The sequence below is a fragment of the Pan troglodytes genome, chromosome 3 (genome assembly GCF_028858775.2).
Source record: "Pan troglodytes isolate AG18354 chromosome 3, NHGRI_mPanTro3-v2.0_pri, whole genome shotgun sequence".
Classification (NCBI taxonomy): domain Eukaryota; kingdom Metazoa; phylum Chordata; class Mammalia; order Primates; family Hominidae; genus Pan; species Pan troglodytes.
Genome location: NC_072401.2, coordinates 67,690,739 through 68,844,171, shown reverse-complemented (window position 1 = coordinate 68,844,171; position 1,153,433 = coordinate 67,690,739). Strand labels below are relative to the sequence as shown.

The following is a 1,153,433-nucleotide window of genomic DNA, read 5'->3' as shown; positions in this document are numbered from 1 at the left end:
GAAATGGATAAATTCCTCGACACGTACATCGTCCCAAGACTAAACGAGGAAGAAGTTGAATCTCTGAATAGACCAATAACAGGCTATGAAAATGAGGCAATAATTAACAGCTTACCACCCAAAAAAAGTCCAGGACCAGACGGATTCACAGCCGAATTCTACCAGAGGTAAAAAGAGGACCTGGTACCATTCCTTCTGAAACTGTTCCAATCAATAGATAAAGAGGGAATCCGCCCTAACTCATTTTATGAGTCCAGCATCATCCTGATGCCAATGCCTGGCAGAGACACAATAAAAAAAGAGAATTTTAGACCAATATCCCTAATGAACATTGACACAAATATCCTCAATAAAATAATGGCAAACTTAAGCCAGCAGCACATCAAAAAGCTTATCCACCATGATCAAGTGGGCTTCATCCCTGGGATGCAAGGCTGGTTCAATATACACAAATCAATAAACGTAATCCATCATATAAACAGAACCAAAGACAAAAACCACATGATTTCTCAACAGATGCAGAAAACGCCTTCAACAAAATTCAACAGCCCTTCATGCTAAGAACTCTCAATAAATTAGGTATTGATGGGACCTATCTCAAAATAATAAGAGCTATTTATGACAAACCCATAGACAATATCATACTGAATGGGCAAAAACTGGAAGCATTCCTTTTGAAAACTGGCACAAGACAGGGATGCCCTCTCTCACCACTCCTATTCAACATAGTGTTGGAAGTTCTGGCCAGGGCAATCAGACAGGAGAAAGAAATAAAGGTATTTACCTAGGAAAAGAGGAAGTCAAATTGTCCCCGTTTGCAGATGACATGATTGCATATTTAGAAAACCCCATCATCTCAGCCCAAAATCTCCTTAAGCTGATAAGCAACTTCAGCAAAGTCTTAGGATACAAAATCAATGGGCAAAAATCACAAGCATTCCTCCACACCAATAACAGACAAACAGAGAGACAAATCATGAGTGAACTCCCATTCACAATTGCTTCAAAGAGAATAAAATACCTAGGAATCCAACTTACAAGGGATGAGGAGGACCTATTCAAGGAGAACTACAAACCACTGCTCAACGAAATAAAAGAGGACACAAACAAATGGAAGAACATTCCATGCTCATGGATAGGAAGAATCAATATCGTGAAAATGGCCATACTGCCCAAGGTAATTTATAGATGCAATGCCATCCCCATCAAGCTACCAATGACTTTCTTCACAGAATTGGAAAAAACTACTTTAAAGTTCATATGGAACCAAAAAAGAGCCCATATTGCCAAGACAATCCTAAGCCAAAAGAACAAAGCTGGAGGCATCACGCTACCTGATTTCAAACTACAGTACAAGGCTACAGTAACCAAAACAGCATGGTACTGGTACCAAAACAGAGATATAGACCAATGGAACAGAACAGAGCCCTCAGAAATAATACCACACATGTACAACCATGTGATCTTTGACAAACCTGACAAAAACAAGCAATGGGGAAAGGATTCCCTATTTAATAAATGGTGCTGGGAAAACTGGTAGCCATATATAGAAAGCTGAAACTGGATCCCTTCCTTACACGTTATGCAAAAATTAATTCAAGATGGATTAAAGACTTTAAATGTTAGACCTAAAACCATAAAAATCCTAGAAGAAAACCTAGGCAATACCATTCAGGACATAGGCATGGGCAAGGATTTCATGTCTAAAACACCAAAAGCAATGGCAACAAAAGTCAAAATTAACAAATGGGATCTAATTAAACTAAAGAGCTTCTGCACAGCAAAAGAAACTACCATCAGACTGAACAGGCAACCTACAGAATGGGAGAAAATTTTTGCAATCTACCCACCTGACAAAGGGCTAATACCTAGAATTTACAAAGAACTTAAACAAATTTACAAGAAAAAATCAAACAACCCCATCAAAAAGTGGGCGAAGGATATGAACAGACACTTCTCAAAAGAAGACATTTATGCAGCCAAAAGACACATGAAAAAATGTTCATCATCACTGGCCATCAGAGAAATGCAAATCAAAACCACAATGAGATACCATCTCACACCAGTTAGAATGGCGATCATTAAAAAGTCAGGAAACAACAGGTGCTGGAGAGGATGTGGAGAAATAGGAACACTTTTACACTGTTGGTGGGAGTGTAAACTACTTCAACCACTGTGGAAGTCAGTGTGGCGATTCCTCAGGGATCTAGAACTAGAAATACCATTTGACCCAGCCATCCCATTACTGGGTATATACCCAAAGGATTATAAATCATGCTGCTATAAAGACACATGCACACATATGTTTACTGCGGCACTATTCACAATAGCAAAGTCTTGGAACCAACCCAAATGTCTATCATTGATAGACTGGATTAAGAAAATGTAGCACATATACACCATGGAATACTATGCAGCCATAAAAAGGATGAGTTCATGTCTTTGTAGGGGCATGGATGAAGGTGGAAATCATCATTCTGAGCAAACTATCACAAGGACAGAAAACCAAACACTGCATATTCTCACTCATAGGTAGTAATTGAACAATGAGAACACTTGGACACAGGATTGGGAACATCACACACTGGGGCCAGTCGTGGGATGGGGGAGAGAGGGGAGGGATAGCATTAGGAAATATACCTAAAGTTAATGACGAGTTGATGGGTGCAGCACACCAACATGGCACATGTATACATATGTAACAAACCTGCACGTTGTGCACATGTACCCTAGAACTTAAAGTATAATTTAAAAAATACAATGTGAAATCATCCTTGCCTTTTTTCTGATCTTAAGAAAAATGCATTTAAAACTTCACTATTAAAACTGAGATCAACTATAGGTTATTGTAGATGCCTTTTTATCAGAATGAGGACATTCTGCTCTATTCCCAGATTGCTGGAAGTTTTTACCATCAATGGGTAGTAAATTTTATCAAATCTGTTATTTTTTTTTCTGTTTGCATCTACTGCAACATCCACAGTTTTTCTTCCTTATTCTGTCAATGTGGCAAATTACATTATATGATTACAAATTTAATGAGTTATAAATTACTTTTTTCTTTTTTTGAGACAGAGTGTCCCTCTTTGGCCGAGGCTGGAATACAGAATGAGGTGTAAATTACTTTTAACAATCCACAATATAAGTGTACAATTTGGTTTGCCCAAAAACAAAGAGAAGGTGGCGAATTTTATTAGAAAGAAATGTTACATGTTGTTTTAAAGGAAAGTATGTTGACACTAGTAAAATTTTGAGGAGGAGGCAAGCTCTGAATGGTGAGTGATCGCAGTGGGTAAAGCTAATCTTAAAGTCTCAGCAGCTTGTTTTAGTAGCTATTATATAAAACTGGTTTCAGGTTATTACAAGGAATTTCAGAAGCTGGGCTTGCAGAGAGAATTACATGCTAGGCGTGATGTTGTATACCTTGAGTGCTTTTTCCTCCGGGCCTCTTGATTCTGCTTTAGTTGGATATGACAAGAACGACCCAAGTCGTATGATGGACTTTCACAATGGAAATGTTGTATTTTATGATTGTGGTGGCTGTTACATGACTATATATATTTGACCAGACTAGTTGAGTTGTAATTTTTAAATTTAGAGATGAATCTTTATATTTTGACTTTGACACCACAAACTCAAAAAGTTATTTTGTGTCTAAAGTCTTTCATTTAGCATAATGCTTTTAAGAAAATACGATCCTTCCTTATTAAATTTAATTGGCATATTTTTCAAAAATCAACTAACCATGCATGTATGGGTCTATCATATTCCATTTATCTGTACTACCCTTAAACCAATGCCACACAGTCTAGATGCTAATCACTTTAGAATTAATCCTCAAATTATACAGCCGAAGTTCTTCAATTTTATTCTTCTTTAGAAAGTTATTTGGAAAGTCTAGATTTTTTACATTTTCATATTAATTTTAGCATTTGCTTGTTGATTTCTACAAAAAGTTCTGCTTGCATTTTGAATAGGATTGCTTTGAATCCATAGATCAATTTTCAGATAATTGACATGTCAATAATATTGAGTCTTCCATTCCATAAAACTAGGAAGCTAGTTTAGTTTCTTTGTTTAGTTTTGTTTAGTTTCTTTAATTTTGTTTAGTTTCTTTAATTTCTCTCTACTTTTCTTTGTATTTTTAGTGTTACATGCACTCCTCATAATTTGTAAAATATTTCAAAAAATCCATATTTTATTCATACATAGTGTTATGATGTTTTCTTGATGAATTGACTTATCACAATGAAACTTACCTTTTAATCTCTGCTAATGTTCTTTGTTCTGAAATTTACTTTCTCCAGTACTAATGTAAGCACTCCAGGTTCATTTTGTGTATCCTTTTCTATCCTTTACTTTCATTCATAACTGTGACTTTATATATAAAGTGAGTTTCTTGTAGGCAGCAGTTGGATTTTGCATTTTTGTATCCAATCTAACAATTTCTGCATCTTAATTGGATTTATAGATTTTTTTACAAGTAATGTAATTACTAATATGATTATATTTCAATTTGCTCTCTTGATATTTATTTTCTACCCATCCCATTTGATCTTCATTATCTTTATTCTTTGTTTTCTGCCTTCTTTTGGATAAATTGAGGACTTAATTTTAACTCCAGTGTTCACTTACTAGTAATATACCTTTTTTTTTGTTTTCAGGGAAGTTTCTAGTGCTTACATGATAGATAGATAGATAGATAGATAGATAGAACTTTTATTCTACCTTTAACAAACACTATACCTTTTGAGATATATAGTGTAAGAACCATGTAACATTATACTTCTATTTTCCCTGCCATATTCTGGATCTTATTTTCATACATTTTACTTCTACATATGTTATAATCCCCATAATACTTTGTTGTTTTTGCTTTAAATAGTCAATTACACTTAAAGAGACTAAAATCACATGATGATAATTTTTACATTCATCTAAATATTTACCATTTCAAATACTATTTATTTCTTCCTCTAGATCCAGTCTTCTTTTCTGACATTTTTCTTTTCATGTTAACTTTCTGTAACATTTTTTGAAATGCATTTGTAATTCTCAAATTTCATCTATCTAAAAATGTTCCCATGGCCTTCATTTTTGAAAGGTAATTTCACCAAAATTTTAGGTAGACAGTTTTACTTTTTATTTTAGCAGTTTAAAGATATAATTCAATTTTTTTCTGGCTTCCATTTTTTGTATGACAAGTCAAACATAATTCTTTGTACTGTTCCCCATAGGTGATATGTTCTTTTTACCTCTTGCTACTTCCAAGTGTTTCGCTATAGTTTTGATCTTCAGCTATTTTAATATGACATTCTTATATTCTCTCTGTATTCAATCTATTTGAGTTTCACTGAGCTTGTTGAATCTATTTGTCATATTTTCCCAGTTTGAAAAAATTTTTTCTCCATTTTCTATTTCCTATCTTTCTGAAATTCCAGCTTTGTATACATTTGACCACTTGTTATAGTTACAAAGGCCACAAAGCTACAAATTATTGTTTGTGAATATATTATCTCTGTGTGCTTGAATTTATATAATTTTATAAAATTTATATATTTATATCTACATTTTTATGAGTAAACATGTATAGATAAAATTTACCTATAGAGTATAATATATAATTAATTTATACAATATAGTTGCATTAGTCAATATTCAAGTTTACTGATTCTTTCTTTTGTGTGTCTAATCTGCCCTAAATTTTGTTGAGTAAACTTACTGCTGATACTGTAAATTTTTCAGTTTTAAAATTTCTAATGTTTTTGCGTGTTCGTATATCTCTAATAATGTCCTGCAGTTGTTTACCCATTCAATGTTCTATATTATTTGAAGTATTTATAATAGCTGTTTTGAAGTTCTCATCAATAAATTGCAACATCTGGGTCATCTTTGAGTCTACTTTTTGTTTGTTTACCCATTCAATGTTCTTCTATATTATTTGAAATATTTATAATAGCTGTTTTAAAGTTCTCATCAGTAAATTGCAACATCTGGGTCGTCTCTGATTCTGCTTCTGTTGACTTTTTGTCTCTAGATTATGGTAACATTGAATTGTTGAGGTTTTTTGGTTTGTCTAGTAACTTTTGATAAAGGATGTAATATATTGTGGATGATGCATTATAGAAACTTTGGATTTTGTTTTCTTCCTCTAATAATATTTGTCTTTGTACCCTGGTTTTATGGAAGTTTAGTTTTAGTCTTTGCTAATGTGGTTCTATGTTTATTTTTTCCTTAGTACTAGGGTATATACCTCACCTAGGTTCATTTCTACCAGAGTGTATATATATCATTGAGTCACCTAGAGTAGCTGAGCATCCTACTGGCTACATCTTCTAGAAGTAAAACGAAAAACATAAGGACGTACTAGTGAAACCCCTTCTTCTTACAACGTACTTTCAGTCCACTTTACTGACAAGGCCTAACCTTGTGCCAGTTGGCAAAGAAAAAATATTTTCAAGGTCCACCTCCAGTACCATAATGCAGAGCAAGGAAGGATGGATTTTGATAACTGACACAGATGGTATAATACTTTCTTAATTATTAAAAAGATAGAAAGTAATTGTAATAATATTATTTTCAATTTCTAGTCATCTGGTAGACCCAAACTCCAAATATTGTCCCCTCATCCCATTAAGACTGTTATTTTTTGCTTAAATTCTATTCATCCATGCACCATCCCAAATTTGGAAATGCCTTGTCAGCTAATTGCAAAAATCTGGGCCATCTGTGTTTGTTAGAACCTACTTGTGGTTCAACAGAAAACCTGAGATTTCCACTGAGACCCTCTAAATTGGTAGGTCTTGAACTTCAAACTCTTCTCACCAACATCTCAGCAACAGCTCTCTAGAGAGTCTCACCTCACCCCATTGGGCAGTATCCTAAAGAGTCTAGCTAACACCCCAATGGGAAGCTTCCCAGGCAGTTTTGCCACCAACTTAGTAGGCTGTTTCCTAGCACTTTTTACTAGAACTGGAATGGAAAGATACCTAGAAAATTTCCCTGGAACTCCAGTGAGTGTTTTCCTCCTCACAAGTCTTGGCCTGTGACATCCTAGCAAACTTCTCCACCATTCAGGGTTCCACAGCCATTGCTTTTCCCTGAATACTCAATCTCAGCCATATTGTTAGGCACCTCTTTGAAATTTGTTCCTTTCTTGAGTACATTCCCCTAATCCTGCATACGGTATTCCAGCATTCTCTCAGATTCCCTTTACTCTGTCTTAGTAGTTAGCCTGATTATACTATTTAATAATTATTTTCAAATTACTGGTATGGTTTTTGTCTCCTTAATGAAAACTATAGGTTTAGCTTCAATGTATGTGGTTGAAGTTAACTCAAGAGTTCTGCAAGCTAAGTTCGATGCCTGAAAATCTACAAATGGAATAATAGCAAGAAATCAATTTAAAGTGATAAAGATAGGGAGATAGGGGAAGCAACGTTCAATGTGAAGTCTGTGCACATTCTTCAAAAGTAGGGTCTAAGAAATATAATGGAGGTTTCAATGTATGATGCTCCTATGATGGTGAGCACTTATGTTTTGTGATGAAGTTGAAAGAAAACAAACAAAATAATCTCCTTATTATGACAATCATCACAATCTTGAAACAGATGTTTTATCTGTAAACATAATTAAAAATAATCTGAGGTCATTTCAACAACAGCTAATACAAAACTTTAAATTTGTACCCTGTGATAAGTGGGGCTTCTACTTGATTATGATATTTCTTTTTTAACTTGTGAACATGGGTTCAAATACTTATTTCAAAGCCTTTTACTCAGAGTACCTGTGTTTTCCTCACATTCTCTCTCCCAAAACACTTCATGTATTTCCCTCCCTTCAGTCTCACTGCTGCTCTTTCTTTCTTTTTTTATTTTTTATTATACTTTAAGTTCTAGGGTACATGTGCACAACATGCAGGTTTGTTACATATGTATACATGTGCCATGTTGGTGTGCTGCACCCATTAACTTGTCATTTGCATTAGGTATATCTCCTAATGCTATCCCTCCCCCCTCCCCCCACCCCACGACAGGCCCCATTGTGTGATGCTCCCCATCCTGTGTCCAAGTGTTCTCATTGTTCAGTTCCCACCTATGAGCAAGAACATGCGGTGTTTGGTTTAACACTTGCTTTTGGTGGTGTTTATTCTTTGTTGTCACAGGTAGAGACTATGAGCCTAGAAAACTGGTAAGTACTGGGTTTTGTTTTACCCCTAGGTACTCGAAGCAACTAATTTCTTTTCTGCTGCCAATAGGAGCTGAATTTTGGGAGATGCACTGCTGTTTGCTATTCTTGAAGCTTATTGACTCTAAGTGTCTAGAAACCACCTGCTGTGTCTAGGGAATGTGATCTGGCTTTTGCAGTTTCCAATGAAAAAGTGTTTGTTTTGCTAGTGATAAATTTTTTCCCTCTAAAATATTGTTGAAAGATCATTGCCACCAGCTACTGCTCTTTTCAGGAAAGAGAACTTTCATTTTGGCAGCATATTGACGGATACAGAGAAATAAAAGGACCATATCATTAAAGGACCCCATAGGGCTTGCAAACTTGTTTATTCAGAATGATGGTAATTGTCAAATTAATGAGTATTCTGATTGATAATCATATGAAGTCATTCTGTTCAACTCAAAAGGTATTTATGAAGCATCTGGCATATGTTCAGCATCATATTAAAGAGGAAGTATTTGTAATTTTAAAAATGTTAAGGCCCTAGAGTCAAATTTCCTATATCTGAAATTTAGCACTTGCATTTAATACATTTGTAAATATAGACAAGTCTTTCTAAGCCCCAAATTCCCCTCATCTATAAATAGAAATAATATTTTTTACCTCGAAGGGAGAATACATATTTCCCTAGAATTATTCATTAATTATTTCAACAATTTTTTAAAAAATATTGTGGTATTATATGAAATTTTTCCTGCCTCAATAAGCTTGCATAAAACAGAAAATAAATTTTAAAAAAACACATAATAAATTGTCAGGTCCCATAAGCCAACAGTATAAGTTATACTAACGTAACTTATACATTATAAGTATATGTTATATATATTATATATATACCCTATACGATATATATACATATATATATATATATCCCACAAGTTATTAAGTGGTTGCTAGCCCAAAAACAAAATAAGAATTATTTCATTCCCCAGTGGATTTGGCTAAAATATTGGTAATAAAATCAGGCACAACTCCAGCAGAAGACATCAGTGAAAAGCCAAGCTGGGTCTACAAGGAATCACACATTTTGAGACATATATTTATGCTGTTATTATCATCACTAGCATCTTACTGTATCAAGTAAAAAGATCATCACATTCTGGAGAGTTGGGCATGTTTTGCAAGGGAAATTATGTTTTTCTTTATTTCTATGCTTCTGTACTAATAGGTTGGTTCAGTAATATGGTAGATCATTGGTTTGAGTGAGAAAAGGGAACAGGTTGAACCTGCTCCAAAGAAAAGATCGACATAAGTTACTGATGTTGGAAGTTCCCCAACTTTCTCTCTTCCCCAAGGCCTGATTGTTCAGATTTTTCTGTCAATTTTGTGAGCGTCTCTATTTTCCGTAAACTTCTCTTTTACTTAAATTAGATGAGTCAATCTCACTTATTAGCCATCAAAGGTCCTTAACTGTTGCAAATCTGTTCATAAAGGGTTTCCCCAAGTGTTGATAGAAAATAAAAGGTACTCAGAACCTCTTTCAAGTTTTTAATCCATGTCCAATAAAATGCATATATGACAGAAAAAATGATCACATCATTTAACACTTTCATGATCTCATTTTCTCTAAATCTGTAGCCACTGTTCTCAGGTTAGTCATTTATTAATAATTTGTATTGATGCACATACCATAAAATTGACCCTTTCCAGTGTTTTTTTTTTCACTATAGTCACAAAGTTTCACAACCATCACCACTATCTAATTACAGAATATTTTCATGATGCTCCCCCAAAACTCCTCCCCTTTATCTGCCACTTCCCATTCCCTTTTTCCCCTAGCCCCTGGCAAACAGTAGTCTACTTTTTCTCCCTGGATCTGCCAACCGTCAATATTTCATATGATGAAATCATATAGTAGGTGTCTGTATGACTTTTCTTACATAACATGTTTTCCAGATTCATCTATGTTGTGGCATGTATTGGTATTTTATTCTTTTTTATGGCCAAATAATAAATAATATTCTACTGTGTAGATATACATTTGTATCCATTAATTCATGGATAAAAATATAGGTTGTTTCTACTTTTTCACAGTTTTGAATAATGTTGCTATGAATATTTATGTTCATGTTTTTGTATGCACTTTTTTTTCAATTATCTTGAATATATATATAGTCATCTCTTGGTATCCATGAGGACTTGGTTAAACCCAGGACCCCACCAGATACCAAAATCCATGGACGCTGAAGTCCCTTATATAAAATGATGTAGTATTTGTATATAACCTATGCATGTCCTCTCATATACTTTAAATCATCTCTGGATTACTTATAATACCTAATACAATGTAAGTCATATGTAAATAGTTGTTATACTGCATTATTTAGGGAATAATGACAAGAAAACAAAGTCTATACCTGTTCAGTCTAGAAACAATGATTCTTTTTTAAAACAATATTTTTTGATCTGAGGTTGGTTGAATCTATGGATGCAGAACCCACAGATACGAAGGGCAACTGTCCCTAGGAATAGAATGGCTATGTCTTATGGTAACTCTGTATTTAACTTTTTGAGGAACTGCCAAACTGTTTTCCAGAGTAGCTCTCAGGTCAACTCGAATACACAAATCAGTCTCTGAATATGATGCTTGCAAATAAGTAATTAGTATGCCAAACTGTGTGATATATCTGAACCTAAAGGATTCCCAGATGAGGGCCATATTGCTGTTAGAGTATTGTGATGGCTAATTGTATGTGCCAAATTAACTGGGCCATGGGATGCCCAGGTAACTGGTTAAATGTTATTTCTGTATGAGTCTGTGAGGGTATTTCTGGAAGAGATTAACATTTGAATTCGTACATGAGTAAAGCAAATGGCCCTCCCCAATGTGAGCAGGCATCAGCCAATCTGTTGAGAAAAGAGGAACATCAAATGAAGTCTTGAACTGAGACATTGATCCCCTTCTTCCCTCAGCACTGCAGACTTTCAGGCCTTCAGGTGTGGGTGAAAATCTATACCATGGGCTCTACAGCTCTTAGGCCTTCAAACTAAGCCATCAGCTTTCTTGAGTCTGCAGCTTACAGACAGCCGGTCATGGGATTTCTCAGCCTCTATGATTGTGCAAGCCAATGCATTAAAATACATCACTTCCTTGATATATCTTTATATATGCCTTTTTGTTCTATTCAGCTCCTCAATGGATTGGATGATGGACACCTACTTTGGTAAGGGTAGATCTTCTTTACACAGTCTACTAATTCAAATGATCATTGCTTCTAGAAATACCCTCATAATACAGAAAATATAGAGAGGAATATATGTAGATATGTCTCCTATTGCTTCTGTTTCTCTGGAGACTGCTCACTAATAGAAGTATCATGGTGGTTCCTTTTTCTGGACCTGTTAAGAGAGGGCTTAATAATGACAGACTGTTATACTCTGTGATTGATCAAGTCCTTAAAGAAATTACCTGATTTGACAATGTTTATTTACTTGCCAAGAAGAATCCAAAATTTTTTGATATGTGAAAAAAAAAAGTAGGATTTAGTATGATAGCATGAAAGTTCTTTCCCAGGTGACTCGTGTAAATGGTTCATGAAAAGTGCATGAAACCCTGTCAGGGGATTTCAGTTCCAGTTCCTGATTCCCCTACCTGTGCCACCTTGGTCCAGGCTCTTATGTTCTTGGAAATGAGTTTTACCATCTCCAAACAAGAAGTATAACATTCATTCTGCTACACCTAATTCACAAGAGTCCTTTAGCTAAAATAAGACGATTGTATTAGTCAGGATTCTCCAGAGAAACACAGCCAATGTGATATAAATAGATATATGAAAGGAGATTTATTATGGGAATTGGCTCAGGCATTTATGGAGGTTTAAAAGTCCCAGAAGTCTCATGATGAGTTGTCTGTAAGATGGAGAACCAGGGAACCTGGTAGTGTAATTCACTTTGAGCCCAAAGTCCCCAAAACAAGGAGCTCCAATGTCTGAGGGCAGGAGAAGATGGATGTCCAAGCCAAAGAGAGAATTCAATTCACCCTTCCTCTGCTGCCTTTTTGTTCTGTTCAAGCTCACAACAGATTGGATGACCACCCTACATTGGTAAGCGTGGATCTTCTTCACTCAATCCACTCATTCATATGATAATCTCCTCCAAAAATAATGTTTAACCAACTATCCGGTCACCACTTAACCCAGTAAAGTTGACAATTAATATCATATGATATAAAGACAATTTTTTAAATAAATTGTCAGTTTATTTAATAATGTTATGACCTATTATAACATTTATTTCCTGTCTTAAAAAAGACAGTAGACAATGTGATTATACCTTATTATGTTTTATGGGTTTTAACACAGTCTACATTTAATTCAAGTAACAAGAAAGTAAATTATAAATTATAATTATACAGTCTGTCTAAACTTTTAAGATGAAGATTTTACTCAGTGGTATTCAATATTCAAACTGACTTTAAGAAACTTAAGAAACTAAATTCTGCTAATTTCTGGTATAACTTCAAATACAAGAAGATAATTCCTCTAAATCTTTTGTTGCTAGAGTTTTTTTGCATTTATGCTATATTTATATAAACTATTAAGTCCTTGGTTTTGGAGACTGCAAAGCAAAGATGTTATACAATGGAGAGAGGACAGAGTTGGGTACAAAGTTCTAAATCCAGAGTCTGTTTCTTACCGCCTGAATGAACGTGGGCACAGACTAATGCTCTCTGGCCCATAAATTGTTCAATGGTATAAGGTATGCAATGATACTTCTCTCAAAAGAATGTTGAGGGAATTAAATAATATGTCATTTGCAAAAGTCACCTAGGAAAAAACTCAAAAAAAAGTATATTCTTCCCTTCTTTCTTTTTGTAAACCTTAGGCCTTAGGGCAGCTCCGTATATGGTAAACACTCAACACAAAATGTATTGAGGATGATGTAGTATACATTTATAAAATCTGATCTTGCAAGTGTGCCAGCTAGTTTTTTAATAATTATTTTTAATATATTCTCAAAGACGTGACAAATAGTTGCTATTTTAATATATATTTATCCTGAAACTATTAATAATTAGCATCAATGATCTATTGTTGAAAATACACTATTTTTTGAGAAGTAAAAGGTATTCATTTTCCCATGAAAACATACAATACTACTGTGATAATAATTAGTACTGGCCCCCTGACATTGCTTTATTATCCCCGTAACAGGATGGAGAGATTGTACTTCTCTAACTCCTGGAAATTAAGTATGACCACGTTTTGACCAACCAAATATGAGAAGTGGTATGAGTCACTTCCTGACAGAGTCTGAAGCATCAACATGTGGTTCTCCACTTGCCTTTTCCCTCTAACTGGACAACTGGCAATGTTTTGAAGAGTACTGGTTCTCAATGTGGGCGATTTTGCCCCCTCAGGGGATGATTGCAATCTCTGGAGACATTTCTTGGTTGGATTGAGATGAGAAGGATGCTACCTGCATCTAGAGAGTAGGAGCTACATCTGCACTGAATATCCCACAATGTGCAGAATAGCCTCCTCAACCTTTCTCTGACCCTGGGGTGATAAAAATCATCCAGCCCAAATTGGCAGTAGTGCCACTGTTGAGAAACCCAGCTTGGAGTAAAGATTTGGATCTTAGCCCCTAGTTGTTCAGAAACAGAGAGGAAGTATAATCAAGAAATAAACCTTAGCTCTTTTAGATCATTAAGAGTTTCAGGTTGTGCGTTATCACAGCATAGCCTAGCTTTTCTCAACTGACACATTTATTTTGCAATTGGAGGGAAATTAGAACACAATGCACTTCCTCAAGTAATGTTTAAATAATGTGGTTTCAATATTTTTGGATTTAATATCCTTTTAATACACGTCTGCTGGGCTGACAATTGAGGCAGGATTTGCATAAAATGGAAAACAAATTGATCATTTCAAATTTCAAGATAGTTTAGCTTGCCTTTAGAGGAAAATGATTGTTCATAAGAAGCATCTGACTTTAATGCTTAATGTAATTTCTCTGAGATACCCAAAAATTCAGGCAAATATTTGAAAAAAAGAGAGATTATAAAATCTTATTTTGAACACAAGACTGCAGCTTACACGCTTATTGAAAAAAAAACTTTTATATCATTTACAAATAGTTTAGCAATTTCTACTATTCGCCTGTGAAATAATTTCATGTACAAGTTGAAACAATCATAAAAAGGCTATTTTGATGTATACCTTTATGAAAGAAAGAAACTAAGAAAAAGAATAAATTTATAATGACAAGAGTTTATATAAGTATTTCTCTTAATGAAAAATATTAGTTGCGATATCAGGCAGATGTAAACAGGCAATTTTAATTTCTGCTCTCAAAGTCCCGTACTTTCTCTCCTCCAGACATTTATTATGATTCCATTTACTTTTTCATTTATTACTTTAAATAGCTAATATATTCACATAATTCAAATAATTAAAAAGTATATAAATAGTAAAATGTTTTCCTCCCAATCAAGCCAGCCACCTATGACCACGTGGATGGTTCATGGCTGCTCACGAAGGGCATCATCTAGAACTGGGCACACACTCACAACACGTGCAGCCTTCCCTCACTAACCTCATTCACAGTAACCTTGTTATTAGATTCATATGGATATGCATATATTCATTTACTTATGCATCTATATGCATATATAATATATGCATAGTCATATGCAATATATGCACGCAAATATAGATACATACATCCATATTCATATGGAAATCAATGTGAATTATATTGTTATCCCCTTTTTACTGTTTTTCTTACACAAAACACATGGCAGGGGAGAAAGTTATCTCCATGCCCATTCACAATAAAGGGCTCTCAAAGAGAATACCAGACTATTCTACATGCCTTAGGAAAATAAACTCCAATAAAAGTCAAAGCAATTATTTAGGCAGACTGAAGTACACGTAGTTTATGCTTGTCAATTTCCAGCATCTCATTGCAGAATCTGTTGTCTCTCTCTTTATGTATACTTCTTCAGATAATATATGTCTCCTGCCACTCAAAGCCTCTCATTTTCAACTGTTATTTTTGGCAATACTAAGTAATGAAGCTTTGCCTCAACAAATATCCTGTTGACCTTGTTAGCACATATATTTTATATTTCCTCAATGTTACACATCTGATCATCTGATGCATAATAATGTGTCAATTATTGATAAATGCTACAAGTGCTACCTTTGGAGATAAATATATACTGTGATTTATTATTGCTAAAATATTATATAAGGTAGCATTTCCAAATGTTTTATTATTGCTTTAGTAGTCTGGGGGAAACAGATGGTATTTGATTACATGAATAAGTTCTTTAGTGGTGATTTCTGAGATTTTGGTGCACGCATCATGCGAGCAGTGTACACTGTACCCTATGTGTAGTCTTTTATCCCTCATCCCCCTCCCACCCTCCCCGCTGAGCCCCCAGAGTCCATTATATTGTTCTAATGCCTTTGCGGCCTCATAACTTGGCTCCCACATGTAAGTCAGGACATACAATATTTGGCTTTCCATTCCTGAGTTACTCCACTTAGGATGATGGCCTCCAACTCCATCCAGGTTGCTGTGAAGGCCATATTTCATTCCTATTTATGGCCGATTAGTATTCCATGGTATACGTATACCACATTTTCTTTATCCACTCATTGGTTGATGGGCATTTAGGCTGGTTCCATATTTTTGCAAATGCAAATTGTGCTGCTATAAACAAATAACTTCTTTTCCTCTGAGTAGATACCCAGTAGTGGGGTTGCTGGATCAAATGGTAGATCAACTTGTAGTTCATTAAGGAGTCTCCATACTGTTTCCCATAGTTGTACTAGTTTACATTCCCACCAGCAATGTAAAAGTGTTCCTTTTCACCGCATCCATGACAACAACTATTAATTTTTATTTTTTAATTGTGGCCATTCTTGCAGGAGTAAGGTGGTATCGCATTGTGGTTTTGATTTGCATTTCCAGGATAATTAGTGATGTGAAGCATTGTTTCATGTTTGTTGGCCATTTGTATATCTTGTTTTGAGAATTCTCTATTTATGTCCTTAGCTTACTTTTTGATAGGATTATTTGTTTTAAATTTATTTGTTGAGACAGAGGCTCACTCTGTCATTCAGGGTGAAGTGCAGTGACATGATCTCAGCTCCCTGCAACCTCCACCTCCCAGGTTCAAGCAACTCTCTTGCCTCAGACTCCCAAGTAGCTGGGATTACAGGCACATGCCACTAAGGCTGGCTAATTTTTGTATTTTTAGTAGAGACGGGCTTTCACCATGTTGGCCAGGCTGTTCTCAAACTCCTGACCTCGTCATGATCCACCCACCTCAGCCTCCCAAAGTGCCGAGATTACAGGTGTGAGCCACTGCACCTGGCCTATTTGTTTTTACTTGCTGATTTGAGTACCTTGTAGATGCTGGATATTAGTCCTTTGTTGGATACATAGTTTGCAAGTATTTTCTCCCACTCTGTGGGTTGTTGGTTTACTCTGCTGATTATTTATTTTGCTGTGCAGAAGACTTTAATTTATTTAAATCCCATCTAATTATTTGTTTCTGTTGCCTTTGCGTTTGGGTTCTTGATCATGAAGTCTTTGCCTAAGCCAATGTCTAGATTTTCCAACATTATCTTCTAGAATTTTTGTGTTTCTAGATCTTAGATTTAAGTCTTTGATCCATCTTGAGTTGATTTTCATATAAGGTGAGAGATGAGGATTCAGTTTCATTCTTCTACATGTGACTTGCCGATTATCCCAACACCATTTGTTGAATAGGGTGTCCTTTCCCCCCTTTATGTTTTTCTTTGCTTTGTTGAAGATCAGTTGACTATAAGTACTTGACTTTATTTTTGGATCCTCTATTCTGTTCCATTGGTCTACATGCCTATTTTTACACCAGTACCATGGTGTTTTGGTAACTATAGCCTTGTAGTATAGTTTGAAGTTGGGTAATGTAATGCCTCCAGATTTGTTCTTTGTACTTAGTCCTGTTTTGGCTATGTGGGCTCTTTTTCTGGTTTCATATAAATTTTAAGATTGTTTTTTCTAGTTCTGTGAAGAATAGTGATGGTGTTTTGATGGGAATTGCATTGAATTTATATATTGCTTTTGGCAGTATGGTCATTTTCACAAACTGTTTAAAATACTGCAATGTTATGTTTGAAAACTTCATTTTTAAAAAATTCGGAAAATTTTGTTTTGATTGATATTGAAATCACAGTATTTAAATCCTACCTTCTAGATATTAGTAGAAGCCTTAAAATATAGAAAAATAAACATTAGCCTTAGAAATGAGGAAGGTGTTATCCATATACTAAGATAGTCAAGGTGTTTCTAAATTATATAATGCAGATTGTCCCAGAGCAGGAGCCAACTGATCATCCTCACTCATATGAAAGGACAATATACTCAGAAAATAAATAAAGAAGGACTTGGCAATAGTAACCTCTAACTAAAATAGGTGAGGGCTTTGACTCATGATCAAAACAATAAGCTACTACAGTATCTTAGTGGCTAGTAAGCTAACAGGAAACCACTGAACCAATGGAATGATACCACAAGAAAGGAGAAAGAATCCATCCTAAAGAATAAAAATAAAGTATTTTTCTCTATGTAATATATTTACAATAAGAAATTTTGTTGCCAGAAAAATATTTATTCTTGATCCTAAGCTTAAAAATATGCTGTAGCAGAGCATGATTGAGAAAATAGTCTATGTTCCACCTTAATAAAGATTACTTTTGTCTGTTCAACTGGACATACACACTTCATCCAAAATAACACAGCACAGAACAGAAGAAATGTGACCTAATGATGATCAATGAGACTTTATCTCCAAGTAACTAAATTTTGAGCAGAATCATGCAGAGAATGATCATCGTTTAAGCTGAGACATTTGATGACAGTCTCTGATGACAAAGTTCTTATATTTTTCAATGCTTATTTATTCAACTTGCCCTTCAATTTTCTAAATTAGCTCATATTTCCAATGAATCCCTTTAAGTGTTTCACTTCCTGAAACAACAAAATAATTTAATTGAATTTTTATATCCACAAAATCAAAACACATCTTTGGCATTAGAGCAAATAATCATGGGAAAAGAAAAACAATATGAGATATTGAAAAACTTGCAACAAGTTGAGAAACATGAGGTCAAGTTTTAAAATATGATAGAAGCTTCGAAAAACAAATTAATAACTGAAGATCTATTTAGTAAAAATGGAAGACTACTGTAAGAAATTCGGCCAGCATTCTGACAAGAACAATAAGCAATAAAAAGTAAATGATTGTTAAGGACCAAATGTTTCTACCCTTCCAAAATTCATGTGTTGAAGCCCTAAACCTCAGTTGAGGCTACGTTTGGAGATGGGGCCTCTAAGGAAGTACTTAAGATTAAATGAGTTCAAAACATTGGGACTTTGATCTGATAGGTTTGGTGTCATTATAAAAAGAGATACCAAAAATTCTCTTTCTCTCTCTCTCCTGTCCCTCTCTTTTTCTCATGCACTGACAAAAGGACGTATGAGAACCTAGCAAGGAGGTAGCCATCTGCAAGCTACTAAGAGAACCCTCACCAGAAACTAAATCTAACAAACCTTTTATCTTTCATGTCTAGACTCCACAAATGGGAGAAAAAAAAATTATCTGTTGAAGCCATCCAAACTGTTGTATGTCGTTATGGCCACCCATGCTGACTAATAAAATGATGAAAGAAAAAGGGAACAGATCCAGGAAATTCAATCTATAAGAAAAAAGAGAGCTTAACGAATTCATGAAAATATAAGGCAAACAAATTCAAAATAATGATCAAAGAAATAATAGAAACATTCCTGAGCTGAAAATGAACATTAACTTGAATATCTAAGGTTTTTGCCAAGTACCAAAAAGAATAAGTTTAAAATAAATACAAATATTTCTATGAACAAAGACCATTTCTACAGATATCAAAAAAAGTTACCCACAAAGAAATAAAAAAAGAAACTGTATTCATGTGACTATAATAATTAAAAAATTAAGAATGGATTAATTAATGTCTACAGTGTTTTAAGGAAATATTATTGATACTTCAGAATGCTATATCACAACTCCTAACATTTTCATAGGGCAATGTACTAGTTAAGTTGTGCTAAATGTTGTAACTAAATACCTCAACATATCAGATAATTAACACAATCAAGATTTATTTCTCATTCAAATCTCAGTTCATCTTAGCTTGATGAGGGCACCTATGATCTGTTCTTTGCATTCAGGGACTCAAGTTTCTTCTATGCTTAGCCAAAAGAGACATATTATTTCCTTAGATTCCATGGATGAGAACTGGCAACAAGGTCAGACCTCAATGGAAGGGGATTCAAAAATGTATTTAGCTGCACGCCCAGGTAAAAGAAACAAGTTTGACAAACATTTAGGCAGCACTGTCCAAGAGAGCTTCTTATGAAAATAAAAATGTTCTATTGTGCTGTCTAATATGGCCAGCACTAGCCATATGAGGCTGTCTTACTCTCTTTAGTGTTGTTATAAAGGAATACCCGGGGCTGATTAATTCAGAAAGAAAAGAGGTTTATTTGGCTCACTGTTCTGCAGGCTGTACAAAAAGGATGGTGCCAGCATCTGCTGCTGGTGAGAGACTCAGGCTGTTTCCACTCACAGTGGAATGCAAAGAGGAGCTAACAGGTGCAGACCACATTGTGAGAGAGGAAGTGAGAGAGAGCAAGCAGGTACCAGGCTTTTTTTAACAACCAGCTCTAGGAGGAACTCTCATGGGAACTAGTAGAGTGAGAACCCACTCATTACCATAAGGATGACCCTAAGCCATTCCTGAAGGAAGGACTCACCCCTATGACCCAAACATCTCCTACCAGCCCCCACTTCCACAGCTGGAGGTCAAATTTCGACATGAGACTTAGCTGGCCAAACAAACCATATCCAAACCATAGCAGAGGCTATTTAGCATTTGAAATGTTGCTAAAGTGACAGAGAAACTGACTATTTAACTTTTCTCAATTTTAACACATTTAACTTAAAATAGCCACATGTGATTAGCAGATTTCCTATCGGAGAGGGCAGACCACCCATCTCTGCCACAAAGTAATAGAATGTGTGTTCAAGGATGTTATTGAGAATTACTAGTAATAATAAATACGTGGAGGCCAGGCACAGTGGCTCACACCTGTAATCCCAGCACTTTGGGAGGCCAAGGCAGGCAGATCATTTGAGGCCAGGAGTTCAAGACCAGCCTGGTTATCATGTTGAAACCCCATCTCTATTAAAAGTAATAATAATAACACACAAAAAAAGTAGCCAGTCGTGGTGGCATGCAGCTATAATCCCAGTTACTAGGGAGGCCAAGGCACAAGAATCACTTGAATCCTGGAGGTAGAGGTTGCAGTGAGCCAAGATTGTGCCACTGCACGCCAGCCTGGGCAACAGAGCAAGACTCTGTCTCAAAAACAAAACAAAAAATAAATATGTGGAGACAAAACAAGTATCTACCAAGTTGGGAATGTGTGATATTACCTCCTCAGCAAATGGTTAAAGTATTACCTGTTGAATCTTGGTGCATAGTTCATATGCCTGTGCAGCCTAGAAATTTAGGAGACTTTGGGAAGAATATCAGAATATCAGCTTGAGTTGGCTCCTCCTAAAACCTCCTCAGGGTTCTGCAAATAGTCCCATGCTTTGGTTTGAGGCAGTAGTCCTCAACGTATGGCCTGGAACCAGCAGGACCAGCATCACCTGGGAACTTATTAGACAATGAAATTTTCCAGCCCCATCCCAGACCTACTGAATCAGAAATTCTAGGGGTGGGGTCAAGCAATCCGTGTCTAATAAGCCCTCCTGGTAATACTGACACTTGCTAAAGTTTGAGAGCCACTGATCTAAGGCAATAGTTCTCACTCTAGCTGCTCATTAGAATTACCAAGGGAATTACAAAAAATAGGGTTGCCATAGTGCCATCCTCAGAGATTTTTATTTAATTGTTATGTGGTAGGGCCAAGTATTTTTAAAGGCTCCCCGGCTGATTCAAATGTATAAACAGAATTGAGAACCAAAACTGAGGACACTCAAACTAAAAGCAGAAAAGGAAACAGAATACAACTCAACTTTAATACAAAAGACTTTTTCTGCCTGTTTCCCGCAGTGCAAAACTACTGTAAGTCAATCATGGATTTTGGATAATTATAATAGCTCAATTCTCTGAAACATTTTAAATTTCACATGAGCAAAGACAAGGGCAATAATAGCCCAAATAGAAGAGAGAGCCTGGGCCCTTTGTGGTGTCAGGAAATTGAGAAAAGTCTGAAGAAAAGTCTGAACCCCCTGGCCCAGCCTGCTACACAATCCCCCGACAAAGCCTCTCTAAGATGAATCCTGGGATATTATTCCCTTAGACTCCTCTTTTACCCTAGTACTGCTCACTGCTGTAAGAAGCCAAGGCCCATTCTGGAAGAAGTGTGGTCAGTGTGGTCACATGAATAGACTTAGGAACCAAACTGCTTTGGTAGGACCCTGGTTCTACCTCTTATTAGCTGTGAAACTTGGAAACATAAGCGAACTTCTTTATGCCTCACTTTTCTCTTCTAAAATAAAAATATATGATTTTACCTACATTATTGGGTTGCTTAAAATGATGGATGAATGAATGCATTGCTAAAACACTTAAAACAGTGCCTTACACTTATTATTAAGGTCAGAAATAAGATTAAAATACAGAGTCCATGCTAGCTTGTTGCTAAGAAACAAAAATCAGGCAGGTGAATGTTAAATGACAATGAGTTAGACACTGGTTATTAGCTATAACAATGATAAAAAGTGCATTATATATTACATGAATAATTACATGTGTAGAAGCATAGTGCATTAATCCATTCTCAGACTATAAAGAAATACCTGAGACTGGGTAATTTATAAAGAAAAGAGGTTTGACGGGCTCATGGTTCCGCAGGCTTTACAGGAAGCATGACAGCTTCTGTGGAGGCCCTAGGAAACTTTCAATCATGGTGGAAGGTGAAGGGGCCACAGGCACATCTCATAAGGCCTGAGCAGGAGGAAGCAGGTAGGGTGTGCGGGTTGGGGGGGTCAAGGGCTACACATCTTTAAACAACCAGATCTTGTGAGAACTCTATCACCAGAGCCCCACTAGAGGGATGGTGCTAAACCATTAGAAACCTCCCCCATTTTCAATCACCTCCCACCAGGCCCCATCACCAACATCAGGGATTAAAATTGAACATGAGATATGGGTGGGGACACAGATCCAAACCACAACTGATAGATAGAAAAAACTAGATGATAGATAATGATGGAGAGCTGGATAGACACATAAATAGATACACAGGTAAAAATATTGCATGTACCATTCTAGAAAGCAGCAATGAACAAAATGGAAAGTGCCTTATAGTGAGATTATATTCTAATGTTTCGGAGAGGTGACAAAAAATAAATATACAAATAATAGATGTATCAGGTAAATATATGCATTATGAAGAAAAATAGAAAAATAGAAGTAAAAGGAGTTGACACTTAAGGAGCAACTTGAAAACAAGGAAAGCTTTGCTTACATCTGGGGACAGAAAGATAAAGGCAGAGGGAACTGCAATACAAAAGCCCTAGGGCATTACAAGTTTGAAGTGTTCAATGGACAGCAAGCCAATGTGATTAGAATGGACTGAATGAGGTAAAACCCATTAGAAAATCAATAGCCCAGACATATAGAGCCTTGCAGGGTATGTACAGTCAGGAGTTCAAATTCCATTTTGCAATAATGGAAAGACAATTATTTGAGCAAGAAAGTTTGCTTTATCAGGCATATAACTTTAAAATCTACTCTAGCTGTATGTGATGAATTTATATTACTGGATGAGGAGTAGAGAGGGGAGGCTATTTATGAAGTTTTTGCATATGAAGCTTTTAGACCACACAAGAGATTACACTGGCTTGAACCAAGGTGATGGCAGTGGAAACGGTGATCAGTGGTCAGATTCACAGCGAAATTGGATTTGTGAATATGATTAATGAGAACAATTGGCCTGAGAAAAAGAGTGAATCATTAAGTCCACATACTAAGAAATGAGGAGACCCAAGGGTTTGACCTTGTTAAATTTGAACTGCCCACATAAAGATTCCAAGGAGGAGTTGGGAATGCAAGTCTGATGCTCAGGGGAAATATGGGGGCTAAAGATATTAACCAGATTTCACAAATTTATTTACACTTTTAAGAATACACAAGATCACCTAGGAAGTATGTGCAAATTGAAGAAAATATCTAACTGTTTGGCAGTCCCACCAGCTACTTAAGTGATATATTTGCCAGGCAGGCCTATGACTACTTAATCCCTAAAGCAATTCCAAGATTCCCTAAACTTATATAGATAGGAAAAGTATTTCTAGTGTAGCACTGTCCATGGATGAGAAATCCTCCCAATCTGCTTTTGAAAAGTGATTATGGAGGACTTTGGGCAAGGGAGGCACTGCATTAGTCTGTTCTCATGATACTAATAAAGACACATCCGAGACTGGGTAATTTATAAAGGAAAGAGGTTTCATTGACTCACAGTTCCACATGGCTGGGGAGGCCTCACAATCATGGCAGAAGGCGAATGAGGGGCAAAGTCAAGGCTTACACGGCAGCAGGAAAAAGAGAGCTTGTGCAGGGGAACTCCCACTTATAAAACCACCAGATCTCGTGAGACTTACTCACTACCATGAGAACAGTGTGGGGGAAACTGCCCCCATGATTCAATTATCTCCATCTGGAGATAATAATCCCTCCGTCTTTGACACGTGAGGATTATTACAATTCAAGGTAAGATTTGAGTGGGAACACAGCCAAACCATATCAGGAACCAACCATTTTCAACTGTGGGAAATATGGCTGCTTCTTTGTGGAAGTCACTCTTCAGCCATGGGGGCAGAAATTACTAACCATTCTCTACCACAATAAAATCTGCATTCTAGAGCTCTGATTGTTGTACGTTGCTTTCCATTTTTCTTGTTTCCAAAGGGAGTTCTTATTGTGCTTATATTGTCTCTCCACTTTTATTTTTAAATGGTTTTATTTATCATTTAGCCCATACCAGATCACAAAGTGGTACATCCAGACCTCGCTCAGAAAAATGAACAGAACTCAGAGATTGTAAATTCAGTAACTGAACAAGATTTCAGGTTGTGTTCTGTCGGAAGAGATGAAATGTGTTTCCAGTTACCCAGAAACTAATTGCCTTGTCTTAGATATGAACACTGTTGCAAACTTATGTATTGTTAAAGGATATAATGTATTTATCAAAGAGTAAAATATAGTGAATATTTTAATTTTTGCATATTTAAGAACTCCTTCCCTTTTCTCTCCCCACTTTTCCTTTTGGGAACTACTCCTTCAATTCAACAGTATTCAATAACCCACCTTCTAGGTTTAAAAGGAAGGCATACGATCCAGGTCTAGACAGTCAATTTGTCAATTCACCTGGCCATGGTGATTGGTCCACCCTTCTTATATGATCGAATGCAATCCAAATAAATCCCTACCCTGAGATTTTTGTTTAAAGCAAGAGGAGAGGGGTCATTTGGGGTCATGGAGTTTGAAGAATGTGAATTGGTTGCTACTGGAAGCCATTATCTCTCACTCCACATTGAAAAAAGCTGTCTGATGTAAGGAAAAATGAAGTCAAGCAGAGGTAATTGCAGATGAGAAGAAGCTGAAGGGAATCCCAATTGTGTCAGGGCCCTAGTTCTGGAGTCTGACATCTCAAGATCTCTTCTTAATCCTGAAGCTCTTTGACTCTATGACCTTCCAGTTTTACCAATTGATAAATACCCTTGTATAAGCAGGCTTCATTTGGATTTCTGGAACTGGTAACTTTTAATTAATACAGGTTAATTAATCTTAATTTTATATGTTAATCTATACAACTAACCTTAATTCTATATCATTAATGCTGAATATATATTTACATTACAATATTTAAGTTATGGGTAAAAAATAGTGAAGGAAATCACGGTGATTACATTCACATTAGAAGTCCTTAGGAGAGAATGCTGTATGAGACATATGCCCATGAGTCACAGGGATGAAGATACATTTCAGATGCAGGATGTGACCTTGATTTGGGATATAAATGCCCTGATTTTATACTACACCAGTATTTCCCAACTAGTGACCCCACATTGGTGGCTTGCATGAGGTTAAACGTGCTACCAAAAATTATTTGTTGCTTATATACATGTGAACAGTCACAGTTTAAAAAAAGAAACCAGTTTATTTTCTGTAACATTTCTCAAATCTTCTAATTACATTGTAATTCTTTACTGTGGTATAAAGTAGCCAGAGTACCATCTATTCAAAAAAACACCTTATCATCTTTTAACATCTCTGCAGAATACAGTTTGAGAAATAGTGGACTAGTCTTATGTTGTAGATAGGGAAAATTGTACTTAGGAATCTTAATCTTATTTGTTCTGATTTAAAAATCTTAGAAAGTAAGAAGAATGGGGCCAGAAGGAAAATCCCATTTTTCCCCTGTGCAAAAATAGTTTCAGATAAGGATGCCAAGCCAATTCAGCCTAGCTGCCCAACATCTAGGTTGTTAAATCAAATCACAGAGAAGCAAAGCCCTAAGCCAAATAAACAAATCTCTAGTGATGGAGACATAGTGACTTTGACAGGCAAATCCAAGAGTATTTATGAATAAGAGGACATTTCTTAGTTCCAAAAATGACTGATAATGCCTGTAGTCAGCTGTCTCTGAATCCTGATAGGCAACAACCCTTTGATAAATAGTAGTCTAAACGAGCTGTTTTAAGTGTTAAGAATCTTCTGATAGCTATATAGTTATGAAATGATAGTGATTTTTTGAGGGAATGATGATATCTTTAGTTTCTATATTAATCCTAAAATATAAAGGAATCATCTTTAGTCTAAAGATAAACTAAAAAGAGATTAAATCAGTTGCTCTCAACTGTTAAGTTTAGTCCTGGCCTGAAAGCATGAAGATAGACTAACAGCCTTGAAAATCCCTGTGACTCGTCTTCTTTTAAGGTAAAATGCAGTGATATTTTGCTAACCAATGATATCAAAACTGTTTTACTTTGGCTCTTTCCAATTTTTGAAAGTAATGAGTAGCATTTAAGAAGAGAAAATAATTGACATATACAGTGAGAATTTGTAATTAAAAGAATTAAATTGACTCCAAGATTCCAATTTGAACCATCAATATGAAACCAATGTTAGTAGCATTGACAGAAATAAACCTAGAAATTGTCTGTCTGTATGTGACTGATGTGTGTAGGAACATAGAAAAACTAAGTGAAGTTGATTTAAGTGATATCTCAGGAAAGTTGGATTGTAATTTCCAAGTTCAAATTTGGAAACAAAATCATTTAGAAAATGATTTGATGAAGACAAAGGTAGTAGCAGAAAATAAGAAAATGATGCCAAATCAGCCTCAAGTTTACAGTGTTTTAAAAGTACTATACGGGTCCCGGTGTGGTGGCTTACGCCTGTAGTCCCAACACTTTGGGAGGCTGTGGCGGGTGGATCACTTGAGGCCAGGAGTTCAACACCAGCCTGGCCAACATGGTGAAACCCCACCTCTACTAAAAAAACAAAAATTAGACAAGTTTGGTGATGCGCACATATAATCTCAGCTACTTGGGAGGCTGAGGCACAAGAATCACTTGAACCCAAGAGGCGGAGGTTGCAGTGAGCCAAAATTGCACCACTGCACTCCAGCCTGTGTGACAGAGTGCCACTCGGTCTTAAAAAAAAAAAAAAAAAAAAAACTATACAGGTAAATCACATCACATATGAGTGGAGATATCACCCATCGGGGTTCACCATGGCCCAGAATAAATATACCTCAAAATCACATATTCTAGTAGCTCTCAGTCCATGCAAAATAAGCCATTTGCAGATTACCACAATGACTTCCCATATATGACAAGAGGTGCAGTACTCTGAATAGAAGATGAAAGAATCCAATGACTGGAAATGCCTGGCTATGGCAATGTAACCCATGTTTACCAGGCCACTCTAGTCCAGGATTTTAAATGAAGATGTATTAGCAGTAAATTCTATTTACTCTTATTCTGAAATGCAATTTCTCCAATTCTGAACAGAATCTTTTTCAGTTATATTGGCAAGGCTCCAACAGCTGTCTTGTATGTGCTCATAAACAATTCTATTCAGTACACATGACATCACCATTTTCCTGCTATTTGTTTGGTCAGCCTCCAGATATGAGTAGGGTCACTACCTCCATCTCTGCTGAAAGGCAGGAAGGCATTTCACCTCTATCTTAGGTCATGCTCCCCAGAAACAGAGCCTGAGTGGTATTTTGGAAGAGTCCATTTATGAAAAAATGGGATGAGACAGGCAGATAGAGCAAGGAAAAAATGCTAAACAAGGATGTGTCTCAGCAGGAGACTAGCTATACTCTGATCTCACTGTGAAATTTCAAAGTTTAAATTGCATCAGAGAGGTATACCCACATTAACAGAAGGAGCTGCGTTTTTGAACACTCGTGTCCCACAGTCACTTGCCAAGGTCTGCTTGCAAGAGATGATGGAGGGGGGCTTCTGTGTGACCAATAATAATCTTTGGAAGAAGGGGAGAGCTAAGGGCTCGTATTAACCAACATTCATAGCCACAGGAAGATAGGTATATGTACTAGCAAAGGGATCTGTGTGATGCATCAACAACATGGATTCCTTGCATCACTCAGATCCACTTGTCACATTAAATGTATCCCATCCAGACATAGCTTCTCTAGGATTCTGGCTGGTCTCATTTTCTGGGAAAATTTACAAGAGAAGGGCTAGTAGGATGAACTTCATCCCCTGCTGCTGTGGCTGATCCTAAAGCCATAACTATAACTCATCATGTCCCTCTTCAACCTAGATTCTTCTGCTAATTGTCTAGCATTTCTGCTTGTCAAAATCTCTGGCTTACCTTGTAGGATAAGCAAGACTACCATCCCTGAGAACCCTGAGCTCCTATTTAACATACATTTTTTCAGATCATCATTATGGCACTTGCCCATTTTCAGTTACAAATATAGAGATGTCCCATACTTCCTCATGGTGATCAAAATCAATTACCCCTGACAGTATGTTAACTCATTTCTTTTCCTGTTTTTTTTATGATCTACAGGCTGAAGATATACAAAGAGGTCAAGTAGCATCTTTAGATTTGTTTGGTGTGAATCTGTGTCCTCTAATAGAGGTGAACTATTCTACAAATCAGTATCTGAGGATCTATGAGCCTAAATTTGAAGGAAGGGGAATCCCAAATTCCTAAGTGGATCCTCAGCAGAAAAGGTGAACCACTCTTACTTTCTATATATTCAAACTATTAGATACACAGTTTAATATACTAGCCATTAGTTTAAGATAAATATTATGTCCTAGATGACGGCACTCCATTCCCTCAGGGATTCATCTCCAAACTGATTCAATTAGGCCAGCAGCTTTTGGATGGTATTGTATGTGGATTTTATGGTCAGAGTGTATTGATGTAACTTATTTTCCAAAATGTTAATAGAAAAAAAGTTTCTTCATCCAAGAAAGTGTTCTACAAAATCCTACATTGTTGGATCAGACACTGTAGCCCTTAAATAATGTGGAGGGGTGAGGCACTGCAGGAAAAGAAAGGTAAATATATGCTTGGATCCTATGTCAATCACAGGCACAATTATTTCCCTTTCCATAGTGTAATGGGTCTGATATAAACTACATGACACCAAGTCAATGATTGGTCTCCTCAAGAAACATTGATATGTGGGGACCTCAGTTTTATGTTTTGTTGTGGGCAGATTAAATATTCAGCCTTGATGAAAGGGAGCCCATGCTGCCAGATGCATGCATAGTCTCTTTCTCTGCAACCATAGTGCACAAGAACTGGGATAGCCAAAGACAGAACCTGGCTGCCATCTATTAGCTGAGACATCTTGTGCATTTGGTTGTTTAATGCCTCATTTGCAGTGGATGCTTTCTGTGAATCAAAGATCCTCAAACTTTGTGTCTACTCCTATGTATCCATCCACATGCCTTCTCTTCAGACATTCTTGTCCTTAATCTATCAATCTTGCTCCCTCCAAGCTACTGACCACAAGCTACACAAGTTGACACTGGCCCTGTGTCTGTATATACTCTTGCCTCAGGCCACTTCTTCACAATCACTGGATAAGGTATTACCCTTCAAGACTCAGTACATACCTTTAATCATGGGCAGTTTTAAAGTGGTATGTCCCCAGTATTTAGAATACATGGGTCTGGAAACCAACAGCTAGAAATTGAAGTGACTCAATTGAGGAATTTGCTTCCAGAAAGCAAAGAAATGAGTACCCATACTAGCAGGACCCTGATCATGGATCACTGCTCATCTTCTGTTGCATATTGACAGCAAGGAGAGGACAATTCTACAGCTAAGGGGTCATATATGAGTTAGAATCAGAGAACATTTACAGCGACTGAGGCATGAGTATAATACCAGTCAACAGGATCTGAGAGAGGCACCGACAGCATCTACTATAATTATTGCCTCTAGCATCTAGATATAAGTAAACTGATTTCTACTGGTTTACCCACTTCTTCCTGGTACAAACTCTTCTACTAGGCAATATAACCACTTTCAATGCACACTGCCACCATGCCTCTTCTAGGCAATAATAATGCTGCCTCTGATGTGTCAACACTTCCACAGGGCACTGACTCATTTGTGACCAAGTCCACTTCTTCCACTGGATACTGTACTATCACCTCACCCAAGCACAGCTGCTTCCTCACTGTAGACTATCACCTTTTGAGAAACAACTGGCCCTTCTAACATGTACTCCTGCTGCCACCTGTCAATACAGTTGATTCATGGGAGACATTGCGAAGTCAAAGCTCTCTTATCGTCTTTGGCTACATCAGAAAAAATGTCTCTTCCTTCTTTGCATCACATTCTCTTAAAGAACAACTTAAACAACATTGCCATGATGCTAACATTTTGAAGTGTTTACTCAAAGCTCTCTTGACTTAGGATTCAAACATGAGTTCATAAAAAATAGGCTCAGAATTAACTTATGTGAAAGAAACCGTGATCTTCTCAGAATCATTCCTTCTATCTGGTAAGTGAGTCTGAGCTCCTTTATCCCTTAGGATGTGTTCTTTTTTTTCCTAGAAGCCATCTCTAATTCTCATACAATAGTTTGCTGGAAGCCCAGCCTGGCCAGTCTGTCTGTCTGACACTTTCAGATGTATCTGAGTCCCAAGAATGAATATTGCTTAGGCTTAAGGCAAAACAAAATATAGAATAACTTGGCCAATATTGTATATACTCCAGTGTCTTCTAAATCTAACTGTCTTACCTGTCTCCCCAAGTCTTCTCAAAGACGTATTGAAGATTAAGTTTACATCCTGAACCTTCATTAATTCAACAAGGTAACACTATTCCATAAGACCTTACTGGAGACGGCAATCAAGGTTTCTATTTAAGGTACCCCAAACTTGCCATTATTTCATTTCCTTCCTTAAACAAATAAATTTATTATTCTCTTTGTATTTTTTTATTCTGTTCATAAGAATGACATTTGTATCACTTTTTGTTTGATTTTTACAGCAGATGCAGATTATAAACAGCAGCAATGATTCAGAAGCTCCTGAAAACAAAATGCAAAGGTTGTAAAACATGCTGCATATGCTTTGTAAACATTTTCATTTCATAATTGTCTCTATGAAGAACTGAGATGTTTGAATTGTGGTTGAAGTTGATGGGATTCAGCAGTCTCGAAATTGATTTTTTGTTCTGCTTTTCAAATGTTAGATTGCCATTACCTTATGTGTTTTATATGTATATACTCTTTAATAATGATTAAAGCAATAAAGTATATCAGGTAATAAATATAAATTCTCCCTGGAAAAGAGACTTAATTCATTTTTAGGTGACTCTAGGTACAAGATTTCCTGTAATTTGTTTTCAAATGTAGATTGTATACTTTGGCAAGCAACATAAGAAGCATGTTTTCTCCTATTAAATCTATGGTTTTTAACTTCACGACAAATAGTATTCTGTGACTAAAAAATTATGAAGTCTATGAAAAGGAAATAAAATAAGGTTACATAATTTGGACTCACATTTCATCTTGAAAAGAACAGAATGTGTTTTCTATAGAAGAATGCCCTGAATATTGCTGTTTGCAAATTGATGAGAGGGTTCATGCTATTTTAGCACTTGTTTGAAGTCAGGAAACCTGAATTCTATTTACAAATTTGATTGACATTATCAGCTAAAACCCAACATTTCACTTAATCTTCCTGGAGTTTCTATATCTGTACCATCAAATGATTATTACTGTGCTTAATTATAATAGTAACAGAATGTTCTTGAAGTACATTTGGTACTTAGGAAGTAAAGCATGTATTTTGAGAGACCGCAGAGTATAGTGGCATCTAGCATATATTCTGCAGTCAGAATGTATGAGTTCAAATAATGACATTACCTCTTATTATCTTACAACTTCAATAATTTATCATTTCTCTGCCTCATTTTCTTCATCTATAAAATAGGGATAACACTTGCACCTATCATGTGGGGTGGTTATGAGGAGTCAAGCTGTGAATATCTATGAAGCTTTTAGAACCATAGTTTACACACAGTAAATGATGTATTTGTTAAACAAATACTTTTCAGGTAACTATCATAAAATGTAACATTCTTTATGTTATATACATGGGAGGGGGAGTCTCAGATAATTTTTTAAAAACATACTTCAAAATAATACATAAAATGACATTCAGCAGTAGCAAAAAAACAGTTAAGTCATCTTAGTAAAAAAGCAATTAAGTTGTCATAGTATTATGTTTCTTTTTTTTTATTTTCTTGAGATGGACTATAGCTCTGTTGCCCAGGCTGGAGTGCAATGGCACGATCTCTGCTCACTGCAACCTCTGCCTCCTGGGTTCAAGCAATTCTCCTGCCTCAGCCTCCCGAGTAGCTAGGATTATAGGTGCATGTTACCACACCCCGGGTAATTTTTGTATTTTTAGTAGAGAGGGGATTTCACTATGTTGGCCAGGCTGATCTCAAACTCCTGACCTCAGGTGATCTGCCCACCTTGGCCTCCCAAAGTGCTGGGATTACAGGTGTGAGCCACCAAGCCCAGCCTAATGTTTTTGTCTGTATAGTGGAAATATGATAAATTTAGGACTTGTCTTAGATTTAAAAAATAAAATTTATACAATTGGTTACTCAATTTAGTATCAGTTTAACTTTTAAAACACTATAGAATTCTCAAGGCTTCTTAAATAATTTTAAGTCAGGCAATTAAAAAATTCAGAATTTCAAAGATGCAAGAGCCTGAAGTTTTCACTGGCAATAGCATATAGAGTTTAAGGATTAATGGTCTTGCTTTGCTGGTAGGTAGGTGTATCTACATAATTAAGTTCTGACAATTAAAATCTAAGCATGAATGCCATGTGAGAGTTTTAAGAAACCTGCTTAAAAGGACTCTGTTTTGCCCTATGCTACCCTTGTAATAAAAATGTGATGGCAGGAGCTCCAACAGCAATTTTTGTCTAGGAGGAAACCCTAGGAATGGAGGTGGTGCTGAGGGTGGCGGAGTAGAAAGTTAGAATGAGACTGGGTCCCTGGTAACTCCACCAAATCAACCTGAGTCACCTACCTTGTATCTTTAAGTGTGAGAGAGAGAAATAAATTTTTACACTATTTAAACCAATTTTATTTTTATGCTTTTTAAAAAACATGCAGCCAACTGTAGTCTGAAATGAAGCCTGCTCCCACAGAAAGGACATAACCTGTATTTGCCTCATCCCTCTACTCAGTAAAATGTGGAAACATCTGAGAATTGTATTTGTATGGAAACAGTGGGTGTTGAGGAGGTATGTAATCATGCAAGTGTTATCCCACTTAATTTGGTCTGAAAAATATAGCTTAGTAAAAAGGAATGTTCTGCTTATCCAGCTCAACTTACTCAAATTTTCTGCATTGGGATTTATGGAAAATCCAATTTAAAAACGTGTTTTTTTTTTATTAGCAGTCTTCCTGTGGATGGGCAGCAGGATTTGATATTTCTGGGTTTCTTTTCTATAAATTCTTTTAACATTGTAGATGCCTCCTGTCCTCTCCATAGACCCAGAGCTTGCCACCTGATCTCCTTACCCAAAGCTGATTAGAGCTCTAGCATCTAGGGAGCAAGGAGAGTCTCTGGTAGTGTGCACGTGCTAAAGACATTGCAGCCTCCCCTAGAGTAATAATAATTGCTCAAAAATATTCCTTACAGATGCCAATCTGTTATCAGAGAAAGAGCTATTTTAAAAATGTATATTTAGAGTAAAGCTGTAAGCAGTGCAGAAATGAGCAAGAAGGTTGAGGGCATGTGTCTGATTTTATTTTCCCTTTACATAATGCAAAATAGTTTGCCACCTAATGTACTAATAATGTGCAAATCCCAAAGAGACAGTGATTATAACATGGAGTAGTTGTTTATTCAATAACTAGAACTTCGCTAATTTTCTCCACTACAAGATTCACCAGATAAATACATTTTCCAGATAAACAATGTATAATACTAGTATGAGAATTATAGATCTAATCAAAAAGAATAACATTATTAGGTGAGAATATCTTGAACGTAAATAGCTTGGCTAATCTCTAAAAATATTTATTTTAAATATTTCCAAATATGGACAATGCATTTGCAATACAGTTGGTCAATTCTTTATCAAAAACCACATTTCCTATTATTTGTTTGGCAATAACTAAACTTACAGGATTCAGAAAATCCATCAACACATGGACCTTCTGTCACGCAAAAGAGTGTTTGGGGTTTGGGGGGTTATTTTTGTTTTTTCTTAAGGAAAGAAAGGGAAGAAGCTGGAAATAGAATGTTATTCCAAAGACACACAAAAAAGTGATGCCTAATAGAGACTCCTTTATTCATAGAAAGGATGCAACTGAATTAATCACTCCATGTTCATAATCCACTTGGTAATAGAAGCACTTCCTGGGTTTAATGGGATGTAGGAGTAACACATCCTGAAAAATAATCTGTAAAAGAGTGTGTCACACACTGGGGGAAACCCAAAGCCTAATACAAATGACCAGGATGTAGTGTCAAGAGAATACAGTGGATAACAAAACTCATTTCCATGTCTAAAGTGGATAGAAGAATGTTTTAACTCTAGGGGATGGTCTACATGAAGTTTAGAAGAGCCAGCCCAAAGAAAGAAAAGTTGGCCTATTTATGCATTGTTGCCCAGGAAAATGGAAACTAGATCTGACTAGAAAATGAACTTATTCTAATCAACAAAATGCACGCTTAAAAAAAAATTTCACCCTGCTTTATTTAAAATGTAGTGCCTAAAAAACTGGTAAGCTATTATGATTAAACCAAAGAGGTAGGTGGAGAAATGCAGCCTTCCGTTTAATTTTATCAAAAGGCACACCACTTCTTCGAACCTCCATGACTGCGAAGAGTCACCCACATTAAAAGAAACATAAGAGAAAAACAATGGCTAGAAACCAAAAAGATATATGTCTGGGAGTGGGGCAGTGAGAAGTGCCTTACTATTAAAAGCAGCAGCTGAAGGTAGAGTACTATTTTTTTTTTTTTTTTTTGAGATGGAGTTTTGCTTTTTGCCTAGGCTGGAGTGCAATGGCACAATCTCAGCTCACTGCAACCTCCACTTCCCAGATTCAAGTAATTCTCCTGCCTCAGCCTCCTGAGTAGCTGGGATTACAGGCACGTGCCACCATGCCCAGCTAATTTTGTATTTTTAGTAGAGACAGGGTTTTAACTTGTCTGTCAGGCTGGTCTCAAACTCCTGACCTCAGGTGATCTGCCCACCTCAGCCTCCCAAAGTGCTGGGATTACAGCCCTGAGTCACCATGCCTGACCAACATTTTCAATACAATTTTATCAGCACCTGCTTTCACCCAATCTCATTTCTATATCTGGTCTGGATGGAGGAGAGAGATATAATTCAAAAGATTATCAATGGAGTGTCTTGTATATAAGAACTACTTCTGACTCTCAAACATATTTGGTTCAAGTTCATGTATTAGACTATAAGAATCTCTCTCTCTCTCTCTCTCTCTCTCTGTGTGTGTGTGTGTGTGTGTGTGTGTGTGTGTGTGTTTGTGTGTGTGTGTGTTTGTGTGTGTCCATTTCAAATAAGCACTGGGGAATGGATTGAGGACACAGGATTCATTATGGACAAGATAAAATTTCCCTCAAGAATACCCACTCATGCCTATTATGGATGTCTATCATGTCTATCATTGCTACATGAGCAATTTCTCAAGTATTCTGACAGTAAGGAGGTGTGTGAGTATTGCAGTTTTTGAATCTTATCAAACATTTCTTAAATATACTAATCAATTTTTTTAATGTTTACTTGTGAGTTTAAGTAGCACGGAACCCAGATTAACTGAAAGTTACTGAAAGGCAGAGTCTGTGTCTCATTCAATGTTTCATTGGTGGCCTAGTGTGGTGGCTTGTGCTTATAATCCCAGTACTTTGTGAGGCCAAGGTGGACAGATCACCTGAGGCCAGGAGTTCAAGACCAGCCTGGTCCACATGGTGAAATCCCATCTCTACTAAAAACACAAAATTTAGCCAGGCCTGGTGGTGCACGCCTGTAGCCCCAGCTACTCAGGAGGCTGAGGTGGGAGGATCACTTGAACCTGGAAAGCAGAGGTTGCAGTGAGCTGAAATTGCTCCACTGCTCTACAGCCTGGGTGACAGAGTTAGACTCGTCTAAAAAATATCTATATATTGTTTTACTAGCTGTGTTAGGCAAAATAATGGCCCCTGGAACCTGTGAATATGTTATTTTACCTGTTATACATGATCCAGGATTAAGCAGGTGGGCCCAATCTAATCACAGGAGTCCTTTAAAATGGAAAGTTTTTTTTTTTTTTTTTACTGAGAGAGGTGAGATAGAAGAAGATATTGGAAGACAGGGCTTTCTGGCTTTGAAGATGGAGAAAGGGATCTACCAGCCAAGGAATGAAAGGACTCTAGAAACTGCGAAAGGCCCTCAGCTGACAGATACCCAGAAAACAGGGGTCTTAGTACTACTGCAAGGAAGTGAATTCTGCCAACAATGAAATGAGCATGGAAACAGATTCTCCCTGATAGCCTCCAGTATGGAATGTAATCTTGCCAACACCATAATTTTAGCGTAGGGAGACCTGTGTCAGACTTCTGAACTACAGAACTGCATGATAATAATTTTTTTGTTTCTTGAAGCCAATAAGTTTGTTGTAATTTGTGATGAGCACAAAATGTTGATGACTAAACCTGTGGCATTGAGAATACCAGAGCCCGCAGGTACTTTGTAGCAGTAGAGGGAGGGTAGTAACATGCATTGAGAGAGCAGGGGTCCTCATCTGATTCATAGTTCACGCTAACATAGTAAAGCCTCCAAGACATCCTGAAACAATAAACTTTATACACTGTATTAGATTTAGTGTTTCTTCAACTTATTTGACTTCAGAACCCCTCTCTTTTCATGTCAAGTACTTTAATATCCTCTGGAACAAGGTAGGGAACCACCATCTTAAGCAAAACCCTGCCATTTGCCTAACTTGAATTTCTTTTCTTTATCTTATAGGAGAATCAGTAAATCTGAAGGAAGAAGAATGAAATGATCAACATGTTTGGCAATTATAAAAGACATATGGTTACTAATAATGCCAAAAGGATAATGTTATGAAAGAGCAGGCTGTAACCTTACAGGTCCATTTGTTCTTCATGGAAAATCACACTTACAAACCATTTATCTTTAACCATTTTTTCTAGCAACTTTGGTTCTTTATATATGTATAGAATTATTGTTATAATGTTAATAAGTTAAACACTTCTAGAAATCTATGTCTTTGACCTCATGATAATATTTTGTCATTAAAATGTCTGATTTTAAAAGGTTGAACATTTTATAAAATCTCAAAGATGGTGGTACATAACCAAAAGCAACAGAAAATATTTTTATATTTTTTCTATTTTCATCTCTTCCAAGATGCCTGAGGATTTCTATTGGGGAACAAATGTTCAATGACATAGACTAAAAATCTTATACTATCTTTGACAATTAAAACTTCAGTTTATTTTTACACAGACATTCATTCAATAAGTGAGGTTTAATGTAAACTAAATAAAATAATAGTGCTCGCTTCGGCAGCACATATACTAAAATTGGAATGATACAGAGAAGATTAGCATGGCCCCTGCACAAGGATGACATGCAAATTCATGAAGCGTTCCATATTTTTTATTTAATAAATGGTGCTGGGAAAACTGGCTAGCCATATGTAGAAAGCTGAAACTGGATCCCTTCCTTACACCTTATACAAAAATCAATTCAAGATGGATTAAAGATTTAAATGTTAGACCTAAAACCATAAAAACCCTAGAAGAAAACCTAGGCATTACCATTCAGGACATAGGCGTGGGCAAGGACTTCATGTCCAAAACACCAAAAGCAATGGCAACAAAAGACAAAATTGACAAATGGGATCTAATTAAACTAAAGAGCTTCTGCACAGCAAAAGAAACTACCATCAGAGTGAACAGGCAACCTACAACATGGGAGAAAATTTTCGCAACCTACTCATCTGACAAAGGGCTAATATCCAGAATCTACAATGAACTCAAACAAATTTACAAGAAAAAAACAAACAACCCCATCAAAAAGTGGGCGAGGGACATGAACAGACACTTCTCAAAAGAAGACATTTATGCAGCCAAAAAACACATGAAAAAATGCTCATCATCACTGGCCATCAGAGAAATGCAAATCAAAACCACTATGAGATATCATCTCACACCAGTTAGAATGGCAATCATTAAAAAGTCAGGAAACAACAGGTGCTGGAGAGGATGTGGAGAAATAGGAACACTTTTACACTGTTGGTGGGACTGTAAACTAGTTCAACCATTGTGGAAGTCAGTGTGGCGATTCCTCAGGGATCTAGAACTAGAAATACCATTTGACCCAGCCATCCCATTACTGGGTATATACCCAAAGGACTATAAATCATGCTGCTATAAAGACACATGCACACGTATGTTTATCGCGGCATTATTCACAATAGCAAAGACTTGGAACCAACCCAAATGTCCAACAATGATAGACTGGATTAAGAAAATGTGGCACATATACACCATGGAATACTATGCAGCCATAAAAAATGATGAGTTCATGTCCTTTGTAGGGACATGGATGAAACTGGAAACCATCATTCTCAGTAAACTATCGCAAGAACAAAAAACCAAACACCGCATATTCTCACTCATAGGTGGAAATTGAACAATGAGATCACATGGACACAGGAAGGGGAATATCACACTCTGGGGACTGTGGTGGGGAGGGGGGAGGGGGGAGGGATAACATTGGGAGATATACCTAATGCTAGATGACGAGTTAGTGGGTGCAGCGCACCAGCATGGCACATGTATACATATGTAACTAACCTGCACAATGTGCACATGTACCCTAAAACTTAAAGTATAATAAAAAAATAAAAAAATAAAAAATAAATAAAAAAATAAAATAATAAATCATCCTGGTTAGCAATTAGACTATTAAATGTTATTTCAAATCTGCTAAATAATTTGAAGCCTAATTAATCAAACTGGAAACCCTAAAAATTAAATGTTGTCTATTCTATGATGTGTTTGTTTACAGCATCCTTGCCTTCTTCTTTTTGTTTATTTATTTTTTATTTTTTTTTATTTTTTTTTTTTTTGAGACAGTCTCCCTCTGTTGCCCCAGGCTGGAGTGCAGTGGCATGATCTCAGCTCACTGCAACCTCTGCCCCCCGGGGTTCAAGCAATTCTCCTGCTTCAGCTTCCCAAGTAGCTGGGACCACAGGTACACGTCACCAGGCCCAGCTAATTTTTGTATTTTTAGTAGAGATAGGGTTTCACCACGTTGGCCAGGCTGGACTCCAACTCCTGATCTCACGTGATCCTCTTGCCTCGGCCTCTTAAAGTACTGGGATTACAGGTGTAACCACTGCGCCTGGCCACCTCGCCTTCTTCTAAGGGAGATTACTAATAACGGGAAGACAAGACTTACAACTATAATTTCTTTCTATGAATGGTCTCATTAGAATTGATTTTATAATTCTAGATCACAAGGCAAAAAGCTTTCATTGTCCCAAAATTCAAAAGTCTACTTTGACAATGTTTATTGTAAATATTCTATCTGATATTAAGGACAGCAAAGCATTATGAAAATCATTGTTACCAAAATTCCAGCATTCCAGCATTGTAATATTATAATAGTAGCATTAGAAATAGTAACAAAAACATAATTTTAAATCAAAGAGAGTATATGTTTAAAATTCCAACTGAATGTTAGGATGGAAAAAGTTTTAATTTGTAAGTTGAAATTTTTCATCATGACTGCTTCAATTTCACTTTAGCCTAGAATTTTGGCTCCTCTTCTCATCACATTATTTAAAGTCTTATCTTTACATATGAAATATATGAATTGTGGAATGGTCAATCCATTATTTCAGCAGGCATAACAGCTGATATCAACCACTATTAGGCTGATGTAACTTACAACTATCATGAACATCACCAAAATAGATGTTTTTTTCAGGGCCTGGTGTCATGATGATCAGCAACTAAAAGCAATGCCTGACTGTGGAGATCTCCATGTATGAGGTAAAAACAATTAAATTGTAGCTGGAGGTAGAAATGGGCACTCCTGAAGGAACAGTTATTTTAAACACCTCAAAACATATTCCCTACAAGATTGGAATAAACTTCTATGGAAATAATCATTCTTACAGATAAGAGAATTATTAGCCTAACAATTGCCTTTATTTCTTGTCTGTTAGAATCTTGATCAAGATGATTTAGGAATATGAAAAGGTCATCAGGATGAATTTTTGAAAAGAAAAATTCCTTTCTCTCTCAGAAAGTTCATATTCCAAACACACAATAAGCTGAGTCATATACTTGACTGAGTCGTTATAAATTGGAGATAACAATTAGACTTGTCCTTCCATTTCCAGACTTTTTGCTCTATATATACAAGTCTGCACTTCAATAAGACCCAGCTTAGTAACCTTAAACACTATTTTCTCCTTTTCTTTCTTGTATGAGTTGTGAGGATTAAACTGCCTGTTTAACCCTGGGAGGCAAGCAGGCCTCCCAGAGCCCTCCCAGAGCCCATGGAAACTGGGTACAGCTGAGTGTTTAAGCCAACCAATCCAAGTAAAGGATGGAGGTGGTCCACTAGGCCACTGGTCCACTCATCCAGAAAAGCTGTAACAGAAGTCCCAGAACCCAGCCTTCCTAATGATAGCAGGGGAAACTCTGGTGCTCCTCCACATTGGAGGTAGGTAGAACAGCATGGAAACCAGGTTTATCATTTAGTGATTCCGTTTTTACCTCCCAACTTCTGATCATATATGCCCTGGGAGGGACTGGTATTTCCCAATCATGATGCTTAAAACACCCAAGCACACGAGTGAGTAGCAATGACAGATACTGTTCACTGTCCTTGAATACCATGATCAATAGTGGACCACTATGGCTCTGGTTTCCATGCGGGTCCCCCCACCAAATATTTTCCAAAAGGCCGGCTCTGTGTCTGCTCTGTCTTGCCATTTACTGTTTGTCTGACTTGCCCCATCATCTGAAGTACCATAAGCCTGTCTTTCTTTCTTACAAGCTGAAAGTGCACAACTTTAATACCATTTTACTTAGTTCAAATACAACCAAATTTCCAGACATTTTTTAATGAAAACACAGATCTTGCCAAGAAAACAAATATTGGCAACAGCGGAGAAAGAGCTTAAGATGTTACTGGCAAATTTTAATGTTAAGACCTGAAATTTCTCTGGAGAGATATTTCATATTTAGGGTTTCTTACCACAGAACAGTATGTATCCTCTTTTACAAACTAGGGGGCAAAACGATGTCACCAAAAGAACTTTGGATTAGAAGTCAATAGGCATACATTGTAGACCTGTCTACGAAAACAAATCAACAGTGTAACTTTGAGCAGGTCACTCAATGTTTCTAGAACTGTTGAAAAGAAACGTTTTAAGAGAAAGAGCAAGAACTGGCATGGCAAATGAGAAAACCTAAGTTGTTTGTATCTTGTGGCTTGAAACTTTGAACTAGTAGAGAGCATGTATTAACATAGTCCTGTGTGGTCAAAGAGGGGCACTCAGATATTTGCATTTTGAAAGGCCCACCAGCCAGGTGTGAGGGCTCTTGCCTATAAAGGCAACACTTCAGTAAGCTGAGGTGGAAAGATCACTTGAGCCCAGGAGTTACAGAACAGGCTGGGCAACACAGGAAGACTCCCATCTCTACAAAATATTAGGGAAAAAAAAAAAAAAAACAGGCATGGTGCACACACTCGTGGTCCCAGCTACTTGAAAGGGGACGCTGAGGTAGAAGGCTTTCGTGGGCCCAGAAGATCGAGGCTGCAGTGAGCCATGATTGCATCACTGCACTCCAGCCTGGGTGACAGAGTGAAGAAAAGAAAGAAAGAGAGAGAGAGAGAGAGAGGGAGGGAGGCAGAGAGAGAGAGAGAGGGAGACAGAGAGAGAGAGGGGAGGAAGGAAGGAAGGAAGGAAGGAAGGAAGGGGAAGGGAAGGGAAGGGAAGGGAAGGAGGGAGGGAGGGAGGGAATGAAGGAAGGAAGGAAGGACGGGAGGGAGGGAGGGAAGGAAGGAAGGAAAGAAGGAAGTTTTTGAAATGAGTTTTTGAAAAGAAAAATTCCTTTCTCTCTCAGAAAGTTGATATTTCAAATACACAATAAGCTGGGTCACATACTTGACTGAGTCGTTATAAATTGGAGATAACAATTAGACTTGTCCTTCCATTTCCAGACTTTGTGCTCTAGCTATATAAGTCTGCACTTCAATGAGATCCAGCTTAGTAAACTTAGACACTATTTTCTCCTTTTCTTTCTTGTATGAGTTGTGAGTATGGCCTGCAAGCAGGCCTCCCAGAGCCCATGGAAACTGGCTCAATTTTTCTTTCTCCATTTTTCTTCCTCCAAATCTCATCTCTCGACCCGTCCTGGCAAGGTCACAAATGTTTCACAGACTGATAATTGTTGGGAAATGATGGTTTATATAAACACTAGTGTGGAGGAAAACAAAAACACACCCTAAGGAAGAGGACTACAGTCTTCTCTTGCCAAGATAGTGGGAGCACAAATTGGTTCTGTGTCTCTTCAAACAACAATTTTAACAGTGTTCCAGAGTCATGCTATATCTCTGCATCATATTAGCATATTCTTTCCTGACAATATCCCTGCTGGTGTTTCTGTGCTGTAATTAAATGTTAGACATTCTAGATCTGTTTACCACATTACACAGTATTCTGAAAATGTATAAAACAGTATGAAATATATTTTCATATGGGTTAAACTGAGCAGCATCTCTCCAGTGCCTTCCTTTAGATAAATTTTTGTCCCAATATAAGAGTGATAGTTTTACACTGTTTTATCTTTAATAGAAAAGATATTTTATCCTAGGTAGACAGCAAAGAAATGAATCACACAGCCTTCTATTTTGGAAGATACGTCAATCATCCTAAATTCCCTATTCTATACAAATAAATAGTAGAGTTCTCAGAAACTTATTTATCTCTTTATAAGCTTGAATTTCTAGGTGATAGATAAACAAATTAGAATTTTTTACAAAAATCCAGAGTGGGTTCTGACACAGTAATCTATTTATACTGTAAGCCTCTTCTCCTGATTCTTTTATTGGCCAATTCATGGCTTCATTATAAGAAATATTGAGCATATTGGCTTGTACAAATAACAGTATTAGATATTAAAAGAAAGAAACAAGCCCTGACTTTCAAAAACTTACACTCTGCTAAGCAGAAAGACAATAATATTGATAATTATAGCATAAGATAGAATTTGGAAGTAGGTACTAAAAATATTTTAATAATATAGAAATGATTAGAAGAAACATATAGTCACTCAGGTGGAATCATGAAACCAACTGAAATGGGTCTGGCAATGTTGATATCATTATGGTATCTACGGATAAGTGGAAGAAGGCATTTCAAACACAGAAAATTGAATGGGCAAAAGCTCGGGCAATGTAAAGGGTCGGGCTTGCTTATTCTACTGTGGGCCAGACACTGGGCTTAGCCGTGGCAATATGATGATGAATATTAAGTTTCTACATTATGGAGTTCACAGTTTGAGAACAATCTGGGAATAATATGTAGATAAGTATTGCTTGTAATACCAGTACCAGCCAATGGAATCACAAAGTAAAGAATATTGAAAGCCAGGCTAAGGAGTTTATTCAGTGAAATGCTGGTGTGTTTGTGCACGCGCACGTGTGTGTGTGTGCAAGTGCACTTTAAGCAAGAGAGAGATAATCGTAGTTGTGATTTAGGAAGATTAATTTGGCAGAAATAAATGACACAGGGCTGAAAGAATGGAAGTAAAGAGGCTAGGGAAGAGTTTACTTTGCATATCAACTTCACTCTTTTTTAAAGCAAGGTTTTACATTTCATCTCTCTCCCCTTTAATCTTTTTTTTTTTTTTAATGGGAGATGGATGACGGTGAGCAAGGTCACTTGCTTTTCCTCAACCTGCCACCTGCTTGGATTTCTCTTATCATATATATTACATGCACTTTCTCCACTTCTCACTGTGTTTATTCTTGCATCTGTTGTCTTTTTTCTAATCTCCTTTGTCCCTGATGCCAATCCCAAATACTCAAAGGCTGGCTAAATATATTACTGCCCACTTTCAAACTCTGATCTTTAAGTTCTTATATGGATGTATGTTCCATTCGGGTTGGCAGTTCAACTTATTATAAGCAGAGCTTATACTGACAGAATCATATATTCAGGTCTTTTCATTTTAAAAAATATAAAAGAAGGGGAACTGGTGCTTCAGATAAAAGGGCTGCCCAATTACAAGATGGGACAGGACCAGATGTATGAGTGTGGAGAAAAGGGATCAGGAATCATAGTAGATAAGATGACAATGAGTCACCAGTGTGGGACTATAGTTAAGAAAGGGAACATGATAGTGGGATACATGAGTAGGATCATAAAATGTAAGAACCATAAGGTACTCAGCATTAATCAGGCCCAACGGATCTGGGCTTAGTACCAAAAGGAGTGTGATGACAGGGTCTGCCTAAGGCACAACCACAAGGTAAGTGAATTAGACTTTAGCAGCAGCTGCACACCAGTCTTTTCCATATTCTGCTTATCCTCACTGATGCCCACACCTCCAGAGAGTTACCACTCAGTACTGTCACATGGGGCCACCACCCAGGCACCCTCCCACATTCAAATACCATCCGCCTCTCTTTTTACAATGCTGGAAATTTGAGATCTGGATCCCAGAATTCTGACAAAATACTGCAGAAAATGAAAGTAGTTGTATGTTCAAAAGAGAGGTTGGAATAGTGAGACTTAAACTCAGTGTAATGACTCTGCAATGGTGCAATTTCTGGCAGTATGGCATGTCATAGAGTGATATATTGGGATGGGGAGATGTAGTAAGGAAGGCTTTCAGTTTTCTCCTATAAGGAATATTTCAACCAAAACCACATTATGCATGCAGCTAGTTAACATAACACATAAATCTGGCATAAAATATTTTAGAATGACTTTAGGTAACTAAATGAGTAAAACACACACACACACACTTCATTTAATCCCAAAGCGTATTGTTCTGCATTTTTTCCTGCTGAATTTCAATCTGTTTCTCACCAATTGTGCAAGTTAATAAATATGATTTAAATTCAGATTCTAGTCTGTAAGTACTATAACCATCTAATAATCATATATAAGGTGTCATGAGCAAACTACATATATGTATATATTTACATATTCTCCAGTATGAAATTCAGTCACTCACTAAAATATTCAAAAACACCAAACCAATTAGAGAGCATTTAATTTCATGTATCCCCTTTTTCTGGACTGGTAAATAACACTGTATATATTGATACAGTCAAATCTCTCAAAACACTTATATATATCTCATACTACATAAAAGTCTTCAGGACTATATTTTGGAAGACATGATCAATAGGATATTTGCCACACATCAATATGAAATAACTGAGGAGTAAGTCCTTTTAAACCTATGATCTTTACAGGGGCTTCTATTTAAAGAAGATAATCACAGTGTGCTGTTACTCTGTTTTTGTACCAGTTAGGTCAAAATCTGCTCTCTAAATGTGTACATTCACTCATTCATTCATTCAACAATTTTTTTTTAATGTTTTCTATGTGCCAATGTAAATAAGACCAACAAAGTCTTTGTTTTCATGGAATTTAAATTCTAGTTGAATGGGAAAGAAAATGAACACATAGAATAAATATCAGATGAGGATAGGTGCTATGAAGAAAATAAAACATGGTGCTTGGAGAGTGATTAGATGATGCAATGAAACTTCAGATAGGAGGACAGCAAAAGGCCACCTTCAGGAGGTAAACTGTGAGCTGAGACCTGAATTTTGCCAAGGATTAGCCATTCAAAGATCTGATGGAAGAGCATTTCAGACACAAGGAAGAGAAAATTCCAAGGTCCTAAGATAGGGAACAAGCTTAGAAAATTTGAGGAACAGAAAGAAGGCTGGTGCACAGGCACAGTGGCACATTCTATAGTCCCAGCTACTCAGGAGGCTGAGAAAGGAGTATGCCTTGAACCAAGGAGTTTGAGGCCAGCCTGGGCAACACAGCAAGACCCACATACCTTTGAAAAAACAAAACTGATATGACTACAGTATAGTGACCAAGAATGTAGGAAGAAAGGTGACCAGGGAGAAACTATTAGGGGCCAAATGAGGTAGTGCTTTGCCAGCCTTGGTAAAGAACTCAGATTTGATATTGAGTTAAAGCAAAATCTATTTAAGAGTGTTATGCAGAAGAGTAAAAATGCCTTATTTTTGTTGTTAAAAGGTGAATCTAGCTTCTGTGTGGAGCTTAAATTGCAGGGACAGGAGTGTAGAAACAGACAGTGGGGAAACTATTGCAGTTCCCAGGCAGAATATCCAGGGTGGTAATAGTTTAGAAAAAGAACAATGAAAAATTCAGGCTACATTTTACTGGCAGAGCCAACAGAGCTTATTTTCTATTGAAGGTAGGGGGAAGAGATAAAGAAAGAGGACTCAAGTTTAATTCTAATCCCAGTCAAGCAGGAAAATGTAAAAACTTATAAAAAAAAGAAAATATCGTTTAAAAAATAAACACTAGATGCATATTAAAGTCACTTGTTAAACTAACCCTACTGAAATCCAAAAAAAAACTCCTTTAATTTCAACACAACAATATTCAATTCAAAAACATTTCTTAAGTGCCTACTATGTACAAAGCACTTTGATAAAACTTACAGATAATACAAAAGATGCAGTTCCTGCTCTCAGTAACTACTAAAAATAGAAGACATATAATTAACCAGAGAATTAATTTTTGGATAACGCTTTCAAATCAAGAAAAACATTTATTGAATGCCTACCATGAGCACAGCACTGCTAAGAATAAAAAGTGGTTATATAAAGATGAACAAAATGTGCCATTGGCAGCAAGTAATTTAAAATCAAAATGAAATACATAATTTCTCCTGGAATTAGCGAACAGAAATTATAAAATATACATCTATCCATTCCATCTTCAATAAGTTGGGAATCATCATTACTTCACTTTTGAAATCCATCTCTATACTTGCCCAATGGCATCTGGTAGTCATTTTCCCTTCCTCTTTTATATTATGGCTCAGCAAACATGCTGAAGGGACTATAGCAATCAGCACATTGTGTTTTTCTTATAGTCATACTTTGCTTGGCTCATGCTGTTTTAGGTAGAGAAGCTGCACTGCTAAATTAAAAGGCTATGTACTCACAGCAAGTGTGTTCTGATGACCTAAATGATTGGAGGGAGAGTAATTTGCTATGCCATCTGAACTCTGAGTGCACAAAGCTGAGTCGTGCATGGGGCACAGCTCTGCTTTTCTGTGCATTCATGCACTAGGACTTCCCATTTCACATAATTAGTCACTTTATATTAAAATAATTAATAAGAAAGGGGTTTAGTATCTTGCATGTTGCTAATGCTCTGTTGCCATGAGCATAAAAATGTTTCAAACGTATCTTTGGAATATAAAAATGTTTCAAGCAAGCATTGGGCATTTTCAGAGCTGGGTGGGAGAATAGTGACAGAGTGCTTGTGTTTTTCAGAATGACTGAAACTACCTCATCTGCTACTTATAATTGTAGGTGTTAAATGCCAATTGTCTGTTTTCATTTGGAAGGGAAATTTTGTATTATGTCAAAGCCAATGGTATGTTTATATTCATGAGATTTGTGGCAAAGGTTGGTAAAAATGCTTAAGGCATGGAATTTTTCCATATGGGAGCAATTGAAGGGCAAAATGCAGAATCTTACAGAACAAGTCGACTTTCAGGGTATTCTGAGTACAGCTGACTTCTCTATGAGTTCAGATGAATACCTAGAGGCTGGATCTGGCCCTCATAGTGATAAAAATACCATGTTCCCACACTTATGATGATAGACACCTGTTATTTAGACAATTTCTACCAACAGCAAAAAAAAAAAAAAAGTGAAAATCTTCATTGCCAGCGCTTCCCTACACACAGCTGCTTTCATCCCATACTAATCACAGCAAAGCAGACACCCATCTTAAAATTGACCAGAGAATGCAAATGGGAATTAAAATCACTAAAGCATCTGAATATGATAACTGTCTGGTGACAGTACTAAGGCAATTAAAAAAAATAAATCAAACAGAAATAGAAACAGACAGAGATAAAGAAAAAGTTATAACATTGCAAATTGTTAAGTCATCAGATTTAAATGTCCTATACGTGTATACATATAAAGTAAAATATATCTGAGCATAAATGTCTGTTTATCTTTTTGAAAATGACACTGCATTATTCATTTAACATTTAGACAGTATCTATCATGAGAAAAAAGAAAGAGTTCAGAATGGACTTCATGGAAAATGAGAGTATTTGTCCTGTGTCTTAAAGAAAAACCAAACTCTTTGTGGACGACAAAGATGGAAGATGACAGTATTGAACTAACAGTTCTTTTCATCCTGTGGGCACGTAATATTCATCCTACTGCCGTGAATGTCTCACCTATGCCTCGCGAAGCTGCCTTCTAGACTTAAGGTTAGGTCTTTCTGCCAGCATAGCTGGTCCAGTCCTTACCTCGATTGCCAATTTTCCAGCTGCAATTGCTCCTGAGTTATCTAGAGCTGTGCTTGTGGTTTAGGATTGTGCAACTCAGAATTCCATCAGCATTTTCTCCTGCCTTTCCCATAATTGTCCCAGGGGAACTTAGAACAAAGCAGGTGCTCAGATATGCTTCCATCTTCCACTTTTTACATATGCCTCATTCAGCATGTAAGAATTATGAACATTGTGGTTTCAATGCTCAGAAAGTGGCTGTGTTCTAGGGATGAGCTGTTGTTTGTATTGATCTTGTCCTGTCACTTGATATTCACAAAAGTATGGAGACTCTAGTGTCATGAGGACACAGATGATGAGAGAAAATGACTACTTTGTGGATGTTTCGTTTCCTTGTGAGGTTTACTGAGTGTTTGTAAAGATAACTTGCAAGCTAGAAAAGTCCATACAAATGTGTGAGAGCAGTTACAATGGCATTATCATGCTGTTGGCCTTCCAAAGGACACGCTGACCTTAGGTCAATTTTCTCTCTTTTTCAGTGATAGCACCATTAGACAATATACATATTTCTATATGCTTTTATGTAACTTATACCTAAACCCTATCAGCCAGAAGTGGAGTTTGATTATTGCAACTTCAAAGCACATTTGGCTCACTGAGAAACTTAACATACTAAGGCTGTAGTTGATATTTCAGCATAGACACTATCTAACCTGGACCACTCTCTAAGAGTGAAGGGAAAAAGAGCTGCGTGTTAGTTTCAGTCAAAAGCTCATGCTGCAAGCAGAAAGCAATTGACACAAATTTGTTGAAAGGACAGCGGACATGTTTTGAGACATTGGTATATTCTTTCTTGTCTTTCTCTGGTTCATTTGCCATTTTCCCAGGTGATTATTTCACCACTTCTCTCTCTTCAAGGCTAGACTTCTCCAAAATTGCTGGTGTCTCCATTTGCCCCCACCCCTAAGATCTACATTCTCCCCTTCTCTGCTCCTCTGTCCTCTGGGAATTGACCTATAAATGCCAAAGGAACCTTAGAGACCATGTGTTTGACAGATCCCAACCTGGAACCTATGCTGTTTCACATATTTTCTAAAAATGATAAGATAAATAGGATTTTTTTCATATAATGACATCACACATGGAAACAAAAATATGTTTACTTGATTTTAATTGGAATTATGTGAACATGTGATAGAGGAATCAATAAAAAAAGGAGTCTTTGGTGAACTATTAATCAATTAGTTAATCAATTATTAACTATTTTCATAACAATTGATTTTGAAACAAATCATTAATTTGAAAGAAAATCCCCCAATTATCTCCTGACTTGTCCTCTTTTTAACACATGCTCCAAGCCACTACATTGTGACATTTCTTACAAAATTAAACCTGATCAAGAGCTTCCTTATTTGTATAATCCTTTAAAGATTCTCATTTGCCTAGGGAACAAAACCAAACTCTTTATCAGCGCACAGAAGACATTCAGTGTCCCAGCCCCAGCCTACCTTTAGAGCCTCATTTCTCACTTAGCTTCTCATTTCCTTCTACCCACTAACAACGCCCACTCTTCCCAACCTCAGACCATACAAAACTGCATGACTTGCAGTTCCTCAAAAATGCCAGGATATTTCAAGCTGCCTCGCCTTTGCATACACTGCTTCTTCTGCCAGGAGTGTTCTTCCCATCTTTGTATGCCTAGCAAACAAACACCTACTCATCTTTCAAAATTCAGCTCAAGTATCACCTTTCCTAGGAAGACTTTCCAGATTCCTCCCTCCTGGATGTCTACCCCAGTAGAATTATCATTCCTTCATTTAAAGTGTAGATATCGTAGTACATTTAGCATCGGGCACATATTCTCACTTACATGCCTGCTCTGGTGCCCCTACTCCATTCAGTCTCCTTCCTGCCATTGCCTTGATTGTTCTAATGGCCAGGAAATTTACCTTATCCTAGCATCCCCAGTACTAGCATCCTACCATTTAGTGTTTGTGAAAGGAACAGAGAAGGTAGAGATGAAGGAAGGGAAGGAAGCAAAGCCAGAAAGTCCTAGCACCTGTACCTAAAATTATATTTCAAATCTAATAACTCAGCTGTCCAGGAGCATCTCAGCTGCTACTCCTCTCATCCAAGCTGCTCTCATCTGGACTTCTGTAACAGTCTCTCTCTGGTCTCCTTCCTTCCCCTTTGGCCGTATGATGGTCTATCCTTCACACATCTGCCAGAGTAATCTTTCCAAAAAGGAACTTGGATCATATTATTTCTCTGCTAAAACCTTCCATGGTTTTACAATTTTTTTTTTAAAAAAAGCACCTAAGTGTTTCATGCCAACTTACCTCTCCAATCTCATCTGGCATGGTGCTTCTCCTAGTTCAGTACCATACAGCCACACTGTGTTTATTTCTTTCTCACCAAGACAGCAAAGCTTTCCTGTCCCAGGGCCTTTGCACTAATATGTCAGGAATATTCTTCCTAGAACTCCATGTGGCTGCTTCCTTGAGATAATTAAAGATAAGTTCAAATAAAATCTTCAAAAAGAAGTCCTCTCCACCACATTGGTTAATGTAGCCCAAAACCCATCCCAAACACTATAATTGTATATATAGAATGTATGGCTATCTAGGTTTATCGTTTATCTATTTGTTTACTGTTTTCTGCCTGTTTTTCCCATTGGTAAAATGAAGAATAGCTTTGTCTTGCTCATCACTCTATTTCCAGGGCTTAGAACAAGTCTAGGTACATGCTGCAAGCAGTAAGCACTTAACACATATTTGTTGAAAGGAGAGGAGACATGTTTTGAGTCACTGGTATAATCTTTTTTGTATTTCTCTGGTTCATTTACTCTGCCATTTTTCTAGGTGATTATTTCACCACTCCTGTCTCTTCAAGGTTAGACTTCTCCAAAATTTCTAGTGTCTCCATTTGCCCCCACCCCTAAGATCCACACTCTCCCCTTCTCTGCGCCTCTGTCCTCTGGGAATTTACCTATAAATGCATCATCTAGGGTGCCCTACTGCCTGGCTTCCCAGAGTTTGTCAATGGGAATCTTTGGAGGGACATCAAAGGGCAGAAGAAAGAGATCATGATAGTTCCTGCCTGCTCCCTGCCTGCTGTGGACTGTGTTTCTGGAAGTTGCTGCATCCTTAGAAATATACAGCTTCTAAAGGGCAGTTCCTCCCCTTAACTTCCTCCTGTAAGCATAAAAGCGAACTCATTTCCTGCTCTTGTTAGTCTCCTTTGAGTTTTCCTAACCTTTCCAATACATTAAAAAGCTTTTTGAACCATCTGAGTTAGATTCTATTTTCTGGTGTGGCCTGGACTAAAGCATTCATCCCAAGCCAATGATACTGCTTTCCACTTTACTAAGAAAATTGTGACACTCAAAAGAGAATTCCAAAGACCTATCCCACTACATCACCAGCATGTTTCAATTTCCTCTGCCATCTTGCTTGAGAGTCTAGAGCTGCCTGTCCAATGTTGTAGCCACTAACCGCAAAGTGGTCATTGACCAGTTGAATGTGGCTAGTATGACTGAGAAACTAAATGTTTGATGTCATTTAACTTTAATTAATATAAATTTTAAATTAAAAAACATAATTCAGTTACTGACAAATTTTAACCATGTTTCAAACACGTGGATAGATAAATCATGTTCTGGAACAATACACTTTTCAAAATCCAAATACCAATCATGTATTAATGATGAAAATTTAGTAACTACATTGAGATGAGGTGTAAATATAAAATAAAAAAGAATGTTGAAGATTTAGTACAAAATAAAGAATGTAAAATAACTCAGTGATTGTGATGTTATTGTATGTTGAAATAATAAAATATTTATTATGCAGAATAAATAAGTTATAAAATTAATTTACCTGTTTATTTCTTTTTTTGTCGCTTTTCTAGACACAGGGTCTCACTCTGTTGCCCAGGCTGGAATGCAGTGGTGCAATCATATCTCATAGTAACCTCAAACTCCAGGCTAACATGATCCTCTCATGTCAACCTCCCAAGTGGCTAGAACTACAGGTGTATGCCACCATGTCTGGCTAATTCCTATTATTATTATTATTATTATTATTATTATTATTATTATTATTTGTAGAGACAGCATCTTGCTATGTTTTCCAGGCTGGTCTTGAACTCCTGGCCTCAAGCAATGCTCCGACCTCAGCCTCCCTATGTAGCTAGGACTAAAGGTGTGCTTCACCATGCCCACCTAATTTAAAAAAAAAATTTGCAGAGGTGAGATCTCTCTATGGAGCCCAGGCTTATTTTGTACTCCTGTCCTCAAGTGATCACAAAGCTCAGAGATTACAGGTGTGAGCCACTGTGCCTGGCCCTGCTTTTTCTTGTTTTAAATGTGGCTACTGGGAAAATGTAAATTATAGGTATGGCTTCTATTCTTTTTCTATTGCACAGCACTGCTCCAGATCTATTCTCTGTTCCCCTAATTTTACAAAATTGGTCCCTTGTGTACTAGCTTACACACCTCTTACCTACTCAAACATACCCTCCAGCAATTCTCTCTCTCTCCAAAATTATCAAGGTCTCCACTCAGTTCAATTTTTCGCCTCTGCACATAGAAATGTAATATTTTTCCATTCAAGAAAAATCTTCAATCCATTTCAATCAATTTCACTTACACCCCTTGGTGTCAAAGTTCCTTGAAAGTACTGTCAATTCAGCCTCCAATTCCACTTCTCTTCTTCTTTTTAAATCCTCCACTGAAACTGCTCTTATCAAAGTTACCAAATGCTTTTACACTGCTCACTCTTTGGTCTATTCTAAGTCCTAATGTTTGTTAATCTACCAAATGAACTTGAAAATGTTGCCAACTCCATCCTCTTTGTTTTCTTTCCAGTAGTTTTCTTTTCTTTTTTCCTTTCTTTCCAGTAGTTTTCAGGGCATCACATTCTCTTGGCTTTCCTTCTATGTCACTGGTTACTCCTTTTTGAGCCTTCTTAAATTAATCTTTCCTCATTTCCCAACCTCTTAACATTAGACTGCTCCAGAATTTAGTCCTTGGACTCCTTTCTCTTTGGTCATTTATTTGGCAATTTATATTGTCTTGTTGCTTTATGTGTCTTTCATATGTCAATAATTCCAAAATGTATTTCTCCAACCCAGAGCTCAACCTTGAATTTTGACTAATAGTTCTCACTACCTACTTGACATCTCAAAATTGAACTCCAGTGTTTCCAATCTCCATTATTAGCAATTCTATCCTTTGAGTTGCTTGGGTCAAAAACTTCAGAGTCATCTTGGATTTCTCTCTTTCTCTATTCCCTATAGCACTTCTCTCTTGAAATCCTATTGGCTATAACTTCAAAATGTGTCAAGAATCTGACCACTTTTCATCAGCTCCACTGTTATCATGCTGGTACAAGCCCCTGCCACCTCTCACAGAGATTATTGCAACAGCTTCCTAACTGTTCTCTCTGCTCTCTGCTTTTTCTTCCTTTAATCCCAACCCCCAATAGTCTTTTTTTTTTTTTTTTTTTTTTTTTTTTTTTTTTGACAGAGTCTCACTCTGTCGCCCAGGCTGGAGTGCAGTGGCGCGATCTCGGCTCATTGCAAGCTCCGCCTCCCGAGTTCACGCCATTCCCCTGCCTCAGCCTCCCGAGTAGCTGGGGCTACAGGCGCCTGCCACCCCGCCCGGCTAATTTTTTGTATTTTTAGTAGGGACGGGATTTCACCGTGTTAGCCAGGATGGTCTCCATCTCCTGACCTCGTGATCCACCCGCCTCGGCCTCCCAAAGTGCTGGGATTACAGGCGCGAGCCACCGCGCCCGGCCCAATAGTCCATTTTTAAACGGCAACCAAAGTGAAGTATGATAATAAGAAAATCATATCTTGTATTTTAACAGCTCAGGAAAATCCAAAGATTCCCCATTTATTTGGAATAAAAACCAAACCCTTCACAATGACCAGCAAACTCTTATGTGATATGGCCAAAACAATGTGATAATCACATCCAATTTTCTCCTCTTTTCTCACTGTACTTTAGATACGCCAGGCTCTGAGTTCTTTTTAAAGCACACAAGGCATGCTCCTATCACAGGCCCATGCTCTGGATTTTCCTTTGCCTGGAATAATTTTCCTCAAGATATCCACATGCTACTTCCTTCATATACTTCAAGTCTTTGCTAAGAATTCACCTGTGCTTGAAAGCCTGAGCTGACTCCCTATTTTAAACTGCAATGCTCACCTAAATCATATCTCTCTTAGCCTGCTGTTTTGTGTTGTTGTCTCCTAGTACTTACCACCTTTTTATGTATTATATGTTCTACTTCTTTTTATCTTTTTTTTTTTAATTTACCACTTCACTAGCATATAAATTCCACAAGGGCAGAGGGTGTATCTATTTACTGTGTACCTAAAACAGTGCCTGGCACATAAGAGAGATGTTCATGAAGTATTTGTTGAATAACATCATCCTGCAACTCATTTATTTAGTCTTAATTATATAATTCTTAATAGATGCATTTTCCAATGCATTAACGATCCCAGTTACAGTTTAAGGAAAAATGCATCTCAGACTCATCCTGCTTAACCAAGATTTAGATAAGCCTTAGATGTACTTGTAAGTCCTAGTACACAGAGATCATAGTATGAAAATAATATTAAGAAGATAAAAGAGGCTAGGCACAGTGACTCATGCCTGCAATCCCAGCATTTTGGGAAGCTGAGGCAGGTAAATCACTTGAGGCCAGGAGTTTGGGACCAGCCTGGGCTACATAGTAAAACACTGGATCTACAAAAAATACAAAAAAAATAGCTGGGCATGGTGGCACACACCTATAGTCCCAGCCACTCAGGTGGCTGAAGTGGGAGGATCACTTGAGCCTAAAAGGCAGAGGTTGCAGTGAGCTGAAATCATGTCACTGCATTCCAGCTGGGTCAACAGAGCAAGATCCTGTCTAAAAAAAAAAAAAAAAAAAAAAGAGATAGAAGATAGGTGAGGGTTTTTTTGTTGTAGTTTTGTTTTTTTCCTAAGATGGTGAATTATAGGCTTTTAACATGCCTCATCTACTTGGAGACAGCAAAATAGGCAAAACAGTGTGTAAAGTTGAACACTGTGAGATTTTATTCAAGAAGGAATATGGGAATTCACCCAAAGAGCAAAGAACACTCCATATTCTGGAGAACATAAGGTTTATAAGCAGCCAGTGTGACAGCATTTGGATGGGAAAAAAAAAAAAAAAAAAAACTTAGTGCAGCCATGCCCTCTCTGCTTTATAGATGAAGGAGAAATAAAGTATTTCTCAGACAATCAAACACTAAGAGAATTCATCTCCACTATACCATCCTTACAAGACATGCTCAAAGGAGTTCTAAAGAGGGAAACAAAAAAGCAATAGTCGTCATCATAAAAACATATGAAAGAATAAAACTCACAGGTCTTATAAAACAATCACACAATTGAAACTTCAAAGAAACTAGGTAATAATAAGTACTATGACAGGAACAAATCTTCACATATCAATACTAACCTTAAACAAAAATAGGCTAAATGCTCCACTTAAAAGATATAGGCTGGTGGAATGAAAAACAAAACCAAAACAAACAAACAACAAAAAAAACACACAAAAAAAACAAGTTCTAACTGTATGCTGCATACCAGAAACCCACCTAACTGGTTAAGACATTTCAAGACTCAAAGGAGTGGAAAAAGTTATTACATGCAATAGAAACCAAAAGAAGGCAGGAGTACCTAGACTTATGTCAGATAAAACAGACTTTAAATCAACAATAGTTTGTTTGTTTTTTTAAGGGCAAAGATCATTATATATGATCTTTATATATGATCTTTGCCCTTGAAATGATAAATGGATTAATTTGGCCAGAAGATACAACAATTCTAAGTATATATGCACTCAGCACCAGAGCACCCAGATTCATAAAACAAATACTAATAGACCTAAGAAAAGAGATACACATCAATACAATAATAGCGGGGAACTTCAATACTCCTCTGACAGCAGTAGGCAGGTTATCAAGGCAGAAAATCAGCAAAAATCTCTTGACTTAAATTAGACTCTGGACCAAATGAACCTGACAAACATTTACAGAACATTCTACCCTACAACAGAATATACACTTTTCTCTCCTGCACATGGAATATTCAAAGAAATTTAGTCTTAATTATATAATTCTTAATAGATGCATTTTCCAATTGATGGTCAAAGAAATTGACCATATGCTAGGCCACAAGGCAATTCTGAATAAATTTTTAAATATAAAAATTATATCAAGTAACTTCTCAGACCACAGTGGAATAAAACTGCAAATCAGCACTAAAAAGGACCCTCAAAACTATACAAATAGATGGAAACTAAATAATTTCTTCTGGAAAGATTGTTGGATCAATGATGAAATAATGGCAGAAATCAAAACATTTTTTGAAATTAATGAAAAAAGAGACATAAAATACCTAAACCTCTTTGGCACAGCAAAAGCAGTGCTAAGAGAGAATTTTATAGCAATAAATGCCTACATCAAAAATATAGAAAGAACTTAAATTAACAACTTAACATTGCACCTCAAGGAACTAGAAAAACAAGAACACACCACACTCAGATTGGGCAGAAGAAAAGAAATAACAAAGACAAAAACACATCTAGATGAATTTGAGACCAAAAAAAAATGAAAGAAAAGATGGTTCTTTTCTAGGATAAGCAAAATTGATAGACTTCTAGCTAGATTAACAACAAAAAATGAGAGAGGATTCTAATAAATCAGAAGTGAAAAAGGTGTCAGTATGACTGACACAACAGAAATATAAAAGATCATTAGAGACTGCTATGAGCATCTATATGTGCACAAACTAGAACATCAAGGGGAAAAGGATACATTTCTGGAGACATACAACCTCTCAAGATTCAACCAGGAAGGAATGGAAATCCTGAACAGACCAATAATGAGTAGAGAAATTGAATTAATAACAAGAAGACCTCCTAAGAAAAATAAACCTAGGACCAGCCAAGTTCACAGCAGAATTCTACCAGACATACAATGAAGAACTGATACCAATCTTACTGAAACTATTCCAGAAAATCAAGAAGGGAATCCTCCCTAGCTCATTCTGTGAAGCCAGTATCAGCCTGAAACCAAAGCCATGCAAAGACACAACAAAAAATAGAACTACCTACCGATATGCCTTATGAACACAGATACAAAAATCTTCAATAAAATGCTGGGAAACTGAATCGAGCAGCCCATCAAAAAGATAATACAATCAAGTGGGGTTTATTTCAGGGATGCATGGATGGTTCGACATACACAAACCAATAAAATGTGATTCACCACATAAACAGAATTAAAATAAAAACCATATGATCATATCAACAGATGCAGAAAAAGCACTCAAAAATCCAGCATCCTTTCAAGATAAAAAAAAAAAAACCCTTACCAGAATAAGAAGAGAAGGAACATATCTTAAAATAATAAAAGCCGTACATGGCAAACCCACAGCCAATACCATAATGAAAGGGGAAAGTTAAAAGTATTCTCCCTATGAACTAGAACAAGACAAGTTTTCCCACAGTCACCACTCCTACTCAACATAGTACTGGAAATCCTAGCTACAGCAATCAGACAAGAGAAAGAAATAAAAGGCATTCTAACTGGAAAAGAGAAAGTCAAGTTATCTCTGTTTACTGATGATACGATCTTATATCTAGAAGATGCTGAAGATTCTTCTAAAGGACTCCTGGGTTTGATAAAGACTTTAGTAAAATTTTAGGATGCAAAAATCAATGTACAAAAATTAGTAGCATTTCTATACAGCAATAATGTGCGAGCTGAGAAATTAATAACTCAATCCCATTTACAATAGCTACAAAAAAGAAAAATAGCTAGGAATACATTTAACCAAGAAAGTGAAAGATTTTTAGAAGAACTGCAAAATACTGATAAAAGAAATAATAGATGACACAAACAAATCAAAATACATTCCATATTCATGGATTGGAAAAATCAATATCATTAAAACAACCATATTGCCCAAAGCAATTTACAGATTCAACGGAAGTCCTATAAAACTACTAACATCATTCTTCACAGAATTAGAAAAAGTTCATTTAGAACCAAAAAAAAGTCTTAATAGCCAAAGCAATCCTCAGTAAAAAGAATAAAGCTGGAGGTATCACATTACCTGACTTCAGATTACAGTACAAGAGTTTAGTAGCCAAAACAGCATGGTACTGGTATAAAAATAAACACATAGATCAATGGAACATAATAGAAAATAAAGCCACCTACCTACAACCAACCAATCTTTGACAAACTCGATAAAAATATACATTTGGAAAAAGAAACATTATTTAATAAATTGTGCTGGGATAATTGGAGAACCACATGCATGACTATCTGTCACCATATACAAAAATTAACCAAGATGGATTAAAGACTTAAATTTAAGCCTTGAAATAATAAAAATTCTAGAAAAAACAAACTAGGAAAACTGTTCTGGACATTGGTCTAGGTAAAGAATTTATGACTAAGTCTTCAAAAGTAATGCAGCAAAAACAAAGAGAGAACAATGGGACTTAATTAAACTAAAAAGATTGTGCACACCAAAAGAAATAATAAACAGAGTAAGCAAACAACCTAAAGAATGTGAGAAAAAACTGACAAAGTATTCATCCATTCAACAAAGGACTAATATCCAGAATCTGCAAGGAGCTCAAACAACTCAACAATAAAAAAAAAATCATTGAAAAGTGGACAAAGGACATGAATAGACATTTTTCAAAAGAAGGCATACAAGCAGCCAACAAACATATGAAAAAAATGCTCAACATCATGAATCATCAGAGAAATAAAAATTAAAACCACAATGAGATGCCATATCACACCAGTCAGAATGGCTATTATTAAAGTAAAAAAAAAAAACAGATGTTGGCAAAGATGAAGAGAAAAGGGAACACATATACTGTTGGTGGGAAACCTGTATGGAAAACAGTATGGAGATTTGTCAAAGAACTAAAAATAGAGCTACTCTTTGATCCAGCAATCCCACTGTTGGGTATCTACCTGAAGGAAAATAAACCATTATATTAAAAAGGCACCTGCATTCATACATTTATTACAGCACTATTCACAACAGCGAAGTCATGGAATCAACCCAAGTTTCAATCAATGGATGATAGGATTTTTTTAAATGTGATATATACAGACACACATGTACACACACACACACCATGGAATACTACTCATCCATAAAAACGAATAAAATCATCTCTTTTACAGGAACATGGATGGACCTGGAGGCCATTATCCTTAGTGAAATGACTCAGAAACAGAAAATCTAAAACCACACATTCTTACTTATAAGTGGGAGCTAAACAATGTGTGCATACATGGAATAATGCACATTGAAGACTCCAAATGCTGGTAGAGTGGTATGAGGGTGAGGGGTGAAATACAACATATTGGATACAATGTATACTCTTTCATGACAGTTACATTTAAAGCCCAGATTGCACCACATTGCAATATATACATATACTGCAACAGCACTAGTACCCCTAAATCCATAAAAATGAAAAAAGTCAAAATATTTTTAATTACAAAAATAAAAAATTAATGTCAAAATATTTTAATTACAAAAATAAAAAAATAAGTAAAAATAAACTTTTTTAAAAAAGATAGGTGTGCTATTGAGAAGCTTCATCCTAACAATTATCTTGAAGACTGACCAGTTTGCAGCAGTAGGTCTCATGAAACCTAAGAAATTCACTGCAGAAAGGAGTTAAAAGCTATATCTGATTTCTGCTTCTAAAGAGATGAGATAGAAGTCTAGACTCCATCTAGAAGACCCTGGGGATCATCTGGTCCAATTTCCTCCTACACCTGTTCACTGGTAGTGCTTGAACTCTGGGAACTTGCCTTCCAATCAAAGGCTATTCCCATTATCATACACTGCGTTTTCTCACATGCATGTATATATTTACATGCACAATCAAAGATTGTAAATGCCAGCTACTGTTAACTGACAAGAAACTTTGTGTTTGTTTGTAATGTAGTTGTGAATAAACTATAGCCCAATTTCTACTAAAAAATAGTATTATGTCCTTAGGCAAGCAAGGCCACATAAAGGGATTTTACCTAGAACTTAGTTGAAGTATAATATGAATCATATTTTAGCACCTAATCACCATTTGTGTAACCACCACTATGGGAAACAGTACACAAGGATGCAATTCATTGTACTGAATACACCTCAGTGCCAGTTCCATAAACAAGAAAGGGAAGCCCCCCAAAAATATTTCTGCTGTTTCTCCAAGGTGAAGGTTCATGACAAACAATAACACAGTTGCTAGTGAAGAAAGTGTAGCATTTCCTGATAGCTGGGAAAACAGACTTTAACAGGTTTGCTACCAAAGTCTCATTACCAACAGAGTAATAGTTACTGTTTTCATACTTGAGGTCTTAAGCATATTATTAAATTAAATGCTAAAACTCTGCTTAAATTAATAAACAATACTGAGTACATAGTACACTTATTCTCCATTATTTCAGCTTTTGTATATATGGTAGGCTCCCTTCATTATGTCTTCATCTTAATCTGGAAGCTGTGAATGTATTACCTTAGATGGCAAAAGAGACTTTGAAAATGTGAGTAAGGTTAAAATTTTTGAAAAAGAAGATCATGAATCCTTAAAAGCTAAGAATTTTTCCCAGCTATAGTTAGAGAGGGAGATGCAACTATGGAAAAGGGTGAGAGAGTTGAGGTTCAGAGGGTTGAGAGGTAAAAAAGTCACTACCCACTATAGTTGGCTTTGAAGATGCTAGAAAGGGGCCACAGGTCAATGGATATGGGCAACCTCCAGAACCTGGAAATGTCAAAGAAACATTTTCCCCAGGAGCTGCCAGCAAGAGACATATCCCTGCCAATTCATTGCTTTTGGTCCAGTGAGACCAGTGTCAGACTTCTGACCTATAGAACCATAAGATAATACAAATGTGTTGTTTTAAGCCAGTACATATGTGGTAATTTGTTAGGCCATAGGAATAAAATCCTTAATGCATTCATTGAGAACGATTTTTTCACAAACTATAACCGGGTAACAACTGGGATCCTCCTGCCTCTTAAAATCAATACAAGACATGTACATTCCCAGTCCATTGATTGAGAAAGTCAACACTTCCCCAAAATTTGAATTGACTGTAAAGCTAGGAGTGGATCTCATGGTCATCTTCATCTCCCTGATTATTTAAATAATTCAGCACAGAAACCGTTTCATCATTTCTTTCAAAAAGTTTCCGTTTATACAACATACACCAAGTAGACATTAGTTGTTTTCCTATATTTCCATCAATTTTTTGGTGCAAAATATCTTATGCAAAATATTTTACTAAAGACAGAAAATTTATGCCATAGAAACATAAACCACGTAAAATAAAAAGTTTTTCAAAAAAAAAGTCCTTATCTTTTTTTTTCTAGATTCAGATCTAGTCATATTGTTCTTCTTTCAAATCCTATTGCAAAGTACTTTGTGCTATTTTCTCTGTTAAATCTTATACACTTCAGGTTTTGGCTCTCTTCACCCTACACTGTGGCTTATGAAGAGTTTTCTTTAAATAAAATATTTCTTTCTCTAATGGTAGCTACTAATATAATTCATTTGTCACCTTTCTATATAAACTTTGACTATTTGATACATCCCCTCCTATAATCTATGTAAGAAAATAGTCTCCCTTCCCCATTCTTCCCAATTTCTTAATGAGAAATTAGGACAAATACTTTATAGCCATACATCAAACTAGATAATTATTAAATTCTAATAGCCCTATGAGCACAATTCTCATGAGACAGTGAATAAAAAATGGAATGTTCAACTCTAAGCTTTGTATTAAATTGATATCCTATTGTTTTAGCTTCAGATACAAAAAAACCACCCATATTAATCCACATTATAAAATTACACAGCATTCAATTTATAAAGAAATTCATAACTAATTCACAGAAAAAGAGGAAATTTTGTTGACTGTTAATAGGTGCCAAGTAGTTTCCTGGCATTATCTAAGTCAATCAACCTAATGAATAAAAATTGCCAACTAGCTTTTGATATGAATGGCCCTACAGTACATGTATTTTCTCATTTACTTTTTGATAAACCCATAAGGTAGGTAGTATTTCCATCATATGGATAAAAATGCAAGCCACGGAAAGGTTAAATAATTTTCCTAGTGGCAAACAAGTGATGAAGCTAAGATTCAGATCCAAGGATGCGTGACCCAGACATAAGTCTTCTATCTTGTAGGCTATAATACTATAAGATTAAGTTGCAGATAAGCAAACCGAAAATCTAAGAATTCAAACAACTTTCTTAGAGTCCCACTATTAACAGGCCAGAGGCTAGCTTTCTAAGCTCAGTTCGTACAGCATACCAGTTTATGCACTTTCAACTACCTCTAAGATTTGCAGGACTTAAGCAACTTGAAACACCAGACAGACAAAAATTTTACTGAAAGATAATCATATGAAGCCATTTTTCTCCTTCACAATATTTTACTCTAAGATATCCAAAATAAACATAATATATAAAATACTATTTCAGAGAAGCATAATTTTATAGGAAAAGTGAGAACTTTGTACTGAAAAAGACTTGAATAATAGAGTATTTCTGGAAGAACGCACAAGAAAATGAAGACATTTTGACTCCAAGGAAATGAAAGTGTTGCTGAGAGTCTATAGTGAAATAAGACTTATTTTTTTTACTAAATATACTGTATAGCTTTAGCATTTTCTATAACAGATTTAATCCATTAACTACTGAAAAAAATAATTTTAAAAGATATATTTAATATAAAGTACCTAACATTGTAGATGGTACAGAGTAAGCACTTAACAAGTGGCTTTTTCTGTTTTTATTCAAAGATGAGGAATACCTTCAATATCAACAGGATACAAAATTTCTGAGAAATAATTGCTTTAGAGCAAAGTAGTAGCCTCATCCCTCAGATGCTGCTGGTCGGGAAAAGTATGGCTTCCAGTAGTTTTCTTCCCATAGTTTAAAAAAGAGGAAGTTTCTTAGAGATAGAGTTAAGAGTATAAAAGATGGACTGGATTTTTATTTAAGATATCACACTAAACTTGACTTGGCTTAACAGAACTAGCTTACAAAATTCATAGAACAAGAAAGGTTTTAATTGCAGGCAAATTAAATTTGGAACTTCAAGTTTTAAGATGTATATTTAGTCTATAAAATTTGCACCTTCTATAAAAACACTAAAAACTCAAATAAAACATAACTTTAGATTACAAATAAAGATGCAGGTTTAGTATATCCAATTATCACTAGACTTTTCACACGCATAAAATGAAAAATTGCTGTAATTGTCAGGATATTTATATGAGACATTTGCTGGGTTGTTTTGTTCTTAGAAAAGATCTTCTCCAATCTGGTAGGGAAGAATGGTGAAGGTAGAAAAGAAAGGCAAGTGCAACAGAGTATAGGATATAATTTGGTTCATTAAGAAGAAAAATTACTGCTTCTACTACACTAAGTTGGCTTAAAGGTATTTTCAGAAAGAAAACAGAAAAGATAAAGATTATAGTACTTTAAAAAAAAAAAAAAGATTATAGTACTTTAAAAAAATTCAAGGAAACTGCATGTCAATAAAGTCCTTGACAGAAAAAGAAAGAACAATGAAGAGTTTAATATAACTTATTAGCTATAGAGCATGCTGCCACTCTAATTATGAAATAACCAATCCATGTTAATTCCTAAAGCAGCAATCTTTACACAGACCTGGCAGTATCTAGTGTTTTTGTTTATTCAACAGATATTTATTGAATATTTTCTAAGTACAAGGTATTATGCTGAAGTGCTGTGAGGAATACAACATACCATATCCAGTACCTGACACCAATCACAAACAAGACAATAGGACACCGTTTTTCACTGAAATGCAACTTAAAACCTGGGGAGACAGATAAGATAAAGAAGGCAATATTTTAAAAACATCTTATGAATACAATAAATACCATTCAATAGATGCTCAAAAGAAGGTTGTGGCTAGAGGAACAGAATAAGCTTAATGAAGGACAGGCTATAAGGCACGGTATCAATCTGACGATGGCCTTCATCAACTCTCCCTTCTTGTGACATGATGAAAAAACCTCGGTTTTCAGAGTAGGATCTGGTTTTGACCACCACTGGCTGTGCAAGTTAGAATACATTTCTTATCCTCTGTGAACCAGTTTTCTAATCTGTAAAGTGGGCTTTAGGTATATAACCTTCCTCTGATCTTGACCATTCCTTAATCCTTAGCAGTCTCATTTCATCCCACTCTTGGTCACTGGAATTAGTGCTACAGCAATCACCTCCTAATTGTCGCTTTTTGATTATCAAATTAAACAAAGACAGTTTATCTATTATTTTATCATTCTGCTGCCTTTGACCTCCTTGATTAATCATACCTGAAAACTACTTCCTCCCAAATCTTACTGGCACTACACTATTACTTTCCTTTGTAGAAGTATTTTTTGCACTATAGGTCAGTACTCACTAGTGAATTCAATTAGCAGATCACCACCAAGAATTTGGGAGGTTTTGTTTGTTTTACTTTGTTTTCAATTTTAAAACTTCATTTTTTAAGAAAAGTTTTAGTTTCATCGCAAAAAAAAAGCAGAAGATATACAGATTTCCAAAATTCCTCCACCCCCACACATGTATAGCCTCCTCTATTAGAAATTTGTTTTTTAATAAAATAAAATAGAACAAACTTTAAAAAAATCAAATACATCATACTAGTTACAGTAAGCATTTTTTGGTGACATATTTGTTTCAGGTGTGTGTGTGTGTGTGTGTGTATGTGTGTGTATGGGTTACTGTGCATGGTATGTGTGCCTGATCAATGAGAAATATAAAATGTATTTCTCATTGCAAGTCATGATGAAAAGTTTGCAAGTCATGGTAATTAAGCTTCCCAGTTTAGTTTATTAATTCCTGCTCTTACATTTACCTCGTTGATACTGATCCTCTCCTTTTTTGATTACCTATAAGCCTCAATTATCTCTGCCAGCTCTCCCTGCAAAATTTCACAGCCAACTTTTTAGTGTTGCCCCCTGGATTTTTATACATACCTAAACTCATTATAAATTATTGATTATTTCAATAGAGTAACATGAAGAAAGTGATATGTTAGCAAGTTTAAGCTGACAACAGTATGGAAAGATAGGTTTGAATAAGAGAGACCAGGGGAATCAGTTAGAAAGCTATTACTGTGATCCAGAACAAAGCACTTAGAGAGTAAATCAAAGTTAGAGGTAGTAAGGATGGTGAAAGAAATTAATTTAATAGCAATATTAGAAAGAAATATGTATTAAGGTCAAGGTGATGGGTGACAGAGTTGATACTAAGTTTCAATAAAAGGAAGATTAGATTATTTCTTCAACATTTTTATTCTGAAAAAAAGCTATTTTAATAATTACCAATGTTAATAATATCATGCTTATTTTATTTTTAACTTGAACCACTGTATTAGTCCATTTTCACCTGCTATAGAGAATTCCTGACCCTGGGTAATTTATAAAGAAAATAAGTTTAGTTGACTCAGTTTCACATGGCTGAGGAGGCCTCAGGAAAGTTACAATCATGTCAGAAGGAGAAGCAGGCACGTGTTACATGGTGGCAGGAGAGAAGTGAGAGAGCGAAGAAAGAACTCGCCAAATACTTATAAAACCAACAGATCTCATGAGAACTTGCTCACTATCAATAGAACAGCATGGGGGAAACTGCTCCTATGATCTAATCACCTCCTACTAGGTTCCTCCCTCAACACTGGGGATTACAATTCAAGACGAGATTTGGGTGGAGACACAAAGCCAAACCATATCAACCATTAAACATAAGCAGTTAAAGGACTATAACCTATCCAGAACTAAGTCCACACCATAACTTAGTTTAATATTTTGGTTTAATAAATATTATATATATATATTTAGGTTCAACTTTCTACAGAGTTAATTTAAAAATACATATTTAACAAAACCAACTCCTCTGAAATTTCAGTGCTGGCTGAACCCTTAGATATATACTTGCATCAAATCAAATATGTAAATATATAATCATAAGTATATAGTTTTTCCAATAGTTCTTCCCTCTGTAAAAATTGGGGCAAAGAAAGAGAACTTTAAAGATCAAACTATCATTTGAATTTTTAAGTTTCACACTTATGTGTAAATATATATTTTCCCTAGTGGGATCCCCTTTAGTTCACACTAAAATGTCTTTTGCTCTTTTCTCGAAATGGCTTGACTTTAAAATTGTGTGTCAACAAATAAATTTGATACTGTCCTGTCAGACATTTAATTCCTCATTTTCTCCTCCTCTTTAAACTTCATAAAATGCCCTCTAACCATACTTTAACAGAGTGATGACAGTTTAATTAGATCAAGACCTCAGCAAAGAATAATCATGATGGTAGTGAAGACATTTATGGATTACAGTTTGAGCTTTTGCTACTATCCTTCAGTGAGTCCGGCAGCTGTATAAAATGACTGCCTAAAACGTCAATGAGTGCTAATAAATTCATGCTCTTACTTTCCCACCAACAAATCAGCTGATAAGAGAATAGTCATCTATTAATGAACAGTATCACTGAAAGAGAATTGGACTTGAAATCAGAAGACCACTTTTTGGATCTAATTTTATCATTTGCTAAATATTTGGTCTTGGGGAAGGCACTTTAAACTCTATGAAGCTCATATGTTTTTCCTTTGTAAAACAAAATTAATGTATTGTACAGTCTAAAAAGTACTGACACGTAAAGAATCTAAATAATATTTCCTCGAGGTTTTTCTGGTGAAATGTTAATTCTCTATGAAACACATGTAAAGTAAAGGAGACAGATAGACCAACAGGTAAATTATGAGTTACACAAAGGAAGGTAAGGGAAAGAAGGTCTAGATCCAGAGAAGTTTGTCTGGAAATACCTTCTTGTGTTCAAGGTTAGGAGAATAGAGTCTGTCTAACAGCTCAAGGTATGAAAGGTCAATAAATAAGGCAAGTCTTGTTTTTGTTTTTGTTTTGTTTTGAGATGGAGTCTCACACTGCTGCCCAAACTGGAGTGCAATGGTGCTATCTTGGCTCAGTGCAACCTCCGCCTCCCATGTTCACGCAATTCTCCTGCCTCAGCCTCCCGAGTATCTGGGATTACAGGCGCACATCACCACACCCGGCTAATTTTTTGTATTTTTCGTAGAGATGGGGTTTCACTATGTTGGCCAGACTGGTCTCGAACTCCTGACCTTGTGATCTGCCTGCCTCGGCCTCCCAAAGTGCTGGTATTACAGGCATAGGCCACCGTCCCCTTCCAATAAGACAAGTTTTTTAATAAAAGAAAGAAAAAGAGGAATGGAGTTTATACACATTCTTCCATTGTAATAATGAGAAGCACCATGCAAAAGTGCAAAGCAATGCACGTAATAATAATAATTAGTTTCACAAATAAGCAGTGCTAGCTGTGGCATTGTTTCAATCTGAATATGTAAGACTATAAAAGCTTATTGGGAATCATCTAGCAAAAGCATAAGATTGTCAGTCAGAGAATAGGTAGACAAAGTAGGTATGCTGTTGCTAAGTTTGTATCTGAGAAGAATGGAACTACAACAATGCTGATGGAATATAATAAAAGAGTTGTACATATTGTATTCATGGCTTGTTTTCTTCTATTCCAGGTATGTATTGAGAAATGCAGAGTGAGAATAAGCTGGAGCGTAAAGCATCCTGTGCTCAAAAGATCTTGCAAAGCACAAAATAGCAAAAAACTGTTCAGGAAAGGGGTAAGTACAGGTTTGCATCAGTCTCTGAAAACTAATGGCATGAAGTTCATAATTCTTCCGAAGCACTAGATCTGGTCCAGAGGGAAAGATGCTTTCTGGTGGTGAGGTTCCCCAAGAGAATTTTTCTTCTTTTCCTGTATTTATGTAGTTAAATCAATTTTATTGCACAAATGATTGGAGGTTACCAAGCTCTGGGGAATTCTTAAAGGAGATAATTCTACCAGTCTGTCTATGATTCAAAAACATAACTCTTCCTGTAGAACCAGACTCCTTTTATTGGGCACAGTATTCTAGGAAATATAACTCAAAATTTCTTCGAGTGACATTAAATGTTGAATAAGTTTCATCTAGAAACAAGCATAATGACCAAGTAACATGACCAGTGGGCAAGAGGATAGAACTAGGACCAGAAAGAGAGATAAGTGAACACAACGGACATTCCCTTAGTGCCGAGTTCTGAAGTGGGCCCACTGTGTAAACAATAGTACCCAAAAAGGCCATGGTTTGTTTCGGCAGCCACCAAGGTCTGAGAAACTCTAAACAGTCAAGCCGGGGACACAGATCAAAGGTTCAATAAAGCAGCCAAGACTTGAATTCAAGTCTATTGTAGGGTTCTCATATCAGGCTATAAGGCTATGCAGAAGGTATTAAATGAGTAATAACTATACAAGAACAAGATATACCTTCTTATGATAGAGCAATATCAAAAGTTAATCCAAGTGTTATGGTTCATTTTAGTAGGCGTTCAGGACAAGGCTTAACTCCTGAAAGAAATTAGTGCTTAGCAATACGTGAAGTTAGAGTTGCACCAATTCAGGAGCCCTATGTTGAAGGTACGGACTAAGTAGACAAGTAGGTCCAAGAAATTCATTTTAGGCAGATCAGATCCTGAGTGAGTAGCATCAAAACCATTTCTAGTTTATACCACATTTGTAGGGATCAAAATTCTAAATGTGTTCTTCGTGTTAATCAACATGAATTTAGGAACAAAGCAAGCCTGCATCTTCACATAAAGATCAGGGACAACCATAGATGAGCAGAAATGGAAGATGCAGAAATTGCCAGCAGCCCACATATATAACAAACCGTTTTTTCTTCTAGGCCCACAAGAACTTTTACATCACATACACCTACATTCAGAGGCCCAGAAAGAGTGATAGAGTAAAAAATAGAAAGTTCAAAATGTCAAAATACAGAAAGTTCTTTCTATATTTTCCCCCTAGAAATATTTTTAAATGAACTAGATTTAGCCATTGAGATTATGTACCACGATATATGAAGATTATTCCTTATTTGGATGTCTTCAAGTTCTACTGTTTATGTCTCTCTTGTTAACAAACTAGTTTTTATTCAGAAATACTTATTATCAATAATTGGGACTTTCAGTAATAAATTCAAGACATTTGCATTAAACTAAGTAATACAGTTCTATCTTTAAAATGAATATGAATTAAATTAAATATTTATATTTCATAATTTAGAAAGGGAAATCATGGAAAAACATGATTTAACAGACTTGGGATCATCTCTGATCCTTGAAGACTTCAACACCAAAATTTTAAATGAGATGGATTCCTTTGCAGTATGTAATTGTTAGCCCCTAAAGGGAAGTATCCATTGCTCTTTGTGGTCATCTTTCTGGATTCTTCTTACTTTAGTCTCATTTTTCCCAGTTTTTTATACCTGCTCTATTCTACATCTATTACATCATTTCTACCACTTAAACTTGGCTTTGGCATTTGGTATCTACATTTTGATTCTTGGCTAACCATCAACAATTTTGACTAAGTTTCTCACTCCATTACTCCTCTCAATAGCTCTCTCAGATACTATCAATCATCCAGGATCTGAAATCTCAAATTAGACTCCTCACTATATCATCACCATTTCCCCAATATGCCCCTTTCCAGCAAAAGATGAGGGAGGGAGAAATCTACAGACAAAACATAACTCATAATACCAGAGATCATCAAATTTCACATATTTTCTTTATTATTAAAGAATGACAGATTTGGGGAAAAGAACAATTCAAAGATCTGTACTTGAAAAGTAAGACACTGCCCTGCTTCCACATTACAGTCACAAGTTAACACTGTAAATAGATAGATGTTTATCTTTCTAGACATATTTTTGAAATTCGAGAATGAAAAAGTCAAGTAGGATTTAAATTTTTTTAAAGTTTTGCATTTAAAGATTCATCTAAGATTCTATTTTACTGCATAGATTTTTGTGATTCACCTTCAGAAATTCTGATTCAGTAGATTTTGAGTATGATCTTATGTCTTAGTCCATTTTGTGTTGCTATAGCAGCCAGGAAAGAAAATTTGTTTCTCACAGTTCTGGAGGCTGGAAAGTGCAATATCAAGGTGACTACATCTTGCAAAGGCCTTCATGCTGCACCATTCCATGGTGTAAAGCAGAAGGACATACCTGGGCAACAGAGACAGAGAAAGCTAAACTCATTTCTTAACAATGCACTCTTGAGGTAATAAACCCACTCCCATGACAATGACATTAATCCACTCATGAAGGCAGAGCCTTCATAGCCTAATCATCTCTTAACAGTCTTAGCTCTTAACATGGTCGCAAAGGCAGTTAAATCTCAACATGAGTTTTGGAGTGGACATTCAAACCAGAGTACCTAGGGATCTGCATTTCAAGCGTTACAAGTGATTCTGATGATGTCCTCTCTATGACCACATTTTATCAAGCATTAATTTAAAACTTCTTTTGATTTTATGTTTTGGTTAATATTTCTACAGATTTTCATGCAGTTCAGTTACACCTATTTCCACCACTTCTCAAAACTGTATTCATTTTATGATTCTTTCATAATATATTATTTGTATAACAATCTCTAAACATTTATGTTTCCCTTTAGAAAAACAGAAAATCACATTTTAATTGAGCTGTGAATTTGGATAGAATTCTACTAGAACTCATAGAAAAAGGTATTTCTCTGTTTTATTTTCCTTTTAATTAGTTTAGAGTAACGAATTTCTCATTTATTCCTACATTTTATGGTTGAACTAATTTGATCTTATAATCTCAAGGCATTCATAAAGACAGAAAGATTAGGCAATGTAAAGACAACCAAATGTGCTATTTTCCCCTCTGATGAAATTTAAACTGGAGCTACTGAAGTTACTTGTAAACTACCAGTGATAAAAACAAAACTAAAAATGTATTTTATTGATGAGGAATAGACAAATAAGAAACACTCTGCTCTACTCCCTTGTAGGCCCCATTAACATTTTTAAAGCAATTAAAAAATAGTTCATTAAAGACTACAGGTGATTTGTAATGTTAGTTGGACATTGTTGTCATTGGGGTCAGTCAAGATAGATTTTCATTCAATTACCCACACATCTTGCCTCCCCAAGGATACTTGAAAGAGTCATCTGCACCAACCTCCTCAGTGATTTTTAACTTCAAGTTCATTAGCTCAATGGCAGATTGATGCATTGCACTTAAAATACGCTCAAATGTCATCTTTTTAAAAATCGACTAACACAGCCTTCCACTACGGAGTTAAATTCAATCATTCAATTTAGCTTTTGGTTCTTTAGATAAATTACCTTCCTTTATCAAATTCAAGCTGCAAGGCTGCCATAAAAGGTGTTAATCATGTCATTTGCTACCATTAATGTAAGCTTTGTTTTTATCCAGTTCTCTGCTCAACTTCTTCCTGCATCAATTCTTTTCTAGCCAGAGTGTTCCACTGTATAATTACTTCCTAAGAGTAACTTACGTGCATTAGGAAGCATATTAAACAATCAATCAATAAATATTCATTGAATGTCTACCATATGCCTGAAAGAAGAAGACCTATGCCCTTTACTCAAAGAACTTATCTTATTGGCATAACATGATTTACACACATGAAATGATTAAATAGTCATAAAATAAAATAAACTGCTAAACTGTGTGATTCAAAGAACTATATGCTACAGAAGTTCAATGATAGGAAAGAGGTCAGAGGATTTAAGGTGGACTCTGAGGAATGAAGAGGGTTTTGATAGAAAAGGAAAAAAATGAAAACCATCAGAAAAAGACTGAAAATGGTGTGAACACAGAAGGTGGGCTCAGAAGCCAGAAGGAGGGTGGCCAATGTGAAGTCAAGGGAGCAGCCAGCCTGCCTGGACTGGAAGCTTCATGTTGGGAAACAGTAGGAGATAAGATAGAATGGATAAAACAAGAATAATGTTTATTAGACTGTCCTGCTGTAAAACAAAACAAAAGATCAAAGACTGTCTCTGATCTCTAAAAATTTACATTCCTTAGAGAAAGATAACATTCTAAGAAGAATATTTATCCTGTCTCTTCAAGGTTTTCACCTACAGACTTTTTCTATACCTAAATTTGATCCATTTTCTATAATCCCTTGATTTGCAGGCTAGACAAGAACCTAAATTCAACTTTGATTGCGAAAGTCTATCTCCCTTTACTTAATAGGTTCAGAAGTGATAAAGGATATGACCCAATATAATCAAACATTGACTGGGCATTATTATAATATCCACACTGCTGTGAGGGCCCAGATTATATGTTGTTTTTAAATATAGAATACTTTCCTGAAATAATTATGAATTTGGAATTATAAGAGGGAGGAATTTAATTGAGAATATTTAATAACATCTTAAATGAATTTACCTTGCAAATCGTATAAATTTTTTTAAATTTGGATTTGACCATCAATTCCTTCTTACCTAGAAAGTTGAAAATCTCTTCCCTCACCTTTTCACCAACCAATTCTGAAAGTGAGACTTGATTTATTGTTCATTGCTATTCTGCTCTTCTGTTTTTTTCCTTGATGCTATGGAGTGGGGGGTGGGAGGGTGTTGCAGAGACCCTTGGCAATGATGCATAGTTTAGTTAATCGAGGCATTTCGGCTTTGTGACCTCCCTCAGAATCCCAGTCAACCCCATTTTCACTCTCCTTCACACTTTCTCTTGTATTTGTCTCATTATGTATATATAAGTGTTTGGAAAAAGTGTTGGTTGCCAATTTAAACTATTTATTGTCTTCGCTGCTTCAGCTGCTGCTGGATTTCTGAATTCAATCTACCAATAACTTCCACGCAGCACATGCTCACTGCAGTTTTAATTGCTCTTGCCAGTTGCCGAACTCTTTGTACACATTCGCAATTCATTGTATTACGCCCTTAGTGCTGTTTCTGGCATCTGCCCTAACTGCTGGATTTTCATGTATGATGAGGTTCAGCAATTCTCTTCACAAACTTTCTGCCCAATGGGAGGTGCTATTATTGTACTTGATTTGGAGAAATTGGTGATTCCCCCAGGAAATCAAACGAAATCCCTATATTTTATATTTCCTCATTTTCTTACTCTTACTAAAATCAGAAGTTATTTCACCTAGAGGCTATGAGAGTAGCAGGAAAATTTTTGTTTATTTTAAAGCCAAGTCTTTCCACTAAATGTGAGTGTAGAACCCAACCTCACAGAATGAAGAACTAGCTAATAGCTAATGTTGCCTGAGCACCTAAATGTCAAATTGTGTGCTAAATATTTTACATGATTTATTTCAATAATTTCCACAACAAGCTTATAAAATAAATACTATTGTTCTCCTTATTCAGATAATGAAATTGAAGTTTAAAAAGTTAAAGAAATCTTCCTAAGTTAACAAAACCAAGGATTTAAATGTAGGTAGATATTGATAACAAAGAAACTCCTATATGCCAGTTTCTTTACTTTTACGTTATATTGCCACTCAGACCGTCAATAAAACAAAGAAAATAATCAATTTAGGGTGAGACCAAAACCTCTTGTTTATGACCATTATTTTTTAGGTGATATGAAGCATTGTGAGAGCCCAGAAGGAGAAGAAAATGATGCACTTTACATTATGCATATGGATTATTAAAATAGGCACAACTATTGTTACAAATAGAACCAAGTTTAGCTCAAATATAAGAGAAGTTCATCACTTATTCACACAGTAGTCTAATGGGAAAAATTTAGGTCAGCAGGATGGTTCTCCCTCAATGCTATTATTCAGGAACCCAGACTAACAAGGCTTGGCCATTCATAATATATGGCTTCCAATGTCTCTCTGGTCATCTTATACTATCACCATTCCAGCCCAAAGAAAAGTGAGAAACAGCATGGAGGGGCATGTCTAGAAGTTTGTACAGCCAGCCTTGGAAGTGGCACACATTACTTGTACTCACATACCATAAAAAGAGCACTGTCTCATGACTACACCGAAATGTGGTGCAGGTTGGGAAACAGTATAGCTGGCCAGCTGTAGGTCCAGCACTTCAATTACGGTGGATGAAAAAGACAATAGGTTGTGAGGGTCAGATAGTCCTCTCCACCACAGTTTATCTCTCTGAGGCAGATAAAACAGAGCCCCCAGCTAAACTGGAGTTCCAGTGCTACAGCAGCTGCTAGTGACCCTGCTCTAACCGGAAATGCAGGAGAGCTGGACACAGGTGTTTACAGTGTGCCTTGCGCAAGATTCTTCTTTTGCCTGTCAGATGGCCTAATGCCTACTTGCCCAACCCACAAGTAGGGATCCCTCACACAAGAAACTCGTTTAGACTGGAAGGTGCTCTTGTGGCTCATGTCTGCCCCATGTCCACTTTATGCCTGCCTGACCATTGCTCTGGCCCTGAAAGCCCAACCCTACGTTGCCCTCTGTGTCCTGGGGAAAACCCTGCCTGGGGCAGCCCCTTGTTCTTCAGATGGAAGGCACAAATTCAATATACCACTACAATAGGAAGCAAGTTCAAAGATTTTTACTTGCAGATCCTGGGCAGAGAGAGTGTGATGAGTCAGGAGGGCAGTCTTCCTTCATCCCCAGGTCACATGAGGCCGGAAGGAAAAGTCAGACACACATACACAGAGAGAAAGGCCATGTCAATCCACAGTCTATATAAGTGAATAGGGCATGGGGCATTTAAATTTCACAGGCAAATGCCTGGATAGTCCATGTAAAGGAAGCAGGCCTCCCTGCTAGGTTAGAGCAATGCCTCTAAGTTCTCATCCCTGGCCACCTGCTTGAGCCATTTGGGTATGGAATTCTCCTTTTAATGTCTAGGCAGCAACCTTTGCTGTGTCCTTCCCTTCACAGACTTACTCTCTCCCAAGGACACAATTCAGTCTTATCCAGCTGTGGTATCTAGTCCCAAGCCCAAGATCTCCACCAGGAGAAGTTTTTCTAGAGAGTTGGATATTTTTCTTCATGGAACAGAGACTTTTAACTAAAATTATCGACTCAAAGCCCCAGTCAATATACGTTAATAGAGTAGGATAGCCACAATAAATGTCTGTTGAAAAGGGGGAGAATACACAGAGCCACAGAAACTCTCATTCATTGCTGGTGGGAATGCAAAATGGTACAGCCACTTTGGAAAACAGTTGGTAGTTTTTTAGAGAAGTAAGTATATACTTACTGCATGTTCCAGCAATCATGTTTTGTTATACTGTATGCTCACAAATGAGTATTGCCAAGAGTGCATAGATCTGGAATCAATCAGATGCCCTTCAAAAGCTGAATGCATAAACAAACTGTGGTATATCCATACAATGCAACATTATGCAGTGATAAAAATAAATGAACTATCAGGCCACAAAAAGACATGGAAAAAACCTTAAGTACAGACTGCTAAGTGAAATAAGTCCACTTGAAAAGTCTACGTACAGTGTGATTACAACTATGTGACATTCTAGAAGCCAAAAGGTCAGTGGTTGCCAGCAGAAAGGAGGAAGAGTGAGAGAGGAATGAATTGAAGGAGCATAGGGTATACTTAGGGCAGTGAAATCATCTTATATGATACTGTAATGGTGAGGACACATCATTATGCATTTGTCAAAACTCATAGAACATATAATAAAAAAACTGGACCCTAATGAAAACTGGAGTTTAGTCAATAATTATGTATCAATATTGGCTCATCAATTGTAACAAATGCACCACACTAGAAGATATTAATAATAGGTGAAACTGGTGAACAGAAGTTGACATGAGACAGTATATTGGAACTCTCTGTACTTTCTGCTCAATTTTTCTGTAAACCTAAATTTGCTGCCCCCCCTACCTCCAAACACACAAAAAAGTCCATTTAATATAGGGGAGTTGGACTATAGGAAACACAGAACACACAGCAATCATAGTCCATTGAAATGGCACATTCCTGCTGGGCTTACATTATGTAAGACCCTGCCCCAGTATTAAATAAAGTCCCCACATTAGGTGTGATTCTGCTCTCTGGGAGAAGCTTTCTGGTCCATAATCCTCAAAGGCACCAGGATTTGCCTTCTGAGATGTTTCTCCTTTTCTGTAGTCTTTCGCAGCACTCTGTAATGATCATCAGAGTGTATGTCCCGCTTCAGGGTTGCAGGGTCCACAAACTCACTTCTTGTTTGTGACAGTTCGATGGTTTAAGGATTATTTTACAGGTCAGAGTCAAATCTTTCTCAGGTGAGGATTACGGTTTTCTTGGCATTGCAATTCTCTCAAAAACTAAGTAGATTTATTTTCTATTTCTTGTCCTTTCCAGGTGCCAGTAGCCACACCCAAAATAGTTTTTTAGACATAGTTTTTCAATTTGCTCTTTTTATTTAAACTTTGCTGGAGAGAGAGAGAGAGTCAACGTAATGAGAGCTACCTTGAGATCATCTGAAACAGTTGAGTGGAAACATATCACCCTTCATCTGATTTTTGCTGCAAGCTTAATTGCCTTAATTTAACTTAGACGTCTTATTAAGCCTTTGTATTTGAAGCTACGTTACATCTTATTTCCTGTTTGGGTTCCAGAAGCAGTTAGCTTTTCCAGCCCTGTGAAGCCTTTCATGTCTAATTCTGTCCCTTCAATCTTTGTGCACAAACCAGTCAATTTGTAATACTTTAGTTGAAGCAATGGATAGCAGCTAACACCTATAAACATGGAGCACTTTCCAACCACTTTACCTAAAACTATATGAGCATGTGGTCTGCATTCCAGGTTATAGTTGAATTAATTTTTTTATTATTATTATACTTTAAGTTTTAAGGTACATGTGCACAACGTGCAGGTTAGTTACATATGTATACATGTGCCATGCTGGTGTACTGCACCCATTAACTTGTCATTTAGCATTAGGTATATCTCCTAAAGCTATCCCTCCCCCCTCCCCCCACCCAACAACAGTCCCCAGAGTGTGATGTTCCCCTTCCTGTGTCCATGTGTTCTCATTGTTCAATTCCCACCTATGAGTGAGAATATGCGGTGTTTGGTTTTTAAATTGCAATGTTTTACCACAATATAATGTATTTCTTCAGCTTTTCAGCCTGTAGCACCACCGCCCAAACATTAATTTCTGGGTTTCTTACAGAAGGTAAATTTCTTGAAGAAAATACCAAAAATTCGGTGGCCTAAAAAATATGTTTTTCTCATATAGAAGTCCAGGGTAGGGGTTCCAACCCAACGCTGGCTTTTCTCCATGCAGCCATTCAGGAATTAGTCTGACGGCCACTTTACCATATTCAATGCATGAGTTCCAAGATCTCTCTGCTTATTGCCATGCTAGTTAGGCAGGAAAAAGAGCATGGTAAAATACTCCAAAGGCTTGAGAGCCAGGCCTGGCAGTGGAATTCAACACTTATACTCACATTCCATTAGAAAGAACTCAGTCATATGGCAATATCCAACTACAGAGAAAGCTGGAGAATGTAGTGTAGCTAACCAACCATTTACCCCAACTTCCCATTCCAATGGAAAAAGAGACAATAAATGTACATGAACAGCATTATTTCCCAAATCCCAATAGGCCTTAGCCCTAGCCTAATTTCATGGAATAGTGGCTGACTTAGCTCCACCAATACAGGAGGATGCCAACCCACCTCAAGTCCAGACACCAATCATTTAGCCAGAACAACAACAACAAAAATTCCCTTCCATCTCATTTAAAAGCTCTCCTTCTAATTTTCTTTCCCGCAATCTTCCCCTCCTCAAGATATGTGTGAGTGGGAAAATTAGTATAAGAAAAACTCTCTTCCAGAAACAGCCAATCACCTCGCAGCCTCAGTATATCCATCTGCGTTAATCATGTGCAAGAAGAAATCAACAGCTTTTTTGCATTGCACTTTCATCCCTGTACTTTATACACGGTCTTTCTGCAAGAAGCCAGGATCTGACTTGGAGTTTATTCCCCAGCCTTCTGTGCAACCAAATACCCACATCGCCGGGAAGAATAAAATTCAGTTTTCTGGCACAGTGCAGTCAAAATGCAGACAGAAAAATAAAATATGTCTTTTAACGAGTAGTGACATTCTCAGAAACATCATTACTAATATTGAGCCACTTAATAAATGTGAGACACCATTCTAAGAGGTTGACTTGTATGACCTTATTTAATCTTCATACACATTGTCCCCATCTTACTGAAGAGAAAACTGATGCTAGCAGACACTGACGAACTTGCACAAGCTTGGGCAAAATCATACATTAGCAAACAGAACGCTTAGCCTCACAGTTCAAAATGTTTTCATTCACGTTAACAATTACATCACATTTTTCCAAAGAATAATTCATAATTCATAAGGGATTTTGGCTTTACATTTGCGCAACTAAAGCCCCAGTCAGGTTTTCCCAGAGTGAAGGAACAATCAGCTCCAAAGGAGTGTTCATCTTTACCCCTTCAGAGACACAAGCTGCCTGCATCTTTTATATGACAGTTTTTACAGCTTCTACCTATCAAAATTTCAGAACACACTGTTAGGAAACCTCTCAGGTATAAAGAGTTGCTCAGAAGCAATCTTTGCCTCAGCGCATTAAACTTTTGAGTCATCTAAAGCTACTTGTTCTGATTCCACACTTACCAAGCAACCTTCTGATTATGACTTGGCTTCTCATGTGGTTCTGTAAGCAAGAAAAAATGTGCTGATCAAAAGCATTTTGAGGTTTTTATGATTTCTGTTTACAATTTTTTATAGAAAATTAATAAATGGCTTATATTATACTGTGACTTCCCATCCAAATTGCCAAGAGAAGAAACCGCAACAATCAAGCAAATTCAGTGTGCAATAATTAAGTTTATCATTGAAAATTAAGTTGATATTCTGGAATTTAGCAAATACAATTGAACACAGAAACCAGAAGGCCTTATTGGCCATATTGTTTGGATCGAAGATACTAGGGTATTAGTAAAAGATGAAAAGATAATGGTAAAAAAAAGAGCAACAAGAATACAGGAAATTAAATTGTGCAAAATTTAAATTTGATTCAGACACTGATAAAGAAGAATTATAGGATTTTAAGGAAGATGGGAATTTAGTCAAATCAAGGGAATATATTTTACAGTTTTATGGTAGAAAAAATAAACCTTTAGAAGATAATCCATAAGGGCTGGGCGCGGTGGGTAACACCTGTAATCCCAGCACTTTGGGAGGCCGAGATGGGCGCATCACGAGGTCAGGAGTTCAAGACCAGCCTGGCCAACATGGTGAAACCCTGTCTCTACTAAAAATACAAAAAATTAGCCGGGCGTGGTGGTGCACACCTGTAGTCCCAGCTACTCAGAAGGCTGAGGCAGAAGAATCGCTTGAACCCGGGAGGTGGAGGTTGCAGTGAGCCGAGATTGTGCCACCGTACTCCAGCCTGGGTGACAGAGTGAGACTCTGTCTCAAAAAAAAAAAAAAAAAAGAAGAAGATAATCCATAAAATATTAATTTGAACTTTCCTGCCTGATATTGTTCCAACTCAGGTATAAGAAGAATGAAGAAATTGAATTAAACTGAAATCAATGTAGGGGGAAAAACTGAAGAAGCAAAGGCTGATATAATATTTCATGTTTGAGAGCAATGGCAAACGGGTGAGCTTCCAACAGTGATGAAAAGATCAAGGGGAAAAAGTTTTTGTTTTCTGAAAAGTTGTGTCTCTCTGTTCAGATATTGATGTAATTTCTTCTGACAGATGTCTGTTGAACACCCCCATAAGCCCAATGCTATATTTGATGATAGATAAAATATAAGAGAAAAATTAAAATGGTTCCAGCCTATGTGAATCTTGAAATAGTGTTGAAAAACAATAAGGCAAATACACATAAAACAGTTTAACAACAAAAAGACTATAAAAGCTAATGCCAAAGATGGCAAGCTCAGTAGGTATTGAGAGACAAGAGACAAGGCAGACTAGAGTTGGGAGAAAAATTACTGAAGGAGAGAATATTGAATATAAATTTTCTGAAAGCTTTTAGGCTTCAGCAACACAAGACACAAGATGACAATATCAGGTAGTCTTACCGAAGAAAGTTTCAGAACCAGTATTGGCTGCTCCTCTTCCTATTAAAAATTGTATACATATATATACAATTATATACATATACAATTTTATAAGTGCATGTATAATAATTCTATATATTCTCAAAATTACCGTTAATTAAAAACTTCTATGTCTAAGAGGTAGACATTAGTATTAGAGACTGTTAGATATGCTTGGGTGACGCACAAAGATTAAAAGTTTGAGGGCTGAGCACAGTGGCTCATGCCTGTATGAGGCTGAGGTGGTAGGATTGCTTGAATCCAGGAGTTCCAGACAAGCCTGGGCAGCATAGTGAGACCCTGTCTCTGCAAAAACTTATTTTACAAAATGAGCCAGGCATGGTGAGCCATGATCACCCCACTGTACTCCAGCCTGGGTTACAGAGTGAGACCCTGTCTCTGAAAAAAAAAGTATGAGGCTGAGTGACAAATTTGCTAACACACACAAACACACATGCACGCAAAACTCCCTAGAGCCCAAATGGTAAACTAGCAGTCCTCCTTGGTATTGATTTTGCCCACCAAATGGGAATCATAGGACCCTTAAACATTTTTAGATGGTTTCCAACACCGAAAAATCAGAATGTGTCAGCTAAAAAGGTTCAGTTTCCTATCTCACATATTTGAAAAAAGAAATCTTTTTCTTTTTGGATAACACTATGTCCAAATTCCCACATGTAACCCAGTCTTTCATTCACCAAATATTCACCGAGCTCTGATAGGGGCCAGGCTCTGTTCTAGTTACTGGGAATATATCTATCAGAGAACAACAGCAAAAATAGAGAGAGAAAGGAAAGAAGGGAGGAAGGGAGGCAGGGAAAATAAGGAGAAAGAAAGAGAAAGGCAGGAAGGTAGGCAGGGAAAGAAGGGAAGAGAACAGAGGGAAAAAATGAGAAAAGAAAGGAAAGAAAATAAAAAAATAAAAAATAAATAAATCCTGAGTTTATAGACATTATTTCAGTTGAATCTACTAGTGCTAAGCAGCAGCTGCCCATTTAAAACAGAATCCAGCCTCTCCAGGACCATACAATACCCATGGCTTCTAATTGTCTTGGAGATGAGTATTCGGAGAAATGTTTTTAAAACATTAACTCATGTCTCTAACAATGAAATACTGAAATCCTGTGTTTCTTTTAAACTGCTTCACTCATATTATTTGTCTTAATCATAAGACTCCCTAGCTTTGGGATCTGTGCGTTTTGTTGATTTAAGTCAAGATCTCTTACCTCTCAGAGATCTAGCCAAATTTGTAGCTGAACCCCAATCCTTCAGCCTGTGACAGTTTAAGTCCTTCCCAACAGATTCCACCAGTTCCTGCAACTTTTTGGGGTCATGATTTTCTCTGTCTCCACCATGAAAGTTCAATCTCTTGCCCTGAGACACCCCGGAAACAATTTAGTCTCTTCATCAATTTCCACATAATATCCCCTCACATTAAGCATATCGTGATTTCAGTAGCCTGTACTCAAGATCTAGATGGAGAGAAGAGGCAGTTGTTGGAGGACTCTGTACATTGTCTGGCATCAAAAAGCTTGCTCTGCTGCCCATAGGCACAATCCTGAAGAACAGGGGTTCAGTAGGACAGAGGCACAGGCAACTCTAAACCAATGGAAAATGGGTTTTAGGAGATGCCCCAGCCTCCTTATCAACCTTGGCCTCCAGTGGGGCACTCCGAAACTCATTACTGTTTCTAAAAATGTGGAATTCCACAGCAGTAACAGATTTAGTCCATCTTTTGTTGCCTTTTCCCCTTCCTTGTCTCACATCCCCACTTCTTCACATTTGTCTACTAAAATCTCTTCCCAATAACTACCTTTACCTAAGGCTTTGTCTCAGGGCGTTGTGTTCATTTTGTTGTTCTCTTTGTTTTTCATTTCGTTGTTGGAGGAGGAGGTGCCAAAACTAAGACTGCATCACAAGTAGAGGTTACATGCCTTTGTGGTAGTTCACTGATTCTTCTTTCCCTCTTTCTGTCTCCCTCATGTCTTCTCTGAGGCAACAAACAAATCCTTTATTCCTCAATTTGCATAATGGTTCAATTCATATACTAGATATTCAGAATCCTCTTCCACCAGCAATATTCAGTTGGCTCTTCTCAAATAAATGTTAAGTTCTTCACTAAGAGGGCTTTGAAAATTGTTACAAACTCACTGAAGCTTGTAACAATTGTTAATTGTTAATTAATTTTTTTCCATTTTATTACAAATAGTAATTACATAAAGATGGAAGGAAGCAGAAAAGAACATATGGCCTGAAGCTGGAGCTAAAGACTTGATTTTCAGAAAAGACAGATTTTCAATTAGAATGCCTTGTGGGTGATGCAAAGGGAGTCCACCAAGTCAGATTTCAAACAACTTTTTTTATTGAAATATAGGACCCATGCTTGAAAAGTTTTATTTGAACATTGACCGAAAAGTGCAATATAAAAAAAGGATTTATTTGAACATTGACCAAAAAGTGCAATAAAAATTAGCTTAGTCTTTCACAAGATAGAAACGAAGCAGAGAAAATTATTGCATAGTTCAAATTACTGGATAAACTAGACTTTCTAAGAAGACAAAAAAAGGAGGCTTTAGAAGAATCTGAAAAATGCTGGACCAAGTTCACTGAATGAAGCCAGACAGTATAATCCTAACTCATCAATTTCATTCTATTCAGCAATTGTGAATGGACCTTGAGATTCTTCACTTTGAGATGAAAATAATAGTTGGCTCATTTTCAATAACTTGGTATAAATGTTAAATTGCAGAAGTTAATGAGAGAGAAGGAATTCCCATAGGAAAAAAAAAGGTAAATGTAATGATTCCTCCTCCTACAACTTCCCCTACATTGCCTGATCCCATATCTATTTCTTTCTGGGTGGAAGGGAGAAAAACTGCTTTAAAAAGCAATAGCTAAGGAGTGTTTTTCCTAAGGGTTATGCTGCGGCCTATTTTTTATTGGTGGAAGAGGCGATAGAGGTAGCAGAGAAAAGGAAATACTTTCTTCTTTTTTTTTTTTTTGAGACCGAGTCTCACTCTGCCACCAGCCTGGAGTGCAATGGTGTCACCTCAGCTCACTGCAACCTCTGCCTCCTGGTTTCAAGCAATTCCCCAGCCTCAGCCTCCCAAGTAACTAGGACTGCAGACGCGTGCCACCATGGCTGGCTAATTTTTTGTATTTTCATAGAGACAGGGTTTCACCATGTTGGCCAGGATGGTCGCAATCTCCTGAGCTCATGATCGGCCCACCTGGGCCTCCCAAAGTGCTGGGATTACAGGTGTGAGGCACCACACCTGGCCAGGAGATACTTTTTTTTATTATTATTATACTTTAAGTTTTAGGGTACATAAGCACAACGTGCAGGTTTGTTACATATGTATACACGTGCCACGTTGGTGTGCTGCACCCAACAACTCATCATTTAGCATTAGGTATATCTCCCAATGCTATCCCTCCCCACTTCCCCCACCCCACAACAGTCCCCAGTGTGTGATGTTCTCCTTCCTGTGTCCATGTGTACTCATTGTTCAATTCCCACCTATGAGTGAGAACATGTGGTGTTTGGTTTTTTGTCCTTGCGATAGTTTCCTGAGAATGATGGTTTCCAGCTTCATCCATGTCCCTACAAAGGACATGAACTCATCATTTTTACGGCTGCATAGTATTCCATGGTGTATATGTGCCACATTTTCTTAATCCAGTCTATCATTGTGGGACATTTGGGTTGGTTCCAAGTTTGCTATTGTGAATAATGCCGCAATAAACATACATGTGCATGTGTCTTTACAGCAGCATGATTTACAATCCTTTGGGTATATATAATTTGACCCAGTAATGTGATGGCTGGGTCAAATGGTATTTTTAGTTCTAGATCCCTGAGGAATCGCCACACCAACTTCCACAATGGTTGAAGTAGTTTACAGTCCCACCAACAGTGTAAAAGTGTTCCTATTTCTCCACATCCTCTCCAGCTCCTGTTGTTTCCTGACTTTTTAATGATCGCCATTCTAACTGGTATGAGATGGTATCTCATTGTGGTTTTGATTTGCATTTCTCTGATGGCCAGTGATGGTGAGCATTTTTTCATGTGTTTTTTGGCTACATAAACATCCTCTTTTGAGAAGTGACTGTTTATATCCTTCACCCACTTTTTGATGGGGTTGTTTGTTTTTTCTTGTAAACTTGTTGGAGTTCATTGTAGATTCTGGATATTAGCCCTTTGTCAGATGAGTATGTTGCAAAATTTTGTCCCATTCTATAGGTCGCCTGTTCACTCTGATGGTGGTTTCTTTTGCTGTGCAGAAGCTCCTGAGTTTAATTAGATCCAATTTGTCAATTTTGGCTTTTGTTCCCATTGCTTTTGGTGTTTTAGACATGAAGTCCTTGCCCATGCCTATGTCCTGAATGGTATTGCCTAGGTTTTCTTCTAGGGTTTTTATGGTTTTAGGTCTAACATTTAAGTCTTTAATCCATCTTGAATTAATTTTTGTATAAGGTGTAAGGAAGGGATCCAGTTTCAGCTTTCTACATATGGCTAGCCAGTTTTCCCAGCACCATTTATTAAATAGGGAATCCTTTCCCCATTTCTTGTTTTTGTCAGGTTTGTAAAAGCAGATAGTTGTAGATATGTGGCATTATTTCTGAGGGCTCTGTTCTGTTCCATTGGTCTATATGTCTGTTTTGGTATCAGTACCATGCTGTTTTGGTTACTGTAGCCTTGTAGTATAGTTTGAAGTCAGGTAGTGTGATGCCTCCAGCTTTGTTCTTTTGCCTTAGGATTGACTTGGCAATGCGGGCTCTTTTTTGGTGCCATATGAACTTTAAAGTAGTTTTTTCCAATTCTGTGAAGAAAGTCATTGGTAGCTTGATGGGGATGGCATTGCATCTATAAATTACCTTGGGCAGTATGGCCATTTTCACGATATTGATATTTCCTGCCCATGAGCATGGAATGTTCTTCCATTTGTTTGTATCCTCTTTTATTTCACTGAGCAGTGGTTTGTAGTTCTCCTTGAAGAGGTCCTTCACATCCCTTGTAGGTTGGATTCCTAGGTATTTTATTCTCTTTGAAGCAATTGTGAATGGGAGTTCACTCATGATTTGGCTCTCTGTTTGTCTGTTATTGGTGTATAAGAATGCTAGTGATTTTTGTTCATTGATTTTGTATCCTGAGACTTTGCTGAAGTTGTTTATCAGCTTGAGGAGATTTTGGGCTGAGACAATGGGGTTTTCTAAATATACAATCATGTCATCTGCAAACAGGGACAATTTGACTTCCTCTTTTCCTAATTGGATACCCTTTATTTCCTTCTCCTGCCTGATTGCCCTGGCCAGAATTTCCAACACTATGTTGAATAGGAATGGTGAGAGAGGGCATCCCTGTCTTGTGCCAGTTTTCAAAGGGAATGCTTCCAGTTTTCCCCATTCAGTATGATATTGGCTGTGGGTTTGTCATAGATAGCTCTTATTGTTTTGAGATACGTCCCATCAATACCTAATTTATTGAGAATTTTAGCATGAAGCATTGTTGAATTTTGTCAAAGGCCTTTTCTGCATCTATTGAGATAATCATGTGGTTTTTGTCTTTGGTTCTGTTTATATGTTGGATTACATTTATTGATTTGCGTATGTTGAACCAGCTTTGCATCCCAGGGATGAAGCCCACTTGATCATGGTGGATAAGCTTTCTGATGTGCTGCTGGATTCAGTTTGCCAGTATTTTACTGAGGATTTTTGCATCGATGTTCATCAAGGATATTGGTCTAAAATTCTCTTTTTTGGTTGTGTCTCTGCCCGGCTTTGGTATCAGGATGATGCTGGCCTCATAAAATGAGTTAGGGAGGATTTCCTCTTTTTCTATTGATTGGAATAGTTTCAGAAGGAATGGTACCAGCTCCTCTTTGTACCTCTGGTAGAATTCAGCTGTGAATCCATCTGGTCCTGGACTTTTTTTGGCTGGTAAGCTATTGATTATTGCCACAATTTCCGACCCTGTTATTGGTCTATTCAGAGATTCAACTTCTTCCTGGTTTAGTCTTGGGAGGATGTATGTGTTGAGGAATTTACCCATTTCGTCTAGATGTTCTAGTTTATTTGCGTAGAGGTGTTTATAGTATTCTCTGATGGTAGTTTGTATTTCTGTGGGATCTGTGGTGATTTCCCCTTTATCATTTTTTATTGCATCTATTTGATTCTTCGATCAGGTAGCAGCATCTGCGGTTCACCAATATCCGCTGTTCTGCAGCCACCGCTGCAGATACCCAGGCAAACAGTGTCTGGAGTGGACCTCCAGCAAACTCCAACAGACTTGCAGCTGAGGGTCCTGTCTGTTAAAAGGAAAACTAACAAACAGAAAGGACATCAACACCAAAAACCCATCTGTACATCACCATCATCAAAGACCAAAGGTAGATAAAACCACAAAGATGGGAAATAAACATAGCAGAAAAACTGGAAACTCTAAAAATCAGAGCACCTCTCCTACTCCAAAGGAACGCAGCTCCTCACCAGCAATGGAACAAAGCTGGACAGAGAATGACTTTGACGAGTTGAGAGAAGAAGGCTTCAGACAATAAAACTACTCTGAGCTAAAGGAGGAAATTCGAACCAATGGCAAAGAAGTTAAAAGTTTTGAAAAAAAGTTAGACGAATGGATAACTAGAATAACCAATGCAGAGAAGTCCTTAAAGGACCTGATGGAGTTGAAAACCAAGGCATGAGAGCTACGTGACGAATGCAGAAGGCTCAGTAGCAGCTGCGATCAACTGGAAGAAAGGGTATCAGCGATGGAAGACAAAAGGAATGAAATGAAGCGTGAAGAGAAGTTTAGAGAAAAAACAATAAAAAGAAATGAACAAAGCCTCCAAGAAATATGGGACTATGAAAAAGACCAAATCTACGTCTGATTGTTGCACTTGAACATGATGGGGAGAATGGAACCAACTTGGAAAACACTCTGCAGGATATTATCCAAGAGAACTTCCCCAATCTAGCAAGGCAGGCCAACATTCAGATTCAGGAAATACAGAGAATGCCATAAAGATACTCCTCGAGAAGAGCAACCCCAAGACACATAATTCTCAGATTCACCAAAGTTGAAATGAAGGAATAAATGTTAAGGTCAGCCAGAGAGAAAGGTCGGGTTACCCACAAAGGGAAGCCCATCAGACTAACAGTTGATCTCTCAGCAGAAACTCTACAAACCAGAAGAGAGTGGGGACCAATATTCAACATTCTTAAAGAAAAGAATTTTCAACCCAGAATTTCATATCCAGCCAAACTAAGCTTCATAAGTGAAGGAGAAATAAAATACTTTACAGACAAGCAAATGCTGAGAGATTTTTGTCACCACCAGGCCTGCCCTAAAAGAGCTCCTGAAGGAAGCACTAAACATGGAAAGGAACAACCAGTACCAGCCACTGCAAAAACATGCCAAATTGTAAAGGCCATCGATTCTAGGAAGAAACTGCATCAACTAACGAGCAAAATAACCAGCTAACATCATAATGACAGGATCAAATTCACACATAACAATATTAACTTTAAATGTAAATGGGCTAAATGCTCCAATTAAAAGACACAGACTGGCAAATTGGATAAAGAGTCAAGACCCATCAGTGTGCTGTATTCAGGAAACCCATCTCACATGCAGAGACACACATAGGCTCAAAATAAAGGGATGGAGGAAGATCTACCAAGCAAATGGAAAACAAAAAAAGGCAGGAGTTGCAATCCTAGTCTCTGATATAACAGACTTCAAACCAACAAAGATCAAAAGAGACAAAGAAGGCCATTACATTATGGTAAAGGGATCAATTCAACAATAAGAGCTAACTGTCCTAAATAAATATGCACCCAATACAGGAGCACCCAGATTCATAAAGCAAGTCCTAAGTGACCTACAAAGAGACTTAGACTCCCACACAATAATAATGGGAGACTTTAACACCCCACTGTCAACATTAGACAGATCAACAAGACAGAAAGTTAACAAGGATACCCAGGAATTGAACTCAGTTCTGCACCAAGCAAACCTAATAGTCATCTACAGAACTCTCCACCCCAAATCAACAGAATATACATTCTTCTCAGCACCACACCTATTCCAAAATTGACCACATAGTTGGAAGTAAAGCAGTCCTCAGCAAATGTAAAAGAACAGAAATTATAACAAACTGTCTCTCAGACCACAGTGCAATCAAACTAGAACTCAGAATTAAGAAACTCACTCAAAACCACTCAACTACATGGAAACTGAACAACCTGCTCCTGAATGACTACTGGGTAAATAATGAAATGAAGGCAGAAATAAAGATGTTCTTTGAAACCAGTAAGAACAAAGACACAACATACCAGAATCTCTGGATCTTTAAATGTCTGTTGTGATAGTTAATTTTTGGTGTCAACTGGACTGGATTAAGTAACACCTGGAGAACTAGTAAAACTTTACTCCTGGGTGTTTTCTGGGTGTGTCTGTGTGGTTGTTTCCAGAGGAGATTGGCCTGTGAGTTGGTGGACTGTGTGCTGAAGGTCTGCCCCCCATGTGGGTGGGCACCATTTAATCAGCTGGGGTCCCAGGTAGAAGAAAAAAGGCTGAGGAAAAGCGATCCAGCCCTGCTCCTTGATCCTCCTGCTCCCACCCTCCTGGAACTGGAACACTATTCTTTTCTGGCCCTTGGACCTTAGAACTCCATGCTCTCTAGCCTTTGGACTCTAGGACTTACCTGAAATCTCCTGCTCCCATCCATTTATTATCCAGCCTTTAATCATGGACTGGGAATTACACCATTGACTTCCCTGGTTCTGAAGCTTTAAGTCTTGGGCTGAGCCATGCTACTAGCATCTCATGGTTTCCAGTTTGCATATGGGCTGTAAGGAAAGTTCTCAGCCTCCGTAACTGAATGAGCCAATTCTGCTAATAAATCCCCTCTCATCTGTCTATCTATGTATTTATCTGTGTTTTATTGGTTCTCTCTCTCTGGAGATCCCTAACTAACACATCTGTTCATTTTATTGATGACTAAAGGGATATTGTGAAATCTTTATGTAATACAGCCCTCCAAGGATCAAAGCAAGAGATCACTTTAGAGCTGGGATTCCTTTATTATATTTACTATTCAAATTTCTCTGGTGAAATGAAAGATAAGCTTTCTTTCTGCTGAATTCTTTGTATTAAAATGTTACAGTGAGATTTCATTGTGTTTTGCCATCCATTTTTCAGATTTTTCAAAGTACAGAGAGTAGAATGTTCTTATTTTTTTAAAGTTATGTTTTGGCTAATTTCTTTTAACTTGGGTATACAAGTTAATCTTATTCAGTTTGGTAAAACAATAATTTATAGTTTATTTATTTAAAGTTTCAAATCTGAATCACATACTTCATAGCAGGAAAATATATATAAAAGGGAACAAAGCTTACAAACAATAAAAAGTATCACAGAACAATAATTTGGTAAATATCCAATCACTCAAATTGGCTATGGATCTCAATATGCAGTTTTTGAGTTCTAATTGGATTTGATAACCTATCACTTTATGCCTGCATGCAGAATGTATTTAAAAACCCATCTCTTTCTTGAATAGTTTCAATAAACAATTAAATGTTTATACTGTATCTTACAGCATGCCGAAATTATATGATTTTCAGTAATAAATGACAACTTTGATCATGTCTGTATTCATCCCTCATTAGCCTTAGAACTTCTCTGCTTATTTTTAAAAGCTAATGATTTCCTTGGTCATTTAACATGTACCAATTTTCACCCGCAGATATTCAGGTTGTTGCAAACTCATGATGAAAGAAAAAAATTGGTTCATATATATAAATATATATTTCTTTTGAATAGTAAAAAGCTCCCCTGAGATTTTAAAACAAGAGAACTGGAATTTTCTGAGCATTTATTTGGCTAAAACAAATTTCATGGTTTACAGTAATTGGGGTAAAATTAGGGTTGCCATTCAATATTTTCTCTCTCTCTCAAACTGATTGGTTTGATTGTTTACCAAAAATCTAGCTCCCAAATTGCAGGAATGCAGAATATCCTAGGATGATGGTTTTCACTCATTCCATGACTTTTGAGGTTGCTAGTGTACATGCAAGATCATCCAATGAAAAAGGGAGTGTTCTCTCCTAATAAGTGCAAAGAAAGAATTGAATTAGATGAATTTATGAGAGTTTCAAATTATAGAATCCATCTCAGTTGCCATTTAGACCTCTGGTTCACTCATTGTTTACAGCAAAGTTACTTTAAATTTAAGTATATGTTTATAAGAAATGAATGTTTAATTATAGAAGGTTATTTACCATGATATATATTATAAAATGTTCTTTCCTTTTCTTGAAGGATCTTCTAGACATATCAAACTGTACTTTTGATTAATCTTGTAGAGTTAAATTTGTATTTCTACAGTTTTTACATTGTTGAGTCAGCACAGCCAGTTTTTTAAAAAATAAAGTGTAGCCATGTATGGTGGGTAGGCTTTTAAGATGACACTGAAGATTCTATCCCCTTCCTTTGAGTGGGTGGAACCTGTGACTGTGATGGGATTATTCCTGTGATTATGTTATCTTACATGGCAAAACAGATTCCGCAGATACAATTAAGGTCTCTAATCAGTTGACATTGAATTAATCAAAAGGGAGCTCTTCCTGCTGTCCTTGAAGAAGTAAACTACCATGTCCTGGACTGCCTATGGCATGGGCATTGGCAAGTTTCTGAGGGTGGCCTGCAGAAGATGGGAGCAGTCCCTGACCTACAACCAGCAAAAAGGTGGAGACTTTTAGTCTCTACAGGCTCAAGGTACAGAATTCTGCCAACTCCAGTAAGTATGGAAGAACCTGAACCTGAACCTAAAATGAGATTGATGTCCTGGCTGCCACCTTGATTTTTGCCTGTTAGAAACTCTCAGAGGACCCAGGTAATCTGTATTTTGGACTCCTAACCCAAGGGAAGGGTAAGATAGTAAATTCATCTCATTGTAAGTTGCTAAATTGGTAATAATTTGTTACGTAGCAATAGAAAGCTAATCTACTACAAATGGATGATTTTTAAAAGGGCATACTTGCTCATAAAAAATGTTCATGGAAAAATACTTATGAAAATCAGTATTTATTAGCATAAATAAGATAATTCTTAAGGAACATTAAAATTCCTGTGCTTGGGGGCACTCAGTCAGGAGGTGTGCAAGTTTCTAGGCAAACTGGTGGAATGCCCAGGTGGCCAGAACACTAGGCAGGTTTTTCAGTGGTAGGGAGTAATTGTTTATGGGTTTAGAAATTCCCTTATCATTAAACACTACAAATGAAGACATTATTACCTTAGCACACAACTTTTGGTTATCTGATTCTGATGAAGTTGAGCAATCAATTTTCAAATAAAATATAATTCATATTTAAGTGCCAAGCAATTATTTTCACTAAGTTCATGAATTAACTACAGTTATTTTATAGGAAAGTGGTTGGCTACGTTTTAAGGCTTATTTACATGACATAGTGCAGTGTATATTTGTGAGGTGGATGGACACAAATAATTAGAGATAAGTCTTAATATTCTGATCATGAAATCTTTCAAATTCAATTATTTGCTTCAGGTGAAATAAAATAATACATATGAGTCACAAATACAAGCTTTGAAATCTATTCGCTGTGATGATTTTCAATTTTGTTTTCCTTTTGTATTGGCGGGTACATATTTTATGAAATTGTGATATGCCTTTAAGTTATTATTGCTTGAAGTAATCATCCTTAAACACGTCATCTAAATGTCTCATTCATGATGTCTACCACCTGTCTCCTAATATCTAAGTAACAAGCAAGGTGATTTTAAGAATGATATGTCCTTGCTATATAATGTTATACTTTTACTTATTAGGGTCACAAAATGTAATTAAAGGTGGGTAAGTTAGAAAATTCTCTGTGGTGGATTGTTTTATCTTTCCTAACTATTATCTTCCCTCTTTGATAATGAACTATGTATTCACCCCCCCACCCATCGCTTTGCCATGTGGATTGCCATACTTCTTGCATGGTTGAGTACACTTTCTGACTACTTGTTTAGTTTTCACCATATGACTTGTGGGAACCAATGAAATTTGAGCAAAAGAGATGGAGTTTTACATTTAGCCAGGAGCTTTAAGAATATCGTGGGTTGCTCAGTGCTCTTGGTCTTTTTGATACATCATGAAAAGAGTATGTCCCAAGTAGAACCTGCTCCTTCAGCCCAATCTAAAAACGAAAGTCTTAGGCAGCAAAAGTGTAGCCTGGCAGCCAGAATTGATCTGCAACTGAACAAGCAACCAATGAGATATAATTCCTTTTGTTGTTTTATAAGCTTTTGATGTTTGTTTCCACAACAAAGCTGAACGATGTAGTCTGAAATTTAATTTTCTTTGAAATGAAAATGTGACCATTTTTATTTCCCTGATTAGCATTTCAGTATTTTATATTGCCTTAAGACTACAGGCCAAAGGCAAGTCTTTCATAAATCCTGTATGTTTGGGGCCATATTGCCCAACCCCCACCCTTTAAAAAAAAGAAAGAATTCGTAAAATTTACCAGATATTCTCCTTATGTCAGGAATTCTTTCCCTATGTCCCTCCCCACCACTTGCCTTTGACAGCAGGAATAATATATGCAAAATTCCTATGGTTATACATAATTATATTTAGGATTCATGTCTTATTTTGTGCTTTCTTTCCAAAATAATAGGCATTGTGTTTCTTTGTATTCTAGTTTATCTACAGTACCTATTACAGTGCTAGCACACAGTAGAAACTAATAAATATATGTTGTATGAAGCAAAACATAACATCAATTTTTTGATATACCATCTTTATCCCAAAAAAGTCATATACTGTCTTCAGATTTTTAGTGTCATTAAAGTGCTTTTAATTTTATTTTAATTCATTTCTAAAGACTCAGAACATGATGTTTCTATAAGAACTGTGTTTTTAAATATTACTGGAATATTTATTAAGTCAAAAGTGTAACAAGTGTATTGCATATCATCTGTACTATTATTTCTCATGGAGCAAGAACTCATTTTCACTTTTCTTAGTGCCTAAGACTAGTTGAATGGTTTTCTGTTGCCATAGTAACACTACTCAGTTTTTACAGTGGTTTCCCCCATATTTTAAACATTGTATTATTTCATTAAAGGAACTTAAGAATTTTATGGCAAATAATATTGTCTGTTCCTAAAGGCTAAAATACACACAATTTCACATGCTTTCTGTACATATTTAAATTTGACTTTTAAATTATACTTATTTTAATGTAACTCCACTCTTTTGTGTTTTAAGCTTTATGTATTCCAATTTATAGAGTCAACCTATATTCTTTTTAAAATTTTTTTTTCAGAGTGTGTTTCTAATAAAAATCATTGCTTTAATCCGTCAAATTTAAATTTTAGCTATTACGACCTGAAAAGAAATATAGCATAGTAAAAGGTGGGTTCAGAATAGACCAGAGGCAATTATGTAAGGCATACTTGGAATACTATCGTGCTAATCAAAGATTGGAGGGCATCTGGCTGAGATGGTGACTGGACTATTGTTTGATAAGGGACATACAAGGTGTAAATGTGGACCAAGTTGGAAGGATAAGTATTCTCCTTTAACAATTCTAAGCAGATACAGCTGGTGCTCTTCATATTTTTAGGAGACATAGGTATAATGTGAACAACAAAAAAATGTTGAGAGGGGCATAAATAACTTAGATATATTTGTGGTAGATTTTTCCACAAGATAGTATTCAGGATATATTTATGTATTATTATCATTCAATGTTATATCTTAACAAGATGTTTGGGATAAACTCATAACGTATGCTTTACAATTGTATAGCTGATTTCCTGTGCATTTGGCACATCTGTTTTGCTTCTGATGGTTATACGTATTTTTTCTTCTCTGAGTGTTGAATTAATATTTAGGGAGTTTGTAGAATGTACAGAGGGGTCACCAGCTGCCAAAGATCTGACAGAGTCATAGGAGACCTCTTTTCTGAATTTTCATACCCAGAAGAGCTTGTTAGATGATATAGCATTTTGGTCTAAGCTAAATGTAAAATACCATGTTTCTTCTTTCCACAAATAATATTATAACTTTGAATTGGTCTTTATATTTTTATATTCTAGGGTAAAGGAGTTTTTGAGACTTTCCTGGAAGAAATGGACCTGAAAAATAGAGTTCAAAGTAAGAAATAAAAGCAGAAAAAAATTAAATGGTAGGTGGGAAATCAGTAAATTATTTTATTTTCTTGAAATACTGAATGAATTTTAATTTTTTGGAAATGAAAAAAGAAGAAAGCAAGAAAGAAGGAACAAGGAGAAAGTTAGGTTTTAGGCTAAGCTTTCAAGTGTACAAATTTATTGCTTGGCTATACAGATTTAGATTTTGCAGGGAAAAGTGTAGTGTTGTGCTGATAGAATTCATACACTGGGATAGATAATATCACAGTCATTCTGTATTTTGTAAGGCATTTATGTTAGGAAATCTTTTGTTCTCTGCAATTAGTGCTTTGTGTATCTTAATTAACTTAATGCCCATCAATTAGCAGGTATTGTTCCCAACCTAAAAAGCAAATTTCAGTAAACTGTGCGTATAAATGCTAGGTTATGAAGTAGTTCTTTCCAACCTCATTGTATTGACTTTAATACTGTTGATGGTGATGATAATAGAGTATAATAATTTATTTTTTGTACACTATGTAACAGGTACAGTGCCTTTTCAACTTAATAACAAATCAATGAGGGAAAAATTAAGACTCAACGTTGCAGCTGTAAAGACTGAAGCAAAAACGTTATTTAACCTTTCATAAAGATTATAAACATTATAAGAAATATTTTGGGGAATTTGAACCCAGTTTCCCTATACTTTTTCTATTATTCCATGTTGCCTCTTCAAAAGCAAGATTAACAGATGTAAATGAAGAAAATGATAAAGACAATGAAAGTTAATCTAAAATCTATTGTTTTAGAACACTTAAAATGGATTCTTTTAATTGTAATATAACAGGTAATGGTTTATGTGGTAAGGCATTTGGAACTGAGCGATCACAGGTCATTAGGAAATTGGGGTTCAAATGATGTTCTCTTGAATGAGTATGGAAAAACATGTACCCTAAAAGATCTTATATTTGGGATTAAGAGCAATGTACATGCCATAAGAACTATTAAATAATTTGATCACATTTTTGAAAATGAGATATTATTTTATAGTGCATGGATGCTGTGGTTTGTGGTGTGTATCTTTGGAAGTTTTGCTGGGCACAGAGACCAAAACTTGCTAATTTGATGGCTTTAATGACCTACTTGGGGGACAGGGAGTGTTGGTTAAATATTTTATTAGCAAGCAGTCTTGGCTAGCTGTGGAAATTTCAGGAGCTTTGGAACCAAATATGTGTGCAAATACTATTTACAAGATATGTAGCTTTAGAAAATTTACTAAATCTCTCAGACTTCAGGTTCTTTGAATGATACTCAATGTATGGCAGTAATAGCTCATATTTAAAATGTCAGGCATATAGGAAACTTTCAATCATATTAGCTCTATTCTTTCCAGCTCCCTCCACTACTTGTTTGATCTATGTTGCTTCCAGGCTCTGAAAGGATCTCTATTTTTTTCTCCTCTCTCCAGTTACAGATGAATCTTTCTTAACATTTTAGTAATATATTCATATATGTGATTATCACGGAAAATATAAAAACATTTATGTCAGTAGGTAGCCAGTTTGGTTTCTAACTTGCACACTATTCCTGATAACTTCAATAGAATTAACTTGTTCCACCCTATTAAATGGAAGAGGGAAGGAGAAATGCTTATCCCATATTTATAGTTGACAGAGCAGAAACAAAAAGTAAAATGAGGAGGGGAGAGGGAAAGAGGGAGGGAGGAAGGGAGTGCGGCGGGGAGATAGAGGGTGAGCAAGCAAGCACGTGGTATTGAGATTGATTGGGAGAGAGAAAGAGATCTACATGCTGACCAGGAGCAATTCCCATTATTGAACAAAAAGCAAGAAGTGTGACTGGGAAGCTTCTGGGACTTAATTTCAGTAGAAAAAAATAATTGCAGAGGAAAAAGCACAGAAAACTCTTAAAATATACATAGTATGGATAAGAACTCCTCATTTAGATAAACTGAGTAATTAATGACTGAAACAAAAACCAAGATCATCATCTGTGAAACAGCTTATTTCAAACAATTAATTAGTCTCTGTCATATGGTTGAACACAGACCAATTGTACAGAGAGACTGCTCTGGAGCACTTTTGAACAGAAGAACTTGTGCGGAACACTGACATTCCATCTCTGAGAGAAATCATTGAAGATATTTCGGTGAAGGATTAACAAAACTGCCCTAGTTTTCAATGTATATTTTCATGTTATTGAAATATTATATTAATATCTAACAACTTTCTTCAATAAATTGGGCAAGTTTGTTTCTATTTATCTATCTGTCTATCTATCTATCTATCTATCTATCTATCATCTATCTATCTATCTATCTATCTTTTTAAGAGCCAGGGTCTCACTCTGTCTCCTAGGCTGGAGTGCAGCGGTATGACCTTAGCTCACTGTAGCCTCAGACTCCTCAGTTAATGTGATCCTCCCACCCTAGCCTCCCGAGTAGCTAGGACTATGGGCGCATGCCACCACGACAGAACAGTGTCTGTATTTTTTTTTTTTTTTTTTTTTTTTTGTAGAGACAGCGTCTTGCTATGTTGCCCAGGCTGGTCTCAAACTCCTGGGCTCAACTGATCTTCCTACCTCAGCCTCCCAAACTGTTGGAATAACAGGCATAAGCCATTGTGCCCAGCCTATATTTAAAATTTGCTTAATTTAGAAAACTCTATTTGCTTGAATGTTATGACCGTCTGACTTTAAAATAAATTCTACTATCAAAAAGCTACAAGTGTGGGTCAGGGCAGTTCACACCTGTAATCTCAGCAGTTTGGGAAGCTGAGGTGGAAGGATCACTTGAGCTGGGGAGTTCAAGACCCGCCTGGGCAACACAGTGAGATCCCCTTTCTACAAAAAGAATAAAAAATAGCTGGGCGTGGTGGGGGGCTGAGGTAGGAGGATCACTTGGGCCCGGGAAGTTGAGGCTGCAATAAGCCTTGATTGTGCCGCTATACTTCAGAGTGAAACCCTGTCTCAAAAACAACAACAATAACAACAACAAAAAAACACTAAAAAGCTGCAGGCAGCTACCCTAAACTATCAAAAATATCAACAGATAACCTATAATCAAGAGCCTTTGAATCTTTTGAATTCCAGAAAAAAAAATTCTTGGAGATAAAAGCCATTTATTAATAGCTAATATTATGATAATTTTATATGCAGAAAATCTAAATGAGATTGGGAATACAGCTAAGCTCTTCTGAGCACTCACTTTGTATTAGGCATTATGATAGTGTATTATAGGTTATCCTATTAAATTGATTAGGTGACCTCATTGCCAATGGCAGGAGAAAGTCATGTCAATGTGACCACAAGGAATTGGTTATTCTTATTTTTCAACTTTTATTTTATATTCAGGAGGAACATGTGCAGGTTTGTTACCTGGGTGTATTGCCTGATGCTGAGGTTTGGGGTTGAATGATTCTGTCATCCAGGTACTGAGCATAGTACCCAAAGGACTGCCATGTTCTTAGTATTTCTTATTACTTTAAAAATTCTTTACTCAAATGCTGATCTCTAGCTCCAGATTTCAGGAGTACTTTTGTTTGGCTGCATAAAGACAAGACTATGCCAGGAATAGATTAGATGCTATTACCCGTTTTGGAAATTCGTATACCAGATATATTTTCTTGATGCTCATGCGTAACTTCCATTAGTGTTAATGAGAGTTGCACTCATGCATGGTGTGGAGAATAGATCCATTACCTCTAAAGGGCAGTTTCCGTTTTAATATGTTGCTCAACTTTTATTACATGTTTTCTTTTTGTTTATATTACAGACTCACTGCTTTATTTATAGAAAGGGGTATATAACTGCAGGATTAAACACCTTTGCTGGAAATTTCTTCAGAACAGTTTTTAAGCCATGATGGTGTGGAACTGTCACAACTACTTTTTGAAGTCTCTCTTCTTGTAAAACTGTTAACATTCTGGATGCATTTGAATCCAATAAAATAATTTAGATTTAAATTAGACAATCACTGCAGTAGTTACTGAATCAATTGTTCATATTCACCAGTATTTTCCAATGTACAAAAAGTAGTTTCCCCAGCAACTTAGGCTGATGTTTGAGTAGAAGGGAAAATAAGCTATTCATTAAAACTTAGGTCTTTCTATAATGTTGGGCCAAGTTGTATAGTCACAAAATATTTTGGATTTTTATTTTATTTTATTTTATTTTATTTTATTTTATTTTATTTTATTTTGACAGGGTCTGGCTCTGTTACCCAGGCTGGAGTGCAGTGGTGTGATCTTGGCTCACTGTAACCTCCACCTCACAGGCTCAAGCCATCTTCCCACCTCAGCCTTCCAAGTACCTGGGACTGCAGATGTGTGCCACCAGGCCCGGCTAATTTTTGTATTTTTTGTAAAGATGGGGTTTCGCCATGGTGCCCAGGCTGATCTTGAACTCCTGAGGTCAAGAAATCTGCCCACCTCAGCCCCACAAAGTTTTGGGATTACAGGCGTGAGCCACTGCACCCAGATGAAAATATTTTGTGTTTCTAAAATGTAGTTTAAATCTTAAAAGAAAAGAAAGAGAGAAAAGAAAGGAATTGTAATGTTTTTGACAATTGTTATAAGGACAGGTTTAAATAATAGCAGAAAATAATCGTAAAGATTGTACAATTATATCCTATATTCCCCACTTCCATATGGATTTCCTCTTAGATATTCCTTCATCACTGCTATGGATGATGAAATGAACCAGCCTTCAACAAGACAATTATTTATTGATATAAACCATAAAATGTTAATACTTTACTGTCTCATGTGGTAAAGAATACTATGTTGAATCAATAAAGTACCACTTACACACAACATTCCTTCCATGTTACTTTGTTGTAAAATATTAATAAAACAGCTTTTGATGTTTATCATTGCTTTATAATAATGAATGTATAAATGATATTTCCATTTAAACAATTAGAGCTTGGAAAATAATGAATCTCTACTGATAAACCTCCCAAAACTGTTCCCTTTTTAGTTGTCCTCTGATGAAAACATGGCAGATGTATTCCCGTTGCTTCAACCCACTCCTTGAAGACGTCGTGATTCTTTCACTCACGACCTTCTGCTAATATGTCAAAGGGCATTAAATCTTATATGACTGTGAGCTCTAAATCCAATATGACTGTTTTCCTTTTAAGAAGAGGAAAACTTGGAAATAGACACAGACACATTAGGGAGAAGGCCATGGGAAGACAGAGGCAGGGACTGGCATGACGTATTTATAAACCAAGGAATGTCTGATATTGCTGGCAACCATAGAAGAAGCAAGGAAGAATTTTTTCCAGAGACCTCAGTGGAACCATGGCCCTGCCTACACCTTTTTTTCTGATTTCTAGCCTCTAAAACTATGAAAGAATACATTAATGTTGTTTTAGCCACTCAGTTTCTTTTTTTTTTTTTACCATAGCCCTAGAAATCTAATATACCTGTTAAGGTGGTGTATATCAAATTTCTCTACTGTAAAGCTACTCCCTTATTGAAAGAGCTACTGTAAAGCTATTCCCTTATTTTCAAACAAATCACTACATCCAGTCCACATTCAAGGGGAAGGAAATTAAACTTTATCATCTAGAGGAAGGAGTGTCAAATAATTTGTGGACACATGGTAAAACCACCACAATAACTAATAAACGCTTTTGGGAAATATGTCAAGTCTTTGCAAATATTCTGCTTCTCTTAAAAGGTTTGCTCAGTAATTTTAGTATTCATCCGTGGATTTTGCCTGCAACAGTTATTAGTGTAGTGTTCTACTGGTGATTTTCTATTTCCCTTATTCCTTCTTTATTCACTAATTGGAATTATTCTCTAAAGAGATTGTTCATTTTCCCTATTTATTTATTCAATTATGTATAGCAGAATGGATATATAAATATATATTGTATTCTTTGGATTTATAATTCAATATGATCTTCATTTATTGTACTTACAGAAGTGGTTCCAGCTTTGATCACTGGGAACTCTTAATGTTTCACTTCCATGCCCCTTTTACATAGACTGTCTTCTCTTCTCCTTTTCTTGAGCACATTCTAACTTTCTCTTACTACGAGATACTCTGGGCTTATCATGCATTTCCTCAGCTCCAGTCGTAGAATCATAACTGATGTATTGTACGCATATCTATATTATGAAACCTATCTATCTTTAGACATTGTAGAATAAACGTAAGTTCTCACTGATACCTCTGAAGCATATTCAGCACCACAAGGCTCATTCTAGTCTTTCTTCCTTCCTTGTTTGTAACATTTATCTCTGGCAGAGAGAAACTGGGTCCCATTATGTACAATTTATTTAGCTATATGTTCAACTCTAGATACATGTAAAGTAGTTTTAGAATTGCTAATTCATATTAGCAATTCAAAGTTCGTGAGGAACAAATTTACCAACAAGAGAATAGTTGTGTACTGTTCTTTTTGTCTTTAGCCTTACAATATCCAGTCAATGCTGTCCTAAAGTTATTTAGGTCAGCTCCTTTCCCCCTCCATGCCCTCCAGTAAAGCTGTCATATGCATGTAATTTAATAAGACTTGTCACAGTCTACATTCCATCCTGTGATCCCCTGACATCCTTGTTGATTCTTTTAAATTTACAAACAGTAAAGTTCAATCTTTGTTGCATATAATTATATGTTTTGACAAATGCATAGAGTCATGTATCTACCACCCCAGTACTATGTAGGAAAGTTTCATCATCCCAAAAAGTCCCTTCTGCAGGCCCCTTTGTAGGCAACTGTTTCTTTTACTCCCAACCTCTGGTGCCACTGATCAACATAATCATACAATGTGTATCCTTTTGTTCTAACTTCTGTTGCTTAATGCAACATATTAAAAATTATCAATGTTATGTGAATCAATAACATTTATTTTTATTGCTGAGCACTGTTTCATTGTATGGATGTGGCACCATTTACTCATTGAAGTACATCTATGTAAATAATAGAAGTGGGATTGTTGGGTCATATGGTAAGTATGTATTTGACTTTATAAAAAATTACCTGTTTTCCAAAATGACTGTACCAATTTTGCATTTCCACCATCAGTGAACAAGGATCTCTGTTTCTTACATCCTAACCAGCATTTGATATTGTCAGGTTTTCCCTCCCTCCGCCCCTCCTTTCCTTCCTTCCTTCCTTCCTTCTTTCCTTCCTTCCTTCCTTCCTCACTTCCTTCCTTCCATTCCAATAGATTTCTAGAGTATCACATGTGGCTTTATTTTTCCATTTCTCTAATGACTGATGTGCCGAGTGTCATTTCATTTGCTTATTTGCTATCCATATATCTTTTTTGGAGATATGTCTGTTCAGATCTTTTGCCTATTTTATCTTTTTTAGAGATGAGATCTCACTATGTTGCCCAGGCTGCAGTGTTATGATTATTCACAGGTGATATTATAAGCACTCTAGTCCTGAATTCTTGGACTCAAGTATCTACCTGCCCCAACCTCCTGAATAGCTGTGACTATAGGCCCTTGCAACTGTGCCTAGCTTGTGCCTATTTTTTTTTAAACAGGGGTGTTCATTTCCTAGTTGTTGAACTTCAACAGTTTTGTGTATATTGTGGTTACAAGTCCTTTATCAGGTGTGATTTTGTTGTTTTTTTCTAAAAACATTATCAAACTAAAGGTTTATGTGGATTTTCATTTATTTTTACCTCTAGACTTCTTGGTTTTATATTTTACATTTAGATCATTTATCTTTTTGGAATTAATTTTTACAAAAGATGTGAGTTATGTATCAAGATTTGTTATTTTGCATATGGGCATCCAATTGTTCTAGCACCATTTATTGAAAAGACTATTCTTTCTCTGTTGGATATCTGTTCCACCTTTGTAAAAAAGCAAACTACATTGATTAGGTATATTTCTGGGCTCTCTATTCTGATCCATCAGTCTATGTCTCTGTCTAACTTTATGTTAACACATGCTGCCTTTCTGCCTTTTTAACTGTAGATTTACACTAAGTGTTAAACCAGATAGTGTGAGTTCTTCAACTGTGTTCTTCATTTTCATAACTAGTTTGGCTGTTCTTATTCTTATGGACTTTTTATATAATTTTTAGAAACACATTGTGGATATACTAGCCATGATTTTGGATTGAGATTATTTTGAATCCACTAATTAAATTGGGAGAATTGATATTTCAAAAATATTCAGTCTTCTGTTCTGCAAAAGTGGTACATCTCTTCATTCATTTCTTTCATCAGTGTTTTGTAGTTTGTAGCATACAGATTTTACAAATATTTTATTAGAATATTTTTGGTGAGTTCTGAAATATATATATTTATATATGCACACACACTATATATAACATTTACATAGATATATGTATGTATATAACATATACAGTGTATATATAAAAATAGAGAAAGAGAGTATGGGATATATATATATATCACACATTGTATGTGATATATGTATATCCTATAATATATACTTTTTTTGCTTTACACTTATATTTTAGAATAATTTATATAAAAACTTAATTTAATTGGCTTTATTTATGCCATTACTGACATTTTAGGTTAGGTTTCTGACATATTTTTTTCCTCAACGAACTTCCTTAAACATTGAATAGATACTGTGGCATTAAATCCTGCCAGATTTTCTAGATCTGGAAAAGCTTTAACTTCTTTTCATTATTGAAGGTGGTTTTACTGAATATTAAATTTTGGTTGGAAAGTTGTTTTACTTTAAGCACTTTAAATATGTCATTGCATTGTTTTTTATGATTGCATGCTTTTTTTTTTCTTTTCTTTTCCCTTTTTTAGAGGCAGGGTCTTGCTCTGTCAACCAGGCTGGAGTGCAGTGGCGGGATTGTAGCTTACTGCAGTCTCCAAATCCTGGACTAAAGTGATCCTCTCACCTCAGCCTCCTGAGTAGCTGAAACTATAGGCTCTTGCCACCTCAGCTGGCTAATTTCTTAAAGATTTCTTTTAGACACATGGTCTCACTATGTTGCCCAGACTGATCTCAAAGTCCTGGCCTCAAGTGATCTTCCCGCCTCAGCTTCTCAAAAAATTGGGATTACAGGCATGAGCCACTGCATCCAGCCTATTTTTGGGGTTTCTGAAAATAATTCTGCTATAATTGTTATTCTAGTCCCTCTACAGGTAATGTATATCTTATTCTTTGGCTTTCCTAAAGATCTTTGTTTTTGGTTTTAGTGGTTTCAATATTACACACGCTCAGGTTTTTGTTGTTATTGTTTGTTTGGTTTGGTTTGGTTGTTGTTATTCTGTTTTGTTATTTAACCAGCCTGTTGTCTAAATTCTTGGATCTGTCATTTGGTATCTGCCATTAATTTTGAAAAAAAAAAATTGGCCATTATTTCTTTAAATATTTTTTTTCTACTCATTCTTTCTCTTCTCTCTTTCCATGTTACCAGTTACACAGATATATTATAGCATTTAATATTATCCCATAATTCATGGATGCTCTCTTCTTTCTTTTTTTTTCTTCTCTCTTTACACTCCCCACATTTATTTCTTTTTCCATTTCAGTTGAGGTGATTTGTTCTGACCTATCTTCAAGTTCCCATTTTCCTTGAAAGTTTCAAGTCTTTTTCTATTGTCCATTTTTATTTTATTTTTCTTTTAAACTTTATCTCCACATTGAAATAACCTGTCTGATCATGCATGATGTTTACCTTTTTATTAGATCCTCTAACATATTCATTATAATTATTTTAAATTCAAATTCTGATTGTTTTACTATTTGTGTCACACGTTACTCTGATTCTAATGAAAGTTTTGTCTTATCAGATTGAGTTTTCCTTCCCATGTTGTATGATTTAAAATTTTGTTTGAAATTTGTAAGTGTTGTAATTGACAGCAGATAATGTAAATATTTTTTCTGTCTGTCAATATATATGACTCTTTTCTGCTAGGACTTTAGTGTGGGGGTTTTTGTTAATGTTGCTGGATTTAATATTTGTTTTTGCTGGGGTTACCTCAGTGCACCACCAGCTTCATATTCTTTTAATGATGCCTTGTGTTTTTGGTGTGGCCTTGTATTTAAGAAGGTAGTTCTCAATGCGCATTTCCTACTTGGCTTCGGGATTTCCCTTTGCAGTGCTTCCCAGATAGCATCTTTGTTTTGGAGCTCTCCCAGTTGTATTCCAATGTAATGATTGCCTGACATGTTGGTATGGTGGTGAGTGGTGGGGATGGAGACCTTTTTTGCATTTGTGGTTGAAAGCTGCAACTTCTCCTCCTACACATGTAGCATATAGCCTACCCTATCCTTAAAGATAGAGCTTTATGGCTTAGCTATTTTTTCTCCACCTGCACTGTAGTTCCATGAGTGCCCCAAGGTGACAATTTTTTTCTTTTGCTCTTTAATGTGCAGATGTAGGCTTTCATTTTATAGGATTGATAGAAGAAATGATTTTGAATGGAGTTTCAGCAGTAGCTGCTGTTACCCTCAGCCAGAACCACAAGGAAGTCTTTCTCAGGATCATTCCTAATGTTCTTTGTGAGGGCCTGGTGGGTTTAATGAAAAATAAGGCTACAAAAATAGTCCCCTCCCCCAACTCGACCTCCACTATCTCTAAGATCCTTAGGGTTTCTTAATTTCATGCTAGCCACACATGGCCTTTAGCAACTTGTTAAAACTTTTTTTTTCATACATTTTTATAGCAGTTTATTTGGTGCCTGGTGTTATCTGCTCCTGTAAGCAATTGAACAGGTTCTGGATCTCCCCACATTTTGGATTTGTTGTTTGCCTCATAATCTTAAGTCTATGATAAGCCCAAGAAAAAATTTTAATTTCCTTTTTCCTGGTTTTTTTTTTTGGTTTTTTTTTTTCTGCTTGTTATTGTAGGGGTGATGCTTTTTATATCTCTCATCATCTCTGAACTTAAACTGGAAGTTTCTACTTATTTCTTTTTAACTGAGATATAATTCACAGACCATTATATTAATCAATTTAAAGTATACAGTACAATGATTTTTAGTGTATATACAAAATTGTGCAACCTTGAGCACTATTAAATTATAAACATTCTCATCTGCCCTAAAAGAATGCCATATGCATTAGTAGTTATTCTGCCTTCCCCACTCCCTCCATTTACTGATAAACACTAATTTATTTTCTATAAATTTATTTAGCCTGGATAATTCATGGAAATGAAATTATATAATATTTGGCATTTTTGGGTTGTCTTCTTTCACTTAGTATAATGCTTTCAAGGTGTATGCATATTATAGTACTTCATTTTATTTAATGCTGAATAATGTTCCATTGTATAAATCCACATTTTGTTTACCAATTCACTAGTTGACCTTTTCTGCATTTGGATTGTTTCCATTTTTTGGCTATTATAAATAATGCTGCTATGAACACTCATATGAAAGCTTTTTTATGGGCATATGTATTCAATTTTTTGAGCATACGTCTAAGGCTGGAATTGGCATGTCCTATGGTAACTCTACATGTAATCTTTCGAGAAACTCACCAACGGTTTTCCAAAGTTATTACAGCATTTTATATTCTCATCAGCAATTTATTTGGATTCCAATATATCCACATCTTTATCACATCTTTATCAACACTCGTCTGTCATTTTTATTATAGTCATCTTACTAGATGTGAAGTGGTACCTCATTTTAGTTTTGATTTGTATTTTCTCAAAGACTAATGAGGCTATGTCTCATTTTATGTGCATATTAGCCATTTCTGTATTTCTTTAGGGAAAATGTCTATTCAAATATTTTGCCCAGTTTTTAAATTGGGTTATTTGACTTTATTCTTGAATTGTAATGATTTTTTAATATACTCTGGACAATAGACCATCATAATATATATATATTATTTGCAAAGGTTTTTTTTTTCCCATTCTAGGTGCTGTCTTTACTTTCTTAATAGCATCTTTTGAAGAACAAAGTTTTTAAATTTGGATAAAATGTAATTTATTTTTTCTTTGGTTTTGTCATTGCATCTAAGAATATCATTGCATAATCAAAGGCCACAAAGATTTACACTTGTTTGTTTTTTCTACTAGTTAAATCATTTTAGCTTTTACATTTAGGTCTTTGATCCATTTTGAGTTAATTTTTGTATTTTCTTTGAGGAAGGTGTCCAATTTCACAATTTTCTGTGTGGCTATTTAGTTGTCCCAGCATCATTTGCTGGAAAAGCAAAACAAAACTATTTTTTCTCCTTTGAATTTGCTTTATAGAAAATTAGTTTATCATAAATGTGTAGACTTATTTCCAAATCTTTAATTTTACTCCATTGATCTATATGTATATACTTATGTTAATATCACATAATATGGTTTGGCCGTGTCCCTATTCAAATATCATCTTGAATTATAGTTCCCATAATTCCCATGTGTGGTGGGAGGTACCTGGTTGGAAGTAATGGAATCATGAGGGAAGTTTCCCCCATGCTATTATCATGATAGTGTTTAAGTTCTCATGAGATCTCATGGTTTTATAAGGGGCTTCCCCTTCACTAAGGGCTCCTTCTCTCTCCTGCCACTTTGTGAAGAGGTGCCTTCTGCCAAGGTTACAAGTTTGCTGAGGCCTCTCCAGCCATGTGGAATTGTGAGTCAATTAACTTCTTTCCTTTATGAATTACTCAGTCTTGGGTATTTCTTCATAGCAGTGTGAAAACAGAATAATACAGTAAATGGTACTGGTAGAAAGGGATGCTATCTTAAGTATACCCAAAAATGTGGAAGCAACTTTGGAACTGGGTAACATTCGGAGGTTGGAACAGTTTGGAGGACTCAGAAGAAGACAGGAAAATGTGAGAAAGTTTAGAGCTTCCTAGAAATCTGGAGGGCTCAGAAGACAGGAACAAGTGGGAAAGTTGGAAACTTCCTAGAGACTTGCTGAATGGCTTTGACCAAAATGTTGATAGTGATATGGACAATAAAGTCCAGGCTAAGGTGGTGTCAGATGGAGATAAGGAACTTGTTGGTAACTGGAATAAAGGTGACCCTTGCTATCCTTTAACAAACAGACTGACAGCATTTTGCCCTGCCCTAGAGATCTGTGGAAATTTGAACTTGAGAGAGATGATTTAGGGTACTTGGGGGAAGAAATTTCTAAGCATCAAAGCATTCAAGAGGAAGCAGAGCATAAAACAAAGTAAGATGGTTGTAAGGGATGGTCAAGAATATACTTCAGGAGCTGGCTCCGAGGCTGGCTGGCTCCGCAGGTCCGCTGACGTTGCTGCCCAGATGGCCTCCAGGCTGACCCTGCTGACCCTCCTGCTGCTGCTGCTGGCTGGGGATAGAGCCTCCTCAAATCCAAATGCTACCAGCTCCAGCTCCCAGGATCCAGAGAGTTTGCAAGACAGAGGTGAAGGGAAGGTCACAACAACAGTTATCTCCAAGATGCTATTCGTTGAACCCATCCTGGAGGTTTCCAGCTTGCCGACAACCAACTCAACAACCAATTCAGCCACCAAAATAACAGCTAATACCACTGATGAACCCACCATACAACCCACCACCCAACCCACCATCCAACCCACCCAACCAACTACCCAGCTCCCAACAGATTCTCCTACCCAGCCCACTACTGGGTCCTTCTGCCCAGGACCTGTTACTCTCTGCTCTGACTTGGAGAGTCATTCAACAGAGGCCATGTTGGGGGATGCTTTGGTAGATTTCTCCCTGAAGCTCTACCACGCCTTCTCAGCAATGAAGAAGGTGGAGACCAACATGGCCTTTTCCCCATTCAGCATCGCCAGCCTCCTTACCCAGGTCCTGCTCGGGGCTGGGGAGAACACCAAAACAAACCTGGAGAGCATCCTCTCTTACCCCAAGGACTTCACCTGTGTCCACCAGGCCCTGAAGGGCTTCACGACCAAAGGTGTCACCTCAGTCTCTCAGATCTTCCACAGCCCAGACCTGGCCATAAGGGACACCTTTGTGAATGCCTCTTGGATCCTGTACAGCAGCAGCCCCAGAGTCCTAAGCAACAACAGTGATGCCAACTTGGAGCTCATCAACACCTGGGTGGCCAAGAACACCAACAACAAGATCAGCCGGCTGCTAGACAGCCTGCCCTCCGATACCCGCCTTGTCCTCCTCAATGCTATCTACCTGAGTGCCAAGTGGAAGACAACATTTGATCCCAAGAAAACCAGAATGGAACCCTTTCACTTCAAAAACTCAGTTATAAAAGTGCCCATGATGAATAGCAAGAAGTACCCTGTGGCCCATTTCATTGACCAAACTTTGAAAGCCAAGGTGGGGCAGCTGCAGCTCTCCCACAATCTGAGTTTGGTGATCCTGGTACCCCAGAACCTGAAACATCGTCTTGAAGACATGGAACAGGCTCTCAGCCCTTCTGTTTTCAAGGCCATCATGAAGAAACTGGAGATGTCCAAGTTCCAGCCCACTCTCCTAACACTACCCCGCATCAAAGTGACGACCAGCCAGGATATGCTGTCAATCATGGAGAAATTGGAATTCTTCGATTTTTCTTATGACCTTAACCTGTGTGGGCTGACAGAGGACCCAGATCTTCAGGTTTCTGCGATGCAGCACCAGACAGTGCTGGAACTGACAGAGACTGGGGTGGAGGCGGCTGCAGCCTCCGCCATTTCTGTGGCCCGCACCCTGCTGATCTTTGAAGTGCAGCAGCCCTTCCTCTTCGTGCTCTGGGACCAGCAGCACAAGTTCCCTGTCTTCATGGGGCGAGTATATGACCCCAGGGCCTGAGACCTGCAGGATCAGGTTAGGGCGAGCGCTATCTCTCCAGCCTCAGCTCTCAGTTGCAGCCCTGCTGCTGCCTGCCTGGACTTGGCCCCTGCCACCTCCTGCCTCAGGTGTCCGCTATCCACCAAAAGGGCTCCCTGAGGGTCTGGGCAGGGGACCTGCTTCTATTAGCCCTTCTCCGTGGCCCTGCCATGCTCTCCAAACCACTTTTTGCAGCTTTCTCTAGTTCAAGTTCACCAGACTCTATAAATAAAACCTGACAGACCATGAAAAAAAAAAAAAAAAAAAAAAAAAAAAGAATATACTTCAGCTAGAGCAACGGTTTCCAAATGCTTATGGATCACTGGTTCCACTGTGAAAAATTATCTTTTCCAGCATCAAAATATGGTATACCAAGTGACTTTTTTTATCAGAAATTATATTTTTCTTGCTTTTGGTGTTATGATGTTTAGTGTTTCTTGTTTAATGTTATGATTTTAATTGCAAAATCATATTTATATTGAAATAGCATATTTTAATTTCATGATATTTTCAGCGCTTATCGGTTTAATATATTTTTATTTTCTCTTCTAAGTGGCCTAAAATCTTCAAATTCTGGAATCTATTCTTTAAATAATCTCTGTATCAGTCAAGGCTCTTAGTTGTATGAAACAGAAAATAACTCTGGATAATTGAAAGAGAGAAAGAATTCATTAGAAAGATACTGGACAGTTCATTAACTCTCTAGGAGGGGGTTAGAAAACTATGGCAGGGAGCGTCCATTGTCACTCTGCTGGTCACATATTGTAATTAGAGTCTACACCACAGGAAGTTTCCAGAAAGACTCTCATAGTCACATTTTGAGAATACGAATATGCCACCATATTATTGTGTTAAAAGCTGGAGCTTACAATGGAAACTTTTTAAAGCTCCAGTTTAGTTTAAAGCTCTTTGTGATCATTCAATTAAATTAGACAAATGTGCATTGACCACCCACTATGAGCACTTGGCTAGGCTCCGATCATGAGCTGTGCTATGTTTGACTTGGCTTCCAAACAACTTAGACATATTAAATGTGTTTCCTTGCCTACCATTGAATGAGGAAGGGGAACTCTCCAACTTTGTTGGGTTTTGATATTAAACAGCACATCCCTGAGAGCCCTGATGCACCTGATATATACAGAGAGAACAGGAAAAAGGATAATTATAATCAGACTTCTACTGGCTGTGCTTAAGATCAACGAATCAGTGGAGTGCCAATCAGTGCATTTCTGCAGAAGCTTGAGACGGGACCTTCCCTTTTCTCACAGCAAGATTACTGGTTTGTGGGAAACAAACAACCCTTGCATGTCTTTCCAACCTCTAGTGTCCCCAGTTCAAAATAAAGCAAAAAATAAAAAACAAACACACACACACAACAAATAGGAAGTGCAAAAGTGGTCTCCTGTGGTGTTAAATATAAGGAATGTGTTTAAGATGTTGCACTTAGGAGTTCTTCGTAGTCGGCAGACAAACCAGCTAATGCAGTGAAACAATCAACACATAAATTTGTTTACGTGTTATGGTAAAGGTCTTAGGCAAGAAGCATTGTGTGCTGATGGCAAACTTACCTTGTATTTCATGTTATGTACACAGTTTTTTTGTGGTTCCTGAGACTACCTTTGTCCATGTCAAAATAAAATCTCTCTTGGTAGTGTTAATATAAACTCTTAGTCATGGGAACACAAAATGTCTGAGAGAGTTATAGTGGTTTATTTTTATATGATATGCAGTGTAACAAAGTTCAGGCTTATTATTTTTAGTAAGTAGCACTGTTAGGTTAAATTCATTTTGTTATCATACACAAATACTTAAAAAGTAAAATTAATTCTTGACTTTTTAGATGCAATAATTTTAAGATATTCTAAAGTTAAGCAATTTTTAATATGCAGTAAAATTAACTTAGAGGGAGTTATTTAGAGAAAATGTGAATATTTTCTTACTGAGTGCATTTGGGGTAGAAAAAATAAGTTTTAGGATATGTTTTCCATTGGTATATGTACAAGTACATATGAGGGTGTGTGCCTGTGCATGCGTGCATCTATGGTAGAGTAGTGATGACAAGATGCTTTTTTAAAAATAAAAGATTAAAGGCCCTTAGTAAGTGTACTAGTTACTTATTGCTGCATAACAAATTACCCCAATTAACTAATTAAACAAGAAACATTTATTATCTCACAGAGTTGAGAGGGTCAGGAATCTGGGGCAGTTTAGTCTGGTGATTCTGGCAGTGAGTCTCTCCGGAGGTTACAATCAAGATGTCAGCTGGGCTTATGTTCATCTGAAGGCTTGGCAAGGCCTGGAGAATTTACTTCCAAAATAGCTCATTCGACATAGTTGCTGTCTGTTGTCTTCACTGGCTGTTGGCGGAGGCTTCACTTTCTCTCCATATGGACCTCTTTATAGTACTGCATGAGTGTCCTTGAAACATGGCAGCTAGGTTCTCACAAACTAAGCAATCCAAGAATCCGAGTAACAAAGATGCCACAATGTCCTTTATCATCTAGTCTTGATAGTCACACTCAATATTCTCAATATTCTATTGAATACATAAATGAGATCTATCCAATGTGGTGGGAGCTAGGTAGGCCATGACAACGAAGGAGTTGGGATCCTGTGGGGCCACCTTGGAAGCCAATATGTTATAGCAAGCATAAAGGTTTTAACAGAGGCTTAAGAGCCTTTCATCTTGCCAGGTTATCTATTTTCGCCTAGAGTTAAGATGCTGTGTTGGTGTATTAGTCAGGGTTCCCTAGAGGGACAGAACTAACAGGATATATATATATATATATAAAGGGGAATTTATTGTATATTCATTTACACAATCACAAGGTCCCACAATAGGCTGTCTGCAAGCTTGAGGAGCAAGGAGAGCCAGTTCAAGTCTCAAAACTGAAGAACTTGGAGTCCAATGTTTGAGGACAGGAAGCATCCAGCATGGGAGAAAGATGTAGGCTGGGAGCCCAGGCCAGTCTCACCTTTTCACTGTCTTCTTCCTGCTTTATGTTCACTGGCAGCTGATTAGATTGTGCCTACCAGGTTAAGGGTGGGTCTGCCTTCCCCAGCCCACTGACTCAAATGTTAATCTCCTTTGGCAACACCCACACAGACACACCCAGGATCAATACTTTGCATCGTGCAATCCAATCAAGTTGACAGTATTAACCATCACAGTTGGTGTATTGGATCTTATTGTTTTGCTGAAAAAAATAAAAAGAAATAATCAGTTCTAAACCAGGCTAGGTTACACAACTGATCAAATTGCACTGTTGAAATGAATGGCATATAGCTCTGATTTCCTCAAATTATAAAATAATTCTTTATCATCTGTGAAAAACAATGTTGTCAAACATTCACATGATTGAGGCTTTTTTTAATATATAAGATTGTTGAAACTACAGGACATAATGTCTATCTCTTGATATATCTTTAGTAGTTTTTAAAAAATAACTATGTAATTTTCTAATAAATATGTATTAATCAAAAAAGAAAATCTAAGCAACAGAAAGAACTGAGTGTTACATACCAGAAAGCTGTACTTTTATTTGTGATGCTCACAGCTGAAAGATATAACTAGTTAGTTGTCCAACTAGTTGATCATTGTTATAATTTTAGAGTAGAAACAAAGAACAAAACTGATAAAACTATTTGCTGTGCTTAAATTTGCATTCATTAAATTTGGGGATGATTTCTTTTTATTCTTTTTATTCTCAAGTGTATACATTTTATTCCAAATGAGTAAAAAACAAAACAAACATACCTTTATTACTGAAGTTTTCCCACATAATAGGTTCTCTTTTAGTTATAAATATTTATAATTTTCAATTTTCCCGATTAGTTTTTAGTACATTTAGAGCCATTGCCACCCATAAAAATGGTCTTAACAAAATATTATATTAAAATATTGGGGAATGACACACTAGATTTAATACCTGGGTGATTAAGTAATCTGTATGGCAAACCCCCACGACACAAGGTAACCTATGTAACAAACCTACACATGTACCCCCTAACATAAAAGTTACAAATAAATAAGTTAATTAATTAAATAAGTAAGTAAAGGAATAGGTGCGACATCCGAAGAAATTTTTTAAAACGTTTGATTTCAGAATTTTATAATAGTCCTTCATTTGGGGAGGGGTGTAGATATCTGAGATTCAGGGTAAAAGGGTTTTAAATAGTGAGCAGCTGACCCACAGCTAGCTAGAATGAACAATTTCTGGCTCAGTTGAGTTTTTACTCCTCTATTAGGGGTATTATTTATTTCTTCTTATCATACAAGCAATTTTTATATTGGGCTTATATAGAGATTCAGGATAACCAAGATTGAAGATACGTTTTTATTCAGTGAAGACACTATTTCTTGGACTTACATTGTTCATGTCCCATTTCTTAATACATGCTGGATTTTATTTGATGTATCCAATTTATCAATAATACATAGAAATATGTGGCCTTGTTATTTACACTGAACCAAAAATGCCAACAAACATTGACAAATATATTAATTTAACTCTTGCAAGTACACTCATAAATTCCTCTTACCACTCAGTACCTCCGCCATCTAATTTAGTTTTGCTGCAAGAATCCACCATGCAGAATACCTTTATATTTAAAAAGAATAGCAACTTTTTGCCAGATCTTTCTATTGTAAAAAGTAACTAGAGGATAGGTGTAATGGTGTGTTTCTGGGAAAAAAATTGCAGGGCAATCTGACTTTTCTTTTCTCTCTGTTCTCCTACTAGAGAAAAGATAAATTGGGAATAAAATATCTATTTCTATGGGAAGGAGTCTTATAATAAAACAACTCTTTAGAGAGGACACAAAAATGGCCTAACAACCTTGAAAGTGTTCTTTTAAAGTCTATTACATTCTGAAGTATTATTTCTAAATGGAAGCTTTCTCTTGCTTGATAGCTTTGATTTTCCCATATTGTATATGATTGCTTTCCTTACTGTGTAAATTCAAATTTCAAAAGGAATTTTATTTTTCTCCAAGAATATTCAGGTTGTGTTTTCTTTCTTGTTTTAACCTAGATTTCATTTTTAGTCAGAATATTAACATTTTTAGAGCATGACTTTAAGATGTTTGGATAATTCTAACTTTTATCTACCTTGACATGATCTTACTAATGATAAAATATGAAAGTATTTTTGTTTAATTAATTGAAGAAAATGAAAGTTTAAAGTGGTTTCAGGCCGGATGTGTTGGCTCATGTCTGTAATCCCAGCGTTTTGGGGGCCGAGGTAGGTGGATCACTTGAGCCCAGGAGTTTGAACCAGCTTGGGCGAAATGGTCAGACCCCTATCTCAACAAAAAGTACAAAAGTTAGCTGAGTGTGCAGGTGCACACCTGTAGTCTCAGCTACTCTGTAGGCTGAGGTGGGAGGATCACTTGAGCATGGGATATGGAGGTTGCAGTGAGCTGAGATCACACCATTGCGCTCGAGCCTGGGTGACAGAGTAAGATCGCGTCTCAAAAAAGCAAAACAAAACAAAACAAAAACGGTGTTTCAGTTGTATTGTATGCATTGTAAGTTACCCAATTTTATGACTTTTTAAAATTGCTTATCACCATAAAATGAGTTTCATATCGTTAAACATTACTTATAATAGATATAAAAGTTTTATCAACAAAAAGGAAAAAATTTCTAAGATATTTTGATTTAAACACTACTTACTTTAAAATGTATGCAGCCTCAGATAAAACAGGAATGTTTCTGAGATGTTAGTTAAGTGTTTCTTGATCAAATGTTTTGGATCTAATTAATTCCAGAAGGATCATCTAACATTGGATCTACTGTAAGTTGAATATTTTCTGCATTAGCAAATATACAATTAAGATGATGATAAAAGAGGGATACTTTAGAATGAGCAATGTCTGAATCTGGTTGAAATTTTCACAGTGCATTCTTCTAACTGAAAGTTACCTAGAGTGTATTTGGGATTAAAGAGAAAAGGAGCATACGTGGTCAGTCATAGTTTCTGGTCAGACCTTGCAAAGTCTTAATAGGCTATACTAAGAAATTTTGTCTTCTGTATGATGAGATTGACATTTTAAGAAGTTTGCTGTGAAGTTGTATGGAGAAGCAATTAAAGGCTGGAGGGTGATTGAAGGAGACATATTAGACAACCGCTACAGTATTTCAGGTAAGAGGTGACAACAGTTTGGACCAAGATAGTGGCAGTGGGTGTGGAGATAAGACCATAGATCCTTAGAAGCTAAAACTGATGGAAATTTGAAGACAGATTTGGTGTAAGAGAAGAAAGAGATGCTCAAGATTGTTTCCAAAGTTTTCATTTTATATAGCTGGGTTGCTAGTCCTGCCAGTCGTTAAGATGTGGCTCTTGGGTTACAGGCCAACAGTGTAGGTTGAGATCCCAGTCCAAAGACTGGGCTTAATTTGCTTTTCGTAGAGAGAACTCAGGAAGATTCTACACAAAAAAGAATAAAGTGGCTTTTAATATTAATTCTTTTTTGGCTAAGTTTTCAAAATGCACCTGTATTGCTATCATAACATATGAGAAGTTCATGGGCTGTTCTGGAATTTCCAGATCTATTTTTTTAATCTGAATTGACTAATTAGTCCAGGAAGACAATGATGTTGATTTTTTTCCTTTTTTTCAGAATAACTGGCTGTTTATCTGCACTGAGGCTTAGTAATCTTTCTAGAAATGGCAACCAAATCCTATCCATTCCTTGCTATTGTACTTTCTTTTAATGCCCAAAATAAAGTTCAGAAGATTTGTAGACATAGCTAGATAATTATTGCTTGCCAAGGAATCATTAAAAGTTTTCTCAGAGCAAGAAAATAAACTGCATTTTAAATAGTATGCTTTTTAATTATCCTGATGTTGGTGGGTGGGTCCTGTCTTTAAAAGTATCTCCTTTGGAATGAACTCCCATTCACAATTGCTTCAAAGAGAATAAAATACCTAGGAATCCAACTTACAAGGGATGTGAAGGACCTCTTCAAGGAGAACTACAAACCACTGCTCAATGAAATAAAAGAGGACACAAACAAATGGAAGAACATTCCATGCTCATGGATAGGAAGACTCAATATCGTGAAAATGGCCATACTGCCCAAGGCAATTTATAGATACAATGCCATCCCCATCAAGCTACCAATGACTTTCTTCACAGAATTGGAAAAAACTACTTTAAAGTTCATATGGAACCAAAAAAGAGCCCGCATTGCCAAGTCAATCCTAAGGCAAAAGAACAAAGCTGGAGGCATCACGCTACCTGACTTCAAACTATACTACAAGGCTACAGTAACCAAAACAGCATGGTACTGGTACCAAAACAGAGATATAGACCAATGGAACAGAACAGAGCCCTCAGAAATAATGCCACATATCTACAACTATCCGATCTTTTACAATCCTGACAAAAACAAGAAATGGGGAAAGGATTCCCTATTTAATATATGGTGCTGGGAAAACTGGATAGCCATATGTAGAAAGCAGAAACTGGATCACTTCCTTACACTTTATACAAAAATTAATTCAAGATGGATTAAAGACTTAAATGTTAGACCTAAAACCATAAAAACCCTAGAAGAAAACCTAGGCAATACCATTCAGGACATAGGCATGGGCAAGGAATTCAGGTCTAAAACAACAAAAGCAGTGGCAACAAAAGCCAAAATTGACAAATGGGATCTAATTAAACTAAAGAGCTTCTGTACAGCAAAAGAAACTACCATCAGATTGAACAGGCAACCTACAGAATGGGAGAAAATTTTGCAACCTACTCATCTGACAAAGGGCTAATATCCAGAATCTACAATGAACACAAACAAATTTACAAGAAAAAAACAAACAACCCCATCAAAAAGTGGGTGAAGGATATAAACAGACACTTCTCAAAAGAAGACATTTATATAGCCAAAAAACACATGAAAAAATGTTCATCATCACTGGCCATCAGAGAAATGCAAATCAAAACCACAATGAGATACCATCTCACACCAGTTAGAATGGCGATTGTTAAAAAGTCAGGAAACAACAGGTGCTGGAGAGGATGTGGAGAAATAGGAAAACTTTTACACTGTTGGTGGGACTGTAAACTGCTTCAACCATTGTGGAAGTCAGTGTGGCAATTCCTCAGGGATCTAGAACTAGAAATACCATTTGACCCAGCCATCACATTACTGGGTATATACCCAAAGATTATAAAGCATGCTGCTATAAAGACACATGCACACGTATGTTTATAGCAGCACTATACACAATAGCAAAGACTTGGAACCAACCTAAATGTCCAACAATAGTCTGGATTAAGAAAATATGGCACATATACACCATGGAATACTATGCAGCCATAAAAAGGATGAGTTCATGTCCTTTGTAGGGACATGGATGAAGCTGGAAACCATCATTCTCAGAAAACTATCACAAGGACAAAAAACCAAACACATGTTCTCACTCATAGGTGGGAATTGAACAATGAGAACACATGGACACAGGAAGGGGAACATCACACACTGGGGACTGTTGTGGGGTGGGGGAAGGGGGCAGGGCTAGCATTAGGAGATATACCTAATGCTAAATGACGAGTTAATGGGTGCAGCACACCAACATGGCACATGTATACACATGTAACAAACCTGCACGTTGTGTACATGTACCCTAAAACTTAAAGTATAATAATAATAAAGTTAAGAAAAAAATAAAAATAACGATCCAAAAATTTTTTCATAATTCTGGAAATATTTTAATCAGCTATTCCTATAAATCATTTAAATATCTTTCTATCATATAAGAAGAGGACCACAATTAAGACTTAATACTAAAAAAAATCAAATCATTTTTCAACTTTTTTTGTACCTTGTAAATTTACTTCAGTAAAGTTGACCTTTTTTGGAGATCAGTTCAAGAAATCGTAGCACGTGCAGAGATTCGTGTAACCACCACACCAATCAGGCTTCAGAATAGTTATATTACTTACAAAAAAAATCTTCCTGGGGCTACCCTTTATAGTCACAGCAGGCCCCAACACCTAATAAGAGCCAATTCTCTTCAATATACCTTTGCCTTTTCCAGAATGTCACATAAGTGAAATTATAAAGTATTTAATCTTTTAATGTTGAATGTTCCATGTAAGTGCAAACAACAGTCATGCACACACATACACACACACATACACAAATTCTTAATATAATCATGTGGAACTCATTAGTGTAACTGTGGAAATACAGCTTTGTCATCTGCCCATGCATTTGGAACAAAAGACAAAACTAGTTCTATAATATATGAAGTCAGAATGAAAGGATAGCAGTGGTGCCTCTGTCACCAGTCGAGGACAGGAAAATGTAAAGCTGTCCCTAAATATACCTCTCAGAAGTACTTTTCTTGTTCACTTTTAGATATGTTCTACAACTTAGGATTTATTTTAAGCTGGCTATACTTACTTCCCCCTTCAGAATATGGGGCTACACTGCATTCGCCAGGTTGGGTCAATTAATTTGTAAAAGAGCTCTGACAACTTTGAACAAAAGCTCTTTTCTATTTATTAAGGCATCAGAGAGCTGCCATATGTTAATTATGAATCCATTTTTTACTTTGAATACTTGGACAACAAAAAGGCATATTTACACAGAATATTAAACTACTGTGTTTTTTAAAATATAAATAAAATTTTTATAAGAAGAAGAAATAAGCTTTCCCCTTGACCTCTTCTTATTTGTAAACTTATTTTCTCTAGTCCAGTTTTTGGAGGAAAGAAAATCAGAAGAAAAAAGGTCTTTCAAAAGGTTTTTGATTCATCTTTATAAATAGACTGAAGATTATGGGTATAATAATTCATAGTAAAAAACAACTCCATAAGTGTTAGTTTATGATGGTAAATGCATAACTTTATATCAATTCAGAAATTGTCTTATTAGATGGGCCTCTCAAATAATAAAGTGATGGAGTAGACCACACTAAATAAAATTATGGCAACTTACTGGGGCTATCACATCCAGAAAGTGACAAAAGTCTCATGTTTTCATTTGGATTTTTGGTATTTTATTGGTTGATAGATGGTTGATAGACGCTGATATGGTTTGGCTCTGTGTCCTCACCCAAATCTCATGTTGAATTATGATTCTGAGTGTTGGAGATGGGGCCTGGTGGGAGGTGACTGGATCGTGGTGCTGGTTTCTTTTTTGTTGTTGTTTTTTTTTTTGAGACAGAGTCTTTCTCAGTCGCCCAGGCTGGAGTGCAGTGGTGCTATCTCGGCTTACTGCAAGCTCCGCCTCCCGGGTTCACGCCGTTCTCCTGCCTCAGCCTCCCAAGTAGCTGGGACTACAGGCGCCCGTCACCACACCTGGCTAATTTTTCTTTTTTTAATTTTTGGTAGAGATGGGGTTTCACCATGTTAGCCAGGATGGTCTCGATCTCCTGACCTCGTGATCCACCCACCTCAGCCTCCCAAAGTGCTGGGATTACAGGCGTGACATGGTGCTGGTTTCTAATGATTTAGCACCATCCCCCGACTTCTGTCTCCTGATAGAGTACTCACCACATCTGGTTGTTTGAAAGTGTGTAGCACTTCCCCTTCTCTCTTTCTTATTTTGTTCCTTCTTGTAAGACGCTCTGGCTTCCCCTTCACCTTCCACCATGATTGTAGGTTTCCTGAAGCTTGTTCAGCCATGCCTCTTGTACAGCTTGCAGAACTGTGAGTCAATTAAACTTCTTTTCTTTATAAATTACCCAGTCTTCAGTGGTTCTTTATAGCAGTGTGAGGACAGACTAATACAGATGCTTTGAATTGTCATTTTGAAGCTCTAACCATAAGAAAGATTTAGGAAATTACCCAATGTTTGATGGAGAGAAGGATCCTTATTCATCACATATTAGGTTTAAAAAATTGAGGCATTGGAGAAAAAGAATAAATATTTATTTCAATGTATGATTCATATAATTGGTCAGTTTATCTTTCTTAATATAGAGATCTCAAACTTCAAAATTCATTATTTCAACATCATGGTATTTATGACTTGATGAGAATATACTGATTTTGCAATGATCTTATTAACAATAGAAGTTTCTGTTATAAAAAATAAAATAACAAATCTTTGTGTTAAAATGCTCTGTTTTGATCATTGCAAATTAGAGAGCTGTCCTACGGAATTACACAAGGCTAAAATCTGGCCCACAGTCTGCAAGGTCTTGGGAAACAGGTATTTCCAAATAAATCTCAAAATAGTATTTTATTTTGTTCTTGTGCACCACATATACAGCTGGCTTATTTCTCCACTGCAAACCAGTCAGACAAATTATGCATTTTTCCCTGTTGGATATGTCATTTCATAAACTACTTTTCACCACTGACTTTCCTGGTTCTTCAGCTTGAAGATGACAAGAAGTCACTGGCCTTGATTAACAGCAATAAACATTTATTAAGCTTCAGCAATGTGTCAGATGCTATACTAGTGACACTTTTAAAAGAAGAGAGTCACCCAAAACAAACACCCGGTTAGATTCCCCACTTCTCATCTCTGAGAGGACTGTATCTGTTCAACCACTTGCAGCATCCATTCACACAAAAGAGAATCTGTACCCACTCAGTTGATAACTATTGTGTTCTTGAAAGATGATATAGAAGAGTCAGTGTTGTATCTAGGGATCAACTGAGGATTAGTAATCTGGGTGGGCAATTCAAGAGAGGTTGAAATAAGGAGCTAGGAACTTACAGGTCAGGAAGGTAACATTGGAGAGGGAAGGGAATATAACAAAGGATGACTTGATTTGATCTGGTGAAGAGGAAGGAAGGACCAATCCTATGCAAAAGTATGAAAATACTGTATCCTTAGTGTCTGCCACTCTACTTTGCATTTTCTTTGGCTCCACGGAAACAGTAATTCCATTTCACTTACCTTATGTAACTAGTGTTTCTCTATTTACCCACTAAGAAAATTTGTTCTTGAACAGGATATAGCTTTGTTCAATTTAATTTGTAATGTACAACTCTTCGAATGCTACCCTACTGGCTCAGTACTTGAGAAGAGTCAGCTAAAAAGTAAGAATGGAGGCACTGCGTAAACAGCACCCAGTGATCTGCCACCACAGATCTGCCTTTGCCCTTCCCTTAAAGAAACAAAAGTGCTTAACTTGACTCCACATAGCTCATTCTCCTTTGGGGCAACTGGAATCATGAGAAGATGAAATAAGCAAGAGTCAACTGCTCAAAGGGAAAATAGGAGGGGGGCAAAATTTTACATGTTTGATTTTATTTTCTTCTCTGGCTATTTCAATTTTATCCCTGACTTTTTGGGGTGCAGGGGGCTCTCTTAAGCTGACTTTGCAACCAGTCACTGTAAGCATTTAAAAGCAAATGACAAATGACAGCCAACCAATGATTCAGGACCTGCATCTCTCCCCAAGCCCACACTCTGACCTGCTAAAACTCATGATATGCTCCTGGTTTCAAATTCTTAATTCCACATTTCAACTTCATACCTTCCTTCAAACTTCACTCACATTGCTCTCCATTCTGCTAATAGACTCTTAGCATTTTGGATACTGGTGATTCTCCACTGTGTTTGGCCTTAACTACTGTGGATAGCATTTGCATTTCCTCTGCTTGAAACATTTTTCTTACTCCCATCTTCTTCTTCTTTTTTTTTTTTCTTTTTTTTTTTGAGACAGAGTCTCACTCTGTTGCCCAGGCTGGAGTGCAATGGCACGATCTCAGCTCACTGCAACCTCTGCCTCCCAGGTTCAAGCGATTCTTCCACCTTAGCCTCCTGAGTAGCTGGGACCACAGGCATGCACCACCACACCTGGCTAATTTTTGTATTTTTAGTAGATATGGGGTTTCACCATGTTGGACAGGCTGGTCTCAAATTCCTGACCTCAGGTGATCCACCTGCCTCAGCCTCCCGAAGTGCTGGGATTACAGGCATGAGCCACTGGGCCCTGCCATCCCCTCTATCTTTTAAAGTCTCACTTATCCTTCAAGATTCAGTTCAAATACAACTTTTTCATTGACACCTGTTATAATCCATAGCTCTGAATAAATTGTTCCCTTTGTGCTAATGTAGGCATTCAGTTTACATTTCTCATGGTTTCAGTCTTAGAGTGAGTTGTATGTATCTGTGTCCATCAGCAGATTAAATACCACACACACACACAAAGCCTTTTAATTATTTTTATATCATCTCATTGTGGTGGTGTCCATAAGTATCTGGCTTTGTAGCCCTCTCCATCATTTCTTCACTGCTCTCCATTCTAACCCTATCAATTTATAATCTAAATAAAAAGCACAATTGTTATGCAAAAACTGCCAACAAAAGTAGTCTTCTAATCTCCTTTTCTCACCAAATTGCAACCAATAAGCACGACTCATGAAAATTTTGGAGTCACTTCTAACCTTAGTGCTTTGATTATAATAAACATTAAAGATTTGAATTAAATGTTATTGAAGCAAAAAGCTATTCAATTTTTCTTTCAACTTTCCCTTTGGCCACAACTAATCATCCTACTAGTTAGATGGTAAGTTATTGAAAAGTAAGGCTTTCCAGATAGTAGATTGAGATTATGTGTAAATATAGAATTTCATTTAATTTGGATATATTATGTAAAATATAGTTATTTTATATGCATATCTAAATAATTGCAGAAAAATTTAATTATTGCTCATGAATAACCATATTATAGATCATCTATAAAGGAATTGCAAAGGTCACGTTTTTAAAAATAGCACATTAATAATCAAGATAATTGGCTCTGTGGCAAGACCCATTGCGGTCTTTCTACACAACTACTACTATAGGATCATAATCAAATTTGTCAGCTGATTTCCAGCAGCAGAGTTCCTGTTTCTTATAAATATATGAGAGGGAGAAGGAGCACAACCTCATTTTCAAGCCCTAGGTTAAGACCACAGTGCTGGCTGGAAAATGATAAACTTTAACTTTTTAGGTGAGTTCATTTTATGTGGAAATCACATAGAAAGAATAAATATAACAGTGATAATATGTTCCTGATACATTTCAGGCATCAACCAAAGCTCCAAAAGGTAGACATAATGTTACAGAAAAATTGTTCCTGCCTACCAACAGATAATGTATATAGCTATTTAAAATAATCTCACTAGACCAGTATATATTATAAAGTTACAGATTCTTATAATATAAATATTCAGTATAAAGCCAAAAATTATCATATCAGAATTTTAAATTTAATGATTTAATCATCTATTTTTGCTGGTACTGTCATATCTACTTTTTCCAAAAGCTGAAATTTACCCTATCACAGTAAAAGACAACATTTTCCAGTATCCACATGGAGGATTATTTTATTTTTTAAATTTTAACTGTAGCCCTAGAATTGAAGACTGTTATGTTATTTGTTCACTTTTTAAACTTTGTGCTTTTAAAAAGGAAACAATAATAATGTTCGATGTTTAAGCATGTAGATGCAAGACATAGCATTTAAGAATATCAATGTGTGTGCCTACTATGCCTTACTAGCTAAATATTCTACAGTTGTATAACAGGATGATTTGGTTATGTTGACTTCTTCAGATTCCTGAACAGTCCAGTAACAATGTCTTTCCTTTACTGATATCATATATAGTCACTGTACCAAACATCATACATTAAGAAAATCTGCATCCTAGAATGGTTTAGACATGCAAACATTTGGGTTCAAATACGTATCAACCACTTAGTAGTTATATGACCTTGGCATGCTACTCAAACATCCTTGTGCCTCCTTTTCCTCGTGTATGATTTGGTGATAATAATACTTAACTCACAGAAGTGCTATGAGCAGGAAATTAGTTAATATATGAACAGTGCTAGACAAATTATAAGCGCTCCATAATTGTTAATTGTTTTTTGTTTTTTTAGTCCTGGCTTTGTCACCAAATAATGTGGAACACAGTAAGACAAGTCATTTACTCTCTCTGTCAAATGAAGTTTACAGCACCTTCCTTAACTAGGTACTAAGTTTGCCGTAAATGAAAAGTTAAAAATGTTAGTAATTTACCTATTAACTTAAAAATATGATTTTTGTGTAATTGATTAACCTTAACAGAAATGGAGTAAATGGGATTAAAGATGTGTTGAATTTAGGTATAATGGTAAACGGGAGATACGAATAAAGGAAAAAATAGAAGAAGGGGCCAGGTGAGGTGGCTCACACATGGAATCCCAGCACTTTGGGAGGCCAAGGCGGGCAGATCACCTGAGGTCAGGAGTTCCAGACCAGCCTGGCCAACATGGTGAAACCCGTCTCTACTAAAAATACAAAAATTAGCCGGGCGTGGTGCCACATGACTGCAATCCCAGCCACTTGGGAGGCTGAGGCAGGAGAATCACTTGCACCCAGGAGACAGAGGTTGCAGTGAACCGAGATCGTGCCACTGCACTCCAGCCTGGGTGACAGAGCAAGACTTTGTTTCATAAAAAATAAACAAATAAAAAGTAAAAAAAGAGAACAAGGAAATAAATAAGCCAAAATGCTGTCTATTCCTGAGTTGGGAATTCTATATATACTTAACAGAATGTATTACATGCACAGACCAAAACCAACAATGTTTATAAAGCACAGAAACCTGAAAATTATAGAAAATATAAAGACCAATGGATTTAGAAAATGCAATATGATAAATGCTCAATAAAAATTAGTTATTATAAATAAACATATCTTTGGAACAAAATTTTAATGTCTATATTTTTATCTGCAGTTTACTAATTGGAAAATAGAAGTTCAAAAAAGTAAATTGCCCAAGGTCCACAACATAACTAGAACAATGTAAAAGCTGGAATTCAAGCCCAAGTTCTCTGCTGATAAAGCCCGTGTTCTTTCTCAGAATATTAACTGCCTCTCAATTCCATGAAATCACATTATGTAATATGCCTCAGGCAGTGGCAGAAACCTAGGCTGAAATAACCAACACTACTTGCCAAACACTTTAGAAAGATTATGTTTCTTCTCCATTACAGAAGTGGAACATATGGTTCAGGTGGGCAGACAAATAAGTGGTTAATGGTTTCATCAATATCCTAAAGGAAGAAGTTGAATAATTAATTGACACTAGAAAAACATTAACAATGCAAGACTGAGAAGGACTGATACAATCATCTATAGGTCCCGAAATACTCAGCTATGTAAATTTTATTTTGTATTGTGCTATGTTGTATATACTGAACTGTATAGGGAATTTTAAGGGTAGTTTTGCCATATGCAATTTTAATCTCTTATATTGGCTTCTTATGACCTAAAATTACACTTCCCAATCACTGATGACAGGCAAATTTAATTTATTCTCCTTATAGGACACTGCTTCTTATATATCCTATATAAGTGAAGGTAGGCTGTTATAGTCCATGAATGTGAAAATATCAGTAGCTTACCACAGTAAGCAATTATTCTCATTCAAAAATGCCTAAAATGGGTTTGCCTAGTAGGTGGTTGACTCTTGTTCAAGTTGTGACTCAGGGATCTGCGCCTCTTTATATTGTGAATGTGGTCTGCCATCTTCATCTAAGATCTATGAATCTTCTGCAATAAGGAGGAAAAGCAGGAAAAAAATCCTACATAAGAAATTTTGTAGGCCTGGCCTAGAAGTCTGCAGATCTTATAGCATTTCTACTGTAGATATAGTGTATGTTATATACATTACAATGTATATACAATATACATTCTTGTGGATAGAGAACTCAGTCACATGATTGTACCCTTTTACAATGGAGGATGAGCAAGGTAGTCTGCCTCTGTGTACAGGAGGATTTGGTGATAAACTAGGCAGTCTAAGAGATAGTCTCTCTACTGAAGATGATGTCTCATTCTAGATTTCCACATATTCAAATATTTTAAGGACCTTCCAAATGCATCCTTCCCAAGAAGTATTCTAGGATCCCCCAACACAGATGTGATTTCTGCCTTATGTGATGTATTACACCAGATTTCAGGGTTTTATTTTTGTTTTGTTTTTACATTGTTCTTAAGGAATTTACCCTAAAGGCAAACTACAGAGGTTAAGCATGTGATGCAGGGGCCAAAATTGTGAGTTCAAATGCCAACATGTTTACTTACTAACTTCATGACCTCACAAACTTGCTTCAACTTTCTGTAACTTTGTCTGCTTATCTATAAAACAATACGTACCTCAACGTCTGGTCAAAAGTTTCAATTGGCATAATATATATAAAGCTCTTAGAAGACTGCCTGGAACAGGTGAGTACTCAATAAGTGTTATCCATCATCTTAAATCTGCCATTTATTACCCATTTACTTATCTCATTTCTTATACTAAACCATAACCCTCCTCAGGGCCAAGATCATACCTTACTCAATTTCAGATGTTATGTATTTCCTCTGTAGTACTTGAGGAATATTAAGTAATCAAATAATTAGTGGTTTGAGACAAGTAATTTCTTTTAGTTCTTTTTAAAGATTTTAAATGCCCTGTCTTTTTTTATACAATGAGAAAAAATCAGAACAAAATTCATAGTGATGCTTCATACTCAGTTGCAAAATATTAAAATATATGTATTCATAATTTTCCCCATTACATCACACAGTTTAGTACATAAACATCCACCTAAATGTATAGGGTGGTATTTATGATTGAGTTTTACCCTGTGTGCCCTTTATATTAATGTAAACTCTTGAACAGTGACCAAAAATCATTACAGCTTGATGTCTTTTCAGTGGCTGGAATGAAATGAATTGGTCTCAGTCCAATTCCTGGTGGACAAGTGTCTAAATCAAAAAACACCACCACAATTAACATTACTTTACTTAATAATTTTAACCACTGAGGTCAAGGATAAAATGAATAATAAAATTTGAACTAACATTGCAACACAAGTTGTAACTTCTTCCCAAATAGAGCTTGGGTTAAGTTAAAAGGAATGCCTGATAACTAGTAAATTTACAGAATAAAAGGAAGAAAGGAACTCCAATGAGGATGTAATTTTATACATCATAATAGTCACATAATTTTATAAAATTAGATTTTCTATAATAGTCATTCCTTTTCACAAATAGCCTCAAAATCCAGTGACTATATTTTAACTTAATTACTTCATTAAAGATCTAATCTCCAAGCACAGAACATTCTGGAGTACTGGGGTTTATGACATCAACATAAAAACTTGGGGGGATAGGGGACACAATTCAGCTCATAACAGCAGGGGAAGTAAAATTGAAATTTTCAGTGGAATGATCAAGTTAGATTTTATTGAAATGGTAACGTTTGGGCAAAGGCACAAAATAGATAATTTACAAAACAAAACAATTTAAATTGCAATTTTGTTTATAATAAAAGTTTGCAATAAAAACCAAATTTGCAATTAATAAAAACCAAGTAAAGCTAACTAACATAAGAAGGAAGTATTACCTCAGAGAACTCATGAAAAGACCTGAGGAAAGCCCCAAGATCACCACCCAGAAAGCCTGAAGAAACTTGGCAGTGCTGTCTCCCTGCTGATTTTCTCTGCTTCTCTCTTCATATCTGCTTTGTTCTCTTCGAGCAGACCCACTCTCTCCACTAGACAGTCTACATGGTTGATGATGGCTCTCCATGGTCTGCAGTCTATACATATTCCATTTTTAGCAGGTTGTAGAGACTTATTAACCATTTTTCAATGCTAATTCGAAATTCCAAGGAGAAAAAAGTCTGACTGGCCCAGTTAACTAATGGACAAAGACCTAGGATCATGCAGAAGAAAGTTAGCTGCCCACAAGCCTTCTCCATGGAAGAATGCTAAGGATATGACTTGTGGACTAAGCAAATGCCTCCAACATAGTCTATAAAAGACAGTTAGGGCTGGGCGAGGTGGCTCACGCCTGTAATCCCAGCACTTTTGGAGGCTGAAGCGGGTGGATCATGAGGTCAGGAGTTCAAGACTAGCCTGACCAACATAGTGAAACTCCATCTCTACTAAAAATACAAAAAATTAGCCAGGCGTGGTGGCACAACACCTGTAAATTCCAGCTGCTAAGGAGGCTGAGGCAGGAGAATTGCTTGAACTCTGGAGTCAGAGGTTGCAGTGAGCCGAGAGCTTACCACTACACTCCAGCCTGGGCAACAGAGCAAGACTCCATCTCAGTAAAAAAAAAAAAAAACAAAAAAAAAAAAAAAAAAAAAAACAGTAATGTTTTCCTCTTCAGATATTGAATATTGCTTTTTATAAAACTTCATTGTTTCAACCCTTTTTCTTTATCTACTGTCACTCTTCCTTCATTAAAATTTACCAACTCTATATAAAATTACTCTAATCAGCTCATCCCTGATGTGGAAAAAGAGAAAGAGCACAAGAAATGAAGTCATTAACCCACGACCTTGGGTGTGCTACTTTGTACCACTCACCACACGTTAAAACTCTTCTCTCACTATAGGGTAATTTCTTGTTTACTTAAATCCCCAATTACTTATTCAAAAAATTTATTCAAAAATAAGTGTATTAATTTCTCACTGTGGGTCAGGGACTCTGATAAGGCAGAACCTCTAAACGTGGGATGGGGAAGGGTTTTATCTTACCTGCACTTAAGGGTTATTACTATTTGTAATTTAAAATTCCAATCTGCTTTATAATAACCCATGCTTATCTCATTAAAGTTTGCACCAAGATCCTCCCAGGAAAGTGAAGCAGAGAAAATGGAGGTCGAAACTGTAAGTTTCTGGAGGACAGGAGCTGAATCTTGTTACCTAAATATGAAGGATTTAACACATTTTTAGAAAACTATGTAGTGATGTTTTGTGGACTATATTCCACATTCTCATATCTCACATCTATAAACAACCTTTAAGGAGAAATTTCATGCTGGATGCACAACATCCAGCTGACAGATTAGTGAGGGTTAAATGAATGTGAATATAAGACCGTGAAATAACTATGAAATAAGAGCATTTTGGTTGGTACACACTATTCCTATGACAAAATCTTTTAAATCTCAAAAGATGTACAATCTCCTTTTCCTGGTACAAGGATTACCAAAAATTTCACATACGATGATGGTTTTATTTTATTTTACCTCGAATTTCAGCCTCTAACTTCAACATTCATATATCCCAAAAGTAAGCAATCCATGAACAGCGCCACAATTTAGGGTTATTAATTAGAATAAAGTTAGCAGTTTGACTACAGAGTTCAGCCTGTTTTCTTGTGATTCTTTAATGCGGTTGACTGCCTGCAAACATTTAAATGATTCCCCTGCCACTTGTCTATGTATTTAAGCAAATAGACTATTACAAGTACAAAGACGTACTTGGTTTTTCTAATTTGACAGAGGATAAAAGAAGGCTTTCGCGGCTTTGTTTTATTTCTAAACTCATTTAGCACCAAGTGCATATCCACTTTGACTTTTTTTTGAAACATGTTCGTTATGAAAATGGTCTAATAATGAGTAGTTGGACCTGGAGTTTTATCCATCCCCAAATGAGCCCAAGTTTGTTTCTCGGCATTTCTTTTATAATTATGTTCCCTTTCAGCCCATTCTGTGGTCTCCTCCTGAACATATTTTCTTTTGTACTGTTTCCTTTGACTGTGAATACCTCCTTATATGTGGTAATTTTTATTATAAGTCTACCATATAAATTCATCAACTGATATCTAGGTGTCTACCTTTCTTGAATTAATAATTTATAATATAGGTGCTTGCTCAAAATCGCATTATACATATTAGGGAAATATGCATAAATAAGCCATTCAATTAAAAAGAATATGAAGTATAAATGTCTTATAACTCTTGAGGTTGAGCTATGCCTAAGCCAAATGCTTGCAGGCAGATTGTTTTTAAGACTGTGACTCTGTAAGCAGATATGAGGGACAGGGACAGGGAAACCCGGAAGGAGGGAAGATAATGTAAGATCGTAGAACCTGAAAAACTAAGTTTCAGGACATGAGCTCCTTTACTCCTTTGTAAGTGGATCATATTCTGTAGTGTCCTACAACTGTTCAAAATGAGCTCAAAGTGCTGATTGTTAATTTTTCAGGAATTTTTTCAAATCAATTTTTCAGCCACTGATTGTTTAAAATTAGCCACAGTGCTAGTATTCATACCACAGAAATGAGCAAACACCACCCATTTTCACCTGTGAGACATCACTTATGAGTATTTTTATTTGCTCTACTAAGGGTCTACAGACTAAAGCAACATTTTTAAAATAAAGAACACAACCACACCTATTTATTTATGTACTACATATTCCTTCTCACGACAACTCAGACTTGAGTAGTTTAGGCATAGATTATCTGGCCTGCAAACCCTAAAATATTTACTAAATGGCTGTTTGCAAAAATATTTGCCCATTCCTGTTTTGAACTATGCTGGGTGAATTTCCAACCTTGGTAACACAGAACCCTATAGCAAGATTATTCCATTTATACCTTTGCCTTTGTTTTTCACTATTATAGGAGAGGCTAGCCTCATCTTCCCTGAAAAGGTTTACACATTTCTTTCCTAATCTTTGTGTTTGGTTTCTCATATAGGAGTACATATCTTGGCTCCCTAAATTTATGTTAGTTTTATTGAGATTTTAAATAGAAGCAGATTTTAAGGTCCCAGACCCTGGTATAAATATACTTTGGAAAAGTTTAACAAAATCCTACCATTAGAGGTAGATTGTATCTCTTGTTTAAACTCTGAATCTCTCCAGCACCATATATCAGTTTCTCCTTTGTGTGGCTGCTGACTTAATCTATGTCTCCATCTTGGCCTTCAGTTTTGCAATACCCAAGGTCCTCTTGACTCCAGCCATAGACTTCAGTAAGTCAGTGATGAGTCAATGTTTTTTCCAAAGAGCTATATTGCAACTTTGAGACTCCTAAGAGTGATCTTAAACCTCTGCTTCTTATTTTCTAGGTCTTTATTGGCTTCTGTTTTTCTTCTTCTATTTCTTCTTTTGTCATAATTCCACCACTAAAATAAAATAAGCATAGCTTATACAGATCTAAAGCAATGTATATAGCTTTCCTTGATTATCCGGCTTTTCCTACTTTTCATTATTATTTAAATTTTTTTAATGTTATTTCAATCAATATTTGCATAACTATCTTTATTTCTAAAGCACAGCTGTTCTTTTCCACATTAGACTGTTTCAGTTATTAACTGCTAATCCCAATACTAATTATAATGACTGATGAGAATTTCATAAAATTCACAATCATGGGAAAACCATTTAAGAATTATATGCCAAATATAATACAAACTCTAGTTAAAATCTATTATATTTTTCCAAATTTATTTTGAAATTATGTTGATCCAAAATATAGCCATAGAGACCAAAACTAAAAATATGCTATTTTAAATTTTCCTTTCCTAAGATGCTAAATATCAGGACAATGCTACCACCTTATAATTATCAGGTAAAGAAAAAAAGGTGGGTTAGTTTTGTTTCTATTATCAAGGTAGATATTAGGTGTTGTATCTTTCAAGAATCTTGCAATGAATGAAATTCAGCTTAAACTAAATTAAGCAAAATGGAAATAGGTACAAAGATGAAATCTCAGCATAGAGTACACGACTAAAGCAGGACTTTCTCTCTCTCTCTCTATCTCTCTCTCTCAACATAGATATATGTCTGTGTGTGTGTGTGTGTGTGTGTTGTATGTATATACATATGTACAACTCTATCCCTATTCATATCTCTTGTCTCTTGTCTCTGCTTTCACGTATGTTGGCTTTCTTCTCAGGCAGATTCTCTACATGTAGCAAAAATGGCAACTACAACAAATTTAAGTTGCATATTAGCTTTTGAGACCTAAAAAGTAAAATAACCTCTTTACCAATAATAGGTCAAGAGAATGTGCCTTAGGGGGATTTGGATTGTCCCAGCAAAAATGGGACATTGTCTTTTCCTAAATCAATCAATGAGGCCAAGGAAAATGATACAGTCTGATTGACTGAGGCTGGATTACATGCTCTCATCTGCAGTATTTGGGGAAAGGCCACATAAAAGTCTCAATTAATAATGGATTCTGTCAATAAATACATAAACAGCAAGAGAAGGGAAAAAAGAGCCATTGTATCTACCCATGTCTTCTATATGGACTATAAAAAGCTGCTTATTGCTAATGTGAAAATTTCCACTCTAAGGAAAGTGTGTGCTAAAATGAAATATAACTAAAAAGTTAGCACTATCCCTCTTCACTAGAAGGGCTTGCTCCATTTCAGGTGAAAGAATAATGAATAAGTGAATGAATGCATGGCTAAATGTTTAAGCATGGACTTGTCTTCTACGTCCAGGGCAATGCCTGCATTCAAAACTTCAAGGTCAAACTGACCATTCGTCAATCCTTAAAACAGGCATAATCAACCAGGGGTTGATGTAGCCATCTGGCCAGTATATATATCCACACCCTTGGAGTAGGCCCAGAGCCAGAAAAACCAAAAGAGACAGCTTAGGTCTGGGGAAATGGCCAGGTTTTTACTCAACAGCAACGTTCTGAACAATGCGTACTTTAAAGTCTTTCTTCAAAGAGCCCTCTAAAAATAAGGAAGTCATCATCTCATGGCTTGAGACTTTTGAATCCCTGAATTTTGTAAAGTGTCTCACTTTTCAACTGCCTAAAATCCCTCTATTCTCTATAAGTGCACAGTAAAATTTCTAATTATTTAATTTAATGCATAGATCTTTCATTCACTAGTTCATTCATCCAATTTTTTGCAATGTTGCTTTAAGTTACAAGACATTTCTTTTATTAAATATTCTGCATTCTTCCTCTCAATACTGATCCCTTTACCTTGGCTTTCCTCTCTCCTTTCTCTCCAAATTTTATACTACCCACTCCAGACTGAATGAATGCCAGTTTGATTAACACAGCACTCAATTTTAGGATGTATTTTATTAATTTCTAATTATGTGTGTATATGTGTATGTGCTTTAAAAATTAGATGGTAAATATGATTCACTGATAATTATATCTCTAGTCCTAAGTCCAATGGAAGACTAGCAATTATTCAGTAAAATAATTCAGTTTGTTTCAAATGAAAGTACCTGTGTCTGATTTGTGGTATGAAACCATTTGTACTTTAAAGAGAATGGGAAGGTGTCACAAGGAAGCTGAAAGAGATTTCTTGATAGTTTTAAAGGTTCTAGAGATTATTTGCTATGATGACTTCAAATTCAAAATGCAAGACTTTTCTTGCTTTCATATGTGTGAGAACTATTTTTCTCTCTCTTTAAGACAGAAAGAGAAATAGTAAATTCTGTGGATAAAATGCAACAGTGGGATGGTAGTGAAGAGACACAAATGTTTAAATGACCCCATGTGCAAATATTTTACATTTGGTAGATGTTTACATATTATATTTTGGAGTCAGTTTGATCCTGTGTGAAGTGAGAAAAAAAGATAGTGTTATCTTTACTTTAAAAAATCAGTAACTGGAAAATTAAAAAGTTAAGTGGTTAGGCCAAGTTCATGAATCATATTAATACATGAGTTCATCCTGTAATATGGGGCAGGATTATAATTACACTGAAGTTTCCCAGTCTCTTTACTTATTGATGAATTACATTTGATCAGAAATATCATCCTTTAAGTATTAATTTTCTTCATTTTGAAATAAGGGTAAAATAGTACCCACTAAATAAACTCATAGTGAAAAGAAAGAAAAAAAAAATGCATGGAAATCCGTGCTCAACAGGAATTGTTTATTTTGCAGCCACTTCAGCAGCACTCTCTGACTTTACCAGGCCAACTTGCCTTGTTTAAGAAAATGTTTGCGTAGAAAAGGCAGAGCAAAAGTGGAAAATAATCATATATTCTAGCTTGCTGATATGTAAGAAGAGAGGCTTTGCCAAAGAAACTTTGGCAATTCATTGTGCAGACCAACAAGAAGTGTTACTGGTTGAGAGTAGATCAACTGTCATGGGGGAAAGAGCCTGTGGCTAAAGATAGTGAAGTAGCCTCAGGGTAGGATGGAGAGGAAGGAATGTATGAATACCAAATGCCATTTCCCCATGAGACATTTGCAGTGGGAGATGATTGCAAACTAGCTAGGACCTATACTGGCCAACACAAGAAAATGCTTGCAGTTTCACGTTTTCTATGTCGAAATGCTAGTTTTCTGGACTAAAACTCTGGGTTAGGTACTCATTTTAAGGAATAAAATGCTATTAATATTGGTGTATTTTTATTTTTCATATACAAGTTGCTTAATATTCACAGATTTTTAAGGTTTGTAACAGAAAAGCTGCTGCAGATGTTTATATCAGGTACATGGAGAAACTGGAAACTGAGTGTAAGCTAAATGTTTTTAGGTCTGGGCTAGCAATTTAGAGAATTTGTCAGAGTACTTAGATACCTGTAAGTGTTGTTATACAACTTTCTTTCATTTAAAATTCAATGAACATTAACTTTAGATTAATTTTTAAGGCTCATGAATAAAAAATTCTTCCATTTAGAGTTTATTCAAAGTTTCTTAGAATTTATTTAACTATTCTTCAACTAACTAGGAAAAACTTAATATGGTATAGCCATCATTCTACCATTTATACTTTGATAGCAATTAATCAAGTTATTTACCTAAACAACAGTATATTGTTCTGAAATGAGAAATAAGAGTTAGCTTCTCAAAATGTTCACTAAGATCAGAGAGATGTTTGGAAGAAAATATAACTGAAGAACTGACATTTTTATTATTATAAACATTATTATTAATAATATTAGTATTGAGAGCAACTGTAGATTTCTCTTCCTCTAATTATTGATATTGTTATAAAGCCTAAGATTAATAATATACAAATACTAACACCTTACACATATCAAAATCTCATCCACCACAAATAATGTTATCTTTGTTTCCTCAGATTCTCCTCATTAAACTACCTGCCCTCTGTAATGTAGCTCTTCTGTGCTGCAGAAATTGATACTACACAAGAAAAGAAATGATGGGAGAATAGGGAAGAAGAGAAGAACTGGCCAGGTAGCAACATATAAGAGGCCAAGGGCCAGGCGCAGTGGCTCATGCTTGTAATCCAAACACTTTGGGAGGCCAAGGCGGGCAGATCACCTGAGGTTGGGAGTTTGAGACCAGCCTGACCAACATGGGGAAACCCCATCTCTACCAAAAATACAAAATTAGCCAGGCGTGGTGGCGCATGCCTGTAATCCCAGCTACTCAGGAGGCTGAGGCAGGAGAATCACTTGAACCCAGGAGGCAGAGATTGCAGTGAGCCGAGATTGCACCATTGCACTCCAGCCTGGGTAACAAGAGTGAAACTCCGTCTCAAAAAAAAAAAAAAAAAAAGCCAAGTAGAAACATATAATGAACCTGAGAGAAAAAGAAGAAAGAAAATAGAAGCCATATGGGCTAGAGTAGTATGAAGAGAGATATTTGGGTAGTGAAGATAACTGCAATATAGATGGATGGAGTTTTTTATTAGATGGAGCTTTATCATTCAAACACCAGAATTCCCTGGACACATGGGTCCAGAAATCAAATCCTAGCACTTTGGGGACCAAGGCGGTTGGATTGCTTGTGTACAGGAGTTCAAGACCAGCCTGGGCAATATGAGGACATCCTGTCTTTACAAAAGATTAAAAAATTAGCTGAGCATGGTAGCATGTGCCTGTAGTCCCAGCTACTCAGAAGCTGAAGTGGGAGAATCGCTTGAGCCTGGGAAGCAGAGATTACCGTGGGTCGAGATTGCACCACTGCACTCCAGCCTGGGTGATAGAGTGATAAAATTTTGAAATAATCCTGGCATAAAAAAAAAAAAACAGAACTGGTATGGATTTAGAATGATGATACAAAAGAGCAAAGGTCAATCAGGGTTCTCCGAATTAGAAAGTCAAAGAACCATTAAGAAGATGACAATGAAATGAATTCAGAAGGACAAAGTTGAAGAAGATACCTGTTTATAAAGTGGATATACCAGCCATAGAACTAAACAAACAGAGACCTACATAGTCTATGACATTAAAGAAGCTAAAATATCCCTTTATTAAGTGTTGAAATAGAAAAGTCTTTACCTGCCCATTGGCACACACATTCTCACATCTCCACACTTGATTTCTTAAGAAATCAAAGTCACTGTGAGAAGTAAGAAGAGTTCCAAGTTCACCTATCATGAATAAGTGAGGGCTTCTTCCCATATCTCAGTGGTCAAAATCAAATCCTCACAAGGGAAAGGGGTGCTAACAGGGGACTTAAAATTGGTTACATATTTGCTTCGGTTTGGGCAAAGAACATCTTCTTGTGGTAAACAGCTATTAATATTGTTATAAAGTAAACGGTTTAAATTCCCTTATGAAGCTACTATTTACAGACATGTGGAAAGTAAAGGAAATAAATCGTAAGTCCCCCTCCCCAGCCTACAGTTTGAGAGGTGGAACTGTGATGAATCTAATAAGCCTTTGCTTGGCAGCCTTTCTGGAATTTTTCAAGATCAATTATGCAGCACTTGCCAAGCCCTCCTCCTCTCTTGCCCCCAGTAAAAGAACAAAAAGAAAGGGGGTCAATGTGTAATAAATTGTCAATAAAAGGGCCATCTGCAAGTCCCGTTTAAATATTGGATTTGCCTTTGAAGGCATCTATGAATATTGACCAGGGTAAATGTGTTAAAAGGTTGAAATTTTTAACTTATAAATTTTCCCAGCCATTTTACCTCGTTAAATAAAGAGAAAAAGAATGTCTTTTTTCCTTATTGAGTTCCTTTCCACTACCCATCCTTTTAAAAAATTATTTTTCAGAATTTCATGAGGCAGAATCATAGAATAGGTAGAGAAAGGAACGAAGAAGTGGAATAGGGAGAGACCTTTTATAAGGCACTAATATTACCTACATAATAAACATAATTAGAGATTGGAAAATAGGGAAAGGAAAAAATCTGCATTGATCAGATAGCATTGAAAGGGGATTTATTATTATTTACTTGTTATCTACCCAGATATATTTTTGTGCATTTGTTTTAGAGAAAGGCAGCCTCCAAAGCAGTGTAAGGTAGTACAGAATTGGCGACAAGGCAAAAGAGATAATGAGAAAAGTTCCAGGATTTAAACATCAGAAATATTATTACATTTATCTATTTGCATGCCTATTTGAATTCGACTAAAAATAAGATGGAATCAGAAGTTCTAGGATTCACAAACTTTATAATATATGTTTATCATAGACAGGACATATTCAATAGATGACTGCTATGTTAGATCCTTTATTTATAAAATAGTACATTATTCACAGGAGTGAATCAGATTCAGAACCTTGGTAACTGCCTGGGTTACAGAGTGAGACCCTGTCTCAAAAAAAAGTATAGATAGCAGATATTTTAATAATGTATTAGAAATGAAATTATGCACATAAACACTTCGCTGTGCATTGATTATTTTTACCATCCTTTTAGAGCATAAGAAGCAGATAACCTGTCAAGATGTTCTCTAGAATAGAGAAAATCGAGTTTATTTCCTTCTAGAAAAGTAAATGTCCATTGTGATACCTTAAAAATGAGAAAAAGTTATGACTACATGTTTACAAATTAGAGGGAAATATTATAGAAAAATAATTTAATTTGTTAACACCAATAAGAAAGCAAAAGGATGCTTGACATGGCATGCCAAAAGCAGTTTAACCAAAAATCTTCAGGGTGCAGCAAAATTCTATAGACAGTTTGTTTAAATTTTTTACACAAAAATTTCAAAAAATTATTCAAAGATTGTTTTAGGTATCTCACTGGAATTATTCCATGAACCAGAATAAATTTCTGAATGTCTGAGGATATTTATAAACAGTCCCATTTTCCTTGATACTAAGTTGTAGAGTCCCCAATGCTGACTACTACTTTAATTATAATTCCTAATTTTAATTCTTATGTTGGCATTAATTCACTTAATACATTGTTTTGAGACTGAACACTGATATTTCTGAACTCTTATTAGCTCTAGGAAAAGAAGCTATACATTTTTGGTACCTGAGTGAGTCATCCTTGTTTCTAGAAGCTAACATTTTGAAGAGCCTTTATAGTCATGTAGATGTAAGGTAAATACAAAAAAAAAAAAAAAAAAAAAGACTCCATCTTTCTTTTTTCTTTTTTTTCTTTTCTTTTTTTTTTTCTGAGATGAAGTTTCACTGTTTTTGCCCAGGATGGAGTGCAATGGCATGATCTCGGCTCACTGCAACCTCTGCCTCCTGGGTTCAAGTGATTCTCCTGCCTCAGCCTTTGAGTAGCTGGGATAACAGGCGTGCACCACCACGCCTAGCTGATTTTGTATTTTTAGTAGAGAGGTTTCACCATGTTGGCCAGGCTGGTCTTGAACCCCTGACCTCAAATGATCCAGCCACCTTGGCCTCCCAAAGTGCTGGGATTACGGGCATGAGCTGCCGCACCCAGCCAACTCCATCTTTCTATAGAGACATCCAAATAGTGAATAATTCAAAAGCAGATGTTTCAGGCTCAGATGCTAAACTGTTTCATAATGTAAATTTTTTAGGTAGGGATATTGCTCTACAGATAATTATTATGTTATCTGAGAATTCAGAGACCAGATAATAGGTAAAGGGACTTAGTAAAGAGAAAATATAAAAAAGAGACTATAGTTTAAGTAAGAAGAGATCCCTAGGATCATAGTGATAAGTTTGGCCAAAGGGGAATAACAACTACTAAGAACATGGAATAATGGGGATTAGTCTTGAAGATCAATTTTTCTTTCTAATCATTATTTTTATCACTTTTTAATCTTATTTTAAGCATTTGGAATGTTTAATTTAAACATTCCAGATGAGTGGTAATTTAAGGAACAGAGAGAGCTTGGTGTGTGTATATGGTAATAGAAGTGACTCAAGGATATCCACACTCGTTGGAGTAATTAATGTGCAATGATCAGAGTTGAAGAGAAGTAAACATCAGAAGTATTGGTGAAAGAGACTGAACTGCCTATATTTATCAAGAGACAGTCTCCAGCTACCAAAAATGTATAGCTTCTGTTCCTAGAGCTAATAAGAGTTCAGAAATATCAGTGTTCAGTCTCAAAACAATGTATTAAATGAATTAATGCCAACATAAGAATTAAAATTAGGAATTATAATTAAAGTAGTAGTCAGCATTGGGGACTCTACAACTTAGTATCAAGGAAAACGGGACCATTTATAAATGTCCTCAGACATTCAGAAATTCATTCTGGTTCATGGAATAATTGCAGTGAGATAGCTAAAACAATCTTTGAAAACTTTTTTGAAATTTTTGTTTAAAAAGTTTAAACAAACTTTTCTGAGCACATAAACCTACCTGTCCAATGTGTGAATGACAAAAAATTTAAATTTGAGATGAAATGCAGTTTTCCTAAAATATCCGTTTGCTGAAATCTTCAGTTAAATACTAATTGCTTTGGTTTTTGTCTTAAGAATACATGCACATTCCTTCAGCTAGCTGCTTTTATATGTAATTGAATCTTCACAGCACTTTAAGGTATATGTTATTTTCTTTGTTTCACAGGTGACCACAGGTAAGAAAACAGATTTAATGGCCTCTACAGGTCACGCTTTTAGTCCGCGATACTACACTGCTCCAAAGAGAGTGAATATACTAGACAGTTTACTTCCTTGGTCCTTTCAATGGTGAAGAATCCCTAGAAGTTAAGAATAACACAAAGCATAGCCTAAATATTATTACTGCAGTGCAAACACATATTAATTGTGGCTATGAGTTTTTTCTATTATTCTTCAAATTTTCCCTTATCTTTGACATTGTGCTTATATATATTTGGTAGGCAAGTGAATAATAAAACTTTTTTCTAATCACAGTTTGTCTTTTGAATGATCTCTTGCCTATTCTTTCTTTCTTTCTTCCTTTCTTTCTTTCTTTTTTTTTTGAAACAGAGTCTCACTCTGTTGCCCAGGCTGAAGTGCCTTGGTGTGATCTCGACTCACTGTAACCTCCACCTCCCGAGTTCAATCGTTTCTCCTGCCTCAGCATCCCAAGGAGCTGACATTACAGGAGCCTGCCACCATGCCCGGCTAAGTTTTGTATTTTTAGTAGAGACGGGTTTTCGCCATGTTGGCCAGGTGGTCTCAAACTCCTGACCCCAGGTGATCCGCCCACCTCAGCCTCCCAAAGTGCTGGGATTACAGGCATGAGCCACAATGCTGGGCCAATTCTTTCAAGACATATTTACAAATATGTGTGTTTTTACATTTATTAAACACAGTATCTATACTTGTTTCTTGAATAAATTTAAAACAAAATCTGTACTCATGAACATTTTTCTTATCAAATTCTATCGTACTAAAAGTAAAGATGGCCTCTCATTGATACCGCAGAGATTTTTTTCGAGGGAGTGGATAGGTGAAGACAGATGATAAAATTTGAAGATTTTTATGTTACAAAAGTCATCCACAGAGCAAAGATAAGAACTTCAGTAAAATAAAATCAAAAATAAAATCTTTCTTGAGATCCAAAGCTAAGAAAATATCACTTGCCTAAAATATTTAAGAAAGCAGTATCCACAGGTGGTATTTAATAATATTTTAATATCACAATTTATAATGAATTTAAATGAGAATTGCTGCATGCCTTTGTCCACTTTGTATTACTATAACAGAATACCTGAGACTGAGTAATTTATAAACAATAGAAGTCTATTTGGCTCATTGGTCTAAAGGATAGAAAGTCCAGGAGCATGGTGCTGGCATTTGGTGGTGGCCCTCATGCTGTGTCATCCCATGGCAGATGATGGAAGGGCAAAAGAGCAGGAGAGAATCAGAGAGGATGGGTGATGAAGTCATCTATTTTATCAGAAATGCACTCCTGCAGTAACTAACCCCTTCCCACAATAATGCCATTAATTCATTCATGAGGGCAGAAACTTTGTAGCCTGGCCACCTCTTAACAGTCTCACCTCTTAATACTCTCATGATGCCAATTAGATTTCAACATGAGTTTCAGAGGGGACATCCAAACCACAGCACCACAGCATATGGGAAATTTCTAACATATACCTGCTTATGGCACTTGCGCTTAAATACCTTAAGATTTACAAAGACATTAAAAAAAAACTTCTTGCAGTGTCAGTGTTGTTTCTATAGTGTTTAAAAGAATTGAATCATTAATTTATTGATTTTTAAATTTTGCCTAGCTGCATGTAGGCATTTGGCATATATTTCTATGAATACTTAAATGCAATACAAAAATTGGATTCTAATATACAATACATCTACTTCAATTGAACTGAAAATGAGGTTTAATTTTTCAATTATTCTTTTAAAAAATTTCCTCTTAATTATGTATATGTTTGGGTGAAATACTGTCATCTTAGTTAGAACTAACTACTTTTATTTATTTATTTATTTTGAGATGGAGTTTCGCTCTTGTCACCCAGGCTGGAGTGCAATGGTGCGATCTCAGCTCACTGCAACCTCCACTTCCCGGGTTCAAGTGATTCCCCTGCCTCAGGTGCCCGCCACCATGCCCAGCTACTTTTTGTATTTTTAGTAGAGACAGGGTTTCACCATGTTGACCAGGCTGGTCTCAGACTCCTGACCCCACCTCAGCCTCCCAAAGTGCTAGGATTACAGGCCTGAGCCATGGTGCCCGACCAGGACTAACTACTTTCAAACTAAAAAATAAGCCCCCAAAATTCTAAATTTGTAGTCAGTGTATGTTACAGGCTGTAGTAGAAGTTCTAAAACTTCTTCTCACAATCTAGACGAATGAAAGAAAGAATTACTGTTTCCTTAGTGTACTATAATAGCAGAATTTTGCATGTTTCCTAAAAGTAAGTTAATTACCTTATTGACTGAGTTTGTTCAGTAAATTTATTTTTCCCATGTGTCTTAGTGTATTTTGTATTGCTATAAAGGGATACCTGAAGCTGGGTAATTTATAAATAAAAATATTTATTTGGCTCATGATTCTGGTTGCTGGAATGTTCAAGATTAAGCGTCTTCATCTGGTAAGGGCCTCAGGCTATTTCCATTGATGGAGGAGGGCGGAGGGGAGCTGATATGTGTGGAGATCACACAATGAGAAAGGAAGCAAGGGAGAGAGAGAGAGGGTAGATTCCAGGCTGTTTTGAACAACCAGCTCTCATGGAAACTAATGGAGTGAGAACTCATTCACCACTGAGAGAGGGCATTAATATATTTATGAAGGATCTGCTCCCTGACCCAAACACCTCCCATTAGGTCCCAGCTCCAACACTGAGAATAAAACTTCAACATGAGATTTGGAGTGAAAACATCCAAACCATAGCACAGTGTATACTCATGTTTTAAAAAAAAATAGCTGTGTGATCTTAAAATATAATCAGAAATATTTCTAATATTGATAGAAGCTTCAATTTTAATTTATTGAAAAATATTTTTTGAAATCCCAGAGTCTCAAAATCTCAACATCATTTTATAGAAATGTATTTAGAATTAGGAATAGTCGTTTAAAAATATTTAAACCATATGAGTCATATCTAACAAAACTAACATTCTGATATGATGAGTTTTATAGAGCAAATTATCAAGTCACATAATCAGATGTGTTTGCGATATCACTTTTTCTTTAGATGACTGTGAGTTTACACATGGAATTAAATCACAGTTCACTTTTATCACTATACTCAGAAATTTGTAACTCAAGAATTTTTAAATCTTAATAAAGATGCATTCAAGTGGAATGGAGCAACTTGCAACAGATGAATGCCCCACCTAGAAAAACTAGATAACAAACTTGTGCAGTGGCTTACGCCTGTAATCCCAGCATTTTGGGAGGCCGAGGCGGGTGGATCATTTGAGATCAGGAGTTCAAGACCAGCCTGGCCAACATGGCAAAACCCCATCTCTACTAAAAATACAAAAATTAGCCAGGTATAGTGGCGCATGCTTGTAGTCCCAGCTACTTGAGAGGCTGAGGCAGGAGAACAGCTTGAACCTGGGAGGCGGGGGTTGCAGTGAGTCAAGATTGTGCCATTGCACTCCAGCCTGAGCAACAGAGTGAAATTCCATCTCAAAACAACAACAACAACAGCTAGATAAGTGAAATCTCAGAGAGTTGTTTAAACAATGCACATTGGAAGAGCTAAGACTCCAGAGAATGAGGAAGCTTGAAAAGTAAGTTTAGCTCTATAGCCATGGCATTTGCCAACCATAGTCGGGAGATTCTCGGATGACCCCCTCTGACCCATGCCATTGTATAATTTTCTCCCCCTGAGTGTAGAAGTCATTCTGTAGATGATGGATGTCTTCCCTATGATTAAGTTATGTTATATGGCACAGGTTTTAAGATTTTAAGAAAGTGAGATTATTCTTGACAAGCCTAATCTAATCAGGCGGGCCCTAAAAAGAAACTAGACTATTCCTAGTGAAGAGATTCCAGGTGTGATAGGGATTTGACATGAGGCAGGTTCTCTGAGGCTGGGTTTACAGATGAAGGGGGCCACATGGCAGGGAACAGCAGTACCTTCTAATAGCTGAGAATAACCCCTGGCCAAAATACAACAAAAAGATGAAGACCTCAGGTCTGTGACTGCAAGGAACTAGAACTAAATAAACTGCCAACAAGCTGAATGAGCTTGAAAACAAATTCTTCCTTAGTCAAATCTCCAAATGAGCACAAAGCCCAGCTGACTCTTTGATTTCAGCCTTGTGAAAACATACCAGAGAACCCAGTCATACACCCAGATATCTGACCTACAGAAATATAACCTAATAAATGTATGTTAGGATAATAAGTTTGTGTCAATGTGTTATGCAGCAATTCCAAGCAAAGATAGAAGTCTAAGAATCTGGTGTTTATACTGATAAAAGACCAAGACACAGAAAAACCAGAAAAGCTTTTGGACTTCAGGGATCCTTAAGGAGCTGGCCAGTTTCTGTTAGAGTAGGAGACTAAAAACTTAAGTGGAAAGCCTCTGGAAAAAAAATCATATTTTTCAGCAAATGAGCAAGATAGGGATAAATTTCAAGAAAACTCCCTAGACTCTCAAATGAAAATTTTGCAAGGAAAAAATGAACCAAAACCTGACTGAGCCTTACCATGATTACAATCAGCCTCTACTCAGTAAAATCCATGATGGATTAAGAGATCACTCTCTCTGACTAATGGAAAGGGTAAACCATCTCCAGAGAAAGATGGCATTATTTGGAGTTTCTACAGTGTTTTGTATTCACTACCAGCATTTAATCAAACATAACTAGTCATGCCAAAAGTCAGAACCATGTGACTGAAACAACAGAAAAACAACAGACAATAAAAACAAATCCGCAAGGGATCCAGATGTTAACAAAAAGTTTTTAAAACACTGCCTTTCAAATTCATAAACATTGTCACAGGTGTCTTACTATGAAATGTCTTTAATCTAATTTTATTTCCTTTAGAAGTGTGAGGGGCTGAAAAGAAACTAGCCTGAAGATAAATCTTAATCTCTTGTCATAACCTAGTCATAAAGGAACTCAGACAATGTTTAACAATAATTTATCAACTCCATGTGAAATGTATTCTACTTAATCCAAGAAAACACAAATATTCATTTACTTATATGGTATCGATTCTACATGTATTAATTGTTTTTGCTTTTGTTCTTAAATATAAAATTGAAGTGATTTTTAACACATTAGCTTAAACATTTTACATAAGGAATACAAGAATAGGCATTTCTTAAACTGTTTTTGTTCATTTCTACTTCAGAAAATTCTACTCTCCCGAAATGGTGTGAACTTGCTTTTGAAAGATAGGCTTTTATGAAGAAACACCTAATTATTGTATTATTATTAAGATAGTATATTAATAATGGTTATTAGCTACTAATATTACTGCAGGTAGAAAATTATTATATTTTAACACTCAAATACAAAGAAACATATTAATTAAAATTCCCCATTCTGGTTAAGGGGGATGCACTGATATTTAGTAATTATAGGACCATAATTTCATTTTTCTTTAAATAAACAAAATATTTTGCATAATCATAATTTGCCATATCCCAAAGGGTTTGAAAACATATTTTATACAAAATAAAATATTAAAAGATATCACAATAGTTAAGTTGAAATTAAACGTAAAATCAGTTTGTAAATAATATCAAATGCTAGTATTATGAGAACTTATAGGATATTATTATGAAATAATTTGACTCCAGATTTGTTCCTATATATGAATTATGTGCTTCTACACTTACAATAAGCCAGTATTCTCTCATCTTAAATCCATTGTTGACTATTACAGACTAGCCTCCTGAAATGGGAAAAATGAACTTTTTCTGCCAATGCTTCCTTCTTTGGTACTCATTAAAATGAAACAAATCTGTAAAACATTAAAGATTTGGGCTTTAGACTTCACTCTGAATTACCTTTTCTGAATTTTAGAGCCTTTCAATAATTCAACACTTTTATTTATTTCAAGGTTGGTCAGTATAAAATTTCACATTGGCACGTGAATTTTTTTTTATTTCAGGACTAGATCCTGAACTGTACACTATGGCCGTTTGCTGAAAATGACTTAGCAAAGGACTAATATTAAGGTTTCCAGCTTCCCAGATTATAACTGTTAGATCAAAGAATAGCTAATAAACACTGAATAGATGAGACAATACTGAAGAAATATATTGCCTATATTTATCATTATTAAATATGGTTTATGGTTTATGTAACTCCTATGTCTAAGATGCCTGGGGCTTGCAGTCTAGTTATGCTGTAGTAGTCAAGGTGAAGAAAGAAACAGCATTTTGGTTGTCCTTGCCCTTGTTCAACACTTGAGAAAAAATATTTCACTGGAGTCAGCTTTGTACAAGACAATGAACTTTGGAATTGACAGATCTGTGTTTCAATCCCGTTCCTATCCTTTATTAGCTGTTGGACATTAAACAAGTTACTTAATTTATCTTAACCTGAATTTGTCCCTAAAGTACTTATGGAGAAATAGATGTAATACATTTAAAGCTCTTAGCCATTAGTAGCCATTCAATAGATAGTAGATATTCCTGGATGGCCTGGCCCTCCACAGGCAAGTGTTCTATCCAGCCGTTCAAAAGAGTTAAGTAACAGAAAACAACATCGATCAACAGTAAATCTGAAGTCTGTAAGGATTTAAACTAAACCTTATGGTATGCTATGCCTTGTGGAATCAAATCCCACAATGATCATTTCTCAACTTGCTAATACACAAGTGTTGTGATGCATTTCTTAACAGTAGCTTTCATTGTGAGCTGCACCAGGTTTTGTCCTGGTTCTGACTCTTGCTTAGGCACTCAAGATACCTTTGCCTGGAATACATTTCAGATGAGTGTCTTAGATTAGGGGAGTCTCTCTATTTACTCATAATATTGGTAGATATCTTTGTTCCCTCCTCCTAAAGAACTATTTGCTCATGAAAATTAGAAAATGTGAAGGAGATGCGTAAATATGTTTCACTTCTCTAGTCTCCCCATTGCAAATGCTTGTCTTCATCTTCCCTTTCAAGGAAATTATAGCTGTACTCAACGCTTTCCTTGCATACTTTGAGGTATATGTGCCTTTATTTCTCTCTTGGTCTTCATTTCCTATTCAGAGTTCATTTTTAGGTGGAGCATCCATACCAAAAAACTAAGGAATTTCTAAACACACGAATGCACTTATAGAAATTATATAAGATATGTGTTATTGCTAATCTGACCCGTTCTTTGAGACCCAGTTAGGTCAACTCCAACATTTAAGTTTTCCTAATCAGCTGAACCCATCTCTGAATTCTAATAGCAATTTATAATACTTTCAGTTCATATCACACTTGGCCTTATATAATAGTTTTGTATGCACATGACTTTATTTTCTTCAAAACACCTGGCACAGCATAAGGGAGACAAAAGAGCATGGACTTTGAATGTCACACAGACCCAAGTTGAAATTCCAGCCTCACGATTACTGGCTGGTTTGCCTTGAAATAGTTACTTAATCTTGGACCAGTTGCTGCATCCTGTGTGATACTTAACCTGTCTGTGTCTCAGTCTCCTCATCTATAAAATGGAGATAAGAGTATTTTGTTAATATATAGGCGTTGTGATGAATAAATTAGATATTTCATGTAAAACATTCAGAACAGTTACTGGGACATGGCAAAGACATTAAAAATACTTGCTTTTAAAGTGAATAATTATATTATAAAAGTATCAGTATATTTAAACTCTACTTTTTTTTCCTTTTTTCCCAGCTTTTTTGAGGTTAAACTCTAAATTTTAATGTTACCAATAAATGTAATCAGACTGTCTTTTCGGGAATATTGCATGAGTTAAGTATGCTATTTTATGCAAAGAATATCTAGAATATTTCCTAAAATTCAAACACTAATTTAAATTTTATCTTCTTCTGGAAAGATAGAATGTTTTACGCATCTTTGAAATGCCTGAACCTTTTTGTGCATAATTATATTTCACTAAAAATGTGTTATGTTAAATTAAATCAAATATAATTGAATTGAATAGCATTCCACCAAATAAATTATTGTTGGAGGAGGTGTTTTTTCCCTCTTCAGTGATTTATTATTTCTGATTTTGAAAATTAGCAGATTCTGACAAATAGTCCTAACATTTGCTATCCACATTTAAATAATTTGAAGATTTCCCTTCTTTCCATGGTGAGATATCTTGATAACTTACAGCTTTTGGACATCAGAAGAATCTAATTCTCAAATCTAAAGGAATCATCTGTTGAACTTCAAAGAGAATTAAATTAAAAATGTGCTATGTACTATACAACAAATTCAGAAATACCTAAAGCAAAAATGAAAAGTCTATTTTGCTATCAAGTAAATAAACTAATCCATTCAGCAAATAATGGTTGAATGCATATTATGTTTACTTCTGGGCTAGACATTGCAGATAACAAGGACATATAAGAAATGATCATTTTCTATATTTAATAGGTAACAGTGCTTTAAGTGAAATAAAGCATGAATATAACAGAAAGAAGTTGTTTATTTTTATGTTAGAAGTGGAACAACATACTTTATGAGTTATAAAGACAAGTGCAAAGTATATTTCTAGCTGAAAAATAAGAAAAGACTGAAAACAAAGGGATATCTGAGCTAAGTAACAGAGGAGGTATAAATGTATTGATGTTGAGATGGAGACGCAAGTACACTTGAACTCTACAGATTGAAGACTGTCTCAACAAGATGTATTATGTCCCAAAAATGATATGTGCAAGTCTTAAGCCCTGGTACCTGTGAATGTGACCTTATTTGGAAAAAAGGAGTTTTGCAAATGTAACCAAGTTAAGATGAAGTTATACCAGATTAACATGAGCTCTAAATCCCATGACTGGTGTGCTAATAAGGAGACAGAGATTCGGAGATACACAGACACACATACAGAGAAGAAGGCCAGGTTACAACAGAGGTGGAGATTGGAGTAATGCAGCCACAAGCTAACAAACACCAAGGATTGATGGCAACCACCAAAAGCAAAGAAGAGGCAAGGAAAGATTCTTTCCTGGAGCCTTCAGAGGGAGCATGGCCCTGCTGACACTTTGATTTTGGACTTTTAGCCTTCAGAATTATGAGACAAGCAATTTCTGTTGTTTTAAGCCACCACATTTGTGGCAATTTTTTATGTCAGCCCGAAGAAACTAATACATTGATCACAAAAGATGTTTTCCACAAGCTTCTTTCTTCTGTTGAAATGGGCTTTAGTAAAAACCACCTGAGCTTTGGTGTCTTAAGTCCTGACTGCCTTTTTTACTAGTTGTGCAGCTTCGGTTAAATTAACTTCTAGCTCAACCTAACTATAAAAAGGATATGCTGATATCTACATGTTTTTATTTTTTTATAAATCAATAGAAATAAAACATACATGTTATCTGATACACAGCAGACGTTTTATCAGCATTAACAGTGATAACGCTATTAGTGATTACTTTTATACAGGGTCCTATTGCTGATTGCAATTTCCAAGAACTCTGATGGTGACATAATTAATAAAATAGATAACCCCAGACTTTAAATTATGTCTTCTTAGATTTATTATACTTCAGATTTGGAAGATCTAAGACATACCTGTGATTTTTAAGAATATTAATACATCAAGATTATGTTTGAAAACAAACGAGTTACCAGATATCCCCTTTTTTGCATAATTACAAGTGATACGTCTGCCTCTGAGCATCATGTTTGATTGATATTGGTAGTCTGATGATACAATTAAATTAAAAATGTTATTTTATAAGAGTGGATTGGTGATATCTTGGCATTATATTCAATAGTATTAGATATCAACAGGTTTCTTGGTTCTTTGTACAGGTGCACTAATTAAGAAGTCACATAGTCTCTGATTTTTTCATTTTTGAGGAATATAAAACAAAAAATACCATGATGCTTGTTCCATGCTTCTTAAAATGTGATTTAGACCTATCTAGATGTGTATAGTAGTCTGCTGGGAATACCAGTTAACTGCACTATATAAACAGTGCATATATTCCTATAGGCTCCACTTTAGGAAGACTTTTAAAAGGGAATTCAATGTATAATATCAAAACAAGCATAATAATGAACAAATAGCTAACAATACAGTATCTAAAGCCAGAGAGCCTCAGTTCATATGCTTATCTTAGCCAATCATTAACTTCATGAACTTGGGCAAGTTTTTTAACATCTGTTTGCCTCAATTTTCTTCATCTATAAAGTGGGGATATTCAATAGTATAATAGTATTGCATTTAATATGGTTACTAATTGAGTTAATACAAGTGAACCACTTAGAAGAGCACTGCCTCTGCTGAAAGTCATCACAGATATTACAAACAAATGGAAAATATCCTATGCTCATGGATTGTAAGAATTAATATCATTAAAATGGCCACATTTCCCTAAGTAATACACAGATTCAATACTATTTTGATCAAACTACAAATGTCATTTCTCATAGAATTAGAAAAAAATATTCTAAATTACATGTGGAACCAAAAAGAGCCCCAATAACCAAAGCAATCCTAAGCAAAAAGGACAAAGCCGGAGGCATCTCATTATCCAATTTCAAACAATACTATAAGGCTGCAATAACCAAAGCAGCATGGTACTGGTATTTAACAGACACATAGACCAATGGAACAGAATAGAGAACCCAGAAATAGAGCTGCACACCTACAGTCGTTTGATCTTTGACAAAGTCAACAAAAATAAGCAATGGGGGAAATAATTCCCTGTTTCATTAATGGTGCTGGGACAGTTGGCTAGCCATATGCAGAAGAATAAAACTGTACTTCTACCTTTCACCATATACAAAAACTAACTCAAGATGGACTGAAGACTTCAATGTAAAACCTAAAACTATAAAAATCCTAGAAGAAAACCTAGGAAACATCATTCTTGACATTGGCCTTGGGAAATAATTTATGACTAAGTCCTCAAAAGCAATTGCAACAAAGACAAAAATTGACAAGACAGACCTAGTTAAACTAAAGAACTTCTGCACAGCAAAATAAACTATCAATGGAGTAAACAGAAAACCCACAGAATGGAAGGAAATATTCACAAATTATGCATCTGACAAAGGCCTAATAGACACAATCTGTAGGTAATTTAAACAATTCAACAAGCAAAAAACATAACCTCATTGAAAAGTGGGCAATGAACATGAAAAGACATTTGTAAAAATAAGACATACAAGTGGCCAATAAACATATGAAAAATGCTCAACACCGTTAATCATGAGAGAAATGCAAATCAAAACCACAATAAGATATCATCTCACACCAGTCAGAATGGCTATTATTTAAAAAAATCAAAAAACAGTAGATGGTAGCGAGGCTGCAGAGAAAACGTAATACTTTATACATTGCTGGTGTTCATGTAAATTAGTTGAGCCATTCTGGAAAGCAGTTTGGGAGCTTTCTTAAATAACTTAGAACTATCATTTGACTCAGCTATCCCATTACTGGATATATACCAAAAGTAATATAAATTGCTCTACCAAAAAGATGCATGCACTTCTATGTTTATCTCAGCATTACTCACAATAACAAAGACATGCATTCAACCTAGGTGCCTGTCAATGGTGGACTGCATCAAGAGAATGTGGTCCATATACCCCACGGAATACTACACAGCCATAAAAAGAGCAAAACCATGTCCTTTGCAGCAACATGGATGCAGCTGGAGTACATGATCTTAAGAGAATTAACACAGGAACAGAAACCAAATACCACATGTTCTCATTTATAAGTGGGAACTACATATTGGGTACTTGTGGATACAAAGATGGCAACAATAAACACTGGAGACTACTAGATGAGGAAGGGAAGGAGGGCAGCAAGGGCTGAAAAACTACCTGTTGGATATTATGCTCACTACCTGGATGATGTGATCAATCAAGTCCCAAACTTCAACATCACCCAATATACCCATGTAACAAACCTGCATATGTACTCCCGAATCTAAAATAAAAGTTGAAAAAAAAAAAAAAAAGAATAGCACCTGAAACTAAAGCTGAATTTAACCATGAACCTATAAACCTTGGCATTAGGAAAGTTCTCTTGTGTAGCTCATTCCAAGCCTTGGAACGTGCCCTTGCAATCTTTGCACAAGCTCTTTTCTTTTTGTAAATATACAAAAATAAGACATTTATCCATAGTCATTTAAGGCAGAGACTCGTTTCCATTCTTATTCCCTTTTCATCAGGTTTCTTTCATGTCAGATGGATTGGAATGGGACAAGGCACTTTTCAGATTCAGCTATGGGTAAGTTGAGTTGGAGAGATGCTTTGGTTTTAGCTGAATAATTTGCATATATAGTTAAGATATTACCATTTTGATGAAGAAATGTATTCCAGGGTTACAACTCCTGTGCTGATTTTCCCAGGGTCATGACAGGAAGGTGAAAGACAAGAGCTTGTATCACAAGATACATTAACTTGTCCTGTAGCACCTGTCACTAAGTATGTGGGTAATAGAGGTTTGAAATGTATACAGCCAGAAGCTGGACTCTAGGAAATTCTTCCAAATCTTGTAGCTTATACATGAAATAAAGTTGACAGAGCTTTTCCCCATTTTAAAATATATCAAAAATTTACACAGCATTATAAATAATGAGTCGTGATGCAGAAGTAAAGTTTTTCTAATATTAATAATAGCAAAAAAATCAATTATGATAGGAAGGCTAAATTATTTTTTTAAAAAATTGATATTGTATAATTCATGTTATTTGAAGTGACAATGAAAGGGTCTGAAGACAAAAGAAAGTAGTATAGCAGTGTGTTATGCATTTAATTTATAGTTTTTTAGATTTTGTGATGCTTGTGGTATTGTGGTTCCTTTTCTCTTTCCAAATAAACGTTTACTTATATACTTACTTTTATATACAGTCTTTTGGGTGTTTGTTTGTTTGTTTGAGATAAGAGTCTTGCTCCGTTGCCAGGCTGGAGTGCAGTGGCACAATCTCGGCTCACTGCAACCTCCAACTCCCTAGTTCAGCGATTCTCCTGCCTCAGCCTCCCAAGCAGCTGGGATTACAGGCATGCGCCACGTCTCCCAGCCAATTTTTGTATTTTTAGTAGAGACAGGGTTTCATCATGTTGCCTAGGATGGTCTCGATTTCCTGACCTTGTGATCCGCCTGCCTGGGCCTCCCAAAGTGTTGTGATTACAGGCATAAGCCACCGCTCTCAGCCTATATACAGTTTTATATTCATTTTCTTAATGAGCGAACAATAATTTTATAAGCTTTAGTATTTACAAAATCTAGGATTGCCTCTGCCCCTTCATATTAACTGATAAAATCACAAAACTACTAAAAATTACCTGTGAATACATATAAATATATATATACACATAAATGCATATGAATGTTAAAAAGGCCTAATTTTTAAATGTAACCTGAGATTCTAAAGAAATTTACAGCTTCTAGAGATAGAGGTCAGACTGTCTATCTCTGCCATGTATAATTTTGAGATTCACTGTTTTATTGAAACCATTCCATAGACATTTATTGAGCTCCCACTAAGTCTTGACTGGAATACAAATTGAACACCTCACTGTCTCCATTTTCAAGTAGCAGAATATCTGTAGAAACAGAGGGTTGCTGTCAGATAAATGAATGACAATGATAAGAAGAAAAAAAATACAGGAAGAGTGGCAACATTTCAATTTTATTATGTTTATTTGGGACCTTTGATTTTTTTTACAACACCTCTTTTATTTTCTGAGAGTTACTCATTGTCACATCTTCCGTAAGAGAAATTAATTAGTAATAATAACTGAGAAATGTTATATAGGCCTAAGTAATTAGGCTGCAAATATTTTCAGATATTACTAAGTCAAAAGAGTGTTTTGGCATGCAAAAGAATGTCTCAGCAGAAAACAATGAAATGAGAAAAATGGGCACAGGTATTTTCTCTTTCATGTAACTGATGTTATCCTGGAAATTCCAAAATCCAATTTTTATAAAAATTACTAGTGAAGCAATTCCTCAGCATAATATAGAAAAAGATCCCTTTTTAAAATAAAGATTCATTTTAATTGCCTTTGTGTGTTTACAGATATTGATAACATAAAGTACCATATACCTATAGAAAAAAACATTATTCAGAGTAAAAGGCATAAGATATATTAAGAGAAACAAAGACTGTGCAAAAAAAAAAACCTCACATTTATTAAAGTGGGTTAAGGACTGCAGTTTCTCACACTGGAAAGAGAAAATGAGCTAATAATATTATATAACTAACAATTTATGATGTCCTGCACCAAACAGGCACTCAGTAAATATATATGCTTGGTGATAATGACTTATGTAGAACTAAAAAAAAGAAGAAGAAAGCTATGGAATAAACATGAGATTCACAAAAGATAAATAAAGCAAATAATGAAAATTATAATATTTGAATTTTTAAAAAATTATTTAGCACTTAATTACAGGTATTAAAGGGTGGCATTAGTGAATTATTATTGGCAGAATAGATGAAAATTGAATACTGAAAGACTTTGGCAGAACTGCATTTTCTAAAGGGCCTTAGAGTTAAGAGAATAAAAGAAAAAATATATATAATAAAGTATGTTTGGAAATTAGGAGAACTATAGTACACTACTTTTGAAAATTTATTAAGTAAATTTTATTTTATATTTCACATCTTTATTTCTTATAATTCTAAAAAGCACACGTTCAATAAATATAAAACATATATATGCATATATATGTGTATATACTGTGCATATGTAGCTAGATAGATGATACAAAAATAGCTAAAAAGATAAAGAAGCTATGAAAATCATTAAAACTTTAGCTGTATGGTCAATCCTGATGATCTTTCTTCCTTGGTTTATCAATTAATACCGGTACCTACAATGTGAAAGGTATTTTGTGTAATCTGCCTAGATTGTAAAATTCCACTTTTTACCAGAATAATTTTCTGTTCATTATGTTAACTCAATTATATCCTCAATTATTTCAGGGGAAACAGAAGACAGAAGACAAAAGTTCTCACTTCTCAAAGAGCTAAGTTTCTTTATAATCTCTTTATGCTCCAAGATGTGTGTGTGTTGTGGGGTGGGAGGGGCGGTATTGTCTCTTTAATTAAATACTTTACCAGGTACTTTTTTCCAAGTACTCACAGTTCTATCTTACTCAAGTATCCAAATCTCTTCTGAAAACTTCAAAAAAAAAAAATTTTACCTTCCCCAAATCAGATTCTAAATATAGAAAAACAGGCCAGATGCGGTGGCTCATGCCTGTAATCCCAGCACTTTGGGAGGCAGAGATGGGAGGATCACCTGAGGTCAGGAGTTTGAGACCAGCCTGGCCAACATGGTGAAACCCCATCCCTATTAAAAATACAAAAATTAGCCAGGCATGGTGGCAGATGCCTGTAATCCCAGCTACTCGGGAGGCTGAGGCATGAGAATCGCTTGAACCTGGGAGGTGGAGGTTGTAGTGAGCCAAGATCGTACCACTGCACTCCAGCCTGGGTGACAGAGTGAGACTTTGTCTCAAAAAAAAAAAAAAAAAAAATTAAACTTACAGGATATTTTTATACCTAAAACTATCAATGCTTTTCCAGAGGGTCTCTAGAAAATCACAACAATTTGTTCTTTTACCTTTTAAAAGGAGATGACACAAGTATCTAATTAGGTTTGTTTGATGAGTTGCATGATAAGAACTGTCAAATCAGAAGAGATACTTAGCATTCTTTAGGTTACATTACTATTTGTTAAATGTTATTAATGTAAGTATTTCAGAAACGATATGCTTTATGGGAAGTCTTTGGGTACTTTTTAAAACTCTTGCTTTCAATAATATGTATCAACCTCAGGAAAACACTGAAAAAACTCTTATGAAATAGTTTTTTTTTGTTTTCCTATACTTGTCAGAGTTTAAGTAGTGCTTTATCTAATATTAGTTAACAAAAGTAAAATGTTATGAGTCATAGTTTCAGTTTACTTAAAGTGTTCTTAGGCCACAGCCTTAATTTTTTAAGTTGAATCTAGCATCTTCTAAGTCAGTGGTTCTCAAACAGTGATGAACATTACACTTACCTATGGAGTTTATAAAAATACAAATGTGCAGATTCTATTCCAGACTTTACTTATTATTCTTGGTATACTCTTGATATGTATAGTTCAAGAATCATTATGTGTAATATTTCAAGATTTTTTTGTCCTATAAAAATCCATCCTTAAAAAAAATAGATACAGCATTCACTGTCTTTAAAACACACAAAAATGATCAGTCTCTTTCCGTAAAGGACAGTCTCCAAAACTTGTGGGTAAAACCTACAGCAGGTACTTCCAACTATTGATCCTTCAAATATTAGGATGTTGGGTATACACTTTGACCCGACATTGCTTAGACCACTGTTAGACTGTAGCAGTGGACTAAGTCAAGATTTCCCCAACTCTTTTTACTGAAGAAGTATATGTCTTCACGAAAATACTAACCCAAGATCCAACAGAATAAGAATTAATTACAGAAGTCCAAATGAACTAATGAGGGAACATCTAAACTATTTAAAACCCAGAACAAATGAGTTAACTCTGCTTTTGTAATTGAAATGAAATATTTAAAAGATCCCTGATTCTTACTGATCACCTAGTTCAGAAACTCTATGCTGCTTCTGGCTTTTTATGGCAATATAGTTATCTGCATAGGCTCAATAAGAATGCTCTCCTTTTTACCAGGATATAATAGAATAAAATAATTGTACAATTATTGTACAATTGTACAATTGACTGTCATATTTGAGAACAATGATCACTTAATCAGATATAACAAGCTGCTTTTGAGAAACAAAGGTTGATTTTCTTATGGAGCTAATTAATACTAGACTCTCCCAGGAAAACTGCCTAATATGTGGTTTGCAGCATCCCAGCCTTATAGCTGTTAAGGAATGTCACTTCCTGATAGGTAAAGAACTTAAAAAAATTCGCAGCACTTTAAGAAGAAAACAAAAATCTCCCAAATTTAGAGCTATGGTGGAAAGAGTATCTTGGGCTTACTTCTCTAGCCTTGGCATAGTAAATAATAAACATTTTATAGTCAAATATGAAACTACTTATGAATATTTCCATACAGAAGTTAATCATGTGGTGTTTTTAATTGTCCAATTAAATCAAAAGCCATATTGATTTACAACGATTTGCCTTTCTTGATTTGTAAAAAACTGAAAAAGGCCTGTATGCAAAATTAATATTCTTACCACTTACATATCAGGCCAAACCTAGTAAAGCTAGCCTTATCTTGTATTCAAGAGCATTTTTCTTTAAATTATTATGATTACAAGATAGATAGACACCTTCAGGAAAAATTATGAAGACTTTGAAATACATCAAAAAGGTTACCAGGTATTTTCAATAGAAAACTGCATTGTCTAAAGCACACTTTTCTGGGTTATCTGACTCTATGGGATTTACCCTTTTCATTGTATTTGACCATTTTATAACTCTGTAAAATGCATAGAAAACCAATAATAATGTGAATGATTCTGTCTCATACAAGGCAAGTTTATTGTGTTCAATGGAATGAAATTGATTATAGCTCTGGGGATATTGACCCATTTTGCCAGTGTTCACATGAGCCTATATAGGGGCCTGTTCTTTGGATTCTCCTAAAAACCGATTGTAACATCTTACTGGTTTCCTCATTATTTAATGAACTTAATGAGTTTCTGCCATATGTTCTTTTAAAAAATAAGAAGCAGGTTATGGTAAGTAGAAATTACAGTTGAGTAAGTAAGAGAAAGGTAAATGTACCTCCACAGGTTTAACGTAAAGTATCTTAAATAAATTTAAAGCATATAATTAAAACCTCATTTTGATACAACAAAATCTATGAAATGAGCTAGAGAAGCTATTAAAGAAAAAGCTTATGGGTTACAGTTTTATGTTGGCACCTTTTTATGTATCTTTATTTCTCATAACATTGGTTGGTATATCTCTAAGACACTATTTTTACAAGCACTGTTCAGTCAGAGAGTTTTATTAATTTAAGTTGGTTAAAAGGCACAAGAGTTGCATTTCTAAAGCAGTGCAAAAGTTCTGTCACCTAAAAGAAATAATATCTCTGAAATGAGAAATACCAAACCTTATACATTGACTAGTGTGCTCTTGAAGATAGACTTAAAAAATCTGACAGGTTTTATCAGCCCATAAAATTTCATATCCTCACTCTTGCTTATCACTGTAATGACAATAAGGCATTCAATGATAGTGAGGATCATATTTATAAGGTAACTTATGCTAACACACCATTTTGCAAAGGAATATAAGGAAAACTAGTTTTTAAAAAAAGTCAATAAATATTTCATGTGGAAATGATTCAGTGGTTAATTAAAATTGAGAAAGAAGAGTCACAATGAAAATTAGCATATTTGAAGTTCTGACGATTTCTACCATTAAACATCATAACTGTGAAATGAATTTAAAAAAACATTTTTGAAATCTATGTGAACATTTCCCCCCACATATACCTACTAATAGCCCATGGAATGATATCCTTCAGAACAATAGCTGCTGAAGGGGGTTGCTATACTATGTCATGAATCATGTTTTAGATCTTCAGTTAACTCTCAATAAATCCTCTAAAAGGAAGGTATTTTTAATTACAGCAATTAGAAATGTTTATAATAGGAAGAAATAGAAATACAGACAAGGACTAGCAGAAATATAACTCACATGTTGCTGCATATAGTATTTGTGTCCCTGCAAAATATGCTAAAATCCTAACTCTCAAGTTAAGAACAGTATTAGGAGATCAGACTTTTGGGAGGTGATTCAGTTATGAGGGCAAAGCCCTTATGAATGGGATTGGTGCCCTTATAAAAGAGGTCTGGGAAAGGTACCTCGCCCCTTTCTTTATGGAAGGTTATAGGGAATAGACAGTCTTCTATGAACCAGGAAGCAGGCCATCCTCACCAGATACTGAATCTGCCTGTAACCTACCTTGGACTTCTCAGCCTCCAGAATGATGAAAAGTGAAATTTTATAGTTTATTAGCCACCCAGTAGATGGTACTTTTTTATAGCAGTCCAAAACTAAGACATATGTAATCCCATTATGTCATTTTTCTATGTACGTAATAAGTGCTTTCATTTTCAAAAAAATAAATGGAATTATACAACAAGTTTATTTCTATAACCTCCATTTTCATTATATATATGACAAACATATTTCAAGCTATTTAATTTCCTTATGAAACATAATTTCTAATGGCTGCATGATATTCTAATTACAGATGAACCATAATTTACTTAACAAATCTTATCAATAGGCATTTAAGTTGTTTCCAGTTTTTTACTATTGTAAATTCTATCATGGTGTCATCCAAAAGACCACCAGGATGGCTAATAGTAGAGAGGAGAGTTTTAGTGGCGATATCAGTTTGCAAACTGGGAAGAGACAGTCTCCAGCTTGTACCAGAGGTGCTCTCTTCTCAAAGAGGAAAAGAGAAGAGTTGGGTTTTATGCCTCACAGGGCCTGTATTAGATAATAGATTTATGCATATTCAGCAAGTTTGGGGGAAAGGCTATACATATTTATGAGGGGTGTTGAATGCATGCATAATAGGCAAACATATGTAATATGCATCCCATATTTACTTCGGGGTGGGGTTTTGGCATTAAAATTATGGAATTTGGCTGTTTACATAAATCAGTGAACCATAGGACACAGTTTGTGTGCAGTCTCTATAAGCTGGTTGAAATATGCTTAAGGTCTGCAGTTGCTTATCAGGAAAGGATGTAAGACCAGTCCTCTGTCCAATCAGAGTTGTAATGGTCTGTGTTGTAAAATAAAATTAGGAAGAATCTGATAATTTGCCTTATAGCTCCTATTGTTAGGGTGTCAGCAAGTGTGGTTTTTGTTGTAGACAGAGGTATTTAGGAACTTGCTATGCCAGCCAATCACTGAATCCTTTACCTGTAAGTAACTTTTGTTTCCTTAACCTTAGGATCCATCTTAGTCTACAGAGGGGCATTTACTTTGCTCTGTCTGATCACAGTGGACATCCTTATGGCTCTATCTTGGATATATTCATGATTATTTCTTTACGATAAATTTCTAATCCAAACACAGTAGATCAAAGACTATGAAATATTATAGTGCTTTTAATCTGTAAAGTGTTGTGGCTTCCAACCTGAGTGGGGTTCTCCAAGCTACAGAGCTGCATTGTGTTTGCATTTTACTATCAGCTCTCTTTCCAGTTTTTGAAGATGCTTAAAATCATAACCACTGCTTTCAAACCCTTAACTGTTTTTAATCTCAGCCACCAACTCTACATCCTTCTTGAAAAAGAAAATAGAACATAACAGAGAATTGTGTTGCCTTCTTTACCTAAAATTATTCTACATAATTACTTTCATCACCACCTATTCGTTTGATTTTTCCCTCAGGTTGAAATGTAAATCCTCCTCCTTCAAATTAGATTGCATCCTTCTAGATTTCTCAGAAGACCAATGTGTTTTCTCATATATCTATTCTCTATTCTGCCTTACCTACCTTTCCTTTTCTACTTATTCCTTCACAACCTGTTATCCAAACAGAAAAATTCAGTCCCACAGTCCACTCCAGCTACCACCTTATTTTTCTTCTCTCTCCACAGCCAAACTTATTTAAAATTATATCTCTACTCACTGTCTTCATTTCCTCATTTCCATTCATTGCACTGCAAATCTGACTCACCTCCCTCTCTGACATGGCTCTTGTCAAGGTCACATTTTTACTCATAATTCTAATGGAAACATGTCCTTGGTCCTTATTTTATTTGTTCTCTCTGCAACACTTAATACTATTACTTTCTCTTTGAAACATTTACTTTCCCTAGTTTGGCAAAAACATATTGTGTTGTCATTCCTCCTACCTTTCTAACTCTTTGATCACTCTCATTTGACAGTTTCTCTTACCCAAGCTTTAAAGTCAGCTATTTCTAAATTTCTGCAGTAGATTCTTTTCTCTTGTCTTCTATTTATTTTTTGTTTGTTTTCTCTTCTCATATAACATATTCTGTCTAGGATATATCATCCATATTAATTAGTTGATTATAGTTAATCTCATTTTTATCCCCTAGCTACAGTCTTAAGTTTCTAACAATTTCCATGTGCCAGCTATAACTTTAACCGAGTTACTGAAGCTTTCTCTTCCTGAGTTTTCTTATCTGTACAATTAAAATAATGACGGTATATTTGCTATAGATTACTGTAAATCATCAGTGAGATAATTTAAATGTTTTAGTACAGCAGCTAGCAGAAAGCAAGTGTTTGATGAAATGCTAGTTATTTGTAATCTCTAGTGAATTTAAAATAATTTAGACAAAACCTCACAAAATGAAGTAATTCATAGGAAGAAAGTTCTTCTTAAATACAAAAATTAATAACACCAAAACAACAGATTGCTTTGTACACAGAAGACTGAATTAGTTAAGGCAGCAATAGCTGTAATAACAGATGAACCTGAAATATTCAATGGCTTACTTAACCTATGAAAGTGTATTTCTCACTCACTTAAAATATAATAGGTAAGGCCGAGGCTTTGACCCATTCATTTATTTGGTATGCATATAGTTAGTTTACCTTCCAGGATTTGCAGGTGGTATTTTGCCACAGCATATTTGGAGTCTGAATCTTTCCAATTTCTGAAACAAATGTTCTTGACACCCACTGACTTCCTATTCAGCCATGATATCTTTTAGATTTGTTGTTGTGGTTAGAGTTCCTACTTACTTCTAATAGCAACTTGTGTATTAGTTACAGTAATACGAGCTGCTTAAGAGATGAATGCCAAAATCTCAGCAGCTTAACACAGTGACATATACGATTAACCTCATTTGTATAATATCTTCCTCAATTTCTTAAAAACTCTAAGTCAGGAAACCTATATTTGTTCTAGTATTGTAAGTAGTTAGCAACCAGCTATATAACTTGGTCGAAGTCATTTCCCTTTTTCTCGTCTTAAATTTCATGTGGAATAAATGCTCTAGAAGATCCCTTCAACTCTATAATTTGGTTAACTTAACATCATATCAGAATAGTCATAGCTATCACAGAAACCAACAGAATGAGAAAAATGTGTGTGTGTTTAGAAATATCAATGCCAAACATTTGTTTAAGTATTTATGAATGAAAGAAGGATGATCAAGCTACAATGTGACTTAACAAGCATCTTTCAGGACATCTTGGTCAAGCTACAATGTAGCTTAACAAGCATCTTTCAGGACATCTTGGTAGTCAGACTTAACATGTCCCCACTGATACTGTGTCCTAGTACTCATGGCCTTCGTGTAATCCCCTCTTAGTGTGGGGCTAGGCATAGCGACTTTCTTCTAACAAACAGAATATTGCAAAAGTAATGAGCTATCATTTCTGAGATTAGATTACTTTAAAAGACTCTCTCTCTTTCTCTCTCTCCCCCCCCCCACACACACATCCCTCCCCCACCCACTGGGAAAAGCAAGCTGCCCTGTTGTAAGCAACCTATGGAGAAGCGCAAATGGCTAGCAACTGATACTTTAGTCAACAATTAGTGAGGACCTGAGGCTTGCCAACAGCCACACGAGTGAGTCTGGAGGCAGATCCTTTTCCAGTCTAGCCTTGAGATGACCTTAGCCCTAACAAGTACCATTATCACGCCCTTTTGAGATAGCTGGAGGCAGATAACCCAGGTAAACCGACCTCTGATTTCCAAGTCTTATAAATTATGAGATAATAAATATCTTTTGTCTTAAATCTTTCTGTTTGGGGGTAATTTGCTATGCAGAAGTAGATAAATAATACCCTGTTTAATTGGTAAACAGCAAAGACATTCTTTTGACAGCTGGTAGACTGCTATAGAGGACCTCACTTCTGGAAGGGTAGCAGCAAAAGAGATTTTCTTGAGTTCCTTCACATATTTTTTCCTTTGGCTTAGCTCAGTTCCTGCCCAAAAAGGATGGGACTGCGAAATGTAATTTTCCTCTCTTATTCTGCCCTTGTAGCTCTTAGAATATTTAAATTGTGCCTGGTCATCCTTTATCCTTTACCATGATAACACACTTAACACTTCCTAGTGGATTATCTTTTTTCAATAGCTTTAAGAAGTACTTTTTAATAAAATTCTTACTACTTAAGTAAAACTCGTATTCATCATAGAAAATTTAGAAAAAACAGGGACGTAAGAAAGGAAACTAAAAATTACCTGTAATTTTGCTACCCAGAAATCCATCACTGCGGATGTACATCCTTCAAACAAATATATTATAATTATTTAGGTACTCTGGTTTTAAAGAATTTAACAATAATAGCACATATATAACACTTTTTATGTGCCAAGAAGTTTTCTAACTTAATCTTCACAAGGACCTGCAATTATTGTCCATGTGTTACGGGTAAGTAAACTGAGGTCCAATATATCTGAATTCATACGTACCTTTTCTCTCACTGAGCACTAGAGAATAACTTTTTAACACGACATGAAGTGTATCTCATTTGTTCACATTTTGACAAAAGCCTTTAATGACACACTTTCTCACACTCATAGATTTCGGTAAACGATGAAAGAATATTAGAAAGCCTGAAATAGTTTTAATAACTGCTTTTAAAAATACACACACATACATTTCTTTCATCTCTACATAAGGCCAGTGCAGAGGTCAGCATTTATCAGAGGTTACCTCGGGGTCGAGCTGCTGGAGAAGGGCATAGATCATTGTTAATGTCCCGTGCAGTGTGATTAGGATGAAAGGGGCCATTCTGAGGTATCTACTGACTCCTTTCCCTAACACCTTAGGTTACATCTTCTTATGCTTTATGAGATCTGGAAAACACATGGGCATAATGTCCTTATTAAGTTCAGAGAATAATAGAGAAGCCAGAAGGTGATTTAAAACCTAGGACATAGCATATTAGGAGTTCTGGTATTCATCTCCATTGCCAGACAGAAGAATCAGTAAAATGTCAAATAAAGCTGCATTTTAAAAAGCTGCTACATCTCTGCATTGAAGGAAAGTTGCCAAATATAATTACTATACTTTATTCTATACCTTGTGACAAAATATTAAATACATTTGATATATATATAAAACTTTGTGATTGTAATATCTTTGCCACCTTGATTCCTGAATAATGCAAGAACAAATTCACTCTATATTCTAATAAATATTAACAAACAGAATATATTACATTAAATAATCACTCATATATCACTATAATATACCATATATTGCAAATGTAACTCTATGTTACTACAATTTGACCAGTATGACTATACACTAAATGTCCTCCAAATTTGATCTTTATGAAACAGAAACTTAACTCTCTTGTACACCACTGTATCTCCAGGGCCTAGAATAGTTTGTGCGAGGTACATACATTATATCTATATTCATTCATTTAATAAATGCGTATGACTATATACTATTAACAAGGAAATGAAATACAAAGAGGATAAGTAACTGATTTAGGTTCACTTAGCTAGCATTCAGGAGTTTGAATTCAGGATTACTCCTAAAACAATCCACCACCACTACTGCCAACAGTGAAGAGACAGGGAAAGATCAGAGTGAGAGCTGGTGCTGTGGAGCTCACATACATCCTTGGGTCAGACCTAAGAATGTGCCATTAGGTAACACTTTTAGTCTTAGAATTTGAGGAGCACTATTATGATCCATGTCTCCATCTGCTTGATTACAGGTATATATGTAGAACTGTATTACAGGCATATATGTAGACATACATATAGATCAGCATAGATTGTAACTCTGTAAAGTATAGAATTCATGTTTTATTCATATTCATGATTATGGAGCTCGTGTAGCACTTTGTATACAGTGGAAACGCAGTAAAGTTCTGATTAATTGAATTAGAAAAATGCATTATGTTAGTTGCGTAACTCCTTCTGAATGCACATCCACAGTTGGGGATATTAACCAATGGCGATAAGAACCTCTTACATAGCTGTGGCATTCAGAAGGAGGGTTACATTTTGGGACAAAGAGAAGCTATAAAAACAGTTTTTCAAAATGAAGAAGTGCTTCAGTTCCAGAGGAAATGAGATATGAGGAAGTGTTCCCAAGCACAAAAGAGTAAAGTAGCCATCCTAGCTACTCCAAGTTAGATACAAAGCAAGAACTTGGTCAGTTGATCAAGACAGAAATCATTAACTTAAACTGAAGAAAACAGGGCAAAGCCAGACTTGAAGCAAACTTGATTAAATGTTTCATTTTCCCATTTTTCTCTCTTTTTCTTTCAGTATCTTTCAGTATCTCATCTTTCCCTTTATTTTTGTCTTACCTTCAATATGAAAGTGACATATCTTAAAAGTCAAGGTTACACATGGAAAAACTGTAACATCATTTTAAAAAAGTGGCAATGGACAACTAATGATGGGAACAATAGTTACCCCAGACAGTGAAGACTAGAGATACTATTGCTATGGTGCACAAAAGCAAATGCTTGTCTTTCAGGCATACGAAGCAAAACAGGAACATAACAGGATCTATCACTCACAATAGCTAATAATACAGAAAACCAAATTATCAGGATAGAGATATTTTCCTAGGTCTGAAATCTGAGAAGTAACATTGCATGAGTCTATTTTGGGGACTTTTTGGAATCACATATAATATTGTAATTAGGCCTTGAAGGAAAGAAAAAAAAGAAGATAGTAACTTGGTGTAAATAATGAATTCAGGCTGGGTGCAGTGGCTCACACCTGTAATCCTAGCACTTTGGGAGGCCAAGGCAGGTGGATAACCTGAGGTCAGGGATTCCAGAGACCAGCCTGGCCAACATGATGAAACCCTGTCTCTACTAAAAATACAAAAATTAGCCAGGTGTGGTGGCACATGCCTGTAATCCCAACTACTTGGGAGGCTGAGGCAGAATTGCTTGAACCTAGGAGATGGAGGTTGCTGTGAGCTGAGATCATATCACTGCACTCCTGCCTGGGAGACAGAGCGAGACTGCATCTCAAAAAATAATAATAAATAAATTAATTAATACATTAATTCATAAAGATAAAATAGAAAAAATCACCGATGCAGGTGAAGACAAGATCTAGAAGACTGAAGGAAATATCGAATGTGCACCACTGGTGTGGTCACCAATCAGGCATACTGCCCCCAGGGGATACCTGTATCAAACTAATAGACTGGCCTAGAAGTGTCACCAACTTGCTCACCAGCCAGGTGCACAGTTTCCAGGGGTTTCCTGCCCCAAAGCAGTGCACCAGCCCTTGTGCTCACCACCCAGGTATGCCATCCCCAGTGGATCTCTGCCCAAACCCAGCAGACTGGCTCCCCACATGCCTCAAGCACAGTTACCAGCTAGGTGCATCATTTCCAGGGGGTCTCCATCCCAAAGCTGTGGATCATTCAACATACTCACCAGGGAGATATGCCACTTCCAGGGGGACCCTGCTATGAGCTGGTGGACTCCTGAACTCACCAGCCAGGTGTGTTACTCCCAGGGGAGCCTTATCCTGATTCAGGGGACTTGCCATACAAACTCCTATAGAGAGACCACCAAGGAACTAGCATATGTTCCTGAATTCAACTATAGCTGAATGAACTGTTCAGGGATTACACTACTGCACTCACCTGGAATCAAAGCCAACACACTCTACTCAACTAACAACCCAAGGCATATCTGCAGGTGAAAGTCTTTTCCTACAAAAGCCACTCTATAAAATTGGAAGAGGTGACTGTTCCACCAGATGCACAGATATCAACATATGGACAAAAAAAAAAAAAAAACATAAAAAAGCAAATAAACATGACACCACCAAAGAAGCACACAAAAAAATTCTCCAGTAAATGACCCTAAATAAATGAAAATTTATGAATTGCCTGAAAAGAAATTCAAAATAATTGCTTTATGGAAACTCGGCAAGCTGCAAGAGAATACCAATAGGAAATTCAATACAATCAGCAAAAAAATCTGTAATCTGAATTCAACAAAGAGATGGATATCATTAAAAAAGAACCAAACAACAATCTTGGAACTGGATAAATCAATAGATAAAATAAAAATATGGTTGAAAGCATCAATAGCACACTAGATAAAACAGAAGAATTTCTGAACTTGAAGACAGGTTTTTTGAAACACGGCGAGAGGAAAAAGAGAAAATGCATGAAAAAGAATAAAGAAGATCTACATGACTTACAGGACACTATTAAGCAAAGGCATAGAAAGGCAGAGGAAGTTTGTTTAACAAAATAATAGCTGAAAAGTTCCTGACTCTTGGGAGAGATACAGACATCCAGATACCAGAAACACAAAGGATCCCATACAGATTCAACCCAAAGAGGTCCTCTCCAAGGCACATTATAATCAAACTGTCAAAAATCAAAGACAAAGGGGGAATTACAAAAGCAGCATGAAAAACCTATTAAATCACATATAAAGGAATCCATGTTAGACTATCAGCAGATTTCTCAGCAGAAACCTTGCAGGCTACAAGAGAATGGAAGGATATATTCAAAGTGCTGAAAAAAAAAAAACAAAACTGCCAGCCAAAAATACTATTGTCAACAAAGCAATCCTTCAAAAGGGAAGAATAAATAAAGCCTTTCCTAGACAAGCAAAAGCTGAGAAAATGTATCCCCACAAGACAGGCCTTACCAGAAGTGCTTAAGGGAGCGCTTCAACTGAAAGTGAAAGGATAATAACTACTAATGTGAAAACATATGAAAGGATAAACCTTGCTGGTAGAGGCAAATTCACAGAGTATTCCATTAATATAATAGCAGTATATAAACTTCTAAATCTCCAGTATGAAGGTTAAAATCAGAATGCTCAATGATTACATCTACAATAAAATATTGAAAAATAGAAACATAAAAAGATCTAAACCAACACCACAAAATTTTAAACTGTGAAGTGGGAGAGGAGAAAAGTCTAGAGTATTTGTATGTGACCAGAGTTAAGCTGTCACAGTTTAAAATAGCTTCTTATAATTATACAAAATCTTAAGTAAGCCCCATTGTAGCTACAAAGATATTACTCTATTTAACAATAATGTACCTAATATTTCTAAATAGCTAGAAGAGTGAATTTTGTATATTCTTACAACAAAGAAATGATAAACACTTGAGATGAGGGACCTGCTAATTACCCTGATTTCATCATTTCACAGGGTATACATGTATCAAAACATCACATGGTACTACAGAAATATGTACAATTTTTATGTATTAATTAAAATTGTTTAAAATGACTAAAGAAGATAGGCAGAAATAAGTAATCACAAAAAAAGGAAGCACAAAGAAGGTAAAACCACAGAATAATTTTCACAATTTACTTGAATATGACAAAATGTATATGTAAAAATGGTATAAAATCCCACTGGCCAATATCTGTCAGGGTAAATGCCTACATTTTCCCAGGAATGTACTCATCACTTCCGTATAGGTTTCCTTGACAGAAATAATTAGTATTAAGAACTCTTATTTTAATGTGGTGGCTACTGAATTAAAAATTTAAGCTGTTTTATATAAAGTTATTATGTTATCTTTTAATATGTTACTTTAAAAAAAGCCTTGCTCCATTTCTAAATGCCAGATTACTACATAGAGTTGATCTTTTGCTCATGTGAAGGTATAGGAAAAACAATGTAGGTTTTGGAATTAGATAGATCCAGTTTTGAATTTAATCTCTTTTGCTGTAACCTATTGACTGACCTTAAGCAAGTCAGTCACTTGGCACTTGGCCTTTTTAAAAGTATAATATGAAGTAAATAACTTCTTTAGCTCTAAATAGCTGTTGACAATATGCTATGGTTTCATAATTTATCCCCTCTGAAACTCATGTTGAAACTTAATCCTCGATGTGGCAGTATTGAGAGGTGGGGCCTTTAAGAGGTGATTTGGTCATGAGGGCTCTGCCCTCATGAATGAATTAATCCATTCATGAATTAATAGAAATGAATTGATGGGTTACTGGATTAATAGAGTGGGACTGGTGGCTTTGTAAGAAAAGAAAGAGAGCCCTGAGTTAGCAGCTTAGCACGCTGAGTCCCCTGGCCATGTGATGCCCTGCACCACTTCAAGACTATGAAGAGGATCCCCACCAGCAAGAAGGCTCTTACCAGATGTGGCCCCTCAACCCTGCATATCTCAGCTTCTATAAATATAAGAAATAAATTCCTTTTCTTTATAAGTTACTCAGTTCCAGATATTCTATTATAAGCAACCAAAAATGGACTAATACAACTATTAAATGAGGTTCTATATATAATGTCCCCAGCAAGTTTCTAGGCATATATTTGATAAGTAGTGGGTCTATCCTCTGCTCTGCTCTGACGAGATTGGCACTCCATATCTAAAGTAGGTAAATGAAACATATACATGCCATATAGTAAAAAAGAAACCTTCAAAGGAAAGAATTTCCTAATATTTATACAATGAAAGCAACCTTAAGAAAATAATCCTATATTACCATTCTTAAATTGTTTTGGATTCAACAATTCCACCCTTAAATATCTTATTCAAGATGAAAGGCATAGTGCCAGGTAACATATGTATTAAAATAAATAGTGTAATGGAGCACAGACATTAGTAACTAAATATTGTGTTAGTCAAGTTCTGAGAAAAACATTATGAGATTGTTGAAAGGTGAACAAATGAGACCTTTCACACTCATTCTACTAAGGGTAAAGAAATAAATCTGAAGGTTGCTAATCAGCCGTACATTTAAATATTGTGCATATTATTAAATGTATGCAGCACGGTAGTGAGTTTTTGCCTTCCATGAATGACATTTCCTCTCAAAAAAAGGTTTCAGTGGTCACATTTTATCCTAAGAAATGCGTAAGACCCAGGATTCTTCAGTACAAAATAGCAATATTTGTATCCCTGCACGTTGAGCTTCAGTTTTCCCAAATCAAATTGAAAGTCTGATCTCTCCTTTTCTAATAAATACAAATCAAATTTAGTTATTCCCTTATCCTTGCTCTACCACCTGAGACCCACCAGTTTTCAGAGTTCTTTTTAAAAAGTTTTTCATTAAAACAAATCTGTGTAATATGGCAACCACGCTTGTTTAGTTCTATAAAATTATTTTAAGGTTTTTCCTGATGTATTTTGTTAACCAGAAAATATTTCAATATTATGGCTAACCTCAATGTACCAGCAAAAATTTTTCTTCTAATCCTCTATGGAACTTTTTTAAAAGTTCAAAAAGCTGTGTCTCATAATATTTGTAATAATTTCCTGACCCAGCATAGGACTCGCCAGAGAGCCAAAGTGGGCTACAGAAAAGTAATTCCTCTGGTTCACTTCTTATAAGCTTCCCATGGTTCCCAAGAATTGTGTAAGGTTGTTGTAAGGCCAGAGTCCAGTTGATAGTTCAGAGACTGGTTGGCCTATAGCAGAAGTATTCTTCATGTTGACAAATGAAGTACTGAAATGTAAACAACAGCACACTCTATGTTAGGCCACACAAACCTATTTCACTACCACGATAAAAAAATTCTCATGGCAAATCAAAATGATAATTTTAGCCATCCATATGTTCAACAATCTTTATTGAGCATTATGATATGCCAGGCCCTATTTTACTTGGTAGGGAAACATTAATAAAGAAAATAAAGAAGAGTCTTCATCCTTAAGGAGCTTACATTCTGATGGGAAAAGAGAGATACAAACCAGGACCAACTAATCCATTAGGCACAGTAGGCACAGAGCATAAGGCTTGTAATTCCCAAAGGGTCCCACAAAAAATATTTTCATTTCACTGTCTTTTAAAATCAAAATAAAAATTATAAATATTACAATAATACATCCATGCTAGATTATATTTGTCTTTATATCAATGTAGACATAAAATATAATTTAAAATATTTTTTCATGGCTGAAGAGGCCGAGGGAAGTCATATTGTGGACACGTAAAAAGCACAATGAATGAGTATGGGTGTATTAGAAAGTGAGAAGCTCTGTGGAGGAAGAAAAGGAAGTGTGATAAACTGTCGGGTAAGGTTGTTTGTAATTTTACATAGAGTGTTAGAGAAAGCATCACTGGGAAGCAACATTTGTGCAAAGAGTGGAAGGAGGTTAGGTAAACAGCCATGCAGATCTCTGGGTGAAGAATATTCTAGAAGCAGATGCAAAGCCCCAAGATAGAAGGAGCAACAAGAAGGCCATTAGGCTGCAGCAAAGTGATCTCTGGGGAGAGGAGCTAAAGGCGAGGACATATGCCTCAGGGATCAGATGTGTAGGGCTTTGTAGGCCACTTCAGCTTTATTCTCAGTGAGATAGGAAGCAACTGGAGGTTTTGGAGCAAGCACCCTGTTATGGGTTGAATTGTGGACCCCCAAAAGTTATGTTGGGCCAGGTGCGGTGGCTAACGCCTGTAATCCCAGCACTTTGGGAGGCTGAGGTGGGCGGATCACCTGAGGTCAGGAGTTCAAGATCAGCCTGGCCAACATGGTGAAACCCTGTCTTTACAAAAATACAAAAATTAGCCAGGCATGATGGCAGATGCCTGTAATCCCAGCTACTCAGGAGGCTGAGGCGAAAGAATCCCTTGAACTCGGGAGACAGAGGTTGCAGTGAGCCAAGATCGTGCCATTGCACTCCAGCCTGGGTGACAGAGCGAGACTCCATCTCAAAAAAAGAAAAAAAACTTTATGCTGATGCCCTAACTCCTGACACTGGTGAATGTGACTTATTTAGAAATGGGGTCTTTACAGACGTAATCAGATTAAAATGAGGCCACTAGGGTGGGCCCTAATCCCAAACGACTGGTATCCTTACAGGAAAAGGAAAACACTATGTGGAAGCAAGACGCATAGGGAAAATATCATGTGATGACAAAGGCAGAGATTCGAGTGCTGCAGCTGCAAGCAAAGGCACACCAGGGATTGAAGGCCATCACCAGAAGCTGGGAAGAGGCAAGGAGGGATTGGAGCATGGCCCTGCTGTCACCTTGATTTTGAACATCTAACTTCCAGAACTGTGAGACAAGTTTATACTGTTTTAAGTGATGCAGTTTGTAGTACTGTGTTATGGAAGCCCCAGGAAACTAACACTGTGACTTTGTTCTAATAGTATCTCTCTGGCTGAATGTTGAGAATAAACTAGAGCTAGGTCAAGGGTAGGAATAGGAGGCTAACTTTGATCAAGTGTCCTCGGAGGCAGATTCATAGGAAATTGCAAATAGGAGGTTTTTCCAGGAATGCTCTTGGGAGCAAGATGGGATGGGGGTGGTTTTGCATGATGCGAGGAATGAGGAACTTAGCATTGGCAAGAGAGAGAAGTGGGGCTGCAAAGAAGAGGCAAAGAGCCCTCAGGCACTCCAACGGAGAAAGAGCTGGAGTGGTGAATATGGAATAGCCTTTCCCAGTCATCATCTACATGTGAGGAGTGGGCCGACTCTAAGTAACGCTGTGTAGTATAGGTATTGAATGTGGGCTAACCCATTTGAGCAGATATAACCTTGAGCAAGACAGCTTCCTTCAGCAAACAGAAGGAAATACTTGAGGAACTCATCTGTGAGCAGCTACATTCCTCAAGCTGCAGAAATGAATACTTTCATCCTGGGGAGGAGGAATATGTGAGCTATTCACAGCATCCTTGAAACGGGACATTGCACCTACAGAGGAGAGATTCAAACAGCACATGAAAACATGGATATTAGAGTGCACGGAATTCTGTGTGCATGAATAGCGTAGTTGTGTGTTTACATGTCCTAGCAAGGATCTTCCATTTGTACAGCACTCAAGATGTTTAACATACTGTACTTAATATGGTGGCGACAATAACCCTGTGATGTAGGTAAAGACACGTATTTTAATATGCCCATTTTACTTATAAAGAATATAAAGCCCAGAAATATTGAGTGATTTGACCAATAACACAGAATTAGTTTGTGTTAGGAATGGGACTGAAAACATGGTCTTCTGAATCCATGTCTTGAGCTCTTCATACCAGGCCATTTGATTTAAGCATTACTTTGGTTATGTGGCAGTGCTCAGGCTACACACTTCTGCATATTCTTCTACACTTCATTATTTCTGAATCATCAAGGGAGTGTATAGGAAGAACTGGATTTCTGTTTGTCAAACTCACATCAATTTCATTCTAGACCTAAACCTAGACTACATTTGCCAACCCCTCTTACATTTAGGTGTGGCCATATGACTGAGTGTTTATGAATGGAATCTGAATGGAGGTGATAAAGATCATCCAGACCCATAAAAAAATGCTAAGAAAATCGTCCCTTCCTCTTTTCCCACGGGCTTCCTAGTGCAGCCTTGAAAGCCATGTGTTAAGATGAAGGAATCTTCATCAGCCTGGACCTCTGAATGTCTAAAAAGAACAAAGATACTCACATACTACCACTCCCCTCCAGTTTGAAGTTCTGATCCAGGATTCTCTCAATCATTAGAAAAATCAGAAACACAATATGCATATCCTTATGTGGAATATTACAGTATAGATTTGGAATTTTATTTCATGGCACTTTGCATAAGTATAACCAATATATCTTATTTAAGTCTAATATTGAATAACTTAACCTAAGAATATAGAAAGCTGTTGGCAAGTGCATGTTCAATCTTTTGACCATTTAGTGAGATAAACTGAGAGAATATTATTATGTTATTTTCCTAATTGTTAAATCTCTGAAAGGCAACATGGAACAATATAAACAAATACATAAATAAGCACATAAATGAATGAATGAATAAATAAATGCTTCTGGTTTGCATCATTCTAACTAAAAAGATGCTAGAGAAGGAGGGAATATTTATCTATTCCAGTGCTCATAATAATTAAAAAAAAAAAAGACCCAGGGAAGCCTGGTTTAAATCATGTGGCTATCCCTAAACAAATCACTGGGGTAAAGCTGGTTGCAATATTTTATGTGGCCTGGATAATTTGCCTTTCCTATGTGGGTTGGGTATCATGATGGACATACCATTACTAGTGCATAAAATGAAGAGTAGAAGGATACCCAAGGAAGAGGCATGCTATTTCCAGAAGTGGAAAGAGATAAATGATCAGACAAAACCCATTAATAACTGCTATGAAGTTGTGCTGGCTTCATCAAAAGGTGAATATACCATAACACTACAATGGCTGTTTTCTAGAAACTAAGTATAGGCATGTAGTTGGATCTTAGGAAAGAAATAAAATGAAGATTCAGAAAACCACCCCAAATCTCTCCCTGCATTTCATCTGGGCTCCTCTCTCTGCATGTGCTTCAAGCCGCTTTCTGCAGATTCCTATTATCTTCACCTCTGCTCAGTGGCTAAAAGCAGGTTCAACTGATGATATAACAGTTCATGTCTCCCATCAAAAGCAAATCACCTCTGATTCTTGAATTGCTATGGCAGAGAAAAGAGGGCCACACCACAGTTAGACAGTTTACATGGCCTGTTGAGAGAAAGAAACAATGATTCTCTTAGCTCCAATTCCAACTTCCCTAAGAAGAACTGATTAGCTTGCTAATCAAGGAAGTTACCTCTTTCCCTCTCTGATCCAATAAACTGTAGCCAGTGGGGAAGTTTCTCATTACAAAAACTTGCCCTTGGAATCTCCACCATGTAAGCAGAGAGTCAGTAAAGTAAACGTGTCTATATGGTATATACTTTACTGGATTTTTTAGCCTTAGTCATTATACCCTCTGTATTTTAACATCATTGTTAATAAAGTAGAAATAATGCCTACGTTGCTTGTTTTGGGGGAGGATTAATTACAATTAAAAAAAAAAAGCCCTAGCACATAGAAAGTTATGCTCCTTGCATTAAAGAAGGTTATGGTCTAAAATCAAACCATAAGAAAAAAATGGTCATTCTTATTTATTTTGAGTAAACACATTGTCTTCTGACTCCATAACATAATTAGATGATTGCCAAGCTCTATTCCAGTTATTTAATGCCAATGATTTTCCCCCAGTTGATTCCAAACCATTAAACAAATAAAACAAAACAAAAAATCAAATGCACTTTAAAATCAGGAGATTTGTTCATATCTTAAGGCTATTCCAAATCATGCCACAGTAGAAAGAGATTTCAAAAGGATTCAACTTGATTTGAGTAACGGCAGCCTCTCCTGGACAAGGTGACTAATTTGAATTTGATAACTCTCATTTAGATGAATAAATTCTATTAATCTATAATCTTAAGAGAATGATAGATATATTAATATTAATCAGACATAGTTTAATAGATACTGATGTATTTATACATCTTATGTATTTAATATTATATATTATACAGCACTTATCTTGAATTATTTCATTCACCAGACATTTATTGAATACCTGCTATGGGTCTGAGCAATGTCTGAGGGACTTAAAATCCATGGAAATGTAATTAAAATATAAAAGTAAAAAATATAAACTTTATTTCTCAACATAAGCTCTATCAAGTTCAAGGCACTTTAGTAAACAATGATCCCAGCCATTTAGTACATTCCTAAAGAACTGAGGGTCCTGGGAAGTTTACCACTTCCACCTCTTGGTAGCCATTGCTTTGATTGTGCTTTGTCCTTAGGATCATGCTGGTAAAGCCATGTTCCATCTATTATTAAAATTCTTCAAAGAAATTCTTCAGGATCTTAATCTCACTTATTTAAAATCTCCATGGAAAGCTCTGCTCTTGTCTGCAGCTGATCTGGGCTCAATGATTTTGTCACCCATTGAGTGGAAGGTTTGCTCAACTTTAATTTTTCACTCAGAATTGTGTAAGCCGAACTAATTGGGATGTCTATGGTCTTGCCTATTGTCTCTGTTGTTAATTATTGGTCCTGTTTAGTTAGGTCACAAACAAGATGAATTCTTTTCCTTGAAAATTGATGTAGACGGTCTGCATCTGTGGCCTTCATCTTCAGCGTTGTCTCATCCCTACTTAAAACTAGTTATCCATTTGTAAATGACTGGTTTCTTTGGGGCATTCTTGTCATAAACTTTTTAAAGCTTCAGTGAGCTCACCATTCTTCTACCTAAGCGTCATGATAAATTTGATGACTGGTTTTGCTTTAATTGTAGCAGAATGCATGTTTCTCTGCTAGGGGCTCTTTTCAAACTTTTGTTTTACCTTTCTCAGAGCCTTAAATGAGATCATCATCAGTCATGTTATAACAAGTTAGTATGAGTTTATTTTGGTGCAGTAAAGTTTTGAAACCCATGCATAGTTTTTATTAATAATATGTATTTTCTGTGAACATTTTGAAGACCCCTCATATTTCCGAGTGGAGAATAACCGTTATTTTCTGATCAATCTTATTTTTGTTATTTATAGGAAAAGAGGTGAGCCATATAATAGAATAAGATGTCAGATATGAGAAAATCATCTAACTGAGAGTACTGCAGAAATAATGTGACCAACATTCTCAGAAGAGTAATGCTGTATGCCTTCCATGAGCTCAGATTTTAAGGAAATCCAGTAGGTAATCTGAAGGAGAAGCTAACTTCCTAGCTATCACCATAACACAGACTGCATGTTAGCATTATAACTGCATATCCATACAGAATTTTCCCTATGCTTATCTGATTTGGGATTTAAAATATGCATTCAAAAGAAACAGGAATTTATGATAAAGGCTAGCAATATTTATTTTAATCTGATTGCATTCTTCAGGAAAATATTGCACTAAGTCAGGTTTAGATACCACCATGTGGCAGATAATGTAGCTGTGAAAAGTGTCATATTCCATTTGGGTTGTTAAAATGAAGTACCATAGCCTAGGTGGCTTATAAACACAGAAAATTATGTCTCACAGTTCTTGAGAAATAGATCAGGGTGCCAGCATGATCAGATTCTAGTGAGGGCCCTCTTTTGGACTGCAGAGTGCCAGCTTTTCATGTCTATTCACGGCAGAAAGAGAGTAAGTGAGCTCTCTGAAGTCCCTTTTATAAGGGTACCAATCTCATTCATGAGGGCTCCATCTTCATGACCTAACTACCTTCCAAAGGCCTCTCCTCCCAATATCATTATGTTGGGAGTTAGGATTTCAATATATGGGTTTTGTGGGGCCACAAACATCCAGGCCATTGTAGATAGCTCCTTAGCTTTCCTTACCATCAAGAATATATTGAGACCCTTGGTATAGTACAGTCTGAAAAATTCTTGACAATAATTCTGATTAGCCAAGCCTGCATTAGTTGCCTGTACCTGGACCCTTCAACCATGGCCAAGAGTCAGGGCCAAATAGTATGAACAAGGCCACTTCATAGACACATCTGCCCAATCATGTGTGGAAGCTGTTCTCAGAGAAGGGGGGGTAATTATGAGTCAGGCATCTACTATCTGTGTCTATTATAGTCTTAAAGGAGTGAGGCTGAAAAGCAGAGCCCAGAAAAGTGGCAGTGTTTTATAAAGGATCAAAAATTCCATTTTCTTCCTTTCTAGACTATGACAGTTATTACTGACTATCTCTGGTTGACCACGATGTTTTCGTTAGTACAGTACAAACATATTTGTATACTTTATCTTATAAAGATGAGAGGATCTTAAGAAAATAGTGTTGGGCTCTTGAATACTTTTATATTTCTGGAGACTAGAATCTAGGCACCGTGATGTTACGCTTTTAACGCAACTCTTTGAGTGCTGAATACTTCTACTAGAGCAGGGTACTATCACTAACATTTATAGTGAGTAGCTATAAGCATTCTGTGTTGAAACTAATGAGGAGTTATGAAAGGTAATCTAACTATGGGATCTAAGACAAGGTAGCTAGAAAAGTTACAGGAAAAAACCAAGTTACAAGAAAAAAAAGACTGTTGTTGCTTTCACAGTCTTTCAGAACTGGCATGCTGTATGCAAACATTTGAGAAATTATAATAAAGAGTTTTAAGGAGACACTTCCATTGGAAGAAAAGAAGTCAATATGTGGAAAATGTTTACTACTTAGGAGAAGCTGTTTAAAAATATTTAGATTTATATCTATATTGATATCTGTTTCTATAGCTAAGCTTCCAAGTCATTAAGAATGTAGAATTCACGGGTCTTTTTTGGATTGAAAAAGAAGAAGGGTGAATAACTTGAAGCAAGGAGGGAATATAAGATAACAAATTAGCAGGGCAATATAATCTGGGTAAGATTTTATAGACTTAAAATGGTCCTTTGAGAAATATCCCAGGGTACAGAAAGGGTCACTGAGTGCTTCTTGGGATTGGGCTATCCCATAGGGTAGTCTAATATGTTCTGATAGCCCTATGTAATCCATATTTGCATCATTATTCTACTGAATTCCAAATGCCTTAAAATTCTAATCACGCCATGGCATCCTAGGAGTCTGAGTGCTATGCTTTGCTGTCTGCGTTGCAGATGTGATTTAACTCTGATTACCTAGATTTGTCAGTGAATTTAGGCCCAGTAGCATTTAAGATAGTAACTGCCTGCGGATATCTGACTGAGTATTAGAGAGTATTGTCCCTGATGGCAATAGCTCAGTAATTTGAAATGTTGTGAAAGCTTACATCTGGTTGAAGTAGAAGGTCATTTCATGTGAGAGTAGCACTGTCACGTGTCTGCATTATCCACACATTTGGTTACTGAAAGACTAATATATGCAAGCCCAGCCCAGGGTGGTATGCAATGGTAAGTCAAAGGATGAGGAGGAGCTAAATCATGAAAGAATCCTGATATTCACTTGGACACATGACTGCCTAGAGTAGTCTACATTTTCCATGTAAAGGATGGAATGAAAGGGAAAATGGTGTATGCAACTTTAGGAAATTTTCCCTGGATACAGGAATGCTCTTCTCTTCCTCCTTCTTCCCTTTCGTCCTTGCTCTTGCAAGGTAGGTGTGATTGCTGGAACTGAAATTAGCAACAGTGGCCACAGATGGCTGAGCAAGAAGACAAAGTGTCTATTTCAGTTTGGAATGCTTTTGAGGGCCATACCTGCACTAGACCACCTACCTCTAGATTTTCATTTGAAAAAGAAACAAATTTGTCTTGTTTAGGTCACTGCTACTTTTTGTTTCTGTTGCTTGAAGCCAAATTGAATCTTAACTAGTATAGTATGTATGCATCATTTAAAAAATTATTTTTGCTTATCAACTTTTTCCCACTAACTATTGATTTCATTCCGATAAGGGGGCTTTTATTGAGTATGAAAAAAGTAAGATTACTTTGAATATGTAAACATTACATACCCTCTCCCCTTTTATAGCAATTATGGCTGAGATGTATATCATTATACAAAATCCTTGTCCATATCTCTGCTTTTTTCTGTAGAAGAGGTATCTATACATAGAAACACTGGATTTAGTGGCATATATATTCTATAAAGCAGTTGTTTCATATTGTCAGCTTCCTTTCTGGAGCAATTGTGTCACTGTATATTACTAGCATGGAGGCATGCCTGTCTCAACACACTTTCGTTAGAGTTTAGTAATAGAGCACTGTTGCTATTTCAGTTAATTTTATGGTAAAAACATGAAACATGATAGATCTTCTAAATGGATATATTTTTATGTATTAGATTTCTATAGGCAGAACATATTTCCTTGCATTTATTGGCCATTTGTATTTATTCTGTGAACAGATGGTTTCAAGGTCTTTTCTAAACTTCCATTCTGTGGGGATCTTAGTATATTTCTTATTGATTTGAAAGGGTCTTTGGTCTAAAAATTTCAATTAGTCATTTAAATGTTTTAATTCTCTTTATCTTATTTGATTAGATAATCACCTTTTTTTCATTTTTAGAGCCCTTTTCCCTTTGGTAAAAATTATTTTTTTTCAATTTTAATGGTGCTGAAGCCTACAGTGCCATCTTTCTAAAAAACCACTCTAGTTTGCACAGAGTTACATCATATGATAGTATCTGCGCTCAAACATCATCTGTATGATGTCTTCTCCTTGAGAAGAAGGTGTTAAATATATGTAACATAGGTGTTAAATACAGTAGCTAAGAGGACACAGAATTTATTTTATTTTTATGGGAGCTTCACCTTAGAAGAACATTGGCAAGAGTCATGGATTTCCTGGCAATGAAGTGGGATGTTTTATGTCTTAAATCAGATATAGAAGACTATGTCCATGAGATTAAAAATGACTTGGAAGCATGAAGTTTGAGATTAAAATATAAGCAGCTGCCTTAAATAATGTTGCCTTGATATTTGATTAAGTTATATAAACAATTAACCTATTCTCTTTCTTTCATTGCTTTTCTTTACTCATTGGTTATTTTTATTCACACCCCCCCGATTTTTGGTTCTTTCTCCCTCATTATTGTCTTTGTAATTTTGCTTATTTGTGGTCAACTCCTCCGTGGTGAACACTTCCAATTACTTATTTAACTGACTATGCTTAGTTTTCAGTTAATATTTCATTTATATAGATACACATATATGTATATCTATGTGTGTACATATGTGTGTATAAATATACATGTAAAACTTTTACTTTGAAATTTCATTTTCCTGCATCCCTCCAGACCTCTGTTGTGTTAAAGATGATTCTAAAAACTGATCTATAGCTACTATTTATTTAATATTCTCATGCTACCACTAATAATCTTTAATATCTATATATTGTCATTATATATTTTTATCGATCTAAATAAATATTAAATATGTATTTAATGTTTCTGATGCTACCACTAATAATCTTTAATATCTATACTTGTCATTATATATATTATTACAATGTTATTTTTATTACTTGGTTGTTTTATTATACTTAATACAACCATTAAGCATTTGAGAAATGAATTGAGTAACTTCCATTTTTCCTCCTTTACAAATAAGAGCCTCTTGTCACAATTGGCTAGAGTTTACTCTTTCCAAAACTATTTAAGTAACAAGCGGCTCCAGATGTCAATTTGTATTTTCTTTAAGTACCCAGGGGAGTTCATGGATGTCCTGTATTAGGCAAATTCAAGTAGCATAACTTCAGCTTGTGAACATCTAGTTGGTCAGAATTCAGCAATATCATTAAATCTCCCTTCCCACCCCCAATTTTTTTAAAGGACTAACTATGCGCAAAGGACTGTAGATATAATCTTTCCTTATACAGATGATTAAAACTAGCAATTTGCATTCAAGAAAATCTGTAATCTGAAGAAGCAAATGGACAAACCATTAATGATTAAAAAGGAACAAGGAAAAAGGCAGAATAAAATAGGTGTTAGAGAAGAGATGTTATCAAAATGTTACAGGGTATCATGAAAGGAGTGATTTTTTGGGAAGGAGTCTTGGTGAGAAGAGGCTTCTTGGAGAACGTTGGATTGGAGTTGAGCTTTAAAGAATGAATGACATTTTAACTGTCACTTTGTGTTGGGTATGTTTTTAATTCTAATGAGATTTCAGGTTCTTCAGATATGCTAGGATTGATGTTACCTCTTAAAGAGCTCCTAGAAGTCGTTAGGTCATTCTAAATGTATACAATGAAATACAATTTGGGAAATTTAGCTACGGATGTAATGTGCTTGTTGAATGAATATGATAAATCTTAATGATTTGAGTGTACTGGTATAGAAAATAACATCTTAGCCATTTGAAATCACATTTTAGAGCAGGAAAAGACCTTACAAATTATGTACTCAACAGTCTCCTTTACAAAGAAGGCACCAAAAGGTTCAGCAATTGACCAAGGCCACTCATTTAACTTGACCAGACTTTTCCTCTGTCAGAAGGCATGGTTTTGGAATCCGCACCTTTCTGTATCCATTATGGTAATTTCCATTGATGATGTGAAATAAGATAATTGAATCTCCACGATTGTTCATCAGACAGGGATACTTTAAACCGTGCAATGAACTTGCAGGTCGAGTTAAGTTTGAAGGAACATAAAATTGACCAAAGGCAGGAAACATTTTCAGACTCGGTACTTGCATAATGAAAATACGGAATAATCCGCACCTGAAAAAATGAGACACTGGCAGGACTTTCAAGCTGATGTTTACTCACCTAGGGTGGAGTGGGAGAGGAAGACAAGAAGAGAAAGGGGGGAGGGAGGTGATGGAGAGTGGGAGGGGGAGAGAGGGAGGGAGGGACAGAGGAGGAAGTGGAGGAGAGAGAGAGAGAAAGAATGAGAGAGAGAGAGAGAGAGAGAGAGAGAGAGAGAGCGAGCGCCGAGGCGGGCCTCGAAGCCACTGGAGAGGTACCCTTTGTCTGACAAACCCTGAAAGGGAAGCCTCTAGTAGCAGCCCTCCCGTTCCCACCTCCAAGCGTTTGCCGAACTGCTAGGTGGAGCCCGCGCCGCGGAGCCCACGAGCACTCCATATCCGGGTTTTGCCGGCCACCCCTTTCCCTGGCGCGAGCCCCCTCCCCGGCTCTCGGAGCTCTCGCCGCTGGCCCGCCCGACCGCTGCTCATTCTGGCCTCCGCTCCGGCCCCGGCTGCGCCTACCCCGCGCGCAGGCTGCACGGCCCCCGCGCGCCCGCGCTCTGACCCGCTGTCTGCGCGTCGCCCCCCTCGCCTGCTGGCCCGGCACCGCTCGCTCCAGTTCCCAGGAGCGGGGATGCAGATGCTGCAGCTGGTCGGGGTGGGCGCCGCCGCCGCCGCCGCCGCTGCTGGTTTTTCTCGGACTGCTCGTTGCCTCCGCTCCGGCAGCTGCTGCCGCCGCCGCCGCCGCCTGTGACTCGCCCCCTCCCCTTTCTTTCTTCTCTTTTTGCCTTGGTCCTCTTCCTACGGGTGTGCGCGCGCGCGGGTTGCACGGTTTGCTTTGGCAGGAGCTCGCTCGTGTGTGCGCGTGTGTGAGTGTGCGTGTCTGGAGAGCGCCAGTGCCTCGCTCGCTCTTGGGGAGTCAAAGAAGAGAAAGAACCGAAGAGACAGCGGCGGCGGCGCGGAGCCCGGGGCCGCGCGATGAAGCTCCCACATGCCCGCAGCTGCCCGGCCCGGCCGGCGAGCTAATCATCCACCCCACGGGCTCGGGGCTCGCCGGCCCCCGGGACGCAGCCCTCGGCGGCCGGGCGCCCGCTCTGTCCGCGCGCCCCCTCCGTGCACCGGGGAAGGAGTTTGTGTGGCTCTCGCTCCGGCTGTCCGCGGAGGTTGCGGGCTTGAGAGGGGACCCTCGGCTGGGAGAGAACCTCGGGAGGACGAAGAGGAGGACGGTTTGGCGGAGAAGCCACCCCTGGCCCTCGCGGCTCCCCCTACCTATTCCATCGCTCCCGCTCCGAGGCGGAAAGGGGAGGACGTGGAAGAAGAAAAAGAAAGAGAAGGGGGGTGGGGTGGGAGAACTGGATATAAAGATCGGCTGGGGGGATGGTGGAAGATTTTTGGTCTCTTCGGCAGCGTCTTTTCTTAAGCGGCGGCGGCAGCAGCAGCAGCAAGAGGAGGAGAAGCAGCCCCAGCTATGACTGCCGCATGTTAATAGCTGCCGCTGGGTCCCTCGGCTCCTGCTGGAGACAGAGCCTGACTCCGAAGTTGTGCAACTGTGGACTGGGAGAGACATTTGAACCCTCTTTTCTTTTCGCTCCGCTTTTGCCCCCTTGGGGTGTGTGAAGCGAGGAACGTAAAGGAAGGCGAGCATTTGGCTCTCTTTTTCCTTCCCCTTTCTCCGTGGCTGTGTAGCGGAAGAAAGGGAAGAGAGACTTTTTGTTGTTGTTTCCTTGACTGGGGTCTCCACCCTCCTGCTGCTTTCTCTGTGCTTCGATTCTCGTTATTTGCCGCGTGTGGTTGGGGGTGTCTGCACAGGGGCCGGCCGGTCTTTTGCCCCGGGCTCAATGGCTGGATTGTGGAAACTGCACCCGCCTTCAGGTTGTTGAGCAACTGATGGGACGATCTCAGGGACCGGCGTTTACGAAAGGTAATTTATTCTTCGCACTCTTCATAATAGGGGTCGCCCTGGCCGGGCGCAGGCGGCGGCATCCACCGGGCGGGCAACAAGAGGGGGTGCGGGGTGCATGCACACTCGCCCTTCCACTCACACACCCGCCCTCACACACACACACTCATCCGGTCGTGGTGCGGGGCGGGAAGGGAACCTCCTGGCTGGTGGGCGCTCGGGTCTGGCGCGGGTTGGAGTTTTTTCCAGCCATTGGGCGATTTGACCGGCCGAGGGGAGTGAGGGGGATAAGAGACTGGGCGCATTCGCAGCTGCACACGCTGGGGAATAGGAACAGTTCCCACCCCGTTAATTTTCCCTCTCCTCTCACCCCAGTGCCATCCCCTGGTGGGGGCAGAAAGCGGACAGGAGGGCGACTTTTCTCCGTCAGGCTGGAACTGGTGCCGCTGGAGGCGGGAGCGGGCTGGAGGACGGACAGGGTCTGGGTGAGAAGCTGGGCTCTGGGAAGATGGAAAATGCAGGGTGCCGAGCCCGGCGCGATTCTCCCTCAACGCTTGCCTGGAGCATCCCTGGCCCCTTTTGCCCAGGTCGCGCCCCTGAGTCTTGGAGTCGCGCTGCCTCCCCGCGCCCTGCCTGTTGTGTCTCCTTCACGGCAGTTTGGTTTAGACCTGCGTGCCCAGGCTTTGTTAGGCGGTTTTGGCTGGAGAAAGCTGCCACTTTCGTGGGTGGCCCGGGCTGCGCTGTGCTGGTAGTGGGCACTGGGCGGGGGGCGGCGGTGTTGCACGAATCCGGGCGGCCGCGGCGCCGGGGCGGGGTGGGCAGAGCATTGGTGGTCGCGGTTGGCGGGTTACAGGTAGGAGAGAAGGCACCTCGGCGCTTCTCTGAGGAGAAGGGAAGGCTCCAGGCTGCAGCGCAGCGTCTGAGCTACCGCGACCCAGCCTCCGGTCCCACGTCGGAGCTCAGAAGCTTAGGGTGCCAGGCCCCCAGCACTATAGGTGGGTGTGTGTGTGCCTGTGTGTGTGTGTGTGGTGTGTAGGGGTGGGGGCGACCTCCTCTACCAGCGTTACTTGGCGGCGGAGTCAGCGTTTGAGCGTGTGCGCATTTTTGCGCCCCAGGGACGGCAGAGAGATATTTGCGGGGATGCCGGAGCTGCTGCTGCTGCAGCTGAGCTTGCTTATTGAAATCGCCTGGGATCCTCTTAACTGGAAAATCTGGTTTGAGGAGGCCACGGGGGCCCCCGCAGGGTGGCGAGGAAACCTTGCCGTGTCCCCTTCCCCTGGAGAGGCGCAGCTCGGCGACATGCGTGCGGCGCCTGAGAGTCGCTGGTGCAGCGCTCGATGCACCCCAGAATGGCCCTGATGAGAACCTCATAGGGTAGTCATCTCTCCAGCAGGTTGAAGTAATCGAGTCCAGCCAGCGTAACTCCTGGTCCCTGGAATTCTCTGGCCACTTTCCTACCTCTGATAGAAACATGCGCTGCTTTTATTTATGGCCAGAGATATCATAGCAGTTGGGAGAACTCGAGGCTTGCGAGCCACCTCCAGGGTGTCTCCTCCCTGTGTCTGCGTGTGATCCCTGCCTGCGGTAGTTAGAGCACATTGTAAACAACGGTGTAAGCACTCCTGCCACAGTCTCCTTTAGAGTCTAACCTGCTGTCGTCTGTTGTGTTTACTTTCCTGGTTGTATTACTCATTAGGAAGTATAAGGCTTCTTGCACCTCTGATTTTACATCCTTCCAGCCAGCTGCTGGGGAAATGAGGAGACGCATAGACTCTGGCAGGAAGGAAAAATTGCCTTCTGTGTTTTGCTCTGAAGTAAATAGGCAGTCTGCTAATTTTAGTGTCATATGGGCTTTCATCACTAGTTAAAGAATGTCATCGTAGAATCTGCAAAGAAACACTTTAGCATTTTTTCATTTGGAGACTTTCCTATATTTCCCTATGAGAATAAACAGAGTTTGGTAAGATTTCTTTTGTATATTTTTCCATCTGTAATGATTCTAAATGATCTGGACTTCTGGCGCCCAATTTATCTGCATGTGGATTACAAATAGGATACAATTCTCAGCTCTTTTATAATCACCAAAATAGGATACCAGATAATTTGTATAGGAGTTAAGAGGATATTTGTGTGTTGAATTATCTCTCAGCTTTGTTTCACCCAATCTTTTTTTTTTTTTTTTGTAACCAAAGCAAGGGTAAAGACTGTACATAGATAAACACAGTTTATAAAGTGTTACTTTTGCAAGTGAAACTGCTTTTTACTTTCAATAATTAAAATGTATTAAATTCCTTAGGTCTAGATTAGCTCTGACTGCTTTGGTGTTTGTTGCAAATACTTGTGTTCTATTTTGTTTTAAAAAGTATAGGGCTGTTAATGGAACAGTGTACTTTATTTTTAGGTACAATAATTTCTGGATATCTTCATTATTTTTTAAAGACCTTGACCTCTTGAAAAAGCATAGATTGCAAAAGACACTGAATCACTGATGCCTGACTTTAAGTTATATTTTTATGAGAGATATTGCTAATGGCCATCACCCTAATAGAAAACTTAGAAAATTTTGATTTAATTCATGAGAATCTAGCTTCACGTATTTGTTTCATTTCTAGATGATACGTATTAAAGTCTTTATACTTGCAAATATTTCTGAGGATTAAAGAATACTTGTCCTCCCATTTTCGAAGATCTAATCACAATGATTCCCAGTCCTTACATTATAAGATTTGATCAGATCTGTTCTTTGTTTCCTAGCAGCATGTGTTCCCTAGCAGTCATACATTCCACAGGTCCTGATGTCATTAGAACTGTGTGTGTCAGTGTATTGTGCTGTCTTTAGCTGAAGGTGAATGTGTCAGAGTATTTGAATGCCATTCCATAGCTCTTCCTTATCACTAAGTATTCAGTAACCTGATCTATTTGTGTATATGGTTGACGAGACTATTTCTACAAAATCAGGGTAGGAGGAATGATTAACACAAAGTTTTATATGAACTATTAATTTTTTTTTTTTAGATAGAGATGTTAGGCTGCATCAGGCATCCCCGGCCTGAAGAGTGATAAGCCAGTATGTGATTTGCCTGATGGGTAAATGCTTTTGATATCTCATTTTTGGTTGCTTGGTGTGATTATCCTTCAGACTGAGAGTGCTCCTCAAAAATATGAATGGAAAGTCTTTCAGAAATGATTTTCTTAATCATGATCTTCTTAACATTTTGCAGATTTAAATACTCTTTTCCACAGGGAATAATAGCAAGTATGGCACTTACTGGCTGCAGCTACTGTGGCTGGCATTGTTTCTACTAATTAGGAAAGGCAGATTTTTTTTATGAATTTGATTTACCATTGATTCCTTTGTGAGCTATAGCCAAGGAAATCATAAATAGTAGATTAAAAAGACTATAAAGTCATGAGGATTGAAGTTAGTCAAATAATATGATGCAAAACTGAATTGTTTTTCAGATTGGATTTGGACCACTTTAAGTGTTGGTTGAAACTCTCTTTGAAAAGGACTGCCAAGTAGAAGTGACAGTTACTGTTAGAAGTGGGGAGTTTTGGCCCAGAAATCAGCAAGGAAAACTGATTGCGATTTTCATATTTAGGATCAAACAGTGATTTTAAGAAATGCTGTGCAGCCTTAATTTAGCATGGTGTGAATGGCTACAGTAGTTGGAATTTAAAAAGGATGATCTGTCCTTAAGTTTTGCAAATGGCTATTTTGCCTTCTCTTTCCTAGATTTGCATTATATTCAAAATATGCATTTGCTCACTTTGGGAGGAACCCTAAAGAATACGGCTGTATTGTAATTTATTATTTGTTTGCCCACAGGACATATTTACACTTAGATTATTATATTTATGTCTTCTTATTTCATGCAAATGCATTTCTTTATAGAATAACCAATTTTATAATTAAATAAAAAGTAAAACTTGCAAGTATGAGTAAGGTCCTCCTGACATTTTTCCTTGGTTATCTTTCTGTGTTTTGTCGGGTAGGGTAGGGTGAAGGCTAGGGAGTTGTTGATCAATGGAGAGAAAAATCCAGATTTTTCATTCATTGTAATACATTGTGAGAGTGTAGCGTGAGCATGCTTGTAAATAGCATTTATGCATCTAAGGTGTGCAAGTTTTTCCCCAAATCTTGAATGTCATTACTCTGATCTGAGTGTCAGCATGGTCCAATAAAATTAACTCTACTGCTGCATAAGAAACCAGGTGTAACTTTTTTCTTAGAATTGTGACATGTGCTTATGGATTCATAAGCACAAAATGTAAAAGAGAAAATAGCTGTCCTACTTGAAATTAATTGAACTTCTTTATTTATTTTGAGGGGTGGATAAAAGGGGAGCGTTTCTATATTTGCTCATAATAGGTTCTATAGACCTTGATAAATCATGTCTTCCTTGTGTCTTATTGACACTTAAAACAGGAACTTAGTTTCAATTTTAATGAATGTCTTCATAAAAGTGATTACAAATAGGTGTTAAAAGAAGTGAAAATTTGGTCCATATTATTCAAGAATTTAAATGGAATATTGTGGATGGTAATCCTACTTATTTTGAAAACTATTTTTGGGATGGAAAAATAAATCATCCAACTGAATGTTTCTGCCTGGCAAAACTTCCATGTCAGTTACTTTGTAAAGCAAACAATGCTCTTTTATCAGTGTTTTCAAAGTGTCCTCTGGGGAACCCTGGGGATCTCTGACACCCTTTCAGAGGAAATGTGAAAAGAAAACATTTTTATAATAATGCTAAGACATTATTTGCCTTTCACTCATATTCTTTAACACGTGTTCAGTGGAGTTTTCCAGAAGGTATATGATATGTGATGACATCATTGCTCTGATGGCATATGTCATATGTTCTTATGTATTCTCAAGTTTTAGAATTTTCCCAGTTTATCAATACTTGAATGGTGACAGTTACAGATATCATAATCAAAAGTCACTTTAGAGGCTGAGTGCAGTGGCTCACACCTCTAATCCTAGCACTTTGGGAGGCTGAGGTGGGCAGATCACTTGAGGTAAGGAGTTTGAGACCAACCTGACCAACATGGTGAAACCCTGTCTCTACTAAAAATACAAAAATTAGCCGGGCATGGTGGTACATGCCTGTAGTCCCAGCTATTCGGGAGGCTTGAAGCAGGAGAATCGCTGGAACCCAGGAGGTAGAGGTTGCAGTGAGCCAAGATCGTGTCACTGCACTCCAGCCTGGTCCACAGACCAAGACTGTGTCTCAAAAATAAATAAATAAATAAAATAAAATAAAAACATGAAGTCACTTTAGGTCATTTATTATTATTATTTTTATTATTATTATTATTATTATTATACTTTTAAATTCTGGAATACATGTGCAGATGTGCAGGTTTGTTACACAGGTATACACGTGCCATGGTGGTTTGCTGCACCCATCAACCCATCATCTACATTAGGTATTTCTCCTAATGCTATCCCTCCCCTAGCCTCCACCCTGCAACAGGCCCAGGTGTATGATGTTCCCCTCCCTGTGTCCATGTGTTCTCATTATTCAACTCCCACTTATGAGTGAGAACATGTAGTGTTTGGTTTTCTGTTCCTGTGTTAGTTTGCTGAGAATGATGGTTTTCAGCTTCATCCATGTCCCTGCAAAGGACATGAACTCATCCCTCTTTATGGCTGCATAGTATTCCATGGTGTATATGTGCCACATTTTCTTTATCCAGTCTATCATTGATTGGCATTTGGGTTGGTTCCAAGTCTTTGCTATTGTGAAGAGTGCCACAGGAAACATACATGTGCATGTGTCTTTATAGTAGAATGATTTATAATCCTGTGGGTATATACCCAGTAATGAGATTGCTGGGTCAAATGGTACTGCTAGTTGTAGATCCTTGAGGAATCACGACACCATCTTCCACAATGGTTGAACTAATTTACACTCCCACCAACAGTGTAAAAGCATTCCTATTTCTCCATATCCTCTCCAGCACCTATTGTTTTCTGACTTTTTAATGATCGTCATTCTAACTGTCATGAGATGGTCTCTCATTGTGGTTTTGATTTGCATTTCTCTAATGTAGGTCATTAATTTTTAAGAGTATAAAAGAGTCCTGGGCCAGAAAGTCTGAGAATGGCTCAGGTAGATTTTTCTGAAATCTGCCTCCTTGTGCTCTAAAATGCCATCCATCCAGCCACATAAAGAGCCATGTAGGATGAGAAAATGATTAGATGTCCAACCTGTAAAAAGATAGGCAGGTTGCATATAGTTGTTAATTATTTAGCATTTTCATTATTCTATTTCCAAATAATCCAGTGTAGAAAACTTGTTTTTAGATTTTTTGTCCCCATTTAGTGAAATGGAAACTTTAAAGCAGCAGATATGCAGCCTGATCTGCTGACTGCTCTTGGGAAGGCTACAAAGGAGTCAAGGGGAGAATATCTAGATCTAGGCCCTAGATCAAGATATTTTGATATCTAGAAAGGCAGAGTGGTGTAGAGATGAACAGAAAGGGACTCTGGAGTGTGTTTGCCTAGGTTGAATAAGCTATTGGATTTGTGTCAAGATACCTGATCTCTCTATGCTTTAATTTCCTGGTATTTTTAATGGATTTAACAATTGTACCAAATTCACAGAAGATTATGAAGATTTAATTGGTAAATCTATGCAGAGTCCTTAAAACAGTTCCTGGTGCATAATAATAACATAATTGTTTGCTGCTATTATGATTACTATCATCATCATTATTATTGGGTCTCATGAGAGTCCTAGGAAACTTTAATCAATTCCCCATGTGATTCAGATACATAATTATATTTCACACCATTACAGAGCATGTCTTAAAATGTTAGTAAATTTTAAAATTTCATATAAAAGATAATCGACTTTATTTTACTCTCACACTTTAGAACTCATGAAGGGTTATTAGCATTTTTTAGAGGAAGAATTAATAAAACACCTTTGTTAGCTTGAGCTAAGTTTGAAGTTTGATAGTGAATGTGAATGCCCAATTAAAACTAGATTTCAAAGACCCCAATTGAATATTTATATATCTTGGGAATTATTAGAGAGGAAGTCACTTTTCTGAAGTGATATCAAGATGACTCACTATACTCTTAATCTGTTAATCACTATCTAAGCACCACAACAAGCCATTTTCAGTGCAAAGGATCCTTGGGGTAATTATATACTGTAGTTCAGTCTGTTTGTGAGTGGTCATATGTCTAGTGAAAGAAGCTATACATTCCGATTACCTTTACTAGATACTAAAGTTTAATTGGAGAACTGTGTAATACTTTTAAATGAGACTTTGGCAACTATTTGAAAACTTTAAGTTATAGATGTATTTATAAGTTATATACATTTTGGGGGTATATTCTATGGCTAATTTCTGACCCAGCCTATCACTATGAAATTAGTGCTATAGCACTTATTTCCTTCCAGAACTTTGGTCAATTCTGATTTAGTGTTGTAGAAATTAAATTATACTCCATAGATAGGCATAGCTGGGCAGTGTTTTTAATTATGAGCTTCTCAGAAATGGTCTTTGGACTGAGAGTCACTTGAATACAACCCCAAATGTGCAAGTTTCTAGCTCTGTCATCTCTATCTGCAAAATAGAGATAATAAAGTTTACATTGCTGGTTTGAGTAGAGTAATAGGAAGTAAATATAAAAGTACCTGGTGGAGTGAATATTTCATGCATAGTACCTTTTGTTATTAGTCATAGTATTATTAGAAATGTCCTTGAGTACCATTATTAAGAAAACTTAGCTAAATCAAATATCATTTTCTTAATTGAAGAGTTCTTGATGAGCTAGGAAAATCAATAGCATTTTCTTAAGTAGTTGAGAAAGGTTCAAGTCTTGTATTTATCTTTACTATGTTCTTTCCCTCTGTCCTTTTTTAACCTTTTAAGTACTTATTTCTGAGCTCTTCTTCATCTTAAAATGTTATGCTCTGCTACTAATTCTCCATCAAAAATTATAATCCTGACGGAAAAATATTTTTGACATCCACCAAATACTGTGTCCGAAGATTGACTTTAAATTAGGTATAAAATGAAAGCAACAATTTAAGATGTTTTAAATTAAATGCCCTATTATCTTTTCACATGTCAATCATTCTTTAAGCTTTAACTGCATCAGAATTTTCTATAATGCTGTAACCATATCAAGTCATCATAAACGTCGAAGATATCAGGATTTTCATATTTTTAAAAGATTTATAATCCCAGATTTTAAGTCTCATAAGAATGCCACAAATGAGATAAACCTATAAAATTCAGATCCCAAAATTGCTTTAAAGACTAAAACTTTTGAAAGGCTCATAAATGAGTTGAAATTTTAGAATTGACATATGTATTTCGGTTACAGTGCCAATAAGAGAAGTTATTAAAATGTGTGACTTTTACTATAATTATCCAGCATGTATACTGAAAAGGAAAGGATATGATATAGTAGGTGGTAAAAATGAATGAAAAAGTAAACTGCACATTGGACTGGACAACTGGCTTGCTAAATTGTACCAGAATTAGGTGTTTTAAGTATGACTCAAGGAATTGAAAGCCAAGTAGAAATGACACCCCCTCCTGTTTGATCAGCTTGTGTTGGTGTTTACGCATCCCGCAGAGGCAGAGTGTGTTACTATTCAGGACAGCCCCAGTGGCTCCACAGTAGCCTGAGCCTGTGAGAATAGAGGAGAGACTCAAGCCCAGTTTTTGATGTTCTGCTTGGGTGGGTAACCTGAATACTAAAATGCATTCCATTGACGCTGACCCTGTAAGAGGGTTTTCAACAGTCTCCTGTTTTGTTTTGATTTGGTTTGTTTCCCCCCTTCCCCGTTTCCTTTTTCTCAAACTCTTCCAAAGACTTTTGAATAAAAGGAAATGGTCCTGACTGATGGTCATCTTTTTGTATGAGATTTTGTTTCTGGCAAGAATGGAAGGGTTCAACTGGTTTTCATTAACACCTTTTGTTTTTTCAAATTTTCAGTGTTCTTGATTTGTCAATGGCTTATGGTTGTTGTTTGAACCTTGACTCAGAATACTGATCATGACTTCAAGGCGTGGACAAAGAATCTATTGAGAAATCATTTTCTGTTAACACAAGGCATGTGTGTATCTATAGCCTTTATTTATATTGGCTTTAAATGTTCGGTTGATGTTGTCTAAGGAGTTTTAATTATATTATTAACTGTAGTTGACTTTGGAGGAAGAGCTAGGCAGCCATTTAAAAAAATTATATACAATCATCTTTTGAGGTTTAGGCAATTTCAATTAGTTTTCACTTTGATTCTTAACAATTTTTATGTATGATGTTTAAATATTATTTTACAGTCATTCTAAAATGGTGCAATTTTATGATAGTATCTAAGTTATATGTACTTCAATTTAACTTAAAATATTTAATAGAATGGGTGTTTTCACTATTTCTCTTTTAATTGCAAAGACACCTCCAGCTAGCTTTCTGCTGAACTGATTAATTTATTGGGAAGTTATTGTGTTTCTCACCTAAAGATTCTTGGGAAAGAGTGAAGTTTTACTTAGGTATCAGAAAAAATTGGATACCTCTAGGCTTCTGCCTCAGTTCCATGCCCCTACCCAGCCTACCAGTTTTCTTTTTCTCTGACTGCTGGATTCATTCCCTTTCCCCACAGTTTAAATTAAGTACTCAGACTTATACTGATCTACTGTCATCAGGTTGGTGGAGGCAGTAAGAATATTGCAGTTCCTCTGTGGACGAATGGATAGTTAGCTTGAAGAAGAAAAGGCTCAATTAAGAGAGGGATGTTGTTCACACAAAAAGAAAGAGGTGCTGATAGTATCTGAATAGTTATTTAATAACTGGGACAAGTCAGGTGTTAGAGGAATTGGTTAGGAAAATCATTGAAAATGGGTTTACCCTTTTCCTGTAAGAGGCCAGAGTGATCTTAGAAAATGGTTCCTTACTCACTTCACCAACAAAACCCAACAAAATTATGCAAATCAAGGGGTTCAAATCTTCAGGTTCATTTCAAGAGCACCCAAGTTATCTATAAAACTGCTCAAGACATCTAGGCTCTGTATATATGAGAAGCCACCAAATATCTGAAAGATGTCCCTTTACAGAAGCAGTGTGCCATTTCTATCCTACAGTGGTAGAGCCACTGTACAATGACAATGTACAATGCCAGATGGGAGAGCTGGACACAGGTTTGCTGGCACAAAGAGAGCTGGATTTTTTCCTGCACATGCTTAAAAATGCAGAGAATAATGCTGATCTTCAAGGTTTAAATATAGACCGTCTAGGCATTGAGTACATTCAGATGAACAAAATCCCCAAGATGTGACATCTGATAGTGCTCATGGTTGAATTAACCCATGTATGAGCTTTGCTGGTCACATTACTGAAAAAGAACAAATTGTTCCAAAACCAGAAGTGGAGATTGCACAGAAGAAAAAGTTATGCCAGAAGAAACTGAAGAAAAAAAACTTATGGCATAGGAACAAATACAGCATAAAATAAATGCAAATAGAAGTAAAACCAGAAAAAGTGAGTTTGTAGATATGTATCCATCCATCTGTTTGAGACATCTAATTATTTTACACTTGCTGTGTACTCATTATATCATTCTTCCGATGAGAATATATGTTTATTCAAGTAAACCTTCTGTTTAGAGGCAGAGTATTCAAAACTGTATCAAGTAGGATATTTCAGATAATTGAGCATGGATAACTTTATAGTTGCCTAAAGCATCCAAAGAAAATATACTTCAGTGTATCCAGTCGTATTTTTCAAATGATAGACATCTAATATGGGCTCATTATTACCAAAACCAGAGACTGAATATTAATGCTGACACTTGAACAGCTGAGGTGCCTTAAAGCTATTATATGTATTGTTTGGAATACTCCTAAATGTATTATTTTACTTTTCATGTATTCAAAAAAGAAAGTTATGTTGAGTTTTCATTTTCATTTGAGAGTACCAAGTCAATATAAGTAGTAACATATGAAGATAATTTGGAAGAATTTTTAAAGGTTAGTAGAAGGCCTAATTAGCAGAAATCTTATGTACAATGACCTTCCTCACTATTGCAAATCCTCAAAGAAGAAGGAGCACTAAAAATTAGTATGCTGTCAACATTTTTTTTAATGATTTGATGTTATTAAGCAAACTTTTGCGAGTATTTCTTTTTCTGGTGCGTTTGATTAAATGTGTGATCTTATCTTGGTGAAATAGCCTGCTGGGCTGCAGACAGTAGTGTTCAGAAATGAAATTTGCTTAGAGCCTCTGAACAGACATTTATTCAATGAGACCTTTCTTGAATAATAGATGATAGTGAGATAACAATGGTATGTGTATGTGTGTTTTCTTCCTTGAATTTAGGGGATGTTGAGCTAGAGCAACAACAACAACAGAAGTAATGGGGTATGAAAGAAAGCATTAGATTTATATATGAGAAATTAACCTACTTTATTACAAATGAATGAACAGTCTGTATGAGGGACTCATAGCATCAATGTCAGAGGACACTGTGTTAGTCCATATGTTTTATTTTAGCAGTCCTTCTATGTTAATTCCTTGCCGGCTACTCTCTTTTGGCTTAGTAGAGGTTACTCTGGAATGAATTTTTCCTCCACATACATCATTTGTGCGTGCTTTTTCCATTCTACTTGGGTGCTGGTAATGGCTGAATTTTGATTCCCAATCTTTCTTCCTAGTATAGATAATTGTACATTCTGAAGATCATATTTAAATTTTTTTTCTGATTATAGTACATGCTTACGTTGAACACTTTTAAAATACAGAGATACATAAAGTTAAAAGTGAAATCACTCAACATAACATAACATACTGGCATACCACTGTGTTCACAGAGATTATGTCATACTTAATTTTTGCTTTGATTATCTGCATCTGTATTGTGTGTGTTTAATGGAAATGAGATTAAACCATATATAGTTTGTATAATTATCTCCAGTTTCTCAATGCCATTATTTTTTTGAAAGCATTAAGTATCATAAAATATTCCATAATGTAGACATACTATGATTTATTTAAACATTTACTTATTCATGTGGGTTGTCATTTGTTGCTAGAATAAGTGGTGTCACCATGAATATCTAAGTGCTGAAAGCTTGGCCTGTTCTCTAATTTTTTTCTCCAGTACAGATTCCTTGAAGTATAATTACTGGATCAAAGAGTAAATAATCCTTTGACTTTTTCTACTTGGTTACAGATCCAGATGCATCATTGCCTTCTGTATAACTGGTCCTCTGAAAGTTTTGGAAACTCTTTCTTAAGAATTGTTAACTCTCAGTTGTGTATAGTTCATAGCTACTAATTCTTGGTTATGTATAGTTTTACTATATATATATGTATAGTAACTTTTACTAACTTTTTGGTGATTCTTAAGAATTACTGATGCTCAGCTGCACGTACACCAATATATAAAAGCAGAGGTCAGTAAAATAATCAAAAATGGAAATTTACTGGTTATTAATATTTAAGTAAAGCTATGCCTCATGTCTTTGAATTTAACATATTACTAAAACAAAACCATACAATGAATTTTCTCCATGAAGAATTGAGTCCACCATGTGTCTAATATTTCCATAAATATTCTTAGTTTCTTTCACTGCTCTTGAACGGACCTCGTATCTCTGAAGTTCATCTAAAGTATCAACTTAATAAAACTTTTTCTTTACCGTACTTCTTATGGAACAAAAACAAATGGTGGTTTGGATTATTGTTCTAAAATTTAAGTATGAAAAGTAGGAGCAAATTATCAGTCAATGCATTTAAAATAAATGAAGTTTGTCTATAAAAGTAGATGGGTCAGAAAAGTAATTAAATAGAACATTTTGGCTTATAATGAGTAAACATGAACACAAGTTTTGCTAGGTGTAACCTCAATTAGAGATCTGTCTGTAGGAATAAGAGTTAGGTACAGGCTGGATGCTGTGGCTCATGCCTATAATCCCGGTACTTTGGGAGGCTGAGGCAGGAGAATCGCTTGAACCCAGGAGTTGGAGACTAATCTGGGCAACATTGTTATACCCTATCTCTATAAAAATAATTTAAAAAATTAAGCAGGCATTGGGGTGCATGCCCATAGTTCCAGCTCCTCAGGAGACTGAGGCTGGAGGATCCCTTGAGCTGGGGAGTTCCAGGCTGCGGTGAGTCATCATCACGCCAGGGCACTCCAGCCTGGGCTACAGAGTGAGACCTTGCCTATTAAAAAAAAAAAAAAATCAATAAAAATAGATACATAATGTGAAATGTCCAGTAGTATTCAGGTAAAATTAAAGAGGAAAACAGCAGGTGGATAATGCAATTTGAAATCAATTTTCCAGTAATGCTGGTACCTACTGAATTTGATTTCATTGTAGTTCATTCTTTGTTCTGAGATACTTTAAACAATATCGTTGAGACTTCTGCTTCCAATTGTACAGACATATTTACGATACATTTCTAGCAGTCAGAGTGGAAACATATTCTACTTTCAGTATCAATATTTTCTTTAAATCTGCACCAGAACATATTTATGGGACAGAGTTTAATGCTTGATAAATAAATGATTGTATAACTGCATGAATGTGCTTTATGGACCTAGAAGAAACAAGTGAACATGAAAGCAGTTTTTGAAGTTACTGTTGCAAGATAAATTTAAGTGCCATTGAAAATTGCTCTGTACATGCATGTGAAATAAAGAAAGGTACAGAAGGAATCTTGAAAGCCAGACTCTCCTGGGTTTTAGTTTCCTTAAAAATATATTGTCAAGAGTTGAAGTAACTTGCCCAAAGTGACATGGCAGTTTTGTAGCACATGCTGCCTTCTATTATGGAATTTTTTTTTTTTTTTTGAGATGGAGTCTCGCTCTGCTGCTCAGGCTGGAGTGCAGTGGCCCGATCTCGGCTCACTGCAAGCTCCGCCTCCCGGATTCACGCCATTCTCCTGCCTCAGCCTCCTGAGTAGCTGGGACTGCAGGTGCCCGCCACCACGCCCGGTTGATTTTTTTGTATTTTTAATGGAGACGGGGTTTCACCGTGTTAGCCAGGATGGTGTCGATCTCCTGACCTCGTGATCCATCCGCCTCGGCCTCCCAAAGTGCTGGGATTACAGGCATGAGCCACCGCGCTCGGCCTGGAATTTCTTAGTCTTGCACTTGAGAGTTCTCATTTCTGATTTCAGGAATGATGTTATCACTCTCTAACTTGTATCGAATTAGTCATGTAACTTCTGTAGGTCTATTTCATCTGTAAGTAGAAGATAGGATGGTGGGTGGTCCTTTTTCCCTAAAATATCCATGGGATAAAATAAAATGGTAAGGCTTATTAGAATGCTTCTGCTTGCAAGTTGAGCTTTTCAAAAAAACTGAATAGGTAGTTGATGTTGTAAGAATTTTTACGTTTCTTCCTTCGTTAAGAGCTAAGGCTCAGTATTGCATGTGGTAATAGCATATTTTAAAAAGACGAAATAGATTAGACTTTCTTTTTGTGATGGCTTAAAGAGAAAGTGACATAATGAAGATATTTTGCATGATTTGAAACCATTAAGGAGTCTGATATATTTTTATCATATTTCTCTATTATTAAGGATAGTAATACGTTTTGTTCCTAATAAATGATTTTAGGATTTGGTATAGTTTTTTATCTCAGCTTTTTTTTCCTTATGTTTATATTAAATACTTTTTAGATTCAGAGCTTTGGGCCCATAGCAGTGTTACCTTGTATCAAGGCAGTTTCAACTTTTCTTCATTTATAAAGCAGAAGTGTATACCTTGAGTGTAGAATTCTCAGTGTCCCCGTTTTACTCCTTTTTTTTTCTTATGGCTGAATTTATTTATGTAAAATTATTACAATTTATTATAAGGTTCAACATTAAATTGTATTTAGTTCTACATTAATGAAATGATCTTTACTGGGCTTAATAAACACACAAATAGAAAAGTACCAATTGCAGTAATAAAAATATATATACATGAATGAAAATCGAAGAGGAAAAGTAGAGGGCAAAGGAGTCGTAAAAGCATGATTTCAAACCTTTCCTCTATGTCACACTGGAAAAGTTACTTCACTTCTCCGTGCCTCATTTCTTCATGTGTTGAAAAGGATAAAAATAATACCTACCTTTCAGAGTTATTGTGAGGATTAAATGAGGTAATGCACATAAAACTTATTGCACACTGTCTAGATTTGTATAAGCACCCAATACATTTTATTATTTGTGTTAATTTTTCATCAATTTGTTGTTGAAGCTGATACCTTTTCCTAAGTGGGTCTTTAAATTGTTCTGCTATTTTTCTGCAGTTCCCAAAAGACTAGCTTCATTAAATCATTAATTTTATAATTCACCATTTATTTGTTAGCACCAGATGTCTGCAGGGTGCAGGGGATATGGAGCATAACATGGCAGAAAGAGCCTCTGGCTTTATGGCACATGCAAAATCATGGAAATAAAGAGGAATTAAGCAATGTATCCCTCATTAATTAGTTATAGTTAAAATTGTGGTAAGTGCTACAGAGGACAAGTCCAGGATGCTATTAGAGTTTAGCAGCAGAATCAGACCTTGTCTGAGCTTGGTGGTGAGTGGGATCTGAAAAGACTTCCCAGAGCCAGTGACATGTGAACTGAGATAGGAAGGTTGACTAGGCAGCCCTAGAGAATGTGCTCTCTTCACTTTCCGTCATCAGAAGAGCTCATCACAGACCCAAGCATGTTCTGGTGGAGGAGGTTAATAGAGCTGAGTACAGAGAGGAAAACTGAACATTGATGCCTTGATGTGGCAGTAGAGACAACAAATCTGAAGTTTTCCTTTTACAGAGAAAGTGAGTTAACGTAGAGAATGTTTTAATATCACTTGTCTAGCTTTAATATTAAATTTCAGGATGCCAGAAAATAAACTCTCTATTGACCATAAACGGTGGTCAGGCACTGAAGATTTGAGATGAGCAGGAATAGGTAAGATCTATACAAATATTGAAATGAAGATTTCAGAGTTTAGCTTTGGAGATATGTATCTTTTCGTATTGTGACGAGGAGAGTTTTACTCCAGAAGGTTGGTTCCTACTCATTCTTACCCTTATTTCTTCCCATCCCCATTGACTTATTAAGTACCTGGTATCTTTTGTCCCTGAGAAATGCTGTAGAAATAGAGGAGCCAGCTTTAGGAATACCAGTGCTAAAGACAAGGCTATGGTTATGACTGTTTGTCAAAGAATAGCAGTAAAATATCAATCTGGAAAACAATTGTTAAGGAAACTATGGTATTATTGTTTAGTAAAGACAGTAGACTTTGTCTTCTTTTCACTGCTGGAATTAAGGTTATTTAAATTTGGGGGGACTTTCTACAGTATGTAATGATAAAGATTATTTCTTAATTATTTGGAACAAATTATTTAATACTAATAAAATAATAGTGAAGTATGTTTTAAAAATGTTTTTTGTTTAAGAGTCTTTGGGCAAAATGTTAAGTAAGTGTGGTTTAGGAAAAGCAACTTAGTGAATTCAAATTTTTAAAAGGAGGAAGAGTCCTATAATAGAAGATACTATATTTAGAATCATTAATCTTTTTCATTCATTTATCAAGAAATATTATTAAGTGCTTCTTTTTTTTTTTTTGGAGACAGCGTCTTGCTCTGTCACCCAGGCTGGAGTGCAGCAGCACGATTATGGCTCACTGCAGCCTCGACCTCCTAACAGAACGGATCCTCCTACCTCAGCCTCACGAGTAGCTGGGACTACAGGTGTGCACCACCATGCCCAGCTACTTTTTTTTTATTTTTTATTTTTTTTAAGTAGAGACGAGATCTTGCTTAGTTGCCTGGGCTGGCTTCAAACTCCTGAGCTCAAGTTACCCACCCACCTTGGCCTCCCAAAGTGCTGGTGGCATAAGCCACTAGTGTGCCCAGCTTGAGTGCTTCTCATGTGACACAGTTAAACACAATTGTGATAAAGATTAAACAGAAAAAATACTGCATTTTATGAACTGGTCAAGCAGCACCTTCCTGAAGAAGGGAACCTCCTGTTTCAAGGCTTAAAGAAAGGAGCTCAGTTCTTGTGAGGAACTCAGAGGTTAGAGAACCTGGAACATAAGGATTGAGAGAAGTGGTATGAGATCTGGCTAGTAAGTAGTAGTCCAGAATTTGTAACATTTTCTAAGGTTAAGTATTTTGGGATTTTTATCTTAGGAGCAATGGGAAGCCATGAAAGGTTTTAACAAGGTAATAACAAGAGCAGATTTTCATTTTAAAAAGATTATATTGGCTGCTCTATGTAGACATAATTGGAGGAGGCATCAAGGGGGGCTGTGGAGAGACCAGTTTCATGAGAGTCTAAGCCACTGCCCTACCGCTTCTCAGCTAAGCAGCAAAGGATAGATCCTGCTTCTTTCTGGCCTCAGTTGATTCATGTGTAAAGAAGTGGTCTGCATTGCAAAGCACCCATTTTGACTGTACTATGCTGTACTCTAATTAGATTATAAGGATATGGAGGACCTAAATGAGATGGTGATCATTGGTTAAATGACCTCATCTAAACTTTGTTACTGTTTTTTACTGATCTACCTGTATAAGATACGGTTGCAGTTATTCTGTATCCAGTTGTTTAATCTGGATTTATTTTTTACCTGAAAGTTAAAAGCCATTCTCTGAAGACCTGTAACGTAACTAGAATTTTTAATATGTTTGTATTTTAAATGCTGTATGAAAACCATAAAGCCAGATGTTGAAACTGCATTTAATTTAGTTAAGAAGGTTGAAACCACAAAGATCTTTCATTTTGTTTATAGTGATTTATTTATAAATACTCATTACTGAAGTCAGGGAATTCCTGTTTCGATGATACCTGAAAAGAGAGTAGTACATTTTTCTTAGAACAGTGGTTTAATATTCTGAGTGACAGATGCAAAATAGTTGACTGTATTATTTAAGAACTTATGAAACACTTCAGCATTTATGCTTTTCATTAATAATGTAAATATTTTATTTTCCCCGTGTTCTGTCCTCTAACTCATCATTGCTCTTTGTCATCTCTCTCTTATGGCATTTCTGACATTCTGCCATGACTTTTGATTATTTCTCTTCCTGTTTCAAACCTCTGAAAATATAAAGTCATCTGCTGGGTGCAGTGGCTCACGCCTGTAATCACAGCACTTTCGGAGGCCAAGGCGGGCTGATCACCTGAGGTCAGGAGTTTGAGACAAGCCTGGACAACATGGTGAAACCCCGCCTCTACTAAAAATGCAAAAATTAGGTGGGCATGGTGGCGGGCGCCTGTAACCACAGCCACTCGGGAGGCTGAGGCAGGAGAATCGCTTGAACCTGGGGGGCGGAGGTTGCATTGAGCTGAGATTGCGTGCGCCATTGCACTCCAGCCTGGGCGACAAGAGCAAAAATTTGTCTCAAAAAAAAAAAAAAAAAAAAAAGAAAATACAAAGTCTTCGATGGCTGGAACTTCTTTTAGTCTTTTCATAAGCTAGAGTATTTGGTTATGAAAATGAGATTTGATTGTTTTCGAAGGTAGGGGCTTAGTATATTACATGAAACGTCATACGTGAAATGTGTCTTGTATGATTTAAAAAGGTAATAGGACAAGCTCTAATAACTTGTTTGTTTCATGATACTTAGTGATTTAGAACATGAGCTTTAGAATCAGAAGACTCTGAGCCTAAACCATGGGACTGCCACATAGCAGCTATGTGACTTTGGGTCACTTCCTAAGTATCATTTTATGCTCTATATAATGGGACTGATTATATCTGTTTCATAGAAAGATCATGAGAATTAAATTCACTCATGTAATCTAATACACGGGCAGAAGGTTTAGTCATTATAAGATTCAGTTAGGAAAAATTAGTGCTATCACCACCCTTGCTTCATGTAGAAAAAGGGAGTGGAACACAGTGGTTCAAGCCATTTCCTTTTTTTCCCCTTTGCTCCTGCTCTTTTTGCGAGATTGACATTGTATTTTATATCTGTTGCTTTCAATCTTCAGGGACTTCCATTTGGAATCATTCTGGCATGTTACTTCATGTATATCAAACTATCTTTTTTTATCTCTGACTTATTCTGAAAGGAATGATTATCTAGCAATTCGTGAGATACAAATGGAAGCCTGAATACTTACAGCAGCGTCAGATAAGCATGCCAGAAATGCCTTTATTACTTATTTCTAATACTGCATTCTGCAGGCATATATACGTAATATATATGGACTGTAAAATACAGTTTGCATACTTTTCATTTTAGGACAGACATAGTCTTTCTTTTTCCCCAATGCACATTTTCCCCTGAATCAATTATTTTTAGAACTTTAAGAAAACTGCTTATTTTAAAGGTGACAATTTAAGAAAACAGTGTCACTATTACAAAGAATTACTGTGACAGAGGCTGGAATATGAGCTCAGAGACCTTTATCCTGAGTTAACTTCTCTCATGCTGAATGTAATAGTTTTATAAACGTGTATTAATAATTAGGGACTATAATTAAATAACATTTAGCAAATGTATTGGATATTATGAGAAAAACATACAATTGACATGCATAATAAAATAGTATAGTTTTCAAGAACATTTTGAAGCCAGGTTTTCTGAAAGCACTTGTAGATGTATATGAACTAGGACTCAGTGTGTCTTTATATTTGGCCTGTGAGAACTTGCCCTTCAAAGGTGGGCTTGTAATATGATGTCAATATTTGTGTCCTCTTCAAGAACTGCTATTTCAACATAAGACATCGTCTGTTCTCTAATTATAGTATTCAGAAGAGAGAGATACAATTTTAAACCTCTCTTGATAGTTGAAAATATTTTTTTTGAAAGGACATAAAAACCCTTAAGTTCTTGTTCTGGGTAACCAAGTATCATATTTTATTTGTAATCCTAACTGCTATAAAAGTGAATTGGTAATTTTTCCATGTTTTTGAGTCTCTTATTAGAATTAATACTTTTACAATAAGTTGCTTTACTATTTATTTTTTCTGAGTAGTATATTAAAAGAGCTGTTAAACACTTTGTGACATGTTTAAACATATTCAAAAAACTTATTTTGGATAATTTTGCGCAATTGTTGTAGCAAACCAGATGTTGCAAAGTTGTTATTTAATCAAAGATAAAAAATATTTGCAATATAGTTTTGTCTAGCTGTCAGCTTAGATAAATGAATCCATTTCAATCAGCACGCTCCTAGTGAAAAAAGGAGGAGATATAATAACGTTCTTCTAGCTACATTTGTTGAAAATAAATATTAATCTTCTATGTGGTTAAAACCATGCTGTGCCAACTCCATCATAACCATAATTGCAGGAAAGCCTTTCAGATTTCTTATTTTTATGAATTCTGTTTTTTTAATCCTTCTGGAAGCATTGAATTAGATTCTACTTTTCATTTAGATTATATGCTCATTCATGTTTGTGTTAATCTCATATTGAGATGCCTTGTTAAGATACTCTTGGGTAGTTTAATGTCCAAATAGAACACTGTGGTCTGGTCAAGATTTTTTTGGGTCCCAAACATAAAGCTTATCTTTACCTTTCTTTTAAATCTGTTGTAATTCATGGGAGAAGCTTAAATATGTGTTTTTGTTTTTATTTTATTTTAATTCATAATTGTACATATTTATGGAGTACATAGCACTGTGTTGATATATAATATAGAGTGATCAGATTAGGGTAATTAGCATATCCATCATCTCAAACACAAAGAAATAACAAGCAATATTTTATGTATCTCTCATTCTCTTTGGTTCTATAGCATTGGGTAAGACAAGCTGCTTGCTTCTGTAGTTATACTGACTTCCTAGAAAATGTTGCATAAAGTAAATCACTAAAGGAAAACAACTCTGGACTAACAAAACAAAACAAAATAAGGCATAAGGCCAAAAAAAATGTTAATTTCAAGCTCCATTGGAAATGCCAGTGAGAAGAATGGCAGGGACTCATGTAAGTACAGGAACCAGCTTGGTAAAGAATGAGGTTCCATATTCTAGTCTTCATAGTGTGCAGTCAAGAAAGATAGAAAAGGAAACCCAGACTACAAAGTGAATAATTTCCTCTTGAAACAATACCAACAACATCACTTTCCCATAATAATAAAGTTTGAAATTTAAATTTATATTTCCTCTTAGGGGTCCTTAATTGTATAAAAGGAATTATAATGAGAGGTCCGATATTATGGTTATAATTATTGATTTTTGTCAAATGTATGGAACGTTTGTAGGGAAAATTGTTAAGATAGTAGAAAACCACTATGAGCTGTAGTAATTACCAGAGTTAACTGTTCCAGTTCATGTTGATGTTTGTCTAGGCTATTTATTGAGGAAACTTAGAAAATGAAGATTGAAGGCATAACTTTATTTGCACCTCTAAGAATAATTCTTAAGGATGACTGTCAGATTTTTTTTTGAAAGTCAGATTATCTCTCTCATCTCAGTTTTATTGATACCTTCTTCAGAAAGCAAGTTTTGAAGGGTTCTTCTTAATTACTGGATAGAAAAGTGGTTAGAAGCACTTCACAAAATTCTCTTTGGAGAGATGTTAGAGTGCCAAAGAAAAGGGTGAAATGATACGTATAGTTTTATTATCTTCTCTTGCTTTTATTATGGCATTTTGATGAAAGAGTAGAAAGTGCATTTAATGGGCTCTCTGCAGTTACGGATACAACTTACAATATAAGCAGAGAGTGATGCAAAATTGTTTTTTATGGATTTCTCATTGGCCTCTTGTTTCAGTGACCTGAGGAATGAGAAGTGAAACAATACTCTCAGCTTCTGAAGCACAGTGGTTTTGAAAGTAGGTGTAGAACCAGATTGGTGAGTGGTGGTGTGTGTCGGTCAAATGCCTCCACTTGTGTGTAAGATTTATAAGTCAACATCGTGGGAGTTTTGCCCACACGCTATGGGGTAACAACCTATATTTGATTTTTATTTGTTTTCTCTAATGTTGAGGGTGTGTGTCTGAGTGTTTGTGACTCAGTGATTGTTTGGGCATTTTGGGTTACCTTGTCATTCTTACATTGGCCAGTTTCTGTCTGCTTCCCTATGCCTTGTGAAACACAATAGAAACGACAATATAGAAGCAAGCCATCAGCTTCTAAGAGCAAAATTCTAACAGATCCCAGACTTTAAGTGAAGGAATGATTTGTGGGTGTTTCCAAATATAACACTCTGAATTATGAGTTTATAAAATGCTAGGTAAGTGTCTTTATATTTGTTAACTGCTTATTTTAAATTTTTCATTCGTTGCTTAATTAATCAACACTTTCTATTCATAAAATTTCTATATTGGTAAATTAGAAATTTTTTGAAATAATTTTTAAAAATTATTAAATTTTTAAAAATTGTTAAATTTTCATTTTCAAAAATAATACTTAAATTTTTATTTTCAAAAATAATCTTCGTGTATACTGTGTGGGGCTGCAAAATCAGATTTGATGAAAATTTCATGTCTAATAACTACAATAACTACTTTTATCTTTACTCTTTCTTTCAGCTTCCAGACAACTTTAAATATGTTTATTTATCCATAGCTAAAATTTGTTGGGTGAACTCATAAATATTTAACATGTGTTTATGTATCTTAATTTGGGTCTTTATTGCCGTTAAATATATGTTGTTTCAATGTGGGAGCCACCCTTTAATTTTACAGTTTGATATAGTAGTGGCCAGAAACATTTTAAATGCACAGGTTTATTTTGGTCTTTCATTTTTAAAAGTTTCCAGATTAAAAATTTATTGCTTCTTACTAAAGCATTATGTATCTTTATGTTTTTAAACTGAAACTGGGTCTTCCAGATTTTCTCTGGAGGAAATACAGAAAAGTTGGCCTTATATTTCTTCAGGCCAGAAAAAGAAGTGTGTGCGTAGGGGATGGTGTTGTTTAACGTATGTCAGTAGAGGATTCGCAATTCATAGTGGTCACTTAGAGGTGCAGACATGAACACGCAACTGCTTGCTTGAGGCCACCTCCTTGAATTCTCTGTGAACTTGGTCCAGACTCAGCGGCCTGGCTAACTACATGCTACTCTAGGCTCTTAGCCATTCAGAAATCCTCGGCAGGACCCGAGGGAAGGAATGGTGGACTCCACGGGTCGGCAGACACCTTCTCACTGACTTCTCTGAGTGGATGGCGACACACAACCATTTCTGATGTCTTCTGTAGGGGCGATGGAGCTTGAAACAGTCTGTATTCAAAAGGAGAGGGTCCTCTTATTTATTGAGCTTTGTCTTCTGAATGTAATGCCAACCATCCCTGTCTGCACGAACCCTGAGCATTGTGGAGAATGGGGAAGGACAAAGCATCCTTCTTTTATGCTTCCTTAATTCTCTTGTCCAGTCTTCTCACTTCTAAACCAGGATCTGCTTTGTATTTTATTGGTGGAAAAGGAAAGAAAAATATAAATCAGCTTTGTCATTTCAACCTCTGATTATAATTCAACCCTGGAATTTAGTAATTTGTACTCTGGTACTTTCAGCTTAGCTGCCTGGCAGAGCAGAAGGGCAATCCAATGGTCCCAGGGACTGGGAACAGTCATGTTCCTTTAGTATCCTGTTGTTACCTATGCCGCTTCCTGGATGGTACTGTGGGCTCATTGGTTCCTAGCCACACCTTTCTTCCTTGAATTGATGGCCCCACAGTTAAAGGGCTATGTAAAACCAAAAACTTTAAAAACGTTCAGTTTTATATAGCTGTTGTGCCAATATATAACCTTCCCATTTCTCCACTTGCCTGTCTCTATTCTGATAGGGGCATTATTTTTCCTGCCCTCATCCTCTTCAACCTCAGTGCTGTCCTGGGGTATAAACATGCATCATTTAACTATGATTTAAATACGATTCGTTATTTAAGATATGTGAAAATCAGTCCCAATACCATAGTCAAGATGTATCTGTGTCAGTAATTACAAACACCACTTTGTTATTCACTTTAGCAAAATATAGATTAATGTATATTAACAGGCATCAGTTGAATAGGCATCTCTAGTTTTACTTCCTTCTGCTCTTTCAGTGATATCCAATTTCATTCCTGAGCTAAGCTTGCTTCATTCTTAAGGAGCCCAAGTCCTTTCTTTGGGACCCCCAGTGAACAGTCAAAATGTTCTCCTTTCAGTGACTCAACTCCAGCTCCTTAAGTTCTCTGGATTTGTTTCCATATCTGTTTTCTTTCCTGGCCCATGGTCAGCGTGAAAATCCAGTAATATTTCCCTTGTCTTCTTTAATATCTTTTCCATCACTGCTTTCTACCTTCTTGTTCTCTGAATTCTTTTGCTAAAAGCTCTCAAGTTCTCATTTTTCCGTAACAGCTCTCAGAGTATTCCCCACTCCCAAATCTTTGTCTCCCCCAAAATTACCATATAGAATTTATGATGACTCATCTTGGATTACCTGTGAGTCACTTTGCCCAACTTAAATTTAGTTCTCTATTGTTTTTTTTTTCAGTTCAAATATTAACATAAACATTAACATTTCTAAACAATTACAATTATCCTGCCTTCCATCAGACATTAGCACAGTCCTTTCTCCTAGCATTATGAGGGGGTGTCTTAGAATCTATAGTTATCCAATTGGCTGTGATTGACTACTTTTTAAAAGAAAACACTGTGGGTTTATTTTAGCTGTAAGTAGGCAGTCTTTAGGATTTGTAACAGCAAATAAATAATTGCAGTTTGAAGTATAGGAGACAAGAAAAATCTCTGTTCATTTCTTTGTTTGTTTGAGATGTCCCATTCCTTTCTACAGTGTCAGAAATCTCTTGTTTTCTGTGCACATATGTGGTTATTTTAATGTTACGGCTGTTAATAGCAGAACTCAGATTTTGATGTGGCATCAATAGTGGAAGAGAGTTGATTTTATGATATTTTTCAGGTTCTTGACCTTAGGTGAATTACAAAGGTCAGTAATCTCTGAATTATAAAGTAGAATATATGTGATCTCTGTTTATTTGCCTTATTGTATGGGATGATGGGGGAAGACCCTGAGAAGTTTCTACTTCTATTTCAAAGTGCCTGGCAGAATACCTGAAGGGTAGCTCAGGTGGGAATGTGGCATGAAGTTATAATTTCACTCTATTCGGGATAGTTAGGTGTTAGTAGGAAAAAAAAAAAAAACTGAGGAAAATGGATTCTTTACAAAAATCCAACTCTTTGCTACTATCCCCAGAATAAATAAAGCTGTGTAAGAGTGGAATGCCATTATCTTCATAAATTTAGATATTTGAACTCTCATGAAGAATAAATGGGAAAGATATCCTGCTGTGAAATCATATTTAATCTCTTTTAGATATTTAGAATGTAATTTTTTAGTAATCTTTGCTTAGGGAGTAAGCTTTATATCTAAATGATCATGAAATCTTTTTAATTTATGTTTTCTGAAGTTTAACTTGAATTATAGTACCTAGCACATAATAGGACATCACAATGTATGTTGCATGAATGAAGGAGTAACACTTTGTTTTGTCTTCATAAAAATGTCTGCAGAAGATGACTTGGAGGTTTTTTGTCATTTCTTCTGGCACCTCACTTTTTTTTTTCTTTTGAGATAGGATCTTACTTCATCACCCAGGCTGGAGTGCAGAGATCTGATCGTGGCTCATGGCAGTCTCAACCTCCTGGGCTGAAGCAATTCTCCCACCTCAGCTTCCCAAGTTGCTGGGACCGTAGGTGTGCACCACCATGACTGGCTAAGTTTTAAATTATTTTTTGTGGTGATAGGGTCTCCCTATGTTTCCCAGGCTGGCCTTGAACTCCTGGACTCAAGTGATCCTTCCTCCTCGGCCTCCCAAAGTGCTGGGATTATAGGTATAAGCCATGGTGCCCAGCCCTCATTTTCTCGTAAAGTATTTCTTATCTCTGAGAGTTATATCAAAGTCATAATGGCAAAGAATAATCTGTTTTTAAATTTTTTCTTTGACTGAACTGAGTGTTGAATTTTATAACCATGAAATACAATGTTTTTCCTCCCACATTCAAATGTAGAACTTACATTTTCATTTATCATTCATGGATCCATCTTTTAAAACTATTCTTTTGTCAAAAATCAAAGGGTAATAAGCCATTATTGTTAAACACAGTCGACATATGCTGCAATCTGCTGATATTCTAAAGCTTTGAATATTTGAAATGGTTATTGTTAATGCTCTGTAGCATCTGGGCTGCTCAGCCTGCTACTGTGAAATTTTGTGTTAAAAGAAGTAGGGACTGTTTTAAACTTTTTATTTTGGATCAATTGTTGACTTAGATAAAAATTGCAAAAATAGTACAAAGAATTCTTGTATACTCCTTAATTATCTGCTTCTGGTATTACTATTTACATAACTGTAGTCCACTTATGAAAATCTGAAAATTTAACATTCATACAGTTCTATTAACTGAATTGCAGATCTTGTCCAAATTTCACCAGCATTTCCATTAATGTAGGAGTTTTTTAAAATGTGAAGTAATTCATAGCTGTAACTATGTAAAGTTGGTAAGTTTTGCTATTAATTGACTTTTTAAAAAGTAATGACAGAATTTTGACAAGGCTCTGATGCTATGAGAATGATGATGTCCTTTTCTTCTTATTCTGAAGTACATTTTTGAATGTTACCATTTGAGAAAAGGAATATCATTACTATTTTAGGAAATCATTAAATGTTACTGATAGTAACATTTTATTTTTATCCCATTTCAGTGATCTCAGTAGCATGATACATTCCACATTTCCATGTGGTTGTGGATATAGAGTCAAGTTCCATATTCTAATTTGATGTTTAGATCTGTAATACTATGAAAGTTATAGAACTCATCAGTGTCATCAATCGCAATAACCACTATTTATATAGTAGAGAGTAGGAAGTGCTAAAATGTAAATGTTCTAGATTAAAACTAGACTGAGAGGACCTTTAAGAAGAGCAAACCATGACAGATGAAAATTTGGATTATTTGTAAAAGAGCTTCCTTAGTCCTTAATATGTTTAACAACCCATTATGTGGAGAAATTTGTCTTTATGTCTGAACTTACACTGCAGCATAAATTAAATCCCTCTTATTTTGTCAACAGTAGTTAATAAGTGCAATGGCACGGTCTGGGCTCACTGCAAACTCTACCTCCCAGGTTCAAGTGATTCTCCTGCCTCAACCTCCCTAGAGCTGGGATTACAGGAACCCGCCACCATACCCTGCTGATTTTTGTACTTTTAGTAGAGATGGGGTTTCACCATGTTGACCAGGCTGGTTTGGAACTCCTGACCTCAAGCAATCTACCCGCCTCAGCCTCCCACAGTGATGGAATTACAGGCGTGAGCCACCACACCTGGCCTCTTATTTATCTTTGTGTGCTTCAGCTGAATATGGTATCTGGTACATGTACAGATACAGTAAATGTCCTTTTACTTGAGAGAGGCTGTGATGTAGAGAAAAAACAAGGGCCTTAGAGGTGAGGGCTGTGATCTTCTAGCCTATAGGCTGAGGCATTGATTATTTTAAAGTGGTCTCCAGTACGTTCTTAACTCTCACTCAGCCAACTGTTTGCCCAATTGGCTCAACATTTCCTGTGTTTCTGTCTTTGCTTATGTGCTTACCTAAGCCTTATTTACTTGTTTATGAATAATGAATGCTTATAAAATAACCTATACCAAATGAGTTGTATAGATAGCAACTGTTTGAAGTAAAACTTGTAAATAATTATTAATAAGTCAGTGAAAGTAATTACCTTGGTAGCCCTATCTGGACATTATTAGCTTTATTGTATGTTTTGAGAGAACTTTAATTTGGGGCTAGGAAGGATTTTTTTTAGATTTGAATTTTAACGTAGTATACATCATACCCTTCAGAGGAACTCTGGAAGTACTGCTTTTTTTTTTTTAAACTGTTTTCTTTTAATCCTGTATTGGGTATCTTTAATTTTGTAAATATGTGAAAAGAAGTCAGGCTAATATTAAATGACCCTGTGAGTCAAAACTTTAGGCTGGGCATGGTGGCTTATGACTATAATTCCAGCAATTTGGGAAGCCACCAAAGCCCAGGAGTTTGAGACCAGCCTGGGCAACACAGCAAGATCCTAGCTCTACGAAACGGTTTTAAAAAATTAGCTCTATGTGGTGGCATGTGCCTGTAGTCCCAGCTACTTGGGAGGCTGAGGCTGGAGGATTACTTGAGCCCTGGAACTTGAAGCTGCAGTGAGCCGAGATTGTGAGCTCCAGCCTGGATGACAGAGTGAGACCCTGTCTCTTAAAAATATATATATACACACACATATATGTATATATGTATTATATAGATAGATAGATAGATAGAATGTACTTTAGGAAAACTTATTTCAGTATCTGATTTTTAAGTGTTTGTAACCATAAGGACTCAAAAATGTCTTAAAGCTGGAATGCCATGTATCTTTCATCAGTATAATGTTATAGGGTCACCCTAGCTACAAGGGTGTCTGGAAAGCAAGTAATTTTAAAAGAAGCACATCATGATGGTGAATAAAATGAAGGTTTTCTTGCTTAGTGATGGTAAGCGATCACGGCTGTCTGCTAGAAGCCCTTAACACAGCTATTGGCACATAGGGAGTGCTCCATGGCTGGCAGCCATTCTACTACCATTATTATTATTGTTACTATATTACACTTGAGTTCTTTTAGATTGTCAAGATTAGTTTTGGTTTAATTAAGATGAAACAGTGCTTAGTAGACATCTCAGATATTATAAATGTTCCACATGCTGCAGCCTTTCTCTATGATTTCTGACTTAGTAATGTGGAGTTGATGGCAAAAGTTATTAAGAAATTGTAAGGAGAGAAGGATTCTTCCCAATTTATTTAAATCTTTCATCCTGAATGTGTTTCTTTGATTTGGGGGTTATGTTATTTTTAATTTTTATTCATTTAATTATTTTATTTTTTGTAGAGATGAGGTGTCACTATGTTGCCCAGGCTGTTCTTGAACTCTGGCCTCAAGTCATCCTCCTGTTTCGGCCTCCCAAAGTGCTAGAATTACAAGTGTGAGCCACTGTGCGTAGCCTGTGGCTTATGTTTACAAAAAATACAAATTACTGTTTATCCCATCCACCTATCATGTATGAGTTTTATAGTAGTATAACTTAACCATTTGACAATATATGACATAGCACTAATAGGAGTTTGTATCCTGATTTGGCTAATAATATAAGCCAATCAAACTTGCATTTCATTCTCCAAAATTTAAATCTCAGGAGAGTACAGCCTCCTGGGGAAAAGTGCTGATAAAAACCAGGCAGGGTGGCTTGGCCACAGTTTGTCAGGTTTTTGTCCCGTGCAAGCATCTAGTCCAAGCAGGACTTACTATGCTTATTTAAAAATTACTTGCTCTTCCAGACACCCTTGTAGCTAGGGTGGCCCTGTAACATACCACTAATGAATTATTGTGTTAGACAAATAAACTGAGGCGGAAGTCCAGTTTTTTGGGAGTGGATCAACAATGAAGATCAGTAGAAAAAAGTCTGTGCGGAGATAGTAGACCCAGGCATGCAAAAATGTCAGTTGATTGTAATGAAACTAAATCCATGTGACCTCAGTTGATATTATCTCATACGAATTTTTATTTTTTTGGATTTAGCAATGTTCATATTCTAGACTTATGCTCATGTTATACTTGCAGATGTCACTGGCAATTGGGTGAGGCAGAAACAGAAATTGGAAGACATGCTATGTCTCCAGGTGAGAGGGTTTGGTGCATGAAGAGACCAACAGCTGACTAGTGATTCCCAAGGGAATTAATTTCTAGGGGTTGAGGGGCCGGAGTGGAGGGACAGAGCACAGCCAGCCTCCCAGTGTTGGGTCTTCATTCTTTTCTTTCTTTGAGAACACTGTAGTTTATTTCTACATCTCCATCCTTCCTTCTTCACTTGGCTGTTTCAAACTTTTCATTTAGTGCTCAGATTAGTCATTGCCTCCCCCAGATCTAGGTAAGGTTGTGCTTCTGTGCATTTCCTTAGCAACTGCACTTCCCTTGCCGCAGTGCTTCTCAGGGCTTTTTGTAACGGTCTATTTACTTGCTTTATTTCCCATAAATAAATAAGACGTCGAGGGGTGGTATCAATGTTCTTCATTTTATCCTTTGGGTCCAACCAGCCTCCCGGCACGTGGTAAGTACTAAATATAAATTAATAAAAGGTATCCATGGTATCAGATACCTGCACTGTAATTACAGTACCTTGGGAGGAGTGTATTTCAGCATATAATGCTGAGGAGGTAATTATGACTCCATAATATTACAATGCTAGAATGAGACCACTAGCTTAGCATAAAGAAACAAAGGAGGCAGTGTGTGGGGAAGCATTACTAGACAGATAAATTAGGAAAATTGTAAACAGGTTTGACCTTGTGCAAGTACTTAACCTCCTCAAGCCCCAGTCTCCTAGTCTGAAGACAGTGGAGAGAATTGTTATATCTCCCTTCTGGGATTGCTGTCAAGGTCAAATGTTTTGATGCATGTGAAGCACTCAGAATCATGCTTGTTGAAGAGTAAATGATCAAAATTTTAAGCTTATATTTTTTTATTTGGATTTAAGCCAACTATCCAAGTGCTCTGAAGAGACAGAATATCAGTTCTGGAGCTCATTTTCTTAAGTTTGAATTCCAGTTTTACCAGTGACCAACAATGTCACTTCATTTTTTTTTTTTTGAGACAAAGTTTTGTTTTTGTTCCCCAGATTGGAGTGCAATGGTGTGATCTCGGCTCACTGCAACCTCCACCTCCCAGGTTCAAGCAATTCTCCTGCCTCAGCCTCCCAAGTAACTGGGATTACAGGCATGCACCACCACACCCGTCTAATTTTTGTATTTTTAGTAGAGACAGGGTTTCACCATGTTGGCCAGGCTGGTCTCAAACTCCTGACCTCAAGCGATCCACCTTCCTTGGCCTCCCAAAGTGCTGGGATTATAGGTGTGAGCCACTGTGCCCAGCTCCAACAATGTCACTTTGGAAGAACAAGCTTACTCATTTTTAAAGTGGGGTAATAATAGCACTTGCTATTATTATTATTGTCACAGGATTGTTACAAGGATTGAGACATGTCACGTAAGACAGGTAAACCATTTAGAACAGTGCCTGGAACATAGAAAATGTGCTTTAAGGTAATTATTATGTAGGTAAAGACACTCACAATATGATGTTAGAAATAAGCCCTCAGCTTTATGAGGATATTTGCCAGAATATAGCCAAAGTGGGAGGCAATGCTATACTGTGAAACTGTCATCAGGACTTTGACTTACCCAACATTGTAATCAGACTCATAGTTTTCTTGCCTCCATGCCAGCTTAGATGTAGTTAGTGATGATGCCTCAATGACTCTATAACGTAGTTCTGTTGCAGAATTATGTGCTTGAATATTTGTATAGATTTATGAAACAGATTTACTTATATTACAATTACTACTAAAATTCAAAAGGAAAAAGTCATTATCCAGTTTATTTGATTACATTAATGAAAATGTAGTATTACCCTAGTAATAATAATAATATCATCTAATATCATTTAAGGTATTAAACTTAGGTTTTATTTAAGAGCTTCCACATACATACTTTTACTTAGAACTGTGCCATCTACGTAGGCATTTGAATGATTGGAGTAGGTAGGTAAAATTTCTACAGTTACTCTTTTCTTTTTTTAAATCTTTTTAGAAATTTTACCTTCCTCTGATTTTTAAGACCATGGTTTGCCCTACTTTTCTACCATTATACTACTCTTTTTTCTCTTCTTTCTGCCTTAGTAGATTAATAAAGAAGGTAATAAGTCCTATGTAGGAAAGAAGAAGAAAAGCAGTATGAGGGGACTGAGATTGAGTGGGAGGCATAGAAGGCAGCTTGTTCTATTAAACAGGCAGTCGAGGAGGCTTCATTGAGAAGGTGACATTTGAACAAAGAGTTGAAGGATGTCAGTATATACAGGGTAGTTAAATACAAACATGTTAACAGCACATTTAAGGAAATGGATAAATGAAATAACTGTATACATGGAAAAGGCATGAATAAGGAAATAAAAGTGGTGTGTGTGTGTAGTGCGTGTGTGTGTGTTCTACAAGTTTTTAGGAAGACTTAAGAATTCTGAGGATTAAAGCTAGAAAGGTAGGTAAGAGCCTAATTCTGGGCCTTGATGGACCTAACCAAGTAGTAGCCATGGAAATGGTGGGAATGTCTACTGCATGTATAAGGTTCTAAGGAAATCTTCAGTAATCTATGACTAAATTAAAGATGGACAATAAAGGTAGTCTAGGTTAATTTATAGCTCACTTACTTGGGGGATAGAGAGGATGGTGATGTCATTTTGTGGTCTTAGAAGATTATGAAAAAATTGATGGGAAGGGGAGAGAAATTATTTTCAATGTAGGACATTTCTATCCCCTACAAGTGGATATAGGCTGGATATAGACTTGCGGAGCTTAGAGGTAGAATTGGGCTGGAGGTATAGATTTTGGCACCTCCAGGCAGAGGTTGTGTGTTAGTCCATTTTTATACTTCTGATAAACACATAACTGAGACTGGGAAGAAAAAGAAGTTTAATTGGGCTTACAGTTCCACATGGTTAGGGCGGCCTCAGAATCATGGCGGGAGGCAAAAGGCACATCTTACATAGTGGTGGCAAGATAAAATGAGAAATAAGCAAAAGTGGAAACACCTGATAAACCCATCCGGTCTCATGAGACTTATTCACTATCACGAGAATAGCATAGGAAAGACTGGCCCCCGTGATTCAATTACCACCCCCTGGGTCCCTCCCACAACATGTGGGAATTCTGGTAGATACAATTCAAGTTGAGATTTGGATGGGGACACAGCCAAACTATATCAGGTTGAGACCAAGTATATGGTTTAAATTTCTAGGAGGAAGCAGAAAGAATGGGCATAGAATATGGCCAAGGAGAAAGCTATGGAGAACTCTGATATTAGAGGATAGAAATCAGAAGATGGAAATAAGAAGATATGGTCAGTGAGCTTGGAGGGTTGGTCGGAGAGCTTGGAGCTTAGAATAGAAGGAAAGAAAATGTTTCAGAAGTTCTTGTTCAAGTGTAATTAGTGTTGTTTTATAGAGCTGTTTTAGTGAAGGGTGGTGTTACCTGAAAGACGACTGCAGTAGGTTGATGACTGAATGAGGGGTAGTAGTGGACAGCAGGTGTACATTATTTCCCCATTGGTTGGGAAAGAAAAAAAGGAAGGTTTTGGCAGTGTGCAAACAAGAATCATAGACAGCTGTGAAGTTTGGTTTTTGTTTACTGCCTTGCTCATTTGCTCTTTCAAGATATGAGATGCTTGAATGTGATTATGAGTTGCATGAAGTTAGCCAGAAGTGAAAACATGAGCAAAACAAGAAAACCAACCAAATAAGGTCCCAGAAGAGATGGAAATGAGCCTCTTTTCTCTTGTGCACATGTAGATAACAGTATCTACTTTAAGGCTATAAGAAATAAATGAGAAACGACCTCTTTGTTTGTCTAGTAGAGCGATGAGTAGATGACACTCAGTAAATGTTAAGTCCTCCAGCCTCCCAATCCTCATTGCAAAAATGTGCCTTGCTTATCTACAATTTGTACTCAGTAGATATGTATTAAATGAAAGTACTCAACTGTCCTATGTTTTTACTCTGTATTTGTGATAATTAAGAAAGGGTTGAGAACTAGTTGATTGCTAATTCTTTTTTGTAGTATAAACTTATAATTTGGCCAGTTTTTAAATGAACACATCTTTTCTGGCTATGTCCTTGATTATAAGCTTTACAAATTATAATGTTTATAGTTCAGAATGATACTGTAGTGTATTAGAGCTTGTAGACTAAAGTGTTGTTTACAGAAGTGAGAAAGAAGCAAAGTACAAATCCCGTAAACAATGAGATGGGCATAGGATGGAGAAAGCATAGATGTGTAATTACTCCCAGGCCAGGAGTTTTCCTAGGACTGGATTGGAGTATCACCAAACCTGAAAGAATAATGCATCACTCAAAATAAGAGCTAGTTAAGTGTGGATATACAGAAAACAAATCCTGCTACTATTGGCTAAGAACATCACTATGGTAAGATAGATAACTTGACTAACCTATGGAAGCCATTAAGTATTTGAGTTAGTTAATTCCCCTTTGTTCTGTTTCCATGTTTGTTTGACTTCTCTGAAGCCAGCTTTTAGGAAGAGAATGGACTAGTAGGTGGGACCCCTAATATCCTGGTCGCTGTGAAGGTTATTTGTCTTTGTAAATTAATAAGGTCACATTCCATTTATGTATATCAGCTTCTGTGAACTTTGGATCCAGTGAGTTTGCTCATGAGAGAGCATTTATTTCCTATATGTGCTTTCTTTATCAGTGTTTCTTTTCTTTTCTTTTTTTTTTTTTTGAGATTCAGTTGTGCTCTGTTGCCCAGGCTGGAGTGCAGTGGCTCTATCTCAGCTCACTGCAGCCTCCACCTCCTGGGTCCAAGCGATTCTCCTGTCTCAACCTCCCAAGTAGGTGGGATTACAGGTGCCCACCATTACACCTGGCTAATTTTTGTATTTTTAGTACAGACGGGGTTTCACCCTGTTGGCCAGGCTGGTCTCGAACTCCTGACCTCAGGTGATCTGCCCACCTTGGCCTCCCAAAGTGCTGGGATTACAGGCTTGAGCCACTGTGCCCTGCCTCTTTATCAGTGTTTCTAAGCATGAGAGAGTGAATCCTTCTCTTTGTAAAGTGATCACAGGTGAGACACCCTGGAGCTTTTTCTTTGGTGACCACCTTGACCATTTTTCTACTGTGTGTATCATGGTGATAAAAATTTATACCATTCAAAACTCTTCTTGTTTATTTTTTGGTATTAGATGGAAATACTCTTTACTACATATGAATATTATTCTTTTATTTCTTTTTTTGTCCCTCCCCCTGAATGTTATTCTAATAAGATTTTTCTAGGGTTATATGTATGAAATAAATTTTTTATGAGTATGGATCAATATGATGATTGCAAACTATCTTTAATGATTTTTAGCCTCCATAAGTAGAGGTCAGTGTAAGATATATAGGCTCATGTTGTCTGCCTTATTAACTTTAAAGAAAACAGTAAATTTCAGTAATAATTTCTTTGAAATATAATTGTCACATGAAGTTGTTATTCATTTCTTAATTCGATAAAGTGAATTAGAGCTAGGTTTTCTCGGTGTGGTATATATCAAAACTGTTTGTCTGCTTGATGAAATCATTATTGTAAATCTGTCTGGACTTGAGTTCTTCCTACCTTTTTAGATAAACAAGGCTATGAATTTGACTTTCTATTTCAGATATTATTACATTAATATCTTTTGCTCTGCATATGAATTCATGTATAATGTTTACTCATTTATTTTTCAAAAAGAAAAGAAACTTTATTTACTCCTTCACAGTGGTAGTCCCAATTCATATTTTTATATTTTACATTATGGTTGTTGCAGCAAGAGTTCACTTAAGTTTATTTTCCCTATAGTGTTTTCTTTTAATGCATGAGTAGTTAGCAATGAGATTCTGAAAATGCTAGGAATCTTCACATTTTCCAACTGTATATATTCATGGTGGCTGCAGGAAACTCTATGTATATTAAATCCTTTCAATTTTAAGTAGCATTAAATTAAGTATTTTTACATTGCCATATTTTATCCATACATAAGTGACAATTTTTAGTGTTTTGGTCCTGGGTTTCTGTTGGTTGTTTAAATATTCATTTGGCTAACAGAGCTATGTTTGCTGTATTATGCTACACAGTGAGAAGATTTCTGTTAGTCCTTATTCTTTGACACAAGGAGGAGCACAAAATGTGACAGAAGAGATCATCACAAACAAAATCTGAATCTTTTGTCCCTGACAGCTCCATGAGTGAATCTGAGAAAGAAGGATCTTTTGATTTGACCCTGAAATATAACCCCAGTCTGCACTTGAGGTGTTCTGAATACTGATAAGGACCATAAAAGATAGAACTATTAGTTAGCTTTGAAAAAGCAAAAAATTAGCTGTAAAATAATTAATACAATTGAGCTTCTCTGCAGTTATTAGTATTTTGGAATTATCTCATGAAGTTTTGCATTATCTTTTTGAAAACTGCAACATTTATTTTGAAAATCTGGTAGGTAATCACATCTCTAGTACATTAAATTTAAAACAAGTCCCTTTTAGGAGCCAGGTGATATTGTCATTTTGCATATCAACATCATACTTAGTGAAATGGTTAGGGTGAAATATTGAAACACAGTACAATACACTGCTGGGTAACTTTTGTAACGGTGTGAGTCTGTGTTGCTGAGATGCATAAGTTGACACTTGCTCTCTTGCACTCCTGAGTTTGTGCTGTTATCAATTCATTGGAGGCCTACAACTTTCTCCTTTCAGCTGATTGATTTTGAATTTTTCAAACTGATTAATGTCTTCATTTGAATGGTAATGTTGATTTTGCAGAAGATGTGATCTTTTAATTAGCAGATGCTGAGATTAGCATTAGGGTTGAACAGTAATTAGCATTTGTTCTTATAGTACAAGAGCACAAACTAAGTACTGCAGCAAATAGAACCACCGTGTCCTCCTTACATTGCCTCTTTAGATCTTCTTTATGAGAGAGGTTTAAAATTATTAAAATACTTATTCACTGTGGTACTACATTTTAACAAATTAAGGATTCACTTAAGATACAAATATTTTGAACTCCCTTATACTCTCTGTTATCTCTATAAGGTTCTGTTTTCGAGGTTTATCTAAATACTTCATAGTGAAACTTAAACATTAGTTTTATTAAAGGGTAAATTCTAATGTGTGGTGTGTGTGTGTGTGTGTGTATGCACGTGTGTATTTCTCTATACATGTCCACAGTCTTGGTTTCTGGATTGTGCTTACAGCAGTAATACCCACTGTATATCCAAAGTTATTTTGAGCATCAACCTAAAATTGATGAGCCCCAATTACAGACAGTCAGTGGAGTTAAGACTTGGAGTTTTCCTTCAGGCAAACCTAGATTGAAATTATGATGTTCCCACCTCCTAGGGCAAATTATTTAACCACTTACTTTTCAATGTCCTCATCTGTAAAATGAAGATTCTAATAGAATTATTTGAAGGTTAAAACATATTTCACATAAAGCACGTGGTGTCCATTAAATAATGAGGGATTATTATAGTTAAAAACACTATGTATTTGAAGTAATACACATTCCTGTATATGGCCTACATTAAAAAAAACTTATTTTAGCTGATTTATGACATAAAAATTATTAGAGACCTACAGAATAATTAAAGCTTTTTAAAATAAATAAGTTCTCTTATTCCGGAGCTGCAGGCTTTTTAGACACTCTTGTGGGCATTATGTAAGTTTCTACCTACTCTCCAGAAAGACATTTGTGTCTCTGGTCTAGCCCTTCTTCATAGTTACTCCTTCAAGGAATCCTTATAGATAGATTGGTTGTCCTTACTAAAACTACCACCAAGCACTGGCTGTTTTAATTTTTTGTTTTAAATGGTTTCTATAACAAATGGTGGTGGTTAGGAGAGTCAAAGCATGAATGATGAAATGTACATCTAAACTTGGGGCAGTTTGTCTATGTGAACAACGTAGGCTGTATTTTTAGGGCTGTGAAGGTAGACAGTGGGGTGATATTTTATAGAGATGCTAAATATGTGGTTGACTGCTTAATGTGTATCAAACTTCAGCATGATGAAACTTTAGCCATTAGTATTCAAAGAGGAAATTACTGCTGATCCCTAGTGCCTGGAGAGACTTCGTCCTATATAGAATTCCCCCTCCCCACTCCACTGATGGCTATTAAAATAGCCCTAAAGTAAATGCATTTGCATTTGTTACTATGGATGTTACTCTCCCAGGAGACAACAAACAGAACACTTAATCTCTGAGTGAACAGAATGATTGACAGTCTAAATCTCTATCCCCACTGCTTGCTGCCTCCCCACTTAAATACAAACACAGAGAAGGAGTAACAAAATGAGTCAAGGTAGATTTTCAAATGAAAAACAGGAAAAAAGAAGAAGCAGGAAATATAATGCTTTATTTCTATGAGAGTTTAAGTGGTGCTTGAATGTAATTAAATTTTAGCATGAAGGGAAAACAGGATTTTCTTTCAGTGTATCACTTTCATTCAAAATAGGTAAAACAAAATATGGCATTGAAATGAGTTATGTTAGAATTAGAAAATAGTTAAGAAATAGATTATTGAGAAAGAATTGGCTATGATGTTTAAGTTCATCAACCTAAATGTTTACTTGAGTGTACATTTAGTTCACTATTAGAGGCCATTGATTATTTGGCAATAACTTCAGTTTTCAGACCTACCTCATTGGGATTGTCTTAGTCCATTTGTTCTGCTTTACAAAATATCTGAGAGTAGGTGGTTCATAAAAATAAACTTATTGCTCGCAGTTCTGGAGGCTGGGAAATTTAACATCAAGGCATGAGAAGATTTGGTGTCTGGTGAGGGTTACTCTCTGCTTCCAAGATGGTGCCTTGTTGCTGCATCCTTGCATGGCAGAAGGGTGAATACTGTATCCTCACTGGTGGAAAGCGGAAGGGCAAAAAGGGGCCCAGCTATTTCCCTAGAGATCATTTATAAGGGTTCTGATCCCATGTGTGAGGGCAGTGCCCTCATGACTTAATCACCTACTAAAGTCCCCTTCTCGTAATACTGTCACATTGGGTCTTAGGTTCCAACATATGAATTTTGGGGTACAAATACATACAACCCATACCATAGCAGGAGTATTTTCCAAAAGGATCTTGCAAGATTTCATTGTCTGCCCATCTCTAAGGAAGACTTTCTGCATCACAAATTTTGTATAAGAAAACTTTATTTTTCTTTCAAATAAAGTAGAGCCTAAACATCTATGAAACAGATGTAGATGTCTTTATCTGTAATTTTTAACTCTTTTAATGCTGAAATAAAATTTAGTTGAATAGGTGTCAGTTTTCTATACATTAACTCGATTTTTTAAAACAAATTTTAAGAAAGTTCAATGGGTATGTAGAGCTATTTACAGATGTTTGCTAGGGATATACTCATGTGTTGCCAGCAGAGTTTCCATAAATGTTTATTTCTTTTTTAATACTTGCTACAAGATGTAATTTTTTGTTTATGCATTTACTTGTTTAATGTTTCATGAGGGATGAACCTAATTTATCTTGTTGATTACAATCTTATGCATAGGGCTAGGGACATAGGACATGCTTGATAAATATTTGTTGAATGAAATAATGAAAGATTTTGTTGAAACTGATGTATAGGTATGATTTTAGTGGCTATGATATCTAGTTGTAATGTGTAATACTCATTGAGCACTTACTGTTTAATCTTATGCATTAGTTCATTTAAAATCCTAAAAATTATGTTGTTATACTCATTTTTAGATGAAAAAACTGTGTGTATATATATGTATCTTTTACACACACATACATATAAAACATTTTACAGATTTATAGCGAAGGTATAAATCTTTTATAATTCTTAGGAAGCATCAGAACAATATAATAAATGGCTGAATAAAGCAGATATAGCTCATTTGGGCCTTAAAAATAGAAATAATTTAGAGATTAGATGAATAAAGAGATAGGATGATTTGATAAAGGTAACGAAGGTGTTTGTGATAGTTTTCATGAGCATGTAAGGTCACAGTTTTGAAAGAGGATATGTGGTTCAATATAAATTCCAGAAGATCTTGAATGATAGCCATAGGATTTTTGACTTTATCAGGAAATTGGGCACCATGTAGATTCTTAAATTAGGTATCAATATACTGAAACTACTTTTATCAATACCCATGTTAGCTGGACTAATCTACAAATGGCTTGGAAATATTTTTAAAGATTACTTATTTTTAGGCTTGCCATTGTAAAAAAATTAATTCTTATTTCATATTTGATTTTTATTAAATTTATAGGTTACTTAGAAACAAAATGTGCAGTTTGAATTGGAAGTGACCTGTCTCCTACGTATATCCCTTTTTAATCTTAACACTCCTGAGATTTTAGTAAGCAGCACAATATTTATCACTTGTTTACAACTTAATGTATAAACCTTTTTACTTGTGAGCACAGAAATACATTCAGACACCACTGACTCTTATTATAGTTTGACTCTTATATTCCATTATTTTGTTTAACATTGCTATATTTGGGAGAAATATATTTTATGTTTTATAATATATCTAAACATACTAAATTTGCTATGGTATTTAGCATGAATTAGATGTCAGAATAGATCTGATAATGCAATTCCTTGCTTAACTCTTTTCTTTGCATTATTCTTAGAATACAAATCCAAATAATTAGTCTGGCCAGACCCCAGGTGCTATGGCTTCTATCCATCCCTCCAGCTTCTTCTCACATCACTCTCTTCATGGCCAACTCTGCTCCAGCACTCTGTACCGTTTCTTCAGTTGTGGTTCTTTCCTGATTGAGAATATTCGTGCAGACTATTGTCTTTACCTAGTGCACTATCTTTCACCCCATCCACTTTTTCCTGGGCAGCACTTATTCATGATTGTATTTGCTTGATCATCTGTTTGATATCTGACTCCCTGTTCTGATTGTAACCTCAATGAGGTTGGAGATTGTGTCTATTATGTCACACTGTGGTACATTTGTTGCCCAGCAGAGGACCAGGCATGTAGTTGGTGTTCAGTAAATATTTGTTAAATGAGGTGAATGAATGTCTCCCAGACCAATTAAGTTGTACTTTGATGTTTTTCAAACACATCGGAGTGTGAATTGCCACAAGGAAGCCTGTTAGCTGTTTGAAGCCTTCTGCAATTTTTCTTTTTTCTATTATCTCATATATTGATTTATATTTGAATCAATGGCCATTTACACTGTTTTAAACATTACATCCCCTATCTTTATGTAAGCTTGCATTCAGAATTAATGTCTGAACCCCAACGAAAACCAGTCTTTGGGTATATCAGTAAGGAGCTTTCCAATGAAACAGTTACATGCATTTTTTATGAACATTAGAATTAGCAGTGCAGAAAACACATAGAAATTCCCAGTACACATGTATTCACTGCCTTAAGGCTGTTGGCTAACGGATTACCCTTAACTGTATAGGAATGTGCTCTTATTTGTTGGGTAAATAGAATATATGTGATGATTTCATTTTTACAGACTGTCATTCTCTTCACAATAAACATTATTTAATTTTAATATTTTAACATTAAGGAATATATTAATTCTATAATTTATTTTAAACAATTATTGAACAGTTGTTTTATGCAAGGCGCTTTTTAGCGTGCAAACCAATAAGGCATAATCTCTGGCTTTAAGTAGTCTATTTGTAAGCTAGTGAGAAAATAGGGCAAGTGCCATAAGCAGTCTACAAACAGCCATGGGGACATGAGGGGAAACAATTAATTTCAACATGGGAATCAATTAAACCTTCACTGAAATAGGTGATATTAGACATGAACATTTAAAGATGACTAAGATTTCTGTTAGACTGGTAAGAATTATATGACACCCTCTGTGTGTTTAGTATAGGGGTTTCAATTTCAAAGTAAATGGGAAGTAAACAAAACCATCAGGTAGAGATCAAACTATTTGCTTTATTAATAGTAGATCTCAGTTAAAAACCAAAGTCTGGACTTGCAGCCAAATGGTTTTGCAAGTATTTCTCTTCTAGAGTTAAAACTTACCCAGACCAAGAGAGAGAAGAGAACCAGGTCCTGTGGGAACTGTGAAATTTTACACTTTCTTTTGCTAAATTGAAGAATATAGACATCAATGACAGACACATGAGGTCCCACCCAATCTCTGCTTCTCCCTTGGGCAGCAGCAACTGAGCAATGACGAGATTTTCTAGGATGTTTTTGTCTTCGAATTACAGGTTTCTGCATGAGAGAGAGACTTAGAGTTTCCTCTAGCAGTATTTTTCTAAAGAGAAACTTGCCTAAATTTTAAAAGATATATACTTGTAATACTTAAATAAGGCCTTTTTGGTTCTAATGTTGGCTTTTCTTTAAAGCCATCATTTTGTTTGGAAGAAAAACTACTTAATGTCCATTTTAGTCCCTCTTCCTTCAAAGACATTTAAAAGGAAGTCATGTTTGTACTAGTGGACCTCTTGGGCAAATAATATTAAAAAGATATTATGTTTGATTTGTGAATGAAACCCAGGGTTGATTTTAATACGGTCATCATAAAATAAGTTAAAGGACATTATTTCATTGTGCAATCTAATAAACCTAACCACACTATTAAGATTCAGTTAAATTCAATTTTACTTTACTACTAAAAATATTTTCATGAAATACTATCCTTAGATTTAAGAAACGTTTCTATAGTGATGGTTAATTTGTATTGGCAATTGTAAATAAAGTTGTTTGATAGAATGCAAAGACTAGGATCATATGTTGCTATCGGGTCTACCTAACTTTCCCTATCTGTCATATTTTATAGAGGAAATATTTGTGGGTTATGGACTTCAGTGTGAGACCTTTGGCTGTGAAAGTTTATTAGCTGACTCCAGTTACACTGATTTACGCAGTAGTAAATATGATGAAAGGGGAGGGATTGTGTTTTACTGGTAAGAAAAACAGTAGAACAGAGGGGATTAGACTTGTATTTCAAGTCATCTACTCTCTGGGGCATATTTTCCTTATAAAAATGTTTCAATGATATAAATGCCCATTTAATAGAATATAAATATTTATCAATTAAACAGTATTATAGAAGAGTTGCAGAACTGAATTTTCTTTCTCCATAAGGCCTAATAGGTACACAAGTAATAAAAAAATAAAACTGATCTTTCTCTTTCTCTCCTCAAATAGATTTATGCATGTGTAAATACATGTGTGATATGTTCTCTTATATGACATGAATTTATATCTATAATGCTGATAAAATTAAACTAGCATTTAATTTTTTTAGGGTTATTGTGCAATGATAAACTCATAAAAAAGAGCCAATTAAAACCCATTCTTGGATTTCTTGTTATGGAACGGCTGTACCCTGAGTCAGTAATTGGGAACACACAGATGGAATCAGCCCCCATAAAAACACAATCTCTGACTCGATAGAACCTATGGACTCTGGCAAAAATAGGAATGATATTAGGAATCTCGAATAGTGGGTCAGAGAAGTAGACAAATTGATCATTTTCACCTAAATATTTGCACTTAGCACTGTGATACAACTTCACCGATGGCTTCTGTTCCATCTTTCTGCTTTTCTACTGGTTTATTTCTACCACTCATCTTTGCTTATTATGCTATATTGCTGGTATTGCTTTTTGTAATGGAAGAGTGTTTGTTTAGAGATAAGTGAAGGATTCACTGAATGGGGCACTATCCACACAATCTCCTTTCCTTTACTCTTCTGGAGATACTGGCATGAAGAACGGGGCTGCAAACTGGTGAGTGGGTTGGGCAGTAGGAAATGAGGAGACAGCATCTTGTGCATTCTTTCTCTTGTTTCCTTCTTGTCCTCTTCTCTCTGAAGCACATTCAATTTTGCTGTCTTTACTTCTGCTTCCGTTGCCAGACTGTCAAGGACAGCTGAAGAAAAATCAGACAGACTTGTGGATCAGTGCTATTACACATATAAGGTTTTTAGCCTCAGCCGAACCTTGAGTACTGCTCAGCAAATCCTTTCCCCTGTCTCCCAGGCAGCTCCCTTTCTCATCTATCATGCTCTTTGTATTTGCATGTGCTATTCTTTTCCTGAAATACATTTAAAAAATTTCTTCTCCAGATAAAGCCTAGTCATCCTTCAAGACAAGTCTGGAATGCTACGTCAATTTATGAAGCTTTATAGTCTGCCACTTCCTCCTGTCCATCGTCCTCATGTCTTGGCCCCAGCAGAGTTAGTTTCTTTCTTTCATGTACAACACAAGAGGCATTGTCATTATTGTTTATGCCTTTCTCTCCCACATGCAATTACTGGAGGCCATGTCCTTGCCTCATTAATTGTTGTCTTGCCCAGTACTTGGCACATGGTTGGCATTAGTTTAGGTTTGTTTAGTAAATCAATGCCTGTGAATATGTTGCCAGTCTCAAAATGCAGTTTGCAAGAGGAGCAAGAGCCATCATATTCACATTTGTCACAAATGTCTTCCTATTTATAATTATCATACTTTATTTTAAACACATCACTGTGCAGTAATAGCATTAAGTGGTAAACAGATGCAAGGGTGAAGAAATAGTTCACATGATAATCTAGGTTCCCTACTTTCAGATAGGGCAATAAAATACCTTCAGGCAGATAGCTGTCTGTCCTTATTCTTCGTCTTTGTTTTCTTTTACAAGATTTTTCAGGCTATAGGCTTCTGTGATATCTGTGAGTCCCCCCTGCCACAGTTTGTTAGCATCTGATCTGTAGCTACCACTTATATTAGCTTTCTCTGTATTTCCCACCCTTATCATCACTTTTCTTTCTACTGTCTGTTGTCTCCTAACTATGGCCCTTTTCTACATAAAATCTACAACTCTTTTCAGATCTCATTTTTGTCAGCCACTTGCCAGCTGTTGAGGCAACAGCTGATTTTTGTTATGTAGTGAAAGGGTGGGGCCCTTAGCTCACAGCTGCCAAGCTTCTGGTTCTTTTCCCTCACTGCCTTGAAAGCCCAAGTCCCTTATTACATAAAATAGCCCAGCTGCTATCTATCTTGTAACAGGTGATCAGGGAAGAGCTTTCTGTAGGATGATTAATAACAAGACTAGTTATGAGGTTAGCTAGATGGTGCCTGACAGAACTTATATCAAGCATCGGGGGGAGTTTAGTCATTGCTATGTTGCTGTATATTAGGGTTTCTTAAAAGAGATGATTTATGACAAAATTTAAAAATTTACAGGAGTTATTTTTGTATACCCAAATTTGTTTTGGTTTTACCATACATTTAAATTTAGACGTGTTATTTAGGTTGAAACTTAGCAATATTGGCTTTGAAGACACCCAAGTCTAATGTAAATTTTATGTTTTATTATTTTTCTTATTTTTGTTACATTATAATTTTAATTTTGTGTTTTCCAGCAAAAATGAAGTTAACTATACCCTAAATAACATATTTATGATAATAACCCTTTTCCTATATATAAACCAAAATGAGGTGTGTATATATATTTATATATTATAAAACTTAGCATATATTCCAATTCTGAGCCATCCCTCTTCCCATATATACCTTCTAATAAAGTTCCTCTTCAGAAAAAGAATATATATATGGGGGGAAGGGGATGGCTCAGAATTGGAATAAATGCTAAGATTTACTAGGATTACTGATTGTGTGGCATTAAAATTCATCATGTGCTTACAGGAAAGATATTCAATTTATACTATATAACACAACACAAATTGAATGCTACCACTTATGGATTATCTTCCAAGCAAACATGATATGTAATAATATAACAATGTGAGATTGAGATTTTTTTAAAGGAAGAGAAATAATGTTTTCTGTAAATTTTAGTTTCAGGCATCTTTGCCATGAGCATATTGGCTTTCAAACCATGATGAAAAGCAGTCACTTTTTTTTTTAGCTAAATTCATTTAACCATTAAGTTATATATTTATTGAGTTCTCATAAAGTTTCAGACACTGAGCTACATCCTGGGGATAGGGTGCTGGGTACAACACATAAAGAGCCTTCGTTGCATTCTGTTGCAATTCAGGGAGTGTTTTTATAAATAGAAACCCTGCCTGTGTATGTTCTCCTATAGACAGACCAAGATATATGTGGTAATTCTTGTAATGTAGATTCTATAAACATACTTAGCTCTTTTCTGAAAGTTCTTGGGGCATTCACTTTTTGACAGCACAAATTGTAAATCTTGGATAAAATCATTATCTGCATTGGTTGTGATGGTAGTTAGACACATTTCAAAGGGCTTGTTTTTCAACTTATTTCCCATGTATTGCCACAATTCAAAGTTGCCCATCTCTCCTCACCCCGAATGGTAATTAGATATTGACTCTTTTCAGGCAAATTTCAGTCAGTTTTAGGGTTTTCTAATTAAACAACGGAAGGATACTTGTGATAGCGTTTACATTCTGTAGTTTTGTATTCTACATATTTTACATTAAAATATATGATTGCCTTTTCCTACCGCTGTATAATTTAGGTTTACGAGAAATTGTTATTTTCCTTTCTTAGATATTAAAATGATACTCAAAGGTATCAATAATAATAATAATGGCTATAATTTATACATCAGGAGCAATTGTCAAGAATGATACCAGAACGATACATTATAGTAACCAAGGAAGTTATCCTGTGATATGTTTCCTTGCTCGTAGAGTTAATAGCAAAGAAATGAACCACATGAATCCCCAATTTATACTTTGAAGAAATGCAAAACCATTCAAAGAAAAATTAATTTGATATATGTTTTAGAGCTATTTTATTTACTCTAGATATCCCCGTACAAGAAGAGTGTAGTAATTTCATTTAAAAGGTTTAGAGGGGTGAACTGCTCTATGTGTGAAATGCAGTGTTGACTCACTGAATTGAAACCTTCTCATTTGCTTTTCTTTGCTCTTCTTTAGCAGTTAGATCAAGTGCTGCTGTAGAGTAATTTTATTTTGGTCATTCTCATAGATTTTCAGATTATCTTCTAAAGCAGACCCATGGTGAGTTATTGAAATGCTTCATTTCAGAAAGTTACATATGACTAAGCATGCCCTAAATTGAAAAGTTAAATTAAATTATTGCTTATGTAACATTTCTTTCCAAGTATTGAGTCTGATTACTTACTAAGCAACTCATCAGTGATTTTATTTTCACTGCCTCAGTCAATTTATTGTTTATTTAAGGTGTTTTAAAGAACAAATTTCACTGCTATTTTATAATCAGCTCAGCTAAACGGCAAATACTAGGTTAATATTATAATATTGAATGTCTTTTGGTATAATCTGACATGATTTATTTGTAGGTTGCTGACAAAAGGGATGAAATGGTTAATGGCTAGAACATGTAGGCAAAATCTTAAATGGATTTAAAATTAGCTATCTTATATTTGTCTAAAATACTCTTTATTCCTTGAGACACCAAGTTTTCTTTTAAAAGCACATCTAATCAATTTCAAAGTGAAGAAAAATAGAGTCCGAGCCAGTTTTGAAAATTATTTCTCCTTGAAATGTTCAGAGTGCTGGAATTTATTTTACAGTTCCACCTAAGCAGGCTTCTGGACTGAAAGGAAGAGAATGAATAGTGTCTAAATCTGCTTTAGGAGAGAGCTTGTTTATCGAGCTACACCTCATTTTCCTTTATCTGTCAGTACGTAAATAATAGGTCGAATTTCTTGGATGGTTGTATTCTACATGCACAGCATAAAGCTTGAGTCAACTAACTGTAGCAATTTTGATTCTTCCGTAAGCTTTCCTTTTCTTGCTAAGCTTGCTTCTCCATCTAACCTTCCTATTTCCAACAGGATGCAAACAGAATTATGAAGTTTAGACAATTAGAGTCTTCGTGTCTATCTTTAAATTCATGCATTCAGTCTGGAAATGAAGTATGGGTTTTTTTGCAGGATGAAATAGAAATTACAGTGAAGTGGACTGTTAGGAATAAATGGATTTCTTTTTCTTTTTTGAAGCTTTCAACATTGTGTTCGGCAAAATCTTTCAGTAAAGGTAATACATTCATAAGGATTAACTGTGTCCAACAGTGTTTATCAGAAAACCCAACATATTAGGGGCCTAGACAGTACAGAAATACATTTCTCTGTCTTGGAAAAAGAAGTTTAGCAGTAAGTGATGCATGGCTCTATGTTGTCTTCATGATCTGGAGAGACCAAAGCTCCTGCCTCACCCTCCACCTCCTCCTCCTCCTGCATTTTGACTCTGGCGTTCATTCTCTGGATCACCTCACATTAAAGATGGCTTCTGGTGCTACACCTACCTCATCTACATTCCATATTGCATGAAGGAAACAAAGGAAACAAACAGAGTGACAAAAGGAATGCATTTTCCAGCTAATCAGCAGCTTTCTAGGAAATTCCACACAACGCTCATGTATCATTAGCTTGAATTTAATCACATGGCCACACCTAGCTGAAAACGTTGGGAAACGTAGTCTTTTAACTGAGTGTATTGCCCCATAAATAAAATTGAAAAGGAGAGAATGGATACTATGCACGATTAGCAGTCACTGTTATTTTCAATTTCCTCATCTTTAAAATGAGCAAGTGAGTGGCTTTCTCCTGGTAGTTTTATGAGGATTAAGGGGGATACTGCGTAAATGATTCTTAGGCCTGGAACATAGTAAACATTAACATAGTTCCCTTTCTAATTCTCATTTCCCTTACCATTACTGTAACATTAAAGCAGCGGGAAGTCTCAAGGCTTTATGGACTCTTATGATGATCCACATTAACTTGTGAATTATTTCACTTTCGGGACTAATATGTGCTTTGTTTTGCAATTGGTGTCTCCTTGCATTGTCTCCCTTCTATAATGCCTTACTCAGTGTTGGGATGTAAGTATATTCTGTCTTTATGCCCTATATAACTAAGAATTGAGGATCAGTCACTCTTTGAAGTGGAAAAGGATTTGCCACAGGGTTGATAAATCTATCCTTCTGAAATTCTGGGGACTACAGAATTCCCTGAAGCTATCAATCTACCTGAGGAAGCAACAAGCTCTTTAGAACAGAGCATTCGATGGCAGTGAGGAACCAAGGCAGCCTCAAGTGGGTTACAAGACTGTTTTCTTGTTAAAGGAGGAGTTGGATTGGCTGATCTTTGGGGTTCTTCTTACTTCTTAAATAACATGATTCTAGGAATTCCATTTTCCTCACATCTTTTAAGTCACACACAGGTTCTTGTGATGTTTGGTGCCTTTTATATGTAGCCTGGATAGTAAGGGCCTGATCTGATGGCCTTGAAGGAGCTCCTATAATCTATACCATTGATTTTTGTTGCCTAAGATACTGACTTCTTTGTTTTTCTCTCTTGAATTCTAAGAATTGCCAGTTATTCAGATGTGAACCACTTCAAGTACATTTTCCTGAAAGTGAAATCGTTTAGTGATACTTATACATTAGTACATTTTTGACGTGCATGCTTATGTAAGAACTGCATATTTTTTATCTCAAATGAGCTGTGTGTTACTGACAGCTGAGAAGTTACCAATAACTCCAGGTAAATACTGGTTCTGATATTTGTTACTTCTGTGCTGTTGGTAAGGTCACTTAAATGCCTAAAGACTTAGTTTCCTCATCTGTAAAATGGGAATATTTATAATACTCTTTTTATAGGTTAAATGGGAGTGTTATAATAAAATCATAAATATGAAGCCTTAACAGTATATCTGGAGCAAGAGATCATTAAAATTATTTTATTACTACTGTTTCTATTATGGAAATGAACTTAGAAAACTAGATAATTTAACTAGAGTGATAGTCCATTTATATGTTGCTGTATAAAAAACTTCCCAAATCTAATGGCATAAAACAACTACTGTTTTATTATGCTCACAAATTATGTGGGCAGAATTTGGACAGGGCAGTGAAGGTGAGTGCTTGTCTCTGCTCCATCATGCCTGGGGCTTCAGTGGGGAAGATTCCAAAGGCAGAGTGGGCCTCAGACGTCTGGGGCCTGGAATCATCTGGAGGCTCTTTCACTCACATGCCTGGTTTCTGGGCTGTGCTGACCAAAGGCTGTGCCTAGCTAGACTATTGACTAGAGAACCTACACATGGCCTCCCCATGTGACCTGGACTTCTCCCAGTATGACAGCTGTGTTTGGAAAGGGAACGCTCGGAGAGCAGGTGTATCAGGTAACCACGAGGAAGCTGCATGGCATTTGATGACCTCACTTCAGATGTCAGATGTCCCATGGCATCACTTTTGCCACATTCTATTAGTTGAAGAATTCACAGGCCCTCCCAGATTCAAGGTGAAAGGACACCGACGTTTAAGTCTTCTTGGTACAGTGTCGAGCAACTTGTGGTTATCGCCAATGAGATGACAAGGAGTAAACATGATTAACTTTGAAAACAGTTTTTCTATAAATTATTCTCAAGAAAGTAATTTAACTATAATGTGTCAACTACTATATAGGGGCAAGCAGTTTCAGGTTTCCATCAGAGGCCTAAAACCACTGTAAATTTAATCCTAGATTTTCATCTTCTTAATCTTGGATCTTCACACTCTCAACTCTAGGATTTTTTTTTTTTTCAGTTTAAAAGTCATTGTGATCCTCAAGCAGTGATACTTTATTTTTCTTGCAGAAGTTTCTTATCCTAAGATTCTTTTTTTTTATTTTTTATTTTTAGAGATGGAGTTTCACTTTTGTTGCCCAGGCTGGAGTGCAATGGCCTGATCTCAGCTCACTGCAACCTCCGCCTCCCAGGTTCAGGCTATTCTTCTGCCTCAGCCTCCTGAGTGGCTGGGATTACAGGCACCTGCCACCATGCCCAGATAATTTTTGTATTTTTAGTAGAGAAAGGTTTTGCCATGTTGGCCAGGCTGGTCTTGAACTCCTGACCTCAGGTGATCCACCCACCTCAGCCTCCCAAAGTGTTGGGATTACAGGCATGAGCCACCGCGCCCAGCCCCTATGATTCTTATGAGGACAAATTGCCTATTTTAAAAATGTCTAGATCAGTATCATGCATATAAGTTCATTATGTGTACATTAAATTAAATAAAAACATGTCTGTAAACCCCTTTTAAAAGCTATAAGGAACAACAGGAGGTCAATTTTTCTTAACTCAGTATGTTATTTACTAATATTGTATCATTAACATCATCATTACACTATTTTGTCAAAAGATTTGAAAAAAAGTGAGTTTGATAAATGTTTTAAAGTTAGAATTCATTACAGACAAATAAGTGATTCAAATTTTTGAATGACAGTGAATGAATATTTTTAAAACTTTGTTCTAGGGGCTGTAGTTGTAATTGTGTTTCAGTTGTAAATGTCTCATTAACTTTATAAATTGATTCCTGTTATTTGTTTGGAAATGACAGCACAATAATATCAAATTCAGCTAATAGCTCGCTTTGTCAGATCACTATATTTTAGATCATTTCTGATTTCGTTTGTCTCAAATTAGATGAACTTTTTTTTTTTTTTAAGTCCCGGTAGCTTGATTCAAAATGTGACATTTTGGCACTCAGTAGTTAATGATACTATTCTAAACTTTAAAATCAAAAAGGAAATATATTTACATCTAAATGACCATACTGTCTTCTGCTCATCATGTCTGCTATTTAATTTTTATTTTTAGTGACCTCAGAGTAGGAATACCTTACATAGGCTCATGTCTGAAAATGATTTGAAAAGCCAGGTAAACTTGCCTTTTCTAGGTGCTTTTTTCTCCCCTGAGTGAGGTGAGGACACTGAGGTTAAGGTGTGTCATGCATGTATTTTTTTACTTATTTTCAGTCTAAGCCAGTTATATGAGTAGCTCTAATGGTTAACTTTGTAAGTCATTCAGGAATCTGGCTGCTTTCTGAAAACATACCTGGGCCTTCAGGCAGCCATCTACAGGTGATTGCGCCTGGATGTTTGCCTAAAGATGATTTAGAAAATTGGTTGGAAGCTTTGCTCTTCCCCAGCTATCAAGAATTAACCTGCCAGAAATTTGCAAACACAGCAAAGTTATGTTAATGATTCTGACTCATGCACAAGATTTTCTTTTTTAAAAAATATAAAGCTGACTATTCCAAATTCCAAAGATTCAGCATTTATTATTTGGTAATTTACTTTTATATTGCAGAATGAGTAGGACATTCATTACCAGACCCCTTGACTGTCTCAAACCTTTAGGTTGTTGACTCAGTGTACTTATTGGAGGTAGGTAACCAGTATTCTCTTACTCCATTGACAAACATGGGGTCTCATTTGTTGGGAAAAAAAGAGAGGAAAGTCTTTGTACCAAAGACTTACACCAAGAGGAATTGTTGTCTGATTTCCAAACAGGCCAGGGAATATACTGTGTTGCAGGATCCCCTTGGGTATTCATTAAAGCATAGTGACTGTGTCACAGGGGTGAGAGCCTAGAGAGCTGACATGGGCCTATTTTGTTATATGTGCACAACTTTGTTTGTATGTTCAGTTCCACACACACACACACACACACATATACATATATATATAGGATTAAGTATATTTATAGCCTTTCCAATCAATACCATTTGTATTACAAATTTATTTCTAGAATTACTTTATACTTTATAATGAAAGTGAGCTTCAAAGGCTTTGACATTTTGCATATAAGTTAGTAAATTGTTATCTCTGTGAGAGTTGCACCAGATGATCTCTAAATGCTCTTGCAGCTCTAAATCCCTATGATTCTGTGAACCACGATTATTTTTTCCCAAATTAAGCCTCCACCTATATGATTTTTGGCCTTTGCTTAATTCTGAGTGTATACATCTTTATCAAAATACTGTACAAGCAGTCAAGTCGCATTATCAATAATCAGTAGTTGAGAAAAAGAAAGCTTGCTAATTTGGGCTTTTTCATATTAACCACTGCTCAAACTCATTATGCATTATTTCTTTTTCAGTTAGAGGAGCTCATTTACATTCAGCATCTTTGGGTTAAGTCAAGGTGAAAAAGCATTCACCGTACAGTCCCCAATTCACTTCCATCTTCTAGAATTGTGAGTCATTTTTTTAAAAGTTTTAAAATGGGGATTGTAAACTCAGAAGCCTCATGGGTCAGGTAGGTGTCATTAATGAGTTAGGGATATAGTGTGTAAATGTTGCCAGAACCTCACATTATTTTTTAAGAAACTATTAGTCCAGATTTTTCTTATGAAAGTTTCTACCTTCTTAGTGCTGTTTGAAATTATTTTAAAATCTTGAATACTAAAGAGATAAATAAATAAGAATGACATGACTGTGCATGACCAGGTCTCTTCATTCTTTAACTTCTACCTGAAAACCAGGCATACTCTTCAACATCATGCTGCTAGATATTCTGTTGTGAATCATTTACCCTTATAGATCCCTCCTCTTGGGGATTTCCACTTACTCCCTCACTGCACGGTTGTACAAGTGTGAACATGCCTGGAAACTATAATTATCCGTGGATTTTGACAAAAGATCCTCAGTAGTTGTTACCGTGCTTATTAAGTTCCTGAACAAATTTTTATCTCCTAAATTAACATCAGGTTGACAGGCATCCAGGATGGATGCTGATTCTCTGGTTATCTGCACACTCAAAACTTAGTTTTATCAGTCATTTTTCTTCCTTGTGGATCACCTCAGAACCTTTTACATTTTTTCCAGTTTATTTTTTATCTTTCAGTATCATCCCTGCTGTTGACCCAGTGCACACCACAGCACCAATGGCTTCCTTCATTCTTATGTCTTTTAATTTTTTTTCAAGTAATTTCATAATATGACACTCTTGTACTTTTTTCATCACTGAAAGAATAGGATGGATAATGTACACAAACTTAACTCAAATTGCAGCATAAATATCATGAACATACATTAGATTAAAAGATGTTGCTACGGCTGACATTAGAATGACATCTCCTGACTGCTAAATTCATTTGTTGCTGACAGTCAGGGTTGGTTGATATCCTGTTGTTCTTGAACACAGACTTGCTCACTTCAGTGAAATTTTTAAGGCAGAAAGTTCTCAAGAGCTGCTGTCTGAAGCAAATCTTATGGCCAGAAGTTATAGTATATTCAGACTGATGCACTAGAGTTTTCGAAATGATTCATTTGGTCTTCTTATGAAATAGTTTTGAGATTCTTCTTAGTAAACATTGGCTTGATTTTGTTTCTGTAAAATTTTTTTTTCTTCTCCGCTGTATGGAGAAGACTGTCATGAGTGAACTTGGCAATGGCCTTGTTAAAACCAGTTGGACATTATCTTCCACATTGCGAAGCTATACATGTCTGATATGTTCTGAAAGAATAGAATTTATAGTTAGATATACTATTTTTGATTATTTACTCAGAAGGAGACATGTAATTATTCTTATGTTGTCATGAAAATCTATTAAATGCATTTATATTTCACATCAATGTTACGAAGTTCCATTATTATTATTTTACAGAGGGGAAGCCAAGATACAGGAGTGGAAATTACTTGGCCACATCGCACAGGTAGGAAATTAGTCTTGGAAGTTTAACACAGAAATCTCATTCTTAACCACTATCCTGTCTGCCTCTCATTATTTCATTTGAAATAGCTCACGGTTAGTGTAGGCAGGGTCCAATAAATTGTTTCCTAGCACCATACAAATCAATCCCTAGTAAGTTGTTATGGAAGATTTTGTAAGAATAGTGTAAAGCTCCTCTGTTGATATTTTGAAGAATTTACCGTTCTCCTCTTTTGCAAAGTGAATATGCATGTGTCTGCGTCAGCCTGCAGTCTTCTGGCCCCTCCCCAATCTTTTAAGTTCCTTCAAAGATTGCTGCAGTTGTTGGATCTACTTTGCACGTCCTTTCAAAAAATATGGTCTTTAGTCAAAGGGTCCAGGGGACTGAAACACTTTTTCAGTGAATAAAAAAGTTTTCATTTCTCAAAACACATTTTTTAAGCATTAACTTTACTTTTCCTTCTGATAAGTTTTTCTTCTGTTCTTTTCGATCAGGTGGCCATTCTCTTTACAGAAAATTCTGAGACAACATAACAATTGGTTGTTTAGCTGTTTTTTAATCATTTTTTCTTTATCCTTTACTTTTTACACCATTAATCTCAAAATGTATGCCTCTTCTTTCCTTGTTATGTGTGTATTTAAGTATTGATTTAAACTGTAGCAGCATTTGTTGGATAATTAGGAATTTTAAAACTCATCAGAAGTTATCTTTCTGCAAAGCTGGCTAGAATTGATGAAAACCGTGAGTTTTTTTCTGAACTGGTAACAATAATACAATAATTATCCTTTTTTTTACTCAGTATGAGCCAGTAAAAGGACTTGACATTTTCAAGAACATCATTTAAATCCTTCAAGATAAATTTTCGGAGATTAGCATCTGTTGTTTGTTTGTTTATTTTGTGTGAAGAAGTATTGTGAGTGAATGAATACCAAATCAAACACAGAAAGCGCATTTTTACTTTTGCCTTATGAATGATTCGCTTTATGTTAATTTTTACCTTCTATCAAGTATAATCTGGAAATAAACTGAGTTTATAAACTCTAAGGATGATTGCAGACATCCAGGTTAAAATCACATTTTAAAAATGTGGTTAAATTTGCAGTGCATTTGACTAACTGTAGTCTCATATCCTACTTTTATTAGTGGAAAAAGAATCTGTGCCTTTGAAAAACTAAATTCAATATTTCCTACAAAAATGCCAACAGTTTTTTTGATTCTCTTTCTCATTTCTTATACTTGAGGTCTTTTATGCACATACTTAACACACACACATAAAATCAAATTTTAGCATGAATTGAAACATGAAAATTATAACACAGTATTTCCCAGCTGAACACAAAAGTATGCTGAAAAATCTTAATGTACATTCCACAAAGCCAATGACAAATCTTGCCCATAGTTCTTAGAGGCAGTTTCATTGTAAAATATTTTCCATGATTTTATTTCACCTTCCAATATTTTGAATTCTTCAGGATCAAAATGTGGTATTTCTATTAAATCCATATTCCCAAGTCTATCACTGACACATTTGCCCTCCTATGAATAATATCACTGTAGTCTGTGATAGATCACAATGTCAAGAAACTGATCTTGTTTCAATTTTTAACTCTGTTGAAAGAAATAAAAAATTCCATTTGCTTCCAAGTTGTGGAGAGAAGAAAGAAGACAATTATTCAAAACAATAGCTTTAACATAATATTTATTTATGGTTTCTAATTAGTTCTGTTGATTATTATTCTTAAAACCACAATAATCCTTTGGTAGCAGTATATGTTGTGTGGGCCAGTGAACCTATTTGTTTAAGTCCATAGACAAGATGTGTATTTAAGAAGATTAGGGTTCTTTGAACATAGTATTAGACATACTAAATAGGTAGCTCAGGAAGACATTAAATGTATTTTATTAGTGCAGTTTTTAAAGACAAAGATAAATATTAAAATTCAACTCCCCCCAAAACCCAATATGGATGTGTTTTGGTAGATATGATGAGTAACAGTCGAAAGTAAAAATCAAATAAGATATGATAATTAATGTTAATATGGTATCAGTGATCATCTGTAGTCAGTTTATACTAACTTATTAAAGATTATTTCACTTCATACCATTTTTCAATTTATTTCACTTAATTGAATTAGAGGGGTGTGTGTGTGTGTTTGTGTGTCTGTGCGTGTGCGCACACGCACACCCCATGCTTTAGGAAGGAGGCACAGCAGTTTTGGGGAAAATGTGTGTGTGGCCCCAGCTGCCTGATTTTTCTCTGAGAGTCAGAAGTGGTGTCTGCGTACATACAGGTTAGGAATCCCCAAGGTCTGTCTTCCTTTAGCTACTACCAGCCCCCATCTTCCTCCAGGACTCATATTTTTTAAACCTTAGTGCAAGGACCTATCCCCCGCAGACTAAATACTGATTATCACAAGAGATCTTGCTTGCTAGCTCTGAATGGACTTGTGGACCAGGTCCCTTGATAAACTGTAGTGGGGGTTCCAGTAATACAGGCCTCTTTCTTACAACAGCAAAGAATCTCCAAATGAGGAGACACTTTGCCCCACGAGTCACCATGGTTTTGGTGCTGATGGTTACTTTCCTTCTGTATTAGAATCCTCTCTACATACAGCTCTTGCTATATTTAGTACCCACCAGGATCCCCTGGAATTCATAAGCATGTGGTTTATGTTGTATCATTGCAATGTGGTTCATGAAGCCTTAGGGCCAGGAGTCCTGGATTCTGGTTTTTGTTCTGCTCCTCTGGGATGAGTGACCTTGGAAATGTTGCCTTCCTGATTCTTTCCTTTGTAGAAGGGCACTGCAAATAGCATCTGCCTCCGGATTGTTGTGAGAACTAAATGACATAATGCCTAGGTGCGTAGGTCTGTTTTAGGCACATACGAAGTTCTCAGTCAGTGATATTGAAATCAATGTTTATGTAGTCAGTGTATACATTATATACAATGAAATCAGTGAATTATTATTGACACTTCTAAGGTGTTGTCTAACCAGTGGGAGCGTACACCCAGTGTACTATTCTTTCTTCTTCTTTGTAGCCCCTAGAACTATAACATCAGGGAGTCTATAAACAATAGATAAGTTAGCTACCTCAACGGTAATCACTTCACTCATATATATCACAAAAATAAACAAAATAACCTACTTCTAGGAAGTATAAGTAGATAATATTGAACATTGCTAATGCAATAAAAATAATCCTTATTTACTTTGCTTCCTTAAATCGCATATCAAAATAAGAAGATACTAATTTGGACTTTCCTCTATCTTTCCAAAATTTTAAAGCATTCCCAAATTTGCCTCATTAGCTCTATCACTCCAGGCACACTTCCCCATCAATTGAACTTATCTCAAAACGAATTCATGATATATGCCAATAAAATCATTCACTAGCATCTTCCCATTGTCACCATATCTAACATTTAAGAAATAAAAATGGGCCGGCTGCGGTGGCTAACGCCTGTAGTACCAGCACTTTGGGAGGCCGAGGCGGCGGATCATGAGGTTACAAGATCGAGACCATCCTGGCTAACACAGTGAAACCCCGTCTCTACTAAAAATATAAAAAAATTAGCCGGGCGTGGTGGCGGGCGCCTGTAGTCCCAGCTACTCAGGAGGCTGAGGCAGGAGAATGGCGTGAACCCGGGAGGCGGAGTTTGCAGTGAGCCGAGATTGCGCCACTGCACTCCAGCCTGGGCGACAGAGTGAGACTCTGTCTCAAAATAAATAAATAAATAAATAAATAAATAAATAAATAAATAAATAAATATGGCATGACAATTTAATAGAAGATCATTACTGCTCAGTATTGGTCAGACTTCTTCCTAATTCTAAGCAAACTCAACAAAGCAATTGTTCCCACAGCCTAGGGTTTTCACTTTTATCCTCGTAGTGTTTATATTGCATGAAGCCTTCCTGAACAGCACGTCCATATGCTCGCCGCTGAAATCACTAGGAAATGTCCCCCTCACCAATGAGGTGTGAGAAAGGAGGAAAGCAGGAGTGTTTATTTTTTACATCTTTTTTTCTGTTACCTTTTTTTTCTCCTTTGAACATATTTATATTCTCAAATATTCACTTTCATTGGAAATCTTTGACATTCTAATATAACATGAGGCAAATCAGTGCAGACTCAAATAGGTTACCAAGATACAGGCCTGTGACATATTAGATTTTCTCTTTTCCACAATTTCAAAAATCATTACTTTATGATTCAATTTAGGAAGCATTTGAATAAGTACTTGAATCTAACACTACTAGAGGCTTCAGGGATTCCCCCCAAAACATTAAAATGGTTCTTGCAATCGAGGAAATTCAAATTTCATTGGTGCTTATGAGACGTGTAAGATTAAATGTCAAAATATATGATAAACATGCTAGATATTAATACCATTCAAGGTCAGAGTTGGGGGAGATCAGAATGATTCAGATATTTGAAGATGGTTTCATTGAATAATAAACCTGTAAATATATGAAACATTTGAAGGGTATTTGAAACCTAACGATGGTTGTTTTATATTATATGGATGAGAGATAGAACAGATAAAGGCAAAAATGAACTGTATTCATTTTATTATTACCTTTTACTAAAGTATTTAACCAAGTGCTGTTGACATGAAAAACCAAGAATGTACATCTCTGTCTGTTCTTTTCTCTGAGCATCGCCGGATTCCCGTGTTAATGAATAATGAAATGAATAGAGACTGTATAGTGTAGTGCAGTTTATGCCAGAAATAGAGTGTAATGGTAAGAACAAAGGCTTTGGTGTTAGACAATGCGGTATTGTATGTTATTTTTGACATATACTGCCTTTCTAATGTTGGAAAAGTTACTTAATGTCACTGAGTCTCATTTTCTCTTTTAGGGTGGTTCTAAGAGTTAAGAAAGATAATAAACGAAAAGTGCCTAGCAGAATGCATGGCATAGAGTATGCATCAATACATAGAAATTTGACGGTCACTTGAATTAAGAGACTGGTTTAGGAGCTTTGTAATCTTATGCAATAAAATCTTAGTGGCCTTTAAAAAATTTTTTTTATTTTTTTGAGACAGGGACTCACTCTGTCACCCAGGCTGGAGTGCAATGACATGATCTCAGCCCACTGCAATCTCTGCCTCCCAGGCTCAAGTGATCCTCCCACCTCAGCCTCCCAAGTAGTTGGGACTATGGGCGTGTACCACCATGCCTAACTAATTTTTGTATTTTTTGTAGAGACAAGCTCCCACTATATTGCCCAGGCTGGGCTCAAACTCTTCAGCTAAAGAGATCCTCCCCTCTTGGCATCGCAAAATACTGGGATTACAGGCATGAGCCAACACACTCGCCATTCTCATTTGTTATTTGTATTAAGAGAAAAATACCCGTTTACCAAGTTGTAACCTCAATCTCCAGGGCTGAAGCTTGATCCTCCCACTTCAGCCTCTTGAGTAGCTGGGACTACAAGCATCCACTACCACTCCCAGCTATTTTTTGTTCTTTTTCATCTTCTTTTTTTTTTTTTAAAGGAGACAAGGTCTTGCTATGTTCCCCAGGCTGGTTTCAAACTCCTAGGCTCAAGAGATCCTCCTGCTTCAGCCACCCAAAGTTCTGGGAGTACAGGCATGAACCATTGCACCTGGCCCTCCTGTATACTTTAAATCATTTCTAGATGACTTATGCTACCTAATACAAGGCCTACACATTTTTTCATTTGCGTGGGTTCGATGTAGCACTTGGCACACATGAAATTCAAGTTTGGTATCCGGGACTTTTTGGAATTTTTTTCTGAATATTTTTGATGCACTGTTGGTTGAATCCATTAATGCTGAACCCACGGATACAGAGAGCAATTGTATTTTGACATCTGCCAGGGTGTGTGTGTGGTGGTGGTAGGATATTTTTCCCATGGAATTTGGCCAACACTATAAATAAGGAATTTTTATTTTTTCAAGAGCTGGTTTATAGGCATAGTGCTGAATAAAAGAGACAAATGATTAAAGAAAGAATAACAATAAAGTATGCTACAAAACATAATATAGTGTTACAATGTCGTCTTTGCAAGGACATCTAAACCAGCCAGGGAGGTCAAGGAGAGCATCTCCTTTCAAAAGCAGTAACATCTAAATTGACTTCTGAAAAATGCTAGGATTTGCCATGAAAAGAGTGAGGATAAAAATATTTGAGGCAGAAAGAAACAATGTGTGTGAAGTTCCAAAACTAAGACAGGATTGTTCTTTAGTCAACTGAGTTCAGTAGGGTTAGAGCTTAGACTTCAAGGGGAGTTAGAGATGTTTGGGAACGACGAGATTGAAATATTAAAAGAGAGACCAAGGAAGGGCTTAGTAAACTATGTTTCAAAGGTTTATTTTTGAGCACAATTCCATGTTGAAGGTGCTCATCATGGAATCAAGACTTATCTCTGAGCGTCATCTTTGATATGCTCACGTTATAATAATGATTTTTACATTTTAGCAGTGCCACAGCAGTGTCATGGCGTGTGGTATGATCATTCAGCCATCTATGACAATGTAATTATAATACATTCTTTTTATTATGTATCATATGTGTTATTTTGTAGTAAAGGTCTTTGTGAAATTCAGTATGCTGAGTGTCTGATCGTAGTAACCCTTTCAAAATTAGAAAATAAAATCAGTTTGGCATGATTTCACTAAAAGTCACCCCTTTTCTCTGTAAGTGCGAATTCTGTGTTATATCAGTTATGGTTTTACCAGAAAAAAATTAAGGTCGCCATTGTGTTGTTTCTAGATTTCACTCTTTTTTTAAAAAAATTGGGCAACATTTGCTTTCAGATTCTCCAGACACTGTATTAGCATTCGTCATTCTCGTATCTTTTACTCACCCGGGCTGCTTCTTACCTTGGCCAGTAACCGGAACTTCTCTGGTCTCTTATTATCATTTTCTCTCTTTTGGGCCCTCCTTTTATCTTAATCGTATTTATTCTATCATAGTCATTGTTAAGAGCATTTATCTTAACAGAAAAAAGAAAAAGAAAACAGGAGCTGAGGACTTATGCTCTCTCTCTCTAATTTTGTTCTACTTTATACAATTCTACCAACTTACCACGGAATCACAGACTCCTTATCCTTTTTATCAAATAATTTGAATTATGTGGAACCAATTCTTATTTTTGTTATTTGATGCACTACAGCCACTCTTTAAAAACTGCTGTAACTCAACCAGAGAAGGATATATCTTTAAAAATGTTTCTGGAGCAGCCACCAGTTTCTTATCTCTCAAGTGGTAGTACTGGGGAAGATTTGCAAAATAGCCCCCAGAAAATTAGGATCTGTGCATATTTATAAGAGGTTAGATTCTAAGACAAACATGAAAATTTCATATTCTTGATTTCTGAAAATTGTTGAATGCAATCTTGATATATTTATTTATTAAGTAGATAACGAATAGCTAAATTAAAAGGTTATGCAAATGTAAAATAATTGCAGAAACAATTCATATTCAAATTTACGTTTTGCTGTATTATTTCCTGAATATATATCATTTTATTAACATTATCAAGTGCAAATAATTAAACTGAAATTTAGAATATGTAAAATATTTTAATAGAAATTGAGTTTTGTGGTTAAAAAAAACCTAATTTTCCCAGAAAAATAATATTTAAATTCACTTTGGCATTCAAAAAATATTAGGCTATTCCTAATGGGGAGAAACCTGGTAACTGGGGTTTAACCCTTTCAGTATGAGCTGTAATTGAATGTAAATTGTAAAGCAGTTGTCTTGCATAGAGTGCATTTGAAAAAAAAAAAAGACCCTGAAAAAGTCTCATCTCTTTGACTTTTTAATGTATAATTCTAGCGTTTCATTTTACAAAAAGTATAAACACTTCTAAATCCTACTCATTTCAATAGAATGTCTCTGTTTTCCATGAGGTACCAGAAAAAGCCTTAAATGATATGTGATGTGCTGCTAGTCGTTTAATGAGACATTCAATGCAGTATGATTATGACTCTGTTGCTCAGTCATTTCAAGTTCTGTCCATCAAAATTGTGGGCACTTGCTTCTCAAATGAATTAAAAAGAGTTTCCAGGACCAGGGAGATATAAGTATTGAAACAGTAAGCAACACCCATACCATAAAGTAGAAGTGATTCATTGGTTAACAGAAAACGTAATGTCCAGAGCTTCATGGTTATAGATAAAATAGGCTATGTTTATTTATCCATTTAAGGTAGTTTTTTTTTTCATTTTGTTCCAGGTTAATTTTGATTTCCTTTGTAATAACTGGAAATTATTTTGAGATAGGCTTGTTGGTATCCTTGATTATCTGTGTGGTGTCTGCATGAAAGAGGAAACAAGTAGATTTTCAGGAAGTTTTCTTAATAGTTCAATGCAATCAGACTGGCCAATATTGAGAATTACTGCGCCATAAATAATTGTGGTTGGTTTCTAACTTTGATTTTATTCAGCCTAATAACAAATATTGCTCTATAGATAATTGTTGACGGTTGCAGACTCTGATTTCGTTCAATTAAGCTGGTAACCTTTTTAAGAAACTGCTTGGGAGAAAGCCAAGAATTCCAGTGAACTGATTTCTAGGGGGACTGAAATGAAATTGTGTTAGCTTCAAAAATGTTTCATGTAGGTCCAGCTGTGTTAATTAACCTTTTCCTTAAACTACCCTCTCCACAATTGGAACCCCAAATCAGCAAACATAGCAAAGGACCATTTTATCTAGATTTAGGTTTTTCTCAAAGTGATTATAAACTTGGAAAGACATTATAAAATAGGTTTTTGACATATAGTAAGTGTATGAGGGCTGCTCCTTCTTTCTAAATCACAGAAAAATTCAGATTCTCTCTCCTTCCCTTTGTTCCTTTTTAAAAATCACCCATGTATGTATTCAAGAAAAGTAAAACCAGTGTATATTACACAAAGGTTTGCTTTCTTTATGTCAAATTGTTAATTTATAATGGTAAATACTGTGCTTGGAAGACAGTAGGAAACTCTATCAAACGTGCCCTTTACTAATAAAGTAGAGAATTGTCATTTAGAGTAGTATACTTGACCTATGGCAAATACTGCTAGTACTGGAATTCCATTGTTTATCTCTTGTGCTCTACACAGTGGGAGGGAAAAAGAGATGCATTGTATTGAAAGTATACATTATGCTTGGGAAAAAGTGTTTCTTTAAATAAACAAAACCTTTTCAGTAAGTACCAGTACAAGCTAAGAAGGCCAAGGTCATAGGTCTCAGTAACTATGTATGTCAGTAAAAGGCATCTTGTGTGTTTCGTGGTTACAGTTGGTCTATAAAGTTGTATTTTTGGTCACCCAAGTAAGAGGCAAGAGAGCATTGGTAGGATTTCCTACTTGGAAAAGGTAGGGAAGAAAAAAAGAAAAGTGAGAAGACAAAATTACAAACTCTTCAAAACATGCTTATTTGATGATCAGTAGTAGGTGTTATCTTTGTATACAGAATCTTTGGGCTGATTTTCGTTAATTGTATCAACTTGAGTAATAGTTCTTATTTCTGGGAAATTAGAATCTACCAAAGAACAGCTTGGGAAAAAAAAACTGTTAATACTGGGTTTCAATACGTGAAGCTTTGTCATTTGCTGATGATCTTTATTCATCACATTCACAATTCACAAGATTATTTCTAAGGTGGGTTTGATTTACTGACTTTTCCCATGCTCCATGAGAGCTGCCATATGCCTGATGATTCTGGGCTGTCTCTTCTAGGTTTTATATCCACCCCTTGATAGCAACAGTTACTCCCTATATCCCTGGGACAGCTAAGCAGAGGACAGTAGTTAACTAAAGTGGCTTTGAACAGTGGCAGAAAAATGTGCTGGGAATACCTTATATTCTAAGCAACCTCCAATTTCTGTGGGCTAAAAGTGCTATGTAATATGATAAAGAGTATAACATCAGGAGTTTTGTTTCAGGAGAAAAAAAGTGAGATAATTGGCTGAAATGGACAAGTTTTGAAATTTACTAGCCTTGAGCAGTGATGAACAACTGAAAGTGCTGAATCAAACTGGCCTTTGAATTAAAGCAATATAACATACTGTAGAGGTTCGTCATTTCCAGCAGATAGGAGGTCCTGGCACACACAGTAAGACAATGTGAAAAATTAGCTTCAATCTATGATTTTTGACCTTCAGTACAATTCTAACTTAAAATATAATCTTCAAAATTTGCATTTTGGAATTTGTCTTTTCCCTGTCCCTTGCAAAACCACATACATCAATATACATTGATATGTGGGGAAAATTATCTACAGTGGTGTAAATTTAACATGCAATTCTGGAATACTAACTTTTGAATTTCACATATTTAAGTCTTTTTATATTTCTGGAATTTTCATACAGGATGTGATAACTTGATAACAAACTCAACAGTAATTTGCACCATTTCAGGTAACCTACTGATTAAATTTTTTTATACTTTATAGTTATTCTAACAATGATTCCATTTTCAGAGTGGTTCTCTGGGCTTTCTGCTTCATGCCTTCTCTATCCACCCTGAACAATTATATCCTAAGGGTCTGTATTCTAAAGGTTTTCTGACACTGGTCTTGGTTCTCCATTTCATGATCTTTCTGGCTTTGGGACTACTTTAGACAGAGATGTTTTCTAGGCTTTTTCTATGCCTTACTTCTCTTACATCTTTAAATGCATTTGTAGATACTTTTAGATTAAATTGTGCTCAAACATATTCATAAAGCAGAACAAACAGCTGACTTATATTTGGGAGGACTTTTACATAGTGGGAGTTCTAGACTCTAAGAACATGCCATTCAATTTTAACATCGCTTCTATTGAAAAAAGAGATTTATCATATATTGCTTTGATTTACTACATCCTTACTGGATGTCTGTGGGCAGAATTTGTAGATGGGAAATGTTCTGCAGTGGATCCCATATTGAAATTTGTGGATCCCATTTGAGATTTACAGACTAATATAAAAACATAGCGATACAAATTTTATGACATAATTCTGAGTGTCATAATTGTCATTTTGAATTTAATGCTTATTCTTATAGAATGAAAATTGTTTTATATATAAGGTAAATCTAAGCCTTCCAAATATATTTTATGCTTAATACAAACATCTTTTTGTTCCAAATTAGAGTAGTCCAGTAATTGAAGTAAGCCAGAACTAATGTCAGTGCCATCATTCTTTAATAGTAAAATCATAGGAACGTTACTGCAATAAGGTAGTGGAGAGTTCAAAATCATAATTTCATTAATGGAAATATGCTGGACTATCACTAATCAATTTATTTTTGTTTAGTTTTTAATAGTATTTTTCCAAATATTTTAAATTTAGTCTTAGTATTAGACTTTGTCAAAGTATTATAATACTGAGCCTAATAGTAGGTTTGATGTATTGAATGTCATATTTAAAACATATTTAAAAGATTTAAGCAGATTCAAAATAAATAAGTAGCATAATGAAAACAGTTATAGTGCTAGCTGAAAAATTAAACTTTCAATTCCATTGGACTATATTCATAATAACCTTTTCTAAAAACAAAATAAATGTCTAATGTAATGAATTGCCAGAATGTGATATTTATGAAGCATCAATCAGCATTTTCTTATTTTCAAGGAAGGTCATAGCTGCAACTTAGCAGGAATAAAAGTCTCTGCTCCCTCCCCTAAGAAGGATTCATGTGTGTTAAATAAGAGTCACACAGAGAGAATACGTAACCCTACTGTACCATCATTGAGCTCAGAGACTGGCTAACTTGCAAGCACCTTCCTATTTTCCACTACCATGCTATATCATCCCTAGAAAGTTGAGGAAGCACAGATGGATTCATTTGCACCTACAGTGTCAGCTTTCTCATCTTTCTTTTGATTTTAGCTTTCCTAAAAACCACTCTCAACATTACAGCACAGAATAGAATGAACATTTACTGTGAATTGATATTGTAAGTATGATTAATAGGGATGGCTGCCCCTTTTCCTGATATCATGATTCAGTAACAAATAAACAAAGATGCCTTATTTTCTCTTTTCCCGCCTCTCTCTCATGTACTGGCATACAAAAACTGTGAGCCTCTCAATAAAAAGGCAGGCTGTACATGAACTTAATCACTGTATCTATTTCAGAGAAGATATCTGTCTCAAATTGGAGTTAGGGTATGGAGAGTTTTAGTTGACTTCACTTTTTTTTTATTTTAAAGTTTTGATTAGAGTACTATAATTATAAAATAGGTAGCATAATTATATCTACAAAGTGATGTTGAAAATACTTTAAAAAATAAAACATCCTAATCAAGTAAGTTTTATGGAAGTATAGGAGCAGGCTTTTAGCACAAAATCTTGGGAAGGAAAAATAGATATCTGACCTTAAAATTTATATATAATCATCACATTGGCCAACGTGCCATTTTTAAATGACTCCATGTAAATGTATGACTGGTTTTCTCAAACATGGATTCAAGTTCATAACATTTGTTTTCCTTTTAATATGCATCTAAATTACTAACTGACCAAAACAAAATAAAGTATTGGTAACTTGGGGGGAAATTTCTGTCTCAGTAAGCTAACTAATTGCTTCAATTATTTCAAAATTTTTTCCTATTTTTAAAGGAAAAAGTCCAATTTTTGGTGCAAAAGTCACAGGCCTAAAAGTGCAATTTGAAATAACTGCAGCAGCTTTTTTCCTCTGATTTTATTTCTTCTTTCTATGTAGATGCAAAATGCAAAATTTATCTCAAGAGGAATAGTTATCTTTTATTTGCTGATTAAGCTAACCAAATATACATCTTATTATTTTGTTTTGTTTTAGCCCAGGGTCTAATAAAGTTGTATAAGAATTTCTTGGGCCTCAGCCATTTATTTGAGGTAAATACTGTGGTTTGAGAAAAATTTTCATGTAACTTAATTTCCTGAGGAAATGATCTATGAAATATTTAACATCTAGTTGCTAGCATACTTTTTAGTGCTAATAACCAACTCCAAAGAGAAAGAAATGGCATTCTTTTTCATTTTATTCCAGTGGTGTGTGGCATGTTAAAATATGACACATATTTGGAAAAATACATTATATAAAATTAAATGTTAAACCTGTAATGCATCATTTGATTAATTGAGCAAGATAATTTCTTGAGAAACATTGCTACTAGATTATGGAAAATATATGATCAAGTTGTTAAGATGGCAAAAACCTACATTAATTCTTTAAAACTAGGGACATTTATGTATTTGGGGAGCACTGTTGGGAAAATAAGTAATTTCATCAACTCATTCATCATTTGCCCTTTATACTTAGAGCTTTAAGAAGAGAATGGTAAGTGATACTATATCCACTCTTTCTTTGGCATTCAGACAGTAACTTGTTCAATTAAAAATTCTTGTTAGGTCAGACATAATGGATTCTTGTTGTTACTTTAGTATTTATTCAATGAAAGAGATCAATATTTTTGGCCCCAAGGGAGCTGCACTGATAAGAGACTCTGCAGTAAGTCTCTCTGTTCATTATAAACTTTTGGCTGGCAGGTGCAGTGTCTGCTGTATGACCAGTTTTAATTAGAACATCAAGGTAGAATGAGAATTCAGACATTCTTTTTCTCTCTTTTTAATAGCATGTATGCTTTTTAATAGCTTTTTACCTTCTCCTTCTTCCTTTTCTCTGGTGTGTGCCCTTTTTAGAAGGTATTTCTTAAAGGGAATTTGAGAACAATAGGTCTGATTTTGAGAAATTTAACTATTATCCACTTGATCTCATGTGTTTCAAGTTTGAGTAGATTAAATCTGATGATGGTTGTGTAGCCTCATTGTACGAGACAGGTAGAGAAATAATCATCTTTCATTATCATGCCCACCTTTGCCAAGTTTTTAATGTAACTGTGTTTAAATTTAATGGAACTGATTTGTGATTTTTTTGGAAACATGACATTAAATAAAGCCATAAAAAACTCTATTTTGCTTTGCAACTTCAAATGCTTTCTAAATATGGCCTAATGCTCTATTCAAGTAATAAAGTCATTTGCAGAATAAGCTGTCACATTCAACAAGCTCTAATTTTGGCTAGATCTATTATTTTACAAATTAAACGAAGGTGCAGGTCTCTGCCTTCCCCGCAACAAAATCTTAACCAGACTATCACATTTAATCTGCTAGATGATTTATTAACTTGCCATTTAATTCATTTCATTAAAATACGTAATTCAGTTTATAGATTTGAGAGCTGGCAGAATCTTTTACAAATCATTTAGTTTTGCCCCTTTCTTTTACAGATAAAGAAACTGAGACCAAGAGAAATTAAATGGCATGCTCAAAGTTACATGTCAAATGGTTGCTACAGAAACCAGCTCCTCTAATTTAGTTCTCTTTCCAAATAACATTTCAAAGAGATTTGTTACTATATATAAAAAACAATACTTGTTTAAATTTATTTATTAATAGACACACTGATTTGTTTTCACACCCCAATTTACTTAGAGTTATCATAATACAATACATAATGATTTAAACCTGTGGGACATGCAAAAAGGAATCATGTTTAAAGGTCAGAATACATAAAGGTTAAATGTCAGAGGCCCAGAAATAAGAGGTACAGCTTTTAAGCCTAAACTTTAAATTGTAGGCTCTGTAAGTGCCAGGACCATGTTTTCTAGGTTTTCATAAAAGTAAACCTTAAAGGTCCGAGAACTCACAGAATATTGTTGCCTGAATAATTAAATATTCCAAAGAAGGTGAGAATTTCAGAGAATTTTACATGTTACTAACACCAGTATTTCCCACACTGGAATAATACTATTGTTTACTTTTCAGTTAATACTCTTAATATGAAAAAAACCTGCTTATTTGAAATTAGACATTTCCTGAAGCATATCTGTCTAATCAAAAAAGGTCCTAATCATATTAGGAGAGTGGCAATTATAGTAGTTTAGACTTTGCGTATAACATAGAGATACATTAGAGGAAAGAAGTATAAAATGCCGAGGCAGGAAATTATTGTTATCAGAAGTATATTTATACTACTGTGGCCATTAGGCAGACTAAACATAAGAATGACCAAGAAATGGAAAATATCCTCACACCTGCCATTTATAACAGCTAATACATATGGAGTCTACTGCTTGCCATGCCCAAAACACCTGATTTTCTCTTTATGACTTTACTGATCAGTTTTTGCATTGTCTGTAATCATGTTGAGACTTCATTTTGGAAGACCTGATACTGTTGTTTTCTAAGTTCAAATAGAAAAGGGTAATATTCATATGGCACTTTTGTACTTTGGAAAACTCTGTCTCATAATAAGCTGAGGAAACCTGTGGTTACAGGAAAGAAGAGTAAACAGTATCAGTTATTGAGAGCCTCCTATATGAGAGGCATGTGAGACACCTTCCCTTAGAAAATGGTAAAGGAAGGTATTAGTGTTCTTAAAAAAATAATAGTAACAGGGAAACCTAGCTATGAAGTGGCAGAATTCAAATCTAGGTCTTCAGAGTTGAAGTCAGGACTATAGACTCAAGTGACTTCCAGGGCCAGGGAGGAAAAATGAAATTGTGAAATTTATATGTCTTGTAAATCTTTGCTCTTCACAGTTGTATAGCATTGAATGTCTAAGGCCTTGCTCTTCAAGATTTGACAGAAATGACTGTTACCGTGTTTTTCAAATGTCTCATCTCACATGAGGTTATGCATTATAGCATTAAGAACTATAACTCCCCTAGAGCTATTTGTGGCTTAGAATAAGAGTTTTGTTAAGATTTCTTAGTACTTTAGACCTTAAATGGAAAAAATTGCAAAGTGAAATCTATCTTATGGTACATAGTGCTTTTATACACACATCAATGTGAAGTAGTTCTTTATGAGATTGATTTTGTAGCATTGAACAACAACAACAAAAAGTAAATTACTGAAGGCTGAGGCAGGTAAGGAAACAGAGAAGTCTACCCACATTTCTGAACTCTTTGCTGAAGGCAGCTGTGCCCTAGAACTTACTAGTTTATGACAGACTATACACTGCTTTTGAACTGTTTCAGATTACTCAGAAACAGCATTCATGGCCAGCCCAGAATTAATGTGTAAATGACCTTTCACAGAAACAGGATGGAGGAAGACGTCACTTAACGTTGGGAGAGGTGGATATTTAGATGTCATGAACATCTCTAGGCTTCTCTTAGAGCTAAATAGTAAAAGGGTTTCCCTTTCATAAATCTTCATTCTCTTTATAGAATGAATGGGTGATATATAGTTCCATCTACTTCTAGATGCTTGCTGTTCATTTGTGTGTTGTTTAATGCAAAGCAAGAGGAAGGAAAATGTAGTTCTTTAACAAAGATCTTTTCAGTATATGTTAAATTTACCACTAGAGATGAAAATACATTGTTTTTTAAGTGTTTTATTTTGTGAGGTCTTTGGGTAGTGGAATAAATTTACAGTCAGTTCCATGTAATTTGGATATGTGATTATTACTTAGATTCCCTGATTTCTCTAAGTTATAGTTTCTTATAAGAGACTAAAACATTTTACTTTATCATGCAGATGATTTCTTATGCAAAAGCAGTGCTCTGTAGTGCTTCTACAGAGTTTACAAAAAATGGTTTCATGATACTAATTTTTAAAGTTTTATATGTCAGTTTTTTAAATTTTAATGACAAAATTTTCATGACAAAAAAATCAGTACATGGAAGTCATCAGCCCTAGGTTTTAAAAATAAGAAAAGAAAATGGGAAATAGAGTAATATCTTACTTTTTTCAAGAGAAATAAAAGAAAATTAATTGGTAAGAATAATATTGCTTTCACTTCTTATATAAATCTAATGTCTATATCTGCCCTGCATTTTATGTAATGAGGACTATAGGACAGATTTTACTTTATGAGCATTCGTTTTAAATTAAAAAAATAACGTAGTCATGATTTTCATTAATTAGAAATGCCCTATTCTAACATTTCCTCAGACAGCATGGAATACACTGCTATGGCCTCTAGTAGGACTCTTCAGTGTGACGCTAATTAAAACCAACATTGATTCTGCTGTTTTATTGACATACATCAAATTTAGAATGAAAAGTAGCTTTTGAGTGACTTTAATTGTCAAAACTATTGAATTAATTTTGATATTTCTGAGGAAATGATCTTCATTTAAAGTAAAACTTACTGAGGGTTTGTGTAATCAAATGCCTATCAAAATACTTGATATTCCTGTATAAAACATGCTCTACTAAAAGTAGTATGTTGAAGATAAGTCAAATCAGCTTTTAGCTATTGCGTGGTATTCTGGAGAGGTGTAGGACATTGTAATGTGGATCCTAGACTCAGAGTGGCTGGGTTTGCCTCAGTCATGCTAGCTGTGTGACTTTGGGTAAGTTACCTACACTCTCTACTACTCAGTATTCTTATCTGTAAGTAGGGGATGATGATAAAACCTAGTAGGATTGTTGTGAGACTGGAATAAGTTTTATGTAAATGCTTAATACAATTTCTGACCTGTTAGCTCTTTTTATTTTTGTTGTTGCTATTGTTTTTAACACAGAGCAAGGAGACATGATGTACTCAGGACCATATTTTAGTTTACTGTTGTTGGATTTTTGTGTTTTGCCATGGAAAATAATGTTTAAATAAGACCACTGTCATCACGCTCGAGCTCTGTTTTCCCTAAGTACGGTATTTGAAAGGAATTACGCAATATAGTGTCTTTTCCCAGCTGGGAGAGGCAAGTCATTGCTTAGATGGCCGGTCCTGGATATGAAGAAATTTGGTCTACTCAGTGTGAGTGACATATTTACCCTCCTCCACCATGAATGCGCCCATGCACTTAGCCATTTCTGCAGAGTTGCACAGATTCTGTACTTGCTGAAAAATATGCTTGCATGGAAAGGCCTTGTGGCGTATTTTGTGGCATTGAATTGCTACCATCTGTTTCCTAGCCAACGTTAAAAGAAAAAGAAAAAAAAAGAAGTAGCATTAGAAAATGTGCCATTTTACAAGTGCTACAGTAAAATTTTTTTTACTCTTCATTCCCTACCCTCGAATATGTGGATGTAAGAGTGGCTTCAGATACTTTCAGATTTATCAATTCACAGCTGCATATAATAAAACATTTGAAGTTTATCACAAATGCTTTCACTGTTAACTACTACTTCCCCGCACCCCGTGGAATTGGTGGTACAAGTCTTAATTACATTTTGTGTTATTGACTAATATATATTTTAATATTTATTTTAAAGATATTTCTTCCCACAACGATATCTGTTCCTAGGCATAGAAGAATGGCATTTTAAGAGAATTTGACATAGTAACTATTAATAGCTTGAAAACTGTGAAAATTCTGACTCTTACAATAAAGACTCTATTGTCTTCGGCAATCCCATTTATAATAAAGCATGCTAAGGTGACCTTTATCTTTCTATTAAAAGGTGAATCCATATACAACATAATAAATGAGCAAAGGATTAAGAAACCTTAAAGTGCATATGTAGCAATATCAGAGGAAGAAGCTGCTGTACTTTGAATAGCTTTGGCAAGAAAAAGTTAGCTAAAGTATAGAAGTCTGAAAAGTATTTGGTGACAGAGTCCTGGCATGAATAGTCTTTTTCTACCTTTCATCATGAAGAATCTCTAACAGTTTAATGAGCAAATATAAAAATGATAAATGCTAACATTATCATAGAATCCATGGGAGAGACTGCCATCTCCAGTATGAAATTAAGGAGTTACTTTCAAATTGTATCCCATTAATGGAAGACAAGAAGAGAAGAAATATGTTATGAGCTTTAAACTATGTTGGCCCCATGTTGAAAACATCAAATTCCTTGTGACACTGAATTTCCGTGAGAGCAGGACTATTTATGCTGTGTTCAGCAATTTATACTCTCAGTATCTAGCCCAGAGCTTCTCAGTAAATGCGTTGAATAACTATATTTACCAGAATGTGATTTAAAAAACAACATATTAAGGGTTAAAAAATGTAAGTTCTGTGTTTGTTTTTTTGGTTATCAGGGACAGTGTGCTGGTTAGTAAAGAAAACCAGATTGGGCCAGATAAAATGGAGTGATTTTGGAGGCAGAGGCAGGAGGATTGCTTGAGGCCAGGAGTTCAAGACCAGCTTGGGCAACATAGCAAGACCTCGTCTCTACCAAAAAACAACAAACAAACAAAAACTGCTTGGGGTGGTGGTGCCTGCTTGTTGTCATTGCAACGTGGGAGACTGAGGTGGGAGGATGGAGCCCAGAAGATCAAGGCTGCAGTGATCATGCCACTGCACTGCACTCCAGCCTGGGTGACAGAACAAGACCCTGTCTTCAAAACAAAACAAAACAAGATGGACACTTTGAAATCTGCTTCTGGCTTTGCCACTAACTAGTTTTTTGTTTGTATGTTTGTTTACCTTGGGAAAGTCACTTTCTTTTTCTAGGGTTCACTGTTCGTTCTGTAAAGCAGTGGCCCAGAATTGCAACTGAGGGCACCTTTAGCCTACAGAATTTATAGATGATGGAGTCAACCTGCTATACTGCCCCAAACTACATACTGTTCATACAGCTGGGACAAGGTAATTATTCTTGGCTGTCAATGTTGTCAGTTGTGCCATTTAAACCTGTGATTCACTCTTTTGTATTATCAGAGTAACTATCTTTATAAGTTTATCTGAGGGTAGGGATTCTGCCTTTATCAACTTAGAATGGTACCTGAAACAGTGCTTTTTAAAACCTGATAAAACACTTTCTTCAGTAATCACAAAAATTACCATTTAATGATAGCTAAATCTCCTAGAGCATCTGCCTAGTGTTGGTAGCTAAAGGGTATTTGCTTTCATTTTCATAGGATGTGCATACATGAGTTCATGTTGATAAAGAGTATGCTATCTAATCAACATACTATCTGAAGATAAAGCATTGGGCGTCTGATTTTTCTGTTTTTCCCCAGAAATCTCAGAGTGTCCTGCATAGTCGATCTAGTCTGAAAAGTTTGTTTCTCTATGTTCTTTGAAAATTTGAATTAGATTGCTTTAGAGGGAGCATGCATGTTTCAGTTTGGCATAGATGTTGCCACTTGCTATTACTTCTTCTCAACCCACTTGACTCATTTATATAACCTGCCTGGTCCCTGTAGGCCTTTAAGTGTGAACCATGTCTAGACAGATCAAGACTGGGCATTTGGTTACTTACATATCTAAAATAAAAGTGATGTCTGTTGGCCTCAGGGGAGACCCTGTTGAATCTATTTATTCTCTTAAAAATAAAAGTAGAAAACTAAATAAAGATTAAAGAAGTAGACATTTGTGAATCAACTTTTATTTTATTATTTTTTCCAAGCATTAGAGCTCAGACTCTGTAGCACAGGCCAAAGAAAGACATTAGTGAAAAGACAATAAGTTGGCATCAGAGTTCATGATATAAGGGTGCAGGCCCAAAACAGAAAGACGGGAGAGTTATTCTGGTGAAATGAAGAGTAAGTACCTAGGTGCAAAGGCTGCTAGACAGAAGAAGTTGATTATCTTACTCTGAAAACCAATCCATTAAATAAAGGTCATGCTGCTGGGGAGAAAGGAATATATTATAGTTTCCTCAACATCTTCAGTATGTTGACATCCTCAACAAAGAAGGCTCTTTCCCCATCATTACTCTAGTGCTTCCCTGACAAACCCCATTAGAGGTATGTCAGCCATAAGTCTAGATGCTTTTAAACCATTTATATTTCTGTCTGTATGACTTCTTGGGTTTTTATGTGTAATGCTTGCAGTATAGATAATATATCTTTTCATTTGTTATACATTTGCCTCCTTTAAACTTAAAGGAACAGCATTCAGTTCTGCTATATATGAATTTAGTGAATTGTCACTAGTCACGATTTTACAGATTTTGATCACATTTATTCTTTGTTTTGGCTTTTGGGGCTAGAAATTCCTGTACTAAATTGTTTAGTGGGATTTCTGCAGATGTGTTTAAGGAATCATTTTGTGTTATAGATTTTTGAATCCTTTCTGTACATTTCTAATTCATTTTTGTCAATTAGTAAAATATAACTGATCTTCATTTTAGTCAGGTTTATTTTTCTTGTTTAGACAGTCTTCCCATTTTGTTTTTTGCAAGCTGGGACTTTAGTAAGAAGACAACTAAAATTTAGAAAGAAAGCCTGCATTTTAATTCTTTTTATTTTTTATAAAAAAAATTTAACCATGAATTCCTAGGCATACTGCTTAACACTCATATTGTGCTCATCTGTAAAATAGGGATAATACCCAATATTATCAGAGTAGACATCATAATACCCAATAGTAAACAGAACAGATATTGTTGTGAGAATACAATAATTAATGATTAAAAGAAATTGGAAACTTGAAGTCCTGTACAAGCTTAAATTTTTATTTTCTACTGTAACTATTAGAATGAAACTACCCCCATTTCATTTGTTTATTTAAAAGATAAGTCTGAATTTTAGCAAGTGTTTTTTTGATGGTTTCTGACTACCTATGGATGGAGTTTATAAGACCTACATAATATTCCCTGAAACATTACTAGGGCCAGGCATCTAAGTTCAGTTTCTGACATTGCCACATAGTGGATGTATAATTTGGGACCAATAAATCATTTATTCTCTTGAGCCTCAAGTTCTACATTTTCTGAATGATAATATAAGCCTGACCAAGTTATAAGGACTAGAGCTATGCATGCGATTTTTAGAACGGTGCATAGATTAAAGTAGTTCAGTAAATGTTTCATACTGCTTTGTCTTGATGAATGCAGATAACATGAAAAGTACGTATTATACAGCATGACCCAGGTAGAAACACACATATTAGTTCCATTCTCCCCTTCTCATTAAACCTATTTATTTTATTTAATTTATTTATGTGATATTTACTTATTTAAATACTCTTTTTTTGGTCAAGGTTTAAATAAATTTAAATTATTTAGGTAGAGTCAGCATCTTGGTGTAGAACTGACTAGAATCCACAATCCAAAATCACAGGGATATAGTGGGAAAAAAATGCTTGAATAGGAGTCTAAAGATCTTAATTCCAGTTCCAGAGCCACACCTTGCCAGCTGTGTTGTTCAGAACAATTTACTTAACCTTGCTGAAATCCATCTCTTTCATTTATAAAAATAGGATAATGATATCTATCCAATGTGCCAAAAAAGACTGTTGTGAGGATCAAATAAATTAATATGTGTCAAAATGTATTTTAAGCTCTATTGCTTATAATAAATTATAAAAATAAATGCTATTGTTCATATTAGACCTAGCAATGTAAATATTAGGAGTGGCCACTTAACTGGCATATAGACAGATTCTCAGACTTGTAGAAGAAGCAGTAATGACCTAATCCCATGAGGGAAGCCAGCCAAGATTTTATACCTGCTGGGTAAACTCTCCATTGTAAGGCTTTGTGACTGTGAGCAGTCAACAATTTCCAAAGTGCTGGTCAGGAAATTAAGAGAACAGATTAAAGTAAAATTGGGTAATGTTTCCCCTGGATCTTGATACTTAAAATTGTTCAACTGAGACACAGCTGATCCTTTCATTTTTTTTTTTTTAAGAAAAAACCTATTATAACTGGCTTTGGCTGCCTATAGTTATGGCATGAATCATGTTTATATGTTGAAAAGATTGTCCCTTTCATCTGCCCTTTCTCTTGCTCCCTGACAGACATGCAGCTAAGATCTAAAAGTATTTCTTTTTTCCTCAAGGGAATTTTCTCCTCAAATCAAAACCCTGGAGTTTTGAGCAAAAATAATTAATGAGCTAGTAACAAATTGAATTTTAGCTTTTAGAAAACTACTAAAATGTTTTCTATGCTATTTCTAGTAGTAGTCTCAGTGTTGAAAATGAGAAACATGACATCAGATTCCAAAATATCTTAGCAAACATTGCAGTACTATTTCTTTTTCTTTTATTTATTTCTTTCTTTTTTGAGATGGAGTCTCACTCTGTTGCTTAGGCTGGAGTGCTGTGGCATGATCTCAGCTCACTGTGATCTCCACCTCCCGGGTTCAAGTGATTCTCCTACCTCAGCCTCCTGAGTAGCTGGGACTACAGGCATGCACCATCACGCCCACTAATTTTTTTATATTTATCAGAGACCGGAGTTTCACCCTGTTGGCCAGGCTGTTCTCGAACTCCTGACATCAAGTGATCCACCCGCCTTGGCCTCCCGAAGTGCTAGGATTACAGGTGTGAGCCACCGCACCTGGCCGTGGTACTACTTCAAAGGGCAAAAGAAGCACTTCAGTAGTAAGAAATGGTTTTGAGCACATATACAAAAAGGAACAGATAGGAGCAAGTACAATATCAAAGCTTAATTTTTACTGTAGATTTTGTATGTTTTCATGCAGGCATGCCAACGCTTAATTCATGTTGAGCAAAACTCCTTTAGTAATAAAATCCTTGTGTGTCTACAATTTAGTGCTTTAAACATGTTGTTGCTCTACGTCTGTTCATGATCATAAAAGAAAAATATTTCAGACTCCAGCAGATCATGACTGTCTAGACAGGTTTCAAAAAGGATATTGCATTATGTGATAATGGAAGTTGTAATATTTCAGCTTAGGGGCAGATACTTTAAAAATATGGATCTGTTTGGACTGAGTTTTGAAGCCAAATGGGTATCACTACTGATACTCAGTTTACTTATAAGTAAACTGCTATATCAAAATTGGGTATTCATTGACATTTCTGAGTAGTATTTTGTTTTGCATCTATTAGGTGAATAGTTTCCCTGAATACTAGTTTAGATGAATGCTAGGTTCTCTGAATAAGATTCATTTTTTCCTGTCATCCAGGTTAGTGTCTTCCCATTCATCCATTCAAAATATGTTTGCTGAGCACCTTATATGAATATTGTAACAAGAGAGATTTCCTTTTGAGAGTGTGGTCAAGGGAAGCATCTTTAAATAGACAGCATTTAAGCTCAGACCTAAAAAATTACAGCTAGCCCTTCATCTATAAGATATGGTTGGACTTTATGCTGTCTAAGGCCACATCTATGATTCTATATGTATAAAAGTGATACAATCCAATGTGTCTGGATTTACCATGTTTCTTCATGGATTTACTTTTCCATTTGAGGACTTTACATGTCTCTGTTGCTGCTTTTCCTCCTTGTCCATCTATTATGTATATATTTTTTCTCCAATTCTGTACCCCTCATCCACCACCATGCCCCATGAAAAGAGCACTTGGATTCAGGAAATTGATATCAAGTGTGTTATTCTTATATGTTCTATTGATAAATATGTGATATGGCCAAGTCACTTAACCTCTTTGGCCAAAGTTTCCCCATCTGCAAAATAAGGATCAATATTTGTTGCAACTACTTAATGGGTAGTAGTAGCTGGTTGAGACTTCTGTATCAAATGTACAAATACATAGGAATGTACTCTGAGAAGTGTTGTGGTACCTTCATCCCAGAAAAGGTTGACACTAATAGAGGAGATACAAACCCAGGCAGTTTATTTCTTTCTTAAATTGGTTTAAAGTATTTTCTTTTCTTTTCTTTTTTTTTTTTTTGAGACCGAGTCTCGCTCTATTGCCCAGGCTGGAATGCAGTGGCGTGATCTCAGCTCACTGCAACCTCCACCTCCCAGGTCCAAGCGATTCTCCTGACTCAGCCTCCTGAGTCGCTGGCACTACAGGAGCACGCCACCATGCCTGGCTAATTTTTGTATTTTTAGTAGAGACGGGTTTCACCATATTGGCCAGGATGGTCTCGATCTCCTGACCTCATGATCCACCCACCTTGGCCTCCCAAAGTGCTGGGATTTCAGGCATGAGCCACTGCGCCTGGCCTTTATTTTCAAGAAGTATAAATTAATGAAAATAAAAGAGGTTGCTCTAAAAGGTGTTACTTCTTCTCCCTAACACACCTAGTATACTAGATTACCTTTAAATACACCATGTTGTTTTTGGAGAGGTAATAGAGATTAAACATTAGATAATGTTAAATTAAAATTTCCTTCCCCAAATGATAGTTTCGTATTGTCTGAAATTATTTTTCCTGAGAAAATTATTTCAGAGTAGATTGGCTTTCTAAATTACAAGATTGTTATTATTTAATTATTAAAAATGTATCTAACATCTTTTTAAAAGGAAATAGATAATTAACTTCAGAAGTTCATGTAAGGATACATATTTTAATAGCAAGATATTAGAATTAACTTATATGTCTAACAAAAAGAGATAGATAAATATATTGTAATATATCCACTTAGCAAAATGCTTTGCAACATTTAAAACAATTGATACAAAATTTACACTCACTGACCTGGAAAATAGCTGTGGTATTTTATGGAACAAGAAAGATTAATCAGTCACCTAATATGACCTAATTTTTTTTGAAGAAACATATTGATAGGTAGATATAATAATATATAAAGCTCTGGAATATTATGCATCAAAATGTTATGCTTCAAGTAATTTCTGGTATTTATCATATATATTAGTTAATACTTCCAGTAATTACTGGTATTTATCATATATATACATATATATGCCTAACTTTTAAAGGTTGACAAATATTGCCTTATCATCAAAGTAATAAAACTATTTTCAGTTTTTTAAAAAAGGTAATAGTTTTTTTTTTAAGAGAGTAGCCATTTTTAAAAGGTAGTACCGAATGGGGTACCATCCCAAAGACCAGCAAAATTATAATATTCACATCCGGATTTTTAGCTTTGTCCATTGCTGCTATTATTTTTTAAAGCTTTTTTACTTGTAAGCTTCCATTTGCTATCTCACAATATTTCTCTGACCTAACCTTTGGGTACCCCAAGAGTAAAATCTCTCGCACATAAAATTGTACTCTCTAATGAGAACTAAATATTTTAAGAGGACTTACATGCTTGCAGGTAGCTTTATTTTATTGCATTTAGAAATTGTTAATCACTAAAAGTGGCTATGGGGACTTTATTCCTGGATGAAGCATTAAGTTACTAACAGGTGTGGAAGAGAAGGCAGAATTTATACTTCTGAATCTTCAGATTAAGGTACTCCTTCCCTTTGGTTCCTTCTAGATGCCTTATCTCCATGAAGCAAATGCAGGAGAGATTAGGGCAAAGTAAATCAGTAGAATTTCGTTATTAGATCCAGGATGTTAGCTGGCCTTGACTGAGCATTAGTTGCTTGTCTTCTTAAAATCTTCTTGTGCAGCATTCATTCTATTTCTTTTATTTAGACAAAACCATAACATTGATTTGGAAAAGAACATTTTAAAATTGGAAGTATTATATTTAAAAATAGTTTTTAAAGTTTAGAAAGTCTTTTCAGTTTATCTCATCAACATCATCTTTCTAGATTCACCAATGTGAATATACCTTCCAAACCACCCATTTTGTTTCTCTGTACTGGTAGGGCACTTGGCTCTGTCTCTAGCTCCTCTAGCTGTGGGAACTATATCTAACTTGTCTTTCATTTGGCTATCAAGATTCTGTATAGAATGACTTCTGCTTTTCCTTTCTGCTAATAGGGAATATTGTCATAAAATTAAATATAATAAAATAAAAACTGATAACTTCAGTCTCCTCTAATCATTCATTGAGATGAAGCTGAGAATACTAATTTGCGTATTTTCAAGTTCTAAGGAGGCTTCATGAGTAGTCTGTAAAGAATGCTATTTATATGCTTTCATTCTTTCTCTAAAGTATGGCAGCTGATAATAGAATTTTCAGCTAAAGAAGATTGAAAAAGGTAAGTCTCATAATTTTAAAGACCATGTTAAACTGCTACTTTCACAAAATCAAATTCACGACTCTATAATGAGGTTTTATATCACATTTTACATCAGATTTAAAATCTGCATTTGGTTATTAAATTGATTTGTAACCATTTTAATATTCATATAAGATCATTTTGTATGTGGGTTTTTTGCACATGTGGTAGTGTAGTATAGTGAGAAGTTGGCTTTTGGAGGCAGGAAGTTAGATTTGTAATGCTTTTGAAGGTCTTCAGCAACCATAACATTTTGAGTTTTTTTAGTCATTTTTTTGGATGACTTGTGGCTTCATTAAAGGGATGCTAACTTTTTTTTACTAAACATAGTAAATTCTTTCTTAGTTCCTATACATACAAATCTTTTTATCTTGTTTTATATTGCCTAAAATTGTTTACTGAGTGTGGATATTGGTAACAGATTTAAAATGAATAGCACTGATAAAAAATAAAACCTCATATTTCACAGTTCTGTAGTTGAGGTTTGTTACTGATCTTTAGATTCACAATGAAAATTAAATAAATTTCAGTTAAACAGTTTGAACCTATTCATAGAGCATGACAGCCAGTAGTTATTAATATTTTGTTCATTGTTACCTGACAGACCCAGAGTTTTTGTTATCCATTGAAAAACTTCAAATGTGAAGACCCTCCTCTTAATATGACATGTAGAATTCTCACAGTGGATATCAAGCCTTTTTTGTTTGATCATGGTTCAGATATATTTTTATCTACATGGTTCTTCCTTTGTAATACATTCTTATGGAAACAGAACATTAAGAGGCCAGAATGGAAGGTTATGTTTAGCTAACTGGCAGATCACACTTTAGAAGGATTATCTACAAGGCCATGAATAATTGTATTACACACTGCTTGTAATTTAGAAAGATAAAAGTATTCCTCTCTGTTCCCTTTGTGTTCATATTTTCTCTTCAAGTAACAAATGTTTAACTCAAACTTCTGTTTTAGTTTTATGGTAACTGCAGCCACTGCTAACTTGATGGCTAAAAATTAGCACCCCAAAAAATTGATCCCTAAGAACTGAGAGTTTTTCAGGGAGCTTTCTCAACTGTGTTCAAGAATAGGACCTCAGGTTCTTCAATTCCATCTTTTTCTGTTTCTCTTTTCATTCCTTTTTTCAATAGCTGCTTCATGTGCTGATGACATTAATGAGATTTGCCCAGCCTGTCTTCTCAGCTCTATTGATCACAAATTTTGTCACTAACTCTGGCCTTTGGAAATGAGGGACACCACTCTCCTCATCTGCAACTTCGTTTCAGAAATGGTACAGATTGTTTCTTCAGTTCTCCGAAGTACAGATCTGATGGTTCAGACTTTACTGCAATTTCAAGGATAAAGGGAAAGAACACGACATAGTAACTTACAGATTACTATGTTATTAAATAACTCTCAGATCTCAGAGACTAAATTTATCCTCAGCGTCTTCTTGCTTCCTACCCTGTTTGCAAATAGCTGGGCCAGTTTACCTTACCAAGTAGAGTACTTTAAGCACCTGATTGTCCCTGCATTTTTGCCCAAATTTGAAAGGGCCCTGCCCAAAGTCCCTATCTCTCTTTAGATTGAAATGATTTATAGTATTAAGGTCCACATTCTAGAACATCCCCCTCAATTTAATTGTATAACTATGTAACGATACCTGCTTGCATACACAATCACAAGGTTGTAGTCCTTGGGTTTGTGAACCAAGTACCTAATGGATCCCAATGCACTTTGGATAGTTTGTCCTTGATAAAATAACCTGCCCAGTCCAATTGTCTTCCATGGCGTCTTAATTGATGTAAAGGAATACTTATGTACTTAACTCCAGATACCTTACAAACAACTGCCCAAACATGCATTAATTTGCAGTCATATAAGTGAGAGAGGCCTTCTAAAGTGAGAGATACCTTTGACTTTGAAGAAGTTGTTACTTCTTTAGAGGTAGCAGCTCACCATCACATTGCAACACACTGATAGAGTATTAACTCACCTAAAACATAGACTCAACTTCCTTAACCACTGAGACAACTTATTTCCCTTCTGAAATATCAGCATCAGGTTATTCCATTGCTTTTAGTGCTGCTACAAGAAACAGTGGACCAGTTTCTTGTTTTATAATTGCCTGTTCTAACCAATAAAGCCTACACCACTAGGTACAGAAAATTATATGACAAATTTAGATAAAAGTTTAGCACCTACTGTTTACCAAGGCTTCCTACCACATATCATTTGTGAGCTGCATATTAATGACTAATCCAGAAATATATCTTTTCTGTGTAAATGTATGTAGAGAGTTTTTTATTACTAAATACATTTAATGTTCATGTTTTAAAAATATGGTTTAAATTTTTATGAGAAAGCTTTGTCTAGGTATCAAAATAATTGGACATTGGTAATGAAAATTTTAGGATTGGTTGTGTGCTTTCTTAAAATAAACAAATGGTGAAATTGCATTATCTTGTGGGGGAGGGGGTGGAAAATAAAAATGGAAAATAGTTTATATATATAAATCAACAAAGATATTTTTCATGCCTCTTTTCCTTACTTTCTTTTCTCCTTTTCTCCTCTCCTTTCTTCATGTCATTCAAATTATCCTTCCCTCTTAAGCCCCGCTCTTTGTTTTTTCATGTATGTTACCAATCTTTGTTTAAAATCGTTCTATAATATACTTATTGATCTTAATGTCCAAAAGTATGTATTTGTGAGATGGTTGGCCACAGGTAGTTACTTGGATATGGAGTCTCGTAATGAGAGAGAAACTACTTAATCTGTAGAGAAAGAAAAAAATATGACCCTGGCTTTATTTTGAATAATGCTTTAACCAACTAGTATATCAGACATAAAAAATATCGTATCACTGGGTGCTAATTACAGTAAAAGTTTTTACCACTTGGACAAATTTGATAAGCCTTTAACAAATTAAATTATAGATTTAGCTTACTGCATAAAATTATCAAATATTTATTGACAGATGGGAGGGCAGATATATATGGTTTTAGTTTTCATATCTGGGATACTGTTCTGTGTTTCAAGTCAACTACTTCAGTAATTTTCTTGATCTTAAATTTGAGGAAATACATTTTCTAAAATGATTCTCTTAATATTTTTCCTCGGTTTCTCAACCATCTGCTTAGGTTGCAAATCCATTTGGGTTGGTTCTCATGTATTTATATATTTTTTTAGCAGTGTTGCCCCACAGAAATGGGTTAGTATCCTCAAAGCTGTCCTGTGCTATTTGGTAAAATACGGCGATTCAAGACAGGCATTATTGTAAACAAAGGAAAGCATGTGTATTCTAACCTCACTTTTAATCTATTCTTTGTTTAGTTAGGGGTTTAAAGGAACCCAATTTTGAACCTGGCATTATCCTAAAAATTATTGTATATTTTGTGAAATGCTTTGTCCTTTTGTTGCTCTCCTTACAGGCCTGTGAACTTGAATTCACTTAATATAGTGCCAGATATGAATAGAGAGGAGGCTAATTCCTGTTAGAAAATTTAAAAAGGAATCACTTGCTTTTACTTGACAGCTTTGACATAGGTTTCTACTTTACTTTTTTTTCCCCTCCAACTCATGCAAAGGAGAACTACAGAAAAGTGTTTCATTCTCTCAGAATCATTTAAAAATGAAACTACATCTTAAATATATTAAAATATTTTGATTTATTCTGCTATAAAATTAATCCTTTTTGTGGTCAGTTGTTTCACTACAGAAAAGTGTTTCATTCTCTCAGAATCATTTAAAAATGAAACTAGATCTTAAATATATTAAAATATTTTGATTTATTCTGCTATAAAATTAATCCTTTTTGTGGTCAGTTGTACAACTTCTTGGCATAAGGAGATATTGTATATTTTTAAAAATATAATTATTTAAAACTTGATTTATCTTTTTTGGCTCCATTATTTGAACCCATAGAATAATTCACATGGGTTACCTGCCAAATTCATGTAATCCTCAGAGAGCAATGAAGGTTTTTTTTTTTTTTTTTTGAAATTTTAGAGTATGGAGTCACTTGTTTAGTATCTTTTTCAGCAATTAAGATTTTCACCTCATCATGCTAGCTAGCTGACATTAGCAGTGAAATTTTAAAAGGATGTTGATTTTTTATAGTCATTTATATTTCTTTGAGAGTAAAATTTAAATTTTTTTTCTAGAATATTTTACAGCATTTTAGATATTGGCAGAAGTCATTACATGAGAAGATAAATTCAGTCTGACTTTGAGATATTACCTATATAACTGAAGCAAATTGGTGAATTATGTATCATTACTCAGTAATTGGGAGATTGTGCAAATAATTAAATACAATAATTCAGTTTGACATGATTTTTTTTCCTTTTATATATCGAGATAAACCTAGTGGATAGTTGTAAATTCTTATGTAAATTTATCATATTCATTGATATTTTGAAAAAACAGTATTTTTTTTAGAGGCCCTAACGTGAATGACATGAGAAAGGGGACCACACACACAATTTCTAATGTATAATTTTGGGAATCATCTTTCTTTAATAATTACAAAATCCTTACATTTCTTTTCTTAGAGGTCACTCGTTGTATATACATTTTCTCTTTTCAAATTTTAAATTATTTTTAAATTTTTGGTAATCAGGATATCTGTATTTTTTAGTAATTATGGAAGTCAAAGGCCTCTATCAGTTTATAAGAAAAACAAAACAGTATCCAGCTTTCACTGACTCATGTTTAATGATTAACATCACCAATAAATAAGGGATTTTTTCATAGTAGGGATTTTCAATATGTAGAAGATTCCATATTCTCTGTACTTGAGTAGAAAATACGTTTTACCACACCAAGATAGAAACAGTCCAAGTACACAATGTTTACAGTTTTTGTAATCATATCATAGAAGGATACTGCAGTGAAGACCATTTGACTTCTTGAATACTTTACGATTTTAGTAATGCTAATTTTAATAATACTAATATAATCTCTTTCTATGCTGTGGTATCGCCTGCAAGAGTAAAAATACATTTGATGATGTTGTTAAAGGTGACCTATCCTGTTCTAACATATCGACATTTCCATTTTAATGCACTTTACTTGTCTGGTGAGGTTAACTTTAATATGCTCTTAAAACAGTAGAAAAATTACCTAAATGAAAAAAAGTGTTCGCAACGAGGGATAAGAGATCATTTAATTTACTATTTTTATACTATTGGAAAACAATTGTTTGAATAAATGTTACTGTTTATGTGCATTACCAAACTATAAATGAATTCTGTATGTAGCTTTCGGTCTGACAATCAAGGGCATAGAAATGTAAAATCTTTAAAATTCTGATAGAAAGGAGAAAAGCTGCCTCCCCGTTGTGTTTTATAAAAGTCCCAGGATTCATATTATTGGGTCTGACTGGCTTGATTTGGAGAGTGTGTGTGTCCTAATCCATCTGGAGTGCCATGAAGATGACATGTACTAATTGCCCTAACTCAATCAAGGCTTATCCCTGGATGGGTGTGAGACCAATTTCCCATGGCTAGGAAATTCGGGGTACTGTTTGGAAAACAAAACAAATTCAGGGGCAGAAAATAACAAATATTCATGGAACTCATGGTCATTGAGACTATCTATGGGTTGAGCGGGCCTTAGCTTAAAGTTTTATGCTTTTGAACATTAACATTCACTCTCTCCCCCTTACTTTTAGGATCTTTTTATTCATAATACTATATCCAGCCAGTGTATTGGAAAAAATGAAATTGAACACCATAACTGGAACAGTATCTAATACAATTCTTATGGATATCCCCCAAGCCCAGTTCTGTTGGGAGAGGGGCATTTTCACTGAGAAAGCTGTTTTATGCTTTCTCCTTGTAATGTTCCTCCCCTCACTAAATAACATCCCTTACTCTTTCCCTAAGGTATTTTTATTTCACTAAATAAATACTTCTGGCTTAATCATGTAGAATCCTTTTGACTATACATAACAGAAAACCAAGCTAACCATTAGCATTAACTAAAAGGATGCTTGTTTACTTAATATTACTTCCAAAGTGGTCCCTGTGATGGTTTGGCCTTGAAATTGAATCATCAAGGACCGACTCTCTTTTCAAAATCTTTGGTTGGTAGTTGCTGCTGTTTCGCTGCTGTTTTTTTAAAATCTCTGGTTAAGATGGCTTTCAGATGTCTTCACATCAGGTCTTGACGTAACAACACTCAAAGATAGAATATAGTGAATTGAATAAATGGTTTTCAGAAGTCTTCAAGCACTCTATTTATATATTATTAGCTAGGACTAGGTTACATAATATTTCCTAGCTACAAGACAGGCTGGTAAATGCATATCTGAATTTTTCAGTTTCTATGGTAGGGGCTGCATCACATAGAACGTTTTGAGAATAGTTGTATGGCCAATGTTTCCCAAAACTGTTTAAAGTAAATAAGAGATAGCTCCTTTTGTTTTATACAGAGGCATGTAAGTAAGAGGTCAGTCTCATACTGAAAACTTTGCATTGAGATCCATTTCTCTGGTTTAGTTCTTGAGCTTTTCAGCGGTTCTAAATTTTTAGGACAGTGCCATTTTAGTCAAATATTTCATATAACAGAGCTGGTTATACTAAACTTGTTATACTGGCGTGCTTCCTCAACCAGGGCACTAATCGTTCAGAAACAGGATGGGTCAAAATAAATTAATAATGTAAAATTTAAAGTAAAATTTTACATATATTTATATATACACACACAAGATACCTAGATATACGTACATAAGTTAACGCAATATGGAGGTTATAAAGTTCTGTGATGTAGCACAGCGGAGGAATTCTAGTAACTTGAAACAGACTTATCATATTTTCTTTCATTTCCTATTCCCACACTTTTCTTCTTTCATAAATTCTAACAGGCATGACTGGCTATCTGTCCACTCAAGGAATGTATTCATGAGGGCTATATGTAAGAGATGCTAGATATATTTTCACCTTAAATATTTCACCCTAAAATATTAGCCTTTCCTCTGAGTAAAATTTGCTTATTGTGTTTCATACCATCTTTCTCCTTTTCTCACTTTGTATCTGATTAATAAGATATTTATAATTGTACCAAACATAAATAATTATGACATGAATAATTTTGTTTCACTGGTCACTTCCAACATTAGAAGACTATTAACATACTGCATAGTAGATTATAGGAATATACATTATGGCAATAATGTATCTGGCAATAATATACGCCTTTATGGCATAGTCATAATTTATAATATAGTAAGGCACCCATTTAGAGTTAAGATCTAAGGTAATTGTTTTTTTCTCTCTTACGCCATCAGAATAAGAAATATTCTGAATCCATGTTTCCAAGCTTTTAACTAGGCAAATAATTGGATATTGATGTACCAAGGATTTTCTACATGATTATGTTATCTTTGTTCAGGTTGGGCAAATTTAAATAAATACAAAAGCCAAAGTAGGGATTCTGGCGTAATATAAGGAGATAGTAAGAGGACACTAAAGGCAGAATGTCTAGGCAGAAAACCTGGCTCACTACTTACAAGCTGTGTGACCCTGGGCCACTGGTTCCTCAGGTTACTCTTCTATACAATGGCTGTTATGAAGGTTAAACAAAATTACCCATGTAAATCTGTAGCATAGTGCTTAAATTATGGTAAGCACTTAGTAACTGTTAGCACTTGTCATTATAATTTGATTTGTGAATCTTATGGAAGAGATACTTAAACGTAAAGTTGTATCTTGAAAAATGGAAAACAAATAAACAGAACATACCTCCCCTACGAAGGAAGTATTGTGGGTCTTTGTGTGTACACTAGCTATTAGATCATAGGTACAGAAAGCTTTGAACATATACTAGGCTCCATAATTGTATCTGGATCATTGAATTATGTTGATTAGTACCACATTTTGAACCTATCCACACGAATCAGCCACAGCTTTTATAATCTTTATGAAATTTATCTGAGATTAATTTAGAGTTGATGACCTATTGGACTTGGCATTCATATATTATCAGAACATATGGTTAGGTTGATTAATAAATTAAAATACTTATGAAATTTAGCATTCTAATTTATTACATTGTCATATCATTACAAACTTAATGTAGTGGCTTATATTCTATCTTTCTCACTATTTCTCTGTGTTTAAGCACATGTGCACACACAATGGTAAGGAAGATAAGGATAACATTTAAATTATTTTAGCCAGGTGTGGTGGCTTATGCCTGTAATCTCAGCACTTTGGGAGGCTGAAGTGGGAGGAACAATTGAGCCCAGGAGGTTGAGGCTGCAGTAAGCTATAATTGTACCACTGCATTCTAGCCTGGGTAACAGAGTGAGACCATCTCAATATAAAGGAAGGAAGGAAGGAGGGAAGGAAGGAAGTAGGGAAGGAGGGAAGGGGAAGTGGGAAAGGAAGGAAAGGAAGAAAAGGAAAAGAAGGAAATTAATTTTAGTCTTCATATGTTCTTTTATTTACAATGTGTTAGGCCCTGACCAGGTTGACTACTGATTAATTTCATGTTTATCCAGTGGCATGTTATGATTTTTCAGTTTCTCATACTTCTAGATAAGAATAATGCAATATATTATAAATGCAAAATATTAAACATGAATGAGCTATTAAAAATGTGAATGATTTTTTAAAAAACTGGATTGCTATCTTTAAGTCACTTGTGGTCACTAGTGAAAATACTAATCTTGACTGAAAGGGTAAGTTACAAATTGGTGAAGGAAAGATTACTGCCTATGCCATTATGGTTCCTTATTAAGACATTTTCGATGTTTATTTTCAGTTTTAAAGAACTTTGCTATATGTATTTTGAATTTTAAAGGCCTAAGATTTTGCCTGGATCAATACACACACACACACACACACACACACGCACACACACACACACCCCTCTGTGTCCATGGATTCCACATTCATGAATTCAACCAACCAAGAATCAAAAATATTTGGGAAAAAAAATTGAAAATAACAGTACAATGATAAAAATAATACAAATATAAAACAATACAGTGTAACAATGATTTATGTAGCATTTACAATGTATTAGGTATTGTAAATAATCTAGAGGTGACAAAGTGTATGGGAGGATGTACATGGATATATGCAAATATCACAGCTTTTTATATAAGGGAATTAAGCATTTGTGAATTCTGGTATCCTGGAGTTGGGGGATGGTGGTCCTGGAACCACTTCCTTGGATACGAAGGGAAGACTATATATATACATATATATATAAATAAAATATTTATTTATATTTACATGTATAGAGAGAAAGAGTGAGAGAGAGAAAATGAATGAATGGTTTAATACAGAAGCTGAACAATAGTTTCTCATGGAAAGTATTAAATTGTCCTTATACTGTTCTTAGTTTATAAAAAACTGCTGTTGAGACAGAAGTATTAATATAAAATGGAGACATTCTATATGCGAAGAAGAGTGTAATTATTATCACATTTTGGGAGAATATTTTGTTACTGTTACATCTAGTATGCATTCTTTAGGCTGGGTCTTTACATTTTATGGTATGATAATTTTTACAGGCTGATGTGTGCACTGCTTTTCTTTGTTGAAAGTGTCCATTTTAAGCAATGATTTTTTAAAAAGTCATGGCATTTTTAATCACTATTAAAAGGAAGGAGAAAATATTCCACATATTATGGGAGAACAAATGAGATAGAAATTGTGTACCACTCATTGATGGTATAAGGTTTGTAGGGTCAAAAGTATACAGCAACAATTAATACTGAAGTCAGCATGAACCTCAATAAATAGAGCAGGTGCAACTTATAGAGGACCTAAATCACTTCATAATTAAAACTATAACCTTAAGCCTTCCTGAAACATATTCCTTTTCCATTAGGGCTGAAGTATAAAATATCCTGGGAAAGACAGTAAATTTAATTTTGTGTGTTTACTTCAACGGGAAAGTATTCTAAATGTGATGATAAAAATGAGTATAATAACAAAACAATCTCTGGGAGTTTTGAGGCTATAGTTGTGAAACTAGTAATATTAACTACAACTTATATGAAAGAGACTGATAGTGTCTGGGAACCAGATTATTGTTCAGCTAGGTAGCTAGCTTGTACATGCATGTTATTATCTTTTGTTTATATAGAAACATGCCACGTGTGTATGTGTAACTGTGTATTCATAATTTGGACTTTAACTTGCCAGTTTAAAGACTGCCAACAGTGCATATGACTGTGCTATGCATCTGATGCATGGTCGTACTAGAGTGAATAACACAAATACCAGAGCATCTGTCTGGGGGCTTTCTTTGTCAATACCAAATTTAGAGACCTGGAGTCAAAGAAAGAAAATCTTGAAAGCCATTGGGAAGCTGGAAGGCAGGAAATAATCTTGTTTGCAAAGGTGGAGATCTTAGATGCTTTTTATGTTCTTTTTGATGCCTATTCTCAAAATGTTCGCCTTCAGATTGCACCACTGGGAAGGCAAATAGAACCTTCTTGACCAAAACTAAGAGTGATTTTTAACAAAATGCGTACCTGAGTGGCTTGAGTATATCTTCTGAGCTGTAATTTCCTAAGATCGCCTGTCCAATTTGAGGCCCCAAAGGAACATAAAAAGGGATTTCACAGACCATTCAGGTTAATCGTCGTCTTTGCTTCCTCTGTTTCAGTCCCACCTATAGCTAGTTATCAAATACTGAACACTTGCCTTAGCAGAGCAGGGCTGAGCAGGGAGCAGTGTTGGTGAACTGCTGAGACACGTTGTGTAGCAGCTGGAGGTTTTGTGAAGTGGAAGACACCAAAGTCAACCTCAAGTTCTGAGTGTATTGAGAGGAAAAGAGCTGGGAAACAGACTCACCAGAAGGAAAAGCGCAGACACAGAGAGTGGAGAGTATACGATTCTCTTTCCTCTTTTGTGTTTTAAACCATCATTACCACAGCCTATTGATAGGGATCTGCATAAAACATGATTTCTGCTAGGTTTATATTAAATATGGTTGTTGAACAAAGCTTTCTTGATTTTGCCTGTAAACCCTATGATTTAAAAGCAGTTGCTCACAATTCTAAAATGGATTTATTTTCATGCTCTCACAATGATATCAAAACTGTACTTTAACTGTAAATGGAAATATATAAGTAGCTGAAGTACTCAGATTTCAGACTTATGACTTATTTTAGTTATGATATACACAACTGTGCTGCATATAATATTAGTAAATGCCTACTTATGTGTTCCATGTCACAGCTGCCTTTGTTAATCAGAAATTAATAGATTCAGATGACAGTGTTTTGATTAATGCTACATTTGCTGATAATACATAGAATAAAGCATAGAATATTTGTAAACTCACTTTTTAATAAGCTAATCCAACTACAAATCTGTTAATGAGAATTCTGATATAGCAAGCAGTGAGCTTTGGGGAAAGGTCAACCAATGTGGGAATAGATTTAAATCCTAGCTCTGACCTTCCTAATTATGTTACCTGGAGCAAGTAACTAAATCTCACTCTGCCAGTTTCTCCACTTCACAGATGTGAAAAGCTCTCTTGTGGGTTTTAGGGATAAAATAGGTAATGAACTTAAGAGCTTTGCATAGTGACTGAAACATACTGTAATTTATCCCTTCTGAGACCTACACTGGTATGGACAGTCCCCAACTTACAGTGGTTCAAAATGATTTCTGACTTTATAATGCCACGAAAGTATACACATTCAGTAGAAACCACTTTCGAAAATACTTCGAAATTGGAATTTTGATCTTGTTCTGAGCTAGCTGTGTGCAGTAAGGCACTCTTGTCTTGTTGGGCGGCAAGCTGCAGCTCCCAGTCAGCCCTGCGATCACGAGGGTAAACAACCTTCAGGTCCAGTGTGTTTCCAGCTGAGTACATGTGTGGTGAGTACCCATAGCACAATTCCGTTTTTCACTTTCAGTACAGTATTCAATAAATTACATAAGTATTGAGCATTTTATTATAAAGTAGGATTTGTGTTAGATGATTTTGCCCAACTGTAGGCAAATTTAAGTGTTCTGAGCATGTTTAAGGTAGGCTAGGCTAAGCTATGGTGTTCTGGTGGGTTAGGTGTATTAAATGCATTTTCAACTTATGATATTTTCAACTTAGGCTGGGTTTATTGGGACCAAACCCTATTATAAGTCGAGGACTATCTGTCTTCACATTTTAACATATCTGAAATTGGATGCATCGTGGTAATTGATAGTGCATCAGTTTAATTGGCAAATTATTTTTCTTACTGGTACATAAAATAATGATGTTCTGTCTTATAATCAGAGGCATCTTATCATTGTTGAAATATGGCTCATAAAATGGCATATAAAATAATGTTCTGCCCTTTGATTAGAGGCATCTTAATATCTCATCAATATGGAAATAAGCGCTATTACTGCCCCTTACTTTACTGTGGAACTGTTATTTGGATCTGTCAGCCATTGTTTAATATTAATATTTAATATTGCTCTCTGGGACTCAATGTAAACTCCTTTTGTGGTCTTCAAATTAAATTTTACACACACACACACACACACACACACACACACACACACACACACACACAGTAGTCCCCATTATTCGCGGCTTCACTTTCTGAGGTTTCAGTTACCTGAGGTTAGCCATGGTCTTAAAATACTAAATGGAAAATTCCAGAAATAAACAATTCATATGTTTTAAATTGCCTGCCATCCTGAGTAGTGTGATGAAATCTCACGTTGTCCTGCTTTGTCCCTCCTGAGACATTAATCATTCCTTTGTCGAGTATCTCTAAGCAGTCTGTGGGCCCCATCCTTCCATCACTTAGTGGCCGTCTCCATTATCTGATGAACTGTCAAGGTATTGCAGTGCTTGTGTTCAAGGAACCCTTATTTGACTTAATAATGGCCCCAAAGTACAAGAATAGTGATGCTGGCACATTGTTATAATTTTTCTATTTTATCACTTGTTACTGTTGTTAATTTCTTAAGGTGCCTAATTTATAAATTTACCTTTATCATAGGTATATATGTATAGGAGAAACACCATGGTATATATAGGATTCAATTCTACCTGCAGTTTTGGTATTTGCTGGGAGTCTTGGAACACAGTCCCTGTGAATCGAGGGGGAATGCCTGTGTATATATAATTAATAAAATAGAGATCTAGCAAATATCAAACAAGTATAAAAGTACTAAACTTTTTGAAACTGAGCAAGTTAATAATTGTTATGATTTAGTTAAATATATTTTCATACCTCATCAAATTTCCTATAAAACAATTGATTTCTGTATAATACTTAGGAATTTTTAAAAAGTAAGAGCGGGCTGGGCACAGTGGCTCATACCTGTAATCCCGTCCAGCATTTTGGGAGGCAGAGGTGTGAGGGTCACTTGAGCCTAGGAGTTTAAGACCAGCCTAGGCAACATAGGGAGACCACTGTCACTACACAGATTTAAAAAAAAAAAAAAAAAGAAAAAAGTCCAAGGGTGGTGGCATGTGCCTATCATCCTAGCTACTTGGGAGGCTGAGGCAGGAAGATTGCTTGCGTCCGAGTGTGAGACTTCAGTGAGCTGTGGATCGGCAATAGAGTGAAATCCTGTCTCAAAAAATTAACGCAAAACAAAAACACAAGCAAGAGCACAGTATGACATTGATAACTGAACCTTTTGCTATATGTTATGTGTTTTAAAATTGAAATTCTGTGGTTTCTTATCTAAGGTAAATTGATTTTGGTGGCTGCATAGTATGAATGTGTGCAATTTATATGTGTAGTACAAAAAAGGTATTTAAAAATAGACACTAATTTTTTGGATAAGAAACAAAAGCAAAGCTAACTTAATAATACTGTTTTTTCTGTTGCTGTGTCAAATTATGTGATGAGGGAGACTTGTGTCGGAGTGCAGCGATGAAAAATCAGAATCAGAACTTGACAGGTTGAGAGTCACAGGAAATGAAACAGAAGGCTGAGTGACTCTTTACTCAGAACAAATCTCTCAGGTTAACTGAAAGTCTGGGGATGGGAACAAAGACAAATTTATTGCCCTTTCATGGTAAATGTCTGCAAACCTAGGCATAAGAGAGCCTTTGATGCCCTGGTGTGCCTTTCAGCAGATTTGTAAATTCAGTAGATATGTGAAATAAAAATCAGCAGTTGCCTTGCCTTATATTTTGATAGATAAATTGCTTAAGGATTTAAAATCCATGCACAGTATGGATAATAGATACTGGATTAGAATTAAGGGATTTATTTAGTCTCCTTTTCTCAGAAAATCAAGATTACTTCATGTCAAAACAGTGTTGTCAGAAAATGTAAATAGCAAAAGGCTTTACCTGAAACTTCATTTGGAAATGAAGACTCTCATTTTCAAAATATAGTATCATTATAAGATATGATATTGTGTACTTTTATTTCTGAAAATAAGCACCTTTACACAAAGCTAAACACCTTAAATTATATTTATAAAATATTACTTCGTGAAAGAAGCAGTGCTCAAATATGTGATTAATATTTCCATTCTTTGACTCACTTAATTTTACGTTAAGTGTATCATGAAATTAAAAATGTGTTACTATGATATATTTGACATACATCATATTGATACTATTTGAAAACGGTCACTATTTCAAAAGAGAAAGATCACTTTTAGAGCAGTTGACACTCCCCCTACTCCAAAGATATCATAAACAACAAAAAATAGTAGATCAATGTGTAGCACATTGTTATAAATACAACATTATTCCAGTCATTATATGTTTCTTAATAAGAGCAATGAGCCTATTTCTGTGTTTGATGTTGTCTGTTGCACTTTTTGATTGCATAGGTAACAAGTTTATTTTACAACTGGTCTGTTTTTAAAATAGATAATTCTGATCTCAGCTACATTTAAAAACATTACTAAATAGATCCCAGAAATGTTTTTTGAAAAGAAAACCTTTTTTGGGGTGTCTGTGTGTCTCTTTCATTGCATTGAACAGACAGCTACCTAATCAGTTTATTAGTTTGCATATGCCTCATATAATATATGCTAAATTGCCGATTTCAGTCTTTATCAGTGGAATGGGGACGTATCTATACTTTGAGGAACTATGGGAAAAATAAAGATGTTGAAAATAAATTTTTAATTTATTGATGATTATAAAAATGTGCATTATTTTTAGTTTTTGCCTTGAATTTCTGTAAAGTTTTAAGGAACAGTACTTATTTTTAACAAAAGGTTTTTTTTTTCCTGGTTTTTACTTGAGTCATATGACTTTAATTGAAGGCACAAGGTATCCTGGAGATGAGGAGGGATTTTGAATTGGCAGAACTTACTAAATTCCCACCTTTTTCTTTTTTAACCCTAAAATATTCTCTTATTTTTGATGCAGGGTTTGTTTTAGTTATCTCAAGAGATTCTTGTGTTAAATGAAATACTCTCTGGAATGTTACTTAGTACTACCACTACAACTGTTACCACCACCACCGTCACTACTGTCGCCACCACCACCACCAGCATCATCACCATCACCACTGCCACTACTACTACTGACCACTATTACAGTATCATTTGCGAGACTTCCTGCTGTGTGTTTTACCTTAAGAAGCTTATATAATACTTTATTTTATTTTATGTTTCCATCCTTTCACTCTAAGGCAATTATATAATACTTTAAATAGCCATTATATACATAAGGAAACTGGAGTGAAAGAAGAATCAGGTCTTCAAGATTATACAACTAGTATATATAACATGCAGGAATTTTAGTTACTGTTTATTTTTTCATGTATTATACTTTTGTTACTAATTAAATTGAGTATGTTTTAATTATCAAATATTGTTAAAGTAATTATTAACCTCTCTGTGTAAAAGTTATTTAAATTGTTATTTCTATATGCTTCCCCCTCGCCCCCCAAATGCATGAAGATACAACTGTCATGAGAATATCATAGTAATATTCAAGGGAATAGAATTAGATTAATTTCATTTATACCATGTTAACCAGCCTACGTTTGTGGTCCCTCTAGTTGGGCAATTGTGCTGCTTGCTCAATTGTGCTGGTAGAGATAACCCTTAATTCCTCCTTATCCAGTTTTTGAATCATTTCATTAAACAAAAGCCTTTTTGAGTCTTCTTTTGTTGCTGAGAACAAATGATTAGATTTTAGGAACTGTAGCTACTTTTGTTATTCACAAATTCCAGAGCCTTTCAAAATTTATCATTCACATTCTCTGCTCTGCACACAATCAGTCATTATGTCAGCAGCTGCCCAGGGAGGCTTACTTCAATTCATTCAGCCAAATAATGACGATCAGGACAACCATTTCTACATTAAAAATAATAATAAAATAAAATCCTTAAACAGCAGAGTGCTTTACTTCTGTAGTTAAAAAATTAATTACTTATATTCAGTAGAAATCCCATTGTACGTTTTGACAGGTAGGGAAAAGCAGTATCTGTGTTGAAAATTAATTGATTAGATTGATATGTTTTAATAATAGAGAAGGTTATAAAGGGTTCCATTTCCAAATAAATGACTTCAAGTGATTTATTAGAGGCTACGATAACTTAATCAGATGTTGGCTTTTCATTTAGTAGTTTAGTGACAGCAATAAAAAATTGTACCATTTGAATAATTATAAATTTTGAAATACCTTTAATGCATGCAAGAGTCTACTTTTGCAAATGAGATAATAAGTACAGTAAATATTGAATATTTAGCTTGCTTTTAAATACATAATGCGTCTGTGATTAAATTAGAAAATATTTTAAATTTCAACTTGTTTTCCTCTCCATCTTTCTGTCTACATGCCCACCCTCCCCATCTTCCCCCTCTTTTCTGTGATGTGTCTTTCTTAGATTTCAGTGGCATCGTTCAGAACATTGAAATAACACTTCACATATCACAAGCAAAGCATAAGTACAAATATTAATTTATACAGCATCATAGTGAGGCTGTGTCAGGGACATGCATTCATAGAATTCCTTTATTTAACATCAGGTTCTCGTTATTTTAAATGTCTTTGATTGTGTTATTCCATACTAGTGTCTTAAATGAAAGCCTGCGTTTTTTGTCAGCATCCTCAGTTAATTTCTTTCTTATTCTAAAAATAAAGAAAATGAGATGTAAATGCTGACTCAGATTATCAGTTTGCTGGCAATTTGCTTTTAAGTCACATATGGAATTAGAGACATCAATCTATGCACAATGTTGCCACCTTCTGCTGAACACTTTACATCTTTGAAAAGATCTGTTTTGCTTTCAGAGTCAGCATCAACTTAAGCAAATGTGGGGCTTTATATTAATTTAAATTCAGTTTTGGTTAAAAATAAGACGTTTATGTCACATGACCCAAAGAACTGCTTTCTTTTACTTTGGTATATGTGAGGGCTATTGGTAAGTATCTGAATGTAACTCTTTATATAAAGATTTATGTTGTACATTTTCCCAGTTCTTGGCAAAAGCTTAATAATTAACAGTTCACAGTTCCCTAGCAAGTCTGATGCAATAGAAATGCTTTTCTAAAAGATTACCAAGAAAATTTAACTTTTAAAGTAGAATATATGCCATCTATTATTATTATTACCTTTCTGGTTTTCACTTACTGTCTTATTTATTATCAGATATTGAAATCCAGTTTTCTTTTTATAGACAAGCCATAGCTGTATGTTGCAGAGTGGGCTTTTTATAGGTTTAAGAATATACCCAATTTACACTTGTTAATAATAAATAATTCTTACAATTTTCTTGTATTTTACTTATTGAGATGATTAACTTATTGGAAATTCATGTTTACTGAATAACTCATTTTTCATATATAATGCCAGTATCTTATCTCCAAGTAATCCCAGGTTACTGGTATCATGGCCTTCATTCAATGTTTCAATACAAATGTGTCTAAAGGGTTGCTTGGATTTTGCAAATACTTTAAAATCTGCCAGACAACTCTACATGATCTAAATGCATAAATCTTGCAAACAAATCTGATTCAGGATTAATATCAAACTGGAATGGGCCAGTCTAATGAATGCCAAGCTTAATGTACAATCTATTTTTTGAATAAATCATACTGGAAAATTGCAGAGTGTGTAAATTACATAGCCATCATAAATCAATATCCTTTAGATTGCTCTGCCTTGGATAAGGGGTAGCACTGCAGAGGCCATGACATACTTGAAAATGAATGAGAGGAAAGCAGTTAAAGTGAGAAAGGAACACCTATTAAGGACAGGAAATGCTCAGAAAATTACTATAAAAGTTGAGTACACAAATTACATGTCTCTGGGTAGTGGTTATTTTATGTAGAGTGTGTGGATGAATGAGATGGCTCATGCTGGTCTTCACTATATGACTGCTCCAGGACTAAGATGTTTGAATCATTCTCTGCAAGTTTGTCCCTAATGCTTAAGAATGAGTTTTGTTTTCTTTTCTTTCTTTTTTTTTTTTTTTTTTTGAGACAGAGTCTCGCTCTGGCACCCAGGCTGGAGTGCAGTGGTGTGATCTCAGCTCACTGCAGGCTCCGCCTCACGGGTTCAAGCAATTGTCTGCCACAGCCTCCAGAGTAGCTGGGATTACAAGCGCCCACCACCACGCCCGGCTAATTTTTGTATTTTTAGTAGAGACGGGGTTTCACCATCTTGGCCAGTCTGGTTTTGAACTCCTGACTTTGTGATCCACCCGCCTCGGGCTCCGGAAGTGCTGGAATTACAGGCGTGAGCCACTGCGCCAGTCCAAGAATGAGTTTTCTAAATTCTAGCATAAAATAATTGCTTAAGAAAGATTTGGAAGTCATTGATAAAGCTGCAGATTATGGTCTCTGTTCTAATCTCAGTTCTGTATAAAATATTGACTTGTCTGGAAGATACTAGTAATTAATCTGTTTAAAGTATTTCACCTGGGACTGCCATTTTATTATAAATACACAAACGACCTTGCAATTCATTTTCCATTTTTATCGGCTAAATAAAGAAAAATATTAGCCAGCAATGAGAAGATTGGGAATTTAAAGTATCACTTTAAGAAATATTGTCTGTACTGGCAAAACAAGTTTTACGAAGAGATGTGAACACTTTTTAAAAGCTTTTTCACAGGATCATATTAACTGCCAGGAAGTTTTGCCAAACAGATTTTAAGGGGAAAATCAGGCTATCCTAACTGTCCAAATGTTTTCTCACGTTTCAAGCAAGCAGCTGCTGGAAGTTCCTGCCAGTAGTAAACCTTTCAGGCAGAATGTGAGCAGCTGCCAATCTTGTGTCAATATTTTAAACACACTTAGAACCATCTTAACTGGTGTAAAAAATTTCTCTTTCCCCCAAAAGGGCCAACAGATATCTCTTTTTGATGCTTTGCCTTCTTTTACTCTTCTAGTGGTGACATAGCAGCAATTTTTGTAGAAAAAGATTTTTCTGGAATATTGGGAATAAGAACAAATTTCAATTTGTCCATGGACAAGGACAAATCTGAAATAACAACACTAAAAAGAACATAAAAAATTGTAATCAATGAGTAGTTCAGCAAATATTTCAGTGGTGAATTTTAGTGCTATTACTAGAGCTTAAAAAGAAAAAAATAATCAAAGCCCAGAATTTAATCTTTGGAAACTTAAGATCAGGGTTGGCAAAGGCAAGAAATAACTTCCTAGAAATCAGTTCGAAGGGATCTATTAAACTGGGAATAATTGTCTACTTGACTCTTACATTATAATACAAAGTTTATATTATAATCCCTGGTCTCAAGAAGTTATTTTTAAGGTAGATGAGAATCAGAGTGCATGGTATTATTGCAGAAGTGGATTAAAAGGATAAAAATGGCAGAAGATTGTGCTTGAGACCTGATCAGATGAATTTTTGTTTCCTAGATTAGGTGGGCCTTTGATTTTATTGAAAGGGTGATGATGGGCAATAATAGAGTTAAAATGATGAAGGAGAGAGGTGGGGGAACAATAAGATGAGACCAGTGTGTTAATAAGAGACCATGAGTTTGTTTGGAGAGTGAGAATTCACAGAGACCAAAGAAGGTGAAGTGAAAGGCTACTACTAGTGGAGCCTTTGAAGCAAATGGTTTATAATTTGTTCTGTCTTTATGCTTTTATCTAAAAAACTAGGTATTGGATTTTTTTTTTAAATTAAAAGTTGAACAGTGTGTGGAACTGAGCATTATTTACTTTAATCTTTCATTTTCTCTTTTTTCCTTGTCCTTCTATTTAGACTAATATTCTTTTGTCATAGATGTTTTTAAAGATTTAACTTCACTCCTAAAGTTTTGTGATATTTTGGTTATTCAGGTTCAAAATTGCTAACATTTTTCATTATGCATATTAATATTTTAAAATACCCAGAAAACAAAATTCTAACTCATTATTCATTTTAGATTGAGATATAACTATAAAGTAGTGTAATTTTTAAAAACCAAGTACCCAAGTTAGAGTAATTAATGCAAATAAGGCACATTTTACAAGTAGTCATCCTGGAAAACTATATACTTATTCCAGTGATGAAGATATATTAATGAATCATTTTTGAAACATTTCAGTTGTATTGTCTTTATAATTAGGAATAGATAAGAAAATAAATTTCATTGCTTTGCTGAAAACTACATGGACTATTTCTTTCTGTCACTTCACCTCATCGGGCTTGGCTTCAAATATATTAGGACTTTCCAAAAAAATGAAATCCATTCACAAAAGACGGCAGTATACTATTAAATATAATATAGACATCATTGACACCTCCAAAACGTTAGTGAATTAATGAGTACAAATATCAACTCATGTGACTATCCAAATTTAGAACCATTGTTGATAGAATTAACACACCAAACATTTGCTTTTTGGAAGAGTGGTTTGGATAACTAATTGCAAAGTAGTTTTACTTTCAAAGACTGGGAGATACAATGCCTACTTTGAAAGCCCAGTTTTAGCCATTACCAGCTGTGTGGTTTTCAGTGGGCAAATCACTTCATCTTCCTGTATCACAGTTTATTCTTCAGTGAATTGGGAATAATAACCTTATAGGTTGTAAAGATTGATGACTTAGTGCATGCGAAGTGCTTAGAATGGTGCCCTGCACATGGAAAATATTACCTAATTGTTGACACTTAATAAGGTGATACAGATAACTCTGGATTTGCCAGTTTTTTTTTCTTCACTAACAAAAGTAATATTAAATGGCCTTTAAAAATGTTTTTACCTGAAACTAGCTGTGACAGAAACGGTTTCTGGAAAATATCATTATGTGACTAAAACTGTCATTTTTTTAATTGTTTGAAATCTTACACTTTTGTAATAAAGAATAATTGGTTAGATGTTTATACATTGTACATTTCAGGTGGCATCATTAAGTGTCTGAAAAGTGGGATTTTTAAAGTTAGTACAGCTTTCCCTCTCAGGATTTTAAAATGTTTCTGCGTTCTCAAACATTAGTGGTGAATTTATGAGTGGTTTTACAGACTCTCTAGTACAGTTTGATTACTTCATTCTATTTTATAAATACCAAAGAATGCACACCAATTTTGAATGGTTACACAAAACACAAATCTGACAGAAAAATGAAGCTGTATTAAAACTTACACAAATCACAATTTAAAGATACACATTTAAATACAACCCAGAATCTCTGTCCTATTCACAAGGCATCCTGTTCAGTATTAGGAGATAATAGATACCTTGTTTTTTCAAGGGTGTGAACATGTTTATTCTCTGACTTGGGTAGCAGCTGTGACTGCTGTGCACAGATGTGATAGCACTCCAGGTAAATGAGAGATACAGTGTTGTTTGTGTAGCAGCTGCTGATAATTGTAGAATATTTGTGCAGTAGCCCACCTATGTTGCTTTTCTGCTGATTCATAGAGGTAAAGACTTCATTGTGTGGATTGGTTTTCCCTTCAGGTAATTGATTCAATCTTTGTTTCTCATTTTGTAGTGAAATGCATTTGATTTTAATCCAGTAGTTGTGCAATTCTCAAGGGAATACACACCTTGCTATTGTAGATGAAATTCTCTCTATGTGTTTAAGATTGTGAGGCTTTCAGCCTCTTTGTTTATATTATTGACTAAAGTGATTACATACCAACCTTTAGGTTATGCTAGCAAAAAACAAGCTCCTGAATGGCAGCAGGCAGTGAGGAGATGCTCTTTTTTAAAAGGTAGTCTTTATGCCTGAGGTTTTGTACTTTATGCATTCTTACCCTTTAACTGTGTGTGGATGTTTTCTAGCAAAAGTATCCCTGTCATGTTTTTTTCCCTTTCTGGTGTTTAACTTTCACATTTTCATTTTAGGAGAAATTGATTGGGTGAGTATGTAATTCATGTGTGTGTGCGCATTGTGTGTTTTTGTGGTTTCCTTGTGATAAAATGCTTTTGTAGTTCTGATCATGTCTGTTTTAACAAGCTCCTAAGGGTTTTGATTGGTAAAACTTTTCTTGGGTGTCTTCTCATTGATTTTGATCTCATAAATGAGTGTTACTCATGTAGTGAATGCTTACTAAAATCCCAGAGCAGCATGGACCATTGATAGGAAGGTTCTATCCATCTTAAGATAAGAATCACCTAAAGTGATTCTGATAGTCCTAGAAGTGAATCAATTTAGACAGTGTAACACTGGTACCTGCCTTAGAATATGTTGTCTTTGGAGACTACTGCTCAAGATGTAGATAAAGAAAGCAGAGTCCTGGCTTATATTTATAACTAATTAAATTGGAAGAGAAGACTGTTTTATTCAAAATCAAACATCTCATGTTTTGTTATTAATCATAAGCCTGGTGCCTTGCATAAACCATTTGCAGGAATAATTTGAAGCACTGAATTCTTTGGAACAGCAGATTTTGCAAGTGACTTTTTAAAAACTATTTTGAGTCTATAATAAATAAGATACACTATTATCACAACACTTAAATTGTGAATATCTTCCTTGGAAGAATGAATTTCAGTCTAGATTGAGGCTTCTCAGTAGCAACACACATGTATTAAGAGTTTCTACATTATTATATCATTATAGAAAATTTGTAGCATCTTGTACCTCTTCCAAAGGGAGTTCAAGTTTAAAGTACTAAAATAACTGTAGTACATATGGTGTTGTGGAATGGGTTGTAAAATCAGTGAGGCTTCTGTTTATATAAGTAGATGTAGTTGCTGTAGGAAACACTGGAGTTGGAGGGTCTGGGGCAAACCTTTTCTAAATGGACTGGCTTTTACTCAGCTTCAGTGATTGTAGCCTTGAGGAAATTTGGGTTCACTCTTCCTAGAACTTCTGATTTTTTAAGAGAAGTAGAGTATCTATGTTATTGACAAAGTCGGTCCCCCAAAAGATAGGGTCTTTCCCTGTTTTGTGTTGTGAAGCCAATACGTGAAACTGAACTTGAGCGTCAAGCAGTTAAGGCTTTATTTGGTAGCCATGGAATGGAGAAGTGGGAGCATGGCTCATAAATCCACTTCTCCACTCATGAAAGCCAGGAAACCGTAGATATAAGGCATCTTTAATGAAGAAGTTGGGCATTGTAAGCAAGTGGAGGAATATTCATGTCTTCTCTGAGGGTGTATGGAGAACCAGAGTGCTGCCTTCCTTGTTTATGGTTTCTTCCAGTCATTGTCGTTATGATTGCCAATTGTCATGGCACTGGTGGGGGTGTCATTTAGCAGGGAAATTCAATTATAATGAAGTTAGAGATTCTTCAAGTGAGCTGCCTTCTTGGATCCTACCAGTTTTAGCTGGTTTGGTCACAAGGATGAACTTATTTATTTATTTTTTATTAATTAATTAATTAATTTTTTTTGAGACAGAGTCTTGCTCTGTCACCCAGGCTGGAGTGCAGTGGCATGATCTTGGCTTACTGGAAGCTCTGCCTCCTGGGTTCACGCCATTCTCCTGCCTCAGCCTCCCGGGTAGCTGGGACTACAGGTACCCGCCACCACGCCCGGCTAATTTTTTTGTATTTTTAGTAGAGACGGGGTTTCACCGTGTTAGCCAGGATGGTCTCAAACTCCTGACCTTGTGATCCACCCACCTCGGCCTCCCAAAGTGCAGGGATTACAGGCGTGAGTCACCCCACACCGCCAAGAACTTCTAACTGTGGGCTTCCTGTTTCTTAAAGATAAGCAGAGTTAAGATGGGGTAGAAATTCCGTGAGGCCATGTAGGCATTACACTGAGTAACATGTAAATTTCCATGTGAACTTTCCTAGTTTTAAAATGATGGCTACTAATTCAAATTTTTGCTTTTCGATATTTATTTAATGATGCCTGGCTCATAGATGAGCAGATGTGCAATGTCTTTCTGGAAAAGCTTTCATTTCTCCAACTGTAGGATTAGCCTGTGCTTTAAAAAACTGAGACACAATTAATAGAAAATAATATGCACACCTCTTAAGTGTTCTCTTTCATCATTTTTGACAATTATATACAACTATGCAACCACCACCCCAAACAAAATTTAGAACATGTCTCTCACCCCAGAAAGTTCTCTGTTGCCCTATTCCAGTCAATCATCATTCCTTCACGTGTGCAACCATTTTCTAGAACTTTATATTATAGAGCAAAGAAATTGTGTCTTTACACCAAATGAAGCCCAAGGGCTACAGCTACCATTGGCAATCTCCTGCTATAAAGCAAAATAAAATGTACTATCCCTTTGGATGGGATGAAGAGAAGGAAAATAATAATTGTTGGATGTTTTTTGTGCACACCACTTAATTTTATTGAATCCCTGTGTGTAAAAATTTCTGTGAGTTTCAATGCATCATGTTCTAAGTGCAGGAATTGAGGCGCATAATAAATAGGTGACTTGCCCAATCTTAAACAGCTTTTAGCCAAAATGAAAATGAAAAATCAGACCACAGTTTTTCCGATTACTTTTTCACTACTATAAGACTGGAAAGATATTTTGAAAATTAATATAATAATGAAAAATGGTTATTACTACATGATTATGACAATATCTAAAATATTTGACTATATTTTAGTTGACTAACACAATTCTGAGATATTATGTCTAACCTTATGTTCAAATTTGTGAGGTAATTTTTTATCACTATTTCACAGATTTCACAAAATAAATGTTAGTGTTAGTAAGTACCTTGCCCAAATTCACATAGCAAATGAATCATGAGGCTGAATTGAAACCAGGGGCCTTTAACTTTAAAGACTTTGTTTTCATAAAATTACTTTTTTAAATTATATTTTACTGTTGTAAAGTACTGATTTTTATTTTGAGATAAAAGTATTTTTAATGTGTTATTCACTCTGTGACAGATACGTTTGTGAATTGCAAATATCAGCTAATGAACATGAAGTATGAAAGTATGCAAACAATATGGATGTTTCAAAAAGTATCAGAACAAAATGGATGAAAAAGATATGTTTTGCATATAAATGTAATATAATATGAAAAAGTAAAACCAATGTGAGGTGCATTTAAGGTAGATAGCAAATTGTACTGAAGGATGAATTCTATAATCCAGTCATTGGATAATTAGCAATTTGAGTTTTTGTCCTGTTGGTTGGAGGCTGAATAGTATGAATTAATCATATTCTTCCTCTCTGTCATTTCTCAACTAATTGGAAAATTAAGATCATGTTGTCATTTTTAGATTGTTAAGACTGATTTTAAAAATGCTAGTTGCCTCACAAAGCAGCGTTTCCAACTACATCCCCCTAAAATGGTCTCGCCTGCTTATTTGTCCAGGAAGAAGCTGGAGAATAAAGATCTCTCTGAAAACAAGAGCAATACTTGTCCTAGTTACTGGCCACTTGGGAAGAAAAAGTTGCTTATGAGCATGCAGACCTATGAGAAAGGGAAAGGACCCAGAGAGGGGCCTCACCCTGGAGGGGTGACGATCATGCGTTAGCTGTTCCACCCAAAATGAGTATGACTTACTGAAATCTAGTTTCTTAGCAATTCTTCCACTCCTTTGAGAGAAGCAAACACCAGGAGGAGGGAGGGAAAAGTCTCCCACCCTAACACTGTTCCTGAGAATGGAAGGGTTGCTGGAAGTACACCAGCACTTCCCTGGAAGGGTGACAGTGAGAAGAGAGGAAGGGATAAAAGTATCCTCCCTGTATTAATTGTTGCTCATTTTTGTCATACACTTGAGGTTTCAGTTTGAGTGACAGGAAAGTGTTTGTGTGTGCATACTTTAGGTGTTTTTAAGACTTCCTTAGGGCACACTTACTATGCCTAACCTATTTGTTCATTTGAGTCTGCTGCTAGTGTGTTAACTCAGTCTGGCACCATAACTGCATCTGTAATTCACAATAAAATAAAAACCATTAGTAAAGGCATCAGTCAGTAATAAAAATAAAGTCTGCAAAGCTTGTAGTTTAATTAAAAATGGAGGCTGTTGAAAATGAGAGATTAATGGAGTCATAAAGTAGAAAAATTAAAATGCATATGTAAAATGGGATGGAATGATAGTCCTGGAGATATACCTTGTCTTAAACAGGTCTTTGAAACCTTCTCATCATTAGTTTGAAATTTTGAAGGTCATGAAGTTAAAGAAAGAAGAAAGTGCACAATCAGCTTGACTGAACTAGTGATAGGGTTTTACAGTTTACTGTCTTATTTTAAAAATTAGTACCACAGAATATATGATACTATTTGGCCACTTCATTTCATTTTTTCTTTCTTTACAATAAGGTAATATATATGTTTGGCAAGTTCTTCAATTATATTTTTGCTGCACTTGTAGACAAAAGAATTACCTTCGCATTATATGATTTTAAAGTAAGTTTCAAGAGATCAAAATTTACTTTGAGTCATGAAAATATAAAGTTTTAAATGTTACTAATTTCGACTTAATTTTCTAGAGGGCAGAAAATGTTAAGAAAGAAGGGAAGTCACATCTGTTCATTACTTTTTGTAAACCTATTTGAATTCAGTAAATTAAAAGATGGCTTTGTCTACTATGTGGTTCAATATCCGAGGTCAGGACATCTGGTACCCTAATTTGGTTCTCCCCCTGTTATACAATGGGGATTTGGGTCAAGTCATTTAAACACCTTTTTCACTCCCTCTATCAAGCCTCTACAAATTAAAATGCAGCTTAGTAACCCCTGGAGTATGTTACAAGCACCTTATTTACTCATTGCGTATGTGTGAAAACTACCGAGACAATTATGTCCACCGTAATATTTTTCTGTTGCTGTGTAGCAATAATCATCTATCATACTAAAAAATCTATTTCTTATGTATACAACTTTCCTAATAAATTATCTATAGTATAGTAAGCTTTTCACTTAAGAGCCAGAATGTCATGCTTTAAAGAGGTTGGAAGGAAAGAGAAGATAGATTGCTGATGATTTATTGGTTTAGAGTCTTAATTTTTAGATGTGTTCACCAATGGACTTACAGTAGATGGACATTCTCCACAAAAATCTCACTACCACTGTCTTCCACCCAAAAAAGTGAAAGATAGGATTTAGTTGTTCCATAAATCATCTTTCCAAGAAAGCGAGCTGTTCTTGCAATAGGATGGCAGATGGAACAGCTTTTTACCAGTGGGGGGTTTTGTTCTTTGCTGCCAAAGATATTGAGGAAAGAAGAAACTATGCTAATTTATCTATTTTTCTCCTTTGCAAGCAACTTTACATGTATAAGGAACTCACTCACTCATTTTGAGGTCTAAGTTATTATTTTTTGGCACTTGGCACATAGTACAACTGTGTGCTGAATGTATATGCACTGTTTAACCTTTAAACATTAGATATAAATGCAATATACTATTAAAGGGTCTTCTGCTTGTTGAATTTCAAAAAGTCATGAGAAGGTTAAGATCTAGAAGACATTCCAGATAGTCTCTCTTGATGCCCACTTTCTGTGATCATGTGCAGAATATGAAAGCTCTTATAAAAATAGAGACTTTATTTCCCCTAGCTGAAACCCAATAAATGAAAATATATAAAATGGGCCAGGTTTCATTCTGATTAACCACTCAGTGATTATTTATTTATTAAATAACCATGTTTACGGAGGAATAGAGCGCTTAGGCTCTTGGTAAACTCTGCCCAAAGCATTGGTTTCTGACAGATGCACTGATAGTTTTACTGTCTTTCCTGACTTTATATAATGAGTGTTTAAAGGCAGACTGTTTCCTGTCTGTGAAGAACAATACCGATTTTCCATGTTTTGCCAAGGGCATGGGTTATTCCAAGATGTAGTCAAGTGATCAATCCATTGGGACACACAATTATATCCTACGCTTTGGTGCGTTCAAAGAGAATATTTTGGGAGAATTATTAGTTTTCTCAAGCAGTCATATGTGTATTGAAATTGCAAGATCAAATCCAAAATCCTTTGAGCTTTTATTTGGAATAAAGATACCATGTGAAAATGATGAGCACCCTCATTACAGTTACTACTTTCTAAGAAACTCTTTTTCATACCCTGTAAGATCAGTTTTTTTTCTTTTTTAATTCCTTTGTTCCCTTTCCTTTCATCTGCTGCTTTTTACTTGTCCCACTTCAGGGGAAGATAATTGAATCACCTCCGGCTGAGTGCTTGTGGACCCTATAAATTTAATGCCTCTAAATAAATTATGAATGTTACAGAGAAGTCAGAAAGAGTGGAATGGATATATTCCAGTCTAGGTTGTAGTTTCAGATGATTAGTTAATATCTTAGGTGCCTTATATTACTTTGATAGGGAAAAAATGGATATCTAGATCTTAGGCAAGGACATATTACTTTGTGCCAAATTTCAACTCTAGGAAAAAAAAAATCTAATGTTTTGTGAGCTCCTCATCCTGACTGCTGAGTGATGCTGACAAAAACACAAACAAAATCCTAATATTTTTAGTATATTATTCAAGATAGTATAGACTATGCTGCAGTGACAAATAAGGTATTAACACCATAAAGTTTGGTTTCTTGTATTCAGTGCATGACAGATCATTTTCTTGGGTATCTCTTCTCCAAATGGTGATCTGTAGACCAAGATTGTTTCCATTTTGTTGTTATTCCTTCTGGAATATATGGCTTCTACAGTTGCTGTGGACGTATTAGAGACCCAAAATACTGGGAGCTGTATTTGGAAGGCCAGGTCTGCTCACATTTTATAAGCCAAAACTCAGTCATGTCATTTGCAACCTTACTGCAAGGGATCTGGGAAGAGTAATCTTTTCTGTGTATTCAGGAAGAAGAAACAATGTGATGAACGGGCTACACTGCCTCTGCCATAGTTAGTGCTCCTATGAACTCACATAATACAACCCATGCTTTTGCCCTCAGTGGCACTGTCAAATAATGTTACTCACACCTAACTACCTTATGTGTCTTAGTGTTCATAACACATCATTTAAAATTGAGAAGCTGAAGAATGAAGTAGGAGGACTGACAATACCTGACTTCAAAAATTACTGTAGAAGCACAGTAATCAAGACTGTGGTATTGGTGAAAGAATAGTCAGATTCTTATCGTCAAAAAAGCCATGCTTACGGTAATTAAAATACTCTGGATGATACTACAGTGGTAGATTCACATTATTATACATTTGTCCAGACCCATATATATTTGTACACAACCAAGAGAAAACTGTGATAGAAACCATGGGCTTCAGGTGATAAGGATGTGTCAATGCAGGTATATTAATTGAACAAATGTACCACTCTCATGTGGGATGTTAATAATGGGGGAGGCTATGCATCTATGGGGCAGAGGGTATATGAGAGATCTCTGTACCTTCCACTCAGGTTTTCTGTGAAGCTAAAACTGCTCTGAAAAAAATAAAACCTTTAAAAAAATAAATGGAACAAAATAGAGAGTCCAGAAATAGGCCCACAAATATAGTCAACTGATCATTGACAAAGTGCAAAGGCAATTTAATAGGGAGAGGATAGTCTTTTTTAACAACTGGTGCTGCAATAACTAGATATCCACATGAAAAACATAAAAAATGAGTCTAGACACACACCTTACACCTTTCTCAAAAATTAACTCAAAGGTGGATCAAGACCTAAATGTAAAATGAAAAACTATACATATCCTAGAAAATAACATATGAGAAAATCTAGGTGACCTTGAGTTTGACAAAGACTTTTTATACACACAATCACAGTCAGTCCATGGAAGAAAAGTAATTGATAAGTATAATTTCATTAAAATTAAAAGCTAGTAATGAAAAATCTAGTCATATCTGGGAGAAAAATATTTGAACAACACATATCTGATAAAAGGCTTATATTTGAAACATACAAAAACTTCTTAAAACCCAATAAGAAAACAATCCAATTTAAAAATTGGCAAAAGACTGGAATTTACAACTCACCACAGAAGATATACAGATAACAGATAAGCATACTTAACATTATATGACATTATGGAATTGCAAGTTAAACAACAAAATACCACAACATACCTTTTAGAATGACTAAAATCCAAAACACCAACACCAGCAAATGTTGGTGAGGATATGGAGCAACAGGAACTGTTACTCATTGCTGGTGAGAACGCAAAATGGTACAGCCACTTTGCAATATGGTTTGACAGTTTCTTACAATACTCTTACCATACTATTCAGCAATTGTGCTCCTTGATATTTACCCAAATGAACTGAAACCATATGTCCAAACAAAACCCTGCACATTAATGTTTGCAGCAGCCTCATTCTTAATTGCCAAAACTTGGAGGCAACCAAGATATCTTTCAATAAGTGTATGGATAAGCAGACAGTGGTATATCCATACAATGGAGTGTTATTCAGAGATAAAAATAAATAAGCTATGAAACCACAAAAAAAGAGATGGGGACATCCTAAATGCTTGAAATGTAAGCATTAAGTGAATCTTACATTGCTTAGTGAAAAACCCCAGTCTGATTCCATACTGTGTGATTTTACAATATGACATTTTGGGAAAGGCAAGCTATACAGACAGTGAAAAGATCAGTGGTTGCCAGAGGATCATGGGGAGATGAAGAAAGACGAGCACAGGAGATTTTTAGGGCAGTGAGAGTACTCTATATGGCACTGCAATGGCTGATACATGCCACTATACATTTGTTAAAACCCATAGGATGTACAACACAAAGAGTGAGCCCTAATTTAAACTATGGCCCTTAGTTAACAATGTATTGCTATTGGCTCATCAGCAGTAAAAAATGTACCACAGGAATGAAAAATATTAATAGAGGGAACTTTGTGTGTGCCCATGCAGGGGAGAAGGCCAGGTATTATATGGGAACTCTGGACAGTAAGTCCTCACTTAATGTTGTCAATAGGATTTTGGAAACCGTGATCTTAAGCGAAAACAATGTATAACACAACCAATTTTACCACAGAGTAAGTGATGTAAATAAAAGTTAAGTTCCTACAGCATATTTCTGGTCACAAAAGCATTACCAAACTTCTAAATTAAGACCCCCAAATACTTCTAATGTTAAACATTGAAATAAATGTAAACTATACATACATTTAAGAAAGATTAATAAAAAGAAGTACGGTGGTTTTTTACAAAATGATTTTAGTTCCGGGTCTTAGGTGACCAGAGCCTAAACCTAACAGGTCAGAGCACAGACGGGAACGAGCCTTGGCCAGGACACCATCCCATCGCAGAGAGCACTCACAATGATGCCCACACTCACTCAGACTGGGAACCTATAGACATGCCAGCTCTCCTAACGTGCACATCTTTGGGATGTTGAAGGAAAGTGGAGTACCCAGAGAAAATCCAAAAACACGGGGAGAATGTGCAAGCTCCACACAGACAGTGGCTCCTGGCAGCCGGGAACTGATTATTTTTCTCATCAACAACATTTTAATGGAATAACATTGAACAAAATGACATTTTTCAAGGGACTGCTGTACTTGTCTTTTTCTTTATTAATAAACCCATCTAGCACAAACTAACTTTGTTTTATCTGAGTATACCTACTTTGAATTTTTTTTTTTTTTTTTTTTTTTTCTGAGACGGAGTTTCGCTCTTGTTTCCCAGGCTAGAGTGCAATGGTGCGATCTCGGCTTACCGCAACCTCCGCCTCCTGGGTTCAAGCAATTCTCCTGCCTCAACCTCCTGAGTATCTAGGATTACAGGCATGTGCCGCCATGCCCGGCTAATTCTGTATTTTTAGTAGAGATGGGGTTTCTCCACGTTGTTCAGGCTGGTCTCAAACTCCTGACCTCAGATGATCCACCCGCTCGGCCTCCCAAAGTGCTGGGATTATAGGCGTGAGCCACTGCGCCGGGCCCCCTACCTTGATTTTTACCACTGATCCCATGCAGTGGTATGCTTTAGCTCTGCCACTCATGGGAGGTAAAGTCTTCATCATCTTGCTGGCTCGTTGAAAAGTTTTACTTACACAGTTGCAGTTGATTCTATTAGTTTACTTCTGGCCCAGTGATTCTCAAACCCAAGGTTTATTGCCCTTCTGGAGACATTTGGCAATGCCTAGAGATACTGTTGGGTTGTCACAACTTGGGCTGAAGGTGGTAATACTGGAATCTAGTGAGTACAGTTCAGGAAGGCTGCTTAACGTGCTATAATGCATAGGACTGCCTCCCACAACAAAGAAATATCCACTCCCAAGTGTCAATAGTCTTGTGGTTAAGAAATTATGTTTATTAGCTATTTTTAATTGTTGGTTGGAAATTGAATCTGTTATCTGATTATCTGTATCATTCATTAATTCATTCAATGGATACTGGATTACTGCTATAATTGGAAATGGCAATTCATTTTTATGGGTGAATCTGTACATGGGATCTTGATCTAACCTGGGTTATGAAAGAAGGCTACCTAAGGAAGGGACATGTAAGCTGAGATTTGAAGAATAAGAGATAGTGAAATTTGTAATCACAGTAAGGAAGGGTGTGGAGAGGGAAGAGTCTTCAAAGCAAAGTGAACACTCCCTATGGTTGATATGGTTGAGTCTAGACAGGCTTCTCAACGTGGAGAAGTTCTTGTGCAAGTTCTGAATTTGCAGCTGCCCTGTCCATAGGTCCCCTTCCTTACTTGTGATCTAATATTTCGCCCCATGGATGGTAAGTATTTGCTTTTCTACCCCATTTCCAGGACACAGGATTGATTGTGCTTTATAGATCCTGTCGAACTGCTTATAGGAACAGAGTGGAACTTTCAATGTCTAAGCTAGACTAGCCATAAATACCATTCATGGTGGTGAGCCTCAGGATGTTAGGCAAGGGCTCTGTATAAAGTTCCTTCTATGAGGTCAGGAACTAAGCCTGTTAGTAGCAATGTTAAAAAGTATAGTTCACGTGATCCTGGTGGAGAAGGAGGGGCTGGAAAGGCAACCAGGCTGGGCTTGATTTTGAGCCCTGGAGATATAAATGTAATAGCATCTTTCAATTTACCTGCAACTCCTGGAAACCATGAAAGCAGGGAGTGTAGAGACATAAAAGTAGCCATACTTGAATGGGCTGTTTAGGGCTCTTGGCAGCTGTTTTTTAAACCACCATAAAATCATTTTCAGACCTGCTGTTTCGGTCTTAGATGATAAAGGATCCTTAAGATAATGCTACTTCTTGGCAACAAGTTAAATGCCAAATGAACTTGTAGACTAAGTTTGCCTTCTCCTTTCCATTTTCCACATATTTGTCATGTAAAAATACAGTTCAGAAGTATCATACGTTCTCTTTCATACATCAGATATTTATTGAGCACCTACTACGTCCCAAGACTGAGGCACTAGGGATATAACAATAAACAAATTTGTTCCATGCTCTCATGAAACTTAATTCCATTTGGGGGAGACAGATTATGAAAAAAGTATAAATAACTTATTAAGTAAAATAATTCCAGATAGTGTTGAATATAATTAAAATAGCACAGAATACAGGTACAGAGAATGATCTGGGAATGAGCCTCAGGTAGACTCTATTAAAAAAATAAGATTTGGAATAAGGCCCAAATGATATGAAAGAGGAAAGCTCTTGATGATCTGTGAAAATAACATTTGAAAGAGCCCTGAAACAAACAAATTGGGCTTATTTCAGGGGTAGGAAAGACCAGTGTGGCTGGCATTTAGTATGGTAGGCCAAGTAGGGTAAAAGACAAAAATTAGGAAGACAGGCAGGGTCTAAATTAGGTGGCATCCTAAGACGTCAGAGCAAGAAATTTGGATTTTTTAAAATTAGGTTGGTCAAAAGTAGTCATGGTTTTTGCCATTAAAAGTAATTGCAAAAACTGCATTTACTTTGACACCAACCTAATACTTTCTTGTGAATTCTTCTGGTGAATTGTAAGAAGGAAGAATGACGTATCTTGTTTACATCGTGAAAAGATCATCTGGTTGCTGTATGCATGGGTAATGGACTGCTGGTGTGGTGGGAGTAAGACTAGAAGGCAGGAGGTCAATTAGAAGCCTGCTGCAGTTTTCCAGGTGATAGATAATGATAATTTGCTCAGATTGTAGCTGTGAACTATAAAAATAACTGGCTATTCAGAAAATGATTCTATTAAGTTCTGTGCCATTTTCATGTTTGTATGACTGTTTACTTTGAGATCATTTAAAATATTTTAGTACATATTTTGCTAACAACATATTAAGTGGCTGATACATAATTACATAAGTGTCTATGCCTTCTCTTTGTTTTTTTTTGTGACATGTCTGGAAACTATGTAAAAAGGAAATAAGGAATTTTAGGCTACTTTTCTTCCTGATAATACAGAAATTGAACATAGAAATTGATTTCTTTTAAGCCTTTTCCTTAAAGCTTTGAACCTTTTAAGCTTCCACCAATACTTACCTTTGCAGGTATTTCTTTCATTATCTAGAAAGGTATAAGAGAGGAGTAAACCCTGAAACTTGTGGAAATAAAAGCACTGTTGATTTCTAAGTTCCTTTACATGTCTGGAAACTTTGGTCACTTTTGTGTGATTATTCTTTTAAAAACCTCAAGGCCTGGATTACCTGTTCTTCAAGTACATTAATACATTTCTTAGAACTAAATCTGGGAGTGTATCTGGCAGACCAATATCTTAGCTATTTGTATTGCTAAAGAAGAAGTAATTATTTTAACTTTTTAAAAATCTACAGCAGATTTTTTGTGGAACCATATGAAAGTACCCTAGTAGACTGTAAGGCATGTTTGACCCAAAGATCAATAGGATCTTTGCAAACACTTTTCACATGTATTTCAAAGAGTGGTTAGAGTACATTCATTATGTACTGCCAAGATCCTTAAGGGTTTTACAGGAGAGCTGGAAATGGAATTTTCTACATCAAAAGCTGCTAACTCATTTCTTTCTCCTTCTTGTGTAAGGCCTATAATAGTAGGTTTTTCTTTGTGTATTAGGTTTGGTACTTTTTTGAAGGACAGAGGAGAATGAGTTGTGAAATGTGAATGAAGATTAGTGGACAGCAAGGTAGCTTGTTCCTAGTTACACTTTTTGATTGGGGAAGGAAAGACAGAGGCTGAAGATTGTAGCTTCTATCCTACGTAGAGTAACCAGAGTCTATATATCATACTTCCAATCTGCCACACCAACAATATTAATAGTAAAATACCTTCTTAAAATTATTTTACTCTTCTCCAACCCAGTGCAAAAACTTACAAGACAACTATTATGTCTATGCATTATAAAAAGAAAATATATAGGGACAGGCATGGTGGCTCATGGCTGTAATCCCAGCATTTTGGGAGGCCAAGGTAGATGGATCACTTGAGGTCAGGAGTTCAAAACCAGACTGGCCAACATGGTGAAACCCCATCTCTATTAAAAACACAAGAAATTAGCTGGGCGTGGTGGCACATGTCTGTAGTCCCAGCTACTTGGGAGCCTGAGGTGGGAGAATCACTTGAACCTGGGGGGCGTAGGTTGCAGTGAGCCAAAGGTTGCAGTGAGCCAAGATCGCACCACTGCACTCTAGCCTGGGTGATAGAGTGAGAACCTGTCTCAAACACACACACATACACACACACACACACACACACACACACACAAAAGAAAATATATAGGATAATATTATAAATGAATGATTCTGGAAATAGTCTGCTTCAACAACTTTGGAGGAAGACTCATAAACAGCACTGGACAAGAAGACTCAAGATATGAATTTTAGCTCTGGATTTGCTGATGGGCCAACATTTTACCTTCTCAGAGCTTCAGTACCCTCATCACAAAAGGGCTATAATATCTGCCTTGCCTTTATCTCAAGATTGTTTTAAGGATCAAGTGAGGTAATGCTTAGAAAAGTTTGTGAACCATGAAGTAGTGTAATATCATTATAATTTCCCTGATTTGAGTCATCACCCCTTTTTAGAAGAATTAACTGAACACACTGTCTGCTGAAGTCTTATCACTCTGTGCTAGAGCCTTAACCCAGGCTAGGCTACAACATGACAAAAGCATTATGAATTTAATCTTTGGTAAACGCCATTAGAGTCCTTCATCAGGATAATGGCTCTGCACCACCCTAGTACACTACAACTCTGATTATAGTGCACACCATACTTTTGCCCAGTTATAAACTATATGATTGCAAAAATGAAAACTTCTTCAGTTCAATTTTCTATGATTTTTCCTTAGCAAATTTAATATTCCAGAGAATTTAAAATATTTTATATAATATAATTTTTTATATTGACAGTCAATACTCATTACCTCTCACATTTATTTAGCAATTATGAGTTGTCAGATATTTGGCAAGTTCTATAAATTCATTCTCTAGTTAATCCTTGCAGCAGTCCCATATTTTTATGCCCAATTTAGTGAAAAGAAAATGGAAACTTAAAGATACTAATTGGCTTGTTCAAGATGACAACTGGTGAATGGTGTCGTTAAGGAATAGGCTGCCTGTATGTTGTTACTGGAAGTCCAATGTGTACACTGAAATAGTGCCTTATAACATCTCCCTGGGGTCATTTTCTGGTGAAAAGTGTAAAAATTTGTTAGAGATGTAGCATTTCCAGAAACCAGAAAAACACCACTCAATGAAAATACATGACAACTTTTAGTCTCATTCTGGAGAAAGAAAATTTCAGTCCTCCCTACAACCACTTCAAATAAATCACTAAGTAATTTGAAAAATATCTTCACATCAGCATTACTTTCTGCCCCATATGCCCAAGATACTGAAAGCTTTGGTTATCTTTTATTATATTAAGATCCTGAGAACATTTATATGTTTATAGTTAGATCTAAGATAAGGATAGAAATGTCTGGTTAATTCCTGAAAATTGACTTCACCATATTGTGTTAGTCTAGAATTCTCTCCCCTTTCCCTCATGTGTTGCAGTTGATGAGCAGATCTGAATATGCAAAGCCTATTTAAAATCAATGGCCTTAGATCCAAGGCCCAACTTACTGTTTGCCAGACTAATAAACTGAGAATTAATGTATCTCATTGAGCTCAAATTTGATTGTACATAAAATGAGAATAATTATTAATGATGTTGTTTGTAATCTGTTTGAGAGTACTTTGTAAACTCCAAAGTGCTATATAAATTAATTAATTCTATTTTAATGTAGTAAACTAGAGATCTCTGGCAACTGAGTAAGGTAAGGTGCTTCTGTCTAATTCTCTTACATTTTACATATAAAATCTACTAAAATATGTGCATGAGCTTTGAAAAATTGTTTCTCCTCTGGTATGTACTGAATTGTGCTCCCTGCAGCCCAGTTCATATATTGAAGTCCTAACTCCTAATATGATTGTATTTGGAAATACAGCTGAGAAGGTGATCATGGTTAAATGAAGTCCTAAGGATGAAGCCCTAATCAATAGAATTAATGCTCTTATAAGAAGAGGAGGAGACACCAGAGCTCTCTTTCTCCTCCATATGAGGGCACAGTGAAAAGGTGGTCATCTGCAAGCTGGAAAGATACCCCTCTTCTGGAAATGAATTGGCTGGCACCTTGATCTTGGACTTCCTAGCCTCTAGAACTGTGAGAAATAAATTTCTGTTGTTTAAGCTACCTATAAGATGTACCTATAAGCTACCTATAAGAATGTACCTTCTTATATGCAAATATACCTAAGGATCCTTGTTAACAACTCAAACCAGTATTAAATTACTAATTGTATCAGTGTGTCATTCGTACTTGTGTTAGTCAGAGTTCTTTAGATAAACAGAACTAACAGGAGAGAAAGAAAGACAGAGATTTATTTTAAGGAACTGGCTCACATAATTGTGGAGCTCCCAAGTGCAAAATCTGTAGGGCAAGCCTGTAGGCTGGAGATTCAGGTAAGAGTTGTTGTTTGCAGTCTTGAATTTGAAGGCTGGTAAACTCAAGCCTTTCCATGTTGCAGCTTGGAGGCAGAATTTCTTCTCCCTTAGGAAACCTCCATCTCTGCTCTTAAGGCCTGCCCATATTATGAAGTCTAATCCCCTTTACTTAAGGTCAACTGACTGTAAATGTTATAACATCTAAAAAATACCTTTACAGCAACATCTACAGTAGTGTTTTGCCAAATGCAAGTCTAGCCAAGTTGACTCTTAAAATTAACTATCACACTGCTGTAACAAATTACTACAAACATAGTGGCCTAAAACAACACAAATTTATTGTTTTGCTCTTCTGGTGGTCAGATGCCTGAAATAGTTCTCACTGGCTTAAAACCAAGATGTTTTCAGGGCAGAGTTTTTTTCTGGAGATCCTAGGAGAAATATCCCATTTCCTTGCTTTTTCAGCTGCTAGAGTCTGCCTTTATTCTTTGGCTCATAGCTTCCTTCCTTTATTTTCAAAGCCAGGTCTGTCTCATACTGCCTTCTCTCTAGCTCTCTGTTCTATCACCTTCTTTCATTTATAAGGGTGATTACATTGAACCCATGTAGATAATCCTAGATAATCTTTCCATCCAAAGGTTAGCAGATTAGCAATCTTCATTTCATTTGCAACTTTAATTCCTTTTTGCCATGTAACATAATAAGCTCTGAGCTTTAGGGCATGGGCATCTTTGGTGGGCCATTCTACTGCCTACCACACTGGCTGATCTTCATGGACAAAGAAATGTATGTTCATTGTTGAGGTGAGATCTTGGAGTCAGATCACCTAAGTTGGTAGTCCCAGCTTTTCCTCTTACTATATCTGCACATCTGGCAAGGACTTTGAATTGTTTTGCCCCATTTTTCTCATCTGTAAGTTGAACTAACTATTCTTAAGAGGATTCAATAAGTTGAATTACCTAGAAAAGCATGTATCAGGAAATCATTAACTTATTTTTTATAACAGTCATATGTTGCTTAATTATAGGGTTGGGGATATATTCTGAGGCACGGGTCCTGAAGCGATTTCATCATTGTGGAAACATGGAGTGTACGTACACAAAGATAGATGGTGTAGCCTACTAGATAGACACCAAGGCTATATGGTGTAGCCTGTTGCTCCTAGACTACAAATCTGTACACTACTGAATACTGTAGATAATTGTAACACAATGTTAAGTATTTGTGTATCTAAACATGTCTAAACGTAGAAAAGGTACAGTAAAAATATGATATTATAATCTTATGGGACCCATGTCATGCATGTGGTCTGTTGTTGAGTGAAATGTTGTTATATGGTGCATTGACTGTATTTTAATCACAGATTTCAATTGTGGTTGTTTCAGAGAAATAAAAATAATATAAATTGGTTAGGAGGAAGGAGGTAGATTAAATAGTCATCAGGTTGTTACATAGTTTTTTAAAAAAATTTTCTGCAACCCAGGAAAACCCACTGTATTAGTCCATTTTCACACTGCTGATAAAGACATACCTGAGACTGGGCAATTTACAAAAGAAAAAGGTTTATTGGACTTACAGTTCCACATGGCTGGGGAGGTCTCACAATTGTGGCAGAAGGCAAGGAGGAGTAGGTCACATCTTACATGGATAACAGCAGGCAAAGAGAGAGCTTGTGCAGAGAAACTCCATTTTTAAAACCATCAGATCTTGTGAGACCCGTTCACTATTGTGAGAAAAGCACAGGAAAGACCCACCTCCATGATTCAGTCATCTCCCAATGGGTCCCTGCCACAATATGTGGGAATCATGGGAGATACAAGATGAGATTTGTGTGGGGACACAGAGCCAAACCATATCGTTCCACCCCAGTCCCTCCCAAATCTTACATCTTCACATTTCAAAACCAGTCATGCCTTTCCAAGAGTCCCCTAAAGTCTCAACTAATTTTAGCAGTGACTCAAAAGTCCACAGTCCAAAGTCTCATCTGAGACAAGGCAAAACCCTTCTGCATATGAGCCTGTAAAATCAAAAGCAAGCTAATTACTTCCTAGATGCAATGGGAATACAGGCATTGGATAAATACACCCATTCCAAATGGAGAAATTCACCAAAACAAAGGGGCTACAGGCCCCATGTGAAAATCCGGCAGGACAGTCAAATGTTAGAGCTACAAAATGATCTCCTTTGACTCTGTGTCTTACATTCAGGTCATGCTGATGGAAGAGATGTGTTCTCATGTTCACATGTTCCATGTGTTCTCATGGTACAGCCTCCCTCCCAGCTGCCTTCACAAGCTGGCATTGAGTGCAGCTTTTCCAGGCACACGGTGCAAGCTGTCAGTGTATCTACCATTCTGGGGTCTGGAGGATGGTGGTCCTCTTCTCACCGCTCCACTAGGTGGTGCCCCAGTAGGGACTCTGTGTGGGGGCTCCCACCCAACATTTCCCTTCTGCAATGCCCTAGCAGAGGTTCTACATGAGGACCCTGCCCCTACAGCAAACTTCTGCCTGGGCATCCAGGTGTTTCCATAAATCCTCTGAAATCTACGTAGAGCTTCCCAAACCTTAATTCTTGACTGCTGTACACTCATAGGCTTAACACCACGTGGAAGCTGCCAAGGCTTGAGTCTTGCACCCTCTGCAGCCACAGCCTAAGCTCTACATTGGACCCTTTTAGCCAGTGTTTGGGAAGCAGGGCACCAAGTCCCTAGGGTGCACACAGCACCAGGAACCTGGGCCTGGCCCAGGAAACCACTTTTTCCACTTACGCCTTCAGGCCTGTGATGGGAGGGGCTGCTGCAAAGGTCTCTGGTGTGCCCTGCAGACATTTTCCTCATTGTCTTGGTGATTAACATTTGGCTCCTCGTTAACTTATGCAAATTTCTGCAGCTGGTTTGAATTTCTCCTCAAAATATGGATTTTTTTTTCTATTGCATTGTCAGGCTGCAAATTGTCCAAACTTTTATGCTCTCTTTCCCCTTTGAAACTGAATGCCTTCAACAGCACCCAAGTCACCTCTTGAATGCTTTGCTGCTTAGACATTTCTTCTACCAGACACCCTAAATCATCTCTCTTAAGTTCAAAGTTCCACAAATCTCTAGGGCAGGGGCAAAATGCTGCCAGTTTCTTTGGTAAAACATAACAAGAGTCACTTTTGCTCCAGTTCCCAAGTTCCTCATCTCCATCTGAGACCACCTCAGCCTGGACCTTATTGCTCATATCACCATCAGCATTTTTGTCAAAGCCATTCAACAAGTCACTAGGTGGTTCCAAACTTTCCTACATTTTCCTGTTTTCTTCTGAGCCTTCCAAACTGTTCCAGTCTCTGCCTGTTACCTAGTTCCAAAGTTGCTTCCATATTTTCAGGTATCTTTTCAGCAATGCCCCACTCCTGGTACCAATTTACTGTATAGTCTGTTTTCACACTGCTGATAAGACATACTCAAGACTGGGCAATTTACAAAAGAAAGAGGTTTATCGGACTTACAGTTTCATGTGGCTGAGGAGGCCTCATAATCATGGTGGAAGGTAAGGAGGAGCAGGTCACATCTTATATGGATGGCAGCAGGCAAAGAGAGAGATTGTGAAGAGAAACTCTGGTTTTTAAAACCATCAGATCTCGTGAGACCCATTTACTATAATGAGAACACTGCCCCCATGATTCGGTCATCTCCCACTGGGTTCCTCTCACAACACTTGGGAATAATGGGAGCTACAAGATGAAATTTGGGTGGGGACACACAGCCAAACCGTATCACCCACTTTTTCTGTTTTATCTTGCAGTCTACAGACACAGTGACATTTTCTGTATACACATATGTACCTACTAAATCAAATACATTTTATATTTGAGAAACATATACCTGGAAGTGGAAATAAATAATGCATTACCAAAAAGATTAATAAGCATGTTAAAAAAAAAAAAGAATGTTTGAATGAGAGCCTGATTTTTCCTGCTTTTCTCCTGATTTTAAGGAAGAGACACAAGTTTGAGAAGATGTAGTAAGGTAGATTTGATTATTTCTAAGAATAAATAGCCTTATGATTAAATGTAATATTTTCAGCTTAGAAAATCAAAAGCAAAATCATTGGATTATAAAATTGACTTCATACATAGACTTGTTTTTATAATTTTTATTGTTGAAAATGAAGAGTAATCTGCCCAATATTGCACTTATTAGGACCCTTCTGCTCAACAAGCAAATAGGAAGCAACAAAATGTTATATCTTACATTGATTTTGAAAATTTTTACTGAACACTTTTTATGCAATTTTTAGATTTAAGATTTTTGACAGCAATAACCATATACTAAAATTTTGGCATTTTTGTCTGGGCTCTTACTATTCCTGTTTGTGACAAATATTGTGAATATAGTACTTACATTGGCATGGAAAGAAACTAAATTTTTACTAATCATTTGCATAGTATAATTCATTAACTTATTATATTAAATAGAATTTTAAATTATTAAAGCACCAAATAATATTCTTATTACCATTTGGAATTCTGACTTTACAGATTACTTTACTAAGTGCATTGCTTAAAAATAGCATGTAGGTTGGGCGCAGTGGCTCATGCCTGTAATCCCAGCACTTTGGGAGGCTGAAGTGGGTGAATCACGAGGTCAGGAGATCGAGACCATCCTGGCCCACATGGTGAAACCCCGTCTCTACTAAAAATACAAAAATTAGCTGGGCGTGGTGGCATGTGCTTGTAATCCCAGCTACTCAGGAGGCTGAGGCAGGAGAATCGCTTGAACCAGGGAGTCGGAAGTTGCAGTGAGCTGAGATCACGCCACTGTCCTCCAGCCTGGCGACAGTGAGAGACTCAATTTCAAAAAAACAAAAACAAAAACAAATGAACAAAAAATAGCATGTAGACAATTTATAACCTTAACCTACTTTTATTGATATTTTTATTTATGTTGTAGAGCAGTATTTGACACTAACAAATGCTCATATATTAATGAAGTAGTACTTTCGAAATATGAGCAAGTGGAAAGAACTTTCTCAGTAGCTCAGTAGAAAACTTTGAAGGTTGAGTGTGAATTCTCATTTGTTTAACAGGCTTATTTTCTCTTTTTCATTTAGCAAATACTTATTGAGCATGTCCTATAATTCTAGGTGTTGAGGGAGAGGGTAACAGAAGAGAAAAAGTTCTGCCCCTGTGCATCCTATAGTCTAGCTTTATTTTATTTTTTTCTAACATGATAAGTCTTTGTTATCTTTCCTGCTAATTTTATTATACTATTCTTTTGTTACTGAAGATATAAAATAAATTAGTAGAGTAAAAATATGTTTAATAAAGTAATCAAATTATTGTCATTTCAACTAAAGGTATTAAGTAACTTACTGTGAAAATAGAGAAGAGAGTCATTAAGTGAATAAAAGTCATGATTACTAACATACTGAAGAGAATTGTGTCCCTCTGAGAATATTAGAACTCATTACATTCAAAAGTCTAACTTCCAGATAGCGTATTAAGAAATATGGCAACAGAGAAACTGGAACCTAGAGAGTTATTTGCCCATGATTGCACAGGTGAGGAATAAGGGGCCTCAGCTAAGATGGGAATCCAGGTGTATTTGATTCCAACACCTACGATCTTAACTCAAATAAAATCTGACCTCTTGGATTTTATGTTACTCATTCCCTTGAGTGAGATGTTCAGTGCATATATGTATGCTGTTAATGCATACATGCTTAAATGTATACATGCTTTCAATAAGCATTTCTTGAGTAGTTACTATTTACTAGGTGCTGGGTATAAGAAGATGAATTAGCCGGTTTTTTTCCTCTAGGACCTAAATATCTAGACATATATTCACATCCTTTCAAATTTTCAGGAGACACAGTGGGAGATTCCTGACCATTTTCTACGTTTTATTAGATCTTTCAATATAAAAAAGTTTATAATCGTAACTGTTCTTAAGTTTTTCTTTTAACCATTATAACTTATGTAAATCAAAATTGAGGTAACAAACTAGTATTACCCCTAATAGTAGCTACAATTTGTCGTTTAGTGTGAAAAAATCCATGGATTTTTATTATATTTTATTTAGGAGAATTTAATTTTAATTGTGATTTTTTTTTTTTTGCAGTATTATTGGTCTCCAGCTAGCCAGTTATGCCAGATAATGTGTGTGTGTGTGTGTGTGTGTGTGTGTGTGTGTGTGTGTAATTAGAAAAACACAAAAATTTAAGAATGGTGAATGGGTAATTATCCTGAAAAACCTAAATTTTTGTTGGAAAATTTAAAATTTCCCTTTTTTGGGGAGCTATTGCTCAAAAGCTTTGGGGTAAATTTTCAACACAGTATGTGTTAAAATTGATCCATGCATCTCTTATTGACATTAATGGGAATCTCTCAGCTAAATCTGCTCATGCTGTGCTAAAAATGTACCCCCTAATGCTTGAGTAGTTTCTTGGCTATCATTGATGCTAAAATAGAGTTATTATGGTCCACAATATAAATATATATTTAGACAGTTTAAAAAATATTTATTTGATATAGGGTTATGTGAATTGTTATACAAGCACCAAACCTAGGTGCTTGTATAGTGTTATACAAACACTCCACCTTTTAATATTGGAAATAGTGGTGTTCAGTCAACCAAACTATATATTTCACTTCACACAAGGCAGAGATACTTTGCTTCACTTTGAGTTCATTTTACTCCTTGCTATGATTCTTAAAAGAAGCCACTAAGGCGCAAAATGAGAGCACCCGACGGGCTTGCTAATATAATGCTGTATGTTAAATGTATTCTTAGAGCTTCCCTCTTTTTCCCTATTGTCCTTATTTTTAATTTATGTACATCCAGAGCTTCAAAAGTATTCTATCTAGTATAAGCTACACATTGAGTTTTACTCAGTTTTTTTTTTTTTTAATTTTGCTGGCTAGGGTACATAGAGATTTCCTGTAAAGTATGCTCCTACCTGTTTTCTTTTTCCATTTTAGAACTGTCTAAAATGGAAAAATGAAGTACTAGGAATTGGAGAGAGATTACACATTTAAGAATGATGAAAACTAGTTTAGACTTGTTGAGTTCAAAGTTCTTCTAGATGCCATAAAGTATCGTCTAATCAGATTAAAATTTAAAGTTTGTGATGGGGAAACAGTCAATTCAAAGGACTGATTTTGGAGTCATGAGCATACAGGTGGCAGTTGAAATTCTAGGATTGGAGTAGGTCACTAAGGAAAAGCAGGTAGAATAAGAGGTGAAATGAATGGAGAAATAATACAAATGAAGATATTGACAAAGAGAATTTGAAGAGTTGGGAAGAGATTGTAGAAATGATAGACAAGGAAGAAACAATTTTAAGATGAGGTGATCAAATATTTAATGTTCCATAGTATTATAGACATATAAATGGAGAAATGGCCGTTTAATTATTAATCCATGATGATGTTCAGTAGTTTTAAAAAAATAGGACTTGGATTATGAAATATTGAGGCATGAATGGAAAATGAAGAAATGGAAATTGCTATTAAGACTGTCAAAAATTATTTCAAGAAACTGGCAGTGAGAAGGCATTCAGTAAAATGGTAGTGTGCAATGGAGCATGAGTTAGGGGAGGATTTTTTTTTCTGACTTGATTGTTTTGGATTGGCAAAATTTGCATACATTTAGTAGTAGGAAAAGCTTTTAATATGTATTCCAAACTGGGTTGCTTCTAACAGTGAAAATGAGGCAATGACTCCAGGATAATAGGCATACACTGTGACTGTGCCTAGTAAATTAAATCTGTGGAGACCCCAATGTAGAGCTTGAGTGAGTTAACTTCAATTTTAAATTCTAATCTATTGAGTGAATAGGCTGGGGTAGCATAGAAAGCTTTTAGGGTTCTGGATGATACAGAGCACAGAAACATTTTGACATTTATTTCGGAGATAATAGGAACTAGTGATGCTTTCCCAGTGATTGGTTATATGCATAGGCAAAACTTGTAAGGCATATGCCAGTGATCTCATTATATGTTAAAGGATATCCTCCTTGCAATGAAAGGAAAAGGCAGAAACACAGCTACGACTTAAGGCATTTTTATAGGGGATGTTTTTATAGCATATAAAAGAATCTGACAAAGAAACTCCTATCTATTACAAGAGAAAATAGCTGCAAGTATAGATTTTTAAACATATGCATTTATTTATTTGTTCATTTTAATTTTTATTAACGATTAATTTGAGCTACGTCAAATGGGGACAAAGAAGCTTCAGATAAAACTATATTTGCATATTTCAAGTTATTTAATTTTCAAAGTAGAGTATTTTTCTAGAATAATATATTAGGGATGTTAGATGATACAATTGGCCTCTTTTTATACTAAGAGGGTCTCATTTAGTTTCGTTTGTTTATTGAATTCTCCTACTCCTGCTCCTGCCTTGTTGTGCACTGTTCTCCATAATCCCTCAAGCTGAAAATTGATCTCCAGTCAATAGTGTGCAGTGATTCGTCCTGCTCTGTAATCAGTTCCACTGTGTGAATGAAATTCATCATGGGAGACTTGATTACTATCTCTGTTAGGACTGACCTGGTTGAAAGGACTGTCAAGTGGCCTGAAATTTGTATGCTTTGGATGTGTGCCATAAGGAATTAGTTGCTCAACAAAAAGAGCTAAATTGAGCAGACATGAAGGACTGGTGTTTATTGATTTTCTCCCTCTTCCTCCCGAGCAGCTAGATGAAAGGATGCGTATTTAAAAGCTATAACCCTACCATTTAAGTAAAAATATTCCTCTACTCTTACAAGTCTTACTGATGCAGTTTCAAATAACTTTATAAAGTAAAACAAGATTTATAATTGAAAAAAGACATATTTAGATGGTTAATAAAAGCTCAAAAGAAATCTTCAACAGTATTGTATTATTTCTTGTACTTACTCTAAAAAGCAGATAATGATGTCAAGTAATTCTTCCTGCAGAGATCAAACCATCCTTTGTCTGAAATCAAAAATCAGTCCTTAGATGTTGCACTGAACTTTTTATTTCTTTTTTAAAATTTCTCTTCAGGTTTATTTTTAAATGTAGAAATTTAATTTTTAATTTATAAAAAATGATAGATGCTCAATTAAAATATAAAGAGAAGAATAAAATCACTTGGCAGCTACACAAAAATAAATTTTGTTAAATTGTTCTCTATCTTTCCAGATATCTTTCTGTGGTGTGCACATATACGGAATTGATGTTCAGTAAACTGTTCTTTACTCAACAGTATGTCATGACCATTTTATAAGACAAAAAATATAGTATACAGTTTTGTGTTGCCTTTTTATGATTGCATAGGATGTAGATATTTAACTGATTTTCTAATGGTGGACATATGGAGTGTTTAATATAAACAATGCTGTGGAATAACTGTCTTATTCAAAGATTATTGTCAGAAAAGAATGATTTCAGTTGTATGAGCAAATAGGGGTGTCAGTAGGGTACAGACACACCTCAGAAAACCTAAGGTTAGTCCATGAAATTGGGCCTCCTTGAGGGCCTGGAATCAACAAGGAAATTGCAATCACTTTGACACATTCTCTTGGCTTAGCTCCTCTTTGGTATCTGCCTGGTTGTCTTTTTAATAAGATTCCTGGTTATCTTTGCATTGTGCATATGCTGGAAAATGCCTGCTCCACTCCTACATGACTTCACAATTTAAGACTAATTGAAGTTTTCTTTTTTATTTCCCAATTTCAAGGACAGAGGTATTATTTGGTAAATATGATTGATGGTTAATTTGATGTGTTTACTTGACTGGGATATGGGATGCACAGATAGCTGGTTAAACATTGTTTCTAGGTGTGTTTGGGAGGATGTCTCCAGAAAAGATTAGCATTTGAATTGGTAGGCTGAGCCAAGAAGATAGCCCTCAGCAATGTGGGTGAGCATGATCCAATTTTATTGAGAGCTCAAATAGAAAAAAGGTAGAGGAAGGGTAAATTCTCTCTCTTGAGCTTGGGACAGCCATCTTCTCCTGCTCCTCTCAGACACTGGATCTCCTGGTTCTTAGGCCTTTGGGTTTAGACTGAAACTATACCTGCAGCTTTCCCGGTTCTCAAGCTTGCACACAGCAGCAGATTATGGGCTCCTTTGGTCTCCATAATCATGTTGTGTCCTGAGTTGGTTCCTTCTGGTGGGTTCTTGGTCTTGCTGACATCAAGAATGAAGCCGCGGACCTTCACGGTAAGTGTTACAGCTCTTAAAGTTGGCACGGACCCAAAGAGTGAGCAGCAGCCAGATTTATTGTAAAGAGCGAAAGAACAAAGCTTCCACTGCGTGGAAAGGGACCCCAGCAAGTTGCCGCTGCTGGCTGGAGTGGCCGGCTTTTATTCCCTTATTTGTCCCCACCCATGGTCTGCTGATTGGCCCATTTTACATTGGTGCATTTTTACAGAGTGCTGATTGGTGCATTTACAATCCTTTAGCTAGACACAAAAGTTCTCCAAGCCCCTACTCAACCCAGGAAGTCCAGCTGGCTTCACCTCTCAATGTGAGTCAATTTCATAAATCTCCACATGTATTTATCTTCTATTGGTTCTCTTTCCCTGGGGAACCCTGACTAATACAATCAGCATGGGTCAAGTGGTTCCTGCTTTTGAAACCAGTTAGGTTCAAGGGGAGGGATCATGTAGACTGCTCCTTAGCAGGGACTATGGAGATACTATGTTGTGTCTGTTTTCTAAAGAGAAGTGGGGAGGATAGAAAGAGAACAAACTTTGCATACATTTTTGTGCACAACAAATTATAACTCTAGTATAAATACCTATACGTAAATTTTAAGATTAAAAAGTACACGTTGTAAATTTTAACATAGGTCATCAACTTAATCATCAGAAAGGTTATGTAGGAGATACTTCCTCCAATATTTCCTGAAATACTTTTGTCTTTGATACTTATACCAACAATATTGGGATGTCAATATTTTTCACTTTGACCTATATGATAGCCCAAAAATTATGACCAATTTTGGTTCAATAAAATTTATTTAAAAGTAAAGTTAAAAATTTTTACACAGTTTCCTGGTATTTCTTCTGTTTTAAATTTTCTTCCAATACATTTTCTATTATCATGTTTGCTTAATTTGTAAAAGGTTTTCCTTAATACTTGTATTATTGATACTTTGTCTGTCATTGATTGTAAATTATTTTCCAATTTAGGCTTTCAAACTTGTTTGAGGTGATTTTGCCATATAGATATTTGAATTTTGTATTTAGTTATCTTTAAGTACTATAGAATTTTGGATTTAAAGAATACACATTTTAAGACTAACCCTAGCTGTTAATAATAGTTTTAGTCATTCCTATATATAAGTTCCTAATAAAGGTATGAAAATATATATAATTACATTACAGTATAGTCATTTTTCTAATGTAAATGCATGCATTGTCATTTTAAATCAGTCTCTTATTTCCCAATTTGAGGAAATAAGAGCACAAATTTTGAAACCCTTTAATTATACTATTAATGAGAGAAATGGGTATAGTCAGTGTTCTGTAGGAGTGGACAAGTGGCTTACAGGCCAGCTTTTTATTAAAATTTACTTTCTCCAAAGGCTTCATTCCAGAAAAATTTTAAATTATTTGCTTCAAATACTCAATTTTGTCAAATGTAGGAGGTGATCACATGTAACTTGTAAGGAAACTAGGAACAGGAATTAATACCCATGAATAAGAGAGAACCTTTGGAAATTTACTAGTGACTTCTATTTATATTTTGCACTACCATCATAAATTGACTTGAAAACAAACTATATCTTGACTAAATTCTTAAAAGAAAAGCTTTAGTGGACCTGTGTTACTATTAACAATGCAAATTTTTGATACTCAAAAGTATAAGAAATCACTGACAAATTGATTTCTTTGATAGTTAAGTGTTCTGAGTGAAGGGAGCTTGAAATTTATAAAGCGTGGACCAGTTACTTCAATCTTCAGTTGTATTACAAATATGCCTAAAATGTTTTAGCACATTTTTTTTATGGAGGATGCAGTAAAAATGATATACCTTCTTTGATAAAGGCTTATAATACCTGAGGATCATTTTTTGTAATATGAAGTTTCTAATTATAATTTCAGGTTATATGTCTCCTGAGTCCAGGACTGACTTTGCTAACAGTGTCTTAATAATAATAATTTATAATGTGTTTTCTCATGATTTATCTTTTTCTCTGAAAAACTAGTGCAATAAAGAAAGTTAGTTGATGTTTTGTTGATAATTAAGGTTTTAATGTGTCTGTCAAATACAAGGACGTTTGCTGGTCAATGCCGGTGACCAAAATGGACTATAGAAAGATTAGTTCAGGTAAGTAAACGGTTAGGGGTTGAAAGAAAGCCGTCATCTCAAGCTTGCATATTCTGTCTTGAAAAAAATGCACTTATATGTTAGGCCAAGGTTAAGGAATTTGCTGTCTTTGAAGGCTCTGACGATTGGGTTGCTGGCATGGTGAAGGCATGGTGAAAGAATCCGTATTCCATTAATGGGTGAACTTCTCACCCTTGTGATAAATAGTATACATTATAGAGAAGTATAATGATGAGATTTATTTCCTCTGTTTCAGGGAAATGAAGCAATGTGTGTATGCCTGTCTTAACTTAAAAAGCTGTCTCCTTACCAATATGCTACAGATAAAAATGGCATTTTTTGAGTTTAAGTTATAAGCACATAAAAATACTTATTAAAATTTTATTTTCTTTGGGCTCTTTGTAAAGTAAATGAAAAAAATATATTGGAAGATTTTAACTGTGGTGTACATAGTACTGGTATTGCTGATAGAACTAATATCTTCATTATAAAATAGCTATATTATATAAGGTCTTACCACAAAGAGCCATAATGATTCAGGGGACATTATTGGAACTCTGGAATCCTTATAAACTAATGGGGTTCTGTTTTACTTAGTGTTCTGTTTTTCAGTGTACGTATAAAACATCACAAAATACATGCAGTAATGTAATATCCTGGGAACCTGCCAAATTAAAAGCCACCTTAATTGAAGTGTGGTGTATCACTTATATGGTGTTGTATTTATTCTTCACATGTTGTTCAACACTTATTTAAATTTTTAGTTTTATGGCATTTCTTAATCTTAGTATTACCAAACCCTTTATAATAAAATTTCATTTGCACTTTTTATATATTTATTTCTTTTGTTTTTTGACAGGATTTCACTCTGTCTCCCAGGCTGGAATGCAGGTCACAATCATGGCTTACTGCAGCCTTGAGCTCCTGGCCTCAAGCCATCCTCCTGCCTCAGCCTCTGGAGTAGCTGAGACTCCAGGCATGTGCCACCATATCCAGCAATTAATTAATTTGTTTATTAATGTATTTATTTTTTGTAAAGAGGGAGTCTCACTATGTTGCCCAGGCTGGTCTCAAACTCCTGGATCCAAGTGATCTTTCTGTCTTGGCCTCCCAAAGTGCTGGAATTACAGGCATGAGCCACTGTGCCCTGCCTGTATTTTTTTTTTTTTTTTAGAAAGTCTCATTCTGCCACCCAGGCTGAAATGCAGTGATGTGATCTTGACTCACTGCAATCTCTGCCTCGCTGGTCCAAGCAATTCTCATGCCTTAGCCCCTCCAAATAGCTGGAATTACAGGTGTGCACCACTACGCTTGGGTAATTTTTGTATTTTTAGTAGAGACAGGGTTTTGCCATGTTGGCCAGGCTGGTCTCAAACTCCTGACCTCAAGTTATCCGCCCACCTCCGCCTCCCAAAGTGTTGGGATTACAGGTGTAAGCCACCGCGCCCAGCCAAAAATTTTTTTAAATGCTTTTTATAGTGTACATGAACTATAATATTTTTCTCCTCTATCCAAGGGTTAGAATAGATTTACCAGGGCATTTGATAAGAGGATCTACCCTGGCAACTTTTTGTAAATTGGTCCCCTCCACCTGGTGAACCCTAGAAATAAACTCTGACGATTCAGTGCGGTGGAGAGATATTAGTTACTTTCAACAAAGTTTAAAGGGTATATTTGATATGAAGTGTAAATGAAAGGAAGAATTTTAAATGGCGTCAAAGAAGGATCCAGAGTGACGACTATCAAAAGAAAACCATGGCTGAGTGTTGTCTGGGGCAGCTCTCCTTTTCTGATATGAACTGTGATCAGTTCCCACAAGTCTAGAAAATGTGTCTTCTAAGTGAGGTTTCTCTAGCTGTACTTTAAGATGCTGGAAAACTTCTGCAGCTTTGTCTCCAATTGGGTTTTACTATGTTAATTGCTTTTTTGGGTTAGGAACACGAAACCTGAAAAAAATTATACAATATATATTTTAAAGACTTTGCTAGGCAAGAATATAAAGTACGTCTTTTTCAAATTTAATTGAGTTATATATGTGAGACAACTCTGGTGGGATTTTTCTATTCATCAAGTTGGATTTAGGAAGAGATCTGTCATCCTAATAGGTTAAATAGGGATAAAATCTAGACTTCAGTTGTATCTTACCATGATGTTGAATAAAATTTTACCAAAATTTATGTTGTAGGTAAAATACTTTCTTCCTCATTAAACAAAAGAAGAACTATAATCCGTATGAAGTGAATTCATAACTCTTTTAAAAACACATTTACAAATGAATTGTTTGTATCAATAAAAAAGCAGAATGATTTCTGCTTTTTTTGGAAGGGGTTGCTTAAAATAATAGAACTGGTTTATTAAAAATTAATAAAATGTTGGGTTAATAGCTAGTTTTCTATTTTTTGTTTGAAGAAAAGGCATTTAAACAAGCCTCATCTTTAAGAAGAATTCATTTCTGGAGTTAATGAGAATGGGCTTGTATTACTTACATGGGGGATACCTATAAAAGCAGGATTTAAAGCATAGATTTCTTTTCATTACGTTTTACTCTTAAGATTATTCAGGTTTTAAAGAAATACCATTACTGTTTAAGATTATCCCTGTAATGAGAAATCACAGCATGCCTCTTGAAAAATGGTTCCACTTCATCTTTTCTCATTCATTTGCTAGCACAATTATAAATGCATGAGTGCAGTGCATGGCTATTCAGGTCAAATTCTCTTTCAGGACTGATGTTCCTGTTATACAGTTTATCCATCTATTAACATCCCGAAATGTCAAAAGCTTCATTTTTTAAGAGTAGAATGTCAGTTTCTTTTTTACTTAGAGCAATTTAGCCAGCACAAAAAGGAAGAGATTTGACAGTCATAGCTGTCAGGGGAAAGATTGGCTGATGATTTGAGGAAATAGGAATAAATGTTCAAATATATATCAGGGTGCCTGCATTTATATACCTCTAGGACAATTTATGAGGTGAAGTGGAAAGACAAATCAATTCGGTGTATGTGTGTGAAAAGAGCTGCATTTAACTCCTAAATTTCAGGGTTTTGAGAAATATTTCTTAATTTCTATAAACTCTTTTCTTTAAATGCTTAAGTGACTTTTGTTTTGAAACCCAGTATATCATTGTCATTGTAGGAGAAAAGAAGTTTTCAATTAAGTATTGTTTACACCTCACTATTTGAAGCTGTGCTCTCATAATTTTCAAAATTCATTTCATGGATAATTCTAAATTTATTTATTGTAAACCTGTTGATAAAGAGAAAACCAAGGAAGTCATATATATGTGGATAAGGTATTGGATAGAGAACAAATACTATATTAGGTATATTCTACATGTACTTATTTATTGTGTATAGAATGAATAATGTAAAATACTGAAATTGCTTTAAAAATACTGTAAATTATATTCAGATCAGTGGAAACTACACAAACTGTATATATCCCTATTTTCAAGTTGTCAGGGTCAAATCCAAACAATTAGTTTCCCCTGAAGCCTCTTGAAAAATTATCCTTTTGTGGGAAAATGGATTGGGGTGGCTGTTTTCCTTTTTCATTTCATAAGCGATTTGGACCTGAGGAATGATGTGGTTGTTATCCACACTCCATATGGATTGCAAATACCTTCCCATGTTGTGGGAGTCATGCAGTCCTGGAAGGTCTGTGAAGCTAAGTCTCTGCTCCTTTGTAACATTTGCGTTCTCTGAGGAGTACCGTACTGTCTTGAGACGGTCTATCTGTTTGGGCTTTTCCTCTCTAAAAAGCAGTCAAGAGCATGGAGGTTACAGGTTATTTTGGTGGCTTGTTTTCCTCAGCGTGTGAGGGGTAGGGTGGTGTGAGGGTGGAAATAGGGCTCATTATGCCTTTCAGTTTATTCGTTTGTTGGTCCTCTGTCAACCTGCCAGCCCTCTCTGTGGGATAACTGCCCTTTGTGTAATAATCTGCCAACATTCATGGTGGTTACATTCACTGTAGCCATTCTACTCTGGCACTCCATTACGACTGGGTTTTGAATGCAAAGCTTCATGATAACTGGGTATAAACAGTGTGCTGAGCAACAAAGGCATCCTTTGTATTTCTTAGTTTTCTTACAGTTCCTTTTTTTTTTTTTTTTTACTAGCTTTGAAGAAGGGATTTTCTTAAAATAGGGATGAAAATGCATGCAGTCACCACTCTGTTCCATACTTTCATAAAGCGGTGTTTGGGATGGGGAGGTACAGCTGATTTGTTCCTTAGACTAAAATGGGCTAAATTTGAGGCTAATTTCCTACCTGTGGAGGTGTGGATGAATTGCTCTTTGTTTTTTTGCAGTTTCCTTGCCTGGCAGGTGGCCACATTGATTATTCCTGGCATGTGCTTTAGAAGTGCCTCTCTGATCCTTGTAAGCTCCCGCTTTGTCCACAGCAGTCCTGTAGAATTCTTAGCTCTGAACTCTCATCTCCAAGGAAGATGTACCCCTGACCCCTTTGTGGGTACCTTGTCTGATCTGTTTTGTTTATTCGCTCTTGTCTGTGGGGCCTTGAGGTCATTTTGAGAATACAGTTGAATGACAGACAAGTGTCAGCAGACAAGTGACAGTTACAAGTTAAGCAGGGAAGATTTGTTTTCCTTCCCTCCACACTCCCACCCATTACTTTACAGTTAGAATCAAGGCCCCAGGTTATGAAGAAATGCAACATGCTTGGGTTGCTACAGCAGACTGGAGAATTGCTGTGCCTCAGCTTTCCGGCCATTTCCTGCCCTTGTCAGGGGTCTTGCAGAGGTTTTTGTGAAGGTCAAGGGACTACCTTCCTCGTTTTCTTTTCCTGTTTAGTTTTTCTTGAAATCTTTGACTCCAGTGGAGATAATGTGTTCACTCTGTTTTTTAAAAATCAGTATAAACTGACATTTAAATGGTCACCTTAAAATTTATTGAGCACTTGCTGTGCGTTATGCTTCACATGTATTTTCTTTTTTAACTGATGTACTTATATGTGACCATGAAAGTCAGTGCTTGCTTCCTTTGAAGATTCTTTGGCTTTTAAGGCACATGAATCTATTTATATTATTGTGTCTCTCAATTATTTTGGCAGAGCATTAACCTGCAAGGTTCTTTTATGTATACTCTTAAACACATACTCTCTCTCTCTAAATAAAGGAAAAAAGTCCTTGTTATATCATAATCTCTAACATTGACTTTTAATACATTCAGAGTAGTACTTAGAAGACTGCCATGACAGGCCGGGCACGGTGGCTCACACCTGTAATCCCCCAGCACTTTGGGAGGCGGAGGCAGACGGATCACTTCAGGCCAGGAGTTCAAGACCAGCCTGGTAAACATGGTGAAGCCCCATCTCTACTAAAAATAATAATAATAAAAATAGCTGGGCATGGAGGCACAGGCCTGTAATCCCAGCTACTCGGGAGGCTGAGGCGAGAGGATCGCTCGAACCTAGGAGGAAGAAGTTGTAGTGAGCTGAGATTATGCCACTGCACTCCAGCCTGGGAGTGACAAGTGAGACTCTGTCTCAATTAAAAAAAAAGACTTCCATGACAATACAATACAGAATCAAGGAAACATCTTTCTGTTATTCATGTTTTTAGGTGGTTCTCAAAAGTTAGTATGATTATCATTCAGTGTGTGTCTGTGTGTGTGTGTGTGAAAGAGAGAAAGAGAAGAGATTGATTTGATTTAGTATGGTGGCACAGGGATCTGCATGTTAAAAAAACATTTAATTTCTGTGCAAAAGGCTCAGAGACCATAGTTTGAGGATCACTAAGAAAAGTCATTATATGTTGCAGCCAGCATTATAAATGTATCATTTTGAGTGAGACTCTGCTCACAAACTGAACTGATTTAACTATGTGTTGCTATTTCCAAATTGGATGTCCAGGAGAACAATTTATCCTTTGTATACTTTCATTTTATGTACATATGTGATTATTTAAATATTGTACAGATAGAACCATATACCAATATATACCAATATGTTTTTCCATTCATCATTCAAAAACTATTGAATAAATATTAAGTGAAAGTCAGCATCATAATGAACATTTTGTGTAAATATGTATTATTATAGTTTTTCAACAAAATTTAAATAAACAAAGAGAATGTAACAGTATTATGATAGTCTAATGTATATCAGTTGTGAAGTAATGACATTTCCACATGTTAGCAAACTTAACTCATGTTTTACACATGAAAAGTAATCCTTATCTATCCCACAGCCCTTATTAATGAGTACTGATGATAGTGATAGTGTGGGGAAGATTTATACAATTCCCCTCATAGACCACTAATAGAGTATTTAAGTGCTATAGAGTCAGATTGACTCTAGAAGTGATTGATCCAACTTCAGTCTTTTCTAGTCTTTGACCAAAGATGCTTGACTTCTCAGTACTTTCTATTACATGATTATAAGAGTAGTCCTGTTAGGTTTATTTTGAGGTTTGATGAAAGCATATATGAACAACCCCATAACACAATGCTTCACACATACAAAACCTTTCCTATATGTTTAATTAGGTGCTCAGGGGTGTAAAACGAGCACATACAATCTGCAAATTTGGTGATTGTATCAGCATGGTTTTGTTTTATTTCGATAATTGTTAAACTCAACAATGCAGAGATCTTAGACATTTTAAGTAAATATCCATGTCCACCGTCATTTTAGAAACTGAGGAAAATATGAACAGAATAAGTGAGCTGGCATTGGATTTGGTTTACTTATTCCAGGAATGGACTGTACTTGCAAATATTAAATTAGGATGCATTAATTCACAGAGGTTGAGTTCATTGCCATCAAATAGCACCCACTTTCTAGTTATTTATACCATGCAAGAGACTTCATATGTTTTTTAAATATTAGCAAGAATGTGAACTTTTTCATATTACAATTTTAAAAAAATTCTTTTGAATTTGTTCTGTTAACAACATATAGCTACATAGCCTTGTAACTAAAATTGTCTTGCCCTTTGTACATTAATATAAATTGTCAAAGATGGTTCTGTGGTTTGGCAGTGGTTCTACATGATGATGGAGCCCAAGGGTACAATCTTGGGTCTCTCTGCCTTTGGGTTTGTGAAGCCCAGGTGTTTTGAAGCCAGTCTGCTGCCAGCTGGCATATTTCTAGAGGAGATGCTCTGGCAGTAACTCTTCAGGCAGAGAGAAGCAGTCAGTTTGGTCAAATAACTGAAAAACAACATTATTGGGATCCCTGTTCAGGATAAATCCTTGTTAACTGGCCCTGGCGGCTGTGTAAAGAGTATGAAGTTGAGTAGGGTATCTGTGCTTATTCTGCATTTCATAAAGTATTTCATCTGAGGATGCAGCACTTTATTCTGGCAGCTGTGATGTGGTGATTAGGCTTGTATTTTAGACAGGACATGCATCAGAGTCATTATCCCTCAGATTCAAACTAAATTGGACATTTTGCTTTACCCGCATCTGACTGTTTGCTGCTTACTGGAGGATGGCCTTACCAGTTCTATTATCCTCATTTTAAAGCCCAGTCCAAAATATCACGCTTCTCAGTGAATTTGTTCTCTCGTTTCCTCTTTGCTTCCACATCTTCCATGCTTTTCTCTATTATACCAATTCAAGATTTATAACTTGTCTTACTTTGGGAGCATGGGGTCAGTGGGATAGGCATTCTCTTTTTTTTTTGTACAGCTTTAATTTTTCAAGTTCCCAGTATAATCCTAAGTACATACTAAATGCTTAATAAAAGTAAATGAATAAATCTGTCATTGGATACATCTTTCTAAGGTAGACTTTAATATGCTATTGTGGGTCTTGAGTGAAGTGTTGCTATTGCCCAGCTTAAAACTAAATATAATTTATATCAGTCTATCTCTCTTATGCTGTGTATCTTATGCTATGTGGAATACCACTGCTTATCTGGGAGATTTATGCACAGACTTTTCCTTTAAAGCCTCTTTTGAAGCTAATTTACTAGTATTTAGCAACAATACAGTTATAATAAGTACTGATACATCAAGAGCCAATGGATTTTGATCTAGGTTTGTTTGCTGTATTATATATTTATGTGTGTGTGTTTGTGTATATATATATATAAAATATTATACAGATAGAACCATATACCAATATATACCAATATGTTTTTCCATTCATCATTCAAAAACTATTGAATAAATATTAAGTGAAAGTCAGCATCATAATGAACATTTTATGTAAATATGCATTATTATAGTTTTCCAACAAAATTTAAATAAACTAAGAGAATGTATCAGTATTGTGATAGTCTAATTTATATCAGTTGTGAAGTAATGACATTTCCATGTGTTAGCAAACTAACATATATATATACACACACACACACATTTACCTATCCTTCATTTTTCTTCTTTTGCTCAGAATAAGTTGTATGTGGGGTTTTGGTTCTTGTTTTATTGCAAAACCATTCATTAAATTTATAATCTATTGAAATCAATAAATTTTGAGGAATAGCTATATTTCATATTTTCAAAACTTGCTTGTGGGGAGATTTGCCAGTATGAGGATATTGATTAATATTTTCCTTTGAGTAAACTTTATTAGTATATTATTATACAAGTAATTCATGAATTTTTATAAAGATATCAGAGTACAGAAGTATGTAAAATAAAAAGTATGAACCTCGAACCCCTAACTTCACTGCCCACAGCAAATGCTGTAAGTGATTTATCATATATTTTTCTAGACTTTTCCTCATATATACAGAGTCATATATGGGGCATCATATATATATATATTTATTATATATATATACACACACATTTATGTTATGCACATGTAATGCATAAGATGTTCATTTATTTAAAAATAGAAATATAGCTGTTATGCAAAATGTTCTCTTAGATGCTTTTATTTCAAAATTTATCTTAAATATCTTCTTCTGAGAGTGTATATTTAATTCATTCTTTTCATCAGTCCCATAGTAGTTTCTACATGCAAGGCCCACAATTTAGTTATTCAGTTTCTTATTCTGGGAATTTAACATTGCTTTCAGCTTTTTCATACTTTAAACATAGCTGCAGCAGACACCATGGGCATACTTATTGATGCACTCGTGTTTGGTGGAGAATACATTTGTAAAAGTGGGATTACAAGGGAAATCATAAAATTTGTAATTAATATTTTGTTAAATATTGACAAAATACTCTAAAATGTAAGTGTTCTTTCTTATCTATGGTTATTTAAAGATAGGAGCTTGATATTTTCAGATAAATACTTTTTTTGGATTATAAAATAATGTATATTCATTGTAGAAATTTTAGAATTATATATGAGTGTTAAATGATAAGAAAAAAAGCTTTATAATCCTACTATCTAGAAGTAAACACTATTGATATTTTTATACATTTAGCCGGCATTTCAAATTTTCCTTGCTGCTGCTGAGGGGTTTTTATGATTCCTGGAGGCCTACAATCCATTTAACTCCTTATGTGTATAGGCATTTCTCTAGTTTTGGCTTAAAGTTACAACTTGGCTAAACCTCTTGAGTCTGACAGTTGACCAAACTTATTAAGCAGTTCGTGAACAGTTATTTACTTTATAGTCTATAAACATTGTGGGGATAACTAATCATAAACTACTAAATTATATAAATATTTAATAGTGATAATGACAACTTCAGGCTATTTCTCTAGAGAAATGCCGTACAGATACAATTCTTTTATGCTTTGTCAACTTCTGGGTGATCTCTGAGGAGACCATATTTCTGCATTCATGCCTCCCACACCCCTCTTGCCTAAGGACAGTCTCTGTCAGTCTCTTCTTTGGATGCCATTACCTCTTTCATATTTATCCTCTTTTTTGACAAGCCGTGCTCTTTTGAGACTCTTGCCATCTGGCTCTCCAACCTTCTTTCCCATTTATTGCTGATGTGACTGATCTCCTTGTCATTTTCTTCATTAAGAAACATTCTAGCACCCGTCTCATAGCTTTTGTCTTGCCAAACCCTTAAACTTGTTTTCAGTGACTTCAAACAGCCATAATTTTAACACATTTCAGTTCTTTGGCTTAACCATCTCTAGTAGCCTCACCACTCTGCCATGATTATCCTTGTTTTAGTCTGTTCTCATGCTGCTAATAAAGACACATCCGAGACTGGGTAATTGTAAAGGAAAAAGGTTTAATTGACTCACAGTTCCACATGGCTAGGAGACCTCACAATCATGGTGGAAGACAAAGGAAGAGCAAGGGGATGTCTCACATGGCAGCAGACAAAGAGAGAAAAATGAGAGCCAAGTGAAAGGGAAACCTCTTATAAAACCATGAAATCTTGTGAGACTTGTTCACTTACCAGGAGAACAGTATGGAGAAACTGCCTCCATGATTCAGTTATCGCCCACAGGGTTCCCCCTAAAACACATGGGAATTATTGGAGCTACAATTCAAGACGAGATTTGGGTGGGGACACAGCCAAACCATATTAATCCTAAATCCCATTATCACCAGATATTTTAATTTTCAAAACCACAAAAATCAGCGCTAACTCTCTGCCATCAGACTCCTATTCTTCCAACTCGCTTTCTCAGATATCCTCATAATGTCAATATTGTCAATACATTGATTTTCTTCTTTACCCATATTAGGTTCCTGGGTCATCCTTTTTCTTACAGCCTTGCAAGTACTCTCAGAAACCTTGCTTTTTATCCCTCAATCACAGCAGCCTGGCAAGATGCCTTACCCTGTATCAAAAGTGATGTGTGAGAAGGAATCTGGCCAGTTCAGGCTCTGGTCCTGTCTCATGCTTACTAGCTATATAACCTGTGGCAAGTCACTTCTTTAATCTAGGCTATAAATAAATTGTGGTGTTTGGACTAGGGCATCATATTCTAAAACATAATAGATACTAGACCTGGATGTTAACATGAAAAAAAGTTCCACAGTCAAATGAGTTTGGCAAACACAGCATATTTTTTCTTCTTGTAAATCCACAGTGCATAATATCTTAAAGGCTCTGTGAATTCCTACAGGGGGAAAAATGATTTAACATTGTTTATCCTTGCATTTCTCAACCTATTTGCCTATTGAGCTTTTCACCCTTAATTCATATCTGCAGAATTTGAGTTCAATTAAACACACTTTGGGAAATACTGGGTCAGATTAGCATTATTTACTTTTCATTTTCAATTTTGTGATTTTATAACTTCACTTTATGTGCTTGTTTAGTCACTCTGAATGTCTGATAGGTATACTTGAGCATCTCCATAATTCAGTGAGATGGATTTATGCAGCATATCACCCACAAGTAAAATAATGAAATAGTGCACTGATAGTGGTCCTTTTAAAAGAAGTATTCTCTTGAGATCAGCAGTATTTTATCTGCTATGTGAGATAGAAAGAGAGAAACAATTGCTATGATTTATTAAGTACGGTGTGGCAAGTAATTCCTTATTCCATTGACATTGCTCAGTGAAAAAGAAGATTTCTTTAAGACCTTCCTTCAAAGTCACTTGAATGAAAAGTAGATATTTTTTTTTTGCCACTGCATATATATAAGAATTGCTAACAGTTGCTTTGCATAATTTAGTGATTCTGATAGGTTGCCTGAGTAAAGTACAAGTTGAACAGATGCACGCAAGTACAGGATTGTAAAGTTCAAAGGAAATGCAAACTTGATTAACAAAAGTCACTGTCAGAGACTAATTGTAATTCTGCAGCATATGAATCCTTGAATAACGTCCCCTAAAAGGTCAGCCAAAGGCCTGCTTCTGTCTACTATTCCCTTGAAAAGAACTTTCAAATTTAGGTATTTCCTGGCATCCTGAAACTCAAGAAAGCTATAAGACTTTTTTTTTTCTTTTGAAGTTTCTTTTACAAGTTTTACAGTGTGAGATTGGTGAGAATGATCATTGTGCCTGTCCTGGTCATTAAGTAATAAAATGACATATCTTTTAATGAAGTTAACTAAGTGTACTACATGTAAATCATAGCTCTATAGATTGCATACATCTCTTTTGCTTGTTTACTGGATTCATTGTCTTGAATTTATTTATTTATTTATAATTTATTTTTGAGATGGAGTTTCCCTCTTGTTGCCCAGGCTGGAGTGCAACGGTGTGATCTCAGCTCACTGCAACCTCCGCCTCCCAGGTTCAAGTGATTGTCTTGCCTCTGCCTCCCGAGTAGCTGGGATTATAGGCGCCTGCCACCATGCCTGGCTAATTTTTTTTTTTTTTTTTTTTGTATTTTTTAGTAGAGACAGGGTTTCAGCATGTTGGCCAGGCTTGTCTAGAACTCCTGACCTCAGGTGATCCATCTGCCTCGGCCTTTCAAAGTGCTGGGATTACAGGCGTGAGACATCACGCCCGGCCTTAAATTTATTTTAAATAAATATTTTAAAATTTGACCTTTAAAAAATATAGTATGTTAGTATATTAAAGATCCATGCCAATGTTATTAGTTATGGATTTAAAAATAATTATGTTGGTTTTATTATAAATATGGGATATAATTTCCCAAGAGCATAGCAGAAATAATGAATTAGTACTTAGACATTTTTGTAGCTCTAATGATTAAATGATTGCTTCAGTAGTGCAATTTTTCAACTGTACATGATTAATGACTCTGAATAAGTAATTAAATTATATTTAATTTTGATAACTGTTATGATTAAATAATTACATATTTTGTTATTTCCTTAAATTATTTGTTTTATTGGTTGTGATGTTGACTGAGCTCTCACTCACTTAACTGATTTTTGTTTTATAGAAAATGTTTTGTAAGACAAACAAAAAACTCATGTTAACTTAATAGCAAAAGCTCTATGATTATTGCATGGGCAAGAATAAAAACTATGGTCGATGTACAAGGACAATTGCATATATATTATTAACTCATTAAGGAAATTGTACCTAGAATGTAGTCATTATTGGAACTTTCTGAAAGGAAAGTTTCTGTGGCATATTACACTTTTCTGTTTCTTTTGTCCTCTTACAAAATGTTCAACATTTTGATAGTGACTTGAATAAAGATATCAAAGAGAATTTCTGTATATTTGTGGAGGAGAATTATTTAGTAGCAAAATATTTCATTTCAGAAGCAAATTCCAAAACTGGTCTAGACAGTCTATAAAATTTGCATGAGTTGTAGATTTTTGGCATCTCATCCTCTTCGATCCAAGAACTTATCAGAAAAAATACCATGTTGGGGTGACGTGGGTTAGGACCAGCTCATGTTGATAAGATTGAAGGGTTTTTATTCATTTGTCAAACCTTTTCAAGGGCTTAGTACATTCGAGGCCCAGCTGCTCCTGCGCTCACGGCATGTATAATTATAGCTGAAATAGATATAAACAAATTAGTGAGGTTCAAAAGTATAGATCCTCTGTCAGTGACTAGGCATACTGGTATGCACCTATAGTTCCACCTACTAGGGAGGCTGAGTTGGAAGGAACATTTAAGCCCAAATGTTCTAGTCCAGCCTGAGCAACTGGGTAACACGGTAACATATTGAGTCTCTCTCTCTCTCTCTCTCTCTCTCTCTCTTTCTCTCCCCCCACGCTCTCTCTGTCTGTCTCTCTCTGTCACAGTCTACACACACACACACACACGCGCACACACACACACACACACAGCTCTGTCAGAAGTAGATGGCTTGTATGGGGGAGAAAATTAAAGTCGTTTTAACATTGGGCATCACTTTAGAAGTTTGAGATTTCAGTAATCTTAACAAAATTTGATCATTGTGGTGGTGTCATAAAAAGCTAAGATGGACCAGGTGGGGTGGCTCATGCCTGTAATGTCAGCACTTTGGGAGGCCTAGGTGGGAAGATCACTTGAGGCCAGGAGTTTGAAACCGGCCTGGTCAACATAGCAAGACATTGTCTTTACAAAAGAAAAATAGAAAAAAAAAATAGCCAGACATGGTGGCTCATGACTGTTGTCCCGGCTACTCTGAAGGCTGAGACAAGAGGACTGCATTAGCCCAGGAGCCCAGCAGTTTGAGACTGAAGTGAGCTGTGATTGTGTCACTGGACTCCAGCCTGGGCATCAAAGCCAGACCTGTCTCAAAAAAAAAAAAAAGCTAAGGTGAATCTACATTGTGTTAATAATTAATATTATCCTGAATAAGGCAGTTATTAGTGTTGGACAAAAAGGAATTTTAAAAATTAGTACCATTTTTAGAGGTTTTTAGAGGTCTTAATTATGAAAAACTGTGACTGTGAGGTTCCAAACTGTGTCACATAAAGAAATATTAGCCTAAGGAAGAGAGTACTAGAGGGGGCATGATAGCTTTGCATAGATGTTAGCAAATGCCGTAGTCTGTGCTCTCACTATTAGAGCTTCCTGTAAGTGTCTAGAATGTTAGAGTTAAAACAACTTTCCTAGCACCTTAAATTACATACAGTGAGTGTGCTGAGAACCTTAAGTATCTTCACTGAATGTGAAACTTACCCTAGATTTGTAAAGTTAATTGTTTCAAACTTTTTATGTGCCTTTCATTACACCAAAAGAAAATTTCTGGCTTTAGGAAAATTTTTAAAAAGAGGCATAGTTATTTTTTTTTCCTGCTACTAGGTAGAGAGGTATATTAAATTTGATTCCCCCCAGCGACTAAGTTCCTAGAGCTATAGGAAGGTACATTAGCTCTTTTAGGCCAGCAGGTATCATTCGATGCATTATGGATATAATAGAGCACATTGTGTTATTAACACACCATTCTAGTATTCAGTATGTAATTCATGACTACTTAGAATGGTGTTTTGAACTATAGTCCTACAGTATGATGGCTAAATTCACCAAATTGAAGAAAGCAAATGCAATGTATGCCTACGCTAACCGCCCTTCCCTCTGGCCTCATATTTAAAGTCCTTGGAAAGTAATGACTCAATTCAAATGAAAGGGTCTATCACAGTGCTTTGCTTTTTATTAAGTTGGACCCTAGAAAACTGTGCATATGCTGTGAGAAAAAAATGTTGAAGTCCTGTACTGTGCTCAAAATCAGAATCAAAAGAGAAGGATTAATCAGTATGATCCTTGGTGTCTGTTTTCATTTATTCATATTTTGTACATTTTATATCTGGAGAATTCGCATTTACCTTACCACAATAAAATAAAAAGTCAGCTTGAGATCATTGTTAAAAATATTATTAGAAAACATCTATCTTTATTCTTTCTGAATCTATCTAAAAAGACTATATTCACATTTTTTTCTTCTCATTTCTTAAAACAGACTCTCTTAGTGAATGATTCCACCCCTAGTGAATCATTTCTTGTTCATCATTTATTAAAGGCAGACAAGGTGACTTGTTAATGTTTCCTCATCATCTAAAACCAGAAAGCACCCTTGGATAATTTTAGCACTTTTTCAAACTTATAAGATAAACAATATTATTTGAAAAAATAAAACGTAGATTACCAAAAGGAAGAAACTACATCAAATCAAACCCCCAAACCCAGAGACAGACACTCTTTATTCTTATGTGCACATAAAAATGTTTTAATCAAAACAATCATAATATGATTATTTTCCTTTGTAGTTGATGCATTATTTTGATTATGTTTAAGGCACATACATTGAAATAATAATGAGCATAATTTTCGAATGTATATTGAGACATTTGTTAATCTTTGTCTTTATTTAAGAAAAAAATCACAGTGTGCTTTTTTAACATTCTGTAATTATTCTTCCCTGAATACTTCAATGAGATCACGTAATAAATATTCTTTATTATTGCAAAGCAGAGCTGTGGGAAAAAACATGGCATATTCAAATGAGTATCCTAGTAGTGGTGCCAGAATAAATGTATAATCTTAACATACATTAACCAAACTTACATTCTTTGGAAGGTGGAAGCATAATTCTCAAATTAAATTTTTACAAGACAGAATTAAGGTTATTTAATTGGTGAAAATAAATTTCTGCAATACAGCAAGCCTGAATGTGAGAAAAGGACTAGTCAAAGGTGTAAAATATAGTTGATATAATAATGAATTTAAATACCTTAGTAAATCATGACTATACCACTTTATTAGACATTGTTTCATAAACTGGAAGACCTGGCAATCTGATAAATCTGCCTTTTAATATTCAGTGGTTAATATTTTAAATAAATTATTTCTTTGTGTTTTACTGCAATAGTTAGCTAAATCTGTCTTGAGGAATGTGGAAATCTGAAGTCTTGCCAAAGAAATAATACAGTGTAAGTAAAGAAGTCTGGATTTGGACCTAAAAAGTTAAAACTATTATTTTAACTGAGTTTTTTGGTGTATTTTCAGAAGTTTGAATATAGCAGTCAAGGGGATGTGGGAGGGGTAGTTATTTAAGACAAATATATTTAATTTAACTGCCTTAAAATATTTATCTTACTCCTAATAGTTAAGAACCAGCTATTGTTGAATAAGCAAATAATATTTTTATAGTAAGTTACTAGTTACCATGTGTAAAATTGGCAGGACTAGTTTTAAAAATAACAGAACATTTTGAGTCTTGTGAAGTAGCAAAACTTCATAATAAATAGACTTTTATTTTGGTGTTCAGAAATGTGTTCCATCAATATGTGGATTTATTTCCTTCATAATTTTCAACATTTAAAAAGTGTTCTCTGAAAAGCAGATAATAGTAATTTTTAAATATTTTCATTCTACTGAGAACCATTATGTGTTTTTTACTTTAAAGGTAATTAAGTATTTGGTCATTATTTTTCTGTGAATGATTTTACAAAATATAACAGCTCAACAATTACCCATGGTTATTTTAGCAATAAATCTCTCTTTCCTAAAATGCTGCACCACGATTCCCTATATAAAGCTCACCATAGTTTAAAAAACAGTATCCCTTTATAGCTTTGATCAAGTCCAGACTCCTGGTTGCATTGTTACATGTAAGACTTTAACTGCTTACCTCCTTTACCGCCTGTTAAATAGCATCCTATTAGTACCTGTGTTGTAGATTGTAGTGAAGATTAAATGAAATAATGCTCAATAAATACTAGTACCTTTACATAAAGTAAGCACTCAATAACTGTTAGATATCATTATTTTCCATTAAACTGCGAGGCCTATAAGGCCTTCTTCTCTGTGATATTTATCCCTGGCTCCTAAAATTGTACCTCGCCCATAGAAAATATTTGTTAAATGAATCAATAGATGAATGAATGACTGTTTCATGGATGGCATTTCCATACCTTGATCTTATTTGGTTTTGAGTGAGCCACTGAAAATATAAACATGCATTAATTCTTTTATTTATTCTACAAATACTTATTGAATAATCACTCAGAACAAGAACACTATTTAAGGTTATCATCTGGCCAGTGATATATTTCATTATTTGAAAGTTCATTAATTTCCCAAATATATATTGAATACTTAATAAGGACTAGGTGATGTAGATGATATTGTAGATTGAAAGCAGAGAAACAAATTCAAACATGTAGCTGATATCAGTTAGAGAAAATAATTGGAAGTCTTGATATCCTTGAGCATAAACCCATATATCTAATATTTTCAGTTAATATAGTACAGTCATTATTGTCCATTTTGGACTTTGAATTCTGTACAGAGGAATAGTTACGAAATAGAGAGTATAATTTTTATGAAAACGTATGCCTCCCAAAGACATTCTGATGGAGGTTTTTTTTTTTTTTCTGTCTGGGGAAATGTACATCTTGATAATAACTGTCTTTGCAGGAGTATATATTTAAGAGCAATGATATGGTGCTCTTTACGTTATCCCCAATTAGATACATACCTCACTTTATTGTGCATCACTTTATTCCACTTCACAGATACCATGATTTTTGCAAATTGAAGATTTGGGACAATCCTGCATTGAACGAGTCTTTTGGTGCCAAACAAGTCTTTTGGTGCCATCTTTCCAGTGGCATATACACACTTTATGTCCGTGTGTCACATTTTGGTAATTCCTACAATATTTCAAACTTTAAAATTATTATATCTATTAGAGTGATCTGTGATCAGTTATCTTTGATGTTACTACTGTTATTACTTTGGGGCATGATGAGCTGTGCCCATAAAACACAGCAGTGAACCTATTCGATAAATGTATGCATGTCCTGGCTGCTCCTTGAGCCGGCTGTTTTATGTCGTCTGTCTCCCTTCTTTTCCCCCGCTCTGTGCCCTGAAACACAACAATTTTTAAATTACACTAATTAATAACCCTACAATGACCTCTAAGTGTTGAAGTGAAAGGAAGAATTGCACCTCACTTGAAATCAAAAGCTAGAAATGATTAAGCTTAGTGAGGAAGGCATGTCAAAGGTGAGACAGGCTGAAAGCTAGGACTTTTGTCCCAGTTAGTCAGCTTTTGAATACACAGGAAAAGTTCTTGAAGGAAATTAAAAGTGCTGCTCCAGGGAACACATGAATGATAAGAAAGCAAAACAGCCTTTTTGCTGACATGAAGAAAATTTCAGTGGTTTGGATAGAAAATCAAGGCAGCCACAGTATTCCCTTAAGCCAAAGCCTAATCCAGGGGAAGGCCCTCACTCTCTTCAGTTCTGTGAAGGCTGAGAGTTGTGAAGCAGCTGTAGAAGAAAAGTTTGAAACTAGCAGATAATGGTTCATGTGGTTTAAGGAAAGAAGCCATCTCCATAACATAAAAGTACAAGGTGAAGTAGCAAGTGCTGATGTAGAAGCTATAGCAAGTTATCCAGGAGATCTAGCTAAGATCACTGATGAAGGTGGCTACACAAAACAAAAGATTTTCAATGTGGACAACAACCTGCTATTGGAAGAAGATGCCATCTAAGACTTTCATAGCTAGAGAGGAAATTTCAGTGCCTGGCTTCAAAGCTTCAGAGGACAAGCTGACTTTCTCATTAGGGGCTAATGCAGCTGATGTCTTTAAGTTAAGCCAGTGCTCACTTATCATTCCCAAGATTTTAGGGCCCTTAGGAATTATGCTAAATCTACTCTGCCTGTGCTATATAAATGGAACAACAAAGCCTGGATGACAGCACATCTGTTTACTGAGTATTTTAAGCCCACTGTTCAGACCTACTGCTCAGAAAAAAAAAAAGAAAAAGAAAAAAAAAATCCTTTTGAAATACTGACAATGCACCCAGTCACCCAAGAGCTGTGATGGAGATGTGTAAGAAGATTCATCTTGTTTTTATGCTTGCTAATGCAACATCCATTCTGCAGCCCATGGATCAATTGAAGTGCAGTAATTTCAATTTCCAAATGTAATTATTTAAGAAATGTAATTCATAAAGCTATACCTGTGATAGACAGTAATTCCTCTGATGGATTCAGGCAAAGTAAATTGAAAACCTTCTAGAAAGGATTTACCATTCTAGATGCCACTAAGGAAATTTTGGATTCATGGGGAAATATCAAAATGTTAGCATTAACAGGAGTTTGGAAGAAGTTGAGTCCAACCCTCATGGATGACTTTGAGTGACTCAAGACTTCAGTGGAGGAAGTAACTGCAAATGGGGTAGAAATAGCAAGAGAATTAGAATTACCAATGGAGATGGAAGATGTTACTGAATTGCTACAGTCTCCACCAGCCAAAAGATTATAACTTGTTGAAGTCTCAGATGATTGTTAGCATTTTTAGCAATAAACTATTTTTAAATTAAGATATGTACTTTTTAAAGACATAATGCTATTGTACACTGAATAGACTACAGTAAACATAACCTTTTTTTTTTTTTGAGATGAAATTTCACTCTGTCACCCAAGCTGGAGTGCAGTGGTGCGATCTCAGCTCACTGCAACGTCCATCTCCCAGGTTCAATTATCCTGCCTCAGCCTCCCGAGTAGCTGGGATTACAGTCATGCAACACCACCCCTGGCTAATTTTTGTAGTTTTAATAGAGACAGGGTCTCACCATGTTGGCCAGGCTGGTCTTGCACGCCTGACCTCAGGTGATCCACCCGCCTCGGCCTCCCAAAGTACTGGGATTACAGGTGTGAGCCACTGTGCCCAGCCAAAACATAACTTTTATATACACTAGGAAACCAAAAAATTTTTGTGACTTGCTTTATCACAATACTCACTTGATTGTGGTGGTCTGGAACCTAACCTGCAATATCTCCAAGGCATGCCCATACTACTTTTGTAGTAGGTTGGTGCAAGAGTAATTGCAATTTTTCCATTACTTTCAGTGGCAACAACCACAATTACTTTTGCACCAACCCAATACATCTAATGATTTGAGTGATAGATATGAATTGAAAATATTCCAAGTGTGCTAGTATCCAAACTTTCAGGTCAGTATGAATAGAAAGGAACTTAGTCTTTATATCTATTTGGCCCAAGGTTCAAAAATCCTATGAAAGGAATCTTTTTGGCTCAGTTACCATATCTTAGGGAGACAGACCCAAGAATTTCCCAGAAGGAGGAGTTTGCTGTTGCTTTTGGCAAAGTGATCCAGGTAGTTTATATTGTCCTTTATTTGTGTGCTATTTTGAATAAGTAAATAAATAAGTCTGTATTTTTACATATAAATATGTAGGTACACATATATTTATGTGTGTGTGCATATGTATACTTGCGTATATATGCTATATATAGTTATATAATGTGTTTTATCACAATATTCACTTTATTGTGAATATATACATTTTACATACATATAAACACACATACACACATTTTATACTCTTTCCATTTTTAAGACATTTTAATTTTAATTTTATGTTAACAGTTGTTTCCATGGAATACATATTTTAAAAGCCCATTTAGTTATTCAGAGCTTTGTACAGATGTGGATTTAAAAATACATATATGTAAAAAGGCTATTAGTCTGTTCTCTGTTTTATCTAAAAGAGGTGTTTTAATAGGTATCCCTTGTAGCTGGGACTACAGATGTGTACCACCACACCTGGCTAATTTTTTCTTTCAATTTTTTTTTTTTTTTTTTTTGTAGAAACGAGGTCTCACTATATTGCCTAGGCCAGTCTCTAACTCCTGGGCTCAAGTGATCCTCCTGCCTTGACCTCCCAAAGTGCTGACATTACAGGCATGGGTCACTGTACACATCCTAAGTGTTCTTTATTTTAAAATATTTCAGCTTCTACTCACCCCGAAGTAGATGAACTAAACAGGGAAAAATTTTAGCATTTTTTATATGTAGATGATGGGCATAAATATGTGCGTTACATTTTTCTCTCCACTTTTCTAATTTGAATTTTTTAAGTAATAAAATTTACCATACCATTTCCCTTACTGTTTCTATTATCACAGATGGATTTAACATTCTCATTTTCATTTTTCTATGTGTACCCTATAGCCAGCAGTGCTTTGTATTTATTTCTCTTCTTTCCTTTCAGAAAAAAACATCATCTATAAATAATAACTCTAATACCAAACATTTACTGGTTGCTTACTATGTTCCGTGTATTACCTCAGTGATCGACTTGTATAAACTCATTTAATCTTCACAACACCCCTATTAAATAGGTAATAATAATAATCTCATTTCATCGAGTAACAAACTGAGGTACAGATAAATTAAATGGCTTGTCCTAGTTCTCACGACTAATAATTGAAAGATTAGGGATGGGATCCTTTGCAATGTAGCTGTGTTGCTCAGGTTATTAACCAATAAACTATATTGCTTCTCTAGGACAGTTTATTTCAAATACATGAGAGTTCTCCATATGCAACAGTACATTACACAATGGACATCCGCATATATAAATTGTTTAAAAAATATGTTAAGGCAATACAAATAATTACAGGATTGAAATAAATGTTAAAATGATAAGAAATTTTAATGGCTGAGGTTGTTTAGTTCGGAAATGGTGTATGATCGCAAAAGCAGCATATATTTTATACTTCATATGAAGTCTTTTATTACTCATAGATGATAAGACTTTGTGTGTGTGTGTGTGTGTGTGCTTTAGTGACCCAAATAAAATACCAACTCAATAAGCTATTGTAAGATACATAAAATTTTCAAAATTATTAATCAGGAATGTGAATAATCTGCCCATTACCTCTGGGTTCAGAGAGGCCAGGACAGTGGGTTCTGAAGAAATTAGCATGATTTATTAGTAGTTCCAAGTCGTATCCATTTCAATTTATCAGCATGACCTTGCCAAGTCTCTTTAAATAGCTTCTAGTGTTCACCTTGAGTCTCTATTCTGCCTTGAACAGTGGTATAGTTTTGTGACCTTTGTTTCTCGTTTTAGTTTATACTTGCTACAACAGGTCAGTCTCTGGTTTCAACTTTCCTTTAGTCACAGGCTGAATTGATTGGAATATTTGTGTTCAATGGACCAGAATAATTTGTCCTTGGTCCTTTACTGAGGTCCTTAAAAGTAGCAATACAAAGACCAGGTTTATTTGATGAAAATAGGAGCAGAGACTTCTTATTCTAAGGCCAGTTCCTTAACTCTCTAGTGGGTGATGTTACACAAGACATTTAACTAAGGTTCAATGTTCTCATATTAAAATTTGGCAAAATGAGATGTACTCTGTTTGCTGTATAGAAATGCTGTCAGGTTCAAGTAAGACAAAATATTTTAGCAGCTCCCACATCTGTTCATATTATATTATTGTGACTGATTTTTGTTAATGTTCTTGTGTCCATTTTACTTTAAGCCTCTGCTGAAGTGCCTTTCTCTCAGAGGCAATATATCTTATTCTCAGAATATATATTATGTGTATCTATAGTTCATCTTTTTGATAATTTCTCAATTCTTAATGGTAATGCATTATTCACTTCACGGAGACAGTTGACTCCTACTATCTGTAAGTCCAACTATTGTTCTTGGTCTGAAAGCATTTCCTAAATTCTCAGGTGATGGGGCATATCAAAATATGGAAACCTGCACTTTACCTATCTTTCTAAAAGTGACCATTTGAAAATTAAATTGGTATTTCTAATCTGTGACAGACATGTGACTGAGCCCTTTATATCCAAGTCTATTTAGACAAAATACACCTTGGCAGTTACAGCAAACATTGATCCACTCTCTCCATAAAATATGTAGATAGTGTCTAGTTGTTGAACATTTCACCTCTTGGTACAGCTATGCTAATCTTCCTATGGGAGTTATAGATCTAGCACAGAATAAAAGAAATGGCAGTTTTTCAATAAGTGTTGAATAAATGGATGAAGAATAAAGTTTATATTTTAAGGATAGTCTTTTGGCTTCACAGATGATATTCATAGCAGTATTCAAGTTTTGAAGTGTAATCTTGAAGCTCTTAATGTGTAATATGATTCCAGTTATTAATTTAAGTTTTAGTAAACATTTAATAATTTATAATGTATTTGATCCATATACGGTAGGGATGCCATTTCTGTAGGAAAACTGACATTTGATACATACACATAGAATGCAGTATTTACGAATGGTGATACAAATTTGACTACACCTTCGTTTCTTTCATTTGTGATAAATCCATTTTTATTTGACTCTTTTCTTTCTTCCTAAAACAGAAGAACATAAAATCTTTTGCCACTACTTACTCAGATTACGCATCTACTGATATTCTCATTGGTGTCTAGGTAAGGTTATAGATTTGAACATGAAAATGATTTTGGATAAGCGTACATTTAAGCCTTAAGAAATCTGTTATGCAGGATTTGATTAATTCTTTTCTACAGAATACTTAAGGCTACATCAAATGCACTGTCTAGGGGTACATCATTAGTTAAATGGAACACTGTTTTGTTATTTCAGTAAAAGTGATTCTAGATATTAAGAAAAAAACAAAATTATTTCTCCTCAAAGAGAAAAAAAAATTAGTTATCTAATGATCATATACAACAGCTTTATTAATTTCCATAATACTAACTGTAGTTTTTATTTCATTTTTGTAAGCATTTTTTCATTTTTGTAAGCACTTTGTAATACTGCAGTGAAGCAAACACATGTCATTCCATGGAGTGTTTGACAAGGTCATTGCATCAAATAGCTTCTTGAGTTTTTGCTTCTTAATTTTATTTGCTTGGTTTGATTTAAATTAAAAACAAACATAAAAATTTTCCTTGCAGTTACTTATCATAAACAAAATGGCTTGGAAATACATTTTATCATTTATCATAGAAAGGACAAAGATAAGTGTTTAAAAAAACAACCCACTAAAATAACCATGACTGCAAAGTCCTGGCCTTAAAGGTTCTGTTTCTTTTTGTTTGACACAACTAGTCAAAACATCAGGCACTTTTTCCTCCCTGAACACTTTCAGGCTGTTTTCTCAATGTACTCATTGGTGTTTGCCAACTTGCTGATATAATTTACTGACAAAATACAGTGCTTTATTTTTTTTTCAGTAAAATATTGGTCAAATTGTGTGTGTGAAATGACTCAACAAGTCCATTAAAGTGTCATTAATTTTAAATTCTGCCCCCACATATTCAGTTCATTAGCATTAGGGATTTTAACGTTTATTTTTTAATGTCTATGTGGGGAAAGTAATGAACCATAGCCTTACTTTTATCAAATAATTACATTTTCTGATTTTACAGTATGAATGTACTAAATTAACTGCTTGTTAATGATTAATATATGTTTTGATACACATATGATGTTAATTAAAATAATATTTAGGAATACGAAAACTATTTTCTGAAAAGTTGAATTCCAATATAATTATAATTAAAAAATGTAGTAGAATTTTTTGAGTTCCATTGTAGGATAATAGTAGAGCATGTTGGTGTTTTTCCACTGTCATATTAATGTATGTCTATTAAGGAATAAATACAACAAAGAGGAAAATAGGAAATTTGTTCTTGTAAGTTAACCAAATCCTAAAACTATTTAATGTATATCAGTTTACCTATTTTTACAGGTATTTAAAATTACATAGTTATAATATTCCTACGTTGGCTTCCTGCTTTCTTTAGTTTACATTGTAAGTATTTTAAAGAGTATTTTACATTTTCTATATTGACTGTGGTTTGATTTGTGCGTCAAGTCAATTTTTGTAGCAATTTCATATTAATAACTGGCCAAATTTGGCCCCTGTGAAAATATACATATGTAAATTTTTTTGATACATATGAAAGTTATCTTCAACCAATAAACACTTTGACCTGTTTGGAAAAAGAAAAACATAAACTAAGTATCTGAGAAGATATTGTTTACTATATTTAAAATGGAACACTTCTATGAAAAAAATCTAAATCACAAGCAGACACCTACATATGATATATGAAGGAAACTTCAAGGTTTAAATAAACAATATAGTCAGTGGTCAAGGTACAGGCCTAAGAATTAGAATGATTAATTATGAACAATTTATTTAGCTTCCCTATTCTAATAGGGAATTGCAAGTAGTTACGAGGGTGAAAGTTGCTGATCAAATATTTCTCTTTTCTTCCTCTTTTGAACACATTCCCATCAGGCTTTAGTTCTTAACCATTTTACCAAAGCTGTCGTTTTTCTGAAAAAATATTCATGTTGTCAAATCCAAAGTTTAATTCTCAGTTCCCATTTTACTTTATTTCTTATTATAAACTACTGGCCACCTATAATCTGTTCTCAACACAGAAGCCAGAATGTTCATTTTAAAATGTAAGTTGTATCATGTTATTTTTCTGCTCAGAATCTTATAGTGGGTTTCTGCTCATGAAAGCAGACCATTGGGCCGGGTGCGGTGGCTCAGGCCTCTAAGTCCAGCACTTTGGTAGGCCAAGGTGGGCGGATCACGAGGTCAGGAGATCGAGACCATCCTGGCTAACAGGATGAAACCCCGTCTCTACTAAAAATACAAAAAATTAGCCGGGCGTGGTGGCGGGCGCCTGTAGTCCCAGCTACTAGGGAGGCCGAGGCAGGAGAATGGCGTGAACTCGGGAGGCGGAGCTTGCAGTGAGTGGAGATCGTGCCACTGCACTCCAGCCTGGGCGACAGAGCGAGACTCCGTCTCAAAAAAAAAAAAAAAAAAAAAAGGAAAGCGGACCATTGATGTCTTCTTGAAAAACTTTTCTCAACTGTCTCCTGGGGCATCCCACTTTCCTTGTATTTTTCTGGCATCTCCCTTAGTTTTCTTCAGTGATTTCTCATGATCCTCTCTAATCTACAAGTTTTGGAGATTCCCAAATCTCCGTGTTGGGTTTTCTTGTGTTTTCTATATTCACTTCCTTGGTAGTCTCTTCTACTTTAACATTATATGTGATTTGAATGCTTATTATTTCCAAATTTTTACCTCTAGCCCAAATGTTCCACTCTAGGTATATAGCTACTTTCTCAAACATCTTCACTAGGATTTTTGATAGGCCCATCCAACTAATATGTCCAAAGCTAAACTTCTGCTCTCCACTCACACCCCTAAAAATGTCTTTTTTAAAAGCTTTTACAGTTTCAAAAATGACAACTCCTTTCTTTCATTAGCAAAAGTCAAAAACATTGACTTCTTCCTCTCATACATCACATATAGGATCCATAAGCAAATCCTATGGCTTCTACCTTACGTACATTGAGATATTACCTCTCACTGCTTATGCCGCTGATACTTTGCAACCAAACGACCCTCATTACTCATCTGGATTATTGTGTATCTTTGCAACTAGTTGGACTGGCTGCCTATAATCTGTTCTCAACACAGAAGCCAGATGATCAACTTAAAATATAAGTTGTATCATGTTACTCCTCTGCTCAGAATCTTATAGTGGGTTTCTGCTCATGAAATAAAAGCTAGAGTATGAATAATAGCCTACCTACTTCTACCAGAATTAGGATTTATCCCCTTGTTAGCTGTCTGATCCCTCCTACCATTCTTCTCCTCCCTCACTCTGCAGCCGCCCATTAGCCTCCTTGCTGCTATATAAATCCCTTTCAGCTCTTGCCTGAGGGCCTTTGCACTTGTTTCCTCTGCCAGAAATGCTCTGAAATGCTCTCCTTGTCGTTTTCCACATAGCTTCCTACCAGTTACATTCAGGTTTTTACTCGAATTTTACCTTCTCAATGAAAGAGTCTTTGGTCATACTATGTAAAATTGTAAATTTTACATGCACTTTTATCACTGCTCACTGAATAGTACCTTGTATTTTATTTGTTTGTCATGTTTTGTTATTGCTCTAAACTCCGCAAAGTTGGGTTATTTATTTGTTCATTGCTTTATTCCCAGTACCTATAAAAATGCCTAGCACATGGAAACAGCTCAATACATTTGTTGAATTAATTAAATATTCATTGAATGAATGAATTTTAAATCACATAGTACATATTCAGCTCATAGGAAGCAATATTATGATGATGTTATTGATTTTATTATTATATATAGTGGTATGTATAGTACTGATTAGTCATTATCTGTAGTATTAATTTTTCAGCTGATGTTTCATCTCAATTGCATTTCTATGGAATAAAATGTCTTCTAAATTATCTACTGCTACACTCCTATTAGTGGAGAGGGACATCAGAGTGAGGGTATTTCTTTCTCTCATTCAATAAAATATATGAGAATTAGGACACAACACATATTCCTGAGAGGGATCTCAGAAGATAATAATCTATGCTTGATGTGGACATGAGAGCTAGAAAATTTCATGCTGTGATCTTAAGGATTTTAAATATTTCTGAGATAACTTTGACTACTTAAGCCAAACCAAAGAGCTATTTGTTAGAGGTAGGGGACCTAAAAGTGACCAAAATCATTAGAAAAGATGATATATGAAAAATTTCTAAAGATGTTGAGATTATTCAGTCTTAAGAAAAGTTGAGAAATGTCCATCTTTAAGTGTATGTCAGACAGCACTGACCAAATAGTTACTATAGCTACCAAAAATAGAAGAAAGGAAATTACGTAGTGGTCTTTGGCTCAAATTTAAAAAAATTCCGGCAAGTTATAGTTGTTAAACATGAGGATATGTTATTTAATAAAATATTTTCTTTTAATCTTTCATGGTAGTTTAAAAATAAAATAAAACTTCTTTCCTGGAATGAGTCAATGATCTAAACTCTAAGAAGGGTTTGCATTTTAGATGCAAAAACATAGCTGCTGAATGCAACACTTTTCAATGAAATTTTAACAATAGCACATAATGAAGGCTAAAATCCTTTGGACATTTATTATCTATTTGTCATATACCACATACTAGAGATACAATACTTTTTAGTGTATGGTGTACTCTCAAATAGCCTTCCTCTAAAGCATGACAATGTCATGTAAACAACAGCAATAATAATAGCACCTGAAATTTATGTATCACATTCTTTAAGTAAGCATGTATCTGTGTTGTCTCACTTAGTCTTCAAAACAATACTGTGAGGTAGATACTACTATTATGTTTGTATTGCCAGTGAAGAAACTGAGGCTAGGAGGTAATGCAACCCACAAAACACTATTAATCTAATAAGTACAGAGATGTAGTTAGGAGCACTTATGGCTCACTCCAAACCCTGTGCTCCTAGCCCCAGTGTTGTTCTTTCTAACAAGTGCTAGAATGCTGTGTGATGAGCATGCTATCAGCTGCGTGGGCTTGAATCCTTTAACAGCCCTTTGATTTCCTGTGACTTTTTAAATGTCTGTAGCTCTCATTTCTTACATTTATAAAGTGGGTTTAATAATAATAATTATATCATCTGTGAGATGATTTATGTGTAGAAAACAGTGTTAATATGCATTAAGTGTAAGCCATCAGAGAAGAATAACAGCATCATGAGATGAGAGGGAAGCTTTGATTTGTCTCAGATTGCATGACTGTAAAAAGCATCATTGAAATATCTGCTTTTGAGTTAAGCCTTAAAGTATAAATAACATTATACTAGTCAAAGAAAGTAAAGAGTAAAATGAAGTACTTTAAGGGTATGGCCTTTGGGGTTAGATAGGCTTGATTTCTAGTCCAGGCCTTGTCAATTACAAATTAATTCCTAGACCTCCACAGGTACATCTTGAAATCAGGGCAGTAATGATATCCACTTTCACGATATTGTGAAGATTAGATGAGTCACTGTAGGCAAAGGGCTAAGAGCAGTTTGTGGCACACAATAAAGGCAGCTATTTTTATTGTGAATTATCTGTATTTAGGACAAACACCATGGAAGCAATAAACAGTAAGCTTTGAAAGAAAGAGAATAGGAGATGGTGAAGACTATGAAAGATTTTTGTCAATTAATATTAGCAAAAAATGTTTAAAATCTTAATATCACAGAGTTTTGTGTTTTTAAATAAATAAGCATAAAGTATAAAACATGTATACTCAACCATAAAATTGAAGAAAAATGTTTAGAAACAAAGAAGATATGAAATTATGAGCTGTAGTATAACAATTCTCTGAGGAAGGCTTTTTTTAATGATATAATCATATATATATAAATATATATATTTTTAAATAAATTGCAACAGAGTCTTGCTCTGTCACCCAGGCTGGAGTGCAGTGGCATAATCTCTACTCACTGCAGCCTCCACCTCCCAGGTTCATGCGATTTTCCCACCTCAGCCTCCGGAGTAGCTGGGACTACAGGTCTGCACCACCACGCCTGGCTAATTTTTGTATTTTTAGTAGAGATGGTGTTTCACTATGTTGACCAGGCTGATCTCAAGCTCCTGACCTCAAGTGATCTGCCTTCCTCGGCCTCCCAAAGTGCTGGGATAACAGGCATGACTCATGGCACCCTGCCTGATACGATCATATATTTGAAAATTATATATATATATATACACACACACACATATATATACACTCGACCCTTGAATGACTCAGATGTTAGGAGCACCACCCCTCCACCTGTCCCCCAACCCAACACCATGTAGTTGAAAATCTGAGAATAACTTCTTCCTCCTCTAAAACTTAACTACTGATAGACTATTGTTGATTGGAAGTCTTACCATTAAGTTAAACAGGAATCAACACATATTTTATATGTTAGGTATTGTATATTGTATTCTGAAAGTAAGCTGAAGAAAAGAAAGTGTTATTAAGAAAATCATGTGAAAGAGATAATAAATGTACTGATTATTAACTGGAAGTGGATCATCATAAAGGTTTTCAGCCTTGTCTTCACATTGAGTAGGCAGAGGAAGAGTAGGGCTGTTCTTACTGTTTCAGGGTGACAGGCAGAAGAAAATCCCAGTTATTATAAATGGACTCATGCAGTTCAAACCCATGTTGTTTAAGAGTCAAACTATATAAAGTTTCATACATAGATGACTTTTTCATATAAATATATATGATTTTGAAAAAAAACCTTCAGATCACTTCTGCTGTAATGTATCTCCATGTCTATTGCTAATGTATAGTTTTCAAAGCTTTGTATAGCCATTTACCAATGAAAATCTCATCCTCCTATATTTTGATTCAAAGCATACCATATTGACACCAATGTCTCCTGAATATCCCTTAACTGACTTTTTCATGGGTTTAAAGTCTGTGTTATTGATACAGCTGTCTAGCTTGAGGAACTTAAAATATTTCTTTTAGAACTTTACATTGAATAGACTGTGATGCTAAGATGGCAGTTTCTCTATTTAAGCAATATGTTGGATATGAGTAGCATTTGTCCTAATGTTAGTTTCAGGGAGATTATTGTAATATAATGAAAGCCCACAGTGCTCCTAGAGATGTCCTACCTTCCTACTGCTGTGGGTGATATTTTCAGTTGTAATTACAGTCTTCCTTTCTAAAGCTCCAATTAATTGAAGTAAAAACCGGTAATTTTTTTTTTGGATTTTTAAATATTTGACAGAGTTTGTTCTTCATTTACTCTGCTATATTTTTATCTGGTAGTGACACTCACTTGCTTCTTTTGAAATGGCTAGAGTTGTAAACACGTAGGTTATGATGCCCAACCTAATATATGCATGATGCTTATTGCTCTCCTTTTTGAGTATTGCAGATACATGTTGCTTTGCAGCTGTGCCATTTAGAAATTCTCTCATGTTAAGAAAATGTTAACTTCCCTGAACTACAGATTCATCATCTGTTAAATGGTGATAATGTTATTTACTCTATAAATTAGGATTTCAAAAAGGATGTACATATGAAACATCAAGTTAGCATTTAAGGCCTGACTAGCTGAACATGTTTTGTGCCAATTGTGTGCTAGAGATAGTTCTGGATAGTTTACTTGGATTTTTTTTTTAATCTTTTCAGTAACGCTTTAAGGTATCTCATAGTCCCGATTTTACAGATGAGTAAATTGAGGCAAAAATAATTTAAGTAAGTTCATGCAGCTGATGTAAGAGGTAGAATTTGTAATCGAGCAGCCTGTGTCCAGAGCACGCACCTTTTGGGTTGTTTACTGTTATGCATATATATTTTATATGTCATATATATAATCTGTGATAAATAATTGGTGGGTGTGGTCAAATAATAAATAATATATGCCGTCCTCTGGGTTTATCATAGTGAATGATCAATAAAACATGAAATAGGCTGGGCGCAGCTGTAATCTCAGCACCTTGGGAGGCCAAGCCGGGTGGATCACAAGGTCAAGAGATCGAGATCATCCTGGCCAACATGTTGAAACCCCGTCTCTACTAAAATAAAAAAAAAAATTAGCTGGGCATGGTGGTGCACACCTGTAGTCCCAGCTGCTCGGGAGGCTGAGGCAGGGGAATCGCTTGAACCTGGCAGGCAGAGATTGCAGTGAGCCAAGATCACACCACTGCACTCCAACCTGGTGACAGAGTGAGACTCCGTCTCAAAAAAAAAAAAAAAAATAATAATAATAATAATTAAAAAAATCATGAAATATGAGTATATGGGCAATATATGTTGTGATTTATAAAAATTAATGGTATCACTGTATTGAGGATTTGGTTTGTTTTGCTTAAAAACCTATTGTACTTCTTCACTGCTTTCATTTTTTTTTTAAACAAAACATTGACCTTACTTTTTAAAAATATTTATTTATACAACTTTCTTCCACAGGGCTTTAAGCAGCTATTTATTTTTGTAGCACACGAAATAGCACACTGTCTAGAAAACAGCAGATTTAGAATAACTATTGTAAGATAAATGAATAAATAAGTAAATGAAGCCATTAACATGGATGGAGAATTAGAGAAGGACATTCTAAATGTGAGTCACCCTATGTACAAACAAGTTGGAGTTAGAGATGAAGACAGAGCATTTGAGAGACAATAATCATCACCAAAATTCAGTAATAATAGCAATGTTTACCGTAATGTTGTTTGTGGAGGTCTTTTCTCTTCAATAGTACCTGAACGTTAATGTCATTCAGTGTCAACTTTTGAATGACTGTGGTATGATATTTTAATAGATACGAGAAATAATAATTCAGTGCTCATGTTCTTAAAAGTTCTAACAATTGTGACAAACCTTACTTAGCCTGAGGTTGAATTTCTAGAGGGATCATTAAATACTAGGATATTCTCTAAAAGACAGAAAAAAAATGCTTATCTGGAGAAGGGAATGGAAGATAAGTATTATAAGTTAATATCATTATGCCCAAGTCATAGAAAATGGTTATGACATTACGACTATAATGCAGATACATACTGCCCACACATCTCTTTAGCCAAAGTTGGTTCTCTAAATAGGAAGATTTTAAAAAAATGAAATCATTGTTATTGAGTTTATTTGACTGGGAGATCACAAAAAATTACAAAAAAAATTGAATACAATTTACCACTCAGAAGTTTAACTGATTGTTCTAAAACACATAATGTAGTTTTCTTTTGCTCTACTGAGACTGCTAAGGGGACCAATATCTTGGTAAGTGCAAAAGGCATAGAACACACTCCCAGCTAACAGAAGCTCTTGATGTTCAAGAGCATTTGGGCTAAACTATCTCAGAAAGAATTAGATCATTCATATATTGGAGGCAAGGGAAAGGTATCTGCCTTGGTGCCTCACTTACCCTGTGTTTTCAGGAGGCCTAGATATAGTTTGCAGCGGTGCTGTTGGATACTAGGAAGTCTCATCTTCAGTATCTGCTGAGGCTGGGGGTATGCCCCATGGCAGCCAATTTAAAATTGCTTCAGCTTCAAGAGGAAAAACAAATTTTAGAACACCTGAATCTCTGCAGGCGAATCTCTGAATATTTTCCTGCCTAAAGCATATAGCACTGTAGATCACAAGTTAGTATCTTTAGAATTGGCAACTATTAACTGAAAAATTAATTTTTCTTATTATCTCTCTCTCACTTTCAAATAACAGAAAAAAATGAGAATTTCTATTTGTATAGTTAGAATTCTGTATAATACCTGCAACATTTTCAACACATGATGAATATAAATTGAAGAGAACAACGATGAAAGGGGGAAAGATAATTATGGGGTTTAGAAAAGCTATAATCTTAATTTTCTTGTGAAGCATTGTTTCTCAACAAATTATTTTTTTAGAACTGGTCTGAACTAGAGTTTACAACTTACCTATAATTTTGTTTGGCAAAGATAAATGTTCAGGTATTCTGTGATATGCTAGATCCTTTCCTTGAAAATTGTAGATTAGTTTTAGGGAAAATTTAAGGCATTTAAATATTTTCTTTAAAAAAAAGAAATAATGGTCATTACTTGCTTTCTTTTAAAATAAGCATTCTCTTTCCAATATGTATACAGCCACGAGAGATGCTGAAAAGGTTCTAGATTTCTATAAAGCCATGACTTTATGGAACATTTAAATGGCAGTAATTTGGCTGGCTTTACCATCAGCTGCATAAACATCAATGTCTATTGACACAATATAAAGGCACAAGTGGAGTATAGCCTGACATCCTGATGCCTGTGCTGAGGTTTAATAGTGCATCTGTATCACTTTTCCCAGTGGGAAATAACAGGATGTTGCATTGTAATTTTTTACTACTGTGTAATAAAATATAGCCGTAATAAATAGCATCTAAGCAAATAAAGCGGATTTGGACCAAATCCATTTTGCCTTCATCACTTAGTATATAGCTCATGCTTTTAAGTAGTTGTGGATCCTAAATTGGCTTAATTGGATCAACTTGCATTTGACTGTCTTTGACTGCAGTGAAGTAGAGACAGATATTTTATTTTTATTTGCTATTTAATATTTAGGTAATATTTTTTAGTAAATTTGCTTTTGTATTCCATTGTGCTTATTAACAGTTTGTCTGGATTATGATGTAAATTGTGTTCCGATTAAGTTAGTTGAACTTTTAAGCTTATTATTGCTGTTGCTTTGTTATTTTTACTGTTATTCATATACCTAATGTTGATAATTGAATAGTCAAACCAAGACTGTTGTGTACTGTTAAGAAAGTTTACAATTGACTGTGAATGTCCTGGGAGTAGGAACAATATTTAACTCAGTTTTGTAGCGCAGTTAGCTAGCCCCGCTTTAGGTTTACTGTGGCTCTTTCTTTGTTTATTAGATTGATTATAGAATGAAAATGATTGCAAACAATCATTTCTTTTGAAATCTAAATATATAAAAGTTTGCCTTTTATGTAATTTAATTTGTCATCCATTTTAATAGAAATAAAAGTTAAAGTAGCACATTGAAATATTAAAATATTAAAAAGCTGCTGTCTGTTAGGAATTTTGCCAAACATTAGAAGAAAATAGCAAATTTGGGATGTACAAAAATGATTTCAGACAAGTTTTTTAAAACTCTGTCGCTTTTTCTTTTTTTATTTATTTTTTTAATATTATACTTTTAAGTTTTAGGGTACATGTGCACATTGTGCAGGTTAGTTACATACGTATACATGTGCCATGCTGGTGTGCTGCACCCACTAACTCGTCATCTAGCATTAGGTATATCTCCCAATGCTATCCCTCCCCCCTCCCCCCACCCCACAACAGTCCCCAGAGTGTGATGTTCCCCTTCCTGTGTCCATGTGATCTCATTGTTCAATTCCCACCTATGAGTGAGAATATGCGGTGTTTGGTTTTTTGTTCTTGTGATAGTTTACTGAGAATGATGATTTCCAATTTCATCCATGTCCCTACAAAGGACATGAACTCATCATTTTTTATGGCTGAATAGTATTCCATGGTGTATATGTGCCACATTTTCTTAATCCAGTCTATCATTGTTGGACATTTGGGTTGGTTCCAAGTCTTTGCTATTGTGAATAATGCCCCAATAAATATACGTGTGCATGTGTCTTTATAGCAGCATGATTTATAATCCTTTGGGTATATACCCAGTAATGGGATTGCTGGGTCAAATGGTATTTCTAGTTCTAGATCCCTGAGGAATCGCCACACTGACTTCCACAATGGTTGAACTAGTTTACAGTCCCACCAACAGTGTAAAAGTGTTCCTATTTCTCCACATCCTCTCCAGCACCTGTTGTTTCCTGACTTTTTAATGATCGCCATTCTAACTGGTGTGAGATGGTATCTCATTGTGGTTTTGATTTGCATTTCTCTGATGGCCAGTGATGGTGAGCATTTTTTCATGTGTCTTTTGGCTGCATAAATGTCTTCTTTTGAGAAGTGTCTGTTCATGTCCTTCGCCCACTTTTTGATGGGGTTGTTTGTTTTTTTCTTGTAAATTTGTTTGAGTTCATTGTAGATTCTGGATATTAGCCCTTTGTCAGATGAGTAGGTTGCGAAAATTTTCTCCCATTTTGTAGGTTGCCTGTTCACTCTGATGGTAGTTTCTTTTGCTGTGCAGAAGCTCTTTAGTTTAATTAGATCCCATTTGTCAATTTTGGCTTTTGTTGCCATTGCTTTTGGTGTTTTAGACATGAAGTCCTTGCCCATGCCTATGTCCTGAATGGTAATGCCTAGGTTTTCTTCTAGGGTTTTTATGGTTTTACGTCTAACATTTAAGTCTTTAATCCATCTTGAATTGATTTTTGTATAAGGTGTAAGGAAGGGATCCAGTTTCAGCTTTCTACATATGGCTAGCCAGTTTTCCCAGCACCATTTATTAAATAGGGAATCCTTTCCCCATTGCTTGTTTTTCTCAGGTTTGTCAAAGATCAGACAGTTGTAGATATGCGGCATTATTTCTGAGGGCTCTGTTCTGTTCCATTGATCTATATCTCTGTTTTGGTACCAGTACCATGCTGTTTTGGTTACTGTAGCCTTGTAGTATAGTTTGAAGTCAGGTAGTGTGATGCCTCCAGCTTTGTTCTTTTGGCTTAGGATTGACTTGGCCATGCAGGCTCTTTTTTGGTTCCATATGAACTTTAAAGTAGTTTTTTCCAATTCTGTGAAGAAAGGCATTGGTAGCTTGATGAGGATGGCATTGAATCTGTAAATTACCTTGGGCAGTATGGCCATTTTCACAATACTGATTCTTCCTACCCATGAGCATGGAATGTTCTTCCATTTGTTTGTATTCTCTTTTATTTCCTTGAGCAGCGATTTGTAGTTCTCCTTGAAGAGGTCCTTCACATCCCTTGTAAGTTGGATTCCTAGGTATTTTATTCTCTTTAAAGCAATTGTGAATGGGAGTTCACTCATGATTTCGCTCTCTGTTTGTCTGTTGTTGGTGTATAGGAATGCTTGTGATTTTTGCACATTGATTTTGTATCCTGAGACTTTGCTGAAGTTGCTTATCAGCTTAAGGAGATTTTGGGCGGAGACGATGGGGTTTTCTAGATATACAATCATGTCATCTGCAAACAGGAACAATTTGACTTCCTCTTTTCCTAATTGAATACCCTTTATTTCCTTCTCCTGCCTAATTGCCCTGGCCAGAACTTCCAACGCTATGTTGAATAGGAGTGGTGAGAGAGGGCATCCCTGTCTTGTGCCAGTTTTCAAAGGGAATGCTTCCAGTTTTTGCCCATTCAGTATGATATTGGCTGTGGGTTTGTCATAGATGGCTCTTATTATTTTGAGATATGTCCCATCAATACCTAATTTATTGAGAGTTTTTAGCATGAAGGGTTGTTGAATTTTGTCAAAGGCCTTTTCTGCATCTATTGAGATAATCCTGTGGTTTTTGTCTTTGGCTCTGTTTATATGTTGGATTACATTTATTGATTTGCGTATATTGAACCAGCCTTGCATCCCAGGGATGAAGCCCACTTGATCATGGTGGATAAGCTTTTTGATGTGCTGCTGGATTCGGTTTGCCAGTATTTTATTGAGGATTTTTGCATCGATGTTCATCAAGGATATTGGTCCAAAATTCTCTTTTCTGATTGTGTCTCTGCCTGGCTTTGGTATCAGAATGATGCTGGCCTCATAAAATGAGTTAGGGAGGATTCCCTCCTTTTCTATTGATTGAAATAGTTTCAGAAGGAATAGTACCAGTTCCTCCTTGTACCTCTGGTAGAATTCGGCTGTGAATCCATCTGGTCCTGGACTCTTTTTGGTTGGTAAGCTATTGATTATTGCCACAATTTCAGATCCTATTATTGGTCTATTCAGAGATTCAACTTCTTCCTGGTTTAGTGTTGGGAGAGTGTATGTGTCAAGGAATTTATCCATTTCTTCTAGATTTTCTAGTTTATTTGCATAGAGGTGTTTGTAGTATTCTCTGATGGTAGTTTGTATTTCTGTGGGATCGGTGGTGATATCCCCTTTATCATTTTTTATTGCGTCTGTTTGATTCTTCTATCTTTTTTTCTTTATTAGTCTTGCTAGCAGTCTATCAATTTTGTTGATCCTTTCAAAAAACCAGCTCCTGGATTCATTAATTTTTTGAAGGGTTTTTTGTGTCTCTATTTCCTTCAGTTCTGCTCTGATTTTAGTTATTTCTTGCCTTCTGCTAGCTTTTGAATGTGTTTGCTCTTGCTTTTCTAGTTCTTTTAATTGTGATGTTAGGGTGTCAATTTTGGATCTTTCCTGCTTTCTCTTGTGGGCATTTAGTGCTACAAATTTCCCTCTACACACTGCTTTGAATGCATCCCAGAGATTCTGGTATGTTGTGTCTTTGTTCTCGTTGGTTTCAAAGAACATCTTTATTTCTGCCTTCATTTCGTTATGTACCCAGAAGTCATTCAGGAGCAGGTTGTTCAGTTTCCATGTAGTTGAGCGGTTTTGAGTGAGATTCTTAATCCTGAGTTCTAGTTTGATTGCACTGTGGTCTGAGAGATAGTTTGTTATAATTTCTGTTCTTTTACATTTGCTGAGGAGAGCTTTACTTCCAAGTATGTGGTCAATTTTGGAATAGGTGTGATGTGGTGCTGAAAAAAATGTATATTCTGTTGATTTGGGGTGGAGAGTTCTGTAGATGTCTATTAGGTCCGCTTGGTGCAGAGCTGAGTTCAATTCCTGAGTATCCTTGTTGACTTTCTGTCTCGTTGATCTGTCTAATGTTGACAGTGGGGTATTAAAGTCTCCCATTGTTAATGTGTGGGAGTCTAAGTCTCTTTGTAGGTCACTCAGGACTTGCTTTATGAATCTGGGTGCTCCTGTATTGGGTGCATATATATTTAGGATAGTTAGCTCTTCTTGTTGAATTGATCCCTTTACCATTATGTAATGGCCTTGTCTCTTTTGATCTTTGTTGGTTTAAAGTCTGTTTTATCAGAGACTAGGATTGCAACCCCTGCATTTTTTTGTTTTCCATTGTCTTGGTAGATCTTCCTCCATCCTTTTATTTTGAGCCTCTGTGTGTCTCTTCACGTGAGATGGGTTTCCTAAATACAGCACACTGATGGGTCTTGACTCTTTATCCAATTTGCCAGTCTGTGTCTTTTAATTGGAGCATTTAGTCCATTTACATTTAAAGTTAATACTGTTATGTGTGAATTTGATCCTGTCATTATGATGTTAGCTGGTTATTTTGCTCGTTAGTTGATGCAGTTTCTTCCTAGTCTCGATGGTCTTTACATTTTGGCATGATTTTGCAGCGGCTGGTACCGGTTGTTCCTTTCCATGTTTAGTGCTTCCTTCAGGAGCTCTTTTAGGGCAGGCCTGGTGGTGACAAAATCTCTCAGCATTTGCTTATCTGTAAAGTATTTTATTTCTCCTTCACTTATGAAGCTTAGTTTGGCTGGATATGAAATTCTGGGTTGAAAATTCTTTTCTTTAAGAATGTTGAATATTGGCCCCCACTCTCTTCTGGCTTGTAGAGTTTCTGCCGAGAGATCCGCTGTTAGTCTGATGGGCTTCCCTTTGAGGGTAACCCGACCTTTCTCTCTGGCTGCCCTTAACATTTTTTCCTTCATTTCAACTTTGGTGAATCTGACAATTATGTGTCTTGGAGTTGCTCTTCTCGAGGAGTATCTTTGTGGCGTTCTCTGTATTTCCTGAATCTGAACATTGGCCTGCCTTGCTAGATTGGGGAAATTCTCCTGGATAATATCCTGCAGAGTGTTTTCCAACTTGGTTCCATTCTCCCCATCACTTTCAGGTACACCAATCAGACGTAGATTTGGTCTTTTCACATAGTCCCATATTTCTTGGAGGCTTTGCTCGTTTCTTTTTATTCCTTTTTCTCTAAACTTTCCTTCTTGCTTCATTTCATTCTTTTCATCTTCCATCGCTGACACCCTTTCTTCCAGTTGATCGCATCAGCTCCTGAGGCTTCTGCATTCTTCACGTAGTTCTCGAGCCTTGGTTTTCAGCTCCATCAGCTCCTCTAAGCACTTTTCTGTATTGGTTATTCTAGTTATACATTCTTGTAAATTTTTTTCAAAGTTTTCAACTTCTTTGCCTTTGGTTTGGATGTCCTCCCGTAGCTCAGAGTAATTTGGTCGTCTGAAGCCTTCTTCTCTCAGCTCGTCACAGTCATTCTCACTCCAGCTTTGTTCCGTTGCTGGTGAGGAGCTGCGTTCCTTTGGAGGAGGAGAGGCGCTCTGATTTTTAGAGTTTCCAGTTTTTCTGTTCTGTTTTTTCCCCATCTTTGTGGTTTTATCTACTTTTGGTCTTTGATGATGGTGATGTACAGATGGGTTTTTGGTGTGGATGTCCTTTCTGTTTGTTAGTTTTCCTTCCAACAGACAGGACCCTCAGCTGCAGGTCTGTTGGAGTACCCTGCAGTGTGAGGTGTCAGTGTGCCCCTGCTCAGGATGCCTACCAGTTAGGCTGCTCGGGGGTCAGGGGTCAGGGACCCACTTGAGGAGGCAGTCTGCCCGTTCTCAGATCTCCAGCTGCGTACTGGGAGAACCACTGCTCTCTTCAAAGCTGTCAGACAGGGACATTTAAGTCTGCAGAGGTTACTGCTGTCTTTTTGTTTGTCTGTGCCCTGCCCCCAGAGGTGGAGCCTACAGAGGCAGGCAGGCCTCCTTGAGCTGTGGTGGGCTCCACCCAGTTCGAGCTTCCCTGCTGCTTTGTTTACCTAAGCAAGCCTGGGCAATGGTGGGCGCCCCTCCCCCAGCCTTGCTGCTGCCTTGCAGTTTGATCTCAGACTGCTGTGCTAGCAATCAGCGAGACTCCGTGGGATAGGACCCTCCAAGCCAGGTGCGAGATATAATCTTGTGGTGCGCCATTTTTTAAGCCCGTCGGAAAAGCGCAGTATTCGAGTGGGAGTGACCCGATTCTCCAGGTGCGGTCGGTCACCCCTTTCTTTGATTAGGAAAGGGAACTCCCTGACCCCTTGTGCTTCCCGAGTGAGGCAGTGCCTCGCCCTGCTTCGGCTTGCACACAGTGCGCGCACCCACTGACCTGCGCCCACTGTCTGGCACTCCCTAGTGAGATGAACCCGGTACCTCAGATGGAAATGCAGAAATCACCCGTCTTCTGCGTAGCTCAGGCTGGGAGCTGTAGACTGGAGCTGTTCCTATTCGGCCATCTTGGCTCCTCCAACTCTGTCGCTTTTTCTAAAATATCTAGTTCATCTTTGCTCTTGATTTTTTATTGTAATAACCACAGCATGCTATTCTTAAAATTGTAATAAGCATATAATTTGAAATAGTATCCTAAAGTAATAAGAGACATAAGAATTTTTCATTTACAGGTATACATAAAATTATGTTTGCACATTTATCCCATATGAATTTGAGAATTTAACTTTCATTGTTAAGGGGGAAAGTAGAAAAAATGTTAAAATGTTAAAAGTTTTGTTATTAGCATTTCCTTTATATCTTTTGAATGCATACTTCAAAACGAATTGATTACATTTAGTAACAATGGAAATTAAATTCAGCATCAATTAAATTTAAAAATAATGCAATACTTTAATTCAGGTAAATCATTTTCATAGTTTGCTGTTCTTTGACTATTGTTATTCTGAAAAATATTGTTTCACTTTAATAGACTTTTTTACTTTTTAAAGAGTTGTGTTGCTAGCTGTATGCAACATCCATTATTTTTAAAAAGGTCTATGGATGCATTAACTTTTTCCTACAAAAAGCCAACAGGTTAAAAAAATTTTAATGAACCTTATTTGAAAGGATGACATGAATTTTCCCCCAATAGTCATGCAATATCTAAATAACTTAAAATGTAGATTTATATACTCTTCTTTTTATGTCTATAACATATAGACATAAAATATAAATACTTAAAAGTAATGTCCTCAAAAGGCAGAGTAAAATACCCACACATACACAAATCCTTTGAACTTCTTCAAGGGGGTTAACTTTGCTTCTCTGTAATACCAGTATTACCTAACCTTATTATGACTAGCTTGATCATGTATGAGTAAAACTTCAGTTATCTAGGATCTTGTTTGGGTGGGTGTGGGGGGAATTCTTTGGGTAGAAAAAAATTTCTGAAAAGTTGGGGCAAATATCCCTCCTATTCAAGTGTCCACTGCAGATGTTTGCATTTGAATAGTAGAACTATTTCCAAAGTTCTTTCTGTTTTTCTCAGAGCTTTAGGTATTTCTTCTGGATGTCAGTTTGTCAATACTCTGCTTTTGCTTCTTCTGATTTCTCTTTGTTAGAACTCTGTATAGGAAAGAAAGAATAAGTAGGTCTTGATTGAGGGCCTCTCCATGAAGTTGAGTTGAATTTTAGTGCAGTGTGCCTTTTTTTTTCACAAACATGTTTTCTGATTCAGGCTTGTAAGTTACATTGGTTTGATTTCCAGATGTTGGAGTCTCAGATAAGGGACTATTACTGTGGAACATGAAGCACATTTTTAAGACCTCAGTACTGAAGATTTTCTGCTTGAAATCTTAGACAAAGTGAGAAATAAAGCTTCATGCAATGAACTACAGGCAATGTGGGAAGGGGGCAGAGAAAAAAGGAGAAAGCAGAATGGCAATGCAATGGAAATCTGATATTTGATATGTAAGTTAATCCCTTTCAGACCTCCAGCCAGATTTTTTTTTTCACTTGTGCAGAAGCATTTCTTTATTTCCTTCTTTCTGCTTTTTGATCCCACATTCTGCCCCCTTCACAGTTGGAATGTTCCCAAAACACTTTGGCAGAGGTCACTTCTCAGAAGCTTTTTAAACTTTAGTTAGAATCCATTTATTGATTTTTTTTTCATGACCAGAGGAATGAGGATTTTTAGAAAAAGCTCATCTGAGATTCAGTGTCTGGCTTGGCAATCCAAACTGTTTTAAACCTCTGAGAACACTTCATTAGATGCCAGGTTCTTGTGTTTAGTAAAACAGTAAGGATTCTGGCATATTGGATTTTTGTGAGATTCGTATCACCTGACAATTTGGCCTTCTAGATATGTGACATAAAAATCATTTTTCTGGAACTGACATTCAGAAACTGCATAAGTTTACAAAAATTTGGTAACTCTTAAAAAAAAATCTATCATGAGTCTGTAGAAGGTATTTGGTAGCATGTGTTGGCACAATAACTTGTTCTTAGGCTATTTTTCCCTGTATTTAATAGTTCAAGATTAAACTCTAAATTTATTTATCTAAATTTACCATGAAGAGAAAGTACAGTTTTGTGAACTAAAAACTGGAAGGTTAAAGACAGGATAAATAAATGTTTAAAGAAAAGGATTTTTTCTTAAGTAGAGCATTTCTGCTTGAATGAAAGTTTAAATTTCTTGCTCAAATTTTGGACATAAACCGGGACAAGATTTCCTACATCCATAACCCTGAGATAAGTATCATATGAATCATCAAGTGTACTCCCTGAGTTACTCTGACTTACACTGTCCCAGCATGCATGTTTCAGGTTAGATTTTGGTATGTTTAACCAGTGTGAAAGGAAAGGACATGGAGCAATGGTAGAGTGCTTAAATAATATATATGTTGAAAGCTGATTATTTTGCAACACATTTCAAAATGTTTTAGTACAGAGCCTCTGTAAACGGTAAATATCTCTAAGACATTCAAAGTGAATTAATTAATATGCAATCTTTCCAAAATACAGCTCCTATAAAGACCAAGGGGTCTATATGTTCTCTTTGTATATTCATCTTAGAAAAAAATACATGAGTTTAGAATTCATATTTGTAGAAGCAGTAGCAATCAGTGTCACTTAATTGCAGGTATATATTGAAAATTATCTATTTGCTTTATGAGTGGTAGTTTCTCATTTTAACAGGAATTCTTAGAACAAATGTTTTCTTTCCTGACTTGACTCCCTTGTATTTTGAACAATATTTATTATTAAAATATACTGTATTCCTACTGAAGTTGAACAAATGAACATTGATCTTTGTAATCCCCTTCTTCCTAAAACTTCTTAAGTACTTAAATATAAATTATTGTTATATTTTCATTACTTGCAAAGCAAACTTCCAATTGTTTTGAACTGTTTTGTCATAGAATATGTAAATGTATGTACTGTTTAACAATTATTATTTCATGATATAAACTGTAGGGTAGATTTCAGCATGTCCTACTAGAAAATTACCATTTAAAAGTATAGAGGGTAGTCACATTTTATTATAAATGAGAGAAGCTTAATAATTCCATTATAGAAGTTGGAAACCATGATTAGTATGCAAATACCACTTGTCATGTGTAATTATAGTCATAACATAGCCATTTTTGAGGGATAAAAACAGAGGGTAAATTAAATGCTGTTTTTTTTTTTTAATATTGATAATTTGAAAGCTATTTCTTAAGCAGAGAAAGAAAGGAGTAGGCGTTGCTGAGGAAATATCTTCCTGGACGCCCACCAAGTCTTCCTAGGGTTACAGACATGGGCTGCTGACTACTTGTAATGCAGAAGTATTTAAAGGAGAGCAGGAAACCCCCTGCCCCAGGTCATTAGTCCATCTTGCTCATATGGAATTTCCATTTTGTACTGAATCGTTTTCTAGATGTCTGTTCAAGCCTCCATCAGTCACATCTGCTGTGTATTTTACCATCTTTTCTCCCTTCATAAGAAGCTTCTTATTTTCCTATCTACAGCAGAATGCTAGAACTCTTCCTGAGGGTGGGTTATTCACAGCAGTTCTTGTTTTCTCCTTTATTATGTCATAGGACCATGGCTACATAGTTCCTTAGATACTAGCTGTAAGTTGAAGCATCTGTGAGTCAATCCTCGGCTAAACTTGAAGAAGGAATTGATTGTGGCTATGGAAGCTGTGGGAGCTTTGGGTAGCTTTTGATACTTGAGAAAGAATAATTCTCTGCACTAAAGGAAATAGAGAAAAGACTTAATCCTTGGTTTTAATGTTAATAAAATCTCTTCTCTGAGGGCAAGAACTGTATCTGTATCTGTTTACACTGCCCTATTCCTAGCTGTTACCACAATGGCTGGGTATACAGAAGACACCTCAGCACAGGTTCTTCCGTTCCCTTCTTTTGCCTTTACCTTCCCTATCATATCCTATGGTATGGTATGGAGGGAATGGTACGGAATGGTATAGTATCATATCCTATCCCATCCTCCTATCCTGTCCTATCCTACCCTACCTTATATATGCAGACAGGCAAACTGACAGTCACCACAATATATTTCTTCCCTTCCTTGCATCAATTATAATGTATTTTAGTATTTATATAAACAAAACATATGAAACTCAGCCTTCTATAAGCAAAATTGTTGGGTAATATATTGACTAAGGTTTGAGGATCATTCTCTGGATTTTCTGCATTTTTCCCCTAATAATAACCTGTGAGTTTCCTTTTTCTTGAACATTTTTATGTCCTTTATAGATCTGTTGAGTATTACCAAAAAATCAATTATATGTTTTTCAAGGAGGAGGAAGCTTAAGAGTAATTTCATCTATTTGTCATGTTAAAAATGAAAATGCTACCAGATAGAAAAGGTAAGGGATTTTTTTCATAGCATAAATAAATAATCAGTGGGATTTTAAATAATTAGTAGTCATTTTAACATTGGTCTTCTGGTAAAGTTTACACCTTCTTTCCTTTATTCCTCTATTCTTTCCTTTATTCCCTCTTTTTTTGCTTACTTTGCATTTAGCTCACTCTTCTTTTTCTCTTTGTTTAAGGTAGAAGCTTTGATTATTGATTTGAGATCTTCCTACTTTTCTAATGTAGGCTTTTAAAGCTATAAATTTGCCTTTGAGTACTGCTTTCACTGCATCCCAGAAATTTTGCTATGGTGTGCTTTTGCTTCCATTTAATTAAAATATTTTCTAATTTCTTTTGTGATTTCATCTTTGACCCTTGGGATATATAGAAATGTTAAAACTTTCAAATATTTAGGGATTTCCAAAATCTATTTTTCTATTTATTTCTAATTTAATTCTGTTTTGGTTAGGCAACACAATTTATATGATTTTTCATCCTTTTATATTTACTGAGATTTGTTTTTTGATCTCATATTAAGCCTATTTGGGGGTGGGAGAGAGACAGGAAAATTCCCAAGCAAAATGACATAGGACCCCCATTGTTCTTACCAGAAGTTCAGTAGTTTTTCTTGATAAACATTTCCTAATTTGTTAAATGACTGGCTAATTTCTATAGTCCTGAAACAGTTGTTTTTGGCAATTTTGTCCAGTTTTATCATTGATTTTTGTGGAGACTATTTGCCAGCCTACTCATTTAGCCGTTCTCAAAGTTCCACCCCCAGATACCTTATATAATGGAGTACCCTTTCTTGGGGCCATTGGCTAACAGGTAGAAAATATGGGTGCATTTAGGACTAAACTTTGTACTACTGATTTAAAGTTTACCAAGCATATAGAGATGAGTTTGTGCAAAAACAGTTGAGCCTAATTTTTTGGGAAGATGAGACTTCAGCACAGTATTTAAAACTTTGAACAAGTGTACAGGGGATCACTTTAGCTGACAAGCCACTCTGTTCAGAATAATCTTGTCTGAGGTGCCAGTCAGCAACCCAAGCTCGCTGTTATGGAAATTCTATTTGGAGTAGGGTGGTGTCAAAAAGTGGTGTTTGTAATACAAAAATTGTATTCATCCTTTATAAATTCTTGAAAACCAGACTCTGTGAAAAATAAAACAGTGCTTTTGTGGATTATTGAGCAGAAAATCGTCATGAGAAAAATGAAGTCTTAGGTTGTTCTGGGAACCATTTGCGAGGCAGATTTGAGAGGGGCTTGAATGGTGTTCTGAGAGGTACTATTGAGGTGTGTAGACCGGTGAGACAAGATTAGTGGCAGGCGGTTGAACCAAGTACAAATTGTCTTGGACTTTTGCCTTTAAAGTATTTATGTAGTAACCATGGTAATATTCATGAATTATAGCTTTCTAATCTGTAAAATAGGGTGAATATTTATTTTCTGTCTATTTTACACAGTGATGAGGATTATGATATTGGAAATAGAGATGAAAAAACAATCTGAACACTATCTAGAGAGAGGTGGCACAAGATGATGCTTATCAATAGGAAACCAAAGTAGAAGATATTTGAAACTCACCCATAGACTAGTCGGATGAGACCTGAAGGGGGTAGTTGGAAAAAGGATTTGACCATCATAAGTAAAAAGATAACATTTGAAGGCCTAGTTGTGGAGGTGGACTGTCGTAAATGTGATAATTATGTCTATTTTCAGATCATTGATTCACATTTTCCTATTTAACATCCAAAAAAATTGAAATGATGGATATGAAAGCCATATACTTCTTTTTACAAATCATAAAATTATATTACTAATACCTAATATGTAACTGTCTAGTTCTAAGAATGATTTAAGGATTAACTCTTGTAGACAAAAAGATACTCCATCATAAAAATTTCTCTAACTCGTTGTATTGTTTTTTAAGTCTCAATTATCAGTGACCTTTTTAAAAAATATCGCTGTCATCTTAGGCTGAAAGCCATCTATTAACTGACAACACAATAGTCTTTTAAAAACACGTTTGTTCATGTCACTTCTTCATTGACTCATGAACCCTGACTGGATAGTTCAGTAGGTGATGCCACATAATATTGGAATTAATGTCACTTGGACTGAGAAAATAACATATTTTCCATCTTAATTCCACATTAATTTATAATGGGATTCCTGGAATCTTATTTTAATACCAAAATGTGAAAGTGTTTTCTAACAGTAATCAGTGTCATGAAATTCTGAGATGATCATTTTCTAAAATATTGATTTTGGGAAGTTTATTTTCCGTCTTTCGTTATAAACATCCCGGTAAGAAACATAGGCAGTAATAATCAGTATGTTATTTGAAAGGCTTGAGGATGTAGAGTCTGAATTTGACTTTTTTGCCTTCAAATTCTGGCCTTGCCACTAATACCCACACCAACCTCAGAGAATTGTTTTAAAGGTTAAATGTGAATTTAACTTGCCAAAAAAGTAAGAATTTTACATATAAATAGAAAATGTATGTAAATTTTTTATATGTATATCTATTACACATAGTAATATAGTAATATATTTTATAAGTATGTAAAAATGTGTGTATGTGTATGTGTATGTATAGATACAGACTCACATTTTCTGTGTGTGTGTTTGTGTGTGTGTATGTGTATGTATCTATCTCTTTCTTTCACTTACTGCTCCACAACTGGAATGCAGAGGTTAGCTCTGTGAGTGCTATTTTCATCTGTTCAGTTCACTCCTGAATTCATACCAACTAGAGCAGTGCCTGGCATTGAGTAAATATTTGATGAATCAATGAAGTTTCTCTACTTTTTAAACTTTCTATTTTAAGATTAGAAAATGTACCTTGAACATTCATATGTATCATGTATTCCAGTTTTTTTGTAATTGATGAATGTCATTTTTATTTTATTTTGCATTTTGGAGATCTTATATATGTGATTGCTTTACAAAGTTTGATTTAAAGCAGAAATTAATTTAACTTTTAATTTTTAATTAAAGCAATCTAGTACTCGAACTCAAAACATTTCCATCTAATTCTCAAGACCTAGAATGAGTTGCAATAATTTCTGGTGCATTGCTTTTTATGTCGCTTTCGAACGATACGGAACTATAAAGTAATGAAGCTATGAACATATATTTGCAGGCATTTATTTTTATCCAAAATAAATTACATTTTTTGTCTTTCCTTAGTGCTTTGCTCCTAAATAATCACATTGCTCAAAACAATATTTCTAGTAGCTCCTTTTAAAAGATCCCTTTTAGATCAAGTTTATTAATTACAAAAGAAATTCAGTCGTATTACTTTTTACTGATAGAACAGTATCATTTGATATAATACCTTTTCCTGCCCTTCTTGCAGTTTTCTTTTCTATTTTCTTCACCCTCCTGCTCGCCTTTTTCTTTCTGGTGTTTTCCCTCACACCTGGTTGCCTTCTCATTAGCAGGCTAAGTGGCTCTATGTAAGCTTGTCCTTGGTTGGAGCTGTCCGCTGACTCTCAAGTGTCATAAGTGGCTGTAATTGAGAAAGGCATTGAGATGTTGAATAGCCAAAGTGTAAATGGAAGATTCTCTGTCCTTACCTATAAAAAGAAAAAGAATCTATAAAGGTAGCTATACAAAGAAATTCAAAGACACATATAATAGTGTACTTTTGTTTTTGGTCTCAATTTATGTGCAGCCAATACAGACAGTTTCCAATAAACAAGTTTGTGTCTGTGTGTGTCTGTGTGTGTGTATGTGTGTTTAATTAAGAAATGGAAATGTTTTGTTTACCCAGTCAGCATTTCATGGCGCGGTTAGGTGTTTGGTTCCTTAGAGAGGGGTGATACAGATTGAAGAAGCCACAGTCTCTGTTCTCTAGCAATTCATATTGTAGTGTAGCTTTCAACAAAATAGAGAAATGTACAAAGAGGTATAGCAGTGTCAGGGAAGATAAGATTGGTTTTATCTGTGGTGGAGTGGGTTTGGTAGTATCAGGGAGAACTTTGTGAAATTAGTCATGCTTGGATGTCAGAATGTATTTCCCAGATGGGAGGGGAAAAAATAAAAGATCTTAAAGGTGATAGTATTGTAGGTAAACCTGTAGAGAACAACCCATGATTGTTTAGATATGTAGAACATTTGAAGATGAGATACGCCAGTTCTTCAAAAACCAGGGAAAAAAGTGACAGCCAATAATTATTGAGAGAGCATGCTAGAATGATCATCCAGTGAAATTTAAGCAGTTGATTAAAAATTTGTTTTTCCTGCCCAAGCAGTCAAGTGTGGCATTCAAGTACGACTTGAATTGTTCTTGTGGTACAAAAACCTCACTAATTGGGCAAATAGAAGTGGACACTCACTCCAAAAGATACAGTGAGTTTCATTGCTTTAATATTTTTTAAGTCCCTGAACAAAATATAATGCTTTTATTAGTGAATAGCTTTCACTAATTTGTTTTCATTTTATATCATAGTATATCTTATTTTAATCAATAGTGATTTGGTAAAGTAGAGCTCAACTTTAATTTTATGCTATTGACTTTCTGCCCTGTATCTCATTCTTTATCCATTTGGGGGCAAAATTCTAGAATAGATAATGGATTTTGTCACTGTTTAGCATGTATATAGTTACTTAACCTCCTGATTGCATACTAACACTAATAGCATAAATAAATACTAAATATAATAATAATTAACTAATACAAAGAGCTTTGTGTAAAGCTCTTTGTGTAGTCACAAACTAGTAACTAAAACTAAAGAGCTTTGTGTAAAGCTCTTTAAATAGACGTACTAGAACATTCAAAAATTGATATGGCCAGTTGCAAAACCATTAGAAAATATTAAATATCTAAAGAAGATACTTTGAAGGATAATACTATTTTCTGGGTGTAAAAAGTCTGTTTTATTATTTGTTTAATAAAATTAAAAAATTATGGTAATTTAAAGAAAATAAAAACTCAAATGCCTCTATAAATCTTTCATTTAAATAAACTTACATTTTTGTTTATTTCTTTCTATTTTTTAAATCCAAATTTATTTAGATTATTGTGAATAAATAGATTACAGTATTTGTGTCTGTATACATAAATAAGGGTGTGCGTATGTATATGTGTATGATTAGATGTGCTAAGGTGCTTCTCAATTTGTTTTCTATGCCTGTTACCTAATGGCAAAAGTGGTAAGACTAATCAATCCCAGTATCTTAGCTAGAAGAGCCTGTGGCAAGAAATAGGGACATTTCTTGGAAATAGCAAAATTTATATTAAAAACTGTTATAGTCTTTTAATTAGGAAAAGAAATCTGTAGCTACCAAATCCATCAATTTTCCCAGTAAACATTATAATAAATTAGATAGTCTAGGAAGATGTGTCATCTGCATCCTAAATTTCCTCTACATACCATAGTTCTGCTGTGAGACCTCAGGCATTGTGGGAAATAATAGACTTGACAACCAACAGGAAATATTCAAAGCGTTCTACAACTGTAACCATAAAACAGAATATTTAATTTTTCTCATAATCAAATTAAATATTTTTTTCTTTTTTTCAGAAATGTTTAATTTGGTAAATCGGAGGAAAAAAACATGGATTTTTAGCAATTGAAGAGCAAATTAAGGTAATTAGTAGATTATTATTGCCAACCATATAATTTCAAAATTTATTTAAAAATATTTACATTCAAGTTAATATATTATTTTATGAGTCTTTATCATATTGAAACATCAGCATATTTGTAATGTGTTACTAAAATGGAATTTTACATATTTTTGGAAAATAAATTGCCATTTCTTGTTATACATTTTCCAAAAATCATATTTCTTGTGAACAAATTATAAGTGATCTAATTAAAAATATTGCTGTTGTGAGGAAATATACTCCAGTTATATGAAAAATAAATGAGCTAAAAATAAGAGTTTTAGTAGGTCTTCACCTTTTCAGAAAGGCACATATGTTTTATTACTTTCTTAACTAATGTAGAATAACCATATTGAGTTTTTTTCAGTTGCTACATGTACACTAACACAATGTGTTAAAGTCATTTTTCTTTAATTCATTCAGTTTTCAATTACATAATTCATAATGTTGAATATAAATATTAGGTAATAAAATATATTCTTTTGGTAGCAACACAATGTTTAATATTAAGCCAATTACTTTAAAAATTATGTTATCAGAAATATGTTTATGAAGTCCAGCATTTCAAGCAGTGTAACTTTAAGTCAATATCCATATTTACATCTTCCCCAGAAAATCATAGAAGGCAAAACAGGCCCACATATTAATCAATCAACAGTTCAATGAGAATTTCCTCTTTTCTTGAAGTTACTGAAAGTAATTCCTGTAAAGTTACTTTGTAAAGTTTAGCATGTACATTATTATAAATACAGAGCCTAATATTTGAAATATCAACTTTCTTATTCTTCATATTAAAATGATTTAAGTTCATTTCATTTTGAATTATTGACATAATTGATATGTACTTTAATTGCTATCATCTATTTTCAAATATTCCGTACTTTTTTCTGAGCTTTAGGAGTAAAGAGTGACTTAAAACTGTAAAAATATTGCACTTGCCTTTCTGTGCACTACGTTTTCCAGTTGATGTTTTGTCTTTTAAATGTTTTTGCTTTAATTTCTTTGTCATTGTTTTCTTCCCCCTATTTATTTCTACATGCAAGCAATGTTGTTCCTGTTTTACAGAAGAGATATGATTGAATCTCTTTCATTTGGAATTTCTTGTCGGTGTTTTCTTCTTCACACTCAGTCACATTTGCAAACAATTAATATTATTTCCTTCTTTCAGAATAGATGTGATTGACTCTTTCATTTATATTTATTAGCTTATTTGTACATTAACAACTTAATTTGGCAGCCATTCTTTTACAAAGTTGAATATATAATAGTTTATTTGGTACTTAATGTTGGTGACATAAATCAATATACAAAACATGCTCAGGCAATCATCCTTTTTACAAAAATTAATCCAAACAAACTTAGATATGTTTGCTGTGGACATATTAAAAACTAGTGAGAAAGATGAAGTACTGCAGATACTATTGTGCACATTTTGAGAGTTCCTGACAGACTGCTGCAGAAAGAAAAGTGGGAGCAGTTCACTTCTGCTGGAGGCGCCGAAACCTTCAGAGAAGCTGTGAAATTCACAGAGGAGTTGTTGTGACAGGGAAGGTGAGGTTATACATTCCAGGCCCACACACTAGTTTGTGAAAGAGCAAGGGATGGCCATTGAAGGATTGCTGTTTCCACTGTGGCTGCAGGATTACATATGTGGTGAGACAATGTTAGGAGAGGAGTTAGGCGAAGTTGGCTTGGAACAGTCTGTGAAGTATCATGTTTGCCTTACAAAAGCTTAATTTTCTATTCTAGATGCCCCCGGAGTGTTCAAAAGTATTCAGGGGGATGTTGGAATAAAATTTCAGAACATCTCCTCATATTTACTTTCTTTATGAAAAATCAGAAAGCATTACGGCTAAATAATGTTTAATTTAATGACTGCCACAGGTCCCAAATATGAAGTTTATGGAGAAATCATAGGGATTGTTGCCCCGTTAAATGTTTGGCAGGTTTGTTTTCTAATATTTTAATTGAGATATAATTCATATACCATAAATTTACCATTTCAAAGTATACAATTCACTGTTTTTTTAAACTATATTCACAAAGTTGTGCAGCTATCACTGCTCTCTACTTTCAGAATATTTTTATTTCCCCAAAAGGAAACCTTGTATCCGTTAGCAGTTACTTTTCATTCCACTCTTGCCCCACCCTCTGGCAACCACTAACATACTATCACTGAGGGTCTACCATATAAATAGAATCATATGTTTGGCCTTTTGTGTGTGTCTTTTTCAGTTAGTATAATGTTTGCAAGTTTCACCCTTGTTGTAACATGAATCATTACTTCATTTCTTTTATGGCTGAATAATATTCAATTATATGGATATACACCACATTTTGTTTATCCATTTTTTAGTTGATGGACTATTTGAAATGTTTAAGCTCTTATGAATAAGTTTTCTTCGGAGATTTCTGTACAAGTTTTTGTGTAGATGTATGTATTTATTTCTCTTGGATATATACCTAGGGTTGAATTTCCTGGGTCACATGTTAACTGTATGTTTAGCTTTCTTAGGAACTTCCAAATTGTTTTCCAAAGTGACTGCACCATTTTACATTTCCATTAGAACCGTGTGAGTGTTTCAATTTTGCTGTATCCTTGCCAAAAGTTGTTATTGTCTGTCATTTTGGCCATCCTATTGGATGTCAAGTGGCTACTCATTGGGATTTTGATGGTGGTGGTTGTTTGAAAGGGTATTTTACTGTACTCATGTTGCATGTATTTGGTTAAGTGTATTTATGGAATTACTATCATTTTTAACTAAACGAGTCCTCACATCTAGAAAATCGCTTTTATGTAGCCCTAACGTCAAAATTGGAAAAATGAAGATTATTTTACTAATACATGACCAAGGCAACATTAAGAAAATGGCAGCTGATATTTCCCCTACTTCTATTATAGGTTATTTTTCAGTTTCATTATATAACATAAACACTACTCAGATTTATTAAGGAGCTAGCTAAAAACTTAAAATAATCAAGAAGACCATGAAATATGGATTTGACTCTTAAATTCTAAGTGATTAAACTTGTCCTAAGAACATATTTTGTTTTGAGGTATAAGTTAATGATAGTACACAGCAAAATAAATAGTAAGATTTGTAATAAATTAACATCTAGAACATACATGTAAAACCTCTGGTTTTGTTCAGCAGAGTTTACACTCATGGTCAATGTAGCAATTTACAAATTTTTACTAAACTTTGTGATAAATCTTTAGAAGCCTCATTTGAGATTTCTTGCAGGGAAGGAATAAAGTCATTAGAGAAAGTGTAGCTCTTTCTGCTGTGGTAAAAATGGCTGAAATCACATGAGAAAAATATGGCAACAAATAAAAATGTATTACTTTATCAGCAAATATTTTTAGAAGATGACATAGAAAACACTGCCTTAATCAGAAAAAATAAGTATTAGAATGGATTATATAATATGAGAAATTCAGTCTTCATTTGAACAAAATGTATGTATTTCCAATATGTGTCAATTTATATTTGCTAGATTGTATTTTTTAAAGGCTGGTTTATTGATATCTATGTTATATATAATGAATTCAGTCCTTGCAACATATGAATGTGTTTTGACAAGCACATAAAGTTGTGAAAATATCACCAAAATCAAGATCTAGAATGTATATCGGGGGACCTGCCCCAATAATCACGTAGGTTCTTTTCTATTTTTCCTAAGCGTCGGCCGCCTTGAGAAATAAAGGGACAGAGTACAAAAGAGAGAAATTCTAAAGCTGGGCATCTGGGGGAGACATCACACGTTGGTAGGACCCGTGATACCCCACAAGCCACAAAAACCAAGTTTTTATTAGGGATTTTCAAAAGGGAAGGGAGTGTGCGAAGAGGTGTGGGTGACAGACATCAAGTACTTAACAGGGTAATAGAATATCACAAGGCAAGTGGAGGCAGGGCAAGATCACAGGACCACAGGACCGAGGTGAAATTAAAATTGCTAATGAAGTTTTGGGCACCGTTGTCATTGATAACATCTTATCAGGAGACGAGGTTTTGAGATCAACTGGTCTGACTAAAATTTATTAGGTGGGAATTTCCTCTTCCTAATAAACCTGGGATCGCTATGGGAGACTGGAGTTTATTTCATCTCTGCAGCCTCGACCATAAGAGACGACCACGCCCCAGGGGGACCAGTTTAGAGACCCACTCCCAGGTGCACATTCTCTTTCTCAGGGATGTTCCATGCTGAGAAAAAGAATTCAGTGATATTTCTCCAATTTGCTTTTGAAAGAAGAGAAATATGGCTCTGTTCCGCCTGGCTCACCGGCGGTCAGAGTTTAAGTTATCTCTCTTATTCCCTGAACAATTGCTGTTATCCTGTTCTTTTTTCAAAGTGCCCAGATTTCATATTGTTTAAACACACATGCTGTACAATTTGTGCAGTTAATGCAATTATTACAGGGTCCTGAGGCGATATACATCCTCCTCAGCTGACAGGATTAAGAGATTAAAGTAAAGACAGGCATAGGAAATCACAAGGGTATTGATTGGGGAAGTGATAAGTGTCCATGAAATCTTCACAACTTGTGTTTAGAGATTGCAGTAAAGACAGGCATAAGAAATTATAAAAGTATTGATTTGGGGAACTAACAAATGTCCATAAAATCTTCACAATCCATGTTCTTCTGCCATGGTTTCAGCGGGTCCCTCCATTTGGGGTCCCTGACTTCCCACAACAAACGTATCCATCATCATCCACCCCTCTCCCACTATCAGCTCTGGGGGCCTCTGGACTCCATTTTAATAATAAAATACACAAAACAACTGAGAGGAAATAAAGAGCTCAAATTTTGAAGACAGCGTCAATAGAGGACCTTGGGCATGGTATCTATCCTCTCTTTGCTTCACTTTCCTCACCTGCATAATTGGGTTAACAATATGATCTACCATACAGCATTTAGAATAGAACAATGCCTATCTTAAGGACTATGTAAGTGTTTGTAAAATACACTACAGTTTTTTGAGCCTCAAAAGGAAAGATGTGCTGGAGAAGGTCTATTTTTCATAGGAAATAAGAAATCCTATGCAGTAACATCATTCTCACAGAAGTTTGGGTTAATGGCTCCATTCTTACAGTTCTTTGGGCACAAATTATTGGAGTAGTTCCTTAATCCTCTATCTCACACATCCATCAGCATATTCTGTCTGACCACTTCTAACACCTCTTAGGCTACTTACTACCTTTGTCCAAATCACAGTCCTCTTCTATGTGGATAATTACATCACCCTCCTGTTTTCCTTGCTCCACTGTTGTCACAGACAGCAAATGGAGACCTGTTCCATCTTCAACCTTCTCTGCTCTCCAGCTGCCCTGGCTTCATTGCTGCGTGTGGAACACACTAGGCCACTCTACCTAAGAGTGTGGGCCTTTCTACCTATCAGTCTTCCCAGTTATTCATGTGGCTTGTTTCCTAGACTTCAGGTATTCTCTTCTCATGGCAGCCTTCCCTGCACATTCCCATTTAAAATGGAAACTGTTTGGGAGTAGCCTCTACCCCCATCTCCTGCCTTATTTTTTCTCCAGAGCATATATTACCACATTACACAAAATTTGTTTATTGCCTCCTTCCATTATTTTATGTATTCTAAATATTTCCTCTTTATAGCATCCTTTTCTGTTTTTATGTGTCTTTTATATTGCACCATTGGCTTTGCTCATGGATTTGTATATTAGAAAGATAACTCTGGAAGCAGCATGCATGATCATGTGACTGGATGCAGGTGGATTACCCAGGAAATATTTGCAATAACTCAGGTGAGGTATGAGAAAGATCCAGTTTAACACAACAACAATGGGGATTGAGTGGGAGTAACACATTTAAGATTATTTAGAAGGCAGTTGATAGGTCTTAGTGACTGATTGCATTTGAGTAGTGAGAGAAAAGTTGAAATCAGGAATGAGTCGCAGGTTTGAAAGTGGCAACCCTGTTTGTGATGGGGCCATTTACTGAGCAGTGTAGGGAGCAGAATTCATTGCTTATTTGCTTTTATACACTTTTTATACAGTAACGATGTAATGTCTTCACAGAAATAGTAATGTCTGTTTTTTTACAGAAATAATATCCAGAGCCAGATGTTAATTTTCATCTCTAGGTAGGAGTGATTTCTATAAATTTACACTTTAAACTGAAGGTCATTAATTGTCTCGCTTTTTTACCCCTTTTTTATAGAAAATTTAAAAAGAAGTTTTGGTTTGCTATGAGATTATGTTTTCTAATTAATTTCAAAACCACAGTCAAAATGTGTGGGCTGTAAAAACTGGCTATGGGCAGGGTAAAAGCACATTAATTATTCAGACAGTCATTCCTGCTTATTCCTCTCTTGGAGATATCGTGGCTGTCAGAATCTGTCAGCTGTATATAGTTAGTGCCCTTCAGAATTTACATGCATAAATGGTGACCTTTAGAAATCTACATAAAGATAAGTCTGGCATTCGAATGATAGCTGCCAGTCAGTTGAGCAAAGCAAAAGTTGTCAGCTACTACTTAATCCACAGAGCGGGCTGTGAAGCCATGAACAGCAAATGGAGTGTATACAAAACAACAATAATACTTTTTCTCCCTCCAAAACAAAAATAAAATTCATTTTTAACAGAATTTTACAAAGGTTATAACCAATTATTTGGATCAGTATTTTTGGTATGTATAGCTTTTCTCACTAAATCTGTTAAAACTTATGTTAAATTTTAAAATAATGACTAATTTTAAAATTTAGTTATTTTAAAATGTTTATTACTAGATTTTTATGTTATAAAGTGAGTGCATACTCATTGCTATGTTAACTCTCTATTTTTTCTTATTTTTACGGCTAAACCCTGAGCTAGCAGTAGCCCAGTCAAAATCTTGTGTTCTGATCCTTGTCTTGACCAGACCTTATTTATCTTAAAGTGTCCACGACTGTGTCTAATCCACAGCATTGAAAAAGTATTATGATGGTCCAAAAAAGGCTGCTTATTTCTGCCTGAATCAAGGATGCTACGTTGAATAGAGTGAGGTCTGTTCTGAGCTATAAATATTTATAGATTGGTGTTTTGTGTCATAGCTAAACAGTGCATTATTAGCTATTGACCTTTTGTTTTCTTGCAGGAGGGGGATTTGTTCATTGTTCTCTTTCAGTTGACAATATACATTTAAATTTTTTGAGAACATACATTTAAAATTAGTTATTGTAAATATTTGATGAATTAACAAATAGATATACCCATGCAACCACAACTGTTGCCTTTCCATGTGTATTTATGCTTGTAGTCTTTTTGTTTGTATGCTTTGTTTTCTGTAGAAAATTCTATGAAATGGAAAACCTGTAGAGAATTGTGTAATTTTTACCACAATTAGGATACAAAACAGTTTTATCACCTAAAAATTCCCTAGTGCTGCTTCTGTGTAGTCAAACTCTGCCTCTGCCCCTAACTCCCAGCAGCCACTGGTCTGTTCTCCATTCCTATGTATCGTACAATGTGTAGCCTTTTGTGATTGACTTCTTTTTCTCAGCATAATGCCTTTGAGGTTCATCCCTGTTGTTGAGTGCCCCAATAATTCATTCCTTTTTAAATTGCTGATTAATATTTTATTGTATAGATGTATCTCAGTTCATTTATCTACCTATTGAAAAACACTTGAGTTATTTCTAATTTGTAATGATAATAAAGATTGTGTTAGTTCATTCGTACTCCTATAAAATACTGCTAGAGACAAGGCAATTTATAAACAGAAAAGGGTTTATTGTGGCTCATAGTTCTCCAGGCTGCACAGGAAGCATGGCCCCAGCATCTGTTCCTGCTGGGGGCCTCAGGGAATTTACAGTCATGGCAGAAGACAAAGAGGGCCCGGTGTAACTCATGGCCAGAGAGAAAGCAAGAGACACAGGTGGGGGTGGTGCCACACTCTTTTAAAAACCCAGATCTCACGTGAACTCAGAGTGAGAACTCACTCCTTACCTCAAGAAGGGTACCAAGCCATTCATGAGGGATTCACCTCCATGACCCAATCACCTCATACCAGGCTACACCTCTGGCATTAGGGATTACATTTTAACATGATGTTTGGAGGGGACAAACATCCAAACCACATCAAAGTTGTTATGAACATTCATTTGCAATGTGTGTGAGTCTGCATGTATGTACGTCAGTTTTCATCACTCTAGGTTAAATACCCAAGTGTGGGATTGCTGGTCATATAGTAAGTCTATCTATTGATTTTTTTTTAATTTCTAAGTTTCATTTCTATTACCTGTTTTGTTCCAGTTTCTATTTATTTCTATTTATGGTGCCATTTTTATTAAATTGTTGGTATGCAGAAAGTTTTATCTTCTTCAAACACTGGATTTTGTTAATTTTTTTAACACTAGGATGACTATGGCAAGACCTGCTTTTATTGCTGTTTAGATTTAGGTAAGAAAATTATCCAAATGAAAAATGCTACTTTTTTTTTTTTTTTTTGAGATGGAGTCTGGCTCTGTCACCCAGGCTGGAGTGCAGTGGCGCGAGCTCGGCTCACTGCAAGCTCCGCCTCCCAGGTTCATGCCATTCTCCTGCCTCAGCCTCCTGCCTGTAGCTGGGACTACAGGCGCCGGCCACCACGACCGGCTAATTTTTTTTTTTTTTTGTATTTTTAGTAGAGATGGGGTTTTGCCGTGTTAGCCAGGATGGTCTCGGTCTCCTGACCTCATGATCCACCCGCCTGGGCCTCCCAAAGTGCTGGGATTACAGGCGTGAGCCCCCGCGCCCGGCCAAAATGCTACTTTTATGATATTTTCTTTCCATGATATTTTTGTCTTTTCTTTATGAGTTTTGTCTTGTTTCCTATCGTAGACGATGCCAAAACAATTGACCATAGAAATAAGGTTTAACTGTTTTCGGTACTGGATGGATATTCAGCTGTTTTATTCTAATTAAAGCTCACGTCAAGTGCCCTTCAGAATTTACACGCATAAATGGTTTTCTTTTTACATAGAAAAGAGTCTCCGGCGCCGGGCGCGGTGGCTCACGCGTGTAATCCCAGCACTTTAGGAGGCAGAGGGAAGGCAGATCACGAGGTCAGGAGATCGAGACCATCCTGGCCAACATGGTGAAACCCCATCTCTACTAAGAATACAAAAACTAGCTGGGCATGGTGGCTTGCGCCTGTAGTCCCAGCTACTTGGTGGGCTGAGGCAGGAGAATCGCTTGAACCCGGTAAGCAGAGGTTGCAGTGAGCCCAGATCGCGCCACTGCACTCCAGCCTGGTGACAGAGCGAGACTCCGTCTCAAAAAAAAAAAAAAAAAAAAAAAGAATAAAAAAGGAAAAAAAAAGAAATAGAGAAAAGAGCCTCATGAGAAAATATTTACAAATATATTCGAACAAATTTGGTCATCTAGTATACAAAACCTCTCAGATTAAATACACCAAATTATGAAACGGTGGAAATACTAACAACAAAACATGAATCTGGCATTGGATATTAGGAATAGGAACCAAATAAACACTAAAAATCATCATAAAATTATTAAATATAGCTGGCTACATCCCTTATATGTCACAGCAAAGTTTCCCTATCTATCTAAGAGCCGCTGAGTTATACACAATTTTCGAATGTGGTTCCTATTAGGAAGAACCCTGGATAAGGTTCTCTTCATTCTAAGCCTGGTTTTGCCATTAACTTGCTCTGAGACCCAGGACACACCACACAGTCTCCCTGGATTGTAGTATTCTCATTTGTCCAATTAGCAAGAACAGCACTAGATTATCCATAAATGACCTTCTTGATCTAAAAAAATATGATGTTGCAATTCTGTGATGGTCTTGGGTCATTGAGAAGAAAAAGTTAGTTGGCCTCTGTGTTTAGTATACTCTGTCAGAAGTCAATGATATGCACATTTTTAAAGACCCTAAAAAAATACTTGAAGAAAAACAGTTTTGGTGCCTGACAGAAATCCACTAAGTAATCCAGAAGCTTAAATATTATAGAATCATTAATTTTTGTAATGTTTTTCAAAATTTTAATATTAAAAAACTTTTAGATGTAATTTAGATTAAGCAAATACAAGAGTAAATGTAAACTCATTTCCTCATTTTTTTAGTATAATGAGATTTTATTGAGAATTACATTTTTCAATTTTTTTCAGAATTTAAAATGTCAATAATAATTTAGAGCCTTTACTTAATTATGAAACACAGGCTTTATTATAAATTATCATTTTTTTCAGGGTGAATATACATTTTTAAAAGTTTCAAGCTTATATACTTACAAGAAAAGGAGACATTAAAAATATTACTTTTACTTCTATTGGTGTAATGCAGAACATTAAGTACCGTCTTTCAAATGCTAATTTGAAATGCTAATGAATATCATAATAACTCTTGAAGAGGAATGAATAATAAAATATGTCAATTTTAATTTACTTTAAAATAAATCATTTATTTAGTACATATTGTATTAGTGTCTGGTGTGCATAAGACCTCGGCTGTGTTCTGGAGTAATAATGTCATACCATCTGGAGAAAATTGGAAGTCTAGTTGGGGCTACAGAAACATGTACTGCTAGCTGTATGATAATATGACAAGTACTCTAATAGGAACATGAGGAATAGAGAGTAATTAATTCTTAATAAAATTCTTTGTGAAAACTTTGCAGAATTTATAGCATATAAAAAGGGTCTTATTAGTGGAGAACAGAGAATGGTCATTCTAAGAGTACGGTCATGGTAAGACCATATTATTTATTATAGAGTAATGAATAATCTGTTTTGGAGAGAATATAATTTTCCTGAGTGATAGAGTATTGGATAAAGAAGCAAACAAGAGGAAATTTAAGGACATATTAGGAAAAATCTTTTTATATTATTATGTGTTTAGTAGGGACCTAAGTATACATATAATATTGTTCTCTTAAAGAATAAGATCTCTAAAGAGTGTAAGACATACATTAAAGATGGGATAAAATGATCAGATAAAAATCTGAGATGGATGACTGGATCGGATAGCTACAGTATTCTTTGAACTGTTCCCCAAATGCAGTGCCCTGAGCACTGATGAAAAGTTCAAATGACAAACTCCCCTCACTGAACTTTTACACAAACCATTGAAATATATACATTTAGAATTTATTTGGCCCAGGAATAGCACACTTTTTCTTCTTTAAAACATTACAAATTTACACTTAAATATAAAAAAAAATTACGTATCTTCCCTATCCATCCAATATACAATACATGTAGTTGTTTTCCCTTGATTTCTAAAATGTGTTTGTGGAAGAGAATTTAAGTGCTTTAAAAAAAGAAATAAAAGAAATTGGATTGCTTGGTTTGGCTTACTGCTGCCTTGAATGTTCTGAGAACAATAATGCAATTAGCTAAAATGTTTATTCACAAAATTTAATTCCTGGGGAGTATATTCTCAAATTGCCTCTTACAAGTGTAATGGAAGCAAGCAGTTGTTTGTTGGCTTTGCTGCCAAAATTCTGAATGGCTAGATTTTTATAAAACTTGGGTATAATGTATGTATAATCTTGTAAACTCTCCATTTTAAAACGAAGAAACTAAATTTATGAAGAAACTAAATAATGAAGAAACTAAATTTTATACATACTTTTGTTAATTGTGTTCTCAGCCACAAATGAAGAAATCTTCAGTGTTATTAATTCCACAAATAAAAATTTTAATAGATTATGTTTCATTTCAATTTAATTTCATACCTGATTAAATATGCTGAATTAATAGTATTTTTGGATTGTCAGTTCCAGGACAATCTAGTGATAAGGTGGTTGAAAATATAAGTGTGGTATTTATTCTAGACAAAGTATAAATATCCAAGAAAAATGAATGCTTCTTCTCATTACACCAGTATCAGTCAGTATTGCAGCAGTAATTCCCTATGATAACACCTTTGAAAAGAATTGCTAATAGGACAAGGACAGAGGAAATGTATTATAAAAACCTTTGCTGTATATATGCTTATATGGCTTCTGAAAGGCACATTGTGCTAATGCTAATTGATAAACAAAGAATAATGAATTAATGGAGTCTTCACCAAACTAACCAGGGTGTTTTGTTGTTATGAGACCATAATTTATTCACAAAACTTATACAGATAATTTCTATTAACTTTGCTTTACTGTATTATGTTATTTCAGGTGCTTTCTCAGCTGGCCTGTTTTCTAGCTGCAGTTAAAACATACTCACTATTATATGTTAATTTTACACGACAAATATAATAAAAACATGAAGGTTTTAATAGGTAATGACCTATTCTGAATTCGTTCAGTAAAATATAACAAATTAAAGCTTTCACTGAAAAAAATAGCCAATTATAACCCATTTGAAAGAGACCAGAAAATGATAATATATCAGAAAATGATAAGATATCTGAAAATGTTTTAACTGGCATGGACTTCAATAAAATACGAGGGAACAAATTTAATATAAAACAATTTAGAAAATTTTGATATGGAGGGGAATAGCTGAACTGTTAATGTAGAAGGAGGAACGCACAGATTTATTATCCCACCTGTTGAGAGCACATTGTGCTAATGCTTATTGACAAACAAGGAATAATGAATGAATGGAGTCTCCACCAAACTAACCAGGTTGTTTTGTTGTTGTGAGACCATAACTTGGGAAAACCACATCTGAATTGAGATCATATTCAAATTGCCTTTACTATAGCCTGTTTTAGCTAAGGAGGGAAAGGATTGATTTGTAAAGTGCTACCTACAGTGTGCTTTTCACTCAAATGCTTGACAGATTTCCCGTACATACGTGTCATCTAGTACAACATCCTTTTAGCTTTAGATGTAGCAGAAAGTGAACTTTTAACAAAGTTTAAAATTAATGAAAAACCATTAGATTTTTCTCATTATTTATGTTTATGTTTAATATATTTAGAATGCAAACTAAGTTATAATGTTGGCCCATTTCTGTCGTTACTGATGATAAAGTTTTTAATTTAAAAAAAGAAATTATTTACCTTTGTTGATAATGCCATAAATCAGACCAAATTGAGTATTTAAAAAAAAAACTTTTATAGGAATATACATATCAAATTACATAATCACATTTGTGATATTAATCAGTAAGGAGAGATTCTTACTTGGTTTACGTTGGCTGAATGATTGCCAACTTGATTCAGTCGAACTGAGGTGTGTGGCATTATTTCATTTTAAGGACTTTGACCTCTAACAACATATTTTACAGTGTAGGTCAAAATGATGAGTAACCAACACAATTTTGGCTTTCCCAATCACTACCTTTTCTGTTGCATCAAAGCTTATATCATCCAGGAGGGAAATCTTTGTCATTATTATTAATGCATAAAGTAGTAACTATAAATTTACTATAAATCTACTTTTTTTTCCAGCAAATGGATTCATTTATAATTCAACACTAATAACATGTATTTTCATAGTACTTTGGCCTTTTTGAAACTTCTCACATGTAAATGCATATTGAAGTTAAATTCCTGAGTGTCTATTATGCTCCAGGCAATATGAAACATGCTTTCATGTAATTTACTAAATAATTTGTTCGCCTAGTAAGGAATATATTATTATTATTATTATTATTATTATTATTATTATTATTCCTGCTGAATGAGACTTTGGTTCAGGAAAATAAAGGTTTATATTTTATTAGTTTTCTAATATGATAAGTATATATTTATACTATAAAATAATACAAAACAATAACAATAGTGCAGTTTCTAGGACTTCAATATTTTAGCAAATATCATCAAATTTTATGACATTATTTATAATTGTTACCAAATTATATAAAATTATGTCTTTTAAACCACAAACTTTTTTTCTTGCAGATTAACATTGCCTCTTTTTCCTGTTGTTAAAACCTTTTCACTTGTTCTCCTCACAAACTTTTTAAATTGCAAATGAATTTCACAATCATTCTAGGAAGTAATCCATTTACAGAAAAAGAAATTAAGGAACAAGACAGATGTGACTGAAGCTGAGTCACGCTCCATTTGTGTTCTATCCAGACTTAAACACAAATAGTCAAAAAGAAATGAGGCAAGTGTGGGGATGTGGGGTGGGGAATATGAAAGCACATGACCTTCTGTGGTCCTGCTTTTTCAGATTTCTTCAGGACCCACTTTATTGCCTAGAGAGTTATGAGTTGAAAGCATCTCTTTAGCTCTCAATTCCTGGTTTGCTCTGTTGTTTATTTCCTCACTTACTTTTCCACTCTTTTGTACCACATAGCCAGAATACCAGTATTCCTAAGATTCTGGGTGAGAACAATTCTGTGCTTCAGTTTTCTAATTGCTTCATATGAATACCTCTACCAGGAAGATTTGAGAACCCATAGTATTAGCTAATTTCCTATAAAAAAATTGTCAGTATTAACTGGCCTTTTCAGGCTGCAAAGGGTATGTTGAACCTCTTATCACTAAGAATCATTTCTCCAAAGACAGATTTTAAACTTTAAATGAAAATCTCTATTTCTCTGTCATTTACTCCCAAGATCACTGGAATGTATAGCTGTTGAAAATATAATGGGTAAATAATAAAGTGGTCATTGGAGAGCTATCCATGCTGTAATTTGAACAGGCAAGTAAATCTGGACTCTGTAAACAGATGCTCTGTTGAAATTTCTGGAGGGAGCCATTCTTCATATTATTGTAGATGTCTTCATCACACTCACTAGGCTAGACTCTGAGTGATGAAATAATAAAGCGATATTGGTTTTGATGTGTTTTACTTTACCTTGTGAACAAAATCATTGAACAATGTCTCACTGAAACTGCAATCCTGAAAGTGTTAATGTTCTTTGTGATATGTTCAAGAATTAAGAGTAAGAAATAGTTGAAAGGAATATGATTAAAGAGTGTTTTACTAGAAAGCAGATTTTGAAACTTTAAAAAGAAAAAAATGATGATTTTTACTTTGAATTTGGGTGAATTGAAAAAAAAATCAATTTTAGTAGACCCTTCATTAAATATCATGGAGTGACAATGATGAGCCTTCGTAAATGTATTGACAATAAATGACACCACATTCCAACCTGAAGATTGATTATTCTTTTTTCACTGAGATCAGTTATCTTTTTTTTTCTTATGTCTATTAATATTTAAGACCTGGCAAGAATTTTGAATTTAAAATCTTCAGCCAGACCTGATTAGCAAGTTTAATTCATGTTGGTCCTATCTAGCAAACTTAACCTGATGTATTACTTGGTAAAGTAATTACTTCTTTTTTGCCTTTCCTGTCTTCCCTAGGTTTTGCTGACCATTCCATCCTTTTGGCTTCTTCTGTTTTTTTAACCTCCCACTTCACTTATGGAACCTCTGGTTTACAATGTCTTTCACTCTCTCTCTTCTCTCTCTCTCTCTGTCTCTCAATATATTTTACTCCCTTGCCATAGTCTTGAAATAAGAACTGATATATTCAAACGATCTTACAAAATCTAATATCTAATCTGATGTAAGAACATGTAAATAAAGGAATCTTAATTTTTATCTTCCTCTTTCCTCTCCTCTTGTCTTTTATGTGTACTTTTTCTCCTTCCAAAACTGTGTTTCCTTAACTTCCCACAACCCCCACCAAAACACATATATGTGCTTTTTCTTCCATCATTCTGTCTAACTGCAAAGAAAAGAATAACTTACTCTTGGGTTACTTGAATTTATTCATATATTCTAATTAGAAATTAAAGTCCTGAATGGACCATTTATAGGACAGGACAATCCTTTACTTGTAAGTAGAAAGCATATGGAAATGGAAATTGTTGATGGAATCAGACGTTACTAAAATTATTATTTATTCTGCTGTCAAAATGATGTTTGAAGTAAAAATTTTTTATGTCAGTTAATACTCAGATCTTTAGTTAAGGATGTATAATATTTAAATGAAATATGTAAAATGCTCAGGAATGGAGATGATTTTAAAATATCTTTTACAGTAGGAATTAATATTAATTAGTAAAGTGCACTGCTTATTAATTTAGCCATAACTTTGAAAGTTTACATTAAGATATATCTTAAAAACAAAATATTTTCAGTGTGAAATAAAATTTGAAATGTCAATTTATATCAGACAATGATATATAACAAAATTATTAAAACAATCCCAATTTCATCTTTTTAGGTTCATTTCATTAATTTTCAAGATCTGTTTTACAAATGCCATGTGTGCATATTCAGGGTAATTAGGTTTGTAAATAAAAGTAGAAGATGTCAGCAAATAGTAAGAAATGTCACTCTTCCGTAGTGAATAATTTAAAAATGTTAAATCAACATCTTAAACTGCTAGTACTGGTTCTACTACAAAGATACCCCTTAAGCTTCATGGACCTCAATTTCTACTCTAAAAACTGAGAGTGTTGGACTTAATGACTAAGATATCCACTGAACTCTAAATGTTTAATATTTAAAGTCTTCCCTCTTGCTCTATAAACTTAACCTGCTTTCTTTGGGATTTTAGGAATGAGAAGGAATGTCATTTGTATTTGCTCTTATAGATGTTAAGGTAGACAAGAAACTCAGTTGGAATGTCAGAGTATAATTTCTACATTTAAAATGTTGTGTTGACTAATGCAATTAATTTGTACTCAGTTATAAGTAGAGGCGATGAGTACCAAGGCATATGATCAGTGCAAGTATACCCCTGAGACAATGTAATTTTCAGGGAATCAAAATAATCAGCAAGAGAGCATATATTTCCTTAATGGAGTACTGAGAGTTTATTAGCTTCTACTGGAGTGCTGATTTAAAAAAAGTAGAAAAGAGAAAGATTCGGTTGAGTTTTTAAACTTCCGTTAAATAAAAAGATTTTGCCTATGTTATTTGCATGGTTAATATATCTAGAAGGGTTAATTTTATATTGAAGAAACCAATGTAGTAATTATAGAAATGAATATAAATATTACCAGTGGATTTGAGGAATTAAAATGTCACATAGTTTCATTTATTACTTTACTATATCAGACCTGTGTTAAAAATTTTTACTCCAGTTGAACAAGCGAGTAAAATAAATATAGGAAAAAATACCCCAAAAACTTTTACGATATATAAAAAGAAGAAAAACGATATACTTTTTATTTTCTAGAGGTGATGAAAAGTGAACTAGAAATAATTCCTCTGTTAAACCAAGCATCTTGTAAAAGAGAACCATCACTATATATTGTTCCTGGGATTCCCTGTGAATAACTGGCAATGTGAGGCTATAGTAGTCACAGCTCTTTATTCCTTCCAAACCAGTTATTGTGCTGCTAATTAGAATTGGATATTGGTGGTAGTGGAAATGGGGAAAACTATCAATGTTACTTTGTGTTAAATTTTAATCACACAAGTTAGGACATTCAGAATTATGGTTTCCATGGTAACCACAACACTGAGTCCTGTGTGAAGGCATTACAGTGGGGGTCTTTGATTAAAAGAAAGTAAACCAGAAGTGAAACAAAAATGCTCCATATGTGCAGCTAAAGTTACAAAAAAAAAAAAAAAGTCCTGCTCCCTTGTCCTTAATTATATTTGCTTAATGGTATGTCACGTGCTTGTGCAGTACACTGAAAGGTCTGTTAGAATTCTCAGGAGGATGCTCTGTTTGCATTAGATTTTAAATGATTATTTTTATAGCACCTTTTCCATTTTTGAATTTATCTTTTCTCATTTTAAAAATAATTATAGAATCTGACTTTAGGGACCCTGTGACAATTTATGTGGAAGGAAGATTTTTTTTTTTAAAAAAGATTTTTTGAAAATGCAGTGGATAGAATTATAGTCCTGGAATTTTTGCTGATAATTTTTCATTTTGAACAGTGAGGTTAAGAAAGTTATTTAAAGTTTCATTTTTATTAAGTTAATTTGTATCACATAAAACAACGTAAGCAACAAATTATACTGATTAATTCAGGGTGTGGTAGAATACTGGATCTATTAAAAAGAGTGTAACAGTAAAAAGGAGTTGAAGTCACTGATCACTACAGACAAAATATATGTGGAGAACATTTATTTTTGAAGAACACATTTAGCCCAGAGATAATAATCATTAAACAATTATATTACATTCCAGTGTGATTTTAAATAAAAATGAAATATTTAGTATGTAATGGAAAACAATTACGTTTCACACAATTAAATACATGTACAAGCATGAATAGAAATGCTTCTGCTGTAGGAACAGAAAAGCCTGCTCAAATATAGAGCTTTTTGGGTAAGAGTGATTTATTGAATAACTATTATGGTTTAAGTTTTGCTAAGTTTATTATCATCTAAGTTGAAATGTTTCAGGAAGCATATGGTCTAGTGGTATTTTTGTCAAAAATAAGTAAACATAAGGACACAGATTTTTCTACATTTTCATCTCTAAATATGGAAAATGCTAGTAAGACTAATACTTCTCACAATGTGGTTCAAAAACCTGTAACATATATTCAAACCAGATATGTAGATTCAGTGTTTCTCTAGTAATAGGTATATTTCTCTTAGGCATAGGTGAATGCCAGTGTTTCAGCTTTGAAGATCAAACATCATTTTACAGACCATTAATCTGTTGAAGAGGTCAGCAAACCTTTTGAGTAAAGGGCCAGATAGTAAACACTTTAGGCGTTTAGGGATATGTGGTCTCTCCTAACTGCTCAGTTTCCCTGTTGTAGTGCAAAAGCAGCTTTAGTCAATAAGTAAACAAATGAACATAGCTGTATTCCAATAAAATTTTAATAGGTGCTGAAATTTGAGGTTCCTATAATTTCCACATGTCATGAAATATTTCTTCCTCTTTGACTGTCTTCAACACTTACAACATGTAAAAAACTTAGCTTGAAAGATTTACAAAAACAAGCAATGTGGCAAATTAATCTTGTGGGCTGTAGTTTGCTAAAGCCTGGTCTATTGGATGTCCTGTGTTTTGTACAGGAAGGGGTTGTTTGTTTGTTTATTTTGATATTATTTACCTGCATGAGAAAAGTTAGTGCTTAAATATTCAAAAATATTTTTTAAAAAATTATTCTTTGCTTCCACCAATGATTTAATCATTTGATGATCCATTCCCCATTTTGAAATTATAATGCTGTCATCTACATGGATTTGGTAGGTTCAATAAGTAGCACTGTTTTAAAACATATGAATTTTAATCAAGTTGAGAGCCAGATGAAGATTTGGACAGATCAACTTAAAAATGTTAATAAAGTGGTCAGAGCATACATATCTCCTAGGGAGGGTGATGTTGCTACAACACTTATAGTGTGGAATAATACACCAGAATCTCTTTCCCTTTGCATGCTTTGCTGCCCAGAGAGGGGAGAGGGAAAAGAAATGAACTGGGTATGTCAGGTTCTTTTCCTAAACTTATCGGCTAGAGAAGTCACCCTTCTTCCCTCCAGCAGAGTGAAGAAAGGCTGGCAACTCCCAGAAAGTTACATTAAATGTTATTCTTTCTTAATAAAAATGAATTGGGGAGGTGCTTTTCCATCATATTTCATTCATTCATTCATTTATTCATTTAATCATTTAACAAATCTTTTTAGTTACCTGTTGTATTTATCTGCTTGGGCTGCCTTAACAAAATGCCATTGTTTAGGTGGCTTAAAAACAGTAGTTTATTTTCCTACATTTCTGGAGGCTAGAAGTCTCCCATTTCAAGGTGCCAGTTTCCAGCGTAGGCCCTCATCCTGGCTTGTATATGGCTGCCTTCTCACTATATCCCCACCTGGCCTTTCCTTATTGTGTGCACACAGGGAGCGGGAACTCTCTGGTGTCTCTTCTTATAAGAGCACTAATCCTACTGGGAAAAGGCTTCATCCTTATAACACAATAAGATATACATATTTGGTCTGTATTCCAGTTTTCTGACACACAGCTCCTAAAACCCTTAGAATCTCTGAAGTGGCAAATGTCTTTTTGTAGGCTAATGAGATTAATAGTGGCTGAAAGCTCCTAAATACCTTCAGAATCTGGACTAGTTTCCGGGGACATCAACCATGTGATTAGAAGGTGGGAACTGAACGTCCTACCATCTTACCTCCAGAAATGGGAAAGGGCCTGGAAATAGAATCAGCCACCATTTGCTCATGATTTAACAAATCATGCCTACTTAGTGAAGTCTCATAACCCAGGGAGATTCTGGGTTGGTATGCAGTGGAGGTGCTGGGAGGCCATTGCACTGGAGAAGACCTTGAAGCCCCGTGCTCCTTCTCCCATACCTTCCCTTATGCATCTCTTTCACCTGGTTGGTTGTCAGTTGTATGCTTTTATAATAAACTGGTAATTCAGTAATCAACTGTGGAACTATTTTAACAAATTATTGAACCCAAGGAGTTGTTTGTGGAAATCTGCTATTCATAGCTAGGGAGTCAGACGTGCAGTTGATTATCTAGATTTGCAACGGGTGTTTGAAGTTGGGGGACAGGCTTGTGTGACTGATCTCTTAACTTGTGGAGTCTGTGCTAACCCTAGGTAGGTGGTGTGAGTATTGAACTAAATTATAGGACACACAGCTGGTACCTGGAGAGCTGGAGAATTGGTTGGTGTGAGCAAAATCCCCACACATTTGGTGACCAGAAGTATTGAGAGTAATAGTAGTATAGTGAGAAAACAGGCATTTTTCCTTACAACCCTTATCATCTTATTTAATCTTAATTGCTTCCTTAGAGGCTTCATCTTTAAATACAGTCACTTTGGGGTTTAGGGCTTCAATATAAGAAATTTTAGGGGATACCATTCAGTCTATAATATCTGTACTGTGCCAGGCTCTATGCTAGTTAATAGATATATAATAGTTAGCAAGTTTCTGGCAGCATGGTGTTTACAATCCATTGGCAGAGACAGGCATAACTAAAATAATTGCACTAACTAATGTGTAATTGCAAACTGAAATAAATTGTCTGAATGAATGGAACAATATCATTTGACTACATTATAATTATAAATAATATATATGCCATATACAATAAACCAATCTAACCTAGCCCAATGGGTTCAGAGCAGACCTCCCTGAGGACTAGAAAGGAGTGTTCTAAAGAAAGGAAACATTTTGGGAGCATGTTTTCCTGTTTAGTTACTCTGAGGAGGACTAGTACCTTGCTGCTTTCCAATTGCAACTGACTTTTTGCTGTACAAAAATACAGGAATAAATCCATGGGCTATAAAAAGTTACTTGGTTGAACTTCAAACGGTTTACCGGAAAAAGCATAGAATCATGTCATTGAGCATTTCTTTATTCTGGCTTGAATACTTATTATTGTGGAGGATACCTCAGGTGGGTGTGACTGCTGAGAAGTGAGAACACTCTTTAAATATGTCAATTTTAAAAAATTACCACCCTGAATAAAAATTATAAAAATCTTTATGCTACATGTAAGTCATTTGGTCTAAATCAATACCATGTTCACTTTTGTGCTTTGCAAAAAGTGTCTGGTTAATATTAATCAAGAAGGCAAATCCATTCATGTTTTCAATAATCAAGTCAAAAAGTGTCAGAGTCGTGGTTAAATAATGGCTTAGATGTAAAACTTTTTAGTTTTTAGAACCCTGAAGTTTTACTGTATTACTAGTATCCTCATATTGCAGAGGAATATCTAACAATGTTTAAAATGCACATAAGAATATCATTTAAAATGATGGGATGCATATAAACAGGTGAGATATAAAAATAATGGAGTAACTATGCTTACATGGGACTCCACTTGGTCAGAAGTTCTTTGTCAACCCCTTTCCCAGACTTGATCTCGGAAAGCCTTCATAGTAGCTACTTACTTCTTTGGAATGAAATGAAATTCATTGAGGAAGGAATCTTATATGAGTTTTAGACTTCATGAGTCTTTGGAACCACTGCTACCTGCCCATTATGGAGAATTCAGAAATAATGGCAGATTAAAAACTAATTGATTTTACACTGAATAAACGATTCCAGTAGGAAAGGAAACATGAAATTTCTTAGGCTTTAACATACTTTCATGTGTGTGTAATTAGTATTATAGTAACTATACATTTCTTGTTACTATATGTAAAGGACACAGTTCTGTAACAGGTATTATTTGTAGATGTTTAGCACTGCATATGAGCTGTGTTTATTATGAGCTACCTAGTTTAGATACATATCTATAGTAATTCTATAATTTGAGATTTATGACAATAAAAATTTTGTTAAGAGTTACTGAAACATTCCTATATCATAAGAACTGTCCATTAAGCCTAATGGAATACCAAACTGTCTTCTGGCAAACATCACTTATTTCAGTTTATTCAAACCCCCTGTAGTCCTCAGATAAAAATACAAAATGTAAAATTATATGCTAAATATTAGTACAGACTATGAGATACAGTATTTTTAAAAAATATTTAGAGATAAAATAGAATTTGGAATCACAGATTTTTTACCCTAACTTTGCCAAATTCTTATGTGGAGAAGCTTTTTTTGTATTAAATGCAAAACATGTTTTCCACATGGCCTAATGGTAAGCTTTCTAAATAATTAACATTACTCTGTGCAGTGGTCAGCCACAATCAGAAAAAGAACGCATTTTCTTCTGTATAATTCAACATCTGGTTGTCACTATACTGCTAAACCTACCAGAAATACTCTTTGCCAGATGTGACTTATAGTTACATTATACTTTATTCAGTTCAGCAAAATGTATTTGAAAAGAAGTCAAAGATATCACCAGGAATAAACAAACTTCAAACATTTTATACATTCACTCATTGAAGTGGTAAAAACATTCATAATGAAAATAGTTAACATTTATTGAGAATGCCCTATATATCTACTGTCTGTGTATGCATTATCTTGTTTAATTTTCACTCTGTGAGAACAGATTCTGTGTGCTTCTTAAAGATAGATGAGAAAACTGAGGATAAAAAAAAAATTGTTGAATATCACATAGCTAACATGTGGGAAAGCCAAGCTTTGAATCCAGGCTGAGACCCAAGTGCCATACAATAAAGCTTCCATCTATTCGGCTGTAGTGTAGTGTAACTTTTGACCCTACCTATGAAAAAAAGTTGGGTGGTTAAATTTCATAGGTTAAATGACTTAATTCTCATAATTAATGAGGGAGTACATATTGCTTATATAAATTAATAATACATTTTAAAGATGCTATATATTATTAAAGTAGATAAGTTACTATTTTATCAATATGTCTTTCTCCATTGAACATGCAGATTTTTTTTTTGGTGTTTAATGTTGTTTTTACTGTCTCTGTATTGATAATGCATTTTAATAAAAAACTAAGTGGGATGTTATGTCATTCCTAGGCTTATATTATTTTAAATTTAACTTTTTTCTTTTTATTTATTAAAAAATACTAGGATATATATGTGGTTAATAAATCATTGGAGTTATTAAACATTTGAAATATTCCACATTCGTGTTTGGAGAGGCAAGGGTAGCTCAGATATTTTAACTGTAATGTGTTTGTACAAGAAAAATATTCTGTACAACTTATTCAGCATGCCAGGTTGGTAAAAATATAAAACACTGTTAGTATTGTTCTTTAATAGGTGAGCTTATCTCCTATAATGGCTAAATGATGTCATTGGAATTTGCTTCAGCTAATAACAGTATGCTACATACTACAAATCATTCCATGGAACCAACTGTCATAAATGAGAGTGTAAGGTTTTATATTTCAACTAAGGTTAGAAATAACTAAATAAAATATTATGGATACGATTAACTTAGTCTGATTTGTATAGGTCTTATTGCATTCCTAAGGCATTCTAAGTTAGGCAAATAATTATACAAATAATTCAGCAGGATGTCTGTAATTGGTTTCAGTGATAAAATTTATATTCAGTGCCTAAATCTGAAACAATAAACCCTTACAATAATTTATTATAATGTTGCAGATTTCGTAATAGAGATAATTTGAGGTTTTTTTGTAACTGGAAGTCAAGATTGCAGCCGCATGAAAAAATTGCATTAAAATTATACTAAAGTAAGGTGTTTAAAAAATAACTTGCTTTGTTATTACAGAAGTAGATATGTCATTAGTCTTCACATATTAGTTTTCTTTTTTCTCAAAATATATAATGAAAAAATAGTCTCTGCCTTTTAAAACTTAAATAAAGTCTGAAAGTATAATACAATAAATAGTCCCTTAATTTCATTTCTTTATATCTTATGAAGCCTTCAAACTTCAAGGTTGGTGGTTCTCACAAATTTTCTGTATTCACAACATGCTGATGGTGTCACAGAGGTGTCCACAAAAAACTGAAGAAAACAACCAGCTGTGTAAACCAATTTTTAGTTTAACTTGCATCGTTTTACCTGCCAAACAAAGCTCTGCAGTAACAGATTCTCTGTCATCATTGAAGAACAACTTGAAGGGTTAGAAAAAGGCAATAGAGATTCAAATCCCAAGAGATGAGGGAGACTGCATTAGCTCATATGCAATGTACATACTTTACCATTAATTTTACAAACACATGCATTTAAAGCTATAAAAACACTTTTGGCTTGCATTCTCAAGTATGTATGTACTCTCTAAATGAATGAATTCACTAGAGAATGAATGAATACATGACTGAATGGAGAAGTAAATACAGGGATCCTTTATAAATCCTGAACTCAAAATTATAAATTGGTTTTCCATAACAAACATTTTGTAGATTATCGTTATGAGGAATGCATCTGGAAAAACAGCTATCTAAATACATATGTTAGTAACTCTATATTACGTCATTTCTGAAATGAGAAATTGGGGCTTCTGGCAGGGGCTGGGATTGTGGAGCCAAGCGAGGGAAGAGGAAAGGAAAATAAGAGAAAAACAAATTAAAATGAAGGAACCCAGTACTATTTATAAGATGGATCTAAGGCTGTCAGGGAAATCGCACCAGAATTTAAACTCCTGCATGGTATTTTTTAAAGATCACATAAAATTGACTATTTAAACTCTTCTGTATGTTTTCTTTTTGTTAAAGATTTTCCTTCCCTTGGTCCTCAATGAATTCCAAATGCATTGAGCTTATTAGCTTGGTTCTTACCTCTCTTGCTGAGCCCCTGTTGGCCAGTGGGAAGGCTATTTTAAACTACTGACCCTGCACCTGGGTATTTGCAGCCCATGGGGGTATTAGCTGCTGTCCTTTTTTTTTTTTTTTTTTCCTGCTCTGCTCCTTGTAAAGACTTGCTTTGTTGCCGACTATACAGAGATTACTTTGATTGTTCCCTGCTTATGAGAATAGATTTCCTTAAGCCCTACATGTATTTTCCAGTTCTTATTGGTATGAAGAACTGGCTGGACTGTAGCCTGGTTTTCTGTCTTAAGCCTTGTGAAAATGTCCCCTACTTACCAATATTTAAATTGGAAATAAATTATTTAATCTAGATTATTTAATTATTTATATAGAGTACAAAAGAATCAGTAATGATACATTTTAAAGCTCTTAAAATTAATATGTATGGTTTTAGACTAAGATTGAAATACAAATTGAGTTATAACCTGATTTTTTTTCTTGGAAGTGAGAAAACACTGAGTTTGGATGATGCTAAAGTATTTGTGTTGCCTCTTGCTAAGTCTAACATACTTTCAAACTTATTGCTAAGAGTGTTTAAATCCTTTTTGTGGATTAATTTCAAATAAACATCAGAAATAAAGCTGTTGATTCTTTAGATTAAATATATTGGCTTTAAAGTTTTATGCAGTTTCTGCATTAATTTTGTATTCCTGACCCTTAATGTGTCATCAAAAACAATCATTTTAGCTATGAATTACAATACTTGCATATTCTGCCCCAGGACTATCTCTGCCTGACTCATTAACTTGCTTTTCAAGTTACATTTTAAATAAAAGCCAAGATATGCTTTGAGGACAAGAAAGTCACCAAAAAAATCCCAGTTAGTTGAAAAATTTTATTATATATATAATATGTATTATATATATTAGACATATATAAAATATATATTAGACATACATAATATGTATTATATATATTAGACATACATAATATATATTATATATTAGACATACATAATATATATTATATATAAGACATATATAATATATATTAGACATATATAATATATAATATATAAGACATATATAATATATATAATATGTATTATATATAAGACATATATAATATATATATATTATATATATGTCTATCTCATTCCAAGCTTTCCTTTTCATATTTATCAAACAGGATATATTTCATTTTTCTTTTCTGATGTTTAAAAATAAGGCATTGTGATAGTCTTAATTAATTCATAGTTCCAAAACGCTAGTCCACATGAATCATACAAAAGAAAGGCATTCAGAAAGCCTAATTGTGTAGAGGTCTAAATGTCTTCGATATAGACAAAGTTACTTCATGCATTTTTCACTCTGTTTTAGCAATATTTTTAAAAATAATACGATCATAAGCCCTTTTTAACCAAAATTTGATTCAGAAAATAAAACGTCATGATTTTTATTATTACAGTAAAATTGGCAATGATTTGATTTGTAAGGTTAATCCAAAAGAAGAATGGGTTTGTTATGCCTTTCTTATCTTTAAATAAGTGTTATCTTTATATTTTCAAATGCATTTTTAATTCAATTTTTATAGTATTAAAACAGGTCAGAACTTAAGGGATCACAGAATGGGAAGTTTAGAAAGAACATAATATGGTACATTTTTGTATATGTGGATGCGTATACTAGATTTTTACAATAATCAGATCTTTGCATTTGTGCTTTTAATCCCCTCTAAAGAAACAAATGAAACCAAAAACTGCTTAAATTATTACTTTGGCAAATAGTGAAGGATGGAATAAGTTAAATTCTGAAAGTTTTTTTTCCTAGTAATTCATGACATTAAAATAATTGATGTTGGACATTTTTAATTTTTTAAAAAATGACTCTATTTGTAAATTTATATTCATGAGTTCTAAAAATGAGTAGCATTTGGAGATGAGCTAGATACAACAGGATTTTTTCTTTCTTTTGACAAAACTGCCAGAATTATACAAATAATTCTTGTATATTCTCAACTATATTCCCCAAATATAAACATTGTACCTTTTATCACATTGCTTTTTTCCCTTTCCTTTTCTTTCTCTCTCTTTACTTCAGTATGTATTGTGTATTTGCCCTCTCTTTAAATACTTTAGTGTTTAGTGCATATTTTCTTTGGAAAAAATAAGGATATTCTCTTATATAACCACACAACAGTGATCAAAATTAAGAAATCAACAATATTACAATACTATTGTGTAATCTCTGAACAAGTCTAGCTATATAATTAGCAGGACCCAGTGCAAACTGATAATTCAAGGCATTGGCAGGGGAAATCAGTTTCCTCTCCAGTGGACCCACCACCCCAACCCGTGGTGGACAGGTGATCTCCAAGTGATTCCAACTTCTGTGCCTGGACATACTCAGTATATCCTGGATCAGGGTTGAGTGAGAAACCTTTGCTGAATGCCCACAGAATACACTATCGTGCATGCTGCTGTTCTGAGCCAAGGAGTCACCTCCTTGCCCCAAGCTCCCCCAAACTCAGACATCCTGTCTGGTGACGGAGCTGCTGATGCAGTTTTGGGGCAAAGAGTGGAATGTCAGCAGGAACTGGGATTCCAAAAGGTCTGAATCAAGTAACTGAGAACCCATCCTATGGAGGTTGCAGGATGTCAGATTATACTTGAACCAAGGCCCTTGGTGTCTGTCATCCCATTGGGCTTTACTTACAAAACACAAATTCAGAGATAAAATTGGTAAGAATTTCAGGGAGACTAGTGAGGTATGAAACCCCAAGTGTTGATTTTTGAGTATGGAGCCTCATGCAACTGCACTTGTTCATATGCCCATGATGTCAGCTCTGTCTATAAACCTATTCAGATTTTGTCAATTGTCCCAACAATGTCAGTTATAACAAAAGAACATTTCTGATCGTATGTTACATTCAGTGATCATGTCTCTTCAGTTTCTTTTTTTCTGGAATATTTTGTCAGTCTTTGTGTTTTATGACATTGATATTTATGAAGAATATAGGACAGTTATTTCACTGACTGTCTCTCAATTTGAGCTTTTCAGATGTTTTCTCCTTGTAAGTTTTGGCAGGAATACTACAGAAATGATGTAATATTCTTTTCAGTGCATCATATCAGGAGGCAAGTGATGTCAGCAACAGTAATTTTCCAGGCATCCCTCCTCCATAGATATTATTTTGTAACACAGCATAAATCTTTCTTAAATAGCTTGCCCAATTTTTCTTTGCCTAATATGTGAATAATCAGCTATTTCCAATTTCAGATGACCTGTGTTAATACTTCAAAGCAATATTCAACTTCCAGGTTTGAGTCATTAATGATATTTCTGCAGCTTTACATACAATTTTGACTAATTTCTCTTTCCTTCCTTATCTTTTGTCAGAAAAATTACCAGTTCTCTTAACTTTATTAAATTATGTTTTCTCCACATTCAAGATCTGTCATAAATTTCATGCACATGTTAGGCTGAGCTGGTAGAAGGACTGCTTATATTTTATTTACTAGATGTCAGGAAATACTTGGGGTATTTCAGAGATTCCCCAAACATTTTCAGAAGAAATGATATTGAAGAGAAAATCACTTTGAAAATTAAGCTATGAAAGTGATAATTCCATCTTAATATGAGAATTCACTAAGTTTTTGAAACTTTTCTTCTTGTTTAGATGAAAAGTTAACAATGTGTTAACCCTCATATATTCATGTTAATAAATATGAATTGAATTCTGGATATTACGTCATTGCTTACACCTCTACTTCAGTAAACTAGGTGCTATGGTTCTCTTGTCTCAGAAAGCTCAATTTTGTTGTGGTATTTTTGTTTGTTTGTTTGTTTTTTGGAGACAATGTTGTCCAGGTGGCATGTAGTGGCATGAACACAACTCACTGCAGCCTTGACCTGGCTCAAGTCTTCCTCCCATCTCAGCCTCACGAGGGAGCTGGGACTACAGACATGTATCACTGTGCCCAACTATTTTTTTAATAAATTTTTTCCGTAGGGACAAGGTCTTGTTTTGTTGCTTAGTCTGGTCTGGAACTCCTGAGCTCAAGCAATCCTATTGCCTTGGCCTCCCAAAGTGCTAGGATTATAGGTGTGGTCCCCCACACCAGGCCAGTACACTCAATTCTTGGCCACAGATACTACAGTTTCAATTCAGTGGGATTAAATCCTATGAAAAAGGCAGGCATTGGTTGTTCTGGGAATACTGATGTGGATGCCTGACTCAGCCTAGCCTAGATTAAGACATGAACAACTTTGGTGTTGGTGGTAAAGTGGGTTCTGCCTACCACAACTGGAATGGTAAATCTTTTGTTGTAGTTTCTGAGGCTCTTTTCATTTTTCCAGTCTGTTTCTCTGTGTCCACATTGGACAGTGCTATTGCTGTATCCTAAAGTTAGCTAACTTGATTCTTCTCTCCTTCCTTTCCATTTGGCTCTAGAGCCCAGGTGTTGTTTTAATATAGGTTATTGTGTATTTTCCTGTTCTAGATTTTTTTATTTAGAGACTTTCTATTTGTTGCTAAGATGGTGTTCTATCATTTGTTTTCATGCATTTTTGTAATTGCTCATTGAAATTTTTGTGATGATTGCTTTAAAAATCTTTGTCAGATAATTTTAACATCTCTATCATCCTGGTATTGGATTCTATTGATTGTGTTTTTTCATTAAGTTTGACATGTTCCTGGTTCCTCATATAATGAATGATTTTCAGTTGAAAACTGGATAATCTGTGTATTAGGTTATGAGGCTCTAGCTTTTATTTAAATCTTCCGTTTGAGCTGGTTTCTTTTCTCACAGGAAGGTTAGTTTGTAGCTGCCTTGTTACTGCAGGTGGAGTTGATAGAAGTCCACGTTCCACACTCAGCTACTGCTGATATTGAAGCTTTTTATTATTGTTGGATGTGTTCAGGAGGTTAGGCTCCTCACTAGGCCTCTACTGATGCTGCCCTTACTGAGATGGGTATGAGTGCCTTGTTACCCTGTGTGACCTCCACTGATACCGGGGGTCGGTGTGCCTCCTTACTGGTGGGAAGTGATGAAAGTCTTCACCTGGCCTCTGTTTACACCAGCATCTTAGGAAGTGGGGAAACGGGTGCTCTTTACTAACAATGTGGGGTGGCAGGTCATTGCTACTCTGGAGTGGGGATGAAAGTCCAAGGTCCCCACTAGCCCTGCCTAACACCACCTTTTTGGGGGTTGCATAGAGGTGCCGGGGTTATAACCTAGTGGAGATGGAACTCTAGGCTTTCTTTGGTCTTTGATAATGTGGGTGTGGGTGAGGCTAAAGTTTTCTCTGTTGTTTGCCTGGAGTAGTGCAGCGTTTATCTAAAAGTTTTCTGAATTACTACATCGCCCCTTTCCTGGTTCTTTGGCTCAGGAAAGCAAGCTTTACTGGGCCATTTTCAGTCTATATCTGTTGGTGTTTCCATGTTGCCAGATTTTTCTGCTCCAAATCTGGAAGTATGAGTTAAACAACAAACAACAAACAAACAAACGAATGAAACCAGGGAACTCAGAGCCACGTTGTTCCATGAATCCACATTGTTCCATGAGTCTGAGGCATGTCTGCCTTATTTTCTCCATCCTTCAGCATCTTCTTACGTTTGTTTTACATACAGTAGTCCTCCTTTATTCACAGAGAATACTGGTTGGGGACCATTTTATTAAAATCGTGCATTTTGCAAATAATTTCTACATATTTGACAGTTGTGTATAATTTTTCTATAGTCATTCTGAATATTTATGTCCGAAAGGCCTGTTTCTATTATTGAATTAAACCACACTGCTGGGACTAGAATTTGTCAACTCTGTAGGAAAATGAAACAAGTCAGGAAATTATCTCAGGAGTCACTATTAGTCTGCCACAGACCATTCTGAAGGGCTGAAAGCATTACATGCAGATGGCAGCCTAGGACTAACTTACCTGGAAAAATTGGAATAATAATAACAAAAGCATTTTCCTACCTTTGGTTAGGTCTAATTAAAATATGTAAAGTTTCATAAACTTTTCAGTAAGCAATGCTTCTCAAACGTAAGATACATTGTCCCTTGTATGTGATTTAGAGAAAAATTTTCTACTACTAAACATATGTTAATTATTTTGATCAGTGGACCTGAAATTTGAGGGCTTTCTGTATTCCTTTATAAGAATATACTGTTGTTATTCCCAGAGAAAATTTTATTATCTTAAATTTCTTTATTCTTCTCCTCTGGTAAATAGATGAGTTACTTCAGATAACATGATCTAAATTAATATTTCCAACAATTGGATAATTATGCTTGGTATTTTGCTTACTCTGATTGGTTATTGGTCATTGAGTGGTTTTGCGGTTATATTAAGAAAAAGGAGGAGACAGAGACAGTCAAAATACGAGAATTGCTTTATGTTTTTTTTTGGAATAATATATCAAATCAAAGAGGTATATTTCTGGTTATGTTTGTTCTGCTTGATCTCTGGTTGTTACATAAGTTGTTATATATTACCAAAGCTTATTCATCTAAAGTGGTTTTTCATTTAGTGTCTTGTAAAGGACATAATCAGTTTTTCAATCATAGTCATAGAAATAATGATAATAGTAATTTTGATACTTACATTATCTCAGCTTAAAATCTCTAAATTTTCATCAAGATCCTGAGTAAATATATTATCTATTTACTCTGCATAGTAGCTTTCTGCTTGTTCTAAAAATAGTTGGAAAATGTGCAAACTATATTGTGTCTAAATGAAAAGAGATGCCTGCTTATTTTTAGAGGTATTTCTTATTTTATTTTGACATTAGAAAATAACTTTAGGTATTTTTTAGTGAAGACAGTCTTTATAAAAACATAACATTTAGAAATAGGAATATTAAAATACATTAGTTCAGGAATGTCTATTTTTGGCCTATTTCTATTATAATATCAAGGACCTCAGCTGAGATACTACTACTTTTAAAACACTAGATTTATTTATTAAAAGACATATACCAATACATTCATGGTTGTCTTTCACGTATTGGTAATTATTGAAAAATATTATTTATAAGTACTTGCCTTATTTCCTTGAAGTCTGTTTATTTTAGGAGGATTTGTTTTCACAAGAACTAAAGAGTTACTAAGGAAAGATAATTTGTTTTCCAATACAGTGTATCCAAAATAATTTCTGTGGAATATTAATATTGAATTGTCATGGAAAAGTCTAAACTAGAAATTTATTACATGAAAGCAACAACAATGTTATGATTTTTACCATCTACCACATCATTGTTTGCCTAGGGTTGAAGTGCTGGTTTTTAAAATATAGTAATGGTAATTTTAATTTCTAAGTTAATTTATGTTAATTGTCATACATAAATTTGACCATTGTTAAATGTATCCCAATTTGCCCTGTTCTGTCATTGTGTAGATCTCCCTTTAACCTTCTCTTCTTCCTTTTTTGTTTTCTCCTCTTCTACCATCTCATGAAAGAAATGATCTTTATTTAAACTAAATTATCTTTTTTTCAATATAGCATATATTGTCAGCTTTTTAGATAATCACTTAATTAAATCAGGAACCTACATTTCAATAATATGGCATGAAGTTTCTCAAAGTAGGGAGCCTAGATGATGGCATTTTTTCCAAGTCCTGACACTGACATATGCGTATTGCTTCTGAACTGTTTTTTCCATAAAACATTGCAGAGTTCAAAAGTATTACGTCTTTTAAAAGGCTACCTTTTTCTCCATCTGTCTCTTCTATGGTTTAATTAATAAACATTCACCTAGTTTCTCTAATCTCTAGTGCTAAAAAGTTTACATTAATATAGAATATAGTTTTTTAAATATGAAGGTATTTTTCATTATTTTAACCATGTGCTGATATCTAGATTAGGTAAAAATCTATAAAAATGCTATATGACATTGTGAATTTGAAATTATTTTAGCATATTTTTACAAGCATAATAATGAAATATGTCTGTCTCAATTTTGGGTAAAAACATGATGATGGAAATCAAAGAAATTAGTAATTTTTCAGGAAAAGCCAAAACTGTGAGTATTTTAATATTTCTATGCCTATTAGAAAAAAAATTAAAAGCCTTTAAACTTCTTTCAAAAAGCAATTGGACTGACATATTTTTCTTTTTAAAATTAAAGAATAAGGACATTGAAAATTTCACAGATTTCTCAAAAATATCTGTTATTTAATTCAGTTTTTATTTGTAGTAAAGAAAAAAGGACAGTTGAACATTAAACTCAGCTAGTATATGTAGGAGTAATATTGCTTCCTATTTGCAACAAGCCAAGTAAAAGTTGAGAATAAGCTTTTGGAAACTTTTATAACAATTTAATATTTGTTACAACATTCATGCATATGATCAGTGGATTTTTTTGTTGTTGAGGAGGGTAAATTTTATCAAAGAATTGGTATATAAAACAGATGCATTAAAACAGTGGTGCCCAACCTTTTTGGCACTAGGAACCAGTTTTGTGGAAGACAGTTTTTTCATGGACCTGGGGTGGGATGAGGTGGTGGATGGTTTTAGGATGATTCAACTGCTTTACATGTATTGTGCACTTTATTTCTGTTATTATTACATTCTAATATATAATGAAATAATTATACTGCTTGCCATAATGTAGAATCATTGGGAACCCTGAGCTTGTTTTTCTGAAACTACATGGTCCCATCTGGAGGTGATGGGAGACAGTGACAGATCATCAGGCATTAGATTCTCATAAGAAACAGGCAGCCTAGATCCCTCCCATGCACACTTCACAATAAGGTTCATGCTCCTGTGAGAATCTAATGCCACTGCTGATCTGACAGGAGGCAGATCCTAGGTGGTAATGTTTGCTTGCCTGCTGCTCACCTCCTGCTGTGCATCCGGGATCCTAACAGGCCATGGGCCAGTACGTGGCCTAGGGGTTGGGGATCCCTGCATTAAATAATTGACAAACAAGACCGGGTGTGGTGGCTTACACCTGTAATCCCAGCACTTTGGGAGGCGGGCAGATCACTTGATCCCAGGAGTTCAAGACCAGCCTGGGCAACATAGTGAGACCCCCATCTCTACAAATAAAATAATTAGCCAGTCATGGTGGTGCGTACCTGTGGTCCTTGCTACTTGCAACACTGAGGTGGGAGGATCACTCTTGAACCCAGGAGGTCGAGGTTGCAGTGAGCCGAGATTGTGCCACCACACTCCAGCCTGGGTGACAGAGCCAGACTCTGTCTCAAAAAACAAAAACAAAAAAAAGCAAACATCAAACAAAAAAAATCAAAGAGATCCTTTGCCATAGACAGTTTGTGAAGCACTGGTTTCGAAAAAAAAAAAGTCTTGTTTGAGGTGATTGTTTTTGTATAGGGTTATTCTTGAAAAAATTTAGAAAAACCTTCTTTAATGTTTAATAAAATGATAATCGATGTTTTAAAATAGTTTATGCCAAATGACTTTTTTTTCACTTTTAGAGGAGGTGCATAGGATCCCATCTTGTGCTTAAGTTGGGTCCACTCCTTGAATGAGACATACAGAATATGGAGTTTGGTGAGGGAGATAGTTTTGGGGGTTAACCTTTGACTGCAGCATAGGTTAAAGGGATTAAATTGATTGTATGTTGGTAGTAGAGCAATGAAGGCCTTCAGTAAGACTTGTTGCATTTTTTAGAAAATGAAAGATGAATTTTAGGCAAGGGTTTCAGCTGGGGATTGAGATTGGTCTAAATTGCTTAAATACTGGACAAGCGGAGGAGAGGCTTCTGTGGCTGCAAAGAACTCTTTTTCTACTGTCCTTACGTGTGACCTTCATTTTTGTGCTTATAAATGGTGGCTAGAGTGCCTGCCAGTTTCTATGCTCTGGCTAGAAAAAGAGAAGTGCAAGAAGCAAAAGGCACATTTCATGTAAGATTGCTACCCATTTTGGAAATTTTGCTCAACAACTTTCTCTTATATTTTCGTTGGACAAAATATCATGTGTTCTCCCATATCTGAAAGAGTAGAAGTGCAATTTCTCTTTAGGGTGAGAACAGGATTGCTGCCAAGAGAATTGGAGTTCTGTTAAGGGGGAAGTAGAGAATCAATACTGGGTAATCACCTAGTGGTCTCTGCCATAGAAATTGTCTGATATTCTGCAATTGAGCATATTTCAGGCTGTGAACATCGGACATGGTTTTGTCTTCACAATGGCAGCAAATTTAGATAAAATTTTGTTTGGGGTCATCTTGTGTGCATTTCTTCTGTATGGTCTGTGCCTTTGTCTTTTTGCAGTATGTTTTTCTTCCTATTGATACTTTCTCTTGTCTCACTAAGAGCTTTGTTCTTTGATAAAATAATACAGATTGATAAATTCCACAAAGGAAAACAACGCACTGAATTAAAACAGACTATTTAAATAGAGAAGCAGCATTCTGTTCAGATAATTCTCAGTAGGGCCAAATCTTTGTTCATTTTTAAATAAAATGATCTATTAATTCACATTAATATGTTAATGAAATTAATATGGCATGGTACTTAATATTATTAACTGTATTAATGTTCATGCTTCCATGAGGGCCATTTAAGAAGAGATACTCAGTTGGATATACAGGTAGCATACAGTAACATTTAAAACTTCTATCGTGTATAAAAAGAAAAAAGTTAAATTAATTTAGATGTTTATTTACAGTTTAGTGACTATAAATAGAAATCCTATGTCATGAATTTCAATAATTTACTTGATTTAGAAAGCTTTACTATGGTTTCAATGACATTGTAGTTCTCAGAATGCATAGCTTAGATGACAATCATTTTGTTAAGAATGTTGGTATACTTTCTCACAATTTAAAAAATGTAGGTAGATTTAATATATAATATACAGTAAATCTTCAGTTAACATAATTAGTAGGTCTTTGGAAACTGCTATTATAAGTAAATGAAGTGATGTATAATGAAACCAATTTTACTATATGCTAATTAATGGAAGTGAGTTAAGTTCCTAAGGTATATTTCTGATCACAAAAACATCACCAATTTCTAAATAAAGACCAAAATACTTCTAATATTAACATTGAAATAAATGTGAGCTCTATATACATTTAAGAAAGAATAATGAAAACAAGTGAGATAACTATTTATTCACTTATTCCAGTTCAGGGTCGCCAGTGGCCAGAGCCAACCCAGGGGGCAAGGTGGAAACCCACCCTGGACAGGATGTCCGTCCATTGCAAGGCACACTCACACAACCACCCACACTCAGACTGGAACCACTGAGTAAGAACAGTTGACCTAATGTGCACATACTTAATTTGGGATATGGGAGGAAACCAGAATACCCCAAGAGTACCCACACAGACATGGGGAACACATGCAAACTCTACACAGACAGTGGCCCCTGGAAATCAATTTGTTTTTCTCATCAACATTACAATGAAATAACTTATTTGAGGACATGCTGTACGCAGTCAATTTTTATCAGCATTGTGATTTTTTAAAAATTTTGATTGTTATTTTCACAGATTTAAACATATTTAGATTTATTTTCACAGATTTAAACATATTTAGATTTTTTTTTTTTTTTTGAGATGGAGTTTTGCTCTCGTCACCTAGGCTGGACAGCAATGGTGCAATGTTGGCTCACTGCAGATCCACCTCCGGGTTTGAGTGATTCTGCTGCCACAGCCTCCCCAGTAGCTGGGATTACAGGCGTGTGCCACCATGCCCGGCTGATATTTTTTTTTATATATATTTGGTAGAGACGGAGTTTCACCATGTTGGCCAGGCTGGTCTCAAACTCCTGACCTCAGGTGATCCACCCACCTCGGCCTCCCAAAGTGCTGAGATTACAGGCGTGAGCCACCATGCCCAGCCCGTATTTAGATATTTTAAACAATCTTTTTAATTTACTTTAAATCTGATTGGGCATGACAACATAATAAAACATTTTATGCCACATTTTTCTATTGTCTTCATTTGTTCTCCCATGATATCTTTTACATAGAGAGTATTTTTAATTGAGCAAAATAATATCACTATATGATGGTAGATTCGATTTTCTAATCAGTATTTTAAAACTATTTTGGTTTCCATAAAATATTCATTGGTTAGTGTTTCTTCACATATTTTTATCATGATGAACCCTAGAATAATAAAATATTTGCTCCAAAGGAAAGCTTTTTTTTTTTTTTTTTTTTTGAGGCGGAGTCTCACTCCGTAGCCCAGGCTGAAGTGCAGTGGCGCCATCTCGGCTCACTGAAAGCTCCGCCTCCCGGGTTCAGGCCATTCTCCCGCCTCAGCCTCCCGAGTAGCTGGGACCACAGGCGCCCACCACCACGTCCGGCTAATTTTTTGTATTTTTAGTAGAGACGGGGTTTCACCGTGTTAGCCAGGATGGTCTCGATCTCCTGACCTCGTGATCCGCCTGCCTCGGCCTCCCAAAGTGCTGAGATTACAGGCTTGAGCCACCGCTCCCTGCAGGAAAGTTTAAAGATAGGCTTAAAGTCTCATTTGTGAAAGTGGAAATACTAAAGCACAGAGTACCTAAAGTCATACCCAAGGTCAAAAAAAAAAAAAAAAAAAAAAAAAAAAAAAAAAAAAGTCTACTTACATTTGGAGGTGAATAAGAACTTCGTTATATAAATCTTTGTTTTTATGACTTATATCAAAGAACACATTTTCACACTAGCTGAAAAATTCCACTCTAGTTATTTTGTAGTATTAGTGGAAGGCCTATGTTCAAGTTTTAGCTCTGTTTTTTAATAACTGTCTAACCTGGGGTAAAATACTTGTCTGTATTTTCTATAAAACTGGCAAATGCCGGCCGGGCACAGTGGCTCACACCTGTAATCCCAGCACTTTGGGAGGCCGAGGTGGGTGGATCACCTGAGGCCGAGGCGGGCGGATCACGAGGTCAGGAGATCGAGACCATCCTGGCTAACACGGTGAAACCCCGTCTCTACTAAAAATACAAAAAATTAGCTGGGCTTGGTGGCGGACGCCTGTAGTCCCAGCTACTTGGGAGGCTGAGGCAGGAGAATGGTGTGAACCTGGGAGGCGGAGCTTTCAGTGAGCCGAGATGGCGCCACTGCACTTCAGCCTGGGCGACAGAGCAAGACTTCGTCTCAAAAAAACAAACAAACCAAAAAAAAAAACTGGCAAATGTCATCTTACTAACCAATTAACACAGTTGCTGTGAGGATCAAATGAGATGCATGTGAAAAGTACTAGAAATCTAATAAAGTGTCAACAACAAGAATAATTTCTATCTCTTTGGCACTTTAAAAAGTACTATTTATTGTTATTCCAGTGCCTTATTTATTTGGCCTGCTTATTTTTCTTACATTTTATACAGAGAAATCAGGAAAAATATTTCTAAATGCTTTGATGCCACTTACAAGTAGGAAGAACTTCTTCATGATTTCAACATGATTTAATTTTATGATTAAAATTACTTAATTATTTTTAATTTTACAATTAAAATCACTTAATTTCTATAAATATTGTGATCGGTACCATTAAGTAAAGGTGTATTAGGGACTTTAGTAAAGTATTGTAATGACAGATAGTTCTATGGATACAATTGATACCCATGAGTCAAAACACCTTGATCATGAAGATTTTAGTATTTATTTTCAGGAAAACTATCCACAACATTTGTAAATAGATATGACTTTTCTTCATTCATTATTAATTTATTCCTGCACCCCTTTTTGGTCTAAAAACATCTATTTATCCTTCATCATTCATCTATTCATCTATTCATCCTTGCTAAAGACCCAATTCAATACCACAAGTTGTGTGAACCTTTTTGTAACTTGATTTTTAACTTATATAATATTTATAACTTATATAAAGGATATACTTAAAAAATTGTCCAATCAAAGATATGTCCCAACAAAGTGAGAGACTGCTTTGCATTTTCGTGTCTTTCTACGTCTGAAAGAGTGATCTACAGATTTCAGTGTTTATGTGTTCTGACTGGGGACTCTTGAGAATTTTTCATTAAAAGTAAAGTTTAAAGCCTCAGAGTTAAAATGGGTGTATAACATTTTCAATGTATCAACTTCAATGTCCCTAGAAAGATAACCAACTACAATATCTTCCTTAAAACATTCTTAAATATTTGTTTTTTTCTAAGAAGTAAACAGTAGTTTCTTTCATTTCTCATCATGTATTTTCAGCCAAGATTGTGGCAAACATATGCCACTAACATGCTTATGAATGTATACTAACATATTCACAAACATGCCATGTTTATGCATACACACAGATATGGAAAAGTAGAAGAGTTATGGAGTACCTTATTTTATATTTGGTTATATTATTTACTAATGTTTCTAAGATTTTTTCTGTAAACATGATAAAACCAAAATTGATCCAACATATCTTCCTAAGTAGAATAGACAAATAAGCATTTGAGACTAATGTAGATGTTTCAGTGTACCTAATTCATTGATATTATAAAAGTTAGTAACACCCTGCTTGGGGGAATATCTGTTCTATGAATGAATAGTAATCTGCCCACATAGTTTTCACTTACATAAAATAATTAATTATGTGATTTGATTTTTGTGTGAAGCTTCAAGAATATATATAAATAGATAAAAAATATAAATAATATATATTCTTAGAAATATGTATGATTAAGAATATATATGTGTACATATAAATGGTGGGTTGCTATCTTGGTTTGGCAAAAATAAGAATGTTATATAGATAACTGAAAAAGTAACAATTTTGGTAAATCCAAAGAAAGGTGAAAATTCCTCATGATTAATTCTTAGCCTTAGAATTATAAAGAGGTGGAGCTGAGAGACCTAAGTGAGCCTGTAGTATGTGAGTTCTGATATCAATTTGGGGGCACATGGCTAAGACACTAAGAACTAGGTAAAATTTTGAGGTAAAATTATATAGCTTATCTGAGTTAGTTTCTCTCCAAATTTTGCAGTTTTACATATCTGGTTTATGTAGTATTTTTGTACAGCAAGATGAGAAGATTCCAAAGAAAGGGATGTTGAAGTTGAGAGTCGACTACCCAAATGAAACAACCAGAAAACGTTGACCATTTCAGTAGACAAACAGGATGATTAAGATTTGGATACATAGAGAAGGAACAAATAGAAGCAGCCCTTGGAACAGCATGGGCAAACCCAGAGGCCATGCACTTCCATATTTCAGGAAACATTGAATCCAGTGTGGATAGGATTAATAGAAGACAAGATGGGAAAGTGTATAGGAGTTTAACTTCAGAGCTATTGAACATTGTGTTAGATAATCTGGACTTTATGCTACATCAACATGATGTCATCTGAGCCTTGATGACGGTATAGGGAGAATCCATGAACATAGTTTGATCTGGCAGAGAGCAGTATGGAAGATAAGTAGTGGAAAGGGACTAGGTGGAGGCCAATGGATTAGGGACAGTAATGCCATTTTAATAGACTGAAATCACAGGGAATGTAAGAGCTGGGATTAGTAGGAGAGGGTCATGATTGTGAGATGTTTCAGACTTGTAAAGCCTGCTGAAAGTCCTGGCTGTGTTGTTCTTTATTTAGTTGGAAATGCATTGTTTTGGAATTTAGAACCAGGGCCATGGTTAACCTGAGATAAGAAGAGATGGGTTTAATGTGTGTATACGGTAGCCATAAGCCATGGAAGGAGCACAGAGTAAAAACATATTTAAAGGTGAGTTTTTGATGAACACCTCCACTTAAAGAAGTAGAAAATGAAGAGTGAGTGAAGGAGGCCAATAAGGGTGAGTGTTAATGAGAGATTTAGAAGGAAACCTACAAAAATAGAACAATGTGACTGTCAGGTTTTAACCTGAGCTGGGGTCCAAGGGGAGTTGATGGATGGGGTGGTGGGTAATTGAAAGAACACTCAGGGGGTGGAGGGGCATAGGCAGGTGGGACATGGCTTTATTATACGCTGCCCCTCACAGTGTCAGTGATACATTTATGCACTTCACAGACAACAGTGTCTCAGAGTCAGGTGATGAGCCGACTCATAACATGGTAGCATAACTGTGATTATATAATGCATGGGATTGTGCACCTGCGCTCTAATCCTGCTGCATCATGCTGTGACAGATGTTTACCTTGGCCTACTCTTGACTGCCGCACAGCCATTTTCCTTACACTCCACCCCCTAGGCTGAGGGGGTCCTCTTAGTGGGGAAACTTGCCCACAGGGTGGCACCCTGGACCCATAGGCCACAGCAGTAATACAAGAAGCAACAACCTACTACTAATATCCCTGTTACACTCCCCATGATTATCAGGGCCCAACGTAGGCCAGAGCTCAGGGATGCCCACCATCTCTGTGGGGGGTCGTTAGTGAGGCTCTCAACTGCTTCAATCTCCTGTGCCATCCCTTGCAAGGCTGCTATTATGTTTTGTTGATTTTCTGGAATAAATGTACAACATTGTGTCCCTATAAGGGCACAGATGCCACCTTGGGCAGCTTACCATATCTAAGGCCATCCAGTTTTGCAGCACCGTCTTTCTGGTTTGATCAACCTCATTGGTTAACAGGAGGAGGGTGACTTGGGTGTAATTCAGGGGCCAAGCTGTGTGCTCTGCAAGGGCTGTAACCTGCGTTTTTACAGTAATGACACCTGCTCCAGGGATGGTCAAAGCTAAGGGGTAGAGCCACCAAGGGGCTTGCAGCACTTGCAAAAAGTGGGAACGTAGCACCTCCCAGTTGTGTGGACATCTAGGCAATGTGGGAAGCACAGTGGCACGCACAAAGGTCACCCTCAGGTACAAGGGCCAGTCCAGTTCACTGGCGAATATGGCCATTCCACGTCTCCACAGACCCATAAACTCCCAGGGGGCACAAAGTCCATTGGAGCTTGACCTTGATGAGGCCACCTATTCCACTACACCCTTGGTGTGGTGATATATGTTATATTTGTGCAGGCTATGGTGGGCAAATACCCCATGTTGACACCATCCCATTGTTGCTCTATACATCGTGGTACCTGTGGGGTGGGGGCACTATGTGTTCCCCTCCTAACCAGCCCCATTCATCATAGACATTACAGGTCAGCCAGGGGTTGAGCATGTCATAGGTTTTGCCGTGCCCCCTATCCAAAGTTTACCATTTCACATTCCAGGCATCACCTATGGGACCCCAAGTCTCTAGCCATGTCCAGTTCTCCATAGAAGCTAAGTGTATGTGCCAGGGCAAGCCGTCCACGGCTGCTGCTGGAAGGGTGGTGCAGATGCTACAGTTGGAAAGATTAGTCACCTCAGCATAGGTGTGGGCCCATTTCACAATGCTTTTGCAGCATGTCAATCTATGGTCGAAACGACAAAGCAGGCACAGGTACTAACAAGGATGAATCATGCCCTTCAGGCAAAATACAGGCTAACCATTCATTTCTGGTAGCTGCCAGGGGCTTCTGCCCAGGATGGTGCTCCCCATGGTTCCTTTGGGTCCTCTATCTGTGCTAAAGTTACTGGGGAGCTCATATTAGGCCACACAGATGGTACAGATGTCCCACAGAGGAGGGTTCCTTCCCTGGCCATTCCTCTATGAACAGTCATTCACGGAGGCCATATATTAAATACCCAAGGAGTGACATGTAAATCATACAGTAGGCCCTCCCGCCTGGGGCTATGATAGCCAACCATCTGCAATGGGCCTTCGAGAGTCCATGGCCAAAGCCAGGTTTTTTGTTATCCTGCCTTTAGGTGCATTGAGGCAGGCAACAACAGATTACCATTCATCCCCATATCTAGTGAGAGGAGGTCATCCTTGGTGTCTGTATCTGTAACTGGATGGAGGCAGTGGCCCAGTGTAGAAGTGCCCCACTGGGGCTGGGCCGCCTTTCTGTGGCTGTTCATTCAAGGTTTGGAGCACCAGGTCCAACCTTGAACTACAGCCCCACAAAGGCAGGGGAATAACATGCAAATGTAATTCATTTTCCATAAGTCTTGCCACATGGTGTGGCTCCAAATGAGTTGGTGACCAACTAGCCAATTCGGTAATTTCCAGGTAGTTAACCACAAGATTGGGCCCTGGTAAACTGCCCATCTATTGGTGCAGATTGCCATAGGTGTCTCCTTCTTGGTGATCACCATCCACACTGCTCTGAGTTCAGCCCATTGACTACTTTGTCCACACCTGATAACAAATCATATGGTGTCAGTACTAGGCTAGACCGCAACAGCAGTCCAGGAAGCAGTCGCACCCTGGCTGGACCCATCCATATGCCATGCCCCATTGGGAATGGCGGGGGGTGCCCCTCTCCTACAGAGTCAGCAGCACAATTATGTTTTTCACTTTCACTGACTGGCCTCCATAGCCGTCTATGTATGCAGCCTTGCCTGGAAACTTATCTGGGTTCCCATAGACGAGGCTACACTATGCACCAGCGTTTACCAGTGCCAACACTGGGGAGAGTGGATTGCCAGTTCCACATATGGCCTCTGGTCATCTGGTTTCCCCCCAAGCCAGGCACTTTGGCCAGTTCCCTAATCAAACACAAAAGGCTCTATACCTCCACCCACCTTCAAGTAGTCTTTGAGCTGGAGCATCCTGGTGGAACTGGGTCAAGCAACATCATCCTGCCCCGTCTTGGGCATTTTCTGGAATTGCTGCTCTGGGGACAATTGCCTCCACAAAGTTAACAGCACTTCACCGGGTTGCCTATCAGTTTTATGTTGGTCAACCCCAGCCAAAATCAAATCAATTCCCATCTGTGTGCAGGTCACCCACTGGGGACGTTTTTTGTCCCATAAGGTGGCCCCTGTGGAAGGGGTACCTTCCCCTTTTTTATGGCACAAAGTCCCTGGTCCTGCCAATGGCCCTCTGCTTCTCTGAGGGCCACCATGGCAGTAGTCATCTCATGTACGCAGTGCCCCATGTACAGAGTAAGGACAGTGGCCAGAGAGCCGAAAGCACTCAGGGGTGCAGAGCTCAACACAAGTTCCCTCATGTGGGAGGGAAAACATTCAACATATGGCCCTCAGGTATTTAAATCAAACAAAACTTGCCACATACCCATTTCCTGAATTACCTGCACCAGCTCTGCATATGAGTGCCATTTACTCACAGTTTTTGGTATTTCTCTGGCATTGTTCCATACCATTCTATGACAGCCATCAGCCATTCAGTCAGGGTGTGGTCGCCTCGCCCCTGTGTTAACCGCCTGCTCACCTGCAATCGCTGTTGGAGGGATGGGTCATAATGGAGGCCAACTTTTCCATTTCAGAGGCAGAGCAGACAATACCATCAGCTCCCTCATCCAAAAGGCAAAGCATCCAGGTAGATAGGGGTTCCCCCATGCACTGCTGACACTGTTTACCTAATTTATGCAAGTCAGTTGGGGTATAGGCACTGTATGACATGTGCTCCACCACAGTAGGGGGTCCCTGAACCCCCATGCCCTGGGGCCCCAGTGGCTGTTCCTGCTCTATTTTCTGACGGACCACTGGGTGAGCCTGCAGTGGAGGTTCTTCCTCCTTGGTATCAGACAGGGCGGGGGTCTCTGACTGGGATGGCTGGCCCAGGCCCACACTAGTGGCAGGCCCTAATTCTCGTTTCAAGCTGTATATCCGGATCTCCAGGCGCTCTGCTTGACCCTGGAGGTCCCTTACCTGAGCTGTATCCCTCAGGGACTGAGTGTGCACTTCCTGTAACACAGTCAAAAACGCCCATCCAACTCTGCCGGCAAAGGCTCGCTCCTTTTCAGTGCTCTGTGCTTCAAAGTGCTTCAGCGCTTTCTCCATGGTCATGGGAGACCCGTCCACCATCACCCATGTTTTCACCGGGGCCCATCTGAGCAGGAAGGCTGCCACAAGGTACCACAACCCATGCTGAGACCACATAGCTGACCCAGGACCATCAGGGGCTGAGGACTCACTCACCTCGGAATCCTGTTGACTACGCCAATTATCAGGTTCCAACCTGAGCTGGGGTCCAAGGGGAGTGGGTGAATGGATGGCAGGTAGTTGAAAGAACACTCGGGGGGCCGTAGGCAGGTGGGACATGGCTTTATTATGCACCACCCCTCACAGTGTCAGTGATACATTTATGCACTTCATAGACAATAGTGGCTCAGAGCCAGGTGGTGAGCCCACTCATAACATGGTTACATAACTGTGATTATATAATGCAAGGGATTGTGCACCTGTGCTCCAACCCTGCTGTGTCATGCTGTGCCAGATGTTTACCTTGACCTACTCTTGACTGCTGCACAGCCATTTTCCTTACAGCAACAGAAGATAACATTAAAGGGAATTTTAAGGAAAGACCATCAGTAGTTTCAAAGGCTACCAAAGTTAGATCTGAAAAGATTCTAGTGCCAGAAAATTAGTTTATATTCAAATATTGAGAGACAGTGTATATAACTTACTAGGTAAGGATTCAGGAGTGTGTTGTCTGTTTCTGTCACTTACCGGCTATGTGATTTGGTAGTTATGTCATGCCTAGCCTCAGTTTTCTCATCTGTAAAATTGGAGTGATAATAGTGGCCACTTCATGAATACATCATGAGTATTAAATGAATTAATATTTGTGAAATGCTTAGCCGGTATCTGTAACGTAGACCTATCTATCTGTATCTCTGTAACTATCATATATCTCACATGTTCTGGATATCTAGCTATCATTTATCTATCTATCTATCTATCTATCTATCCATCATCTATCTACCTATCTATCTACCTATCTATCTATCATTCCAGATAAATATACGTGTATCTCATATAATTATGGCTTAATGAAAAAAAGCATTTTTCATTGAAATAATCTATTATAAATACAGATATTGGTAGGAAGATGTGGTTACAAACCCAGGTATAATTTTACTCCAAAGCTTGTATTCTGTTCTCCAGGAAAACATTGTCCAATGTTTGCTTACAGTTTTGTTAGCACAGCCAACAATCACAGTATTGTTTGAGAACATAAACCAGCTCAGATTGAGAAATTAGAGACAGTGATAGGATATTGAAGCTTGACAATTGTAAACTGAACTTTAGTAAGGGAAATTATGTTGCTCAAAAAAGTATTGCTAGTAAATGGCAAAGTAAATATTCATATCTGAATCTAAAGAAACACAACCCTTGAGTTGTTTTCATTGCACCATGTGCCTACCTAGAAAAGAAAGGTGGGTAGAAAGCAAACTTAAAAGTTAAAGGTGAAAGAATCAGTCATACCTTAAGTAAATATTGGAGAGACAAGATGCTTTGGAAGATTGTCTTCATCAGTATGTGAATTCATGTATTATGTATCTTTTTATATCCCAAAGAACTACAATGATAATTGTACAGTTGATGTAATTGAATTGGAATTAACCCCCCACTTCTGTAGCTTAGAGTTGGAGGAAAATGCTTATAGAGTTTTATGAGTTTATTCGTTTTCTCTTTGAATATCAGCAAGCTCTATAAATTTTCATGCACATAATTGTAAAAGGTCAATAAATGATTAAATTTTTTGTAGGCATTGTGATTTAAGAAATCCAGATAATAACTTCCCTAAGTATTAGATATTCAGAGACTCTAAAGTTATTATAAATTGCAGTTTAGAAATATGGATGGGAAATAGTCATGTTAATTAGGAAGATACACTTGGAAATGAAGTAATTTTTTAAGGTAATTTCCTTGATGAGTGCTTTACTGATAGCTTGAATTTATTTACCACACAGATGTCATAATAAAATAGGTATTTATGGGGTAGTTTTTAATTAGAAATAATGGCTTCTAGAGTTAAAGTGATGAATCATTTTATCCATATATTGGCTTAAGTGGCCCTAATGAAAGATGATCCCATCGACAGTTTTGGACTATCCTAACTGAATACTTTATCTTCTAAAACATAGCAAAATCTGTACTGCATTTCAAACTCTACATCGACAATGAGATACAAAGATAATCAAAATATTAACCTGTGCTTTGGAAACAAACAGGTAATGTTGCCTTTCATCATAACTGAAGCACTTTATAAATTAATAGAAAAATATCCTATAGGCTACATATTTCTAAATGTAAATGGGATTGGAAGAGAATCAACCAACCTTGTCAAATTTATGAGCATGAGTGCAATAGTCTAGCTGATGAGATGGCTTTGCAGGTATAAAGGATATGTCATTCAGAAGGACACATTGATTCAAGTTAGTTCTTTTCTGTTTGTTTGCATTTAATTATGTCCTAAAAGGATTGGTATAGAGAATAAAATATACATGAACTAGCACTTCTGATTTATAAAAGTATATCAATGACATTTCAATTTAAAGTACAACCACTGTACGGAGAGTAAGACACTGTACATGCAACTTGCATTAACAATATTGAATTCAAATGAAAATTTATTTCTATTTTTCATTCTTCTTTTAGCCAATATATTTTATTCCTACTGAAATGTACATTTTAACATTGGTTGTACTTAAAACCCACAATCAATAAAACTGAGAAACAAATGTACATAAATAAAACTTGACAAAATATACCTAATTTCTTTCCTTGTTCATCCCTTATTCAGGGAATGGTGTTTCTCACTGCCCCTTATATAATATGGGGTTGAGAAATTAAATTCACCACTAAATGACTATGTAGAATTAAATTTTTTTGTGAGTGCAACACATATCTGATATGCTGATATCAGAATATATTCTCCTGCATATTTTGGTATTAAGGATAGTAGAGGTTTAGTGATAACATTATAACCTCAAGTTCAGGAAAGCTTCAAGGTGGTTGTTAAAAGAGTAATAAGTCTTAAATGATAGTTTCATAATCAATGTCTTTGATGTACAAATAGTCATTGATTGCTACTAATATCTCTTTTCCTTCCATAGGTCTTGGCCTTTCCCTAAAGTATGAGCCAGAGCTAGAGTAAGATAGATAGTTGCTTCCTTTAATTTTAAATTTCTTATTATATCCATGATCATCATCACTTCTAACCAAAGAAAAAAGGTAGCTTGGGGATGTAATCTCTTTATAGATTCCGTCTTTTTAATGGAAACAATCCATCCTTGTGAGGAATCGGAAATAAATTTCACTGACCACGAAATACGATCTTTAAGGTGCTTAAACAATCCTTCTATAAAATAGGACCAACCAAGAGGTGTCAGGGCCATCTGGCAGCAGCAGCTGTCCTCCCCATGGCTGCCCTCCTTGGATAGCAGGTGCTTCTTCAAGCCTTTGTCAGGGGAAATGGTTGTCTTTCAGAGGCTGAACGCTCAATAGTCGATGAGCCACTAAGATAGAGGACAACTCTTCTTTTAAAGAGTGATCAGTTCCAGGTGACTAGACCTGTTTATTACCACCTCCAACAAGTTCCCTTGAGATTAAACTGTTCTAAATATTTTTGTTGATAGAATTTAGACAATTTCATATAGAAGTGTTGGGCAGAGAACAAACTAAGTATCAACAAAATGACTGGAATGTAACAAATTTCTGGTTGTGATGACACCATATAAGAAATTATTGGGATAGAAGGAAAGCAAGAACATTTTAAGAGGCGGACTAATATTAAATCTACCTCAGAAAGGAATGTATTTTAAGTCATAATATGGATGTCAATAATAGTTTATAAAGTTCTTGTCTGCTAGAATCATGTAACACTTCAAAGATTAAACTCTTAAATAACATGTAATAATAGTCATAATGCTTCCTCTCTAAGTAACCTTAGATAAGTTAATGAATTTATCTCTGCTTTTCTTTCTTCATAAGTAAAATGGGGACAATGCTAGCTGCTTTCATAGTTTTGTGTTGGTGATTGAGTCAATATATATTGTGTTCAGCAAAGAGTAAGTTGCTACCATTTGTAGTATTTATATTAACAAAATGGACCTACAGAGCTTTTGCAGAATCAGTTGCCTTGCTTGGCATATGTAATCCAATTGATCTTTTCTCCTGAATTAGTGTAAGACCAGTTTCTTGATACTGACTCATTTCAAGATATAATTGAAATTACGCTGCCAGTTTTATGATTCTGTGAATGTCATAAATTTTTGTTGGTAGTAATTATAAAGACAAAAAGCTTGATTTTTAAAAATCAAGTTATTATGTCATATTAGCCTGGTTATGACTGTTCTCCTTTGCCACGTTTCTTTCATACTCATCAATTTTTAATCCATTCCACATCTACATACTTCTGCCATGCAGTTAGTTTACATATAAAGCAGGCTTTTGCTTTTGAAAGACAAGAGAAGCCTGATAAGTAAAAATTACATTGTATTCTCTCTTAATCCTAAATCAGTATTGCAAGTACTTTATTAACCATACTATTTTTCTTACTTATTCTTGGCATAGGTGAAGTTGCTAATTTCCTAAAGCTCAGGTTTAGTATAAGCTACAAAACCAATAGCCTTTATAGATTCCTTTTCTTTCTTTCTTTCTTTCTTTTTTTTTTTTTTGAGACAGAATTTCACTCTTGTTGCCCAGGCTGGACTGTAATAGAGCGATCTCGGCGCACCGCAACCTCTGCCTCCTGGGTTCAAGTGATTCCCCTGCCTCAGCCTCCTGAGTAGCTGGGGTTACAGGCATGAGCCACCATGCCTGGCTAATTTTGTATTTTTAGTACAGATGGGGTTTCTCCATGTTGGTCAGGCTGGTCTTGAACTCCTGACCTCAGGTGATCTGCCTGCCTCAACCTCCCAAAGTGCTGGGATTACAGGTGTGAGCCACTGCACCAGGCCGCTTTTATAGATTTCTATTTTAACATTAAAACTGGCAATTCTAGATCAAAGATGCATAGAACAGAGAAATAAAATTATTATTTTTCTGCATTCCAGTGGCCCCTGGGCATCACTATGCATGGCTTATATCTGGTATTTTTAGTATTTTATATGTATATTTGTGTTATAATGTTATGGGCTCATTATATATAAAGACTATGTCTATTTTCTTATTTTCGTTTGAATTGTCAGACCATAATAGGTTGCTTGTCACTTAGAATGAATTTAGTAATAGTTTGTTAAGTTTAATTTGCCAATATGTATGTAGTATGTAAGATGTTTTAATATTGTCTCAGATGATTAAATGTTTACCAAGGAATAGCTTTTGATGTTAGATAATTTGTAGTTTCAGGACTGTGAATAGCTTTTTTTTTTTTTTTTTTTTTTAAAATCAGGCCACCTCTCTCACTACTAAAGCTATAATGTCTATGTTGCTAAATCTGATAGACACTTTACAGTCTCACCTTACTTAAATATCAATAGTATTTTAAGCATTTAAGGACTTACTTTTTTCTGAAAACTTTTTTTAATGTGGTGAAACAAATCATATTTCTTGCTCTTCCTTTTCAGTTTTAGGGAATATATTTGCATTTATTCCTTTCCCTGTTCACTAAATGCTAAAGTTCTTCATAGCTTGGCTGTTCGCCCTTTGGATTTCTATTCTAGTTGACTCTTATTTCTCTATAAGTACTGAATCTGTGTCACTGACTCCCAAATTTATACATGTGTTGAGTTTCCTTCTGAGCTCCAGACTCATATAATCAGCTGCCTAATTGACATATCAGTTGGATATCTCATAGACTTCTTAAATTTAACATTTCACAAATATTTTTTAAAAATCTTTTTCTGCCTTTCCAGACTCTTCTATCCACCAATCTTCCTTATCTCAATAAATAATATTCCCTTCATGTCAAAGACTTTAGAATTATTTTTGATGCCTCTATATTACTTGCTCCAGAGCAAATCCATCCTTAGGTCCTATTAATCGAACCCTTCCAAAATATGTCTTAAATGGATTCAGTTTTGATTATATCTCTGCCATCCAATTAATCCAAGCCACCTGATTTTCTGATTCAGTCTCCTTCACTGGAATGTAAAATTGTTAAGGGTAGCAATTAGTTCTGTTTCAGATCTGGTTATTTTTCAAGTGCTTAGATCAATGTCTGGCTCACATTAGATATTGACAATTATTTGTGGAGTGATGGATTGATGGGGGCTTCCTTAAAGAGTCTCTTCTGTAATCATTGATAAATGATACTATGATAATGAGGTCTGCAATGGTCATGGTGGGAAAAATGCTGGCAAATTCTGTATTAATTGACACAGATATTATTGAGGTAAATTTAAATGACCCTTTTGATGAATGCTTTCTGGAATTTTGACGCTATGATACATATTGACAGGGTGACTCACACTATGGATATGCACGTATACATATGTTATGTATACATATATCTTTAACTTAAAACATATGGTATTTGACTATGAAATTCAGTGCATTCATGTAGTGCTAAAAATGAAATGATATTTTGATTTTGATCTTTTCTTTCTGTAGTCAGAATAGATAATGGACACACACAGAATGGTTTCTTTCTCCTGTATCAATGCTTGCTTAATGATTACTCCGAATCCTGCTGACTATTTTTAAAATGTTCTCAAATTTCAGATGCAGTAATTTTGAATCAAGCACAGTTCTTTGTACTACTGTATTTTGTGAAATTTTAGCTTTTGATTCATTGAATAATTTCAAAATTAACCAAGGTTCTTCAAATATGCTACTTTTTAGGTTTTGATTAGAGCTGATTTTAAAACATACTCACAGCTTGTTTTAACTGATATAATTTGTAAAAATTAAGATTTGTAAAATTAAAGATGTACATCTCATCTCTCTCATTTTGAAACAAAATGGCTTTGCAAATGTTTTAATTTACATTTTATAAAACAAAACTGATTCGTATGGCAGGATGGCCACTGAGATGTAAAAATATCACTCAAGTTCTATGAGAAGTTTTCAGACATTAAACTGCAGAACATAGAATTCATAATTCCATTTATGGTAGATGATACTGAAGTAAAAGCAAAGTAATCTACATTTTTAAATGCCAGAACAATTTTGGTATGCTGTGTGTTTTGAAAATATTTTGTCAGTAACACATATTGTCATATATAATTATGATATTTTGGTAAATTTTTATGTGATGTGACAATTTAAATCTGATATAGAGCTATTTTATTTTATGCAAGATATGGTCCCTGAAATTAAAAGTGAATAATTGACATTGCCATTCATAAAAATTTTTTGTAATAGAAGTATGTAATTTTTTCCAAAGGAGTTCATGATCATTACTATAAATAAATGATAAAATAACAAAACAGCAAATGTAGATAGTAAAAGTAAAGGTCTCTTCCTAATCCTCTGCTTAAATTTGAACTTCCACCAGAAGCGTATGGATTCATCATAAATATGTTAAGTTTTCCACATCAGTACATTTCTTGATGAATGCATGTGGGCCCATTACCAGTGTGAAAATGGAAAGGTTGGTTCAGGTTTCTGTATATAGACTCAGCAAGTCAATTTGTCTGCATTGTATTTTATATATTTTTGTTGAAGTCTAAAATGTGTCTTAAATCTTATTATTTTTCACAAATTCCTAAATATATTGTCCAATATGTTACCTTTCACGGGGACAATTGCATTCTCCTCCTCTCCAGTCTTTTGCTTTCTCTCTTGTCCTTCACCTTCCATTCTCCATAAAACAGTCAGTGAAACCATCTCAAAGGGCTAATCTAATCTCATTACTTCTCTGCTTAAAACTTTCCAATTAGACACCATTATTTGGTTATTTGGGGAAGTCCATAGTAAAGTTATCAATGGGAAGTTAATCTTCATTGTCTCAGTTTCATTTTTAGTTAGTATTTCTACTGAACATTTATTGGTGATCGTTTTTGTAGTAGTCACATTTTAAAATTAAAAAAATTAGATAATAATTTTAAATAGTAGATTATGTCAAATATTTCCAAGTATAATGGGAATTCAAATTAAAAACCTTTTGAATGCAGATTTAATATCCCTATCCATGTTTACAAAACCATTTAAAAACAGTGTTTGCCTATGTAATACAGACTTCCTTTTGCAGGCTATTTTTGTGAATAAACTATAGCCTTGCAGATGTTTGTTAGCATTACGTATATTGTAAAACATTAAGAGTCTCTTGTTGGGCAATTTATTTCTAAAGAGGTTATAAAACATTGTTCATATAGAATACAGGAAGTATCTCAACTAGATCCAAAAAAATCAGTGTTAGACAAGTATTAGGAAAAAACTGAAGATTTATTTCACAAGCTTCTTAACTTAATTTTTGACATTCACATTTGCATATGAAAAAATATACATTTATGTCAGCTGAAAACATGCATATGGATTTATACCAGCTGGTAATTATTATTCTATTCTCAAGGAGCTCATAGTCTAGTAGGGAAAGGTCATAGTTGTTTTGCGAAGACTGACTTGTAAATAAATTGTTACAGAAATGTGATAGTTCCTTAAGAGATATGTGAACAAGGAGCATTGCTGACATATACGTGAGCAATGAAATCTGCCAAAGTTCATAGAGGAAAGAAGTAAATACCAGGAGACCTAGCACTGGAGGTTGCTCATTTTAGGCAGTGAGAACATGTTCAAAGGCATAGTGGTGTGAAACATCATGGTGGTCCCTAACGTGAAAATACAAAGGTAGAGCAGTCTCCTTGTAAATGTTGAGGCCAATTTCCTGAAAATCACAGTGGTAAGGTTTATAGAGGGGAACATTAACACCTCATGTGAAATACAGGGTGGGATCCACAGTTTTATTGTTCATATACAGAGAGCGTTAGAATAATGCTTTTAAATGTGTGGTACTTGATATCAAAAAAAAGGGAGTCTAAGCTGGAGATAAACATTTGGGATTGATCAGCCCATAGGTAATAGAGAAAAGCAAATTGCCTGAAAATTTCAGGAACTATGAACATAATAGCCCTTACCAACTTTATTTTTATAATGCATATACATCTAAAGTTCATAAGTAATACTGAGTTATGTAGTATTGATAGGAACCTAAAAGTAGGAAAACGGAAGAAGAATTTGTCAAAATATTGTTACATTTAAATTTAGAAAAATTATGTTTAAGGTAAAATAGTAGTGACCAGTACACCATTGATCCAAAACTAAAAATACAGAATGTTCAGATTGAATTTTATTCGACGCTTTGGAAAGTTGATTAAACTCCTATATAAAACATATGCAAGATAATAAATGCTGTTAAAAAAAAAAACTTTAGGCTACCTGTTGGAAATTTGAAAACATTCTAAAAATATTCTTTGCATTTTTGTCATTGCAAAGTTTATTCAGTATAACATATTACTGACAGTGAAGGAGACACTTTGCATTATTTCCTTGGCCAGGATAAATTGGGCACCCCCCATTTTCGTTTCTCTTACCCCACTCATCTCATCATTCACAGTGTCTTGTCTATTTGATCTTTAACAGTTGTATATGTGTGATTTCTTGCTGCCACTGCTATTTGAGTTTACATGAAAAGTTTAACCTTCTAACTGATTTAAATTTTCTCTCATCTGCCACTTTCAAGCTGCGTACTGATCTCAGAGTCTTCTTTATAAAATATCACTTTCATCCTATAATTCTCCTTAGAAATATTGAATTAATTCTATCTACTTGATGTATACAGATCAAAATCCATGGGCAAGATTGTCCTCAAACAAACTCCCCATACAAGCTTCTCCTTCTCTATCAGCTCCACCTCAGACAAGCTTGCTCCATACTTAACTCATGTTGTTTTCCCTGCCTTGGAATTCTGCTCGTCCTCCTCCCTCCCTCCCCTTGCAACACTTACCCACACTTCAGTGTCCAGGTGAAGTCCCACTCTCTTCCACTGGACATTAATGACACTTTTCTCCAAATTCTTACGACACACATTCACATTTGGAACTTGATCCAAAGATAATTGTCAGCATAGTTAACAGAATTTTATTATTGATTTCCTCAGGCTTGTGTACCTTGTTTTTCCTGGCTTCCTGGAAAACTCCTCAGGGGCTGGCAACTTATTTTGTTCTTCTTGGAATTTCTGATACTCATCATTGTATTACTCATTTCTGTAAGCAGTTTTTGATGACATGACAGAACAAATGTGTCTTTAATAAGGGGACAAATATGAATATGACATGGGTGAAAGGAGGTAAGAATATTTTAGTACCTCTTTTGGAAAATTGCATGCTAAAATGCATATGAAAATATAAAACTGTATGTACTTGAATCTCTATCACTTTCACATTAACCTGTTGTATTTCCTTCCTTTTTTATTTTTATTTTTATTTATTTATTTTTTATTTAATATTATTATACTTTAAATTTTAGGGTACATGTGCACAATGTGCCGGTTAGTTACATATGTATACATGTGCCAGGCTGTGATGAAGGAAGTACTTAGTGATAGTACACTAAGTACTATCAGAAATGAAATTATTTTATTTTTTATTTCTTGCTTTTTTTTAAAAAAAAATCTACTATATATTTAACTCCCATAGAAGAGGCCCCATAGAAGATGTTCCTGTCTTCACTGCTAGGTCCTGGCATTAGTATAGTGCCTGGAAGTTGATAAGTGTTAAATATTAGTTGAATGAATGGATGAATTAAATACGTTTAGGACAGTCATACTATGCTACGATCTTTCTTTTCTTTTTTTTTTTTTTTTTTTTAAGACGGAGTCTCGGTCTGTCACCCAGGCTGGAGTGCAGTGGTGCGATCTCGGCTCACTGCAAGCTCCGCCTCCCGGGTTCACGTCATTCTCCTGCCTCAGCTTCCCGAGTAGCTGAGACTACAGGCGCCCGCCATACAATTTGTGGTTCTTGCGTTTTGACTATTTTTGCTCCATAATTCGTTTTGGAAACTACAACAAAGTTTGGAAGAAGGACTTAGTAATTGGGCAGCTCAAATCATGTAACAGGTGATTCAGAGCCTATTTATAAAGTACCATCTGTTGTCTCAAGAGACTTCTCAGACTTCTCAGCCATGTTAATTGATTCCTTATAGTTTATGAGTGGCTTTTCTTAAGAACATGATTGAGTGTGATTTTTATAAGAGGCTAGAATCTACAGATGGTAGGAGCTGAGTTGCTGTCTGAAAAATGTAAGATCAGAATGCACATGATACATCACAGTGTTTTGTTGGTCCATGATGTTCTATTCATTTATCCTGTCATGATTTGTATTGTACTATCTTATCCCAATTCTTCTAGTTCTCTTCCTTTTCATTTTTCCTAGTAGTAATGGTGGTAATGATGATAACGACCATGACACCAACAATAATAACAGAATTACAATTAACTGTTTGATATTGGAATATATATGAAGTCATGTACCCTTTGGTTTAAATATGCCATTTGATTTCTAGGACTTAGAGGTTAAATTATTTGCCCAACATTTTGGAACTACGAAGTGGCAGAACCAATAGCTGAATACAGGTCTCTGAGAGATTATAGACTTACTCTCCAAAATTCCTTTTTTCCTGTTATTTCTCTTTATACTTCCTTACTCTTGTCAAACTGACCCATTCTCATGGCATCAATTTTAATCTCCTCTTAGATAATTCCTAAATTGGTATTTATTATCTTTTTCCTTCTTCTGATCTCTGATCTGTATCTCCAAAAGCCTGACCAGTTCCTCTGCCTGAAAACACTCTGGGAATATTTCTTTCTACTAATATGTACTTCATATTATTCTTGGTTAATGATATCATTTTCCCCTTAATTATTCAAACTTACAACATACTCTTTGTCACCACCACCTCCTCATTTCATAAAAATAATTATAGAGGCCACCATTTCCATTTGGTATTCACTATCTTTCATAATGGCATGCCAACAGATAGTGGATATATCCAGAATTTGTTCTCACAACTTCAGTCAAGCTAGACACCTGTCCATTTCTCATTAATGTCCTTTCCTTGTTGTAGCTCTCTTTTTTCTTTGTAACCTCCCCCTCTCACTCTTTTTTTTTTTCCTCCAGACGGAGTCTTGCTCTGCTGCCCAGGCTGGAGTGCAGTGGTGCGATCTCAGCTCACTGCAACCTCTGCCTCCTGGGTTCAAGCAATTCTCCTGCCTTAGCCTCCCGAGTAGCTGGGACTACAGGTGCATGCTGCTACACCTGGCTAATTTTTTTTCTAAAGTTGCCTATTAAAATATGTAGATAATTTTAAAATTCTGACTTCACATGAAGTATTGTCTTTGCTGGAATCAGATTGATTCTGATTTGATTGAATATGCTTTCTTTCTAGTATCACCACTTTTGACTAGATAATATGGTTCGAGATGATGTTCATAATATTCTTTTCAAAGAATTAATATTTTATGCTACCCAGTGAAAATTATGAATAGTAGTTTCAAATAAAGGAATAATTTGAATTCCAGGGCATAAATGGTTTTCTTCATGAAGACTACTAAATGTTTATTTTATTCCTTACAAAGTAGTACTCATTTCAGTATAACATGTTAATTTAATTATTTCGATTTCAAGAAAATGTTTAATGCACCTAGGATGTACAATGTACTGAGTACCTGGAAGTGAGTAAGACCCCCACCCAGTGCTTAGAATGCCAGCTATTCATAAAAAAATCATTTTGATGATAACTGTAATGTTAGTTCAAGTAAAATATTTTGGAAATAGATAGTAGAGTTGGTTATTTTGTATGGAAGAGTTATATCTAAGTTGAACCCTGAGGCATAAATCGGAATATGAGAAATCTGTGACAAGTAAAGGAGATAATGTTAACTTTTGGAGGAATGACTATGGTTTGCTGGAGGAAGGTGAGTGCAGCCAATGTGGCTAGAGAATCAGATACGTAGGAGAAAATGACTAGACGTTAGTTTGAAAATAGGCTGGAATATGTAAAAGGGAGCCATTCGATTATTGCAAGTAAAGAGGTGACAATCATATTGTGACACACTGTAATTGTTAGATTGGGGAGGGTGAAAAGCTGATCAGGGAGATCATTTAGAAACTATTTCTGGTCATCTAGAAGAGAAGATCATGCTTGGACTGGGAGAGGTAATAAGAGGAAGAAGGCAGTTATGAGGAGTAGAAGAAAATAGTACTGTTAAGCATAAATTTAAAGATGACTTAGATGTTTTCCTTGAACATCTGGGTTGGGTGGTAATGCTACTACCAATTTAGAATAGAAAGCAGGAGGATTTGGGAGAGAGAGCAAGTGTAATGAGTTGGTCTTAATGCCTGATAAGTACTTAGGGTAATATCTGGGTTATTCAAAGTTAAGATATGATTATGCGCCTTAATAATTTATACTTTAAAAACCCCAGTATAACCATATATTTTTTATTATAGTTTGTCCTTTCCAAGCATGGAAGGCTTTTAATGGCCAGAAAGAGAGAGTGAATGTAAAACATTCTGGTTCAAGCCACTGACTGCTGTGGGGAATTTTTCAGTTTGAATTAATTTTTGTTCTAAGTTATGTTTAATATAATGTATCTTGGAAACATAAAACAGACTGTATTGTAAACAGAAGTTATAAGACTTAGATACAAAAGCCATTTTGTTCTAAATCCAGTGCACTGTTTCTGACCCTTTCTTGCCAAATTCAGTGAGTTTTATATCAATAGAGTCATGTAGCTTTCTCAACTAACGGCCATTTAGTCCTTGTTTTATGCAACATAGTCTGTTTACCAGCAACTGAAGTAATTTTCGAAATCCTATTAGACATACATAGCTATGTTCTTTGCAAATACTCTATTTTAAAAAGTTAAATGAAACTTAAAGGAACTCATGCTCTGAAGAATATTTCAGTGCTGTTTATTTAATCTTAAAATTTAAGTCATTTTTATCTTTTAAAGTCAATTAGAGGCATGTTCTTTTATCATTAACAATGATATTATTTATTATTACTAATTGACTTTAAAAGATAAAAAGTAAATAATAAGTAATAACATTGTGTGCTAAGTTATTTATGGTTTTTATCTTATCTAAAAAGAATTCATACAAATATTCAAATGAAGTTAGCACATAAACAGCTAATATTTAATTCTATTTTTTCTACATTTCTTTAAAATTGATAATGATGTTACTAATTTTGTGTTATGTATACTTCATGTGTTTATGTTTTTTTTATTTCCTTCTGAAGCTGGTGTGGGAGCAGTATACAATCTATAACATTTTGGCTCCCTATACTCATTTTATTCCTCACTGAAAAATCACTCATCAATTGTTCAAGGAAAAAAAGCAGGATGAAGATAAACCATAACTAATCTCAAATATCAAAATCGTTTCATTGTTAGATGAGAGCAATGGTGGGTAATAGACAAATTCCAATACAAATTATGTGAAATTTATATCAAAAATTTACTAACTCAGTAACACTGGATTTAGGTGGTTTCATTTTCAGTCGGTGTGATTTTAAATACATTGCAAATATATTTGATTTGGATGCCTGAATCAGTGTGTAGTATCAGTGTGTGCCTGAATCAGCGTGAGTGTCATTGAGAAACAATGACAGGAATGTATTTATATTTTGTAATACAGACAAAGGGACTGTCTTTGCTGGAGATAAAAAAGCACTTCTTGTTCCCAATATGCAAATCCATTCTATGCATTAAATATCTTAACATTTAGAGATATAATGCCATTCCATTTATGAAGGCATGTTTGTGTTTTTCTTCACTTGATGTATTTGTTAATATGATTAATTCCTTCTGATAAGCAGTTTTTAGAAAGATTGGAGCTTTGTCTGTGTTCATAGGCTTTTGGTGCAGCTTTCCCAGCCTGGCAATTCTTGAATCCCAAGCCTTGTCTTCTTGCCAAACTTTTGGACTTGCCTATGGACACACCTACCTGCTTTCTGCCTCCACCAGATTCCATGAGTGACTTTTGTCTTGATATCTCCAGCCAGCCCCTGACTGGAGCTCACCATGTTTTTTTGTTCTTGAACATCTTTCAGAACTAGACCTTGGCCTACCTTCCTTAGAACCTTCTCAAAGCTGACAACTTTTGATGCACCAAAACCACTTTGTGGTCAAGTTAGATCCTTTATCGTCCACTTAAAAAAAAATTCCCCGTCTTCTCCCATGCTCTGTTATACTTTCACCCTCTCCCATACATATGTTCCCTGACTCCAGGTTTTTTTTTTTTATTAGGCTGAAATGTTGTTGGAATTACTTATTGTTATGAGGTATTTTGTCATTAAAAAACTCTTTCAGGTTAAATACAAGAATCTCTGCAATCAATTTCACACATTAAGAATGCTTATATTGGCCGGGCACAGTGGCTTATGCCTGTAATCTCAGCACTTTGGGAGGCAGAGGTGGGTGGGTCACTTGAGCTCAAGGGTTCCAGACCAGCCTGGGCAACATGGCGAAACCTTGTCCCTGTAAAAAATACAAAAATTACCTAGGTGTAGTGGTGTACGCCTGTAGTCCCAGCTACTCGGGGGCTGGGGTGGAAGGATCGCTTGAGCCCAGGAGGTCAAGGATGCAGTGAACAGTGATCGTGTCACTGCACTCCAGGCTGGGTGAAAGAGTGAGACCCTGTCTAAAAAAGAAAAAAAATGCTTATACTTCAAATGTGGAGGATAATTTCACTGTTTATTGAATCTCTCCATTATTTCAGATACTCTCTATACATTATCTTATGTAATGTAAGAGAAATCATATGAGATTGGTTTTCTTATCTTCATTTACGAATGATGGCACTGGTACTAGGTGGAGGATGATAGATCCGCAAAGAATTGTAAAGTTAGCAACAGAGCCAGGACTTGATCTCAAGCTTGCCCGATATAAAAGAAACCCACAGGCTGCTATATCAACCTGAGGGCTACCTAAAATATTTGGGTGATAAAAGTCAACTGAACATTCCATTTATGATGTTAGAACTCAGATTATTTCATGGAATTAGACAAAATACATAATTTTTAACAAAAGGAAGTCACAGGAAGGTGTGTTCACTGTTTAACTTGGGTTCTAAAGTGCAAAGAAAAAGATGTAGTAGGAGTGTCATAGGCCTTGAGAGAGATAGTGTTGACTTAGAGATAAGTGGGTAATGGCAATGAGGTAATGGAGCAGGTTAGTTAAAGAGGCAGTTGCTATTATAGTAATACCAAAGTATGGTTGCTATATTTGTACATAAATCATCCTCTCTCCTTCATTGCAGATCCTTTAGATCTTAATTTCAGCATTACTTTCTCAGAGAGACTTTCATTGAGCTCTCAGTTGAGTCAGATTTCTTAGCCTTAAATGCTTTTAAACTACAGTCATGCACCATATATTGACATTTCAGTCAATGAAAGCCCTCATATAAAATTATGATCCCATAAGATTATAATGGAGCTGAAAAAATACTATTGCCTAGTGACATCGTGATGTCATAGCCATTGTGATACCCTAGCACAACCATTAACTTCTCTATGTTTACATGTTTAGATACACAAATACTTAGCAGTGTGCCATAGTTGCCCACAGTATTCAGCACAGTAACATGCTGTACAGGTATATAGCCTGGGAGCAATAGGCTGTATATAGCAGACAGCCTAGATGTGTAGTAGGCCATACCAGGTATGTGGTGTCGGCACAATGACAAAATCATCTAATGACATTATTTCTGAGAGTGTATCTTCATCATTAAGCATGACTGTAAATATGAGCTCTGCCCTGGACATATGTGTGTATATATCTCTCACTTGCTCTCTGTCTCCCTCTTTCACTTTCTTTTGTATGTGGAAAAGCAACTAAATGTGTGTAATTCTAAAGTGTATAGTTAGGAGCAATAATGTATGCTCCCCTTCATTTCCACTTCAGACTTGTCTAATCCACTTCTAGCCTTTTCTATTCTTCTAGCAAATATATTTATTCATGATTTCAGGCAAGTTAATCTGATGAACTAATTTATTCTTATGTGATGGTATTAATGAATTGATGTCTTATTTGAGCAATGTCATATGTTTTAAGAATGTATGGTTCCAAGCTCTTGAGGGAGATACATTTGTAAGAGATGGGGGAAACCCTCTAAACTCTTCACATCATACCTTCTACTACATCTACATAGAGGATGAAATACCAACGATACTAGTTAATGGTCTGTCTGGCGCCATGTTGCCTTGATTGTCCAGGTGTAATTGAATAAATAAAGATAATATGTTGGTTGATGATATCCACATTTGACCTTAGCAGTTTGTAAATGTGGAGCTCTGAGTCCAATTCAGTAGTATGAGGACATAAAATGTGAAAAAGGAGAAGCAGGTGTGCTAGGTATTAATGAATATACAGAAATCAGCATCATTCCTAGTAGGTGTTTACAAAATGCTTGTTTTTGAACCTGTACCCATTTGTTTTCCCTACTTGCTATAGAAGAGTAATAATTGTATCACAATAAAAGGTAGGTGCCAAATTTCATGTAGTTCTCTGCTTGGGCAGCTTCCTCAGGATCCCTGAGTAGCTGTCTAACCCCCTACTTGTATGCATACCCCTGCTCCAAGTACCAATAAGCTCTATTATTAGGAATCAGCTATAATTTGCTCAGTTAACTTGGATCCTAACTGAATTACTTTCCCAGTTTTCTCACCCCAGTTTATGGATGACTGGATGCTGGATGCCAGCCACCTGCCTGGCCCCATGGTAACTGCCTGTTTTCTAATCTTCTCATAAACACCAGGGGTCTTGGTTTCTTGGCACTGGATCTTTCATTTTAGTGACTCTTGCATTTTGTACATCATTTTTGTTTGTAGTTTGATCTTTTAATATAGACATCCCTTTGTGTTACTGTTTCTCTATTTTCTCACCCTGCACTTTGTATTTTATAATCCAGTATTGATTTTCAATGGATTCAGTGTGGCCTGTATTGCCACTGGTCAAATCATGGTTATAAGATAATCATCAACCAGGTTTTATGATACTTTCTGTCCCTCAGTAATCTCTGGATTCTTAAAGCAAACATTTTGGATTAGATTTCTTGAGTTTGTGATTGATATGATCGAGAGTTGACGAATTATGAAAACATGATACTTATGGGTGGGATTTTCTTTAGTGATTCAGGTTTGGTATATTCAGATTTTTGGATAACAGACTGACAGTTTTATTTGCATAATTATAATCAGCATTGTACATAGAAAGGATATGGCTGCTTTTTGTTAAATCCACACTTTCTAAATATCAAAAAAGGGATACATCAATTTTTGTATAATCTGTTTGAAACATGAGTTTTATTTGCTTAATATTACAGCTTTGCCCCTTTTCTGTAAGTCTTTTGGGATCCTGTGTAGAAGCTGTTCTCACTGAACACCAAACAGTTAAGTCCATTCTCTGGTAATAGCTACAAATTCGGTTTCATATTCTACTTAACAATTTAGGTAAACTGAAATATTTCTAGATGGTCTACTTCTGTTCATATAAAAACAAAACTTGATTTCCAAGCAACAACAAAAACAACAACAAAATACGGACCTGGGCCTGAACCTAGGTTAATACTGGCAGTGCTCCCTATAGAAAGAGATGTATTCTACATGTCCTGCCTAGAGCAGTTGAGAACATATAGATGAGTATAGTGAAAGTCAGAGGAGATTTATACAAAGGCGAGAACAATCTTGTTTTTGTTAAATCACCAGAATTTAGCTCAGTGGTGTGCACAGAGTAGTAATACATATTGGTTGAGATCACTAATAGCATGCTGATAAAATCTTTCCCTGCTCCCCTTCCAAGTCATACACAGTCAGGTGTGTATTTATTTAACTTCTTTTAGGCTTAGGGTATAACAAAATACACTTGCTAAAAAAAGTTTGCTGTTACAAAGCTTAAAAATAACCAGGAAGGAGGAGTGGAGATAGGAACAATAATGAGAGAGAAAATACTGCGGGAAACAATTCTAAGCCCAGTGGTTAAGAATGAGCGTGTTTTGGCTTGAATCCTACTGCATTACTTAGAGTCTGGATGACCTTTGGGTTAGTTACTTTACCTATCTGTGCCCTAGTTTTTGTCTTTATTTATGGAATAAGGATAATAAAAATACTTTATAAAGTTATTGTGATGTTTAAATGACAACATGTATGTAAAGTGCTTGGAACACTACAGCATATTCCTCATTTGATCATTACTCCTTACATTCTGTCGGCTTCAACTATTTAAATGGAAATTTGATTCAAATATGTATCATTAGAAGTTTAAGGGGCAAAAGTGGCAGTAGAAGGATAGGAACGAAGGAAAGAAAGAAGGAAGGAAGGAGAGAGGGAAGGAAGGGAGGGGGAGAGAGGGAAGGAAGGAAGGAAGGGAGGGAAGGAGGGAAGGAGGGAGGGTAGGAGGGAGGAAGGGAGGGAAGGAAGGAAGAAGGGAGAGAGGGAGGGAAGGAAGGAAGGAAGAAGGGAGGGAGGGAAGGAAGGAAAGGAAGGAAGGAAGAAGGGAGAGAGGGAAGGAAGAAGGAAGGAAGGAAGGGAGGGAGGGGAACTAACAGCAAAAGCAAATACAGTTATTAATTAGGATATTTTTTTGAGAAAACCATGTTTATGTGGAGATATATGTTTCCTCCCTTTTAAATACACTGAAGAAATTGTTAAGAATGATATATTTTATTTAGAGCACTTATAATTTGAAGACATTGGGGGACCTTTAGAGATCTTCTAATTCAAGGACTGTCCTTTTAATTTTTCCTTTTATTTTGTATTTAATTTAATTAATTAATTTATTTTTTGGGACAGAGTCTCACTGTCGCCAGGCTGGAGTGGAATGGGGTGATCCTGGCTCACTGCAACCTCTGACTCCCTGGTTCAAGCAATTCTCCTGCCTCAGCCTCCCCTAGTAGCTGGGATTAGAGAAATGCGCCACCACGCCCAGCTAATTTTTGTATTTTTAGGAGAGACGGGGTTTCACCATGTTGTCCAAGATGGTCTCGATTTCCTGACCTCGTAATCTGCCTGCTTCGGCCTCCCAAAGTGCTGGGATTACAGGCATGAGCCACCGCGCCCGGCCTATTTTTTCCATTTTTTTATTAAGTGAAATACTATTTGGATAAAAAAGATAAATGCAAGACTGTACCTAGGCAGGTACACTTTAAAAGTACTAATTGTGTCTACCTATTTATTCAAAGAATAATTAGACACGGTCAAGTAATATGACTTGTCCTAAATCACACAACTTCCTAGATACCCAGTCTGGACTTTTAACAAAGCACTGTTTCATATATAATATTCTCTAACTTGACTTTAGTTACTTAAAGTATTTCCACACAGGAAGCTATTATTTAGATAATAGAAACATCTCATTCTTTAGGTAAAGTTGTTTTGGTTCCCTGCTTTTTAGTTAACCAAGGACTCTAGAAATGACAAGTAACGTGTTCATATTCACCACCTTCACTGGACACACTTAATATTAGTCAATGGCAACCTGAGTTTCTCCACCACATTTAACAAGCATATTAGAAAATGCAAAGAGCCTTACAAAGAAAATGATATAATGGTGTTTTTCTAGGCATGATGTCTATTGGAAACTATAATGTGATATTCTACTAATTTAAAATAATAATGATTGACTTATTTTGAGTTTTGTTTTACAGTTGATCAGTAACCAATTTATTGAAGCCACGTTAGAATAGTAAGGGCTGAAAACCCAAATGGATTTGTCTGCAGGCTTGCTCAGGGACGGTGTGGTATACAGTCCCTCAACCAAAGGTGGCTCTGAAGAGACTACATTTATGATTTTAATAGGCTGTAAAGTAATTTTAGAAAATTATTTTTTAACTTCCTTTAATTGTTAAATCAACCTCTACATTAAAGAAAACTGTTAATTTCACTATAGTTTTAAAAATCCCTAAAATTATAAGATAAAAATACCTAGTAGAGTATATACTATTATAAATTGCTAATTGATTATGGTGAAGGTCCTAATAACGCAATGATTTTCTTTTAAAGATTGAATTTTTGGGTCACTTGTCATACATTCACCCATTTGTAATTTAAAATCAAAATCTTACAGCACAATTATAAGTACTGTATAGTTTAGTCTTACATTTTTTCCAGGCCTGCAATCTTTGCCTGTTAAGTGGCATATTGAGTTCTTTTACACTTAATATAAATATTGATATCGTTTGCTTTAAGACTATCAGGTTAGTAATTCATTTTTATTTGTTCTGTCTGCTTTTGTTTCTCTTAGATTATTTTAAATGCAATTGCTTATTATTGAAATATATGTGCAATAACATGGACTAATGAAAAACACAGATCCCAAAAATCATAGCTTTCTTGTATACAGACAAAAGCAGCTTGAAATTTTGTTTTTAGAATTTCCATGTACAATAGCCTTAAACATTTAGAACATCTATGAACAGCCATAATAAGATGTATTTGAGAACCACCTGAAAAATATTCTAAAAATTTGAAAAAATATTGAAGACGAGGCTTTATCAAATGAAGAGTCATAACTGCTTCCCAGAGAAGAGTGAATATAAAAAAGATTTTGATTATTAACTAATATATAAATTCTTACGAGTTACACAATTACAATAGTATTAGATTATTCTAAATTTAATCTGAAAGTGTAACCAGATGAAAAAAAGTTAGTAACCATTTTGTGAGCACTTACTGTTTGCTGATCATTGCATTCATTATCTAATTGTATTTTTAAAATAGAAAGCTTGATACAAGAATAGAGCATTAAAATAAATAGATAACAAAGAAATTGACCCTATTTTTTTTAATCCCTGATTATATGATAAAATAGATGACTCAAATATATAGACAAGAGTTTGGACAATGTAAGAATTGTTACTGTGATAATTTGTCAGACATTCCTATAAAAATCCATTAACCCTCATTTATACCACATAACTGATAAATTACAGATCGTTTAGAGACCTAAGTGTAACATATATAACATTTTAATGAAAAAAGGGCAAAATATGAGTTAGCTCTGAATGAGGAAGGATTTATAAGCTTATGGGTAATAAAAAAATCACCAAGGCTGTGCAACCAACCACTGTGTTGAATGCTAATAGATTGAACAATGTTCAGATTGATAAGTATGCTACCTCAGATATCACCAAGATAAATAGTTTACTTATTAATACATTACACAAAACTTCGGAGCAGTCAACATACAAGGCAAAGAGATGAGCAGTATTTTCTAGTATAAATGGAGGTTTATTCTTTGAGTTAAAGTTCCTCACCAAAAGATACAGAGCTGCAGAAAATGACACATGACTAAGTGATGATTACATTATTCATTCTAGAAGCCCAACTGTAATCCTCCAGACCTGCCTCTGTGTATGCATACGTATGTTTATACGTCTGAGGTACTTCATTTCATAACCTAGTTTGGATATATTCTGGTTACTGCTTCAGCGGTATGGCAGTTCTCCTTAATCATTTTTTATTTTAGTGGAATAAGAATAGAGGTCAGTTTCCCAGAAGTAATAGGAAGATATGATAACAGAGAGACCAGATAAAGGGCTTTTGCTACAATAGACTACATTTGTTATGTATTGAACTTTGATTTTGCATCACTTTATTTTCAAAGCCATTGCCATCTACCTACATAAATCAAATAACTGGTTGTGATAGATGTTGTATTCATTGTTCAGATTACCCTTTTTCAGAGTAATTCCCCAGTTGCATGGAGTGTGGCTGCTTGGGCTCACAGCGGAATAACTCTGCATGAATGTCCCTCCATCAAGGATGTGATATGCTCCAGGTTATGCTTCTGCCCTGGAGGCCTTCCTCCAATGAGTAGTCGATAATAGGGTCCCAAGACACTCTCCATTACCTCATTCTGGGACTGCTCTGGAAGGTCATCTTGCAGCCTCCTGGGGGAACAGGCTGAGGCCTCTGTTATACTCGTAACAGTTCATCCTTGCCTTCTGCCCAGTTCTGCTTCCCTTCTGCCCAGTTCTGCTTCCCTTTCTTCTTGGGTGTAACCCTTCTGCAGTAACCTGGCTGCAAAAAACATCTCCAACTCAGAATCGGGGAATCTGACCTACAATGGTAGCCACATTCATGATGACATTCCAAATCTTGCAGATATTGTCTCAGTTTCTGTTGATTTCTGAAACAGGAAGGCAAACTGTTGTTGTTTGTTGAAATTTTGGTGGTAATGTGTGAGAAACTTTTAGAGATTCCTTGCTTAGTGTTTGAAATCATTCTCAGCTCTTGTCAAGCATTAATAGAGTTTTGAGGCATAAAATATATAAGTCTAATCCTCTATTTTTCTCATTTTCACTAACATTGTTGGCATGGCTATAATGAATATAATATGTCTGCAATCTGGTATGAAATTTGGAGCATTTGTGATATATAAATTCTCATGATTTACTTTCTTTAGATAACAGAATAGCCAAGTGAGATGAGCCTTAATTTACAGAATGCCTGAAACAAAAATGTCAACATGTAAAATGGCTTGGTAATTCATGAATGATTTATTATTACTTTTCTGAGTTTTAAAAAAATATTGTATAGACCAGTAAGGAAATACTCATATTAGGTTTCATGTTAATTTTCCAGTGGCACAGAGATCCATGCATAGATAATATTATTAGAAATCATATACTAAGTTATAATTAAGTGATAAAACCGTAGGTGGCCCAGTAGTTCAGAAGTATAATAGAGTAATTGTAAAGGATTCAGTGAAAGAGCAGGGAGTAGCTCTTTCCTGAAGGTTGAATGTGAAACATTTTGATTCCTGAAGGTTGATTGTGAAACATTTTGAATGTCTGAAGGACATTGAACTTTATTTTTTAGGCATTATCTAGTTTTAAAGGATTTAAGAATTGGTAACGTGAGAAATATATAACAGATATAACAGTAATGTGTAAGTGATCTGGGAGAGGAAGACAGTGGTGGAAAGACTCCATTAAGAAGCAATCTTAATAATGTAGCAAAGAGACTTGATAATTACATTCTCAATTCTTTTCAAAATGTTCACAAATATGTTTATATTTATCATCTTTTGGATTGATTCCTAGGGGTAACGATTGACATGCATTATCTCAGAGCATTGTGTTCCTGGCACACCTCCTGTAGATAGCTGGGAATTGGCTTGTTTAGTCTCAAAATTTTTATTTATTTATTTATTTTTTAATGGACGCTGTATGGGTTAAAATCAAAACAATCACTGTAGTCCACAGATTAAATATATTGCTTTCCCCTTATCTACATTGCCTCTAAGTTTATCACAGGAGCAAATTAAATTGGTTTCGAAGTATTTATACTTTATAAATCCATGTTCGTTCCTACCTAGTACCTCAAGCTTGTGCAGATAAGTGAAAATTGATTTGAATTCACAACTATCCATCAATCTGTAATTATAATTGTCCATTTCTTACATAAAAGACAAAGTTTACCTCTACTGTGACTGAGAGACTTGCTAGTTTCTTCTAGCTTCTGTAATTAATTTTAGAAACATTATAATAAGTAGTGGCACTAGGAACAATATTATCTAAGAGTTGCCTAAGTACCTGTCCACAACACAAATTTTAATATTATATATATAAATTGATATATAATCTTACCTTAAATTACTTTCAAATTGCTGTCATTGTTCAGTTGTTCATTGTAATTGAGTTAGTTTGGGTAATCCATTTAGCCAGTATTTCAAAATTGATTTGATTAGTATCTGCATTCATATTTCTGTTGTTTTAGATTCCATATAAAGGGCTCACTCAGCACAGTGCATGGCACAAAGGAGACCTTCAGCTCTCATGGTTGCCTACCCAGGAACTAGTTTTCCTGCAACACTAACATAAGGTTTTAATTAAACAACTCCTGTGACTAGGGTTTACCTAAATTTTGTGGTCTTGGAGAAGAGGTTAAAAACAATCTGTGCTACCTGAAAAAAAAAGATTAAGAAATATAGGTGCATTTTGATTATTGACTTTTTTGCTTGGCTTGTTTTTTATTTCTACCTTTCATTTAGAATAATATTCAGATATCTTATAACACAAATGTTTTGCATTTTAAATTTACTTCAAAGTAAAGATTTATTTTTAAAACAAAACAATGTGAATGTATGCAAATAAGACTTTTTTGGTGAGAAGTATGATGTATTATTACAGTGTACTGAAGTGTGAAGAGCTTGATTTATAACCTTGGATAGTTAACATGAATAAATCATAAATTATAACAGTGAGCTTCTTCTGAGTTTTAGAATACCTTATTTTGCATATAGTCTGTATGAACTTGGCTAAACAAGTGGTAAGCTTGTTGTTTCTATGTGGATATGTACATAAATATTACATGATATATATATATAAGCATGCATACATAGTGTTTTATATATTAACTTTTGTCTATGCAAGACTCATATAAGAATACTGTTTTATCACAAAAAGTAGACACTCATACAAATATGTGGTTGAATAGAATGGAAGATAGATTTTTTTTCCTTAATTTACAAATGAGAGTAGTGTATGTCTTTGGAATTGACTTTGTTCAGAGCCCGCTTTACTGGGAAGGCATGAATGCTAAATCCAACTTTCATATTGGAAATTCTTCCTCAGTGACAATGGTGTTAACAGATTAAAGATGAGAAATTTCAATATGTGGCCAGTAGTACATTTTTCTTGTAAGTTAGAGCAAAGCAAAAAAACAAAAAAACAACCCAAATGATTTTATACTCGAACTAAGTTCTTAGTTGGCTTTCCCTTTTTTGGACCTAAATCTAATCAGTCAAAAATAGTAACGGTGGGTTGGAGTAGGAAAAGATATTTTCTGGATTTGGAACACTTCAAAGAGTTTAGTTATTTCTCAACTGAGCATGACTCTTGAAGCTGAGAGAAGATCATATGAAGGTTGGGGGAGTGGACAAATCAGTGGGAATAGCATCAAAGCAGTATGACTAAAAATGAAAAAGGAGAATTAATGATAACTTTGGAATATTTTCAAAGTTGAAAATGTTTTTTCTATGACAAAGGTTATAGTTGAGGACACTTGCAACAAGAAAAAGTAAATATATGATGAGCACTTAGCCATGTCTGAGACTGGATTCTGAGACCACAAGTTTTTAAATAATTCATTTATTCAAGAAGTTTCCTCAGAATTAGCCATCTAGACCCTGAGATTGTAGGGGAGAACAAAACAGACAGCACTGACTTGTGGAATTTGCATTCTGCTGGGAAGAAGTAGGCAATTAAATATTCATGAGTATAATATGTAGTATTATTATATTTATAGTCTGCAACTACTGAACTCTGCTATTCTATTTCATTGTATATTCTGATAGTGGGAAGTAGATAATTAAATAAATATAGGTGTAATAAATAGTATTATTATATTAATAATCTGCAACTTCTCAGCTATTGTATTCTATTCTTTACTTGATTCTAAAGTAAGAATAAATGTTCTCAGAGAATAATCCTACATTATTTTATTTATTTATTTATTTGGAAACAGAGTCTCACTCTATCTCCCAGGCTGGCATGTAGTAGTTTGATCTCGGCTCGCTACAACCTCCACCTCCTGGGTTCAAGTGATTCTTCCACCTCAGCCTCCCAAGTAGCTGGGATTACAGGCACCTGCCACTATGCCCGGCTAATTTTTGTATTTTTAGTAGAGAGGGGGTTTCTCCACGTTGGCCAGGCTGGTCTCGAACTCCTAGCATCAGGTTATCCACCCGCCTTGATCTCCCAAAGTGGCGTGAGCCAATACGCCCGGCCGACCCTACATTATTTTAAGAAATACATTCTTTTTACACTATTGAGCTGTGTGAAATTATGAAGCCTATTACTTTAAAATGAGATGTAAAGCATCTTTGATCAATAAAAAAGAGGATATATATGCTTGGCTATTCATAAAATAATTTTCATAAGTAATAGTGAACATATCTGTTTCATTCTCTTGACCTCTCCCAAATTGTCCACTAGTTTCACATATATTTAATAATAAAACAAACCAGATATTTGAAGGAGATATATCTATATATATCTATATAGATATATATATCTATATAGATATATCTATATAGATATATCTATATAGATATATATATCTATATATATATCTATATATATATCACACTAAAGGTGCTCAGTGACTTACTTATTTAACCAGGCTTTATCCCATACTTATTGTCTGTTTTCCCTGTGTAGCAGAGGCAGATAAAAAGTTTGGAGAAGAAGTAAGTACAAAATGATATGTGGCTCGGATAAAACCATGCGCGACCATTTTTTATTCTAGAACAGGAAACTGAGAGTTTTTAAATGCTGTGTTTTGAGGTGGGTCTTGAAATATGCGTAAGAAGTCATAATGAGAAAATGGAAAACACTTCATTTGTCAGTTAAAATTCAGTCATAAATGTATTATGATATGGTGAAAATTAGAGAATTGTATACATCAATTTGTATTCTAAATTTCTTTTTGAGGTTTGATAGTGGTACTGCCTCACTTTTGTAGGAGTAGGCTGTTTTTCTACCAATAAATATCTTTTTATACATGTTTTCATGTAATTCTTTTTAGTCTTTTAAAAAATGTATACTTCTGATAGTTTTTCTAAGGTATGGACAATAATACATGTTCAGTTTGTGTGTTCTTTTTAGATTAATTTATCATGAAGTACTATTCTTGCCTTTAAATTTTTTTCAAAATGGGATTCAATGACTATTTCCATTATGTTTTTTAAAAAATCAATCTCCGTTTATTAAAACATGATTTGAAAATTTATAATGCCCCAATTTAATACTTTTTTAACATGTAAAATAGAGTTATTTAGTAGTTTAAAAACTTATTTCACATAGTCGTATTGTAGTCATTCTCAAATATTTAGGGGCTGGCATCTGGTAGTCATAATGCTTAACTTACAAGATTATAAATAATTGATTATTAAACAAAAGTTAATGCAATGTTATTTTAATTAAATCACTTCCCTTTTCATACATTAAGAAAAAATGGAGAGAAATTTAAAATTAAGATATTATTAGCTTATTCTTTCCTGTGAATGCAATTTTATTACCAGAACTCTCAGCTTAAATCAGGTAACAGTTATGTTCTGCAGCAGCTTGGTTTGAAATCCTCTGTTAAAATGCAAATTACATATTGTTAAATAATGAAAATTTAATCAAATTAATTGGCCTTTAATTTACATTTTTAATCCCTCCTGACTTGTTTCTTGTTCTTTCTGTCTGATCAAATTCAGTATATTATTCTACAATGAGACCTGAACCAGCAGTTAGGATTCATGCCTTCTGTCTTAAAGTTTGCTACTATGTGCTTGAGCTTTAGGAAAATTATTTAACAACTCTTATTTTACTGACATGTAAAATGATTAGATTGGGTACAATTGAATTTTTTTGATCAGTTATTCCTGAAGGCCTTGTGTTTTTGTATAAAATCACAGATGACAGATAGATAGATAGATAGATAGATAGATAGATAGATAGATAGATAGATGCAGCCGTTTGGCCTCGTGTTCCTAATCTTGAAAAGTGAAGAAACAACCATTGATTTTTAAAGTTTCTTCCAAATCTATAATTCAGTCTTATTGGAGATATTTAGATATTGTGAAATGCCTTTTTGCTTCGAAGATACCAGGACACTTTTTGGAGTTAGTATGTTTGCAGATAGCAACTACCTAAAAATAGATTGTATATAAAAGTGTTCTTTCCTTGTTTTAATATGTAAGGTATTTTGCCTTATGATTTTGTTCCACTGTTATTTAATTTGTACTTATTTCTTAGGAAGTAGGAATAAATCATTTTATATGTCCATAAATATAAATATTATTATTTAACTTTGTTATAATATAAAAAATGAAAAACTTATTTATTTCACCTATAATTTATGTTTTTAATATTTTTAAATGTCAGCTAAATGGGTTATTACTTTGATGCTTGTTTTTTAAAGAGATTTATAAAAAACAATAATTTTTATTAATAATTATTTGATGAGAAGGATTAATATATTATTAATTTTAGGACCAGAAATAACATCTCTAGTGTTGTACTAAAAATATACTAATTATATATATGGTTTAGAAATTTACTATTAGATAGGCCAATAGTATTCTTGGTTCCCATGATTTGTCATAGAAGCAACAATTTCAGAAAATAATAGCAACAGAAATAGGCAAATTTCTGAAATTTGACTCCCAGATATCAACTTATTGTAACTCTTAAATAACAAAAATATAATGCTTTCTTGCCAAGAAACTAAATTTACCTTATCAAATTAATCAACACAAATTGTTTAGGTAGCTAATATTTGTGAATAAAATTAATTTAAAATTATATAGGAAATACATTTTAGGTTATTAGGTATTTATTTATTTTTGGAACCCTGTTTTTCTAGATGTTCTCTAGATAATTTATTTTAAAATATTAAAATTTTGATGTAGTCTGCATGATACTAGGATCTCAAATTTTCAGTTCCATATATTTTTCTAACTATCACATTTTTCTATAAAGCATTTAACACATTTAAAATATAATCAATGAATGCTTATTCAAAAATATGTTAATGTTTTGTGACAAATGGAGAGTAATTATTTTCTTAAGAGTTCTGTTGAATATTAAACAGAACCCCAACATTTAAGGTAAAGATTATTTTCTTCACATTCTATTAAATAATATATAGAGAATTTTTTTTTAAATGTGTACTTAAGTTTTCAAAATATATGGTCAAAAAAATTGTACAGAAGTTGCGTTGTAAACTATTCTTGTATTCCATTCATTTGCTGTTTAATTGACAAGTATTTCATGATATTCGATACATTTTTGGTGTTTGGTTTATAAATATTAGTAAAAAACAAATAAAGTCTTTGTCCTCCTGGAATGTGTATATTCTGGCTAGAGGGACAAACAATAAACAAATACATTAGAAATAAAATAATAGGACATTTAATGAAAAATGCTATGGAGGAAAATAAGATACAGAATCTTGTATGTAAGATATTAATAAATGTGCATTTACTATATCTACCACATTTTCTTCAGTCATTCATCTAGTAATGGACTCTTAGGTTGATTTCATATCTTGAGTATTAATAGTGCTGCAGTAAACATTGGTAAAGAGGTATCTTTGATATATTATTAATTTCCTTTCCTGTGAATAAATCCTCAGCAGTTGGATTGCTAGATCATATGGTGATTCTATTTTTAGTATTTTGAGAAACCTCCATACTGTTTTCTATAATGACTGTACTAATTTACATTTCCACTAACAGTGTATGAGTTTCCTTTCCTCCACTTCCTTGCCAGAATTTTTTTTTGTCTTTTTGATAAAGTCATTGTAATTGGAATGAGATGCTATCTCACTGTGGTTTTGTTTTGCATTTCTCTAAATATTAGTGATATTGAGCATTTTTTTCTTCTTGTAGTGCAACTGTGCAAAACTTCTGGATCATTTTTGTAATGTATCTGTTGGTCATTTGTATGCTGTCTTTGCCTATTCAGATCCATTGCCCATGTTTTAAATGGATTATTTGGGTTTTTTGCTGTCAAGTTCCTTGTATATTTGGATATTAGTTCCTTGTTGGATGAGTAATTGCATTTTCTCCCATTCTGCAGGTTATCTCTTCATTTTGTTGATTGCTTCCTTTGCTGTACAGAAGCTTTTTAGTTTAATGCGATCTCTTTTGTCTGTTTTTGTTTTTGCTGCCTGTATTTTTGAAGTCTTAGCCATAAAATCTTTGCCTAGACCAATGTCCTGAAGCATTTCCCCTATGTTTTCATCTAGTAATTTTATAGTTTTGGATCTTACATTTAAGTCTTTAGAGTTGATTTTTGTATATGGTGAGAGATAGGGGTCTCATTTCATTATTCTGCATGAGGATATCCAGTTTTCCCAGAACTGCTTATTGAAGAGGGTGTCCTTTCCCCAACGTATATACAGTGGAATACTATTCAGCCATAAAAGGGAATGAAATTCTGTCATCTGCAGCAACATAGATGGAACTGGAGTTTATTATATTAAGTGAAATAAGCCAAGCACACCAAGACAAATATCACATTTTCACTGACATGTGGAAAGGTTGATTTCATGGAGGTAGAGAGTAGAATGATAATTAACAGAGACAGGGAAGAGTGGGAGGGGGATGAAGAGAGGTTGATTAATGAGTGTATTAGTCAGTTCCCATGCTGCTAATAAAGACATACCTGAGACTGGGTAATATATAAAGAAAAAGGGATTTAGTATACTCACAGTTCCACATGGCTGGGGAGGCCTCACAATCATGGTGGAAGGCAAAGGAGGAGAAAGGCATATCTTTCATGGCAGCAGGCAAGAGAGAAGCCAAGCAAAAGGGGAAACCCTTTATAAAACCATCAGATCGGCCAGGCGCAGTGGCTCATGCCTGTAATCCCAGCACTTTGGGAGGCCGAGGTGGGCAGATCACCTGAGATCAGAAGTTCAAGACCAGCCTGGCCAACAATGGTGAAACCCTGTCTCTACTAAAAATACAAAAATTAGCCAGGCGCGGTGGCAGGCACCTGTAATCCCAGCTACTCAGGAGGCTGAGGCAGGAGAATTGCTTGAGCCTGGGAGGCAGAGGTTTCAGTGAGTGGAGATTGCACCAGTGCACTCCAGCCTGAGTGACAGAGTGAGACTACGTCAAAAAAACAAAACAAAACAAAACAAAGCCATCACATCTCGTGAGACTTATTCACTACCACGAGAACAGTATTGGAAACTGCCTACATGATTGAATTATCTCCCACTGGGTCCCTCCCACAATACGTGGGAATTATGGGAGCTACAATTCAATATGAGATTTCGGTGGGGACACAGCAAACCATACCAGTTAGTACCAACAAACAGTTAGATAGAATTAATAAATTCTAGTGTTTGACAGCACAGTGAGGTGACTTTAATCAGCTTTATAGTATATTGTATATATCAATATAGCTAAAAGACAAGATTTGAAATGTTCTCAATACAAAGAAATAATAAGTGTTTGAGGTGATGGATGTCCTAAATACTCTGATTTGATTATTACACATTGTATGCATATAGCAAAATAACATGTGTACTCTCTAAATATGTACAATTATTTTGTATCAATAAATAAATATAGAAATATTCATATAAACAAATATTCTTATATGCCAAAAATATATCTTAAAGAAAAATGGTTATTTCTCAAAAACAATGTGTATTTACTAACAAAATGTATAAATTTTATGGCACAGAAAAAAGTGAATTTTAGTTTATCAGCTCATGTTCTATTGTGTATGAATTATATTTATAAACTCATCACATGAAATATTAGGGACACAAAAGCAACCTTATTAGCCACTGTATTGAAAGGATCTATAGAAACACTGTTGTGTAACAAATAAGACCCAGGCTGGATCAATGACTTACTCCAAGATTACAACCAGTTTCAGTCCCATGCCTCTTAGCTGGAATGTGTCAGCTCAGAAATGCATTCTTATTTTTTTTAATTAATCTACCCAGAAAGACTGCCTTTTCCTAATTACTTAAAGTAGTTAATTACAAAATTCAAACAAAAGCACTGAAACATCTTGAGCACTTTTTATTAACTGTACAAGAGGTAAAATAAAAATGTAATATTTATACATGTAATTAAATAGCATCTTGTTATAAAATTTAAACCTGACCTTTCATTTTAATAGCCCTTTTGCAAACCTGGTAATCTCCACTGAATGCATAAATGGAGACAAGAAAAAACAATAACCCCAGTGTTTCCTATTTGGGCTGAATTTAGAATTAGAGTAAGTTACAGCCTATGTATTGAGATTTCAGGGGAGCCAGAAAGCTTCTGGATCCACTAATCTCTTACTTTGCTCTTGCATGAAATCTACATTAAGATCAAATCTTGTCTTTTATTAAAATACATATGCTCTTGGGAAAGATAACAACTCAAGTCACAGCAGAACTTTAGGTGAGGGGGCTTTTCTCATTACTTTCTTATTCTGGCAGGTAAGAAGTCAGAGTTTGAGAAAAAGAGGCTTGTAAAGGAGAAGGAAAATATTAGATCGGAGACAATAGCTCCAGAATAGGAGAGACTGGGTGGTGATCTTCTGGATATGTTGGGCTTGGTTTCATCTTGTTCACATGAATCAGCAGAAAAATATGTGCTAAAACATAATAAACTAAAGATATGATGACTTGATCGTGCTACTTTCCCTTAATAAATTATCTAAGTGTCAGTTAACAGAGGTCGTAATAGAGCTGAGTATTTTAGGCAAATAAAAAAACTACAGAAAGAGAAGATTTATGAAAAGTTATATTGATAGTTTTACTTTAAACCTGGCCAAGTATATTGGGCAATCAGCCTAGCCAGGCATTACGGTGTTACTCAGGATAAGCAGCTATTGTTCCATGTGTGTAATGGATATACAGTACCTGATTCTTGGCAAAAGAAAGAGAACCAAAGCTAAATAGCGCAATCCCTGCATCAAAGAGATTAAAGATTAGTCACGTTTGGGCCTAGTCAGAACTGTTTCAACAGCCCAGTGCTCAGATGTTTGCTTTTTTCCACCTCCAAGGTCTCTGCTAGAAAAATAAAAGACCAGTTACAGATCTAACAGTCTTCTAAAGGTGAAATAGGTTAAAAGTAAAGTGAATATAGAAAATAACAAAAGGATCAGATGTGGCTCCTCTTAATTTTCCTAGTTTCTAAATATAGTTAAAGGGGAGGAGCAAGGGGTGTGTGTAATGACCTGCAATAGTCAGGCATAGTTATACTAAAATGCATTTGTTGTTCATCTGAAGTTCAAATTTCACGGAATAGCCTTCTATATTCGTCTGTTCTCACATAGCTATAAAGAACTACCTGAGACTGGGTAATTTAGGGAGAAAAGGAGTTTAGTTGACTCACAGTTCCACAGGCTGTACAGGAAGCATGGCTAGCAGGTCTCAGGAAACTTAACGATCATGGCAGAAGGCGAAGGGGAAGCAAGCACATCTTCACATGGCAAAGCAGCAGAGACAAAGTGAAGGGAGAAGTGCTGCAGACTTTTGACAACCAGATCTCTTGAAAACTCACTCACTATCATGAGAAGAGCAAGGGGGAAATCCGCCCCCATGATCCAGTCACCTACCACCAGGTCCCTCCCCAACACTGAGAATTACAACTGGACATGAGATTTGGGTGGGGACATAGAGCCAAACCATATCACCTTAGTTTTTTCTTTTTTACATGCTAAATGTGGCAATCCTACTTTAAGGGCACAACACTCTAAAATTTTATCAGTGATACATTGAAAAGAAAAAATACAGGAAGATAATAAATATGGTACTTTACCTTGAAAAATACCTGAAGTTTGCTGTGGAAGTGGGTGTCAGCTTGTGAGTTATTATGAGGATGGGGTGGGTAGGAGGGTTATCTGAAATTAAACAAAAGTTGTAACACCAGATGTGGATGGGCATGGATCACAAAATACACAGTGAATGGAAGTAGCTGGTACATACTTGAAGATGTGTTTGTGCATTTTGTGTATTTTTCTGCAACTTGGTTCAGTAGGGTTCAGATTTCTTTGAACACTTACTGCAGGGCTCAACAGACATTCCCCTAAAGGGCCAGAGAATATCTCTATTACAACTACGCACATCTACTTAACACATGAAAGCAGCCAAAGGCAATTAATAAAAAATGGTTTGGTTGTCTTCCAATAAAACTTTATTTACAAAAACAGGCCACCTACCAGGTTTGTATAGTTTGTAGATCCATGACTTAGTGTTTCTTGCCTATAAAAGCTCACATAGCAAATGGAAAAGTAGCGTTATCCTCATATAATTCCCTAACACATCAGTTGCTTTGGAACAAATTTACATTTTCAAAACAAGTGTTATAGCAGAACTGACTATAGTTTTTAAAAGTTTGGCATGTTAGAATAAAGGGGTATATAGGCATATGGCAAAAGGGTGAAACTCAAGAGTCATTAATGTCTGTCTTAAGAATGTAAATGTGCAGAGTTGTTAGGTGGGACATGCTAAATCAGGCTCCCTCAATTGACCAGGGTTTTTTCATTTCTAAAATTTAACTTTTGGTCTGTATTGTTTCTGTATATGATATTTTGAAATATTAATTTGCTCCAGAAATCTCTTGCATTTAATTCAGACTTTTAGAAAATTTTTTAATTGAAGTTTGAAAATCAGAGTCTTTAAAGTATGTTTCTATTATTAAAAAATAATACATAAGTAATATGGCAATTTCTACATAGTCTATATGACATAATACCCATTTTAACGTTAGGATCAGGAACATAAATTCATATAACTGATATGGAAGATATTCTTCAGTTTTGACCATTTGATTTGAAATTGCTTCATATTTTATGCAAAGTATTTGTTAATTATCTGTTCCCCAGAAAATTAGTTAAGGATGAAGCACATAAATTCATCTTCACTTTACTGCCTCTTCTCAGTCAATGGGTTGTATTTAGGGCATATTGCCTGAATGCTTCTGGCAATTCAACAGGCACATTAGTCAGCAGAACATTGTAACCGTTTCTCTTACATCCCTACCTTCTGAATCTCAAACTGAGCCAAAAAACTTTGGGGTCTCCTTCAGAAATGTCCATGATAAATTGTTTTGCTCAGGAATGGGGTCCCGATGCTCAACCATGGGATCCTGATGTCAGAGTATATTGGGAAAATAAATTTAAGTGAATTTAAAATATTGTGACTATTTCAGAAGACCCATATAGTTGATGAAAAAGCCTAGTTAATGCAACAGTTTAAAGTATTTTGTATATCAATTAAAATATCTTTAGGTACATTTAGTTTATAAGCATAGACAAAAGAACGTATAAAAATACAAGAATATGCCCAAACTTTAAATACCATTTCATTTATTATTAAATATTTTGCCATATTAAAGTTAGTATAGCATGTCCAAAGGAAGATGGGTAGGCTTTCATGAAATATTTCTGAGAAGTTTTAAAAATAGTTCGTATAGTTCTTAGAAATTGCTTCATTCTAGTTACTCAGCTCTGAGTTACTCAACTCCAACACAATACACAGAATTATGTCTAAATATAATTGAGATACAATTGCAAAGCCATATTGGTCTTCATTCTATTAATAATCAAAATGAATTTATATTGTATTTTACCAAAAGAAAAAAATATACTTTCTACCTATGTCTTCTATTTTTTAAATTAAATGTTAAAAGAAAATATGCAATAATTACTAGAATGTGTATATTTCTGACTGCTAAATGATAAGAATTTTGTCTAAAATTAATTTTTCTGTTGATAAGTTTGTCCAACATGGACAAACCAACATAGTTTATCTTGGATACTTGGACTGACTCTGGATTTTAAAATTTTATATATATATATATATATATCTTATATGGAATATATATTTTTGTTATATAATCATAACAAAATAAAAATAATCCAACTCATGGCTGGGCGCAGTGTCTCACGCCTGTAACCTGAGCACTTGGGGAGGCCTATGCGGGTGGATTGCCTGAACTCAGGTGTTCGAGACCAGCTTGGGCAACTCCATGAAACACCCTCTGTACTCGAATACAAAACATTAGCTAGACGCGGCAGCATGCACTTGTAATCTCAGCTACTCAGGAGGCTGAGACAGGAGAATCACTTGAACTCGGGAGGCGGATGTTGCAGTGAGCCCAGAGTGACATTGCACTCCAGCTCTGGGCGACAGAGCAAGACTCCATCTCAAAAATAATAAATAAACAAAATAAATAAATAAACAAACAAATAATCCAACTCATTTTTAATGTGAAAACTTGAGAGTATTTTAAAGTTGATAGTAACATTTAAAATAATTTCCACTACCTGTTTCCTTTCAATCTAATTTCTAGATTATCCCCAATAATATCAGAATACAAATTTTAGAAAAATTGTCATCTCTAAAATGACTGCAAAATGTATATTAACTCAGCATACGCTTTTGCAATATGAAAAGATAGCTTTTCAAAAGCCCTAAACATTTTGTATTATTAGTATTTAATATAGGTACCAAGAATAAAATGTTCATTCTATAATTCCATTGTAGAAATTATACTTTGTCTGGTTTGCTAGAGCAGGAGGATGCATAAATCAGATTATGCATGAATGTATTTTACATTTCCTTATTCACGCCATTATATTGCCAAAGAGTGGACCTGGTACTATTTGGAAAATTAAATATCATCAGGAGATTGTAAGTTGTATGAGGTCAGAAATTTTTCCTGTTTTGTTCCTGCTCTGTTTTAAGACGTACCCTGTATGGTGCAAAGTAGGCACTCAATAAATATTTGTTGAATGAATGAATACCATCTTTCTGTGCTGATTAAACCAATAATACTTTGGAAAATTCTATTGTATATCAATTAATAAAATGGGATTAAAAATCAAACTGCAGCTTGAAGGTCAGCTTTGGTTATTTTAGACAAGCTCCTAGATTTTTTTTTTTATCTTGAGTGGCCACATTAATGAAATGTGGATGCTGATACCTAAATTATAAAACTATTGTAAAGATTTAATGAAAAAAATATGCTACAAGTATTTAGCTAAATGCACAAAACATGGAAACTACACATTTTTAAAGTAGCTATTAAAAGTAACTATGTATGAATTGATTTATTCATCAATATGTGATAAGTGCTTGTGACACCGAGCTCTGACTTAGGTCTTGTGGAGGCTGAAAATAATAGGACGCAAGCTGAAGGAGTTCAGAGTCAAGCAGAAAGAACAATTATGTAAACAACTAATTATAATACCAATGTTTTTAATGTTCATAAGAGAAGTGTAAACATTAAAATGTTAAGGCATGCATTTTATTTTAGATATGTTTTGTTTCAATCTCTTTTGAACATCAATGTCAAAGCTTGTTGAGCTTCCTTAAAGCACGTGATAATATTACCGTTCCACTTGACATTCACGTTCTATTCTTGGAATTAATTTTATGGTACTATAAATCATACATTTAAAGAGTTTCAATGCTTAACATAGTGTCTGATACTCTGGAAACATATGTTGAATGTTGAATAAAAGAACAAATTAATGAGAAGTCTGATTGCATTTCAGATGTGGGTGTGTGTGTGTGTGTGTGAGAGAGAGAGAGAGATGAAGGGAGGGAGGGAGAGAAATAAGTGAAGACTGAGATAGATATAGATGAAAAATAATAACTTTAAAAACTGTGTTCATGAAAAGCATTCTCGTTTAAAGTAGAAACACTCTGAAGTGGACATGATCTCTGGTTTTCTTATCAAAGTTTGTGTGAATATAGCTAAATCACCTCATAATTATTTGATACGTTATTATCCTGTTTGTAAAGTTTGATTAATTTTCAGTAGTACAGATGAAATAATTATCCTTAATTTAAGAAATTAAATATTGATGCAAAATGCCTAACTACATCATATTACTTGTTCTTTTCTTCAAACATCTATTACTATCCTTATAAAATATTGCTTTTTAAGAATTCACATCTTAATGGTCCTATGTATGTATAACATACAATAATTTGGCATTAAGTAATTTAACCTATATAAACTTATGTTCTGACAAATTTATGCACATATTGCTTTCTTTTATGTGTGTGCTAGGGCAGCAATAAATAACCATTCTCTAACAGGCTTTCCCCCGTAGACTTCATTGTTGTAAAAATCGCTTTAGGCCCACAGCTCTTTAAATCATTGCAGTCTGTATTGCAACAGGTGGCTGCAAAGGAATTAAACATAAAAGGAAATAAAAGCAATGTAAAAACCCCATTGTTGGAAAACAGTTACCACTGGCATAATTTCTTCCATCCGATTTCCTCAGCTTCTACCCGTATAGCTGCCACAATCTCTTAAGCAATAATGAGGCAACTTTTTGTAAAACCATGACTATGCTTTACTACTAGGCTTATAAATACCAGGTAGCTCAGCTTCAGCTTTTTTCCTGACTTTGTGGGTTTGGTGACTCAGTATGAGGTGCAGCTGGAAATCCGGTACTTGATGGCTAGAGAAGGATCTCTTTTTTCCAACAGATCTGCTTTTGTCATATCAGCCTGAAAGGAACCATTTTTCTCTAAAAGTCTTTTTCTGAGTGTCCTAAATAGTGTGTAATATACAGGATGATTAGAGTTTAGATAAGATTTCACTTTATCAAAGCCTTAACCTCAAACGAGTTAAAAATTCTTTCCCTTTGTCCAAAATAATAGCATCTTATGAATGTGCATGTTACAAATAGTGGAGAGACAGAACTGAGAGTCTTGCCATAGAGGCTGGAAAATAGGACTAAGATAATTATTAACAATTGTGAGACACCATGGTTTCTTGTTTAATGGACTTAATAAAAAAGGCTCTGTTCCAGTGGCTGGCATAAAGAGAGTGAATGTTGTTTATCAGAGTCTACACCACAGACTCAACCAAGGGAAAAAAAGACGTCTAGTTTGTCTGCTTTAGTTTTATCGATATAACCACTCCCTTCTATTGACAGATCTCCCCATTTCTCAAGTAACAGGGAAAATGAAGGATAAAATTAAAATAGGTTGATAAAGTATATATAAAAAGTTATAATGAAACTCTTCTTATTTTGTGTATGTACCTTGAGCCAGACTCAGAGCTCTAGACTGTATGCTCTACTTGTCTGGGTTTAGTCATATGACTCTTTCCCAGCTCCAGGAACCATCAGAATATTAGAATTTTCTATGTTCCTATTGGGAGGCCCACTACCCATATACTTAATTGACTCCTACTCAGTCCTCAGATCTTAGAAGGGCAGTATTACCTTCTAGTTTAAGGTAAGGGCTCTGGAGCCAGCCTGCCTGGTGTGGATTGCTCTTTTGCCTTTAGATGATTTTATGACAGTGATGTATTGTTAGGAAATTAATTGTTTTGTGCCCAGTTTCCTCACCTGTAAAGTCAACTGATAATAACAGTGTGTTCCCTAAAGAATTATTATGAGTATTAAATGAATTAACCTTTGCCAAGTGTTTTGAGCAAGGACAAGCACGTAGTAAGTATTCAGTACCAGGAAGCCATTTCTGACTAAGTAAAGACTTCTGTTAATAAGCTCTCATGACCCATGTAGTTCTCCTTAGAAGCATTGGTCAGTTTTAGTTTGTGTGTGGGTGGGTGTGTTTTTGTGTGTATGATTCAAGTCTGTGTTTCCAGTAGGGGCCTGTGCTCTCTCAGACATTTCAAGTCTTGTTTTACATTAAAATTTGCTTTTACACTATCCTAACAGCATTTTATTCCTTGTTGTAAAATATTAGGATAGATAAAGAGAATAAATAAATTTGGCCATATGAATCTTTTAAGGTCTAAATGTTCCCTATTTTCAAGTCATTTATAGTTTACAGCGTAAGAATGTTGCACAAAATACAAGTGCCAAGGGAACAAGTAGTATAGAAATTCATTTAGGGTATAGGATGATTTACTTGAGAAGTCAAAGATAATTCCAAGGTCTGAAACTCTATATGGATATGAAGTCAAAGAAGACAATATGCTTATGTCATGACAATAACAATTAATTTTATTATATTTAGTTTGTTTTAAAAACAAACAAACAAAAAAAACCCAGCACTCTGAAGTATTATTACTTATGCTTTCTATCAGCTGGATGCTTTATTTATCATTATAGATTTTACACACTGAATAAGGTGGGCTAATTTAAATTCAGCATATCCCGTGTAACTTTTTAAAATTATCCACGTATTATAAATCATACTCCTAATGGAAGTATGAAAGAGTAAACATTAACATAATTTGCATTACTACATAAATAATTTTTTAAAGTTATAATACAATGGATAAAATTCCAAAACCTTCACATGTTTCTCAAGTCCATGCTGAGCATTCCAGAAATCAGTCAGAATACTAGCATCCAGGGAAGGGCATTCATTCTTTTAAACGCCTTGACTCATTCCAGGTAATATTTTGTATTTAGCTGCTACAGGATCTAGAAGTAGCCTAAGTGTCTGCAGGAGGGTCAACTATTTCTCTCAGCATTGGTTTTCCTACCAGTAACAGATAGACACTGCCTTTTTTGTTGTTAGTAATACTGAGTAACATGATTAAATTCTTAAATCAATGAAAATAATCCACGTGCTTTCCTGAAATCTGAGTTCCTATAATGACTGCATATTTATTTGCTTCTTTATAGATAAGTACTCCTTGTTTTAAAATTTTGAATTATGATTTCGAATATAAATATATGCTGCAGGAAATAATTTAACTTTCTATATTAAAAGGTAATATTCCTCTTTGGGGAACTTACCAAATTAAACAAATGCTGGTTTAGCAACTATGAGCAAGGTTCTGTGCTATGGTACAATTAAGAAGACATTCATGTAATATGGTTCATTTTAATGACATTTAAAATGAAGTTGATAAGGGAGAATGATAATTACTACAAAGATTTAAAAAAATAATAAAACAGTGGTTTTGAAAGATTTTTTTCATTTACCACCTGAAGGAATTTTTAAATTCATGGTACCTCTTTAATGTTTTAGATTAACATTGAAAACATTTTCACTACAAATTTTTAAAGCTGCAAAGAATATATTTTAGAACACTGGAAACATTGACAGTCACTTTTTTAAATTGATTCAGTAGGACTTAAATACAGTATATATTAGATATTTACCATTATTCAACTAAAAACATCTCTGAACAATGTCTTTTTAACAGGCTGATATTTTACTTTGTCCTTTTTACTGCTTGAATTCATTATTCCTTTGGAATTATTTCACAAAATTGTATCTTATAGTAATATGCTTCTGTGCTTGCAACTATTTACTTGTTTACTCTCTCAAGCTTCTTTTTAACATGTGAATATTCAACAGTCTATACTTTCCATGGAACTATAAAGCTTTAAGTGTTTTTTTAAAAGCCTCCTCTACATTGACTTATCTTTACATGTAATAGTAGTATCCAATTGATCAAAATTACATAAAATGCATTTATTTTTTGATAAGTATTATTATAAAATAGAAAATATTGGTAATAAAATTTTCAGTTACATAGATGGAAGTGATGTTAATAGTATACAGATAAATAAATAGTTTAAATACCAATTTGTTTGTTTTTTCATTCTTTTAGGCAGTATATCATAGTGACATTCTAGATAGCTGAGAGGAATTTCTATTATAAAATGGAAAAAGCTGTGATTTTGAAAAAGGCTACAGAAGTGATTCTTGATCTTTTAAGTGTCTTCTGAGGCAAATTCATTTTAAAAAAGAGACTACATTGAATTTTAAGATCTGAAAGTTGATTATCTTAAAATGATCTGGAGTGCCATACCCTTTAGAGACCATTTCTGTTTTCTCAGTTTCTGACAACAGTGCAGTATTTAACTGACAAAAGCATTTAGGTTACAGGGATTTCTTGTAATCACAGAAATGGTCGATTAAGGTATTATTGAACAGAGTTTTTCTTAATTGTAAACATTTTTGTAAGATTTGGATACCTCTTCTAAAATCTCCAAATGTCATGATTACAGAAGTAGAAGGAAATGTATTTAAGAAATACAGTATAATATAATACGATTATTTATTATAATACAATTATTGTATTATACACAATACAATACATTAAATACAATAAATGTATTTAAGAAACAGTAAGCCAATTAACACAAAGTGGAATATTTTAGTTAGCTTTAAGTACTAGATTCAGTACTTTCAACATATCCTTTCTCTGCTATTGTGTTTAAAGACATTGCTTATTGAACACTGATTAATAGGAAAACATGGTTCATATGATGCTGTGGGAAGAATGATGTGATAGAACAATACAAATTACTTTGGAGTTGATAAATGTTTAAACAATTACAGTATTCCTGGGACAAGATGTTATTTTTGATGTTATCTATTACTGCTTGAAAAGTTCAAAGACTAGAACTTTAAATATGATCTTATATTTTCTATGGGTCACAAATCTGGATGTTACTTAACTAGTGCCTCTGGCTCAGTGTTTCTTATGAGGTTGCAGTAAAACTGTTGGCCAGGGCAGCAGTCTCATCTGAAGGCACAGTTTGTGGAGAATCCACTTCCAAGCTTATTCATGCAGGCCTCTTTATAGGGATACATCATGACATGGCAGCTGGCCTCTCCCAGAGTAAACCATTCAAAAAAGAAGATGTCTAAGATGGAAGCCTTAGTATTTTTGTTATCTAATCTTGGAGGTGAAATCCCATCACATCTGCCATATTCTACTTGTTAGAAATTAGTAAGTTCTGCTCAGTCTGAAGAGGAATAGAATGCAATCATGAACCAATGGGTCCATTATAAGGCTGCCTACTACGAAGTTAAGGCCTGAGATACAGATTTGGCAGAAGTAATAGAAAGATCTATTTCAAAGAAAGTCTTGATAAACTTTGGAGAGATGGCCCTGACTTTTAATCATAACCCCATGATTAACTCAAGATGTGACCCTGAGAGAACTGATTTATCTTTTTGGGGGTTGTAGCTTTCTCATATGTAAAGTGAAGTACTGAGCTCAATTATACCTAAAGTTTTGTTATTATTTGGTACATTTTCTTTTGTCCCTTGTATCTGATTGAATTTTAGGAGCCAAGGAATCTGATTGAATGTAGGGCTTGTCAGTGCTACAAATAAATTAAGTAAATTGAAAACTGTGAAGAGGACATTGGATTTGACAATAAGTCCCCTGGGGAATTTTTTCAGAGAATTTTCAGTGACTGAGGAGGGCAACCTGGAAGAAATTAGAGATTGAAGTGTGTTTGACTTAATACAGCCAACAGTCATTGGTTGATAAGGTGAGAATTTCGGCAGTGAAAGGAAAAAACACCTATTTGTATGTGTGTGTGTGTGTGTGTGTGTCTTCTTTTTTTTAAGTAGGGGAAACTTTTAAAATATTTCCAAGAAAGATAGAGATTAGAGGTTTTAAAAAAAAGCCCTTGTATTATTCACTTTTGTACCCTGGGTACTGTACACAGTGCCTAGAACAAACCAAACACACGGCGAGGGTGTGTATGTGAAAGGAAAGCAGTTTTTCCTTCTGTTATTTTAGGCAGTGAATATATAGTTAAGAGAAGGCTCTAGGATGAGACTCCCTGAATAGAACATGGATCCAGCACTTACTTGTTTAATGACATGTGTTTGGACAAGTTTCTAAAAGTTATTGTGGCTCAGCTTTTCCATATGTAAAAGTGATATAATTTCAGTCTGTACAAGAAATAAATGAGGAGGAAAAAAAACCAAAACATGTATGGAGTTTATAATAGGAAGTGAGACACACTAAGAGCTTAATAAGTATTTACTCCTATTATCTGTTTTGTCTAGAAAAAAATATTTTCAGCCTTTAAAAAAAAAATAGAAAAGCTTACTTCTATCTGTGGGGCCTGGAATCATTGTGGAATCTTAATCATTGGTTTGTTTTAGCACAATTTAGATAAGCAGACATTTATTGACTGTCTGTTAGATGCCAAGTCTTGTGCTAGTTGATGGAGACATGAAGATGAATAAAACATGAACTTGTATATTGGGCATTATTGTCTAGGAGTGGATATACACCTGTGGACAAATGAGAATAATAAAGTATTCTGGACCTTGAAATGGAATTGTCAATAGGCGTTTCGAGGGACTGTCAGGAAAATCTTTGCAGAGGAAAAAAAATCTGTGAATATTAAAGAAGTAGGGATTATTTTGTTCCAGAAATAAAGATGATTAGGCAGTTCATGCTTGAGCTTCTACTTTTGCAATACAGCCAGCAGACAGAGCATTTTAGAAGGTTATGTTGTGGTGTGCACTGAGAATGTAAGACAACTTGAGCAAAATTCCTCTGAAATATTCAGAATGCAGTCTTGGCATTTACATGCAAGTGTCCTTTTATGCGAATAACTTCTAAATAGGGAAAATAACAGAATGTGAAAATCCTAGGAATTTCTGTGAATGACAGTGAAAAAATCAATTTGACTGTTTTCTGCCAGAGGGTTTGTTTTGCCTCCCTACCTTGTGAAGATCTAAAAGTTAAGGACAAGCAACAAAAAAGTCTCACTGTTGTGATAAATACTGCTTGTAGGACACTGAGGTAATTTATTTATTCACAGCATTTGTTTAGGGCAGTGTTTTATAGAATATTATTAGTTGCTAAATTTATAAAACTGAAGTAATGTCATTCTTGCCCTACAGGGTTTTTTAAGAAAAAAGAAAAAGAAAATTTATCTAACAATAAGGAAGAGTGAGAACATTTTAAATAACAAGAAAGGCAAATATGAGAAATGTCTTCATTGTGTTGCTTTTATAATTTCTTTTTCCCCTTAAACAGAAAGAAATATGTTAACTTCATCAGCATTCTTTACAAGAAGAAAAGGCACATATATCTCAAAGCTTTAGCACTGAGGGATTACCAGTTCTCTATTATCTAAAAGCATAAATATAGTTCACTTGAGTACTATTATATTTCACCTATTTATCCAAATGTAGTATATCTCTTCCAAAGATAAATCATTTCCCCCACAAGATTTTGAAGTTGCCGGTTAAATTAATATAAATTACTGTCCCAGGCTTATTAAATTACTACTGCCCAATTGCACAGTCACATTTTTAATTTAAAATGATTAATCTCTCACCAAAGAATGTGTGCATCTCATAACAATCAATTAAACCATTTTAGGCTAATCTAACAACTATTTTAGAACGGGGAGGAAAAATGTGAAATATATGTTTTCCGTACTCTAATTCAACATTCTGAACGGAGTTATCCCAAGCTAGGAAATTTTCTAATGCTTCCTTGCTTATCATTGACTTGCTCTGTAGTAGCCTTTATTGCATATCACATGCCATAAGATGTCTTACTTATTTGTAAAAAATAAAAGTATTTGTTTAAATCATGACATTTTAAGCATATTTTGTTGGAACTGGAAGGGGGTAGTATTAGCTGGGATACAATTAACAAAACCACTATGTTAGCTCAGCCAAGGAAAATATTTCATTTTGGTTGAATTCAGAGCTCATTTCTGAAAGTCTGACAAAGATTTATGGGGTTTTTTTCCTGTCATTCCCACTTAGTCCCCGTGGTCCTATATCTTTCTTGAAGTACATAAGAAACAGTTAGTGCTAATGGCAAGATATCTTCTATGAAGGTGCATATTAAAGGTGGATTTAGGAAATGTTAGCAAAGCCACTCTGATTTTTTGATGTAATGATGAGGTATGACTACCAAGTGTAGATCTTGATTAATATTCATAAAATATATCTTACATTTTCTTTGTTTTATCAAACTACTTGCCAAGATCTTGCGTTAACTGCTGTGACTTTACAGATTCCTTAGTAGCTTTGATAATATTTCAAGGATTTAAATTTCAATTCAAAAATATTAAATCAGTGATAAATGAAGCTTCTAAATTATATTACTTCATAGATTTATAGGCTCTATGCATTTAGTGCTGAAACCTGTAGACGTTCTCTTATTCACTGTTAAGCCTATGTGTAGATCATGTACTGATGAACAAATAAAGATAGCCTTTAGTTTCAAACATCTACAATCTTATGCAAGCATTTTAGTTAAGAATTTAGATTTAAAAAGATAAATCAACTCAAAAAATGTAGGTAGATTAGCAGCACTACAGTCTATCTTGGCTCATGGGCATTTCTTTGGGCTTTGCTGAGTTTGGTCATATGACTCCTCATATTCATCATTGTATTTAGGAGTCAGATTTTCTGTTGCACAACAGCCATAGCACTCTGTCTTCTGGCGGATGCCTTTCTCAATTAATTATTCTTTCTACTGTTTCTTACCATAATTAATTACTTAACAAATATTCTTGTGTATCAATAGTTTATAAGGGTAATGACACTTCTTTTATTTTTTTTATTTTTTTGAGAGAGAGTCACTCTGTTGCCCAGGCTGGAGTGCAGCGGGTGGACGATCTCGGCTCACTGCAACCTCTGCCTCCCGGGTTCGAGCAATTCTCGTGCCTCAGCCCCCAGGTAGCTGGGATTACAGGCACACACCGCCATGCCTGGCTAATTTTTGTAGTTTTAGAAAAGACAGGGTTTTGGCCAGGCGCGGTGGCTCATACCTGTAATCCCAGCACTTTGGGAGGCCAAGGCAGGTGGATCACCTGAAGTTGGGAGTTCGAGACCAGCCTGACCAACATGGAGAAACCCTGGCTCTACTAAAAATACAAAAATTAGCTGGTATGGTGGCACATGCTACTTGGTGATCCCAGCTACTTGGGAGGCTGAGACAGGAGAATCGCTTGAACCTGGGAGGTGGAGGTTGTGGTGAGCCAAGATCATGCCACTGCACTTCAGCCTGGGCAACAAGAGCAAGACTCTGTTTAAAAAAAAAAAAAAAAAAAAAAAATAGAAGGAGAATAGACAGGGTTTTGCCATGTTAGCCAGACTGGTCTGGAACTGCTGACCTCAAGCAGTCCACCTGCCTCAGCCTCCCAAATGCTGGGACTACAAACATGAGCCATGGAGCCTGGCCGGCAATGACTCTTGTTAGGACTTTTCTATGCTATCCCCTCCTCCCTATTTTATTTCTTTACTTATTTATTAATAAAATTATTTATTTATGTAGTTAGTTATTTTGTTCAGTTCATGTGAAAACACTGAATAAATATACAGAAATAAATGAAAAAATATTTTACTAAACCTTGAAAAAAGCAGCATTCAGAAATATATCTGATACATAATTTAAAAAAGATTCATAGCTTTTTGGTAATTTTTCAGTTCAATACATCTAAACTTAATTTCAGCCATAGTTGGAGCCTCTATTCAAATTACGTAAAATCAAAACAGTCAAATGCATAGAAAAATTGAATGAATTTTCCATTATTAAGTCAGAAAATTTATAGCCCGATTTTAATCTGACAACATGGTCAAGTTTTGGTGAGGTGGTCCTTCCTATTTTATTATTATTAAGCTATGGTAGCATTTACTTTTTAAAGATAGTTATTGTATATAGAATAGTGATGTTACACACACACACACGTGCACACACAATTTTATGCAAAACAAAGCTGACTATTTGATCTGTAAAGATATTAACATACCATGAATAAATTATCTGCACCAAAGCGCTTGATACAAAAATGTTATGGAATCAAGGATTTTAACTGTATACGCTTTAGCTCATTATAAGCAGAAGTTGCTTCCCAATTTCATTGTATATTTTCTTCAGTTTCTCTGAGACATTTGGCTAATGTGGCCCAGCAATAGAAGTGTGTGTAAGAGGACATAGAAAGCTAATATTATCTCCTCTTCACTTGTCTTCAGGGATTTAAGAGGCTGTCCATAATTGAAAATTTATCTTACTGTGGATTTGTGGATTGGAGTCAGTACATCCTGCCATAATGTGATGATATGCCTTTATCTCTATTATTTTTAAAAGCTGTAGCTATTTTGACACTATATATATAAGTATATATATAGTGTTGAAATATGTATCTTTTTTACTACAGAATTTGTGGAAAAAACTTGTCAATTTTTAATGTTTAAAGTATTACATTTCTCATCTTCAAAAAAAGGCTTGAAATAGTTTAAGAGTTTTCATTAGTTCTGAAACATTGTGATTATCCAAATATGGACTTCATACTTTTTACATATATTAAACTATTTTAATTAATTTCTCCATAAAAATGTCTTAAAAATCACATGTTTCATTTTTTCTTATGAATTTGCTTGGAGAATAAAACATAAAATAATAATCACTTTCATTTGGGACAGAATCTTCCATAGCCAATAAAAAGTTTATATATGTCAGAGTACTTATGGGCATTTAGGATGAACTATATGCTAAAAGGATTAATGCCACACTTCTTTTCTAATAATTTTAGATCTTCTGCTTAATGTTAAGGTATACAAGCTCACATTGAGGCATGTGTTTGTTTAAAAGCATCTCTAGTGATGTCAAAGTGATTATGGTAATAGTGTTAGTGAACTTTTGCTTTTTTGGCTGGACCACTGTGAATCAACAAAGCAAAAGAGAAAGGGAAAAAAAAAAGAAACAGACAGAGGTCATGTCTGAGAGTAGCTAATGGATGCTTTTGGTTTAATGATCTCTAAAATGTATTTTTTAATGCTCCTTAGAATTCAAAGAAACTTCTCCATTAGATTAACTGTTTTAATCACTGGGAACACTGATATTCTCCAGATGGCCAATCACATTTGTTTTTGGCTTCTGCTATGTGTTTTCATATCTGAATCTCTACAAAATCTGGGCAATCCAATATAGAGCTCTTTGACTCTTTCTGTATGAAATAAAGGGGATCATTGTTATATGTCTTTCTTGGATCTGGATAATGAGGTCTTGCCATTTGATATTTACTGGCAGTATTCAGCAAATTTGCCCTTAAGTATTGATTTATAATAATACATGATTTCCTATCAAAAAAAATTTTAGGTACATGTCTGTGTGCACATGTGTGAGTTTTATCTATATTAATGTGAACTCAAAAGAAAAACACAAATTTTATTTCAGTTAATGTTATGTTTCCATGGTAAAGAAAAAACCTATAGAGATATACCCTAAAAAACTCTTAAGAGTTTCTTTCTGTAATGTGGGTCATATAGAAAATACTTAACAGATCTTTGTCCGATTGATAGGCATTAAAGCTATACTTCAGCTGAACTGACAGGTGAACTGTCAAAATTTTTGTCTTTCTTTTTCTTTTTTTCCCCTTCTTTTAAAAATTATTAGATGTGAGCTATTAGCAGATCAACTCTAGACAAAAGTATCAGGGAGATGCCTCTTGACATCTTGACTCTTCAACATTTTTTTCTTTTTTTGACACCAAGCTTCCAACCAGATCCTAAGTTTTCCTTATATAATCCCTGAGTATAAATCAACTACTTATGCTAGAAAATTTACATAATTTAAAAAGGAGCTTATAAAGAGATGTTTAGACGTACGTAATGTTTAAACATATAAATACACACACCGCCCCCCATGCAAGGGCCATTCTCAAAAAAATGTATTGGTTATATTACCTACCTACCTTCCTATAGAGTACCTTGGTGAAAAGTAGAGTTGGGATGTAAAGCCTTCCTTATATCTATAAAAGTACCCAATGTAGGGTCTCTGCCCACTGATGATAGGAATGATTCTTAAAAGGGATCTATTGTGTGAAAGCCTTTAAATTATTTTATTATAAGTAGAATAATATCTATAGGAAATTGGGGAAGATTAAATTACCAGAAGCTATTTGCAGAGCCCAACGCTGAGAAAACACCATGGTGCATAAGCCTTGATTAAAGTTATTAAATAAATTTGAGGAGTAAAAGAATGGTGTAAATTCACCGAAACATGTTTATTAGAGGTGAAATGACCATAATAGTGTTTGCATAATGGTTTAAAATTTGGATATTCATATCAACAATGTTCCTAATGATATGGGTTCTCTCTCCTTTTTTATTAGCATGCTTGTTATCTGTAAGAATACAAAATTATCAATTTAATTTTTAAAACAATTTTAAGCTTCTTTAAATTATAATTAACAATTAGGATTTATATATAGTTAAGGTTCACAAGTTATTTTTTTGATGCATGTATGCATTGTGAAATTATTATCACAATCAAGCTAGTTAACATATTCATCTCTCAGCTACTATTTTCTTTTCTTTTGATTTAAATTTGTGATAACACTTAAGATCTATTCTCTCAGCAAATTTCAAGCATGTACTGTTATTAATGGTAGTACCATACTGTACATTAGATCTCCAGAACTCATTTAGCTTGCATAACTGAAACTTTATACCCTTTGATCATCACCTTTCCTCTCTCCATCTCCTCCTTCTCCACTGCCACCGTCAACTCTCATTCTGCTTTCTACTGCTATAAGTTTGACTATTTTACATTCCAAATATAAGTGAGGTCATTCAATATTTGTTGTTCTGTGTCTGGCTTATTTTACTTAGCACAATGCCATCCAGGTTCATTCATATTGTTTCAAATAGCAATAGTTCCTTCAAATTTAAGGCTGAATAATATTTTGTTGTCTAAATATACCACATTTTCTATATCAGTTTGTTAATATTCAAAATATGTAAGGAACTCTTAAAATTCCATAGCAAAAAAAAAATTAAATAACAGTTTAAAAATGAGCAAAGGTGGCATGGTGGCTCACACCTGTAATTCCGGCACTTTGGGAGGCAGATCACCTGAGGTCAGGCCAACATGGTGAAACCCTGTCTCTACTAAAAATACAAAAATTAGCTAGGCGGGGTTTCGGGTGCCTATAAGCCCAGCTACTCAGGAGACTGAGGCAGGAGAATCTCTTGAACCCAGGAGGCAGAGGTTGCCATGAGCCGAGATCGTGCCACTGCACTCCAACCTGGGTGACAGAGGGAGACTCCTTCTCAAAATAAATAAATAAATAAAAATAAATAAAAGATAAAAATGAGCAAAGGACCTAAGTAGATATTTTTTCTAAAGAAGACATACAAATGGCCAACAAGTATATGAAACGGTGCTCAACATCAGGGAAATGCAGATAAAATCCAGAATTCTTATTTTCCAATCACAGCCAATCACTCTAAAAGACATTGATATTTGCTGAACAGTTTACAATAATCAATATTGATATCTTCAATATAGAAAAATTAAAATGTACTTAACACACCCCTAGTAATATATTGGCCGTGGTCATGAACACTCATTTATTTCAGGCAGCCAGGGTTTCAAATTATATAATTGCAATGACCTAATTAATACAATGACCTAATTAAGCTCAATGATAGGATTTAATCAAATTAAAGAATTTCATGCATTTCTTCATTCTTGCTAAAATTACCAAGTGATTACAAAGTTTTATTCATGCAGTGAATATAGAAAAGAATAAAAAGTAAAAGGCAAAGAAGAGAAAAGAAAGTCAGGATGGTGTTCTGTAAATAGTGTGTGATATCTGAGGATGCCAGTATTTAGGGCTTGGCTTTCTCAGCCTCTTTATAGGAAGATGGACCTCAAAATTATTTGACTCTAAAAGGCCGAAAAGAGCCACCATATATGTACATGTCCTTCATGTGGGCAAAACCACTGCAGTTTGTTGAGATTAAAACAAACAAACAAAAAAACACACTCTTGACAAATGGTGAAATTTTATGAGCTCCAAAGCTCATCAAATAAAATTAATCCATGGAAACCTTAATGTTAAGAAGGGATTGGGATTTTATATATTAATTAGTGTTTGGTTTTTTTTGTCGAGACCACATGGAAGTTTGAAAGATAGTATATCCATGTTTTATTTTAAAATCACATATTAGAATATACACTTTAATAATGATAAAATAAGACATACTATAGAGGAAAAAGAAAGAAGGAACTGTTTTCACAAGGCCACTTTTTTATTTAGTTGATTAAATAATATTCTTACTCTTTCACAGAAAAAAGTATTTATCTTCTCTTTAACATTTTTAGAAAAAAATATAAAAGATATAAACTTTGTGATTAGACTGTCATTTCCATACATAGCATTTTTAACAAAATTACTAAGATAAATCTTCATAAAAGCAAAAATATGTTTTTTTCCTGAATGCAATTGTCTTGAGATATTTCAGGAAACACCGAAAATATCACTAAAAAATAAATCAATGTCCAAAAAGAAAGAAGAAAATAATTTGGAGGTTATCTGTCAAAACTGTGTCTTGTTTTAACAATCACAGACTTGCTAGAAGAACCAAAACAAGAAAGCAGAGATAACCTTTGATTCTAAAACAGATAAAAGAAACATTTCTAATTATTCTAACTCACACAATTTTTAACTCTCAAAAAATTGGCACAAGTGTACTTACTGAATTAAACAATGTTTTAATCTCAAGTTGCTTCAACACTTTTCATTGTAAAAAATTATCTGCTTTATCAGTCATTACTGTGAAATTTTGAGAAGATTTAAGTAAAATATTAGCTTAAAAGTATTCAGATACCATATTTTTAATAATCTGCCAGCTTGGTTATTTCTGATGGATTTTCCATCACAGTCTATCTGTGTTCCCTTACCTTATTTCTAGCTGGAGCCAAATATTAAACAATGACACTATATATCTTTCTGTACAATTTGCCAATTTGGGTTACTGTGGAACCTAGGTGCTCCTGAATTGTCCTTGTGAATCACCACTCTTCCGAGAAAAGACTGAACAAAGAAATGATTTATTTACTGAAACATCAATGTATTTTTTAAGCTACATAACTCAAGGATGTTTTACCCAAGATAGAAAAGGCTTTTTGCAGGGATCAAAGTGGTGGTATCTTTAAATAAAAATAGGAGCCATTAAACCATTTTAGGAAATGTTATAATTATTAAGAAAATAAAATTGTATTAAAAGTTTTCTACAGGCTTTTATATTTAAAAGTAGTCTTTGTCAAAATAGTTTTGGAAAGCCACTTTCATCCTGCTATTTAGCAAGTTTTCTGTATTTCAGGTGCATGGTCTCTAGAATGGGTTGCTGCTTGGCCTAAATTAATTCAAATGTAACTTAAAGATAATTATATGATATATCTTGCAACCTAATGGGAAATAAAAATAATTACCTTGTATAATACTATCTGACTCAAATAATTGGGATGAGTTCATTGAAATTTCCAAATTTGAGGTGCTTTGAATAGCATAGACTCCCAGAGTATGCAGTGTAAAGAACTCTAAGTGAGATATGTTTGTCCACTTTTGTATTTAACTCTTCATAACTTTCACATTTCTTAATGAGGCTGTTCTTTTTCCAGTGCTGTTCTTTCCAGTAACCAAATCCTCTTTGGGGTTTTCCTATTGTCTTAATTAAAGATACTGTATTCGATTGATTTAATTATCTCTCTGCATCATAAAATTTATAGTATTATTTGTATAGACATCTTTAGGAGTCATTCAGTGTAATTTTAAAAATAAGTGCTTGACATATTTAATTTGTGGTGCCATTGATTTTACCATTATAAAATATACCAAAGTATACAAAATGTATATACAGAGCAATTAAATAATGATAGCACTGAATTATGCATTCATAGACATTCTCTTGTGCTGTGTTATTAAAGAAAATTAAAGGCCTGGCGCAGTGGCTCAAACCTGTAAATCCAGCATTTTGGGAGACTGAGGTGGGCAGATCACCTGAAGTCGGGAGTTCGAGACCACCCTGACCAACATGGAGAAACCCCATCTCTACTAAAAATACGAAATTAGCTGGGCATGGTGGCGCATCCCTATAATCCCAGCTACTCGGGAGGCTGAGGCAGGATAATTGCTTGAACTCGGGAAGGGGAGGTTGGTATGAGCCGAGATCATGCCACTGCACTCCAGCCTGGGCAACAAGAGCAAAACTCCGTCAAAAAAATAAATAAATAAATTATAAAATTTTGAGCTCCAATATTTATTTTATAAATACATGAATGAATGTCATAATGAAAACTATATGCTATCCTATGTAGTTATATGTACATTTATATAAAATATATAATATATATGAATTAATAAGAGTACATTAATAACTATAGTGTATTCTGTTACAAAGTTCTTTAATTATGGGCATATAAACAGGACCTAACATAATATATTCTGCTCATATATTTAAATATGTTAAATAAATTCTGCTCGTATATTTAAAGATGTTAGCCAGATTAGTCCAGTGATTCCTTTTCTACTTAGGGCCTATCACTTGGAAATTCTCCCCTCATCCCCGATTTTTTTTTTACGTATTGTTTTCTCACAACCTTTTGCTAAGTGACTCCTGGAACATGGTACGGTGCCTTATAGTTTATCCTAATGCTGCTCCAGTTAAATTTCTACACTGATAAAGCTAACTAAGTGAGATGAATGGAACAAATGGATCCATTCCACTTGTTGGATCTATTTCCATTTTGCCTACCAATTTTCCATTTTGCCTACCAATTAAAGCCCTAAAAGCTGAGGAGATGTTTTTGACTGCAAAGCAGTCTTCTTATCCTGGCAGTTGGAATGTCAATATCCCTACCTAATACTTTCCTTAGTTAGGTCATCACTGCTTTATTGGTCATCACTGTGAAGTCAATTTTGCAAGGATTTAAATAAAATGTTAGCTTAAGAGGATTAGATATCATATTTTTAATAATCTGCCAGCTTGGTTGTTTCTGATGGATTTTCCATCACAGTCAATTTGTGTTCTCTTACTTTATTTCCAGCTGGAGCCAAATATTAAACATTACCATAGTTAGAATGAAATGAAATAATGTCATCAGTGTATTAGCACCTATTAAGAACCCTTCAAAAAAGCTGTTATTATTATTATTTTCTTCTACTAAGTTATATGCATTTTAAGTGTTCTTATAATTGAATAATTCAATAATTATGTATAATTATGAAGAACTTCAAAGATTAAAATTACTTTCAGTATTATATTCTTCCCCATGGAGATTATACTTTGTGGCTCAATCATCTATTTTAAAAGTTAGCTTTTGTAAAACCACCTATTACATAATTTGGTAGCTGCGTATAAATGCAAATTATCAAACCATTACTGTAAAAAATACGTTGTTGAACTTGTATTTTCAAAATGTGTCTTTGTAAACTTACTATGTTAGCTATTGATTTTAAAACCATAAATATGTATTTAAATAAGCTGTCAATCAGGCTAAAGTTACAGCAGAAATATTGCATCATCTAGCACAACTTTAGAAACTCTCCCTTGGCGGTAATTGTCCCTGCCTCCCTCTGGGTATTTTGGGCACTGATATTCTATAATGGGCCATTAAGAAAGGTGCTTAATTTGAGACCCACCTAGGTGCACCATACTGAGATGAGATAATTTCAAAACATGTGTATTTTCTCTCTTGCCTGGTTGCTACTGATACACTAACTACTGAGAATGAAATATGGGAAAATTATATTGCGATATTTTGTGAATTGCAAAAGAGACCACATTTCTTTCATAATCTCAAGAACCATTTAAGACTTATTATACAGATATCCTTTTTATGTAAAGAATTTTTTAAATGTGTTAATTTTTCTGCTATAGATGTATTTATTTCCATTATTTTACAGTAATCTTTTCTCATTACTGTTTAAGCACCTTTTGAAAAAATATTGAAATTTTTAAAAAATGTGAATATCAAGCGTTTTAAACTCAAATTGTCTATGTGAAAGAGATATATGTGACTGACTCTCATGATAACCAAACCGCAGTGAAACTGTGTTATGTTAACCTAGCTCATGATGAGATATACCTTCCCCTGCATTCCTCTTTGTCTTGGAAAGTGTTCAAAGAAAGTGTAAGTAAATGTGTATTTTTTCCTTATCCACTGGAAGGAGTTGGAATAGGATGAATTTGACTTTACTACCTCAATTCTTACAACTTCTCTATTCTAGGCTTTATTTTTAAGTCAGTTACTTAGAAACTGTCATTGTTTTCAGAGAAACAGTGTTAAGAAGTGAGATGTTTCCTAGTTTAGACCCTGAAATGCATACTGTAGCTTAATATGATTTGGATTATTTAAGAAGATATTTAAAGCTCATTAGTCTCAGCTATGGAATGCTTTTTTTTGTTTGTTTTTTGTTTGTTTGTTTTTTGTTTTCTTTGATGGAGTCTTGCTCTGTCGCCCCGGCTGGAGTGCAGTGGTGCAATCTTGGCTCACTGCAAGCTCCGCCTCCCGGGTTCACGCCATTCTCCTGCCTCAGCCTCCCGAGTAGCTGGGACTACAGGCACCCGCCACCAGGCCTGGCTAATTTTTTTGAATTTTTAGTAGAGACGGAGTTTCACTGTGTTAGCCAGGATGGTCTCGATCTCCTGACCTCATGATCCGCCCACCTCGGCCTCCCAAAGTGCTGGGATTACAGGTGTGAGCCACCACACCGGCTATGGAATTTTTTTTAACCAAACTTGACTATAATGCCAGTTGCATTGATAATGATTTTAGAATTTCACAGGATAAGGATGATACTGATTTTATATTTAAATCAAATCCTGGAATTCCATTTATAACACACATTGTCACTAGATGCGATATATTGTCACAATTATCAATCATGAACTACTCAGGTGGTTTTATTTATACAGTTGCCATAGATGTAAGGCTTATTAATCTATCCTAATCATAAAGGCTCTAAGATAGTAAAAATCCAGCAAATATTAGAAACATTTGAGGATACATTGACCTGTCATATACCAAGTTCCATCTTTGAGTTAGAATTAATATGAGAAAGTCGCAACTAATTCAACTTTGAAGATATATTTGGTTATTCTCAGTAATATTCAGAATAATCTCAGTTCCCTTTTAAGGAAAATTAATAACAGAATTAAATACTCTTACTGATTGAAATCATATTGATATATTTTGAAATCTTTTAAAAACTTTTATTTGGGAAAACCTTTCTTTTTTTCTGATTGTTTTAAACTTTTGCTGTAACTTAAAAAGCACATGCTTGCCTTCTGAGATCCTGGAAGATCATGGTTCTTGGTTACTCTCCTAATGAAATCTGTGATGTTGCCCTTCATTTACCCAATACATGCATGAGTAAAATGGGTTATTGCTATCTCTTCAGATGTGCCAAAGACATATATAATGCCAGATAAAAATTGTTCAGAGTGAAGTTATTGAAGGCCTTCTGTTTACAGCATGATTCTTGCAGGCTAAAGTTTGTTTTAATATTTTAGTGTATAGCTATACTCTAGGTCTTCACCTCACTCCATTCAACCTACAAGTTAAAGACTAATCACACCTAGCTGAAAGCTCCTCACATAAGCTCCTTTACATAAGGTATGCTACAGAATCTGTAGTCAGTACGGGTGACGAGAAGCAGTAGAATCTAATGACTGAAAACACAAACCTTGGGTCTAGACTGCTTAGATGCAAATTTGGGCTTGATTACTCTAGGTCTTCACCTCACTCCATTCAACCTACAAGTTAAAGACTAATCACACCTAGCTGAAAGCTCCTTACATAAGCTCCTTTACATAAGGTATGCTACAGAATCTGTAGTCAGTACAGGTGACGAGAAGCAGTAGAATCTAATGACTGAAAACACAAACCTTGGGTCTAGACTGCTTAGATGCAAATTTGGGCTTGATTACTTTTAACTATGTGGCCTCAACAAGTTCTTTAACTCTCCATCCCTCGATTTCCTCATTTGCCAATTAGGAATAAGATAGCCCCTTCCTTATGGAGTTTTTGTAGGATATACAATAATGTTTATAGTTAGAAGCAATTAAATGAGTTAATACATGGGAGGCTTTCAGAACAGTGTCTGGCACAGTAAGGGCTTAATAAATGTTAGTAGTTATTATTAGGAAGATGATTATTTTTCTTGGTTCTCTGTAGATTTTGGAATAAATTCATACATTCCTGTTTGAACTGGATTTATTTACTTTGAAGTAGACACCTATTATGTTCTGAATGTTTTAAGTGTAGCTTACTTGCCCTTCCTGATTTCTAGTAGACTTGGAATCATAAAAATCAATCCTGGATTATTGTCTTAAATGGCATATTGTTAATAATTGTTAATTTTTAAAATATATTTTAAAAGTATAGCTATGTTCATTTAGACTTGTTTTTCATAACTAGTTATCATGAATATTTGAGATTTTATGCGTGATTTTATTTTTAAAGAGCAAAAGTTCTATCTTACCAATTGTATATATAGAAAGAACATGAGGTTCATTTTTTAGTTTTAATTATTGGGGAGTCAAGCAAGTGTTTTCCAAATTAATTGATTTTAACATAATTATTTATATACACCTTTAGTTTAAAACTCACTGATTTTATTTCCAGTTGAACGTATCAATATAGACAAATATTATCAAAGCCTATTGGTAATGTTCTCCAATCAAATGCTTTGTGGGATCTCAGAAAAGATGTTAACTCAAGGGCACTTCACAAGAAAGTGATCCTGTGTCGAACATTAATCTGTTTCATAGATAATAGATGTGCTGCTCTAAAGCCAAAAAATAGCAATGTTCATTAAATATAAATTTGTTTCTAAACATTAATAGACATTTATTAGATCACAACACTACCTGAGAGACAATTAAATGAAACTTTTATGCTAGAAAAGTTTCCTATTAAAATTACCCTAGAGAGATTGTCTTCTAACTTAGCATCAAGTTAAGTATTTAAAATATAATTATAAGGGGAAGTGCCTTTTTTACTTCAGCGATAAAAAATAAATACTATTTGCCAGTGTTTCAGATGATGTGTTGAGATTTAGCATTTCATTGCTTGAAACATGTTTTGGGTAACCTTAAAATTAAGGTTAACCATAAAATTCACTGAAGAGAAATAAGTCTTCCTTGCTCTGATCTCTCTGAAACTTATGTAGGGGATTGCAGGGAAGAAATGAGGGAAGAATGGAGGCATGACTCAAAGTTCTAGTGCAAGTGTCACTTTATACCTGAACTACTCTCCCTACTCCCAATTTGATTCAACTTTTTACTGTATCTTCCGTGCCCATCCTATGTTTTTTTCCTTCTGTTTTCCCTCCTGACTTTTGTTTACTTCCACACTGACAAGACATAACAGTGACATTTCTACAACTTGAAAAATTGTTGACTTAACGTTCTTCAAATAATCTATTAATTTAAATCACATGCTGGACTTATAGGTCATTGTGAACTCCCACCATACTAACTCTGGCAAATATTGTTACTGACACAGATTGCTTAAGGTATTTTTCTTTTCTCTCCATTTTCTCCTATGTACCATGACCAATTTAATCTTCTAAAAGCATGGTATTTACAATGGACCTTCTGATTCTATCCCCTTTTCTAGTCGACCACTCACAATCTTTTATCGAATGTTCTTCTATCCCACTTACCACTAAATGCAATCTCATTTACCATTTATAACCCCACTTTTAAACATAAATCCTTCACTAAATGAGAACAAGAATTTTTCTCATTGATTGAATGCCTACTCTTGCCAGGAAGCTTTATAGCTTCTTATATATATTACCTTTATTTAAGCCTTAAACCACCTGGTAAAATAAGTATTAAATTCAGATGTGAACATTAGGGTATAGAAAATTTAAATAATCTGCTTATGTCATACAGCTCACAACTCAAAGAGAAAGGACTTAAAACTGTCCTTTTCACACTCTAAAGCTCCTATTATGTCCTGTATTCATGCTGCTTCTCATGACCCAGACTTTTTGATGTTTTATACTTGAAAACAGTAGCTTAGTTTAAAAAAAAAATCTGTGCAGATATAAAGGACTAGGAAAATATGGCTACATTCAATTCTAGGTCAAGGTAAATACATATTTATTATAGACGAAATTTCTTCCAAGTTGTGTTTGACTTGAATGTGTTGTAAAATATACATCTATCCAGATAAGTCATTACTGCCAGATGCAGAACAATACCATTCTATCTAAAAGTGCTGTAATTATCTGGAATCAATATTTGATCTCAAATAGCATAATGACTGCTAAGCTGTGTTATGCAAATTTGGAACTCTGACAAAAATATTATACTAAAAAATGCAAAAGCTGCATTTTTTTCTGTGATGTCACTATCTAAATAATAGTTTATTAATATACTGATTCATTTAACACCTCTATTGACTCAGGCTCCTCATATCAAACCAAATATATTTAAAAAATTGAATTCGCAACAAAATGTTTGAATATTTAGGAGCAATGTAGAGGATTGTAACAGTTTTGGGGATATATTTGCTGTAAATATTTACCCCCACTCTTAAAAGACAATACTTGAAGTAATTTATATGTGTTGATATATTTTGTGCCTTTAACTATTATAAATTTCATGATTTGAAACCAATCAAAATGAATTTATATTCCTTGGTATAGCCTTCAAAATATTTCCTATTCCACCCTAATAGATTCTTCCTATTACTGTCTACTGCTCCTCACTTCTTCCTGAGAAACCAGATGACCTGCAGTTCTGCAACACGCTGCCTTTTTCCACCTCTTTACCTTTACCATAGCAACTCTTAATCCAAAACGTTTCTTCCTCCACCTACTGTTGAGTGAGATCTTAGCCATTCTTCAAATTATAGCACAATTACCACTCTCACAGGTCTTCCAGATCTTTCAAGCTGTGTTATCTCCTCTGTTTTTTTTCAACTCTCTTCTTCTTTATCAAATTTGGATTTATATTTTACCACTTGTATTTACTGCATTATCTCATCTTCCTTCTCTTCCTCATTGTTTCCTTCTCTTCCTCATTGTTTCCTTCTCCTCTTTCACTGGTTCTTCCTCCTCCTTCTTTAAAGCAGGAATTATGCCTTGTATATCTTACCATAACCCCATGACCAAACACAGTGCATACTTGTAATAAATTAACAAAGAAACACACATGTAAATTTGTGGAATTAAATGTTTCTTGAAAATATTAAAGAAGATGATTGAAAGTTTGTCCTCTATGAATTTCCAAAGGGTGTTAGCACTATTTAAGAAAATATTCATGATTAGAACATTTAAATCATTGTTGCTGCTGACTAAACTCAGTGGTTAAATGCTTTCTTCATACTTATTTAATATAAGGTTATTTGACTCCGTCAATATTGAAAAAAAAAAAGAAAAGATCCTTGAGTCTTACTGTAAGTGCCTTGGTTTTCAGAGTCGGAGAAACTCTGTGAATAATGGGAGGACCCAAACTAATGATGCTTTACAATTCCATAGTGTATTCACATGCACTCTGTAAATTGAGAAACAATACATGTAATTTTTCAAGAAAACAAGAAAACCTTAAAGGAGAAGCATATGTGTAGGTTTCAGACATTGTAAATTATAGCTAAAATTTACAAAACATAATATATTTTACTGAGTTCAAACTCCTTTAAAACTAATTTTGCTTTTGCTCAATGATGATCATACCAAATATATTAACATTTGATAGGATGGTGATGGAAAGAACCTGTGTTATATTCAGGGAATTTTTCTTCTTGCTGTCCTACTCTTTTCCCCTGGGTTAATTGTATCATAGAGCTCTCATTCACATCAGAAGGAGTCTTCCATGTAGAACCACTTTTGGAAAGATAATTTTTTTGTGAGAGATGTCCTCTGTCACTTCGTAGGGCATGGATTATGAAGCATTGCTGTAATGTACCTATGATTCTGCAATATTGTAAAATAATGGAAATACTGGAATCTTGAATTGAATAATAAGCATTTAAGTCCCTCACCTAAGCATTTATGCATAATTAGTTGAAATATATTTTCTAGTTTTACTAAGTTAAATTTCTAAGAAATGCTTGGCTATCTTTGGTTACTATGGACAGATATTATTTACAAAGGTAGAGAGCTATGTGCACACAAATCACGATTACTTTGTTGCTCTGATATCAGATATTTACTTGTTAATGAAGTGACAAATGATTAAATAAAACAACTGGTTATTCTTCTTTGTAATTTATATCACTTCTTTTTCATTATTTTTGTAGACACAGGGTGTTGCTTTGTTGACCAAGCTGGTCTTGAACTCCTGGCCTCAAGCAATATTCCCACCTTGGTATCCCAAAGTGTTGGGATTACAGGCATGAGCCACGATGCCTGTCCTTATTTCTTTTCTCCATACATCAGTGTTATATTATTTTTACCATTTTATCAAGGTGCCAAATTATACCTTGATACAATTTTATGCCACGTTACTATAAATTAATTTTATATCATTAAAAAGGTACTTTATGGAGAAGGCTTGTTTTGATTTTTAAACCAAAATGGCTTTAAATTTTTCAAATTTTAAAGTCCAAATACTAACTCTGGAAGAACACAGATAACACCCAAGTGATAATTCTGAATGCTCCTAAAGTAAGTTGTAAGGTCATAGCTATGATTTCCCTCTATGGAACAATGAAAAAAACAAACAAACAAACAAACAAAAACATTGCTTAATGGGAAACTCCTGTATTACAATTAGCAATTAGGCTATAGGTCTATATACCAATTCACCATTACAATAATGCCAAATGGCAGTTTTTATATTTCGTATGTGCCAAACATGTCAGAAAACATTGGCCTCCAAAAAGTATATGACAAATATGAGTAAATATGCAAAATAAGTTATGGATTAATAAAAATCTGTAAAGTCAATATTGAAGTAGAATTTGTAGTTAGAATTTATAACAAGTGAAAAGTTAAGAGTTGGGGAAATTTAAACATTTATAAACAAGATATAGTTTCTTGTCTATGGTATTATGATAGAAAAGGTACAATAATATTCAGTATACTTTGGGGAATGTTTGAGAGTAAATTGTCTTACAGAAATGTGATTTAAGAGTAGCTAACACATTCCCAGGATAAGCAGTTTTGAGACTCTAATGTTAACCTCTGTTTGGTGTATAGAAAGGAAGCTAATATAAGATAGAAATATAAATTTTTAGCATGATTTGAAAAGAAGAGAATATTAAAAAATAAAACTGGGGAAACAATTTTGACACCAGAATTCAAGATGAAAGTTTCCAGAAAGTAAAATCAATGTCTCCCGTTTGGAAGACTTACTTTTGTTGAAAGGAATAACAAAAAAATTTCAAATTCTTTTAGAGTATAATTGTGTTAGATTTGAATAAAAATTAGCATAGTTAATAAGTAAGGAAGTTTCCAAGTAGTTGATGAGGGAACACTTTACTTATTTAAGGTTTTTGTAGAATTTCTTTCCATACTGTATTCTTTTGTAACTTTTAGTGGAACTCATGTCAAATAACACAACTTTAAAATTCTAAATGTAAACATTAATGATGCAAATTAGGTCATTTTAATCAACTTCACTTTTAAATTTTGGATATTGTGAAGAATAGTGAACTTACTTTTGTTTAAAGACAGATAACCACTAAGATTTTTATAAGAAAAGAAATTTGTTTGGTGAAGTTAATGACAACATTTCAGTGGAAAAATCATCATAAAATGTTTTCTTTTAAAAAACTGTTATAATTCAGAGTGGTGATATATATTTCTGTAGGTTATGAGAAATCTATTAGCTATTAAAACTTATATTGTATAATTATTGCAAGTTTATGATATATATCCTCTAATTAGCACAGTATTGGAGTTGTGAGTAAGAGAGAGGCAGGCGGTGAGGCTGGAATGTGAGAATGTCACCCTCTTCAAATAATAGCTTTTATTCTCATAAATTTCGTTTCCCACCTCTATTTACATTATAATTATGGAAACAAATGCCTATGCCTAAATCAAATGTCAAATGTCTGAGTAGAGATGGCTCTATGTCCTGCTGCAATACCTTAGAAGAAATCATTATTAATAACTAATAGGTATGTACTTCCTTATTCTTTCTATAAAATAACTTTCACCCATTGTTTCAACATTGTAAAATATGTATCATATGAAATAAATGATTCCAGTTGTAATTGAAGCCAGAGTTAACAATAACAATACTCCTCTTTCACTATGGAAATAATTTTCTCTCCTCCTCTGAAAAATGCGCCACTGTAATTAGGGTGGTGTCCTGAAAAGCACCACCCGTTGTGTGTTCTTTGTCCTCTCTGCGTGCTTTCCTGCCTGCCTCATGTTTCCATGCTGTTCCGGGTTCTCCAGTCTTCACAATCAAATAAAGTTTCATTTAAACAAGGCCTAAGTCTTCTTTGGAAATCCCGTGTTGTACCCTTCCTTTGCACAATTAACGTTCCTAATTATTTTCATCCATTTTCTTGTTTATTTGTGCCATAGAGGAAAGAGCACTAATGTTGAAGTAATTTGGCTTGAAATTCTAGACACATAACATGTCTGATTTTCCTTCTCAGTAAACATGGAACAATGTTATCTGCTTTATATATTTATATAGATAATTACATTAGGAAATTTGTGTAATATCTAGCACAATGTGTAGCATGTGATAAGTACTTAAAGGAAGGTTAATTCTTCTCTATCTTGTGACTTCATTTACTGTGTCCTGTTTTTTTTTTTTTTCACTACAGTATGGGTTGTGAGAAAAACTGTTCTGCTAATTTGCATTTTCTATCAAATCTACTGTGGTAGAAATTTAGTATACATGTTTGAGAAAATGAATAAATAATTCATCTAGATGGCAGCTCATAATTTCTTCCAGTAATGAAATGCTATATATACATTTACTTTCTATTTTTGTGTATGCACGTGTATGTGTATGTGTGTGTATACATACATCTCCTGATACCAACTTTTGACTCTCGTATACTCCATGGTCACAGAGGAAGACAAAAAAGACACAGAAAAAGAATGTTGAGGTTTGTTAGGATAGAGCATTGTGATCTTGTTCATGAATCTGACAATTATCTGTCAACTTCAATATCCCTCTTCAAGTAGCTGTCAGTTATTTTGTGCATGTTAAATAATGTAATTTTAAATTAGCAATTGCTTTCAAAATTTCTTTTCTGAGTTATACACTTATGACAATTGAGAATAGATTTTCAGGTTTTCTTGTGAGTCAGAGTTGGGTAAGAGAAAACAAAATGAAAATGTTGCCATAATTCCTTTTCACTTAGTTTCTGTTTTATCTCAACCAAATATTTGGTTTCTTGTCAATGCTTTCTCTATTTGTAAAGGTAAAATATTATGAGATTATCTAGAATGAGCTTTGTTTCCCATAATATCAATGAAATTAAAGAGAAAACTCTTTATATATATTGTGTCCATATTTAGTACTGTAGGAGCCTATGTATACAATAGTAATCAATAAATATTTTTTAGTTAAATTATCAAATGATCTTGCTTCTTATGGATTCACATTGAAAGGATGAGTAGGTTAAAATAATTGCTAATGCTATAGCACCTACCACATGCCAGCACTGTTCTTGGCTATTATTACGTATTTTATATAATTAAAAATTACAAATTTTAACTCATTTAATGTTCATAGAACCATATGAATTAAGTAATATCACCCTACCCATTACACAGATAGAAAAATGGAGATGCTATACTTAAATGACCATCGACAGGAGAACTGAGATGCTATATAGTTAAATGACTTGCCCAACGTAGTAGGACAGTAATTGAGATCAGGTTGTCTGGCTCCAGAATGCGTGCTCTTAACTACCATGCCGTAAATAACAATATCAAAACATCTGATAAATTTGTGTAATTTTTGCCTTTTAGTAAAGACTTTGGTTTTTATTTTGACAGAATGAAGTGTATTAATACATTCATCAGTAAACAATTTTGAATATCCCTTTTGAGAAGATTTTAAAATTTAATTCTAAAACTCTGAAATTATTGAAAATATGTATCAATCTCCAAGACAAAAAAAAAAGAAAAGAAAGACAGAAAGAATGAAAGAAAAAAGGAAGGAAGGAAGGGAGGGAGGAGGAAGGAAGGAAGGAAGGAAGGAGAAGGGAAGGAAGGGGAAGGGAAGAGAACGGAAGGAAGAAAGGAAGGAAGGCAGGCCCAATTTGTGCTTGATTGATCAGTTTGAAAGGTGCTGATTGTAAAAGATGGTGTCTTCAGGATTTGGATTATGTTCCTTTAGTATTTTGGTTTCCTAAGATAAATCTTGGGAAGACTTGAAGAGGAGGCAGCTACACTAGTTTGGTTCAATAAAGTTACTTTTTCAGTGCTTAAAGTTATTAATGTTTGACACCTCTAAGCAAGATTCCTCATCTTGAATTGTACAATCCTGGAGAATAGGTTGCATGTTTTCTTAAATACTCTATTCCATGTTTCTAGACCACTGCTTTGTATTTTAGTGCGCATTCAATTAACCTCTGTTGAATGAATGATGTTCGAACTGCATTTTAATTTAGTTTGTATCTATATGCTTACTGTTAAAAAGAAGCTATTTAGAATAACATAAATGAAACATAAATGAAAATGAAATTTCGGGCGTAATAATCTGTCTTTAATCATCGCACATTGTTATTTAGATAATAACTTTGCCTTGATTTTCAGTACTGAATGAAGCTTTTGACATTCAAACAAAAAGAGTAACATCTTTTGTAAACATAAATCTATGATGTTCACAGATTTACAGAGATGTTTAGAAAAGTAATGTAGTTAATATGTAGAATAATTTCTGAATGAATATTGCAGCCTGAGATGAAAGTAAGACTCATATATTTACCTTTTGTTTTAAACTTATTTATGGTAACAGTGATGAATTAAATATTTTACTATTCTAATGTTAGTGAAATTATACTGTGGTATAATTATACTGTGGTATAACCCCATGGGGCTTACTTTGTGTAAGCTTTACCATGGTATAATATATATGTATATTTAGCCAGGCGCAGTGGCTCACACCTGTAATCCCAGCACTTTGGGAGGCTGAGGCGGGTGGATCACCTGAGGTCGAGAGTTCAAGACCAGCCTGACCAACATGGAGAAACCCCCTCTCTGCTAAAAATACAAAATTAGCTGGGGTGAAGCTACCCGGGAGGCTGAGGCAGGAGAATCGCGTGAACCCGGGAGGCAGAGGTTGCAGTGAGCCGAGATCGTGCCATTGCACTCGAGCCTGGGCAAAAAGAGCGAAATTCCATTTCAAAAAAAAGAAAGAAAAGGCCGGGCGTGGTGGCTCACGCCTGTAATCCCAGCACTTTGGGAGGCCGAGGAGGGCGGATCACGAGGTCAGGAGATCGAGACCATCCTGGCTAACACGGTGAAACCCCGTCTCTACTAAAAATACAAAAATTTAGCCTGGCGTGGTGGCAGGCGCCTGTAGTCCCAGCTACTCAGGAGGCTGAGGCAGGAGAATGGCGTGAACCCGGGAGGTGGAGCTTGCAGTGAGCCGAGATCGCGCCACTGCACTCCAGCAGGGGCGACAGAGCGAGACTCCATCTTAAAAAAAAAAAAAAAAATCAGTATATTTCAGTTAATTTGCTCAGTAGAGACTGAATTGTTTATTTCATTAAGATCTGAGGCCAGGATATAAACATGATGGCAATATATGTATTGTATAAATAATGTCTTTGGATTACTTACTTATTTTATACAATAACCTTTTTTTTTTTTTTCTTTTTTGCAGGTTTCAGATTTGGGATATTGGTGTTTCTGTTTTGGAGAAATTATTCTTTTTCTTTTTAATTTGAAGAAAAATCATCAGTCTTGGAATACAGAAGAGAAACTAGAAATATACGTATTTTGTTTCACATTTGAACAGTCATTCTTGAGGAATACTCCATACCTGAGTAGACAGCCATGTGGCCATCGCAGCTACTAATTTTCATGATGCTCTTAGCTCCAATAATTCATGGTAAGATTTTTCAGATTTTTGTGTAATGCTTAATGTTGTCTCACTTATTCATACTGGACACTTCCTTGCGATCTTTTCTCTGAGACTGCTTTGTAGTTTTTCCTTATCATATGTTAGTATGAGTAAGTTAAAATAAAAGAACATAATGTGTATTTCCTTTTCTTTCTTTTTTTTTTTTTCTTTTGAGTCAGAGCCTCGCACTGTCACCCAGGCTCGAGTACAGTGGCACGATCTCGGCTTACTGCAACCTCTGTCTCCTGGGTTCACGCCATTCTCCTGCCTCAGCCTCCTGAGTAGCTGGGACTACAGGCACCCACCACCACGCCTGGCTAATTTTTTTTTATTTTTTTTTATTTTTAGTAGAGGCGGGGTTTCACAGTGTTAGCCAGGATGGTCTCGATTTCCTGACCTCGTGATCCGCCCTCCTTGGCTTCCCAAACTGCTGGGATTACAGGCGTGAGCCACCGCGCCCAGCCCATAATGTGTATTTTAAGCTGAAATAGTTATGAGTTTCCAGTTGCATTTCTTAAAGTGCCTATTGAAATGTATTTAAAACCAAAAGGCTTTTTAAAAAGAGCTCTTGCATTTTATTTTTAGTCTTTACTACACTTTTGGAAAATCAGCTGAAATATTAATTATCTCATTTATTGTGAATTTTTTGGCTTGCATAGTTTCGTACTTAAAAAAACATTTTTAATGTAGTAAATGTGGGCATTTGAAAGAAAACTCCAAAAGTAAAATCCCACTTATTCAAAAGTATCTGCTTTCCAAAACCAAGTAATTATTTTTTCTCTGAGTATTTACTACTCTGCACAATCTTTAATATACAGAACACAAACTATAACCTCCCAATAAAGGGAAATTGTTTTGGTACTATACCTTGAAATGCAAAAACACAAACAAATAAAAAATCAAAAGAACGTCTGGGCACCGTGGCTCACACCTGTAATCCCAGCACTTTGGGAGGCCGAGTTGGGCAGATCACAAGGTCAGGAGATCGAGACCATCCTGGCTAACACCGTGAAACCCCGTCTCTACTAAAAATACAAAGAAATTAGCTGGGCACGGTGTCGGATGCCTGTAGTCCCGCTACTCGGGAGGCTGAGGCAGGAGAATGGCATAAACCCGGGAGGCAAAGCTTACAGTGACCCAAGATCGTGCCACTGCATTCCAGCCTGGGTGACAGAACGAGACTCCGTCTCAAAAAAAAAAATGAAAACATACACAATAACAAAATAATATTAATGTGTGTTTTCACTTTTTAAAGAAAGGTGTGATTATGGAAACATGCTAATATACTTAATAGACATGTATACTTAATGTTGTTCATTTAGACATCTTTGTATTTATAACAGAAATATGATAGTTTAGAAAGGATGTACCTTTGCAAATTTTATAAAATATATCACATTATTTAATATATAAGCGAGACATTTATATTCTGTACAACTTAGAGTAATATTCACTGAATCTCTCTCAAACCTGGTAAATTAAAGTCTATATGTATGTTCCTCTTACACAATTTAATGTTTTTGGCTAATTATCATTGATTTTTTTCACTAAGATGAAAATGTTGTAATATAGTCACTGTCTCATATGTTGATGATAATTATAGCAAAGAAAAAAGGACACAGCTGTATTTGCCACTGCTTAGGTCTCAGAATATTATAGTGTAGCAAGCAGCTGAAATGAATTTTTAGCCTCTTTAGCTCACTTTTGGTTTTTAATTGATCACAGAAACCCATTGTAGTTCGTCAGTGATGCAATTCTGAATCTGGCCTGTGTTCTTAAGTTTTAACATGAATTGCATTTTGCTGTCATTCTAAATACTGGGTAAAATAACTTCCTTTGACGTTTTCCTCTAAAGTTCCCTGGATGCAACATATTTAGTTCTAACAATTCACTATATTATAAGGTAGAGATATTTGTAAAATGGGAGTATCCTACTTATTCAACAATCTCAACCATCTTGTTTTAAGCAAATTTGTTTAAAATTTCAAAATATTTTCTTAATTCATATACTTATACATTCACATTCTCTGCATGGGCACATATAACGTTTTGTGATGTGGGAAAATAAAAATAATTATGTTACTTGAGACAATGCTTTTCTAATTATCCATATATATAAAGATGACTTAAATTAGATTTTTTATGTGATAAAAATTCCTCCCTTATAATGTTATTTTGAGAATAAAATAAATAGCATATGTAAATAATGTAGTACAGTGCATAGAAAATATTAAGTGCTTGAACATGTGAATTTGCTTCATCATATAATCTATCCCTCTAGTTAATTTTTGTTCCAGTAAATTATAACGACCAGGAATTAGCTAGCCGTAAAAGCTGATATATTTAATGTTGATACTAAGGAAAAAAAGAAAAATATCTACATATATATTTACACACACACAATTCGTATTCAAAAGATCAATCTAAAGTTACCTTTGTTAGAGAAAATTAGGTTAAAAATAGCAGAAACAGACATTGTAAGAAAGATTCCTTTTTCAGAACTAAAATTCCTGGTCCCTAAAACTGACACATACTATGTATTTCAGTGGACCCCTAAATGTGGCTGAGCCATGGGTCTTGGGTCTTGGTTTGGGAACTGATAGTCTGCATTGAAATCACACACACACAGACACACACACACACACGCACACACACAGAAACAGAGAGAGAGAGAATATCTCCAGGTAATTCTTAGAAGTATTAAATCAACCCCTAGTATAATAATAGGACACATAAAAGACTAACCTGGTAGGTAAAATACTCTGGGTTAAAAAAATAAAGTAATCATTTCCGTTTTATGTGGACTATTCAATATTATCTTGAGTTTTGAACCATTGAGGACAAAACAATATAGAAGCTTTTTACTTATAAACTTTATCCTTTATTTTAAAACTTTGCACCTGAGAAAATACAAGTTGGTTTTGTCTTCCTTCTTTAAGAAGACTTTTACTTCTGCCTTTGTGATACCACTTCTGACTTGTGAATGAAGGGCTTTATAAGCAGCCTTTTGGAACCTAACTTGCTTATAAATAGAAAAATGTACCTTTGATCAAGTGCTGAAATATAATAGGATAGGAATTTTTAGAGTCCCTATCAATCCTGGCTTAAGAGAATACTGCATAACTTGAAACCTTAGATGACTGGGTTAAAATGTATGTCACAGTTATAGAAGTACTTTTGGTTCCAACATATCCTCTGCTGACGTCTCCTTGCTACTGTTATTGAGATGTCCAGAATTTTTGCCCTCTTGACCATTGGGAATTAATTCTTCTGGGTAATGATCTGAATTGCTATCCCTTTCCTCAGAGAAAATAATGATGACGACTACTGATTTTATAGCCATAAACTTTTAATGTTTTAGTTCACTTAATATTCACTATAATTGCATGGGTTTATTTTTTATTATTTCTTATTATCATAATCACTATCTTTACAGGTAAAGACATTGAGGTACACAGTGGTAAAGTAAATTGAGGTCACACAGCTACTAAGGGACACAGAGGGAATTTAAAATCAAGGACTTGGCTTTTGAGCTCTGTTCTTGCTGGCAGTAGATATCCAATTCCTATCAAGGCCATTCCTCTTTACATAGAATCTCATCTCAACTCTCCTGGTCACTTGGGAGCAGGTGAGGCAGAAACATTGACCATCTGCCTCTTCCATGTTCTTGGGACAGACAGACTGTGGTTCTGAAGCCTGACAGACCAGAGATGAAATTCCAGCTCTGCCACCTACTGGCTCTATAATCCTGTTTATCTATCAACTGGTTAATAAATATCATTAATTTACCCACTACAAGCCAGAAAACTGCTAGATGTACTAAAGACAGGACAGTGAACAACAGACTTGTGTTTCTTCCGTCACTGAGCTTACAGTAACCTAAAAATGTGTAGCTTAATATAATTTTTATCTGTAAAAATGAACATTTATTCCTTGCAGAGCTATTTTAAGAAATGAATGCAAGGATGTATAACTTCTAACAAGGTGCTTTGGCATTTGATAAACCTTTCATTTTTTTTCCCTGCTCCTTTCTTACCTTGAAATAGTGGTAAACCCCTGAGCACTAGGTAAGGAAAATAAGTAATTACTGTTATTCTCACCCTGAGAATGGAAAGAAATCTTTTTCTACTCAAACCTCAGTATCTATGTTTTGCCAAACATTTCTAAATACTAGTATCTAAACAAAATTATTGTCAATATTACTAATATCTAAACAAAATTATTCTCACCATGTAGGAATGTTTAAATTACTATTTTAAATGGTTATATATAATTGTTAGTGTTATACTTTTGCATAATCTCTACATGAACAAAATCAGAAACTAAGCTAAAGAATTAATTCTGATAATGTTTAGGTTAGTTGAATAATCCCCACTTGCTCTAAATAGTCTGGTCAATGTTTTGTATAGAAAAACAAAACAAGTACATCAATATCACATAAATATATACAATTTTTTAAATTAGGAAATGTCCCTGCTTCTATGTTTATCTGTCCATATTCCGTGTCTCTGTGTACTTCTGTATTTCTCTTTTTCTGTTTTCCATGACTGTGTCCCCTTCCTGTAGAGCCATAATATCCTTATCTATAATGCAATGAGACCTGGCAGAAGTAAAGAGGAGCAGCAGAAGCAGATGGCCAGTTCTTTGCTCTGTACTACTGTAGTGTTGCATGAAGATAAAGGATTCTTTTTGTTGTTGTTCTGTTGATGTGGTTGGGAGCAAGGGAAAATAAGGACATTGGAGAGCAAGAACCCAGTAATAACGTAGGTACCTGGGGCTCATTTTGATTGGCAGTAAAGAAACATCAAGGTCCAATGTGGGACCTTGGGCTGGGAGATCTGTTCCTGGGAGGTAACTACACCTAAGCCCCAGATGACTGGGAGTTCAGAAGGTGATTGTGGTGCTCAAATATTTCAACTACATCTCAGCTTAATTGAACCTCACTTGTAAAAACTGAATCATAGTTGAAGAGGTACAAAGCAGGATCACTGGCCCTTAAACTAGGAATAACGGCGAGCAGTATGTTTTATAGCGTCTTCACAGAAAAAGAAAACTGCAATATAAAAAAAAATGCTTGTAGAACCAGCTTATACATGTTTTTTTTTTTTTTCCTGCAATTCTATTGTTAAAGTTGCATCTGTATTTATATATTCAGGGACTTTACTGGTTAGCCTGCATTTTATCATGTGCAACAAATTACTTATAATAAACAGTTCTTAGTAGGGACAAAAGAATGATCAGATGCATATTTGTTTTTATATAATTTTCACTTTATTGTTAATCTCTGTTTACAATTATAATACTAATGTCAATGATTTAAGATAATAGTCATATATTTTGTAACTTCAAAGATATGAAACTTGAAAAAGTACAAAATTACCCTTAACTACATGGCATTTTATCATATAATTCTTTCTATGAAGATGTGTTTTATTAGTTGTGAAAGAGTCAGGTAGACTTCTAAGCTCTGCTTAAGTTGGTTATTTTTAGAAATTAATCATCCTTGAAATGTTTATAACGCTTGCCAACCTAGGTAATTTGTAATATCTGCAGTAATATAACTATGTTTATAGTCAAATACATTATACAGAAAAATCTGTGTCATGGTAATGATATATGAGGTTACTGCTAACACATCCAACACCATCCACATTAGCCAGTGGGTACTGAGATTTAAAATAGGTATTTTGTAAGCTAACTGCACAATCGCTAATACCACAATGTAAGCTACAAACATGCATGGCTGATAGCTTTACTTTATGTGTAAGAATTTGTTTAGAAACTTCCCCAAATACTCAGTATGCAGGTTGGCAATTGGAAAATAATTTTTTTTTTTGCTTTTGTACTCGCAAAAGGTGTTACGTATGAATTTAATTGTAGTAATAATCTATGAGTGATGTGTACATATTTGGAGTAAAATAGCATTTTTCTATATTGAAATTTTATGTATTGTGACTATTTGAGGTGCTTGTAATTTATCTTATTTTTTATATTTCTTTGTCTGTGGTGGACTCTGACTTCTATAGGGTTGTTGTTTTATACTTAATGTTGAAAAAAATTTAAAAATATTTGAATATACAATATAGAGTCATTGTTTTCTTATTCTTTGGATTGCTATTTACTTTAATCCTCAGTGTAATTGGGTTATTTATAAATGGGTCATTTTTCTTTATATTGTCAAATTATAAGCATTCTTCATAAAAATATATTTTTTGAAAAGACGGTAAGATATCGTTAGAAGACATTTGGTTTTAAGATATTTTTAGACTATATTTTCTAAGAATAACTTTTAAATTTTTTATTTTTAAAATTTCAATTTTAAGTAAAAATTTCAAATATTGTTATTAGTAAAATATTTTTTATTAATACATAATATTTGTACATGTTTATAGGGGTACTTATACAGTATTTGGATACATGCATACAGTGTATAATGATCAAATTGGAGTACTTAGGATATTCGCCACTTCAACCAGTTTTCATTTTTTTGTTTTGGGAATGTTTCAGATTTTCTGGGAGGCTATTTGCCTGGAGTTACCCACTTACATTCTCATCTATTTTATGTTGAATCATGCACCATTTGTCTACCCTCATCACTTCAAATTCTCCAACCCCCTTTTTGTAAGACAGGGTTTCACTCTGTCACCCAGGCTGTAGTGCAGTGGCATAATCAGAGCCCACTGTAACCTCAACCTCCTGGGCTCAAGCAGTCCTCCCACCTCAGCCTCCCAAGTGGCTAGGACCACAGGCATGCACCACCACACCTGGCTAATTTTTAAAATTTTTTCATAAAGATGGAGTCTTGCTATGTTGCCCAGGCTGGTCTCAAACTCTAGACCTCCAGCAATCCTCCTGCCTTGACCTCCCAGAGCACTGGGATTATGGGTGTGAAGCACTGTACCCAGCCCCCTTTTACTCATGTATTTGATTCCTCAAAGTAGTTCATTCATTCAGAATTTTTTTAAAAAATAATTTTTAATCATTATGGATATTTAATAGTGCACATTTATGGGGTACATATAATATTTGATACAAGCATACAATTTGTAAGGATCAGTTACTCCAGGGTAATTAGGGTGTCTGTCATCTCAAATATTTTTATTTATATGTGTTAGGAATATTACAATTCTACTCTTTTAGTTATTTTGAAATATACAATAAATTATTGTTGGTTATAGTCACCATATCTTGCTACTGAACACTAGATCTTATTCCCTCTACCTAACAGTATTTTTGTACCAACTAACCATCTTCTCTTCATCTTTCTCCTCTCCACTAATCTTCCCATCCTCTGGTAACCATCATTCTACTCTCTGTCTCCATTAGTTTAATATTTTTTTGATTTCTCATATATTACTGATAACATGCAATGTTTGTCTTTCTATGTTTGGCTTAAGAATTTCATCACTTTTTTATAGCTGGATATATTTCATTGTGTATGTGTAACCACATTTTCTTTATCCATTCATTCATTGATGGACACTTAGGTTGATTCCACATCTTGGCCATTGTGAATAGCGTTGCAATAAATATGGGAGTGCACATAGCTCTTCAATATACTTATTTTCTTTCTTTTCCACATATACCCAGCAGTGGGATTTCTGGATCATACGGTAGTTCTTTTAGTCTTTTGAGGGACCTTCATGCTGTTCTCCACAGTGGCTGCACTATTTATATTCCCACCAACAGACAAAGGTTCCCCTTTCTCCACATCCTCACCAGCATTTGTTATTGCCTGTTTTTGGATAACAGCCATTTTAACTGTGGGAGATGATATTTCATTGTAGTTATAATTTGCACTTCTCTGATGATTAGTGATGTTGAGCATTTTTCATTTACCCGTTGGTCATTTGCATATCTTCTTTTGAGAAATGTCTATTCACATCTTTTGCTCATTTTAAAATCAGATTGCTTTTTTTCCTGTTGAGTTATTAACCCTTGTCAGATGATAGTTTGCAAATATTTTCTCCCATTCTTGTGGGTTGTCTCCTCACTTTTTTATTGTTATTATGACTATAAAAATTAATAATTGTCCATAATTGAAACTTTATTTTTATAGGAGACCTGTATACTGGTGAATTGTATACAAAACAGCAAGGCAATTCATTGAGTTCTATTAGTTTTCGATTATTTCTTCCTAAGAAAATGATGAAGATGATTAAACTTTGGTAGCCAAGAAAAATTTCTATTTTTGGTCGAGTCTGAATTTTTTTGAGATTTTGGAAATCCTCTTTTTTATATTTTTATATCTTTGCTCAAATTATAAATATTGAGTCTTTCATTTTATTTCTGTAGATTGTTTTTTCTCTAATATATTCTGCAAATTGCTGAATGCCTCTTTTAGTTCATCTCAAGAGTAATTCTATAGCTTTGCATCTCTCTATCAAATCCACATATTATATATTAGTGTCCTCTGGACTCACATCACATCTTTTAATAAAAAAAAAACAAACAAAAATGTAAATCAGCAGAAAACCTGATGTTTTATATGGCAAGGATAATTAATGGTTAATAAATGTTGATACTGAATAGCTCCTGTAGTTTTCAGGAACTATAGAAGATGATGTCACCATATTTAGGAAGCATTGCTTACATGAAGCCCAGAAACTGAAGTTTACAGTATCATCTAATCTAAACTGCTTTAGAATCCTATATTGTATGGTCCTATTAAATGAAGTAGAAAGATCTTAAGCCTTAGAGTTTAACTCCAGTTCTATTACTTCCAAGATATATGGCCTTAAAGAGTTTAAATCACAGTTTATTTATTTGTTAAATGAGTAATTAGGCCTACTTTGTTATAGTATGAGGATTAAATAAAATAATGTATAAAAAGGCCCTAATACAAAGCCTTACACATTTAATCCTGGCAGAATGGGGTCATTAAAACATACCTTTAGGAATTAGAACCAAAAAAAAACCAAATGATCTGAATAGTAAGCAAAATTTAAAATACAACACCATCTTGGGGTCACTTACATTCCACAGTTCTTTTTCAAAGACTGCATTGTATATTCTTAATCCCCAGTGTGACAGTTTCTCTAATTATGAGTCTACACGTTTGTACACACATCCCATCATTATATTTAGGACTCACCCACTGGACTGTAACTAAGTCTTTAATGAGTTACTAATGAACATCTTAAGCTTAGATCAGCATTCAAAGAAAAATGTTAAAGGGTGTTGAAAAGCTATTCAAAGTGCAATTCTGTCACTTTTAATTAGACTCTAAGCCCAATAAAATATCCTGTCATCACTCTTCTAAGTTTGAAAAAATTGAATAGTGAGTGACAGATACACCCTCACTTTGGTATCATTAGTTTTATGTGAAGTTAAAAAGGGTAAATTCAGTGACCTAAATTAGAGAAATCATTGTTTTGACTAAATGTAAAGATAAAAATAACGTGCAAACATAAAATAGCATTTTACAACATTTCATTCTTTTTCTTGGACTCAGATGACTTTAAAACAGATTGATTTTGTTGTTGTGTTGGAGAATAACAGATGATGTGAGGAAAAAAACCTAATGATTAGATATGTAGGTTAAAAACGTAAAAATAAAAAAAAACCCTCTGTATTTATAAAAGAACAAATAGTCTGCTTTCACTCATTACTGATTCTCTCCAAGCTGTTAGAGATATCACAAGAGTAGTAAACATAAACATTACCTGAATTAGATCAGAACTAATCTTTAGTAGAGCTCTCCAAACAAATCGACAATGGTGGTGACAATTTAGCAATAATCATTTTTCTTCTTTTTTTTCTCCTTTTGAGAGGGAACTTGGTGAAACCATGCAGACCTTAAGGGCACATTATTTAATAATGAAGACAAATAATGCATAAAATTTAAAGCAACAGGCTGGTATGATGCTCTCCCTCCAGGGAACACTACACAATTGCTTAAAAGGAGGTCTTTTAGATTAGTTACAAAAGCTGGATTGTTGGAATAGCTGTGATAGCACAGATGTATTAGAGGTTACAGGCTGTTGGCAGGCTTTATGTTGTCCCTGTGCAGACAGATAAAAAACCACCATGTCGATTTTTAAAAGTAGGTGTCCAATAATAATCACATCCAACATAACGTAATCGATCATTTTGACATTTGAGCCTGTTAACATATTTGCTGTCTTGTTAAACAGAATTTAGGCATTCATAGAAACTAATGGAAATTAAGTTGTGATACGGTTTGGCTCTGTGGCCCCACCCAAATCTCATCTTGAATTGTACTTCTATGATTCCTACAGGTTGTGGGGGGGACTTTTAAACAGATTGAGTTTGTTGTGTGTATGTGTTGAGAAGGGTGGATGGGTGGCAAAAATATCTTACTACCATTAAAAAGCAAAACAGTTCTCATTCTTCTCAGCTGTCTTCAGAAATGCCAGTTATTATTTACTTAGGAGAGGGAGCTAGAACTCCCTAACAAAACAGACCTCTGTCAATATGTGGATCATTTTTGCTCATTTTGCCCACACATTAGTTACAATTGGCAGTATGATTAAGGCAGAGTGCCCATTACTATAGTTGTAAAGATTTTTAAAGGAAGAATTTACTTTACAACATTCTGAAAGTATAGTTGCCATACCATTAAAAAATTTATATTCTTGAGGAGAGGAGTAGAGGAAAAAAAAAGTCAATGTTCTCCAAATAACAAATTCTAAAGGTTTTTTGTTACCATGAACTTAAATTTTTTTGCATTATGTTTACAAGGAGGCTGGTGTTTGGAAAATCTTACTATTAGTTATCACTCCTCTTAAGGTACATAATATGGATTTTATTTGACTGGAATAAAAAAAAATCATCCTTTTTGTCAGGAGCCAAATCTCTAATAAATTTATATCACTAACAGAAATTTCTACTTACTCATTTTCAGAAGTGTTTAAGGTATTTACATCACAGTATTACAATTTAGGCAACGATTATAATGAAAGTCACTATTTTTCCCTTTATTGATAGAATATATAAAGTGCCAGCTATGAAAGCCAATTAAAAAGCAATCTTAAAAAGTTGGTTCTTTTGTTCTTTAACAAAATGAAATGTTTCCCTTTAGCTTTATTCACAGCCACGTGTTTGACTCTTTTACTATTCTCAGCATGTTTTATAAAGCTTTTGTAACATAGTAGCTTAGCGTTCTGATAATGACTGTAATGAGTAAAAGCAGACTATTTATTCTTTTATAAATACAGAGGTTTTTAAAAAAATTTTTAACCTACATATCTAAACATATCTGGATCTTTTTTCCTCATGTCATCTGTTAAGTTATTTATTTTTATAATTTCAACAGTTATATTAGATTCAGGGGGTAAATGTACAGGTTTGTTACAGGAGTATATTGCATGACTCTGAGGCAAATGATCCTGTCACCCAGGGTAATGAGCATACTACCCAATAGGTAGTTTTCCGACCTTGCCTCACTCTCCCTCCTAGTTCTCAGTGTTTATCGTTCTCATCTTGTATTAGTCCGTTTTCATGCTGCTGATAAAGACATTCCTGAGACTGGGAAGAAAGAGAGTTTTAATTGGACTTGCAGTTTCAGATGGCTCAGGAGGCCTCAGAATCATGGCGGGAGGCAAGAGCACTTCTTACATGGCAGTAGCAAGAGAAAAATGAAGAGGATGCAAAAGTGGAAACCCCTGATAAACCATCAGATCTTGTGAAACTTATTCACTATTATAAGAACAGTGTGGAGGAAACCACCCCCATTATTCAAATGATCCCACGGGTTCCATCCCACAACCCGTGGGAATTATGGGAGTACAATTCAAGATGAGATTTGGGTGAGGCCACAGAGCCAAACCATATCACATCTTTTTTTTTTTTTTTTTTTTTTTTTTTGAGACAGAGTTTCTCATTTGTTGCCCAGGCTGGAGTGCAATGGCACGATCTCGGCTCACTGCAACCTCCGCCTCCCGGGTTCAAGTGGTTCTCCTGCCTCAGCCTCCTAAGTAGCTGGGATTATAGGCACCCGCCACCACTCCCAGCTAATTTTTGTATTTTTAGTAGAGACAGGGTCTTGCCATGTTGGCCAGGATGGTCTTGAACTCCTGACCTCGGGTGATCCACCCGCCTCGCCTCCCAAAGTGCTGGGATTACAGGCGTGAGCCACTGCGCCTGGCACATATCACATCTTAATGTCCATAAGTTTCAATTTTTAGCTTCCACTTATAAGTCTATATATGCAATCTTTGGTTTTCTGTTCCTGTGTTAATTCACTTAGGATGATGGCCTCCACTGGCATCCATGTTGCTGGAAAGGACATGATTTCATTATTTTTTATGTCTGCATAGTATTCTTCCATGCTGTGTGTGTGTGCGTGTGTATATATATATATAATTTTATTTATCCAGTCTACCATTGATGAGCACTTAGGTTGATTCCATGTCTTTGCAATTATAAATAGTGCTGCAGTGTATATACAAATGCATATGTCTTTTTGGTAGAATAATTTATTTTTCTTTGGGTATATACCCAATAATGGGAATACTGGGTAGAATAATAGTTCTGGTTTTAGTTCTTTGAGAAATCTTCAACCTGCTTTCCACAGCAGCTGAACTAACTAGCATTTCCACCAACAGTATGTAAGCATCCCTTTTACTCCACAGCCTCGCCAGCATCTGTTATTTTTTGTCTTTTTAGTAATAGCCATTCTGACTGGTGTGAGATGGTATCTCATTGAGGCTTTGATTTGCATTTCTCTGATGATGAGTGATATTGAGTGTTCTTTTTGTGTTTGTTGGCCGCTTGTATGTCTTCTTTTGAGAAGTGTTTGTTCATGTCCTTCGCCTGCTTTTTAATGGGATTATTTGTATTTTGCTTGTTGAATCATTTAAGCTCTCTGTAATATTAGACGTTTGTCAGATGCATAGTTTGCAAATATTTTCTCTCATTCTGTGGGTTGTCTGTTTACTCTGTTGATAGTTTCTTTTGCTGTGTGAAAGTTCTTTAGTTTTATTAGGTCCCACTTGTCAATTTTTGGTTTTGTTGCAATTGTTTTTGTGGACAGTCAGAAATTCTTTTGTAAGGCTGATGTCAGAATGATACTTTATAGGTTTGCTTGTAGGATTTTTATAGTTTAGAGTCTCACATTTAGAATTTTAATCCATCTTGATTTAATTTTTGCATATGCTGAAAAGTAAGGGCCTTGTTTCATTATTTTGCATACATGGCCAGCCAGTTATCCTAACACCATTTATTAAATAGGGAGTCATTTCCCCATCGCATATTTTTTGTTGACCTTGTTGAAGATCATATGGTTGTATGTGTGTGGCTTTATTTCTGGCTTCTCTATTCTGTTCTATTGTTCTATTTGTCTGTTTTGTATTAGTACCACACTGTTTTGGTCATTGTAGCCTTATAAGATAGTTTGACGTTTGGCAATGTGATGCCTCCAGCTTTGTTCTTTTTGCTGAGGATTGCTTTGGCTATTGGGGCTCTTTTTTGATTCCACAAGAATTTTACAATAGTTTTTTTCTAATTTTGTAAAAACTGACATTGATAGTTTGGTAGGAATAGCATTCAATTTGTAGAGTGCTTTGGGTGGGCAGTATGGCGATTCTAGCAATATTAATTCTTCTATCCATGTGCATGGAATGTTTTTCCATTTGTTTGTGTCATCTCTGATTTCTTTGAGCAGTGTTTTGTAGTTCTTCTCGTAGAGATCTTTTCACCCCGCTGATTAGATGGATTCCTAGATATTTTATTTTCTTGATGACTATTGTAAATGTGATTATGTTCTTGACTTGGCTCTTAGCTTGAATGTTATTGGTATATACAGGTAGCTCATGCCTGTAATCCCAACACTGTGGGAGGGCAAGGTGGGCTGATCACTTGAGGTAGGGAGTTCAAGACCACCCTTGCCAACTTGGCGAAACCCTCTCTCTACTAAAGATACAAAAAAATTAGCCGGACATGGTGGCGGGTGCCACCTCATCACCTTATCTCAGCTACTCGGGAGGTTGCAGTAGGAGAATCACTTGAACCCAGGAAGCGGAGGTTACAGTGAGCCGAGATCACGTGCCACTGCACTCTCCAGCCTGGATGACAGAGTGAGACTCTTGTCAAAAAAAAAAAAAAAAAAATGCTACTGATTTTTGTATGCTGATTGTATACCCTGAAACTTTACTGAAGTTGTTTATCAGGTCTAGGAACTTTCTCCTGCCTTTAGGGTTTTCTAGATATAGAATCATGTTGTTAGCAAAGAGAGATTATTTGATTACTTCTTTTCTTATTTGAATGACTACAAAAGTTTATCTTACTATTTATTTTATTGTAACAAGTTATGTTTTGGAGAAAATTAATGAGGAACCTAGTCTGAAGTGTAATTTCTTGCCCACATCAGGCATACCAGTACTTTATGAAACAAGGTAGTCTAGAGAAGGAACCTGTTGAGCTAAATAAGATTTAGGTATACCATAAAATTGGCTTCATCATACACGGGAAGACAATTTGTTACTACTTAGCTTAGCTGTTTTCTTATAAGACCCAGAATTGAAACAGATTTACCCCTCTGTGTTAGGACTTCCATGCTGCAATTTCTACATGATGGCATCTTTACTCAGGTGCTTGAATTGGATCTTTTATGACTATTGTTAGAGATTACTACCCAGCCTATAAAGAAATTATGCAGCTATCATATACACCTTAGGGAGAAATCAAGAAAGACATAATCTTTTATATGGCTAAAATGAAGGTGCTGTGGGAGAGAGCCTTTCAGGTATGCATAAGAAAGCAGGATTGAAAATGTGCCTTTATTTAAAGAAAAGGAAATGAAAATAGTGGTCTCTTCTCTGCCCCCAACCCTTCTCTTTCTTTCCCTTTTATTATATATGTTGCAGTGAAGTTGGAATAGACATTTCAGTAGCAATTAGCCATTTGCTATTGTAACTTTTTAATGTAATTTCCAGCATTTACACAATACTTTCCTGTTAGCTAAAGAGTTTTGTACATAATAGCTCAGTGAATACTCATAACAATCCAATGAGTCATAGGTAGTAGGACTGGTAATTTTCAGATGAAAAAATAGACTCAGAGCTGTGAATGTAATGATGTAATAATATATTTTAAGTGACTTTTGAGGAGAAACTCAACCCAAAATTTCTTAGCCATCTTGTGGAGGCTTCGTCCATAGGCATTTTTATAACCTACTGAGAATTTGCCTTATTTTATAGATCTGTGATTTAAATTATAAATAAACAAACCAAAGTAGCATATTGAGATTTAGCTAGAATATAATAAAATAAAATAAGTAAATTTTTAAAATCTTCAATTAGGGAAGACAGCAATACTGTGTTTGTTTAAACCTTGGAAATAAAAAGGAACAAGATTTTGAGTATGTTTTAGTAGAGAATGGAAGGGAAATATTATGAAATGTGATTATCATTTTATATAGAGATAGAGAACTGTTTGGTAAAATTATGGAAAGAGTGATATTAGAAAGTGGTGAGATTTGGAAAGCCTGAGCAGTAGGGGAAAGGATTTCCTACTAGGAAGGATACTTTGTACAAAGGATTAGGCGGGTGTGTTCAGGAGGATAAGTATTCTCTTTCCAAGAGATACTACCATGGTGAATGACAGAGTGTAATATGTAGGTTAGAGTCATAGCTATATTAGTGTACATTTCAAACTCTGTAAGGCTCATGGTTGGGTTGCTAATAAAGACATGGTGAAATATAACCCTAAAACACAAAAGTAAATGACTTGTGAGAAAAATTGTTAGTTTATGAAAATTAAAGCCCTGGTAACTCTGATAAATATGCCCAGGTTGTATTTTGTTTTTAGCATTTCTCTCATTATAAAATTAGCCCATTGTTTTGTTTAGAGTCCCAGCTCACTGTTATGATTAATAGCTATTTGGAGGAATAAGCTGAATAATTGACTGAATTACAAAGCTGCTCATGTAAGAAGAACAAGAAAATAGAAACAGCTGAAGTTGGTTAGAAACAGTACTTACTTAATTTAAAAAAAATTATAAATCAGTGTTGATCTCTGAAAGTTACCTATCATTGAATTCTGATATTTATGGGTATTTATACCAATTATATCTTCCACAGATAATATGAAAACTCTGGTATTATCATCACAAATACTTTACCTTTTAAAAACTCATTATTTTTCTTTTGTTTATCTCTTGCCTCTTATCTGCCCACAACCAACATTCTGGAACAGTGATGCTCTGATGGCATTTGATATTTAAGAGACATGAACATGGGATAAATATTTTGATCATTATAGTAGGTTATGAAATACTAATTTTATATTTCATGCTTGCCCACTAGGAAAGCAGAATGAAAGTACTTACATTGTAAAAACATCTGGATATGAATCAAATATAAGGATGATTTGTATATGGCAATAACTCATATTACTTACAAGGAGTATTATATATTATGTATGATTTAAAAGTTAAAACTTTATAGACAAATAAAAATAGAAAATCGCCCCCTCAATTCAAATAAAATCCTAATCAAATATGCAGTTTTTAAAAGGTAAGCATGAAGTTTCTCTGAAGAAGGATAGAAAGAACAAGATGCATTGACCTTATTATAGCTTCCTGTCTCAGAGCCAAAATTAACTTTGCGACATCTTAAAATTACATGCAACAGAGTTTGAAACTGTGGCCTCTAATGGTATTGGGAAGGAAACTTGGAGGGTTGCCTTCAACTTATGGTTAATGCCACAACATGCCGGTGTATTTTTCATAGCTAATTTGAAAGAATCCTTTCTCTTAAAGGTCTGGAGAAAAAAAGAGGCATTTAGAATGTGAAAACTATCTTCAAATATCTGAGAAGAACCTTCGAGGAGTAATTTGAGTTGGTTTTGTAGCCCATGTATTCAATTTAGACAAGTGAGTGGAGAATGCCAGGGCATAGATACCACCTTCCTTGACCTAAGGAAACTAGCTGCTTCAGATGCTATTGTGCCCCAAGGAGAGTGTGAGTTTCAGAGCAAAACCTCTTGACGTGAACCTTGGGAGATCTGTATAGCAGGAACATTCTAACTTTCTAGCATGTGAATTGAAGGAATCTTTGCAGACTTAAGATTCGTGTTTCTAATGGAATACCAGACACCAGATTTATAAGTGTGCTGTTTATCTTGAAGACTTATTTGTATAATAGCTTCAGGAAGACAAATTGGATTTATATTTATAATTCAAATAAATATTTCCACAGAAGTCATACAATATCTTGAGTATAGTACACACATATTTTTTTAAAGCAAAAGTTGACATTTTGGCTCTGTTCTAATAATCCTTCTCTACGTGGGCAGTGTAACAGCCTCTCTAGTTTTTCTGTCACCCATTGGATTTCTTTTATAGATACAGTGAATTTAAATGAGAGTATGAACTACAGACACATAAGATACTTTGGTTTCATAGAACACACCAGTCTACTTTTTTCAATTTACAGTCAAAGTCGACTTAAGCTCCTGGTATTTTGTATTCTTTAGTCTTACTCCATGAAATCGTTTTACTCCTCAAGCCAAACAACTCTTTCTAGATCCCTAAGAGTTTGCTTCCTAGTTCTATTGACATGTGTTTTTATGTTTTGTTTATTTTTCAGATTTTTTAAATTTAGATACAGGCACTATTATACTGTTTAGCTGATGCTTGATTCCATTGTTTATTCATTTTTAAATCAATTGTCATTCTTTGCCTACTCTAGAAATTGACCTTTTCTAGAAATATTTGATCTCTAGTTCAGAAGAGATCCCTATTCCCACATCCCTGTCCTATGCTACCCTTCCCTCCCAAGAGTTTTAATAATTATCCTAAACAGATTGTCTTAAAACTAAGCTCTTTACCCTGGCTTACAAAGCTCATGATCTGGATATTGCTTGCCTCTCTGCCTTCCAGACTATTCTTCACCTTGACCACTATACCCAGCCATTGTGCTATTTCTCAAACACACCAAGGGATTCTAGCCTGGAGGCCTTTCCTGTATCCTGAAAGTTCTTTGACTAGCAACTTACAGTCACACAACTGAATGTTGTATGATTAACGAGTTTAAATCTCACTGAAATCCCAATTTATATTTTATCTCCATATCCACATATTTCACAAAAACCTAAATGAAGTAACCTTTACATAATACTCTATTTTTTCATAGATTACTCATATTTATATGGTATTTTTTTCTCTAATATTTATTTGTGTATTTTCTAATTTCCCTTACCAGATGTATGATTCATTAAAGTAGCTTTGTGGTCTGTTTTCTTCACCAAATTCTCCAGCACCTAGAAGAGGTCCCAACATGTAATGGGAACTCAATAAATATTTGTTGAATGAATGAAAAAATAAGCACATTCTCCCCCACTCTAAATGTGCTTATATTTTAACTTGGCTGAGGATAAAATCTTTCAATTTTTGCATAACAGAGGCTTATAGGATAACCTATTTTGATAAGCTTTGGCTAATTTTCTTCCATAGAGTAGTAACAAAGATATTAGAGAAAACATGCCTGTATATATTCATGTAAAAATATTTTTATATTAGTCATATTGTCATTTTAGGCAATGAAGAGAGGGATATCTTAGGAGCCAAAAGTTCAGAAATGATGCCACTAGAGTGATACATCAAAGAAGGCAATCACTTAGAGATGTTGATTTTCGCAGCTTTTTGGTCTTGAAACTTATTTTCTTCTTTGGCACCTTTTTCATTTACACAGGCTATAAAAATGGCATTCAGATTACCTTTGCCTAGATATTTTAGTAATCATACATTGTAATAAATTCAAATAAAAATGTTTCGGGGCAATGTCTCAGACTTATATTTTAAAGTTTTCCATTATAGATATATTGTTTAACATATTTCTTAATATGATTTTTTTCTATAAAAGTTGTATTATTTTATGTGTTTTGGGAGGGATATGTTTTACACTTCTAATCTGCAAATATTTTATATAGCAAGAAATTATGGCACCACTGTATAAATTTCTAGTGTTAGCAAGATGATCATAAAATTCTCTTGCATTATTGATTTTCTTAGTTTCTCTCCTGTTTAATGTTGGCCACATAACATTATTAATGTGTTTTTATACATGCATGTTATAACCTGTTAAAAAATACTTGTGGGAAGCAAAATCTTTTTCTTTGTAAAATTTATCCTTTCTGTTGACAGATTTTCATTATCATTCCTATTTATTAAACTAGTTGCAAATAGTATAGGGAAATGTGTATCTCATGTATCAATTTATCAAAAAAAATCCTATATTTAAATATCTCTATTTTCAAAGCATAAAATGTATGGGTGTTTTCTGAATTATTTTTAAAAATCATGTATTTTTTTTTTCATTATTGTCTTGGTCTTTCATATTTACTCATTTATGTAATATGTACCATTTGTCAGTAAAATCACTGTGTATATAAATGGTAAAAATGTGTGTATATCCTTTTCACCTTAACGTCCAGTACAGATCTTAAAACAGCACCTCTCCAAAAATGGTAGTTAAATGACCTGAAAACATATAAATAAGTATAAAACAATCCATATAAGTGTAACCATACATCAAACAAAACAAACAAACAAACAAAAAACACCTTTCTGGGACTTTCTTTACCCATTACCTTATCAAACATTTTGTGTAAAAATTGAGTTAGGAACCATTATTCTTATTTACACTTATGTAGATATTAGTGCCCTTAATTTACATTAGAGTGCTGTGAATCTATAAAAATAAAAATAATATTTATATTTTTTCAGGTAGCTTACTGTGCTTTCAATAATTATGTCTAATTTTCTAATCATTATTAGAGATTAGGATTTTTTTTTTTTTTTTAGCTTAATTAAGATAGTGTTTAACTAGGATAGCATTATACTAGGGGCCAGGAGATGTAATCCTCTCAGCTGTAGGGTTGTCTGAGTAGGGCCTGGGGTGGCTGGAGTCTTGGGCCTATAGCCTGCGGCAGAGAGCAGCCTTGGGAATAGCCTCTACCAGGGCTCCCCTGAGGCGGGACTGAGGTGAGCAGGGGTCTGATGGTGCGCCCTGCGGTCCCCGCAGGTGGCAAGCACAGTGAAAGACATCCTGCCCTTGCTGCTCCATTGCGACACGCTGAGCGCAGCCCAGGAGGCGCTCTTCCACCCAGACATCTGCTTCAGCAGCCAGCTGCAGAGCGCACCGCTGCTCATCGTGGACAAGGGCCCCGTGGAGCTACCAGAGGAGTTCGCGGTCCAGGTGCCCAAGGAGCACAGATTGCAGCGCAAGGTGCGGCCAGCGGTGGGGAGAGAGGGCTGGGGGTGGCTGGGCAGGGGCTCCTGAGAGGCTCAGCCCCAGGAAGTGCCCCAAATGTGTCTTCTTGTAAGTTTACTGTCTGCATTCACTTTTGTGGCTGATATTACCACTTAGTGATATCCTGGCCAGTTTTAACAATGCATGCCTGTTCTACATCAGAGCTTCATCATTTTGAAATGTTCGATTTAAAATATTTGATTGGGTTTGAAATATTTTTGCATTATCACAGGAAATTTAAAATTACTTTTAGTGACACTTTCAACTCTTGTAAAATTTGAAAAGCTGTATAAGTTTTAACATGTCTGATCATCTGCTTGTTTGAAAAAATTTTCACCAATGGAAACTATCAAGATTTTGAAAAGATTATGATTAAGACGTCTTGGTTAGGAATTGCATATTAGTCATTTAAAGCGTAAAACTTGGTAGAAAAGTTATAGTTACTGAAACAACCTAATTTTCTTATGAAAATGGCGGAACATTCTTTCTATAATATTGCCTCTGCAGCTGGAAAGTATAGCAAGTGGCATCCAGCCCCAAAAGCTCCAGTGAGGAACATTAGGTCATATTTGCACAAAACTTAGTACTTACTCTTTTCCCGAACACTTTACATTTTATTTTTTATTTACATAATATTTAGGCAATGTAATTTTTATTTTTCTCACAAAACTTCATATGGGTACTTTTATTTCTGTCATTTCCCCCAAGGAATATAATATTTGTAACTTTATTTGTGGAAAAAAAAGCTGGGAAGCATTTGGCTAGGGGAACTATGAATATCAAATCTTTCCTAAAACACAGTCACTATTCTGACCCAAGAATTTCTTGAGAGGGATACACATATAAGTAATACTAGCAAAAGAACATGAAACATCACAGTATTAGCTGAGTTTATCTTCTAAGCCCCGTTGAAGAGTTCTCTGGTAAAATAAGTTGGAATACTTTGTTTCAGTCAGGACCTAAGGGAGGTGCATCATTAATCCATTTGAGATTTGAGAGACCCGTGAGAGTTAAATGTAATTCTTCAATTACTGTGGCCACGAGGCAGAGTAAGAGCATGTGTAACTTTGCATTCACCATAGCTCTGTCTCCTAAGTCACATCGTTCAATCTCTCCATTCAGATTGGCCTTTCTGCCTTGTAGTGGTGGTTTGGCAGCAGCAGTGGTGATGACAGGCAGCAAAGTGGTGGGCGAGGCCATGCAATACCATAGAAGCCTGTAGAATGGACTCCAGTGTGTTCTCAAAATTCAAGGGCAATGGATAGTAAACATTCTTTAAGAACTTCCTATTTTTCCCTTTCTGTTTTATTTGTATTACCTTTTCAAACTTGAAGTTTTCTAAATTGGATGGGCTTTTATTATTCCCAGAATGTGCTTCAGCAGTCACAATTATTTCGTCATAACTTTGTCATGATTTATATTGTAAAACAATAATATATAATGAATATTAGTTAATTAACTCCAATGCCTGTACATTCATCAGACTTTCTAGAATTAAGAAGAAATACAGAAATAATATTTAATTTATATGAATCCTATAAATATTTAAATCAGCAACTAATGTAAACACAAACACACAGCTGCTGGAAACTCTCTCTTATGACAAAAATTCAGAATATCAATTAGAATCATTGTTTCTAAGAACTTTATACTGAATGTATTCCCCAGTTTTTATAGCTTAATAAGATTTTTCTATATCACTGGATTTTAGTTTTTGGCATGTATGTGGCAAGTTACAGTGCAGTGACGGGTTTTAAGTCACATTTTAAAATCAATTTACAAATAGAAAAGCTGTATTATATTCTGTTTTGGACAGAGATGAAAACGAGAGTACAAGCCAATTTTATGTGATATTTTTAGTGGAGACTGAGGTAAACGTCTTGTGATTTAAAAGGCGCTTACAGAATTGTGTTAATCTGTCATGATGAGATGATACTTTTTGAAAGTTGCTTTTGTGTGAAAGTAATTTTATCAAGGAGACAGAGAATAAAGGTCATCTTAGAATATTCCCTGTAGAAAGAATAAAGAAGAATAAGTAAATATTATAGGGGCATAATCTTTCCTAATATGGAAGACAGTATATACAGCTAGAATGCTTGGACAGGTATTAAAAATGAAATTGAAGTAAGAGATATCACATTATCTTGAGCTCTTTAAATTGAAAAGACATGGAGGAATTTGAACAAGAAAATGTCAGTGAATTCAAGTTCTCACCTTTCCTCCCCTCCTCCACCTTCATAAAACAAAAACAAGTCTGTTCTAGAAACAAGATACTTTAAGAATATAAAGCTCAAAAATAAATAAAAGAATAAAGGCTGATATTAATGCAATCTTTGATTCAAAAACAAAATTGATATTACTTAAAAATATATTAACCTCTGTTCGTTCTGTAGATAGCCAAACAGGCAAGTAGGAATCCAATGAAAGCAGCCATAACAACAACATAACAAAATGCCCTTATTGGCTTGAAATTAAGCTTTGTTTTTTTCCCCCCTTTGAATTCATTTGACTCTTGATAGCTAATAGCACTTGAGAGTTAATGAGTATTTGGATTCATACAAATTAGGGCATCTTGGTAAAACAGCAAAGCATGAAGAATTTTTAAAAATAGTTCTCCTAAGTTTCTTTTTAGCATGTTAAAGCAGAAGGAAGTCTGAGGGCAGATTTCCCAGTTAATGACTAGATATCAAGGCTTTCCCTAGAAGCTAAAGGCATGTTAATGTGTTTTTTTCAATCAGCATATTTCTTGGTTTATTGTTTATCTCCATGCAGCTGCATTAAAAGTTCATTGAGAAGATCTACAAATAATGTTCCTACAAACCACACAGACAGTGGTGCCAGACCAGTACAACTTTTCACTAGGAAAACAGCTAAAGCATTTCAGTCCTGACAAAACATCTGAAAAACTCTACTCTGGGCTCATTTTAAAGTTCATCTTTTGCAAGAGCCACAAATGCTTCCACAAGAGGGTTATATATTTGATCAGTCCATTTGGAGAATTACATCAAACTCTACTATAATCTTTTTTCAAAAAAACTTTTTCCTTACTACTTGGGTTTTAATATTTATAGATGAGGAGGCTTCTATAAACCTCTGTGTGTGTGTGTGTGTGTGTGTGTGTGTATGTGTGTGTCTGTCTGTCTGTCTGTCTGAGGGGGAGTACTAAATGCAGGAATAATGTTTTAAGAATGTGTCATAGTATGGAATTCTAAAGACCCTTGAGTACTAAACCTTAGATACCAGGAAATAACACCCAGGGATTTTTTTTTCCTGTGAAACCAGTTTTTCTTCTGTTTTTCTCAATCTTTCCAACAGCTTTCTCTGCTCATTGTCATTATAAGTGACTGTCAACCTGAATTGCGCACCACTCCTCCCCTCCAGGGCACCAACAACCAACTGGTACTTGCCTTCTCGCCTCTTAGTTCAGATTTCTAAGAAAGGAAATTTAATCCCCATTGGGTTAGGTAAATATCCTTTATCTAATTACTCATGTCACTAGTCATTCCCTGGCCCAGGGCCCACACAGTAGCAACTGTGTAACAGAGGCAATACTAGGAATACCTATTATAGGGGTGAGAATAAAGTTCTGTGGAGCATGTAGGGGGATTATCTATTTGTTGGGTTAGAGAAGGTGCCCCTGAAGATAAAGTGGCCTCTAAGCTGCAACCTAACAGACAAGTAGTAGTTTGCCAAGCACAGAAATGGAAGAAGAAAGATACTATTCTAAGTAGAGGAAACAGCAACACAAGGGCCTAGTTCAGGATGATTGAAACCTAGAAGTCCCAAGGATAATTTCTAGATATCAGTCTAGTAATGATCTGGAGAAGTGGTCAGAGATCTGGCCAGGAAGAACATAATGGTATAACATTATGAGGAGTTTGAAATTTTCCTGATGGTAGTGAGGGAAAAATTAAGTTGATCTTAGAGGAATTAAGCAAGGAGTGACACATTTGAAGAATTAACAAAAACGGTCTTCAAGACCAATGGAGTGTTCATCATGTTGATGCAGATAGATAAGAAATAGAAGAGTCTGTTCTATTGGTGGGTCTGACTCAAGGAGTGAGTGATAGTAGTGATGATGACGGCCAAATAACAGGACTTAGATATTCATTGCACATGTGAGTAAGACAGAGGGAAAACCCAAAGGAGAACACCAAGTATCTGGCTTGAGAGATTGCATTATAAATGAGTGTACCATTTACTGAGATAAGAAAGACAAGAGGAGATGGAGAATGTAGGCAAGGAATAATGATGTTGTTAACCAACCATTTACTAATTGAACAGAAACCCAACTTTCTGGCCCCAAATTTAAGGACCCATAACTTAAATACAATATACAAATCTGAAAAAAAAAACTAAACTAAAAATGTTATGTGTTTAGGATAAGTGATTCTTAATAAAAAAAATAATAACAGGTAGCCTTATTATTTGTTAGGCATCTTCTTTTGGCCCAGATGTGATAAGATGTCCAGAAACATTAAGGGTATCTGCTAGGATTTTCATTCAATCCTTCCTTCTACTTCCCAGTAATACCTAGCAGGGATATAGTGGAGCCAAGATTGGTTTTGAATTTTGAGCTCTGCTGTCTTTCCAGGCCTAGATATATTTGACATTCATTCAGTTCTTAGTACAATGTTCCAATGCAAAATTTGGAGAAGCAGGAGACCACTCTGCCCATATTTGCTCTCATTAATAATGTAACATAGCACACACTTCAGTAAAGTAATAACAAAGAGTAATCTCCCTGTGTCTTTTGAGTATGCCTCAAAAATGAACCTCGATTAATCTCTTGCCTAATTATAACTGGTTATTAAATAGCATAACCCTTGATGACAGTGTATAGTGATGCTTTATCTTGAAGAAATGGTTAATGTTCTCATTGATTAAGACTCTTGAAAATAAAAGCTGTGATCAAAAAGGAAGTGCTTTCAAAGTTGAAGATCCAAGACCACAATTGCCAAGCTTACATAATTTTACATACGATGATGTAATAAACTGCTAGGAGCAGGAAAAGGGTGGCAAAACCTCATTTGTTGGGTTGCTTGTAACACCATGATTTGAGAATAGAGGGAGCCAGTTCTTTTGTACATTATGAGATCACTAACTAGAGAAGTCATTCACACTGGGCTAAATCATGAACACAAAGAGGTAAATGTAGGCTGCTTTAAAACCTGTAAGCCAGAAGGCCTACATCTAGTTTAACAAAGTTAGTAGGAAGCACTTTTCTCTGTTGCTCCAAATCACATCACCGCACGTCTTATCCTTCAGCCACATGGAGGTTGCGTCAATTTACCAGACGAACATGCTTGCCAATATACCTTTGGCAAATATTATCTTTGCTGGTCGGAATGTCCTATAGACCACCTAACTCCTCTTCAACTCAGCTTAAACATTTATTGCAGCGTTGAATCCAAGTGATTTTCCCCCACTTTCACTCATCCATAGCCTTATTCCTGACAGAACAATTTCTATTCTCCTGATTTTGAATTTGGTCTGAAAATTGTGCGTGTGTGTGTGTGTGTGTGTATGTACGTGTGCTTGTGTATGCATATGTGACGATGATGAGTAATCCTTCTGGCATCTTCTCATGTTCTTACTTCCCTTACTCCTAAACTTTTGGAAAACGTGGTTCTAATTTTGTTACCACATTATAGTCTGAAGTGTGTAGGTGAAGTCTAGGAATTTGTGGGGAAGTATGAAGATGAAAGATATTTTAACAGAAGAACAGGGATCAATTTTGCTACAGCAACGGAAAACTCTGTTTTATAAGTTCAGCCTTTTGGATGTATCTCTTTGCTGCAGGAGAATAATATAATGTGGCTTTTAGAGTGCTGTGTTAGCTGCCTTCTTCTATATGACACTGTAATATTATTTCAGGTAAAATCCCCTGTTCACATTTATTTATGTCTTTCAGTGAGGTTTGCCATTTTAGACAAGACTTAGAGTCTAATTGATATGCATAATACGTTCTTTGCACATCACTGTTGAGAAGTCTTATGTGCATCTAGGATCAGTCATATTCTTATTTTATGTGGGAAGAAAGGTAATAGGCCTCTAGGGAAATAGGTCAGTTATTGAGATTTTTTTTAAATGCTTGGTAGCCCTAAAGATAATTTCAAAGAATTTCTTTAAGACGCTGTTTTTCTCCTAAATGGTATAAATACCAGAAGGATGTATCCAATTGAAAATAAATGTGCGAGCTTGACCTTCAAGTATTTCCAGAATAGTATAAGCTCAGTCGTTTTTTCTATTGGTGTAAATTACAATTTATATTCCCTCTTTAAAAAGCATGTGAGTAGCTTTTCAAAATACTTATAGAAATTATACTTTTGACTATTGAATTTTTTCACAAAGAGTATGAAAAACTAGAAAACAGGTGCTAAACTTTGATATTTAGTGCTCAAAACATTTTGGTTTTAAATTTAATTAAGAATGTGCTTAAATTGTTTCATTAAACTATTGAGCATCTGCCATGTTCAAAGTATTATATGTGTGTTCCAAAGGAGCAAATTTTATACAATGACAGATACTTCTCAGAATAAGTCAATTACTAGGAAATATCTTCCTTTTTCTTCTCTATCCCCTTACCTAAAACAATGTGTGGTATAATAAAGATCTGAAGTGTATCCCAGATACAAAGAGGAAACTTACGTTATATTTATAGAAGCCTTAACACAAAATTCAGGTGAAAAGAAAGGGCAAGTCAGATGATGTCCATAAAACATCAAACTTTCGTAGACTGCCTGATGCTCCTGTTTTTAGAATCTGCATTTCCCATTTATGTAAGTCTCCAGTACAGAAATGCAGAAATTTGGCCAGGTGTTCTAACTTATTCTTTCTTTCATATATAAAATTAATTAAATTGATGATTTTTTTTTTCTAATTCTTACTGCTTAAGGAGCTATTTCTTTTTCTTGGTTATTAGGCATATCTTTAATTCCTCTTCACTACTTTATTTTTACTGCTGCAAAGATGCTACTAGTATGGAATTGCAGTAAATGGGCTTTGAAGTCAGATTTGTTTCAGTCTCAGCTTTACTATTTACTAACTATCTTACCCAAGTCCAGGGAATTATATTCTTAAAATGTTGTTATCACATCTATAAAGTATGATATAAAAATGCATATATTGTAGTGATGTTGTGAAATGGTAAAGCATGTGGTTCCTGAGACCTAGTAAGTGTTCCCCACTACTGTTTATCCCTTTTTTTTGACTTTCTGTTTTATAATAATCAAAACAGAGATATATAATGGAAGATCCATGAAAAATGTTTAATAAATTTATTTATTTACTTGTTAATATAGCTGTATGGATTGGGGAAAAGCAAAATAATTTTTGAAAATACTGGCTTTGTATTTTGGGCACATTCAAGGGTTCGTAGCTTGGGTAACTGAACATTGATTATAAACGTTTGGGAGAGACAGTAATTTAATTCATATATTTCTTGTGCCTACAGCATCTATGGTACCCTTTATAAGGTTGTTCCTTTCCTCAAGGACTTTGCAATCTGTTGCTAGCAAGAGAAAGAATAGGTAAACCAGATATGCAGTCAACTGTATGATTTGGTGGAATATGGTGTCAGTTAAATGCTGTCATATTTTAAAGAAGAAGGAAATGACATTCCTGGTATGAGATGGAGATAAAGGAGAAAGGAGGATTGATAAAGCTCTTTTAGATAAGGTAGTATTTTAATTAACTCTTGAGAAAAAATTCCTAGGATAATTTGCAAGCATAGATGAGAGGTAGTAGAGGAGGGTGTTCCAGAGAACTGAGTTATGTGAATAAAATTACAGTGGGAGAGAATTATGACATTTTTATGAAATGTCAAATAGTCTAATTTAACCAACAACAAGAACACGGGGAAAGAAATAGTGAGACAGGAAGTTTGAAAGGCAGTTTGTAGCTACCTTAGAAGGGGGTCTTAAATGTCAGGGTGAGACTCTGTACATAATTGTGTCTGTAGTGGGGATTCTTTGGAAGCTTCTAATTAGAGTTGCAGTTTAGAACCTGCTACAATTGTGTGGGAAAAGTTAGGATACAGTAGGACTTAAAAGTAGAGAGCTCAGTTAGGTTATTGCCGTAGGGCAGAAGGTAATGAGTGTCTGAACTGGGGAGATAGCAATGGGGATGGAAAGAAGAGGAATGATGTGAGAGATGCACAGATAGTACTACTGGGCTACTAATTGGATGTAAGAGGTGAGGTCGAGGGAAGAATCAAAGATGCTGAGGTGACTGGGTGGTACCATTCACAAAATTAGGAAGTCAAGAGGGAGCATTGCCTTTTCAGGAAAAAAATAATGGTGAAGTTGGTCTTAGATATATTGAGTTAGAGGTGCAAATGTGAAGCAGATTCTAAAAATGTGAATCTTTGTCAAGAGAAAAGCGATCATTAGTGATAAAAGTTGGCAATTTCTGACAGAGCTGATAAAGAGATTGATTGGGGTTGATGAGATTGCAGAAGCAGAGGAGGGACAAGGAGGGATGCTGGGGAAGCACTTACCTTTAGAGAAGGAAAAAATGCAAGCCATTGAGGGTGATCAAGACATGGGTTGATACAGTTGGTAAACTGAAGTGAAATTCCTTACTTTTCTTACGCTTCGCCCCTTGGCCAGCCTCTGCTAATGCTAATCCACAGAAAGTTCATACAGATGTAACAGGGTGATCACCGAGCATGAGCTAAGTGGATGAGAAAATGATTGGTTTTGATTCTCACTGATAAATTACTGACTCAATGACCTTTCATAAATCCCATATTTTTAAGGAGAGCAAGTAGTAGAGGATTAGACTTGTGAGTTTTATGTGATAGAAATGAGGAAATATGACTAAGTTTAGTGATTTTGCTCCATTTTGAAATTGTTATATCTTTTTTTTTTGCTTTTGATCATTGGTTAATTGTAAATCATTAGGCTAAAGTAGTGTTGGAGTGAACACAAATTGGAAGACTAATACACTTGGCTGGGCATGATGGTTCATGCCTGTAATCTTAACACTATGGGAGGTCAAGAAGGGAAGAACACTTGAGGCCAGAAGTTTGAAACCAGCCTAGGTAACGTAGTGAGACCCTGTCTTTATAAAAGAAAAAAAATAGCTGGGTGTGGTGGTGCATCCCTGCAGTCCCAGGTAATCAAGAGTCTGCATTTGAGCCCAGGAGTTACAGGTGGCAGTGAGCTATGATTGTGCCACTGCAATTTAGCCTGGGCAACAGAGTAAGACCCTACCTCAAAAAATAAATAAATACATAAATAAATAAGTTTAAAATGTTTAATTCGAGGAATGTTGTAATACCTTATGAGATAAGTAGAGAAACATTGGGATATTTTTGAATCAGTAAGTAGATGAATATAAATATATTTTCAAATAGTCTATAGCAAAAACAAAGTGAAGACTTTAAAAAAGTCATTTTAAAATTCAAAAATTACACTATGGCCGAAATATTTGTCATGAGTGATACATTTATTGAAACTAGCCTTGAAATATGAAAAAGTAAGTTAACATTATTTGCAACACATTTTTCAGACATAGAAATATTTATATTCATCTTTATTTCTGCTAAGAAGTAAATACATTAGTACTTTCATAATTTAAAAATATCAGGAATTCAAAAATATATAGATTTCTCAATTTTATTGAAAACTTCTTATAAATGTATTTCCATAGTTTCACATCTGAAAGAAAAAATATACCATTCTGTCCATCTAATGCTTAACAATTTCATTTCATTTATATTAAATAATGTAATTATGTCTAATGGGAGATAATCTAGCAGAATTATTTGAATGGTCTGTGAAGGTATATATTTTGTTGATTTATTTCTTACCTTTATGTTATTTCTCAAATTCTTTGTCATCCTTAAAGAAACAGGTATAGCAACATAGTATTACGAAAAGGTACTTGTGTGAAACCTATTATTGTATTTCTCCCATCTTTAATTGACATATATACACATATGTACATATCCATAAATTTATATATAATTGATGCATATATGCAATTTAAACAAGTTAGAAATGTTTAGGTGACTCATGGATAGAAGTCTACTTTAGATTAACTATGAATGCCACTTAAGTTTTTGTTGTAGTTCACAGAATCCTCCATTTGGAATTTTTGTAAGATGTTGATGTAAATTAAAAGAATGTTATTTTTAATTGAAAATTTCAAGTCTTGCTTTTGGTTTTTGTTTTTAATGCTATGAAATGTATTCGCTTTTTTTCCATTAACAAGATTGTGGTGTAGACTTTGAGTTATAGAGCAATATAGCGAGGAGACAATAAGGTAAGAGCTTTAAAACTAAGCATAACTTAAAACCCTCTCGTTGACTGGGCCTTCCCACTTTAACAGCATCATATCATACAGTTCCTGGTGCCTCCACTGTGTTCAAACTCCACTTTTCTTGGTTTTGTTCTCTCACCACCATGCCCTTTCCTCTCTTTTGTTGCCATTCTAACCTCCAGTCATCTTTTAGTTCTTGGCACTTGGGGGTGTGAAGCAGTGTAATTTAGTGATTAAGAAGATGGATGCTTGGTCCACAGTGCCGGCTGTCCAATCATAACTCACTTGAAAGATGTGTGACCTCACTATGCTTCGGTTCCCTCATTTTTGAAATAGAAATAATAACAGTCATAACTCATAGGATTGTTGTATTACATGAGTTAATTCACATCAATTAGAAAAATTCTATCACTTGCAGCAAGCCATCAGTGTTAGTGATTCTATTCTTCTGTCTTTTCTCTGTTTTATTCTGTTCTATGTTCTCTGTGTCACTTCCTCTGGGAAGTCTTTCTCAGTCTCTGGAGGTTGGAATATGACAACACTATCATACCTAGTATGTTTCCTTATCTGTTTTTCTCCTTGGACTCTGTTTAAGAACAGAGGATATATCTTTCATCTTTACACCCCAAACACCCAGAATTGAGCATGCTGTGTAGAAGGTACTCACAATTGTTGAATGAGTAAATAAATTAATAGGATTTTGGAGATACGTGCCACCATATGGGGATTTATATAGATTCAACAATAGCCTACCATACTGAGTAAGCTCTAGTAGAAGCTAGGAAATTGAAAGGCTAAGAGACCAAGGTGCCATAATTCTAGAATCATGTCGTTTGTTTATTCTCTAGCCAGAGGCAAGGATGCAGATGGGGGTAGGTTTACACAATTAGGATAGGAATCCATGAGGTGGAAGGGCCACACTTCCTTAATTTTGTTTTATGCCATGCTGCAATATCATAATTCACTTTCGCATCAGCTATTTCTGCTGATGGTGTGCTTACAAAGACCAGATATTCAAGGAAGCTCAATAGCTGGAAGGTGCCTAGAGGTAGTAGCACAAGGCTTACTCTATTGGAGAGATACTGGGACTCAGACACCTGGCCACAGCTGTAGTTCACTGATATAACCTGGTGAGCTACTAAGGCTATCTGAGTTTTTCAAGCAGAGAACTCATTATGGTCATAATGATGCCATAATGATTGTCACTAAAGGAGACAGATTTAGAGTCAATGAATAACAATCTAGAAGTGATATGATCTGGGCTTTATGAATATCCAAAATTTATGGTCTTTTCATGCTTTTCTAAGTGACAGTCTTATTTGTTCCATTCTTGTTATTGATGTTCAGCAGAACTGTATTTTATAATATGTCTGTAGCTTACTAAGTTACTTTCTATTCTGAGTACATCTTATGAGTTCTGGATATGTTTCCCAAGCTACTTGTCTATCCAGTATGTATATTTAACACATAAGTTTTAGCTAATGCCTTTTGTTTCTTTTAACCTACAGCAGACTGGATATTCTCAATTAAAACAGCAAACACTATATTACATGTATTATAGTTAGGCTAACCATATGTCCTAGTTTGCTTAGAGAGACTCAGTTTACACCTGGTATTCTGCAGTAATCCTTAATAGTGTCTTCTCTCACTCCCAAAGTGTCCTGATTTGGGTGATAATTTATATAATCACCTTGGTTATAATCCAACCTCTGCTACTTACAAAGCTATGTAAATTGAAGTAAATTATTTAATATCTCATCTATAAGTTAGTGGATTGGGGCTAGGTTATTTGTAAAGCTCTTGCTAAATTTGAAATTATTTGACATTCATGGAATGATATATAAAGCTTTTTACTTCTTTAAGTCTATTCATAAAACTTCTATTCATAAGGCTATTCAGTACCAGTTTTTTTTCATTACAAATGGTTCTAAATGCAAGTTTAGCATAAATGTATGCATTAACTGCTTTGAAATGTGCAAAATTAAAGTTTTAATTTATACTTGGGACAAAACATTTAAGACATTATGACCATAGATTTAAAAGTAAAGAAACTAAAAGTGCTTTTATTAATTCCTTTAGAATTGAGTATATTAAATAAAGGGCTTTGAAATCACTACATGTGTCTTTAAAAATATTTTATGGCTTTAAATTCAACCTATGCTTGTATTCCTTATCTGTACATGGAATTAAATAGTTGGCAAAGAATACTAGTTTCTAAGGAAATTAATGATTTTAGTTTTCAGTATGATGTATTTCCAGGTGTCCATGAGCCAGTTCTATAGGGATTTTGAAAATAATGGGTATTAAATTAAATAGAATATTTAGCCACAGATTTGGACATTATCTACAGAGAGAAAATTGTGTAAGTGCATGAATTGTCTCAAAAGTGTTAGAGTAGATATAGAAGGGTAGTGAAGAAAATGCAGATAGCATTTCTGACTGTCTGCTGGTCAGCTGTTCCCTGGGTCTGTCAAGAGGTACAACTATATGGTCTTTCAAGAGGACAACTATATGGACCAATTTCTATATGGTCTATATGGTCTTGCCATACAGAAATTGGGTTTGCTACCCTCCCTAAAAAAAAAAAATCTTCACAGAGTATATGGATATTTGAACTATTTCTTTTTAATGCAACAATACTTGTTTCAGCTCTTGTCCAGGCTAGAAAGCTCCATGGCTCAGTGCTGAGTTTGGTAAACACAGACTGTGCGGAGAAAGATTTTTGCCTTTTGGAATTTTATACTTCTGTTGTTACTCCAGTTCTGAGGGGGTGGGGTAATATGTTAATTCATTATTTAAGTTTCCCTGCACCCCAGCTTAGATGATCTGATTCTACTGCAAATATGATACTACCAGCTCTCTATAGTGCCGCATTAATTTTGAAAATATCAAGAGATTTGATAGGTGATTAAGTGACTTGAGCTGGTGAAAACTTCCTCACTCTTATAGGTATATGGAGAAGCAAAAATATTGGAAACATATTCATCTGTGTATTTTTGGCAGTTTACGGAAATTAGTATAAATGTAGATGGCAACACTTGGCGCTTAAAAGTACTAGAAAACTTATCACATTCTCTTTAATTATGGTTATGTGTATTTTTCTTCCTTATTTGGTTATAAAATCCTTGAGGTAAGGACCTGTGCTCTATTTATCATATATTTGCCAGAGTTCTTAATATAGTCCATGGCTCATAGTATTAACTCAATAAATATTTCCTTACTGGTTATTGATTGTAATGCAAATGGCAAAATATTTGTGATTTATAGAATACCACCTATGAAAGAATGAAGTTGCTGCAAAAATATTGCGATGATTATATTGGCATATCACTTCAAGCCGGTTGAGCAAATAAAGGCAAAGAAAATGAGTGTGTGTATATACGCATACATGTTCTTTCACAGACCTGAATCTTGGTAAAAATAATTAGGTGCATTGCTACCACCTGCACCCTTAGGAAACAAGGGTGTTTTGTTTTGTTCTGTTTTCCCCTAGTCTAACTTGCATTATACTAACAGGCTAAAGTTCACATTTCAGTTGTTTGCTTCTGGGCTTTGTAGAAGCTGCTCACTAATCCCCTTGGGATTGTGGAAAGGGAAAAGAGGTGAGTGCCTTGCGTCATTCTGTGGCAGCCTCAGGGATTCATTCAAGAGCCTTAGTGGCTTGATGTGGTGAGAGTGATGAACAACCTTCATCACTGGAAAGACATTATTATTATAGCATTTCATTTCCTTCCTTCTGCAAGCATTTACTATGCACCTACTGTGTGTACATAAATGACTGCATCCAGATCCATGATAGAAATCTGAAGATTTAACTCCTACTTGGGAAGAAATTACAAATGAATAGATAAAATATAAGAAGCAAAGAGACCAATACTGATTTCAATAATCTTTGAAGTGTGCAGGATACTTGTTGTAATAGAATTTCCATGTATGATGTACTGTAAATTTCTAATAGTACACTTTACATTTCCTCATGTCTTCATTGCTGTGCCCTTAGTAATTATTGAGAAAAGCAGAAAGATCTTTTTATCATCCAGTATAATTTTTGTTAGCCTATGGAAATATTATTTTCACCTTTCATAACCTAACTTTAGAGTGTGTAATACAATGTCTGTGTTTCAAATGAAGGTGGTGTGTTCTACCACATGCATATAAAATAAGGAAAGGATCATTTTGGTTCTCTGAGTAGATTACTTATTTATATCATTCAATCTGTTTTATAACATGAAATAATCAACAAGCTAAAATGAAATATTTGATAGAATTGGTGATCTCTTCCCTTAGGAGTGATCTTGGAATCAGAAGGCATACCTTAATTTATACAAAGGTCACCAGTTTATACTGCATGTGAGGAAGGAAGGCAGTCAGATATGCGTGACTGCATCTAGACAGAAAAAGTCTTGCATTTATAGCCAGAGCAGCTTTTTGCTTTATCTTCAAAGTTAGAATAAAAGCTTGTATGACTTGGAGTGGGAAAAACCTTTATCAGCAAGATCATTAATAACTTGGGACTCAGCTTTTCAAGTTACAATTAGCTGCTCAACAGCTGTGACCTTCAAGAGCTACTCATTATTGTTGGTCCTGATTGTTCACTCCCACTGTAGAGCTCTTTTCAGAAATAGTTTCTCTGACATCATTGACCCCAGGGGTCAGAGTGAGAAATGAGTCTTCAAGTACTCATTTGTAAGTCTTGTTTCTGCAGGATGCTGCATGCGCGCGCGTGTGTGTGTGTGTGTAAGGAATTCAACTGATGGCTAATGCCTCATTGTAAATCCAGCTGTTTGGTCAGAACCCAATTAGGATGATGCCTGTTAGATGAAGAGGCACTCCTGGGAGCAGCCAAGGGATTCAGTGGCCTCAAATACAGAGTAAAACCGATAGTAACACCAGCTCTGTTTTATTTAGATGTTAAAAAAAAAAAAAAAGGTCTCAACACACATGCTTGCCAAACTCTGCCATGCACTGTGTAGCATCTCAGCGGATCAGCAAGGATTTTAAACCTGCTATGTGTTTGGCATACACTGCAACCCAAAGAGAAAGTGGGGATTAGAGAAACTGTAGTGAAGTATGAAATAAAAGCTCAGTTGGAAAAGGAGGACTGGATTATGTTCAGCTTCTTTCCTTTAGATATTAAGAACATGGGACTCTTTGGAAAAAAGGGATTTACTTCCCAGGACAAGGTGTAGTGCATAATCTCTACATTCTGAAAGCAGCCTTAATTAGGGAAAAATCTATCTGCCATAAAACAAAAGAATAAGCAAATTGACAGGAAAGTTGATAGAATTTTGATAAGGAAGTTTCTGGCCAATGAAGACCCAGAATTAAATCTTATACTCTGTGGGAGTCTTTTCAGTAAAATGTATATATGATGAAGTTTTTCAACATGCACCCTTGGCAGTTTCAACCTAAGATCTCAAAGGTTGAAATCATTGTGATGTGGCAAGTGGGATCTCTGTAGGAAGAGGTAGACTGGTTTTAGCTCTGACTCACTTCCAAACCACGGGAATTAGGACAGCACCTCTGGGCTGTGTGTATGAGTCCTCATTTGTGAAAACAAAGGAACTAGGTTAGACTTGGACAATATATATTTCCTGGGAAACTGGGCTAGATTGTAATCTCTCTGAGAGCATTTGTATTTTTTTTTATCACCTTCATTGTAACTATTTTCACTAGTTTCACCATTACTTACCTCAGTAACTAGAAGATAAACCATTGAATAAAATCTAAATAAATTTCAGAGATCCCTTTCTTTGTTCTCTGACCTTAGCCTCTGTATCATAGCATGCTTAATTGTTTTTTATGTCTATTGTAAAATGGTTAGGTTGTCTATTTTCTATTTTTTGAAATGACCACATGGATTAATTTTCTAATATTATGATTTCTAAAGCATAGCTTTGCACTCAAATGTCTGATGAGGTTCTCCTAATAAATAACTTATTACTCGTGAAATGGACACTCTTTTTGAAATTTTAGCATAAAAAATATGCAAATTAATAACAATGACATCTATAAGTAACTTAGTGAAAAAGTGCTATATACTAGGTACATATTTTTTGTTATTTTATTTTATTTCAGATTCAGGGGATACACGTGCAGGTTTGTTATATGGGTATATTGTGTGATGGTGACACAATTTTGATTTTGTTGCATTTGCTTTTGAGGTCTTAGTCATAAATTATTTGCCTAGACCAATGTACAGAAGAGTTTTTTCTAGGTTTTCTCCTAGGGTTTTTGTTGTTTCAGGTTTTGCATTTAAGTCATCTTTATCCATCTTAATTTTTCTATATGGTTGAGAGATAGGGGCCCAGTTTCATTTTTCTGCATATGGCTAGCCAGCTTTCCCAGCAGCATTTATTGCATAAGGTGTCCTTTCTCCATTGTTTATTTTTGTCAGCTTTGTCAAAGATTAGTTGGTTGTCACTGTGTGGCTTTATTTTTCGTTCTATTCTGTTCCACTGGCCTATGTATCTACATTTATGCCAACATCATGCTATTTTGATTATTCTTGCCTTATAGTTTAAAGTCAGGAAATGTGACGTCTCCAGCTTTGCTCTTGTTGTTTGGAATGCGTTAGCTATTCAGCCTCTTTTTTGGTTCTGTATAAATTTTAGACTTTTTTTTTCTAATTCTGTGAAAAATGATGTCAATAATTTGGTAGGAAATGCACTGAATCTCTAGATTGCTTTGGGGAGTATAGTCATTTTAATGATAATTGACTCTTCCTATGCATGAGCATGGCACTTTTTCTATTGGTTTATGTAATCTACAATTTCATTCATCAGTGTTTTGTGGTTCTCCTCGTAGAGGATTTTAAATTCCTTCATTAAATGTATTCATAGGTATTTTATTATTTTTGTGTGTGGATATTTTAAATGGGATTGAGTTCTTAATTTGGTTCTCAGCTTGAGAATTGTTGGCATATAGGTATGCAACTGATTTTTGTGTATCAATTTTGTATCCTGAAATTTTACTGAAGTCATTTATCAAGTCTAGGTGTCTTTTGGAAGAGTCTTTAAGATTTTATAAGATCATGTCATCAGTGAACAGAGATAATTTGACTTCCTCTTTTCCAATTTGGATGCCTGTTATTTCTTTCTCTTGTCTGATTGCTCAGGCTAGAATTTCCAATACTATGTTGAATAGGAGTGCTGAGAAGTGGACATCCTCATCTTTTTTGAGTTTTTAGGGGGAATACTTTCAACTTTTACCCATTCAGTATAATGTTGGCCATTAGTTTGTCATATATGGCTCATATTATATTGAGGTTTTTTTTTATGCCTAGTTTGTTGAGGGTTTTTTAAAACCAAGAAGGGATGTTGGATACTGTCTAATGCTGTCTCTGAATCTATTGAGATGATCACATGGCATTTGTTTATAATTTGGTGCATGGAGTAAATCAAATTTACTGAATTGTGTATGTCTAACCATCCTTGCATCCCTGGAATAAGACCCATTTGATCGTGATGGATTATTTTTGGATGGGGTGTTGGATTTGGTTTGCTAGTATTTTGTTGAGGATTTTTGCATCTGTGTTCATCAGGGATATTGGTCTGTAGTTTTCGTTTGTTGTGTCATTGCCAGATTTTGGTGTTAGGATGATACTGATTTCATAGAATGTATTAAAGAGGAATACCTTCTCCTCAACTCTTTGGATTAGTTTCATTAAGATTGGTACCAACTTTTCTTTGTACATCTGGTAGAATTCAGGTGTGAATCCACCTGGTCCTGGGATTCTTCTTGTTGGTAGTTTTTTTTTTACTACTGATTCATTTTCATAACTAATTATTGGCCTGTTCAGGATTGTATTTTTTTTCCTTGTTGTTCAGTCTTGTAAGATTGTATGTTTCCAAGAATTTACCCACTTCTCTAGGTTTTCTAGTTTGTGCACATAGAGATTTTCATAATAGTCTTTGATAATCTTTTGTCTTTCTTTGGCATTGTGCTTTTTTCCATCTTTTCTTCTTCGTTAATCTAGCTGGCATCTATCAATTTTGTTCATCCTTTCAAATAACCAATTTTTTACTTCATTTATTCTTTGTACTTTTAGGCTCAATTTTATTTAGGTCTTCTTGAACTGTGTTATTTCTTCCCTTCTACTAGCTTTGAGTTTGGTTTGTTCTTATTTTTCTAGTTCCTTTGGGTGTGATATTAGGTTGTTAATTGGAAATCTTTCTTTTTGATGTAGGCAATTAGCACTATAAACTTTGCTGTTTTTTTGCTGTATTCCAGAGGGTTTGGTATGTTTTGCCTTTTATATGTTTCTAAAAAATTTTTGATTGCTGCCTTAATGTTGTTGTTTATCCAAAAGTCATTCAGGAGTGAGTTGTTTAGTTTCCATGTACTTGTGTGGTTTTGAGAGTTCCCTGTGGTACTGGTTTCTAATGTTATTCCACTGTGGTCTAAGATGATACTTGATATTATTTCAATTCTTTCGAGTTTATTGAGACGTGCTTTATCGCCAAGCATATGGTCAGTTTTAGAGAATCTTCCATGTGCAGATTAGGAAAATGTATATTCTACATTTGTTGGGTAGAGTGTTCTGTAGATATCTACTAGGCTCATTTGCTCAAGAGTCTAGTTTAAGTCCTGAGTTTCTTTGTTTGTTTTCTGCATTGATAATCTATCTACTGCTCTCAGTGTGGTGTTGAAGTTCCTCACTATTATTGTATGGATATCTATCTCTTTTGCTAGGTCTAGTAGTAGTTGTTTTATAAATCTGGGTGCTCTGGTGTTGGGTGCATATATATTAATATTTAGGATAGGTAAATCTTCTTGTTGCATTGAACTCTTTATCATTATATAATGCCTTTCTTTGTCTTTTTTTAGTATTGTTGGTTTAAAGTGTCTTTTAATTGATACAAGAATAACCATCCCTGCTCTTTTTTGTTTTCCATTTGCATGATATATCTGTCACCACCCCTTTACTTTGAACCTGTGGATGTCATTACACATTAGGTAGGTACAACAGATGGTAGGCTCTTTTTTTTCCCAATTTGCCAGATAAATCTTTTAAGTGGAGCACTTAGGCTTTTTATATTCAAAGTTAATATTGATATATGAGGTATTATTCTTGTCATAGTGTTGTTTACTACTTGCTTTGTACTCTCAATTATGTAACTGCTTTGATAAGATCTGTGAACTTTTTACGGATGTGCGCTTTTATGTTAGTGCATATTATCCTTTTATTTCCACGTTTAGAACTCCTTTGAGTATTTTTTTGTAGAATGTGTCTAGTCGTGAAGAATTCTCTTAGCATTTGCTTGTCTGGGAAAGACTTTATCTCTCCTTCGTTATGAAGCTTAGTTTGACAGATTTGAAATTCTTGCCTTGCATTTTTTTTTTTTTAATTTAGGTAGTCTAAAAAGAGACCCTCAATCTGTTTTGGTTTGTAAAGTTTCTGCTGAGAAGTCAACTGTTAGTTTGTTGGAATTTCCTTAATAAGTGATTGACCCTTTTCTCTATCTGCCTTTAAGATTTTTTTCTTCAGCATTGATTTTGGTCTGATGAGTGTGTGCTTTGGTGATGTTCAGCTTGTGTTGTATCTTGCAGGTGTTAATTTACTGTATCTGGATATTTACCTCTCTGGCAAGATTACGGATATTTTCTTCAATTATTCCCTCAAATATGTTTTCCAAATTGCTTATTTTTTCTTCTTCTCAGCAATACCTACAAGTAATAGGTTTGGTCACTTTAAATAATTTTATATTTCTCAAAGGCTTTGTTCATTAAAAAAATCTTTATTTTTATTTTTTGTCTGACTTAATTCAAAAGACAGGGCTCCAATGTCTGAAATTCTTTCTTCTTCTACTTGGTCTAATCTATCATCTAGGCTTCCAACTGTATTTTGGAGTTCCTTTAGTGAATTTTTAAATTCCCAACGTTCTGTATAGAGAGAGACATTTAATTCTTCATTCTTCACTATCACTATACTAAGATTGCTTCGATTAAGATCAAGTATTTCCATTTTAATAAATCCAAATTCAGTGCTTGTTTCTTCTATCCTTGTTCTAGCTATCTTGTCTTTCATATCCTGAATTATATTTCTGGTTTCTTTGTACTGCTTTTCAACCTTCCCATCGATCTCATCAAGCTTCCTTGCAATTCATTTTTTAAAATTCTTCATCTGTCATTTCAGAATTTTCATTTTGGTGAGGATTCATTGCCTGAGAGCTGGTACAATCCTTTGGAGGTCTCTAAATACTCTGTGTTTTTGTACTGCTGGAGTTTTTACATGGATTCCTTCTCATCTGTAGAAGCTATTGCTTCTTATTTTTGAAATGGCTTCAGTTGGATGGGAAATAAAAAAATAAAATAAAATAAAATAAAAACTTTTTTCCCCTTGAGGTCTATAGTGTTTGTTGTGTATATTTTGGCTTCATTTCTAGGTGTTTTCAGGGGGCTAAGACTCTTTGTGTGCTTCTTTGTTGTGAATAGCTATTGTCTACGTAGTGGCTTTTTCAAATGATGCTTGTTGTAGTGATGTGTTGGATGTGTGAGTTGACACACTATCTTCTGCGGGTCTGAGAGTGTGGAGGTCTTAGGGAGCTTATCTCATACACTAGGACTATGCCCTTCTGATAGCAGGAGTTTTTTATTGTTGTTGTTTGTTTGTTTTTTTGTTGAGATGGAGTTTCGATCTTGTTGCCCAGGCTGGAGGGCAATGGTGCGATCTCAGCTCACGGCAACCTCCGCTTCCCAGCTTCAAGCGATTCTCCTGCCTCAGCCTCATGAGTAGCTGGGATTACAGGCATGCACCACCACGCCCGGCTAATTTTTTTGTATTTTTAGTAGAGACAGGGTTTCTCCATGTTGGTCAGGCTGGTCTCGAACTCCCTACCTCTGGTGATCCACCCATCTTGACCTCCCAAAGTGCTGGGATTACAGACATGAGCCACCATGCCTGGCCTGATAGCAGGATTTTATTTGGTGGTACAGTTTAATCTCCAGTCCAGTAGATGGACATGTGCCTTTGGGTAATCTGACAATGAATGGAAGCCCCTGCCCTGACTGGGGGTGGCTGGGGAAGATTGCGTTGGGTTGCATTGAAGTCTCAGGAGCAGGGGTGGTAGGTGTGGGTGCACCAGCTTCTTGTCCTGTGCAGGCAGGAATGTAATCAACTTTCCTATTACATCCCTGTCATAGGGATCATGACCTTCAGCTCATATAGACTGTCCTTTGCCTCTGGCTACCGGGTGATTGCAGACCATGGTGGCTACCACCAAAATGGGCTCAGGGCAGAGCCCCTTCCCCTAGTCCAGAGCTGGCAGCTCTGTGACTGTTTTGCCCTGTGTCACCCCCTACACAAGCTAGTGCTTTATGTAGGGAGGGAAAGATGGGCTACACCCTTCATGCAAACCTGTGCAGTGCTAGCTTACTTTCAATAGGGGTGCAGCTGCCGCAAAATGCACAGAGTGGCTGTCTCCGGGGCACTGATGCCAGCCCCCAGTGAGGAGAGCCTCTGCTGTGTCTGTAACAGTGGGTTGGGGAACAGGAGACGGCCTTCTCTCCACGCCTATTCCTTCTATTCCTGGTTATCAGTACAATTGACAATGCCCAGTGGGCTTTGGCAGGCTGCACTCCCCCATCCCCTACGGGTGGCCCTCACTGAGCGTTAGATCTTCAGAGGCCCCATAACTCTCCAAGGATCTGCTAGTCCTCTACAGTTGCAAAAGTCAGAGTGTGCTCTGGGGTCTTTTTGTAGGGGATCAGGTGATGTGGTGACAGAAAGGCTGAGATTTCTAGGGCCTGGCAGTAAGCCACAGTGGGTACGCAAACAGCGTGGTGTGCATCGTCTCAGGTCAGGCCTGAGGGGGAGAGCCAGTGTACCTGTCCAAGCTGGCTACTTGGTGCTCTGTCTCTGGGAAGTTCACAGATCACCACTGACAGTGTTGCCCAGGGTCACAAAGGCAGACTTTCTCCCCGACAATTTGGTGGTAAGCATATTGTTGCAGGGGTAAGGGGAGCAGAGAAGCACCCCCACCTACCCTTCCCACAGGGCTCCAAGTCCCTCAGGGTACTGTCTCTGCCAGAGCCTTTCTGCTTCCCTTTTCTGTGCCCTGACTTCTTCCCATGGGCTCTCTGACAGGACCTGGCTTTCCTCCCTCAGCTTTCCATTCAAATCCTGACCTTTCACCTACCACTTTGATCTTCTTCTTAAGAACTGGCATTTGAACTAAGCATTCCCTACTCAGCCATCTTGAGAAAAAAATAATGCCAGGTACATTTTTCAGCACTACGCATGTATTAATTCATAACCAACCTATGATGTAAGTACCACTATTACCCCTTTTACAAATAAAGAAATTAAATAACTCGTCCAAAGTCATATCAGGCTAAACATTTCAGCTCAGGGAATCTTCCCTCAGTCTGAAATATTTACCACTTTACCACATTTTAAACCCCAATACTGAGTTAAATACAGTGGAAATCTGCCAGGCGTGGTGGCTTATGCCTGTAATCCCAGCACTTTGGGAGGCCAAGGCAGGCAGCTCACTTGAGGTCAGGAGTTCAACACCAGCCTGGCCAATTAGGAGAAACTCCGTCTCTACTAAAAATACAAAAATTAGCCAGGTGTAGTGGCACAAGCCTGTAATCCCAGCTATCCGGGAGGCTGAGGTAGGAGATTCACTTGAACCCACAAGGCGGAGGTGCGGTGAGCCAAGATTTTGCCACCACACTCTAGCCTGGTTGACAGAGCGAGACTCTGTCTCAAAAAAGAAAAGAAAAGAAAAGAAAAAAAGAAAAAAAAAAATACAATGGATTTTCTTCAAGGGATGTAAGATTTCCATATGTTTTAGATATTAAAATTATTAAGCACATTCCTAAAACTGGATTGAATGTAGCGATACTTTTAGGGACAATATTTGAGAATAGAACACAATTTTCAGGTTAAGTTCATTGTGCTTGAAGTTTAATGTAAATTTAATGCCCAGGCAGATATATTGAAAGAACACACAAAAAAAATTAAATATGTGCATATCAGGATCTACTTTTTACTACAACTGATTAGGAACAGCAAGGGGCATCCTTGGGTATACAAAAGAAGTTAAAATATAAAATGATCATTTCACTGAACTTTTGTCAAAGGCTAAATTTGATATAGAACATATTCCCCAAAAGAAAAAAAAATAGCTATATATGTTTAGTCACAATGTAATTATGATCAGCTGAGCTGAGGAGGTAAGGAGCCAGAGGCTTGGTAAGCAGAAACCAGTAGGACACTGTTATCAGAGGCAGGGTAGGAGGGGCACTCCAAAGTTCACAGAAACTGCCAGCAGCCTGGAGAGTTATAGGAAGTGAAAGATCCTGGGTGAGATGGGTAGAAGGAGTTCGTGGCCCCAGCAGCAAATAAAAGTACTGAAGCAGCTTGATTGCCTAGTCTTGGTTGTCTTTGTTTGTTCCACCCCTGATGAGAGTTCACCCTGAGAGAACCTGTACAGCAGGTGAGAATAACTGAAAACAGCTGGCTGTCAGTGAGGGCAAGGGTGGAGCAGATGCTGTTTTCTGGTAGAGATTTCTTTTTTTTTTTTTTTTTTCTGACACCTGGGCAAGTAACATGTAGTTGACTCTTTTAGCCAGACATTGTAATGGACTTTCCTGTAATCCCATGCATGCAGGCTGCCATTTTATATCTTTGAAAGCCTGTGTGTCTAAGGAAATATCAACAGAAAGAATTAGAAATGAAGTATTGACATTCTTCACTAAGGGGCATTTGGTCCCATGTGATAGCTGAACTCCAAAGTCATTATGACCAGAAAGTTGCTACTAAGAAAGCCAGAAGGTAGAAATAGGAGCTCTATTCAGCTTGGTTACCTGGACAGCAATTCCTCGCTACATTTCCAGAGGGAGCTGTCTGCTAAAAAGATAATTCGTTGATTATCCAGTGTTCCCTTGTGGCTCTATGTGTGGCGTTTCTTTCTCTCTTATCAAAGCAAATAATCTGTAAAGAAAGGCAACCAACCAGGCAAGTGAATTTTTTGAGCCTTATATATGTGTGTGTGTATACACACACACACACACACACACACACTAGTATTTCAGTAGCTGAGCTCGTCAAGTTTTTGAAACCATTTTAAATCGTTTTATTCTCTGTGTGACTATCACCATGTTTTGTGATAATGTGATGTGGGTTTGTGGCCAATTTATCCACACTTTAACAAACTCTGATTATGAGAATTAGTTCAAGAGATTTTTCTCTTTTTTCCTGATAATTTTTAATCTAAGTTAACTATATAGATTTTTAGGTAAGTAGAGATGACTGTGTGACTATAACACTGTAACTGGAATCTGGATACTCTCATAAAATGTTTAAGCTAAAAGGAACCTTTGGGATCATAGCTTCAATCCAGAGGAAATTGTGGCCTAGAGGTTTTATGTAACTTCCTCATAGTTAATGGGCTGAGACCAATTTAGTGAATCTTGGTTCCATTTCTAATCAAGTTTCACAGTTTATTTACTGTGAACAAATATACATTTTAGGTGAAATATTTACATTTTGTTTGTAGCTGCTCAAATAAAAACAGCTGCAAAAAGTTCCCCTATGTCTAAACATTTTCTGAGAATTGAAAAATAATTTCTGTCCATAATAGATAATTAAGACAGTACAGAAAAATTTAAAAGACAAAAATCTACATATCAACCTGATAGTGACAACCACTATGGAGGCTTGCATGTATTTTCTCGTTTTATCCATGCATTTATTTCTTTTAATGCAGTCGCGATTATACTATATAAGTACATTTTATCTGCCTTTTTTTTTTCTTTTGAGAATATCAGACTCTTTGAAAGTGTTTATAGCAGTTGCTTATGCATCATAGTCCATTAAGGAGATGGAATGATTTACTTTAATGCACTCCCTATTTTGTGGCATTTTATTTCTGCTAGAAAGAGATTTTTGCATAACACAAATACATATTTATGGAAGTGTGACTGTGCTTTCTTACCATTCCTTCACCTCACATCCTCTCTTCAATACACTTTAATCCTACATTCTTTGCTATCGCTACCCTAAGATTGCTTTTATTAAGGTCAAGTATTTCTATTTGCCATATCCAATGTTTATTTCCTCTACCTTATTCTAGTTGACTTCTCAGCATTGTATGACACCATTAACAACTCCTCAGTCCCATCTTCCACTTTTCTTTATTATATTTTTTAGTCAGACTCACAGAATTGAGTTGATTTTATTCCTCATTGGGTGGCACACTATTATCGTTCTTCCCAACTTGTTCAGTATTTGTTTTATGTATTTACTAATACTTTTCTTTATGGTAGGCAGAATAATCCCTCTCCCCCACCCCCCACCTCAACTTCCCCAGAAATATCCACATTTGAATCCCTGGAACCTGAGAATTTCTAATTTTACATGGCATAAAGGACTTTGCAGATGTGATTAAATTAAGGACATTGAGGTAGGGAGATTATCCTGGATTATGTAGATGGGTTCATTGTAATCTCAAGGACCCTTAAAAGTGGAAGCAGGAGGCAAAGGGGAGAGTGAGAAGAAGAAGGGAGAAAGGCACAAGGAGATGCAATGTTTGCCATCTTTGAAGGTGAAGGAAAGGAGCTTCTAAAAGCTAGAATGCTCCCTTACTGGCAGAGAAAGAAACATAGCCTTCCTGACTGGCTGATTTTAGCCTGGAGAGAAGCATGCCAGATTTTTGACCTGCAGAACTAGAAGATAATAAAATTTGTGTTGTAGTAAGCCACTTACTTTGTGGTAATTTGTTACTGCGCAATAGAAAACTTAATACATTCTCTTCTTCCATTTTCAAGTTCATTCTCCTGCCTCACTCTAGTATATTTAACGTTTATTCTTCCAGTCTTACTTTCAAAGTTTACTTAAACATACCTGTATCCTTAATAGAATAGAAAATGCTTCACATTTTTAACCATGCATAAATGCATAGGTGGTGGTGTGCTATTCATCTTATTTACTACTTTTTTCACACAATGCTATATTTAAACTGCATCTGTATTGCTATAAAGTTTGTTCAGTGATTTTAATTTCAACATATTCCATTATTTGAATATTTCACTGCTGTATCATCTTTCATCTTAGGCATATACCACATTTTACCCATCCAGTCTCCTCAAGACTTTGTCTGCTCATATTAGTCCACTCTGTGTTTGTATCACAGTCTACTTAAGTGATGGAACTACTTAGGATGCTTCTAACTCTTTATGATTAAAAACAATGTGACAAGCGTTGTACTGGATGTCTTCTTGTGGATCAGTGTGAGTTTCCTTGGGAATATATTTAGGAGTAGATTATACACATAGGTAACTTTACTATTGAGCAACATTGACCATTCTCCAGAATGACGGCGTCAGTTTTCACTTGCACCAGTGAGTCAGCTCCCCTTTCTTCATAGCTGCACCCAAGCTTAATGGTGTTCAGTTTTCTGATATTTTTTATATACCTGAGAGACATTAGGTGGTATCTCATTGTTTTGATTTGCATTTCTCTGATTACTAAAGAGAATGAACTTTTCTTCAGTACCAATTAGCTATTTGGACAACACCTTCTATAAATTTATTCTTTATAGTCTTTACCTATTTTTCTCTTTGTATTTTTTTCATCCTAGCTTGTAAGAACTACTGATGGCAAGTAAGCCTTTGCCATTTTCAAATGTGCAAATAACTTCTTCCTGTCTATCTCCCTTTAGATACATGTGTACAGAAATCTTTCATTGAGACGTAATCAGAAAATTCTGTTTTTTTCCCTTTTGGTTTTATATTTGCAAGTATTAGCTTATAAACCATTGTTTACCCAGTATCAAAAATATTTTAGTTTTCACATTTATAATCACATTAAGAATTTAAATACATTAATTTGAAGTTTTTATATTTTAGGAGTTAGAAATACATTTTTTATGGAGCAAGTCTTATGTTTTCAACATATATTACCAAATAATGGAACCTCTTTCCAATGATTTATGATGTTTGTTGTTTAGAACAAATTCCCATGTATTCATAAACTCTTTATTCTCTTTCACTGCTTCATTAGTCTGTATCTATTTCACTAACACTTTGCAATATGGCTTACTACTTTCATTAACAAGTATTTTTTTCTTTTACTCTTTTTTTTCAGAATTTGCTAAAAATGTTAAAACACATTGTCAAATTCCTCTTTAAAAGTATAATTGGATTTTGACTGGAAGTTTGTTGAACTTAGATTGATTCGTGGGAAGTTGATTAAGTGAATCATGCTGATATCCAGTCAAAAATCTAGAAGTAATCTTGGATTTTTCTTTCCTTTACTTCTCCTCCTGCATTGTCCTTAACATTTGTGGGACATAAAATAGGAGTTTAAACGGAAGTCAGCATATCATAAGTTGTAATTAAAAATTACAGACCAAGCTGTCCCCGTTACCCAGCCCATGTTCCCACTGAGGTTATCATTCTGAAATCTAGAGGCAAAAGGAGTTCCCCTCCTTGTAGGGCCAACCCTGACAAACCTGGTTAGTACTGATGTACGTGGCAGGAAAAAGTAGAAGCTGGGTTCAACTCAGGATCCACGCAGAGCTAGGACTGACCTAATGAAACCCTAGAGACAGAGGTTGGGGCAGTGCCTCTCTTTCATATCTTACTTTTCCAACTCAGGATTTCCAGACTGCTCATTAGCTCTCAAACGCATTTCCTCCGCCTCAGGGAGCCAGTTCAGCTTTTCTCCCTGTCTCTCCTTCTCTAAGTCTCACTCTGTTGCCCAGGCTGGGGTGCAGTGACGCCATCTCGGCTCACTGCAACCTCCGCCTGCCCAGTTCAAGCGATTCTCCGGCCTCAGCTTCCTGAGTAGCTAGGACTTCAGGCGCACGCCACCACACCCACCTAATTTTTGTACTTTTTAGTAGAGGCAGGGTTTGGCTATGTTGGCCAGGCTGGTCTCAAACTCCTGACCTCAGGTGATCTTCCTGCCTCGGCCTCCCAAAGTGCTGGGATTACAGGCGTAAGCTACCGCGCGGGGCCTCTGTGTCTTTCTCTCTCTATGTTTGAGGTGTTTGAGGTTTCAAAAATCTTTCTTATAACCAAAAAAACAAAAAACAAACAAACAAACAAAAAACAAAAAAACTTTCTATGTTTTTATGACTGCAATATGTGGGTCCTCTTGGTTTAATCTAAGGACTGTGCTGTCCCCACATCAATAAGCACTGTCAGTCTGCTTCCAAATCATCATCCTCATTCTTGTCTAAGCCCTGGTTATCTCTTGCCTAGACTATTTCCAGTAGCTTCTGGCTGGTGTCACTGCTTCTGCTCTTACCCACTTGAAATTAATTCTCCAGAGCACTGAGAGGGAACATTTTAAAACACAAATTGAGTCATATCTCTCTCCGGATTTCAACTCTCTGACGGCTTAACTTTACTCTTCGGATGAAATAAAAACTCCCTGCATTGGTTTACAAAGCCCTTGCCAGATATGTCTCTGTTTACATCTGCAGCCTCATTTATATTACTATATGTCTGTATTACACCAGTGTGCTCATGCTGGCTTGCACTGACCTGTGAGAACCTGTTGTTAAATTTTCAGGAATTTTGCAAGCCAGTTGTTAAAACCAACTATTACAAATATTGTATAATCTTACAGTTAAATAGACTGCAATATAAGGAAATATAATAACTACTCCAAGATTATTATTTCCTAGTTATTTTTACTATATTTTACTATTCTCAGTGCTCTTGGTGTCTTTTTATATATTGTATGTGTACAATAGAAATACCATATAATGCTGTACTACTGCACATACTTTCCCAACTTCATGTTCAATGAAGTCATGTTTATAGCCAGAAATCAACCCTGAAGGGAGTATTTACACCATAGAAATGGGCAAATATTACAAAATAGGGTTTCATTTGATGATTTGCTGATTCTCCAGACATGAGAAAATGTTTAAAATGCAGACTAAAGTTAAAAGGGTGTGTCTGTAGCTGTTACATTGTGAATAGCACAAAAAAAAATGGAAGAAACAGTCCAGTATTTGGAAACTTGTGCCATGAAGCAAAAAAGTTATTCACATCACTGATGAACAAGTGAAGTTCCACCATATGTCTTTTTTGTTTCACTTTCATCTTGCTCATGAAAGTACACAAAAATATCAAAAAGTATTTATTTCAGAACTAAACTCATTTATCAGTTACAACCATAGTTTGATAACAGATACAAGAGTTCATCAAAACTCAGTGAACATATTCTGAGAGAATCAATTAGCTGTATAGAAATTACTATAGAAAGCATTGTGTATTTCTTTATTGTTTGCAGATTGTGAGCTTTACATATTTTACATCAGTAAATTATAATAAATTTAATGTACATTTCTGTATACATACATGTGTCTTTCTAAAGAACTAGTTGTTAAATATTTACCAGCACACCATTGCTCTCTGTGTATCTATCAGTCACAATAATTTTCTGGGTTTTTTGGTTTTTTTTACTTTTTTTTTTAGATTTAGGAATACATGTGCAGGTTTGTCATGTAGGTAAATTGCATGTCAGAGGAATTTGGTGCACAGATTATTTTGTCACCGGGTAATAAGCATAGTACCTGATAGGTAGTTTTTCAATCCTCACCCTTCTCTCACCCTTCAATCTCAAGTAGGCACCAATGTTTGTTGCTCCCTTCCTTGTGTCTGTATGTTTAACTCCCACTTTAAGTGAGAGTATGTGGTATTTGGTTTTCTGTTCCTGTATTAGTTTACTTAGGATAATGTCCTCAAGCTCCATCCATGTTACTGCAAAGAACATGGTCTCATTCTTTTTTATGGCTGCATAGTTTTCCATGGTGTATATGTACCAAGTTATCCAGTCTACCATTGATGGGTATTTAGGTTGATTCCATATCTTTGCTACTGTGAATACTGCTGCAGTGAATATACACATGAATGTCTCTTTACAGTAGAACAATTTATATTCCTTTGGGTATATACCCTATAATAGGGTTAGTGGGTCAAATGATATTTCTTCTTTCAGTTTTTTGAGAAATTGCCAAACTGCTTCACACAGTGGCTGAATAAATTTACATTTCCACCAAGTGTGTATAAGTGTTCTCTTTTCTCTGCAACCTCCCCAGCATGTGTTATTTTTTGACTTTTTAATAGTAGCCATTCTTACTGGTGTAAGAAGGTGGTTTTGATTTGCATTTTTCTGATGATTAGTGATGTTGAGTATTTTTTCATATGCTTGTTGATGATTAGTGATGTTGAGTATTTTTTCATATGCTTGTTGGCTACATGTATGTCTTATTTTGAGAAGTCCGTTCATGTCCTTTGCCCATGTTTAATGGGGTTGTTTGCTTTTTGCTTGCACATTTGTTTATGTTCCTCATACATTCTGGATATTAGACCTTTGTCAGATGCATAGTTTGCATGTTTTTTCTCCATTTGTAGGTTGTTGGTTTACTCTGTTGAGAGTTTCTTTTGCTGTGCAGAAGCTCTTTAGTTTAATTAGGTACCATTTGTCAATTTTTGTTGTTGTTACAATTGCTTTTGATGATCTTCATCATGAAATCTTTGCCAGGGCCTGTGTCCGCAATGATATTTTCTAGATTATCTTCAAGAGTTTTTATAGTTTTAGGTTTTACATTTGAGCCTTTAATCCATCTTTAGTTGATTTTTGCATATGGTGTATTTAAAGGTCCAATGTCAATCTTCTGAATATGGCTAGTTAGTTATCCCAGCACCATTTATTGAATAGGGAGTCCTTTCCCTGTTGCCTTTGTCAGCTTTGTCAAAGATCATATGGTTACCTATGTGTGGTATTATTTCTAGACTTTCTATTTTGTTCCACTGGTCTATTTGTCTGTCTTTGTACTAATACCATGCTTTTTTGGTTACTCTATTCTTATAGTATAGTTTGAAATCAGGTAATGTGATGCCTCCAGCTTTGTTGTTTTTGCTTAGGATTGACTTGGCTATTTGGGCTCTTTTTTGGTTTCATATGAATTTAGGATTGCCTTGGCTATTTGAGCTATTTTTTGGTTCCATGTGAATTTTCAGAACTATGGTTCCCTAGGTTTTTTTTCTGATTGTGTGATGAATGTTGTAGGTAGTTTGATAGGAATAGTGTTGAATCTGTACATTGATTTGGGCAATATGGGTGTTTTAACAATATTGACTCTTCCTATCGATGAGGATGGAGTGTTTTTCCATTTGTTTGTGTCATCACTGATTTCTTTGAGCAGTGTTTTATAATTATCATTGTAGGGATCTTTCACCTTCCTAATTAGCTGTATTTCTAGATATTTTATTCTTTTTGTGGCTATTGTGAATGGGATTGCATTCTTGATTTGGCTCTCAGCTTGAATGTTGGTATATAGGTATGCTTCTGATATTTGTATATTGATTTTTTATCCTGAGACTTTGCTGAAGTTGCTTATCAGATCAAGGAGGTTTTGGGGGTTTCTAGGTATAGAATCATACTGCAAACAGGGATAATTTGATTTCCTCTCTTCCTATTTGGATGTCTTTTATTTCTTTTTCTTGCCTGATTGTTGTGACCAAGACTTCCAGTACTCTGTTGAATGGGATTGATGAGAGAGGGCATCTTTGTCTTGTTCAGGATTTCAAGGGGAATGCTTTCAGCTTTTGCCCAACTTTGCATTAATTATTTTGTCTGCTTAGATTGTTCCTCCTCATTTTTGCCTGAGAACTTCCTCTGCTATCCTCAGTGTAATTATCATTTTTGTGGAGACACGCTCTCTGACAAACAGGTTTACCAGTTACTCCTTATTGCATCATTCTATTTCAATTCTCTGTGGAAGACTAGATGTTATTTTTTATGTTTTTTTCTTAATTTTATTATCTGACTACCAAATTTTACTTTATTCCTCTAAAATATAGTTTACCGTAAGATTCAGGTCCCAGTATTGCCTGGCTTAATCACAGCTGTATTTACAGGGCCTTGAACAATGTCTTGCATTTATTAAGCACTAGAATATATTTTAACTAAATTAATATAACTTCCCTGATTAAAATTAGTTTCTGAATCTGATGATTAATAATGTGAATATTTAAGAAGGGATAAGATTTTTCTTTCAGCAACATATTGATACACATTTCAACCCAGCAATGAATTCTTATATTTAAATAAAATTTATGTGGCTCTTTCCTCTGTTTTTAATCTTAGAAGTATACATTTAAAAATTGTAGTTTCATTATTAAATCACATTTAATATACTCAAATGCAGCATATCAACTGTCAAAACTATTGGTGGTTTGATTTGAGAGTAATTTTTAGTGTATAATTTAAATCATATTACAATAGCACAAGGAGAGATAAAATTACTTACCAAAATATAGAAATATCATGTAGTATATTATTTGAAGATTTATTTAATTCAGATAGTATATTCATCTTTATGAAAATATTTTTGATCGGAATAATTTTACTTTGGGATCCAGTTGAGGTCAAGAACATAGGTAGGTTAATGGAACTAAATTGTTTTTAACTTCTTTTGTGGTTTCTAGGTTTAAAAGGCTACCTAGATGTTGTTTTAAAAGGCAACAGTGTTAATAATTACACAGTTGGTATGATAAATTAAAATAATTCACTTTTCTTGAGAAAGACAATTTTGAACTTGTTTACTTTCTCAGAAAGTGCTATGCCTTATTTCTCCCGTAATTCAGATATGCATGCATGCATGTGTATATACTCCAATTGGACATGACAATAAAATATTATGACAAAACATATTATTTCTATGTCCTATAACCTTTGTGGGTTCATTTTTAAGATACTTTGGTGTGGGGAGTGGTGAATCAGTGATATTTGAAGTAGTAGTCAAGCGAGGATAGCAAAGGAAAATTTTTTAGATTTTCTTAAAAAATTTTCAGAATACTTTGGTGTGGGGAATGGCAGATCAATGATACTGGTAGTAGAAGTCAAGGGGGTAGCAAAGGAAAGAATATACATATGATGCTAACAGTATTCTTATTTGTGAAGTGAATTGATTTGGAGAGGCTGGCTAAGGCTTAGTTTTAGAGCCTATATATTTATTATATAGGTATATATTATATATATACCTATTATATATAGGTATATAAATACCTATCTATTTATTACCTATATATATTACCTATATATTTATGACCTATATATTTATTAATATATAGGTCATTAATCTAGGGAGCTGGCCAACTAAGTAATTACCCTGTTTAATAATGGCTCTACAAATCCCGGTAATTCCTACATATCTCACTACTTAGATTATAAGTTAAGCTGGCCACAGGGCCCGCCTTACTGTTCTCTGTCAGCTTGTATGTGTATGTGTGTGATTAGGCACTTGTAAATTTTTACATTGAAGATATTAGTCACGTGGTAGCTATTTTTTCTTTTCTCATATCAGCTTACATGTTAGTAGGCTGTAAGTAAACACCTGATCCAAGTGTGACTGTGAATATTCCTTTTAGATTAAATTAAGGATTCTGAGGTTATTTCTCCAGAACCAGGCCTTGAGACAAGTGTAATCGCAATTATACAGTAACTCCTTAAACACTTAAAACTTAATTATTTAGCAACCTATTAAAGGTGTTATCAAATGCATAGTGATTTTTATATAAAAGTTTTGTAGTCAGTGAAAAAGAAATGACACATATCAAGGTCATAATCAGAATGCATCATTTCAGCTGGAGTTAAAAATATGTATTTAAAAAGTCATGACACTGTGGGTATTTTTATGTTAAAAAAGTGTTTTGATTATTTTTCTCATACATCAAAACTAAGAATTTTAATTCTAGAGGATACTGAAAGAACTGTGATAATTGAAGAATCCAGCATTTTACTCATATGAGGTATGGTTGGCATTTATACAAGCTGTGATTACATTTATATAAAACTCATGAGTTGGATGTGACTCCTTTTGCTAAGATAAACCAGGTTGTTTTCTCACCCCTTGGGTTGATAAATCTCTAATTATGGGGTAATATACACAGATTATAAATTGTATAATTTATGCTACACATTCATCTCAAACAAACATAGTCACAACTGAATTTCTGCAAGGAATCACAGAGCTGGACAATACTGAGGAGTAAATAAAACCTCAGGACATATATTTTTAAAACATACATTGGTAGTTGCAGAAAGACAATAGTTTGCAATATTCTGAAAAGGCTGAATTTATGACTGTAAATGGAACTGTATGTTTATATACACTTATGTATACATATATTGTATAAGATGCTTGTGTGGGATGGCCTCAAAATTAATGTAATTACATACTGCAACTTTGCCCAAAATGTAGAGGTTATCACTCCACTAAGGGGTAAGTAAAATCACAACATTTTATTAGATGGATTACATTTATTATAACAATACCAATTTAGGGGCTGTTTTAAGTGTTTAAAATACGTATGATTATAGGTATAGAATTTGTGAGTGCCTAGGTAACAGACCCAATAAACACAGAAGCAGCTGCTTAATGACAATAACAGGCTCATATATGTCACTTACTAATTCATTCAACCTTTTATTGAGCACCTACTATAACATCAGGCACTGTCTCAGCATTTATTACCAGTTGCTTTGTTTACTTTGTAATCTATAGTTCAGGTAACTGGTTACAGACATTTGATTCACATGTTTCAACTTAAAAGTATTTTTTCTTTATAAGAAAAAATCCCTGGAAGATCACCAAACTATATCACTGGGTGAGTACCACAAAACAGACTCCCATTTTCTTTTGAATCTGTTGAAGGTAACATGTCACTTGCCTTTTTAATTTTTAATTTGATTTCATTTATTTATTTTGTGACAGGATTTCGCTCTGTCACTCAGGCTGGAGTGCAGTGGTACAATCACGGCTCACTGCAGCCTCAACCTCCCAGGCCTAAACAATCCTCCCACCTCAGCCTTCTGAATAGCTGACATCAGGGGTGTGTGCCACCATGCTTGGCTAATTTTTTATTTATTTATTTTGTAGAGATGGGGTCTCCCTGCATTGCCCAGACTGGTTGTGAACTCCTGGGCTCAAGTGATCCTCTTGTCTTGGCCTCCCAAGATGCTGGACTTATAGGCATGAACCACCGTGTCCCATCAGCCTTTTTAATATCAAGGCCAAGAATACACTATTAGACTTTGTATACTTAAAATATCTAAAATTGCTTCCCTGTCTAGCTTATTTCTTTGTTGTCTTGTGTCTTCTTCATATAGTGTCCTATATTCAGCTTATTTTGTATTGGTCTATTCCATAAATATTTATGAAGGCCTTACAGTGTGTCAGACCATGGTGAGTTCTGGGAAACAAAGATATATACTATCAATCTCCACCTAGTAGTCAGGAAAACAGGTAATTTCAGTGCATGTTAAAGGTTTTCGGCTTATTGCGCCTGAGCCATTTGAATCGTAAGCTGCCTCCAGTCACTTTTAGAAATAAGCACAGTTCGTAGGTACATATTGCACATTTGGATATGTTACTAAATTGCCTGGACAGATCTCTCTTAATCAAATTTTATATAAATGTGCTATGAAATAAGTGAAACAGCTATTATTCCTATATTTTCACTCTCCTTTGGTTTGAAATTCCACAGGCAAAAAGAGCATTTCTATTCAACATAAGCATCTCTGTACCTAAAATATATAACTGAGATCAAAAATAATCATAATACAAATAAGTATAAATAAGCTTTCAATACAGTAGACAAAATGGAAAAATAGATTTTTGGGCAGATGAGAGAGATTTTCTTGAGCTCGATAAAATAATACAACTATTAATTATTCTCTCACAAACATACAGTACTTCTCAGAATACTAAAGCTAAAATGCATTAATGATTTAGCGTTAAAATAGATTCAGCCTCCAAGTTATGAGCCATTATTTATTTTTATTTTACCCACATGCACTTATTGATTATTGTCTGACATCACAATATAATAAGAGAAATAAGTATTATTTAGGTATTAATAACAAGTGTAGGCATAAAAGGAAACTTCAATAATTTTAATTCATTGCACATTTTTTTTTCAAGTGCTTATCCTGTTCTAAATGTCTTGCCCAGTGGGAGTGTTTGGTTAATCAGTGGCTAGGCAACAGGATATTTTGTAGACTTGGTCCAAGCTCTCTAAACTTCTGAACTAACTCCTACAATTCACATCTTTGGGTTTTTAGTTTCTCAAGCACAGAACAGGGTTAACAACCCACTTTTAAATTAGCTTATGCAAATGGAGAGTATTTGAGCCCTGGCAATCAGAATTTACATACCAGTGGTATGTAGGGTTATCTTTAAATTAGTGTAGGGCAATGCTCCTACCTTCCGGAGAACAGAGGAGAAAGCTTTTGAGTGAAATCTGATAAAAGAACAAAAAAAGGTAATAAGAATCTCAAAGTCATAGCTACAGATATATACTGGAAATTAGGCTTGGACCATTTTTTTTTTTTTTACATTTTAAATATTGGATCCTATTTGCTTATAAAAAAATTTCTCTCCTAACTTAGGTATTTTATTTTATTTTATTTTATTCATTTTTTGAGACAGAGTCTTACTCTGTTGCCCAGGCTGGAGTGCAGTGGCACAATCTTGGCTCACTGCAACCTCCACCTCCCAGGTTCAAGTGATTCTCATGTCTCAGCCTCCAGATTAGCTGGGATTACAGGCGCGTGCCACCATGTCTAGCTAATTTTTTTGTATTTTTAGTAGATACGGGGTTTCACAATGTTGGTCAGGCTGGTCTCAAACTCCTGACTTCAAATGATCCACCCGCCTCGGCCTCCCAAAGTGCTGGTATTATAGGTGTGAGCCACTGCGCCCGGCCTAGGTATTTTATTTTTATTCATATTTAAAATTTCATCCACCTGCTTTCTTACCACCATCTGTGTAGGTTTGTGTGTGTGCACTGTGTGCATGTGTATGTGACAGAGAGAGAGGGAGACAGAGGATAAAATTGATTTGAAAGAAATTGCTGAGTAGCACATGCTTTTAAACTTACAACATTCCTATACTTTAATTTCAGTGGCCATACTGAATTAAACTGTATCTCTGTGTAAGTGAAGAAAAACTTTTCTCTGTCCCCTTAGGTTATGGAGCTGGGGACTGTGAATTAAACTGAAGGAAAACAGATCGTCGGAAGTTTATTTCACACACAGGGGTTTCCCAGAAAAGAAGCAAAAACCCCAAAGAGGGAGTTAGACCCAGGGGCTTAAATACCTTTTTAACAAAGAGTAATAAAGTATGGAGAAGATATTAGACAAAGGAAAAGGAAGTTTGGACTGAAGCAGGTAAATTGACCAGGAAATGTATGATAAACAAGGATTGTTTAGTAAAGTTTGTCCCTCTGGTAGTAAGAGCTGTCTCATTTTCTTCTTCTTGGTATGGGAGAGAACACCTTTACCCATGTAAATTTCCTTTACAAATATTAATTTATCTTACAAAAGTGAAATTTATGCCCAGCTTTTAGGCAGAAAAGAGGAAAGCAGAGAGAGCTCCTTCTATGTTTGCTGGTTTCTTAATTGCCTTCAGCTCAAAATAATCCTTATGCCAAAGTGGAATATTTGGGGATGGCATATTTTGATCCCCTTCATGTACTTTAGAATATTATTAAAGGTTCATTTAGATAAATTTCTTCCAATTTGTATAGACATATTTTAATTTTACCTTATTATATACCTTAGCTGTTTATCTCCCACCTAAAAGATAGCAGAAATGTTTCTCTTTGTGAGTGCAAATAACACATGAGGCTCTTCAGAAAATAAAGCCAGAATTGTATTCATTCTACTTCTGTTTCAATAAATATTAAATGAATGCATACTATGCTCTCAGAGCTGTTCTAGATGCTGAGAACACAGCAGCCAGATGGGGATAAGTAACAGACAAAATAGCCTGCCCTCATGGGAAGGCATTTTAGTGGGAGTGTTGCAGGAAAGGGGTTCCAATCCAGACCCCGAGAGGGATCTTGGATCTCAGGATGAGTCTGTAAAGTGAAAACAAGTTTATTAGGAAAGTAAAGGAATGAGAGAATGGCTACTCCATAGACAAAGCAGCCCTGAAGGCTGTTGGTTGCCCATTTTTATGGTTATTTTTTGATTATATGCTAAACAAGGGGTGGATTATTCATGCCTCCCCTTTTTAGACCATATAGGGTAACTTCCTGATGTTGCCATGGCATCTGTAAACTATCACGGCGCTGGTGGGAGTGAAGCAGTGAGGACAACCAGAGGTCACTCTTGTGGCTAGCTTGGTTTTGCTAGGATTTAGCCAGCTTCTTTACTACAACCTGTTTTATCAGCAAGGTCTTTATGACCTGTATCTTGTGCTGTCCTCTTATCTCATCCTGTGACTTAGAATGCCTTAGTCATCTGGGAATGCAGCCCAGTAGGTCTCAGCCTTATTTGTCCAGCTCCTATTCAAGATGGATTTGCTCTGGTTCACACACCTCTGACAGGAGCAGAGAGAGAATAGAAGTATGAAAATATTGTTAAAAATATGCCATACCTATATTTTTATGTGCAGTGGAGAAAAACAAGGTGGGGAAGAAAGAATGGGATTGTTGATCTATTGGGAGTTTGCAAATATAAAGAATATAGTCAGAGGAGATCTCAGTGAAAAAGTGACTTCTGAGCAATGGCATATCTAGGGAAAGAACACTGGCAGAAGGAACAAGGAGTACAAAAGGCTGTGAGACAGGAGTTTGAGGAACAGCAAGGAGATCTGGTGCCACTAAGGCAGAATGAGCCGGGGGAGAGCAGCAGGGAGGGAGCAGAGTCATGGAGGTGGGAGGTGTTAGGGCAGAGTAAGGACTTTGGACCTGCAGAAAATGAGAGGGCTTTGAACATAGCAGTAACATGATTTGACTTCACTGTTTCAAAAGAGTCACTCTCCCTGCACTATGGACAACAATTTGCAGTAGGGAAGGGCCTTTCTGACTTGAAATTAAAGGTGTGGCCAAATACCTACTAAAGCTGGACTCAACAAACACAGATACTTTGCTTACTGGGCCAGAAGATAATATGAAAAAGTAAAGATAAATGATTAAAGCAGCTGGATGTAAAATGATAAAAGGCAATAGGTACTTAACCCCGGTGACAAGGATTTGAAGGAGTTATTGAGGTTGTGTCAAGTTCAATGGTGGGTTCCCACTTTGGAGGGGTGGATGTTGCTCACCTCCAGTTTTTACAGTGTGTTAACACAGGCCCAAGTGTTGCTGGGTCTTCAAAGTTTTTAAAAGAAGGTTAGACTCTGAATTCTTATAAGTCCCCTGAGTTTTAGACATATGGACACTAATTTGTATTTTAGACTCTCTTCAGCACAAGAATGTCTGGGCCAATTAAAGCATGTCTAACGGTGGAATTTACCAGAAAGCCTTCAGTTTGCATTTTCTAATCTACAGCAAGATAAAGCCAGTAGTTTCAACACTGGTAAACAAATCAGAGGTAAGATAAAAGATGATGGGAGAGAGATCAGTCTCTAAATTATTTTTTTTTAAGTGAAAAGTTTATAAAATTTTCTTCTTAGAAATATTTAGTCATAATTCAATAATGATTATGGCCTAAATTAAGGCAATGTTTGCCTTAACGATTTTTAATGTGCTATCAGTTTAAAATGATTCTTCACAGAAATACACATTAGAATACTTCATCCTTAAATAGCAGGAACACTCATACAAACATATAATCTAAAACAAATTTCCTTTATGAACCTATAATAGATGGATGGTTCAGTTGTTTTTATTACAAATACATCATTGATTCACAGACCTCAGGCACCAGGAATTGCTGGAATCCATAGACTCACTATGTAGTTTTAGTAAAAATAAAGCAGTAAAAGTCGATAACCCATTTATTATCAATGTGTACCCTCTAAATAAATGGGCATTTTAATGATGGCACTGCCTATTCCAGTGGATAGAGCTGCCTTACAGTGGCATTTATAAGTCATTACTAATGTAAAATTGTACAGCAGGCTGACTGCCTTTCACTCTTTAATGCTAAAGTGCTTTAGGTCTCCAGAGTTGCAATTAATAAGAGCACTCAAACACTAACCTTAGGAATTCCTCACAGGGTGTGCACTCTTTAGTGAGAAAGTATATACTTTGGCTATTTTGCTCTGAATCATTGATCAGGGTTTCAGTATTTTTTTTTTTCTTGGTTGTTTGATTGGTTTTGTTTGTTTGTTTGTTTACAAAGTATATTAGAGAACTATGGCCCCAGCAGTTTTCATAAGAAGGGAATATAGGTTGCCTGGATAAGTATATTTACAAAACAACTCCATCGAGGTCATGTGGATCTTTACCTTCAAAATCCATTGTGCAACTTACAGCAACCTTGATATCGGGGCTTGTGAAATGATTTCAAAAGTGTCTCCAGTTTTGAGAGTGTAAGAATACATATTCTGCATTTTAGTAGCTCTACTGAGTTAGTTCAAAATTTGAGATACTGTAGGAATCATATATATATGTGTATATATATACATATGTAGGAATTATATATATATATATATATATATATATATATATATATATATATATGATTTACACTGTGTCTTATCACAGTATCCTGAATTTTCTGGCTACAAAAATCTTAGGGTAGTCTACTTGAATGAAGGTTGACAGAATTGTACTTTTAAATAGTTCTTCTTATGTGTTCCTGGGATCCTTTCTTCCTTGGGCTTTTCTAGTCTGCATTGGATGCTCATTTTAGTGGCCAAGTAAGAAAATATGGCACTTTAAAATAGATATTTAGCTATTTGGTAATCCTCTAATCCATAATATTGCTTTCGGTTCCCACTGTCTTTTACCAATACTAGAGACCAGAGATAAAACAGATCTCTTTCTCTTTTTAGAGATCGCTCTCTCTCTACCACTCTTTATCTATCTAGATCTCTTTCTTTTTAAATATCTGTTCATTGATCTGTCTATATAACATCTATCATCTATCTATCTATCTATCAATCAATCATCTATCTGTCTGTCTGTCTGCCTGCCTGCCTGCCTGTCTATGTGTCTATTTATCTATCTATCTCTTTCACTATATCTGGCTATCTAGATTTACTGCCTTTAAAATTGCTCCAGGAACATCATCGTTATTCAAGTTTTTTCTGCAAAATCTCTTAAAATTCCTCCATGGGACCATTTTATTTTTAAAATGAATCTTATTAAGCCCTGGCAAAAACAGCATCATTTTCTAGGCCACAAAGAACATATCTGACATATAAAAATCTCTTTTAAAGTTTCATTGGGCAGATGACTTAAACTTCCTAAGTCGTTTTTTTCCTCATTGGTAAATAGGGGATCATAATACTTCAGTTATCATAAATATTAAAACAAAACACTGTATGCAAAATAGTAATTATAATAAGGATTAATGAGAATAATGCTTAGCCCAGGTACTGGTGTAGAATAAGTGCTTTGCCATATTGCAGGATGATAATTATCATGTATTTTTCTATTTAAAGAAGAAATGAGACAGTTTATAGAATAAATTTAATACTGTGTTTAGCCCATAATAAGCACCTGGCAATGGTAGCAGCTTAATTCTCATCATCATCACGACCACCTCCCAAACCATTGACATCTTCTTACTACATAAAATGTCAACTTTTATTCTCTGAATAATAAACAAAATCTACTTGTAGAGAAATAACTCAGTGGATATGAATTGTTTTTAAATTCCATTTAATTTTTGTGGATGATTTGAATATCTTCTGTCAGTTGCCATTCCTTTGCCAGTCTAAGCTGCTTTTGTTTATGGCCTGACTAGATACTTAAATAAAAATTAGAAAATGAAAAAGTTTAAAAATAAAAGCTTGGACTGCACCCATCGTGGCATTTTAGTATGATTAGCCTGAATTTGGCTCTTCCTTGTGCACTAATAGTCAGTGCGTCTGACACATTGGCAGTAGGTTTTTCCAGCACAAATGTTCATGCTTTGTAATATTTTGTACTTAGCTTGTGGACATATTTGTTATGTGTTACTTTTTTTTCTGGCATGCCACAAGGGGATGAAAGTGTGACTCAAAATGTAGAGAACAAGAAAAGCATGAGCGAAATATTTGTGTCTCTCTTCTCTATTTGCTTATGTCCATACTAGTAAATATAATATACTTGCCTAAAGAAGAAATAATGGGGTACTTAGGCAAAACCATAATCATGTTTTTTAAATTCTAGTGTTATATATGTTTTATCAAATAAAAAATTAACTGAGAAGAAATAAACTATGATGCTCTGTGTGATCGTCACTCCCAGAACATACTGTTTATTTATTCATGACTATTCCCTTTACATGACATTCTCTTCTTTCTCTTTGATCCTTAACCATCCCCCACATATTCACATGAAAAAGTACTAATCCTTCAAGATTAAGCTTCAAGACTCATTCCTTCTTTAAAAAGGCTTCCCTATGCCTTACTCCTTTTCTGACCAGAGAGCATTAAAGAGACCCCTCTTTGCTTCCATTGTCTAACCTCCATACTTCTATTATGGCACTTAGCCTATTATATTGTCACTACTTATTTGCCTCGAAACACAAGAGAAACTAGGGGAACTGCTGAGTATGCCTTTATTGTTGTTTTAAACCATAATGATTAGCTTGTAATATGCAATAAAAAACTGTTTCATAAGATAATGCATGTTGAGTATAATGGTTAATAAGGTATCTTTTATGCACCTAGAAGTCACCTGAAATATAACAGCATTTCCTTTCCACTTCAAAGTAGAAATTGTAAAAAAGAATGGTAATCTGAGTATATTTGACCTTTAAGTCACCAGGAGAATCTAAATTTCCAAAGTACAAATTAATGAGTCTTGAAATTGTTCTATGATAATTGGGTTTGTCTTGTGGGAAATGGTGGGACAATCTGAGCACCTGTGGTAACTATGGGGGATACCTGCCTTTGGAGGTCATTAAGTTAGCAGGGATGGAGAAACACAGTCCTACTACATCTGCCCAACATCCAAATCCCATTGAATTTGTGGGGTTTTTAATTTTTTTTTTTTTGCCTTCCTTTAAAGAAATGGAGAATAATTTACTCCCTTTATAACAACTTACGGAGGTCTATTATCTCCATGAAACTGACTCAATATGGCTTCTCCGTCTACTTAAGGCCTGCTCTATATAGATTTCCCTATTTATGTCAATAAACCAGTGGGAAAGAGATAAGCCTATCAGTTCTCCAATCATAGATTTGTTTTCATTTTACTAAAATATAGATTCTCTGATTTGTTTAAGGTTGTAGCTATTTTCTTTCAGGTGAAAGGTCATGGTAACGGGTCGCTAATAACTTGAAAAAGATATATAGATATTGGTAAAAGATATAGTATCATATAAATAAATTAACAAGTATCTTTTATTTAACATTGTCTCAAGGTGCCTAAGGAGTATGAATGTGCATTATTAATAAGGTTGATCAGTAGTTACACTGCAAAATCTTATATCAGATTTATTTGCCATTCAGAGAAAATTAATTCTGCCCTTCTAGATTCAGTTCTATTAGGATGCAATGCTTCATGTTTAATACCTTATTTGGTAGAAGATAGAAGAGGAGGTAATTCTGCTTATCTTGCATTATTTAACAATGCCATTTTAAAGTAATTTTGGAAGAATGGATTCCATACCCAATCTTCTGGTTTAAGACAATTGTTGAGAAAGTAATGTATATGTTGGAAAATGATAGACATTTTATTGATCAAGATTTAATTGCTTCAAACTACATCTCCTTTATAATCTCATTTAACTCCAGGTACACTAGAATCTTTATGTTTCCTGACAAAGCTTCTCTGTTTCCTGACAAAGCTTCCAGGAAGAAAAATAAGACATTTCTGGCTTTTTTAAAACAAATGATTCAGGGGGCTGGGGAAGAGGAGTGACAAAAATGTCTTTAGGGTATTTGACTGACTTTAGGTGAAATTTTAGAAGATCTTAAATATCTAGCCTTATGCTAAGTGAATATTGGTTAAATCTTTATAGAGAAAACAAATATTTTCTGCACATGTTTCTATTAGGAAACACACTAACAGTTGTTCAATTTCTACCTCATAGAAATTTGTAATTTATAACCTATAAATCTCATAAAAATGTATCATATAAACATGAATTATTATATCAATTCTCAATAAGGTTGACTTTAGAATTATTATTATTATTATTTTGGGAGGGATGAGTCCTCACTATGTTGCCCAAGCTTGTCTCAAACTTCAAGCCTTAAGCAATCGTACCACCTCAGCCTCCTAAGTACCTGGGATTACAGGCATGCACCACCATGCTCAGCTAAAATTATTTTTAGCTGGAAGATCCCTTTAGGAATTCACATATCTATATCTATATCTATATCTGCATGCATAATTTTGAGATATTGAGGGTTTGGTTCTGGACCACTGTGGTAAATATTGCAATAAAGCAAGAATAAAGCAAGTTTCATGAATTTTTTGACTTCTCAATGCATATAAAATTTATGTTTACACTATTCTGTAGCCTATTAGGTGTGCAGTAGCATCATATTTATAAAAACAGTATACATACCTTAATTAAATTACTTTAAATTGCCAAAGATCCTCTGAGCCTTTAGTGAGTTGTAATCTTTTGGATGGTGGAGGATCTTTCCCTGATGCTGATGGCTTCTGATTAATCAGGGTGGTGGTGAAGGCTGGAACGGCTGTGGCAATTTCTTAAAATAAGACAACAGTGAAGTTTGTTATATGGATTGACTCTCCCTTTCACACAATATTTCTTTGTAGTATGCAAGGTTATTTGACAGCATGTGACCCACAGAAGAACTTCTTTCAAAATTGAAGTCAGTCCTCTAAAACTCTGCTGCTACCTTATCAACTAAGTTTATGCAATGTTCTAAATCCTTCGTTGTCATTTCCACAATGCTCCCAGAATGTTCACCAGGAGTAGATTCCATCTCAAGAAACTACTTTGCTCATCCCCAAGAAGCAACTCCTCTTCTGTTCAAGTTTGATCATGAGATTGCAGCAGCTCAGTCACATCTTCAGGCTCCACTTCTAATTCCAGCTCTCTTGCTATTCGAACCACAACTGCAGTTATATCCTCCGCCAAAGTCTTGAACCCCTCAAAATCACCCATGAGGGTTGAAATACACTTTTTCTAAGCTCCTGTTTATTTTGATCTTCTTCAGTCAATCATGAATGTTCTTAATGGCATTAAGAATGGTAAATCCTCAATCCTTGCTTGAACCTAGCAGTTCACAGCTGCAATGAGCTATGATTGCACCATTGCACTCCAGCCTGGATGACAGAGCAGGACCCTGTCTCAAAAAAAAAAAAATGGTAATTCATTAAATCATGAATTATTCTTTCCAGAAGACTTGCAATCTACTTACCCAGAATCATCAGAGGATTCACTATCTATGGCAGCTATAGAGAGTGTTATATGTATATAACACTAAAATCTTATAAAATGTATTTTTAAAATAATAACACTTGAAAGTTGAAATTACTCTTGATCTATAGACTGGAGTATGTTGTGTTAGCAGGCATGAAAACAACATTAATGTCCTTGAACATCTCCATCGGAGCTCCTGGGTGACAGAATGCATTGTAAATAAGCAGTAATATTTTGTAAGGAGTCTTTTTTTTCTCTGAGAAGTAGGTCTCAACAATTTGCCTAAAATATTCAGTAAACCATACCATAAACAGATGTGCTGTCATTCAGGCACTGTTCTATTTAGACAGCACAGGCAGAGTAGATTTAGCATAATTCTTAAGGGCCTTAGGATTTTCAGAGTGGTAAATAAGTATTGGCTCAACTTAAAGTCATCAGCTGCATTAGCCTTTTACAAGAAAGTCAGCCCGTCCTTTGAAGCTTTGAAGCCAGGCATTGACTATTCTCAGCTAGGAAAGTCCTAGATGGCATCCTTTTCCCAAGGGAAGGCTGTTTCATCTGCATTGGAAATCTGTCGTTTAGTGTAGCCACATTCAACAAGTATCTTAGGTAACTGTTCTGGGTAACTTGGTGCAGCTTCTGCATTAGCACTTGCTATTTCACCTCACACTTTCATGCTATGGAGATTACTTCTTTTTTAAAACCTCATGGGCCAGGCACGGTGGCTCACGCCTGTAATCCCAGCACTTTGGGAGGTCGAGGCGGGCAGATCACAAGGTCAAGAAATCGAGACCACCCTGGGCAACGTGGTGAAATCCTGTCTCTGCTAAGAACACAAAAATTAGCTGGGCGTGGTGGTGCACGCCTGTGATCCCAGCTACTCGGGAGGCTGAGGCAGGAGAATCGATTGAACTGGGGGAGGCGCAGATTGCAGTGAGCCGAGATGGCACCATTGGACTCCAGCCTGGTGACAGAGCGAGACTGTCTCAAATAAATAAATAAATAAATAAATAAAAATACAACCTCATGAACCAACTTCTGCTAGCTTCTAACTCTTCTTCTACAGCTTCCTCACCTCTCTCAGCCTTTATAGAATTGAAAAGAGTAAGAGCTTTGCAATGGATTAGGCTTTGGCTTAAGGGAATATTATGGCTGTTTTGACTTTTTTTTTTATCCAGACCATTGAAACTTTCTCTCAACAATAAGGCTGTTTTGCTTTCGTTTTGGGGGGCTTTATTTTTTTGTTTGTTTTTGTTGGTTGGTTGGTTGGTTGGTTTTTGAGACAGGATCTCTCTTTGTCACTCAGACTGAAGTGCAGTGGCATAATTACAGTTCATTGCAGCCTCGAATTTCCAGACTCAAGAGATCCTCCCACCTCAGCCTCCTTAGTAGCTGGGACTACAGGTGCACACCACAATGCCTGGCTGATTTTTGTATTTTTTGTAGAGATGGGATTTTGCCCAGGTTCAGGCTCATCTCAAACTCCTGGGCACCAGCAGTCTGGCTGCTTTGGCCTTCCAAAGTGGTGGAATTATAGGCTTGAGCCAGAGCGTTTGGCCCGTTTTGCTTTCTTACCATTCATATGTGACTGGAATAGCACTTTTAATATCCTTCAAGAAAATTTCCTTTACATTCACAACTTGACTGCTCCTTGACATAGAAGGCCTAGCTTTTGGCCTTTCTCAGCTTTTGATATGCCTTCCTCACTAAACCTAATCATTCCTAGCTTTAGTTAAAAGTGAGAGATGTGCCACTCTTCCTTTCAATTAAATACCTAGAGGCCATTGTAGATTATTAATTGGCCTAATTTCAATAATTGTTTTGTCTCTGGGAATAGGGAGGCCCAAAGAGTGGAAGAGAGGAGTTGGGGAAATGGTCAGCTGGTAGAGCGGTTGGAGCACACACATTTATTGATAAAGTTTGTTGCCTTTTATGGACATGGTTCCTGACACCCTAAAACAATCACAATAGTAACATCAAAGATTAATGATTACAGATCACCATACAGATGTGATAATAATGAAAAATGAAAAAGTTTGAAATATTGCAAGAATGACCAAAATGTGACAGAGACAGGTAGTGAGCACATGCCATTGGAAAAATGGCACCAATAGACTTGCTGAATGCAGGATTGCTACACACCTTCAATTTGTAAAAAACACAGTATCTGGGAAGTGCAATGAAGCAAAGCAGAATAAAACAAGTTATGCCAGTGTATGTATATACACACACATACACTGACATAATGTTTGTTCTTTTCATATCATCTATTGTATGGTTTTACTAAAAAACTCAGGCTCGCCTTCTTGAAAATGTATATATTATTAATGAGATGACCCTAAGTTTATATTAATGTTTTGAAGGAGACTTGAAATTCATATTTAATGACATATTATTTTGGCATAATTGATGATGATGTGGGAAATAAGTCTTGTATAACTGACAAAAATTGGAACTTAAATAGAAGACAAACTCAGTGGGACTTGGATATATCAGCTTATGCATGGGATCTCTTCAATATACTTGGATTTGGGCTTTTTTTTTTTTTTTCTTTTTTGAGATGAAGTCTCACTCTTGTCGCCCAGACTGAAGTGCAGTGGCATAATCTTGGCTTACTGCAACCTCTGCCTTCCGGGTTCAAGCGATTCTTCTGCCTCAGGCTCCCAAGTAGCTGGGATTACAGGCTCCTGCCACCACACCCAGCTAATTTTTGTATTTTTAGTAGAGATGGGAATTCGCCATGTTGGCCAGGCTGGTCTCGAACTCCTGGCCTCAGGGGATCTGCCTGCCTAGGCCTCCCAAAGTGCTGGGATTACAGGCATGAGCCACCACACCCAGTCGGATTTAGGCATCTATTATATAGATTAGCAATGCTACTACTAAAATGATCCTTTTCCACCCTAATTTTCTTGGGTTTTCATAGATTACTAAACTGGAAATCTATGAAATATACCAAGTTTTTCTTGGAATATATGATTTCCAGTTTACAGTTGTGAAAGAGAAAAGTCTAAAATTATAATCGATTCAAGGAAAGGTAGGTAAGGGGATTTGCCCCAGAACATTGAACTATAGGAGTTTATTAGTTTGCTAGAGCCACCTTAACAAAGAACCGTAAACTGGGTGCCTTAAAAATAGAAGTTTATTATCTCACAGTTCTGTAATCTAGAAATCCAGGATCAATATGTTTGCAGGGTTGGTTTCTGCTCAGGGCTATGAAGACAAGATTTGTTTCAGGCGTCTCCCCTTCGCTTGTAGTTGGCTGTCATTTCTCTGTGTGTGTCTGTGTCGAGATTTCCCCATCTTATAAAGACATGAGTTCTGTTGGATTAGGGCCCACCCTGATGATCTCACTTTAACTTAATCACCTCTGTAAAGACCCTATCTTCCAATAAGGTCTTGTTCTTAAGTACTGGGGGTTGGGACTTCAATATAGAAACTTGGAGGGAGTGGGTACAATTCAACACATAACAGGAGGGAAAGGTTGAATTTAAAAGAATGATCTGGAAAATTTTTTTCCTCTGGCAGGTTTGTACTTGCAATTTTAAGATATTTTTAAAATATCAACCTTTTCGTGGTATCTGTGGTATGTATGGGAGGAGACTAACAAAATTAATTTTGGCATAAACTGAATACTTTTAGTGTATCTGATGAAGATAAAAATATATAATAAATAAAGCTAAGAGTTATGTATAATGGAATGTTGGTAGTTTGCAGGAAATTTATCCTGATAAATAATATTTTTGAATAATAGATTTAGTATAAAATTTGTACACATTTACTATTTTTAGAATATGCGTATGTAGTTTTATTGCTCCTTTTGACTGTTATTATTACTTAAAGTTTTCTTTTTTGAAGGAAATCTAATCTATTTTCTCAACAAAAATATAACATCCTAACTTATATAATGTAGAATTACCCATATTGTCTCATCAATTACCCATTCATCTTGGACTCCAAGCTTTAAGAACATTATTAATCGTTTACTTTACTTCCCATGTTGTATGATAAGAAAGTGGATGTCTAAAGCAGGGAAAGGATTTGCCAAATGCTATGCAATTAGTAGAAAATGCAGGGCAAGAACCTAAATGTTACAGAAAAAAATTTCAACAATTTTACAATTTTAAAGGACCTTTGAGTTCATCAGCTCTGTAATTTTCCAGATGAGAGAACTAAGACTCAGAAAAGTTAAATAATTTGTCAAAGTCATACAGTTAGCTCACTGGTAGAGTAATTACCAAAGTGCAGGCTTAACTGCTGCACTAACTTCTAAATCAGTTCAATCAAGATTATTGTCAAGGGATGTTTTAGTAGCTGCTAAGTTCTGAATGTTTGTGTCCACCACCCTCCCCAATTTTATAGTGGGGCCTTTGGAAGGTGATAAGATCACGAAGGCAGAGCCCTGATAAGTTGGATTAGTGTCCTTATAAAAAAGGCCTCAGAGAGCCGACTTGTCCCTTTTACCACGTGAGGTCACAGCCAGAAGATGCCATCTATGAGGAAGGGGTCCTCACTAGACACCATATCTGTCAACACCTTGTTCTTGGACCTCCCAGCCTCCAGAACGATGAGAAGTACATGTCTGCAGTTTGTGAGTCACCCAGTTTATGGTATTTTGTTTTAGTAGCCCAAAGAGACTAGGACAAAGCCTTAAGTAACCTACACTGATTTCCACAACCCTTTCCTCCAAACAACCCTAAATAAAACTACTAAAAGTTTTAGCAAGTACATACATAAGTAGGGAAAATAGAGTATGTATCTTGCAGTCTTGGAACTATTGAAGTTGCACCTCAATTTGTACTATTATCAGATTAACTGGCCCATTATTAAGAAGAAAAAATAATAGTAAAGCTTAAACATGACGTTTTGTCTTCTCACCATCTGAATATTTAATTAGATTGCTACTTCTTCCTTATTCCCTCCTGGAACCTCCATTGAATTATCTGATGTCTTCCTCATACCATTCTTGTCAAGGCAGGAAGTAAATTGAGTCTAATTATTAATTCATTTGTTGTGGTCTTTTCCCTTATTGTGGTGCCTTATATTTTTTTCTCATTCAATTTTCATTTATCTTTGAATCTACCAATTATGTGATTATTGTATTATCTGATTTCATCGGAAATATTCTTTCTCTATCAGCATATAATCTTATCTCCTTTCATTTTTAATCTCTTTTTGCACAGCCCCACATCAAATATCTATAAACATTTTTAAGGCTTCTCCAGCAAGACATGCCCAAACAAACAAAATAAGAATTATGATAATTTCTAGAAGTCTATATACTACACTACTCTCCAACTGTCTCTCTTCTCATTTTCTTCAAATTATATTAATACTTTGTAACTAAGTTTAATCTTTATATTCAGTGGATCCGAATTTGTATTTTCCTTTCTTTTCTCTTTGAAATTCATGGTCTAACTACCCCCACTATGGTACAGAAACTATGCTTAATAAATTGAAGCAGTAGAAGAAGAAAGGCATTGTGAAGTAATTGCTTACATTTATGGTTGGAGCTCTGAGAAACTGATAAATTTCCCATGATAATATACTTAAAAAGAGGTGAAGTCAGGATTCCTTAACAAAGAATTTCTTCATAGTCTATGTTAGTCCTGCTATAATAGGACTAACATTTTACTAAAGCAAAAGTTAATGGTCTTTTTTTCAGTCTTCATCCTCATTGAAAATTCTGCACTATTTGATCCTATTATACCCTTCATGATCCCTTTTCTGCCATTTGCTTCTATAAAGCATAATCATGGCTCTCCTTTTTCTTCTTTCACTCCTTTTTTCTCATGATTCCTTCTTCTATGTCTCTGCCTTCCCTCAAATTTAATCGAATCGTTGAGATGATGTTCACCTATCTTGCCTTTTCTAGAACAGTGGCTGTCTTCAATCTATGGATCGTGACTAATGGTTGCATAATGAAGTCAGTTTAATGGAATCAGATGAGAATTATTTTGATAAACCAGAATAGAACAGAGTGAATCTCATATAGCAAGCATTACTTTTGTTTCGAGAGACTTTTTTCATTATGTGTGGTAGTGTGGCAGGGGTGGGAGTGGGGGCGGGGATTTGTATTGGTTTAAGAGAAAATGTATTTCTTAACTATAAAGTCATGCTTAAAAGACTTTCAGAAACACCTCTCTGACTAGACTGTCTTCCTTGGCATTATTTTTGTGCTTTTTCATAATACATGTTATGATAAAATTTATTTTTATTATTTTCACAATACAATTTATTTATATGTAATTCACATGCCATAAGACTCATTCACCTAAAGTATACAATTCAGCTGGGTTTTATAGTATATTTATACAGTTGTATGACCATCTTCACAATCTAGAATTTAGAATATTTAAATCATCCCAAAAAGGAAAGCTCTACCTATTAGCAGTCACTCACAGTTTTCCTTCAAACTCCCAAACCTGCTAGGTGTGGTGGAGCATACCTGTAGTCCAGCTACTCAGGAAGCTTAGGCAGCAGGATTACTTGAGCTCAGGAATTTGAAAGGAGCCTGGGCAATATAGCAATACCTTGTCTCTAACAATGACATTAATAAAAATACTCCCAAGCCCTAGGCAACTTCTAATCTACTTTCTAACTCTACATCTTTGACTATTCTGGACATTTCACATAAATAGAATAGTACAGTGTAGTATTTTGTGTCTGGCTTCTTTTATTTGGCATATTGTTTTCAAGGTTAATACAAGTTATAACATATATCTGTACTTCAATCCTTTTTTTTAAATTTTAATTTTTCTGTTGAGGTGAAAGTCATATAACATAAGATTAGCCAGTTTAAAATGTGCACTTATGTGGCACTTAGCACTTCACTATAATGTTCAACAACCACATATATCAAATTACAAAAGTATTTTTATCACCTACTTCATTTCTTTTTATTGCTGAGTGACATTACATTGTATGAATACTCTACATTTTGTTTATGTATTCATTATTTGATGAATATTTGGATTGTTTTGATTTTTGGGTATCATGAATATTGCTACTATGAATGTATTTGCACAAGTTTTGTTGGCAATGTTTTTTCATTCAGGAACTTCATATATCATTTTTAATTCATATGATCATCATTTACATAACTGATTTACATACAAACTCTGGATTTAAGGGCTAGTTAGTAAGCTTTTTGTATTGCCTTAAAAAATAAGTGAACTTATCTTTGCTATCTCCCCTGACTTTCACTTTTTCTGCTAGTAATACAGCCATCTCTGTCCATTTTGATACCATCCTGTCCCTTGTGTCCACATCCTGATAGTTAACAAAATTCATAGTAATTTCCTCAAATCTTTCAGGGTATTACTCTCTTTCTATTTTCAATACTAACATAATATAATCCAAACTTTTATTCCATCTATCTGGGTGATTACAATTATCATCTTGTTATTCCTTCTACCATTGCCTCTTTCTAAATTCTCTCAAATTCATCTTGCTTGTCTCAGGCATATTATTCTTCCTAATGTGCTGCTAGAACCAAATCAAGACTATTCTCAAAGATATCAATGCCTCATCTCTGAAACACCTCCCTATCTTTCATAGTCTATTATAATTTTGCACCATTACACTTACCACTAATGGACAGTATGAATTTGTGGTTTATTTTCTGTCTCTCACAATCGGAAATTAAGCTCCATGAGAGTAGAGGGAATTTTTTTTCCATTTATTTCCTTCTGTGCCCCAGCTCTTTGCACTATATCAAGGAACTCAATAATTATTTGTGGAACCAAATCCAGTGTTCTCTTCAACATAATCTAACACATATTCTCCCAGGTCATTTGCATTATTTCTTGTCTTGTATCTGTAGCTATATTACAAAGTTGTAATTCTCGTCATTTCTGAATAAATGCATGTTTTCCTACTTCTGTGTTTATTTCAGTTTAAGCCAAATGAAGAAGTGGGTAAGCATGGAAATAACCGAGGCTGGAGGCTTATGGCTCAGGATTAATGGGGGGTTGCTCAAATGGCCCTTTATCTTAGAAGCTGTAATCAAGGTTATCTCAAAAGATATTTGCAAATAGTAAAGATGGAGTAGGGGACGCAAGAGATGATCTTAGGGGAAAGACATAAAATCCAAAGATTTATATAGAAATGGAGACCATAAACACAAGATACATTTACAGACATCAGATCTACTAAGGGGCTCAAAGGCCGGGTACAGTGGCTCATGCTCATAATCTCAGCACTTTGGGAGGCTGAGGCAGGAGGATCCTTTGGGGCCAGGAGTTTCAGACTAGCCTGCACAACATGACAAGACCCTGTCTCAACAAAATAATAAAATAAAATAAATAAAATAAAATAAAATAAAATAAAATAAAATAAAATAAAATAAGCTTGGTATGGTGACACCCACCTTTAGTCCCAGCTACTCAGGAGGCTGAGACGAGAGGATCGCTTAGGCCCAGGAGTTCAAGGCTGCAGTGAGCTATGATTGCACCATGGCACTCCAGCCTGGGTGACAGAGACCCTGTCTCAAAAAATAAAACATAAAAAGTCTCAGACCTAAGGAACCTGGGGAGTTTGGGCTGCATGGAGGCAAATAGTTATTTTATTAGATACCTGTGTGTACTTAAGGCCCCCAGATGGCTCTCTGTGCCTGCGTTCATACCATTGCTTCTACTGGGAATGATTTTCTATATTTCTCATATATTCACTTGAAACCCTAGTAGCATCAAAACATACTAGAAATAGAACATTGACTAATCATTTACTATGTGCCTAGCACTGTGCTTGATAATTGATTTAATTCCAATGAGAGAAATTCAAGTTATTATTCTCATTTACTATTTACTACTTTAAAAGTGTGAGAAATTTGGTCATGAATAAATAGCTTTTGGACAAGAATCACAGCATTCATATTCATTACATTCATATTCATCTCCCAGAGAATAAAGCCTCTTTCTTGGCATGTAATAAAACTCAACAGCTGTTTGTTGAATGAATGGTTGAGCAGATAGATAAATAAATTGTATTAACTTACAAATAATAAGAGATTCACATTATATGATTTTTCCCAAATGAACTGTTTGTATGTTTTTGAAGATTTTAATAATATTTGTTAGAGAGTTTTTGAAAATTCTTTTGGCTTTTTATAAATCCTTTTTCTTGGCAATACTTGCTGTAATAGATTTATATTATGGTAAACAAGCCCATAAACCATACAAAACACTATAATCATGCAATTCATCATTTCTTTAAAAGTGCAAATATTATCCCAGTGGGTTTGTAGTTCCTCTATGGAAACTGATCAAGGGACCCCAAGTACTGAAGAAACTTTAACTTTTAGCAAATACTTTGTGTGCAGTTATTCTTCCTTGAGTCATTTTGTGCTTTAGTGAAAACCACAATTCACTCAACTTGTCATGATCTTCTATTTTGTTCTGTGTTCCAGTTTATAGCATAGTCTGTTACTAGACTTACTTAAAACTCTTAGTGTACCCAGATATCATAACATGAGAAAGGAAACACAATATTAAATGCATATAAATTTAAAAGTAATTTATGAGATAGTGTGAATTATCTAAGTGACTACAGATAAAGCTATTTTTAAATATATATTTTAACAAATACATTTCCCAATCCTTAGAAATTTTAACCCATGGCCTCTGTGACTGGTGGGATTTATTGCAATGTGGTATCTCAAAATACTATAAATTAAATAATATACCAGCAAGTTGTGATTAATTAAATTTTCACTTAGTTATGTCATAATTTTTTGACCCATAAATAGTAGTGTGTTAATTTGTGTCATGCAAAATTAAGCACTTTGGAGCTTTATAATTATTTCAAATGTAAAAGTTCCATGATGTCTTCAAGGCTCCATCGTGTGATCTGACCTCATCTATGAGACCACCCAAATAAAGAACTGCTTTCAGCATTTTGAGTTCCCAAGGATCTTTATGTAAATGATCATCTTTTGCCAAAAATTCAGATAATTTACATGCCAAACTCTTAGGGCACTTGTAAAATAAGATTTATGGGTCATCTGAGCCAAATCTTAGGACCTACATAACAGTTACTTATTAGCACAGAAAGCTAGGGATGTAAAAGCATTTATTCAATAAAAATTCAACACCAACAGTGTGCTAAGCATAGTGTAAGGTATTGCTATCCAGCAGGATATTCTGTCGTATTTGAAAGAAAAACCCCATTAAATATAATGTGTATGTTGCTTATATTGGCCCTAATATTATATAATTTTGAATATTCTGGAAAGTTTCGTATTTTTCCTTTTTTCCAAATTAGAGTTATGAAGTCGCCAAATTGAATTTGTGTTATCATCATTAAAGTACACAGATTTTAAATATATCTGCATTCATCTTAACCATGGCTCCCTATAAAGAAAATATTTATTTTCATTTTCCATCTTTCAAATGCTTAAACTTATTTCATAAATGCTAAATAGACATTTAATGCACATTGAATCAGTGAATGATTGTGAGAACATATATCTAATTTCTAATTCTTCTCCCTCTCCATTATTCCCTTCAGGTAATCCCACTCTGTTCCTAATGTGATGTAACAGTTTTTTTCTAAATTGATATTCATGTAATATTAAATTATTTTTTAGCAAAATAGAAATCCATTAATTCATATTTGCCATCAATTTGTCAACTAGAATATCTTCTTTTGTGTGTCTTTGGAGCATCTTTGGACAAGAAGGCCATTCAATCAAAACTGATAAATATAAAGAATGAAATGAAAAATACTTCTTATTGACCTACATTCAATAAATAAGGCTACTAAATTGTGTTCACTGTGCTACAGGCTTGGACATATGTAACAATCAGAGAAAGCATAGTGACTGTGAAATACTGGATATTATTCACATTTTATTATGGAATGATATTTGACTTTAACAACCGCTAACCTTTCTTTCTTGAAAGCTCAAGTGGCAGAATAGCAATACAAAACTTTGACCATTTAAGTGTATAGACAATAAAAATGAAGAATGTTGAAAAATACATTCATAGTTTATTTTTAAAATTGTTTCATTAAAGGGAAATACTTTCATTCTCAAACCAAAAGGCCTTTGTCACTCAACCTGTTTTATAACTAGGGCATTTACACCTATCCAGTCACCATGAAAGTCTGCTTCAACTAAAACTAAGAGAAAGAGTGCAACTCCATCAGACCTAAACTAAACCATCAGCATTACTAGAAAGATAATTAAAAATGCACATTTTTCGTAAAGCAGCCGTATGTGCATCTGTGTATATTTGTGTGTGTGCTTTTTTAACATCTTGCATATATTGAGAAATCCAGCATAAATAAATAGAATAATTGCAATAAGGTATGTGGATGTAACTATCATTCATAAAAATTTATTAATTTATCACTTTAGAACCTTACTAATTAAGTAGAAATGTTAATTTTGAAATAGTAAAATGTTGGCAAAATGCCTTCTGAACTTACAGTCTAAATACAGTGAGCAAGGTAATTGAAAAAATATTTTATTACAAATATTAATGACAGAATCTTATTTAAAGGGTAGAAAAATATCAACAATAATCAACATCAAACAAGAATCTTGGAGATACTAGAGCACAGCCAAGTTGTCAGTAAATATGAAAATAGATGATCAGAATGATATAATTAAAGTTAAACTCAACGAATCAATATGGTTTGACAGGAAGATGGGTTGACATACAAAACAATTTTGAATTAATATATTTCTAATGATGGATGTATTTCTTGAAGCTGGGGTACATTTCTAGGCATTGAAAGGATTCTTTCATTAAAAACAATGTTCATTTCACTTTATAATCCTGAAATGATAATTTTAGGATTTACTGTTTTTGCTCATGTGAATATTTTAGAAATAGAGAAATTGGCTAATTTATATGAGAAAATTTTAGTATGTTATTTATTATTAATATTAGAAGGCTTATATATTATTATTAATGTTTGCAAGCATCATTTTACAGCTGCTTTCTCGGGAATATTATCTTTTACATCAATTGAATTAAAGAACTAAAAATCTCTTTAAAAATGTCAGTTGATTTTTTCTTAACCACCTGTATTGGAATATTCTTACAACGTGATGTGGTTTGATTGAAGCAGAAAAAGGAATGCAGTTTATCCCCTTATTTACTCTTTTTTGGTTTGAATCACAGAAAGCCATTTGAGAATTTAATCATCCTTTCTACTTTCTCCTTCAATAACTTATTGATTCAGGTAAATGTCTGTTTTTAATAATATGTTTTCAGCTTCCTCTAATAAGAGTTTTAGCAAGACTTAATGAAATAATTTATTTTGAATAACATAGAGAACAGATGCTTTATGAGATTTTAAATTTGTGTTCTAGTAATTTTGAAAATACTCTTGTTTAAAATCATTTTGGATACCCCCACTTTCTTGGGAGAGCCAGAGACAGGTACGGAGACAGGTGACCTATGGATGAAACTGTGGTATGTTGTCTCATGGTATCATATTTTGTTTTGTTTTTCCATCATAGTTCTTGTGGACATTTTGGGGTTATTTAAATGTTATGTATTTATTGATTTTTAATGTTTATCTCCTGCCCCCATCTGCTTTGTGAATTTCATAAACTGATGAAACAATGTTTATTGACCACTGAATACTCACCCATCTCAAACGGTGCTCAATTTTTATTTGTTGGACAAATTAATGAAGTTAATCACTGAGGTGAAGGGTTGATATTTATCAGTCAGGAATGTCAGAATATGTATTTCTCAACCACCATTTTGAAAATTCATTTTTCTTTCACAACTTGTGTTTAATTATATGTTTAATGAATTGAGGAAACATATGTGTAGAAATCCAGAACCTTTATTTTAATCTAGTCTAGAAACTAGCTGTGTGGCCCTGAAAAATGTATTTTATAAAAACTTTCTATTGATTTTTTTGTAGGAGGGAAAATGTGTTTTATTAACCCCAATGGTGTATTTTGTGGTTGAGCTGAACAAATATAATAGAGTGCTTTACGTGCCCTGTGTCATTTCATGACAGTTTTCCAACATATAATCCTTGGTAAAGCCTTTTCACCAGTTTCCTGTGATTTCTTTATGTGGTTTTTGAAGTCAATTCATATAGCTTTAGAAAGTTAAGTGTGTGAGCTGGTTTTTGTCCTTTCAGAATATCATTGTTGTTGTTACTCCTCTTAGACCATAAAAACTTGTTCATTCAGAATATTTCTGATGGTTTTGCTGCAAAGCTTGGGAGAGGTGACAGTTTCTTTCTAAACCAGCTACATATTTCATTTTCACTCAAAAGGTCTTCACTAGTGTCCAGCATTATCCAGAATACGATGTGGGGCTTTTCCTTGGTTTTGAGGGTATATTTTGCCTAGAATTGATGGTTTCATTTTGGCTAGTCTATCACATCCTGATTATTTTTTGTGCTTTGGGAAGAAAACTGTCATTAGAATTTATGAACAAACAAACTGGCTACTCTTCCTGTCCCACATTTCTAGCATTTGGCAATGATCTGGGCTTTCATAGGTTTAGAGACTTGGTTGGTTAATGCATTCCTCATTTACCGATATAACAAGTAGAGATTCACTGTCTTTAGAGTGGGAATTTACATTTAGCATCTAGCGTGCAGTCAACTTCTTAATAAAAATATATTTGGAAACATTGTTAATGAAAGTTTCACTGGAAATAAAATAAAGAATAAGCATTTGATTTTTGTAAGCAGCATAGTCAATTTGCAGACTTATTCCTAACAAATATACTCTAGTGGAATACATATCAACTTCTAGTTGCTACAAACATGCACTCCGAAACTTTAGTTAGAAAACATAACAATGTGAAAATACAAATTTGGTCACACTGTTTATGGTTAGGTTTATTGTTCTAATATCAGGTGGATTACGTAGACAGCAATAGTCCAATTCTGAATGGGTGAATAAAGGGGAATATTTTCCATTCCAAAGTCATTGTAAAGCTTGTGGATAATGGATGTATAAATATTGTTGTACATGTTTTTCAATGTTGAAGGTATTACCAAAGAAGTTATTACAAGGTCTCTGTTGTGGAAGATTTATGCTTCAGAATTAGAAAGAAAAACCTTAGTATTACTTTCCCTAAACAAAACAAAACAAAACAAAACAAAATGAAAATTATATGCCACTGAAAGCTCTTTGTCCTTTCCAGTGAATAATTGTGTGTGTGTGTGTGTGTGTGTGTATGTGTGTGTGTGTGAGAGAGAGAGAGTGTGTGTGTGCATGTGTGTGTTAGGGAAATGGGGGGGATGAGGGAGGGAAGGGAAGAATGTGAATAGATTGTGCATTTCTCAAAAGCATGTATAGTGCAGTGAGGCATTTGTTTGTTGCTTAATAACTCCTTTCCTTCAAAATTAAAATTTTGTATAGTTTTAACTGTGACCTCCATTCATTCAAAACTTGTTTTATTCTTCACTAAGTTTCTTCTGTTAAAATCTGCATGATTACAGATTTTCTTGGCTCCACCATAAGAATAACATAAACTTTGTAATTGTTGATTTGCAATAAAGAATACTGATGTTTATATACTGCTATGAAAGTATACTGAGGCCAGATGAGGTGGCTTGCCCCTGTAATCTTAGCACTTTGGGAGGCAGAGGTGGGAAAATTGCTTCAGGCCAGGAGTTCGAGACTAGCTGGGCAACATAGTGAGATACTGTCTCTACAAAAAATAAAAAAAAAAATTAGCCAGGCATGGTGGCGCATGGCTGTAGTTCCAGCTACTAAGAAGGTTGGGGTGGGAGGATCACTTGAGACCAGGAGTTCGAGGTTGTAGTGACATATGATCATGCCACTGCCCTTCAGCCTAGGTGACAGAGTGGGAGCTTGTCTCTTAAAAAAAAAGAAAAAAAAGGGTAATGACCAAATTTGACAATGAATGTCACGTTTTAAAGTGGAAGTAATGATTTTCTATATTAGTACAGTAGATTTTTATACAAAGATTCATATTAACTTTTATAGTATATTAGTTAGTAAAGAATTCTTAAAATTATATTATGTTTTGTGCTGTTAAGAAAAAAAGTTCCTGCCAAGCACAATAAATTGAATAGAACGTTTAACTTACATTTCATATTCAGGAATTAGATTTCACTTCACTAATGAAATGGGAAACCATAAAGATTATACAACTGATTATTGGTGTGATATTCTTGTATTTCCTTACATATTTCCTAAAAGAAGTCCCCTTTCCTGTTTTCTCTGTGTGTGACACCCAAGGAGAGTTATTGCATCTTATCTCTATGACTTTCTCTTTGATGCCTTCTGTTCTTCCTATCTTTGTCTAAGCCACAGTTTGGTAAATGGGATGATAATTTTTCTAAACTGTTATCATTGGGAATTTGAAATAAAGTGATACTTTTAAAGCACCAGTACAGGAAAAACACTTGATAAATTTTAGCGATTACCATTGTCATATTGCCCTAAATAGCTCATTACAGTATCTTCCTCATTAATACCCACACTCTCTTTCCTTTAACCCTAATCTGTTTAAATAATCTATTGGCTAATAATTTTTAAGATTAATTTGATAAATCTCTTTATTATGTCATTATATTATATCATAATCTTTTATTGCTTTAACTAATTTGAGCTATATTCTGTGTCTAATTTTAAGGCTTTCTCTGATTTTACTACTGTTCACTTCTGTTCCTACCTCCCTTGTAAATACACCCTTCATTGCTCAGATTTTTTGCCTGAAGTATTTTACTATCCCCTCTCCGATATCCATACATATTGTTTCATCTTTAAAGACCAACTCAAATCTTCATCATTCAAGAAACCTTTTTTAAGCACACTAGCACATGTTTATTTGATTTCTCTGAAATTCTTACTTTTTATCTGTTCCACATCATTCTGCTTTATAATGTTTTAAGCTTTGCATAGGCATGTATTCATTCTTTCTCCAACTACAAGCTTCTAGAGACCCATGGAGACAGAAAGATTCTTAGTATCCATCTTCTGGGTCATCGGCCTATCTCTTCTCTCCTGCTCTGAACTTTCCCCCTTCTGGTCTTGTTAATCATGAGAACATCCCTTGCCTTTGGGAGCTTGTTCACATACATGAAGTTTTATCATTTCCTTGATTTCATGTGTTAACTCTGAAGCTTCTTTTAGACTCTTGGAACTTCATCCCATATAGGACCACTCCTAGGCCTGAGATAATACCTAATGTGAAGGGAGACTTCAGATGACACCCATGTCTTATGTGTAATAACTCCCAGCATCCACATTGTAAGGGATCAATATGCATTTAGAATTAAATTGGCATATTTTAAAAAATTTCTTTTGAACTAAATAATTCTTTTTAGTGGATTCTTGCTTATCTTGAAATTACAGTTCTTACTCTTAAGAACATGTTAAACAGCCAGTTTGGAATTTTTGACATTTAGAAGATTGGGAAAATTGTGATATGTGAAATTTGACAAAGTTTTAGAAATGTTATTTCTCGTGAATTGGAAGACAATGTGGAAAGTGATTTCTATTAAATGTTGAAATGCTATAGTAAGTAGATATGAAATGCATTTATTCACACACTTGCTGCTTTTTTAGGCAATCCTCAGGTAGACGATTTCATTTGAAGGTCACAGCTTTGTGTATGTGCCCTCAAAAAGGATGAGGTTCATGATGAAGCTCCGTAAGTCAAAAGAATAGCTGCTTAATTGTTTGATGATGTACCACTCATTAGAACTTTTTTTCTATAAGTTCAGAAATTGTATATTAAAACATCTGAATTTCATGCTTTTCTTTTGACCTCAGAACATAGTTGTCTTTGATTATACTTTCAGAGTGTCAGTTTTAATTGTCACTTGGTTACACTTAGTTAAATGCTAAAATGCCATTTCAATTATATGTATTCTTTTTTGAAATAGAATTGTTAGAATTCAGTGTATTAGAAGCTTACTGAGAGCATATGTTCTTTTAAAGAAAGTAGATGATGGGTTATTTCTTTTGGTTACCAGTGTTGTTTTTGCTGCCAAGTGTTTTGGATTAGATTTTCAGAGCACATTTCTTAAAACTTAGATAAATGTGTTGGCATGTAAAATGACACAGAGAAAATACATGTATTTAAGAAAATTATGTCAAAAGCTCTGCTGAAACTTAAAATTGATAATATTTACTTTTTGGCAGCATTTAAGTAATGAAATGTTTTTCAAAGGCATTGCCAATAAGTAGAATCATGTCCACTTTCAGATATGTAAGTGTTCATATCTATAATTAAGAAACTCTTTTAGAATCACTAGCCTTGACTTACAAATTGTTTAATTAACTTCTTCCTCAGAGGAATCAAATCTGTTCCATTTTTATTTTTTAATTTTCAAAAGAGCTCTTTTTTTCATATGATCAGTGAGATGCAGGGGCAAAAAATCATTTTTAGCACCTATTAGTAATTCAACACTGTTTCCATAAAAAACTAATAGCCTAAATGCTGTTTAAGCAAACGGATGGTAATACTAGACTATTTGTACGATCATTCATAATATTTTTCTTTCATTTATTTGGTAATTTTTCAATATCTATCTAACAGTTTCAGTGTCAATTCTTTAAACATTCTTTCAGGCTTGGTTCTGGGCTGCATTGGATAGCCAAAAACTCTGTGGCTTAAAACAATAAACATTTATTATCTTACACAGTTTCTGTAGGTTAGGAGTCCAGCAGTAGTTTAATTAGTTGGGTATAGCCCCCGGATTTCTCATGGGGTTGCAGTTGCCTGAAGCAAGGCTTTCTGGTGGATGGAAGACCAGCTTCCAAGGTGCCTCTCTCATGTGCATCCGAAGTTCATCCTGGGTGCCTCAGTTCTTTGCTCCCTGGACCTTTCCATGGGACTGCTTGAGTGCTCTCAATATATGATAGTTGGCTTTGCCTAAAATGAGGGACTGAAGGGAGGCTGAAGTGGCAGTGTGTTTTTAATGAACTACTCTCTGAAATCACATACTCATTTATACCACACTAAGTCCTTTAGAAGCGAGTCACTCAGTACATCCACATTCAAGAGAAAAGGGAAGAATACTGGAAGAGTATCAAAGAACTGTGAACACATTTTAAAATTGCCACGTGTTGATGGCTGTTGTGAAAGTTCGGTTCTTGTATTCTTAGTTTAAAGAATTTAAACAAGAGACACACAGCAATGGAGATGCAGCATGGAGCAATTTATAGCAAAGAAGAAAGAATATTTTGAAAGTTAAGTGCACAATAGACAGTACACCCTGAGAGATGATTCAGAGAGGGCTGCTTATAAGGATGAGACAGCCACAGTTACTGGGAAAACTCCCTTTATGGGAGTCACCTTACATGATTATTCATGAGAGGGTGGGAAGAGCTGTCACTAGTAAGCATGTTCTGGATGGTCCTCTGGGTGCACATGCACAGTAGCTGTACATGCTTGTTCATACATTACATGTCTCATTAGCATCTTAAATCTCCATCCAGGGGTGTGTTTTTCACTATTATAATCAGCAAAGAGTAATTTTGAGAACAGGTAAAATCAAAATGTGCGTGCCCTCCATGGGACAATTCCCTCCTAGAGATAGCTCTTTTTGAATGAACTTGACTATAATGTGAATGCTGAAAGAATTGCTCTTAAAGGGCCATAGTTGCTGTGTCTCCAGGACATGGTGGCTTTCTTGATTACCTATCCTGACTCAAATGGACCTCTTTAAATATCTCCCTCCCTAGGTTATCTTATCTACTTCTGTGATTTTTAAGCACTACCTTTTAACTCTCAAATTGATGAAGATCACTCTTCTGATTCATAGACTTGTATATTTAACTTCCTACCAAATTTTGCTCATGACACTAAAATCTAACCATTTGCTTATATGTCAGAAACGTGGCAGCCATTCTTGTCACTCTCTCCCTTACCTTACATGTTCAGTCAGTCATCAAATCATGTAATTTTTTGTTCCGAAACATTGATCAAATACATTCTTTATCATTACCTATTTAAAACAACCATCTTTTCTTATCTTTATTACTATGAAATAGCCTTCTAATTTGCATTTCTTATTGATTCTTTTGTAAAAAATTCTTTGATAGATTTCTTGTTGTTTTGTTTTTAATACATAGGATTTGGAGTAAACAAAATATGAAGTGAAGGAAATAGAAAATAAATATAAATATAAGCCATTTTGCTGATGCTTTTATAATTGTAGCAAACAGACAAACAGGGCAGTCTGAAGATTTTCATCTCTGCTATATGGAGATTAGGCTGTAGCTCTTATTATTTTTTCTTTTAATTTAATTTTATTTTAAATTCTGGGATACATGTGCAGGACATGCAGTTTGTTACATAGGTAAATGGTGCCATAGTTGTTTGCTGCACCTATCAGCCCATCACCTAGGTATTAAGCCGTGCATGCTTTAGCTATCTATCCTGGTGCTCTCCCTCCCCCGGCTCCTGCCCCCAGGCCCCAGTATGTGTTGTTCCCCTCCCTGTCTCCATGTGTTCTCATTGTTCAGCTCCCACTTATAAGTGAAAACATGTGCTGTTTGGTTTTCTGTTCCTGTGTTAGTTTGCTGAGGATAATGCCTTCGAGCTCCATTCATGTACTTGCAAAAGATATGATCTCATTCCTTTTTATGATTGCATAGTATTCTGTGGTGTATATGTACCATATTTTCTTTAACCAGTCTACCATTAATGTGTAGCCCTCATTTTTGACTGGATCGCTAAATATGTAGAGCAATGCATGAAAAAAAAAACAGATTTGACTAGGACATTGAAGACTTGGCCCAGGGAGAGACAGAGAAATGTTTGATTCATCTATCATGTAATTATTTACGTTCCCTTCCCCTAGTGCAATGGCAGGTGATTTAGTCCATACAGTCAAAATCTTCCTTGAATAGATATGAAATGACCTTCTGTGTATCTCTCCCATGACTAAGGAGCACCTTCTTCAAGTTGTCAGTGACCACTGATATTCCAAGTTCTTTGTTCATCCCTCTTCTCTTACTCTAGAAACACTCACTTAGCTACTTTATATATTAACATGATTTTAGCCTATATTCTACTCCTGAATTCTAGACTCATGAATCCAGCTGATTATTAACCATTTGCAGATATCCTGACACCTTAAATTTAACGTATTTCAACTGAATTAATTATATTTGTTATAACCTCAACCAATTAATTGGCTACTTGCCTCTTAGACTATATTCAGTCTTTTACTTATTGATATGTTTTGTCCCATAATTTCATGTCCGAAGTAATATTCCCTTCTATGAAAGCCCCTAGTTAATAGCCTAGGGTTACCTTGGCAAGTCTCTGACCCCAGTCCTTGGAGACCAAGAGGAGTCACCTGACTCTTGATCGGTCACCTACTTCTAGCCTCCTGACTTCCCATCCCTAGTCTGGTATCTTTAGTTACCATCATACACAAGTTCATCAAGGCCTTATAGCATATCGAGTCAAAAAGCACCAAATAGGCTTATCAGTAGGGGAGAGAGCCCAAGGAGAAGGAAACAGAATGACAAGAGGTTTCAATAATGAAGTGGCTAAAATTTCAGAAAAGAAGTAAAGAATAGGATTAATTTCTGCGGAAAACAAGTGAGCAAGAATAGGGAGCTATTTCTTTTATTATTTGATATTTATATTTTATGTGCTTTCCTCACAGTTAATATGTGATCAAAAGCACTTTTCACTAGCGGTATGTTTGATATGAATTTTGGAAACTTTCTGAGGTTCTGACATCTTTATCAGAGATGTTTAATTAGTTCATGTCTCTTCAGTCAGTCCTATGGTCAGTGAGTAGTTCCAAAGTGTGGCATCCTAGCAGAAGGTTTCCAGATTTCACATCTAAAACTTTTCCAATTTATTCAGCAGATATCTATTACACACCTAATAGATGACACTGTATTCTTTGATATAACAGATTACCTCATGGAATAAAAGTGGTAAGGAGCATAAGAAGGTATGTATATACCTTCTTTCCTCCAAATTATTACGTTATGAGTCACTCCACAATGCCCAATGCAATGTTAACCTGGCACAACATGCAGTAGACTATTTGACTCATTACTCTGCATTTGAATTGTTGGCATTTTCCATGTTTTAGTGTTTTCCTCTTCTAACCAAGTCTTTCCATTAGTAGCATGATAACTGAATGGCAAAAAACTTTTCTTAACAAAAACCTTTTTTTTTCCTTTGGAGTTTGGTTGCTATTAAAACAGTTAGTAACATAATTAAAAGTAATTTAAATAGCTAATTAGATAATGTTATAGAGTAATTTCCAGCCATACATTCCCATTAACAAATTCCCGTAAACAAAGTATCCATCATTTATGGAGTGCAGTTTGTCACTGGGTTACTGATGATATAAATGCAATTATACATTCAATGGAAGAAAGCATACACAAACTCTGGTACTCCATAAAAATTGCCATACCCATAACTTTTGAATCATTCTTACAAGTCCAAAAGATACATGGAAAATTTGGACCCCGACATTTTAACTGACTTTGCAACTGCCTAGTGTCTGGTACTAAATCATATTTTTAACAGTGAAGACCCAGATTAAAGCTATGTCAATGTTTTGACAAAACTGACCCATGAGTTTAATAAACCAAATTCCCCACTTACTGAAACAAATGCTTTTTGCTTATTTGTTGTTTTTTTGTTACATTAACCTTTTTTTAAAAAACTTAATTGACTGGTTTAGTCAACATACTATAGCTAGATGAATCCAATGTTTGGAAGCAGTTTCAATGTGATTTTTTATAAAATGGTTATAAAAGTTAAGAAACAATTTGTCTCCTAATAAATGTATAAAAGTTTACTCTAAAACATTCAGGGAATTCTGATATTAAGGACCTTTTGTGAAAACAAAAACAAAAACACCTCTATGATTCCATTTAAATTGACCAAAGTCCTTTTTTTAATTCAATGATTCTATTATATAAGACTTTAAATACACTTATGAAAATGTCTATATCCATGAAAATAGCATCTCAGTATTGAAAAAGACTTCAGATTTAAATAAGCATCCAATTTCTGAGTGATAAACAAAGAGTTTTATTTTAGGGACAACAGAAATGCACATATCACAAATTCAGTGTCTATTGTGAGAGTACCTTGCTAAGTGTTGACACAAGAACAAACTTTAAAAGTAACATTATAACCAACCTTTAATTGTGCTAACTCTCTTCAATCAATGCTGTGGATGTGCTAGATTCTTCTATGGGTGTGTGTGTATGTGTGTGCACACAAAAAAGAAAGAGAGAGAGAGAGAGAAATAAAATGTTGAACACCAACCAGAATGGAATTAACTGTGCAGTGCAGCTTGAATAACTTCAAGTGACCTGTTAACCTGCTAAGAAGTTTTGCCTAGGGTCTATGGTACAGTCCTACTTTTTCAAAAATATCATACAAATGAGGTAAAAACCAACATCACTCTCAACTTTTAAATTATAGATATGTTTCATAAACCAAATCAATATTTTCTCTAAACTTCAAGAGAAAATATTTATAGTTACATGTTTTCTCTTTCTTTGCCCCTCCATTTTTCACCTCCCTGCCTCTCTCCTCCCTTCTTTTCACATTTCATGCTTCGTAAAAAAGCCACAAGAGAAGCACATATTTGTTTAAATACATGTCTTTTGTGCATGTGCACGTTAGTGAGTTAATCAACTATAAATGCAAATTTAAGCTATCATGTGTGTTTCTCTATAACTGATTCTCTTAGTGTGGAAATCAACTTATTTGACAGTTAGTAAATGCTTCATTTAAAATTTAAATTACATGCTTATAAAAGAAGATTTGTTGAGTTATCATAACTTAACATTTGACTCTTTTCCAATAATGTAGTGATTATGTTCACAATCTTGGAGAGGGAAACTGTTAAACTTGACAGGAAAAGGCAGACCTTTTCTGTATAAAAATTAAATATATATGTCCAGCAAACATCTAAACTTAAACGTCAAGCTAGAAAAAGTGTGTTTCTCATAAATATGAAGGACAAATATTTATTTTTCTTATACAAAAAACTTTTATAACAGCAAATTTTACATAAATGTAAGCAAGCCATTCACAAATAAAAGCAATACAAAAGGTCAATAAACATATGAAAATATATTCCACAGTACAAGTAAAGTAGTACAAGTTAAAGATATTATACCATTCTTTATCAAATTGACAAAGCTTAAAGGAATTGATAATATTTAGTTTTGAAGAAGAAAGTATTGTTGATAGAAAGTATTCATTTTCAAGTTTATTTGAAATCTATTGATATTTGCCACATTTGAAATGTATTGCCCTCTTGATTCATCAATTTCATTTTTTAGAAATGTACCTTAAAATGTATTTGGATAATTAGGTTTTCTCAAATATATTACAGCCAAGGTGCGCAGATAGGTTTAGGCTTCCTTGCAGTATTATGACACAAAAACACCAAGACCTTTCAGAATGTCCATGAGCATAGGACCAGTTAAATAATTTATATATTTATGAGATGTAGCCATTAAAAGTGAGGGAAACAATATCCAGATATGGAAAGATTTCCATCATATATCATTACATTTATAAATAAAATAATACAAAATATCAAACAATATGTATAGTGTGATACTACCTGAGTAAAATTTTCAGAGTAAAGTGAAAAGAGGAGCGGGAGAACACACACATGTCTGTTTCTGTGAAGAAAATTCTAATTGGGAGGTCTCCACATGGGTAACTAATTACCTGTTGACAGTGGGGAAGAGTATGGGGAGGAGCTAAAGGAAAATATAACTTTTCCTCCAAACGAATCTCCATTTTCTTAAATAAATAGCAAGCATTAGTTCTACAGTGAACTCACAAAGTATTGCCTAAAACAATGGACGTATGTTGTAAAATTGAAATAGATTACTTAAATAAGTATATTTAAAGTCAACAATAGTGCAATTTTTCAATGATGATTTTGTTATTAAAAAGAGAGAAGAAAGGAACACTTGCAAGTTTTATTTGAATATCTGACTGTATAAACTGGATGATATTTCTATCTAGTTTTAATCTGACACACCAGGCCAAGAGTTTAATAGAAAATCGACAGTGCCTTTTTTCATTTATAAGAAAAAAAGTGTGATAAAGATTTTAGGAAATAACTGTTTCTGTTAGATTAGAAGAAAAATATTTATAAAGTTACTGAAGAGAAAAATATTCTAGTTTAATTAAAATTATGAATCTTAACTGCTTTATATCTTCGTATTGATTTACCCCAAACATTGGAAAAGCGAACACATGTAATTTTCCTTTGTATGTAGTAACGATGGCATCTCTTTTCTTCCTCTTCCTTTTGGCAGCTTTCAGCCGTGCCCCAATTCCAATGGCTGTGGTCCGCAGAGAGCTATCCTGTGAGAGCTATCCTATAGAGCTTCGCTGTCCAGGAACAGATGTCATCATGATAGAAAGTGCCAACTATGGCAGGACTGATGACAAAATTTGTGACTCTGACCCTGCTCAGATGGAGAATATACGATGTTATCTGCCAGATGCCTATAAGATTATGTCTCAAAGGTATGATACTTCTAATATCCTTTTCTTTGTGCACAATATAAACCTTCAACATCAATCTGTGTTACATGTTAAGCATAAGAACATAAACAGTGTTATGTATTTTAGGACACTTCGAAATAGTTTTTCCATATCTGACTATTCCTTGTATCACCAAAATGCTAATTGCAAACAGCAGTTGGAAAGTATTACAATTTATTGGATTATCTATTACATTTCACGGTCTGCATGACATTGCATGCTGTTATTTTGATAGTGTTCTTTAGAACTGAGTTCATTACATGAGAGAAGAATAAATGTATTTTTCACAATTTGCAAAAATAAGATTTTCTCCAAATATGGCAGAAAAATTATTTTACTGCTAACAATAACTTTCTAACAATGTAGGGAAAAAAAGAAGTAAAAATTAATAGGTAATTTATAATCATTAATCAAAATGTAGTAAGAGTATTGATTAAGGATTAGTTGGCCTTGGAAAATAATTTTAAAAGTATTCTTTTGCTATTCAGCATATGAAATTAATTTAAATATTTGAGCAATCTAAATATGGCCATATTAACATCATATAAATGAATGTATCATATAATATCAGTGGGTAAGAAATATTTTTGATTCTAAAGAGACTGGTCAGTAGGAATGCATATTATATAAGGTTTAAATTATGTTAAAATGTCTTGATAAGTTAGCTAAGTATTATATATCTCTTAGATATTTGTTCACTATTACTATGCTTTCTCAGAAATCAGGGATAAAGTCATTCCTTTACTATAAGCCTACAGCTATTCAGTTATTTCTTTTCCTTCTATTATTTAAGGACTTCTTTAAATATAGGGAAAACTATATTTTAGATAAAACTAAACAAATTGAAGTCTAAAGACAAAAACAGTAGATTTCAAGGATTCTCTCTTTTGTACTTAAGAAAGCCTTCCTTATTTTTCACCTTTTGTCTTCTTCATATTCAAAATTTTGATAAGTGTTTTTGTGTGTAATTAATACATTCATAGTCAATATGTTATTTTTATAAATTACTATTACATAAATTATTAATACTAATTATAATATGTCAGGTTTTTGATGATTAAAGCACTGATGTGTACTTGAAGGGTAATGAAATATGGGCAAATCTGAGGGCTTTTATTTGTCTATTACTAAAATGATGGCTCATGCTAAGGTGAGCATTAATAGGAAATAAGATATTAAAATTAGGGATTTCATTTGATAAAAGTTTGGTTACATCTTGTTGTTCTTGTGTGTCTCTATTATCGTTACGTATTTGACATACCTCCAACTATACTAACTGCTATGCCTGAAAGAGTTCTGATTATTTAGTTGTGTGTAGGTATTGTAATGGTGTTTCAGGAGTGGTTTTCTATGAGTAGTATGCAGTGGGCACTATGACTAAACTGATATTTTTATTTGTTTTAGTTAACCAAACATAATATTCTGTAGAATTCATTTGGAATGTGAGTTGAGAAGGAAATTCTGCCTTTCTCTGATTCATTTTTCACTTAAAATGTAATAGAAGCATTAGCTCTTTCATCTGTGTATGATTTTCACTGAACTTGTTTTAATCCTTTCATTAATATTATTAACAGCTCCAAAAATAAGCCTTTAATCTTATAAGTATTTCAAAAAAGTAGTTATAATGGATCCTTTGGAGTCACTGAACTATATGGGATGCGTACACTAAGTGACAAATGTGTAGAGTAAAAATACTTTAAGCACCGTTAGTAAATCACTTGTGTAAACCCTCTTGGTGGTTTCACAAATATGAGTTGTCAGTTAGCTGAAATAACTTTGGTTAATTCTCCATGGAAGCAAGTTTCTCACTTGCCTTTTAACTGTTAAATGTACTAGATTTAGACTTGTCCAAAGTAAATGTTTTTGACTCTCTGAGAAAAGAAATCAGGTTTTATTTTGTAAGCTCCCAAGAGACACAATGTCATGGCCATTTAAGCTGCTTTATAATGAACGTAGTTACACTATTACGCCAACCACAGCATGTTAAATAATGCTAATAATTACTACTTATGGTATGGACATCATACTAATGGTACAAACAGTTTAAATAGATTAAAGCATTTAAACTGAAATCATAATGGAAAACATGTTTTTTTTAAAGGTATCTTAATCCTTTTCTTTTGCTTAAACTTCTAGAAAGAGACTATATCAGAGTCTAAACGTTTCTAAGCATGTCTTATGAAGGATTATTACTCAGTATAAACAGCATGATTATCACCGTATTCTTGTATAACCTTGTTTAAAAAGCCCATAACTTGCTTCAGAGTGATGCAGTAGACAGATGTCCTAGGCAAGGAGAGATATGAAATGTCATTGAGGCAGATGTGTGAATACATGTGAACAAAGGCATAAATTAAACTGCATACTGATGTGTAAATTAAAGCTAAGTGTGAAAAATTTGGAAGTTGAATTGAAAGGCTGTAACTCTTGATTTCCATATTTTTCTTCAGTAGAGCTTTGCAATCTGATATATGGTCTAGAGAAGCCACTTTCTTCATTGCTTTCCAGATTGCATTTTCTCCAATCACGTGTGCTCTTATGCCATTCTGTCCACCACCCACCAATCGTCCATGCTTTACTTCTGCTTCATTATCTTACCAGAGAACTTATTAAAACATCACAACAGATTTATTTGTCCTTCTCAGGAACTTATACTTTTACTCAATTATTATCATCTACATCTCTCTTTAATCTCATCTAAACATTAACAAACCTATATTATCACACAGCTGCCTTGTCTAAAGCAAATTGTAGGCTTCTAGAAGGCAGACTGCCTGTTGATTTTACCTAAAACCAACTTTGGATATATAAATGAATAAATAAATATGCTAATTTTGTTATGCCACTTAAAAGCTTTCTTAACTCTATTATTTGAATGGTTTCTATTTCTTTTTGTTTTTTTATATATTTTAGAGAGTTTTTAAAAAAAAATATTACACGTAACTTTGGAAATCTAAATATGAAAATTACAGTTTAGCAACTGGATAACTTTAGAAATTTTACATTTGGCATTCAGCTTAGGTTTCATGTTATTCTTAACTATTAATGGAAATATTTCAGTTGTTAACCAGCACTTGAAAGTTTACAACGTGCAGTTTACCATAACAGTTACTTTTGGGCTTGATGGATAAATAAGTTAGTCGTGTTTTCTCCCCATAAAACTATGTATTTTTTGGCAGATGAGAAAACTCAACTATACCATTTGCTCAACATTTTACTTTTTATCTCATTTATATGTATTGAAGAGATTAAAGGAAGAAGGCTCTTTCAGCTGAATGATATAAGAGAGCATTTCACTGGAGAGGAAATCTTAGAGCTGCTTCTTGAAAGATGGCAGCATTAGTGGAACCAGAAGAGACCTAAGTGATACTAGCTATGTAAGTGGAAGAACACTAGAAAAGAACACAAGGGCATAGCTTTTTTCTAGTAATCTTTTGCTCATCCTTGGTTCACAAGTTTATTGCTGTTCTGCTGTGGACGTTTTATTGATGTATAATATGCCTACAGAAAATTCCGTATATCATACATGTACACCTCAATGAATTTTCACAAATCAAGCTCATCCATGTAACTATCACAGATGAGGCAGAAAATTAATGTCACCTCAGAAAGCGCCCCCTTGTGCTCTGCACCAGCCATATTCCTTCCTACAAGGATTGCCCTATCCTGATTTGAAAAACTAAATTAGTTTTGCCCACTTTGTAATTTTAATAAAAGGTTTCATATATTATATACTTTTTGTCCGGCTTCTCTCATGTAATGATTTATTTTTAATGTAAATTTGTTGAAGCATTTGTATATACTATATAATTCACTCATTTCAATAGTACAGTGATGTTTTTAGTGAACTTAGCAACTGTTGCAACCACTGCAATAAATCAGTTTTAGAATATTGTTGTCACCACAGTAAGATTCTGCATGCCAATTACTGTTCATCCCAATCTCCTTCCCCAACCTGTGCAGTGTCCAATCTACTTTCTGTCTATATGTTTATCTTCAATGTATTATTTTAAAGCTAAAAAATGAGTATTTAAAATCAAGTTAAATTTAATGGGCTTTTCAGTGGGTACAATATAGAAAAAATATTGGCAGTTATTTCTGGAGGTATGGAAATAGATATGTTGCTTGTATTTTGAATACTCTTAGAATCAAACATCATGAATCTAGACATTTAAAAATATTTCTTTTGAGTTTTCTATCAAGTGTAGGTGTTAAATATACAAAGTAGGAGTATTTTTTTTCTATTTAAAGGAGCGATCTAAGTTTTGTTTTAGACTCAGGGTGTTCACATATAATAGTCACATTAGGAACATGCAGAAAAGAGAGAGAGAGAGAAGGCCGGGTGCTGTGGCTCACACCTGTAATCGCAGCCCTTTGGGAGGCCAAGGCAGGAGTATTGCTTGATTCCAGGAGTTCAAGACCAGCCTGGATGTTTTATGAAACATCCATCTCTACAAAAAATAAAAAGTTAGCTGTACCTGGTGGGGTGCACCTATAGTCCCAGCTGCTCGGGGTTGCTGAGGTGAGAGGATGCCTTGAGCCCAGAAGGTTAAGGCTGCAGTGAGCTGTGATCATAAAACCGCACTTAGCCTGGGTGACAGAATGAAACTACTTCAAAAAAAAAAAAAAAAAAATAGAGAAAGAATTGTTCTCCATCTTTCTGAAAAGTTAGTTTTCAGTTCATATCAATAGCACTGAAGGTAATTTTATAGCTTACAAAAGATCTTGCGTTCTGCGGAAGTCATTCGGGGTGATGCTAAGAATTTTTTCAATAGTATGAGGAGGTGAAATGCCAGTGGCAGTTTTGGAGTGTACATAGCCTAGTAAGTGTTCTGCAATAACTGCATTTATATACATGAGTTATTCCGTTCAAGTATTCTCCTTTACTTCTTTGACAGATCCATTATGTTGTCTCGTATTTCTCTTATAAACTATAACAGATCAGAAACAATTCCTCATGTTAGGAACTTTTCCATTGAATCCACATTCTATGTAATAAAAAGAAAGAAAGGCATAGAACCTATAATATATAATACATTTCTTAAGGATTACTGTCTATGTGCATGTCTTTTTAAATATAAAGGAAAAGAAAGGAGAGAAGGAAGATAACTTTTTCCAAGGCCTAAATGTAGAGAATATGGAGAAATGGGAAATTTCCTATATGAAGGGCATTTACTTATTTCTTCTCCTCTAATATTTAGCTTTTTTCAATTCTGGAAGTACATTTTGATAATGTCTGCTAAATTACTTTCAAGTATTTCTTGCTATTAATTTAATTTTGAAAGAAATTGTGTGTTACCGTATGCATTGTTCAAAGTTAAAAAATTTAGTAAATGATTCAAATATTTCATTATGGCTTATGGGAAAAGCTAAAGGGAATTGTATTAGGTCTCCTTTGCCCACAGGAACTATTAACCCTTTATTGCAGCCATACTCAAAGCATGGTTCATGGAAATTTGGAATCCCTTTTAAGGAGTCTACAAGGTCAAACTCAGATTTTTCTCTGGTTGTATGCTTTAATTTCTTGCTTTTTCTTTTCTGTGTATCCATTGCATGTTTTTCATAAGGTTACCATGAGGCTTACAAACACTATCTTATAACCCACTATTGAAACCGATGACAACTTAACACTGATTGCATAAACAGACTCACAAAAAGGAAACTAATAAAAACTCTACACTTTAACTTCATTCTCCCACTTTTTAACATTTTGTTGTTTCTCTTTATGTCTTATTGTGTTTATGTCTTGAAAAGTTGCTCTAGTTATTATTTTTGATTGATTCATCATTTAGTCCTTCTAGTTAAGTCAAGAGAAGCTTATACATCATAATTACAGTGTTATACTAATCTGTGTTTTTCTTTGGCCTACTGTTACCAGGGAGGTTTTTTTTGTTGTTGTTTGTTTGTTTCTTCTTTTCTTGTTTTGTTTTTTCCTTCAGGTGATTTCTTATTGCTCATTAACATCTTTTTTATTTCTGATTGAAGAACTCCCTTTAGCATTACCTGTCTGGTTTTGATGAAATCACTCAGCTTTTGCTTGTCTGGGAAGGCCTTTATTTCTCCTTCATGCTTAAAGGATATTTTCGCTGGATATACTATCCTAGGGTAAAAGTTTTTTCTTTCAGCACTTTAAATATGTCATGCCATTCTCTCCTGGCCTGTAAAGTTCCCACTGAAAACTGTTGTCAGATGTATTGGAGCTTTATGTCATTTGGGTTTTTTTGTTTTGTTTCGGTTTGGTTTTTTCCCTCTGGCTGCTTTTAGGATCCCTTTTTTATCCTTGACCTTTGGAAGTTTGATTATTAAAAGCCTCAGAGTAGTCTTCTTTGAGTTATATCTGCCTGCTGTTCTATAACCTTCTTGTATTTGAATGTTGGTATCTTTGTCTAGGTTTGGAAAGTTCTCTGATATTATCCCTATGAATCCCCCTTCTCTCTGTCTCTTTCTCTCCCTCCTCTTTAAAGACAATAACTCTTAGATGTGTTCTTTTGAGGCTATTTTCTAGGCATGCTTGTTGGTTTTTATTCTTTTTTCTTTTGTCTCCTCTGATTGTGTATTTTCAAATAGACTGCCTTCTATTTCACTAATTCTTTCTTCTGTTTGATCAATTCGCTATTAAGAGACTTTGAAGCGTTCTTCAGCATATCAATTGCATTTTCAAGTCTAGCATTTATGCTTGATTCCTTTAAAGTATTTCAATCTGCTTATTAAATTTGTCTGATATAACTCAGAATTCCTTCTCTTTGCTATCTTGAATTTCTTTGCGTTTCCTCAAAACAGCTATTTTGAATTCTCTTTCTGAAAGGTCATATATCTCTGTTTCTCCAGGACTGGTCCCTGGTGCCTTATTTAGTTCATTTGATGAGGTCCTGTTTTCCTGGATGTTGTTGATACTTATAGGTGTTCTTCAGTGTTTGGTAATTAAAGAGGTAGATATTTATTGTAGTCTTTACAGTCTGGGCTTGTTTGTGCCTGTCCTTCTTGGGAAGGCCTTCCAGGTATTTGGAGGGACTTGGGCCCCAAGCCCAATAATGTTGTGGTTTTTGCAGACTCATAGAGGCACTGCCTTGGTGGTCTTGGATAAGACCTGAAAGAATTATCTCACTTACCAGGCAGAGACTTGTTTTTTTCCCTTACTCTCAAACATATTGAGTGTCTCTCTCTGTGCTGAGCCACTTGGAACAGGGCGTGTAATGATGGAATCACCCCTGTGACCACCATCACTGGGACTGTGCTGGGTCAGACCTGAAGCCAGCATGGTACTGGGACTTGCTCAAGGCCTTTCTCTTCAAGGTAGTGAATTCCTCAGGCCCTGGGGAGTGTCCAGAGATGCTGTCTGGGAGCCAAGGACTGGAGTCAAAAACCTTACCAATTTGCCTGATGTTCTATTCTTCTGCAGCTAAGCTGGAACTTAAACCACAATACAAAGTCCTTCCCACTCTTCTCTCCTCTTACTATGGCTGAGGATCCTCTCTTGTGGCTCCCACCACTACTAGTCCATGGGGTTTCTCCAGCCCACAGCCAATGTTCACTTAAAGCCCAAGTCATCTGCCTCAGCTTGTGTGAACGTTGCCAGGCCTGGAACTCACCCTTCAGGGAAGTGTATTCCCTTCTGGCCCAGAGCAGGTCCAGAAACGCTGTCTAAGAGCCTAGACCTCGACTCAGGGACTCCAAGGGCCTGATTGCTACCCTATCCCACTGTGGCTGAGCTGATAGCTGGGGTGCAAGACAAAATCCCCTTTATTTTTCCCTCTGCTTTTCTTAAACAGAAGTATTTCACCATAGCCACCACAGCTGGGAATGTGATGGGTCTTTTCTGAAGCCAGCACGTCTCAGAGCCCAAGGCCCATTGCATACCCCCTGGGTATCAATGGTGGTTTTTCAGGGCCCAAGCGTTCTTTAGTCAGCAGGTAATAAGTCCTTCCAGGACTGGGCTCTTCACTTCAAAGCAGTAGTCCTTTTTGACCCAGGATGTGTTGAGAAATGTCATCTAGGAGCTATGGCCTGGAATGGGGACCTCATAACTCTGCCCAGCACCCTATCCTACTGTGGCTGAGCTGGTATCCAAGATGCAAGACAAAGTCCTTTTTCTTCTTCACTCTTCTCTCCTTTAGCAGAAGGAAGGAGTCACTTTTGTTGCTACAAGCTACACTGCCTAGGGTTAGAGGAGCGATGGCACAGGCACTCCTTGAGCTGTGCCAGGTGGTGTCTTCCTAAGTCACATACCACACAAGTTCACTGGCTCTAAGCCCAGCCTAGCACTAGGAATTGCAGTCCTTGTGTCCCAAATTTCCTTTCAAGTTTACCTAGGACCCCAGAGCACTTTGGCCCTCAGTGGTGAGGCTTGCATGAAACCCAAGTTCTGGCCCATGGGATGAGTGATTCCCCTCTGTCTAGGGCTGGTCCAAATGCTGCCTTCTTGTGTGGGTGCTGGCTGAGCCCAACATGGCTTAATTCTCTGCTGTGACAGGGCAGCACTGAATTCAATGTAAAGTTTCTCAGTCACTGTGTCTCCCTCCCCAAAGTGCACAAATACTCTCTCTGTGCCTCATGACCACAGCCGGGGAATGGGGAGGGGTGTCAATGGCGATTCAAGACTGCCTCTCCTGCTCTCCTCAGTGCCCTCTTTTAGCAATATGAAGCTAAAACCAGGTACTTTGATTGCTCATCTGATTTTTGGTTCTTGTCATGGAGCTTTTCTGTGTGCAGACAGTTGTTAAAATGTGCTGTTCCAGCAGAAGGGGACAAACAGTGTATGCTTCCATTCTGCCATCTTGCTCTGCCCCTTAGTTACTTTTTAATACTTGTAAATGAGAAAATGTATTATGCCAGCCTTTTGTAATCAGACTTGAATATAACTGAGTACTGTATAATTTCTTAATGTTTTATATACTAAGACTTTAGACGGAGCAATCTTCACAGTCAAACCTTTTGCTAATAAGTTATAAAAACGAAAGTGAATTTTTACTTGTGCCACACTGCTAACTTTGGTTTATTATATACTTAAGTTTATTATTGTGTAGCATTCTGATTTTATTTTTCATTCTCTGCCAGAGCTCAACTTACACTGAAAACATATTATGAAATTTGCCTCCTTGAATACTGTATCTGTCTACCAATCATAAGCTTTAATTGACTCATTGTTTATTTATTATTCTCCTGGCGGGAGAATTGCTCAAGCCCAGGAGTTCAACCCTAGCTTGGGCAACATGGTGAGACCTCGTCTCTACCAAAAATTAAATTAAATAAGTAGCTGGATGTGGTGTCATAAGCCTGTGGCCACAGCTACTTGGGAGGGTAAAGTGGGAGGATTGCTTGAGTCTGAAAGTTCAAGTCTGCAGGAAGCTGTGATTGCCTTACTGCACTCCAACCTGGGTGACAGAGGAATACCCTGTCTCAAAAAACTGTTGGGAAATAACTGTTATCCTAGTATTTGTTAATATGATAAAATGCATTAATTGATAATGATTTCTGTAAAGTTAGATATTTACCTTATCGCTTGTGTAGAAAAAGATATATAAATCATATCTATTTGTGATTATGATTTCCAAATGGTAAAAGTGAAGTATGTTTTTTTTTCATGCATAAGGGCTAATTTCAATATATAAATATATTATGTGTTTGTGTTCTGGCTCAAAAAGACTTGAGATCTTTCCAAAAATGTTAAGTGCCCATAACTATTAGTACTATCAATCTTTGAAAATAAACATTTGGAGCTGTTTCTTGGACTCGTTCGTGTATTGAGAAAGTAATGCTTGGCAAAGAATATAAGTCTACAGGAATGCTGTAATATAAAAAGAAGAAAATATACTTCAAAAGTAATAAAAAGACAAGAAGGAGAGATAGTTGTTACGAAAGGAGACTAGCTGTCTATGGGTTAAAAGGTGAATAGATGATAATTGAACGAATGGGAACTTTTCACTTAAGCTTATTGATGTTGTTGAATTATTTAGAGCCACTTTGATCCCAAACCTTCACCAATGATCATCTGAACAACTCTGTATATTTTACTATTACATATTAATGTTCTCCTGGAGATTTGAATTTACTTAGCAAATGTAGTGCATCAATGTTATATGAAATATTTATGACAGTTCTTTACCAATACAAACATTTTTTAAAATATCGTATTATAATATGATCCCCTCATTTAGTAACATTGACTTTTTTATTTGTTTCATGGTAATGGTCGTTTTTTGTTTTTTTTTTTTTTACTTTTACAACTATACATGTGAAGTCCACCAAAGCCTGAATATATGGTATAGCCTTCAGGTTTTCTGTTATAGGTGATATATATTTCATATGTATTTCTCATATATGTTATAGCTACATATTTCTAACTACTTAGACACTCATTTTTATCTTCTTTCTCTCTCCAGACCACAAATATCTGTCTTTTTATTATAATTTGGCATAAAAATACCTATGGCCAGTTTCATCAGTTAAAATCTTCTGGACAGTGGGAATTATTTATCTGTGTATATTTTAGAAATTAGGGTCACAAAACATACTGCTCTCTCACAAATTAGTCTCTGCAAAATTTGTCATAATACAGGTTTTTCACCTTTCTAGGTAATTCAAGTAGATCATCCTTGCCCGAGGAGATACAATCCTGAATTACTTTCTAAGTTTGTTTCTAAAGCAAACATAGAGCCCTTCAAATGGTTTATAGTAAGTTAGCATTTCCCTGCTGTGACGTTAAAAAAAATGTTCAACTATAACAACAAACACATGTAGTATAATTTTTTATGGATAGGCATAGAATTGGAAAAGCATAAATGATATTAGCAGCACAAGCCCACATGGATACTGGAGGGCAACATGAACCTCCTGCGAACTAACAGAAAAGTGGATCTTAATGTAATTTGTGAAGTACATAACATCTAAAATGTTACACATGAGTGAACGTGAAGGAAAAATGATTCTCATGAGATGCTATCAGATACATATCTATACATATTTCATAGCTGTAATTCATTATAAAATAATATCAGCAACAAATAACAAAAAGAAGCTACTACATAAATCTCATCCCCTACATTCCTTTAATCTGTTGTACTATAATTTTTTGTCAGAAATGATTGAAGAACATGTGTTTTGATGGTTACAGCATGAACTCAAATATCCTTAGAGTGGCACTTTTGAAAATAGTATACCAGTGCTGTTGGCATCCATGTGAACACACAAACACATTTACACACATACGAGTGAGATCATAACTTCTGATGTAAGTATATAAGGTATATATGACATATATTTGTAAAATGCAAATTAATTTCATGAAAAAAATGTTATCTAATGGATTAAGATTTCAAAAAGCTTACTTTTTTCATTTATTAAGGAATAAATGACTATATTTTATCCATTTTTTATTTAAAATTTCTTTTGATTTTGTCAGGATGATAGAGCAGACATAATTATTTTATTTTACTGATGACAGAGCTGATGCTCCAACTGGTAAAGAGATTAATACAAGGATATGACCCTATGCCTTTTAGGGGCCAAGGGAAAACTTAGCTTTTGCTCTCTGAAGGCTCACTGAAAAAATAAACTCACTAAAGGCTCATGAATTGGATGAAATACATGCAAATTTTATGAACGTGTACACAGAAGCCTTCAGAATGAAGACCCAAAGATACAGGATAAATTGTTCATTTTTATACTTAGGCTCGACAAAGTATGGACAGCCATGTAGAAATATGATTGCACAAAATGCTATGGCCTAATGCTAATAGACTGAGTGACTGGGGAAACCCAGGAAGGCCCATCTGTCTAGATTCTTCTTGGCCTCTCAGATCATTCATTCCTTCTGGGTATGAGGCAGGACCCTCTCTGGAATGGGAGTTTTATCATCTACAGTGAAACAAGGTAGGTCAGATAATTCCTTTTTGTTCTTTGAGACAAAATCTCATTCTGCCACCCAGGCTGGAGTGCAGTGGCGCAATCTGGGCTCCCTCTGCCTCCTGGTTTCAAGCGGTTCTCCTGCCTCAGCCTCCTGAGTAGCTGGGATTACAGGTGCCTGCCACCACGCCTGGCTAAGTTTTGTATTTTCAGTAGAGATGTGGTTTCACCCTGTTGGCCAAGCTGGTCTTGAACTCCTGACCTCAAGTGATCCACCTGCCTTGGCCTCCCAAAGTGCTGAGATTACAGGCATGAGCCACTGCGCCTGGCCTAGATAATTTCTTTATGGTCAGTTTTTCCAAGGAAAGCTGGAGGGACAGATAGAGTAATTATTTTAGGTATTATGGCTAGCCTTGGGGAAAAGGGGTTCTGGTTTCTATGGCTAGCCTCCAGCATGAATGGGACTGAGACAAGAGAACAGGAGAAGGTCAGAGAAAAATTTTCGCTTCTGCAGCCACTTCTGAGGCCTTCATTTTGGGGTATTGTTTTCTGAGTCACAACAGCTTTTACTCCAAGTTTAATTTTATAAATAAATTTTCTGAACTAGTTTATTTGGAAAGCAAAATGACTGGTATTTGTTATTTTGATAGACAAGTGTATCTTCCATTTATTGGCAAGATAAAAAATTAATTTAAACTGAAAGTTTTCTAATTAAAAGAGGAAATGGGCGAGGCGTGGTGGCTCACGCCTGTAATGCCACCACTTTGGGAGGCCAAGGTGGGCAGATCATGAGGTCAGGAGATCGAGACCATCCTTGCCAACATGATGAAACCCCTTCTCTACTAAAAATACAAAAATTAGCCGGGCGTGGTGGCATGCATCTGTAGTCCCAGCTATTCAGGAGGCTGAGGCAGGAGAATCGCTTGAACCCGGGAGGCAGAGGTTGCAGTGAGCCGAGATCACTCCACTGCACTCCAGCCTGGGCAGCAGAGTGAGGCTGCCTTGCCAAAAAAAAAAAAAAGAGGAAATGAATTGGAAATGAGATATTCAACAACTGCAGATTTTTTTTAAGAAAAAGTTGTCTCCTGGAGCTCCAAAATTATGTTAGGTTTAGGAAGGTGTTTAGAAGTCAGACCCCCCTACTCCTCAGATACTTATGCCTCATCTGTAAATTCAGAGCATGTGGTTTGAAATCTTTACAATAGGCTTTGGTTTGGCATCCAAGCCACATGTCCTGGTACACACTGCTTTGGAGCAATTTAGAATACTTGCTTTGAAAGCTTATTATAAACATAGAAAAATCTGTTTTTCCACAAGGATAGCACCAGAGTGCCAAAGAGGTTATTATTGTGACTAGAGATCAACGTTTTTACATGGTCCTTTATTATTGAATCAGAGGTGTCATTCCCGATTTTGATAGTTTATTTTTCTATGTAAGTCAAAATAGAAGGGTTTAAAGAATACCTGTCTCAAAAAGGATCTCTCTTTATTATGTCTTTAGCAATACATTAGCTTCACGTTCTAAAAAAAACATGGCATATTTACATTTGTGAATGTTTTACTTGCCCATTGATATTTAATTATTTTCTTATATGACTTCTCGGTATAGAATTCTGTTTCTGGGAAAATCCTTACAACATACGCAGTTTAACCTTCAAAATCAGAAAAGTTTTAGAAATTGGGGGCATTTTTTTTTATTTGGGGGCATTCAGTCTTTTAAGGATTCCAGGACATCAATCTTCATTTCTATAGTATGGATAGTATCTTTTCCCTATCCCACTCCTTCCTTTACATTTCAATATAAGAATGCTGTTACTTTTTTACTTTAAAATTATCTCTCTATGAATTTGAGTCATTGTGATTTACAAGTTTTCAATTTATCTGTTACCGAATGCGCCAAAAATCTTGTAGGCGAATTTCAATAAAGATACTTTGTTTCCTTTCAAATCACACAGGGAACACCCATTCCTTTATCTTTTCGTTTTATAGAACTATATATACTCTTTAATATTCTACCATTCGACCAGTTTTTGAAACCTATAGAACACAATCTTAATTTTAGTAACTATAAAAACAACAAAATATGTCATTTCCTAATCAATTTATGTCAATTAAACACAATTTTAAAAATATGAATGAGCTCTACTCAATGAATTCAAACTATTAATTCCCATGGAGAACAATAAACTTTGGTCATAATTTTGGGAACAAGTTTTTGCACATATTTGATATTGTGTTCATGAAGCCCAAATAACCATGATTGGAAATAAATTATCATTTTTTCCTACAGTTTTCAGAACCTAGATGATATTACAAAAGCATCTGTTTACATGCTAAGACTCATAAATATTTCAAGTTTAATTTTCTCTATCATACTTCATGCCAGTGGTGGTAGGGACTATTCTGTCAGCATTCAGCTGTGGCCGTTCTGCTAAGGAAGACAACATAATTGTTTTTGAAAAGATTTTCAGAGGTGCATGGAGAAATAAAAATAAATTTATATCTTCCTTTAGCAGATAAGTGGAAGCACTACCATTTTAAGGTCTTTCAAACTACTATACTTAGGTATTTCCATCATCCATGTGTCTTAAAGTGATTTATGTTTTCTAAAACAAATTCTCAAGTATTCTGCCTTCTGCGTGATTGTGAATATATGTTGTTAGATCAAAAATGTGTTTGTTAAGGAAATTTCACTTTTAAGTGGGATAAAATCTAATTTAAGATAAATAATAAATAATAATAACTAGTAAAATAAGTAAACGGTTAATAAATAAACGCTTGATCCATGCTAAAATGACCTCCCTGTCTTATATCTGCCAACCCTGGTTTGGTTGCTTCTTTAGAATTCCAATGTGTAATAACCCCCAGTAGTCCTAGGGTCTCCCCATCAAGGTTAAAGCAGTTTCAAGACTCAGTAAGTCCAACGAAAAGCCTCTTTATCCCTACTTTTCCAGAAAAACCCACTTATCCTTATTGGATCCGTATGATTCATTTGTAACAGAAAAAAAACTTGTTTTTAGCAGTAATCAAATGTTTCAGTCTGAATAGAAAATAACTAAAAAGTGGCCAGGCACAGTGGCTCATGCCTGTAATCCCAGCACTTTGGGAGGCCGAGGTAGGTGGATCACTGAGGTCAAGAGTTTGAGAACAGCCTGGCCAACATGGAGAAATCCCATCTCTACTAAAAATACAAAACTTAGCCGGGTGTGGTGGCACACCCCTGTAATCCCAGCTACTTGGGAGGCTAAGGCAGGAGAATCACTTGAACCTGGGAGGCAGAGGTTGCAGTGAGCTGAGATCATGCCATTGCACTTCAGCCTAGGTGACAGAGTGAGACTCTGTCTCAAAAAAAAAAAAAAAAGAAGGAAAAAAAAACCTAAAAAGTATATTGTGATTTAGAGTGCTGGATGCCCTATGATCTGATTGGAGATCCTGCATGAGAGAGACATTTGGCACTAATTAAATTTGAATTCTAATTTTAGTTTTGTCATAGCTTTTGCACCTAAGGTCTTTTCCCTGTCTTATCATCACTGGTCTGGGAAACAAATACTGAAGCCCTGGGCTGTTGTAGGTTAAAAGGCCACAAAGTGAAAATGGGATCAGAGTTCTCCTTTGCTTATAAACACATTCCTCTGTAAGACTAGAACCACGCAGCTGTGCTTCTGATTTTGAGCTGAGACCTGGATGCCTTCATTATGTCAGTGTCTGCCCTCCACTCTAGGTTGTTGAGGTCTAGATAATTAAAATGTTATAGAAGCATGAGCCATGCTTATACTAACTATAACTTTTAAAATTATGTTGAAATTATTTAATTGCTGGTATTATTGCTCTGGAATAAAATGCCTATAAAAGGTGCAAAGAAATACCATAATATTTTTCTCTTGGAATGAAACAACCAATGAATCACATGTTAAAATTGTTTAAATATTTAACATTGTATAATATGACTTAGCAAAGAAAAGTCTTGAAACTCAAATGATCCTTTCTTCCCCTTTCTTTAGTTCAGTTTGAACTTTAAAACGCAGTAAAATAATTCCATGTGTTCTACTCTAAAAATAATTGCTGTAGTTTTTACAGTCCTAACATTTCTTGTTTTTTAACACATATACCAAAAGAGGCATTGTTAGATAATGCATAGTAAATGGTATGATTCATTTGTAACAGAAAAAAAAAAACTTGTTTTTAGCAGTAATCAAATGTTTCAGTCTGAATAGAAAATAACTAAAAAGTGGCCAGGCACAGTGGCTCATGCCTGTAATCCCAGCACTTTGGGAGGCCGAGGTAGGTGGATCACTGAGGTCAAGAGTTTGAGAACAGCCTGGCCAACATGGAGAAATCCCATCTCTACTAAAAATACAAAACTTAGCCGGGTGTGGTGGCACACCCCTGTAATCCCAGCTACTTGGGAGGCTAAGGCAGGAGAATCACTTGAACCTGGGAGGCAGAGGTTGCAGTGAGCTGAGATCATGCCATTGCACTTCAGCCTAGGTGACAGAGTGAGACTCTGTCTCAAAAAAAAAAAAAAAAAAAAAAAAGAGAAGGAAAAAAAAACCTAAAAAGTATATTATGATCACAAAATCTACAAAAATTAGAAAATTTGGATTATAAAAAGAAAGTATCTTGCAGCAAAATGGAAATCAAAAGTAAACTATTCTGTGTTTTGAGGAAGCCTTTAAATTCGTCTCATTATAACTTTCACTTCCACAGAAAATAAGGAAGTAATTTTCATAGAATTTGCATCTTAAAAGAGAAAATAATATTTTTTACTTTTTGTGTATAGGCATGGAGTGGAGAAGATTGTTAATTTTGTTTTGTCAGAGAGAACTTGATGTTTCATAAGAAAAGTCAACAGCAAATGTGTGTCCACAATAATACTAAATAGATAATGTGATGGTACTCTGTAGAAGCATCTGGCAAACTCTACTGAAATCAGAATAAGTGCAAGAATATACACTCTAATTAATTATTCCATATTCTATGTGAACATTGTGATGTGTAAGTAGTTATAGTCTAGGGATACAAGTAAATTATGTATCATTCAAGATCATTGATTTCAAACTTAACATATAAGAGAAACCAAAATGCTGTTGTTTTGGCAATAATATTACCTTGATACAAAAAAGTGCAAGTTTTACTTTTTAAGCAAGTGACACATATCCATGGTTTCTGTATTTCTATAGACCTTTATGAAAAGCTTATGTATGTGAAATGAGTATTGAGAATTGATGCCGAGCAAGTCCAGGATTGACAGCATAAACAGACTCAAAATGCCCATGAAAATAAGCCTTCATCTAAGATATTCTGCCACATACACTGCTCAGCCAGGAATCATACTAAATGCTGGGAACTGAAACATGCCTAAAATAGTCCCTAATTACAAGGAGATTTAATGGGAGAGACGACAAATACTTTACATAAAATATGGTAGATGCAATGAGAGTGATACAGGTAATTAAAGTATCACCTGGAAGGGCTCCTAATGCAGCCTGAGGTGACCTAGAAAATGTCATAGAGAGGTTGGAATCTTAGCTCAGTCTTTAACTGTACATAAAAAAAAGGGGTCACAGTGCATTCTAGGCTAAGGCTTTACCATGGGCTAAAGGGGAAGTATGGGATTGCACAGATGTGAAGTGAACTAATGCAGTTTGGTGAACATTTGAAGTTAAAGTGTAAATCAGAGAGCTGTAATGATGAGGTATCTACAGACAAGGCAAAATAATAGCTTGCTTATTATGTTAAGAACACTGGATTTTCTAATGACTGTGTTAGTTTGCTAAGGCTGCCATAACAAAATACCAGAGATTGGGTGGCTTGAATATCAGAAATGTATTTTCTCACATTTCTGGAGTCTAGAAGTTCAAGATCAAGGTATTGTCAAGGCCTTTCCTTGGCTTGTAGACAGACAGGTCCTCACTGTGTCCTTACTTGGCCTTTTTCTCTGTGCCCTTACACTCCTTGTGTCTCTTTCTTTTCTTATAAGGACATCAGTCCTATTGGACGAGGGTCACATCTTTATGACCTTATTTAACCTCGTTTAGTCTTTTTAAAGGCCCCGTCTTCAAATACAGTCACATTGGAGGTTAGGGCTTTATTATATGAATTTGGGGGCAGGGAGAGGGGACAATTTAGTCCATAGTAATGATCATGAAGAGGTCTCACTGCAGTTTTAAGTGAAGAAGCAAAATAAATTCTTGCATTAGGAGAGTCCCTGTCTTGCATAATGAGGATAGAATTAAGGGGAAAATAATGGGGGTATGAGGACCAAATGGAAACATAACAAGTCCACATATGAGAGGATTGATTTAGGGTGGTTGTGGAATGAATGGAGAAGGGAAACTGAATTGAGAGAAAACCATAGTGTTGAAATTGCCAGACAGGTTCTTCCTGCCCTCTACACAGACAAAAGCAATTCACTGAGACTGTGGTATTGCAGTAAAGAAAGAGTTAAATTAACACTAGCCTTGCCATGCAGAAGAGGAGTTATTACTCAAATCAGTCTCCCCAAAGACTCAGAGGTTAGGGTTTTCCAAGGACAGTTTGGTGGGTGGGGGACTAGGGAATGGGTGCTGCTGATGAGTGGGGGATGCAATCATAGGGGTGTGGAAAACACTCCCAGTGTATCAAGTCTGCCGCTGGTTGGGTGTTCACAGGACTGGTGGAGTCATGAGTCATGAGTGTGGGTGGAGCCAGTCGATTGCCAGAATGAAAAAGTCTGAAAAAAGTCTCAAAAGACCAATCTGGCCGGGCGCAGTGGCTCACACCTGTAATCCCAGCACTTTGGGAGGCCAAGGTGGGCGGATTACGAGGTCAGGAGTTCAAGACCAGCCTGACCAATATGGTGAAACCCCATCTCTACTTAAAATACAAAAAAAATTAGCCGGGTGTGGTGGTGCACGCCTGTAGTCCCAGCTACTCAGGACGCTGAAGCAGAAGAATCACTTGAACCCAGGAGGCGGAGGTTGCAGTGAGCCGAGATTGCATCACTGCACTCCAGCCTGGGTGACAGAGATTCCGCCCAAACAAACAAACAAACAAACAAAACCTTAAGTTCTACACTAGTGATATTACCTACAATTGAAGAAGTCACAAATCTTGTAACCTCTGGCTACCTGACTCCTGAGCAGTAAAGAATTATAAAAACTATGCCTACATTTTTGCAGAATTCAGACCTCTGCAATAATCCTAATCTTGTGACTTTTCATCAGTTTTAAAGAGGCAGTTTCAGCCCCTGAACAAGGAAGAGATCAGTTTTAGGGAGGCAGTATTATCATCCTTGCTTCATAATTAAACTATAAACTAAATTCCTCCTGTGGTTAGGGTTAGCCTGGCCCATGCTCTTTTCTAAAAGCCAGAACAGCCAGTCTGTGAGGCTAGAAGCAAGATGGAGTCAACCAGGCTAGATTTCTCTCACTGTCACCATCTTCGCAAAGGTGGTTTCATTGTTAATTGGATTCCGACCGTGAGAAAAGAAAAAAGAACAGAATAAATCCAAAGCTTCTGTCTTAGGAAGTAGGTGGTGGCATTCCATAGGAGGAGAGCAGTGAATAAACATCTGTAAGGCCCATTAAACTGGACCAGTCTGCTTCCACTGACTGCCTCCTACCAGCTTCCCACATTTGCACACACAGCTTTGACTTTTCATACTCCCAATCTTGTTCCATCTGATCCAGTCATGATGATGTCCTTGAACTTGGCAGAGGCCGAGCATCTAAGAATGCTGTTAGTTCTTCCATTGATCAAGTTAACAGCATAAACACTGTTCATATTAATTTACTGTAAAATGCTAAAGACTATTTCAGAGAATATACAGAAAAACAAAAACCCTCTTACAGTTGACATTATAAGTAAACTGAAGTAAAAACCAAAAAAAACCCCAAAACAAATAAAAACTGAGGCGAATATTAGAAATGCAAAAGGAAAAAAAAGCAATTTGCAAACTCATTCAGTCCACATTTTTTTAATGTATTAAAGTTTGTTACTTAGCTATTTTATTGTTTATTTGGCTCTTTTGCTGACCTTTCTGCATATTTTACTGCATGTGTACAAGGAGATAATAAGAATGAAGAAGTAAAATTTTCGTCTGTGAATTTTGTTTTCTAAATATGTCTCTGTTTTCTTTTTTGGGACACTATAAGGTCATAGACACATGGAATTTACTATAACTTTTATTTATCTGTACTATTAATTGACAATAGTCTAAATCATTGAAATATGCAACAGCATAGAGATATGACTTAGATTAGAACTATAACGGATATTGATAGTGACATTCAGTCATCTCAGTCAAATCATGTGGCAGTGTTCTTGAAACAAGCTTATAATCTTCTTTTGGAAAATTAATATTTCACTGACTATCTGTGAACCATTTGGAATTGCTTGCTTAAGATTAAGGTGAAAAAAAGTAATAGTTATTTTCACTTTAAAAATTGTCTTTTTTTTTCTTTACAGTTTAGCATTCAGTTAGAATGGGAGATAATGCTTATTTGTTAGTGTTTATGTAGATAAGCCTTATCAACTGTGAAGCTAGTAACTGTAAAAAGGAAGTCACAGCAGGGATAAGGCAGGAAAATCATTGCCAACAATATTTATATTAGTTAGTCTGTTTGCCAATTTTATATGAAAAAGATATCTGAGTTCCAAATTGTTTAATGTTGACCTTAATTAAAATTTGCTCATCAGTATTCTCAGAGAAATCTAAACTCATGTGTTATTCCTCACCTCCTAAAAAAAATAAATTTTAACTCTGCAGAAGTGCAAATACACAATTAATAAGCAAGGTATAATATGCTGTATGTACTATTTTGGACTACACCCTAAAGACTATTTTAAAACCTTTATTAGGTTTCATAAAGTCATTTATGAGTAAGATGGTGCCTGATTAATTTTCATGGCTATTAATATTTAATAGACTAGCTCTTAAAATTAAAGAAGTAAACATGGTTCATGCAGAAAACACCCAAAATATTTAGGATTAATTTTAAAGTATTTCATGTCTTAAATCACATTATTAATATTGAGTTCAGTTTGTCTGTGTATGTTTTGAGTATTTTAGAGTTCTTCCTCCTGAATTTTCTTTCCTGTATTTATGTACAATCCTGATTATGCAGCCCAGCTTCACCTAATATTGTTATGTCTTAATCCCTCCTTCCCTCGGGCATGCCCTGTGTTATTTTCAAATGTGTAGCATTGTGATAACAAATATATTAAATTAGGACCCTCCAGCTTCTGATCTGAATTTTAAAATGGCCTGTGAGCAGTCATTTTTTAATATACGGAATAAATTTGGCATAAATTATGGATGATTATTTTAGCTACCTTTAATAACCCACCCCCAAAGAAATTGAAATGAAAGATATATAATAGGTACCAAAGATGTGTCATGCACAGGGTGGTTTGTATTTATGTCTAAATACAGACATTTTTGAAAGTAAAAATGGGCAGTGTTAGTAATTATATCAAGATTATAGTAGTACACCCAGAGGGTTCTGTACTAACTGGAATGTGTGTATGAAGTCTAACGAAAAGAATTAATTATATTTTTATGAGCATTTCAGGTTAAAATAAGGGAAGTGATATATATGTATATACTTCTTATAAAAGAGCCTGATTTTATTTCTAATGCAAGGGAATCTGTGACATGAACATTTAATATATAATATTTAAATCTCTAACCTAGTACCTTTCTTTGAGTCAAGTGTCACATTCCTGTAACTCGTTCTTAATTTTAAACTTATGTGTGTAATGCATTGTTTCTTCATCTCTGATTAGTTCTACTGCCAAGAATTACCCAGGGGTATGTCAGCAACTACAGTTTATAAGGTGTGTAATTTCAGATTTAGACATGATAGATCATCTTCTTCTATCAGGACTGATCTTTAACAGTTGTGATGAACAGAGAAAAAATATTTCCAATCTTTCTTGGTGAAATACAACTTAACCTTTCATAATGTAAATGATGTGTCAGATTAAAAGTAACCGTAGTCTAAGAATTTTTTCCAAGTCTAAGATAATTTCTCAAAATATAATTTCATTGAATTTATAGTGAGACGGTCAAGTGGCTAGAGAATGTCACATTTTCTCTTGATTTTTAATAAGACTGTAGACAAACATTCAAATGTTCAGTTAATTCTCCTAACATATTATCTGCTTGTCGGTGGACAGATAAAAGAAAAGTGACTTTAATCATGGCAAACAGAACCTTACATTAATGCATTGGAAAAGGAAATCTTTTTTTTTCTTTTAAACTAGAATCCATTTTATAGAGGTCAAAAAATAAATATTAAAAAGATAGTGGGGTGTAGAGTGTTTGCATATAATCAGCATTAGCAATTTGATTAAAAAGTGACAACTACTTATCAAGATCTTTTAATATTCTTAGGCATAGAGAAAATATTGTCTTTCTTTCCCCACACAAGACCATTATGTCAAAATGTTAATATACGTAGGACCATTCTGTGTTAGGCAGATGTTAGATGCTCTCAGAAATAAACCCTGAAATTTCGGTTGCTTAACACATAGAAATTTATTTTTTGTCCATATGCATTTTTCAGAGTTGATGCTTAACAGATAGTTTTCTTTAATATGAAACTTGTGATTCCTATCATCCCTATGGCTCAGGAGTCCCCTGCATCCAGCCTATGGGGCAGACAGAGGAAATAGATGAGATGCGGAAGAACCCTTACAGGTACTCAAAACAATGGCCTAGAAAGATCACCATTGCTTCCAGTCACAAGCCAAGCCACTGGCAAGAACCAGTCACATGGCCATACCTGATGAGAGTGTTGTGCTGGCCTATATAGTTTCCAGTGAGCAGCCACTTCTCACATGCAGAAATAAAAAACCTAGATTTTTTGTTGAAAAACTAGCTGTCTATGTCATAGTAGCTATAGTAAATTTAATTTGATGGTGAAAACCCATTTGAAATATGAGTATTAACAAGCTGTCAGAGTGCCTCTAGGGAGGCAAGCTGTTCTCCCTGGGAGAACAGAAATTTAAGTGAAAAATATCTTCAGTAAATATTTTTTTTTACATTTTGAATTAATACTATGTGCATGAATTAATTGTTTAACAATTAAGGCCAGGCACGGCGGCTCGTACTTGTAATCCCGGCACTTTCAGAGACTGGGGTTGGAGGACCACTTGAGGCCAGATTCAAGACCAGTCTGGGTAATATAGTGAGACCTCATCTCTGCAAAAAAATTAACAATTTATTGGGTGTGGTGGTGTGTGCCTATAGTCCTAGCTACTCAGGAGGCTGAGGTGGGAGGATCCCTTGAGCCCAGGAATTCAAGGTTACAGTGAGCTATGATTATGTCACTGCACTCCAGCTAGGTGACAGAGTAAGATCGTGTCTAAAAAATATATATATATTATATGGAAAGAAATCTTTTAAGTAACTCATTTGCCTTAGTGTTTTAGAATAAGCCTCATACATTTCTTGTTCACTCAGGATAAGAATGGTAAAAATGGAAATTTGGTCATTTGAAGAGAATAAAGTTGAAAACATAAAATAGGACTTGCTTAATTTTTCTATTGGAAAATGTTCCCATATAAAAAACAAACAAAAAATAACTACCTTTATGCTAGTTAGATTGAACTGTGGCCAATTTAAGCTTATGATGAATGCTTCAGAAATGAAAGCAAGTATAATACAATTCTTGGCATGATTTTCATACCCTTCTGTCTTTCAGCCATGAGGTTATTGTGAATTTTATCAAATGAATCATTTATTGTTGAGAAGCCTTCTCTCTTCACTTGTGACAGATCTCCAAATGATAGTCTGCTAAATGGCTCCTTAGAAACCAGAAACAGTAGTCAAAGGCTCACCAGCCACTAGATGGTGAAAAGAATGATAGTTATTTCTGTGTTTTGTCCTGAAAATATACACCTTTTAGTTATTTGTTGGATCAACCAAAAATACGAGGAATCTCTTGACTAGTTTCTAAAGCGTTCACATTAGCACAATAACCTTTTCCTTACTTCTACAGGATAGTTATTACCTTCAGTAGATAGAGTAACGTGCTTTGGAAGATCACTAAAATACTAAAAACACTTTTAAAAAACCTAAAATGCAAAAATCACTCCCTTTTTATCATTTGGAAAATGAAGTATGTTGCTAAAACCAAAAGTGATGGATTTTGGCTTTTGCAACCTAGTATGCAGAATAAAGGGCCATTTATAGGTTTTATTACTCTGAACACCCTTAGTTACTTATTACTATATATGGGATATCTGAAGTGCTGAGCTGTTTAGTTTAGTCTAACCCATTGAGCATAAGATTGGCAGTTCCACATTAGGTTCTAGTAGGTGTAACCCCCAGGGCATAACTGGGAGCTACTGTCTACATAAGGGGAGAAAAGAGAGAAGAAATCTTAGAGCTTTTTAAAATCTCAACCAGGTGCATTTATTTGCTTCTTTTTTTTTGTCATCCTAAATCACTGTGTAGGATACCTATATGTGATTTAAAGTAATTTAACAGAAGTGTTAAAGGGGTAAATTAGTTCTGAAAATTAAGTAATCATATCTTGTGCCTTACCACGGCCTTCAATGCTCAACATGACATGAACCTCTAAATCCTATCATCTCCTGCCGTGTTCCCCATGCTCATCAAATTCCATTCACATGATTTGTGGTGCTGGGTATGTTCTTTTGTTACCTGTTCTTTAGATTGATCTGGGGACTCTTTGAAGCAGATTTAAATGAGAGTATAATTTTTATTTTTCTTCTTTGCTTGTCTTGTTTTGAATATTTTGCTACAAAGAAGAATCATCTTTTATATTTGACATGGTATATTTAAGACATAGTCATAAAATTCTTGTACCCTGAATTTTTCACTGATGTTTTCTAAAAATTGTTGTGTATTTAAAAAATTGATCAGAAGTTAGTCCTGAGCCTGGTGCAGTGGCTCACGCCTGTAATCCCACCACTTTGGGAGGCTGGGGCAGGTGAATTGGTTGAGGTCAGGAGTTCGAGACCAGCCTGGCCAACATAATGAAACCCTGTCTCTACTAAAAATACAAAATTTAGCTGGGTGTGGTGGTGCACACCTGTAGTCCCAGCCACTGGGGAGGTTGAGGCGGAGAATCTCTTGAACCCGGGAGGCAGAGGCTGCAATGAGCCAAAATTCTGCTACTGCACTCCAGCCTGGGTGACAGAGCTAGATTCCAAGTGAGTCCTGTTTACATGTTGTAGTAATACATTTAATTGTAATCACATTAGTATGATGTTAAACAAAATATGTAAACTGAGATGCAAATGGGGGGAATATATCACCTATAAAAATGAACAATGGAATAGCAGTGCTGCAACTTGATACTACTGCGTGCAAGATTCCAACTGTGAAGAAAGACGCATGTATGCTGTTTCAAAATGATATGCATCAAAGTCGTCAGTATGAATTTGTCCAAACTTTAGCGGTAAGGATGGTTAGTGAATAATGAATTTATTTCTCCACGTTTTTTTTTTAATAAATTGAAAAATAGTATTTTTGCAAAGGAAATACAATATCTATAGCTCAAAAAATTACAAAATAAAAAAGTACTGCTGCTAACTATATTTGCAGTATTCACAATTACCAGCCAGCACAGAAGTGAAAATTGTCTGTATACTGGAAAATTCAAAGGCTACCAGCATAATGCTCAATACAGACCTCTCACTAATAGCATTATGCATGCTTACATTGAGAATCACCTCAAAAAAATTGAATTTATCCCAAGTGGCAAACTTCAGAAGGATCTCTTTCCAAACTTTGTAGCATGCAGTTCAGAAACTGATTGATCTTCTTAAGCAATTGCTGATGTCTGCTAGGAGGCAGTTAATGTTTAAGGTCACTACTTATTCTGTGCGCCATTCATCCCTCCTTCAAATACTTTCACTGCAGGATGTGAGCAATCAGTTGGGATCCTGATGACTAAAATATAAAGACTAGCTTCTGATGGTTTCAACAAGCCACACTAGATTTAAAGCAACTTTTAGCATAGTAATCATCCTACTGCTAACAGAATAAAGGTAAATGTATCAAATCTAATAGAGAAAGAAAATCCAGGATTTCAAGGAAGGACATATTGTATGTGGAATGGTGAGCACTTTATTCAGTGTCTTCTTAAAAGTCACCTCATAAAATAAGTCTTTCCTGACTTCCCTGTCTAAAATAGAAGTCATAGCACCCACCCCCATCAGACACACTTATTTTACTCCTTTCTTTTGATTTATTTTTCTTCAGACATGACTACCAGTCATTATACTCTATTTTAATTGTGATTTATTTGTTTTTGTCTCCTCCAACTAGAATATCAGCTCTATGAGCATAGAGACTTTGGATTTTTTTGCTCATTGCTTTATGTTGGTGTTAAAAGCAGTGCCTGGACATAAGCAATATTTTAAAAGAAATAAGTATAGGCATGATATGGAGGAAGAAAGAATGTATTGTTCTTCTTTCTCACTGGGACAAAAATAAGGCATTTTCCATAAGCAATCTCAGAATATAGAAAGACTTTTAAAAGAACCCTTTATAATGAAAGAGAAGCTATTAATTTATGGCATAATGATTAAAAATGAGTACAGTTTGAAAGTAAATGAAAATATTAGTTTGAGGTATGCCTAAGGATGAAGATTTTAAGAAATCTACCATTTTGAGAAATAACTCTTCTGAATTTGTTTATAATAATTATTAAATTATCTTTAATGTGCTCAGTGTTTTGCTGGGCTTTACATAAAAAGAGTAATTGATCATTTGTCCTGTCCTTCAAAAGTTCACAGTCGAGAGGGATGAGAACAAGTAGAAAATATTTCTATCAGTAATGTATGTGCTAAAATAAACACTGGTAAAAGGGTCTGTGAGAATAAAGAAGAAAAACGCCTTGCAATATTAAGGGGAAGCTTCAAAAAAGTTGGTTGGTTAGACAAAAGAACAAAGAAGAACAGAAGTGTGAGAAAGAATTTTATACGTCGGTTGGAATATTGTGTGTGTGTGTGCATGTGTGTGTGTATGTTTGTGTATGTGTGTTATGTGACAGAATAGCAGGAAACTCTGATGGAGAAAAAGAAAAGATACTTTGGGGTAGAAGGTAAAGAGACCGCCTTACCTTATTTAATGAGTCATTTTGTTGCTTTTGGGAATTTATGACTTGCATTGAAAACTATCATAGATTTATTGACTATATGTGTATGTATTTATATGTATATATATATGGTACCAAAAATTTCAAATACAAGTATACTTGAATTTATTAGTCTGATTTACTCTTCTCATGATTAGATGAAATCAAAGGCAGGGTTCTTTTCAAAAATTCCTTAGAGACACCTTGAGATAAGGAACAAACTTGCTCTATAATGAGTAGGGAAGTTTGCCTCTCACAGTCTAAGAACATATATTTCAATAAAACTGCCTATTTCGTTAGATTCAAGGGAAAACATTGCAAACATTGTACAGGTCATATTGAACATTATGAGGAAATTAGACAGACAGACAATAGTCCAAAAGATATTTATTTTTAAAGGCTGACAATGTAAGTAATTGGAAAAGAAAACATGAATTTGAATAAGTTATTTGATAGAAATAACTTGATAAAAATGGTAGTTATATAATTGCTATGACTCAGGGATATGTTATTGGAACTATAACAGTATTAGAAATGGGAGTTTTAAAAAGCAGTGTCTTACTGAAAATATGTATGATAGATGCCTAAAACTCATATAATTGACATGTGAATATATAATTTAAAGCCATTAATATTTTTATTTTGATAGTAGAAACTGTTGAATAGTTAAGTGGACAAAACAATTTCATTACTACTGGACATTAATTTTCACTTCAATAATCAGAGAAAGGAACTTGAATGTTGCTGTCCTTAAGATATCATGTAGAATTTTAAGCAACACAAAAACCACCAGAGACGCCTTGTCCTTCTCAAACAGCTTGATTAGTTGAAGATTAAAAAACAAAACAAAACAAAAACAGTGCTGCCAGTTGGAAAAATAGTCTCTATTCAACTATTGACTACAACCTCCCACATTGACCAAGATTTCCTTTATGATTTTGATTGATACTTGAAATGTGAAAGGCTGGATTTCTAATAGTAATTTGTGACTTTCAGTTCTATTCCTCATGCTATATGATGTGCCTAATATAAAAAAATTAAACTTCCATGTTATAAATATATAATCTCTTACTTTGGTATCCAAAATCAGAAATGCTATCATTATTATTTTTTTTAACTTTTTCTTAGAAGTGGGGTATTGTTATGTTGCCCAGCCTGATGTCAAACTCCTGGCCTCGAGCAATACTTCTGCCTCAGCCTCCCAATTTGCTAGGATTACAGGCAACAGCCACTGGGGCCAGCCAGTAATGTTGTTAATTTGAATGGATTCTTAATATTTATACAAGATCCTATAATTTCTGATTTATCCTTAAAATAATTTTTCATATTTGTGGTACAGTGAACACTCCTTATATTTATTCCATTTAATGAAAATCCAGACTATAATTTCAGGGGTCCTTTCATAGGCATAGGATTGATTAACTCTGATTCCTAAGATTTGGTCACGAAATTCAGGTGGTCTGCATTGTTCATTAGGATGACATTTTCCCCATATTTTAAATGTGTGAAAAGGTAACTTCACATATAAACAGAGTAGCATTTTCATTTAATAAGATTTTTATTAATTCCAGTGTATGTTATTCAAGACAAATGGTAGCCTTTAGAATTTTTGGTGATTGATTTCATTCGTATTTTCCTTATTTTCTTCTCTCTCTTTTTTAAACATTTTCTTCAATGTACCTTTTTTGCACATTTCCTTAAGCATGGTAAAGTAAAAAAAACTTGCTTACTCTAAGCCATTTCATGAACACTATCTTTCCAGGTCTCTGATTCTTCTCATTATTTTCCATGGTCACCAACTGGTTCTTGCACCTCTTAGATTTTTCCCAAAATTACTGCAAAGTTTCCTGGAAGAAAAACACCTCTGCAACTCAATTAGAAAGAACCTTCCTTGTTAAAGCTGATCCACATGTATAAAATGGGATAAGTAAGAGGTAGCAAAAAATTCAAACAGCATCTGCTCCCAAATCAAGCCACTTCAATGTTTCTTGCACAGTAGCTCTAGTTTTTGTTTCTGGAAATCTGAATGTTATTTGCATTACTTGAATTCTGAAGACATGCTCCATATTTTCTTCCCTAAGCAAAATCCTCAACGTATTCTCTGTTAACATGTGTTATAAATCCTACTTGAATATCTCTCTGCTTCCATTATCTAGCTAGGATTTTCTCTGACTGCTCTGTAGCAAGGAAATCAGAGTGCTTGTACTAGCAAATTTGCAGCAATGAACATAGGTTAGATATCTACTGTTTGAAATATTTAATACTGGACTGAGTATTAGGGCTTCAATGACAGTAACACATTTGAGAGAGAGTCTAGTGGGGGATAAAGTCACATCAATAGATAATTTCAGTCTAATATTGTAAGCCCTGGAATTGAGGAATAATTGGGGTTATATTGGGATCCAGAAAGAGATTTATTGGTGCAACCTTAAAACCAAGGGAGAGTTTTCTGAAAAAGATGCTGCCTTGAAAAGTAAGTGGGTAATGAATGTTTTCTAATAACAGAATCTCTGAGATTTGAAATAGAATGGGAGTAAGGAAAACTATGTTTTATCTTTTTATCTAGTAAAACACAGATTATCGTTAATGCTTGTTTCAAAATGTAATTTTATTATCCTTGTGAATTTCAATCAGACAAACCAAGATTGCGCATAAAGTTACTGTATCAGCTAGCTGTTTCTATGTAACAAATTGCCCCAACTTAGAGTCGTAACAAATTTCTCACATTCACAATTCTGTTTGTCAGATGTGTGGTTCTGATCTGATCTGAGCCTACTAGGCCTGGGTTTGATGGATCAAGTGGCCACACCAACATTTCTAGTGGTTGGCACTGATTAGTTTGGTTAGGGGAGGAGGGATCTTAGTTGAGATTGCTTATCTTAGCTTTACTTGATCTCTGATTCACTAACATAACAGGCATGGTGGTCTCGAGGTTCCAGTGGGCAGCAAGAAAGAGCAAGGCCAAATGTGCAAGCAGTTTTCAAGCCTATGATTTTTCCTTGTTCGTTTGTTTGTTTTGTTTTTAAGACAAAGTCTCACTCCATCACCCAAGCTGGAGTGTAATGGCAGGATCATAGCTCACTGGAACCTCAACCTCCCTGGGTCAAGTGACACTCCCTCCTCAGCCACTTAAGTAGTTGTGACTACAGGTGCATGCCACAATACGCAGCTAATTTTTGTGTGTTTTTTTGTGGAGACAGGGTTTCTATGTTGCCCAGACTGGTCTCGAACTCCTGAACGCAAACCGTCTGCCCTCCTTGGGCCTCCCAAAGTACTGGGATTACAGGCATGAGCCACCACGCCAGGTCCCAAGTTTAAGTTTAAGTCACATTTTTTTAAATGAGCCTTTAGGCAAAGCAAATCACATGGCCAACTCTTGTAGAAGGCAAGTCACAGAGACAATTTGTGGAGAAAGAAGCAACATTTTTAAGAGAGTAGCTGCAAATTCACATTGAAAACAGAGAATACAGTAGGACAGAAACAACCGGTGGCTGGTGGCTGTCTTTGTAATCTACCAGTTGTGCATAGACTTTTACAAAGTTTTATCATGAGTATGTCAGCCTCCTCATGGATGTCCTTGTTTTGTCTACTTGACTTTTTTTTATTGTAATCTTTCATGAAAAACTTCCTCCAATACCTTTTTTTTCCAGTTTTAATTTATCAACTCTGTTAAGAAATCAGAGGCAAAAAAATTATTTTCTTTGGAAGGAGATATTGATATTATTTTTTAAAGAAATTTCCATGCTACTCAGCACAGACATTTGAAATGTTCCATTTTTGTTTCATTGCTTTATTGCTAGGTTTTTGGAGAATGTGAGACACACACACACACACACACACACAAACACACTGTAATCATAACCTCCTGTGTGTGTGTATTTATGTATTTGTTATACTTTTGATTTACAGCAACCTTTATGATAGTTTTGATTCAGTTTTTCCCTGGTGTTCGAAGTACTTCTAGCTAGTAATTGAAACTCATAAGGTGGCTGGTTGCTGCTTTCTGGCCACCAGGGTGCCATTCACAGCAGAGCCACTGGAGCCACTGCAGTTCACACTTGAAAGTTCTGGGGACTGAAACTGATCTCATATTTTTCTTTCTTTGTTCAATCCAGCTATATCAACCATTTGAACTCTGTATTATGGAGGAGGCAAATTTAATTTCTGGAGCTTACTGCTAGCTAAGCAAAAATGTGCAGCCTCTCATTCTTGTAACGGCAAATAGTTAAAATTTCATCTGTGTCAAGTTTCTTTTCTGGGAGTTTTTGTAAGTAAAAAGAGTAGAATTCGTGAGTAAAATCACGAATGAAAAATATTTCAATCTTATTAAGTAATTTAGGATACTTTTTCATATCTTTAGAAATACATATATATATATGAAATAAGGCTGGCTTTATGCTTCTTCCTTTAAAAAAATGCGAGGATATCTTTTAGGAACAGGAATACTTCCCAGTAAATATAACAGATTAAACTCATATAACTAATTTTGCTACATTCTGAAACCTTTACTAAAATGACAATGAAGAGATTTTTAAGACATACGTCCTAGGGCAATGGAAAAAACAGGACACAAGACTGGCGATAATAGCTAGACAGCTTTGGAAACTGGAAGGTAGATGGATGAGTGGTAACTAATTGAAGATACCTGAGAAACTTCAGATCTAAACTGATTTTGAGAAAAGCTTAAAATGACCTTCATCTGAATGTCTAAGGGGGTGATAGTACCACTGATGGCTTTTCCTGAGGTGGAAAATAAAATGAAAGTAAAGCTACTTTGTAAGTCAGACTCCGAAAGAAGCCTAGGTACTTGAAGCCGGGTACCAGTGTCTCTTGTATGCTTGGCACTCTCTTTCCTTCACTTCTTAAAGAAGTAGACAAACAATTTAGCTGGCTTTTCTAATCTGGTGTATGGTATATATAGTGTAAATTGTGACTTTTTTTTTTTTTTTTTTTTTTTGAGATGGAGTCTGGCTCTGTCGCCAGGCTGGAGTGCAGTGGTGCGATCTCGGCTTACTACAACTTCTGCCTCTCGGGTTCAAGCGATTCTCCTGCCTCAGCCTCCCAAGTAGCTGGGACTACAGGCACTCGCCACCATGCCCGGCTAATTTTTGTATTTTTAGTAGAGACGGGCTTCCACCATGTTGGCCAGGATGGTCTCCATCTCCTGACCTCGTGATCCACCCGCCTCTGCCTCCCAAAGTGCTGAGATTACAGGCGTGAGCCACAGCGCCCAGCCAATTGTGACCTTTTTTAAAGGATAGTTCTTTTCTGTATTATGAACAGATTTTATGATTATGATTTTATCGGTTTATTTGTTATTTTTGTTTCTGTTTTCTATTTGTTGTTTTGTTTTGTTTTAAACAATAAAGCATTTTTAGGACTCTCTAGAGGACTTACCTTATGGAACAAGTACATGTTGATAATAAACAATCTTATGGCTTTATTTAACTTTGATTAGTGCTTTTATATCCTTCTTTTTACATTTCTTACTTTCTTTTTTCTAGCTTCATTTTTTATCTGTATCCTGTCTCAATTATATAGTTTATTTTAGTAACATTGATGGATTGAGGCCTTGATGTTACAATGAAATTATCACAGATAAAATTTTTGTCTTGATTTTAAGCAGCAACAATGGTGATAAATACAACAATAGCATTCTTTCTAAGAAAGATATTACTATCTTCCCTTTCTCTAGCCAGCTGACCCCAGGATACAGTATCCTTGCTGCAAATTTCTTAGTGTTTAGAGTTGTTGGAGAACTTTATATGGTAAATTGGTAAAAACCTGAATGGAAAAGGAGAATTATTAATTTTGAATATTTTTAATTAATGAATGTTTAGTGTTGGGATATTATGTGTTAACACCTTGATCCTCTTCATTATCTTTTTAAAAAATACTATAATCTTAATATTAGTGAAAATCTTTGTAAATAACTGTTCTCGGTTTGACAAACATAGCCCTTTTTTTCCTCAGTAGGCTTATTTAGTTCTTCTAAACAGCTAATTTTCCTTTTACTTGTGGTCGTCAAGATAGCAGCGCTAATTAATTGAATAAAACAAGGACATTTTAGTGTTTTATTTTCTTTGTGGTTTTAATTTTTGCTATGAAATTTAAAATTAAAGAAGAAAAATAGTTATATGTCTCCTTTTTTGCCTTAAAGGGAGAAAAAGGCAATTAATCCCCACCTCCAGAATTAATTTGTGTGAAGACTAAGGGTAGAAGAAATTATTGTTTTTGTCTATGCCTGTACTTGTAAGCAAAACTTTAGTCAGACAATTAGACTGCAGTAATTACTCATCAAGAGCCTGCCTGCATGTCGGTAGCTGTGTTGGTATATTTATGTGTTGCTTTTAGTGATTTCTAAGAATTTACAGAACCAAGTTAGAGGCATGTGTACAGAACAAGGAAACTTTGGGGCTGAATTAAACATTTCAAATAAAAGCAGTCTTTTAAAGTAAAATTATATGCAACCATTGACCTGACAACAGTGAGCCAAATCTCTTCATTTTCATTTAAAATATTCTGTAAAGCTTCTATATTCAGAGTAAAATCCCACCATATGCAGACTATTCTATTAAAAAAAGAGAATGCTAATTAATACCAATATTGACATTATAGCTGTTGGATTAAACAAAAATGTCCATATAATGTTCTCACTGGGTGTTACAAAGGACACATATCCAACAATGAGAGGATGAACTTTTTGGAAAAAATGTCTTAATTTAACATTCTCATCATTGCCTCCCATTTTTCCAAATATTTTCTTATCAATTTAGTCTGATCCATTAAGAATCTTTTTATACATGAGATGGAATAATAATAATTAAAGTAAAAATCATAATGATAAGAAGGAGGAGGAAGAAGAAGAAGAGACAACAATGAAGATGATGATGAAAAAGAAAAAAGAACAGTTAACATTTGTGAAACCTTTACTATGTGCTAGGCATTCTGGTGTGCACTTTCTGTGGATTATCTCATTTAATCCCCATAAAAAATGGGTAGATACAAATTGTGTTTCTATTTTTAAAACGAGGAAAATTGATCTCAGAGAATTTGAATATTTTTTCTCAAAATCACATAGCTAGTAAGTAATAAATTTCAGATTGAATTCAAAGCAGTCATATTCAAGAACTCACTCTAACCATAACATTCTACTCCTTTCTCCTCAATGCCAAGTTTAGTCATATCATAAAGAAACTATTATAATGTCATCCTTTTCAGGAAAAATTAAGCAAAAAATGAGAAAACCACCTATTTCCTCATGAGTTTTTTTATTTCAGAGGGAAACAACATTCAAAAAATTAATGTTCTAGAGGTCACATTAATAGACCGATAAATAGAAAATGGTTTTGAAATCTCTCTAACTTTAAATTGTTTGCCTTTATAACCAAGCATTAATCTTTCCCACAATGGCCTAGAATAACATGTATACCAATTTGAAGAACTGACCCAGGCTCACTGACTTCAAACCTTATTCTGTTGTTGCTACCCTCTTTCATTTAGTCTTTGCCACATCTTCTTCCCTAAGTTCCTCAGTTGTTCTTGCTTCTCTTAATTTAACTGTACACACTGTCCTGATAAAACCAGTTCTCACTCAGCAATGTCTTGACTTTCCAAGAGACCATCCCAATCAGTGTGCTTTGGTTCTTTCAAAAGTGGGTGCAACAAAAGTTATCTTTAATTTTTTTTTAAGAGAAAGGATTGTGTTCAAGCAGAAGTATGTAGTCACAGCCCTATAAATTTAAAATAATATGAATGAAAAACAGAAAATACTGTATCACCTTATTTTGTGAAGTTTGAATTTTAGGATGCAATCCTTTCAGAAATATTTCTCTTTAGTTTTCTCCAAAAATAAAACACATTTCCTATTTCAAGAACTGATTCAGTCTCTCCCATCCTTACCTGTAATTTCCAGTAACTGGTAGGCAATTTGTACCTGACCTTAATTCTTACAGCAAGTATTTACTACATTCTTCATATGTGTTTGGCACTTACTAGGCTATAGGGAGTCTCTACTGAGGAAGGCAAACATTCGGATCATAACCCCAAGAAGTATATTATTAGTCTGATAGATGTCCTCTGAAAGATAACAGTGTTACATAAGAGCACTTAATAAAGGAATGTGATCTAGTCTGAGGTGGTGGTGGTGAGTGTCATGTGTAACCCCTAAAAGGAACATGAACTGAAACCAAGGAGAACAGTCAGGAAGTGCTTGAAGGTGGAATGGAACTCAAGAAGAGGAAACAACATAGCCAAAAACCAGCCTTAAAGACTCCATTTAAAGTTTGTAACTGGCACTCAGAGTACAAGGGGGTGAATAAAGAGTGATGCTAGAGATTCGGGCAAGTTTCAGATCATGCAAGGTCTTACTGGCTACATGACAACATTTTGGCTTAAGCCTATAGATAGTAAAGATTTGCTGAATGGATTCAAGCAATGGTGAAAAACAGCCTATTCAATTTGCATTTTTAAGGAAACGAATGGCATAGTGAAAAGAGAAAAAAATAAAATTGATTTGCATTTTGAAGAGATATGGCTGTAGAGTGGATTTGATGGGCCAGAGTAGATATTCAAACTGGAGTCAGCAAACAGCTTTTATAGGTTATTAGAGTCTAAGGGAGCTATGATAGCATTTTAGACAATTAGTGAAGAATGGGATATAGAAAATGAGGCCATGAGATGTATTCTGGATGACTCCTGGGTTTTTTGGTTTGTATTACTAGATAGATCATAGTAAGAAAGAAAACCTGGAAGAAGAACAGTTTTGGGCAGAATATTCATTCAGCAAATATTTTATGAGTGCCAACTCAAGCCCTTCCCAACCAGGGTTCCTTGAAAGAATTAAGCCCTAAATGCCTCCTAAAATGTTTATTATATGTAACAAATTACTGCTTTCCTATGCATCTAGAATGATACCAGTCTTGTAATCCTTGGAAGAATTGAAAAAATAGTCCATAAAGTCATTTTATATAGAGTTTAATTGTTTTGTGGAACCCAGGTTGAGAAAGGCTGAGTTACTTTATGCCAGATATTCTACCTATGTCTTGAATCTAATGGATACGAGATGTCATTAAGAATTTGAAGTGAAGATAAACCATTGTCATAAGATTAACTATAATGATGTAATTTTATGTACTAAACTACCCCCAAAAGCAGCTTAAATATTTTGTTATATACAGTTAAGAAATCTGTTTTTTAAAACTTATAAATTACTTTAAAATTACACTATTGTAGTAGATATGCCTCATTAATGTCCTCATTCTCAGTTACTTTAGGGATAATTTTTTTGCCTTGTATTAAAAAATGCAAATTATTTTGAAAAATTGCCTAGATAATGATACTGAACCAAAAAGAGCTGCAAATGTAGAACGTGAAATTTAGAAAATAAAACAATGTCATGTGAACTTTGACTCTTGTATGTAGTTACATTAAGGTTAAGTATTGTTTTTCATCCAGCCAAATCATTCAGCGGTTATTTATTTAGTGCTTGGTATATGCCAAGCAGTGTTCATGCCACTGAGATAAAGCAGTGAACAAACTAGATAAAGTGTATATGTTTGTGGGTGGGGTAGGCCATATTGCTCTTTATATGGAGTGCTCAGAAAAGTTCAGTCATAAACATAATTGGTAGTATTTATTCCAAAAACTACATGAACTTAATGTATAAATATTAGATGCTTTAATGCTATTTTTTACTTGCTTTAGATAATAATGTTGTTAGAATAAAGCATATAAATATATGCACACATGTATATACATACATTCATACCAACATGAATTGGTGTATGTATATATATCAGCACATACATTCGTTACGTTGCTAATTTATAATTTCTCTCTATATCAACCCTTACCTAGATATTTTCTACTTATTAATTTGAGTATTTTTGAATTTGAATATAGGCCATTTGTCCCTTCACATACCTTAGATTCCTAATGAGAGGTCAGACAAATATATAAAAATGCATAATACAAAGCTAAGAATTTGGATAGAGGTCAATACAGGGTGATACAGGATGGCACTGGTAAATCATATGTCTCAGCATAATATGGTAAGGAAGACTTTACAGAGACAACTAAGCTTCTTAAAGGAGGAATAAAGATGAACAGAAGTGTGGGTGTGGGTATTCTAGGCATAACATTAAACTAATTTTGAGTAGTAAGTAAGTAAAGGGTGAAAACTGCATTCATTAGCAGTGTTCTCTTTTGCTCTATTTTATGTATTTCTGTATAGCATGCAACCATGATTAAGTGTCTGCAAGTGTCTAACTATTAAGAACTCCTTAGTTTTTGCAGAGTAAATTAAATGCCATTATACTTTCTTAACACTCTACAGTTTAAAATATATATTTACATGGCTTTCTATTTGACCTTAAAATCAAATTAGAAAACCCTGGATAAAAATATTAAGTCATTTCTCACTTTAAAATCTACAAAAAAAAAATTTACTTTTTTATGTGATTTAAGGATTTATTTTAAAAATATTCCTGTATAGTGATTAAATTAATGTTTTACATAGTGACTTTTGTTTAAGTGTGTCTTTAGCTCTATTTCTTTTTCTCTAAATATCCATTTATTTGGATTAAACTGCTTATCGTCAAGTATTCATATTTTCATACAATTCATAATTCAGCCTATTTCTTCAAATGCAAAATTTAGGTAAGAACCCAGTTGGTGTTATTGACTGTATGCCATTTTTCATCTCCTCAAACATCTTTAAAGGTATTTTTTTTTCTCTTTTGATCTCTAATTTAATATCCTATTAGTACTGTCTACCCTATGGCAAAGTTGAAACGTGAAATTTCTTCTTTCTCAAGAGGGATGAAGCACAACAAAATCATTAATCACTAATTAAAAATTTAACTTCAAGACCAAGGATATGTTTCCTAAGTTATGTTTATATAAATCCCTTATTTTATAATTGTATTTTCTATTATAACTTTATGAAGGAAAACTGGAAGTAGTTTGATGCTGATGAAAGAACCTAGTTTTAAAGTGATATAGACGTAAGTTCAGTAACAGCTTTTATTTATCAGTGAAATTATCTTTACATAATCCTCCTGAGTTTTACTATTTTAATCTCTAAAAGGAAATAATATTATCAAATTTTAACGTATAGGTTTTTATGAAAATTAAATGAAATGTAATATACTACTCAGACACTTCAGTGTATCTGACTTAGAGGTAGTGCACAGTTGCAGTTTCTTTTGAGTTCCTCTCCGTATTTTAAATTAAATGTCTGTCATTACATTTAACTATTAGGTTGATGTGAAAATAATTGCTGTTTTTGCCATTATTTTTAATACCTACAATAAGAGTATACTTCATCAATTCATAATTTTAATCTGGATTTGCTCCTTTTCAAATAAATTAAAATAACCCTCTACCCTTTATTGCCCCTGATTAATATTTTTATTATCAATTACCATTTCTCTGATGAATCATGAAACGTTGTATTACTAGTATTTTGCGGAATTTTGAACCTTTACTTGATCTTATATTAATTTTCCCTTATTTAAAATTTGTCTTTTCTACTTGTAGCTTGTGCAAAAAAAAAAAAACTTACTTTTTAAAGAAATGTTCATATATATTCCTTCAGAGTTGGCACAGTGGTAATTATTAATAATGAATAATTAGCCGAATGTGGTGGCTCATGCCTGTAATCCCAACATTTTGGGAGGCAGAGGTGGGCGGATCACCTGAGGTCAGGAGTCCGATGACCAACCATGGTCTGGCCAACATGGTGAAACCCCCTCTCTACTAAAAATACAAAAATTAGCTGGGCATGGTGGCGGGTGCCTGTGATCCCAGTTACTCGGGAGGCTGAGGCAGGAGAATTGCTTGAACCTGTGAGGCGGAGGTTGCAGTGTGCTGTGATCATGCCACTGCACTCCAGCCTGGGCAACAGAGTGAGACTCAATCTAAAAAACAAACAAACAAATAAAGAAACACAAACAAACAAAAAAGTAAATAGTGACTTTCAGTATATTGGAATTACAAAAGACTGCATTTTACAAAATAGAATAAATGGTAGGGTTTGGGTATTTCGAAGGGGATAGTACCCTTCTAAGTCCACCCTGCCTGCTTATATTGCCTTAATTTCCCGATTTTTTAAACCTCTCTTTTGCATTAAACTTTAAAAAAATATGAACACATTGCTTTGAAGATTATCTGAGTCACTGTCATATGTTTTGTGTTTGGGTGGGCTAGGGGATTGAGGAAATGAAAGGAGGACATTCAGAAATAAGGCTCTACAGATAGGCAGGGAGCAAACCTGAATAACAAGGATGCTTGGACCAAATGGGTTCGTGTTACAGAGTAACTCTCCTTGGAGTTAATTTAATAACATGATACACATTCTAATGATAATGGTAATAGTAATAATAATAGCAGCTAATACTTACGTAACATGGTTATGTGCAAGGCTTGCTATTAATTTACTTAATTCTGTAACTACCCTTAAATATAAGTACTAATATTGTCTCCTATTACATTGTGGAAAAAAAAACTGACACAGAGAGGTTTAATAACTTGGCCAAAAATTACACATCTATGAAGTGGTGAAGTCTGGAGACAAATGTGAGCAGTTCTGTCCTAGAGTCTCTCTGCTCCTCACTCTTATCCTGCACTGCCAATCTGATCAGCCTTGCTGGTCCTATCTACTGCTGACAGCTACGGTAACTTAATGATTAGTGGGATGAAAATAATGCATGTTTCAGATTCTTTGACAAAGTATTCACTTTAAGACAAAGAAGCTCTTAGAGAATAATAAGTATTTATAATGTGGTTTACCCATCACTGAGTTCATTCAGCAATTTCATTTAACATTTTTCATCTTACTAATGACAAGTTTAATTTAATTATAAATGAAGGGTATGAGTCTAAATCACAGTTTGACATATTAACCTCCCTACTTAGAAAGTTCTGGTATGGTTTCCTAGCATGGAAGATGGTTGGTTCTTTTCTCCTGCAGAAAAGATTACTCTTAGCATTTTTTTCATTCTTGTTCAGGTTTTGAGGGAAGTGTTCATTTCTTCTCAAAGAGAGGGCTGTAAAGATGGTGGGAACTGCTTGGCCGAAATTCAACTCATTCTGCTTCAAAATACAGCTCAGGGAGAGCCCTGTATAAGAATCTTAGCATTAAAGAAAATAAAATTGGACTTTATTCTTGTTGACAGTATATAAAACCCCCAGAGAGTAAGTGCTGCCACAGGATAGTATTGGTACCTTCTGTTTACATAGCACCTATTTCTACAAAGCAAATACAGCTTCACTTGCATGACAGCCTCCCAGTCTCTGGGACCTGAAATCTTGCTACAGCACTAGGGTAACAAATCCATGCTGAGAAAACAAGTGAGACTTTGGTGAGAATGATATGCTTTGCAGAGAAGCAGGGTGAGAATTAGTGAAATTTGTCATATACAGATGGAGACTCTTTGGGAACCTCTTTCGCTTAAAAGTACTATGGAGATAGAAAAGATTCATTTTCATTTTCTGAAAGAACAACCTGGAACATTTGCAAATAATTGATGCTGATATTATTAGAAATCAGTAGAGAAAAATGTTTATCTTTTTGGCAATGTAGTGAGAGTAATTACACCCCTATTATTACTTACTTTGTAGACATGTATTTGCAGTTTAACAACATAAATCTATTCATCTTGTTTATTCAGGGCCATCAACTATTAGTATCTCAAGTTGTTCTATATGGTTTTTCTCCATTTTAAAAAGAGTCCAAGTGGCCAGGCGCGGTGGTTCACGCCTGTAATCCCAGCACTATGGGAGGCCGAGGTGGGCGGATCACGAGGTCAGGAGTTTAAGACCAGCCTGGCCAACATGGTAAAATCCCCTCTCTACTAAAAATACAAAAATTAGCTGGGTGTGGTGGTGGAAGCCTGTAATCCCAGCTACTCGGGAGGCTGAGGCAGGAGAATTGCTTAAACTGGGGAGGTGGAGTTTGCAGTGAGCTAAGATCACACCACTGCACTCCAGCCTAGGCGACAATGCAAGACTCCGTCTCGGGGGAAAAAAAAAAAGTCCAAGTAATTTGGATTCATCCAAAAATTATAATGCAGACTGCCAGAATCACAGTCATTTGCATTGAACATGTGTCCTAATTGTATCCATGTGTTGGCATGATATTCTGTAGAGACTAATTCTAATCAATTCTGTCTAAACATTCTGGATTTCCCATCAATTACTATGCTAACTCCTTGACACAATTCCTGCCAATCTTTGGGCAAATGCCTCCCAGTACTTCTATTTTAACACCCCAGAGTGCGAGCCATATGACAGATCTCTTCATCTATGTATTTTGCATGCACACTTTCTTTAAATGTGAAAGACTACCCCTATGAAATCAGCACTTCAAAGTTATTATGCTTTTCCTGGATTTTAGTGTACTGTATAGATTGGAACAGAGTATTATCCCAGTTTTCTGAACTGAATTGACCATTAAATTCTCATAGGGTTTATACACATGTAATATTTCAGGCATACTTAAACCTTCCTAATTAATATAATGTTTCTTGAAAGGTGAAGTAATTTTTTCACTATTGATGTTATTAAAATTTCATATATGTAATTTATTCATGACATTTCTGTTTTAATCATAGCTCTTTTTACTGCAAGTAATAGGAACTCAGTAAAGAATAGCTTGATTGAGAAAGAAATATTTTTGGAAAAATACTGTTAGCTGACTTCATGTTGTCCTGGGACAAAAACTGTAAAGATATCAAGGAGTCAGAAATCTACATGCTGTTGGTTGTTGTTGTTTATCTTCCTATCACTCTTTCTCTTTTTATCCTTTACCCTCTTTGTAACTCTCTCTTTTTTTCACTCTTATTTTTGTCATTGTTAAATGATTCTTACTGCTGAAGTGTGCAAATGGCCAACTTTCTCATAGTCATCATGTTTACATGTCTGTAATTTAAGAAATCAGCTACAGCTGGCTAGCCAGATACTGGGAAAGAATATTTGGTTAGGTTGTAAATCATGGTCACAAAGTAGATATACAAATGTGTGCAAAGCACATATGGAGCCGTTTTATGGACAGGGGAATAGATGGTAGTTCTCAGATATGAGGTTTGTAGGCTCCTTGAAAGATGTCTACTTACCTTGTCATTTAGAAGATACCATAGCAGTCATTAGGTATTATGGTCGAAATAGGACTGTAATTTTCCCTTCACTGCCTATCTTACTATTCTAAATAATTCTGAGTGCTAAATAAATGCTTACTACATGATTAAATGAATAAAGTAATCGATAGCAGGCATGTCTTAGCATAGCTCAACTTGTGTTGGTAATTCTATTATATTCCCATCTCCTGGGCTAAAAATTGTGGCAGTTACCTTTCACTGTTCCTTCTCTTTTGTACTCTTTTACAATACTCTCAAAGGTTTTCTTTTTGTTGTTCCTTTGTTATGTCTAATGAATTTGCACCTTTCTCAATATTTCTAGTGACATCTCCGTAATCCTGACTTCACCTAGATCAGCACTTTCTAAATTCAATTTTATGGAATAGTCATAACCAGTGATATATTAATGAATGTTCTGGAAAAAAATAATAAAAGGTTTCTAAGATCAAATAAACTTAGGAAAGCTGCATACTTTTTCACCCCTTGGAGATTCACAATGCACATTAATGCCTTTAAAAGTTCTATAATATAGAAATCCACTTAATATTGATTAACTCAACATTTCTTTAAAGCATCTAACCAAGGAACCCTTTTCATCATAAAGTACCTGTTAGTATCTCATAAGACTGGTGTTGTATAGATCAACGATTGGTAAATGCTGAGGTAGACTCTTAGAAGGGATTCCTGTTTTCTCTTTGCTCATGATGTTGCTGAGTCTCTCCACCCTATACATTACCGTTAAAATAATTATTACAAAATAGCACCAGGTAATGGGCAGATAGAAAGTAGTTACCAAACTTTTGTTGGCTAGATTAACTACACAGATGAAGAAGAAAATGAGTTTAATTAAAATCAGAAATGTGACACTTGTTACTCAACTAAAATAAGCTAAATTTAATTTTTTTTCTTTTCTTTTTTTTCTTTTCTTTTTTTGCATTTTTAGTAGAGACGGGGTTTCACCGTGTTAGCCAGGATGGCCTTAATCTCCTGACCTCGTGATCTGCCCCCCTCGGCCTTCCAAAGTGCTGGGATTACAGGCATGAGCCACCACACCCGGCCGCTGAATATAATGTCAAAAAGAACAATCTAACTAGTAGTGTTTTCTTTAAAAGTAAACTCTTATTTATGTGCCTATATCAATGAGGTGCCTATAAGAGAACTATAAAACAGTATCTAGACAACTTCTTAGAACACACTCACCAAGTCAAAGATAATTACTAATAGGACAAGTCAATTGCTATTAATTTTGATCATTGCTTTTTTCATTTTTATTTGCCTATGTCTAATTTTATTATTTCAGTCAAAATGATGAACACTAGGAAATGAGTTTTTCGTTTTGAAATTCCTACCTAAAAAACCATTTATTTTTGCACACTAGAAATTTTTAAGGTTGCAATAATCTTTTCAAGTTAAATAAATGTCTATATATATATTGTGAAAGTCACATTCAGAATGAGAATATCTTACTGAGTCTTTAAATCTCTGTGAGTACTAGCTTGTTCTTTTAAGTTAATGAAAGAAAGCAATAGTCATCATCAAAGCATATATTGTTTAAAAATCAATGAAGGAATTGCCCTCTTTCTTGCTCTTTCTACTTTCATTTTTTCTTCCCCTGCCTGGAAGCTTAGGAAAAGTCTTTGTTCAGCCTTTAGATGTACAGTCTGGTGTCATGCCTGTTAAGTTCATGATAAAATTGAACTAGTGTCAAAATCTAGCCTAGATATTGACCCTTGATGTTTTATACCAGGAAGTTAATTATCAGCTTCCTTTTCAGAGCCTTGTTATACCCACACAACTGTTCTGTTTTCTTGCTTTTTTATTTCTCTTACTAAGTGTAATTACAATAATTCTTATTGTTTCCTTATAAAGTATAAATACATATTACCAGTATATTATAATCACAAGCTGAGATAAATGACCTTTCTGGGTTTCCAGAATGTTTTAACCTTAGTTGATCTACCATATTTGTGTAGGATTGATGCATTATATACAAGTCTGAGATATTCACATTTTAAAAGGCTCATTACTTATTTTTTTCAGGAAATAACACTGATAACTTTTAAAGCTTAGAGCTTCCCAATATTAATGGGGTTGTTCACATCTAATATTTGAAAACTATTTTACAGATTTTCAAATATACCTTCATGTATTACTTTATTTGGTCCTTGCAGAACCCTGTGAAGATTATAGACATTATTGTTCTATGTAATGAAGGAGTAAACTGCATAATAGAGAAAGTCAATTGCATTATGTCCTCATATACATAGTGTTGGAGCTGACTATTGGAGCAACTCTAATGCCAATTTTTCTTACTCTCTTATTATTGAAGGTGTAACTTGATAAAACTGTACCTGCGTTGCAGTTTGGGGTTTTAAAGTTGAGTATTGTTTTGACACACATACTTAGGCTTGACATCATGTATTATTTTATTTGGTCCTGGCAGAACCCTGTGAAGATTATATACATTGTTATTCTATATAATGAAGGAGTGAACTGCACATTAGAGAAAGTCAATTGGATTGTGTCCTCATATACATAGTGGGTGTTGGAGCTGACTATTGGAGCAACTCTAATACCAATTTTTCTTACTGTCTTATTCTTGGAGATATAACTTGATAACACTGGACCTATATTGCAATTTTGAGTTTTAAAGTATGAGTATTGTTTTGACACACATACTTCGACTTGACATCTATTTTACGTACAATCCTAAGTTTATTTTATCTTTTGTGTGTTCCTTTTATAACATAAAAATAAAGTGGACAGTCTCAGTATTAATGCTAATTGTAAATCACCCCTGAATTATAGCAGTCTGTCAGCATATGATTTCACATCCATTAAGGGCACAAAAATGAAGCAAGTGTTAGTATACTGAGAAGTAAAAACAGTGTACTACTTAAGAGCTCCATACAAAGTCAGAGTACCATGGCTTAAATTCATCCATTGCAAGCTCTGTGACCTTGTCCAAGTTACTGAAGACTCATTTTTCTTACATGCAAAGAGGCCGTCATTAAAGTGATTTTCTTGTAGTGTTTCTCTGAAAATTAAATGGCATAATATGTGTGAGATATTTAATGCAGTGTGTCTATTTAGTAAACACTTGAAAATTGTTAGCTATGAAAAAAATAAGATGAAAACTTCAAACTATATGCAAGCCCTAGAACATCGAAACACACAGCTCCGAAGAAAAAAGAAATGAAAAGGAAGATAAACAATTGGTGAGATGAGAAGGGGTAATTAAAAAGAAATGTGATGGGCTGCTGTTTTTATTTAAGATGTAGAAAGTTATAAAAAGTGAATGCCCTTCCCAGCTTAATGATAAAAGTAAGCTGCATAACCTAAAAAATGAAATATTTTAGCTCATCAAAGAATAAGGTCCAAAGAGAAAGTAACTGAGTGAATTAAAATCCAAATGTGATCCCTTCTACTATATACAGGATATATAATGACTTTAATTTTTGGAATGAACATTTTTCATTTGAAATCTGCAAGAGCCCTATTTACAAAGGGGAACCTTTTCCTATTCCACATCTCTTTTCCATTCATCTTCACTGAGAACTCATGAGAAAGACTGAGGCGAGGGCAAGAAAACTGAGAAGCAAATCTTTTAAGGAGCAGGCGTACTGAGTCTACTGTAGTCTCACTGAGAACTAAAAGAAAGCCCTTGGAATTTTGGGCCTTACACTGAGCAAGTGGCGGAGACAGTTTACCTCAGGAGAAGGGGAAGGAAAATTGAGATCCCCCTTCCCATCATAGGTACATATGCACAAGACTGGACCTTAAGCTGGGGAAGGAGGGGAGAAAGAAGAGCTGAGACTTCACTTGCAGAGTGCTAAAGCCTGAGAGCAATGGAGAGAACTGAGAGAAGCCCCACAGATACTCTCCATTGAGTGACCCAATGCATATCTTCCATTCGGGGAGGGAGAGAAGAGTTAAGACAGAAGTCTTCTACCTCACAAGTGCAGTGCATTGATGGTAGAGATAAGAACTGAGATAAATCCCACAGGTGTTCTGGGCCTTGCAAAAGTACCAGGAAATGGCCCTATACCGTTGGGACAGGCAAAAGAGAGTTGAGGTATACCTCTCATGCATCTGAGGACAGCACACAAGAACTAAGAAAAATAGCTCTAGGCACTGAGACTCTTAAGTCCTGCTACAGAGAGGGTTCTGATTTTGACCTCAAAATTTAAGCCCATGGTGAACTGAATTTACTTAAAACAACAAGGATCAGACCCATTGTATGAGTTTCCTAGGGCTGCCATAACCAAGAACCTCAGACTGGGTTGCTTAAATAAAAATTTTTTCTTATGATTTTAGAGGCTGGAAGTCCAAGATCAAGTTGATGACAGGGATGTTTTTTCCTGAAATCTCTTTCCTTGGCTTGAAGATTGCCATCTCCTCCTTGTGCCTTCACATTGTCTTTCCCTCTGTGTGTATATGTGTCCTAATTTCTTCTTCAAAGGACACCAATTGTATTGGACCAGAACCTACCATATTTGTGTATCACTGCTGCACTATATACAAGTCTCAGTTATTGACATCTTAATGGCCTCATTTAACTTTACCTCTTAAAAGACCTTATCTACAAACAGAGACATGGTCTGAGGAACTGAGAGTTAGGACTTCAACATATGAATTTGGGCAAAAGGGGATACAATTCACCTCCTAACCCCTATCGAAACTACACACTAGACTAACTCATTGGACTGTAATGTCAACCTGTCTGAACAAATGATGTACTTTTTGCTGTGTGTGAATGTTACTTCCCTCAGTCCTTATTTTTTATACACAATGCTCACATTCACTAAAAAAATTACAATACACAAAAAAGCAGGAAAATATAATCCTTTGCCATGAAAGAAGGAAGGAATCAATAGAATCAGAGGTAGACATACCTCAAATGTTGCAATTATCAGTAAAGGATTTTAAAATTCCTATAATAACTATATGAAGGGGCTTATTTGAAATGGTGTACAACATGTGGGCTAGTTTCTCATCAGATGCAGTGGAAGCCAGGAGATAATGGAATAACATATTTGAAGTTCTGAAAGAAAAAACTGTCAACCTAGAATTAATACTCCACCAAAATATCTTTTAAAAAGAAGGTGAAATGGAGATACTTCCCAAAATTTAAAAAGCTAAATTTTTCTCTAAAGCCCTTATACTACAGAAATGCTTTTAAAATGTTTTTAGGCTAAAAAGAAATGTTACCAGATACGTATGTAGTGATCTTTGAGTTGAAGAACATTTCAGAGAATTGTATGTAAATAAATATAAATAAATTTTCATTTATATAAATAGGAATATAATATGTATGTGCATAAGAATATATATTTATGTAGGAAGATATATAGGCAAATACATATAGGATGTATATACATAAATATTTTTATATAATAAATATACACATATTTTTAGTTTTGTTAAACACATTTGTCTGACTTAAGGAAAAATAATAACAATATAATGTGTTTATGGCATATATAAAAGTAAAACGTAACAGTAAGAACACAAGGGATCGGAGGGTGATAATTGAAGGTATACTATTATAAGGTTCTTAGGTTTGTCATGAACTAGTGGACTATTTTTTGAAAGTAGACTGTGATATATATTAAAGGTACATATAACAATATTATGAGCAAAAACTAAGACCAGCACAGAGAGCCACTGTTACAGGTTGAACTGTGCATATGTTAAACTTCTAACCCTCAGTACCTCAGAACATGATCTTATTAGAAAACAGGGTCACCAAAGATGTAATTAGTTAAGATAAGGTCATATCAGAGTAGAGTGGACTTCAAATCCAATATGACTTGTGTCCTTTTAATAAATAGGGGAAATTTGAACACAGGCATGCACGCACACATAGGTAGAAAACCATGTGAAAATGAAAGCGGAGACCGGGCTCATGCAGCAGAAGCCAAGCAATGCCAAAGATTGCCAGCAAATCACCAGAAACTAGTAGAGATTATAAATTTCTGTTGTTTTAGCTACCTTGTTTGGTACTGCATTACAGCAGCTCTAGGAAACTAATATGGGCATAAGTAAAAGGTCAGTAGAGGCCTGGCGTGGTGACTTACACCTGTAATCCCAGCACTTTGAGAAGCCAAGGCGAGCAGATCACTGGAGGTTAGGAGTTTGAGACCAGCCTGGCAAACATGGTGAAACCTCGTCTATGCAAAAATACAAAAATTATCCAGGCGTGGTGGCCCGCCTGTAATTCCAGCTACTCGTGAGGCTGAGGCACAAGAATCACTTGAACCCGGGAGGTGGAAGTTGCAGTGAGCCAAGATCATGCCACTGCACTCCAGCCTGGGTGACAGAGTGAAACTCTGTTCCCCCACCCCCCAAAAACGTCAATAGGAAAGATAAAATGGAATACTAAAAATAGTAGAGTTATCTGTTTCCAAAACAAGGCAAAAAGAAGGAACAAAGAAACAAAATACAGATTGTCTGAGATGAATTCAAATACCTGAATAGTAGACCTAAATCCAAACATTACAATAATTGCATTGAATATAAACATCCCAATTAAAAGACAGACTGGATAATAACTGTTTGTCAGTTTCTCTTAAAAATTAATACATATCAACTTTATGGCCCTGTAATTTGTATCCTAAGTATTTATCTATGATAAATGAAAACCTTCATCCACAAAAATACTTGTATAAGAATATTCATAGTAGCTTTGTTGATAATAGTCAAAATCAGGGAGTAGCTTAGATGTTCATCCATAGGAGAATGGATAAACAAACTGGCATATTCCTACAATAGAAGATTGTTCACCAATAGAAAGGGACAAACTAGTGATGCATGCAACAAAATGTATGACTCTCAGAAACATAATGTTGAATGAAAGAAGCCAGGAACCATGAATTTAGTACTGTATGATTTCTTGATCATAGAAATCAGATGAGTTGTTTTTGGGGGCCAGTTGAGTGGGGGTTCAGTGAAAGAGAGTATGAAGACACTGGGGTAGTAAGATATCCTAAACTTCATAGTGGTGTGGGTTAAATGAATCTAGGCATTTGTCAAAACTGACGAAAATACATTTAAAATCACTTTGTTCTTGGTATGTAATTTGCAATAAAAAAAGAAACATTTACTTATTCTGGCATACAGTCCACTTTTTAAATTATAGTACAGTTTATCTTTACTAACCACTGTACACCATGATTTAATCTCCCGTTATGTTACTACTACTACAAATATTTAGCAGTAATGTTTATACACTGAGTTCCAGTTTACAAAATATTCTACACAAATAGTGTTTTATTTAGGCTTCAAAATTACTCTAAGTTAAACAGGAAAGGCTCAGTATAATTATCCCTCCCCTGTAGAGGCATAATGTTGCTCATATGTTTATCCAGAATTGGTGACGTGATCAGTGGTTAAAGCAAATCTTAAATGATGATATTTTGTCTCTGACTCACTTCAGTGAATTTCTTCTATTAAAAACTCAATTATATGTAAATTTAGTTCCTCCTGCTTTCCTCTTCACTTAATTTGAGTGGTCCCATGTCTCATATATGTGAAGTAGTTCTTTTTTAGCATTGTGTGGTGTAAGGCTTGGTGGCCTTTTATGCTGACCACATTTCCTAAGCCAGTCAGACTGTACTCCCACATCCCTCAACAAAGAAGCCAGAAAACCAAAGACAATAGTGAGGTTATTTCCTATGTGAGTATAATAGATTTAGAAATGGAAGAAGTGACAATTCAAAGTGCCTTTGTACTCTAAAATAGAAAACCCATTTTTAAGCCATATTTGTCTTCCAGTCCCCATTCCCCTATTGCCTCATGAATGTTAGGTGTATTGTGATGATTATTAAAAGATCTAAAGTTTTTGAGGCCTTTGGTCTTTATAAGTGTCTTAGGTGTAAGATGTGAGTTTGGGATGATGTTTAATGTAGTATATGAATAAATGCCATACCTATAAAAATAAAATAATCATATACAAAATTTGAAAAATTTGAAAAAACTATCTCCCAAAATAGGATTGAACATTATTACTGCCATGTTCTGAAATTGGTTATCAAAACCTATACTATATACTTTTAACTTAGAAAGGAAATTTCAACAGTTACACTCACAGACATAGGAAAGGGTGAATATAAATTAAAATCTCTCTGGAAAATAGGTTTATTATCCAAAATAATACTGATTCATTAGGGGAAGTTATTTAACTCAATTAATACTTTCTGCTGAAGACTTTACTGAAGCAACTGTATACTGAAATAGAGAGGTTATAAAATTTCATTAAACAGGATTTTTAAATTGTAGTCTCAGTAGTGAGTTAAATTAAGGAAAATGAATCCACATTTTTCTCTTTCAGAAGTATGTGTTCATAAGTATAATTTTTCAACTTCAATCATATAGCCCATATTAAATTCTAATTAATATTGGCCATCTTTTCTAATGAATTTAGTATCTAGATTTCTACTTAGTCTTTCATGTTACAAGTTACATGGACAAACAATTGAGACTGTCTATATTTCATAGAGGCTAACTAGCACCCACACTCATTAAAGGAGCACAGAATTGTCTGAATAAATTACTTCTGACTTTCCTGCTGACAGCTGGAACCTGGGGAGCAGTTAAGAGTATAATATTCTTACCTCCCTCTGCAAGAAGTGGCCAGAATAGTTAACACTTCCTTATACTTTCAGCAGCCTTACTACTTAGAATCATTTAAACTGCTGTGACCAAGTTATCAGATCATGCTGCTGCCACTAATCAAAGCTGTTCAACAAGCAGAATATGGCAAGAGGAAATAATAGAGTATGTTTTCATTTTGAATAGAAAAAAATGCAAAAAAAGGAATTAAATACAAACACCAGGTTTGTAACAGGTGTTTTACGAGAATTAGTTACAGAACAGATCGTTCTCCCTCAGACAAGATTCACCAGAGACATCTGCCCTCTATGGTGTTAAATCAAAAGGTTCATGTTGCCCCAAAGATCCCTGTTTACATATTTAGCTTCAGTTGCCTGTTTAGAACCAACAGTTCCATTATGTGGGATGTTGAGAGCAAACCCTCTTTGCTCCATTTTCCCACTATATGATCTTGTAGTTGTGACACATTATCATAAGCCTTTTGATTTATTTATCCATATCCGTCTCTTCTCTGTAGAATAGTTCTATGATGGTGAGAACTATGTTTTGTTCATTTATGTGCCAGTGGTTCTTGGTTCAGGACGTGGCACATATTAGACAATCAATAGGAGTTTTTGTTTGCATATAACACTTTTTATTAGGAAAACTCTATTGACTTCCACCTGACAGTGCTAAGACAATGAGAGAATATTTAGTTTCTTACATATGGTAGTCAGCAGATCTCATTGTCATTCTTGAGCGCTGCTTGGATGGGCTCTTTTGTTTTGTTCTTTTAACAAAAATACTTTGTCTATAATAAGCTTATTGTCCTTTGTGAATTAACCAGAATTTGAGAGAACAAGGTTCTGCTTAATATTCTTCTAATACTCAGTTTGTTGGATTCAACAATACATTTTTCAAAGTTTTTTGTAAGCTCTTTCAAAATATATTTTTGATCACTATATATTGTTTCCACTTAAACAGTTTATATTTCCTAAGTAATATTGAAATTGAAAAGAACAAAGAATGCTGTGGTCATTAAAGGATAGAGTCAGATAAATTTGGCTTCAAATAAAGTTCCTGCTAACCTTATTTCACCTATTTTTTTAATTTAAAAATAGGAATAAGAATAATAATACCAACCCCACATGGTTATTTTGATGATGAATTTTTCATGATTACATGATGTGATGCCTACTTGGCACAGTGCTTGTTATGTAGTAAATAAAAATAAATCCTATTCTTTTTATTTATTTATTTATTATTATTATACTTTAAGTTTTAGGGTACATGTGCACAATGTGCAGGTTAGTTACATATGTAAACATGTGCCATGCTGGAGTGCTGCACCCACTAACTCCTCCTCTAGCGTTAGGTATATCTCCCAATGCTATCCCTCCGCCCTCCCCCCATCCCACAACAGTCCCCAGAGTGTGATGTTCCCCTTCCTGTGTCCATGTGTTCTCATTGTTCAATTCCCACCTATGAGTGAGAATATGCAGTGTTTGGTTTTTTGTTCTTGCGATAGTTTACTGAGAATGACAATTTCCAATTTCATCCATGTCCCTACAAAGGACATGAACTCATCATTTTTTATGGCTGCATAGTATTCCATGGTGTATATGTGCCACATTTTCTTAATCCAGTCTATCATTGTTGGACATTTGGGTTGGTTCCAAGCCTTTGCTATTGTGAATAATGCCACAATAAACATAAGTGTGCATGTGTCTTTATAGCAGCATGATTTATAGTCCTTTGGGTATATACCCAGTAATGGGATGGCTGGGTCAAATGGTATTTCTAGTTCTAGATCCCTGAGGAATCGCCACACTGACTTCCACAATGGTTGAACTAGTTTACAGTCCCACCAACAGTGTAAAAGTGTTCCTATTTCCCACATCCTCTCCAGCACTTGTTGTTTCCTGACTTTTTAATGATTGCCATTCTAACTGGTGTGAGATGGTATCTCATTGTGGTTTTGATTTGCATTTCTCTGAGGGCCAGTGATGGTGAGCATTTTTTCATGTGTTTTTTGGCTGCATAAATGTCTTCTTTTGAGAAGTGTCTGTTCATGTCCTTCACCCACTTTTTGATGGGGTTGTTTGTTTTTTTCTTGTAAATTTGTTTGAGTTCATTGTAGATTCTGGATATTAGCCCTTTGTCAGATGAGTAGGTTGCAAAAATTTTCTCCCATTTTGTAGGTTGCCTGTTCACTCTGATGGTAGTTTCTTTTGCTGTGCAGAAGCTCTTTACTTTAATTAGATCCCATTTGTCAATTTTGGCTTTTGTTGCCATTGCTTTTGGTGTTTTAGACATGAAGTCCTTGCCCATGCCTATGTCCTGAATGGTAATGCCTAGGTTTTCTTCTAGGGTTTTTATGGTTTTAGGTCTAACGTTTAAGTCTTTAATCCATCTTGAATTAATTTTTGTATAAGGTGTAAGGAAGGGATCCACTTTCAGCTTTCTACATATGGCTAGCCAGTTTTCCCCGCACCATTTATTAAATAGGGAATCCTTTCCCCATTTCTTGTTTTTGTCAGGCTTGTCAAAGATCAGATAGTTGTAGATATGTGGCGTTATTTCTGAGGGCTCTGTTCTGTTCCATTGATCTATATCTCTATTTTGGTACCAGTACCATGCTGTTTTGGTTACTGTAGCCTTGTAGTATAGTTTGAAGTCAGGTAGTGAGATGCCTCCAGCTTTGTTCTTTTGGCTTAGGATTGACTTGGCGATGTGCACTCTTTTTTGGTTCCATATGAACTTTAAAGTAGTTTTTTCCAATTCTGTGAAGAAAGTCATTGGTAGCTTGATGGGGATGGCATTGAATCTATAAATCACCTTGGGCAGTATGGCCATTTTCACGATATTGATTCTTCCTACCCATGAGCATGGAATATTCTTCCATTTGTTTGTATCCTCTTTTATTTCCTTGAGCAGTGGTTTTTAGTTCTCCTTGAAGAGGTCCTTCACATCCCTTGTAAGTTGGATTCCTAGGTATTTTATTCTCTTTGAAGCAATTGTGAATGGGAGTTCACTCATGATTTGGCTCTGTTTGTCTGTTGTTGGTGTATAAGAATGCTTGTGATTTTTGTACATTGATTTTGTATCCTGAGACTTTGCTGAAGTTGCTTATCAGCTTAAGGAGATTTTGGGCTGAGACAATGGGGTTTTCTATATATACAATCATGTCATCTGCAAACAGGGACAATTTCACTTCCTCTTTTCCTAATTGAATACCCTTTATTTCCTTCTCCTGCCTAATTGCCCTGGCCAGAACTTCCAACACTATGTTGAGTAGGAGTGGTGAGAGAGGGCATCCCTGTCTTGTGCCAGTTTTCAAAGGGAATGCTTCCAGTTTTTGCCCATTCAGTATGATATTGGCTGTGGGTTTGTCATAGATAGCTCTTATTATTTTGAAATACGTCCCATCAATACCTAATTTACTGAGAGTTTTTAGCATGAAGGGTTGTTGAATTTTGTCAAAGGCCTTTTCTGCATCTATTGAGATAATCATGTGGTTTTTGTCTTTGGTTCTGTTTATATGATGGATTACATTTATTGATTTGCGTATGTTGAACCAGCCTTGCATCCCAGGGATGAAGCCCACTTGATCATGTTGGATAAGCTTTTTGATGTGCTGCTGGATTCGGTTTGCCAGTATTTTATTGAGGATTTTTGCATCAGTGTTCATCAAGGATATTGGTCTAAAATTCTCTTTTTTGGTTGTGTCTCTGCCCGGCTTTGGTATCAGAATGATGCTGGCCTCATAAAATGAGTTAGGGAGGATTCCCTCTTTTTCTGTTGATTGGAATAGTTTCAGAAGGAATGGTACCAGTTCCTCCTTGTACCTCTGGTAGAATTCGGCTGTGAATCCACCTGGTCCTGGACTCTTTTTGTTGGTAAGCTATTGATTATTGCCACAATTTCAGATCCTGTTATTGGTCTATTCAGAGATTCAACTTCTTCCTGGTTTAGTCTTGGGAGAGTGTATGTGTCGAGGAATTTATCCATTTCTTCTAGATTGTCTAGTTTATTTGTGTAGAGGTGTTTGTAGTATTCTCTGATGGTAGTTTGTATTTCTGCGGGATCGGTGGTGATATCCCCTTTATCATTTTTTATTGCATCTATTTGATTCTTTCTCTTTTTTTCTTTATTAGTCTTGCTAGCGGTCTATCAATTTTGTTGATCCTTTCAAAAAACCAGCTCCTGGATTCATTAATTTTTTGAAGGGTTTTTTGTCTCTATTTCCTTCAGTTCTGCTCTGATTTTAGCTATTTCTTGCCTCCTGCTAGTTTTTGAGTGTGTTTGCTCTTGCTTTTCTAGTTCTTTTAATTGTGATGTTAGGGTGTCAATTTTAGATCTTTCCTGCTTTCTCTTGTGAACATTTAGCGCTATAAATTTCCCTATACACACTGCTTTGAATGCGTCCCAGAGATTCTGGTATGTTGTGTCTTTGTTCTCGTTGGTTTCAAATAATATCTTTATTTCTGCCTTCATTTCGTTATGTACCCAGAAGTCATTCAGGAGCAGGTTGTTCAGATTCCATGTAGTTGAGCGGTTTTGAGTGAGATTCTTAATCCTGAGTTCTAGTTTGATTGCACTGTGGTCTGAGAGATAGTTTGTTATAATTTCTGTTCTTTTACATTTGCTGAGGAGAGCTTTACTTCCAAGTATGTGGTCAATTTTGGAATAGGTGTGGTGTGGTGCTGAAAAAATGTATATTCTGTTGATTTGGGGTGGAGAGTTCTGTAGATGTCTATTAGGTTCGCTTGGTGCAGAGCTGAGTTCAATTCCTGGGTATCCTTTTTGACTTTCTGTCTCGTTGATCTGTCTAATGTTGACAGTGGGGTGTTAAAGTCTCCCATTATTAATATGTGGGAGTCTAAGTCTCTTTGTAGGTCACTCAGGACTTGCTTTATGAATCTGGGTGCTCCTGTATTGGGTGCATATATATTTAGGATAGTTAGCTCTTCTTGTGGAAATGATCCTTTTACCATTATGTAATGGCCTTCTTTGTCTCTTTTGATCTTTGTTGGTTTAAAGTCTGTTTTATCAGAGACTAGGATTGCAACCCCTGCCTTTTTTTGTTTTCCATTTGTTTGGTAGATCTTCCTCCATCCTTTTATTTTGAGCTTATGTGTGTCTCTGCACACGAGATGGGTTTCCTGAATACAGCACAGTGATGGGTCTTGACTCTTTATCCAATTTGCCAGTCTGTGTCTTTTAATTGGAGCATTTAGTCCATTTACATTTAATGTTAGTACTGTTATGCGTGAATTTGATCCTGTCATTATGATGTTAGCTGGTTATTTTGCTCGTTAGTTCATGCAGTTTATTCCTAGTCTCGATGGTCTTTACTTTTTGGCATGATTTTGCAGCGGCTGGTACCAGTTTTTCCTTTCCATGTGTAGCGCTTCCTTCAGGAGCTCTTTTAGGGCAGGCCTGGTGGTGACAAAATCTGTCAGCATTTGCTTGTCTGTAAAGTATTTTATTTCTCTTTCACTTATGAAGCTTAGTTTGGCTGGATATGAAATTCTGGGTTGAAAATTCTTTTCTTTAAGAATGTTGAATATTGGCCGCCACTCTCTTCTGGCTTGTAGAGTTTCTTCCAAGAGATCCGCTGTTAGTCTGATGGGCTTCCCTTTGTCGGTAACTTGACCTTTCTCTCTGGCTGCTCTTAACATTTTTTCCTTCATTTCAACTTTGGTGAATCTGACAATTATGTGTCTTGGACTTGCTCTTCTTGAGGAGTATCTTTGTGGTGTTCCCTGTATTTCCTGAATCTGAATGTTGGCCTGCCTTGCTAGATTGGGGAAGTTCTCCTGGATAATATCCTGCAGAGTGTTTTCCAACTTGGTTCCATTCTCCCCATCACTTTCAGGTACACCAATCAGATGTAGATTTGGTCTTTTCACATAGTCCCATATTTCTTGGAGGCTTTGCTCATTTCTTTTTATTCTTTTTTCTCTCAACTTCCCTTCTCACTTCATTTCATTCATTTCATCTTCCATCGCTGATACCCTTTCTTCCAGTTGATGGCATCGGCTCCTTGAGGCTTCTGCATTCTTCACGTAGTTCTCGAGCCTTGGTTTTCAGCTCCATCAGCTCCTTTAAGCACTTCTCTGTATTGATTATTCTAGTTATACATTCTTCTAAATTTTTTCAAAGTTTTCAACTTCTTTGCCTTTGGTTTGAATGTCCTCCCATAGCTCGGAGTAATTTGATCATCTGAAGCCTTCTTCTCTCAGCTCGTCAAAGTCATTCTCCGTCCAGCTTTGTTCCATTGCTGGTGAGGAACTGCGTTCCTTTGGAGGAGGAGAGGCACTCTGCTTTTTAGAGGTTCCAGGTTGTCTGCTCTGTTTTTTCCCCATCTTTGTGGTTTTATCTACTTTTGGTCTTTGATGATGGTGATGTACAGATGGGTTATTGGTGTGGATGTCCTTTCTCTTTGTTAGTTTTCCGTCTAACAGATGGGACCCTCAGCTGCAGGTTTGTTGGAGTACTCGGCCCTGTGAGGTGTCAGTCTGCCCCTACGGGGGGGGTGCCTCCCAGTTAGGCTGCTCGGGGTTCAGGGGTCAGGGACCCACTTGAGGAGGCAGTCTGCCCGTTCTCAGATCTCCAGCTGCATGCTGGGAGAACCACTGCTCTCTTCAAAGCTGTCAGATGGACACTTAAGTCTGCAGAGGTTACTGCTGTCTTTTTGTTTGTCTGTGCCCTGCCCCCAGAGGTGGAGCCTACAGAGGCAGGCAGGCCTCCTTGAGCTGTGGTAGGCTCCACCCAGTTCGAGCTTCCTGGCTGCTTTGTTTACCTCAGCAAGCCTGGGCAATTGTGGGCGCCCCTCCCCCAGCCTTGCTGCCGACTTGCAGTTTGATCTCAGACTGCTGTGCTAGCAATCCCTGAGACTCCGTGGGCGTAGGACCCTCCGAGCCAGGTGCGGATATTATCTCCTGGTGCGCCGTTTTTTAAGCCCGTCGGAAAAGCTCATTCTTCGGGTGGGAGTGAGTCGATTTTCCAGGTGCCGTCTGTCACCCCTTTCTTTGATTAGGAAAGGGAACTCCCTGACCCTTGCGCTTCCCGAGTGAGGCAATGCCTCGCCCTGCTTCGGCTCCTGCGTGGTGCGCTGTACCCACTGTCCTGCGCCCACTGTCTCGCACTCCCTAGTGAGATGAACCCGGTACCTCAGATGGAAATGCAGAAATCACCGGTCTTCTGCGTCGCTCACGCTGGGAGCTGTAGACCAGAGCTGTTCGTATTCGGCCATCTTGGCTCCTCTCTAATTTAACTTTTAAAATTGCCTAAAAACTTTGGTTTCATCACTTTGAATTTACAGATGAAAAAATTAAAATTAGTTGAGTTTTATTATCTTATAAAGACAGTAGAACTAGTGTTTGTCCCCATATCTGAGTACCTGTTTTTTCACACATTGGTAGACAACAGTATCAAATCGTGACTTTATGCTGCTTGAAGTCTCATTGGTGGTTTGTACGTGAGGGGGAAAAAGTATTTTCTTTTGACGTTAGCCTTTTCATGGTAGGTGTGCCATTCACATTTTTAGAGGATTATGAGAACATCATTTAAAAAATAAAATTCTGCATAAGAGCTGATATAAATTTATTTTATATTCCAGTGTTTTACATTGATAAAGTAATTGTAATATACTGAAATTATCAATAAGAATGCAAAAATTAACAATAGACTTTTCACACTGAAATTCACTTTTTATTATATATGAGTAAAAAATTGTATAAGAAATTATATAAATAGAAAACATGCATTTATTAATAGCCTTTTATTTTATTTCCACCAGTTTTCCACTGTATGTTTTTTCTTACATGGCCTCTCAGATATTGGATATTACTATATTTAAAAGGAAGATTGTAAACTTTCTCCAAAGCAAAATAATCTTCAAGTAAATTTTTATGATCCATAATTTTCCTATTCTGTGGGAAGACATTTTATCTATAACCACACACACAACATATTCTTATAAAATGTGTATGTTCCATTTCCTTTTATTTCTCATAATAATTCTTTCAGAGAGATTCCACTGAACTGACATGTATTTAAATAATGGCTGTTATTATTTCAATTCCATATGTGCTAATCAGCTGTACCAAAGCTAGGTGAAGGGATAGAAGACACTGTGCACACCCTATATACTCCTGGAATATGCTGTATGCTATTTGACTTTAGGTATTCCAGATCTTATACCACCTTTAAAAAATAGAATGGAAATAAAATATGTAGAAGAAGAAATCTTTTATGCTTAATCCAGGATTCTAGTGAGTAGCTTTTAAGAGTTAGGAAATGAAATCGGCTTTTTTTTTTTTTTTTTTTTAAGTTGAAGACAACCCTTAATGAGTGATTTTCTGCTATGGTATGTTGAAATGAGAAACATTCCTTTCCAGGTCAGTAAGTTAATCAAGTCCAGGATTTATCTCTTTTGTCATTCATATCAGTCACAGATTAATTTGCATTAGGAATTTTTTTGTTTTTTTTCTGTTTCTTTTGGGTTTTTTTTTATATTTTAATAGTCTTTTTCTGTGCTAAGTAATCCTCTTTTTAAGTTTGTGAAACTAAATTTTTAATAAGCTATGCTTCTATTCTCTAACTAGAGGAGAAGGAACAGTCTAGAATATAAAACATCATTGCCTTTCACTAATGAACAGGCAGAAAAATGAGAGAACTGGCATTCTTTCAGTAGCTGCTGTGTGCCAGACACTGTTAAGCACCTTACATATATCATTTCAATTACTTCTCATCTAAACTACTCATCTGGATATTGTTCCGATTTTATTGATGAAGAAATTGAGGCCTAATGGATGTGGTCATTCTTATATATAGTTTTATAATTTAAAATTGTTAGGGACGTGATAAGAACACAGTTTTCCATGACTTTGAAGTTATTCCTTTTCAGTATTTTCTATACTATCTTTCTTACTTTTAAGTTTTTCTTTAAATTATGTTTCCCAGCAACCCCAAATCTAATTCCTAAAAGTAACCACTTTTAACAGTCATGTTTTAATGCCACTTATATTTACTATATATAAGAAAATAAGATCTTTACCTACTGATCTGTAACTAGATATTTGCAGTTAAAATGTATTTTGGAAATGCATGCTAGTAAATATAGTTTACTAGCACATCATTCCTCTTAGTAGTTACATATGGATGTAACATTGCTTATTTGCCAATTTAAAAAAATCAAGTTTATAAATTTTTAAGATAGTATGATAACCAGATATGTATGCCTCTAGGATTTGGTATTATATTAATAAGATGTAGGTTTATAATTAATTCATTCTTAATAGCAGCAACATCTAAATTTACCATATTAAAGGTTTAAGGTTGTAGGTCTTTTTTAATTCTCAGAACCTGTTCGCCTATTGCTTGTATTTCAGTCCTCCATAGATTTGTAGGTGGAACTTTGCTTTTTTGTATTTTATTTATTTTCTGGAGATTCTTTACTTCTTTTGCTGGATTTACAGTTTATGTATTTTGTAGAAGAGTTTAGCCTTTTATCATTGTCTTTATTTTACTAATTGATACTTTTATAACACATAGCAAAACACAAAACCTCCTCTGGGCTAAATTTAATAATTGGATGTCTTATCATTTTGCATCCTTGTTTGTTTAAAACGAATGTTTAGAGAGACTCCAGTCTCTTTTTATAGGTAGTAAAATAAGTGTGTCAGTCTTAATATTGTTCAACTAGTCAGCATAATAAGAACCAGAACCAACAGACATGGTACATTTTCTGTATCAGTTATTACCTCTACAAAATATTGACCTGCAAAAATGTGTGTGTATAATATGGACTTGAGTAACAACCCAGTTTGCTTTTTTGTTATAGTGACCCTTCATATTTTAAGAGGGAATTGTGATTTTTTGTTCCAGTAGAAGTGACAAAGATTTACTGACTCAGTGTTGCCTAGACTTTACTGTGACATTTTTCAGGATGGGCAACTGGAGTTAAAGCTGCAGTTTGTTGTCTGGCTGTTTCCTGCTCTTTTGGAAGAATACTTCAATCAGTAACTGTGGGAAAGTGGCGGAACATTTTAGGGCAACTAAATCTACTGAGAGAAATAATGTTATTTAATATTTGTCTTCAACAAGAGTAGATGTTTTATATGCCATCCTATAAGGATGTATACTGTAAATTTATTAAGCAGGATAATTTTTTTGTAAAAATACCATTTTTAATAAAATAAAATCCTATTTTTAGAGACTATAATCAAAATTAGACTGTGATTAATTCTCTCAAAATACTTACTGTATTACTTTTTAAAAAGTAAAGTGTAAAAGAAATACATCCTAAGTAACATGAGAAGCAATGAGTAAAAGCATGTTACAATGCTCCCAAAGATTTTTATCAGTTTAAATATGCAGTTATATTATTAACCCTGTGCTCTTATCTTGGCTGAGGTTTCTCCATATTTTTCGTAATGACATATTGTGAAAACTTAAATAGTAAATTTTATTTTTTAACATTTTTACTCACAGTATTGAAGAGCTTGGAATCCTAGCTCTTGTGGTGGTGGTGGTGTTTTATTTTCTTTAAATATATTTTCTGGGTTCTTTTCCTTTCTTTTTTTTGAGGGTGGGGAATTGTGAGATTCTTTGTCATAAAATTGACTACCAAGTAAGCTAAATGAGTAAATAGTAATAATTTGACAGAGGTCTTTATAAACGGAGGAGGACACCTTGACTTTCCAACTGCAAGGTTGTGATTAGAGTGCATACTTCACCTGAACCATAGTACATAAAAATGAAAATGAAATAATTATGAAAATAATGAAAGTGAATATGGTTTCTAGATTTATAAATGAAGCAGGAGTGAGCTGACAATACTCATGTTTATTTTGAGCAACAAATGATTAATAATTTTAGGAAGGATATCTTTTGAATATGTTTTTGTTGTTGGACGAAAATAAAAAGAATAATGGAAAATAGTAAGGAATCAAGGAAATGACAAAGAGATTTAAATAAGTAATCTATCACTCATACTCAGCCTCAATTCTTATGATTCTTAGGGCAAAATTAAACATTTTTCTATTTACTTGGCAGTTTAAAAAGGTTAGGAAGAAAAGTTCTAGCTTATGGAGGCATTTTCTATATGAGAAAAGCATAGAAATCTTAAAAAATTGTTAATTGTCCATTAAAAAGTGGAAATTACTCTATTTTTGGGATCATATTGCAAGAATAATTGCTATCTCCAAACAGCACAAATGGGATAAGAAAAGTTAATAAAGGTACACCATAAATATAAATCTTTCATGTTTATTCTGATTCCTAAATCATAAAATATCACTAAATATATGTATATTATTTCCTAAATCAAAAATTACCAAAATTCCTGTGCCTTTAACTGCTATATGAAAGCACTTCTAATTGCAGTAGCCTTATCAGCATCCTTAGTTTTGAAAATATATCCCAAGTGGTAATGCTTCTGCAATTTGGAATCAAAACTCCTTATAGACTAGTATTTGTTTAGGGGAGGGCTTAAAATATTATTGAGTAATGTTTTCAAAATAAATAACTTTTTTTGTGTGTGTTTGTTTTGTTTTTGTTTTTGTTTTTGAGACGGAGTTTCGCTCTGTCACCAGGCTGGAGTGCAGTGGCGTGATCTCGGCTCACTGCAACCCCCGTCTCCTGTGTTCAAGCAATTCCCTCGCCTCAGCCTCCTGAGTAGCTGGGACTACAGGCTCATGCCACCAGGCCCAGCTATTTTTTTTTTTTTGATATGTTTTAGTAGAGACGGGGTTTCACCATATTGGCCAGGATGACCTCTATCTCCTGACCTAGTGATCTGCCTGCCTTGCCTCCCAAAGTGCTGGGATTACAGGAGGGAGCCACCGAACCTGGCCCAAAATAAATAACTTTTTAAGGTCATTTTAATAATGTTTAAACACAAAATTTGTATTAAAAAAAGAAAAAATGTATTAAGCCAAAAATGAAGAATTAGATTAAGTATCATTGTTAACAATTTTGTTCTGACATAGTTTCCATGTGCATATTGAAAAGGAATGTATTTAACACCCTCTAAAAGAACTGGAAAAAATGTGTAAGAGAAAACATAGCTTATTTTCTGTATTTTGGCAAGCATTCAAAGAGTGGCCTATAGTGTAGATAACTTCATCAGAATATCAGGAGGTTTTTTTAAGATACCAAGATAATGCATGGAGTGCAAAGCTTTATAATTTAAATAGGATTTTGTTCATATTATTTCATAAAATTTTGAATTATAGAATTTTAGCATTACTTTTACTTATATTTTTTACCCAGTCTGAAGATTAAAGATACATATTATTGTTGAAACCATCATGAAAGTTTCTTTGGATTAATTGATTAAATAAAGCAGAGGTCAGCAAGCAATGGTCATCATTATGAACTAAGCCTGTTTCAACACATTTTATGTGTTTATTGCTTTCTTGCTACAGTGACAGAGTTGAATAATTATAATAGAACCCATCTCTCCTACATGACCTAAAATATTTACTATCTGAACTTTTAACAAAAACTCATGCTGACCTCTGAAATATTAATAAATACATGCTATACATACATCATCAGCCATATTATGGTGTATATTTTAAAAATCATTTTGTAGAAAAGTATCTGGACACCTGTATGCTCACCTAAGATTATCTCCATATATGCTTCCCTGAACTACAACATTTATATTTCTGTCATAATTATAACCACTTTTCCCCCCTGTAAGAACAGGTTTCATAAAACTGCTATTAATAGAATAATTAATGCTTTAATCAACTACTGAGCATTTGCTATAGGCAGAAAAATGTGTTAAATACTAATGATACGGAAGTGAATAATGTTCACAATCCAGTGGGAAGGTCATTGATAATATAAATCAATCCATGCTGCTATGCACTGAATAATGTCTGCGTCTCCCCACCCTTCCCCCCGGCCATACTGATATGTTGAAACACTAAGCCCCAATGTAACTGTCTTGGATGAAATGAGTAAGTTTAACTTTAACTTATTTAAGGTTAAATGAGGTCATGAGGCAGGGTTCTAATACAATAGGATTAGTGGCCTTATAAGAAGAGAAAGAGAAAGCCTCTCTCTCTTTCTCTCTCTCTCTCTCTCACACACACACACACACACACACACACACACACACACACACACACACACACACACAGAGCCATATGAGAACACAGAAAGAATGCAACTGTTTGCAAGCCAGGTAGAGAGCCCTCACCAGAAACCAAGCCTGCTGGGCCTTGCACTGGGACTTGTAGCTTTCAGAACTGTAAGAAACAAATTTATGTTATTTAAGCTTCCCTGTCTGTGGCATTTTGTTATGGCAGCCTGAACTGACTAAAATATATGCGTTGTACGCCCAAGACAAAATGGAGTTTGGCTGGAAGGAGCCACAACTATTCAGGACTCTCAGTTGCAAGGAGTTCAGACCTAACTAAAAATGCCTTAGAGAGAAGGAAATTTCTCTTTTAATGGAAAAGTCCAGGGTTTAACTAGCTTTGGGTATCTCTTCATTTGGGTATTACTTCATCAAGTGATGTAATCAGAAACCTGTCTTCCTCCACTTCTTTTGTCCTTTGTATTGGGCTTCATTTTTAGGTACACATACTGTCCCTCAGCACTACCAGATTTATTTGATTAACTTTTCAAACAGAGTTTTAAGATAACCAGCAAACTTTTATCCATTGTTTTTAGCAAAATCTCCAGATTTGGATATCATTCACCTCTCTTGGATGGCATGCCTATTCCTAAACCAATCACAGTGACGAGGGACATGAAGTGGGCGCACATGGGTCACATACCTGCGCAGATAGAGAATATGAATAAGTGACTTTCCAGAGAAAAATCCAGGTGTTCTTATAGGAGTAAATACTAGGTAGGCAAATAGATGTCGCTACATTCAATTAGCCTAAAAGCTGTTGTTCTCAAGAAACTTCAATAGTATACTAGTTCCATATATTTAGGATTTCCTCCAGTGACATTTTTAAAGATATTTTGGGCTAAAAAGAATGTAACTTTTGTCTTAGGCAACAGACATGGGAAAAGTATTCTGCAGGAGAGGATTATACTAACTGCAATTTTTTTGCTAAATTTTTAATTTCTCATATTATGTACCTACTGGTAGTTAGTTAATTCAGAAATTTGAAACTTCCAACAAATATTTTGGTTTTTGTAATATCTCTGATAGTGGAAATGTCATAATTTGTATTGAATGTGACTTCTTTATTTAAAAATTTTTGAATTTTTTCTTAACATAAAAAATTTTACAAAACTCTATATCAAATTTGGATATGCGTACAAATATAGCATGATTTTAATATTACATTTGATTCTTTTTACTCATTATTAACTATGGGGTAATTTTAAGCATTTCCAGATGAATATATAAAATTGTTAATATGCTGTAGGGATGTACTGTCTTTAAATTAAATGTTAAAAGGATTTTAACACTTCTGTACTTTTTAGAATTGTATTCCATTTTATGTTCTATTATTTTTTAAAATAAAAATAATTATGAAATTTGTATTATATAGTAATAATACCTGAGCCTACTTTTAAAGAAACTAGGCTGGGTGTGGTGGTTGAAGCCTGTAATCCCAGCACTTTGGGAGGCCAAGGTGGGCAGATCATGAGGTCAGGAGTTCAAAACCAGCCCAGCCAAGATGGTGAAACCCCATCTCTACTAAAAATACAAAAATTAGCCGGGTGTGGTGGCAGGTGCCTGTAATCCTAGTTACTCGGGAGGCTGAGGCAGGAGAATTGCTTGAACCCACGCGGCAGAGGTTGCAGTGAGCCGAGATCTCACTACTGCACTCCAGCTTGGGCAACAGAGCGAGACTCCATCTCAAAAAGAAAAAAGAAAACAGAAAAAATAAACTTTATTCTTTAACTCATGTACGTAAGTCTATAGAAAGAAATGAGGATGAAACAGTGTTTTGAGGAAATAATTATCTAAGACTTATGACTTTTCTAAATGAGTTGTCTTTTCATTATTATTATTTTATGTGTGACTCTTACTATCAGCTGTATTAAAATATAATAATATTGTGTTCTTTGTGGCCAGCAGTGTACTCACACATACTGTATGACTTGCCTTTAGGGTTCATACAGCAACCCTATCAAGTATGGGTACAATTAAGATCTACACTATGTAGATGAGTTTGAAGACTAGATGAGGTTAAGTAACTTGTAAGCTATAATAGCTGACAAGTGTCAGCTTTTATTATAATATGACTAAGAAATCATATTCAAGTTTGCCTAATTTCTAAGAGAATATTTTTAACGGATACAAGCCTGCCTCTCTGCTTCTGTGATGCAATTTGAAAATTATACATTCAAAAAGCACTTTAATAAAAGCAAAAGTATATATATAAATTTTTTCACTAGTAAATTATTTATTATTTTCTTTAACAGTAATGTTTTCTCATGCTTACCCATCAGTCATCAGTATTAACTATAATAAATTAAATTAAAAGTAAAAAATACACTTTGAAAAAAACAGAAATACACTTACACTTGGAAAAAATTAAGCTAAAGTTTGAGTTGTTTTTATGTAAATGTCCGTCTTTCTTGTTTAGCATTTTGGCTCAAAGCTGGGGTTGTGGTCAGTAGCAAGAAGGTCGTCATTTTTCTCTTAATTGATAGATTCATTCAAAAAGTTTTCTAATCAGTGATTTCCATCTGCTGAGTGGTATGGGAAATTGTGATATAAAATGGCAAACTATACTTTCACATGAATGAAGTTCCCAAATAAGATTTATTTTAGTTCTTAGAGAACTCTAAGTGTACAGTAAACTTGAATTTAATTCAAACGAAACAAATAGAATGTTTGTATCTTTAAATTTTGAGTAGAGACATATTTTTCTTTAAATTCCTGATATTCTAGATATATTTGGAATGTGGTTACTCACTGATATTAAAAAGAAAAATACCTGTTTCCTTGTCAATGTTGAAATTCAGGATTGGTGGTTGACTTAGTTTTCTCTGTTACATTTTCCTCAGTGGCTTGCAATGCATTTTCTTAATCACAGGTTTTTGATGTTGAAGTAAAGCATTAGATGCTTACTTTGTTGCCAAAAGGGCAATAAAATGAAAGGGCAGTGTTCTAGTAAGGCATACTTTTCATCTTTCAGTAGACAATAACACATATTTTATGAATGCTTCTTAATTTTATCTTTTGGTACTATCACTTATATGTGTGACTGTAATACAGGATCTTAAAATGTCTTTAAAAACTTAGTATGACTCAGATTATGATTTCTATACGAAGCTAAACTTATATGTGACCATTTGTTGAGTGAAAAAGAAAAGTACAATGAAGGTACTTTTTTTTTTTTGGTTGAAATATACAAAAGCCACATTCTGTGAGGCTTTTGTTCATTGTTGCATGCAATGGCCTCAAGAAGTCCTTGAAGATTAGGGTAAATACTTATTGAGACCAATATTCCTTAGTTTTGGAATCCAAGCTTTGAAACCACAGGTAAAAAATGACTATATAAGGGAGTTATTTGGTTCCTGGGTAAAATGAAAGTCAAGAAAAGATTTTTCTAAAGATATTTGAAAGGCATGCAAAAGATTTTATTTTGTTTTGTTTTTTACAAAAGTTATTTGTGTAAATTCTGGCAAGTTGAGATGTAGCAGTTGTATGCTACATTCTGAGACTGGGTCACTACTGACAAAGGAAATCCAATGTAGGATTTAGGGAGTTACAGTAAAACAATGAATTTTCTAGCTTTAACCGTATTTTCACTCAGCATATACCATCATGCTTGCTAGTTGACTAATTGTTCATGTCAATTTAAACATTTTAGATGTCCATTTGGACATTTCAGCTGCTTAATTTTTCTCTGTTGCTATTTTCTCTCTCTGTTAAACTTCTGCTGCATTTCTAAGCTGGCATGCTCTTAATGGCAGTCTCCCAGTATTCCTTTCCCCTTGCAAAAGCAGCAAACACATCCTTCAGTTTGCACACTCTTGCTAAATGTCTATTCTTTTGATACTTTTTATTTGCAAACATGTGTTTATTTATCAAGTGGATTAAAATGCTTGAAATACAGTAGCCAATAAAAAACATGTGTTTTTCCCCTCTCTGCTCTTGTGATTGTACTTCACTCTTAGAGTTCTCCATTTTCCCCATCATTTTTATATAACTTGCTTCCAACTGAGAATCCATAAGAGTGACTTTCCCTTAAGCTGATGCAGGTATTGCTCTATAATTAGACTATAGGGAATGCTGCAGAAGGAAACAGCCACCTTCTTTCATGCCTAAAGGGACTGTCTGTCATCCCTGCAGCACACTCAAACTTCATATCCCCCAAGAGCCCCAATTGCAGACATAGATACATATATATATATATATATATATATATGCCTTAGGTAAATAAATGTTTATTTATCATTTCATATGTTCAAAATATATTGTCAATCAATGGTAACTCAAATCAATATCCGAGAGTATGCGAATTTTATTCACATAGGTATTGTTCTCTCTATAGATTCAGTTTTTTTAATGGGATATAAAAATTCTCATTTAACACCAAGAGTCAACAAACAAAATTGTCTTTTTAATACTATACTTAACCAACTACAGTTACCTGAACCATTTCTCAAATTTTATTTCTAAGAAAGTCAAGGCCTTCTGAATAATTTTGAAAATGTCCGCTTGCTTTGGAGAAAAAAGCAAACCACAATGAAACATTCAAATTTTATAAATGTATGCATATTGCATTGGAAAGGGCTAAACATTTCAGACATATCTGTTAGAAAACCAAATGAATGCCCAAGTTATTCCTTTTGACATCAGAGGTTGAGATTTAGACTAAATCTCTTAGGGACTGCAATAAACATTGGAGAGGAAGAGAGAGGAGTGCTTCTATCTGCCCCCATGGCACATTCTAGCATGGAATTGCAGAGGATCAAATGCTTGATGAAAGACACTGGAGGTTTGGTAGCAGCAATTCAGTGCTCTTACTGTATGCAAATCAACACACAACCAGTAAGTCATTTGTCATTTTCCTAAAGTCAGTCCACCATAATTTATGCTTCTTTTTGTATTCTTTTTCTTCATGGGTTGCACCACCATCCATTCATATTCCAAAGCTGGAGCCCACCTTATTCCCTCCCTCCTTTTAACTCCTGACATTTCAACTAATTATTAAGACTTGCCAATTTTCCACCTTAAATATTTCTTGACTTTACTTATTTTTTACATCTCCATTATGAGCTCCTTAAGCCTTCAGGCCTGTGCTGTACCGATTCATTTTCTACAAAAATGACAGGCTTACCTGGATCAAAGGCAGTGAGACCGTATTGTTCCTTGCTTATAACATATTCTATGATTCCATATAATCAGCTATATCAGTCCAGGCTCATATAATTATTAGCTGGATAACCTTTACATAAATAACATAATTTCTCTAAGCCTTAGTTTTTTTCACTTAAATGGTCCCAGTAGAGTCATTTTGAAGATTACACAAGATAAGTTAAGGAAAACATATTGCATAGTGTTGGACACAGTGAAAGTGATGAACGTGTGTTAGTAACTATTAGTTATTAACATGTTATATACAATCTCTATATTTGAGCCTTGCTTACCTTTCAACCTTTTCTCTTCTCAGCCTGTGCCTTCTAATCTAAGAGCACAATGACCTCCAGATCACTCCATTACCATCCTGTGTCAATTCCCTTTCTCTTTTTATCTGCCTGCCATGCCTTTTCTACCCTCATTCATTTCATCAAGCTGATTGACACTTGTCCCTTAACAATCAATTCTGGAGTCTCCTCCTTCAGGAAACCTGCCCTGAAAGCCCTTACTCTGCCCAGGTTAGGGACCTGTGTTGGTTTCCTAGAGCTGTTGTAACAAAGTACCACAAACAGGGTAGCTTAAAACAACATAAATTTGCTTTGACAGTTCTAGCGGCTAGAAGTGCTAAGGTATCAGCACGATACTGTTTTAGAAGGTTCTAGGGAAGAATCATTGTTTGCCTCTTCTTAGCTTTTGGTTGTGGCTGTTAATCCTTAGCATTCTTTGACTTGCAGCTGCATCTTTCCAATCTCTGCCTCTATTACCACATGACATTCTCCCTGTGCGTCTCTGTATCTGCATCCAAATTTCCCTCTTCTTATAAGGACACTGGTAAAATTGGATTGAGGGCCTACCCTATTCCAGTATGACCTCATCTTAATTACATCTGCAACAAGTTTATTTCTAAGTAACATCATATTCTGAGGTCCTGGAGGTTAGCTCTTAAACATATCTTTTTGGGGACTACAATTCAACCTGTAATAGTGACCCTTACGTATTTTCGTATCATCCGTGCATAGATGCACTAAACCTATCATACACTGATAACCTGTCCAGATGCCTGTCCCCTCTAAGAGATACTGAGTTCTTGAAAGCATGTCCCATGTCTAATTTGTATTTGTTCCCAGCAGTGGACACACGGTAGTCTTTTAATACATGTTGATTAAATGAATAATCTAATTTGCTATTTAAAAAACAGGTCTTATGATACAAAAGATTACAAAGATTAAAAATGTCACATAATGTCTAATAACCGGCTTTATATTATCCCATTATTACAGAAAAAGGAAGCAGGAATACCTTGAATTGAGAACAAAGAGAAGTTAGTTCTTTTCCCAGGGTCTTCATTGTTCATACAGCCTTGGGGAAATTACTTAATTTCTTCATGCATATCTATAAAATATAAATGAAAGAAATTATAGCTTACATATTCACTTTCAGATATTTATATTTTGCATTTCCCATTTTAGAACCACCAGAGACTCAATTTAATCAGAAAGTAGAGACTACTTATGAAGAGCCTGGTATTCATGCTAGGCTGGGTCATGAAAATCAAGTGAAGATTACAAAAAAAAAAAAAAAAAAGCTGTAGTGAAGCTGGTTAAGAAGGGATACACCAGAGATTAGGAGGAGCACACATAGGATATGGACTGATTGGATATTGGGGGGACAGAGGAGAAAGATATTCAGGGAGCACTCTCAAATGAATTTGTGTGGAACACACCTTAACCAAATGCCCAACACGATGCTATAGAGGCTGGAATCTAAAAGTTTAGGCTTTAGTTGAATGATATTCCTGAAAAATGTGTGAGGCTTTTTAACGTCTTTCTTTGTGTATGCATACTTCAGTGAGACCTCTTTTGAAATTATGATACTATGTAATTATAAAATATTTACATTTCCTCTACAGTTTCCCACACCATGTTAACTTTGATGTAAGGAGGTAAAGCTCTGTTACAGTCCCTATTGTTTTACATGAGTATAGTAAAACTCAGAAGGATAAAGTTGTTTGCTTGCACAATTGTTACTTTGAAAATTGTCTTTTGATTCAGAATCTTTTTCTTAAAGCATATATGTAATTTTAATCATACTTTCTCTGGCTATACCCACATGTATTCCTTTTTTAAATCTATTTTAAATGAATTGATTTTTATTTAGTCATTATTTATTTGCAAGGAGATCTCCTTAAAGCCAAAAATATTGTTTATGTGGAGATGGAGATGGTTTTAAAGTACAGGCCAATTCTCCCTAACTAAATGGTTTCCTATTTTTGTCTCTGTTAATCAGGAGTACTCTAATTAAGCTGTTGATGAATAAAGTATAATGACATAGTGATATAAAGATTACCATGCATTAATAATCTTAGTAGATGGTGAGCCAGTGTAAAGGAAGAAAAGTGATTTTTACAGTGCTAAGAGGTGTCTTTCTTCTGAGTAACTTTCCACATTAAACCCAATTGATCAAAAATGAAACTGCGTGGTTTGGATGTAGAATACTTTACTTGGTCGCCTGTGTAATCATTTTATTTTACTTAGAATCTAAATTAAAAACGTTAATTAGACCAATTTTCTTTAGAAACCCTGTTTTGTTTATACCTTTTCAAATAACTTACTTTTTACTATTTTTAAATATGATCATATATATCTTAGATTCAGTAACCCATCATTTATTGAATATGTATATTCAACTGGGTTATATGTTGTGTTGCCCTATATGTTATTACCTCAAAATAATCACTGATTAAAATTACAATTAAGTAAATATTAAGGCCTTGAGAGGTTACATAACTTGTCTTGTTTCTCACAATATTAAATGTAGACTTCTGAGTTTATTCACTAATGTTATCTAACCTATTTGCTTTAGACTGAGTTTTTAAAAATTATTTCACACTTTAAGCATTGTCAATATCCTGACATTTGCACATATTGCATTTTTTTAATATGCATACAATCTGTTGTGAATAATACAGAATAGATGCATTTAAAAATAGTAAAGATAAAATGATCACTTTCAATTATTGACTTTTTCAATCAAAAACTAATAAAACTCTAACTACTATCCTGTAGTAGAATTATGGTTTCTTAATAAAGGGAGACTATATTCTTGAAAAGATTGAAAACCACAGCCTTACATCAGAGCATTCTCCTAAGTAACATATGTGAATAGTAAAGTCTACTACATAGTAGGTATGCATACAAATATTATTATTTTCATTGTGTGGTTGTTCGTTATCAGAAATATTTATGAAACTTTGTCTCTTTAAAGGAAACAAAGGAAAGAACAGTGTTATGACAATATTAATATTGATTAATATTTTATTTCTGAAGTTCAAGACATAAAGTAGAGATCATGTATATTTCATTATAATATCTTTCAGAACATTGCATTAGGCATTTGATTTCATACTTTATATTTCATATTTTTAACTTCATAATTATAAAGCAAACTAATAAAATACAAAAAATGAGCAATCTTATTTGGGATCAATATTAAAAAAGTTCCTTGACTAAAACTTCAAATTTTATGTAATATTCATTAAGTATGTATTTATCTGTTCTCAATGCAGGAAGAGGCAACAAATGCCTATTATTGAAAATGGCAAACTAGAAAATAAATACCTTGTATTTATTCTTTTAAGTGTTACTTCTTACTTCTGAAAAGCAGGTTGTAATAGTGAAGGCAGTGGTAGCCAATCTGGAGTGGCCACTGCCATAATGCCAGCTACAGTCGGGGAGGCAAGGCCAGGGCTGTGCTCCACGGAGCTGGCAGGAGCCGGGAACAGACGGAAGTCCCACTCCCTTCTGAGGAGGCAGGACAGGAGCCTCGTGCTCCCTGTGTGAAGCTGCGGCCTCCCAGCCATGGCTCTAGACCCAAGCATCCCTGTGTTCCTGAGGGCCGGGCGCAGGAGGAGCCCTGCCCTCCCAGGCACAGCTATAGCTGCCCAGCCATGATTGTGGACCCAGGCATTACTGTACTCTTAGGGGCCTGGGAAGACCCTTTGCCCCTGCAGGCTTAGAAGTGTGTGTTCCCACCACCCTGGCCTCTTCTCACATCAGTTTTGGAGCAAAGTTTAGGCTAAGCCTGAGCGCTGTTGCAACCCAGCCAGGTGTGTGCATACTCAGGGCAGCACTGACATACCAGCCGCCTGCTGCCTTGGCCCCCTCCAGACTTTGGGTGCCAATGAGCATGGGAGGGAGGCCAAAGGTGGGGGCTGAGGGTAGCTCAGCATGGGCCTGCAGGCACTCCTTGGCAGGAACAGCCTGTGTCCCATGGACACCATGGATGGCAGGTTAATGGCGGCAGGAGGCCAACAGGCTTCTGGGTGGAAAGGGGTGGTTCTCAGTGAAACCCCATCTTCAGGCCAAGGACAGCCTGAGGTCTGGGGGCTGGACTGCCTGCAGAATGGAGTGAGAACTTATGGGGCTTTTTCTGGCCATGCATGGACCAATCCCATAAAAACCCTAGGATTCAGCCTGACTTGGGCAGACGATGGAATGACCTGCCTGTGGAGAGGTGCTACCCACTGTGGGTCTCCTCTCTGCTGAAAGCTGAACACTCATCAGGACACCTTGCTTGTGGAGAGGAGCTACCCACTGTGGGTCTCCTCTCTGCTGAGAGCTGAATATTCATCAGGACACCCTGCCTGTGGAGAGGAACTACCCACTGTAAGTCTCCTCTGAGCTGTTCTGTCACTCAATAAAGCATCTCTTTGCTTTGCTCACCCTTCACTTGTCTGTGTACCTCATTCTTCCTGAACATGGGACAAGAACTCGGGACCCTCCAAATGGCAGGGCTGAAACAGCTGTAACAGAAGCAGGGCTGAAAGACACTCCTTGCTCACTACATTGTGGGTGATGGGAAGGAGAGAAGAGAGAAGGTGAGAATAGCTGTGGCCCTTCAGAGAGCCCAGACCTAGGAGCTCCCTGAGCCAGGGCTGTGACACCCTCTTGGGAGCTCTGCAGTTCCTGGCATCTCCAAGTTTCTGGATTCCAGCAGAAACTGCATTCTCCAATGCCAGCTGTAGATGCCAGCCATAGAAGCTGTTTGTACTATGCCTGGTCCAGCCACAGCCTCGCTGGGAGCTGGCACCTGTGCTGCTGCCCAAAGGTGCCTACCCCACCGCAGCCGGTGTGCCTGGTGGTGTGCAGCAGATGGACCCTTTGCTCACTTGCTCACAGACCCCTCACCACTCTGCGCCTGGCTCACCCTAGGCAGGTGTGGGATCTAGGCCAGTAGCACAAGCTGAGTGCAGCCTGCCAGGTCAAGTGGAAGGAATGAGCCCAGCAGGCCGGAGCAAAACTCGGGCAAACATGCCACCAGCTACAGAGGTTTCTGTACGGGAAAGCGACATCCCAAGTCTCCTGTGACAATAACAAATTTTTTCCCTTTTTCTCTTTCAACTAAACTTTAAAACATTGGTGGTTTTCTCAGTCATATGTAAGTTATGAAGACTATGTTTCAGATAATTCATTGTTTAGGATTGAGTATTATAGTTCCATTTTACTATGTTTTATATGAAATAAAAACCACAACTTTGAAAAAGAAAAATGTGAAACACCCCCTGAAGACAATGTCTGCTCTTATTACAAGATGTCATAAGTTGTCATCAGAGTCATTCTAACACAGGTCAACTAACGCAGTTATCATCTTAAGGCCTATAGCAACTGAATAGATGTCATCCATTTGTATATGATATGTTCTGGCTTCCTAGGCATGTGGCAAGCTAGATTCCCCTCATGCCAGACATCCTAGGTGATCTATACCTGCACAGTATCCCTAAAAAGAGGCTCAGTACTGAAAACAAATGTAATGTTTTGGGGGCAAAGAGATATGTAGTAAATATATGAGAAACTATTGGGAAATATTACAGAAAAAATAATTTCTATGAAAGCTGCATTCTGTAGGTGTTATGTAAAATATGTAAAACTTTTTAAAGCATTAAATTTTATCAGAATATGGAGTTGTTAATTCAGATAGTCCTGAAAGAATATCATCCTCTTTAAATTTTAAATGTGGTTTGGAATAATCAAGAAATAATAACTTCAATTTGTTTTAATAAAAAAAGGAGAAAAAGTATTAAGAAACTGAAAATCACAATTATCCTACACCTCAGTGATAATCACTGTTGCTATAGATATGTTCATGCCATTCTCTACCTTTATACATGCATACAGCTACAATACTTTTTTTAAATTTTTTCATTTTAAATTTCAATATGGATTTTCTTTTTAGGTCAATAAAGGAAGAGTTGCCTCATTTTAATGTCTTTCTAAGATCACATAGTGGGGATTCATTTTAATGTATTTAATCAGACTATACACTAAAATGCCTCATATCATATACATTTAAAGTAAAATATTTGTTCTTAAAGTCTGAAAACATTTTTTATAGGGTTCAGGTTTATTTTTGTTCTTAGTTATTGTGGTACAAATTTTATAGTATCTTAAATATGAAGTACTTTTCATTAGACAGGGGAACTTGAGAGAATGTTGTGTAATATAATGTTGTTTGCCTACCACAAACCCATCCTCTAACCCCCATCCTCTTCTTCCTTGCTAGAAAAGTCCTATTTGTTCCATCTCCTTTAGGTAGCCAGGTCCTTAAGAGGCAACTGCATGCCTCTCAGGTCCTAAGATGATCGTGTAAACATCATTCCCCTTATGTGATTATTTTAGGCATAAATATGTTGTCATGCCATAGGCAGTGACTCATGTGGCCAGTGTTCTTTAAGGGGTAGTCTTCTGAATGATTTATGTGTAGAATATTCTTACTCTTTAAATGGCAGAACTGCCGGGCACGGTGGCTCCCGCCTGTAATTCCAGCACTGTGGGAGGCCGAGTCGGGTGGATAACCAGAGGTTAGGAGTTCAAGACCAGCCTGGCCACATGGTGAAACCCAGTCTCTACTAAAAATACAAAAAATTAGCTGGACATGGTGGCGGATATCTGTAGTGTCAGCTACTCTGGAGGCTGAAGCAAGGGAATTGGGTGAACCTGGGAGGCAGAGGCTGCAGTGAGCCGAGATTGCACCATTGCACTTTAGCCTGGGTGACAAAGCGAAACTCTGTCTTAAAAACCAAAACAAAAACAAAAACAAACAAAAAAAAACATGGTAGAGCTTTACTTCCTTCTGATTATGTTATCATCTCCAAGTAATACCTGGAAATTCAGTAACCGTCTTAACCATCTTAAGACCATAAGAAAAATCCAAGAGAATTTCATAAAATCCAAGCCATGGGAATGACTCTGGTTAAATCTCTGAATTAATCAACTTAGAACCAACCCACCTTTCAATTTTTAATACGCAAAATGATATTATTCTTATTTTTAAGAAACTTTTATTTACATTTGCTGGTTTTTGTCTAAAGCATTCTGATATAAATAGAAATGCCATCACATTTCTATTTATTGCTTACTGGTGATACCATAAATTGAAGCAGTAGGATACAGGATTGAGAAGAGTCTCTCTAAAGTCATGGCCTGACTTAATACATCAGAGTCAGCCTGACTAGCCTCAGTACCAAGTGGGAGATAAAACATGTATGGAGAAAGGGGCCCTTGAGATTTATTTGTCTTCAGTCACTGGCATTTGTGAGCTCTGCTTCATGGATTTTTATGCTATGCCATGTCTGTTACATTATTGTTATAAAGCATGAAGACAACTAAGATTATTTTATGTAGTATAACTTACTACTGCACTCTTCAAAAATCTGTAGATGACAGAGGTAGGTGCCAGACTTCATTTCCCTCTGTTGTGTATTCCTGTTTTGGTACTTTTTTCTTTTTTAACAGCTAAGTATATATGCACACACACAGACACACACATGCACACAGTTATTCCTTTGCTTTTGTTTACAACTTTATTACAAGCAAATATGAGGAAGTCAAAGCCATTTTTCCTAGCTCATCTTATGTTTTTCTTTTTAAAGGCTTTCATGTTACTTGACTTCAATATCTAGTATTAGTAAAAGTTCCTCTTCTTTCCATTTCTCTTTCTAAAGGTTTGATTCTGTTTCTCCTTTTTTCAAACATACATAAGTCATTTGACTTGGAAATATCACATATTGAAAGAAAAATGTCTTAACTAAGTGATTCAGTATGACATTCCTTGTCTCAGCCCAGTCATGCGGAGAGGACATTTTTGTTGCTCAGAAAAGAAAAGAATGCCTTACAGCACTCCATTGAAGTATAATGAATTAAATCTGTCCCAGATGAAAAAAAAAAAAAAGAAAGGAAAAAAGAGTAGAATAGTAAGTGGTCTGGTAAAATGGATTCAGATAGTAATATCCTAACTAACTCACAGTGAAATGCACATTGTTTTAACTTAAGAGAAATAAAGTAGTATATTATATAACATATGCAATATATAAAGTGCATATAACATATTGCTCCCTTACATTAGGTGAAAATAAGCAATATCTTTATTTGCTGCACTTTCAGATAATGAATTCAGGTACATACTCCAACTCATTTGGTTAACCATACATACAAATAAAGAATATTCAGCAATAAAATGCTGCTACAAGTAGATAGTAATAAATGAATATAGATGTCATTCCAGTTATTTTTAAATGAAAATCTTTTACCATTTTATCTGCCTATTGATAAAGCATTTAACTAGTGAAAGATTACAGCTTAGAAATCACTGGTACAGAAGCCAGGGCTGAAATGCTTTTCCAAGCAATGTATGTGAACTTGTTAATTTTAAAAGCACATTTCCATTTATTTTGGATGCATCATTCTATGAATTTTACTCATGTGTCTGACATAGCTAATCATTTTATTTTTGGAATGGGCTCTTTGAAATATTCTATGGATGTTGACTGATGGATATGATAATTTGTTTTATCAAATATTGTCCAGAGGTATGTGGAGTATTTGGAAATTAGACTTCTTTGCAAGATTACCACATTTTCAAACACATTTCTACATTTTCAGAATATTATTAAGTCAATTTTATATATTCCTAGGAATAAGCCTTTAAGATTCATACATTTATAAATATACATTTATAGTAAGAAAATCAAAAGAAGTTAGTATTTTTTTAAATTGCCACTGAAAATTTTTAGAGCATAGGCAAATAAGATCTTGTAATACGGTATGGAATTCATAAATTGTATTTTGTCGGAATAAAATGATTTATTTCAGTCCATCAACATGAGTCACTTTTCATTTGTTTCTAGAAAAACATAGTAACACTGAAACATTAATTTAATATAAATCAGTGGATTTGGTTAAAAATTTCTCAATGTTTGATATTTCACATTTTATGAGGTTTTACGTAAGTCCAAATTGAAAATACATTCCAATTTCCATAAAATGCTTTAAAAGTTTACCTTTCTTGGTCACCTAAAATGTAGCTCAATTTCTGTCATCTATAGCAATATTCTTTGTATGCTGAGAATTTCATTGTGATAAAAGCAAACAAACAAACATAATCTTTTAACCAAATTAAAGTCAAAACATTTATTTGTACTAGAGGATAATATGTATAAATGAGGCTTACATGCCTTTTAAGAAAAATAAGTGTACATCACAGGAATAATGACCACTTTAGCCATGCTCCTTGGCAATGACATGCATCTTACTAGGTCAGATTTCAAGGTGCCCACCCCAAGAGACACTGTTTTCAATATGTCTTTTTACTTAACATGTGTTAGGATGAATAATGACCCCCACCCCACCCTGATATTTGAATTATGATCTTCTCCATAACCTGTGAATGTTATCTTATATGGCTAAAGGGACTTTTCATATATGATGAAACTTTATGGCTTTTGAGATGAGCTGATTATCTTGGATTATCAAGGTGGGCCATAAATGTAATCACATGGGTCCTTTTAAGAGGGACATAGGAAGATTAGAAGAGGGAAAATGTGATGTGACTTTAGAAATGAGGAAGAAAAGGTGCTGTGTTGTGGGGCCACAAGCCGAAGAATGAGGGCACAGCCTCTAGAGTCTAGAAAAAAGGAAAGAAACAGATTTTCCCCAAAGCTTCCTTATGAAACAAACCATGCCAGCATCTTGGTTTTAGCAAGATTTATTTTGGTCTTCTGACGTTCACAACTATAAGATAATTAAGTTGCCTTCTTTTAAGACTTTAAGTTAGTGGTAGTTTGATATAGAAGCAACAGAAAAAACAAATACAATATCCTAGGTTCCACACTATTCCTTACTCATCTCTTTGGTTATATTGTCACTTGCTGGATTCAAATTATATTTGTTTAAGGTAAAGGAATGTTATTGAAGTAACATATAAAAGAATATAGGAAATGAAAGAATTGGAGCTAGAGAATCACTTTATGAATCACAGATCTTCATTTACATGCATTGGTATGATGTCCTCTGAAATATCCTATAGTACTTTTAGTTTATGATTTACAAACAATTTTCTCAAAAAAAAAAATGGAGGCCTGGCACAGTGGCTCACGCTTGTAATTCCAACACTCGAGAGGCTGAGGTGGGAGGATTGCTTGAGCCCAGGAGTTTGAGACCAGCCTAGGTAACACAGTGAGACCTTATCTCTACAAAAAGTAAATACAATTAGGTGGGCATGGTTATGTGTACCTGTGGTCCCAGTTATTTGGGAGGCTGAAGTAAGAGGATAGCTTGAGCTGCAGAGATCGAAGATGCAGTGAGTTAAGATCATACCACTGCACTCCAGCCTGGACAATGCAGTGAGACCCTGTCTCAAAAAAAAATTTTTTTAATGCCAGATTAAGAGTCTTATTACTTTTATAAGTCTTCTTAAATTGCCCTTAAATTGTAAGTGGACAACGTCATTAAACTTTTTAATAAATGCTGAATGTATGGCTACAATATATATATGGGAGAACTTCTTTTATTTTTAATCATGATTAATGTTTTTATTTCATAGCCATTTAGTCTCTTTTTATTTGAAATCTAGTTGATTCTCTTTATGACCTACATATTTGTTTTCTACCATTAGATAGTTGTCTCATCTTTTTTGGTCTTCTAAGTTCAGAATGAATGTCATATAAGCAAGTCTTAGGATGACAGGCAGTAGAAAATAAGGAAACTACTGTCTTGAGGAGGAAAATAGAGAATTGTTCAGTTGATTGACATTGAACAAAATACTACTGATATATGCATCTATTTATGTTTTCTTCTATTGCTGCATTCCATCCTGAGAACTAAAAACCCATAGTTACTGTGATCACCTAAACTATTTTGAGATTTTAAACATTAATATTATATGATGTGGCTTTTTAAATTACAAGATATCTGTAAAATATTTTTCTCTTGGAGAATAATTCCATCTTCCTATATGAATCATGCACTGATTTATCATCTGTTAGATGCTATGAACTTCTTGGGTATACTAAGTGGATATGTGTTTTTGCATAGCACATGCTTTTGTATAATATTATTTAATAAGTGCTAATATAAACTCATATGATTAATTTTGCTAACAAAAAGGCACAAGGCACTCTTTTTTAACATTATGCTATCCTGTCTTTAAAAAGTCAGTGCTTTTCAGTGGAGTTTTATACATGACTGAAACTTCATTTAAAAAGTTTCTTAGCATTCTGAGGAATCATTTGTTTGTGTACACTGACTTTAGAATGTGATAAACATTCATGATCGAAGGGTTTATTAACCTAGAACCCCTGTGAATTACATTCCCAGTATGTAAACACTACAATATTTCACTTAAATTATTTTAGGCTGGGTGCGGTGGCTCATGCCTGTAATCCCAGCACTTTGGGAGGCCGAGGCGGGTGGATCACGAGGTCAAGAGATCGAGACCATCCTGGCCAACATGGTGAAACCCCATCTGTACTAAAAATACAAAAATAAGCCAAGTGTGGTGTCGCGCACCTTGAGTCCCAGCTATTCAGGAGGCTGAGGCAGGAGAATCTCTTGAATCCAGGAGTTGGAGGTTGCAGTGAGCTGAGATCACACCACTGCACTCCAACTTGGTGACAGAGCAAGACTTCTCTCAAAAAAATATATTTATATTATTTTAATGATACCATGTTAGATCTATAGTGCTGTGCAATCAACTAGTATCATCTTTATATGTCTATTATGTGAGAATTTTTAAAAATATAGTTATGTTTAAGGTTTATTTTTATATGCTTCACACCCAAGTGTGTTATAATCGAACATGAGATAGTGGGCTGTTAATTTTTGTCTGTATAATGGAAGTGAAAGAAACACCATTTTGTTGCAGTCTTCTTACACCTTAGTTTAGCAAGGTCCAAATTCTTGTCCCATGACCAAGAAGAATAAGGCATGTAAACACCGGAGAGTGAGTAAGGCAGAGTGGGATTTATTAAGTGACAGAAAAGCTCTCAGCAGCAAGAGAGGACCCAAAGATGGTTGCAAAAAATGATGCTGAGCTCTAGGTCTTTTATGTGTCAGAAACAGAGTCTTCTGTGGGTTCTGCCTTAATGGGAGAGGTAAAGTTCCCCCCAGGGGTGTTGTGTTTGTGTATGCCTGGGGTTGGCCATAGTAACTCCATCTTGATTACCCATGAGTGCCTAAATGAAACCCACAGAAGGACAAAAGTCACAATGCTCATAGAATTATAAGGAGTTCAGGGTCATTGTAGGATGTCCTCGGTCCTTGTCTGTGCCTGCACAGGCAACTAGAAAGTCCTTTCTGAGCAAGCATTTTGGTATAACAGGAAGTTCTTAACCACATTCCCTCCTGCTAGCTACATAACAGGGGTGGTACAGGTGTGTTCTTGCAGGCATTGTCCCCCTTCTGAGACTCTTCCTCTCTATCTGCCTAAACAGCCCCTACCTGCCTCCTCTCTCAATTTTACTGAAATTAGCAGGAAAAAATAGGCTAATTATTTGAATAGTCAATATGCATGTAAATCCAGCAATATCATTTTTACTATATGGTGCTCTATGTTGTGGCAAATAGAGGAAAAGTTAACCCACAAATGACTTTTTCATTGTCACACTTACTTCACTTACACTGCAATGAACCATGTTGAAATGGACAAATTAACAGTAAATGATTATCTTTCCTAATACTAATCCTGTGATTTGGGAAGATGTGTATCTTCTATGACGGTCATCATATGACATTCTTGAATTAAATAATATTGCTTTAAAATTAGTGCTAATAGCTAATAGAACTCAACAATTAACTAACATTTATTAAACCTGATCAATAGGTGACAGTTACATGTAAATCGGAGGTTTATATGTGAGTTAAATTAAAATTGCATATCTTTTTGATTGCAGAAAAGTCTATATATAAATAAATATGCATCATATTATTACTATGCTCTGAAATTTCTCTTTCCAATTTCTGTATGCCAATTCAAATTGTGAGGGCCTGGTTATATAACGCCTGATCTACATCATGACTGAATGAATTCTGGGGCACTCAGATATTTCACAGATGGTCTTTATTTCATCAGATCATCATAGTACTCTTGAGAACCGATCAGGTCAGGGTGAATTAAATCAGGGTCCCAGAGTGACCATGAAATGTATGACTCATTCTCCCACAAGACAGCAGTATCATGATTTTCAGGCCACTGTTCTGGACTCCACTGACTATTATTTGATTACTGAGAGTCTGAAAAGCCATTTAACATCTCTATTCCAATTCCATCTTCTGTAAAATTGAGGGTAGCATTATTCATCTCAGAAAGAAGTGACAAATAGGTTTAAAAGTATTTTCTCCCATTCTGTAGCTTGTGTCCTCACTTGGTTAATTGTTTTCTTTGCTGTACAGAAGCTTTGTAGTTAGATGCACTACAATTTGTTTATTTTTGCTTTTTGGCCTGTGCTTCTGGGGTCATATTCCCCCAAAATTGCCCAGATCAATTTTAAGAAGGTTTTTACCTATGTTTTCTTCTAATAGTTTTATAGTTTTAGGTTTTACATGTAAATTTTAATCCATTTTGAGTTGGCTTTTTATATCATGTAAGATAGAGATCCCATTTGTTTCTTCTTCATGTAGATATCCAGTTTCCCCAGCCTCCTTTATTGAAGAGTCAGTCCTTTCCTCATTGTGTATTCTTGGCACATTTGTTGAAAATTAATTGACCATAAACATGTGGATTAATTTCCGGGCTATCTATTCTGTACCATTGGTCTACACATTTATTTAGGGGTTGATATCCAGTGTATATCAGGAATTTAAACACCTCAATAGCAAGAAAACAAATAACCTAATTTAAAAGTGGACTCAGTCTATCAACAATGAAACATGATAAATATTTCTTGAAAGAAGACAAATGGCCAACAGATATATTAAAAAGTGCTCAACTTCACTAATCGTCAGGGAAATGTGAATCAAAACCACACAGTGAGATATCACTGCATACCTGTTAGAAGGGTTATGTTCAAAAAGACAAAAGATAAGTGTTGATGACAATGTAGAGGGAAGAGAATCCTTGTATACTATTGATGGAAATGTGAATTGGTATAGCCATTATGGAAAACAGTATGTAGGTACTTCAAAAAACTAAAAATAGAACTACCATATGTTCCAGTAGTCTTACTTCTGGGTATGGATATGTAAAAGAAATGAATCAGTATCTTAAAGAGATATCTGTAGTCTCATGTTCCTTGCAGTACTGTTCACAATAAATAAGATAAATATAATTGGCCTAACTGCCATCAGCAGATGAATAGATAAAAAGTAAATGTGGTATACATAAATATATAATGGAATATTATTCAGCCTTAAAAATGAAGGAAACTCTTGTCATTTGTGATAACATGTATGAACCTGGAGGACATTATGCTAGATGAAATAAGTGAGACATCAAAGACAAATACTATTTGATCCGTCTTATATGTGGAATCTAAGAAAGTCAAACTTCTAGAAGCAGAAAGTAGAATGGTAGTTTCCAGAAGCTATGGAGATAGGAGAAATGGGGAGATGTGGATCAAAGGGGGCAAAGTTTCAGTAATGCAGAATGAGTTAATTCTGGAAATCTAATGTACAGCTTGGTAACCACAGTTAACAATACTGTATTATATACTTTTACAACACAGTAAAAGATAACTGTAAGATGATGAATATGTTAATTAGCCTTATTGTGGTAATCATTTTACATTGTAAAGATATATCAAAACATTAGGTAAGAGGGATACCAAAAAGCATGTTTTTAATTTATGTTTACATTAAAAATAAACAATGAAACTAAAGCATTTGAGAACATTAGATTACTTTATCTCACTTTTTTCATCTATAGTATTTTAGAATGAATTTACTTCTAAAAATTTTGAAATAACTACAAAAGGAGTCTTTGTGGACTAAATTGTTTACAAATCTTTAATTATATCTTAATTTCATTTTAACTCACAGTAACTGAAGTCATTTAAAAAAAGAAAGCGAAGTAAAGGACAGAACCTTTAAACTCCTGTTTTCAAAATATAGCTAGTTTTTAAACAATCAATATTATAATGTATCCTATATAAAAATAGTATTCCAGAGATTGAATCTACCTTTTTCCATTTTATTTTTTAATAATCATAATTTATAATGAACTTTTGATATAAACATAGTAATAGAATCATAAATTATTTTGAAAGGTGAATGTTATAAATCACTGCTGTTTTATATAGAACAATGATGATAATGACTATAAATATATTATAGGCATAACATTTTTTGTTTTATATACCACTGAACAGACACTATCTCATTAATTAGAAGGCTTTCTTGACTCATCTTCGGTTAATATTAAATAATCTATTTGGAACTCACAATGGTAACTAATATTTACAATAGATCATTGCTTTTATAATTTTCTTACATATAGATAAATAATTAGTAATTTACAACTTCATAATATATAATATGTAAATTTGTCGATGCATTTTTAGATAGATAGATAGATAGATAGATGTGTATAGACTCCAGGTTATGTTTTCTAATCTAATCTGTATAAACATAACCATTTGAAATCCCTATTGATTCAACACAACTTCCTGTGCAACATATTCTTCCATAATTGTAAATTTTAACTATTATGCTCTGGTCAGAAATGAGTAGTAAGCTGATCTGTTTATATCATACATTGATTATTTAAATAAAGTATTTACAGTTGCCTGTTTATACCTGAAAATTACAAGAGTAAATATTGCTTCTAAATACATTTTTTAAAATTAGAGCTATGGTAATTAAAAAGGTTAATAATAGGGAATAAAATGACTATAGACCAAGATAGTAAGAAAAGGAGATATGTATAAATATTCACACATCAGAATTAATATTACACTTACAGAATATTTACATTATATTAAATTTTATAGTGCCACTTTTCCATTATGTCTACTTTGAATGTGTTCCTGATAATTGCTAATTTTTCTATAACAAATACAAAAATAACTTTATGAGTTCATATCCCTGCCTATTGTATTAAAAACTTGACATGGATTTATGAGGTTGTATATTCAAGGTGTAATGTGAAAATTATATTGTTTTAATTGCTAAAAACATGTCACTTGACTTGAAGAGCTTCTTCAAATAATTTCTTTGTAATACGAAAGATCTACTATTTTAAGAAGGTGTGAGTACACCAAAACATCAAGATAACATATTTGTGGTGCATGTGTGAGGACAGCCACATTTACCTTAATGTTATTATACATTTGTCTGATCATCAGCCTCTAACATAGAAAATCCTTACAACTTGTTAACCTTCAGGATTAGCTGTTATGCTAAATTGCCTGATGAGTATGGAGTATTAGCTTTTATTCACCTTTCACTGATAACACAGAATATATTTTTCAGCTTCAGACATTCATTAATGAATCAAATTTAGGGACTAAATAAAATCCTTATTAAGCCTGACAAATGGTAGCCTCAGGTAAACACAACGTATTTTTACACTAAATCAAAGTGAGTTCTGCTCTAGATGCTCTTTATGTTGCCACTATCCTTGCAAGTATTCTGAGGTCACATCGGAGAACAGAACATCTCCTTAAGGAATTAACAGAAGAAGCTAGCCCTGAGGTATTATATTTCTGAAATGAATAAACAAGAACATAAAACACAGGGGATAATTAGAGTATCTCATGTTATAGACTTAGTGCCAATATTATGGGTAGGAAAAACCATTAGCTTTTTATAGACAATATACTTAAGGATAAATTTTTGAATTTAGAACGTTTCTGAGTGAAATTCACAGTAATTAGTCCACTGTGAGTATGGGTATCTTTTTCAGAATTATAATTAATTTCAACATGTTTGTTTTTCCCCATGAATTAATCAATTCAGATTTGTTTAGCCTAATTGCCACAAAAGTGCCCAAGTTTGTATTCATGTTTTTTTTTCCTATGGCTTAGAAAGTTTTATTTATTTATTTATTTATTTATTTATTTATTTATTTATTTTTGTGGGAACATAGTCAATGTGTATATTTATGGGAACCTGAGATATTTTGAAAAAGGCACGCGATGTGTAATAATCACATCAGGGTAAATGGGATATTCATCACCTCAAGCATTTATCCTTTGTGCTACAAACAATTCATTTATACTCTTTTATTTTTAAATGTACAATTAAATTACATTTGACTGTAGTCACCCAATTGTGCTATCAGATACTAGGGCTTATTCATTCTTTCTAACCATTCTTGTACCCAGGAACCATCTTCACTTCCTCCCCTCCCTACCCCTCACTCTGTTCCCAGCCTCTGGTAATCATCTTTCTACCCTACAGCTCCATGGGTTTAATGGCTCCCATAAATAAGAACATGCAAAGTTTGTCTTTCTGTGCCTGTCTTATTTCACTGAACATGATAACCTCCAGTTCCATCTTATATTTATGTTTTAATAGTGGTATGTCATTATTCTTTTTATAAATTTAAATTCATTATTTTATAAGATTTTGACCTTTGTGATAAGTAATCCACGAGGATTGTATCATTATTTGGCTGAACAATAGGAACGTGACAGTTAATTCCTAAAGTGGTTTTAATAAGTAGTAATATTATATTAATTTTTACAAAATAAATTCAAATATCAATTTTAACATTTAAATATTAACTTTTTACTAATTTGTTAGGCTCAGATAAAGCTTTTCAATACCACTTTTCATACCTTTAAAATGAATGTCATCATAGTCAGTGAATTTATTTTACAACTGCCTAATAAACTCTGTGGTTATATTTTCTAAAATACTTTTTTTTTTGTACTGGAGTGAGTCTTTCCTATCAAATAGTCTTTCCTACTTGTGTTCACATTGGCAATATCCTGTGGACCAGTTAGTGTTGCTTCAGCAATATTTAACTTCTAACTAGAAATTATGCTGTATTCAACCAAATATTAAATTAGCTAATATGAGCAAGCTGAATAGATTCATTTTAATGTGTAGTTTCTAAAAAGTGTACTACAGATATTTTCTTAATAGGCCTAAAGCCCCAAATTAAGCAAAACCTTATTCAAATATGTATAACAGGAACTAAAATAAAATTAGTGTTGATGTTGATAATAATTTAACTTTGCATAAGCTTACTACTTCTTCTCCTTTCTTTTGACTTCAGATGCAATAACAGAACCCAGTGTGCAGTGGTGGCAGGTCCTGATGTTTTTCCAGACCCGTGTCCAGGAACCTATAAATACCTTGAAGTGCAGTATGAATGTGTCCCTTACAGTATGTATATTCCTATACTTTTCTTGGCAAGAGAAAAGATATTAAACTGTGTTTTGCATGCATTGACAAATATTCTCTATGAAGACATAAATCATGTAAATTAAATGAAAAAATTGGCTAATATTAATTTTTGAGAATCATAGACCCTCCCTGCCATCAGAAGAATTAGATATTGCCTACCCTCTCCTACGGCATTTACTTGTGATTATTTCTGTATATGAATACCTGTTCTAACACACTTTTCTTAATTAATGCAAGAATATAAAACATTTAGAAAAAGGTTGGGGGAGTGTTATACCAATTCTCCAGGTCCAAGCAGATAAGAGGTGAAAATGAGCAATACAATTTTATATGTAATGTATAGCAGTTGATACATTTTGAATTTGATAGAAGAATTATATCTAAGCTTCATCTGCTGTCAACATTTTGAGAATTAGAAATATATTCATCCAGAAGGAGTAGACCAGAAAGAAAAAATAAAGATTAAAAGAACTTGAAGTACTCTTCAGACTATATGTTTTACAGCTTCAAGAAGTATGTCTTTGCAATGTTTTTATCAGATATGGTATATGCCAACAACATGTCTTTTCTTCAGGAATAATGAAGAATCAAAAAATCTAAAATGAAACATTTTCTGACTTTCCCACTCAAAATAAGAATACCATCTCAAAACAATTTTTATATCTAACTCGTTAATTATTTATGAGATTATTAGTGAAAATCACTCAGGAAATTATGTATTCTCATAATAGATATTCAGCTTATCCCAGAGATAGAAAACACCTGGGATCATAAACAAATCCTAGGTTTCAACTTCCTTTGATGTTTCATAAGAAGCAAAGTATCTGGGGATCAGCAAGTTTGCGTTTGTAAAGATAGTTCTAGGCTTGCCTCATTCACGCTTATTAAAGAAGCAGGACATTACTCATGAGCTGGAAATATAAATACTTCAGTAATAGAAATTTGGCCAATAAGAGAAGAATTGAAATTTTAAAATAATAGTGAAAACAATTCGGAGAAAATTTCGTTCAGCTTCATTTATAGAATGAATGATTAGAGAAAGTTTATCTTGTGAAGTTTTATAAGCTGATCTTCATTGTTATGAAAAATCCTCAGAGTACAGGATTTATTGATATCTCATTTAGGTTATGCTTCTTATATTGTTATCTCTATAGGCCCTTCTATGAAAAGGTAAAGCCCCTACTGACGATTATTGTTCACTAGTGATATTTTAAGGAAATAAAATTTGTAAACCATCCTGGAATTGGGACAATTATACTTGGGTTGCATAATAAGACCTTTGTGAAATATAAAGACTCCTGTTCTATCAAGGAATTTTATTTAAAAATAAGTTACACACCTTGATTTTAAAGACAGTTTTAGGCAACTTACATTCATATTTTTATGTTCATATTTTGAAATATAAAAGCTGAAGTAAAATTTCAGATTGTAGATTTTATCATATTTTTTTTAATTAAAGAATTTCACAGCTGTCTCTTCAATTTCCTGTATTACTTTAAAATGTCTTTGAGGATAGCCACTTCAAAATCCTCTGCCAAACTCATTCTGAAATATCATCTACTTAAATCACTTTAATATAAATAAGAACTTGCTCATACACTTTTACATAAAAGGATTATAGTTTACCACAGATTTCCTTTCTCTCATAAATTTTCAGAGATTGGCAATTTGGTTCCTTAATGTCCTATATTTAGAGAGTTCTGATAATCCTGAAAGTTTACTGCCTGCCTTAGAAATATTATATCAAAATATTTATCTAATAATTTTATTAAATAAGAATTATACACTCAGGTATACTCACTTGCCAGTTTATACACTGGTTTAATTTATACGTTGTAGCCTGATCGTGTGTGTTTAAATTATCTGGAGTATGTTTCAGTTAAAAGTATAATGCAGAATTGGAATTCATTTAATAAACTTAACACGATTTGAAAAGAAAATAATCCAAAAGAAAGTATAAATCATAAAATAAACTATAGTGATCATTCAAAAGGTAGATTGGTTTAGGAGAAAGACAACCAGAGATCAGAGAGCATGGGTGCTTTTGTTAGTCTGTTTTGTGTTGCTATAAAGGAATACCTCAGACTGAGAGGTTTATTTGGCTCACGATTCTGCAGGCTGTACAAGCATAGCACCAGCATCTACTCGGCTTCTGGTGAGGCCTCAGGGAGATTTTACTCATGGTATAAGGTGAAGGGGGAGCAGGTACCTCATATGGCAATAAAGGGAGCTCCTAGACTCTATTTAATAACCAGTTCTCATGTGAATTCATTACCACGGGGAGGCCTTCAAGCCATTTATGAGGGATCTGCCCCCATGACACAAATATATCCTGCGTGGCCCATCTCCAACACTGGAGGTCACATTTCAACATGAGATTTGGAGGGGACACACATGCAAACTATATCATTGGATTTAGAATACAGTCTGATTACTTAACAAAAAGCTAGGTCCTTTTCCTGGATCTCACCTTGTAGACCTTCCCTGATCTATTAATAAATTCTGATTTATAACAACACTCAGCTATTTTTCTTTTCTTAAGCATAAAATTAATGACTCTTTAATGATGAAAAGATTTACTTATTTAAAATAGTTATAGTTTATTGACACTTAACCACATGCCATTTTCTACATGGATAGTGTTTACATGCATAGGCTATTTAATTTTTACAAGATCCTCCTTGTTATGTGTATCACCATTTTTCTGAAGAGGAAACTGAAGTTCAGTAGATAAAGTGAAATGTCCCATGTGAAATGTAGACTAGCTAGAGAATGGCAAAGATTAGATTTGGGTCTGTTTCTAATACTTGTTCTTAAGAACCTAGCTGTATTTCTCTCCATAATTGTTTTTCATTTATATTTTCATGAGCTATTTAATCTTATATAATAGTTTTAACTCATAATTTTCATCAGTACATTAATGGCATGTGGTGAAAGAAAGTGTTGCAAGGGCCCAAGTCGTTTTTCTTAGTCCTTTACCTGTTTATTTTAAAGATGTTTTTGTCCTTTTTCTTAAAGCAGCTGAATCATTGCAAACTTTTATTTTCCCAAACCTTTATGAAGTAACTAGTTTGTACCATGAAAATACTACTTGCACTTTAGAATGAGGCTCCTAAGTAAAATACTTTTTTAATTACCTGTATTAGAGAAAATCCTTGTGCTTAATTATATTTTATGATTCTTGATAAAAGATCACTATTTCATTAATGTGAGGGAAATTTCAGACTTAGGATTTAATATTAATATTGGAATTAAACAACTGAACGAACAGTGTTAGGTTCTGTTTGTTATACAATTTAGTAATATCCATTTCCATTTCAAATTTATGACCACAAACTTTAGTGCTTGTAGTAATATATGTACTATTTATGAATGTTTCATTCTTAATATTGATGTGTAGAAGAAACTTTTTTTTTAATTTATACATACTCGTGTGTGTGTGTGTGTGTGTGTGTGTGTGTGTTTCCATGGCAATATTCATTTTTAAGGTGAGACTTTTTCATGGACAAAATGTAGAAAAACAAAATTTATAGGAAAACATAATAATGAAGCATATTAAAGGTAATATAGACAGAGTCAATAAAGTTCATTGTATCACATAAGTGAAGTAAAGGATCTGAGAAAAGCTTGCAATAATTCTTGCACGGAATTTTAGGAGTCACTAAATAGGTACATTGAACAATGACAACTTTAGAGGAATCTTAGCTTGAATGAGTCAAATGGTACGACTTTTAAAGATGTCAATGAGAAAGAAAATAAGAAGAGTTAGTTTTTAAACTGTTTACTCAGACCACCTTCTTTGAGTGTTTTGTACTTATTTTTCCGAGTCACTGAAGTTATATTTAATCTTTTCTAAGTCCTACCTTCTTACTTCTGTTCTGTTTTTTCTTGTTTGGGTTCACAGGCACACTTTTCCTGACAAAATTTGGAACAGATGAATCAATACTTTTCTCTGTTCCTAGCACACCTCAGTTCCAGTATGACTTTTGTAGCCTTTGCATTTTCTTAGGAGGTTTGATGTTCTTCCTTAGTGGATATTTTCTCCCTAGGAGATGACCCAAATATTCAAGAGGTTAAACCTCACATTTACCAAAGCCACGTTTTTGTTCTTCCATCTTTCTTCTTCTTCTCACCCTACCTCCTTCCCTTCTGACCTGATTTGAGATTGAAATTGTGTCATCTAGAGCTGCCTTCATTCAGCAGGGTTACAGGGATGACTTGTATTAGAGAGAAGGCAATAAAACAACTAACCACCTACTCAGAGTATTTCTGAGCAAAGAATCTTTACTTTGTATCCTGCTGAAAAATTGTCTTTCTTCCGAGGCATACAATTTCACGCACATTACACTCAAAAGGTGTTTGTCTTCTCTCACAATCCAGCTTTTCTCTTCAATTCTTTGTTTCTTTTTTTTCAGAACAATAAAGCATATGTTACTTATTCTAGCAATCTTCTCTCATGGTGAATTTTCTAAGAAAATTGCGGGGGGAAGTACGCAATTTGGAAAGTGACTAGAAATGAATGTTTGATTAAAACAACCTTGTTATAGCGCTTAAGACTTTCTCACTAGTCACATTAGCCATTTGAATAGTTGTGTGCATGATTGTCCTTATGAACAGGCAAGAAAAATGAGCATTATTGGAAGATTGGTATTTATAAATAATTATGTAACTGTTTCATCATTTTTACTAAAAGAAAAATGTATTACACGTTTAGCATTTAAAACAATCTAAATATTTAATTATAAATGATTAAATACATTTTTGCAACTAACGTCCAAATGAGTGCATATTTAAATGTGTACACATTTGGTTACTATTATGTAAATAAATAATTACATATTTTTAACTCATCGTGCTGAAATTAACTGCTATTTTTAATTTTAGAAAGATCACAAAAATGTCCAAGGTATATTTTAATTTCTTTCCAGTGCCTTTTTCTGCTTCATATATACAGTAGACATTCAATAAATATGTATTGAAGGACTGGAAGAAGAAAGAAAATTTAGTCAAATGGCTTCTCCAAAAGTACTGCATTCATTGCTAGAATGATAAACACAAAAACTCTTGTCTGCAAATAAGACCTTATTAATTCAAAAGAAAGATCTATTTTTAAAAATATACGTTATATAAATTTCAGTTTCTCCAAATTACTTGGTGATTGCAATCCTCAAGAATGATACCAGCAACCACCTTTTTTTCATATTATTATTATTATGTATGCCTTTGTATAATATAGCAAGTATTGTCCCTTGTTTAAATGTTCCTCTCTCTGTATCAGCTATATAAATTTTTTAGAATTATATTTATAACAAGAGCAACAAAATGTTTTTTTCTTCTCTCCCATTCTTTCTCTCCCTTACCGCAGTTTCTTTCCCTCCAAATAATTTATCTCTCCTTCACAGAATCTTTTATATAACAGATGATTCATAAAGGTCTGGGAAATGAACCAATGGTTAATTAATAATTAAACCCTGCTTATATGCCAAAAATATTGCATATTCATATATGTTGCTATCATCATTCTGTTTAGAAAATAGGAAGCATAGCTGGAGTTACTGTCTTTCTTTAAAAAAAAATTTTTTTTTTTTTTGTAGACCTAGGGTCTCACTATGTTTCCCAGGCTGGTCTCAAAGCAATCTTTCTGTCTTAAGCAATCTTCCCGCCTAGGCCTCCCAAAGTGCTGGGATTACAGGCATGAGCCACTGTGCCCAGCAAGTATACTTTCTTACAGGTTCTAGTCATAAACTCCCTCCTACCTTTGTTGAACTGCTTCACATGTGCATGGAAGTTATTCTCAACTAGATTATATTACTTGCTTGTGAGACCTCCTTCTTTTATCTTCCTTTCATTCACCATCTATTGAGTACCTACTGCATACCAGGCACTATAATAAAATATTAGGGGTCAAAAACCAAGATAAAGATTCTGTCGTCCTTCAAGTTCAGTCAAGTGGGGCTTAGAGTCCCTAAATTTACAATGTTAGATTAAGCATTTCACATTAGAAATATACAGAGAAGGCACACTGATCCAAAGTGGCTGATATTTGACTAGGGTGGTGGTGGTGGGGATAGAGGTCTTCATGGATGCTCTTCTAGAGAAGGTGACCCTTCAAGAGCTGTATTTTTTTTTTTTTTTTTTGAGACAGGGTCTTGCTCTGTCACCCAGGCTGAAGTGCTGTGGCACATTCACTGCTCACTGCAGCCTGGACCTCCCTGGCTTAAGCAATCCTCCAACCTCAGCCTCCAGAGTAGCTAGGACTGTAGGCACATGCCACCACACCCAACTAATTTTTGTATTTTTTGTAGAAATGACATTTTGCTTGTTGTTGTGGTCTTTCTGCTCTTTAGCTCAGCTAGGTTCAAGTTCTTGTCTCACAACCAGGAAGCATTAGCCACATGGACACTGGAGAATGAGTAGAGTAAAATTTATTAAGCAAAAGGAAAGCTCTCAGCAATGAGGGGATACAGGAGTGGTTCCCGTACCTGAAGATGAGAAAGTGCCCCGTGTGTCTGGGTCTGGGGTCTCTTATGAACCCACAATGGGGAGTGCATGCTGATTGGTTTGTGAGTGTACAAAAAAGGTTAAAGTGAAGACACCACTCAAAGGTGGGCATGACAGTGTAGAAAAACAATTAGAAAAGGGTAGCTATATGTAAAATAGGTGAAGGGTGGGGATCAATCAGAGGAAAGCGCACCAAACAGCAAGTTCTCAATCCAGTCCAAGGATTTAACTTGTAGCTTGGCTTTCAGGCTTTAAACTGTCTTTGGCTTGGAGGTGGGGTTTCACTGGGGACCCACCCCTATCTGCCTAGGCATTTGCCTGCCTCCTGCTGCTCTCACTTTGACCAGGCTGGTCTCGAACTCCAAGGCTCTAAGGATTCTCTCACCTTTGCCTCCCAAAGTGCTGGGACTACAGGAGTAAGCCACCGTGCCCTGCTAGAGCTGAGTCTTAAAATATGAATAGACTTTCCTGAGAGAAGAAGGGCAATCATTTTTAGCAGAGAGGACAAGCTAGGTAATAAATCGCATGGAGAATGTGAAACCAAAACCATTTGGTATTTGCATGAAATATAAAATGCAAGAGGTACAGAAAATAAACCCATAGATGGGCAAGGCAGAAATCTTGGACTTCCCTGTATGCTATGATTTCTCTGGAATCTAGTACCAATTACAACGTACAACATGGAGAAGGTAGTGAGCCATTTCTGAATGTCATTAATTGATATATTATTAAGAAATGTTTGTTTGAAAATCTGTGAAAACCAACTTTGGCTAGTTTAAATTAAATAAAGCAGAGGTTTTTTTTGGCCAAATACAAAGTATTAGTTCCAGAAACAAAGGAGAAAAAAGGTGAAAGGCCAGGCCTCTGAAAAAGTAAGAGTCAGTGATCTAGAGATCAAGAACTCCTAGACAGTGTCATCAGGACTCTGTGTTCCTGCTAATCTAATTCCTGTAATGATCTAGGCTGGGATATCAAGACTTCATGAAATCCAGTAGTGGAGTATTGTTACCAAGGAAGAAGAATGGGCTGGCAAAGAGCTTATGTGTGACCAGGAAGGATCAGATCCCCGTAAAGACTTTAGAGCAAAGACTGCAGGGTAGTGGTCGTGGGCCAGATTCAGCCTGCCGAGGGGTTCCCTAGGCCTCCGAAACACCTAAAAGTCAGATTTAACATAAAGTCTGGAGCAACACAGACCTTGTGTTCCTTTGGGCAACAACAGGCTAGCGCTGATTTGGTTCTGCCCACTTTGAGTGGATTCTGTGCTTTTCTGTTTGTTGTATTTTTCAGTAATTCATTGTATTGTATTCTAAAGGTTCACCTGAATAATTTTAAATATTTCCTGGCTTCTGAAAGGTATTTAAATTTGCAACTGTTGCTCTAGAGTTTCATTCTAGTAGATGTAAAAGCACTCTTAATTGTTAGCACTTTTTTTTTTGAAACAGGATCTTGCTCTTTCACCCATGCTGGAGTACAGTGGCACAATCACAGCTCCCTGCAACCTCCACCTCTTGGACTCAAGTAATTCTCCCCCTCAGCCTCCCTCCCAAGTAGCTGGGACTACAGGCGTGCACCATCACACCTGGCTAATTTTTTTAATTCTTAGTAGAGACAGGGGTCTCACTATGTTGCCCAGGTTGGTCTCAAACTCCTGGGCTCAAGAGATCCACCCACCTCGGCCTCCCAAAGTTTTGAGATTACAGGCATGAGCCAACTGCACCTGGCCCATTTTTTTCTTTTAATTCTCAAAAGCTAGTAATAAGTTCTTACAGCAGCAATAATTCTATCAAACAAGTTTATCGCTGCCTACTATGGTCCAATAACTGTGCTAAATGCCAGTGAAGACGTTAGTCCCACGGGTAAGGCAAATAATGAACACATGAACCAATACATGTAAATATCAAAGTTAATGTTAAAAAAAAATCAAAACTTCATGGTAAAAGAGAAGAAAATCAATATGATTCTATGATAAAGAACAATGAAGGGGCTGGCTTACAGAGGGTGTGATGAAATATCTGAAGAGGCTATGTGAGACCTGAAGAATGAGAACGAGATAGGCCAAGAGTCTGGGGAAGAACTTTCAAGGCAGAGAGGACAGCTCCAAGGATCTTGAGGTAGGGAAGAGGTTGGCCTGTTCTCATAAGTGGTAGAAAGACAGTGTGGCCAAAGTCCAGTTAGATGAGGTAGACAGACTTAGAGAGCTACTAACCAGCAATTATCACTGTCACCACTACTGATAATGAAAATCAGTTTTTTTCAAGTTTCTAGGATCTGTTGAGAATCAAAATATGTTCGCAGAAGAAAATTGAATAAACTGACCTTCTCTTTCTAATATATATTTTAGAAAATATTACATTATACTACAGTAATATGAAGGTAAACTTAGATCAAATAAACCAAATATCAGATGGTATAAACATCTAGGTAACATTCATATAGACTTAGATTAATAATATGTAAATGTACACTTAGATACTAATTAGTAAGGAATCAAGATGAATTGAGAGCATTAAAAAATTAGTTGGATTGACAGAGTTAGGAAAATATTTGGTTTAGGAAGTAAAACTTTATTATAGACATAAAAGATTGAAGGAGTTAGCTCAACCATGCTCATTTAGCTTTATTCAAAATAGTAAAATATAGAACTTATGCATTTAAATTTCATTCAAAGAAATTTGTATGTTATTGAAATTGAACCATATAAACATGTAGAATTAAAATATCTTGTTTTAAAAATATACCGCATACAAGAAGAATAGTAAAAGACATACAAAGGTAGGGTTTTCATCCCAAAGTATTTGTTGCTGAAAAGATCTTATGTTTTGTGTGAGATCTATGAAGTAAATTTCCAGATAAAACTGTTCTAAATAAATGTAAAATTGATTAAAATGCTACAAATTAGCATTGTTGATTTTCTTCTACTCCAATCATGAATCTTATGAAACTAAAAAATTTAAATAATTGGTTTAGAAAGCACTTCATCATTCAAATACTTATTTATTAAAAAGATTTGTTTTAAATTGACACATAATTGTGCACATTTATGGGGTACAGTGTGGCATTTTTATACACCTATACGTTGTGTAATGATCAAATCAGGGAATTAGCATATACAGCACTTCAGAAATTAATTTCTTTATGGTAAGAACATTCAAAATACTCTCTTCCATCTATTCTGAAATATATAACATGTTATTGTCAACTATAGTCACCGTCCTGTGCAATAGAACAACAAAGCTTAAAGGATAAGTCCTTCCCATCTAATTGTAACTTTTTACTTGTTGACACATCTCTCCTCATTCCTCACTCCTCCCCATCTTCCAGCCTCTGGTAGTCACTGTTCTACTCTTACCTCTATGAAATCAACATTTTTTGATTCCACATATGAATGAGATCATGGGATATTCTTCTGTCTCTGGCTTATTTCACTTAACATAATGTCCTCCAGGTTCATCCATATTGTCACAAATGACAGAATTATATTCTTTTTTATGTTTAAATTTAACATGACACCTCATTAAAATTAGTAATTAGTAAAGGAATATATATGTTAATACTTTTGTTTATATTTTGGAAAAAATGTATCAAATGGTAGGAGATCATAATTCCTGTTAATACCATAAAATTTTTAATTGCCCAATTTTTTTTCAAAATGCTTTAATAAAATCCAAAGTCAAATAAATACTTATTATATGATAGGCTCAATAAAGTTCCCCCAAAGAAGTCTATATTCTAATTCTCAGAATGAATATGTCACCTCAACAGTCAAAAGAGATTTCTCAGTTGTGATTAAATTAAGTATATTGAGATGGGAGGTTATTCTGGATTATCTGAGTAGTTCCAATCTAATTACAAATGTCCTTATAAGAGGAAGTCAAGAGAGTCAATGTTGGGAAGGGGATATATGACAATTGAAACAAAGGTTGGAGTGGTATACATAGAAGATGGAGGAAGGAGCCACTAGCCTCTAATAGTTTTGCTTTCTAAATAAAGATTATTGTATATTTCTAATACATTATTTTTAAAATGTAAACATATACCTTCTCTGTCATGGACTAGGGAAGGGTGGGATGTAAAATATACCATTATAGAAAAAAGTCATTTTAAATTCATTTATGAATATATTAAACCCAAGGCAAACCCAGGTCAAATTAGCATTTAGTAAATTTTATTTTTACTATATTACACTCATCTACAATTTATATAAGGCAGCAAAAATACTGAATGGGTAAATAAAGAGTTGTTTATGAATATTCATGTTAGATTAATGGGATGAATAAATGTAGTGAGTTTTCCATTTATATTTTCTCATAACTTCAAATAGACAGAAATTTTTTACAATAATTGACTTGTAAAACTTGAATTAAATGCATTTATTGACTTACAGTTCTGCTTTATATGTATTAATTTAATTTTACCAACATTTCATGAAAACTTAATTTTATTGAAAACATTGTATGAAGTCCAAATGCCCACACCCTCATGATACAAACATGACTGGTTCCTAACTTCCAGAAACATATGGTTTTCTCATCATTCTATCATCATCCAAGTAATTATAACAAGATAGGATCAAAGACTGGGAAAGGAACTCCATACTATTTGGTTCTTCATACTATATTATAAATATATGCTTCCTTCTCTCTGTGGCTAATTGCTTTTCTACCTTGACTAAAACAGAAACAAATACAGGATAGAATAGTAAGTGATTTGGAGAAAAAAGAAGTGGCTGTTTCTTAGTATATCTCTATGGCAAAGACATAATCTAATTATAATTTACATCTTTTTTAGGTCCGACCACATTTTCCCTGTCTTTGCCTTACTGATTTCCCTCAAGCACTAGAGAATGTAACTTAGAAGTTACGAGTAAGAGCTTTGGAATCAGAGTTGAATTTGTGTTCTAGTTTTGCCAGTTACTAGCTGTGTTCTAATCACGTTACTTTACTGTTCCGAGTGAATGGCTTCACCTAGAAAATGGAGATGATAATCAATTTTCAGAGTTTCTGTGAAAAATTAAAATGAAATATATTCAAACAGCTTTGTACCATGATGGCCACATTAGAAACGCTCAGTCTCTCATAGCCATTCGAATTAGTACACCTATTGCATGCCACTCATTTGTAACGTCTTCTGATAATCGTGCTATCAGGCACTGGAGCTTGGAATTATGTAATCCACCTAATTTATCCTAGGATTTGGGGAGCTCCAGGCATCTTAGAGTTATAGTATTCTCTACCTCCCTTGACTATTTGTATCATTTCACAGACAAAACCTTTGCCTTAATTCTTCATTTTTTATTTCAGATCACTGCTGGATTTTATGTCCCACTCTGAACCACACAGAGCTAATTACAAAGGCATCTGTCATACGATTTAGCTCTTAAACCAGTTCTCTTTTATGCAGTTGCTTTCTTTAACCCCAGGTGATAGCTAAAATACATCAGACAAATTTTCTTGTTTAGTTATTTATTTACTTTTAGTTTTTGGAGATAGGATCTCACTCTGTGGCCCAGGCTGCAGTGCAGTGGCACCAATAATGGCTCACTGTAGCATCAGGCAAAATTTCTGAATCTACGCTGAGCTCACTGGGTTATTTTATCACTGAAATTTCCTGTTCTTCAGCCCTTTTGGAGTTGATATGCTGGTACTGACAATTTCATGAATCATATGTCTTTTATTTTCTTACTTTCCTTCAACTGGTGTTAGCTTTTGGTACTAGTTGATTTACCTCCAAGCCCAGCTCTCCCCATATATAACAAGCCTCTCCCTCTTCTTAAGGAGTTACCCATGTCCGTAAATGTCTCCAGGTGGTCTTTGGGCCATGTTCTTTTATTTCATTCAACAAATATTGGCTGAACCTGATTATATGAGTCTTGACATACTGTCTCTAGATAGTAACAATCGATTTTAATTATAAAACAATCTAAACCATCTTTTAGTTCTTTTTATAGGTGAAGAACCTAAGACTTAGAATAAGTGAAATAGTCAAAGATTATACAATTAGAACTCATTGGCTCTTAACAGCCATTTGACTTCTCTGTCCATCATGCTACTTTGTTTCTTTAAATTTCCAAAGTGATTTTTCTATACTCGAGAGATGGAAGGAGTTATTAAGGCTTACTTTCAAAAATATAAAAGATTAAAATATAATCTCTTTAATTGAAATTTGCATTCTATCCAGTTTCTCATTTTAATTCAGATTCTTCCAGAGAAATTTCAGTATTCAAAATGATCCTGATGTGACTGATTGATTGTTTGGCCTTTGGTTGCTTTCAGTATGATCTATAATAAGGCACTTGGTGGCATACTGACAAATAAAAAAACCAACTTTCTCAATATTATAAAAGAACAGTCTTTCTTTACCTATGATTAGTTCTCAAACTTCATGGTGTTTCTTATAAACTCGTTTCAAAATTACCTGGAGAAAGCCAGTAAATGAACTTTTTATTAGGGAAGGTGGGTTTAAAATTTGCTTTTATGTTCACTACACACTTTTATGTTCACTGCACACTAAATCGCTACACACTAACCATTTGCTTTTTGGAAGCCTTCAAATATGCATTCAAATTTCTTTGGCAAATCTTTTCTGGGCGTAGTTTTTAAAGAAGTTTGAAATGTGTTCAATGCTCCGTAACAGAAACTTCATAGATACCAAAAGTTGTCTGAAGTTGGCCAGACAAAGTGGCTCACACCTATAATACCAGCACTTTGGAAGGCCAAGGCGGGAGGATGGCTTGAGCTCAGGAGTTCAAGACCATCCTTGGTAACATAGTGAGACCATGTCTGTACAAAAAATAAAAAATTAGCCAGGTGTGGTGGTGCATGCCTGTAGTCCCAACTATAGGGAGGCTGAAGTTGGAAGATTGCTTGAGCCCAGGAGGTTGCGGTTGCAGTGTCATACCACTGCACACCAGCCTAAGAGAAAGAGCAAGATCCTGTCCCTTTTTTTTTTAATTTAAAGTTAAAAAACAATCAAAGGAAAAACTAATGGAATTATGGAGAGAAGGAAAGACTGAATCTCCTAAAAGGTAGAACATAACAGTTTTCCTATTACGGTTTCCCTTGACTTGCTGTCTCCCATATTCACCTTAACTCTTAGAGAACACATTTGATGTTACATTTAACAAGGTAACAGGGAAGGATCAGAAGAGAGATCATATTCACTTTTGCTGGAGAGGAAATGTATTTATTTCTACAAGGCTTCCTTTTTTTTTTCCTCTTGGATTCATTCTGATTGCTCAAGGACCAAAAGAATTGGTAGCTGGCTACTTGTGTGTGTATCAGAGTCTAATAGAAACTTTTAATGGCAGTGTTTGGTCTTGTCCTGCTCTGTTACTTATCAAGAGCTACTCATTCAGACACATCAAGCTATCTTCAAGAAACTTGCCTGCTTAGAAAAGAATATGACTGTGGATATTATCAAGAAAAAGCTTTAAGAATTTCTCCTTCCACTTTATTAGGCACTCACTAATACTCATATTAAATGGGTTCAAATACCAAGTTTGAGTCTCATTAATTATGAATGACTGCTCTGCAACAGATGGCTTGTGTTTCTCTTTTTAAGAATGAATGGTAAGTGTAAAGTGAGAAACATATGTTATTCTGTGTCTTTAGGACTCTGTACTTCTTAATTCACTCATCGATATGGTCTGCATTTGTGATTAGCACTGATTCTAACACACAATTTGAGAATTTATGACCAATTATAGTACTTGACCAAATCTTGACACTCGCTGCTACTTAGGTACCTGATGATAGTTTCTAAAATGTTGAAATACCTTATCTTTATCCTCAGACAGTAGCTTGAACACTATTAGGAGCTGTTTACCAAAAATCCCATTTATTATTGGTTTTGAAGATCTAGGGCTGATAGGGACCAATCTATGAAGGCCATATTGGCCTTGTTTTTCTTTTTAACCTAACTCATGGAAAACAGGAACTTTTTTCCTTTTTTATGGATATTGGAGTTAAAGAGTCCCATTGCTTACTACAAATATCCAAGTGAATGTGATGCTTTTGAAAAAGGTTTATTTCTTCAAGACAAACCCTTACCTCATAGTTACTTTGACTATTTGAATAAGTAATGCATGTAACAGAATTAAAACAGTTTCCAGCACACAAGTAGTGCTTGATAAAAGTTTGCTATAATTACTTTAACAAAGTCTATCTAATACGGATATTTAGCCTATTGTTGGAAAAACTAAATCATAAAATTCTGAATACCAAGGTATAAAAATTACTGTATTCTTCTGATTTAAGCTCTTGAGATATTCTACCTGGATGTGCTTTTAAGAGTTAAAATTATGACATTGACTAGTGTTCATGTCTCTTCAGATCCTTTTAGTAGACTGTAGACTTTTACAGAAACTCAGATCTAATTTTATATTAGTGATGGTTGCTAGGTAATTTTTTGATGCAAATTAATCATTAAACACTAGCAGCTCATTTTCTGATTGGAGTGGAAGCTAGAATGACTTAGGAGATGACAGCTCAGGAAACAATTGATTGAGAAAGAATATTCTGGGGTGTTTAATAAAAATAGATTATGACTCTCCTACTTGATTTTCTCTTCTTTGTCTTAATCAGAAAAGGAAGAGAAATTGCTAGACAAAATTAAAAGCTTCTTCCTAATAGTAGATGCTGTTCATTGAACAAGTACCGTATGCCAGCACTAAATACTTTGCATATAATATTATCATATTCTCACAGTAATCTGTTTAGTTAGGTGATAGGATTTTTATTTTAAACATAAGGAACAGAGAAAAAGAATTAAGTAGCTTGTCCAAGTTGGCAATTCTTTTCTACCCTCTTCTCTGAATTTCCTTTCATTCCCCTCTGTTTCTCAACCCCATATAAGGAACCCAGAATCAAAGTATGTACTGGTTGCTTAATTCTGTGTGCCTTCTAATTGATCACTAGTCACCATTTAGTCTCTTTCTCTCTCTTCCTATTTTTTTTTTTTTTTTTGAGACAGTGTCTTGCTTTGTCACCTAGGTTGGTGTGCAATGGCCTAATACCAGCTCACTGCAACTTCCACCTCCCAGGTTCAGGTGATTCTCCTGCCTCAGCCTCCCAAGTAGCTGAGTTTACAGGCACCTGCCCCCCATGCCTGGCTAATTTTTGTATTTGTAGTAAAGATGGAGTTTTGCCATGTTGGCTAGGCTGGTCTTGAACTCCTGGCCTCAAGTGATCTGCCTGTTGGGTCTCCAAAAGTGCTTGGAGGCATAAGCCACCACGCCTGGCCTTTCTCTTCCTGTCTTAATGATAGTGTTAATACTTCTTTAAATTTTTGAATAGCTATTCCCCAATTCAGTCTATTACAATTTTTATTTTACTTTGAAAAATTCTATGATTCTACTCCTTTAACAAACATCTAGTGGGTACCTTTAGCGTGTTCTTGACCAGTCATGGAAAAATGTGAGCTCCTACCTCGAAAATTATTATGCTCCAATCAGTTTCCTTTTTAGCAGCTCTTCATGTTCCTAAACAAACCAAAGTAACCAAATTACTTTGATTTGTTATAACGCTTTCCTGTGTGAAAGCAGAACTTGCGGGAAAATGCCAGTGTCAAAATTTATGAGTAAAACAACTTAAAGATAAGAATAGTTTTTATTATTATTATTATTATTGGCTTTGTAAGGCTTAATGATCTCCACTTTGTGAAAAGAAAAGTAATAATTGGAATAATAATAGAAAGTATAACCTTTTGTTTGATGCTATTCTCTTATGCTTTAATTCACTATTATTACAATTATTTATTTAGTTTCCTATATAAAGTAACCAAATTAAACAGTAAAGTGTCATGTTCACCTTTCTAAAGCTTCAGAGTAATGAATAGCTCTAGCTCCAACCAAAGTTTGTTCTATTTTTTTTTTTAATGTGATAGACAAACCAAAGATACAGCATGCCAGAACTCTAACTGGTATGTCTAAAGCTGATCACGCTAGAACCCTAAAATCAGTATTATTAAATCACCAAGAAGTTTTAAAGTGGTAGAATAAAGATTATGTTAAGTCTGAGATTAAGCTGTCAGATCAGAGTAATTTGATTTTAAGGCTTGCTCCACCACCTCCATTAGTACTCACATCCTTGACAGAGACAAAGTTCATCCAATATCAGTTCTCGTTGCGGATGAGGTATTGATGTTTTGTGATACTTTGGTCAGTCAATAAGGTTAAAAGGATAAAGTTTATTTAGTTTTCAACATTGCCTTCTTGCAGTCAAATGTCTATTTAATTAAATTTTCCAATATTTGGCAAGAAAGGACTGGCAGTGTCAGCTTTCTTCAGCTTGATATTAAATAGCATCTTGTGAAATTTGGTAAAGACTATCTACAGAGATATGAAACAGATATACTTTGATTCCACTTAGGAGAGGAGTGAGAAGTCCAAATTCTTTGTCAAGGCAGTTAATAACCTCTAAGTTTCTGAATGCTAAAAGTACAAATTACATCTTTGGATCTTAAGTATGACATTCATTTGCTAACTGACTTTTGGTGACTTGTAGAATTCTGCTTCTACAAATACTGAACAACAAAATACATATATATTCAGAGTGTAATTCTCAAAAGATGGTAATAATGACTTCAAAACAGTGTATCTTCTATATTTTATCTGCAACTCAGGCACCCATTATATTATATCGTGCTATTTTTCTGTCCTATACTATTTTAAAATTTTGTCATTTCATTATTATTATTATTATTATCATTATTATTTTAGAGGCAGGATCTTGCTTTGTTGCCTAGGCTGGTCTCAAACTCCTGGCCTCAAGTGATCCTCCTGCCTTGGCCTTTCAAAGTATTGGGATTACATGCTCCTGGCCCCAGTCCTTTTAAATATAGGCATACTTCAGAGATACTGTGGGTTCAGTTCCAGAATGCTAGAATAAAGGACATATTACAATAAAGATTTTTATTTCTTGCTTTCCCAGTGCATGTAAAAGTTATGTTTACATTATGCTATAGTCTATTAAGTGTGCAGTATGTCTATAAAAAGAATATGTATTTCTTAATTTAAGAATACCTTATTGCTAAAATGTGCTAACCATCATCTGAGCCTTCAGCTACTCCTAACCTTTTTGCTGGTGGAGGATCTTGCCTCAGTGCTAATGGCTGCTGACTGTTCAGGGTGGTAGTTGCTGAAGGTTGGAATAGCTGTGATAATTTCTTAAAATAAAATAACAATGAAGTTTGTCACATGGATTGACTCTCCCTTTCACAAAAGATTTATTTGTAGCATGCAAGGCTGTTTGATAGCATTTGGCCCACAGAAGAACTGTCAAAATTGAAGTCAATCCTCTCAAACCCTGATACTACTTCATCAATTAAGTTTATGTAATATTCTAAATCCTTTGTTGTCGTTTTAACAATTTTCACAGCATCTTTACCAGGATTAGAGTCCATCTCAACATCTACTTTTTTTGTTCATTTATAAGTAGCAACTCCTCGTGTTCAGTTTTACCACAAGATTGCAGCAATTCAGTCGCATCTTCAGGCTCCACTTCTAGTTTATTACTTCTCTTGCTATTTGTACCATACCTTAAGTTATTTCCCCCACTGAAATCTTGAACCCTTCAAATTCATCCTCAAGGGTTAGAAGCAACTCCTGTTAATGTTGATATTTTATTCTCCCATGAATCACAAATGTTTATAACAGCATCTAGAATGGTGAGTCCTTTCCAAAAGTTTTTAATTTACCTTTTTCACATCAGAGAAATCACTGTTTATGGCATCTATAGCTTTACAAAAATGTATTTTTTAAATAGTAAGACTTAAACATTGAAATTACTCTTTGGTCCATGGGCTACAGAATGAATATTGTGTTAGCAGGCATGAAAACAACATTAATGTCCTTGTACATTATCATCAGAGGTTTAAGGTGACTAGGTGTATTGTTAATGAGTAGTAATATTTTGAAAGTAATCTCTTTTTCTGAGTAGCAGGTCTCAACAGTGGGATTAAAATTTTCAGTAGATCATGCTGTAAACAGATGTGCTGTCATCCAGGCTTTGTTATTCCATCTATAGAGTACAGGCAGAGTAGTTTACCATGATTCTGAATTGCCCTAGGATTTCAAGAATAGTAAATGGGCACTGGATTCAACTTAAATTCCCCAACTGTATTGGCCCCTAATAAGAGACTTAGCTTGTTCTTTGAAGTTTTACAGCCAGACCTGATCATCTCCTCTTTAGCTAGAAATGTACTAGATAGCGTCTTCTTCCAATAGAAGGCTGTTTTGTCTACATTGATAATTGGTTTTTTAGTGTAGTGTAGTGTAGTAATGTGCTGTTTTATTGACTTTCATCAGTTATCTTAGATCTCTGAATAACTTGCTGCAGCCTATCCATCAGAATTTGCTGCTTCCTTTTGTACTTTTATGTTATGGAGATGGCCTCTTTCCTTAAACCTCAGAAACCAATGTCTGCTAGCTTCCAACCTTTCCTCTGCAGCTTCCTCACCTCTCTCAGCCTTCACAGAAATGAAGAAAGTTAAGGCTTTGCTCTGGATTAGGCTTTGGCTTAAGGTAATATTACAGTTCATTTGATCTTTTATCCAAACTGCTGAAACTTTCTTTCAACAATAAGGCTGTTTTGCTTTCTTATCGTTCATGTGTGCACTGGAGTAGCGCTTTTAATTTCCTTCAAAAACTTTTTCTTTGTATTCACAACTTGACTGTTTGGTGCTAGAGAACTAGCTTTCAGCCATTCTGAGGGCAGAATTTCTTGATCAAATTTGTCATTTCTGAATCTGCATATGACTTGAGTTCCCAAAGTTATTGGGAATATCTTGTTCCAGAAAGTAGCATACTTTCTAGGATAGGGTTTTTCCTGCCCAGGAACTGGTAAGTTACCTGAAGATGATATATAATATTTATGGTAATGTTCCTTTTGTAAGACAATGGTAGACTAAGTGTGAATTTAATCATCTACTGTATTTCTTTTCTTTACCAATACTATCAGATTAAGTCATGATTTATTAATTTAACTATTTAGTGTACTTGGAGTTCAACTAGCTTATATTTTAATTTTAATTGTTACAGATATGATATTTCAAAATTCTACCTACCACAAAAATCTTATTTTTTAAATTTTCATTGTATAAATATTTACTGAATGCCTTCTATATGTATGATAGGTGATACATTCCCTAAGATCCTTTTTTTTACCTTTTTGTGTGTGTGTGTGTGTGTGTGTGTGTGTGAGACGGAGTCTTGCTCTCTCACCCAGGCTGGAGTGCAGTGGCATGATCTCAGCTCACTGCAACCTCTACCTCCCGGGTTCAAGCAATTATCCTGCCTCAGCCTCCCAAGTAGCTTGGATTATAGGCGCCTGCCACCACATCCAGCTAAATTTTTGTATTTTTAGTAGAGACGAGGTTTCACCATGTTGGTGAGGCTGGTCTCGAACTCCTGACCTCAAGTGATCTGCCCTCCTCAGCCTCCTAAAGTGCTAAGATTACAGGTGTGAGCCACTGTGCCCGGCCATATTCTCCAAGTTCTATGTGGTCAGGAACTGTATCTTTCTTATCCATATTCATAACCCCTTATGTATCTCACTACTTAATATAGTAGATACTTAGTAGCATAGATTAAATAATCAATTGAAGATTAAATACAAAGGTAACCTCAATATCCTTAAAAAATTTATCACCAAATAGAAGAAATAATACAAATGTACAAATGCACAAATAACTATTATGATGGATGGGTAAAATCCAAAAATATGACATATCAGGTTTTATAGTAGTAAAGACAAATATTTTAAAATAAATGTTATCCAGAATTGGGGCAGGCATGGTGGCACATGGCTGTAATCCCAGCACTTTGGGAGGCTGAAGTAGGTGGATCCCCTGAGGTCAGGAGTTCAAGACCAGCCTGGCCAACATGGTGAAACCCTGTCTTTACTAAAATACAAAAATTAGCAAGGAATGGTGGCAGGTACCTGTAATCCCAGCTACTCAGGAGGCTGAAGCAGGAGAATTGCTTGGACCTAGGAGGCAGAGGTTGCAGTAAGCCAAGATCACGCCATTGCACTCCAGCCGGGATGGCAGAAGTGAAACTCCTTCTAAAAAAAAAAAAAAAGAAAAAAAGAAAGAAATATTATCCAGAACTTCAAGGAAGAAGTAATATTCTTGGTGAAGTATACTAATAAATAGGCCTCAATAAAGCTTTGAATCAAACATTTGCTATTATTTGAACTCTGATAAAAATAGGTAAAAACATCCAAAAGTTCAATGTAACAAACATCAGCCCAGTATAGGAGGTATAAGTGGCAGAGGTGTTTTCAAGAAAACGATCACCTGGATTCCTCTCTGTTCTGAATTCCCAAGGCCTAATAATTGTAGCATACTTTGGTTATGCTTAGGGGATATTGCTCTTTATATTTATCACTTAACCAGAAAAAAATCTGTTACATGAAGCCCAGGAGTGATCATTAGGCTACAGCAGATCATCTTCCTCTATACCATTAACTTTCAAGCTATGGAAAAATACTTAGAATCAGGAAATACTGTTCAACAGGCTCCCCCACTGTTAGGAATTGGGAGCCGTGGAAGAGAATATAACTCATTCTCTGTGGAGATTCTAACTCTTCCTTTGCGGCACCAATACCAAAACGTACTTGCCTATTTGAAGTTATATAGTATTAATGATTGTGAACATCACTGATGCGTTTGAAAAAAAATTACTGAGGCCGGGCGTGGTGGCTCATGCCTGTAATCCTAGCACTTTGGGAGGCCAAGGCAGGCAGATCACGAGGTCAGGAGATTGAGACCATCCTGGCTAACACGGTGAAACCGCGTCTCTACTAAAAATACAAAAAAATTAGCCAGGCGTAGTAGCAGGCACCTGTAGTCCCAGCTACTTGGGAGGCTGAGGCAGGAGAATGGCGTGAACCCGGGAGGCAGAGCTTGCAGTGAGCCGAGATCACGCCACTGCACTCCAGCCTGGGTGACAGAGTGAGACTCCATCTCAAACAAACAACAACAACAACAAAAAAACAAATACAGAAATACTTATTGAGCTAGCTCCAGTGCTGTGCTATGCATTGGGTGAAAAGCTGAGGCCAAAGGAGAAAAGAGGTTACACTCATTCAAACTCTTGTGGTATTCTCAAGTTTTTTTTTTTTAATTCCATTAATTATACATGAAATAAATTGTTTACAAAAGTGTTAGTAATTCGTGAGTTTATCTTATGACATATGTGATTAGGTATTATAGAGAATCATTTTGCTGTGTGAGTCTCCATTCAGTCATGGTGTGTTGCAACCTTTGATTCCAGCCACAGCTTATAAACTGAGATAATTGCATATTACATAGACTTCCCGAAAATCCACTTAAAATTATGTAAATGGAAGACTATTCTTAACGCTATGGGTGGCATTATTTAATCCAGTTAAAATTACTTTCTTTTTAACTGTAGGGTTTTGACTTAAATTAGTTTATCTTGAAGCTTTAGCATCTCACTTAAACCATTAGTGTGCTTCTTCCTCTAGGGACTTCCATTTATACTTTCCCGTTCAGAATGTAATCCTATCAGAAATGGTAATAATACTTTGTACTTGGTAACATCTTTCATCTAAAGAAGTCTTGAGCACTTTAAAACATGATCTTGTTGTTAGTGTTTGCAACATCCCCAAGATGTAGCCAGGCAGCCGAAATAGATGCTTTCAGGTTTACAGCTGGAAAAATGAGGTGAAGGAGAAAACTGAATTCTCCAAAAGTGATTTTGAGAGTGCACTCTGATATGACTTTAACAAGCATTTTTAAATGATGGAAAAACTGAGGGAAGGGTGATTAAGGTGAATATCAGATTCATTCCAAAAGGATGTAAATTTTTTTTAAAAATAATATTTCTTAGCAATTATAATATTTAATATTTTCATTATTATTTTTCAGTAATTATACATTAATTGGCTACTGTATGCCCAGCACTGTACTAGGCACTGAGCACAGCAGGAAACAAAATAAAATAAGATGAAGTTAGAGAGAAAGACGCATGGCTCAGATCTTGTGGGGCCTTGTGGGACAGGTAAAGGATTATGGATTGTTGTAGAAGTTTGTTGAAGGGCTTAAAGCCAATTTTGAGTTTAAAGGAAAAAAAAATCACTCTTGGTAGAATGTGAAATTGGGGATATAGAAGGGTTAATAGACCCATTAGGATTTTTATTTCTAACATTGTATGTTCGACATTTTTGGTCTTATCTTTTAACCACATGTTCAGTGATTCTTAAAAACATAATAATTAATTCTAGAAATCCTATAATTAAGTCTATGCAATCATGCAATTGTATAGGAATAGATAATGTTAAATGTATTAAATTTTTAAATATAATATGCCATTTCATTCATTCAGAAACTACTTGAAAGTTGCTTAACTTGGAAAAAAAGTACTATGGATAAACTATGCTTATAAGAAGTTACGGCCTAGTAGGAAAATTCAGATCTGTGATCAAATAACAAGGAGATACACACACACACACACACAAACACAGAGAGAGAGAGAGAGAGAGAGAGAGAAGACATATGTATGTCATGTGGGCTCTGTAAGTTGTTATAAGAATGCAGAAAACCATTACTTGAGGAAAGAGTAAGGAGGGACGAAGAGATTGTACGAGTCAATCCATAAAATGTATACAAATACACTTAACAAATTCAACAAATATTGCATTATTTCCTAAACACTACACAAAGTGATGAAGAGAATATAGATGTAAATAACACATTCTTTCCATATTCAGAGTACTCATAGTCTACTGGAAAGTATACATAATTACTTTAAGGACTCTAATACTGGCTTGTTGCCCTAAGTTTCACAATATAGAATATGAAAAAAGAAATTTAATTCAACTAGGAAACACAAGTAGGTTTTACATTAGGAAATAGTGGAAAATAAAATAGCAAATTTTGATTGAAGAGAGACCAGAACTCTCCTTACTTGTCAGTTTAAAAGAAGACAAAAGTATTAGCAAAACGGTTTTATAGAATAATATAGCAGTTGCCTTCAGGGTACCGTGGATTCAGGAAAGAATAGATAGGTAACTGAATTAGCAGATGAATGTGGTACTATGGATGCCAAGTAATCCAACTGAGCTAAGGTGCCAATGATGGTAATAGGAACAAATGAGATTGGGGTGAGGTAGTAGAGAAAATTGGACAGAAACTAGCAAATTCTTGAATGCAGTGAAAAGTCGGTAACTGAATTTTGAGCCATAGTGATTGTACAGTGGTGATATCATAATTTCCAAAATGAAAATCAAGAAATGTTTACTTGTTGGATTTAGTCATTTGAGGATTAAAAATAAGTCTTCAACATATTAAGTTTGAGATGCTGGTGAAATACAGTGCTCAACAGCGCTAATAGCTTGGGAATCAAGAATGAGCTAGGGAGAGAAAGAATAACAATAGCTAAGAGTAAATGTTTGAGGCATTTTACCTGAAAAGTTAATTTAATTTTTAAAACTTGCTGAGAAAATACTTCTTTAACCCCACTTGTAAGTAGAGACCAGAAGTTTGGATTCCTTCAGTCATTACACACAGTGATACCACAATACTGTCACTGAGAAATGAACTAGACATTTGAGAATCATTTGTATGAGGTACAATTGAAATTTTGAGAGCAGTAGAAATGTCTAAAAATGACTAAAGAAGAAAAGGTAGAGAATAAAAAGTTGTAAAATCTAGAGGACTGGGGAAGGAAGACAAATGAAGACACATATAGAGAAGGTGTGTCAAAGTTCAGCTAATGCAGAATCTAGCAAATAAACTAACGTCACAAAAAGCTGGAGTTTAAAGAAAGAGAAGCTCCTTAGCTTTATAGAATTCTGTAAGGCAGCCTATCTCAAAGTAGGTTATATGGAATATCAGCCACACAATGTATTTGATGAGGGAAGAAAATGGTTACATAATCAAGTAAGTTTATAAGACAACATAATAAGATATCAGAAGCACATTAAAGGTACAATTTTTTTTTTTTTTTTTTTTTGAGATGGAGTCTCACTCTGTCACCCAGGCTGGAGTGCAGTGATACGATCTTGGCTCACTGCAACCCCTGCCTCCCAGTTTCAAGTGATTCTCCTGCCTCAGCCTCCCAAGTAGCTGGGACTAGGTGCATGCCACCATGCCTGGCTAATTTTTTGTATTTTTTTTAGTAGAGATGGGGTTTCACTATGTTGGCCAGGCTGGTCTCAAACTCCTGACCTCAGGTGATACACCTGCCTCATCATCCCAAAGTGCTGGGATTGCAGACATGAGCCTCTGCACAGAACCGAAATAATTGAAGGAAGGTGATAACTTCATGATAGCTTAGAAGGCACCTTCTTCTTTTTTTAATCTAAAAAATACAGATTTGAAGATTTTTTTACAATAGAATCATATTTTGGGATATGATGAAGATTCTAGAAGAAAAGTCTTGAGTTGTTAGGATCTGAGGAATGTTAAGGTGGTACTGAGATAAGAGCACAGTTTAAGTCTGGCATGAGGATAAGGAATAAAAAAATGAAGAAAAGTCATGAAACAAGGAATTATGGAATTGTAGAATTAGGACATAAGTGTAAGATCACTAGTTCAGTGACTGTGTGTTAGAATTACTGAGGAGGGGGTCACTTGCAGGGCTGACCACAGACTGACTGAAGGGGATTTAGATATGTAAAGGATGATAGGAATACCAGGCCATTCCTGTCAAATTTTGTTCTGCTAAATACTCCAGTTCCTTTTTTCATGCTTTCTAGATGTCATTTCTTTCTAATTTCAACCTCCAGACTAGTTGTCCTTAATGATATTGCTCTCAAAATAAGGTACTCAGAACAGAAAATAATACTTTGGTTCTTTCCAAGGCACTATGCATTGTCTCTTCTGACAGCATGATCAGAAGGCTTATTCCCTGTGAATCCAGCCAATTTTATGCCATTTACATGGATTTTTCAGTAGCTATACAACTTTTGCACATGAACAAAACATCTTTTTAAGGCTATTTTATAACTTTATTTTATAATTTGCACTTACATTTTAGTAGCATCAGCCCTTTATTCCTGGTTGGCATTTAAACTCATTCTTTAAAATATTCATTCTGACTTTCATTTTGTTTGAGCCCCTGGTTTTGTGTGAATTTCAGGTTTTACTTTTATTTTTATGCCTTTGATTTCTGCAAGGGAATAATTAATATTAAAGTGATCAGTGTAAGGAAAAGAAATTTGCTGAAAGCCTCTAGAAATCATTATTAAAAATTAACTTACCCGGGAATCCCTTTGGGTACAGTTATTGTGTCCAAGTCATTGGCTACAACTTTCAGTCCTCTTAAATGAATCATCACTATTGCTTTTATTTCTGCATTCTAAGCACTTATATCTATATCTATACCTATATCAAGATTAACTTTGTCAGAATATTTAGAGTGTAGTTGAAGCTTCACTCCTGTATTTTCTTGATATTCTAGTTATAGTCATTTGATATAATTTGTGACTGATTCCATTTTCATTCTTAAGTAATGAGCCATCTCTTCATTCACTCTAGAATCTTGCTTGTGTCTTAATTTAGTATCACTGTGATGTTTTTTAAACATACATTTCCCCCCATGTTGACACAAGGTATTTCTTTGTCCCCTTGTTTCTCCATAACCTCCTTTGTATTTTATTATACTATTTGTGAAGTAGTCTTATCATAATGAGAATCCTTAAGTAATTTACATAAATTATCCATGCCTCAGTTTCCCTGTCAGTAAAATGGGAGTAATTATAGTATCTATCTTATAAAATTATTACAGGCAGTAAATAAATTTAAGTGCTTAAAACACTACCTGAAACAATGTAGATGCTCAACAAATCTTGGTTGATATTTTTTTCAGTACTCTAGTCACAAATAAGAAACATGATCCATTTACAATCCTCCTGTGAAAGTGCTTTTGAGAACAGAAAAATTTTGAGTAAAAACAAAAGTTTATTTCAATTACTAAGCTTGAGGAGTGAAAGGGTTATGCTGAGAAATTAGTATTTAATTATTTTTACATAAACATCCTGTGTTAGACATCTATCTGGTTAAAAATATGTAAGAATGAAAACTGCTTATTCTTTCAACACCTAAGAATAATTTTTTGATTTTGGAGTTAAAAAATGAAGTATTAGAACAATAGGATAAGATTTTAGAAAAAAAAAGATTCATTTATAAGAGATAGGCATAAAGACTGTTATTTCTATTGTTGGAGATAGCAAATTAGGACAGTCTTGCTAGGTAGTGACAGAGGGGGGCAGATGAAAGAGAAAATGGACTAAAAAAAGACCAAACTGTGTCATCACAGAATCTATGTCTCTATTCTCCAGCAGGCTATATGATACTTCTTTATATGTTCCTTCTGTTGTTTGCTTTGATTTTTATTTTAGTCTTTTTTTTCCTACATAAATAAAGGGTTTGTTTGGAAGTTAGAGTGGAGATAAGATGAGGAACAGTATCTGTTCCCCAGCAGGTGGTCAGTTGGCATTGCAGGCATAGAATACTTGCTTAAAAATTGCTGACCAGCATACTCTTTCTTTAGATATAACACCTATGGTTTTTAGAAGACCTAATGTGTAACCGTCTTTAAAATCTAATTAACAGTGCTTCACAGGGCAACTCTATTACTTGCTGAAAGATTTTAATGGGAACATAAAAATTATAATTGCTAATGAAGTTCATGTATAGGCAGACTTTGTTATTTGATATCATAACACATCCAAGATTGATTGAAAAAATGTATCAGAGTCTCCCACTTACCAGTAAGTAAATATTTCCATATGAAGTGCCCTTCTGTGAGTACAGGCATACCTCAGAGATATTGCTGGCTTAGTTCCAGATCACCGCAATAAAACAAATCTTGCAATAAAGAAAATCATATAAATTTTTTGGTAACCTAGTATATATAAAGGTAATGTTCATACTATACTGTAGTCTATTAAGTGTGCAATGGTATTTATGTCTAAAAAATACATACCTTAATTAAAAATATTTTATTGCTAAAAAATTCTAATGATCATCCAAGCCTTCAGCTAGTCCTAATCTTTTTGCTGGTGGAAGATCTCGCCTTGATGCTAATGGCTGCTGATTACTCAGGCTGGTGGTTGCTGAAGGTTGGAATGACTGTGGTAATTTCTTAAAATGAGAAAACAATGAAGTTTTCACATGGATCGATTCTCCCTTTCACAAAGAATTCCTCTGTAGCATGACAGGCTTTTTTGATGCCATTCGATCCACAGAAGAACTTGTTTTAAAATTGAAGTCCACCCTCTCAAATCCCGCCACTGCTTTATCAACTGAATTTATGTAATATTCTTTATTGTCATTTCAACAATGTTCACAACATCTTCACCAGGAGTAGATTCCATCTCAAAGAACCACTTTCATTGCTCGTTCATAGGTAGCAGCTTCTCATTGTTTAAGCTTTATCAGGAGATTACAGCAATTCAGTCACATCTTCAGACTCCATTTTTAATTCTAGTTCTCTTTCTATTTGCACAATATCTGCACTGACTTCCTCCACTGAAGTCTTGAACCCTTCAAAGTCATGCATGAAAGTTGAACCACCTTCTAGTGATTGAGTTGAACAAACTCTTGTTAATGTTGAGATTTAAATCTCCTCCCATGAATTACAAATGTTTGTAATAGCATCTAGAATGGTGAATCCTTTCCAGAAGGTTTTCAATTTACTTTGCCCAGATCCATCAAAGATATCACTATCTATGGCAGCTATAGCCTTATGCAATGCATTTCTTAGATAATAAGACTTGAACATTGAAATTACTCTTTGGTCCATGAGCTACAGAATGAATATTGTGTTAGCAGGAATGAAAACAACATTAATGTTTTTGTACATTTTCACATCAGAGCTTTGAGGGGGCTAGGTATGTTCTTCAATGACTAGTGGGTGGATCACTTGTGTATATATACAAGTGATACATATTATTTATATATATTAGATATACATAAGTTATATGTATTAGTTATATGTTAGATATTTATATATAAGTTATAGATTATATATAGTTATACATATAAAATATATATATATATATATTTGAGACAGAGTCTTGCTCTGTTGCCAAGGCTGGAGTGCAGTGGCACAGTCTCAGCTCACTGCTACCTCTGCCTCCTGGTTCCAAGCAATGCTCATGCTTCAGCCTCCCAAGTAGCTGGGATTACAGGCATGCACCACCATGCCCAGCTAATTTTTTGTATTTTTGGTAGAGACAGGGTTTTGCCATGTTGTCCAGGCTGGTCTCAAACTTCTCAGCTTAGGCAATCTGCACTCCCTCCTTGGCCACCCAAGGGGGCTAAGATTACAGGCATGAACCACTGCACCCAGTCGAGTGGTAATATTTTGAAAGGAAACCTTTTTCTGAGCAGGTCTCAAAAGAGAGGTTAAAATACTGAGTAGACCATGCTGTAAACAGCTGTGCTGTTATTCGGGCTTTGATATTCCATTTATAAAGCACAGGCAGAGCTCAGAGTAGATTTAATGTAACTCTGAAGGGCACTAGGATTTTTAGAATGGTAAATAAGCATTGGCTTCAACTTAAATTCAAATCTGCATTGGCCTGTAATAAGAGACTAGCTTGTTCACTGAAGCTTTGAAGCCAGACGTTGTTTTCTCCTATCTAGCTAGGAAAGTCCTAGATGGTATCTACTTCCAATAAAAGGCTGTTCTGGCCAGGCGCGGTGGCTCACGCTTGTAATCCCAACACTTTGGGAGGTCAAGGTGGGTGGATCACAAGGTCAGGAGTTCGAGACCAGCCTGGCCAATATGGTGAAACCCCATCTCTACTAAAAACACAAAAAAATTAGCTGGGCATGGTGGCACATGCCTGTAATCTTAGCTACTCGGGAGGCTGAGGCAGGAGAATTGCTTGAAACCGGGAAGCAGAGGTTGCAGTGAGCCGAGATTGCGCCACTGCACTCCGGGCTGGGTGGGTGACAGAGCGAGAGTCCCTCTCAAAAAAAAAAAAAAAAAAAAAAAAAAAAGGCTGTTCTATCTACATTGATAATCTGTTGTTTAGTTTAGCTACCTTCATCAATTATCTTTGCTAGATCTTCTGTCTTCTGGATAACTTACTGTAGCTTCTACATCCGCACTTGTTGCTTCACCTTGCATTTTAAAATTATGGAGACAGCTTATTTTTTTAAAACCTCATGAGCCAACTGTCTCGAGTTTCAAATTTTTCTTCCACATCACCATTTCTCTCAGCCTTCATACAATTGCAGAGAGTTAGGGCTTGGCTCTGGATTAGACTTTGGTTTAAGGGAATATTATGGCTCATTGGATCTTCTATCCAGTTCACTAAAACTTTTTCCATATTGGCAATAAAACTGTTTTGCTTTTTTAATATTCATGTGTTCAATGGATTAACACTTTTAATTTCCTTCAGGAACTTTTCCTTTGCATTTACAACTTGGCTAACCATTTTGCACCAGAAGTCTAACTTTCAGCCTATTTCAGCTATCAGCATGGCTTCGTTACTAAACTTAATCATTCTAGCTTTGATTTAAAGTGAGATACTTGTACTCTTCCTTTCACTTGAATAGTTAGAGGCCATTGCAGGATTATTAAGTGGCTTAATTTAAATATTGCTGTGTCTCAGGAATCAGGAAGGCCCAAAGAAGGGGAGAGGGAGAGAGACAGGAAATGGCTGATCAGTAGAGCAGTCAGAACACAAGCATTTATTAAGTTCACCATCTTATATAGGCATGGTTCGTGGTCCCCAAAACAATTAAAATAGTTACATCAAGTATCACTGATCACAGATCCCTGTAACAGATATGATAATAATGAAAAGTTGGAATATTGCAAGAATTACCAAAATGTGACACAGAGACACCAAGTAAGCACATGCTGTTGAAAAACATGGCGCCAATTGACTTGCTCCATGCTGGGTTGCCACAAACCTTCAATTTGCAAAAAAGGCAATATCTGCAAATCACAGTAAAATGAAGCTCAATAAAATGAAATATGCCTGTGCTAATACTCTGAAAGAAAGGTAAAATACAGAGTGATAATGTTGATTTTTAAAAATAAATAACAACTTGTCCATTTCTTTTAATATGCCTAGTTAGTTCATATTATTTTTTTCAATTGATTTTAAAGGTGTTTGACCTTGATTTTTTTAAGGTTATGTTAGATTAATTTTGCTCAGACGTGAACATTTTCATTTTTCTAATCAGACCTTAGAAATATTTTTCAATTTTCTAATCAGACCTTAGAAATATTTGTTAAGTGTATAGAGATTAAGCAAATGAAGAAGAAGTAAAAGAAAGGAAAATGCTGGAGTTTCACGTGCTTAACCTTCCTCAGATGTATCCCAGCATGCTTCCACGATATGTAAGACCATCTACTGTTCTGAGACCCCCTGATGATAGGCCCATATGTGCTTGATACCTTCTGCAAGCATAACAAGACTCCATTAGAGACATTGTGGAGGGCTCAACTCACCATGTCACTGCTTGTATTAATTTATTTCAAATTCAATGTGGGTCACTCTCTCTTGCTTTTATTCTCTCTCTTCTTTTGTGGGTTTAATGTGTGATTTAACTAAATTTTCTTAAATATGCTACATTCACCTTACCCAAATTTCAGCTCTTCCCTTCTGAGATTCAAGTTTTGTGGGTCACTTGGCGCTGCTTTATTGGATTATTTCCAAACTTACCGTCTTCTTTTTGTTTAGTACTGCAAATATTTTCATGTTTATTCATGAAAAGTATCATGTGAATTTATATTGGCTCTGGGAGAAGGTGGCCACTGTGCCAACAATGAGTGTCACTTGGTACGGAGAGGGATTTAGAGGCATTATATATTGTCTCATTCTAGTGAAGTAATGTATCAAAGTCATAAATCTGACCTTCCAAATGCCTTTTTAAATTTTAGTTGCTATGTTTTTTGGTTTTTGTGTTTTTATATTATTAGCAAGAGAGCTTTGATTATTCTTATTCAATATTTAAAATATTGTTTAAAACATGTTTTTAAAGGTACTTTAAAAAAATCTAGCTACTTGTTATTTAAAGTTTTACAGTCTTTTTTTTATTATTATTTGAAATTTTCATATTGGAAATTCAGTTTCCTTGGATGATTTATTTTTTTTCCAACTTTTATTTTAAGTTCAGGGGTACATTTGCAGGATGTGTAGGTTTGTTACATAGGTAAATGTGTGCTATGGGTTTACTGCACAGATCAGATGGATGATTTTATTTTTGTAAGAATACAAAAACAATAAAAAATTCAAAGAACATGGTATTTTCTGTTTATACGGGTTTTTTCAGCTAAAAATAAAAATAGATCAAAGTTGAAAGGTCTCCTGTTCCATTCTTGCCAGTTCTTAAACTTTATTCATTATTTATTTATTTATTTATTTATTTATTTGAGATGGAGTCTCACTCTGTTGCCCAGGCTGGAGTACAGTGGCCGTGATCTTGGCTCATGCTACCTCTGCCTCCTGGGTTCAAGTGATTCTCCTACCTCAGCCTCCCCAGTAGCTGGGACTCCAGGTGTGCACCACCATGCCTGGCTGATTTCTGTATTTTTAGTAGAGACAATGTCTCACCATGTTGGCCAGGCTGGTCTCGACTCCTGACCTCAGGTGATCTGCCCGTCTCAGCCTCCCAAAGTGCTGGGATTCAAGGTGTGAGCCACTGTACCCGGCTCAGTTCTTAAACTTCAAGGCCTATTATACACAGAAAATTTCCTAATTTGTTATATTGATCTTATTATTACACTTTTCTGACCATTTCTACCACGTTGTATCAGCTTCTTAAATTTATCCCATTATTTTAGCTAATTTTATTTTAGTCTAATTTATGCATAATTTGGTAATTTGCTGCTTATTTGAATGTTACCTAATTGGCCTATGCAGTTAATTACCTAATTATTACCTGAGTATAAGTCATTTCCTAGCAAAATTATGAAATCTGTGGAAGCAAGTACTGTGTTTTCCTGTTTTATGTTTACCATTGATCCTTCAGTCACGTTAATCATTTTGCATATAATAATAAGAATATCTGTTAGTTTCCAAACATCTGTGCCAGGCTTTTTATAAGCATCACAATAAGCCAAGGAGGTAGAGATCTTTATTATATTTTTATTTAAAAAGGGGACTGAAGCAAAGAAAGATTATATATAATTCACTCACTGTTACATAGGCAAGCATTGATAGAACTGGCTGGGATTGAATTTGTGACTAATTATGTGCCTCGAAAGCCTGGTCTCACAACCTTGCCAATAACTGTGCCCCTCAACCCCTGAGAAAAAAACATCCAATACAACATTTATTGAATAAATTGTTTTTACCTAGAAAAATTTGTATTCTGCCAGTAGTAGTTAGTATTTACTTTATTAATGATTACAATCAAATCCTGGTGTATCTAAGAGGGCTAGTACTTTGGCATGGAGGATTACACAGCATGATAGAATAAAATTTAAGTAGAAAAAATGCATCCAACTTCCGGAAGTGGCTTGTGGGTCTCATTGACTTTTACCATGATATAGCCATGCTATGTCTTAGAAAAGTATTCAAGGAAGCATATATTTTTATTATAGTCATGCTGATTTTGTTAACATAGAAAACATACTTATTATTTGTAAAACTGGAATTATTTAACAGAAGCTACTTTTATAGACATTTAAAAATGAAATGAGTTCTTCATCTTATTCAGATAGTTAAACCATGGGTTTAAACGCAGTTCTGAAGTCTGTGGTTGGATGGTAGGTTTGTCCCAGGCTTTGGAGTCAAAGCCTTTCTCCTTTGTGAAATCCTCTGTGTCTATATTTGTAAAAGAAATATTATTGACTCTATTGTTCAGAAACAATAGGGGACATTTACATAAAGAAAAGCTAATGGGGATCAGTCTTGGGGAATGGCCATTGATCCAATCTAGAACTTTAAAATATCCTTAAATTTATGCAGGGGGAGGTGTTGGCCTTTTGAGACTTCACTTTGGAATGTCCCTTATTCTCTAAGAGATTCTTACTTGCAAGATTCCATGTGCCTGCCAACCAGAGCCATTATATTTTACCTAAATAACGGATCCACAGGTCCTTATGCCCAGGTGGCAAACCAACAGAACTGTAGCAGTTTATTGAGTATTTGAATTTTCAAGTTGGATTTTTAAATGAATTATACTAAGCAAGGGTATTGCATATTATTCTTAAGGTATAGATAAATGATGCTAAACTTGAGTACATGTTTATTTAAACACATGTATTCAAAAACACATCTAAATGTCAGAATCTTGGTTGTTCTCTTGAATGAACTAAATTTCATTCAATAATGTAGCACTGTATATTCACCTAGTGTGTTGCACTCTCTATGTAACTATTTGCTAATCCAACAACACTCTAATATACTTGTCAAGCAAAGTTCATACACTTCAAATAAATAATATTGATTTTTTTGTTTGTTTATTATTTTTGTTTTGACATTGGCTGTACTTCAACTGGTATCTCACATGGTATGACATGACTCTACTAACTTAATTTAACATTCCATCCAGCAGACATTATAGTTCTCAGTTGTATTAATAAATTTTCCACTTTGATCAAAATTTGATGGCACATTTGTAAAGGATTTGTAGCACATTATAAATTATGTAGATGTGGGGGCTATGTCCATGAAAGTTACAAAGAGTTGGACATTGTGCCTAAGGGAGAACCAATCCCAAGATATCAAGATCTAATTGGAAATACCATTTTGGAGCACAACTTCTTCTTATATCAGGGATTGCTATTCTCATAAAAGACATACTGCAGCACCACTATCAACATTCACAGACAATGTGACCAAACTGTATTTGCCTATTACTATTTTCACAGGAGAATGTATTTCACTGCACTAGTTATAAATGATGTTTAGTTTGCAATGTGGAAATCCTGCACATAAAAAGTAGGCAATGATTGCTAGTGTTACTTTCTGTCCTTTCCATTACTGAAGTGAAGACCCAATTGGCAACAGAGGACCTTACAAACCTAACAATACTATCTTAAAACATATGCTTCATTATATATATATATACACACACACACACACACACACACACACACACACAATAGCATGATTGTAGAACTGTTAAAAGAAAAACTTCAGGCACATTACATCTAATTGAGCAAAGAATGATTTGCAAATTGGACAGCCCGTAGTACCAGAATAGGTTCAGAGTAGCTTTGGGGCTGCCACATGATTGGATAACATTTATGGACAGAAAAAAGAAAGTGCCATACAGAAAACAAAAGTGCACTACAAAAACAACTGGTTTGGTTACAGTTAAGTGTGTGACTTATTTGAACCTGCTTTGAATGGTTGACTGTCTGTGGTTGGCGGAGACTTCACTACTTGTAATAAGACCAAGTTACAGTCTATTTACACATCAAATGAGAATGCAGTTCAATATATATGGAGAAAACTTTAGGTCAAGCTTAAAATATGTACAGGAGCAGCTTTGGGCCAAACTTAATTTAACAGAATAGATGCCATTTTCAGTAAGTCAGTTAGAGTACCAATGGCTTTAAACACTATCAGGGAAAAACATGTTTGAGAGTTTTAGGAATCATTGCAACAAAAATTATATTTCACCTTTGCATTTCATTCCATACTCAGTTACATTCGCAAAGAACAGTATAGCATCTTGGTTAGAAAGGAAGTTTTGGGCCGGGTTTGGTGGCTCATGACTATAATCCTAGCACTTTGGGAAGCTGCCACGAGAGGATCACTTGAGCCCCGGAATTCGAGACCAGTCTGGGCAACATATTGAGACCCTGTCTCTACAATAAATAAAAAATTAGCCAGGCACAGTAGTGTATGCCTGTAGTTCCAGCTACTTGAGAGGCTGAGGCAGGAGGGTCACTTAAGCCTGGAAGGTTGAGGCTACTGTGAGGCATGATTTTGCCACACTGCACTGCAGCCTAGGTGAGAGAACAAGACCATGTCTTAGGCCAAAAAAAGAAAAAAAAAGGAAGTTTAGCAATCTACAAATGTGAATTGAAATCCTAAACTCATACATTTCAAGCCATGTATCCTTAGACCATTCAGTTCATTTAGCCTCAGATCCCTTATCCACAAGATGAAGATATTATAAGATGAATAAATCAGAAGTTGTATGTAAAGTGCTCAGTACAATGCCAAGTATTTATACTATTTGAATTCCATTCACTTAATTGAATGGAATTTTAAAATTAAAGTGTGTAATTCACTACCATATATTCCAATCCCCTCAAGTTTTGACTTATGGTCCATGCAGTTACATCACTGATACCACTATGTGAACATACTTTGGTCACCTATTTAAATTCAAAAGATGGCTTCCATCTGAATGAAGCCAGTGCTGCCTTATATATTCATCACTGTGGTTTTAGTTCCTTTTGTCTCTTGATATGACTGTCTCTGTATACACTTATGTTCTGCATTTCTGCATTGAAATGTATTGTTTAAAATTTAAAATTGTCCCTGTTGACAAAAATGACTATTACATGCTTTCAAGACTGTATGTCAGTCAAACATGGGGGTATGAGTGGCACAATACCCAGATACCCGAAAAATGATGAGACCTGATATTGCAGCTGCAGCAACGAATTCTGTGCATTAAAAAGTAATTGCATAAATATGTAATGATAAAACTTTATAATTATTTAATTATGTAAATATTAATGCATGTTACTATATCACTAGCTTGACTCTGGAGCCCTTTTTAACAGTAATAAACATATCCTGCATTTTTATATTAATTATACCAGTAAGTAATGATATCTTGTGCTCATTTCCTGCAATAAGAAGACATTTTGGAGCCGGTTATGCTTGTGTGACAAGCACTGAGTATACTCATTTTTTTCCTGTATGTTCTTTCTCCATCTAGAAATTAGTTCTTATTAACTCATCATTAAGTTCATTAAGCTGATGAATCAGCAAGTATTTATTGTGTGCCTAGTGTTCACCAAAGCATACATTCTGTTGCCTTTAAATTGCGTATAAACATTTCAAGTTCCTTGATAATTTACTGTGTTAAATTAATCACCCTTGATCTAATTCTAGGTCTATTATATTCTCTCAGAATCTTAAAAGTTGTGAGGGCTCACTTTTGTATATGTAAATCAGTAAATGAAAGTATACGAGTTGAAATTCCAAGCATTCTCTGTCTCTTTTATACTTTTTATTCAAGAATTTTCTACTCCTTTACATTATACTGAACTAACGATGATTTTTCAAAGTTCCTTTCTAAGATGTACTTTAAAAGACCAGGAAATAAGAGCCCAAAAAATGAACAATGGTTTTTATGTAGAAAGTATTTTATTTAATAATTTCTTACAATAGAGGTCTATCTAAACATATTTTCTCTCATCTAAACAGGAAAGGCTATTCAAGGGCTAACTTCGAATAAATGTTATATCACAAAATGAAGTAGGAGAAAAGAATTATTACTTTGGTTCAAGTCCCAATCATCAGGTGTATCTAAGCTGTTTGTGAACTCAGGATTCATGGTCTAGGTGATTTATCTTTCTCTTTCTCCATTCCCAGGATTGACAAGAAAATAGACAGAATTAGCCACAAGTTCTATCTTATCCCCTCTTTTATGCCTGCAGGAGGAGTTCTATGGAATGTGTAAATGTTAGACCTCTAGCTACAATTCTTTTCTGCACTTTTCACTCTCAGCTGCATGTGAAAGAAAGTTACAAAAAGAAGCTAGTAATGTTGTAGCAGTAAACAAAAAAACAAAAAGTTTTTTTGTTGTTGGAGAATGAAGAAAAGCTGCCATGTAAAATACGCACACACACACACACGCACACACACACACACAATTAAAAATACATTTTGCAGTAACAAAATTGAAGTGACAGCTAAATAAATATAAAACTTGATATTATGAGAAAGTCAGAGTTAAAGATTATGGTGAATGTATTGTATTGTTTATGTGTACTTGAGTACACACACACACACACACACACACACATATTTAGCAGATGCCTCTGCACACATGTTGTATCCCCTTGGCCCAATTCTGATTTCGGCCAAACCGAAATGAACTATTTGTGGGCACGCAGGCCTACCTCAGCTACCTAATTCCCATCTCAAATGCCTTCTATTTGTCTTTACACATTCTTCCCTAAGACTTTCCTCCATGCCAGTGGCTTGCTTGGTAGGCACCCTAGCCATCTGCTTGTGTGCTGTGGATGTCATACTGGTAAAGATTGTCCTCAAGCACTGGGGAGGAGGAGCTCATGCAGATTTTTCCAGCTTCCTATTTCAGTTGTACGGTTCTGGGTGGCAGACTGTATTTCTCAGGGATCTTGACAGAATTTGGTTCTTCTTGCCAATAGCAACAGCTGTAATAATAGCAACATATTTTTGGCTTTTCCTCTTTTTCTTCATCTCCTTTCCTTCACACTTGTTTCCTGGATTCATCCTCCAGTAAACTACCTGCATCAAAGTTCTTGTCTTGGGCTCAACTTTTTAGGGGATCCCAAACTGGAATGCTATGTCACATAGTAATATTTGATCATTTTATGTTTGAGTAACTCAAAACATTTGTAGGCATCATCAATCAATATATTTCAAGTATTTAACTATTTAGTATTATGAAAATATTACATAACCATTTAGAGATCTGATTTGGTAGAATGTTAATTATCTTACCACCTTTTTTAACATTTAACATATTATCTACCTTCTTAAAGAGCAGTTGTAATATTGTTGGTCAAGTAAGACTTACATTTTTGAAACACTTGGCCAATATTATACAAAATCTGCTTCTTTCTTACATTCGACTGGTTATTGAAGTTCTGGTTAACACTGTAATTGAAGATGTCTTACTCAAAGATCAAAGTGGCAAATATCTATAAAACTTTCTTCCTAAGATTTATCTTTTAAAAGCAGGCTGAAAACATCATGGTGAAGGTGGGATTTCATTCACTTTAAGATGAATGTATAGGAGATTGTTAAAGGCAGTATTCAATGGTAAGCGGTGTGTGCAGGGGTGCAGATATAGGAGAATCATATTTAATTCCAAAACAGCTAATTAAGGAAGAATGGCTCTATAAGCAACTTGCTTTTTCTTGTGTAAAAGGAAAGTATTAATATATGTTCAAGAAAATAACATACATAAATGAAAGCAAGACATTTATTCACTCACACATAGCTTTTCAGAAATAAGACTAAATATGTCATAATAAAAATTCTGGCATGTATCTAATCAGTGATATTTTGCACTTGTGGTAGTTAAAAAAAAAAAGATGTCACATAGCTATTTTACAGCTATAGATGTGATCTGGTTTGATAAACATTTACTATTTTCTTTCCACTGTATTGCCATAACTAAGGACAAAGTTGTCACATAGAACTTGGAGAGATGAGCTTGTATTATCTCTGAGCATCTATTCTAAGTGTTGCATGCTTGGCCAATTGGTCAGCATGGCTCTAGAGGCAGTAACATAAGCCATTTTCATAACCATCTCCTTTCATAACAGGAAAGGAATTGGAAAAGGGAGAGTTTGTTTGCCCTTAAAGTAAAAAAAAAAAAAAAAAAAATCCTTTCCTCGACAATACTGTCAGGAAAAGTACTATTTCTACCATTTTCTTTATTCCTCAATTATCAGCTTAAAAATACAGGACTAAATTTGCCTGTATTTTATTTTTATTTGCTCAAATGGAAGCAAATTAAATTTGCTAATGACTTATTTTTTGGTGATAAATTTAAGAAAGGCATCAAGTTAGCATCATAAAATTCAACCAATTAACTTTAGCTGTACTTCCTTCTTCTGTTATTGAAAGACTGGTGTGTGGCTCTAGAAACAGTAGATAGAACCTTTTAAAAATCTTAATACATCCCTCATTGACCCTTTTCTAAATTTTCCTGAGTACATATCAGAAATATAGATCTGGTTCTATTCAACTGCCATTTATTAACATTAACAATGTAGCATTGCTGCCAGGGGTAGAAAAAAAGAAAATTAACCTCTCTCTTCTGTGTTCTTGAAGTTTGCAAGATAAATACGTACCGATTTTAAAGGAAAATGAACATCAGTAAACTGGACAGATTTATTGAGTTAGCTTGTAGCAAAATGAGTTTGCTCCATTTTCACATAATTTTTCTGGTAGTAAATGTTTTAATCTATTGATGTCATGGAGAAATGCTACATTAGCTATAAAACAGAAAGAGGGCACTGTTCAGTGACAGGACCAATAATATGTATTGTGCAATAAACACTTTGCAAGAATTTAATGGCCCTGAATTCAAATAGATAATATATAGTTCACTAAACCGAGGGAGAAGATTCATAAAAGACTGCCAAATCCTCCAAATGCATAAACTTAGATGTACTATTAAGACATCAGTTTTACAATGGTAGATGAAACTATGCGTGTTTTGAAAAAGAACAAAAAGCCCATTGTCATAGCATTGCAGCACACCAGGATTTTATACTGTCTTTCCTTTTATAATGTAGGCTTTTGATGTTAACTTCCATCACTAAGGAGTTCATATTTTCTGTGATAAATCTCTCTTCTTCTGTAAAATTAATAAGGCACAGAAGAGTCTAGAACTTGACCATGGTGTGATGAATTCAGGCATCTAGATGCATGAAAGGTGAACTGATGTTAAGGAAAGACTTGCGGGTTAAGATGTAATTGTTTGTGGTTAGTAAATATACATCTCATAAATCTCAGAAACCTAAAACTTTACCTCCACACTGTTTCCAAATGTGTATATCATTTTTTTTGAAGTAGATGCCAAATTCTGTAGGCCACATAGTTTATATGTGTGTGTGTGTGTGTGTGTGTGTGTGTGTGTGTGTGTGTATGACAAACCATCCAAAATTCATGACTTGAGATTTCATTTAAAACATCATGCATTTGAATATATTTTTCAAATCCATTGACCTTTGAAATAGGGCATCGGAATTGTGCTACTTCATTTTCTGGGTGAGAAAAAAATAATTCAGTACCAACTGATCTGTAATCTTCTTGGGAAATTATATGCTATCCAATGAGCATAAACCTTGGAGCCAGATTGTCTTATAAATTCCTAGCTCTATCTCTTACCTGATTTGTGACCTTGAGCAAGTAATTTAATGTCTCTGCTCCTCACTTGTTTTATCTGTGAAATGGTGATAATATAGTTCCTATCAAAAAGTCGTTTTGATAATTAAGTTAGTAGTAAGAGTTTACACATAGTAAACATTCAATAATTGTTGGCTATTGTTTCTATAAATTCTTCTTGTTTTAAAATTATGCACTTATTTAATTATGTTTAAAATGCCCTCAAATGTAAGCTATTTTGTTTGCAGTTTTCATTATTTAAAAATGTAGCATAATGGGGCTGGGCATTGTGGCTGACACCTGTAATCCCAGCACTTTGGGAGGCCGAGGCACGCAGATCACCTGAGATCAGGAGTTCGAGATCAGCCTGGCCAACATGGTGGAACCCCATCTCAATTAAAAGTGCAAAAATTAGCCAGGCATGATGGTACATGCCTGTAGTCCTAGCTACTCGGGTGGCTGAGGAGGGAGGGTTGCTTGAACCTGGGAGGCGGAGGTTGCAGTAACCTGAGATCAGGCCACTGCACGGCAGCCTGTGTGACAGAGTTGTCTCAAAATAAATAAATAAAATAAAATAAAGTAAAATAAAATAAAATAAAATAAAATAAAATAAAATAAAAATGTAGCATAATGGAACAGACCATGGTTATTTGTTTTTTGGGTTTTGGTGGGGTTTTTTGTAATTAGAATATTAACCAAAAATAACAAATAGATGTATTGATTAAACTTTATAATCAGAAAGTATTCACTTCAGCATAGCATTGGTACAATCCACATAGCCATTTTATTTTTTTCTTTAAATTTGCCTTTCTTAATACAAATAAAGTTGTACCTGTTATTCAAGAGCACCTGAGATAGAAAACCCTTGGATTTATTTAATAAATTGAAAATACTTATTGAGTGGCTTGCTTTAAGTGAATATTTCACAGCAGTGAATGAAGCAGTCGTTAAACATATACAGGTTACTTTCTAGTAAGTTAGCAGAATTTGTCATTACATAGTTGTTCCTGAAAACATATAACTTCTATTTAAAATGTATTTGTTCTTTAAAGTTGAATTTTTTTACAAAAAAGATCACCTTATGTGGAAGATGTACTAATATTTATATAGTACTTACAGTGAATATAAACATAAAATTAAAGATTTAATAAGTTTCAACTCTAATCAGTTTAGTAGATATCAATCACTTTTTGTTGTCTACCAGGAAGCTGATTTAATTGGTGAGAAAGTTACACCTAGTAATGTTATATTGTTGGTAGTTCCTTCCTTAATGATCTCACTAACAAATTTCTTTTTATGACCCTTCTACAGATGGCTTTTAAGGAAAAAAAAAATAGCTGGGGCTAGTTAGTTTAAATAGACTATAAAGTATGTTGACAGTGGTCCAATAGAGCAAAGAATAATGTGGTCATTTGTTTCATTCTCTAAAACTGACTTTTCCTCTAATTTGACACATTTCACTAAAACAAACAAGACATGCATTTAGTGAATTGCTTCACAGATGTTGGCTGAGTATGATAAAGAATGAGAGGGAAAGCATACTTTATGCTGTGTTTCTATTTGTTTTAATTTAATCTTTCTATTCAATTTCTCACCTTTGGATTGTGTATCACATTATATACATTTGGATAGCTATCTGCTTATTATTTCCTTTGTCAACTTTGACCTACCCAATTTATAACTGCTTTTTAAGGAATATTTATTCTTTCTGTCACTATCTCTCAAAGGAGGAACATAAATTCGTAAGGAAAACAGATAGGGAATATGATGCCATCATTCTCAGAGGCATGCAATTCTTGTATTAAATATCCCAATACTACAGAACTAAATCCATCATAAAGAGTGGAAAATAAGTAGAAACCATTCACTATCCAATTAAGTATATTTGGTTAAGCCAATGGAATCATGCTACTGAATTGTCATGAACACACTGTGATGGTCACTGAAGAATGAAAGAAGAAACAGGAGGAACCACATGAGAAAAACTGCTACTTCTACAAGTGTACTGTAAGATACATGATTAATAAAACATGATTTTTCTTTCAAGTAAGATAAACACTAGCAAACAGTTTTATGTGTACCACTTTCTTCTTGGCATATTTAATTCTTCTAACCCTGCATTTCTTTCACCTCTGTCATACCTTTTTTTTTTTTTTTTTTTTTTTAAGACAGAGTCTCACCCGGTCGCCCAGGCTAGAGTGCAGTGGCCATGCTTGGCTCACTGCAACCTCCGCCTCCCAGATTCAAGTGATTCTCCTGCCTCAGCCTCCTGAGTAGCTGGAACTACAGGTGCCCACCACTACGCCTGGCTAATTTTTGTATTTTTTAGTGGAGACTGGTTTTCATTATGTTGGCCAGGCTGGTCTTGAACTCCTGACCTCAAGTGATCTGCCCACCTCAGCCCTGTAAAGTGCTAAGATTACAGGCCTGAGCCACCGTTCCCGCCCCCTGTCAGACATTACTGACTTAAATGCTGGCTCCTTGCTTTCCAAGTGACCAACATTGTGCCTTGTAAGTCTGGAATGTGATACTGCCTTAAATGATGTCCAAGAAAAGCAATGTAATCTGAAAAGAGATCTTAAATAGATGACTCTGAGAAGAGATTCTTTAGCAAAACTCAGAGTGATACTTTTTTTTTTTTTTTTTTTTGAGACGGAGTCTCACTCTGTCACCCAGGCTGGAGTGCAGTGGTTCAATCTCGGCTCACTGCAAGCTCCGCCTCCCAGGTTGAAGGGATTCTTCTGCCTCAGCCTCCTGAGTAGCTGGGACTACAGGCGCCCACCACCACGCCCAGTTAATTTTTGTATTTTTAGTAGAGATGGGGTTTCACCATATTGGCCAGGCTGGTGTCCAACTCCCGACCTCGTGATCCACACACCTCGGCCTCCCAAAGTGCTAGGATTACAGGCGTGAGCCACCATGCCCGACTAGAGTGATACTTTTTTAAGATAAGTTATTCCTAGTTACTGATATTAACTTTCAAATGTTTTGTTTGTTGAAATCACAATCATATTTTTATTAAGAGCAGGCCATAAAGTAATTTTCTATTTCTGCTAAATATAACTTAGCAGATAAAGCACTGATGGCATATAGAGAGTAATAGGGGTAGCTGGGAATAGTATTTGCTCTTTAATCAATGGAGATATTCAATAACAGTAGCTTGCACATGAAAGATAGTGGTTTAGCAATTGTGCTCTGGTGAGAAGCCTGGCATTGTATCTTGAATGTGGCACTTACTATTTATTTAACTTATCTGTAGCATAGTTTCTGCCTTTGTAATATTGAAATCATGACACTATCTAATTGCTAATGGTAATGCATTAAGTGGATAATAAGGAAGGCACTTAATAAATATGAGTTGTTCTCATAATTATCATAATCCTTATGTTCTGTTTTCCCAGGGAGCATAGCACAGAGGTTTAGTGCAGGCTTCGAAGTTCAAACACCAGCTCTACCGATTACTAGTTATATGAGTCTTCTACTGTCTCCTCATCTGCATAATGGTGACAATCATCTCAGCAGGGTTGATGTGAGGATTAAATAAGATAATAGAAGAAGTACCCAGCAAATATACTGTTATAGTGTAAATGCTAAATAAGTAGGACTAAGAATAACTTAAATGTGAATATCAATAAGGAGGAATTCCACAGATTACAAATCTTTCTTAGCAACAGTATTAAGGTTCTCTAGAGGGACAGGACTAATAGGATAGATGTATATGTGAAGGGGAGTTTATTAAGGAGTATTGACACACGATCACAAGGTGAAGTCCCACAATAGGCTGCCTGCAAACTGAGGAGCAAGGAAGCCAGTCTGAGTCCCAAAACCTCAAAAGTAGGGAAGCTGACAGTGTAGCCTTCAGTCTGTGGCCAAAGGCCTGAGAGCCCTTGCAAATCACTGATGTAAGCCCAAGGGTCCAAAAGCTGAAGAACTTGTAGTGTGATGTGTGAGGGCAGGAAGCATCCAGCACAGAAAAAAGATGAAGCCCAGAAGACTCAACAAGTTTGCTCTTTCCAACTTCTGCCTGCTTTATTCTAGCCCCTGCGCTGGCAGCTGATTAGATTGTGCCCACTCAGATTGAGGGTAGGTCTGCCTCTCCCAGTCCACTGACTCAAATGTTCATCTCCTTTGGTAACACCCTCACAGACACACCCAGGAACAATACTGTATATTCTTAAATCCAATCAAGTTGACACTCAATGCTAACCATCACAGTATATTTGAGGGTTTTACATGGACAGAGTCGCTTTCACAAGCAACAATCATTGTGTAAGACATCCTTTCCTCCCATCACTCCCCTTTTGAGGTATGTGAGTGCTCAGTGACAAACACAAAGCAGATTAGGTAAGACAAAAATAAAAGGTAAATCAGGCTTCATGTAGGTTTTACAAAATGTTTGGCCTTTCAAATATGAATAGAAATTTGATAGAAAGCCTGAAAAACAAATACAGTTTGTATAAAAATTTATTTATAGAGATGGCAGATTCATTGAATTTTCTGAAATTATATAAAAATATATAAGAAACACATATTGGAAGATTATAGTAATGAATCTAAAGATTTGGATATCATTTAATTTGAGCCGATATTTTATAAATGAGAAAAATGAAGCCAGATAATTCAGATATTAGCCCCAAATCACAGTTTACTTTTTAATCCTTAGGAGCATTTAAAATAAAGTAGTAAGTAATGTGATAATTTTTGATTCACTTAACAATTTTATGGATTGCGAAGGCAGAAATTGCTATCCTGATTCTATTGACAAGATAAACCTTTAGCTGTAAGAAGTCAAGTTAGTTTATTTCTGATAGAATTATAACTATTGTCTCTACCAGAGCTCTTGAAATCTTGTGAATTAATCTTGGTATGGTAAGTTTCTATCATCATTTCATGCAAGAGAATAGAACAACAAAACCCAACAAGACATTCCATGAGAAAAAAACAAAACACCAACAAAACCCAACATCTTGAGGAATAGCCTAGGAATGCTTAAGAACTATGGAATACTCTGTCACTTTGTACAATTCTTTCAACTGCCTCGGTCAACTTGGGGCTGGATTCACTAGCCAAAGAACAGAAAATATTTTGTATTTAATAATAACATGGTGAATAATAATATGTTCCTTAGTACAAATATGATTTCTAGAACTGAAACAAAAATTAAATTAATTGTAGAATTCTTTAGAAATTGACATGTAGAAAATACGTCAAATATATCCTATATATGTCAACTGAAGCCCTTAGAAGATAGGTTTAAGATCTTTACTCATCAGTTTTTTTGGTGTTTGATAAAATTGGAATGCCAATTAATCTAAAATAAACTGTGATTTGGAGCTAATATCTCAATTATCTGGTTTCATTTTTCTTATTTATAAAATATCAACTCAAACTAAATGGCATCTAACATACTTTCAGCCTCCAAACTCTGGGACTATTAATTTAAAAGTATTTACTAAATTTCTGAAATTAGATCTAGATTCATTTTTAATATCATATTTGTTACATATCCAGAGCTGGATGTATAGAACCCAGTAATAAGAATCAGTCAAAAATACATGTCTTAGGAACAAATAGATGACATTTTCCATAGGAAGTTTAATTTTAGTCAAACTGTTATGCCTTGTGTTTCTAACTTCGGCTTCTCTTGACAATTCCCCCTTTCTCTGTCATTCACTTCTATTCTTGTCTGTTTTTAATGTCTTTACACAGATTTCTTTGACAGCATTTAAGAACAGCTTATCTTTAGTAAATAAGTATACTGAAAATCACCAATTATTAGACTATAAGTTTCCCTGAAGCAGCGATTAGTTTGTCCTTTATAGCATGGTCGTAATAGTGATATGGCTTCAATGACCAGAGAAACACCCTGGTCCCTTGTCTCGCACGGATAAGATTAATGACACGGACACACGTGGAGTGGTTTTAAGGAGAGGAAAGTTTAATAGGCAAGAAAGAAGAAAAAAGCTCCCCCATACAGAGGGAGTGGGGGCTCTGAACAGATAAAAACCCCTGCCCCTTCCACAGAAAGCAGTCAGTTATACTGGGAGGCTGGAGGAGGTGGTGTCTGATTTGCATAGGGCCCAGGGGATTGGTTTTACCAGGTGTGTCATTCACGTAGCCAGTGAAAAAAACTGGCCCTCCCACCTTAGCCATTTAATGTACAGATGCAGGTCGCCATGATGTCTTGCACAGGTGGTGTTATCTAGAGGCAGCCATGACACCTGGCGTATGTGGTGACTAGAAGAGGGAGGGAACCGCCATGTTGGGTGGATCAGGTTTCTATTTCCCAGCATTTGCATATCAATGCTTGCCGGTCAGGCTTTTCACTTTTCTATTAGAAAAGAAATGTTTTGGGAGCTTTTTATTAAAAGAAAAAGCCTTACCGAGGACTCCTTACCCTTTCTACATACCTAAAATAATTTCTTAATAACTTCTGTAATAATAGTATCACCAAAGTCATGAGTTTCGATGAGGATGAAATAAAATGATTCACAGATTGACTCTTCACAGAGTACACATTCAGTAACTGTTAAGTGTTATGATTGTTACTATTTGTCTCTATTCACAGCTGTAAGTGTGTTGTGCATAACAGGAGCTCCACAGATGAATTCAGTGAATCTAATATATAAACACGCATATTTAGTCTTATACAATCTGAGGTAACTCTGCCTTTGTTTTTTGTTTAGCAACTTTAAATGTCATGTGGTTATCACATAGTAGTAACAAATCATTGTCACAAGGGTACGTCATTGAAGAAGCAAATGTTGTATCAACTTTAAGTATTACCAATAATAACTTTGAAAAATTATTATTTTTACTAAAGCTATTATAAATAGATTCTCAAAAGAGTCTACTAAGAGAGCTGCATTTTCTTCTAAAAGGCTAAATTAATAGTTTGAAAGGTTTTGCAGATCCATCAATGGCATGGAATGTTAATACAAAATTAAAGGCCATCTCAGTTTCTGTAGCATCTATAGATATTGCATTTAAGTGTTTAAATTAGAATATGGCTAGCAAAAGCATTCTATGAATTATTGGCATTTTCAATCTGCACACTCCAGGATGAAATTCATTAGGAGGTGTTAATTTTGGAAACAAATTATATAAAGCCATTGTAATACAAGGTACTTGAGCAGCACTTTTATTCAGTGATGCATGGGTATTATTTGAAAAACATAATTTAGAAGCAGAGCTGCAGAGATTACTCCTGTCTCTCATTAAATAAAGGATTAGTACTTTATTTACTGAAAGCGACAGATGTCTGTCAGAATTTTTGATATGCAATATACCAAAAAATTGAATGAACTTCACATTTTTTTTTATTTCTATTTACTGAAGTGCTTCTGTATTTCTTGGTAGAAGTGAAATGGAAGAAGAGAATTATCTGTTTTGGAATAATAACTATTAGGGAGACATGAGTTATTCAGCACAGGTTTGTTTCCAGTTATAAGAGAAATCTTGGTTTTCCTTAGTCAAGAAATGTGGAAACCATTTTTTTTCCTGTATTTTATCTTCTCTAGAGAGTTGCTTTGTAACACTAGTACACTAGTCTCAAGGGGTGATAGCACTGAAAAGTGTGTCATTCTGTCCCTTTCTTTGAAAATACCATAGTGCCATTTAGTCATTGCACAAAGCATGGCAAATATTAATTAAGCTCTGTTTATGTGTTGAGCACTGTAGATGAGTAAGATGAATTTTTATCTTATTGAACATCAATAATGAATAATATCCAAACCTGAATTCCTGTTTCAACTTGACCTAAACAAAGCTTAGCTACCTAAACTTATTAGCCATAGAGCCATGGTATTTGTGCCTCAGTTTCCCCATTTGAAAAGTTGGGATAATGAGAATGCCTACATTTAAATGTCTACTTAAGGCTGGGTGCAGTGGCTCATGCCTGTAATCCCAGCACTTTGGGAGGCTGAGGCGGGCAAATCACATCCTGGCTTACACAGTGAAACCCCATCTCTACTAAAAATACAAAACAAAATTAGCCAGGCGTGGTGGCAGGTGCCTGTAGTCCCAGCTACTGGGGAGGCTGAGGCAGGAGAATGGTGTGAACCTGGGAGGCAGAGCTTGCAGTGAGCCAAGATTGCGCCATTGCACTGCAGCCTGGGCAACAGAGCGAGACTTCATCTCAAAAAAAAAAAACAAAGAAAACCAAAAGTCTACTCAGTTTTGTATGCAAAATTTCAGTACTTAATGAATGAATATTATACCAGATATAGTGCCTACTCTCAGGGAGTTTCTATTTATATTTTTGTATTTTCTAAAGTATGCTTTTTCATGGATTTGATGACAGGGAGGAAATGGAGAGCAAGAGTACAACAATTAAACTGTGTTTCATTGAGTTTGTATGTTGTGAGCATATGGTATTAGACAAATGGCAGGACTCTGCCACCTACCAGGGTTGACCTTGGTCAAATCCTTTAGTGTTTAGACCCTCTTTACTCTTCTCTGATGGGAATAATAAATACAATATCACATTGTTATGCTGTTAATACTTCAATAATTAAATAAGGTGATTCATGTGAAAGCATTTTATTAAATTATAAAATGCTGTTCATATATAAAGTATAGGCTAAGTATCCCTTATCGAAAATTCTTGGGATCAGAAATGTTTCAGATTTTGGATACTTGGGATTTTGAAATATATTCATTGTTCTGGAGAACCTAAATGCTCCAAAATCTGAAAATTTTTTAGTGCAAACATGATGCTCAAGGAAAATACTCACTGGAACTTTTTTTTTTGTTTTTTGAGAAGGAGTCTCACCCTGTCGCCCAGGTTGGAGTGCAGTGGCGCGATCTTGGCTCACTGCAACCTCTGCCTTTTGGGTTCAAGTGATTCTTCTGCCTCAGCCTCCCGAGTTGCTGGGATTACAGTCATGCATCACCCCACCCAGCTAATTTTTGTATTTTTAGTAGAGATAGGGTTTCACTGTGTTGGCCAGGCTGGTCTCGAACTCCCGAACTCAGGTGATCCACCCACCTCGGACTCCCAAAGTGCTGGGATTACAGGCGTGAGCCACCACGCCCAGCCTGGAACATTTTTTATTTCAGATTTTTAGATCTGGGATCTTCAACCTATAGTATTGTGAGCTTTTGATTATGCAACTGGTTGTGATTAGGTAACTGGTTGTGATTTTTTTATTACTTTCTTATTTTGCCTTTCTGCCGTATCCCAACTGCCCAGCTGCCATGTGATAAGGGTACCCAAATGTATTTTAATAGTCTAAACCAAATGTTACAGGGAAAATCATTCTTTTAACAATACTATTACATTGCAATGAAAAAAATTGTTTAGAAATTATTTAATATTTTATTACCATGTTATGTCCCCTGTAAGTGTCTTTTTTCTTATAGATTATAGAAATACGGGGGCATTATTGGATTGTAACATTCTGCATTGTAAATAGAAAATGTGTTCTATGATTTTTATAGTTTAAAAGAAAATAAAATTTAAACATTAAAATTGAATACAAGTTCATAGTTCTTAGTTATGGCATTAACAATTTTTGGCATGCAACAAATTTATTTCTCTCTATTTTGTGATGTAATTTTAAAAAACTTGGCAGTACATACCTATGCTCTCTGATCCGTACCTTTTCTAATTAAACAATGCAATTCAAAGGTATTGCATATGATTCAGAAATGGCTGAACAAATATCTTATTTTTTGAAACAATAACATGACTATATATTATATGTATTTTATAAACTCTTGGGAAATATAGAGGAAAATTTACTAATCATTTTTACCTATTTCTTTCTTTTATAGAGAATAAAATTCTTCTTAGTTTGAATTTGTCATTTATTCTAACCACAGGATATAGCTTATGACATTAAGTTTGAGAAAGGACAACAATGAAATCACTTTAAGGAAATATATAAACATATTTATAGAGGCTGAACGCACAGTAAAAATAGTTTGGAAATTAAAAGTGTAGAGAGAAAAGGAGACAAACTCGTTTCAAAAACGTTTGGAAATGAACAATAACAGCTATGCCAGAATTCAGGATATTGGACTAGACTAAAAAACAAGAGATCCTGAAAAAGGCCCTTGCACGGTTGTCATCATGCAATTCATTTATTTATTATCTCATTACAGAGAGGAGGGAAGGGAGTATTTTAGGCCTGTGTTTTTAGATCACTGCAGGCTGTTTTGTAGCAACAAATGTTTTTTGCCAATATAACCCACAATACCACCCATATACTTTTTCTTCTTTTGCTCTCCAGTTTTATATTTAATGGGTTAGAGATACAAATTGCTTATAAATTTTACTTTCTTCCCCACCCATTAAAATACACAGACATTACGCAGATAATGCATTGCAATATGATTTTATATAGTGAATGCAGATTCTATTTCACCACTTTTTCTTTTTACCACATGCTTAAAATATCAAGAAGCAAAATTGTTCAATGTTATTTGGATTATGTATTTAATTCAAGAGCTATTCACTGAGTATTTATTATGTGGTTGTGCAGGATACAGTAGTGTGCTTGTTTCTTGTATTCATGTAATTTGATTATTTATTCAGTGAAGGGAAGCTTCTAGAATCAGAATTAAATGATAGGTAATGACTGGCCGATCCTTAGTGTTACCAAGCTTTTCAATGACAAATTATGTTGTCTTGCCGGTTTTTGTTATGGGAATATGATTTGTGTGCGCTTGTTTCAACTTAAATTATAGGACTGTTTTACTTCAGTCTTGAAAATATCAAATAAATGATAAATGAGCTACAGCCAGTCATGACATGGGCAAGATCATAATAATTTTCTCCAAAGCACAACAGCCTAATAAATCTTCATTTTGAGTAACCAGCAATCAACAGAGGCAAGCTTTACTTATTCTACAGCTTATGCCAATTTCTCTGATATGAAACAGGACCAGAGAATCAAAATCAAAATTTTACCAAATGGCAGTTGAGTTAATAGAGGTTAAAGCTCTTCAAAAAATAAAAATTTCCATCAAAGTGTAGGATAATATTTGAAGAATATAACAGATACCATTGCCAATACTTTTTTGTTACATAGCCTGTCTTCTCATTAAGTATTTGTTGAAGAGAGAAATAAAACTCACAAAGAAGTTAAGATATTTCCACTCAAAAATAAGATTGTCTATGAGTTTTATGTTAAAAAAGACTAAAGTTCCATAAACGAGCATTTTTGTATTTTAGAATGTAAGTCTCTGTCTCTCTCTGTATTTTTCAGGAAGATATTGCTATCTGAGGCTATTTCAAGGAACCAAATTAGTTCTGAAAACTTCTTTGTAGGCTAGTTGTTGACAAATGTCAACTTTCATATGACTTTCTATCCCCAACCTCAGCCTTCGTTATAATGTCTATACTTTGGAGACTATCGATTATGCAATTTGTTAAGGTGCTTAGTTGTCAGTCTGAATATAGGTTTGTGATTATTCTGGTATAAGCATGAAGTGCATCTCAGATAAGGCTTGAGATGCCTGTATTAGCGTATTCGAGACATACAGTCCAGTAAACCCTGGAGTTACTCAATAAAGATGGAGGATGATGACAAATATGACAGTATAATGGAGTTTTTAAAAGCACCCAAGAAATATTGTTAAAAATAATATTTGTAGAGAGGGAGGGAGGGGGGTGAGGGTTGAAAAACTTACTGTTAGATACTATGCTCACTACCTGGGTGATGGGATCAGTCATACTCCAAACCTCAGTATCACATTATATATCCATGTAACAAACCTGTACATGTACCCCCTGATTCCAAAATAAAAGTTGAAACTATTTAAAACATAATAATATTTATTAATTAGCGAGATTAAGGATCTAAAATTTGATAACCTTATTTGCAACTTTCTAAGCAGAACTTTTGATATATGCCAGTTTTTCCTTGGTGAGATTGAGGAATATCACCACTCAATATCACTTTGCAACATGATATCGAGGCTTCAAAAAAGTCGTTGGAGAGAAACGAGTATGGTTTTGACAATAACTGGAGACACTCAAGCTTAGATCAAGTATAAAGATATCACCCAAATGTAATTATGCCAAACAGTATTTCTCACTTGTTTTTGAAACCTTACTAGCATTTTAAATTTATTTATTGTGCATATCTCAGTTCATCTCTTCCACTGAAATTGCTTTAGTTTTACATCACTTGAAATCTGTGATTTTTTAAAGTTTGTGTTGTGAACTCATTCTTCCCTGACATTCTCCTCTTTTTTCTCATTGGTCCCTTTTTTCATGTTAGAATATAGCAAATTGTCTCTGTGAAACAAAATATTTATAAGATAAAGAGATGCTGCTTGATAAGTTTGTGAATACGTTAACAATTTTCCAAAATTTTTACTGACTTGTATTGGTCAGTACCTTAAAAATAATTATGGAATTTAATTTGAAATGTATAAACATAACATGTTTGAGGATCTCTATTTTTATAAGTGTATGTTGACTCTGTTAAGAATTTCAGAAAAGACCAGAGCCAGTGGCTCATTATTTTTCTAAACCTTCTGATAATGTATTTTTCTGAAGCACAGTATTTTTCCACAGTAATATCAAATACTAATGAGCAGGAGGGAGAAAAGTTTCTTCAATAAGGATTCCAAATCAATTTATTTAGGGTAAGATCATTCAACATTAATGTGTAGTCTCATGAGGTGCATTTCTCATAAGACTGACAAACTACAGGAAATCTTAGGCCTTAGGAAATGAGTTGCCGAGTAGTTCCTTCTAAACAAATTCTTTGAAATGCATAGAAAGCACAACTATTATGTGAAATACTGGTATAAACTATAATATTTATAAGTGAGACTAGTCAAACTATTTGAAAGCTTTCTTTGTATAATTGCCGACCTGCCTTTCCAATGGAAATATTGGTGTTCTTATTATGAATATTGCATTTCCTGTGTCTGTAATTTGGAATGGTGTGTTTATTTAATCATAGTTTGATTAATTTTTGCCCTTTTTCTCAAAGTTTACATTTTAAAGCATATAATATGATTATTTTTAAATAACTGTATTAGAGAGATGGGTTTTATTAAAACATATAATGTTCAATAAAGCAAGTATGAGTGAAATAAATTATTTACTTTCAGTTTGGAAGAGGTGAATAAAAAGTGCTTGGCCAATACCGTACCATTAATCTATTCTCTTTTCTCCTTTCTCTCTTTACTTCTCTCTCTCCAATAGAAGTGGAACAAAAAGGTAATTAAATACCTTTCATAAATTATATACTATTTATAGGCTAAGTTATTTAACAGTTTAACATTTAGTTAAAATAATTTTGTTATTAATTCTTATCTATTTTATGAAAATTTATTTACTACTTCTGCTGCTCAACTTCACTTTAATCTGTATTACTGACAAGAGTCACTTTCTTTTATCTAAGAAGAGTTTAGTAGTATAAAATTTTCAACAGTGTATTTTATTCCCCTTTATTTTTGAGTAGTTAGAAATCCAACTCATGGTGATGAATAGTGGTTGCTTTAATTTGTTTTTATTTCTATGCTAGTTAATTTTTCATAGCTCTGGCATGGTTTCCCTATTCCATAAATTTTTAACTATTTTGGGAAAAAGGGAAAAAGTTTTTCGAACCACCTAAAGTAAGTTACTTTAGTCATCAAGGATGGTTATTTAGCATAAAGCTTATATACAATTTTGATAACAATGGATACTTATCCTTTATAATTATAGCAAGCATATGAAATTCTTACAATCAATATTATTATGGATTGTATATTGATGATGGCCCTCTATCCTTGCTATGGAAGATTTTGGTAGTTAGCCTGTTCCCAAACTTGTTATTTCTCTAAAAGTAAAACTTTGGGCATTTTAGTAATGTACTTTTCTTTTTGATAATCTCCAAAACCTACCTGAGTTTCATCTTAGATTGTTTTCCATTGCATCTATGCTTATAGTTACTGTTTAAAAGCTAATCACTAATGCCAAAATAATAATACTTTAATCATTAAAAAAGGGTCAATATCCAAATTACTGTGATTTTCTAATTTTTTCACCCAGTACACTTCTAATCATTCCAAACATAACAGTAGACTGCATGATTATTTTTCAGTGTGTTTGCTTTGCAAATATATTAGAGCAGTGTTTCCCATAGTAGGTTCAGCGGAATTCTATACTCCAAAGAAGCTCTATGATAAAGGTGCCATGATCCAATTAGTGTGTGAAATTTGCTCACCCTTCCCACTTCTGCCTTGGAGATTCACGAATGTACTTAAGCAATTAGAATCTATGCCACAATTGTATGTAATATAACATTTCTTAAACACATGTGGCTAAGGATCCCTTTTTCCTTTCTGTGTAACATCTAGCTATGCCACTTGAAACACGTGATTCAAGGACCACCCTTTGGGAAACATTGCTTTATAGCCCCTTCACTACCGATGAATCAGCCAGGCTTTCTTACCACCATTCACATGATATGCTACTGAATCATACTAAAAATCAAGTGAATCAGATGATTCTTGGCCATTTTCATTCTGAAGTATGAGCAGCAAAATATTATAGCAAGTAATCTTGGGTTTTAATGCTCTTCTCATGTAACAGTAAAAGGTACATGTTTTTAATTTCCAATACTACTGTATTTAACAGGACATTTTTAACTGATTAAAATCTAGATCTTGGGTTCTTTTCTGTAACCTTTCACCTTTTCTTCTTTCCTTATTCCTTCTTTCCTTTCTTTTTCTTCCTTTCTCTTTTCCTTCCAGTATCCATCCATCACTCATTTTTAATTGTGTGGGTTGCATGCTCTGTGTGTGTTGTAGCAACGTTGGGAACTTTTTTGCTAAAAGATTCAGTGGCCTGTATTACAGGGCTTTTCTTTCTCCTTTATTAAAAAATTACTATGAGATATTCATCTGTTTCTTAATGATAACTACTGAATGGTGAATTTCATCAGAATGGAAACTATTTTTGTTTCGAAATATGTTCTTCAGTGAACTATTAAAAGTATTATGTGTAAACATTTGTATTTCTTATATGTCTATAGAATACATAGACATATGTTACATCTGATATATATTTCCAAAAATATTGTAGCATATTTACAAAGGTAACAATCACAGGAATGCACAGCTACTCACAAAAAGGCTAGACATTTTTCAGTTATCAAAATCAAAATGATTTTGAAATGAAGCCAAAATTAATGTGGAAGAATACTTTGTGTTCTTAAAAGAATGCAGCAGAATAATGATGGTGGGTATCTCTTGTTAGAGTTGCATTCCATTTGGTGAAAAATAAGACTATATAACAAAATATGAAATTAACATATTTATTTATTTTAACTGTTTCCCTTCCAACAGTTTTTCTTTGTCCTGGACTACTAAAAGGAGTATACCAGAGTGAACATTTGTTTGAGTCCGACCACCAATCTGGGGCGTGGTGCAAAGACCCTCTGCAGGCATCTGACAAGATTTATTATATGCCCTGGACTCCCTACAGAACTGATACCCTGACTGAGTATTCATCCAAGGATGACTTCATTGCTGGAAGACCAACTACAACCTACAAGCTCCCTCATAGGGTGGATGGCACAGGATTTGTAGTGTATGATGGAGCTTTGTTCTTCAACAAAGAGCGCACCAGGAACATAGTAAAGTTTGATTTGCGGACTAGGATAAAGAGTGGAGAGGCTATCATAGCAAATGCCAATTACCATGATACCTCCCCTTACCGATGGGGAGGCAAATCTGACATAGACCTGGCAGTAGATGAGAATGGGCTATGGGTAATCTATGCAACAGAACAAAACAATGGTAAAATTGTCATTAGTCAATTGAACCCTTACACCCTACGGATCGAAGGAACATGGGATACTGCATATGATAAAAGGTCAGCTTCCAATGCCTTTATGATTTGTGGAATTCTGTATGTGGTCAAATCTGTATATGAGGATGATGACAATGAGGCTACTGGAAATAAGATTGACTACATTTACAACACTGACCAAAGCAAGGATAGTTTGGTGGATGTACCCTTTCCTAATTCATACCAGTACATTGCAGCTGTGGATTACAACCCCAGGGACAACCTACTTTATGTATGGAATAACTATCACGTCGTGAAATATTCTTTGGATTTTGGACCTCTGGATAGCAGATCAGGTAAGTTCAACCTTTTATGGTACTCTTTGGGGAAATATTTACTGTTTGTTTTCAGCAAGTTCATTTTATGTTTTTATTAAACATTATTTGTGGTATTCTGGCCTGTGTACCTGAAAATTGTTCTTTGTCTTTGCATCTAAAGAAGGTTGCTGCTGATCACTTTCAGCTATAAAAATGTGTAACTGCAAGAAGTAGACTCTCCTTTGTTCTGCTCAACTCCAGTCTTCAGCTCTTCTTCTTTGAAGGGTGTTTGTTATTTTCAACAGGTTAGTTCTTTGTGGAGTGAACTGCACAAAACCATTGCTAAAATAGAATGCCAGCCTGTCTAATTAATTGTGAAATGCCCACAGAAGTGCTGTCTACTTGGAACTTGTCAAAGGGTTAACTTGATATTATGTTTCAGGAGCCCGCACCAATGTATTCACCTCACAGAGTGCATCACATCTGACCTCTCGTTTTGGGAAGGTTGTCAGTTTGAGTCTGCCTGTTCTGAATTAATTTGTATGTTGAGAAAAATGTTCATAACTGATAAGTACAGTAAAAATATACCTCAATTTGTATAAGACATTGCAATTTTTTATAGAGTTTTAATTGTAATTCTTTAAAAGTGCCCCTTTTCCATTGAAAACATACCATTTCCTTTTAATGTTGTTTAAAGACAATCATAAATACCTTTAATTTTTTTTCATTTTTATGTACTCAACTGAACACCATTCTCTTAAAGGTTAAAATTTTTAGCTAGTGTGTTATGTTAGTCCATTCTCACACTGCTGTAAAGATATAAACAAGACTGGGTAATTTATAAAAGAAAGAGGTTTAATTGACTCACAGTTCCACATGGCTAAGGAAGCCTCAGGAAACTTACAATCATAGCAGAAGGTGAGAGAGAAGCAAAGGCATGTCTTACAAGGCAGCAGGCAAAAGAGAATGAACAAGTGAAAGGGGAAGAGTCCCTTATAAAGCCATCAGATTTCATGAGAACTTACTCACTATCACAAGAACAGCACAGGGGAGACTGTCCCCATGATCCAATCACCTCCCACCAGGTCCTGCCCTCCACATGTGGGGATGTGGAGATTACAATTCAAGATGAGATTTGGGTAGGGACCCAGAGTCAAACCATATCAACTAGCCATAATAGTCTTCTCCAAGATAAAGTATAATGGAAAACTAAGATAGAGGTGTCTGAATTTTGATGGTAATATAGCAATTCGAAAATTAAATTATTTTTGCCATTCAGCTGTAAAAATGTATAACTACAAGAAATTGACTCTCCTTTGTTTTGCTCAACTCCAATTTTTAGCCCTCCTTCTTTGAAGGGCATTTAACATTTTCAGCAGGTTAGTTCTTTATATAGTGAAGTGCATAAAACCTTTGCTAAAATAAAGTGCAATCCTGTTAATATTTCTTATTTTCTGCATTATGTTTCGAATTACTCTTTTATTAGCACGACATTCTTCTAACTTAGTCTAGTATATGCATATCTTTTTACTGAAGTAGATTCTAAGTTTTTTATGGCCAATGGCCTTGCCTTACCCTTTCTTTTGTTGTATTTTTCTCTTAACATTATTTGTCTTCTCTGACTCTAGTATAATACATCGCATATATATAATAAGGCTCAATCACTCTTGTGGAATGAATGAATGAATGAATGGCTTTTCACTTCTTATTCAGATAGGATGACAAATTAGGTAGTATTTTCTCTAATCATGGAGAGGCTTCAGTCAGAGTGACAGCACTTGTTTCCACAATCAGCAATGCTGATATTACGTTGAATTGGCTTTTACGGAAAGAAAAGACTAAATATGCAATAGCAACAAAAGCAATTTCTCCTAAGTCCTCAACAAAATCTCCTAGACCAACTCTATTGTCTGACTCACCGCTGTACAGGTAAGGTTTTTTGTTTGTTTTTTTAACCCACTGCATTTACAGTTTAAAACCTGATCAATAATCCATTATCTAGAGTATTCTGGGAAGACACTCCTTTCATAGCTGTGATATTCTTAAATTAAAATTTATGTTTGGTTAGTGAAAACTTTGTTATGGATGGTTCTTAGCCTTTTTTGACTCTTAACTGGAACAAGAAGTGATTTCTAATATCTCAAAGGAATAATAAATAATAACTTTTTTTAGGTAATCAGTGAATAAGAGGCAATAACATAATTCAAATTTTATTTATTTAAAAGAGCATACCTTATTTTTATTTAGAATAATAGGTTAAAATTAATTACAATTTCAAGTTCTGATTTGATAAACTAAAGCAAGTTCTTAACTCAGTTTTATTAAGTTGTCCTTAAAGAATAAGATGGTACCATAATCCCATGTGTTTAAAAACTCGCCAAAAATATTTTTAGCATACATACAATTTTAGCATATAATAAACATATGAATATACTCATACACATATATGACTATATGCTTTTTGTACTATACATATAAGTATATATGTATAGTCATATGTGTATTAGTATACATATTCATATGGTTATTGTTATATGTTTATATATTCATATATGCATGTATCCCCCTCCATATGTATGTACATATCCCCCTCCATATGTATGTATGTACAAACATATGGGGGGGTAAGAGAATGAATGATTATAATTGTGAACATAAGTTAAATTATGCCTTCATTTAATTTTTAAAAATGTATTTGCTTGTCTGTTTATGGGAGTTAAAACATGGTCCATCTCACCCTCATGTACTAGTGCCGATATTTGTTAAAAGGATGCTATCGAAGGCTGGGTGAGGTGGCTCTTGCCTGTAATCCCAGCAATTTGGGAGGGCAAGGCGGGCATATCACTTGAGGTCAGGAGTTCAAAAACCTAGCCTGGCCAACATGGTGAAACTCCATCTCCACTAAAAATACAAAAAAATTAGTCTGGTGTGGTGGTGGGTGCCTGTAATCCTAGCTACTAGGGAGGCTGAGGCAGGAGAATCGCTTGAACCCGGGAGGCGGAGGTTGCAGCGAGCCAAGGTTGTGCCACTGCACGCCAGCCTGAGTGACAGAGCGAGACTCCGTCTCAGAAAATAAATAAATAAATAAAAGGATGCTATTGAAGTAGCAAACATTAAGAAGTGATAGACTTCAGCTTTTAAAATGAATTCCTAACTTAAGTCAGGAGATTGAATTTCATTCCTTTTGAACAACGACAATTAAGACTTTGTCTGTTTTACAAATAGTGAAATTTCACCTGTTAAATTTGTCAGTATAATCACAAAAAACTATCAATTTTCATGCATGAATGCTCAAATTGAAAAGCTAGTGCTTTAGCATGGACTTATTGCAGTTTAGAGGTGGAAAGACTATGTATAGAAATAAATTTTATGCATGATATGTGCTGATAGGAAAATTTCAATTAACGTTAATAGAAGCTGTTTATCTTATTTCACACAAACAGTTTCAGCTGGATATTTTTCTTTAGTAAATTACATTGACTTTTTTTTTTTCCCAAAGAAATTGCCTTTAGTGAATTCTTATTGCCATTTTATTTTGGGTCCTATGTGTCTATGTACAGAAACCCTCAACTTATTACAAATATGTTAGAGTCAAAAACTAATCCTAAATCTGTAGACCCAAAGTGTATTTGTCGTTACCATCTGTTGGTAGCAGGCTGAGTCTTTTTGCGATGATTTTAACTGTATTCCAATCAATGAAAAATCATTCTTTTGAAGTTTTTTATATAAAGGGGTATCTATGTTTTATGTCTCCTGTAAAAAGATCTGGTGTTGAAAAATAAAAGGCAAATATACTTCTCTTGGGTATATAAAGATCCTCTGGTGACACTTGGTGATGCTTACACATAGGTAGCATAGGCTTCTGAACATGAGCTTGGGAGTCAGAAGGACGTGGGTTTGAATTCTCTCTGTCTCTTGTTTGACTATGGGCAGGCTGTTCAGTCTTCAGTCTCGATTTCCTCAGACTATAAAATGGAAAAAATAACTCCAACCTCAGAAGATTATTGTTATATTTTAATGAGAAAATATATGTAATAGGCACAATACAGTAACAACCTAATAGATTTGCAGCAACCCTACAAGGACCATTTTTATCCACATTTTCTAAATGAAGGCCCTTTTAAAGCACTGCAGCTCATATAACTTATTCCAAAATTGTCCAGATGTTAGCACCAGGCACCCTCTAGATACAAACATCATTTGTAGTTCGTATTACAAGTTAATCACGATGTATTTGTACTCTAAAAATTGTATCTACTCTTCAACCATGAAATCAAATGATTTGTTTTTATAAGGGTCTTTTTTTTTTTAGTCTTTTTATCATTCCATTTTTTCTTTTTTTTAAAATTACTTCCATAAGTTTTTGAGGAACAGGTGGTATTTGGTTACATGAGTAAGTTTTTTAGTGGTGATTTGTGAGATTTTGGTGCACCCATCACTCGAGCATTATACCTGAACCAAATTTGTAGTCTTTTATCCCTCATCCCCTCCCACCCTTTCCCCCAAGTTCCCAAAGTCCACTGTATCATTCTTACGCCTTTTGCATCCTCATAGCTTAGCTCCCACTTGTGAGAACATACGATGTTTTCCATTCCTGAGTTACTTCACTTAGAATAATAGTCTCCAAGTCCATCCATGTTGGTGTGAATGCCATTAATTCATTCCTTTTTATGCCTGGGTGGTATTCCATTCTATATATTTATATCACAGTTTTTTTTATCCACTCGTTGATTGATGGGCATTTGAGCTAGTTCCATACTTTTGCAACTGCGAATTGTGCTGCTGTAAACATACGTGTGCAAGTATCTTTTGTGTGTAATGACCTCTTTTCCTCTGGGTAGCTATCCAGTAGTGGGATTGCAGGATCAGATGGTAGTTCTACTTTTAGTTCTTTAAGGAATCTCTACACTGTTTTCCATAGTGGCTGTACTAGTTTACATTCTACAAGTGTCATTTTTAAAGTCTGAAATGGTAACCTTGGAGGAAAAACATGAAAAAAAAGCTTAACTCCTCAAAGTATTCTAAAAGTGGTTTCAGGAGTTATTAATTCCAGTTCCTTACTTTTCCTAACACTCATCCCCTGACTTTTAATTGTCACATTTTTAAAAATACCTACCTTTTGTTGAGCTGCCCAATTGTATGACATGTATGTTTGCATTATTTTTCAGAAGAAATGTCTTGAGAAATGGTACAATCTGTGAAACATTGTTTTCAACAATAGCTATGTTAAGAAATTAATTTCAATTGACTTTTTAAACTTGTATTTAAAATGCTTTCAGAGACTCTAAGTGAAGTTTCTCCTTGAAAAAAATCATTAATTGGCCAGTTTTTCTTGGCAAAGTTTAGAAGAAGTTTAAAATTCATTTACTATGTTTCTCTAAAAACATTACTTTTGGAACACTATCCTGTTGTCACCTATTCTGCATGATATTAAATGTAAAATTGCCAGCATTTTTGTCATTTCTCAGCATGAAATTGGTGGAAACATAAATCAGAACTTATTTTGATACTGCTATTTAGCATTCATATAGCAAATATATTTGCAAATAATTTCTTAAAATTTTAAGTAACATAGTTATATTTCACATATTAAGGAAATTACAAATGCAAAGCATCTCTAATTTTTTATAAAAAGTTTTTTTGGAACTAAGTAGACTTTGATTCATATTGTAATAATCTTATTTATATTGTTTTAGTCAGTTTCTTCTACAAATTACTTTTTTTTTTTGATTGGAGACAGAGTCTCACTGTGTTGCCCAGGCTGGAGTGCAGTGCCACACAGTCTCGGCTAACTACAACCTCCATTTCCTGGGTTCAAACGATTCTCGAGCCTCAGCCCCCTGAGTAGCTTGACCTCCCAAAGTGCTGGGATTTCAGGTGGGAGCCGCTGAACCCAGCCCATCTACAAATTCATAAAATGTCTGATAAATACTTGGTGCTTTGTAAAGACTGTTGAATGATTAAATGGATAAATGGACTATATTTTTAAAATCTGCTTTTTCAAGATACTAGGTGAATAGGAGTATAATTTCTAAATGTGATTTATTAAGATTACGTGTATGCTCCTCAAGTAGTCATCTTCACTGTCAGCACATGGATCTATAATCTAAGTTTTAGTAAGTCACTCCCCTACCCTGTACCACCAGCTTCTCCCTTGCTTCACCCACATTGTTGTGAGCTTTGGTAATCTAAGGGGCAGTTCAGCATGTGATAAAGAGAAGTACATTAATACATAATGTGTTTTCTTGCAGAAGAAATTAAAGTCAGTAATTTTACAGTATGGAAGAAAGTGGGCAACTGTTTAAAGAATTCTATATTAAGAACATAAATTGTTTAGTTGACAAATTGTAGGGATTTCTTCAACTTGAAGAAAATGGAAAATATATTATTTTTAGAAATGCATAATAGTTGTGTTCTCTTGAAAATACATTTTGTCTAAAGAACCAGTGATTCAGCTTTGGACACAGGTACCAAAATGATTTTAAGCATTAGCACTTGAGTACAAAGTACATGTGAAAGCACTTCCTCTGTTTTTTCTGGGCAGAGCACCAGATACAGAACTATCAAATCTAGAATTTTCTTCAAATATACTTTCACCTGAGCCTATTTCCTATCTTATAAAATACAATATAAAAGTATACCTTTATTATTACCTTTAACTGGCTATTTTTTGTAAGATGTACATTTAAAATGTTCAAATAATACTCAGCTGCTTTGCAGGTTATTTGAGTGATTCTCACATGAGCATCATAACTCTAAAACCATATGTTATATCCTGATACAGCTGGTGGGAGGGGGTCAGATAGTTGCATCACTTGCCTTTAGCTATGATTAGTGCCTGGTTTTGACTGACTTTCACCTTTAACTCTTCTCTCTCCCAAACCACCTTCTGCCAAATTGATTATTCATTAATAAAGAACAGTGAGAAGAGAGGTATTTTCTTTGACTCCTACAGTTTGTTTCTAAGCTGTCCATCAAACATTCTAATTTTCCTTGTTAAATATTCACATGTTTTCCAGTATTTGCTACTGAAGGAGGATGGGAAAGTAGGTTCAAATTGGTAATAACAGGCATAGAAGCTGAGTTTCAAAAATTTCCTAAAATTAGTACGTCTAACAGATCTAAAAATCTACTGGTTGAGATTTAGTGAAAAACACATCCAGCAATAAGTACTAACAATAGAATGATAAAGAGATGTAGCTACTGTCTTGTTACCTGCTGTTCTGCTTCCCAAACACAATCCACATTTTCTTGAAAGCCGTTTGAGATTATGTAAATATAACCATTCTTATGTACGCTAAAGATGGTAGAATCTAAACCAACAAAAAGCCTACACATAACAGTTTAACAATGAGGATATGGTGCACCTTCTGTCCTTATAATATGCAAATTAAGTGCATTTGTGTTTCCAGTAAAAGCTGTGGCTGTGTAGTGATGAATAAGAACTTTAAACACACATGACACCTCGTTAAAATGTAATTTTCACATCATATATCTGAGCCCTTTACTATGACAGCTAAGTAATGTGAGTGCTGGGCAGAGAATCCTGAACATTTTGAAACTGCCACGTGTTTAATAGGTAGCTGAATCTGCTTCCTGAATGGTTTAGTTAAATATGGTGCACCCTCGTCAGAAAATAGAGCCTAAAAGTAGTAGGATCTTAAATCAAACTTGTCCTCAGCCTAGGGTATGATTCCTTCACAGTTCCACTTGAGATACCACATTGTCTCTAAAGTTTAATTTACATCTATCTTAGTAGCTGAGTGAACTTTACAAAAAGGAAAAAATAGTCAGCAACTTGTTGCTAATTTCAGCCCTATCTGTATTTTTATGCATCAGCTGTTTTCTCTGTCTGCAGAGGAGCCCCTTCTTTTTCTTTCCAGTGCTGCTTCTTTGCTTGCAGTGACAGCTGCTGCCTGAAGGACATTGCTGCTGCTGATTTTTCAGGGAGCACAGCCAAAGCTTGTGAAATTTTCAAGAGCTATTCCATTGCCACTTCACAGCAGCTGAATTTTCTCTTACGCTTTTTTTTAAACCTTTCCTGTATTTTTATTTCTTCATAATTGAGGGTAAAACTTCCCAGAATGACATCTGCCTTTCAGGCTCTGAGTAAAAGAATCACAGTCCTGTACAAAGCAAAGCTGAACTTAACTATACAGCTGAACCTAGTGTTTGTTATTCATCTGACTAGGTGACCTTCCAAATGGATGAGAGAAGAGGCAAAGAATAAAAAGGTTCACAAATGCTCTAATGTTAGTTGTGTTTCTACAGAATGATGTCCCTGATAAATGTATAATTGTTAGACATGAAATCAAAATCATTTCTACGTGTATTTCACAGTAATAAAGAAAGATGACTTATTTGTGAATAAGCTTCCCACTCACACCAGCTGTCCTTTCTGTAGCCATTTCACTGCTCATTAGCATGTCCACCAGAGGGCAGGCAGGTGGAACTGGAATAGTGTTGTTGCTCTTCATTGGCACGTCTTTTAAGGGTTGGTAACAGTGCCAAAAGTAATGATTATCTAGGGGTTCCACCATAAGAATCCAATGCTTCTACCCATCTTAGCACAGATAAGTGAGAGTTGACTCTATTACGTAATAGCTGTTAGAATAGCCAAGTCGGACATATGCTTCACTTCTCTGTTTTTAACATTTTATTATTATTATTCTTACTCTTCTTCTTATTATTATTATTATTTTTTGAGATGGAGTCTCACTCTGTTGCCCAGGCTGGAGTGCACTGGAGCGATCTCGGCTCACTGCAAGCTCCGCCTCCCGGGTTCACACTATTCTCCTGCCTCAGCCTCCCGAGTAGCTGGGACTACAGGTGCCCGCCACCATGCCCGGCTAATTTTTTTTGTATTTTTAGTAGAGACGGGGTTTCACCATGTTAGACAGGATGGTCTCTATCTCCTGACCTCATGATCCACCCGTCTCGGCCTCCCAAAGTGCTGGGATTACAGGTGTGAGCCACTGCACCCGGCCTGTTTTTAGCATTTTTAAGTGGTGTTCAAATACCTTGGACTAGGCTTGACAGGCAATAGTATGAGTTTTTAAGCACAAAGGTATTTCCTTCTTAATAACTACTTTACCACTAGAAAGCTAAATTATCGGATAATAATGATTAATGACAAAATAATTCAAGATACGTAAATGACAGGTAAAATCTACTATACTATATAATTTTACAAGATGAGGTATGTTAACTGATTTCCCTGAAAACAAATGGAGAACACTTCATCTTATTTACTTAAAAAGAATTCTGGCTGTTTTTCATTATACCTTTCAGTAGTACAAATCAATGGCCAAACTTTTTGCATCTATTTATACTAGCGAAGATACAAATCAAGATTAGCCAGTGCTTTCTATATAAAATGCCTTGTGATTGCAATATTTTAGCCTTAAAATTTTTTTTTTCCAATAATGTTAGAAAAAACAATTCTGGCTGGGCTCGGTGGCTCATGCCTGTAATTCCAGCACTTTGGGAGGCCAAGGCAGGCGGATCACGAGGTCAAAAGATCGAGGCCATCCTGGCTAACATGGCGAAACCCCGTCTCTACTAAAAATACGAAAAATTAGCTGGGAGTGGTGGTGGGTGCCTGTAGTCCTAGCTACTCAGGAAGCTGTGGCAGGAGAATGGTGTGAACCCAGGAGGCAGAGCTTGCAGTGAGCAGAGATCCGATCGTGCCACTGCACTCCAGCCTGGGTGACAGAGCGAGACTCCATCTCAAAAAAAAAAAAAAAAAGAAAAGAAAAGAAAAAACAATTCTGCCAAAAAACATACAGGAGTAAGTGAAGAGTTAGGTATTTGTTGACATTAAGATTTATCTGAAAATTATCTCTAATGCTAGTTATTTTTTTAAGTGAGAATGTCTTTGAAGAAACTTTTGCCTTTCAAAACAAGAAAATAGTACTATATTTAGAAACACACTACTCATTAAATTATGAAATAGATTATTTTTAAAACATGGCAAATCTTTCAATATCTACGATAATTTGGCTGTTAGCATTCATATTTAAATAGTAAATGAAAGTTAAGACTTCTGTATTTTATGAGAAGCCCACTGAGGGCCATGGGTAGTTTGTGGTGAGGTAAAGTGGAATTGAAAGAATTAAGAAAAAGACAGGGGCTGGAGCCAAGATGGCCGAATAGGAACAGCTCCGCTCTACAGCTCCCAGCGTGAGTGACGCAGAAAACGGGTGATTTCTGCATTTCCATCTGAGGTATCGGGTTCATCTCACTAGGGAGTGCCAGACAGTGGGCGCAGGACAGTGGGTGCAGCACACCGTGTGCGAGCCGAAGCAGGGCGATGCATTGCCTCACTCGGGAAGCGCAAGGGGTCAAGGACTTCCCTTTCCTAGTCAAAGAAAGGGGTGACAGACGGCACCTGGAAAATCAGGTCACTCCCACCCCCATACTGCGCTTTTCCGATGGGCTTAAAAAAGGGCACACCAGGAGATTATATCCCACACATGGCTCGGAGGGTCCTAGGCCCATGGAGTCTCGCTAATTGCTAGCACAACAGTCTGAGATCAAACTGCAAGGCAGCAGCGAGGCTGGGGGAGGGGCACCCACCATTGCCTAGGCTAGCTTAGGTAAACAAAGCAGCAGGGAAACTCGAACTGGGTGGAGCCCAACACAGCTCAAGGAGGCCTGCCTGCCTCTGTAGACTCCACCTCTGGGGGCAGGGCACAGACAAACAAAAAGACAGCAGTAACCTCTGCAGACTTAAGTGTCCCTGTTTGACAGCTTTGAAGAGAGCAGTGGTTCACCCAGCACGCAGCTGGAGATCTGGGAACGGGCAGACTGCCTCCTCAAGTGGGTCCCTGACCCCTGACCCCCGAGCAGCCTAACTGGGAGGCACCCCCCAGTAGGGGCAGACTGACACCTCACACGGCCGGGTACTCCTCTGAGACAAAACTTCCAGAGGAGCTATCAGGCAGCAGCGTTTGTGCTTCACAAAAATCCGCTGTTCTGCAGCCACCGCTGCTGGTACCCAGGCAAACAGGGTCTGGAGTGGACCTCTAGCAAACTCCAACAGACCTGCAGCTGAGGGTCCTATCTGTTAGAAGGAAAACTAACAAACAGAAAGGACATCCACACCAAAAAACCATCTGTACATCACCATCATCAAAGACCAAAAGTAGATAAAACCACAAAGATGGGGAAATAACAGAGCAGAAAAACTGGAAACTCTAAAAAGCAGAGCGCCTCTCCCCCTACAAAGGAATGCAGCTCCTCACCAGCAACGGAACAAAGCTGGACGGAGAATGACTTTGATGAGTTGAGAGAAGAAGCCTTCAGACGATCAAACTACTACGAGCTACAGGAGGAAATTCAAACCAAAGGCAAAGAAGTTGAAAACTTTGAAAAAAATTTAGACGAATGTATAACTAGAATAACCAACACAGAGAAGTGCTTAAAGGAGCTGATGGAGCTGAGAAACAAGACTCGAGAACTACGTGAAGAATGCAGAAGCCTCAGGAGCCAATGCGATCAATGGGAATAAAGGGTATCAGTGATGGAAGATGAAATGAATGAACTGAAGCGAGAAGGGAAATTTAGAGAAAAAAGAATAAAAAGAAACAAACTCCAAGAAAAATGGGACTATGTGAAAAGACCAAATCTACGTCTGATTGGTGTACCTGAAAGTGATGGGGAGAATGGAACCAAGTTGGAAAACACTCTGCAGGATATTATCCAGGAGAACGTCCCCAATCTAGCAAGGCAGGCCAACATTCAGACTCAGGAAATACAGAGAATGCCACAAAGATACTCCTCGAGAAGAGCAACTCCAAGACACATAATTGTCAGATTCACCAAAGTTGAAATGAAGGAAAAAATGTTAAGGGCAGCCAGAAAGAAAGGCAGGGTTACCCACAAAGGGTAGCCCATCAGACTAACAGCTGATCTCTCGGCAGAAACTCTACAAGCCAGAAGAGAGTGGGGGCCAATATTCAACATTCTTAAAGAAAAGAATTTTCAACCCAGAATTTCATATCCAGCCAAACTAAGCTTCATAAGTGAAGGAGAAATAAAATACTTTACAGACAAGCAAATGCTGAGAGATTTTGTCACCACCAGGCCTGCCCTACAAGAGCTCCTGAAGGAAGCACTAAACATGGAAAGGAACAACTGGTACCAGCCACTGCAAAATCATACCAAATTGTAAAGACCATCGAGGCTAGGAATAAACTGCATCAACTCACGAGCAAAATAACCAGCTAACATCATAATGACAGGATCAAATTCACACATAACAATATTAACTTTAAATGTAAATGGACTAAATGCTCCCATTAAAAGACACAGACTGGCAAATTGGATAAAGAGTCAAGACCCATCAGTGTGCTGTATTCAGGAAACTCATCTCACATGCAGACACACATAAGCTCAAAATAAAAGGATGGAGGAAGATCTACCAAACAAATGGAAAACAAAAAAAGGCAGGGGTTGCAATCCTAGTCTCTGATAAAACAGACTTTAAACCAACAAAGATCAAAAGAGACAAAGAAGGCCATTAAATAATGGTAAAGAGATCAATTCAACAAGAAGAGCTAACTATCCTAAATATATATGCACCCAATACAGGAGCACCCAGACTCATAAAGCAAGTCCTGAGTGACCTACAAAGAGACTTAGACTCCCAAACAATAATAATGGGAGACTTTAACACCCCACTGTCAATATTAGACAGGTCAACAAGACAGAAAGTTAACAAGGATACCCAGGAATTGAACTCAGCTCTGCATCAAGCGGACCTAATACACATCTACAGAACTCTCCACCCCAAATCAACAGAATATGCATTTTTTTCAGCACCAGACCACACCTATTCCAAAACTGACCACATAGTTGGAAGTAAAGCACTCCTCAGCAAATGTAAAAGAACAGAAATTATAACTAACTCTCTCTCAGACCACAGTGCAATCAAACTAGAACTCAGGATTAAGAAACTCACTCAAAACCACTCAACTACAGGGAAACTGAATAACCTGCTCCTGAATGACTACTGGGTACATAACGAAATGAAGGCAGAAATAAAGATGTTCTTTGAAACCAACAAGAACAAAGATAGAACATACCAGAATCTCTGGGACATATTCAAAGCGTGTGTAGAGGGAAATTTATAGCACTAAATGTCCACAAGAGAAAGCAGGAAAGATCCAAAATTGACACCCTAACATCACAATTAAAAGAACTAGAAAAGCAAGAGCAAACACATTCAAAGGCTAGCAGAAGGCAAGAAATAACTAAGATCAGAGCAGAGCTGAAGGAAATAGAGACACAAAAAACCCTTCAAAAAATTAATGAATCCAGGAGCTGGTTTTTTGAAAGGATCAACAAAATTGATAGACTGCTAGCAAGACTAATAAAGAAGAAAAGAGAGAATGATCAAATAGATGCAATAAAAAATGATAAAGGGGATATCACTGCCGATCCCACAGAAATACAAACTACCATCAGAGAATACTACAAACACCTCTATGCAAATAAACTAGAAAATGTAGTAGAAATGGATAAATTCCTCGACACATACACCCTTCCAAGACTAAACCAGGAAGAAGTTGAATCTCTGAATAGACCAATAACAGGCTCTGAAATTGTGGCAATAATCAATAGCTTACCAACCAAAAAGAGTCCAGGACCAGATGGATTCACAGCCGAATTCTACCAGAGGTACAAGGAGGAGCTGGTACCATTCCTTCTGAAACTATTCCAATCAATAGAAAAAGAGGGAATACTCCCTAACTCATTTTATGAGGCCAGCATCATCCTGAACCAAAGCCTGGCAGAGACACAACCAAAAAAGAGAATTTTAGACCAATATCTTTGATGAACATTGATGCAAAAATCCTCAATAAAATACTGGCAAACCGAATCCAGCAGCACATCAAAAAGCTTATCCACCATGATCAAGTGGGCTTCATCCCTGGGATGCAAGGCTGGTTCAATATACGCAAATCAATCAATGTAATCCAGCATATAAACAGAACCAAAGAGAAAAACCACATGATTATCTCAATAGATGCAGAAAAGGCCTTTGACAAAATTCAACAACCCTTCATGCTAAAAACTCTCAATAAATTAGGTATTGATGGGACGTATCTCAAAATAATAAGAGCTATCTATGACAAACCCACAGCCAATATCATACTGAATGGGCAAAAACTGGAAGCATTCCCTTTGAAAACTGGCACAAGACAGGGATGCCCTCTCTCACCACTCCTACTCAACATAGTGTTGGAAGTTCTGGTCAGGGCAATCAGGCAGGAGAAGGAAATAAAGGGTATTCAATTAGGAAAAGAGGAAGTGAAATTGTCCCTGTTTGCAGATGACATGATTGTATATATAGAAAACCCCATTGTCTCAGCCCAAAATCTCCTTAAGCTGATAAGCAACTTCAGCAAAATCTCAGGATACAAAATCAATGTGCAAAAATCACAAGCATTCTTATACACTAATGACAGACAAACAGAGAGCCAAATCGTGAGTGAACTCCCATTCACAATTACTTCAAAGAGAATAAAATACCTAGGAATCCAACTTACAAGGGATGTGAAGGACCTCTTCAAGGAGAACTACAAACCACTGCTCAATGAAATAAAAGAGAATACAATCAAATGGAAGAACATTCCATGCTCATGGGTAGGAAGAATCAATATCATGAAAATGACCATACTGCCCAAGGCAATTTATAGATTCAATGCTATCCCCATCAAGCTACCAATGACTTTCTCCACAGAACTGGGAGAAAACTACTTTAAAGTTCATATGGAACCAAAAAAGAGCCCGCATTGCCAAGTCAATCCTAAGCCAAAAGAACAAAGCTGGAGGCATCACGCTACCTGACTTCAAACTATACTACAAGGCTACAATAACCAAAACAGCATGGTACTGGTACCAAAACAGAGATATAGATCAATGGAACAGATCAGAGCCCTCAGAAATAATGCTGCATATCGACAACTATCTGATCTTTGACAAACCTCAGAAAAACAAGCAACGGGTAAAGGATTCCCTATTTAATAAATGGTACTGGGAAAACTGGCTGGCCATACGTAGAAAGCTGAAACTGGATCCCTTCCTTACACTTTATACAAAAATTAATTCAAGGTGGATTAAAGACTTAAATGTTAGACCTAAAATCATAAAAACCCTAGAAAAAAACCTAGGCATTACCATTCAGGACATAGGCACGGGCAAGGACTTCATGTCTAAAACACCAAAAACAATGGCAACAAAAGCCAAAATTGACAAATGGGATCTAGTTAAAGTAAGGAGCTTCTGCACAGCAAAAGAAACTACCATCAGAGTGAACAGGCAACCTACAGAATGGGAGAAAATTTTCGCAACCTACTCATCTAACAAAGGGCTAATATCCAGAATCTACAATGAACTCAAAGAAATTTACAAGAAAAAACAAACAACCCCATCAAAAAGTGGGCGAAGGACATGAACAGACACTTCTCAAAAGAAGACATTTATGCTGCCAAAAAACACATGAAAAAATGCTCACCATCACTGGCCCTCAGAGAAATGCAAATCAAAACCACAATGAGATACCATCTCACACCAGTTAGAATGGCAATCATTAAAAAGTCAGGAAACAACAGATGCTGGAGAGGATGTGGAGAAATAGGAGCACTTCTACACTGTTGGTGGGACTGTAAACTAGTTCAACCATTGTGGAAGTCAGTGTGGCGATTCCTCAGGGATCTAGAACTAGAAATACCATTTGACCCAGCCATCCCATTACTGGGTATATACCCAAAGGACTATAAATCATGCTGCTCTAAAGACACATGCACACGTATGTTTATTGCAGCACTATTCACAATAGCAAAGACTTGGAACCAACCAAATGTCCAACAATGATAGACTGGATTAAGAAAATGTGGCACATATACACCATGGAATACTATGCAACCATAAAAAATGAGTTCATGTCCTTTGTAGGGACATGCATGAAGCTGGTAAACATCATTCTCAGCAAACTATCGCAAGAACAAAAAACCAAACACCGCATATTCTCATTCAAAGGTGGGAATTGAACAATGAGAACACATGGACACAGGAAGGGGAACATCACACTCTCGGGACTGTTGTGGGGTGGGGGGTGGAGGGAGGGATAGCATTAGGAGATATACCTAATGCTAAATGACGAGTTAATGGGTGCAGCACACCAGCATGGCACATGTATACATATGTAACTAACCTGCACATTGTACACATGTACCCTAAAACTTAAAGTATAATAATAATAAAATAAAAATAAGAATAAAAATAAAGAAAAAGACAAAAATGAAAAATGGAATTCAGGCACACAGATCTGCTGTGAGATGTAGAAGCAGCAGTTGAAATTGGATTTAAGTCAGAAGATGAATGATTCATTGATTGATTCTTTTTTTATTCCTTTCTTTCCTTCAGACAGGTACTATGTCTTTAAGTGGAGCTGAACCGTGCCACTATTCTATGTTCTGTGGTTGTTACAAGAAAGAACAAGGCAGGCATTGGCCCTGTCTTCATGAACTTACAGTCTATTGAAAACAAATTGAGAAGAAAGAAAAAAGGGGATGGTTAAAAAAAAGAAAAAAAAAGGCAGTATTCCCTACTATTTTTTAGGTGTTTCCTGGCCATTTACAAAGATTATCAGATGTAAGTCTATCAATAATCATGCAAAGACAGCATCATACTGATTACCAGATGAAGAAATTGAGCATCAGGGAGTTTTAATAATTAAAATGTCACATACGTAGTCCAGAGCTACATTTAGAATCCTCGTCTGCCTGACTTTCTGCTTTGTCACATTGCCTCCATCAGGGATTTAAAAGAATACAGGTGCCACAACTGAGAAACAAGGTAAGGAAAAGCAGGATGGACATATATTAGAACTGAAGTCAAAGCAGATAAGCTAAAGGAGCAAATAAATGCAAGGCAACAAGGACATGTGAATCTTGAAGTGGAATCTGGACAAGCAAACAGTAACCAGTGTTGGAGAGCAGGATTCCTCCGTAGCGGTCTGTGGCCTGTTAGGAGCAGGGCCATACAGCAGAAGTTGAGCCGCAGATGTTGAGCAGCAGGTGAGCGAGCATTACTGCCTGAGCTCCGCCTCCTGTCAGATCAACAGTGGCATTAGATTCTCATAGGAGTGAGAACCCTATAGTGAAGTGTATATGCAAGGGATCTAGATTATGTGCTCCTTAATGATAATCTAACTAATGCCTGATGATCTGAGGTGAAACAGTTTCATCCCAAAACCTTCCCCTCAAATTCCTGAGTTAAGAATTTGCTTTAGTTTATCAAATCAGAGCCTGAAATGGTAATTAATTTTAACCTATTATTCTAAATGAAAATAAGGTATGACTTTTCAATAAATAAAATCTGAACTATGTTATTGCCCCTTATTCACTGGTTAACTAAAAACCATAATAAGTTATTATTATTTCGTTTGAGATTACATATTTAACCCTTAAAAACAAACACTATTAGGTACAGAGAAGGGAACTAAGGCTCAGATATATAAAGTCTCCTGCCCAGAGGAACCCTTTTCGTAAGTGTAGATTTGGGCCCAATTCTGAATTACAAAGCTGAAATACTTTGTGCTTTCAGTAGAAAAAAGTATAATGCAGACAAGCATACAGAAGATAGTGATATAGTGGTGTGTGGATTGTGGTATGTGTGTGCATTTAGACAAATTTGAAGAAACGATTTAATTATTGGAGGATTAGAAAGATTAGTTAGAAACTTTTGCAGAGATTCTGAACAATTTGAAAAACTAGAGATTTGGAGACTGAATATGTATTAGATTTAACTCTAGCATACATTATTTGCATGTTCTTAATTTTGATGTAAACTGGACATTCAGATGTATTGCTAACAACACTCTCATGCTTATATCTATGAGCAGGATTGACAAAATGGTGGAAATGGTGAAAAGTAGAATGAAGAAAGGAAAGGAGAAATAAAAGGGAAATACATTTTTTATTTGAAAATAAATGAACAAGTAATGGATGGGCTCACTTTCTTCTAAAGAAAGTGATGAAAGAACAGCATTTTCTTATTTTAAAAAGTTATTTCCCAGGATTGATTTAACTGACCTTGGGTAGTTAACAATATGATTAAGGACAAAGTGAGGAGTGCTTATATACTGCTGGTTGGAATATAAAATGTTACAACCACTTGGAGAGCAATTTGTCCATACTTACCTCGGGAAGAAAAGTATTTTGTTCCTGCTCTTATAGATTCTCAGCTTGGGCTCTGTAACCAAAAACAGATTAACAAGAATAAAGAATAGAAATTTTTGCTTTTATTTAATATAAGTTTTGTATAACATAGGCTTCCTAAGGAAATAAAGACCCCCAAAGTGATTAAACTTCAGTGCTTTTACAATAGGCTTGGAAAGCCTATTATATTGCCTATTATTATATTGCCTAATAAGCATATTATTATGGAAAACCATGGAAAAATGTGATAGGACAAAGGGGTATGAGTTAAAAGCAGTAGACTGGAGAAATGTTGGCAAGTTCTGTTCATTCAGATTTCTCTCAGTGTTCCTTCATCCTCAGAGATAAGAATGCTCCTTTCCTCTGGGTATTTGGAGAGTACTTCTTACATGATGGTCTTATGTTCTGCTTCAGGGGACTGTCAGAGGTATTTTCCTGCACTAGTGGTTTCTCTTCAGGTTATAATATTCAGTATGCTGGCTGGGCACAGAGGCTCACAACCTGTAATGCCAGCACTTTGGGAGGCTGAGGTAGGTGGATTGCTTGAGCCCAGGAGTTCAAGTCCAGCCTGGACAACATGGTGAGACCCCGTTTCTACAAAAAAATGCAAAAATTACCAGAGCATGCTGGCATTCACCTGTAGTCCTAGCTACTCAGGAGACTGAGGTGGGAGGATCACGTGAGCCTGGGAGGTGGAGATTGCAGTGAGCCAAGATTGCTGTACTGCACTCCAGCCTGGGTGACTGAGCAAGATCCTGTATCAAAAATATATATGTATTCAGCATGCCAAGGTGCCATATTTGGGGGTATTGTGTACTGAACCTATTATTACCCCAACTGAAACTTCCCCCAGGAAGTTTTACAGTCCAAAAATTGAGTTGGTAGATTGTCCCATATCCCATTGAAATAGTCTGTCAGTCCTAGGAAGAGGATAGTTCAGTTAAATAATTGTATCTCATTTCGGGAGACACCATAAAGGTAGAAATAGGGAGCTCCCCTCCCCAAACTCCTCTAGATGGTATGAACAATCAAGCATTTAGTAAGGCACATTTCTATGAAAAAAAAAAAACACACAAAAATGAAAAAGATAACTGGTTAGAACAAACTATAAATTCTGTTTTTGATTCCAGAAGGCAGTCACTCAGGATTTCAGGACATTTGGCTCAAAGTGTCTTTAGATGATGGCATGAGAATGGAAGTAGTCATTCAATAAATTTCCTGGCTTGTAGTCTGAATGCCTCTGGTGATGAAAGAGTTACGGTTACTTCTCAGAGCATAGTATGGAAGTTTCCAGTCTCAATGTCCAGGGCTTCTTTAGATATTCCTAACAAGAACCTGAGCAGTAAGGTTTTAACCCTCAGTGGTAACAACTTAAGAGGGTGAGAGAAAAACTGGAAACATTAATTTGAAGAGTTATAATCAGGTATTGGAGGATGCTAGAATTGAGCATGATCTAGTCTACTTTACAGAGACATAACAAAGTTTCAAAGACAGAGAACAGGATTAGATTCTATGTTTGAAATAATATTGGAATAATTTTATTCTCTATAGTTACTTCCAATTCTATCAAAGTAAGACTAATTTGATAGCAAAATAAGTCCAACCCCATTAAACTTTTCCTCATTATTTACATTAGTGCAGCAAGAATGTACTTGACCACATAGGTGCTTTTTTGAATTTGCTTCCCTGTCACTTATGATAAGGAATCTCAGATTAGACTTTTAAAAGCGCCTGGAGGCTAGGACACCAAGCCAAGGGACTTGCCATCAGTCTTTGCCTGTGGCACCTATAGATTTGGGTGAAATCCACTCTTCCCAAGATACTCAATGTACTTGGAGGTTCCTGAGCCTGCCGGGAAGTGACCTTCCTTATTCACATGTAAGGCTGAGAATTCTGTAAGCCAGGTCCAAGGCCAGTTTCGAAGGGTCTTTGTAATCATTGGCCCCATGAAATCAAATTTAGTTCCTTAAAACTTTCTAGTCATATCTGATTCTATACATATTATTTTCAAATATGACCTTCCAGTCAAAGGCTTAGCAATATAACCAATGTTTCTAGTTATTTTCTGTTATAAAAAGTACATATTCTTATTGAACTTATTCATATATTTATATTGCCTTGAAAATAAGAATAATCAACAGTAGTTTCCAAATCTAGAGAGATCAGGCAGAGAAAACAAATAAATATTTTATTTTTCTTTATAGTTTCCCAGATTGTTGTAAGGTATAGACAGCTTGAGAGAAAAAGAGAAGTTTTCTTTAATTTGAAAAACAAAATATTAAAGAACCAGCAATATCTCAATCAAAAAAGTAATTTAAAAATTATAATATTCCTTATGAGTTCATTTAGTTCCATGTAATTAATTCTTTTTATGCTTGATTGTAACCACCCAATGGGTTCACCTTGCCCACTGCCTAGAAAGATCTGAGTGGATATATATATATTTATTTATTTATTATTATTATACTTTAAGTTCTAGGGTACATGTGCACAATGTGCAGGTTAGTTACATATGTATACATGTGCCATGTTGGTGCTCTGCACCCATTAACTCCTCATTTAACGTTAGGTATATCTCCTAATGCTATCCTTCCCCCCTCCCCCCACACCACAATAGGCCCAGGTGTATGATGTTCCCCTTCCTGTGTCCATGTGTTCTCATTGTTCAATTCCCACCTATGAGTGAGAATATGCGGTGTTTGTTTTTTTATTCTTGCGATAGTTTGCTGAGAATGATGGTTACCAGCTTCATGCATGTCCCTACAAAGGACATGAACTCATCATTTTTTATGGCTGCATAGTATTCCATGGTGTATATGTGCCACATTTTCTTAATCCAGTCTATCATTGTTGGACATTTGGTTGGTTCCAAGTCTTTGCTATTGTGAATAGTGCTGCAATAAACATATGTGTGCATGTGTCTTTACAGCAGCATGATTTATAATCTTTTGGGTATATACCCAGTAATGGGATGGCTGGGTCAAATGGTATTTCTAGTTCTAGATCCCTGAGGAATCGCCACACTGACTTCCACAATGGTTGAACTAGTTTACAGTCCCACCAACAGTGTAAAAGTGTTCCTATTTCTCTACATCCTCTCCAGCACCTGTAGTTTCCTGACTTTTTAATGATCACCATTCTAACTGGTGTGAGATGGTATCTCACTGTGGTTTTGATTTGCATTTCTCTGATGGCCAGTGATGATGAGCATTTTTTCATGTGTCTTTCAGCTACATAAATGTCTTCTTTTGAGAAGTGTCTGTTCATGTCCTTCGCCCACTTTTTGATGGGGTTGTTGGTTTTTTTCTTGTAAATTTGTTTCAGTTCATTGTAGATTCTGGATATTAGCCCTTTGTCAGATGAGTAGATTGCAAAAATTTTCTCCCATTCTGTAGGTTGCCTGTTCACTCTGATGGTAGTTTCTTTTGCTGTGCAGAAGCTCTTTACTTTAATTAGATCCCATTTGTCAATTTTGGCTTTGGTTGCCATTGCTTTTGGTGTTTTAGACATGAAGTCCTTGCCCGTGCCTATATCCTGAGTGGTATTGTCTAGGCTTTATTCTAGGTTTTTTATGGTTTCAGGTCTAACATTTAAGTCTTTAATCCATCTTGAATTAATTTTTGTATAAGGTGTAAAGAAGGGATCCAGTTTCAGCTTTCTACATATGGCTAGCCAGTTTTCCCAGCACCATTTATTAAATAGGGAATCCTTTCCCCATTTCTTGTTTTTGTCACGTTTGTCAGAGATCAGATGGTTGTAGATATGCGGCATTATATCTGAGGGCTCTGTTCTGTTCCATTGATCTATATGTCTGTTTTGGTACCAGTACCATGCTGTTTTGGTTACTGTAGCCTTGTAGTATAGTTTGAAGTCAGGTAGCGTGATGCCTCCAGCTTTGTTCTTTTGGCTTATGATTGACTTGGCAATGCGGGCTCTTTTTGGTTCCATATGAACTTTAAAGTAGTTTTTTCCAGTTCTGTGGAGAAAGTCATTGGTAGATTGACGGGGATGGCGTTGAATCTATAAATTACCTTGGGCAGTATGGCCATTTTCACAATATTGATTCTTCCTACCCATGAGCATGGAATGTTCTTCCATTTGATTGTATTCTGTTTTATTTCATTGAGCAGTGGTTTGTAGTTCTCCTTGAAGAGGTCCTTCACATCCCTTGTAAGTTGGATTCCTAGGTATTTTATTCTCTTTGAAGCAATTGTGAATGGGAGTTCACTCACGATTTGGCTCTCTGTTTGTCTGTCATTAGTGTATAAGAATGCTTGTGATTTTTGCACATTGATTTTGTATCCTGAGACTTTGCTGAAGTTGCCTATCAACTTAAGGAGATTTTGGGCTGAGACGATGGGGTTTTCTAGATATATAATCATATCATCTGTAAACAGGGACAATTTCACTTCCTCTTTTCCTAATTGAATACCCTTTATTTCTTTCTCTTGCCTGATTGCCCTGGCCAGAACTTCCAACACTATGTTGAATAGGAGTGGTGAAAAAGGGCATCCCTGTCTTGTGCCGGTTTCCAAAGGGAATGCTTCCAGTTTTTGCCCATTCAGTATGATATTGGCTGTGGGTTTGTCATAGATAGCTCTTACTATTTTGAGATATGTCCCATCAATACCTAATTTATTGAGAGTTTTTAGCATGAAGCGTTGTTGAATTTTGTCAGAGGCCTTTTCTGCATCTATTGAGATAATCATATGGTTTTTGTCATTGGTTCTGTTTATATGCTGGATTACATTTATTGATTTGCATATGTTAAACCAGACTTGTATCCCAGGGATGAAGCCCACTTGATCATGGTGGATAAGCTTTTTGGTGTGCTGCTGGATTCGGTTTGCCAGAATTTTATTGAGGATTTTTGCGTCGATGTTCATCAGAGATATTGGTCTAAAATTCTCTTTTTTGGTTGTGTCTCTGCCCGACTTTTGGTTCAGGATGATGCTGGCCTCATAAAATGAGTCAGGGAGGATTCCCTCTTTTTCTATTGATTGGAATAGTTTCAGAAGGCATGGTACCAGCTCCTCCTTGTTCCTCTGGTAGAATTTGGCTGTGAATCCATCTGGTCCTGGACTTTTTTTGGTTGGTAAGCTATAATTATTGCCTCAATTTCAGAGCTTGTTATTGGTCTATTCAGAGATTCAACTTTTTCCTGGTTTAGTCTTGGGAGGGTGTATGTGTTGAGGAATTTTTCCATTTCTTCTAGATTTTCTAGTTTATTTGCGTAGAGGTGTTTATAGTATTCTCTGATGGTAGTTTGTATTTCTGTGGGATCGGCAGTGATATCCCCTTTATCATTTTTTATTGCATCTATTTTATTCTTCTCTCTTTTCTTCTATTAGTCTTGCTAGCAGTCTATCAATTTTGTTGATCTTTTCAAAAAACCAGCTCCTGGATTCATTGATTTTTTGAAGGGTTTTTTTGTGTCTCTATTTCCTTCAGTTCTGCTCTGATCTTAGTTATTTCTTGCCTTCTACTAGCTTTTGAATGTGTTTGCTCTTGCTTCTCTAGTTCTTTTAATTGTGTTGTTAGGGTGTAAATTTTAGATCTTTCCTGCTTTCTCTTGTGGGCATTTAGTGCTATAAATTTCCCTCTACACACTGCTTTAAGTGTGTCCCAGAGATTCTGGTATGTTGTGTCTTTGTTCTCGTTGATTTCAAAGAACATCTTTATTTCTGCCTTCATTTCGTTATGTACCCAGTAGTCATTCAGGAGTAGGTTGTTCAGTTTCCATGTAGCTGAGAAGTTTTGAGTGAGTTTCTTAATCCTGAGTTCTAGTTTGATTGCACTGTGGTCTGAGAGACAGTTAGTTATAATTTCTGTTCTTTTACATTTGCTGAGGAGTACTTTGCTTCCAACTATGTGGTCAATTTTGGAATAGGTGCAGTGTGGTGCTCAGAAGAATGTACATTCTATTGATTTGGGATGGAGAGTTCTGTAGATGTCTATTAGGTGCAGAGCTGAGTTCAATTCCTGGAAATCTCTGTTAACCTGGTTCAGTTCCTGGATATCCCTGGATAATCCCTGGATATCCCTGAGTTCAATTCCTGGATATCCCTTTCTGTCTCATTGATCTGTCTAATGGTGACAGCGGGGTGTTAAAAATCTGCCATTATTATTGCCTGGGAGTCTACGTCTCTTTCTAGGTCTCTATGGACTTGCTTAATGAATCTGGGTGCTCCTGTATTGGGTGCATATATATTTAGGATAGTTAGCTCTTCTTGTTGAATTGATCCCTTTACCATTATGTAATATCTTCCTTTTCTCTTTTGATCTTTGTTGGTTTAAAATCTGTTTTATCAGAGACTAGGATTGCAACCCCAACCTTTTTCTGTTTTCCATTTGCTTGGTAGGTCTTCCTCCATTCCTTTATTTTGAGCCTATGTGTGTCTCTGCACATGAGATGGGTTTCCTGAATACAGCACACTGATGGGTCTTGACTTTTTATCCAGTTTACCAGTCTGTGTCTTTTAATGGGAGCATTTAGCCCATTTACATTTAAGGTTAATATTGTTATGTGTGAATTTGATCCTGTCATTATGATGTTAGCTGGTGATTTTGCTCATTAGTTGATGCAGTTTCTTCCTAGTCTTGATGGTCTTTACAATTTGGCATGATTTTGCAGTGGCTGGAACCGGTTGTTCCTTTCTATGTTTAGTTCTTCCTTCAGGAGCTCTTGTAGGGCAGGCCTGGTGGTGACAAAATCTCTCAGCATTTGCTTGTCTGTAAAGTATTTTATTTCTCCTTCACTGATGAAGCTTAGTTTGGCTGGATATGAAATTCTGGGTTGAAAATTCTTTTCTTTAAGAATGTTGAATATTGGCCCCCACTCTCTTCTGGCTTGTAGAGTTTCTGCTGAGAGATCAGCTGTTAGTCTGATGGGCTTCCCTTTGTGGGTAACCCTACCTTTCTTTCTGGCTGCCCTTAACATTTTTTCCTTCATTTCAACTTTGGTGAATCTGACAATTATGTGTTGCTCTTCTCGAGGAGTATCTTTTTGGTGTTCTCTGTATTTCCTGTATTTGAATGTTGGCCTGCCGTGCTAGGTTGGGGAAGTTCTCCTGGATAATATCCTGCAGAGTGTTTTCCAACTTGGTTCCATTCTCCCCATCACTTTCAGGTACACCAATCAGACATAGATTTGGTCTTTTCACATAGTCCCATATTTCTTGGAGGCTTTGTTCATTTCTTTTTATTCTTTTTTCTCTAAACTTCCCTTCTCGCTTCATTTCATTCTTTTGATTTTCCATCACTGATACCCTTTCTTCCAGTTGATCAAATCGACTACGAGGCTTGTGCATTCGTCACATAGTTTTTGTGCCTTGGTTTTCAGCTCCATCAGGTCCTTTAAGGAGTTCTCTGCATTGGTTATTCTAGTTAGCCATTCGTCTAATTTTTTTTCAAGATTTTTAATTTCTTTGCCATGGGTTTGAACTTCGTCCTTTAGCTCAGAGTAGTTTGATCATCTGAAGCCTTCTTCTCTCAACTCATCAAAGCCATTCTCCGTCCAGCTTTGTTCCATTGCTGGTGAGGAGCTGCGTTCCTTTGGAGGAGGAGAGGCACTCTGATTTTTAGAGTTTCCAGTTTTTCTACTCTGTTTTTTCCTCATCTTTGTGGTTTTATCTACCTGTGGTCTTTGATGATGACAACATACAGATGGGGATTTGGTGTGGATGTCCTTGCTGTTTGTTAGTGTTCCTCTTAACCGTCAGGACCCTCAGCTGCAGGTCTGTTGGAGTTTGCCGGAGGTCTGCTCCAGACCCTGTTTGCCTGGGTATCAGCAGCGGAGGCTGCAGAACATCGGATACTGGTGACCAGCAAATGTTGCTGCCTGATTGTTCCTCTGGAAGTTTTGTCTCAGAGGAGTACCCAGCCGTGTGAGGTGTCAGTCTGCCCCTACCTCCCAGTTAGGCTACTCAGGGGTCAGGGACCCACTTGAGGCAGTCTGTCTGTTCTCAGATCTCCAGCTGCATGCTGGGAGAACCACTATTCTCTTCAAAGCTGTCAGACAGGGACATTTTAGTGTGCAGAGGTTACTTCTGCCTTTTGTTTGGCTATTCCCTTCCCCCAGAGGTGGAGTCTACAGAGGTAGGCAGGCCTTCTTGAGCTGCAGTGGGCTCCACCAAGTTCGAGCTTCCCAGCAGCTTTGTTTACCTACTCAAGCCTCGGCAATGGCGGGCGCCCCTCCCCCAGTCTCACTGCTGCCTTGCCGTTTGATCTCAGACTGCTGTTCTGGGAATAAGCGAGGCTCCGTGGGCGTAGGACCCTCCGAGCCAGGCACGGGATATAATCTCCTGGTGTGCCATTTGCTAAGACCGTTGGAAAAGTGCAGTATTAGGGTGGGAGTGACCCAATTTTCCAGGTGCTGTCTGTCACCCCTTTCTTTGACTAGGAAAGGGAATTCCCTGACCCTTGCACTTCCCGGGTGAGGCGATGCCTCGCCCTGCTTCGGCTCACGCTGGGTGCGCTGCACCCACTGTCCTGCACCCACTTTCCGACACTCCCCAGTGAGATGAGCCTGGTACCTCAGTTGGAAATGCAGAAATCACTCATCTTCTGGGTCGCTCATGCTGGGAGCTCTAGACTGGAGCTGTTCCTATTTGGCCATCTTGGCTCCACCCTCCAAGATCTGTATATTGAGACAGGGAAATTGCAACAGAGAAAGAATAATTCACACAGACCCAGCTGTGTGGGAGACCAGAGTTTTATTATTACTCAGATCAGTCTCCCCGAGCATTTGGGTGTCAGAGTTTCTAAGGACGACTTGGTGGGGGGAAGCCAGTGAACCAGGAGTGCTAATTGGTTAGGTAGGAGATGAAATCATAGGGAATTGAAGCTGTCTTTTTGTGCTGAGTCAGTTCCTGGGTGGGGACCACAAGATCAAATGAGCCACTTTATCAATCTGGGTGATGCCAGCTGGTCCATCAAGTGAAGGTTTGCAAAAACATCTCAAACACTGATCTTAGGAGTAGTTTAGGGAGGGTCAGAATCTTGTAGACTCCAGCTTCATGACTCCTAAACCATAATTTCTAAACTTGTGGCTAATTTGTTAGTCCTACAAAGGCAATCTAGTCTCCAGGCAAGAAGGAAGTTTGTTTTGGGAAAGGGCTGTTATCATCTTTGTTTTAAATTATAAACTAAGTTCCTCCCAAAGTTAGTTCAGCCTATGCCCAGGAAGGAACAAGGACAGTTTGGAGGTTAGAAGCAAGATGGAGCTCAGTTATAATTTTGCATGATCTTGGGTTAGTTTTATGAATCAATCAGATTTTTTAACTAGAGTTCTGGAAATTTTTACCCAGTCAAAGCATATGATCTTATTATTGCCAGAGGCCAGGCATGGGTGGCTCATGCCCTTAGCCCCAGCACTTTAGGAGACTGACACAGGAGGATTGCTTGAAGCGAGGAGTTCAATACCAGCCTGAGCAACAAAGCAAGATCCCGTCTCTACACAAAATTTTAAAATTTAGCCAGGCATGGTGGCACACACTTGTAGTCCTGCCACATTGAAAGACTGAGATAGAAGGATTGCTTGAAGCCAGAAGTTCAATACCAGCCTGGGCAACAAAGTGCGACCCCATCTCTACAAAAATAAATTAATTAGCTGGGTGTGGTGGCACATACCTATAGTGTCTCAAATCCTCAGGTGGCTGACGTGAGAGGAGTGCTTGTGCCCAGGAGCTGGAGGCTGCAGTGAGCTATGATCACACCACTATACTCCAGCCTGGGCAACAGAGTGAGACTCTGTCTCTAATAAATAAATAGATAAATAAACAAACAAATAAATAAAATTATCAGAAACCTGTACTTCAGAGTATTTATTAGAGTATGTTTCATGAATTTGTTTGAAGATAGAGCAATTTTGGCCTGCTGCTAATTGTGAACATTTTCAGAGAAGAATCTGAGTAAAACAATAATTGTCTGTAAATGACAAAAGACTTAAAGTGGTCATGGTTAAAGATCTGATAGGAGCTTATTATAATGTGGCATATAATGTTCTAAGATAACTGATTATGAGTGATTTATGTAGACAGAAAGAACATTGACAAATTTCTAGGAATTTCATAAAATTTTTGAAACATTTATATTAAAAATATATAGCCATACAAATACAACTTAAAGAAGGTTAAGCATTACTTTTTATTTGACAATGCTTCTTATGTAATTCAGTATCTCAAATAAATCTAATGAGTTTAACATCTCTCTTTTTACAAGATGAGAGAACATATTATTTAAGATTTTCCAGGGGTGCTCTGGGAAATCACAAAGTTAGTTTTGAGGTCAAAAAGACTATTTAAATTTGATATTGAGGTGCTTGTCAAAAATGTGAAAAGTTTTGAACATGTCATTAAGTAGGCTTACTACTATGAAACAATACTTATTTATTTAACTAGTGTGACAATAAAAGATTTCAAAGGCAAATACCCTAAGTTAAATAACTGTGAAAAAAATTTTAGCTCTTCTAATATTGAGAAAACTTGGTTTTCCTAAGCAAAGATCTGATAAATACAACATGAAGCACAGGAAATTATTTTGCTAAGATACAAAAATCTTTGTTTCCTAAGTAGATTACTTAAAAGATAAAGAGAGATCTCTTATTTTTTAATAAGAACAGACCAATAATCCAAGAAAACTATCATTCTGGCTTTACATCATTATGCTTATAATGTTGTCTCATTTTCTTTAACTTAGAAATAAATCCATTCTATCTTAGCAGCTGGCTACACATAAAATTCTTTTCCTACAAACCCTCTACATGTTTTTTAACATCCATTCAGTTTTGATGCTACTCTTTTCCTTTTTCTCATTCTGGAACAACCAGTCATTCTACCTTAGGACAAAATTACTCTTTTTTTCCCCTTAAAAAAAGAAATATATGCTTCATACCACATTTCTCTTTTTAAATCAAAAACACATCCTACTTTTCTTGCACACTTTGCATAAAGATTTTTTTTCTTTACTCTTTTTATTCATAGGAGTTTCATTTATTTTTAACCGTTAGTAACATTTCTTTTCTTTTTTTTTTTTTTTTGAGACAGAGTGTTGCTGTGTCACCCAGGCTGGAGTGCAGTGGCGTTATCTTGGCTCACTGAAACCTCTGCCTCCCAGGTTCAAACAATTCTCCTACCTTAGCCTCCCAAGTAGCTGGGACTACAGGTGCGTGCCACCATGTCCAGCTATTTTTTTTTTTTTAGTAGAGACGGGGTTTCACTATGTTAGCAGGCTGGTCTCCATCTCCTGACCTCGTGATCCGCCTGCCTCGGCCCTCAAAGTAAGCAACATTTCTTTTTCAGAGAAAACTAGGAAATAGACAATTGTGAATTGCCTGTCATATGTCAGTATTCTGTAGCTGAGTGGCACATTGACAAATATACTATCTTGTGTTTTATAGGTATATGCTATTTCCTCACGGTATAGTTTCTCATGTGTATTAACATACCCAAATATATTTAGTTTCTTTATACTGTATAAAAACAAGATGCCAAAAATACATAAATTTAAATTATGTTCAGTAATGAATGTTTCAGTATTATATTCTATTTGGAAATTTTGAAACACACACATAAACACTATATACATATATATATAATTTAGCATAATTCTAAGGTTGAAAGTTACTATAAATATTTTTTAGAAACTGAATTTAGGCAGACATAGTATAATACCAAACAAAGCTAACCAACATTTTAACTTATTTCCCTCTTAACTATTTTTAACCTTATTTGGCTACTAAATCCAGTAGAATAAAAATGTATGCTCATATTATACGTAATGCTAATAACTCAGAATACATAGCTATTTTTATTAAACCAACCATATTAAACTAATCTTTTATATCAACAAACATATCCAAGTCATGTGAACATGAAAACTTTTCACATTCTGTATTTCCTGGGGTTTCAGGAATATTTATTTTATGTAAATGTTCATTTATCTCTAAGCCAATTTGAATAAACCATTACAGAATTTTATAAATTAATTTGGTAACACTATTCAGAAGTAGGAGAGTATCATGTATACATTACATATACATATACAAGTTTTCATGTGCGTCTGTGTGAAGAGACCACCAAACAGGCTTTGTGTGAGCAACATGGCTGTTTATTTCACCTGGTTGCAGGCGGGCTGAGTCCGAAAAGAGAGTCAGCGAAGGGAGATAAGGGTGGGGCCGTTTTATAGGATTTGGGTAGGTAAAGGAAAATTACAGTCCAAGGGGGTTTGTTCTCTGGCGGGCAGGAGTGGGGGTCGCAAGGTGCTCAGTGGGCAGGAGTGGGGGTCGCAAGGTGCTCAGTGGGGGTGCTTTTGGAGCCAGGATGAGCCAGGAAAAGGACTTTCACAAGGTAATGTCATCAGTTAAGGCAAGGACCGGCCATTTACACTTCTTTTGTGGTGGAATGTCATCAGTTAAGGTGGGGCAGGGCATATTCACTTCTTTTGTGATTCTTTAGTTACTTCAGGCCATCTGAGCGTATAGGTGCAGGTCACAGGGGATGTGATGGCTTGGCTTGGGCCCAGAGGCCTGACATTCCTGCCTTCTTAATAAGAAAAATAAAACAAAATAGTGTTGAAGTGTTGGGGTGGCGAAAATTTTTTGGGGGTGATATGGAGAGAGAATGGTCGATGTTTCTCAGGGCTGCTTCAAGCGGGATTAGGGGCGGCGTGGGAACCTAGAGTGGGAGAGATTAAGCTGAAGGGAGGTCTTGTGGTAAGGGGTGATATTGTGGGGATGTTAGAAGAAACATTTGTCGTATAGCATGATTGGTGATGGCCTGAATACGGTTTTGGATGAATTGAGAAACTAAATGGAATAACAGAAGGAGAAAAACAGGTATAAAAGGTCTAAGAATTGGGAAGACTCAGGATATCTGATTAGAGAGTGCCTAAGGAGATTCAGCATAGTCCTGCCAGCAAAGATTATGTATTTACTTCAAGAGTTAAGAGTGGCAGTTTGGGGATAGCACCAGGAGATATCAGTTGTGATGGCTTGGAAAAACAGTGTAAACCAGCAGTGTAAACAAGAGCAGGGCATGTATGAGTAGTTGAGAACGGTGAATAGGAGTATGACTAGACAGAAGATAGTAGGGATGACAGGTTTTTTGGGGCACAGTCTAAGTTGGTCTGGTGTCGAATGAGACTGGGGCCTAATAAAAAGGAGCATCTATACAGGAGCTTAAATGGGCTGTACCCTGTAGCATTCTGAAGACAGGCCTGAATTCTGAGAAGGGAAAGTGGTAAAAGTATTGTCCAGTCCTTTTTAAGTTGGTGGCTGAGCTTGGTGAGGTGTGTTTTTAAAAGACCTTTAGTCCATTCTACTTTGCTTGAAGACAGAGGACCGTAAGGGATATAAAGGTTTCACTGAATACTAAGAGCCTGAAAAACTGCTTGGCTGATTTGACTGATAAAGGCTCGTCTGTTATCAGACTGTATTGAGGTGGGAAGGCTAAACTGAGGAATTATGTCTGACAGAAGGGAAGAAATGACTGCAGTGGCCTTCTCACACCCTGTAGGAAAGGCCTCTACCTATCCAGTGAAAGTATCTACCTAGACTAAGAGGTATTTTAGTTATCTGACTCAGGGCATGTTGAGTAAAGCTAATTTGCCAGTCCTGGGTGGGGCAAATCCTCGAGCTTGATGTGTAGGGAAGGGAGGGGGCCTGAATAATCCCTGAGGAGTAGTAGAATAGCAGATGGAACCCTGAGCAGAATAGCAGATGGAACACTGAGAAGTTATTTCTTTGAGGATAGATTTCCACGATGGAAAGGAAATGAGAGGTTCTAAGAGGCGGGCTAGTGGCTTGTACTATAGCATCATCTGCCTTTGCTGGTGTGTGGCGATTAGGCCTGGTGGAACCGCCATCAATAAATCAAGCATGATCAGGGTGAGGAACAGGAAAGAAGGAAATTTGGGGAAATGGGGTTAATGTCAGGTGGATCAGAGAGATACAGTCATGGGGGTCAGGTGTGGTATCGGGAATAATGTGGGAGGCAGGATTAAAGTCTGGGCCAGGAACAAAGGTAATTGTGGGAGACTCAACAAAGAGTGGGTATAGCTGAAGGAGCGGGGAAGCAGAAAGTATATGCATCAGGTATGAGGAAGAAAATAGATTTTGGAAGTTATGAGAACTGTAGAGAGTGAGTTGAGCATAGTTTGTGATTTTGAGGGCCTCTAAAAGTAATGCAGCGGCAGCCGCTGCATGCAGACATGAGGACTAGGCTAAAACAGTAAGGTCAAGTTGTTTGGACAGAAAGGCTACAGGATGTGGTCCTGGCTCTTGTGTAAGAATTCTGACCGCGCTAACCATGCCTAGGAAGGAAAGGAGTTGTTGTTTTGTAGAAGGTGCTTGGGTTTGAGAGATCAGTCGGAAACGATTGGCAGGGAGAGCACGTGTGTTTTTATGAGAATTATGCTGAGATAGGTAACAGTTGAGGAAGAAATTTGGGCTTGATTGAAGTAATGGGGGCTGTCTGTGAAGCTTTGCGGCAGTACAGCCTAGGTAATTTGCTGAGCTTGATGGGTGTCAGGGTCAGTCCAAGTGAAAGCGAAGAGAGGCTGGGATTAAGGGTGCAAAGGAATAGTAAAGAAAGCATGTTTGAGATCTAGAACAGAATATTGGGTTGTAGAGGCAGGTATTCAGGATAGGAGAGTATATGGGTTTGGCACCACGGGGTGGATAGGCAAAACAATTTGGTTGATAAGGTGCAGATCCTGAACTAACTTGTAAGGCTTGTCTGGTTTTAGGACAGGTAAAATGGGGGAATTGTAAGGAGAGTTTATAGGCTTTAAAAGGCCATGCTGTAGCAGGCGAGTGATAACAGGCTTTAATCTTTTTAAAGTGTGCTGCGGGATGGGATATTGGCGTTGAGTGGGGTAAGGGTGATTAGGTTTTAATGAGATGGTAAGGGGTGCATGATTGGTCGCCAAGGAGGGAGTAGAGGTATCTTATACTTGTGGGTTAAGGTGGGGGGATACAAGAGGAGGACCCAAAGGAGGCTTTGGATTGGGAAGAATGGCGGCAATGAGATATAGCTGTAGTCCAGGAATAGTCAGGGAAGCAGATAATTTAGTTAAAGTGTCTCAGCCTAATAAGGGAACTGGGCAGGTGGGGATAACTAAAAAGGAGTACTTAAAAGAGTATTGTCTAAGTTGGCACCAGAGTTGGGGAGTTTTAAGAGGTTTAGAAGCCTGGCCATCAGTACCCACAACAGTTATGGAGGCAAGGGAAACAGGCCCTTGAAAAGAAAGTAATGTGGAGTGAGTAGCCTCCGTATTGATTAAGAAGGGGACAGGCTTACCTTCCACTGTGAGAGTTACCCGAAGCTTGCCATCCGTGATGGTCTAGGGGGCTTCCGAGGCGATCGGGCAGTGTCAATCTTCAGCCGGTAAGCCAAGAAGGAGTCAGTCAGAGAGCCTCTTGGGCCAGAGTTCCAGGAGCTCTGGGAGTGGCTGCCAGGTGAGTTGAACAGTCCAATTTTCAGTGGGGTCCCACACAGATGGGACGCGGCTTAGGAGGAATCCCGGGCTGCGGGTGTTCCTTGGCCCAGTGGCGAGATTTCCAGCATGTGTAGCAAGTTCCTGGGGGAGGAGGTTCTGGAGGAACACCTGGCTGCTACAGTTCAGTCGTTTGGAAGTTCTTGTGTGCTGGAGATGTGGCTGGGGTTTGTCTCACAGTGGAGGCAAGGAATTGCAACTTTTTTCTGTTATTGCACACCTTGAAGGTGAGGTTAAGTCCTGTTGTGGGGTTTGAGGGCCAGATTCTAGTTTTTGGAGTTTTATTTAATGTCGGGAGCAGATTGGGTAATAAAATGTATATTGAGAATAAGATGGCCTTTGACCTTTTAGGGGCTAGGGCTGTAAAGTGTCTCAGGGTTGCTGCCAAACGAGCCATGAACTGGGCTGGATTTTTATATTTGATGAAAAAGAGCCTAAACGCTATCTGATTTGGGGTAAAGAAAAAGGAGCATTAACCTTGACTATGCCTTTGGCTCCAGCCACCTTTTTAAGAGTAAATTGCTGGGCAGGTCGGGGAGGGCTAGTCACAGAACGAAACTGTAAGCCAGACCAGGTGTGAGGAGGGGAGGCGATAAAAAGATTACAGGGTGGAGGAGCGGAGGCTGAGGAAGAATTGGGGCCTAGCTTGGCCTGTCGAGGAGGGGAGAGGTCAGATGGGTCTGTAGAAAAGGAAGATTAGAAAGACTCAGCGACGCTTGGGGTCGGTACTGAGGGGACAGGAGGGAGGGAAAGAAGGAAGATTTGGGACGAGTTGCACTGGGCACAGAGACTAGGAAGGGACTGATGTGTAAAAGAATGCCTGGACGTCAGGCACCTCAGACCATTTGCCCATTTTACGACAAGAATTATTTAGATCTTGTAGGATGGAAAAATTGAAAGTGCCGTTTTCTGGCTATTTGGAACTACTGTTGAGTTTGTATTGGGGTCAAGCAGCATTCCAGAAGAAAATAAGATGCTTAGATTTTAGGTCAGGTGAGAATTGAAGAGGTTTTAAGTTCTTAAGAATACAGGCTAAGGGAGAAGAAAGAGGAATGGAAGGTGGAAGCTTGCCCATAGTGAAGGAGGCAAGCCCAGAGAAAAGAGTAGAGACACGGAGAAGGGGTGGGGGTTTCTTCCCCTCCAGAAAAGCAGAGAAAGGGTTGGGACACAGAAATAAGGGATTGAGGCACAGAGATAAGAGGTCAGGGTGCGGAAATAAGGGATTGGGGTGCAGAGATAAGAGGTTGGGGTGCGGAAATAAGCGATTGGGGGGTTCTTGCCCCCTAGGAAAGCGGGACTTGCCGCTAAGGGTGAAGGAGAAGGGGTTGAGGGGTACTTGCCCCTGCCCCAGGAAAGCGGGACTTGCCGCTAAGGGTGAAGGGGAAGGGGTTGAGGGGTATTTGCCCCTGCCCCAGTAAAGCGGGACTTGCTGCTAAGGGTGAAGGGGAAGGGGTTGAGGGGTACTTGCCCCTGCCCCAGGAAAGCGGGACTTGCTACTAAGGGTGAAGGACCAAGGCAGGCGTCCCTGCATGGTCTGACACCCTTGAAACGTGAGTGTATAATCAGAGAGGCGTCCCTGCAATGATTAAATACCAAGGGAAGGCTGCCTTCCCACTCCGTGACCGGCGCCGGAGTTTTGGGTTCACGGATAAAACATGTCTCTTTTGTCTCTACCAGAAAATGAAAGGAATTGAAATTAAGAGAAGGGAGAGATTGAAGTGTGGCGCCAAGATTGAAAGGAGAAAGAGGTTGAGGGATAGTGAGGGAGGTTGGAGAAGAGAGTAAAAAGAGGCCGCTTACCGGATTTGAAATTGGTGAGATGTTTCTTGGGCTGGTCGGTCTGAGGACCTGAGGTCGTAGGTGGATCTTTCTCATGGAGCAAAGAGCAGGAGGACAGGGGATTGATCTCCCAAGGGAGGTCCCCCGATCCGAGTCACGGCACCAAATTTCATGCACGTCCACGTGAAGAGACCACCAAACAGGCTTTGTGTGAGCAACATGGCTGTTTATTTCAGCTGGGTGCAGGCAGGCTGAGTCCGAAAAGAGTCAGTGAAGGGAGATAAGGGTGGGGCCGTTTCATAGGATTTGGGTAGGTAAAGGAAAATTACAGTCCAAGGGGGTTTGTTCTCTGGCGGGTAGGAGTGGGGGTCACAAGGTGCTCAGTGGGCAGGAGTGGGGGTCGCAAAGTGCTCAGTGGGGGTGCTTTTGGAGCCAGGATGAGCCAGGAAAAGGACTTTCACAAGGTAATGTCATCAGTTAAGGCAAGGACCGGCCATTTACACTTCTTTTGTGGTGGAATGTCATCAGTTAAGGTGGGGCAGGGCATATTCACTTCTTTTGTGATTCTTTAGTTACTTCAGGCCATCTGGGTGTATAGGTGCAGATCACAGGGGATGCGATGGCTTGGCTTGGGCTCAGAGGCCTGACACAAGTAAACCTAAATATACATAGCCATACAGACAGCTTCAAACAGAGATCTTAGAGTTTTATTCTAAAATTTTAGTCATTATTCAGTAAAACGTATTAGTAAAAAATTACTGGTTTATCTCCACTTTACATTTGTATCCAAATTGTATTTCTGGAAAATGGGACAAGTTAGGGTTACCTGTTTACCTACATTTATAGAGGAGGCTTTTAAGATTTTTGTTTGTTGTTAAGTCATTTTCTGGAAGTTGTGGACTAAATTTTGGGTGATGGACACTGAAGCAGTTTGTTTTCAAAACGCCGATTATTTTTTTTCCTTTTGTTTAGAAGCAAGAGTTATCTCCCAGGAAGTTTGCATAGCAAAAAGATCGCCCTCAGGTCCTAGAGAGGACAGGGTCAAATATTTATGTCTGAAAGGCACAAAGAAAGGATGTAAGGTTTCTCTGAGGGCATTTTGAGGCATATCTATTATCATAGATTTAAGGTAATATTTTCTAAGTGCAGGACAATTATATTTCCAATGTTTTGACTTTTTAAAGTATCTGCAAGCATCTTGATATGAACAGGAGAGATTTGGGGATTGTTAAGAAGGATGGGTGGCCTTTGAATTGCTCCTAGTGCTGCATTCCTGTTTGTATAGACTCAATTTGTAAGACAATGGTAGTTGTTTTAAACTCTTCAGAAAACTGTGTTGCAGCCGGAATAATAAAGAGGCTGACCTACCTATCAAATTACATTATCTTGAATTTGCTACTTCATATCAGAGAACATATTTCCAACTAAAATGGAAATAAAGATCCCTATGAGTTGCATGCCTTTAGAATGTTTTAATAAATTGTTACACAAAGCCTTTCTGATGTTCTTTCTCTCTAAGTGATGTGGAGTTTTTCCTCCTTAGCTCAACTAGATTTGGGTTCTTTTCTCACAACCAAGAATAATTAGGCACAAGGTCATCAAAGAGTGAGTGGAGCAGAATTTATTAAGCAAAAGGAAAGCTCTCAGCAAAAAACAAAAAGGGGTCCTGAAAGCAGGTTTCCAGTTGCTTCCTTCACAGTTGAATACAAGGGCTTAAGGTGTGAATTCTACCCCACCCTTCCAGTGCACATGTGGGTCCTTAGACTGAGTCCCTCCATATTGATTTATTTCTCTTACTGCACATGTGTTAAGGAATGGAATTTTCCACTGTGGGCATGTTTAGGCAAGACCCCTGTGCAAGTTCCCTTATCTGCACAAAACATCTGGTATAAATGCTTGTGGGATGGGTTGGAAGTTCTCCAGGGACCCTTCCCTTACTGTCTGCCTAAAGCAAGCTGGATAACTCCTTTCATAACTGCATAATTCCATATTAGGAGAGAAGGCCTTAAAAATAGTTCCTCTCAGGCTCTGAAGATCAGCCTCCAGTTAAGCCCATTTCTGACCATAGAGTATTTTGAACAAAAAAATCCTTTCAAATATGATTGTCAGGTGTTGAATGGGACAAACAGTAAATTTTCCTGACACAATTGAATCCCCTTTTGTCCCCTAATTACAAAGACCCAGAAGAGATGGACCCTTTTCCTTTAATTAATTATTTTTTTAGAGATCAAGAACTCATTGTGTTGCCTAAACTGGTCTCAAACTCCTGGGCTCAAACAATCCTTCTGCCTCAGCCTCCCAAAGTGCAGGGATTACAGGCATGAGCCAACCACAACCACTCCCCACCACCTTTTTTAAACCAAAGGGGTATCTATCTATTCCATGTGACTCAAAATCAAAATCAATAAGCCCTTTTATAGGCTAACCACAGATACAAGAGACTTCCCCAGAGAGGGTGCAAAAGAAGCCACCCTCATGATCCAGTGCCACTACCAAAGATAGAAGAATGACAGATGTAGACAAAACCTCCTACAAGCTAGTCATGCCAGTAGGCTATCAGCTGCAAATGGGGTGCAGCCCACATTTCTGTTCAGCCATCTTCATATCTCAGGGCCCCTATCTAACAGTTGGCCACCTGCAGATGCAGGCCTGACAATCTGTGTGCCCTGACAGGTGTAAAGTCAAGCCAAGCTCTCAATATAAAGTGAGACAAATAAGAACGCCATGGCTTTCCTGGGAGGAAAGGATCAATAATCACTGAGTACTTAGAACCAAATTTGTGAGAGTCACAATTCAAAAGAATAATTCTTACAAATTTCTCCTGCTAATCTGAATTTGGAAAGGACTGGACAGGAAAAAAAATCTTACCTTCCCTCTCAACTGGCCACTGCAGGTAGAGATCCGGGAAACTGACTCAGTAAGAATTCTTTGCTGGCTTAGTCAGTGGCAGCCCCAGAGTTGTTGAGTGACCTAGCCAATGCAGTCCCATCCTCATCACCAGAAACTGCAGAGAAGGAAAACAATATTTTCATTCTATCTATCTACATTCTTGGCTGGGACTCTGTAACCAAAGACATTAACAATAGAAAAATATACACATTTATTTAATTTAAGTTTTACATGACATGAGAGACTTCCTAAGGAAATGAAGACCCCCCAAAATGGTTAAACCTGAGTATTTTTATGTGAGATTTGATGAAGTGTGCAGTTATGAAAAAGTGTGATAGGGCAAAGTATGGGTTAAGTGAAATAAACTGGGGGAAATTTAGCAAAGCCTATTCATTCTGATTCCTCTTTCCCCTCCATCTTTGGAGATAAAGATGCCCCTTTCCACTCGGTATATGGAGGGCAGCTCTCATTTGAGTTTCTTATGAAATGCTTCAGGAGAAAATCAGAGATACCCTCCTGCATTTGCCATTTCTCAATTTCTTCAGCTTAAAATATTCAATGTGTCAGAGCTCTGTATTATGGGGTAGTGTGTTCTCAACCTCCTCACCTACTAAAACCCATGTTTTCCTACCTTGTATTACCATGTTTTAAAATATTATGTTTAAAATACCATGTTTAAAAAATACCATGTTTTACATACCTGGTATATTGGAAATCTACTTCTAAGTTTTCTTCCTAGGGAAACTCTCATACTTGTGTGCAAAGACATGCATAAGGTGTTCATTACAATGATGCTTAAAATAGCATAAAAGTCGATCATACTGAACTGTTCTTCAGTAAAAGGTTACAGGGTGGAATAGGGAAGAAAGAAAGAGCACAGTTTGCATGCACTTGTCCAGGTGGATAACACCGAGCTGGAGAAGACTTGAATCTGACAATCATCTGCACTAGCACCAGAGATTTTTTAAGCCCTGGACAACATGAAACATGGAGAAAAGCATTATGTGATCAGTTATCCCTTAGTAATATACTAAATCAAATATTGGTATATATGAAATAATGAATAAGAATTGATCTTATACTGGAGTTTTCTTTTTCCTAGTACTATTGTCTCATTCGGCCTCAAGCTGCAATAATAATGCAAAACAATCCAGATTATAACCTCCTAAAGCACCGGCAACCTTTTATTCCTATAATTCTTTCCACCAAATTATTACATTGTTAATAAAAGAAGCCCTCACTTTTCCGAAAAGTAAAATTTTATTCTGAAATTTTAATTGAGTGTGGCCTATAAGAATAACTGCCATGCGTTGCAGGTACTGTGCTTATTAAACAATTCTTGATATTTTAATTTCTTAAAAAAATATTTTTATACCACTATAGGCAAGGAGAAAAACCCTTTTTCCTTCTAACTTAGGTTCATTGTTGGGGCCCAGCAAATTAGACTGACAAAAGACAGACTAACAAGAGAAAAACAGGAGTTTATTAAGGAGTTCTTCATGGATGCACATGGGAGAACTCTGATGAGTAACTCAACAGGGTGATTGGAATTTAGGGCTATATAGCATCTAAACAAAAAAAACAACAGATTTTGTAGAGAAGTGGCAAGACAAAGGAAGAGAACTTTGAGCTTGTAAGGGCAGCAAATTGTGGGAAGGTAAATATATGGGGGAAACTACTGGAACATGAGAGCTACAGTAGTTCCCCCTTATCTGCAGTTTTGCTATTCGCAGTTTCAGTTACCTGCGGTCAACCGAGGTCTGCAAACAGGTGAGTAAACAACATCAGATCAAAAATATTCAGGAAACAGGCCGGGCATGGTGCCTCATGCTTGTAATCCCAGTACTTTGGGGCTGAGGCAGGAGGATCACCTAAGGTCAGGAGTTCAAGACCAGCCTGCCCAACACAGTGAAACCCTGTCTCTACTAAAAATACAAAAAAATTAGCAGGGCACAGTGGCAGGCACCTATAATCCCAGCTACTCAGGAGGCTGAGGCAGGAGGATCACCTAAGGTCAGGAGTTCAAGACCAGCCTGCCCAACACAGTGAAACCCTGTCTCTACTAAAAATACAAAAAAATTAGCAGGGCACAGTGGCAGGCACCTATAATCCCAGCTACTCAGGAGGCTGAGGCAGGAGAATCGCTTGAACCTGGGAGGCGGAGGTTGCAGTGAGCCAAGATTGCGCCATTGCACTCCAGCCTGGGCAACAAGAGCAAAACTCTGTCTCAAAAAAAAAAAAAAAAAAAAAGAAAAAATTCAGGAAAGGGAAACATAAAAAAAAAATAAAAATAAAAAATAATACGATTTTTTAGAAAAACAATACAGTATAACAACTGTCTAAATTATATTTACATTGTATTAGGGATTATAAGTAATGCAGAGATGATTTAAACTGTATGGGAGGATGTGTGTAGGTTATATGCAAATACTATACCATTTTATATCAGGGACTTAAGCATCCACAGAAAATCCCCGGGAAGATCAGGAACCAATACTATGTGGATACAGAAAGATGACTGTATGGTACAATATAATATTTTGAGAGAAAGAGAGACTGTATTCATATAATTTGTATTGCAGTATATTGTTATAATTGTTCTATTTTATTATAAATTATTGTTGTTAATCTCTTACTGTGCCTAATTTATAAATTAAACTTTGTCATAGGTGTGTATGTATGGGGAAAAACCTGGTATGCGTACTATTTGCTGCTATCGGTTGTTTCAGGCATCCACTGGGGGGCCTTGGGACACATTCTCCACGGATAAGAGGAGACTGCTGTAGTTAGTAAGGTTTATTATGTGGATTCTTCTGGTGCCGTCTCCAGGCTGATAAAGGTTTAAAGTTGTCTCTGGTGATTAACTTCTATTTTTCCTAGTAGAGAGGAGAGAGGGGATACCTTTGTAAATTTATAGTCTGCTTAGAACTTGCCTTGTATCTATTTCCAATTGTCTTCAGTTCAAAATCATCAATATGCCAAGTGCCATATTTTGGGGCAGCATATTCTGCTACTTTTCATAACCTTCACTGAATTATCCCCCAAGTATGAATATATTGACTTGCCAGATGGTCTGGATTCCTATGACAGCTTTTTTTTTTTTAACTAAAAGCTTTCAGGAACATGGCAAAGTAGCTCAGTGGATGAACAAGACTATTGATTTAGCTGATAATGTTCTAGAGTTAAGAATTTGAAATACCATGACACAAATTCAAGTTCCCAGTTTTACAGTAATGGAAAAGCTAGAATTTTCTTTTTTTTCTTTCTGTGTGTGTGTGTGTGTGTGTGTGTGTGTGTGTGTGCGCGCGCGCGCCAAAGATTTATGTCTTCATTTCTTGCATTTGAAGTACTCTTCGATGACATCCTTGGCCTGAGACTCCTTGCCATAGTCCTTAACTACTGCACAACTGCAACCAACCACTTTATGAGGCTTCCCCTCTCTGTCAGTTTTACAGAGGCCTACCCTTTCCCCTAGTTTCTTGTTGTCATCAACCTTAATTAGGTTGATTTGGTGTTCAGCACAAAGGGCCTCCACCAACTTGACATACATCACAGGCTCATCACAGTTGGATACAAGCACACAAAGGTGGGCTTGGTGCTTGTCTAAGCCTTTGGTAGCTTCATGAATTCCACGTGCTAGGCAATCGTGGATGAGGGCAGTCTTCAGCACCTCCTGTAAAGCAGTATTAACGTCCATTACGCTTCCAGCAGCAATACCTTCCTCGGCCATGGCGGTGGGTTACCGGTGAAGACGAATCTTGTTTTTATTTTTTTATTTTTTTTATTTTTGAGACGGAGTCTCACTCTGTCGCCCAGGCTGGAGTGCAGTGGCACGATCTCGGCTCACTGCAAGCTCTGCCTCGAGGTTTCATGCCATTCTCCTGTCTCGGCCTCCCGAGTAGCTGGGACTCCAGGCACCCGCCACCACACCCGGCTAATTTTTTGTATTTTTAGTAGAGACGGGGTTTCACTGTGTTAGCCAGGATGATCTCGATCTCCTGACCTTGTGATCCACCCGCCTCGGCCTCCCAAAGTGCTGGGATTACAGGCGTGAGCCACTGCGCCAAGCCCTGAAGCCGAATCTTAAACGCACCCAAGCCTCCGCCTCTGCACGACTCGGCGGCAGCAGGGAAAGAGGCCTCACGCGCCGAAAAGGTACAATTTTCTAAACCTAACAGTGAGCAAGAAGACTATTATATGTGAATGAAGTAGGGGTTTTGAGTTCTTTATTTTATTTTATTTTTTTTACTACTAAAACAAGATAACCAGAAAAGATTTATAAAAGTTTTAAATTTCAGGACAGAATTCACATAAGAAATAGAATATCTGAAATAATCACTTAGTTGAAGTAAATTATATGTTGGGGTCAGGGTCTGAAATCAACTATTAAAGTTTAGTATAATCAAAATTATTTTTGAAACTTCTTCAATAGATCATAAAATATACTGAATTTTAAAAAATATATTCCTATGTGCTGTACAGATATTATTATATATTATTGCAGAAAGTATGGAGTACATAATGAAAAGTATCTTTACAAAGTATAATTTTATAGTATTGTAATAACATAAAAGAACTACTTGAATTTATGTAAATTAAATGTATCTGTGATGAAATCCTCTGTATTAAGAAAAAGAAATTTCAGTTGCTATTTCTGTGTTGATAAATCTTTTCCGTGAGAACTTTTTCCCAAAACAATGCATCAACAAGAGTCTCCTTGAATGTATTGATTTATACTTTTCCATTAAAGTTGTATGCAATTATTAGATCACTTACTAAGTGTGTCAACAGTGCGACTATTAAATAAACATATATAATGATCTGAGAAATGTTCATTATATATTGCTATTGTTTTTGAAAGTAGGTTAAATGATTTGGAATTTAGATCTTTATTCATTTCCTTGCTTTTGTTTATATTTGAAAATTTCTGGCCAGGCGTGCTGGCTCACACCTGTAATCCCAGCACTTTGGGAGGCCGAGGTGGGTGGATCATGAGGTGAGGAGATCGAGACCATCCTGGCTAACACGGTGAAACCCCGTCTCTACAAAAATACAAAAAATTAGCCAGGCGTGGTGGCGGGTGCCTGTAGAACCAGCTACTCGGGAGGCCGAGACAGGAGAATGGCCTGAACCAGTGAGCAGAGATCACCACTGCACTCCAGCCTGGGCCATAGAGCACGAGACTCCATCTCAAAAAAAAAAAATTTTTTTCTCTAAAAAAAGGTTTTTTAATTACTCACTATATACCTTTTTATTTTATGTAGTACATGCTTTTACTACATGTGATCCAAAGGTTTAATGGTACTAAATGTTTGAGTAGTTCAGATTTGAGCTCTTCTGTATTATACCAAACATTTTAGTGAATATATTCAGTCTTTGAAATTTTGAAATAAATTTCTGAAGATTAATCTAATAATTCACTTGAACACAGGACTGATAGTTCACTTAGAATTCCATGAAGGAATGTATAAACTGCTAATTTTGTTCAGGACAGTTATCCAGCTAACGAATTGGCACATCCTCGTCATTAGGACACACAAATTCCCGGGAAAGTGCCAAAGTACTACTGTGAAAATAAAACTGCAAGAGAAGAGCCTTATTCTATTTCTAGTATTTATTATTTATTTATTTATTTGCTAAGGAAGAAAAAAATGCAGTTCTTAAAAGTTTTGAGTATTGCTAGGGGATTTGCTTCTGTCTGTTTATTAAATAGCCCTGAAAAAGTATGTAACACATTGAATGTACTCTCCTAGGGAAACATAGGATAACAAAGTGGGTTGGTCTTTCACTCCAGAGACTTAAGAAATAGTTCTAGTGTCATGTCAGATTGAGCATCTCTAACGTGAAAATTAGAAATCTGAAATGCTCCAAAATCTAAAACTTTTTGAGTGTCAACAACCTCCCACAAAAGGAAAATTCCACACCTGACCTCATGTGATAGATTGCGGTCAAAAGACTGTCAAAACTTTGTTTCATGCACAAAATTGTTAAGTACATTGTATAAAATTACCTTCAGGCTGTGTGTATAAGATATTGATGAAACATAAATGAATTCCATGCTTAGACTTGGATCCCATCCCCAAGATATCTCAAATATGTATTTGCAACTATTCCAAACTCTGGAAAAATCTGAAATCCAAAATGCTTCTGGTCCCACACATTTCAGAGAAGGAATACTCAACCTTTATTTGGTTGAGCGGTACTCTCTATTGACTTTCACATTTGAACATTTCAAACAAACAGCTTTCACCAGTTGTTTGTAAGGACAAATGTGGAAAAACATGAAAAGAAAACCGTTAAGTGTAAAAATGCCAACATTGAATTTGAATAAAAGAAGAGTCAACCATTCTAATCAGAGGTGAAACTTTAAAATTTTTGCTTTCAGCTTTCACAGTAAAACAGGTAAAAATTGCCTGTCTGCAACATTCGTTTTTTTAAAATTTATTCAACTATGCCCTTTTTATGTTGTACTTACATTCCCTTGGAAGGAATAGGTAGGTATATTCATCGAACCTCGTTATTATTAATATTAACCATTAGTATTGACTGTTAGCCTAATATTGAGTGAATGCTTTTGATGAGAGAAGCACTACTGATGGTCATTATCATGGTGTAATAATATTAAAAATCCTCTGTAAGCTGGGCACGGTGGCTCCCGCCTGTAATCCCAGCACTGTGGGAGGCCAAGGCAGGTGGATCATTTGAGGTCAGGAGTTCAAGACCAGCCTGGCCAACATGGCGAAACGCCATCTCTACTAAAAATACAAAAATTAGCTGGGCACGGTGGTGGGCATCTGTAATCCCACCTACTTGGGAGGCTGAGTTAGGAGAACCGCTTGAACACAGGAGGCAGAGGTTGCAGTGAGCCAAGATCATGCCATTTGACTCAAGCCTGGGTGACAGAGGGAGACTCTGTCTCAAAAAAAAAAATAATCACTTGTAGAGGAAATATTAGAATGTTTTACTACAATGTTATGTAATTATTTGGGGAGTCAAATAATTTTGTTTAGTGATCAGTGAGTTTAAATTATTTGGTGAATTAGAAGTGTCCTATCATATTCATTTGTATAATCAAACCTATGTGCATATAGATTACACTTAACTGAATTTTTTTTAAGGACTGTTACAAAGAAAAATTGTCAGGTCCCACCTTAGACTGAATCTGAAACTCTGGGGGGTGGAGCCCAGCAATCTACTTGTAACAAGCTGCTTAAATTTGAGAATTATTGCCTGTAATCCCAGCTCTTTGGGAGGACTAAGTGAGTGGATCACCTGAGGTCAGGAGTTTGAGACCAGCCTGGCCAACATGGTGAAACCCTGTTCTCTATTAAAAATACAAAAATTAGCTGGGCATGGTGGGAGGCACCTGTAATCCCAGCTACTCAGGAGGCTGAGGCACAAGAATTGCTTGAACCCAGAGGTGGAGGTTACAGTGAGCCGAGATCCAGCACTGAGCCACCCAGCCTCTGTGCTTCAGTAAGACTCTGTCTCAAAAAAAACAAAAGGGGGGGGAGGAGAGAATTATTGTGTATTCCATAGCTACTACTAGGTTAGTATAAGCTACAAAATATAGTAAAAATATGTTAAACTGTTTTTGTGTTTTAAATTTCTGTGACTATTTTTGTTGATTGCCTTTATAAAGATGTTTATGTAGATGTTTCTGAATCTCCTATCTAATGACTAATTAGATGTTTCTAAATTTCCTATCTAATGCAAGGAGGCTATATAAATCACCCAGGGATCATGTTAAAATGCTGATTTTCTGTCTCTCCCACATCCCATCAAATCAGAGCCCTAAGATGTGTTGATTCAGTATTTGAAGTAAGGCCCTGGGTCAGTATTTTTTTTATGGTGATTCTGGGTTTGGAAAAGAATCCCTGTTCTCGACTTCCTAACATTTAATTGAATTTGTATCTTAGCATGAGTAAGTGTATTAATCTATTAAGAAGCTGTGGAGCAATATATATATATACTACCTCCCTCTCTAGACTTAGGCTGCTCAGGCAGTGAAGCACATCAGTTTGTTTTAGTAAATGACTCTGTTTTGTGTCCTCACAGAATTACTGCCTGTATGGTTGACAGAGAAGAGCAGCCGCCTGATATAGGATGGACATGTCCCTCACAGGCTTATCCTGGCCAGACAGAATGCCATTTATCCTCACCTTGAATAGCTGTAATCAATTAACACAGTGAGAAGAGCAATGAGACTCTAGGCAGTCATGCAGTGTTTTGATCTGTTCATATGTTGGAGGCGGGAGAGGTGAAAAATGGACAAAAAGACAAATTAGACCTGTTAGTATAGGTTAAAGGAATTTAGAAAAGGAACCAATAGGCTTCTATTCTCACCATGGGCAATACCTTGGATTTCCATATTTTAACTTAAGGCAAAGGTTATGTTTCATACTCAAAAATAGGAACAGGTAGAACTTCAATTTTTCATGTATGTTTGTAATTTTCTCAGTGTACTAACTCATAGTCTATAACACATGATGGATACCTTCTTCCATCCATTCCCACTGATTTCCCTAAACATAGACAGATGAAGAGCTGTTTTGAAATACTGTGAGACCAATCCCTCTTTCTGACTGTGTTAATTTATTCTGCCTCTTCAAGGCCAGCATGAATGGCACTCAGCTTTGCCAGCTGAGGTCTGAGTGAATGTAGGGAACCAGAGATCTTGCCCATCCTGAATCAGGCTGATGTGTTTGTTCCAGACCCTGTTGCTCTTACTTTTCTCTTAAAGACAGAAGCATCTCTTGACTTTGATCCAACTAAGACTATAAAATGTAAAAGCATCTTTTCAAATCTGAATCTGTTGAATTAAATATTCTAATATGGTTAAAAGGGCCTCTAAAAACATATCTTTTTAATTTCTAAAATTATGCATGAAAATGTTGTCTCGGCTGGGCATGGTGGCTCACGCCTGTAATCCCAGTGCTTTGGGAGGCTGAGGAGGGTGGATCACCTGAGGTCAGGAGTTCGAGACCAGCCTGACCAACATGGAGAAACCCCATCTCTACTAAAAATACAAAATTAGCCAGGCACAGTGGTGCATGCCTGTAATCCCAGCTACTTGGGAGGCTGAGGCAGGAGAATCACTTGAACCGGGGAAGCAGAGGTTGCAGTGAGCCAAGATCGTGCCATTGCACTCCAGCCAGCCTGGGCAAAAAGAGCAAAATTCTGCCTCCAAAAAAAAAAAAAAAAGAAAAGAAAAAGAAAAAAGAAAGTGTTGTCTCACTTAATGAAATAAGTACTTTTAAGAGAAACATTTCTTTATGTATGTTAACCTCTCTCTTCACTTCTTTTCTATATGCATCATTATAGTTTACTTCCAGAAATATTTAGCTTAGTGACTTAGGGTGAGTAGTAGCCGGTTATTCTGAAGATCTTTGTTTGGTTTTCATTAATTCTTTTAGTTTTATCCCGACTCTAACTCCAATTTAGAAATGAAAATACAGTCATTGATTTTTGTTATTGATGTTGATTTATTTATTCATACTCTACCCTATTTCTATTACGATGTGTGGCAATTCTGATATTATTCCTGTTTAAAATAATATGAAATAGTAAAAGCGGTAAAATTAAAGTTTACACAAGCCTTGGGAAGTGTAAGCATTTCTAAACTATAAGAAAAAGTAAAGCTTAAAATATGAATCCGTTTCTTGTTTCACTAATAGCCATCATGATTACCTATATTTAGATTCTAAGTATACTGTCTCTGAGATAATTCAGAGGGCTTTTAGGTGTCCTTAATTATTCTAAATGATAAGGTTATGTAATTTTGCATATTTCACTCTTTTAACAAATACTTATCAAATACTTAAATCTGTGCCCAATTCTGTGCTTAAGACCTTAAATGAATTACAGTGAATGTGTAATGGAATTGATCCTTTTAAATTACAAAGCAATTTTTTATGATTAAAATAGGCTGACTGTATTACTTGAAATGGGATGAGGAGGATGTAGTTATCTTTTGGCAGAGTATTGATGAGCACTGCAGACAGAGATGCAACATTGATTGCATCCTAAATATGTGAGTTCCCTGTTATTTTGATGTGCACAGCTTATTCTACATTCCCTTCTTTTTCTATTAATGAGAAGGAATAATATTCACTGATTCAGTCAGTAGCACTTGGCCATTATTTGCTGAGCTGTATAAACAATGAGCAGCTGTATCATTGTTTATATTACGTGATTTTGTTTATTCATTTAAAAAATTTTATGACGGTACTTTAGCTTAGCAGCATTGCTTATGGTAATGAAGAAGTTAATTAGCAATATTGAGCAAGACTTTAAGACATGAGTTTTAATAAGTAGTGCTAAAAATATTACAGTAGTCATCCACAGATAAACATAATAAACCTCAGACAAATGGGGAAAATGGTCAAATTATGAGAAAAAATATTTTAGAATGCTTTGGCTTTGTGGTTTCAAAAGAATAGTACGGATAAATACACAGTCACATACCAAGGACACTGCTAATTTCACTGGTGTTTTTTCCCTCTTAACCTAAAACTACTAAATGGTAGAAAATGGAAGCTTACTCTAACAATAAATAAATAAATAAGCAATAATCTTTTAATATTAAATTCATGCTGATAGAGAAAGAAGACTCTGCCAGTAAAGCAGTCAGACAGCTTACGAAGGATACTGGAATTATTTGAGCTTTCTAGCCCAGAAATATTGACAGACATAGTCTGAATGTGTCAGTCTGCTTCATTTTAGAGCTAAAGTCTTAATTCAAGCACTGGGAAATCCATAATTGGAAAGAATCCCATAGTCACTGCTGATATTTTTCTCTAATTATAAGTGACTTTGTTGTATCATAAACCTCCTTAAGAACTCTTGATTTTGATAAGAAACATATTCCCAGGCTCCACTGACTAGACCTGGCATTATCAGAAATTAATTTCTATTGGTTCAGCATTAGAGTGTCATGTAGTAGTTGATACAGTGATACAAAAACACTAATATCAGAGTATTTAAATGTGGCATCAATTTTGCCTGAGGGCCAAACAGAGGTTAAACTTGCATTTCTTGATATCAGTGGCTTAAGGGATTCTGTGACTCATTTTGAGATTTCATTATGATTGTGGCAGATGATGTTACTTTACCTTATCCTTTTGTCATGCCACCATCAGCAGTGTCTCTATATCTGAGCCAAGTGCCTGGGTGATTCAGTATGTATTTAATTCCCATAGACCTTCAGAGGTTATGAGGTTATTTTTAATGAAAAAAGGGTGTTTTCCCTTTATATATATATGGTATGTCCACATGTGAGTGGGCTTTGCCAAAAATTATTAAAGCCAATAGAAGTTAGATTGGTGATAGGAAATATCTTGAAAAGAGGTAGTTCTAGGAAATTGTATATAAAGCCTCTCAATGAAGGTTCTTTGCTGAATGAGTTATGACCACACTCAAAATTATTTCATTTATTCAACATTTGGTGAATATTTATGATATGCAAAATACTTTACTGAAAGCTGTGGGTGATAAAGTAAGAGCCTTGGCCCCATAGATGAGGAATTCATTATTTGATTATAGAGGCAACAAACTTGAAGAGTCAAGTTATGCCAAATAACAAAATTTCTTATTTTTGTAAAATCTATCAAGTTAATAATAATAAATCTTAAACAAAATAATATACATCTTATTAAAGTTATGCATCATGTGGATTTATTTTTATTTAAATGAGATATTTAGCAAAATCTCATATGACACTCCTAGAAAATGAAGAAATGTGGACTACATTAGATTAGGTTAAACTATATGAAATTGCCAATATCTGACAGTTTTGATGTAAGAAAATGCAACTTTTATGACTTGACCTAATATAATGTAACGTCCTCACAAGTAGCTTGAATTACCCAAAGAGAATAAAGTAATATGTTTATTAATCAGAGTTAGCCTAGAAAGTAGTCTTATGAGAATTTTGACAAGCTTTGTCCTTGGCCCTCTCTTGCTCAATATTTTTCATCAATAACTTTGACGAAGATATAGAAGATATGACAATTTGAATTGCTAGATGACAGATTATTTAGAAGGAATACCCGAATAGACCAGATGATAAAATCAAGAATCAAATGGTTTTGAACAGCCTACATCAAGGATCTAAAATTAAAGGATGAAATCTAACACAGCTAAATGTTAAGTCCTCTGCTTAGGTTTTTTTATTTCCTTGTGTATTATACAATTCCAAAATGTGAGACTCTGCTTGACATGTGAACAACAACGACAAAAACCCCTTAATTCATTTTAGGCCAGCAAATACATATTAGTTGACTCACTTTTTTCCAGTCACTTCACAAGATGCTGCGGATGCAATGAATCAAACACATTCAGTCCCTGTCTTCACAAGTTTACAGAATGTGGAGAACCACAGGTTCACTTTGTAACAACAGTTTGGGGTATGGGGTGTGAAAGATGAATGCAGTCTTCAGGTACATTAATAATAGTAATAATTATAATGACACCTAGAACAAAGGTGAACATTTTCGTGCTATTCCCATTTGGTCAGAACGCTTCCTAATAATTGGGTTCAGAACTCCTGGGTATCAGCTTTTAGGAAGAATGTCAAAATGTGAGAGTTGGTTCACAGGAGGATGCCTGTGTTGGTATGAATTCTGAGAACTATAATCCAATAGACGAAAGGTTGAAAGATGAGGGTATTTAGCTAATGGCTATCGAGTCTAATTGCCTGGGTTCAAAAATGGCTTCACTACTTTCTAGTTATATAACGTTGGGAAAATTACTGAGCCTTTGTCAGCCTCAGTACCCTTATCAGTAAAAGAGAAATTATAATAGTACTTATATCTCAAGTTTGTTAAGAAGAGTGAGTTAATATTTGTAATTACTTAAAACAATGAATGACATGTAAGTGACATGTGAGTGCTACCTGTAAATAAATGAATAGATGGATAAATCTATAAATTGATAGGATTGATAGGTGGCTAGATAGGGGATAAATAAATAAAGGGGGTTAGGAGGGAGATTAAGAGAGAGACATAGAAGGTAGTTTGAAATATCTGAAAAGATGCTTTGGAAGAGAAAGTATTCATGCTTCATTCTTCCTAAAAGGAGCATGATCAAGTAGCCAGAAATCACTGGGTGAAAACAAATTCTTATTCTTTGATAAAATATACTTTTTTTATTTGGCCAGTTTTTATTCTGCAGTGCTCCAAATCTTGTTCATTTCCAAAGTGATGCAAAATTGGCAAAATTAACTTCAACAACTCTGCCTCTTCACATGATGCCTTTCGTGTAAAGTAGGTGGCACTGCTTTTAAGGTCTAAAATTTCAAAATATTGTTACCTACCTTCTAACATGGAAACAAAATGTAATCTGTTAATGATTGGAACCTGAGTAAATCCAGTGTTAAGGCATGGTTGCCTGTTGACTGATAATATAGCTGACTTAGAGGGGTAACTGCAAGTCTTCTTGTCTTGTTTCAGGATCTCTTCTGCCACAGATTATCTGAATAAACCCATAGAATTTTCTTAGTCTCTCTCTTTCTCCTTCTTTAACCAAATAAAAGCTCATCAATGCAGTGCTATTTCTAACATTATCAGAGATGTATTCTGGCAACTAGGCATACTGCAGTGAGTTTATCCTTTTTATAGAGCTTGATTATTCTTAATGGTTCTAGGGGAATCTCTCTTGCTAAGATTAATTTAATGTAACATTTCCAGAGTAAAAACTTTGGTTAGGAAGAAACAGTGGAGCTTTTGGAATGGTATTTTTAAAAATTACTTCTTTGGGAGGCTGAAGCAGGAGAATCTCTTGAACCTGGGCCAGAGAGGTTGCAGTGAGCCAAGATCATGCCACTGCATTCCAGGCCGGGTGACAGAGCTATTGGCAGTGTAGTGTTATATAATTAGACAATAGAGATTTTTTTATGTGCTTAAAAGACATATATCTAAGACAGTTATATATACTAGCTGGATAATATGTGCAACTTTATCTGCAGAATGTTAGTTTCATGTTTCCACTGATCCATACATTCTACATTCATGCTAATAGAAAGCCATTCAATGTTGACTTGATGGCTGTCTTCAGAAAGGCTGATTTCTTCATACTAGAAATGTATAAAGTTTGGAATGGATTTGTAAGCAGCCAGTTTGTAGCATTTAGTCAATAGTTCTTACTCTTCTTCCTACGGTTTAAATATTCATTCATTCATTCACTCATTCTGCTTTGAGTGAGGTTATTTGGCAAGCACTGTGAGGATGTAACATATGACTCTTGCCAAAAATGAACACCTTCCCATTGGGGACAGACTTTAAATAAAGAAACCAGATGGAGAAAAAATAGGAAGAGCATTCGTGAGATGATAAAATAATACTCAAAGAGGGAAAAGGGAGACCATGGGGAAAAAGAGGAGATGCAAGGTATTTGGCAAGGCACCCTTAGCTGCTATTGCCATTAGCCGTCGGAGTATTACACTTCCCATAGTTTTTGTTTGTTTTTATTTTTAAACAGATTCCCTGTCTGAATAGGACATCATATTGGAAAGCATAAGCAATGTGTTAAAAAATTGTAGCTCTTACCCCATAGATGAGCTTATAAATTAATAAGATTTTTACCTTAAATGAGATTTTGTTCCAAAAATATTCTACCATTTGCCCATTATGCTTTCACATATCTAGGCACACAGCTAGGATAGGCTTATTAATGTATAAATAAAATCAAATATTTTATATTGACAACTCTCATTTTATAGTGGCAATAAAAAATAGATCTTTGTGAAGTCTTAAGCTGATTACGAGATCCTTCAGTATTAAAAAAGAGAATAAACTTGTCACACTGCTAATACTGTGATGCTAAGACTGATGGCATTCATGAGTACACAAAAGATAAAGAAAAATTTGAAACAAAATTAATTAACATACATTTGTTAGACATTTCTTAGTTTCCCGGGCAAGGTATACCTTGAGAGGTTGCTAGAAGCAACGGGAAAAGATAAAAGGATTCCTCTTATATTCTATAAATGATAAAATTTGTGAATAAGTCAATAACATCACGATTGAAGGTATCATTTTTCTCTAATTGATATGTCACATAAGATGAATTATTGTTTTTCACTAATTGCATATGCTATCCAGACATTATTGGACTTCCTGAAATTCTATAAAGATTTTCAACTATCCTCACGTTATCTTTCAAATATCCCAGCTTTTAGTAAATATTAAAAGTATAGTCATACTTTTTTTTAAAACAAAAAGCATAGGTACATATGACAGTGATTTGGGAATGACTAATTTTTTTGCTAGACAATATCTAGCGCTGTATGCTTTGAAAATATTATTGTATGTTCTTTACAATTTTATAAAGTAACAACATAAAGAGTGTACTGGAGACTCCCATATTAGTTTATGCCAATGAAGGGAGAAAACCATCCAGTGGAATTTAATACCCAAAACAAATTCATTCAAAAGAATTATGTTTTTCCACTAGTTTATCAGTACTTGAAACCTTGTCAGAACTATTTATAAAATATATTCTCTTCTTTTTTGTTTATGAATACCCAGCCTTATTTCCAAAAGTTTTTCATTATTAAAAAATAAAATATTATTTTTATACAGTAAAATTCACTCATTTTAATACAGGGTACAAAAAATTATGACAGATTCATATAAATTCACTGCCACAATCAAGATATAGAACAGTTTCATCACTCTAAAAAATCCAGAAAAGGTTTAAGATGCCTTACCTTGGCACATAAACAGAGCACATAAATTAAAACTGGAAAATAACTTAGAAAAAATGATAGAAAAAAAATAAAGTGAAGAAAGCAATAAGGTTAAAAATGCTACTGCAAAACCAATAGCTGTCCACAACATATATACATATGCCACATTTTCTTTATTCACTTGTTGATTGATGGGCATTTGGGCTGGTTCCATATTTTTGCAATTGGGAATTGTGCTGCTATAACCATTAGAGCAACTCATAAAAGAACAACCGTGCCCTAAGAAAGGAGAAAACAACAGCTAACTCTACCGCCTGTAACATCCTGGCTAACCAGAGGTCCTGAGTCTATCCATGTGACAACTTTACTGCAAGCACAACCAGCATTAGTGAAAACCAGGGCAGCAGTCAAAACTACAACCAAGGTCCCACCTCAATCCCCTCCTACCTCTACTGGAACAGGTGCTGGTATCCATGCCTGAGAGAACTGAAGACAGATCACATCACATGACTCTTTGCAGATACTCCCTGGTACCAACCCAGAACCCGGTAGCTCTGCTGGGTGGCTAGACCCAGAAGAGCAATAACGATCAGTGCAGTCCTTCTCTCAGGAAGCCCCATCCCTAGTGGAAGGAGGAGAGCACCACATCAAGGGATCACCTCATGGGACAAAAGAATCTGAACAGCAGCCCTTGAGCCCAAGATCTTTCCTTTGACTTAATCTACCCCAGTGAGAAAGAACCCAGAAAAACAATTCTGGTAATATAACAAAACAAGTTTCTTTAACACCCCCAAAAGATCAAAATACCTCACCAGCAATGGATCCAAACCAAGAAGAAATCTCTGAATTGCCAGAAAAAGAATTTAGGAGGCTGATTATTAAGCTACTCAAAATACAAGACCATGTTAATGTAGACTGAGAGTGTATTAAAGTTTAAGGATCTATGTACATCCATTGATTCATGAGTTTACAATTAAGGAAACTAATTAGTGCTTTTTCCAAAATAAGATTTCAAGATATGGGCAATTGATTTCCAATAATGTCATAGTAAAAATAACCTATTTGTTTTAAAACCAATTATGGAATCTTAAATAAAGATTTAAATCTTAAAGTCTAATCATGGAATCTTAAATCAAGTCTCAGTTCTTCACTTTTAAAATTAGAGAGTAAGAAACATTTTAATCAAACATATCAAAAGAGTCATAATATTAGAAATTCATGCATTATGTCATAAAATAAACAGATGAACTAAAGATATGTTGTTTGTCTAGATTTTTTTTTTACTTATTTTTGGGATTTTAAAAAAGATAACTATACCTTGATTTTAGATTGTACTGATTAGAATGAAAAGTACGTATTTATTTACCAAATTTATGTTTTCTTGGAACACTTTTCACTAAATAATACAAGTAAAATCTCTCTCTCTGTCTCTGTGTGTGTGTGTGTGTGTGTGTGTGTGTGTGTACACACACATTTATGTTGGTCTTTATTAACAAAGGAACAAACTCCTAGAGAGAAGAAATGTTCTGAGGGCTTTACTATATGACACACTTGAAGACAGGCCAATTAATCACCAAGGATGCTGAGTAAAGCAATTGCTTTGAGAATTATAATCACTTTATGTAAGGATTATCAAATATATTGGCAATTATATGCAAGAAGCTTATTTTTAAGATTTACTTTTTCTTCAAAATACACAATAAAGTTCCATTTGCTTCAATTTTCTAATTATGCTTGAGCGATTATATGCTAGTAATAGGAAACTAACCTTTCTTTTAATTGGCAAGTTTGAAATTTAAGTATTTAATTGATGCTTCATAGTAAAATTGACTGATAGTTGATTTTCAAACAATTTTCTAAGGAATGAAATAAGTCTCCATTACTAGCGAAGTGTAATTAATGTTTAATCAGTATTTTCACTTTTGCCAAAATATGCTTATATACTAGAACATACATTATGTAACTACAATGTTAAAGCTTCCAAAACAGGCACAGAAAAAATGTTGAATAATCAAAACTAGAATGGCAAAATATAAAATACAAATGCATGAATGAGCCATACTTTTTCCTCAGCACCTGTTATTAAAAATAGAATAAATCTTTTCCTGTTTGAATCTCTTAAAAAATGAGTCATGCTGAGTAGCAGAATATTCTACCTAAATGAGAGTGTTTAAGCACTAAAACTTTTAGGATACATTTTAGTCATTTGGAAGAGATCCTTTCTGTAACTTTTATACTTCACTGTTTTTATAGCAAAGTTAACCCCGTTTAACTTTTAACTTTTCCTTGGTCACTACAGATTATCATTATGTTGGGGTTTCTTTTTTACCTGCCTCATGTATTTCATATTTAAATTCTTGGTTTTAAAACAAATAGGTTATTTTTACTATGACATTATTGGAAATTGCCCATATCTTGAAATATACGTTCATTTTAAACAAAGTTCTAAACCAAATTTTGGGAATATCACACAACACCTTTGGCAATGGTTGGCTGTACATTCATTTATGTATAGTAGGCCTGCCCTTATTGTGGGAGATACATCCCAAGACCCCTAGTGGATGCTTGAAACTGTGGATGATACCAAAGCTTATATGCATGCTTTTTCCTAATGATACATATAATAAAGTTTAAGTGATAAATTAGGAACAGTAAAAGATTAACAACCATAATTAATAATAAAATAGAAACAATTAGAACAATATACTGTAATAAAAGTTATATTAATGTGGTCTCTCTCACTCTCTCTGTTGAGAATGACTGCTTTGTGAATCAGTGTTTCTGATGGAAATATGTCTTAATCCTTTTAAATAACTGGAGGCTAAAAACCAGAACTATTAGTTTAGGTTCTGTATTAGTCTGTTCTCACGCTGCTGATAAAGACATACCCAAGACTGGGCAATTTATAAAAGAAAGAGGTTTATTGGACTCACAGCTCCACATGGTTGGGAAGGCCTCACAATCATGGGAGAAGGCAAGGAGGAGCAAGTCATGTCTTACATGGATGGCAGCAGGCAAAGAGAGAGAGCTTGTGCAGGGGAACTCCTCTTTATGAAACCATCAGATCTCATGAGACTTAGTCACTACCATGAAAATAGCAGGAGAAAGACCCACCCCCATGATTCAATTACCTCCCACTGGGTCCCTCCCATGACACATTGGAATTGTGGGAGTTACAATTCAAGATGAGATTTGGGTGGGGACACAGGCAAACCATATCATTCCACTTCTAGCCCCTCCAAATCTCATGTCCTCATATTTCAAAACCAATCATGCCTTCCCAGCAGTCTCCCAAAGTCTTAACTCATTTCAGCATTAACTCAAAAGTCCACAGTCCAAAGTCTCATCTGAGATAAGGCAAGTCCCCTCCACCTATGAGCCTGTAAAATCAAAAGCAAGTTAGTTACTACCTAGATACAATGGGGTACAGGCACTGGGTAAATACAGCAATTCCAAATGGGATAAATTGGCAAAAACAAAGGGGCTACAGGCCCCATGCAAGTCCAAAATCCAGGGAGGGCAGTCAAATCTTAAAGCTCCAAAATGATCTCCTTTGACTCCATGTCTCACATCCAGGTCACAATGATGCAAGAGGTGGGTTCCCATGGTCTTGGGCAGCTCTACTCCTGTGGCTTTGCAGGGTATGGCCTCCCTCCTGGCTGCTTTCATGGGCTGGCATTGAGTGTCTGCAGCTTTTTCCAGGTGCATGGTGCAAGATGTCAGTGGATCTACCATTCTGAGATCTGGAGGACAGAGGCCCTCTTCTCACAGCTCCACTAGGCAGTGTCCCAGTAGGGACTTTGTGTGGAGTTCCTTCTGCACTGCCCTAGCAGAGGTTTTCCGTGAGGGCCACACCCCTGCAGAAAACTTCTGCCTGGGCATCCAGACATTTCTATACATCTGAAATCTAGGTGGAGGTTCTCAAACCCCAATTCTTGATTTATCTGGACTCTCAGACTCAGCACCATGTGGAAGCTGCCAAGGCTTGGGGCTTGCACCCTCTGAAGCCATGGCCTGAGCTGTACATTGGCCCCGTTCAGCTACAGCTAGAGCAGCTGGGACACAGGGTACCAAGAGGAGGGGAACCCTGGGCCCGGCCCATGAAACCACTTTTTCGTCCTAGGACTCCAGACCTGTGATGGGAGGGACTGCCATGAAGACCTCTCTCATGGCCTGGAGACATTTTCCCCTTTGTCTTGGGGATTAACATTCAGCTCCTCATTATGCAAATTTCTGCAGCAGGCTTGAATTTCTCCTCAGAAAATGAGATTTTCTTCTCTATCACATTGTCAGGCTGCAAACAAACTTTTATGCTCTGCTTCCCTTATAAAACTGAATGCCTTTACCAGCACCCAAGTCACCTCTTTAATGCTTGGTTGCTTAGAAATTTCTTCTTCCAGGTGCCCTAAATCATCTCTTTCAAGTTCAAAGTTTCACACATCTCTAGGGCAGGGGCAAAATGCCACCAATCTCTTTGCTAAAACATAGCAAGAGTTACCTTTGCTCCAATTCCCAACAAGTTCTTCATCTCCATCTGAGACCACTTTAACCTGGACCTTATTCATATCACTATCAGCATTTTTGTTAAAGCCATTCAACAAGTCTCTAGGAAGTTCCAAACTTTTCCTTTATTTATTTATTTATTTATTTATTTATTTTATTATTTTTTTTGAGACGGAGTCTCACTCTGTCACCAGGCTAGAGTGCAGTGGCATGATCTCGGCTCACTGCAACCTCTGCCTCCCTGGTTCAAGTGATTCTCCTGCCTCAGCCTCCTGAGTAGCTGGGATTACAGGTGCATGCCACCACACCCAGCTAATTTTTGTATTTTTAGTAGAGACGGGGTTTCACCATGGTCATGCTGGTCTTGAACTCCTGACCTCAGGATCTGCCCGCCTCAGCCTCCCAAGGTGCTGGGATTACAGGCATTGGCCACGGTGCCTGGCCACTTTCCCACATTTTTAAATCTTTTTCTGAGCCCTCCAAACTGTTCCAACCTCTGCCTGTTAACCAGTTCCAAAGTTGCTTCAATACTTTCAGGTATCTTTTCAGTAACGGTCCACTCTACTGGTACCAATTTACTGTATGACTCTATTCTCACACTGCTGATAAAGACATACCCGCGACTGGGCAATTTACCAGAAAAAAAAAAAAAAAAAAAGTTGATTGGAATCACAGTTCCATGTGGCTGGGGAGGCCTCACAATCATGGCAGAAGGCAAGGAACAGCAATTCACGTCTTGGATGGAGGCAGGGAAAGACAGAGAGCTTGTGCAGGGGAACTCCTCTTTATAAAACCATCAGATCTCAGCCAGGTGCGGTGGCTCATGCCTGTAATCCCAGCAATTTGGGAGGCCGAGGCAGGTGGATCATGAGGTCAGGAGGTCAAGACCATCCTGGCTAACACGGTGAAACCCCGTCTCTACTAAAAATACAAAAAATTAGCCAGGTGTGGCGGCGGGCGCCTGTAGTCCCAGCTATTCAGGAGGCTGAGGCAGGAGAATGGCGTGAACCCAGGAGGCAGAGCTTGCAGTGAGCCGACATCGCCCACTGCACTCCAGCCTGGGCGACAGAGCGAGACTCCATCAAAAACAAACAAACAAACAAAAATCAGATCTCATGAGGCTTATTCACTATCACAAGAACAGCACGAGAAAGACCTACACTATGATTCAGTTACCTCCCACTGGGTCCCTCCCACAGCATGTGGGAATTGTGAGAATTACAATTCAAGATGAGATTTGGGTGGGGACACAGCCAAACCATGTCAGGCTCCCAACATTACTTGTCTTTTGCAACAACTAATTTTACCCCCAGCCTCCATTCTCAACATACTCCTCCCCATCCTTATTCCCACTCTCAGCCTACCCTCCAGACAGCTACCGGATACTTCCAAAACTCAAAATGATAAGTTATAAAGTATAGTTTATTTTTTTAATCCCTATTGCTTTTTTTATAAACTTGATGAAACTTACCTTGAGAAATATGACCTCAACATATGGTCATGCCAAAAACAAATGTGTAGTCATAATTTACCTAAATCTATACTATGAATGAGAATGTATTCACATATTTAATTTCAAAAAAGAAAAATAGTAACTTAAAGTAAAATATAGATTTAAAGTACATTAGAAACCTGGAAAAAATAGAATAAATCTCTAATACATAATGACCAGTACATTGAATCATTGGAAATCTATTAGATAAAAAAGGTGCTAGGTGCTATTTGCATGATGTCATAATTAACTTTGCACAGACACAGTCGTAGTGGGTAAGGTTATATTGCCCTTGAGAGAACCAGGTAGATCATAGTTATTTTTGTTGTTAAAGAGTTTTAAACACGTGAACTAGTTTCATTGATAATATTCAAACAAATGTATTTAGCCATTTCTTCTACTTATAATTTCATTTACCAGTGGAGAGAAAACAAGTCATTGTCACCTGTGCATTAGTCAGGTGGTCATTTTGCTCTCACAAGATAAGGACATGAGTGGAGGAATTATTACATGTTGTCTTTAGTATTTTTTTCACTGTAGTAGCTTATGCTTTTGTGATGTCTTTTACTAATGTATTCAAAAGAGAAAGGAAATTTCTGCTTGTAATACTTTCTGAAAAGACCACATTGGTTGGTTTTTAAACAAGTTAATCTAAGAAGAAAACACCCGTCTCTTGTTAAATAATGAGTGATATTTTTCTGTGAATTCATTTGAAGAAATAATGCTAATCTGTACAGCCATGATTCATTTCTTGTTGTCTATTTCTTCCCATTTGAAACAAATAAAAGCTTCCTGTTGTTGAGATTCCTGGAAAGGAAAGACAAGTGATTGTTCACTTGTCTGTGGAGATATTCTTCATAAAGAAGAACTCAAAATGTACTTGGTGATGATTGACTGACTTAAAGAATAGGGTAGCAGTGTTGTAAGAGTCACTAGCTCATATGTAAGTTTTAAGCCTAAATGAGGTAAACCATTAGATGGTGGCTCCTTCAGTTTTCTCTCATGTTTGCTTGTGAACTGATGACAATTTTGAGCATAGATCTTAACTGTAAATTATTTTAAGGAAAGTTACTTATTGTCATTGCTTTCACAATTACTTCTACATGAATAACTTCTTATCGCTTAACCTCTCTTCATGCCTAAGCAGTTCAGATAATTCCTATGCAGTAAAAGCACTTTACATGAATAATTTTATGTCAGGCTACTGAGAAATTGAAGAGCTATTCATAGGATCTTTTTACCTATCAAGTAAAACAATTATAACTATTCTCTAAAAAATGGAAAAATATCAGTTTTATGCTCAACCTAAATTTGTGTATTTATTTTTTAGCTCTGTTGCCCAGGCTGGACTGCAGTAGCATGATCATAGCTCACTGCAAGCTCGAACTTCTAGGCTCAAACAATTCTCCCATCTCAGCCTCCTGAATGAGTGGGACTACAGGCACAATCCACTATGCCCAGCTAATATTTATTTTTGTGTATAGAGGCAGGGTCTCAACATGTTGCTATGCTGTTCTTGAACTCCTGGCCTCAAGTGATCCTCCCAAAGGGCTGGAATTACAGGTGTGAGCCACTCTGTGGGCTGCAACCTATATTTAAAAAGAACACCTCAAGAATGATTAGATGGCAACTACTGATTAGAATTCTTGCATTTTATTCTTTCCAGTTCATATGTGATCTTGACCAAATCATTTGAACTCATTTCCATTTAACTATGTCTAGAGAGTATATATTGTACAAGTTGTGAAATAAAATATATACATAAAGAAAATGAGTCACTTTTCCAGCTTATCAACTACCATCTGCAAATGAATACTTTTCAGCTGTTCATGGGGGCTTTCACTATTGCATAGACGTGTGTGTAGTTTATTGAGAAACTCAAAACTGTTCTTAAAAAATAAAATGAGAGATTTTTTATTCCACTTCCCCAAGCAGATTATGCATCAACCATGTTGGCAAATACAAGCGTAATCTGATCCTACTTGCATACCTTGCCTCATATCCTACTTCTTTTTGTTTCTGGAGACAGAGTCTAGCTCTGTCGCCCAGGTTGGAGTGCAGTGGCACGATCTCAGCTCACTGCAACCTCTGCCCACCAGGTTCGAGCGATTCTCCTGCCTCAGCCTCCCGAGTAGCTGGGATTACAGATACCCAGCACCATACCCAGCTAATTTTTGTATCTTTAGTAGAGACAGGGTTTCACTATCTTGGCCGGGCTGGTCTCGAACTCCTGACTTCCTGATTCACCTGCCTCGGCTTCCCAAAGTGCTGGGATTATAAGCGTGAGCCACCCATATCCTACTTCTTATACATTGTAGTTTGCATCCCAACACAATGGACTGCTTGTGGTCCCTGTGCTATGATATGCAAATGACGCCCTGCACATGCTGCCACCTCTCTGCTGTCTCTATTAGAATGGGGTCTCTTAGGGAAGGATCTAGGCCTTAATCATTTTGAATCTTCGTCATAATTCCTCCACAGAGAGGCTCAGCATTTTTCCACCCCAGCGTATCTGTTGGACTTCTTTCTGTCATCAGTGTCTGTGCCTCTTTACCATAGTAAGTCTTGGTGGAGATTAGAAAAGCTGGGTCTCTCTAGATCAAAGATAAAGGAACCAAATCAGAAACTGAAGTCAGAGCTCTTATGAAATTTGACAATGCCCTGAAGGTAGATTCTGAGGGGATAGGGTTGGAGAATCACTGGCTGTATATATTATGTGGATTCAATAAGTATTTGTTGATGACTTCATAAAAGACGAGATGCCTGTTGTAATAATAACACATGATTAAATCTATCATGACTTTGAAAATGGCTTTACTGTTTTGCTTGAGTTTTTTTCATGCTAACTCTGGATAGCCTCTATTTTTGATATTTGCTGTCGTTATAATTTTTATTAGTAATTGTTGATTACTTACCAGATATGATCTTGAATTTTTCTTTAGAATTGTTTAAACATTAATGAATCTAATTGCAAAGGAGTAGATACAAATTTCAAAAGAAAACAAAATACAAAAGGATAAAAAAAATACAAAGAAGTATTTCAACATGGAGCAGTTAGTACCCCTTCTATATTTGGGGCTTTGGTAATTGAACCATGTGATTTTGTGGTGGAATTGTTTTCCCCTTATCTTTAGCATTTCTAAAGTTCAGCATTCACAGCCTTCCCTTTCTTTCCTCTCCTGTCAATTTGGCTTTTCCTTTGCTTCTCAGGCATAGCACCCCTTTACTTCTCCAAAGAACTGAAGAGATTTCTCAGAAGCCCTTGCCTTTTATCCTTACATGGCCAAATCAAGTGAAATTAGAGACTTTCCTTCTTTCAGTTCCTCAAAAGCCTTGTGCCTACAGAGAATTTAAGCAAGGTAAATTAAAACGTAGGAAAATCAGAGTTTTGGTTACAACTCTGGTGTCTTAGAAGGATATTCACATTTTATTATGTATGAAGACTAATGTTTCAAAGTATCAATTGTTTAATTTCAAACAAATATTGGAGTTAAGTACCCTACAAAAAGATGTTTCTAAAGGATCCTGGGTGTTAATTTGGGGATTATATTTTCTCCGAACTTAACACAAATTTTAGGCAGAGTATGGGGAAAAAATAAAGCATAATTTAAACTGAGACTTGGTTTCCTCTCCGATAAAGTAGAAAGAACTGTAGCAATTACCTCATTGATTTGTGTGAGGATAGAAAGTGAGATTATAAAATAGTTCACAGAAAGTTTAGCAGAATTAAATATTCAATAAATATCATCAGTGTGATCATTATCCTCATCCTCATTTTCATGTTACCTTTTATAACAGTTTATTTTTTACACAAGCCAAATGATAAACCAAGAAAACATCTGCATGTTTGTTCCAAATATTCACACTACTAGAGAAAAAAACCCAACAACATATTTTCTTTTCTAGATTAAGTTTCACTATTATGTCAATGAATTCCCAGTTCTTAATGGATTGGTTAATTTTCTCCTTCATGTTCAACTTGTGTATCAGGATCTATGTCATTATCAATGTTAAATAATTAATGTCAAATTATTAATGTTAATTAATGTATTGTCATACTTGTTAGCTATTTTATTTTCACAGTCACCTCTTACGGGCTTTGTGACTTTACGAAAATCACTGGATCACAGCCATCTATTAATATGAAAAGGCATAGCCTTCTAGAACATTTGACAAATAGAAGAGTGAGGATGATGTAATGATGTTTAGAAAAGGTATCTTGATCTTTATTATTCAATTCTGTTTCATTTCCACCTTTGCACCTTATGGGCAAGTAGGGTAGCATGAATTTTCTGAAACAATTTTTTTTTTACTAACTTTTACACTATTGTCGTGTGTTGTACTTATTAGTAATAAAATAGCAAGGGGTAACGATCAACAATTTCTAGGTTTAAAAACTTGTCAGAGCTAAAAATCACATTAAATCCCATTGGAAATTAATTTCCGAGTCCCATAGTATGTGACTATTGCTTATGATAAAATTGAGCACATGGTAGGTACACACAAAGCAACACCTATGATTCTTTCCTCTCTGTATATGTGCATGTGTGTCTATGTGTGTCTGTGTGTGTGTCTACATTTACATACACATATGTTTCTGAAATGGAAATCTTTGTTGTAGGGCTGACTGCCATTAAATGCAGATGTGTGAAACAAAATCATCTAAACTCTTTTTGCCAAATGATTCTTGGCAAAGGTAATATTGTACATCTTCTTCTGCCATATTTAACATATTTTTTGAACCAAGGAAAGTAGAACTCATTTATTTGTTTGTTTGTTTATTTATTTATTTATTTTTGAGACAGAGTCTTGCTCTATCGCTCAGGCTGGAGTACAGTGGCACGATCTTGGCTCACTGCAACCTCCGCCTCCTGGGTTCCAGGGATTCTCCTGCCTTAGCCTCCCGAGTGGCTGTGATTACAGGCACACGCCACTATACACAGCTAATTTTTTATGTTTTTGGTAGAGACAGGGTTTCGCCATGCCTGGGCTGGTCTTGAATGCCTGACCTCAAGTGATCCACTAGCCTCAGCCTCCCAAAGTGCTGGGATTATAGGCATGAGCCTTGGCACCTGGCTAGAACTCTTCAGAAAGCTCTTTCTAATGAGTTTAGGATATTTTATATATATTATAACCTTATTATATATTATATATAAACAGTATATATATATATATACACACACCATATATTGTATAGTTATACAGTGGTAGATAGATAGGTAGATAGATAGATAGATAGCTAGATAGATCCATAATCAGCAGTTAAAAGGTGGTCCAAGAAGAATTTTGTATGGTGCATCCTTTACTATGTTCTTTAGAGGAATGCTGATAAGTTTAGTAGCAAGAACGATAACTACAATTATGCCAGGTTATCTGCTTAGTATATTTCACATATTAGTTCCTTTACTATTCACAATAATTCTATGACAGGGACTAGCAAACTTCTTCTGTAAAAGACCAGATAGTCAATATTTTAGGTTTTGCAGGCTACATGTGATCCCTATTGCTACCAGTGTTGGAAGTACTTCTGCTGCAGCTGCTCCTCCTCCTTTTTCTCTTTCTATAACTACTTCTGTATGTTTTTTTCTTCTAAACTTTTAAAAATAGAGGAAACATTCTTCTGTGACAGACCACACATACTCAGGCCATGGCCAGCTTTTGTCTGCAGACCATGGTTTGCTGACCCCTACTCTATGAAATATCTATCAATAACCCTATGTTATAGATAGGGATGCAGAACCCCCAAGAGGCTAACCGACTTGCCCAGCATGCCTCAGCTAAAGATAGTGTTTAGAACATCAGGCAACAATATGCTCTTTAAATACCAGCTTCTTCTTCACCAAGCTAAAGTACCCTATGTCTCAGAAGGGATTTGATTAACCATGCTAGTATTGTCTTTTTTGTCTCAGAGGCAGCAACTGTGAGATAGTGATGATACAGGCAATGATGATGACAATAGTTCAACATTTGGGTGCTTATTATGTGACAAGCACCCTGCTTCTTATATATGATTAAAAAAAATATCCTCACCACAATCCTATGAAAAGGGATTGTTTGCTTTTTATAGATGAAGAAACTGAAGCTGAGAGATCAATATATCCAGGCCACAGAGTTCATGGGTTATGTAATTGCAATTAGTACACAAGTCTTGCATCTCTAGAACCTGTCTTCAATGCCATGGCACAACACTGCCTTACCATTGAACCTCTTGTGTACTGGGACATGTGACTTTGATTAAAGTTAATTAAAGTTAGTGAAATGTACTTGGCTCAGCCTTGTAAGGGCTAGCAAAAAGAAACCTTCTTAACCATCTGTAACAATGAGCAAAGAAATGAAACAGAAACAGGAAAAATAATGTATGTATATATTGTATATATGGGATATATAGATACAGATATACAAACATAGCTATGAATATATACATATATAATATTTTAAAGATTCTCCAAGTAAATACAGTTAAGGCAGAACCTGAGTTATCATCACGAAATTCAGGAGGAATGACTGCTGTTTTGAAGCATTGAGTGCACTTTGAACACTGAGAAAACTTGGCACAATCCATTAGCTAATGATTTTCATGAGTCTATTGTAGAGGGTCCATTCTAGTCTGTACCATCTTATTTTAGGTCAATTGTTTCTTGATAAAAAGCAGAGTGGCATTTAGTTAAGGATACTATCAATGATGTTCCTAACCTCAGTGCAAGTGCTGTCTTAAAAAAGTTGATGTCTGGCAAGTTGTTTTGATAGGGAAGCTCTCCTAGAATTATTCTAGAAAATAACTGAAGATACTTGTTAGACATTTCTGGTCTTTTTCTAATAAGGAAGTTTATTTTAATGGGTTATCCTGAACAGGTAGCTTTAGACTAAATTCATTTAGAGCCTTCTCAGCATCAGAATCAATTACAGGCCACCAGGCATAATTCTAAAAAGATTATCATGAAAATGATCCCTTTTTGTGTGTAATATTGTCAGGATGATGTGATGACAATGTTCTAGAATTACAATTTAATTTTTTTCTTTAAAGGTACACTTTATAGCAGATAGGACAAATGGCTTTTTTGGAACTTCTTCAGCCAGTTTCAGTATTGATCTTTATACAAACAAGTCTGCTGTCTACACAGTTAACTGCAATTTTATCAGGTTGAAAAGATCATTAAGAAGGTCTACTAGCTGCATATTTTCCTAAGCACAGCATCTCCTCAAATGTTCAGTGGCAGGTGGTTCGGCACATTAGTATTCAGCATTGCTTTTCTGGTTTACACCTGTGGGTGAAAACGTCATGGCTCTTCTGTAAAGATAATCTACTTGAGAATATGCTTTTCTTAGAAATAATGTTAGTGATTGGTACTTGGTAAAGCCATCTTGATAAAGCCATCATGAAGGTGGAAGCAATGGATAATGGCTTTTGGTAGGTATATGTGATTTTTTTTCTTGAAATATTAATACAATTTCTAGGAACAATTCTTAGAATGTCAAGGCTATTTGAGCTCCAGCACCTGATGTAAAATGTTGATGATAAGAACCAATAATTTATATATGGCATGATGTGAAACAGGTTTTTAATTAAATTAAGAGTGGATTTAAACTCTATTGTTCAGCCTGTTTTTAAAAAATAGACTCCCACATTCATGTCAAGGAGGTAAAGTGTTCTGTAGTAGAATAAAGTGAAATAATCCACATTGCTTCTTTGAAACCATAGTTTCTTGTTACAAGTAGAACTTTGGACTGTGGCATTTTCAATCACTTAGCAATGAAATACAAAAAGAAAAAAAATGAAGGATATGTGAAGCCTCGTGGTATAAGGCATCAATTGCTCCTTCTATACCAAAAGAGGATATAATATCAAGTCCAGCGTTCCATAATATAAGTTGCTTACAACTTATATTTGTTAAGGGATTTGTTAAGGGTTTTCACTTATGCCTAATGTCCTGAAAGTATATTATCAAGACACAACAGTACCTCAAACATTTTGAATTTTGAAATAATTTTTCAGTAATGAATATGCTCCTTAATGCTTTAGTAATTTCATATTCTCTGCATATATGTAAAATATACATGAGTGTTTCTCTCTCACTAGCATGTGAAGTGATTTACCATGTTTATTTTTTATTTGCAGACATTTCTATATGAAATGTCCAAGTTGTCTCTCCTTTATCAACTAATAAGCACTTGAAGAGCACTGATAATGAATAATTTTGAAATGATCATATGCTAGCCCTCTGAATATTCTCATTCTCAAAGCAGAATATTAAGATGTGTCAGTTGAATTATATGGGGCTGAATTAGTTGAATTGAAACCATGTGAGTAAACTTTTGAATGGCCAAAGAAGAAGAGCTGATAAACTTATTAAAGGAAGAAAACACTTCTGCTTCCCAGACACATATGCACTTTTGCACACACAATATCAGTGAAGTTGCTTTTGTTTGAAAGTGAGAAAACCCAACTCAAATTCGCCAAAACTAAAATAAGGAATTTAATCTCTCTGGTAATTGGGCTTTCAAAGAGTGAGGCTTGCTTCAGACCTAAAAAGTTCATGTTCCGCTATAAAGGCTATGTCTCACACCATCACTGTAATTCTGCTTGCTTCTGTGATTGGCTCCTTTTTCAGATAATTTCTTCCAGATGTCAACAATATGACTACGGGCATCTACAAACCTGTATTTTTCATAGAACTCATATTCTTGTAGAAGTAGTGTTCCTTCTCTCTATGAGCACTGCTCATCGGTCATCAGGGAACAATCTGATTGTGCCTTCTGACATACTTATTAAAACCCTCTGAATGGCCAGACCTGGGTAATAGATTCACCTCTCTGATTTTAGAGGTACTGGAGAGAGTAAGCCCTTCCCCAAACAATTTAAACTAAGCAGGATTACTATTGAATGGTATATAGTATCTGGAAACAAGGGATGCATTAGGCATATAATTTTATGACACAATAAAAAAAAACTTCTAAATCTACTCTAGTAGAGGTGTTTTGTTTTCTATTAAGATGTCCTTGGTGTCATTTTTATTGCTGCTTTGCTTGTTTCCCCAAAATATGATTTTTAAAAGAAAAATCCTTTATGAATAAGAATTACCACCTCTAATCCCACATGAGGCAAGCTAATATATCTATCAGATACTGTTTCCTTGAAGGAAGAAAATGAGACTATAATATGCAGAATTTTCTCCTTTACATTTTTATTTCTATTCGCTAGTGGTATCAGTGAGAATCTTTAAAACATTCAAATTAAGCAAAAACTATGAAAACTCCCCAATGATAGTACATAGCCCAGTGAACATTTAAATGGAAAAAGTTTTTTTTTGTTTAAGCATAAAGTAAATTATCTGAAATTGATTGAGCTTGATTTTTCATACAGGAGTTATGTGAAAAAATTATTTGAGCCTTGGTTTATGGAAGAGTCAAAAGTATTGTTTGAAGTTAATATTGAAATTCTAAACTATGAATTTTTATATTCTGTTAAAGTCACCTCTTCCACTTTTCCCCATTTCAAGTGTTCTCCAGAATTTTAATGAGTATTAGTTGGTACATGTTGTTAGGTAAACAGGTCTGATTTAATACATAAATTTTCTGAATATTTAATCTTGGAGTCTGTGATATGAGAGAAAGCTCTATTCATCTATGACATAGAGCTCTATTTGTCTTTCACTGACATCTCTCTCACTCATTCACTCACTCTTTCTTTGCTTTAGTAAGAGCTACCTTGAAATATGATATTTTTTATATAATAAAGGAAACCAAAATGGAAATATAATAGGAACCAAATAATTCATTTATTCCTACATTAACTTGAAATAATGGAATGACCATTTTAGAAATATTAAGAAATCTGTTAAAGAAGAAAACATAAAACTATTAAATAATATGGCATAACTATGAAATGATATTTCTACTAAAGTCTAATACACAGTATCTTAAAATCAATCAAGCTCTATACTGTTACTTTATAAATATTTTCACTTCTATGACAATTTTTACTTTTTATAGACAACTATAATATAAATACCTAGTACCTCCAAATTATGCTAATAATGCTTCCTATTCTTTGAGTGTAAAGCTAAATTTTAACTTTTCCAAATTCCTTTGATTAATGCTGCAAACATAAAAGTAGGATAAATCTGTCAAAAATGAACAATTTGCACAAAGAATTCAAATTTCTCAGGTGACAGCATTTTAGCACACAGAGGGGAGTTGTCAAAATTTCACTATAGGCAGTTTTATTCTATACAATGATATATTTTAAATTATCTTGAAAAGAATTAGGTGGTAAAATTCACTGTCATCATCCTGGGAGAATATCCATATTTTTAAATTTCTCTATGTGCCAATCTGTTCTCTTTATACTTAGGTCATTCTGATCCCATTTTTGTAAGCCTTGCAATACCTTTGCAAGGAACTTCCTACATTCAGGTCTTTGGGGGCATATATTGATCTCAATCAGCTAACTAATATACTGTCAAGTCCTGCTGGGCCATCCTCCTGACAGATCCTCTCACAGATCACTTGGATTGATGAAACAGAAGAGGAGATTCTGAACTAATTATAAGGAAAATAAGAGTCCCCTTGTCTCTTTTCTTTATAAGAACAGTTAATTGGACACACAAGTGTTTATATATATTCTGCTAAAAACCTCCTCCTCTGATTCTTCATCAGTTTGCTTAACCATATCATTATAGGTGTAAAGAACTTCTTTGAACACTGGAACCATACTGGAGATATTAAAAATTTTTCACTCTTCTCTCAGCTAAGTTGAGCTACACTTAGTTTATTACGACTCTGGTATTGAAAGACCTCATTCTACTTCCCTTATAGATCTGCTTTCTTTAAGGTCTACTGACTCAAGAGCTGATATGAAGAATGCCTATTGGCCATTATTTGAGAGTAATACATGATAAATAGCTTTTACTTTGAGATCTATATTGCCACACTACATCATTGATAACACTTTTTCAGTCAAATTCAGGCTACTACATTTTGTATCTTAGAGCCTTCCTTGCGGGGAGAGGGTTGGGGAGAGGTGTTAGCATTTTGTTGCAATCCACCTATGAACTTTGTTTCCTGTGCCTTTTATGTATGTATGTATGTATGTATGTATGTATGTATGTATTTATTTATTTATTTATTTATTTATTTTTTTTTTGAGACGGAGTCTCATTCTGTCGCCCAGGCTGGAGTGCAGTGGGGCGATCTCGGCTCACTGCAGCCTCCACCTCCCGAATTCAAGCGATTCTCCTGCCTCAGCCTCCCCGGTAGCTGGGACTACAGGCGCATGCCACCATGCCCAGCTAATTTTTTGTATTTTTAGGAGAGACGAGGTTTCACTGTATTTCGATCTCCTGACCTCGTGATCCGCCTGCCTCGGTCTCCCAAAGTGCTGGGATTACAGGCATGAGCCACCGCGCCTGGCCTGTTTCTGTGCCTTTAACATGCTTTCTTATTCTGCTTTTTGAATTAGTGCTACTGAATGTTTTCTGATCTATCAGCAGGGAGGAAAAGAAAATTTACCACATTATGTTTTTCTTAGCCTGCCAAGATAGGATTTAAAGCAGAACTTTAAAAACATAAGCACAGCAGGCCAACTTCCTGGCTCTGTCCTCTAGGGAACAAACCTCTTTGTTGTGACTTCCCTGGTTTATAGTTTTACTCTTGTTGTTAGCTTCTGTGGTTCTAGAGGCAAATTTTCTCCTGCTAGTTCTCCTTTGAAATAATTCTAATATTATTTTTCCAGCACCGTAACCCTTTATCCTGAACACATAATTTCAATATTATCTTTGTACCAGCAACATTTTCAGTTCTGTTAAATAGATGGATAATAGAAATATGGTGCCAATTAATCCAAGTTTTTCATATTATAGTTTACTATAATGATACAATTGCCCCCTACCTAATAATTATATTATTTTGGAAAAATAAACTGAGAAAAGTACATTAGGAGAGTATGTTTAAATAGCTACTTTACATAGGGATATTGGGTTAAAATCACTGCTTGGTGAATTGTTATATCCTTCATTTGGTAGAGACCTTTTTAAGAACTCCATGAATGTTTTCTGCTAGAAAATGGGTAGACAGAGAGTTAACATCGTTATCAAATTTGCAACACTTCTCAATTAAACAGAATTAGTTGCACTATGAATTTGTTTTAACTTTTGAAATTTCCCCAGAATTTCAATGTTTCTCTTTTTTATGATTTGTAATGTAGCAATTTTAACATTTGCCTTACTTTCTTTTATGTCATTGATGTATGTCTTCACCAGAAATACATTGAGCTCTTATGATGTCTAAGAGATTCTGGTGGGTCCTAGGATGACAGAGTACACATATGAGCTGCAGGTGGTACTTCCAACCCTCGTGGAGTTTTACATCTGATTCATCCTAGTTAGTCATCACTGAATGTTTTCATTTAGGTTACTATTCCAATAAAGGCAGGTTAGAAAAGTGAAAGGATGTTTTGGTTTCATTGTCTTTAAAATTACAGCAAATGTTAAAATATTTTAGAAATTCTAGAATAATTAGTGGGTAGCCAAGGTGTGTGTGTGTATGTGTGTATTTATATTTATATATAAACAAAAGATACATAATGTATATAAATACAATATATAAATTATATTGCACATACTTGCTAATATAAATAGCAAGTATTTGTATGTAATACATATATTATAAACACATATTTGCTATTAGTATTTTTCTATTTAATATACAATTCTTGGAGCATACAAAATTATAAGTATTAAATACATTTTCATAACAGAATTTGAGTATAGAGCCAATTTCATCATTTTTGCTTCCTTGGAATTTGATATTTAGGCTGCATGTTGAAAGGGTTAAATAATTGGTATTTTCTTTTGTTGTAAAGTTTTGATAGGTGAATTGATTTGTAAGTAAAAATACAGATTCAAGAAATTCACAAATTATGCCCTTTATCTAACTTTTGGCATAAATAAAATGTCACAGAAAATGCCTCATCTTTTTCTTTTTTCAAAAGTACTATATAATATGATGAATCATATTTTCAAATATCACAAGAGAATTGGGAGTATAAATAGACAAATAATTTTGTCTTGCATAGTCACAATGTCTGCTTTGTGTTTGTTCCTCTACTAGTCTTTCCTGAGTCACCCCAAAGAGATTTTACTTCTCAGATATCAATATTATTTTTGTCTTTCTTATAAACAAGAAATAATAAAAATAAGCATTTTTAAACACCTACTGTGAGTCACACACATACTGATTGGGCTTCCTTTCCTTTAGCAAATGGATTTCTCAATTGAAATCAATAATTTTATATTTTTGATTATGAGTTTCAAGAGTTAAGAGTTCACCAGTTTATTTTCAGTACTTGGTATCAATCACATAGTAGACCCACATTACATATTGTCCAAATGAATAAATTAGTAATGAGGGAATTAATGAAAGGTCATTCACATTTTTTCTCTTTTGCTATTATTTGTGTTGAGGTGTTATTTTGCTCAATCTTTGCAAAAAATAATTGCTCTAATTTTTTTTAACTTTTTTTTTTTTTAGTTTTTTTGTAGTAATCCTTGCTACAATAGATATTTGAGACGTCATGGAATATATTTTTTAATGGTGCTTTCAAAATTAACATTTGTCATTTAACCACCAAGTCTATTTTTCACGGTTATGAAAGAAAGAAAGCCATTTGTATGGTTTTATTCCCCTGTGTATCTGTGAGTGCTTGAAATTTATCATATATATAAAGCATTTCTCACGCCAATGTAGTTTCAACACTGGGACCAAGTGATTCTGCAGGCTAAAAGATTTTCATCTCTTTCAGATTAGTTGATTTCTTCCTAACAGTTGCTGTATCAAATTTCACACTAAATTCATTTTCAAAATGTATTTTCTTAATTTTTAGGTATCATAAGGGTATAAAGAAGCCCCTATATTTTAGAGATGCATTCTTGAATAATTTACAGATGAAATTATATGTCCTGGATTTGCTTCAGAATATTCTGGGATGGGGAAAGCAGCATAGGAAGAAGGAGATGAAATAATATAGCCCCAAATTGATTGTTAAAGCTGAGTGATAAGCATGTACTTTTATTTTTTATTTTATTGGAACATCTCTGAAGTTTTAATTCTTTCTTAGTCATCTTTTTGGCATGTGGGTCCCTGTCACTTATCTGTCTCACTCCTGTGATCTGTAGGCATCCACTCAAAATGTTCCTCCTGCCCCCCATACACTGCCACAGTCTTTCACTGGACTACGACATGCTCTTCCCTCAGATCTCAGCTTTCTCCAGGTACTGATTGTCCATTACTTTACTTACCTCAGTTAGGTGCCGCTGCTGTGCTCTTCTCTCTCTCCTCTATCAAGGTACATATCAGACTTTCCTGTAATTGCTTAGTCCTGCACCTAGACTGAAATCTCTCAATAGAGGGACAGTGTTATCTTGTTCATATGGTATCCTTAATACCGACCACTGAGTGGGAGCGGATGCTGAATAAATACACAGACAAACACATAGTTACCTTGCTTCAAATTACTCCATATTTTCTGTGCAGCAAGTATTATCCGCTAAGGAGAGGCCCATCAGTAACCTTTGCACTTCCATCAATGACTTTATGTTTCGGATAAGTCAAGCATGTAGTTGTTTCTCTGCTACCTCATACTTCACTAAATTCACTGCAAATGTGTAGGATTACTAAGATGAAGGGGGGAAAAAAGAAACCAGAATAAAAGGATAGGTATCAAATTGACTTTACACAATTTTTGTTTGATGTTGACTTTCCATTGATGTTTACATCATCACCTGAGAGCCGACTTTATAAATGCCAGATGGTTATAGTCAGAGTGGAACCTGAAGACAAAAAAAATCAAGCTGTTATAATGCTAGGCATGTCCAATTTTGCATCAGCACAAACAACACATTGACCTATGGGTTTTTGTGTTTGTTTGTTTGTTTGTTTCAGCAGTAGAGATTATTTCCAACAAGAAGTCGGGCTTTTTTTTTTTTTTAAGGATCAGAGCTACTTTCATAGTATTTTAAAAACTTAGAAAAATTCCACATGGCATTTTTAAATGTAGTATGGTGTGGGTTCCCTCTTCCTCACATGGAGTTATTATTGTAGTAGAGCAGAGAGATATAACTTACTAACATCCAAAACGTTATAAAAGCAAAATGATAATATTATTAAAAACCTCAAGAGTAAAAATGTGGCATCCATTTTATTGTCTTTAAAGAGCAGAAATGTCACATCTCTAGAGTAATATAATCATGATCAACAGTTGAAAAATTTAAAGCAAACAACAACAACAAAAAGGCATAAAATCTGCCTGGAGGACCATCAGCTATTAAACTTGTTTGCAGCACTATATAGAAAATGGCAAAAAGTTGAGTTGAAAAATGGTATAACTGTAGAAATCAATGGGGATTTTATGGTAGTAAAATGTGGTTTTACTTAAAGAAGAAAGTTGTGTTTATTTTCCCAATTGCATATCTTCATGGTTTATTGATATCTTCTTTTATCCATTGGTCAGTGGTGACATTATTAATATTTCTACAAATATGCATAGAATTTGAAATAAATGGGTTAGGGGAAAACCATCTGATAGCAGCATATTTAGTTCTTTAAGTCTTACTTATTAAAATTAGGTTTGAGCCTTTACCTATGCATTTATCCTTTTAGAGTTTCTCATAACAGTCAGATATTACCTCTTGTCATCTCTTAAACTCTGTAAGTGCTGTTCATGAAAATTAAATTAGGCCTTCCTTGAGCACCCTATTTAAAATTGCTAGCTGCTCGTCACACTCCAGATACCCTTTAACCTAAGTTGCTCCCATTGACCTTAGCATCTTGCACATATGATATAATTCATGTATTTATTATGTTTACTGCTTGCTTTCTTCTCACTCTGCATAAGAATATGGACTCTCATTTATTATGGTGTTTTATGTATGCCAAACACCTAGAAAGGCACCTGTGCCTCATGAATTAATGAACAAAAGAATGAACTTCTAGTAATAATAACAGCTAAAAATTACTAAGTACTTTTCTGTGTACTAAGCACTGTTTTAATTACTACCTACGTATAAATTCATCTAATCTTCAGAATGCCCTTATGAGGTCAGTGTTGTTATAATCCTCATTAAACAAACGAGGAATTTAAGGCACATAGAAGTGAAGCAACTTGATAATTACTTAAATAGTTGGGTTATATGACTAATAAATGGCAAAATCTGGGTAGCAACACAGGCTGTCCTGCTTCTGAAGCCATGATCTTACCCATTAAACTAAACTGCCTCTAGTTTGTAAACCTAGCATTATGGGGGAAAATGTACATATTTTCATAAATAAATAGCTCTCAATATTTTTAATGTCTCAACACACATGAAGGATTATGCCCCACGTACCTTGAAAATAATGCCATTCTAAGAGAGGCTTGAGAGGTAAGAGGATGAGGATTATTGGCAGTTTTCTGCAGGCTAGCTGTAAAGCATCCGCTTTCTAACCGGCCTCTGAGATCACTGTTGACAACCACCACCTTGATTTGACTTTTGAAAAAGTCCCCAACTTCTCAAGATGTCAGTTTTCTCATCCTAAAATGTGGATTCTGGAATATAAGATATCAAATGTCTTTCTCTGTCCTAGTTCCATGGTTCTATAAAGTATTTCTATGCTCAGATGTACAGGGAAAGTATTGACAGTAGAAAGACAGAAGAGCCTTTTCCTGTACCAAATGCTGGTCAAGTCCTTTTTCTATTTGAACTTTAGTAGAAATTGCACAGGGTTTCTCAATAAAATAGAAATTAAATGAAAGTTGAAAAAGAGATTGAAGATAGAAAAATAAAGGCTTTTCCAGAATCCATAATGGCCTTTGGATTTTTGCTACAGCACTGGGCTTTATTGAGCAGACCCTTGAAATTTTTACTTCTCTGGCATACCTGACAGTGGAGAGTCCACGTTTTCATTTCAGAACAAAAGGGTTTTTTATGTGTTTTTCTGTTCATTAGATCATTTTTCTCCTTCTACCCGCTCAATGGGGACATAATTTCTGGCTCAAATTCTCTGCTTTATCTTTCTATACTCAGGGAGATTGTTCCTTTCCCAGATTTTACAGTCATCATAATATTAATCATTTCAAAATCTGGTCAATGCTGACTTAACCATACTATCACCTTAAAAACAAACAAACAAACAAACAAAAACCTCAAAATGTCCCCATGTCATTGGGACCTTTATATCCTTTTATCAAAAAGTAAGATAGTACAGCCTCTTCGGAAATCAGTCTGACAGTTTCTTAAAAGTTTACCCATAACATTACCATATGACACAGTAAATCCACTCATGGGAATATATCCAAGAAAAATGCACATAAAAATTTGTACATAGAGGCTCAAAGCAGCATTGTTCACAATAGTCAAGAAGTGGAAATGATTCTAAATGTTCATCAATTGATGTATGGATAAATTAAATGTAGTATGTCTATGCAATAAACTATTATTTAGGAAAAAGGAGTAAACTACTGCTTTGTGCTACAACAATGGATGAGGTTTTTTTAAATTATGTTGAGTAAAAGAAGCTGATCATAAAATATACAAACATATCTTTTATAATTTCATTTATAGGAAAAGTCCAGAATAGGCAAATCTACAGAAACAGAAGGTAGATGAGTGGCTGCCTAGAGCTGAGATGGCTTGGGAGGAAATGAGGAGCGACTACTAATGAACTTAGGATTTCTTTTGGTTTTGATGAAAATGTTCTAAAATTGGTTGTAGTGTTTGCATAACTGTGAATATATTAAAAACTATTGAATTGTTTACATTAAATGGGTGAGCTGTGGTATGTGAATTATGCTTAATTCAGATATATATACATATGGATGTAGTGTGTCTATATCTCCATATAAATGTGTCATTTTACCTAGAGTAAATGTAATCAAAACTAATTCGCAATCTACCCTGCCATTTCTCTATTGCCACTATTCTTTGGTATTAAAATGCACATATATTAACAAAGTACATAGTGATGGGGGTTGTATGAAAGGAGATTAGGTATGTTTGAGTGTTTTGTGGTTATTGTCTTAGGTGATGAAAGCTATGTTCCAGTATTATACAGAAAACCAATATTATTCTATATGCTAAGGTTATTTTGAACCAATATAAAGTAAATGATATATTTGTATTTACAATATTACGTGCGATATTACGATATTGTAGTTACGATATTTACAAGATCTACAAAGTTTCAAACCAATCTATATGTAATGACACAGGGCCTTAAAAATAGAAATGTCTTTGCAACCAATATGTTACATAGGTCAAGAGGTGATTTTATAATTAAGATTATCTGAAGTTCTCAATAAACTGTATTGAACATGGACTGCTAACAGTACACAATTGGTGTCTTATTCTTTTTATAATAATGTTTTTAGTATTCCACTGAAACATGGCCAGTGAATGTGCAATATTCTTAGTTACCATTATGAGGGACTCTGTATATTACAGTCTCTCCACTGTCTCTGCTGTTAGCTGGAAAAATGCTGGGAGCAAAGGCAGCTACTATCAACAGGGAGCCATATTAATTATTTGAAATGTGCCTCATAAGAGGAATCAGCAGAGTTTATTACAAGTCGAATATTACTTGAAATGGGAAGGTTACTCCAACTGTTATCATAATCTATGTATCATTAACTTTCCTTGTTTAGAAAAAGAGATTAACAACCCTGTAAATTGCTATAGTAAATGTGTGAAATATATAACTGCATATTCCCATTGTAGAAAGAAAGCAGTGGGTCCTCCACTCCCACTCAAACCTTCTGTATATAAAGTACCTTTAGAAATTGAACTGTGTAATTATGCTTTCTTGCCTCAAAATCCTAATTGCTTATTATTATCAGTATACAAACAATGGCTACTTTGAAAATTAGATAATTCTTTTATATTTAAGCTAACAATTTTTCAAATCAGCATCTTGGCCTTAAAATTCACTTTAATGCTTTCATCTCATAAAATAGAAAGTGTATTACAAATTTGTGTGTTAGCTAACAAAATGTTTTGCAAGGAAGACAGAATTAATCCATCTACTTCCCTTTTAAATTGTGGTTAGTTGTTTTTTTCATTAAATACAGTAGGAATACTTTTGTGTTCAAGTAGTGGAGGTGAATCTTAAAGGTAAAATATAAATTAATCATAATTGTAAAGTGATCTAAATAAACATTTCTCAAAGTGTTATTTGTACATTGGGTGCCAGTCTGCAGACTATTACTGATCTGCATTGAGGTAGGTACAGAAATTGAGAGAGTTTAGAAATATTTACAACAAGCTGGGCGCAGTGGCTCAAGTCTGTAATCCCAGCACTTTGGGAGGCCAAGGTGAGTGGATCACGAGGTCAGGAGTTCAAGACCAGCCTGGCCAACATGGTGAAACCCCATCTCTACTACAAATATAAAATATTAGCTGGGCGTGGTGGCACACATCTGTAATCCCAGCTACTCAAGAGGCTGAGGCAGGAGAATAGCTTGAACCTGGGAGGCGGAGGTTGCAGTGAGCTGAGATCACGCCACTGCACTGCAGCCTGGGCAATGAGCAAGATTCCATTTCAAAATAAATAAATAAATAAATAAATAAGAAAAATATTTACAGCAAATAAATATGCCACTTAATATTTATTTAATCTAACAACAAAAAATAAGGACTTTTGTTTTATATGTCTTTGCTTTGAGTTTTTTTTCTTATAACTCATTTTTATTGTGTTTTTAAAGTTATCACTCCATAACAAATTTGTAATTTCACAACAACAAAAAAAGAAGAAACATAACTCAGATTGTTGGAAAAGCACTGCTTTAATTTGGTGATGTTCGGATGACACATTGTTTTTATGTTTGGGCGGATATGTCTACACTCTTTAATTTAGGCTATTAATTCAGTTTGGAGTGAAATAGTGTTATATCATAAAAACAATTTAAAAAGGGAAAAGACATACGTATGATGTCTTCTTAACAATTTGTTTTGGGTCCACAGGGCAGGCACATCATGGACAAGTTTCATACATTTCTCCACCAATTCACCTTGACTCTGAGCTAGAAAGACCCTCTGTTAAAGGTGAGTTTTTCTTTATATAAAGAAAAAGTAACTCTGCTCATTCTTTGATGAAAGCAATGATGGTTGTACATATGTATTTTGTAATGCAGTGCCTGTTCAAGAAGCAGGGGTAAAATGAAGTATGTGAGTAATCTGGAGATAAAGCAAGTCTCATTTATAAACAAAAATGTGAAATATTTCTCTGAGAAATGTTTGTAAACTAAAATACAATGGCTTCAATAAATCAGTATTTATAGTGATTCAACTAGTGGAGGACTAGTTGAATACCAGTTTAGATTTAGAAATTACCAGATAACCGTTAACTTTTTTACTGGGACCTTCTTTTTCTACTATCCTTTTTTTTTTTTTTACATTAAGATGTCTTAATCTAAATCATATTGACAGATTTTTTTCCCCTGAAAAGTAATATTTTATTATTATTCTTAAGTCATTTTATATTAACATCATTTAGTTTTTAAAATATGTGTTAAAATTATGTATTTTTAAATTGGTGCCACCTGTTTCAGTTAAAGATTTTTGTAAATAGTCATACAAAATAAAAATTAAAGGTAACATTTACTGTCTCATAATCTAAATACAAATTTAATCCTCCTGCTTTTAAATAAATATTTATCAATGATTTTCAAAATGTTTCTTGTTCTCACAGCTGATATGTGGACATGCTTTTTAATTTTATAAATACCAAATATTCCAAGGTTAACTTTTTGGTTTTAAGTAATGCAGTATATTTTCTTACATTTTCAACAGTATTAATTACTTAATAAATTAAAACTCATGAGGTCTGACGTTTCTGAACATGTTTTCTGTATAGGCTATTTCCTCTCCTGGGAGTCTCTTATCCCTTCTTGCCTAATTGATAGGTTTCCACCAACGTTTCAAGGTCCTCCTCTATATTAGTTTCTCTATTAAGTTTTCCCTGACTGTGTGATAGGGTGGACCTATGTGCACGTGTCAGTTTTCCAAATGCCGCCTATGCTTGCCTCAGTTATTACACACCTAAGACACTGGATTTTATTTTGTGGCATACATGATCCTTTCCCTTATCTGTATGCTTTGTGAGGGCACAGAATGTCATACTTATTATTTTTCCCTGAGCCATCAGGTCTGTGCTTGGCACATAATGGAAACTCATACAATGATTTCTAAGGTACTGACAGTGAAGGTGACAGCCTAGATCCTGAAGGATGCATCTGTACTTTATTAGAGAAAAAGAGAGGAAAAATGATAAGCGAATCCCATGAAAGGGAAGAAAAATGAGATAAAACATAAATATGTGAAGGTATTTTTAAGGAATTGTGCTGGATGCACAGTAAAAGGGGAGCAGTTCTAGAGGAAAAGACTAGAGAGATGTAATGAGGCAGATTGTGATGGATTCTGTATCCCATACCAAGGAGTTTGTGTTTTATCCTGGATAAAAACATGAAATATTTTAAATTATTTTTCCCCAGGTCAGTTGGGTGTTACATCATAACATTATCAGTTCGAGATATGAGAAACATATTTCTGGTGTTAGTGTAGGTAATAAGCTGATTGGAGAAGAGATTGGCAGAAGGAGGCTTTTCAGCAGTTCAGATAAAAGATGATGGGGAAATTAGGTGTGTGTCCTGGCAATGTGAGGATCTGATAAGTTATTTTGAAGAGACATGACATTTCAATGAATAGATACAGGGAAAGGGGCAGAAATGCCTCTGAGGTTTCTATATTGATTAACTGCTTGGATGCTACTTGGTTTGAATGTTTGTATCCCTGCCAAAATTCATATTGAAACTTAATCATCAGTGCAACTGCATTAGTATTAAGAGGTGGACATTTAGGAGATGATTACGGCATAAGGCCACTGACCTAATGAATGGATTGATGACCTTATAAAAGGGCTGGAGGAAACTAGGTAGGTCCTTTTTGCTCTTAGGCCTTTTGCAATGTGAGGACACAGCAGGAGGTGCCATCTTGGAAACAGAGAGCAGCCCTCACCAGACACTGAATCTGCCAGCCCCTGACGATGGGCTTCTCAGCCTCCAGAACTGTGAGAAAATAAACTTCCATTCTTTATAAATTACCCCATCACAAGTATTTTGTTATAGCATCACAAACAGACTGAGATGGATGCTTATGACATAATTGTTCATCATGAGAAATAAATATGAATTATAAATCAATGCATTGCTTTAGACACATTAATTCATAGTAGAAGATTCCTACTAAACTTGAAAGATAGAGTCCTACTAATGTGAGTTGGTGACTTCGGTAGAATTCAGTTCCTCATACAAGATCCCAATATGATTTGAAAAAGAGTACTACTTTAGGGTCATGGATAAGACAGTATAGTGATCTACTCCAAAACTTAGTGACTTAAAACAAGAAATATTTATTATAGTTTTGAGAGTTAGCCAATGTCCACTGACTTAGCTGGGGCTGAATGTTTTATAGTTAACAGGCTGGTTAGTTTTGCAGAGGAGGGGACTCACTCACGTTTTTGAAAATTGCCCTGATGTCTCTAGGGTGATGGTCACATGTCTCTCTCTTTATTCAGCAGGTTACTGTCATGTTTGCTGATGTCCCATTAGCCAAAGCAAGTCACAAAGCAAATTCAATTTAAGAGAGCAGAAATAGATTATATCCCTTGATTGAGGAGCCACACTTCAAAGGACCATGAATATAAGAAGAAGAGGAATTAGAACAATTTATAAACTACCATAGGTAGTCATATAAAAAGTAAAATAAATGTAAAATCAAATGACAAAAAAACTGACTGATAAAGGGATTTGGAAGCCAATAAATGGCCAGGCAAGGGGCTCATCAGTTTGTAGTTCCAAGTGACCTGTTTGGAACAGCCGCTGTGGGGATGCCAGCTGCAGCAGGGGAGGCATGCCTGGGGCTTCATGCTCTGCTGAGCCGGCAGGGGCCAGGAACAGGCACCCCCTACCAAGTTAAAGGGACAGCTTCCTAGTAGCAGCTCTGGACCCAGCCATCCCTGAGCTCTCAGGGACCCAGGAAGCCACCACTGCCACTGCAGGCTCAGAAGTACCTGTTCCTGCTCCCTGACCTCTCCCTGCTCCTGGTGCCCACTCCAATTTTGGAGCAAAGTTGAAGCCAAGCGTGGGCATTGTTGCAACCTGACTGGGTGTGCATGTTCTTGGGGTTGTGCTGACATCCCAGCCCCACTCCACCACCTTGACACTCTCTGAAACTTTGAACACTGACAAGCTCAGGGATGGAAGCCCAGGTTTGGGGGGCTGAAGGTAGCTTGGCACAGGTCTGCAGACCCCCCCCCCCCCACCAAGGCATGAAAACCCTGGGCACCATGAATGGCATGTTGAAGGCAGGAGGCAGACAGGTTCCTGGGCTGAAAGGGCCGGGTGTCCGGTTTAAACCCCACTTTCAAGGCAGGGATGGCCTGAAGCCTGTGGGTTGGGCTGCCAGTTCTGGATGGAGTCTGTGGCCTGGATTGAGAACTTATGGTCCTTTTGTTCAAGCCCTCCCGTGGCTGCCCATGGACCAATTGGCATGCACTTCCACCCTTCTGAGCCCATAAAAACCCCAGACTCAGCCATACTTGAACAGACGTTGGGATGACCTGCCTGCAGAAGGGAGCCACCCACTGCCAGTCTCCTCTCCACTGAGAGCTGAACACTCATCAGGATGACCTGCCTGTGGAGAGAAGCTACCCACTTCAGGTCTCCTGAGAGCCATTCTGTCCCTCAATGAAGCTCCTGTCCACCTTACTCACTGTATTAGTTTGTTCTCACTCTGCCAATAAAGGCATACCTGAGACTGGGTAATTTATAAAAGAAAGGAGGTTTAATGGACTCACACTTCCACATGGCTGCGGAGGGCTCACAATCATGGTAGAAGGTGAAAGTCATATCTTATGTGGTGGCAGACAAGAGACAATGCAAGAGCCAAGCAAAAAGGGAAACTCCTTATAAAATCATCAGATCTCATGAGACTTTTTCACTACCATGAGAACAGTATGGGGGAAACTGCCCCCATGATTCAATTATTTCCCACCGGGTCCCTCCCACAACACATGAGAATTATGAGAGCTACAATGCAAGATGAGATTTGGGTAGAGACACAGCCAAACCATATCATCCCATCCCAGCCCCTCCCAAATCTCATGTGCTCACATTTCAAAACCAATCGTGCCTTTCCAACAGTTCCCCTAAAGTCTTAACTCATTTCAGCATTAACTAAAAAGTCCACAGTCCAAACTCTTATCTGAGACAAGGCAAGTCCCTTCTGCCTATGAGCCTGTAAAATCAAAAGCATATTAGTTACTTACTAGATATAATGGGGGTAGAGGCAGTAGATAAGTACAGCCATTCCAAATGGAAGAAATTGGCCAAAATGAAGGGGCTACAACCACCATGCAGGCCCAAAATTCAATCGGGCAGTCATTAAACCTTAAAGCTCCTTTGCCTCCATGTCTCACATCCACGTTACACTGATGCAAGAGGTGGGTTGTCATGGTCTTGGGCAGCTCCACCCCTGTGACTTTGCAGGGCACAGCCCTTTATGAGCTGGCATTGAGCGTCTGCAGCTTTTCCAGGTGCATGGTGCAAGCCATCAGTGGACCTACCATTCTGTGGTCTGGAGGACAACACTGTGGAGCTGTAACACAAACAGGGCTGAAGGAGGATGGTGCTAAAATATTCGTAAGAAATCTGGCCCCATGGTTCAGTCACCTACCACTAGGCCCCACCTCCAACATTAGGGATTACAATTTGACAGGAGATTTGGGCAAGGACACAGATCCCAACCATATCAACCAAAGTCCAACAGTCATTTCTGCTTGATATCTACCTCAAATTGTGCTCTCTTCCTTAAAATGGTTGTCCTGATAGATTCTACTTCTTATTCGATTTAGGAGGAATTATATAAATTCCTCTGCATGCACAGATCAGACTCTCCTAAATTGTTCTGTGATTAATTGTTCAATCCAATTGCAGTTATAATCACTAGCTCATGTGACCCTGCCCTGCAATTTTCAAAATAAAAATAAAATTAATTAGACAAATAAAGAGATTTGTACAAATTACCAAAATAACAATGCAAAAACTCTTATTCATTTTTCTTAAGATTATCTTATATTTAAAGACAAATATTAGAAATGAGGTAGAGTTGGTATAATAATATCATTAGCTTGGAACTATAAAATATTTCCTTTCAACTATAACCCCTCATCTTAATTTATAATTTAAAAATATACTGTACACTATTGTTGATATGTATATGCATTCAAATTATACATGCAAAATGTACATACATCTCTATATCTGCTCATCTGTTGACAAGGGACATGGGAGAGAGAGGAGGAAGAGAGCGAGTTTCTCTTGTATGTTATGGGTTTTTATTTGAATGTAAAAAATATGACAAATTACGTTCTTTAAATAATTGAAATTCTATCTCCAGTAATTTTTTTTGTGAGATTATGTAGCAATATCCTTTGAATTGCCTATAAACTAACACTAGCTAACCATCTTACCTTTTCTTTTTCTATTTTTCTATTGTAATTTCATACGTATTGAAAATATGAGCAACATCTCTAGGTTTTCCCCTTACTCCATTCACCCATGACTCTCTACATCTTTTTCTTTCTCTTCCTGAAGCAATTTCACCAGTCTACATATATGTTAATGTTTCAGGAATTATTGCTTTATGTATTAATTCCTTTTATAGTTTATGGACTTGACTATATTCCTATAGGAAAATCATACTTAATTTTCTGTTATTCATCAGTCTAGCAATATGAAACAAAAACATTTAAAATATATTAACATAGTCATAAATATTAGCAGAGGAAACTCAATCTAACAATATGAACTCGATCTAAAAATAACAGAGAAGACTGCTTCAGATACTTTGCCATTTTATTCTTTTGTCATATGAAATATCTTGGATTACTTGATACTTACTTTTTATAATAGTGATTGTGCTTTGAGTGTTTGAGACAATAAAGTAATTATTGGTAACTTTGAAACTGAGTTTTAAAACTCTATTTTGAAAATTATATACATATATAAAATCACATTCTAACCCCCTTCTTCCCCCTCACCTGTGAATCATTTTAGTTTTAATCCATGGGTCACCATTCTACCTCCTTTCAATTCGCTTGATTTATTCAACTTTCACTTTCATATTTTTAGGGAAAAAGTATTTTGTGTTATTGTTACATTTGTTTACCATAGTCACAGTGTGTTTCTTTTCTGATAGTGTTCATTTGAATTATGTTCAACCTGCTCTTAGTAATCAAAAGGAAAATATAGTAACAAGTTACAAAATACCTTTGAATAAAATGTTGTACTCTCTGCAGTTGCAAAGTAGCCACTGAATTTATATACTAATGAGCAAAGTTGAGAGATTCTGTTCTTTAAATCTAATGTGTTCGTACATGGCATTTGGTCTCATAATTTATGGCTGTGATGGCTTTATGTGCATTCTTCAACTTACAGATTTTATTACTGAATAGGGGTGTAAATTCCAATAGTTTACTAGTGCATTAAAGTCACAATACATTACAAGGTAATTAACTAGAGCTGCCACTATAAATAGAAAAATAGTCACAGCCTTCACTATAAACTACTTAATAAAAATAAGATTCTGAATCAGCATTCAGCATTATAGTAATTCTTCTTGCCATACGTCTCATTAATCAGGACTTTTTTAAAAAGCTTCATCTCAAAGCACTATTATTTTTAAAACTTTCATTGTTAAAACAAGTTTGTTATAATTTTGTAGTTAATTTAATGGGATTGATTATATATTTCTGTACGCAAGTAAGCTCTACATGCTTTTGAGGCATATTTCCCAGTTTTACTAAAGTGGAAATGAAAGAAATACTACTTCGGTGATTTTATGGCAGATTTGTAAATAAGTACATGAGAGTTCTTAGCAGGACTCATTAAAAGTTAGAGTTCTGAAGGTCATATGTCCCCACCAACTCTCCTTTCTCCCAACCGTTATTTTGCCTCCTGACTACTCACATGCAAAATGCCCTACCCCAGAATCAAGTCTTAATATATTACAGACAGAGTCACTCAATGAAGGTGGTTGGGTGGAAATTTGTGTTAAAGGTAAATCAGAATCCTAAGCAGAGGCATATATTATTTGAGGTTTGCATATACCAGTTGGGACACATCCTTCAGTTGAGACTTTGTTGTTTTTATTTTGCGTTTGTCTGTTTCATTATTTTCCTATACAGTTTGGTGACAGCCTTAGCAGTCCATTATAGAATCCATTATGTAAATTCTTCACAGCATCACTAACAACTGAAGTTAGACAAATTCCTGCCAATTACCAAAAAAAAAAAAAAGACATTAACATCTAAAAAATGCCCTCCTAATGTCATACTAATGATGCTATTTTGAATATTTTGCTATATAAAAAATTGACAATTATTGAATATATTCCACCTTCCAATATAGTGAACTACTTTTTATTTATTTATTTATTTATTTATTTTTGAGACAGAATTTTGCTCTTGTTGCCCAGCCTAGAGTGCGATGGCTTGATCTCGGCTCACCACAACCTCCGCCTCCCGGGTTCAAGTGATTCTCCTTCCTCAGCCTCCCAAGTAGCTGGGATTACAGGCATGCACCACCATGCCTAGCTAATTACTACTTTTTATAAATCTAGTGAATTTTGTTGAGTTTTTTTATAGGTAGTGTCTTAATAAGAAGTCTAATAGTGGATACTAATTTATACATTTGCAAACTGTTGACAGTTATGATGTATACTCTGAGACAAGGCTAATTTTTCACGTTTGAAAAATTACAATTATTTTTACCTTTTTTCCCTCAAATAAACCAAGTAATATAAATATGGTTCAACTGACACATAATCAATGAACTAGAGTAATGCCAGGCATTAAGTTTCATGTGGAAATTGAATTATATTCAGCAAATCCACTCACTGAAAATATTTTTTAAAGTTCAAAATAAGCAGATGGTTCTGCCTAGTGCATCTATATTAGAAATAGGCTGTAGCCAAAGATTTACTATTACAAATTGGAGACATTAACACCTGCTATTATCTAGTTAAGTATAAAAACAGTTGAAATTAACTAAAATAAAATAGGACTGTCACATCTGGCATTCTCCTTGAAGAGTCTGCAGGCCAGTTCTCTAATATTCTACGATGATGCTTTTCTAACTTATCTGATTAGCAGACATTACAGGGGGAGGGAACATAAATTCCCTAGTTTTACCTACTCTTATCCCAATAGAATACAAATGAAACTTGCATATAACGGAGTTCTTTGATTGCATTAAATTAAAACTCTTTTCCTGTGTTCCTATGCTTGTAAAGCCAAACATTTTTATTATTATTTAGAGTACACTGTGAACACCTAGAAGATGATACAGGCAGAGAGTATAGCTTGTTAATATTAACGGTAAAGACAATTCCCATTTATTAAGTATGTACCTTGTATCAAACACAGAAAAATATATTTCATACACATTGTCTCAATTAGTCTCACAAGTATCCTATTACTTTTTTATTCAGACTTAATTATCATGATTATCATATCTCTAGGTCCCTGCATGATACCATAATACTTTATAATACTAATAGAATGTGTTGACTTTAATTAAAATTATATTCTAAACTTAATGCTAAAATGTATTTGTTATTCAGTATTGTCAGGAATAAGTATGAGGGTTTTGCAAACCTGTAACATACTTTCCAATTGTAGGTTTTTGTTTAAAAGCTAACATTTATAATTTGAAATAATTTAGCATACTCTTTCTGCCCCTTGTGGTCTATAATTCATATACTGAGAATAATTATCCCAGAGAGTAGAATGATCTGGTAGTTTTTCATATTTGGTTGTTAGTCAGTTTGTCCTGGTGGTCTCTGAAGGAGCCAATTGAGAAGGGAAAAAGAATTTGTTCAAATTCTCTTTCCATGCTGGCTGATGGAATGGTATTCTTAGTATTCAAAGGGTGTTAAATAAAGGCTTGGTACTGTCATGCTCTGAACATTCTTCTTCAGGTTTGATGTGACTGGTTGCAGATCCAGTGATAATGATGCTCACATTGAATACAGTGGCTCCCCGATGTTGATTCTCCCCTTGATCACTGTTCCAGAGAAGAGAAATCACTGTTCCAGAGAAAAGAAAGTCACCGGGATTAGTATGTCTCTAAGTAGCTATGATCAGGCTCAGTTCTCTCAACTTCACCTCTCCCCAAATCCCATGCGGAGATTCCTGTGTTCTCTCTTCTGAGGTTATTCACTGGCCCAGCTTCCCTAAGATTGCTACTATAGGTTCCAGGGCTTATTTCTCATTGTCTTACTTTGTTTTTAGTCTCTTTCAGAAAAGTGGTGGTATAGCTGTGTTTTTTTGTTCTGAAAAAATATGTTTAATGTCTAAATATCACAAGTTTTGACAGAGGTATTGCTAGTCAGTAATGACAATGATAATAGCTAACATTTACTATGCAAATTAACTGTGAAATCATGTGTTTGATCTAATATAATTCATATGACTCCCTCTCTTATAATTCCTTCCCAAAGAGAGCTAATCATACTATTCTTTAGGATTTTCCATAGATATCACCTTTTTGAGTGGTATTAACATTTATTTGTTCCCAGCTCTATTCTAAGCACTTGACATGGATTATTATTTCATTAATCTCCCAAATATCATGAAATAGGTAGACAATTATTATTGTCTTTTTGTGAATGAGAAAACTGAGACATAGAGAAGTTGTTTAACTTTATAAAGGTAAGACAGATAATACTAAGCCTTGGAGCCAGGATTCAAACCTAGGTATTAAAAAAAATCTGCTATGGCAGTTTTTCATGTATATGAAAGGAACTACGACTTAGTGCCCAGTCCTATACACTGTACTAAGTAATCCATAGGCTGGGCACGGTGGCTAACGCCTGTAATCCCAGCTCTTTGAGAGGATGAGGGGGGTGGTTCACGAGGTCAGGAGATCAAGACCATCCTGGCTAACATGGTGAAACCCTGTCTCTACTAAAAATACAAAAAATTAGCTGGGCGTGGTGGCACGCACCTGTAGTCCCAGCTACTTGGGGAGGCTGAGGCAGAATTGCTTGATCCTGGGAGGCGGAGGTTGCAGTGAGCCCAGATCGTACCACTGCACTCCAGTCTGGGCGACAGAGCGAGAATCCGTCTCAAAAAAAAAGTAATCTTTAATGAAACATTATCAGCAAGGAGTGGGAGGATCTGACTATCCATAGTATAGTATTTTTAAGAAAATCTTTCATCATCTTATTTATTCATCTTAAGAATACAATATGACACAAGTAGTTTGAAGACATATCTACTATTTACTCACCAAGTGACAAATAATTTTTTGTGTGCTTGTTGTTTTCTTTAAAACATCTTTGTTCTAGTGCCACCCTTTACCTTTTACTGTTTTCATAAACATGTACTGCTTCTCTCAGAAAACGTATCTAAAATCATACTGCAAAAAGAGGTCAGGCATTCTAATGATGTATTACAAATTGTGTACAAGTTAATGTACTAAATCTTGTAAAATATTAAAATGTAATCTTTGATAAAATATCCTATTTTTTAATGTTTTCAATATTCTCTTCCCCAAAATGGTTAATGTTTATGTAATCACCAGAAAATAGTTTTATACCCGTATAGTAAAAATTAATTGCCTTACTGCCTGGAGCAGACAGCTGGCTGGTAGTTGTGTTGGCTGTTACCACCAAAGCCTGAGGGGGTGAAGTAAGAGGTCTGCCTTGACCTCCAAATGTAACAGTCTGCTCAACCCCACCTGCTGCATATCGACAGCTGCAAGGTTCCAAATTATTTGGCATACTCAACATAACACATGCACACATGCACACACACACATGCCACTCAGGAGAATCTTCTTGAATATAACAATTCCTACTTGACAATAGATTTAGAAGATATGTATGATAAAAATTATATTTGGTAATCCTTGCATTTTAAATTTTACTCTTAGAGTAAATTGCCTGCATTTAAAGATCTTCTTTTTTGAGATCTTTTAGTAGGGGTTGGAATTGTTATACATACAACATCAGCCTACATAGTACCACTTGGAGAATGAGAATCTTTTCTTCTTAGATGCTAAAAGGCATATGCTTCTTAGCATCGACACTAAGAAGCACTTGGCTCTCTCAATGCCAAGAAGCACTTTTCTCTTTGCTAGTGATAGCTCTGGGTCCAGCAATTATTTCAATTTTTTAAGACTGCAGCAAAAAACAATATGCCTCGCTGTTAAATGTGGCATCAGAACATCCTAGGTGGAGTCAAATGTAAGTACACAGCATGAATACCAATGCCTGCATTTAATCCTGATATCCCACCTTGCAGAGTATATGGCCATGGACAAAACCATTGCCACAGTGCCTCAGATTTTCCAACAAATCTCCTTCCCAAGATTAAGTATCAAATATTGGTATGATATTATTTGTGAAAATGCTTCATAATCTAAAGAATGCTATACAAATATTGGTTAATTTAATTTAGCAGCAATACTCTATTGCTCTAGTCAAAAGCTTAGTATATCTCACATATAGTAAGATCAAATAAAAAAGTTCTCAACAGAGTTTTCAATATTTTTATCCTCCTTAAATCCTATTGGTTTAATTATGATACAGTTTTAATTTTATATAAAAACATATTTGAGTTGTGAATGGCTATATACTAAAAATCTCAAATATATGTAAAATAATTTATTACAGTCTTATGTAAAACTACACATGAGTTTTTCTCTGTGTTCTTCCTAAGGGCTCCAACTGTCCTTCAGTATTCAACAAATATTTTTTATGCAGTTGCATCTTATGCATGGGTTAAATTCTGAAATTATAGGGTAAAGCTAAACAAAAAAAGATCTTGAAAAATTTCTTAAATTATTCATGACATGTGGTCCAATAGTGAGTTATTCCTTAATATCAGAAAATGTGAATTTAAAAATGTCATAAAATTGCTCCGGGGTGTCTAGATACCTATGTGATGAGGGGTGTAGGGAGACACAGACAGCATTGAAGGAACCTGATCACTGCTCCTCAGTCCCTTGGGCTGTGTGCTCACTGAGTAAAATGGCAAATAGAATCTTTTCTCAAACTCTTTTTAAATGCATACAGTTGAATTTAAATCAAATTAATTTTTGATGTGACGGTACAATAGTGAATGCCTAGGAGAGAAAAGATTTTTGCCCTCATGGACTTTACCTTGTAGTGGGAGATTTGGACAATAAAAAAATTATTGATTAAACAGTCAAGATTATAAATTGATTATTATTATAGCCATAAAAGACATATAAGATGGTTAGTCAAAGGAAGCCACTCTAGGGAGGTGACCATTGAGCTGAAGCATGAAGAATGAAAGTGAGTTGGCCATTATTACAGTTGAATAGTGTGTTCAAAGGCCCTGAAGTAGGAAATTTATAGTATATTAACTAATTTACTCACTAAGCAAAGACTAAGTAAGGCCTCCTATTTGCCAGGCATTTGTGGGATTGAGCAGTTTACAAATCTGTCAAGATTTCTATTCTCATGGAGTACACATTCTAGACAAAGGAAAGTATAAATAAACAAAAAAGTAAACAAATAAATGGATAAGCTAATTTCTAGAATATAATAAGAGGAGAGAGTAGGGATATAGGCAGAGGATGTAGGTGGGACCTAAATCCTACCACAATCATGCAGGGTCTTGTAAGACGTGAAGGAAGTTATGGTCTTATTTTAAAAGCTGTGAATAACTCTGAAGGGTTTTTACATAGAGTACTACATACTATGGTTTCAATTTTTAAAAATGACTGTAGCTACACAGTGGAGAATGACTTAGAGAGAGGTAAATCCAATCATATTGGTGTGGCCTTTCCTTAAAATTTTATTACAGGGTTGGGGGAGAGGGGAGGGATAGCATTAGGAGATATACCTAATGTAAATGGTGAGTTAATGGGTGCAGCACACCAACATGGCACATGTATACATATGTAACAAGCCTGCACGTTGTGCACATGTACCCTAGAACCTAAAGTATAATAAAAAAAAAATTATTACAGAATTCCCTCCTGCCCCTTCTGTTCTCCGAAGATTCCGTTTCCTTCTTTCCCTTCCATTTCCCACACTAGTTATAGTCCCGTGGACAAAATGGATTCACTTTTCTGATCAGATGTAGCAGAATAGTTTAGAAACAGGCATATTCGAATTGCAGGACTAAATTCTGAGTCTCTAAGAGCAGCATCTCAAGGAACACATGCCTGGATTCCAATAAATACCCTGGGGTTAAAGCCTTTGCTAAGCATAAGAGCATTAACTGCTAACGGATAACCAATGAAAAGACCACATTTGCTGTGCCCACACAATCAGATTCTCATGCTGAATATTGATTCTGTTAAATCACGAATAGTGTTAGACTTTTGACTGGTGATTGTGAATCTGTTAATCTATTGCCAAGGTTAGTCTGTATTGCTTCTAGTACTCAGTAGGGCTTCAGTGTGAACAACTGATGTGGGGCAAAGTGGGAAGAAAGACACTGACAAAAGAAATTATAGCCTAGGTTATAATCGATCTTTGTATACTAAACCTAGCAATTCCAAATATCCTACAGATAGTGGGAAACCACAAAGGACTTCAAGCATAGAAGGCATTAATGCAATTAGTTTGCATAGAAATATTGATTCCAGTGCTTAAGGTGGATTGAGAGCAAAGAGAATTAGTAGGATATTTCATAAAATGCTCTAGAGAGTGCAAACTAAAAGACAGTAGCAATGGAAATAAAGACATGATGGATTCAGAGACTGCAGTTAAAGCATAAATAGACCTCCTTGATTGTTTAGAATTGTTGGACATGTCAAGAGAGAAATTCCTTGATTTCTAATTTAGATAATTTGGGTGGATTTTGGTACTGTTCTGGAAGACAAGGGCAATTCATGTTCAGACTAAAGATCACCCATTATTGATTCTTTGAAAGTACATGTAGCATGAAACATGATTGCAAAGTGGTTCCTTTCAGTTTATAAAAGATGAAAAAAATAATTTTAGGAGTGTCTGAGACCTTTAGCCTTGTCTAAGTAATTGAATTGGCCGTTTGGTCACCGGGTGGTTAGTTATCTTGAGATGTAATTTATTTAGAAAAGTATTACTAGTGGATTTATGTGATACTGAGTCTGATAAAGATCTTTCCTGGAAGTTGAAAAGCATGCCTGCCAGAATTTATTTAGGTTTTAATAAGTGAATAAATGAAGCCAGGGCTATAGAGTGGGAACCACCTCTCCTCACCAAATGGTCCATGCCTTTTCTTTGTTTCACAAATTTGAACAATTGTAGTTCTTCATTTCAATGTGCCTGTTCATTTAAGAGGGAACCCTTAGGGCATACTTGTTTGTTTGTTAGATAAAACCATCCTAAGACACAACACAGAGCATACAGGCTGCAATGCAAGCACATAAAACCCGAGATACCAGATGGAAAATGTGTTAGCCTTGTAGTTCTGATTTGCTAAAATAAAAAAATAAAAAATAAATTTAAAAAAGCGTGGGGTGCGGGGGATGGGGTGGTGGATGTAGGGGCAAACATTTAAATTTTGCTTCTGTTCTTTTCCCCTGTTAATACAGAAATTTGATGTTGGTATCTTACAGAAAATGAGCTTTTAAAAGCAAATCTTCAGAGTTTAAAAATCATCCCATCCTCCTCGCAAAAATCTGCAATATTATTTTTCTTTATAAAATCGACCCAGCTGAAATGTTTTCTGATGAGTTTAAATGCATATGAACTAGTGCTCTAGAGACTGTCTTAATTGAGTACTTCGTTTTGTACTTTATTGAAATGTGTACTTTGAAAACATTGGTGAAATTTGCCATTTCCCACCTGGCATCAGCAACAGCTGGAGCCTGGCCCATTTACGATGGCCTACACTCACGCAGTACTAATCTAAAGCAAATGTCATATGAAAAGCTATGTCCCTGCCCCTTCTTCTGCTAAACACATCTAAGACAAAAGTAAGAGCATAATATTTTATTTAAGCTCAGCTATTTTTCTTTTTCTCCTCTTCCCTTACCATTTCTGTTGCTCTAAAACTATTACTCGTGGTCATGCTCTTAACTGAAATATTTGTAGGGAAAAGATTTGTTTTAAATGAGCAGATGGGCCAGGCTTAAGACAAGCTGCTATATTAATAAACATGTGTGGTACTTTATCAGTAAAGGAGCCTATTTTGACATTTCTTCTGGATGATTTGTATAGCCTATCACTATCACACCTGGTGCAGGGACAATAAATGGGCACTTAATAGTCAAGCAGTGTGCGAACACCTTCCATTATAACTTCATTATATCAGATATGATCATCTATTACTGAATGTCAGGCACTTAATTTATGATCAGTTGCCCTATGGAATTAGTGACCAAACAAATGAATAGTCCATTCGTGTAACTTTTGCTGTAAATGTATTTCTCTTAATAACAACCCCCTTTTTTAAAGCACATGGATTTAATCTAATATCCTTTGGGATTTTAAAACATAAGATGTTTTGTTTTATATTTGTGCAATTTAAGAAGTGGGAAAATGTGAATAACATATGATGTAAAATTCCATACTCAACTATGTTAATGCCCGTATCTGTTTAAAATAAGCACAATTCTTCAGTTTCCTTTACCAATGAATTTCAGTTTGATTTTGGTAAAGTGACAATGCTTTTTGGAAAAAAAATAAAGCTTCTCCTTAGAGATCTGCTATACAATAATGTGCACATAGTTAATACTGTACTGTACACTTAAAATTAGTTGAGGGTAAATTTCATGTTATGTGTTTTTTACCACTTTTTTTAAAAAAAGAACTTCTCCATTGGACAATATAAACAGGGTATAGTTAGTTAACTGTGGCACTATCAAAGCAATAGGTACAAAAGACACAGTGACAAGAGAAGCTTAGGTTTTTGAGAGAGGCACCAGGAGGAATAAAGACAGCCAAGGAACTGGTACTTTGTAGGCTTTAATAATTAATGTTCCTGGCTGGACATGGTGGTTCATGCCTATAATCTCAGCACTTTGGGAGGCCATGGCAGGAGGATCTCTTGAGACCAGGAGTTTGAGATTGGCCAGGGCAACATAACAAGACTCCCATCTCTACAAAAAAAAAAATTTTTTTTTGAGACAGATTCTACTCTGGCACCCAGGCTTCAGTGTGGTGGCACCATCATGGCTCACTGCAGACTTGACCTTCCAGGTTCAAGCAATCCTCCTACCTCCGCTTCCCAAGCTAGGACTACAAGCACATGTGCCATCATGCCCAGCTAATTTTTCTTTTTTTGTAGAGGCAGGGTTTTGCCATGTTGCCCAGGCTTCTATAAAAATTTCTTTAAAATTAGCCTAGCTACTCAGGAGGCTAAGGCAGAAGGATTGCTTGAGCTCAGGAAGGTGAGCTGCAGTGAGCTAACTCCACAACTCTACAGTCCAGCCTGGGCAACAGAGTGAGATGAGACCTTCTCTCTAAACAAACAAACAAAACAAACAGACAAAAAAGAAGTAATGTTCCCTGCTGGGTATCTGCAGAACCTTTTTACCCTCTTCTTTGGACATAACAACATGCCATCAGAACTCCACCATGTCTATATTCAAGATCATTATTAGAGAAATCCTTAGACTCTCAATTGAAGTTACTATCTATGAAAAGATTCTTTCAGAGATGTCTAGCCTATTTTCTAATGAGGACCTTAGAACTGGGGCAGTGATAAGACCAACTGTAGGGGGAAAGAAGTCTCAAAGCCTGTTTAAGAATCAATTAAACTATTTGACCAGCCAGATTAGTAAGAAACTGAATGCTACAGAATAGGAAAATATTAACAAACTGTTAATAGAGAAGGACGGTATGAGAATGAATATACAATAGACATATTAGAATTGTCTTAAGCTATTTGAAGGGCTAGAGATGCCAAAAAGGAGATCGTGTCTGTGTCATAATATTATTGACCTAGCTTTATTCCTCCTAGTTCTAGCTTTATTATTTTGTTTTATTTTATTATTTAATTTTTTGAGACAGTCTTGCTGTGTGCCCAGGCTGGAGTGCAGTGGCGCCATCTTGGTTCACTGCAACCTCTGCCTCCTGGGTTCAAGCAATCCTTGTGCCTCAGCCACCCAAATAGCTGGGATTACAGGCGCCCGCCACCACACCCGGCTAATTTTTGTATTTCTAGTAGAGACAGGATTTCACCGTGTTGGCCAGGCTGGTCTCAAATGCCTGACCTCAAGTGATCCACCCACCTCTGCCTCCCAAAGTGCTGGGATTACAGGCGTGAGCCACCACACCTGGCCTAGCTTTGTCATTTTAAATAACAATTAAGAGAGGGAGAATTTTGATTCTGATTCTGACAACTTTCATAGTATCATTGTCATGACTGATGGCACTCACACTGGAAACAAGGTGATAGAAAGTCATTAACTTCTCTGCCAGGCCTATAGGCTTAAAGAAACCGTGCATTTTGGAGATGTCTTCAACAGCTAAAAAACGTCATGAAGGTGAAGAAAGGAAAAGATGCTAAGTGGGGGATAACCAGGAGTGAAGCAGGGGAGGTGGGGTAGGTATTCCTAACATTCTAAATTTAAAAGCCCTGGTACTGTGAAAGAATGCAATTTCAATGTCTGGCCACACCAATGCATTTATAACTGGCATGGACTGCCTCTGAGATCTACTCCCAGTGGACACTAGTCATCAATAGATACATTAGTCTCTAGACTATCCCTTTGACATAAATGGCTGGAAAGTTCATTAAGGTATCCAGGTTATGGGGGAAGATACTTTAATAGCCAACTCAAATAAAATTGTTAAGGTTTAGTAGGTGAAACCTCATGCTAAGGTGACCTAGCATGGCTCTGGCTGAGACTGTTTAGGGGGTGCAAGCTTCCCAAAAGAACTGATCAAAACTGCTGTCTTTTACATATCTTAACCCTCAGGCAAGTATAACCGGAATGAAGGGGCAGCTGGCAGCAAGTCTCCACTGGCTGGCAAAAAAAAAAATCTAAAGCCTGCAGATTAAGCTTCATATAGAAGAGCCCTGAGCCAGTTCAAGCCCTAGACACCTGAGTAGACCTCAGAGCCTGTTCTAAACCACCAGATGCATTTGGCAGTGTAGGGGCCAAGGGAAAGCATTCTTTCTGCCCTCTAATGTTCACTGAACATGAAATGACAAAAGGAGAAAAGGGCATACAAGATTTATTTAATGCATATATGGACTTAGGAGCCATATACAATGTATGAGACTTGAAGAGGGGCCAAGCAGTTTAGGCTTTAATACTCTCTTCAGAGGCAAGAGATGTGTGGGCCTGGCAGGCAAACATTAATTTGTAAATGATTCTCTTAGGACAAAGGATGGGACCTACAGGTTATGACTTATTGTGCAGATGAAGTCTCCCAGGTAATCTCTTGGAGCTGTCCTCAGGACAACAGATGAAAGTCAATCTGTGTCAGTCTTTTTTCCAGTGTTTATTTTTCCTGGATATTTGTTGAGATTCCTAGGGAGGGGAGTCTTAATACAATTGCATTTCTTTTAGAAAGAAGCTTTCTTAGTCAGAAAAGGAAATTCTGCAGAAATCCCTTCCAGTGCTTCCAGAAAAACCATCAGACCTGGTTCTGAGACATTTGAATTTTTAAAGCACTGAGCATGCCAAAGCACCATATTGTGGGGAATTATTTTCTGTGCCCCAATAGCAGGGACCTCCAATAATCTACTATTCTTTCCTTATCATCTGATATGTATTTTTCTAACAGCTTCACTGGATTGACTATATCAAAAATCTAGCTTAATCATCTGAAACCTTGTTGGAAAACCTGAATATATAATCAGTCACTTGACTGGCCTAGAATCATTGTTTTTCGCTTTCTTTCTCCCCTGTTTTCTTTCTTTCTTTCTTTCTTTTTTTTTTTTTTAAGAGAAGGGGTCTATGTGCAGTGTTCTTATCATAGCTCACTGCACCCTTGAACTCCTGGGCTCAAGCAATCCTCTTACCTCAGCCTCTTGAGTAGCTGGGACTACGGGCATGTTTTTCTCTTCTTTCTGACCATTGAGTTCATGTAGAGCCATGTATAGTTCCTGAAGTGCCTACATGCAAGATTTCGAGGATTTTCGTGAGAAAATAAAACCATGAAGTAATAGTGCCGTCTAGAAATTATAAGAAAAAAGTGTTTATTTGTATTTTTATCTTCAAATTTATTCCATTTTTGCTGGTTGTGCCAAGACTGAATCGCAAATTGAAGTGTGTATCATGCTTTATAGGTGGTAGAAAAAATACTGGCTGCATGGAAATTTTATATAAAATAAGGAGCATAGTTCTTGCAAGGACACTTGGTTTATTTTGCATTAAAAAAATGTGTAAAGGTGAACATGTAACCGCCCAATGGGTTCACCTTGCCCGCTGCGTAGACATAGCAGATTTATCAAGACAGGGGAATTGCAATAGAGAAAGAGTAATTCACTGAGAGCCAGCTGTGTGGGAGACTGGAGTTTTATTACTCAAATCAGTCTCCCCGAGCATTCAGGGATCAGAGTTTTTAAGGACAACTTGGTGGGTAGGAGCCAGGAGTGCTGATTGGTCAGGTCAGAGATAAAATCATAGGGAGTCAAAGCTGTCTTCTCGGATTGAGTCAATTCCTGGGTGGGGGCCACAAGATTAGATGAGCCAGTTTATCAGTCTGGGTGGTGCCAGCTGATCCATCAAGTGCAGGATCTGCAAAATATCTCAAGTAGTGATTTTAGGAGCAGGTTAGGGAGGGTCAGAATCTTGTAGCCTCCAGCTGCATGACTCCTAAACCACAATTTCTAATCTTGTGGCTAATTTGTTAGTCCTACAAAGGCAAACTAGTCCCCAGGCAAGAAGGGGGTTTGTCTTGGGAAAGATTGTTATTGTCTTTATTTCAGACTATAAACTAAGTTCTTCCCAAAGTTAGTTCAGCCTATGCCCAGGAGTGAACAGGAGCAGTTTGGAGGATAGAAGCAAGATGGAGTTGATTAGGTCAGATCCCTTTCACTGTCTCAGTCATAATTTTGCAAAGGCAGTTTCTTTTTCTTTTTTTTTTTTTTATTGTACTTTAAGTTTTAGGTACATGTGCACAACGTGCAGGCTAGTTACATATGTATACATGTGCCATGTTGGTGTGCTGCACCCATTAACTCATCATTTAACATGTTAATGCTATCCCTCCCCCCTCCCCCCTTCCCCCACCCCACAACAGGCCCTGGTGTGTGATGTTCCCCTTCCTGTGTCCATGTGTTCTTATTGTTCATTTCCCACCTATGAGTGAGAACATGCGGTGTTTGGTTTTTTGTCCTTGCGATAGTTTGCTGAGAATGATAGTTTCCAGCTTCATCCATGTCCCTATAAAGGACATGAACTCATCATTTTTTATGGCTGCATAGTATTCCATGGTGTATGTGCCACATTTTCTTAATCCAATCTATCATTGTTGGACATTTGGGTTGGTTCCAAGTCTTTGCTATTGTGAATAGTGCCACAATAAACATACGTGTGCATGTGTCTTTATAGCAGCATGATTTATAATCCCTTGGGTATACACCCAGTAATGGGATGGCTGGGTCAAATGGTATTTCTAGTTCAAGATCCCTGAGGAATTGAAAGGCAGTTTCAATCCCTCCCTTTGGGTTTTAAAACTTGTTAATCTTAAGGTATAGGCTATGACGATGGGAAAAGGCCACCAAGGGCTTTGGCTTCTTCCTGCTGACAGGGCCATAGTGAGAATGGGAGTTGACCCCAAGGTGAGAGGAGTGAAACCACTTTGTACCTGGCTGAGCAAACTCACATGAGCCAGGGTGGGGGTCCAAGGCTTGCATGACAAAGGCATTAGTACTTACATCCATAATTTTAGTACAGTATTGAAGTGAACAGCATATTATAAGGTAAATAATGAGTACTAGGATGAAGACTGCAATTCCTAATTTTAAAGGTAAAACCCAAAGTCAATCAGCGCATTTTGTAATCAGCCCATTCCCCATGGGAGTGTCACTTCTCAGTAGGGGTGCAGATGTTCCCATATCTTCCATGTGGCCAAGAGCATGATTCTCTGATCCAAGCATGCAAAGAGCTAAGTATCTCTTCATAACTGACATTAGCCATTTCTTAAAGTGTATGTTTTTACCTACTTATTCTACACCAAGGGTAAGAGCTTTCCCATAATTCAAAGTAATTTTTGATAACCCCAAAACTTAAAACCATCAGATAACTCAAAGCAAAACAGAACAGAGTCTTAGATATTGGGAGGAATCTATCTGCTTTTAATTCCCAGGGTTTCATGAGGAAAACAGAGTTTTTTTTCCAAAATGAGTTCTGCGGCTCCTCCTCTGTTTTTCCCAAGGAGTCCCAGGCTACCACTAACAGAAGTTATCTTAGGATCTCTCATGTGTGCATTAAGAGTGGCAAGACTGAAAAAAAAAAAAAAAAAAAAAAAAAGGAGAAAAATGATTCAGCTGACTGAGAAGAAAAAAAAAACCTTTTTCCAGAAAAACAAGATCCAAGAAGAGAAAAACATAAAGGCCTTTTAAATATTCCTATAACTTGTTTATCCAATTTTAATTAAGCTGATGTTTAACCATAGTGCTCTTTAAAAAAATAAATCCTTTTAAATCTTTTATTATCTGACTTTAGCCACATCAAGTAGCCAATATTTCTGGCTTTTGAGCTTTGCCAAAGGTAACCTCTCAGGTGCTTCAAAGACATAGTAAGGAGTTTCTTTTTTACAAGATTTGGAATCTCCCCATGGGTAGTTTAGAGAAAGGAAAATTCAAGACAAGAAACCAGAAGCTATCATGGGGGGGGAAAAACCTCAGTAAATGGCAAAGTTATATAAATAGCAAACCAGAAACGAATCATTCCAGAAGCCAAGAATTGAACCTGGGCCACCATTGTCAAAAGATAAAGGCTTAACTACTGAGCTACACAGCATTGGGCAGTTTCTATTGTTTTTCCCAGAAGGAGCCTAGAGAAGCCAATTTTTAGCTTGCAAAGGCTTTTAACTGCTCAAGATAATTTTTAGGGGTAACCATGAAATGAACCTCAAAATTCCTGTCCTCCAGATGGCAGAAACCAAGAAAAAGTAGCCGGACATGGTCGCAAAGTTAAGCTCTTAAAGACAAAAAACAAGACAGTGAGATTTTATCCAGTATTTCTTTGTGTCCTTAAAAGCTTAACTTTGTTACCATTGAAGAATATCTCATCTAAAAATAATGACAAATTTTTGAGAATTCACACTTTCCAATTTTAGTCCTTTCTTATATTTCACAAAAATTAATCTCTTTAAAATTTCTAAACTAGAAAAACTATTATATTAAAGCTGCGACATTCTATGATTTCTGAGAAAAACATTCTATAAGTAGGTTTCTCTTAAACTATGTAAATCTGTTATTGTCTGTACTATGGAATAATATTTGGGACAAAAATTATTGAAACATTGGAGTCATAAAAGTCATAGAAGCCAAGTGGAAACAATTTAAGTGTAGTGTTTCCTTTATAAAATCCACTGGATATTTTTTTTCTGTGATTTAGAGTAGATAATGTTAAATGGTTGATATGAAACTTTATAGTCCCTTTTTCAATTTTACCCATGAAAGTTGAATGTGTGATATTAGGACATTATGCATTTCTAAAACTATATGAATCTGAAGTACCCATAATTTCAAATCAAGAGACATGTAAAACCCAAATGTCTTCCTTATGCTAATATTTTTCCTTGAATAACAACGTTATTCATGAATACTTATGGTACCTATTAACATTTCATATTAAAATGACTGTATTTGTCATGAAACAAATTTACTTCTGTTGAACGTTTTATATGTTCTTTATTAGGAAAAAATTGATAAATGGTTTCCATTTATTCCATCATGTAAAAACTTTGACTTTATAAACATGTAATTTAAAATATGACTTTTACCTCACTGTAAGTGTAGTAGTAATACTGAATAATAGAAGAAAAATCGAAATCAAAGACTTAGGAAATATCATTAGAAATTGCAATACCAAATAAAATAAGGATAAGAAAGGTCACCACTGACTGAATGGCAATTCTAAACCTGGTACATTGGTGTTTCATATAGGATATTTCAAATTCTTTTGAAAATTTGACAAGATAAATATTTTTATCCTCATTATAGAAATGAAAGGCTGAGGCTTACAGAGATGAAGTAGTTCATCCAGCTATTAAGTGCTAGAGTCAGGACTCTGGAATAGATTCTAAACAGTAACTACATTTTTTAGAGTTGGTAAAAGATATGTTAAAAGTAGCAAAATACTGTGCCAGGGAGGAAAAACTTTTCTTCTACCCACCTAGATCTTATTCTAAGAGGTCTGCAAAGTAAACTGACAAAAGACAGATTAACAGGAGAAAAAGCTTATTTACAAGTGTAATGCACTTGCAAAGACTGCTCAGTGGTGAGTAACTTATCACTACACAAAGGCAATTAGAATGTGGTGCTTATATACCTAACTTAGTTGGGGAAAGGGAGAGGGGAGAAAGGCTTCTATGGTTTCTTTGGAAAAGACAAATGGGTTTTTAGGAGAACGGGAAGATGACAGGAAAGTTTGTGATAATGTTCATCTATACAGGTATGATTGGTCTATTTGTCTTCTTTAGGGCATTAAAATTTTCCAAAGGGGACTCAGAGTCGGTATGTTCTCTTTCTACCCACTAGGAGTAGTCTCACCCTGAAATGGGAATTTATGGCAGCCTAATATTTTTAGAAGTTCTGTTTTTAGGGAAGTTCTGGGAAGGCTTCTGTCTGCATCTATAGATTCTCGAAGGTTTTGAGCTTAAAATAATCTTCATGCCAACTGTGAAGTTCTTAGTGGCCCCTCACTATCATCTCTTATGAAACAACTTAAAAATAATAGTCATGGTAGTCTTCTAGGAAGAAACAATTACACACTGTTGTCAGTAAACAGACCTTATTTCCTAGTGATAGGGTGGGGAGCTGGCATTGCATGATCATTTTAAAGTTAAATGAAGTGAGAATTCCATGGAAGGTGCTCTCAGATGAAGAGTTCCATTGTCATGATGTGCTTCATACAGTTGAGGAGTAAGCTCTAGAATGGCATTGTTGTTGTTGTTGATAAAGTTTGTTTGGGGGAGGGAGAAAAAAAAGAAAGAGAAAGAAAATAAAGTTTTTTTCTCATGAAACTCTCTTTACCATGAATCACCTTCCCCAGATCCCAAGCTATAGCTAAATAAATACCTCATGGTGCTATTTAGTAGTAATTATACTTGCTGGATTCCATCATAAGAGGAGAGAGAAAGAAATGTCTATAAACCACTTTGACCATTTCATTGCATATAAAGATAAAAATCAAATTTAAATCAAGAAGCCTTGTAAACAGTTTCTGAAAAACACAGCTATTTTAAGAGGGTGTTTACAGTGGTTTAAAATTACTGGGCACAATATTAACCTAGCTCTATAAAAAGGAAATGGAAATAAACAGGAAATGTTTATAGGATTTCTCACGGTAGTTAAGCATTTGCCTTATTTAGGATTCTGTTTAAGGATGTAAGATTGTCAAGCAGGTAAACTCAAGATCATTCTTCTATTTGTTAGAACTTCAAATTTTGTTCATGTGAGGTAAATTAAAACTGCATTTGAACATGTATGATTGAGTTACTTTGGTTTAATAAAGATGTACATGTCTAATACAGAAACACAAATGCTTAACATCTTTGACTAGAAAAGTTGAAGAATAACCAACTCTATTATATTAAGTTAATGAATCAAGTTTTATCATAAGAAAAATCATAATTTCTCTGCTTGAAAGTAAAAATGGTCTATGCCTTTTATCTTTAAGTAAAGGCATGAAGGTACCGTTTTATTCAATTTCTTTTCTTTGTTATTTTTTATTGCAGAGGAGGGAAGAGAGTTGGTTTAATTTAATAAAATATGAAAGGCACTGCCTATAACTTAACTTACATTCTTTTCTTTGTGTAAGTGCCTAGAGCAAATGGGAATGATCTTTAAAGAAATCTAAGTTAAATGCCAGTTAGAATAACACAAAAGTGATCTTCAAAGTCATCTAATATAAGGAGTCCTGTTGATAGAGAGTGTTTTGTTTTTTGTTTTTGTTGAGGAAACTTGGGTAGGGTGGAGCAAGGAAATGGGGAAGGAAGAAAGGGAGCGTGTACTGGAGTATTTAAAAGTAATGCAACTTGTGTGGTAGTTTTAAATATGTATTGCTATCTGTGGTATCTTTTTTATATAACTGTGAAGTTTGTAGTTAGATTGAGATTTTGTTTTGTTTTTCTTTTTTTGAGATGGAGCCTTACTCTGTCACCCAGGCTGGAGTACAGTGACACTGTCACAGCTCACTGCAGCCTCGACCTCCTGGGCTCAGGGGATCCTCTCACCTCAGCCTCCTGAGTAGCTAGTCCCACAGGCATGCAACACCATGCCCAGCTAATTTTTTTTTTTTATTTTTTGTAGATACAGAGGTCTCACTATGTTGCCTGTGCTGGTCTCAAACTCCTGTGCTCAAGAAATTCTCTCACCTCGGCCTCCCAAAGTGCTAGAATTTCAGGAATGAGCCACTGTATCTGGCCATGTGATTCTTAAACTAAGAGGAAAAAAAAGTATACTTATGGTAGTTTGTTGTTGTTGTTGTTGTTTTCTTTATAATGGGCATAATTTGGCAGGTATTTTTTTTTCTTTTTAATTGTTTGGTTGATATTGCTTAGGTTTTGGAGATAAGACATGTGAAAAGGCCAGCTCTCATGCCTGTAATCCCAACACTTTGGGTAGGCCAAGGTGGGTGGATTACTTGAAGCTAGGAGGTCGGGACCAGCATGGTCAACATAGTGAGACCCTGTCTCTGCCCACCCCTCCCCCCGAAAAAAAAATTAAATTTGCTGTACATGGTTGTGCATAACTGCAGTCCCAGCCACTCGTGGGGCTGAGGTGGGAGGATCACTTGAGCCCAGGAGTTTGAGGCTGCAGGGAGCCATGATTAGGCTATAGCACTCCAGCCTGGGCAACAGAGCAAGACCCCCATCTTAAAAGAAAAAAAAAGGACATTAAAAAAAAAAAGCAAATCCAGGTTCTTCTGTAATGAATGATGTACATAGAATAATCTTACCTTTTTAAAAAATGAATTAACCATCAACTAGTTTGTCTCATTTATTTATTTACTTTTATTTTTATTTGAGAGGGAATATTTCTGTGTCCCAGGCTGGAACACAGTGGTGCAATCTCGGCTCCCTGCAACCTGTGCCTCCTGGGTTCAAGCCATTCTCCTGCCTCTGCCTCCCATGTAGCTGGGATTACAGGCGCCTGCCACCATGCCCGGCTAATTTTTGTATTTTTGTGGAGATGGTGTTTCACCAGGTTGGCCAGTGTGGTCTCGAACTCCTGACCTCAAGTGATTCACCTGCCTCAGCCTCCCAAAGTGCTGGGATTACAGGCATGAGCCACCGCGCCCAGCTTGTTTGTCTCATTTAACTTTCACAAATACATGTTATGATATTAAATCCTATTGACATATAAGGAAAGGTAACTCCATTGGTTTGTACTTGGTAATAACACATTTTGAATGTACACTTTTTTGAGTCTAAGCCTGAGAGCATCTCCTTTTATTACCTTCAACTGCGGAAACACTACTGGACTTCTCTATTGTTGCTTTCCTCTTTTTCAGTCTCTGTTTTACTAGTTACTGTACTAGGGCCTTTGGGAGGTTATAATAAATGTATTTGTTTGTTTGTTTAGTTTCCTTGATATCCTCTCCTTAGATGAGAATTTTTCCCTAAAAGAGAAAATCAGATAATTTGAGAAGCAGGAATAGGTAGCCTATGTTCATGAGTTTGCACCTGAACTGGGAAGAGAAAAAGGTTTGAAATAATTAATGCTGCTTCTGAATGATGTATCAAAACATGCTACTGGGGGAAACTTTCCTTCTTTGGCAGAAGGAGAGGAAATTGGGTTTTTGTTTGCTTGGTTTTGCTTAGATTTTATCTTTTAGAATTGCTTTCTTCCTTCCCCACCTCTTTTTCTCTATTCCAAATCTAATAGAGCTTTTTCCTCAAACTTCCTCTAATCACAAGGGGGAGTAATAACTAGATGCTAGGTGTACTTTATCATTGTGAACTAAAGATTTACATTGGATAGGTTTGTAAAGCCACAAACTCTAGATTCCCATAAAAGGCAAGCTATGAGCTTACCTCCTCCCCCTTTCTTTCTTCATCTCTTGCCATCCCTACTCTACCCTCTCCTCTCTTTCATATTTTGCAAAAATAAAAGCAACAATGAATATCCTAGTTCAAACCTTAAACATTTGAAAGTCCAAGGAAAGAAAATCCTTAGGCATAACTGAAAATTGTTGATCGGCTACCAGGTTATTCCAATAAGCTGGAGGCTCACTTACGTATTTGCATATAAATTAGGTCATTTCTTAAATTTCCATATATATTCTTAGGCCTTGCAAATAGTATCAGGTGATGTTCAAGTCCAAATTACAGTAGCTTGTACCCGGGAGGAAACTCTTGAATTTTTCTGTTCTTCACACCATTTCATCAACCGCTCATTGTAATTGACCCAAAATTTTATGTCAGCACCACATAATTGATAGAGATTTTGAAAATGGAAGGTGAGAAAAAGGGGTTAAAGAAGGCAAAAAGATTTGTTTTGAAGAATATTTCATACCTGAGGACAAATTCTCTCTAAGGAGAAAAAGGAATACACCTGTGAGATCATGTAACCCATGAGAGAATTTCAAAATTGTAGAATGAATTTTTTTTGTTATTGGATAAAGTAAAATAAATTACTTATCATGAGAAAAAATAATTTCCACTGCTGAGTGCCCATAAGAATATTAAATCGTCTGTACCTGGCTGGAGTTTTCTTGAAAGTTTCGAGTTCCTTGCTGTCTAGACTTTACTCTTATGTGTGCACACATTGTTATTATAATACATACTTGTCCTGGGGGTAGGATGAAGGCATGAGAAAAGGCCAGCATGGATGGAGATAAATGACTGAAATTTGGCTTTAGTTGTCCTTAGTAAGAGCCAGCAGGGTTGACACCATGGGTATTTTGCAATCATTTGTTTAATTAGCTGAATCTCCTAAGGGAAAATTATATGAAATGGCAAACTCTCAAAGCCTAATTTAAATCTGCTTTTTTAAAAATGTACAACAGAATTTCATAACACAGAGATGTTAAAAAGGCACTAGTGAATAAATTCTATACAGTTAAAACATTTTAATACCAAAAGCAATAAACTACAGAGAAAAGTGAAAATAAATTAGGTCAAAATATTATTCACATGACAGAACTGAGGTAAATATTTGCAGGTGGTTAAGAAAATTATACTTTGGGTGGGAGAATTTTTCCTTACATGCCTTCTATTTTCTCTCATTTTTGTTTCCTGTAGATTTTTCTACATAGATAAGTATATGATCAAGTTTACATTATCTTCTGACTAATAAATTTTTTAGCGTACAAGATATTTAATTATTTTGGAGTAATTAAAGGGACTAATCTAAAAGCACTAAATTCTTCAGCATTCTGCTTTGTGGCATTCTTAGTTTAGATCTAGGTAGCTGGCTGATTGAAAGCCAGTGAGCTTGGTTTTCTTCTGCATTGGGGTACAAACACAAAGACATCTATCTTCCCCTGGTAGAAAAAAGCATCTGGCTGAAACACCATCTTCTCAGGTGTTTTTCCTTAAAAAAAATCGACTATGTCACTAAGAAAATCAGAATCTTATTAATGTATTGATTCCAGATGAATAAAGTCCATCAGGTTTGTTGCAATCCTAACGCTAGAGGGTAAATTCACCTGAAAGCGGTTTGTGTTTTGTAAGAAGCTGCATCATTTGCTGTTTTTGGTGGCTGATAATTTTAGTATAATTTCATTGAAAAGATCAACTCAATGAAGCCTTCTAGTCGTGAATGCATATAGTCTACACTGAAGATGATAGTGTCTATATTGGAAATTGGAAACAGGTGTTTCAGCACTGGTTCTTTAAGGGCTGTTACAAATTGCTTTCAGTAGTAGGCTATGAGGAAACACATGTAAGAAGACAAAAAGAGCAACTTATGATTCTTGCAATTATTACCTCCTGTATACTGGTATTGAGAGATTCAACTGAAAAAAAAGGAGTAAAGAGCACCAAGGATTAAGTCTTTCAAAATGTGGGTCTTTGTTGGAAAGGTATGATAGAAGAGAGACAGACAGAGAGACTGTTCACTCCTCATACTATAAAACTTCTTTAATTTCCTTCACTCTCAGAAATTGGGTAATGGTGATGTCATTTCTAAGTTTATGGATATAAACTTATAGATATGCAAAAACCAATGTAGGAGAGGCTGATAATGTCCACCAATATACTTACCCTTTCTTCTGCAGTGTTAGAACCTCCTGTTTTTGGCTGGACACTTAACTTCTGAGAATAAAGATGTTTTCCAACTTTTTCTAGCAGCTAGGTGTGTCTTGGCCAATAGCATTATAAATAATGCTGGTGTGTGCAACTTCCAGGAAGTGTTATTGAATGAAGGTCTCTTTCTCTTTCCCTTTTCTATCCTTCCTGTTGGCTGATACAATATGCAAGAGGAGCCATTGTGGATCACAAAGTAGACTCTATGAAGGCAAAACTAAGAGCATGATAAAAAGATGGCTGCTTTTGTACCAGCTCTGGAAACCTGTTTTTTCCTCGAAAGAGAAAAAATATTATCCTTTTAATAAGTCATTGTTATTTTGGATTTTCTGTCACTAACAGACCTAATCCTATTATAATTTGCCTAAGATCCAATAAAGATTTCACTAGTATGTCAGGTGTGGTGCTTCGTGCCCGCAATTCCAGTATGCTGGGAAGCCAAGGCAGGAGGATCACTTGAGCCCAGGAGTTCAAAACAAGCCTGGGCAACATAGCAAGAGCTCCATCTCCATAAAAAAAATTAAAAATTAGCCAGGCATAGTGGGTAGTGTGTGTCTGTAGTTCCAGCTACTTAGGAGGCTGAGGTGGGAGTATCACTTGAGCCTGGGAAGTTGAGGCTGCAGTAGTGAGCTGAGATGATGCCATTGTACTCCAGCCTGGTGACAGAGCAAAACCCTGTCTTGAAAAAAAAAAAAAAATCAACAGTAGACTATATCAACGTCACATTCACAGGGGTCTTGCCCTCTCAAAAATGCATAAAAATTTTGGAAATCGTATATTTTGTGTTTTCTGTTTTATCTTTGCTTCCTATTTTTTTTTTCTTTCTATACTGGTCTTACCAGAATATAGTGGCTGCTAACAGTATAACAAAAATAGCAGTCAAAAAAGGGTTTCAGAAAAATAATTTAATTAAAATGTCTATAGATGGCCAGGTGCGGTGGCTCACGCCTGTAATCCCAGCATTTTGGGAGGCTGAGGTGGGTGGATCACCTGAGATCAGAAGTTCCAGACCAGCCTGGCCAACCTGGTGAAACCCGTCTCTACTAAAAATCCAAAACTTAGCTAGGCGTGGTGGCGGACACCTGTAATCCCAGCTACTCGGGAGGCTGAGGCAGGAGAATCGCTTGAACCCAGGAGGCGGAGGTTCCAGTGAGCCAAGATCGTGCCATTGCACTCCAGCCTGGGTGACAAAGCGAGACTGCATCTCAAAAAAAAAAAAAAAAATATATATATATATATATATATATATATATATTTACTTTATTCACCCCAGAAAAAGAGGGAAAATACTGACTAAAATGGATAATCGCAATAACCTCATTGTTTTGTAGTTTGAACATCACTGCTTGAAAGATCCTAACTGATAAACTCTCACATTCATCGCAACTGTCTTGCCTTAATGCAGACTCTCTTCATCTTTTCTTTGTCTTTTTCCAACAGACTCAAGCTACTTTCACTGCTTTTGGACTGCTTCCTTCTTCTTTGACCAGCTCCCTCACTCCCTTCTGCTACTGTGTATTTATGTCTCTCTAACGCTGAACTATACACTGCACAATTATTCTTCACATGTCAGTTAAAAACAGCAGAACCATTAATTCCTACATGACTAGTGGGTATATGGTATCTACTCACTCAATATTAAGAAAGAAAATAGAAGAGAAAGTGGGAAAGATGGAAGGACTTTTTCTTAAAGTAAGCCAGCTTTCCTGTTTATATTCACTTTTAGAATCTTATGTGGCTAGGTGTAGTCGTCAAATACGTTTCTAATCTGTTTGATAATCTTTATTACAATGTTTTTGTTTTCACAGTCTGTTTGCATTTTAATTTTCTTTGATTCACAAAATGTTTTGGAATGCCCCCTCACCTTTTCTTTTGGGGACAATCTCTTATATTGTCCAAAATATTAGAGAAACATGAAGAAGCTATGCAGATTTCCCATTATCTTTTTCTCTTCTTCTCTTTTTGCTTTATTTTTATTTTTATCTTTTTATTTATTAATTAATTGTTTTGTAATTTTTATTTTTTGAGACAGGACCTTGCTCTGTCACCTGGGCTGGGAGTACAGTGGCATGATCATGGCTCACTGCACCCTCAAACTCCTGGGCTCAAGCCATCCTCACACCTCAGCCTCCTGATTAGCTAGGACTACAGGTGCATGCCACCATGCCTACCTAAGTTTAATTTTTTTCTTTTTTTTTTTTTTGCAGAGACAGCAGTCTTACTATGTTGCCCAGGCTGGCCCTGAAGTCCTGGGCTCACGTTACCCTCCCTCCTGGGCCTCCGAGAGTGCTGAGATTATAGGTGTGAGCCACAGCACCCAGCCTTCCTCTCTTTTATTAACAATTATATAGTTCTCTACTAGGTTTTATTTAATGTCCCAGAATTTGCTCGGTGGTATTATTAAGGCTTAATGACAGAAATAAATGGCTTTAGTGAGAGACATGGCCATCTGGAGAAAAATCAGAAATTAATAGGAATATACCGATACACTTAAAATTGGACAATGCAGATGTTTATATCATTTGATGTAAACCAATTCCTACTAGCAATTGCTTACTAGTACCATTCCTATTAATGTGTAGTATTTAGTAGAATTTTATACCATTTATTGGCATAACATTCTGTTATCAGCAATTCCTTCATTTGTTCTTTGCAAATGTTTATATTTATGCAAATTAAAGTCCTTTCTTGGCCAGGTATGGTGGCTGAGGCCTGTAATTCCAGCATTCCAGAAGGCCACGGTGGGCAGATCTCTTAAGCCCAGGAGGTCCACACCAGCCTGGACAACATAGTGAGAGCCCCATCTCTACAAAAGATTTTAAAAATCAGGGGAGTATGGAGATGCACACTTGTAGTCCTAGCTACTTGGGGGGCTGAGGCAAGAGGATCTCTTGAGCCCAGAAGTTTGAGGCTGCAGTGAGCTATGATGGCATCACTGCACTCCAGCCTAAGCAACACAGTGAGACCCTGTCTCTAAAAAAAAAAATTCATAAAGTACTTTTTATTAAAAAGTTACACATATTCATGTAGAACATACTAAAGAAAGTGAATAAAACAAAAAAATTTTCAATTGCCTACTTTCCACAGGTTATCACTATTACCATCTGCATTTACAGCCATCTAGCCTTCTGTTAATGTTCATGCAGGTAATCCTACGGTACATTCTGTTTTGCAAGCTTTTTTATTATTTCAAAATAGGTCATTAAAAAACCTTCCACATAAATATTTTTCTATAATATCATTGATGTTCATGTAGCATTTAATTTGTGTGGTATGTTAGTCTGTTCTTGCTTTGCTCTAAAGAAATACCTGAGACTGGGTAATTTATAAAGAAAAGAGGTTTAATTGGCTCACAATTCTGCAGGCTGTACAGGAAACATGGTGCTGGCATCAGCCTGGCTTCTAGGGAGGCCTCAGGAAACTTACAATCATGGCAGAAGGTGAAGGGGGAGCAGGCATGTCACATGGTGAAAGCAGGAGTGAGCAAGCAAGGTGGGGTGGGGCGGGAAGGAGAGGTGCCACATGCTTTTAAATGACGAGATCTCATAAGAACTCATCATCACAAAGATAGCACCAAGCCACGAGGGATATTTTATATATATATGAGTATGTGTGTGTGTGTGTGTGTGTGTGTATATATATATACACATATATATGTGTATATATATACATATATATGTATATATGTGTATATATATGTATATATATATACACATATATATATATATGTATATATATATATTAGAGGGGCAGATCCATGACCCAAACAACTCCTCACTGGGCCCTGCCTCCAGCATTGGGGATTACAATTCAACATGAGATTTGGATGGGGACAAATATCCAAAGTATATCATATGGGTATTAGATAACATATTCAACTATTCATATTATGGTTTATTTTGGACAATTCTAATTAGTTCATATTAATAGCACTACAGTAAGTATCTTTATAAATCATGTGGTTATATTTTTGCACGTATTCATGATTGTATCCTTAAGACTGAATTCCTAGGTATGAAATTTCCAAAGTAAAGGATAAGCAAAGTGCTAACTTGAATAAATTCACTGACAATTGCCCTGCAGAAGAAGTATTATACCAAGTTACAGATCAAGCAGCAGTGTATGGGGGAGGAGGGCTTTCCCCAAAACCACACCAAATCTATAGTGCCATTTTAAAAAATGTCTGCAAACCTAATTGGCAGGGTATGTGTGTACTACATGAAGGTAGATATACTTTTCTGTGAAGAATCCTTAAACTTTTATCATAGGAGCCTGTTGTTTAGAAGTCCCAAATGAGAAATTATAGTACATGAAGTGTGTGTGTGTGTATATATATATATATAAAATATATATTATATTATATAATATATATATTAGAGGGGCAGACTTTTAAAATCATGTATCACAAATTTTATCATATGAACTGGTTTCAATTTTGCTTTGTAAATGTAATAGTTCTAGTTCTGAAGCCATGTGCATTAGTTTCCAGGGCTGCTGTAACACATCATTACAAATTTATCCTTTTACAGCACTGAAGGCTTAAAGTCCAAAATCACAGCGTTGGTTGGGCCGTGTTCCCTCTGAAGCCTCTAGGGCAGGATCCTTCTTTACCTCTTCCAGTGTCTTGTAACCCCAAGAAGTCCTTGCTTGTGACAACATAACTCCAGTTGTCTCTGTCTTTGCAAGTCCCTCTTTCCTCTGTATGTCTGTCTCTGTGTCCTTTCTTTTCTTATAAGGAAACCAGTCACAATAGATTAAGGGCCCACCCCACTCCAGTATGACCTCATCTTAATTGAATTACATCTACGAAGACCATGTTTCCAAATAAGGTCACATTCACAGGTACCAGGGGTTAGGACTTCAATGTATCTTTTTGAGGGACACAATTCAACCCATATCACCCTGTAATCTAAATTTTATCCAAGAGACTATTGTCTAATTCTGGTAATAAGACAATAATATTTCTTACTTCTGGGTTAATAATTTTAGTATTATTGACTCATGCAAGGATAAATTAAATGATCAAACTTTCTAAAGGCTTAATTAGCTTCCTATGGCTATGATCTGTTCCAGAGGTTCTCCTGTGTGTAAATAATATCCTAATTAAAATACACTGAGGATTTTCTAAGATTTGCTACTGATGTCACAAGTGTCTAGATCATGACAGAGGCAGTGAAGAAAGCTCCAACCCATTCAGCTCTCTGTCCATAGCAGCATTCAGAGAAGTACTTTATGAAGCTAAAGTTAGTTCGTAGCTGAATCAACTCCCATAAATAGGAAGTGTATACATTTTAGCAAGTTATAAGTTATACACAGTGAAGTTATGATAGCAGTAACCAGCATCCTAATGAAATGCCTCAGCCACTGTTGTAAAATAAATGTTCCTCTAAAATGGTCCGGATTCCTTTTTTCTCCACTTTGTCTAAGTTCTATCGATCCTTTGCTCTATTTGAAATTGTTCTTTTCTCACCATAACCTTTACCACAATGTCACTTTCTTTTATTAGGACTCTTATTACTCTTTGTAAAAGTCACAAACAAAGAGATGCTGAAATTGCAGTTTAAGTCCAATGATTTTTAGCAGTGCATTACCAATGAAGTATTGTTTCCTTAGGGCACAAAATCTAAATGCTGTCTGTTTTCCTTACTACTCAGCCTCACTTAGCACTAAAGCTCTGTATCATTAGGATGGATTCCAATATGTGTTTTCTGCATTGTTTTGAAGAGAGGAATATTTTTATATTATTTTTTGTGGAATATGATTCAAAAACTGGATCCATTTTCTCCCATTGAGCCCAAGCAGGCGTATCTTGACTCTTTCTATGTAACTCTATTAAACATCCTTCTCTGCAGCATTTTTGGGACTGTAATCCATTTTACATATAAACTATGTGGAGCATTTAGAAACAGTTCTGTATGTTCTGTTTGTAGTGTCTGATTTTAATTATCTTTAGGTTAAATTTCCAATTCTTTCTTACAAATATTATGCTCGTTTAATATCTAAATGCCAGCTGTGAGTTTATTTCTTACAAACAAAGAGAAAATGCAATCAACATAACCAAACACATTTAGTTTATTTCTAATTTGAGGAGAGCTTAAAATATTTTCATATTCCAGTAAACATTGCCATGGGTATTTTAGGTATAAACACATTACATGTAAACAGAACGCTTTTGCCAAACAGATTGACTTGAAGAATATTCACTTGAATTATGACATAATGTAGCACAGTCAGGCAGATGTGAGGCATTGTTAAGACAGTCTTCTAAGAAATGTTATTTTGCTAGTTTTGACCACTGTGAACATCAGGATCTTCATTCCTAATAAATATATGTGGTTCCCTAATACAGGTCTTGACACAAACAGTGCTTTAACTAAGAACGTTGTGATGGTCAATCTACATTTTCTAATATTTACCGAGCACATACCATGGGTATATGCATTGTGCTAAGCATCTTATGCTACTTATCTCCTTTTATCTTCATGAAAGCTCTATGTTATTATTTTTCTCCAATTTATAGGTATAGACACTGAATCTTAGAGAAATTAAATATTGGTTGGTGCAAAAGCAATTGCAGTTTTGCCAATGGCTTTTGCACCAACCTAATGTGTAATAACTAGCTTCTTGCTCTAATTTTAAATGCTATTATTCAGCTTACCAATAACTACTATCAGTAAACTATAAAGAATAGAATGGGCTCTGATATCAGACTTTCACTTCTCTTACCATTCTTAGTGAAATGACAAATTTAACTTGAGTAACCAAGTGAATAGTCCTGATCTATTTTAGCTCCTGTGTCTAATTTCTGTAGGCCAAAGAGCTCAAGACAATGCAGGAAAATGGTATTGTTTATGACATATAAAATGACAGCATAAAAACATTATTCTCTGGGATCTTTTCTAAACAGCATTTTCTTTGCAGCATTGTAAACTTAAAATTGATATTCTATTTCGGCAAGGCTATTACTCCTTAATAATAGCTATAAATATTTTGGATGTTACAGAAGGATTGTAGTTAAGTGGAAATTTAAGTAGAGATGAAAAATATAAAATTTGATCAATAGACTATTTATATAGTATCACCTGTGGATCAACAAAAGGGAAGAGAGAAAAAATAACTTTAAGTAGAATTAAATAATAAATCACTCACTTTTACAATAATACTGCTGTTGAAAATTCAGTTCCCAAATGGAATCATCTTCCCCAATGGCATTACCTTATTGAAATTTTAAAAAGCACATTTCCTAATAATAAAAGTGAATAAAAAAGTGAACCAAGTGTCATTTTTAATCATTCACCTGCTGAAATTTGAATTAATTGCCTCATATCCATTATTTTTAAACATGTGTAATTTTATTTTTCTATCTACTGTTTTTAATTACATACTTAATATCCAAGTCTTTTAGTGTTTCTTTTTAAATATACTGATATATCTGAATGGCAGAGAAATTATGAAGATCTTCAGTAGTAACGTAAGTGAGCAAAGGTGTGTAACTCAGAAAGGGATATATTTATTTCAAGAGTATTTGTTACATACTTAGAATGTTAATAAAAAGTGAGGTGTGGCCGGGAGCAGTGACTCACACCTGTGATCTCAGCCTTTTAGGAGACCAAGGCAGGAGGATCACTTGAGACCAGGAGTTTGAGACCTGCCTGGACAGCATAACGAGAGACCTTCTCTCTACAAAAAAATTAAAAATCAGCCAGGTGTGGTGGCACATACCTATAGTCCCAGCTACTTGAGAAGCTGAGGCAGGAGGATAGCTTGAGCCTGGGAAGTCAAAGCTGCAAGTGAGGCATGATCATGCCACTGCACTCCAGCATGAGCAACAGAGTGAGACCATGTCTCAAAAAAAAAAAAAAAAAAAAAAAAAATTGAGGCTTTTGATTCAATGCATTTGAGTGTCATTTTCAGGGGACAATTACTGACAAACAACTTTAGAAGATCATTTGTTAAGAATATCCCTCTAAAATGGTGTTTCCTAAAAGTAGATTTTAAAGTTTGTTATTTTCTTTTTGTGATGTCATGTAGAACAAACCTCCAGTGCCATGTGAAACTGTTTATGTGGTGTTGGCATAATATAATAGATCCAATGTGTTGACTTTTAAAAATCTTGAATAGCACTGTCAATATACGATAATAGACTTGTTTTGCCACACACCTAGAGAAAACACTGACATAGTTTTTAGTTTGTCAGGAACTGATTATGTCATCACGCATGTGTTTACGGAGAAAAAAGTGTCATAGGTAAATGTATGGTTAGTGTCTAAGTAATTCCAAAGCAAATCAAAATTTAGATCTCAAAGTTTACATGTTGGGAATCTTCGAGGGTGGAAAATAGCAAAACTGAGGGTAGCCATATTACTGTGTTCCCTTTTACTTCTTAGAACCCTTTTTTAAAAGATAAAAAAGGAAGGTTTTTAAATGTTTTCTACACTCTGCTTAGTTAACACTGATATACATTGTTGCATTTAACTATTTAGTAAAATAAAAAACTTTCTGAAGTCCAAAATTGGTGCATTTAACTACTTATTTTATTTTAATTTTATTTTATTTTATTTTATTTTATTTTATTATTTTTTGAGACAGGGTCTCAGTTCGTTGCCCAGGCTGGAGTGCCGTGGCACAGTCTCAACTTACTGCAACCTCTGCTTCCTGGGCTCAAGCCATTCTCGTGCCTCAGCCTCCCGAGTAACTGGGATTACAGGCATGTGCCACCATGCCTAGCTAATTTTTGTCTTTTTAGTAGAGACGGGGTTTCGCCATGTTGGCCAGGCTGGTCTCGAACTCCTGACCTCAAGCGATCCACCTGCCTCGGCCTCCGAAAGTGTTGGGATTACAGGTGTGAGCCATAGCTCCTGGCCTATTTAATTATTTAGTACAACAAAAAAATTTGTTTTGGAGTGTGAATACCACAGTTAGTTTATTTAGTCTGTTTAGTACATTTAGTTAGAATGTGTAAAATTAAATATGAAAAAGTCTTTATGAGTTAAGTCTAAAAGTGTGTAGAATTACTGAGTAGGTATTTTTCTCCATAGAGGAATCCTGAACTCATCATCTTTTATTTATTTATTTATTTATTTATTTATTTATTTATTTAATTATTGTTTTTTACATGCAGCTGTGTTTAGAGCATGTTACTTTTAAAAACTACAGTTAACTCCGCTCTTGCCATCACCAGCTACTCACTAGAAAGGAAACTTCAGTGCTATAGAGGTGTTCTTTTTGGTAGTTTATCCTTCTTTGCATGCTTGTTTTTTGTTGGTTGGTTGGTTGGTTTCGTTTTGTTTTTTGAGACAGAGTCTCGCTGTGTCACCCAGGCTGCAGTGCAGTGATGTGATCTCGGGTCACTGCAACCACCCCCTCCTCTCCAGGTGTGGAGCCACTGCCCCTGGCTGAAAGGCCCTAACTGAATTCTGTGTTTGGTCTTTCCGGTGACCAGCCCCCATCCTGGCACCATTAGAGGCCCCACTTTGGGTCACCCCATTAGCATAAACTCAGGTGTGTTTGAAGGGGCTCCTTATGAATAACAAAAGACATTCCTATTGCTCATGAAATTCTAGGGTTTTAGGAGATCTATGCTAGGAACCAAGGCTGAAGAACAAATATGTTTTTTAGTATACCACAGTCTGACTTCTGGGGAGGGTGAAATATTACTCAGATTGTCCCTTCGCAAACCATCAGTAAGCTTTCACAGTTGTTTGCTGTTCCATCAGTTGCTAATTGTTTTATGTTTTACTACTTAATTTCACTTTTGGCTGAAGAGCTTTAGTATAATGGCTATGAAAATACTTGGAAACATGTAAAAGCACCTTCTGGCTACAAAGTTTTATTATTGCTTGAGTTATGTTGAAGAACATTTCCCCCGTAGAGACACTAAAGAAGCCTGCTTGTGTTTGTGTCCTCAGTCTCTTACCCAAGCAAGAGTGTTACCTGAAAGCTACCTTCTAAAGCTGTTTCTCTTTAACTACATGATTTGCATTCCTGAAGTTGATGATTACATATGGTTCCTAATATTCGAGATTTATTCTTACTTTCCAGGTTTCCCAGTCATAGTCCCAAAACACAGGTTTCATTTGTAAAGCTCAATAAGGGAGAGGCAGATGTAAGAAGCATGAGGTGTAATGATTCCCTAACATAATTGTTTTTATTTATAGCCTCTTCTCTATAGCCTGAACTTAAGAGATCTATTACTTGGCATTGCAAGCATATCTATCTTTTCTGGTAATTATGGATGTTGATACATGACAGTTATCATTTGCACATACAGTTTAGTTTATTTTCTAAGAAATCCTCTCTTTGTATGTTTATAAGCCAGAGCATCTGGGAATTTATTGCCTCTTTATTGGTAGGATTGTATATGTGTGTGAATATGCTTCTATTCATATTCATTAGAAGGAGTGGTGAAATTGTAATGGAGGGCATCCAGAGAATTTACTGGACAATACTTTCCTCCCTCGCAGAATTGAAGTAAAAGTAGGAAACAGAAGAAACCATCCAGCACCCATGTGTTGTTTTCTAGTAGGATTCTCTAATAAAAACACCAGCCTCCTTGGAGAAAGGGCTGATTCTAGGGCTAGGGGATGAAATATACAAAATAAATCTGGAGAATCTTGTAGCACCAAAAGTAAGGAAGTGCTCAAAAAATAATTTGATAGGAATATGTCAAAGTGTGACAGGAGCAGTCAAACTAAAGGATCTCTCATGAAAAAGCTGAAAAATTTATGCAAAAATTAAATAATGTAATATTGGATTATCTCCTAGAATATAAAATAAATAGTCATGAGTTCCTACTGATAAAAATAAATGCATGGGTGAGTAAATACGTGAAGGAGAAGAGACAAATCTCCTGTAGAAAAGAATTCCAAGTAATTGGTGCAGATACTTCTTCCTTAATGAGATGGAGCTTAATCCCTTCCTCTTCGGTGTGGGCTGCACTAACTTGCTACCAAAGAATACAGTGAGGAAAGAGGAAAAAGGTAAGTTTTCACTTGAGAAAAAAACTTAGAAGACACTACCTATGTCAGATGATGAAGTTTAACATCATTAGTGATAAGTCAGATTAATAGTACTTACTTTTGATTATGATGTGATCAAAATGGTATTTCACCTCTGTGGTCATCCTTCCAAAAATCTACGATCTCAGTATAACCATGAGAAAAGGACATCAGACAAACACAAATTTAAGGACTTTCTGCCAAATAGCTGACCGGCACTCCTCAATGTCTTTAAACACAAGCTAAGTGTAAGAAAGTATCACAGACCAGAGGAAGCTAAGAAGATATGACAACTGAATATAATGTAGTATCCAGGATGGGATTCTGGGACAGAAAAAAAAGACATGAGGAAAAATTAATGAAATTTTAAAAACTATGGAGTTTAGTTAATGATAATTTATGAGTATTGGTTGATTAGTTGAGACAAGTGTACCACAGTAATGTAAGATATTAAAAATAGAAACTGAATCCTGGCTCTAAGGGAACCCCATGTGTTTGCAAGTTTTGTGTAATAAACTAGGAACTATCATCTTTCTAAACTGTAAAATAGAATGTTAATTACACAGAAAAAGAAATAAAATTAAGAGACCAAAATATCAGATTCATGTAGTTGACTTAGTTTTTATATTGAAGACTATTTTCTGGAAGCAGTCAAAGCTAGAAAAAACTCTGAAGAATATAAAGTACATGTTTGCTTGTTTTTCCACAGAAAAGAGTTCTGACTTGAAACTCATTGTTTAGTGAGTGGATTAACTATAGATAAATAATATTGATATATTGATAAGAAATACTGATAAACATTATTTTTTCACTTTTTAAAAATTAACTGGGATTATAGAAAATATCAAGAGATTTATGTTCTTTCTGATATCAGCATGCTGTTGACAGGCTTAAATATATGGAGACCTTAATAACTCACCTTAAACCATTCAAAATAGTTCCATGAGGATTATGAGCTATTAATGAAGAAAAAAAATACTTGCCTAATAGTCACCTAAATAGTGACAGATATAATTTCTTTCTTTTTTTCTCAGCCACTATTTATTGAATGCCTACCATTTTCTAGGCTACAGGGATATAAACCTAGTCCGTAATTTTGAGGATGTTACAGTAGAAGGCAATGGTTATATAATTAAAAGAGCAATTAAGTAAACTCCGTGAGGGTTCATTAAGAATATTGAAAAAGGAGTCATTAATCCCAGACAATAGGAGACAGTTGAAAAAGGCTTTACAGAACAGGTGAGTCCAGAACTTAAACATGTCTCACCATACCAAAAGAGTTGGGAAACCTTAGGTATAGTCAGAGGCATGAAGCAGTCCATCAAATTCAAGGAACTGGCCAAGGACAGTGGCTCACACCTGTAATCCTGGCACTTAGGGAGGTTGAGGTGGGAGGATCACTTGAATCCAGGACTTTGAGACCAGCCTGGGCAACATAGCCAGACTCCACCTCTACAAAAATAAATAATAAATAAATAAAAATTTCAAGGAACTGTTTATGTCTGTGAATTTTTCTTTATTTCTTTCTTTCCTTCTTTCTCTTATTTCCTTCCTTCCATTCTTTATTTCCCTTCCTTTCTCCCTCTCTCCCTCCCTCCCTATTTCTTTCCTTCTTCCCTTCCTTCCTTCCTTCTTCCTTCCTTTCTTGGAACTTGGAACTGTGTCTGAGAATTCCTTCCTTCCTTCCTTCCTTTTTTCTTTTCTTTCTTTTCTTTTTTATTTTCTCCCTCACCTCCCCTCCTTCTTTCCTCCCCTTTCATTCCTCCCTCTTTTCCTCCCTCCCTCTCTCTCTCTGTCTCTCTCTCTCTCTTTCTTTTTTCTCTCTCTCTCTCTCTTTTTTTTTTTTTTTTTTTTTTTTTTTTTGCGATGGAGTCTTACTCTTGTCACCGAGGCTGGAGTGCAGTGGTGCAATCTCAGCTCACTGCAACCTCCACCTCCAGGGTTCAAGCAATTCTCCTGCTTCAGCCTCCTGAGTAGCTGAGATTACAGGCATGTGCCACTACATATGGTGGTTTTTGTATTTTTAGTAGAGATGAGTTTCACCATGTTGGCCAGATTGATCTCGAACTCCTGACCTCAGGTGATCCACCCACCTTTGCCTCCCAAAATGCTGGGATTACAGGCATGAGCCAGGGCGCTCAGCCTGCCTGCCTTCCTCCCTCCCTCCCGCCCTCCTTCCTCCCTCTTTCTTCTTTCTTTCTTTCTTTCTCTCTCCCTCTCTCTTTCTTTCTTTCCTTCCTTCCTTCCCTCCTTCCTTCCTTCTTCCCTTCCTCCCTTCCTTCCTTCCTTCCCTTTCTCCCTCCCTCCCTCTCTCTCTCTTTCTTTCTTTTTTTCTTTCTTTCTTTCTTTTCTTCTTTTTTCAGACAGGTGTCTTGCTATCTTACCCAGGCTGGTCTCAAACTCCAGGCCTCAAACAATTCTCCCACCACAGCCTCCAAAAGTACTGGGCTTGCAGGCATGAGCCACTGTGTCTGGCCCCTGCTAATTTCTTAATCATGCTGGGAGTAGAGTATCTATAGGAGAAAAGGTTCTATAAGGTAAAGCCTAGAAATACAGGCATAGTTCAGGTCGTAATGGGCTTTGTACATTAGGCTAGAGTAAGTAAGGAAATAAGATTATCAAATCATTCTAACAGCTTTTTATCAAGGAAAATGAGGTTGGCTTCCCTATCAGAATGTCTTGGGGGGATTTTAATTTTCTGCCAACCAACCACAGCTAGTTTTCTCCACTATGATGAAACAGTGTACTTAAGAGTGGTGTCAAAACAGCCCTGAAGAGTGATGGGTCAGAAAGTTGAGAAGAGCTCTGGAGGGGGTCTAAGATTATAGATTATACACAGCCGAGAAAGGTGTTGGACAACTGTTGTGATTTTTTTTTCTTTTCTCTCTTTTTCCTTCCTTTCTTCCTTCCTTCTTCCTTTCTTTCTTCCTTCCTTTCTTCCTTTCCTTCTTTCTTTCTTCTCTCTTTCTTTCTTTGTTTGCAGTCAAAATCTGGCTGTATCACACAAGCTGAAGTGCAGTGGTGCATTCATAGTTCACCAGGCTCAAGCAATCCTCTCGCCTCAGCCTCCCAATTAGCTGGGACTGCAGGCAAGCACCACCATTCCCACCTAATAGCACAATTGTTTTAATAGTCCATTTGGGAGGTTTACATTAAGGTTTAGTAATAATAATAGGGACAAAGGCAGATGTGAGAAACTTTAATGAGGCAGAATCATTGGGAACTTGATCATTGGTAGGTGGTAAGTGTAAAGAAAAGGTCACAAATAACTTCTCATTATTGAAAGGAACAGAGGCTGCTTTGTGGGAAAAGATAATGTATTAAGTTTTTGCATATTGAGTTTGAGATGCCTACAGGATACAAAGGTAACATAACCAATGGCAGTAAATTAAATGATCTAGAGAGAACTTGGCAAACTTTTACTATAAAACACGAGATAGTAAATATTTCAGTCTTTGCAGGCTATGTGTGGCCTCCCTCACTGCTCAGTTCTGTGGTTGTAGCCTAGAAGCATCCATAGATAATATATAAACAAATAAGCATGGCTGTGTGCCATTAAAACTTTATGAATATTGGCCAGGCATGGTGGCTCACGCCTGTAATCCCAGCACTTTGGGAGGCCGAGGCAGGTGGATCACCAGGTCAGGAGTTCAAGACCAGCCTGACCAACATGGTGAAACCCCACCTCTACTAAAAATACAAAAACTAGTCTGGCGTAGTGGCGCGTGCCTGCAATCCCAGCTACTCAGGAGGCTAAAGCAGGAGAATCGCTTGAACCTGGGAGGCAGAGGTTGCAGTGAGCTGAGATTGTGCCACTGCACTCCAGCCTGGGACACAGACGGAGACTCGGTGTCAAAAACAAAAAACAAAAAACTTTATGAATATTAAAATTTAAATGTCATATAATTTTCACATAATGAAGTATTTGTCTTCTTTTGTTTGTTTGTTTTTCGAACTATTACAAAGTGGAAAAAACATTCCCTACTTGTGTGCTGAACAAAAACAGAGAGTGGGTCAGATTTGGCCCTTCGTTCTTAATTTGCTGACCCTTGATCTAGAAAGAAGTCTGACTTAGAAATGGGAGTTTTCTGTTATTCACATATAGAGAAAAGTCTAAAGCTGTGGCTGTGAATGCAGTCACCTCTTTGGATTGATGGGGATAAAAGGATGGCTAGGATATGGCTAAGAGACCATTAAAATTTAAAAGATCGGAGTCAATAAAAGAGATTTGGGAGGAAAAACAAATCCTGAATTGTGATGAATAAGCCTATAGTATTGTTTAATACATACATTAACTTTATAAAATATATGTGTATATACTATCCTGTGAACACTTCTGGACTCATCCCAGCCTTCTTTGTATTTTTCAGTGCTTGGTGTAATTGTACCACCTGAAATAGAGCTGACATTTGAAAAGTCTGTTTAAGGGATGGATGGTTAGCAAAATGTTAAATACCTCCTTATTTAGAGGTGTTTGATTTAAAACCTGAAGTTGTGGGCTGTTTTGTTTTTTCTACATATTAATTTAGATAAGCAGAAAGGAAGCTACATGAAATACTTAGAATCTTTGAAGTAATTTGCAAATCAAGTAATAATAAAAATATCTGTAGTGACAATATGGCAAATTAGTGACTAAATTTAATTTTGTTATACTCCAGTCATGATGGTGTTAAATGTTTTTGTTTTCATAATTCTGTGATGTTGAAAAATGATTAGTTAAAAACACATTAGTTAATAAAGCTCCTAATCGTTAGGTAGGTTTTAGTGAACCAAAATTCACATTGACTCCATACCATTTTTTCTCTTTACAATGTATAAGTTGTCCAAAAGCATGACATAGAAACAACAGTAACCTCATGAAGTTCTGTAAGATACAGAAGAAATTTAAATGTAAATAAGTTTTAAAACACTATTAGAACATATTTATAACTTAGTTCAGATTACATGCTGAGGAATAACTGAGACTATGTGTCTGCGATAATGATCTGTTTCTGTGGTGTGTAGTACTAAAGTGACATTATTCTTACTAAAAAGGGAAGCACTCAACAGAGCTGGTTTTCTCATCAGGAAAACCAATTTTAAGGGAAACAAATCAGTGCCTAGTTATTTATGTTAAAGAAATAAATGACATTGTCTTTTTCCAGTGCTTGTCTGAGTTAGAGAAATATGGTCTTAACTGCTTTTAGGCTGACAAAATAACAACACTATACTAAAAGTGAAGAAATATTTCTCAAAATAAAAATCCTTATACTCACCTGAAAAAAAATAGAGATAAAGGTGTATATCAATGTTTGCTGTTTTGAAACAAAGCTTCTGCTGCAGGGCATGCTTCAGAGTTCCTTGTAGACAGTCTTGATTCAGTAGGTTTTGGTTGGCTGGGCATTGGTAAAACCTCCCCAGGTGCTTTCCAACATGTAGCTTAAAGTTAAGAAACACAGTTGTGTTCTGTGGGTGTGCATGTGTGTATGTTGTTTTGTTCTTTCTCTGCAACCAACTTAGGACAACTGAACTGAACAACAGTCCCATTTCTCCATCCCCTCACCTCTTTTTTGGTCTTTTTCTTTAACAATATACAGATAAACGTAAGCCCTTTTACTTAACTAGCATTGTCCAAAATCAAATTATCAGACTTGGAAAGAAATGTGGAATTATTTGCATTACTGATCGGAAAAATGAACAAATTTGCCCACAAGCAGAGATTGGGTATTAGCCACTGCCAACTAATCCTTTCATCTCTCTGGATCGGGGTGGAGTAGAAGACTTTTATGATGCTGGCATCAATTCAGTGTGCCGATGCCAATATCTGGGCCCCTTAGTTGTTGCCAGCATTATACAATTCTTATCCACTCTACTCCATCTGCGGTCCTTCCCCTGAGTGCCATGGCTAAGTTGTGAGTGAAATGCCTCATTCCAGTGCAGTCATATCTCAGAACCCTTTCATATTATTAATAGCTGCCATGAGAGTGCCTGTCATATGGCAATTACTCTTCTTTGTGTTTTATACTTTCTCATTTAATGATCATCATAATATTATTAGATAGTTATTATTATCATCATCCTCTTACTACAAATAACAAAACTGAGCCTCGGCAAGTGCAAAGTAACATAACAGCAATAGAAAGTGATAGAGCCAGGATAGGAACCATGTTCAGTCTGATCGTTAAGTCTTTGCATTTTTTCATAAGCCACACTGCCAAATATTACGGCATTAAATCACTCATCATTTTGTGTCAAACTGAAGATTTCTACATAGTAAATATTGAAATCTATTTCCAAGTATAGTGAAGATGAAAACACAATTTTGAAATAGGATAGGTTCAGCAGAGCAATTGTGTCCACTTGTTTATTAAGAAAACCAATTTCAGGATTACCAGGGAAGGACCAGGGAAAGCTGAGAGTAGGGGTGTATATCATGATTGTTAAAAGCAAGGATTTGGAAATAAGGCATATATTTGAATTTATATCCAGTGCTTATAAGATGTGAATTTAGGCATCTGGGGAAATGGGGATAATAACTGCACAGGGTGTTGTGAAGATTAAATCAAATAACCTGGGTTATTGATTTATGGTAATACCTGCTAAATGTTTAGTGCTCATAAATGTTTGTTTGGAAAAGGGTTCTGAAAGACTGGGTTGGAGGGTTGCATTGAATCAAGGAATTAATGGGTTGGAAAATTAAACCAAGAAATAGTATGCTTGATTGAGCAACAATCTTGACAAAGTCAAGCCAAAATAGATACAAAGATGATACCTTTTGGATTAGGTGGGGTTGTGATTATCTGTTGGTGCACAATTACCTCAAATTTGGTGGCATAAACTATCATTTTATACTGCTCATGACAAGAATTCATGAGCAGAATAAAATGAATTCTTGTCATGAGCAGAATAAAATGATAGTTATTGATAGTTTATGTTACCAAATACATCTAGGGCATAGTAGGATTGGTTTGTTTTTACTCCACCATGTCTACGGACACAGCCAAGAAGATTTGAAGATTGGAGGTGACTTCGGTGAATGGAATGGAGTCATCCAGGAGGTCCTACACGTACATGTCTACTGCTGGGCTTGATTACTTGAAGGCCCGCCCTACCTGGAACTGACAAGCGGAACACCTGCATGTGGCTTTTCCACGTAGGATTGACTTCACAACACAGCTTCTACTTTCTGAAAGGGAGTGTCCCAGACGAAAGCTTCTAAACAGCAAATGTTCCAAGAAATAGTAGAAGCTACACAGCCTTTTTTACATAGCTTTGCAAGTCATATAGCATCACTTTGGGAACATTCTACTGGCACAAGGCTGTCACTAAGGACAGACAAGATTGTAGAGGAAAGGAATTAGACTATCCCTTTTCATAGGAAAATGGTAAGGTAGAGTGATAAAACTTCTTTGTTTCCCCATGACTTAGGGGGTTACCATGACATGGGTCTTTCCATTTTAAAACTAGGAAAGTCCCAGGAAAACTAGAACAAGCTGGTTTCTCTATGGCAAGGTCACATTCAAAAGAACATTGGGAAGAAGAGATTTTTGCTCAAAATACAGTCTGCACCCCAGATGAGAACTAAGGGACAGAGCTGTAACTATGACCAGCCAGAGTCTAGATCAGCCAAATCACAGGCATTGGAACGATGTTTCAGCTGGCATGGCCCACTTTTTAACTCGAGTTGTTTGTTGGCATTGTCAACTGTAGTTCAGGAGAGAAGGAGATGGGACTGGGATATTATGCTGAATAATCTAACCCTGAGGTAAAACAAAGCCTATAGTTCTCCTCTCACACATGTTCCTTAATATTATGTCCCACCACCACCAGCTTTGGGAATTAGGGCTCCTCTGCTCCAAGTCTCTGTAGCCAATAATGGCCTTCCCCTCCTTAGTATTGCAATTCAGAATGTGATCCCTGGATGAGCAGCATTAGCATCCTCTGGGAACTTGTTAGAACTCCAGATTCATTGTCTCTATCCTAGACTGCTGAATTCAGAATCATTGGGAGGTGACCTAGGACTCTTTTGAAACAAGATCTCCCGGTGATTCTGATGCTTGCGAAAGTTTGAGAAGCACTGCTCAACACTACCACTAGATCAGTGGTTCTCATCCTGGGAGTATATCCAAACTAAATGTTTGGGATTTTGAGGGGGTGAGGGTGAAGGGAGCTTATTTTAAATCAGACTAAATTCAGCTTCCTAAGTCCTGTCACCACAGTGATTCTAATTGAGTAGGCTGGGGAAACAGTGGTATAGGTGAAAAACATGACTTGGATTTCAGAAACCAGGGTTGGCAGTCCAGCTGAGCCACTCCAATACGGTGTGACTCCTCTCTGAGAAGTGCTAGTGGAACCAGATGAACAATGTGATCCTTTTTCATTCCGACATTCCACAATGTGCATGATACCCTGAAGTGACTAACATAGATCGACACATTATTGACAAGGAAACGTGCTTGTGTACATCATGTCTGGGCATCATTCTTTCTCACTCATTCCATTCCACCTCTTTTAGGAAAGTGGATATTTATCTTGGTAGCAATATGCAAACAGACACACATATATGTACATATGAAATAACTTTCTTTTCAACCATGATTTAATAGAAGGCTTACAAATATATCATATTAGTTGTGGGAGGAATTTAGGCATTTTGTAACTTTAAGGTAATAATTTTTTATTGGCATCAAAAGGCACAAAAATCACTGCCAGCATGAGGGCAGTTTGAAGAGATTAAAATCATACAAGCATTGTTTCATAAACATCCATTTTTGTCTGGCATGGTCTTAGCAAAAACTGATTTTTCAAAGGATATTTTAAGTATGCTCAATCAGGTGTTTGGAATGAAATCCTGTACTGCAGTTCTCCCTATGAAGGTTTGGTCAGAATTGATTATTTCTAATGTCTAGTTCTGCAAGAGAATAAAAGGAAAATGCTCTCAAACATTTATAACATATATTTTACATGACAGTAGCTAGGTTGTCATCAAAATCTTGAAAATAACCTGGACATATTTATGTGGAAGATACTGTACTCAATGCTGCTGTAGGAACAAACTGTACTATGTACCTTATCTCTGGAAATTCAGTTACTGAGTAAAACTTCTTAGTTTTAAAAGCTGGTAATAATCTATTTAGATCTTCTTTTCAAATCAGATTACTCATTAATGAATGCCATATATTAGTTCTCATATATCAGTGAATTGGAAAGAAATATTGAAAATTGGCCCATAAAAATAACTTCTCTAAGTCAATAACAATTTCCCCATTGGATTTAAGCTCCAGATCAGAGCATGAAGGCAAACTAACTAGTTTTGTCTGCTGTGCAAAAGGACTTTCATGACCCTCAGTAAATATCTGAATGTCAAACATAAAACCTTGGCTCTTCCCTGTCTTGCATTTGATTCTGAACATTTCAAAGCCCCAGAGTATCAGATACTTAACGTTAACTGAGCTCCACAAAAAGCCAAGCTTTTAGATGTTATTGTGATAGTCACTTACTGCCAAAAACACATGCAGAAACTATAGTAATGCTGGCTTTAGAAGGACAGAATTTTTATCTATGATTCCTTTATTTGTGCTTAGAATAACTTTATACTGCTGAGACAACAAATAAAGCTAAGGTCACCAGCAGAAACTGGAGCAAATCATGGAATTTTCAACGTCGATTCTTTTGAATCTGGTGCTGAACCAACTGAGAAAAAATAGTGTTAAATTTACTGAGCTGAGAGAGTTCTCTGAATAGAGCCCCAAAGACACATAAAAATAACAGTTTTGGAAAACAGGTAAAATTGTGAAGCTGTGGAACTAAAATGAAATCAACAGAAGCATAGAATGTAATGTTTCACTTAATTGTATTTTGTTGTTGTTTTGTTTGAGGGACATACACTATCACATGTTTGTTACTTTGACTCAATTGGCCAAATATGCAGAACCTAGTGATTTTTAGCCTGTTAGGGTAAACTATAGAAGCTCTTCTTTATGCCTGAATTTTTGTAATCTGCATGTCACTCGTCTTTCGCAGAATGAGATTGGTTTACACTAAGCATAAACTACGAAATAAAATTTTGGTCTTAAGAATAAAATGAGTATTTTCATAATCAATTTTCTGTGGACAAAAGAATTATCTAAAATATGTTTGGCTGACTAATAACCGTATCTGTAAGCACTTAGCTATTGCCCACCCCCATATACAAAGCTACTTTAAAAAGAATTCTGTAAATCTAAGTAGTTTTGAAAGAAATTATTAGGCTTTTACCTTTCCACCAACTTGAAGCTTGTGGGGGTGTCATCTGGGCAGGATTTTTTTAAAATAGCATATATAACTGGAAGGCTGTGGTTTGACATTTCACTGTACTAAAATAACCAGCTAGATTGTAAATAAGCACATTCAATAAGGAGGATTTCGAGACCAATCATAAAACAACTTTATTCTGACTGTACCATATGCTTTCATTGCCCATATAGCTCCTCCTTTGCACCACAAACATTACTTTTAGTCCTAAAATAATCCAGTTATTGAAATTCAGTGTACAGCTCCAGATGACAGTAAAATTTCTGAACTTCATTTAAAGTAAGTTTCTTCACAATGTTCTCCTCTTTTCAGTTCTTGCCGTGCAAAACAGGTGTTTAGTGGGTTTCTTCTCAGTTTCTCCACCTGATATTTCCACTTGACTCTTGTTTGCTAGACTACCTCTGACTCCTACATGGTTAAGATGGAAGGAAGAGGGAGAGGGGAGCATAAGTTTGGGCAGAAAAGGTCTTAAGTGACTGTCTTTGACAGAATCCAGTTTCAGTTTTTTCATAGGAAGATGGATAAAGATGAATCTCTCACTTAGGCAGATTTTTGAAAGCTGAATGGTAGTATAAGTGATTTCATGGGATTTTTGTATTACCCCATTGAGGAAAGCGTGACAGTGAAAATGAATGATGCATGTTCTTCCATCTGGATGACCATTTACATTTCCTTTCTGTGCTCCTGGGAATCCAGTTGTATACCTTTTCTGTGGATATCACAGACACCTGCAGAAAGTTGCTTTGGGCTTCCAGGCAAGCACCATCCCCTGCCCCTGAGAAACTTATGCAGCCTTCCTTTCACTTTTGTAGTGGAATTGTAGCTAGCTCCCTATGCATCTTAGTCTCTGTTTCTCTGCTTTGTCCTCAGACTCTACGGCAAACGTACTAAGCTTCCATGAATCCCTTATCATTACGTTTAAATGAGGGGAAAGCATCAAATCAACCTCTGTTCTGAGTATGGCAGAGGGACAAGAGAGGAGAGAAGAGATGCCATAGCCCTTCACTAAAGTAAATAGACCTGCTGGTGGCATGAGATACTCTGCTCATTGGAGTGTGTTCTTCATGTTCACGCACAAGTTTTCAGGAGCATAGTGAACTTCCTCAGGACCATCTGCAGTCTTTAATGACATCAGATTTGTGTGCTCTGCAGCTGGTCAGCCTGTCCTCAGCATTATATTCTCTGTGTTAGGAAAAGCTCAGGTGCTATTAGTACTGGCCCAGAGCTACTTCATTCTCTTGCTTCCTGTCAGTGCTGAGGCTGGAAAACACTCAGATTTGAAAATGCCTCTAAGCTTTCCAATATGCCTTCTGAAACTTCATAATGAAGGAACTCCTCATACAGCCAGTGCTTTCTCTGAAGACTCTTCTGGCATTAACTAAAATGCGTCTCTCCCCTGAGAATACCCTCAGGCCCTCTTTGAGGGAAGGTTATTTTCTCATGTCTGTTGTAATTCTATTTTAAGGATTAAAGGTAGTGTCACATCGATCAATCCTCCATGTGCTTGTTGAATAACAAAATTAAACAAGACAAAGAAAAGTCCCTCTGCTTTTTTGAAGATCCTGGTATTGAGATGCACTCCCAGAGAGTCAACAATAAGCACAGTAAAGATTATGCACAGACTGTATAAGGATTATATTGACTTTGTGGGGAGCTTCTTTTAGTTACAACATGGAAAATTCATATGTACTTGGCCTTCAAATCCTGTTTTTTAGGTAAAGAATTTTAATAGTAGAAAGAATTATGATACCAGCCCATATCTATTTTTTTAGCAGATATCCTAAGGAATTTTGCATTATTACAATTAGATTAAGCCAAACAAAAATTGGTATCTAAACATAAGTGATTTAAGATTGTAGGAGAGGCAGGCACAGTGGCTCATGCCTGTAACCACGGCACTTTGGGAGGCCAAGGTGGGCAGATCACTTGAGCTCAGGAGTTTGAGACTAGCCTGAGCAACATGGGGAAACCCTGTCTCTACAAAAAATACAAAAATTAGCCAGGAGTGGTGGGCTCATGCCTGTAGTCCCAGCTACTTAGGAATCTGAGGCGGGAGGACCACTTGAACCTGGGAGGTGGAGGTTGCAGTACACCGAGATCGTGCCACTGCACTCCACCCTGGGCGACAGAGGGAGACCCTATCTCAAAAAAAAAAAAAATAAAATATATATATATATATATAACTGTAGGAGAGAAAACATTTCTTACCCATCTTAAGATTTATGACTGAGATCCCTATAACAAAAGACAAATTAACAAGAGAAAAGCGTATAGATTTATTTAATATGTTTTATGTGACACAAGAGCCTTCAGAAATGAAGGCCAAAAGAAGCAGAGAAATTTGTCTGTTTTATGCTAAGTCTGATGAAGTCTGTGTTGTGGAGAAACATGACTAGACAAAAGGTGACAATAATCTAGAGGCCACTTAAGCCATCCTCAAACTGTGCATATTTATAATCCTTTCATCTTCTTGTTAATAGATAGCATAGATGTATAACACTTTTTATAAATATGTGGATTTTTTTATATTATTTTCTTGAGATATAGTCCCCTAAGTGGGTGTATAAAGAGAAGGGGTTATAATGGGGTTTTCTTTCATTCTCTACATGTTGTCACTTTATAGCTTTGATTTTATTTGCTTGAAGCTTTATAATATCCTGTTTTAATATTAGTTATAGAAAATTCAGCTTAGCTAATGGTTTACATATGCACAAAAAATTTAAATTGAATCGTATACTTTCTTGTGGAGATATATATGTGTGTGTGTTTTCTTTTGTTTGACAATACATAAAATATGTCTTTGGTTCTTAAATATCCTAGAAATATAAAAGTAATTCAGTGATTGAGACTGAATTGAAAGTCATTCAGTGATTGAGACTTTTAACAAGATCCTGTAGATTTTTTTTTCCATCCATTTCTTTCCCCATAGATCTCAGGGAATCTCAAATTTCAGCTCTGATTCTTTTAAAAATCAAGCGATTTCTATCTCTTTTTCTTCTCTCTTTCTCTCATTATTAGCATCATCTATCCCCACATCTACCTCTAGCACCTTTGAATAGGTAGCCACCAGATCTACATATCTAGCCCAACCATTTTCTGAGCCCCAGTTATGGATTTCCAAATCCCTGCTTGACATCTCTGTCTCTGTAACAAACTAATGAAAGGAATGCACCTTACAATGCACACTACCTTTTTCACTACCACTGTCATTGTGACCCTACTTGCCTTTAACTTTACTGTTGATTATAATAACAACCTCTAAACTTGCCTTTCTTTTTTTTCTCTTCTATATTCTCCAGCTAAATTAATCTTTCTAAAACAGAACTCCATTCTATGTTCACAAACCTCAACAGAAGCTTTATTATCTAATTTGGTAGACAATTAAAGTCCTTGGCAAGGCATTTCCAGCTGCTGAAAAGTTTCACCTCAGCCTATCTTTGCAGCTTTGCCTGCCTTGGTTCCTATGCTCACTCACTTTCAGACTCTGCTTTTGCAACCCTAATTAAACTGCTTTCCAGCGATGCTATTAGTTGTCCAAGTACTACCACGACGGACCCAAGATCCACCTCAAAGGTAGTTTATTTTTTTTCTTGAGACAGGGTCTCTATATGTCACCAGGCTAGAGTATAGCAGCTCACTGCAGCCTCGTGATGGCAGCTCACTGCAGCCTCGACCTGCTGGGCTCAAGTGATCCTCCCACTTCAGCATCCTGAGTAGCTGGGACTACAGGCACACACCACCATGCCCAGCTAATTTTTTTGTACTTTTTATACGGAGGGGTTTTGCCATGTTGCCCAGGCTGGTCTTGAACTCCTGGGCTCAAGCCACCTTCCTACCTTGGTCTCCCAATGTGCTGGGTTTATAGGTGTGAGCCACCATGCCCAGCCCATTTTTTTTTTTAACATGCCAAACATTTACCAAGTTCCTATTATGTAGCAAGTACTGAGAGATTTAAAAATGAGACTGGGCGTGGTGGCTCACACTTTGGGATTCCAAAAGTGAGGAATAATCCCAACACTTTGGGAGGCCGAGGCGGGCGGATCACCTGAGGTCGGGAGTTCGAGACCAGCCTGACCAACATGGAGAAACCCCGTCTCTACTAAAAATACAAAATTGGCCAGGCGTGGTGGCACATACCTGTAATCCCAGCTACTCCGGAAGCTGACACAGGAGAATCGCTTGAACCCAGGAGGCAGAGGTTGTGGTGAGCTGAGATCATGCCATTGCACTCCAGCCTGGGCAACAAGAGCAAAACTTTGTAAAAAAAAAAAAAAAAAGAGAGAGAGAGAGAAAGAGAGAAAGAAAGAAACAAAGAAACAAAGGAAGGAAGGAAGGAAAGAAAGAAGAAAGAAAGAAAAAGGAAAAAACGTAATTCCTATTGTTGGGACTCAATGTGGTGTTGAGATTTAAAACAGCACAGTTCTATAATTGTTGACAGTTTAGTAAAACTTGAGTTGCTTAGATGATGGAAGGTGCCCACCAGACACAAGAAGTTAATGGCAACTCAATGAGGGAAAGAATAGTAGTCTTTTCAACAAATGGTTTTAAGACAACTGGGTATCCACATACCAGTGAATGGGGTTGGACCCATCCCTTATACTATACACAAAAATTAACTCAAAATGTATCATAAATCTAAGCATAAGAGCTAAAACTATAAAACTGTTAAAAATAAATAAATCTTCTTGACCTTGGATTAAGCAATGGTTTCTTAGATTTAACACCAACAGCACAAGCAACAACAGAAAAATAAGATAAATTGGACTTCATCAAAATGAAAAACAATTGTGCTTAAAAGACACTGGCATGAAATGAAAGGACAATCCACAGAACTGGAGAAATGATTTGCAAATTGTATATCTGATAAGGGGCTTATATTCAAAATATATAAAGAATCCTTACAACTCCATAATAAAAGGACAAATAACCAGATTAAAAAGTGAGCAAAGGGTCTGAATAGACATTTCACCAAAGAAGATATACAAATGGCCAATAAGCACTTATAAAGGTGGTCAATATTATTAGCCATCAGGAAAATACAATCGAAACTATAATGCAATACCACTTCAAAATCACTAGATGACCTGTAATCAAAATGACAGATAACTTTAAGTGCTGGCCAGAATATGGAGAAATTGGAACACTTATACACAGCTGGTGGGATTATTAAATGGTGTAGCTGGTTTGGAAAACAATCTGATAGTTCCTCAAATGGTTAAACATAGCATTACCAGATGACCCAGCAATTCCACTTCTGGGTATATACCCAAGAGAAATTAAAGCATATGTCTACATTAAAAAAGTGTATACGGAGGCCGGGCACGGTGGCTCATGCCTGTAATACCAGCTCTTTGGGAGGCCAAGGCGGGCGAATCACGAGGTCAGGAGATCAAGACCATCCTGGCTAACACGGTGAAACCCCGTCTCTACTAAAAAATACAAAAAATTAGCCAGGCGTGGTGGCGAGTGCCTGCAGTCCCAACCACTCAGCAGGCTAAGGCAGGAGAATGGCGTGAACCCAGGAGGCGGAGCTTGCAGTGAGCAGAGATCGCACCACTGCACTCCAGCCTGGGTGACAGAGTGAGACTCCATCTCAAAAAAAAAAAAAAAAAAAAAGTGTACACAAATGCTCATAGCAGAATGTTAGTTATAATAGATAAAATGTAGAAATCATCTGAATTTCCAGCAACAGATTAATGGAATATTATTGTGTGATCAAAAGGAATGAGGTACTGATTCATGGAATCTCATTGTGCGATCAAAAGGAATGAGGTACTGATTCAAGCTATAACAAGGATGAACCTTGAAAACACCTGCTAAGTGACATAAGCCAGTCACTAAAGGCACATACTGTATGATTCCATTTATATGAAATCTCTAGACCAGGAAAATCCATAAAGATAGAAAGTAGATTAGTTATTTTCTAGAGCTGGGAGGTTAGGGAACATGGGGAATGACTACTATTGAGCAGGGGCTTTCTTTTTCAGGTTATAAAATGTTCTAAAATTTGTTATATGCACAATTCTATGAATATACTAAAAATCATTGAATTGTACACTTAAGTAGCTGAATTATATGGTATGTGAAGTATATCTCAATAAAGCTGTTATTTTAAAAAAAGCTAAGAAAAAAAGATGCAGAGAGGCATATTCTTTTCTCTTGCTATCCCCTCTACCTGAAATGATCTTCCCTGTTTATCTGTGTGGCTCACTGCCTCATTGCCTTCAAATGTTACCTTTCAGTTAGCCTGCCTTGATAACTAATCTAAATGTCAAACATTTCTTCTTTATACTTACTACTAACATCCAAATATTTGACTTATTTTCATATTTATTGTCTACTTCCTTATGAAGTGAGGAATTTTTGTTTGATTGCTTGCTATAATTCTAGCTTCTAGAAAATGCCTGGCACACAGTGTATGTTTAGTGAAAATTTGAAGTGACAGATAACACTTAGGTCTCAAACAGCCTGGTTTGTATGGACACCGCAAGTGGTTCTTAGTGGCTGGATCATAGTGTGTGTCGGATGTGATGATAAATAAGTCAGTAAAGGAAGGGAAAAGCCCTGTGACTGCAAATCTTACATAGACATATTAAGTACAGACAAACAGAGAATGATGGAAGAAAAGTGAACAAAGAAATAAAGTGATAGTCATGTTGCATTAGTGGCAGCAGAGAATAATGCCTGCCAACATACCATTTCTTCCTTTCGCCCTTCCTTCCTTCCTTTTTTTTTTTCTTAATAAGAAGTGCTCTCTGAAATTGTTTGTTTTTTTATTCTCCCACCCTTTCCATAATAGTTTATGTTATCAAGTAGTTAGAAGTATTGGTGACACTAAAGATATATAATTTGTAGGATTAATTTATAATTGTTTATTATTTTATTTTAGACTATTCTCCCCCAGGTTTAATTCAGACATTTACTTATTCAGTTTCAAGTCAGTTTCTAGTCTCAATGTTAACCTTGTTTAAAAAAAAAAAAAAAAGAAAGAAGAAATTTAGACAAGATAAAACACTTTGCCATCCAGAAAAAAATATATATGTTTTCCAAACTTTCCTTGACAATTAGCAGCATTTAGATTTTCATGCCAAAATCAGGGTAACAAGCAATGTCCATGGGCAAGGTGAGAAAAGTAACAATTTTTTATTTGGTTTGAAATTATTATTTAGGCCAAAAATTGTGAACCTAAACTGATTGGTGTTTATTTTACCCTTTAAGGGAAAAATCTATTTATCGACCAATAAAGAAATTACAATGCCTTCTTTCAGTTCTTTGTTTAAAATGCACTGTAGTGCCGTATGATTTGCATGTTAATGATGTGAATCTAACTGTATAATAAATAGGAAGAGGAAGATAAAACTTGTTTCAAAGAGCAGGCTTGTTTTACTTGATTTCCTCCTTAAATGTTTAACTTGAGAACGCATCTATGAGGTATGCTTATGTGAAAGCTAATAATTTGTGATCATCAAATGGAGTGTCAATGAAGCAAGAAGTTTCATTCTCAGATTTCTCAGTCAGAAAGCAACTGGACACTGGGGGCATTGAACATCGTTGAAAGGCAGATATAATGTAGTAAACAAGAGGCACACAGAATTTCTTCTGTGCAGTATAATCTCTGAAATCAAAAAGCATGAAGCCTCCACAATTTCTGTTTCTCTCTCCAACTTCCCTCCCTAACCTAATTCAAGCATGCAATTGAGATGCTTTGTATTTTGTGCTTTGCAATAGTTTCCTGATATGTTGTTACGCATGTTCTCCTTAAGTAAAATGGCAAAATAAAACCAATTTTTAAATAGTAATGTGTGATTTGAGGAAGTGTGTCTTAGAAGCATTGAATCACTAGAAATTGAAAAAAGCATAATCTGTATTTCTGAAAGCCATCCAGTTTCCTTTTATTTACAACCTTTGAGCCATTTCACAAATTGAAAAGCAACCATCCAGCCATTTCATGTTTAGATTATTATATATTTAAAAGATCCTAAGACCATTATCAGCATGCAGTAGCCCTCTCACTGAACAAATACAGATTAGAGGTAAATGAAGAAATTCCTCTAAATCATTGTTTCTCAAACATGGGCGATTTTGCCTTCCAAAGGACATTTGGCAGTTTCAGAGATATTTTTGTCACAATGAGAGGTGGTGAGTGCTACTGGCATCTAGTGCGTAGAGTCCATGGTTGTTGCTAAACATCCTACAATGCAAAGAACAACTCTTTACACCCAAACTCACACAAGAAAAGAATTGTGTGGCCTAAAATGTCAGTTAGTACCATGTTTGAGAACTCTTGCTCTGAATAAAGATATGAAGCCAGATCATATCCTAAATTTTAAAAGCTTTTCCTATTGTGAAAAGCATTAGGCTTGTGTTACTTACTAATAAATAACAATGCTACGGCAAACTTAGTGGCTTAAAACAATACACATTTATTATTTCAGAGATTCTCTGTCAGGAGACCAGGTACAGCTCAGCTGGTGTCCTCTACAAGGTCACAATCCTAGTGCTACTCTGGACGAAGTTCTCATCTGAAACCTTGACTGAGGAAGAATCTGTTTCCAAGCTCATGTGGTTGTTGGCAGTGTTCAGGTCCTTGTAGACTGTTAAACTAAGGGCTTCAGTTTCTTGCTGGCTGCTGGTCTCAGCTCCTTGTCCCATGGCTCTCTTCTTGGGTAGCTCACAACATGTCAGCTTGTTTCTTCAAAGCCATATGGAAAATCTACTTACAAGATTAATGTTAGAGTTTGCTATAATGTAATCACGTGCACATAATCACATACATCCCACCACCTTAGCCTTATTCTATAAGGTATAAGCAAGTACAGGCTCCACCCACATTCAAGGGGTGGGAAATACACAGAGCTGTGAATATCAGCAAGAGGGGCCACGCTAGAGCCTGTCTGCCCTAGAAAAGTCATCTTTCTTCTCGTTTGTTTGCATTTGTTTTTTTTTTTCATTTAAAGAATATTGCTATTTATTTAAAGTTAATAGTCTAAATGTGAAAAGTCTGCTAGTAAAATATACATACCATTATCCAGACAACTAAGAGAAGGGGAGACCACAGAACCCCCTCATGTGATAACCATCACCACTTTTTCATTTGTGTAAAATATTTTCAATGACATCAAAATGCTATTTTATAGTCAACACACAAAATTGCCTAGTTTTATTTGTGCCCTTTGTTCTGTAGACCTGCACTTTGTCACTCTTCTTTCTGTTTCATTTTCTTTCTCTATGTAAAAGACTTTCCACATTATTTGGGGTTGGAGGATTGAGGAATGGAAAAGCCATCTTGGATTTTTCTTCATTGCCAGTGGTAGATGGAAATTCTCTTGCATTTAGAATACATAATTATAAATAGGATAAATGGAATAGTGAAAGACTAATAAGGTAATGTGAGTCACATAACACAAAAATAATTATTGAATCTCTCTCTACCCTAAATTAAAGTGGACTTGTTATAATAAATTTTGTTTACTAGATCTTTGCTGGAGAACATTGTCTGTTTATTATACTTTTAGTATAAGCTGAATGTTCATTCCTTGATACTGAACTCTGTTTTCCTTTGCTTATAATATAAGTCAACTTAATTTCTACATAGTGTTGGAAACTAATTTCAAAAGTGAAAGGGTAATACTAAAAAGATAATATTAAATAGATTCATTGTTAAGCAAGGTGATACAAATATTGCTAAATACGAGTTTTATGATTACATTGAATTTTTTTATCCATTGTCTTCTTTCAAGGTCTACAAATAACTTACAAATAACTAGAGTTCTTTTCAGATACTATTTTATCTATTTGATTTGTACTGTAAGGCATATTCTGTGGTCAACATATGTGAGGACTGATGATACTGCATAATGTCAGATTGAAAGTGTACTTTGCACTTTTTTAGGAGACACCAGAATTTCTGTTTTACATAAATTGTACTCAGGCCAGGTGCAGTGGTTCACGCCTATAATCCAAGCACTTTGGGAGGCCAAGGTGGGAGGATCTTCTGAGTACAAGAGTTCAAGACCAGCCCAGGCAACATATAGTGAAACCCTGTCTCTAAAAAACATAGAAAAGAAAAAAAGAGCTGTATTCATAATGCAATTTTTAGGAGATGTGGAAATTATATCATCAAATAGTTTTTTTTTCCTTTTTGATAATTTCCCTATATGTTTGCACTGCTTGCATATCTCATATGATTTTTCACATGTATATCAAATATTTAAAACCTTTATTCAGCACTTGTTATGTATCAGAAACTGTGCTGGATTGCTGGATGCTCAACATTACAGTATCATTCATAAGTCTGTTTTATCCAGTTTGTTTTTTTTTTAAGGGAACAACACTTAGTCCAGTTTAGGGACTTGCCCAAGGTTTCACAGAAAGAAAATACAAGAACTGATACTCATAAAGAACTGTTTCTTCCCCTGATGCATGGCCCTGCCTGGCTAGTGGTGTAAAATATGACCACTTTCCAGCAAGAATGAAATTTTGAATTCTTTTCCTGAATTAATGTCTAGAAAATAGCCATATGATGAATACAGATGTAAGTAATCCAAAAATGACAATTTCACTCTAATTTTTTTATTTTCTGCTTACAATCATTACAAATCACAGATATTCAAACAATTAGTGGTATAATTAAATAAACGGAGTTGGGCCTGGAGGGAAGAAGAGAGTAGAGAGTATGAGAAATAAATGCCTGGGAGGGAAGAAGACAATAGTGAGTTTCAGAAAGAAATATCCACATCATTGAAGATGAGAAGGGACCTTTTAAGTACACAGGAAATAAACCCAGGATGATTAGAAGAGAAAGAGCAAAGGTGAGGAGCTCAAGTGGAGGTTTGAGAGGTTGGCAGAACATGGATTGGAGGGCTTTTTACAACAAGTTTGAGTATTCTGAATTGATGAAATCGATGGGAGTTTTTAAAGTGAGAGAACATCAAATTTGCATTTTTCAAAGGTCAATCCTGCTGCAAGGTGAAAGATGGATGGTAGGAAATCATGGGATGATGCAGAGAGATGATTTAACTATTGGTACACACAACAACGTGGGTGGACCTCAAAGCATTATGCTTAGTGAAAAAGTCTACCTCAATGGTTCCCTGCTGTATGATTTCATTTATATAACATCCCTGAAACAGTGAAACTATAGAGTTGTAGAACAGTTTAGTGGTTGCCAGGAGATAGGGATGGGGTGAGTAGTTGGTATGAATACAAAGGAGTAGCACAACACAATTCTTTCATAGTGATGAAACAGTTCTGTATCTCGAATGTGGTTGTGGTTATACAAATCTACACATGAGATAAAATTGCAGAGAACTACACACATGCACACATGAATGGAGACTTTTTGAAATGGTGATGTATTAGTTTGCTAAGGCTGCCATAACAAAGTAACAGGCACTGGCTAGCTTAAACAACAGAAATTTACTGTCTCACCATTCTGGAGGCTAAAAGTCCAAGCTTCAACTGTCTGTAGGTTTGGTTTCTTCTGAGGCCTCTCTCCTTGTTTTGTAGATGACCACTGTCTCATTTTATCTTCACGTGGTCATCCTGATATGGTTTGGCTCTGTGTCACCACCCAAATCTCATCTCAAATTGTAATACCCACATATCAGGGGAGGGACCTGGTACATGACCATTAACTTGGGAGGTGATTGGATCCTGGGAACAGTTCCCCCATGCTGTTCTCATGATAGTGACTGAGTTCTCATGAGACCTGATGATGATTTTAAAAGTGTTTGGCAGTTACCCCTTCACTCTCTCTCTTGCTTGCTGTCATGTTAGACATGCCTTGCCTCCCCTTCACCTTCCGCCATGATTGTAAGTTCGCTGAGGCTTCCCTAGCCATGTGGAACTGTGAGTCAGTTTGACCAATTTGGTATAAATTACCCAATCTCAGGAAATATCTTTACAGCAGTGTGGAAACAGACTAATCCACATCCTTTTGCTGTGTAATCTATGTCCTAATCTCCCCTTCTTATAGGGACACCAATCATATAAGATTAGGGACCAACCATGTGACCTCATTTTACCTTAGTTACTTTTATAAAAGCTCTATGTCTCCAAATAAAGTCACATTCTGAAGTACTCAAGATTAGAACTTCAATGTATGAATTTTGGGGAAAAGGGAGCATAATTGAGCCCATAACAGGTGAAAACTGAATAATGTCTGCAGTCAAGTTAATGATCATATAATCAGTGTTTGTTTTTTGGGTTTTGTATATTACTATAGCTATAAAAGTCATTGTCATTGAGGGAAGCTGGACTATCTTTGCAACTTCCTGTAAGTCTATAAGTATTTTGAAATAAAATTTTTTTGAACAAGCTATTGTAGTAGAACAGACATATTAGTGTGAGAACAGTCAAAAGATGAAGTAGGGTGATCTCCTCTGGGTACATGAATGATCACATTTGTGAGTCCCAGTGTTAATATTTTGGAGTAAATCAAGGTTGTTTATGTTAGATTTCACTTATTTATCAACTATTATTTGACCCCTCTTCTGTGTCACATGCTGCTCAAGACATTGAGAGTTGTTGTCATGCAAAACAGCAACAGTCTCTGTCTTCATGGTGCTTTTGGGGTAAAATTTGGTCTGCAGAGTCTTACACAAATTTTTTACATTCCCCTGTATGAAGATCAGTCTATGCTTCCAAGAGGCTAAGGTATGAGTAGAATTCCATTATCACTCATTGACTCTTAAATTCTATGGGCCATCTACAATTATGATTCCAAAATAGTTTGATCTTCTTCATATTGTACATTTTAATATTGATTTAATATGTCCCTTTAAGTTTTTTTGAAAAGATTGTTATATTCTTTATGCCCCAATTTTCTATCATCTGAAATGTTGAAATATCATAGAGTAGGCAAGAGAATTTGAAGAAATATTTTTCTCTCTTTAGAACTCTCCTGAAACAGAGTTGACAATATATTGGCATAATCTGAATTTGATTATAATGTTATTATATAATATTACTGAATAACATTATGTGTTACTGAATAACATATTGTGTGTCAGTATTACTAAAATAAATAGAAGAATTCTCATTGATCCTCTGGACAGATTTCCCTAAGCAATTTGCTGCTTTGACCCATTTATTACTACAGGTTGTATATCCCTTATCTGAAATGCTTGGGACCAGAAATGCTTCAGATTTCAGACTTTCTCAGATTTTGGAAGATTTGCATATACATAATGAGATATCTTGGAGGTAGGATCCAAGTCTAAACACGGAATTAATTTATGTTTTATAGTTACTTTACACATGTAGCCCAAAGGTAATTTTACACAATATCTCTAATAATTTTGTGCACACATCACATGTGGTCAGGTGTGGAATTTTTCACTGGTGACATCATGTTGGCACTCAAAAACTTTTGGATTTTGGAGCATTTCCAATTTTGGATTTTCAGTTTAGGGATGCTTAACCTGCACTTGTGGAAAGCAAGACTCCATATTCTTAAAAAGAAAACAATCAAGAGAAAGCAAAATTGGGAGGTCTTCAGGTCTTTATTACTCTATTAATTAATTAATTATTATTATCTGAAACACCGTCTCATTCTGTCACCCAGGCTGGAGTGCAGTGGCACAATCATAGCTCACTGCAGCCTTGAACTCCTGGGCTCAAGAAATCCTCCCACCTTACCCTCTCGAATAGCTGGGACTACAGACATGCGCCACCATGCCTGGCTAATTTTTTAAAAAATTTTAGTACAGACAGGGGCTCTTGCTATGTTGTCCAGGCTGGTTTCAAATTCCTGGGCTCAAGCAATCCTCATACCTCAGCATCCCAAATTCTTGAGATTATAGGCATGATCCACCATGCCCAGCTACTCTATTAATTTAAAAGGCTTGGTGGGTGGGCTTGGTTGGCCATAATAGTAGAAAGAAAATAAAGTGGTGCATAAGTGATTGAGGAGAAGTTACTAAGTCCTCAACCTACAGACTAACTGAAAATATTTGTCTTAGAGATAAACATCCAGAATTCTCTTTCCAAATCCATATTAAAAAATACATTGTCCTGATTACTCAACCACTTAGTCATTAGTTCCAAATAGGTGATTCCTGTTCTTTCTTTTATTTCTAGAGGAAAGTAATTATGAATTAGTGGTATCTATACAAATACTTAAGGTTCCTTGAGACACTAGATCTATAATTTCTGATTCTAGTATTATGATGACTAAAAATATGCAAGTTAAAATTTAAAACTCATTAAGTTTTGTTATAAAATTTAGTCTGGAGTGTTCACCAAATTTTTAATTCAAATTTATCAAAGTCACAGTATAATTCAAACATAGTAGTATATATAGATCTTCTGAAAATATACTTTTCAAAATAAATTACAGATATTTATTTTGTCACTCACCCATTATGCATGTATTGAGTACTTACTACAAGGCAGGTAGTATAAGGAAAACAAAGTGGAATGCCAAATTTCCTTGCACTTAAGAAGAACTGTATAGTTTACATGTGGTTGTGGTAGAATGACTTAATTTATCTATCAAGTATATACTCTGTACACTGATTATTAAGTGATTTAGAAGGATTTACAATTTTTTTGTGGTTTCACTTGAATTCAGGAATCATTTATATTGCCAATTATGCAGCTCTTTCTTTTTTGTTATTTAAATTACTTGAAAAAAATGAAATGTTTAATGGCCTCACCAGTCTTAGAAAATACAATGAGTCTCATTATTAGATAGTCACATTGAAGAGTCAAGCTTTAACTCTACAACCCACGATAAAATTAGACTCCTCAAGGAGTCTCAAGCTCTTTGAGGAAAGGGGACTTGTTTTATTCAACCATGTATTCCCATTGTAGCACCTAGTTGGATCTCCTGTCTGTTTCATCCTTATGTTTATTTGATGAAAAATCAATACTAAAATTTTTTTAAAGACATATTTTGAGATATGTTACTTGAAAAGTAATATAATCTCCTTTGTGTTCCAGACTCTAAATATAAACAACAAAACAAATAATCAAAATAGGGCCTTACATTTTATCTGTTTATTAGAAATGAACACATGTAACAAAGATGAATGCATATTTATTCTCTAAGCATCTGTAATAGATCGAAGTTACCAGAATTGCATTCTTAAAAAGAAAAAAACTTGAAGCTTAAATTATAGGCTTGTTTTTACTGTTCACTTTAAATTTTCTATTTCCAAACATGGAGGATAACTTTCTTTTTCTTTTTTTTGGAAACGGAGTCTGGCTCTGTCGCCCAGGCTGGAGTGCAGTGGCGCAATCTTGGCTCACTGCAACCTCCATCTCCCAGGCTCAAGCAATTCTTCTGCGTCAGCCTGCCGAGTAGGTGGGATTACAGGCGCATGCCACCATGCCCGGCTAGTTTTTGTGTTTAAGTAGAGATGGGGTTTCCCCATTTTGGCCAGACTGGTCTCGAACTCCTGACCTCAGGTGATCTGCCTGCCTTGGCAGCCCAAAGTGCTGGGAACACAGGCGTGAGCCACCACGCCTGGCTAATTTTATTTTTCTTGAATTTATTTTAACTTCATACTTACGCATAACTGAATCTTCCACAACATTTATATTCTGGTATCCCTTTATCATCATAGGTAAATTACAGTTCACAAGTTAATATAAAAATATGTGTCACTAGAAATATTAGGCAATAACTTCAGTAACTAGTTAACAATGATGACAAAACTCGAGAAAATAAAATACAATATTGAGGCTAGCCCTAAGAAAAGACTCTAAATCTATACCAATTCAACTACTTATGCCCTTGGTATGTTTTGCTGTTCACTGAGAAATCAGTCAACTCTGATTCAGTTGAACTGAATCTCCCAGTTTGTTTCTTTATTTGTTTTTATGTTTTTCTCACTGCCAAAGTTTATTTGACATTTCCATTAATTAAAACTTTTAGCAATTTCACAGTTATGAGAACACTAACATAATTGTATTAACATTTTCATACTGTTCGAGGTCAGTATATTGGTTGTTTCAAGTTTAAACAAGTAATAATAATTGAAATGGAACTATAGAAGAATTTGTATAAGAAGGACAAATTCATTTCACTACAATGAAGAAGCAAACATTAGTTCAATTCAACCAACAATGACTGAAGGGCTACCATGTGCCAGTGAGTATCATGGTATCCATACTCAAAAGGTGGCATCCATACTCAAAAGGTGGCATACACCGCCACCTCTCTCACACCCCCATGCTGCATTATGTATGTATATATCCATATCATTCTAATTGTCATTATCACCATTACCACCACAGATGTTTAGCTAAATAGGTACATTGACTCCTCTCCCATTCAGTCACTCTTCAACACAACAACTCAAGTGATCCTATTAAGTGAAAGTTGTATGACATCATTTCTCTGCTGAAAGCCTTCCAGTGGCTTCCCACACCACCCAGAGTAAACTCCAAAGTTCTCACCTTGGCCTGTCAACACCCATATGCTGTAGCCCCCATCACCTCTCTGTCCTCATTTCACACTGCCTTTCATATGGCTCACATACTGTGCTCCAGCCACATTGCCACCTCATTGTGTCTAGACCTTTGCAGATGCTATTCCCTCTGCTTAAAAAGTTATTTACATCCCTCACTTTGCCTCTTTTATCAAAATCTTTATTGTCATCTTAACAGTCAGGCTATGCTTGACACCGACATAATACTTGCAGCTGAGCATGGTGGCTCACGCCTGTAATCCCAGCACTTTGGGAGGCCGAGGTGGTGGATTGCTTGAGGTCAGGAGTTCAAGACCAGCCTGACCAACATGGTGAAACCCCGTCTCTACTAGAAACATACACACACATAAAATTAGCTGGGCATGGTGGCAGGTACCTGTAACCGCAGCTACTGGGGAGGCTGAGTCAGGAGAATGGCTTGAACCCAGGAGGCAGAGTTTGCAGTGAGCCGAGATTGTGCCACTGTCCTCCGGCCTGGGCATCAGAGTGAGACTCCGTCTCAAAAAACAAAACAAAACAAAAAAATTTGCAAGTCGCCTCCCCCAACACAGCCTATCCCCTTCCTCTGCTTTTCTTCTTCTTCTTATCCTTAGCACTTCTTAATATCTAATATAATGCATGTTTTTACTTTTATCCTATTTATCATCTGTCTCTCCTACTAATGTAAGCTCTATAAGCACAGAGATTTTTATTTTTGGTTGTTTTCATTGCTTACTTCTGTATCCCCAGCACTTAGGATAGTAGTTGGCATGTGGTAAGCAATCAGTAATTCTTGGTTGAGTTAAGGAATAAATAACAATATTACTACTATTAGGAAACATTTATTAAGCTATTATTCTCTGCCATATACTTTGCTAGGTACTTTAAATGCATATTTCCATTATTCTCCTCAAATAAATACAAGTATATTATTATCTCCATTTAGCAGATGAAAAAAATCTAAGGCACAGAGAGGCATTACAATTTGTCCAAGGTTACATCGCTTTTAAATGATGGAGTGTTTATTTCATATATTGTAAGAAGATATGTCTGTTACTACTACAGTTTTTCTTTAATTCTAATAGTCTCATTATTTTACCCTTAAACATCTCATGAGTTGGGATGTGCCTAACCATTGAAGGCACGTCAGAGTTAAATTGACAGCTTTTTTTTTTCTTTCTAAGTGGTACATAGAATAATTGATGATGTTGTAGTGTCCGTAAGATACAGTTTACTAAGTTTTCTTGAGGGTAGTACTCTTTGCTTCATCTCTGAATCCCCGATGCCCAGCACAATGTGTAATGCAAGACAATTACACAATGTGTAATGCAAGACAATCAATAAATATAGGCTGAATGAACAGAGTTTGTGTATTTCTCCTCTTTTTATTTTCTATCTTCTTTGGTAGCTTTTTCCATAAGGCTTTTTAGAGAAGGCTTCCATGAGAGCAAGGAACATAATAATTATTATTCAACATTTTATTCCCAGTACAATGCCTGTCACATGATAGTTGATTAATAAATATGGATGGAATAAATTAATCTTATAATTCCCAGAGCTGAGCTCTCTCACAGGCATATAACATATGCCATATTCTGATACTTTTTTTTTTTTTTTTTTTTTTTGAGACGGAGTCTCGCTGTGTCTCCCAGGTTGGAGTGCAGTGGCGCGATCTCGGCTCACTGCAAGCTCCGCCTCCCAGGTTCATGCCATTCTCCTGCCTCAGCCTCCCAAGTAGCTGGGAGTACAGGCGCCCGCCAACACGCCCGGCTAATTTTTTGTATTTTTAGTAGAAACGGGGTTTCACCGTGTTAGCCAAGATGGTCTCGATCTCCTGACCTCGTGATCCGCCCGTCTCGGCCTCCCAAAGTGCTAGGATTACAGGCGTGAGCCACCGCGCCCGGCCATATTCTGATACTTTTTAAAAATTACTTCAAACCTTTATCAGTTCATCAGAAAATATGGGTACATATAGGTTCTTGAGTCAAACTGCCTGCATTAAAATTCTGGCTCTACCACTTGTGAATGCTATGAGATTGGGAAATTTATGCAACCTCTCTGTGCCTCAGTTATGCATGTAGAGCTTTAGAACACTGCCTGGTACATAATAAATGCTCAAGAAATGCCAGAGATTATTTCACACTATTGTTTGCTCGTTGTTTATTGACTTATTTGTATGCTGAACACTATAGCAAGCTTTCTGGAATCAACAGTTTTTTCCTTAGGTGGTCCTGAATCCTTACTTAGGGGATTTAAACTGCCGTAAACAAAAATAAATTAGCTCTATAAAGATTACTTCCTCTACTCTCAACTGCAGTGAGCAGGCTGCTTTCTTTTATTATTTATTTATTTATTTATTTATTTATTTGAGACAGAGTCTCGCTCTGTCACCCGGGCTGGAGTGCAATGGCGCGATCTTGGCTCACTGAAACCTCTGCCCGCCGGGTTCAAGCAATTCTCCTGCCTCAGCCTCTGGAGTATCTGGGATTACAGGCGCCTGCCACCACGCCCGGCTAATTTTTGTATTTTTGGTAGAGACAGGTTTTTGCCGTGTTGGTCAGCCTGGTATGGAACCCCTGACCTCAAGTGATCCGCCCACCTCGGCCTCCCAAAGTGCTGGGATTATACGCGTGAGCCACCACGTCCGGCCAAGACCCAACTCTTAACTGTAATAACTTGGAATATTAAGAACCTGAACTTGATCCATAAGAAAACAGCCTGGCCGGGCACTGTGGCTCACGCCTATAATCCCAGCACTTTGGGAGGCCCAGGCGGGTGGATCACTTGAGGTCAGGAGTTCAAGAACAGCCTGAACAACATGGCGAAGCCCCGTCTCTACCAAAAATACAAAAGTAGTCTGGCGTGGTGGTGCATGCCTGTAATCCCAGCTGCTCAGGAAGCTGAGGCAGGAGAGTCGCTTGGCGCGCGCCTGTAATCCCAGCTACTCAGAAGCTGAAACAGGAGAATCGCTTGAACCCAGGAGGCGGAGGTTGTGATGAGCTGACGTCGCGCCATTGAATTCCAGCCTGGGCAACAAGAGTGAAACTCCTTCTCAGAAAATAAAAATAAATAAATAAATGAAAACAGTGGGTCTCCTTAACAGTGCCCATGTTGTTCCATTGTTCTACTTATGAATTTGTAACCTTTGGAGAATTACTGAATCTCTTCGAGACTCAGTTTTGCCATCTGTAAAATAATGATAATGAATAGTGCCTTCTAACAGATTTGTTGTCCTAATTAAATGAGTTAGTCCTTGTAAAGTGTTCAGAATATTGCCGGGCCCATAATAAGTGCTCAGTAAGTTCCCAGCAGGTCTGGACCATAGTAACGCCTATAAAAGCATATGTGAGCAGTATTTGGGACAAATTAATTTCCAAATCCATTAAAATTTTTACATATGTTCACATATGTGTTAAAGTTTCAATAGCATTGTCCTAGTGGAAAGGGATAGATTTTAATAGACCTGGATTAGAATCATGTTCCTATCAATTATCAGCTATGTAAGCTCGGGGGAATTACTTAATTTAACCTATTTCATCTCTGAAATGAAGATGAGTATGCTTACCCAAAACTTGTTGGGAGTACTAAATTAGACAGCACATATGTAAAACATTCAGCACAGTTTCTGGCGTGGTAGGGGCTAAATATGCACCAGATAATATAAATAAATGCCCCCAAAATCTTATATTTTTGCTTATCTTATATGATAAAGCCACTACAATTTTGTGTTTATTTAAACAGATAGCTTCCTCAATATCCTTGCCATGAAAGAACTACAAAGTATAAATGGATCCAATTACCAAAATAAATATGCTTTCGTATTGCTGATAGTCTGTGGAGTTTCACTATCTCGGGAGGCCATGGAGCCAAGTATTAAAATGAATTCTGAAGAGAATTAGATAATTTCATGACCGATAATGTGAATGCTTCTTTTTAAAAACTAGATGTAATCAAATCTGCTGCCACCAACTGATAGCCATGGGGTTTCAGGCAGAATTTCCTCTTTCTACCCAGGGCACTGCACAAGTAGCCAAAAGCTACTGACAGCATTGTTATGGTTTCAGTTTTCTTATTTCCTCTATTAGGCCCTTGGGAAGGTTTCTTCAGTAGTGGACTTTGGATGTAAATGAACACTTAAAGGGTGGGGAGAAGGAAATGCTTCTGTAGTCAGTCAAAAGATTGTCTACTAGAGTGAAGTTAGCACAAAACAAAGATTTGTAAAGGGAAAACCATGAAGAAAGGTACATATTTAGAGAGGAAAGGAAAATATGAAGGAGAATAAAAAAGAAAATTAATACATTTTATGAGTAGAAGATAAACCTTTCTTCTCTTGTGAAGTTTAGACTACGTTTATTTGTTTGTTTGTTTGTTTGTTTGTTTGTGACAGAGTCTCGCTCTGTCGCCCAGGCTGTAGTGCAGTGGGGCAACCTGGGCTCACTTCAACCTCTACCTCCTGGGTTCAGGCGATTCTCCTGCCTCAGCCTCCTGAGTAGCTGGGATTACAGGCGCCCACCACCATGCCTGGCTAATTTTTTTTTTTTTTTTTTTTTTGTATTTTTAGTAGAGACAGGTTTAGCCATGTTGGCCAGGCTGGTCTCAAACTCCTGACCTCAGATGATCCGCCTGCCTCAGCCTCCCAAAGTTCTGGGAGTACAAGCATGAACCACTACGCCCAGCCTTCTTTGCCTATTTTATTACTGATATCATCAGTGAGACTATAGACACCCACCACCATGCTCTGGCTAATTTTATTTATTTATTTATTTTTTATTTTTAGTAGAGATGGGGTTTCACTGTGTTGGCCAGGCTGCTCTCAGACCCCTGACCTCAGGTGATCTGCCCTCCTCAGCCTTCCAAAGTGCTGCGATTACAGGCATGAGCCACTGTGCCCAGCCTAGACTATTTTTGATTGTATAATTTTATATTCTCTCTTATTAATTTTTTTAGAAGATGCCCATCCCAAATAATAAAAATATTTGTGATCAAGAATAGTAATGCTTTACTAGATTCTTTTTATTTCCTTCAGCTTCTTCTTAAAGTGTTAAGGAAGACTTATAATTATATAATGCAGGAACTCATTGAGAATGACATTTTTAATAGCAAAGTATTAAAAACATGGAATATGGAGTCAGAGAATGCCTGTTTAATTACTACTTGTATGATTATAATTCACTTACTAGTTAAGCCTATATTTTCTCATTTTTAAAACTAGGAATATATAGTAATAATTACACATTTTCTTGGTCTGAATTAAATGAGATGATAGTGACTTTAAAATATTGCAAAATGGGCCAGGCGTGGTGGCCCACACCTGTAATCCCAACACTTTGGGAGGCCGAAGAGGGCAGATCATGAGATCAAGAGATCGAGACCATCCTGGTCAACATGGTGAAAACCCGTCTCTACTAAAAATACAAAAATTAGCTGGGCATGGTGGCACACACCTGTAGTCCCAGCTGCTCAGGAGGCTGAGGCAGGAGAATCACTTGAACCCAGGAGGTGGACGTTGCAGTGAGCCAAGATCGCACCACTGCACTCCAGCTTGGCAACAGAGTGAGATTCCATCTCAAAAATAAAAAATAAAAATAAAATAAAAAATAATTGCAAAATGTAAAGAACTTTACAAGTGTTTATTTTCATTGTTTTCTATTATTGTACTCCACAAGTTATAACTCATAATAGCATTCAAAATAATGTTTATTCTTTTCAAGGCAGGCTGAAGGAAAAAAATTAAATCAAATTCTAAGAAAGAAACGAGTTATGAACAGTAAATTTCAAAGGACAGGAGAATTAAAATTTTCTTTGGGAAATAAGATTATGAGGGTAAAATGCTAAGAAGGAGTTTTGTTTAGTTATTTTTATGAAAATACTAGTCCGTATAAGCACAATGAGCACAAAAACAGTGATGATATAAGGAAAATTGCAAAATTTTAATAAAATGTCATATGTAAATAGTCACTCAAACTTAATTTCTTTTAGACAATAACTTTTCTCTGATATACAAACACACAAAGCACTTATAACACATAGTTTTATTAAGCTAGCTATGTCATCAGGGTAAGATTCAATAACAGTATATATTGAAAAAGTGTCATATCGCCTCTCCATTGCTGGAATATAAACTCTCATAGCCTATAATATAGGCTAGAACTTTGCCAATCAGTGACTGTTCAGCAAATCTAGATTTTTTTCTCTTGTATTTAGCAATAAGATGAATCCTTTCTTGGGCGCTGGTGACAGCATGTCTATCACTAGGACCTATTCTGCCAAAAATTGACATTGAACAGAGCCTGCAGTAGTCTTACATAGCAGTAAATGGAAGGGTGGGTATGGGGGATCAGGGACAGCCTTTAAAATCGATTGTAATTCTGCTTAAAGTTGAATGGAATGGTATGACCCTGCTTGTAGACATCTCTCTGTGGCACAGTTCCATGAAAATAAGTTCTATATTGATCCCTAACATTAGTATGTCTATTAAACTAAGTCCTTCCAATGTCTTTCATAACAAATTGAAGTTTTTAAAAAATATCGTATCATTGTTATTGCTTCATAAGAGTATATTCACTTTAAATCTAATTGTTCTGAGATAGGATCATTTGGGGGAGAGGGAGCTTTATTTTCTTCCGGAATATTTCCACTTTGTCTAATGGACAATGTAAAATGCATTTAAGAAATAATTTTTTCAGTCTGTTAATTGTACACACTCTTAACCACCCCATTTGCTTGTCCCACTTTATCCTTTCTCTTATTTTGTGATGCTTCTCTTTTTGTGGGATACTATATTCTCCACTGCCTTCTTGACCTAGTCCTGATGTTCACCTACCTTTACTGAGAGCTCATTTACTCCTAGTCGGGCACAATACTAAAAGCTAAGGAATTAATCCTAACAACACATATTAGTGTATAACCCAGTCTTGGTAAATTTGGAAAGGCTTCTTGATAGAAATAACATCCAAGCTAAGCTGAAAGGATAAATAGGAGTTAGTTAGCCAGGTGAAAATGGGGGCAAGAACACATTGCAGGATGTGCAAAGGCCCTGAGGCAGAAAGAACAGGGTGCAGCTGGGGAACCACTGGTAATTTTCTATGGTTTAAAGAATATACTTAAAAGATGAGGAAGCATTATAATGAGTTGGAGAGAGAAATTCATGAAGGGCTTGGGCATGAAGAAAACAATTCAGCTTTTGTTTGAAGGGCAGACAGAAACCATTTAAGCACTTTAATCAGTAAACTAACATATTCCAACTTACACTCTAAGAGTATCTCTGGAAAAAGGTAGAGAATGATTTGAATAGGGTAATTTTAGAAAAAAAATAAAGAAAGAACATTAATTTTCATTACATGGTACTGGTGCTGTTGTTAAATTATGTTTGGTTTGATTCTATTATCTTTAAAAATCTGAAATCTAAACCATTTAAATAGAGGATAAAGATATATTATTAAACCCATGCTAAAATACATATATCACACAGCAAGCAAAAATCTTGTGGTGGTGTGCCATGGCCCGCTGTGCATGATTTGTGCAGTTGAGACAATAGGCTGGAGAAATCTTGTGCTACATGTGTAACTGTGTAGTTTGTCATAGTGAAAATGATTGCTGAACAAATCTTTTCACCTCCCAGAGAGTTATATGCTGATTAAAATAGCTAATCAAAGAAAGGTACATTCATTTAGAAAGTATTCGTCAGTACCTACATAATCCTCAAGAAGGGAAAGAAGACAATTGAAAAACAGAGCTTCTATTTTACAATTAATTCTTACTCTAGTTCAGAGGCATCCTGAAAAAGTTCATTTGAGCATGAGATTATTTAACTAATAACAGGTAACTGCTATGAATCTCCATTTTTACATGATCAAACAAAAGAAGACAAAGAAGAAATAGCAATGCTTTGTTTGAAACAAAAACTGTAGCCCATTATCAATGAAAAGATTATAGTCCCTGTCAAAAAATTAAAAGTTGCTGAAAACGGTCCCTTCAGAAGTACAAATGAGAACTGGCATTATTTGAATTAAAGGAGTTGGAGAAAATAGTTGGAGTTAGCTTTTAACTATTGCCTTACTACTTCCCTATCTTAGTTCATTGTCTACTACTGTAACAATACCCAAGACGGGGTAATTTATAAAAACAGAATAGTTTCTTATAGTTCTAGAGGCTGAGAAGTTCAAGGTCAAGGGGCCCACAACTGGCAAAAGTCTTCCTGCTGCATCATTCCATGGCAGAAGGCAGAAAGGCAACAGAGCATACAGTTGGGGGGAGGGGCGGGGACAGGTGGGAGGGGGCCAAACACACATCCTCTTATCAGAAACCCATTTCCAAGATACCTAGCCCTCTCCCACAATAATGGCATTAATCCATTCACGAGGGCAGAGCCCTCAGGACTTAATTCCTTCATAAAGGTTCCACTTTTCAACACTCTTACACTGGGGATGAAGTTTCTAACACATGAACTTTGGGGGACGCATTTAAACTGTAGCATTCCCCATGTAGTATGATGTCAAAAAGGATTTTTTTGTCAGCTGGAAAAATAGCACAAAATGTTCTTACATCTCAGCAGTGACACCACTGACACACTTTTTTTTAAGCTAATACTATCTAAAAATTTAGTTTTTAAGTTACTCAATTTTCTTTATTGTAGGTCATGTTTTCTTTTTAAAACATTTGATTTATTATATATGCAAATTATATATATTAGAGACATTTTTATTGTGTATAGTTTTAAGCTTTCAATTGCACTTAATATTTTGAAATATGTTATTGAATTTTATGTTGGGATTGTGTTATATGTTCAGTGTCAACTTTATTTTATGAATCACGAGCTTTGATTTGGCAAAAGTAAATATTGAAATGACTATATTGCCATTTTGCTCAGCTACTGCTTTCGCTAACAAAAAGTTGATGATGGGGAGCTGAACGTAGATAGTGATGATTAGAAAGAAAAAATAGATGGATTTCAAATAGAGGCATGAGACAGAATCAAAAAGACTTGGTTATTTGGGAGATATAGTATATGTGGAAGAAGGAGGGAAAATAAGACACTCTGCCTTCTTGTATGAAATTTGAGTAGATGCAATTCTGAACATTACCATTCATATGGAAAGGGACCATGAGAGAAAGAGAAGGAAAGTTGAGAAGAGAGGGAGGGAAAATAGAAGAAAGATGCAAAAGACACATAATAGATAGCATCACTTCAGAAAATACTACAATTTCAGTGATGAAATATTCAAAAATATCCCATCCCTTCACCATCTCTCTCCTGTTTCTTTGGAAGCTTTATATACACCAAATACATTGTGATGAACCTGGGGACCTCCTCGGGGCAGCGGAGGTGATGATATTTTAAGGGAAGTAGAAAATGAATTACAAACAGCTAGAGACTCATATCAGAATGCCCTACATCTCCTTAAACATGAGTAATCTTGAATCAGACTAGAGCCAATATCCCTACAGTTTATTGCCAGTAAGTGAGGTTAAGAGTAGTTTCTAATCTTACAGCTAGGTATGCAGTCTGTGTACAGGAAGGACAAGCATACTCTTGCATTTCCATGATGAGAATATAAATATATTTTCCCAGAAAGATGATTCTTTGCAGTGGTTATTTCCATAGTATGCCTATTCCTTGGAAACATAGGTTCAATTACCTAACAAAGAACCCAACTATTTTATTTGGAACTTGGAATACATTTTCCCATTCAAAAAATCTTGTTAGAGGATAATTTAGGATTGTAACTATTTGGAAACTACTTATACTTTACATTAATGAAAATCAAATTTGAAAATTGTGTGAAGGTGAGTCAGTTCTAAGAGCAATAAAGTAGATCACTAAGCTACTCCAGTTTGTGTTTAAGGAGACTATATTCAGAATTGCTCTTTATTTTTTAGCTTGTCAGCAGTTTAATTTCTGTTTCCTTTTTTTTTTTGTCCTCTCACCTATTTACTGCATATTTAGAAATCCATATTGCACTTCATGTGAAAATAAAATTTTATATATAGTTCTCCCTTCTATACAAAGTTTGATAATTCTAAGGAGAGGGCTTAAAGTTTTAATCATCTAATTGTCAAAAAGGCTGAGAGCATTAAGAAGCTTACTGAAGAGTTGAGTTGTGCTGTAATTTTGTTTCTGGGATTTGAGTTTCGAAGAACCCTTAAAAAGCCTGTGTTTGGCAGTGGTCAGATGGTTGTTTTGATACTCAAGTGGCATCCTGATACCTTGGTATTGGCTTATTTTTGGCACGTTTAAAATGAAAATCAGGTTGAGGACTTCTAGAGCTTTAAAGCTCTTTGAACTGTCAAATAAAAACAATTTCTAAAGTACTAGGACATCTTGAGGTCCTACTGTGAACAAGCAATGTAGGTGTTTTCTTTCTAATTTTATTTCAGATATCTCTACCACAGGACCTCTTGGCATGGGAAGCACTACCACCAGTACCACCCTTTGGACCACAACTTTGAGCCCAGGAAGGAGTACCACCCCGTCAGTGTCAGGAAGAAGAAACCGGAGTACTAGCACCCCATCTCCAGCTGTCGAGGTACTTGATGACGTGACCACACACCTTCCATCAGCATCGTCCCAAATCCCAGCTCTCGAAGAGAGCTGTGAGGCTGTGGAAGCCCGAGAAATCATGTGGTTTAAGACTCGTCAAGGACAGATAGCAAAGCAGCCATGCCCTGCAGGAACTATAGGTAAGTCTGTGCTAAAGCACTAAGTTAGAACTGTTGTGTTGCTTTGGCTTTATTTTCTAGTATTCTTTTCCTTTTCCTTCCTCCTTTCCTCCCTCCCTCCCTTCCTCCCTCCCTCCCTCCCTCCTTGTCCCTCTCTTTCTTTCTCCTTCCTTCCTTCTTTCTTTCTCTCTTTCTCTCTTTCTTTCTTCTTTCTTTCTTTCCTCTTTCTTTTTTTTCATTACAACACATTTTATTACTTCACATTTGACTAAATTCTGAACTCAGCTAAATTACAATTTAAAGCTATCTATTTTCCAGAGTTTGAAAACGTAACCTGATTAAGTCACAGGTAACCTGTGAGACCTGCACTTTGCCCTCATAGTTTCAGGTCTCTGGGTCAAGGTAAAGTTAGGCTGTAGATATACTGGCTACTCTAGAGGCTCAGCTTTTCTATACAGCAGTCCAGAGGGGATCACTTGTTTGCTGGGAGTTAGACTCATGCTTGTCACCAACCATCAGATATTGATTGCAGAAAATGAGGTTGAGGACTTCTATATTAGAAGATTATCATGGAAATGACCTAACATGTAACAAAAGAGAAAGTTTGACTCTCCTTTTTATCAGCCATTGTAGTTGTCCTCTGATGGTCGAAGGCTCTTAACACTGTCAGGGACCATGCTGCAGGAGTCAACCTGGCACTCACTCATGCATCCACCAGAGAACAATCCTGCATTGTTTCCTCTAGGGGATAGATAAGAACTCAATATTACTTTGCCTTTTTTTTTAAGACGGAGTCTCACTCTGTCGCCCAGGCTGGAGTGCAGCAGCATGATCTCGGCTCACCCTCCGCCTCCAGGGTTCAAGTGATTCTCCTGCCTCAGCCTCCTGAGTAGCTGGGATTACAGGCGCCCACCACCATGCCCGGCTAATTCTTTTTTGTATTTTTAGTGGAGACAGGTTTCACCATGTTGTCCAGGCTAGTCCCAAACTCCTGACCTCAGATGATCAGCCCGCCTCAGCCTCCCAGAGTTCTGGGAGTACAGGCATAAGCCACTGCACCTGGCCTTCTTTGCCTATTTTATTACTGATATCATTCATAATATCTTCACCTGTTAACCATATTATTATTTATTTTGCTTAAGCAAAGGTATTCTGATTTTCTTATTGTTACATACATTGGTATTCGTAAATGAATACTTGGCACATTTGCATTATTCTCTAAAATATGTAAATAAGAGAAATTCACAACGTATGTCACCCAGCATTCTCAGGGACTTTCTCCTTGGGTATTATTGATTTGTATTTTATAAAAAATACACTTTTTTCCAGCAAAATATTTTAAAATATTCAAAAATACTCATTTTATTTAGGAAAAAGAGGGAGAATGTTTACTTGTAAAGTTTTCTGTGATCCTGGAATCAGAGAACAGTTGGAAACCATCTTTTTTCTTAGCTCTGTTTTCTTGGTTGTGGTCTCAGTTCCTTTACTTCTAAAAGAAAAATAATAATAGCCCCCTACTGCAGACCGTTGTTTTGAAGATTAGTGAAACACTTTATTTGAAAGCACTTTGCTCTACAGAAATGTGTCATTATTTTTCAGTGACAATTGGAAAAGATATTTTCTGAAGCCCTCAGGGATTACTGTCAATACACCCCAGTCTCATTTTTACCCATCTGTGTCCATTCTGTTATGCCTTTGTCTAGGCCGCCACAGTCTCTCACTTGAATTATTGCAATAGCTTCCTCACCATCACGCCATTACTCTCTGAAATTCATCTTCCATGTTTCTGCCAGAGATATCATTCCAAAACTCAAATTTGCTCATCATCTATCTCCTCTTTTAATATTCTCATTGATTTTCCGGCACCCACAAATGATAGACAAGGGAGTTTATGATCTGGTTTACTTTTCTACTTTCATTAAATACAACTCCCCAGTCCAGTAGACCCCAGTTCAAAAAAACTTGAAGTTTCCCAAAGAACATATATTTTTCCACCTGGAATGTCCTTTTCCACCTTGTTTTTTTTTTCTGAAAAACCTGCACACTTATTTTAAGACTCAACTGCTACCTTGCCTCTACAAAGTCAAGCACTAACCTCCATGGAGGCACATATCACATCATCTCACCCATGAAATTCTTTAAAAACAGTCCTCGGCTGGACACGGTGGCTCACGCCTGTAATCCCAGCACTTTGCGAGGCCAAGGCGGGCAGCTCACGGGGTCAGGAGTTTGAGACCAGCCTGGCCAATATGGTGAAACCCTGCCTCTACTAAAAATACACAAATTAGCCGGGTGTGGTGGGGGATGCCTGTAGTCCCAGCTACTTGGGAGGCTGAGGCAGGAGAATCACTTGAACCCGGGAGGCAGAGGTTGCGGTGAGCCGAGATCTTGCCACTGCACTCCAGTCTGGGCAACAGAACAAGACTCCATCTCAAAAAATAATAATAATAATAATAATAATAATAATAATAGTCCCCATACCTAATGTGGCTGCCACAAATGCTTCAAACATATTGTATGTTTTTGTTTGGAGTACTACATTTCTCTAGTGCTAAACGCTTACTGGCACTGTATCTGGTGTTTTAATAAACATTATATCAATTTAATTATCTCATTTTTACCTTTGCTTATTTTAAAATATACCATGGATGTGAAGTCATTCTAAGAAAAAGAAACAGATACATTTCTCTCATTATTATAGGTGTATCAACTTATCTATGCCTTGCTCCTGATGGAATTTGGGATCCCCAAGGTCCAGATCTCAGCAACTGTTCTTCTCCTTGGGTCAATCATATAACACAGAAGGTAAATCTTGTGACTGACAAGAAAGTCTTTGCTAAAACTATATCATCTGTTGTTGATGATAGCTGTTGGAAACAAAACAGTCAAGAATTCTTTTAAAATCAATGTAGAAAATTTCACATTTAATGACAACCTCTAATATGTTATGAGCTAATTCTAGAATTTTGTTGTTTTTAAAGTGCAAATCCATGAATTTCTTCTTATATTGCTTATAATAATTTTATTATTAATAAAATTTCTATGGTATTGTGCACTACAGCTATAAAAGTCCAAGAGGCATTATACATTAAGCAAGTAAAAGTTTCTAGCATATATACTTAAGAGTTTTCTTGTGGAAATAATTATAATTTTTCAAAGTCTACCTTTGGAATCTTAAGCCATCTGATAAATATTCTGTAACCTAATCATTTATCAATGTTAAAAATATACACATGTGTGACAGAATCTTGCAGACTCAAATTTTGAGGGCTTATTTGGTTGCAATATGTTGAACATTTTTATTATTAATGCACTGTGGGGCTTTGAATTGATTTCATTACAAACAGAGACCAGATGTGCATTTATGCCAAAAGGGTTATGGGATGAATCCTTATTATAGCAATTTATGTGGATTTATGCACTCCTAAAATGGAGAGTCCTTCTATGGCACATTAGCTATGCTGAGGAATTTCTGAGAGAGATTTTCCCGAGAAATATTACAAATGTTGGCCTTACTAAAAGCCTGCCTGTGCCATTTGCTCTTTTCTCTATTTGTTTTTAACCAGACTTATCCTCAATAATATACTGTATAATAATCCATAAATATCTACCCAGTAGATCATTTAGCAGATGAGCCATAACTATCTATTTACCCTAAATCATGGAAGAATAGTGGTTATATTGACTCTAGTTACCCTCTTACATATGCATCTCCGTACTTGTTGCTATTCATAATGATGCTTCTCCAGTTTCAGCACTGTTCCTGCCACAGTTTTTATGTCCTTTGATTTTATTACAATGTAGCTCAGACCCCTGGGCAAATAACTCTTGCTGGATGTGATCAGATTAAGAGATCAGTAGCATATCTCCCTACATTAGCAATTCTTTAAAAACAGTCCCTAGATACTTAGCCCAGGGGTGAATATAAATTCAATAATAATTCTTCTAGAAGGCTGAATGTTTTCACGATAATTTCTGAATATAGTTGGACGATTTTATTGTAGAAATTACTAGGTGACTTTAACTGATAATGATGCTTAATTCTTTTCTTTTCTCTGCAGCCCAGCTAATCTTAGGACAAAAGATAATTCCTTTCAAAGACCAGACAGCTGTTGTCCATCTGATTTATGGACAGGATGTTTTTGTTTTGTAAAAAAATACCTCCTATTCTTCCAGTGCATTTTGTTTCATCCTGTAGAGTCTGTAAAACTATGTTATGTGATCATTATATTTAAACTTAAAGAACTTAGTTGATTGGAACTTATTGAAAAAACCTTAGATTGATTACTCAAAAATTTATAAAATCTTAAAAAGTGTAACAAGAGGCTTTTGAGCATTCTGAATCAGCTTATGTAACTTGTCCAAGGTCAGTGGTGGAGCTAATATTTTAGTTGAGATTACCTTCATCAAGACATCATACTTAACCACAACACTGGTTAAACCATGGATAGCTTATGATTGGCTTCATAGCCTTACACTCAGTTACCTATGCTGTCCCTCTGAACTCTGCCTACTCTTTTACTTGGTTGTGTCCCTTATGCCTCCAAATATTTATGCTACTCATTGACTATAAATGATAGTTGAGCAGGTTTCTTTACCACAAAACTCTAACACTTTTAAATATTAGTATTGAAAACTTCAAGAATCTGTTGTAGTGTTCATAGGATTATTTGTCTATATTTTATCCCCCACCTCCCCAGCTGTCTTTCATAGAATTCATCCCTTTTCTCATCTCCTTCCTCTCATTGTAATACCTGTGTAGTACCAGAGTCCACACAGATGGAACACTTGAGGAGGTTTTGTTTACAATGGTATTGGGGCAGTAAAGGCAAACTGCAAGGGATTGAGCAGAAACCCAGAGCTTGTAGCAGGGAAGGAGCTGTTCCCAACCCCAGGCCTGTAGGGTACCAGATCAAAGGAGTGACCAAAAATAAGGAGCAATTTGTCCTTGGGAAGAAAGATGATCTTAAGGCAAGGGACACAGCTTAGCCCCAGGTGGCCTTTCAGAAAGGAATCCGGGAGAATGAATACCCTGACCTTACTTACCCTCCACCCTCCATTTACCTGTCAAGCGACCCCACTGGCCAAACCCAACCAGAAGCCAAAGAAGGACACACTTAGTGACTATCATGTAAGTCCACCACGTAGGGCAGAAGGCAGGATGGAGGAGGGTAGAGAGTAGCCCTGAACTAGCAAATGGAAGGTACCCAACATAGTCCTTGGCTTTTCTCCACTCCCTTCTCTCACCCTTCTTCTTTTTCCCATTGAATCAGCATTGTTGTCTAAGGTAAATACCCATGGCTTATCATCTAGAGCCAAGAAGATTAAGGACACAGACACACACAAGGAGTGAGTTTAGGAGCAGAGGTTTAACAGGCAAAAGAAGAGAAAGGAGAACAACTCTCTCTCTTGTGAGAGAGAGAGGGGCTCTAGAATGGGAATTCTGGCCCAGAGTGGTAGTGCACCAGATTTTATAGGCAGGCTTGAGGAGATGGTGTCTGATTTATGTAAGGCCCAAGATTGGCTGGACCAGGTGTGATGTTTACACAGCCTGCCGGGAAGACTGGAAGGCTAGAAATCTCACCCTAATCTTTTTTTTTTTTTTTTTTTTTTTTTTTTGAGATGAAGTCTCGCTCTGTCACCCAGGCTGGAGTGCACTGGCACAATCTTGGCTCACTGCAACCTCCGACTCCCAGGTTCAAGCAATTCTCTTGCCTCAGCTTCCTGAAGCTGGGACTACAGGCGCACACTGCAACACTTGGTGAATTTTTTGTATTTTAGTAGAGATGAGGTTTCACCATGTTGCCCAGGCTGGTCTCAAACTCCTGAGCTCAGGCAATCTGCCTGTCATAGCCTCCCAAAGTGCTAGGATTACAGGAGTGAGCCACCATGCCCCACCACCCTAATCTTATTATGCAAATAGGCTTTCCACTTGGCAGGCCATGTTGCCTGCTCCTTACTGTACACATGGCTGGGAAAGGGAAGGAGCTGCCATTTTGAACATGCCTACTCCCAAGTAGCCTTCTCCTGTTGGCACAGCTGCCACCATTCACCTGTGCAAGCTTCTAGCTTTCCTTTCTACCTCTGCAGCTCCATTTTACAGGCTGCTCTTTGTTAGAAAAGAAATGATTTGGGGGCTGCTTTTCATTAACAGGAAAACCTTACTGAGGACTTTCTTACCCTCACTATCTGCCTAAATAATTTCTTTTTAATTCCTATATCACCATCTCCTTCTCTTTCCTTTGCCCTTCACCTCCCCTCTCCTCCCTCTTTGATTTCCTTTTTCTCACACCCTTCTGCTCTGATCTCCTACCTCTTTCCATTTCTGCAACTGATTTTTTTTCTGCCATTTGCCATGTTGAAAAATTGAAGTCAAATAGATATCTTTAATGTTTCATTCTCCCCTTTACCCTCCCCCTGCTGCCAGTATAGTTTTGTGAATTTCAAACTTGTAAAGCAAAGGAACACTTTTTACCCCCAATGGAAACACAGGTGAAAAAAAACCACAATATACACATGCAAAAAAAAAGTATATATTTGAAATAGTAGTTTTCTTCTTCTCAGGGATTTTGTGAATTAATGTTCCCTGAAGGGTGAACCACTTCTTTCTTAGTCCACTTGGACTGCTATGGTTTATGGTTAAAACAAACAAACAAACAAACCAACCACAGACTAGGTAGCTTATAAACAACAGAAGTATATTTACCATGGTTCTGGAGGCTGGAAAGTCCAAGATCAGGGTGCTGGCAAATCCTTTCTCTGATGAGGGCCTGCTTTCTGGTTCATCAGCAGCACCTTCTCACTGAATCCTCACATGGTGGAAGGGACAGCTCTCTGGGGCCTCATTTATAAGGGTACTAATCCCAGTCATTAGGGCTCTGTCCTCATGATCTAATCCCTTCCCAGCGGCCCCACCTCTTAACACTATCACATTGAGGATTCAGTGTTAACATGTGAATTTTGGAAGGACACAAACATTCAGACCATGCAACCTCCTTCTCATCTTTACAGTGTCCCTGGAGAACTCCTGAGGACATGAAGGAAAGAGCACTGACTTGAGGATCTTGATAGTTGAGTTATGGTGGACATATCATTAACCTCTGGATTGGTTTCCCCATCTGTAAAATGGAGTAGATCATTAATTTTATTATCAGTATGTGCTCACTGTATGTCACCACCATTATAGATTGCATAGGTAGCAATTATACTCAACTAAATGAACCAAGTTGCTGACTTTAGTTCAAAAAAGAAATTTTACATTTACATTTTCTTGAAAACATGAATTATGTTTTTTTTCCCCCAGCAATCAGGCCAAGTGGAAGAAAACAGGTAAAGAATCTTGACGGTTTCAACTCAAAAGTGAATTTGAGTCACTCATGTACTGGTAAAGTTACAGATTAAATTCTGTGTGACACTAAAGAGTGGATTACTTTTCACTAGAGAAGATGTAAGCTTTTAAAGTTAGAATATCACAAAGGAATTTGTTGCGAATAAACTAGCTGGAATACATTCATAAAGATGAGATTTAATAAAAAACATAATTTGTGCAGAAGAGAAAGGAGAAAAGCATAAGTTGTACAAAAGGGGACCTTTACTCCAGCAGTGAGATAGAGAAAAAAGAGAGGGAAAGGGAGAGGAAAAGGAAGACCAGTAGGTGGGTGGATGGAAGTCTTGATGGATGTAGGTGGATGGATGGATGAATGGATGGAAAAGTAGGGAGAAGGATAAATGAACAGATAGATACATAAATAGATACATATCTATATACATATCTACATACATTGGAAGATAGATATATGTCTCCAAATTAATGTTCTTAAAAAAGTTTCCAGTTTTTATTGAAAGCCAACAAGTTGACTCAGAGCCATGCCTCCTGAAACATATGTGGCAAAATATCCCGTTTCTCACCTATCTTAATGACTGCTGTAAAATCATAGTCTCTTGCCTCAGCTTGATCTCCAGCTTGCACTCAGTTTTTCAAAAAGGAGACTATTTTGCATACTTTTAAAGAATGCATTGTGGTTTATAATTTCACCCGTCTTTTTTCACTTCAACTTTGGTGATAGTATAGTTCTGTATAGCTTCTTTATTATTTACATGCAAAGAGAAGTCAGCTTCCTACTCCGTTACATGATTCCACTATTACATGAAAAAGAATTGTCTATACTGTAATGGTGAGAATAGTCTCTTCCTATTTCTAACAAACCAAAGTGTCTCTGTTTCTGTTTGTATACAAGTTACTGATAGATTTTCAGATACTGCAAGGTTATTCCTGTACTTTCTAAAGAAGGATGTGAAAATCTAGAAATAATGTTGCCATTTTACATCATTTGACATTTTACAGCATTTTACAACATTTGACAATGAGTCAGTTATTTCCCCTAGAAACTAGGTTGAATCCTGTCTCCTATATCTTAAATTCCCCATTTTATCTTCCTTAGATCCAGCATGAAATGAAAATAAATTGCTTCTTTATTTTATCAGAGATTGGTGGCAATTCCAAAATTTTAGACTTATTTAACTTATGTTTAATTGTAAGATAGAAGCATTTTGTTGCTTATATACCCACCTGACTCAGATTTATAGTAAAATAGACAGATCTTTCAAAGAAATGGTAGCTATGTACTTCAACGCTATGTGTAATTCCTTTATAAATTGTTTTGGCCCTTGATTAGTGGTTGATATGATAAAATCTCAATGCTGAATTTTAAAAAATTGTTTTGACTTGTATCAAAGCTTAACATGTTATCTGTCCTGTCATAATTATTATTTTTAACTAAAGCTACTGGGTTTTCCCTCCCTGATTCAAGTCCTAGATATAATCCCACCATATCAATATAGGCATTAATTTACTAATCTTCACAAAACTCATAACATTTCTCAGTGTGTATGTGCTTATTTCTGAGACAAATTTTAGTAGAATTTAGTAAAAGAAGTTAGTGAGGTCTTTAAGCTATGAGATGTGGAATAAATGTATTTCAGCCCTGCCTATGTGCACAGAAAACTTGAGGCACATTCAACATATATGTATATTTTTATATGGAAATAAGATCATTATCGTCTACAATAACTGGAGTGAGAGAAGTAAACAGGGGGACCAGAAAGATATTCACTTTGGGTGCCACTGGAGAGGATGTGGGCCATTACAGCTGGACAGAAAATGTGGCCATGAAACTGAATTGGGAGCAGCTGTGGGAGAAATCAGTTAATGGCACCACCGTGGAGTTAGGAAAACCAGAAACCCAAGAATGGCTTTTGGTGACTCCCTTTCCTTCCCCTCCTGCACCCAGTCAGACACTAGTCCTGTCAGGTGTAACTGTAAATTCCTCTCAGGCCAGGCCACTGCTTTTCACTTCTCTCCATGCCCACTACCCCAATCCATAGCAATTTCTCATCACCCAGATCTCCTTTCATTCACTCCTGAACCCTCTAATCCTTTCCCCTGAATTTGATTTCAAATACAAATCTAAATAGACGGATCCTATTTAAGCTCTTCAGGACCTTCCCATTATTCTTAATGTAATTCCCCAAATCTTCATCGTGACTTCTAAACCAGAACTACTTAATCTTCTCCTTGCTCACCTCTCCAGCTGCCTAAACTCCAGATATGGTGCCCTTTGTGCAGTTTCTCTAAGACTCCATGACCCTCCCTCCTAAAAGCTGTTCCCTCTGCCCAGAGGCCCCTACCCACATCCCAATCTAATTTCTTCTTTCTATTCCATCTCAAATTAAACATTCTTCCTCAGAGAAGCATTTCCTAAATTATTCCCTAATCACATACACCAGGTTAAAATGTCTACTGTACCACACTGGGATTCCGTATTGCTCTCAACAAAATTAAAATTATATATTTGTACAGATAAATTTTTAATAACTCTTTCCATGGCTCGTATATAAGCTCCCTCTTATTAGAAAATATTTTATTCAACACTGACCTTAGCACAGGACTATAGAGATTCAAATGTTCATCAGAGAACAAATGAATATGTAGGCTGAATGAACAATCAGTGAAATAATAGATGGATAGATAAGCGGATGGAGATAGCTAGACACAAACACATGGATATGCAGGTAGCAATATTGGATTCTGAAGGTATAAAAAATGTTTTTTCTTCTTGTTGTACCTAGTACTATGTCTACTCAAACCATGTTTATTCTAGACCTTACTTTTTATGTATCATATTCTTGGCTTATTCTTTCCCCTCAATAGCACCCATTAGTATTCCGTTGTACCTTGTATCCCTCAACTTACCTTTCAAGGTTTCACTTGGTGGTTACTTCTTCTTGCCCTCCCTCACCTTTCCAGTTGTTCTGTATTCCCATAATACGTCATACACTTTCCTGTCACAACAGCTGAATTGTTGAATTCATATGATCTTTTATGCACCTTTCCCAACCCCATGAGGGCAAGAGCTGTATAAGATTCATCTTTTATTTCCTCAGGAAATAACAAGTGTGCAAAGAAGCATTGAAAGAATGAAACATTTTTGCTATGATTTATTCACTTTAAGATGAAGAGAGGGCCTGTAGCCCTAGCTACTTGGGAAGCTGAAACAGGAGGACTGCTTGAGGCCAGGAGTTCAAGGCTGCAGTTAGCTGTGATTCTGCTGCTGCACTCCAGCTTGGGAAACAGCAAAAAAAAAAAAAAAAAAGAATAGAGGGTCAGAAAATAATTTGTTATAGCAGTTTTTATTTTACTTTAAAAAGATACTTTTTATATTTTTACTATAAACATATTTATTTATTCATTTATTCATTAAAGACAAGGTCTTACTCTGTCACCCAGGCTGAAGTGCTGTGGCATGGCCATGTCTCACTATAACCTCAACCTCTCGGGATGAAACAATTCTCCCACCTCAACCCCTCAAGTAGCAGGGACTACTGTGGGCCCTGAGAAATTTTTTTTTTCTTTAATTTTGTAGACATAGGGCTTCCCTATGTTGCCCAGGCTGGTCTCCAGCTCCTGAGCTCAAGTGATCCTCCTGCACTGGCCTCCCAAAGTGCTGGGATTACAGATGTGAGCCACCATGCCCAGCCTACAAATATTTTTATAACCTATTTCACTTCAGTTTTTTTCCTTCCAACATTTTTGTTGTTAAACATTGAGTTCCCAGGCTCTTTTGAAGGATTAAGTTTATTGTTCATTAAAAAAAAAAAAACACTTCTTGAATGCCAAAATACTGTTACTATTTTTAAGAGAATTCATTAGAGATTTTCTTATTTTACTTATTGGTTTATAACACTGCACTGTTGTTGACACAAATATGGGCAGATGAATTTGCCTGGCTATTTTTTGTAGAGATGGGGTTTCGCTGTGTTGCCCAGGCTGGTCTCCAACTTCTGAGATCAAGTTATCTGCCCACCTCAGGCTCCCAAAGTGTTAGGATAACAGGTGTGAGCCATTCACCTGGCCTTCTTTATTATCTTTTGTATTGAGAATAATTACATTTTGACTCATTGGTCATCTACAATTTCAACTTTTTCATTACTGCACATAAAGAAAATGTTTAATTTTTTTCCTACCCTTTGATATCAATAAATTTTTATATAAGAGAATTGCATAGGCCTTCTTTTCCACCTTTTCGTTTCCCACTCCAATAATACAATAATTAATATTGAAAACTATGTTTGTATAACTACACAGAAAAAAAAAGAAATGGAATTACAATATGAAAATACCAGTACCACTATTTCATTTTGTTCTCTATTTGATGACTAATTTTGCTATTCATAATGATCATCGATAGATGTAATTAAAGTCAATACTTGTATCCTTCGTTTTGAAGATATATTAATGAAGGAAATGAATTACCTAATTTAGTAGATCTCAAACTTTTGTCACCGTGGTACATTTAAGTGAATCATAAAACCTCAGAGGTCCATCAAACTCTGACTTTTTTCTTATAGAAACAATATTGTGTGGTAACAAAGACGGAGAAGGAAACTTAATAATAATAACAACAAAATAATTACATAAGAACCCATGATTAACAAAATAAAACAATAGTAATTCTACAAACATATTATTATAAGAGTATAACAGGTGAAAAATTATAACCTGCAGAATACTATGAATGGCACATTAATTAAAATAATGTCCCTTTGGAACATTATAGGAATTCCAGCTATCTTAGATATTCCTATGCCCAGTGGGGGAGTTTTGCAAAGTATGAGTTATATCAGATATCTATACTTCTTGATGGAATATTGAATTTGAATACTTATACTATACCAACATCTCACTAGATTAACTAATGAATACTGAATTTTAGAATGTGTTACTTGATTTACTGTATTATCAGTAAGTAGCCCTAATTTATGTACAGAAATTTAAATGTATGAATTTTAATCACATTTATATCACTTTATGAACACTTAAAAGTACATTCATGACCCACCAGTGGGCCACAAATGCTACTTTGATCTACCTTGAGTTTGTTACATACATATCCTTGAACCCTATAATGTATTCCATTTAGTTTTACAGGTATTTTAGGTATAAAGACCCTGACCATATTTTACAAATTTATTATACTCAGTCCTGATATTTTCTATTTTAAGAATTTCTCGAAAGTTGGGCCAGGTGCAGTGGCTCACGCCTATGATCTCAGCACTTTGGGAGGTCGAGGCAGGCAGATGGCTTGAGATCAGGAGTTCGAGACCAGCCTGGCCAAAATGGCAAAACCTAATCTCTACTGAAAATGCAAAAATTAGCTGGGCATGGTGGCATGCACCTTTAATCCCAGCTACTCGGGAGACCAAGGCATGAGAATCGCTTGAACTGAGGAGACAGAGGTTGCAGTGAGTCGAGATCATGCCACTGCACTCCAGCCTCAGAGACAGATGAAGACTCTGTCTCAAAAAAAAAAAAAAAAAAAAAAAGTAATTCTAGAAAATATTGATTATATAATAATTGTTTAACATATTTTTCATGTAAAATTTTAACATAAGTAAGGATTTCTCTTTTCATTATAGGTAAGGATTTCTCTTTTGAGTCTCTTTTTAGGCTTTGTTCTATATATTTAAATATACAGAAATTCACATATATAAATAAACAAAAATATTGTATATATTATCTTTTTCACAAGTAGCATATTTACAATTACTTATGTAGTCTGTTTGTATTTCTCAATAGCATGCAAATATTTATTAGCATATATATGTAAATAACTCTCATATCTACATTTATTTTAACTCAACAATATATCCTGAAGACTAATCTTAACATTATTGATCTCCTTCATAATTTTACACTTGGATAATATTTCATGGTATGGGCTGATCAGATGGTAGTGGATTATCAAAATTTATTAACATTAGTGTCAATGTACTTGCTATACAACCCCCACACTGCCAAATTTGACTGTCTTAATTTAAAAAATTAATTTAAAAAAATTCCAGGGTATGAATCTGCCTGCAGAGTTTTATATAGTCATAATCCATTTTATTTTTATCATAGACAAGCTGGAATCAACATCCTTGAACATTTCTCTTTGTATATCTGTGGGATTATTTCTTGTGGTTGATACTTTGAGTTACACAGTCTTCACATGTCAAAGTTTAATAGACAATGGTAATTTACTCTAATAGGAGCAATACAAATATACACTACCAATAGTAGTTTATGGAGGTGATATTCATTGAAACAAACCCTTGACACCACTTAATGATATTAAACTTTTTTTTTTTTTTACTTTTTGTGTTAGGCTTTCCTACATACATGAGAATATGACTGTAAATAATTTAGGTGTTCTAATCAGTTTAATTAATTTATTGTTTCTTTAACATTCAATCCTGATATAAATGCTAAGCATCCCAAGTAGATCATGATAATCGATAACCTACCTATTTAAATAAGAGTTTTAGTTGTGCCCCTTTGAGCTTTCTGAATACCCATTATTCAAACAGCTTACAAAGAGAATAGCTTTCTCTTTATGTTCCCATGTTCTGTGTTGGACTGCCTTTAAAAAGGGGAAGAAAATAATTTTGTACATAATGACACTGTTATATATTTAAATAGTAATGGTGTTACAGGAAAGGGGTTCAGATCCAGACCCCAAGAGAGGGCTTTTGGATCTTGCCCAAGAAAGAATTTAGTGTGAGTCCACAGTGCAAAGCAAAAGCAAGTTGATTAAGAAAGTACAATGGTGAAAGGATAGCTATTCCATAGACAGTATAGGATATTCCCAAAAGTAAGAGGAGGAATGCATCCACCCTAGGTAAAATGCTTGTATATATTTTTTCTATTTATTTATTTATTTAGTTAGTTTTTGAGACACTCTTGCTCTGTCACCCAGGCTGGAGTGCAGTGGTGCGATCTCAGCTCACGGCAACCTCCACCTCCTGGGTTCAAGCAATTTTCCTACCTCAGTCTCCCAAGTAGCTGGGACTACAGGCATGCACCACCATGCCCAGCTAATGTTTGTATTTTCACTAGAGACAGGGTTTCACCATGTTGGCCAAGCTGGCCTCAAAGTCCTGACCTCGTGACCCACCCGCCTCAGCCTCCCAAAGTGCTGGGATTACAGGCATGAGCCACCGTGCCCAGCCCAGTACTTGTATATGTATATATATGATATATACATGATATATATATGATATATGTATATACATACACATATATATATACACATGATATATATATATGATATATGATAAAAAGAGTTATTGGGGAGATGTGCTGTGCTCCAAGGGTTTGTGATAAAGCATTAATTTTCTTAATTGCTATATTTTGCAAAAACTGGTATTATTATCTTTAAAGCAAAATTAGAAATGCCTTTGTTCTCTAGATACTGGGATATCTCCCAAGCCTGGGTCTGTTTAGCAAACACTACTAATTTGTTCCCTTAACCGTAAATATCTAGAAGCTAGGAATGCCTAACTTTCTGAGAATGCAGGTCAGCAAGTCCCGGCCTTATTTTCCTAGCCCTCACTCAAAATGGAGTTACTGTGGTTGGAAGGCCTCTGACAGTAGGACAGGTTAAAGTTTGAAAAGATATATATCAAATGATTAACAAACTCCTGGTGGCTAACAACTATACTCTCAGTGTTTTGGGAGGCCAAAGTGGAAGGATAGCATAAGACCAGGAGCCCCATCTCTACAAAACTGAAAAAAAAATTAGCCAGGCATAGTGGGTGCACACCTGTAGTCCCAGCTACATTGGAGGATGAGCTGGGAGGATGCCTTGAGCCCAGGAATTCAAGGTTACAGTGAACTGTGATGAGCTATGATTGTGCCCCTGCACTTCTTCAGCCTGTGTGACAGTGAGACCCTGTCTTACAAAAGAAAAAAAAAAAGAAAAGAAAAAGGCCGGGAGTGGTGGCTCATGCCTGTAATCCCATCACCTTGGGAGGCCGAGACGGGTAGATTGCCTAAGGTCACGAGTTCAAGACCAGGCTGGCCAACATGGTGAAACCCCATCTCTACTAAAAATACAAAAATTAGCTGAGCATGGTGGCGGGCGCCTGTAATCCCAGCTACTTGGAAGGCTGGGACAGGAGGCAGCTACTCGGGAGGCTTGAACTCAGGAGGCAGAGGTTGCAGTGAGCCGAGATCATGCCATTGCACTCCAGCCTGGGCGACAAGAGCAAAACAACGCCTCAAAAAAAAAAAAAAAGAAAAAAGTCTCTGGAAAGTGAGAATATAGAAAGGTGAAATAGAGATGTTCATTATTTTTACTTTGTACACTTTTTATTTATTTAGTGTAAATGTGTTATAATCCTGTTTTAGTTTATTAATTTTAAAACAAAGAAGATTATATCTTGGGAAATTACGCTTATTTACTTATTCTTGTTTCTTCTTTCTTGTTTCTCATGACTTTCTTACCAATTAATATATATTCCTAACTTCGAATTACCCATGGCTATCAAATTTGTTCTAGTGATGATGAGGTATTAGGTCTTTATCTGTTTTAATATTTTTGGAGTGTTGACCATTTGACATATTCTTGTAGAATGTACTTGAAAAAATCAGCATGTAGTTTCAGAGAAGAAAAATACTTGAAACTAAGCAATAGTTTGCTACCCAGCATACTGGGAGCAAAATTCCTTATACAGTTAGTAAGAAGATGAAAATCACTTTGAAAAGCCCAGATTTTATTTCTGTCAATTTTCACAGAGCTTAGTAGCTGATGAGTATTCACTGTGAACTAAGTGCTAAACCAGACACAAAGGAAAATTTGTACTTGCCTCTGAAAACTTACAATGTGGTTGGGGATTTACAACACACATGCAACTAAGTCCACTTTAGAAACTCACAGAGAAAATAATAGGGCAAACCTTAGACTTAACCACCCAAATAGAAAATTAAGGTAAGCATGATTTTTCAAAGTAAGTTTCCTCAGGAGGAGCTTTCTGAAGACATGCGTTTAAAGTCAAGTTTTCAAGAAAAAGACGAATTCTCAGGAAAAATTGGGGAGTGTATTCCAGATGAAGATGAAGTTTAACAACTATTTCTTGAATCGATGATTACAATTACATGCAAACATGATCGTTGAAAGAAAGCAATAAAAGTATTTATGTGAGATCTCTTTCCTTTGTATTCCATTTAAAAATTATAGTTGAAATCTGGTGAAACAGCTGCCAACATTGCTAGAGAGCTGGCTGAACAGACAAGAAATCACTTGAATGCTGGGGACATCACCTACTCTGTCCGGGCCATGGACCAGCTGGTAGGCCTCCTAGATGTACAGCTTCGGAACTTGACCCCAGGTGGAAAAGATAGTGCTGCCCGGAGTTTGAACAAGGTAAGGACCCTAATTATGTGTGTGTGTGTGTGTGTGTGTGTGTGTGTGTGTGTGTGTGTGTGTGTATGTCTTTAAAGTTGTAATAAAATCAGAAAGACTTCACTGCTTAATTTTCCTCCTTCTACAGAATATGATCATTATAAAGAGAATCAACAGTTATTTTCAATTCCTTTGTTTTTATAATAATAGAACTATGTGGTTCTTAATCTAAAGAAATGATAAATGATAATCTCTCTCTCTATATATTTTGAATTTATAATTCTGTTTTCCATGGCAGTTATTCTGGTATGCTAAATTCAGACAGGGTTAATGTAGATAAATGCAATTTCTTTTTTCTTTCAAACTTTTATGTTAAGATAATTGACAATAAAACAAACGTCTAGTCAATAAGTAAAACTTTAGAACATAATAACAAGAAGATGTTATAGATCTTCTTGTGGAAGAATGGATGGATCTCTATCATCAATTATAGATTATTTAAAAACTGAGATAATTTAACCTAATTAATAAAACTTTTAAAAATCTCATAAGGCAAGAAATTAATTTCTACTTCCTTTTGACTTTGAAATCACTCAGATTTTGTATCACTAACATTAAAATGTTAAAAGCTTAAATATATTCCAGCAAATTTGAATTTGTAAGTAAAAGAAATTATTTTTTAACTTCAGGGAAAATACATTTTATGAATTTTCATTTATATTTACATAAATGAAATAGGCATTTAGTTACATAAACATATAAAATATATTTCATATATTTATAAATAATATAATTTCTTTATTTAACAAAATATCAGGTGGTGAATTAATCCCATGGTAAAACATATTAGCATAGCTACCTTCAAATGACATGGGTTCCCTGACTGGCATTTGTGTAGTAGAGATGTTCAATGATTGAAACAATTTTAGGGCCTTGAATATCATGATAGCCTTACTACTTTAAAAAACAAGAATTTGACATTGCCAGACTAATATTCCTGTATGGAATTCACTAAAAGAACATTCTCCTTTAGAATGAAAAATGACTCTGCAAAGTAGTCTTTTAATATGGTTAGTTCTTCTGTGTCTTACTAGGGTAAGAATTTCAGTCATCAAAAGGAAAGATATTTTCTAAATAATGATTATTCAACACAGAAAAGCCAGATATTTTATCTGGCAAACAGTTTTTTTTTTTTTCCCCTGCAATTTCATCTGTAGAAAACAGGTACAGTTTTATTATTAGATATAAATTATTATTATTATTTTTCATTCTGAGCATAAAGGAGTTATTTTTGTCACTTATGCCCTTGATAGAATCACAACCAGTTGCCTGATGGAATATAATCCACAGCTACCTATATAATCTGGGCGTGCTGTGATTTTAATGCATTGTTGCCCAGACTGGCTGGATGCTATTAATGAATATTGCTGCCAGCTATTGTTATCATAATGTACCGGATGTAGTCATTTCTATTAATGTTACATATCCATAACATGACTTGTTATAGCAATACTTTGTATCTTTATTTAAAAATGGTGTTGATGTCTGACAATATCAGGTAAAGCTGGCAATTAATGTCACATTCTAACTGGCTACAGCTAATCAGCTTGCCTACTCTGAATATCAAATAACTAAATAATGGGCAAATTTCCATTTGTGAAGCTTTTTAATGCTTTTCTTTTGTTACCCATTTGGCTCTTTTCGGTTGTTTATATAATGTGGTTTGTCATACGTTAATTTGCATGATGGGGTAAGGAGATGGGAGGGCAAAGGTTATTCACATGCTTGCTGGCTTGCTCTCATTTCCTGTGGTTCTCACTTTCCCTGAAGCAGTTATAACCTATCAGATTTGCAAAATCAACTCAGTACAAATCAATCGTGCTCTGTATTGAAATTCTGGAGGGTTTAGAGTCCTGCAAACCATGATGCAAGTCAGTGATCCAAGTGACAGCCCTGGCAATTTACTTGCACTCATTCCTCACTTAATTCTTTAGAGGAGTAACTGCTCTATGCTCATTGAAGAATGCATGAATTAGAATTGGGAGAGTATAGGCCACACAAAAGGCATCTGGGTAACTGCTTCTTAAAACTGGGTAATTTTCTCCTTCAACAATCAAGGCTACTGAGGAAAAAAAAAATTGGAAAGAAGAGGAAAACCCACAAATGAATTTATAAAAATTTGGCTTATTTATTTAAACATGGTGGATGAACTGTTATTAATTATTCATTTTATCACCAGGAAATAATGTTTGGGATGTAACATGAGTTGCTGCTATCCTTTTGCCCAGAAAGACATCACTCTCTATGCAAACAAACAAACAGAAATATACTTCTTAACCCACCAAAGTTTCTGTCATTTGTTTTTTGGTCAAAACTGTCAAAATAAATTCTTCAAGAAATAAAAGCAGTGATTAATCAGAATAATCACATCCTTTCAATCAGTAGCTAGTTATCTCTAGTATGTGCCCATTAGAATCAAAGAGTCATAATGAATGGGCATTTCTTTTTTCCTGATAAACAGAAGTTTTTGTATATATGAAGAACATATGATTTGTGGTGTACATTAACCGTTTATATTATCTGTAAACCACAAATAATCTATCTTTGAAAAATGGGTTCCAAACTTTTGACGCAATTTCCTTAACTTCATGTCTTTGTCACCCATAAATTCATAACTAACCTAATGTGAAATGAATCATTTCAAACGAATGAAGTATATTGATTTTTACTAATTTCTACAAAATGTATTCAAAGATTTCTTGCTATCATTAACAACTTTATACCATACAGTTTTCACTTAGGTTGTTCTGAAAGGATGTTGGCTGCTATTTTTCAAGCCATTGCTTGCTTACATTTTGCTGCTGCTTAGCTTTCATTTTCTTCTGAAAAGTAGTGAATGACAAAATAAGGTGTTTTGTGTAGATGTGTTCTTTTATTTTTCTTGTTTTCTTCTGTCACTAACTTGTTTTTTCTATTCTGTGTTTAATCTGCTGTCTTAATGGATTCAGCTTCAGAAAAGAGAGCGCTCTTGCAGAGCCTATGTCCAGGTACTTTCTGCGTTTTTATAAATGTGTTAAGTTGTTGAATGTCTCTGTTGTGATGGCATGAATGGACACCCGATAGAAAAATGATAATGTACCTTACTGAAATGAAGGAAGTTCATGGAGGGGGAGAAGGGTGGGAACAGAAAGCCTGAAAGCGTTGGCAGTGCCAATGCTCTGTCAAACAAGAGGAACACAGACTGAGAAGGAGGTGCAACTTGAGGTGTGAACGTTTTCATCATCACCAAGAGGTGAGTTGGGTATAATCTATAAAATCCCTATTTTTTTCGTAGAGGTCGGTTTGAAAACATTTCATTTTTTCATTGGGTCAGCCAATATTTGAGTAGCAAGTCATTCAGAAATGAAACTAAATCAGTCTTACAAGACAAGTAATCCAGGATACTTGGAATATCATGCTTCTGTTCCTTAGTAGAGCTGTTTATTGGTTCAAGGCATGATTGTGACTATCTTACTCTCTTACTTATTGCAAAAACTGTAATCCCAATGTAAATGTACTTTATTTCGGCTGACATGTTCTAATTTGTAAGCATGTTGTAATTTATAAGCAATAAACCATACCTATGTTTATGGATTTTGTATGACAGAGAACAACCTTAGAAGCAAGCTCTCTAGTTTTTTGTTTTGTTTTGTTTTGTTTTATAAGAAATGAAGGAAAGAAACAAAGAAGGCAGGAGGAAATATGAAAATGTTTAGCTGTAAACTTTATTCTACATGTATACATTTCACAGCATTTTTAAAAAGGCCATCTGCATTTGTAAAGAGATACCCTCAAGAACCAAATTAATGGGTATGAGATTGGCAGTTTAAAAACAAAACTTTATCAGTTAATTTGCAGGTGAACATAATATCAAGGTGTTTACTTTTTTTAACCAAAACTCTTAAGTTAGGTTGATATAAATAGTAAAAATTGATTTGTTTATGCCTTTCCAATGATCTGAATATTCACATCCGCTATCCTTCTCGGTAGTACAGAATTGAGAACTGGATTTATAATTAGAAAGTGACTTAGTGAGCATAAAATCATAGCAAAAGGAATTGGATAGCCTTGGGGCAAACTTAGTCAGATTATGAAAAGCACAATACAGTAGACTTCTTAATGAATGGAAATATCTCTGTGTGCCAGCTATAATCATTTGCTTAATTCTGGCTGGCAAATTCTTTTTCTTGCAGCTATCCCATTTGTAAATTCTATACATGAATATCTTGATATCTTCAACAAATATTAGTGAACAAAGCAAATATAATACAGTCCCTGTCTAGGATTTTACTATCTAGGAGAAAATATTGATGAATAAATGTTAGTACACTAACACTTCAGAGGAATGAAAATGCAGTTGAGTAGATTCAGCTTTCTTTGGATATACTCTCGTTCTGGAAATGTATACTGATCACTTTGATTGGATTTGGTGTCTTCCAAGTCTCCTGAGCAACACAAGAACACATTACAAGTGTTCCCTATAAGTCAGCTAAATTTGTAGTTGGCCAAATGTGTCTATTATGATTATGCGTGGTTTCCGCAGGGAAGGAAAGATTTCTTTTCCTGATCTATAGCTAGGTTCATGACTCACGCCCCTATAACAAAAGACAGGTTAACAAGAGACAAACGTACAAATTTATTTTATATAAGTTTTATGTGAGATAGCAGCATTTGGGAATGACCCCAAGAAACAGAAAAACTTGTATTTTTTATGTGTAGGTTTGATAAAGAGTAGACAGTCATGGGAAAGTGCAACTGGACAAAGGGGGAATTATCTAATGGTAATACATGGGAGGGGGAACTTAGCAAGGCATTTATTCAGATTCTTCTGGGCATCTCTGTGTCTTGGGATCCTTCCTTGCAGGTATAGGGAGATGTGAGTTGGGTTGATGTAAATGCTAAAAATCAATTTGTTCATTTCTGCCTTTCCAATGATCTGAATATTCACATTCCACTATCCTTCTGGGTAGTATAGAATTGAGAATTGAGTGTTCTCTAAGGAGAATATTATGATCTGATTCAGGGGAAGGTTAGAAAATTCTTGCTCAGTTGTTTGGTTTGCATCAGGAGAAAAAGGCAGGGTAAAGATGAGAGTTACCTTCCTGCTTTTGCTGTTTTCTCAAATGCCAATGTGCCGTATTTTGGAGTCACATGTCCTGAGTCTCATCAATTCTTATTACTTTAATCTCAGCATTGTTTTGCAGAATGAGCAATTAGAAACTTAAAAACCAGAGTGAAAAAAATATTATTTTATTCTTGCGCATTTCATTCTGAATGTGAAGTGAAGCCATTAGAATAAGGCTAATAAAGGCATTTTGTGAAAATATTATTTAAAAGGAAAAAGTGAATTTCAATATTGAACAGAGATTAGGAAGATAAACTTTTAATTTGCATTTTATTTTATAAAATAATGAATCTGTGTATAAGAAACTGTTCAGGTTTATTTTTCTAAGGTTTTGGGGAAAAATTGCTTTGGGAGGTATATATAGGTGTGTTTATATACATATACATATATATATCTGTATATATAAATATATATCAATATATATCTATATATGACCTATACTCTGAGTGCAATAGGTAGAGAAATCAAAATATCCTTTATCATCAAAAGCTGAAGATCATTTTTGAGCTGAGCAATGTTAGGATTGTTTTTGATTGCAATCTATGCTATCCTTTTAATGGGGCCTTTGGGATAATTAGTCTTTTGGTATTTAAACCTATGAAATGCATGGTCATTCAAACATGAATCTCTGGTGGAAAATTAATAGCAGTTTATTCAATGGTTGATTTCCTGGGTTATGATTGACTGACTATGAATAAATGTTTCAGCTATTGAGTAAACATCTTATAAGACCAAATACAAACAGAATATTGGTGAATCAGAAACGCTCTGCTAATACATTGCACTACCTCTCTTCCTCTTAATGTAGATCATTATTCCATGAAATTCCAGAGTGAATAATCCTTTAAACTTTAGTCTATTTGCATTTTAAAGACTTGTTTTATATGTCCTATTGTTTCTATGTTCAGAGTACATTCAGAGCTATCTACGAAATAGGTGTGAAATATGCTTGAAGTGCTTTAGGCATTAAATTTGAAATAAGATGATTTCTAAGTCATCATAATTTTTTTTTTAATATAGCCTTTTCATAAGCGCAAGCAATGAATCTTTTAGGGTTGATTTTGGCTGTCTAAATCCATTTAGATGTCAATTACTTAGAAGTTCAGTGTCTATTTTATGAATTATCCAGAGTTATCTTTTGTATGTTCTGACTTTTAACCTTTTGTTTATCTCACACATAAATGAAAGCACAGTGAAATTTTAACTATCAGTTGTCAACTATGATAACTGACCTGTAGTTGTACAATTAAAAGTGGCTGGTGTGATTTTTAAATAATATGTGAATCTCCTAAAAGCCATTATGTTTGCATCCCAAGAGTTTTAACAAAAAAAAAAAATTGAGTTTAATATACATATTTTAATTGTAATTGTAATTTTAGATATGTGTTGAGTATCACAAGATATAAATTGATATGTGTCATAGTAAAACATATTACTTCCATATCTTAGACACAATGACATGGGCCTACATAGCCCCAGCTACTTGAGAAGCTAAGGTAGAAGGATTTTTTGAGCCCAGGAGTTCGAATATAGCCTGGGGAGCATAGTGAAAACCATGTCTCTTAAAAAAAAAAAGAGAGAGTTTTAAGTTTTATACTAGAGAAAACAAGTAAGGCTTGTGTTACACATGCATATTAAACAGTTGCGGTGATTTAATATTACCAGAAGGGGCCTTATAGATGAAGATGAGATACTGTACTGGCCCAAGGCCACACAAGTAGCACTGATGGTACCATTGCTTCTCTCCTGACATGTGTCCTATGCTGCTTCAACACCATGACTAAGAATAATAATGATTTGTTATTAAGAATAAATTAATTTCCTGTAAACCCAGCACTTTGGAAGGCCAAGGTGGGCAGATCACTTGAGACCAGGAGTTTGAGACCAGCCTGGCCAACACGGTGAAACCTTGTCTTTACTAAAAATACAAAAATTAGCTGGGCATGGTGGTACATGCCTGTAATCCCAGCTACTCAGGAGGCTGAGGCAGGAGAATTGCTTAAACCCGGGAGGTGGAGGTTGCAGTGAGCTGAGATCGTACCACTGCACTCCAGCCTGGGCGACAGAGTGAGACTCCATCTCCAAAAAAATAAATAAATAAATAAATTTATTTATTAGGCATTAATTATGTGCCATTATTGTGCAGAGCAATTAGAATACATTCTTATTTAATATTCACAAACACCGTATGATATAATTATTGCGATTTTTAACTTAACAGATGAAAAAATGGAGACCCAGGGAAGGTTAAATGACTTTCACAAGATCACACAATAATAATTGAAGGTGCTTTAAATTCAAAGCTAAGTCTTTCTAATTCAGAGGCGTGTCCTCCTAATCTCTGAGATACTGTTACTAGCAGGACTGACCTCATCTTTTGGTGATAGGAGGCAAGACATATCATTAGGTTTATGTTTGTTGATTTTTTGCAGTGTATTTCAGGGATGGAATTCAGTACAACAATTTTTTTCAATCTCTTTTTTGAGACAGAGGTAAAATGGTATGTGATAATTATTTTGTGCTGCCATATTAAGGTCATATCCAAGTATAATTTGCTTTGAGGTCTTTTTACTTTCAGAGGAGACTGATGAAAAAGTTACCATCTTAAGAGAATAAAAAACCAGCAGAAAGATATAGTAACTATGTTAAAGGAGGAACTGTCTGTTTTCCAGAGACAGTACTATTTTCCACCAGCAATATATGAGGATTCCAGTTGCTCCACAACCTCACCAACACATGTGATTTTCTGTCTTTCTTATTACAGCCATGCTAGTATTTGTGAATTGCAGAAGTTCTTGTCTCTAGTCATGGGATGGGGGGCAGAGGAAAGTTTAAAAATATAATTCATGAACCAGTACAAATCATGTGGTTTCATAGAGAGGTCCATGGTTTTCATGAGAATATGGGAGTAGAGTATGACTTCCAAGAGCTTAAGAACAACTGCCTTTGTGTTTTATAAATGCAACCAGAACTCAGATTTGCATTTTTTTCTTATCTTTCAACCTCAAATTGTCATCTTTTAAATAGTAATATTTGTTAGCATTGTTCTCCTCTTTAGCAGGAACTATTAGGAATTACTGGTGTTTATTTTTTACTACTTCTAAGAGAGGACATTTTCCTAGTTTTTGAAAATATTTTCATTTTTATCAATAGTTGCTTTTGCCCACCAACTCTCAGAGGCAGTATGTACTCGCTAGAGAGTCTGCAGTCGACCATGCTTAATGGAAAATATAAGTTCATCTAGGTACTGATGTGATTCCTTTGAGTCACTGTGTAGAATCTGTTGTGGTCACTTGCATAGCTCGGTTGAGAACTGATCAGAAAAAAAAAATGTTAAGTAGGTGTGAATTTGAAAACAAAAAAGCACACACACACCTGGTTTTTCTTCTTCTTTTGTTTTTGAAAGGCAGGTAGTCTATGTGATTTTTTTAATGCTTAAAGAGTATTATTATAGTATACTATAGTATACAATATATATACTATATAGGTATATAGAGTATAGAAGACTTGTTACTGTAATATATTTTATATGTATAGTATGATGTAATACTATATCCTAGTAATGGAAAACCATCACATAGTGAACAACAAAAATATTTTAAGAATTACTAGTTAAGCACATGTGCCCAGTATAATCTTACCAGCTCTAGGAGTATAGCAGTACACATAATAGGCAAAAATCCCTGCACTCTCTTCTAAGGTGAAAATCCTAGTGAAAGAATATAAACAATACACTGAATATGTAACATATATGGTATACCAGATGGTGATAAATGCTATAGAGTAAAATAAAGCAAGAAAGCAGGAAATGAATTACTGAGGTGATATTTGAGCAAAACTCAGAAGGAGATAAAGGAGTCAACTATGCTGATATGCAGGAGTGAGCATTTTAGCAGAGAGAACAGAAAGTTCCTGAAATGGAAATATTCCTGTTGGTGATGAAGGAGGCTAGTGCAACAGGAACAGAGTGAAAAAGAGGATCACAGGGTGTGAGCCTGTGGTAGCTCAAGGCCCAGATTCTGATAGATCATTGTAAGGACTTCAGCTTTTATTCAGAAAAGCCTAGTAAACAAACCACTGCAGGTTTCTGAGGAGGGATAACTCTCTGATGCGTGTTACAAGTGGACAGTAGCCAACAGCAAGAAAAGTAAGGGCCGAAGCTGGGTTACCATTTGGGTAATGACAGCCACTTGGATTAGCATATTAGTGCGGGATACTGAGGTAATTATTCGGATTCAGAGGTTTTTAAAAAAATGAAATAAGATTTGCTAAGAGATTGTATAGAGTTTTCAGAGAAAAAGAGGAGTTGAAATGACAGAACGCTTTTTGCCTGAGCAATTGGAAGGATGAAGTCGCGGTTTGTTGAGATGGTCTATTTGCAACCAATTTGGGAGGGGCAGGAAGAGAACTCCACTATGGCTCATGCTAAGTTTGAGATTCTTATTAGACATGCAATATAGATGTTAAATATGTCATTAAATATACAAGCATGGTGTTCAATTGTGAGATTAGCCTAGAAATAATTCTTTGGTAGTGTTTTACTTAGAGTGGCATTTGAAATCAATGTTCTAGATGAATTCATCAAGGGGATGAGTGTAAAGAGAGAAAAGAAAAGAATCTAGAACTGAGCCCCAGGACACTGTAATATGAAGAGGTTGGGGAAATGCAGAGAAGCCAGCAATAGAGACTAAAAAACAGCCTTAAGGAATGAGGAGCACCAGGAGAGCATGGTATCCTGGAAATCAACTGAAGTTATTGCAGAGAGGATGAAATGATGTGAAGCACTGCTGAATCTGCTCAGAAATGCTGATACAGCTTTTCAAAGATAAAAGTAATGTCAACTTTTGATAATTAAAAAAATTCCAAAGCCCACATGTCTACATTATTACATGCAATATCTAAACATTTTTGCCCATTCTTTTCAACTTTTTTGTATTATTAATGCACACTTTCTGTGAACCAAAATTGCTATTGCACCTTTGACAAAGTGCAAATTGAATTATGCCAGTTTTACTTGCGTGCCTTTGGTGCATAAGACAAGAAGGATTCTAAGCTCCATTTATACTGCTAGGAAGAAATTAATGAGTATTTTTAAGTTCCTTGTTTGGTCACTTAATTGGCTGTGTGACAAAGAGCTCTGTGGTGCATGTCAAACAACTTTCAGAGTCCTCTAATGATTTGTGCATTGCTTGACTTGTGATACTATTCTGTGTGGCCTGTCAGGCTGGATGTCCTTGTTAAAGTGGCTAGAATAAATTGGCTAGCAGTGTGCATACAATGTAGTATATTAACTGCAGCAACAGGGAGTACTTTTAGCAGCTCTTTCAAGAGATTTCGATGTTTGCCCATAAGCATCAAAGCCAACCCAAACTTTCATTTAATATAATTAAAAGGACATCTGAAAGTAGTTTGAATCACAGCAGGTTCTTGTGGTTTGGTAACCCTTTGTTAAAACCCTGTGAACTTAATATATTTCACAGCTTGATAAATCTGCACTTGATTTATGTCAGTAAGAGAGAAAATATAAATCTGCACCCTGCATGTTTCTGGTGCCCTAAACCTGTTGTTAAAAGACATTGAGATCAAAGAAAGTGACTTCTATCTACAAAACCAGAGTACTGTAGTTTTTTTCAGATAAAGAATGGTTATAAGAATTCCTTTCTATAAGTTGTAGACATTAAACGCTACTACATACAAAGCAATCATTGAATCAGAAGAGTAAAATCATATGTAATGTAAGCAGAGTAATTCATACAGGTATTATTGAAGAATGTGAACAGGTCAAGTTGTAAATCTAATGATTTAAAAACTTCCAAAGGACAATGACAGATGTTGATGATGGAGATTCTGCATTGACGTGGAAAGAACATCATTCTGGGAATCTCTCACAATTCCCCTGGCGAATGTGTCAGGTTAGATAGAAATGGCTGCTTTAGAAAGCCATTTCTGCCTCCTCCATTTTGCACATTTCCTGTAAATAAACAAATGTTCCAGCTGCTGTTTGTATATACATGGTTTGTGAATGCCTCAGAAAGTAATTCTAATGAGGGTGTGAAAAAAGTGTCTTTCTGTTTTTAAATAAAATGTTTTCATCTAAAACAAAAATATTTTCTCTCTTCTTTGCACCAACTTGTATTCTCTTCTCTTATTTAATTTTCTGATCAAAGCCTGGGCCATTATGTAATCGTAAAACTGTTTACTTAAAGTCCATTCTATGCATCAATGCTTTCTGAACATAAGTTTACCTTCAGAAAAGTTTTAAATACATAGAATATAAATAGATATTATTTCTATGCAAATGCAAGAGAATACACATCAATTTACTTTTCTATTTCTTTAATAGCTTGATGATTACATAGCTAACCAGAAGGTAAAGGATATTAAAAACAGCATTACAGATTTAAGATCCTACTTTCTGAAACTATCATTAACTTTTTTGGTACAGGTCAGAAAAGCAATGGAAATTTTGAAGTGCAATTTACAGTAAAGTAGTTGTCTGAGAGCGTGGATCCGAACAAATGATTTTTTAGGAATGCTCCCAGAGTTACAATTTTTATGTTTTCCTTTATCTAATATACGAATCTTGTATAGCTGGTAGTAACAGAAACTTAGCTATGGTAGCTTAAACAAACCAGGGCTTTATTCTTGCACATGAAAAATGCAGATGAGGCAGTCCAAGATTAGCTTGGAAACTGCATGAAATCATCAGAGACCAAGGCTGCATCTGGTTTTTTGCTCCATTATCTTTAGCACATGGGTTTCCATCCCCAAGATGACAAGATGGCTACTTAGGTTCCAATCATCATGTCATGCTAATCTTCTAAAAGGAAGAAGGAAAAGGATAAGTATCAGAAGGATTTTGCCCTTTTAGTACTTTCCAGGAGTCTCTCCTAACTATTCCTTATTATATCTTAAGGGCTACCCTATTTGCATGGTTAAATACTTCATTAGTAGGTGCACCTTTGCAGCTGGGCATAGTGTCCAACGATTCTGTGTCTAACACGAGGGATATTGGACAACTAGCAGCCTCAGATGCAACGAAAATGCTTTTTCTTTTTCTTATTTAATAACACAGTGAAATCTTATTCAGTTTTAATGTAATAAACTACCATAGATTTATGACAATACAAGGGTAACTTTTGAACCCTAGATATAGATTAAAAATGTTCTTCTCCTTGTTCTGTTAGTCATAGTTTGAGATTAATCATTTTGTCTAAAAAAAACTTTTAAAAGCTATTTGAAACTTCTCAGATTGCATTTTTCTACCTTTTAAGTAATTTTTTGAATAGCTAATATAGACACATGGTATAAAATTCAAAAGATAGAATAATAGCTATTTCTCCCTCCCACTAGAACCTCTGCATTGCTAACTCCAGGGCACGCCACTGACATTTTTGTCTATTTCAGTGGTGCTCCCTTGCGGTTGCGTAGTTCAACCCTGCCTCTCATTTCTCTCTACAGACTTTCAGCAGTCCTTTTCCAAAGCATGATCACTGTTGGCCTTTTTTTTTTTTTTTTTTTGAGTTGGAGTCTTGCTACCAACAGGCTGGAGTACAGTGGCGTGATCTTGGCTCACTGCAACCTCTGCCTCCCGGGTTCAAGCGCTTCTCTCCCAAGTAGCTGGGATTACAGGCATGCGCCACCATGCCCAGCTAATTTTTGTATTTTTAGTACAGACAGGGTTTCACTATGTTGGCCAGGATGGCCTCCATCTCCTGACCTCATGATTCATCTGCCTCGGCCTCCCAAAGTGCTGGGATTACAGGTGTGAGCCACCACGCCCGGCCTGTTAGCTTTTTAAATATCTTACCAGAGAAGACTATTTTTACTCACATCTATATTTTTATACTGTTTCTTTATAAATCTTGTCATACAATCACAAAACAGTGTTGTTCTCCTTGCCTAGAGAAAAGACTTTGGGGATAACTTGTGGCCGACCCACACAATAGGGTAGCATCCCGCCACGGAAAAGAGTAAATGTGTAGACAGGATCACAAGCTAGATTTGGGTAGTGTTTGTATCAACAGAACAACTTACCTCTTCATCAGTAGGAAATCGGTTGAATAAACTACTAAACTAAATAATGGAATACTTCCTAGCCGCAGAAACAGTGAGGTAGAACTTGTATTGACTTAGAAAGATAGATGTGATATATTTTCAAGTAAAAATAAACAAGCAAGCCAAAAACAACAGATAACAGCCTTATTGTCCGGACTGAGTTTGCTCTTATGAATGTGTAAATATTTACAGGTCTAGAGAGACCCACAATAAACTGTCTAAAGTGATTCTTTTTGTATGGAGTTTTACAGTGTTGTTCTATAAATGGAATTTCAGCTTTTACCGTATATACTTCTGTAATTTAAAACTGTTTATAAATATGTCTTTTTAAAACTAATAGATATTATTTTTTGAAACAGTTTTAGATTTGTAGAAAAATTGATCAAGTCTTATAGAAAGTTCCCATATACCTCCCATTGACATGAACAGCTTCCTCTATTGTTAACATCTTACATTAGTATGGTATATTTATAATAATTATTGAACCAATGTTAATATATTATCATTAACTGAAGTCCACAGTTTATTCAGATTTTTAAATTTATTATCTATGTCCTTTTCTGTTTTAGGATCCTATCCAGGATATCATATTACATTTAATTAGCTCTGCTAGGCTGTGGCAGTTTTTCAGACTTTCCAACAAGTATGTCCTTTTCCAAGTCTGAAAAATACATTTTTTATTAAAAAATAGTAAACACATATACTTTAAGAAAAGCGTAGATTTATTCATTCATTCAATCAGGCAATATTTGTTGAGCTCATTCAGACACTGTTTCAGGTGCAGGGATTCACGGGTGAAGACAGAGTTTCTGTCTCGTAGGGCTCAAACCCTAGTTCAGCCTGGAGTTATGGAGGAAAATAGCCAGTAAATCAGTCAATCAATCAAAGTAATAAAATAAGATTGCAGAAATGCTATTCAAAGAATTAAAACACAGTCATATGAGTAAATATGACCCATATGAGTAAATATGACCTTTTGATTACTTCATTTCGTGCGGATCAGGGAAGACTTTCTAAGGAAGTGATAGGCAATTCAGCAATGTGACTACCTGGAGAAGAGCATTCCAAGATCAAAGGTCACCCAAGGCCGAGATGGTCAAGTGACAAGTGGTTGGAGAGTTCAGGGAATAGAAAGCAGACAAATATGCCTGAAGCAGTGGGTTGAGGGAGAAGGCTATGGAAAAAACTCAAGAGTCTGAGTGCTATTAAAATCCTTTGACCAGGGTCATGACATATTTTTTTGCAAAATGACTTTGGCTACAAACTTTGTTTTCCTCTGATACTGATTCTTATAACTTCAGCTATTATCCTTGTGTAGATGATTTAAAAAAGAAAATTAACTGCTTTACACATTGCCAAATTCTTCTGTTAATCCATCCCACCTACTGTCTGAGTAATGTTTTAAAAATGCAAATCTGATCATGACTTGACCCTACTCAGCCTGTCCCTTACTCTCTTTTGCCCTTATAGAAAAAAATCCCTTTTTGAACTACAGTGCTTGAGTATCAGACTCCTGTTGCTAATTTCTCACACCTTTAACTGGCTCCTCCTCGGATCCTACACTGCCAGGAGATTTAAATACTTTCAGTTTGTGTCTCTGTACCTTTATAGTCACAGTTCCTTCTACTTGGATTAATTCTAGATTTGTTCTCCTTTCTCCTTCTCTTCATTCCAGTAACTTTGACATATGAAGTCAACACCCACTTCATATGTCAATTACTCTAAGGAAGCATTCTTTGTCCCACTTAGTCTGAATAAATGACCTCTTATGTGAACTTATAACACTCTCGGTTTTCCTCTATTACAGCAATTATCAAGCTGTATTTTAATGTCTCTTCACTCCTCTATCACTAAGCTGCTTGCGAAGGAACAGTGCCACTTTTATTTCTACATCTTCAGGACCTTTTAAATTGTGCTTAGCACACATTAAGTGGTCTCCAAATATTTACTGTTTAATTGAAGCTCCAGGCTCAAATTTCCAATTGCCTACTAGTATGTCCACTGCAACAGAAATTCTGACAACACTTTTCAACATTTACCGTTGTCAATCCCTCTCCTCTCATTCTCCCTTAAATTCACCTCCTGAGGCTTGTGTCCCCACTACACCACTGAAACTGCCCTTTTTGAGGTCATTAATGACTTCTAAATGCTGCTAAACCAATGGTCGGTAGTCAATGCATACCTTACTTGATCAATTAGAAACATCTAACACAGCTGATCACCCCCTCTTCCTTGATATATTCTCTTCAGGACAACTCACTTGATTTTTCTCCTACCTAATTGACACTTCTTTCCAGTCTCCTTCATTGGTTCCTACTCTTCTCCTCAAACCCTTAAGCTTGGAGAGCCCCCTAGCACAATAGTTGGTCCTCTTGTCTACACTTTGTACATCCACACCCTTGGTGATCTCATTGATTTAAATACCACCTATATGTCTATGACCTACAAATATTATCAATGGCACAAACCATTCTCCTGAACTCCAGAATTAATTTTCCAGCCAATTTCTCAATATCTTCACTTTGTTGTTTAATAAACACCTCAAACTTTCCATATCTGTAACTGAATTCCCAATCTTCACTTGCAAACCATTCTTCAGCATCTCAGTTAAAGTGGTTGAGCCCCACCTCCCACCTCTACTGTTTTCTTTCACTTTACTCCAAACACATGCCATTTTAAGGTTTTGGACCATGCAAACCTTCAAAAGTTCCATTTGAAGACTTTTATTCTGGCTGTTCCCTCTGATTGGAATGCTTCTCTTCCAGATGCCTGCATGGCTTACTCAATTCCTTTGTCTTTTTTGAATTGTTACCTTTTCAGTGATGCCCATCTGTACCATTCTATTTGAAAGCCATCCCTGATTCTAAATCCTCCATCCTGTCTATTTTATTTCATTTCACACTGTACATTTTACCTTCTAACAGTATATGGTTTATTTTTTGCTTCCCTTGCCAGAATGTTCAGTTCTAAGATCATTTTTTCTCTGCTTTGTTAAGATATATCTCAAGAGTCTAGAACAGTGTTGACATATGTTAAGTGCTCAAGAAATATTAATTAAATGAATAAATGTCCTGCTTTGAAGTAATGATATACAATTGTACTGATTGGCCCTCAAAAGCAGTATCTCTGTGGTTTTCTTTTTCGTTTTACAATCACTCTGTTACCCAGAACAAAAATAGAGTTATTATTTCTAGTTCCTGAAGAAGACTTTTTGGATACTTTCACGATTATTTTTGAAACTAAGGAAAACCCTCTTTCCATCTGTGATACCGCACTCTCTGACTGCTTAGTCTTTCATCTTCATTGTCAACTATTCTTACTTCATTTGCCCCTCTATTTTGTTAGTGTTTCTGTACCATCAATTCTTCTTCCTCTACTCAGTTTTTCTGGGTAATTTCAGACATACCAATGGCTTTAATAAGCCTACTTAAATTTATGATGCGTGCATTGTATTAGGCTGTTTTTGTGCTGCTGTAAAGGAATACCTGAGCCTGGGTAATTTATAAAGAAAAGAGGTTTAATTTGCTCATGATTCTGCAGGCTCTACAAGCATGGCACTGGCATCTGCTTAGCTTCTGGGGAGGGCTCTGAGAGATTCTACTCATGGAAGAAGGCAAAGCAGGAGCCGCCATATCACATTGCAAAAGCAGGAGCAAGAGAGAGAGAGTGGGGTAGGTGTCACACACTTTTAAACAACTAGATCTCGCAAGAACTCACTCACTATAGTGAGGACAGTACCAAACCATGACGGCTCTGCCCCCATGACCCAAACACCTCCCACCAGGCCCCACCTCCAACACTGAGGATTACAATTCAACATGAGATTCGGAAGGAAAAATATCCAAACTATCTCATGAACTATATGTGAATATCAGATATCTTATATAAGCTTCAGGCCATCTGAATTGATGCCATTCGATTACAGTCATGCATTACCAGTGAGGATACATTCAGAGAAATGCTTCATTTTGTTGTCATGCAAACATCATAAGGTATACTTATGAAAACCTAAATGGGACAGCATATTACACACCTAGGCTACATGGTATAGCCTACTGCCCCTTAGGCAACAAACCTGTACAGCATGTTACTGTACTGAGTACTGTAGACAATTATAACACAATGGTATTTGTGTATCTAAACATAGAAAAGATACAGTAAAAATATGATATAAAAGATCAAAGCTAGTACACCTGTATAGAGCAGCTCCATTTTAATTTTATGGGACCAGCATGGTATACATGGTCCATTATTGAGCAACCCATCATTATTCAGTGCACGACTGTATATTGCATTCAAAGTAGGCAACCTGAATTTACTATGTTACTCATACTGTCCACCCACACATATAATTTTATACCCACTAACTTTACCTTTTGAAAAACAAAGTTCCCATTTGAAGTGAGTGCTACCTCCTTGACTATCCCAAATTCTATGTGTTGCACCTCTTTCTTTTCCTCATCAACTGGCGTTAACTAATCAGCAAATCATTTTAAATATCTTTGGAATAATCTCTGCTTTTCTTTTTCTCCAGAACCAGAATTCATGGATTTGAGTCCTGGTTCTACTCTATGTTAGCTAATTAGCCTTTAGCAAGTTACTTAACTTCTCTGAGTCTCAATATTCTCATTGTAAGATGAAGATAATAATAAATTCTACCTCACTGGGTTATTGTGAAAATTAAAGGAGTTAATGCATGTAAAGCATTCATATCAAGGTCTGGAATACACTCCACAAATATTAACCATTACTGTATATTGCTCTATTACCTTACATTTTTTTTCAGTGACTATTTGTCGTCTTTAGGAAGAATTGTAAATACCTTAACATAGTTTGCAACCTCTTTGAAATCTATCCTTCACTTACCAATCTTGCCACTGAACCCCTTATACTCTCTGCTCTACCATAAGGAATTTGTTTTCAGTTTCTTTGCAGTGCCTATTCTCTTTCACCTCTGTGCCTGTAAGTACACGCTGTGCCCTTTGCCTCTTTGTTCAGCGTTGAGTTTCATCTTGGAATTCTCCTACTTCATGGAGCTTTTCCAGTACAGAGCTTGAACCCTGTGTTTCCATCATTATAATGCTTGCCATGTTGGATTTTAATTACTTGTTTGATTGCCTGGCCTCACTATATTGCCATTACCTTGATGGAAGGGAGAACATCTGTCTTTCTTGCTGCATCCCAGTTGACTGCCACATTGAAGATGCTCAATTAATATTTGTTGAATGAATATTAGGTTAGCAAGGAGTTTAAGTCAGGTCTGTAGATCCATTTAATTCCTGTAACATGATAGAGATTTATTTGACAGCATTCGGTCATTTCATTCTAAAGTAGAATTAAAAAGTGATACGATCAAATACAGTTTGCAAAAAGACAATGCTTTTAAAAAAAATAAATAAGAGGTCTCTTAAAGACACAGTCTGTTCTATGAAATTTTAGTTTCACCTTGTTTTACTCTTAAAGGTTCCTATTACTATATTAAGGTCACTTGTGTTATATGATCTAATTTTAATTAAGACTTGAAAATGCCAGCACTTCACTGTAATATAAAAGGTAGTTCAGAGATTAGTAGTTTTTATATACTTAATAATATTAAATGACAGTGGTTATAAAAAGTACCTTAGGTTTATTGATCAGATGTGTAAATATCAGTCACTCAACTTGACTTGTAATAAAAAACCTGCAAGTTATAAACTGTTTTGAAGACACTTCTAACACTTGACCTTTACATTTTGATTTGAATCAATACCTAAACGCAGATTGCAGTACAATGTGTCCTATTCAGTAATGATTTTAAACTTTTGCTTCATTTTACATTATTTTCAACTGATAAACCTTATATCAAGAAATCAAAGAATTAAAGAAAATTTTGTTTTTTATTATTTCAAATTATTAATCAATGGATACTATTTTCATCTGTCTATCTATCTATCTACAGTGTATACATTCAGAAAGCAATAAATGGGAGCAGAGACCTGAAAACTTATTTTTCTTCCTTAATATATCCTGATACTTAGATGTGAAGAAAAATGTTTAAATGTAACTATATATATAATATAATAAAAATAATAATATAAAATAGCATTATTCAGCGTGATTATGGCATATATTGATAAGGAAATAATGCATTCAGGAAAACATATTTAAAAAGTGGAAGTAGAGTAAAATATAATTTATATTACTAGGCCGTTTTTCAAGAGAGTTTAAGCAATTCATTAGTATAAATGTATCTATTACTATGAAATAATTGTTCCCAACTTTCAAATGGGCTGCCTGATACCAATTTGCTTTTTTTATTTTACCATCATCAACTTGCTCATTATGTACTTTAGCTTTGGATTTCCTCTTCAGAGTCAAAGAAAATGTATTCATCCTTTAGCGTCTAACTCAAAAATAAACATTTTCTGGGATGTTTTTATGGTCCTCCTCAGCAAGAGTCTATTACTTTTGTACTGTATGCTGTGGGTTTCTAGATCTGTTTTGTGCTGGAGCATAGGTAAATTGAAGGCAAACTCTTATGTTTTTCTTCTCTAACCTCATTCAACAGTGCCTTACCTAGGTCTTTGCACATAATACATATCTAATGAAATCTTGTTAAATTACATTGGAAATTACCTTTGGAAACATTATGGAAAACTTTTTATAAGATAAATATGTATTTCTTATTCATAGTGTCCTGTATGCACTACAATAACCTGTGGTTCAGATTTTCTTCTTCTGAACTCTGTCATCTTAACTTCCTCTCATTTACCCTGCCTCCCTCCCAAATCATGGTGATATCTGAACACGTTATTCTCTCAGAAGTCTTTGGGGAGACAGGGCAAAAATTAAAGAAATAAAAAAGGATGCTTTCAGTTTTCCTATTGTATATAATGGCATTAATAATTTGATAATAAAAGTAACTTACCTTTGTGTGATAAATATTAATGAATACCCAAAAGGTATCACGGCACTAAAATTTACTCCGAGAAAACACAAATGAATATGATGTCTTCTCTGAGGACATGATAGTCTGGTGAGAAAATCAGAACAAATATAGATAATTCTGTTAAAGATAAATAAATACTGAAATGGGAGCTTTCTGTGGTCTGACTGCTTGTGTCTCCCCATAATTCATGTGTTGAAACTTACTCCCCGGTATAGTGGTGTTGGGAGGTGGAGCTTCTGGTGGGGTGATTAGGCCAAGAGAACAAAGCCTTCATGAATGAATGGTACTAGTGCCCTTACAAAGGAGGCCCAAGATAATTTGTTTCTCCCTTGTACCATGTGAGGGTGCAGAGTGAAACCTCACCAGACAATGAATCTGCAGGTGCCTTGATCTTGAGCTTCTCAGCTTCCAGAACTTTGAGCAATAAATTTCTGTGGTTTATAAAATTGTCCAGTCTAAGGTATTTTGTTCTAGCAGCCCAAATGGACTAAGAGCCCACTGGGGTATTGATTCTCTGAAGCGAGACTAATGCAAGAAAGTATTGGCTAGTTAATAAGTTTTATCATTTCTAGTTATTCTTTGCTCTTATACTCATCAAACTAATAACTTCAGAGATTTTTATTTTGGCTGATATGAAAATGGAGAAAACTGACTTATATATGAGTTATCCTGCATGGCAAATCCCTCAGCCAAGAGAGGGAACACTGCTTTTGGCTCTTGTAAATGAGACAGCATCTCCTCCTTCATAAAGCTTGCCGTCTGTCCAATGGGAGGTTTAAGATAGTTGTGCAGGTAAACAAATATGAGACATCTTTAGATAATGACGTATGACACAAAGAAAACAAAACAGGTAATAGATTTAAGGATGGGGGGATTCCCCTCCCCGCCCCCCAGTTTTGCTAATAATGGAAGACCTCTTGGAGCAGATGATATTTGAGCTAAAACCTGAATGAGCTAGTGACTTAAAAACTTGTCTGCAAGGCCAGACACGGTGGCTCACGCCTGTAATCTCAGCATTTTGGGAGGTCCGAGGCAGGTGGATCATGAGGTCAGGAGATTGAGACCATCCTGGCTAACACGGTGAAACCCTGTCTGTACTAAAAAATACAAAAAATTAGCCGGGTGTGGTGACGGGCGCCTGTAGTCCCAGCTACTCGGGAGGCTGAGGCAGGAGAATGGCATGAACCTGGGAGGTGGAGCTTGCAGTGGGCAGAGATTGTGCCACTGCACTCCAGCCTGGGTGACAGAGCAAGACTCTGTCTCAAAAAAGAAAAAAAAATGCCATGGTGGTAAAGTTATACATCTTCCATAAGGCATTCCTTCTATTGGGGTATTTATTTTTACGTTTTTCAAATGGAGGAAGGGGGGTAACTAGGTTCCCCCAGATGATTCTGCTTACTTTCGTAGTTTGATATTTACTGCTTACCTGGGTAAGAAGCGCCACTCATGTGTTTCTCATCATTCATTGTTTTGTGTATTCTTCCTGAGAATTCTTAAGCTATTTCACAAATACATCCTCTTGGAATAATGACAAAAATTGTCATTGCAAAAATATATAGCAGTTTTTCCCAAAGGTTTTTGCAGTAGTTATAACAAATAAACTCTGTATTTTGGAATATAGAAAGTGTAACTATAAAGTATATAACATCTTAATGAACATATCAGAATTATATGCTATGAGTAATATTCGTCAACTGAATTTGCCTAAGGTCTGAATTTAATGATAAGAGTCCTAATAATGTTGCATTAAAAAATAATGCAAATGTGTATCTAGTAGGATATGGTATGTCCATAATCTTGGTGTGAATCAAAATGACTTTTGGCTCTTTCCCATTTATATTCGATTTTTAGAAACAGTCAAAAGTCACTGAGAGTTTAGTGAGTATACTGTACGATGAAAAGGATAATACCCCTACCTACCCTCAAATTGAAATATAATGAGTCTTATGTTGAGCTTATGAAAATAATGCAAATAACTAGTTGGAGAAAAAAAATTATTTTGTGACCAGATGTCATAGTGTGTGAATAAAATATACAATACATAAATGTATAAGGAAATCCAAATATAGGTATTCATTGAGGAGTTGTAGCTATTTAATTAACCTTCATTTAGCTAGTAAAGGGACATGTCAGCAAGCTTTAGAAAGTTTAAATCATTTATGATTATAAAGCTTCTAAGATGGACTTAATTGTGCTGTCTCACTAGCAGAAAAGGGGTCACATTATTTAAGTCTCTAAAAAACTCATTATGAACTATTTAATACACATGTTGCCTTTACTCTCCAATTCCTCAAAGCTCCAGGTAGTATAGGCTTCTGTAGTTGTGTAAGAGACCAAATTATGAAGATTGCATTACCAAAGACTTATTCCTTCCAGATTTCAATTCAGTGTGGCTATTTAGCAATTATCAGACATGAAATGTGCTTTCTAAGTGAAGACGTCCCTTCTTCCTACACTGTACTGTGATATCAAGCAAAAGTAAAAACAAGGTTGCAACTTCAGCACTTGTTATGAGCCAGACAACTTTCTGAGATGATTATATTATCATACCAAATTTGTAGATGAAGTATAGAGAAGTTAAGTAACTTGCCCAATGTCACACAGTAAGAGGCACTGTGCAGGTACAATTCGGGGATGTGGTTCCAAATCCCACACTCTGATTTTACAGAATACTGTCTCTCTATCCTTGTGTAAACATTTCCTTGCAGTTATACTTAAGCAACTGTGAACAGGTGCGTTTTTGAGCAGATTAAGTAAATGTTAAATTGGTGTCATAACTCACCAAATCCTAGGTTTGGGGGCCACATTTTGAGTGTGTTGCTTTTTAGTAAATTTGGCAATTGTTTGGGCTTTAGTAGAAAGCTTCCCTAAAGACTGCCTTATCTTGAAGAATACACTTGTCGGAAACTTATAACTATGAAAAAATATTGCACCTTGTACTTTTTCAGTTGCAAAACTAAGATAAATTAATAAATGGTGCCTTTGATTTATTTGCCGTCAGTTCAAAGACATACAAAGTTTTTTAGATAAAGCGGTCTGTTGTAAACAGGTTCCTGAATCTGTTCATTAGTTTATATATATATATATTTACACACATACAGACATATATACAGTCATATATATATACACACACACACATATATACAATCTTTTATGTATATATATATTTAATGGAGTCTTTCAGGTTTTCTGTATATAAGATCTTGTCATCTGCAGACAGGGACAATTTTACTTTTTCATTTCAATTTGGATGCCTATTATTATTACCTAATTGCTCTGGCTAAGGACTTCAAATACTATGTTGAATAGTGGCAAGAGTGGGCACCTTTGCCTTGTTTTTGATCTTAGAGGGAAAGCTTTCAGGTTTTCGTTGTTGAGTATGATGTTATCTAAGAGCTTTTATACATGGCCTTTATCATGTTGAAGTAACTTCCTTCTATTCCTAGTTTGTTGAGATTTTATCATGAAAGGTGCTGATTTTTGTCAAACACTTTCTATGCATCTATTAAGACAATCATGTGATATCCTTTATTCTGTTAATGTGGTGTATCACATTCATTGATTTTTTTATGTTGAACTCTCCCTGTATCCAGGGATAAATTGCACTTGATCATGGTTTATAATTTTTATCTTAAGTGCTGTTGGATTTAGTTTGCTAGCATTTTATTGAGAATTTTTGCATCTGTATTCATCAGGATATGGCCTGCAGTTTTCTCGTGGTGTCTAAGTCTGGCCTTGGTGTCAAAGTAATGCTAGCCTTATAAAAAGGTGTTTGGAAGTATCCCCTCCTCTTATATTCTTTAGGAGTTTGAGAAGGACTGGTGTTAATTCTTCTTTAAGTGTAGAAAAATTGAGTAGAATTCACCAGTGAAGCCATCTGATCCTGAGCTTTTCTTTGTTGGGAGGCTCTGATTACTGACTCAATCTCCGTATTAGTTGTAGGTCTATTCAGAATTTCTATTTTTTCCTGATTTAGTCTTGGAACATGTTCTTTCTTAGAACATTCTCGGAGTTGACCATAGTTGTTTCTTTTTCCTTTTTTCTCATCTTGTATTTTTTTTAATTATGAAAATAAAAACAACGAAGGACAGAACAGAAATATATTATCCCCAATAAAATTTCCCCTTAGGTAAGATTTTAATTAATTATTATAAGATTATTAACTAATTATTAAGATTATCAGCAGCTAAAATGGCTGCTCCATAAGGAACAGGCATAATTTCTGTTGCATGTGGGATTTTCAGAGCATTTTTAATGAATTCACAGTATCATCTAATCCCTGAAGGAATACTTCTTTACACTGAAGAGGTCTATGTTCTCTGTTTGGCTTCAGAAAGTATCTAAAGTTTTTTTATTTTTATTTTTATTTTTTTGGCTTCCTATCTGGCACCTCTTTTTTTGGCATATCCTGTTGGCATTGCCCTTATAGAGAACTTACTGGAAAGCGGATCATTTTGTTGTGATCCAGAAGTACTTTTTTCTGGCTACTAGGTCACGCTTTACACCAAGAACAAATGACGGAGCTAAGCACACTATATGAAAACGTCCAGTGTTTAAACTCGTGAGAGACTTTTTCGATTTGTTTGTGTTGTTTCTCTTTTAAAAAATAATCCAAAGCATGCAAGTTGTGAGTAGGATTATTTTACTTAAAAGTACAGTGATGTTGATTTTTGGCCCAAACTTGGAATAGCTGGGAAAATATCAAGAAAAAACAACTTGTATCAAAAGGCAAATTAGTTTTTTTTTTTTTTTTTTTTTTTTTTTTGAGACGGAGTCTCGCTCTGTCGCCCAGGCTGGAGTGCAGTGGCGCGATCTCGGCTCACTGCAAGCTCCGCCTCCCGGGTTCACGCCATTCTCCTGCCTCAGCCTCCCGAGTAGCTGGGACTACAGGCGCCCGCTACCACGCCCGGCTAATTTTTTTGTATTTTTAGTAGAGACGGGGTTTCACCGTGTTAGCCAGGATGGTCTCGATCTCCTGACCTCGTGATCCGCCCGCCTCGGCCTCCCAAAGTGCTGGGATTACAGGCGTGAGCCACCGCGCCCGGCCGGCAAATTAGTTTTTGAAGCTGGTGTTAATTGGCAGCCAAGGTGTTTCATTATGAAGCTGCATTTTTAACAGTTGTTACTTGGTTACTATGAAAACACCAGCCAGGAGAAAACACTGCATTGTGGAGGGTATTTCTCTAGTCTCTCCCAGCCCCTCGGCCAATGTGTCAATAATGTAAGTCCTGTTTTAAAACACTTATGTGCTGCCTGTTAACTGTGCCTCTGTTGGCTGTTTATTCAACTTTATTTCTGGATTAGATGCATATTTCATAATGAATTGGGTTCAGGGATGATCACTTTCAAGCTGCAGGTATTGTATTTTTCTGTTTTGCAATTCTCTATGCTTGAATGAAACCCAAGACCTTATTGGGAGAACTGTTTTTCTTTGTAACCTACAGCATAAAGCAAACCACAGGAAATATATAAATTGTAACTACAGAGATGATTCTTTTGGATGAAGCAATGAGAATTGTAGTGCTTTGTATCTATGTGTGGGTGTACCTACTGCTGATTTTTTAAAAGATAAAACACCTGAGGACCATAGGTAGTAAGGTTCAACTGTTTATTCCCCTCCCTAGTAGTAAACAGCATGAAGGAGGTTTCTCTTTATACATAACATATCCAAAGCCCCTGGGAGTATGTATGCTTTGATATTTTCTTCATTCTGACATTTTACTAGCTGCTTAAAAAACAAATAGGTTTGCTATGTGAGTCATCAACCTATAAGCAACAAATACTTGGATTGTCACATTTATGGTCATCCTTTTAATCTCTGTTGTGTTCAGCATCCAGTTTTATGGTAACCTACAGAAAAAAATTATTTTCTCTGAGTCATGTGGTAAAACTCTTGGTTTAATTTTTTTTTCAACAGTTGCCCAGCCAAATAATTTAATTATGTGATCATAGTCTTGTTGAAGCTTGTGCTATTGATTCTAAGAAGCAAGCATGGCTTTATTTGTTGTCCTTCAAAACAAAAACAGATTTTCGTCTTGCTCTGCAAAGTCTCAGCTAGGGTTTTACAGAACAAAATAATGAATGCTTCTGCTGCAGCATGTCACAGGGGAGGCTGGGACAATACTGAACTCATGCACACTGCTGATCCTTGCTTGCTGGGCAACATGTACACCTGGATTTCTGACAGCTATGTGGGTTCACTAGAGACCTCTGTCATTCTTTTCATCCTCTTATAGGCAATGGTCGAGACAGTTAACAACCTCCTTCAGCCACAAGCTTTGAATGCATGGAGAGACCTGACTACGAGTGATCAGCTGCGTGCGGCCACCATGTTGCTTCATACTGTGGAGGAAAGTGCTTTTGTGCTGGCTGATAACCTTTTGAAGACTGACATTGTCAGGGAGAACACAGACAATATTAGTAAGTGGCCTTTGTTATTCAGAAGGTCCAGACACTCTTGTATATCAGAAGAGGGAAAAGAAAAAAGTATCTCTGGTGTCCTAGATATGACTGATGCTTTATTTCAATGGAGAAAAGTCATTCTTTTTCTAAAATAAAGAGGGCATCACTTGTCATTGGCTTAAAAGGATAGAAGATCATGTGTGCTATCTTTCTTAGGACATTTCAATATTAGGTTCAAAATTGAAAACATAGTAGCCTGAGATCACTTACGGTGACGTTCGTTTTTTTAAAGGACTTTTATGTATGTATTACACTATTTAAAATTTCATCCTCTTAATACAGGACTGTTAGGAGTTATTTCAGTTATAATGAGAGTATCTTTGAATTCACATTATAAAGAAATAAGTCATTTGAGTGAAAATGATAAAACAGTGTTTGATAATCGTGTTGTTTGGCTTATAAAGGATATCAGTCTATTTTTATTGTGGATTAGGAGTAGCTGACAGTTTTATTTCAGAAGTTAGGAAAAAGCTGTTTCAAATTTATTGGGCTTAAAGATAGTTCAATATTGATATGATAGTACAGCTCTAGATTATCAAAGGATTTTTATTTAATTTATAAAATAAAGATTATATTTTGAAACTTAAGACCAATGACAATGTATTAGAATTTGGGATTGAATTTAAATTTTAGGCTTTATTATTGACATGTTTGTATTATTTACATAATTTTAGTAACTTTTTTGCATTATTTTGATAAAATACTAACAATATATTTTCTTAAAGATTTTCATAAAGCATGACAAATAGAATAAGAATTCCAGTATTTTGATTTCAGAAATACTGCAATGGTTTAGGAAATTATTGTAGCTTAGGTATGTTTCTCAATGAGCACTGATATCTCTTTGATATTAACAGAATTGGAAGTTGCAAGACTGAGCACAGAAGGAAACTTAGAAGACCTAAAATTTCCAGAAAACATGGGCCATGGAAGCACTATCCAGCTGTCTGCAAATACCTTAAAGCAAAATGGCCGAAATGGTAGGTTAGAGTTTATTTTTTAAGCTTGAGGGAATTGAACTTGCATCAGTTCATTTCTTTTTGGCCGGGAATATTAGGTCCACTATTTAGGAGCTTTTCCCCTCTTCCTCTTCCTACACTATTCTCTTTCTCCTCCTCTTCCTCCTCTTTCTACTGTACAGCACCATCAATATTACAGTGATATTTGTTGTACAAAATTCTCAGATTTGGAAATTGTTCCATTACTTTTCAGTTGCGAGAAACTTAAATATGAAGGAAATTATGGACAAGAAAATACAGAGGATCTGACATCTTTCCTCAAAAAGAGGAACTCTCACTGAGTTTGCAGATTTCACTTGTAAAATTTTTAATGTAAATTTTACTTGTAATTAAAAAAATATTTTTTGGTTATTCAGCTTCTTTTTGAGAGTGTTTTTGTGCTTTTCTTTGCAAAGCATACAAACATTTAAATGTAAGGAGATGATTTTGGGAAATGGAACTGTAAATCAGCTTAGCTTCTTACTAAATTGAATACACTGAAAATAATTAAAATTCAATAAATAATCTTATAAAGTATGTCCACATTTCACTAATATTAAAAAATGTTTAAACGTACACACATATATGTGCATGTATCTGTATGTGTGTATATATGTATGTATAGATGTGTGTGTATATATATATAAATATGTATATATTTACATCTCCTCTAAAGTAGACCCCTCTTTCCCATATTCGTACATATGTACATGTGCATACACACACACACACACACACACACACAGATATATTTCTCTTTTGCCAAGAAAGGGAGATCATTTAATCTGCCAAGTGATAGGAAGATGACCTCAGTTCCTAGCAACCAACTTAATACTAATATTTCATATTGCAGGGTGAATAGTTTTGATAAATGATATCAAGAAAAACAACTTACATTTGTTGTCATCTGAATAAAATGGTCTGTAAATGTTAGAAATATTGTAAGACTAAACTTAGAAATCATTTTTGTGTTACTCATTTGACTAAGAAAATTTTGAGACAGCAATAAGATTCAGTAGAGCAAAATTAGATTCCTGCATTAGCTTCCTAAATCGTTTCCCTGCCTCCACTCTTTTGCCCTCCAACAGTATAGCCTGTTGACAAAGGGTTCTTCTGAAGCATACATCTGACCAGTTGACCTCCAATTACACTTATAATGAAATCTCAGGACTTAACTAGGCCCGCCACGTGCTACCTGGTCCACTTCCTTCCTGCCTCATTTGCCACACCTCACATTTGTCTTCAGCATGTTCTGTGTGATCCAGACAGAGTAATCTTGATTCTGGTTCTTGAACACACCAAGCATGTTCCTGCATTAGGTTTGGGGCATTTTTTTTTTTTTTTTTTTTTTTTTGCATTTTTTTAAACCTTTCTTCTTAGAATACAATTTTTACAATTTTTTTGCATGGCAGCCTCTCTATCATTCACTTTTTAGAATTAGTCTACCTCTATCGGGAGAGTCTTCCCTATCTCCTCTAACGTAGACTCCTCTTTCCCAATCACTCTTTCCCCATTAGCCATGATTATGCCAATGTTTCTTCATAGCATTTATTCACTTACCATTATAAGAAATAACATTATTATTATTTTTTAATCTTCCTGCTTATTGCCTGTGTCTGCCTCCAGGCAGTAAGTTCCATGAAAGCAGAGGCCTTGTCTAATCTTGTTCACTGATGTAACCCTAGTACTTCAGTGCCTGGTCCATCTATACATCTATATACTCACTACTTATGTATACAACACATGTGTGAACCTTCAGACGAAAAGCTGTGTATCTGAAGACATGTAGAAATATATTAGTCAAATTAAGTTGTGTGTTCATTTATTTTCTAAATTAACGTATAGTTTTTCTGTGTGTTTTGTTTTGTTTTGTTTTAATAGAGAAGAGTGTCTTTCTATGTTTCCCAGGCTGGTCTTGAACTCCTGGCCTCAAGGGATCCTCCCAACTCAGCCTCCCATAGTGCTGGGATTGCAGGCATAAGTCATCACACCCAGCCTGTTTTTGTTTTTGTTTGTGAAAGTCACATTTAAGCATTAATTTTGGAGCAGAGAATATGAAAGAATTGCCAGTGACTAAGTGTGCTGGTAACTCACGGTGGGATGGCAAAATGGCACCATCCCAGAAGTGGAAATTGGCGTGAATTATCAGCCAATTATAAACCAATTAAAATTAAAGTTTTTAATGTCAACAAGAAAAATGCATGGATGTTCTTAATTTTCACCTTTCAAAAATCAGCATTTTAATACCAAATCTAGAGGGAAAGAACAAAATTAAATTATGTTATAACAGATAAGTCTTTAGTGAATTACTATGATTTGCTCAGTACTGTATTAACACTTGTAGATTAGATAAGAATGCTCTCTTCCATTATGTAGCTCTCATCATAATCTCTTTGCTGGATTACTGAAATGATAATGGATATCTCATAGAATCACTGAGAAGGCTGGAGAATCAGTCCCAGAAGATATACTAGAGCAAGGAGGCTGACAGCAGCCTTTACCACATCACAGAATCACTGCTGTGAAATGTCACTGCTGCCGCAAGTGAACTCTGTTGCAGTAACTGTGCCGCCGCTGCTGCTGCTGCTATTGCTGTACCACTTCCTGCTTCTTTGTGTCACTAGCTCCTCATCTGGTATCTGAGGCTTCTGCATCTGATTGGATGCATCTAGCGGAAGTGCCCAGAGCAACGTCTCCGCAATAAGCTAGGAAAGCAAGTATATGTCCATTTTGTGTCTATAAATTCTGAAGAGTAGGGAATTTCCCAAACATGGGAGTTAGATGTTAAATAACCCTCCTCCTCAAAAAAAAAAAATTTTTTTTTCCTATCTCCCCGCATGACTCAATTTTCTTTTTTTCCGCTTGATTCTAAGATTCAGAGATAGGGACTATGACTCCCTCATCTTAGTAACCATAGTAGTTGGGGCCAGAAATAAGATATAGGGCTTGACTTTTTAAAATAAAGGAAATAATACAATTTGAAAAAGTGTATTAAAAGACAATTCACTTCATAGAGGATTAGATTTAAGAGACTGTCATAAAGGAAAAAATAAGGTGGAAAGACTTGGTGACTTTGTGGAAACAGTGACCTTAAAATAACATGACAGTTGAGTTTTAAGACAGGTAAAGATTGTGAATTCTTGTGTGTTTTCCTTAACATTGCAATTGAGAAATAATTTACATACACTAAAATATACATTTAGCTTGAGGAAGCATTTAACTTGGGAATTTGACAGTTGTACATAATTTTATAATATCACAAAAAGAAGGAAAATAAATCTCTTCTGTACGCAGAAAATATTCCCGTGTCTCTTACCAGTCTTCTTATTCCCCTCCTCACCTAATAAAACTTTCTTCTTATTACTATTTCTGTAGACAAAATTTGCCAGTTTTTTTTTTTTTTTTTTTGAGACGGAGTCTCACTCTCACCCAGGCTGGGATGCAGTGGCACAATCTTAGCTCACTGCAACCTCCACCACCCGGATTCAAGTGATTCTCCTGCCTCAGCCTCCTGAGTAGCTGGGATTACAAGCATGTGCCACTACGCCTGGCTAATTTTTGTATTTTTAGTAGAGACAGGGTTTCGCCATATTGGTCAGGCTGGTCTTGAATTCCTGACCTCGTGATCTGCCCGCCTTAGCCTCCCAAAGTGCTGGGATTACAGGCATGAGCCACCACACCCGGCCAAAATTTGCCAGTTTTTAGACCTCATATAACTGGTATCATACAGTATATACCATTTGCTGTCTCAATTCGTTAACCTGGCAAAATATTTTTAAGACTCACTGATGATGTTCCACGTATCAATAGTTTGTTCTTTATTGATGCAAAGTATATTCTATTATATAATGTGCCATAATTTATTTATTCTCCTATAAATAATAATTGACTTGTTTCCAGTTTGGGCTATTAAGAATAAGGATATATATCCGCATATATTGTGGTGGATATATGTTTTCAGTTACCTGGGAAAGGTAGATGAATGTTTAATTTTATAAGAAATTGTCAAACATTTTTCCAAACAGTTGAACTATTTTACACTACCACCAGAAGTGTACGAGAGTTCCATTTCTTCCACATCCTTATCAACATTAGTGTGGTCGTTCTTTTCAATTTTAGAGATTCTTGTGGGTATGAAATTGAAACTCAATGTAGTCTTATTTTTCATTCTCTAATTACTAATGATACTGATCATTTTTCATGTGTCTATTGGCCCTTCCTTTATTTATTTTTCTAAAGTGTGTATTTACATCTTTTGCCATTTTAAGATGCCATTATTTTATTTTTTGTTGGTAAAAATGTTTTGTATATTAATGAATCTTATTTTTAAACGTATTTCAGTTTCCTTGTTTGTTTTCTTAATGATATATTTTGATAGATTGTTGGTTTTGATAAAGTTTAGTTTATCATTTTATGGTAAATGTTTTGGGGTCTTATTGAAGACATCTTTGCCTTCTTCAAAGTACAAGGATATTATTCTATATTTTGTTCTAGAAGCCTTATGATTCTGGTTTTTATGTTTAGGTGTATGATCTATCTTAAACTTAGTTTTGAGTATGGAGTGAGATAGGGATTGAGGCTCATTTTAAAAAATACTGGTATGTAGTTGTTTTAGCATAATTTGAATTTCCTCTCCTCATAAATGACTTGGTTCTTTGGTTGAAATGAATGCTGGATTTTTTGTGTGAATACATACTACATGGATTTAATTTTCTATCTCATTAGTACTAACTAATTTAAGTAGAATGGACAAACTAATCAGAGTTTGCATTTACTTTAGGAGAGATCAGAGTGGCCTTTGTCCTGTATAACAACTTGGGTCCTTATTTATCCACGGAGAATGCCAGTATGAAGTTGGGAACGGAAGCTTTGTCCACAAATCATTCTGTTATTGTCAATTCCCCTGTTATTACGGCAGCAATAAACAAAGAGTTCAGTAACAAGGTTTATTTGGCTGATCCTGTGGTATTTACTGTTAAACATATCAAGGTAAGAAAATGGCATATTAACTTGGTTGTTCATATTATCTGTATTTTTATAACACTGAACATTAAGTGTATTAATTTTCTTTTAATTGGTTGTTCATATTATCTGTATTTTTATAACACTGAACATTAAGTGTATTAATTTTCTTTTAATGTTTTTTCTATTTGACATAATAGCAGTTCATTATCTGTACAATGTAGTGGTAATTTTTTTGTCAGAAATAAGATTTGGAGGAGGAGAATAATCCTTGTATATGTAAATACTTATGGTGAAAGCATTCATAGATGGATTTATAAATGCTTCTCCATAACTAAAAAGAGCTAGCTCAAGTGTAGAGAACTAAATTACAGCCTGAAAACCACAGATAATATTACAAAATTCTACTGTATTTGGGATTCATGTGAAATGAATAGATTTTTAGCTGCTCTTGCCGCAAAAACAAGAAAACAACGGGTAACTATGTGAGACGATGGATATGTTAACTCACTTCACTTTGGTAACCTTTCTACTGTCTACATGTATTTCATAACATTATGTTGCATACCTTAAATATTCACAATACTATTTGTATTTTTAAAGAAGAATAGGAGTACATTAAACAGAACTAGAGATGGTTCTATATTTGATATTTCAAGCAATTATGTCCACGTGAAGATATATTTTTGCATATATACAAAGATTGAGGTTGTAAATTCAACAAAGATGTCTAAAGATCATCCTTTCAGATGTTGGTTGTTAAGAGCAATTAACCTCTTTATTTTGCAATGTGTATTAATTAGTGTGATTTTGAAACATTGGTACTAGTATATTATTTTAGTTTTAATTTAAAAAAATAGTGCACTCCTCTCTAGTCATAGGGAACAAACAATAGCATATATTCAGTTTCACTTAGAATTGTTGAGGCCCACTTATGAAAACATTGGTAGACATCTCTAAAAAATTGGAACAGAATATGAAATTGTATTATATCTAAAGAAAATGCCAACCTAATTTACATGATCATAAAGTAGTTGTTGATTTTATGGATTTTTTTTTCCCCTGTAGCAGTCAGAGGAAAATTTCAACCCTAACTGTTCATTTTGGAGCTACTCCAAGCGTACAATGACAGGTTATTGGTCAACACAAGGCTGTCGGCTCCTGACAACAAATAAGACACATACTACATGCTCTTGTAACCACCTAACAAATTTTGCAGTACTGATGGCACATGTGGAAGTTAAGGTAAGATATATACCATACAATGAAAATGTTTTAGTATATTATATGGTCACTAACTGTAAATAGTCCTAACTATATGGGCTATCATATTTCAATGTTTTCCTACTTTCATAGTAATTCTATTAAGGAACTCTCTGATGTTCAAACTATATCCTTGTGGATGATTCAAAGAACTTGTTATCTCTTTTCCTATTATCAAAATAGTTCATAAAATTGAAGTTTGCTTAATAAACTTCCTGTAGTCTCCCTGTTATTTTGTATAATAAATGTCAGACCATAACCTCATGAACAGGGTAAGATAGGACTCCAGGACCAAAGGCCAGTGGGGTTGGTTTAGAAAGCTGGGACTGGGGAGGCGGAAGAATAAAGAACTATGCATAGGTTAAATTTAGTCAAACTGACTCTTGGGAAAGCAACCCTCAAGCAAATACCCAGAGCATGGTAGTGCAAAGGACTTGGCATACCCTAATATAAGGAAATGGGTTCTGCCCATGCAAGAAGACACTACTCTAAGGAAAAATCCAGATGATAGGTAGTTTCCAAAGTCAGAAACATGGCTACATCAATTTCCTCCCAGTGTGACTAGCTTTCATATGTATAGAGGGTTGTGAGATGGAGTCTATGAGTTTGCAAGGGAAGAGAAGTCTGACAGGGTTTCAGGAGATCAACTCAAGCAGGCTAACAGTGAAGGCTAGAAATGCAGTAACTATCAGATTTTAGGAAGCCTAGGTCAGGAAACTCAGAAAAAAAAAAAAAAAAAAAAACGCTAAGCAGGTCAGTGCATCAGTAGTAGGTAAGATTATTGCTAACACTGAGTAATACTAATACTCAACCTGTAGAAATGTATGGGGTTGAAAACTTCAGTTTTTATTTCAAGCAAGATACTTCATGGCCAGAGATGTTTGAGAATGCAAATATCTTGCTTTCCTCATCACAATGGTTAAGAACTGAGGCTGACTCAGATCCCATGTTGTGTTCAACCAATTGTTATATTTGGAAGAAGGCTATTAATAAATTATATACATTATGTGGCATTAAAAATTTAATTTTTGAACTTTCAAACAAGATGCTCAACAAAAATAATACATTTTTTCCTGAATATTGTATGTCATAAACTAAATGGATTATTACATTTAAAATCTTAAAATAGGCCGGCCCTGGTGGCTCATGCCTTGTAATCCCAGCACTTTGGGAGGCCAAGATGGGAGGATCATTCGGGGTCAGGAGTTAAAGACCAGACTGACTGACATGGCAAAACCCCTCTCTACTAAAAATACAAAAATTAGCTGAGCATTGGTGCATGCTTGTAATCCCAGCTACTCGGGAGGCTGAGGCAGGAGGATCGCTTGAACCAGGGAGGCAGAGTTTGCAGTGAGCTGAGATCGCACCAGTGCACTCCAGCATGGGAGACAGAGCGAGACACTGTCTCAAATAAAAAAAAAAAAATCTTAAAATATAACTTCTTAATTTTTAAAAATGTCATTTATAAGTTAAATACAATTCCATATGCATTAGTCTTTAAGATTATTAATCTTATATAATATATACAAAATTATTTGTCTTTAGAACTAGCATTGGTATTTTGCTTTGGTAGGGAAAAGCACTCATAGCTTCAACACTTTATGCAGAAGTTAAAGCTTAGTTTTCATAGCATTTTATATTATAATACCTCTGCTATAATTATCTGGTACATATTTCATTGTGGAAAGAAAATGAGTACTTAAAACCCTGGAATGGCTTTTGCAAAGATCGAACATTCTTTCATACAATTCATTAAAATTTTTCACTATTTATCTAACACTACTTAGCTTTCAACTTTAGTAACTGGTAAGTAGTATTTTCAAAACAATTGTCTTTATAAGTTCAATAAAATGTGAAATAACATGTATTTTTAACCGTACTGTTCAGTTCAGCACATATGTGTTAGTAGTGTAATAATAATGAATAAGATATGAACACTGCCTTCAAAAGTTTACAGGTTTTCAGATGAGACAGAAAAAAACAGCTATATAGTTAATAAGGTAGTGATAAGAATGAAGTTTGAACAGTGTACCATGGGAAAATTGAATAAGTATAATAAAAGTCTGGAGAAGTTCTTAGAGATTTAAAAGCTGTATATTAAGAGATTAATGTATTAGCCAGAAAAGTGAAGAACATTTCAATCTGAGAAAACAGCAGGAGCGAAAACATAAAGATGTTATATATCATGGTGTGTAGAGCATGGTAAAAGAGTTTAGAATTAATACACGATAAGTATAACAAGGTTAGTGTTTAAGTCAAAATAAAAACAGAAACAAATATCTAAATTTAAGATTTGATTGGGGAAGCAAGAATTGCAGTTCAGGGTATACACACAGACTGGGTGGTCTTCCTTATGCCTGAAGAACAAAAAGAGAGTTGGAGATTTCATAAAAAGAAGAAGTGTTACATATTGTCTTCCCAGAAAGTTCATTGGCACTAGTAAAGTGTGGAGAGCTGGCAAGCTCTGATTGGTGAGTGACAGTCGATGCGTCTTGGAGTCAAAGGAGGTTGTTTCAGTAGCTATTGGATAAAACTGGTTTCAGGTTATGATAGGCAGTTTCAGCATGGAGGCTTACAGTGAATTCCATTCTTGGAGCCATGTTTTGTGCCCTGAATGCTTTCTTTCCTGTCTTTTGCCTCTGTTTTAGTTGGTATAACAAGAATAACCCAATTCATTTGACCAGCTTTCACTGTAGTTAGAAATTGGAGGTGAACTGAAGAACTTATTAGGACTGTGGCCATGAAGGGCATAATATAAAATTTTATTTTTTATTTTTACTTATTTATTTATTTCCATCTCTTGTGCTTGAATCAGGACAATGTGGAAATTTAGATGGGCTTAACATCTGCAGGCTCAGAGTAGGAGTCTCAATATCCTACATGTCTAAATATTCACAAGTAATACATAAAGCTGAGAAAAATGAAATATAACCTGACTTAACAAAATATAGCTTTATAATCACCAAAGACACACAATCTGAACTTAGGATTCTCAGAATCCCCAGAGTTCTGCACCTGTACGTGGCAGTGTCAGGAGAGCCGACTCCTGGCTCACAGTCAGTGGTTTACCCAACCCCTTCAAAAGTAGGAGGCCCAGGGTTGGCGGCTGTCTTTCCAGGGTCTCAGGGTATACCTGTGATATGGATCTTTGCTGTGATTCCATGGGCAACTGAGAAACGATTGCTAGATCTCTAAACAATAATAGCACCAGTTTATGTTGCAGTGTTAGACAGATTATTCCCAATTCTATGTGGATGATAGATGTCAATTAGATTTCAACTTTAGATTAGACTGGCTGGGCATAGTGGCTCATGCAAGTAATCCCAGTACTTCGGGAGGCTGAGGCGGGTGGATCACTTGAGGTCAGGGGTTTGAGACCAGCCTCGGCAACATGGCAAAACTCCATCTCCACTAAAATACAAAAATTAGCTGGGCATGATGGCGCATGCCTGTAGTCCCAGCTACTCAGGAGGCTGTGGTGGGAGGATCACTTGAGCCCAGGAAGCAGAGGTTGCAGTGAGCTGAGATCAACCACTGCAACTCCAGTTTGAGCGACCAAGCAAGACCGTGTCACAAACAAACAAAACAAACAAAATGATTAGGCTGGTTGTAGTGTGACAGTTATTTCAATAAGTCCTGGTAAAGGGTGTCTAGGGCGTAGACAAGGGCTGTTGTGGTAGTCATGAAGAGGATTTATATTTCAGATATACTAGGATACAAAAATCTAAATGGCTTATTACCTTGGTTATAGAGGTCGATAGAAAGGCTATCTGCATGTACATTCTCTTCTCCCTGCAGTCAGTAAAAATAGGGAAAGTATTAATCTCCTTTACATTTTACGAAGTAAAAATGATGGCAAAATTTTTAGCTACCTTATGTTATTGATCCAAATAATTTCATCCAGACCAGGCATGGTGGCTTACAGCCTGTAATCTCAGCACTTTGGGAGGCTGAGGCGGGCAGATCACTTGAGCTTAGGAGTTCAAGACCAGCCTGGGCAACATAGTGAAACCTCATCTCTATTTAAAAAACACCAAAATTAGCCAGGTGTGGTGGCATAACCTTGTAGTCCCAGCTACTTGGGAGGTTGAGGTGGGAGGATTGCTTGAGCCTGGGAGGTTGAGGCTGCAGTGAGCTGTGATTGTGCCACTGCACTATAGTCTGGGCAACAGAGTGAGACCCTGTCTCAAAAAAAAAAAAAAAAAACAATTTCATCCAAAATTTTATTTGACTCAAATTTAGAGAGAGATGGTGCAGGTATACCAGAGGGAGAACAAATTCATGCTCAATTAGCAGCTTAAAAATAAAATTACCTTACCCGTGTCAGCACAGTTTAAATTTTGATGTTCGAAGGACTACAAACTCTATTTTGTCAGAGCATCACAAATTGATCCATCTCAGCAAGATTGGCTATATATTAACAAGTAATAGATTTAAATCTGGATTGTATTACTCTGGCTCCGAGATTCTACATTCTAGCCTAGGTAATAAACTCAGACTCAGAAAAACGAATCAAATTTGAGGCAGCAACAAAATATCATTTTATGCTCAGTTCATTGCCTAACAACCTTTCCACAATCCATTGTATAACAGTCATGACTATGACCACTATTGTGTGTCAACAAGAGATAAAATAAATGGAAATCAATATTTTCCTTTAGCAGTCAATCACAAAGCATGTGTGTCCTGGAATTCTTATATCATAATCTCTTGTGATTGTTTACATCAACCCTATTTTGATCTTACAACATGATTTTGGAATGTTAGCGATCAATGAAAAACAGAAAACAAGGAGACTGATCATCTCTAGAGTTTCAAAAAGAAACACACTAACCAAACTTACCTTAGACTGATGTTTCAAACAGAACATTAATTTATTCATACACAGAAGTACAGCAGCCAGTTGGAACAGATATTTATGTCTTCTAGTTGTCAGTTTCTAACTCTACAGGAAAATCTGTAAAGGAAACAAAATTATATTGGAAAATTTTGTTTGAGGAATTTAGAAAGAGTGCAAGAAGAGTTAGCTCAATAATCTTGATAGCTATTGGCATCAAGCTGTGGTATCCTGATGCATCCTTCTCCACTCCAGAGCTCTCCCAATGCACTGAATTGCTTTTATTTGTCATATGTGTTCAGTCAACATTTTCTTTATTCTTTTATCCACATTTTTGATCACCTAAGTTAAGATAAACATCATAAAGATACTGACACACTGCCTAATACACAGTAGGCTCTGAATAAATGTAACTTCCTCCTTCCTAATTGTCAGATGTATCACTGAATTCCAAGGATTCCAGTGGAAACTTCAGGCACTCAAAAAACTCATATTTTTAGAGAAGTGGAGATAGGGAAGAAGGACACAGACGAGAAACTGCAGCTAGAGTCATAATTTTATAAGAATTATAACCAAGGCCTGCCCTGTGATTTAGAGACATAGGGGAAAATCATCTGTGTGACCCAGGAGTCCTCAGAGAGGGCTTATCAAAGAAGTGTCCTGTTATAAAGATCAGATGTATTTCATAAGTTAATGTGTGGACACTTTGAGTTGGCCGCATTCTTGCAACACGTTCTTCACTTTGCCTTGGGTACACTACTCCCTAGTTTCTTTCCTTTCTCAGCAACTTGTCCTTTTTAGCATATTTTACTGTTTTCTCCTCATCTGCTTGACCTCTCATTGTCATTCTGGTCCTGAGCATAATCCTATATACCTGCTCTTCTCCCTCGGAGATGTCATGCAGTCATATTGCTGTATACCTCATCTCATGACTCTCACATATTTCTATCTCCATTTTAAAATTCCAGACTCAGATTGCACCAGTGGCTTGATATAACTATTCTAGAACTATATACTTATGATATTCTCTCATCTAAGTCTTCTCCATTTTAGTAAAAGGCTACTCTGTTCTTTCAGATGCTCTGGTCCTAAAGCATGCATCACCTTTTATTTGTTTATTTTCATTCATACTGCACACTCAATCCCATCAGCATCTCCTGCCAGATCCAGAATTTGATCTCTTCTCAACATCATCCCTACCACCTAGGTTCAAACCTCTATCATCTCCCCTCTGCTTGTTTGCTATAGCTCCTTAACTGCTGTCTGTTTCCCTCTTTGTTTCTCTTAATTTAATTTTCAACATAGTTGCCAGAGGGATACTTTTAAAATGTGAATTAGATCATGTCACTCCTCAAATTAATTCCCAAAACCCTTTAAAATGCAAATCAGGCACTTCATACCTTTGATTCAATCTCTAATCACTCCTTATCTCAGTAAGAGCAAAATCTCAAATCTTGGCCCGCATTAGCATCTCTCGACATCCTCTCCTACCACTGTTCCCCTTGCTCACCTGCTCTAGCCACTGGCCTCCTTGCCTTTCCACAAAAACATCAGATGTGTCCTAGTTAGACCTAAGTGTCTTTCTCTTCTCAACACTCCCCATCCCACCACCACAAAGACAGCGCTTGCCAAGATTTCTCATCTCTTTCAAGTCTTTGCTCAAATATTACCTACTCAATGAGGCTTTCCTTGTTACCCTATTTAAAATTTTAGATTACCCCGTCTCCACAAAATATAGAGGGAGTAAGGCAAACCAGGTCCCTGGCCTCGGAGAATTTATGGTTTATCAAGGGAAGGTTGTGTCAAGGCTGATTTGTTCACTGGGGTGCTCAGAGAGATTTCAGCTAGGTCCCCTCAGGCAGACAAGAGAAGTAAATGGCATGATTCCAGCTGAACGTTGCTTAGAAAATTAAATAGGAGCACTGAAGCTTTTCTGCCTTTTCACTAACATTACATTTTGTTCTACAGAGTAGGGGATAGTGGGTTAGCGTGCGTGTTTTTTGTTTTGTTTCTAAATTTTAATTCTTTCCTATTTTGATTATTTGTTCAAAACTTTTACTTTAGCACCAGAGGTCTGAATAAGAAAATACTGAGTAACTATTTTTCAGTGATCTAGCCCTTAGCTTTCAAACTAGACAGTAGTAAAAACATTGTAAATATACTTTAAATTAGAGTTACTGATTACTTGTACCTCAGATATGTTCTTCAAACTTTAGAACGTAATAACTTAAACAAATTAAACTACATAATAATGAATGCTTACTAAATTAATTAAGATACATATACTTTCATTCATTGTAGCTATCCCATATCAAAGATCAAATATACTTTGAAATGATTTTTCTTTAAGTACATGACAGTTAAACACAAAAACTAATTTGAACTAATTAGCGATGAATTTCTGCTGGGGGAAGTCATTTCAATAAAGAAACACCTCTCAATTATTATTATTATTTATTTTACTTTAAGTTCCAGGATACATGTGCAGAATGTGCAGATTTGTTACATAGGTATATTTGTGCCATGGTAGTTTTCTGTACCTATTGACCTGTCATCTAAGTTCCCTCCCCTCACCCCCCAATCCCACAACAGGGCCTGGTGTGTGTTGTTCCCCTCCCTGTATCCATGTGTTCTCATTATTCAACTCCTACTTATGAGTGAGAACATGCAGTGTTTGGTTTTCTGTTTCCGTATTAGTTTGCTGAGGGTGATGTATTCCAGCTTCATCCATGTCCCTGCAAAGGACATGACCTCATTCCTTTTTATGGCTGCATAGTATTTCATGGTGCATATGTACCACATTTTCTTTATCCAGTCTATCATTGGTGGGCAATTGGTTTGGTTCCATGACTTTGCTATTGTAAATAGTGCTTCAGTAAACATGCATGTGCATGTATCTTTATAGTAGAATGATTTATACTCCTTTGGGTATATACCCAGTAATGGGATTGCTGGGTCAAATAGCATTTCTGGTTCTAGATCCTTGAGGAATTGCCATATTGTCTTCCACAATGGCTGAACTAATTTACATTCCCACCAATAGTGTAAAAGTGTTCCTATTGCTCCACAGCCTTGCCAGCATCTGTGTTGTTTCTTGACTTTTTAATAATTGCCATTGTGACTGGCATGAGATGGTATCTCATTGTGGTTTTAATTTGTATTTCTCTAATGATCAGTGATGTTGAACTTTTTTTCCTATGTTTGTTGGCTGCATAAATGTCGTCTTTGGAGAAATGTCTGTTCATATTTACCCACTTTTGGATGGGGTTGTTTGTTTTTTTCTTGTAAATTTGTTTAAGTTTCATGTAAATTCTGGATATTTGACTCTTGTCAGATGGGTAGATTGCAAAATTTCTCTCCTAATCTGTAGGTCACCTGTTCACACTGATGATTGTTTCTTTCACTGTGCAGAAGCTCTTTAGTTTAATTAGATCTCATTTGTCAACTGTGGTTTTTGTTGCAATTGCTTTTGGTGTTTTCATCATGAAGTCTTTGCCCATGCTTATGTCCCAAATGGTATTGCCTAGGTTTGGTTCTGGGGTTTTTGTGGTTTTGGGTTTTATGTTTAAGTCTTTAACCCATCTTGAGTTAATTTGTGTATAAGGTATAAGGAAGGGATCCAGTCTCAGTTTTCTGCATATGGCTAGTCAGTTTTCCCAGCACCATTTATTGAATAGGAGATACTTTCCCCATTGTTTGTTTTTGTCAGGTTTGTCAAAGGTGTGAAGGTTGTAGATGTGTGGTGTTATTTCTGAGATCTCTGTTCTGTTCCATTGGTCTATATGTCTGTTTTGGTACTAGTACCATGCTTTTTTTGTTACTGTAGTCTTTTAGTGTAGTTTGAAGTCAGGTAGCATGATGCTTCCAGCTTCATTCTTCTTGCTTAGGATTGTCTTGGCTATACGGGGTCTTCTTTGATTCCATATGAAATTCAAAGTAGTTTTTTCTAATTCTGTGAAGAAAGTCAATGGCAGTTTGATGGAAATATCATTGAATCTATAGATTACTTTGGGCAGTATGGTCATTTTCACAATATTGATTCGTCCTATCCATGAAGATGGGATGTTTTTCCATTTGTTTATGTCCTCTCTTATTTCTTTGAACAGTGGTTTGTAGTTCTCCTTGAAGACATCCTTCACATCCCTTGTTAGCTATTTCCTAGGTATTTTATTCTCTGTGTAGTGATTTTGAATGAGAGTCCATTCACGATTTGGCTCTCTGCTTGTCTATTGTTGGCATAAAGGAATGCTTGTCATCTTATAGCTCTCAATTTATTAGAGTTGGCTATGTGAGAACTTTTATATAAAAGAGTAGTTACGCCTGGCCATCTCATAGTCCATAAATAAGCATAGCCAAATTATAAGTAATCTCTCTATATAAAAGAGGATTACTTATTAATTTAATGGTACATTTTTTTCTCTCTTGGTTACATTTATGTATTTATGTATTTATTTATTTATTTATTTATTTATTTATTTATTTGAGACAGAGTTTTGCTCTTGTTGCCCAGGCTGGAGGTTACATTTATATAGTAGTTTACAATTTGGAATTGACAAAGACCTTAGGAAAAAACTAAATTAATTTTTTTTTTGTACAAGGACACTACTGTTGATACAAATAAAACTAGTTAAAGCTTTGTTTTGATTATTTCTTAAATATTTAAATTTATGAAAAATATAGCTAATTGCAATTTGAAAAATGTTGAAGCTTTTAGTGAGTCAGATGTAAAATTATCCCATAGCATCTTTTTATTTCATTTGTTTTCTTTCCTTCATACATGCTGTCTGCCAATAAAACACACTCTGCCTCTTGCTTTCTATAAAAAAAACTGTCGTTTTCAATGTTTCACAAATGCTACTAATTTCTAATCTGTGTATTCAGAAATTGCTGCAGTTGTGCAAATTTAGAGATTTGGAGCGGTGCTTGTCACATAATGAGTATTCAGTAAAAGTTAACTTTCTTTTCGCATATTTCTGAAATACTTTGTGTACCTCTCATCAATTTATATTATAATCATCTCTTGAAACGTATTTATCTTCTCTAGACTGTGACTTCCTCCTATTAGGGAATGTCTTTTCTTCTTGTTTGCAACCCCAGTGCCTTTTATGGTATATAAAATAATTTTTTTTTGACCAAGTGGACAGAATTCATTAAAAGAAAAACCATGTTATATGGTATAAGACCTCTTACATATCCAAAAAGTGTCTTGTTTTGCTTTGTCTTCATTCTTGTTTCTAATCGGTTGTAAGTTTATTAATGCTAATGTTGTAAAGGTTCTTTCTTTCTTTCTTTCTTTCTTTCTTTCTTTCTTTATTAGAAACCACAACACTAACTGCTGTGAGGGATTGTGTTAGTTCATTTTCACACTGCTATAAAGAATAACTGAGACTGGGTAATTTATAAAGGAAAGAGATTTAATTGACTCACAGTTTCACATGCCTGGGGAGGCCTCAGGAAACTTATAATCATGGCAGAAGGTGAAGGGGAAGCAGGCACTTTCTTCACAAGGTGGTGAGAGAGAGAGAGCAGGGAAAACTGCCACTTTTAAACTATCACATCTCATGAGAACTCCCTCACTATCACAAGAACAGCATGGGGGAAACTGCCCCCATGATCCAATCATTTCCCACCTGGTCACTCCCGCCACACAGGGGGATTCCAATTCAAGATGAGATTTGGGTGGGAACAGAGAGCTAAGCCATGTCAGGGTTATCTCTGAATTCCCAATTATGCTAACATCCAAAGGTGAGAAGAGCCTGTCTCATCTACTTGTAACTTTTCTGAATTGCTACCATAAACCCCAAAGTGGCAACACAGCTGGTTAACTACTGAATTCCCCCTGCTTCTACTGTCTAAGGAAACATTTGATTGTCTTCTCTTTTAGACCCAAAAGTAACCATTATAAAATTTAGGTAATGTAATTGTATACTTAACTGAGATATAGTGTTTATGATATTTTAAAACCTTCCATTATTGGGAATTGCAGATTTCTCTGTTGTTTAGAAGAATGTTAAAAAACTAAATCCAAATGTCTGTTCATCTCTTAGTAGTAATTCTCTTTTGTAACCCCCTTTGTGGAGGGAATATTTTAATTTACAGCAGCATAAGTTTCAAAGTAATTAAATTAACATTTCTACTGTGGTTTTGTAGAGCACCATAACAAATGCCTCAGAAAATGGTCTTATAATTTATACTACTAGCTCTTTTCTCTAGTCAAATTATAATTCTTTGGAGATAATACAAAAAGTCTGCCTACTCTCTCCTGTCAATTCAACTTGACATTGATCTTTATTATCTTTAAAAGACTTCACTTTCTTTAGTTTGATGATTGTATTTTTTTTAAAGATTACTATTATCACCCCTTCCCAACTTCACCTCATTCCAAGTATGGGCCTTGATTTGTTGTTTAAAGCCATTGTATTTCTTTCTAAATGTAGGATTGATTCAAAACAGTCACAGTTTGGAACATTTTAATTCCATACCATGGATTCTGTGTGTTGAATATTTTATGGCTAAACTTTTTCTAGGCTAGAAGAAAACACTAGGTAGTTTAACATTGTAAGGCTCTACAGTTGAACATGAAAGTACTTGGTTTTCAAAAAGAATATTTTTACTTTTTAAAGCCCCAAATTTAAGAAATTAGCTTTATTATTAGAAATTTAGAAAATTTAAGAAATTAGCTTTATTATTAGAAAACAAAATATTGAATTTATGATGCTAAAGGTTGCACAATCCTATTCCTAGTTCTTACACTCATTTTGTATTTTGCTATCTATAGTATGGTGGGATTTAGGTGGAGGTGGAGATTAAAAATCATAGCTAATACTTTAGTATAATACTTTAGTATAAATAGTACTTTAACTAATGTATTTATTTAAGGAAAAACTACATAACTTGCATGTTGAGTACCTCAAAATATAGAAAATTTCTTGAAAAGAAACTGGTTTCAAAAACGTAAGATTTTATTACATTATCTTGAATATTAACTTTATCCAAAAGCTAACCTTTTAGAACCAAGAATTTTTTGGTGTTTTCTCACTGAACACTCTTGTCATAATATATTTCCTTCGTGCACTTATTCAAATTTGAAATTATGTATTTGCTAGTATGCTGTTTTATTGTTTACTTCTTCCTCTTGTGTCCAAGTTCAGTATTAGGAGTAGAGTCCTGAAGGAAGTGAGAGAGTAGGCCTTGAAGATCACCTTGGGAAAGACAGAGGGAACAAAAACAAGACCCTGAACCAGGATGATTTTGATATGTTTGAGGAGCTGCAAGGAGAACAGTGTGGTTGGAGTGGAAAAAGTAAGAGAGAGTATGTTAGCAGAACAGGCCGGAGGGTCTAGAACAGAAGACTTTGTAGGACATAGGAAGGACTCTGGGTTTGGGTTTTACTCTGAGCACTCTGGAAAGCCACAGGAGAGTTTTGAGCAGAGGAGCAGCATGACCTGTTTTATAAATACATAACATATTTAATGTTTTACATTTACCAGTTTTATATTTACTGAGAAGGAAACTTCAGCCATGCCCATGTGCAGATCCTAAATGATGTAATGATGTACATACTTCTTAAACATATGGATTAGTGTTTTTTGTTTTGTTTTGTTTTGTTTTATTTTGTTTTGAGACAGAGTCTGACTCTGTCGCCCAGGCTGGAATGCAGTGGCACAATCTCGGCTCACTGCAAGCTCCGCCTGCCAGGTTCAAGCGATTCTCTGTTTCAGCCTCCCGAGTAGCTGGGACTACAGGCGTGCGCCACCACACCGAGCTAATTTTTGTATTTTTAGTAGAGACGAGGTTTCACCATTTTGGCCAGGAGGGTTTCGATCTCTTGACCTCATGATCTGCCCGCCTTGGCCTCCCGAAGTGCTGAGATTACAGGCGTGAGCCACTGCACCTGGCCTAGTTTTTACATTAAAATAAATCTGTATTTTGCAATACAGGTTTTTACCTCTAACCCCACTAAATTTTGAGATCAGTTAGCATATTTACCCAGGCTTCCTATGTATCTAGAGCTAGTTCTTAACCATTTATAATTGTCTAGAACTAGATATTAACCATTTATAAGAGTTGGTTAAATTTTTGCCCAGGCTACCAAGAAACAACACATCCCTTTTGCTTAAAAAAAGATAGCTGCCACCTTCCTCGCCCACTTGCTTTCCCTCCTTCTGTGCCAGACACTTGCAAACACTGATCTTTTAATTTCCCAGGTTGTAGAGAGTATGTAGAACTATATTTTGCTTGCATACAATGGGCAGAGAAAGGGTATTTCAAAATATGAATGAGTATAATGGGAGAATTGTCTTCCTACCATGATGGCTCCTGGAACATCAACCTTGACTCTAATTCTCTTTTGTGCATTTCCTGTTATAAAACAGAAAAAGGAGAAAGCTGCCTTCCTTACTGCTTTCTCCCATCTACAGTGGACCACCAATTACCTAAAGCCTCTTTTATTTCATTTCTGATGAAGTTGTTGTGAATAGGAAAAAATCATTGGAGGAAGAAGAGTAAAAGTTATATGTATTTTCCCCATTACTTATCTCTGTGAAGTGCAGGGAGGAAAAAAAGAAGAAAGAGAATCTACCTAGAGATATTGAGAAAGATAGTCTTTCTATTTGAGGAGGGGCATTGACACCAACTTGTGGTATATCTTCTTAAATTCATGAAAGAAAAAGATATGTCTAAAATTATTCGTAGAAAGAGAGCAGCTAAAATTATGGATTTGAAGAAAAACAAACCATTGAAATCATTTTATTTCTTTTTTCTCCACTCTTTTACAGAACTTTTATAGAAAAGTTGGAAGAATGATACAATATATACTCATATACCCCTTTTTCTGAATTCATATCTAACTATTTGACACAGTTGGCTTTCTGTATATGTTGTGCATGTGTGTATATTTTGCTGGATTATTTGACTTTTTGAAAGTAAGTTGTTCAGCCTGGGCAACACAGTGAAACCCCGTCTCTACTAAAATACAAAAAATTAGACAGGCATGGTGGTATGGGCCTATAGTGGCAGCTACTCAGGAGGGTGAGGCAGGAAAATTGCTTGAACCTGGGAGGCAGAAGTTGCAGTGAGCCGAGATCACACCACTGCACTCCAGCCTGGGTGGCAGAACGAGCCTCCATCTCAAAAAAAAAGAAAGATAGAAAGTAAATTACTGATATTATATTACTTAACTCCTAAAATTTCAAGCAATTATATTTTAAGAACATTATTGTTAACACAAACAGGATATTTAACATTGATACAATACTATAATCTACTATATAATCCACAAAAAATTTTCCCAGTTGTCCCAAGAGAGTCATTGTTTTTTCAAGCAGGACCCAACCAAGGATCATACGTTGCCTTCATTTGCCTTGTTGCTAATCTTCTTTTATGTCTTTCTGCCTGTTTTTGTCTTTCATGAGAATGATATTTTGTAAAGTCCAGGTCAGCTGACCTGTAGAATGTTCACAGTCACAACCTTTCTTATTTTTTTCCCTCATGATTAGATTTGGGTAAAACATTTTTGTCAAGAACACCGTGTAGTAGATGCTGTATCCTTCCCATTGCATCAAGAGGTCCAGTTACTATCAATTTAGTCATTTGTATTACTGAATTTGGATCACTTGTTTAAAAAGTTACATTGTACAGAAACATTGAACTTTTTGTAATTAAGAGGAATCTGTGGGAATGTATTTGGAAACTTTGTTCTATTAATTTTAATTTTTTAAATGTATAATGTGCTCAATCCATCCTTTATTGTTCCCCAAATAGTTGAGTACCATCTTTGTGACAAGCAAATCTTACAGTTTATTTAGTAGTATAGACAACTAATCAGCAAAATCAGCATCTTGTGAGAAATGTGTTATAGTTCTCACAACTATAGAGGATGCTGTGGAAACACATGGGAAAGAGCTTTACCTGGACCTTGAAGAGTCAGAGAAGACACCCTAGAGGAAGTGACATCACTTCCTAGGACAGTTTGTTTAAGCAAAACGAGAGACACAATTATGATAGCATGATATAAGGCTGTATTTTTTTTTATTTTGCAATATATATTTTTTCAATAAATTTTATATTATTTAATAACATGCTTTCTTTGAGTTTTTTTCTGGATTATGGCAGAATTTATTTTTTTATTTTACTATGACTATTTTTTTTTCCTTTCCAACTTTTATTTTAGGTTCAGGGGATACATGTGCAGGTTTGTTACATAGGTAAATGGCATGTCACAGGGTCTTAGTGGGCAGATAATTTTGTCATCCAGATAATCAACAGAGTACCTGATAGGTAGTTATTCATTCCTCACCCCCTCCCACCCTCCACTCTTAAGAAGGCCCTAGTGTCCATTGTTCTCTTTTTTGTGTTTATGTGTAGTCGATATTTATCTCCCACTTTAAGAGAGAGCATGCAGTGTTTGGTTTTCTCTTCCTGCATTAAGTCTCTTAGAAAAATGGCCTCCAGTTCCATCCATGTTGCTGCAAAGGACTTGATTTTATTCTTTTTATGGCTACATAGTATTTTATAGTGTATATGTACCACATTTTTCTTTTTCTGGTCCACCATTAATGGGCATCTAGGTTGATTCCATGTATTTGCTATTATGAATAGTGGACAATAGAACTTTTAAGCAGAAAGAATCCTGTGATCCTCCTATGCACAGCTTGGATCCTCACACTTAAACTATTTAGGTTCTGTTTCATCTTCAGCAAATAAAATTGGCTAAAAATAGCAGCTAGAGGTCCATCTGCAATTCTAGTGAGAAACGTTTTGTAAGAAAAAAAGTAATCAAGTACATAAGGGATCCTAAAATGTGGACACTGGATGAAGACTTCAACTCTCAGAAGGGCCCAGAGTGTCTCAAGACCTTTCATAATAAGGAAGAACATCATTCTTTTAATGTCTACATAGATTATCTCATTTAATCCATAGCATCACAAAAGGTATTGTCATCACAATTCTTTATTTCCCAAGTTTATAATTCAGGAAAGTAGGAATAAGAATTAAAAATCAGGAGGCTTAGGTTTCTGATTCCAGTGTTTTAAGTAATTCCTTTTTGTTCTTAGACAAATCATCTGAACTTCTTGTTCCCATTATTAATTGATCAAATATGACTAACACAATTTTTTCTAACAGTTTGTCAATTATTTTAGGGATTGAATAACAAAATCTATAAGAATGGTATTGAGAATTATAAGGTTTTCTGGAAATATGACTTATTAATTCACTATTTAACTATTCTCAAAGCCTTTAAAGCTCTTCATCCTGGATGTAGTTAACTCTCAAGGCACAAACACATGATTGAGATTCTAAATAAAAATAATGATTTTATCTACATCTAATCAGGTAAACTTTTCCTGAAAGAGAAATGTTTAGGCCAGTGCTTTGCCTTGGGTTTAGAAGTGACAGACTCTTTTTTTTCATGATGAAATTGTCTAATAATAGCTTTTGTGGCAAGATATAACTACATATAACTTCCCAACTCTTTCAAATGTTGGTTATGTGAACATTGGGAATTCCCACAATATCAGTATCACTAAATTTAGTTTTAAGTACAATCATAAATCAGTACTAAAAATAAATAAACTTTTTCATTGATTTGTTTTCTTCTTCATTAGTGAAATGATTTTAGCATTGCTTAACTGAAGGAATTATTATTTTAAAAAAATTTAAATATAATGGTTCTAATCATCCAATTTATTCATGCTTAAGAAAGCATAATCAATCAACCAAGCAGAAGAAACATAGAAACCTTTCCATCCTAATATCCTAAAAAATATTTTCAATTGTGTATACTCTTCTTGGTAAGAACTAGTTTAGGTGTTTATTAACTATACTCTATTTGTTCCAGATCACAAAATGTTACTTTAACATGGCAACGTTTCCGTAATTGTTTTTCTTTTTTTCTGGCCTATTAGTTTTTTGGACAGGATCTCACTCTTTCACTCAGGCCGGAGTGCAGTGGCATGATCATGGTTCACCATAGCCTTGACCCAGGCTTGGGTGACCCTCCCGCTTCAGCCTCCCAAGTAGCTGGGACTATAAGCACCCACCACCATGCCCGGCTAATTTTTGTATTTTTTTGTAGAGATGGGGTTTTGCCATGTTGCCCAGGCTGGTCTCGAATTCCTGGGCTCAAGCGATCCCCCCGCCATTTCCTCCCAAAGTGCTAGGATTACAGGCGTGAGCCACTGTACCTGGCCTTTTTCTGGCCTATTTCATTTGGCTATCTCTAGTAAATAAAGTGATAAAGTTAGAAAACTACTAGACTCTACTGGAATTAGGCTAGGTTTTCCAGAATAGTTATTTATATAGTTATTTATAAGATAGACAATAATGACAAATTGTATAAACAAGATTTTAAAAGCATTTGAGGCTGGGAATGGTGGCTCACGCCTGTAATCCCAGCACTTTAGGAGGCCGAGGTGGGTGGATCACGAGGTCAGGAGATTGAGACCATCCTGCCTAACATGGTGAAACCCCATCTCTACTAAAAATACAAAAAAAATTAGCCAGGCTTGGTGGCAGGCACCTGTAGTCCCAGCTACTCGGGAGGCTGAGGCAGGAGAATGGCGTGAACCCAGAAGGTGGAGCTTGCAGTGAGCTGAGATCGTGCCACTGCACTCCAGTCTGGGTGACTGAGCAAGACTCTGACTCACAAAAAGAAAAAAAAAAGCATTTGAACAGAAATATGGCTAAACTAAACCATTTTGCCTATCTTGATATGTACAATTCAAGGGATTGCCAATTTACTCTGTGTATCATTACAATGTAAATAATACAATCTAAAGATCTCCTATAGTTAGTTACTTGCTAATTTAAAAATCCAATTCATGGAACTTTTAAGATGTTAATTATTTTTTGAATTTTATATTATCTCACATTATTGTCACTAAGCCTGTGGGATAATTGTCTCTAGAATATCTGGAAGATCCGCATTCTGCTTAAAATGCGATACATTTATTCATGAGAATGTAAAAAAGAGAGTCTAATGAATATTCTTTTTTTTCTGAAATTGCTATAGCTAAGAAAACCAAATGAAAATGAAATAAAAATGACATGGGTGTGTGTATGTGCACATGTACATATTTATATTTATACTCATATTGTTTTGTTCAGTACCTGGCACATAATAGGTACCCAATAAATATTCTTAGAATGAATCTACCAAAATTTTATTGAATATTTCTTGCCTCATGCAGTGTCTATTATATGGTTTTTATAATCTAGATATAAAAAATTACCTTCTCCGTTAATTCTAATTCTGTTCATCTATGATTCAAAATTTTCTTTCTCACTGTGGTGAATTTCTCTTTTCATCTAAGCCAAAGGTAATGACTCTGTAAGAATGATAAAGTGATAAAAATATACATATCTGGGTAACTCATATCTGGTATTTCTATGATTAGTTTTCCTTACTCTTCAGCTGTTCTACCCCACTCCACATCACCCAACCCCTTTAAGAAGTACTTTCAAAAGGGGTGTGTGTGTGTGTGTGTGTGTGTGTGTGTGTGTGTGTGTGTGAATGAAAACAAACAGGAGAAGTTATCCATTTTATCAGAGAATAAGAAAATTTAGAGCTAGAAATGAGCCCAGAAGACTGTTTCAGTGAGATCTCTGGGTTTAATCATTGTATTCAAAGGATAGTCAGGACATTTTTACCCATGAAAGCCTTGCTCTGTCCTGTTCTAAGGGGCTTAGTATACAGATGCTCCTTAGTCTATGACTGGGTTATGTCCTCATACACCTATTGTAAAGTCAAAAAATCATCAGTCAAACTACTGTAAATCTGGGGCCACCTATATTTGGTCACAGAAGGAAATATAGGCAAGCATTTGTGGACCTTCCCACTGTTAATGAAGTTGCTAAAAACTTGCAATATTTAGCTACCAGTTAGGGTGACCAAGTTTTTAGAGAGCTAATGGGAAATAGCACTGCAAGACCAAAAATATGCTTAGTACACCATAAATATTCACATATGTGTTATTACTATTTAACAATGAAAATTAATAGTACTTTAATGCTAGTTAATAGTAGGGCCAATAGTGTGAAAAAATGTATTAATTTTTTTAATTTTTCTTTCTGTCTTCTGATCCAGACATTTGTTTTCATGCTTTTTAAGTCTTCACTGGATATTTAAATTTTTAGGCTATATTATTGTGCATTTTTAAGTAAATATAAGAATTTTTTTAAAAGGTAGATACAATGTAGTAATTAAACATATATTACCTTTATTTAATAAAATAACTATGGCATGTTTATATTTGCCTTTCATTTCTTTTCTTTTTAATAGAGGTAAAAATGAATAGAGTCAAAAGTAAAATTTACTTTGACTCACAATTCTGCCCTCATTAAGTCCATATTACATTAATTACTTGTGTCAGTCCAATGTGATAACATAAAGCCAAATATCCTCTCAACAAAAAGGTTTGAGCATGGAATGCTTTCGATTTTACTGCGTAGCTTTACTAAATAGCTTTTTAGACTTGCAGGAATTCCCAGCTCTGCAAAAATACCCATCCACTTTTTATGTACATGCTTATTTTGGTAGACCAGCTGCCTTTCAATCAAGTCCTTTGCATCTATGAATTCATTCTATATGTTGTCTATGTCCAAAATGTCCATCATTTTTAAACACTTACAAGTACTTTGGATGTCAACATAAATTAAAACACTATCAGGATTAATAGTTGTAAAGCACATAGTTTTACCTTCTGAAATTGTGCTGTTTTAGTCTACTTTGTGTTGCTATCACAGAATATCACAGACTGGTTAATTTATAAAAAACAGAGATTTATTTCTTACAGTTCTAGAGGCTAGGAAGTCCAAGAGCACACCACCAGAATCCGGCAAGGGTACTTTTGTCAGAAGGCAGAGGGCAAGAGAATAAGGGTGCTAAAGAGGGCAAGAGAGGAAGAGAAGGCCGAACTTGCCCACTCCCATGATAACAATATTAATCCATTCATTAGGGCAGATCCCTCATAACCTAATCACCTCTTAAAGTTCCTACCTATCAACACAGTTGCATTGAGGATTAAGTTTCCAACTTAAGAACTTTGGGGGCCATATTCAAACCAGAGCAGATTCTAAACAAGTTACGGCTTTTAGTAAATAAGTGAGAAATTCCTGTTTAACTTGACTGCCCTTTTCTGGTGACATTTTTTGAAAGCAGTCTTAAATTCTAAAAATGAGTCCTTTTTTCACTCTATGGCTTTTTGTCCTAAACTACACAGAACTTCAAACAACTCAAGTAGAGTCAGTTCATCTTTTTCTAGGTTTCTTACATCTTCTTTAGAGATCATTAAACAGCTTTAGAGAAACATCATTTACATTTCTGTCTCATGGAAATCTTTTTCTTTGTTCTCATCTGTCATATATTTAAAAATCAAAGAGAAACATTCCTTTTGCTCCATGCTTTGAAAATATAATTTTACAGAAGGCCAATATTTTAACATATTTTTATGGCCAGCCACAATGATAGGCATCTTGTCAGCATATGTCTCAAAGCACGTATCTTCTCCCATTTCCAGAAAGTCAAAAGGCTCATTAAGTGCTTCTGCACATTTTGGGGAAACTGAAAAGTGACCAAAAAATTTCATTATAAAACCGCAATATCATAGCTAAGAAAACCACATACCTTTTTATTAATATTGTGTAAAGATGTACAGGACATTTAATAGGTAAGAACTGTTCATTTTCTCTTATAAGACATTTATAGGCTGAATGGAATTTTCCAACATTTACATTTGCACAGTCTGTCAAATATGCAGATAGATGAGTACAGTCTACTTTAAATTTGGACAAGATGCTACATCTTTTATGTCATCTGAAGTTTCATTAAAATCTTTACAGAAATCAAGGAGATGATTTGAAACTCCATTTTAGAATTCAAAATACCGAAGAGCTAGAGGGAACATGGTTTTGTTGGCATGATTCAATGTATCATTTGATATATTGTAGCACCATGATCATTAATAAGACCTGACAAAATCAGCTCTACACTCTAAGCGGTCAGCATATTGGTCCTCAAAATTTCCTCTCTTGTTTACCCTCAGGACTTTTTAGTTGCAACCTTTGAATCAGAAAAAAGTAACTGTACTCAGGTGTGTTGAGCAATCAAGGGAACAAAATGATAATGAATGTTTATTCTTGTTGTATATTCAAGCTAATTTAACAACTGCCATTTTCAAAAGAGTGTTGATTTTTTTGGGGGGTGGGAGGAGATAAAAAATGGTTTTGATTGACTTGCAAAAACTTGCCTGTCTCATCCTAAACTTGTGAGATGTAGGCTCCACTATTGTATTCATATTACCTTCTGTCTAGTCTCAAATTGATTTCTATTTATTGTAGACTACTCTGTTTTGATTTTCTCCCTAATCTAGATCCATGAATCGTTCTATGTATTTTTAAAGTAACACAGTTGTTTAGCCTTTTTTTCAGTATTGTCATGTTAGCGTTGGTATTATAGTCATACTCATTTGCATCACTGAACTGTAAGAAAACATGGTCACAATATTCACAATATAAAAATTAAAGTAGCACAATCTTCATACAAATCAATACAGTTAATTCACAGGCAAGATCAAAGAGGAGCTCAGGGTCACAATGCATGTGGGTTAAATACTCAAGTCACATCATCTAGAGTAATGCAACAGTGGATGAACTGGTGTTAGGATCACAGATCTTGATTACCAACATCAGTAGTCAGGAGAAAACTTGCAGGAGCCATTAAGAAAAATGGACAATTGATGCTTCATCCATTCAACACTAAAAATACTGTGGCATGCAGCCTCCATTTTCTAGGTGGTCCTGTGGATTTTGTACATTTCTTTCAACCTTCTGCATCCATCTCTGAAATCTGAGGCTTTTTATGTCTTGGAGAAGGGTTTTCCAGAAAGCAAAAATTTACTGCTAAAACTAAAACAGTAGTGAGCAAACCTGGGCAGTTGGTTGCCCTATTATTAATTCTGTCTCTATTGCATACTAGTAGAATGATTGTGGATAAATTCTGTATACTCTTTGCTTCAGTTTCTTCATCTGTAAGTTGGAGATAATAATAGTATCACATCACAGTGTTTTATAGAATTAAAATGAGTACCTTAAGAAAATAAATAAGCTCTTCTAATAGAATCAGACATTTTGAAAATTATGTGTTGGTTATTACTGCTATCATCATTAGTCACTTTATTTAACTCAGAAATGCTAAGGATAAAATTTTCTATCTGCCTAGCTTCATTTCCTGCCTTCATTCTCATCCCAGTCACTCTTAAATTATTTTCTTTCTATTGATTGATCATTCCTTTTCCTTTAACAATTTCTGCTGTTTTCTTTCATTTGTTATGGTAGTTGCAAATCTGGTACACCAAATGTAGTTTTGTTTAGTTTGGCTTTTTTTTTTTTTAATTCAAAGCAAAAAGATCGCCAATAACTTAGACTGTGCTAAGCATAATAAGTATGCTTCTGAAGCCAGAAATTTTGCTAAATAAGTTCCATTGAATTCAAAGGACAATTGTATATGAATGTTGTATGCTCTTAAGAGCACACACTTGCTAGTGTTTCTCTTTTACCAGTTAAAGCATGAAAATATTTAGATTGGTTTTTCAATTTGATACAAACTTGAATGTTGTTGGTAGGTTGCTTCAGTTAATTTGCCCTAAAAAGGAGTAAGAAATATAATAATATTGTCCTTCTTACTGGGTTACCCAACTATGACAGGTTCTGCAAAGGAAATCCTAATTTCTTCAGACCATTAATCCTTTCACTTTCCCAAGAGCTTGTGAGGTGACCTCTGTGTCTGATGACCTGGTTCTCAAGAGTTAGATCAATGCCAGGAATTTTTTTCGCAGAGTTCATGCCACGTTTATCCGAAAATAGGCTTTTTGGAATCCTGCTGGCTTCAGTTTAATTTACGATTCAAATCAATGTTTTATGCTCATGGATATGTTAGTAGTAAGGTGAACACTCATACATTTTCATTAAAAGAAGAAACTCAGCTATATTACAAATATTTCAGAATATGATATGTTGAAGAGGCAATTTTTTTAAATTTATTTATTTATTTTTTATTTTTTTATTTTTTATTATTATTATACTTTAAGTTTTAGGGTACATGTGCACAATGTGCAGGTTAGTTACATATGTATACATGTGCCGTGCTGGTGTGCTGCACCCATTAACTCGTCATTTAGCATTAGGTATATCTCCTAATGCCATCCCTCCCCCCTACCCCCACCCCACAACAGCCCCCAGAGTGTGATGTTCCCCTTCCTGTGTCCATGTGTTCTCATTGTTCAATTCCCATCTATGAGTGAGAACATGCGGTGTTTGGTTTTTTGTCCTTGCGATAGTTTACTGAGAATGATGATTTCCAATTTCATCCATGTCCCTACAAAGGACATGAACTCATCATTTTTTATGGCTGCATAGTATTCCATGGTGTATATGTGCCACATTTTCTTAATCCAGTCTATCATTGTTGGACATTTGGGTTGGTTCCAAGTCTTTGCTATTGTGAATAGTGCCACAATAAACATACGTGTGCATGTGTCTTTATAGCAGCATGATTTATAGTCCTTTGGGTATATACCCAGTAATGGGATGGCTGGGTCAAATGGTATTTCTAGTTCTAGATCCCTGAGGAATTGCCACACTGACTTCCACAATGGTTGAACTAGTTTACAGTCCCACCAACAATGTAAAAGTGTTCCTGTTTCTCCACATCCTCTCCAGCACTTGTTGTTTCCTGACTTTTTAATGATTGCCATTCTAACTGGTGTGAGATGGTATCTCATTGTGGTTTTGATTTGCATTTCTCTGATGGCCAGTGATGATGAGCATTTTTTCATGTGTCTTTTGGCTGCACAAATGTCTTCTTTTGAGAAGTGTCTGTTCATATCCTTCGCCCACTTTTTGATGGGGTTGTTTGTTTTTTTCTTGTAAATTTGTTTGAGTTCATTGAAGATTCTGGATATTAGCCGTTTGTCAGATGAGTAGGTTGCGAAAATTTTCTCCCATTTTGTAGGTTGCCTGTTCACTCTGATGGTAGTTTCTTTTGCTGTGCAGAAGCTCTTTAGTTTAATTAGATCCCATTTGTCAATTTTGGCTTTTGTTGCCATTGCTTTTGGTGTTTTAGACATGAAGTCCTTGCCCATGCCTATGTCCTGAATGGTAATGCCTAGGTTCTCTTCTAGGGTTTTTATGGTTTTAGGTCTAACGTTTAAGTCTTTAATCCATCTTGAATTAATTTTTGTATAAGGTGTAAGGAAGGGATCCAGTTTCAGCTTTCTACATATGGCTAGCCAGTTTTCCCAGCACCATTTATTAAATAGGGAATCCTTTCCCCATTGCTTGTTTTTGTCAGTTTTGTCAAAGATCAGATAGTTGTAGATATGCGGCGTTATTTCTGAGGGCTCTGTTCTGTTCCATTGATCTATATCTCTGTTTTGGTACCAGTACCATGCTGTTTTGTTTACTGTAGCCTTGTAGTATAGTTTGAAGTCAGGTAGCATGATGCCTCCAGCTTTGTTCTTTTGGCTTAGGATTGACTTCACGATGCAGGCTCTTTTTTGGTTTCATATGAACTTTCAAGTAGTTTTTTCCAATTCTGTGAAGAAAGTCATTGGTAGCTTGATGGGGATGGCATTGAATCTATAAATTACCTTGGGCAGTATGGCCATTTTCACGATATTGATTCTTCCTACCCATGAGCATGGAATGTTCTTCCATTTGTTTATATCGAAGAGGCAATTTTAAACTCATATTATTCTCCTTTACTAAATCCAGCTCAACATTAAAATAATGCATTATTGTGCAAAAAGTAAAACAGGTTCTTCTTAATTATTGGCAAGCAGTTGATAATTATTACAGGGTGGTTGTTCAAGCAGTCTGAAAAATGCAACTCTCTAAAATTATTTTTTTCAAAAAAGAAGAAAAAAAACCTATCCAGAATCATTCACAATTAATTTTTATAGTTTGTATCCCATCTGGAAACACTTACATAGTTAAAATGAAAACTATTTTAAGATCTGTCTCTCTATCTCGTTTGCCTACTTGCTTTTTTGACAATAAAGTTAGAAATATCAACAGTTTCACATAAAGTCTTAGTGTACTTTATGTGATTTTTTTTTTTTTTAAATCATAAGGCAAAAGTCACATTTCCCTGTTCCAGAAATTTGGACTTAGTATCATTGAGTGTACCTCATGGTATATTTGAGGGTTTTACATGGACAGAGTCACTTTCACAAGTGACATTCATTGTGTAAGCCATCCTTTCCTCCCATCACTCCACTTTCGAGGTATGTGAGTGCTCAGTGACAAAGACAAAGCAGATTAGCTAAGACAAAAATGAAAGGAAAATCAGAAGCTTCATGTAAGTTTTACAAATATTTTACAAAATATTTGGCCTTTCAAATATATGAATAGAAACTTCATAGAAAGTCTGAAAAACAATTATTGTTTGTATAAAAATTTCTTCCTAGAGATGATAGATTCATTCAATTTTCTGAAACTATCTTCTGAGGAATAATTCTGTCATTCTCCTCTGATTTTTCTCTCACATCTCCTTATCTTCCTTTAAGAAGCTAATTTCCTTGAAGTCTTTGATATTTTGTTTATTTTTTTTAATGAGTTTTCCAAGAGTTCCTTGCAAAAATTAACACTAGTCTATGGTATAGACCCTGACAAAATTTTTTAGTGTCATCTTTGTTTGCTACTTTATTTGTCTTTTTGTTCTAACTTAAGGAAAAGTATACAAATGAATTAGTATTTTTCTTGTTTTATCATTTAAAAGTCATAAGTGCAATTGTACGGTAATCAAGATGCAATTCAGATTCAAAAGTTAAAATCTGCTGTCTTCATCTGCTTTCTTCGGATGCTTTGGACATTTTTTGTTTTGTTTTCTCCCACACAAGGTCTGGGTCTGTCACCCAGGCTGGAGTGCAGTGGCGTGGTCTCGGCTCACTGCAACCTCCACCTCCCGGGCTCAAGCCATCCTGCCACCTCAGCTTCCTGAGTAGCTGTGACTACAGGCACCCTCCACCCTGTCCAGCTAATTTTGGTATTTCTTGTAGAGACAGAGTTTCAGCATGTTGCCCAGGCTAGTCTTGAATTCCTGGACTCAAAGCAGTCCACCTTCCTCGGCCTCCCAAAGCGCTGGGATTATAGGAATGAGCCACCATTCCTGACCACTATAGGCATTTTTATAGCCTTAATTTATAAGTACCACAAATATTTAATAATAACTAAGCTGTAAATGTTATAAAGTGAAATTAGATAACTCATACTCGATTGGAATATTTTTTGGTGTTCTTAGTTAAAATAACATTAGCATTTATTATTGTTATGGTTATTTTTCTGATCCTCTCTATATCATTTATATAGGCTTTTTATTAAACGAAAATTGCTATTGAACATGAAAAAATTCAGAATACATTCAGATTTTAAAAAGTAAAGAAATACTCACTTTCTTACTTTCACATATATTATGTGAATTACTTACCACAATATCCTGAAGCCTCAGTTATTTTACTGCTTTGTGGATAAGGCTTCTGATACTCGAAGAGATTAAGTACTTTGTTAAAAGTAACAATGACTAAATTGAAGTGACAAGATTAAATTCAAGGCTTTAGACTCCAAGAATTAATTACTCAAGATTCCTCTTATTTACATCTGTACTTTTGTCTTCATTTTTATAATTGTTTGACACCCTGACATTACAGGATATCTTAAGGTATTATGATGTAACAACCTTCTTATTTTCTAGCTCTAATTTTCTTTATCTTTTACTCAACATTTTAGAGCTGATGATTTAAGAGGAAGAGTCCCAAGGACTGTTTAGTGGGCAGCATGATACAACTTGTAGTTTGAATCAAAATCCATTGTAGAAGAGAGAGATGATTAAAGAGAAGTCATTTATTCAATCAGTGCATTAATTGTGCAGCTACTGTATATTACATATTTCTCCAGGAGCTGGAGGATTCGTAATCAGAAGAGATGAAACAACTTATTCTCTTAGAGCTTTCTTTCTAGTTGGGGAGGGCACAGAAAATCAGTAGAAAAAATATTAAAATATATAGTTTAGGTAAGTGATAAGGAGTAAGAGGAAAATAATGCAAGGAAAGCAATAGAGAGAGTTAGAATACGGAAAAGGGGTCTGTATTTTTAGATACGATGACTCAGAAAAAACCCTCTGTGAGAAGGTGACATTTGAATAAATAATAAAAGGAGGGTGGCAAGTAAGCCACGCAGATATCTTTTGGAAGAGTATTCCAGTCCAAAGGAGCATCAGATGCAAAGACCATGGGCTGGAATATCTCTCAACCATTCAAAGAACAGAGCAGGTCAATGGAAGTGGAATGAACTGAGGCACTGAAGGAAGGGAAAAATAGGAAATGATGTCACAGGGGTGCAGTTCTTAGGGCTATGTAAGGCTTTTGTAAAGACTTAGTTTTATTTTCATTGAGTGGTAGCCATTGGAGGCTTTGATTAGAGGAGCAATGTCATGTGACTTATATATAAAAAGAATCTCTCTGCTCTGCTAAATATAGAGAGAAGTGGGATTAGGGCCAACGTAGGGAGATCAGTTAAGAGGCTCTTCATAAGAAATCAGATGGCTCCAATCAAGTTGGTGCAGTTGAGATGATAAGAACCTGTCAGGCTTAAAGGGTAAGACCTATAAGATTTCCTGATGGATTAAATGTAGTGTGTGAAGGAAATAGAGGAGTCAATACAACTCCTGAGTTTTTGGCCAGAACATTTTCAAGAATGAAGTTGCTATTTGCTAAAATGAGGAAAACAGAAGGAAGAGCAGATTGGAAGCAGGAGGGCAGAATAGGATAAGATCAGGAGCTGTTTTGGGCATATAATATTTGATATCTTATTAAATATCCAAGTGGAGATTAAATGGGTGCTTAAGCTGTACTGACATGAGAGGGTCCAGCTCTAAAGCATTTAGCCTAATAGAAGTGGGAATATAATCATTCAAAACCAAATATTTTTTATAGATTTTTTAAATGTCAAACACAGTACTAGGTGCTAGGATGTAATATTAATAAAATTGATATAATCCCTGCTCTCAAGGTACGTAATGGTATATAGTTTGTTTTATAGGTGATTGAGTTGTATAGTGTTCACAAACATGCAATCTCAGAAATAGGAATCCTTGTGCCATTATCACATTGGTACAACTATACCTAGGAGTTTAATTCAACTGGTCTTCCTCTTGAAAGGAGTTTGCTTTTTTCTATGCACAGACCGCCTTCCTAGAAGTTCTATTATGGCAGACTATTAATTATAAACAAGGCTTTTCATATTTACATCTGTTATTTATATTCAATGTCCACTTGATATGGTTTGGCTGTGTCCTAATCCAAGTATCACCTTGAATTGCAATAATCAAGTGATAAGGAGTAAGGGGAAAATAATGCAAGAAAAGCAATAGAGAGAGTGAGAATACAGAAAAGGGGTCTGTAATTTTAGATAGGATGACTCAGAAAAAACCCTCTGTGAGAAGGCGACATTTGATAATTGAATAATGGGAGTGGTTCCCCCATACTGTTCTCATGGTAGTGATTAAGTCTCATGAGATCTGATGGTTTTATAAATGGGAGTTCCCCTGCACAAATTCTCTCTTGCTTGCTGCCTTGTAAGACGTGTCTTGCTCCCCCTTCGCCTTCTGCCATGATTGTGAAGCCTGCAAGTGGAACTGTGAGTCCATTAAACTGCTCTTCTTTATAAATTACCCAGTCTTGGGTATGTCTTTATCAGCAGCATGAGAATGGACTAATACACCATTGTTCTTTCCCATTCATGTTACTGGTAAAATTCAAGTATTGAGTTGTATTTGATGAGTGCTGCCCTCCCAGTGTCATGGACATATAGGTGGTTGGTGTTGATGTTTTCCTGCTAAACAGTCATACTTAAAAGGTGAATTATTTACTAGGATTTTTTGTTCTATGTTTGAGAGTTACAAATTTTTGCTACTGACATTTCAAGATCTGATATTCTTCTCTTAGTAACTCTGCATGGGGTTTTTGAAGAGCCTACTAAGGCACTGAGTAAAACAAATACATTTCTAATAATGCACCTACACAGATAAAAGTGGGAGTTCTTTGGTTTCTTTTCTTTTTTTCTTGTTCTTTTTTTTTTTTTTAAAGGTGTTTCAGGTCTTTTGGATACATTCGAGATGGTGTTATACCTGCCATTTTTCCATTATGAAAGACTGCTGTGCTAAACGTTGGTGCTTGATTCTCAATCGCAGCATCTTTCCTTTGAGTCAAAGAAGAGAGCAAATAGCCCTCTATTCAGGGAACCAGGTAGCACTAACCACTCTCCACTCTCAAACACTAAAAGTAATTTAAGCTGTCGCAGACCCAACACTGCTTTGGTAGCATCCCCCGGAGAACAAAGCAGTTAAAGCAGAATTTCATGTGGTTTTCTTTCATGACTTGAGCTCCTTCTGAGAAATATATCAAGAGTTATGCAGGAATATTTCAAAACTGCTTCATTGATAGTATTCTAGTGGAGGTCTTCATCAAATAACAACTGTGAAGTCGTATCTGGCAGTATGAGGAGTGCTTTGATTCAGATTACAGCATGGTGGCTCACTTCTAAGAATTTCCCATCCAGAAAAATCTTTGAAAGGATGAAGTTAAAAAAAAATGAAGAAAACCTGGATATGTGTTTTTTAAATGTCTGCCTTTAAAAATCAATTTTTTTTCAATATTTGTTTTAGATTCATGGGGTACATGGACAGGTTTGTTACATAGGTGTATTGTGTGATGCTGAAGTTTGGGGTATGAATGATCCCATTACCCAGGTATTGAGTGAGCATAGTGCCCAATAGGTTTTCTACCATTGCCCCCTCCCTCCCTACCACCTCTGGTAGTCCCAAGTTTCTATTGTGGCCATCTTTATGTCCATGAATACTCAGTGTTTAGCTCCTGATTATAAGTGAGAACATGCAGTATTTGGAAAACGTGAATATTTATGTAGGTTAAAATTGGGCTTAGTGTGGAAGCCAAATAATGTGGCAACTTCCATCCTAAAACAAAAGTCAAGTGTGTATGATCTATAGAGTTGAAAAAGGTATCAATTAGAAAGACAACTCTTTCTCGTCAACTCAAAATTTTTCCATGTACATGTTTATACTTTTACCAATTTTGCATACATCCATAAAAATCAATGTCATTTTCATCTTTTAAAATTTTACAAAAATGCCGTCATAGTGTGTAGATCCTTTTGATGCTTGCTTTTTTAAAAAAAAAAAATATTAGATTTTTGTGTATTATCCATGTTTGTGACTTTAAATATAGTACACTGATTTTCTACTATTCTTTAAAATATCATTGTAGAAATTAACCTTTTACCCATTCATTTATCTATTCTGTTACTGATAGAAGTTAGGTATTTAGGGATCTTCAAAAAACCTTGAAGGAAAAGAATTGACAGTCATAAACAATTTCTCAACTTTGCTCCAACATCTTGATCTACTTATTTGTTGGGCCTCTATAAATTCTAAAGACTCAAAGAAGATTTTTTAGGGTAGGGACAAAATATCTTAAGGTGGAAATAAGAGTTCTGAATCTTAGAACAAGGACAGAAATGAAGTAATTGACAACCAAGGAACATGGCAGACGTGGAGCTTCCTGGACTATTTTAACAGAACCAAAACATGATGTTTCAGTAGAGTTCGTGAACTTTTTCTTGTTTCTTAGCTCTACTGTCTTCTATATGCTGCTGTTTAATACAGCAATTCTGAATATTTATTTTCTGTTAATGTATAACAGGCTCTATTCATGCAAAACCTTTCAAAGATCAAACTTGCTGATGTCTTTAAGCTATTCAATATGAATATAAATCCAATGAATATCCTAATTCTTTTAGATCTTCCCCAAAATAAATGGTGCACATGTGTGGCTATTCATTAGAATTCACTGGGGATCTTTATGAAAATACATACTTACATGACACAACCTTGGTAATTATGATACAAGATTTAGAGGACAAAGGAATTGCATTTTTAATTTTAAAACTCCTTAGATGATTCAAAAATTAGTTGAGATACAACTTCCCCAAGTGTAAAGCTTAAAATTGTAAATAGTATTCCCTACTGGAGATGGTCTGAAAATTAGTCTAAAAAAGTGATATAAATTTAAAAAATAAAATGTTTTAACCTTGAAATCTTTGGCCAGAATTAAGTTGGTCTGCTTTAACTACTTATATTCTGAAAATGCTTGTAGCTGAGAAAGAAGCAAACGCTATTGGCGTCTCTGAATATCAAACTGATTTACACCTCACGGAAAAGACAAAATGCTTTATCTGTGGAAGAGAAAACCCAAATCATTAAGTTACTTTATTCATTGTGGGTATAGAGGGTATTTTGTGCATTATTACTATCATGTTTTGTGCATCCAGGCCCTTATAAAAGTTTGTAATTGGTTTTGCATAAGCGCAACTTATGGCTTTTTTGTTGTGTTTCCAGCACAGTGATGCGGTCCATGACCTCCTTCTGGATGTGATCACGTGGGTTGGAATTTTGCTGTCCCTTGTTTGTCTCCTGATTTGCATCTTCACATTTTGCTTTTTCCGCGGGCTCCAGAGTGACCGTAACACCATCCACAAGAACCTCTGCATCAGTCTCTTTGTAGCAGAGCTGCTCTTCCTGATTGGGATCAACCGAACTGACCAACCAGTAAGCAACCTACATTGATACCAGTGAAGAATTTTTCCACTTCCAGCTTTTCAGTAGCGCCAATACTAAAAATACTTATGTTTGAAAGTATCATTTCTTCTAGTCATCTAAGATAGATACTAATTTTCAGGCCTTACTCAGTTTTCCATTTTTCGTATCCCATCGTCATAAATAAGCAGCAAACTTTATGAATAAGATGTATATTTCATTTTTAAATAGACTTTTGTTTTTTAGAGCAGTTATTGCTTTACAGCAAAATTAAGCAGGAGCTACAGACATTCCCATCTATTCCCTGCTCCCACACATGCATAGTGTCAACATCCTCCACCAGAGAGGTACACTTGTGACAACTGATGAACCTACATCGACACATCATTATCATCCAAATCCCATAGTTTACATTAGATTTCACTCTAGGTATTGTACATTCTCTGGGTTTGAGTATAATTTTTTCACTGCCTTGAAAATCATCTGTGCTTCCTCTGTTTATCCCTCCTTTCCCACTAACCTCTGGTAACCACTAATTTTTTTTTTTTTTTTTTTTTTACTATCTCCATGGTTTTGGCTTTTCAGAATGTCACATAATTAGAATCATTTAGTAAGTAGCTTTTCCAGATTGGCATCTCTCTGTCTCTTTCTTTCTTTCTTTGTTTTTCTTTCTTTTCTTTTTTGAGAAAAGGTCTCACTCTGTCATTCAAGCAGGAGTGCAGTGGCATGATCCTGGCCCACTGCAATCTCCACCTCCCAAGCTCAAGCGATCCTCCCACCACAGCCTCTGGAGTAGCTGGGCATTTGCCATCAAGCCCAGCTAATTTTTTGTATTTTTAGTAGAGACAGGGTTTCGCCATTTTGTTCAGGCTGATCTCAAAATCCTGGATTCAATCGATCCACCCGCCTCAGCCTCCCAAAGTGCTGGGATTACAGGTGTGAGGCACCACGCCTGGCCAAGGCTTCTCTTAAATGGTCATATATATTTGAATTTCCTCCATGCCTTTTTTGACTTGATAGCTTATTTCTTTTTAGTGCTAAATAATATCCGGTTGTCTGATGTACCACAGTTTATCTACTCACCTACTGAAGGACATCTTGGTTGCTTCCAAGATGTCATCTGTGCTTTTGTCAATTATGAAGAAAGCTGCTATAACCATATGTGTGCAGGTTTTTGTGTGGACATATGTTTTTAACTCCTTTGGGTAAAACCAGGGAGCACAATTTGTGGATCACATGGTAAGAGTATATTTAGCTTTAAAGAAACTGACAAATTGTCTTCCAAAGTGGCTGTACCATTTTGTGTTCCCATTAGCAATAAAGGAGATGTACATTTCTTCGGAAATTATTTCATAAACTTGTCTTTCTAAGGAACTACATATTGTCATTATTTTTTTCTTTTGTTTTAACCATAGGGCTCAATATTGAGGAAACTTTGGTAAAATTATTTAGAAAATGAAAGAATATCTTTTTTTCCAATTAATAGAATAATGCTTTAAAGTTTGTAATATGCCTTAAAAACAGCCAATATTATATTAAAATCTGCAGGTCTAAAATGGGTTTTTCTAATTGATGTATTTTGGAAAATAGTACAACCTGCAAAGCATTTTTAGTATATGTAAACTCTTACCAAATTTTGTTTGGCACTTTATATTTGCATGAGTTCTGGTCATGTCTTTAATTGCCAGCCTTGTACGTTATTGCAACCTACATTTAGTCATATCAAGGAAAGGAGGAAGAAAAAAAGGGAAAGAAAAGAAAAAAAAAAGAACAGCACTAGCCAACTGTTGGTAAAACCAAACAGAAAATGTAAATAATAGACAATATCTTCATATATTACACAAACTTTATGCCCACTTATAATTTTTGTGAGCCAGTTTCAGTTTACTTAAGATTTATGCACATGTTACAAGTTTGCTATCATGAGTAAAATTGCAAAATAGCAGAAAAGTTTCATTTTGTAGAAGGCTTTTGAGCATAATAAATAGTTCGCTTACTTAATGCTGTTTTCTGGTATGTGTCCATATGTATGGAGTGCTTTACAATAAAAATGCAGTTGGATTCATGTTTGTGATTACACATTCATGATTAATGACTGTAAAGGGTACAATTATGGTGATTATATTTTTAATTGGGCATCATATACTAATGTGACAGCTTTCCCCATAAATGCATACCTATGAATAAGCAATCAAAGTACACATTTCTTTCCCCAAAAAAGTAAAGCCTTATGATAACAAAAATTAATAGTTGACGTTCTAACTCTAAAAAGCAAGAAATGGAAAATTGTGTTATTTTCCAAGAATGTATCATTTTATTCTCTTGTTAGCTTGCAATTCAAATGCTGTGTGATTTCTTTTCATTTAGAGACCTTATTCTTATTTTTGTTTCCTGATGTTATATATGGTATGAAAAACTTCGGCAAATATTGCATACTACACAAAACTCATTTCTAACAAGTAATATAAAGAACAATGATTGATATGAAAAACATGGGTATAGTGCAGCTCAGCAAAACTTGTCTTTACTCTCCTTGCTAGCGAGGTATCCTTTTCTGCACTCCACATAGTGTTTAGGACCAGCTTTCTTTCTAGCTCCTCAGATGTAAGACTTGCTGATCTCTCCTTCATTGTCATCTTTGTGACCCAAAATTTGACCTGCCCTTTTGTCTCATTTCATAAGGATCATACTCATCCATGAATTTCTGTTACTCTGATAACTTCTGTAAGTTTGTTGACCTTTTCTAGTAGTAGTTATAGATTTTAGTCAGGGTTTCCTATAAGGAAGAATAACTCAAATAAATGAGAATTAAGGAACTGATTTAAGAGTAAGAAATTGATAGTTGGTCAGCTGAAAATTGTAGTACTTTAGAAAATATACAAAAATAAGAGCTGGCTGCCTTTTTTGACCAAGCTTGTCTAAACCAATATTTAGTACAATAACAAAAAATCAGAGAAAGAAAGCAGTTTGGGAACATTTAATTTTAAGCAGATCCATTTTTATTCATGTTCACCATGAATTTTCCAACACCACCTTAAATCATTTTTGAAACAAGGCAGGGTAGAAATAAACAAACAATTACTAATAATTAATTTCATCATGAAACAATTAGTAATAATCTCATCATGAAAAGACTGCAATTAACTACACTATTTAATTTTCCCCTTAGTTTTAATGTTTCTCTTTCATTGACTATTGAAGAACTTACTATGTTAGTATGTTCTAACTCTAACTCTGACTCTAACTGTAACTCATGATTATGGCCAAGAGAAAAAATTCTTAAAATCTATTTTAAAATATTTACGCTAATATCAGAAATAATTATTCATAGGCTCTTATTAGAATTTTTCTAAGTATTATAATTTTTTTATTCTAATGATACACTGTCATCCATAAGCCATTATTAATGTTAAAGGCAGTTTTCAAAGATAGATTATATTTAAGTATATTAGTTTTAATATCTGTGTTTTAAGAATCTTCCCTAGGTTATTATTTTGCAGATCTATTGTAATGCAGTTTTGGTAAATATTTAATTTGGTTTTATGGCAGTTGACTAGTATCCCATGTGGTAGTGATTTGACTAAATCATTTGTTCCTTTTCCTAGATTGCCTGTGCTGTTTTTGCTGCCCTGTTACATTTCTTCTTCTTGGCTGCCTTCACCTGGATGTTCCTGGAGGGGGTGCAGCTTTATATCATGCTGGTGGAGGTTTTTGAGAGTGAACATTCACGTAGGAAATACTTTTATCTGGTCGGCTATGGGATGCCTGCACTCATTGTGGCTGTGTCAGCTGCAGTAGACTACAGGAGTTATGGAACAGATAAAGTGTAAGTTTATTGTTTTCTTTCTTTTTAAATCTAGGTGAAATAAAAGTGTTGGATTTTCTTGGAAGCTAAGGTCTTTATATTACCTCACAGTGAAGAAACTGGGCAGCAAATGTGTATAATTCAATCCATGGTTATACTTTGGTTATGATGTAAAAAGAAAAAAATACCTTGAGACTTATCATGATGCTGTTTTAAAACAGCGTAATTTTTCTACATCTACATCATAACCTTGTGTAATTATGAAGAGATCATAATTTTATTTTTCTTCAGAACATTAAGACATTAGTCAAAGGAAGAACTAGCTGTATGAAGAGCTATTTGCTAGCATAGGATGGTGCAGTCCCTGACATTGCTGGCTTCTCTTCTTCCTGACAAGTCCGTTCAAGTCACTGGAAAGCCTTTTATATCATCAACAGAAAGAGTATAGGAGCAGGGACAGCCTCTGTTTTTCCCCTTTTTTCCTGGGTAGGCGTTGAGGTAGAGTGATGAATTTTGCTTTCAACATAGCTTTAAACTGTTAAGACATATGTATCGAGATGTGAAGCATATTAGCATGGAGTTCAGATAAAAATATGTTTGCAATCTACATACATATAACAGTTGAGATACCCAGAGTAAATCAAAGTTTTATGAGAAGAGATTAGAAAGTAAACCAAGATAGACCTCTGATGAATAATCATATTTAGAACTAGACCCAGGAGAAAAAAATACAAGTAGAGAAAAAGAAGAGGTAAGCAGAGGCTTAGAAAGATTACCATGAAGTTTAGATTCAAGGCAAGGGAGAAGAAAGTCTCAAGATGGTGTTTCAAAACACCATCAGTGGCCAGACACAGTGGTGCATGTCTATAAAGCTACTTAGAATGCTGAGGCAGGGGAATCGCCTGAGCCCAGCCTTTGAGATTACAGTGAGCTGTGATCATGCCACCTTACTCCAGCTTGGATGACAGAGTGAGAACTCATCTCTAAGAAGCAAAACAAAACTAAAACAAAAAACCACCATCAGTGGTGTTTTATGTCAAAATTAATTTAAGTAAAAAACAAAAACAAACAAAAGAAACCATTTGACCTCTGCAACAAGTCTGTTTTTTTAAGAGGCCCCCAGAGGTCTCTATGTTGCCTGGGCTGCTGGAACTTCTGGGCTCAAGTGATCCACCTGCCTCAGCCTCCCAAGTAGTGCAGCAGCCATTTTTGCAAAGTACTGGAAGCAGAAATCAAATTGGAAGGCGTGAAGACATAAGTTAGTAGTAAGAGCGTTATTTACACCTGGAAGTAAGTTGATTGAAAAATAGTGAAAATATTAACTTATGTGATAATCATGAAGGAAAATTTTAAAGATGAAGTCTTAAGCATATCTAGGGTGAGAAGAATCAAATTAATAGGACGAGATTCATAGAGAGAAAATTCCTTATAGTATATATAGGCAAAATGAAAGGGAAAAGTCTTGGGAGGTAGAAAGACACAAGACTAAACACAAGATTGGAAAATCTTGATTTATTACTAAAAGTGGTTTTAGAATTTGCAAAGTCCATGGCACTAATTTTACAGGTGAGAAAATAAAATACTAGATAAATTAATTGCATTGCCTGTGGTTATAGAGTTAGTGGTAGCAGATTTGAGATAAACCAAGTCAGGGTATTTCAAATAAACTAGGATTTTTTTTTTTTTTTTGAAATTGTAAAATGACCTCACTTTTTTGAGGTGAGTGTGAAGAAAAGGACAGGCAAGGTACATTTTGAAGCAGAGGAACTTTTCCTTCAAGTAAAAGATGCTGATTTCTATTGAGTGAATAGGTGAGGTCATGTCAAGAGAACAGATTTGAAAAGCTTTTAAATGAACACTATGGAAAATGTGCTAAGGAGCCAATTAGACATTAATAAAAAGATTTTCAAGCAGCAGTGTAGGCTCAGATGAGGTTAGATAACTTCAATTTGTACAGAAGTTAATAAGCCAAATTTCATGACTTTCCACCGGCAATCAGCAGTCTGAACATGTTGGCAATAAAACAGCTTGCTTCTCAGAAGTGAGGATTCATAAAAAGGGAACGACAAGAAGAGGACACCAGAATTATTGGGAGCATAGTTAAAACAGCATATGTGAACTATGCTATTTTAAGCACCAACAATACAATTAAAAGAAGACTTATTCCCGTTGAGTCTTTGTCTTGAGTATAGTGACAGGCTATATAAAACCATTTGTCTAAATATGCCAATAACTATTATTTTTTAATCTCACCTTTGTGAATAATCAAGTCTGTGAGTTTTCTGTTGATTCCAGTGACATCTGTGAAACAGACTAGGATTAGTTAAAAAAAAAAAAACAAAAAACACATTATCTGAGGTTGTCCCTAAAGATATCTTAGGGGAGGGGTGTTAGGTTGATATAGGTTTGTTTTTGTTTTTTTTAATAACATCTTTGATATATTCATGTAACATAAAATTCAGTCTTTAAAGCATATACTTCAGTTGTTTTTAGGATGTTTGTGGTATTATGTACTCATCACTATTGTCTAATTTTAGAATATTTTCATCGAAACAAAGAAGAAACCCCTAGCAGTCATTTCACCTAGATCATGGGACTTTACATTTTTCTCAATGCATTTTCTACCACAAAATTGAGTAATATAGTTATTTGTGACCTTATGCTATTTCAAATATTTTTGCTAAGTAGCTCCATTTTGCTCTTTTGAAGTTTCAAATTACATTTTTCTTTTACATCAATTTTTTTCTCCTTAGGTATTTGGAAATTGTCCTGTTACTACTGAACTCATTCAATTTGTTTTGTTTGTGTTTTAGTCATTTACTTTGAGACAGATGTCATTTTTTGGATAGTAGAAATCTATCTTTTCTTAGAATCAATAATATGTAGTCTCTTGTGACTTTGTTAAAGCTTTGGCCATCATTGCTTTAATTTCCTGCACCGTAACTGGAAGCTCTCATTTACTGACATTATTACTGTGTGAGACTAGGGGCTAATTTATTTCCCAGACACTGATTTAAAACAAGCCTTAATGATAGTTCAGTCTTGCAATTATCACTTTTTCCAACACAAAGAGAAGCAAAACAGATACAAAGAAAAGGGAGGGTAGATGGAAAAGAGATAGGAAAAGAAAGGGAAAATTTCATTATTTCAATTATTTCACAGGCGGGCATAACACATTTTAGTGTCTTGTGGTACATTGTAAATAAATTGTCCACACAAAAGCCTTCAGAATACATGTAAAAAATGTTTAACTTCTACTTTTTCGGAATTCATGCAATCCAACATCTATACAGTGCTGTTTTCCCACTGAAGAAGCAGATATTGAAAAGAGAACCAGTACTGAGCCATGGTGTTTACTTGAGAAGTTGAAGTGAACAGATTGTTTCCATCAGGGCTTAATCAAGACATCACAGTGAAAATATAAGCCATTAATTTTTACACAACTCAAAGAATTTCTGTATATAGAATTATATGTCTTGTTTCCTATCATCGAGACTCTTTGTTCCAGTTTCTCTTGCTGTTGTATATTGCTTTTATTTTATTTTATTTTATTTTATTTTATTTTATTTTATTTATTTTTGAGATGGAGTTTCACTCTTGTTGCCCAGGCTGGAGTGCAATGGCACAATCTTGGCTCACCACAACCTCTGCCGCCCGGGTTCAAGCGATTCTCCTGACTCAGCCTCCCGAGCAGCCAAGTAGCTGGGATTACAGGCATGCACCACCACGCCCGGCTAATTTTGTATTTTTTTAGTAGAGATGGGCTTTCTCCGTGTTTTTCAGGCTGGTCTCGAACTCCCAACCTCAGGTGATCTGCCAGCCTTGTCCTGCCAAAGTGCTGGGATTACAGGTGTGAGCCACCATGCCCAGCCTGCTTTTATGTTATTTAATATGGCATTTCCCACTCCCTGCTCACCACATGCATCTTTTTTTTCACACATCTCTGCTGTCTCAAGTTTGCTTGTTTGCAATGTTACCTTCCTATGTACTACACTGATTCTTTAAATATGAAAATGTATAGTCCACAGCCTATAATAAAGTGGAGTTAGCCAGAAATCAGAGATATATTGTCAACTATTTTCTTTAAATTATTATTAAGCTCAATACAGTAAAATTGTATGTCTTGGAAATCTTTTTTACTTGTTTTTGGAACTTCATGATTCTTAAGTTTTTATTCTTCAGTCTTGCCCACTTACAGTACATCTAGAATAAAACCATTGAATGTCTATTACAATAATTCAGATAATAGACATGTCTTCCTTTTCTCTCCTATTAATGCATTTGTTTATTATACTGACAATGAGGTTTTATTTCTGAAACCTTTAATATAATAATAATACCTTACATTTCTAAAATTTAGAGAATTATACTAATGGTAGGAGATCAAATCAGAGATAAAATTGTTTCGTAGGTTAAATAAATGCTATTTTGACAGATATGGAGATAAATATCATATTCCATCTGGCTGATGGATTTTGATGTTTTTCTATGAAATGTTGTTAGGGCTATTGAATTTATTATTATGTATAAAACACATACACACAAAGCATACAAATTTGATTCTGAGAAGTTGCTTAGTTTGCCATCAATTTGCAGTGCTTGTAAGGAGCCATTATTTGTTTAACAAAACCTTTTTATCTGTACTGACATTATATTCAAGAATGTACTTAGAATAACATTTGGTTAAAATAATTAGATATTTTAAAAATCCATTTTAAAAAACAATAATCTTAAAAAAAAAAAACTCTGCTAGTAGACCACAGGTATAAATTGCGCTGTTAATAATGGACATTTATTTTCATTTATCTCTTTCTTATATCTTTTTATGTCTCTCATACTGTTATTCATATGGATATTCAGTGGGATGCCATCAATATGATACTGTCAGAAGATAATTATAGCAAAGGCTGTCATTGACTTAACAGTAATTCAGTCAGGACAGATTTGGAAATTCAGTGCTAAATACTTTGGTTTTATGACCTGAAACTAATCACTTCATTTAAACTTTAATTATTCTAATATTACCAAAACATGCAAACTGTTTGAACAGTAAATTTTTACTTTTAAAAAAATCACATTGATAGTTTATAGCATTTTCCACTCAGTCTCATGTATGAAAAAGCAGTGGTTACCATCATGAGTGGATTGGAAGAAGGAATTAGAAGTGGGTACCAGGAAAAGGGAGAGAGCACACTGGGAAGGGGTAAAGCCCAGAGAATTGTCTAGGAGAGAAAATCTGGGCTAAAAAATTGATGAGTAGTTTCTAAATATGTGGATGAAGTCATGAACATTTATAATCGATAAGAACATTCTTGAGTGCTAGAAGAATAGCCAAGCTGTTAAAAATAATTGAAATCAAATTTTATGATCTGAAAATTGTTGTAAATTATCTATTAAACTTTACATTTGTCTTCCCAGCTCACTAGCTTAAGAGTATCTTTAAAAGGGGTACTCTCTCCTCTGTTAATTAAAAGACCCTAGACTTCCTTATTTTCACTTCATCATCTAACCAGCATAATCATGTAGGTAGAAAAGTGATTATAGATTTCTTAAAAATATCAGATTAGTGTATTATTCAAGAAAGAGATTAGTTAAGGAAGATTGAACTTGATGGTATATGCAAGTTACATGCATAGATTTATTTAATTATTTTGTTCACAATTCCTTAGCATTTCAAATTCATAGAGAATCATATTTTCACTTGAGTATTTTGCTAAGCAATTATTATATGATGTTATAAAATGTCCTTATAACACTTCATTGACATAAAGCATTTACCTTGCTGTAATGTTATCACCAGGTGTGTTTGACTATAGCTTGGCCAGTAGGAAATAATACAGATAATTAAGAAGTATTTGTTATTGACATATGAAGGTCATCATTCAATATGTCTACAGGGAGTACATGTGTAGGTTTATATACTATTTTATTCAAGGCCAAGAACATTTTATGTGTATGTGTAGTAAATACTGAAGGGTTATTGTGTCACCATTTTATCATCCAGAAAGTCAATGATTGGACATATAAAATTATCATCATATCTAAGAATTCTGGATTGAGCATAACTTTTTTCTGTTAAGAAGTTATCCATACCAGGACTATATCAGAGATCATCAGGACCACTGTGCTGTTATTTTTTAAATGCAATGAAATGTTAGACTTAAAATTGAATATTGGACCTGAGTTCCTATTGGTACCAAAGAAGTATAACAACTTCCACAGCTATCATTAGACATCTAAAGATCATGTATAATATATGATGACTTTATCCACTAGGATGGCTACAATAAAAGGTACACAGTGACAAACATTGTTGAAGATGTGGAAAATCAGAACCCTCATATATTGCTGGTGGCAGTGTCAAATGGTGTAGCTAGCTCCTACAGAAAATCGTTTCACAGATTTTCAAAAGGTTAAACATAGTTTTGATCCAGCAATTCTACTCCTAAGCATTTATAAAAAAAATAAATAAAAACTAAGGTCCATGTTAAAACTTGTATACAAGAGTTTATAGCAGCATTATTTATGTTAGCCAAAGCATGGGAATACCCAATGCCCATCAACTGATGAAAAGATAAAATGTGTAATACCTAAATGATGGAGTATTTTTTGGCAATAAAAATGAAGTATTAACACATGCCATAAAATACATAAACTTTAAAATTATTATGTTAAGTGACTAAAGCCAGTTATAAAAGACTATATATTATATGTTCCCATATATATATATAATGTCCAGAATAGGCAAATCTTTAAAGACAGAAAATATAGTGGTTGCTAAGATTGGGGAGAGTGTGGATGGGTCATTGTAGAGCAGTGGGAGGTCGAAAATGGGGAGTGACTTTTGGTGGGTACAGAGTTTCATTTTGGTAAAATGAAAATGTAAAATTAGATTATGCTGATGGGTTCACAACTCTTAAATATACTAAAAACCTTGGAGTTATACTCTGTTAAATAAAGGATTTGTGATATATAAATCGTATTGCAGTGAAGCTGTTTAATAATACTAAAAGTTTCTCTAACATTGAGATGACCTTATATTTAGAAAGATCTGATATTTTGACTTGAGACCTGTTTCAGTAATCTGTGCATTATATACAGCATATAAATTTCTCACCTACTCATTGAGAATTTATAATTATCAACCAATCTACACCTTTAGTTGTTTTATAACTTATATCATTATTCTCTGGAGAAACATCTAGTGCCACAGAGAGTTTGGAGTCAGGTAGACTAGAATAAAATTCAGTCTCAACTACTTATTATCTGTGTGGCTGTGGGTAGTTTACCCGAGTATCACATTCCTAATCTGTAAAGTGGAAGTTATTATAAGTACCTTGCAAGACTCTTTCGATGTTTGAAACTGTGTGTGTGTGTGTGTGTGTGTTTGTACGTATTTATGAATCAGTGTATGTATATACACAATGTGTATGTATGTATGTAAACAGTATGTATATATGTAAAATATATGCTAGACATCTATGTCTAGCATAGTTAAGTATTTATTAAATTAGAACTTTTATTATTACTGGTAGTATTATTTGGCTGATACAAATAAAGAAATACAAACATGATCAGCAACGTTGTTTTCAATTATAAAATAGATTGTATTAAAAAGCAACCACTTACTAGAGTAGCGATTACAATTCTTGTTTTATTTTTACTTTCAGGTTCAGGGGTACGTGTGAAGGTTTGTTATATAGGTAAACTTGTGTCACGGGGGCTTCTTGTACACAATTCTTATGATATCATCTTCTACTAAGATGAGACCATGGCAATCACTCAACATTTAGTAGTATTAATAAATTATAATAGCCATAATTCTTATCTTTATAGTCCATCATAGAATGTAGGATGCATTTTGCTGAAAAAATGAATGAAACTCTTTTAAAAAATATAACATGTTGAGGAAATAAAGACAACACAATCTATTTTTGATATATTAGAAGTAGTGTTTAATTCTAAGATCCAAAACTGTAGCAGAACCTCAAATGCTAGTCTTGACCACCACTGATTGCACTCCATCCCTGTATCACTCCATCAACCTTTTTTAAAAATTCATGCACTTGCTTGCAAAGCATTTCAACATTAGATGTATGAATGTGCTGCAATGAAAATGGCATTAAAAAAATTCCTAACAATCATATTATGCAATAAGCTGAGGCCTAGATTTATTATACTTGGCATATATACCTGTCCCTTTTCTCTCTTCTGTCCTTCTTTTTTGCCTAGTTTATTCCTTTCTTATTCTCTCAATCTTGCCATATATATATAAATATAATACATTATATTTATAAAATACATTTATATAGAAATATATTTATAATATTACATGATATATATAATATACATATATAATAAACATGAGTGTGGTCAGAATGCACTTGTTTTCTCAAGTCTCTTATGTCTTTTGTTACAGTACTTTTATAAACATAATGTATAGATGATATACATATGATTGAATTTCATTTATAAAAAAGAAATTGCCATATCTTAAAAATTAAATGTGAATGGCCAATCCAAATTACTAATTTCACAAATTAAATGTTGCTAGGTAGATAAAGGCAATTTTCAGATAAATTGTATTCTTCAATAGCGGGTCTGTCTTACCATTCACAAGCTGGACTTCAGTGTGTTTAGTGTGATAAATTGTTCTTCTAGCTTTGTCTCACCTTAACCAGTGTTTTTACCTTGTATCTAAATGTCATTGAATGGTCAGACTTATAAAACTCTGAGGTAGGATATATGTGCTCAGGCATGTATGTATACACCCCACATAATGTTCTTCTCCACCTTAAAGGCTGAGTGAATTGTTTTAACATAGGCACAGTGAACTGGGACAGGAATCATGCAAATTTTTAAGGTAGTTAATAGGAAGAGGAGGAAATACAGAAGGCTTTGAGAAAGCCAGCATGTGGCCAGAAACAACAGCAGGTGTGGCCATATGGCAATCAAATTAGAAAAGGGATTCTTGCCACACAGCCTTCCAGAAGAGAGTAAAGCCCCAGCAGCCCTCATGGAGGGATGATTTACTAAGTACATTTTACGTATTTTATATTGCCTCTTTCACTGTTCAATTCCAAAGGAAATGTAAATCCATTTTACCAAATAGATATAAAATTTTTCTCAAAGAATAAAAATAATCATTTTGAAATGCTCCTTTACATTTAGAAAAGATCACTATGCCAAAAGCACATTTCCAAATAAAGCATTGGCTAAGCTGAGACCATTTTCAAAAAAGCAAAGTTTTGCAAGACTACAATTTTACTTTAACAAAACATTTGGTGAGATTATTTAATATTTTAAAATTGCCTTAGTCCAAGACAACTGTTAATAATATAATTAAAGTTATTTGTTTAGATTCCTTAACTTGTAAAATAATCTTCTATAGAAGATTGTGAAGCACATTTCTTTTTCTAAAAATGTGTTTTAGTTCTCAGATTAGCTTTCAAAAACTTATTTGACCTGCAAAATAATGAGAGCTGTATTATTAAGTCATTCTTAAAACGTATTATTACTATTATATCATGTTGCTATAATTTCAGCAGCATTCATGGGCTGCAGTTGTGTGTGTGTGTGTGTGTGTGTGTGTGTGTCTGATCTAGTCTGGGAAAATGTCCATGTTTTGGTTTTGTCCTTCATTGTTTTTTTGTTTTTGTTTCTGTTTCTTTTTTTCTTTCTTTCTTTTTTTTTTTTTTTTTTTGAGGTGAAGTCTCATTCTGTCGCCCTGGCTGGGGTGTAACGGCATGATCTTGGCTCACTGCAACCTCTGCCCCCAGATTCCAGAGGTTCTCCTGCCTCAGCCTCCCGATTAGCTGGGATTACAGGCATGCATCACCAGGTCCAGCTAATTTTTGTATTTTTAGTAGAGATGGGATTGCACCATGTTGGCCGGCTGGTCTCGAACTCCTGACCTCAAGTGATCTACCCACCTCGGCCTCCCAAAGTGTTGGGATTACAAGCCTGAGCCACATGCCCAGCCTCCTTCATTGTTTCTACCCTGAGGGAAAATACAATTACGATCTTTGTTCAGAACTTAGACCTTTGAAAATCTTCCTTCCCCAAGAGTTTCTTTTCTGTCTCTCTCTCTCTCTCTCCCTCTCTGTCGCTCTTTTTCGCTCTCTCTCATACACACATACACCCTCTCTCTCTCTCTTTTATTAAGTTGGTGACAAGCTAGCCTATGGTCGGAATGAAGACAATGTTCATATTTCAACCTTGAATTCTCTGGTTTGTTTCTGCTTATATTTAGCACTACACTTCTGTTTCATATGACCAAGTTTTTTGAACACACCGTCACAACAAAAGGGTAACTAATTATCCAAAAAAACCAATGGTGTTTAACTGAGCGTTGATTGCTTCACTAATAGCATTTTTTCGAACAGGTTTATTGTGTTTACTTTGAATAAAGAAATTATCTTGTCTACATAAAAAATGAGAACTTGTAGTCAGTTTCTTGTTAGAGTGCCTATTGTACTTCTACTGAAATTAGTTTACATGTATTTAACTTAATAGAAGAAGGCCGGACTTCGTTTTTCGTTTTTGTTTTGTTTTTGTTTGAGACGAAGCCTCACTCTGTTGCTCAGGCTGAAGTACAGTGCCGGGTTCATGACTCACCACAGCCTGGACCTCTTGGGCTCAAGCCATCCTTCCACTTCAGCCTCTCGAGTAGTTGGGACCACAGGCATGCATCACCATCCCCAGCTATTTTTTTCTTTTCTTTTCTTTGTAGAGATGAGGTCTCACTATATTGCCCAGGTTGGTCTTGAACTCCTAGGCTCAAGCGATCCTCCTGCCGTGGCCTCTCAAAGTCCTGGGATAACAGGGGTGAGCCGCTGTGGCTAGCCTCTTCATTGTTTTAAAATGGGCTTTTTGTAGGCAATCTGTTTTGGTTCAAGGCTTTTTTTTTTTTTTTGCTTAAAAATCTAGCTCTTAAAATAAGTTTAAACGTTATAGCAAAGTAAAGGAAGCCAAAAACCATAATAAACATCATTGCCTCCATTACTCAGATGTTAAAATTGTTAGCATTTTAGTGTATTTGCTGTCAGTAATTACTAACCTAAAACATATGGCTAAAGCCCATTTTGTTCACTTCTAGTGCTCTCTACTCTTATGTGAGAGGCAACCACTAACATGAGTTTGGTGATTTTTTTTTCTTTCCATTAAATAACATATATATATCCATCAAAAATATATTGTGTGTAGTTTTTAATGTCTGTGTATGTATGTTTAACATGTATATATACACACTATATTATATATACATTTGATATAGTTTAGATTCTGTCCCGTACTGTTTTACTCAACTTTGGTTTTTTTTTTTTTTTTTTTGAGAGAGGGTCTCACTCTGTCACCCAGGCTGGAGCACAGTGCCGTGATTTCAGCTCACTAAAGCCTCAACCACCTGGGTTTAGGTGATCCTACCACCTCAGCCTCCTGAGTAGCTGCGACTACAGGGGCACACCACCATGCCTAGCTAATTTTTGCAGACACAAGGTTTTGCCATGTTGCCTAGGCTGGTCTCAAACTCCTGGGCTCTAGTGAATCACCCTCCTTGGCCTCCCAAACTGCTGGTATTACAGATGTGAGACACCACACCCAGCCCCCAACTTTTTTTTTTAAATCCTATTGACATATGTAGATCTACTTCCTCCTTTTTAACTGTTTTATAACATTTCATCATATGAATAGAAAATATTGTATTTATTCATTACTTTTTTGATAGGCATTTCTAATTTCCCTTCTTAATAGATTTCTGTTATTCCATTATTGCTTAGGTTTAAGTAACTTTTATAATCACAGAAATATTTGAGTACTTAGGATTTCCATGTTTATATTATATAGCAAACCAGTCTTGAATATTTACCACTGGAGTTATTTTCTTCTGATGCCTCAATTATGGCAAAATGGCAAATAATTCAAGATATTATTTTTAACATCAAATGTAATTTGTTCAAAATTTACATTAATCTTTCTCATAACTAGTCACTTCCATTTTGTCTTCCTGTCATCCTGAAGAACGAAAATGTAATTTCCCAGAGGTTTTAAAAATTGGGGGAGTATTAAATGTAGCTGAAATTAAGTGATTAATAATTTACTTTTGGGTCATGAATCAACTTCATGGGATGCTAAGGATCATTTGCAACCCCAGAAGTATGAGCAGTAACAATGCACTTTTTAAGACTCCAGAAATCTCAAAGGTTGGCTGCCCAACCTAATTAAACTTCAATCTTCTGATACCAAATTTATTTCTTCTTTGTACCACATTTCCTCAGATCTTCTTGACAGGAAAATGTCACTTTGCCTGACAGCTGATAGACAGGTTATGTAGCACCATAATCGGAGAGAAAAGGATAGCTTAAAGCTACTTGATTTAATGGCTATGTGTATGGCTTTTTCTTTCTTTATCTTTTTTTTTTTTAAAGTTTCTATGACAGACACAAAAGGCCTTAGCAAATAGGCCCAGTGCCATATTTTCCTGCTTCCTCCAGGGCTAATTATCTTACTCCATCAATAGTGCTGTCAGAAATTGGGCACATAATTCAGCATTTAAATGAACAAGCAATGTAATATTTCCTGTCTCCCAGTGGAATGCTTTGCAGCTCACATTCTTCTCTGTCACTCGTTCACTCTTGATGTATGTCCCATACCCAGTCCTTGAATACCTTCTCTCCCTTGTGTTTCATTGCAGATGTTGGCTCCGACTTGACACCTATTTCATTTGGAGTTTTATAGGACCAGCAACTTTGATAATTATGGTAAGAATTCCTAATTAACTATGTGTTTCCCAGCTCAAGAAGTAAAACTTTCACTATCCCAGTACTGACTGTCTTTAATTTACAGAAGTTAATTTGGGGAAAGCATGTACTTATTTGACCCTACATAATTCTAGCAATTAAACACTCATTATAGTCTACTTTTATGTTGTAAAATAGTTAATCAAAACAGGTGGGAGAAGAAAATATTCATTTGCAAAAGCTTATGGAGTGTTATAGCTACTCAAGGGTCCAATCCAACATAATCCATTTGGTTTTATAGATATTTGAACAAGGATGACTCTAAGGTTGAAAACAGTGTATTTCCATTATTTTTCTTTTGGATAATTTGAATTGGGAACTGACAGAACTTAGAAAGGTGGGAAAACACCTGACTGTTCCTATCAGCTTTGTTTTTTATATGAATCTTGAAAACTTTAAAATTTAAAAGCAAAACTTTAACATTTTACTTGAGAATGGCACAATCACATTAAGCCTGCATTCTGGAATCATGCTTCCTTTTCTGTTTTTAGATCCATAATATTCTGATTTCAAGAATGGATTAACTTAATTTAGATAAAACTGTTAGTATAATTGCTTATGTACTTATCATTTTAAAAATACAAAGTTGCTATCCATTTTGTGAATAAAATGTTAGCCTATTGACTTTGGATAAATATAGGTCTCCAGTTTCTTATCTGAAATCTTTGGGACAAGATGTATTTTGGAATCAGAAATTTTTCAGACTTTGGAAAGATAATGTGGTACATATATTGCATAATACACAATAACCCTAGTGAGGAATAGGCAGTTACCCAAAATCAAACACATCAACAAATACTCACAGTGGAGACTAGGCAGCACTCTGTAATCAAATACAGTATTTCAACAGAAAAAAAAAAAAAAGGAAAGGTAAGAGCAAATAGTGGAAAGACCATGGACAGCCTTATGTCAATTCAAATTAGGTTTTCTCACCACATAGATTTACTTCATGTTAGGTTTTTTGGCCACTGAATGGATTTTTTTTTTAACAACCTTCATTTTGCAGATTTTTTGGATTTGGGGATGATTGATAAAGTATTGCGAACATGTATTTTTGAGAGTATTTCAGGAGGGCTTTTATTGCCAAGTTGTGGAATACATAAATTAATCAAGTGGTAAAGGGCAACTCACTATGTGGTTTTTTATGCAGTTTACTTGTGTGTGATATATGAAGTTTACATGAGAGCTTTCTGTTTTTCTGTTTTGTTTTGTTTCAAATTTTATGCTTTCTCTGTTTCCAGTGATATGACAATACCATTGGGGGTTTCCTTTACTTTAGTCCTCATTTATTGTAGCATCAGAATTTAAACAACATTTTATCATCCTTTTGAACTAGCTACACAAAAATTTATTGATTTTAGTATTTGTATTTTTGTAATACAGTATTTGAAAATGTGTCACTAAATAATACATTTAGATAAATGTTCAGAGTGTAGAAATAGTAACACACCTAAAAAAGTATTGTTTTTGTTTTGACATACACTAGACTTTGAATTGTTACAAAATTTCCACAGCATCATTCCAGCTGATGCTGATTTTGTATTTGTGTGATTTGGCATAGCAGGCATAGTAGTGCTTTGTAACTCAGTAGTATCCCAATTCTCAAAACTGGCTTATTGCCTTTACTAAAACACTAGGCAGTCATCTACGATCCAATTCCTTTAAAAGTGTAGTGAGACCTAATTTCCCAGAACAACTCATGTGTTACAGAGAATAAATTTGCTTTTTTGTTCCTACTCCAATTATGCTACATAACACTACCTTTTGCATTCCAGCTTAATGTAATCTTCCTTGGGATTGCTTTATATAAAATGTTTCATCATACTGCTATACTGAAACCTGAATCAGGCTGTCTTGATAACATCAAGTAAGTGATTTTTATTTTTGTTTTCTATAGGTTGCGTTACATTTATACTCCAAACTATCCTTTCTATTATATCAAAATCTTATGACAAAAGGATAAAGAATATGGGTGTATTGTCTTTGCTAAATAAGATTATTGATTGACTATCAAAGTGACTTGATCTGCCTGAAAATAAGTATAATAAAGTTCTGTTTTCAAAGACACTTTTTCTCCTAAATTCTAATTTGGAACATGATAAGTTTTAAATATCTATATTCATTGTGTCCTGAAAACAAACACAACGTTTCCATTTAGGGCAGGTTATTCTTTTTTTTTTATTTTATTTAATTTTGAGATGGAGTTTCGTTCTTGTTGCCCAGCCTGGAGTGCAGTGGCGTGATCTCAGCTCACTGCAACCTCCTCCTCCCGGATTCAAGCGATTTTCCTGCCCCAGCCTGCCGATTAGCTGAGACCACAGGTGCCCACGACCACGCCCTGCTAATTTTTTTGTATTTTTAGTAGAGACGGGGTTTCACCATGTTGCCCAGGCTGGTCTCAAACTCCTGACCTCAGATGATCCGCCTGCCTTGGCCTCCCAAAGTACTGGGATTACAGGCACGAGCCACCGCACCTGGCCTGATTATTGTTTCTTAGAGCAATTACCGCATCACTTCCTCACACTCCATCTCCCCCTCCAGAGCAATGTGATGAGAGCCAGATGATGGTACCTACATGTACCAAAAGGGGAATTTTACATCACAGAAGAGGAACCCTGGAATTATGAATGTGGGCATTTATATAGGAGCTGTTAGATGGCTGCCATCCCCTTCTGAGAGAGAGAAAGAAACCTTCCTAATGTAAATAGATACTTTGTAATATAAAAATATGGCTCTAAGTTTTACCTCCCTTTGAAATATTAACACTTAACCTCCTGGGAGCTAAAGCTAAATCTCTCCAGAAGTCTTGATCTATTTAATCATCTTTCAAGTTTGAAAGTTTGTTCTTTAACCCAAGTTCCACTTTTGTACATTCAGAAAGTTCTGCCGTGCAGAAATATGAAAATATTCACATTACCTTTCAACAGTAGTAGTATTTTACACAGGCAAAAAAAGTAGCTAATTTACATTTTCTGAAAAGAAAAATAGTTGCAGTCCTTGATATAACAAAAAAATTATCGTGTTTCTTTGGAATGTATAATATTTTAGAAAGATAGTAATATTTAGATGCATATTAGTTATTAAGATATGATATATTAAATTGCATTTTCATATAATTTGCCTATGCTGGTGTTATATTTATTAAACGCTTTTACTTAAATGAGTGTATTTTCAGAAGTTTCATGAGGTAATCTGTGACTTTTCTGTGCTACTGACATTCTCCTTGAACTACCTCAGATAGCAATTATGTCACCCATTTCCCATCTTTCTACATTCGGTGCCTGACAGTTCCTGGCCCATAGTAGACCCTCAATGAATGGTTACAGAATAAAGTAATATATTAAAGACTTTAGTGACTAAGGTGTATTGACATTAAGTAGTTAATTTCATTGAAGGAATTATTTGTCTACATTAAATAAAAAAGATAACCAAGGAATTAGAAAAATTAAAATATAGTGGTGCAAAATAGACATTATCTACAATGAGTGATAGTCTTTTGTAATTCTCAATATTACTTAGTTGAGATAATAGTCATTGCATTGTTTAATTATGTACAATTAAACTGTCCTTCTAAAGTACAGTGTTGGTTTCTTAGACTATTTGTTCCTGATGAAATTGAATTTGCATAAATTAAATAGGCACATAAATTTATCATATTGTACTTTTACCCACGTTAGCACAAATTACATCTTTGTACCTATTTTGTAGTATAAAATAAAACATAAGTAATACTTTATTTATTATTTATATTATGTATTTAAATACTATCAGAAATAAGGGAATAAGACTTTAACTTTTATGTAGCACTATGTTATAAATTAGCAAAAAGGATCATTCTTTGTCCTATATTTCAAGTATACTTTTTAGGTAATTTTTTTTTCTTTTTTACTTTTTTGTCTAATTCAACAAAAGGTAAAGACTTTTGCTTACCTTTATGATTTGTATTTAGTACTGTCACATAGTTTAAAATATCAATTTCTTTGTATAATGTTCATATGTATTTCTTTAGGTAATGTGGGTGAATCTTTATGATATCATTGTTTAGAAAAATAATTAAACATGAAAAAAATCAATAATTATATTTAGTGGCATTGGTAGCATCAAGTTTTATATTACAAAGCAAATAAAGTCTTAAATGAAAATATCTTAATTTCAATTATGTCTAAACTGTTTTCTAGGTTATATTCTTTGGAAAGTATTTAATCTCTCTGAGGCTTCCTCTCTTTGAAATGGGTATAATAATGACATATACCTGACCATTAAATGGGCAGAAGAACATAAACCTTTGATGATGCTTTTTAAAAAATTTAGTAAATGAAGAAGATAAATTGGGTAGTTGTTAGAAGGGGTATAGAGGATTTTTTTTTCTTTGTTTTAATTTTTATTTATTTATTTATTTTTTCAAGAGGTAGAGTGTTGCTCTGTTGCCCAGTTTGAAGTGCAGTAGTGCCATCAAAGCCCACTGCAGCCTAGACCTCCTGGGCTCAAGATACCCTCCCACCTCAGCATCCTTAGCAGCTGGAACCAGAGGCATGCACCATCACACCTGGCTAATTTTTTTGTGTTTTTTATAGAGATGGGCTTTCACTATGTTACCCAGGCTGGTCTCGAACTCCTGGCCTCAAGCTATCCTTCCGCTTCAGCCTCCTAAAGTGCTGGGATTACAGGCGTGAGCCACTGCACCTGGCTGAGGATGGTTTTAAGTTGAAAGAATTATGAATATAGATATATTGATGGAAAAGAACCAGTGATAGAGAAATTAAGAATATAGGAAAGGAGAATTACTTTTATAGTTGTGATCTGAGGTTGTGTAGAGAATGTGATCCAGAACAGTGGTAGAGCAATTCCACTACATTGGATTTCAGGAAGGACATTTTTCCAGTAAGCTAAAAGAAGCCACACAGGAGGATCCGTTTCCACTGAGACTGGATGGAATAAATAACAATAGGTGTGATGCAGATATGTTGGTGGAACTGGGGTAGCTCAGTGAATTGAGGGATTTCTGCCTAGTCTCCTCAATGAGGTAGGAAAGATAGTCTTTGGCAGGATAACGGGACATGTTGAAGAAAAACAACAAGGAAGGTATCTCCAGAAAATATTCCTTAATCTTTTCCAGAATCTGAAGAAAATTTCATTTTTATTTAAAATACATTATATTAACAATTTAAGAAGTGGTTGTAAAGAAATCAGCAGGGCATAATTGCTAAAGAAAAAAGGAGTTAAGAAGAGTAATAATGATTTTGAACATTAAGTAAAACTGAAAATCTGGCATGTTTTTAAACAAGAATAAGGCTCTGTATAATATGTATTCAAAATGGTATAGTAAATGTGAGAGTGTTCGCTTTAAAGATATAAGTATCATTTATCTGGAAAACTTTTTTTTATTATATTGGGGAAAGCATTAAAGTTAATGTTTACTTGTATTTTTCAAAAATGTTTGTAAAATGGTGAACAAGACAGGCCCCCTTGTTCAATTCATTAAGAATAAAAAATCACCACGTAAAGCCCTTTGGAAGTCAGTGTCTTTCTAAAACAAGTCATTCATTCAGTTACCAAGTATTTGTTGCTTTGATTATACACGTTCTTTCACACACATATATCTCCTTTATCTAAAATGTGTTTGCTTCTCACCATATTCACTGCCACTGTTTTCTTTAAGCCACTATCATCTTCAGAATCACTGCAGTGGTCTCCTAACTTCTCTGTCCACATCAATTCTTGTCCCTGCCTTCACTGGCTAGAGAGATCTCTTGAAAAACTTAAATCTGATCATGCAACACTCTGAGGTAAAACTCTTCAAAAGAGCCCATTACTCTTAACTGAAGGTCAGACTTCCTGCCAAGGCCCATTAAACCTCCCTGATCTAGTTGCCGTTGTCTTTCTTCAGCCTCATTTTATGCATTTTGGCCCTCTGGCCCTTCTAGATATGCTCTCTTTTGCCTCAGATCTTATCTCTGCTGTTTCTCTACTCACTTTCTTTTCCCTAACGCTATGACTGGCTGACTCCTATTTATCCTAATTAATTAAATTATTATTTTATTATCTTAAAAATTAACTTTTAAAAATTCTAAATTTATTGCAAGTCATCATAGAAAACCCCTTTTGATTTTAATAGAGAACATTTAATTGGTTGGCTCATTACTATATTAAATAATTCTCTAGAAAAAATAATAAAAAATAGAGTGAAGTAATAAAGGTAATATGATTACAGGGGAAATGAGGTATGCCAAGTCTTGGATTTAACTAAAAAAGTAATTAAAATTAAATAATACATGCCTGTATTATTTGCTGCTTGCTTACTTGTCCTTTGTCTCTTTTTCATCCAAATAGGTAATTATAGTTAGAGGAAAGAATTCCAATCATTTGAATATTCTCATTGAGTTTCTGACAGGTCAAAATCAGTGCTTACAATAATCATAGCAAAACTCTAACCTAATTTAAAAATAGTATATGTAAATATGAATAAACCTGTTATTGAATTGTTACCAGCACAAAATTAACTTACAGTATGGCTGAAGTACTATGACATGTGAAACATTTGTAAGGAGCCTTTAGAACTCTCTTGACATTTACCTTCAAAATAAAAATTGATAGTTTCTCTAATCACCCACTTCTATTATTGAAAAATATTAATTAACGAATGTATTTCAAAATAATTTGCTTAATAACATCTCAAGTTATTTTGAAGAAAAAATGAAATAATGGCCATTTTAAGACGTAGAAAAGAACATTGGTGCCTATGTGAAGGGAACACGGAATCTACCAGGCTTTGCTTTTCTGTATCCATCCCTTTGTGCCTTCTCATCAAAGGACTTCTGCATAAAGACTTATGATGTCACCGGGTCATGTTTTCTGATTTCTAGTCTCTCTCCTTAGGTTTTATATGAGTGATAGGTTGGCAAAGACTCTGTCAGATGGTTTAAACAAGTATTTGCTTAAAGATACACCTTTTACTTTTTTTTCTTCTTCCCTAGTCTCTAATTGTCAAAGAAGAAATAATGGTCAAGGGGAGTAATAACTTGAGTGTCAAACCCAGTTGGGTTTGAATTTCTGTTCAGTCCTGTAATGTTTACACGACCTTGGCAAGTAACATCAGAGGTCTGGGTCTTACTTTCTTCTCTGAATTGGGAATAATTATACCTATTTCATAGAGCTTTGTGATAATTACATGAAATCACATATGTAAAGAATACAGCATATAATTTGTTGCTCGTAGAGGATGGTTTGAATATTTTTAACCACTCTGTATGGAAATGCCCTGCTGCCTTTGATTCCTTGTATTTTTAATGGTGAAGCTTTGCTCAGCCTGTATAAAAATCCCATTAGAATTTGACTGGTTTTGTTTACCATATGGTATCATGAAGAATTATGCATGATATGATTCTTTCTTTTTTTAGCCAAACTTATCTTATTATGAAAGAATTGGCTCCAGGGGTGGAATGCTCATTTGATTAATAAATAGCTAGTTCTGTTCTTAGTTCTGGAGGAAAAGAATAGTATCCTCAGTGAGCTTGGACACCTGCCATATGCTAAGAAATCTAAGAAGGCTTCTGAATCGCTTCAGGGATGAATAGTAAAATACCTTACCAGTACCCATAATAACTTATTATATTTCTTAAGAAGGTAACCTTTACTTTAAGAAACATGTGTCTAAATGTTAGTAAAAACAAGTCAGAATTACATTCAGCTTGATGAGTATTATATTAGTACTTTGTGGTTGAGGTCTATAAAAGTAAAGGCAGAAAATCAAATGGACATATTCCTGAAAAATACAACAATATCGCAAGAATATTTTAATGCTTTAATTTTTCAATTTCACATTAATATAATGTATATACTTATGAAAAATGCATCTTAATGTTAATAATAAATATATATAGCCTACTTGCTAAAATTATCTCGTTTCTATACTATAGTCAAAGCAGTAACTTAAAAGTTTAAGCCTTTATGAGAACAGTAAATCTAGCTCTGAGTTGTATAGTAAATAAAAATTTCATCAATTGCAGAGTTGTCTGGATGAGTTTGAGGAAAATTTTTAGAACTTTCTTATTCTTAAATACTAGTTACTGATAAAAATACTGATATACCGATTTTTATTTTTAAGAAGGAGGCTCAAAATTGTCTATGCAAACAAAAATATTAGCTTATATCTCTATATATTTTATTCACGGTTTGTCTTTCACCATCAAAGCTATTCAATTAAAATCAAGATTTTACAGATTTCTAATTATTTTAAATATTTAGAGATAGTACGTTTAAAAACTGTTACACGTTTTGTAAAAAAGATTATTAGGTCAACATGCTATACTGAAGATGTGTTTTCCCAAATTTTAAAAATCAAATGTACTTCTCCATGCCCATGTATATACTGTGAACACTTTAGTTTTAAGAATTAGCTAGAAACAATAATACATTTATTTTATTCATTGTAGTAAGATAGAATCATTTTTAAAGAGAATTCTGAAAGTGAATTTAATTTGTCTGTTTTCCCATTTTTTCTGTCTTCCTCTATTTCATTGATCTGTGTTTAAACATTACTAGAAATCACCATAACAATATCATAAGCGATCCAAGTGTATTTAAAGAGTAATACAATCCAAACGACATTGTGTGGAGCTTTGTGTATTTTTAATGACACTACTAGACTTGCTTCAGACAAGTTGAGACTTTCCTAAGGTAATAGTGGGTCCTTTGCTGATTGCCTTAATTTTAGCATTTAAATGCATTTAGCAATCACTTCTTTGAAAACTGAATTTCAGTCACTGATTCAAAAAGCTGTTCATTCTGCAAGTGTTATTGTCCATCTCATTGTATCCTTTATTTTAGGCTATAGTTTTAAGTTTTCTGAAATGTAAAAGGGCTGCTCTCTTTTTTGGCTTTTCTTTAAAATGCATTAAATTTCCCATATGATCTTTCTGTGAATCAGGGTTTATGCATAAGTGTATTTAACATATTTTGTCGACTGGAAGCTCACATTTGAGAAAACTGGTTTGAAGGATGACTGCCATAGGCACAATGGAATTGTTTTACATTAATCCTTGAGATAAAATTATAGTTTCACTTTTCCCCAAAATAATTAGGTTTCTATCAGATATAGGAGAGTCAAGTGCTAAGGATGAGAAAGTCTAAAAACCTATCTAAGGGGAAAATGTCTTCTTCATAATGAAAACATAAAAATTAGCAGGTTCTCTGTTCTTTTTATAGAGCTTAGACTCAGATTACCTTTATATCCCACAAGAAATGTGCAGTCAGACTATGGAAATGCTTTAAAATCTGAATTAATTTAAACTAGCTATTCATAAGACTATAGTTTTTCCCCCAAATGGTGAAGAGTAAGATTTCATAAGAGTGGAATAAATCAGAGAATAGTTACAATAATTAACTTTTGTGTTCCATATTATTCACATATTTTAATTTTAATTTTAATGTATGAACTTTGATTTGATTTTATCCTTGTTTATTAATTTATTCAACAAATGAGAAATATGAAAATTGTGGATATGTTTCAGAGTTTACAGAATTCGCTAGTTTTTATTTTATTTATATATATACATATATACACACATATATATACACATATATATATACACACACACACACACATATATATATATATATATATATATTTTTTTTTTTTTTTTTTTTTTTTTGAGAAAGGGTTTTGCTCTTGTTGCCCAGGCTGGAGTGACTGCAGTGACATGATCTCGGCTCACTGCAACATCCACCTCCCGGATTTAAGGGATTCTCCTGCCTCAGCCTCCCAAGTAGCCAGGATTACATGCATGTGCCATCATGCCCGGCTAATTTTTTGTATTTTTAGTAGAGATGAGGTTTCACCAAGTTGGCCAGACTGGTCTCGAATTCCTGACCTTAGGTGATCAGCCTGCTTTGGCCTCCCAAAGTGCCTGAGCCGCGGAGCCCAGCCTACATTTTTATGTAGATTCTAAGAGAATGGAGTGGAGTGTGACTCCAAGGTTTTTGGCTTGGGGTACTAGAACAGTGAGTGGTTATTACTGAAATGCAGAAAACTGTGGAGGTTTCACTTTTGGGGGTAGGACAGTTTTTGTTTTTGTTTTTGTTTTTTTGCAAGATAACTTGCTGGACATCTCAGTGCAGATGCTGAGTTGGAAGTTGGAGTAGTGAAAGCTGAAGATACAATTTGGAATCATCAATGTATAGATTTTATTTTTATTTTTTTGCATTTAGTGTTACTTATGTTTTATTTATTTTTGGTATTGGTTTCACTTTATATATCTATTATTTTCTATAATAGCAAATTATCCTGGTTTTCTAAAATTTAAGGCAGTTATATATTTACTTTTAAAACATTAAGAAAATAAAAGTGAGATGATTTGAAAAAAATACAACAGTGAAAATGGCATAAAGATAGAGCAAACAATTGAAATGGTGACTTTCCAGCCAAACTAATTTCTCTCACTAGTCACTAAAAAGTATGTTTCTGTTAGAATGGCCACTGCTGGAAGTATCAAATGCTGACCACTATGGTGTCCTAAATCACAGTGGCACTGGTGATACATGAAACTTAAAATTCAGAAGTAAGTGTTCTAGAGTTGGTTCAAAAGCTCAATAATGTCAACAAGGATCAAAGCTCTTACATCATCCTCGGAATGCTGGCTGTTGTCATTCACTGTATCATCTTGTGGTCCAAGAATGACTTCTTCAGCTCCAAGCATCATTATATCCTTTCTTGGTTGCATTGAAAAGCAGGAAAGAAGAGATAAGAGAAGGGATTCTCTTCATGAGCCTTTCCTCATGGGCTTGTCTCCCATGTTCAGGATGTAAAATATTCCTCAGAAGCCCCTTGCTGGCATCACATGTCTGAATCAAATGACCACTCCCGGCTGCAAGGGAATCTGGGAAAGCAAAGGTCTGGCAAAGGGGCTGTGGGAACAGGACATTCTCAACATTTGCAGAGCTCAGGGCAAGAGGACAAAATGATTATATATATATATATATACATATATATATACACACACATATATATATACACACATATATATACGTATATATATATATATGTGTATATATATATGTGTGTATATATCTCCTAACCTCCTCTGGTGATAGATTACACCTTCAAAACCACTTGGAAGATCAAGTATGAGTTTAGAATCCTTTGACATCTTAGAGTTCCATCCAGGAGCCAGGATGTGGCTCCTGGCTCACTGCCTATCTTCCTTCTCTTCCTGCCTCCAGCTAGATACCACAACATGTGGGGCCTCATGCACAGGTATGTGAACACTGTGCCCCACACATTCAAGCTCTTTCTGCCTCTCCCAACCAGCCACCCCTTGGCCACTCCTCAAACCTAGACAACCTTGGGAAAACGGGTCAGGGTCGATTTTATTTTAAACCCATGAGACTGGGTAAGATATTGAGATTGAGGGTAGATACTGAAAATAAGAGGACTAGGGACTGTAACCCTGAGACACTCTGACTTTTAGAGATCTTAGAAGTGTAGAACCTGCAAAGTGGATTGAGGAGTAACCAGTGAGATAGGAAGAAATCTACAGATCCTGGAAGCTAGGTGAATCTAGCTTTTCAAATAAGATGGGAACTTAGACTTGACCACTGAATTTAGCAACATGGAGATCTTTGGTGAGCTTGACAAAGGCTGTTTGGCAGAGCCGTTGGTGAAGACTTATTAGAGTGGGGTGAAGGGAGAATGGGAGGGGAGGAGTTAAAAACCACAGGTAAAGACAATCTTTTCAAGTCTTTTGCTGTAAACAAGAGCTGAGAAATATAGTAGTGGACAGAGATCTTAGGTTGGGGAGGTTGTTGTTGTTGATAATAATTGGTTTGTTTTTAAGCATGAGGTATGTTACAGTCTCTTCCTTTTAATTTGGTAAGAATACACAATTAGTTGATATTGAAAAGAGAGTAGAAATTGTATGGCATCTGGCATCTACACGAGTAGGCAAAAGAGTATGGGGTATAGTATACAAGCGAAGGCTGATCTTATATAAGAAGGACGCAGACAATACCATTATTTCTTTATGTGATAAAATTATGACTGAGACCTGCTAACCTATTGACCAGTAGATGTTTTCTTTTAAAGTAGTGCAATAAATTATCATGGTTCATAAGTATTCAGTGTGTTGAAAAATGTTTATCTACCTAGAAAAGAATTATGTAATATTGAAAAATATAACATTATTATGAAGTTGTTTTAATCTTCTATTTTTCTCCTTCATATTAATATATAGTAATATATTTACAGGTTAAAAATTAATATTCCAATTATAAAATCTATTTATATCTATATGTATATATGCATGTGTGTGTATATATAGATACAAATATACATATATATGCATATATATAATCAAAATAGATACACGCATATCCAGGCACACAGTCATGCACTGCATAATGATATTTTAGTGAATGACAATCGCATATATGATGGCGATCTCATAAGATTGTAATACCATTTGTTTCCTGTACCTTTCTTATGTTTACATTTGTTTAGATATACAAATACTTTTGTGTTACAGTTTCCTACAGTATTCAGCCCAGTAACATGATATACAAGTTTATAGCCTAAGAACAATAAGCTTTACCATATAGCCTAGATGTGTAGTAGGCTAAACCTTTTAAGTTTGTTTAAGAACACTCTATAATCACACTACTACGAAATCACCTAAGGACACATTTCTCAGAATATATTCCCATCATTAAATGACACATGACTGTATATGCTTTCTAGAAAAGGCAACTGTCGAAAGGCTTTATTAACAAATAAAAATTAGTTAGATGTCAAACACATTTAGTAGCTTTGTTGTGTAATTTCATGAATTTAAGAAACTAAATGAATTATATGTTTTGGAGAAAAATTATTTGTCAATGAAAATTACCTAAGCAACACAATTCATTTCCTTCAAGCAATAATAAGGCACACATTTTGATACCTTATAATTTTTTATTTAACTATCTTTCTAAAAATAAAATATAGAGTTATATATTATAAAATTTTATGAAGTGTACTTTATAAAATAGCTGTGTGTAATACATCTTTTTGGACATTAAATGTACACTCATTGTTATTTGTCAGAAATAAATGGTTATATAGAGAGAAAAAAGAGACTAAATGGAAATGTATTGAAGTTAATAATGATAATGTGTTAGTGCCAGGATTATGCATAATTTAACATTTTCTTTTTTAAGCACTTGCATGGTATTTTCTGACACCACTTCTGAACCAAATACATGCCATTTTTTCACACATCTACCAGTGCTCCAGCAGCAACTGGTGTCCAACAATGCAATTCAGTTTTGAAACTAACTCCCAGGATTAGTGCAGACCCTACAGGTTAACAGCTCTGTCCCTCAAGACCGCCCACACTTTAGGCAGCAGGTGCCAGTGGAGTGCCCAGGATGCCCACATTTTGCTCAGGCCACTACAAATTCAGGAGTCCCCATGACCATCCCTCAAATTTAATCGTTTACTAGAACAATTCTGAACTTAGAAAAGTGCTGTACTTCTGAGTACAGCTTTATTATAAAGGATACAACTCAGAAACAGCCAAATGGAAGAGATGCACAGGGCACGGTATGGAGGAGAAGGCGTAGTTTTCATGCCCTCTCCAGGAAGCCACCCTCCCACGCATGTAGATGTTTTCACCACCCTAGAAGCTTCTCGAAACCCATTCTTTGGAAGTTTTTATGGAGGTTTTATCACATAGGCGTGATTGATTCAACATTGGCTGCTCTATCTCCAGCCCCCGTTTTTTCCCCAGTGATTGTGCAGGAGGGGAGAGGAGGCTGAACATTCTACCCTTTTAATGTTAGCTTGGTCCTTCTGGGAACGAGGCCCCATGCTGAAGTTATCTAGCCTCCCGCCATCGCCTTGCCACACACCTTCCCCCTCAACACACCTAGTCATCTCATTAGTATGCAGAAGGCACATGGAAGATTCCAAGGGCTTTAGGAGCTCTGTGCCAGGAATCAGGTACGAAGAACAAATATTTATTTTTTATTACACCATTTCACTCTTGAGTTTTCAGAAGATAGTATGATGAATACATAGTACTCTTATAAAAACATTTTATTTTAAAAATATCTCACCCTACATTATGTCTGAAAATATATTTGTGAAAGAACAATATAAGAATGTCATTTCCCTGAAAGGATTATCCTTCTATATTTTTAAGCTGTGAAACAGTTTTTAAAAAATCAAGTCTAATATTCTATTGTTAATATGCTACTGTGGCTATATCTACATAATGAAAATTTAATGAAGTCTTATGAAAATGGGAACATTTAATTATTGTAATTTATCTGTCTTCAAATTCTTTATGAGGTAGAACTCACTCTAATATTTAGAATTGCTCTTATTTATATCATTAAAATATTAGTGAAAGAATCCAGTTATGATTCAGGGATAAAATTTTTAAAACTTACTCTGTTTTTATCTTTTTTATTCACTTTTAAAAGGTAATTGCTGTTTATTTACCTTGGATTTTAAACTTTAGAATAAAGTTTCAAAACCAAGTACATATCTTTAATGATATTTAGTTTCAACTTGTAAAATTGAATCTCATGTGCTATAGGTAAAACTCAAAAATATCCTAAAATGACTTCATAAACTTTTTAGCTTATTTATTTTAGTGTAGTTTCAGCTCCTAAACAACTACACAAGAAATAGGATTTGGAACTGTACATTCAAAAATAAAGTATTTGATTCCATAGGGGAGAAAAAATTTCTTTTCTCACCCATCACTAGGTTCATGGCTGAGACTCCTATGACTAAAGATTAACAAGATAAATGCATACAAATTTATTTATTACAAGTTTTACATGTTATGAGAGCTTTCGGAAATGGAGACTCAAGGAACACAGTTAAACTTGGGAATTTTTTTAGTAAGTTTGATGAAGAAGTGGATATATGTGGAGAAATATGATTGGAAGACAAAAGCTTACAATTCAATGTTAATAAACTGAGGAGAGCTTAGCAAGGCCTTTTTATTCAGATTATTGTGGGTGTCTCTATGTCTTAGAGTATAAAAATGTTCCTTTCCTCTGGGTATAGGGCGGTTATCTCTGGGGTAAGTGTTTTATGATCTACTTCAGAGAGAAAGGTCAGAGAATTCTTTTATGGTCTATTTCAGAGGAGAAGGGTGAGGGGAATGTCAAAGAGACCTTCCTACTTTTGCTGTTTTCTCAAATCCAAAGGCATCATATTTTAGCGTAGTATGTCTGGATCTGTATCAAATAAATCTCTTTCTAATTATTTCTGAGCATGTCTTTTTTTGTTTGTTTGAATACGGTTTTCAGAAAAATGAACAAAACTTTTTTAAAATATAAAAGCCAATTTTTCACCAGTTAGTTATTACTTAAAGTCAAAGTTCTTAAAAGTCTTAATCAGAAAATACAATTTCTTCTAAAGGCTAAGTGAAATAAACATGAAATCTCTTTGATAACATAATCTTGTGGTTTTTAGGAGTTTGGCTTGGCTGCTATAACAAAAACCAGCTAGGAATACATTTTTTTTCCCTAACATAGCTTTCTTTAAAATGACACAACTTATTTTAAATTGAGGGCTTTATTTAGTAGAATGATTATATGTATTAATATATATAATTTTATGTGAAAATTGACCAAAATTTGCTGACTTAAAAAATTTGTTGTGAGAGAGTTTGAATAAGTGATGTTAGACTGAAAGACTTTGGGCCTCCAAATTCAAACCAACCTCTTTTTAAAGCTTCTTGGAGATAAAGTGAAACTTTATGAGGCATTGAAGTTAAACATTCCACTGTATTTTGAGTCACATACTCAAAACGTAGTCATAGATTCTGAAGTAAAAGACAGGTGCTCCCTGGTTCTGCCCTCATATCAACTGTAATCTCTGCTCCTGATTAAACATCAACTTGAATTTTAAGTATTGTGTCTATTTGGAAAATGTGTGCAAAATAATAATAGTTAGTTCATTGACGTTTTACTATGTGCTAGGCACTGTTCTAAGTTCTTTACATGTGGTAATTTATTTAATCTTTGCAATAATCCCTTGAGGTTTCTGAGAGGTTAATTAACTCACCTCAAACCTCAGAGCTAGTTAGTGCCAGAACCAGGATTTCAAGACAGTCTGGCTTCACTGTCCATTTACTTAACTCTTAGATATACTCCTTGTCACATCAAATTGCATACCTATAAATCTAGTAAAATGTGTTTAATTTTTAAGAGATTGCCATTTCAGTAAACATATCAGTTTAGATAATTTTCTAGGCCATGCTCAAAAAGCTTTAATCCTGATATTGACTGGATAGCAATGATCGTTAAGGGCCCTGTGTTTAACAGCTATGATTATATTAATATTTTAAATTATGAACTATAAAATCTGGCCAGCAGAATGCAATTATGAGGTATCTTAGTGTACAGTAATCTTCTCAGGATGAGAGACAGGGATTTCAGCGTTATTAGTATGTAAAGTTAATTACTGAGTGAAACTACTCAAGAAGAATATTGTTCTGGTGAAGATGACTTGTGAAGAAAAGTCACTGAGGTAAATGTAAAAACAACATGTCATGGAAGCCAAAAATGAAAGGGAGCAGCAGCTGGGGATGAGTTTGGGAGCTGTACAAGAAATTGACAGGTTTGGACAGTGCAAACATTTGCGACTGTCAGATTGTTTCCATTTTTTCAAGAAACTAGGAAATATTCAGCTGAGGGAGTTGTGATGGGAAAGAGGTTTGGAATTGTGAAATATTCCTTATGGGGAATGGGAAATCATATGCACTGGGGAAGTATGATTGGCCTTCAGATATTGTTAATTGCCATTAGAAATTTGTTGTTATAGTCTGGGCACCGCAGTGGCTCACACTTGTATTCCCAGCACTTTGGGAGGCCGACGAGGGCAGATCATCTGAGGTCAGGAGTTCAAGACCAACATGGTCTCACCAACATGGTGGAACCCCATCTCTACTACAAAAATACAAAAATTAGCCAGGCGTGGTGGCACGCACCTGTAATCCCAGCTACTCAGGAGACTGACGCAGGAGAATCACTTGAACCTGGGAGGTGGAGGTTGCAGTGAGCCAAGATCACACTATTGCACTCCAGCCTGGGCAACAAGAGTGAAACTCCATCTCAAAAAAAAAAAAAAGAAAGAAAGAAAGAAAGAAATTTGTTGTTATGAATTTAACATGTCTTCAAAAAACGGCCGGGCATGGTGACTTATGCCTGTAATCCTAGCACTTTGGGAGGCTGAGGTGGGCAGATCACGAGGTCAAGAGGTCGAGATCATCCTGGCCAATGTGGTGAAACCCCGTCTCTACTAAAAATACAAAAATTAGCTGGGCATGGTGGCGCATGCCTGTAGTCCCAGCAACTCAGGAGGCTGAAGCAGGAGAATCGCTTGAACCCGGAAAGCGGAGGTTTCAGTGAGCCGAGATCGCACCACTGCACTTCAGCCTGGTGACAGAGTGAGATTCTGTCTCAAAAAAAAAAATTTTTTTTTTTGTTTGTTTTGTTTTTTCTTCAGCGTTATTCAGCTACCTCAATGTGTGTGTGTGTGTTTTTCAAATCATTAAAGAGGAGAGTGGATATAAGAAAGTAAATGGTCATAGTATCTGGGCTGGTCATGGGGGAAGGTATGAACATGAATTGGGTGATAATGTAGTGAAAAGATGGAGAGACAGAAGAAGAAGAGGTCTAGGAATGTTCAAGTTACCAAAACGAGAAGATAGTAGTAAATAGCTCATGGCAAAACCTCAGAGGATTTGGGGTTTTTACACTGGGGAAATCATGATCTGGTGATGGCACTTCCACCACCTGAGGGATGGGAGAGAACCAATCCTTTGAGTTTGTGTGCTCCTCAGGGAAAGTGCTGCCAGTGGGCAACAATTTCACTTAAAAGCAGTAGGTGACAGAAACACCCAAAAATGAAGTTTAGGATATAAGGGAATTTGTTGAGTTTGGACTATGAGTTTCAAAGTACAGGATATAATTTGTGGGGAGAAAGGGAAATGGTAGAAAATTAGTTGGTCTAGGAAGTATACAAAAATGTCAGAAGAATGGAAGGAATAGCCTATAATACAAGTTTTTTATAATTTTTGTTGCCTAAATTCATTACTTACTATATTCATGCAGTCACTTACAATCTTGGGCAATAGAATCCCACTCATTAGCAATAGAAAAGCCCCGTAGATGGGTGAGAACACTACTTCTGCTTTGCTTTAGATACATACACATTCTCCCCAAATTCCAGAAAATACTATTATACATAAATCTTGAGAATCATGGCTCAAGCTGTTCAATTTTACCACTGTTCGTAAAAGGAGTCTGTAAAATGCTCTATCATTGAAGTTACCACAGATGATCACTGATTAGCAAATTAATCACCACAAAGGTTAGTGGATTACACAAATGGAATGCCTAACGTGTCACCATACTCCAGGTGCTTATCAGTTTCCCCCAATTCCAAGCAAATACCTCCCCTTTAAGCAAAACAACAATAAGGTAACAGATTTCAGCTTTTCTCATTCTCCTATTTTTCGGCAGTGGTTTCCAGCAGGAGTGTTACTTGGTTTTAAAATGCTATTTTTTCTTTACCTCATTTGAAAAGTGCTGAAAGTATACAAGTCAGAGTTACCTAAGATAAAAGACTGTATTAAATCATTGGATTTGTAATTAAAATGTGCAGACAGTATAGTGGAGTGTTAAGCATCTTGAGCCGCTCAGTCCTCACTTGAAAATTTCCTAATCTAATTTTCTCTTGGCTGAGAACCAATTGTTGCTGGTTTTCTCCACTACATACAGCTATGTATTCTAAAAAGGTCTGTCATCAAGGTCCCTGGCACTTTTATAAATGTGCTACTTTAGCATGCATTCTGCAATACTCTGGATTGCTGCCTATGGAAGTCGATATTTTAAACCAGATACTTCAATGTGCTAACTCAAAAACCCTCTTTGTTCCGCAACTGAGATTGACAGTCTAAGGCTATAATTTAAAACTATTTAATTATGAGATTAAGATAATAACCCATGAGCACAAAAAGGAACAATTTATTAGCACAAGTATTGACAATATTAGATAATATATTATACATACCAAGATATGACTCAAAAGGTAGCACATTTTCTTTGTAATAGTCATCATCACAGTGCTCTGATTTTTCTGCCTCCATTGAATTTACTGCATCTTGCACAATTAGCTGTGGAAAGTTTTCTAAAATTGCCAGATCTCCCATTCTGTAAGTTTTAATAATGTGCATATCCCTTAATTTTCACAGGGACATTTTAGTAAAACTTGTGTGCCTATTTGTTTCTACTAGATTTTCTCTCTCTCTTCTTTAATGGTTTTAATTTTTTCCACTTTTTTCTGTTAGCTTCCCTTTCCTTTTTCTTTTACTTGCTGATATACATTTTGAATGCTTTTCCTATTACAAATATCTTCTTCAAGTCTGTTAACTCTCTGTTAATTTTTCCTTTTGGTACAAATATAAATAAGTATATAATTTATAATATATAAACTATCAACTTTTTCCTCTAAGGTTTACGCTTTCAAAGTCTTTTAACTGAAATCCTTTTAAACTAAGAATTTAAAATTTTATTTTTCCCTTCATTCCCTTTTATTTTCTTTTTTCTTTCCTTTTCTTTTTCTTTTTCTCTTTTTTGAGATGGAGTCTCGCTCTGTCACCAGGCTGGAGTGCAGTGGCCTGATCTCGGCTCACTGAAACTTCCGCCTCTCAGGTTCAAGCGATTCTCCTGCCTCAGCCTCCCGTGTAGCTGGGACTACAGGCACGTACTACCATGCCCAGCTAATTTTTGTATTTTTAGTAGAGATGGGGTTTCACCATGTTGACCAGGATGGTCTTCATCTCTTGACCTCATGATCTGCCCCCCTCGGCCTCCCAAAGTGCTGGGATTACAGGCATAAGCCACCACGCCCGTCCTTTTATTTTCTATTCTATACTTTATTTGTCTCAGTTTTACAATTCGTGTTACAATCTTTAATCTCTTTGAAGGATATTTTCCATTTCTTTATGTAATGAGCTAAGTTTCCAACACCATTTGCTAAATAATCCATCCTTTTTCTGAACATTGATGCTACCACAGTATCCTACATTAAATCTGTTTCTGTGCTTTCTCTTCTGTTCCATGGGCATACTTTATGTTTTTCTATCATTACTACAGTATTACTAGAACTTGCTTAATATCTGGTAGGGCGAGTCCTCCCATTTTGATCATCTCTTGCAAAACTGTTTTAGCTACTCAGGAATTTTTTTTATTTCTTCACATAAATTTCAGAATCAGTTGTTAAAATTCTTTCAATATGTTTGTCTTTTTTAATTAGAATTACATTAAATATATGGATTATGTTGTAATAACTGGTATCTTCATGAGGTTAAGTCATACCATTCATACACACGTCTATATCTTCTTTTGTTGAGGCCTTCCATTATATCCTTTTATAGGTTTTTAAGATTTTTCTCCATTAATGTCCATTCATTCTTTGCTGGGTTAATTTCTATATAGATTCTTTTTGTTTTGTTGCTATTAGGTATGATATCTAATTTCCCTTTAATTTTTTAGTTTATTTTTACTAAGTAAGAAAATGTTACTGATTTTTGCATGTTGATCTTATATCTGAAAAATGTATTGAACATTATTAAATAGATAGAACAACTTTTCTCTGCACTCATTTGTATTTTCTATGGAGATGATGATATCATACTTAAATAATAAGTTAAAAATTATCTCTATACTTCTAAGGTTTATACCAGTTATTTATTTATTTTGGTATTTGATTTGGATCACAATTGAGCAGGTCCCAGGATAACCTACATCCTTGCTTGGGTCCTGAAGTTTAAAAACACACATTTTGAAGTTTTCCCATTAAATATAATATTTGCTATGAATTTTTTTTTTTTAATGAATGATTCCAAGTTAAGGAAACTACTATATACTAGTTTTCTAAATTGTTTTGTATTTTCTTGAAAAATACTGAAGTTCATAAATAGTTTTTTTTAATTTACTTGGGAGTTTTTTTTTTTTAGACTGTCTATTAGACTATGAAGTAAGTGACATGATTGATTTAACTCTCTTTACTGTCTGGAATAAATCTTAATTGATTATGATGTTTATGCACCATTACATTTTGTTATTTAATAGCTTATTTAAGGCTTTTAACTAAGTTCTGAAGTGAAATGTTAGTATAATGTATTTTTTGTACTCTGGTAAGGATATTTTTTTGTCCTGGTAAAGATAGTTTCAGAGGACAAAAAATATATTATAAAAACATTTATGAGTAGACTCATAAAAGTTTTTCTTGAAAGAATGGAAAGGAGGATAGAAGTAGGCCTTCAACCCACTGGCTGTGCTGGAGAAGAAAGCATGGTTCCTTTCTTAAAGAAATCTTCCATGTTTTCTCTAAGTAACCCTTTGTTGAGCATTTAATGTGGACATACTAAAAGTAGAGCTTTGTTTTTTTTGGTTTTTTTTGTTTCTGTTTTGAGATGGAGTCTCGCTCTGTCACCCAGGCTGGAGTACAGTGGCGTGATCTTGGCTCACTGCAACCCCCAGCCTCCCGGGTTCAAGCAATTCAAAGTAGAGCATTTTAATGCTAATAAGAGGCTGGCACTTAAGATGAGAGATTCAAAAGAATATAGATGTCACTGTTTGCAAATCGAGCAGTGCTGCAACATGTACTGCACGGAGGTCATAAAATATAACTAGTTATGGATGACACACTTTAACCTGGTAGGTGCTAGATCTTAATAGACATCCCAAAGGCCAGCAGGTGCTTCCTTGGCTCCCTGTGATGGAGTCTAGGCGTATTAAAAGCAGAGGAAAAGACAGAGCTCTCAAGAGTTTTGTGTTGTGTTCTTACTAGAGTTTGCAGAGCAGTAGGCATCTCAGGATAACAGATTCTTATTGAGTAGATCAGTTAGGAGACTGAGGGTGTCAGGAGAGGAGTCTCTGATATAAGACTCCTGGTTCCCAGAAGAGACTCAGTTTCATTGAAGTAGATACAGATTTAGAGGAGAAAAGACCAAGAGATTTGCAGCATCGCAGTGGTGATTGCAATCACTCAATTATTAATGAAAGTCTGTGCAAGACAAGACCTAGGAATGACCAGATATTTTGTAGGCATAGATGTCAGGAAAAGGCAGAATACTGGCAAGAAATGAGAAAGAGAGAGAGAGAGAAGAACAATATAACTTTCTTGAGTGCAAAGGTGGCAGACAAGTAGGAGCCCAGCTGGGATTGGCGTAGGAAGGACGGAATGCTGACTAGTGTGACCTCATTGCCCCAGCTTTCCTTTCAGAGGAAGGCCTGTCCTGCTGGAACTGGGGCTGAGGGAGGCTGTCTGTGGAAGCAGAAGACTTGGAAGAATTCAGGCACTGGGGGCAGTAGGTACGGTATTTGTAAACAGAAGGTGGTTGATGTAAGCCAAAAGGAGATACCATCCTGATATGCTCTATGAAAGGGAAGATGTGCCTCATGTGTGTGATGCAGCTGGGGTGTGGAAACACTGAAGAGACCAAGATGAAGGAGTTTGCATAGCAGTGGGCATATGTACAATTTAACACCTGGACACTTACCAGTGGAGCAGGAAAGTGACTCTGTAACCAACATTAACATTACTTTGGATTTGTAATCAAAATTGTTCTATGATTTATCTCTCACTATTCACAGATAATTATAACTTCTAGTTTTATAAGCCCAAGCCATTTTACATTTGCTTTTCTAAATTTGAATTTTTAAATCCTTTATATATATATAAAAGTTTTTCTTTTTTCATTTAGGCCTAACCTAGATTAGAAGAAGAATTATTCGTTGAGTTTTAGGTAGAACTTATTTGCAAAGTGTTGTGGGGCTTGAGGCTTTCTTAGAGAGAGCAGCAAATGGATAATTGTCATGTAGTCATATGCATATATACATATTTTATTAGTTATTGGTATCTAATTTAACTTTATTATCATCAGAGAGTAAACTCCAATTGATGTTAATTCTTAGCACATTTTTGAAGCTGACATTTGGCTTAGAATATGTTTGATTTAAGGTTTTTTATTTTGTGACATAGCTTTTTCTGTATTTATAAAATTTGAATTATTATTTTGTTTAAATGTTCTACAATATTTCTTAATGTTTTTCTCATTGACTTTTTTAAGAAGATTATCTTTCAATTTCTTTTAGCAATTTGAATTAGGAATAATTATATCTCATTGGGCTTCTGTATTAAAAGCAGAATTGAGATAGAGCTCTTAAGTAATTAATCAGGTCTGCTCACTGACACAGTAATAGCTCTTGTGCAGTAGATGTGCAGTGTGATTTTTTTCAAAATCTTTAGAAGAAAAATTACAATGGACATTCACTGTTCCATATAAATGATAAATTCAATAATTCAGAGTATACTTCAAAAGCTTTTACTAATTTGTAACTTTTTAAGAACTATCGAATATTCTTTTCTTGAGGCTTATAAAGGATAAGATACTTCCAAAATTAAATAAACCTTGCCTGCTTCCAACTGTGCTGCAGTGCCTTTGATGGTTCAATTTGTTAGAATCTTTAGTTAGTACAGATGTATTTTAAATACTGAGTTGTGCTTTTCTTGTGTTCTAGTTATTCTCCCAAGCAGTTTATAATCTGTTGTTTATTCAGTGAATGTTTCTGTTGGAAGTTGGTGAAAAGAGAGGTGAAAATCCCATACAGTATGAAAAAGAATATAACAGAATTTCACCCAGTCAGAGCATGTTTGGCAAGGATTACAAAAAGTTATTAATTTCTTGACTTATTTTACTTAAATTAAAAGTTTGTATATTCTCTAAGTGGAAAAAAGAAATCCTGAGAGTAGGTAATACAGTCCTTAAAGTACTTCATCTCTTTACATTCCAATGACCCTATTTTATCAGCCCCACAGTTATAGGTTCTAAGGAATTCAAGGCTCAATGTAAGTGTAGAAAATACTGGACCTCCAAAAGTGAACCAGGAAACATTGTAAATTTTAATCATAAATATCAATAAGTAAGATATGTCAACTTGCTAAAAATATTTTATGGATCTTGAAGTGTTACTGACTAAAGTAAGTTTTCATTGATTACAAAATAAAAACAAATATAAATGTGTATATACAGGCATCTTCTCATTTGTTTCATTTTTCCTATTCAAATTTCAAAGTTTTGAAAAGTCATAAGAAAAAAACATTAAACAATCCAATTCTGGAACTTAAATTTCTAATTGAATCTTCAGGAACATTCCACATGTGATGTTATGTCTTTTATTCTTTATAGTCAAATGATTGCACTTAGTAGAACATTGCCGTCATATAGTGAACTTTTCAACACTAAGGATATAATATATTCATGAATTAAACTTAGATTTCTCATGTAAACCAAAGTACTTTGGTTATCTCTTTTAATGTTCATTAGGAATTTTGGAAATACTTCCATTTCAATTCAGAGTATGAAAACTCATAGCATTTACTAAACTTAAACTAATAATCTAAAAGAAAATGCTGCTTTATATAAACGGAGGCCCTTTAAATGTATGTATTAAAGATCAACTCAGAGGCAGTGTCTCCCTCATCTTCTTTGTATTTACACTTAATATATAATTTCCAAAATACTTTTAAAAAAAACCTAATACAGAATCGTGTATGTATTTTTTCCTACAGCCCCTTTTTTGAGGTCCGAAGGTCAATACACAACAGCAATTATAATAGCAAATATTTATATAGTACTTTTGCACATTATAGTTTGTATATTTGCATAGTTTTGTGTAGCAAATAAAACTACCAAGATCTTTTACTTGATACACACAATGGTCCTATGAAGGAACTTCAGCATGTATCCCCACTTCACAGAAGAGGGCTATGAGGTGCAATTAGCGAAACATTGCAGAGTTATTGAAATGCTCAGCTGGCATTCAAATTCAGGCAGGCTGGTTTGCACGTCCATGTTTTCAGCCACTGACATATAGCGTTTCATACTTTAATATTAATAAATAATCATGGAATATTATTATTTTATTCAAACATAAGACTCAAAAATTGCATACAGGCATACCTCATTTTATTGTGCTTCTCTTTTTTGTATTAATACTTCCCAGACATTGCATTTTTTACAAATTGAAAGTTTGTAGCAACTCTATTTCAAGCAAGTCTATCAGTGCCATTTTTCCAACAGCATGTGCTTACTTCATAGATCTATGTCACATTTTGGTAATTCTCACAATATATCAAACTTTTTCATTATTATTATATCTGTTAGGGTTATCTGTGGTTACTGATCTTTGATGTTACTGTTGTAATTATTTTAGGGCCCCATGAACCTCACCCATATAAGACAGCAAACTTAGTCAATAAATGTGTGTGTTCTGACTGTTCCACCGACCAGCTGTTCTTCTGTCTTTTCCTCTGCCTCTCCTTGGGTTCCCCTCTTCCCTGAGACACAGCAATATTGAAATTAGGCTAATTAATAATCCTGCAATGACTTGTAAGTGTTCAAGTGAAAGAAAATGTCTCTCACTCTAAATCAAAAGCTAGAAACCATTAAGCTTAGTGAGGAAGGCATGTCGAAAGCTGAGATAGGCTGAAAGCCAATCCTCTTTAACCAGTTAGCCAAGTTGTGAATGCAAAGTAAGGTTCTTGAAGGAAATTGAAAGTAGTCATCTATTGAACACATGAATGATAAGAAGGCAAAACAGCCTTATTGCCTCGAAAGTTTTAGTGGTCTTGTTAGAAGATCAAACCAATGTCAACAATCTCTAAAGCCAAGCCTAATCCAGTGCAAGGCCCTAACTCTCTTCAGTTCTATGAAGGCTGAGAGAGGTGAGAAAGCTGTAGAAGAAAAGTTTGTTTGAAGGTAGCAGAGGCTGGTTCATGAGATTTAAGGAAAGAAGCCAGCTCCATAACATGGAACTGCAAGGTGAAGCAGAGAGTGCTGATGTAGAAGTTGCAGCAAATTATCCAGATGATAGAGCTAAGATCATTGATGAAGGCAGCTACACTAAACAACAGATTTTCCATGTAGACAAAACAGCCTTCTATTGGAACAAGATGCCATCTGGAACTTTATTAGCTAGAGAGAAGAAGTCAATGTCTGGCTTCAAGGCTTCTAATCCTCAAATAATAGACTGACTCTCTTGTTAGGAGATAATGCAACTGGTGAATGTAAGTTGAAGCCAGTGCTTACTAACATTCTGAAAATCCCTAAGAATTATGTTAAATCTACCCTGCCTGTGCTCTATAAATGGAACAACAAAGCCTGCATGACAGCATACCTGTTTACAGCATGGTTTATTGAATACTTTAAGCCCATTTTGAGACCTACTGCTCAGAAAAAAAAAAAAATTCTTTCAAAATATTACTGATCCCTGACAAGGCACCTTATCACCCAAGAGCTCTGATAGAGATATACAAGGAGATTAATATTTTTATACCTGCTAACACAACCTCCATTCTGCAGCCCATGGATCAATGAGTAATTTCTCCTTTAAAGTCTTATTACTCAAGAAATAAGTTTTTTAAGGCTATAGTTGCCATAGATAGTGGTTCCTCTGATGGATCTGGACAAACTAAATTGAAAACCTTCTGGAAAGTATTCGCTATTCTAGATGTCATTAAGAACATTTGTGATTCATGGGAGGAGTAAAAATGTTAACATCAATAGGATTTTGGAAGAATTTGAGTCCAACCCTTGTGGGTGAATGAGGAGTTCAAGACTTTAGTGGAGGAAATAACTGCAGATGTGGTGGAAATAGCAAGATAACTAGAAGTAGAAGTGGATCCTGAAGATGTGAATAAATTTCTGCAATCTCATCGTCAAATTTTAATATGTGAAGAGCTGCTTCTTACAGTTGAGCAAAGAAAGTGGTTTCTTAAGATAGAATCTACTCCTGGTAAAGATGCTGTGCACATTGTTGAAATGACAACAAAGGATTTAGAATATTGCATATTTCGTTGAGAAAGCAGCAACAAGGTTTGAGAGGATTGACTCCAGTTTTGAAAGAAGCTCTATTGTGAGTAAAATGCAACCAAACTGCATGACATACTACAGAGAAATCTTTGATGAAAGGAAGAGTTAATTGATGTGGCAAACTTCACTGTGGTCTTATTTTAAGAAATTTCCATAGCTCCCGTAACCCTTAGCAACTCATCACCCTGATCATTCAGCAGCTTTTAACATCCAGGCAAGTCTCTCCATCACAAAAATATTAGAACTCGCTGAAGCCTCAGAATTTGGTAACTTTTTTTTAACAATAAAGTATTTTTAAATTAAGGTATGTATAGTGTTTTACTCTATTGCATGCTTAATAGACTACAATATAATGTAAACATAACTTTTATACGCACTGGGAAATCCCCAAATTTGTGACTCACTTTATTGTGATGGTCTGGAACTGAGCCTGCAGTATCTCTCAGGTATACCTGCATCTTATTTGCATGCAACCTACCAATTCATTTCTGTAAATCTGATAGAGAGGGATACTGAATTCTAATAAGTATTTAATTGTATAAATGAAGTACAACTTAATACTTCATTATTCATTCTCCTTATTGATACCCTTAACTTCTCTCACATATAAATTAATTCTTTGATAGTATTAATATATTGAGTTAAAGAAACTTATATAACATTGAGTTGTAGAGGAAACATAATTTGTATAACATTGAGTTGTAGAGAAAATAAAATCTTATCTGTCATTGATCTGATATTTATTGGTCTTAATTTATTATACTCAGTTTTTCCTAATTTCAGACTTACCTAATTCATAAGCAGCACACAATCTATTATTTAAAGTTTAATATTGGTGTTTTGCCTTCAAATTTGCAATATTGATATGGATCATTGAGTCATAGGGATAAAATGTTTATGATATATTCTAAAATGTTTGTGATGTATTCTAAACCATTTATTTTATTTATTTGGTTCATTTCATTCTCCTCTTAATACATTTCCTATGAACAAAAGATAGGAATATAGCTTTTGGTAGTAATACTTAAATGGTAATAAAATTCGTAGTTGAAATATAATAATCTCTGTCATTTATAATGTTTACATGCATATTGTGTGACTTTCATGTTTTTGAAGAATTTTTAATATCTTTAATGCTTATTTATTTATGACCATAGAGAAAAATTATTAATATTTTACTCAGAACCATTGAATTAAATTCTGAATTCCAGGCTGGGCACGGTAGCTCACGCCTGTAATCCCAGCACTTTGAGAGGCCGAGGCGGGCGGATCACAAGGTCAGGAGTTTGAGACCAGTCTGTCCAACATAGTGAAACCCTGTGTCTACTAAAAATACAGAAAATTAGCCTGGTGTGGTGGTATGCGCCTGTATTCCCAGCTACTCAGGAGGCTGAGGCAGGAGAATCGTGTGAACCCGGGAGGCGGAGGTTGCAGTGAGCCGAGATTGTGCCATTGCACTTTAACCCAGGCGACAGTGTGAGACTCCGTCTCAAAAAAAAAATATATTCTGAATGCCTTTTATTTTTATTCTTCCTATAGTGATGAACAAAGAACAAATATAATAATATAATTTCAGGATGGTATAGTCCCATCAACATAAGGTACATTTGGAGGAAATATTAAGCTGTCAAGATTTCTATCATAAGTATAACCATTTGATTGAACATTTTTAATGTAATAGAATGAAAGATGAAATGTTTAGATTTTTTTTCTGCTCACTAATCTAGCTATGCTATCTTAAATATCCTTAAACCACTGGGTAGCAGATCACTTACTGCTATTTTAGATATACATTGTAATGTTGCCAATCTATTCGTGTTATTATATGTCTGTCCAACTTAAAACTTTAATAACATATCCCACGTAAAACATTCTTCCTCCACTGCCTGCTAAGATCTGTGGCTAGGGGATTAGTATAAGAAAAGTTGTTTCTTCTTTCTACTATTTAATATATTCTGTGAACACTACAATCCTAAAATGGTCTTGTTTGTCCCCTTGCATTTATAAGGACTTGGAGCACCTGGCCTGGTAGTATGGCAAAGCAGTGTCTCTTAGATCAAGTAAAGCTTGTGGAAGTCCTTTATCTCAGGTTACTGCTGGCTCCTTTTCGAATATGGGTAACTGGATCTTCTTAGTCCTCAGTTTGGAGGCCTCGTTGTTGATTGAGGAAAAGCCCACTCAACATACAGATGCGTTAGTATATATTACCTGTTTTTTCTTCTATGAGGAATAGTTTTATCTTGAGAAATCTGTAAGTCACTACTTATAAATGATAAGGTAAACCTATAAGTTCCTCTTAACATCTGCTAAGAACATATTAGGCCTTTGCATCCACATTTTTACAAAATTCTTAAATATACTCCAGTAAAATTGTTTTAGTCATACAACCTGTAACGGTATTTTGTTTAAATGGATTATCATTAGTAAAACATAACAAAAATTATTCAGCTATAGAAACTAGTTCTGTGGATCTGCTTTTTCAAATTAAAAAGAATCAACAGCATGGCAACATTACCATCAATTTAATTTGGATTTGCTAGAGAAAACTATAAAACTAGATTATCTAGGCCAGTAGAATATTTGACAAAAATTATGGAGGGTACTGACATATCCTAGGTAATCTTTAGTGATCTTTAGATTTTAAATCACTGTATATTACTTATCTCATTTTTGGGATAAAATAAGTGCTTTGTTAATTATTGCACAAATCAAGCCACTGTAAAAAAATTCTAAAATATTGTGCCTTAAACTCTGTTTTGTGAGAGTCTCGTAGTAGGCAGTCTAAACCTAATATTTCAGCTCCACATAAATAAGCAGCTTCCATTTTGATGCCTAAGGCTCTGCATCACTTTCTTCTAGTCAAAGGACAGCAGCAAATTGTAAAGAGGAGACCAATTCCAATCCTTTAATTGACAACACCCAGAAATGTCACAGTTCACTTGTGGCCACATCTCTGTGGACACTACTTCTACATATAACTATAGCAAAGTATAAGTGAAGCTGGAGTTGCTGTTGTCTTTATTAAATGGAGCAACTAAATGGTCCCCACCAGTTGACAAAAACTGCTGAATTGCACCCTGATACCTCTATTTTTTGATATTTCATATTAAAAATAAAAAATATGTCACCTCACCATTGCAAACTTTGTATTTTAGTTTTTAAAAACGTTTTTATAGTACAGAGATAGAGAACAAAACACAGGGGCAGGGGAAAGAAATGGGGAGATGTAGGTCAGAGGAAACAAAGTAGCAGATATATAGGATGAACAAATCTAGAGACATAAGGTACGTGAGGGCTATAGGTAATAAAATTGTATTGTGTATGGGATTCACTCTAAATGAGTAGATTTTAGCTGCCCTGCTACAAAAACAAACAAACAAAAAATTGATAACTATGTGAGATGATGGATACATTAATCTGCTTCAATATAGTAACCGTTTTACTATCTACGTGTATCCCATAGCATCATGCTGTGTATCCAAGATACACATAATGAAATGTATTTAAAATCTATACAAAGCTCAATCCATTTTGTAGAGCATTTTTGCATGGATGCCTATGTGTCAACCTCTGTAACTTTCTTTTCTTGACATTGTACTATACGAATTAAGGTAGAATTATTCGAATCGTGAACAGGACCTCACAGATGGAATATACTGATGCAATGGGAATGCATATAATATAATAAATATCACATTATTATGTTTTATAAATTTTTGATGGTAATATAAGTACAGGATTTTTCTTTCTAGGCCTGTTTTACAGCTGTTAAATACCATCAGTTCTTACAAATTCTTCTCTCTTTATCTTTCACACATCCATGGCATTATTTAAATATCTCTTGGATTTCCGTTTCTTGGCTTAAAACTCTCTTTGAATGTCCCCGTCCAGTACTGACCAATAGAACTTTCTGTGATGATGGACATGTCCATTATGGCAGCTACTATGTGAAGCTTTTGAGTACTTGTGTTGTGACTGATGTGACTGAGGAACTGAATTTTAAACTTAATTTCATTTAATGAATGTAAATGTAAATAGCCAGACATGACTAGTGATCACCCCATTGGACGTACAGTTCTAGTCACTCTCTGCTTCGTTTACCAACTTATTTCAGCCACATCTATTTTACTGCTTCATATTACTCCCGAAATATCCTTAAATAAATTTACTTACTCAACATTTACGTATTTGGGATTTTATTCTCTGGATGAGAAATTTTGTATTTTCGGTGTGATTTTACCCTAGCTTTGAATAGTCTAATAATAATAACCGTATATAATATTCATTGAACACATTTTGTGTTAGACACGGTTCTGAGCATTTTATTCATAAGAAATTGTTTCATTATCACAAGAAACTTGCATTATAATTATCACCATCTTATATATGTATAAAAGGACACAACCACAGGTTAATTAATTTTCGTCTAAGATCAAATAGGTAGCTAGTAAGTGGCTGAGCTAGGATGTAAACCTCAGGCAAACTGGCTTCAAATACCATTCTTTATTATTTCATCATTCTGGAGAGTGAGTTTTCATCAGTGGTTCTCTTTGTTCAAAATACATCACAGTTGCAGCCTGTCTAGGAGCTTTATTTGTGTATGCATAATATAGGAAACTATCTTGCCTCTGGCAAGAGAGAAGAGAAAGGAACAGTTTCTCTTCTTTCTTTTTCTTATCACAAGCAAAAAATACGTTTATAAAAATTGATCCAAAACATTGCTTGTCTTCACTAATTGAGTATTAGGATCTTATTTTATCCAAATGATATTAAAAAATTAGTAAACATAAGTGAAAATAAGCAGGTGTTGTATGTTCCTATTACTACAAAAGATTATTCAGGTTTATCTTACTCAGAACACAAACAGAAAGAGTTTTAAAGTACTCAAGATAGATTATTTTCTAAGGGCTATAAAGTTAAGATTTAACTCAGGTCAATCATCTCCAAGTTAAAATTACTTAGAAGCGTACTGTCCATAATTAAGTAATCTTACCTACTAATATTACGGAATAAGAATACCTTTAGGTGACATGAAATCTGTCATTTTAAGCATGCCCCCAAGCCTTTCCAAGATTGCTCATAAAATTTCTTATTCTCTAGAGAAATGTGATCTCTAAGAAATAAATGTCTCTTTCAAGTCACAAGTAATATGAGCACATGATAAAAAAAATGGAATTTTGAGTCTTAGAAGGGATATTGCAGTATTATAAAATTGCTTTTATTTCTTGTTATTTAAGTTCTCATGGTCATTTTAGGATTTACCTTCTAGATATAAAGGATAATGATTTCTTTTAGGGAGGTGGGGGACAGAGGCCTTTGGGGACCAGGAGAATATTTTTCATATGAAATTCTTTGTCATAAAATGCTAATGTTGGTGTTCTTGTCTTTATGTCTATGCATTCTTTAGCTATGAGGATAACAGACCCTTCATCAAGTAAGAATGACCTGAATGGCTGATAAATTCCGTTTATCAGTGTGGTCCCATGAACCAGCTGTCAGATCAGTACTGAAAAATCATTAGAGCTTCTGTCATTCACATAGAGACAGAAGAGCAAACTGTGCAGGAAAATAATCTGGCATACAACGTATATGCAGAATAAATATGCTGCAGGTGTATTGCCAAAAAAAAATTCTGCTTCACCTCTGTTAATTGGATATCACCTGAATTCAGTGCCACAGCAATAACAATTTCCTGTGGTACAGACTTGTTTCTCTTTTAATAGCTTCCCTTTCATTGTGATGTGTTCCTCTGTGCCACATACGTCCGCTTTTCTGTTGTTTGTTTGGGCATCATTCATCTAAAATTATTCTGTCATTTACTGGTATATCTTCAAAATGATCTTACGGGTATAAAACTACCCAATTGCAATTGATATTAATGAATTGCTATACTAAATATAAATAAAGAAAAAAATGCCTTCTTCAAAATTAATTTTTACATATGCAAAATTATCCCTTTCAAATTTGACACCTGACACTTGATTAATGATCTAATCTGTATGAATATATTTCAGTGTCTGAAATAAAGCTACAAGTCTGTACTAATCTAATAAATATGAACATAAATGTTAACATTTAGACATTTTTCAGATGCATATTTTAAAATTACAAGTCCCGCAAGAATAAACTAAGATTGGTAACCTATGGGCAACCTTGCTATAGACTTTCAGTTTGTTCTTCTGGTGAAGAGTCCTTTGTTTTCATTTTTCTCCAGTGCCATTTCACTTCTTCATGCTTTTGCTTTCCTTCTTTCTTTTGTTTTTTTTTTTTTTTTTTTTTTTTAGAAATCGGGGCTCATTGCAGTTTTCTACCAATTAACCCTTGGGCCCATCATGTGTTTTCCAGTGGTTAATACCTGACTTAAGTATTTGATCCTGTTATTTTGTTTTTAAATCTAAATGGCAATATTGCCTTGATTTAATGGCAATTCTTATTTTTTCTTTTTCCAACGTCCATAAGAAGCTTTTCCTTGAAAGTTAGTATACTTCCGAATCCAGTTGTAGAATAAAATATTAACACCTAAAATGTTTTGTAATTCATATAAGCAAACATGTAATATGTAATAGCAAAACTCCCTTAGAGATTTTTTATTCAAGAATGTTGATGTTTTCAATTAAACATGTTAAATATAGTGGGCATTTAAACATGAAATATAGTGGCTGATTGTTATGGGAGAAAAATAGTAAATATTTATAATTATTTTTAACAAGACTTTAATAATTAACTACTTTGGGACCATATCTTTCTTAAGATGCAGTTCTCTCTAAAAAACAAATTGAACTCAGCTTCAGATTATGATAAACATATATGATTTTTCCCCTTCATTTTACAAAGTTTCCATCCCTGTAAATATATCTTCCTAAGACATTATAGTGGAGGATAATAATCTGCTGGAAAGAAATATGAATTTACCCTATTCAAGGAAGATGTGCTGGGAATAAAGAGGTTGGGCGTATAGCGATCTCTACTGATTTGGTCCTGTTCTCCCCTATACTTGGGAGTTGAGAAGGATTTCATTTCAGTTATGAGTCCCATCTGTTGCAAGAACATTTTATCTTGATATTCAATACATAACTTAACCACAAATATATGAATTTTGTTACCTGCTTATACTCTTGCAAATGACATCTTGGAGGAAACTAAGAGAATGGAGTGGGAGTGAGAAGTTGTCTTTTATTCTATACTACTCCGTTCATACCACCCCATCTTCATTCTCAGCTTCATCTTCTCCCTTGAGTTTACAGACACTTCAAAGAAATGAAGGTTCCCTGAGCCTTCAAAATTTTTTTCAACAAAGCTGCCAAATGACTGATTTCTAAAATCTACTACAACGTACCATAGAAGTGAGTGATCCAAAGCCTGAAGGAGAGTAGAAACAATGTTTCCATTAGAGTGGAACTATTTTTTCCATCTACTATCCCTCACGCTTAGTCTTTATAAGTATAGAATTAGACAAGTGGGGCTCATTAAATTCATACATGTACTTCAAATCCATGTATTTCCTCCTAATACGAGTTATATTTTTGTCAGTAAACAATAAAATTTTTGTGGAAAAAGAGGAAATTTTGAAAAAGCGAGGTAAAAATGTATCAGAAGAAGCACTAATAGAGGGAAATCAATCAAACAAATGTTACCACTGTGAGACCAGTGAAGACTAACAGCTTTATAGTCTGCTTTCCTGTTGCCATTCACCATAATTACACCTCATGCCATTTGCATATGTGCTTCAAATACATGAATAATTTATGGTACAAATCTGCTTTTGCTTAAATGAATTTCTGTGTTCATAACATTTTCATTCATGTATATATCTCCTCAAGCTTGAAAACTTGTAGTCTCATTAAAACCTTAAAGTACTTACACCACCTGTCTTACATTTTCTGTCAATAAAAGTTACTGTAACATTTTTTTCAGTGTCGTATTGTTGATCTGATATGGTTGTTAATTAAAGATCAATTATTTAATAACCCTTAATTTTCTCTTCTCTCTACAGGTCATGGGTTATAGGTGCAATAGCTCTTCTCTGCCTATTAGGATTGACCTGGGCCTTTGGACTCATGTATATTAATGAAAGCACAGTCATCATGGCGTATCTCTTCACCATTTTCAACTCTCTACAGGGAATGTTTATATTTATTTTCCATTGTGTCCTACAGAAGAAGGTAAGCTAGAATTCTTTTTTTTAAATATAAATGGCATACATTTCATGATAGCAAAGCAGCCACAACATATTCTAATATATTATTCTTGATATGTTTGTCTACAAGAAATAAAGATACTCATCTTTTATAACAGTAAAGCAAAACAAACACAAAATACAAGCATAATAGTTGGTGGGAGTGTCCAACAGTAAAAAACAATAAAAACATTTTCTGATTTAAACAGTGAACAAAAATTATTTTCTTATAGATTTGACTTTATAGTCTTTAATATTCCCATTGGTGGCCAAATGGATTTGTGTATTAGGAAGTAATTATTTTCTGAAAATGTTGTGGAGGCATGAGTTATACACACACACACACACACACACACACACACACGGATATATATCACAGTATAGGAAATATACGTGTATATGTGTATATATTTCTGTTTCTTCAAACACTAGTTTACATTAGAACATATAAATGTCTACACAGCTTATGGTAAAATAATATACATTTATATTTTTTGAATGAATGATGGAATAGTTAATAATGGTCTCTATATTTCTTTCCCTTAAAAGCATTTATTATGAAATCTAAGAGTTGAATTATTAGAATGCAATCTTTTACATGTATCTGTTTTTGCAAATGTTTACATTTGTAAGGACATAATATATATATAAATTTTCAAAGTTAATTTTAAACACTAAATATTTTTATTACTTTTTTTAAAATCCTCAGATTGATTTTCCAATCTCATACACTTTAACTTTATTTAAAATGTGGTCTCGATAGGTCCAGTCACAACGACCCCTCAGCCAGATTGCCTGGGTTTGAATCTCTGTTTTTCTATTTAAAAACTTATGTGACTTTCGGCAAGTTAATTAACCTCCCCATGTCTCAGTTTACTCATGTGTGACATGGAGGGGGTAAAAATAATTATAAAATATTCAAAGAAATGGCTCTGAAAATGAAATAGAAAATTATGTTTTAAAATTTGTGGGAAAGAAACAATAAGACTTATAATTTTTCTTTGGAAAACAAAGGAAATAAAAAGTAAAGATATCCCTTTCTAGGATTTTTAGTTTTAGAGACTGGTGGGACCAAAACAAGAAGTTGAAAAGAGTGTCCACTTGTCAAGATGGACAAACATAAAAGAAAACACTACTCTTTTTTCAATTTTAGATGGTGGTAGATATCTAAAATGTGTTGACATGATCGCAAATACAGAATAGAGTAGTAATGATGAGTCAGGTTTCTAAATGTAGGTTACAGAAAACAAAAGAGGTTACATTAGAATGGATGCATTCTAATCTAATTCATTAGAATTCTCCTTAAAAAGAGGTTGTTTTAAAATAGATGAATCCTGCTATAACAGGATATTTAAAAAAACAAAAACAAAATAAAATAGATGAACCCTCCAAATAATTAATATGTACACCCCCCAAATTACAGAAGCCTGCCTCAACATATGTTTATGTTTTACTCATTGCCCAATGGATGGGGTTGCCCCATGAAGGGACATAGGCTGATGAAGATTCAAACAACCTCAATCTACGATATTATAGTCCTCTTGGGTTTTGACATCCAACAGGAAGTCTGGGAGAGAGAGAGATGATTTTGTGGTTTGAAAGTGGTTCACATGGCTTCTACTCATTTTGTTTTTGTTATCAGATAGGGTTCTATCGATGGTACCACCTAAACTGCAAGGGAGACAGAAAAACATAGTATAGCTTTTTTAGTCAGAAAGAGAAGAAATTGGATATGGTGAAGAGATGGCAGTCTGCCACACTTAATGTATTTAAAGAATAGGAGACATGTAAATGGTGAGTGAGAATAGAGCTGTAAGGAAGAACGAGAATCAAGATGATACACTGAATTAAAGATAGGAGAAAACGTCAAGAAGAAGTCAGTGGTTGGTATTCTAAAAGACTTCAGAGAAGTCAGAGAGACTAAAACTTGAGGAAGATGTCTAGATTTGGATAGAAGAAAGCCATAACTGATGCTCAAGAGAAATATATGCAAAAAATGTGAGCAAAATCAGGAGATTAAGGAAAATGGTAGCATTTGCCCATGATAAAAAGGGAATATATTAGGTCGTTATGATCAGTCATAACATACTGAAGTATAGTAGATTTATTTGCCTGTCGTCTTTATTTTGTACATTAGCTGGAAATTTGGACCAACATAATTTTTAAATTTTATTTAAATTTTTTTTACTAACTCATTAAGAAGTAATTTTTAAATGTTAAAGTTAATTTGGAAATTTTCTACAAAGCAGAAAAGAAATTTTTGTACTTTACACACATTCTTTTGCTTTGAGTATTTTTTTATTAGCCAATGCCTCTTTCAGTTTTCCCAATATTAATAAAAATGTTATTTTAATTTTTCTTGTCTTAACATAAGCATATCACTGGAATAAGTAAGAATTGCATTTGGTACCCAGGTAGAGATTTTACATCTCAAGACCCTCAAACAAATAATTAGAGTTTTCAGTATATTTAACATAAGTTAAATTTTAAAATATATATGTCATCAAGTTCAATTTTGTGATTCATTAAAACAGAGTTCCGGAAACTGTGGCTCATGAGCCAAATTCATCCAGCTGCCTTTTATTTTTACAGCCAGGAAGTCAGGAATGGTTACTACATTTTCAATACGTAAAGTTTAAAATAAGTATATACACCCTATCCTTAATTTTGGCTCCTGAGTCAAAAAACTTAAAATATTGACTATCTGGACCTTATAGAAAAACTTGCCAGGCCCTGATTTTGAACGCTTATTTTCATGATTTACAATAACAAGTAATACATGTTGTTCTTTCATCCATTCTGTGTTTTGAATTTTAAAACTTTGGTCACATTTGTATTTGGTGTCAAGAATATGGGCCAACATCAGAAAATACAGAAAACGTATAATTATTTTTGGTTTTTATTTTGTATAAAAACTGTCATGTACTTGTCTTTGAAACTGAAAAAAAAATGTACTTTTTCTTTTAAGCCATCTGATTAAATTTCACTAATATGCCATCACTGGTATAGTTGCTTATATATTTTGATTAGAGAAATATGAAATATTTCATATTTGAAAATTGCTGTCTTATTGAATTATTTGTCGATTGTTTCAACTTACTCATAAAATTAAAATTTTTGTGTCTCAGTCTTTTTCTGAGTATGGATTGTGTAAACAGTTTTCCACTGGTCACATTAAAGTGGTCACTTTTACTTTTGTCATACATTCAAATATTTGATATATTCCCAGAGCTTCCACGATCATTTTATTTCTGATATGAGAAATATCAGAAATATTTTACTGGTAAGGTATATTCTCTTTCCTGTCTTCTATATTCTAGAACAGCATCACACTAAAATAGGATATCATCTGACTAGGGTAACTAAGATGCAGTGCCATGTGAAATAGTAGATCAGAATATGCAAATGATTGAACAATCAAATAACTGCTTTTTTGTAATCTAAAAAATGTTTCCTGGACATGGTCCATGTTATTTTTTTTCTTCTTTTTAAGACATATGCTTACCATTTCAAATCAAATCACAGCAAAATAAAGTCAGTATAATGATTCAGTAAGTAATGTAGCTAATGCGAGACTTGGCATCACCAAATATCTTGATTTTCTGGTTGTTTATATTATCGGTTCAGAACATTTAATCTTTGTTGGAAAATGCAAATAGCCCACGATGAATTATTGTGGCTTAAACAATATTGCTGATTTTGTAACAGGAGGGAGAGTGGTTCTCTTTCTCTCTTCTTTGCCTTTATTCCTCATTTTACTGAAATATTTGTTTAGGTTTACATCACTTCATTCAAATACCCTTTCTCATCTAGAAGGAAATATACCATTTTGCTGTGTACCTCAGGAAAATAATGTGGGATGTTGCAGGGGGAAGTTATGATCAAAGTTTAGGTTCTTAGAGATGCTTCATAAATCAGTAGAAATTACTAAACTATCATTGATAATGCTTACTTTTGGTTAGAGATTATTTTAAGCCTTCTCAAGTTCTAATTAAAGCATTTGTCCTCATTCTTTCCAGACACAAAGAAGGAGATAATTAATAGATTACTTTAATGATAATATTAGTAATATACAATGCCTGTGCTGGTCAGTGATTTCATGTTTCAAATGTGGCATCTTAGAGCTTTTTGTTCATAGAGCACCCATGAAGTTTAGATTTTTCTCCTAAGGCACATTGCTTGACTTTTCAGTCTTGTGGTTTACTCTCATTGCTTAACCCATTTCAATCTCCTCATCTATAAAATGAAGGTAATAGTTATTTTCAGAGTCATTTTGAGGGACATACCTAGCACAATTCCTGACACATAATAGTTAAAAAGTAGAAGTTTCTTCTTTTCACCCTCCCTACAGATGCATCATAGAAACACACATAACTGGCTACAGCCCAATTTCTTTTTTTAAAATACGCAAAATATGAACTGACTTGTAAACACTAAACAAAAATAATTATCTCTAATTCTAATCATTGATAAATGTAGCACAGAAGAGACTGGTTGCAAAACAAATCAATAGCATTTTAAGTACATTAAAAATAAGTAATTTTGCCATACCAGAGCAGAGAAAGGCCTTAAAGACCAGCACATCATAACCCTGTTTTTTCGTTCTATTCTTTATGGTGAGAATGCCTTTTTCTCCTCTTCTCCCCTATCCTTTATTTCAACTTCACTCTGTAAATTAATTCCAGCCACTCTTTTGAAGACTTTCTGGGAAGCCCTCTTCCCCAAGAAGCCCTTCTTGGCCTCCCACACCTACTTCCCGCAGGCACTCCTCTTCTATGCTTGAGTCACCTGACCCTATCTCTATCATTGTTCTTATCACATAATAAGCACTCAATAAACGTGAGTTCTTTGAGCAAATCTGTATATGTTCTGTCTTTAATTCTCCTATATCTTTGACACAATGAATTTTACAATGATAAGATGAAATGTTCCCATTTGGAATACTAAATTTAATGTATCATTTACATACCTTTTTTGCTTTTGATTCTAAATAACATCCCTTTTTAAAGCACATGTTCAAAACTTTGATTTAAATAAAATCTTATTTGAATATTACATTATCATAAGTTGTGGAAAAAATGCACTAATGCGAAATCAAATACATAAAGGCTTAAGAATAGTTTATATACATGATGTTGTTTCATAATATAAATTCCTGAATATATAATTGATATAATAAGATGTCCCTTTGTTGTTATTGGTAATAGATATGTGATTTAAGGCAGTTACTGTTTATTTTTATATGCCTTGTTCAATTAAATAGGCGGTAATAAAAATTTTAGACATGATAAAATTTTTACCAAAAGTTGATATATTTCTCTGCTTGAAAACATCAGCTAAAACTCTTCTTTTTCCCTGTAATTTTATACTACAACCAAGATTAAGTATTTAATCAAGAATGCTATAAAGTAATTATATTTCTCTGTGATTATTGAGTAGAACTATTTTGAAGGACAAAATTTACAATCTTTTGAATTTTTGTTCTCAATTTGAACATTTGATCTCTTTTAAGAGAAATAAACTTCAGAGAAATATAAATTTAGAATAAATGATTAGCCCAACATATTCATATTTTCTGTCTTTAAATATCTTTTCTCTGCTTTCTCACTTTCTCTGATATTTCTCTCTCTCTCTCTTTCTCTCTCCCCCACTTCTTACCCTACTTCCTCCACCCCACTCTCTGTAACTTCCTAAGTAGGCTTCTACCTAAAGAACAACAGCTACAATGCCCTTGCACCAACAGGCTACTTTATATCAAATTTATGAAGCTAAAAATAGTATCTTCAATGGGCTTAAGTATATGTTCTTGGAACTAAGAGAAAGTGCCACTATGATGTGATGGGAGGTGTGTGAGTGTGTGTGTGTGTGTGTGTGTTTTAAAAGGCTCCAGTTAGGCAAAATTTCAAGCTTGACAGTATGAATATAATTATGTTGTATTGTAAAATATATGCTGAACAGACTTTCTTACATCTGTAGGGCAAGGAAATAATTACATTATCTAAAAATAAAACTCACATACATTGTCTCCTTTTGTTTCTACCTGCAATGAATTACTTGCTAACAGAAGTTAATATTTAATTGGCTAGGTACGAAAAGAGTATGGGAAATGCCTGCGAACACATTGCTGTAGTGGCAAAAGTACAGAGAGTTCCATTGGTTCAGGGAAAACATCTGGTTCTCGAACTCCTGGACGCTACTCCACAGGCTCACAGGTAAACAATATTTGTTCACTGAAATGAAGTAATTCTTAACTATACCAGTTACTGTCCCTTATGATTGGAGCTAATTTCTAGCCTGTGTTTAACACATCGTTTGTTTTTGTTGTTTCACTGTGTCTCACATGGGAATGATTCTGACAGAAATGGAAGAAACTAAAACTGTAATAATATGATGAAATTTGAGTCTGCAAATTTGAAGTTTGCATAATAATGACTTCAGATTGTTTTCAGTTCAATAAATGCAGCAAGTAAAGAAAGGAATTTGCCATTTCACCCAAAATTCAAAGAAAGTAACATTTCATATATATAGAAATATGATATATTGATATGATTCTAATTCTTATAATTCTTCTAACTAGTATAATAATTATCACAAACTGACACAATTTACATATAATATGGTATGTTTAGTAAAAATAACTATGACTCAACTATATTATGTGCTGAGAAGTTGAAGAAAAGTCAGGGCAGTGAAGAATACTACAACAACATTATTAACATACCTAGTCTAAGCTCCACTCCCATTCGCCCAGCACTAGACATAGCAGCATAGTACCCTACCAGAAAAATTTTAAGCTTTTAGGTAAACTGTGTGCCATTTTTCCCAGGGCACAGTATCAGCTCAAAGATTATTACATAGAAATTTTAGCAACTCTTGGATGTTAAGATGAGCCAGTCAAATAAAAGACATAGAGTGGTGTAGGTCATGAGTGAGTTTGGTTCAAGCTAGCAAACTAGTATTATTTGTTTTTTGAGACAGAGTCTCACTCTGTTGCCCAGGCTGGAGTGCAGTGGTACAATCTCAGCTCACTGAAACCCCTTCCTCCTGGGTTCGAGCAATATTCCTACGTCAGCCTCCAGCCCCCTGAGTAGCTGGGACCACAGGCGTGTGCCACCATGCCCAGATAATTTTTGTGTTTTTTGTAGAGATGGTGTTTTGCCATGTTGGCTAGCCTGGTCTCAAACTCCTGGCCTCAAGTGATCCGCCTGCCTTGACCTCCCAAAGTGCTGGGATTATAGTTGTGAGTCACCCAGACTAGTGTGTGTTTTTAAGATTGCATGATTCAGTAGAAAAAAAAGGCATGTTTTCAGTGTTGCCAATTAAATTTTTCTGAGGAAGGCTTGAGTTTAAATTGATAAATAAACTTACAAATCAAGAATTAATTTTTCTTAACTCTTTTAGCTTAACCTATAAATCTAATTATTGTTTCATAAATTTGGTTATTTTATATAAAATAAGAGTGATTGCTTCATTTTTTATTTGATGGATCTTCAATTGGCTTGTAAACTTAATAGATTAAATTTCCCTAAATAATTTCATTTATATGCTTAGAAAATTTAATTTCTTTATACCTTTCAAATATCATTTATAAATTTAATATATCTGATTGTCTCAAACACATCAACTGTCAGACTAGTCATACACACCTAGCTAGCACTTGAACACAGTTATAAATTAATGGATGACCAGTGTTTTCATAAACAGTTTCCTCACCAATTGAATTTTAATCTTACAAATAAAACCATGTCTTTAATATCAATCTAATATTTCCAATTAAAATTTTAAAAACTAACATATAACTGTCAAAAATATCAGGCTATGTTAAATAATTTTACTAACCACAATCATGAAACTTAAATATAATTGCATGATTATTAATAATCTGAATTTGATTTATTTTTTACACACCACACTGAGGTTGTAAAGTTGCAAATCAGAAGAACAATTGTCCCAACTCAGATGGATGGAAATTTCTGAGTTTAGGACTACTAAATTTGCCAAACAGAGATCTGAATTTTCACATAAGAGTGGGGGCAGACCAGGATGATGCTTATAGCATGAGCCCCTTTTATAATTAATGCCTTTATTTTCAGACTCATAATCCCTTGCTCTTCCTCTTTTTGTAATAACTTTTTCCACGACTTTTCAATTGATATTGCTAAGATTCCCTATATCATCCAGCATGATTAGATCCCGCATGCTTTTCACATTACTGAGCTCATCAGCCACCATCCGATAGTCATTTTATTGACATATATCATTAATATTATAATAATATTTAGGAGTCTCATTTACTACTTTACGACAGAATTGTGCAATGTTTAGCAATACTTCTAAACTACAAGTTAAGGCAGTGCAGCTCAATGGAATAATAATAAACTCTGTGGGTGGGTATACCTTGTTTTGAATCCTGGCCTTGCCACGTACCAGCTATGACACAGAACAAGTTACTAATTTCATTGACACTCAGTTTTTCCATCTGTAAAATGGTGATAATAAATACTGACATCTTAAGTTGCTAAGAAGATTGAAGTAATATACACAAAACAGAATAAATAGTGGGTGCTCAATAAACGGTGGTTGCTACCATTTATTACTGTTGTTATTATAGAATATTATCATATATATTTTTAAGTTGTATCATATTTTTCTCCTTACTCTTGTAATTTGTAATATCACAATTCTACTCTTGGAAAATAATTTACATTTTTTCTTATACTTAATATAATACTAATTCTGATTAACTATGACCAGCCAAGCCTATGTAAGGTTATAGTTACTTAAATCTATATTATTTGTTTAGGTAAGACTAATAAATACATTTCCCACTAATTATGGCCACCCATAAGCAAATGCTAAAATATTGATATTAAGACAAAATTTGGGGAGTATGGATGCATCTTTCACATAAGAGCACTTCTAAAATAACTATCTCTATATATTATGATTTTTTATTTAGAAATATTGAGTGCCTCCTATATAATGCCATCAATCTTCTAATCTCTGGGGATAAAATGGTTAAAAGACATATAACTTCCCCTTGTGATCTGGAACTTTTATTCTAGTGTTGGGAGACAGAAAACGTATTAATAACAAACAACCCAACAAAAATATCAAATGGGAGAGCTGACGGAGAACAAAAATATGATGATGTCAATTAGCCAGGTGGCTACTTGGATTAAATGCTGGAGAAAGACTACCTTTGGAAGTGATACTTATGCCAAAGTCTGAGTTACAAGATTCTAAATGAAAGGAGAAAAGGAAATTCAGGGAAACAGAATTCTAAGTGAGAAAATGGCTAATGCAAAGCCTTTACGGTTTGGAGAACTTACAAAAAATATTGGCCAAAGTAGGTTAGAGGGAGAATGAGATAGAAAGTCAAGGAAAAAGGGAAGAGACAGATCTCTAGGTATGTGTAACAGTATGAAAATTACATTTTATTATGATTACTTTGGATAGCCAGTGAGATACTTTAGAAATGAAAGTGACAGGATATAATCCGCATGTAGTAAACATTATGTTGCTACATTGTGGATAATGCAGGGGATGATGGCCAAGACTAAAAAGTAAAAATCCTCTTCACCTCTTGCTCCTCCAAACTTACTTCCTGGTCCTAATCACTTATAAAAGTTTTATAATATGCATCAGTCACACAAACATATATTCACAGAAATGGGTGTAACTTTTTTTAAACTATGGACTGAAATAATATCTTTTGACTTTCTCGTAATTGTTTTGTCATTTATCTTTCATATATTTTATTGATTTTTAGATATATTTGCTTTTTATTATATAATATTTGAAAAATAAAAAAGTGAAATATGTATATGAAATATTGAAACATTTTAATAAGATGAACACCTGTGAACTCAACATCCAACCTAGGAAATAGAACATTTTCATTATGTTTTCCTCTTTATTTAACCTCCCTAACCAATCCCTATGCCTTCCTCCAGAAAGGCTCCTAAATTTTGTTTTTCCATTCCCGCAACTTATTCTAATCATTTCTCTCCTTCCAAAAAATCTTGTTCAGCATTCCTTTATTAAACCTTTGTTTAAAAATGGTATTTTATTGTGTGTAGTCTTCTCTGACTTGGGTTTTTCGCTCCCATATTCTGAAACCCTTCCTGGTTATAAGTGTGGCCTCTGTGCCATATACTATATACCTTTTCCTCTGCCTGCAATACTTCTCCTTTTTCTCCTTTTCCTCTTAAACTATATTTGGTATAGTGCAGTGAGTTGTTAACCTCCTGCACTCAGGAGCCAGATGACTGCATTCCAATGCTGGTTATAAGGTCTGTGCCATCGGACATGTTCATTAACTGCTGTGCTTCGGTTTTTCTAATGTATGGTATTACCTACCTCATGGAGTTCTTGTGAGGTTTTGATGGGTGAATATATGAAAGGTATATAGTATGGAAAAGAGAGCATAGAAAAAATTAATTTATATAGATGTATATGCACACACATGCACATATATAATATACATACACTATGTATGTATATGCCAAGTATATGTACCTCAATGAACAAAAAAGACAAAAATTCTGTTTTCATAGAGCCTCAAGCCTAATGCAGACATAAGACATTAAATATTAGACATTAAATGGATAGCTATTAAATATAAATGTAAGAAATAATTATATAATACATGGTATTATAGGAGATGTTAGTGACTGTTGGGGGAATGTAGTAGGGGAAAAGGGACTGAGATGTGATTGGATTGTGTGGGTAGCCTACAATTCTAAGTAGGGTGTTATACCTTCAGAAAAAAATATTTTAAATTTAAAAGAATAAAGGAATTATGCATACCTGTCTCTGGAGAAGAGCACCCCAGACAGAGAAAACAACCAACATTGCCAAGCTCTGAGGCACAAACATGCCTGGCATGTTAGAGAACAGCAAGGGGACAGGTGCAGCTAGAACAGACAGGGGAGATTAATAGGAGATGAGATAATGGGGACAGCTCATATAAATATCACCTAACAATAATAACTTCATCAACTCCCAGATAAAATGTTACTTCTTCAGTCTGCATTGTTCTCAGACTCCCTAGACAAGGACATATCCCTTAATATATGGTAAAAAAAAAAAATGGTATAATTGGTAAAAATCTTTAAAAATTCTGTAGTATAATGAATAGTCACAAAAGTATACAAAACATAAGTGTATGGCACAATTAATTATTACCACTTCCCAGGCCAAGTATTAGTATACTGAGAATACCTTGGAAACCCTTTGAACCCCTCTCAATCATTAAGCTCCAAACATAACCACTATCTTAGCTTTCAATAGCACATTTTAGTTTGCATATTTTGATACTTATTCACCTGAAATCATTTAGTACATACTCTTTTATGTTTTCCTTTGTTCCCAAGACATCTACATTACTGCAGGAGGCTATGAGCTTTTAATTTTCTTTGTTTTATATGATTTATAGTTTATTCATCCATCCTACCATTGACAGTCATTTTGGTTGATCATATTTCAGCTATAATATTTAATGACTATATGGAGATTTGTGGGCATATTGTACTTTTGCATTTATTTTTGTGATAATTTGACTAATCTGTTCCTAGTTTAACATCTCCATAAGGGTCAAGACATTTTGTGCTTACATTTCACATTTGTATCTTATAAGTTAGTATTTGGCAGGCAATAGAGGGTAATTAATATTTTTAATTAATTAATTAACCAACTAATAAAACAAATGTGAGAGACTGGCTCCCAACATTGTCCTTTCGTTTATTAGTTTTCTGTGTGTGTCTGTGTCTGTGTGTGTGTGCATGCACGCATTTGTCAACCTAGGGAAAATGTGATATACAACAATATTTCTGAAGAATAAGCATGTTTCAAGATTCATAAAATCACTTGTCTAATATTCTAAGATTGGTTACTCCCATTATTCAAGGAGTTCAAATGTATTTGGAACATAACCCATTGTAGGCATGGTTTCATAAGTAGTAGCAATGTTTCTTATAACTATTTCAGCCTTGGAAAAACTTCTGAAAATATTTTGTTTCTTCCTCACAAGATTGTTAATACTTTTTTGACCCATAACTCAGTAAACTGATATAACAGAATAAAAAAGAAAAAAATCCCCCAATGGAAAAAGTTTATAATATCTGACCCTTAGAAATTTGAATTTAAGAATGTCAATAATAATTTGAGAATTTTTAGTTATCTATAAAACTTCCTATGGAAGCAATGAATCAACTAACTTTATCTTCTTCAAAGAAAGAAAAGTCAGGATAGTTATGTAATTCCTAAAATTACATTGATCTTCCTCTAAAAGTTATGGAAAATTTAAGTTCAGTAGCATTTTAATAATGTTCTATTTTCTTTTCTTAGCAAACTCTTTTGCAAGATGCTGATTTCTTAAACTAAATCTTTTGTTAGAACTGGCAATTTAATGCATAGTTAAACATTCCCATTCCAATAAAAGTTATAGTAAAAATAATTTGTTTTACCTTGGAAATTAAAATTTTCTAATTCTGTCCGAAGATATATACCTCTGTATATATTCAACATATTTAAATTGGTATAGTACTTTACATTTATTTCTTTTTTCATGGTTATACTTATCTTTGGTATATAGGCATTTAGGAATACAGTTAATGAGAACCATGTATTATCATGAAAGTTATTTCTGATGTTCTCATGCTACTGTACTGCAAACATGTAGTTGTCTATTTGCCAAATGCTAGAAACAAAGGTCTCATATAATTATGACAGAAAATAAAAGAATGATTTGTGTGAAAATTCACTGCATCATGAGTTCATTTTCTTTCTGCCTTTTCCCCCACCCAGAGCCGAATCCGTAGAATGTGGAATGACACGGTTCGAAAGCAGTCAGAGTCTTCCTTTATTACTGGAGACATAAACAGTTCAGCGTCACTCAACAGAGGTAATTAGAAATAATTTTTCATATTTATTACTTTTCTGATTACTTTAAGAAGTCCTTAAATTCATTGCTTTATTTGCAACTTCTGAACCTGTTCCACGTGATAGAAACATTGTAAGAACATAAAACTTGGTTGAGTGTAGCAATGTGTTCCATTATTCATAAGCTGCTTTAAAAAAATCCTGAATTTTCCAGAAGTCTTTTCCAAAAGGAAATTAGAAAATAAAAAACTTTTTTTCCTAGTCATCTGCTGCTGCTATAAACTGGAGAGCTGTCAGGCCTCATTGGAAGCAGTGAAAATGGGCAATTATGTGGCTGTATAGTCGGCTAAGCATCATAGAGTTCCACATTGTCTTAGATATAAAGCAATTTCATAGTCTTTGCAGAAGTAAAAGTATACTGTCTAATACATACTTAAGGCAACCTGTGTACTTGGAAAAAATCACGTCTTAATATCTAAAAGCCTTATCTGGATAATATTGGATATTTAAAAATATAGGAGAAAGGATACTTTTGGGTATATTATGATTTTTGTGTATGTGCTTGTGGTTCAGTGCTCCCTGGGTGGCATTTAGATTTTTGAAATGAAGAAATGACGTTCCCTTAATCTATTGTTTTGTTTGTGGTTGACTTTTTTTCCTTGATCTTTGCATTCTCTCTCTCTCCCTTTCTCTGTCTCTCTTTCTCTTTCTCTCTCAACCTCTCTCTCTTTCTGTGTGTGTATGTGTGGGGATATGATTAGAATTCATTTTGCTGCAGTAAAAATGACTAGATGCAACATTTGTGGAGACTAAGAGGCTACTACAGTCAGCAATGGGAAATATTTAGAATATAGTTTTATCTGGGAAGGAGGCATTTGCATGAATTTAAGGTATTTTTATGATCGATATTATTATTTTGTATCCCCAAACTAGAATTATTATTTTGTTTTTAACTTATTTCTGTTAGTTTTTTGTTATATTTTATGCTACTTAGGAAGAAATAATGTAATAATTATGGCTTATGATTCAGAAAGATTCAGATGCTAGTACTCTCAATTATTTGTACTCAAGTAAGTTTCATCTTATCTATATGAAGAAGTTAGGACGGGCAGTGTCAAAATTGAATTTGATGCAGGGATCCATGTTTTAATATAATCTTAATTGAGTTTCATGTGTTATTTGGGGCAACAATATAGTAACTATAAACTAGTGATGATTTAAAATTATCTACATCACTTTTTCTTGATTAGTAAGAATAGTGAGTGAGAATATTCCTCCAAATACGAAGAAAATGTATTAAAATAAAAGAGCTACCTCCTGGTATTTTGTTTCGTTATTAGTTTGTTTTTATTGGCTAGAATATATTAATTTAGACAATATCTCTCAAGTATTCTTATCTTTTTCAATTTAGTTTTAATGTTTAGTTTGTGAAAATTTCTTTTAATATGAGTATTCTAACTTTTTGACATTACTTTTAAATCATAAAGAACAAATTACTTACAAACGCCTCCATAACCTAGGATTAATTTGCTTACATATGACTGATTTTCTGTATTCTTTAAACAATTCCATATATAAGAAAATTTACTGCATGTTCCAAGAAAGAGAACTGTCCTTACCTATCAGATTTATTGATAGAACTATCTTTCATTTAATGATCCCGGAAGCCATTGAATAATTATTGATTAAACAAAGAATGAGGTAATATGATTTTAATGATGAATTGTATGTATATTAGGATAAACAAAATATGTAAAATTATTTTGTCTAATATTGTTGTCTAAATTCATGTAAAGATAGTAAGGTGTGTCAGTTCAGTAAAAACTGCTATGAATGCAAACTATTTATGGGCTTAAAGTTAATCACTATATAACGCTACTAGTTTCTTCCTTTTTAATTGCTTCTCAAGAATTTAATCAACTTTGAATATAGTGATTTGTGGGTAACTGGATCAATTTGAAATATATTTAAAGGAAATAATATTAGTTTATATTGGCCAGTCATATGTTTAAGTCTGTTTATCAAAATCTCTAATTTTAAAAGATATTTCATACAGCTGTTAAAGGAAGGGTATACAATTTCTTGTGACATTGAATAAATTAATTTAATGATGACTTTGTGTAGAGAATTAAATTGCATTTATAATTTAAAGGGTGCCCAGGTAGTGATCATTTCATCAGGATATATATTCTTCCTTTCACTTAAGTGACTTTATTCGTGCTAGAAATCATAGTGATCTTCATTTCCTGGATTAATTTCTTAGTCCCCATCAAGTCAGAAACTCCTAGTTTTATTCTCATCTTATTTTTTTATCTTACATGAGTGGACTACTTGAAATTTTATTTCTTCATATTATGTCTCTGAAGATAGTCTTTAACCTCCTTCTTTAATCTTGTCTTATTTCCCAGGGTCCTATCTTCCCTGCATTCAGGCGTGTGTATCATATTTAGGTAGGTGACATCGAAGATTCATCTTTTCAGATAAACAGTCACCTAAGCAACATAATTATTCACTTCTGTTTATTCAAAAGATTATATTCTCTATTACTAAAATAAAAATCTAGATACTACATCTTTACATCTTCATATATTCTAACTTCCCCTTTAGTTTTTTATAGATAGTGTTTTTTTTTTTAAATTCAGACTCCATTTTCCTTTCTTTGTAAGTTAGATGTATTGAATCTCTTATTTTTGTCTTTAAGATAGTTCTGACCCTTGAAAATGAGAAGCTGTTGTCCAAAAATTAGTCCTATTTTTACTTTAGGTTTTCTTCCCTGTTCATTCCACTGGTCAATTCATTAAAAGAGTATTATTTTAAAATTTTGTATGTCTTATCATCTATTCTTACAAACAAGAATCAATCATTATCATCTTTAGGATCCATTAGGAATAAAGAATACATCATGCAGTGTAGAACTACTTTTCAATGGTATTTATTTTTTTAAACCATCTCAAATATTCTGTTCTTGAATCAGCTTGTTGTATCATAAGTATGAGATTACCTTTCTAGATTTCCCAATGTGATAAATTTGATTACTATTGGGATTTTACTCCTTGGAAGCATGTGAAACCTTGGAAGATTTATTGATATAATAATTTTCAATGAGTATATTAATTCCTTTATATTCTTTTTGGAAGTTTGTTGTTTCATCACTTTATCTCTTTAAAATCTTTTATTAAAATTGTACTTTGAATATCTATAAATATGAAGGTGTTTCACAAAATGTTTTCTGTACATTTTCAAATATTTTTCTCCAGCCAACTTGTTTGGCACAATGTTACACACTTAGACAAATTCAGAATTCCTTGAGGCCATTAGGCCAGCACTACTATCAAGTTAACTAGCGATCCAACTACATACACAAGTAGAAGGAGCTTTAGAAGAGCTGTAAGGTGATGGTTGATTATAGAGAGTTTCAACAAAGATGAACTCTAGGCCAGACCCAAGTTTTTACAAACTCATAGGACTTCAGGATGGTTTATTCATTGGTTCATTTAAATATTTACTATTTTGCTCATACCTTGAAGGTGTAGTCCGCACTCAATCCCCAGTCTCCTCCCAGGGCTGTTGGAAATCTAATTCAAATCTCTAGTAACTCCAACTTTCTGGTGGTGGTGGAAAGGACTTGTAGCTAGAGTAGTCTTTGCCACCCATATCTCCTACCAATAATTTCTGCAGGTCAAATCTTATCTTGAGCTATTTATCTATTTATTTACTTTTATTTATTTTATTATTTATTTATTTATTTTTGAGACAGAGTCTTGCTCTGTTGCCCAGGCTGGAGTTCAGTGGCATGATCTCAGCTCACTGCAACCTCCATCTCCCCAGTTCAAGCAATTCTCCTGCCTCGGCCTCCTGAGTAGCTGGGATTACAGACACACACCACCACACCCGGCTAATTTTTGTATTTTTAGTAGAGACGGGGTTTCATCATGTTGGCCAGACTGGTCTGGAACTCCTGACCTCGTGATCCACCCGCCTTGGCCTCCCAAAGTGCTGGGATTACAGGCGTGAGCCACCACGCCCGGCTATTTTTATTTTTTTGAGCCAGGGTCTCCCTCTGTCACCCAGTTTGGAGTGCAATAGCATGATCATAGCTCAGTGAAGCCTCGAACTCCTGGGCTCAAGTGATCCTCATGCTTCAGTGTCCTGAGTAGCTAGAACTAGAGGCTCCCACACCATTTTCTTTTTTTTTAACTTTTTTTAGGGATAGGGTTTTGCCATGTTGCCCAGGCTGGTCTTGAAGTCCTGGCCTCAAGCAATCCTTCTGCCTCAGTCTCCCAAAGTGCTGGGATTACAGACAAGAGCCTCTGTGCCTAGCCTTGAACTATTTAGATTAACAGTACCTCTAAAACTTCAGTTTGATCCAAAAATGAAATGTTTACTGAGACATTTCCCCTGACAGTGGCATGAATTGTTAAATATTTCTACTTTTTTATTAACTCTATGTAGAAATTAGGATATTTTCTGAAATTAGGCTTTATCTTATTGTAAATATTATATTTGTTAGGCTTTATGTCATCATAAATATTTTAGCTATTGGCTTTATCTCATCATAAATATTATATTTTTCATTTTCTTTTTATTTAATTAGTTAGAATGAGGTTAGAGACTTCCATTTGAAAATCAAGTTTTGCTAAGTAGCTCTTACCAATATGGATCTTTGAATCACAAAAGAATGCCCCATTCCCACCCCAGCCCTGAAGTTATTGTAAAAATATTCAATTTGAGTGGTAGAATTAGAAAAAAGGGCATTTTGTTTTCTTCTGGAATAATTGCTTGGCTAACATCATGGGTTTTTATTTTTCCCTGATCTCCTTTCCTCCATCTTGTCAACCTCCCACACAAGTTAATTTGATTTAGATTTTTATGCATAGAGATCTGACTAGTAAGGGTATATTTATTTAAGCCAAATTTAGTTGTTATATATAGGAAGACTGATCTGTAGATGTGTGGCACTTATTTATAAATGCTGATGGATTCTCTTTTCAGAGTTCAGACCTTTATTAATCTGCAGAAGCATTCTCAGTAAATATATGTAATTGGTAAAATTGCGATTTCCTATGACAAGGGATTTATTTTCATAGATTTTTAAGGGTAAATTTTGGCTCGTAGCTAGTGGCATTACTACCTACTGAAAAGTGACCCCACCTGTTAGGAGTATGGTTGATAAAGAGAGGAAAGATGCTGCTATCAAATAAATATTTGCAAGTAGTTGACCTACTCATTTTAGTTTTGCATTAATAGTCCTAAGAATGGACACCTGAGTTTTAATCCAGAGACCTCTGGCAAATTGCTTAACTTCTCAGGGTCTAGGCAATAGGTAAATAAATAGTTGTCACTTCAGAAGGTCCTTGAGAGGAGTAAATGAATATATTAATATGTAAATTGCTTACAACAGGGCCTGAACGTAATTATTATTATTGTTTTATTCAGAAGTTCACTTATACTTTCTAAAAAATGAAAACTTGTCCTTGCTAGTGCCTTCAAATAATCAGATATTAAAATCCATCATTCACTACCAAAGTTTTGTTTTCATTTTTATTTTGCAGCGGTGGGAAGAATGAAGTGGTTAACTGAATGCCAAGTAAAATAAATAATAATAGATTGTGCTACCCTGGAGGCTAACAAAAAAACAAAATAATAAAACTGAATTGTCACTTCTAAATTAGAAATTAAATGCACATTGCATCTGCTTATTTGTATTTCCCACTTTTGATTTATAACCATGTTTTAGCATCAAAGAAATAAAGGTAATATATTTCTTCTCCCTACCTTAGATAATAACATAAGCAAACACTGCCTTCACTTTTCTTCTAAGTCCTGTCCTCTCCCTTCAGAAGCTTAGAGAACACTATTCCCATTCAGACAGCTCTTCTAAATAACCAGTTATGTAGTGGAGCAGGGATGTGGCTCAGAACCGTTTTTAACAGAAGTTTTCTCAGAGCATTTATTGTCTTTCCCAGGAGGTTGGTCACTGAGGCAGAAGAAACTTCAAAATAAATCACCTGCCATCCCATTAATATTCAGGCTTCTAAACATATTTTGCTTTTATATTTTTAAAGAAAAAATGCAAATGAAAAAAATCTAAGTGATGTTTCACTGCAATTAATGATTTATATAAATTAAAGCTACTAGGGCAAAACACTCATACTCATTCACTGTAGTTTATTAATGTCAATAAATATAATTTGACTCATGTGCATAAAATAGTCTGTATTGCCCCAAAGCTTTGCTGTTCTGAAGGATTATAAAATCATTGGTTGTAAATATTAACCAGCTCCTAATATAATCTGACATCTACTTATGAAATTTGCAAAAACAGTTAATAATGTTAGCTATGCAAGTTAACAAATCAGAGTAACCAAATAACAAACTGTTTTTATTTTGAACAAGCATTATACTGATATGAATGCAAATATAAGTATTCAATGACATAGGTAAATTTTTATTTTGAGAATTACTGTTATATTTATGTCTAGTATATCTATAATTTTGTTCTTTATATTCTGTGTAAATGAGGCAACAGCGTTGTGTGTGTGTGTATATATATATACACAAAGGATATATATATACAAAGAATATGTGTATATATATGTGTGTATATATATATACACACAAAGAACATGTGTGTGTGTATATATATATATATATACACAAAGGATATATATGTACATGTTATTGATAGACACAATCAGAAAAGGAACAATAAAATAAAGAAGCCTGTGTCAGGAAAATCAGTTTAATAACACAAAGGCAAAATAGGCTCAGATTTTTTAAGTGAGATGCTGAGTCAGATAATTAAACAAGGCTGTTAATATCCAGGTTTTTAACCCAAGGAAGCCAAATAATTTTCAGAGTTAAGTCTCCATTCAAGTGGCAAAATGAAATATATGAAATATTGATGTCCATCAATCCAGGGCAAAGGTCCTTGGCTATAAATTGTTGGCAGGATCTGAAAAAGAAAAAAAAAAATCTTCTTATTGCTTACTCAGCACGTCCTTCTTATGCATTGTGTTCAACTTTGTCTCTGATATGACTCATCCAAGTAATCCAGTCTCTCACAGCCAACTAAACAATAATAAACAGTTTGTATTTATTATTATTGTTAACCTAAAGCTCTCATAGATCCTTTTAAAAAGAGAGGTTTTAAAAATTCTATTTAATTTCCTCACATTTATTGATTTATTACGTTATTACCTCACATATTATGAGCAGTATTTCTTACCTCTATTGTGAATCAAACAAGCTGCAGTGAGCTACCTTGATAAATTCTAAATATAAGTGCTATAGAATATTTCCACTTAGCTCTAAAATATTACTATTTGTTTCATGTAACTTGTTGAGGATGTAATTTTTAAAAATTCCTATTTTTAGAGCTAAGTGTGAAGATTCCAACTTAGGAGTTGCTGGTGTTCTTTTCTCTGATAGAACACAATATGCCTCCTTATATTTGTTGATAAATTTGGTGTTTCTCCTTTAGTGTGTGTGTAGTTATTTGCATATTGTACTCTGTTCATTATTTATTATCCATTTTCTTTATATCCATGAAGACACTGAGTTTCTTGGTAGTCAAAGTAACTTGTCCAAGATCACATGACTATTAAAGGCAACATCTAGATTTCAAACAAGGTCTTTCAGACCACAAAGCCCTATACAGGAAAACAAAAACATTCATTCTTTTCATATAATGACAATTTTTCATGACGTTGAAGATTAGAATATAGATATAGTCATTTGAAGGAAGTATTTCAAAGTGACCTTTATTTTTATCACCTAATATGGAAAATAGATATTCCTAACAGTGAAGTTATTCATGTCTTTATTTCTAAAATTCCTTCATGTACTATTCATTTGCTTCCATTTTATTTTGTTCTAAGCACAGTTTTTTTAGAGTGGATTCTTCCTATCCGTGTAAGGAAAAAAAAGCTTGAAAAAACTGAATATATGAGGATATAGATTGGCAAACCACATATTACTTTTACAAAACTATTTTTGATATAGAATATGTTGAATTATTATATATTATTGTCCAATTGTAGGGCTTAGATTGTAAGAAGAATTTCATTGTCATTCTTCTTTCCTGGAAGCTTTCAAAGTATTTTATTTGTAGAATCTTTTTTATTTTAATTTAAAATTTTTATATTTCAGTACAAGGATGAATATTTTGGTGAGGGCAAAGATTATGTTAGAAAAACAGGTAAAGAGCTTTTCCCTATAATCTTGTAGTAATAAAAAAGATATAGCTTTTCCCAGATCTTTGTGCTCCTGAATTTGATATTTTTTGAAGCTGTGCCCATTTCTGTCAGGACAATACAGTAATGCCTGGAATAAGTAGAATATATATTTCAGTTGAAATTTCAGTGATAATATTATAAATTAAAATTTTTATTATTGTATTGCTAATTCTGGTTTTAACAAAAACTATGATATGTTTTATAATTCAAAATTTTAAAACAAATAAAACCTGAACTGTGTCTCTCATCTGGAAAAATGTTCCTGCTAATATTGTAAACATAAAGGTTGTGATGATATAAATACCGTATATAATATTCAAAGTTAATTCTAACAGAGTCATCATTGGTTCAAATTATTTTTCTAAGAAATAGGCTGTATTAATTTCTGTCTGCTATTGTGAGGTAAATGGGAGTTAATTCAATTACCTAAAAAATTAAAATGTGAAAGGAGGATATATGTTTAGCAAAGAGAAAAAGGCCTCATTGGAAAGAAAGTACTTAAATTGTAACAACCAATAATTGGGTAGTATTTGATTAAATTAGCTCCTGTTGAATTGCATACAAAGGCTTGCACTTTATATAGCTCATCTTTATATACTACATGCCATTTAAAAGTTTAATTGTTTATGTGATAGCTTCTCCTATGATTTTTTATAATAAGCTTTCTTCATAATTTGTCATAATAAGGAATGTAGCCGCTTCAGAATGTAAGACAAGTCAGCTACCACATTCATAGAAGGTAATTTACAACCCTGGAAAATCACTGGAGAATTAAGAAAGATTTGAGAGGATATATAGATAGAAGGAAGATAGTCAATCTTGATTTAGAAAAATAGAAACAATATGTTTCCTGAATCAGCCTCAGTCTAAATAGAACAGAGCTGATTATGATCATAGTATAAAATAAGCCTTCTGTAACATTATCAAAAATCTCTTTATTCACGGATACCTTATTTGAATTCATGTCTATTTTGTTCAGACACACTTTTCAAATATAGCTTCCAATTTAAAAGATCAAATTTTAGTCACGACAGACCTTGTGCATGTAAGATTATATAAATTGCACAATATTAAAAATACACCAATATTGGGCAGTGAGTTATACTAAATGTCATATTTTTTTCACTTTGGTAAATTATTTTGTCTTTATTAATAATACTTTCATTTGTTCTGCATTTTGTTTTATTTCAGCACAAATTCACAAGCAATGTGTGAGTAACAGATAAGTATAGCTACAGGATTGACTACATACCATTAGCAGACTATCAAATAATCTGATTTACAGGAAATGAATTGAGTTGCTACTGTGTGAATGACAAAGATAAATATTTTTTGCTAAGTGCCTTTGATTTACTAAAAAGAACTGCAGTTTACTGCTATTTTGCCTGTGGTTAAGGAAAATTGCCCCAGGATTTTCAGACTCAGTATTCTTTGAGTACTATGCAAAAGAATTCAAAATGTTCAAGTTAAAGGAACACAGAAATACATGGCTTTGACTACAAAAGATGAGCTTTAGAGACTAATAAATTACTAATAAGAGTCCCTCACTTCTGCAAACCAACCACTTTGCTTTGAAGCAGATTCACCAACAATTCTGAGTTTCAATCCTACCACTGTTGGCTTAAGCAGTTGGAAAACCTAAAATCTCTAAAGAGCTTTGGTTTCTAGCTAATTATATGAATAATGTCATTGAATATCTAATGACAGTAGTTTTTTCATTTGCAATATGATAGTGTTGTGTTGCATAATATGGGAAAATATTAAATATAAAACCTTAAAACTTTAAAAATTATAGTTCAGATTTTAGATTAAAGAAGGAGTTTTTAAAAACAAAATAATAATGATCACACCTATAAGAAAAAGACAGATAAGATCATTTTCTCAACATTGAAACTGTACTCATAACACATAAGCCATTGGGTGAAAGTGTAAACAACATATATAAAAAATGAAATGCTAGTGCCCATGTTGTATAAAGAATGTCTACAAATTAATAAATGAAATTCAATCACCCAATAGAAATGTGGGCCAAAGATAAGAACAGGCAACTCACAAAAAAGAAACCCTTATAGCGAATAAACATATGAAAAATTACCTACCTTTATAGTAATAAGAAATGCAGAGTATAACAGTGATATGAAATACCATTTCATACTCTATCTGATTGGCAAAAATGTCAGTCTGACAATGCTAAATCCTAGCAAGAATTTGAGAGAATAAGTGCACTGTTCATGGGAAAGTGAATTGTATAAACACGTTTGACAGCATTTAGGCAATATGTTACTTCAATAAATTGAAAATGTGCACAAGATATGACCCAGCAATTTGACTTTTAAGTATTTGCTGTGGAAAAGCTCATGTGTCTGGACAAGAAGACACATATGTAGCCAATTAATACAAAATAAGAGGAATTGAAGAGGTAACTTCTAGGCTTCCCAACTCTGAATCTTCGGATTTGTATGTTAAAACAGAGGCAACACCTCTGAAATCAGACTATGTCATTTTATATTGAACTAACAATAACTTAATCTGTACTTTAGAGAAAATATGTCATTGAAATCCATACTAATGGATTCCCAGTGAATGAATTAGCTATTAAAAGAAGCTGAAGTATCTCCAAACCATTTGAATGAAATTTAATAGGCAGGTTGATTAAAATTTAATAGCAAACTTGTTGGCTATTAAAAGTGCACAGTGTGATAAATCAAGATGTCAGCTCTTCAATTTATGACTTTAGAAAAAAAATGATGAAAGAGTTCTTAGCGTTCAGTAAAATATTTCTTTTTTGACTCTGTAATTTCATTGTTCAAATTAAAACATTAAAATCTAAAATTATGGTTTCTGTGATTTTAAAACTTATGTAACTTTGAAAGGTGTCATGTAGATTCTATTCGTTGTTTTTTTTAATAAGTGACTTGGTATTGATTTATATAGTTATTCCTGTTTTATAAAGTAGCCTGACAAAGTTGAACTGATCATTGTTTGTACTTTCTGTAGATTGTTTATGTGTGTTGATATTGTTTTGCTACACCAAAAAGCTAAAAATAGGAAACAAAATACTTAAAATAGACAATGCCTATTGAATCTCTTCTCTGTAATTCTGGAAGCCTCTTTTGTCTATTTACTTTCTTTTTTATTCATTTATTTTATATAATATAATACAAGAATATGAAAATAAAGTAATTGAATATTATCAAAAAGTATATGGAAAGATTAATGAACTCCTACAATGCTCCTAATAAAATTATGTTGAAACATTTTTTGAGGAAGAGGATCTTAAAAAAATTTTGAAAATCACAGATTTAAATATATTTAAATAAAACTACCAGAGGTCATGTGTGACCCTGAATAAATTATAAATACCTCAGCCTGTGATTCTTTATGTATTAAATAATGGTGGTAGATTAGATGATGTTAAAAATCTTATTCAGTTATAAATTCTGAGTTATAACCTTTCTCCATAATGCAATCTTACGGTCAATTAGGTGATATAAATGTAATATATATTTGGAGTACTTCTAATGTACTTTTTTCAGTTTTATTGTTTATATTATATTTTACTCACTAAGGAAAGAAACTTACCTCTTATTCCTTCATACCAGTTTTTTAATTCTTTGTAAAGAAAATAAAAGCCATTGGAATCTTTCATCAGAAGGCAGTGCAGACGTGAATGTGCACAATTTAGCGTACAAACATATACCTAAATCATTTTACATGCAGTGTTAAGGATTTCCCAACTTCATAGATCTCATCTCCCTGTGAAAGATCCCTTGCTTTACACTGAAGTTAGTGGTCTAATGCCATGGAAGATACAACCATTAGAAAGACTGTTTTTACCTGTTAAAAAATGAAGTCTCCACTGTGGGCCAAAATTAAGGTCTGAAAACAAAAATAGAGAGACATCACTCAATAGTAACTCTGTTTTATGCAAAACTCTAATTTATATACGTGAATGTATATATTAGAAATGACTTCATAAGAAATGTATGTCAAGACAAAGGAGAGAGAAACATGAAGGACCGGACTGGAGGATATTAGAGAATGAAGAACCATCAGAGTAAAACTATTTTATTAGGATAAAGCAAACAGGACATTTGCCATCTTAAATATTTATGAAATAAGAATTTGAAAATTGAAGCATATTGCTATATGACTATTGATGAATGGTTGTATTCAGTTAGTTCATTAGATCACCATGGTTTTGAATTCTAAAACTTTGGCCATTCAATATGATCAAACAAGAATGTAAGTGCATTAAAAAAAATAAAGTCTGAGGGCAGAGTAGAGTGGCAATTCAAGTTATTTTAAGATCTTTTCAGTATACTTTTGTTAGCCTGCTGTCAAGAAGAAGCGTTGTTTGAATTATGTTTCTGAATGATAGATTCAAGTGAGATCCAACTGTCATCCTTTTTCAGATCTGTTTTTTACTTTACAGTTTCAAAGCACATCATTCAGCCTTAGATTTCCAGTCCTCAGTTACATATATTACACTGAACCAGCCCAGACAGTGCTGTCATTCAGGGCCTCCCAATGTCAAAACACCTATTATATTTTCATAAGAAAAGAAATATCACAGTTTTGTGTTAAAACTATACATTAGAGAAGAGTGTGACTCATTATTTCATTCAAAATTCACTCATTCACAATTTTTATATCAGTCTAGATCTTCAGGTATAAATAAAGTAAAAAAGAAGAGAACCCTTCTTAAAATGACTATGATTTTAACTGAATCTATTTCAGTGGCTTTAGGATCTGACTTTCTTCTAAATATGTGGTAAAGAAACTTCTCCAATTTTTTCAATATGGAATACGAAAATCGGTTTTGCTTTGTATCTCACTTTCATCAGAAATAAAAATTTTGTGCTTGGCCTTTTATTGACAACCATGGTAATGATTCATATATATTGTTTTTCTTTATTATTTATTCATTTATTGAGACAGGGTCTTGCTCTGTTGCCCAGGCTGGAATGCAGTGGTGTGATCTCAGCTAACTGCAACCTCTGCCTGCCAGGCTCAGGTGATCCTCCTGCCTCAGCCTCCTGAGTAGCTGGTACTACAGGCACGCTCAGCCACGCCTGGCCAATTTTTTTGTATTTTTAGTAGAGACAGGATTTCACCATGCTGGCCAGGCTGATATCGAGCTCCTGATCTCAAGTAATCCACCCACCTCAGCCTCCCAAAGTGCTGGGATTACAGGCGTGAGACACTATGCCATGCTTGATACACATATGTTGTAATTCAATCTTAAATAATTTTCCATGGCTTTATTAAAGGTCTAATTCTTGTTTCTGACAGCAAATAAGCAAGCATGACTAGACCATAGCCAGGAGTTTGTGAGTTAAATAATTAAGGAGCTGTCATTTTCACATAACCACTTTATTTTTAACCCCAATTTGAGCTTTTTACTTTGAGTTATGGCAAGTAGTGAGTTGTTTTTTGTTTTGTTTTGTTTTCTGTTGTTATCCGCAGTTAGTATTCAGGTAGCCTTTTGTATTTCCAAATAATATATGATTGATTGTTTATTTCTGCTTTTAAAGTTTAGATAGTAGAGTACCTGGTACAGGATTAGAAGGAAATAAATTACATTAGGAGCTGGACAATTGACACTCTTAAAAAATTTACTAAAATTATAAGACTACTCATAATGGATAAAATAACTTTGATTTAATGTTATGTTTTCAAGATGCCATCAATTTCACATACATTTTTCATTACTTAAACAAATATTTTTTGAGTTCTAGGGACTATTTAGACACTTGGTGTAGAGCAGTGAAAACCCCTGTGTATTTCTTTTTCATGATGCCTCCCTTCCAGGAAAAATTAGCACATGAACATTCTTTTCACATATGTAACATTGTAACTATCTCGTCCTCCCTGAGCCCCCAAAATTCACCATCGTATGTATGTCTTCAAACTGACTAACCGGTAAGCCCAACTTTTCAGCTGAAAAACAGTGACAGATGGTCTGTAAACACTGAACTTCTTGGAAGTCTTCAACAATTTCGCAGCTATTAGAAGGGAAGTTTACAAATCAGAAGCTGGTTGGAAGGAAGAGGAAGAGACAGGGCAGACAGAATCCTGGAAGACAGTATTAGAATTAAAAGTGACTTAAGTCACCTGGGGAGACAGCCAAAAGCAAACAGAATAGACTTCAGCTAAGGCAAGAGAAATGCAGTGCAGCTACAGAGAAAAGACAAAAGTAACTTTGCACATAAAAGGGGGAGGAAGACAGCTTCTGTGCAAGATTTTAGTTAAAAGATCTAGGCACTGGCAGCAAGCTAGGTTTTGTTTTCAGCACAGTCAGTGCTGCCATTCTACTTAGTGAATGTGGACTGTAGGAACTATGAGATAGTACCTTCTAGGAAAATTGTACTTGTTTGGTAGAGCGATAGGAAGTATGTCCTCCTGAGGTCACTCCAAGTCCTGAATAGTCATGGAAAAGTATTTAATTCTTACATTAGGTGGTTCAAATGAGGGATAATTGTTTGATTACTCAGACATATCCCTTACTCTTTCATACTAACAAACCCACAGAGCTGGTCTGTGTTTTATACACTTTGCAAAACACTAATCATCAAATTCCATTTCTTTCTTTTTTGTTTCTGTTGCTGAAGACCTCATTTGAATTATAACCTTCCATTTGTAGAGTTAATTTCAGAAACAATAATTACATTGATTTCAAATGGTGCATGAGGCATGAAAGTGAGTGCTAGACAGTAAAGAAGCAAGTGATTTTTAAGTAGCGATTAGTTTCTTTTGTCAGGAAAAGGTCCTTAATAACAACAGTGAAGAGGGACATGTATTTTCCTTAAGAGTTTTATATTATTTTTATAAGTGTTTATATGGTTTCAGTGTAACCAGCAAATAGATCTCCAGTTATGACTGCATGACACTCATTATAGCTACAGATCAATAACTGATTCTGGATTGCATTGAGATGTGAAGAAGCAACCTACCAAAGCCACATGGCTGAGACTAAATATTGTTCCATGTAGCCACCATTGTGTCATACACTTAACTATATAGTATTTCTGCCGTTGTTGCTGGATTTTCCAGCTTTGCAGAAATGATGGAAAAATAAAATGAACTTTAGAACTAACTGTCTTCTCAGATTAATAGTTTCACTGATCAAAGTACTTTTAAAATACATTAAAAATTAGAAAACACTTACACAAAAACTGAAAAGGAAACTTATGCCAGGATAGATATAACCACATAGATTATTTTTAAAATCTTTGATAGTTTCATTAGAATTCCAATATGAAACTCCTCTTTTTTTGTATGATTAATCCTTTTTTGTTCTTGTATTCTTGGCTTTTCAATAAACTGAATGATAAACACAGAAACCAAAAAGTTGAGTCATCTGCTTCTTCCTTGCGTTTGATTCTCCCCAGTTAACTATTCCTTATTCAAAAGTGCATTTTTCTTTTTTTCAAATTATCTTCTTTTAGATCAATATAGAAAAAAAAATATGTATTTAAGACAAAGAAATATTTTACTTTTGAAGCTATATGAAGCAAGGAAGAAGAGTGGCGTGCAATCTCCTTACCTTATTATTTGTTTTCCAATTAGTTCAAATTAGATAATGTATAGCAATGAAGGGAAATACGGAGAGATGCAGCTGTAAGCCTTAGCCGTAAACATTTTGCCCTTTTTTTAATCTTTGAGGGAGTGTAAAGAATTTGGGCAAATATGTTTTTTAAGATTTTTACACTAGTTCATTTTAACTTATACCTTTCATTTTCTATTTAAATGCTTATTTAGAGTGATTTTAGAAATTATTTGTATTAAAAAACTAATTTTACTTTTTTACTTGAAAAAGATCTAGAATAATAAATATAAGATGGGAAGTACAATTTACAGATAATTTGGTTTTCTAATATGCTATGCAGACTAAATCCTCTTATTAATCTTAAATTTGTAGAACATCAACAATATAAATGTTTAAGATGTACAATTTTTCATTTTTTTTTCCAAAAGGCACCATGATGAACTCTTTTTTTCTCATAAAATACCATATATTTAATTCATTAATGGAAAATAATACCCTTATAGGCCCATTACACAATAGATTGAAAATCTGCCATTGCACTATGTAAGAACATTTAGATGTATATGTTTTATATCTTCAGAAAGCAAATATTGAACACTTAGAAAGTGAAAAATTCTGTGACAGTTCTATGCTAATTCTTTGCAGGAAATACAGGATGCAATCACATGAGTTATTTCCTGAATGAACTGCTGCCTTCCAACTCTAGAGATCTGACAAGTGATAATGTCCTTTAAATCAAGAGGTGTTCATTTTTTCAATGTTGAGGTTAAGACATTTGTTAGTTGACTGATAATTTACTCTGACAAAGAGTTATAATTTAGAAAGGATTGAAAATACTATTACCCACACTTCCCTTCTCATTTTTAACATTTTTTAGGAGTGGCATTTTTTTGTTTCATTAATTTAATATGGATTGCTAAAGCGCTGAGATTACAAGTGTGAGCCACTGTGCCCTGCCTAGATTACTTTTCGTTTTGAGATAATTGTAGATTCACATGCTGTTGTAGGAAATAATACCGAGAAATATTGTATCACTTATCCAGTTTCCCTCATATCTTGTGAAACTATACTGCAATATCACACCAGAATATTAATATTGATACAATCCACCACTCTTGTTCAGATTTCTTTAGTTTAACCTGTAGTTAATTGTATTTGTATGTATGTGTTTAGTTCTATGCAATTTTGCCCACAAAGTAAGTTCATGTTTACACCATCATAGTGAAGATACAGAGTAGATAATTTTATCACCACAAGGATGCGTCATGTTGTCCTTTCATGACAATACTCACTTACCTCCATCCTCCATCTTTCACCCCTGGCAACCACTTATCTGTTCTCCATTTCTATTATTTTGTCATTTCAAGAACATTACACATATAAATGGAATTACACAGTATGTAAACTTTTGGGATTGACTTTTCTTATTCAGTATAATTCTCTAAAGATTTATCCAAGTTTTTATGTGTATCAGTAGTTTGTTCCTTTTGTTTGTTGACTAGTACTTCATGGTATGGGAATACTACAGATTGACCACTCACCAGTTGAAGGAAATATGGGTTGTTTCCAGTTTGGAGCTACTACAAATAAAGTTGCAATGAGCATTCATGTACAGGTTTTTGTGTGAATGTAAATTTCCATTTCTCTGGGATAAATGTTCAATAATGCAGTTGCTGGGTGTCATAGTAATTGCACAAGTAGTTTTATAAGAAACTGCCAAACTGTTTTCCAGAGCGGCTGTGCTATTTTACATTCCTACCAATGATGTATGAATAATCATTTCTCTGCATTCTTGCCATCGTTTAATGTTTTTCACCATTTTTATTTTAGATATGTAGTAATGTCTCATTGGGGTTTTAACCTGTATTTCTCTAAGGCCAATAACAATTTGTTTCATAATATTATTTGCCACTTGTATATCCTCTTCCATGAAATATCTGTTTATGCTTTTGAACCATTTTCTAATTGAAGAGTTTGTTGTTGCTATTAGTTTTTTTAATGTTGACTTTTGAGACTTCTTTTTGCCTGCTCGATACTAGTTCTTTTTTGGATTACAAATATTTGTGAATTTGTTTTACAAATCTGTCTCTCAGCCTATAGCTTGTGTTTTCATCCTCTAATACATATATTTAAATGAACATATACCTGTCAGTTCAACATGACTATTCTCATGCAATTTGTATTTTGCTTTCCTTTGCGACTTTTTCTTTCTTTATTCATCTAACACAAATACACAATTCTGTCTATTATTTTCATAAATGTCCTAAGTATATTAATAAAACTTCTCCTCTGATCTTTGCTTCTTGGTTAAATGGCTTTGGAGGATGGAAAGTTGCAACTCATACTGACGGTGTTAGAAACTAAGAACAAAAAGTATTCACAAAAGGGTGAAAGAATTTAACATTGTTTCATTGCTATGTCAAATTCCAAACAACCAGTTGGAAAATGGAAAACGGAAAATGGAATTATATATGTGTATATTGCTTGACATCATAAAGTTAATAATTTATTTAAAATATTTAAAAATAGCATCTATATGTTTTTTATCAGATTTGTAAGATCACCAAATTAGTATGCTTACCATGGTGTACTAATGAGTGATTATATTTTATTTTATTTCATCTTAAATGATTCCTCTTCATAGAATTTCAGAAATATCAAATTCTGTTGTGTCAACAACCGCTCTCCAAATGAGTGTTTTATCATAAATGTTGCCTTTTATCCTTTTTTACTTTCATTGGAAACAACCCAATGGTTTCTGTGAATGAGGGAATGTTTTGTTTAATTTTTGCTTTTTTGTGTGTGTTTTAAACTTTTTTTTGGCTTTTGTTTTGTGTTTTGTGTTTTGTTTGTATGAATGATTAGATTTTGCTTTTTTTCACTTTAATTTTAATTTTTAGCAAGCATGGGAATATATTCTTGCATACACCTTGGGAAAGATAAAACCTTAAATGTAGCTTAATCAACATTGTAAATCATTTTCTTTCTTTCCCATTGACTCAGATATGTGCATTGTTGGAAATGTGTGCTCTAAGTGGCATATTTTTTTAGTCTAGTTAGCTGCCTGCCTGTAATCAGGACTGTATCAATTGTTGTCATTCTAAATGTTTCCTTTCTTTTTTTCAAACACATTTGCCTGATTGACCTTTTTTTTTTTTCTCTGTCTTTCTATGGGGCTGCTCCAGGAGCCATGGCTAATCATCTTATAAGCAATGCTCTGCTTCGTCCGCATGGTACTAACAATCCCTATAATACATTGCTTGGGGAACCGGCGGTCTGTAACAACCCTTCTGTCAGCATGTACAACGCACAAGGTGTGCTGGAGTTTATCTTAATTTTTTCAAGTGAGAGTCCCATTTTATGTAGCTTTTATGGGCAAATTCTATTTTTCTTTCTCCTGCCTTTCTTTGTTTTGGAAGCAGACATGCAGACTCCTTTCGCATTCCACCTCTCTTGGTGCTTTTATTTTCCACTTTCCTTAGGTTTTCCTTAGTAAAAAATGGATTCCTTCTGATAAACAAATGCCTGATTCATCAATATATGTTTGTTTCTCCATAACGTTATAAAATGTATTGTGGTTTGTCAGTACTTGTTGTTCATTTATTTTTATATTAAATATCTATGTATTTATTTTGAGAAATAAGATATTTTCTTAAGGTAAGTAATATAAAAGAAGACTTGATTCAATAGTCTTAATATTACAAGATCAAGAAAACAAATCTTACTTTGTTATACCATAAAGTACACTCTGAGCACAAACCATTAGTACTGATGAAAGCATTTCAATCAACTCTGGGGAGAATTACATTGAACTAAGCAGTGGAGGATAAAGACAGTGTACTGGGCAGTAGCAGCTTGGGTTCCGCCTTAGCTCTGCCATTGCCAGTAAGAGCTGCCTCAGGCATGTCATAAAATTGCTTTTTCTTCTGTGGCTACATGTTAAAAACAAGGCTTTTGAGTATGGTTCCTCTGTACATCCTCCAGCTTGAAAATGATCCAAAAATTAATTGTATCTCAGAAAAAAAAAAAACCACCATAGATCTCTTTAAAACCACTTACAATGTAAGCATTCGGACATGGTTTTACCTTTCCCGAGTATAAAAATGTGTTAGGAACACAGAAAGCTTAAAATACATCATATGTAAAGAAACCACAAGAGAAAATTATTCAAATAAAAGTTTTATAAAAGTCCTAGTCAGTGATCCACTTACTTAAAATTATATTTGAAAGAAAATTCACAATTACAAAGAGACTTCCATGATTCTTTCAAGTTGAATGTGATTGGCAGTATTTAAATTTTCTAGGCAATTTTTAATAAAATTTCTACTATCTTCTGTGGAAATCTTTGGTTGTTTTTTTTTTCTTTCTTGGTCACAGGTGAAAGATTAGTGGTGTGAATGTGTGCAACTTACTGAGAATGTGCCATTGCAGAAAAGGATATATTTGTTAAAACAAGGCCATTGTGTGTCTAAAACCATCCTAGCTTCCCCAGGAGGCATCTTGCCAGATGCGAAGGATGATTTTACATTATTTCAGAAACACCAAAGTCAATAATCAAAAGTGACTACAGGAATATAGGCAAGTCGTTTGTCGATACAATGAAATAATTCAGCTCACTTTGAATTTAAAATTTCTTAAGGGATACATGTCTTTAGAATTTGACGGCATAGAGCTCATTGAATTCTCTTTACATCATTGCTGACATTCTGTCAGCTTGTGCTTAAGTATTTCCTATAATGGGGCCCATCCCACCTCAGAATCTCATATATTCTATTGTTGAAACACTCCATTTGTTATGTATATTTTTTTTTCTTCCACTAAGCTGAAATTTTTCTCTGGCCTTTAGAGCAAAGAAGAGCAAAGCATTCTTCTGTTGTCTGTGGCAATCCTTTAAATACTTGGAAACAGCTAACCTGTCTTCCTTTAGTCTTCCATTTCTGTAATGAATCAGAACCATCAATATGAGACAGTATCTGGGTCTTTCTTCTTGGTTACTCCACCTAAAGTGTCTCTTTATATCTCAATGTCCCTATTTCATTGTAGCACTCAATGAATTGTACATTACACAATTCATCAGATGTGCTTTGGCAGAACAATTAAGTAAACCCTATAAAGGCTTGTTTTATTTTGCTTTTTTCTTTGTTTTCCTTAGGACAAGTGACAGGTAATTGTGTCATTATAAACATATTAACATGTGCTGACATATTAGTAAATTTTGAATGATGTTAAATGAAGATTTTCACCCTATCTGGAAATTAAATGTATTCTACTCTATTCAGTACATAGAAGAGTCATAGGTATTTATTTTAAAACAAATAATAAATTTGGACCACATTTTGTTTAGCTTTTTTGCTAATTCAGATATAATTTCTAACTTCTTATATAATGAAAAGGTAAAACTGATTAATCTGTATGTTTTTCCTAATTCAATATCTGCCTTCTTGTCTTACTTTATTTTTACTGGTATCTTAAAGTATGAGATTTTCCCAAGGATGGAATACTTCTATAAAAACTATCAAACTGCAGTTCTCACAATGTAAGAATTTTAAATAATACTGTATTGATACAAATTTTTATTCTTGGGATCTATGACTGGTTATTGCTACTTGGATTATCAATAAATACACAAAGGATTCTTCTGAATGTATTTGTCTTTTATTCCAGTAAATTCAATAACTTTTACTGACTTTTTTAAAAAACCAAAGTAAATAACTTTATTAATGTTTTCCAGAGTCAGAAGTTGAATTGTACACTATTTAATGTTTTGATATTTTTTAAGATGTTAAGAAACTATGGTAGTGCTTAAAATAATTCTTTTTTACCACTGACCAAAAATAAATCTTGGTGATTGTCATATTGCTACTAATCTTATGCTTTCAGATGAATGCACTTATATTCTTACTGGCAAGGTGAAATCTTACATGAAATATAGGTGGCTCGGTATGTACTGGAGTGGTTTATGTTGAATTACCACTTGGTTCTATTCTGTGGGTCCTCTGGTTCAGTTGCACCAATGCTATCCAAGCATAGAAGCATTCTTTTTTAAAGTACCTATTCTTGGTTGTAACACCACTTATTTAAAATATGTAAAGATGTGTTTATTGTGTTACTGAGGCATACAGAATTAGGAATGAAGATGAATAATATACTTTTATTACACTGAATTTGGAGTCTATCTGGAAATATTTTAAATTTCATGCAGAGTACTTCTGGACCATTATCTTCTTGTCAGTATTAGGAATTTAATTTTTGTAAAGATAAATCACATTATACAAAAACCTGTCAACAAAACATAATTTAGAGAGGAAGTCATGATTTTACTAAAATAATTTACATTTTAAAGTAATTTAATTCAATTCTAAAACTTTAAAGAAACATAGTCCTAGAACAGAATATAGTGAAGAATATATTATAGTTGGTAAGAATACAAGATCATTTTAGAATGTATATAAATAGATTTTCTGTGATAGTTTTCAAAGCCTAAGGCAGATGTGAAGTGAAAGAGATTGCAGCAGACAGAATTGGAAGAAGTCTGGAAGACTTTTTTCTGATCCCAGTTCTGCCATATTAGCAGGGTGGTGTTAGATAAAGGCTCAGCCCCTCTGGGCTGCAGTCTCCTCTTCTCTGAAAAGTGGGAATTGAATTTCAATGATCTCTCATGTGCTTTCCAGTTCTAAAATGCTTTCATTTAAGGAATGAGCCATAATGAGCCTGCAAGCATTTACATCTCTCGATATACTGGCTTGGCCCTTCCTTTCAAATTCTTACTTTAAAGTTCTTTTGAAACTTTAAAAGAGATTTCCTCTGCATTTTGAAATGTTGTTGATCTTTCTGCTGAGAAGCAAATCAACCTTTAAAGAACCAAAACTGTCTCTTTAAACTGTCATTAAATTATGGTAAGATAGAACCCTTTGAAATGATCTGGCCCAGTGAATTTGCTGGTTTTTATTTTATGATACTTTACTCTTTTTGTAGACAAAATCAGCAAGAACAACTCTGTTAACCAGGCTAAAATAAGAGGTTTTTTTCCTTAAAAAAATAATTTTGATAGGATTGTTTTTAAAGGATCAACTCTCAAAATGTTTGATTGCATACAATTGTGCAACAATCCAGAAGAAAACCTAATATTGTTGGTTGCGTTTTTCCCCTCTCACATTTTCTGTATTCAGAATAATAAATAAATTTAACCTTTTTTTCCTCCATAGTTACACAACCTTTGAATATGAGCTCCAAAAATGACAATATTGCTCAGTTTTTATTTAAAACTGATCAAAAAATTCATATATGTATAATAGAGAAATAACTTTTGTGCAGGAAAAGAGAAGATACATAAGGCGGGAAAAAATGAACACAATTATGAAAGTCTTCAATTCTGGTTTCTCTCTGTATAAAAGATTCAGATTTTATTTATACTTTTACTGAAAAAATTTAAAATTAAATAACATTCCTTGAAGCACGTATACTCTAACATACACACACATATGTGACATTGAAATATATTGGTGAAAATAGTCATGGTCTGCCCTCAAATTTTTACTCTCCTTGGTTTATGCGATGATCTTAAGTGTGTATTTGTTTGAAATTTACAAATGGTGGAAACGCTTATTAAAGACTCATTATATTAGCATGTGTTAAGGGGGATTTCTTACTTTCTGACTAACATTTCAGTATTTTTAATTACGGTAAATCATGTAACCCAGACTCATGAATTTTGGGGCAGTGGAAATTATTTCCTTTGACTCTTTTTTCTGCATATCATCAATTTGCTTTTTACTCATGTTTCTTCTACTGTCGCTGTAAGCTTACTTGTTGTTTTTTCTTTCCTTTTCTTCATGCTGTCGTTTAGAGCCCTACAGAGAGACAAGTATGGGAGTAAAGCTAAACATTGCATATCAAATGTAATTTTTTTTAGTTCACTTTTATTGCATCACATATAGATGATGTAGTTATTAAAAACAGTTCATCTCACAATTTAAAAACTAAAAAGCCTATGAATCAACTTATATAAATATATGTTAATAGAGATTAGACGCTTTTGTTGTCTGATTCTTTTATTGTCACATAATCAACATAGTTGTTAAGTTTCATGTAATGTTTGTGTGAGTTAAATTGTTTTTAAATTAAGCATTTATTTTTGCTAAGTAATTCATAAACTTTTAATTTTTATTAGTACATTCCATCATAAAAATGTGTCACGTGCAACATATCCACTTTATTTTACTATGGCTGTTTTCAGCCCGTACCTAATGCATTGACAAACCGAAATAATAAACACGTGTTTCAATGCATCAGCCATCCAACCATAGCCATCAAGCATATCATAGCAGCTTCTGCAAAAGCTATCACCCATCACATACAGCCCTTTAAGAAGCATTTACTTTTATTTTTTCCTAACATTGTGGATTTGTCTACAAGATATAAAATGAAAATAAATCGCTTCACCCTATGTCTGTGATGGCTGCTTATTAATACAATTTATGCATTGCTAATTTTGAAAACTGTCTTACTTGAATACACAGTATGCAACAGGAGTCCAAATAAAAATTGGCATATTTGAATCACATAATTTAAACTAGTAATGAACTAGTTGAGTTTTGATAAATAATTGCATCACAGATATAGAATGAATGCTATATTTTCACAAGTTAGCAATATATTAAGAAGTTTAATAGAATTCTCCAATTAATATTTCTGTAAATAAACACCCTTTCTTATTTACCAATATTGGTTAAATGTGTTTTTTCATTTTGTGGTTGCATTTGAAGTGATTTATGAAGCTATTATAGATTCTTGTTTTTCTGTTCATTCAATGGAATGCAAAAACCTTGAAGAAATATGTGGTCAGATTTATTTCACTGCAGCTGTTTCTTACCAGAATAAAATGTTTATCCTTTTTAAACCCAAACTTTAACATGCACACAAATCCATCACTCATTATATAATGGTAACATTAATACTGACACAATGTTTTTAGGCACCAGATACCTGTGTCTTTACACATTCTTTTGTAGTATTACCTAATGACCCTAAAAAAATCTCTGATGGGATAGTATATAATAACAGCCAAAATGCTTATAGCAGAAAAAAAAATTAGAAAGTAAATCCAAATACTTTTGTTTCGAAAATTCCTTGGTGTAAATTCTTTTGATGTGCCATTTATCTGACTAAACATTATTTCATGACCTCATTATTCTGAGAAATTTAACATAATCCTTTTGTGGTTTTGTATGAAGGGATTATTTTTAATCTTACAAAATTAAATATCAATTTATTAGACACTGCTTGTCGCTTTTACTTTTGACCAGTATATTCAAAGTACCACACATGAATTATGTTAATATTATACCTATTTTGATGCTAAGACAATTTGTAAAATTAAAGATAATGGAGTATTTAACTGACTTTGATGTGTATAAATTGAAAGCTATGAATGACTACACCAAAATTTTATGTTATTTTGTCCAAGTTATAACCAAATATACTTCAAATAATGTCAGCCAATGTTTGTGTGGCAATTGCAAATTGATAATTTATAGGTTTTTAAAAATTCTTTTAAAGATCTACTTTAAATATGATTTTCCCATTTATATGGTTTCAATCACTGGTCCAATTATACACATATATAGATTTAATAGTATTTTCTGTTTCCTTCCAAACATTTTATACTTAAGTAAATGCTAGCAATTTATACATATTTCATAGTCGATGAATGTTTTTGCTTCTGTGTTTGTGTGTGTGTTCTATGGCTTGTTGGATATAAATGTCATAGTATCTTGTAATCTTTTTCAGAGGGGCTTCTGAACAATGCCAGGGATACAAGTGTCATGGATACTCTACCACTGAATGGTAACCATGGCAATAGTTACAGCATTGCCAGCGGCGAATACCTGAGCAACTGTGTGCAAATCATAGACCGTGGCTATAATCATAACGAGACCGCCCTAGAGAAAAAGATTCTGAAGGAACTCACTTCCAACTATATCCCTTCTTACCTGAACAACCATGAGCGCTCCAGTGAACAGAACAGGAATCTGATGAACAAGCTGGTGAATAACCTTGGCAGTGGAAGGGAAGATGATGCCATTGTCCTGGATGATGCCACCTCGTTTAACCACGAGGAGAGTTTGGGCCTGGAACTCATTCATGAGGAATCTGATGCTCCTTTGCTGCCCCCAAGAGTATACTCCACCGAGAACCACCAGCCACACCATTATACCAGAAGGCGGATCCCCCAAGACCACAGTGAGAGCTTTTTCCCTTTGCTAACCAACGAGCACACAGAAGATCTCCAGTCACCCCATAGAGACTCTCTCTATACCAGCATGCCGACGCTGGCTGGTGTGGCCGCCACAGAGAGTGTTACCACCAGCACCCAGACCGAACCCCCACCGGCCAAATGTGGTGATGCCGAAGATGTTTACTACAAAAGCATGCCAAACCTAGGCTCCAGAAACCACGTCCATCAGCTGCATACTTACTACCAGCTAGGTCGCGGCAGCAGTGATGGATTTATAGTTCCTCCAAACAAAGATGGGACCCCTCCCGAGGGAAGTTCAAAAGGACCGGCTCATTTGGTCACTAGTCTATAGAAGATGACACAGAAATTGAAACCAACAAAACTGCTAACACCTTGTTGACTGTTCTGAGTTGATATAAGCAGTGGTAATAATGTGTGTACTCCTAAATCTTTATGCTGTCCTCAAAAGACAAACACAAACTCTCAGACTTTTTTTTTTTAATGGGATTTTTAGGTCAGCCCAGGGGAGAAAGATAACTGCTAAAATTCCCCTGTACCCCATCCTTTCTTGTCCTTTCCCCTTCAGATGGAGACTTCATTATGTTAATGAACAAGATATGAAGAAAATGGCACTCATTGTGGCCTTGTTGAATTATGTTGTGTATGTTTTAACATCTCTGATGCTGTGTTACTAAAATTACAAGGACCTGCTTTTTAAAAGGCCAGAACAATTGTCTGAAATTAGTAACAATGCTGCATCTAGATTGGAGTGCTGCACAAACAAACATAAGAGCAAAGCAAAACTGTATCGCATAGGGTTTTTGGTCACTCACAACCTGAATTCACCACAGCTGGAATAGCTGTGGAAAACAAAATAAAACAACAAAATTAATAATGAAATGGAGGGGAATTCTAGAATTATATGCTAAATGCATATTTTATGATTTGCTGTATTAACTGATGATAAAACTAATGGCAGAAAAAAAAGTTGAACAATTTCTATGTAATGTACAGATACTAGCATTGCACATATAGTCTGCTTTCTGTTCCTCCAGAATTTGAGTCCTGTTAATGTAGTAGAAAAAAAAAAAAAAGAAATTTTCTTTTTCTTTTGTGCTGGTCTTGCAAGTTTGTCTACCAGTAAGAGAGCAAAGTTTCCTTCCTTTCTTCTCTTTCTTCATTTTCTTTTTTTCTTTTTTGCCTTTTATTCCTTTAAAATTTCGCCTGGCAAAAAATAAATAAATGGAACTATCACTTTATAAGAATCATTTTCTAGTAATGCAAACAAATTATTTTTTACAAAAAAAATAAAATAAATAAAATTAGACTTCCTTCCCTCACTATATATCTTTATGCAGTCAGAATATTTCCAACAGTGTTTTTTGCAAATTAGAGCAGGACAAACTTTTATGTTTACAGGGCACGTCTGTTGTAATGCAAAGCATATTTGGCAAGCAGTTCATCACCAGGACACTAGCTATGATTCTAGAAGTCAAAAGGTGTCTATAGAACTAGTGGGGCTTCTGCATGTGAAAAACGGTTTTCCATAGGCATTAAAGTGCTGAATGCTCAGTCTGATCCCCAAGTGGGCACCCGCACTACCACTTTTTAGAGGAAATTCACTCCCTCGTAAGCATTGGAAGGTCAAATTATTTTGAAGTGATTTTTTTTAAAAAAGGCTTCTGTTTATTAACTGGAAAATTTATTTATTTGACAGGATTTTGAGTAATGTAGGAATACAAAAGGTAAATTAGCAGCACATATAATTTTTTTTTAATTTATGATCCATTTTGTATGGTCTCAAAGTTGGATGACCTCATTACTAATATTTGTTGTAAAAGTGAAACTTGTTTGCCAACCAATAAACAACTGATTGAGATTTAGAAGATATTGTATTGATGTATGTACTATATGATTAATCAGTCTTTTTATTTTTCTCGCCTTTCTTTCTTTCTCTTTTCAATACATAAACTTTGCTAATCCTCTGTGGCCCAAATGAGCCATGCAAAAGAAATCAATCTGCCTAGATGAATAAGCTAAGCACAAAATCATACAGGTTTGCAGACAAAGTAAACCAGAAAAATGGAATGGGCATGTTTATTTTGGCTGAAATCAGATGCATAACTTAATGTTGAGCAGGTTAACATATATGTTACCATTTGCTTATCTATAAAGCAGCTGCAGTCACTATGCTTACCTTTAAAACCAGATTCAATCAGAGATATAAATATGAAATTTGGGGGCTGGGTGAGTCATATTTTTTCCTCCTTTGTACATTGCATTTTGATGTTAGAAATTCAAATTCCCTCAATTTGCTAAAAGCTGCAAAGAGAATATTCATTTTATAAAGATATAATAAGACTTTTATTGTGTTTTTTTCTTATTCTATATATGAGGGAAATCGGAAAAGATAAAGAAGTTCTTTCAAAGAAACTTTCTAGATCTCTCATTACTGCAGATCCTTTATAGCAGTGTCCAAGTACAGATCCCCTGTTAGGGCAAAGCTAAAAGGAACCTCCCAAATTATAATTTCTCCTGTAGTGTGTTTTATCTCGGGGTTTCCTTTTTCAAAAATCTAAACACTATCCATCTATAAATGACTATCTTAAGTTTAGAGAATGGCCAATAATCTGTATATAGTTTATAAATACATGACAAAAAAATTTCTGCTGAGCCAGAGTGCATCATAACCTTCACATCACCTCAAAATATTTTATGTCTCATTCTTTTTTAGTGAATTGGCATGAATATTTTTTAAGTCTACAGATTTTATGTTGGAGGAGAATCACAAGCGTTAATGGTAATTAAGTTTTCTCACACCACACTATGGCAATATTAGCACTTCCAAGGCTTTTAACCCACCCGATACATAGAATACATTTGGCAATAAAAGAATCCTTTTTAGATGGTTTATGGTAACTTCAGAAACACAAATGTGGTCTGTGGATTATGAGCACTTATGCTTGTTTTGTCAAACAGTAATCTACATGAAAGCAACTCTATCAGTAAGAAGCTGGTTTCACAGAAAAATGGGGAAACTACCTCAATTCAGCTTGCTGATTTTCTGACATTGCTACCTCCCTGCCCATTATTTTTGTGTTTCTATATGGAAATTTGAAGCAGGTAGCCTCTCAAGCTCTACATAGACCAAATTGAAGAAAGATCACTTGAATACACAAACTGGTGCAGAAGAACATTCAGCATATAAAGTTACTACCAAGCTCTTGCATCAAGAAAAAAGAGTGAGATTTTTGAACTCTATACATCATAAATGGCATGCTTTCAGAGAGACTTAAGATCCCAAAGATTATAACAGAGAGAAATTTCCCCTGCAAGTATTATGTAACCGTAATTTAAAAAATGGATAAAGGAGCTAATTTTACATACTTTTCAATAGAAATTTGCATATATCTAACATATTCATTTTGTCCTGTTTACACTAGCAAGGGTTGAATTCCTGAACTTGAATCTTTTTCTTCATATACATTTTCTTATAGAGCTATTGATGAATTAATTAATGATTTTTTAATTTTTCTTTTTTCTACCACCTTTTGTGACTCAATTTTTTTAAGATCCTGAGACATTTATGGCCTGCTTATCTGTATATTTTTATGTGTTCATCTGAATTTCCAGTAAGAAGTAAATTTCCATCAAACAGATGTACTATACCGCTATAATACAGCTTATTTAGCCAGCTAGAAGTAAAACTTATGCCACCGAAACAAACAAATAATTACTTTCTTGTCAAATAATATTTTTGTCACATTTTTAGACTTGGTTGTTTTTCCTCTTTGAAATCTAGTTCACATGACACTTTATCAGGGACACTAGCTAATGGACCTCATGTTTAGTTAATTCTGAAACTGATGGATTGTTGCACAGCCTCTGTTCCTAACTGATAAATATTTGCGGCAAAGTCCAAATTTTGTGAAGGAGAAATTGGTTGGAATTAAATTTTATGGGTGTCCCTTCTTGTTTCCACTATATTATAATTAAACACACTGAAGTTGAATAATAAATTACTGTGCTAAAATAATTGTAATAACAAAAATGAACTGACAGAACAATTATCTTGAAGTAATAATAATCAGGAAAATATATTAACAAAAAGCACGTAAGGGAAATATCCTTAACTTCCTGTAAAAAAAATTCACATTGACTCTAAATTAAGATGTAGTTTATCATCTGTATTTTAAAATTATCCATCATAACTAAAAATGTTGACATATTAAGGAAAGGATCTTTAAGATCTAGGTTTAAGATTCTTATTAATATTAACTTAATTGGTATGACAAAACTTTTCATAATAGATATAAGCATATAAGGGAATTAGTAACATTTATAAAGGACCCACATATTTAATTTTAGGCATTGTCTTCAGCTTCCCTGGACCCCCAACACATGTTGAAATGTTATTGACTAGCTTGCTTTTTTTAAGGAAAGACATTAAAAATTTCGACTGACTTTCTACATTACTGTAAAGATCAAAAGGGAGAGGAAAAATAGTTTATGAGTTTTCTAAAGATCAACTCCAGACTAATCTATATCATCCCCTAATAATGAAAAAACAATTAGTTTTTAGAAGTTGTCTATCAGTACTGAACCGAAGTGCTACTGCTTGGATTTTTTTGTTGTGGTTTTAAAGAGATGGGGTCTTGCTCTGTCACAAAGACTGAAGGGCAGCGGCACAATCCCAGCTCACTGCAGCCTCAGACTCTTGGGCTCAAGTGATCCTGCTGTCTCAGCCTCCTGCGTAGCCATATCACAGGTTTGAGCCACAGCACTTGGCCTGTGATGTATTGCAGAGGGAAAAAAACCAACACTACAGAACTATAATGCATGTCAATTCAGATTTAGAGAGTGTAAGAAACAAAAACCCAAAGTCCAACTATTTAGTTTTGAGCAAATCTGAAGATATTGGCATGAATATCCTTTCTTCTCTAAGAAAATTTTTGAGATAACAATATATATGAAGTTCTCAGTACATTGTAGACCAAGGTGTTAAAATTTAATTAGTTCATTTTTAGTAATTCATAATTTTAACTTACCACATAAACAATTACTATGCATTTCTAAGTAACGTTTTCATTATAGCTTATGTTAGATTTCTGCACATCATTAAATTACGAAGATGGCACAAAAGCAAAGCAGCAACATGGCATAATAGCTTATGGAAGCATTTTTGTGCGAATGGATTTTACATAAGAAGCTTTTTTGAGCTCATAAAATATATTCAATGGATCCCAACATTAAATTTAACTTTGTAATCAGCAAATATGTTCTTTATAGCATCTTAAAAATATTTAACAACTAAATTTTCATTTGTAGGCTAGCAGAATGTGTTGGTAGTTGCTTCTTTCCTGACTAGGCCATAAGAAGAAACTTTCCTATTTACTAAGTAACACTGATTACACTCTCTTTGGTTTAAAAGGGAAACTTTCACCTGTACACATACACACTCTGATTCCATTTATTTACAGCCTGCAGAAGAAATAGCTTGTTTACAATATTTAAAACTTTGTGATTTCTGCAATAAAATAGGTAGTTAATATAGTTTCGCATAATCTCATTGAAAGATATTGCTATTCCTTCTTTATTTAAAACAAATTTAAAAGTCAGCACTTCTTTCACATCTAGCACCTATAAGTTACTATTCAAATGTCTTGATTTCAGCTAAGTTTTGATGTTTCTTTTTCTCTTAATAGTATGTCAAAAGCATTGTTCTCATTTGATAATTTGTGTCCCGTTAGAGTATTTCAAAGGTAAATGCAAACTAATTTTTAGGAAGGCTTGTGAAAGAACTTTGATTTATGTGAAGAAATCAAGAAAGACTATACATGAACAAATCTCTATTGGGATAAACAAGTCTCTTCAACCACAATATGAACAACGGAAGAGCAGAAACCAAACAAGTTAGCAAACTTATGGTAAGGTGACAGGACCTAAACTAGAGTTACAGAGAAAAGTTTTCCAGGAAAGAATAATGAAGTCATTTGTAGTGATAAAAATCTTATACACTACACCAAATGTTACAGATGTATTCCGAAAAGTAAAATTGGAGTTTCCTATATTCTGATTTCATTCTGCTAATTCCACGGGAAACATTAAATACTTTAAACACTCTTGAGATATTTCTTATCTAGCTATACCTTGTCTCAAGGAAACATCAATATTTTATAAATGTTTCTTAAATATAAGTATTTTGTCTCAATTCTTCTTCACTCTCTAATCTGCTGACTCTATTGAACACCAACAAAGTTAATGCTTTTAGTACCTTTGTACCTTTTAAAGCTCTATTATGAATCTTTCTAATACATATGAAATTAATATTATATTAGAATTATGTACATTATACAAAATAATTCATAACCAAGCAATATTCATACTATAGAATAATTTATTATTATATATATGAATATTACATTGAGACTGAACAAATAACCACTCTGCTCCAAATATTACTCTCAAGTTCTCTCCCTTTAATTATTGTAGTCAATTCATAAAATTCTACATACAGTTGTACATGGTGGGTTATCAAAGTACTCCATAATCCAAATGCATCTAAAAGTATTCCAAATGCGCCTTTCATTCTAGAATACTAAAGGAAAGCGTTTGAAAGAAGAGGAAAGTAAAGCAGACTTCTAACTATTTAATTTAAACATTGCCATTCAGATTGAATAATTTTTAAATGATGATGCTCCACTCTTTGATCTACAGACGAGGTTACAAAAGATTTACAATTAGTCCAAAATCAGAGGATTTTAAATCTTAAAGGAGTTAAGTTTGTCTCAATGATCCAAGACTACAAAATTTCTTGCTACATTGGCAAGGAAATATGTTTAAAACCGAGACCTAAAATAGCTTTTTAAAATTTAAAAATTCCTCTGTTTCTTCTGAATGTAAAACAGGCAAAATGATCCTGACTTCAAAATGAAATATATTGATTGCTATCAAAAGATGTTTGACAAAGTTAAGTCAATATCTTCAATGCTTTAACAGTAGGTAGAGGTCTTTGGGGTTGGAACTCAGGATACAGTGACTAGGACAGAGTGTATTCTTAGGCTAATCAGTGCCTAGTCCTCTGGAGTATTTTTTAATGCCCTGAATTTCAAGTTGTCAAACTGGTTTACATATTGAATGAAATTTTGAATCAATAAAAATGAGAAAAAACATTTAAATTTGGTTTTCATGTCTCATTTGAGAATAAAGATTTCCTTCATCACCCTAAGTAATAAAAGCTGATATGTCTTGAAACAACTATAGACAATCAGAATGTGTTCATTTATAAAGTATCACTTGTTTGTATATTTTAATGCTGACCTTTGCCTGTGAACTAGAAAATCAAGATTTGTAGAGTCAGGTTGATTTGCCTTCATTTAATTCCTGCAAATGCATTGGAAGTGGATGGATAACTTGGAAGTTTTTCCATACTGTTTTCCCCCTCGCCAAGCATTAAATCTAATTCAAAATATGTCTTTCTAAAAAACAATAGTTTATTTTTAAAACTAACAACTAATTGTGTTATTCCTTGTTGATAAGAAAGTCACTTTTTAGAAACAAGAATATAGCTGTTGTGGCTTTGGTCGCTTAGGATTCTCATATATTTACACATGGCATTATTCTTTTCATATACACCTACCAGATTTCAAGTTATTGGATATTTCCCTTGTACAACCTTTACATCCTTTTTTTTTTCCTTAAATGCTCTGTACAATCACATGTAAAGTCATGAGCTACAAACCTCAATAAAAATATCAGTAAATAAGAAGTGATGTAGTTACTGTTATTATATGGTATTACCAAAACTTTGATTTGGGGATAGTGTTTCAAATTTCAGGATAATAACTGAAACATGGGCTCCTAATATATTTCCTATGTCCACTACCTCACACCCTGCCACCCTCCCCTTCATGCATTGGAAATATAATGTAAAACCTTTTTAACCTTTGTTTTCAGAGAACTGCCGCCACTAGAGGCATCTATAAGGCAATTTTTCTTTTCCAGAAAAATAGAAAGTTAAATTAAGAATTTACTGTTTGACCTTAAAATTTGCTATTAATGAGATATAATCAAATTTAGTCTTATATCTACTGCCTGGTCTTATTTTTCCTCATCTCAAACTAGGGAGTAAGACAGTCAGTCATCAACGAACCTCTGGTCCAAATAAGAGTTTAGAGCTATGCATTGTGACATGTCACTCTTCTTTTGAATAAAAAGTAGTATATATATTAGTAAATATTTTGGATCACAAAGATAGATGTCATATAATCATTATTCTGTAGTGTCACGGATTCTGATTATTTAGCTTACTAACTCTGAGTGTTGGTTGAATGAGCACAAATATCAGCTGGATAAGTCGAATTCGGAAGCCACTTTTTTATAATATTGAAAATGCGTTTCCATAAGAAACATTCTGCAAAGGAAATGGAAGAGAATCAGCAGCTCCTGAGTGCCTAGTGTGTGCCTGGCACTTTACGTAGCCTCATTTGATCTTCCCAATAATATGACAAAATGGAACATATTACTGTGTACTCCTTTTATGAGGAAACTGAAATTCAGATCTCACAGTCACAGAGCTACTGTATTTTGAACCAAAATCTCTCAGTCTATTTATTTATTAATCATTTTATACTGCATCAACTAAATGATTAGTTGAAAAGAAATGAAGCAAACCCTTTTCATTTAATTAAGGGGAGGAAACAGGCATTCAAGGAAATGTTGCAATAACATGGAACTAAAAGTTTATGTGAACCCACTTTATAAGGTATTTAATATATCTATAAATATAATATGTACATATAAAGAGAGAGAAAGAAAGAGATCAATATAGCTATTTCTACTTATCTATCTATCTATTGAGAGAGAAGAGAGGACTGATTTTTGAATTCTGGTTCTGTCAATTATTCTGTAAGTTTCAGCACATTAACTTCTCTAAGAATAGGGTTTCTCATCTCCAAATATCTAAATACAGCATTTTGTCTGTAATATACATATATATATAGCGTACCAGGCACACATAAAATTCTCATCCAGAAAATTCTTAAACAGATTCTGGGTTAATACTAAGTAAATTTTGTTGGTGTCTTGTTGATTCTATTAGTCCTCTCACCCCTAATCATGGTTGGATAGTAGTAATCTGTTTCTTAAATCAAATTCTAGTTAAAGTTCCACCTTAATATGTATGGCTGGCTCATTCGATTGTTATGGCATGTATAATAATTAGAAGTTTACGTACACAATTTTTCAAAATTTAATCTTTACACAACAGTTTTAACAACTGTATTTCCAATGTGATAACACATCATTTTTTAGTCTATATTCAGCAGTTTGCACCTGATAAAAAGAGATGGAACTGCACTCCAGCTTGGGCAACTAGAGCGAAACTCTGTCTCAAAAAAAAAAAAAAAAAAAAGATGGTTCTAAGTTTAAATACATTTGGGAGATGTGAAACAAAACACAACACAGATTTTTAAACTATAGGATTTCAGAGACTGCACTGCAAAACTCCTAGAGGAGTATATATTGTGCTGTTTACTAAGACTGTTTGCACCTGAAATCCTCAAGGAAACTGAAGAGCAATACATTGCAAACCTATTGATCCATGAAACAGTTTGTGAAACACCCCTCAAAATATTCTTGTTACTATTGAGTTTTTTTTCTGAATATTTGATGTTCATGAAATACTGGAGGTGTGACTCCTCCAATACAGGTATTAATTGGCTTTATAACTCATGATAAAATAATATTTTTAAAGTATCCCCACTAAATTTCTGCTCCTAATCTTTAGGTGGAGAAAGAAAAATTGAGACGAATACTGCCCTAAGAATTCTGCCATAACCGTAGAATCTCTATATTTTAATATAGCTTCTTATCTTCTAATGTCAAGTATCTATCTGGCTGCAGCAACCGGAGGGAAAAGGAGATTACCTGCAAATATCTGCAAATACCTGCAGAGATACCTGCAAATCAATGAAATGAAAGTCTTCTTAAAATGCAAATTTTGGTTTTTGTCCGTCTTTGGGGGTGAGGGGTCTGAAGTTGTGCATTTGAAGCAAGTGCTCAGTGATGCCTCTGTGGCTCTTCCAGCTAGTATCAGGCCACTTGGGCTTTCTCCATGTCTTCCATATGCCTGTGATCAGGTTTATTATTCCCTCTAAGTGGTTATTTTTAGGTACTAGGGAATATATTACAGGAAAGGAGACAGACATGTCTAGATGTTGCTCAATTTTACCAAAAGATATATATGTTTTAATTTTTGGAAATAAATACAGCATATTCTCAAAGCTGGTAATGGTTACACCAGTACTGAAGCTAAAGCCATGGCTCTTTTAGTCCAGCATGTTAGGTGAAAAATGTCATAGGAAAACGATACACACACACACACACATATGTGTGTATGTATATATGTGTATATGTGTGTGTGTGTCATGTGTTTATGCGTATGTCTGTGTGTAACTGCATATATATAATTGCATATATATGTAAAATATACACATATACATGAAGTAATTGCTTATTATGAAAAAAGATTTTATCTAAGTGTTATTTTCCTCATTAACACTTAGATCTAAGACATGGTGGAAATAGCTATTAGAGGTAACGAACGTTTTTAGCATGTGAAACAATCTGACTGTTGAAATTGGAGATACTTGCTGATCTTTGTGTAAAGTGTAGAATAATCACATAGGTACATATGACAAAAAGTGAAAAATTAAAGAATGTCCAGGAAGCAATATCATTTTGAGTTTTATAAATACTTTAAAAAAATCAGTTATAATTTTTGTTTCATTATAATACTAAAAAGTTTATTGCTAGCAAATAATCTTCTTTGATTAAAATATCTCATAAGATAAAAGTGAACTTGTCTTCTCTATTTACCTCTGAGACTCTTTATTCAGGATTTACTGCCATTAACGGGAGTAGAAAATATAAATGTTTTATCCGAAAGTTTCAAGGATGTTAACTGCTCTGAAGATTTTATGTATACATTGAAATAAAAGATCTTGTCCAGATTGGTGATTGTATGTTAAATGTATTAATGTCAAAACACATCATTGTATTAAACAAAAATGTCTAATTATGAATTAGATAACTCTTATAATGAACATGGTCTTTCAGATAATCAAAATTATTTGAAAGCAAGACTCATACTGAATTTCCAAGATATTAATTCTCTTTATGTTTCCAATTGGGAAAAAAATTTCACTAAAATATTTTATTTTGATTTTGATATTCATGCTTTGCTTACCATAAGATGTAAAGAATTTGTATTTGATATTTAGTATACAGCCTTAATTCCACCAATCAAGCCCATATTCCAAAAATTAACAATGAATTTTAAATATTGGGAAGAAAAGATAAGGTATACTCAAATATAATTCCCCTTGTCTTACCCTTTATGCCTCTTAAAGCTGGTAATTTCTCACATCTTAGAAAGTCTTTAGCACATTGTTAATTCTGTCATTCCATTGTAACTGAAGAAAACAAAATTCCATTAATTTCCATTAATGCAGAATAACACAGTAAGAAGAAATAGACAAACTGGAAAAATGCATAAAAACTTTTTTTTATACTTTCAACTTTTATTTTAGATTCAGGGGGTTACATATGCAGACTTGTTACATGGGCAGACTTTGTGATGCTGAGGTTTGGGGTAAGAATGGTCCCATGACCCAGGTAATGAGCAGAGTACCCAATAGGTAGTTCTTCAGCCCTAACTTAGTCTTTAGATCAAATTTTCATTTAACAAATTTTCATGATTTATTAGGCTTTGTCTCTATAATCTAAAATTATTTAATTAATAGAATTTTTTGCAGTTGTAACCTATGTGTACGTAGATTGCCTAAAAGATTAAAAATAAATAATGACACTATTTGGTTTTTAAAATTGGAATAATATCCAAGAAGACAGAGTCAAGACTAATTACTGACCCTATGAAGAATACAATAATTCAGTGTTACATTTTAGTCACTTATTTTGAAAAGACCTTGATTAAACTTATCTTGCTATTTTCAAATATTATGAAGGTCAATAGAGTAGTTAGTTTTGTATTTTCCCAGCCTTCCCTGCATTAGAATCACTAGAGCACATTAAAAAAAAAAAAAAAAAAAAAAAAAGGCCAGGCCTCACACCACACTAATTAAATCAAAATATCTGGGGGTGGTTCTCAGGTGTAAGTAAATTCTAATGTGATTAGATTTTACCAATGATTCGATGTGCAGTTGGGGCTGAGAATCACAGAGTTAATTGCTTAATACATATTGGGTATTTGCATTAATCATGTTTAAATATTCTTAAAACATTTAAAAACAAGATTTTAAATATTTCTTACTTTTTAAAGCAAGAAAGAAAGATGAATAAGGAAATTCAAAATAGAAAATTTCTTGTCCCCAGATGAATGCAGCTAATTGCCTAAATATGGTTTATGGATAGTATATTATTCAAGTACAAATCAACTGGCTTATTAAATCATCTTTTTCATGATTTAATTCACAGAATAAATATTCGTATTAAAAATATCTGTATTTCTATCATCATTTGGGGGGATTATGAATATTTTCACAGTAGAAAGAGGTCAGTTATTAATTTTAAATCAAGCAGAATCACAGACACCTATCAGGAACTATTTACATGGAACAAAATCATCTTCAAGTTTTTCTGGAAAATTTAACAATCATTAGACCATATGTCTACATGGCATTTAGCACAGTGTGACAACTATCAAAAACCTACTCTTTGTAAAACTGAGTTGATTATAATTCCATAGAATAAAGCTATAAGCTGAAGGATTGTCATTTTTTATTCATAATAAATAATAATTATTGTTTCTTCAATATGACTTTAAGTGTTGTATTTAGCTTTTGTGGGCCACCCAATTCACATTCTTCTTTTTAAGTTTTAGTAAATAATTGATAGTGATTTCTAAAATGTTCTCTAGATAGGAATAGTATAGAGGACTGCATGGAAGATAAGAACAATTCATTAGATAGAAAAATCACTTCTGTTTCATTCTCACACCCACCAGTATTCTCCCTCAGTTTTTGGAATAGCACATAGAATTATACATCTAAATTGCCTAAACCAAATAACACATAACTTTTGTGGATAATGTGATGGGATGGCAAATAATTTTTGACTCTAGTGACAACCCCTGATCAACTGGTAATGTCTGTTTGGAGCACTGTCCTCAAACGTTTTCTACAGTATTATTAGTAAGAAAGACATAAATAATGCCTTAATGGATTTTTTATGTTTGCTATGACAGGGAAAAGAACCACAGGTGAAAATGATCAACTCATGTGCAATTTACATGACATCTCTGATATACAAGTTGTTAACACAAATAACTGACACACATATTTTAGAAGAGTTTGGAGCCCTAAACTATTCTTTTTTTGATGATAGCTACTTTGGTTATGCAATGATAGATAATATTTTCTAAAGAGAGCAGAAAAATTATTTATATCATGTATTCTGCTTGTTCCAGATGCTTAATTTATATTACTTTCATAAAGTGAAGTTTAGAATGATTTTCTTTTCCATTACTTTTCACAGAGGTAAATACTTGAGCTTTCTTCTTTATCCAATCATCACTTGCATCTGGCCGCATCCCTAACCAGTCTCCCTTAAGATTTGGACTAAGGTGTATTCAATCTCATTGCAATACAGCATCTGTTTTCTCTTTTCCTACCTATCAATTTTACTCTCGTCTTCATTTTATGTTTAATCTTAGCCTTAGTCTTTTTCTCTTTTTGTTTCTATGTTGCATAAAAGTCATTTATATTTTATCTGATGTTTCTTTGTTCCATAAATCAGCAGCGCCTTGTCTCACTTGGTCTAGAGATTTACTTATCAACTAGCTCTTTCCTGTCTCCCTTCTGTCTCTCAGTAGTCCCAGCCCCAGTTTGCTTCAGCCCTCAGCTGGATTTTATTCTAGCCATTTTCGTTCATCTCTCTGGGCTTCTCCACCTATCACTCTAAGCTATTTGTCTTTTCTGTGCATAATGTAAATTCACAGAGCTGAAGACCTGAAACAACTCTTGAAACCATTTAATCCAATTCCTTTATAGACGGTAAACTGAGAACTACAGAGGACATCTGATGTTTCAAGACCATACCTTATTCATGGTGGAGCTAATTATTGATCAGGGTTTCCTAATCAGCACATTTTCCTATGTTATTTTTTCCTATTTACCTTGCTAAACCCTACTACCATGATGTATCTGTTTCATATGTGGTCTAGTTTCTCCTTTCTTACTAGGTATTTTTCAGGAGACTTTGGTTTTAAATAATAGAGCCATAATTCACATTTACTTAAAGTACACGAAATAAAGAACCAATGCTTTAATAGAATTAAAAGTACTTTTAATGGAATTAGTGGAATTTATTGATTCACCTCATCAGGGATGATTTTGGCTGCCAGAGCTGGTTGGGAACCAGGACAATAAACACACTACAGACTTTTTCTGTGTCTTATTTCTGTTTCTCCCTGTGTAATAACTTGATTTTTTTTCTACTGAAAGGCACAATTTTATGGTGGCTGAGTGTCCAGACTTTGAGTTTAGACTGCCTGAGTTAAAAGCCTGCTTCCTCCATTTTCTAGTTTTGTGATTTTGAGCAAATTCCTGTCTGCCCCCAGCTCCCTACTCTGTAAAATTGGGAAAATAATAAAATCTACTACAAAGGTCTGCTGGGTAATAGAGTTAAAAGCATGAGTTACTAAAGTGTTTAGAATAGTGCCTGACACATAATAAATACTTAAGGATTGTAACCTATCATTGTTGCAGCAGGACCCCCTGTTTTCATAGACAGAGGCATGTTTGAAAGCAGCTTGGAATTTCAATCAAATGGCTCCATGAGACTATGAAAGGTCTCTTCCCTGAAACTGGTTAGAAAGCTGCCAGGAAGGATTCAGATTCACCATGCGTGATTCTTTCACCTTTCCCTGGACCAGTTTTGCCCAAAGGATTGGGTACCATGATTGGTCAACCCTAGGCTACTGACGATATCTTTGACTAGAACAGCAAAGTCTTACTAGAAGCTGGTATGAGGGGGAAGCTGACCAGATACACTGGTATTAGCATCATTTCTTACAATACTATAGCTTGCCAAGTCTGTGTGAGACATGAACTTTATGAACTTCATTATTTCATATCTAAATCGTGCTTCATATCTGACTGAGTTCACTGTTTATCTTTACTCAATTCCATTTCCATTTCATCAGTGTAATGCTAATAAAAAGCAAAAGTTAAAGTCACAATTCAATCAATATTACAAAGCTGCACATTTCTATTGGTTGCAATTAATTTCTGTGCTATCCTTAACAGGCCTTGATTGTAAACGTTAGGAAATCAGAAAAAGTTTAGTTCTTCTATTTACTCTTCTCATTTTCATAACAAAGCATTAAATTTCACTCTGTAAATCTGAAATTTTCAAATACAGAAATACTACTTTTTCTAAACACTTACATGTACTTGAAAAGATAATTAAATTGGTTTTGATGAAAACTCTTTCTCAAAATAGGATAGAAATAAAAATGCTATTAGGTTTAATCCAGGATTAGCAAGAGATATCCAGAAAGGCTTTTACTCTCACCAAGTCCGAAGACTTATAGCTGAGGGATACACACCACCACAATATACACATCTAAATAAAAGAACTGTTACACTCAAAAGGATTCTTCTTTCAGCTTGAAACAATCTTTCAGATGAAACTGGGGGAACTTTCCCCAAGGCGTACTTTGCGCCTAAGCATCTTATTTGAATATGGACTACTGATCTTATCACACAACACACACACACACACACACACACACACACACACAAACACAAACACACTCGGCTATTGGAAAAGAAAGAAGTGAAAAAAATATTTATATACATATTCACAACAGGGATGAGAGGGGAAGATTGTTCTCTGTGGAGCAGAGTCACCAACAGCAGCAAAGAAGGATAAATGTGACAGTCTGAAAGACAAAAAGAAGGCCCTCACCAGATTATAGTCTCCTTGACCTAGGACTTCCCAGCCTCCAGAACTGTGGGACAATAGGCCCAGGGAAATGGAGGACCCGGCTTACTCACACAGCAGAATCAGAACTAAGACCCAACTATCTTATCTCTTAACTCAGAGTAACTTCTACTAGACCACAATATTTGGACACGCAGTGCGCTTTGAAGTAGGAGAAGATAAATCCAGGACCAAACATGTTTTGGGGTTTATCTTCCATCATCTCAGTGACTTCCAGTCTCCAGCTTCTGAGCCTTTTTGCCAGAGGGCTTCAGACTCATGTCTGGGGCAAGCCAAAAGCAAGGGGTGTTCATTCCCCAGGAGCAACACTTAAGCAGTGTAGGATGAGTGCTGTGTATGTGTGTGTATATATATACACAATTCTAGCAGACAAAAAGGAATCCTAGAATTTTTTTTTCCAATTTCACAGAGACTCTAAGAGGAGTATGTATGCAATATACACTGGGGGATGCACATTCTTTGAGTCAAGGAGAAGATACAATTCCTTGTATAATGCCATAGGATTTCCAACTACCAAAAGAATGCAGAAGTTAAGAGCAATTACAATTCTGCCTCTTCTGCTCAATGATCCATCTGTATATAGAGTTGTGTTTGATTTGTTGGGATTCTCAGTTTTATTCTAAGTTGTCTGAGGTTTTACAAGTAAACAAAAAGAAGACGTGCTGCTAAAATTTGATTTTTCTCTTGAAGCATTTCCAGAAATATTAAAACCTAGACAAAAATAAAAACCTATTGAGTGGTCTCATTAAAAAAATAGTTTGAAATGTTCCAAATCTGAGACTCAGTGACTTGGACATATATCAGAAGAATTACCTGTTATTTCAGTAGATTTAATTTAAAACAAGTTACAGAGGAGACTATCATAAGAAAATCATACAAATCTTTAATTAGAATAATTAAAACCTAATTGTGATTTAATTACAGATAAGATTAAATTTTATCAAGTTAAAAAAGGTTCAAGTGAATGCTTGATTGAAGATTTGCTAGATTTAAAAGTCTGGATATATTTTGGAATTGTGGAATTTAATTATAAAAAAAGAACTCTATCCTTATCTATGTATATAGGTTTCACATTAAAGCAGTTGCATAATTTTGGTAAACTATAGTTTTGTAGGTGACATTTTTCATTTCCTGTTATCCCAGATAAATAACAACATACAAAATCAACATATGCTTTAAATTTTCTCAGAGGAGTATCAGCTTCAAGATCAACCCACAATACTGAGGATTAAATCACACTTGGGGCTTATGTAGTCGCATGCCCAAAGTGTTTGAAAATGCTTTCAAGTGAAGGGAGTGCTTAAAAGGATTATAACTCTCAAGACTATTGTAACTAAGCATATTGTGCTACAAATAAATCCTGATGTGACTGTTACAGAAAAACAGGTGCTGTAAAGACCATCCTTTAGAGAGAAAATAGAAACTGTCTATGCATATAATAAAATTTATTTGATTAAATGAGCTAAAGCTCTGGTGTCTCCAGAGTATTAGAATGCTATTCAGCAATTATGTCCCTACTGAGATTTAATTATCCCATTAGATATTTATTTACTACTACATATTAAGTTAGAGTACACCATTAGAGTCGGTGGAATAATAAATACATAACTGCTGCTAGATAGAAACAGCTTAGCCAAAAAATTATTTCCAATTACTTTGCAAATATTTAACACTATGCCCAGAACTATGCTTTGCCCATAGAAAGCGTCCAATAAACATTTTTTAATTTTTTTATTGTATTTTAAGTTCTGGGATACATGTGCAGAACGTGCAGGTTTGTTACATAGGTATACACGTGCCATGGTGGTTTGCTGCACCCATCAACCCGTCATCTACATTAGATATTTCTCCTAATGTTATCCCTCCCATAGCCTCCCACCCCTTGACAGGCCCCAGTGTGTGATGTTCCCCTCCCAGTGTCCATATGTTCTCATTGTTCAACTCCCACTTATGAGTGAGAACATGCAGTGTTTGGTTTTCTGTTCCTGTGTTAGTTGGCTGAGAATGGTGGTTTCCAGCTTCATCCATGTGCCTGCAAAGGACATGAACTCATCCTTTTTTATGGCTGCATAGTGTTCCGTGGTGTATATGTGCCACATTTTCTTTATCCAGTCTATTATTGATGGGCATTTGGGTTGAATCCAAGTGTATGCTATTGTGAATAGTGCTATGATAAACATGTGTGTATGTGTCTCTATAGAATGATTTATAATCCTTTGGGTATATACCCAGTAATGGGATTGCTGGGTCAAATGGTATTTTTGGTTCTAGAGCCTTGAGGAATTGCCACACTGTCTTCCACAACGGTGGAACTAATTTACATTCCCACCAACAGTGTAAAAGCATTCCTATTTCTCCACATCCTCTCCAGCATCTGTTGTTTCCTGACTTTTTAATGATCGCCATTCTAACTGGTGTGAGATGGTATCTCGTTGTGGTTTTGATTTGCATTTCTCTAATGACCAGTGATGATGAGCTTTCTTTCATATGTTAATTGGCTGCATAAATGTCTTATTTTGAGAAGTGTCTATTCATATCCTTCACCCACTTGTTAATGGGGTTGTTTTTTTTCTTATAAATTTGTTTAAGTTCTTTGTAGATTCTGGATATTAGCCCTTTGTCAGATGGATAGATTGCAAAAATTTTCTCCCATTCTGCAGGTTGCTGATTCACTCTGGTGATAGTTTCTTTTGCTATGCAGAAGCTCTTTAGTTTAATTAGATCCCATTTGTCAATTTTGGATTTTGTTGCCACTGCTTTTGGTGTTTTAGTCATGAAGTCCTTGCCCATGCCTATGTTCTGAATGGTATTGCCTAGGTTGTCTTCTGGGGTTTTCATGGTTTTAGGTCTTCTGTTTAAGTCTTTAATACATCTTCAGTTAATTTTTGTGTAAGGTGTAAGGAAGGGATCCAGTTTCAGTTTTCTGCATGTGTCTAGCCAGTTTTCCCAGCATCATTTATTAAATAGAGAATCCTTTCCCCATTGCTTGTTTTTGTCAGGTTTATCAAAGATCAGTTGGTTGTAGTTGTGTGGTGTTATTTCTGAAGCCTCTGTCCTGTTCCATTGGTCTATATATCTGTTTTGGTACCAGTACCATGCTGTTTTGGTTACTGTAGCCTTCTAGTATAGTTTGAAGTCAGGTAGCATGATGCCTCCAGCTTTGTTCTTTTTGCTTAGTATTGTCTTGGCTATATGGGCTCTTTTTTGGTTCCATATGAAATTTAAAGTAGTTTTTTTCTAATTCTGTGAAGAAAGTCAATGGTAGTTAATTGGGGATAGCATTGAATCTATAAGTTACTTTGGGCAGTATAGCCAATTTCACAATATTGATTCTTCCTATACATGAGCATGGAATGTTTTCATGTTTGTGTCCTCTCTTATTTCCTTGAGCAGTGGTTTGTTGTTCTCCTTGAAGAGGTCCTTTGCATCCCTTGTAAGTTGGATTCCTAGGTATACTTTTCTCTTTGTAGCAATTGTGAATGGGAGTTCACTCATGATTTGGCTCTCTATTATTGGTGCATAAGAATGCTTGTGATTTTTGTACATTGATTTTGTATCCTAATACTTTGCTGAAGTTGCTTATCAGCTTAAGGAGATTTTGGGCTGAGATGATGGGGTTTTCTAAATGTACAATCATGTCATCTGCAATTTGACTTCCTCTCTTCCTATTTGAATACCTTTTATTTCTTTCTCTTGCCTGATTGCCCTGGTCAGGACTTCCAATACTATGTTGAATAGGAGTGGTGAAAGGGGGCATCCTTGTCTAATGCCAATTTTCAAAGGGAATGCTTTCAGATTTGCCCATTCAGTATGATATTGACTGTGGTTTTATCATAAATAGCTCTTATTATTTTGAGATACGTTCCATCAATACCTAGTTTATTGGAAGTTTTTAGCATGAAGGAGTGTTGAATTTTATCGAAGGCCTTTTCTGCATCTATTGAGATAATCATGCAGCTTTTATCATCGCTTCTGTTTATGTGATGGATTATGTTTATTGATTTGCATATGTTGAACCATCCTTGCATCCCAGAGATGAAACCAACTTGATTGTGGTAGATAAGCTTTTTGATGTGCTGCTGGATTTGGTTTGCCAGTATTTTATTGAGGATTTTTGCATCGATGTTCATCAGAGATATTGGCCTGAAATTTGCTTTTTTTTGTGCGTCTCTGACAAGTTTTGGTATCAGGAAGATGCTGGCCTCATAAAATGAGTTAGGGAGGAGTCTTTCTTTTTTTATTGTTTGGAATAGTTTCAAAGCTCCTCTTTGTACCTCTGGTAGAATTTGGCTGTGAATCCATCTGGTCCTAGGCTTTTTGTTTTTGGTTGGTAGGCTATTAATTACTGCCTCAATTTCAGAACTTCTTAATGGTCTATTCTGGGATCTGACTTCTTCATGGTTTAGTCTTGGGAAGGTGTATGTGTCCAAGAATTTAACCATTTCTTCTAGATTTTCTAGTATATTTGCATAGAGTTGTTTATAGTATTCTCTGATGGTAGTTTGTATTTCTGTGGGATCAGTGGTGATATCCCGTTTATCCTTTTTTATTGTATCTATTTGATTCTTCTCTCTTTTCTTCTTTATTAATCTGGCTAGCAGTCTATCTATTTTGTTAATCTTTTCAAAAAAACAGTTCCTGGATTCATTGATTTTTTGAAGAGTTTTTCATGTCTCTATCTCCTTCAGTTCTGCTGTGATCTTAGTTATTTCTTGTCTTCCACTCGCTTTTGAATTTGTTTGGTCTTGCTTCTCTAGCTCTTTTAATTGTGATGATAGGGTATCAATTTCACATCTTTCCTGCTTTCTCTTGTGGGCATTATCTTTCCTGCTTTCTCTTGTTGGCATTTAGTGCTATAAATTTCCCTCTAAACACTGCTTCAGCTGTGTGCCACAGATTCTTGTACGTTGTGTCTTTGTTCTCATTGGTTTCAAAGAACATCTTTATTTTTGCCTTAATTTTGTTATTTACCCAGTAGTCATTCAGGAGCTGGTTGTTCGGTTTCCATGTAATTGTGCAACTTTGAGTGGGTTTCTTAATCTTGAGTTCTAATTTGATTGCACTGTCATCTGAGACTGTTATGATTTCTGTTAATTTGCATTTGCTGAGGAGTGTTTTACTTCCAATTATGTGGTCAATTTTAGAATAAGCATGATGTGGTGCTGAGAAGAATGTATATTCTTTTGATTTGGGGTGGAGAGTTCTGTAGATGTCTATTAGGTCCGCTTGGTCCAGATCTGACTTCAAGTCCTAAATATTCTTGTTAAGTTTCTGTTTCATTGATCTGTCTAGTGTTGAGAGTGGGGTGCTAAAGTCTCCCACTATTATTGTGTGTGGGAGTCTAAGTCTCTTTGTAGGTCTCTAAGAACTTGCTTTATGAATCTGGGTGATCTTGTATTGGGTACATATATATTTAGGAGAGTTAACTCTTTGTGTTGCATTGATCCCTTTACCATTACATAATGTCCTTCTTTGTCTTTTTTTTATCTTTGTTGGTTTAAAATCTATTTTATCAGAGACTAGGACTGGAATCCTTGCTGTTTTTTTGCTTTCCATTTGCTTGGTAAATACTCCTCCATCCCTTTATTTTGAGCCTATGTGTGTCTTTGCACATGTTATGGGTCTCCTGAATACAGCATGCCAATGGGTCTTGGCTCTTTATCCAATTTGCTAGTCTGTGTCTTTTAATTGGGGCATTTAGCTCATTTACATTTTTGGTTAATATTGTTATGGTTTTGGTTAATATTTGATCCTGTCATTATGAAGCTAGCTGGTTATTTGGCCTGTTAGTTGATGCAGTTTCTTCATAGTGTTGATGGTCTTTACAATTTGGGATGTTTTTGCAGTGGCTGGTACCAGTTTTTCCTTTTCATATTTAGTGCTTCCTTCAGGAGCTCTCTTATAAGGCAGGCCTGGTGGTCAAAAAATCTCTCAGCATTTGCTTGTCTGTAAAGGATTTTATTTCTCCTTTGCTTATGAAGGTTAGTTTGGCTGGATATGAAATTCTAGGTTGAAAATTCTTTTCTTTAAGAATGTTGAATATTGGCCTCCACTCTCTTCTGGCTTGTAAAGTTTCTGCAGAGAGATCTGTTGTTAGTCTGATGGGCTTCCTTTTGTGGTTAATCTGACCTTTCTCTCTGGCTGCCCTTAACATTTTTTTGTTCATTTCAACATTGGTGAATCTGAGGATTCTGTTTCCTGGGGTTGCTCTTCTCAAGGAGTATCTTTGTGGCATTCTCTGTATTTCCTGAATTTGAATGTTGGCCTGCCTTGCCAGGTTGGGGAAGTTTTCCTGGATCATATACTGAAGAGTGTTTTCCAACTTGTTTCTATTCTCCCCGTCACTTTCAGGTATGCCAGTCAAATGTAGATTTGGTCTTTTCACATAGCCCCATATTTCTTGGAGGCTTTGTTCATTCCTTTTCATTCTTTTTTTCTCTAATCTTGTCTTCATGATTTATTTTATTAAGTTGATTTTCAATCTCTGATATCCTTTATTTTGCTTGATCGATTCGGCTATTGATACTTGTGTATGCTTCATGAAGTTCTCATGCTGTGTTTTTCAGCTCCATCAGGTCATTTATGTTTCCCTGGCTTCTCTAAACTGGTTATTATAGTTAGCAATTCCTTTTACCTTTTTTCAAGGTTCTTAGCTTCCTTGCATTGGGTTAGAACATGCTCCTTTAGCTTGGAGGAGTTTGTTATTACCCACCTTATGAAGCCTACTTCTGTCAATTTGTCAAATTCATTCTCTTCCAGTTTTGTTCCCTTGCTGGTGAGGAGTTATGGTCCTTTGGAGGAGAAGAAGCGTTCTGGTTTTTGGAATTTTCAGTCTTTCTGCACAGGTTTTTCCTCATTTTCATGGATTTATCTACCTTTGGTCTTTGATGTTGGTGATCTTCAGATGGGGTTTCTGTGTAGATGTCTTTTTTGTTGGTGTTGAGACTATTCTTTTCTGTCTGTTAGTTTTCCTTCTAACAGTCAGGCCCCTCTGCTGCAGGTCTGCTAGAGTTTGCTGGAGGTCCACTCCAGATCCTGTTTGCCTGGGTATCACCAGCAGAGGCTGCAGAACGACCATGATGGCTGCCTGTTCCTTCCTCTGGAAGATTTGTCCCAGTGGGGCACCTGCCAGATGAAAGCCAGAGCTCTCCTGTATGAGGTGTCTGTCAACCCCTGCTGGGAGGTGTCTTCCAGTCGGGAGGCATGGGAGTCAGGGACCACCATGAGGGAGGAGGCAGTCTGTCCCTTAGCAGAGCTTGAGCACTGTGCCTGGGGATCCACTGCTCTTTTCAGAGCCAGCAGGCAGGGACATTTAAGTCTGCAGACGTTGCACCCACAGCCGCCCCTTCCCCCAGGTGCTCTGTCCCAGGAAGATGGAGTTTTATCTATAAGCCCCTGACTGAGGTTGCTTCCTTTCTTTCAGAGATGCCCTGCCCAGGGAGGAAGAATCTAGAAAGGCAGTCTGGCTACAGCAGCTTTGCCAAGCTGCAGTGGGCTCCGCCCACTTCGAACATCCTGGCGGCTTTGTTTACACTGTGAGGGGAAAACCACCTACTCAGGCCTCAGTAATGGCAGACGTCCCTCCCCCAACCAAACTCCAGTATTCCAGATCGACTTCAGACTCCTGTGCTGACAGCGACAATTTCAATGCAGTGGATCTTAGCTTGCTGGGGTCTGTCGGCGTGGGATCTGCTGAGCTAGACCACTTTGGCTCCCTGGCTTCAGCACCCTTTCCAAGGGAATAAAGGGTTCTGTCTTGCTTCCAGGTGCCAGTGGGGTATGAAAAAAAACTCCTTCATCTAGCTCTATGTCTGCCCAAACGGCCACCCAGTTTTGTGCTTGAAACCCAGGGCCCTGGTGGTGTAGGTGCCGGAGGGAATCTCCTGGTCTGCAGGTTGTGAACACCATGAGAAAAGCCTAGTATCTGGGCCAGAATGCACCATTCCTCACGGCACAGTCTTCATGGCTTTCCCTGGCTAGGGGAGGGAATTCCCTGACCCCTTGCACTTCCCAGGTGAGGCAACACCCCACCCTGCTTTGACTCGTCCTCTGTTGGCTGCACCTACTGTCTAACCAGTCTCAGTGAGAAGAGCCAGGTACCACAGCTGGAAATGAAGAAATCATCTGCTTTCTGCGTTGATCTCACTGGGAGCTGCAGACCAGAGCTGTTCCTATTCGGCCATCTTGCCAACTATTCTAATAAACATTGTTTTTTTAAATGAAAGAATAGAAGACCTGACCTGCATTTCATTTAGCTGCTATTATGTGATCTCCTTTGTAATAAACCATACAGGGATCCACTTAGAACTTTAACTGGAACTCCAAACTACATTAAATGAACTTGGTGAAGCGAAGTAATGTGGAAAAAAAAAAGGAAAAATAAAGAGTGTCTCTTACAAGTACCAGAGATTTATTTATTTATTTTTTAACACATTCTGCTAGGGTTCTTTTCTCTACCAAAAGCTACCATGGGTTGGCAAGAGAAGGTTTACTGTGTTAAAAACTGAAATACAAAGGACTAAAGATAAAGCTTTTGAATAAGTATTTCCATTTTGTAGTTCTTCAAAGAAAAAGAAAAAAAAAACTGATTTACTGATCTCAAAATAAGCTTAGTGGTTCCCAGTAAACTGGTATTCATATTATATCTCTTATTCAAAGAGTTAGAAAAAGTTATCCTGCCTGCAAAATAATCCCTATCATGATAACATTTCTGTCTCGATGAAGCATAAAGAAGCTCCTCTAGGACTTATCTCCACGTTTCCCAAACTATTTTGATATTTTTCTGTTCTTTGAGATGTTATGTGTGTTTTCAAGGAGAGGCAGGAGGGGGTGGTTTCTGAAGGTCAAGTAATTTCAGAAAGACTAGATCAAACATATTCAAATGTATTGCTCTCTCTCTTTCTTTCTTCTATTCTTTCTGAGATGGGGGTCTTGCTGTGTTGCCCAGGCTACTCTTGAACTCCTGGTCTTAAGTGATGCTCCTGACTCAGCTTTCCAAATCATTGGAATTATGGGTGTGAGCCACTGTACCCACCTTTAAACACATTTCTTAACAACAGGGTCAGCAAAAGCTTTAACATACTAACCTTCACTCTGTGTTTCCTTAAAGAAAGCATAAACCAAATATTTATTAGGAAGATAAATGATAGGATATAAAGGAAGGAAATCAAATTAGAAAAAACTTTAGGGATCCATTACTAAGTCCACAATCATTGATTTCTAGACCTAGTCCCCAATCATCAGGCTTTCAATTATGCTCTCTTTTATAGTTAAAATGTTGGAAAGGAGTGACAGACTAAACTCACTCTTTAGTGACTAAACAACTATGTGTTACACACCCAGCCATCATTCAGAGCTTCCCTTTTAAAAAGACAGGATCAATATCAGCAGGGGTCAGCCAAGTAAACTATAAGTACTTTTACTATTAGGTTGGTGCAAAAGCAACTGCAGTGTTTGCAATTACTTTTAATAAAACCCTTACATTATAAAGATACAATTAGCCCAGCTAAAAGTCTATATTACTGATTCTTTCTTATAGTGAGAGGTGGCCAATGAGATGTAGGTAGACATTATTGATATTTTTTCCAGGGGGCTGCCTCAGCTAGCAGTGAGTCCTTTATCTTTCTTCTTCTTCCTTATTCTTGTTGGAATGTTGCTATGATAGTTAGAACTCTACCAGCCGTCTTGGACCATTAGGAAACCTTGAAATAGAAAGCTATAGGCTGCCGGGCATGGTGACTTTCACCTGTAATCCCAGCACTTTGAGAGGCTGAGGTGGGCGAATCTCTTGAGCTCAGGAATTTGAGACCAGCCTGGCCAACATAGTGAAATCCATCTTCACACACACACAAAAATAATACAAAATTTAGCCGGGCATGGTGGTGGGAGTCTGTAATCCCAGCTACTCAGGAGGCAGAGGCTGCAGTGAGCCAAGATCCTGCCATTGCACTCTAGCCTGGGCAACAAAAAAAAAAAGAAAAAGAAAAAGAAAAAAAGGCCATACACTAAAGATGGCAAAGGAAAAACAATGAAGAAGCCGAAGTTCCTGCTGCTGACTGCAGCTTCCGTACAAATGTAGACTGTCCACTTTCAGGCCTCCTTAATCAGTGAGGAAATAAGTATGTCTTGTTTTAGTCATAGTTATGTAGACTTTCCTGTCATAGACAGTTAAACATAATTCCTAACTGATAGCGCATCCAGTGAAAATTAATATTTTGGGTTTTTTTTTTGGTAGAAGTGAGGGGAAGTAATAATCATGCCATTTCTTTAAACATAAGGAGAGGGTGACAGAGCTTTACGTTTCAACATTAAGCTGCAAGTTCACATCAAAGGCTCCTTTTAGACTGCTGAAAACAGGACAATTCCATTTAATTCTAATCTCTTCATGGATTATATATTATTGTGGGGGAAATCTCAGCTGTCATTTAGCTACAGCACAGCATGCTTTCTCATTACCAGCCTGCAGTTATCAGAAGAGCTTCCTCTCAAGGTTGTAATCATTATGAAAATGGCAATGAGGTACTTAGTCAAAAGAGAGTAAAGTGTGCTTCAATTAAAACTTGATAGCAACACACATCTTTCTTTTCTTTCTTGACTCATAAATAAAAACTGTCTATACCAACACTTAACTACTCAATTAGGAACCAGCACTAAATAAGGTTTAGCAAGGGCTGTACTGGCAAACACAGCATGAGGTAGCCATTGGAGGAAAGCTCTACTGTCTTATTAGGGAGGAGATGGTCATATATGGGATATAACTTTTCTCTTCATGAGGACATGCCGTCTTACCGAAAGACTTCAGAAAGATGTAACTTGCTCTTTAGGCTACACACAAGACATGTGACTAGCATGATATAATTACTAGTAGATTATAAGTGATTGGTTGGTAAAACCACTTGTTGGGAAAGTGAATTTCTGTTCATAGAAGCAACATCTTCTTGTTGTGTCCACATGCAGGTATTTCTGTTATCTAGAGTTACAAGGAACGAACACAAAGAGTAGATCTAAGTGTAGTGACAAGTGAAGAGATGAGTTTTAGCAGGTGGTTACACGAAAGAATAGTGAAGATTATTAGAGGTAAACTCATGAGTATTTAAAAATGACTCAAGGTTTGATTTCATTGGTTCTCACACAGATGAATGACCATTGGCAGCCAAGATAATAGAAAGCCTTTTTTGGAAATCATAACACTTTCAAATTAAATAAAGACAACTGTAGATGTCTTTTTATAAGGATCTTCCTATGAAAAATAATACAAACTTTTTATAAATCACAACAAAACAACTATAAAGAAAAATCTCCAAAGCGAATATTCCAGAAACAAGAAAGATCTGATGCCCTTTCCCATCTCTCTCATTGTAAAATACTAAATCTTTACTACAAGATTCAGCGCCCAGCTTCCTCTCTGAATTCATCTCCTATAACCGTTCCCCACATTCCCCTCAGCCACACTGATCTCCAAGCTGTTCTTCAAATTTAGAAGGCATAATCTTGCTACAGAATCTTCTAATTGCTGTTCTCTCTGCTTTACAGCTTTTTGCCAAGAAAATCACTAAGCTTATTTCCCACATTTCCTTCAAGTCTTTACTTAAAAGTTGCCCTTTCAATGTGGCTTTCCCTAGCCATTCTATCTAAAAATTCATCAGTCTCCCTCTCCCACTCCTTTTCTGTTTGTCTCTTGACATACTGTAATTCTTACGTATTTATCTGGTATATTATCCATCTCTCAAGATCATATTTCTGGGAGAACAGTGATTTATGTCCATGTTGTTAAGTAGCATATTCCAATACCTACAATAGTACATGGCAATAGTATATGCTAAATTAATATATGTTAAATGAATGAGTGAATAAATGGATAAGTGATAATGAAAACAAAATAAAACAAAAAAGCATGTTATAAAACTTGCCACTGATATCAATTTGGTACATATTCTACCAAAACCATTCTAGGGACATGCAATGTGTATGTGTGGTTTTGTGTGCATGCACACATATGTGTATATATATTTACAAGCGTATATACACACATTTTATTTAATTATATATTTCTCACTGACCTAAATTTATATATAGTAGTCTGCCCTTATCCTCAGGAAATATGTTTCAAGATCTCCAGTGGATACCTGAAACTGAAGATTGTACTGACCTCTCTATATATACTGTATTTTTTCTATACATTCATACTGTATAGTATAGATATGCTGGACGAAAGGATAATTCATATCCTGGGTGGGACAAAGCAGGATGGTGCCACATTTCATCATGCTACTCAGAACGACATGCAATTTAAAACTTATAAATTGTTTATTTCTAGAATTTTCTGTTTAATATTTTTGAACTGCAGTTGTCTGTGGGTAACTGAAATCATGAAAAGTGAAGTCATAGCTAAGGGAGGACTGCTGTATGTAGATTTAATATATTACTTAGGAGAAATAATTTGCTGCAAGTTTCTTTTTTTAACATCATGATTAGTCCACAGGAAACTTGCTATTTAATACCTATATATTTCTATTATTTGTTATAACAGTTTATGTTTTTCAACCAGGTACAACATCTCCTTTAAGTTAGTTCTAGATTTTTTGCTGTTCATTTCACATCTGCTTTACAATTATGTTTGTTAGTGTATCTGTAGATAAACTGATAGAAGTAAAATTACCAAGTCAATGGTGTATGCAGTTTTAACTTATTATCAAAAATTTTAAACATATACTAAAACAGAATAGTACAAAACCCACAAGTAATTAGCATTCTCTTTCAATCATTATCAACAAATGGCAAGTATTATTTCACCTACATTCCCATCCACTTCTTCCCTTCCCATTTTATTTTGAAGAATATCATTTTTACGATTAGCATTGCTTTTTATAAAGCAAATCATTGCCGTTTCAACTATACGTATTTCAATATACCTCTCTAAGAGATAATGACTTTTAATTTTAACCTGTGATACAACTTGTACATATTAAAAAGTTCTTTTAAAAAATCCTCAAATATCTAGCTAGTCAGCGTGCATATTTTCAGTTGTCAGTTGTTTTATAGTTTGCTTGAATCAGGAACCAGATATAATGCTTCCTGGGCATCCTGTTATCCCTTTTTTTCTTACTTTTTTGTTGTTGTTGAAGAAAACATGTTTGCTTTGTGGAGTTTATAACAATCTAGATTTTGCATCTTACCAGGTTTCACTTGTAGTGATTGTTTTCAGGTGAGAATCTTTTCCAGGTCATTTAGATGCCCATTGGCTTTATTCTCATACCTCCTAGAGATGTTGTACATTGCAATAATATTGTTATTGGTGGTTCATTCCATCTGCTTGTATTTTGGAGTCCATGGAGATACTTTATTATCCATTTTTGTTGTATTTGCTAGCTGTGAGGTTTTGTTTTGCTATCCAACTTTCTGTGTCTCTTTTTACGATATGATTTTGGAAACTCCAACTTTATGCCACTACAATAATCTCCTCAGAATTTTCTAGAAGAGTGGTGTGGGTTCTCTTTTTTTTTTTTTTTTTTTTTTTTGAGGTTAGTCTTGCTCTGCCTCTCAGGCTGGAATGCAGTGGCGTGATCTTGGTTCACTGCAGCATTTGCCTCCCAGGTTCAAGTGATGCTCCTGCCTCGCCTTCTAAGTAGCTGGGATTACAGCTGCCACCACCTGCTACTGTTTTGTATTTTTAGTACAGGCAGAGTTTCACCATGTTGGCCAGGCTGATCTGAAACTCCTGACCTCAAGTGATGCACGCACCTCACCTCCGACTCCCAAAGTGCTGGGATTACAGGCGTGAGCCACTGTGCCTGGCCTAGAGTGGTGTGCGGATTCTTAATTATCATAGATAGTGACAAGTGTCCCTCAATAAAGACTTGTTCATTGTATTCTCTCACATAGAGTTTATAAAAGTTTGTTTCCCTGAAACAGGTTCAATTTCCCCATAGAACTTATGTTTACAGATGGTTTTTGTTTTTATTGTTGTTTTTGTTTGCATAAACATAGAAATTGACCTTCCTGGTCAATTGAAACTTGCATTTGTCTTATCTGAATTCCCTCCTCAGGAAACCAACCCTCAGGCTTCCCAGATAGTATTAAGGAACTGAAATGCCTCTTCCTTGTCCGCTAATTCCTGCTTTTCTAACTGATCATCTGCTTCCTGTTGACCAACTCCTCTTCCTTCCCTCCCTAATTCCCATTTTCCTGCACATAGCTACATTCCTTCCTTACTATATAAACCTTCAATTATAGTCAGAGAACTGGGGAGATGGATTCAAGATTTATATTCCATCTCCTTAGCTGCAGCATCTGAATAAAGGCTTCTTCCCTTGTAATATTCGTTGTCTCAATTATTGGCTGGTCATGCAGTGAGTATTAGAACCCCAACCAAACCCTGGTGTTTGGGTAACATCCGTGCATCATGACTCACATTCGATACTACCATTACTTTTCGTCTTTGGCAATCTAACCAATAAGCAATTATAAGTCAGGGCTTTACATGGACTTTCATGAATGCAACTTAAAAGAGAGGTAATCTGTCCTTTTTCCCAGATGTACTAGGCAATCTTGTATGTTTTCCTATGGATTTATGCTTTATATTCTTTGAACACATTCCTTACAGGTTAGTGGTCTTGTTTGTATTAATTTATTATTTTAATATACTAACAAGTTTATTTTTGGAATTTTAACATGGTAATTTATATGTGTCATTAAGTATTCATGTCTTTTGTTTTTTTTTTGTAAATATCCTGTTATTTAAACATCCTGTTATCCAAATATCCTTTTTCCCTAAATTATTTGAAATCCTATATTTACTACTCTTAAATTACCAAACTGTACTTAGATTGACTAATGGACATTCAATATTGAGTCACTGAACTGTGTGCCTATTCTTTTTCTATAAACATTCATTTAAAATTGTTACGGTTATAATATTTTGATATCTATCAGGACTGATATGGTTTGGCTGTGTCCCCACCCAAATCTCAACTTGAACTGTATCTCCCAGAATTCCCATGTGTTGTGGGAGGGACCCAGGGGGAGGTAATTGAATCATGGGGACTGGTCTTTCCCATGCTATTCTCATGATAGTGAATAAGTCTCATGAGATCTGATGGGTTTATCAGAGGTTTCTGCTTTTGCTTCTTCCTCATTTTCTCTTGCCGCCACCATGTAAGAAGTGCCTTTTACCTCCTGCCATGATTTTGAGACCTCCCCAGCCATGTGGAACTGTAAGTCCTATTAAAAAACTTTTTCTTCCCAGTCTCGGGTACGTCTTTATCAGCAGCATGAAAACAGACTAATACAAGGACTATATCCCTCTCAACAAACTTTCTTAATTTTTTCTTTTTACAAAATGAAATTCAGTTGTAATTTTCAGTTTCTAAGGGAGTAATTGGCTTGCCTGAGGTCATATAGCTAGTGGGAGTAGAAGCAGTATTTGAAATAAAATAGTCCTGGCTCCAAAATCTGTGCTCTATTTACATAGTTCTTATTTTTTTAAAATACAATTGTTTTCATAGAACAAGAAAAACAAATCTGTGTTGTGTTCTGTGTGCCAGATTCTGTGCTAACTGCTAAGGCTACAAAGATAAATTACTTTGTTTCTAGACTTGAGAGCTTATTGCCTTATATCCTATTGTTATCCTTTTTTATTTCCAATTTCCCTCCAGAAAATCATATATAAATCTTTATAAAACCTTTAAACCCATAAAAGTCATTTTTAATATCATAAATACATCAGTTGGGTACAAAGACAGTTTCTAAAATAATTATTGTTTGGATTCATTTTTATGGAGGAAGAGAAGAATGCTTAAAAAAAAATAAAAGCAAGGCTTAGATTTGAAAAAACAGAGTAAGTACAATCTCTTCTACAAAACAGTTGTATTTGTAGTTTACACATAAAGGTCTTAACGTTCCCTAATTCCTCTTTAGAGATTATTTGGTATACTGGAAAACATGGCTCTTGTTTCAAGTCCTTGCTCTTTATATTAGTTATTTGTTGCTGCACAACAAACTATCCCTAAACTTAGTGGCTTAAAACAAAAACATGTATTGTCTCATAGTTTGAGAATCCAGGTGAGGCTAGCCTGAGTGTTCCGGTTCAAGTTGCAATCAAGGTGTGGTTTAGGACTGCAGATGAAGAAAGGTTCAGCTGGAAAAAAAGTCCCCTTCCAAGCCCATTCACATGGTTGTTGGCAAAATTCAGTTGCTCGTGGTTGTCACACTAAAGACATCAGTTTCTCTGAGACCCTCAGTTATTTACTGGCTATTGGTCAGAGGTTGCCGTCAATTTCTTGCCACTTGGGCCACTCTGCAGAGCAACTCACAGCATAACAGCTTGCCTCATCAGAGCAAACAAGCAAAAAGACAAGAGGGAGGTGTGCTAGCATGATGGCAATCACTAATCTAATCTTGGTAGTACCATCTAATCTAATCTTGGTAGTACCATCCCATCACCTTTGCTTTACTCAGTTCACTAAAAGTGGGTTACTAGGTTCATCCCAGATGCAAGTGAAGGTAGTTAGGAAAGGGCATGAATAACATGAGGGAAGAGTCATTACAGGCATCTTAGAAGTCTGCCTACAATTTTTCTCTCTGTACTGATTCTGCAACATTGGTTTATCTATGAAATAAAGGGTAGTCAAAGAAAAGAAACATATTTATCAATTATTATCAATAAAAGTAAATCTAGGTATGCATGGGATGCATATATCAGTATTTTCTTTATTTTTACTATTACTGATAGTATTTTTACTATTACTGATAATAACTAACATTTATTAGATACTATATGCCCAATATTAGGATAAATGGCATGCAAGTTTGATCTCATTTAGTATTCATATAAGATTGTTAGCGTAATTCTAAGAGTTAGGTAATACTATTTTCCCTTGTTACATTTGAGGAAGCTGAGGCAAAGAAAATCTAAGTAATTGTGCCAAATCATACAATTAGCAAAAACTAGTCAGCCTATCTCCAACTCTGTGACTGATACCTCTACAGCATGAAAAAAAAGTGTATATACATACAGGTATACATAAACATATATTTAAAAGACCTTTTCATAAACAGTGTAAAACAGTATACACACACATACACACACAGAGCCTTTGTCTAAATATTGTGAACTGGATACTCTCCAATTCACTTCTAGTAACAGATTTTGAGACCAAAATCATCTTCTAGGTAGACCTTTTGGGTATCTGAAGAAAAAAAAGCCAACTATGAGTTAACATCCACATAAACATCATGCAGTTAGGCTATGCTGCACATAAATTTTATAAGCCTACAGCAGTTATTACCCTGAACTGTGAAAAAGCCTGAACAGACACAAACTGTTTGCAGATAATTGTACTGACATTCGTACTTCATTACTTTTAATAGAACTGAATTTGCAGTGTTCATGCCAGGGTACATGAGCACTACCTTCAGGAGAAAGACATATCATACGTCCTTTTCTCAGTTGAATAGAATGCTTTAGTCGAGAGGTCACTTTGTGGCATGAAGGACATATTCGCTTAACTAAGAGACCAGCTTTAATTAAAATAAAAGAAGTTTTAAAAGGGTTTTAGAAGATTCTGTCCATCTAGCCTAGCTATAGGTAAAAATCATTAGATAATAGAAAGTCATCTTATAATGGAGCACTGTGTGCAAATTTGGTATTAATTCCGTGTATTATGTATCGAACATCTACTAGGTAAGCTATTTTTCCAAATTGAGGAATAAAATATGGGACACACACACACACACACACAGATAGATAGATAGATAGATAGATAGATAGATAGATAGATAGATAGATATGTTGTCAAGAATTACTCTTGCATTCAATAAGTAATGAGATTAAGAAAATGTTAAAACATTTAGTAGGAAACATTTAATTAATAAAACTAAATAGTTAAATATAACACTCAGGCTCCTGCACCTACTGGTTTCTACAGGCCCTGAAACCAGCCCATTTTCTGTACCATGACTCTGCAGTCAGTCGTTCAAGTCAGTTCATTCAATGCACATCTGTTGAAAGAAAATAGGTTGTTTTGATGGCTATTTCCTCACTCATTCAACTAGTGATTTCCTATACTCCCCCTTCTTATAGTCTTTTCCTGACTAATGCTACCCCACACATTATTTTTACACATTTAAAAATTATAAAATATGGCCGGGTGCAGTGGCTCATGCCTGTAATCCCAGTACTTTGGGAGGCCGAGGTGGGCAGATCACCTGAGGTCAGGAGTTCGAGACCAGCCTGGCCAACATGGTGAAACCCCGTCTCTACTAAAAATATAAAAATTAGCTGGGCGTGGTGGCAGGTGCCTGTAATCCCAGCTATTCAGGGTGCTGAGGCAGGAGAATCACTTGAAACCGGAAGGCGGAGGTTGCCGTGAACCGAGGTCATGCCACTGCACTCCAGCCTGGACAACAAGAGCGAAATTCCATTTCAAAAAAAGAAAACAAAAGATAAAATATATCACACACTTGCATAAGAATCCCAAAATGTATAGTTTAAGGAATAATTGTAAAGCAGTCACACATTTATTTGATTTCATGTATTTATTTTTAAGTTCAGGGGTACATGTGCAGGTTTGTTACTTAGGTAAACTTGTTTCATGGCAGTTTGTTGTACAGATTATTTCATCACCCAGGTATTAAGTCTAGTATCTATTAGTTATTTTTTAAAAAATCTTCTCCCTCCTCCCACCCTTCACCCTGCTACAGGCCCTAGTGTGTGTTGTTCTCGTCTATGTATCCATGTATTCTCATCATTTAGATCTCACTAAATGAGAACATGTGGTATTTGGTTTTCTATTCCTGTGTTAGTTTGCTAAGGATAAGACCTCCAGCTCCATCCATGTCCCTGCAAAGACATGATCTTATTCTTTTTTATGGCTGCATAGTATTCCATGGTATATAGGTTCCACATTTTCTTCATCCTATTATTCCACATTTTCTTTATTCTATTATTGATGGGCATTTAGGTTGATTCCATGTCTTTGCTATTGTGAATAGTGTTGCAGTGAACATACAAGTGCATGTGTCTTTTTTTTTCCATGAGGCATTTTATTTGTAAATATATGTATTACATCCCTAGAAAAAGAATCCCAGGATTTTCCCTCCTGTGTGTTTTCGTCTTGCTTCTTCATGGTCTGTGATGCCAGCTGAGGTTGTCAGTATAATGAAACCAAACTGGTAGGATGGAAGCAGATTATTCTGCCATTTTTCTAGATCTTTGAGTTGCACATGAAATCTGGGGCTGATCACTCCACACTTGTTTAGCCTGTCTGTGAGGTACACAACCATTTTCCCAGCTCTGTGATCATCAGTGATTTCAAATTCGCCAATGTAACCATGCTTCATCACAGTGAGAAACCGGATGATGACTTCGGAGCACGGCCTAAGAAGCACCTGGCGTTTGCCTCTCTTCTTTGCATTGTTGATCCTTTTGAGAGCATCAGCCAGGACATTCGTGCGCACCATTGCTGCGGTGCAGAAAGATGGCGGAAAGAGCACGAGCATGTGTCTTTATAGTAGAATGATTTATATTTCTTTGGGTATATGCCCTGTAATGGGATTGCGGGGTCAAATGGTATTTCTGTCTTTAGGTCTTTGGGGAATCACTACATTGTCTTCCACGATGGTTGAACTAATTTACACTCCCACAAACAATGTATAAGCATTCCTTTCTCCATAACCTTGCCAGCATCTGTTACTTTTTTGACTTTATAATAATTGCCATTCTGACTCGTGTGAGATGGTATCTTATTGTGGTTTTGATTGGCATTTCTCTAATGATCAGTGACGTTCAGCTTTTTTTCATATGATTGTTGGCCACATATATGTTTTATTTTGAAAAGTGTGTGTTCATGTCCTTTGTCCACTTTTTTAATGGTGTTGTTTGTTTGCTTCTTGTAAATTTGTTTAAGTTACTTATAGATGCTGGACATAGATCTTTGCCAGATACATAGTTTGCAAAAATTTTCTCCCATTCCGTAGGTTGTCTGTATACTCTTTTTTTTTTTTTTTTGCTGTGCAGAAGCTCTTTAGTTTAATTAGATCCCATTTGTCAATTTTTGCTTTTGTTGCAACTGCTTTTGGCATCTTTGTCAGCTGCAAACAGGGATATTTTGAGTCCCACTCTTCCTATTTGGATGCCCATTATTTCTTTCTCCTGCCTGATTGCCCCAGCCAGAACTTCTAATACTATGTTGAATCAGAGTGGTGAGGGAGGATATTTTTGTCTTGTGCCAGTTTTCAAGGGGGATGCCTCCAGCTTTTGTCCATTCAATATGATGTTGGCTGTGGGGTTGTCATATATGGCTCTTATTATTTTGAGGTATGTTTCTTCAATACCTAGTTTATTGAGAGTTTTTAGTTCACAATGGATGTCAAATTTTATCAAAAGCCTTTTCTGCATCTATTGAGATCATCAGGTGATTTTTATCTTTAGTTCTGCTTATGTGATGAATCAGATTTATTAATTTGCATATGTTGTACCAACCTTGCGTCCCAGGGATAAAGCCTACTTGATGGTGGTGGGCAAGCTTTTTGATGTGCTGCTGGATTTGGGCAAACACACATCTAAACAATACCCAAGTTAGGAATTAGAAACTCACCAGTTAACTCGTAGACCTATTGTATGTTTCTTCTTGCTTTTACCCTTTCCTTTCAACTCTTATTTTTTTCTTTGCAGCATTATTATCTGTTTGCAAATATTTAAAATTATAATATTGTTTTTTCTTTTTTTTGAGTGGCATTACATTGAAATTATGTTGAATCCTTTGTTGACTTTATTTTTTGCTAAATTTCATGTTTATGAAAGCCATTTTATTGATGGGACTATCTATAGCTATTTTTTTATTGTTGGAGAGCATTCTAGTTTGTCAACATACTACCATTTACTTATTCACTCTACTGTTAATGGATATTTGGATTATTTCAGTTTGGGGCTATAACATCAACGATGCTGTGAACATTATAGTACATTTTTTTATGTACATTTACAAAAATATCTAGGCTTTATTTATTTTAACTAGATAATGTCAAATTATTTTCAATATTACTGAATAATTTTAAACTATTTTCAAAAGTGAATGCACCTGCAGTGTATGAGTTTCTGCTGTCCCATATCCTCACCAACACTAATATTTTCTTATTCTTATTCTTATCAATTTTAGTTAGCTTGGTAACCAAGTACTGCTTTCTCATGTTATTTTTAGTTTGTATTATTTTATTTGTAATTAAGTTGAGTATATTTACATATGGCTATTGGGTCATTTGGATATTCATTTACATCGAATAGTTATTTTAGTCTTGGGACCATTTTATTTGTGTTCACTTTCTTTTTCTAATTTATTTATAGGAATTCTTTATATATTCAGGATCTGAGTTCTTAAATAAATGTGTTGAAAATATCTTGTGTCATTTTTGTAACTGTGTTTTTATTTAGTTTATAGTGACTTGATGAACAGATCTTCTATATTTTAATAGTCACATCACTGTTTTCTTTGCTTATGTATTATACACATATAGCTAAGATGACAATACTCTCCAAACTGATCTAAAGATTCAATTAAATTTATGTCAAAATCCCAGTGATTTGTTTTACAGATTTTAACAAGCTGTTTCTAATATTCACATGGAAATGTTTAGCTTTCCAACCAAAACAAATTTTAAAAAGAACAAAATTGAAGAACTCAGACTTCCCAATTTTAAAACTTTCTACAAGGATAGTTATCAATATAATGTGATACTACCATAAGGACTGACATATAGATCAGTACACAGAATTGAAATTCCAGGAATAAATTTTTGCATTTACAATGAATTGGTTTTGACTAGGCTGTCAAGCCAATTTAACGAGGATAGAAGAGTTTCTGTGAATGGTTCTAGTACAAGTGGATGGGATATCCACATGGAAAAGAAATTTATTTCTCTATCTCGCATCATGTATAAAAACTAACTAAAAAGGGCCCACAGATCTAAACTTAAGAGACAAATACATAAAACTCTTAGGAGAAAACACGAGTAAATTTTCACGACTTTGGATTAGTCAACAGTTTCTCAGTTATGATGCCCTAAGTATAAACAACAAAAGAACAAAACACATAAAAGTCAACAAAAATAAAAATGTTTGTGATTTAATGCACACCATTAAAGAGGTGAAGGACCACCACAAAATGGAGGAAATACTTGCAAATTACAAGGGATTTGTATCTTGAATATATATAAAAAATTCTTACAACTGAGCTAGAAAACATCGAACAACCTGATAGAATAATGGATTAAAAAACTGAATAGATATTTCTCCAAATATGGTATACAAGTGGCAAATCAGCTTATGAAAAGATTATTAATCTCACTACCCATTAGGGAAATGCAAATTAAAACCACCGTGTGATACCACTTCACACTCACTAGAATCACTAAAACAAAAAAGACAGACAATAATAAGTTCTGTCAAGGATGTGGAGAAATTGGAACTATCCAATCTTGCCTGTGGGATTGTAAAAGGTACAGGCACTGTAGAAGACAGTTTGGCAATTACTCAAAAGGTTAAACATAAAGCTAATATATGATGGGAGAATTCTTTTCCTAAGCATGTCCCGGATGACTGAAAACATATCCACACAAAAACTTGCACCAAAACGTTCACAGATGCCTTATTCATAATAGTCAAAATTAAAAAAAAAACCCAAGGGTCTATTAACTGATAAATGGACTTACAAAATATGGTGTATTCTTTATTCAGCCATGAAAAAGAATGAAGTAATGATACAAGCTACAACATGGATGAACCTCAAAGATACTGTGCTATGTGAAGGAAACCAGTCACAAAAGACTGCATATTATATAATCCCATATATATAAAATGTCCAGAGTAGGTAAATCCGTGGAAAGAGAAACTCAATTAGTGGTTGCCAAAGGCTGGGGAAGGAGTTCAATTGAGAGTAACTGCTAATGTGTATGGAGTTTCTTTTGGGAGTGATAAAAATGTTTTTGAAATTAGATAGTAGTTATGTTTGCCTAATTCTATGAACATTAAAAACCTCTGGACTGTACATCTTAGACAGGTGAATTTTATTTTATGTGAATTATGTCTCAATAGAGATGTTGTAAGGAAATTTTACTTGCTTCTTTGTGGATTTGTGTATTTTTTTCTTGCTTTGTTATTATCTGAATACCTTTTTAAAATTAAAATGATTATGTTTTATCTTTATGAAATCACTATCTTTACCTGTACTTTTTGACTTAAAGTCTACTTTGTCTAATATTTATACAGTTATACCAGCTTTCTTTGATAAGAATTTGGTTATAACTTTTTAAAAATTTGTTACTTTCAACTTTCTTATTTTCCAATTTTAGATGTTTCTCTTACATGTAGCAAGGCCCTTGGAAGGGCCTTAGCAATATATTCACTAGCCATATGTTTTGGTTAACTATGCAATATAAGGCATCTTGACTGCAATTGATTAAGTTTGCTGCTTTTTCCCATTCAGTTTTTCCTTGGTCATACTTCCCTACCTGATAAATGCAATGAAATGGCCATTGGAATTTTGGGGGTTAAGCTGAAGTGATAAGTAGGTGTAGGGGAATATGTTTGTGTGGCTTCTAGAGTCACTTTCCTAGATACTTAGTTATTGTGTGCCATATTGGTGTAGGAAAGCCTTCCAGGAATCCTCCTGCTATGCATTGTGCTGACTCGGCTGGCATCATCTCACAAGACTTATGACCTGAGGTTGCCCTGCTATAAGAACTTGTTCTACAGTACCTGGCACAAAAACCATGTTTGAGTGGAGAAGAAATAAGTTTGGAAATGTATGAATGCAGAAATAAAATTTGAATTATATGAATGTAAAATTCTTCCAATCAAAGATGCTTAAAATTGCAAGGAAAGGATTTGGTTCTTTTTTTTTTTTTGAGATGTAGTCTCACTCGCTGCAACCTCCTCCTCCTGGGTTCAAGTGATTCTTCTGTCTCAGCCTCCCGAGTAGCTGGGGCTACAGGCACACGTCGCCATGCCCAGCTAAATTTTTTTGTATTTTAGTAGAGATGGGGTTTCACCATATTGGCCAGGCTGGTCTCAAACTCCTGACCTTGTCATCCACCTGCCTCGGCCTCCCAAAGTGCTGGGATTACAGGCGTGAGCCACCGTGCCCAGCCAGATTTGTTTCTTTTTGATGCTTAGTCAAAACAGAAGTTTCCTGTCATCAGGTATACACTCAGTGATTCACATATACAATTATAAATATGTAATTGTTAAAAGTATTTTACACAATAGAATCTTTTAGAAGGTCTAAGCACTGTACGGCATAAATCTTTAGGCATTCTACAAATAAATATGTCAGTGTCTTCAAGTCTCATGTCTTATGCGTCTCAACATATGGGAATATATCTTGTTATATCTGATGTATCGTGTTCTATAAGTCCCAGATGCCATTGCTCATATAAAAATGATGTAGATTTCCTGATAATGTGGCCCCAAATACTAACTTTGTTGAATATAACATAAAATACACCGCATGAGGAGGCTAACAACAATAATCTAGTTAATGAGTTCATAATTCTTTAATATAGTTCCCTGCGCAAGAAAACTTTAAATGCTCTAAAATCTCACAACTTACATAGAAAATAAACATAGAGAGGTTTTCCCAAATTTGACAAAAATCTTTAAAAAATCAATGTGGTATTACTAATAACTAGTCATAAAGCTGAAACTTTTCTATACTATCAATATTAAAACCAAGTTATAATGATCCTTAAATAATTGGAATTATCTTTCTAGTCTGTTTGCCAAAAATCTTCAAAGTTGTTGTTATAAAATTAAAAAGTATGCAGCCAAAGTATATAAGAAAATAGTATTATATATATGTGTTCAAAAGGAAAATTTTTTAAGGTTTTTATTTTGGCCTATGTCATTTGTGGTATTGTCAGCTTTTTAAAAACTGTAATTTGGTTTGATTTCTTTTTCTCATTCCAAATAAATATTATAAAGTGAAAATAATTTGTTGTTAGCTTTTTTTAAAATTTATTTTTCTTAGAGAATGAACTACCAAATTAAATAAACCTCTGGCTTCACATAAAACCTAGATTGACATATATCCTCCCCTCGAAGTGGTCATTCATTTTAATTTTTGTTATTAAGTTCATGTAAACTGGTACTTTACTGTGTTCATGTTTTGTATTTCTGGAATCACTACTAATATTCTTATGGATCATATACATTTTCTTTTCTGTGGAAAGTCTCTATGCCTTTCAACACGTTTTCTATCTTTTAAAAGTTTTTCATACTGAGTTGTGGAAAGTGTTTTTTCTTAAATAACATCTCAATATTTTGCTGGTTATCTGTATCACAAATATTTTCTCCCAGTTTATAATATTTTCACTTGTTTTAATATATCTTTTGATTTATAACAATTTTCAATTTTGATACAGTCAAATTTATAGGTCTTCTTATATGGTCAACTCTTTAAAAAAATGTATTTTATTTTATTGTACTTTTTGTTTTTTTCCATAGAGTACAGTGAAAGCAGTTTTATTAAGAAGGCAAAGGAATAAAAGAATGGCTATTCCATAGGCAGAACAGCCTTAAAAAAATATTTTAAATAAACTTTTTCATCCCACTAAACCTAAAGACGTTCCAAATGAATTATTTCAAGTAGGTATTTAAACATTTCTCTTTTGACATTTATCTTTCATTTTCTGCAGTTTGTGTTTATATAGTGTGAAGTGGCTTCAATTTTTTCTTCTTTCCATATGGATAGTCATTTATTCTCCAATCATCCCTTTCCCTACTGATCTAAAATGTCACTTCTGTCAAAAATCAACATGTGTGCATACGTTTCTGAGTTCTGTGTTCTATTTTGGGTGTCACACTGTTTATCTCCACACTATTCTCATTTATTATAGTTCTACAGTATCATATTTATTATAGCTTTATAATAATTCCCATTAGCGAGTTGAGCAATTCTTTCTCTCTGTTCTTTCTGGTTATTATTGGCCCTTTACTCTTCTCTATAAAATTTAAAATCATCTTATCATCAGATCATGAATAACCTTGTTATGCATTAGAAATGTATTGGATATGATTATTAGCAAAAGATATACTATTTTCAAATACTACATCCTTGTAGGCATGAACATGGTACATCATCTCATATATTGAAGTGGTCTTTGATATCCTTTATTGAAGCAATTTCCCTTTAGTAGTTTTGAATATTTGAAAAGATACTTGATATTCTGTGATAATATTGTAAATTATCTTCTCTCTTTAATTGTAGTATTAGGATGTTTGTTACTGGTAATTAGAAATGCAACTGACAAATGTTGTATTAATATTTAATTAAATGTTAATTTTATATACAACCAATTTACTAAATTATTTGTAGTAATTTAAAGACTCTTCATTTTTTATGTAAATGATTACCTTTCCTAATTTGCATCTTTATGTCTCCATTTTTTTCTTGTCTTATTGTACTTGCTAAGACTTCTAATACAATGTTGCATAGGAGTACTGATATTGTGCATCATTGTCTTAGTCCTGCTTATAAAGGGAACTCTTTAAATCTTTCCCCTTTCAGGAAAATATTTACCCTATGTACATCATTTTTATAAGGTTAAAGATATTCTTTCCTATTTCTTATTTCCTAATAATATGTATATTAAATTTTGTTAAATATTTCCCTTCAACCTAAGTAAATGATCACCTTTCCTCTCTTTTAATATGTTAATTTGTCAAATTGAATGTATGAAATTGAAAATATTGATCTGTTTTCATATAAGCAGAATATAATGTTGGCCAAGGTATATTTTTTGAAAAATACATTAGGATTCAATTTGCTATTATAATATTTTGTTTAGGATATTGCATCTACATTTATGAGTAAAATGTGTCCATTATTTGCCTTTATTATGATATATATATATATTTTTATTTTAATATCAGGTGTTTCCAGAAGTAGTAGAATTAGTTTGAAAGATTTCCTCTTTTTTATTGTCTGTAAGATTTGGCCTGATCTGTTATTTGAAATTGTCTTGCATTTCTATTGCTAAAAGATTAGCTGTTCATCTTCCAATACTTTGAACATAATCTGCCTCTTTTTCCTCACATTTTTAAACATATCCTTTTATTTGATGTTCTGCAGACATTTCTGGATGTGGATTTCTTTTGATTTGTTCTACAAATAATATATGGGACTTCTTGAATTTTTGGTTTGATATCTTTTATTAGTTAGGGAATATTCTCAGCCATTCCGTTTTGCTAATTCATTCTTTTCTCTCTATCTGGTTCACTAATTAGCAGTATATTAGACTTTCTTAGTTAATTTTACCATTTTCTACCTATTTTTCATCGTTTCCATGTTTTTTCTCTATGTTCTATACTCTGTTTGATTTCTTCTCACCTGTCCTCCATCTTGCTAACTCTCTCTGTTGTTTTCAACATAATGATATAGCCATTCATTGAGTTTCTCATTCAATTTTTATATTTTTAGTTTCTGTGAGTTCTCTATTTTCAAAGCTCCTTTACTTTTCCTTATAGCTTCCAGATCCCTGGAGATAGAGTTCACCTTGTGTTTTGTTTTTCAAATTCTAGCCAGCATAATTACTTTTTATTCTAATAATGTGATTATATGATGAATTTATGGTCTGTTTCTGTTGTTTGATTTTTGATTTTTTTAAGGGTGGGGGGTGGACTGATTCTTACACATAGTGTATTATCTCCTTGAGTATTTTTAAATCTTTTTCTTTCTTAGAATTGCTCATGGTTTGAGGAGAAAATATTGACGAGAATTCTTTGAGTTCTAAGATGAAAATGTGCTACTCTGGAGATTTTTGTTTGCCTTTTTAAGATTTTTGAAAGTACTACCGATCTCCAACAACTTTACTGTAAATTTATGACTCATTTTTATGGGTTACCTGTACAATATGAATTTTTGATTGCAAATTCACCTGAGGACCAGCCTGTGGTTACTACTTTGCAAAGCCAATTTTATAATATACACTTGCTTTTGGAATTTAATGTTGGTGATTTATTCAAATAATGTAATTGGTTGTGTTTAAGATTAACAAACCAACTTTGAGCTTGCATTGCAACTAGTCTAAGTACTTGAGGAATATGAGATCTGCTATTTTCTTTAGATCCTAGTTTCTGTGATAGCTTTATAACACCTGTGTAACTGAAATGATCTGATTGCTACAAATGTATGAATTCATTTTAGGATTTAAGGTTAGATGGTTTTATTAGTTATTTAGTTATAAAATTCATCACTGGATTTTTACAAGAAGTTGATTTGGCTAGAGCCCAAAAACTGGAGATGCTTTTATGGTATTGCTTATTTGTAAACATTTTGCTTAATCAGCCTAAACTTTTAAGCAGTAAAAAAATGAATAGATACTGTGAATAACAATTTAAGCACCAGAGTAGTTTTAAATACCTTTATTTAAAGGAGAATACCATTCTGGTGCCTTCCTTAGCAATCCACAAATATATTTAATGTAAGGTTTTTCATCCTTCTAATTAACTACAGAGCTTCTTAGAGAAAAAAATGCATACATTTTTAAAAAGTCTGTTTAGCTTAAGGAAATATAATATTCACTCTAAAGTGGCACTTAATAGATTTTTCTATCATTGCACATCTGTAAGTTCAATGGTCGTTGTCTTTATTTATTTAGCACCAAATTCTAAAGTAACAGATGTGCTGAAATAAATTTGATGCAAAAATTCTTTACAAAAATTTGCACGTGTGTAATATATATTATGACATACATATGTTTTCCCTCAGCACAGATTCTTAGCACTTCACATAAATGAGGCTGTGATTATGGATCCCAATCTTATGTGCTTTTAGTTGTACAGAGATAAAATACATTACACTTTAGAGCATAAATTTAGTACTCCTCAGGCTGTATGAAATAGAAACCCACTCAGCTTGAGTAAAAAGGTAATTTATTAGGACAGCAATATACCTGGGCCTCAGGAACAGAATTAGAATGGCAACACACTGAAGAATCCATTAAATTTCTCTCCTGGTGCCTATCACGTCTACTTCTCTGTATGTCATGCTTTATTTTTCTCCTTGGTCACAGAATAGTTTTTTCTTGTTCAGTCTCATAGGTAGAAAACTACCAACACGTGCTATGGAATTTATGTAAAGTCATGAAGTAATTGAGAAATACTGAATTGACTTTGTCTGGATCTCGGCTCCCAATATTTGAAAAGAGGATAGATTGGTTGAGTTTAGGGCTCATCCCTGTGGTATAAGTGATGAGCAAGTGTGAATGTGGTGGCTACTACATTACCAGTGTTGATGAAAGGAGAAAGGAATGTTTCCAGAATATAGATGCTGGAAAAAAATTTAGTAATTGTCTGCGTATAGCCAGAGGCTGCATGTGTGGCTTATGGAATACCACCAATATTACCAGGAAGCCTGTTAGACATTTAGTCTCTCAAACCTACCCTACCCCTTATGAATTAGGATTTGCATTTATCAAGATTCTCAAGTGATTTGTATCACATTAAAAATTAAAAACATGGTTCTGGTCTGTTAAAAAGTCAGTATCCAGGTGTGTGAAAAATTGGTTTTATTTCAACGTACATTTTATTCCTAACCAGACTTAACATTTAGCTTTCTGAGTTAAACCTTTGCATCCTAGAAGAATCCCTATCAACCGTTTTATAAATATATTTTAAAAATTATAATATAAAGGGAATCTTTAGAGTGACTGTGTATATTACTTCAAATTCATTTCCCCTAGCGGAAAATCAAACAATTTAAGGTACAGGTCTTAATAATGTGGGTCAATAGTTTCAATTTTATATATAAAAGATAGCACAATATATCCACTGACAACGTATTTCTAATATTTTTAGATTTTGCTAGTATGATATATTTACATTAATTACCAAAGAAATAGCTAATTTGGCAACTCAGATGGAAACAAGTAATCCAAGTAACCTAGGTAAAAATGTTTAAAATAATGGAAGTCTTTAGCTCTTAGGTATTATATACCTTTAATTTTCACATAGGTGGATGTTGTGGAGTAAAACATTATTAGCTAGGTGTTATTAATGCTTATTACATGCCAGAAACATTTCCAAATAATTTACGCAGATTTTTTGATTTATGTTTGTTTCTGTTTAGATTGTGATATAACTCAATTTTTACAAATACGGTTGTTTTTGGCGAGGTTTTCTTTTTTGTTTTTATTACTGTAGTATACATCTTGACTCTAAAGCTTGGCATATGAACAGACATGGATTTGAATTGTGGTTCAACCTCTTGCTGCATAAGCTCACGTTAGGCATATCAACTTCTTAAGCCTCAGTTCCCTGTCTATAAAGTGAAAATTATAATTATACTTTCTATGTAGAGTTATGAGGATTAAAAGAGAAACATGTATATATTCTAGCATAGGGGAAGCATCAATAAAAATTAGTTTTTGTTATAATTATGTACTTTATTATATGCTCATTTTTAATTTCATTTGGTTTATGACAGTAAGTTTCTTCGTGTTGTTTTTAGAAATAGTTTTACTCTATCTGATTACTTGGAAAAGGAGCTTTCTTCTTAAAATCAGCCTGTTTCTTACTGAGCCAAGTGTGGTTGTTTTGGGTTAGATAGTAAATGTCATTAGATCTGTTTTTTAAATAGGAACTTGAAAACAGCATGTGTTACCTGAATTTGACTATAAAAGCCATTTGGAGTTTTTCACTTAATTCTTTGTTTAGGTTGACTTCATGTAATCTTACACCGTGGTATACATACAATGTCAGAAACAGGTAAGCAGAGAGAAAAGTCAACATGGAAGACATTGTTTGGTGATGTTTACATATATTTTTGCCAAATTTCTTTCCATAAATAGAACTCTAACTTTCTAATTCAATATTAGATTTGCCACAGATATCCTATGCAACATTTTAGGTCCAAAACTCTAGGTTAGAAAGTTATGTGGTAAATTTATGCCTCGTTATAATCACAAAGATAATTTTTGATCTCATTAAAACTGATTTAAAAAAAAAACTTTGCAAATAGCCTTTAATATCTCTGTAACACATGGGATTAGGTGGAATATTATTCTGATTCAATATTTCATTTCTTATGTCTCATCTCATATACTTTCTAAGATGAAAAATTTAGGTAGAATATATTTCACATAAAAACACATTGAATTCTTTATTTTGGAGTTATAGCAGACTATAAATAATGCTATTCTTATTTTCTCAAGTTTGAAATGAACTGAAAGATAGATTTAGGGGTCAAAGAGCAAAATATCATGTTTATTTCCAATTATGATTAATTGTCAAAGGTAAATTTAAATGTAAGGCTAGGTTGTTCTGTTAATAATCCATTTCTGTATTAGACTAACTCATGCCATTAGCGGGAGAACTGTACAATTATAGAGTGGACATATGAGGCCTTTTTGCAATACCTTTATAGATGAGTCAAAGAACAACTCAGCATACATGCCTCCTGCAGAAAAAATAGGACAGCAGTTGCCAAGAATCATACATGCTTCTTTCTTCCAACACCATCATCAGGATAATTTCTCTTCCTACCATCAAAGTAATTTGAGCTTCTCCCTATTTTTTTCCTCAAGATAATTCAGCAAGATGCCATGCAACTTTAATTATACAATGGAACTGAAGGCATTCTAAGAACTGGTAAATAATAGCATTTTAACATTCTGAATAGTTATTAGAATCTAAGGAGAGATTATTCAACTGAAGTGTTTTAAATAGTATTTTATATTTTATATAAGAATAAGTTGGGATTTACAACACTCAGAAAAATAAAGTCTAGCCTATTCTTTGGAAATATGAATTAAAATGTAACATTGAATGTATATTTTAAATGCTGTTAAATTCATTTTTAACATTGTCAATTAAAGGATATACCTTCTTTACCAAACCTCTTCTAAGTTTGTGTGTTTTCTTCTGCTCAACTTTTTCCCTAATATTTTAACTTCAGGGACTGAAGGAAGCTCGTTGGTTAAGTCTCAGGGCAAAGCATTAATTATAATGCAATTACATAGATAGAAATCTCAAGTATCAAATTTAGAATATGTTTTACTTTTCTTTTTCATCGGATCAACTCAATTTACTTGGATTCCTCCAGCTCCAACCTCAATTAGACTCATTACATCATCATAAGAAGCTAATCTCTTCCCATGAAACCCTGTGTGTGGAATGCATAAGAAAGCCAGGGAGACAAGATTTATTTGTCAAAGTTCTAGGCTCTAAAATTTAATGAGTGGATAAAGAAACTTGAATTCTGCTTCCCCTTGCCTGTTTATCCTTCTATGTTCTACCTTTATATTTGTTTTCTTTTTAATCTCCAAACTTCTTTAGAAGCTTATTTTCTTTTTATTTTTCAACATAAGAACTAAATTATAGCTATTGATCGATAGTAGGTAACAAAATACTACCGATTTGTAGTACGGCACAAATTTTAATACTATTGATTTTGTAGTGTGGTAACAAATCACTAGCTAGTATACAGAAATCTTACATATTAATTGTTGTTTTCAAGACTATTGTTTGTGTGTTTTTAAAAACCTTGCAACTTTTATCACTTACTTTAAATGAAAAGTGTCTGAAACAGATTTTGTGACATCAGCTTTTTCAATACAATTACCCATTTAAAAATACACATGTTGGGTATTAGTGACATCATTAAAGATGATTAAACTATTCTCTCTGGACAGTTTAATGGCATTCTTACTGCATACAAGCAAGCCATCTGGTTTACCTAAAGAGAGTTTAAAGGATGATGTCACCAGGGTACCTAATCTACATTTAAAACACTGCACTGCATATACAAGAGTGTTATTAGAAACATATGTCTGGTTTAAAAAATGCCTGCCATTTCATTCATTGTGAACCAGATTCTATCAGTGACAAAAATTTCTCAGGAAGTAAGCTGGCATTTTTGAATTTATTAAGTTACTACTAAAAGGCAGAACATCTTAAAAGTAGTCTCATGTTTCTTTTGCACCAATTATACTACTTAATTTAAAGAGAAAATTCCCCTATAAGAAATTCTGTGTATTATTGTTGAGAAGGCACAGCAGAAGATTTAGCTCTATTGACCAGCACTTATATTCCTTCATGTTTAAAGAAAGGAAGGTCAACATTTAACCTCACAGCAAAATTATTGACCTATTTCCACAGAGAGTTTTTAAAAAATTGAAAAATTGACTAAATTCAGAGAGGAAATGCAGGAGTCATATTATGGGGGAAATTTAAAAGAAATAATCAGAACAAAGTACTCTTTTGGGGTTTACTTAGTGTTTCAGTGACTTCATTTTTAAAAGGAAGAGTCCTTTAAAATAAACTCTTCCTTTTAAGATACAGGGGAAATGATATCAGGTCTTAAGCATTAGAAATACATAAGATTAAAGACTTTTTTGTAATAATTATTGAGGTTAGAAGGCAAATATTTATAGGATATACATTGTATCTATACAGTGAATTTTAGGTTTTACTTTAAAAGATTACTTGAGAGGTTTCTCCTTCACATTATCGTAGAGTTTCTTTAAAATATTTTTTCTTGAAAGACAAGAATATTTAGATTAGCAAAATTCATTTTACTTACATTTGGAAGTAATCGCTCCTCAGAATTGAAGGGGGTGGTAAATATCAAACAAAATCATATTTCTGTGAGCAAGGATAAAGACAAAAAGGTTTTTCGATAGGCAACCATCCACCTCTGCTTAAAGGGCTTGTTTGAAATTACTCTTGATATAGCCAAATTATTCAATGCACTTGAAGTATAATGTTAATGTATTGCTACATTCATGTGTTGATTGATGTATTTCTTATGAATGCTAACCCCCCAATTAAAAAATATATATAGTTAAATGTAATATGATAACATAAAAATGCAACTTAAAACCAATGAAAATAGATAAATTAACAAATAAAAGTGGGTATAAGCTATAAATGATCTAGAAATAATGTGGTCTTCTCCCAGCATATTTTATTCTTTTGTTTGTTTATTAGTATATCAGATTGCATGTATAGAATGGTCTTAGATTTATCAATTATCAAAAATTTAATGTTGTACTGAAATGTGGTATTTTTCTATAGGCTAGTGAGTATGCATAAAATTAGAGTTCAACAATTTCCAAGCTGGGTTTCTCTTAGGAGATAATTCAGCATTATAAGTTTTGGAAATAAAACACAACCTGTGTTTTAATCCATTGGGATTCATCTGAAGCTTAAGTTAGTCTTCAGATACTAACTGTGTGGTTCAGTGTGAGTCACATAATCTCTTGGAGACTGTTTTCAGGTCTGCAATCTGGGAAAATTTTAAGGTACTGTGCACATGATACATATTTATTCCAGGGCTGCCTAACAAATTATCCAAAATGTAATGGTATGAAACACCCATACTAATGGATTGTGTGAGTCTACAAGTCAGGGTACATTTTAATATTTCAATTTTCATGTCTGCTCTGCAATGTCTTTGGCCTCAGCTGGAAGACTTGAAGTTGGAGGCTGGAATTATCTGAAGAAATCATCTACCAATACATCTAGAGTTGATGCTAACTGTCATGTGAGGGCCTTAGTATCTCTGCACATCAGCTCTCTAAGTGAGGGGTAGTTTAGGCTTCCTCACAGCAAGCTGGTTTGCTAGGGTAATTTTCTTGAGACAGTACCAAGTAGAAGCTGCATCCTTTATGTAACCTAGCCTGCGAAGTCACATGACATCATACTGCCATGCTCTGTGGGTTAATTAAGGCTGCCACAAGCCCTTGCTGGATTCAAGTAGGAGAAAAATGGAACCTGATCTATTGATGGGAGATTTTCATTCACATTATAAAAAGAGCATGTGGGATGGGAGTGCATATATTGTGTGATTATTTTAGAAAATTAAATCTTCTGCAGTATTCAACATACAGAAGCTATTACTACTTTATATGATATAGTATGAAATTGTGGAAAAAGCAAGGATTGGTGGTCAGGATATTTGCCACTTTTAACTTAAAAGTCCTTATTAAATAGTCTCTTACATTCTTCATCTATTGAACTAGGAGGATACACTTATTTTCAAGGGTTATTTTGAGGATTAGAGAAATATTAGGCAAAAATATTTGAAGATACTTAATGCTCCTCTGCCTCCTTCGTCATATTTTGGTTCCACAGGAAATGGCACTAGAAGTGCCTTTATCTGCTATTAAGTCGAAGAGTACCAACAGGCTAAAAGAAGTTACTAATGGACCAAAAGGATGGATTTCTGCTTAAAATCAAATTTGGAATAGTATGCTAAGGACAGGGCAAAGATGTAATTTTTTATATGGAAAAATCCAGTGTCACCAACAAGCTTGAAGAACAAATAGAATCACAAACACACAGAATCTTAGAAAAGGAAGGTGGCTGATAGGGCAAACTCCACATTTGATAGATAAGGGAATCAACTGAGGTTAAATTGCTTGCTAAAGGTTACACTCTAAAGAGCAAATGTGCTGCTTAAATTCATGTCTGCTAACTTGTTAAGTTCAAGTCTCTAATATACATTTTCTTTATAGCTTTTTTTTTCTTGGAACAGAATCATACATTAATTACAATTGAGTACATTATTTGTGTGAATATAGTAATAATGTGATTATAATAGCTAATGAATTAATATCTTAGGATAATTTTTCAAAATCTTTGTTACAGTAGAAGGAGTAATTATTCTTCATTATGAGAAATAATCAGGAATATTAAAGTCAAGGTGTCAGTAGGGCTGGTTCCCCCTGCAGGACTATTTCTCATAATATTTCTTAGAAACTTAAAAATGGTTGAAATCATTTCCAAACAATTTCCTTTAAAAAATGTGCATTTTAGTTTTTGAATATTTATGAAATTGGTTAATTAAAAAATCCAATTAACCAATGTTGTGGTTGGATGGACCATAGATATATATACACAGCGAGCCAGTCAATTTTCTTATCATGGAATATAGCATGGTGGCTAAAGACAAGGACTTTTGAATCCAACTGCCTGGACTGGATCCTACTTCTGTCAACTTAGTTAACTTTCCTGTACCTCCAGTCCCTCACCTATAAAAAGAGATAAAGACAGTTTCTACATTCAGTGGTTGTGAGGAGTAAGTGCTGTGTTACTTTCCTGTTGCTACTGCAGCAAATTAACACAAACTTAGTGGCATAAAATAACACAAATGTGTTATGCTGTGGTTCTAGAACTTAGAATTCTTAATCGTTTCTTTAGGTTAAAGTCAGGTGTCAGTAGGGCTGGTTCCTTCTGTAGGCTCTGAGGAGCAGAATCTGTTTTCCCAATTTTTCAACTGCTAGTGACCACCTACATTCCTTGTGATTATATTTGAGCCCACTCAAATAATCCAGGATTGACTTCCCATTTCAACATACTTTTCTTTTTTTTAAATTATACTTTAAGTTCTAGAGTACATGTGCAGAAAGTGCAGTTTTGTTAACATAGGTATATACATACCATGGTGGTTTGCTGCAGCCATCAACCTGTCACCTACATTATCTATTTCTCCTAATGCTATCTCTCCCCTAACCCCAAAACCCCCAACAGGCCCCAGTATGTGATGTTCCCCTGCCTGTGTATGTTCTCATTGTTAAACACCCACTTATGAGTGAGAACATGTGGTGTTTGGCTTTCTGTTCTTGTGATAGTTTGCTGAGAATGATGTTTTCCAGCTTCATCCATGTCCCTGCAAAGGACATGAATTCATCCTTTTTTATGGCTCCATAGTGTTCCATGGTGTATATATGCCACATTTTCTTTATCCAGTCTATCATTGATCGGCATTTGGGTTGGTTCCAAGTCTTTGCTATTGTGAATAGTGCCACAGTAAACATAGGTGTGCATCAATATACTTAGTTTAATGACATTCTAAAGCTCCTTTTGCCATATAAGGAAACATTTGTAGGTTCTGGGATTAGGATGCAGATAATTTTAGGTGCCACTATTCATCCTACCATAAATGTGATGCTGCGTGTAAGTACTTTACACTACCTCTAAGTAAATGCTTATTCAATAAGTGCTGTAAGTTACTGTTATTGTGAAATAGGTGAATTTATAGTTATACACATTGGGATCACGTGCTTCCTTCAAAACTACACCGTTGTGTGATATATTCGTATTAGTCCACTCTCACACTGCTATAAAGAACTGCTCAAGACTGGGCAATTTATAAATAAAAGAGGTTTAATGGACTCACAGTTCCACATGGCTGGGGAGGCCTAAATCATGGCGGAAGGTAAAGGAGGAGCAAAGGCACGCCTTGCATGGCAGCAGGCAAGAGAGTGTGTGCAGGGGAACTGCCCTTTATAAAACAATCAGCTTTCATGAGAGTTAGTCACTAGAATGAGAATAGCATGGGAAAAATCCATCCCCATGATTCAGTTACTTCCCATCGGGTTCCTTCCATGACATGTGGGGATTATGGGAGCTGCAATTCAAAATGAGATTTTGGTGGGGACACAGCCAAACCTTACGAGTATTATTCAAAGAACGTGGATTACAAAAGCAATAAGGGTGGAAATTGCCTTTCTCTCTGAGCCTCACCTTGTGGAATACTGGGATTCCAAGGACACCCAATACCTTCTTTTCCTTCACATTATTCTAAGTAAGCACATTTGCATTCTGTGGTACTTTTAAATCTTCTTTTCTGCCTATTTCCTGATTTTCACTCTTCATCCTTTGATCTGCAAAAATGTCCCCCTTGCATTTTTCCTGTGTTATATTGATATGTCGTGGCTCTGCTGTTGATGTATCCAGCTCTGGCATTGAGATTGAGTTGGCTCATCACCATGAGTCCTCAACCATGGATGCAAGGCAGAGCTTCTTTCTCCCTTCATCACCCTGATATTTTGACCCAGTATTTGAGCCCTCCTCCTCACCTGCATTTCTATTTTTTTTTAACCAGGTCTAATGTAGACTCCATAATTAATTGGCATCTATAGATCTCTTACAGCCTTCTCTCACAAGTCATTTCAAGCAGATTTCCCTGGGGCTTAATTGGACAATATTACCATCAGCTGCCTCATTAACAGAAGCTGTTCAAGATGAAAACCTTGCCTTTTGCCAAAGACAGGATGAGTTTTCTACTGAGCTAGGACATGAATAATGATTAAACATCTAGTACACATCAAGCCTATGCTGACGAACATGAAAGCTACAGTCTCTGCCCAAGAAGTTCACAATTAGGTACAGGAAATTTAAAAAGGCAGGTAATTATCATCCAGGATGATATGCTAGAGATTCAGGGTACTAAGGGGAGCACATTGGAGAGGCAATTAACTCTGATTTGGAGAGTCTGAGGATGGCTCTTGGAGAAAGTAGTTGGTAAGGTGAGACTTATCAGCTCTCCATAGACAAATGATGTGTGCAAACATGGGTATGACTGATGGCTGCAGGGAGAATACAGTTTTCAAAGAGGAAAGAAAAGTCTGAAGCAAAGACCTGGAGAATAAAAGAGTATGACATGTGTAAAGTTCTGAGTGAATTTTGGGATGGCTGAAGCATTTCAAGTACTGAGAAGAGAGAAGACTGGAGAGGTTAGCCAGATCCTGAGGATTTTGAGGGTATTTTAAGACAATTAGATTTCATATAAAGAGCAAAATGGGGCCAGGCGCAGTGGCTCACACCTGTAATCCCAGTACTTTTGGAGGCCAAGGTGGGCAGATCATCCGAGGTCAGGAGTTTGAGACCAGTTTGGCCAACATGGCGAAACCTTGTCTCTACTAAAAATACAAAAATTAGCTGGGCATGGTGGCACAGGCCTGAAGTCCCAGCTACTGGGGAGGCTGAGGTGGGAGAATCACTTGAACCCAGTAGGTGGAGGTTGCAGTGAGCTGAGATTGCGCCACTGTACTCCAGCCTGGGCAACAGAGTGAGACTCTGTCTCAGAAAAAAAAAAAAAAAGAGCAAAATGGAGCCCCTGAAATGTGCTATTGCAAGATTGGTGTTTGGGAAGATCATTCTTTAACTTGTATGGCTAGATTAAATGGTAAGCTTGGAGATTGGGTGAAGTAGCTTGGAGCCTATTACATTAATACAGTTGAGAGAGAATGGTGGCTTCATCCTAAAAATGGCAAGTGCAATAGAGTGGATGAGCTTACACATTTCTTAGGAGATAAATTCCATAAATTTGATGCTTGTTTTAATGTGTATATTGTGGTAAAATAAGACAAACAAAGGGAATTTCTGGTGCCTATCCTGTATAGATTCTTGGTTGATTCTGAAGTTAACTGTCAGAATTCATGGTCCTTTCACAATTTTTCTGAGGAGGCCATACATTTGCATTAAAAGAAATGACAAGCCAGAGTTCACAGTGTGCTCACAGATTTGACCTTTCCATTAGGCCTCTGTTGCATATATACATTTATGATTTTAACCATTTTTATGGTTTATCCATTGTATTGGATTTATTTCCTCAACCCTACAATGGAATTAGATGTTACTGATTTTCACAGACCCCACAAATCAAGAAAAAGATAAGAAACATATGCTACAAACTAGACAAAAGTCCTGTTATTTAGGATACTAAGGCATTTTGGTGAAGCCCCTGGGAATCTTTTAGCTGAGAGGCCCTTGACAGTTTTCTTCTGCTATTTAAGAGGTGTCAGAGACAGTTGTCTTGTTAGAGACAATGAGGCAAAATTTTCCTACTCAGCTCCTCATCTTTGACTATTTTTAGGATTGTTTCCTGGTGTAATACCAGAATGTTGTAAGGTGCTAAATTATGACTAAATCCAAATAAGAAAGAGGTAGAGTAAAAGCTTTCATAACTAGAAGATGAAAGAAAATCTTTATCAAATGGACTATTTCTTCTTTCTTCTGAGAAATGACCTTAGACTGTCAAATCATATCAAACATGACCACAGTACACACTACCAGTCACTAGGAATGCATTCCCTGTTGTTAAGGGAATTGGTAAGGTCTGTGGTTGCAAAGCTCTATGGATAGCTAGTCTTTGCAAACAATGTGGGAGACAAACAGTTTTTGGATTTCCTGAGTGTGACAGCATCTTTAAATTTTTATTAAAGTATATAAACAGTTTACACAGTTGTCTGCATTCTCAAACAGACAAAATTGGGCAGTCAAATTTCAGAAAGATATAAACTACTCTTTCAGCATGCCAATGTCTTTTTCTTTGTATTTTATATGAGGACCATAACCAGGTATAGAATTACTATTCAAAAAAACACAAAACAAAAAAAAAAGAAAAACAAAACAACAATAAAAAAAGTAAATTTCAAATTGTATTATAAAGACGACTTTTATAGCACAAAACAAAGGAAAGAAATCACAAAAGCTAGACAACTTATGTCCTTTAAAAAAAACTTCTATACACAAAAAGTCTTAGTTAAATGAGATGTTCCAGCCCTTTTATAGAAACACAGATTTAACAACCATCCATGGATAAAAATACCTTCATGAGAGCTCTGGAATCCAGGTGAGAAGTTACAGCAACTGGGTGGAGCACAGAAAGAAACAAACAAAAAAAGGTGCATTGAAAATGGTAAGAACAATTTTACATGACTCACATCATGTCTTCCCCAAGCCTGCAGAATAGAGTACTGAGAAATATCTTCTTGGCTTGTAAGTACTTCTATGCCCATAGGGAAAAATGAGAATGAAGTATAATGTACAGTTAGGATGAATAAATTCTAAACATCTACTGTATACCATAATGCCAACGGAGAAAAATAGTCTATTGTACACTTAAAATTGTTCTAAGAGGAAATATGTTAAGGATTCTAATTATAAAATAATATAGTAAGTAAAGAGGGCTGATATGGTTTGGCTATATCCCCACCCAAATCTCATCTTGAATTCTCATGTGTTGTGGGAGAGACCCAGTGGGAGGTAATTGAATCATGGGGGCAAGTCTTTCCTGTGCTGTTCTCATGATGGTGAATAAGTCTCATGAGATCTGATGGCTTTAAAAACAGGAAAACCCTGCACAAGCTCTCTCTTTCTTTGCCTGCCACCATCCATGTAAGACATGACTTGCTCCTCCTTGCCTTCCACCATGATTGTGAGGCCTCCCCAGCCATGTGTAACTTAAGTCCAGTTAAACCTCTTTCCTTTGTAAATTGCCCAATGTTGGGTATGTATTTATTAGCAGCATGAAAACAGACTAATATAGTAAATTGGTACCAGTGGAGTGGGGCAATGCTTTAAAGATAACTGTAAATGTGGAAGCAACTTTGGAACTGGGTAACAGGCAGAGGTTGGAACAATTTGGAGGGCTCAGAAGAAGATAGGAAAATGTAGGAAAGTCTAGAAATCCCTAGAGACTTGTTGAATGGCTTTGACCAAAATGCTGATAGCAATATGCACAATGAAATCCAGTCTGAGGTGGTCTCAGATGGAGATAAGGGACTTGTTGGCAACTGAGCAAAGGTGATTCTTGCTATGTTTTAGCAAAGAAACCGGTGGCACTTTGCCCCTGCTTAGAGATTTGTGGAACTTTGAACTTGAGAGAGATAATTTCGGGTATCTGGCAGAAGAAATTTCTAAGCAACAAAGCATTCAAGAGGTGATTAGATGCTGTTAAAGGCATTCAGTTTTATAAGGGAAACAGAGCACAAAAGTTTGGAAAATTTGCAGCCTGATAATGCGATATTAGAGAAAACCCCATTTTCTGAGGAGAAATTAAATCCGGCTGCAGAAATTTGCCTAAGCAATGAGGACTTGAATGTTAATCCCCAAGACAATGGGGAAAATGTCTCCAGGGCATGTCAGAGGTCTTCATGGCAGCCCCTCCCATCAGAGGCCCAGAGGCGTAGGAGAAAAAAGTGACTTTGTTGGCCGGGCTTAGGATCCCTGTGCTGTGTGCAGCCTAGGGACTTGGTGCCCTGTGTCCCAACCACTCCAGCCCTGGCTGAAAGGGGCCAACATAGAATTCGGGCTATGGCTTCAGAGGTGCAAGCCTCAAGCTTTGGCAGCTTCTACATACTATTGAGTCTGCGAGTGCACGGAAGTCAAGAATTGGGGTTTGGGAACCTCTGCCTGGATTTCCGAAGATGTATGGAAGATGTATGTTACCAAGGCTTGCATCTTGTTCAGTGAATTTCCCAAGAGAAGCATGTTCCAGTCTTTATCTTCATATATACTCGCAAATCCTGGGGACTAATGCCAGTCGTTCCTAAGAATTCTTCCATACCCTACATCCTTGCAGCTTAACTGGCATCACAGGCAGTTAGGGATAGAGAAGCTTGTCATCCCTTTTACAGATAATCACTATTACTAGGAATGATTCTCTTGCGCACCTCTCTTCACTTGGTGGTGAGGGGGCAGTGGAGAGACAAACTCTCCCCATGTAAGTAGGAAAGGAAGAGATCATAGCATTCTCTACTCATATGTATTTCCTTTAAGTAATTTCCTCAATGTACGTTCCAGTCACTTTTAACAGAGACTGGAAGTGGGTGATGGTAGTTGGTAGCTGAAGGACCAATTTAATCATTTGTTGTAAGCTCTGTGGGAATATGTTTGTAGCTCTCTTTTAATGTGAGTGTAATATATTACCCACTATCTGTAGCTTTGGGGAATTTGCCAAAATTTTCAAGTAGATAGGAAGCAACCTATTCAACATTCTATAACATATGGCATATATGAATATGCTCATTTGCTGTTCAGAAAAATGAAGACATATTAAACTAAGATAGATTTAGTGAAAAAGATTATTTCTGACTGATATACCTTATTCTAATCTAGCATTTCCCAGTGCTGTTTGAAAGAACTCCACCTCCAAAGGAGTCATCCTCAGACTCTTAGCATATTAAAGATTCTGAGAAATCACAGCAATGTTCTGTACAAAACCACCCCAAAACTCAGCGAATTAAAGCAACACTCATATCTTCTTGTACTTCTGTGTGTTGTTGGGGGCTTGGCTAATATTGGTTGGACTCAACTGGTGGCACTTTGTAGTCCATGGCAGATAGCATCCTGCTTCCAAGTTAGGAACTGAAGGCAGGGTGGGTGCTCCAGCTTCAGTGTCTTTCATTCTCCTTGTGTCAGAGAGGTTGCCAGAGATATTTCTTCCTCTTATATCACTGGCAGAGGTGCAAGAGAATAAGCACAAACATGTGCATCCTCCTAAGACCCAGGCTTGACACTGGCAAACTGTGATTTCTGTACAGAAACTTTTGGTCAAAGAAAGTCATCTGACCAAGCCCAAAGTCAAGAATTGGGTAAGTACATCCATAATGAGGCCATGGCAATGGTGTGAGTGCAGGTAGGGGAGAAGAATCAGGGCAATAGTTCAATCTAAAATAGTTTTTTTAAATGAAGTTTTTGAAATTTTTTTTTAACCATAGAGTTATTTTTGTTTTCTTATCTGTAAGATAGATGGTGGAGTAGGAAACCTCAGCCTTTATTTTCCCCACAAAGAATAATGATTAGACAACTATATGAAAATAAAAATAACTCTAGAAGAGCTAAGGAGTCCACTTAGGAAGCTATAGCCATACCTATGGAAGAAAAACAAAAAAACAAAATAACCACACAAAATAGATAAAAGTGTTTTGCCTACATCATCCCATCCCCCAGGTCTGTACTGCTCAACACAGAAAGGGAACACCCGGACTCTCAATTTTCTCTCATAAAGAAGAAGAATATGGTGTGAACAACTAATTTCCCCAGCCTTTCAAGGCACTGCTCAAACAAATGTATTTACTTTCTCCTCACCCGGATTGCTAAGGAGACTGGTATTATCTGTGATGTCTGGAGACAACCAGGAACAAAGAAGAAGGATGTGATCTATCAGCACAAGCCAACAAGGCAGAATCAACTGAGGTCCCCAGTGCCCTGCTCTGCACATACTCCAGCAGCCTCCTCTACTGAGGACCTCAATAGTCCTCATGGTTACTGGGCACCCCCTGCAGGTTTCACTGCTGAGGACTTTGCAGTGTTCGCTGTCATAGACATTAGCAGCTTTTGCTACTGAAGAAATCAACAACCAACACAGCCTCAATGGATGCCCTGCAGGTTTTGCCATGGAGGATTCCACAGCTTTTTGCTTTTGCTCTTTCCAGGTGCCTGAGCCACTGCTCATCTTCCTTTTCCCTCCCAGGAACCACACCAGCTGCTGTCATAACAGATGCCTTGGCCCAGGGACCCAGAGCAGCCACAATACACATGCCTAAAAATGGTCCTGGGCCCACACTGCAGGCCCTGGCCTCAGCTGCCACTGCAGCACATATGCCTGTAGCCAGGCTCATATATAACACTAGTCCTGGCTCCCACAGCTGTGTATATACAAGCAGCTGGGCCCAACTCCCATTTCTGGCCTTGACCACTGTGTTTACATGCCTAGCTCCAGTCCCTGCAGCTGAGCACACAGATGCAGTCATGTGACCTCTGTTACCAGCTCTCACTGCTGCATGCATGCCCCCATAGGACCTCTGCAGCTATGGATGTATGCATGTGCCCACGGCCAGCCTTGGTCTCCACAGTAACACAGGCATACATAGCTGGCCTAACCCCTGTCCATAACCCCCAGTTAGCCCCTGCAACTACTGACATGCAGGCTGCCAGCTCCTATAGCTGTGCTTGGACACAGCTCCAGTTCCCACCAGCACATGAACCTGCGGTCAGCCAGAGTCCCTGCTCATGACCCTCACCCTTGCCACTGTGAGAGTGCCTATAGCTGGCCCCTGCTACCACATATGTGCTGGAGCCAGCCTCCATACTCCAGCACAGGAACACCACTGGCCCCAACTCTGGTCTTTGGCTGTTGGACCCAAAGGCACTGCTTAGGACCCCAGCAGCCCTTGTAACTACTGTGAAACTCTGTGTTTCTTGCCATCAAGAATCATGCAGTTGCCAGTGTCACAGACTCTAACTACCTGAACCCCCAAGACACTGCACCCCCCCAACATATCCATACCTCCATACTTCTTGCCCGCTACCACTAGACCAGGTGCAACAGCACACTCCAGTGCTCCCCTCAACCCTGACAAGTAAAAATCTTTTAGAAAGATTTTGATATATAATTCCAGTACAAAAGTCTGGAAGAGTAGACTGCTTTTTGAAGTGTGTAGAGAACTACATGAGGTTACAGAAATCATGAAGAATCAGAGAGACATGACACCACCAAAGGAACACCGTACACATCTAGTAACTAATTCCAGAGAATTGAAGATTTGCTAATTGCCTGACAAAGAATTCAAAATAAATGTTCTAAAGGAGCTCAGTGAGCTACAAGAACAGAGATAAATGATTTAATGAAATCAGGAAATCAATATAAGAACATCAATATAAGAAGTCAGGAAAATAATATAAGAACAAAAGGAAAAGCGCAATGAAGAGATAGAAAAATGTAAAACACACATACACACAAACACAAAGACAAAAACTAACAAACAGAAACTTGGGAGCTGAAGACTACAATGACAGAACTAAAAAATCCCATACAGAGCTTCAACAGAAGACGAGAACAACAAGAAGAATAAAGAAACTCAAAAACAGATTATTTGAAATCATCCAGTAAGAAAAGAAAAAAAAATGTATAAGGAAAGCCTATGGAATCTAATAGCTAAAGCAACCTTGGGCAAAAAGAACAAGTTGGAGTCATAATACTACCTGATCTCAAAATATACTACAAAGCTAATGTAATCAAAACAGCATGGGGGCTGAGCATGGTAGCTCAACCTATAATCCCAGTGCTTTCAGAGGCCAAGGTGGGAGTACCACATGAGGACAGGAGTTTGAGACCAGCCTGGGCAACATAGTAAGACTCCATCTCTACAAAAAAAAAAAAAAAAAGTCAGGTGTGCTGGTGCATACCTGCAGTCCTAGCTACTCAGGAGACTGAGGCAAGAGGATTGTTTGAGCTCTACCTCATGGGGCAGCCAAACAAGACCCTGTCTCTAAAACAAAAACAAACGAACAAACAAAACCAGCATAAGAATAGCATAACAATAGACATATAGACTAATGGAACAGAGTAGAGAGCTTATAAATAAATCCAGGCAATTATCGTCATTGATCTTTAACAAAGGTACCAAGACTACACAATAGGGAACGGAGATTCTCTTCAATAAATACTGCTGAGAAAACAATATCCCCATGCAGAAGAATCAAATTGGATTTTTATTTGACACCATTAATTCAGAATGGATTAAAGATTTAAACATAAGACCTGAAACTATAAAACTCCTAGAAGAAAATATGCAAAAAAAGATTTTTGACATTAGTTTTGGTAATGATTTGTTGAATATGACTCAAAGCATAGGCAACAAAAGAAAAATAGAAAAATAGGATTGAATCAAACCAAAATGTTTCTGCATAACAAAGCAAACAATCAACAGAATGAGGAGACAACCTACAGCATAAGAGAAAATATTTGCAAATCGTATATCTGATGAGTAATTAATACCCAAAATACATACAAGGAAATAAAATAACTCAATAGCAAGAAAACAAATAAATTGATTAGATATTTCTCAAAAGAAGGCATATAAATGGCCAACATGTACATGAAAATAATGCTAGCTATTACTAATCATCAGGGAAATAAAAATTAAAACCAAACAAGATATTACCTCACATCCGCTATCACGTCTATTATCACAAAGCCAAAACATAAGTGTTGGTGATGTGGAGAAAAGGGAACCCTTGTAAACTCTTGGTGGGAATGTAAATTACTCCAGTTACTATGGAAACTAATATGGAGATTCCTCAAAAAATTAAAAATAGAAGTACCATATGATCTAGCAATTCTGTGTCTAGCTATATCTTCAATGAAAATGAAATCAGTATGTGGAAAAGATATCTGTACTCCCATGTTTCTGGAAGGATTATCAAAATAGTCAAGATATAGAAGTAACCATCAATGAATGAATGAATACTGAAAATGTGGTATATATACACTGTGATATTATGATTATATTTATATTATGGTTTTCAGCCTTGGTTCATAGCTCATAACTCCCATAACCATTGTTACAATCTTTTGTTATGATGTTGGGGCACTTAAAGCCTCAGAAACAGACCTCAGGAAACAAAACTTATCTCTCTGACCTTTTTGTGTCCCCCTTTCACTTGCCAAAGGCAGGACTCTAATCTGACTGTGGGTCATAAGACCTTCATTCCAGAGAGTCCCGCTTCCTTCTCTGGAGGAAGCAACCCTGCACAGAGGAAAAGAAGAATCTCAACATACAGTCCTCAGCAGCTTTAGCATGGACAACAAATTAAGTCTCTGTAAAAGGCCCAAAGGACAGGGTTTGGTGAGATTCTGGAGAGCTGGAAACATGGAGGTTGACAGGAATGTAAAGAAGAACTCATTTACATGCCAGGAGGGTGGAACACCCCAATTCCATGAGGATAACAGCTCCTGTACTCCAGACCCCTCCAGACCTCACCCCATGTGTCTCTTCATCTGGCTGGTTATTTGTCCTGTAAGATCTCCTTACTCAACCAGTAAATGTAAGTAAATGTTTCCCTCACTTTAGTGAGCTGCTCTAGCACATTAACTGAACTCAAAGAGAAGGTTGTAGAAACTCCGCCTTGAAGCCAGTCAGTCAGAATTTCTAGAGGCCCGAACATGTGACTAGAGGGAAGGAGGGGGAAGTCTTGTGAAACTGAGCCCCCTCGACCTGTGGATTCTGACACACTCTCTGGGTAGATAGTGTCAAAACTGAATTGAAGGACACCCAGCTGGTGTCCACTGTTTGGTGTGTGTGGAAAAACTCCCGCACCTTTGGTCACAGAAGTCGTCTTCTGTGTTGATGATTGTTGTGGTGAAGTGAGGCAGAAGAAAAATGCAGTTTGGGAGTTTTTCCCTGAAACACACACACACAATAGAATACTATTTAGCCTTACAAAGAACGAAAATTCTGTCTTTTCCAACAACATGGATTAACCTGGAGGATATTTTGCTAAGTGAAATAAGCTAGGTACAGAAAGACAAATGATGCATGACCTCATTTATATGTAGAATCTAAAAATGTGGAACTCAGAGACTAGAGTGATGGTTATCGGGGGCTTGGAAGAGTGTGAGATATGGGAAGATGTTTGCCAAAAAGTACAATGTTTCAGGAGTAAGTTCTCTAATTCTATTGCATAGCAGAGTGATTATAGTTAATAATAACATAAACTTGAAATTGCCAAAAGAACAGATCTTAAAGACTTAACATGGAATATAAGATACAAACCCTTGCATATAATTTGGTTCTTATTTTTTTCCATCTAATGCAAAATCCTTCCCCTCAATCTTTGTACAACCCAAACACGTTGATCTCTCATAGTCTCAAAACTGCTGTGTTTTCTCCTGTCCTTCCATTTTCAGACACTCCCTCTACCATGAGTCCTTTCTCCTCTTCACCAATTAACTTTCCCTTTCCTCCAAGTTTTAATCAATCATGACTTCCTTGGCTAAGCCTTCTGGGACCCCCTATCTTGGTCAGGTCCTTGCATTATAAATTCGAATAATCTCAGTGTGACTAATGCATTACTTATTACAGTGGAAATGCTGTATTCCTTTCTGTGATTATTTGATTAATGTATCTCTTAGTAACTCAACTGTAGGCTCCCAGAGGACAGGAAATATGTTGTATTTATCATCTGATATCACTAGGGCCTTGCAAAGAACCTGCCATGGGTTCAAGAAATATGCTTATTAATTATTTTAACTATTATTTCCTACAGTGTAGGATAAGAATAGCTTTTAATATCTGAGATTTTGTTATGATAACACAAAAAATAAACATTTTGTATAGACATTCACTTCTTGTCATAGAATGATTATAACTTTTTCTCTTAAAGTCTGTTTTTTTAAAAAAAATCAAAATTTTTCTTAAATTATGCCTCTCAGGAGGGTATACCTATGTTTATAACCCCCCTTTCTTTTTTCACGCCACCCTCTGTCATTTCATCTTCAAAAGATCTCTTTTAGTACTGAACCCTAAATTAACCTGATTCCAGAAATCCTCAATTTTGGCAAATCACAGTGCCTTCTTTACCAAGTTAAAGGAAACACTGATTTACATGAATAGATGAAGTCTTTACCATCTCAAATTCCTGTTATAATTAGTTTCAGAAGAACAGATCCTTGTTATGTCTATTTCTATTCTTTTCCTCATCTGCGACAGGGGAATGAGTCATTAGAATTTTAATGTCTGCATTAAATGCCAGCAGTGGTCTGTTGTTATGCTTTAACTACTTCAATATTCTGAATTCTGAATGGCTAATCCATTCTACCTTTTATTATAAGAGAACAGGAATGAGCTGCTAATCAAACAAGAGAGCATGGTAAAGGTCAAATGAGTGCAAAATCATCTGTCTATCATTAAATAATGACAGAATTAGAAGGCTTGCCTTTGTGACTAAGATTGAAATTGCAACATAGAATGTCACCACATGAATCCTCTAGATTGACAGAGAATGTGGTTGAGGGAGGAATGGCAAAGAATTAACTATTTTAAAACAATTTCATTGCATATGAAAATTCTAAAAGAATATGTTCTTTAGCCACAGGAAATGGTTTTTTAATAATAATAGTGGTTCTGATAATAATGGAATAGAAATAGAGCATTGTTATAAACTTGTATGAATGCAAAAATTTTTGACTAAACCTTTAAAAAGAAGTCAAGTCCTATTCTTGAAGCAATTCATAAATTTTACCAAGATGGTATGTATATCCTTTCAATTTCATCTTGTGCTTATATTTTTAAATTCAAAAATAATTACTTTGAGTTTGTAAGTTATAAGATGCTCTTATTGGAACTGAACTGATCTTTATTTCATGTATTGTTTGGCTTCATTTTAATCTTTATACTCAGTTCTTTTTTTCTTGCCCAGAAAGGCTGCCAAATAATACTACTTCAGATTTCTAAATCATCACTTATTTAAATAGACTTTCAAATAAATGATTCTACAAGGTGCTGTTTCTTTTGCTGTTGATTAGGTCAAATTTACTTTTAACTTCTTTCTCATTATTATTCTTTTTTAAATTCAGAGCAATAGGTTTTTGCCATTGTTTCAGGAATAAAAGCTATGTGCCAGCTACCAACTTAAATTTTTTTAAAATAAAGATACTCACTTTATGTGTAGATTATTCAGAATAATTGCTTTTCCTTCTGCTGTCTCCTGCAGATTTTCTTTGCCTGCTGTATTACTTTTCAGAAACTTCACTGTAGAAAAAAAAGAGGAGATGAAACTGCAAGAGTGAAGTTCAGTCTAATGACTAAATGAAGTTTGTGGTGTTATCTGTATGGTTCAGTGTCCTCTGCCCCTTTTATCTTCCTAAGTGTGGATCTTTGGCAATTAAATTTATTTATACCTTTACCAGGTGTTGAAGTATCCACAAGGTCATCTGAAAGGTTCTTTGTTTTATATGGATAACAACCCTAAAGCACTTGACCATTTATCATAAGTTAGGTTCTTTGGTCTAGCAATTGCTTTATTAGCTAGCAGGCTAAGAGAAAAATTTTTGGGATAATCGGTGTTATAGACATGCAGTCATTTGTAACAGCAATAGAAATCTTGGAAGTTCAGAAGCAGTTGTATGCAGAAGTCCAAAATAAATTATTGTTACTCTTACGACAAAAGTAAAGAGCTAAATTAGCTGATCCAGAAGAAAATCAGAACACTGTGCTTAAGGATATAATTTTATAGCTCATGGAAGTTGAAAGGTAGACAACAATCTTCTGTGCAAACTAATAGAAAAATAGAGAAGGTCCAGAAAATAGAAGTCACTATTAAAGCATGTGATTTATAGATCTGCCAGAGGGGACTCTAAGAGTCTCGATTTCAGTGAGATTATCTGAAAAATCTATTCAGAGATGTGCAATGTAGAGGCCAAGAGAAGAGTGGAATAAAATTGATAGAATCCTTCACCTTCGCATGCTCAACACATGACTTAGAGGCTCAGTAAAAGTGCAGTTGGCAGCATTTTAAGTCCGTGATATACAAAGGAAGCTGTGTCATTGTTATGAGTTTCCATTAAAAGTGACAAAAATTCACAGTTTAGGCAAGTCAGTTTTTTCAATATTTATGCACGTAGAGTCTAACACTTTTTTTCTCATTGTTGGGTGGGGGGAACATAATCAAACTTGGAGAATGCTTGAGACCTAGGAGTTTATGCTTACAAATCCAAATTTCTTTTCATCAGGTGTCTTTACATTGTTTTAGTCTTGAACTAGAAGATGAAAGCATCAAATAAAGAAATATACTGTGGGTATATGGATTACAAAAAAAGGTAAGAGAATGAAAAAACAAAAACAAAACGTGATGTAGTGATAGAATGAGGCTCAAATAGGCAAACATTGCAAGATCTCTGATAATTGCAAATACGTAATTTAATGTGCTATTTCAAACTCGCTGTATTTGACACATGCATAAGACCACCCTACAAGGCTACCCAAGGCTGGGCACAAGCATTTGAAGGTCATCTTTGTCAGTTGCGGCACTTTAAAAATATTAAATTCATTAATTCACTAAAATTCATGTAAGAATAAGAAGCAATCATAAAAATATACTATTTTTATTGTCTTTGAACTTTTAAAGGACTCTTAATCAGTGATCACTAAGGAAACAATCTGTCAAAAGAATTGAGCACTTAATATGTTCCAGGCACTGTGCTACTTGTGTAAGTGTGTTGCAAACCATCTGTAATACACACTTAAGACTCTTAAGCAATTAGGCCGCGCATGGTGGCTTACACCTGTAATCCCAGACTTTGGAAGGCTGAGACGGGTGGATCGCTTGAGGCCAAGAGTTCCAGACTAGCCTGGCCACACTGGTGAAACCCCATCTCTACTAAAAATACAAAAATTAGCTGGATGTCGTGGTGGGCACCTGTAATCCTAGCTACTCAGGAGGCTAAGGCAGGAGAATCACCTGAATCCGGGAGGCACAGGCTGCAATTAGCCGAGACCATGCCACTGCACTCCAGCCTGGGTGACAGAGTGAGACTCCATCTCAAAAAAAAAAAAAAAGAAAAAGAAAAAGAAAAAAAAGACTCTTAAGCAAAAGAATTTTATCTTAGGAGATAAAATCTGAAACAAGGGAAAGGAACAACTCAGTACTCAGTACTGTGAGGTTCAGCCTAACAGTGCCTGCACTACATTTGACCATCACTAAATGTCGAATAGAATTATTTTATTCATTCATCTATTAAAAGGGTGGAAGCAGCCACTGAAGTGGCTTTCCTCATGCTCCCTTGACACTGCTGTCACCCCCTAAATATTGGAAAATGTGAAGTAAAAATGGGAGGGGAGAAGTCGTGGAGTGGTCGGTAAATATGATCGTTTGATAACTTCTGTTTAACTCAATTGCACTTTGGATATATGTGTATTAATCCGTTCTCACACTGCTATAAAGAAATACCCAAGACTGGTAATTTATAATGGAAAGAGATTTAATTGATTCACAGTTCCACATGGCGGGGGAGGCCTCAGGAAACTTACAATCGTGGCAGAAGGGGAAGAAGTCACGTCTTCTATGGTGGCAGGAGAGAGCAAGTGTGTGGATCCTGTGGCTGCTGCAACTGCGCACTCAGACCCTGGCTGGAGGGGGTGTGGGAGAGAGCAAGTGCAGGGTCCAGCTAGCCATTCCAAGTGCTGGAACAGGAGAAGGCTCAATGTGGGGCTTGTGGCTGGACTACTCATGTTGCAAGTGACTCTCGTGGTGGATTCCAGTGTCCAGACGAGGGGAATGTGGTGGTGCCCAGGCAGTGGTGTCTGTGACTCTGAAGCCCCAGACAGAGTGTTACAGCATGCTAATTTGCTCTTTTAGTCCCACTGTCTGCAGCCCGATGGACAGCAGCATGTTAACAGCTCTATCAGCCCTTTGTCCTACTTGGGCCCATGGCTCTGGGGCTGAGCTACTTCCCATTATGTGGGGCAGAGGGCCACAGTGTTACAGCCTTCTTTGTACCCCTGTTCAGTGGGTCCTCAGTTCTTGCACCGTGTCCAAGAAGAATGAGTTTATGCTGACAATCAAAGGGTGAGGAGGGTGGAAAATAACTATTGAGCAATGAAACAGCTCTCAGCAGAGAGGGAATCCGAGGGTGGTACCCCATCCAAAGTTGTGTGGTCTCTCACAGTGTGGCTGGGGTTGAGGCCTTTATGGGCTCCGAATGAAGAGTGAGTGCTGATCAGTTTGTGAGTATGCAAAAAAGATTAAAGCAAAGGCACCACTCAAAGGTGGGCATGACATTATAAAAAAATCAATTAGGGAAAGATAAGCATATGTAAAATAGGTGAAGGGTGGGGATCAATCAGAGAAACACATGCAAAATGGGAAGACAGGTTCTCAATCTGGCCCAAGGATTTACCTGGGACTTGTAGTTAGACTTTAAACTGTCCTTGGCTTGAAGGTCAGGTTTTGCCAGGTACCCACCCCTGTCTGCCTAGGATTTGTCTGCCTCATGCCTCTGTCACTATCACAAGAATAGCAAAGGGAAACCACCCCCATAATCCAATAACTTCCCCCTCTCACATGTAGGGATTACAATTCGAGATGAGATTTAGATGGGGTCACAGGGCCAAACCACATCAATATTATTGTAGAATCATGAAGAAAATGGAGAACCTAAAAAGTTAGGAAAGCATAACTGGTAAGAAATTTGGAGTGAGGATGTGGGATAAAATGCAGTACCTTGGCTAATAAAGTAGCTCATCCATGTACTGACTGAGCACATTAACCCAGATGATTGCCTGTTTTCTCTTTTATTTTCTGTGTAAACTGAGAGAAATCAACAGTTCTCATTCCTATTTAGTCTGGGTAGAAGTGCATCAATAGAGCTTCCACACTCTGTTGTATAAGATTTATCATGAAATGAATAAAATTGTAACTTCTAGTCTCTTCCTTGCACAGGAACCTTCTAAGGCTTTCAAAGACACACTAGGAAAGTGTTCACAAGGTCAAGCATTTGTAAAATTTGCAAAACTAAGTCACATTTTAACCATGTTTGATTAAGTTACCTGTATCTCCCCTCCCTGATTTCCTCTCTATCACACTTTGCCAGATATTGGGTAGCACTGGAGTCTTTAGGGCATTTTGGGGATCCAAGTAAAGTAGAGTTAAGGGTATATTTGGTTTTTACTCTAGTGGGGTATATTTATATGGCTAACATTTCCTCTAGGTAAAGTTTGGATGATGCTTGTTATTCAAGTGTGAAAATGACTTCTAGGAATCCTCTTACTGGCCATTCTGTTGACTTATCTGGCATTGTTGTACTTCAGTGCAGAGGCAGAGTTTAAATCTTATATGAACATGTATTATATCCCATGACATTCTGCAACAAAATTATGTGATTTTGGACAAGAAGCAAAGTTTGAAAAGTATAGAGCCAGAAGCTAGTCTGTAGAAATATTTCCCAATCCTCAGACATGCAATCTGAAGTTTTAGTTATTGTAAACACTGGTGAAAATGGAACTTCTCTCCTGTCTTGAATCTTCTAAATAGTACATATTTACTTGTACAAATGTATAAACCCACTATTGTTTTTGTTTGGTGATGAGACTTGTGCTTATAGTTATTTTTATTAGTACTAAAAAAGTGGGTATATCTGTGTATAAACTTACATGTCTTATGCATATTAGCATCTAAGATTATAAGACAAGGATGCTCACTTTCACTGCTTTTATTCATCACAGTACTAGAAGTCCTCACCAGAACAATCAGACAAGAGAAAAAATAAAAGGCATTCAAGTTAGAAAAGAGGAAGTCAAATTGTCTCTGTTCACTGATGATATGATCTTGTTTCAGGATACAAAATTAATATGCAGAAGTTAGTATTGTATCTATATATCAATAACAATCTAGCTGAGGACGAAATCAAGAAGGCAATTCCATGTACATTAGCTACAAAAAAAAAAAAAAATACCCAGGAATATATTTAACCAAGGAGGTGAAAGATCACTGTAAGGAGAACTACAAAGCACCAGTGAGAAAAACTGTAGACAACACAAATAAATGGAAAACATGCCATGCTCATGGATTGGAAGAATTAGTATTTTTAAAATAAACATACTGCACAAAGCAATCTATAGATTCAACATAACCCTTCAAATTACCAACATAATTTTTTTTACAGAATTAGAAAACAACAATTCTAAGTTCATGTGGGACCAAAAAGAGCCTGAATAGCCAAAGCAATCCTAAGCAAAAAGAATATAGCTGGGGAAATCATATTACCTGTCTTCAAATTATACTAAAAGGGTATAGTAACCAAAACAGCACGGTACTGGTATAAAAGTAGACACAGAGATCAATTAAACATAATAGAGAACAGAGAAATAAAGCAACATACCTATAACCAACTGATCTTTGAAAAACTCAACAAACATATACAGAGGCGAAATGACACTGCATTCAATAAATGGCACTGCAGAAGAATGAAACTGAACCCACACCTCTCACCATACAATATGGTTTGGCTCAGTGTCCCCACCCAAATCTCACTGTGAATTGTGCTTCCATAATTCCCACGTATTGTGGGAAGGACCTGGTGGGAGATAATTCGAATCATGGGAGTGGTTTTCCCACACTGCTCCTATAGTACTGAATAAGTCTCACAAGATCTGATGGTTTTATCAGGGGTTTCCACTTTTGCATCTTCCTCATTTTTTTTCTCTTGCCAGCACTGTGTAAGAGGACTTTTCGCCTCCTGCCATGATTCTGAGGCCTCCCCAGCCATGTGGAACTATAAGTCCAAATAAATCTACTTTTCTTCCCAGTCTCAGGAATGTCTTTATCAGCAGTGTGAAAACAAACTAATACACCATACAAAAATATCAACTCAACATGAATTAAAGATCCAAACATAAGACCTGAAACTATGCAAATCATAGAAGAAAAGATAGGAAAAACTCCTTTGACAATGGCATAGGCAAAGAATTTATGATGAAGTCCTTAAAAGCAAATGCAACAACAACAACCAATAAACAAATAGGACATAACTAAACTAAAAAGCTTCTGTCCAGCAAATAAACAGAATAAACAGACAACCTACTGAATGAGAAAAAATATTTGCAAACTACGCATCTAACAAAGGGCTAATACCCAGAATCTGCAAGGAACTTAAGCAACTCAAGAAAAAATAAATAACCCCATTAAAAAGTGAACAAAGGACATGAACAGATATATATATATATATACACACACACACACATATATAAATATGAAAAAATAACTAAATAAAAAATATACATATATACATATATAAATATATATTTATATATATACATATGTGTGTGTATATATATATATATATATTTTTTTTTTTTTTGAGACGGAGTCTCACTCTGTTGCCCAGGCTGGAGTGCCTTGGTGTGATCTCAGCTCACTGCAACCTCCACTTCCCAGGTTCAAGAGATTCTGCAGCTTCAGCCTCCTGAGTAGCTGGGACAACAGGCGCATGCCACTGCGTCTGGCTAGTTTTTGAATTTTTAGTAGAGATGGGGTTTCACCACGTTGGACAGGTTGGACTAGAACTCCTGACCTCAGGGTGATCCACCCGCCTTGGCCTCCCAAAGCACTGGGATTACAGGCATGAGCCACGGCACCTGACCAGAACAGATAATTTTCAAAACAAGACATACAAGTGACCAAAAAACGTGAAAGAAATGCTAACCAGGATGTTAACCAGGATGCAAAGAAAACAGAATGCTTATACACTGTTGTTGGGAATGTATATCATAACAACCTTTATGGAAAACAGTATGAAGCTTTCTCAAATAACTAAAAATAGAACTGCCATTAGATTCAGCAGTCTCACCACTGGGTATATAACCAAAGGAAAATAAATCTATATATACCATGGAATACTACTCAGCCATAGAAAAGGATGAAATCATGTCTTTTGTAGCAACATGGATGGGACTGAAGACAATTATCCTCAGTGAAATAACTCAGAAAGTCAAATACAGCAAGTTCTCACTTATTGTTGGGAGCTAAACAATGGATACACATGGACATACAGTGTGGCATAATAGACCCTAAAGACTATAAAAGGTGGGAGGGTCAAAGTTGGGAGAGTGTTGAAAAACTACTTATTGGTTACAATGTTCACTATTCAGACAATGGGTACACTAAAAGCCTAGACTTGCCCTATACACAATATATACTTGTAGGAAACTTGTAACTGTACCCCCTAAATATATAAAAATTAATTAATTACAAAAAATATTATGTTGTAGTGTTAACTGGTATATCTTGTCTTGGGAAAATATGGCAGCTCCTATGAAACATCTCGGAAAATTTGTAACTGATGTTACAAAACACCCAGAAGAAATAAGTGGTCTGGTGAGAAAACTTACTCATCTTTGCCTACATATGTATACATGAGTAATTTGATTACACAATTGTGCGGGATAATATAACTGAAAAGAAAATGTAAAATTTAACTTAAATTGTATTTGTAAGTTGTAATTTCATTAATTCTGCATTATTGAAGTACATATAGGAAAGGTGCAGAAATGCATCAGGCAGTTAATACAAATACTATTTTTTTTTTTTTTTGAGACGGAGTCTCGCTCTGTCACCCAGGCTGGAGTGCAGTGGCGTGATCTTGGTTCACTGCAAGCTCCGCCTCCCAGGTTCACACCATCCTCCTGCCTCAGCCTCCCGAGTAGCTGGGACTACAGGCGCCTGCCACCTCGCCTGGCTACTTTTTGTATATTTAGTAGAGACGGGGTTCACCGTGTTAGCCAGGATGGTCTCAATCTCTATACCTCATGATCCGCCCACCTCGGCCTCCCAAAGTGCTGGGATTACAGGCATGAGCCACTGCGCCCAGCCAATACAAATATGTTTTGCTCAATTTTGTAATGTTTATGCTACCATCAGTTTTTTGAAATATGTAACTTTTACTTTTTTTCTTAGAGTCCTCCAAATTATGTTTCAGGCTCCTTAAAAACTTTTTATCTATCCCTGATAAATATTCCTCAATAATAATTTTAAAAATCCATTTGGTTAAATGAACATGAACTCTAAGTCTTTTAACCAGAAATAAGCTATTAGGTTGATGCAAAATATTTGCATTTTTTGCCATTGAAAGTAGTGGCAACAAAGAAATAAAATTGTATTTTTGGAATAGTTTTCTCTTAAGCTCTTGATAATAAACCTGTAAGTATTAACTGCCTTACAAATGGCAAAAGAGGCCACTTGAAGGAAAGGAAATTCCTTAACAGGACTTTCCTTAGCAGGAAAGTTAGTTGCCTGGGTCATCATTTGGATAAGAAAAAAATCCATTAAAAAATGGCAGTATTATTAGTATCATATGCATAATTACATATATAAAACTTGCCATATATTGTGTGAGATATAGTTCTTTAGTATAGGAAAAATATATTGATATCTATAAAGGTATAATTATTTTAACTCTTTTACATATCATGTTATTTGATAAAATTTACTTTCGTGTTTTTTCTTTGTCAGGTTTCATTGATACTCAAAATTCATTTCCTTTGACATAGCTCAGGAGATTTGTTATTAAAATCTCACCCAAATTCATAAGAATTTTCCAATAAAATATTTCAGAAATGAAACATTTTGAAAGAATTGGTCAATTATCACTTTCCGCTAGATAGAGCATGATAGTTTGGTGTATATTTTAATATATCAGTGATATAGTTTGGATATTACTCCCCACCCAAATCTCGTGTTGAATTGTAATCCCCAGTGTTAGATGTGAGGCCTGGTGGGAGGTGTTTGGGTGACAGGGGCAGATCCCTTATGTCTTGGTGCTGTCCTCTAGATAGCGAGTGAGTTCTCTTGAGGTCTGGTTGTTGTAAAGTGTGGCACCTCCACCCCCAACTCTCTCTCTTGCTCCTGCTTTCGTCATATTAAGTGCCCACTCCTGCTCCACCACCTGCCATGATGATAAGGTTCCTGAGGCCTCCCCAGAAGCAAATGCCATTGCCAAACTTCCTGTACAGCCTGCGGAACTGTGAGCTAATTAAACCTCTTTACTTATAAATTACCCAGTGTTGGGTATTTCTTTATAGCAATGCAAGAAAGGCCTAATACAGAAAATTGGTACTAGGAGTGAGGCATGGCTATTAAGATATCTGAAAATGTGAAAGCAAATTAGGAACTGGGTAACAAGCAGCAGTCCAAAGAGTTTGAATGGCTCAGAAGACAGGAAGATGAAGGAAAGTTTGGAACCTCTTAGAGACTGGTTAAATGGTTGTTACCAAAATGCTGATTGTGATATGAACTTTGAAGTTCAGGCTGCTGAGGTCTCAGATAGAAATCAGAAATGTATTGGGATCAAAGATTATGCATATTATTCCTTAGTAAACAGCTTGGCTGCATTGTGTTTATGCCCTAGAGATCTGTGGAAGTTTGAAGTTGAGAATGATGACCTAGAGTATCTGGTGGAAGAAATTTCTAAGCAGCAAAGTGTTCAAGATGTGGCCTGGATGCTTCTAACAACCTATGCTCAGATGTAGGCACAAAGGAATGACTTACATTTGGAACTTACATTTAAACAGGAAGCAGAGCCTAAAAGTTCAGAAAATTTGCAGGCTGATCATGTGGCAAATAAATAAAAACCTTTTACAAGAGAGAAACTCAAGCAGGCTGTTGAGCAACCATTTGCTAGAGATATCTGCATAACTGAAAAGGAGCCAAATGCTAATAGCCAAGACAATGGGAAAAAGGTTTCAGTGACATTTCAGAGAACTTCCTGGCAGCCCTTCTTACCACAGGCCCTGAAGCCTAGGAGGACTGAATGGTTTTGTAGGCCAGGCCCAGTACCTTGCTAGCCTGCACAGCCTTGAGACACGGCTCCCCAAATTCTGGTCACTCTGGCCCCAGCCTCAGCTCAAAGGGGCACTGGTAAAACTTGGGCCATCACTTCAGAGGACACGAGCTATAATCATTGGCAGATTCCACATGGTGTTAAGCCTGTGGGTGCACAGAGTGCAAGAGTTAAGAAGGCTTGGTAGCCTCTGCCTAGACTTCAGAGGATGTATAGAAAAGTCTGGTGTTCAGGCAGAAAGCTGCTGCAGGAGTGGAGCCCTCACAGAGAACTTCTAGTAGGGCAGTGGGGAGGGGAAATATGGGTTTGGAAGCCCACAGAGTCCCCAGTGGGGTATTGCCTAATGAAGCTGTGAGAAGGGGGCCACCATCATCCAGAACCAAGAATGGTAGATCCATTGGCAGCTTGCATTCTATGCCTGGAAAAGCTGCAGGCACTCAGCTGTAGCACTTGAGAGGAGCCATGGGGCTACATCCTGCAAATTCACAGGGGAAGAGCTGCCCAAAGCCTTGGGAGCCCACCCCTTGCATTAAGGTGCCATGGATGTGAGGCATGGAGTCAAAAGAGATTATTTCAGAGCTTTAAGATTTAATGACTGTCCTGCTAGTTTTTGGACCTGTGTGAGGCCTCTAGTCCCTTTCTTTGCCTGACTTCTTTCTCTTGGAATGGGAATGTTTACCCAATGCTGGCACCCTCATTGTATCTTGGAAGTAAATGACTTGTTTTGATTCTACAGGCTCACAGGTGGAAGGAACTCATTTTCAGATGGGACTTTGGACTTGGGACTTTTGATTGAGTTGTTGCAGAAATGAGTTAAGATTTTGGGGAATTGCTGAGAAGGCATGATTGTATTTTGCCATGTGAAAAGAATAGGTAATTTGGGGGAAGACAAGGGTAGAATGATATAGTTTAGGTATTTGTCCACACTGAAATTTCATGTTGAATTGTAATCCCCAATGTTGGAAGTGTGGCCTGGTGGGAGGTGTTTAGGTCATGGGGTTTGATCCCTCATGCCTTGGTGCTGTCCTCTCAATAATGAATGAGTTCTCTCAAGATTTGGTTGTTGTAAAGTGTGGTACCTCCACCCCCAACTCTTTCTCTTGCTCCTACATTCACCATGTCAAGTACCTGCTCCCACTTTGCCTTCCACCATGATTGTGAAGTTCCTGAGCCCTCTCAGAAAGCAGATGCCAGCACTATGCTTCCTGTACAGCCTGCAAAACTGTGAGCCAATTAAACCTCTTTTCTTATAGCAATGCAAGAACAGCCTAATACAATCAGTAAATATGTCAGATTCTACAATGAGGCTACTATAATGTGAAGATATTTTTCTTAATCATTTACATTTACAAATAGACTGAAATTCTTGTTTTATGTTATTGTCTTAGTTCATTTTGTGCTGCTATAATGGAATACTACAGACTGGGTAATTAATAAACAACAGAAGTTTATTTGGCTCATGTCTCTGGAGATTGGGAAGTCTAAGACTGAGGGGCCTCATCTAGTGAAGGTCTTGCTATGTCATAACATAACATGGTAGAAGTCATCACATGGTGAAAGCATGTGTAAAAGAGGAAGACAGGAGAACTCATACTCTTATCAGGATCCCACTCCCACAATATCTAGCCCTCTCCCAGGATAACAGCACTGATTATCTTAGAAGGGTCTCAACTCTCAGGACTGTTGCATTGGGGATTACATTTCAAACACGTGGATCTTGGGAGACACATTTAAACCACAACAGTGATGTTTTGAATAATAAATATACATCTACAAATGTGTTTCTTTCACCTGGCAATGCCTTCTTCTGATAGTTTTATTCTGCAAATTTCCATTATTCAAATAAAATTTCCTCATTGGCCCTCTTTAACACTTTTTCCTCTGAGATCTTATATTACTTGTTGCTTTACAAATACTCTTTAAAAATTATTCCACACTGGTATCTAAATTCTTCCTTTTTTTCCCAGTCTTATCTTCCCAATTGGCTTTTAATTTTCATCAGGAAAGGATCCATGTGTTTTGACTTCTTGGTACTGCTCACAGTAATATGTAAATAATTAAGATTTAATATAATTGGGTTTAATTTAATTTCATGTAGATTCCAATTGATTTTTCCAATTAGATGTGTGAGATTTTTATTCATTAAAATACGCAATTATACTAGCATCCATTTTTACTTGTCCAAAGAATGAGCTAAGATTTAAGTTATATTTTGCGATCTTGAGATACATTTCATATGCTCTTCATTGAATCACTTTTCTATTCATCTTCAAATTCCAGCTATAAAATATGATATGCAATTGTCTTAGCTCAGATTTACCACAAATCCTTGTTGTACAAGATACCATGTATTCATATATTCATAAAAATATCAACAGAAATAATATATTAATAAATATTTAAGTATGTAATTTCAGAAAGAGATGGTAATGTATCAGGACAGATTTTAGTTAGGAGACACAATATGCTTATCTGAGCACAAAGTTGGTTTTTATCAATTGATGTTAGTTTTTGATTATATACTATATGTAAGTTCTCTATAATTATAATTTTCTCATTAATAATAATAAATAATACCTATATTGTACCTTGCAATTATCAAAGCACCTTTCATTTCCACCTCATTTTCTCTCTTTCTCTTTTTCTCTTTCTTTTTCCCTGTTATTTTAGTCTCTGTCTCTCCTTCAGAAAAAATATCAGTTACTTAGCAGGACATATATTATTGTTTCCATGTTACAGATTGGAAATGAAATTTCAAAGGAATAAGTTATTTTTTATGGTCTTATAGCTAATAATTATTAATAATTGATATATGTAGGATTGGGATCCCAAGGTTTAACTCCTAATCATGTGACTTCAGACAAAAAAACATATAAATGTCAGTTTTTCTGGATTGTTACATGGGGTCTTAGGCAATTTGAGTCATTATAACAAAGTACCATAAACTGGGTAGTTTTAAACAACAGAGATTTATTTTGCAGAGTTCTAGAGGCTACAAGTCTGACATCAGGGTGCCAGCATGGTTAGGTCCCAGTGAGGGTCCTCTTTTGAGTAGATTGCTGCCATTTTATTGTCTCATCACAGGGTGAAAAACAATGTGAGCTAGCTCTTTGGCCTATTTTTATAAGGGCTCTAATCCCATTCATGAGGGTTCCACCCTCATAATGTAACTACTTCCCAAAAGCCCTATCTCCAAATACCAGGATACTGGGGATTCGATTTTAACATATGAATTTTGGGGGAAAATGAACATTCACTTTATAACACATAGAGAGTGAGGTAGTTTGAATAAATGATCTAGCATGTTCACTCATAAATGTTATTTTCATGCTCCTTTTCTAAGCCTTTTCTATTATAACAGCAATGCAGTTTGTAACTTTAAGAATTATTCCATGTAGAATGTAAATTGATATAGCCATTATAGAAAGCAGTGTGAAGGGCTGGGCATGGTTGCTCATACCTCTAATCCCAGCACTTTGGGAGGCCGAGGTGGGAGGATCACTTGAGCCCAGGTGTTTGAGACCAGCCTGAGAAACACAGAAGGGCCTGGTCACTACAAATAATAAAGGAAAATTAGCCAGGCATGGAGATACATGCCTGTGGTCCCAGCTAGTCAGGAGGCTGAGGTGATAAAGGCTGCAGTGAGCTGTGATCGTCACCACTGCACTCTAGCTTGGGCGACAGAGTGAGACCCTGTCTCAAAAAAAAAATCACCAAAACCAACCAAGCAAACAAACAAAAAAACACACAACAACAAAAACAGTGTAAAGTTTCCTCAAAAAATAAAAAATACAACTACCATATGATCCAGAAATTCCACTACTATTTACCCAAAGGAAATGAAATCAGTACTTTGAAGAGATATCTACATTCCTATGTTTATTGCAGCAGCATTCACAACACGCAAGATATGGAATCAACCCAAGTGTCCACCAGTGAATGAATGGATAAAGAAAACATATATAGGCAATGGAGTACAATTCAGCTGTAAAAAATAATGAAACCCTGTCATTTTCAGCAACATGAAGGAAACTAGAGGACATGTTAAGTGAAATAAGCCAGACACAGAAAGACAAATAGCACATAATCTCACTCATTGCAGAATCTAAAAAAAATACACATCGATAGAAATAGAGAGTAATATAGTGATTTCCAGAGGTTGGGGAGGGTTGGGAAAGAGGGAATGGGGACAGATTGATCAATGGGTACAAAATTACAGTTACGTGGGAAGAATACATTTTGGTGTTCTATAGCATAGTAGGGTGAATATAGTAAACAATGTTATGGTGTATATTTCAACTACAAGAGAGGATTCTAAATGTCTCATCACAAAGAAATGATAAATGTTTGAGGTGACGAATATGCTAAATACCATGCTTTGATCATTATACAATGTATACATGTGTTGAAACATCACACCGTACTCCATAATATGTATAATTACTATGTGTGAATTATAAACAAAATATCATTCCATGTAATGTGAGGAAATTGTTTCTCTTTGAAAAAAATGTAGCTATCAACAATACTGGTAAAAGCAGATGAAGAAGCAAAATATCAAAAACTCATAATCCTGCAAGAGCCTTAACAAGATTAAATATTTGATTATTTCTAGGACACAGGACCTTTTAAAACATTTCCTGTTGTTCTTTGGATGGTCCACTGTGGGTAGTTTGAAACAGTCTACCAGACTTCTCTCTGTATCAAAGGAAGCAATGAGATCAGAGTAAAAATATCAAAGAAAGATTTTTAAAAATGAATTAAGGAAGGTAAATCCAAGCAGAGTTTTTATAACATTCACAAAAGCATGTAGCTTTGTGTTAAATTGTGTTTTTAAAAAATATTCTCTCCTTGCTTCGTATCTTTGAGTCAGAAAGCTGGATGTGTGTCTAAACAAACTAGGCAATGCTAATACCAAGAATCCCGGAAAATGTGCTAAATTCACTATTCTATGTAAGTTTGCTCAGATGGTGGAGAAAGTGCATTAACCAGTACTGCAAACTGAATATTTTGTGTGTGTGTGTGTGTGTGTGTGTGTGTGTGTGTGTGTGTGTGAGAGAGAGACAGAGAGAGAGAAACAGACAGAGAAAGAGAGAGAGAGAAGATATTTGAAAAATAATACAAGAAATAAAGAAAGAAATATTCAAGGAGATAGATAGCATTAATGAAAAGCAATCTAAACTTCAGGTAACAATGAACACACTTACAGAATGCAAAAGGCTCTGGAAAGTCTCAGCAATAGAATTGAACAAGTAGAAGAAAGAATCTGAGCTCAAAGACAAGGTCTTCGAATTAACCCAATTCAACCAAGACAAAGAAAAAAGAATAAGAAAATACAAACACAGCCTCCAAGAAGTCTGGAATTATGTTAAATGACCAAACATAACAATAATCAGTGTTCCTGAGAAAAAAGATAAATCTAAAAGTTTGGAAAACATATTTGGGGGAATCATTGAGGAAAATTTCCCCAGCCTTTCTAGAGGCCTAAACATCCTAACACAAGAAGCACAAAGAATACCTGGGAAATTCATCACAAAAAGATCATCACCTAGGCACATTGTCATCAAGTTATCTAAAGTTAAGATGAAGGAAAGAGTCTAAGAGCTGTGAGACAAAAGCACCAGGTAACTGTAAGGAAAACCTATCAGTTTAACAGCAGATTTCTCAGCAGAAACCCTACAACTTAGAAGGGATAGGAACCCTATCTTCAGCCTCCTCAAACACGACAATTATCAGCCAAGAATTTTGTATCCAGTTAAACTAAGCTTCATATATGAAGGAAAGATATGGTGTTTTTCAGAAAAACAAATGCTGAGAGAATTTGCCACTACCAAGCCACCACTACAAGAACTGTTAAAAGGAGCTCCAAATCTTGAAACAAATCCTGGAAACACATCAAAACAGAACCTCTTTACAGCATAAATCTCGCATGACCTATAAAACAAAAATACAATTTAAAAAACATAAACAAAAATTTAAAAACCAAGGTATACAGACAACAAATAGCACGATGAATGGAATGGCACCTCACATCTCAGTACTAACGTTGCCTATAAGTGGCCTAAATGGTCCACTTAAAAGGTACAGAACTGCAGAATGGATAAGAATTCACCAACCATCTACTGCCTTCAAAAGACTCACCTAACACGTAAGGACCCATGCAAATTTAAGGTAAAGGGGCGAGGAGGGGAAGACATTTCATGTAAACAGACACCAAAAGTAAGCAGGAGTAGCTATTCTTATATCAGACAAAACAAACTTTAAAGCAACAATAGTTAAAAAAGACAAAGAGGGACATTATATGATGGTAAAAGGCCTTGTACAACAGGAAAATATCACAATCCTAAACATATGTGCACCTAACACTGGAGCTTCCAAATTTATAAAACAATTACTAATAGACCTAAGAAATGAGATAGACAGCAACACAATAATAATGGGGGACTTCAATACTCCCCTGATAGCACTAGGCAGTTCATCAAGATAAAAAGTCAACAAAGAAACAATGGATTTAAACTGTACCTTGGAACAAACGGACTTAATGTATATGAAACATTCCATCCAACAACAGAACATATATTCTGTTAAACAGCACATGGAACTTTCTCTAGGATAGACCATATGATAGGCCACAAAACAAACCTCAATAAATTTAAAAAAATTGAAATTATACCAAGCACTCTCTCAGACCACAGTGGAATAAAACTGAAAATCAACTCAAAAAGGAACCTTCAAAACCATGCAAACACATGGAAATTAAATAACCTGCTCCCAAATGATAATTGGGTCAAAAGTGAAATCAAGATGAAAACTAAATATTATTCTAACTGAATGACAATAGTGACACAACCTATCAAAACCTCTCAGACACAGGAGAGGCGGTGCGAAGAGGAAAGTTCACAGCCCTAAATGCCTACATCAAAAAGTCTGGAAGAGCACAGACAATCTAAGGTCACAACTCAAAGAACTAGAGAAACAAGAACAAACCAAACCCAAAACCAGCAGTAGAAAAGTATTAACCAAGATTAAAGCAAAACTAAATAAAATTGAAACCAAAAAAAGTACAAAAGATAAATGAAACAAAAATCTGTTTCTTTGAAAAGATAAATAAAATGGATAGACCATTAGCAAGATTAACCAAGAAAAGAATAAATAAAATCCAATTGAGCTCAATAAGAAATGAAACGAGAGATATTACAACTGACACCACTGAAATACAAAATACCATTCAAGGCTACTACGAACACCTTTACGTGCATAAACTAGAAAACCTAGAAGAGATGGATAAATTCCTGGAAAGATACAACCCTCCTAGCTTAAATGAGGAAGAATTAGATACCCTGAACATACTAATAACAAGCAGCAAGATAGAAATGGTAATTTAAAATATTACCAACAAAAAAAATCCAGGGCCAGTTTGATTCGCAGCAGAATTCTACCAGATATTCAAAGAAGAATTGGTACCAATTCTACTGACACTATTCCACAAGATAGAGAAAAAGGCAACTCTCCATAAGTTATTCTGTGAAGCCAGTATCACCCTAGTACAAAAATCAGAAAAGGACATAATCAAAAAAGAAAACTATGGACTGATATCTCTGATGAACATAGATGCTAAAATCCTTAACAAAATACTATCTAATCAAATCCAACAACATATCAAAATGATAATCTAACATGATCAAGTGCGTTTTATACCAGGGATGCAGGGATGGTTTAACATATGCAAGTTAGTAAATGTGATACACCACATAAACAGAATTAAAAACAAAAATCACTTGATCATCTCAATAGATGCAGAAAAAGCATTTTACAAAATCCAGCATCTCTTTATGATGAAAGCTCTCAGCAAAATTGGCATACAAGAGACATATCTCAGAATAATAAAAGCCCTCTATGACAAACCCACAGCCAACATAATACTGAATGGGGAAAAGATTGAAGCATTCCCTCTGAGAATTGGAACAAGACAAGGATGCCCACTCTCACCACTCCTCTTCAACATATTACTAGAAGTCCTAGCTAGAGCGCAGACAAGAGAAAGAAATAAAGGGCATCCAAATTGGCAAAGAGGAAGTCAAACTGTCGCTATTTGCTGATGATATGATTGTTTACCTAGAAAACCCTAAGGACTCCTCCAGAAAACCCCTAGAACTGATAAAAAAAATTCAGCAAAGTTTCCGGATACAAGATTAATGCACACAAATCAGCAGCTCATCAATACACCAACAGTGACCAAGCTGAGAATCAAATCAAGAACTCAAGAAATCTCCACACTGTTCAAATCCAGAAATCAAAAGCCCCTTTTACAATAGCTGCAAAAAATACAACAACAACAACAACAACAAACTTAGGAATACACCTAACAACGGAAGTGAAAGTCCTCTACAAGGAAAACTACAAAACACTGCTGAAATAAACCATAGATGATACAAACAAATGGAAACGCATTCCATGCTCATAGATAAGTAAAATCAATATTGTGAAAATCACCCTACTGCCAAAAGCAATCTACAAATTCAACACAATTCCCATCCAAATACAACCATCATTTTTCATGGAATTAGAAAATATTCTAAAATTCACAAGGAACCAAAAAAGAGCTCTCATAGCCAAAGCATGGCTAAGCAAAAAGAACAAATCTGGAGGCATCACATTACCTGATTTCAAACTATACTATAAGGCCATGATCACCGAAACAGCATGGTACTGGTATAAAACTAGGCACATAGACCAATGGAACAGAATGGAGAACCTAGAAATAAAGCCAAATACTTAACAGCCAACTGATCTTCAACAGAGCAAACAAAAACATAAAATGGGGAAAGGATACCCTTTTCAACAAATGGTGCTGGGATAATTGGCTAGCCACATGTAGGAGAATGAAACTCGATCCTCATCTCTCACCTTATACAAAAATCAACTCAGGATGGATTAAGGACTTAAATCTAAGACCTGAAACTATAAAAATTATAGAAGATAACATTGGAAAAATCCTTCTAGACGTTGACTTAGGCAAGGATTTCATGACCAAGAATCCCAAAGCAAATGCAGTAAAAACAAAGATAAATTGCTGGGACTTAATTAAACTAAAGAGCTTTTGCACAGCAAAAGAAACAGTCAGCAGTGTAAACAGACAACCCACAGAGTGAGAAAAAATTTTCACAATCTGTACATCTGACAGAGGACTAATATCCAGAATCTACAGTGAACTCAAACAAATCCATAAGAATAAAAAAACAAACAATCCCATGAAAAAGTGGGCTAAGGACATGAATGGAAAATTCTCAAAAGAAGATATACAAATGGCCAGAAAACATATTAAAAAATGCTCAACATCACTAGTGATCAGGGAAATGCGAATCAAAACAACAATGCGATACCACCTCACTCCTGCAAGAATGGCCATAATCAAAAAATAGTAGATGTAGGCATGGATGTGGTGATGTGGGAACACTTCTACACTGCTGGTGGGAATGTAAACTATACAACCACTATGGAAAACAATGTGGAGATTCCTTAAAGAACTAAAAGTAGAACCACCATTTGATCCAGCAATCCCCCTACTGGGTATCTACCCAGAGGAAAAGAAGTCATTATATGAAAAAGATACTTGCATATGGATGTTTATAGCAGCACAATTCGCAATTGCAAAACCTGACACCAGCCCAAATGCCCATCGATCAACCAGTGGATAAAGAAACTGTGAGACATATAAATACACACACACACACACACACACACACACACACACACACACAATGGAATACTACTCAGCCATAAAAAGGACTGAATTAATGGCATTCACAGCAACCTGCAAGAGATTGGAGACTATTATTCTAAGTGAAGTAACTCAGGAACGGAAAACCAAACACTGTATGTTCTCACTGATATGTGGGAGCTAAGCTAAGAGGATGCAAATGCACAAGAAGGACACAATGGACTTTGGGGACTCAGGGGGAAATGTGGAAGGGGGTGAGGGATAAAAGACTACAAACATGGTGTAGTGTATACTGCCCGGGTGATGGATGCACCAAAATCTCACAAATCACCACTAAAGAACTTACTCACGTAACCAAACACTACCTGTTCCCCAACAACCTATAGAAAAAAAATTTTTTTAGTTAAATTAAATTAAACAGAAAAAAATTTAAAAAATAAAAACAGAAGCCACAGGCCAAGTGCGGTGGTTCACGCCTGTAATCCCAGTACTTTGGGAGGCCAAGGCAGGTGTATCACTTGAGGTCAGAAGTTCAAAACCAGCCTGGCCAACATGACGAAACTCCCATCTCCACCAAAAATACAAAAATTAGCTGGGCGTGGTTGTGCATACCTGTAATCCCAGCTACTTGGGAGGCTGAGGTACGAGAATTGCTTGAACCTGGTGGGGGCAGAGGTTACAGTAAGCCGAGTTCACGTCACTGCACTCCAGCCTGGGTGACAGAGTGAGAGTCTGTCTCAATGAATAAATAAATAAATAAATAAGCCACAGAGAGACACACAGGAAGAAAGGCAATGTGAAGATATAGAAAGATTGAAATTCTGCATCTATGAGCAAAGAAACATTAAAATTACTGGCAGACACCAAAAGTACATAAGAGATGTAGAATAAATTCTCCCTCAGAGCCTCCACAAGGAAGCAACACTTCCAACACCTTGATTTTGGACTTCTGGACTCCAGAAATGTGAGATAATACATATCTGCTAGTTTACATCACTTAATTTGTGCTAATTTATTATGGCAGCCTTGGGAAACTAATACAGACTCATGATGCCTCCGTGGCAGCCATCCAAATGTTTGCTCTGTTGGCTTGCATGTGTGAGTTCTTAAGAGAATCCTAGAGAGTCTCTCCACTGCATTTCCCAGGTCTGGAAGGTCACCCTTAAACTTAACTTTCCCTTCCTCTTCATTCCTGTAACTTGGAGTATATCCAAAGCTCTTGTGGATGTCATCCTCTTGTCTTGAGGTAAGTTTTCATATATGGTGTGCAGTTCTGGCAAGAAAGTTTAGTCCTTTGGTGGCATCCCACTGATCTTTGAGAAACTCAGAAATTCTCAAAGTGCCAGATGTAAAAAACAGGTTGCTCTGTTCCCTTCACTTCTGTAGCTGTCTCCAGTTTTCTTGCTCTGCTCTAGGAGATCTACTGTCTAACAGACAACTAACTAGGAGGATGGTATGGCAGGCTTTCTTCTTGTCAGAAATCCATTTCTAAAAGTGTCATATGCTTTCCAATTTTTCGAGAAGCAGCTCCCCTATCCCTTTGGGGACGGGAGTTAATAATTTTTCTCCAAGAGCTTATAGTTTCTACAAGAACAACAACCTGATATCTTTATCTCCTTAATTCCGTACTAACTCACCTTCTTTCCTGGATTGGGAAGGAAAGTGGCATTGTAGCTGGTGGTAGAGTTAATGCTGGTTCTCCAATCCCATAAATTCAGGAGTAAGTGTGGGGGAATGCAATGCTTGCCTTAACTGTTAACCAGCTTTCTTTAAAACGTTAGGTAGTTAATGCCTCATTGTCCTCAAATTTGGGCCAGGGTTACTGATTCTTGGGCACTGGATTACATTTCCCTTAACCACTAGCTATACACGCTTAACACAAAATCCCTCCACTAGCATCAGATGAGTTTGTGGGTTTGGAACTTTAGAGTGAAAAAGCACTTAGCAAGATTTGATTTCACTATATATTTGACATTCAACTCAACTGTTCAACTTACCTTTTTGTGAAGTGAGGGAATTTGACTAAAATCAGCAATTGCTTACCCAAACGATTTCAGGAGCTAGAAGGAAAAGTAAATGCAGGAAGTAATTATTTTGAATGGGGACTGTGACCAGTTTGAGAGTGGTAATACCAACCTGAGTCGTTGAATTAATTTTAGGCCTTCTTGAAGCGAGTTTCTAAGCTCTGAGAGATGTTTTTTAATGTCCATTCCACATTTAAATGTCCATATATCCACTCTTTATGGGCAGGTAGATAACATATGAGGGCATTTTTCCCTTGTCATAATGTTTGGGAGTGGGTGCTACTAGCCATTTTAGTAAGTAGGGATCAGAAACGTGATATATGCAATTGTCCTTTGTCTCCCATGATTTTCAAATGATACATAAGGTATTAACGCAGAAACTGTTCATATTAACTTGAGCATAATCCAAATTCTGCTTTATATAGAGCTTAGATAGACAGACAGAAGAGTAAAGTATTTTGCATATTTTCCAGAAATGCAATTGCTATTTACATTGAGTAACTATTGCACTTTATTTTGTTTATTGTTTTCCATCATTATCTAGATTCAGCCACCCTTTCAGAAAATCATTTCAGCGATAGCAAGTTGCTGATAGAATTTGAGTCCATAACACTTCACACTTATGTCAGGCAGCATTTGTAGTTTTTAACTCATGTGATTATACAGATAGAGGTCAGCATCTGACTATTTCATACAATCTTCTCATGTAGTCATGCCTGAATATACATAATGAACTTCAGATTTCTTCTTAATGAACTGCTTTCTTGTTATTTATACTTAAATTTCAGATAAGGCATTATATAGACTTTTTCAAAAAGCTATTTGTGGGAAGATCTTTATATCCATGGTCTTCATTTCAGGTGGTAAAGCATTTATTACAAAGTACTTTTTATAAAAATGGAAAATTGTTTTGATAGCACTGCTCTATATCCACTGTCAGAGGTCTACAAAATCTCAGAGGTCATCAATATTCTAATATATATATATACACACATATATCAGTCTTCACCTATCCCTTGGCCATATTCTTTAACATGTTATGGTTCTCAGGCTATAATATTCTGTTAGTCACCAGGGGCCTAAAGTAATCTGGTTTTACTTGTAGCATAGTAAAAACTTCAATCTGAGACTGACTGCCAGAGGACCTATTCATTTGATGGTTTCCTGAGTAGGTACAGTTTTCAAGTCTAGATTTAATATGAAAGAAGTATAGCCCCCTAAATATTGTGTATGGTTATTTGTAGATATATTCAAAATTATTGTTTTGCCATGATTAAAATATTTATGAGACTGAGGAGATTTTAAAATTTAAACTAATAAATTGGATCAACTCACTGTTAACTGGTAAAGCATTTTCATCATTATAAAGAGAATGCATCATCTAATTTTCAAATGTTTTATCTTTCTAATTGAATTTCTAATTAGCACATGCTAATAAAATGAAAATATTAATGAGATCCTCATAGGTGCTTAATATAGTGATATCAAGTACTATCATACATATGTGTGTATATATACATATATATGCATGTGCATAAGTTCTGAAGAAAATTTTTATTATGCAAGATAATTAAGTGTCATTTGACATAAAAATTTTGCAAAGAGGTAAAAAGTGGCATAAAATTAAAGAAAGTTAATTATCTGATCTTTCTCCTTTCAGCAATTTACTTTCTTTTGTCCACAGATCGAGCTTCCTAATGCTCATTTCTTTAATTCCCTTTAATTACAACTGAGAAGTAAGCAAGTGAGATAGTAATTTCTACTGAAATTTCCATGCTTAATCTGCAAATGTAGTGAGCACTGATATAGTCAAGGAACAGTGTGGCTGTTGTGAGAAATAGAAAATGGAGGACAGGAATTATACTCAGTTTCCCCCATTATTCAGCAATAATAGAAAAAGTTAATTTACATTTTATTCTTTAAAATGTACATTTTAAAATTTCAATACATTTATTGAATTGAGCAACAAAAGTAATGTGTAGGGTAGGCATTTCTGTAACTTTTTCTCCCTATTTTGTATTTTCATTTTTCTGTATTTTTTCTGTAAAGTTTTGTATATATATATAAACTAAACTAAACTAAACTTGGAGGTTGAAATAAAACCCAGATTGACACTGTATATAGACAGCAGTACAATCCAGAAGGAATCTCTTTATATGGTCAGTGAGAAACATTTCTATTTTTAACACTACTAAGGGGCTCCACTAATGAAGTTTGTCTGGCAGAGGATGTGACCTCAGTATTATATAACACAGAAATTTCTCCTCAAGGTAGAAAGCTGGCTCGAAGAAACCTGTGACTGTCATGTCCCTGAGGGGTGCTTTAGAGTTCACAGCTTCAGGATATCTGTGAAGTTCTGAAATTGCATGCAATAATTTAAGCATTAGTCCCCATGTTTGTGTGTGTGTGCATGTGTGTGCACACCTGCATGATACTTTGGGGGGAAGTGGCCCATTTGGTATGATCCAGTTCTAAAATATGTTTATCCATGACCCCCTCAAAGCTTAAGATCCCCTGAAATTTCAGCTTTCTGCTTTTTTGCAGGCAAAGATCTAATTTCTCCTCTCTTTTAAGTGTTTCACTAAATACGTGAATTATCCTGCCCTTTAACGAATAGTGGCGATACGTTATTTTGGTCTTTACAATCCAGGAACACTATTGGTTTTGACAGGCTTTGCTCAAATAAAGACTAGTTTCACTTCATTTCCAAGGCATTCAACTCTACCCAAGTGACATTTGTGAAAGCCATATATTTCATTTGTGCATTCCAATGATTTAATTTAGTAAGCTCAATAAGCTTATCTCTAGTCAAAGATAACATGGCATTTATGACTGTAGAGTGCGTGATTGAATGGGATTCTTCCTGCTTCAGTTTCAACTTAGACTCCATTTTGTTGTTATCAGACACCAAAGATCCCGTGAGAAAAATTGACCTATGGAGATTTTAAAAGACACTGGTTGAAACTCTTAATTCCTGAACTCTTTCACGTACTTAGGAAATACGCAAGAGAGTCATGGTCTCAAGAGAAGGTTTTAAGAAAGGGGTTATTAAAACTATTGCTTTGGAGAGTGCACTTCACATGCAGGCTGTTCCATCCTCTTTTGGGGGAGAGGCATTAGGCAGGGGTTTACTTTCCAGTCCCAATATTGAAGAGGGTGGGCTTCTAGGCACCCAATTGAGGATCTTTGAAATAGTCAAAAAACCTTGAGGATAAGTGCCTGATCCCAACAAAGGAAGGTAAAGCAGTTAGTGTTCTGAGGTCTTTTCTTCCCAGGAGGTCCAGGAGAAGAGAGAGGGTCTGACTAACAGTGCTGGTGGCTGAGCCGGGAGATGCTGCTATGTTGAGATTGGTTCACTTTCTCCTAGCTTGTCAGTACACCGGATGTGTGTCCTGATTGTTTCTGGTGAATTGGATGTGGGCTATGTGGTACAGGATCCTCTTGGGCCTGTCCATTTGGGATCTCAGGAGGGATAAGGGCTGCAAGTGTATTGCGGGATGCCCTTGGACAAGGGAAGTGTCAGAAGAATCCACATATAGACACTGATACGCCCAAGACAAGGGAATTTCAGACAAGAGGAGGAGCAGGGAACTATTCCCAAGCTCCTATAATCAAAATCATGAGACAGAGAGAGTAGGTTTTAATCATCTGCCAAGTTTATGAAGAATACCAGCTTCACTGATCTACTCTGTCCAGATAGCACAAAGCCACCCAAAGTAAATGTGGCACAGAGCCAAACAGCAGCTTGCAAGTGCAGGAAGAAAGGGAACTGCAGAGAGTAGATAGTAGAGGCACCAGATACCACCTTAGCCCATTTTCCTCAAGCATCTAATTGGGGAAAAAAGAGATTTAAGGCTACATCGAGATTGGAATATTTTGAGTATCTATCTTGTAATGGACATTCTAATTACTGGACTGAAAGGCATTTGCAAATTAAAGTGATCATATTGTGATATATTCCCTAAGAATGTGCAAAAAAAAAAAAAAACAAAAAAAAAAAAACAAAAAAAAAACAAAACCTTGGGACCTACCTGAGCTTCTATTCAGGGATGGGGAAGATGGCCTGTATGTCTTTTCCTAACCTACCATCCTCTAAGTGGGAGAGAAAAAAAAAAGGTTGTACTTTATTCATATCTGAAGTCCAGTCTGATCATCATATGAGTTACACTGCTTAACAGAATCCAAGCAGTAAGTACTATGATTGATAATTGTGGTGATTAATACTGAATGTCAACTTGATTGGATTAGAGGATGCAAAGTATTGTGCCTGGGTGTGTCTGGAGGGTGTTGCCAATGGAGATTAACATTTGAGTCAGTTGACTGGGAAAGGTAAACCCATACTTAATCTTGGTGAGCACAACCTAATCAGCTGCCAGCATGGCCAGAATAAAAAGCAGGCAGAATAACATGGAGACTAGACTGGCTTAGCCTCTCCGCCTACCTCTTTCTCCAGTGCTGGATGCTCCATGCCCTCAAACATTGGACTCCAAGCTCTTCAGCTTTGGGACTTCAACTGGCTTCCTTTCTCCTCGGCTTACAGATGGCCTATTGTGGGACACTGTGATCGTGTGAGTTAATACGCCTTAATAAACTCACCTTTATACATACATCAATCCTATTAGTTCTGTCCCTCTAGAGAACTGTGACTAATACAGATTTTGGTACCAGGAGTGGTTCTAGAGGAAAAGAATATTAAAAATGGAGTTCTTTTGTTGGTTTTCAGGTTTCTGGAGTTGGCTTCTTAATGTGATTAGACATAAAAATGCTAAGGACTCTAATTCTAATAGTATGGAGAACAGACAGTCCTTGGTGTGAACAATTTAGAGAGTTATTATGCAAAATAAATGCATTTGATACTCTTGATTCACTGCTCATGAAAGGCAAGGAGTTTAGTGACTCAATACCTAATACCTTTGACCATATGTGGAGAACCAAGGAACATAATGAAGTTGGTTGGTTGCTCCTAAGTTCACTGGACAGAGTGATGAAAAAAAACAAACTCAGGGATTCTAACTAACTTCTGGCTTCAGAAGCAGATACTGAGCCTCAAATCTGCTAAGATTGCCCTGAGTGAGTCTTATCTCCTGCAGAGAAAGAGCTGAAATTGTGGAAAATCAGACACAGGCTATTACCATGTGAGTGGTTGACCTGCAACAAAAGGTGCACGCACAGCCTCGCCAGGTGTCTACTATTAAAGTGAGAGCATTGATTGGAAAACAATGGGACCTTGCAACTTGGAATGGGGATATGTGAGAGGACTCTGATGAAGCTGGGGACATTGAGCTTGTAAACTCTGATGAAACTTTTCTGCCAGAAGGAACAGCTTCCCCATCCCCAGTAGTGGTAACAACCCCTCCCCAACCCATGCTGCTATTAGCCTTTCCATCTTTGTCTGAGGAGATGAACCCTGCTCTGCCTGAGGCAAGAGTGATGGCCTCCCCTGAGGCAGTTGCTAGGCAAGATAATGTTGATTCTCCTCAGGAGCTCCCCTCCCCCCAACACCCCTGCTTGCTTCTAGACTTATAACTAAAGTTTTGGCAGGCCCCTAGAGGTGAAGTTCAGAGTGTGACCCACAAGGAGGTGCACTACACTCGAAAAGAACTCCTTGAATTTTCCAATTTATATAAATAGAAATCTGGAGAACAGATATGGGAATGAATATTAAAGATATGAGATAATGGTAGAAGGAACATACAGTTGGATCGGGCTGAATTTATTGATTTGGGCCCACTAAGTAGGGACTCTGCAATTAATGTTGCAGCTCAGGGAGTTAATAAAGGTTCTAATGGTTTATTTGCTTCATTAGCTGAAATATAGATTAAAAGATGGCTCACTGTGAGAGAACTGGAAATGCCTGATTTCCTCCCTTGGTTTAATGTAGAGGAAGGGATTCAAAGGCTTAGGGAGATTGGGATGCTGGAGTGGATTAGTCACTTTAGGCCTACTCATCCCAGCTGGGAAAGTCCAGAAGATGTACCTTTTACCAATGCTTTGGAAAACAGATTTGTGAAGGCAGCACCTGCGTCTTTGAAGAGTTCTGTATGTGTTGCTTTTCTCCGGATACCATATCTAACAGTGGGAACCATAGTCACTCAACAACAAAATTTAAATGCAATGGGGATAATTGGAACCCAAGGTGGCAGGAGCCAAGTGGTGGCACTCATCCATCAAAGGCACAGTGGGCATAGCTACCATCATGGACAACATAGGCAAAGCAGCAATCAGGATAGTTTGATTTGTGTAGAGCTCTGGCATTGGCTAGTTAATCACAGTGATCCTAGAAGTGAAATTGATAGGAAACTTACTGCATTCCTACTTAATTTAAATAAGCAGAAAACTTCCAGGCCGAATGGACAAAAGACTAATTTGAATTATAAAAACAGAGCATCATGGCCCCTCAATTAATTTTCAGACTAGAGCCAGTTTACAGAACCCTTTGCATGAAGGGGAGGCCAGGTCCCCTTGAGGAAGGACCCCACTACACTACCAACAATTTATGCTGTTAATCTTTCTCCCATCCTTCCCCAAAGGGACCTTTGGCCTTTCACCAGGGTAACTGTGCATGGGGGAAAGGAAATATTCAGACATTTCAGGGATTATTGGACACTGGCTCTGAGCAGACATTGATTCCAGGGGACCCAAAACATCACTGTGGTCCTCCAGTTAAGGTAGGGGGTTACGGAGGTCAGGTGATTAATGGAGTTCTAGCTCAGGTTGAACTTACAGTGGGCCCAGTGGGTTCTGGGACTCATCCTGTGGTTATTTCCCCTGTGCCAGAATGCAAACTTGGCATAGACATACTTAGCAGCTGGCAGAACCCCCACATTAGCTCCCTGACTTGTATGGTGAGGGCTATTATGGTGGGAAAGGCCAAATGGAAGCCATTAGAGCTGCCTCTACCAAGAAAAATAGTAAATCAAAAACAATATCACATCCTTGGAGGGATTGTGGAGATTAGTGACACCATCAAGGACTTGAAAGACACGGGGGTGGTGAACCCCACCACATCCCCATTCAACTCTCCTATTTGTCCTGTGCAGAAGACATGGATCTTGGAGAATGACAGTGTATTATTGTAAGCTTAACCAAGTGGTGACTCCAGTTGCAGCTGCTATACCAGATGTGGTTTCATTGCTTGAGCAAATTAACGCATTTCTTGGTACCTGATATGCAGCCCTTTATTTGTCAAATGCCTTTTTCTCCATTCCTGTCTGTAAGGCTCACCAGAAGCAGTTTGCCTTCAGCTGGCAAGGCCAGCAATATAGCTTTGCTGTCCTGCCTCAGGAGTATATCAACTCTTTGGCTTTGTGTCATAGTCTTGTTCAGAGAGACCTTGATCGATTTGCCCTTCCACAAGATATCACACTGGTCCATTACATTGAGGACTAAACTCTGATTTTTTTTTAACTTGCCCGAATTCCTATCTAAGCTGTCTGGTGAGTCATGCCCTACAAATCATACATTCTCATCAGATGGGTTTTATTTAACCCTATATATCGTAACTTTCCAACCTGACTCTGGCATAACATTACTAGACAAAGAAGAAAATCAAAATATTTTACCCCCAAAACACATTTCTTTGATATATTTTGAAGTAGCCCTGGAAAGCTGTTCTTTGTTGGGGGAAATTTGCATATGTAAAGAATCTCTATTAACGTAGCTAGATTTTTTTCTTCCAGACTCTCTCAATCCTAAAGAAATTAACTAAAATCTGAATAGGAAACATTTGTCATCTGTTGTCTCGAAGGGCAGCCAGTATAAGGCTTCAAAAGAACCTTAGTCTCCACAATCTTTTATCTTAACCTGAACATTCCCTTTCTATCAATCCCAGGTCTTTAGACACAAACAACCAATTGTCTAGCAGAAAATATTTAAATTCACCTATAGCCTGGAAGCCCCCACTTTGATTTGTCTTGCCTTTCTGGACCAAACCAATGTATTTCTTAAATGTGTTTGATTGATGTCTCATGCCTCTGTTAAATGTATGAAACCAAGCTGTGCCCCGACCGCCTTGGTAACATGTTCTCAGGACCTCCTGAGTGCTGTATCATGAGCCATGGCCACTCGTATTTGGCTCAGAATAAATCTCTTCAAATATTTTACAGAGTTCAACTCTTTTCATTGACAACATTATGACATTATGCTGATTGGATCCAGTGAGTCATAAGTAGCAAACACACTGGGCTCATGCTCATGGAATTCATGGGTCTTACCATGTTCCCCATCATCCTGAAGAAGCTGGATTGATAGAACTGTGGAATGGCCTTTTGAAGTCACAATGATAATGCCAGCTAGGTAACAATACTTTGCAGAGCTGGGGCAAAGTTCTCCAGAATGTCGTGTATGCTCTGAAGCAGTGTCCAACACATGGTGCTGTTTCTCCCATAGCCAGGATTCACAGGTCCAGAAATCAAGGGGTGGAAGTGGAAGTGGCACCACTCACCATCACCCCTAGTGACCCACTAGCAAAATTTTTGCTTCCTGTTCCTGTGACATTATGTTCTGCTGGCCTAGAGGTCTTAGATCCAGAGGGAGGAATGCTGCCACCTGGAGACACAATAACAATTTCATTAAACTGGTAGTTAAGATTGCCACCTGGACACTTTGGGCTCCTACCTTAAAGTCAACAGGCTAAGAGGGGGTAACTGTGTTGACTGGGGTGATTGACCTGGACTATCAAGATGAAATCAGTATACTACTCCACAATGGAGGTAAGTAAGGGTATGCATAGAATACAGGAGATCCATTAGGGCATCTCTTAGAATCACCATGCCCTGTGATTAAGGTCAATAGGAAGCTACAACAGCCCAGTCCAAGCAGGACTACGAAATGGCCCAGATCTGTCAAAAATGAAGACTTCGGTCACTCCATCAGGAAAAAAACCCCATGACCTACTGAGGTGCTTGCTGAAGGCAGAGGGAATACAGAATGGGTAGTAGAAGAAGATAGTCACTAATACCAGCTACGAACACGTGACCAGTTGCAGAAATGAGGACTGTAATTGTCATGAGTATTTCCTTATTCTTTTGTTAAAAACATGTTTGTGCATGTATACACTTGTACTAGAAAATTTCTTCATTTTATTTCCTTTTTTCCTTTTATCATGTGACATAAGATTTATTGACTTCATATCAGCGTTTAAGTGTTGTTAATTTTGTGTAATAGCATTTGGGTTGTGGATTGGTGCAGTTCTGGTTGTATTTTGTTAGGTGTAATTATGACCTTATTATTGTCTTTATTTGAAGATTACATATGATTTCAGGAAATGTGTATGAATTCAAGTTGACAAGGGGTGAACTTGTGATGGTTAATACTGAGTGTCAACTTGATTGGACTGAGGGATGCATAGTATTGTTCCTGGGTGTGTCTGTAAGGGTATTGACAAAGGAGATTAACATTTGAGTCAGTGGACTGGGAAAGGCAGACTCACCCTTAATCTGGGTGGGCACAATCTAATCAGCTGCCAACACAGCTAGAATAAAAGCAGACAGAAGATCATGAAAAGACTACACTGGCCTAGCCTCCCAGCCTACATCTTTCTCTGGTGCTGGATGTTTCTTGCCCTCAAACATCGGACTCCAAGTTCTTCAGCTTTGGGACTTGGACTGGCTTCCTTGCTCCTCAGCTTGGAGATGGCTTACTGTGGGACCTTGTGATCGTGGGAATTAATACTCTTTAATAAACTCCCCTTTATATATACATCAATTCTATTAATTGTTCTGTTAATAGTTCTGTCCCTCTAGAGAACCCTAATACAATAATTCTTTTTTTTGTTTGTTTCTTTTTTTATTTTTTATTTTATTATACTTTAAGTTTTAGGGTACATATGCACAACATGCAGGTTTGTTACACATGTATACATGTGCCATGTTGGTGTGCTGCACCCATTAACTCGTCATTTAACATTAGGTATCCCTAATGCTATCCCTCCCCCCTCCCCCAACCCACAACAGGCCCTGGTGTGTGATGTTCCCCTTCCTGTGTCCATGTGTTCTCATTGTTAAATTCCCACCTATGAGTGAGAACATGTGGTGTTTTGTTTTTTGTCCTTGCCATAGTTTGCTGAGAATGATGGTTTCCAGCTTCATCCGTGTCCCTACAAAGGACGTGAACTCATCATTTTTTTATGGCTGCATAGTATTCTATGGTGTATATGTGCCACATTTTCTTAATCCAGTCTATCATTGTTGGACTTTTGGCTTGGTTCCAAGTCTTTGCTATTGTGAATAGTGCCGCAATAAACATATGTGTGCATGTGCCTTTATAGCAGCATGATTTATATATACCCAGTGGTGGGATGGCTGGGTCAAATGGTATTTCTAGTTCTAGATCCCTGAGGAATCACCACACTGACTTACACAGTGGTTGAACTAGTTTACAGTCCTACCAACAGTGTAAAAGTGTTCCTATTTCTCCACATCCTGTTGTTTCCTGACTTTTTAATGATTGCCATTCTAACTGGTGTGAAATGGTATCTCACTGTGGTTTTGATTTGCATTTCTCTGATGGCCAGTGATGATGAGCATTTTTTCATGTGTCTTTTGGCTGCATAAATGTCTTCTTTTGAGAAGTGTCTGTTCATATCCTTCACCCACTTGTTGATGGAGTTGTTTGTTTTTTTCTTGTAAATTTATTGCAGTTTATTGTAGATTCTGGATATTAGCCCTTTGTCAGATGAGTAGATTGCAAAATTTTTCTCCCATTCTGTAGGTTGCCTGTTCACTCTGATGGTAGTTTTTTGGCTGTGCAGAAGCTCTTTAGTTTAATTAGATCCCATTTGTCAATTTTGTCTTTTGTTGCCATTGCTTTTGGTGTTTTAGACATGAAGTCCCTGCCCATGCCTATGTCCTGAATGGTATTGCCTAGGTTTTCTTCTAGGGTTTTTATGGTTTTACGTCTAACATTTAAGTCTTGAATCCATCTCGAATTAATCTTTTTTTAAATGAAATATTCCTTTTTTTTCTCAGTGCCATAGATAATAGATGGGTGGACTGTAACATTACCTAGTTTTCAGCTGAAGCATTTTAATCTCCATCATTTCCACTATTAAAAGAACTAAATCATGCCTGCTTAATACTTCGTGTGTGTTTGATACTATTTAGGTTATATAATAGTATAGCTCATTTGAAACTTAGTGATTCTCAGAAAAATCTGAGTATTGCTTATGTTACTAAGAGTTTGTCATCTGGGGTCAATACTTATCATGCCATATTGCTGTGTCCCCTATCTCCCAATGGAGATGAGAAAACTCTGACTTTTAGTGTCAGACTGTCTGGAAATCACAATGTGAAATTATCTTCTAAACTAATTCAGCTAAATCACATTTAATATCAGATTTTAGTGACTTTCTCATGACTGTTTATCAACTCCCAAATGACTCTTTAATTAATTGTTTCTCCTTTACTGGCTCATTTTCTGTCCGATCCCTTTCCTTAGAGTGTTGTTTTATCCCTGTGTGGCAGAAAGACTGTCTGAGATTGTGCTGTTATTAAATGTAGTCTGGCATAATTTAAGCACGTTACCTTGATGATGGTGATGTCACTCAGGTACCTGGCCTACAAGGAGCTAGTACAATTTCACTTATTTCATTTTAATGGATCCCCTTGGTTTTGAGCCTATAAACTAAAATACCATTGCAGTCCCCTCCCTCCAGCAATCTCAAACTTAATTATTCCACTCCAGGAAGCTGTCTGATGGCCCTGCAGAGACCTGTTTTTGCACTAAAACGCAATCCCTTATTGTGTGACAAAATTACTTTTGTTTCATGTTCTTTTCTTTATTTATTTACAAACAGCATGGAAAAGCACTTCTCAGCACAACTTAATGGGTGATTACCACAAATTTGATTTTGAGATTTAGATTGAATAGTTGTTAAAGTTTTCTTTGTATTCTTTCCTTTGTAATCATGATGACTTCTTAAATACTATTCCAAGTACTGGGCATTGTGGGTAATGTGGCATAAATTGCCATGATAGCTGACTCAAATCTTTTCCCCTACTTAGTTTTGATATTATTTATTAAGTTTCATAGCATGGATGACACCTCTTATAAGCCCATCTCTACCAATATCTTTTTTGCTGCTTTGAGCAAATTTAGTTTTCTAAACTAAAATTTCTAAGTGGTTTTGCAGAAAGCAAAAGAGAGAGAGACACATTGCAGAAAAAGGTGTGGAAAGATTAGAGATTCATAGATGTTGCCATTTGCAATACAAAGTTATCCATGACAATGGTCAGTAATATATTTCATAAATGATCAAAAGTTTTCATTTATAGTTTCAACATTTTCACAATTGTATAATAACCAAGAAATACTTAGTTTTGTTCATAGTCAAAAAGAAGGTTGAATTGAGAGCCAGAAACTCTGTAATATTTTGCAAGGGACATATTTGTCTCTAGTCATCACTTTGGTCTATGGGGACTAATAGGAAACTAACTTCGTGCTTCTGTCACATTTTTTGAAGACAAAGGGACAGCCCATGGATGTGCTGTATTTTCTATTAATAACATGTTCTTTCTCTTCCTAGTTTCCTAGGCTTTGAAAAAAATGGTGAAGAGAGAGAGAAAAGAGTAAGAGGGACTGGCATACTTACACTTTATGTGTGCATGCAGTTTTTAATTTTGTGCTTTTCAACCTCTCTCTCATCAGTGCAAGAAATTAAATGCATGAGAATTAATATGCTCAAGTCAATAGGTGAAGCAATAAGCTATAACTGAAGAGAAAGGGCTTCCATCATGCACAAGCTTTATAGACATTTAATTCCCTATGTGGACGGGAGGTTTACTTATCTGCACAAGAGCTTCACACAAAACAAGAATTAGATTCTCTTCATTTTGAGTTTGCAATCCTACTTCATACAACAACTGTGGAATTGAGAAAGAAAAATAAATGCAGAGATAGACAATATTTGGAAAAGGAGTCAGAATGAAACTGAATTACACTTGTTTATTTTGAGTTTGGGAGAATGTGGAGAAAAACAGATTGAATTAACACACACAGAAACCACAAACACTTTTTTCAAAAACTCATTTTAGTTTATCTTCCCTGAACAAACTGAGCAATATTTAGTGAAGCTCTGTCTTAGTCCCTGTGACCACTTTTAAATTACAGGATGGTCAGAGGAGGATTGGTGAGCACCTGGAAGATTGACAAGTCACTGCCGGCAGAGCAGGCAGATGTGAGTTTCACTTAATCTTTTGTCTCAAAAATGAAAGGTTCCCCATAAAATGAGTTACTATATTTTGCAGGCACATTGACAGAGATACAGATTTTCATAGAAGTTATTTGGTAAGTCTTAGAGATAAACAAACACTAATATTAAGAACTCATAAAAAATGTGAATTTAAATATTCTTCCTGAGATCTATTATCAAAGATTTTAAGACTGAAGGCTAATATATCATAACATAAAACCTATATACGGTTACCACACAACTGAGGCTCATAGTTTCTTATTCAAAGAGAGCTAATAGGTTAAAATGGGACAATAGTCCTGAATTAATTTTGAAAATGTTTAGAATGTTATCCATAAACCTGCAGCATTGATTTTTATTTTGATCACAATATATTTCTTTTTTTGCTACCCTTACAAAGATAGTATTTTTCATGTTCAACAAAACAAACATTACATATTTTTTAAAAGTGTCTTTGGGCTGGGCACGGTGGCTCACGCCTATAATCCTTTGGGAGGCCGCGGCAGGCAGATCATTAGGTCAGGAGTTCGAGACCAGCCTGATCAACATGGTAAAACCCTGTCTCTACTAAAAATACAAACATTAGCCAGGCATGGTGGCATGTGCCTGTAATCCTAGTTACTTAGGAGGCTGAGGCAGGAGAATCGCTTGAACCTGGGAGATGCAGATTGCAGTGAGCCAAGATCGGGCCACTGCACTCCAGCCTGGGCAACAGAGCAAGACGCTGTCTCAAAAAAAAATAAAAAAAAAAAAAGTGTCTTTCTATTGTGAGGTAGATTTATCCAACAAATACTAATTAATGGTACTTTGTGTATGGTTAGGTTTGTTTTAATCTATCAAATAAAAGAATTTCAGGCAGGGTGCATACAGATTTTGTAGTTCCTAAAGCTTATAAAAATGTGGAAGCTTTCTAAAAGGAATAAAATACTAAATTACAAACATACAACTACTGGGGCTACTCCTAGGACCTTGGCATGGGTGTGATTTAGTGAGGGCCTTGAAGTTTAAGCTTCTAAATTAGCTTCATAGTTAATCTTACCCTGGTCTCATGTAACCCTATAAAGAGCATAATTCTTTTATCTTTTGAATCGAAAGCAAATGGCCTCAACCTTAAAAAACAAAGAGAAAATAATATACTGTCCTTTGCTTTTCAATACCAGGCTGAACATGATGTTTCTAAATGTTCTAGCATCCAATGGTGATCAACATGCCTTCCCCTGTCTCCTTCGTGGTATTGTTATAAAGACACAGTGTTTGAAGGACATTAATCTAAATGACGGGTCACAGGAAATGAATGTGATAACAACAGGAAGTGTATTATGGAGATATGGTTCAATACAAGCAAGTTAAGATTCTGTGACTAGAAACATTAGGAGATAGTCTGGATCCCAGACCTATAAAACCATGAGTGAACCATAAAGCATTAGAACAGGGCAAGTATTCATACACTAGATGAGGCTGGGTTTTGGTAACTGTATATAAAACACATTTATTAAGCTTAAAACCTATTGGCCAAGCATTATGCTAGCCTTTGAAGATATACATATGAATGAAACCTGCCCTCAGGAAATTAAAAGTCTTATGGGAGGTAGCCTCTTCAACTGATAGCAATGAGATAACTAATTTTTGAATTATAAAAAGCCTGTATAAATTATGAATAGTACCTTGAATGATTATGATTCATTTACTGCAATAACTGAAATCATGTTACTCTTCCACTCTCCCTGCAATGTATCCTCTTAATTCAGATGCCTCTAATGTCAATGTAATCCAATCTCTATCAGTTTTTCACAGATGCTGGAATTTTGGATAGCCCTGGGAGGGTGTGGCTGGGGCAGAACTCACTCTGCGTGGTAAAATTAGTGGTCTGATGTTAGAATGTGAGATTTCAAGGACATAGTATAAAACCAATCATTTCACTGGTCATGATCCCTTCATTATGGATAGGATGGGGTATCTTGCTCCAATGAACTTAGGAAAGAGGAGGTCCCTGGATTCCTACTTCATATGAGACAACTTCCTAGCAGTCACCCTACAGTCTCTAGAATGAAAATGCCTTCATAGCATTTTGTGCTCCTGGTAGCTTAGGATAACACCAGTGACCTCCAAGTGATTAGATGCAGACTTCATCCATCATCTACATTTGAAATATATGATCACCCTCTTCTCTTTAAAACACTTTCTTCTCCTGACTTCCAGAACAGAATTATATCTTGTTTCTCCTCTACCTCACGGGCTGTTACTTTTCATTCTGTTCTGCTGGTTCTACTTTCTCTAATGTTTCCAAGTTGGAGTGCTCAGGGCTTAATCTTAAGGCTTTAATCCTACCAATCTAGCCACCCATCTCCAGTGATCTCATCAGGACACATGGCTTCAAATAACATCAATATTTCTGATGATTCCAAGTTTATATCTGTGGCCTGAACCATTTCCACAAACCCCAGACATGTATGTCAAATTTCCATGCAACATGTCCACTTAGATTTTTCAAATTGATAACAACAAAAATTGAGTTCCTGATTTCCCTCCTCATACTTACTTCCCTCTGCCTCCTCAATCTCCCCTCACAGTAACAGTCAATTCTGTTATTCACACTGCTCAGCCAAAAACCTTGACATAGTCAAGGTTTCCCACCCTACATCCAAATCAATAGCAAATTCTATCATATCTATTTTTGAAAGACAATAGAGAATCTCACTAACTCTTACCACTTTCACTGAAACCATTCTCATCCAAACACCAGCATTTCTTACTTGGATTTCTGCAGTAGCCTCATACATATCACCCTTGTCTTATTACAGGTTAGTCTCATCCAACCAGGGAGTTCTTTTCAACACATCAGATTATGTCACTCCCCTACAAAGCCTTCTAGTGGTGATCCATCTCCACAAAGCAAAAATATGAAGTCCTCATCCAGTCTAATGATCTGGCTTCCCTGGCATTTTTGTGATCTAATACTGCCCCTCAGTTTCTTGAATATGCAAAACGTGTTCCCATCTCAGGGCCTTGGCGCTTACTGTTTTCATTGTGCTCTTTACCAAGACATTTGCACAGCTTATCCCTCACCCAATTCTCAACCACCACCACCTCAGAGAGGAGGCAACACAACTCCCTGAAATTCTCTATCTACTTTACCTAGCTTGATTTGTATTAAGTTACCATCACTTAACATAGTAGCTATCTTTTTTATGTCTTTATTGTCAGTCCTTCCTCATTGTTCTGTGAGCTCTTTTAGGGAAGAGACTTTGCTTTTCTCCATCCTCTTTTATGAACCTAAAAGAGCTTCACATAATATGAATACTTGATGATATTGATTAAATAAATAAATAATGTAAGCCCATTGAGAAGCTGGACTCATTCCACGCTACTGCATCACTGATACCCATAGGGAAGAAGAGTTGTTGTTCATGGTGCCATGTGATAGAGTTTTCACTTCTCCTAAATATGAGAAATAAATGCATTTGTCCCTGTTCATTCCAGGCACCATTAGAACCAAAGCACTCTAGATTATCAATCAACTCCTTGATTTACTTCTGCTTACTTCTCTGCACACTCGTTAACCTTGCCCAGTTTCTTTCTATTGCTAATCTCTGCTTTATCAATCTTTTCCTCTTGGACTTATAGTCTGTCATCAGCAAAAACCCCTATATTCTGACCCTCTTCCCTAAACCTGCCCTTCACACTCTTATTCCAATGCAAACTGGCTATGTCTCATTGACCTAACTTTCTAGCCACTTTCTTGAGGGAAATCTTTTTTTTCTCTCTTTTCCTCTCCTTCTCTCTAACATCCCCATATACAACAATATCTGAGGTGAGAACAGACATTATCCTTGCTTTATACTTTTTTTGTTTTCAAAATATTTCTCCTCCCTGTGCATACAAAATTTTCACCACCTTTAAAGTCATAATTAGGCTCTGTCTCCTGCAACATCTCTTTGTAGCAGTTATCTATAAACCTCCATTCATTTCACTCCCTTTTTCAGGATGACTTTAGCATATCACCCAATCTCTTATTTTCTACCTGCTTCCCTTTCCCCTTTTGATTACTTAAACAATTCTACTGCACTTTCCAGTATGTTTTATTTTCCTCCATCAACAAAATGGCTATTTCAGACATTCTTCTTTCTTTTCAGATTTCCTCATAAGCAGAGGAGCTGCTGCAGTTGTGAGCTTTACAGCTGCATTAACAAGGAGTATCCCCTTTATCAGGAAGCTAAAAGCTTCTCAAAAAAACCCCAGCAGGCTGCTGTTTCTCTTTGGCCATATCTGTGGCAAATAGCTATTCCTTGCTTTAAGGAAATTAGAAAAAGTAAAAGTTTAGCTTTTCCAGCCTTTATATGAGGAGATAGCAAGGGAAAAGGGAGCAGGAATTATCTGTAGGGTTAGCCACAAGAATGACCAACACAATTGTTCACCATCTACATTACAAGCATGAAGTAAAGGCCACCACACCTCTTTTTTGAACAACCTTATAGCCTGCAGCTAGTCTCTATTCTTGACCTACCACAATCCATGTTCCATGAGGCCACAGTGACCTTTGTAAAACATGCATCCAATTTGTCATTTCTCTACTAAACCCTCCAATGGTTCCAATTACATTTAGGATAAAACCTATATTCCTTATAATGGTTTGCATAGCCCTGTCTATTCTGTGACTTTTATTTCTTACCACTCTCCAACTTGCTCTCCCTGCTTCATCAACTTAGGCTTCTTTATGTTTCTAAAACACACCAAGATAACTCTTGTCTTGTTCCTTCTACCTGGAACGAATGTCTCTTTGATCTTCTCTTATCTCGATCCTTTTGTGATTTAGATGCTGGTTTAAATTTTCCTCCTTAGACAGGATTTCCTTGAATCCTCTATCTTAAGTAACTACCTTTTCATTATTGTGCCTTTAAGTTTTTTAACACAGAATTTATTTGGAGTTCTAAGAATTTGTTTTTTGTTCTGGTGTGTATCTGCAGTTTAACAGGGATTATCTATAGGGTTAGTCACAAGAATGCATTTTCAGGTCCTAGAAAAGCATAGGCATCAATAGTAGGTATCAATAAATGTGTTAAATGAATAGCAAATGTACCAGTGTGCTAAACAATTAAATATGTCACTATTAGCCTCTTTTAAAAAAAACCTTGTAAAGTATGTATTAGTATTTTTCTATTTTTCAGATAGGAAAATTGAAGCATTAAGAGAAATTAGACATGTTCACAGTTACACTGTTTGGTTCTCTAGGATTTATCAGTGGATCATCTGACTTGGACAACCCCTATACTTCCCACTGAATTGTCTTAATATTTATGTTGAAAAGCAATTGATCTTACATGTTTGAGTGTATTTCTGGACTTCATTCTGTCTCATTGTTATGTTTTTTTTTCTGTCTTTATGCCCATTCCATGCTGTTGTTGACAAAAAGAGTCAAACTCTATAAAATATTTTAAGAGATTTATTCTGAGCCAAATATGAGTGACCATGGCCTGTGACACAGCCCTCAGGAGGTCCTGAGAACATGTGCCCAAGTTGGTCGGGGTGTACAGCTTGGTTTTATATATTTTAGGGAGGCATGAGACATCAATCAAATACATTTAAGAAATACATTGGTTTGGTTCAGAAAGGCGGGACAACTGAAAGCAGCACGAGTTGGGGTGTGTGGGGTGTGGGGGGCCTGAGGGGGTGGGGAGGTGGGTTTCAGGCTATAGGTAAATGTAAAGATTTAAACATTTTCTGGCTGACAATTGGTTGAGTTTGCCTAAAGACTTGGCATCCACAGAAAGAAAATGTTCAGGTTAAGATAAAAGATTGTGGAGACCAAAGTTATTTTGAAGTCTTATAGTGGCTGTCCTTAGAGACAGCAGATGACAAATGTTTCCGATTCAGATCTTTAAAAGGTGTTAGACTCTTAGTCCATCACTTTAGGATTGGGAGAGTCTGGAAGAAAAATATCTAGCCATGTTAATAGAGATACTTTACAGATGCAAATTCTCTCCCACAAAGGACAGCTTTGCAGGGCCATTTCAAAATACGTCAAAGAAACATGTTTTGGGGTAAAATATTTTGACTTTCTTCTTTGTCACATAATGTTATGCCAGAGTCAGATTGGAAAATAAGTCACAATACATAGGGTTAAATAAAATGCATCTGATGAGAATTTGTGGTTTGTAGGGCATGACTCCCCAGACCCCTTAGGAATTGGGGCAAGATAAAAAAAATCAGAGCTTAGTCCTCACATTTTGATTACTTTTGACTTCTAGTAAGTTTTGAAATCAGGTACTATAAATCCTCCAACTTAGTTTTTCAGTTCTGAGTTCTTTGGCTGTTCGTGTAAATTTTAGCTTACAAATTTCTAAAACAACAACAATGACAAATATGTTTTCTTTTTAACATTACATGTTGTCATTCAATGTAATTCATTGAATTAATTTAATTCATTTAATTGCAAAGATTTAATTACAAAGATGATGAGAGTGAGTGGCTTAGAGAGGAGAAAATAAGCTCCATTCTATCTTGAGACTTTAATAATCCATTTATTTATTTCTCGTCTGGAAGGCAACTTGTGATGATGTCTTAGGAAACTAGAGGAAAAAGAGTAGCAATGCAGTTAATTCTTCATCTTTTTAATTTCTCATTTATAATAATAAAGAGCTTGTTTATTGGGAATATTTTTAAAGTCTACATGAGAAGCATAAGGCCATGGACAACATTTCTTATTCAAATATTACAGGTAATGAAGAAGGTTGTAAACGGAATTACGAGGACAGAGGTATCTTTGCAGCAGTTCAGAGTAGAGTTTAGAAGACCAAAGCAGTATTAGATAGTGTCAGTAAAAAATTTAAAAATCAATCATTCTCCTACTGTAAAAAATGTCAGTTAATCTCAGGATAGAGATAAGACACAGTTAAAAGCTATTGAGATGAAGGAGGAAAATAATTATAAATTTGTGCAGTGTTGTTTTAAATCTCTAAATTTTATTTTCACTAACTATCAGGTAGACATACATTTTTGATGGTAAATCAATAGTTACATTATTACTTTGCTTTTAGAAATTGCTTTCTTTCTAGAAAAAGAATACCTTTTATTGCTGTAAAAATGGAATTATCATCCCCATCAACCTAACGTCAATTTCTCATTACAAGCTATGTAGGAGAAGTTGATAGTGCCACAGTGCCTTTGAGATTCAGTTTTACGTTAGAGATCATAACTATCCAATAGAAAAAAAATTGTAGTTTTGAGATCTCTAAATTCACATTATATCAGAGAATTTAATTTTATTTCAAATTGAACGCATTCTTTGCTACTTTTCAGCATATGTTATGTAGAAAATTGGCCACATTAGTGAGTAGATAATCAAAAACTTGAATTAACTGGTAGGTAGTGTAGGAAGGTAAAGTAGCAGGTGACACTTTACAGGGAATATGTACTATTATCTAACTATCTTCTTTATAAAATTGCTCATAATCTTAAGGGATGGTAGAAAAAATTGGAAAAATAGTTCCAACATCCTGATATATAAAACTAAGTGTTGGAATTCAGACATATTTCTAGGAATATGTTTCTAAAAAATCCCCAAAGAAAGGGGGCAATTTTTTGGAGAATGTAGATGACGGGATGCAGAGTATATTTTTGGCCCTGTGGCTTTTCTGTCTTCTACAGTATGTATAAAGAAGAGTCATACTAATACTAATTTTTTTTTTTTTTAGACCGAGTTTCATTCTGTCTCCCAGGCTGGAGTGCAGTGGTGCAATCTTGGCTCACTGGAATCTCTGCCTCCTGGATTCAAGAGATTCTCCTGTCTCAGCCTCCCAACTAGCTAGGACTACAGGTGCGTGCCACCATGCCCAGCTAAGTTTTTTTTATTTTTTTTAGAAGAGATAGGGTTTCACTATGTTGGCCAGGGTAGTGTAGAACTCCAGACCTCAAGTGATCCACCCACCTCAGCCTCCCGCAGTCCTGGGATTACAGGTGTGAGCCATGGTGCCTGTGTATTTCCTTTTTAACTTTAACAGATTTTATTTGAATAGATATCATGTTTACATATTTCTGTGATGGCCTGGTTTGCCTGTCTGGTTTACAAATACCAATAAAAGAGGATACAAACAAATGGAAGAACATTCCATGCTCATGGATAGGAAGAATCAATATTGTGAAAATGGCCATACTGCCCAAGGTAATTTACAGATTCAATGCCATCCCCATCAAGCTACCAATGACTTTCTTCACAGAATTGGAAAAAACTACTTTAAAGTTCATATGGAACCAAAAAAAAGCCCGCATTCCCAAGTCAATCCTAAGCCAAAAGAACAAAGCTGGGGCGTCACGCTACCTGACTTCAAATATATTACAAGGCTACAGTAACCAAAACAGCATGGTACTGGTACCAAAACAGAGATATAGACCAATGGAACAGAACAGAGCCCTCAGAAGTAATGCCACACATCTACAACCATCTGATCTTTTACAAACCTGACAAAAACAAGAAATAGGGAAAGGATTCCCTATTTAACAAATAGTGCTGGGAAAACTGGCTAGCCATATGTAGAAAGCTGAAACTGGATCCCTTCCTTACACCTTATACAAAAATTAATTCAAGATGGATTAAACACTTAAATGTTAGACATAAAACCATAAAAACCCTAGAAGAAAACCTAGGCAATACCATTCAGGACATAGGCATGGGCAAGGACTTCATGTCTAAAACACCAAAAGCAATGGCAACAAAAGCCAAAATTGACAAATGGGATCTAATTAAACTAAAGAGCTTCTGCACAGCAAAAGAAACTACCACCAGAGTGAACAGTCAATCTACAGAATGGGAGAAAATTTTTGCAATCTACTCATCTGACAAAGGGCTAATATCCAGAATCTACAAAAACTCAAACACATTTACAAGAAAAAAACAAACAACCCCATCAACAAGTGGGCGAAGGATATGAACAGACACTTCTCAAAAGAAGACATTTATGCAGCCAACAGACACATGAAAAAATGCTCATCATCACTGGCCATCAGAGAAATGCAAATCAAAATGACAATGAGATACCATCTCACACCAGTTAGAATGGCGATCATTACACTGTTGCTGGGACTGTAAACTAGTTCAACCATTGTGGAAGTCAGTGTGGTGATTCCTTAGGGATCTAGAACTAGAAATACCATTTGACCCAGCCATCCATTACTGGGTATATACCCAAAGGATTATAAGTAATACTGCTATAAAGACACATGCACAAGTATGTTTATTGTGGCACTATTCACAATAGCAAAGACTTGGAACCAACCCGAATGTCCATCAATGATAGATTGGATTAAGAATATGTGAAAAAAAAAAGAATATGTGGCACATATACACCATGGAATACTATGCAGCCATAAAAAAGGATGAGTTCATGTCCTTTGCAGGGACATAGGTGAAGCTGGAAATCATCATTCTCAGCAAACTATCACAAGGACAAAAAAACCAAACACCGCATGTTCTCACTCATAGGTGGGAATTGAACAATGAGAACACTTGGACACAGGAAGGGGAACATCACACACCGGGGCCTGTTGTGGGGTGGGAGGAGGGGGGAGGGATAGCATTAGGAGATATACCTAATGTAAATGATGAGTTAATGGGTGCAGCACACCAACATGGCATGTGTATACATATGTAACAAACCTGCACATTGTGCACATGTACCCTAGAACTTAAAGTATAATAAAAAAAATTAAAAAAACAAAACAAACAAACAAAAAAACAACAAATACCCAGGGATGTGCATTTAGAAGCTGCCAAGACATTAAGCACCCAAGAGGTTCTTTTTGGTCTGTGTCTGTGCTTCTCAGGTGGAGCTGATGGCTGTACTTTCTTGAATTCAACAGTTGCATTTCCAGCATGTGAGGAATGTTTCTTACTGCTTTCAGGGATGGGCTTAATCTGAGAGTAACAAAACTCTTATTTCTTCCCCCTGGGGCCTTTAACACTTCAACATGTGGGACTGGGAATCATCTTTTTTAGGAAGTGAGAGAAATTGCAAGTATATCTAAACATTTTTGAGTAATACAATCTGCGAAAACAGTTTTATTATTCAACACTTCTGAAATTGAATGTGAACATGAAATAAACAAAACAAAACCAAAGCACCATAGGACTGAATGGTTTGCACAGGAGATGGAAGGATTAACTAGAAGCCTGAATATCTTTGTTGGCTTTATATACTTAATAGGCAGCCAATAGGAAACAAATTGTAAGCAAAAGCATATATTCCTATATGCCAGGAAAATTACCCTGTAAATACTGAATTATATGTGGCTAATCAATATTCATAATTTATCAGATTTCTTAAACTTATATTTGTAAGAAACATCTATAGAATAGTTGTTTGGCTTCATTAACTTTTGATTCTTATGTAGATATATATTTACATGTTTTGATGGTGTTGAAAGGCAATTCAATTATAAATAATAATTTCAAAATATTTCTGCAGAGAAAATGTTAACCCTAAAGTGCGGAATGATTGTAGAAAAGTACAACATCTTGAAAGCTCTTTCTAAGGAAGTAAAAATTAAGACCAATTTATTAGTAAAATAATTTATTAAGTCCAGATCCTAATTTTAGGTAACTTGAAGCCTTTAACATATATTTTAATAGTTCTGTCAAATACCTATTAATCTTTAAAATATCTTAAAAATCTTTTTAAAATTCTGGATTTCTCCTCTATAATTTAGATTAAATAATGATAAAGGGCAGACAAAAGGTGATAAGTCCTTTAAGGAAAATATATTTACTTCACATAGGTTTTATATTTTTTGTAATACTCCCAGAGTCATAAAATATAGATTTTTATATAATTTAACAGTGTTTGGCAA

The 1,153,433-nt window shown here is 35.5% G+C and overlaps 4 protein-coding genes, 3 long non-coding RNA genes and 1 other non-coding gene across 61 annotated transcripts; 4 read left to right on the top strand and 4 right to left on the bottom strand.

The window, feature by feature from the left end:
* The first annotated feature begins 37,347 nt into the window (after window positions 1-37,347).
* Window positions 37,348-37,454, top strand: LOC112209174 (U6 spliceosomal RNA). The gene has a single exon (XR_002943821.1). It is a non-coding gene; the product is annotated as a U6 spliceosomal RNA (small nuclear RNA).
* Window positions 37,455-107,756: 70,302 nt separating this feature from the next.
* On the top strand, window positions 107,757-109,575 carry LOC461302 (plasma protease C1 inhibitor-like). The gene has a single exon (XM_054683099.2). It carries the CDS (start codon window positions 107,788-107,790, stop codon window positions 109,276-109,278), a length of 1,491 nt encoding a protein of 496 aa, XP_054539074.1. The 5' UTR covers window positions 107,757-107,787; the 3' UTR covers window positions 109,279-109,575.
* Window positions 109,576-125,134: 15,559 nt separating this feature from the next.
* LOC107974086 (uncharacterized) lies at window positions 125,135-136,885 on the top strand. The gene is made up of 3 exons (XR_001716633.3): window positions 125,135-125,259; window positions 128,863-128,916; window positions 135,058-136,885. It is a non-coding gene; the product is annotated as an uncharacterized LOC107974086 (long non-coding RNA).
* Window positions 136,886-181,844: 44,959 nt separating this feature from the next.
* On the top strand, window positions 181,845-1,043,842 carry ADGRL3 (adhesion G protein-coupled receptor L3). 50 transcript variants are annotated; one of them, XM_054683067.1, is made up of 30 exons: window positions 182,223-183,278; window positions 237,155-237,203; window positions 364,459-364,524; window positions 476,766-476,993; window positions 496,994-497,197; window positions 567,004-567,217; window positions 654,703-654,812; window positions 708,522-708,536; window positions 710,651-711,451; window positions 791,477-791,557; window positions 793,467-793,580; window positions 868,986-869,288; window positions 871,969-872,072; window positions 885,827-886,012; window positions 889,000-889,038; window positions 912,378-912,561; window positions 913,461-913,583; window positions 918,382-918,590; window positions 919,632-919,808; window positions 951,131-951,340; window positions 954,934-955,154; window positions 967,825-967,891; window positions 969,706-969,797; window positions 1,000,277-1,000,303; window positions 1,002,863-1,003,031; window positions 1,009,132-1,009,257; window positions 1,015,856-1,015,952; window positions 1,034,905-1,035,033; window positions 1,039,566-1,039,583; window positions 1,041,509-1,043,842. In XM_054683067.1, exons 4-30 carry the CDS (start codon window positions 476,939-476,941, stop codon window positions 1,042,306-1,042,308), a joined length of 4,875 nt encoding a protein of 1,624 aa, XP_054539042.1. In that variant the 5' UTR covers window positions 182,223-183,278; window positions 237,155-237,203; window positions 364,459-364,524; window positions 476,766-476,938; the 3' UTR covers window positions 1,042,309-1,043,842. The 50 variants fall into 50 exon arrangements, with proteins under 50 accessions (XP_016807143.1, XP_054539066.1, XP_054539071.1 ...); XM_054683064.1 differs by lacking the exon at window positions 237,155-237,203 and having other exon boundaries at window positions 182,507-183,278; XM_054683089.2 differs by lacking the exon at window positions 237,155-237,203 and having other exon boundaries at window positions 182,507-183,278; window positions 1,039,566-1,039,617; window positions 1,041,509-1,041,689.
* LOC471233 (small ribosomal subunit protein eS12-like) lies at window positions 753,117-753,535 on the bottom strand. The gene has a single exon (XM_054683097.2). It carries the CDS (start codon window positions 753,533-753,535, stop codon window positions 753,134-753,136), a length of 402 nt encoding a protein of 133 aa, XP_054539072.1. The 3' UTR covers window positions 753,117-753,133.
* Window positions 785,023-796,020, bottom strand: LOC107974310 (uncharacterized). Its single transcript, XR_001716964.4, has 4 exons — window positions 795,840-796,020; window positions 794,027-794,194; window positions 787,868-788,067; window positions 785,023-786,313 (listed from the first exon to the last, which is right to left on the bottom strand). It is a non-coding gene; the product is annotated as an uncharacterized LOC107974310 (long non-coding RNA).
* On the bottom strand, window positions 1,043,094-1,137,688 carry LOC104006099 (uncharacterized). 5 transcript variants are annotated; one of them, XR_010156599.1, is made up of 13 exons: window positions 1,137,619-1,137,688; window positions 1,135,383-1,135,682; window positions 1,133,847-1,133,963; window positions 1,133,437-1,133,497; window positions 1,129,379-1,129,441; window positions 1,107,989-1,108,079; window positions 1,098,371-1,098,411; window positions 1,091,555-1,091,616; window positions 1,089,390-1,089,430; window positions 1,053,350-1,053,430; window positions 1,051,884-1,051,915; window positions 1,044,154-1,044,278; window positions 1,043,094-1,043,180 (listed from the first exon to the last, which is right to left on the bottom strand). It is a non-coding gene; the product is annotated as an uncharacterized LOC104006099 (long non-coding RNA). The 5 variants fall into 5 exon arrangements; XR_008547542.1 differs by lacking the exons at window positions 1,051,884-1,051,915; window positions 1,089,390-1,089,430; window positions 1,098,371-1,098,411; XR_008547545.1 differs by lacking the exons at window positions 1,051,884-1,051,915; window positions 1,089,390-1,089,430; window positions 1,098,371-1,098,411; window positions 1,135,383-1,135,682 and having other exon boundaries at window positions 1,137,619-1,137,678.
* On the bottom strand, window positions 1,077,003-1,077,440 carry LOC461301 (small ribosomal subunit protein uS8-like). Its single transcript, XM_054683098.2, has one exon. The coding sequence runs from the start codon at window positions 1,077,438-1,077,440 to the stop codon at window positions 1,077,051-1,077,053; it is 390 nt and encodes a 129-aa protein (XP_054539073.1). The 3' UTR covers window positions 1,077,003-1,077,050.
* Window positions 1,137,689-1,153,433: the final 15,745 nt, after the last annotated feature.

Excerpts from the sequence above, each read along its gene's own strand:
- LOC471233 (XM_054683097.2), bottom strand. The coding sequence starts at position 753,535 with ATGGCCGAGGAAGGTATTGCTGCTGGAAGCGTAATGGACGTTAATACT.
- LOC461302 (XM_054683099.2), top strand. The coding sequence starts at position 107,788 with ATGGCCTCCAGGCTGACCCTGCTGACCCTCCTGCTGCTGCTGCTGGCT.
- LOC461301 (XM_054683098.2), bottom strand. The coding sequence starts at position 1,077,440 with ATGGTGCGCACGAATGTCCTGGCTGATGCTCTCAAAAGGATCAACAAT.
- ADGRL3 (XM_054683067.1), top strand. The coding sequence starts at position 476,939 with ATGTGGCCATCGCAGCTACTAATTTTCATGATGCTCTTAGCTCCAATA. Across the intron at positions 791,558-793,466 it reads AGAAAGACCCTCTGTTAAAG|GCCTTTTGCAATGTGAGGAC; the intron begins GTGAGTTTTTCT and ends TTTTGCTCTTAG. Across the intron at positions 1,009,258-1,015,855 it reads GCTACTCCACAGGCTCACAG|AGCCGAATCCGTAGAATGTG; the intron begins GTAAACAATATT and ends TCCCCCACCCAG.